Source organism: Pogona vitticeps, chromosome 2 (genome assembly GCF_051106095.1).
Source record: "Pogona vitticeps strain Pit_001003342236 chromosome 2, PviZW2.1, whole genome shotgun sequence".
Classification (NCBI taxonomy): domain Eukaryota; kingdom Metazoa; phylum Chordata; class Lepidosauria; order Squamata; family Agamidae; genus Pogona; species Pogona vitticeps.
In genome coordinates, this window is record NC_135784.1 from 152,851,215 (window position 1) to 153,914,427 (window position 1,063,213).

General features: G+C 41.9%; 18 protein-coding genes and 8 long non-coding RNA genes across 66 annotated transcripts in view; 13 read left to right on the forward strand and 13 right to left on the reverse strand.

Annotated features, from left to right (window-relative positions):
- The first annotated feature begins 7,470 nt into the window (after window positions 1-7,470).
- Window positions 7,471-20,609, forward strand: SMARCD1 (SWI/SNF related BAF chromatin remodeling complex subunit D1). Of its 2 annotated transcripts, none has more exons than XM_072990893.2 (13): window positions 7,471-7,678; window positions 8,835-9,022; window positions 9,219-9,261; window positions 9,351-9,473; window positions 12,306-12,428; window positions 13,279-13,395; window positions 13,613-13,714; window positions 13,993-14,154; window positions 14,246-14,343; window positions 15,138-15,273; window positions 17,786-17,908; window positions 18,265-18,366; window positions 18,936-20,609. In XM_072990893.2, exons 1-13 carry the CDS (start codon window positions 7,505-7,507, stop codon window positions 18,987-18,989), a joined length of 1,545 nt encoding a protein of 514 aa, XP_072846994.1. In that variant the 5' UTR covers window positions 7,471-7,504; the 3' UTR covers window positions 18,990-20,609. The 2 variants fall into 2 exon arrangements, with proteins under 2 accessions (XP_072846994.1, XP_020640010.1); XM_020784351.3 differs by lacking the exon at window positions 7,471-7,678 and adding an exon at window positions 7,825-7,947.
- Window positions 20,610-26,232: 5,623 nt separating this feature from the next.
- Window positions 26,233-52,057, forward strand: GPD1 (glycerol-3-phosphate dehydrogenase 1). Its single transcript, XM_020784339.3, has 8 exons — window positions 26,233-26,376; window positions 32,109-32,286; window positions 41,000-41,140; window positions 43,046-43,184; window positions 45,776-45,888; window positions 46,473-46,706; window positions 50,230-50,336; window positions 51,232-52,057. The coding sequence occupies exons 1-8, from the start codon at window positions 26,336-26,338 to the stop codon at window positions 51,326-51,328; spliced, it is 1,050 nt and encodes a 349-aa protein (XP_020639998.3). The 5' UTR covers window positions 26,233-26,335; the 3' UTR covers window positions 51,329-52,057.
- A 25,807-nt stretch (window positions 52,058-77,864) lies between these two features.
- Window positions 77,865-91,452, forward strand: LOC140704612 (uncharacterized). Of its 2 annotated transcripts, XR_013541103.1 has the most exons (4): window positions 77,865-78,186; window positions 85,447-85,523; window positions 85,680-85,720; window positions 90,570-91,452. It is a non-coding gene; the product is annotated as an uncharacterized LOC140704612 (long non-coding RNA). The 2 variants fall into 2 exon arrangements; XR_012083920.2 differs by lacking the exon at window positions 77,865-78,186 and having other exon boundaries at window positions 85,393-85,523.
- CERS5 (ceramide synthase 5) lies at window positions 82,161-157,593 on the reverse strand. 3 transcript variants are annotated; one of them, XR_002299768.3, is made up of 11 exons: window positions 157,270-157,593; window positions 126,028-126,133; window positions 120,066-120,196; window positions 119,044-119,101; window positions 115,665-115,715; window positions 112,633-112,725; window positions 111,566-111,694; window positions 101,476-101,582; window positions 97,437-97,593; window positions 92,943-93,036; window positions 82,161-83,361 (listed from the first exon to the last, which is right to left on the reverse strand). XR_002299768.3 is itself a non-coding variant. In XM_078384403.1 (11 exons), exons 3-11 carry the CDS (start codon window positions 120,145-120,147, stop codon window positions 83,209-83,211), a joined length of 915 nt encoding a protein of 304 aa, XP_078240529.1. In that variant the 5' UTR covers window positions 120,148-120,196; window positions 126,028-126,133; window positions 157,270-157,352; the 3' UTR covers window positions 82,161-83,208. The 3 variants fall into 3 exon arrangements, 2 of the variants coding, with proteins under 2 accessions (XP_078240529.1, XP_020639984.2); XM_078384403.1 differs by lacking the exon at window positions 92,943-93,036 and adding an exon at window positions 119,528-119,612 and having other exon boundaries at window positions 157,270-157,352; XM_020784325.3 differs by lacking the exon at window positions 92,943-93,036 and having other exon boundaries at window positions 157,270-157,587.
- A 14,058-nt stretch (window positions 157,594-171,651) lies between these two features.
- LIMA1 (LIM domain and actin binding 1) lies at window positions 171,652-242,249 on the reverse strand. Of its 6 annotated transcripts, none has more exons than XM_020784297.3 (11): window positions 242,150-242,249; window positions 225,006-225,139; window positions 217,477-217,522; window positions 210,301-210,768; window positions 194,488-194,596; window positions 192,444-192,589; window positions 188,662-188,769; window positions 182,822-182,873; window positions 181,384-181,499; window positions 176,369-176,502; window positions 171,652-173,952 (listed from the first exon to the last, which is right to left on the reverse strand). In XM_020784297.3, exons 2-11 carry the CDS (start codon window positions 225,119-225,121, stop codon window positions 172,947-172,949), a joined length of 2,301 nt encoding a protein of 766 aa, XP_020639956.3. In that variant the 5' UTR covers window positions 225,122-225,139; window positions 242,150-242,249; the 3' UTR covers window positions 171,652-172,946. The 6 variants fall into 6 exon arrangements, with proteins under 6 accessions (XP_020639956.3, XP_020639954.3, XP_020639964.3 ...); XM_020784295.3 differs by having other exon boundaries at window positions 242,064-242,204; XM_020784305.3 differs by having other exon boundaries at window positions 225,006-225,135; window positions 242,064-242,183.
- LOC140704614 (uncharacterized) lies at window positions 211,093-219,666 on the forward strand. Its single transcript, XR_012083922.2, has 2 exons — window positions 211,093-211,222; window positions 219,460-219,666. It is a non-coding gene; the product is annotated as an uncharacterized LOC140704614 (long non-coding RNA).
- Window positions 242,250-268,131: 25,882 nt separating the features above from the next.
- Window positions 268,132-294,547, reverse strand: LOC110075128 (uncharacterized). The gene is made up of 8 exons (XM_072990897.2): window positions 292,992-294,547; window positions 288,623-288,854; window positions 286,840-287,016; window positions 279,536-283,868; window positions 277,461-277,653; window positions 275,419-275,606; window positions 274,060-274,248; window positions 268,132-268,776 (listed from the first exon to the last, which is right to left on the reverse strand). The coding sequence occupies exons 1-8, from the start codon at window positions 293,241-293,243 to the stop codon at window positions 268,722-268,724; spliced, it is 5,619 nt and encodes a 1,872-aa protein (XP_072846998.2). The 5' UTR covers window positions 293,244-294,547; the 3' UTR covers window positions 268,132-268,721.
- A 7,631-nt stretch (window positions 294,548-302,178) lies between these two features.
- Window positions 302,179-341,623, forward strand: LARP4 (La ribonucleoprotein 4). Its single transcript, XM_072990898.2, is given in 17 exon segments — window positions 302,179-302,355; window positions 312,813-312,957; window positions 314,801-314,953; window positions 315,778-315,853; window positions 317,132-317,268; window positions 319,899-320,002; window positions 321,569-321,679; window positions 322,949-323,002; window positions 324,341-324,550; window positions 326,752-326,855; window positions 335,622-335,855; window positions 336,199-336,247; window positions 337,132-337,290; window positions 338,987-339,105; window positions 340,050-340,221; window positions 341,137-341,365; window positions 341,368-341,623. Coding segments are annotated over 17 exon segments (2,244 nt in total). The 5' UTR covers window positions 302,179-302,295; the 3' UTR covers window positions 341,496-341,623.
- On the forward strand, window positions 303,269-303,574 carry LOC144586330 (uncharacterized). The gene is made up of 2 exons (XR_013541104.1): window positions 303,269-303,399; window positions 303,432-303,574. It is a non-coding gene; the product is annotated as an uncharacterized LOC144586330 (long non-coding RNA).
- Window positions 341,624-356,255: 14,632 nt separating the features above from the next.
- On the forward strand, window positions 356,256-550,138 carry DIP2B (DIP2 acetate--CoA ligase B (putative)). Of its 6 annotated transcripts, none has more exons than XM_072990900.2 (38): window positions 356,256-356,703; window positions 438,471-438,542; window positions 475,359-475,487; window positions 479,908-480,033; window positions 489,654-489,866; window positions 497,017-497,166; window positions 502,129-502,248; window positions 503,149-503,346; window positions 504,338-504,429; window positions 504,722-504,832; window positions 507,200-507,323; window positions 508,582-508,691; window positions 510,037-510,139; window positions 511,138-511,202; window positions 514,563-514,656; window positions 515,110-515,229; window positions 517,152-517,266; window positions 519,085-519,224; window positions 521,329-521,465; window positions 523,492-523,572; window positions 524,463-524,590; window positions 526,055-526,169; window positions 527,470-527,671; window positions 528,866-528,975; window positions 529,836-529,916; window positions 530,504-530,627; window positions 531,708-531,829; window positions 533,632-533,743; window positions 534,752-534,861; window positions 535,798-535,928; window positions 537,074-537,242; window positions 540,175-540,345; window positions 542,496-542,557; window positions 542,942-542,999; window positions 543,940-544,014; window positions 544,441-544,618; window positions 544,938-545,061; window positions 546,113-550,138. In XM_072990900.2, the coding sequence occupies exons 1-38, from the start codon at window positions 356,601-356,603 to the stop codon at window positions 546,363-546,365; spliced, it is 4,728 nt and encodes a 1,575-aa protein (XP_072847001.2). In that variant the 5' UTR covers window positions 356,256-356,600; the 3' UTR covers window positions 546,366-550,138. The 6 variants fall into 6 exon arrangements, with proteins under 6 accessions (XP_072847001.2, XP_072847002.2, XP_072847004.2 ...); XM_072990901.2 differs by having other exon boundaries at window positions 504,722-504,814; XM_072990902.2 differs by lacking the exon at window positions 356,256-356,703 and adding an exon at window positions 356,800-370,716.
- On the forward strand, window positions 392,316-407,316 carry LOC144586332 (uncharacterized). The gene is made up of 3 exons (XR_013541111.1): window positions 392,316-392,384; window positions 392,424-405,895; window positions 406,040-407,316. It is a non-coding gene; the product is annotated as an uncharacterized LOC144586332 (long non-coding RNA).
- LOC144586333 (uncharacterized) lies at window positions 461,465-463,249 on the forward strand. The gene is made up of 2 exons (XR_013541112.1): window positions 461,465-462,260; window positions 462,443-463,249. It is a non-coding gene; the product is annotated as an uncharacterized LOC144586333 (long non-coding RNA).
- A 48-nt stretch (window positions 550,139-550,186) lies between the features above and the next one.
- Window positions 550,187-559,838, reverse strand: LOC140704615 (uncharacterized). 3 transcript variants are annotated; one of them, XR_013541107.1, is made up of 6 exons: window positions 559,700-559,838; window positions 556,297-556,407; window positions 555,325-555,538; window positions 553,191-553,255; window positions 552,403-552,707; window positions 550,187-550,944 (listed from the first exon to the last, which is right to left on the reverse strand). It is a non-coding gene; the product is annotated as an uncharacterized LOC140704615 (long non-coding RNA). The 3 variants fall into 3 exon arrangements; XR_013541109.1 differs by having other exon boundaries at window positions 550,187-550,961; XR_013541108.1 differs by having other exon boundaries at window positions 552,050-552,707.
- Window positions 559,839-560,515: 677 nt separating this feature from the next.
- On the forward strand, window positions 560,516-604,617 carry ATF1 (activating transcription factor 1). 13 transcript variants are annotated; one of them, XM_020784205.3, is made up of 9 exons: window positions 560,557-560,694; window positions 569,905-570,028; window positions 574,488-574,602; window positions 581,045-581,179; window positions 596,494-596,591; window positions 599,807-599,937; window positions 600,553-600,717; window positions 601,952-602,111; window positions 602,621-604,617. In XM_020784205.3, the coding sequence occupies exons 3-9, from the start codon at window positions 574,495-574,497 to the stop codon at window positions 602,763-602,765; spliced, it is 942 nt and encodes a 313-aa protein (XP_020639864.2). In that variant the 5' UTR covers window positions 560,557-560,694; window positions 569,905-570,028; window positions 574,488-574,494; the 3' UTR covers window positions 602,766-604,617. The 13 variants fall into 13 exon arrangements, with proteins under 13 accessions (XP_020639904.1, XP_020639888.1, XP_072847007.1 ...); XM_078384406.1 differs by lacking the exon at window positions 560,557-560,694 and adding an exon at window positions 561,551-561,599; XM_078384407.1 differs by lacking the exons at window positions 560,557-560,694; window positions 569,905-570,028 and adding exons at window positions 561,557-561,599; window positions 562,209-562,250.
- On the reverse strand, window positions 602,729-622,738 carry LOC110074188 (transmembrane protease serine 12). The gene is made up of 5 exons (XM_020784169.3): window positions 621,117-622,738; window positions 618,703-618,904; window positions 617,151-617,416; window positions 608,186-608,328; window positions 602,729-607,765 (listed from the first exon to the last, which is right to left on the reverse strand). The coding sequence occupies exons 1-5, from the start codon at window positions 621,217-621,219 to the stop codon at window positions 607,520-607,522; spliced, it is 960 nt and encodes a 319-aa protein (XP_020639828.3). The 5' UTR covers window positions 621,220-622,738; the 3' UTR covers window positions 602,729-607,519.
- A 44-nt stretch (window positions 622,739-622,782) lies between these two features.
- Window positions 622,783-625,912, forward strand: LOC140704616 (uncharacterized). Its single transcript, XR_012083928.2, has 2 exons — window positions 622,783-623,548; window positions 624,847-625,912. It is a non-coding gene; the product is annotated as an uncharacterized LOC140704616 (long non-coding RNA).
- Window positions 625,913-627,531: 1,619 nt separating this feature from the next.
- LOC110075114 (transmembrane protease serine 12) lies at window positions 627,532-636,329 on the reverse strand. The gene is made up of 5 exons (XM_020786032.3): window positions 636,146-636,329; window positions 632,257-632,458; window positions 629,642-629,907; window positions 628,444-628,586; window positions 627,532-627,797 (listed from the first exon to the last, which is right to left on the reverse strand). Exons 1-5 carry the CDS (start codon window positions 636,234-636,236, stop codon window positions 627,561-627,563), a joined length of 939 nt encoding a protein of 312 aa, XP_020641691.3. The 5' UTR covers window positions 636,237-636,329; the 3' UTR covers window positions 627,532-627,560.
- Window positions 636,330-637,193: 864 nt separating this feature from the next.
- LOC110075220 (transmembrane protease serine 12) lies at window positions 637,194-651,548 on the reverse strand. 2 transcript variants are annotated; one of them, XM_072990909.2, is made up of 5 exons: window positions 650,697-651,548; window positions 648,660-648,858; window positions 646,556-646,821; window positions 641,814-641,956; window positions 637,194-640,254 (listed from the first exon to the last, which is right to left on the reverse strand). In XM_072990909.2, exons 1-5 carry the CDS (start codon window positions 651,142-651,144, stop codon window positions 640,015-640,017), a joined length of 1,296 nt encoding a protein of 431 aa, XP_072847010.2. In that variant the 5' UTR covers window positions 651,145-651,548; the 3' UTR covers window positions 637,194-640,014. The 2 variants fall into 2 exon arrangements, with proteins under 2 accessions (XP_072847010.2, XP_020641881.1); XM_020786222.3 differs by having other exon boundaries at window positions 651,124-651,543.
- Window positions 651,549-658,218: 6,670 nt separating this feature from the next.
- LOC110074172 (transmembrane protease serine 12) lies at window positions 658,219-676,599 on the reverse strand. 6 transcript variants are annotated; one of them, XM_072990916.2, is made up of 7 exons: window positions 675,952-676,599; window positions 674,395-674,593; window positions 673,087-673,352; window positions 669,623-669,765; window positions 668,145-668,258; window positions 667,371-667,504; window positions 661,376-662,766 (listed from the first exon to the last, which is right to left on the reverse strand). In XM_072990916.2, exons 1-7 carry the CDS (start codon window positions 676,052-676,054, stop codon window positions 662,715-662,717), a joined length of 1,011 nt encoding a protein of 336 aa, XP_072847017.2. In that variant the 5' UTR covers window positions 676,055-676,599; the 3' UTR covers window positions 661,376-662,714. The 6 variants fall into 6 exon arrangements, with proteins under 6 accessions (XP_078240537.1, XP_072847017.2, XP_072847014.2 ...); XM_072990913.2 differs by having other exon boundaries at window positions 675,739-676,599; XM_072990914.2 differs by lacking the exon at window positions 668,145-668,258 and having other exon boundaries at window positions 675,739-676,599.
- Window positions 676,600-678,007: 1,408 nt separating this feature from the next.
- Window positions 678,008-691,239, reverse strand: LOC110075106 (transmembrane protease serine 12). The gene is made up of 5 exons (XM_072990912.2): window positions 691,115-691,239; window positions 687,367-687,568; window positions 680,888-681,153; window positions 679,895-680,037; window positions 678,008-679,130 (listed from the first exon to the last, which is right to left on the reverse strand). The coding sequence occupies exons 1-5, from the start codon at window positions 691,203-691,205 to the stop codon at window positions 678,900-678,902; spliced, it is 933 nt and encodes a 310-aa protein (XP_072847013.2). The 5' UTR covers window positions 691,206-691,239; the 3' UTR covers window positions 678,008-678,899.
- Window positions 691,216-698,607, forward strand: LOC140704618 (uncharacterized). Its single transcript, XR_012083929.2, has 2 exons — window positions 691,216-691,530; window positions 695,908-698,607. It is a non-coding gene; the product is annotated as an uncharacterized LOC140704618 (long non-coding RNA).
- LOC140704617 (transmembrane protease serine 12) lies at window positions 694,135-707,464 on the reverse strand. Of its 3 annotated transcripts, none has more exons than XM_078384413.1 (5): window positions 706,986-707,464; window positions 701,588-701,789; window positions 699,597-699,862; window positions 697,344-697,486; window positions 694,135-696,010 (listed from the first exon to the last, which is right to left on the reverse strand). In XM_078384413.1, exons 1-5 carry the CDS (start codon window positions 707,224-707,226, stop codon window positions 695,771-695,773), a joined length of 1,092 nt encoding a protein of 363 aa, XP_078240539.1. In that variant the 5' UTR covers window positions 707,227-707,464; the 3' UTR covers window positions 694,135-695,770. The 3 variants fall into 3 exon arrangements, with proteins under 3 accessions (XP_078240539.1, XP_072847011.2, XP_072847012.2); XM_072990910.2 differs by having other exon boundaries at window positions 707,124-707,460; XM_072990911.2 differs by lacking the exon at window positions 706,986-707,464 and adding an exon at window positions 706,709-706,971.
- A 1,860-nt stretch (window positions 707,465-709,324) lies between these two features.
- On the reverse strand, window positions 709,325-717,207 carry LOC110074168 (thiol S-methyltransferase TMT1A). The gene is made up of 2 exons (XM_020784102.3): window positions 713,258-717,207; window positions 709,325-710,884 (listed from the first exon to the last, which is right to left on the reverse strand). Exons 1-2 carry the CDS (start codon window positions 713,759-713,761, stop codon window positions 710,648-710,650), a joined length of 741 nt encoding a protein of 246 aa, XP_020639761.3. The 5' UTR covers window positions 713,762-717,207; the 3' UTR covers window positions 709,325-710,647.
- An 8,894-nt stretch (window positions 717,208-726,101) lies between these two features.
- TMT1A (thiol methyltransferase 1A) lies at window positions 726,102-730,379 on the forward strand. Its single transcript, XM_020784089.3, has 2 exons — window positions 726,102-727,048; window positions 729,846-730,379. Exons 1-2 carry the CDS (start codon window positions 726,551-726,553, stop codon window positions 730,080-730,082), a joined length of 735 nt encoding a protein of 244 aa, XP_020639748.3. The 5' UTR covers window positions 726,102-726,550; the 3' UTR covers window positions 730,083-730,379.
- Window positions 730,380-744,531: 14,152 nt separating this feature from the next.
- On the reverse strand, window positions 744,532-860,800 carry SCN8A (sodium voltage-gated channel alpha subunit 8). Of its 3 annotated transcripts, XM_078384416.1 has the most exons (27): window positions 860,680-860,800; window positions 835,205-835,537; window positions 813,935-814,053; window positions 812,511-812,600; window positions 811,830-811,958; window positions 809,379-809,470; window positions 798,085-798,306; window positions 797,352-797,415; window positions 795,243-795,384; window positions 792,989-793,195; window positions 790,364-790,651; window positions 788,871-789,230; window positions 786,368-786,503; window positions 785,678-785,916; window positions 784,209-784,382; window positions 780,381-780,737; window positions 777,811-778,281; window positions 776,169-776,286; window positions 774,542-774,696; window positions 773,378-773,551; window positions 767,169-767,291; window positions 758,747-759,031; window positions 754,215-754,268; window positions 753,585-753,722; window positions 752,182-752,286; window positions 751,331-751,601; window positions 745,888-750,112 (listed from the first exon to the last, which is right to left on the reverse strand). In XM_078384416.1, exons 2-27 carry the CDS (start codon window positions 835,481-835,483, stop codon window positions 748,968-748,970), a joined length of 5,937 nt encoding a protein of 1,978 aa, XP_078240542.1. In that variant the 5' UTR covers window positions 835,484-835,537; window positions 860,680-860,800; the 3' UTR covers window positions 745,888-748,967. The 3 variants fall into 3 exon arrangements, with proteins under 3 accessions (XP_078240540.1, XP_078240541.1, XP_078240542.1); XM_078384414.1 differs by lacking the exons at window positions 813,935-814,053; window positions 835,205-835,537; window positions 860,680-860,800 and having other exon boundaries at window positions 744,532-750,112; window positions 812,511-813,401; XM_078384415.1 differs by lacking the exons at window positions 809,379-809,470; window positions 813,935-814,053; window positions 835,205-835,537; window positions 860,680-860,800 and adding an exon at window positions 809,616-809,707 and having other exon boundaries at window positions 744,532-750,112; window positions 812,511-813,401.
- A 187,493-nt stretch (window positions 860,801-1,048,293) lies between these two features.
- The window catches only part of CA10 (carbonic anhydrase 10), a 415,389-nt gene continuing 400,469 nt past the window's right edge, over window positions 1,048,294-1,063,213 (reverse strand). For all 3 annotated transcript variants that reach the window (XM_072990919.2, XM_020784041.3, XM_078384417.1), the window contains 3 exons: window positions 1,054,091-1,054,245; window positions 1,051,026-1,051,200; window positions 1,048,294-1,049,066 (listed from right to left, as the gene is read on the reverse strand). In XM_072990919.2, coding sequence (XP_072847020.1) covers window positions 1,049,044-1,049,066; window positions 1,051,026-1,051,200; window positions 1,054,091-1,054,245 — 353 coding nt within the window. In that variant the 3' untranslated portion in view covers window positions 1,048,294-1,049,043. The remainder of the gene's footprint in view (window positions 1,049,067-1,051,025; window positions 1,051,201-1,054,090; window positions 1,054,246-1,063,213) is intronic.

Below are 1,063,213 nucleotides of genomic sequence, written 5' to 3' on the forward strand. Positions count from 1 at the left end.
AAAATTTTGCATTCAGGTACAACTTGATGAGGTTGGGGTCAGAGTTGTCTCCTTCCCACCCTACTGCTTTGGTCTGGCGGTGATGTGTTCTCCTGCTCAATATTTGGTGGCTCCACTAGGGTTGGCTCATAGGCTGAGCAGCCCAGGGCACTGGGACCACTCAGGTTATAACAAACACTAGCAGGTTGAAGAGGAGGGAGCATCAGCCGCCAGCAAGTGAGTCTCAATTATGTGGCTCATTTTGCTGGTGTCGGTTAATGTCCTGCCAAGTGGCAGGGATATGAGACTTTTGCTCCCTCCATGCCTTATGAACCTACACGTGTCAGGGGAGGAAGGAACTGTGGACCTTCTTATTAGATTAATGTTAAGGGCTGAAGAAGAAACAGACCCCCTACAAAATCCCTACAGCCCCAGAGGAATCACAGGTCTTGATGGCACATAAAGCCTATGACTAAAACTGTCTCTTGGACTCTCCTTGCTTGAAGGTTTGATGCCCGTTCGGGCAAGCGCCTTGCCAGGGCACCCCCACACTGGTTGTCTTTATTTTTTTCAACGTTGAGAAGGCATCGGCCTCCTTCCAGTTGAGGCCCTACAGCATCTTGTGCCCACTGTTGTCTTTGCCCCCATCCAGGCTCTTCACCCATCATTATCCATACGCCTACCTACGCTGCATGTGCAGCACCTAAGGCCAAAGTTCTCCCTGTCTTTAAGAGCTTCCGCCGTACAATCTCATCATCTTTATTTTGATCCTTATCAGTCTAGGCTAGTTTGCTGTAAGCAGGGGAGTGGTTGGCATTTGATCTCCTGAGGGCAAGAAAGGCCTGTTTCCCCAAAGAGGCTGCAACTCGGCCGTGGCACATTTTCCTGTGGACATTTGTGGACAGGCTTCTTTGCTCTGAGGATTTTTTCTTTTAAATGTACTTTTCATTTTGTTTCGATTTGGTGAGTTCTACTTGAAAGCTTTTGAAGATAGGGCTCAGATTTGACCTTTCCCCTGCATCTGTTTGTCCATTTTTACTACTTCATGCTCATTTTGTATTTCTTATATATAAAATATGATATATATTATTATATATATGTACATATATATATATAGATATATACATACATACATCACTATATGCTCAATACCAGTGTATATACCCATCTAGTAGAATTGAAAGCCTTGATATTGTGCCATTATTATTATTATTATTATTTTTCCAGCTACCACTCTCTGAATGCCTTCAAGTGTATAAAGTGTTGAATTCTCTCTGGTATCTGTACTATGTACACATTTTCATAGGAAGCACAAGAAGATGACAAATGCATTGTATATCAAAACTTGCTCCTCTTAACAATGATATAAAGGATGATCTCAACCATGGAGACTTGGCCTTTTTTTCTCTTTGCTGCAGAAGCAAATCACGATAAGCAATGTTCCTTCAATTAATTTGCTTTACAGTGGCAGCACCATAGTAACAAGGGCTGCTTGTCGTTGCTGGCAGTAATCATTCATACCTTGCAAAGGCCAATACATTAACAGTGGCAGCTACACCCACAGGTGAAGGGGCCTTTAAATTTGGAAGAAGCAAGATGTGCAAATAAATGCAAACTGATTCCCATTAGGATCAGCCCTATCCTAAAACAGAAGAGACACCTCTGGTAGAAGATCCCTGGGTCTCTCAAATGAGTAGGCAGTTACTTGCCATATTTGTATTGTGACTACATAGCACAAAAGTAAAGGTAAAGGAAAAACAAACTTGGGGTTTCCTCCCTTGAGTGCCACACGAACGTGACTGGCCTTAGATACGATGCTCCTTGATTTGGGCTGGAGGGAAGCAATACTGCCTGCACTTTCTCAAGGACCAAAATCTCATGGGTCGTCCCTGCTGTCACTGACACTGGTTTCTCTGCCCTATGCACAAAGTATGGGTCATAGTTCCCCTGGGCATGTGGTCTCTGGCATTCTTAGGTACCCTGGCGGGCACTCTGCTGCCTTGGCCTATGATGCCCGCGCCTGTGTTTACTGTACAGTGACCAACTGGTATAAAGTAACTCCTATCTAGGCTGCATTTGGGGATACATCCCAGTGTGCGTTTTAAGCAGAGCTTGGAAACTGTATTTTTTTTTTTTTTTTGGACTACACTGCCTTGCAGTCCTCGTGTGCTAACCTGCCTCTCTGCTTGTATTGTTTTAAGAGACCCTGTTCCCATTGCCACCCCCAATGCCAGAAGGGTTTTGGAATGTCTCCCAAGACAGCAACAAACAAACTTCCTAGAGTGGCTTATTTTCATCCTACTGCTCATGGTCAAGGAAATGTCTTAAGGTGGCTATATTCTCATGCTCTCTCCTTTGACCACCACAGCATGACTGTGGGAGATGCTGAAGAAGCGAGGATACTGACCTCTGCACACTTATTGACATGTAAAATTCAAGACATGTCCAATCTACAATGTGCACACACTGCAAACGCACACTACTATTCATACAGTGGAATGTACACTTCTTTTCTACCAGGTTTCCTAGGTGTCCGCATATGCTTTTGCTCAATGACGGGCATTTATTCACTCAAACAAATGTATCAGGGTAATTGCCTTGCATTGCAGCTATGCATTCAAGTTAAGCCAGTTTAATTTAACCAGTTACTGTACTCATAAAACTGTAGCTGTTGATCTACACAGAAATTCTGGTGACTTTAATGGGGTTTGTGCAAGATTGTGCTCTCAGGCAAAGTTATTAGTCTAAAATAAAACATAATCAGGGAACTTTGTTTTGTTTTGTTTCCAGAGAGCCAGATTATTTACGGGAACAGCCTAATGGGACAGATTACATCCAGATGTAATCTTAAATTTATAAAGGGAGAGACTCTAGTTTTGAAGGGGTTTTAAAACATGGAAATATGTATCTACACAAGATATTGGTGCATGCCTGAAGAAATGACTTTTAGTGACAAAAGCTTGTACTGAATGTTTAATTTTTAGTGGCCTAAATAAAGGTATCACCCCCTCCTACATTTGTATTAAAAATACTAGGGCTGAAATCCAGTTTAATGTATTCTCGAAGGCTTTCACGGCTGGGATCTGATGGTTGTTGTGAGTTTTCCAGGCTCCAACCTTAAGAACACGGCCAAACAGCCCGGAAAACCCACAACAACCATGAAATCCAGTTATTCAACTTTATGCTGCATGTGGCTGATAACATCATCAGCCACAGCAGCTGTTTTTCAGAAGTTGCAAGTTTTTTATTTCCCTCCTCCCATCATTTCAAGGCTCCTTTGGGATTTCTTTCATAATGGGAAGCCATTGGGGAATATGGGTATGTGTGTTTAATTTCCTAAAATTGGTGCCAGCAGAATGGAGCAGCCGTGATTTTCAGAAATTCTGAAGTCCCCCAATGGCTTCCCACAACAAAAGAGAGCCCAAGGGAACCCTGGAATCTTGGAGTAGGGGGAAATCAGAATTTTTTAATTCCCCCCAAAATGGTTCTGTCAGGTGACATCATCACCCTTACCCTGTGTACCTTTATGCTACCAAATTTCAACCTATGAATCTGAGATTTTAGAAAGTGACTAACAATAATTTATTAATGAAGGGAAATGGGATGAAAGCAATGGAAGCAATTCCAGTAACTGCACAAGTCTCTAAACTAGGGGAGAATGGCATCCAATAAAACCACTTTCCAACACTAGGAAGATAGAAAGATCTTTCCTCAGATCTCTTATGCCGCACTGGTCTGGAATACAACCTTAGGCCTGAAACTGCCCTCTTCTGGTTTCAGCACTGCTGCTGGATAAATGCTGACTGCTTTTTGCCTCAGTGACCAACAGGCAGCCACCAAGGGAGCACTTGAACCATGTGTGAGGTTCCCTCCACTTCCTCCTGTTCAAAACACCCCTCCACCATTTTCACAGAAGTCATAAGATTAATGAAAAATTTGTTAGCATTGTGCTTGGTTTGGAAAACTATGCAGCCTCACTAAACTGGATTAATCTCTTTTTAAAAAATTGAGTGAATTAAGACTAACAGGTTGGTTTAGTGTGTTGATTCCAAGTTGATTCTTAATACTGTTTGGCAGAGAACATGAACCCTAGTTTGGGGCATCCCGTAAGGATCTGGCAGGCTACTACGTGAACAAAATGCCAGACAAGATAGGATAGTCCTTTAGTCTCACCCAGCATGGCGTTTCTTCACTTTTCTGTCATTAGCATCCTCTTGAAACAGATGAGCCACTTGTATTCTATCCACCAAATGATATTGCTGGAATGTGCTCAGTCTGTCTTCACATATTTTCTACAATGGTTTCATGAGACACATTCCCAGAAGAACAGACACAGACTGCCCAGCAGTAGCAATCACCCTCTGCATCATCTGGTGTCACTAATGACTTTGCTTTGTCCTCTGAATCTCCATTAACTGAGACATGTGGTGCTGGGAATTAATTGTCGCTCTTACGGTAATGCCTCATGAAAATGACTAATTCAGGCAGCAGCCTGTACATAGGGATGATGTAAGCAGGATGAGGATAGGGGAAAGATGACCAAGGGACACAGTGATTAATGACATCCCATCAAGAGGCCTGGAAGAGCTCCTGTTATTGCCGCTTGCCTGAGACTGCAAAAACAAAGAAATTATCAAGCATCTGGCAATCCAGGATGATGAGTTGTGTCCAGCTCAGACTATCACTCGTTGATTGATTAAACTGTGGGTGTTTTTTTTTTTTAATCTCTGCTTTGGTTAGTGAATTAGTGGCTCGGTCTTGTCTTTCTTTCCCTTCTAACTCTTAAAAATGCCACTGGATCCTCCACATCAAGACAAAATTGCTTTACTTATTGAGTAGGCTATCACATAGCCAGTAGCCTTTTAAAAATGTATGTCTTATTACAGTGCATGTGTCCTATTATAAAATCATTTTTTGCCCCATCACTAATGATTATGGAGGAGAGGAAAGTACCGAGAGCAATCTCCTGAATGAAGTACAGGTGCGAACCTCCTCAGAGTGTTTCCCTCCATTTCAAATTTTAGACTGCCGTAATAACACACCCAGTGACTTACAGCAGAGATCCTACTTTTCCTCAAACAAAGGAATCTGGAATTCCTCAGAGGGCAGAAAATGAAGCATCAAGCTCCACCAGAATAATAATAATAATAATAATTTATTGTCATTGTAAGTATATACACATACAACGAAATTCATATAAAAGTTGAACCATTTCTACTTGGCTCACTCAAGCTATGAAAAGAGAATGGGAGCTTGCTTCACAGCAAATGTTATCCTCCAACCTTGTTGAGTTGGAAAACATTATTAGGAGAATTACCTTGCAAACAGACTTCTCAACATCTGCCACAGAACAGTGAACTAAGCACTGAACACCTACATGCACTGACCAGACACAATGTGCAATAATTTGCATAAACTCTTGATAGACACGCCTGGGGGAAGTCCTACTAACACTCTTTCAAATATGTTTTTGGTACTATCTGGAAAACAAGGGAGTCAGAGAAGATGCACAATCCAGGCATCATGCCTGATCAATGCTTCATTCCACTCCATCTTCATTTCCTTCAACTTCTAGCAATTTTGAACAAAACATGGTTAGGAAAGACAGGGGATCTAGCCTTTTGTTTTGGGGTACAGTACCACATCCTTACACAATCCTAGGCAGATTTAATCTCTTTGGGTTTGGTTGATCATAAGGATATAAGAGAAGCAAGGGCCCCCTAATTCATGCCCTTCAATGTTGTTCTCAACCTAGAATGTACCCCGAGTGAAAAAGCAGCAAAAATATTTTTAACATTTATAGCTGCACAGAGAAAGAACATTTATTTTCACGGTACAGGGCTCCACCTAAAGGAAACAAAACTACAAACTATCGGAATCCAAGACATTCCTTGTGAACTCCATCAATATAGGATTCAAAACCTGGATCAGCCTGCTCTAATGCCAAAAGTGCTAAACTACTTTCCTTCTACCCACAGAGGCAAAGATCATGCCATAACAAATGAATGAGTTTGTCATCCATAGCAAAAACAGTAAGAGTGACAGTCCCAACTACATGGAGAGAGCCACGCATTTACAGCCCTTCCCTATAGGGGGAGGATCTGTTCTCAATCATCCCAGAGCGCAGGTAGCATAATAATAGGCTCAAACTACAGGAAGCCATACTTAGGCTGAATATCTTAACTGTTTAGGCTGAATATCTTAACTGTTTAGGCTGAATATCTTAACTGTTAGGACTAATAGATAATGGAACCAATTACCTTAAGAGGTAGTGAGCCCTCCAACACTAGAGGCATTCAAGAGAAAATAGATTGGCTTTGATTTGGATTCCTCCAGGGGATTGGAGGATCGCCTTATAAACCCCTTCCTATTCCATTATTCTTTAATAGCCCACTCCCATTCAGGTTTCTCACTATAGCAGGGAGATACATGTTGCCTCTGACTGTACAGCCGGCCATTGGTATCTGCTATCCTCCTATAAGGATGCTGGTTTAAGACTGCCAGCAATCATGGCTCAAGACTGGACTGGGACAGCTGGCAGATGGCTAACCACCCTCATAACCACCCCAGCGTGCATACACAACTCAATCTATTTCTAAGGAGCTGGATAACTCTAAACACTGACTCTGCAATCCCAAAGACACTGTTTCCTAGCTTGGGATCTGTTTCAGAGTAAGAGTTGTTAACAAACTGCACTTCCAAAATGTTGGAATGTTCTGACTTCTGCCACGCAATCATTCTTATGAGGCCCACCTCTAAAACAAAGAGAAAACAAAGGGAAATTGGCAGGAAAGCTCTGGTACAATCCAGGAGGCTTGTCTATCCTTTGGTAGTACTTTGGTTTGTTTGTTGTTGTTGTTGTTGTTCTGTGTTATCGGGTTTGAACCAACTCATAGCAACCCCTAAGAGTGAGATACTGTATTTAAGAATGGTTTCACCAGTTCCTCACACACACCCAGTGAGTTTCCATGGCTGAGGGGGGATTTGAACCCAGGCCTCCTAAATTCTAGACCGTCACTCTATCCATTACACCACACTGGGTATCTCTGCTGTTGGTACTGTTATGCTGCTGTCAATTCAGAATTCTCTGACAGCGCCCCTAATAGTGTTTTGCCAGGTAAGTACTGCAGTAGATGAACGACGAAAGGCATTCCCCGGAAACTGAATGAACATCGGGCCGCCCGAGAACGTATCATCTTTCCCGCCTAGAAGCCGCACAGCCCGATCCACGTTAACTAGGAAATAAAACTCCAAGGAGGCTTCCTTTCGGGCCAGTCCGTCGAGAGGCGCTTTCTCCCGCTCCAGACGCCAACTGTAGTTACAGCGCCTGAAACAGCAGGCGGAGCTCTAGGGTTCCGCCCCTCCCCTTCTATGACCACTGCGGAGGCGTTCTTTCTCTCGCAGCCACCGTCTCTATGGTAAAGCCCAACTCAATCCTCCTAACCCCAGACATCCGCCTCCCTCCCCCCCTCCTCCTCCTCCTTTCCCCCCCCCGCACGCGCTTTGTAGTGCTGAGGGAGGGAAGATGGCGGCGCGGGCGGGTTTCCAGGCTGTAGCTCCCAGCGGCGGTGGCGGCAGCAGCAGCACCGGCCCTGGGGCGGGACCGTTGGGGCCGGGGGCCGCGGGGCCTCCTGTGCGGATGGGCCCGGCCCCGGGGCAAGGAATGTACCGCTCCCCTCTGCCCGGCGCCGCATACCCGGTACCGACCCGGCCCAGCTGAGGAGAGGGGGGCGGGGCCTGTGTGGGGGCGGGGCTTTGGGGGCCCAGGCGTGAGCGTCAGAATATTGGGGGGGGGATTGAGAGAGAGAGAAAGAGGGGCTAAACTGCAGTGGGCGGGGCTAAGCGGGGGGGGGGGGAAGAAAGGGGAGGATGGGAGAATCATTTCAGAAAGATGGAGGACAGAAGAGAGCTACCAAAGGAGGGATCCAGGCCATAAGATTTTTGGACAAATAAAAGGGAAATATGGGGGTGAGGCTTTAAAGATGGGTGGCGGGAGGTGCAGGGGGCGCACTTTAGGATTAGGATTGGGGTTTTGTTGGTATTTAGAGGGATCGGGAAGCGAGATGGCTGGAAGGTTGGGGGGGAAGAAGAAGAAAGAAGATGCGGGCTTCATGATGATTCATTCATTTTATTATTTGTGTGATTCCTGGTTCCTTTTCTTCCCCCCCCCCCCCTTTGGTTTATGGCTTATTCTTCCTTGTTTCTTGATACAATGGCTGGATTGTTTTGTGTTTAAATAAGTCTCAAGTGGCGCGAAAGGAGCAGGGGAAGAGTTAAAATAGTTACTTTTGTCGCAATTGTGTTTATGAATATGAGATTCTGGAGCAAATTGGGAGGTGGGACAGTGGAAAGGATGGACGTGCAAAGGTCAGATTATCCAGCTGCAATAGTCAGCTGCAAGGGTGCATGGGTTTTGTTGCAGGCCCACACAACATTTTTCTTTTTCATTTGATTGTGGTTTATAATCAAATAACAATGCTTTTCTCGGATTACAGTACTTTTGGTGACACAACTTGCATGCTTGAGTATTTCTGTCACTGAAGGGGGGAGGAGGAGAGTCTAGATTGTTTTTATGAAATGATACATTTTTGGGTGCAAAATGCTTATCTGTAGGAGCTCCTGTGTTCAGAGGTTCGGCCCTCCTTCTGCATGATGTAATGAAACACTGAGAAAAGCTGTAGCGCTTGATTCTGCTTCTTTCTAAAATTAGCTGTAATAAATTCTGTGCAGTTAGGAATAAAAATGGTCCCAACTGAAATGGAAGGCTTTGGGTTTCTCTTGCTAAAGGGAAGAGATAGATTTCTTGATTCGGGCTTTTCAGAAATCCTGTTCCTGTGTGTTGCTTTTTGTCCCAGCGCCCTGGCATGCTGCCTGGCAGCCGCATGAACCCTCAGGGACCTGCAATGGGACCTCCAGGGTATGGCGGGAGCCCCTCAGTCCGACCTGGGATGGCTCAATCAGGAATGGATCAGTCTCGTAAAAGGCCAGCTCCTCAGCAGATCCAGCAAGTACAGCAGCAGTCAGTTCAGAATCGTAACCACAAGTAAGAAGCTCTTCTTCTCTCTTGCAGTGGCATCACAGTGGAATCTTCTTTGTTTCTAATGCTCATGTTCCACTATCTCATGAATCATGTAGAATATATGGTTCCAGAATATATTAGATTGACAAAATCCTTCTTATGTTTGTGTCAGTGTTCAAGCCTTACTTAAAATCCTTTTCCTGTTTTTGCCCTTGCACAGTGCCAAGAAAAAGAAGATGGCAGATAAGATTCTGCCTCAGCGGGTGAGTGAGACCTCCAGGTATCTGTGGTCAACATTGTTTTAGTAGAAGTAGTGAGTACTTTGGTTGACTATGGTTATGCTCTGTTATAGATCCGGGAACTGGTACCGGAATCTCAGGCATACATGGATCTGTTGGCATTTGAGAGGAAGCTGGACCAAACCATTATGAGGAAGCGGTTGGATATCCAGGAGGCCTTGAAACGCCCTATTAAGGTACTGGAGAGTGTCCACTAGGGATGGAATTTTGGGGGGACTTTGTTGTTGTTTAGTCATTAAGTCGTGTCCGACTCTTTGTGACCCCATCGACCAGAGCACGCCAGACCTTCCTGTCTTCCACTGCCTCCCAGACTTTAGTCAAATTCATGTTGGTAGCTTCGGTAACACTTCCAACCATCTCATCCTCTGTCGTCCCCTTCTCCTCTTTCCTTCACACTTTCCCAACATCACGGTCTTTTCCAGGGAGTCTCATGAGGTGGCCAAAGTCTTGGAGCCTCAACTTCAGGATCTGTCCTTCCATTGAGCACTCAGGGTTGATTTCCTGCAGAATGGATAGGTTTGTTCTCTTTGCAGTGCAGGGAGCTCTCAAGAGTCTCCTCCAGCACCACAATTCAAAAGCACTTTCATACATCGCTACTGAGAAAAACCATAGTTTTGACTATGCAGACCTTTGTCGTCAAGGTGATTTTCTGCTTTTTAAGACATTGGCTAGGTTTGTCATTGCTTTCCTCCCAAGAAGCAGTCATTTTTTAATTTCGTGGCTGCTATCACCATCTGCTATCATCTGAAGTGATCATGGAGCCCAAGAAAGTAAAATCTGTCACTGCCTCCATATCTTCCCCTTCTATTTCCCAGGAGGTGATGGGTCCAGTGGTCATGATCTTGGTTTCTTTGATGTTGAGCTTCAGACCATTTTTTGCGCTCTCCTCTTTCACCCTCATTAAGAGGTTCTTCAATTCCTCCTCACTTTCTGCCATCAGGGTGGTATCATCTGCATATCTGAAGTTGTTGATATTTCTTCTGGCAATCTTAATTCCAGTTTGGGATTCATCCAATCCTGCCTTTTACATGATGTATTCTGCATATAAGATAAATAAGAAGGAAGACAGTATACAATTTGGCTGCTGTCTGATATCCACTAAGTTTATTTGTAGCCCTGGATCATCTTGCTAATTGACATATTGGTTGGAAAGACCATCCCTGGTCTTTTGATATAAACTGTGTCTGCTAAAATAGTTTCTCCTTAAGTCAAAGTCCTATATGTGCTTTCAAGTGTTATGCACAAGAGGAGCTTTGCAAAGCCAATGGGAGACAATGGAATTCTTTCTGTGGCTTGTTCTGCTGGTAGCAGCTCAGTCAAAAGAAACTATTAACTGAGACCTACTTTCTCATTTCAAATTCCTCTGTGTGCACTGACTCCTACACCACAGATGCAATTGGACACTCAATGTTTGGTTATTCTCTTTATCCCCTTTTCCTGTTTTCTTTTAATTCTCTCTAGCAAGAAACTTGAGTTTTCTCGATTTACTTTGTAACCATATAGCCCTCATTTTCTAGCATCCAGATTTTCTTTAAACCCAATAAGTTTCCCTTATCCCTAATATTTTCTTCTGCACCTACAACAGGGAGACCTCTAGGATGTAAACCAATATCCACATTCCAGGCCAATTTCTTGCAAGTTAGCTTTGGATTTCTGGCAGGATTGCATGATTTCTTTGTCTGCCAAGGACAAAAAGGAAGAGAGATGGAAGGGAATGGCCTGAATCACCATCAGACTCGCATGTCATCAGCCTGTAACCCTTGACATTTTAGTCCTAACGGAATGTGGCCTCTAATGAATGAGAACGTTCCTTTTTCCTGGTCTGTAGAATATCTTCTGCAACCAAATGATAAGGGAAATTTTCCTCTCTAGTGACTTTTCTCTAGAGTACTTTATTTTCTGTAAGATGCAAGAACGACATAGATGTGGCAAATCTTTCTTTATCTGTATCAGAACATTGCACAATTTAAAATTATGAATATATGTGAAATATAGGTAAAATTAAGAACAAATTAAAGTTGTACGATAATTAGACTATTTTTGACCGGAAGTGGACTACTTCAATAGCATTATCTTGGCCATTTGCTAGACCTTCTTTTGTATACCTGGTGGGGCATAAATTACACGCACACACAAGTGCTGCATTGACTGAATTTCTCCACAATCACAGAAAAAGTGGCCCCATTTTACTTTATTGTTCTTTAATCTTCCTATTTCACTTCAAATGTAGCAAATGATGTGGTTTTATCACCATTGTCTCCCCTCTTGGATGTTTTATCCCATGTTTCCAGAGACATAGGAATGAATTACAAGGAAGTAAGTCTGATACATCTATTGGTGCAAATATTTGATTCATAGACAATTAATCCTGATACAACAAATTTTGATTGTTAACAATGGCCAAAATCCTGTTGTTTAGTGTAGTAAATCACACTAGAGTAAGCCTGATAAATCAATGGGATTTAGCGAGTCAGCTCCTCCATAAATTCCACTGATTCAAATGGGCCTACTCCAGCTGTGACTTACTTTAGCATAATAAGTCACAATTACGGTAGGTTCGTTTGAATCAGTAGAACTTAGAGGAGTTGACTTGCTAATTCCCATTGTTTTATCAGGCCTAGTCTAGCGTGATTTAGTTTGCTAAGAAACAAGATTTTGGCCGATAAGGCTCAGGTTCCACACACAGGATAAATTTGTGTGGATATATATTTTTCTTAGTATATTCAGATGCACTTGTATGTATCTGAATACCTGCTGTCTGAGGCGAAGATGGCAGACTTTGTTCAGAATGTGAAGAAGTTTGCAGAATTTAGCAAGCTGTCTTCTCAAAATGCACAGACAGCTTAGAAAGTCCTTAGGAAACTATGAGAGACTTCACCAAATGCAGATGTGATTGTGATGCAGGCACAAACTCTGCTCTCATTAGTGTTCAAGGTACAATAATAAGGATTAGGATTATTGGTTTTCCATTTTCCAACTCGTCTGTCCTGGATGCTACTCCCTTTCAGCAAAAGCGGAAGCTGCGCATTTTTATCTCTAACACCTTCAACCCGGCCAAGTCGGATGCAGAGGATGGAGAAGGCACTGTGGCCTCCTGGGAGCTCCGGGTGGAAGGACGACTACTAGAAGATGTGAGTGAGGGGTAGGGTTAGCATATCCACGCTGGCCTGTAGAGCATTTCAAAATAATTGTATGACAACTGTGTTACAAACACCCTGCCTTATTCCAGCTAGGTAAGATGGAGCACTGTTGCAAGTGGCAAGTTCTTTCCTTAAGCTAGACTGTATACGCAGCCCACTATATCCTGAAATATGGAGAATGCTAACGCTGTCAGCGGCTGTATCAGCACAAGCGAAGCAGCCTTTTTGTGAGAATTGCTGTGGGACTCGGCAGCCATCTGGAAGCAAGCAATTCCAAGTATTAACTGTGGCTGCCCTTAGAATGCTCTTTGCTTGCACCCAGCATCATCTAGTGCTCCTGCTAATTAAGGATTCTTGCTTGAAATGGTACAGATTTTGTTCTAGTCTGTGAAACTATAGCAGCCTCTGAGTTTAGTAGAGAGCTCCTTTAGGCTCTGCTCTGAATCAACCTGTCAGTTTCAGTGATCAAATGGGTCAGTTTCACAGATGTTCAGGTCAGAAGACAAGTTCTGCTGAGGGTGAAATTGACATTAAGTTGAGAGGCCTAACCTTTGTAAGTAAGGCATTGTTGAATAATTTTGAAAGAATCAACACTGTAAGTGTGCCAGGGTATGGTGTTATAAAATGCTGGAGATGCCCTGTGGGGATGATTTTTAGTTCTGTGAGAGGCAGTGATCAGGCTAGTGTTATAGAAAGCAACTTATATCTTCTTTAGTGAAAGGAATCACTGTCCCTTGGAGCTGTTGCTCCTTAAGTTTTTGGCACTTGAATGATCTATCTGTGTGTGTGTGTGTGTGTGCACTGCTGATAGCATCTGAAGTGCTGTCCCATTTTTTTGCAGTCTGCTCTCTCCAAATATGATGCCACGAAGCAGAAGAGGAAATTTTCATCCTTCTTTAAGTCTCTGGTAATTGAACTGGACAAGGACCTCTACGGTCCTGACAATCATTTGGTGGAGGTGAGATATATCTCATACACTCACACTCAGCTTTTCAAACCCTGTAATAATTCTTAACCAGGCTCTAGGGTTCAAGGAATAAGAAAGCCACAATATAAAGACCAAGTACAGAAAGACCCATGGCTCAATTCTTGTGATGCCTCTCTCTTTTTTTTCTTGTGTTTTTTCCAAAAAATGCAAGTCACCTAACCTGTCTCCCCCTCCCTCCCTCCCTTAGTGGCATAGGACTGCTACCACCCAGGAGACTGACGGTTTCCAGGTGAAAAGACCTGGTGACGTGAATGTGCGCTGTACTGTCCTCCTGATGTTGGACTACCAGGTAGGAAAGATAGAAGGAGGCACTGGTGGTGATGCCATAGAACTGTAACTAGGCCATTCCTTAGACCTGTTGGAATTGACTGCTTTTCATATTCATTGATAATCTTCTTCCTTTGTGAGTCTTAATGCATAATTGTGTGAAGGAAGTGTCAATGAAATGCTTGGCTTCCCATCCCACCCCAGAACATCACAGTGTTGCCCCCTTTGTATTTATTTTATTTTTGAGAAAGGAGAATGATTTTGTTATTCTCCTTTTGAGAGTTTGTTGTCTCTTCGCAGCCTCCACAGTTCAAACTGGACCCACGTTTAGCTCGACTTTTGGGGATTCACACCCAGACACGCCCAGTGATCATCCAGGCCCTGTGGCAATACATCAAGACTCACAAGCTGCAGGACCCCCATGAACGGGAGTATGTCATTTGTGACAAGTACCTCCAGCAGGTAGGAGCGGGAGTGCCAGCAGCAGCTTGGGGTTCGAATGCCAAGAGCCGCCTCTTCCTGACCTGCCTAACCTTTCCCTTTCAACTGGCAGATATTTGAGTCTCCGCGAATGAAGTTCTCAGAGATCCCCCAGCGGCTTCATGCTTTGCTTATGCCGCCCGAACCGATCATTATCAACCATGTCATCAGGTAAGACTGAAGGGAACACTTGATATTAGAATCTTAGTTAGCCATGAGACTCATGGAGCATCTTCTGGGCACCTTAGCAAATTCAGTACAGGCTGATCATATGGGGATACATTTTCTCTTTTTGATACAATTTTTGCTTTGATTTCTACAATGGGGAAATATTCTCTGTTTTATTATAGTCTTTCTATAACATTGAGATTGAAGCAGACTACAGTGGTGCCCCGCTTGACAGTTACCTCGTTAGACAAGGAAATCGCTTAACAATGAGTATTTTGCGATCCCTATAGCGATCGCAAAACGATGTTTATATGGGGTTTTTTTGTTTAACGACGATTGGTTCCCTGCTTCAGGAACTGATTTTTCACTTAATGACGATCAAAACGGCTGATCGTTGGGTTTTCAAAATGGCTCCCTGCTGTGCAAAATGGCTTCCCACTGTGTTTTAGGACGGATTCCTCGCTATACAGACACTGGAAAATGGCCGCCCTATGGAGGATCTTCGCTGGACGCTGAGATATTTCGCCCATTGGAATGCATTGAACTGATTTTCAATGCATTTCAATGGGTTTTTTACTTTTGCTTCACGACTATTTCGTTCTACAGTGATTTTGCTGGAACAGATCCTTGTCAAGCGAGGTGCCACTGTACTGCTTTATCTGGGAGAGGAAAATATTCTGGAGCACTTTCAGGGAAAGAAAGGAATTAAAACAGGCCTCTGAGCCAGTTGGATAGACTTAGCCAGGCTGAACTGAGTCTGTACTCTGGCATTATGTCTCCTTGTCTTCTTTTTCCAGTGTTGATCCAAATGACCAGAAGAAAACTGCCTGCTATGACATTGATGTGGAAGTGGATGATACTCTGAAAACGCAAATGAATTCCTTCTTGCTCTCCACAGCCAGTCAGCAGGAGATAGCTGCCCTAGATAATAAGGTGTGAGCTGCTGGAAGTGGTCCTTTGAACTAGGACCTCTCCTGGTACTGAATGGCCAAAAAAAAAAAAAGCATTCTGAGTGCTGTATGTATGTGAGATGTTTGAGAAGTAATACCTTCCCCTCCTCCCTACCGGGTTTCTAGCACCAAGCTTTTGAAGCTGTTGTGGCACTGTAGTGCGGGAGACAAATTGCTAACAAGCTCGTCTAACAAGCACGGCAGTCCGTTAATATTACTATAGCAAGCGTTGTATGCCTAGATGAAAGAGTGGCCGGAATCCTATTACTTATGCATGCTAGCATAGAAACAGTATGCATTAGGGGCGCAACTTTCATATTTTAAGGACTTCCAATCGGCCAAATTAGGGGAATGAAAGCCCTCCAACTGGCAGGCGATAGAGCCCCACTCGGTCATCTCTCATCCATCTCTCCCCCTCCCCCCGTTCAGCTTCTCTGTTGAGCCAGAAGACACACACACACACACACCATGTAGGAGTCACACGATCCCCTGTGGCTCGCAGAGATTCATGGGAGGGCGAGTTCGGATGGAGGCTGCCTCTGTGTAGAGTGTGCAGAGGCAGCCTTTGTTGGAACTTGCCCTCCCCTGTGGCTTGGTAGGTTGCAGGGCACCTCTGTGATTTCTGCACTGCAGCAGGGGGCTTTTCTTCTTGCTCAGGAGAGCAGCAAAAGAACTGCAGAGAGGTGAGAGGGCAGCTTTGTCTCCTGCCAACGTCAGGGCTTGCACTCCCATAATTCAGCCTGGAGGTTCTTGCTGACTTATGGGAGGGGGAATCCTTAAACTACAAATGTTGCATCCCTAGTGTATATCACTGCTGCAAATTGTTGCTAAATAAGAAGTCAGCACTTATATTTCTCATTATGGACCATGTATGCAATGGGAAATGCAAGCCTCAACTTCTTAACTAATGATAGCTTGCCACAGCAGTTTACACTGTGTGGCTTAACATTGGCATGTATAAGTAATAGGAGTTTGGTCATCGGCAAACAAAAGGGGAAGAAGACGTTTGTTTTAAAGTTTAGTGATTCAGAGAGTGCTCGGAATTGGTGGTTCTGGTTTTTTTGTAGCTATGCTCTTCTAATGTGGAGGCACTTAAAATCAAACCCTACACTGATGCACTCAGACGTGCATAACACATCCTTTGGACTAAATCTAGCTGTAGTCTCAATTAGATTAGATCCGTAGAAATGATCCAGTGAACACAATGACTATTATTTTTCCCCAGTTGGGACTAACCATTGGATTTAGCTGTTAGTTTTCAAGTGTCTGCTGCTTTCTATTCCCTTTATTTCTGAAAGTGTTGTATCATGTTTGTAGACACGAGCTGCATCATGTTAATGTTATGTTCTGGCATTCCAGTCCAAAAAGAAGCCCCCAAAAATCCCAAATTCCTTCCCTGACATGTGCTTATTGTATCTCTATAAAATAAGCCCATTGTATCAACAGCAACAAAACAGTTCTGATGTACCAAGAAACAATTCATGGCTTAAGAAACATGTGACAATTAAGCACAAGGACCTTGATAACTGCAAGAGGGTTCAAGAACAAGTTCTACTGAAGAGAGGTCCTTCTCCCTCTGTCCTTTAGGATGTCTGTAGCAACGCTGGGGTTAACCTGGATTTCCCTCCTTGCGGCCATGCAAGCAGCCTTTCAGAGCTCCTGGGAAGGTTGCCCAGTCAGTCATCTAAAGTTGAAACAAAACAGATTCCTGGTTACTGGCATTCTGGTTCTGTGGCAACTGCTAAAGGATCCCCCACATTATCTAGAGCAGGAGTGGGTCTTTCACCAGGATGTTTGGTACATTTTGTTGTTAGTCATAAAATATTCCAGCCCTGTTGCTTTCCTTCCCCCCCCCCCCGGTTAAGTTTTGTTCCAGGCTGTCAGTTTTTCTTGCATATCCTGTCTTACTCAAGGCAAGCCCATTGCGCATGGGAACATGTGCATTTTAGTGTAATTTAACTCCCTTTGCTGTTTTTTTTGGGGGGGGGATAGTGCACAAACTATTTCAAACTTTTCTGTGCTCAAAACTGCAGTCTGATTTTTTTTGCCCCACTTTCTCACTTAATTGGTACTGCTTTCTGCAATTGGACCCATATGTGCTACTGAGTAAATTCAGTCCCTTAAGAGAGAGAGGAGCCCAAACGTGATCTAAGAGTTGTTTTACTCTACATCGATTAAACTGTTGGGGCTCCATGGATACATGGAGAGAATGGGCTTGAAGCAAGAAGCTTGCAGTAACTGAAGAGCAGGAGACAATGGCTAGGAAGGAAGTATAATATGACTTTAGCACAAAAGTTAATACTTCTCTACTTTTTGTGGTTTCTTAACGTTTAAGTAGCAGAAAGGAAACGTCATCAGCTGGCCCCCAAGAGGTGTTCTGAGTGAGAGGTCTTACTCAGTCTGCCGTGTGGGTGCACTGTTGAATCTTGCTCTCAGCAGCAGGCTGTTCCCATCCTTTCCCTCAATGTTTCTTTGTGCCATTTTCCCCATCTCAGATCCATGAGACCATAGAAACCATTAACCAGCTGAAGACCCAGCGAGAATTCATGCTGAGCTTTGCCAGAGACCCCCAAGGTTTCATCAATGACTGGCTGCAGTCCCAGTGTCGGGACCTGAAGGTGAGAAATCTGTGAGGGGAACCCAGAAGACAGGTTATCTTTTGTTTGGGAAGGGCCAAGTGGGGGGGGGGGGAGTATGCAGCTTCTGTTGAGAGACCGTTCTCCATTACAGTAGTCTTCCTGGTCCTTTGCCTCCCCCCCCCAAGCACATTTTAGACTCTTTAATTCCCATCATCCCTGACCACAGCTTTTCCTGGCAGTAGTGGGTGGGTGTTGTAGCCCAAACCAACTAGAGGGAACCTGGTTAGGGAAGACAGAGATTTAGAAATAGACTGTTGATACATCCAGGCAGGGCCTCGGCCTTTGCTCAGGGAGGAAGAGATGAGTAACTGGGGGCTTCTTTCTATAACCTTCAGGCCATGACCGATGTGGTTGGGAACCCGGAGGAGGAGCGCAGAGCTGAATTTTACTTCCAGCCATGGGCTCAGGAGGCTGTGTGCAGATACTTCTACTCCAAGGTAAGCTCTCCCATCCCAAGGGAGGCAGACATGCCATCATTTCTACACAGTGCTCAGTTAGCACACTTCGGTCCGGCTTGCTCAGTTGCCCCAGCAGCTCTCCTGTTGCCCCTAGCCCATTAACTAGGGGAGGCTTTTCCAGACTTCTCCCATTTTATGTTTGGTCCTGGAGCATTCAGAGCTAAAGCCGTTCCACAGAGGGAGTGTTTCTTCACCAAAACCACAGAGATGTTAAAAGTTGCGCATGCTGAATATTTGAAATTGTCCTATACTTCTGTGGGGGTGTTTCTAACCTGGTGCCCTCTAAGTGTATTGGAGGGCAGCTGCCATGATGGAAGTGCTAGTCCGGCACTTACAGAGGCTGCTAGATGGCTTATCCCATGAGGAGTGTGTAAAATAGCTCCTCTTCCATGGAGGGTGCTCTGCTAGGACCGCAGCCTGCGGACTTGTCCTGTCCAAGTTGCTTACATCCACGCTTTGCAACTCCTTTCTGGAAGTATCGGGGGCTTTCGTTCAAGGCTTTTCTGGCGACCCTTGCACTAATGCTGCCCTTCTGGTCTCTCCCACAGGTTCAGCAGAGACGGCAAGAGTTAGAACAGGCCCTGGGAATCCGCAACACATAGGCAGCCCGGCCTCTCCCTAGCCGCCAGACCTTACAGCTACCAAACACTGCAGGGATTCACTGCTCAGGCCTGTACAAGTCCCACTCCAGCACCGAACCTACCCTTTTCCCCTGCCCCACCTTCCTCTCTTTCTGCTGCTCCAGTCCCCTCCTTGGAGGATGAAGTTGGCTGCCAGACCAAAATTCTCACATTTCCATCTGGCCTGCCTTGCTTGATGGTTGCCTTTTCGAGCCCCCAGTCCCCAAAGGCTCTCCCGTCCTGGCTCTAGCTGAAGCTCTTCTGTCTCTGGGACAGCTTCAGTTCAGAGCCTTACAAGCTCAGGACCCTTGCCAGTCCACAGGATTCTGCCTGCTAAGCTGTGGGCTGGACAGCTCTTCTGCACATCAGCTCTGGATCTTGCCTGGGGGGCACTAACTTCAGCCTGTTAGGTTCCTGCAGGGTGTGAGGAGAAGGGCAAGCCTCCTATACCTTCTGACCTTTAAAGGGGCTAGGGTTATTATGCAGACTTATTCACCAGGAGAGAAGAAGACCTCTCCCTCCCTCTCTCTCTCTGTCTTTCTCTCTGTGACTTTGTCTCACTGGGAGCTGCCATATGGCAAAGTTGGCGTGCTGACTGCAGGGTCAAGGCAGTCATGCCTGTCTTTTATTTTAGTGTCTTGTTAAGAAAAAAGTCAATGGGATGACTGGTGGAGCTGCTAGGTAAAGTATTGGGCCTCCCCCAGTTGAACCCCGGTGGCAATTCCAGATCTGTGTCTATAGTGAAGGGTGGGGCCTTGCATCTTCATCCCAAACCCTCCACTCTCCTTCGCCCACCTCCTGAATTCTCTGGATCTGCAAATGTTGGCAGAAGGATGCCTTCCAGCTCCAGGTGGCAAAGACGGAGCAAGAAGGAAGGGCAAGTGGTCATGGGGGGAACAGAGATCTGCGGGTGAGCAGTCTTAACCTGGGAACTTCTGTCGGAAAGGCTAGCCAGCAGGAATGAATTTTGCTGCCCAAGCCCCCCCCCACCTGCCCCCTGTCTTGCTTGCTCCTGGGCCCCAGCTGATTGTGGCAAGGGCTGGGTAAATAGGGTGGTTAGCAGAGGAGGGAGCTCTGTGGAGACTGTAACACAGCTGGACTGTGCCCAGCTGCTCGTAGTCTGACACTAGCTAGAAAAATCAAGTGACTAACAAGACCCCCCCTTTTTTTTCACCCCTCTTTCGCTTGTGGAGTGAAGCTAGGAATCACAATGAATTCAGGAGTCCAGCTGGTCCTTTCCCCTTTTTTGTCTCGAGCGCAAGAGGGAGTTTCCCCTTTTTGTCTTGTCTTTGCTTCAGGAAAGGCCACCTGCCCTTTTGCGCCCCCCCCCCCCCCGCGCGCCAACCCTTTGCTTTATGGTACCGGAGAATAGAGCCCCGGCGCCTTTCGTAGCTGCCACAGGCTCTCAGGGCAAGTATCGACGAAGGACGCTCAGAGACCGACTGGCTTGGCAAAGCGTAGCTGTTTCTAACTGCACCCTTTTCTTATGCTTTGTATTTGTGGTTCTTTCTCTCCCCTGGCTATCTCCTCGGACCAAATTTATTTTGTACTGTATCCTTTTAGATGTCACCTTGTTTAATAAAAGCTGCCTCTTAAGTGAAAGGGCCGCCCACGGTCTTTGTGCTGCCTTGCTGACTTCTCTTTATATTTTTTGCCAAACAGGAAGGTAGAATCTCTATACCCATCTCTGTATCAGACACACACACACACAAAAAAAATCTGATTTTTAAAAACAGATAAATAAAACTTCCTATGCCTGCCTGACATTCACCTCTGCTCAGATGAGGGAACACCCTTTTCGAGTTGGCTGCCTTAGAGAAAAATAAGCGCCCTGGCAGTCCAGGAAAACTCTGAGGGAGGCCAGAGGAACAGCCAAGCCTGGATCAGAATCATGGCATGGCTGCAAGACATATTTCTGCTGCCCTTTCCCCAGGAGTTTCGGCAAAGATCGTGGTTTTCACGTGGCTGCTAGCAAGGGGAAACTGGGAGGGGGCTTCCGGTCGACTTGGGGGTGGTTGCAGGTCACAGGTTCTAGCCTTAGTGCAGAAGCCAGGTGGTGCCTTTCCACTTGACAATGCATGGTTAGAATTTCTCCCTTGTTAAAGTGCTTTGCCTTTTAAAAGCTGAATTTCATTAAAAGCTTTCCATTATATTCAGCACATCAGAGACTTATGGGCTGCTCTTTGGGCTGCCAATGTTTACTGTTTTAAGTCATAGTAATATTTCTATTATGACATCTCATACCATTAAGGGCATGGCTCTTAGAGAAGTAAAAAAGACAGATCCTTCTCTCAGGAAGCTTACATAGTTGGATCAATGGGATGCCATGTTCAATGAGTAGACCCAGTATAATTTTACTGTAATTCTTCAGAGAAAGGGCAGAAAAAAATAGTGGGTTTTTTTTCCAGATTCAGAAAGTAATCTTGAGCTAAACATCTGAAGTATACCAAAGTCAGTGTGAAGCAGTGCTATTATGTACAGTAGGTTGCAATTGCTGGGCTCAGTGTTCCATTGGGTCCCTTACAGCTCTGCAGTTCTAAGATTGATTGATTGATCAGTTGTTCGTTTTAAATTTCATTTGGAGCAGCATTGGCCTGAAAATGTGTTGTCAGGAGCTCTTGTGTCTGAGAAGACGTATGTATATTTCCTTGCTTTGTTCCTGTTCTCCCTCTCTAATCAGATTGTTGTGTTCTGGCTTATTAGACCTTTCAGTAGGTGATGAAAACCTCTGGATTGTGCTGGGTGCTTCAGGGGAAAGCGGCCTCCTGAGAGATTCAGAGCAGGAAGAAAGTTCTGGGCACAAAGAGGCAACAAAGGAAAAGGGGGTAGAGGAGCAGGGTCACATATGCTCTAATTCTGTGCATGTTTACTGGGGAGGGGGGGTAAGGTCTGTTGAACATAGAATAAATGCACATAGGAGACCAGTTTGAGAGCCCTGCGGGTTGTATAGCTTCTGGAGCAAATAATCCAGCATCTAGACACCTAGTCCACCTTTGCAACACTGAGGCATATGATGAAACACATCACTTCAGCCAGCAGCAGGGAAGATGATGTTTTTGAATGCTCCCTTCTGCTCAAAATTCCTTTTAAGTAGAAAGTGACTGCCGCAAGCAAAAGGGACAGTAAATTCCCCCCCCCCCTCAAAAAGCTACTTTTCTGTTTGCAGGAAACTTATTTTGCAGTGGAAAACTGTTCTAAAGTTTTACCCCCTACCTTGTATCATGAAGTGGCAGGATCCATTCTCCTGCTGCAGACCCTGCCCAGGTGTGCCACAAGCACATGGCCTGGAGGGGAGGGGAGTGAACAGGTGGCACCACGCCTGCAGTAATGGATTTCAGACATAGTGCCGGTGGAAACAGCTGCACATTTACAAGTGTGTTATCTGAATAGAAAAGTCCTGTCGGTATGTCTTGGCTGTTCTGGTGACACGTGCACAGCTTTTGGAAGGCTTCTCTGGCTGTGTCCTGTTTATTCAAAAACAATCATATGATGTTGCACATGGAGCCCCCCCCCCCCCCGATGGATCAGAACTCCCAAGTGCCGGGCTATATCATAAGTGCTCATTATATGACTCTATATTTCAACCTTCTTCAAAGAAACAGAATACACGGCACACGGCCCTTACCCCTCTTTTTTTATATACTCAAAAGAGTCACAGGATGTAGGTTCACTCAAGGAAGAGATTACTTTGACAAACTCGCAGACTGAGGGACTGGAGCCAGTCCTGGAAAAAGAAACAATGATCCTCGATGCCAAATCAAATAACAGATAACCTTTAACAAAAAGCTGGGACGTTTATGAAATGTGGGTCGACTTTTGTTTGATGTTGCTGGTATCTCTTTGTCATGTATGTGGTTTTCTGTCTCCCAGGAGATCCCTTTACAACATATTCTTCTGACCTGTATTTTTCCTTAACTAAACAGCCAGAATCATTTTCAGGTGCCAGGGAGAGACTTTTTCTAAGCACTGGGTACTTATCTCACTCCTGTCACTCATATTCTCTTCTCTCTCTAAAGCAGTGGTTCCCAACTTTGGGTCCCCAGATGTCCTTGGACTCCAACTCCCAGAAATTCTGGCCAGCACAGCTAGTGGTGGAGGCTTCTGGGAGCTTTGCTTCAAGAATATTTGAGGTCCCAAGATTGGGAGCCATTCCTTTAAAACAAGGGGTCGGGAGCTACAGCCTATCTGATGGTGTTGGGGACAACTCTTGGGAACCCCCCTCAGTCATTGGCTATGGGACTTGCAATCCAACAAACATCTGGAGGACCACATGATCCCATCCCTGCTCTGGAAACTGGACAATGCTTTCCATTCTGCAATGCAGATTGCTGAGAGTGCTAGATTTGGCTACACAGGAGCAGGCCCCTCTCAGATACCCAAAGAAGTGTGTATATGCATAAAGCTGATAGATTTGCATCTTTATTAGTCATGTTTATATCTAGAGTTTATACTTTTAGTTCAAAGTGGCATTACTGGATCTTCCTAATTGTATCTTCAACATCCCTGTGAAGAGGGTCACTTAGAGAGGAGTGGCCATCTCAAGATCACACTGGCAGTTTCTCTCAGTGTCCAGTCTAGCATTCAGTCCCTCACAATGCTCATCTTGACTAAAGCTGGACTTCCATTGGGTGTTTGTAGCATTTGTCCACTTAACATTATTTAAGGTACAGACTAGCTTAGAAAGAACCCCCAACACAGCATGGTGTGACATTTTTCCATTGGCAAGTCTCTATAAAATCATGGGTTTGGGGCTTGGATCCAAATCCCAAAATCGTTTGGTGGTGGAGTTCAACAGGACACACTGGCAACTTTTCCTCACCTGCACAATGGAAGTAATGCGGAATGCTTTGATACAATTCTCTAAGTCTAAATCACCTGCTAGTCCAGGTATTAATCCCTCGGCCAACATTTGCTAGTTACTTTTTGGGCCGCATGCCGACCTGGGCTGTATCTTCTTATTCCCCACCTCCGTTACTTCTTGTCAAACTGAGGCATAGCATTTCACCAACATATGATCTAGTGCAAGAGGGCCATGTCTCCCAACTCTATACCCGGATGGTTTCTCTGAAGGGTTGGTGTTACTGACCTTCCTACAAGAATTGTCTGAATTGTGAATAAACTGGGCAAGGCACACTTCCAGTAGTCCTGAGCATTGGCTCCTGGGTTAGCATCACCAAAGCTCAGACTAAACCTTTGGGTTAAAATGTTGATTGGTGATGCATTCTAGCCAAATATCACGAGGGCAGAGGTTGCTCCAACATTCCCACCGGCTTGGAGTTTGAATGACCGGAAAAGCTTGGAAAAAACGTTGCTTTTTGTGGTTCCAGTCAGGGTGGGGTTGATTCCGGGTTGGTGGATTCTGGGACTTGTTATCCAAAACATTAACATTTTCAGCCTCTGTCTCCTGGTCTTTTTCAGTCGCACGGGTACCACAGGACATGTACTGTAATGTCAAATAAGTCCACATCACGAATCTGCATCTTCCTTTCCCAGCATCTCGGGGAAGGTGTGACTTGCCTAATTTGGGCTATCTACATATGTAGTAACTTTGAAAGTGCAAAAATCTTACTTTGGGGATATTCTAGTTGTTTTGTCTGAGATTTCTCTCCAGAGGGAGGAACTCAACCTCCGTACAGTACTCTGGATGATACAATCCTAAGAAAAATGCAGTGCCTATCAAGAGCACCATGGGCTCGGTGGGCAGGCCGCCATGCCCTGTGCCCTACTGACTTGCTATCAGGCAGATATCAAGGGAAGCCCTTTGCTCCTTCTGCTCTTCTAGTTTGAACTTTGCTATTTGAGCCGGAGGGAGGGAGGCTGCACTGGGGATAACTCCAGCAGCACCTTCAGTGCCCCTGAAAAGCTTTATATAGACCTTAAAGGAAGGCAGTTTTGGAATAGACAAAGGATCTGCAAGGAGGATTATTAGGAGTAAAGGGACCCAAGTGAGCACACTGTGCTAAAATCCTCATACAGTGAGGCAAAGGGAGTAACTGGGGATTACTTAATTCTGGGGAAATAATCAAATGACTGCAGCACACAAATCAAGCAAATAGGACCATTTCAATCCTTGATCGTGGCCCACTTTTGTATCCAAGAGCAGGTTTAAGACAGAGAGGTTTGTTTCCAGGTCATGGCACGCAAGACTTCAGTCTTAGTTACAAGACCAACGCTTCAGGACCGGCTCTCCAGATTGGACAGAGGCAGCCGATGTGAAGGGTGGATCTCTAGTAGAGTTTTGAAGGGCAAGCTGTTTGTAGGCAGGAGGGCGATAAAACATCTTGCACTCATCCCCCATCTAACTTGCCCTCATTCTGGAACAGATACACAGAGGGATGGGATAGTTCAGACTGCAGACTGAAATGGGCATGCTAAGGCACCAAGTCGCTTGCTTGGTCACAATGAGACACGTTCCCTTGGAAATGAGAGGAAGGTGATGCCCCGTACTGAACCTAAATGTGTCTGGATGCAGACAAATTCCTTGATGAGAGTCAATCTGGACCCCCGTTGCCTACTACTATGACTTTCCTCCACAGTCATGGAGGGAGAAAAGCCAGCAGCTAGACAGCAAAATAAAACAGAAGTCCAGAAGAAGAATCCAGCTTTGCCATTGCTCTCAAGAGAATTTCCAAGCAAACTGCAAGCTTGTTTCCACCCAGTCCAGCCTCTACTCTAGGGCTGACCTTTATCTCCAGGAGAACAAGAGTTTTGTGCTTTTAACACTTCTCTCTCTTTTAATTTAAATGTGTGCATGGTAAGCAAATAAAACTCTCGAAAACTCCAGGAAAGTCACTGTTTTCTTTTTTTCTTTTTCTTTTTTGCAGAAGACATCTTGTTAGGTGCCCGCTTGCTACTTTTCCTCCAGCGTCCATGGACTGGAAGGTTTTTTTTATAGCCACACCTTTTTACACGCTCTCGCAGCTCTTGCACCGGCGCTTGGCGAAGTTATGTTCTTGCACTACAGCTCCCAGGATCCTCCAGCCATCGGGAGGTGATTGAGGGGGGTGTTTTTAAATTAATTAATTAATAATTAATTAATTAATTAATTAATTAATCTATCTATCTATCTATCTATCTATCTATCTATCTATCTATCTATCTATCTATCTATCTATCTCCCCCTTAAAGCAACGCTACAAGTTCAGGCTCACGAGAAGACCCCATCTTGCCCTGCAGGCGCTCCCCTCTCCCGCCCTCTTTCTCCGGCACCGCTTTGGCAAGGAAAGGGTGGGAGGGCGCAATGGGCGGGGCCCGAGCCCGCCGAGGAGTTATATTGCCCGCCCGGCAGCGGGGGTGGGAGGGAGAGCCAGCCAGCCCGTTCAGTCCCAATGGGGGGGAAGAAAGTCTGCATCGTGGGCTCCGGCAACTGGTGCGTTCGGGGGACGGGACGGGACGGGGCGTGTGGGGAGGCGTCGGGCTGGGCGAGGGAGGCCAGAAGGAGCGCCCGCCGGGCAGGGCAGGGGATTCTTCTTGTTCCGCAGGTTTTTAAACGGATAGCCTTAAAAAGGGGGGGGGCAACGAAGCGCCCTGTGTCGTCTGTCAGCGTCGAGCCGCAGGTTTTTCAAAGTGCCTCGTGTGGGACAAGGGTGGGTGGAAAGGGGTCCCGGCCTCCAGCGCCCTCAAAGTCGCCGAGGGAGGAAAGAAGCATCGCCTGCGTCTGACGAAGAGGGCTTTAGCCCGCAGGAGCCGCTGCTGCGCTTCCTCGGCCCGCCTTCAGGGTGCCGCAAGGCTCCCTCCTCGTCCGCGTCGTTTTTGCTGCAGCGAAACGGACACGGCTGGTGCTCGGCCGGAGACAGGCGCGCTCGTCTGGCGTCGAGTCGTGCCTGACACGCTCCCACGACCGCTCTTTCCCTTTCGCTGCAACGTCGACGCGTGTGGACACGATCCGTGAGGGCCAGCGCAAGGGGCTCCCTCGGCTGGCAGGGTGCCCGTGCTTTCCCTGACGGACGCCCGCCGTGGGACGGTCTCCCCGCAAGGGCGGCTCGCGGACTCCCTTTCGCCCCGAGGGAGGGTGGGATCGCCCGCCTCCTTGGCTCCGGGCCCACCCGGCCCGAAGCGACTTGATCTCCTCCCTCGCCGCGCTTGGCATTCTTCGTGCAGTGCTTGGGGAACTGGGGGGGGGGGTGCGGGCAAGAAGCGCCGGAGTCCTGGAAGCCCCTCTTTCGGGCACTTCTTTCCTCCTCACCCGCCTCTGAAGAGGCGTTTGGCGGGGGACGACCCACCGCAAGCCCGGGCCTCCCTGCCAGACGCCCATGATAATCCCAGCCATCCCGATCGGCCTCGTAGGATGGGGATGATGGGCTTCCTATTGAAACGCCTCCGGAAGGCTCTGGCTTGGAGGAAGGTTGTGCCGACTCTTGATGGGCAGCCCCGGAGAGCTGTCTTTCAGCACCAAGGCTCCTCTGTGGCGGCAGGGGAGCCCTCTGATCATGTGCAGAGCCCCATGAGCAGCCGCAATGTTTTTTTCATGCGGCAGAAAGATTTCCGTGGGCGACACGCCAGGCTGCCTCTCTGTGTTTCATCCTTGCGTGGGGGACCCACGGATGCCCCAGGTGTGTTTGTGTGTGGGTGGGTGGGTGAGTCTCCACGTCTTTGCCTGCAGATCTTTAGCGACCTCCCCCCACGCCCGATTACTTATTCCTTTCTGGTAGATGAGTAATTTTTAAAATAATTATTCTGCTGGAGTTTTCTAAGGTTTTTCAAAAGGCTGGTGTGTCAAGTCTTCTGCAAACATAAAAATAAAAACTGAATGCCTTGCATGCAGTAATACTGCCAGGCTCAAAAACGACAGGGAGTCTTTTGTGCTACCATAAACACCAAGTGAATTTCTTACGGTTTAAGGTGTTAGGGACTAGAATCCACCAGATGCAAATTTTAATATTTCATTTATCCGGTGAAGTGGGCTCTTGTTCATAAAAGCTTATCATTATAAACGTGTCAGTCTTTAAGACAGCCCAAGATTCACAGTTTGTTTGTTTTTTTAAAAAAATAAGGTTGATAAGGATATCACACTCTTGGGTGAAACAAGAGGAGAGGGAGGGAAAGTAAAACCTCTTTGAATTTTCAAGGCATAGTATTTACATTAAAGCAGGGCTTCATACAGCAAATAAGGAGACCCTGTGGGAAGACAGGAGAGTGGCTGAAGCTTAGCCAGAGTTATTGAACCCGCACCCTACAAAAAGGAGAGAAGAGTAGTTGTAGGTGGAGGCTCCCTCCTGAATAGGATGGAAATTGAAATAAGCCAGGCAGATCCACAGATCCACCAGGTATGCTGGCTCCCTGGAGGACAGCTTAGGAATGTGACAGAAGTTTCAGTTACATTGCCATAGCTCATAAAACCCACAAATCCATACCCCTTTCCTCTCACCAATGTGGGAACAAAGGACACTGCCAAGAGGAACTACAAAGAAACCACAACAGACTTTGAAACTCTGGGAAGGAAGGCCAAGGACGTTTGGGACCCAGATAGTCCTCTCATCGATCCTATTAGTACTCAGAAGGGGAATCATAAAGGAAAGGAAAAGACTCCTGATGAATGACTGTCTACAAAGGCAGGCAGCCAACACAAGGGACTGGGATTTTGGGACCATGAACTATGTTTTCTGCTGGCGAGTGATGCCTTGCACCTCACAAGGACTGGGATGAATGTGTCTGGCTACAACATGAACTTCATCGGGAGGATTTTAAACTGAATTGGAAAAGGGAGGGAGACACAAACTCAGAGGTAAAGATAGATCAAAGCTTATGTACAGAAAGAGGCACAGATCAAGCACTTCGAGCAAGGCCCAATAATAATCTTCAAAAAATATGTAGAAATAAAGCAGGCCATAAATCACACAATCTCTGGTGTCTGTACGCAAATGCCAGAAGTATAGGAAACAAACAAGAAGAACTGGAAATCCTAGTTCAGGAGGGTAAATATACTTGAAAGGGATAACTGAAACTTGGTGGGATGATTCTCCTGACTGGAATACAGCAACTGAAGGATATATATTATTCAAAAAGAACAGAAAGAACAGGAAGGGAAGTGGAGTTGCAGTACACAGTATCTCAAAAATACATATTTCTGCAGAGAAATACAGGAGGATAGCTTGGTTGTCCCATCATCAACAGCATCTGGACTAACATAATTGAGATGAAAAAGAAAAGGAGTGTTGGAGTAGCAGTTGGAGTCTACTACCAATTGCCCAATCAAGAAGAAGTTGCTGATGAAACCTTCAGAAAAAAATAGGAATAATTTCAAAGAGATACGATGTAGAAGTAATGGGAGATTTCAATTACCCTGATGCCCTTTGGGAGACAAATTCTGCCAAATATGGCCCTTCCAAGAAATTCTTGGTTTGTGTGGCTAATTATTTTCTCCTATAAAAAGTAGAGGAAGAAACTAGAGGATTCACTATCTTGGGCTTGATTCTGACCAATAGAGATGACTTTGTGGAGGAAGCAAGAGTGACTATGTTCTACTTGAGTTTGATTTCAAAGGAAACAAACCTAAAGTGTAGCCCCATAAGTATGCTGGATTTTAGGAAAGGTAATTTTAATAATATCAAAACAATGATAAGCAAGGTCTCATGGCATGAAATCCTAACAGGAAAATGGGTCCAAGATGGGTGGGAGCTTCTTAAAAAGGAAATTCTAAAGGCACAACTACAAACAATTCCAACAAGAAAAAACATTGAAAGACAGCAAAAAGACCAATGTGGCTTCACAAAAAGCTCAGATAGGGTCTGAAAATGAAAAAAGGACACATATAGGAAATGAAAGGAAGGCCAGGCCACAAAGGCAGAGTACAGACAGGTAGCAAAGAATCACAGAGATGGCATTAGGAAGGCAAACGTTGAGAATGAGCCAGTTAGCAAAAGATGCTAAAAGTAACAAAAAAGCATTCTTCAAATATGAACATGTGTAGCAAAAGACAGAGAAAAGAATCAGTGGCTCAACTGCTCAATGGGGATGGAAAATGATAACAGACAACAAAGAAAAGGCAGAGGCGCTCAATTTCACCTTCAGCTCAGTCTTTTCCAAAAGACAGTCTATAACCCTCTAGGCAACTGTGAAGTACAACTGGACAGGACATGATTGCAGCTTGAAATGGATAAACAGATATCCAAGGAATACCTCATTAGTTTGAATGAGTTCAGATGAACTGCATCCAAGAGTATTGAAGGAACTGCCCAAAGAACCCTCAGAGCCACTGTCTAATATTTTCTTGAAATCATGGAGGATGGGTGAAGTGCCAGATGACTGGAGGAGGACTAATGTTGTCCCTATCTTTGCAACACGGAGGAACCTGAGAACTACAGACCAGTCAGCCTATCATGAATCTCAGGGAAAATTCTGATGCAGATTATAAAGTGGTCACTCTGCAGGCAATTTGGAACAAATGCAGTAATAATTAGAAATCAGCACAAATTTAACAAGAACAAATATTTCCAGACTCATCTTATTCTTTTGACTGGGTAATCTCTTTGGTAGATGATGGGAATGCTATAGATGTAATATATCTTGACTTCAGCAAAGCTTTCATTGAAGTGCCCCATGATATTCTGATTAGCAAGCTAACTGCTTGTGGGTTAGACAGAATAAATGTCAGGTGAATACATAGTTCGTTACAGAATTGTATTTGGAGAGCATTTTTCAGTGGCTCCTTCTCAAACTGGGAGGAAGTTAAAAGTGGGCTATCACAAGGCTCAGTTCTGGGCCCAGTGCTCTTCAACCTTTTTATTAATCACTTTGATAACCAGTGAAAATTTACATATGACACAAACATTGGGTGGAATAGCTAATAGCCTGGAAGACAAAAGCAAGGATCAAGCACTGGGCTGAAAAGCTATAGAATGAAATTTAACAGGGGCAAGTGCAAAGTTTATTAATACTATGAGAAGGATCTTAGAAATTTTGTTGATCACAAACTGAATACAGTGGTGCCTCGCACAACGAGTGCACCGTAGAACGACGAATCCGCACAACGGGGCCATTCTAGTGATCGCACACTGACGGCCCCTATGGCTCAAAATCGCAGAGCGAAGGTCTAATCTTAGCAGTGCAATGTGGCTACAGAAAAGGCAAATGCTATTTTACGTTGCGGAAAGAGGAGTATAGTCTCCAATCCCACGCGGTACTCGTTCCCCTCTATTCAGAACTGGTTAGGCCTCACCTTGAGTGCTTTGTCCAGTACTGCACACGACACTTTAAGAAGGAGTCGGACAAACTGGAACAAGTTTGGAGAAAGGCAACAAGGATGATGAGCAGACTGAAAACGAAACCCTATGTTCAACCTTGAGAAAAGAAAAACAAGGGAAGATAGTGTTCTTTTCAAATATTTGAAAGATTGTCTCACAGAGCAAGGACAAGTTCTGTCCTCAGCCACCCAGATTGCAGGACATGTAATAATGAGCTGAAGTTTACAGGAAGCCAGATTTCAGGTCAATATCAGGAAAAGCCTCTTAACTATTAGAGCAGTATGACAACTACTTCAGAAGATGATGAGTGCTTCAGTGCTGAAGGCATTCAAGAGAAAATTGGACAACCACCTGGCAGATATCCTTTGATTTGTATTCCTGCCTTGAGCAGGGGGCTGGACTTGATGGGCTTGTAGGACCCTTCCAACTCCATGATTCTGTGACATTCCACTCTGAATTCCCAGTGTGGTGTAGAGCAATGGTCCCCAACCTTGGGCCTCCAGATGTTCTTGGACTTCAACTCCCAGAAATCCTGGCCAGCAGAGGTGGTGGTGAAGGCTTCTGGGAGTTGTAGTTCAATAACATCTGGAGGCCCAACGTTGAGGACCACTGGTGTAGAGGACAGAGTGGCAGACTAGGACTCTAGAGAAAAGGACTCAAATCCCTGCTCAGCCATGGAAACTGACTGGGGGAGTGTCACTGGTAAAACCACTCAAATATCTCCCACCTTGAAAACCCTATTAGGATGGCTAGAAGTCAGTTCCGACTTGATAGCATTAAATGAACACACAATATTCCAACAAAATAGTAGGGGTTCAGGGATACCCCTAAGCAAACTGTTAACACAGAGGTTCTGAATTGCTGGTGTAACCTCTCTCTCCCTCCCTCCCTCCTTCCCTCCCTCTTCTTCCCTCTGCAGGGGTTCAGCTATTGCCAAGATTGTGGGTAGCAATGCTGCCAAACTGGACAAGTTCGACACCACTGTCAACATGTGGGTGTTTGAGGAGGAAGTTGGTGGCAAGAAACTCACTGAGATCATCAACACGCAGCATGAAAATGTCAAGTATTTGCCGGGCCACAAGCTGCCACCCAATGTGGTGCGTCTTAAGAACCAGGCATGGGGGGTGGGTGGGAGGCTCATTGCCATGTTGGAGGGATGGGAATCACCTTTGAGACTGAGGCAAGCCATAGCTTCTCTCTCCATTCCTGCTTTTCCCCACGCTGACTTTCCAAATATTGTTGGACTACAACACCCATCATCCCTCATCATACTGTTGCTCTGTTGTAGGAATGCTGCATTTCTACAACTGAGCAGCATACCTTGTAGCCTTCTCTGGGGGAACCAACTGCAGCCCCTTATAGTCACTTGTGGGGTTTTGCAGAACATGGCGGTGTCCTGGAATGCCCAAGGTCTGAAATCGGCCCTTTCTTGGGAGTTTCCCCCTCCCAGACTCACAACAGGACACAGCACCTCAATGAACCCAGCCCTGCACACGACACAATAAGAACTGAGTGAAAAAGGACTTCCCTTTATTCATATATTTTTTAAAAGAGAAGACGTTCCCAGTCCTAGGCAGTGTTTTTGCCATTTTGTTGCCTCAGGTGCGATATGTGTCGGTGTCCTCTCCCATTTCCTGTATAGAGGTTGACTGACTGGGGTGGGCAGTGGTTGGGGGTGCCACCCTCCAGGGGCAAAAAGCTTGTTCAGAGAGCCCAGGGCAGATGATGGGGAAGGCATTATCTGTACTCCAACCAAGAAGAAGAACATTTTGCCTCAGGCAGGAAATTGTTGCAGGTGGAACAGACGAGGGAACTGCTGCCACCTCTGCCCTCTTTATCTACCACATTAAGTAGTCCCCCTCCCTGCCCCCAATCTATGGGTAGGGCCAGTCCCACTGGGTAGGAATATTTGCACCACTGAGAAAGGGCTAAACTCAGAATAAATCAGTGCCTGGTGTCGGACTGGATGAGGACAAATAAACTGGAGGTGCTCCTGGTCATTCGAAAACCAGATCAAGGAATAGGGATTCAGCCTGTGCAGGATGGGGTTGCACTCTCTCTGAAAACACAGGCACACAGCTTGGGGGTGTTCCTCAATTCATCTCTGAGCCTGGATGCCCAGGTTTCAGCAGTGGCCAGCAGTGCCTTTGCATGGTTAAAACTAGTGTACCACTTGCATCTATACCTGGAGAGGTCTGATCTGGTCATGGTGATACATGCTTTGGTTACATCCTGGCTAGATTACGGTAACACCGCCTATGTGGGGCTGCTGATGGAAAGGGTCAGGAAATGGCAGCAGGTCCAAAATGCAGCAGCCGGACTGCTGACTGGTGCTGGTTGCAGGGAGTGCATAACTCCCCTGTTACAGCAGCTCCACTGGCTGCTAATCATTTTCTGGGCACAATTCAAAGTGCTGGTTTTAAAAGCTCTAGACAGCTTGGATCCAAGCTAGCTCAAAAACTGCATCTCTCTCTATGAGCCTGTCCCAAGCATTAAGATCATCAGGGAAGGCCTTTCTCTCAGTCCCACCACCCTCACAGGTGTGCTTGATGGGGACATGGGAGAGGGCCTTCTCTGTGGCTACTCCCAGACTTTGGAACTCCCTCCCACAGGAGGCCAGGCTGGCCCTATCTTTGCTATTCTTCTGCAAGTGGGCGAAGACCTTACTCTTCAGGCAAGTTTTCCTCTAATGACTGCTGGTCGGAGAGGGGTTTTTAAATGGATTATTGTGCTCTGTTGTTTTAAATGTGTTTTAATATTGGTGTGGGGTTTTTTTAACTGTTTTTAATATAATACTTGTTTAATTCTTTTTAAATATTTGTATTTAGCTTTTGAGTATTGTCTTTTTAATGATGTGAGCTGCCTTGGGTCCCTTTGGGGAGAAAGGCAGGATAGAAATACTTTAAACAAAATAGATAAGTAATATCTTGAGGTATCACCACCACCTCTAAAAAGGACTCCAGTTTGCAAAGATTAACAGACTGAGGTCCCACCAGTTTCAAATGGCAAGACCTTAAATAACTCATATTGGGATGCATGGGGTGACTGAAGAGTGCTTAGATTTGGCTGGAAAATATGCTTAATGCCAAGAATTTGATTGCTTTCACTCCAACACGACTCTGCAGAAAAGGCTTTCATTGCTATTGGAATGTTTCATGTTGCATACATTTTTGGGGGAAGTGGCAGCATCAACTTTATTACCTGAAAATGTGCAGCAACAGAAACGCAGAAGTCTTGGGGGAAAGGGAAGAAGAATTAAACTGAGGAGCAGAAACATGACTGTGGAAGCAGAACACTTGTTTTTTAGGACAGGGAGTACATTCTGTCTGGAGCAGAGCATGTCTGGTGATAATCTCCAAACTCCTGCTGAGATCTCTAGGGCAAAGCTACTTGTGCTGTAACTTCTCAGGGAAATGCATGACTCTTCTATGTCTCTCGGGAGCTTGAACATCTGCCTAAAAACGGACTTGTTCCTAGGAGCCAAACCCCGTGGAGTTCCACCTCCAGATCTATTTCCCAAGGCTTCAGCTCTATCCCTAGATGTGTAATGTAGCGGTGCACTATCATATACTCTTATTTTTTTGTTCCTATGACCGTCCCTGTGCCTTAAGCAATTTGTAATTGGGGCAGGTGGAGAAATGAGGCATGAGTGGGAAAGGCAGAAGGGTAAAAATGTGAGGTGGAGGCACGGGCGTCTGCAAGGGGTGTGTGTGCAAAGAAGTCTATCCTCTCCCCTGCTGGGATCCTGTCAAAATATATTATTTTCATGTACCCAGACTCAGCCACTGTGTCGTAATGATCCACACAAACGATGCTAATATGCCACTACGTATACAGGGAACTTTGCCCTGTTCTCTGAAGAAAATTCTTGTGGGCCCCCATTGGATGAGGAGGGGACAAGAGGCAAGTGTAGAAGCCAGGAGAAAATATGGCAGCAGAACTAGTGTGGCAGAGCACCAAAACAGGGAGAATTGGGGTCAGCTGATGTCTCTCAAGCTGATCTAATTTATGTGGCTGTTGTGAGGATGGAGCAAATCGCATATATTGCCCTGGGCTCCATGAAAGAACAGTGGGAATAAAACCTAGGATGCCACTATACAGTATAAACATGTGCCCTATGAAGTTGCACCTGGGAAGTCCAATTTCCCAGGGTTATTCACTGCAGATGACCACATGGGACTCAGCAGAGAAAGGGCAGGAGATTGGTTCTCTGCTTTGTTTCCACCTTGTTAAGGTACCTCAGCTTTGCCCATCCAGATTTGCAGGAGGCACAGTTAGAGCAGAGCTACCTTAAGAAGCCGGAAGCAAGGCTGATTTATACTTTCATCCTCTCCCTCTGCTGATTCCTTGCTCTTCCCCCTCCCCCCTCTGGTCACCTAGCTGCCATAGCACTAGGGCAATAAACCTTGGAAAGTAAAGGAAAAAGAAAAGAAGGAAGGAGGGAAGAAGGAAGTGAGGAAGGGGAAGGCAAGGCAAAGGAAAAACAAGTAGACTCAGGTTTAGATTCAGCTGCCCAGAGTAGTCAGTTGACTAGATGGGAGGGGTATAAAATAAATAAATAAATTAGGGACGAGAGGATTCAAACAGCAGCAAGTTTCTGCACAGTCCTTCTTCTCTTCCTGCTACTGTTTCTGGGTGGAATAGCTTCAAAGAGATGGCTACAAACTCCTCCATATTGGCTCATGTAATCACACCACCTGAACTAATTTGAGTACACTTGATTAAAAAAAAATGTAGAAGCCCCATTGATGGAGGAAAAAGCTACGGATCAGGGAGAAAAACTCCAGACTGATTTGCATTGGCAAATGTAGTACAGTAAATGGGAAATCTGATCATCCCAGTTCTACAGCATTTCTGGTACTATTTATTAATGTAATCACCACATTAATAAACAAAGGCATGTAAACAATCTCAAGGTTAGCAGGATATAAAAGCTCCAGGGGAAGATCTCAGTCCTCAGAAGTTCAATCCCATCTCTGAGAATAATAAGCCAACACCCTCAAACCCAACACAGTGCCTTATCTTCCCCTCATTTCTTTACTTTTGTTGCATTTCTCTCCTGTCCTCCTCCCCAAGGCTTCACACAAGATAAGGAGTGTGCTCAAGGCCCTTTTGTAGTTTCTTTAAAATGGAATGGGTAACCCAGCTTTTGAATTTCCAGACTCTGATCAAAAGCTTTTCACTGCGCTTTTATAACTGATGGGAGGCTGCCACTAGTGTCTGCCTCTGCTTCCAAAGCAGCCATGTTGAAAGGTGATTGGAACTTGAAGAAAGAGCTTCCAATGTACAGTTTCAATGTCTAGGAAAAAGATTATATGTTTTTATGGTTCTCAATCCTGCACAACTTTCCTTAATGGAAAGCTAGCATATGAGAGACTAAGGCAAAGAACATGTGGTGCCCCAGATATTACTGGGATGTACTTCCCATCCTTGCTAATCAGCATACCCAATGGTGTAGGATGATGGGAACTGCAGTCCAGTAACATGTGAAAGACCTCATCCCTAAGCTAGACCATTTGTCTTCGATGGACGAGTCAGGGCCATGCTGCTCTAAAGATGCCCTGCACCAGGTAGATATCAACGGCGGCCATTTTCTTTTCTTTTTGGGAGAATGGACTAGGGGGATCTAAATGCCAAGGCAGGAGAGTAGCAGGTTATAGAGGAGAATTGGACTTCTATACCATGAATAGTTTTATAGAAAAAGATATTTCAGCAGCTGTAGCTTTTGTCACCGATGTGCTACAAGCAGAACCAGCCGGCATTCCTTGTCCAAGGTTAGAGGGACAAGTGCCCTGACACTTGCAGGTGGTCTCCTCTGAGAAAGGAGAAAGCTAGAAAAGAAAAACACATCTGAATTAATCTCAGGCTTCACCTTATGGTTAGTGGCATTAAGTGTCCAATGAACCAAGGCTCTATTTTTAATCTTTGCTGGGTTTATTTGCAAGCTTGCTGGTAAGGTAAAACAGTAGCCTGCCTCCACTCCTACACATTACAAGGGTTACAAGATCTCAGTCATGGTGGGTCTTCAATCTGAAAAACAGGTAACTGGAGGGCTACATTTCTCCCCAAGAAATGCAGCTTTGGGTGGAAGGGGAAGAGTTTTTAACAGGCACAAGCTTTCCAACATAAAATCCTCAACCACCAGCAGGGTGACTAGTAACACTCAAACGAGGGCTCTACTACCATCTGTTGCTTGTCTCTGCAAGTTTGAGCTGGCTCTTGGACTCAACTGTTCAGGCTTCATTTCATGGCTAGTGTTAAGTTTCCGGTTGGCCTAGGCTCTATTTTTATCTTAGCTGGGTCTATTTGCAAGCATGCAGGTGTGGTAGAATAGTTGCATGCCTCCACTCCTACTTTACTTTATTTAGACTTATACCCCGCCCCTCTAGACAAAGTCTACTCGGGGCGGCTTACAAAAAATGCTAAAATACAATAGAATAATATACTTACTAAAACCTAATAATACAACCAACTAACTAGTAGATATACACTGTACCTTGCTTTTGCCAACTCTCTCTCTGTGTGTGTGTGTGTGTGTGAGAGAGAGAGAGAGAGAGAGAGAGAGAGAGAGAGAGAGCAAGGCTTAAACAGCTAAACCATTTAGAAAACCAAATTCTTTGCTGGGATGGAAAATGTTTGGCCCTCCAGCTCCTATCAGCTCCAGGCAGTCCTGTCAAAAGTAAGGGATTGTGAATGATGTATCAGGATGGTCCAACTTTTCCCATCCTCCCCTCTGCCATATTGTTCGAACAATCTGTTCTAACAGACAAAGTGTCCTCAGTTCTTGGCTGTAAGATGTGCTGTTCCAGAAGAACGTGAAATATATGTACAGCCATATAACAGCTTCTAGGCATCTACATTTTGTTGTATTTGTTGGGACTTACTTCTGAGTAGCCAAGCACAGGACTGGCTCATGAGTTTTAGTTATATTTCTCTATCATTAGGACATCTTACAAAAAGTCAGATAAAGCACTAACAATGTACCACTATTTTTAAAATCAGCAAACAAGCCATAAGACATTAAAAGAACATAAAGAGGTGCCAGTTCTCAGCGGGTGTCACCTCAGCCTTGCTTTTTGGTTCTGCTTGGCTATTTTCGATCTGTTGGTGGAATCCTGCTCCAAATCATGTCTTACGTGAAAGCCAAATTAGCTTTTCCTGGGAGCAGGGCCTTTACAGTAGCTGCACCACTCCCCTGAAAAAGATTTGGTTGCACCCTCCTCCTTCTTTTCCCCCCTTGAGGCAGCTTTTCAAATATATCTATTTCAGAAGCCCATTTGCCCTGCTTGCCAGCTACCAATAGCTTTTCAGGCTGCTCCTTCTGCTCAAATTGTTTTTTATTTGCTGGTAATGTGTAATCTAATTCTATAATTTGCTTTGGTGGTATATATCAGTGGTTCTTAACGTGGGCGATAATGCCCCCCAGGGGGCGATTTCATTTTTCAGGGGGGCGGTAGAACGAAAAGGGGCGGCGTGGGGGCGCTGGAGCAGAAGGGGGGCGGTAGGGGGGCGCTGGAGCAAGCCAAACCTGTTAAGATGACTGCAGCCTTTTTACAGTGTGCATGAATATATATTTTTCTCCAATCTTAATTTAGTTTCAGAGTTTTCATCTTGAAATTTTTAGTTCCTGCATTGTGGTTTGTTTTTATGCGCTTTTTATATTTCTTTTTGCATCTTAAAATTTGCTTGCAACTAAATCATTAAATGTTACATTTTTGGGGCATTTCGTTTTCTTGGAATTGAATTTTGTTTTCAGGGGTCATTGGATTTAAGTGTAATAAATAAATAAATAAATAAATAAATAAATAAATAAATAAATAAATAAATAAATAAATATCATCGCTGTGGGGAGGGGGGCGATGATAACTTCCTCAATGGCTCAAGGGGCGTTTCTTTCAAAAAGGTTAAGAAACACTGGTATACAGGTATATGTATTGCTATAAACCACTGTGAATTGTTTTTTAAATGAACTGTAGTTTACTGGTGCTTTAAAATAACATTTAAAAAAGGAGAAGAAGAAATTGTTTGATTGCAAAATCAGCTGAGTACATTTCCTTCCGTCCCCCATCCCTTCCACCATCAAACCCTGGAACACAGCAGGGCTGGCTCTGCGTCTTCCAGCAGATTGAAGATCAAAGAACAAGTTGTCTTGGCAACCAAAGTAATAAATAACCTTCCCTCTGCTTGCTTGCTTGCTAACTAATCTAGTTTCCTGGTGCTACCAGCATTTCCAGGGCGCCTGCCTGGATAACAGGTGTTGGATGAATGCAGGGAGATGAGACATGACAAAAAGCCAAAGTCTTTTTTCACCAAGTGAGAAAGGAGAGGCCTTCCCTGCCGTCTGTTCTGTGTTGTTTCTCTCCTGGAAGAGTGTCTCCGAGTGGGTGTCAGCTTGGGCTTTACGCGTTCTGGGTTTAGACTTCCATGCAAACGTTGTGGTACCCTAAGCCTGCCTTTGTAGAGATCCGTTTCTTGTAGCAGTGGAAGGTCACTGAATGTCAGGAAACAAGAAAATAAAAGTGATGTGCCTTTGGTAATATAAGACAGTTTAAATGACAGCCTCCCATCTGTAGCTGCTTCTTGTTGCTGCGTGGTAAATTGATTGGTCAGACAGCCAGGGGCAGGACACCCACCTGGCTTACAGAAGGCAGGAGGAAAAAAGTGTTCCCAGGGCCAGAACAGTCCTTGAAAAGTTATTTTTATTTAACTCTAGTTCCAAGATTGGGAGTTGGGATACACATCTTCATCAGCTTCTTCAGTCTTTATACCAAATCGATTTTATCACTAAACTTATGTCTAAACTTGTCACAGCTAATTATGGCTAATTGATGAGGTGAGGGGGTATATCTCAATCACGTGGCTAGCTGCACACCTGATTGTACAACCAGCACCTTGTCAGTTAGCTGCAATTATCTCTGACAAGCTAAGCATACCTTATTCAAACACTAGTAAGATTCGAGATTACTGCTCTGAAAACCCTCTCTAAAGATGCTGCTTTTGGAGATCTTGATGACATTGACTTGCAGGAGGTGAAAATTTGAATTCAGATCTTAAAACAGGCTTCAGCAAAGTTTCCCCTGAAATAGCTTGTAGAACTGGCTACAGATTCCTACTTGAACCCAACTCTGCTGACTCATCTAAGTGGAGTGGAAGAGTCCACTTGGACTTTAAGGTCTAATTATCAGGTCTCCCTGTCTTCTGGGAAAATGCAGTAACTGCACATTTTTGAGCTCAGTCTCAAACTGTTCATATGAGGATTCAATTAAAATAAAAAAGAGAAAGTTTCTGGCTCTTGTGGTTACACAACATCTAGTTCAATTTTGTTTTATCCAATTTTACTAATTACATTTATATCCCATTTTCCTCCATTTTCTTTATTGGAACATGGATCTCACAGGTGCTTGTTTCTAACCACTGCTCTGCATTCCCTCTCAATACTCCACCCAAGTTTGTTTAGATATTTCAGGGGTCAGGATTCAATGCACAGAGGAGTGCCTTCCTTTTCCTCTCTATGATAAACAGAGAAAAAATACTGTAATACAGATCTTTTTTAAAAAACAAGGATAAATACACCAAAATATGTTTATCAGCATAATGGCATGCAAGTCAAGAGTCAGCCTTTGTTTGAAGAACAACGGCTTCCCCTCAGTGCAGACATTTCTGGCCAACATGGGCAAGTGTTGCCAGTCAGAGCTGCGAGTGTATCCACCCCCCTCATCCCTCAGGAGTGTTAAGAAGGGACTTGCGCTCTCCTTGGGCTGCCCAGGCCCTCCGGCTGATGGGGTTCTTCTTCTTCTGCCTCTGCTGCAGGTGGCAGTGCCTGACTTGCTGAAGGCTTCGGCGGATGCTGACATCCTCATCTTTGTAGTGCCCCACCAGTTCATCGGGAAACTCTGCGACCAGATGAAAGGCCGCATCAAGAAAGATGCCATAGGGGTCTCGCTCATCAAGGTGTGTTGGGGGGGGCTGGGGCACCCGGCGGGGGACACATTCAGACAGCTCCAAGGCAGGGAGAGGGTGGCCGGAGGAGCCCCGACTGTTTATTGGAACTTACTGGGAGAGGTCTGAGGAAGATTACTTGAGCATGCAAGAATGTGCGGCTCCTTTTTTGCAGTATAGAACAGATGTGGAAGGGGTCCAGAGCTTTAAAGGTTAATCCAGAAAAGCAATTAGCTAGTGCCACTCAAGTAGTTTGTTGCCAACATGTTTATTTATTTATTTATTGGACTTATATACCGCCCCATAGTGCTACAAGCACTCTCCGGGCGGTTTACAATTTAATTATACAGGCTACACATTGCCCCCCAGCAAGCTGGGTACTCATTTTACCGACCTCGGAAGGATGGAAGGCTGAGTCAACCTTGAGCCGGTTACCTGGGATTTGAACCCCAGGTCGTGAGCACAGTTTTAGCTGCAGTACAGCGTTTTAACCACTGCGCCACTATACAAAGTACTATGGCCTTGTGGGACACAACTATGGTAAGTAGTGAGGCCATATGCATGTTGTAATTTAACTTCTTGTTAAAATACAGGTGCATTGAAATTTTGTTCTGCCATAGTTATTGCAGAAAATAATTAACTACAAGTCATTGTTGTCTGTAACAATAGACTGGAAAAGAGTACAGGACAGCAAGAGCCCTGGTTTATTGAAAGAACTTGTGATACAGGCAATACATTTGGCTGAGTTTCCCAGAAGTCATCACCATCTGCCATTTATAGGGCTCATGCGTGTGTGTGTTTAAACTCTCCTGCCATCTTCAAAACATCAGGCAGATAAAGCAGCTCTATTTGCTGAATAGCCCTTACTTGAGACAGGATTGATAGATCAATTGTTGGGTTTGTTTGTTTGTTTACTGGACCTCTGCGATGCACAAGAAATTGGTGCAAAAATTCACCTGGAACAGCTTTTTGCCACATGGTGCCCTCCAAGCAGATGGAACTGCAAGACCCATCATCCCTAGCCATTTAACCATGAAAGCAGAGGATGATTGGAATAGTAGCCACATGCTTGCCACAAAGCAGCTACAGGTCTGCAGTCATGGATTTGACACTTTCTTAAGGGAGAGGGGCACTAGGCTTGGAGTAATTTCTGTTGCCTCTAACAACTGCAACAAACCAGTGTTTTATAATGTGTCTTAAGAACTGTTCCTGTCACATCCCAATGAGTGTGTGGAGGGAAAACAGTAAAGTCTATTGAATGAGATGTATCCCTCAGTCATGGCAGGGATTTTCCTGCAGAGGCAGCCAAAGATCCTCTTAAGTCTTTTTGCAGAACAGCAGGATGGCTTGTGGAATGAGTAGGGTACGCACACCCCCATTCCAGGGACAAGCTGCCCCAGAAGACAATCAATGATGTGTTGGAACACACAGTGATGCCTGCTATGGAGCAGTGAAATCGGCAAAGAAGGCTGGTTGTGCCATTCCTGTTGCATCTTCAAGGAGCCCAGTAGCATAGCTTTTAGGGGAGGTTCTGGGGTTGTCAATGTTCTCCCCAAGAAATGGAGCACCAGTCTTCTTGAGGATGTGCTGCAACTGGTTTGCAAATCACTCTTGGGGGACAACATTGCTGGCTTCTGCAACAAAGTGGGAGGTTGACACCAATCTTGAAGGATCGGTTCTGGCTTTTGTGGCCTGATGACATGAACAGGACATTTGTAGTAACGCAACCAGCTACATGCCTTCTCATTCCTTGCTGTTCTTCACAGCTAAAGCCAGCACCCCCAGGGGCTGATGGGAGGCTTGTAGTTCCAAAGGATGGCCGACAAATGTTTGCATGGCAGGGTGATGCTTGCTACCCTTAAGGAGGAAGCAGTCAAGCCACTCCGGGTCTGATGGTCTTATCTGGTTGGCTTTCAGGGGGTGGATGAAGGCCCTGATGGGCTGAAGCTGATATCAGATATCATCCGTGAGCAGCTAGGCATCGAGATGAGCGTTTTAATGGGGGCCAACATCGCCAATGAAGTGGCTGAGGAGAAGTTCTGTGAGACCACCATCGGTAATGAGTTTGAGCTGACTATGATGGGGAAACTGTAGTAGTGGAGACAAGACAGTATTCTGTGCATGCTCAGTGGGTGTCCTTCCTCTCAGTCTCCTGACATGTTCACCCAGCTCGCCTTGCTTTCCACGGGGATTTACTGTCGCAAAATGTTTTTGGTCTGCTGCTGCTTTGTCGAAGATAGTGGTAGGCAACTTAAGGGCAGCCTCTCTGGCCTCTCATAAGGGGCACACAAAGGCCAGAAATCGCTATCTTTGGCTCATGGGTTGGTGGGGAAGTAAACTGAAGGCACCTCTCATTCAGAATTTTTCATTCAGAACAAACACCTTTCATTCAGTTTTTTAACATTTTATTTTAAAGTATTAGGTGAAGTCTTGGATCCCCCACTTTTGAGTTCCTGGTACAAAACAATGCTCCTAGAGGACATCAGGTGCAGAAATTGATAAAGTTTTACAAAACATTTTTTTAAAAACCATTTCCCCTCTTAAAAATGCTTCTGAGAATAGGGCTTGCATGTCTCACTTTGCCCACATCACATCTAAGACCAGTTTACCATTAATTATATATCAACTGGCCATTTTTGTCAAAAATATGGATAGTAAGAATCTAATCCTGGACATAAGAGATGTACTTTCAGTGCAACAGGTAAGGAAAGGGCTTACCTGTTGCACCTGTTCCTTTTCCTGGCCCATTTGCTTTAATTCCTATCAGCCATTTTCCTCCCACAACTATTGTGGTAAGTGGGGATCCCAGTGTGTCAAGCAGCTGGTAGGAACTGAATAAGAGGACCAGGGAGGTAAGAAGCTGAATCCAATTTGTCCCCTTGCATTGCTCCATGTCAACCATCTAGGAGAAGAGGTGGCAGAATTCATGAATGAGCAAGAGAAGTTCATTCATGCCTACCTACACACTTCTTGAAGGAGGATTGACTGGGGTGTGGATCCCTTGGGTGTACACAAGGATGTGCAGTGGTTATTGCATAGCTGCAACAGCAAACACCCAATACTGTAGCAAGCACAGCTGCCATGTAAAGGGGTAAACTGCTCCAAGACTATTTGCCTATCTGGAAGAGCCATTGTTTCACTCCTCTTCTGCAGATCCAGTTGAGGGAGCAGCATAGAGAAAAGATGAGCATGCAGCAAAAGGGAACACAGAACTGGTGGTTCCAAAAGAAGTGTAGGGAAGCCCAGGTCAGAGCACTTGTTCATCTAGCCTAGTATGGCCTACCCTGTCTGGTAGCAGCTTCCCAGCAGTAGAGGTGCCTGGTTTTTTCTGTCATTTTCTATCCAATCCTTTTAACTGGAGATGCCAGGGACTGGACCTGGGACCTTCTGCCCACAAAGCACCTGGTGGACTGTGGCGTCCACCCTCGTGCCCCTTTTGCTTGACCTTCAAGCCTCAGAGCACACGAAGGCAAACACTCTCTTCTTTTACACTTGCTGCCACCAGGTGATCTCTAAATCACCATTACTTCAGAAAGATTCAGGTCCACTCTTCAAGTTCTTTTAAATAAAACTTTGGTTTATTGATTACAGAGATTCACAAATACCTTCAGTAGCTAATCACACCTAAATTTCCCAAACTACACTATTACTCTGTCTGGCTTTTCTCTCCTGCCTGACTCTTACATTTCTCTAACTAACTGACTGACTGACTGACTGACTCAGGCTCCGCCTCTTATAGCATCTCTCTCGGCTCCGCCTCTCAGCAACATGAATATTCTTAAACCATTATATTACATAACAAACATAAACCATTACATAATATAACATAGACCATAGATCAAATAAATAGAGAATGCTACATGGACAACTAAGGGAAGTGCAGATTCTCCTTGTCTGAAGTCCTGTGTTCCACCCAGTGTAAAAAGGACCCCTTGGGTCTATGTATTAGGTCACCAGCAAACTCTCCTTGACTTGGATTATTAACTCAAAGAATATTCCAGATTCTCAGATGAGAATTATTATCAACATTTCCCTAAGGTAACTTTCTAGTTTGTTTTAGCAGAAGCAACCAAGAATATCATGGCACCTTATAGGCTCTTAGACAATGCAAACCAAAAAGAGACCCTACTTAGAATGCAAGGAGAGGACGCTGAGCATCCCAAGAATTTGGCATGAGAAACACTTGAGGTGCACGAGCTGAGAGTTTTCCTGTCACCACCATCATCTCTGCTGAAAAGCGCTCTTAAGTAAATAACCATATGGGAGCGATTGCCCTTTTCCAAGGGAAGAGCTCGCGGATGTCGCACATAGTTTGCATGCAAAGTCCCAGCCTCAGTTCACAGTACCACCAATTCTTCCTCACCCTGGCACCCTGCAGATAGGTGGGACTTCAGCATCAATCATCCACAGGGGCCAGAGACAATCGGAGCTGTAGTCTGACACACTGGAAGTGTCTCAGGTTGGACAAGGCTGGAAAAGGCTCTCAAATAGCAGGATGGGGAGAAAATCCCTTGGTTGAAGGCCACTGTCCCTCAAGCATAGCAATTCTGAGCTACATGGAGTGGTTCCATACATGTGTCCTTGTTACATGATGACAGAACTGGCCCCTTTTCCTACTTACGCGCATACTTTCTTGCCATTCTGCAGGCTGCAAGAACCTAGGGCATGGACAGATCCTGAAAGAGTTGATGCAGACGCCCAACTTCCGAATCACGGTGGTGGAAGAAGCAGACACGGTGGAGCTCTGTGGTGCCCTTAAGGTGCAGGAACAACTTGGCCCTGGGCAGTTTACCCCCCCCCCTTCTGGTGGAGGCATGGCCTCTTGGCAGCAGAAATCCTGGGGCAACAAACCTCTGCAACTTCCCTGAAGACCTTTGTCCAAAAACATCCTTTCCCAACTCATGTCCTCCAGGTGTGCTGGACTATAGTTCCCATCATCCCCGTTCAGCTTGTCCAATGGCTGGAAATTACAGAAGTTGTAGTCCTGCACATCTGGAGGAAACACTGGTCCAAGTTCCCCTTCCAGCACCCTCCCCCCAAGAGAGAGACATGGACTGTGTGAAAAACCATGCTGTTTTGCCAGGAAAAGGAGTGGATTTGAGAAAAACTGGGATGTGGGTTTCGCTAGTAAAAGGTGCTCTAAGCTAGGCTTGCTGGGAGGAGCTGGGTTTTACCTGTCATCTTGGCAAGAGATGGGCCAAACCTTCTACATCTGCTGGGAACACCAGTGGCTGGTTGCACATCTGCACTTTAGCTGCATAGTTTCTCAGCTGCTTTTCGGAGGTAGCCTTAGGGGTAAAATCTTGTTGGCGAATGACAGGTGGACTTCCTCTTTCTTCCCCAGAATGTGGTGGCTGTCGGGGCCGGCTTTTGCGACGGACTGGGCTTTGGCGATAACACCAAGGCTGCCGTCATCCGCCTGGGCCTGATGGAGATGATTGCCTTTGCCAAGCTTTTCTGCAAGGGTTCTGTCACTTCGGCCACTTTCCTGGAGAGCTGCGGGGTTGCTGACCTCATCACCACCTGCTACGGAGGGCGGAACCGCAAAGTGGCAGAAGCTTTTGCCAAGACTGGAAAGGTAAGCGAGCCTCCGTGGCCTGGCCTAGGGTTCTGTACGGTTGCCAACTATTTCCCCAAAGTGCTCCGTTCTTAGAGTCCCATATTTCATATCTGAAAATGCTTCAAATGTCAGTTCATCTGCAAGGGAAATCGATGCTATTTCCAACCATTGCAGGTGAGGACCCACTAGTTGTGGGTCGAAGACTATCAAGGAAAGTTTGTGGCAGGAGCAAGACTGGAACTGGAAATGTTCTGGTTTACAGTTCAATTTAAGGCAACAACCCCATACTGTATAGACTTGACTGGGAGTGACCCTGGCGGTCTACATCCACTTGATTGCCCACCTACCATATTTTTCCGTCTATAAAATGACATCTTTTCCTTAAATAATTTGAGAAAAAATTGAGGGTCATTTTATACATGGAAGGCAGCTCTTTTCTGCTGCCTTTTGCGAAGGCACAGGGCTTAGCAAAAAGGAAGGGGAGGCATTTCTCTCTTCCTTTTTGCTAAGCTCTGTGCCTTCTCAAAAGGCAAGGAAAAGCGGCAGTCACTTTGACAGCTGCTTGCCTTGCCTTTTGCCAAGGCACAGGGCTTAGCAAAAGGGGAGCTATTTCATCCCTGATTTTTCTAATTTGGGGCCGTCTTATAAACAGAAAACTACGGTAGTCACTAGGCTGTCCTAGCTCCCAAGCAGCCAAAGTAACCACTTTAGTATTTACAGGTGTCCATCTAATAACTCTAGCTTTGCTTGGAGGGAGCTGATCAGCCTCTTCCTTTTCTCTGTGCCAGTGGCCAGGACACACAGTGGCCCTCCCAATATTTTTTGGACCCCAGCTCCTATCACTCAGGGGGCTACAAACCAAGCCTTATGAGGAAAGGCTGAAAGAACTGCCTTGAGAAAAGAAGGCTGAGGGGTGATATGATAGCACTTTTCAAATATTTGAAAGGCTGTTGTACAGAGGAGGGACAGGATCTGTTATCGATTATCCCAGAGTGCAGGACACGCAACAGTGGGCTCAAGTTAAAGGAAGCCAGATTTCGGTTGAATATCAGGAAAAACTTCCTAACTATTAGAGCAATACAACAGTGGAACCAGTTACCTCAGGAGCCGGTGAGTGCTCCAACACTCGAGGCATTCAAGAAAAACTTAAATAATCACTTGGCAGATATGCTTTGATTGTATTCATGCGTTAAGCAGGGGGTTGGACTTGATGGCCTTGTAGGCCCCTTCCAGTTTCACTTTTCTGTGATTCTATGATTCCTGAGAGCAGTTGACAATCCAGCAAGACTTGGTCATTTTCCATCCCTGCTCAGGACAGATGCTTGCCCTAACTGATGTGACACACTGGCTGCAACGGGGTTAATCTAATGTGCATTCTCATTGGACTTTTTATTGGTTGCATACAGCAGTGGAAAACAGACATCAGAAACTAGTCTCCACGCTGGTTTTAGAATACTGAATGGGATGGTTGAGGGTTGAAATAAGAGAGGAGGAGAACAGAACAGTGAATGACTGTAGTTCAGTACCCAGAATCAGAAAACCAGAACAGAATACCAATGTTTAGAGAGGGTTTGACACGCTCTAGCCTTTCTAACAGCTTATACTATTCACAGCACAGTCCAAAATGGGAATGGACTACTTGTAGCCCTCTGTATAGTTTCTGGGCTACAACTCCCATAAATCCACAGCATAGATTGCACTGGCTAGGACTGACAGGAACTGCAGTCCAGCTGACAGAGTGCCACATATTTCTCAGCCGTATAATTCCCGAGCATCTGCAGCCAACATTTTAAAATCTGAAGACTAGAGTATATGAGGCAGAACTGACATTACTGGGAAGTTGAAATACAGAAAGAGGCACAAAGAGCTTGAAGAGTGCATGTGGGACAGAAGCAATGGATATAAAAAAGCAGCTAAGAGCAACGCCAACAGAAATTCAGCTACCTAGCAAGCACAATGATGCCTCAAGAGAGCAATCATGAGCAGGATGGAATGAAAGGTCTATCACTTGTAGTCTGCAAATCCTCACAGAGATCATTCTAGGAAAGGGATGATCAGCTTTCAGAATTTTTCAGATCTATCTTGTTTTTTGCACTAAAACAATATCAGGATCCAGCAACTGGAGCTGGGGTGTGCATGCATAGAATTTCAGAACAGTTTACATTTAAGAATGTTCTGAAAGCCAAGAAATTTTTTTTTTGAAGAACCTGGCCTGACCTGTCAGTCCTTTCACACAAGAAGTCCAGTCTCAGTTATCTAAATTAAGTAGAAATAGGATTTTATTACTGCTGTTGCTTAAGTATAGGGTGCCAGTCAGAAGCACTTGGAGAGAGCTACTGTAAATCATCCAGAGATTGACAAGCAAATACTGATCTACTACTTGTTCACAACTGTATTAGAAACATCTGTTTCTCAGCCAAGGATGTTCCAATCCTGTCTTCAGAATGTTGTTCTTATTAACAGCTGTAATGCTTGTTTTCACTGAAACACTGGATTCTACAAAATCTGGAATATTCTGGCAAAAACTAAGGTAGCAAAGAGTAAGGTCCCGGAAGAGAACCCCAGGACCTGGGAGCACAGCTTAAAGGAGCCTGACATTCAAGCTGACCTGAAACAGGAAGTCATTCAGGCACTATTTTTAGAGGCAAAGTGAGATAGTATGGTATCCAAATGGCATCCCGCAGGATCCCTTGCAGTGTTGGAGAGGATGCTGGGAAGCATCTTTCATGCTATCTGTGAAGATTCTCAGTCATCCAGGTGTGGATGACTGAGAATCTTCACAGTCTGAAGAAGCTACTTGGACGAGTAGCAAAACATTTCAACCTAACAAGAAAGAAGTCCATGACTCTGCTTCCAGAGATCTTTCATGTTGTGTGCAGCGAGTATCTTCTCTGGCTTTGTGGGATGGAAAAATCCTGTACCACATTTTCTCCTCTCTACAACTGATGCAGAATCCACCTTGGGCCATTTTTCCAGCTCCCTTCTCTAATGCTAAGCAGACCTAGACTCAGCCAGGACCCAAAAGTAGAGAAATGCCACACTTAAACCCATCTTCCATGGCAGGGAGTGCATCCAGACCACACATTTAGGCTGGCATTATACCACTTATTTCAATATGAGCTTTCATGGATCACAATCCAATTCTGCTGAATCTTCCACAAAATTCATGGGGGAAAAATCTGTTCTTCCACCAGGCTCTTTTGTTTTTGCTTTTATTATTATAAAACGGACTAATATGAATACATATTTGAAAGTGAGAATTGATAAGGATTCCAAGAATGAACTGCTAGAGAGCACATGTATGCACACACTCTTCCTCACTTAATTATAGTTCATGAGGTTGCCCAAAAGGGAAAAAAGACTATTTCATCAGTTAAGTCTGCAGGGTAGACGTGTCCCAGGACAGGAGTCATAACAAGAAAGCCCTAGTGGTGATTGTGATGGTGGGGAACCGTTCGGACAGATGTCACCTAAGGTGGAGAGGAAGGGCTAGCTAGGCATCATGACCCAGCCATTCACACTTATCTCTTACCTTTCACAGTCTATTGAGCAGCTGGAGAAAGAGATGTTGAATGGACAGAAGCTCCAGGGCCCCCAGACCTCAGCAGAGCTGAACCACATCCTCAAAAACAAGAAGTTGGTAGACAAGTGAGTCCTGTTATTGTTCTGCCATTTTGCTTAGCATCCATATCTACTGTCACCAGGCAAGGTTGCATGGACCCAGGAGTTTATATGCTGGACTGTTAGCCAGCTAAACAATATGGAGGTGGCTAACCACCTGCCTTTCAACCGATGTATGAATAAACCACTTTGATACCTTTCTGCCCGAACAAAAATCTCAAGACATGGCATTGTCTGAAACACTGAAAGAAGTATGAATCAGCTTTCCAATTAATAGCAAAAGCCACCTTTTGTAAGTAGAAGGGAATGTTACCTCTAACATTTGCTTCTTTAGACCCTATTACAGTAGCATGCCAGAACCAAAACAGTCTCTCTCTCTCTCTCTCTCTCTCTCTCTCTCTCTCTCTCTCTCTCTCTCACACACACACACACACACACACACACACACACGGAAGGAAGATGACCTCGTCAATGAAAACTCACCCTGTTCTTCTCAGCCAACTAAAACTAAGAAAAGCAGGGGTTGAAACTAGTGCTGGGCAATGTATGGCCTTTGAAAGATTTGTTGGACACTATCTCCCATCCTAGCTAGCATAGCCAGTGGTGAGGGATGCTGAGAGTTGTAGTCCAATAACAATTGGAGGCCCACAAGTCCTCCCTCCTTGCTTTCAGCCAATTAGCACTCATTGCTTTATTGATGGGAATTCTTGAAGCAACAGTGGTTCACTGACCCTTCAGAAGTGGGACCCCCGTATGATTAATTGACAATATGACTTTCCGAAGCAGCTTGTCCCCAAGACTGTCCCCTTGACTCTACCCACGCTCCACCCAGCACAGCAGGCTTCCAATTCCTCTTCCTCACAAGCTCTCCTACTGTGGTGGCTGTTACCTAGTTTTTCTCTATTTTTATCTGTTTCTGCAGGTTCCCACTCTTCACTGCAGTCTATGAGATCTGCTATACAGGCAAACCCGTCACTGAGTTCATCACATGCCTGCAGAACCATCCTGAGCATCTGTGATGGGCCACGAGTCTTGCTCCAGCACATGAAGGGATGGGAGGATCTCTCCTGCTGCAGTCGCACCCCTCCTCGCCATGAGGAGAGGGACCCAATACAGGGCAACAGGACAATCAGCAGGAGGCCTTACATAGGACACACTGTGGCTACCAGTCAGGGAGTTCCTGGCTCAGCTCCTTGACCAGGGAGCCCCTGCCATTTGCCAACCCAACTCTACCTTGGAAGTCCACAGTGTTGCCTTGGATTATCTAGTCCCCAGCTTGACTCTTGTTAAATTTAGATCAACCCCCAACACTAAAACCACCCTCCTTCTCGGAACGCGCACATCAGGCAAAGCTTTGGCTTTTATCTTCCGCTTTGACGCCCAAGCTCTCGTCTCCTTGCCCTGCCTCATCCCCACTCCAGTTCTTGGCTTCTGTTTTTTAACTTTTCCATTTGAGGATTCAAACTATTCCGTGCCACTTTTACCTGCCTTAAGAGATGGTTAAAGCCAATTTCTAGCAAAGAGGGAGGAGTAAACACCAGTGAATCCTTCCCAGGCCTGGGATGTAAGGAGCATTATAACAACCAGCACTCAGCTAGGGCTGAGTTCCCCTTCACTTTATTTTCTGTAAACACGGCTTGGCCGCAGCATCCCTGGTATCCACAGGAGCGGGAACTCTAGCCATGAATGTGAATGTATTTTGGAATAATAAACACTAAAGTGAGAAACTAATCGTTCTCACCAAAAGATTTGATTTCTGGCCTCTGGGTTATGTACTGGCTGAGATCAAGAGCAAGATAACATTGATTTTAACTCAGCAGTGGGGGTTTGAGATCCTATACTATTTGGAGATGGGGGGGTCGAGGTAGTGGGGCAGTCTGCTCCTTTCACTAGACCCTTTCCTGCCCACCACCATAGCCAGGTTCTTGCCCTCATTCTGGCATGACCTTTTCATGCCGGTCGGCTGGCCTGCCCCCCCTTCATCCAAGAGCAATTTAATATGCTGCTGCTGCTGCTGCTGCAGGAAACCTTGTGCCTTTTATTAGATACTCAGAATCAGGCGACGTCCTGTGACCTTTCTATTTAGCCAGCTAGAAAAAAGAAGCAAATTTAAAGGATGGGGAAAGGTTCCCTATGCATTTCATAGCCAGAAGTGACACTGGGTGGCCACTTCTAGTACTATGGCCATTCCTAGTACTACTTGTAAAAATGGACCATTGATTTACAAGCCAAATATTTCTGCACTGCAGGCCAGCTTTTGGTGTGAGTTTATACCAAGTAATGGAGAATTCCACCAATAATATTTGATTGACAGGATGCCCCTTTTCTTGCAATTGGATTATTAAAACCTTTAGATTACAATCCACCCCAAGTTAAACTCTTTGACATATCACCGGCTTCAGTTAAGCTAATGAGACGGGAACATGCTTAATGTTGGCTGAACGGTGCTCAGAGTTTGGGCGTTCTGAACATTACAGTTTAAAACAAGGATTGTGGAAGTGTGGCCTTCTAGATGTTGCTGGACTGCAGCTTCCATGAGCTATCAACCAGCACAATTGATAGAGGGGAATATTTATTAATTACAAGTATTTAAAATATTTCTATGTCTCCTTCCTCCCAAAAAGGACCCAAGAATATTTGGAATTACAGTCTAAAAGCATCTAGAGACTCACATGTTCCTTATTGCTGGTGTACAATAATGAAGAGTACAAATGGGGAGAAAGGCTATGTATAACGCTCTGAATTCCTTAGAGGAGGTAGATAACAGAAACTAGAAAAACTAATAAATAAATAAAAGCATGACATATTGCTGAAGAGCTCAGTGGTCGAGGTCTCTGGCTGCAGAGCTGGAGGTTGGGAGTTCGATTCCCCACTGTGCCTCCTGGACAGAGGTTGGACTCAATGATCCATAGGATCCCTTCCAGCTCTGCAGTTCTAAAATGATGATGATGATGATGATGTTCACGATTAAACAGATGCATCTGCAACATAAAAATATTTATAACTCTACACATATTTTTAGTATCTCAGTATAGAAATAAGTTTTCTAGGTGGCAGGAAAATAACTTCCATTTGAAATGAAAGTTTCCAAAATTCTTCAGTAGTCTGCTCCAATCACTAGGCTGAAAGCAATAATGTTATTACTATGAATAAACATTTTCCAGTATACAAACTGAGTACTTAAGCAATAATGCACATTATTTTACCTCTAATTTTAGCAGTGTAGGTGATGCTAAAGTAATTTTACCAGGGTGATCAGATGCAAAGGAGAAGCCTTGTATGTTGACCATGGTGTAGAAAATGAACTTTCAGTGTATTTACTTGTAACATATACCAAATTATGAGCTACTCTTGCCTATAATGCCTTTTATATACCACCCTTAAAGGTGCAGGAACACCATTTTCACATCCAGTTACCTAACCATTAGCGGTACTGAACTCTATCAGCAGGTAGAAGAAAGTAATTTGGAAGCCGCATCTACTCAGGGAAAACTGGGTGTAGCTAAAACTGGGATTACTGCTCTCTGAAACTCTCCAGGTTTAAATGACAATCTCCCTGCCCTTTTGCAGCTGCTATAAAAAGGCTCCCCTTTGCCATTTGGAGTTATGTTCTGCCAACACAGCAGCCGTTCTGCCTTAAGAAGCAAGGGATGGTCCAGTTGAAGCAAGAGTCTTTACAGGGATTTCAGACAGGAACAGGAAACATAGAAGATTCTCTGATCCACAAGGGGTGGAGAGGAGAATGGTCTTTTCTCTCCCCTTAGGAAAGACAGTTCCTCCAGCTTGCAGGTTACCAGAGTAAAGCTGTGCAGCATACAATTTTTGCCATGCACAGTGCAACAAGGCTATGTTTACGTGGCAGGTGGGGACACATCTAGTGGAAACCAGAACTGAGGAAAATTTAAAATGTGGAAAATTTAAAAGTCCAACTTCATGGCAGCTGTATCCAGCATGAAAAGCAAGCTGTAGACTTGTATTAAGAAATGGAGAGCAGTGCATCTGCCAAAACAGAGAGATGAGCACAAATTAATAGTAAATAGATCAAATTGTAAACACAGAGTAAGAATGTGGCTAGAAATTCTAGGACAAGATTTACTCTGCCCCTGCAGTTTGTGATGGAGGAGAGATGGAAAGGCCCATTGCCCTGATGTAACAACTAAGGTAGATCTCAAGTTTCCAAACTTCAGCTTGGCATTCCTAAGGATGGAGTCCTGTACATATTTACCATGTTGTAAATGGAAAGCTGCAGCATTTACTCTTCAACCAATCTGCAGGGGACCAGCTGGGCAGCCATACCAGAGCTGGCTGACTGAAATGAAGCATACAGGAATGAATCCTTTTGCCCCTTTCTTCTTTTTCCTCTCCACGTGGCTGCTGGATGTCATCATGGCTATTCTGGCTCTGGATGCAGCAGTAGCAGCTTGAATAATAATGTTTTGTTGGCACCCAAACCAATCCTTAAGGCTTTTCAACCGCAGTTTGAAAAGGCGGCCTCTCTTTCCCTTCTGACGTTCCTTTTTCAATCTGTTTTGCCTTGATGAACAGCTGCAACAATCTCTTCGTTTCTCATCCTGCAACCAAAGTGTTCTAACTTTCCCATCAACCAGCCACCTTTCTATGTCCCAGCCAAATGCTGGAGCAGCCTCTCTTCTGGGCTAGCTATGTATCTTGAGACTTATCAGGTTGCCCTGTGCTGGCAGGCTCAGCAAAATTTCTGGGTGACTATAAATAGCCGCCATAGAACTGACAATTGAAGCCAGCACATCCTAACATGTGTTCCCCTCTACTCACTGAATCACAACAAGGTTCATCAAAACCTACAAGAACAGGTTTGGTCACGACCTTTTCTTGAGATGGAGGTGCCGGTTTTGACCTCTACGGAGGAAGCTATGACCAGGGCTGGAGGAGAGCTACTGTACTTGCTTGGCTTCTCAACAAGAAACTGTGAATCCTTTCTTGTAATTTGAATCCACTAGATCGGGTCTTATCTTCTGGAGCCACGAAAAGCAGGCTTGCCTCCATCCTCCACATGACTACCTTCAAATGGCGGAAGACAGTATTAGCTGCAAACAAATACTAAAACTAAAGAGTCAGGGGTTCAGTATTTGTTTGTTATGACTCAACAGAGGCATCTTTACCTTTACTATTCATTCACAAGAAAGGATTTTAACAGTTGTAGGATCTCTCAACTATATGCAGTACAGATTACAACTGCAACATCTACTTGATCCCACATTAACTCCATTAGATGTCTCTGTTACAGAGCTCCAATGCACCTCCCTGAACTTCAGGAAAGTATTCTGTTTGCCTGATGAAACTAAAGACCCCAGGTTCCACAGGACAAAGCCATGGAAATTAAGGTGGCATCACACGGATAACTATGTAGCGCTGATGCACTGTATCATAGCAGGGACTAGCAGTGTCCCTTGACAGACTATTTTTCTAGGGTTAGCTCATCAGGACAGCTGCTTCAACAGAACAGCAGATGACATCAAGTTACCCTTGACCAGGCCATTTATTTTGGCATTTGACACAGGAAATCCCACAGTCATTACTCTCACTTCCTGGTAGTAATGCAGCCAGTTGAATCCAGATTAATGCATGGTGGTCGATGGAAGCAAAGTCAAAATCAACAGAAAGTGAGTTAGTTTAATTCCCTACCTTCTCCCTTGTACAGTAATGGGCTACAATACAACCTGTTAACGTTTAACTGAACTGAAGAACCGACATTATGTCGGTTCTGTAGGCTCTTAAACTATTGTGCTTGATTCTCTGCTGGGAGAAAGAAAATGGCCTAATTATCCTTTCCAGCCATTAGCCTTAATCATCCCACTCACCCTAATACACAAGCCAGAACTGCTTCTGGAAATGGAAAGATCCCTTATGATGTGATCAGTCTGGATCCAACCCAGTAATAATAAATTGAGGCCAAAATCCTCTTAGCTTATAAGAGCACAGAGAATGTCCTGCTTTCAGGACTCTCTTTCACCCCAATTGTGTGCTCAGTTACACAATGGTCAGCTGGAGAACAGCAATAAATAAGTAAATAAAAATACTTGTATAATTGCTTTTAGATACTCACTTTCCACAACAGGATACTGGCCTAAGTATCTGGGTAGTATCATATTGTGTTTCCATGGGGCTGGAAAATCTCACCAAAATAGTAGCACAAGATCTTGCCACACTTACAGGCATTATCATTGGCAAGTACTGTAGTGGTGAAGCCTATGTGTAAGGCTATTTCATATAGATCACTGCTTGTGCAACAAACACTTATACATGTAAGTGCATGGGACTTTCTGCTGTATAGAAGCTCAGCAGGATACTGAACCTAGCAATTCGCTACTCTTGCATGAAATTCAAAATCAGCTGACCACTCTATTAAAAGGTGATGTTGTGGTTCTTCAATAATATATCTAAATACTACACACTATCTAAATATATATCTTGTAAGAAAAATTCCCTAACAGCAATAGCTGGGGCTCTATTTATTTTACAAATATAGTAGCAAATTTGCCTGGTTATTATGTGTACTATCTCCTAGTCATTAAAGTAATTTATAAAAGGAGACCAACTGTTTTTTATCATGCTATAATATGCTAATTTTATACTTAGGAAGATGCAGTGTTTTTCTCCAATCCTCCACTATTTATCCATTACTGCTATTGGGGGCTGGATAGCTCAGTGAGTTATGTATCCAGCTGCAGAGCCAGTGGTTGGGAGTTTCCCACTGTGCCTCCAAGGGGGAAAAAAACCAGGCTGGGTAGCTTTGCACAACCTGCACAGTCAAAGGAAACCCAAGAAGAATGGCCAATCAATCACTTCTGAGTACTCTCAGCCTAGGAAACCCTGAAAAAGGCCGCCATAAATCAGCATTGACTTAATGGCACATCATCATCATTATTGTTGTTGTTATTATTACTGGTGTTACATAAGATTTGTTCTTAATATAGTATTTTGACATTAAGAATATTTAACAGATACACAGCCTTTTTCTTGAATGTTCAGTATTGTTCTTGTGTCTTACCTTATTGCTTTAAGAACCACGTCTGGGATGTTGTCAGCAGACAATCCAGCCAAGTAGCTCTAGGGTGTAAAAATGCCTACCCCCACCACCCCATGTCGAAGGACTGACACAGAACAGAACCTACTCTGTTTCAGGACATCATCCTCTGCTTGAAAAATCTTTCCTGTCCTTGCCCAGCTGAAAAAAAACAAAAACAGAATTTCAAGAAGGGATATCAATGCCATAAAATTGCCCCTGTCTACTAGCACATGGACAACAGACTGAACAGGCAAACAGGGCACCTGATCACAGTTTCCCCCATGAGGGTGAGAGAGACAGGATTTCCCTTTAATGATTATTTTAAATATGCATCAATGACCAGAGTCCTACTGGTATTACTTGCACCTACGGGCATAAATCAAATGGCATATCTAGCCAGCTCTCTTATGCCGATTCTGAATTTTTCTGGGGAAACAGTAATAGCTCTTTCTATATATTTTTCCCCTTCTTTTGCTCGGTGACTAGCCGTGTCCTCCCTTCTAGGGTGAAAAAAAGGATCACCTATTCAAGAGAGACCCGTGAAAACTACAAGTCCCAGCATGCACCATGGCGTTCTTCCAGCTTTTTTAGAGGTTCATTGATAGCCGGGCCACCAGGCGTCCCGTCTACCCTTAAGGGTCTTTGTGGTGTCAGGCTTCAGGGTCACGGGGAAACAGCAGGCAAACATAGATTGACGAGAATAGACTCACACGCAAACACGGAATCTTCTCCGACCAGACTTCGGAAGCCATTTTGAAACACGTTTCCGGGGAGACTGTCCAAGAGGGCCGGTGTGGAGGTTGCGGAGCGTTTTCTCAAGCCGGAGCCGACCTTCGGCAGGTCGGTGGAAAGATAGGAATCTGAGCTGTTATACAGGGTTGGTTTGCTATGAAAAAATAGGATAGTTCTGTGATTTTCATTTAGCACGAACTTTCGTACATTTCTGGCCCACGTTTTCTTTTTGAACGCTCGTGCATCTCAGCGCGCAAACGTTTACGCTTGAGTTTGGGGATGTACTAAACGGATGATCACTGAAAGGAATGATCGGGATGATTGCCTGCAGTTCACCTCCAAGCCCCTAGATGTCACTATCTTATCTTTCTGATTTACGTGCACTGGTCTCTATGCGTTTCCAGTGGGATGATGGCTGTATCTTTCTGATTTACGTGGGATGATGGGGTTATTAGTGCATGTATGTATACCTGGCACTGGCCTCTATGCGTTTCCTGTGGGATGATGGCTGTATCTTTCTGATTTACGTGGGATGATGGGGTTATTAGTGCATATATGTATACCTGGCACTGGCCTCTATGCGTTTCCAGTGGGATGATGGCTGTATCTTTCTGATTTACGTGGGATGATGGGGTTATTAGTGCATATATGTATACCTGGCACTGGCCTCTATGCGTTTCCAGTGGGATGATGGCTGTATCTTTCCGATTTACGTGGGATGATGGGGTTATTAGTGCATGTATGTATACCTGGCACTGGTCTCTATGCGTTTCCAGTGGGATGATGGCTGTATCTTTCTGATTTACGTGGGATGATGGGGTTATTAGTGCATATATGTATACCTGGCACTGGTCTCTATGCGTTTCCTGTGGGATGATGGCTGTATCTTTCTGATTTACGTGGGATGATGGGGTTATTAGTGCATATATGTATACCTGGCACTGGCCTCTATGCGTTTCCAGTGGGATGATGGCTGTATCTTTCTGATTTACGTGGGATGATGGGGTTATTAGTGCATGTATGTATACCTGGCACTGGTCTCTATGCGTTTCCAGTGGGATGATGGCTGTATCTTTCTGATTTACGTGGGATGATGGGGTTATTAGTGCATGTATGTATACCTGGCACTGGTCTCTATGCGTTTCCAGTGGGATGATGGCTGTATCTTTCTGATTTACGTGGGATGATGGGGTTATTAGTGCATGTATGTATACCTGGCACTGGCCTCTATGCGTTTCCTGTGGGATGATGGCTGTATCTTTCTGATTTACGTGGGATGATGGGGTTATTAGTGCATGTATGTATACCTGGCACTGGCCTCTATGCGTTTCCTGTGGGATGATGGCTGTATCTTTCTGATTTACGTGGGATGATGGGGTTATTAGTGCATGTATGTATACCTGGCACTGGCCTCTATGCGTTTCCAGTGGGATGATGGCTGTATCTTTCTGATTTACGTGGGATGATGGGGTTATTAGTGCATGTATGTATACCTGGCACTGGTCTCTATGCGTTTCCTGTGGGATGATGGCTGTATCTTTCCGATTTACGTGGGATGATGGGGTTATTAGTGCATATATGTATACCTGGCACTGGCCTCTATGCGTTTCCTGTGGGATGATGGCTGTATCTTTCTGATTTACGTGGGATGATGGGGTTATTAGTGCATGTATGTATACCTGGCACTGGCCTCTATGCGTTTCCTGTGGGATGATGGCTGTATCTTTCTGATTTACGTGGGATGATGGGGTTATTAGTGCATGTATGTATACCTGGCACTGGCCTCTATGCGTTTCCAGTGGGATGATGGCTGTATCTTTCTGATTTACGTGGGATGATGGGGTTATTAGTGCATGTATGTATACCTGGCACTGGTCTCTATGCGTTTCCAGTGGGATGATGGCTGTATCTTTCTGATTTACGTGGGATGATGGGGTTATTAGTGCATGTATGTATACCTGGCACTGGCCTCTATGCGTTTCCTGTGGGATGGTGGCTGTATCTTTCTGATTTACGTGGGATGATGGGGTTATTAGTGCATGTATGTATACCTGGCACTGGCCTCTATGCGTTTCCTGTGGGATGATGGCTGTATCTTTCTGATTTACGTGGGATGATGGGGTTATTAGTGCATGTATGTATACCTGGCACTGGCCTCTATGCGTTTCCTGTGGGATGATGGCTGTATCTTTCTGATTTACGTGGGATGATGGGGTTATTAGTGCATGTATGTATACCTGGCACTGGTCTCTATGCGTTTCCAGTGGGATGATGGCTGTATCTTTCTGATTTACGTGGGATGATGGGGTTATTAGTGCATGTATGTATACCTGGCACTGGTCTCTATGCGTTTCCAGTGGGATGATGGCTGTATCTTTCTGATTTACGTGGGATGATGGGGTTATTAGTGCATATATGTATACCTGGCACTGGTCTCTATGCGTTTCCTGTGGGATGATGGCTGTATCTTTCTGATTTACGTGGGATGATGGGGTTATTAGTGCATATATGTATACCTGGCACTGGCCTCTATGCGTTTCCAGTGGGATGATGGCTGTATCTTTCTGATTTACGTGGGATGATGGGGTTATTAGTGCATGTATGTATACCTGGCACTGGTCTCTATGCGTTTCCAGTGGGATGATGGCTGTATCTTTCTGATTTACGTGGGATGATGGGGTTATTAGTGCATGTATGTATACCTGGCACTGGTCTCTATGCGTTTCCAGTGGGATGATGGCTGTATCTTTCTGATTTACGTGGGATGATGGGGTTATTAGTGCATGTATGTATACCTGGCACTGGTCTCTATGCGTTTCCAGTGGGATGATGGCTGTATCTTTCTGATTTACGTGGGATGATGGGGTTATTAGTGCATGTATGTATACCTGGCACTGGCCTCTATGCGTTTCCTGTGGGATGATGGCTGTATCTTTCTGATTTACGTGGGATGATGGGGTTATTAGTGCATGTATGTATACCTGGCACTGGCCTCTATGCGTTTCCTGTGGGATGATGGCTGTATCTTTCTGATTTACGTGGGATGATGGGGTTATTAGTGCATGTATGTATACCTGGCACTGGCCTCTATGCGTTTCCTGTGGGATGATGGCTGTATCTTTCTGATTTACGTGGGATGATGGGGTTATTAGTGCATGTATGTATACCTGGCACTGGCCTCTATGCGTTTCCTGTGGGATGATGGCTGTATCTTTCTGATTTACGTGGGATGATGGGGTTATTAGTGCATGTATGTATACCTGGCACTGGTCTCTATGCGTTTCCAGTGGGATGATGGCTGTATCTTTCCGATTTACGTGGGATGATGGGGTTATTAGTGCATATATGTATACCTGGCACTGGTCTCTATGCGTTTCCAGTGGGATGATGGCTGTATCTTTCTGATTTACGTGGGATGATGGGGTTATTAGTGCATATATGTATACCTGGCACTGGTCTCTATGCGTTTCCTGTGGGATGATGGCTGTATCTTTCTGATTTACGTGGGATGATGGGGTTATTAGTGCATATATGTATACCTGGCACTGGCCTCTATGCGTTTCCAGTGGGATGATGGCTGTATCTTTCTGATTTACGTGGGATGATGGGGTTATTAGTGCATGTATGTATACCTGGCACTGGCCTCTATGCGTTTCCAGTGGGATGATGGCTGTATCTTTCTGGTTTACGTGGGATGATGGGGTAAATAATTTCAACACTATATGGAACTTCAATTTCTTCTGCTAACACATTGGACTATTTAGAATAGTATATATTTCTTGAGAAAATGAAATAGTCATTTGTGTGACTGAAATGCATTTATAGTGGGTAAAGTAGTCCAGGCCATAAACATTGTTGGCTAGTGTGTGTAATGTGGTCTACTATAGGCTTCATATTTGTGAAAAGTGGGGGGGGTAGTCTCATTGGTGGTCCAAGATATCGCCGTAGTGTATGGAGGTCTTTAATATAGTATAACATGTTTAAGGCTGGGTCCACACTGGAGTTTCCAAGTTCTGCTTAGCTGTTCCGTCTGAAACAGCTGAGTGGCACTTTATGGACCTATTTTTTTTTGTTTTCATCCTTATGCACACACAACAGAAGGGACACCCATAGACTTCTATGAGGATTCCATAAATGTCTGTAAAATTCTCTTAATTTTGAGCATAAAAAAATAAAAATAAGGTTTTTTTTTTAGGTATTAAAACCATAGTGTACCAAAAACTACACATATTTGGTTTCACTTGAATAGTATCAACCTGCACAATAAAAGACAACTTGTCATTTATACGAACTATGAACTCCAAAAAAAGTAACCACTCTCAAAAATTGCATAATTGCATTTTTTTTCCACATTTTACCCCACATAGTAATTTTTTACTGATTTCTTAGTACATTACAGGCTAAAATAAACAATGTGAACACAAAGTACAAGCACAAAAAACAAACCCTTAAGCCCCTTTTGGTTGTAGACCAAAAAAATAAATAAATATTATGTTCTTGAAAGGCGAGGATGAAAAAACGAACGCTCAGAAAAAAACAAATGTATCAGGAAGGGGTTAAAGTGTCCCCACTGCTCATGATCATCTGTCATCTACATAGATGTATACATACACACATGTAACCACACAAATATGCTCCGATATACTGTATACACCCCCAAATGCAACTGAGTAATCCACAAGCAAAAAATTGGTACAAACTTTTTTTTTAATACTGTATAAGAATAAAATAACAAAGCAAGTAATTAGTGAGATGTAGTACAATCTCTATCAAGTGGTGGGAGGTAAGCTTTTCCTGTATAAACATTTTATGTAAACCAATTTTTAAGAAGGTATTTTATCTCTTTTGCATTGTAAGCATATATAATATGTTGGTATTCTTCCTTTTGATGCTTCACATTTTTGGTGATACCACTTTCGACATATGACACAAAAAATTTGTTTCTCTTCGTGTTCTAAGTCTAGAAAACAATGGCTTGATGAGCACATTGTCCAACCTTCTGCACTGCCATAGTGGGATGCAAAATTTCTTATGTCCTCTTCTGTATTTCTTTCCATTAGTTGTATCATGGGTGGATTATAAGTTAACATTTTTTGTGATATTCTTTGGTGTATTTTTTCTCCTTTTTTTTCCATGTGCTGGTAATCCAGTAGTTTCACCACTTCATCTAGCCACTTTCGCACTTTTAAACTGTCAAAATTTTTTATATATTGAAGTCCATTACATATGCTATATGTGTGGATTAAAACGTGTAATCCACAGTCATAGGCATTGTTTTGTTTTGGGCAGTCTGCACTTACTATCCAGGTCCATTCAGTCTCTAGATACTGTACATTTGAACATAAAGCATAAATGCCATAAAGTATTTTTTGTATTATTTGGCAATACTTGTCATATGCATTGTTTGACAATGAATCCAGTATTATTACTTTCTTCTGGCGAAGATCAGCAACAGCTAAAAGCCAATGTACCCCTCCACCATACAAAGATAGGTCTGTATTTATAGGAAAAAGTAAGGCATCAAAGTTTAAAAGGGACATATGATCTGCCAGTTTTAAAAAAGGCAAGTACCCTCCATTGGCCACAGCATGGAAATAATGGGTTGGCACAGCAAAACAACAGCTGGAAAGAGCAGATGACTTTATAATGTTTATTAATGCAGAGTCTAAAATGTCTCCTTCCAGCCAAGCCTGGGGTTTTAGACATGGTGTGCGGATGTCAAAGTCGCCTTCAATATTGCGCCAGGGATAATTCTCTTTCTGAATGTTTATCTTCTTTGGGGTACTTGTGTTTTTTGGACATGGGAAATCCTCAACAATTAAATCAACAGAATTACTTTCTGATGACAACTCTATAATGGATGTTTCTTCTTTTGTGGCAAATTGTGTACTACGTGCAAGCATTGAATCAGGCGCTGGTTCTGTTATATATGCATAATCTTCTTTGCGTGGTTTTTTGCGACCTGATTTTCCCTCACAGCGCTTTTTTCTTGCTTGTTTTCTTAATGTTGATAGGCAGTATGAAAAAGTGTCTTGTATAAAAATTCCAGTAGCTTTTTGCACAGCGATTATATGAAAGCAGAGACCAGAGCTTTTACATGAGCAACTTGGCTTTGGGGATAAAAAGACAGAATGCACTTCTTTTTTAAAAGGATTTTTAACTATAAACACCTGTAACTGTGTATTCAGAGAAACTAAATTTCTTTCTATACATAAATTGGCTATGGAAGTCTGTGTCATTCTTTGACATGATTGTTTATTTATAGTTGGTGTTGTATCCGGATTCTGTGATTTTACCTTAAAAACAATTTTTTCTATGGGTAAGTAGTCTGGAAACTGTGTATGTTCTGTTGGCCTTTTCAAAAGATCTTGAAATGTAGCTTTTAATCTAAATTTTCCAAGGCCATATTGAGCCCTTTCGAACTCATACAAATAAAATGTCTGTAGATGTTCAAAACAAAGTAGAATGCTGTCCAACGGTAGTTCCTTCCAATCAGTTGCATCCTTTAAAATGCGATTCATACTTTCACTGACATTATTGGTTGATGTTTTGTTCTTAAATGCATGAAACTGTTTGGTATAAAACCTGCTTGAAAATTGAAACATTGGCTCATGTAGGTATTTTTCAAAATAATTGCTAAAAGACTCAGACCACAGTATTCGAAATTGCTCATATTTAATTACCCACTCTTCTTTGCTCTCTGCATTTCGTAACTGTTCAATGTGATCTTTTAAAACTTTGATGTCGTCTTTTTTTCCACCAGCACGTTTTACCCAAAATTCAACATCTTTTAGGATGTGATTTCCACACAAAACTAGTGGAATGTTGGGTAAAACTTTATTGAATGCACTAATTATTCCTTTTTCACGATCAGTTACCACAGGAATATGTTTAATGCTGCTCAGGTCTAGACTAGGTGAAAGTTCACTTATAAATTTTTCATGGTGTTTTTGAAATTTCCGTTCATGAATCATAAACGCAACAGGAAAAATTGGATCATTTTGTAAAATAGTATTTCTTAGTACAAAACTAGAAACATAGAAGTCACCAAGGTTGAATGTTGTATCATAGGAAATCATCTGATTAGTTGTTGGATCATTTTGTGCCATGGTTAAAAGGTCTTTTGCTAGATCTGTTATTTCCTTTTTCCATGCTAATACAACAAGATCTGGAAAAACATTAATAATTCGAATAAATTCTATTTGGTAAGCAAGCTGTAGTGTTGCAAACAAATCATCTTTATTCCTCTTCTTAAGGTCTTCAGAGTATTTTAGATTTTGAATCTGTTTCAAATCTCTGGGACGGTTTACTGCAATTCTCGCATTATCTCCTTCTGCAGACGCTTTACTGTGCATCTCAGAATATATTTTTTTAGGAGCATTATGTTTAATACACTCTAACCTTCCTTCCACAAATAATGATGGTGTTGATGGTATAAATGGTCGGAAAGATTTCGCATTACCATGTTGAGTAGGGTGATAAAGTGAATGATCGCCAAGATAATGAATTATTACAATGTTTTTCTTTGGTCCCGTGATATATTTCCATACATTTTTCTTGAACGACAAAATACATTTTTTTCCTCTGCCATTAGGATCCTTTATTGCAAAATACCTAGAAAACAAATGCGTAAAATACAGTTTAAAACTGAGCAAAACGTCTTTAATGATTATCAACATAAAAAAATGTAATAATAATAATAATAATAATAATAATAATAATAATAATAATAATAATAATAATAATAATAATAATAATAATAATAATAATAATAATAATAATAATAATGTACACTGAGGCAGTGTTCACACGGAATTTTGCTTGTTGTTGCACAATATGTGCTGGTACACCGCAAAAAAAGGCCCATGATGGAGCCGATGGGATTTGGGCTACATGTGCTTTTGTTTTGTAGAACACACGGTTTCTGGGCGTCACAGCATACATTGGAGAACAGGCAGAGTCTAATGGATTAAACTAACCAAGCTGCTATTGCAGTTCTTGCATTAGTTTGCAAAAGGGACAGGTGTTTGTAGGACCCTTCCTAACAGGGACAACATAGAGCTCAGTGGAAGGGTTTGCCTTAAAAAGAGGAGCTCATGATGCCTATATTGAACTTTTGCCAGTCAGTAAGCTGGTTTTACATATTGCTGCAATATATGCTTATAGCGACACACTGCTAAATGTACCAAGATATAAGCATGTATTGCAGCAATATGTAACACCAGCTCACCAACTGGCAAAAGTGAATGAATGGGGCTCATGGCACCTACATTTAAGTCGAACCCTTTCACCGAGCGCCAAGGTGTCCCCATTTGGAAGGGTCCTACAAAAACCTGTACCTTTCCAGCACTAATGCAAAAGCAGCCACAATGGAAGGAGCGTTCAAAACCACCATGGAGACCGTATATGTGTGTGTGTGTGTGTGTGTGTGTGTGTGTGTGTGTGTGTATACACAAGTTAACCCGTGCAGGATACTCGTGCATTCTAGTCAAATCAAGCTACTTAAGATGTTAAAAAGGTTCTTGTCATGCGCTTCGGCCTAGCCCAGGCCTCCTCAGGGGAAGTGAGTTACTTCCCGAGGCAAGAGCCCTTTTTTAACATGCCCTTTCTGATGCTCCCACCTGCTGGCTGTCAGAGGTAGTTTTGGCCACAGCCACACCCACACCCACACCCACACACACACACACCACTGGGATTATATATATATAATTATAATTATATATATATATAATTAACAAAAGGATACTATTGTAACTAACATAAAAAGATTACACTAAGTGTACTTACGCTTTGTATAGTTGCATTTCAATAAACCATTTTCGCTGCTTGTTGTTTCCACGTGAGATCCATCTGTACTGGTCCCTTGAATAGTCATTCTTGTGTAGGCTTTCCAGAGCCACAAAAATGTAGACTTCTCCTCCTTTTGGAGCCACTGGTGGTTGGTGCATGACACATTCACCAGATATATCATTTTTGAATACTTTTTCAATAAGATCAGAAATGTATTCATATGTGAGTTCTTCTTGAAGATGTTGTAAAAATGGTCTATTGGCCATGATGAAAAATTCCAAAGACCAGTTTTCAGCAGTAACAAATACTCAAGTAGCTGGAGTTATGAGCACCTTCAAAGATCTCAGAGGTCCAACAGATCTGACTTACCTCTGCATCACACAGGGTTTTATGCTTTCAATTAAATGTATCTTCTTTGCATCTCACAGAAAGGACATGTGACCAGATTGTTGTATATTGGTAAAGATACATGGAGGTCATAAACAGGTCAGAATAATTAACAGAAATTATCAAGAGGTAGACAAAGATAAGAAGAGAGAATCCCCCACAAAGAACTTGATATACTTTAATAATGCTTAGGCTGGGTCCACACTGGTGTTTACAAAGTCTGCAGAGCTTTTCCATCCAGAACAGCTCAGCGGACTGAATGGGCATATTTCTTCCGTCTGCATGTGTATACAGACTGAACAAACGTGACCTCTGTAGACTTCTTTGGGGGTTCTGTAAGTCCATAAAATTTTGTTATTTTTAAATGGAATAAAAAATGTGTCATGCAATATTTTTTTTTCCTTCAGAATGAGGGGGGTGGGGGGGAGTGGGTGTCTGCAAGGGGACAGAGCCTAACAAGGGATTCAAAAATGGTTGCATACAATGTCTAATGTTGGCCATACATCAGACTAAGGCCAAGTCCACACTAGGTCCGTGCAGCCTCCGTTCGGGCTGCACGGACCTAGCCGGAACATAGAGGGAGAATGCAGCAATTCTTCCGTCGATGTTCCGTACAAGCCTAACCATAGGCTTGAACGGAACATCGGCGGAAGAATGCTCCGTCGGTGTTCTGTCTACATTCCGTGCTAGGTCCGTGCAGCACGAACGGAGGCTGCACGGACCTAGTGTGGACTTAGCCTCACTTAACCACAACCCTCCAAACTTTTATCCATCAAACCTGTTTGTCCAACTAAAACAGCGCGGCATAAATCTAACCAACTCTTCATCAGACAAGCCAACCTGCTGACCTTCTGTCCAACTTGAGATATCACCGGAGTAGGCTGGATTCACACTGCTCTATTGTCCCCCATGGGATTGCTGTGGCTTTCTTACAGCATCTGTTAGGGTACTGTCTGACACCTTTTAGTGTGGTATCCTAATGGATACAGTGAAATAGTTGCAAAAACACTGTATGAACTTCTTCTGCATGGTTTCAATAAATAATTTTTCTCAAAGACTGGCTATACTGAATAATTCCAGCAGAACCACAACTTCCAGCATCACAAACTGTCCATAATAGATAAAACAATAAACTAGATCTGTTAGTTTGAACTCTAATGCTGGCCATACACTAGGATGACATCATGCATCGTGTGGTCACAGTATATTTTTATGTAAGATGTTGTTTAAACGCGCACTCCCGCTCGACGTTCGTTGAATCTTATTTATTTTATTTATTTATTTATTTGATTTATACCCCGCCTATCTGGTCCGCACGGACCACTTCTATGTTCCTTCTATTTGACCATAAGATCCATCAATTTTCTTTGCACATCACGTGCGCATTGAGTGTGCCAGAATGTGCATTGGTAAATATAGGAGGAGTCAAATGGGAGTTGGTCCTGCAGCGAGTCATCCCAGTATATGGTTAGGGTAACCCTAACCACAAACCTTTAAAGGTTAATTTCATAATATCGATGATAGGACACTCGACAGTCAGAATATTACCCTTGTGGAGGTTGACCTTGCAGAACAGACGATCTTCTGCAAGTCGATCATTTTATATAGTCAATCTTGCACAAGAGCCGATGTTCTGCTTGTCGACTTTCCACAGTTGACCTAAGGAGAATTGACCTACTGGCCATAGACGGCCAGATCCCCAATAAACTAACCTGTCACCCTTGAGAGTAAATCAGCTATTACAGACAAAACTGGTTGTGGTACAATAGGTCTCAGCTTGCCTTCACAGACAGGTGATGCAGGGTTACAGGTTCTATCACAGTATGTGCCTAAAGTAAGGGTGCGCTGTACTGATACCTGGATTATCAACACAGCAGTTCCAGCTGTTTAATCGATGGCCGTTAGGTTAACTGTGAAAGTTTGACGGGCATGAGGTCAACTCATGTGGAAGGTTGAATTATGGTTATGGGTTGTAGTTGGAGTTAAGATTAGGGGTTAAACATAGGGTTTATTGTTAGGGTTAGGTTTTGGGCCTACGGTTTGGGTTTAGGGTTATTTCATTTTTTAAATATTGTGTTTTAATTCTGTTTTGTTTTTAGCCCCATTATGGGACTAGATTAGACTATGCGACCGCTTGATAGCAATACTGTATTACAATATACTAATTACAATATACTACCTATAAACAACTGACCAATACGGTCAAATATATGGGCCAATATGTCAAACTAGATCATATGCACTAAAAAAAAGACATAAACTACAGCCTTTATTAAAAATGATACATTTTATTAAATATTAAATAAACAGACAATAAACAGACAAAAATAAAAAACCCGATAATGGATGCAGACAAATGCTGGGTTGATATGCAAATTACACAATCCTTATTGCATAGTGATCAATAAGCAATCACAAAAAATACAACAAAGTAACAATATAAATAATCAATATAATAAATTATATCTTATAACCTCTAGTTTAATCCACTGGGGTTATTGGGGAAGCCTGTCCTAGGTGTCTGGTACCCTTTAAAGCTAAACTGTGCTGCTGCTGTACACTGCTGGCTACGCTGTAACCTGAGTACACTATGGGGAGATATCAGATACAGACTTCAGCTGTAGTCTTATCCTTTCCTGCTATGTCTAGCACCTGGCCATTGGAGCCGGCCACAGAACAGCCAGCACCAAGGCAGGTGAAAGCACCTGATAAGCTGCAAACAAATAATACTCCTTATATAAAATAAACATAGCAGCTGTGCTGTGAATGGTAACAGGCAACTCATGAGCTCCATACTAAAAAAAAAAAAAAGAATTGCTTTGAACACAATTGCTACTTTTTTGGCAAGTAGCTGTTTCTATGACCTATTTGTGTGCTTACATTCCTTCATTTATTTATTTTCTTTTATACTGGGATTACATGTTTGATGGGTCCATAACAGATTACCAGTTTTCCATATATTTATGGGTTCAACATATATTTGCTGTTCTGGAACGAATTAATATTCCATGTTGAGGGACCACTAAAAAAATAAAGCCATCATCCCACTGGAAACGCATAGAGACCAGTGCCAGGTATACATATATGCACTAATAACCCCATCATCCCACGTAAATCGGAAAGATACAGCCATCATCCCACTGGAAACGCATAGAGACCAGTGCCAGGTATACATATATGCACTAATAACCCCATCATCCCACGTAAATCGGAAAGATACAGCCATCATCCCACTGGAAACGCATAGAGACCAGTGCCAGGTATACATATATGCACTAATAACCCCATCATCCCACGTAAATCGGAAAGATACAGCCATCATCCCACTGGAAACGCATAGAGACCAGTGCCAGGTATACATACATGCACTAATAACCCCATCATCCCACGTAAATCAGAAAGATACAGCCATCATCCCACAGGAAACGCATAGAGGCCAGTGCCAGGTATACATACATGCACTAATAACCCCATCATCCCACGTAAATCAGAAAGATACAGCCATCATCCCACAGGAAACGCATAGAGGCCACTGCCAGGTATACATATATGCACTAATAACCCCATCATCCCACGTAAATCAGAAAGATACAGCCATCATCCCACAGGAAACGCATAGAGGCCAGTGCCAGGTATACATATATGCACTAATAACCCCATCATCCCACGTAAATCAGAAAGATACAGCCATCATCCCACTGGAAACGCATAGAGGCCAGTGCCAGGTATACATATATGCACTAATAACCCCATCATCCCACGTAAATCAGAAAGATACAGCCATCATCCCACTGGAAACGCATAGAGGCCAGTGCCAGGTATACATATATGCACTAATAACCCCATCATCCCACGTAAATCAGAAAGATACAGCCATCATCCCACTGGAAACGCATAGAGGCCAGTGCCAGGTATACATACATGCACTAATAACCCCATCATCCCACGTAAATCAGAAAGATACAGCCATCATCCCACTGGAAACGCATAGAGACCAGTCCCAGGTATACATACATGCACTAATAACCCCATCATCCCACGTAAATCAGAAAGATACAGCCATCATCCCACTAGAAACGCATAGAGACCAGGGCCAGGTATACATACATGCACTAATAACCCCATCATCCCACGTAAATCAGAAAGATACAGCCATCATCCCACAGGAAACGCATAGAGGCCAGTGCCAGGTATACATATATGCACTAATAACCCCATCATCCCACGTAAATCAGAAAGATACAGCCATCATCCCACAGGAAACGCAGAGAGGCCAGTGCCAGGTATACATATATGCACTAATAACCCCATCATCCCACGTAAATCAGAAAGATACAGCCATCATCCCACTGGAAACGCATAGAGGCCAGTGCCAGGTATACATATATGCACTAATAACCCCATCATCCCACGTAAATCAGAAAGATACAGCCATCATCCCACTGGAAACGCATAGAGGCCAGTGCCAGGTATACATATATGCACTAATAACCCCATCATCCCACGTAAATCAGAAAGATACAGCCATCATCCCACTGGAAACGCATAGAGACCAGTCCCAGGTATACATATATGCACTAATAACCCCATCATCCCACGTAAATCAGAAAGATACAGCCATCATCCCACTGGAAACGCATAGAGGCCAGTGCCAGGTATACATATATGCACTAATAACCCCATCATCCCACGTAAATCAGAAAGATACAGCCATCATCCCACTGGAAACGCATAGAGGCCAGTGCCAGGTATACATACATGCACTAATAACCCCATCATCCCACGTAAATCAGAAAGATACAGCCATCATCCCACAGGAAACGCATAGCGACCAGTGCCAGGTATACATACATGCACTAATAACCCCATCATCCCACGTAAATCAGAAAGATACAGCCATCATCCCACTGGAAACGCATAGAGGCCAGTGCCAGGTATACATACATGCACTAATAACCCCATCATCCCACGTAAATCAGAAAGATACAGCCATCATCCCACTGGAAACGCATAGAGGCCAGTGCCAGGTATACATACATGCACTAATAACCCCATCATCCCACGTAAATCAGAAAGATACAGCCATCATCCCACTGGAAACGCATAGAGGCCAGTGCCAGGTATACATACATGCACTAATAACCCCATCATCCCACGTAAATCAGAAAGATACAGCCATCATCCCACTGGAAACGCATAGAGGCCAGTGCCAGGTATACATACATGCACTAATAACCCCATCATCCCACGTAAATCAGAAAGATACAGCCATCATCCCACTGGAAACGCATAGAGGCCAGTGCCAGGTATACATACATGCACTAATAACCCCATCATCCCACGTAAATCAGAAAGATACAGCCATCATCCCACTGGAAACGCATAGAGACCAGTGCCAGGTATACATACATGCACTAATAACCCCATCATCCCACGTAAATCAGAAAGATACAGCCATCATCCCACTGGAAACGCATAGAGACCAGTCCCAGGTATACATATATGCACTAATAACCCGTTTTTAGATTAGTCATACATATTTACAAGCTTTATGTTGGTTATTATTTGTTTAAATTGAGCTTAAGTGAAAAAAGATAGTGACATCTAGGGGCTTGGAGGTGAACTGCAGGCAATCATCCCGATCATCCTTTTCAGTGATCATCCGTTTAGTACATCCCTTGAGTTTGTTTTTACTGTATTTTTTTTTTGATGGTGTTACAAGAAATTTTGGGTTTTTCTGCAGCGGACTAATACGGTAACGGTTCCCAGTTGTTTTGGAATTACGCGCTCTAGAGAAACGAAAGTCTTCCGTTTTTGAATATGTTTTTAGTATTGATTTTATTTACCGTTTTTAATATAGTACTTGTTTAATTCCTTTCCTAATACGTGTATATTTCCTGAGTTTTATGTGTTTGTGTGTGTGTGTTTAAATATTATCGTTTAATTGCTGTGAGCCGCTTTGAGCCCCTTTAAGGAGAAAGACGAGGTGAAACTATTGTGTTTAAGTAAAACAAATTGATAAATGAAATAAATTGAAGGACCCAGGTATTGCCATCATCACGGTATTGAGTTGTGTGACTCTTCACTTTTCTTCCGTCCTATCTCTATGCAAACGCAGCGCCTCCGGTTTCTGAACGTAAGACGGGAACCCGCCGGAAAGGGAAAAGAGACGTTAACCAGGAGGGCGCCTGCGCAGATCGCGGAAGGGAGAGCGCTGCTGGTGTCGCACGAAGTATAACATTAGGAGAAGAACGCGCGTTTCGCAGGTGGGTGGAGGGAGGCGACCTCGGGGCTTCTCTTACGAGGACTCCGAAGAGGCCAAGAGGTTCGCTAGGGTTAGGCTAGGCTGAGGGTCGGTCTGCTTCGGAAGTGGAAGGGGCCCGAGGAAGAGCCGTGCGGCCTTGTACTGGGCGGGGCGGAAGGCCTGCGGGACCTTGAGCCGAGCAGTCCCTGGGTGTAAACCGCCCAGAGTGGCCTTGCAGCCAGCGGGGCGGCCTCGACGAACAAAGAAGTAAAAGAAATAATCTCACCGGGTTGTGGGAAAGCTAAACGAGGGGCGTGGTGGGGTCGGGCCTCCTATGCCCTTTGGAGTGCCTTCAAGGCAAGGTCTAAAATCTTTTTTTTAAAACTTTAATTAGATTAATACCCCGCCCCTCTAGACCAGGTCTACTCCGGGCGGCTTACAAACATAAAAACATTACAAAGTCTTAAAGCATTAAAATATAAAAATTTTAACAATTATATAAAAGCCTTGCCAAGATGGGAAGATTAAAGAAAAAGCGAAGAGAGTTTAATTGACTGGAGGGAAAGCCTGCCTAAAATGCCATGTTTTCAAAGGGTTTTTAAAAACATCCAGTGAGGGTGCCAGTCAAATTTGTGTCGGGAGGCTGTTCCACAGCTGAGGGGCCACTGCCGAGAAGGCCCAGTTCCTTGTTCTTTCTTTCCAGGCCTCTCTCGGCATTAGGCCCCTCAGCCGTCCCTGCTGGCTTTGTCTGGTGATTGAGGTAGAACTAGGTGGGAGAAGACGCTCTGCCAGGTATCGAGGTCCCAAACTGTTTAGGGCTTTGTACGTCATCGTTAATAGAGTGGTGCCTCGCTTAGCGATCGCTCCGTTGAGCGATGAATTCGCATAGCAAGGGGGTCCGGGCCATTGCTGGAATGTTCGCTCAGCAATGGCCCTTATGGCGTTTTTTCGCTGTGCGATGATCGCTAAGCGGTTCGCTTAGCGATTTTTGCACAACGAAGCGGGGGAGAACAGCTGATCAGCGGTTCCAAAGTGGCCGCCGCAACTTTTCCCGCTGTGCCCTCGCTTACCGAGGGCGTGAAAATGGCCGCCCCATGGAGAAGCTTCGCTCAACTGTAAGTTTCGGGTCCATTGGAACGCATTAAACCAAGTTTAATGCGTTTCAATGGGTTTTTTCGTTCCGTTGAGCGATGTTTCCCATAGCGAGGGTTAATCTGGAACGGATTAACCTCGCTATGCGAGGCACCACTGTACTTTGAAGTCAATGCAGAAACGAATGGGCAGCCAATGCAGAGCAGCCAGGGTGGGAGAGATATGCTGATACTTCCTCACCCCACTAAGGAGCCTGGCTGCCGCATTCTGAACCATTTGAAGTTTCCGCATCAACCTCAAAGGCAGGTTCACGTAGAGTGCGTTACAATGGTCTAATCTCGAGATTATGGGCGTGTGGACTAGAGTGGTGAGCCCCCCCCCCCCCCGTCAAGGTACAGTCTAACAGATGTGAAACAAATTCAACGCCTCTCTAGGAAACTGGCAGAAATGGAAAAGTGAAATTTAAATACGAGCAGTCTAGGCCACAGGACTTTTCAGCATACATCCTGGAACTGTAGTACAATAATTATTTGCTGTGCACTGTTTCCATTTCACAGAGGGTTTTTTTAAAATCCTTGTAGTATTACCATGGGTTTATCCAGCAGATTGCAGTGTGATACCTATGCATCCTGCCTTTCACTGCTTGCCTCTTAGTATGTGATTGCCTACAAAAATTCATACCATAATATAAACAGCTAAAATCTACCAGGTGGCACATAGCAAGCTCAGTTCCCCAGCATACTGACAACATACAACACCAAATATGGTGGAGAGCTATTTGGATCATTAAACCAAGGGGTGAAGTACCATATCGGGTGGGAGAGGGGGAGGCAGAATCCTCACTAACAGCCCCTTTGAGCAGAACTGAGTTGCACAAAGGTACACTTTGGGGAGGTGGAATACCCAAAACCACACACCATTTAAACCTGTTGTGGAAAGGTGGGGGTTGTACAACAGTAAATGATCACCTTCCCTAAGATCATTTGATTTATCCTTGCAATGTTTATAAGTATAAATTAAGATGGTTTTATTCAAGGGAGGTGCATTTTAGAAATATACACTTTGATTCCTAGAGACTCCTGGGTAGAGCCAGTCCTTCTGAATAGATTTTTGCTGCACAAGAGTGCAGTAATGGATATTGTGCAACAGAGCAAATCAGTACTCCATAAGGCAATTCAAAAATGGGAGCACCCCAATTAAAAATGATAACAGACCTTGGATCAGCACCAGATTTAGCAGACCGCTGCGCCAAATTTGCAGATGTTTGGACAAACGGTTTTAGAATTATGAAGTAAAATTGTTCCCCCAATTCTAAATTTAAAATGATTTAACAAAATAGGAGAGCGGATTGATTCTTTTATCCCTCTTTCCACTTGTATTCATTTCAAAAGCATTTTGATGACTCTTCTGTGTCCCTTCTGCATATGCCTTGTGTCTCTGCCCATGCGTGAGAATGAGAGAGAACTGTGTATGTTAAAAGAGTAGGTATTTCTAGCTGTGTCTCTGTGAATGTGTGTATTCAGGGGAAGATTTGCGAGAGCTGGCTCTCTTGTACGCTGTGGCATGGGTGACAATTGGCACCAGGTGCCAAAGAAGATAAGGATCAGAAGTGCTACCTTTTCAGTCTCAAGAAAGATTACTTTGACTTTCTTGGCTGCATCAGGTGTAACTGGTGTCTCTTTCACTGCTGGTTTTCTGTAATAAGTGTTCTGTGCAGAACCTGTTTGTTGTCTCCCAATTCCTGGTCCTTGTTTTGTGCAGACTTAAACTGTGACCCATGTCTTCTTTTTCCACAGCCATTATGATTTCTGCAAAGCAACTAGCTGACTTCGGTTATAAGACATTTTCAAGCACCATGATACTTTTCACAGGGTGTGGCATATGTTTCATCAGCTATCAAGGATTTAAAACCATCATGTTGGCATCAGAGATTAGGAAGCATCAAGAGCAAAATTCTTCGAATTCACCATCACCCTGATATCTGACAAGATGATGCTTAACTCAAGACCAGTATGGTGCGGCAGATATTTCTATCAGAAAATGCAGCTCTCAGCTCTTCACTTTCAAGCCATGATGCTTAATATCTAGTTATTAAATTTCCTGATCACAGCCTCCCTTTGTTTCAGTAAACCAATGCCCAGATATATAAAAGAATGTTTTTTTTTCTATGTTGCTATGGTGTTCTCCCCATCTCAGAGAAGGACAAAAGAGAAACCTTTGGCATGAATGGATGATACAAAGGAGGAAAGGCTTGCCTTTTGCTGATTTCCTGCTGCAGTTTGAAGGCAACCAAATGCATGTCTGTCTCAATAATGTGTACATTTATGTAGAAGTAACCTGTGTTCTTCCATGTATCTTGGACAGATGTGTCCATTTTCCTATTTTGACATCTTTAAAAGCAAGTTTGCATTGATAGCTGAAACTCTGTTCCACACATCTTTCACAAAATAATCATACTATTTGTCATACAAATATTTGCAGAGACCTCAACAGATGGGAAACCTTGCCATCTAAGCATTCAGCCTGGAGGCAGGCGGTGTAGCAGGGCGTTTCCCATTTTGAAGAGACCCTTGTCCAGCAGGCCGAGGCAAAGAGGCAGTCCCCAAACCAACAAAATCAGGGAGCTGGACAGGGGACAGATTGTATTTGCCTTCAGTGTGGAAGGGATTGTCACTCTCAGCCACATTAGATGCTGTTCCAAGTCCTCTATTCAGAGCACGCTACCATAGTTTCTTGAGACTGAAGGATGCCTAATCTAAATTTGCAGAGAAGGATCAAAGGAGGATTTACTCTTTCATTTCTAAATAATATTTTTTTCAAAACACTGGGGAGAGGGAAGCTGAGGCAAAACAAATGTTTTGACTAGGGTGGAAATGGCTTCATGATACCGTGCTGCATAGAAAGTGTACTGACAAATTAAAATTATTTGACAGGAAATTGAAATGTTATATCTTGGTTTTAAAATTGTTTCAGGGAGAGATAAGCAGGCGCTGCTATTTACAGACAAGGAGATCTGGAGGTGAAGAGTTCCTCTGTGACCCAAATCAACTGTTTTTAAAGAATTGTTCCAAAGCTTTTGGCAGGCCCTCCATTAGATGATAATAGTTATAGCCATTTACTTTTTGTCTTAAAATATTATGTTCTTCATTTCTGGAAATTCTAAGCCAAGAGGATGGAACTAACCTGAAGTGTAAGCTGGCTCCCCTTCCTTGTGCTAATGCAATCCCAACTTCCTTACTGTTCCAGAAAACATTGGCTTTTAGCCTATACAACAGTGCAACATTACAAGCAACATGTACCTAACTATTAAAGTAACATGAGCACTGAAGTAGAAGTTTGGACATCCCAGTGTTACGACTCTAAATGTTATAGCTGTGCTGTTTTGCCAGAAAGCAAATTGGAACTGAAACACTCTGAAGGACAAACCAGAAGTTAGGATAAATTCACAGCAACTTGATGTCTAAGAAAATCTGTCTCTTGCCACAATGTGAACAGTTCCTCCAATCTGAAGTTCATGATGGACAGGCATGCAATGTTGTAACAGGAGGCATATTTGCTACAGATAAGCTGCTGATATTAGAGACAAGGTAGGAACTGAATGCATTGCAATGATGGTCTAAATATAATGGTTAGTCCATTACTTAAGATGTGATTAAGTGTCTATTCAAGATAGAAGCCGCTGGCCAGATTCTGGCCCATCCCATTAACACTTAAGTTTGGCACAAAAGGTTGTTGGCAGGTATTATTAATTTACTACCTTACTTGCAAAGATTCACCACAGACTATAAACTATGAAAAAGCACTGAAAATTCACTCTCCACTGTGTATTACCTACAAGTGTAAAACTTGCTATACAAACTTTTTTGATGCATAAGCATCACAAAAGCTAGCTCAAAGCGAGGAGATAATTTCATTCCCTGTGTGTAGGAGATGAGACTTAAATTGTAATGACATCAGCAGTGGCCCTCTAGGGGATGTTCAGACTTCAGTTTTCATCATCATGAGCATGCATACTGTAGCTGCTGATCAACAAAGTCAGACATGTATTTTGAATGTCCAAGTTGAGGTTTAAGAGTGTTTAGAATTTCTACTCAACTAGATTCTGACCCAAAACAATTTGACAGCACTGTTAAAATACTAAAAAGCATAATTAACATCTTTGGACTCTTATTTTTTGTTTTTATAGATTAATAATAGGCAATTGAGTATTGACCAGAGCTTGCATAAATGTGCTTTGGCTATAAGAGACATGGAATGTTTTAAAGGACAACTCGCATAATAGTAGATCCAGATGTGCTGCTTAGGAGTGAATGGAAACTGACATGAAAATTTGGAGTTAGCAATAGTGCCTACTGAGTCAACTGCATAAATATGCGATTTGTTCTGCACAGTTCAGATTACCAGTTTGCCCTTTAATAAACCTGTACAGTGGTGCCTTGATTTATGACCATAATCCGTTCCAGAAGATGGATGTAAATTGAAGCACGATTTCCCATTGAAATGCATGGGAACGTGATTAATCCATTCCAACATTTTTTTAAAATACCAAAAATATAAAGCACACAGAAAGCCCCATCAGAAGGTGCTGGGGCTGAAAAAAAACCCACGAAAATAAACATCACAGCAAGTCCCACGTTGGGACTAAAAAAAAAAATCACCAAAAAACAACAGCACAGGAACATAATCTCCCCCAGCCAAAAGCCACCCAGAACAGTTTTTAAAAAGCAGCACTTTACCTTACAAGTCTGAAGCCACCTCCGATGGCACTCACTCCCCAGTGAAGCCGGCCATGGCAGAGGGTGAGACGGGCAAGCAGCTGGAGTGCCCTGGTCAGCCTCCTGGGGCTGGGATGCCGCCGTGGCCGCAACTCTGGGCAACAAGGGGACTGGACCTAATTCTCCACACAGGGAGGTGAAGGCTCCGAGTGAGCCCGGCCACGTGGCTTTCTTTTGGTGCCACCTCCAGCTCCGGTGGAAGCTCAGCTCAGAAGAGCTCCAACAGCAAGGGCTGCCAGCCACCCATCCAAGGGACCGCCCCGTGTAAAAAGAGCTGCACAGAAGGAAGCCTTTTTCCAGGGGGGAACCTCTTCACCCCAGACACCCTGTGGAGCCAGAGACCTAGGTTAAGAAGTCCTGGTAGGAGTGCCGTCTCTCCCCAAGGGGATGCAGACCACCTTCTACCCCATCTAGAATGATGCACCGAGTAGACACTTGGAATTTAGAGACCGGTATGAGGGGGTTAACCGTCTCTACCCAGACCGAACTGGAGGTGGTGGGAAAACAAGAAAGGGGGCGGTCTCTGGTGGAGGCGGGAGCAGGGGATATAAATATGGACCGGGACAATATACCGGGAGGTTGGGAGACAATATGGTTGCAAGATCCTTGGACTGGATGCTGGGAACAAGTCAAAGTGGCCAAACAGGAGGCTGAAAATAGAAGAAGAAAGGGACTGCCCCAGCGCCCATCCTATTGGGGTGAGTTGGAGACGCGTGGGTGGCGGTGTTGACTATGTGAGGAGAAAGAAGCTGCAGAAAGGGAGAAGGAAGCTCGCCGAGCATGGCATATGGAGGAGCTGAGGAAGGTGATGTGTTTACCTGGACCGTGGGATGCCCAACTGGGAGAGGGATCCCCGCTGTGGGGATGGACAGGAGACGAGGAAATCATCCCATTATTGATAATTGAGGGAAATGAAGATGGAACCCAAGAGCCTGAGCAGGTCTTGGCGGGACCATGGGAATCTAAATCTTTGAACCCCTTCGAAAGCGCCATGTGGTTGGCCTTGCGAGAGCTGTTAATCTCACAAGAGAAGTTCATGACGAAACCTGTTGATGTTTCTGTTCCGTTACCAGAGTTAATAGAGACAATTCTTTTGATTCCAAAATGACTCATGGTTTATTTGGAGACAGGGAGGCCCCGTGATCCAAACCCTCACACACCCACTTTGGGTGTGGAAGGTGGCAGCGTGCATCTTTGCACGGCATGGTTTTGACTGGCTCTCAAAGGCGCCAGAAATCGAGCTTTGAGGGACTGCACAGTCCTGCCACGTGCAACCAGAGCGCAGTCTCCACTGCGCTAGGCAACAGCTCCGTCCTCCTGCCTTCCCTCGCTGGCCTCCGGCTGACGGGAAAGGGGGAAGTGCTTCAATGGTGCACCGTTGGCAAAGGCAGGAAGTGCCCACCGCCAGAGGGGGAAGAGACGTTACCCCGCCGCACTTGCTCTTATTGCTCCCACACACGCACATGCCTCTTTTGGCTTGCCTTGAGTTGGGACTTGGAGACTTTGCAGCTCCGGTCCAGGTCAAGGACGGTGAAGGCGTGCCAGATCGGTGTCAGCATCTCTTCCTTCAGGCTTCCCATGGCCACATGGCTTTCCTTCGGCACCGCCTCCTGCTCCAGCACTGGCTCTGCCAAAGGAAGCCATGCAGCCGGGTGAGCGCTGCTGCTGCCCAATGGGCTCCTCCAGAATACCTGCAGCCACTCTCCTCCACCCTTCAGCCCCACTGAGGTCAGTATGGAGAGCCCTTGGAAGCCCCTACTCCCCGTGCCCCGGGGAGCGCTAGAGGATTCCTGCTCTAACCGTTGGGTTAGAGCAAGAGTAACAGAAAGAGCTACTGTACAAAGAAGCAGCTTCTTCGCCACCAACGGTTAGCAATTTGAATTTCCCAGCTTTTTTCCCCTGCCTCTTTTGTTCGTAAGTGGAAGCTCCGGCCACAAGTTGAAGCAAAATTTGGTGGCTGGAGCTGGTCGTAAGTTGAAATGGTCATAAGTAGGGATGTATGTAAGTCGAGGCACCACTGTATTACCGTATTTTTCAGTTTATAAGATGACCAAATGTATAAGATGTCCCCCTTTTTCTAACCCCAAATTAGAAAATTTGATCCCTGCTTTTCCCTTTCTTTTGCTAAGCCACAGAGCTTAGCAAAAGGAAGGGAAAAGCAGGGATCAAAAGGCTCCCCTTGACCACCACTTTTCTCTTCCATTTTGCTAAGCCCTGTGGCTTTGCAAATGGCAGGGAAAGGCGCCAGTCACTTTGACAGCCGCTTTTCCCTGCCTTTTGTGAAGCACTGCTTCTCCCTTTTTGCTAAGCCCTGCGGCTTTGCGAAAGATAGGGAAAGGCAGCAGTCACTTTGACAGCCGCTTTTCCCTGCCTTTTGCGGAGCCATGGAGCTCAGCAAAAGGAAGGGAAAGGGGGCGGTCAAAACGGCTCCAGCGGTGGAAGCAGCAGCAGGAGGCAGAGACGGGCAAAGAAGCAGCCTGGCTTGGCCGCCTCTGGCTGCTGCCACCATCGCCCAGTCACAAGGAGACGATCGCTGGAGGGGGTGATTGGGTGGCGGCAGTCAATGGGCAGCAGCCAGAGACAGCCGAGACGGGCTGCTGCTTTGCCTCAGTCTCCACCTCCTGCTGCTGCCTTCCATGTATAAAATGACCCTTAATTTTTCCTCTAATTATTTTAGGAAAAAAATTTTATACACAGAAAAATACAGTAGTTTGCAACAAGAAGCAGTTAGCAATCCTTAACTGCAGCACGCAGATGACCATCAGTAAAGCAAAATACAAAGATGCTATTTTTCACACCGTTTTTTAATCACAGAGTAAACAATAGTATAAAATGATAATAACTCAGGGAATTTTCAAAGTCCTGGGTATGACAACACTTTGCTGCCTTCCAGCTCCCCTGAAGTACCTTTGAGTAAAAAGGGGGTGGGTGGGAGGACAGAGTCCATATGTGGCAGCCTCTCCATCCCAGTGGTATATCACAAGTGACTGAAGAAGGTGCGGCACACTTCTGTTCTGAAAAAACATGGGCACATTTGTAAGATGCTCCATAGGAAAATCAGCAAGACAACGGATCACCCATTTCTATAATCCCATGACACAAATGCATCCATTTCTTTATGGGATGTGCCTTCGGAGTCATAGAATGTGCAGGAAAAGCAGGTGATCTTAGAAAATCATGATGAAAACTTTGGAGATGCTATCCAACTCAAAAGAAAAAAAAAGAGGTAAAGAATGCCAGCTTTCTCTTCTCCACTGATCCAAACAAGCAGACGTAAAACTTTATCATTGGGGTGCCATGCACTCACTAATAAGCAAATCCTGTTTCCCATTGCCAGAGTCAAAAGCTTGTGTTTTCTAACTATGGGACAGACTAGGCTCCATAGAATACTAAATTGGCCCTTCCAAGATGATGGGGTAATCTCACATCAAAAACAGACCACAGGGTCAATAAACCGGGAATATGATTCAGCAGTAGTAGACAGCCCTTCTGAAAATCAACAGACCCAACCTAAATACATCCTTTCTCAGTTTGAGCCTATCCTAACACAAACAAGCTCTTCACTCTCTCACCTTTCACAAACAAACATGAGACACGTAATACAGGATTCTTACGGTCTTTAAGAAGTGAAACAGGAAATAGCTGGTGTACTAGCAAATCACCTCGATCCTTTCTGTGCAAAACTGCCTGCACTGAGCCCATTTCAAATTTATTGAAAGATTTGTGGCTGAAGTGGCAGTTTGATTAAAGACTTCTTCGGAATGTGGAGCACAACATATTTAGAGATTTTTGACAAATGTCTGTATTTTCTGGAGGCCTCTCTGTTTCATCTTCTTACTCCTCTTCTGCCCACTGGTCACTAGTTATATGGCCATTAATCCGGTTGCTGTCACTGACTGAAGGGCTAAGGATTCCTTTTCTATTATTTGAAGTCACTTCTTCCTCTTCAGAGCTACTCTCCACGTCGCTACGTTCGTCTTTTGATACCTGACAGAAAAAAACACAGTGAGTCTATTGCAAATAGAAGGCTTTTTAATACCACCAATGAATTAGTGCTACACACAATTGGTTTTTGTTCAAACATTACAGCTTCCAAATTCAGATGCAAAGCTAGAGAACCTAAGAAGAACTACTAAGAAGAAGCAGGGTTCAGAGAGTGAGAAGAGAATAAGAGTCAGGAAGTTTACATGGCTTTTGATACCTGACATAATTTCCGCAAAAATGTCCTTTGGAAAGGAACTTTAGCTCTACAATCTAAAAGGCTATGTTAGGGAGATGTGACTTTCAGACCTCTTTAGATCACACTACTATGGGAGGAGGAATTAAACAGAAAGTAGTACTAACCCTACATTTCCATTCTCCAAACTAATTTATTTTTATTCGTAAGAGAATGCTTTCTCCTTTACAGTTTTCAAAAATGCCTCTACTGACTAACTAAAAATCACATTTGAAAACAAATTTTGCAGAGAGTTCTGTAATCTGGCCTGGAAAAAAATCTTTTTTTTTAGTCTATAACTGTTGGAATTCTTAAACAGAGAAATACTTCAAAACTCTGTCATTAAGTGCATCTCAGATAATGGCAACACATGTAAGCCTTCCTGACAGACCTCAAAGGGCAAACATTAAGCTTCCAATTTTCCCTTAGGTATCCAGGTCCTAAGTAGGTTTGCAGCTTCATCAAGACTCAGCATTACATCTGAGTTGAGCCCCAAAGAGACTGATAGCTGCATTCCTGGAGCAGCCAAAGGAGCAACAGGTTACCCACCTGTAATTGTAGTTCTTCGAGTGGACCTCTGTGATTCACACCCTGGGTGATTCGTGCCTGCACAGAGCCTCATTGGAAGATTCTAGAGCTTCTGCAGTAGCAATGAACACATCAGAATATGCCCTTCCCCACCCATATAAGTACTTTGGCTCCAAGCATCCCCTTTCAGTTGTGTCAACCGCCACTTAATAGTAAGCAAACAATGGCGTGACGGGAGGACAGGCGGGATGTGTGAATCACAGAGGTCCACTTGAAGACTTGAAGAACTACAATTACCGGTGGTTAACCTGTCGTTCTTCTTCGGGGCCTCTGTGAATCACACCGTGGGTGACTAATAAGCTGTCTTACCCAGAGGCAGGGTGTCATGCCAAGGTAGAGGCTAGAACAGCACGTCCAAATGCCGCATCAGACTTCTGCAGGAGGTCAAGTCTATCATGACGGATAAACGTGGATGGCTGTGGCCAAGTGGCAGAGGCGCAGACATCCAGAAGAGGTACGCTGCAGAGAAAGGCTGTAGAGGCTGCCACTGCCCTGGTGGAGTGAAGGCGAACCACTCTAGGGGCTGGTTGTTGAGCAAGTTGATAAGCCAAATGAATGGTGGAGGCGACCCATCTGGAGATAGATTGGGAAGTCACCTGATGGCGTTTTGTAGGTAGCTGATGCCTTATGAAGAGACAAGATGACTGTTTAAAAGGTTGGGTACGCTGGAGATAAAAAGCCAGAGCTCTTCTGACATCCAACGTATGGAGTATTTTTTCTTGGTTTGAAGATGATGATGGAAAAAATGAAGGAAGGACAATTGGCTGGGAAAGATGAAATTGAGAGACAATTTTGGGGAGGAAATGTCCATGAATAACTTCACCTTATCAGAAAAAAAACATAGATAAGGGTAGTCATAGCCTAAAGCTGTCAATTCACTAGCTCATCGAGCTGAGGTGATGGCTACGAGAAAAGCTATTTTAAAGGTGAGGAGTCTTAAGTCAGTTGTAGCTAATAGCTCAAAAGGAGCTTTGGTAAGCTGTTTCAAAACAAGAGTTAGCAACCACTGTGGAGAGAGAGGTCAAGTATCGGGGTAGATATGAGACTTTTCAGAAAACATCTCGTTGTTGGATGTTCGAAGAAGTTTGCTGCTGGAGAATTTGGAGGTTGGTATGATATTATTGCCGAAAGGTAGACTCTCAAGGATGAGATGGAGGCCCTTGGATTTGAGATGTAGGAGGAAGCGGAGAACAGTGGAAAAGTGATGGATTGATGGAGGATGAGGAGGAAGATTTGGTAAAGGATTGAAATTTCTTCCACTTGTACAGGTAGGCTTTCCTTGTGAATGGTTTTTTAGCATGACGAAGAACATTCATTAATGAGGGAGAATCCTCCATGCTGCCAGGTAAGTCCAGGTGTAGGGCTCGGGAGTGTTCTGTGTGAAAAGGTGTGGCAGGTGGGGGAGATTGTGGATGTCTGATGAGAGACTGCAGAGAACTTGGAACCAAGTCTGTTTTGGCCACCAAGAGGCTATAACAATGGCATTGGTTTTGTCTTGTAGACGGACAACAACTTGTGGAGGAGCGGGAACGGCAGAAAAAGGTAGGTAAGAGTCTTGGGCCAACGGCCAACAAACGCTTCTCCCTGGGAATGTTTTCCTATTCCTGTTCGGCAGCAATACAGTTGGCATTTCTGATTCGCTCGAGAGCTGGTGTGCCCCATTTCCGGCATAGTTGGTGGAATACTGATTGATCTAGTTCCCACTCTTGAGCTTGGCATCTGTACGGCTGAGTGAGTCTGCCAGGTCACTGTCTTGACCAGCAATGTGTAAGGCTGTGAGACAGATGTGATGTTGCAGACATCACTCCCAGAGGTCGAGCACTAAGTAGAGACCTGGGGAGTGGGTGCCACCTTGTTTTAGGATGTAGTACATTGCCGTGGTGTTGTCGGTGGCGATCTGTACCATTTTTCCTACAAGGAGGTTTCTGAAAGCCTTGCAGGCCTTTATGACAGCTAGTAGCTCCAACTTGTTTATGTGGAGCAGGTTTTCTCTTGTGAGACCATTTGGCGTGGACTGTGAGGGATTTGCAATAAGCCCCCCAGCTGGTGCAACTGGTGTCGGTAGTGACTTGCATTCGTGGGCATGGTTGTTGGAACAGTCGCCTGATAGAAAGGCTGGTATGGGAATGCCACCATTGAAGTTGAGAGGCCAATTCTGGAGTGACTCTTAGGAGACTGTGGGGAAAGTCTGTTAGTGGATCGAATAGGGCCAGAAACCAGGATTGGAGAGATCTCATTTTGAGACACACATGTTGTACACCTGAAGAGGCCATGGTGCCTAGAACTCATTGTACCATTAAGGCAGGTATCAAGGCATGCGGAGTGAAGCTGCGAAGTAAGGTGAAGAGATTTTGTCTCTTTTTTACAGGAAGGAACGTGTGAGCTCGTGTGGAGTCTATGAGTGCGCCTATGTAATGTATAGTCCTTGTAGGTTTTAATGTTGATTTTTGTTCATTGATAGACTGAGATCATGAAAAAGGGTGAGGGTGAAACAGGTGTCTTGTCAAACTTTGCAACAGGAGTGTGCTACAAGGAGCCAGTCATCGATATATGGAAAGACGAGAATGTTTTGAAGTCTGAGGTAGGTGGCTGCCAGCCACCTACCTCATGCACTTGATGAACACCATGCACTTGGTGAACACTCTCAGAGCTGTTGCAAGGTCGAATGGCAGTCTTTTGAATTGGATCCAAGTTGGAAATGAAGGAATTTTCTGTGTGTGGGATGCATTGCAATATGAAAGTAGGCATCTCTTAGGTCTATGACGGTGAACCAGTCATTTTTTCAAAGTAAGGAAAGAACTGATTCTAGAGTAACCATGCTGAATTTTGTGGAGACGATGTAGTTGTTTAATAATCTTAAATCCAGAATAGGGCGAAGGCCCCCCATCTTTGTTGGGGACAGTGAAATAGCAAGAGAAAAAGCCGGTGTTGTTTTGATTGACGGGTTGTATGGCATCTTTGAGAAGCAAATTTGTTATTTCTTCTTGCAGGGGTTGTGATGGAGGAGTAGCGACGTGTGTTGTCAGAGGAAGTGTGAATAAGTGGACGTGGTAGCTGTTCTTGATGATGGAGAGTACCCAGGAATCTGTAGTGATGGATTCCCATGCAGGTGTTTCCAGAGGGCAGGGTTGGTGGGGTGGTTGGCAGTCTCAGTCAAAGGAACATCAAACATGGTGTTTGGGTTTCCAGTCATTCCGCCTAGTGGCAGGCTGTTGCTGGGTTTTGGCTCTTTGGTTTTTGAAGTATGGATTGTAAAAGGTTTGTCGTGGAGGGTCTTGTTGGAACCTCTGGTACATGTTATAGGGCTGTTTCCATTGATTTTGCTGAGGACGTTACTGGTAGGAAGGGTTAACTCCCCAATGTCTGACTGCTGAACGTTTCTTTTGTACGTTCTCTAGTATATTGTCAGTTTTAGCATCAAAAAGACCTTCTCCATCAAAGGGGAGGTCTTGGCCCAAGCATCTTCGGCTAAGCCGGCCATTCTGAGCCAAGAAAAATGGCATAGGACTACTGAAGTGGCCATGGACTTGGCTGTAGCGTCTATGGTGTGGAGGGCGGAAAGCATTTGTTGTTTAGCAATGGAGAGACCTTCTTGTTGGAAGGTCTGAACCTAGTATCATTTTATCCTCTGGTAGGGATTCAATAAAGGTGGACATGTTGTCCCAGAGGAAGCATTGTTAAGCTCCCATGGCTCCTTGATAATTAGTGACTCGCATGGTGAAGGCTGTGGAAGAGTAAAGCGACAGGAGTGTGCTACAAGGAGCCAGTCATCAATATCTAGAAAGACACCAATGTTTTGAAGTCTGAGGTAGGCAGCTACCGGCGCCATGCACTTGGTGAACACTCTTCTGACCCATGGAGTCTATTCGTCGGCTGTCTTTATTTGGTAGTATGAGAGATTGTTGGTATCGACATTGAGAGGCCTCGACAAATGTAGAATTTGGAGCTGGTCGTTTTTGGAGGAAAATAGCTCCTGAGTCATGGATTCTATAGAGATTATCAATCTGCTTAGACATGGTATGGGAGGAACCTGGTTTTGTCCAGGATCTCTGCATAGTACTAAGGAGAGATGGTAACATCGATATGTGCACCGGAGTGGTCGTATTTTTAGAGATTAGATCATATAGATCAGGCTTGTCCAACTTGCGGCCCAAGGGCCGCATGCGGCCCAGGTCAGCTCATAATGCGGCCCAGTGGAATTTTTTTTAAAAGAAATTCCAAAGTTTCAAGTTACACTGCCGGCGCTTGCGGCCGGGGCACGTCACAACAGTAGAGGGGGAGAGAGGGAAGGAAGGAGTGGGAGGGAAGGGAACGGGGGGCTGCGTGACTGCATTGCGCCGTCCCCGTCAATAGGTGGACCCCCTCCCGGCCCCATAAAGCCACTGGAGTCAAAGCTGGCAGCCTCTGCTGTCTGAGATCGCAGCTGCCGGTAAGTGCGCTTGGAGCGGGGCTGTGGAGGACGGCTAGGGCTGCCCCCCATGCGGCCCAAACCAAATTTATGTGCGGCCCAAACCAAATTTTCATCTTCTAATGTGGCCCAGGGAAGGTGAAAGGTTGGACACCCCTGATATAGATGATCGTCTGGTTCCGTTGATAGTCGGTGAACTTGCAGATCAAGGGATTTAGCCATGCGAATCGTAAGTTGGGCATAGGTCTGGAAATCCTCTGCTGGTGATGGTGGGCCAGTATCGACAATGTCGAACTCTGGAGAGGTAAGTAACACCGATGGAGTCTGCGATCCATGGTCAGAGCCATCAAGGTCGCGTCTGGAGTCAACGGACTGTCAATCAACTTCGGTGTCGGGAGGCTGAGTCTCGTAGTATTGCCAGTTATGAGTTGGAAGAGATGGAGGCGGCATGTCCATGGACATCTGTCCTATGTCAAGGATCGTCGACATCGAAAGATGGTGGTTGAGTGTCAACGGACATTGTTTGATAGGGATGGACCTCGGTGTTGAACTCTGTTTCGTAACAGTGCCGGGGTCGATTACTTGGATTTACTGGAGGACAGGAACTGTGTTGATGTAACAGAATGTAGCAAGTGTCCACGGACCAGGATGAATATCGAGGATCACTGATATCAGAGCCTGCGTCTCTGTTATGTCGAAACAGAGGTTGCTGATGCGATGGCATAGCAGTAGAATAAACTGACGCTGGCGATGCCGAGCATGAAGAGTGATTTATGTCATCTATTGTAATAGGAAAGTATCGGGAGGCTGGGGCTGCAAAAGTCTCACGTGTGGCTGAAATCTGCTCAACTGTCCAAGGTTTCTTCGATACCAAGTAGGGAGCAGGTTGAGGTGATGTGGTCGGTTCAACACCGATGGTTGTTGAGAGGCAGGCCAACTATTAGATGGTATTACTGAACTGGGTAAAATACCTGGTTGACTAGTTGGTGTAGTTTATCGAGCAGAGCACTGGTTGGGGCAAATGGCAACCCGATGCATGTGCTGAACATGGGTTTGAACCACACGCGATGAAGCGAGCTGTCGAGATTGTTGATGTCCTGGTTAGGGATCGGTGGTCGATCCGAGGACATTGAATATGGAACGGTATCGAGCCATTCGGGATGGGAATCCTTGGGCTATGGAATAACCAAGGATTGCTGCAAGGAATGGAAGGTTGTGGATTGGGAGGAGAGGACGTTAGTTGGTTGACTCTTATCATCCCATTCTGGAGACTGAGAACAGGGTTGATGAGACGGACGTCTGTCATCATCTGAGGGAGATCCGACTGAAATTGATTCAGAGTTGTGGTTGTGGTGGGATGTCTGTAGGTTCAAACTGTTTAGCTTGTTTAGGAGGAACAGGCTCCGGACCTGGAGCAGCTTCAGTAGGACTCTGAGGTTTAGAAATTGTTTTCAAAGTTGATGACTTTGGTATGAAGGGTTTCAATTTGTGTATCTTCGAGGTCTTAGACAATGCACGTGGAGAATCACAATGAGCTGGTGTAGCCAATGGACGTTGTTTCAATGATTCAGTAACGGCTTTTCCTATTGATTTGGTTTGGGTAGTGGCCTACTGGGAGGTTGGGCCATTTGAACTGGTTGTAAGGATTGTTCCCAAAGTCGGAGTTTTAGCCTCGAGAGGCGAGATTGAAGAACAGGAGGAAGTGTGATGTTCTCCCAAACAGAAGTGACACTTACCGTGTCCGTCGGAAAGTGGGATCTTATTATCACAGACAACGCAGTGCTTAAACAGGCCCAAAGGGGCCATGAATAGGAGAAAATAATTGAGGAGAAAAATCGATGATTGGGGGGGTGCTGCGGCCGGAGGCCAAGCGAGGGGAAAGGAAAATCTCTGATGATAAAAGAGTTTTATCTAATAGTTTAAAAGAAGAAGATTGATAACAGGGAGGAATCAAAATAAGCTCTCTTTCTCTTTTACTCACAGAAGCAGAAATATGAGGCTCTCAATACAGCGATTGAAGAAAACTGAAAGGGGACGCCTGGCGCCAAGGTACTTATACGGGTGGGGAGGGGCATATTCTAATCTGTTCATTGCTACTGCAGAAGCTCTGGAATCTTCTGCTGAGGCTCCGTGCAGGTGCAAATCACCCAGGGTGTGATTCACAGAGGCCACGAAGAACTGGTTATTCTACAAAACCACTTGAATGTTCACAACACAGCCTCACACAGAGTATCTTGGAGCAGCTCAGCTCTATCTACTTTTGAACTAATCAGACCACAAGCTACAAACGTGTCTTCATAGTCCTAGATCCTTCCTACCCAGCCTGATCTGGATCTACACTACCTCTTTTGTTACCCTGCAGATCTGCTCCAGAAATTCTGGACACAGAAAGAAATAAAATACAACTAGGATGCTGACTTGCTTTTAAATTGCCTGTTCCTAGGTTTACCACACCTCCATTCAGTGAGCAGAATACCTAATGGGCTGGGGTTTCACTAGCAAAGCCACGGCACTGTTTCCTAATCTTACTCTTATGGCTGCATGGGAGTTGAGGGCTTGCTAATACAGTGGCACAAATCAGGATACAACTCAGGCACCACTGAGTTCTGCTTGGTTAGGGTCCCAATGTCTTTGCTGGATCACATTCCTTCCACTCTGAAATATTCAAGATGGAGAACAGAAAGCCATAACTACTCCCATCCTCTGCCTCCTGCATCAATCATGGAATTGAAGAACAGCTGCTACAGAAATCAGAAGATATATTCAAGTGGGGAAGAGAACTTAAAGGTAATGGGAACAGATTCCCAAGGACCTGTACTTGTTATATTTTGCACATTTCTATATTAAAAGTAAGATAAAGACACAAGACTTTCTTTCATTCATCATGGGGGGGGGGGAGAGGGCTCCTGGGAAATGTGTCACATGCCACATATTTCTGGATGGAGTATTCAAAGACACATGCAGAACCAGAATGCTATTCATTACTGCACCAACTCGTTCTATATTATGAAAGCAATTTTTATTGTAACACAGAATTCTTACAAAAAAAAAAAAAACCACCCAAAAAACTGTAAAACTTTAAAGGTGCTTCTGCACTAAAAATGCCAGATCCAATACATTTCACAATCTATTCTGTGGTTATAACTTGCCTGACTTACCACAAGGTGGCAATGTATTATTGCTGCTGACAAGCTTTAAGGGTTATAGCAAAATTGGTTAGAGTGCTCAAGCCTTAAGGGCCTATCAACAGATCTGATATTACCATTATAGTACTTGCCAAAGGGAGACTGCAAGCCCATGAATCTGCTACTAACAGCATAGATTTATTCAGATTATTTCCTCTGTGACTAATACATGCAGGGTGTGCTTACACTAGCCTCACCCTTGATTATTCTCTGCCAGACATATGGACTTTGAACAGCCCTGGCAAAGCATATAGCAGGAAGATCATGGCCACTGCCAGCAGCAAGTTAATGATTGCCAGGGCCAACTGCTGATGCCCACTTCTTAGAGCTGCAAATAATCTGCTTCCAATCAAAGATGTCTTATATTTCAAATGCCACAGCTTTTTATGATCACAAAACAAAGGAGACATAAGAGGAATTCACAAACTCTGTTTTGTTTTAAATCCGTATGAGAGAAGGCCTCTGTGGATCCAGAACACCATTTGGCACAGGTAGAAGCTTCCACAATCCACATTTCAAGACACCTCCTCTGACGACTGGTGAGGTATTAACCTTTCAATGACACTCATCATCTGGACTCACAGTCTTCAGAAATGCCCACATTGAACCCTATTCTTTTACACCAACAGAAAGATAATTGGCTTTATGATCCTAACTTTATCTGGACTCTCAGCAGGAGTAACCAAGGGTCTTGTGCACCATCTGCTTAACATACATCCCCCATGTCATTCTCAGAGTCAAATAAAGATGTTCTTATTTCAGCAAGTGAAGAATTAACTAGTCTCCAAAGCTGTATGTGTGATTTTATTCAACACTTAAACCAAATTGAACTAATTGTGGTCACCTGATGTGTCCAGATAGTGCTACTTTTTGCAGTATACCTCTGCGTATGAAAATATGAAATCAAAATACCAACATAAGGATCACAGTAGGTTTTTTTCTACAAGTAAGAAAGTGTGAAAGTTCATAGCTACCTAGTTAAATGTTGATGCTTTGCCTTTCTTGTGAGCAACTTTCAAGATTAAGTAGCAACAGTTTAAAAGAAACTTTCAAAGTACAGCTTGCTTGGGCATAACGGCTTTCAATGCACTTTAGTATTACTGCGTTCACATGCAAGACATAGGCCCGTCCCCTTCCCTCTGCAGGCAGCAGTAGCACAGATTACACTTACATACAGGAAGAGATCCAGCTTCAGGGTGGCCAGAGAAAGGGAGTGAAAGAGAATGGAGAATACAGAGGAGAATGTTCTTCCCTGCCTAGGTTACCTGATCAGGAGAGAAAAGCAAGGAGAGGAGAAAGATACAGACTTCCTACAAGATACTCCAATTTGGAATTCAGCTGTAGCCATTTGAAAGATACATGATCTAATGACAAACACATGCTCTTAAATTACAAGCATGAAACCAAAGGAGGGAATGGAAAAGGAGCAAGTATCCAAACTGCAATTCTGAGACTAAATGAGGGTTATTTGAATATGCAGAAAGAATCCTAATCATACCTAATCATCATTAGTAAAAAGGGCTTTTTTGAAAAATAAATGTGCACTATTCCTACAGAATTGTTTATTTCTGTAAACATAAAATTCTAAAATGATAACTCAAATAATTAACCTGAATTGCTTAGATTCCTTTTTTCAGGGGGAGGGGAGAAGATTCATGTTTTCACAAACAATTCTGTAAAATGAGGTAAACTTCATTTCTCTTCTAGGTTTATTGACAGCTCTGCTTCTCCACCCAAACCCTCCACACAACTACCTCAGGATAAACAGAAATCTCCACTTAGCTAGGTCTACCTTCTCACACTAACCTGTCTTCATTTTTTAAAAAAAGAGGTTCAAATGCTCTCAAGAGAGTAAAGTGCTCTTAAAAGACTGGTTGTCAGTGTTTCTTAAAAGAGCAGCTTCCATCTATGTTACAGGTGACTCAAATGTGAATCTCAGTATATCAGGGAGGTTGGGCCATTTGAACTTTATCTAGAAAAAACAGTAGATATGGGCCTCAAAGCAGATGAGTTCACCAACAAGATCTCCTAGGGCTTTCACCAGAAATTTTATCTCTCCTTGCTGCTTGGATGTAAAATGGGAGGATACTAGAAGGGTGCCAGTACAATTCTGGCCATTGCAGCAATCTGCAGATCAGTCACTACAGCTAGCAAAAAAGGTCACACATAAAAAACTAGACTGTCTTGAGATATTGTGCAAGACACAGTTCAAATGAATAAATGAAAACTTAAGAATTTCTTGAGTTTCATTCTATTTGTTTATATACTACATTTCTCCAAGAACTGGGACCCAAGTACAGTGGTACCTTGCAAGACGATTACCCTACAAAACGTTTCGCTAGACGTTGACTTTTTGCGATCGCTATAGCAATTTGGAAAACGGTTTTTCCTATGGGGGATTTCACTGGACGGTGATTTGGTCCATGCTTCGCAGACCGTTTTTTTTTTTTTTGCAAGACAACGATTTTTACAGCTGATCAGTGGCTTTGCAAGATGGCTTCCCTATGGGCGATCTTCGCAAAACTGGTGTTTTCGGGACCGATGCTTCGCAAGACAGCGATTTAAACAGCTGATTGGCACTTCGCAAAATGGCTTCCCTATGGGCGATTTCGCTGGACAATGACTATTTCCCCCCCATTGGAACGCATTAAATGGGTTTCAATGCATTCCAATGGGGAAACGCTTTTCGCTAGACAATGTTTTCACAAGACAACGATTTCAATGGAATGGATTAACATCGTCTAGCAAGGCACCACTGTAGCTTAAAACATAGTTTAAGCATGAATGAATTAAAATACAATGAAGTTACAAACATTAAAGCAAAATTAGACCCATATTATTAAAATCACATTGAAATCAAAACACTTGAGAATCTCTAAATTAAAATACCAAATGTAGTTTGCCTTAAAAAAGAAAGTAAACCGGCACATTAGCGCAAATCTAGGGGTTGGAAACTACGAACTGCTGAAAGTTTGCCTTCGCATGTCAGCAGAAGGACAGCAGAGAGAAAACCCACCTAGCTTCTCTCAGCAGTGAGCAGAGCCTGAAAGTGGCCACTGAAGCAACTTCAAACCCTTGTTTGGTCTTACTCTCCACAGATCATAAACATCAACCAAAAGACTTCTAGATCCAAGGGAAAGGAGAGCTAGAGTGGGATGTCACCAGCATGCCCTGGGATCTTGGTCTGAAGGTCTTCCACCCACAATTTCAGTCACTGAATTTTAAAAGAAATCTATCCTTCCTTGTTATTTCACAAGAACTGGCAGTAGGAAAAAGAAGTGGCAATAGGAGAATTCCTTTGCCGCACATAGACACAGGGGGCAGGGGGGGCGGAGAGAAGATGCATATTATAGTGTAAGGCTTTACTTATTTAATCATCCGAGCTTTAGAAAGGGTATTTTCTTGTACTACAAATCCTAGAAATCCCAAACCAGCATAACCACTAATGAGTAACACTAATGTTCTCTAGGGTGAAAAAGAAACATTATTTAATATTATTGCTGTAGGTAGAGTTACACTTTGCTACATTTGTGTTGGTGACACCTTTTTGCCAAACTCTCCTTTAAAAAGAAGTTCCTCAATAATGACTTGTCCAGCACTATTACCTGCAGCATGTTTATCTGGCAAGTCCACTAAAGCATCACACAGGTGCCAAAATCTAAAGTGCTTGCTCCTTCAGTCAGACATGAGCCTGGTGTTGTCCTGCAGACAGTGCACTCCAGAGGCAACATGCTCTGAGGCAACTGGAAGGGGAAAAATATAAAATCTACCCTCTACTCCATCGTTAGTGTGAGTAAAACACCCAAGCAATCTGGTTAAATACATACAACCCAGGGATGGTTCAAAAGAGTAAATAGGAAGGGCTCTTTAGTTATCGATTAGTGTTCCAAAGCACCACAGAAAGCCGTCTTCCTCTCCCACATTTGCAGCCCATTAATGCTGATTTTCAGTCCTTCTTTTTCTTCCTTGCCCATCCAAAGCCTTGCAATAAATGTTAAATTCTGACTATGCAAAATTGATTTTTTATTTTCACAATATATTGCAGCTACAGAACCTTAATTTTAGTGGATCGATACAAGATCAGGTAACAACTATCACAAGAAGCCAGTTTTCTTTACAATCACTGATGTCAAGGTCAAATGTATGACACTGAAACAAAGACTTCAGAACACTACAAAAACATTGCAACACTCTTTGGTAGTTTCAGTCTATGAGGTTCTTGATATCTAACATTTCTACCTGAAAGGGTTAATTTCAGTGTGAGCTCAGATAACCTTATTAATCATATCAAAATTCATCTGGGTATAGGTTATTTCACTGTTTAAATATTTCATCACTTTTAGAGGACGAGAATAAATCAGAGTTTCATTCAGAGTGAAGTAAATCCTTATCCAGAGAGTCACATCTTGTTCCTTCTACTTTTTCCTATATAGAAAATTAATTCCAGGCAACATCAGCTTGCCTAATTCTACAAGCTTTATTAATCTAAATTGGTTTTTTTGTTCCATGTACATGAAATATATTCCTAAAATATGTAACTTTTGATATGTTACAGAGAAATTTCTTCAGTTATAAAAATCTATTCTTACCACCTATGAAAAAACCCTGTAAGTATACATACTTAAAATATATGAAAACTATACTTAGGCTGCAGGCAATATACTTAAGTTGTGCTTCAAAATATAAAAATGTGTAAGTTATTATGTTCCTATCAGAATTACATAAATCATGTTTCAATCCAAAATGCAGAAGCACAAAAGGTATATCAGAAATATACTTTAAGAATAAAAAAGATCAAGGATTATGCTTTAACTACATTCTAAAAATGATTGCACCCTTAATAAGTTTTAAAAACAACAACCAGAAATTACATCTCTTAAAATTATCAATGTCCTTAAAAATGCATTAAATATATTACTTAGCCTTTTTGCGTATTACACACATAGAATTGCATTTATCCACCCATATTCAACCTGCCTGGTTTTATGTAAGAAAATCTCTATGTCTCTTCTGTCTCTGCCCTACATGTTGCCTTTCCGGCTTCATGTTACATGGTGCATGTTACATGGTTCTTACTATGTATTGATTCCTGCTTTCTGGCTCACTATTTCACTGTGTATATTTATATCTTCTTATGCTGGTTTGCTTTTACTATCAACGTTTATACCCCTATGCTCAAGCTGCAGGTTGGTAAGAGGTTACTAAAGTAGAAATTCACTTGCTTTGCAAAGTGTATGTTATTTTACATTGACCTTACTTTTATGGCAGTCCTCCAATATAACTGCATCTCAGTTGTGTGATCTGCCATGTCAGGAATCTAGCATGTATGTGACTCATTCAGTAAGCTATGCAGTATGTCTGCAACATCTTATTTGGTTTTCCTATTATTCTTACTCTTGCTAAGTAAGACAGTCACTGATTACGAGGATGGCTTTGTTTTGAGAGCTGGCTGATTGTCCTGTAATGACCTTTAGTACACTACTAATCAAACCTCACTTTTTAAGCACAATGTACATTTTCAGTGCTGCAGTTCTTATACACACACACTTAATTATTCAAACACTCCACCCATGCAGAATATTAGACCCTGACACTGGTGCTTGCAACACTCTATAGAAAATTAAAAAGGAAATGAAGAGAAAGAAACTTGGCCAGTTATTCATACCTTTCCTCGTGCCAGGGCCTTGTAGGCAATGCGAATAATGAAATAGGACCAGGAAACATGGAGAATTTGTAAAATTAAAAGAAGCCCATTAAATAGCCACCATGATGGATAAGGGCCAATAATATCCCAACTTTCAAACAAAGTTGTATTCAGTATCCTGTAAGACAAAGAGGAAAGCTTGTTATAGTGGCTGTTTTGAAATTTCTTGTAATCTCAATTTAATAGACTAGATAACCAAGCTGCCTGGCTCTGGTCTGATGGACACAACAGTACAAGTGCTCACTCAATTCACAGATAGTGTAAAAAGAGTTTTCTCTGAATGTTTCTTTATGGCTTTGGCAAAGCTCACACTGGTTAAGTTAGAAAATGTGTTACACCTCATTATAATTTGACAGAGATACAATAAACCTGAAATTGCACAACAAGAAAATTTTTCTAAAGGTTTTGGTGGTGGTGGGAGTTCAAGAGAGAAAAAAACCTAAGGAAATTGAAGCCTTTTGTTGCTACAGACTAAGAAAGCTTGCCACCCTCCCACTGGTTTTCACTAATCAACTCTGCTTCTTCAGCATCACAGGAGGAATCTTCTGGTGGAAAGAAGATTTCCACTAAAGAAAATATTTATAATGAGTCAAGAGCATGGAATTTAAGAAGCACAGTAGGCATTACCTACCCAGTGAAATAGCAAAGTCACTTCCCTGAGATTAACAGGCTCCCCTAGGAAACCAGGGAATTACAATAAAGCCAGTGGAAACTGCATTAAAGATTCACTCGTTCTCCTACCAAACAGCAAAGGCTTGCTGAGCGATATGGCAACAATATGTGCAGATTACCATGGCCTAATCATGATCACTGGAATCAGCAGTAAGAAGATTTACTTGCAAACACTGGTGTACAACAAACCAAAGCAAGATGTCACCTCACAGCAGCTGTTACTCGGGAATCCTTTATTAGTTGGAGAACCCTACAATCATAACTAAATATTACAAAGGCAGAAAGATAGCATGAGGAAACTGATCGTTTGTTTCCCAAAATTAGGATGTAGCTCAGTATCAAGAAAAATCCTTCAATGATATTTGGTGGGTCTTCATAAGGAGAACTTTCCTAAGGAAGTAGAAGAGACCCAGAACACAGAAAGAAGAAAGCCAGCAAACATGCTCCTACTCCATACAATGTGCAAGGTACATTAAAGACCTGAGCTTTTGAAACTGCCTTCTACTGAGTCAGATCACTAGTCCACTGAGTTCAATATTGCCTACTGTACAATGATGGACAGCAGCTTTGCACGGTTTGAGATGGGGTCTTTCCTGCCTCTACTTGGGAGGATGTGGATCAAGCTTAAGCATATAAAGCATATACTGTATTCTTATGATTCTGCTCTACTGTAGGAGGAAAAACCTTGTGAGACAACTGAATTTACTAGAAGATCCAAATAATTTTCTACTACAGGCAAGGGCAAGCTCATCTCCTATAGGCACAGTGGGCAAAATCCTCAGTGTTGTGCCCATAGTAGCTATAATAGAACCAATTCCTGTCCACAAAGCACTTCTGCTAGTACACTGTGAAATTGCCACAACAGAAATAGGGCAACCAACTGTGTAATCTAATTGCACAAGTCCCTGTTCCCAAGCGTAACACCAGGCACAGTTATGCAGGCATAACTTTACATTACACCTTCACAAACAGGATTTTCCCCATTATATGTATTTCAACATCCAAATGATCTAGTGGCAAGAATACTTATACTTCTCAATTTTAATCTACCAAACACACACTTCTGCATACTAAAGTTGCACTCTACAGCACAAATCAAAACTGCATCATGGAGTTATGGGCCTAAGGATTTTATACCAAGCTAAAGATGCTTCTTATGAGTTAAAGGGCAGATCTGGGAATAGGATTTGAACCTGTGCTGGATGGGGTTACACTCCCCCTGAGAACACAAGTTCTCAGCTTGGGTGTGCTCCTGGACTTATCCTTGAGTCTCAATGCCCAGGTCTCAGCAGTGGCCAGAAGTGGATTTGCACAGTTAAAACCAGTGTGCCAGCTGCACCTGTTACTGGAGAGAGGTCTGACCTGGCCATAGTGACACATGCCTTAGTTACATCCAGTGTGGATTACTGCAGCTTGTTTTACATGGGGCTCCATTTGGAAAGTGTTTGGGCACTTTAACAGATCTAGAATGCCACAGCCAGATTGTCAATTGGGACCGTTTACAGGAATCACATAACTCTCTTGTTACAACAGTTCCACTGGCTGCCAGTCCGTTTCCCGGCGCAATTCAAAGTGCTAATTTTTACTTACAAAGCCCTAAATGACTTGGTTCCAAGCTACTTGAAAGACAGCATTTCAATTTATAAGCCTGTCTGCATTTTAAAATCATCAGAGGAAGTCTTTCTCTCTATCCAGTAACTCTTACAGATACATTTAGTAAGAACACAGGAGAGGGCCTTCTCTGTTGCTGCTCCCAAGCTGTGGAACAACTTCCCATTGGAGGTTAGCCTGGCCTTCTCTTTGCTATCCTTCCACAGGCAAGCAAAGACTGTTCTCTTCAGGCAAACTTCTTCTCAGTGATTGGCTGCTTGGGAGGTACTGTTTTTAATATTGCAATCCACGTTGGGAGAAAGGCAGGATATAAATACTTAAATACGTAAATAAATAATACCTATTGTGAGCAATACCATGGGCTTCCTTATGTGCTATGCTGTCAGGAAGGCACTGGATTTCCTTGCAGTGAAGTGTAGGAGCACTGGGATCAGTGCTTTTACCCAAACCCACTGTATTCTTTTTTAACTATGGCTGTTGGCTTCCCTGCAGCATGATGAATCCTGGCTGCCAGGATTGGGGCACCCACTAGCCATGCCAATCTATGGAGGGACAGTGATGGTGGTGAAAAGGGGAAACACTCATAAGGCTTTCTGAACAGGTTCTGTAAGCCTGAAATGGCCCATAAAACAGTGCAGAAAATCAGTCTAGGGAATGCTTTGCAGTGATTCCCTTTCAGAAATGTATCAGAAAGATATATAACAGTCTTCAAAACAAACCATGTTTGATAGTACTAAAAAATAAAACAAGATGAACAAAAACAAACCAGGAAAATAAAATAAAACGAAACAAAACGTTAGTTCAATTAGCCAAACAACATTCAACTCCACCCGATCCAAAGGACGGTCAGACACAATCATCAGGAGAAAATTCTACATGCACCTGTACTTACACATAAAATACATGAAACACGGAGACTCATTTATTTATTTATTTAACTTATATGCCACCCACTCTACCCAAAGGTCTCTGGGCAGTCACAGAGGAGGCAACCATGCAGCATTGCATGCTTTTATGACTACAGAGACAAGGAGCCTTAGGCCACCCTCATCTCTTAAGCCCAAGCAACTATGTTACTAAACAATACCGAAGAGATCTGACTCTAGCTCAGAATCACCCTTAAGCATTTTGCTGCATGGAATGGTGAAGGAGATACCAGAAACTGGAGCTTTTGGGGTCTCCTTAGTGATACTATGGGACGTGGTGGCGCTGTGGGCTAAACTGCAGAAGCCTTTGTGTGCTGCAGGGTCAGAAGGCCAGCAGTCGTAAGATTGAATCCACGAGACAGAGTGAGCTCCCGTCGCTTTGTCCCAGCTCCTCGCCAACCTAGCAGTTCGAAAGCATTTAAATGCAAGTAGATAAATAGGTACCATCTCAGTGGGAAGGTAAACAGTGTTCCATGTATAGCCGCGCTGTCCACATGACAACGGAAACTGTCTTCGGACAAATGCTGGCTCTATGGCTTGGAAACGGGGATGAGCACCACGCCTTAGAGTCGAATACGACTGACTAAAAAATGTCAAGGGGAACCTTTAACTTTACCTTAGTGATACTGCTGGGCCCTAACGAGTCCCCAAATCCTAATACCCAGCCCTTTCTGATGCAGTCTTCTTATCCCATGTGTTACTACTCCTGACTCCAAGGGTCCCTATGGATCCTTATATGCAGTTGGGCATAGTGGACCCTCAATAACTCAAGAATCTTTGCCAATACTTACCAGACAGGATAAATCCCCAAACGGGTGACAATAAACACCACAGAAAACAGTATGAAGGTTCCATCACATAGTCGCTGATATTTGGCATAGTTCGCCAATTTTGCTGCCTAGGAAAAATGCAAAACATTAAATAAACACATGTGGTAGACTGATTAGTGTTTTTTTTTAGCATACCTAAAATAAATTATTAGGCTTCATACACAGAACAACACAGAAGTCACAAACCTGTCTTCAAAGAACTAGATATGAGAGGTAAGAGGACTGTTGTGAAAAAGGTAGAGGGACCTCAGAAATGAGTTTTAAAACTTTTGTAACTTCCATGGTAGAAGTACAAGACTCTAAAGAGAAAAACAGCAAATAATTAAAAAGGTACAGTAATAATAGAATGGTAGACCAGGAAGGAACCCTATGGAGCATTCTGGGTACCAAATCTGATGAGATTATCCAAGAAATGGCAAATCAGAAGCTGCCAAACAAGAGCCTGCAACTCTCTGAACTAATGATATTACCCCAAACAAGTTTCCCTCACACATCGCCAACCGATGAATATAGGAATGCTTGGACTTGATGAACCCTGTCACAATACACCCCCGGGGTGGGGGGGCGCGGGGGGCGGCAGGCAAAAAATACGGTACACACATGAGTGACTTCCAAGCTCACTTACCAGTTGGTTGGAAGTTATGTACATATAAAAGATAACACTGCAAGACCAAATGATGCCTCCAGTTTAGATCATACATCTAGTCTGTAATGGTTGACAAAGGTCATAGGCTGAGAGCATGTCACTGTCCTACAGTGAACCTCTTTCAAAAAAAATTTCTGATGCTGCTATAACTCGTATACAGCGTCCCGTCAAAGGAATTGGTAAGAGACATTGAGCCAGTTTGTATGGCAGTAAGACTGCCTTCACTAGCCACTTAGAGAGTCTTTGTGAGTATACCTGCTCCCCATTTTTGTTCCCATGTTAATAAACAAATAGTCTATTTACTGTCCACACATAAAACCAGGATACAGCTAACATGTAAGGTAGAGCCCTCTCCATATGAAGTGGTGGTAAGAGAAAAAAAGTTGGAAGAACCAATGGTTCACTTGTATAAAAATACAAAGGTATCCTCAAGTAAGAATGATGTGTCCATAAACAATGTTACCTTATCTTTATAAAATTGTAAATAAGGCTTATTGTAACACGAAGCTCATAATTTGCTTTCCTATGAGAAATATTATATTTATATTATATTAGGAGACTCAGATCAACTGTAGTCATAGGCTCAAATGGAGGTTTTATAAGTTGAGTTAATTCAAGTCTCGGAAGCACTCAAGTCCAAATGTCTTGCTGACTTGTCCGTTTTCTTTGTAGATGATGACACCTTACACATTGGTTGAATTGCTTGTTGTTTATAGTATATAGTATAGATCAGGGGTGTCAAACTCAAATTCATCGGGGGCCGCATCAGCAGTTTGGTCCCCATCAAAGGGCCGGTGGTATCTGTACTGATGGCCTTGCAAGGACCCCATCTGGCTTGGTGGGAAAAGGAAGGAAGAGAAAGTGCCTGTGTGTGTGTGTGTGAGAAAGAGAGATACAGGAAGAGAATGTGTGTGTGTGTGTGTGTGTGTGTGTGTGTGTGTGTGTGTGTGTGTGTGTGTGTGTGTGTGAAGGAAGAGAAAGTGTGTGTGTGTTTGTGTGTGAGAGAGATACAGGAAGAGAACGTGTGTGTGTGTGTGTGTGTGTGTGTGTGTGTGTGTGTGTGTGTGTGTGTGTGTGTGTGTGTGTGTGTGAGAGAGAGAGAGAGAGAGAAAGAGAGAGAGACAGAGAGAGTTACAGGAAGGAAGAGAATGTGTATGTGTGTGTGAAGGAAGGGAAAGTGCCGGGGTCTCTCTCTCTCTCTCTCTCTCTCTCTCTCTCTCTCTCTCTCTCTCTCTGTGTGTGTGTGTGTGTGTGTGTGTGTGTGTGTGTGTGTGTGTGAGAGAGAGAGAGAGAGAGAGAGAGAGAGAGAGAGAGAGAGAGAGAGAGAGAGAGAGAGAGAGACATTCCCACCCCACTTCCCTTCAACCTCCCTGCGGGGACGGAAAAGCTGCTGCCAAGGAATGTCGCCCGCTGGCCCCTCACAGAAATCAGGCCTTTTTCGAGCAAGAGAGAGAACGGAACGTCCGGGAAGGGAAGGGAAGCGAGCAACCAGCCAGCCCTCCCGCCCTCCCTCCCTTCTCTCCGCGGCTGGGTTGAACGGCCGCCTCCGACGTTACCCAACTGGGCCGGCGCATCGCTCCGCGTTCCCTCTTCTCTCCCTCTCCTCAGGGCCGCGCTGGCCGCTGCCTCCCGCGTCCCCCCAGCATCGCCTCCCTCCGCCTCGGAGCCCGGCCAGGAACTCCCACCGCTCCCCTTCCCTTCCCCTCAGGGGTGACAGAGGCGGCGCGGAGCCCCCTCCTCGCGCGGCCTTGGGAACGGCTCTCGCCTCAGGCTGAGAGCGAGCGAGGATCAGGCACGGGAGGGAGGGAGGGGGAGCAGGGGCGGAGGGAGAGGAAAGGAGTGACAGCGCCACAGCCAATCGGAAGGAGGACGTAGCCTTGTTAACTTGAGCCATTTTTTCAATGAATTTACTCCGTGCAGGCACAGAGTAAATTCATTGAAAAAAAAAGGGGGGGGAGGCTGCAAGGCTGGCGGCGGCTCCACGGGCCATCAGACGAGGTCTGGCGGGCCGGATCTGGCCCGCGGGCCTTGCTTTTGACACCTGTGGTATAGATGGTTGAATTGTTACTCTTTGTCAGCTGGGGACCTTCCTCTTCAGTGAGTACAGTGTTTTCTTCCAGGGATTCTTATATTGTCTTTATGTGTATAGTTAAGAAAGCTTACAGGAAAATTGATTCATTTGCAATGTGGTGCTGGAGGAGAGCTCTGAAGATACACTGGACTGCCAGAAAAATTAACAAGTGGTTCCTAGAGCAAATCAAGCCTGAAACATCTCTGGAGGCAAAAATGTTCAAACTCAGATTGTCCTCTTTGGGGGGCATCATGAGAAGACAGGATTCTCTGGAAAAGACAATAATGCTGGGAAAGACTGAAGGCAGGAGGAAAAGAGGAAGACCACATACAAGTTAGACTGACTCCATAAAGGAAGCCACAGTCTTGAGTTTTCAAGAGTTGAGCCAAGCCTGTTGAAGACAGAACATTTTTGAGATTGCTTATTCATGGGGTCACCGTAACTCAAAGGTTTACTTGACAGCATTTAATAACACAAATTGGGAGGTGAACCCCATGCATTTTGACGTGTCCCTCTTTTTAAATAGGTACAGTGGTGCCTCGCTTAACGAGCGCTTCGTTTAATAACGAATTTGCTTAGCGATGACTTTTTCGGAGCGTTTTTGCGCTCTGTTTAGCAATGTTTCCTATGGGCAATTTTCGCTTAGCAATTTCGGGACCATGCTTCGCATAACGATTAGGTTTTCGGTCCCCGTTTCGCTTTGCGATGATTTTGACAGCCCGGGGGTCGTGCTTCGCTTGAATGGCTTTTTAACGGTCGCTGTTTCGCAATGCTTCTTCACAGTTTGATTACCCTCCTGCTCCAGGGTGTTTTTGCCTGTTGCTGTTTTCTTTCTAATTTAAACTGTCAATGCCCAGGATGCATTGGTGTTTTTCCCTGTTGCTATTATCTTTCTAATTTAAACTGTCAATACCCAGGATGCATCGTTGTTTTTCCCTGTTGCTGCTTTCTTTCAAATTTAAACAGTCAATACCCAGGATGCATTGTGCCTTGTGCAGGGAAGGTTTAAAAACCCTTCCCCAATGCATCCTGGCTTTACTTTTGCACGTGGAGTTCCAGGGCTGACTGACTTCATTTGGAGCAACTTTGGTTTCTTCTGGCGAATTTGAATAGCAGAAGGTAAGTTTACATTTGTTCTCTTGTGTGGGTGCTGGGTTTTATTGCACAAGTCTTACAGGTATTTTTATTTTTTTATTTTTTGTTTAAATTGCAGGATTTTTTGTGCATGCCTTTTAAAAGTTTAAAATTTTTTACTGTACTGTATTTTTATTTTCTTATTTTTGGTTAAATTGCAGGGGTTTTATTTGTGCATGCCTTTTAAAATTTGGGATTTAAAATTTAAAATTGCCTTTTTAATTTTTTTTCCCTTGGATTGCTTTCCTTGGGTGTGAGAGACTTCTGCAGAAGTCTCATTCTTATTTGGGGCGGGGGGGGGGACTGCAGAGTGCTTTTGAGGTGGGTAGAGTCTTGCATTGGGATTTAAAGTTTAAAACTGCCTTTTAAAATTTTTTTTCCTTGGATTGTTTTCCTTGGGTGTGAGAGATTTCTGCAGAAGTCTCATTCTTATTTGGGGTGGGGGGGAACTGCAGAGTGCTTTTGAGGTGGGTAGAGTCTTGCATTGGGATTTAAAGTTTAAAACTGCCTTTTTAAAAAAAAATTCCTGGGAGAATTTGGATATGCTATTGCATTGGTTCTGTGTGGGAGAAAAGTACAGAAATGTGATTTAAAATTTAGGGTACCCTGCAGGGGAAACTTAGGGGATACAGTAGCTTCTGTTGTGGGTGTTTGAATGCAAAAGTCTGATGCCAAGATTGATTTTTTTTTAACTGTAGGCATCCTTTCTGTCGTGTGGTGTGGCCTTCGGTGGGTGGACTTTTCCAGAGCATCTGCGACAGCGAAAGGTAGGTCTGCATTTCTTCTCCTGTGTTGGGGGGGGGAGGTAAGGCCAAGTTTTATTTTAGGCATCATCTTTTTGATGAGGTTGGTGTAGTGTGGTCTTCAGTGATCTTGGCGTCTTCCATAACTTTTTGGAGAGCAAAAGGTAGGTAGGTCTGCATTTGTTCTCCTTTTTTGGTGGTGGTGGTGGGGAAAGGTTAGACCAAGTTTAATTTCTTTTTCTTTGGTTAGGCACCCTCCTGCAGTTCGTGTGATGTGGCCTGCGGTGGAGTTTGCTGCTTCAGGGACATCTAGAGGTAGGTCTTCTCCTGTGTTTTCTTCTTCTTACCTTGTGCTGGGGGGGGGGGGGTTGTTATCCTAAGTCTAATTTCTTTCTAAATTTCTTTGGTCAGGTATCCTCCTGTGATGTGGCATGGTGTGGCCTCGAGTCTAGTTCTCCATAGCTTCTGGGACAGGAAGAGGTAGGTCTGAATTTGTTCTCCTGTGGATTTTTTTCTTAGCTTGTGCTGGAGGGGTGTTATGCTACTTGTTTGTCCAGGGCAGTTTTGGCCAGGTGTGGAAAGGTGTGTGGGAAGGTGAAGCAGATGTAAAGTAGTGATTGTTTTTTTTTAACGTAGCAACAGCTGACATGGGTCCCAAGAAGCCTGCTTCTGCCCAGGTTGGCAAGCCGACCAGGGAGAAGATTACCCTGGAGATGAAAAAGGAGATCCTCCGGAAGTACGATGGAGGCAAGCACATCGTGAACATCGCCAGGGAGTACAGCAGGAACGCATCCACCATCGGCACCATTGTAGCGATGAGGGAGAAGATCCTTGCCATGGATGCAGTGTGGGGGGTCACCAGGATCGCAAAGAACCAGCCAGCTGTCCTGGAGGAGGTGGAGAAGCTCCTTGTCATCTGGATGCAGGAGAAGGAGCGTGCAGGGTACACAGTGACTGAGGCTGTCATCTGTGAGAAGGCCAGGGCCATGTATGCGGACCTCGTGGAGCAACAGCCCGGAACCTCAGCTGAGCCAGAAGAGTTCAAGACAAGCAGAGGCTGGTTTGAACGCTTCAAAACTAGATCCGGCATCCACAGAGGAACTTGAACTCTGCATGGCACCCGCTCTGGCCAGACTGTGTGGCTACTGGCGTTTCTGCGCCTGCACCAGAGGCCACAGTGATGCAGGACATTGTGGCCTTCGGGAGGAACATGGGCCTCGAGGTCACAGAGGAGAACATTTCTGAACTGGTGGAGGGCCACGACCAGGAACTGTCCACCCAGGAGCTGGTCGAGATGCAGGCACAGGCTATGGAGGAGCAGGAAGAAGAAGAGCCAGAGGAGGAACAGCTGTCCATCAGGGACCTGAAAAAGCTCTTGCACCAATGGGAGAACGTTCAGACTCTAATTCAGCGGCACCACCGTGACAAGGCTCTGGCACATCAGTTTGTGCACATCTTTGATGAGAAGCTCGTGTCCCCTTTCAGAGGGATGCTGAAAAGGCGGCAGAAGTAGCTGACTATGGAGAGGTTCCTCACAAAGAGGCCAAGACAGAAAGAGGAACCTGCTCCTTCCACCAGTGGTGCCCAGTTGCCTTCTTCCTCCCTCTCATCATCGTCCTAGAAGACTGCTGCTGTGATGTGGGGACAGTTCTGTGTGCCTCCAGGTCCCTGCATTGAACACTGGTCCAGGTGGTTTAGAGCAGTGGTTCTTAACCTTTGTTACTTGGATGTTTTTGAACTGCAGCTCCCAGAAACCCCAGCCAGTACAGTTGGTGGTGAAGGCTTCTGGGAGTTGCACTCCAAAACTCCTGAGTAACCCAAGGTTAAGAACCAGTGGTTTAGAGGCTTCAGCCTCACTTGTTCACTTTAAAAATGTTACTGTACTGTACTCTAATATTTACTGTACTGTACAATGTTAAAGGTTTCTGTCCTTAAACATTTATGTAATGTCTCTTTATGTTTGTGCACTTTATAAAGACTTTCTGTATGTTGATGCACTTTCTAAAGAGTTTTATACAATCCAATGTTCCTGCCTCATGTTTGCTGTTTTTAAAATGTTTTTCTATGTTATCTATAAAGTTAAAGTTTATAAACTTAAAGTTCCTGCCTCATGTCTGCTGTTTTTTAAATGTTTTTCTGTTATTTATAAAGCTAAAGTTTACTGTTTAAAATGTTTGAAATCACCTGCACAGTATTTATGTTAAAGTGCACTTAATAAACCCTTTGTTAACCAAATTTGACTTTGTTCTGACTCTTTTTAAATTTGTTGTTGAATTTTTCCCCCATTGAGATGCATTCAATAGGTTTCAATGCATTTCAATTGGGGAACCGTGTTTCACTTAGCGATGTTTCCTATGGCGATTTTCGCTTAAGGACGGCAATTCGTTCCTATTGAAATGGATTATCCAGTTTTCAATGCATTTCAATGGGAAACCGCATTTCGCTTAGCGATGTTTTCCCATAGCGACAATTTTTTTGGAACCAATTAAAATCGTTAAGCGAGGCACCACTGTATTCTGTTATGTCATCTGTTTTTGGATTAAATAGATCCTCACCATCAAAACGCAAGTCCTCTATATAACCTCTGGACTCTTTCAATATTCCTGACTATCTTAGGAACAGACATCTCCTTAAAACTACTGCTGCAGCCATGTTCTTAGTTGCACAATCCGTAGAATGTCTTGCAGAATTTATTTCTAGAGATGCAATTGATAGGGCTTCCTACTGAAAGGTTAAAGCTGGAGTTCTTTTGCCCTCCGGGAAACTCATTAGAAGAGGTTGTAATCTGTTCCACAAAAAGTGATGATATGGCCCTATTGATGCCTGATGGTTAGCAACCCTAATTCCTAGAGCTACTGTAGAGTATATTCTTCTACCAATTAAGTCCATTTTATGACCTTCCTTGTTTATTGGAATTGAGTGCAGTTTCCCTTTAGATCTAGACTGGGAAATCTCTACAATTATCGAGTTAGGCTGAGGATGCTTTAAAAGAAAAGATGTTCCTTCCTCCTGTATGTTGTAGTGATTTTCTATCCTCTTCAAAGTAGGCAGTAAGGAAGAGGGTTTCTGCCAAGATTCCTTTATAAGGTCAGATAAAGTTTGCAGTAATTATATTTACACCACTTGTACTGCATTATACTGGACTTTTTCAAATACCAAATCCATTTTTGGACGAGATGACATATGTACTTCAATTTGCAGAGATTTTGCCATACAGATGTTGGAACATGACCTTATGTCCTCTGATGAGTGCAGGGCACTAAAATCTCCTACATCAGAATCTGGTGATGTCAAATAACAAAAGGTGAAGAGTCCTGTTCATCTGTATCAGTACTCTCTGGTTAGCTTTGTAAACCCAACACCAAACAATCTTCCTGTTCCTTCACAACCTTCTTAGAAGACTTCTCGTCTTTCTACCTCAACGCCCCTTGCTCCAGTCCCCTTGAAACTAATGAAGCTGTTTTTGAGTTCAGTTTTACCAACATATTTTTCTATTGGAATTGTATTGGACTGCTCATTAAGATCCTTTCTTGGTATTAAAGAATGCATTTGATGCTGAGGATGTTTGATTTCCTCAGTTGTAGTTTCAATGTGTCTTGTGCTGTCAACATAATCCAGTGCTGATGAGCAAGATCAACTCCGTCCAGGTATGGTTGCCCTAGAGCTGCCCTCTAGCATCGGTGATCCTCTCAATCCAAAGGCTTCCAAGTCAAAAGTTTGTGGCCCACTGTTATTGAAGGGAATCTTGGACTACTGTCTGGTATTGGTCATTTACTCAATACTAAAGGCGTTGGTGCCAATGCCAAAGGAGAACTTGACCGTGACCTCTACTTATAGTGGCTTCAAAACATCATGTGAACCCCATCTTTCATTGAAATGTGACACTGGAGCACGACAGTTAGCATCTGCACAATAAGGTGGTGGTGCAAAAAAATAATACAAGGGAACCATAGGTCTACCCCTTCTTGTGGAGCAATCACAGGAGGGTGATTTTGAGTATTGTCCCTCTCCAGGCGTAGCTCATCTCAGTTTTGGAGATCTTGAAACCAACTGAGAGGATCAATGCTGACCACCCAAACTCCTATATTTGGAATCAATCACTGTTTTGCTGCATCCAAGTGAGCCTCTTCTATGATCAAGCATCAAAATTGCTCCTTAGCAATACTTGTGTTTCTTGGCCTGAAGGATCAGCTTCCTTCTCTGACATCAAGCCCAGATAGACAATCTCTTCTGGATTCAGATATCAGTGGTGTACAGGAATAAACTACCACAGATGCTAATGAATTTAAGTCCTTTTCTTTAACATTTTAGATTTAGACAGATTTGCTTCTGGAGCTTTTCTCTCTTCATTGATGTTGACAAAGACACAATTAACTGTTTCAGTGACTTAGATATGTCTTCACTTGGAACCTACTCAGCGGGATTGGTGTTCAATTTCACCTGAGCCATTTCTAGTGTCTTGTCCTGGGCAATTTCTTGCTATTCTGTATGGACAGATTCCATTATTAGAGCTTTCAAGGGAGTCTTGCAAACACTGAAAGTCAATGTTGAGGCCTGTTCTTTCAAAATGGAATCAGCCGTCTTCAACAACTGTTCCCACAGGAAAAAAAATCAAATGAAGCTGTCTATTTTTCAATACCATTTTGTAAAACTCTGGCAAATCTTGCACTTTTGAGTCTGATGGCCTTCGTTCAGGCACTTAATATGCCCATCAGAAAGTGGTATCTTGCCGCCACAAGACATGCAATGTTTGAATGGGCCCTTTGAGGGCCCATTCAAACTCAAGAAATATTACTAATAACAAATAACTATTTCTTTCTTTCTTTTTAGGTTAAAAAATAAGCAGGAAATCTATGCACAGGAGGCTAGTAAATAAGAAAAATAACAAAGCTATATACAAAGTGTGCTGCTTATATACTGCCCCATAGCGCTTAAAGCACCCTTCAGGATGGTTTACAAATTAATTTTTGCAGGATACACATTGCCTCGATCCACCCCCATGAGCTGGATACTCAATTTACTGACTTCAGAAGAATGGAAAGCTGAGTCAACCTTGAGCTGGCTACCTGAGCCCATTGGAATTAAACTCAGGTCGTGAGCAGGATCTAGGCTGCAATACCAGTTTAGCCATCATGCCACAAGTCTTATACTGAACCACTAAGCTCCAGACATTACCAAGAAGCTGCACTAGCAGTAGTTAGAAGGGAACTGAGAGCACACTGATTGGATGGCGTAATATATTGGAGAAGGGAGGGGCAAAGTTCTAGAGTGTTCTTGAGGGTGTTTTGTGCAGGTGCAGAAGTATCCATGTGAGTGATTCACAGAAGCCACAAAGAAGATTCGATCTGAAATTTATCTTAAAAGTCATCTGGACACAAAGACCACCAGAGATGAGAAATGGAATAGGCAGAAATGACAATAAGACACAAACCCCAAAGGGGAAGGAGATGTACTCACTTCTAACAAGATATCTGCTGCATCATGAATACACATGACCAAGGTTCCTACTCGCACCATCTTGTTCATATAGGAGAAGGTAATGAGTCCTACTGTAGCCAAGTGATGGATAAACATCATCAGAAAATCCTGAGAGGAAAAGAAGCAGTATGAAGAGAATTACAGAGGTCAGGAAACTCTTGTCATTCATTTTTAATAAAAGGAAAAGTCAGTATAATTCATCTTGGGAAGACATTTACATGGTATCTGCATATTCATTCTCAGCACAAAGAATAATTTATTTCAAGGCAAGCGTTCTTTAGTACAGAGAATTGGTCTAGAAATCTGCATGGCCAACAAACACTGCTGTATCTCAGACTTATGTTTCTCTAATTTCTTGAGAATCCATGTTTTTTTTCATTCTCAAGACAAATGTTTGTAATTATGACAGTATAAAAATGAAAAATATTGTAATGTTTTTTGATAGGGGGCATCTGTGTGACTGTTTTCTACATTTTTGATTTGTTCTTTCATAACTTACCTGAAAGTATAATAAATGGGTTTTGGAGAGTGTAGAGCACTATGCATATACTCAGTATGGCATACTGGATATTCTCAGGGTTTTTTAAAAGGTGTGCTTTCTAAGCATGTTGGTTTCAAGCTCTTCTTCGGAATGTATGGCCCATCTCTTAAATTAGGAGGGAGGGAAGACTGCCTGGTGTACCTGGCCTATACACGATCAGGCATGTGAATTATGCACATTAAAAACACCACATAAGTTTGGAACTGCCCACAAGAACTTCATGCACAGCCTTGAAGAAGATAATTTATGATCAAAAGCTAGCTATTTGTTTTTTGTTTTTGCTGCTTTTTTATTTTGTATTCTTAATGGTTGATTAAATGTATCACATGCTCCTGAAAATACTTCACTCATCACAAGTTTGCATTTTGATGGAAGCCTTCTAATCAAAATAAGTTTTAATCAAAGATAAAGACTGGCCATTCTATTGGTAGGTACTGACTGAGTCTTCTGACAGAAAATTTGATGAGATGGTCATGGGACTCTTAGAAAAAAGTTTCTTTCTTACCTTTCGCTTAATGTCTGTAAACTGTGAAAACATTAGAGACCAGTAAAAGGCCAGTTCTGTAATGTAATAATAATAAAGGCCAGATGTAATTGGCTGAAAAACAAAGAAAAAGAAAGATCTTGTTCAAGAGTCACCCAACATCGGCACAAAGAACTATTTAAAGATATAAATTGGTAAGAGAGCATCTCCTTCCAATATTGGAATTAGAAGGAAGCCTACATTCTTTGCCCTACCAATCCCATATTTCTACAGAAAGCTGCACACATTTTTTAAAAAACTAGTTAGAGACCTGGATGTTACATCTAATTATTCTTTTACTATGCATAAGGAGATACTGTTGGGCTGAGGGCAAGAACTTCCACTATGTCTGACACTTGATTATCTAACCACCACTGACACCACCACCACCATCAGCAGCAAGGAAAACAACATTCTACCTCCCACTCCTGACAAGAGCACCTGGACTGCAGATAAGGGGTAACATTCTTCCCCCCACAGCAGGATGGAAGGAGGCAATGCAGAGCACTGTCTTGTCCATCTATCCACACCTGGAGTGCAGCCAAAGGGCTCTGAGCAAGTGTAGTAAATAGCGCCCATTTCTTGTCCAGATCCTGAAGGCTTGGTTTTGTTTCGAAGACAGTGAGTTCAGAAACAGAAGTTTGGAAAACTCAGCATAACAATCACAGAGGCATTGAATTCAGTGACAGCTAAGAAGGTAGAGATGGGAAGAAGCAAAATAGAAGATGAGTTGAGAGGAAACCAAACTTTTTGTTCATTTTCTGCTTCGTGAATTTTGGCAGGGTTTTTACTGTCTCCTTCCCCTTCAAGGACTGCTACCTTGTCGTAGTGAAGGGGCTTGAGTAATTCAGAGAATTATTCTCTTAACTATTTAAAATCTTGAAAGAGGATGCTATTAAGGTGCTACACTCAATATGCCAGCAGTTTGGAAAACTCAGCAGTCGCCAGAGGATTGGAAAAGATCAGTCTACATCCCAATCCCAAAGAAGGCCAGTGCCAAAGAATGCTCCAACTACTGTACAATTGCACTCACTTCACATGCTAGCAAGGTTATGCTCAAAATTCTGCAAGGCAGGCTACAGTAGTATGTGGACCGAGAACATGCAGAAATACAAGCTGGATTTCGAAGGTGCAGAGGAACTAGAGACCAAATTGCTAACATGCGCTGGATTATGGAGAAAGCCAGAGAGTTCCAGAAAAACATCTACTTTTGCTTCATTGACTATGCAAAAGCCTTTGACTGTGTGGACCACAGCAAATTATGGCAAGTCCTTAAGGAAATGGGAGTGCCTGACCACCTTATCTGTCTCCTGAGAAACCTATACATGGGACAGGAAGCAACAGTTAGAACTGGATATGGAACAACTGATTGGTTCAAAATTGGGAAAGGAGTACAAGGCTGTATATTTTCCCCCGGCTTATTTAACTTACATGCAAAATACATCATGCGGAAGGCTGGACTGGAGGAATCCCAAGCGGGAATTAAGATTGCCGGAAGAAATATCAACAACCTCAGATATGCAGATGATACCACTCTGATGGCAGAAAGTGAGGAGGAATTAAAGAACCTCTTAATGAGGGTGAAAGAAGAGAGTGGAAAAAATGGTCTGAAGCTCAACATCAATAAAACTAAGATCATGGCCACTGGTCCCATCACCTCCTGGCAAACAGAAGGGGAAAATATGGAGGCAGTGACAGAGTTTACTTTCTTGGGCTCCATGATCACTGCAGATGGTGACATCAGCCACAAAATTAAAAGACATCTGCTTCTTGGGTGGAAAGAGATGACAAACCTCGACAGCATCTTAAAAAGCAGAGACATCATCTTGCCGACAAAGGTCCGCATAGGCAAAGCTATGGTTTTCCAGCATGGTTTTTCCAGTAGTGATGTATGGAAGTGAAAGCTGGACCATAAAGAAGGCTCACTGCCAAAGAATTGATGCTTTTGAATTGTGATGCTGGAGGAGACTCTTGAGAGTCCCCTAGACTGCAAGGAGACCAAACCTATCCATTTTGAAGGAAATCAAACCTGAGTGCTCACTGGAAGGACAGATCCTGAAGCTGAGGCTCCAATACTTTGGCCATTCATGAGAAGAGAAGACTCCCTGGAAAAGACCCTGATGTTGGGAAAGTGTGAAGGCAAGAGGAGAAGGGGACGACAGAGGACGAGATGGTTGGACAGTGTCATCAAAGCTACCAACATGAATTTGACCCAACTCCAGGAGGCAGTGGAAGACAGGAGGGCCTGGCGTGCTCTGGTCCATTGGGACACAAAGAGTTGGACACGACTTAACGACTAAACAACAACAGTCTCCTTAATTGAATTGTGAACTCATTGGGCAGAGACACCTTTTTTCATTTGTTTTTTAAAATGTATGCTAATCAAAATGCCAATCATCTATTTCATCATATGATGTCTTCATCATGAAATTAACAAAGTTGATGCATTTATTATAGAGAAACAAAATGAGAATTGTGCTGTGCATCAATAAATGAACAAAGAGTTTTTCCCAGTGACTGGATAACTTTCAACACATGCTGATTCCACACACACACACACACACACACACACACACACACACACACACACACACACACACACACACACACGTGTGTGTCCATGTGTGCATTGTCCTCCGTCCACCATGCAAAGTGATCACAAGATTAAAGCAAGATCTACCATGTACTAACAGAAGCATCAATGTAAAGCTCACTCTTCACTGCATCATTCCTACTGTTTTGGAGGCTTCCATAATTCCTTTTAGTTTAGCTCCATGGCACCCAAAGCCTCTGAAATCAAAGACCTCCTTCTTTAAGGAGAAGGAAAAAACATGCAAGACCACAGACTGTGTGACAAAGCATCTTCCATGAAGGATCAGTATCCATGTTCAGGAGGAAATATACCAGCCAAAATCTAAAGGACTTTAGGAAACAATAGCTTCATATCCAATAAATGGCGATCAACATCTACACCACCTTGTCTTGTTATAACACACATATTTATAAACAGATACCTGAAAAGGATAGTTGTACCAGCATTGTCGTGTATCCCAAAACCAGGGTGACTACAGTGAAAAATAAAGAGAAAAAAAAATTAAAAGAGTATACTACAACAAAAAAAATTCTGTTTGTTCAGGGTTTTAACGGTATTTTAAAAAAGACAATGAAGAATTCTGCCTGTTAGTGTGTGGAGTCAAAGGGTTTTCATTATGTTTCTTACACTAAAACCAATATGGGAAATGTACAGGTTTCCCCACACAAACACCAGCATATATCAGTATTTAAATAAAATGTATATAGATATTGTCCCCATCAAAAATACAGCAGCCAAAAATATTCTATATTGTAGTCAGCATCACCTGGCATACTTCTTCATATGATTCAATTTTGTTATGGGGGGAGGATCTTTAGCTGTCTTTGACAGTAGATTACCTATTTTTTCAAAAACCTTCCACGAATAATTTTTATCACCATCAAAGTTCACCAAGCTGTTGTTCAAAGAAAACAACTGCAGTTTCATCCACTACTCTGCAGAGATCTATTTACTGAAATTAACAAACAACAGATGAATAAATGTTGTTTCAAATAGATTGTCCAGATTTTACCAACAAAACATCTGGCATACAAAGTATGATATTTGGTGGTCACTAATCTAGCAATTTTCAGAAAGGTTGTGGTAATGTTTACTTTACTATTAAATATAACTAAATCCTGCATGTTATCATTTGCATCACCAGCAACTTGAATTATTGTATTTATTTTATTTATTTTATAAATTTATTTCATACCACCCCATTAGTGCAAAGCACTATTCTGGAGGATCATTATAACATACATTTTTACAGTCATGGAGTATTTCGTACATGATTTCACTGAAGGAACACCAAAAAAATTTATAACACCTTTGTGTCAGATTTTTCACATCACGTTTCAGGCATTTCTCAGATATGATGACGTATGAAACACCAGGTGCTGTTTCAGGGACCCTAAATCTATTGGAAAAATCTTACAAATATCAGTGGTTTTATTTTTACAGCTTTTTGCATTACGGAGAAAAGTGAAAAGTCACAAAGGTAGGGTGCTTGGGTCAGAACGGCATCTGCCAATGCTTGCAGTCAATCTTAGTATGTGGCCAGATTCAATGGAGACTAATTCAAGAGCTACTTTTCTCTATTCCCAGAACCTTAAAAACCAGGGCCAGTAAGTGGTTGAGAAATGAATCATCACAGGGCTCCAGTCAAAATATAGCAACTGATATATATTTTTATCAGTGTGCCTTAAGCAGGTGACTAAGAAAAAACTGATTCTGGTTGATATGGTGGTGGCTCAGCTGCTTGCTTCCAAACCTTGACGTGTTAACAGAAGTACTTTTAGTTTTCAAAAAGATTGTACACTCATAAGTTATGACAAAGAAAGGACAGTTATACACCTTCTTTCAATACACAGCTATCTCAGACCATCAAAATCAAATGTTTTTTAAAAATACTACCATTTAGGGCAATACAAACACCTTCTACTGGAGGATCTCTATGTACACTTCCAATCACTCCATTTTTGTAGGTTCACGTGCTTTACAATGTATAATGTATTATAACTTAACTGCTACCGTATGGCTTATCAAAGGAGGTAAATAAACTTTTCAATCCCAAGGGACATATCCAGTATTAAATGAAGACTGCAGGCATACATGCACACACAAAGGGGGGTGTTGCATCTGTGCTAAATTGTGGCCAATGGGGGGAGGGAGTTTGCTAAATTACAAAATAACTATGCAAACTCCCCCTCCCTTTTTAAAAAATGTTGTCAATAGGCCTTTACACTAAAATCACCTTAAACATTATCATTATGTTGTTTTATAATAACTTGGCTGACAGTTTTCAAAATATTATTTGTCATAATTTTACTTCTACTGTAGTCTGATAGATTCTGATTTGCAAGTGCTGAAAGAAAACAATTACAGTAGTAATGTTTCTTTTCTGAAGTCATTTCTATGTATGTAATTTTGCATTAAAATCAGAGGAAAGCAGAAATCAGATCAAGACCTAATGAGAGATTGGTGTGATTTTGCATTTATTATTCATCAAATGTCACATACCAGCGTAATCTCATAATCCCTTTATGACTGGTGGTCGGGAGGGAGGGTTTAATAAATTGTTGTGCTCTGTTACTTTAAACATTCTAGTATTTATTTTGTTTTATTTATTTTAATACAATACTTGTTTAATTCTTTTTAAATATTTGTACTTACTTTTCAGCTTTTAAATATTGTCTTTTTAATGGTGTAACATGCCTTGGGTCCTTTTTAAGGAGGAAAGTGGAATAGAAATATTTTAAATAAATAAGTAATCTCTAAATATCTTAGATCTTTTTCTTTCCAGAATGAAACTATCAATGCACTTAGATGAAGTTTCTACCACCTCACCTACATTTATTTCATGCTCTTTTTTACTTTTGTTGATTTGCTGAAGAGCTCAATGGTTTAGGCATGAACTGCTGGATAGCTCAGTGACTTCGGCATCTGGCTGCAGAGCCAGAGGCTGGGAATCTGATTCCCTGCTGTGCCTCCTTGATATGGGCTGGACTTGATGATCCATAGGGTCCCTTCCAGCTCTGCACATCTAAAATTATTATATATCATTATTATTATCTAATTGCGGAGCTAGAGGTTGGGAATCTGATTCCCCACTGTGCCTCCTTGACAGAGACTGGACCACAGACTCCCTTCCAGCTCTACAGTTCTAAGATGATTGTTATATACCCTGAGGTCAAATTATTATACAATAGATATCAAATCAGGCACAGGAGGTAAGGGTTCCCTTAAAAGGAAGGCAATGTTATATGTATATACAATACCCTTAACTTAAATCACAGAAGTGAAGGCATGTTATTTGTCACTTACACAAGAAAAAGTATATCTGTGAAGATTCTCAGTCATCCAGGCAAGGTTATCTGGAAGTTGAGTCATGGCAACTGGACTTCTTATTAGGTTGAAATGTTTTACTACTCATCCAAGTAGCTTCTTCAGTCTGAGGAGAGTTGATATATCCTCCACGCAAAATCCAGTTGCCATGACTCCACTTCCACATAAACAGAAAAAGTACTTGTATGCACACACAATAGCAATCTATATACGGATCCTCATCCTTTACAAAGAACTAGGGTATTGCAACTCACAAACTGGTCTATCTAGTCTGATAATCAGAAATAGACAAATGTGCCGCATTTCTGTGATTAAGCATGATAGCAAGGCTATCTTTCTTGTTGCATCACATTTTTCTTATATGGAAAAATGTGAATTTAACTCATAATGTCAGAAACGTATCAAGAAAAATCAAATGAATGTATCCTTTTAATCTCATTGAGTGGAAATTGAGTACCATATAACATACTCACCGACCAAAGAAATCTGATTCCATAGGTAAATATGTATAAATAAAATATAAGCCTCCACCTGGAAATGAAAAGCAGGTATACATTTACTATATAACATAAACATCTTGATTTTGTTAACAATTATCTAATAGGTCAGAACCAGCTTTAACCAGAGGCAAACCAACAACTGTCTCACACCCTGAAAGCCATAAGTTTTAATATATGGTAAAATGGACAACACTAATCTCTGTAACCTCATTTATCAAACTGAATTTGTTTCAGAGATTTCACAACAATCTTCAATAATAAAATACATAAAATATACCCATAGCACTTAGGAATGTATAGCTCTGCTGCCTCTGTAATAAGAGAGAGCAGCATGTGCATGCCCGGTGGCAGTGCATATCCACAAGAATCTATAATGCAGTAGATATACTTAGCTGGTTTACAGTTCCTAATGCAAATTACAGAAGATGGAAGCAGGTCAAATGAGACTCCCACTCACCTAAGAACACCTTGGGCAGAAGCCACTGGAGAAGAGAGGCAGAAGCCATAAAGGTAGCAGGCAGGAAGGCAAAAACGCTCAGATACTACAGTGATAGAGGTCATGCATAAAAGGGTAAGAAAATAAATTTAGGCAGGACAGAAAAGGAACAAGTGCCCGGGAAAAATTTAAGTATGTGATTTGGAAGTAACATTAAAAGGTAAAAGATAACTTTGTTAAAATTAAAAGCCAAAGTAAAACCCACTTTCCTCAATAACTGCCTAGCACTATTAGGAAAGTCGAAAGGTAAGTGATTTTGATAAATTGAATGTCTTGCTTGACACATACTGGAAACAACCAAGAAACAGACATGGCTCTCTAGGAACCCACTGTTGCACATCCAAACCTAATGGGCAATAAGGTTATCTCTAGATTCCTGGTGCAAAGCAAAGTAAATTCTGATCATACAAAGTTGAATCTTTGCCTCAAAGTTCAAGCAGAAGAATATGTCAACTTTTAAAACACACAATTTAAGTTGTTAAGAGTTACACAAACCTACATGCTCTCACAGAACTTCGCAAGGGTGCTTGGTTTGTCCTGATTCCTCCGATGACGAAACCAGCACTGGATTTTTCGGACATCCCAGTCAAGCTGTTTTGACAAACCTTCTAACCTTCTTGCATCTGGACACTAGGATGTGATCAAACAGATGTACAGTGATCTTATTAGCCTCTTACCAACCTTCCAAAAACGGACATTTCCCACTCTTGTACAGTTACATCTTCCAATTTACAACCTGCTGCATACTACTTGGAATTGTGCAAGTTGGGAAAAGATTAAACATTACATTTGAGAAATGATTTCTCAGTACAACAACAGGATGATGACATAAATGCAGGAAACAATGTGGGAGTAATCCATATAGAAAAATTCCAAAGAAGCAAAACACACACTAAGGAAACTCAAGAACAAAGTCAAATACATCCCTATAAATTTAATAATTTCAGACTTGTTGTGATTGTTTTCTACTATAGATGTCTTTTAACCTACCCTACAGCACCTTCCTTCTCATTATCTTCAATTCTGCCAGAAAAACACAAGCTCCAATAAATTAGTTTTCCCTAGAAGTGCCTCCAAAATCTTTCCTGCACTTCCCACTGTTCACAGCAGTAGTCTGATGGACTCTCTGATGTACAGTAAAAGCAGCACTATAGAATTACAATGTTAAAACAAAACCCATCCGTGGCATCCACACATAGGTCTAAATAAATAATAACTGTGTGTTAGGTACAGTGGGGTCTCTACTTAAGAACGTCCCTACTTAAGAACAATCCAACTTAAGAACAGCTCCATTTGCTAAATTTTGATTCTACTTGAGAACAGAAATCCAAGATAAGAACAGGAAAAAAAACCCTTTCCTGCTCTTTTTTTAACCTTAGGTCATCTTAGGTTTAAAAAAAAATTCTCCCCATAGTGGTAGAGTACGTATTAACCAGCTCTGGTTAATGTACGAACGCACCTCTACATAACAAAAAAAACAGCCAGAACGGATTAATTGGTTTTCAGTCCATTCCTATGGGCAATTTTGCTTCAACTTAAGAACATTTCAACTTAAGAACACCATTCCAAAACGGATTAAGTTCTTAAGTAGAGGTTCCACTGTACATGAGAAAAAAGGAATCCACATAAAGTTACAGGCTCAAGCACTCTGCCTCATCTCTTTTATTTTGCGCACCACAAGAAGGAATAAACCAGCATTAAATTTCACTTTTCCAAATTCTAGTATATCACTACATATTAAGCAGAAAATGTGAGTTAAATAAACTCAGTTTGTTAAAAATTAAAACAAAACAAAAAACCCTACACAATCCAAAATTTGTCACTGAGGTGACGCAGAGCTCAGCAACTGATTAGCATTTATTTTAAAACACAGTTCCTAGATCACATATAATTGTAAGCTAGAAGCCAGGGACAGTGAAACTGAATGCTGGTTTATTCTTTCTTGCAACTACAGTATATGAAAGGAAAGAAGGCATGCATCAGTTTTAGGCTTTACTCTGGCTCATTACTGCTCACACATATCATGCATTATTCATGGTTTTAGCATTATGTGCAAACCCTTCAATTAACATAGTATCTAAAATCCACCCAACAATTTTTAAAAAAAAATATCTCTAATTCCTTCCAATGTGCCAATTTCTATCCCTAATTCTTTCCAATGTGCCAATTTCAGCAGTTAGAGAAAAAATCTGTCAAAATTTGTAGCTTTCTCCAACAAAGCATGGGAGAAATCCAGCACATTTCTGAAACTAGAAATGGCTCAAAAGATAGGGAAGTTTGTCCTCTGTGCCATCCTCTCAGGCAGCCAATATAACATGCTTGCTCTAAAAGAAAGGGCTTGGATGTTTCGCACTGTCTAGGGATTCCGAGAACTGCACTCCAAGGAAGTAACATTTCCAAATTCTCTGAAAAACAAACATCTGCACGTGCCCCATGACCTGAGAATCCTCAAGTATGAATGAAACAGAGTAACCACCGCTATGGTTAGTTGCTGACCTATATTGCTGTGTTTCAAAGGCAATAAACAAAAGAGACAGAGGATGTGGAAAACAAACTCTCCAGATATTTTATATAAGGGAAGCATTAGACCAAATCTGCTATGAGCCACAGTTGGAGGCTGTGCTAAAGTAACCAGCTGTAAACAAAATCTCTTGCACTTTTTAAATAATCAAGACATAACCAAATTATGTTTCAATTGTAATATTAAAAGGGGGTAAAAACCACACTGGCTACGGAAGTCTGGAAGCTATCGGCTATGAATGTACGTTTCCTAATATAAAAAAAAATACCACAAGCCATACACTGGGTCAGCTCCAAAGTAACTCATTACCAATAATGAATTAGCTGTATTTTTATAAGGAATAAGTATATTACATCACAACTGCTAAATGGGGTGTGTATGTCAAAAACAAAAGCATCTACAGGCCGTAAATGTAACTTCCTTCAAGACAGGAGAATTCCCACATAGGTCCTCTCATTCCAAAATGGAAGGAAGGGAGTAAGGCTGGATTTCCAATAGACTGAAGCAAAATAAAGACTGGGTGTGTGCTGGTGGAAGGGCCTATCTTCAATCCTATATCCTGTCAAGTCATATTTATTATCGCTGGTTAGTTTGTTTCTGTGGCTTTGGTTCCTGTTGCTGACTTCACCCTCTTTTTAAAAATTAATTATTTAACATATTTTTATATCACCCTTTCAAAATCTATTGTTACAAGCAGGGCTTACAATTTCATCAAAACAAAAAGCGATCACAAAAGAGGAGATATGGAGAAAAGAAAGTCACACCAATACACAAAACTGTAGCAGCTCTGCTGTAACAAAACTGAACAGTCAATGTCTCTGGATGGGGGGGGGGCTGCACTGCCCCCAGTGGAATTTTTCAGGGGCTGTGCAGGTGGGTGGTGCTATTGGGTGGGACCAAAATACAGACAATATACAATACAGACACGCCTTCGCACATGTACAAGATTGCTTGGGTGAAGGAGAGCTTTAATTTTCACATCCTACAATTACAGTTTCAGGAGGGGAGAGATGAAGAGTTGCAAAAGAGATTGACAAAGTGCAACCCTTCCGGATGTGTTGGGACTGCAGCGCTCAACATTCTTCACCACTCCCTATGCTGGCTAGGGATTACCTGCACACATACCTCACCAACAACAACAACCTTGACAGAAGAATAAAGAGAAAATGGCCTGGCAAATTAGAATCGGTGGGGACAGATAATAATGAGCTCAGGAATATTTAATTATTTGGGGGGGGGACTACCCTTGGATAAGCAGCAGGAGAAAAGTTTTCTGTAGCCCAAGCAGGCATTCCCATACCTGACAAACAGCAAAGTATTCATAGCTCAAGGGTGTATGTTTATTCTATAGACATTTTCAAGCTTGGTGCTCAGAAGTGGAGCAGCAAAAAAAGAGGCTGATTGCCTTAGGTCAGGGGAGAAAGAGCCACTGTGTTCAGTGCTAATCAATGGCAGCATCATGAGGCTCTGAAATGGATGCAGGAAGGGAAAACTCAGTATTTTTCTCTTTATACAGAAGGCAAAGAAAAGGAGAATTTATGCCACTGCATCAGCAACAATGAGAACCTGTAGACTAGATGTTTTGTTTCTTCAGTTGGCTCTAGAAGAGTCAGGGATTGGCAAGGATGTAACAATGCCTGAAACACACACTTATGTATGCATTAAGAGGTCAGTGAAAAGAGAGGGTTGTGCTGCCTACATGTGGCAGGTGGAAAGAGACAGAAAGGAGAGACTGAAAACTGGACTGTGTTGTAGCATACTTCTATAACCACCTATTTTCTTTGTTAACATACCCCACCACAACACAGGGACAACACTCTCAGGAGTTTTAAAGTTTGTCCTGTTGTCTGCAGTGTCTTTTCTAAATTTGCCTCATCTTATAAATGAAGGAATGAAAAAAAATTCTCAGGTGCAGTCTCAGTTTGGATTAATGACTGAACCAAGGTATATAACATATTTAACAATTTCGATTTTTTTCATTGTCAACACTGAAGTTGTGTAACTGTTCTATACTCATGATTTTTATCTTCTTAGTGTTCAACTGCAGTCCTGCTTTTGAACTTTCTTCAAGAGTAGTCATTGTTGCTTTCTACCAGTAATACAATGTATTTCTTCAATTACAGATGGTTCTTCCACCAATTTTCAATCTTCCTTCACCTGAATGTAATCCAGATTTCCGTATGATCTGCATACAGATTTAACAGATGGCGGTAAAATACACCCTTCTTTGGAACCTTTGCTTATGACAAAGCATTCTGTTTGGCTACATTCTGTACTAACAGTAGCTTCTTGTTTACAATACAAGTTATGCATGAGGACATCCAAATCCTGAAGCACACACATTTCTTTCTGAACAACTCATAGCATCTCATGATCCACATAGTCAAAGACTTTGCTGTAGCTGGTAAGACTTAGGCTGATTTTCTTCTGGAATTATTTGGCACACCCCAATAGCCAGCATGTATTTGTGACATGATTCCAAATGCACCCTCCCTTTTTGGAATCCAGCTTGAACAACAAGTATTTCTCACTCCATATAGAGTAAAAGTCTTTGTTGTAGTACATTGAATATAACTTTGCTTGTATGGGACTATAATTACAGAAATCCTTGGCATTTAAATATGGTATGAATTACCTGAGCATGATCACTTTTTTAAACTCCATAACCTTTGGTTGCTCTGGGTTTTTTGGGCTCTTTGGCCATGTTCTGAAGGTTGTTCTTCGTAACGTTCCACCAGTCTTTGTGGCCGGCATCTTCAGAGGATTGTTGCTGTCCTCTGAAGATGCCGGCCACAGAGACTGGCAAAACGTTAGGAAGAACAACATTCAGAACACGGCCAAAGAGCCCGAAAAACCCAGAACAACCATTAGATCCCAGCCGTGAAAGCCTTCGCGAATATATTGAACGCCTCTATAGGAAGGAAACAGTCAGACAGACATGGAGACTGGAAACACTCTGAAGCAAAAGAGCACACCTACTATGTTCCTTAACATTTCTACTACGCTGCAGAGACACAAAAACAACCAGAGCACAGGTTGCTGTCCTCTGAAGATGCCGGCCACAGAGACTGGCGAAACGTTAGGAAGAACAATCTTCAGAATATGGCCAAAGAACCCGAAAAACCCAGAACAACCATTAGATCCCGACCATGAAAGCCTTCGCGAATCCATAACCTTTATTTAATTGTTGTATTTTCTGTCATTTTCTGCCACCACCCCAAGTTTGGTCTGTGTTTATGTACAATACAATCTACAAGTAGCATTTGTTCCAGATATTTGTTCCATGGGACAGATACTCTTACTTTGCAATGCTTCTTCTGTGGAGATGAGATTTATGTACTTGCAACTGTACATAAAAATGAACCCAAGCTATATGCTTATAAAATCTGCTAAAATTTTAAACTGCTTTGATTTTATTAATTCAGTTTTGTGTTAAGATGTGTTTATTGTAGAAATTATTTGTACTGTAAGTGAATTAGCTTTTAAAGTTGGTTAGCAGAAAATACCGTGTGACTATGAAGCTCTGGCACAATTCAGTGATCTCTGAAGAGCAGACATAGACAAGGTGGAACAGGAGATGGGAGAAAGTGAACAGAAACGTATGCCAAACAAACTAAACAACAACATTTAATAGAATTTAGGTATTTCAACTGTATCCCAAGTTGCACTACAGGAATAACAAGCCTATTTCTCTAAATAAAATACTTGTAAGGACAGTTGTAAGAAAGAAATATTTATTTACTAATATTTATAGCTTATTCTTTCTCCAAGGTGCTAGAGATGGCTGCCTGAATCCAAATTCTAGTCCCAAGTAAAATACGCCCAACAATAAAAATTCCATCATGTGCCCTAAATTCAGTGAGATTTCTGTGTACATGGCTCTCTTCTTCCTCCTGAACAAGTTTTAAAACTTTCAAGCAAAATTTGAAGCATCACTCACCTTAGTTATAGATGTAAACACCTTTTCAAGAATTGCATTGGGCTGAGCTCTGCGAGGTCCACTGTCTTGAATGTCAAGAAATACAGCACATGGTTTGGCAATAAATCTGGAAAACCAATCCCAAAGAAATAATGTATGCACACAGTGGTCATAAAGTGAAAGCCTAGTATATCTGTAACATACACAGCAACCTCAATTAAATTTCTAATGCAATACTAACAGTCACATGCATAAGCATTCATCCATATAAAGAGTCTAATTAGATTCCGCTGGGCCAAGTCACAAAAAGAGCCTAAAGACTTGAAACGTGGTGTTTTATCATCTACTTCAACAGATCTAAAATTATTCCAAATTCCAAACTGGCAAGATAAAAATTGGTAGAGGTATGCAGTAAAAAAGTGCTCAAAATCAAACCCCCCCCCTCTTAACAACCTATTTTCAAAAAGGACACTAATAGTTTTTCTTCAAACTTTGATGCAAATTGCAGATTTACTTTACTCAAACTTGTCAAGAAAGGCAGTATCTTATTGGTTTGGTGATGTCCTTGACAGTGTATCAAAAGCAATTTAGATTTCCAGCCCCACTAAATCCTGAGGTGGCAACTGCTAATGTTATTTCAGTTTTGTTCTGAAGCTATAATGTTGTTACTACTCTAACGTTTTCAGAGGGAATGTATGTATGTCAGTAAAGGAATCCAGAGGATCTATGGGCAAAGCCTCTTCCTTCACTTAGAAAATAGACTACACATTACAACATGGATTTGATTCTAGTATGGGTGCCCACCCCAACAGAATCTCTCTTTTTTTCCAGTGATTTTCAGAGATAGCAGGAGATTTTAGAAAGGAAAGAGACTACAAAGAAATTTAAGGTTTAAGTAAGAGAAGTTAGGAAGAGAATATGAAGATCAGGAAGGAAGTGAACAAAGTACCCTGAAATTGTACTCAGAAGGAAGATTTTCTCAATAGAGTTGGATAGTCTATTCATGTACCAGTTACTGACTTCTTTGTGCTTTATTTAGTATTTGTGTGTGTGTGTGTGTGTGTGTGTGTGTGTGCGTGCACGCGTGTGTGTGTACACATTCGTATGCATATTTTTTTTCCTTCTCTGCAATAATGAATTTTCTTTCCAAAATTCAAGTAAATTCAGTGGCCAGAAAACTATCTGTGTAAGATCAGAATTAAGGCTCTCTCATGTTTGCTCAAACGCCACAAATATACAATGTGTACCGTATTTGCCGGCATACAAGACGACTTTTTGGGCCCAAAAAGATGCCTCCAAGTGGGGGGGGGTGTCTTGTACGCCAGGTGCACTTCATTTGGGCTTGCTCGCCCGACATCCGCCCGTTTCCCTTTTCCTCCTCTTCCTCCTCCTCCTCCTGCCGCCTCCCCAGCCTCTTGCCCTCTTCCTTGCCCTCGGCCAGAGCCCGCCGCCCCATGCATGCTGAGCCAGCGGCGAGCTCGCTCGCCTGCCACCCACCGTTTCCCCTCTCCTTCTTCCTCCTCCTCCTCCTGCTGCCCCCCTCAGCCTCTTGCCCTCTTCTCTGCCCTCCCGCTGCTGAGCCAGCGTGCTCACTCACCCGCCACCCCCCGTTTCCCCTCTTCCTCCTCCTCCTCCTCCTCCTCCTCCTGCCTCTGCCCGCCCAGGCTCTTCCTGTTGGGGGGGGGTCATCTTATACGGCCGGTCGCCTTGTAGACCGGCAAATACGGTAAATTAATTGGTCAAATAGCCAGACATTATTCACCAGAACAAAGACGACAGTATAATAAATCTCTCACAATCTGTAAAATAACAAAAATGGACCATGTACTGTACTTGTATGACACGTGCACTTATAATTAAACGATGATGAGAATAGTAAGATGGAAGTTAAAATGTATGCCTTGATGTGCTCCATTGTTTGTAATATGCACTGTTGCAAATCAGTTGCATCAATAATAAGGAAAGAGACCAAGGTTCTCATGTTGGCTTCATATCAGGCTAAGCATTTCTTAAACCTTTTAATAATTTTTTCAAAGTTGATCAAATCATTGCGAAGATGGGTGATCCGCAGGTTGATGAGCTTCTATAGCAGCTAAACATACCTTCAAGAAACAACCCATTTGCTTCAGGTTATGAAGAACTCTAAGAATAGTGTATAATGAAGCTGGGTTGCTACTTTACTAAATAGAAGATATATATTCCATGAACTTGTTCCATTTATAGGCCAATAATATTTTAGTACAGTGGTGCCTCGTATAATGAGTGCACCGTTTAACGACGAATCCGCATATCGATGTGGATCTTGCGATCGCAAAAGCGATCGCATACCGATGGCCCCTATGGGGAAAAATCGCTTTGCGATTTTTCCCCATAGGCACCATTTCCCCCCAGCTGGGCGGTGCTTGCCTCCGAGCGCCAGTGGTGGACGCTTCCCTGGAGGTTACTCTGAAGGCAGCACCACCCATCTGGGCGGTGCTGCCTTCAAAGCAACCTCCAGGGAAGCGTCCACCGCCGGCGCTCGGTAGGGCTTGCCTCCGAGCCCCAGGGTGGACGCTGAGGTTGCTCTGAAGGCAGCGCCGCCCATCCGGGCGGTGCTGCCTTCAAAGCAACCTCCAGGGAAGCGTCTACCGCCGGCGCTCGGTAGGGCTTGCCTCCGAGCCCCGGGGTGGACGCTGAGGTTGCTCTGAAGGCAGCACTGCCCATCTGGGCGGTGCTGCCTTCAAAGCAACCTCCAGGGAAGCGTCCACCGCCGGTGCTCGGAGGCAAGCCCCGCAGCTAGGCGGGGCTTGCTTCCAAGTGCCGCCGGTGGAGGCTGAGGTTGCTCTGAAGGCAGCGCAGCCCAGCTGGGAGGCGCAGCCTTCAGAGCAACCTCCGGGAAAGCGTCCACCGCCGGTGCTCGGAGGCAAGCCCTGCCCAGCTGGGGGGAGAAGGCGGCGAAGGTTCAGGGCGCCCACGGTGGAGACTTCACCGGAGGTTGCTCTGACTTCAGAGCAACCTCCAGGGAAGCGTCCACCACGGGGGCTCTGAACCTTCTCCCCCCAGCTGAGCGGCGCAACCTGCGGGGAGGCGTCCACAGCCGAAGCAAGTGCCGCCCAGCTGGGGGAAAATCGCCGCCCGCAGCATTTTCGCGCCTCGCTTATCGAGGCGGCAAAAATGGCGGCCAGATCGGGATTCTTCGCTTACCGGTGAGTTTTCCCCCAATAGGAACGCATTAAACAGAGTTTAATGCGTTCCTATGGGTTTTCCCCTCCCGCATAGCGAAGAATCCGGATAGCGACTGTGACAAACCCAGACCTACTGGGATATGCCACACGTTAACTAAGCTGCCACCAACCATTCCCTGTAAGAAGTCACACAGACCAGGGATGCATTTTTAACCAATAAAAGAATAAGGTTTATTTAAAACAACACACAGGGAAAATAAAATGATCAGGTGAATAAGATATAGTAACGTGGCTTAGTCTCATTCATACATGCATACAGTTTGGTTCACACAGAACCCTTAACTTGAAGCACAGACCCTGAACCTATCAGTTCTGGCTAACCATACAGACACCTGAACCTATCAGGTTGGTACTGACACACAGTAGTACCCTGTCTGACACACAGACTCCCACACCAGCTTCTTCTTCCCAGCTGCTGCTTCTTCACATCCCAGCGTCTCCTCACACGCTTCACATATATATACAGTACAGCCTCTCCTCCTGATGTCCCGCCTTCCACTCCCCATAGGATGGAACTTTCCCTCCAAACCCATGACAGACAGGTAACATCAGTGCTGTATGTAACACCTCCCCTCTTTATAAGTTGTTTTGTAGGGGGAAAGCTAAGGTGCTTTTCACCAAAAAAACAACCTGGATAAAACACACAACAACAGTTATACATACAATATCATACTTACTTATACTTACACTCTAAGTTAACCATATCAATTAGGCATTTAAACATTTACCATATACATTACATCAATTTACCTTTATTCATACAAACCAAGTTCAAAAAACAGGTACATTTAACTTTTTGTCATCAATATATATACATAGTCCATGTTTCTTTCGCCGTCTTCATTCTTCAGGTCTTCTTGACAAGGCGTCAGCAACACAGTTCACTGACCCTCTGACCACCTTCACTTCAAAGTCATAGTCTTGTAAGTTTAAAGCCCACCTCATAAGTTTGCTATTGTGGGTTTTCATTGTCTTTAGCCATTGCAGTGGTGAATGGTCAGTGCACAGAACAAAATGTCTTCCCCAGATGTAAGGCTTGGCCTTCTGGATCGCGTAGACTATGGCCAGGCACTCCTTTTCCACGGTTGCCAAATGTCTCTCACCTTTCTGGAGTTTCCTACTCAGGTAGGACACTGGATGCTGGTCACCATTCTCATCCTCCTGGCAAAGAACTGCTCCTACCCCGCTGTTAGACGCATCGGTGTAGATGATGAACTCCCTGTCGAAGTCTGGAGCACGCAGCACAGGATAGTTGATGAGCGCCTGCTTCAACCTCTGGAACGCCTCCTCACAGTCGCTGGTCCACGGGATGCGGTCATCAGCCTTCTTCCTCGTCAGATCGGTCAGCGGAGCCGCAATCTCGCTAAACCTCGGGATGAACTTTCTGTAGTAGCCCACCAACCCAAGAAATGATTTGACTTTTTTCTTGGTGTTGGGTCTGGGCCAATCACGAACAGCTTCTATTTTGGCCTCCAGGGGTTTTATCACTCCTCCCCCTACCATGTGACCCAAGTATTTTATTTCTGGGCTACCCAGCTGACACTTGCTGGCCTTTAATGTTAGCCCTGCTGCACTTAACCTCTGCAGCACTAATTCCAGGTGTATCAGGTGATCTTCCCAGGTATTACTGAAGATCCCTATGTCGTCAATGTAGGCCACTGTAAAGTCACTGAGCCCTGCCAAGGTCTGGTCCATCAGCCTTTGGAATGTGGCTGGTGCATTTCTGAGACCAAAGCTCAGGACTCGAAACTCATAGAGACCAAAAGGGCTGCAAAAGGCAGTCTTTTCTTGATCCCTGGGATCAATTCTTAATTGCCAATATCCCTTTACCAGGTCCAATGATGAGATGAACCGACAACCCCCTATGGTTTCAATCAGGTTGTCTAGCCTGGGCATTGGGTAGGCATCAGGAGTGGTTACACGGTTTAATTTCCTGTAATCGACACAAAACCTAATGCTCCCATCAGGCTTGTCCACAAGGACTATCGGAGAGGACCAAGGACTAGAAGAGGGGACGATTATGTTCTCCCTAAGCATCTCGTCCAGCTCCTTCCGCACCTTGTCCCTATAGGGTCCCGTTACTCGGTATGGGGATACTGCCTGCGGGGGTGCATCCCCTGTGTGGATCCGATGCATCACTCCCTTCACTATCCCCGGCTTGTTGGAAAACACCTGTTGATATTTACTAAGCAGCATTTTTAGTTCTTGCTGCTGGTCTTGGGTGAGTGCAGGACTGATCTTTACCTCCTCTGGGTTATATTTTACTTCCCCTCTACCCTCCCAGAAGAGTAATTCAGCTTCCTCACTCTCAGCTGCTTTTATCGCAAATAAAACCCTCTGTTCCCCTCTGTAGTAGGGTTTTAGGGCATTCACATGAACCACCCTCCTTGCTTGGTTCTCCTCCTGCTCTATAAGGTAGTTCAGGTCTGACATCTTGGAAATGACCCTATATGGTCCTGCCCATTTGAGCTGCAGTTTATTCTCTCTGCAGGGCCTAAGCCAAAGCACTTCCTCCCCTGGGTCAAAGTGCCTCTCTCTAGCTTTGTGGTCATACCATGTTTTCTGTCTGACCTTCTGAGCTTGCAGGTTTTCTGCTGCCAGCTCTAGATTTCTCTTTAGGTCATTCATCAAGGTGTCTATGTATGTCACAACGTCTTGTGGGTCATCCTGGGTGATCTGCTCCCAATTTTGTTTGATCAAATCAAGGGGCCCTTTCACCCTTCTCCCAAATAAAAGTTCAAATGGACTGAACCCGGTACTGGCTTGTGGCACTGATCGATAAGCAAACAAAAGGGATTGCAGCTTCTGGTCCCAATTGTTTGGATTCTCTGCCAAGTAAGCCCTAATCATGCGCATTAGAGTCCCATTGAACTTCTCAGTTAACCCATTACTTTCAGGATGATAGGCAGTGGTTTCCTTGTGCTTAATTCCACAGATTTGCCATAAGCGTTTCATGAGCTTTGATGTGAACGATGCGCCCAAATCTGTGATTATTTCTGAGGCAAATCCCATCCTGGACATATACCCCACCAAGGCATCTGCCACTGTGTTAGTTTCAATGTTAGTCAAGGGTATGGCTTCAGGGTACCTCGTGGCATGGTCCACAATGGTGAGAATGAACCTGTTCTCCCTCTTTGTGGCCTTGGGCAAAGGTCCCACAATATCCACCCCTATGCATTTGAACGGAGTGTCAATCACAGGCAAAGGGCACAACTTTGCTTTGGTCCTGTCGCGGCTATTCCCCTGCCTTTGACACACATCACATTGTTTACAGAACTCCCTGATCTGCTTCCCTATGTCAGGCCAGTAAAAATTCTGTGTGATTCTCTGCTGTTTTGTTCACCCCTAAGTGTGCAGCAAACATGTCAGAGTGCCCCCTTTGTAAGATCATGGGGCGATACTTTTCAGGTACCACCAGCTGACTTCTGATCCCATCTTCCCCTTTTGAGATATTCCTCAGGGTCTCTCTATATAAAATCCCCTTTTTCTCCAGAAATCTCACTGGGGTTTCAGGTGTTAGCTGGGCGTCAGTCACCTGTTCAAAACACTTTTGGAGAGTGGCGTCTGCCTTTTGCTCTTGTCCAAATCTGCTGTCTGTGGTTAAGGTTTCCACCACAGCTTCTGAACTCCCCTCTGCTTCCGTCTCTGGCTCATCATTACCCCCTTGAACTGTCCCCGTGGTGGCTTGTGAACGTGTAATCACTAGCACCCGTTTCACATGTTCAGCCAGGTCATTTCCCACGAGCACGGCTGCTGGCAGAGTCGATGAAATTGCTAGCCGCCAAACTCCCCTCCAGCCTTGAAAGTTCACAGGTACCTCCGCTACTGGCAGTGAGATCGCCTGCCCCTCAATCCCTGCCACCTTCATGCTCTCATTTGGGATTACATATTCCCTAGGAATAATATCTGGATGGCACAGGGTCACCTGAGAACAAGTGTCCCGCAGCCCCCGATACTGATGGCCAAGTATTCCTACGTCCACCCCTGCTGTCTCAAACAACTGAGAATCTGTTCTCACCAGTAGGCAGCGCCTGACCTCTACAAGAGGACCATTTTCCTCAGCCTGATCAGCAGATGTAGCTGTTCCAGATTGAGTAGCCATGGCAACAGGCTCCCTCAGTGACAATGAGCCTTGCTCTTTCTGGACACAGAACACAGCTTTTGGCTTGGTTCCACTCGAATCCTGAGGCACAATTCCTTTTAGCTGCTTTAATTTCTCACACTCTGAGATTAGATGGCCCTTTCCCTGACAGAAATAACATTTTCTGGTGTATTTTGAGTCTTTCTCATCTTGTTTTGGTTTTCCCTCCAAAATCTGAGGTCTTGGTTTCATGTCTGAGGGCTTCCCTTCACCATGGGCCCCTCCCCCTTGCTGGCTTTTCCCTGGTCCCTGAGAGTACTTGCTGTAGGTTTCTTTGGGTTTTCCTACAGATTTCTCCTCACCTAAGGGCTTTCTTATCTGGTAAATAAAATCTGCGATCTCTGCTGCTTCGGCCACAGATCTAGGTTTCCTTTCCCTCACCTGGAATTTCAGTTCCCCATGCAGGACTGAATAGAACTGTTCCAGTGCTATCAAGTCTTTAAGCTGCTGGTAGGTCTCTGTCCCCTCCTGAGATAGCCATTTCTCTAGCAGCCTCACCAATTGAGCCCCCACTTGGGTAAAAGTCTGCTCTGGTTTCTTTGTGAGGGACCTGAATCTTTGCCTCAGCTGTTCCGCATTTATCCCATGTCTTGCAAACACCAGTTTTTTAAACTCTGCAAAATCTCTCATCAGTTCCTGTGGCATCTCTGAATAAACCTCAGCCAGGCTACCACTGATTAAAGATCGCATGATGGTCATCTTCTCAGTTTCCCTTACTGAGAAGTCCACAAACGCTCTTTCCACTAAGGAAAAGAACACCTCAGGACAATCTCCCTTGTGGTACACAGGGAATTTCTTCAGGTCAGCTTTAGACAACTGGCCTCCCTCAGAATCCCTATTGTTATTATTGTTCTGGTTCATCATTTCCAATTTTCTTAATTCAAACGCCATTTTCTCTCTCTCCAATCTTTCTGCTCTTTCCATTCTCTCTATTTCAAATTGCCTTTGTTTCTCTCTTTCCTCCATTCTTTCTCTCTCTAATCTTTCCTCCATTTCCCTCACCCTCAGTTCATGCTGTTGGGCTAGGAGCAATTTTCTGAGTTCTGGGTTCTGCTCTCCTGTGCTGTCACCCTGCACTGAGCCAAATTCATCCTCAGAACCTTGGTCAACCTGGGGGTCTTTCACTTCACCCATTTCTGCCATTTGGCTTCGAGTCAAGGGCATAATCCCCCCCCCCAGAACAGGCTGCTTTAAAAAGTCAAGCCTCAAAATAAAATGACCACCTTTTTTTTTTCTTTTGCCTCAGAACCAGCTTTCTCTATAGATTGCTGCTGTCCTTCAGCACTACTTGCAACAGTTGCGAGCTAGAGTCTACCCCCCTCTGCTGGGCCTCTCAGCAGACAAGCTAGCTCACTGCTATTTTACAGTTTTGCCTCAGCTTTTTCCCGCCAAAACAGGCTGCCTCAGAGCTCCCTAATCTAGCCCCCAATCTGAGGTTACACGTTCTTCCACTAGTGCACCCCCCCGTGAGGCACACCTAGAAGATTACCTACGCGCTCTCAGATTGTCCCTGACTAGACCCCCCTTGCTCTGGGCACACTTGCCAAGGCTTTGCTGGACCGCTGGACAACTGGACCAGTCGTATCCCACACGCTGGACACCAATCAATGTGACAAACCCAGACCTACTGGGATATGCCACACGTTAACTAAGCTGCCACCAACCATTCCCTGTAAGAAGTCACACAGACCAGGGATGCATTTTTAACCAATAAAAGAATAAGGTTTATTTAAAACAACACACAGGGAAAATAAAATGATCAGGTGAATAAGATATAGTAACGTGGCTTAGTCTCATTCATACATGCATACAGTTTGGTTCACACAGAACCCTTAACTTGAAGCACAGACCCTGAACCTATCAGTTCTGGCTAACCATACAGACACCTGAACCTATCAGGTTGGTACTGACACACAGTAGTACCCTGTCTGACACACAGACTCCCACACCAGCTTCTTCTTCCCAGCTGCTGCTTCTTCACATCCCAGCGTCTCCTCACACGCTTCACATATATATACAGTACAGCCCCTCCTCCTGATGTCCCGCCTTCCACTCCCCATAGGATGGAACTTTCCCTCCAAACCCATGACAGACAGGTAACATCAGTGCTGTATGTAACAGCGACGTTAATCCTGGAACGGATTAACGTCGCTATGCGGGGCACCACTGTAGATGGTTTTCTAGCCTGTTGTAGAATTATCTTTATTGATGAATTATCCTCCAATCAACTTGAGTTCTATATCTGAACATTTGTAAGAAAGAGGGAGAGATGGTGGGGGGTGCCATATACTCCTGAGAAGCTGACAGACAAGGCGCCTGCAGAGATGAAAGAACTAACAAACAAAAAGGTGGGAATATTATTTCAAACATATATGTGGAAAGCCTGATAAACGAGGGTCAGCTAGGGGGAGTCATTTTTGGCGGGAAAGCAAGAGGTTATTAAAAAAACTGGGGGAGTCAGTCTCTGAGAAATGCTGGGTGTCAGAGAAAGTGAAGGAGAGAGAAACCTGAGTCAAGATAGTAAAAGAAGACCCTTGGACAGGGGAATTGAGCCTCTTAAAGGTACCTAAAGCAGTAACAGCAAGGGGGGTAGCGAGAGAAATAGATATGAAAGCTCTTATTGGAGACAGCCGAAAGGGAAGCTAGAAAGAAAGAATGGGAAAGATTCAATATAGAAGCCAATAACCGGAAGAATAGAATATGTCAAACCCACTCTGGGACCAATCCTTGGAAGACTCCCAGTGCCCAGAAAGATTGAGAGTGAAAGTATGGGAGCCCAATATGGGATGGGTGCTCCACCGATAAACCCATGCTAACATTTGGAGGGGATTGCCACGCTGTGTATTTCAGATATGCTGTTACCAGCTGAATGTTTAGTTAAATCTCTTGTTAAAGATTCTGAATGTACAAATAAAGAACCATGGAACCCAGGAGATAAACTCTTAGGCTTGAGTTATGTAAAAGAAGAAAAAGAAATGTATGTTATTCCAATGAAAAACCTGTTGGACTGAGTCTGTACAAGCTAATGTGGAAGTACCAGTGAACAGAAAGGAGGGAGTGGGCTTGCACAGACCTGACAATATTGCGCTAATTTGTTGTGACATACCAAAAGGTTGTGACACACCAGTTGCTACTTGAAGAACTTTCCCAAGTATCATATTCTTGAATGCTCTTGGGAGGGAGGCTGGCCATGCCATATACTTATAGATATGGTGGTGGACAGAAGAAAGGTACATAGAATGGAACTGCTTGATATCAAGAGTTCAAACATGAATGAATGTGCCTTCTGCACCATGGCAATCTTAGGTGCAACACCAAACACGGCCATATGAGGTCCCTTCTCCAAGGTCCCAATGAGTGGGGTGATTAACAATCTTGCATAGAAGATCTTAACCATGACCTCAATGAAGCCCTCCTCATTGTTGGTATGGTAAGAGAAGACAAGTGTCACACAGGAGAAACCCTGGGTGATGACAAAGGAACATTTTGTATTGATGGACTACACAACTCACCATCAGACATGGAACCAACATTTTGGCTTTCAACCATGAGGTCTCTCAATTGCAACTGCACTTGTGGTATCAATGCTCTACCCTGTTTCTTTGATTTGTTTTGTCAATATCAGTATAAGAAGAATTTTTCCTCTTTTTATTTTGTGAGTCAGCTACAAGGTCATTTTTGTCTACAGTATTTTGAAGATGTTTTCAAATTTGACAGTTCAGTAATATCCTTCACATGAGGATGAGGTCTTGATGATTTGTCTTCTGTGCCAGAATCCATAACCTTTGGAATCTTTAGAAACTCTTGTAGTATATGTTTGACTGTGATGCTGTTAGTTGAGGAATCAGCTTTCAATTTTTCCCACAAAAAAGATTTCAGTCACAATTTCCAGTTTTTTAGAGTCAATGTATTCTCGAAGGCTTTCACAGCCGGGATCTAATGGTTGTTGTGGGTTTTTTGGGCTCTTTGGCCGTGTTCTGAAGGTTATTTTTCCTGACGTTTCACCAGTCTCTGTGGCCGGCATCTTCAGAAGTCTAGAGTAGGAACTCTGTCCATGCTCTGTGAGGGTCCTTGGGGGGGGGGTTCCTTTGTTTCTTGGGTTTTTCCCCTCCCATTTCCGATGGGGGTATTCATTGCTTTTTGGGTTTTTTCCCCATTTACAATGGGCCCTGCATGCTTCCCTTGCTTTTTCCTTTGTTTTCTTTATTATTTATTTATTTATTTATTTATTTGATTTCTATCCCGCCTATCTGGTCTTATTTGACCACTCTAGGCGGCTTCGACCACTCTAGGCGGCTGTGATGCTGTCTTTGCATTTCCGACCTTGTCCCTCTGTTCTCTGTGCATTTACAATCTGCTCCGTTTGTTTTCTGTGCATTTCGAAAGGGCCTTGCACACTTGATTGCTTTTCTCCCCCCCCCCTTCGGCCAGAAGGGATTAATTGTATTTCCAATGAGTCTTGAAGTGATTTTTTATGTATGTGTGTGATTTTTTTTCTTTGGCTGGAATGGATTAATGGAGTTTCAATGCATTCCTATTGGAAATGGTGCTTTGATTTACGGCCATTTCGACTTACATCAATCTTCTGGAACAGATTATGGTTGTAACTCAAGGCACTACTGTATAAATTTCTATTAAGGTTGAAGAGGCCATGAACTGACAGCAATGACACTGTTAGAAAGGAAAATATATGTTAATGATAACTCCTTGTTCTACTGTCTAAAAAGGAAGCAAATGATTAAAGGGAAGGGAAAATGTAAGTAAGGAAAGTTCAGGAACCCGATTTGAATTTTTTTTCAGTTTATAGGTTCTGGAGCAAACAAGGGATGTTGTTGTTGCAGTGGACAAAAAGGAGAACAGGTGGAGCATTGTGGTAGCAGCTGAGAGAAGGAAGACATGAAGCTAAAGCTCTGGAAGGGAACATCTGCAAAGATGCAGAACCCCCAAACCCTGCTGTATCAGTTATGAGCAGAGTGCTGGCACACACTGCCTGATCATTCTTGTTTGCTGTGGGAAAGGATGCACAAACCATGGAGCTCGGTTCTATAATTTATCATACTGGCCACATACAGATGCTTTCCTCTCTCTAGTCTGATTGTTTCCCAGCATACCAAAGAAAGAACAGTGGTGCCCCACTTGACGACGATAATGCATTCCAGCAAAATCACTGTACAGCGAAATCGTAGACAAGCAAAAAAACCCCAAAACATTGGAATGCATTGAAAACCGGTCAATGGGTTCCAATGGGGGAAACACCTGCTCATGCAGCGAAGATCCTCCATAGGGCAGCCATTTTCGATCCCTGTCTTGCAAAGAATCGGTCTGGAAAACAGCGGGGAGCCATTTTGCGAACCGCTGATCAGCTGTTTTTAATTGTTGTCAAGTGAAAAAACGGTTCCCGAAGCAGGGACCGAATCATCGTTAAACGAAAATCACCCATTGGAACCATCGTTTTGCATCGTAAAGCAATTTTGTCATCAAGCGGGGTCATTGTCAAGCGGGGCACCACTGAATCTACATCTTGTTTTTTATTAACTGCTCTGACTTGCTCCTGAAAAAATAGAAAAGGGAATCATTGAATCACAGAATCATGACATTGGAAGGGGCCTACTAGGCCATCAAATTTAACCCCTGCTCAGTGCAGGAATACAAATCAAAAGATATCTGCCAAATGGTTGTCTAAATTTCTCCTGAATGCCTCCCACTGTTGGAGTACTCACAACCTCTCCAGGTAATTGGTTCCATTGCCATAGTCCTCCAACAGTCAAGACGTTTTTTTCCTGATATTCAACCAAAATCTGGCCTCCAGCATTTGACAATACAAAGACACTAACCAGCTAACATGCTGTTTATACATGACAAGACTCCATTCCTTGGTATGTCATCTCACTAAAACCTACTCACAATATCTTCATAATATAATGAGGGTTAAGAATCCACAGAACTCAGATGGCACAACATTTGCTGTCTGTGAGAAGCTGACAGAACTGAGTTGAATTTAAACAGTAATCCACAATGCCAGAATACATTTAAGCAGAAAACAAGCACATATTGGCACTTTATATACTCCCCACAGCAATAAGGTAGCTGAGAGACTTTCATCATATGAATCAATTATTATAGTAATAAGAAAGCTTATTATAAACTCACCCTTTACCTCGCTAAACAATGATACCGCTAAATGAGGAATCTGCATAATGATAACTTTTTGCGTTCGCTATAGCGATTCGCAAAACAGTCATTCCAATGGGCGATTTTCACTTGACGATGATTTTGTCTGTGCTTCGCGGACCGTTTATTCGCAAGACGACGATTTCTACAGCTGATCGATGGTTTCACAAAATGGCTGCCCTATTTTTTCGGGACTTACGCTTCGCAAGACAGCCATTTTAACAGTTGATCAGCGCTTTGCAAAATGGCTTCCCTATGGGCGATCTTCGCAAAATGATGAGGTGTTTTCCCCACTGGAACGCATTAAACGGTTTTCAATGCATTCCAATGAGGAAATGGTTTTTGCATGACGATGATTTTGCTAAACAGCTATTTCTATGGGACGGATTATCATTGTTATGCGGGGCACCACTGTATAAAGAATGCTACACAATATGACAACTTGCTTTCCTCAGCTCACAACAAAGTTGGCACAATAAAATGTTCACCAGAATTACTGTAACTCCAATTTAAGTTTCTTTGGGACCAACACTGACATTAAAAGAGTTTAGGAAACATGTGCCTGATTCCATTCATTTCTGTAAGCTTTTTGAAACACTGTACTATGAACAAGCCAGGAATAATACCCAATCTGTGGGGCAGAGAAAGAAAAACATATTTCAGAAGAATCCTAGTGGAAATGAAAATTTCTTAGTACTGCCCTATGTACTGAGTTCATTTCCAGATATAGGCATCTTAAAATGAAGTTTGATTCATAAACATTCTATGCATATCCCACTGTACCTCAATGAACCTACTACGGGCAATGGTACGTTTATGCGTAGTAATAACACGTTAGCATATGCAAACACAATACAAGTGAATGGGCTAACATATATAAGTGGTGCTTAAAGTGAAAAGAAGTGGACAGAAAGTTTGCATTCCTATATCCATGGCTCATATTTTATCTGTTTCGTTTCTAAAGTCTATTGAGTCCTTCACTCATCCTAAAAAAGCCTAACCTGGACCCAAGGCTGGTTTTTAACTACCGACCAGTGGCGAACCTCCCTTATTTGGGCAAAGTGTTGAAACGGGTTGTGGCCGGGCAACTCCAGCCGCTGCTGGATGAAACGGATTTTCTAGATCCATTTCAATCGAGTTTCAGGCTGTGTTTTGGTACAGAGACTGCCTTGATTGCCCTGTACAATAACCTTTGCTGGGAGAGAGACGAGGGAGTGTGACCCTGTTGATACTCCTGGACCTCTCAGCGGCTTTCAGCACCATTGACCACGGTATCCTTTTGGATAAGCTGTCTGGGTTGGGAGTTGGGGGCGCTGCTTTACGGTGGTTCTGCTCCTTCCTAGCTGACTGTGTCCAGAGGGTGGTGCTGGGGGACAGTTGCTCTGTCCCATGGCGTTTATGTCATGGGGTTCCTCAGGGCTCGATACTGTTCCCCATGCTGTTTAACATCTACATGAAACCGCTGGGAGAGGTCATCAGGAGGTTTGGGCTGAAGAGTCAGCAATATGCTGACGGTACTCAGCTCTACCTCTCGTTTTCCACCAATCCAGGTGAGGCGGTTTCTGTGCTGAACTCGTGTCTAGACCTGATAATGGACTGGATTAGGGTTAATAAATTGAAACTCAATCCAGATAAGACGGAAGTGCTGTTAGTGGGTGCTTTGCCAGAGAGGCTGGAGGGCCATTTCCCTGCCCTGAATGGAGTTATACTCCCCCTAAGGGACAGGGTCTGCAGCCTGGGGGTGCTCCTGGACCCCAGTCTAACTCTGGAAGCCCAGGTGGACTCAGTGGCCAGAGGTGCCTTCCTTCAGGGGCTGTGGAAATTATACCAGCTACGGCCCTACCTGGACAAACGGAGTCTCATGACAGTTTACACACGCACTGGTAACATCTCGCATAGATTACTGCAATGCGCTCTATGTGGGGCTGCCTTTGAAAACGGTCCAGCAACTTCAACTGGTCCAGAATTGAGCTGCATGGCTGGTGAGTGGTGGGGCTGCTAGAGAACACATCAAGCCGATTCTGTTTAAATTACATTGACTACCATTTGCTGCCCAGGCCCAATTCAAAGTGCTTGTTTTGCCACTTAAGGCCCTAAACAGCTTGGGCCTTGGATACCTGAAGGACTGCCTCCTTCCATATGAACCTACCCGTAGTTAAGATCTAGCCAGGGGGCCGTTTTGAAAGAGCCATCCCTCAAGGAGGTAAGAGGGATGGCTTGTAGGCAAAAGGCCTTTTCAGCAGTTGCCCCCAGACTATGGAACACCCTCCCAATTGAAATTCGTCTGGCGCCAACACTGATGACATTTCAGTGTCAGGTCAAAACCTTCCTGTTCCAGAAGGCTTTTAATTGAAATAATATCAACTGTGGGCCCTTATGGCAATTTTTAGAGTATATATTTTACTTGTCTTATCTTTTTATTGTATTTTAATTGTTGTAAGCAGCCAGAGACCTTTGGGTAGTGTGGGCGGCATATAAAAAATAATAATAATAATCTGTGTCAGACAATTTATCAAGTAGACCAATATATGCACACTATACTAAAATGCTAGAATTGCATCACAGTTGTTCTACAGGAAAAACAAGAACACAGCCTCCCAGAGATCCTGCTGTAAGATAATACATTACAGTGGGGTCTCGACCTACGAACTTAATCCGTATTGGAAGGCAGTTCGTAGGTCGAAAAGTTCATACGTCGAAAATGCATTCCCCATAGGAATGCATTGAAAACCAATTAATCCGTTACCCACCCAAAGAACATCCCCCCCATACACATAAAATTACAGTAAAAATAATTTTTAAAAAACCAACTTACCTTTTTCACGTCTCATGGCGGCGGAGAAGCCCTGGAAGGCATCCGGAGGCACGACTTATGGCCTACGTATTGGAAGGGGGAGGCGGGTAAAGCACCAAACTTGAATTTGGCGCTTTCCCCGCCTCCACCTTCTGGTCCGTAGGTCGATTCTCCGGCCGCAAGTCGAAGTGGAATTTTGCAGCCGGAGAATTTCGTAAGTCGAAAAGTTCGTAAGTGGAGCCTGACGTAAGTTGAGACTCCACTGTAACTTATTTATGTATTTACAAGATTTTTTAGCTGTGCCATTACCAGTGGTCTCTCAGCGGCGTACAATATTAATACTTTAAAAACATTAAAGCATTAAAAATAGGCAATATTATAATAATATCCTATAGTAAAAATAATCATTAAAACATTAATATTAATAATTCTGCTGTTCATATGGCCAGCTCAAGAATACTATTTAATTAAAATGCTGGCTAAACAGAAAGATCTTTGCCTGGTGCCGAAACTTCTTCCTTTTCTCTAGGCTGTGTATTTGCAGGCTCAATATTCATGGATGAAATACAGGTCACCTCTTTTCATGTAAAGGAAAATCAATACAAAAAAATAGTGATGTAATTTGCTTCAAGCTAATGCATTTTAGGATTTCTTCACTGCAATCGAAGAACTGAGTAAAATGAGTACAGTTGACTAATCTTTCACTCATCATTTTTTCACAGACAAGAAAGGAGCACACCCAACAGTGTGTCTACTTCACTAAATCAGATTGCTGTGTGGGTTTAAACATATCTACTAAGCAGTACTCAGTAGTCTTTCATCAACTACAAGCTCAATTACATGATCTAATTAAGTATAGTGCACATGTTTCTCCAGCGAGAGTTCCAATATCACTGGAAGTGCACCACAATTTAAGAAGCATACTGTCAAGCTGGAATGGGTTCAGAGGAGAGCAACTAAGAATGACAGTTTATTAACTCATGCCACTCTTGGATGAAACTCATTTTCTGGAGTCATTTTAATCAGTCGTCCTTTCCTGCTTAGGATAGAAATTGCCTTGGTCACAAGGCAAGCCTTGCTAACACGAAGTCAGGGAGAATGTGACTCTCTCTATTCTCTTGGGCTTCTCAGTGTTTTTGATATATCAGTCAAGACAGTGAAATGTAAGGCATCACTTGGCAGTGGCTCTAGAGTCAATTATAATCTTGGAACTGCAAAGCTAAAAGGGACCCTATGGATCACCGAGTCCAGCCCCTGTCAAGGAGGCAATGCTCAACTCTTTGACAGCATTTTAGGCCCACGGGACTTTATTACTTCTGCCATACTGCTGAAAATCTAAGTAGCATGACTAGGAAAGATCACCCACAAATGTGAACTGAGGCAGCCCTGAAACCAGCCAGCCTTATAAGTGAGGCAGCCACATTTTTAGATGGAACACTCTGAGCAAAAATACACAGTGACAAACTATCCTTGCATCCTAAACACACTTCTGGAGAGTATGTGAAGGCCATGCCAAGGGAAGGAAAAGGTAGTCACCTTCCCCCTCCATGCAGAGTTAACTTACATAATAAGCTATGTAAAGGTTGTATTAATAGAAAACTTAATATGAATGCAAGGAATTATATGATCGGCTTTTTTTGTTTATTTGTTTGTCTCATAAAAATGTCAAAGAGAACAGGTGGATACCAGAAGGTATAAAACAAACAAAATCATTTCTCATGTAACTAGGAATTTAAAAAAATAGTATGTAACCTGTTTTCTCAAACAATTCAATTTTAAAGTTGTACTTTGACAACATCAATACAAACATTCAGGTTTAGGTACAAAGTAAGCATACAGTACAATGAAGACTCTAAACTGATATTAACTACAGGGTTCTTTAGTTTCCTTCTTGAGTTTGAAGGAGCTCATTTACAGACTATAGAATCTCAAGAACATGAACACTAAAAAGAAACAGAATTCAAGCTTTTTTGTGACTACAATTAGCCCTTCAGTTTGGGCAACTCAGCTCAGTTAAAATACCTAGTTTTTGCCTTTTTAAAAACTTCAGTGATGTTTTTGTAATAGTCACAAACAATTCAGGAAACATTCAAATTATCTGATCAACAATGGTCCAGAACAAACCTACAGGTTTGTTTTGTACTCAACCTTCTGTACTCAAAAGCATTTGTAAAAATATCACTTTACATGCTGTATATCATCCATGACTTTTATAACAATCATAAGGAGACAGCAATTACTGCAATGGACATATGGGATTTTTCTTTGAAGGTTCTGTTGAATTGGGACTTTTACTATTCCTTTTCTGCCAGTCATAACAGATGCTCCATCGCACCATTACTTTAGCAAGTTGCATGAATCCAGATTCTTTTCTTCACCTGTTGTTAACTCAGTAAACAATGCAGCATCAGGAACGGTAGTAGTTACAGTTCATAACAAAGTTTGAAATTCTGTGTAGAACTGACATCTATGAAAGTTTGATAACACTGGCAGAGGAAAATATTTAAAGATTATCTCCTGTCCCAGGCTTGTCTGATTTGTAAGGAAACTGATCATCTATCAATCCTTCTGAAACTAACTGTTAGGGACCAGGTTATCCATATTATCAGGGGAGCTGATATATAGATTACTTGGTGTGCCTGATTCTGGCTACAAAAGAAAACAAACAAGTAAAAAATAAATAAATAAGATATTGAATTTACTTAACTCAGCTCAAGCAGTATAACACTGCAGTAAAGTGATTACTAAATCATCTGGCACTTGCTTTCAAGCCTACACACAGTTACCTCTGTGGTTGTAACAGATTTGCTAAAATATGCCTGCTCAACTGGTATTCATTCAACTAAAAAACACTCAAAACCTTGGTTTGACCACCAGCAAGTAGCAGCAAAGAAACACTTAGTAACCAAATTTAAACAGTATAGGGCTAGCAATGCCAGGATGATCCCTCTGGTGTTGTAACTACAAAAACAACACTATGAAGTATTAATCTGGGGGGGGGGGGTAAAGAAAGCCTAATCACAGTTAATTCAGGCCATGAGAGCCAATAATTCTTCATACATTATTTTTAAGTGAACCATAGGATATAAACTTTACACAGAACTTCCAAGGATGTCATGTCATATTTCTGCTGATTTTTGGAAGTCTTACTTCCAAGCACTGCATGCTGCAGAGTCAGTTTAAATGTCCCCCTTGGACGCTAGTTTAGAAAATCTTCCTACCTGGCCTCCAGTGACAGAAGTTAAAAGCCTCACAGCCTAATGATAACTAGGGAAGGCTCCTGAGATAGATATGATCCCACAAGAACTGATTAAATGAGTGGCAATTGGCAACACTGTTTACTTTGCTGTGTTTTATTTTGATGTACTGTATATCTCATCATAATAATAAAATTAAAATTCTCATGAATATTCTGCTTCCTTGCAAAAGAACAGGATTTTAGCCAAAGATTACTAAATCTTGTTCTTGTCTCTAATAGATTCTTCTAAAGCAAACACTAAAGGATACCTGAAAGATTTATATTCAGTACTATGTCATCTTGAATAATTAATACCATGTCATTTATGTCTTCATTCTACATTTATGCAGAGTAATAATTTACATTTATTTGAATGTATTTACTAACTTCTTCCACTTTTATAATCTCTTCTGATATCATATTTAAAAACTTCTAAATAGGCTGTTCTTTTCAATATACTGTGTATTCCCCACACAGCTAACTCACTAATAACTAAAATGGACTACAGTACTATGAAAATTGATTCTAAGTAATATCTATTGCCTTCAAGAACTGCAGTAATCATTAAAGTGAACACAAATTCAGACTGAGTCATCTTTCTCTTCTGCATCACATAAATAATGCTGAAACATAAACCATAGTTTTATCACATTTGTGAATGCCTCTTAACTTTTCAAGTACTGTATTTTCTCCAAGTCCTTGAAACCCACTGGAAAAAGGATGTCTTGTTCTGGCTGGAAATTTCAACAATCACAGCAGAGACATGTATCAGCTGCTGGAGAATTCTCCAGCCATTCATATACCCAGAATAATTCTGGCTGGATCTTATAACCTTAATCCTTCAGATAGGAGTGAAGCTGAAGCTGCTGAATTGTCTCACTTTTTTTTTTGAAAGATCTGCAGGAACACCAGACCCAATGGCTTGACTTTGCCTACACCAAGAGTTGGCAACTTTGGTATGTCCAAAGGTCAATTTTCTCCCCCACAACCTTTGGGGACCACATAGAACAAGAGAATTCTGCAAACATAGAAAATGATACTCGAAATGGCTACAAGCTATAAGATCACTTCCAATTTTGAAAATTGGATCTTTTGGGATGTTAAAACAGTAGAGGCCAGCAGAAGCCTCAATTCACTTTTTTGTCAGAAAAAGAGGCAGCCATGGGAGACTTGGGGCCAGAAGTTTTGTGAACGGCATATGTCCCAGCCTAACCTTTTGCCTACAGCTCAGTCTCTGTCTTACAATTTTTCATGAGCTGAACGTTTCTGATAACGACTGTGAACTGCTAAGCTTGACTTTAATGCCAGACTATTTCACTTTTTGAGTCCACCCAAAAAACAAACTTGTCCATACTACAAGTTTGAGAAGGGCAGGGATAAAAATATTTCACTGTGTTTGTTAACACACTCTTGACAGTTCCTCCTCCTATTCTTCTTTTTGAATTCCAGATTTTCCTTCCTGTTGGACTAAACTGATAGCTATGTAAGGACTAGGTAAAGGTAAAGGTTCCCCTTGACAATTTTTGTCCAGTCGTGTTTGACTCTAGGGGGTGGTGCTCATCCCCGTTTCCAAGCCATAGAGCCAGCGTTTTGTCTGAAGACAATCTTCCGTGGTCACATGGCCAGTGCAACTTAGACACGGAACGCTGTTACCTTCCCACCGAGGTGGTCCCTATTTATCTACAGTGGTGCCTCGTATAACAAGCGCCCCGTTTAATGAAGAAATCGCATAGCGATGGCTTTTTTGCCATCGCTTTTGCGATCGCACTACGATCTTGCCTATGGGGAAAAATCGTAGGGGCTGGACCCACGTGTCCAGAAGGGGAGTCCTCTGTCTGCCCAACAGTCTTCTCCCTCAGGGGTTTGGCACCACTGGGACTTCTGCTTTTAGGTCTCTATCTCTCTCTCTATCCTCCCGCGATCTACGTGGGTCACCTGGCAAAGCTGGTGTTGCTGTCGCCTTGTCCTCTCTGCGCTTCTCCTTCCCCCCGCCTGGTGCTCCTCGACTCCCTGCCCAGACGTGACGCGGGAGGGAGTGCTGATGAGAGAACAGCCTTCTCGCACGTACGCGCGTGCGCACGGGGCTGCCCTCCCCCCGTCTCCCTGAGCCACACTGGGCAAGACCACAGCATCTTGCCAGAGTGGGAATCAAGAAACCCCAGGAAGCCACATTAGCCCTTGGGTAGGGGGAAAAGATTGCTCTGCTGATGGGGCCAGCCTTGCAAATGGGATGCATGCAGCTACTAGAGTGTGTGTGTGTGTGTGTACAGGGAGTGGAGGAGCACCAGATTGGGAGGAAGGAGAAGCGCAGAGGACGAGGCGACAGCAGGAGCAGCAGCCTCGCCAGGTGACCCGCGAAGAGTGAGGGAGAGACCTAAAAGCAGAAGCCCCGGTGGCGCCAAACCCCTGAGGGAGGAGACTGCAGGGCAAAGAGAGGGCCCCCCTTCTGGACGCACAGAGCCACATTTCAAATTTTTGTGGACGCCTTCTCCTTTGATGTGCAAGATGCCCCTCCTGTGCTTCAAATTGAGCTCACTGACCTGCAGTGCAACTCTGAACTCAAAGCGAAGTTCAGGGAGGTGAGTGGAAAAGCAGACAAGCTTGGGCAATTTTTGAGAGAATTGACCCCCAGCTTCCCTGAGCTTTCCCAAATGTTCAAACGGACCATGTGCCTTTTTGGGAGCACATACAGTGGTGCCTCACTAGACAGTTACCCCGCATATGAGTTTTGTCGCTAGACATTGACTTTTTGCGACTGCTATAGCGATTCGCAAAACAGTGATTCCTATGGGGGAATTTCACTGGACAATGTTTGGTCCCTGCTTCGCAAACAGATTTTTGCTAGACAACGATTTTGACAGCTCCCTCCGCGCTCACAAAACAAGTGTTTTCGGGACCTAAGCTTCGGAAGACAGCGATTTAAACAGCTGATCAGCGGTTCACAAAGCGGCTTTCCTATGGCCGATCTTCAATAGACAACGACGGTTCTTCCCCATTGGAACGCATTAAACAAGTTTCAATGCATTCCAATGGGGAAATGCTTTTCACTAGACAATGATTTTGCTAAACAGCGATTTCAGTGGAACAGATTATCATCGTCTAGCGAGGCACCACTGTACTTGTGCAAAAAGCTCTTCTCTACCTTGAACTTCAATAAGCCCACATACAGGTGCAGACTGACTGATGATCATCTTCAAGCCATACTGAGGGTCTCAACTGCTTCCTCCCTCTAGCCAAATGTGGCTCGGCTATGCAAGAGGAAGCGCTGCCAGATCTCTAGGAGCAAGGAGTAGGCAAGATAAGCCATGTTCAGAAAAACAGCTCATGTTCTTCAATGTTCCATTTATGTTCAGGACAATTCATGTTTAGAAGATTAAAGGTTAAAGATCTGTTAATGCAGACATTTGAATCTGAATACGGCAGATATAGAAGACTAAAGAAACCACATATAATCACTCAGTACATCATCATCATCATCATCATCATCATCATCATTATATTACTGATTTATTTACTTATTAATTCTTAATTTATTTATTTTTGCATCTTATTTTGTGTTAAAAAATAGATTTGAGAAGATTGGAATTTTTTAACAAAGCTTTTCTTGTGGAAAATCTTATGCGGCCCAGCCTCCAGTGGCCCCCAGGTAAAGTGAGTTTTGAGACCCCTGTCCTACATCCTCTATAAAGTTAGCCCTATGTGTAGTGTTTGCAGTAGTCAAGGCTTGTGGTCACCAAGGCATAGATGATTACTGCCAAGTTGGAGCAGCGCAGGAAAGTTTGTGTAAAGGTACTTTTTGTTGCCACCTGAGAATCCAGGGAGAGTGCTGAATCAAGGAGAATGCCCAAATGATGAACCTGACCTGTCAAGGGGAACACAATTCATTCTACAAATGGTTGAATCACAGCCCTCAAGTTTGATTTTTCTACTAACTAGCAGCATTTCTATACTTTCAGGACTTAATTTCACCCTCATCCACTCCATCCAGCATCCCGATTGCTTCCTCAGTTTAGATGACAAGGTGCAGTATGCCAAGGTGTTATCAGAATATTGGTGGCATCTCATTCCAAAGCTTTAAGTGACTTCTCACAGCAGCTTGTAGATGTTAAATACTATGAGGATAAGATAGAGCCTGAAGGGATACATCCTAATGGGAAGGAGCTGAACCACAGACTCGCAGCCACAACAGGATGTCATAATCAATCGTATCAAATGCTGACAAAAGAATCAGAAGAACTAATATGGTTGTGGTCTCTATCTTAAGAGTGTGTGTCATGGTTAGAGAAATGAAAAATTCTCCTAGGGGAGAAAAGCAGCATATAAATAATATAAAGAAATAAACATATCTCCAGTAGGAGCCAGAAGTTGGTCTGATTTCCAAGTTAATCCAGTCCTATCTTCTGCAAATATAGGAAATCAACTACTGTACATCTCAACAGCACAAAAGGCTGTCTTCTCCTTAAAATACACTCATTAAAGAGAACACACTGCCTTCTGAGAATAAAAGTCGTCCTAATGTTTAGACCAGTCCTGATTGATTATAATTTGATAACCAAGAATGCAGAGAGGGAAGCAATTTTGACAACCTTCTTGGGTGAGAGCTGAACTCTGATACACTTACAAAAACTATTATCTTGTGAAATGAAAATCCTACATGCATTATAATAATATTTTGGGTATAAAGGGGGGAAATAATTTTAAAATATATATATGTAAACAAGTTATATATACCTTTTCCTGATCAGGAAAGATAAGCTAAAACAGAATATTTCTCCCAGACCTATTAAAGCATAGTTCTCCCAGACCTATCAAAGCAAAAGTCATAGACACAAGAAGAACACGACTACAATCCCAGCATCACTCCACGGACACTATAATTATGTTTGCACATATTTTTAAAATCATTTTATTCATATCTAAACAATACAAACTTAAAAACATTAACAATTTAACCAATAATTAACAGAACAAACAGACAACAATAAAACAATTTTAAAAAACCACATCCAAGCATCCTTCCTTCCCTTATGGATTGGAGATTCCGGTGAGCACTAGTTCGCTATAAACTAATTTCCCCCCTAAGTTCCTGTCCCTTTCTGGGCCCAGTTATGGACAGTATCAGCTTCCAACTTTGCTTTACAAATCTCTTGGTTGAACGTGCAGTGCCTCTGAAAGCATGTCTAGTTCTACAATGTCCAATAGCTTCTTTAATAACTCATCTATCATTGGTATCTCTACATTCTTCCATTTTTGGGCCAAGAGTAATCTAGCTGCTGTGAATATATACAGTAGACTATATTTTATTTTCTTGTCACTAATTTCTGGCATTACTGTATATTCAATAATAACATTTCAGGTTTAAAACTTAATTTTTGTTGAACAATCTCTTTTACCATTTCCCAAACCGGTATCCATTTTTTAAATTTATTTATTTATTTTTGCTTTTTCTCATGACCACCACATATGATAAGTCCCTGGATTTTTTAACACTTCCAACAAACATTACTGTTACCTTCTGACATTTTTGCCAACCTTACAGGGGTAAAGTGCCATCTATGAAACATTTTAAGGACATTTTCTCTAAGATTCACTGGATTAATCATTTAATGATTCTTTTTCTATATATTTGTCCATTCATCAATATCAATATTGTACCCAAAATTTTGTGCCCATTTTACCATCAACTCCTTCACCCTCTCATCCTCCAAGTCGTATTCCAGTAAGTATGCATACATTTTTTAAATTTTTTCTCATTAGTGTAAATTCATAGTTCATCCACCTGGACCTTACCCTCAAAAAGGCCCATAGTTTTGCCCTTTTTATATCTTGATTCTAATTTCAACAGTGACCACCAATCTGTAGCTAGGCCCAGTTTCTTTGATCTTGTTTATCTTTTATATTCTGATATTTAGTTAATAAGTCTTTACAGTTGAGTAACACTCCCTTCTGATTCAATACTTTTGAAGTGAATGCTTCTATTGGTGCTACCCATATTGGCATTTTCTAATACGTTTGTGTTTGAAACTTTTGCCATACTAAGCAGAGCGCCTTCCTCAGAATATGTTCTGCAAAATGTGATTGTTCCTTATATTTCCCATACCCACACATATGCATGCCAACCCATTTTTAGATCATGACCCTCCAATTTCAATAATCTTTGATTTTTTAAAAATTATGTTTGCACATATGAATTCCTTTTGAAGATTTTTAGCAAGAATTTAATGCAGTTATTTTTCATCCAGAACAGTGGGTGCGGTTATATCAAGATAAAAATTGATTCTCTCCTCCCCTAGGACTACATTCCCAGTTAAAAATTGGCCCCTTGAATCTCTCTCAGAGTTCCATCAGATTGGAACACTATTATAATGGTAGTAATATAACAATAACAGTAATAGTAACAGTAATAATGCAGAGATATATTGCCATCTCATTTGTTATAGGGAAGGAAATTAACTGTCTGACATCTATTTAAGGAATATGTATGCTGTGCCTAAAATGAGAGATACATATACAGTATTTGAAATTAATGTGCTGCTGCAATAAGCCAAAAGAGTGGATCCATTATGCCAAACTTAGACATCAAATGGGAATTCATCACAGACAGGAAAGGAAGGAAAAACAATAATGGCTGCAAAAACTTCTGGCTCAAGTTGTGGCTCCCCATCCTAGATTATAAAAGCAAATTACAGCATGTAATTTGTAAAGCATCCATTTTCGGAAATGAGGACAAAGACAGGAAAAGAGTAAAATTCTACTAAACAAATCTGAATGTTAGGTATTTGCCAATGTTAATGCTATGAAAAAACCTTCTATATAGGAAAAAGCTGCCTTCTATTTCCCAAGGTTTAAATGGAATTTCACAATCAAGATGCCAGAATCATTCCTAGAAATTTAGATCCCAGTATGACAACTTAACTGAAGGAACTAGAAAAGATCATCAAGTGTAAGGATGTGTCACTGGAGACCAAGATCTTCCACATTCTTCTATTTCCCATCACTATGTGCGGATGTGAAAGCTGGGCAAAGAAAGCTAACATAGGGGGGGAAAGGATCTGTTTGAAACATGACGCTGGAGGAGAGCTTTGTAAATACCCTGGACTGTCAGAAAGACGAACAAGTGATTCCTACAGCAATTCAAGCCTGAACTATTTCTGGAGGCAAAAGTGTTGAAACTGGGGCTGTCTTACTTTGAGCACATTATAAGAAGCAATATTTTCTAGAAAAGACAACAATGCTGGGAAAGGCTGAAAGCAGCGGGACAAGAGGAAGACCACATACAAGATGGATTAAATTCCAAAAGGAAGCCACAGATTCAATTTTGCAAGAACTGAGCAAGACTGTTGAGGACAATTATGCATAAGTGAGAAACAACCCGATGACAAATAAACAACAACAACTGACAACTGAATGCAAAGAAATATGGGAAATAATAGACCTTAAGAAAGCAATCAGATATTTAAATACTTTAGACATCTGACTAATTTACTCATACACAAAATACCAAACATGAAGGAATGAACTCATAAATACAGGCAATGCATCTAATAAATATGTTTGACTTTTGGCTGTTGTAGGTTTTTTGGGCTGTCTGGCCATGTTCTTGAGTTTTTTCTTCCTAACGTTTCACCAGTCTCTGTGGCCGGCATCTTCAGAGCACCAGAGCACAGAGTTCTGACTCCTGTCCTAAAGATGCCAGCCATGGAGACTGGTGAAACATTAGGAAGAAAGACCTCAAGAACATGCCCAGACAGCCCAAAAAACCTACAACAACTATGGGATCCTGGCCGTGAAAGCCTTCGAGAATACATGCTTGGCTTTTCTTTTACTTTTCAAAATTACAATTAGAGATGGGGGTATTCATATTCGTATATGAATATCCCTGCACAGGTGGCAGGGATCCCTGCACAGCCCCATAGTGCCAGACGGTCCACTAACCAATCCAACACAGACAACACAGTTCTACCGTTTCCCTGAAAATAAGCCCTACCTCAAAAATAAGCCCCAGTTAAGTGAAAACCTGTCCTTCACCATTGTGCAGCACTCAGAAGAAGACATGACTATTTGAATAAACGTAGATTGTTGTACATGAAAAAATAAAACATCCCCTGAAAATAAGCCCTACTGCTTTTTTTTTGAAGCATACATTAATATAAGACCCTGTCTTATTTTTGGGAAAACACTGTACGAATGACGCCGCAGCGCACAATCCGCTCACTACTCTTGGCAGGAGGTGGGAGGACAAGCCTCACTGCAAGGTTGAAGAGTGGTGAGTGGATCGCGTGCTGTAGCATCATTCGTAGAATTGCTCCGTCCACAGCAGATCAGTGAGTGGAGCCTCATTAATGCCACCTGTGCAGGGATATTCGTATACGAATACTCCCATCTCTAATTACATTGCACAATGTCAGAAGTACAAGAAAAAAAAAAAGACATTCCCATTAAAATTTTTAGCTGGCTATGCACAGACCTACATCATTTGAATACATTTTTCTTAAGAAAGGTATTAACTTCAGATATTTCAGGATAGTTATTTAATCTTTAATATTACCTCACTAGGTGTATATAATGACATGAGTGAGTATAAAGATTTAGAAAAGGTAGCGATGTTAATCCGTGCTGGCATATCAGGCAAAAGAAAAAGAATAATTAAGAAAGAAAGTATGTTGTAGCACCTTAAAGACTAAGTGCTAAATTTTAATGTGAGCTTTTGTGGACAAGTCCACTTCCTCAGAGTAGGAAAATGTTTTCACAGAACATTCCCATAAATACTAATCCACATAAAAAGCTGCCTTCCCAACAAAAATATGCCATACAAGCTGAAAGAGTTCTAGAGTAGCCTACTATTTCATCAGGAAACTGCTATGTAAGTGCATTTCTTTTTTCTTTCTCCCCCCCCCCTTTTTATGTAAAAATCCCTATCTACAGAACTCCAACAATTAGATGTTTTTAAAAATTGTATTTTTATTATTATGAATACTTGCACACTCAATCGGCAGTATTACATGATTGCCAATACACCTGTGTCTACTGATTCAACGTCTGAACTGGCACACAAGATCAACATGAAGAAATATACACAGGCGCTTCTGAAAACTGGACAGTCTCCAACAATATGTACAACAAGATTTTAAGTAGTCATGCAAACATGTATTTTGTTCCCAAGCACATATTTCAGGAAGAGGGTATTTTATGATGCAAGTATTAATCACTGTGCCAAAAAATGCTAAGGCATGGAAAAGCCTGAGGCACAAGGTAGAATTTTTCAGCTTCTCCCAAATACTTAAAAAGAAGAAAGGAATGTAGATCCCAATTTGACCTCTGCACAACCATTTTGACCCTTACTCAGACAGGCAGGATACTTTAGCATGTCAGAGTCATGTTCTGTTGCAGAACACATAGAACTAGATCTACAACGTTGACACTTGAAGAGTAGTAAACAATATTCCCAAGGTTTGGCCACTTACCATGTATAGTTTTTCGTATGTTCAAAAAAATGATACATGGTGAATGGAAGAAACTTGGGAATACTGTCTCATCAAGTCTATTGCATCTTGCCAGTCAGGGACTTTTTTGATAGACAAAAATATATTCCTTGCAGTTTTTGCATTGTAGGTAGGAGGGCAATGGGTATTCAAATTGGGTTCAGAAAATACAAGATTCTCTAATCATTTTATCAGTCATCTCAATACAATGGAAGTCCCATGCGGTCAGAAAACACTACAGAAGTTATTCAATGCCATTTTTTTAAAAAAACGGTGTGGATGAGCTTTGATCTGGTTGTTTTTCACTATTTGCTAATTTAAAAGCAAGGAAACTGAGCTTTCAGCCTGAATGCCTATGGGAAATAAGTACATGCAAGATATAGTGCAAGTCTTTAAGATGCCATGCAGCACTTCTTGTGGACTGGTTAAGCACTACTTGACCAAATTTAGTACTTAAGATGAGCATGTAAGGCAAACTGCTTTTCTTTGTGACAAACTCTAATAAAAACAGTATGTTCAATAATTTAGTGTTATTCAATTGTTCCTCCTTTTTAATTATATTTGCTCATCTGGTTTGCACATATACACAACTATCTCTCTCTGTGGATTTAAAAGCATGTTATCCTTGATTTTATGCTTACATATTCTAGGACATGATAGATAGACAGACAGACAGACAGACAGACATTATTTTGGCACCTTAAAAACTAAAAAAATGATATTCAAGAAAGAAATCTGGTAGTTTTATGGTGCCAGTACACTTTTTTTCCACTTTGTTTCTGTTATACAGTACTGCAGTCAAGCCAATGCTCACAATCTGAGTTTGATCCCAGCTGGCTCAGGTAGCCAGCTTAAGTTGACTCAGCCTTCCATCCTTGCAAGGTTAGTAAAATTGGTACCCAGTTTGCTGGGAGGCAATGGGTTGTTTGCATAATTATGTTGTAAACTGCTCAGAGTGAGCTTCAGTAAAACATGCACAACAACATATACAGTATATCCTAAAGCAGATTAACACAGTCACACTATTAAAATGTTTCTTGGGCAATACAAACTAACAAAACCAAGTGAGAGCTATACTATCCACAGAGCAATGCCTACTTTTTTAAAGTAGTGATTGAATTGTTCTTAAAATTCTACATGTAAAACTGAAAAAGCTTATTCGCTAGTAGAACACTAGCATTTTATGGGAAACAAGTCTAAGCCCTGACCTTTGGCTTAGTGCAATAGTCTTCCATCTGCAGTGTGATGTTTTAACACAAGATTATTCCCCTATCTTGCAGACAGATGATGCCACCTCAAAGGTGCACTTGCATTAATTCACACCTCAGTGGCTTCCCAGTTCAAACACACTGAAAGGGAGCATATGACAGTTTCTTCAAAGAACACATAAGGCTATATGCAATGTAACATATCCAATAAAGCTGGGCCTTAATGCAAAATAAATAAATAACAATGGAAATGCAGGTTGCCTTAACTTTTTTATAGACACCTTCCCCTTTTCCCCCCTTTCTCTTCAACTCATTTCCTTCTTGAATTTGAGCATTTATAAAGTATCTTATCAAACACTCTGTATTTCATGTCAGTTCATCTAGAATAACAGTCACCGTTTAAAAAAAACCAATGGCCCTAGCCCCAAGTTTTGCAAAGCATCTGAGACGGAAGTTAAGAAGGTTACCATCATCAGTGTGACTTTATATAGTAAAAGCCAACAGTGACAGAACGTGGCAGATGAGAGCAAAGGAGAGAATGAAGTCCACTTCTTATTACAGATGCGCGGGGGAAGACTTCCCTATGAACTTCTGAAGGGGAGGAGGAGGAGGAGGAGGAGGAAACGAGCCTTAGCTCCCCCCTTACCCACCCACCCCTCCACCTCGATAGGGAGGAAGGCACTGAGCAAGACGGGACATCGCAGTTCCCAGAGCGGGCGGGCGGGCGAACCACCCTCCTTCCTTCCTTCCTTCCTTCCTTCCCTCCCTCGCACCCCACCCACCCGACGGTCCAACCTTGCTCCGGGAGTCAGGCGGGCGGAAGTGTGCGCTTCCCCCTCCAAGCCGTCATCGGTCAGGGCGGGATCCCCGCGGCCCCTTCGCAGAAGTCTCTCTCTCTCTCTCTCTCTCTCTCTCACACACACACACACACACACACACAGAGTCCTCAGGCAAACCCGTCGCTCACACTCACACCGCAACCCCTCCACCGCCGCCTGCCTTTACCTCTCGAAAAGGTGCCTCAGGAGAAAGATGCCGGCCGCTAGCGGGAAGGCGGCCAGAACGTGGCCGGTGCGGTATCCGGCCCCTCCTTCGGGACCCTCGTCCCGCTCCAAATTGGCCCAAGTCACGTTGGCCGGAAACCAGAAGCGCTCGTTCCACAGCCCGCTCCACAGCCAGGAGGCAGCCGCTGCCACCACCGCCATCTTCTCCCCCCCTCCCGCCGGTCGCCGCCCTGCCGGGCTGCCGCTACCTCCAGCCTTCGCCTTCGTCGCCGCCGCCGTGAGGGAAAAGGGGGCGGGGCCTGGCCGCGTGCACGCCCATGGAGCTTGATAGGGACGCCCGCGAGGCCGCCCCGTCTTTTGCCTCCCAGTTACGAGACTCTTAGAGAAGGCAAGAGAGACGCATGCGCTCTCTCGTCTAAGAATTCTTCTTCTTCTCCTCCCTCCCCTCCCCTCCCGTTCCCGCCCCTTTCCAAAGAGTGACTGGAAGCGAATGAGAGCGCGGGGATAAAAGGGCAGAGAAAGAGAAAGTAAAGGCGTGGAGGGAAGCTGGGTGGGTGGGAAGAAATGCAGCTAGACACGTGCTGCCCTTTTAGGGCTTTGCTGTGGCCGAGTGAGGCGGCTTGCCGAGGGTCTCAAAATACGAAACATCCTTCGTTTAAATTACTAATGTTTCTTAAGAGAGGGCAAGATAGCTCAGTGGGTTAGGTATCTGGATGCAGACCCATTGGTTGGAAATCCAATTCCTCACCATTCTTCCTGGGAGAAAAGCCTGCACATTCCCAGGACAGCCTCCTGAAGAAATGAATGGCAAAGCACTTCTGAGTAGTCTCTACCTAGAAAACCCTGTAAAGGGCCACGATAACTCAGAATTGACTTGACAGCAGACTGATTATATGTTGATTGATTGATTAGGCTTCCTTCAGTCTCGAGACTATGGTAACATGGCCTGTATCGACTTGGAAGAGCATCTAGTGTGGTTGAGAAGGCCAATTCGAGAGTGACAATCCCTTCCACACTGAAGACAAATGCAGTCTGTCCCCTGTCCAGCTCACTGATTTTGCTGCTTTTGGGACTTCCTCTTTGCCTCGGCCTGCTGGACAAGGGTCTCTTCAAACTGGGAGAGGCCGTGATGCAACGCCTGCCTCCAGGCTGAACACTCAGATGTCAAGGTTTCCGATCTGTTGAGGCCCATTCCTAAGGCCTTCAGATCCCGCTTGCAGATATCCTTGTATCGCAGCTGTGGTCTCCCTCTGGACTGCTTTCCCTGCACTAATTCTCCATGCAGATCTTTTGGAATCTGACCATCAGCCATTCTCACGACATGCCCGAGCCAATGTAGACGTCGCTGTTTCAGTAATGTATACATGCTAATTCCAGCTCGTTCTAGGACTACTCTATTTGGAACTTTGTCCTGCCAGGTGATGCCAAAAATCCGTCGGAGGCAACGCATATGGAACGTGTTCAGCTTCCTCTCCTGCCGTGCACAAAGGGTCCAGGACTCACTGCAGTACAGGAGTGTGCTTAGGACACAGGCTCTATAGACCTGGATCTTGATATATGCCGTCAGCTTCTTATTGAGCCATACTCTCTTTGTGAGTCTAGAGAACATCGTAGCTGCTTTGCCAATGTGTTTATCCAGCTTGAAATCTAGGGAGAGGGTGTCAATTAGGGTTACATACATGATTGTACTGTATATGTATGTAACCCTAATTGTTATATATTAATAAAATAATATAATTATATATGTATAAATATAATAATACAAGAGATCTTTGGGGGATTTTCTGCCTCAGATGTCACTGGGTTAAGCTTAAATATGATTTACCTGAATGGACAGGCATGCACCTGAATTCTTTAAGCAACAAAAAGTTGTGAGCTAGGGAATTTAGTCCTGTTGCTAATATCTTGTATGCAGATGTGAAGATTTTCTGTGTAAATTTTGGGGAGACAGGCAGTGTTAAGGAATAAACCTAAATATAATCCAGTCCAAAATAGAGTACGCCTACTTTTTGTCTTTATTCCTACCAGAGTATGGCACAATTTAAAATTATGGACATAAATGGAATATAGGTAAAGTTTAAAATGAATTAAAATGTTAAGATAATTAGATTGTGGTTGACCAGAAGCGGGCTACTTCAACAGCATTATCTCAGCCATTTGCTAGATCTTCTTTTGTATACATCAGACCTGGGCAAAGTGCGGCCTGAGGGCCACATATGACCCGCAAGCCGCTCCTGTCCAGCCCGTGGACAGTTTTGAACATCACAACCATTTATGGCTTCTTGTCTAAAGTTGATCGGTTGCTTATCTTTAACATACCACAAAAAAACTCTTTAGTATTTGTGAAGATTAACAAGTTTCAAATAAGAACAATCATAATGTCACTGTTTCATTTTATTTTTAAGTAAAGTTGGTTCGGCCCCTGAACACAGTTCAGCTTTTTCAAGTGGCCCCCCTATAGAAATTAATTGCCCATCCCTGGTATACATGGTGAGCTATAAATTGCATGCACTTAAGTGCTACATTGACTGAATTTCTCCTCAGTCACAGAAAATTTGCCCTGTATCCAATTATCCCCATTTTACTTGATTATTCTTTGATTTTCCTACAGCTAGTCCTGGTGAGAGGCATTCTTCAGCATTCATCCATTTGGCAAGATTTGTTATTTTTGTTCTCCATAGGTTTAGCCTAGCCTCTTCCTGTTTAATATTTAGAGCTTGAGAGGTGTGCAGAAAAATTTTCCTCAGCTTTAGCCATTGTCTAGGACGGTCGTTCTCAATGGAGGGGCACATGTCTTCTTTGGGGCCCTGGAACATTTGAAGGGCCCACAGGCTGAAATAATCACACATAATCTTATAACATCCTTTATGCCCGAGGTCCCCAACCCCCGGTCAGTGGCCCAGTACCATGGCCTTTGCAGGACCGGGCCACGGAGACAGATCTCCCACCCCCTGCATGTACACCCCCCACGCACACACAGAAGCATGCATGCCCCCCACATGCACGTACAGGCGCCCTGCCCACCCGTGCACATGTGCCACTGCAACCAACACATGCATGGATGGGTACCCCTCGCTCACCTGCACATGTATGCATGGCTGCCACCATCCATCCCACATGCGCGCACGGGTGCCAATGCCCAACCACGCATATGGGTTCCCCATCCCCACATATGGGTGCCCTGCCCCCCACGCACAGACAACACCACACAACCCAACCGGACCGTGGTTTGGAAAAGGTTGGGGACTACTGCTTTATGCGACTTATACAGTCCTGGTTCAGCCTACATTTCTTTCTAGAGATGGACCTGAATTAATTCAGGCCGCTCCATACAAAGTACACCGCACTGCACCATGGGTGCTACATGGGTCTACCTCTCATCTCCTGGACCAGCTGGCCACTTACCTTTTGTTGTGCAGTACCAGGTACATGAGCCAGATTATGGAGAAAGCCAGAGAGTTCTAGAAAAATATCTACTTCTGCTTCATTGACTACGCAAAAGCCTTTGACTGTGTGGACCACAGCAAACTATGGCAAGTCCTTAAAGAAATGGGAGTGCCTGAACACCTCGTCTATCTCCTGAGAAACCTATACGTGGGACAGGAAGCAACAGTTAGAACTGGATATAGAACAACTGATTGGTTCAAAATTGGGAAAGGAGTAGGACAAGGCTGTATACTCTCCCCCTGCCTATTTAACTTATATGCAGAATACATCATGTGAAAGGCTGGACTGGAGGAATCCCAAACCGGAATTAAGATTGCCGGGAGAAATATCAACAACCTCCGATATGCAGATGATACCCCTCTGATGGCAGAAAGTGAGGAGGACTTAAAGAACCTCTTAATGAGAGTGAAAGAGGAGAGTGCAAAAAACGGTCTGAAGCTCAACACACACACAAAAAAACTAAGATCATGGCCACTGGTCCCATCACCTCCTGGGAAATAGAAGGGGAAGATATGAAGGTAGTGACAGGTTTTACTTTCTTGGGCTCCATGATCACTGCAGATGGAGACAGCAGCCACGAAATTAAAAGACGTCTGCTTCTTGGGAGGAAAACGATGACAAACCTTGACAGCATCTTAAAAAGCAGAGACATCACCTTGCCAACAAAAGTCCGAATAGTCAAAGCTATGGTTTTTCCTGTAGTGATGTATGGAAGTGAGAGCTGGACCATAAAGAAAGCTGACCGCCGAAGAATTGATGCCTTTGAATTGTGGTGCTGGAGGAGACTCTTGAGAATCCCCTGGACTGCAAGGAGAACAAACCTATCAATTCTAAAGGAAATCAAACCTGAGTGCTCACTGGAAGGACAGATCCTGAAGCTGAGGCTCCAGTACTTTGGCCATCTCATGAGAAGAGAAAACTCCTTGGAAAATACCTTGATGTTAGGAAAGTGTGATGGCAAGAGAAGGGGAGGACAGAGGTTGAGATGGTTGGACAGTGTCTTCGAAGCAACCAACATGAATTTGACACAACTACGGGAGGCAGTGGAAGATAGGAGGGCCTGGGGTGCTCTGGTCCATGGGGTCACGAAGAGTCGGACACGACTAAACGACTAGACGATGACAACCAGGTAATTCATGTCCAGCAGCGCTCCAGTCCACAGAGCAGCCTGGGGTGACCATCCCTGCCTCCTCCAGCAGTTGATCACTCATCAGCTGCTTAGAGACCATCTCCATCTGGCCTCCTCATCAGAATGGTCACCTGTCAGAGGAGGCAGGGATGGCCAGCCTGGGCTCCTGCTTGGATTGAAGCACCACCAGAAACAAAGGAGTCCGGCAGCATACAACAAAAAATAAGTGGCCCAACAGACCCAGTGAGATGGACCATTGCTATTTCTTTTATACAGTGGTACCTCGCAAGATGACAACCTCGCTAAATGACAAATCCACATAACGATCATTTTTTGCGATCACTATAGCAATTCACAAAACAGTCATTCCAATGGGGGATTTTTGCTGGACATTGATTAGGCCCGTGCTTCACAAACCATTTGTTTGCAAGACAACGATTTTTTCCGCTGATCGTCGGCTTCGCAAAATGGCTGCCCTGTGTTTTCCAGACCCATGCTTTGCAAGGCAGCCATTTTTACAGCTGATCGGCGCTCGCAAAATGGCTTCCCTATGGGCGATCTTCGCTGAACGACGAGGTATTTTCCCCATTGGAACGCATTAAACCGGTTTTCAATGCATTCCAATGGGGAAACGGTTTTCGCATGACGACGATTTTGCTAAACAACGATTTCAATGGGACGGATTATCGTCGTCATACGGGGCACCACTGTATTGTGTTTTTGGCCATGGCAAAAAAAAAGGTTGAGAATGGCTGGTCTAGGGGGTCATGTCCATGAAGAGGATGGGTGTGTGCTGTATTACCTTATTTTGTTCATTATTTGGTAGCACCTCTAGACATACTTTTGGAGGGGCAATGGCAGTCAAATAATTGTCCTTCTCAATGGGAATAGGTTTCAGACATGATTCATTAAGAGCTACATATACTTGTTTGACATGTGCTGATTCATGCCATATGGCACTAGCATATTCTGCTGTAGAGTAGCACATGGACAAAGCTGTTGTTTTTAAGCATACTCGCTAAACCAGGGGAACTAACATGTTGATTTGCAAATTCAATGGATGTACTTCAGTTGCACCATATATCTGGATTTACTCCCTTCTCTTTAAATGCCAAACTAATCTGAATACAATGTGATGAAAAATAGCTTAACTCCAATCTACGGAAAGTATCATATATACTGGATGGAACACTGGGTGCAGCACTACTCGGAGCTGTATTCCAGAGAAAATGTAGTAACCAAAGAGGTATTAAATAACATTGAGTGCCTGTCTGTCTTGGAAGAGTTGGACAGTAAACCAACTTCAGCAGAAATAAAAGCGGCCTTGGATTCCCTTGCCTCCAGCAAGGCACCTGGGAAGGATAACATCCCTGCTGAAGTGCTGAAATGCTGTAAGGAGATCATCACCACCGAACTGTACGAAGTCTTTTGTCTCTGCTGTAGGGAAGGTGGAGTACCACAGGACATGAAGGATGCAAATATCGTCACATTGTACAAGAACAAAAGAGACAGGGGTGACTGCAATAACTACCGTGGCATCTCTCTTCTCAGCATTGTAGGGAAGTTGCTTGCCCGTGTTGTGCTGAAGAGGCACCAGGTACTTGCAAACAGAGTCTATCCAGAATCACAGTGTGGATTTCGAGCTAATAGATCCACCACTGACATGGTATTCTCCCTCAGACAGTTGCAGGAGAAATGCAGGGAACAACAGCCACTCTTTGTGGCCTTCATAGATCTTACAAAGGCCTTTGATTTGGTTAGCAGGGACGGTATTTTTAAAATACTTCCCAAGATTGGATGTCCACCTCAGCTCCTTAACATCATCAGGTCCTTTCATGAGGAAATGAAGGGCACTGTAGTTTTTGATGGCTTAACAGCAGATCCCTTTGACATTCGAAGCAGAGTGAAACAGGGCTGTGCCCTTGTGCTGACTCTTTGGGATCTGCTGAAGCATGCCTTTGGAACCGCAACAGAAGAGTGTCTATCTCCAAACTAGATCAGATGGAAAGCTCTTTAATCTCTCTAGATTGAGAGTGAAGACAAAAGCCCAACTGAAATGCACTTGGGACCTCCTCTTCGCCGATGACACAGCTGTTGTTGCCCATTCAGCCAAAGACTTCCAACAATTTATGAATCGTTTTAGCAAGGCCTGTCAAGATTTTGGATTAACAATCAGCCTGAAGAAAACACAAGTCCTGGGCCAGGGCGTGAACTCACCTCCCTCTACTATCATCTCTACACAAGAATTGGAGATTGTGATTTCATGTAACTTGGCTCAATGATCTCTGACACACTCTCTCTAGATGTCGAGCTGGCTAAATGCATTGGGAAAGCAGCTGCCACGTTCTCTAGACTCACAAAGAGAGTATAGTATGGCCAAATAAGAAGCTGACAACGTATACCAAGATCCAGGTCTACAGAGCCTGTGTCCTGAGCACGCTCCTGTACTGCAGTGAGTCCTGGACCCTTTGTGCACGGCAGAAGAGGAAGCTGAACACCTTCTATATGCTCTGTCTCCAACACATTTTTGGCATCACCTGGCAGGACAAAGTTCCAAATAGTGTAGTCCTGGAACGAGCTGGAATTAGCATGTATACATTACTGAAACCGTGACGTCTATGTTGACTTGAGCATTTCGTGAGAATGGCTGATGGTCAGATTCCAAAAGATCTCCTGTATGGAGAATTAGTGGAGGGAAAGTGCCCCAGAGGGAGACCACAGCTGCAATACAAGAATATCTGCAAGCGGGACCCGAAGGCCTTAGGAATGGACCTCAACCGATGGGAAACCTTGACATCTGAGCGTTCAGCCTGGAGCAGGCAGTGCATCACGGCCTCTCCCAATTTGAAGAGACCCTTGTCCAGCAGGCCGAGGCAAAGAGGAAGTCACAAAAGCAGCAAAATCAGGGAGCTGGACAGGGGACAGATTGTATTTGTCTTCCATGTGGAAGGGAGTGTCACTCTCAAATCGGCCTCCTCAGCCATACTAAATGGTGTTCCAAGTCCTCCATACAGAGCACGTTACCATAGTCTCTCGAGACTGAAGGATGCCTACACAATCATAAATACTGCTGTTTTAGGACAGCACTGTAAGCTCGAACACTGCACGTCAAAGTGCTCCTAGTCTGGTTATTCTGCCAGACCCTTCTGTAACTTTCTTCAGAAGAGATTTGGAAAAAAAATGATCTCAACTTGAGTTGTAAACAATACACAATCGCTCACTGCTTTTTAAGTTACAATTTTTACTTCCCATAACGTGCTGGATTCACATGATGGAATTCAAACTAATGTTTTAAAAAATCGGATTAGAAATAAAGTTCTTGCTGTAATCATGTTTGTTTTTAAATGAAGGTGGAGTAAACCTATATTCTTATACATCTCATTCCTTTAAACATCTCCAGAGAGAAGGATGTTCAAGAGCTTGAAACATAATGATGAGGAATGCCTGCCCACCCACACAGACCCCCCCCCAACTAGTCCATGGTTTGGAAAAGGTTGGAGACCACTACTGTTGTTAGCTAAAACAGACAAGAGCTCTGTAACACTTTAAAGATTTAAAGGCAAAGGTTCCCCTTGACAATTAAGTCCATTCATGTCCGAATTTAGGAGCCAGTGCTCATCTCTGTTTGTAAGCCAAAGAGCTGGCCTTGTCTGTAGATACTTACCATGGTCATGTAGCTGGCATGACGAGACACAGGATATCACTACCTTCCCACTGAGGTGGTACCTATTAATCTACTCGTATTTGCATGCTTTCGAACTGGTAGGTTGGCAAGGAGCTGGGACAAAGCGACAGGAGCTCATACTGTCACGCGGTTTCAAACTGCTGACCTTTTGATCGATAGTCTGGTGGCTCAGCGGTTTAACCTGCAGCGCCATGGGGACCCCATATCTCATGACCATCTATTTAATGAACAACTGAAGTATGGCAACCAGTCTAGGGCCTGTGACTTCACTTTAAAAATTGTTATCATAGAAAAATATTTGATTCCACATTATCAAATACTGTAGAAACAAATGTTGCCTATAATTCAATATAATGAAAGCTAATGGGTTTAGCTTTCCTTAAATCAGACTGAATAGTGCCTAACCTGTATAAAGATCTATTGTACATTGGTCAAAGTGGATTTGCAATAATCCACTTTATGAGAAGATCACCTCTACAGTATTTATAAACAGATTTTACAGACATTCAGTCTGTTATAACCATGTGAATCTTTATCTGTCAAGTGAGAAGCTACCATATTTTTCTCTGCCTTCAGAATGGTAAGATATGGTAAGTTACTCTTACACTCACAAAGAGCTTGATCTGTATCAAATGCTGAAAAAGATCAAAGTGACAGGAGATAAAGCAGGAGGCTGCAATGCTTAGAAATACAGTGGTGCCTCAGCTTACGAATATCCCGACTTATGACCATTCTGAGTTATGACCAGCGCCAGCCGCAAAATTTTGCTTCGTCTTGCAGCCGGAGCTCCCAGTTACGAACAGAAAAAGGCAGGAAATTCAAATTGCTAACCGTTGGTAGGCGGAGAGGCTGCTTCTTTGTAGCTCTTTCACCCCAGCAGTTAGAGTGAGTGCGATCGGAGGCGGCTTTGGACTGCCTGGTAAGGTAAGGTGCTGCTTTTTGCTTTTTAAAAACTGTTCTGGGTGGGTTTTGCAGGGTGGGTTTGGGCTGGGGGTTATGTTTCTGTGCTGTGATGGATCTTGGGGGGGGGGGTTGTTTGTTTTTTGGTATTTATTTTCCCCATTTCCAAACTTGCTTTTGGGGTTTTTCCCATTTCCGATGGGTTTTGGGGGTTTCCTTGCTTTGGGTTTTTTTCCCATTTCCAACGGGTCTTGGGGGGTTTGCTTGCTTTTTGAGTCCCTCCATGTCCGATGGGTCTTGTGGGGTTTGCTTGCTTTTTGCTTTGCTCTTTTTGCATTTCCAATGGGTCTTACACAGTTCACTTGCTTTCTGCTTTGCTTTTTTTGCATTTCCAATGGGTGCACGCTTGCTTTTCTTTATTTTCCCCCCTTCAGCCAGAATGGATTAATTATGTTTCCGATGGGTCTTGCAGTGATTTTTTTGGGTGATTTTTTCCCTTCAGCTGGAATGGATTAATTGCATTTCAATGCATTTCAATGGGAAATGGTGCTTCGACTTATGAAAATTTCGAGTTACAACCGGAGTTCCAGAACCAATTAAGTTTGTAAGTCGAGGCACCACTGACTACAAGCATGAGAAAAATTAAGAATAGAAAAAAAAAGAAAACAAGTTACCAAAAAAGAAGCAAGAAAAGAAGACGGAACTAGAAAGCTAATGAGGGAAACAATAAACTGAAATATGGTTGTTGTAGGTTTTTCGGGCTGTCTGGCTGTGTTCTTGAGGATTTTCTTCCTAACGTTTCACCAGTCTCTGTGCCTGGCATCTTCAGAGGACAGGAGTCAGAACTCTGTCTGTGCTCTGGTGCAGTTTTGTGGGATAGTTGAGTATTTATAGCTGTGGAATCAGTTTTTTGTACTTTTCAGATGTGGTGATTATGGTGATCAGTGTGTTTTTTGTTGTGGCTGTATTGTTGTGATAACGGGCAGAGATGACCTGTCACTGTGATTGATGGGTGTCGTTAGCTGGTCTTTTGTGTGCAGTGATCATCGGTCCTTGTGGCTGGGTAGAGTTTGTTGACCGTTTGCAGGCTGTGTTTTTCAGTGCTAGGAGCCAGGCTTTGTTGAGTTTTAGACTTTCTTCTTTTTTGTTGAAGCTCTGCTGGTGTTTGTGGATTTCAGTGGTTTCCCTGTACAGTCTAACATAATGATTGCTGGTGTTGTTCAGTACTTCAGTATTTTGAAATAAAATTTAATGTCTAGCTTGTTTCAGGGCATGTTCAGCTACTGCCAATTTTTCCAGTTGTTTTCGTCTGCAGTGTGTCTCATGTTCCTTGATTCTGGTGTGGATGCTGTGTTTTGTGGTTCCAATATATACCTGGACACAACTGGTATCCGGTATAATCCTGCAGTGGTGAGGGGGTCCCTTTTGCCCTTTGCTGACCGTAACGTTTGTTGTATTTTTGTGGTGGGCTTGAATACTGTTTGTAGGTTGTGTTTTTTCAAAAGTTTCCCCATGCAGTCCATGAGCCCCTTTAATGTATGGCAGAAATATTTTATTTGTGGGTGGCTGTTTTTCCTCTTCAGTTTGGTATTGTTTTCTTGGTTTGATGGCTCTTGTGATTTCATTCTTGGAATAGCCATTTGCCTGTAGGGCCCAATTCAGATGGTTGAGTTCAGTGCTGAGAAATTGAGCTTCACAGTTCTGATTTGCACAGTCTACCAGTATTTTGATTATGCCTCTTTCTTGTTGTGGGTGGTGGTTGGAGTTTTTGTGTGGGTGGGTTCTCTGTAGACCTTGTGTCCCAATAGGTCAGTTTTGCGTACGACCATGGCATCTAAGAAAGGGAGTTGGCCCTCTATTTCTTTTTCCATGGTGAATTGTATACAGTGGTGCCTCGCTTAACAAGCGCACCGTTTAACGACAAATCCGCATAGTGACACATTTTTTTCCGATCGCTAATGCGATCGCATTGCGATGTTTTAGATAGGGAAAACATCGCATTGCGATGATCAGTAAGCGTTTCGCTTACCAATCTTCGCATTGCGATGTTTTACAAACAGCTGATCGGTGGTTTCAAAATGGCCGCCGGGTCAACAAAATGGCCGCCCGCAGCATTTTCGCGTCCTGCCCTCGCTTACCGGGTGGCAAAAATGGTGGCCAGATGGAGGATTCCCCACGTAATGGTGAGTTTTTCCCCAATAGGAACGCATTAAACGGAGTTTAATGCGTTCCTATGGGTTCCCCCCGCCTGCATAGCGACGAATCTGGATAGCGTCATTAATCCTGAAACGGATTAACGTTGCTATGCGGGGCACCACTGTATTTGGGTGGATGCTACTGAGATGGTTTAGAAATTCTTCCAGTTTTTCTTCACTGTGGTGCCAGATTCCAAAGGTGTCATCCACATATCGGAACCAGACTGTGGATGCAAAGTAACCTGAAAATGAAACTTTTACAAAAGAAATATTTGGAGAAGTATGAACAGATCCAAGATGAAAGACAATAAAGCATAATGGTTAAGAATTAATAGAAAACAGAATGGTCAAACATGCTTATTGAAAGGAAGGCATGATCAAGGAAACAGTGCACAAGTGAAAAAATCAGATGAATGACAATTTACAAACAAGCGGCAACCATGCTGAAAACCTTAGATCACCCAGGACATCCCACATGTACAATTGTGTGTGCACTGGCTCTGTAGAATCTATGTGAAGTATTTTTGCTACTTTAGATTTCTGTGTTTTAATGTTTTGTTTAATTGTGATGTACAGCATTCTTGGATGGAAGCACAGGGTGAATCTAAAATCAGAAATAAATAATAAATGACCAGATTCGTGTGATATTTTGCATGACTTGCAGGTAATTGCAGCTAACTGATGAGATGCTGCAGTGTGTCTTGGTTGCATTCCTGGTCATGTACCTGATTGCACAGCTTGTCAGTTAGCTGCAATCAGGTGTGACAAGTTACACAATCCTCACACAAACACCAGTATGATCCCAGCCACTCCTTTAAGTCTTTGTTTTCCAACCAATTGTAGCCCAGCTTCTGCACAGTTCATCTTGCCTCTATTACTTGCTGATTTAACTACTCCCACCATCCTTCCCCGCACAATGGCAAAAAGGCCATCACTAGCATACGAGGAGCTTTTAAAAACCAGTATAGTGTCACTACTTTTAAATATCCAAATGCTACTCTTGACAAGCCAGAAAGATGCCACAGTTTACAAAAGATTATGAATTAGGAGTAGACTATAGACATTTTACCAATTACACAGGAAATCGCATTGAGTTGCATACTCAAATGGAAGTACTTAGAGACTTTGCGTTTAGCAAACAGATGCCATGCATGATTCTGCTTTGGTAAAGGCCCCTTTCTGCCCCAGCTGCTTCTGGACTTGTGTAAGTGTTAGAGGAATTAGCTCTGATCATGCTAGAAATGAGGTTGAGGGAAGGTATCTTGTGTGGGTAGCAGTATAGAAAATGTTGAGCTGACCTGTTACTAGCACAGTAATCCCCAAGGTTTAGTGCCAACCAGTTCTTAGATTTTTACAGAAGACTTTATTAACAGGGGTAGGATTTAGAAGTCAGAAGGATATCGCCCAAAGTCTTAAAAGATTTAACCTGTTGGACTCTGGAGCAATATTTCATAAACAATCAGCTGGCCACTATACCTCCTAACAGACTGTTCCAGATTTCGCTAGTGTACTTTATTTTATGTCTATCGTTTCACCATCAGAGAAAATGCAACTACATATTTATAGTCCTGGACTGTTCTTTCACATTTGTCATTTAAGTCACAGTCTGAAATTAATTCCTTTATTCATCCTCCAAAAGAAGCAAGGGTTGTCACTGCGGTAATAGAGGACCTTTTCCCAACCCATTATCAAATTGGTTTTGACAATTCAAATTTAGTTCCCGGATGATGCTGTCCAGTCCAGGGTAGTAAAGATACCTCTCCCTGAATCAATTAAAATACAATCTCAAAATTGAGTTGAGGTGTGGGACTGGACAAACCTTGAACTTACACAAGACTGTGTTAGTGTGGTGCATTCATTCTAATTACAGCAAAAGGTAAAGGTTCCCCTTGACATTTTTAGTCCAGTCGTGTCCAACTCTAGGGGGTGATGCTCATCCCGTTTTCAAGCTGTAGAGCCAGCGCTTGTCTGAAGACAGTTTCCGTTGCCACGTTGCCAGCGTAACTAGGGAACACCGTTTTACCTTCCCACGGAGGTGGTACCTATTTATCTACTCGCATTTGCATGCTTTCGAACTGCTAGGTTGGCAGGAGCTGGGACAAAGCGACAGGAGCTCACTCTGTCGCATGGATTCGATCTTACGACTGCTGGTCTTCTGACCCTGCAGCACAAGCTTTTGTGGTTTAGCCCACAGCGCCACCACATCCCTTCAGCAAAAGGAGGAACACATTATTCTACGACAGAACTGATTTCTCTCCCCACTCCACCCATTTGCAAAACTGTGTAAGCACTTAACAATGAGCCTCATGGCCCAGCAGTTAAACTATAGGACTGCTCGCAACCTGAGTTCAATGGGCTCAGGTAGGTGGCTCAAGGTGGCCTCAGCCTTCCATCCTTCTGGGGTCAGTACACTGAATAAGTACCCAGCTTGCTAGGACAGCAACGTGTAGCCAGCATAATTAACATGTAAATCACTCAGAGAGTGCTTTAAGTGCTATGCGGCAGTATAAAAGCAGCACGCTTGGCTTCCCCCCACCCTTCCCTTTCAGTCAATGCTTCTATGTGAAACTCTTAATAGAAAATAGATCTGTCAATTTTAAGTGTCATTCAGCACAACAGAATCGAGGATACCAACATAACACAGTAGTGGTTGTTTACTTTTTCTCTGCTGGCCTCTTGTATACCCTCAAAAAAGGTAACTTAGTTAAGCAGGTATCCTACCATACCAAGATATTTTCATTGGTCCGTTTACAGGTATGTGCTTTAGACAGGTGACCCATGTTTCAATTAAGGTGAATGCTTGCAGAGGTTGCTGAGCAAAGTACACCTAATGCGTACAGGAGCACCACTCATTTTCCAAAATAAAAATGATACTGGAAATTATGTTGTAAAAACTAACTGCTTGACACAGTTAGTTTACAACATATCACAGTGCCATCTACTGGTTTAAAATAGTCACAAAGTGTTTCAGCATAATTCTCACCTTCCCAACCATCTCATTTTGCAAAGAAAAGTCTAAATTAATGCTTCCAACAATAAAAATGGCAGAGCCTTTATTGAATAAAAATGTTTCATACTTAACAAGATTGGTAAGAAAGCAGAATATTTTACAACTCTAAAATATAGTTAGAGCTAATTTAACTGGATACATTACAAAAAAAGATTAAAAGCTACTACCCTTTTATCCAGCTTAAAATACTATGATTTATAAAATAAATGCAAATCGAGAAGCACTAAAAACACAATGCTAGGAATCAGTACCAAAAAATCCCCACTGTTTTTGTCTTATTTATCATCGTGCTGACTTTTATGCCCAGCATTTTGCATGCTGACACTTAAAAATCTGGCAGTTTGGTACATAACATATTTTCATAACTTGTACTGTTTGCAGAAAAGCAGAATGGAAATTTCAAGTAGGAAATATTCAGGAATATAAACATGGAATGTATGTAGTGAAACCCTGCAGACAGAACCTTTGCCTTCTACACTGTCCTTCACTCAGCTCTACTCTTGGAAATAAGATAACCTGCTTCTAAGCCCAGGTATGAGAAACCTACTTCGTTGTACTGGCCAGCCAGCAGATTTGGATTCACCTGGGCCCAACTTTAAAACTAGTTGTACATACACATTTTTTTAAAAAAGCAAAGTGCAAAGAAAATCATCTCCTGATCATTGCCAAGTAAATATTACCTGCCCCTTAAATCATGCAGCTGGTGCGTATGGTTAAGATACTGTCATCACTGGATATCTATCTAGAAGACAGTGGGTTTTTCCCCACATCATTATATATATATTTTCTAAATGTATCCATTGTGCCTTTACACATACATTAAAGTGCAGTAACGATTTAAATTGGTCCCTAAGCCCTTTCGGAACTGGTTCCTAAGCACTACAGTAGTATTGTTAGTGGTAATTTTTAAAAGCCTTCTCTCTTTCAGCTCTGGAAATATATTGATACTTTGCACACATGGCTGGACAACAAAGGGAAGAAGAGAAATAAGATGCCATTTAAGTGACCAAGTTACAGAGAGGAATTCAGAAGTGTACAGTTTTGCTCAAATTGAAGCAGCGGCTAATCCTAAAATAATTTCATGAGTACTCTTCCAATTTCACAGGATCCATTACATTACCGCACATTTCCAATAAACCTTCCTATAAAATGCAAAACCAAACAAATCTTTATGGTTCCCTTATTCATTACCTGCAGCACCTGGCTCACAGGGGGCAGCCATTGTAGAAGAAACGGGGGGGGAAAAAAAGCTAAACACACCAATTTAAGGCCCAGCAACCTGTAATATGTTTCCTAGTGAACACAGTTAAATTTATTCATCATCTTCCTCATCACCATAGTATCTGTTCCGCTTGATCTGCGCCTCCACAGTCAAATCTTCTAGGTCTTCACCTTCAAAAAACCCTGCATTTTGCGATTTACGATTTGGACTCATGGACAATTCACTGTCATTTGTCGAATTCAAGGCCAAATGCTTGGGAGACATACGAAACGATTCTTCTTTATTGGGAGACGCTGGCTCTCCTGCAGCATTTTCTTCTTCCTCATTAGCATTGGGACCTCTCTGGCCATTCTCAAATGGACTCTCTTCACCTCTTGCTTCTACCTTTCTCTCAAACAGCTTTCTGTCCTCCTCGGAAGGATCTGGAGTCTCACTATCCTCAACTGCGTTACTTCCATCCACTGGCTTGCTTTTGGGTGCCGTTTCCTTCACGGGCCCGTCCCCTTGACGGACTCCAACCCTCTCAGCCTTGGGAGGAGACACACTGTCAGTTCTATGGCTCTTAACAGATACTGTTCTAAATGAGGCAGCTACTGTAAATGGCCGGCTTCTCTCTTTCAGCGAAGATGACCTCCGTAGCTTTTTAAGGTCTTGGTCTACCTCTTCCTGATTATCTGGCTTAGGGACCTCGTCTTCCGGGGGCCACTTTGGTTTCAACACTTTAATACCCTCTTCCAATACATTTCCTTGATTGCCTTGTTCAGAAGGGGGTGGCCAAGCAATCTTCAGCTTCTTTGTTTCTGTAGGCTTCTCCTCCTTCTCAAGCATACCAGCAGCTTTGGCTTCCATGGTGGCTGCTAGAATCCCAACTTTTGCTATTGGAGCATCTTCCACTCCTGGACTTTGGGGGCTCTCCTGCACATTTCCAGTATAGTCAGGCTTGTCCTGGGATTCATCATTCTCAGTTTTGCTTACCCATAGTTCCTTGTGTGGCTTAAGTCCAAAGCCTTCATCATAGTTACCTTTGGATTTAAAGAGCTGATTGAAGTGAGGTTTGCAGTAAACATTGCCATGTAGAGAAGCATAGGTTCCAAGACTGTGTAAAGAACAACAATTTAGAGTGTGATCAGTGCACCTGGTAACTCACAGGGGGGAGGAGATTAACCTTCTCGACATGTGTCCGCCCCCCCACTCTTCAAAAGACAGATGCATCACACTTATTACACTCATGCCGTGTCTGTAAAATAATTTGGATTTATGTGTACTTTATGTAATTTCATGACTACCAGGGCGATTATTGTTGCAAAACAGGTGTGCAGTCTTAAATAGAGGGCATTCTCCAAAGCTGCTCCAAAGCTTTGCCATCTCTGTCCAAAAGATTCTAGGCTGGCCCCCTGTTTGATGTCCTTCCATCAGCAACCCAACCCATTTTTACTTAAACAGGCCTTTGGCCGCTGACTCAGGATCTTTTAATGGCAGACATTGTAAACCAGCTTTAAATGGTTTTAAACTAGAATAACGATGCATTTGTCTTAATTTGACAATTTACTTAATACTGTTGTTAATATTGTAATTCATTGTGTTTTTTAAGAAGCACACAAAAAAACCCATATGTTGTAAGTGGTTTTGGGTCCTGCAAGAGAGAAATATATATACATTAAACAAATATTGTGCCAACACAGTCATATTAGAGCCTGTATGGTACAAGGGATAAAATGTTGGGCTACAACTCAGGATACCTGGACTGAAATCCCTGCTTGGCTCTGAAATCTCATCAAGGGCTGGCAAAGGTAAACCACTCTTTAAACATAACACATACCCTAAAATTAAGGTCATCATAAACTAGAAGTGACATAACAATACATAACAATCCTGTTAGTTGTTCCCTGTTTTGAGGAACTGCTTATGTCAACCAACAATGTGAAAAGGACCCTCTAGAAAAACAACCATTTTCAGGAAAATAGCTCAGTGGCTATTGTCTGGGACAGCTGGTGTTCTGTCATGAGGTTCCTTTTATACAGATCCTGGAAGCATCCGTTTCACAGAGGGGAAGGAGAGGTTGGAATGCCTTTCATCGTAAGCAGGAATGTCTTTAACCAAAACAGCTGTGTCCATCTCTAACCTAACGGGGGGTTTGGGGAATACCCAGTGCTGATGTGCTGCATACTGTGCAAAGAACAGCACAAGGCCATCCTGGGTTTGCCTTCTTCCAATAAGCGGGACAGGCAGCACCACTGAAAATGAATACTGCTGTTCAGCGGCACAGAGAATTTAATCCCTACTGCCACCTGATTGCCTCAAAGAAATAGCCTCATGTCCTGTTTGAGTGATCTAGATATTGTCGGCATGTGGACAGCTCCCATATAATCTGGAACATCATCGTCCTGATCCCTTGTAGTGGATCACAGGGCAAAAATACATGGGGTAAGCACAGTCCAACCCACTTTTCTACACTTTTCTTGAAAGGTGGGGGGGGGGCGCGAATCACCAAATTTTGTTGCCACTTGCAACTATCATTCGGGGAAGCCTTCTGGTGACTAGGCAGATACACAGCCCTGAACTCTGACAGAACCTTTTCCTCTGGCATAAGAGGAGAGCGTCTGGATATCTATCTTCTTCATAATCTTTGACTAACTGATCTTCCTATCATCATTTGTGTTATTATAATAAGAGCTGCCCTTCTAAATCAGATAGCAGCATGTGTTGAGAACTATTGAATCTTATAGGCTAAAGCTTCCATAGTTTTTTGTTTTGTTTTGTTTTTACCAGTGGCTGTGACAGGCCAGACAGGCAGGCCAAAAAAGTCTGGAGGGCCAAAATTTCCCCAGTCCTAATCTGCTAGATCTAGGATCCTGTTTCCAGCAGTGACTAACCAAATGCTTCTGGGAAACTTGCAAGTATGACAATAAGGAAGTACACCTTTGTTCCCAGTATCTGATATTCAGAGGTAAACTGCGTCTGAACTTGGAATTCCCACATTCTGCCAACAGCTATTAGACATGACAGCTAACCATGAAATGGCCTAACTTCTTAAAACCCTTCACATCAGTGATTCCCAACCTTGAGCAATCCAGTCTTTATGGACTGCAACTCCCAGAAATCCCAGCCAGCATAGCTGGTGGTGAAAGTTTCTGGGAATTTCAGTCCAAAAGTGCATAGGTTACCCAAGGCTGGGAACCATTGTTCTAGATTAATGGTCACATTTCTTGCAGCAGTGAATTCCACAAGTGAAAGTGGTGCATTGAGTGGAACACATTACCACCAATTCCAGAGTTCCCACAGTAGCCCATTTGTAATTAGTTTACTGTCAGGACATATTGTGACTGTTAAGCAGTAGATTCCCCTGGAGTTCCTGGTGGCCAGCCAGGAAGAGTCTCCAATAGACATTTCTCAGGACCATTACGACAGGAAGAATTTCCTTTTTCCCTAACCCACAATGGATTATGAATATTTGAGCAACATAATTGTTGCCTTTATGACAGTAGAGCTGTACCTGGTGGTCTTAGACTTACGTGAGTTTGCTGTTGCAGTAAGAACAGCGGAAGCAGCTGATATGATACACCTGCTGATTGGCAAAGAGACGCTCCATTGGATATACAGTCTTTTTGCATGCAAAGCAGAGTTCCTTTGCTGGTGGCTGGAACTTCTAATGGAAAAATAAATAGGCAAATAGCATCAATATGAAACTGGCATGCTTCTATGTTTCAGTATTTTCCATTCAGCAACCCTAAAGGTCAATCCTAACTAAGCTCTCCCTAAAGAAGGGGTGGGCAAAATACAGCCTTTCAGATGTTGTTGGACTACAATCTCCATCAGTCCTAGACATCCTTACCAGAGATGAAGAGTCAAACAACATACAGAGATCCACACTCTGCCCAAGTGTAGTGTTTCAGTTAAGGGCTCAGCTGAGACCAGTGTGTAATTACTGAAGGATCCTAGCTCAGGACTTCAGCAGAGAGCAGTATAAAGGCATGGACTCCCCATATAAGGCAGGCTCCCATGAGGAGTCGGTGCAGGAAACAACTGTTGTCTTTACCTGCTTTGGTATTTCCTGGAGCTATCTTGACCCTTGGACCGGACCTGGACTTCTCTTTGTGATTCCTTGACTCCAGCATTATTACTGCTGGTTCTGACAGATTCTCTGGTTTCTGACCTTGGATTGGGTTATTGGATCCTGTCTTTTGTTTACTGAAGTAAATCACGACACCAACCTGCTATAAAGCTAGTATGCATCAGTTTTATTCATTCCAAAGCAATGATTTCTCTACCCATCATCCTGATCCCCATATTACAGTCAAGCTAGCATGGTCAAATTTATGAAGGCAGCTATCAAAACCCCTCCCCGACCACACTCTCTCTATACAGAAGCTCAACAATCTGGAAGGATGGGGTGGAAGAGAAATGGGAGACAAAGGGCAAGATTGGCAAAAGCTTTTAAAAATGGAGACAGACTTAACCAGTCACATCAAATTATTCAGCTATGCGGGTAGATCAGCACCAGCAACCTAAACCCTACGTCAGCAACCAAAGCTTCAAGGATCTACCCTTTGAGTGTCATGGCACAGTAGTTAAACTGAAGTACTGCTCACAACCGGAGTTCAATCCCAATGGGCTCAGGTAGCCGGCTCAAGGTTGCCTCAGCCTTCCATCCTTCTGAGGTTAGTAAACTTGAGTACTCAGCTCACTGGGGGAGGGGGGGAGATTATGTGTCGCCTGCATAATTAAATTGTAAACTGCCCAAAGAGAGCTTTAAGCACTATGGGGTGGTATATAAGCAAGATATTTTTTAAAAATGCTTCATGAATACCCATGTGGTTCAGTTATCACTCCTTTTTAAAAAAGGAAGCCATTTTTAGGATCACCCTCAACAAGGGCAGATGGGTGAAACTTCACTCTTGAAGACCTCTTTTCTTCGATCCCACTTCCCTTCTCCAAAGCACAAAGCTGGAGAGAAAAATTATATGCGTATTTAATCCAATGTGGGTGTTAGATCTGTCTCCACTCAAGCATGAAATGAATGAAAGTGTATTACAACTTAAGGGTCTAAACAACCACAAAAAATAGTGGAGGTTGTTCATAATTCTTGGGAACTTGCTTGAGAAACCACGCAGACACACACTTAAGCCATTTCGATTACATGCTCTGTATAATGAAAGCTATTTTTTAAAATAAAAACCCACTTATATTTTTAAAAGCCTCAACATCTGTAACCACTGCTTCAAAAGGGCAGCAGATAATGTAATCCCATAAATGAAACCTTAAAATTTACATTGTGCTTTACAAGCAGAAAGTGTGGCCCAGATGAAATAGAGGGGCCATGTAGCCAAGGTAAGCTGCATCAGGCTGCTTCCCCAAATACAAAGAAATAGCTGTCCTCTTACTTAAAAAAATAATAATAAAAGACAAAACCCTGCAAACTAGAACTCCCTCCCGTTGCCATTTTTTTCGTGCTGATGATTAGCAATGTCTAAACATAAAGGAATAATTTCAGCAATATGGAAAATGGATCTCTCCAGTGACAGACAACACCCAGGCAGAAAATAGCTCGGCTGTCAAAAACTGGCTTCACCAATCTCATCTGGGAACCAGATACTATATTTGCAATGTATGATGGCGGTGGCAGTAAACAGATTTGCCATCCAACTTATATGCATGTATAGCGAAAGGCTTTAGGCGTGTTAATACATTTTCCTTTCCAAGCATGCTATGAGTAACGACTACAATAGAAGGGTGAAGTCCAGTTAATAAAAAGAAGAGAACAGGCAAGAAAGCTGAGAGTTGAGCTCACATTAAAAGGGAGGCAGAAGGCAGGAGTAGAGATTAGGAACCAGGAGCAGGAAACAGAAGCTGGAAAAGACAAACGGCTCTTTATAAACATCCATCTGGGCTGGCATGAAAGCACACTAAGAAGTTCCTTGGGTGAAACCCATTGTACATTCACACCATCCAATACAAACACAACTCAACATACAAATTTGTAAGATCTGGGAGGATTTTTCCCCCCTCGCAGTTGTTACTATAATAATAAAGTCCAAACTTTCTGCAGGGTGCTTTACACAAGAAGCTCAAATGATCATGACCTACATCTCAGTTTTGTACTCTTCCTACCAAAGACTCGATGAATAGGAAAGCAGAAGCTAATGGTTACTATTGCAAGTGCAATAGTTAAAACATATATCAATGGTGACAGTATGAAACACAATCCAATGTTTTAATCTTCTGCTTCCTATTCAAAAGACTTATTCCCTTTCCTTCCCTGCCTTATCATCACTCATCAGTCTGCCTAAGGACAGAATGAGGCCTAGTATAATTCAAATCTGGGAACAACAGAGATTGGCACTAGGCCCTGGTATTTCACCCAGAGTGACACCACCCAACATGCAATGAACATTTTATGACTGCAATAATAGTTGTATGATTTTTCATAAAGGAGAGGGGATGGAACTTAAATGATTAATATAATATTGGAAAGCAGAATGCTTCTTGCTTATAACATGAGATCTATAGGAGAAGGGATGGAACTTAAATGATTAATATAATATTGGAAAGCAGAATGCTTCTTGCTTATAACATGAGATCTATAAAGGCACCTTCTAGTTCTGCTTGTGGAAAACATAAATGCAATTGTTCATAGCAAATCTGCATTTTAGGAACAACACCCTTTATTCTAATTTGGAATAATGAGTATAAACACAACATCTTCAGAGGTTGCAACCACATGTTACAACACAAGGTAAGTTTATAGTAGAGATGGGAGTATTCATATTCGTATGTGAATATCCTCCCCCCCCAGGTGGAGATAATTAAATGGATTAGTCACTCTGCGTCCTGTCAGAGAGGCTCGTCATCCCGCCTCTTGCCAGGACTGGCTAATCCATTGCGGACAATGGCGTGATAGGAAGGCTCCGTCAGTGGCGGAATCGTGAGTGGACAGTCCAGCCCCATGGGGCCCAACCCTCATTATCTCCACCTGTGGGGGGATATTCATATTCATATATGAATACCCCCATCTCTAGATTATAATTTCAAATTTAATTAATTGCTATGGCACAATAAGGGCTTCTAGATAATTTATGTATTTCCAGGGATGCTTGAGGGATTTGTTTGGCCTCCGTTTGAAAGGAAACTCAGGGTGTGACTGCACTTTTGAATTAAACTGGGAGCTGGTTCAGGTTTTTAACAATCAATTTAACATCACATGCTTTTTGTGTCAGTGTGTGCACCCTCAGGGAACAACTTTTAGCCCAGCTGTAAGCAACGTGGAATATTGGCGCTTCAGCACTCTAGGTCCTGAATTTCCTGGTTTCCCCTCTGTGTCAGGAACTTAATTATTTACCTCAACCGTACTTTGTGCCTTTCTTGAGGTAGAGCTCACCTGCCTTGAGACAGCTGATGCCAGACACAGCAGCTTTTATTCAGCACCAGCAGCCTAAAACACCCTCACTAATCCGTAAAAACAGAAGGCAATTCCACTTCAGAATGTTTGCTAGAACAAATGTTACATGGTGACCCAAAGTCTGCCTTTTAGAAGATGATAACATGGTTTCCTCCTCCTCCTTCTTCATTAAATAGGCAACCATTGTTCTAAGCAGAACATTTCACAACCATACATCCCCATACTTTGTAAAGCCAACCGCAAGATGCTATCTTTTTGCATATGCAGTACAAAAGAATTTGCTGCTGGCTTGCATTCACCATTTAAAATGAGACCACAGATGTCCAAGCATTGTACAAAAGAAAAAGATAACTGATATTGTGGCTACAGACTCAATAATGGGCTGGTTGACAGACCAGCAGCTGTGATTTTGAACTGCTTTGAATGGCTACTCCTGTCAAAAAAGCTAAACACAAAAAGATGGCAATTAGTCCACTTCCTACGTATTTCTGAAACAACTTTGGACAGTTGTAGGGTGTGCAGGATCACTCACTAATACACAGACATCACTTGATAACACATCCCAGTGAAAGTAACACAAACTAGAATTGGATCAATCCATTCCCACTGAATTCCCAGGACTTCTATTTTCACTTTTTTAAATTCTTACCTTTATGCACTTCTGCTCTGTGTATTTTTTTGCTCATATGTCTTTTACTAGTTGCATGAATATATTAACTTTCTTATATATTTATACTGCCTGTTCTTGTATTACTTGTTTTTTTATAAAAATAAAAACACATATACCCAAAATAGACCAGTGGATCATATGCATTAAGTATTTTTCTGAAATGACTACTTCAGAAACTTAAAATAGTAAATGTACACTTTACTGAAAATGTTCACAGAACCATCCTAGAGTATGCTTTGATTTCCTTCTCTGAAGTCCCTGCACATTTTTCAGATAGAAAAAATAAGACTTTGCTAAGTCTGAAGGAGTTCAACTACTAATAATCTATAAAAGTGGAGTCAGAGAGTACTGTAGAAATTGACACATACTGCCCACACCATATTTTCCAGATTACTCCCCCACCCCACCCACCCCCGGTATCATGCTCATTGCTACTAATGAAGAATAAACATCCACTCTACCTTCACAGCTTTGGGGGCAGAAGTGTCGCTCTGGCTAGAGAACCGAGAATCAGGGCTCTGTTGTTTCGCAGAGATAGACCTTGAGACTTCATTTTCTTTCTGGAAGTTTAATCCAACTAGAATAGAAGGAGTCTTGTTAGTATTCCTCACTTGAAAGTCAAGTTTGCGATCTGTACTGAAATTGTTGATGAACTTTCTGTTCTCTATTTCATTATTTAAGTGAGAAGAAAAGTTATACGGCTGACAACATTAATCTTCCTTCATTGTTACCAGCCGATTCTACCAAGTATATTATCAAATTTTAAAATGTCACTGATTTTTCTTTTTTAAAAAAATCTGATTCTGTTGGTTTAATTCATGTTTCATCATATTATTGATCATGTGCAAGGATTAGCTGCATGTCTTCTTTTAGGAAGACCAGCTCTCTGTGGGGCTGCCAGAGGGCAATTTTCCTTTTCAAAGTGTCCTCCACTTGAGAAGGGCTATCTAGTCCAAATTTGATTTACTGATAAAGAACTGGAGATCACCATTTCCCATCTACAGTAAGCACCTAGGCAAGAAGGATTAGCAAGAGCCCAGGTCACTTCCTCCATATAAGTGAAATGCTAAGTCATTCCCTTTGAATTGTAAAAACATTTTTTTTTCATTTTGGAGCCATACAAATACATTAGCACAAATTATTTACTTATTTGCAAATCAAGTGTTCTCCCTTGTCCTCCTTTTTTTGGGATGTGTAAATGACCTCCCGTTTTATACCAGGAACACCTTTTTTTCAGTTAAATTCTTTCAATATGAAAGAGGAGAATTATTGCACCTTTATAGGCATAACTACACATTGATGTGACAATGTATTGTCTGCAACATTGACTGAATTTAACACTGGGAACAAGATGGCGCATGGGGTTCCACTTTGAAGCAAGAATACAGTATGCAGATAGAAGGCTTAACTTGGTCCCTTCCTCTCTGCAATCCTGACAAGGATGGCTCCTCCATCCTCACCTCAACCACTGCAACTACAAATTTTAAAAAACTCCCATTGGTTTCAATGGGAGCTATTTGTTTGTTTATTTATACTGTATTTTTATTCTGCCCAACTAGTGGCAGAGCAAACAGGATGGCAAACAAATCAGACACTAACATCACTAACTGAAACAAAGGGAGTCTTGTCAACAAATTTTCCGGGGAGGAAAACTGCCTCTCCCTGCACAGTATAGTCTCAATTCAAAACAAGACGCCTCCTTACTTGCTACTTATAAAAAGCCATCACCAAGTGCTTTAAGAACACCTCAGAAAGTGTAATTCCCATACACTAGGAAGCTGCTGCCTGCCTCTATAGTTTTAGAGGCCAACGTATCTAAATCCAGGCATCAAAAACTGACATATACTGTACAGTCTTTCCTTCTTTGTTTCAGGGCAAAAGTGAAACTGAAGAACTTACTGGTACCGCCATCTTCATAGAGGCTGGAATTCAGGCCATCTCCTATGGAAGCCTGCAGGAGAAATGTTTATATACTGTCATTCCTTTATCACACTGATATCCAGATAACTGAACATGCCAGCTTGATGCACAATAATGTTGTGTGCAGTTGTACATATGACAAGAGTACAAAGGAACAACCAAAACAGTCAATACATTGTGTGAAGCACAAGGCAAACTGAGGTTCAAGGCATAACAAACCTAACAATCTTGCCATGTTAGAATTACGGTTCTTCCCTACCAAACAGTTTCAAATGTATTCTACTCTTCAGCTGTACTTTTAGAAGCCAAAAGAGCTTCTTAACCATCTTAAGATGGCCCAACCATGTAGCTTTTTTCTTTTTGGACAAATGTTGCTGTCTTCACTAAGCATCCTTACTATGCCCTTTGGGCAGGTTGATTTGCATCCCCCTCTCCCATTGATCACACAGTACAAAGGGAAATGTGAATCAGTCCTGAAACCCACCACCACCAATCCATAGTTTTTCCCTCCACTGCTGGGGCTTCTTCTTCCTTTTCTTTTCTTTTTTCTTTTTAACAACAGATCAATTTGCATTTGGGTTCAGACATGTGATCATTTGAACCAATGCAGGAAAGCTGCCACGCCAGCACACAGTCAGGAACAGAGAACAAAGTCCATTGGCAAGACTTTTTATTTTTCTTTAAAATCAGTTAAGGGTAAAGCAAAGCCTTTCTCAGAAAGTCTCAGCAAGACTGCCCTCCTTTTTCTTAAGTGAAAAAGGCAAGCAAATCCTTTTTTTAAACTGCTTGCAAAGCTAGGAAACCTTTTTTTTTTTGACAGCTCGGTGCCAGCACTGATGCATTAAAGCATGCGCGCGCACACGCACGCACACACACACACACATACACAGAGAGAGAGAGAGAGAGAGAGAGAGAGAGAGAGAGAATGAATTGGAGGCGAAAGCAACAGGAGGAAACCCTTGTTACAGCTTGTTAAGGCAGTTCCTTTTAACCCTTCAGATACTTTTAAGCCTCCTACAGGTACTTCAACAGCGTTGCAAACAAGGTTCAAAAAAGGCTTTTCTTCACTTTCCCTGTGTGGCCACTTAACCAAACAGACTTGAAATTCCCTGTTGCAGCTTCACAGCAAATGAATGTGAATGAATTCACATTTATCTTGCTGTGTAATTGCGCCCTCTGATATTACATGATTCAACAACTATTTATAATCCTTGAAGGTTTATTAATAAAACAAGGACTGAGAAGTATTTGGAAGACAACAGAGACATATTCAATGTCTCAAAAAGTCTCTAGTTTATGTACGTGAGATATTGTACTTCTGTATTCATGATTCAAAATGCCCCAATACTGCTGCACAATACTGTCTGGACATTGTCAGCAGAAAAATGCTACGGTTTATACAGCAAAATGTGGCCAGTTTTGACAACATCAATGTGAGTGTTGACAATGTCAATGGCAGAAGTCAAGATGGTCTACAGGATACCCTCTTGTGCCCACTACCATTCACAAGGGAAAATCTCAGATATCTGACTCATTTTTTCATCAGTTAACCACTTCTCCCCAAACACAAAGTAACTTCTCAGGGCTGTTTTCTGACAAGTGTGACTGACAGTCCGCAGAAGAGGGTATTCTATAGAGAGAAACACCTAACATGAGGTGGATTGCGTCAATCAAGGAAGCCATAACTATTATTTTGCAAGACCGGAGCAGAATTTACTGGAAAAGACAATACTGCTAGGAAAGGGAGCAGTAGGAAGAGAGTACAACCCAATATGAGATGTTATTGGTTTGCAAGATCAGAGCAGAACTGTTAATGATATGACATTTTGAAGATCATTCACTCGTATAGTCACCACACATCAGAAGTGACTTGATGGCAACTAACATCTTTGGAGGGTGTGTCCCCCCCCCCACCGTTAATTGTCAGAAAATTGTATGGTGATAATATGGTCTGCGCTTTTATAATGCAGAAATACTCTGGATATGCCTTACAAAACTGTATACTAATTCTCTGGATATGTCCCTTTTTGGAGGATGGTCACTTCATTCCTTTCCTTAAAGCAAACCTGGTTATTTTTAATCAACTATGATAAAACTCTAAAAACTATTACACATGAACTATAAACTAGTACAGAGAAGAAATGGCCAAACTGTGGCCCATGAGACCTAGTCAGTAGTGAGATATGCTGAAAGTAGTAGTCTTGTCACTAGAAGGCCACAGACTGCCCACTTCTGGCACAATAGCTATAGAACGCATCCATTTCTCACATATTTCAAAACTCTTCTAATTATTAAACAAATGCAGGACACCAGGAATGGCCTCTTTCCTTCTGGGAAAGAACAAGAATCCTGGGGTCATGTGCTGTATCTTTTGAAGCGCTGGTAAATTGTTGGCCCCTCAATTTTAGAAGACCAGTGAAGGATGTTTGTTTGCTTAATTATCAAAACTAGAAGGTTTTTTTTCCTAAATGCTAATGATGCTTTTAAAATTGTGAACAATTTTAATATCAGTAAGAGTTGTTATTTTCATCTCAGCATGCGACATCATCAGGGTACAGGAGACGTGCACCACAGATATCCTTCCGAAATAAAAGTCTTCTTGTGATGAGGTTCACAATTCTTATTGAAGTTATCCAGTCTACAAGGACTGAGATAAAGTTGCCTCCATTGCACTAATGTTTGGTCAAGACAGCTAATTAGAACCACTATCAATTTATCCAAAGATCCATTAGCACATCTCCCCCATCAAACCAACGTGCAGATTATCCATAGGACTGCAACTGCTGACCATCTCTCAGGCTGCAAGGGCTTCCCTATGTAACTAAAATTCAAACACTATCCCGTCTCGGGCGTAATAGCTTTGTTCCAAGTCATGTTGTTAGCTGTCTTGGCAACAATTTTTTTCAGTTGAAAGGTAGGGCAGACATGCACACCATCATTGTACAATAGCAATAATGGTAATAATGATGATAACACTAAGGATAGAAGGAAAAGCAGCAGCTGTACAAATAAATGGTCAGGTTTTGCTGCCACAGTGCTACAAGAATGATCCTTTGTTTACATCTATAATTCCGTTTTGTTCTGCTTCTCACTGTAGTTTTATGTTACTCTTACTTGGAAGTTTCCACATCATGGGAAATATTAATTGGAAGCCTATCTCAGGGTCTTTAACATGGATAAAACAAATAATGGTTCTTCACTTATTCATTACATCCCACTGGTACAGAGCAGTGCTGTCTTCCTCAAGATGATGCCCACCAGATATATTGGACTACAACCTTCATCATCCCCAGCTAACATAGCATGCAGCTCTCCTGGCTGGCAGTGATGTGGGCTGTTGTGTCCAATATATTTGGAGGGTGCCAGGTTGACAAAGGCTGATCAACCTGCAATCTTCAAAGGACTGAGCTTTTAATTCTTGGCCATCCTCCATTCATCCTCCCTTGTTACAGGATTTTGTTGTTGTTGTTGTTATTGCTTCAAAGTGTTAAATACACATATAAGGAAGCTACAAAGGAAATCATGCCAGATTCAGGACACAAGAGTGCCATTTTCTCTCCTTGGATGCCTGCTCTGTTAAATAAAATACAGCTTAAGGCTGCTCACCCTAGGGAACTAATACGCCATAATAAGCTTAACGGCAGCATCTTGCTAATTTACCCTGGAAACCCTATTCCAAGCAACTGAGCTGCACAAATTAGTACGGAAGCACAGAAGGAGAGGATAACACACTGCGCCCATTGGACTCATTTTGAGGAACAGATTGTTGTAAGCATTCCAGAGCACATTCTACACAGTGTCAGAGAGGTCACAACAAAAAGGGCACTCATGCTCCAACAGCGCCGTCATGTGAGGAAAGCAGAGAAGCAGTGCCTTCTGCATGCGCACTAAGGAATGCGCGGATTAATTCATTTGGTAGGTTTATTAAACAGTGTTGTCCATTTCTTATACAGTACTGTATCCCACCCTGGGCAGCTAGCCAATATGTTTTACACAGATGTTTAAAAAGACACAAGCTCGTGCCTTCTTTTCCAGAGGGGCCCCCTCCTCTCCCAAGTCCCTGCATGAGCTCTTCGTGCGCATTAAGCCAAGTGCTTAGTCACCCGAAGGAGGAAAGCCACAAGAATGCTTATAAACTTAGGGCTTATTCACTCTTTCACATAGGCAGGAAGAGGCCTCTTTTATTCAAATCATCCATCCAGCTGTAGGAAAAGGGAACAGAGAAGGAAATTACTTTTTGAGTTCAACATGGTTGCTTTCAAGGGACTTCATTGTTTACTGGGGAAGTAGTGCCCCCAATGGCAAGAGGTTACCAATGGGCAAGAATTCTCAGTATCTGAGTGAGAGGGCAGCAATTGGCCCCAAGTGGGCCTAGGATGTGTCTGACCAATCTTCATAAATCAGGCTAAAAACTATACAAGCCCCCAGTTATTAGTGGGGAAGGGGGACACACATTTCAAGAGGGTAGCCCTGTTAATCTGTTTTAGCGGAATAACACAGAGTCATCCTGGATCTTTAGGGCTAACAGATTTCTTATAGCATGTGCTTAGAACTTATACTATAATCAATCCATGAGCCAGAAAGCTATCATGCACATTTCCCCAAATTTAATACTCAGGGTTGCACAAGGACTAGATGTGATCCGTCCAGTTAAGTAATACTCACTCATGGTTTCAATTTTCAAAGGACACTGACAGAACGGGAAATGCTATAGGGTGTGTGTCCGTGGGGGAGATGTAATGCATTGCTGAGGTGCTCCTGTATTTACTGTGGAAAGCCCAGCTCCTTCCTCTAGGAATTAACTTTAAATGTGATAGCAGAGCTTAAGCCACACAGAGAAAGCCACCCCATTCTCATTACACGGACAGGAATGGGACAATGGGTGGAAATCCAAGAGATGTAAAATGAAAGAAGATGGCTGAGTATCAGTGGCAAGGGTTACACAGCTATTTAGAACCAGTCTTGAGCACAGTGAGACGACTGAAATCCCATTAAGCATCAATAGGATTTAAGCAGCTGAGGTGTGCGCAGGATGGCAGCCAGACAGTGTTCTTCACAGATCTAACAGAAAAGATTAAGAGCAAGTTGCCACCTAGCTTTGCCAGCATCTGGCCACTCTCCGGATAGCCGTCCCACCAACCATGTGCATTGGCTCATTATTACCCACCAAACGAGGATATCCAATTTCAACAAACACAGAAGAGTCTCCACTTCCAGTTTAACAAAGGGTTGTGAGGAGGAGGGGAAAGAAGAAAAGATGGGAAGTATTGGTTTCAGTGACTTGCCCAAAGACAGTGGAAGGACGGAAATGTCTCATGAACAAAACAAAACAAAAATTGCAACAAGTGACTGCTCTGCACCAGCATTCACTTCGCACCTCCACACACACAACCCAAAGTCCCCTAGTGAGTTCTGCACCGGGGGGGGGGGGGAATCTCCCAGATGACTAAGTGGGACATGTCTCAAACAAACCTACAGAGGGGAGTAAAAGTCCACAACCATCTACTGCAGAAAGAAAATACACTATAGCATCCCTCCATATCAGGACATGAAAGATGAAAGCAGGTAGTATGTACTTTTTTATAAAGGAAGAAGAAGAGAGGCCAGCATGTTCTACAGACATATTTTAGGTTCAGATTCAGTTCTGTTTTCCATGAACTTATCATCAGAACATTAACACAGCCTGCTGCCAATTTGCATCAGCAGATACAACTCGATTTCCAGATGCTGTGATTTAACAATGTTCCGGGTGTGCCTCTTCAAGCAGCTCCACACAAGTGAAGTTGTCTTGATCTTCAGCCAAGATGACCATCTCTTACCTCCTCCCCTTCCTGCTCGGAAAACAGATCTTCTGAGCACGGCGGCAAGTTCTCCTTCTGTTCGCAATCGTAGTTCTTGTCTTCGCTTTCACTGGCTTGAATCTCACTCTACAGAATGACAAACCACTTGAGCATTTTTATATTTCAGTCCTTAGAGAAAGGGGGATTTTGAGTCTTTTTGAGAAAGTTGTAGAAACAGATATCTGCATGAAAGTAAAAAGGGGCACTTAAGATAGAAGAGACACTATCCATGCCACACTAGACCTGGCACCAGAAGACATCAGCAACCTTCCACTGATGTACTTATGCTGAAGACCTGCTGCTTCCACCAAGACTGGTTAAAAATAATAATAAAACACCCTCCCTTGGCATCACCTGACCTCCTCCGTACAGCCTAACACCATCACCCCCAAAGTGCTAGGAATCCCTCTGAAGACTGAGGAGGCACAGTGGGAAAACAAGCCCCATTTTCATGGGCGTTAGAAGGACATCACTGTTATCTTGAACACACTTTTATCTCTTCTGTTCACTCATGTTGAAAGGGGTATACAAAAAGAATAAAACAATTAAAATTAAAGAGAAAGAAATGAACTCATAGTAAGCTAAAGGCCACAAAATCAAGAAGGCAGCATAGAAACAATCTGGAGGATTAATAACTTCATTTTAAAATCTTGGGAAGTTGAAATGACATTTATCTGGCACTAAAAAGGCAATTAGGACATGTGCCACATGAGCATCTCTGTTCCAACAATCAAAGTGCTACCACTATAAAGTCCCTCTCGCTGGAAGCGAACAACTTCTCTTCAGACAGAGAAGAAGTTGCAAAAGTCCCTCTATCATGGATGTTAAACCTTCCCCTTCTTCAAATCATTCCCTTGGAAACTTATGCAACATTTAGTAACAAATCTGCACTTCTAGGAGGCCAGAGCTGCGCTAACCCAAAACCTCTCTTTGAATGGAGAGGCACGTTCTTTGTTATCTCACTATGCTTCAGTGAAAAAGGTGCCCAACTCCCCCCCCCAAAAAAAAGCTACCATGGTTCCAGCAGCAAAAAGAAAGTCCATGTTCCTTCCTTCTCTCACCTACTCTGCAGTCCACCAAGCTCCGGAGCAACATCTGCTCCGAGTGGGACAGGGGCAGATGGCAGAAGAAGTGGGGGCAGCCACTAGGGGTGACTGGGTTTACGGGAACCGGAAAAGTACAGTATGCTCTTTGAAAAGTACAGAAGTTTCTGTAAAAATGCTAAAGCAACTCTGAATGGCAAACTACCACAGCCTTGATCCACAAGACACTTCACCTTTGCAACCTAGAATTGCTACATATTAAGAACACTACACTCCATATTGTTTAAAGTTCTTAAATCAACCCAGCCATTACCTTACCTGACACTGCAGTTTTTCACTGCACTGTGCTTCCTGGGCTTCATAATATGGACACAGAACTCTGACCCAAGCCAGCTATCCTTAAATTACCATCTTAATCACTAAATGAGCAGGCATCCCTTCAGCTTGAAATGTCAGACTTCCCTCCGCACCCCTGCTTTCTTCTGCTTCAGAAGACTCTTATACCAAGTGGCAGGGAGACAGAACGCAGCATCTTCTAGAGTAGCTCAGTACTGTTAATAACAGTTCAGTAACTAGTTGTTCTCTTTGTTTCATTTTAAAAAGGCCACAGCGTATTTAATTGTACTTTATGAGCATCGCTGAAAAATATTAGCTCACAGTCCGTTTTAACCAGCTCGTGATTACAGCAGTTGCGTTTCCATTCACGATAAAAAAAAAAACCTGGAGCTGCTGACACCACTGAAATATCTGACAGTTCCTGCTGATGCTACTGTAACTCTAAACACTTGAGCTTTTGCTCAGAAGCGATGCTTAGCACAACCATGAAAGAAGTGTGCTTGAAACCCCACAGAATTGGGGCTAGAGGGAAGTGGAGCAGAAAAGCTGAAGGTAGACAAGGTAACAGGTACCACCAAGTCACCTGTCCAGTCCCAAACAATCCATCCTCAAAGCTGTTTTTCCCCTCAGAAAGGGGTTCTCTTACACACATTTCCACGTAACAAGTGGCTTGGCCCTAAGACAGTTTCGGAGTTGGGATATTTGGCCTCTTCTCCTCCCATTAATAACGTCTAGACAGACTCGTGTGGTAAGTGGGGGTCCATTGGCTAATTCATCCCCCAGAAACCACTATGCTAATGACACCTTTTAATCTGAGACATCAAGCCAGAAGACTGAAGATGGAGAGATGAGAGAAGGCAAGCTGGAAAAACAGCCATTAGCAGTTAAGCAGATTTGTTAAACCGGCAGCAATTACCTATGCCATTAAATTCTCTGCAATTACTGAAGTACAGCACAAGAATTACAGTGCTGCATATGGCAAAAGGGGGGGGGACCCTTGTATTAGAGAGAAGAACATGTGAATAGCTGACAGTTTATGGCATGCATGGAAAGCACCAGAACTTCCAGCAACCCCCTTGGGCAAAGCAGGGCAGAAGACCTGCTCAGTTCCCTTGTTAGTATTATCAACAGAAAGAGATTCTGTTATATCAGCCCGCCTGGACCAGGAAAGCCCAAGTCAAGGGCAGGATCACACAATGCTGCAGCAACAGAGGCTGCTGGGGGCTTACAGAGTACCTCCTTAGAGGTGTCTGCCTCCTGATGCTCTGATTCATTGCCCCAGCCTTGCCTCTTTGCCAGCCCATCTCTGCATGGGGCAATGACGCTGGATGCTCCGCACTTAAAGACAACCGGGGACCACTGAGTCACCTCTGATAGAGGGGCATGAGCAGCAGCTTTCTCCTCCTCTTGTAACAGAGGCGATTGCCTGCTGTTTCTCTGGCCAAGCACACTGGTCTTGCTTCCTTCTCACGATCTGGGCATGCTCGTAGGAAGACCAGCAGTTCAAGCAGAATAATGCAAGTCGTGGGTTCTTCCCATTTATACGCTAGCACAGTCTAAAACCCAACATTTGGTGAAGCATCCCTCCCTGAAAAAAAAAGACACTGACGCCAAATTATTAACTATCTTACTGATGTAAGTGTGGGTGAGTTGGGGATCAGTGATCTAAGAAGTACCAATCCAATCCTCCAGTATCAACAAAACAGAAGAAAAACGGCACAATCACCCAACCCAGTGGGAAAATCAGACTGGCCTGGCTGATGGGCTTCAGATTCCCAAGACCTTGTCACCATCACCACCTCCACCTCCCTCCAAATATTTCAGTACAAAGACCAGTGCAGCTGCAGTACTCAGGACAAGCAAACCCAATTAGTACAAACAATGGAGGAAGAGACTGGAAAGTCATAGTGAGGAGATGAAGAAACGCGCAGGCCGAAAGCCCAAGGACACCGAATGAGAAAAAGTGGAGACCAAGGAAAGAACAGAACTTTGGGCAAGTCAGAGAACCAGTTTGCATTCCCGTTTTTTTTTTCCCCTTGAGCCAAGCAGTTCAAGAGATGCAGACGTGCTATTGAACTTAAGACATTCTCAGCAGCAGAGAACCAGGCACATGCAAAGAACAAGGCAGCAGTGTGTGAAAAGTGGGGAGGGGAGCAGAGAGGAGAGTCCAAAAATGGTACCCGTGGCTTGAACAGAAACAACAGACACCATGCAAAACAAGCGGTTAGATCCCCACCACCGCCACCGGCACTGCTAGCTTTGTGACATCTGAGCGCCCAGCAGCTTTCCCAAGGATGACCAGTGGCCTCCAGAACCACCTGCTCAGGCAAAGCACTCTTGGAAAAAACAGCCCACCCGCGATTCACAGCCAAAGGGACCTACCACATGACCGCTTGAGCTGCTCTGCTTGGACACAGCTGCTTGGTACTTAGCAAGTCTGTCCTTGATGGATGTTTCCGATACGCGGGGTATCTCCTGGTTCTTCCTGCTCTCTGGTTTCTCTGTCGGAGAGTTGCTTAGCGGATGACCTGGAATGGGGTGTATAGTTGTGGCTGTTAGCAGAGATTGCTGAGGACTGAAAATGAAAGATGGGGATGAGAGAAGAACAGCCGTTTGAATTAAAAAGGCTGCAAAGGGATAGTCTAAGTAGGGTTTCATCCCAAGGCACATTTTATTATACCACAAGGACTGAACAATATGTGATTGAAGGATTCCACAGCTTCCTCATCTAACAAGGCCAAACAAGGTTCTAAGTGCACATCAGGAGTGGTTTACTCCTTGGAGTCAGGAGTGGATCAGTGACTTAAGCCCTTCAAAGACAGGCATATGTGCACAGTTTCAAACATTTGGCATGGGGAATAGGACCCGTCTGGCTGCTCATTCCCCCCCTTAAAAAAAATAAAACATTTTCCATCCCCAAATTAATTCTGGTCCTGGAACAGTATAAGAAAACAAAACAAAGGGAAAAAAGACTATTATTTTGGAGGTAAAGTACAGGCAACTGAAGGGTTCCCTTCTGGCAATTACAGCCTGCTATAAATAAGGAAGATCCTAACTTAATTTTCACTTCTACTACAGAATCAGTAGGTAATCTTTATATAGCCCTTCTTTCTCTCGGTCTCAGTTGACATCTTACCCTGCATCACCCTCTCAATCCCTCCAACTGAATATATTTTTAAAAATGTTTTGAAAAGTTATGTTTTAAAGGGCGCCAATACCCCTGCTGCCTCAACATTTCCCATTTTTTTCTTTTCTAAAAACATTTTGGCAACTAGAGGTTGCAAGGGGCCTTTTTCAGTTAAAAATAATAACATCCTGTATTTGTAAGAAAACAATTGTGATTACTCTGATGCAAATTCAGCCCCTTTAATATCCAGGGAACGACAACTGCTGGAGGCTGCCCAACTCAGCCTGGTAGACTTACAATTAAATGATAGATGTGAAAGTGTTATACACATGTTAAGTGTTTTTATTGCTTTCACAATAAAGCATAATTAACAAGCCCTGTCAACAAGATGCAGTGTGAATTCAAACAGACTCTCCTCCACCAGTATTCTCTTATACGTACAGATACAGTACATACTTCAATACTGTTCCAGAAAAAACATCGCTAAGTGATTTAATCGCTAAGCGATTTTAAAAAGCCCATAGGAATGTATTAAAACACGTTTAATACGTTCCTATGGGCTAAAAACATACCTTAAAGTGAAATTCCTCCATAGCGGCGGCCATTTTGGGTGCCTCTACAGCGAGGCAAAACAGCGGTGGCCAATTTGTTTTTGCGGTGGCCATTTTGGAACTGCCGATCAGCTGTTTTAAAAAGTTCGCTTTGCCATGATCGCTTCCCCGCGATCATCGCAAAGTGAATTTTAGCCATAGAGGACATCGCTAAGCGATCGCTCCGGCGATGGCCAAAAGTCGATCGCAAAGCGATTTCATCGCTCAATGGAGCAATCGCTAAGCGAGGCACCACTGTAATAGAATCCCTTTGGGGGGGGACAGAGCCAAAACGGCCCTTTGGAGCTCAGGCATGCACACATGTGCCTCTTAGATTCACTAAAGCTTGCTCTAGCACAAACAAGTGGCTGTGCAAAAAATAAACACAGCAGAAGTGGTCTGGGTGTGATTTACAAGGAAGTTTTTCAGTACGAAAGCATTCTCCAACAGGCCTCTTTTGGCTCATTCACATACATAACCAAAAGACTGGGAGATATATCTGCAGGGTTGCCCTGTGACATCCTAGGCTTTGATAGTGAGTAGGTGGAACTTTTCTACACAGCAAAAAAGATGGACATTTAGCTGTCATACTATATACTCAAAGAAATCTCAACACAAGATACATCCATTTAAAATACGAATTTCTGAAGTGCTTTTCCACCCCTGAGGTCTCCAAATTGATGCACAATAAGAATGTATTATTGCCTACCTGAGACACTGTGGTTTCTCTCTCCAGAATTGAAGTCAAGATCTTCTGAGGAAAAACTATTTTCTGAAACTCTGCTACTGCCAGAACCCCTAACTTGGTCACGAAGAACCTGTTTGGAAAGCCAGAAAGCCATCTAATTATTGCCTGGTTTGGAAAGAGAAAACATCATAGTTTTGAACTTACAAGTACAATTCCAGCATATGAGACTTACCAATATTTAAACATTTTGAAAAGCAAGGACTCGATTACATGGGCATTTGTCCCAACGTTTGGTTCGTTACAGGGGGGCAGTTTGTTTTGTTCTTTTTTCCAGTGATCAAACTAAACCATCCCCGGAAAATTCCTACCCGTATGTGTGTTCAATGGAAGTGGAACAGAAGTGACCCTCCCTGGCTGTCAAAGCTCCTTCTTGTTTCAATTTCCAGTATCATGAAGTGGCTTAAAAAGCAAGCCCGTTTGAGATATTGGCCATCCCCAAACACTTCCTCTGCTCCTTGACACTGCGTCACTTTAAAAATTGGAATTGTGGATTTGGCTACAGGCAGTTTCTTGGTTGGTCCTTTAAGAGAAACCAAATAAACTTTTTCTTTTCTTTTTGAAATAATGCAGCGCCACAGCGATCGTCTATCACATATGTGCCCTCAATGAGACAGTCCTTGTACCACCAACAGTAAAAATAAAAAGTTTGCTCCTTCTTCAAAGTTTCTATGACTATCTTCTCCTGTAACCATTGCATTTCTGAGTTTTCTATTGCAATATCTCAGTCCTTTCAGGTCTGCCAAAAACTCTGCTGAAAAGTAATGGATTATTAGCCTTGATCTTCAGCTATAATGACCTTTCACCCCTCATCCTCCTTCCTTTGACACAGCTTTCATACCTTGATGAGCTACAGATCTCATAATATACACCTGCTACTTAGGGCTGATGAGAACTGCAGTCCAACAGCAAGATCTGGAGGCCAACACGTTCCCCAGCTCTGTGTCACAGTTTCCCCCTGATCAGAACTGCCTCTGATTTCTTACCATCTTTTCATTATACGCCTGCTCATGGCCTTCCGATGTTCCCTATTATATAACCTTGCAACTGTGAAACTCCAGCTTATATGATTTTGTCTTTTCTTATTCACATTCTGTGTCCAGAAAACCTTACATTGTCCAAAAACCATGAAGCATTTGGTTGAAATTGCCCACCTGAATCAAAGCACATATGCTCAGCTATGTTTGCATATATAAAACCACATTTGTCTTTCTTTTGCCTCTCCACTTCCCTTTTCCTCAGCTGCCCCTAGTCATCAAACTTTAACTGAAAGATCCTAGTGAGCAGGAACTGTTATATTTAAATGTTACTAAGATGTGCCATGTGCATTCATATCACTATACAAACAAATGGTAGCTGCTTTGTAATCTAGGAGACCATTAGGAGAAATTTAGTTTGACAGTTAATATGTTTAAAAGCTGACTGAATAAGACAGACATGCTATCTCACCAGAGTGGGCCGTACAGCTATGGGTAGATTTTAAAAACTGTATTATTATTATTATTATTATTATTATTATTATTATTATTATTATTATTATTATTATTATTATTATTATTATTATTATTATTATTATTATTATTATTATTATTATTATTATTATTATTATTATTATTATTATTCCACCCTTCTACAGGGTTCCAGACCAACTTGCAATCATTAAAACTGAAAGAAGACAAGATGTAAAATTATACAACGGCTGATTAGAAAACTAAAACTTCTGTATGGCACGAAACAACAGTTCTAGAGGAGCTGCTGTGGTAACATTTAATTCTCACCATTGCCCACGCCTATTTCAGATGCTGCTTTTGAGGAAAGACCAAGGCCACCACGTCAGTCATCTTTAGTTGCCAACTCAAGGATTAGGAGTTTGATTCCAGGGATGGGGAGTCATGAATCACAACATGCTGTCAAGTCTGATTTCAATCACACCAGCAAAACCTCAACTGGGGGGGGGGGGGAGTTTCCGGGAACTCACAACTTGACTTGCGACCCATTTGCCCAAGTTGCATTGTCAAGTCCCTATGGGCTGCCACCGCCCCCACCTTCAGAGGTAGCAGGCCTGGCTTCCCTTCCAGGACTCAGCTGCTGCCTCTGCCCACACATCTGCCACCCAAGCTGATACTCCAGTGGATCTGCAGAGGCAGAGGAAGCTCTGGGAAGAGAAGGGAGCCCCCCCCCCCGTCTCTGCACATGTACATGTGCTGGCCCAGCTTCCCTTCCAGGCCCACTATCTGAATGCTTGTGCTTCCCCCGCCCCTCAAGGAGGCAAGTGGCTTGAGCCTCAGGCTTGGAGCTTGGGGCTCAGTCCCACAGAGTTGCCAGCATCCCTGCCTGATCCCCCATTGTACCTCTTGGAAGAAAAACCAGACAAACCAGCTTTGGACAAGCTGCTCATTCCCAGAGCACCCAGAAGGAACTGGTAAAGGTTTTCGAATACTTTATAAATGGGAAACTGTGGCAAAGGTCAGAATCAACTTGATACCACATTAATTATTACTAATTTTCACTACTGACACATGCAGCCTTTCAACTCCCTTGTTTTTCTGATAGGACCTTATAAGACTAAGGGGGGAAATGACATATTGAAAACTGACAATTATATGCTGACAATGATCTTTAGGAGATTCCCGGTGTGGTATAGTGGATAAGATGATGGACTATCACTCTGGAAGACAGAGTTTGAATCCCCACTTGCCCATGGAAACTCACTGGGGGAATGGAACTGGTAAAAGCACTCCTTAAATATCTCACCTCGAAAGCCCTATTAGGGTTGCTATAAATTGCTTGTGAACTTGACAGCACAGAACACACAGAAATACTGTATGTTTTAACTTTATCACTTAAGAATCTAGACAGCTTCTTGAAAAGCCCACTCAAAGCTTCTTCAATATTATATCCTATATCAAGATGGGCTACCCTTTACAACTAAAAACGTCCCAACTGAAGTCTCCTATTCACCATATAGAGAGAGGAAAGGGAAATGCAGCAAGGAACATTGACAGAGCAGCCACCCTGAAGACAATCATCCACTGCAAAGACATATGCCTCAACCCTACAGGTAATTTACACATGTGTAAATTAAATTCTGTAATTCACTTTGGTGAACTGCTGCTTATGGAGGAGGCACCGGAGGGATTACGAGGCGCACATTGCAGTCTTCGCAACAGGCACCCAGGCAGCATTGCAATCCGGACCTCCTTAGTTAGCGACTATTCTCCACAGTGAGTTACGTAACTTGCACCCAGGCAAATCACCCTAATCAAAAACACCAACATTCTGGCTACAGATTTTTAAATTACACATTTTCCGTCAGTAAAAAGTTTCAAACATGGCATTAAGAGGTTTTCCCTTGCTAAAGATGAGGTAGGTACTGCAATCCTAAGAATGTGTGGTCCCTAAAGTTACTTTGCGCACTCATTTTAGACCCCACAGCCTCCTCCTATGACAACATAGGGCCACTACTGGCACTTACCCGAAACATATATTATGCTGTTGCAGCCCAGGTACAAGATTTTGTACAAGATTTAAATTTATTTTATCACTTCTTAAGGAGGAAAGGACTGCTTCAGGATATCATGCACAGGGAACTTTGAGACAAGTGATATGCTGTTTAAGAGAAGAGCCATACAGTTGTATAAACAGGAAAAGCCTGCAACAGCTAGTTTCAAATAACACACATTTTAGAAAAGCTGTCAATCAGTGCTCCCATATACCCCTGCTTTATGTAACAAGTGCTGATAACACATACCACCATATTTCACTCCCAGCAGAAGGTTCCGGCTCTTTTAAAAAGACATCAAGAAGTAAATAATGTACTGCCCATGACCTTTCTAGGATTGAGAGCAACTAATGAGCTGCCATTCAAAAGCTAACAAATATCTGTGTAAAGAAAAGTGGTATGGTGGTCAAACTGCAGTACTGCAGTGAAGACTGCTCATGGCCTGATTTCGATCCTGGGCTCAGGTAGCCGGCTCAGGGTTGACTCAGCCTTCCATCCTTCCAAGGTCGGTAAATTGAGTACCCAGCTCACCAGGGTGTGTGTGTGTGTGTGTGTGTGTGTGAAGTCTGCATAATTAAAAATTGTAAACCACCCAGAGAGTGCTTCAAGCACTACAGAGTGGTATATAATCAGAACACTTTTACAAATAAAATACTGTGAAAGGCAAACATTTTCCCACTTGTTTCTATCACTTTGGAGGTTCTCTCAATGAGAAGCTGGAAAACAATTGGGCACTAAAGATTAAGAACTGGAACCCCTTCCCCCCCCCCAAAAAAAATGTTTAGGAGCTGCATCTGGAGGGCATCAGATGGGATAAAGCTGCTGAGCTGCTGTATGCTTTCAAATCACCACCCTAATCTACAGAAGCTTCCAACTAAGGAATCAGTGAGGGCTGCAAGTCAAAAGCCTGCTTCTTTAAAAAAAGAAAAACAATTTTGAAGTTGAATTGAAGTATACTTTTAATAGAAAAGGGATTAAAGGTGGCACTATCTGTAACCAACAGGCGGCAGTGCCTTTAAATGCAAGATAGAGATATATATTTTTAAGCAATTGGCTAGAAAACGAACTCGAGTAAACTTTCCTGGAAACTGAAGCCCATCAATGCAAACTAGAGATTGCTCAAGTTTTTCAGAAGTGACACACTCCTCCTCCTCCTCCTCCTCCTCCTCCTGTCTTCCAACCCTACCCTCACTCTCAGCAGATTGGAATTCGTTTTTGGCCAGCTCTTCCCCAAACACTTAACATGGGAAGATTTTGTCAATAGAATTTCAGGTCACTGTGTGCAACTTCCAGGAAGTCACAGCATTGTGAAGAAGCAAAAGCCACAATGTTCAGAGAGGCCTGCCTCTTAAAATACAAAAATTCAGAACAGAATTTCTTTGGGTCAAAAGCAGCTTGCAAAGGAAGTTACATTTCGTGGGTACATAAAACACTGGAGATAAGCAGCAGTAAAAGTGAGTGATTCTTAGGTAATGGAAAGCCCTTGAAAACAGAAGGGAAAAGGGCATTCAGGGAGCGTCCGCCTGCAGATAGCTGGAGCAGCACAAAACGGCAATTTAAGTACTAGAGCTAACATTGCTATAAGCAAGGGAAAAAATTAGAAAGGGAAATCTCTAACTATGCTGTTCCCACATGACAGAACTGTTTACCTTCCAACCACCTTGCTTCATTATTTTTTTTACAGCAGTCCAGATAACAGTTTCCCATTAGCAGCCCTCTTGTGTTTCTTCCATGCTTTGTGCATTTTTTTGCTTTCCACAAAAATCCATTAATGAAGGAAAGGCGGAGTAGCTGTTTTACATTTTAAATGACCATCAGGCAGTTCAGACCAGTAGAGCTAAGATCCCTCTGCAGTACTTTGAAGTATCCTGATGGCCAAACTAGGGGCAAAATTGTGTTCTAATGTTTTGTCTCTCCCTACAGATTTCTACTGCTAACCAAAAATAAAATAAAATAAAATAAAAAATAAACCAAAACGTCCTGTAAAAAATTATGAAGAGGAATGGAAGAGTTCTTACAGTGGCAACTTAAGCCCTCCCTGTTATTCTGCTACTGAAGGGCTAAGCTGCATACAACCATCAGCCTCCATGGCTCTTCTTTTTCCCCATTAAAACTTTTAACACTGTTTTTTATTAACTAAATAGCCCACAGGGGAAGAGGAGATATCCACAGGATTATTTATTAATTCAGTATTCCAGCGGTGAAAAATGTCCCTGTAAAGCTGAGTTTAATCAACATTGTCAGTGCAGAAAATTGTCTGTAAATATTAGACATATATTATATACAGTACTCTCAAGAGTCCTTACCACTTTCTCTACTTTCATAAGGGTCACAAGGGCAGCCAATCTAATCATCTTTTTGTCCCATCTTTTTGATAAATTATACCCCAATAAATGGTTAAGCTGCCACCCCTTAATGGATAAAGAACAATTACAGTGCAACTCCACAGCAAGAGAAATGTGAGTTTACTCACTATGAAGTCACACCAAGGAATCTGGGTTTTCCCAAGTCAGTTTGCATTAACTGGCCACACAGGAAGAAAGAAATTGGCTAAAGAACCTTTTTTGCATCCTATTAATGTAGCTCTCTTGTCGCCCTGCAGAAGGAGCTGTTACAGAAGAACTACTACGAGTAGACATTGTTTAGAGGGGCGGGGTAAAAATCCAATAAATAAATAAATAAATACTTTAATAAGCTGTAAACAAGGCTGTCTGGCCAATTTCCTCCTCTAGTTCTCTATTTCTTTTCTTTTTGTTTATTTCTTTCTCTTTATTTCTTTTTGCTTTTTCATGTCCAGGTGACCTAGTGCAACAGCACTAACACAAAGTTGTTGAAAAGAGAGAGAGAATTAGAGGAAGAAACAAGAGGAGAACATGGCATTATCTGCAAAAATGTATTATATTTGTCCCTGCCAGCTGCGCCAACCACAAGTCATACTTTTCTGCATTGGTTCAAGCAGTCATAGTTCCCAAACCAATGCAAATGGATCCACTGTGGAAAAAAAGTAGAAGCCAGAGGGGAAAACTACAGATTTGATGGCGAAAATTCCAGGCCGATTCATACTTTCTTGTACACAATGTGATCAATTTTTTTAAAGTGAATCAGACCATCCCTGTGCTGTAGCATTTTCTGCATTTTTTTCCATAAGATATTCCCAGGCTAAGAGACCCAAAGGACAACTTTGGCAAAATATTTACACTCAAAATCCCCATGGACTAAACTATACCAAGTAGACTTTAAACAAACAGTTGCTTTATTAATCCCATCCCACAAAAACAAAGTGTTGCAGTCAATTCAAATAAACAAAAACATTTTTTAAATTGCTTGATTTGTTTCAAAAATTGTTGCAGTGAATTCAAATAAACCAAATAAACTGTTAAGGAAGTAACTTCTCTTACATGCTGCAGAAAACTGTGGAACCAGCAGTCTTTCTGCTTTCCAGAGGGATCCCATGGGTGTCATATTGTGTTATCAGCTGACACCAACTGTAGACCCTCTGCGGAAGACTCAGTCAAACAATGTCTGAGGAATGGACACAGTGGCTGGGCCTATGCGGAGACACTGGTTGGGTGAATGAGAGGTTAACTCAGAGGGCTCACTCCCTAGAGAAAAGAAGGTGGATGGAAGGAAAGTGCAGTTGGGCCTTGCTAGGCATTATAGTTGAACCCCTGAGCTCACCATTCTCTATTAAAGCTATTAAAGCTAAATAACTCCCAACTCAGTTGGGACTTGCACAGAGGACTGTCGGGGTGCCCTCTGTAAGCTGCTTTAAGCTTCCCAAAAGAGCAGGCGGGAAGAACAATAAATGAAATAAGTATCCTGATTAACTAAGAGTGCAATCCAATAAAGCAACTAAGACTACAATGAAACATCCCAGCCCCTGGTGAGATCCTCTGCGGGTGGGGAAGGAAAGGGGATAGCAAGAAAAATATTCAAGTTGGAAGTATACCAACTTCTCCTTCTTTATCTTCCAAAGTTACATGACTGGCAGAATGCAAGAACAATGTTTCCCCATTCCTGAAGTGAGAAGAGAGACAGATGTTAAAGACACAGGAGCACTGCTACAAACTGCTGAGCCTTGGGTGTCCTTCATTTTGCATAGAAGCTGAGCTGTCCCGAATAGGCCTCCCTTCAAGACCTTCCAGGTTGCAGGCTAGCAGGACGACCAAGCAGCCACCTCTTTGGAATAGAGGTGGGCAACATACAGCTCTTCTCCAGAGGCTGGTGAACCACAACACCCATCAGCTCTCACCGGCAGAGTCAACGGTGAGGAATGATGGGAGATGCTCTGTGCTCATCCTTGCTTTCGAATCATATCATAAACGTGCAAAGCCCAACAGACTTCCAAGGTGCAAATCGTTTTAACTTCTGACAGAACTAATAAGATGATCCGCCCTTGGAGACTAATGGATCTGGATGGTTTCCTGAATGCTCTGGAGGGTTTTCCGTCTGATATGGTCGATGCTCCTGTTGAGCTATGGAATAGAGATGACCAGGGCGGTTGATACGATTGCGCCTAAGTGCCCTCTCCCTGCACGCAGAGCCCAGACAGCTCCTTGGTATACATCTGAACTGCGAGTTATGAAGCGAGAGGGGAGACAGCTGTAGCATATGTGGAGGAAATCCCGCTGGGAGTCTGATCGAACACGACTTAGAGCCCATTACTGGGCCTATTTCATGGTAATACGGCTGGCAAAATGGCAATATTTCATCATCCATCTTGCTTCCTCAGAATGTCATTCAGCAGAGCTGTTTCAGGTGGTCCGGGATCTTCTTCAACCAGGAAATCCGGTGGAGGTCCCGGACTGCTCATCAGCTCACTGTGATGAGTTTGCCATTCCCTTTGAGGGAAAAATTCCTCAGATTCGCAGTGGGTTGGACTCCATCATTACAGCAGAATCACAGGATGTGTCCAGTGTGCTGTGCTTAGGTCAAGTATTAATGGATGAGTTTCAATTGTTGAGACCTGAGGATGTGGATAGGGTGCTTGGATCTGTCCATTCTACCACCACTCTGCTCGATCCTTGCCCATCTTAGCTAATTGGAAGATCTGCCAGGGGGTTCACACCTGGGTCCAGGATGCCATGAACGCCTCTTTGAGAGAGAGAGTGGTCCCTACTGCCTTGAAAGAGGCGATAATTTGGCCACTCCTTAAAAAGCCTAACCTGGACCCAAGGCTGGTGGTTAACTACCGACCAGTGGCGAACCTCCCTTATTTGGGCAAAATGTTGGAGCGGGTTGTGGCTGGGCAACTCCAGCCGCTGCTGGATGAAACGGATTTTCTAGATCCATTTCAATTGGGTTTCAGGCCGGGTTTCAGCACAGAGACTGCCTTGGTCGCCCTGTACAATTACCTTTGCCGGGAGAGAGACAGGGGGAGTGTGACCCTGTTGATACTCCTGGACCTCTCAGCGGCTTTCGACACCATTGACCATGGTGTCCTTTTGGATAAGCTGTCTGGGTTGGGAGTTGGGGGCGCTGCTTTACGGTGGTTCTGCTCCTTCCTAGCTGACTGTGTCCAGAGGGTGGTGCTGGGGGACAGTTGCTCTGTCCCATGGCGTTTATGTCATGGGGTTCCTTAGGGCTCGATACTGTCCCCCATGTTGTTTAACATCTACATGAAACCACTGGGAGAGGTCATCAGGAGGTTTGGGCTGAGGAGTCAGCAATATGCTGATGACACTCAGCTCTACCTCTTGTTTTCCACCAATCCAGGTGAGGCGGTTTCTGTGCTGAACTCGTGTCTAGACCTGATAATGGACTGGATTAGGGTTAATAAATTGAAACTCAATCCAGACAAGACAGAAGTGCTGTTAATGGGTGCTTCACCGGACAGGCTGGAGGGCCATTTCTCTGCCTTAATGGGGTTGCACTCCCCCTAAGCGACAAGGTCCGCAGCCTGGGGGTGCTCCTGGACCCCGGTCTAATTCTGGAAGCCCAGGTAGACTTGGTGGCCAGGGGCGCCTTCCTTCAGGGGCTGTGGAAATTATACCAGCTACAGCCCTACCTGGACGAGCAGAGTCTCATGACAGTTATGCATGCACTGGTAACATCCTGTATAGATTACTACAATGCACTGTACATGGGGCTGCCTTTGAAGACGATCCAGCAACTGCAACTAGTTTAGAATAGGGATGCACGGTTGGTGAGTGGTGCGGCCGCTAGGGCAGCACATAAGTTAAATAAATAAATGTTCATAGTGGCAAACATTACAGAAATGTTAAGTCTTGTTGTGTATTTTAGGATAACCACTTCTGATATCTAAGAACAACTAATTTGGTTCCCTGATGGGCATACAGAGCATCACATCTTAGGTACAGTGACTGTAAACTTCATCCAAGCCTAATCAAAGAACTGATTTGTGTAGAAAGGGAGGGAGGGAGGGAGGAACCATAGTGCAGATTGCAACCTAAGTCTCCAGAAACATACAGGCTTCCATTACTAAATATGATAAAGGGTACAAATGTAGATGCAAAGTCCAGAGGAGCAGCCATGAAAAATGTACCTTTGCCAAACAATACTTAGAAATCTTTCCTTACTCATAATTTCAAATGAAGGGAACATAACTTGGGACAGCAACCAGTCCCTGCATCTCACTGCAATCATCTACGAATGAGATGAAATTGGGGTGTGGTTTTGAAATCTTAACAGAGTCATGCCCCCGATGTCATCAGCTCCTAGCCAGGTCTCCAGTTAGGAAAGGAAAAGGAAGGAGTGAAGTGTGGCTCTGAACGCTATTATTATCTCTGATCAGTGATCAGAGATAGTAACAGTCGCAATATTTTTAGTTATTTTACTCTGACCTAAGTGCAATGGTATAAAACACAATAGTTCACAAATCACCACTTGTAATCTTTGTCTCATATGCCAAGTCACACAACTGGAGTGTGACGAAGAACACAAGCAATGACACATTCACCAGCAGCAATTCACCATTGTGATTTATGCCAGTGGACTTCTGTCAAAGTAAATTACCAATATTTTTCTGACCAAATTTACCTTTTATTTTTATGTCTTCCCAATTCCAGGGACGAGTATTTGAAAGGGAATCGTTTTTCATCAGAGGGCAAGGCTCTCTCTGCCCTCCAGCAAAGGATTCTCTGTAGGCCAGATTAGATCCACAAAGCAAAGGTTATCCTCCCCTGCAAAGAGCGCTGTAATGCTAATGACATAAAAGTTAATAATCTAGTGAATGCCCAGTACTATAAGCACGTGATATTTGAGAATAAATTAGACTGAAAAACCAGGGTGAGATGTTATGAGTCTAAGAGTATCCCTTAGAAGTTGACTGCACCCCCAATCTCTCCAAGCACAGACCACAGTTAATGCCTTCAGAACAACTCCTTAACAAAACCATATATTTACCATCTCATATAATTAGACAATCTTAAGTTTCAGTGGTTAATAGCCAGCTCAAATCTTTACAAGAATTTAAAATCCCAAAGTACATATTTGAATCTAGAGATATTTTGCATGAGAAGAACGGTACTTCCAGTTGCTCACAGCCGTCTTGCTAAATTCTCCTGATTTCATCGCCCCACTGCTTCCGGCTGTGCACAACCAACCACATGCCTCCAGGGTGTCCCTTAGAGCTCAGGAGTGGCCTCTGGAGGGCATTGTGGGGAGCGAAGGGGCCAGTAAATGGCAACTGCATTCCAATTATTAGGCAATTTTACAACTGTTTTGTAGCTGTAACCATATTCCTGTAGAGGTATCTTCTCCTTAAGGACAGTGGGGCACAATTTTTCTTTTACCTGATGTGTTTTTAAGCATGTGCATAATTTTGCTGAACATAATTTTGTTGAACTATTCTGAGTGAAAATAGTCTGCTCTGACAGGAACAACTTAAAAAAAAAACGGAAGCCCAACTATTTAACTCTTGTTGTGCATCACTGATCAGAGATAATAATAGCATTCAAGGACAAAAATGGGAGGGACGTCACAGAAGCAGAAGACATCAAGAAGAGGTGGCAAGAATACACAGAGGAATTATATCAGAAAGATTTGGATATCCCGGACAACCCAAACAATGTAGTTGCTGACCTTGAGCCAGACATCCTGGAGAGTCAAGTCAAGTGGGCCTCAGAAAGCCTGGCTAACAACAAGGCCAGTGGAGGTGATGGCATTCCAGTGGAACTATTTAAAATCTTAAAAAATAATGCTGTTAAGGTGCTACATTCAATATGCCACCAAGTTTGGAAAACTCAACAGTGGCCAGAGGATTGGAAAAGATCAGTCTACACCCCAATCCCAAAGAAAGGCAGTGCCAAAGAATGCTCCAACTACCTTACAATTGCACTCATTTCACACGCTAGCAAGGTTATGCTCAAAATCTTCCAAGGTAGACTTCAGCAGTATGTGGACCGAGAACTCCCAGAAGTACAAGCTGGATTCCGAAGAGGCAGAGGAACTCGAGACCAAATTGCTAACATGCGATGGATTATGTAGAAAGCCAGAGAGTTCCAGAAAAATATCTACTTCTGCTTCTTTGACTATGCAAAGCCTTTGACTGTGTGGACCACAGCAAACTGTGGCAAGTACTTAAAGAAATGGGAGTGCCTAACCACCTTATCTATCTCCTGAGAAACCTGTATGTGGGACAGGAAGCAACAGTTAGAACTGGATATGGAACAACTGATTGGTTCAAAATTGGGAAAGGAGTACAACAAGGCTGTATATTGCCCCCCTGCTTATTTAACTTATATGCAGAATACATCATGCGGAAGGCTGGACTGGAGGAATCCCAAGCCAGAATTAAGATTGCTGGAAGAAATATCAACAACCTCCGATATGCAGATGATACCACTCTGATGGCAGAAAGTGAGGAGGAATTAAAGAACCTCGTAATGAGGGTGAAAGAGGAGAGTGCAAAAAACGGCCTGAAACTCAACATAAAAAAAAATAAGATCATGGCCACTGGTCCCATCACCTCCTTGGCAAATAGAAGGGGAAGATATGGAGGCAGTGACAGATTTTATTTTCTTGGGCTCCAACATCACTGCAGATGGAGAGAGCAGCCACGAAATTAAAAGGCGCCTGTTTCTTGGGAGGAAAGCGATGGCAAACCTTGACAGCATCTTAAAAAGCAGAGACATCACCTTGCCAACAAAAGTCCGAATAGTCAAAGCTATGGTTTTTCCTGTCATGATGTATGGAAGTGAGAGCTGGACCATAAAGAAAGCAGACCGCCGAAGAATTGATGCCTTTGAATTGTGGTGCTGGAGGAGGCTCTTGAGAGTCCCCTGGACTGCAAGGAGAACAAACCTATCCGTTCTAAAGGAAATCAACCCCGAGCGTTCACTGGAAGGACAGATCCTGAAGCTGAGGCTCCAGTACTTTGGCCATCTCATGAGAAGAGAACACTCCTTGGAAAAGACCTTGATGTTGGGAAAGTGTGAAGGGAAGAGGAGAAGGGGACGACCGACGATGAGATGGCTGGACAGTGTCTGCGAAGCAACCAAAATGAGTTTGACCCAACTCCGGGAGGCAGTGGAAGATAGGAGGGCCTGGCGTGCTCTGGTCCATGGGGTCACGAAGAGTTGGACACAACTAAACAACTAAATGAAAATGAATGTGCATATTTACTTATTTCAGACCTCTTGGACAAGCCCTATCAACAAACTGCATGATGTTTCCTGTTGGAGCACAATTGTAATCTTGCCTCTTTGCACTCTGCCACAATGAAAAGCCAAATTCTGCTCCTCAAAGCCCATTTCAAAGTGATGATAATAAACCATCTCTTCAAGAAGCGGACAATGGCTGTGTGGTAAAGGCCATACTGTACTTTGCAAGCAGAAGGTGTCATGTTCCATCTCTGCCATGTCCAATTAAAACAACAGGATAGCAGGTAACATCTTTTTACCTTGAGGAGCTGTTGTCCATCGGGCTCGACAATGCAAGACTAAAGGAAACAAGTCTGTCCTCATATAACACAGCCATCTTTGGTTCTTCCTACCTGCACATCTGACACCACCTGGATTCTCTCTCCACTATCCCTTCCTCATTCCATGCCCCAGCCTTTTATTTGTTTTGTCTGCTTCGGTTATCTTTTACAAATTGCACGGATATCCAGTCTATAGCAAGGATGGTGCCTATGGCAATGAATGAAAGAAATTATGGCACGCAAAGGAAGGGACAAGAGATGGTAGGCTTGACTATGGCATATTGAGACAATGACACATCTGCAATAGTGCCGGCTGTAACTAGTTCTATAACCTTAGGTGACACCGTCTGATATTTCTAAGAAACATGTCACCACATTACTGCCAGACATTACCACAGGCACTCAGTACATGAGAACTTATTGAGAACTTTATTACCCAATGTATTTGTTCTGAGGTTTCCAGATGCCTTTGACAAAGTAAGACCTGCATATTGCAGTACAGTACTGTGTTCAGAATCAAGACATCAAATCCTTCCAATCAAACTTGCTTTGTAAAATTTCACACTGCTTTTTCAATCCAATTTAATTCATTGAATGATTACTATTATTTATATGCCACCTTTCTCCCTATTTCAAAACACCACATGCTTCTGATAGTGGTTGTTCACTAGATTATTACACCCAAGTAACAAAGGGGAGAGGGGAGTAAAAAGAACTGAAGCACTTAGCTTACCAGAGAAGACCCCGTGCACCTAGCAATCTATTTTTTTACTAAACGCTCTCAAATATATTTCCAGCGCCACTAGAATTGCATAGTACACCAGTGCTCCTCAGCGCTACATATCTATTAAGAGCACAAGCTCTCCTAGGATCTAGCTGATAGACAACAGCTGTTTTTAATAAAATATCGCTCCCGATTTTAAAATTGGGAAGAGAATAAATATACCCCCAAAACTGAGAGGAAACTAAAACTCAAATATTATGCTTCTGTTGCCCAATAGAATTGTCATCTAGAATGGATATAGAAGCCCACATTACCAGTCTTACTTCAAGACTGTTCCGGACAAAATACTCCATCACAGGGAAACGTACTTGATATCAAGAAGGGGCAAGTAACCTCTCCTCGGAGTAGTTTCTCCTTAACTGCCACAAATCAAAGATTTCATACAAATTGAAGGTTTGTTTATCCAACTATGGTGGCACAATGCATTCAAATCTACAATGTTTCCCTCCTCACAGGGGTCAACAACGGCTACAGCTCCACTAAGTAGTTCAATCACTACAGAGGAATCTACAGATAATACCTTTTGTCACACTCAGGTGACTCACCTGAGCTCTCATGCAGAGCTGGTGTTCCTATCCCCTGGGGAGAGATCTGCCAAGTTACACCCTGCGATTTCTCCAGGGAATGCCATTTTCAGAGCTGACTAAACTGCTCAGTCAGCAGATCAGAATCCACAAAATCAAGATAAGACAAAGGGTTCCTGTGAGAAACTGTTTTAAGTGTCCTCTTTTTTAAAAAAAACAACAACGCTCATCTCAAATATATATATATATATATTTGATATATTATCTTCCACCCCAAGAATGCAAATGTCTAAATCCTAACTGACAGCTTATATTTTTGTATACACTCCCACATCCACAAGGGACTAAAAGGAAGGAAGGAAACTATGACAAGATTGGAAAAAGTCAATTCGGCTGTGTTTTAAACCACTGGCATATGCAACTCATTTTCCAGTTTCACAATTTTCCTGGGGGGTGGGGGTGGGGAGTGTCACAGCCTACAGAATCAAATTTCATGAGTCCTTGTAAGAAAATGCAAGGCCTATTAATTTGCAAGTCAAAACTAGTGAGGGCAGCTCTCTCAGACTATCTTCCCACATTTTTCTGGTGAGAAAGGTGGAGGCAAGAAACATTTCCCAATATGCAGGTAGGAAACAGAGACCAGCAATTTTAGCTAGATTCCTCTGTAGTTATGCCTTACCCAAAGGGAATTGAACAGTTTTTGTGACACTGCAACTATGTGTGTGCGCAAACACACACAGCCTTTTTCTTAAAAGAAAGAAAGAAAGAAAGAAAAAGAAACAGTAGCCTGTGGAAGTCACAATTACCTTTGGAATTTGTTTGAAACAGGAAAGCAAGCCAAACTGTTAATTCAGTTTCCTGTTCCAGCAGGGTTAGCAGCACCTAGGAAACCTGCACCAATTTCTTTCCCCTGGGCATGAGTTTTTAGTGTTTGAGTGAGACACTATGAACACGAAAAATAAAATCTCCACTAGCATAAAGCTGGTGGTCCAGAGACAAACCTTAGGAGATTCCAAGCCCCCCGCCCCCCCCCCCCCGCCTCAATCATAAAGGGAAGTGAGAGAGTGAAGAATCCATTCCTTACCTTTGTTTGGGACGCATCCCCTCTCTCAAACATCATCTTTAGCCTGCTCAGAGGAACACTGCATTTCTCTATTTTCCCTGGAGAATCCGAGTTTTCATGGGCTTCGGGCTTTCCTATTTCTTGTCTGGATTCTCTGAGACAATTTTCCATTTTCCCACTGTCCGGCAAGTTAGTTTTTTTCGACTCTTCGCTGTCAACGCTGGGGTATCTGAACTGGCCAATCACTCCGGAAGAGGAATGTAGTCGTGCTCTAGGACCAATCCCGGAGGTTCTGTCTGTTCCTGCCGGGGGAGCCTCGGAGCTGCTTTCAAATCCAACCCCAGGGCTGACAGCCTTCGGCTGAACCTCAGCACAGTGGCTTCGGAGCGTTTCCTTCCGAACCTCTGCCCCAAAGGCTGGATTCTCCCACTTCTTCTTTAAGACGCTGAGGGTCCCCCTTTTAAAATGAGGGGGGAGATTTTCGGTGTTCTAGAAATGAAAGACACAAACGCATATGAGACGTTAATGACTGAGATCCAAGCTGCCTGGTAAAGCCACCAGTGCTTCCTTTGGAGAAGAAAGGAAGTTAAATGCTGAGTCCCAGCCTTAAGCCCTCTGTAGTTTCCGACAGCTGTGAATAGTTACAACTGTGCCACATGGAGAAAGCCAGAGCCCAGGATAAGGAAGGGAGAGGGGAGGGAAAAAAGAAAAAGGAGCTGAAGCAGGAAGTGAGAAAACAGGATAGCCTTATATGGAAGGAAGGGAATCGGCCTGACAAGAGGGAGTCAGAATCTAGCTGCCTTTTTTCTGGTCTCAAAATCCTACACAAAGGGAACTAAATCCATCTACTCACTAGCCAGCAGCATCAAGACACGGTGAAAAGACATATGAGATGGGCTACTGCCAAAGACTTCAGTCTTCCCCATCTGTTCTGCAGGACAAGGTAGGGGACCAATTAGCAGACTGTTTAAGAAACTGGAGATTATCTTTCAGTGAGCGACTTGCCACTCTGATATGTCCCTTTATGAGCATTTCAAACTGGTTTTTTTTTCAATAAACTCTCATCCCACCAGTCAAAAAACTTAATTTCCTTTTATGTAGGGATCTGATCTGATCATATGCTTGCAGGAATTCTGGCTTGGATCATTGGTTTAAATCATTACACATACATATACACACATATGTATGTAGTGGCTGGTCTTTTGACTGTAATAAAGTTTTATCCATCTATCATATGTATGTATGTATCCATTTAAATCAATGATCCAAGCCAGAATTCCTGTAAGCATGCATGCATACATACATACACACACACACACACACACACATTAAAAAGCCTATCTATTTGAAAGAACTGCCACACATCACTGACAACATACTCCAGCTGAGAAACGAGCTTTTTACTTATTTAACAGCATCCCCCCCCCCCACACACAGAGTTTTCTAAACAAGCCATTCAAGAGACTCAAATATGATACCTGCCAACGCTGCATCTTCGCAGTCGGTTCCTGAGGTACCCTACCGAGCAGGAGGCTAACAGCAAAGTGGAGCAGCTCTGTCAAGCTTTAGAGTATTAAACAGGATTAGCAGCTATATTGGGATTTAAGTCTTTCGTCCTATTACTCTTCTGGTCACATTTTGAATACTGCCTTGCAAATTAAAGAGAATCCCACCTAAGTTTCAGAAATACTCTGCCCTGTCCGTACCTCAAGCTCAGCAAAAAGATTTTGCTCAGATTCACAAGGGAAACTGAGGCAGCAATATCAGGAAGGCACACTGTAAAGGAAAAGAAAAAAGGTGCACCAGGAGGAAGGCACCTCTGAAGCAACCATAACCCCAGGCAGCCCATCTCCTCTGTGGAGCCCGCCATTGTTTTCTCGTTAGATTCAGCTCCCTAAATTCCCTAGTATCATTTTGCTGGATAGCTCAGTGATTTAGGTCTCTGACTGTGGAACCCGAGGCTGGGGGTTCAATTCCCCACTGGGCCTCCTTGACAGGTGCTGGACTTGATGATCCATAGGGTCCTTTCCAGTTCCGAAGTTTTAAGATCATCATCATCATCATCACCAAAGGCAAGAGGTCTCTTCTGAAGTTGCTCAAGTAATGCCAGAAATTGGAACTTTTACTATCTCTCTCTCTCTTTTTCCTTTTCCTTTTTTTGAGCACAGCTCCCACAAATAATCACTCCACCTGACCACCGACTGCTTGAATGAAGGATTCTGACAGCCACAGTCATAAGAAAGTAACTTCTCCAAGTGCTGCCTCTGCTGCAGTATGCAGGCTTGGCATGCACAGCAGGACTCATCTTGCACATGTGTTCCTCTGAGCTCAGATGCCTTGCTCCAAACACTGACCTAGTAAACCCTTTCTGTTTGCCTTAGCTGAGAGGCAACCTCCCAGTTTACCTTTCAAACTGAGATAACCTGCCAGCTTGAATTCTGCACTACAGATCAGGTGCATTTGCTGTCATCTTATTGCGTGCTCTATCTGGACTCAACTTGCCCACTCTTAAATCCAGCGACACAGACATGGGACAAATTAATATTTCTTTAAAAAGCCAAGTTTGGGATGTAGAGAAAATCTAAAAACAAAGTTGTGGCATCTTAAAGACTAACTGATGCATTTCAGTGTGAGCTTTCATAGGTCGCAGTCAACTTCCTCAGGTATCAGTCTTTTTGGATAGAGATCAAAAGAAGGAGAAGGAATAAAATGTCACTATTTTCTATACAAGGCACAGAAAAATCCTTGGCTGGTCTTTGAAGGCTTATCCCAAGGCTTGGAAAGTTGTCTCAAGTAGGCAGAATGGAAGCGGAAGCACAGAAGCCATGCCTTCGAACCCACGTCCAATACTTCAGATAGGAGAAGTTGAATTGAAAGGGACTGCACCAGACCATTACAGAAAAATCATTCATTTTCAATATGCCCCAACTTTAGGGCAGCTTCATTCAGAACTGATGAGTTCTGAGACCAAAACACCACAAATGTCACAAGAGTAATGGGAACAAGAAACAAAAAACCAACCTAAACAAAGCCTGCTGGAGAAATGCGAGTCCCACCCCTGGTATGGTTATGTATATTTAACCAGTGTGGAGTAATGGTAACAATGCTGGTCTTGAGGAGATCCAAGTTCTGCTTTCCACTCAGACATTAAACTCACCAGGGTTTCTCTTTTTCAGCCTGGTATATTCATAGGGGATGTTGTGAATATAAAATTGGGGAGGAAGAGAGCCACATGTACTGCCTTGGAGTCCCGGGAGAAAATGCACATATAAATACACTGGTGCCTCACACAACGATGTTAATTGGTTCCAAAAAAATCAACGTTGTGTGAAACATCGTTCTGTGAAACACCATTTCCCATAGGAATGAATTGAAAACTGGTTAATCCGTTCCAATTGGAACAGATTGCCATCGTTCAGTGAAAATCCCCATAGGAAACATCGTTGAGTGAAACAATGTTTCCTATATTGGAATGTATTGAAGCCGACTCAATACATTTCAATGCCTTTGCGAAGTCCTTTTTCGCTCCTGTAAAAGTGTCTTACAATGTTTGGACACTGTTTTAAATGATTGCAATGGTTAGTCCACCTCCTGAAACCTATGCAAACTTAATTTGATGTTGTTCAGAGTCGTCCTTAATTTTTAGTGATTTTTTGAATTTTCTCTCATTGGAATGTATTGAACTTTCCGTCCAATGCATTCCATTGAGAGAAAATTCAAAAAATCACCAAAAATTAAGGACGACTCAGAACAACACCAAATTAAGTTTGCATAGGGTTCAGGAGGTGGGCTAACGATTGCAAGCATTTAAAACCTGTTCCAAACATTGTAAGACCCTTAAAAATGAGCGGAAACGGAAGAGCTTCAAAAGCACTGAAGCCGGCTTCAGTGCTTTTGAAGTCTTTTCCGATGTCCCTTTTCGCTCATTTTTAAGTGTCTTACAATGTTTGGAACAGGTTTTAAATGCTTGCAATTGTTAGCCCACCTCCTGAACCCTATGCAAACTTAATTTGGTGTTGTTCTGAGTCGTCCTTAATTTTTGGTGATTTTTTGTTTTCCCTATTTAAATGAATTGAACTGTCCATTCAATTGATTTAAATGGGGAAAATAAAAAAATCATCAAAAATTAATGAAGACTCAGAACAAAACCAAATTAAGTTTGCACATGTTTCACAAGGTGCACTATGGAATCCAAGCATTTAAAACAGGTTTCAAACATTTTAAGACACTTTTAAATGAGCAAAAAGGGACATCGTTAAGTGAAATTCCCCCATAGAGAACATCGTTAAACGATGGGGGAAATTCCTCAAAAAAACCCATCGCTGTGTGAATTCATCCTTGTATGAAGCAATCGTTGTGCGAGGCACCACTGTAAATCAAACAAATATTTCCCACTTTTAAGTACAAGGTTAAGGTTGAGGCTTCAGCCTCTTTATCCTGAACCACAGGAATGGTAGGTATTTTTCACTCTTTACCTTCTCCTCCAAAGCATCAAGATCCAAGCAAAGATGGCTCCTTCCTTTGTCTTTTATATGTGGCTCTCTAGCCGCATCTATTTACAGCAGCCATTGCTTCTACTCCTGAGCAGGCCGTTCAATGTTCAAGGGATTTAAAGAGCAGGCCAGATACTTCCTTCTCTGCCTTTTTCGGCCCCATGCCCATCATTCAGATCTGAAGGATTTGGTAAAAGAAGGGCAGTGGATACCCCTCAAGCCCCCAAATTACGTTTGTATCTGAAGAGTGAGCAGAAAAAAGGGTTTCCACCAACATCTACCCAATGTGTCTTGACCATACTTGGTGCAACTAGGTGATAGGTAGCCCAAGAGCAAGGGTGAAGAAAGACAGTGAAGAGAGTGAAGGTTGCCATTTCAGTTCAGAGCAGGCTCTAAAGAGAAGGATGTGTGGAAAGACTGCAGTAGGAACCCTATGCCCCACCTCAAGGACAAGCACTCTAGCTACAGTAGTTTCAACATCTTGTGAGAAAACAGAGGTGTATCAAGTGCTGACCTGATGCAGCAGTTTGAAGATATTTTGTTAAGAGATCAAACATCCACATGCACACACATATACATACTGTACACTGTTCTACTATCACATTTGTAGAACAGCTCATCCCAAACCCACCTCTCAGACTAAGGAACCTGCTCAAAATTAAGAATTCGAAGACCCAGGTCATACTGCCATGCCTCAGCAGGGCGTCTGGCCCAGAACTACTTTCTTCTTCTTCTTCTTCTTCTTCTTCTTCTTCTTCTTCTTCTTCTTCTTCTTCTTCTTCTTCTTCTTCTCCTTCTTCTTCTTCTTCTTCTTCGTACAAAGCTCTCTCAGATTCTGCAGTTGCAAATGACCTACACCAAAACACCTTTGAGCCACACAAATCAGTGGAAAGGATGACATGGGCCACAGTGAAGATGAGGCAACAGAGAAGATGAGAATTCTTCAAGGCCACAGCACTACCCAAACTTTCTCTATATCTTGAAAGAGGAGCAGAAGGATGCCACAGCCTCCATCCCTGACGTCACATGCACAGCTTGGTCTCATTGTTTGATATATTCAATGTGACATCAACACATGAACTGCTACTCAGTAACTGATATACAGCTGCATGTACCTGCATGCTCCATGCACATAAACTCACCATGCTTTCTCCAAGTGTACCCCGCACACAATGAGAAGTTCTGGTTAAGGCTCAAGAGTATACCCAGAAACACTGGACCTGTCTCTCATAAAAGGCAATTTCATTTTCCTCAGATATACAATGTTCCACAGTAAATGCATCCAATGAAACCACAAAAGGACGACCATTTCTAAAGTGCAAAGGCAATGCAAAATTATGTAACATATTAGCTGTAATGTGGATTGTTTTCTTTCTTTCTTTCTTTCTTTTCTTTTCTTTCATTAAATAAATGAAGATGACGTTAGGAGTTTACACATAAAATAAGTTTGGAGAGGCTGCTATGTGGCTTACACAGGATTGCCCCTCCCCCAGAGTCCCTTAATCAGGATTATGTTCATTTAGGATGATTAGAAAAGAATAACTGAAAACAGTTAAACTGAACAGTTTCATTCATTCCAGTCACACATTCAGGGTGGCTGCTCATAAACACCCTCATACAAAAGTTAAATTTTGGGCTGGACACACTGCTCAGCCATCGAAAAATGACACACATGTTATTTTGGACAGGAAAGCCATACAGCTATCTGTTCCTTATTCAGGTTACTTCTGTGTAAAGTAAGAGTTAAGGAATAAGGGTCAGGCATAAAGATCAGCAAACCATTTTCCAAGGTTGCTTTAGGATAAGGGTGGCAAGATATTGGCTGAAATCCAGCAGTAAGTTGCAGTGAGAATAGGCCCATTCAATCAGCAATAACTTGGTGAGTCAACACCTATGTAAGTTCTATTGAGTCAATGGATTTCAGTCATTGTTTGCAGGCTGCAATCAGCCCTCTGCCCATTTTTTTCAGCTCTCTCCACCACACTCTCAGATTTGCTCTGGCAGCAGCAAAAAAATGAAATGAAATAGCATTGCTTTTCTTTGTGAGTAAGATGTGTGTTTCCCACACAGCCATGTTTAATGGGAAAATGACACATTTTCCCCCACAGCAAATTCAGGAGCAGTAGAGGGGTGTGACTTTGGGACGGGGGGGGGGGGGGAGACGTTTCAAAGAGTGCCAATGCAGCCCCTCCCCAGAAGCTGCTCATCCTGGTCTCTGCCAGAGAGCAGTAAGGTACAGTAGCTTCAAAATGAGATCAGGCAAAACTACAAACAGAATCCATTTCAGCTTCAAAGCTTAGAAATGAATAAGAGACCTTAAACTCCAACAGCTGCCTTCATTCCCGAACACAGAAAGGGCTATTCATATTTTGAGTTTAGGGCAAAAGGACACAAGCTAAGAATATTTTTTTAGTTTGAGAAGCTGATCTAGCGAGTCAGTATGTGACCTCAGGAAAGTCACTTGACTTTCTTGTGCTTCTGTCAACCCTTGAAAGGGCACGAAAGTGGGTCAAAGAGAGGCCAGAACTGTGGAGCCAAATAAAATCAAGCAAAGCAAACTTCCCTGGCAACACTGGATGATCACAAGAGAAAGACAAATGTCTGGAGATAACTCAAAAGCAGTCACTTTAAGGACCAAAAAACCCAAGGTGCTGGTCTTGCGTTCCTGCTGGCATGTAGTCCATGAAAATTTTTAAATACTTACACTTCTTTTTTTCTCTGCAGTCGCTTCTTCGGCAGCTCTCTGATATCTTTATGGGGAAAGTGCAGGGAGGCAGTAAAGAGAAGAGACAGACAGAGAGAGAGAGATTATTCTGAATCCCAGACTTTTCATATCCAGTAGACAAAAAAGTATGCATGCCTTTCAAGAAATTCTAACTTTTTAAATGACCCACAAGCCATTTTTGAGAGGAACGATGGCAGTGTGGAAGAGGAAAGTCTTCAAGACAAATACAGTACTGATTATGCCACAATACATCCGATAGTCTTCCAGATGCTGAAAGGCGCGTGGTTGTTTTGTATTAACTAAACCCTCTGCAAATTCTTTTAAGCCACATTTCAAATTATTTATAAACCAATTAAACAGGAAACTGTTCAGAGGAGAAGATCAATTCCCAGTTGACCCTGACTGCAAATTTTCAAAAACCTTCAAGCCTCTGTTACATTTAAAGATGCGCCCCTCTGCTTTCACAAATTAAAACCAGTCATTGAGCCAAACCTAGGGCAGCCCTATTTTAGTTTGGAAGACTCAGCAAAATAATTTGTATATTATGCAAATTATTTAGTCTTAGTTGCATAATATGAAAAAATCCATGCATAAACATCAATGTGTCTTTTTTCAGGTCAAAAAAAAATAAGCACCTTAATTTTTTGCACTAATATGTTTCAACCTTGGAATCCTTAATATAGCAACCACTGATCTGAGAGAAGTAATGTAGATAGACAACTGGCCATGTAAACAGGGAGTCTAGTTCAAATCCTTTATCACTCACAAAGTTTAGTTGATATCCGTGAGCAAGTCAATAATATTCAGTCATATCTCCCTGATAGGGTTGTTTTTGGAATACATTGGGTAAAGGAAACTGTTGAAGTTTTTTATTGATTGATTGATTGATTGATTGATTGATTGATTGATTGATTGATTGATTGATTGATTGATTGATTGATTGATTGATTGATTGATTGACTGTATTTTCCCCCCTCCTGTCTAGGCGGCTTCCAACACACATAACATACATAATAAAATATTAAAAATATAAAAATATAAAATATAACATCAATAGACAAATAATTTAAGACCTCGCATTCTGCCTGTAGTTTGTTTGTCTGTGAAGGATTTTTCTGGACTGGAGTAACTGTTAATTTAGCCAGCATTAACCAATTGCTCTTTCCCTGCCTCTGAATTCAAAGAGAGCCCTGCCTCTCTCCTCAGTACTCTTTCCCTCTCTTTGAATCTGTTAAAGTCTGTTGCTAAAAGCAGTCATGTTTGTCAGTTTGCTGTTGATCTGTAAGTAAATGTAACATTTGTTATTCTCTCTCATACTAATCATGTCTTAGTTATTGAGACTGCAAGTGTCAGTTAATAAGAAAAGAGACTACTCTGGGGAATTTGAAGCTATTCTACTCTGTGAATCCCTGCTGCTAAAGGGATTTAACAAAAAAAATTCAAAACTTTGTAGCAGAAACATTTAAAACAGTCATGTACATTCCTGGTAAATAGAAATGAAAAAACAACATTTTGCCATGCACATAGGTCCCAAGTGATATATTCATGAGATGGCTGTTGTTCTTACTGTTTTTTCTGGTGGCAAAAAAAATGGAATGGAATTCATAGCACAGTTTAAAGTTTTACTTTTTGGAGACTCATTCGGCCAGAATTGTCCTTGATGATGCTAGCTGATGAATTCTGGGAGTTGTAGTTGAATATACATCAGTTTCTAATGCATATTCATTGAGATGCTAAACTCATCTAATTCAGTACGATATATATGCATATATGAGTAATTCAAAGAGATGCATCAAAACAAATACATATAGAATTAATTATTTGGAAAAAGACATTATAAATGCCCTTATTGTTGTTTAAAACGTCTTTCTAGAAATTTAAGATTCATAGCAATTATTAGCTTAACAACAAGCTACTGTAAAAGATCTAATAACTCTCTTGGTTTTCCTTTCCTCCTGGCAGCAGCAAATTAAGCTCCCAGAAGCCTATGGAATTAAACATGAAAGCTGATGTCTCAGGAAGGCCACAGGATTCACCAAACTATAAGAGCTTGAAGGGACTTCAAGAATTACTGAGATGACACCCCACCAAAGCAGGAAATGCAGTCAGATGCATAATATCAAAGCCTGGGCAATTTCCACTTATGTACGTCAGCTCCCAATAATCCCCTAGGCCGTGGCTCCACTGCTTTTTATGCCCTGTTTGGAGGCAGCTCTGCAGTAAGATTCCAGGCCTTCGCAAACCAGCTAGGGAGCAAGCATGCCCCCACAAGTGAAACATTTACTTCAGTTTATACAATCTCTACATGTTGTCCAGCTGGCTTCACTCTTTGGCTAATCATGTGGAAAAGCTCCCACCCCCCCTTACCAAACAGCCAAATCAGCAACTGCATGTTTTATCATATACTTCTGGCTCTAAAAGGGCTAGAGATCTACTTTTATTTTAAAGAAAGCTTAGAATCTGGGCCAGGTAATGGACCAAACTGGTACTTGGTGGCATGTATAAAATCTGGGTAAAACTCATCCAACCAGGTAATATGGCAAATCTTGCCAAGTCCAAGAACAGGCAGAGCTCTAGAAGGGGCTTGGCTACCACACCCATGACTAATGGATATCCAACAGCCTTTCCTCAGCATTTCATAATTAAACAATCTCTTTGGACTCCTGCAGATACGTATTCTATTATTAACTGCTCTTGCAAGCCATGTGCAAGAAAATGAGACGCTGAAGCAGTGCATTGCATATCCTGATGAATTCAGCCTTCATTCTAATTTTATTTTACCTCTGTCATATACCCCCAACTCTGGTGTCCCCATACACCTTGCTGCTGGACTGTTGTACCAATCCAGTGGCTTTAGGTAAGGAGCATCACGGGACTGATTGCCTTCAGACCCGTACAGGGAGACTTTGCTAGAATAAAATAGTAGCTTTTCACACTAGTCCAGCTTTTCTACCCTGTTCATGGCCAGCGATCCCAGCCTCTACGGCAAGATTTTGGAGCAGGATTAGTTCTGCCATGAGACTCAAAGTCAGGTGTCCAGGTTTGGGCGATGAACTCGGTGGGGGGGAGGGAGAAAGGAGGCACACCCTATTGCCTATTCAGTCATCTCTCCCTCCACTGCCTGAAGACAGGAGAAACTGGAAAGGTTATTTTTGGGACTATAACTTTCAGAATGCCCCCATCAACAATAACCATGCTTTATGAGTGATTCTGGGAGCTGTAGACACCCGTCCCCCAAAAGAAAAGCAGTCTCTCCTGCCACCTCTCCCTTCCCTTGATGGCCAAAGACTCTTGGGCAGGAAGGGAGGCAACCAGTGATCCTTCACAAGCCTGTGTCCACCTATGCACCTTCCTTCCCTGCACAAAGCGGTGCCTGCACTTTTGATTATCAGATACTACAGCAGAAGAGTGTTTTCCTCCTCCTTCCCCACTGCCAGGCTAACAAAGCTGGCGTCAAAGGACTGCTTGATCAATGTTGTCTTTCCAAAGCAAAATGGGGTCACTTTTTCCATTAAAACCTTGTTCTGCTTCTGCATCATTCAGGGCTGGCAGGCAAATCGATGCAGGATCCTCTTGTTTGGCAAACCGAAGGGAGGGGAATGTGAGAACAAAGATACATGTGATTATTCAGATCAAAGGGGGGGTGATAATTAGGTTTGGGGTTGCTTTTTGATGGTATGCCTCTCTTGCTGGGGATGCAACACGCCTCTCATTTGCAACAGACTTGGAACAGAGCGAAAGAGAACGCCAAGTAACACTGGGCTGTAGCAGATGGAAGCGTTCATTTCAAGAGGATGTGAATCAAAACTTAGCTTTGGAACCTAGATTTCAGCCCAAAAGTTCACCCTTGGAAACAGGAAGGGTAGCTCATTGCCCAGGAAGGGGGACTCACCACTAAATTTCAAGGGGGTGCTCTTCTGCTCCACTCAGAATCCCTTTATAAAACCAGGTGAAGCAGATCTAAACACTGGCCTCTGCAGGATAACTACTGTTTCCCACCATATATGTACCTGGAATAAGGGAAAGCCAAGGCTCCTGACCGCTGGTTACTAATTTACTGCTACTATATTTTTCTACCAAGGAGAGGCATTTGGAAGATTTTGTGCCCTGGGTGTGAAAGCAACTCTTCCACTCTGTACCTTTACTTGATGTAAGGTGGGGCACTGTTTGCTCCCTACCTCAGGCAGCAAAGCATCTTGGCCAAGTCCTGTTTTATCTTAACTGTAGTTACATATATAGGATGCCTCTGAAGGATTCTATACCACCCTTTCAGTGCTTACGCCTCCTCAAGGTGGCTTACAACAATCAGAATCGAAAGTAAAAAAAAAAAACAGTAGAATGTCATTATAAACAACAATGGGGCAAGCAATAGAGATAATCAAATGATCAAAGTAAATTGTCCACTCAGCCAATTAAAAACCTATCGAGATGCACATGATTTTACTGCAGCGGAATGTGGCAAGCACAGGGGACCAATCAACAGCAGCAAAATTTAAGAGTTTAGGCATAAAAACTAAGAAGGCTCTTTATGGTTTAGAAATCTGAGATACCAGAATGGATCCATCCATTCCATAAGGATACTGTGTTTACTGTTTTACTAGGATTCAGGCACTGAGGCAAAAAATACCACAGGCAGTAAGTTTTCAAAAATATTAGATAACTAAAAATTTAATAATGGCCCTTTCGTACCACCATAAAATGCCTCTCACTTTGCTTCATGGCCCTACATGGTAAACTTTATCACCAGGAGCTATACTCTGAAAGTGATGTCAATCACAACCCTCTTCAAAAAGCAGCTTAAACAATTTTTGCCTATCTCATCTGGCTGCATCTTTTGAAAATTTGTATCTCTGGTCTCAGCAAAGGAAGCCAAGATAAGAAACTCCCCTTGAGGGAAAGTTACAGCATTTTTCTCCATAAATTTTATTTCCACGTGGCAAGCTGCCCTCTCTGAACCTTGCACTCTCAGATTAACGGCAGCTGGTCAGTCCAAGCCCTCCTGTCTGGTGCACTCTGGAGACTGCTTTCCTTGTCTATGGATCAGACAATTTCCGCACAGCATTTACGTGTCTAACAAGTGTTGAGAACACATATTCAAGGATTCCAGGGTGGTGTATATAAAACGATGAAATCATAATGTAAGACTAAACATTGAAACAAAAAGCACAGCCAATATCAACCAACCAATCCACCTAAACCAGTTATTAATTGATTCTGCGGTTCTAAAATCTTAGAAACAATAAACTAATTTTTAAAAATTAAACATCTGAGAAAACAGAAATGGAAAGAGTACAATGCCAGAGTTGGCAACACTTGACCCATGCAGTGCATCTAGCCCCCTCCAAAGGCACTGGTGGAGCCCCCATGGGATCCCCCCATCCCTCCCACACTGCAAAATATAAATATAAAAATAATACAAATTGCTGCAAAAATCTTTTCACGCCCCGTGAGGGAGCAAGTGGGCCAAACTAGCCATATTTGAGGGGGACCCATTACCCCCAGAATATTTTTTTTTAAATAGCCTCTAAGAGGCACAAGGGGAGACTTTCAGTTAAAACACTATTTAGTTAAACTTATTTTTCAGTTAATAAAACCTTTGTAGGAACTTTCGTAGTACAGTGGTGCTCCACTTGACGATTACCCCGCTTGACGAGGAAATAGCTTAACGATGAGTTTTTTGCGATCACTATAGCGATTGCAAAACGATGATTCAATGGGTTTTTTTTGCTTCACGACGATCAGTTCCCTGCTTCGGGAACCGATTTTTTGCTTAACGGCGATCTAAAAACAGCTGATTGGCGGTTCGCAAAATGGCTCCCCTCTGTTTTGCTGACCTATTTTCGCTTTACAGGCATTGGAAAATGGAGGATCTTCGCCAGACGATCAGATGTTTCCCCCATTGGAACGCACTGACCAGTTTTCAATGCATTCCAATGGTGTTTTTTTTTTTTTGCTTGACGACGATTTCGCTGTACAGCAATTTTGCTGGAACACATTATCGTCGTCAAGCGGGGCACCACTGTATAGAACGATTTTGTAGTATAGAACCTCTTTGGCCACATCCTTCCACCTTAATCCTCCACCTCCTTGATGTGTAGTTCTCAGGCTTTTAGCAAATCTGAAAAATGGCCCTTGGCCCCATTGAGACTGTTCCCCACCCCCAGAGAGATTCAGCACCAAGTGTTATCTCCCGAGGAAAGGAATACAGGCTTTGTAACAATTTAAATTTATAGAACCATGGTTTCCAACCCTGTGTCCCCAGATGTTCTTCACTGCTAGCTGTAGTGGCCAGAATTTCTGGAAGTTGTAGTCCAAGAACATCTGAGAATCCAAGGTTAGGAATCACTGCTATAAATCTATATACAACGATGCCATTATCAAGTTCCACCTTTCCAATAGGTTCCTTCTTTGTCTGGGATTCTGCTGCACTCTACACAATGAGGGAGAGCCAGCTACCAACCATAAGTGTACCATCTCTTTTTAAAAAATGACCAGCTCATTGAAATTGCAAAAATCAGTCTTCTGAATATCATTCTCTACCACAGGGACAGGCAAAATGAACCCTCCCAGATGTTACTTAACTGCAACTCCCATCAGCTCTAGCCACCATAGCCACTCGTGAAAGATACTACGTAGTAGCTCCAGTCCAACACATCTGGAAAGCAACACTTTACCCACCTCTACTATACTGCATGCTGAATGTTCAGTGCGGCTTTTTTAAAAATCATACAGAATCATGGTTCAAAATATCATACAAACAGTACCGTTAGGAGAACCTTCTTGACATAAGATCTAGATAGCATTTCTGGACCTGCATGGTGTTTAGAATATCCAGAGTAGTGAGTCTTCTGTGTATCATGTGGAAAACTTCCATGTACAGTCAGTTCCAGTTTCTGTCAGCTGAGATGTCCCTGTCTTAGTGATACCAGCTAGGATTTCTGAAAGCCTGGATTATTGCAGCAGCCGACTCTTTTCAATACAAGTTCCCCCCCTTTTAGAAACTTCAAGCTATGCTTCTCTCTCTCTCTCTCTCTCTCTCTCTCTCTCTGGAATCCAACATTTCCTGAAAACACTTAAAGGTGGAAGAACATTTGGCAAACTCTGCTCCTTCCTCACTTAGTTACCATAAAGTTTGTTTTCCTCGTTCAGTAAAAACACAGCACAGCTCCCCATTTCTCTGGCCTTGCTTCTCAGCAAAGGAACACAATTCTGACAGAGAGAGCCACAGTTCTGACATCACAACAAACCACGGTTTAATTAATAGTGTTGGAGTGTGATGTGCAAATTGATCAACTGTAATTGCAGAAGTTGATCTGGTGCCAGAAACCAGTGCATCACAGAAACAGGAGAGCAGAGCAGATTAAAAAACAAAGAGATGACAAACTGGCCTACAGCATGGCATGTCTGAACACTTAGCTCCTGGTTGTGTGGTTTGGCAATGATCTCACCAGTAGTACAAATCCTGACCCAACCAAGCCAGGGAGGGCCAAGGGAGTGACAAAACTTACTTGGAGAACCTTTCCATGAGAGCTGAGGACTTGTTATTGACAAGGGACAACTCTTTGGCGGTGATCCTCAGAGAATGCGACGCCCACTGCCTTCTGTTGAAAGGAGATGGCTCCATCTTGAAATGTAGTTCTAGCTAGAAAAGCAAAGCAGAAATAACAGGAGACTCATTGTACACTAAATACTCTTCTTTCTCCTACACTTTCTAAAATTCCCTTCATTCTGCAGCCTCTAAGAGACTGTTCTACACTCAAGCTGCAAAAAAAAAGCCCAGTTGGTTTCACCAGCGATTCTCTGGAAAATGCTTGAAATGACCTTCAGGTTAAGAGAGCCTAGCCACTGCAAGAAAAAAACTACCTTGCAGGGGATATTTTGTAATATAAGAATTCCTTTCTGCCTGGTACATTTTATGACAGTGAAACCCCTTCTTCTAAAGTACTAGTGATATTCTGCCTGTGGTTACCAGGTCTCAAGGCAGAGGCTAAAGTTTAAGGGAACTACGATGCTGCCTTGTGTCTCTAGGCAGTAAGACAAATCTTAAGGTATGCCGAGTTAGAAAAGGAGAAAAACTGATTTTGTCTGTGACATGGCTTTAAAACCTCAGAACTCTCCTCATTTTTACTCTCCAAACAGCACCAGGGCTCAGCAGTTCACTGCAAAGGTGTTTAGATATGAGTTGCATGTCTGTAATGTCAGCATAATAACAACAAAAAAAACAGGAGCAAAGGGAAGGGACTGAAATACTGTAGGAAGAGTTATAGGAAATCCACATCGGGCATGCACACACCCCCCATCCATTATATGTGCTTTCTCTCACATGTACTATTTTGCAACTGATACCTAAGAGATATACATTATGAGGCTATCGGAATTTTGACATATTATGAGAAAACAAGGTGCACTGTGAAAGAAGAAAATGCTGGGAAAAGTAGAAGTTAATAGGAAAAGATTAAGACCCAACAGAAGAAGAAGGTAAGACTTGAGCAAGGCTGTTAATGACAGACCCTTTTTGAGATCATTAATCCAAAGGATTGCCATAAAGTGGAAGCAATTTGGCAGCACGTAGCAACAACACAAGAGCCGGCATTGGCAACATCTTGAAACCCCCCCTCCCCCTAATCTCGGGTTTTGAAACTGAGTTCTCAGGAATGCTGACAGAGCTGAGCTGGTAACCCTCCTCCTAACCTTCCTAAGAATTTAGTGTAAATTTCTGGTTGCCCAATAACTTTGTCAAGTAGCCAAGCCAAAAGGCAGCTGCCACCCCCGACACCCCTTCGTCTGTTTCAATGTCCATCTCAGTCTGTCTCAGGATATCAACCCGTGTTTCCTCTGTCCAGGCCCAACACGAACTATTGCACCATACTACTTAGGTACTAAGTGATGACACTGCAAAGACTGTGAAAACAGATAGCCTTTGAGGCATTTGAAAGGAAAGCAAATAATGAGACAGCATCATCCTTCTCCAAACAAGCTAGTGGGCAGTTTCCTCCAATTACCATTAATTGTACATATCCCATTGTAAACCAGCACTGTCATACTTTTCTCCTGGATTCATCACCGCCAGCCAGAGGGAAGTCTCATACCATATGAAGCAATGCTTTTATCTTTCAGACAGAATCTTATTAGCCCATCTGATAATTTCTTCAGGGTGACTTAATTTCCCCAGGCAAACAATGCTTTATTTAAAATGATGCTAAGGTGACACTTGTCTGAAAATTTCAGGTTCCGCTATTACATTCCAGTTCATTATAAAAACACCTAAAGCCATGGGGAACAGTAGCACAGACTGACAGTACTCTCCTGCACCATGAAAGGAGAGCAGGTGTTATTCAGTGCTTAGACAACCCCTGATTAGAAAAGAAAATCCTTAACTAATGAAAACATCTGAATGTCACAGCAGGAGCTTCTCTCACTTCCTGGAGGATGCAAATTGGTTTGCTTTGTTTGGTGACTGATGCTGAGGTGCATGAGATTCCTTTCAATTCTGAAAAAGTTAGGGTTCCCAAAACAATACAAATGCAGGGAAAGGTGATACCATTATTGGACCATTAAGAAAATAAAACAAAAAAATAAAGTGAGGTTTCGATGATAATTCATCTTCCTCAGGCTAAGACTGCATTGATCATCTCTCTGCAATATTAATGAATTTTCAGCTCTAATTACTGGCTATCTCTAATGTCTCCTTCTGGCCCAAGACTAAGGAGAGAAGATGAAAATCTGAATCCTTGCTCCGTCATAGAAGTTCCCTGGCTGACTTTGGGCTGATCCTCAACTTAACTGCCTCACAGGGTTGTTACAAAGAAGGGGACAGCAAAGCCATGCATGCCACCTACAGCTCTTGAGATGAAAGAGGAGATGGACAAAGTGGTAACTATGCCAACAGTGTGAAGCAATGAGGACCGGTGGCAATGTACTGGTCCCATTCAGTTTGGGACTTTAACCAAAAGAAAAAGAAAAGAAAGGTCAAGTGCGATCTCCAACTAAATGAATGGTAGCTATTAATGATAAATTAACATACAAAATTAGAGTAAGAAAAGGAAGATTTAAAAAAGAATGAGTTTGGAGATATGTGGGGAGAATTTATCGATTTTGTATTAACAAAGGGGAAGAGTTGTGTACCTTCGCAACAGTCAATGTATTTTCAGAAGGGGAATGAGGCTCCATAAAAGGAAGGAATAGATTGTCTCCATTGGTTCCGGTGAGGGGGACCACAGTACGTGAGTATGTAGATTTTCCTTAGTTGTTTTATTTTTTATGTATATTAAACACAAAAAAATTAAAAAGTTCACCTGAGAGGTAGTTGGGGCATGCACATAATTCTATTTTTTCCACTTCCAGTTGAAAAGTAGCTCTGTTCAAGAAACCTCTTTTCCTATCAGCCTGCCTATGTGGGGCAGTCAGCCACCTGTTCACAGGGCTTCTCTCCAGGTTAAAAAAAATAGATGCAAAGGTCCGAGAGTAGCAAGGCTCTGATGAAATGAAGTATCAGAACTGGTTCTTCTACTTTGGCAGCTTGGGAAAGTGACCTGGCCACCGAAACCTATCCAGAAGAAGCGCCACCCCACCCCCCTTTCCATGAACAGAAGGACAAAACGCTTTGTATTCTTCTACATAGCAGAATAATAACCATTCACAGCTCTGTTGAGGAAAAGATTCTGACCACAGAGCCAGTTTGGTACAGAGCGCGATGACTGCTGCTCAGACCATAGGCTCTCATGGGTATAGATGTGTAAGTGTGTGCCTGCCGATATGGCATGATAGCAAGAGGAAACACCAAGCCCCTGATTCACATGTGAGCGATGTTATAAATCCATTGTGGGCCAAAGCTAGACACGGCTGCAGCAGCCACATAATATTCTTTTCTCACCTGCTGCACTGCCGTACGAGGTAAGGTGGGAAGGGTATCGAGAAAAAGAAGAGTCTGATCAGTCAGAATAGTCTGCAATGGAATGGGTCCAAGCCCCCTTTCCACATGTGTCCCCTCCCCCCACTGATGTAAAAATTAGATATGCCTGCTAAATGTGATCCAGAAAGAGATCTGGACAAACTTGGCTCATTTTGCCTCCAGGCAAGCAATTCTAGAAGAGATAATCTTAAATCTGTCTCCTTTATACAATATCTCACTTTGTGTGTGCCAGTCTTCCCTTTTTTGGTAACACGACATCCTCCTTCCATTCCCACAATTATCTACTTAATTGCTTGTTTCATTTAGATCCCATCTTTCCTTCAGCCAGCTCAAAGCTGCATATGTGGCTCACCTCCTCCTCACGTCATCTTTACAACAGTCCCGTGAAGCAGAGTCAGGCTGAAACAGTGACCAGCCAAGGATTACCCAGTACGTGTGACGGCTCATTGGGAATTTACACCTGGATTTCCCAAGTCCTGGTCCAGCCTGTAGCCACTTAGAGCAATTGTTCCCAACCTTGGGTCCATATATGTTTTTGGACTAAAACTCCCAGAAGCCTTCACCACTAGCTGTGCTGCCCAGGATTTCTGGGAGTTGTAGACAGAAATTATCTGGGGGACCCAAGGTTGGGAACCACTGCTCTAGAACATGTCGTGCAACAATTCAACAACTCTTTCCTGCAGTTTGCATGAACCTGACCCGCCCTGGGCAAACTGGAGATGGACATAAACTGATGCAGGAAGAAAAAAGTCAATCAGATGGTATGTCAAAGTACACGGATAAAATACCCGAGTTGTCTTCCACATCTTTCCTTTCCTTGTTAATCTTTCAGTATTTTGTGGTCATTTCACATAAGCTTTGCATTTTACAGCCTGCAGAGCTCACAAACTAGCAGCTAAAAAGGGGAGGGGAGAGACGGGAGAGAGAAAAGAAACTCAATGTACATTCTGATCCAAAGTATATGTTTTGTTCTCAAAATTCAGTAAGTAGAACACCCTGGCCCTACAATGAAGGCCAAGAGTGCAAGGAGTTCTTCCTTATTTGTCTCCTAAGCAAAGAAAACTATGGAAATACAGCAGTACTATTGGAGAGACTACAAAGAGCAATGAAAAGAATAATAATAAATTGAGCTTCACTTGGAGAAAAGAAGGCCAAGAAGCACAGAACAGCTGTCACTGCCAGCAGCATATAGTAACATGGTAATCACGGGCTGCTGGAGGCTTTAAAGCATTAAAAATTTTACACATTAATCAGTGAAAATTATAATTCTGCCTTCAGTAATCTGATCCCTTCAAATGTGTTTGACTACAACTGCCAGCATCCCCAACCACTATTGCCACACTGAAGATTATGGTTAGCCTAGTTCAACACCTCTGGACAATACCAAGATGGGAAAGCTGATGTAATGTAACTCAATAGAGAATTAATATGGACACAACCCAATATGATTTCATATTACACAACCATTTACAAACAAAAACATACAGTATTTGCTTGTAACCCTAGCATGCAGGTTCTCCAGACTTTTGCTTTGTTTGTTTTAATACATTTTTAGCTGTCTCTGACAGCAGTGGAGCCACCAGTGACGTGTTAAATGTGAGAATGAGAATTGGTGTATTATTTTACTACACGGATCTTAGTGGAATAGATCCCATACTCTCCACCTCGCTGAGGGTACTTTACAGTGCACTGTCGGACGCTAACAGAATTCTGAAGCCTGTCCTCAGGGCCCCATTTTGTCCACACAGGCCTGTCCATTCACCCACATAATACTGCTAACATACTTTGGAGTGCTCACCTACCCACCCAGACACTCCAACTTCATCAACACACATTAAAGACCAGTGTGGGTCAGACTCTTTGCTACATAACTTGATTACCATAACTACGACGACTACTACTGCCACTAATGAGAGTGGCTGTTTGTCCTCTTTAAGACATGGCAGTCCTGTGTTGGAAGGGAGGCCAGAATATGATCCTCCTTTTGAAGGCTTCCTCCACTTGAAGGAATGCCCAGTTCAAATGATGTCAACATACAAACTCATAATGAGAGAGAGATTGGGGACACTGAAGTTGCCCATCCAGAAACTGGACAGCAGACTTTGTAAGCACACAAATCAGATATCCATCCTTCACAGTGCTCCCCATGTGGATGAGATAATACTATAATTCTGTTCAAATTGTAAAAATCATTTCTTACTATGCATTTATACAAATTACTCAGCAATGCATATATCATTTTCTATATCTTTGCCCTCTATTTGGAGGCAATTGGGTTTTTATATTTAAAATACTGTACTTTTAAAAAAAACTTTTCTTGTTAAAAAGGACCAAAGATGTCTTACATCATTAAAAGACAATATTTAAAAGCTAAAAACAGTAAATATACAAATATTTTAAAGGATCAAACAAGTACCATACTAAAAATGGTACACAAAATCAACGTTTATGTCTTCCTTTTTTGTAAGCAAGTGGGTGCCCTAGTTTTCATATCACCAAGGGAAGAGATAAGAAACCTCCCAGATAGCTCAATGTTCCCCACAGAACAAAAACTCTAGGGTTGTTGGGTTTTTTTTTTTAATCCTGACACACCCGGAGCTGGTTCAGGACAGCAATGAGATTTTTGCTGGTTAGTTAATGTTTACACAAGAACACTCATCTGCAGAGTAAACATTGCCTAGGTAGAGAGATAGGTCCTCATGCCTCTCCCCATGGTAACAGAAGCTTCAGAGCAGGACAAAGGTAGGCCTTTGACTGCACTATAGGATCCCTTCAGCAGCTTTGGCCAGTTGAAGTACTGCAGAATCCAATCCATAACTGGGAAAGCACTCAGCTTCCTACAAGTCAGAATTTGGAAATTCTATAGAAGAAGGGAGAAAAATATTATAGACAGCTTTAAAAAAAAGAGTGAGGAAGACAGACCACCAGCCTCCTCAGCCAATACATTCACAAAGAATAAGCAGCAGAGTAAGCAGCATGACTTCCGAAGTGATATTAAAAATATTTTGTACCCCCTTGCTAAAGCCTTAGGGCCTTCAGCAAACATCAGATACAAAATCCACTCCAGCTCCTTAACTGGTATTAAGAAAAAAAAATAGAATAAAGAGGAGAGGAGACCTCCATGAGACACAATAAGCTAATTATTGTTATTTTTCCCTCAATCAGGACCATTTCCCCCACCCCACTTCAAACATATGCAGGAAAAGATTGCTGCAACTTACCTTCACAGCAACTCTATAAGCTTCCAGAGCTACAAATCAAGGAAATGTGTGGGTCTCCCCCACCTTTTTTTTAACTGCATCTGTAGCAACATGCATTGTGGGCATCAGTACATGCTTGAACTGTTGCCAAAGGTACAAAGATTTTTACCTGCACAACATATTGCGTAAGGTCACTGTTAACACTGATCCTGCTAGTAACAATGCAATTTAAGAAGAAAACAGCTTATTTCAAGATTCATCCCTGGGAAAATTTAAGAATTAAGGACTTCAACACAGCAAGATAAAGTGATCTGTCAGGCTCAGATGCAGGTCACAACCAAACAATGTTGGAAACGATGTTGTTGATGAAAGGAAAATGTTCCACGCTCATAGCAATATAAAAAATATGAGACTTCTGTTAAATCCCCAACTTGCTTGGGACTCCCAAGCATATAATGATCTGTATTCACGAAGGCTTTCACAGCCGGGATCTAATGGTTGTTGTGGGTTTTTCGGGCTTTTTGGCCATGTTCTGAAGGTTGTTCTTCCTGACGTTTCGCCAGTCTCTGTGGCCGGCATCTTCAGAGGACTGGAGTAGGAACTCTGTCCATGCTCTGTTGGTGTTTGTTGGACAGTCTAACAGAGCATGGACAGAGTTTCTACTCCAGTCCTCTGAAGATGCCAGCCACAGAGACCGGTGAAACGTCAGGAAGAACAACCTTCAGAACACGGCCAAAGAGCCCAAAAAACCCACAACGACCAATATAATAATCTGTTCCACACTTACCCGAGAGATTGTTATACCTAAGCCAGGCCTGTTCTTTACAGAAATTTTCAAACCACAAGAGCCAAAGGAAGGCAGATTTTATTAGGCAGCCAACTCCGTCAGATTCTGTTCGTAACTTCAGAAGCAGCCACACAAAACAAACAAGGTAATTACCTATTCTTCATGTTTCCTCAAGAGCTGCACCATCTGGCTCATGTAGGTCTCAGGAAGTAAATACATTACAGACATTTCTAAAATACAACTCCTCTTCTCCTGAAATCCTTTCAGCGTTTACCAAGTACACCGCTAATCAGGAGAACAGATAACAGATAGTTTGCCACCCAACGCAGGATTGTCAAGTCACTCTATTTCCAGAGTTATTCTTTCTTGGATATGGGAGGAATTTTCACTGAACACTCCAAGGTTACTCCCAAAGATATGCAAGTGAAATGAGGCAAAGGTGGGCATGTATGGCCAGCACAGCAGGATACTTTCAATGCAAGATGTACAGTAACGTGCTGGGTAAGGATATATTGTATGTCTTGCCCGGCCATTTCTAATTACTGCAAACCTTTCTGCCCAGTGTGTACCACTGACTATAGACATATATCTATCCTGTGATTTTCCTCTGCCAGATTTTAATTATGGATCTCAAAACGTTTCAGGTTATAATCCTTCACCCATGACTATGCTAGCTAATACTAATGGGAGTTTTAGACTCAAAACATATGAATTGCCATTCTTGTCCACTACTACTTTAATGGGACTGGCACTGACTTCTTTACAGTCCATCTCAGGATTCTCCTCTTCTCTTCTAGGCATACTGCATATCTAACTGTGTTGTCCAGAGGCGAAAATTCTATAATATTTTAGGTAGAAAGGGCTATTGGATAGCACAGTGAATTTGGTTCCTACTTATGGAGCCAGAAGTCCAGAATTTGATCCTGCACTATATGCTTCATGTGTAGAAGACCCAGCCTGTGTGGCCTTGGGCGAGCTGCACTGTTTCAAGGGACTGGTAAACCACCACTGAGTACACTGTACCTAAAACATTCTGGAAATTTGATGGCACCTTATTGTTCTGAGGTGGAAGAGGTTGTGTTTTTTTAAAAAAAATAAAATTAAACTTACTGTTCCATGAGGTACCTGCATATGTGAATAAACCATGTAAATATTAATGGTGGCATAGCAGGCACAAGGGTAGCTAGAGGGCTGTCTGAACAATACTAGATTCATATAAGCGAAGAAAGAAGAAAAAAGTGGGTATATATATTATCTCATACTATTATGGCCTATCTTGGGCGACATTTAGAAAACACAATTTAATCTACAACGAAGTGAAGAAAAACTACCTTAGACAATAGGCTAAGCAAATGGGCAGTAACTCTTATGCAATGATGAAACAAACCACCTTTGACGCTGTTCATTAACCTTTGATCAGTCATAATTTTGCAAAGTGGCAAATAAAAACTCCCCAGCTACAGACGCAAACAGTGGCATATAATGTACAGTATATGGAAACAACCATAAATGTTGAATAGCAGTTGTTAATCCTATATTTTATCAGAACAAAATCAGCCAAAATAAAGGAAAATACACCAAAATCATAAAAACCAACACTTGTGACCATTTCACCCATGTTCTATGGAGAAGATTTTCTACAACGTCTACCTTTCTTGTCTTTTGCTGGGGTATTTCCCAGTTATTTATTCCACTATTCCATCACAGAAATGGCAACACAGGTGATAGGCTGCTGCTAAAAACAGCTATTTTCCTAAATATGAGAATCCATACTTCTTATCAATCCTAAATCACAGTTTCTGCAGTTAACAGATAAGCCCCCTCTAATACTAATCTTTACAGGCAGACTAGTTAATACAACACCTTTTTAAAAACCATAACAGTACATTTCCATTACGCCCAAGAACATTTCAAGCTGGGTGGAGATTTTCAATGCAAAATGCACTGGGAAGGTTACTAATAAGTCATGGTTTAATAAAGCCAGCATAGTTATTCTAGCTAAGGGATTCTGAAAGCTATAAACCAGGGGTCTCAAACATGCCGCCTGGGGGCCATTTGCGACCCACCAGATGATAGTTTGCAGCCCCCACCTTGCCTGCCCCTGTGAAGTGCCCCCGTGTCCTCTGCTGTCAAGAGTCAAAAAAAGCCTCGCCTCACTCGCCAGTTCTCTCCCAAGACAGCACCTCTTGCACCCTCCATCCAGAACTGCAGCCTACCAGCCAGCCCACCTGTCTGTTGGCTGGCAGGCTGCAGTTCCGGATGGAGGGTGCAAGAGGCGCTGTCTTGAGGGAGAGTCGGCGAGCAAGGTGTGCTGCCGGCCCTTTTCCCCAAGCACCCGAGCCGCCAACAAGTGATGCCTGAGAATGGAGCTCGTTCCCAGCCTGTCCTCGAAGAGTGCCTCCAACAGCATCTCTTCCAGGGAAGCAGCTCTCTGACTCTCTCTCTCTCTCTCGGCACCCCCAGCACCAGCCCGGCCAGCAGCCGCCTCAGCACCCAGCGGTGCTTCCTCCTCTTCCTCTTCATCCTGCTTCAGCCGCCTCGGCTCTGGAGGCTGACTGGGCTTGCCTCGCAAAGTTTGCTCCTCTGTCGTGGTGGGGGTAGCTGCTGCTGCTGCTGAGTGCACCTCCGTGTGTGTGTGTTTGTGTGTGCATGCCCGTGCACACCTGTGGGGGGCACCCCGTTCTGTTTAATTTCATGGGTACCGATGGGAGCTTTTCTCCTTTGGCAAGGTAATTCTGTGTGGGGTTTTTTAAAAAAATTATGCTGTGCCCTCCTCCTCCCCCCGGCTAGGCGGTTGTCAGTGCTCCCGGGGGGGTCATGGCCTGCGATGAGGGCTTGCGCCCCTCCTCCTCGTCCTTGGAGCCCCAACCGGGCTAAGGAAACTCCTGGGCAGCTTCCTCAGGCTCTTGCTCCGCTTGGCAGAAAATGTGATGCGGCCCAACCTCACCCAGACTCTGCCTCCAGCGGCCCCCAGGTAAACTGAGTTTGAGACCCCAGCTATAGACCAATGAGGTAACGGTCACAGGTTCTAACACGTATACATATCCGACTTGCTCTCTTAGATATTGCCTGAGACAGAGTCCCTTTGGCCAATACTTCCTTTTATCACATTTTAAAGTTTCCTTCTTTTATCCCATGGGGTTGCCAACTACAGAAGGCATGAAATACAGTTAAACAGCATTGTTTAAGTCATTGTATTACATTTAATTTATATCTTGCCTTTTCTTCACTGAGCTCTAGGTGACATACAAGGCTTTCTTCCTTCCCATTTTACCCACAACAATGCTGTGATGTAGGTAAATTTGAGATGACATATCACTGGCCCACAGTCACCTTAAGGCCCTTGCAAGGAACTGGAAAGGCGAAACGCAGCAAAAATATAAAGCTGTACTATGTCAGAACAATCAGTTCAAAGTAACACATACAAACAGCCTAACTTCCGTTGCCAAATGCCATTGTGTCAAGAAACTCATATCTGCTTCTCCCCGCATTGTAATTAGAAATGGGAAGACCTGGAACAACAACAACAAAACATGAACATCTGAGGAGGAGGAAGATTTTTACCCCATTTTTTTCCAAAGCCATTTCATGTGGCTTCAATATTTCTGGAAATTTTACATCTGTAGTTGTAATATTCATGTCTTCGACCATTTCTTACATCCTTACATAAGGAAAACTGGCAAAGGGAAGGCCAGGATCAGAACTCTTACAAAAACAATTCTAGCCTGAAGTCATTGACATAAGAGGAATGGAAGCTGGAGGTTCAAAAAGCCACAAACCAAATCGCCACCTCATCACACTTAACATACCTAACATTGCTGACTACTACTTTGATCTGTCTTTCTTTCTTCATGCGAGAAGCACCACAGTACCTCTAATAAATATGACCGGTAATTTACACCCATGTAACAGGCAACAGCATTAGAGGCAACTAATGTCAAATCTTTCTTGGCACACATTGAAGGGCAAAGACTACTCTGACATAGGTGTGAAGCTGCCTAGTTTTTCTCTGCTCTCACAAAGAATTGTGCCAGTGGAAACGCCCATTTTTAAGGCCCACCTTCTTTCTGCCAACTCCAGTCATAGCCTCCAAACCAGAAACACCACTAGATTATTGGAGCTATGTAGTAACGAGTAATGTAATTTCTCTTTATTCATGGTGGGTTCCTTTTCCAATGGGGGTGCAGCAAAACTGTACTTCAAAAAGAACTTGAAATGAGAGAATGGATATTTTTGATGTACCATTTTCCACAGAATTCTAAGCAGTCCTTTTACACCATTTTCTTAATTTTACGCAATTTTCTTACAACCTTAATGTGTTGTCCCCCAGTAACAAAAAGTAGTCATATGACAAGTTACTGTATTTTGTTTCATCAGTGTTAACTGATTACATCTTGAGGCTTTCTATAAAGATAGATAATGAACAATGTTTTAAAAGTAACTTTGTGAGCCCTGGTTATTGCTTAGCTTTAAGCAGCATAAGCAATGTGCAGGAGTTAATGCATCCAGGTTCCTGAATGTAAGATGGGAGCACCTTGCCGGACCATCTGTCGCTTCTTTCTTTACATTATGACCAAGAAGTATGAAGAGGACCAATTCTTGTTCCCATGTAGGCTCTATATGTAAGATAGAACCCTAGAAAATCCAAGTACCTGCTCATATATTCTGCTCACACATAAGGAGCAACTCCTTCCTTGAGACTCAACATTCCTCTCACAGGTAAAGCACTGACACAGGAAGAAGGGGTTTGGTGTGGTCATGATCCTAGACAGTATAATACCTGGATGGTCTCTTGGGACCTTAATGATTATCAGGTTTTATTTGGCACAATCTTTCAGGACTGCAGATGCATCAAGAGAAATGGGCTGCTTTATGAAAACGTACACCAAATAAAACTTGCTAGTCTTTATCTCCTGCAAGATTCTTTGTGGGGTGTGGTTTGGGGGGTTTGTCACAATCTCTTTCAACTAGAGTTTGCTGATTTTCCAAGACTGGAAAGCCAACTTTTTGTCTCCTCAGACAGCTCTGAAAGCTGGTGATGTTCAAAGTGATAATTCAGGAATAATTTTTTTGCAACATTTGCTAACTTGCACTGAACACTTTTTAAAAAAGAACACTTTAGAGTTAATTAAAAGACAGTAGCAGACATTTGCTGTTAGAACTTGGCAACACAGCTGATAAGAGATCACTATTGAATCAGGAGGCTCGCATTCAAATACAAGGAGGTCATTTAACGCCCTATATAAAGGGGTTCTTGTTTCCAGGACTAACATTTATGGCACAAGAGATGGACATCTGCACAAGTACAATCACCTACTTTTGCCACAGACAGAATTGGACTCTTTGCTGGCTAACTACCACATTCAGTGCCAGGGAGCGAGTTTAGCATTTCCTTTAGAAAGTGCCCTTGCAGGCACAATTTGTAGGATAATTACTTGAGGGCTGTGATGGTTAACCCTTTCACATGTTCTGTTAAAGCAAGAACTGCCCCATGTTTCATCCAAAACAGCAACGGGACTTAAAACACTGAGAGCACAAGTGGTGCATCTTACTGGCCACCCACATCCAAATTGTGGTTCGGTAGCAGATGGACCTTCATAATTCCTTCACTGGCCTCCGTTGTCCTTCTGCTGTATATACCTGGACCTCCTGGCCAGGAGATTCTGGAAGTTGCGGCCCCAAATATTAACTGTTCTGAGCTTGGGGTGAGTTTTTATTAAGCATGGGGTTTCAGTGGCTTCCTGCATTCCACAATCAGCTGCAAATGGGCCATGCTTCCCTTGACTTGCATGCAAGCCAGTTATTCGGCAAGGAGCTGGCTTGCCCACCTGCACGCATGCACCCCCCACCACCTGTCTCTTTCCTGTCCTGAGGGTTCTGGTCTATTTAGTGGTTGGTGCCCTGCATATGCTCAGTTCCTCCAAACCACCTAAATAATAACTACCTGTATTCTTAATTAAACCCCAGCTAGGCAGGATATCCAGCAGGATTCCCTCATTGTGCTGCAGTAGGTTTGGCAAAACCAATTGAGCAGTTGCTTTCCACATGTCCTGGAAGTTATCTGCAGTTTGAAATTATGCCACCTACACTGCCTGTGTCTAATGCAATCTTTGGCTCTGGCTACCCACAATTCTGCTTCCAATTAGGTGCCCTTACCTTCTGCCACAGGTACATAACTATTTTATATGTACTGTATATGCATCTTTGTGTAAAGTTCCTTAAAATGTAACTCATGTTAAAAAACATAAGAAATCTTCACTAGACAGCCTTGGATGAATCACTAGTTTTCAATGTAGCCTAAACTACCTTACTGGCCCATATCTGAGCCCAACACAAAAGATAACAATGCACATACAAATTGCTCCAATCCTTGGAATGGGTCACAAGTGCAGCTCATAATCTATTCATTATCTCTAGCCTGACAATGCTTTCTGTGGTTTCCACAGTCTCAAAAGTTCAACACCAGCTATTCTAACCAAGCCTGGAACATTGTCACCAACTGCCTCCCACTTTGATAAAGGATGGAGGAAAATAATTCAAAAGCAATTGGTAATGTTATGGCAAATCTGGCAAAGGGTTTAGAAACGTTAGTTCTAGGATTATAATGTCTATAATCACCCAGCCACTATGACAAGCGCCTATGCCAGCTCAGGAATTCAGGGGACTGTAGGAAATATGTACATGCTTATCATAAGAAGGCAGGATGGTCTGGAAAAAGGAAGATCTGACTCCATCTGACTCCAAGATGGCCTGACTCCATAAAAGAAGCCACAGGCTTGAGTATGACCTATATATATTGGCAATCCAATGAAGAAGAAAAATTTTCCAAGTTCTGGGCTGGCAAGAATAGAGATGATATTTTGAAATTTTGAAGCAAGTGCCTATATCAAAACCCTTCACCCCATATGCAAGTCTTCAGGACAGAGGTGATGTCCAAAACCCTTTTGCAAAAAATGTAACTCAGGATGAAACAAACCATGTCTAACCTCAGGGAAATTGCTTCACAAAGTTATTCTCTTTGCTTTAAGCCAGTGTAATTAGGCAAGAGGATTTTGGCCAACATTTAAAGGCTCAGAGGGAACATATATAGGATGTCCAATAACACAGAAAGAAAGGATGCCCGTAGATCCTGTCAGGAATTAGGAACACAATACATGCCCAAAATTTCTGCTTGAAATACTTCTCAAAGTGCAGAGGAAATAAATACCACAAAGTTAACATTCCATTCTCTACCCCACCTCACTTCATCCAGAAGCAAAGACCAGTTAACACAGGCAGTTTAGAAGCTTCCCTCAACCAGCCCACTACACTGGGGAGAGGGGCAGGCAAAATAGCCTTTAGCTATTTGCAGAAAGTCTGTGCAGTATTCCGTGGGATGCCAGAGAACCAAAACGTCATTAGCTTAGCAGAATCTGTTATCTGCAATCGTATAGCAGCAAATTCCCAGCATACTCTGACCTTTCACAGAAAACCTCAAAGGAGGAATAATTAATTGATTCTTTTTAAGAACCTCATTGTCATCCCTAGGAAACCTCTTGATCCATCAATGACTTGCACAGAACAGTAATAGCTGGAAAAAAGTGCAGAGAGAGATTCCTGATCCCTTGACCACTACTGCCAAAGATCACCACCTTAGATATTTTCCCTTTACAGGTTAGAGGCAAAAATATCCAGCTTTGATCCCAAAGATTTTCCATCCTGGGCATTAGCAATCATTTCCTCATTTATACTACACACCCAGGGGAGATTGCCAGTGCTCAGGTAAAAAGGTGAGTCAAGGACAGCTGTTGGCAGGAGAAGATTTTGGACAAACTTTGTTTAATTTTTACTTGACAGGCACACCCAGAGCTTTAACGAACCATACAACAGCCATTACACAGGTTCTGTGGCCAAGTTCATGCAATTTAGGTTGCTTTTTTCCACCCTTTCCCTGAGGCTGAATAACCCAGTTTACAATGGGAATGCAGAAGCATGTGGAGAATCCACCACATCTCTGTCATCTTCATTAGGAAGAAGGTGTGGCGCCATCTTTGTATAGGAAATCAGTCATCCAAACACATACCAGGTAATTTTATTGTTGACATAGCTGGCCACTCTAGCATCCTATGGGACTTTGCTAATTTGCATTCTTGTAAGTGCTCTACAATCTAGGACTACACACTTTTACCAGAAAGTCATAACAATTATTGTACTGTATTACCCTCAGAAAAGCAAACAAGCACTGCACCACCAAGCACGCTTAATGGAAGCAACAGACTGAAAAGCAGATGGCCGTGAAAACACCTGCAGAGAAAACAGCTTCTGAAGTCAGGCTAACTTAAGAGGAAGTGTCCCGAAAGAGCCAGTCTGCCTTCTGGAATCATGAAACCATCCACAAATTCCAGCAAACAAATACGTGTGTCCCCAAAACACAGAAGCTTTCATGGGGTGCTATACAGGGGGAAATGAAAAGTCCACTACTTACAAAAAGAGAAGTCAAGTATTTTTTTTTTACCTCTTAAAACGAACATACAATAGAAGGATGAAGAACCAAGGATATTTGAAGCATGGACAGGACAGTCCACTCCCTTCCAAGATGGTGGAATGGACTCCCTGAGAGAAGGATGGACTCTTCCCTGTTCCAACCAAAATTGCATGGATGGCCATCTGTCATCAAACACTTGAGCTGTGGGTTTCCTGCACTGGAAGGGGAGCGGACTAGATGACCATTGAGAATCCCTGCCAACCCTACCATTCTATGCGTCTAAAAAGACAACATTCCCTACAGATCCAGTAAGGATCCCGCAAAGTTGGCTAACAAGATTCACCACACTGTAACTCTGAGATAAACTTGTCTTGTCTGTGCACAGTTCCCAGGACGGCAGAACCAAATACAGTCTCGTCCAGTTGTAGAAAATGCCACAAGCATCACAAACACTCATCACTTGCTAGCACTGGGGGATGCACACAAGAGTCCTGCCCGGCAAGAACCTAAGGGAGCAGTCCTCTTAGCATCCTAAAGACTGGGCAGGAAGGTCCCACTCCAACTGGGGTAGCACATCACAAAAGGGCCTCATGCTAGATGTATACTGTACAGTGTATACACGAGCATTGCACTGCACCTGCCTGGAAATTAAGGTTCCCAACCCTTGCTCCGTTTAGCCGGGCTGAAGTCACAAGACCATTTACCCACTCTTGTTCGCTTCCAGGCACTTGTAAAGACAGGAGTCACCGGCCAGGCGCGCAGAGAACAATCAATACATTATTCCACTGTTTTTTTTAAACAGGAACACACATCACTTGACCCATTTTAAGCAGAAAAACGAATTCTTCCTTTATCAATACTTTATGACACCATTCCCTCTCTCGGCGCCGGCTATAGTTTAGGGATGCAATGGGGGGGGGGAGCAGAAGTCGGTGGATCCCCTGGGAGAAGGGGGAGGGGAGATCACAGGCTCGCTCCTCCACCTGCCAACTCCACCGGGACCACTTCCGAGGAAAAGGAAGCGCCTCTCCGCGATCGGCTGCCCCTTCCTTCCTACGGCCATTCCCCCGAGAAACGGTGAAGGTGCGCTGGAAACGAAGAGACACGGGATCGTGCTTTCTAACGCTCCATGGGAGCTTCTCAACAAACAAGTGCGTAACGAGAAGAATAGGGGAATCCACTCCCCCCCTCCGCCATACCTACCTAGACCTTCTGAGGGCCACTCCTCCCCACCGAACAAACCTGTCCCGGCTCCGCGCACCTGTTGCTTGAACGAAGCTACCGCTCACCTTAGCCAGAGAGCGACGAAGACATGGTATGGCCACGCCCACCCCCTGGAATCTGAGCCGCCTGTGCCCACCTCCTTAACCACGCCCCCACCTTCCAGTCAGGGCCTATTGAAGTTGCTTTGCGCATGCTCTACTCTCCTCGCTCTACCACCACCACCACCACCCCCAATATATTCCAATAGGAACGTGCGCCTATGCTATTCTATTAAGCGAAAGTAGTTTAGTGGGGGGGGGGGGGGTGTAGTGCAGCTCTATCAGTTTTTTTTTTTGTGGCAGAGCTATTCAAGGGAGGGGGCGGTAATTATTTAAAACGAGCGCCTGAAACTGTTGTCCAAGCTTTTAAAATAATATTTGGTTGGTACATATGCCTCCTTGGGAGGAGTATACCAAGCTAAAATCAACAAGACAAAAAAGTTGTGGCATCCTAAAGACTATAACTGCTGTATTCTTATAGCAGCGTTTATCGACTAGTCCATTTCTTCAGACATACATACTTCATTGGAAGGAGGCTTTATTTAATGCAATGTTGTTGTTACATGCCATCAAGTCCCCTCAGATTTATGGCGACCCTAGGAATGAGTGATCGCCAAAATGCCCTGTCCTCAACTTCCCTGCTCAGCTCTTGGAAACTCAAGGCGGCATAGTTTGACTTAATCCATCACGTATTTGGTCTTCCTCTTTTCCTGCTGCCTTCAACTTTTCCCAGCATCATTGTCTTTTCTAGTGAATCTTACCTTCTCATGATGTACCCAAAGTAGAACAGCTTCAGATCATCATTTTTGCCTCCAGAGACAGTTCGGCCTTGATTTGATCTAGGACCTTTCTTGCAATCTACAGTATCTACAACTCTGGGAGGCAGTGGAAGATAGGAGGGCTCGGCGTGCTCTGGTCCATGGGGTCACGAAGAGTCGGACACAACTAAACAACGACAACAGTATCTACATAATTCTCCTCCAACATCATATTTCAAACAAATATTACTTTTCCTGGCAGCTTTCTTTACTGTCCAGCTGTAACACCTATACATAGTGATAAGGAATACAGTAGTGTGGAGGATTGTGATTTTCATCTCCCATGACATATCCTTACATTTTCAATGCCTTTGTTGTTGCTCTTCCGAGTCTCATTCTTCTGATTTCTTGCTGCAGTCTCCATCTGGATTAAGGATTAAGTCAAGTATACAAAATCTTTATCAACTTCAGTTTCTTCATTATCAACATTATGTTGTGTAATTCTTGTCTAGTCAAGATTTTTGTCTTCCTAATGTACAACTACAGTCCTGCTTTGACACTTTCTTCTTTCACTTTCACTAAAAGTCATTTCAAATCATTGCTGCTTTCTGCCAATAAGAAGATGGTGTCATCTGATTTTTTTCAATTTACAGATGATTCTTCCAACAGCTTTCACTGCTCATTCCTCTGAATCTAGCCTGCCTTCCCATATGATCTGTTCTGTGTACAGATTGAACAGATATGGGGATAAGGTGCACTCCCATCTACCCCTGATGATTTATTTTTTCATAGTGCTTTTAGAGCAGCTTTCACTTCACTTTGTAGAACTGCAGGTTTTCATTATAGGATTCCTCTTAAAAGGAATCTTTCATCCTTTTATCTCTTCTACATAGGTGTTCAGTACAGTACTGTATATTGTTTCCACTTCTCTTTATTTTCTCCTGGTCAGATAGTGTGTTTCCTTATTGGTCATTAAGCATTCCTAATCTAGGTTTAAACATCCCTTTGATTTCTTAGACATTCTGGAATAGATATCTTGTCCCCCTCCCCCATTTTATTTTTCCCCTTTATTTCTTTGTACTGGTTATTGTAATGGTTCTCTTTGTCTCTACATGATAGTAACTGAAAAACTGCATTGTGCTAAAACATTAAACATGTGATTGACAGCAAAACATGTTTACCTATCTAAGTAAGTACTGGGTTTTAAGCATTCCAAGAAGTGGTGGTGTCATGTATTGGCACTGCAATGTCAGAATATGAAAAAAATAATATTTGGGGACCTACGATTGGGAACCACTTATCTAACTCGTTATTAGAAAATTGAAACCATCTTCCACTCCCCTGAAGAGGGTGAAACAGAAGCCGATGCAAAGAGTTTCTTTTTTTAATGCCTGGTATCCAGTGCTGATAAAATCCAGCGTATTGGCAAGCCAATTTAGCACTGTACCACATCATCATCATCGAATTCCTCAAGAAAAACATGGAAAATGGGAAACTGTCTTAATGGTCCATGGTGAAGAAAATGGAGACATTAGCATCAAAAGAGGAATATTTCAGAGTGATTCTTTGTCCCCACTGCTGTTGAACATCTCACTAATCCCCATGTCAACAATTTTAAAAAAAACTGGATTGGGCTACCATATTTCAGAACAAGCTGGAAGAATCAATAATCTCTTATACATGGATGACCTAAAACTATATGCAAAAAGTTCAATGGAGATAGAATCACTGCTGATTTTGTTGTTTTGTTGTTTAGTCGTTAAGTCGTGTCTGACTCTTCGTGACCCCATGGACCAGAGCACGCCAGGCCCTCCTGTCTTCCACTGCCTCCCGGAGTTTGGTCAGATTCATGTTGGGTAGCTTCGCAGACACTGCCCAGCCATCTCATCCTCTGTCGTCCCCTTCTCCTCTTGCCTTCACACTTTCCCAACATCAGCGTCTTTTCCAGGGAGTCTTCTCTTCTCATGAGATGGCCAAAGTATTGGAGCCTCAGCTTCAGGATCTGTCCTTCCAGTGAGCACTCGGGGTTGACTTCCTTCAGAACGGATAGGTTTGTTCTCTTTGCAGTCCAGGAGACTCTCAAGAGCCTCCTCCAGCACCACAATTCAAAAGCATCAATTCTTCGGCGGTCTGCTTTCTTTATGGTCCAGCTCTCACTTGGAATACCTCGCTACTGGAAAAACCATAGTTTTGACTATGCGGACCTTTGTCGGCAAGGTCATGTCTCTGCTTTTTAAGATGCTGTCTAGGTTTGTAATCGCTTTCCTCCCAAGAAACAGGTGTCTTTTAATTTCATGGCTGCTCTCACCATCTGCAGTGATCATGAAGCCCAAGAAGGTAAAATCTGTCACTGCCTCCATATCTTCCCCAAATGCACCATTTTTTGCACTCTCCTCTTTCACTCTCATTACAAGGTTCTTTAATTCCTCCTCACTTTCTGCCATCAGAGTGGTATCATCTGCATATCTGAGGCTGTTGATATTTCTTCCAGCAATCTTAATTCCAGCTTGGGATTCATCCAGTCTAGCCTTTCACATGATATATTCTGCATATAAGTTAAATAATCAGGGAGACAATATATCGCCTTGTCGTACTCCTTTCCCAATTTTGAACCAATCAGTTGTTCCATATCCAGTTGCTTCCTGTCCCACATATATGTTTCTCAGGAGATAGATAAGGTGGTCAGGCACTCCCATTTCTTTAAGAACTTGCCATAGTTTGCTGTGGTCCACACAGTCAAAGCCTTTTGCATAGTCAATGAAGCAGAAGTAGATGTTTTTCTGGAACTCTCTGGCTTTCTCCATAATCCAGCGCATGTTAGCAATTTGGTCTCTAGTTCCTCTGCCCCTTCAAAATCCAGCTTGTACTTCCGGGAGTTCTTGGTCCACATACTGCTGAAGCCTACCTTGGAGGATTTTGAGCATAACCTTGCTAGTGTGTGAAGTGAGTGCAATTGTATGGTAGTTGGAGCGTTCTTTTGCACTGCCCTTCTTTGGGTTTGGGATGCAGACTGATCTTTTCCAGTCCTCTGGCTGCTACTGAATTTTCCAAATTTACTGGAATATTGAGTGTAGCACCTTAACAGCATCATCTTTTAAGATTTTAAATAGTTCAGCTGGAATGCCCTCACCTCCACTGGTCTTGTTGTTAGCCATGCTTTCTAAGGCCCACTTCACTCTCCAGGATGTCTGGCTCAAGGTCAGCAACAACACTATCTGGGTTGTCTGGGACATCTGGATCTTTCTGGTATAATTCTTCTGTGTATTCTTGCCACCTCTTCTTGATGTCTCCTGCTTTTGTTAGGTCCCTGCCATTTTTTTCCTTTATCATGTCAATCTTTGCACAAAATGTTCCTTTAATATCTCCAATTCTCTTGAACAGATCTCTGGTTTTTCCCTTTCTGTTATTTTCCTCTGTTTATTTGCACTGTTCATTTAAGAATCACTGCTAAACACAGTGCAAATATTTAGTGAAGATATCCAAATGAAATTTGGAATTGACAATGTGCAGCTCTGTCTATACACCATGGCAAGATTCAAAAACTAGATGGAATAGAGTTAAAAATGGCATTATTATAAAATCACTATCAAGTGATAAAGACTATAAATACCTTGGAATACTAGAAGTAGATAACTTTAGCACAAAAGCTAAAGAACTGAGAGAAAGGGAATATATCAAAAGACTGCGGAGAATCATAAAATCAAAATTAAATGGTGGAAATAAAATAAAAGTCATAAACACATGGGCAGTTCCAGTAATTTGTAGATACCCAGTGGGAACACAGTTTAGATTCAAAACTAATTAAAAGAATTAAATTGAAAAAAAAGAGAAATGAACACGCATCACACAATACACCCAAAAAGTGATGTGGAAAAATCCGAGGTCATGGATTACTGCAAATACAGCAGGTAGTAGAGGAGGAAAAAAGAAGTCTAAATGATTATATCAGTACAAGCCAATAAAAAATAACTTAAGGCTGTGAAAATGGAGAATATTTTGAAAACAACAGAAAAAAGGCCCAATATAAGAAACAACAAATTGAAAATAAATGTAAAAGCTGGAAAAATAAACCACTACATGGACAACACCTGAGAAATATTGATGGAAAGCATGATCATAATTCAACATGGACATGGCTAAAACTGGGTACCACTAAGAAAGAAACCGAAGGCTCGATTCTTGCTGTACAAGAACAAACACCCCAAACCAACGTGATGAAAGCTGAGATCCAAGAAATCAGAGCGAACAGCAAATGTCAACTTTGCCAAGAAAAAGATGAAACTGTGTCACACCTCATCTGTGAATGTCCAAAGATTGCACAACCAGATTGCAAAGTTAGACATGATAGAGTGGCAAAGTTAGTGTACTGGTCATTATGCAAAAAATATAACTTGCCGTCTCCAAAAACCCATGGGAACATCAGGTAGAGAAGGTGTCAAAAAATGAGGAAGTCAAGATCTTGTGGGATTACCAGATCCAAACTGATAGATATCTTGAACATAACACACCAGACAAGAAAGGTCTGGATCATTGACATTGCTATTCCAGGGGATGCCAGAATTGAAAATAAAGAACTGGAAAAACTAACAAAGTACAGAGACCTGACGGTCGAAACATCTTGCCTCTAGAAGAGACATACTTCAGTGGTCCCCATAGTCATTGAGGCTTTGCGAACAATATAAAGAAATTTCACACAGTACTATAAGCAGTTGCAGATCTCATAAATCACACCATCACACCTACAAAAAAAGGTTAGGAACAGCATACATACTGCACTGATAATTAATATTTTTCTCACTTGTTTCTTTTGCTCCTTGTCCAACCTCAACAGTTTTAAGAGTAGTTGCATTGTTGGTGGCTGGGATGGAGAAACTCCTGGACAGCAGCTACTGGGCAACAGCATTATGGAAGGTGACAATGGTGCAGAATCTTTCATAGACAAAGTAGAGGACAAGTCAAACCAACTCTTGTTAGGACTGCACAAAAAGGAAGATAAACAAATTCTAAATGCTTTCTACCTCTTAAACCCTGTGATGATACAAGCCAGAATGCTGGGGGGAGGGTTTGCTCAAAGCTACATGGAAGCTGAGCTGGAATTTATACTGCCAGGTCTCAGAAGGTATCATAGAGGGCAAGTAGTCACCTGCAAGGTTAATATATCAACCAATATCAAGAAACTGATTAAAGGAAAACATTACTAAATTTGTAATCCATCCATTTGTGCAAATCCTGCAAAAGTAGAATTTTCATCCCATCTCCCTGTAGCTTTCTCCATGTGTCAAAAACTTGATCCAGAGCAATTCAAGCCCTGTGGAACAGACTATTAGGTGTGCTAAGCACTGCCATGTGGAAGAGAGATTGTGGTTCCCATTATTCTGCATTCTGCACAAAGGTGGAAGTCCAGTGCAGGATACATCCCTTTAGTAACAGAATGCTTTATCAGTTCTTCTTTTCTTCTCCAAGAAAGCCCAGTAAACTAGTTGCTCATCTGTAACAAAAATAAATAAATAAATAAAATCCCACACTATAATTGCCTTTCACTTATTGGGTAATATGAGGGTATATTAAAGGGCTGCATCACAGAGATTTTTTTTAATTAAAAAGAGGAAATATAAATACAACTTGGGAGTTATTTAGTATTTGGGAAAAATAGTTCTCTAACAGTGAAACCTGAAGTTCTACATTCTTCACGGTGTGTTGATGATATCGTTGAGTCTGATATGCTGACCATTTTCACTACTTATGTAGTGACAGGGAAATTGTACTGCTCCGTGCATGCTAGGTGTATCCTTGTTTATGTTTATACTGATTCCCTTGGTATGAGATGTTGGTTCTTCTTCTTTGCTGATACATCTATGCAATAGTGAGGGAAGAGCATAGCTGAGTGGTACACCACACAGACATTTATGCAGAGGCTCACAGATTCAGTCCCTGGTATCTCCAGGTAAGACTGGGAAGGACTTCTACCTGAAATCTTGGGAAGCTGGAGGCAGTCAGTATCAAGACAATACTCGGCTAGATGGATCAAAAGTCTGACTCATTACAAGGAAGATGGATGTGTTTGTAATCTCATTAAATTGTCAAATGAATATAACATGGAAAGTCATCTTATAGTGGCTAAAATCCTGTTCATTGGCATAGTATGTCACCCTAGAGTAGGTACATTGTATCAATGGAGATTTGGTGAGTCATCTCCTCCATAGGATCAATTGAGTCAAATGAACCTACTCTAGTTACAAAGCAAGTCCCTTCTGTTCTGGAAGGGATTATATTTGCCTTGAAAGGACAGGTACATGTTAGGATAATGTCTGAATCAATGAAGGTTATGGAGGTGCTGAGTTAAAATTGCCACTGATTCAATAGGCTTACTCTAGTGTGAGTTGCTACACTATGTAACAGTATTTCAGCCACCTTTGTTCTTTCTAAGCCAGTATTGCTAGCTTCGAAAGTTTCAGGCATGATTCTTTTCTAGTCCTGTGTGGAGATCTCTGGTATTCCCTGATGGTCTCCTCTTTAAGTGTTAACTATGTCTAGTCCTGCTGAGCTTCTGAAATCAGACAAGATTGGGTGTATAATAAACTCCCAGTGTAATGTGCACTTGACAATGTCACTGAGAACGACTTTTCTCATCCCTGACAGAAAGGATTACTTGTGGTTACATGAATTCTAGAAGGTTTGGCCATTACATGAACACTGAGAGGACTAAAGAGACAAAGTTAACATATATAAATTATCCTTAGCTGGAACAAATCAAGCCATTAAGACAGACAGGATGGGGCTAAAGTTCACTAAAAGGATTGTCAGTTATTGGGCTTGGCAATAAACTGTCTGAGGGCCAATTATCTGAGCTACAGTCCTAGTAAGACAGAGAACATGTGGGCAGATGGTTCCTGCATTTGAGAGTTACCTGTTCTATAATTAATAATGTCACCTGTTCTAGAAGGGATTATATTTGCCTTGAAAGGACAGGTACATGTTAGGATAATAGAACTCCATCTTTGTGGATGGAAACCCAAGTAACCTCAGCTGCTTGGAGTGCTCTTTTCCATACTGAGGTGATTTTGCAGTGAATATATGTAATATAAACGTGTGTGTGCTTGTAAGTGATGAGGGTTGACTGTTAGCTTTAAAAAGAAATATGTGCCATGAGTGGCAGTTAAGACATTTGAAAAGTACAGAAAAACTGAGCTACAAGCTGATTGATCTGTATAGTTCCTGGCTGGAGAGTTTCTGTTTTGTGCATATGGGTGTGCATGAGAGAGAGAGAGAGAGAGAGAGAGAGAGAGAGAGTATAAGAGCTGTGTGTTAGTTAAGAGGTGTGGTTTAGTGATGCCAGATGTAGCTGTGGCTTAGAAAGAGCGTGGTCTGTCTGTCAGTGAAGACGCCGTGAATAACAGTGTGATTTTGATGGTACTAGTGTCTAAGCAAGTACTGTACAGTATCTATCTATTAGGAACAGGAAATCTGTAAAAAAATTAAATAAAAGCTTATAGTTATGTACAGAAGAAACTGACAGTTTAAACATTGCCATATAGTATATATAACTGTTATCCGTTAATAAACCTTTTTACCCCCTTGTATTTTTTCCAAATAAACTTTCTTGTTGTTTATAAACCCAGCGTATTAATTTAATAAATGGCAGTCGTAAGATATCCCCAAGTTATACTACTAGTCACTGTTATGACACATGGTTTCAACAGTGTCACCAAAGTAAACAAGGTTGTGTTTCACCAAAAAATATTTTTAGTTTTAAAAAAAAGCAGTGTGAGGTCTACTCTTAGCTGTGGCAGAGTTAAAGCAGCAATGTAAAAGGAAACAGTGGCTATATGGATGGGCAGTCCCCGTTTGCAAGTTTAAAAAGCAATACTAATCTTAGCATGGGGTGGGAAAGGGTTGTTTGTGAGACAGCACAGACAGGTAGAGAAGGTGTGTGAGCCCCTCATATACTTTCTCTGATATGCCAGCTCTGGCTGCTCCTCATAAAGATTGTGTGCCTGCAGTGGTGCAAGCATGGATCATCTCAAAATTAGATAGCTACGCTGTGTTCAGAGTAGGGCTGCCCTTCAGGGTGATGGAGAATCTGTAGGTGGTGCAGACTGTGGTTTCTCTGCTTTAGTGGGGTTCTGCGCCCTCTCACCTTTGCCAAAGAATCCGCAGTGGAGATGGCCATTTAGTATTGGAGTAGGTTGAAACTTTGGATACAAGTGCCTAAAGACCTAACCAACTCAGAATCAGGCAATCTTATGACATAGCTCCTTTATCACAGTGCCCAATCACTGAAGTCTTCTGAGGAGGCACTCTTTGTCCTTCTGTATGAGTCTGAAATCTGCCTGGAGTGCACCAGGAAGCAAGGCCTTTAGTGTACTGTCTCTAAACACTCGTCCCTGAAGTTCGATATGCATCTATCCATCTCAGCTTTTAGTCCCTGCTGAAGACCTTCTTTTCAGGCAAGCAGATAAAACAATCTTACTCCACTGTAACTGCCTTGGCACTTTCCTACAGAATCTTGAGATGTATAGTTTGGCCAAAAGTTTAAGATTCTTCGTGACAGATCAGGGATGAGCATTTTTGCTCTCTATTGGTGACATCTAAGAATCTCACCATACTACATCTCCCAGGATTCTGTAGGAATGAACCAAGGCAGACATAGTGGGATCAAACTGCTTTAAGTGTGTGGTGTAACCTTTCACCGAGATCCTACATTTCAGATTCTGTCTGCACTAGTTGAGAAATAACCATGTTTCTTGAAAAACTGTCTGCCTAATTTGTATATCAAGGAAATATTTTTGTCTGGAGTTTCTTGGTTGTCATTAAGAGAAGAAAGTAATTGCATGGGCACTGTGATTGGTTGATCAAGTGTGGGAAGTATTAGACCACAAGCTGGATATGGCTTGTTCTCAATCTGTTCATTTCCCATTTGCCTCTGCCCATAGGACTGATCAAAGGAAAGTACAGGAGAAGCTATAGCTGCTTCATCTCTGGTGAACTGAAAGATACCAGGGGAATTTCCAGACTGAGAACCAGCAGCATAACTGGAAGCCTTGTATCATATTCTTATAATATAACTGCCTGTTTCCTGTCAATAATTAAACATATATGGTATGGACTTAAAAAAATACCCACATAATTATCCTCATGCTAAAATTTCCCAACATTTTAAATTTGGGCTGGGGACACTAGTGGGAAGAGGCTATGGTTGATAGAGGAATACCTAGAGATTCCATTTTAGAGATTCCATTCCAGGTATTCCATTTTAGAGAGAATGGAAGACCTTTCAGAGGAAACAAATTCATTACAAGCTCTGCTCAAAGAAAGGGGTAACATGTCTTGGTGAAGAGAAATATCAGGAGCATAAGAAGCCAATCAGTCCAAAAGTCCATTTCACCCCAAATTCTGGTTCCAATCAGGGCCATATTAACCCATAAGGGGGCCCTCCAGTCCTTCAGTCTTTCATTCCATTATAGCTGACAGCCTGACCCAAAAATTGATGGGCCTCTAGTCCCTGCAGGGCCCCTAGGCTTCAGCTTAGTCAGCTTTATAATGCCTCAGTTCCAGCTGTAACCAGTGGCCACTAAGAAGTTTACTGGCAAGATTTCTCACTGTCATTTGCCCTGAGGATGTTATATACTCCCTCCGAATGTGCGGCATCATTAACTAATTTATGGCTTACAGCCATTGAAAGACCTGTCTAATCCTTTTGAAAACAATCACTGTCTGCACTAGTGGCCATCTTTTGTCTATGCGTTGTGTTAAAATGTGACAGAACAAGGAAAACATTAAGATACCAAAGGCAGCAGGCAGAAAGTCACCTTGTGTACTGCTTTTCCTTTATTACTGTGGGCTCATTGCTAAGCTGCAGAAGGCAAGACACTCATTCCTTTGCTCCTGCAAATTGTGAGAGACTTATGTATACACAGTTGTTGTGCTACAGATGCATAAGGTATATGTGATTCCTCTTCTGGTGGGGAGCAGAAGGCACAGCAGCCAATGGTAGACGAAGCCAGAAATTATAGGCAGAGGTGGGGGGGGAAGATGTTGTAATATCAATCTGTAACATGCCTTTCTCTTTAAGGGTTAACACTGAAAGAACCTCATGTGTTTCCTGTGATTAATTAGGCTTATAAAATCTAGTCTGTTTTACCCTCTTTCACACTCTCTATCTTGATGGTGCAAAGCTACTGAGCGAGGCAGAAGCTTTAGCGTTTGCCTGTTTGTTGGCGTTACCTTAACTGCCGTTGCTTACTCTGTTCAATTACTTTGGTATGTAATATACTTTTAGTGTTATGTTTATTTTGAACCACTTATCTCAGTGTCTCACACCCTCATTATTTTTCCCAACAAAAGAGTGGTATGCCTAAACAAGAAAGCTGACATCTTCACTCATATTTCCATTCCCCTTTTGTCCCCTCATGCCTACGCTCACCTCACAAACATTCACAGAGAGTGGGATGACCTCAGGAGCTCACCAGAAAGAGAGAAAAAGAGAAGCTTTGACCCTTCATCTTGTGAGGAGGAAAGGCGGGGAGTAGAGACAGGTTGGAAGTAAGCTGAGCTTGAACTGAGCTGGGAAGGAATCCAGCAGGTGATGAGCAAAACAATTTACCCATCTGTATCAGAAAAACTTAGATCACTACTATGGGAAATAGTAGATGCCTTGACAGCATCTTAAAAAGCAGCATCTTAAAAAGCAGAGAAACCACTTTGCTGACAAAGGTCTGAATAGTCAAAGCTATGGTTTTTCCTGTAGTGTTGTATGGAAGTGAGAGCTGGACCATAAAGAAAGCTGACCGCCGAAGAATTGATGCCTTTGAATTGTGGTGCTGGAGGAGACTCTTGAGAGTTCCCTGGACTGCAAAGAGAACAAACCTATCAATTCTAAAGGAAATCAACCCCGAGTGCTCATTGGAAGGACAGATCCTGAAGCTGAGGCTCCAGTACTTTGGCCATCTCATGAGAAGAGAAGACTCCTTGGAAAAGACTTTGATGTTGGGAAAGTGTGAAGGCAACAGGAGAAGGGGACGACCGAGGATGAGATGGTTGGACAGTGTCATCGAAGCAACCAACATGAATTTGACACAACTCGGGGAGGCGGTGGAGGATAGGAGGGCCTGGCGTGCTCTGGTCCATGGGGTCACGAAGAGTCGGACACGACTAAACGACTGAACAAAACAAAATGGGAGATAGCATTCAATCTACTTTTCATTAATGACTGCTTGACATCCCCCACACTTGGAATTATATCCTGGAGCTCAGCAATCCTTTGAGGGCTTGAGCCACCTTACTGATGGTCCTTACTAGTGTTTCAGTCCCCTGTCCTCTAATAAACGGTGACCCGTTGCTGTCACGTGTTTTCTTTTTGACAGCAAGCTTAAGAGAAGAAATCCCCTCCAGATGAAGCCTTGGTTTCATCAGTAACTTAGAATTCACCTAAGTTCCAAGGCCCTACCTCTTATCTCCCAGGAAGGAAGGAAAACAAACAGAGGTGTGGCAAGATATGGACTTGGATTGCTCAGTGGCCTCACCCTGTATCAGAGTGGCACTTTTTGAATTTATGGACTATGATGTCAACACCCCGGAAAAACAGGAATAAATTTCTATACCAAACTCCAACAAGAGCCAATATTTTATTAGGCGTTGATGGTTTTCATCTCCCTGCCCTCCTGGATGCTCGTTAGCCATTGGAACTATCCCAGAAAAGAACTAAGAAAATGAGAAGGTGAGTTTATATTGTCCGTAATGAATTAACTCATTGTGAAGCACCATGACATCAAAGCAGACTAGATATGACAGGACTTGGCATACAAAGGTTGGGTGAGCATTATGTGCAATCATCTTGTATCATTACCCATCTTCCTAACTTCAGAACACACCAGCCCACAGTGAAGCTTAATTGCAGACAATTGATAGCCTAGTATCAAATTACTTGATTTCTAGGTTTCGGCCAAAAGCAGTATTATATGTATGCCTACACCACTGGGCATTAAGTTTTAAGCACTGCCAGGTATTCTGTTGTTTCTTAATTATCACAGTGAAGTGACAGGTTCACTTACCTTGCTTCAACATCAACCTGTTCCAACACCTAGATTTCCATCCGTGGTAAAGTAAGATGGTGTCTGTCATTCAACAACATCTGGAGGGCCACAGGTTTTCCACCCCTGAGATCAATCAGACCATAATGCCAGGATCCTTTAACTATCAAGAGTGTTCAACTGTGATTCCAGCTGAGATGGCACAAATAAGAGGACCCAGAATTCTCCTGGTGACAAGGAGCCAAGTGACATTTGAAAGCCAAGCCTGTGATATTATCAAAGATGAATTTCAGCTCTGTGGTCACATTCTACTCCCAACAATAGAGTGGCAAGGAAGTGTCTCTGTTTATCATTCTATGATTCAAAATCATTGGCCTTTAGCCTGGAACGTATGTAACAAGACAGTGCTTGCGTTTTGTATTCTTAATACACACTCACATGTCATTTAGTGTGGCTTTGGCGTTCTTGGGTTTGCACTAGTGTTTCATTTCAACCAATGGTTAGATCTGATGACTGTGCTAAAAATGTTAAGGATGGAAACGTACAACCCTCCAGATGCAACTCCCATCAGCCCTAGTCAGCAGAGGGCTTGATCAGCTGGGCCTTTGAGCTCCTGTTTGGTATGCTGCAGGGGCAGTTTGGTTCACTCTTTTTTTCTGGTGATCAGACAACCTGATCACAAGAGTGAAGCAAGACATCCCCAGAGTGCCTTTATCTGCACTTTTTCGAGTCCCTGTCAGGGGCTTCTACTTTTTTGGTGTGGGTAGGTGCACAATAGTTTGGTCCATTCCCAGCATGTGTGCTCACCAGGAACAGACCAAAAGTGAGCTTGGCAGCTGTCAAAGGTGCCAAGGTTCATTCCTCTGCCACTTTCCAGAATTGTGAAATGTTTTAATAAGCAAGCACTCCAGGATATTAGCAAACTGAACACTTCCCCTGCCACTTTGTAAATTTTCAGTTTTGAAAGCCTCAGCCCTTGCTATTGGTTCATAAATTTGCAGCCTTATGTTCATCACAGGGTGGCAATGCTTAACCACTTCCAGCTAACCATGCAGGGGCACTTTCAGCAAGAGATTCAGCTGTAGGCCCACAACAAAGGCAGTGTGGCTCCACATGAGCCAGAATACCAACAGTTTCTGGGAGCGTATGCCACCTTATAGCACAAATTACATAAACACTGATTACAGATTTCTGGGGTGCTGCTCCCTATGGGCTGTTTGTACAATTACTGGGGAAAATTCCCCTCTCCGTACATGTATTTTCTAAAGTATAGATACGTATATTATTCATACTTGTTCATCACTCTGAGCCTTAGGCGCAGAGCAGAATATAAATGCAAACAATGAACACTGTACTACAAAGACAAAACATGCTTTAGGGAGAGGAGAGTCACTCAGTTTGGCTCAGTCTGTATCCTGTCCTTCTTTCAGAGTTTTGTCTTGAGGCAAAGAATGTGCCCTATGATAGAGGTGAAGCTGAAAACAAGAAATCTGCAAATCGCTTGAGGCCCAAGTAGACACTGCATGCAAAAACTTGTGACTCCCACCACCACTGTTTTGTTTGTTCATTTTTGAAAACAGAAAATGCTGCTTACAGTTTGTCTGCTAGCAGTTGGAATCACAGAAGCATTTGCTTTGCAGTGGCTTGCCCATATTTTCCCAAAGGCGCACATCACAGCCCAGCGATTGGATTCCTCTCTCCCAGAGACTATCAAGCAGGTCCACACCATATGCAAGCTGCAATCTAAAAAAGTAACTTACCAGCTCTGTCAGGTCCACACCAGTAACTCAAGAAATATCATATTTTTACTGCCTGTCTAGTACTTGCTTTGCCTTGGCATCTCCTTGATGCATTCCAAGAAGATGCCTGCATCTCCCCGCCCCCTTTCAGGCTCCTCTTAGCAGGGCTCCCTTTCCTTTGACCTCCCTTTTCTTTCTCTACCAGCAACAATATCTCCTCCTCTTTTTCATTTGACAAAAGCCTTTGAATGAGTAGCAATGCTCCTTGCCTTCAGCCCAAACTGCTTACTGCTTAAAGCCCAAGAGAGTGACTAATGCTATGCTTTGCCGAAATTACTCAGATGTTGACACATAGAAAACAATGAAAATCACTTGATGTAAATCTGCCTCTGCATCTAGGTATCCGTCTTCTCACAGGTGAACTGCTAGGGGACTTCACAGAACATGACTTAAATCCTCTCTTGTCTAGTCTTCTGTACCTGCAGAGGTCAAGAAGATGCCAAGGCAAAGCCTGCCAGCAAGCCCTGCTTGTATTCCACAGTAAATGGCATTCAGAGGCATACTCCCTCTGATTCAGAAGGTAATATATAGCACTCAAGACTATTCATTTATTTAAAATATTCATACCCCATCTTTCTCCTTAAAAGGACCCAAGGCGGCTGACATAATTAAAAGACAATGGTAAAGCTAACAATGGCGAGTATGCAAATACTAAAAAGGATCAAACAAATACTATACAAAAAAATATAGGCAGCACCAAAACACATTCAAAGCAGTAAGGTACAACAATCCATTCAAAAATTCCACTTTGTTTAAATTTATGTTGGGTGGCAATTAAGGTGGCTGCTATGAAAGACATCTATTTGGAATGTGCATGTTGTGTTTTGAATATCTGCATGTGTAAAAAGGGCACGGAGACAACAGAGTCCATTTCCCACACTTCTTGGGCACATTGATGATACAGGGCGCAGGAGAGACCCTCAGACGTAGCCATCTTCCCTCAGGCAACAACCCATTCAGCCAAACAAAGACATACTACAACAGGCAGGTTCTTCTCTGTATCAAGACGAAAAGAATGATATCATATCTTTTAATTCTCTTAAGTATTGGTGCACATAGTGTGTATCGCGCAATGCATGACATATAGTACTGTGTGGGTGGCTCATGACCAGAATAAGAGGACACTCCGCCCCGAAATAAGCTGGCAGGTGAGTCACAGGACTGCTTGGACCAAGAACCACCACTGCTTATGAGTTGTTCAAGCCCAAACATTTACTGGAAATTAAAAAGTAATTATATATAAAATATATCACCCGGTGTGCGGGGGGGGGGGGAATAAGAAAGCAGAAAAGCAGCATGAATTGGAGTTGCAGCAGCGTCTTGCTTTGTTCAGCTTTTACCATACATGTGTAGTGACCTTCCCACCCTTGTTGAGGTTCCAGATCTTGAGGGAGGAGTGCTGTCACAAATGAGATAAGCAGCCCTGCATAATCCAGCTGTCGTCAGCTGTGCTCTCCAGACAGTTTTGTCAAGTTGCTGGGTGTGCCTTGAAATGGATGCAAAGGAAAAGTCTCGATATGGCTGGTTGATGAGTATCTTGGGCTTTATGTGAATTTACTCTGGGTTGGTTACTTGCCCCTGATTAAAAGGAACTTGATTTTGCCTGAGGCGTGAGTGTTTCTCTCCAGCAGAATGAAGAGAAAAAAAGTGGCAAATCTCTCAGAGGAGCAGACATAAAATTGTACCTATTAATTGTGGCTTAATTACCTGCCACTCCTTGTTCAACCATCTGCAACTACAGATAGAAACATACTGAAACATCATGCCATGCAAGAAAAAAGCAGTGAAACTATTTTACTTGATCTTTTAACACTATGATCACCTTCGCTGTGTGCACAAAAAGCCTTCTTAAAAGTACCTCTATCTATGTTAAGCAATAGAGACAGAGATATTTCATAGCTTAATTTACACTGAACAAAATATAATTACAAGTGTGGTACAGTATTCTCATACTAACAGGCTTCATTATATAAAGGTCAAATATGCCACCATGTGTAAACATTCATATTGAACTTTCTGCTTGTTCCAAAACAAAGTAATTATTTCAAGAAAAGTAAAAAAAGAGTGACCTGTTCATTAAAACTGTGTGAATAAATGATTCTCATGTACTTGCTTTGTACTTCAACAAAGCAAAACAAGCACCTTACTATAATTCTTCGTAATCTGTAATGGAGCCAAGATCCTAATGAACTAAGCAGTCATTTTTACCCACCACACTTTAAGGGAAATATGTGTTTTTCTAGCTATTGCAAGATCTTTTCCTTCAGCCAAAATCCTTCACAGCTCCACACATTAACAATCAGACTTTCACATTAAGCGTATGATTACCTACCAAGGACCAGTTGTATAACAAAAGCCACACATGGATCCGAGGACAGTTTGTGCTATAAACAGAAGTCTTTTACCACTTAAGGAAGCACAACTTCTAATTACATACTAGCTGTATCATGTCATTTGACCCTAAGTACGATTCTAAACAAAAATAAAATTACCTACACAGCTTTACTGCTTTAACCTGCAGCAACTACAGTTAAAACCAGCTGCAATCACGCTACTTAATTTTGATAAAGTTTACTATTCAAGAAAGCCTAAGCTTGACTCAGGTTATAAATAAACCATGTTGCCAAAATAAGATGTAAATAAGACCTTTTGTACTCTTGAACAGGAAGCATTTATCTTAGAGTACACAAGAGAATATAAACATTAAGTGTGAGAAGAAAAAGACAGCATGTGGATATCAGTCTATTTTATTTTCCCTAAGTTGCCAAGTTAGACACAGACCAGTACATGCTCTCAAATACTGCTGTTTAAGATGCAATTCCATTTTTTAAAATAAATGTGTTCATAACATAGAGAGGAAACCTCAAATATAAGTGAAAGACCAAAAGGACAGCATCTGATTACCCAATAAGGTTCTTTTAGAAAATCAGCACTATAAAGTGACAATCCAGCCCAGTCTTATTTATTAAGATGTTGATGATACTGCTAGAACAATCGTTAATCTAATTAAAAGTCCTAAACAGTACAGCTAGGTGATGAGACTGTGGTGTGCTTACGGGGTATTGTTACAGCATGGATGCCACCGAGCAAGAGTTCATTTGACCAGTGCAAAGTCTTCTGTGTAGCCTTGTAAACAAGGGGTGGGATATGACTGAAATGTGAAATTATATAGCATCAAGTTGGTGTTCCTGACCTACTGTAATTACCTATGTCCCAGCCATGCACAGGGAGGAAAAAAAAACAGTGTTGACTTCAAACTACCTTTGTGAGTACATAGCCATATGGGACACAACACACTCCCATGATCCTGATATCGCTGCAACATTCTTCATCATCAGACTCAACCCTAATTACATCACCCTGATGCATCACAAGCAATTTTACTGTGACACCCTGGAAGACCTTGCTGCTTCCTTTTCTCTGTAGGGAGTGCACTGCATACTTCGTAGATAAATCACTCCAAAAAGAGATGCTGTAATTCAGAACATCCTTGGAGATAAACACTGGCTTCTGATCAGAGTGTCTTGTACTTCCAGATGTGTTGGAAAAGGCTGCAATCAACAGAAAAACACTCTGCACATGCTCAGAAACACCTCATACCCCAGGCACTGGAAATACATTATGAGACATAGTCCTGCCTCAAAGAAAGTCATGTTCAGTTGATCCCAAACTTAGACATTGGTCTTCTTGTGGTTATGTCATAAAGTGCACTCCTGACTCTGCAGTGACCTCTTCCCTTTAACGAAGATCCGCGTTTCCAAATGACTGTTCGCCAGCTGCTGAGCTTCCAGGGACAGGCGGGTCAATGTGTTTGCTTCAGAATGGCTTCCCAGTCATCTCCTGAGAGCTGAGGGAAGGCAGATGTTTCCAAGTGACTCACAGGGCTTGTTTTCTGGGCCAGACATGGAACTCACTGGGACCACCACCCATTGTGTGCAATTTCATCACACCTGGGGTATGTCTAGTTTCTTGGACTTTGGTTTTATAGTTACCAAATGTCCTACTGAATAACGACACTGAGCAACAGAAAGTAAACAGCGCCTTTTAAAAGGCACTTCCTTCTCTTAACAGTCTTTGGCTAGATGATGTACGTATACAGATTTGTATGTCCCACGTCTGTATTGCTGAGAGGTTTTTAACAGGTAAAATATATATTGCTGTGATCCTACACTTAATTTGGTTTCCTTCTCTAAGACTAAGAATAAAAGAATACAATTTTTCTAGATAGATTGCAACTTCATAAGAACATGAAATGATTCACCCTTACTATTAAAGTATCTCGGCTCTATATTATTATAGCATGGTAACAACCAGATTTTTATAAATGAAATTTGCCTTGTTTTCAGCCTGGTTGCCCGAGTGGCATACATGATACAAAACAGAAGGAACTGGAATAATGCTTAATACTAACAGCAGTTTAAAAACTCTTATTATACTAATGTATTGGGACAATTTTCATTTTACGCAAGATTAGCATGATCTGACTTAAGACAAGTTTGCCGGCCCAAAAGAGGAATGTGGCAGCACACTATTTTTCGCCACTTCTCCCAACATACCTTGGTACATGGCAAGGGATTTGGAGAGTGCCTGAACTAAAGATGGGGCAAGGGCAGGCACGCCCTCCCTTACCTTTTCTGGTGTTTCATTTTAGGAAGGCTCTTGGGGGAATTGCCATATTTTTCTGTGTATAAGACGCCCCCATGTATAAGACGCCCCCATGTATAAAACACCTCCTACTTTTCTAATCCAAAATTAAGAAATCTAAGTGGGGCTTAGCAAGTGTAGGGGGAAATGGATCAAAGTGCTTCCCCTCCATTTGTTTTTGTTCTCTCCTCAGCTTACTTTTGAGCATAAGATGACCCTCAATTTTATTCTAAAGATTTTAGACAAAAGTATAGTCTTATACACAGAAAAATACAGTTCTTGGCTAAAATCAGAGGGTGCTGATAGCTTCTGGATTTTGTAAAGGGACCCTGACCTCTTGCCCTCCACAGGAGAACATTGAGGCACCCTTCTTAGATGGCATGTTGTATCACTGGCTATAAGCACATCTTTGGGAAAACCCATGGGTAATGTACAGCAACTTCACTTGCTGCACACAAGTTTAAAAATGGCAACAATGCGCTCTTTAAAAAATTGCAACAGGGCTTGAGGCCTCCTAGCCTCTGACAGCGCCAATGTGATTTTGCTGCTTTTGTGATTTCCTCTTTGCCTCGGGCTGCTGGACAAGGGTCTCTTCAAATCGGGAGAGGCCGTGATGCAACGTCTGCCTCCAAGCTGAACGCTCAGATGTCAAGATTTCCCATCTGTTGAGGTCCATTCCTAAGATGTCCAGGTCCCGCCTGCAGATGTCCTTGTATCGCAGCTGTGGTCTCCCTCTGGGGTGCTTTGCCTGCACGAATTCTCCATACAGGAGATCTTTTGGAATCTGACCATCAGCCATTCTCACGACATGCCCAAGCCAACGTAGACGTCGCTGTTTCAGTAATGTATATATGTTAAAAATTCCAGCTCATTCTAGGTCTACTCTATTTGGAACATTGTCCTGCCAGGTGATACCAAAAATGCGTTGGAGACAACGCATATGGAAGGTGTTCAGCTTCCTCTCCTGCCATGCACAAAGAGTCCAGGACTCTTTGCAATACAGGAATGTACTCAGGACAGAGGCTTTATGCGTTGTGTTAAAATGTGACAGAACAAGGAAAACATTAAGATACCAAAGGCAGCAGGCAGAAAGTCACCTTGTGTACTGCTTTTCTTTTATTACTGTGGGCTCATTGCTAAGCTGCAGAAGGCAAGACACTCATTCCTTTGCTCCTGCAAATTGTGAGAGACTTATGTATACACAGTTGTTGTGCTACAGATGCATAAGGTATACGTGATTCCTCTTCTGGTGGGGAGCAGAAGGCACAGCAGCCAATGGTAGACAAAGCCAGAAATTATAGGCAGAGGTGGGGGGAGGGAAGATGTTGTAATATCAATCTGTAACATGCCTTTCTCTTTAAGGGTTAACACTGAAAGAAGCTCATGTGTTTCCTGTGATTAATTAGGCTTATAAAATCTAGTCTGTTTTACCCTCTTTTGGTATATGCCGCCAGCTTCTTTAATATGAGGAATTGCATTAAAGCAGGACACATAAAACAGCTTCATGCCTATTTGCAAATAACCAGTAGAAAGCTTACTGAGTGTTATCTGAAACATATCATCACCCACTGATACATCTCTATTTTCCTCCCATCTTGAACTATATTACTACTGTATTGGGGTTTTAATTTTATTATATTGCTTTTACAGTGGTGCCCCGCATAGCGACGATAATCCGTTCCGGAAAAATCATCGCTATACGGATTCGTTGCTATGCGGAACAAAAAAGCCCATAGGAATGCATTAAAACACATTTAATGCGTTCCTATGGGCAAAAAACTCACCGTTCTGTGAAAATCCTCCATACAGCCGCCATTTTCGCTGCCCGGTAAGCGAGGAATGGGTGTGAAAACACTGCGGGCGGCCATTTTTTTTACCCAGCTGCCATTCTGGAACCGCCAATCAGCTGTTAGGAAAACATCGCTATGTGAAAATCGGTAAGCTAAACAGCTTATTGATCATCGCAAAGCGATGTTTTACCATTTAAAACAGCGCAATGCAATCACAAAAAAACATCGCTATGCGGATTCGTTGTTAAACGGGGCGCCCGTTATGCGGGGCACCATTGTATTCTGTTTATTGTTGTTAGCCTCCCAGAGTAGACTTCGGTCTAGATGGGCAGGGTATAAATAAATAAATAAATAAATAAATAAATAAATAAATAAATAAATAAATAAATAAATAAATAAATAAATAAATAAATAAATAAGAGCAAGGTGAGAAAGGGGGAAATTAGCTTTATTGTTCCAAGTAATCCATTTGAGAGGAAACTGGACAGAACCTAGATTTACACACAGAAGGCACATGTATGTGAAAACATGCTGAATGTAAACAAAGAGGCACCCTCACTGGAGATGGAAAAGAATCAAGGAATTATAGTTTTCCCTTGAGGAAGAGTGGAATGACCAAAGGAGTAAATATTGTTTTCAATGACAAAGATTTCGATGAATAAGTCACCCAAGATCGTGTAGCGTCTATCACAATGCCATCCCCACCCACTTTGTTTAATTATGACATCACTACACTTATTCTGCAGATAGGACAGTACATGGCCTTGATTGGAGGATTCTTGGCTTTAACTAGACAAAGGTCTCTCTCTCTCTCTCTCTCTCTCTCTCTCTCTCTCTCTCTCTCTCTCTCTCTCTGTTGTAAACTGACATTTTTGTGACCTGACCAGACTTGATGGTCTGCTCTTTCTCTGCAGTTTGAGGACAATTACAGCCCTAAATTCCCAATACATTTTGATTGCCTGAGATTTGGGAAAGAGCTACTGTTTGTAGAGTATTATGTAAGAAGAACAGAGCAATAGGGTTCTACCCTTTGGCTATAACTCGTAGAATTCCTCTCCCTGTCTCACCCCCTGCATGGCCATGCCGGATGGGGATTCTAAACAACTTGTTGCTTACCGTCTAAGAAAGTAACTTTTCCAAGACGTAACCTGGGCAAATCCTCTTCATAGGGTTCTGTGAGAGCAAAATGGGAACAACAGGTATACCACTCTGGATTCCAATGTGGATATAAAAATGTAGTTTTTGTCCCATACAGTACGGTATATGAAATTTTAAGAGATTTTGAAAATCCTACTATGCTAAACAACAGATTTAGAAAGAGAGGCGGCCAAACAGAACACGTGTCAGTTCTTTACATACACGTTTCTTCCTCACCACATGCTCAAGGCTGACATCAGCACTTGCCAGGGCCCAGTCCCCCATGAACACTTACCTGGGACTCCTTGAATATTATTCTTATTCTCATTCTTATTTTTATCCAGGCCAGTGCTCTGAGTAGTATTGTGTCACTGTATTCCACAGTATTCCCACATGGGGACCTGTGGGAAATTAAAATGGTAGCTGTGCCTAACCTCTTTTTAACTATCCATAGTGCCCCGGGGGGGGGGGGAGTAAAACTCTATTCATAGACACAAGCAAAGTGAAGGTGGAGTCAATACTAGAAAGCACCAATGGCTGGTTATTCCTTGGAAAGCAGCAAGGGTGGAGCTGCAAGTGACAGACACAAAAATTAACAGAAGCAAATACCTAATATTCTGGTGATCTGTTCAATATAAAGGTGAGGATGGGAGACCAAACAGTAAACTCACTCGCAAGCAGCAAAAGTATCATCATCATCATCATCATCATCAGGCCTTCTGCAAGTCCTGACTCAAAGATGAAAAATACAAATGAGAAACAGAGAGAAAATACCAGGTGCTTGACTTTTTGGTTTGGGACACTGCCCTGGGAAAGCTAGAAAGTTCTGACTGAAGGCTCTCTGTGGCACAATAGGGCTGAGTCACTCCCATTTGTAAACCTGCCTTGGCAGACAAAGCCTTTAACTTTTGGCCTCTTTAGGAAGCAAATTCCTGCTTCTGGGGTGGAGTTTCCTGTAGGTGGGGAAACAAGGCCCTTGTGAAATCAGAGGAGACCTGGAGTATGACTTGCTGGAGGCAATGGGTCCTGACACGTAGGTGAAAGCCTGCCAGTTTGTACTTGGTCAATGCTGAGAAGAAGAAAAAAAAACTGGCTGGAAGCAGCTTTGAGGAACATGTTGAAACTATAGTACGTACTGTGCGATATTTAATTAATTAATTAATTAATTTTTCTGTACTTATTTTTTTATGCATGGATACTCAAACTTACATCCCACTGTGTCCCATGCGACTTATTTCTACAAGTAAATGAACACGGGATTGCCAATTAGTGGGTTCTGTAAAAGAATTATAAGAGGAGACATGCCATGTGGGTGGCTGAATGCAATAAAACAAAAACATAGGATTCAGTACCTGGGAGATCCACAAACAGATTAGCAATTTGTCTCTTCTGCTCACCTCCTAGAGTCAACTCACAGGCAAGAGAAATGTGAGAAATGGCTGGTGCCTATGACCCCAGGGCTTTCTGAGGTCTCCTCTCTAGGGTGCAGAGGTCATAGGCCGTTGCTCTGCATCTTCTTCCCAAAGAAGCCTTCCTGTAAAGTAGCTCCTGAGCAGAGAGTTTTGCAAGGGAAAGATCATAAGAATACCCCTGCTTAGACAAAAGGCCTGGCCAATGAAGCGACTGTGGGGAGACCTCAATAAAACAGGTATGGATTTTTTTGAATAGTATGAACTTTTGGGACCACATGACTTTCAGAAGAGTAGGTAGCAGTGCCTTCTCATCAACTTTTTTTCAAGTATAGCTCCATCTCATATATTTAAGTGAAACAGAACCTTCATAGAAAATAAGTGAAAATAAACATGTAGGGCTGTCCCAAAGAAAATGCTTCCACAAAGCCCACAGGTAGAGCATGAAAACATGGGACCTCTTTCTTTCTTCCCCAAGAGATGGTGTTCAGAGCCATACTGCTTCTTAACCAGAACTGAGAAATGCCTACAGTATTGGCTATTCTTCATTAGGGAATTATGGGAATTCCAAAAGAAAGGGGGGAAGGAAAACTGCCAAATTCTGCTCTGAATATATGCAGAAGACATCATACTGATAGATCTGTATTTCCATTAATTTATCTAAGCCTTTACTAAACCTTGTGGCATTGAAATTCATGAATTAATTGCTAATTCTCCAAAGAAGGCCAGAGGGGAGGGGCAAGAACAGAATTAAGACCTTTACACCTCTGTGTGACTCACCACCAGACGTATCTGACGACGGTGGCTGTGGCTGTTAACATACAGGTTGTGGAAAAGGTTTCCTGGTCACTGTTTGCTACCCTGCAGCTACAGTGGATCCATAAAACCAGACACGTCCGGTTAGCAACACATTCGGCATGTCTTCTCACATAAAGATACAAATAACAGCGATTTTGTGGGAGGAGTGTTGGGAATGGGATAGCTTTTCTCGGTCTCTCTGGAGTCATAAAACCATTTTGGGGTCAGATAGTTATTATAATGTGCTGTGAACAAACCGGAGACCTGTACATTTTGCTATGGTAAACAACAGCAACAATGGGCAGAGCCTCCTTTTACCACTCTGAACTGCTTGAAGGAATTTATATTATGTATACACTAATAAAATTATGACAGACCTTTGGGGTAACTGAACAAGCATGTGCATATTGCCTGAGGTGACTGTAGTGACTCTTCCTCTCCCTTTAACCCAGGCTTCCACAGTTCTGCACCAGCGATGGCCTCACCCTCCAGGTTAGACTCATCTTTTTTCATGCTCCCAAATTGGGCATCCTGTCTTACCTTCCAGATCCATGGCCTGGTCTGCTACCGGGGTCTCTGCATAGTCCTCTGGTGGGTGCAGGGACAAAGTGGGCAGCCCGCTGGGGAGAACAAAGGCACCCTTCACAGTGATGTATAAAATCCCCATTTTATGGGCAAGTGGTCAGTATTTACATATATTTTCCATTTGGTTTGAATTCACTACAACAGTGGTCCCCAACCTTGCGCCTCCAGATGTTCTTGGACCACAACTCCCAGAAGCCTTCACCACCACCTCTGCTGGTCAGGATTTCTGGAAGTTGAAGTCCAAGAACATCTGGAGGCCCAAGGTTGGGGACCACTGCACTACAACATATATATATGAATTACACCAAATTAGTTTTGTTCAAATGTGCCCAGGTTCTTTGGTTTTGACCTACCACTGTAAGTATTCAGAGCACACCTGGGCATGCAGGATGTAGCTTTTCACCAAAATGATTCAGAAAATACACAAAGATTCCCTCTGGCTAAATACAAACAATAGACTCATGAGCATGGATCAGTTAAAGATGTCCTGCTGCCTTCATAATGCCAAATGGTAGCTGGTGGCTCTTGCTTCAGGAAACTTAAAATATGTGCGTATAGAGCTTCTCTGAAATGTCAGATAAATAAGTGAGCTCAAAAGGTGTTTGAAAGCACTGAACTCAAGGGAGAAAAAGCACACCTTGCAGCCTTGTTTTGCCACTTACAGCATAAATGGCCACAGAGACTGGCAAAACGTTAGGAAGAACAACTTTCAGAACACGGCCAAAGAGCCCGAAAAACCCACAGCAACCAATAAATGGATCTGCCAGGCATTCAGCTCCAGTGCCTGGATCAAGGACCTAGTTCTAAGAGATAGTGTTGGGCCTTCTAAGTATTGTATCCATATACTTGCATGTAAAGTCCCAAGGCTGTTTTGGGTGCAGAAAACAGGATGGTAAGGAGAAGTGTTGGAGGAATTTCTAAAAAAGTAGTACCATTGTAGAAGAGGTGTGGCTCACCATTGACTTGTACCTCTCCCTTAGCATCTGCAGCCTGACCCAGCTGCTGGGCAGTCCTGTCAGAGTGCTTGGAAGTCAGGTGAGAGAAAAGCAGTTGGATGGGATGGGGCGCGTTTCTCATAAAACAGCTGCAGCAGAGTATGAAAAGGTTAGGCAATCCAAACTTTGAGCGGTTTTCCCCCAGAAAACCATCCCTCCCAAAACAACTCTTCTGAAGCAGAGGACAGTGGTTGCGTGTCCATTCTGTTTTCTTATTATTTTTTTTAGAGGGGAACACATTGACTACTAATTATGTCACTAGGAGACTTTTAGTTATTTTATCATTATATTTTTTATGGTGATAGTAATACAGGTCCTTGGAATAACATATTTTATGTATATATGTTTTTTTTTTCAGATATTGGTCATTAACTAATAAAATGTACCTAGTTGGCTAGCTAGCCAGCTGAAAATGCTTGCAGATTTGATTTCGGACCATAAATCTTACTAGAGCAAGGAGCAAAACACATAAATAAATGGGTAAATTAACAATGCTCTCTGTTTGAGCTCTATAGCTCCATAACCTTAAGAGACATATGAATACAACACATACTCTCTTTTAAAACTATACTGCCTATTCAACTACTTACATATTATTATTCTTTTACAGACACAATTAAACTACATATTGAAACTGTGTAGGTTACTATCTAATTTACAGATGCATGAAATTGTATCCAGATATTTTCCATCTTGGAATACTTTGAATCCTGCAAGAGAAGGAAAAACAAGAATTTATGGGTAACACAAAATATTGCCCCCAAATCCTGTTGGTGTAAATTTATGCTGATGGAAGCTGATGATGTCATCGGCTAGTCCCAGTAAAATTTAAATTAAGTTAGAAGTTTCTTACTCACCCACCTCCAGCTCCTTTCCGGTTCTGAGGCCCCCATGGGCTCCCTTTTGCCCTGAGGATGCCTGGCGATGGTGGTGGAGGGAAAGCCAATACCCCAAAATTGCTGCTGGATTGCCACCAACAGTTCTGACTCCAGCAGCTACGATTCAGCAGTGATTTTTGGTGGTGAAAGGCTCCCAAGGGCTTTCCAGAAAATGAGTGGATAGGAAACTTCTAATTAATTTAAATTACATGTTACTTGTGCCAGCTGATGATATCATCAGCTTCTGACAATGTAAGTTTACATAATAAGACTTTGATCATTATTTCATTACTATCACTCAGTTTTTCTTCTGCATTGAAAATCAAGGTGGAATGTTTTTTAAATAGTTCAGCTTCCATACCGAAAGGTATACTCCTGTGAAAGTGTTTCATTCTATGGCCATTAATAATTTCAAGTGTTATCTCTATAGAAAAAAATGACCAATCCCAGACCAAACAGACTGAATTGCCTCAAAAAACTTCACAGGTTTAGCTTCCAAGTAAAAACTTTAATAAAACACTAAAAGATCTGTGTAATCAGTGTGATTGAGTATGTATCACCGTATGCAATGTAGCTAGTATGCCATTTGTAATCCTGAAGATGATGTTTTTCCTTATTGAAAGCTTGATCTTTTAGTGTTTTATTAAAGTTTTTACTTGGAAGCTAAACCTGTGAGGTTTTTTGAGGCAATTCAGTCTGTTTGGTCTGGAATTGGTAATCCTTATTTATCTATGATGTTCCAAGGAAGCAGAAAGGTTTTTATTGTCTCTATATTTTCACTAGACATTTCCTGATGTGGAGATTCTATTTTGAGGCGAGCAGACATATATGTTCAGAAGCTTTCAAATGTAACACCCATCCTGTGGAATGCTACAATTCTAAGCCCATGAAACAAGACTACAATTAATGACTAAGAGATCCATACCCCTAATTAGAAGCATGAACCCTAGTGTAAAATTCAAGATAAAACTGGAGCAAGGGCAGAAAGATAGGACAGCAAATTTGTAAGCTGGAGATTTTCTTTATATTTATTTCTGTTACCAAACAGGACCTAAATCAAACTTTCTAAATTCATGTAGAATTCTGCTCACTCTGCCAAATGGAGTGAAGGAAGGATGGGGAAGGGTCAACATCAGATTTAAAGGGAACGAGAAATTATTGGGATGTAACTGGGCAATCCTACTTTGGAGAAAATAGAACTCATCACAATAAAAGGAGATAAAGATTAATTAAACCAGTTCAAACATGAAACAGAGATAGGGTAGAATGCTTTTCCTTGCAAAGTGTTACCAAGGGAAACATTAGAAATGACCTTCTTGTCATTCCCTATCTGCCAAAGGCTGAACACAAACACAGGTATTTTGATGTTGAAAGCAGCACCTCTAAGCAAGGATGTTGTGCAATACGTATCTAAGCCCATCCCCAAGGTTTTGAGCCAAAAAGATCTTCAGCTTCCTGCAGTTTGTCTCCTGTATATTTCCCATTGAATTATCAGCTGTAGCAATCTGTGCTTTACACTTCTTATTATATGACTGAAATATTCTGCTTTTGTAAGGTTCCACTGAAATAATTCTAATATTTGTATAAGAGGATGGAGCTGAATGCAGGGAAAGAGCAGCAGAATCTGAAGTTGGGCAGTAACTTTATTAAACCCAAAAGATCATTATTATTATTATTATTAATTTTATTTATATCCCACCTGTCTAGTCAATTAAGACCACTCTAGGTGGCTGGTTTTAACAATCCAATAAAGGAACTGCCCATCCTCAAGCTCTGGTGCTATGAACACATCACATTTTTGTTGATGCTGCTATTGGGAAAGAGATTTGTTTTTTACTTTTGTGCTACTCAACAGTGACACCTACAGACCAAGGCATAAAAACTATCATTACTCCAACCCGTGGGATACCTAGTGTGGTGTAGTGCACTCGTTCTTAACCTTGGGTTACTCAGGAGTTTTGGACTGCAACTCCCAAAAGCCTTCACCACCAGCTGTCCTGACTGGGGTTTCTGGGAGTTGCAGTTCAAAAGCATCCGAGTAACAAAGGTTAAGAACCACTGGTGTAGTGGATAGAATGAAAGACTAGGACTCTGGAGGCCTGGTTTTGAATCCTTCACTTAGCCATGGAAGCTCACTGGGGAGGAAGGGTTTTTAGAATTGGTAAAACACTCCTTAAATATCTCACATTCCCTAAAAACCCTATCTGAGTCACTTATAAGTCTATTCTGATTCGATGGCACATAACAGCTCTAACAGCTCTATGGAAGTGAGAGCTGGACCATATAGAAAGCAGACCACAGAAGAATTGATGCCTTTGAATTGTGGTGCTGGAGGAGGCTCTTGAGAGTCCCCTGGACTGCAAGGAGAACAAACCTATCCATTTTGAAGGAAATCAACCCTGAGTGCTCACTGGAAGGACAGATCCTGAAGCTGAGGCTCCAATACTTTGGCCATCTCATGAGAAGGGAAGACTCCCTGGAAAAGACCCTGATGTTGTGTGAGGGCAAGAGGAGAAGGGGACGACAGAGGATGAGATGGCTGGACAGTATCTGCGAAGCAACCAACGTGAAACTGACACAACTACGGGAAGCAGTGGAAGATAGGAGGGCCTGGCGTGCTCTGGTCCATGGGGTCACGAAGAGTCAGACACAACTAAATGACTAAACGAACGAACCAACAGCTCTAACCTGTACAGTATGTGTTGCCAAGTGCTCTTTCTTAGGGCCCTGGTCACCATAAAGTGATTTTCTGGGGGGGAGGTGTGCTGTCTAGGGATGATGAGAGTTGTAGTCACACACATCTGGTTGGAAAAGGCAGCTATTAACTGTTCTAACTGTTGAAAATACTCCTCCTACTTGAATTATTAGTTTTGTGGTGGCGCTGTGGGTTAAACTGCAGAAGCCTCTGTGCTGCAAGGTGGGAAGACCAGCAGCCGTAAGGTCGAATCCACGCGATGGAGTCAGCTCCCGTCGCTTGTCCCAGCTCCTGCCAACCTAGCAGTTCGAAATCATGTAAATGCGAGTAGATAAATAAGTACCACCTCGGTGGGAAGGTAACAGCGTTCCGTGTCTAAGTCGCACTGGCCATGTGACCACGGAAGATTGTCTTCGGACAAACGCTGGCTCTATGGCTTGGAAACGCAGATGAGCACCACCCCCTAGAGTCGAACACGACTGGACTAAAATGTCAAGTGGAACCTTTACCTTTACTAAGAACAATATACTCTCCCTTTCACATACAGTAAACCCTTCAGGTGAACTGCAGAAATTGAAGCCTTTAAAAAAATCATTAGAACATCATAAATTGTTACTCTGCCCAGCTGATGATTTAAGGATTCTGTTTCAAAGGAAGCTGTTCTGGGTCTAGTGTTTGTTGTTAGTAAAGGAGTGGATGGGTTGCACAGTAATGGTCAGAGGTGCATTTGCACAGTTAAAAGACTGAAGAAGCTACTTGGATGAGTAGCAAAACGTTTCCACCTAATAAGAAAGAAGTCCAGTTGCCATGACTCAGCTTCCAAATATAGTTAAAGCTGGCATGCCAGCTGTGCCCATATCTTGAGACATGTAATATGGCTACAGTGGCGCATGAGCAACAGCTTCACCAACTAGTCAGTTTCAGGCCCAATTCAAAGTGCTGGTTGTGACGTACAAGATCCTATACTGCTTGAGTCCAGGCTATCTGAAGGATCTTATCACCCCATATGAGCCTCCTTGGCTTTTAAGTTCATCTGGAGAGGACTTTATCTAAGTTCCACCACCATCACAGCCCCATTTGATGAGGATGTGAGACAGGGTCTTCTCAGAAGCTGGTCTCAGGCTTTGGAAGCCTCCTCCTTCTCTCATCCTTCTCAAGCTTTCAAGCAACAACTGAGGATTTTAAGAATGTTATATTGATTGAATTCAGAGATCTTAAGTATGTGTTTAAACTAGTTTTTATTTGTGGTTTGAAAGATCTTTATACAGTGGTGCCTCGCTAGACAGTTACCCCGCATGTCAGTTTTTTCGCTAGACATAGGCTTTTTGCGATCACTGTAGCGATTCGCAAAACAGTGATTCCTATGGGGGAATTTCGCTGGACAATGTTTGGTCCCTGCTTCGCAAACCGATTTTTGCTAGATGATGATTTTGACAGCTCCCTCCATGCTCGCAAACAGGTGTTTTCGGGACCTAAGATTCGCAAGACAGTGATTTAAACAGCTGATCGGTGGTTCGCAAAGCGGCTTTCCTATGGCTGATCTTTGCTAGACAACGATGATTCTTCCCCATTGGAACGCATTAAACAGGTTTCAATGCATTCCAAATGGGAAATGCTTTTCGCTAGACAATGATTTCACTAAACAGCTATTTCAGTGGAACGGATTATCATCATCTAGTGAGACACCACTGTACATTTAATTGTTTTTAGAATTGTTTCTGTGATATTTTTAACAGTGATTATTCTGTAGTTTTTATCAATGTGAGCTGGCTCCTTTGGGAAGAGAGGTAGCACGATAGATAGATAGATAGATAGAGAGAGAGAGAGAGAGAGAAAGAGAGAGAGAGAGAGAGAGAGAGAGAGAGAGAGAGACTTTGGTAATGTTTGTAGTCTTGCTGCCCATTAAGGTCAATATAGGGTACTCCCAAAGAATTTCCCTTTTCAAGAAGACCTAAGACTCCTAGGAAGCACTAGAGAAGTGTTTTTTTTTTTTGGGGGGGGGGGGTGTTACTGTAAATAGGCTGGAGCCAGCTTGAGCCTGGAAAATATTCTTTGTTCCAGTTGAATGAAATGGAGGTGTGTGTCTGTGTGGGCTGGAACTCCCAATTTTCTGCCAGGGGAATTCCTGGAGAATTCTAGGGATTTTGCCCTCCCCAAAACACACACCCCTAGTCTCTTCATATCACCTGATAGCATTTTCTCAGATTGTCCTGATCCTCAAATGGACACACAGAAGCTAAATTACGGCAGAAACATTTTTTTTTTCAAAAAGAAAGAAATGAGGGTGGTTTTCTTACTTTTTATCACATCATAAATTTATACCAGAAAAGTCACAGTTAATTATGTAAATGGCTCTGTTATGGTTTGCTGTACAAGTTGGCCTGAAATCACAGTGATTCACATCATAGAAGGCCACTTACCGTGTCTTTATATTTTGAAGGGGCTTCTTCCTAATGGAGGAAATGTCTAACTCCAAAAGTCTAGGGATATCTGGAAAGCCACAAGCCTCTGACCACAACACAGACACTGGTGTTTTGGGTCCAAGAGGGATACTCAGTTCTGTGATATCAGTGTTCCACAACGATGTTAGCTGTTCACTGCTTGGCTCTCTGGAGAGGAAAGAATAACATGTTCAGATGCAAGGAAAAAAAAGGGGTGGCAGAAATTGAAGCTAGCCCCTATCTTGGAGAGAAGGACCAGGCTTCTTTTTCTAGCACTTACGGTAACTGACACAATACTGAGGGGGAAAGTGGGTGGGAGGTAATTAGAAGCACTGAAGTAGCAGGCAGGGAAAGGGTTTCTTTGCTCCCAATTGCCTTCCAGCAGCATTCCCCCCCCCCCCAAACCCCTTAAATGACTGCTGGGTGCCATTTCACATCATTCTTTAGACTTCATTTAGTTCAAAGATTTCAGTGGTTGTCTGAAGTCATCAACAAAGAAGGATGTGGTAATGAGATGAGACAATATTATTAGGGCACTAGTGGAACGGCTTCCTCCTTAAACCTCCACAAAGTTCATGATTGTTCTGACAGAAGGCTGGTAAAAAGTTAAACCTTGCTTTTTAAAAGAGATCTTTCAGAGACAAATCTCTTTTAAGAGACCAGCTGAGACAGCTTTTAAAATGTGCATTTGAGCAGGAAAGTAACTGTCGGGTACAGTACTTTGATTGTATAAAGTTGGAATTGGCCCTTCCATTAGAATCATAGAATTGTGAAGTTGGAAGGGACCTATAAGCCCATTGAGTCCAACCCACTGCTCAAGGCAGGGATACAAATCAAAGGATATCTGCCAGGTGGTTGTCTACATTTCTCTTGAATGCCTCCAGTTTTGAAGCACTCGCCACCTCTCGAGATCATTGGTTCCACTGTTGTACTGCTCTAGACAGGGTGGGTCAATGGCCTCAGGCAGCAGGTGCTTGGAGGCAGGCACAGCACCTCCCCAGCCACTGTCCTAATTTATGGAGGATGGAGCTTGGTCTGTCATACAGCCTGTTCTGCACCCCATAAATCTATCTGGCTGTTCTCAGGTATAGTGGTAAGCATTACTATCCCATTAGCAATGCTGAAGCAGAATTAAGTTCCCAGTCCTAGGCAGTTCTTTGGATGGCATGGGAGTGGGGAGTGGATGTTGTGCTTTGCCTCAGGTAGCAGAACATTGTAGACCAACTGTCCCATCCTGATGGCCTTTTTGTCAATCAGGCACAGTATACATGTACAGTAATGGAAAGTATAAGAGTTACATTAATGTAGTGTTCCCCCTGTGGCCTCATTGTACTGAACCTGACTACAGCTGAGAATGTGAAATCTGGTGGTTTCTTCACACTGATGAGAGGACTTGAGTAGACTTTGGGCTTTAGGAAGACAGATCCAATACGTGGCATATGCAGAATCTCCTTCTTTGTGCTGTCTCCCGCTTTGATCATCAGTGGGTGAGGGTAACTTAGGTGGAGTTTGGTGCTCAAGCGAAGCTAGAAGAGTGGAGAGAAAGAGTAGTCAAGGAGAAGATCTTCCATGCAGGCAGATTAGAAATAAGATCAGAAACAGAGACAAGACTAATACAAGTCTGGGTCTGTCTGGCCAGTGCCTAAATGGAAAGCCATGGATAGCTTCTGATCCATGCAAAGATGGTGCCTCTTCCCAGCATTTAAAGGGGAACCCCCACTGGCCCAGACAATGAGCTGCCCTTTGGAAGATTGCCCTTTGGAAGGTCATTGGCTGAAATCCTGTTGCTTAGTGTAGTAAGTCACATTAGAGTAGCCTCAATGAATCAGTAGGGGTTTGGTGAGTCATCTCTTCCATAAGTTCCATTGGTTCAAATGGACCTACTCTTACTGTGCTCAAATAAATTGCAACTAGAGTAGGATCATTTGAATCAGTGGAACTTATGGAGGAGTTCATTCATAAAAGTCCCATTGATTCAGTGGGCCTATTAGAGTGTGACTCACTGGGCTAAGCAACAGGATTTCAGCCATGCTGTACTTCACTTTCTTCCATGACTAAATAAATGTGGGACATAAATATAGTAAAATAAATTAATAAGTTGCACCTTATTGTATTGTGCCAGTCTTTATACTATAAAACAGGGAATGTATCAGCTTCTGGAGGTTGCTGTAAAGGAGTTTGCATCAATTTTTTTACCAGTGGTTATATTGGTTAGGGCCATACATTTCCTGTCCCTGCTATATACCAAAGCCGTCTTCTCCTTCCCCATCTGTTAATACATCACTAGGCGTCCTTCTGTGAAGAACAGCGTCCTGCAGCCCTGCGTTTTCTAATACCCTTCTGTCTGTTCTTACTGCCAGGTAGGGTGGAATCTCAAAGTCTGTCTGCATCTTTAAATTGTCAGGAAACTCCCCAGATGCTTCAGTGTGGGATACAGCACAGGTTCTCCTTGCTTAACCTTAGACCCTAACATAACCGAAATGACCAAATGATCAAGCATGCGTGAGAAAGTTCTAAGCTAGAGAACCAAATTCCAAAGTCAAATTAAAGAGGCACTGAGAATAAAGGGAAATGGAGCAGAATAGTAATATACATACATATGTATGCGCACATCTACTTATACTGTACACATATACTGTACACATTTACAGTCTATCAGTAGACAGACAGACAGAGACAGATAAAAGAGCCTGTGCATAATATAAACTCAAAAGTTGTGATGATTGCTTCTCCCACTTTAAATGCTCATATAAAGGTATCCACAATTATGCAATGTTGTTGTCACATGCTGTCAAGGAACTGACTTATAGTGATCCTAACAGAGTTTTCAAGGTAAATGACATATTTAAGGAGTGATTTTACAAATTCTATTCTCCTAGTGAGTTTTCCATGGTTGAGCGGGGATTTGAACGCTTATCTCCAGAGTCCTAGTCTGTCACTCTATCCACTACACACCACACTGGAAACACCAACTGTACAATGGAAGACAGAAATATAAGGAATTGTCTCATCCTTATTTGTTGTATTGACGGTGAGAGTGATGGTGATGGAAAGCACTGAAAGATGAAGAAAATCACTCCGGTCAATAATTGGCAAAAGATATTTGGTGTAATCTTCAGGAAAGCTGATGCTGCCTTTAAAGTTTTAGCTAATACTGTAAATGCTTGCCATCACAGGAAGGAGAAGATGGAACACTTGCTACTGATGTGCAATTTCATTGGAAGAGAGGAAATGGGAGTTACATGTTAGGGCATCATGGTCCAGAGTATATTCAACATTAATCTGCACATGACTCTGACTATGTTACTGTGGACTGTTACCTCCACAGGGAAAGTAAAATATGCCAGTTCTTATGTATACTTCCATGTACATGGGCTCACCTGAGCAAACAATGCAATCATCTTTTCAAGGCACCGCCGACGTTTCTTCTCCACAGCATTCTGCTTTACCGTCCAATTGTCCAGAACCTTTTTCTGGTAGGAATCCAGCTTTTCCACCATCTTGTACAAATTCTGCATTTTAACCCCATCTTGAATATCTTTAGCAGCATCCAACTGTATAGTTAAGTTTCTTCTGCAGGGGAGAGATAAAAAATGGAGAACTTCCTTAATAACTTGAACACAACGTAACAAAATATCAGAGGGATGGTTTTCAAATTAGTTTGGGGTTTTTTTGGTCATAAAATTATAGCACAACTTCAGCACACTGGAACAATAAAGGTGCATAATATTGTTTTTGTTTCTTGTTCCAACCTATTTCTGGCATACATTTACAGAATATTAGCCAAATTCCAATGTCCTGCCCATATACTATATCCTCCTCTTCCTCCTCCTCCTCACAACAATAACACAACAATAACAACAAACAAGAACAACAGCATGCCATCAATTTTATTTCAGTGTATAGCAATCCTACCAGGGTTTTCTTCTTGGTATAAAGTACTCAGAAGTGCTTTAACCAATTGTTCCTTCTAGCGGTGCTCTGGGATCGTCCCATTTCTAAAATGCCATCAAGGTGCCAGGGCACCTGGTCAGCCACATGTCCTCTGGGTGACCTTGGCTGGCCTTCCTTCCAGGAGGCGCAGTGGGCACTCCCTCTGGCTCAGCAGCAAGGCACTCCAGCCTACCTAATCAACTCTGTCAACCCCTCCTTAGTCTGAGAGGCATTTTAAAATGGAGTGTTGTACCTTATTGCTTTGAATCTGATTTTGGTGTTGATTTTGTTTACCATTTTTACTGCAGGATTTGATTCTTTTTAATATTTGGATATTTACTGTTTTTAGCTTTCAAATATGCATATAAGAGAAACATTCCCATTTTAAAAATAATGTAAAGCAGAATGAAACCATCAAGGCAAACAAATAGAAACAAGCAAACAAAACACTTTAAAACTTAAATTTAAAAAAAAAATCTCTTTCATTACACCTTTTTAGCCAACCAGAGTAGACTTCGGTCTAGATGGGCGAGGGAATAAATCTAATAAATCTAATAAATAAATAAATAAATGATTTTTGTTAGACTTTTGATGTATTCTGCTGCCCATCATTATGGTTTTGTACAATTTGATAATGTTTGAAAGCTGGAAATCTACTCCAAACCTTTAGAGTGCCCTATCTGCCATTAGTGGGAACGGCAGTTGTTATAAGGGAAAGAAAGACGGGGCTGAATGGTTCCGGAAGCTCCAGGTGGCTGAAAGCAAGATGTAAAAATGAAACTTGAAAAACCTGATGTAAGGATAGAGATTGTGTTGCCTGTGTTAAGAATCTACCAATTCCCACTGTGTACTCTTCATACATTTTCAGCTCTTTCCTTTTTTGTAAGGTAACAGATCCTCCTGGAACTTCCTTTCTCTTGAAATGGGGGAATGAGCTCAGATAGCTGGATGGAGGTTGACTCAGCCTCCCATCCTTCTGAGGTTGGTAAACCAAGTATCTAGCTTGCTTGGGGTGGGGCAATGTTTGGTCTGCACAATTAAATTGTAAACCACTCGGAGATTGCTTTGAGCATTATGGGGTGGTATTTAAGCAGCACATTTTTTTGCTTTACATCTTGGATTTGAGTGCTTGAATTATCTGCAATGTACACAGCTATTAAAAATAGATTATATTACCTAAAAATCTTCATTCTTCATTGTTCATACTACATCACTGGAATGTTTTGTGTCTGTATTTATTCAATTCCACTTTTAACCTGTTGCGTTCTTTTTCTGTTAGAAAAATTGCAGTGAAAGGAAATCTTTAGGAAAGAAGACTAAGGGGGTTAGAATAGTCCTCTCCTGAATTTAACCTGTTTTGGGCGTTCACCTCTTTAGTGCATTATATCCTTCCAGTGGTTGATGTTTTCAGGTACAGACTGACGTATCTCTCAGGCACCGTCAATCTTATCTAGGGACAAGAAGCACCAGTACCTAAATTGCCAGTAAGTAACCTCTCTTCACCATCGATTTTTAATCTTACCTGGCTTCCTGGAGATGGTAGAAAGATGTATACTTCTGGAAAAGCAAACCCAGTCTCTCCACATCGCTGTGCAGTGCTTGGTTGATCATCGCCTTGGCTTTGGAGTAGAGTTCTGACGAAACCCCAGCATTTTTGGCCGCTTCCTTTAACAACTCCAGGTTTTTTCTCTGAGCTTCCACATTAATCCAGTAACGCTTCTCTGTGATGCCAGGGGCAGAAAAATCCCCGGCTTTGGTGAACAATTTGGGGAACCAGGTGGTCTCCAGCTCTAAGGTGTCTTCCTCAAATTCACCGCTAGGAATGGGGGTAAGTTGAGGCGTAGTAGAGGGGTGTCTTTCCTTGGAGGGGGGAGAGACTTTCTCTTGCTTAGAAAACTGATCCAGAGCAGAGCCTTTCACCACTTTTAGCTTGGGAGCTGGGGACTTGGCTTCTTTCCACAGCTGTTGCTGCCTCTCCTGCAAGCGCTTGCTGTGTTCCTGCCATTTGTATTGCTGCGCCCGCTGTCTCTGCATCTGACGGTGCCAGCTTTCTAGCTGCCGCCGCCACCGCTTCTCCCAGAGGTGCTGGAGGGCTTCCTGCCGCTCCTGCTGCTCCTGCTGCAACCTCTTCAGCGCTTGCTCCTGCTCCTGCCGTTCCTGCCGCAAGGCCTCCAGCTGCTCCTCGTGCTGGGCCAGCTGCTCCTGCAGCCGGTGCCTCTTTCTCTCCTGCTCCTCGTCCTCCTCTTGCCAGGTCTTCGCTTGCTGCTCGTGCCAGGCTTTCAGCTGATTCCAGCGCCACTGCTCTTCCGCTTGCTCCCCTCGCATTTTCAGGTACTCTCTGTATTCCTGCTGCAGCCGCTCAATCTCCTGCTGCAACAGGTCCTGCTGCTCCTTCTGCTGCTCTCTCTGCGCCGACCAGTGCTGCGCCTGGGCCTCATTTTCCTGCTGCAGGTGCTGCCAGTGCTGAAGCTGCACCTGCCACAAATGCTCTTGTTCCTTGTGCTGCTGTTGCTGATACTCCCACTGCACCTGCTGCTGCTCACACATCTGCTTCCATTGCTCCAGGTGCTTCTCTTCCTCCTCCAGCCGCTGCCGCTCCTCTTGCAGCTGCCTAAGTTCCTCTTGCAGCTGCGCCTTCTCTCTTTCCAGCTGCTCCTGCAGCTGCATGTGCAAGAGCTCCTTGCCTTCATCCAACTCCTGCAAGCTCTCAATTTCAGCGACTGGTTTACTCTCTTTCCACAGTGGCTCTTTTCGCCTGCGGAGGTGTGTCTGGAGTTCATCAGAAGGTTGTATTATTTTGTGTTTTTTCCCTTCCCGTGATGATGCCCTGCCCAGCAGATGTCTGTCATCTGGCAAATCCTCCAGAGATCGCTTTTCTTTGTGGGGAGGTGACATCTGGTAATAGTCTTCTTCCTCCTCCTCTTCCAGCTTTGGCAGGTGTCCATCCAGTGGGGAGAGTCTTTCTTTTTGATACAGTGGCTCCCTCTTCACTTCCATCTCCTGCTCTTTCTCCTGTTTCTTCTCTTTCTTTTCTTTTTCCCTCCCTCCCTTCTCCAGCCCTATCTCCTGCTCCATTTCCTGCTCAAGTTCCTTCTCTTCCCATGCCTCTAAATGTGAGGCATCTCCAGATGTTGTTGGTTCTTCACGTTCTCTTCTGGACACACTCAAAGAACTACCTGAGGATAAATGGCCCACTGCAGAAGGAGTGTCATGGAGAGAAGTTATGATTTCAATTTCTCTTTCCTCTCCATCTAGCAACTCTTCTTTGCTTTGTACGCTTCTCATAATCTTCTGTTTCATGGAGAAGCATTCTTCCAGTTTTTTGTCTATTGCCTGAAAAAGTTGTTGAACCTGTGGATCTGTGGGCTCCGGCCGCTTCTGAGTGCCTAGGGAGCCCGTCTTTGCTTTCTCTAGCTTATCCTCTATACAGGCAAGGATAGCTGTTTGGAATTCTTGCAATGCAGAGCTTATGTCTTGACCAGATGGCACTTCTTCCAAAGTCCGTCGCCTTTCCTTTTTAAGTGCTTGTTCAGGTACAGAAGGTACTAAGGAGAGCCTTTTTGCAGTGTATCCTTTGCCTGGTTTGTCAATGGGATGGCTTCCAGTCACCTGTCCTAGTGCAATATCCGGATAAGCAATGCCCAGTTCCTCAAAAATGTCTTTGATAGTCTCTGCATCTATCACACCCCCTCTGTCCCTGGCGGTCTCTTGCAATTTAGTTCCTAAGCTCTGGAGGACCTCTTCTGTCCTCTCTGCCTGCTTTGATTGCAGTATGCCTGCTAACATTTTACTAGTGCGCTTTGTGTCTTTCTTTTCACGGATTTCTTTTGACTTGCCTGTTAACCGTTTCTGTACCTGCATGGTTCCAGCTTCTTGTGCATCGGCACTTGACTCCTCAGCTCCTTCCACTGCCCCTGGCTGAGGACTTTCTGGGGACTCTGCATCTGACCTCTCTCGGCTGTCTGGAACCATACCCTCTCCTATAAATTTGACAATCTTTTTTACTTTCATAGTCTGTACAAGTTTGCCTGCAGTGCCTCTTAGTGATACACTGCGCTTGCCTCGGGTCCCTTCTGATTTGACGCTGGGACCCGGTGTGCTTTCAGTTGGCTGACTCGATAATGGTGGAGATTCCACTTCAGGAGAAGTGCTTGTACTGTCCTCTTCAGCCCTTGGTTTTGGGGCACTATCTACTGAAGCTTGGGGTGATGATTCTCCTGCATCATGTAAGGAGGCAGATTTTGTCACCTTTGTATCATCTAACATAGCAGGTTGTGCCACAGCTATGTCATCTAAAGTGGCAGGTTGTGTCGTATCATCCAAGGTGGTAGGTTGTATGACCGCTCTGTCATCTAAAGTGGCAGGTTGTGTCACTGATGTATCATCTAAGGTGGTAGGTTGTGTGACCGCTCTGTCATCTAAAGTGGCAGGTTGTGTCACTGATGTATCATCTAATGTGGTAGGTTGTGTGATCGTGGTGTCATGTAAAGTAGCAGGTTGTGACACTTCAGTGTCGATTGCAGGGGCAGGTTGTACCACTGATGCATCATCTGAGATGATACTGCTTTCTTCAGGTGGCTGTGATGGCTCATCTGAGGGTTTTGTAGACTTTGTTATAAGGGAAGTTTGTAATTTTTTCCATTGACTTAACTTTGAGGACCGTCTGACAACTTTGGTTATTTTCCGTTTGCTGATGAGCGCTTGGTCTTTTTCAAGAGATGGTCTGTCCTCTGTAGTAGTGCTGATAGGTGGTGCTAATAAGAGGTGCTCTTCTGTGGGGGGTTTTTCTTCTGGGCTCTTCTGGGCTTCCTCTTCCAGGGGGGCTTCTTCTTCTGGAGACTTGGGAGCTTTCTCTTCCAGAGGGCCTTTTTCTTCTGGAGACTTGGGAGCTTTCTCTTCCAGAGGGCTTTTTTCTTCTGGAGACTTCGGAGCTTTCTCTTCCAGAGGGCTTTTTTCTTCTGGAGACTTCAGTGCATCCTCTGCCAGGGGACCTTTTTCTTCTTGGGACTTCTGTGCTATCTCTGGTTGATGTTTGTCAGATGAAATGTCAGTTGGTACCACCTCTGGAAATGTGTCTTTCTCTTGGTCCTTCTTATCCATCTTAATCCCACCATCTTGAGTGCTTATTGTAGGAGGAGGCAAATCGTCCGTTTTCTCTGGAACAGTTGCTTGCAGTTTTTCCCTCTTACCCTGTTCATCTGCCAGCTTCTCGATGGGCATTTCTCTTTCTTCAGGTTTTGCATGCAGTTCCGGTATAGATGGAGCCTGGAGTTTTACAGGTGACTGTTCCCCCTCCTTGCTTTTCAGTTTCTTTTCTTGATCTGAGAGAATCCTCTCAGGAGTCTTTCCTGAATGAACCTTGGGAAAGGAGACTTTACTCACCAACATGCCTCTTTCGTTGGCATCCTGCAATTCTTTTTGCATTGTCTCATTAGTGATGAGGAGTATCTTGCACCGCTCTTCAACTTTGTGGACTTGCATTTCAAGAGCTGCCTTTTTCTCTAGCGCTGCTCGCAATTCTTTCTGCAGTTGGACCACCTGAGGGTCTTGCTTCCTGCTATCTATGGAAAGCAAGCTGTCGTACTTGATTTTAAGGCCCCGGCATTGCTTACTTAGAAGACTGAAGGCCTTTGTAAGGTTCGCCACCATGGTTGCAATGTACTTGATGGCAACATACTCTGCTCTGTTGAAGAGTGCACAATCCGTCATCTCGTGCAGCATGATGCTTACTTCATTACAGTGGACAAGAGTGAGAGGTTCATCTTCCAACATCTTCTCCAATGTCAAGGGCTCACCTTCTTTGGGTGTATCTGCCACTTTATCACGCCATGCTTTAAACAGGCTAGGTCTTATTGCTGAGACAAAGAGATGAACAAAAAGGGAATTAGAATACATCCAGAGTGAAATTAGCCCAGTGGGTAAAGAGTACTAGACTAGGATTGTTCAAATGACCTCATTGCAGGAATCCTTATAAAGCTTTTCACCAACTGAAGGTAACAGCAGAATACCATTGTGAACATGAATAAGGTGGAAGAGGAATGCCCCTGTTGTCTGCAGAGTAATCTCTTCTACTGGAAGGGGGCAGGGATTTGAGGAGAGGCCTCAGGGAGGGAGGAACACCTTTGTAACCCGTAACAAGCCAGATTAGGACCACAGGCCATATTTTTTACATAACTTAATATAAAACAAAATCCGTGGACAGCCCCAAACGTAGCACGGATTCTCCAGCTGATTGTTCCTGAATGACTGCAATGAATAAATCGGACAAGAAGATACCAAGGAACACCATTTTAGGTATTTGGGGAAGTAAACCCTCTCCAGAAATTGGTCCCCAAACACAGTCAATAAACGTAGTCTATGACTGACACTGTTGGACAAGTCAGGTCAAGTCAATGCTTACTGGAGTCATAGGAATCATGTGGATTAAAACAGCACACTAATTAGCAGGTACACAAACAAAGAGAAAGTACAATTTATGCAGTTCCGTTTATGCATTATTCATAGCTATATTTTTTATTAGCCACCATCCCCGTGACATAAAGAACATTGCCTGACAACTGACCAGATGAGGCTGAACGAAACAGTTGAGAAAAAATGCAGTTTCCATGTATGAGCTAGATTCAGTCCATCAGGCAAATCTGGCCTGCTTTTTTGTGTGCCTGTAACTTAAACTCAAAATAATCATTATTGGCTGAAATCCAGTGTAACTTTATGCCATGCAACCTGGATGAAATAATCATCTCGCGACATAGGGAGCTCTCTTGCCCTTGGAAGCCTTTAGATGAGGGAGGAGCCTGAAATTGCCTTCCTCCCTTTCTAAGCAAGACATTGAGCAGTAGTTCCCATTTCCCTTCCAGTTGTTTGGACCATAAAGAGAGCAAACTGTGGGACTCTTCTGTGGATTAAGGAGACACACACTACCTGGATCGAACGCGGCCTTGCTTCGTTCCTCGCAAAGTCTGGCTGAATTGGCTAAGGGCGCCCTAGTGCTGCAAAACAAAAGAGGCTGTGCAGCAGTTTCACACTTTAGCCTTCTTAGTGGAATTTCCACAGAAGGAAGCGCTGAGAAATCTTGGGGAATGTCTTGGACTCTCTAATAAAAATGTTGGAGTGAGGCAGTGCCGTTGCAGAACAGTAAGAGTCCCACTGTCTTCTTACTTTCTGATCTATATTCTGAAAACACCCTGAGATTCAAGAGTTTGGTTCTGAGCTTGAACAGTGGTTCCTTCTGTGGATGACCCAGAGCTTGGAAACCCTGGTCAAAATCCTGTTGCTCAGAGTAGTGAATCACACTAGAATAGGCCCATTAAATCCACAGAGAGTTAGTGAGTCAGTTCCTGTGCAAATTAAATTGATTGAAATAGGCCTATTCTAACTACTGTGCTTAAGTAAGGTCCTGATCACACTGGTAAAAGAACTGGTATGTGAACCAGGTTTAGCTGCAATTGCATCAGTGTTTGAAAAGTTTATCACGCGAGGCACAGTGGATCTTAGTTTTTTCCCCCCCTCCTGGACTCGTGTTACTCTGCTTGGAAGCACGTCCTTTAACCTCCTCCTGGCAAGATTGTTTGTCTTAGCTCAGGGCTGAATTGTGGCCTAATGCCTCAAATTGCTCAGTGGGCCTTGATCTCCCGCCATAAATTGCTCCTTGCCTGTTTGCCCTCTGCCACCCTGCTCCTTGCCTTCCTCCCACACGCACCCTCCTCTGCTGCTTCTCCAAAGAGGCGGGCATGATTGGGCAGTGAAGGTGAGAGAGGGGACAGGGAGGCAGCGACAAGAGCCATGGTGAGAGGGAAAGAAAGGAGGGACAGGCAAGTGCAGGGAGCCTGAGAGGAAGGAGAGGATGAGGCCAGAGAGAGAGAGTGAGTGGTGTTCATGGATACACATGATTTTTATGATGTCTTACAGTTCAAGAAAAATCAAGAAAAGGCTGCAAGGCTGTGGAAACAATACAAATGTAGGAGCAAATGATACCTTTAATCAGCCATCAAGAAGGGTCAATGTTTATGTAGGATCATCCCTCAAACAATCTCAAATTCTCTGTCATAGGAATCACCTCGGCTCACAGATTGGATAGAGGTTTGTGGATGATCCCATGTTAAAATCATGGGGATACAGGAGGATCCATGCTTGGATCAGTGTTTTTGCCCCACTGTAAATCCAGGCACCCCTCATTTCGCTGTTGTATTCTGTGGGTACAAATGGGAACAGCTGCAGCATTCTTAAAGAGACAGAAGCCGCTAGGCTTTCTGAAAGGACAAACAGCTTAAACCTCTCTCTCTCTCTCTCTCCCTCCCTCATGTGTCACCACAGCAGTTGGGGCAGGTGGCCAGCATGAGGGCAAAGGAAGCAAGCCCGAAATGAAACAGTTTTAAAAGCCTGTGTAGCCTCCTATAGCTTAAAATATATTAAAAGGTCTCCCAAGAGGAGCAGTTTAAAAATGCAACACCTTCACCACTATCTCAAGGAGATGCAGACAATGACTCATATAATATTTGACTCTCATATGACTTTCAAATTACAGCAAAAAAAAAACCTCCTATGCATATCATAGGGGTTAATCAGTAGTGTAGATAAGTCCTAAGTCACAGTTAGAATAGGCCTATGTGAATCAATGGAATATATGGAGGAATTGACTCACTAAATCCCCATGGATTCAATGGGCCTGTTTTGATGTGAATGACTATGCTAAGCAACAGGATTTTGGCTAATATTTTTAAAAGCTCTGGGTTGACCTTTGCCATATTCTCCAGGGAATATGCCAAAACAAAAGCCTCTGATTTCTAACACACTTTCTCTGCAATATTCATAATGGTTAGTAGATACTTGACTTCCTCCTTGGCTTGATCTTCTCTTCAAAGAGTGGGTAGAATATCTTAATCAGATGTTTAATGTTTGCATCAATTGAGTTAATAAAATTCAGGAGACGTTCTTCCATCTCATCAATTATGCCGTCGCTGGGTGCCTCTCTTTCTCTCCAGTCAATTGTTTTCAGCGATTCATCTAGGAGAAATGTTTATATCCAAATAAGATGGAAGCAAACACCCCTTAGGTTAAATCAAAATTATTTTTAAAAGAATATTGTTAAAAAGACATTTGAATGGTCAGACACTTTACTCCCTCAATATATTCAGTGAACAGGAGGTTGTTCATGATTTCGGGTACCTTGGCTCAACAATCTCTGACACCCTCTCCCTAGATGTCGAGCTGGATAAGTACATTGGCAACACAGCTACCATATTCTCAAGACTCACAAAGAGAGTATGGCTCAATAAGAAGCTGACAGCATATACCATGATCCAGGTCTGTAGAGCCTGTGTCCTGAGTACACTCCTGTGCTGTAGTGAGTCCTGGACCCTTTGTGCACGACAGGAGAGGAAGTTGAACCCGTTCCATATGCGTTGTCTCCAACGCATTTGGTATCACCTGGCAGAACAAAATTCCAAATAGAGCAGACCCAGAACCAGTTGGAATTTTTAGCATGTATACATTGCTGAAACAGCGATGTCTACATTGACTCGGGCATGTCGTAAGAATGGATTCGAAAAGATCTCCTGTATGGAGAATTAGTTCAGGGAAAGTGCCCCGGAGGGAGACAACAGCTACGATACAAGGATATCTGCAAGTGGGATCTGAAAGCCTTAGGAATGGATCTCAACAGATGCGAAACCTTGACATCTGAGTGTTCAGCCCGGAGCCAGGCGGTGCAGCACGGCCTCTCCCAATTTGAAGAGACCCTTGTCCAGCAGGCCGAGGCAAAGAGGCAGTCCCAAAACTGGCCAAATCAGGGAGCTGGACAGGGGACAGATTGCATTTGTCTTCAGTGTGGAAGGGATTGTCACTCTCGAGTTGGCCTCCTCAGCCACACTAGATGTTGTTCCAAGTCGTCTATTTAGAACATGTTGCCATAGTCTCTCGAGACTGAAGGATGCCAAATCTAATATTCAGTGAAAGCCATTCTGCTGGAATGGTAATTCAGTGGGAATGGATGTGCACACAGAAAGATTGCACATTTGTTTCCAGGTCAAAGAGTCAGAGATTAGGTTACCAGGTCTCAGTTGTGGACTAAATTTTCATGGAGTGGCTAAGTTTTATGGGCAAAGGGACAAGCCTCAGGGCAAGCAGCATGACAGAAAGAGAACAATCAATTTATGTGTGTAAAGTGGGCAGCATTCTGCCCTTGTTTTTACTGTTTTAAAACACTTTAAGAAACAAAAAGGGTCCCAAATCTTTCAAAAGTACCACCCGGAATATCTCTCTCTCTCTCTCTCTCTCTCTCTCTCTCTCTCTCTCTCTCTCTCTCTCTCTCTCTCTCTCTCTCTCTCTCACACACACACACACACACACACACACACACACACACACAGAGAGAGAATTAGTTGTCATTTATCTTTTGAAAGACGGATTGTTTTAAGATGAATAAATTGCTGCTCAATAGCTCAGCGATTAAATAACAAAATCAACTGTAATTTTGTTTGTTTTTTAAGTAACAAATGTTAGTGATATTACCAGAAAAGCAACATGCTACAGAGAATATCACTTGTCATTTATTACTTCCAAGACTTCCCGAAGTACCCCAAATTCCAACTCACATCATTATGGAACTTACACAAGTTTTTAAATGATTCCAGCACCATCTCTAACTCTTGGATTTTGAACCTGCTGTCATCTAACACATCAGCAATTTCATCTAGTAGATGAGACCTACGGCTTCTCTCTTCCCATGACTGAGAAAGCTGGTATTCCTTCTCTATCTCTGGGTCAATCCCTTCATCCTTTCTGTAGCGTTCATATGTCCGGTTCACATTATCCATAATACGGTAGAGCTTCTTAGAAACATCCTGTAAGAACAGAATTAGAAGATTGCAGGAGTTAGACCTAGAGAGGTGTGAGTTACATCAGCTAGGAGCTCACTCCCCAGTGATGTAACTAACTCTCTTCCCCCACTTAAGCCTCATTTCAAGCATTTGCTGGAAACAGCACAGAATAATATACTAGCTTCTGCTGATAAGAATTAATGACTTGGGTCCTCAGATACTGATTTTATTATGATAGGTAGATTTTTACAAGTACATTCATGAGGCAAAACAAAATTCTGGGTTAAATAATACATTTATTGGATTACTAAAAATGTACAGACAAGATCAGGTTCTCCAGACCTTTTCCTCAAGCTTAGACGCTATACAATGTGGATATAAGGGCAGAAGCCAACAGTCCAGTTTTTGGTGTTTTTAAAAGAGGGGTTTAAATTATTTTTATGAACCATCAGATTCAGATAAAACTAATTAGCTATGACTATGTTTTGAAAAAAGTTTGTTAAAGTTACTTTTCAAGATGGAAGTTTTCAGAACTCCCCAAATAGCATGACCAGCAAGCAGCCTGGGAAACTCAAGACATTGTATCACTCCCAAAAGTAGTTATTCTAGACTCCTGCGTTACTGCAAAAAGAAGTCCACAGCCTTTGAGACCTGCTCATGGACTTCCTTGAGGCATTTGACTGATGAGTTTTTGCTTGATACACCAGGGTTCTTCTTATGGTTTTAGTACTGTAATGCCAGCTAACGTCTTGTTTTTCACACTGAAAGAGTTAGAGGCATCTAGTTATGGGCCAGACGGACATGATAAACAAACAAATGGATGGACTTAATATGTCTAGGATCTCTTGTGGAGCCCCTTTCTTTTGTGAGAGACTACTGCATCAGTATTCCCTCTCCCCCGCCATGCAATCACTCATCATCAGTGGGCATGCACTGATGGATACAGAGTAGTGTTTGCTGTGTTCATCACATAATCAAACACCAATATGCAAAGCTATGATTGCAACATAAAGAGGAGCTTGACAGAGCACAATTTCCATTACATGTCCAGCTAACAACCCTCTCAATTTAACCAGAGAAATAGTTTTCTATATTTCTATACAGTATATATTTCTCCGTTCCATACAGTAGTTCCCAACTTTGGTTTCCCAGAAATTCTTGGAGTAAAATTTGCCACTATAATTAACCCCATTGCAGTTAACACCAGCCTAATTAACCAATAGCTCCTAGGCAACATTTTTCAGTGCACATCTGCAATCCTCTGCAGTAGATTAGGAACAATTTAATAGGAATAATGTGTTGTTCATGGCTCTGGAGCTCCATAGGTGTGCACAGCCAAAGCTTGTTCAAAATAAAATAAATAGCCAACAATGTCCCCTTGTTGACAGTGGGCATCAAAAGAGTATATACATAGACTCCCGCTTCCTCACACAGGGCCCTCCACCCACAAAAATTAAAGTGGGAAGAAAGGTTGTCATAGTTCTGTGGAACTACCAGATTCAGATGCAATTATTTATTTATAAGTACACCTTGCACAGTTACTTTTTGGGAGTGCAGTTACATTTTGAGACGACAGCATTCAGAATTCTGCTCTGGAGGATGAAGCTGCTCCTATAATATAGTGCTATGTGGCCATCACCTGCCACAGTTTGCTCTGCTTTGACTCAAAGGAAAAAGTTGTGAGATTAATCTGATGAAATCTTGAGTAAATGGTGTGGAGAGGGTATATGGACAACAGTTTAGGCTGAGCAGTTTGTTGGATGGTTAAGTATTTATAGCTGTGGGATCAGCTCAGCGTGTTTTTTTGTGGGTGCATTGTTGTGATAAGGGGGAGAGATGATCTGCCACTGTGATTGATGGGTGTCATTAGCTGGTCTTTTGTGTGCAGTGATCACTGGTCCTTGTGGCTGGGTAGAGTTCAGGCTGTATTTTTCAGTGCTGGGAGCCAGACTTTGCTGTATTTTAGACTTTCCAAATAAATAATAATTTGTTGCCTTTCAAAACACCCTGATTTGGCCTAATGGTAGGCCAGTCTGCACTCATCAGATTAGGAGGAGAATTGTGTTATTTGTGCTGCTTTTGTTTTATAGGAAGCTGGATAATAACCATGTAATTATTTGTTGAAATCCTGTCACACAGTTATACAAATAGTATAACTTTTAGAGGAAAATTGGTGTAAGTTAAGAAAGCTCCACAGACATTATCTGTTGCACATCAAGTTGCACAAGTCACTATGCAATGAGTAATGGCCAAAATCCGAATGCATAAATTTACTCTGGTGTAGCTGATGACATCACCAGTTGATGGCAATCTGGTGGCAATATTTGATTAAAGGTTCCTCCTCCACCTTTCCTGAGGCTCCCAAAGGCTTCCCTGGGGCAAAAGGGAGCCCTAGGGAGCCTTGGAACCTATAATGAGAGGATAGGAAGCTTTTAGTGTAATTAAATTTAATACAAGCTGATCACCTTATCAACTTCCATTTGTCTGCAGGTATTATAGACAAGGTATCTGTGTATCAAGATGGAAACTGGCAGTTGATTTTATACCCCTGGGAATGCAACCTGGCTAGCTCTTCCAGCTTGTGGTTTCTTAGAGGTATGTTTGAACTTTTGTAACTACTGATAACACCTTGGTCAGGATAAATTTGGACGTCTTTTGCTGCTCTCCTCCACTTCCCAAGTGTTATGATGCCCAGCCCAATAAAGAGTTCTGAAGGACTCTTAAAGCTCTTAAAGCTTCTGATTTTCTTTTTAGACATAGCTAATAAATGAATTACCCAGTTCAGGTTTTTGAACAATAACTATAAACTCTCATCACCTTTTATAAGGTAAACTGTATCAATATATTTTATTTATATATAGTCTGACTATCTGGTGTGTGTGTGTGTGTGTGTGTGTGCGTGTGCGTGTGCGTGTGTGTGTGTGTGTGCGCGCGTGTGCGTGTGCGTGTGCGTGTGTAGTTGACAACAAAGTTTTTTAAAAATATCCCACAAAAGAATTTAAATTAAAAAAAAACATGGACTGGATGACTACAATATTTGTGAGGAGCAATTACATACTTCACGTTGAATTAAGAGGCACTACAGATTGCATTGTTCGTGTGTCACGTAAGCTACCTTTGCATTTATTTTGATATGCCCTATAGCTGTATTGCTTTGGAAATATGTTGCCAAAGTTCTAGGCACTTAGTGGTACATCTCAGAGGACCTCTCATGGACTATAAATGCCAACATGCTAGTGAAGAAGGCACAGAAGAGGCCGTATTTCCTGAGAATGCTCAGGAAGTTCAATTTATCTCAGCATTTACTTCTATCCTACTATCGTAGCACCATTGAGAGTGTCCTAACCTATGGCATTTTTGTATGGCTTGGGAGCAGCCCTGAAGCGGACAAAAAAGCTCTACAGAGAACAATTAAAATTGCCCAGAATATCATTGGGCACCAGCTTTCAACCCTGGTTGACATCTTCACATCCCACTGTCTGAGGAAGTCACACAACATCCTTAAGAGACTTTTCCCATTCTGCTTACAACTTTTTTGAACTGTTACCATCTGGCACAAGATACAGAACAATTAAGACTTGGATCATACATTTTCTGAATAGTTTTCATTCCAGAGCTATAATTGCACTTAATAATGAACTTAAAGACCACCACCAGTGAACAGTTGGACAGTGTTATTTAGCCTGCAGTGCAGATGTTTGTGTTCTTAGTGGGGGATTTTTAGTGGGTGGGAAGTGTTTGAGGATTTTTTTATATGTGTGCATGTGGGTCTGGTCCCTGGGTATCTGTATGAATTTTGTTGTATGTGTATACTATGTATATACTTACAATGACAATAAATTTATTTGATATTTGTACTTACCTCAGGTTTTAATAATTTCATTTCCATCAAGCCTCACAGAACCCCCATAGGCAGATGAATAAATCATTCATCTGAAGAAGTGTGCTTGGACACACAAAAGCTTATGAAGAAAAAAAACTAGTAAGTTTTAAAGATGCTGCAAGAACTCTTCATTTCTCATTGCTAACAACAGACTAACATGGATTCTGGTTAAATATATTTCCCATAAAGCAGAGATTACACATACGTACATAGTCTTATCATTAACCAACCCTTTCCCTACCAGGAGAGGTGTTTTCTTTTCCGACTTGGGCACGTACCTTCTTTGCTCTTTCCAGCTGTGCCATATCAAGTTTCTCCAACACATTCTTGACAGAAGGTGGGATTTCAACTATGGGACCTGGAACAATTTCTGGCTTCATGGTTGTGGCTTTTAGCTTGGCATCATCACTTTCTGAATCATGTGCGCTTCCACTTTCTGATTTTGATGAAGATGAAGAAGATCCAACAGCATCTGGTCTGACAACAAGGGATGGCAGATGTTCCCATGCCACAAACTTTTGGAAAGCCATGACTGTAGTAGAGGGTAAGCCCAATGAATTTCTTTGTACTATGGAGACTTAGGGGAGGAAGAGACTTAATTTTTTAAAAAAGATTTAATATTTCCAACTGTTAAACAGAAAACATTGCCAGGAGATGTGCAGATTCTGTTTTTGTGGTTGATGTCACAGTTGCCATTCCATCGCTTCTAATCCATGACATCAGCAGGCCAACCCACCCTATTTGCATAAAAAAGAAGGCTGCATATAAATTGGCAGTTCCACCTACTCAGCAGAGGAATGCATATACAGTGGTGCCTCCCAAGACAAATGCCTTGCAGGACAAAAATCTCGCAAGCCAAAGGTTTTGGCAATGGGGTTGATGACTCACAAGACAGATGTTCCTATGGCCGTGCTTCGCAAGATGAATATTTTCCGTTTTTTGTTTCTGCCTCATGTTTGCTGATTTTTAAATGTTTTGATTGAATTTTTTAAAATCATCAGCACAATATGTATGGCTTTAAAGAGCACTTTGTAAACCAAATTTGACTTTGTTCTGACTTTTTTGGCCCATAGGAACACATTAATTAGATTTCAATGCATTCCTATGGGAAAACGCATTTCGCAAGATACATTTTTTGCAAGACAACATTAACCATGGAACAAATTAAATTTGTCTTGCGAGGCACCACTGTATATCATATCCCACATTGCGTAAAAAAAAAAGGCAGTGAGTCTCGTAGATTATGTCTTGAAACAGAACTGGACTCAGATTCCTCAGCGACTAATTCTGAGAAAGTTAAAAAGTTATCATTATTGTTTATAACTGTTTGTTATTTTATTAGTTGCCCAGAGTAGTAGCCTAGCTCCTGGTTGAGTGGGATAGAAATGTAAATAAATAAATAAATAAATATTTAAAAACTCAACAGTCACACTTTTGACTCTGAATGAAAGTGTTGGCTTAGCTTGGATCACAGAGATGAGGTGGCTCAGATGGGCTCTAGAGGGTAAATTTTCATTATGTGGACAAACTTTTGGTTGTTTATTCTTATACGCAGATTAGTACATAGTGGAGTTCAGCCAGACAGAGACTCAGAATCTCTGCGTATTAAGATGGTACATTCCAGGAGCCACATTATATTTTGACAGCTCTTTGAAATTTCCTTCATGCCTTGGGAAATGATGCTGTCAAAATCTGACTGAGCTCTGAAATGGGAAAAGGTCCCTGGCAATTGTTGTGTAGTTGCCTTAAATGGGGACAGGACCCTGGAAATTGGTGCAAGTATCCTCTTCCATTGAGTGGAATCAAAAATGTTCTATGATTTTCAGGGGAACTGGAGGTGATTAAATCAGAAGGACAATGTACAGAGCAGCAATGTGAGAAAATGCAGAATGAATTAGACTGAACGAAGTCTAAAGCTCGTCTGAAGCCCTACCTTGCAACCATGATGGAAGCATAGAAATTGTTCTTCTGTTGTCACCATGGCATCTTCACAGAGTTAACCTGTGTAGCTCTTTCAAGCAGTTGAATATATTTTACATTTGAATTTCCCGCCTTTTTTCCCTGCCGTTTTATGTTCATAAGTGGAAGCTCCGGTCGCAAGTAGAAGCTGAATTTTGCGGCCTGAGCTGGTCATAACTCGAAACGGTTGTAAGTAGGGACGTTCGTAAGTCAAGGCACCACTGTATGTTGTGCTCCGTGAACAGTAGAAAAGGCAGGATCTTATTGTTTATGTCTGCTTGCATAACAGAAGTTGTGTAAATCTTGGGAACAAGTTGCCACCCATTAACAAGGTGCAGGTTGCATTCAATAGCATACGTCCAATTGTGCAGTTGGAGTGAACCAGCAACTCATCCTGTTTTCCTTGTTCTTGCATTTATACTTTTCTTAAATTGAGCACTTCAACTCTTTTTGCCCCCAGAGGTCTACAGTCTGGTATGCAGGCAGAACTCTTCTGTAAAGAAACAAGCCAATAAACTTGACAAGCAGCAACTCATTAATGAGTGGCAATATGCCACCAAGACTCCTGTGATTTTCTTACAGAACAGTAAATCAGCAATAGGATTCTGTCCTTTAAAAAATTGTATGCCTGCCTGCTTTGTCTTCATATTAGTTCTTGCAATTGGTGTGCCATTTTTGTTTTACGTAACTTCACTTGGTGGCATGAAAAAAAATTGTCATTTTGTTGTTGTCCACAGCCATGACCTCTCATGGATTCCACAACTTGTTTGCTTTTTTCTACTATTCTCATTGTTGTTACACATGTATGTACACACATGCGCACACACCCCTTGTGTGTTGTTTCACATCTCTTCACCTACTCCTCATTGCTTCCCTGTCGGTTGAACCCTCTTTGACATATTGCCCCGCTACTAGGCAGCAAGAAACTCATCAGCACATAAAACACAGTACTGATTCTGTGGGGCAACTGGATTAATATTCACCAAAATGGTTCTAGTCTGGCCAGCATCCTCTTCTGGCTGAAGTTTTAAAAGCCCTGGAGTCCATATTAAAGCTTGTCTATTCCCTAGATATTTTCTGCCTGTCACATACAATTTATATCTGTTATGTCTTTTCCCTGACAAAACCTTGGCAGGAAATGTTTCTGTATTCCTTGTCTGCCTGCCTTCAGTAGTTACCAGGCAAAAATGGTCTGAAGAATTTGACATATTAATGAAAGCTCACTTTGAAATGTAAATAATCTTTAAGGTCCCACAATGTCTTTGTTGATTTATTTGTTTTTTATTTTATTTTGCTTGAACAGGCAAAAATAAGCTATCTTCTTTGTTATAAGTACTGGAAATTGTTCATTAGCAGCAATTTCTCTGATTGGCTTTTCACAAGTCCTTCCTCTTGTCGCCTAGCATAATCTTCATGGATACAGAAATACTGGACACCTTTCAGCTACTGTGAAGGTTCTTGATTATTATAAAGATGTTGGCCTCTCTCTCTTGTATTCATTCTGTACAGTGTTTAAGTGAGCTATGAGTTATCTGACTGTAACAACCCCATATCAGTGGTAACGTAACAAACATATTGCTCCCACATTAACAAGTCTTTAAGGGTCACAGAGTCTTTCCGGATTGTATTCAACTCAATGGCATAGACAGCAAGTGGCCGCTTCTGACAAATGTTTCAGAAGTAAAAGGTCAATTACTTCATCATATCCTTTAAACCCCCTTGCACCTTTATGCTTCTTTAACTGAAATGGAAAGTGTGTTTGATTTTTCGCAATTGCAATTCCTAGAATCCTGCAGTTGGAAGATGCTGGGAGCTGTAATCCAAAAAAGGAACATTTGCCAATTAACGTTTTCCATCAGATTTATTTTATGTTCAGATTCTAAATATCCATGATTTCTAACTATCCATTTTTGTCAATTGCTGCACTAATTTCTGCTGGATTTAAATCCTCTGCAGCCATCTTCTGACAGGAAAAAACAACAATTTGTTTTAAATGAGGTGCTGGAAGAGAGTTTTGCAGAATCCCTGGACTGCCAGAAAGACAAAGAAGTGGGTCCTAGAGTAAATCAAGCCTGACCTATCTCTGGAGGCAAAAATGTTGAAATTGAAGCTGACTTACTTTGGTACATCATAAGAAGGCAGGATTCTCTGAAAAGACAATAATACTAGAAAAGGTTGGACAGCAGGAAAAGAGGAAGGCCAAACACAAGATGGATTAACTCCCTAAATGAACCACACACTTGAATCGAAAAGAGCTGAGCAGGGCTATTAAGGACAGGACATTTTGTAAATCACTCATTTATAAGATTGCCATAAGTCAGAGGCAACTTGACAACACATAACAACAACAACAAAAATGGTACACTTTATTTGAAGACAGATTATTTTGGTTTTATTAGAAATGGTCCATAGTACCTATTTATTATAGTTTTTGGACCAGTTCCACCATTTAGTAACAATACATTCTGATTCTGTGAAGCTATCAGAAAGAAACGTGGAGGAATGCAGTCAACTAGCTTTTAACATTCCAGTTTCTTATAATAATATGATTCATTGCATTTTCTTCACATTCTAAAATTCTAAACTTCATTTCATGTGTTATTCATATTATTGGGTATATTAATCTGTTTCATCCTGTGCACTCCATCATCATACTGGTTATTATCAAAGCCTGAAAACATTATCATTTGAGACTTCAGCTCCCAGAATTCACAGGCTAGTAAAGCTCACTGGATAGCTCAAAGGTTTAGGTATCTGGCTGCAGAGCCAGTGGTTGGAAGTTTGATTCCCCACTGTGCCTCTTACAAGTAGAGCTGTCCTGTGTGGCCTTTTGAGCTACACAGTCTCAAAATACCCATAGAAGATAACACTAAGCTAAGCCACTTCTGAGTACCCCAAACCTTGAAAACCCTTGAATGGGTACATCGGAACTGACCTGATGGCATGTAATTGTTCCTATTGCTTCTGAATACTTCTGTGAAGCCAGGTCCAGAGACCGATCTACAACTGTATTTGATGAATATGAGGAACCCTTCTTATTCTCATCCCTCAGGATGGGAAATGGTGTGATTCTTCTCAATGGTCCCTTCTGATATTTTGAGAAGGTATTATCTGGACCAGCTGCAGTCCCCAATGTTCTATGAGACTTTCTGAATTCAAGTCAGTACTACAGAGTGGCCTGATGACAAAAGCTTCAGAAGTAAAGGCCCCATTATTCCTTTCCCCTTCTTAATGCCTTTGAATCAAGCAAGATGATAGCAGCTTGAACAGAAGGCTAAATTTCCTCTATCAAGTTACTATTCCACTTCCCAGCAGTTCCTTTAGTATGTTTTGGAGCAAGGCAAAACTCAGATGTCCTCTTCTAGCAGATAGACTAAACAAAATGCTGTCACCTCCAGACTGAGTTAACTCCCACTTCTTCTTCAAAACCTTATCTTCATATAGGTGGTCCTTGAACAGTCAGGTAGACGTGATGCTTAACATTGATCCAGCTGTTAATCATAAGTACAAAAACTTTGATTTTCTGTTATTTTAAAGACTGTTTAATAGTCTGGTTACAACACAAATAAAAGACAAATAATTAGGAAGGAATAAAAACAAAAATAATACCTAAATACTTTCAAAATATAATTTAAAGGGTATTCTAAAGCATTTTAGAGGCATTTTGACAGGGATATTTATGCCATTCTCTTATGAATCCTAATCACCAAGGGAAGCTATACTTGTGTTTTTATAAATATTTCCAAGAGACGTTATCAAAATTGGCCACTAGAAGGACTCAGACCGTATTTCCCTATACAGTACTGTACTGTATTTTTCTGGCTTGTTGGTAAGGATGCCTTAAGTAATGTTCAACAGGGTATGACAGCAAGATAACTGGGACCTGGCAACTGAGAAGCAATTAGTATCACGAGATCTTTTTAAACTGTAACATTGGGGACTGTTCTCTAGACTCAGTCCCATGTTTTTTCTAAGCTATTTTAGCTTGTTAGACACTAAGAGTAATAGTAGACTCTTTGCCCTTCACACTTAAAGCAGCCCTTTTAGAGGCAAGTCATTAAGATTGGATGAGGCATTCTTCACTTATCTTAATTAATTTTGACTATTCTGAATTCACACGTTGTCTCCCCACAGGACCACATAAATTTCAGTTGTTAATTTAGCCTCTTCATGCAGCTCTGTGTGTAACAAGGAACTAGAAACAAGGAACAAATTTGTCTTCTTATTGCAGTTCTTAAGAAGCAAGTTCTCATATATAAGGGGAAAGTGTACAGTATAGAAATAATCACATATTTGCAGTTACATTGCAGTTATTGTTATTGCCTGCCTTATAGCCCAGTATCTTGTGCCATAGGCAGGAAGCTACATAAACACAGTAAATAATGGACTAAATACAGTTGTTTTCCTTGGCAAGGAATTATTGGTATAACCACAGTGGAAAAACTGATCTGCTCTGGTTCACACCTGGGTTTTCCCCAGGTCAAATGGTTATATCTTTCCAAATTTTCAGGAAAAAGCAGGGGCAACAGCAGAGAGCTTGGTTTATATTGAACTCCACCAGCAGGCACTACTTTAACAAACTACTAACAAGCACTGATTGGCAATTTCCACTTCTCTCTTCTTAAAAATTTATTTGTTAAGAGCTAAGCCAAAGCCTGTCCCAGCAGTGAGGAGAAACAACTTCTTTTTAAGAACTGGTACAGAGAAAAGAGGGAGAGTGTGGCAACAACAGTGTTTCTTCCTTGCTGCTCCTTGATTTTTATCATACTTCTTTTTATAGTTTTTATTTTTTAATACAAATTCCTTTTAGCCAAAGCTTATTTTTACATCTACTGTACTGTAAATTTGGATCTATGGATCTTCAAGCTACGTATTACTATGGAGTTACTAAAAGAACTCCTAAAACTCCAGCTTTTTATCAAGAATTGGTTTTATTACTTGATATGGGAAAGAGACACCAGATGAACTGTTTACCCCCTGCTTTAACTGAAATGTAAGAGGCTATATACATGTTGGATTCTTCTCAAACTATTAACTCCCTTGTTTGCAGCTTGGTTGTTGTTTAGTCCTTAAATCGGTCCGACTCTTCCTGATCCCATGGACCAAAGCATGCCAGGCCCTCCTGTCTTCCACTGCCTCCCAGAGTTTGGTCAAATGTTTGCAGCTAATCTGGCAGAATTTCTATTGCTTCCACTGAAGCTTTCAGTTGTAGTCTCCATGCTGCTAATTTGTTTTCTCAACTCAGTAAGTTGGCTTGGCAGTCATTAGGTGAAGATTTCTAATTGTTTTACCCCAACATACTTTTCTGGGCACTATTTATAGTACCTATTAACTGTGCTGTACTAATTTAGCAGCCCTGGCTGAAAGCACTTTGAGTCTAAGGGTGGAATTTCTGTACACTTTTGTTGTGAAGAAGCTTTCACAGAGCCTCTGAATAGTGTAGACTAGAGAAAGCTTTGCGGCTTTGTCGGAGATCTTCCTGCACCAGAGTGGCTAAAAACAGAAGCAAGGGATTAGCTGGTACTCTGCAAGAAACAGTCATATTCTATTTATTTATTTTATTTATTTATTGGATTTTTACCCCGCCCCTCTAGACATGTCTACTCAGAGCAGCTTACATAGATAAAACAGAACAATATAAAATACTGTATATAAAATTATAAAATTACAATTACATTCTCACTGCCGTATCTTTCATACGATTAAGTCAGCTGGTAACTGGAGGAATTGAGGAAATATCTCCACTATAGGACCACAGACATTGCTATTGCAAACTAACAGTGTAATGGTCAGGACAACAGATGGAAGTTGCTTGCCAGCTGCTGGTCTTGCTATCCTTGCAGCATCTTATTGTTGCAGGTTTGGGACTTTTGGGAGGGGGAATTTTCTTTAAAATCATATCATTACTGCTATTTTTAAGCTGGGTCTTTATATACAATATTATTTTTGCATAGGATACAATTCATCAGATAGCTACAAAGGCTACCCTTTGATTTATGTAGAGAAGTTGTTACTATTGTTTTTGGTCTTTTTAATTGTTCTCCTTCGTTGGGAAGATGTTTAATATGCCAAACTGAGTTTTATGATTTTAAATTGTTTAACCAAAAAACAAAACAAAAAGCAAAAAACAAACAAACAAACAAACAAAACCATGGTGCACACAAGGAAAAAGGAGCGCTGGGCTCAGGGGATCTGACACTCCCACAAGTGCCTTTTTGCATCAGATCAGGCGACCTCAGTGGCAGAAAGCAGCCAAACGCAACGTCAAGCCGGTCTCGACAAATTTAAAACCGCCCCGACGGCGGAATCACAAAAAGATGCTAACCGGCTCAAAAAAAAAAAAAAAAAAAAAAAAAAAAAAAAAAAACCAATTTCACAACAGGTTTCCCAGAACTGAGATTTGCATTTATTTATTTAAAATATTTGTACCTCGCCTTTATCCTTAAAGAGGCCCCAAGGCAGCTTACATCATTGAAAGGCAAGATTTAAAGCTAAAAATAATGAATGGTTTGCATATTAGTATGTAGTCAGTGGTTTTTAATTCGAATTATCTGTGCCCAAGGTGCTATAAACTACAGGACAAACGGCCAACGGAGGTGCTGCCTAATAGGGCTACTGCTCCGACACGAATCTTCTCTTTCCTGAACAAAGTCCGCCATCCTAACGTGTTCTCCCCTGAACACAAGGCGGGGAGACTTCCGCTTGTTCGGGCACAGGTGCCGCGGTTACGGTCACTACCTGCAATCCTCCCTCCTCTCCCAGTACAAGGCCGGAAGTAAAACTCCGCCCCCCCCGTTCAGAGAATGGTATGCTCTGTCTTCCCGCCGGCGCCCACAACTGCTAAGGCATTGTGGGGGGGGGGGGTGTTAGGGAGCCGCCAGCTCCCTCACCGCCCCAGCCCGCTCGTCCTCTCTATGGGACTCGTCAGTTGACCGCTCGTGGTCCGGAAGCGCTCCTAGGCGCTGCCCCGGAAGGGGAGGAGAAGGGCAGCGTGGTGGCGATGGCGGCGGCGGCGGCGGTGGGGGCTCGGCCCTGGTGCTGAACGAAGCACTATCGGCGGCAGGCGTGGGAGGGGGGGAAGCCGGAGGCGTCGGCGTGGGAGACGGGAGGCGGAGCTCGCCTCTTTCCCTGAGGAGTCGGGCTTTCGTTGCCGGCGCTGGGAAGCCAAAGAAGATTCCTAAGGGGGCCTCCTGTCAGGCTTAGGTTGGGGTCGGGAGGGTAAAAAAAAAAAAAGGACTGGTGGGGGGGAGGGAGGAGGAGGAGGAGGAGGCTGGAGAAAGAAGATGCTGCTCTTCGTGGAGGTGAGTGAGAGAGTGGGGGTTGCGCCACGTGACTCCTCTCAGGCGGCGCGTGCCCGGCAGCCCTCCCGCCAGGTGGGGGGAGGGGGGGGAATAGGATTGACACAGCAAAATATCTGTGCCTGGTCGCCCGCGCGGAAAGGAACCCTTGCATTCGAGGCGCCATCGGGGGAGGGGGGAGGGTGAAGGGGTGTGTGTGCGCGTGGAGGGGCCGCGGCGGCGGGGGGGGGAGAGATAGAGAGAGTCAGGCGGCAGGCCCAGCAGTGGCGGAAGCAGTGGCGAAAGGAAGAGAAGGCGGCCGGCTAGCCGGCTGACTCGTGCGCGCATGGACACGCGCTCCCTGGCGCTCCATAAGGGCGAGGAAGATCACGCGGCCGCCGGGCGGGTAAAGTGGCGGAGGGGATTTTTCTACGCTGGCTTAAGGGGGTGGGGGGGGAAGAGGGAGAGAGAGGTGTTGTGGCGGCGAAGGATGAGTCGGGAGGTCACTCTGTGGCGGGGAGGGAGGTGTGCCTGCCTCGCTGGCCTCTCGCTCTTTCCGTCCAAGGACACGCGTCTCCAGCGGCTGCTGAGTGAGGAAGGCCTTGGTGCGGCCGAGACTCGTGTGTGTGAATATGAGTGAAGAGTTCAGGGGAAAGGAAGCGTGGCTCGGGTAGGGAAAGCGAAGCAGGCCCAGGAGGCATGAGTAAGCGGGCTGGAGGATGCAAGGGTTTGGGTTTTTTTTAAACTCTTGGATCGAAAACGTGTTCTGGCTTTTGTGGACTACCGGTTTGTTTTGCTGGGGGGAAAGGGGAAAAAGGGGGGGTGGGGAAGCCGTTTGGGCGAAGGGAGGCCTTGAAAGGCACTGCGGTGACCTTTTGTAGAAGTTCCTGTCTAGGGGCTGCTGCGTGGAATATGGCCGGGCACGTGTGAAGGTTACACACTCTCTGAGGCCCATGCTGGGGAGGAACACGACTACTCCACAGCCTTGCCCTCCTTTAAGGAAATAGAGTTTGGGAGGGTTGCCCCCCTCTCTTTTTTTCTTCCCTTTTTTTTCTTGTTCTGTTCTTTTACCGACAAGCCCATGGCAAGAGTGCAAGTTAGTCAGCTGACTGCCTGACTTTCTCTTTCTTCTGCCTAGCTTTGAATAGACTCCAGATTGTATTGTTCTTATTGAAGGAATGTAAGATTAGTAAAGCTGCAATTTGAGATTGGCTGAACTGTGTCCATAAACAGCACATTTTAAAGAAGGAATATTCTGGAGCCAAGGATGATTGGAGGACTTGATCAATTTATTTTCTGCTTCATTTGGAAAGTAATGTGGCATTATTTGACTTAATTGAGCAGTATAGTTTAAATTTCATCTTCTAAATGGAAGTTTTTTTCCCCATTGTCCCACAGTTTTTCATCTTGTGTAGTGTCAGGTTTTTTTCTGAAGGAGCAGATTGGGGAGGTCTGCTCCCTTATGTAGTGTATAAAATGTAGATATACACTTTATACATTTTCCAATAGCATGTGGAAAGGTTTGTAGGTCAGAATGGAGAGTACACTTGGAATAATAATGTAAAATAAATGCAAGTAAGTTGAGCAGTTCAGTTAAGAAAAAGAACTTTTTTCAAAATCCCATGCATAATTACTTTGAAGTAAGTTCCACTGGATTCATTTTTACTTCATTTGTGTACAAGATTACAGTCTCAGAGGAGAATGCGTTTTTCAAATGCATGTTCAGCAAAGCCATTGACTTCTGTCAAAACTATGTAGGTAGAATCTATTTATTTGCCATATGTCAAGTAAAATGCAGGGCATTGCCAAGGTTTTAATACCATTAGTGTTTAATAGAGTAATGTGGCTGTCCAGTAATATATAACCTTTAGGTCAATGTTTTGTTGGTCTTACTGGACCTGGTGTACAAGTCAAAAAGCTTGTGATATTCATAACACAATCTGATGTCCATTAAAAATTAAGTCTTAACTGAATTCAGAGGCTTCGTTCCATCTGTATGTATACAGCATTTCAGCCATAAGGTGGGGAAATTGATGAAATTAATGTAAGAAACTATGATCTGAAATGATTCAGCAGATGGAGAAGCAGCCATTAGCAGCAAAGTCACTACATTGCATTGTAGATATTGAAACAGTTTGATTAAAAAACAACAGGGAAGAGAATAACAAATATGTTTTTTCCTGCTAGTTTAAATTTTTCCTTTTGGAAAAAAGGATACAGTACTATGTCATGATTAATCATTTATTACTATTAAAATTACGTTTTAACATTGCAGCTTGTAAAGTTAGTGTTTTCTGAAATAGCTGAAAATAAATGTTTCTGAGGCAAAAATTAAAACAAATGTCTAGATTAATTAATGTGGGCCACATTACCTGTTGGAGTGTCTTTCCTCTATGTTGTCTGCCTGACCCACCAGATCCTCCCCAGCTAGGCTCCTCCATCTAGCCACCCTGAAAGGCTTGGAAGTCTTCTACTAGGGATAGGGCCTTCTTGGTGGTAACACCAAGATTATGGAACCAACTCCCAGAGGAGCTGCTTGTTACCCCCTCCCTGTACTCTTTTAGAATGCAGCTAAAAACACTATTCTTCACCAACCCCAGTTGAACTTCTCACTTCAGACTGAGAATTGACTGTGCCACTGGGCTTTATAGTTTTTAGGTTTTGTTCTATTATTGGTATGATATTTTAGTGCTTAGTGTTTTGTTATGCTGTAGTTCTATTTTAACTGTTTGCTAAACAGCCCAGAATAGTGCATCGGTGATAAATTAAAATAATAAATAAATGCATACATATCTGGAAGTTAAGTCATGACAACTGCCAGTCTGAAGAAGCTACAGTACTTGGATGAATAGTGAAATGTTTCAATCTAACAAGAAAGAAGTCCAGTTGCCATGACTCAGATTCCAGATAACCTCATGTGGATGACAGAATCTTCAGAGATAGATTCTTTCTTTCTCTCTCTCTCTCTCTCTCACACACACACACATACACACTCACTCACTCTCTCTCTCTGTAGTTATAATTGTTGGAGATTAGTTCAATTTCAAATGCATGTTGTAGGCACACCATATGTGTGACAGCTGTTTGATTCATACTTGATTTTTAGTTGATCACAACAGCATAAATGAAATTTTAGGATACTACTAGTTAATGTGAAACATGTTTGTCTGCAAACACACCTCTAACTGAGCATCTAAGAATGCATGCTTAGATTCAGAGTCTCAGCAAACTATTTCTAACCCTGTTACTCAGTTTGATTTCTCTTTACTAGTCCTACAACATGAGGCTCCATGTCTAGCAGATGTTCCTCTATTGCTCTTAGTTGGCTGTGGTTTCTGGAGGTGCACAACAGTTATTAAAATTTAGATTGCCTTTTTATGTAGCACCTTGTTATGGCATATGAATAGACCTGGGGGATTGAAATGACAACAGAATTGTTGAGAATTCCAACTTATTTGTAAGTGGAATGCTTTTCATCGTTGTTTGATGACATCTACTTTGCTCTTTTTGCCAGGAGGAGCGTCTAAGCTAATTGAAAGATAAAGAGGAAATAAGGTTTTCTGCTTACAACATATCAAGCCATTGTTGTTTGCACCCCTAAAAGGACAGCAGCAGAGATCAGCAGTAAACTTTGTCTTTAGGCTGTAGGTTGTTAGAGTGACAAGTGAAGACTTCAAATGCAAGGAAATTCTTCTGCTTCCTCATTAGATTCAACTTAGTTTATCAACTCCCTCTGGTGGGAGGAGTCATATCAGGTATTTGGGCAGTTTGTACTATTCATAAACAGCAGGACAATTCTTAGCAATTCTGGCTACATTGACCAGTCTAATGTAGAACAGAATTGAGAGGCCAACATCTTATTCCCCATCACGGCCATGAGCTGTATAGCTAAAAGAGAGGCAGAAAGGGAATTGCATGTGGTTGATTGAAAACTGTGCAAGCATATGGTAATGCTGATGGTGAATCTGGATGCCATGGCCAGTACTTCCATAGTTACCTAGCAACTACAGTGGGGTCTTGACTTAAGAACGGCTTGAGTTAAGAACATTTTGACTTAAGAACCACTCTCATAGGAAAATATTGACTTACATACTTAGATTTGAGTTAAGAACTGAAAAAACACCAGGTGGGAGGCAGGGAAAGTGCAAAATGTGAACTTTCAGTTAACTGTTGGCCAGTGAAAAGGGTGCCTGTCTGCTTCCTCACTCCTCCCAGCATTTAGAGAGTGGATTGGGAGACAGTCTTCGGACTGCCTGGTACTGTACTGCCTGGACTGTATTTTCCCTGCCTTCCCTGAACCTTTCTTGACCTAAGAAAAAAAGAAACATAATATCCCCCTCTAGTGGTCGAAGGCGGAATAGCAGCTTCCCATTAGTTTCTATGGACGGAAAAGAGCAGATACTGATCAAATGGTTTTCAATGCATTCCTATGGGAAATGCAGATTTGACCTGAGAACTTTTTGACTTGAGAACCGCCTTCCAATACGGATTAAGTTCTCAAGTCAGGACCCCACTGTATATGTGTATGTTCATATGTGGTCTTGCCAACATCATGCTTGCTAGTCCAGCTAGCCTGAACCTGGCTATAAAATTTGTATTACTCAGTCATTATAGACAGCTGAATCCTAAGCAGTTCCACTGGATTTGTGCGTTGGATTTTATCCATAGCCTGTTGTGTGTTCTTGACTTCTAGTATAGAAAATACGTTTAAAGATTCTGCCTTGTTTTTAGCTTTTTTGGTTTATATGAGGTTGCAGCTATTAATAATTCCACCCAAAATAAATCAGGAGCATTAAATAACCTGTATAATGATGTATATACTTGCACTGTGTCATTGTTGCTCATACTCCGGCTAAACAGACGCCACTGGCACAATAGGTTACCTTGTTCATCTCCACATGTTATCTGGGGCATACATGGGAGCACAGGATAGAAAATAGGAAAGGAAACCCTATTGTGTGAGTGGAAGACTACTAGCTTGATCTGGAAGAAGCCTGCTGAACTATATGTTGGGTGAATTTAGTAAATGTAGAATGAACTGCTCAAAGTGGTGGCAGTCTGTCTGCCTGTTGCAGAATGCTTTAGCTCACTTTGAACTACAGTGAGGTGGCTATCAAAATGTTGGGGAATGACAGTGATAGTGGGCTGTTGCTCTCCGGTCCTGTCTGTGGGCTGCTTGCCTACATTTGGTTGGCCACTGTGAGGAAGCAGAGTGGTGGTAGGTAGGTAGATATTGCATAATAATTCTTTTGTTGATTTACCTGGCTGGATAAATGTGAAAAACTAAACAGTGAAGTGACCTTGTTCTGTATCATTGCTAAAAATGTTTGACACTGCTAAGTGTCTTGAATTCCTCCTAATGGGAGCTGTGTGACAAATTCATAGGGCAAAATTATTTCTGCAAGCATAGTGTAAAATTACTCCCATGTAAATATGACCAGCATTACTCTTTAATGGAATTGTACATTTCCCATTGTAACCATTGCACTGTGCCCCGATGGAAAAACTTCATGAATAGGACTTCCCCCTCGGTGCCATTATGACTACGGAAGGCATAATATACTAAAGAGAATGTTGCCCATAGGTTGACAAATAAGCATATTGTAGGTTGAGGGTTAGAATTGCACAGTATGCTGTCTTACTTATAGTACCTTGGTAATGATTTATTTAGCACCAGTTTTGCCATACTTAAAAAAAGTCAACCTTACTATGCTGGCAATGATGCAAATGTTAATTTTTGTAGAAAACTATGACAGTTACTTTCCAATGTTTCATGTTGTGAAGTGAAAGTTACTGGTTCTGCCAGTGTGCATCCTGTTGTTGTTTTTCTAAGACATTTCTGCTAAAGGGGGATGTGTGCATCTTTTAAATATGTAAGTACTTTTAATTTGTTTAGATTATTTTTACTTTCAAAAAGCTCTGAGGAATTTCACCTTTTCCCATTGATGCACCTCTTGGGAGCAGTCCACAAATACTTTAAAGCTGCAGTCTTAAACTCACCTACCTGGGAGTAAATCCTTTTCAGTTTGGTGCTAATAATAATAATAATAATAATAATAATAATAATAATAATAATAATAATAATAATAATAATAATAATAATAATAATAATAATAATAATAATATCTTAGATGCCTTGGATGAAATAAATATTTAAGGCCTCATACAGTTAAAATAAAAGTAGGAATTTCTTCTGAGTAAACATGTATAAGGAGTGCACAGTAGTAGTCTAGTTAAATTCTGCTGTGTCCAGTGTAGCTGGCTAATTAATGAGTTCATCTAGAATTGCAACCTAAAATCATACCATCATAGGATTACCAGATGCATACTCTCCAGGCCAGTGGTCCCCAACCTTTTTGGGACTGCAGACTGGTCGGGGGGCGGGCTCTATGCGCAGGGGGTGGGGCTTGCACGCATGTGTGACCGAGCGTGTGGGTGGAGATATGTCTCCGCAGCCCAGTTCCAGCACACACACACACACACACCTCTTCTCTGAATACTCTAGTTTTGGCTATCTTCCTGATAAACTTAGTCTCAAGGCCAAATACAGTTGTTATCACAGAACAAGGACATTGCTATTCCTGCCTGTTGTAATACTAATTTGCACAAAGAGGATAAAGAGAGTTGCATTTTTAGCCCAAGAAAGAAGGAGAAAAGTGCCAAAACTTGCCAGTTAATCTTTATAAAATGAGAATCTGCACTGCAAAACTGTTCTTATGGAATGGCAATCTTATGCAGCAACTTTTGTTACTTAATATAAAATTGCAGGACATGGTTATATGTAGGATTTTGTTTCTTCTTTTGCCATTTGACTTTTAGACTTCAGCAGAATGATCATGTGTGGCATTCTGGGCTTGCTAGAAGAAACAAATTTAGTGCAGATAGATCTCTTTCAAACAGCCCTCTGAATTTGGTCTCTCAAGGTTATTGCTGCTTAGATAATAGCAGTTCTGCAAACTACTTTGATCCATACCTTCAGAATAGCAGAATTCTTGCCAGATATAAAATTCAGGCAAATAGACCTCTTTATCTTATGTCTTATTGTTAGCTGCCCAGAGTAGACTTTGGTCTAGATGAGCAGGGTATTAATCAAATAAATTAATAAATAAAATTATCTGAAGGACTTCAGAACAAACTTTTAAATTTGTATGATTATTAACAACAAAAACTGTCCATTCTGTATGTCTGTTTATAATACTTGGAAGTTTATTTATTTATTTTATTTATTTTATTTATATCCCGCCTATCTAGTCGATAGACCACTCTAGGCGGCTTACAACATGGGACAGCACTATAAAAACAACAGAATTACATAATAGAAAACTTTCAACAATTAGGTTAAAACATTAGGAAAGAAAAGAGAAGGGGATCAGGAATTAACTAGGAGGGAAGGCCTGCCGAAACATCAATGTTTTTAATTGCTCTTTGAAAATACCGAGCGAAGGGGCCGCGCGAATATCAGGGGGGAGGTTTATCCACTGAGTTTGTGTTTTTAAAAATGAATGTTCATCCCAGGATAATACTAAAATCCGCAAAGATTTCTCTTTTTTCTTGTTGTAAAAGTAGCATAGTACTATTAGGAATTTGAAAGTCATGGTGTTAATTATGCATATAAATACTAGATGGATTTTGAGGGTTCAAGTTTTTAAAAGTCAAGGTATTTTCATTAGACAGGGATCTTATGTACATGTCTCATTATCAACCAATATCTCAGTAGGAGCTAAAATTTCTGCCTGTACTACCTTTGCAGTTTTCTTTCTCTCCTTCAAAGTTTGTGGATAATTAAATAATATGTGAAGCATTTAGAATTAAAACTTTGAAAGGTCCTCACCCTGTTGCTCTTCCTGCATTAGATGAATAAATGTATCTTAACCACAAGGTTGCTCAATAGGCTGAAGTAAACATTGTAGTAATCTTTCAGCTGAATGAAGAAAGCGATCTGATTCTCATTCTGGAGCAAAAGAACAGTTTTTGGCAAGCCAAGATTTCTGTGAATGAACCACTTCTGCCTAATTCTCAGGGCAGAATTAGATGAAAAGTAACCTCAAGTTGTATTCTACTTTCTCTCATACAATCTTTAGAAATCTATAATCTTTAGGAAAAGAGGATGGTGATGTGATGTTTCTTTGTTTTCCTGCTCGCCTCAGGTGGGAATGGGCAGAATTACAGAACTGAAGTATTTTCTGTTCTCTAACTAGAACAAAAAGCAGAACATACTGCATCAGCTGTTGGGATAAGAAAGGAACATTCTCAACAAGTTTTTAAATAGAGTGGTTAAGAAGTTGCAGTTTTTTGTAGTCACTTTGTCAGGTTTGGGTTTATAATAGCTTATAAAAGTATAACTTCATTACTGAGGTCAACCATGTTTATATACTGTCCTATATAAAAAGGGTCATGTATTTGGCATGGTTACCTCATATTTACGACCATTAAAATGTTTGTGACATTAATTTTGTCATGTGTGAAATCGATGGTCTGTTTAAGTGCTCTTGAGGATGATATTCGGATGAAATACTCCATGTGGAGCCTCTGCTTTACTCTTTATATATCCTTGTTGCAAATCCAGTGCTACCTGGTGTTGTGGAGTAACAGTTTCACCTTGTCCCTAGGGATAATTTGCAGGTGAAGTGGTTGACTCACATTATTGGGGAAATATTGTATGAGAAACTGCAGGTAGCTGTGTAGTGCATAAAATATACTGGTGCTTATATATGTTCTGATCTTGATGGGGTCAAAAGTGTGTATGTGGCCATTTAGAATGCTTCCTGATGTGTATTTTTCCTTTGCTCTGTGGACAGGGTATGGTGCTAAAGCCACTCCTTGATGCTAGAGAGACTCCAGAAGGCTAGACTCTGGAAATTCAACTTCCTTATTCTCTGGCCTGTGCTCCTCTGTGGCAAGATGGTCAGTGCTTGTTCAGTATCTTTATATTGTCTTAATAAAAAGGCTTAACTTCTTTTTTGTGGTGCATAGTATAATTGCTTTGTACAGAGAGCAGGTTTTTATATTTCTCCTCAAAGAAGTTAATGGAAAGTTTATGGAAAAGTGAAATATCCTACAAACCGGGGTTTCATTATGTGCTAGAGCAAACGTTTGGTCATGCCGATAATTTGGTTCCCTGAAGCACTACATAATATTTTTAGGCTTCTAACTTGAATGCCCTTGGACTTTAGAATAATTCAGAGTTTAAATTCACTGATCAAGGAAGTGCCTTACTGGGAAAGGCAAAGTTTTGGCTTCCCAAATGTTGCTCAAGTTATCTGTGGATTACATTGATATTGCAACATTAAATACGATGTTTGTATAGAAGGTGCTGGATTGTGTTTAATTACTTGGTTTCCTTAACACTTGGGGGAGCATTGACTTTTGTTATAAGTTCTTTGGGAGATTGAGCAGTTCTTATCACCATTTCTATAAAAGCAGTGCTTGAGTGGCAGCGGCTGCAAACAGATAGTTTGTGAGTAAAGTTGCCTTACAGGACTCTGTGGAGGAAATGGAGGAGGTGATTTTTAATTTTGGCTTCTGGAGTCCATTTGCCTCAGTTTAACTGTTCAGGAGGTTCAAGGGGAAATACTGAGCACCTGAAGAGGTGCTGAGGACTGCAATGGAAAAGGCAAATTGTTGATAACTATAATCTCTGGAGTAGGTGGCTTTGCTATATCCTAGTCCCTAATTCCCGAATCCTCAAACAGGAAGCGAATTTTGGGTCCAACCCAGTAGATGTATATTAAAACACAGCTTTGTTCACTCCGTGATGAGTGATAGCTGTGCAAAATACATTTTCAGCTGTCAATAAGCACTTTGACTGCTCAATTTTTTAAAAACAAAAGAGCTTGTGATTTAAATACTAATAATCCCATACAGAATAATTAAGATTACATGAAATTGTGTTACATAGTGTTTTTGAATAGTATGGTTGCACAAAATAATTGCTTCCTGATAAGCGGTGTGGATTCTGAAGTCAATAACAACATTTGTGTTGCTACTGAATTCAACACATGAGAATATTTAGTGAATTCATAGACCTAAGTATTACTTTCTGAAATTGCTAAAGTCTGCCCAATTTTGGTACTTTGACCAATTGCAGTCCTGGCTAAATAGTTTGAAACCTCTATGGAGAGATTTCTAGGTCTTGAAGGGCTCTGATGAGTGCAGATTACTAGGGAACTCTCCGAAATACTTAATTCAATGTCCCAGTCCAGTGGAAGGGTTCTTGAAACTGGTAGGTCCCCACCTCCAAACTACTCCAGTTTCAGAATTGTGCCATGTTAACCGAACATCATGTATCTGTTGTACGGACTCACACCTCAGTTATTAGGAGAGCTAGGGAAATACGTGTCTTTATTTCTATAATTGCTGCAAAGTGGGAAGAGAAAAGTGTTATTGGTCTGGCTGCAGTGTTTTTAAATGATTGTACAATAGCTTCTAGCAGGAATGGTTTTCATTCTCACATGTGGAGACACCCAAGATTTCTTTGTGGAACTTGAAGTCATACAGTATTTTTAATGGCAGTGATGACTATATGCAGAATGGCTGCAGTGAATGATCCTACATAAATTACACTGCTCTTTTTGCTTTTTACTCTGACTGCATGGAATGGGATCTTGCTCCTAGTTTTTGCACTGCTTCGGGTAGAGGTCTGACTGAACTTGTGATGTTTCATCCTGAAAACATTTTATGACTACTTGCAAATTCTGCAAAATAGTCTTATTTGCAGTTTGTTATAACGCAAGTGGCACGCAGGTGACAATTTCCTTTATAAAGTGTGAAGTACAGTTCTCCAAGTCACAATTGAAGAAATGTTGCAAATTTCTTTTCAAGTCTTTGTTATTTGGTAATGCACGTCTTTTGTTTTCTCAGCAGGTAACATCGAAAGGTGCAAGCTTAAATCCTAATGCAAAAGTATGGCAGGAAAACATGCAAGGGAACTCAGAAGCTGTACCAGCAACTGATGGCACCGAGCAGCCATGGCAGGAGGCAGCAGCTGTGCCTGGAAATTGTACAGAGGGTGAGATATCAAGATTGTGCCTCCAAATGCTAGCATTGGCTTAATCCCTTGCTTAGTTAGGACTGTGGATATACACGTAGTATGTGTTTAAATCCATCAGTAAACAGTGACCAATGCGTCTTGTCCTTAGAAGCAGAGTTAAAATGGTTTTGAATTTTATGGCAAGGAAAGATCATGAATTTTATGCCAAAACAAATGAAAAATAAGGCAAAAACATTGTGGCACCTTAAAGACTAACCTGTATATTTAAATATAGCAGTCTTTAAGGTGTCACGAGATTTTTATCTTCTTTATTTTGTATTTGGTTTTGGCCTGATGTGTCAGCACAAACTAAAATGGTTACCACTTCTAAAACTATAGCTACGGAAGGCATTGAATTTTATGTGTTCAGGAAATTAAGAAGCAATAATAATAATAATAATAATAATAATAATAATAATAATAATAATAATAATAATAATAATAATAATAATAATAGAACTGCTTCTGAAACTCTGAAAGAGTTTCAAAGGCCCAGTGATGACCAAGTATCGCGCTAAGAGGGAAACAAGTTTCTAAATGTACAGAAATGACACTTTTTCTATTTCTGTTTCTTGTCTTCTTTGTTAACTTTTCTCACTCTTGTCTGGACCTTTTCTTCATCATTTCTGTACTTTAGTGAATACTTGACCCTGTGAACAGTGAGATTATGAGATCTGAGGGCCATATTCAACTCAGGTAATCTGAGTTTTTCCTGACCTTATGATAAATCTAGCAAATGATATAGGAGATGAATTGCAACTGATAGAATAGCAAGCAACTCTTAACAATTGCAGAACTAGTGTAATTACTTGTGGAGTCCAGAAATACAAACCATTTTGTGGGTAAGCTACATTAATACTTGCAATGTAGAAGTTTCTGATCATATTAAATGCAAAAGGTTAGTGGCCCATATAAACTTGAAAACTAATATTCCACAGAGACAGTGGTTATTTTCTAATTCAAGGGAAGATCACTAAAAAGGAGGCCTTAAACATTGTGAATTCTTTATTAAGTTCTTCTTTAAAAGTCTGATTATGACTGTTTGAATAATGTGTTAATGTACCTAATGCCTTAACAAAAGGAATGATCATATTGGAATTTGAGATATGAAAAATGCTTCTATTGATACATGAGATACCTTTCTTCTTTAAGAAGCTGCACAAATTAGTATGCCCTCAGTGAAGCATAATTTCCTCTATTATCCTAATTGGGAAATTAAGATCTGTTACTTAGATAAAAGGGAAAACCATTGTTAGTAGAAGTCTTTTGGATTGTTTACTGGTTTCATGGGCAGAAGACTCTTTCACATCTTTAGACAAGATATGGTTGTCCAAATATTATTGATATGGTCTGTGTATATCAGAGATAGTATTTTCCTTTCCCAGAAACCCATCATATGTATTTCCTTATTTCTGATAGTTGGCAAGGATGATCACTTCTTCGAGGTCAAGGCATGTATTAGGCTGAGTAATCTACCAGTTACTTTATTACAGTATGTTTTGAGACTACAGTAACAGTTTAGACCTGCTGTTTTGTATGACAAAGTAATGTCATTGTTGTAGAATGATACACTTTGAATCCAAAGTGGAGGAAATAATCAGAACATATGGCTGTGGCTTCTACTAGTAAGTCTAAAGTAAGTTGATTGACTAGGGGATTAAAGATGCAAGTAATATAGGAATGTTCTCATACAAATATATGCATGTGATTTTTAAAAAATAGCATTGGTAACAATGAATTATGAGATAGTAGAATGGAAAGCAAAGGCTTTCAATGCTTCTCATATTTTTCTTTTCACTGATTGCACCTCTGTTTATGTCAGGTAACGAGGTTGCTGATGACAATGCCAAGCAGTATGAAGCAATGTATTCATCTTGTGAACTGTCAAGAAACAGTTCAGGTATTGAGGAAACAGCTGCTAATGGGATGGTTTTGGCACATGAGGAACTTGGATACCAACTCTATGATGTTTCAGGTAAGTTTCCAACCTGCAATACTAGATCTCCTAAAATCTTTTTAGGTAATTCTCAACATTGCCCTGGGATTTCCACATTGTATGTGTTAATTCTCTAGATCAGCAATATACATACAATTTCTTCCCCATTTTATGTGTCATTTATGTTTCAACCTTCCAGTTGTACATATGGTACAGCCATTGTTGCGTGGAGATTCACTATGCCAGGACGTTATGTTTTGACACGGGTGGGTCTAGGTCTCAAACGTGTGTTTCTGTTTTCTGACCTTAAAGGTTTTCTGTTTCATTCTCTTACTTTTAAGTGCCTTCTCAAATTCCAAAACTCTGCCCAGAGTGTTTGTGGGCTGTTTCTTTTCTGTATTGCTTAGCAGTGAAACTTCATTGATTTTAATGATTCCTTCGATTAGTAGCATGGTTTATGAATTTGATAATCCTGACCCTAATTTCAGCTCACTGTTTTCCTTAGGAAACGCTTTGTTCCTCATCCTTAGCTCCCAGGCCATTTTTGGACTATAATTGGTACAGCCACTTGGAAACATATTGAGCTGATGTTAAAAGAACAGCACTGGCTGTTAATTTGTTTCTGAGACAAAATTTTGGTGTTGGTGCTGGCTTTTGAAATTAGAATCAGTTTGGCACCCAATTATCTGCTAGAACATTCCTCCATTTCCCAGCCTGTCAATACTTTAAGGTAATCAGGGAAGGCTTTTTCTTGAGTATAGTATATTGTGATAATAAGAAACAGAGTCTTCTTTACTGTGGTGCTAGGAAGAAATTCTTAATGCATTTAATAATTTATATATAACTTCAAATGTATTTCTCAGGTGAAGGCAGCCCTGCCATTTCTACAGAAGACATGAAGGAATGTTTAAAGAAACAACTAGAGTTCTGTTTCTCACGGTATCGTGCTCTTCAGTAAAACTATATTGATAAGCATAGTTTGAAAGTGTTAATTGAAAAATGTAGTAGCAAATGTCCTCCAGCAATTCATCAAGTTAATAATTAGCACCACAATGGTGTGGCAGAAGCAGATTGGAAGTATGCTTCTTGTCCTAGTGAAAATGCCTAGAGTGGTCGTATTGACCAGATAGGCGGGGTACAAATAGAATGAACGAACGAACGAACGAATGAATGAATGAATAAGACTGTGTAATCAAATGAGGAAGCCATATTTTTTTTCTGTTAACAGCTGTTCACATTTCCTTAGAGGAATTATGTACTTAAGGGTTCTTACCCTAATAACACTTACTAAAGATCTTTGAAGTAGACTAGTATGCAAAGTTCAGCTGAATCTATAAAGCAAATAATTCTTTGTATTACTATTAAGACACAAGAGTACAGGTTTATTATTGCCATTTCATATAGTTTAGGCCTTATGTGTAATTTCATCCGGTATTTTAAGTACAGCGGTGCCTCGCTTAACAATGTTAATTGGTTCCCAAAAAAACATTGCTACGGGAAAACATTGCTAAGCGAAACACCATTTCCCATAGGAATGCATTGAAAACCGGATAATCCGTTCCAATGGGAACGGATTACCGTCCTTAAGCGGAAATCGCCATAGGAAACATCGCTAAGCGAAACGCGGTTCCCCCATTGGAATGCATTGAAGCCTATTCAATGCATTTCAGTGGTTTTGACAGGTCCGTTTTCGCTATTTTTAAAGTGTCTTAAAATGTTCAAAAACTGTTTTAAATGCTTGGAATCGTTAGTGCACCTTGTAAAACCTTTGCAAACTTAATTTGAACAAAGCCAAATTAAGTTTGCAAAGGTTTTACAAGGTGCACTAACGATTCCAAGCATTTAAAACAGTTTTGAACATTTTAAGACACTTTAAAAATAGCGAAAACGGACATTGCTAAGCGAAACAGGGGGACCTAAACTGTCATCGCTAAGCGAGGCAAGGTCCCGAACATCGCTATGCGAAATTTCCCCATAGGAAACATCGCTAAACGGAGCGCAAGATCGCTCCAAAAACCTCATCACTAAGCGAATACATCGTTAAACAAGGCAATCGCTAAGCAAGGCACTACTGTATAGCATTGTTGGAAAATTCCGTAGGCATATAGTATATATATGTAAATGTATATATTGTAGAAGTACACATCCTGCATTGTGCTTATTATTTGTTTTTATATTTAACTTATGGTTAAATGCTTGATGCCTTTTTTTTTCTAGTGAAAATCTATCAAAGGATCTTTACTTGATGTCCCAAATGGACAGTGATCAGTTTATTCCAATATGGACAATCGCTAACATGGAAGGAATTAAGAAACTGACAACCAATGTGGATCTTATTGTAGAAGTGCTGAGATGTATGTCTAAATCTTTCCTGTGGCTTTGTGCTAACTGCATTTATTAGAATATGGTTTATATATTGTATCTCTCTGTGGACCAGTCCTTTATACCAGTGGTCCCCAAAGTTTTTGGGATCGCGGACCATTTTTGGGGTGCAGGCTCGGTGCACGGACCGATTGGGGGGCGGGGGCACCCCCCTGCTGGCGGGTGGGCGTGTCGCACTTGCGGAGGGGCGTGTCATGCTCACACACGCGTGCTGAAAGGGGAGCCTGAAACTAGACCTCCCACCTCCACACTTGTAAGACATGCCCCCCAAGAGTCCTGTCTCTCCCACGGCACTGCCACTGGTGGGCATCACTTCTGGCGGGAGAGATGGCGGGGAGGGACCAGAGAGCCACCCGGGTAGTCTCCATGCTAGTCTCATGACCAATCAACTGACCAACCAACCTTGCTACCAGGAAGGCGGGTGGGAGGACGGGATCCCCCCCCCGGCTTGCTCCACCCGGAGAGCAACAAGTGGCTCCGGCAGCAGCAAAGCAGCCCTTCCTCCAACCCTCCTCCTCCTCCTCCTCCTCCCCCCCCCCCCCGGCCTGGCTCTTCTCTTCAGAGCTTTGCTTGGTAACCAAGCAGCCCTTCCTAGCAGGCTCTGAGGAGGCGATCCCTGGTGTTACCTTTACCTTTCCCCAGGACGCGGCAGCACAGGTTCTGCAGGAGGACGTTGGGAGACTTCTGATCCAGGCTTGCCATCCTGGCATTGGCGGGAGGGGAAAAGGTGCACCCTCACTATCAGTCCCCCTCCCCATCTTCCGAGGGCCGCTTCTCCCCCGCCCTGTCTTCGCCTACCCTGTTATTTAAAGTGCCATTTTAATAGAACTGGCAAAGGAAAGGTGGAGGGAGAGGGGCAGGGAAAACCACCATGGTTTTCAAAGGCGGCCTCACAGTTTGGGCGGTGTAACACCGTACCCTTCCCGTCACGAAAATGCGGCCAAGAGGTTCCGCTTATTGATGAATAAGCGCTGTCATAAAACATGGGACGGGGGTGGGATGGGAGAGAGTGCTTCTGCATCTACTACGGTAGGCCATCAAGATTGTTATATATACATATATATTTAAAAAGACATCCCTACCCACCCCTAGCTCTGCAGCGTAAAGAACACCCCCACGCCTCATGAGCAAGCATTTGTTTCAGGGAGGGACAGAGGAGTAGGAAGACTCTCCCCCATTAAAATGTCATCCTTCTCCTACATATGCATGATGTGGGAAGAACCTATTGTGCCCAAACCTCTGGGTACTTTTGGTGAAACAGCCTCTCACCCTTTTATTTCCAGCCTCCCTTCTCTGTCCATAAAAAGGCCCCTAGCCCCGCCTCTCAGAAGATGCAGCCTCCCTTGCAAGGCAGCCGAGCTGAGACTCTCAGCGGGAAGGGGGGGTTCTGTCCGTCCGTCCGCCTGCCGGTTGGTTCCTCCTCCCTTCCCTCTGCACAAGCCAGGGCTGCAGGGCGAAACCCGAGGTCTCCAAGAGAGGGGAAGGTGTCCAAGCAGCAACAGCTCCGTGCCTCAGGCAGGGAGGAGAAGGAGCGCAAAGCCAGGCAACAAGACTTGATCAGACACACCACCTGCCCCTCAAGGCTTGGCGCGGCAATAACAATAGGGTGGCCAGTACAGCATGTCCCCCCCTTTTTATATCATGTACCATGTGATGCTTCTCCGCCTCCTTGCCCTCACAGTGGCACAGGCTGTTGCATGGCATGGTGAGAGATGCAGTTGCCTCTCCGTGGGCAGGGTCACGCTAGTCTAGTGTAAAGGCTTCAGTTGACCTACTTCCTTGTTCTGTGACATGCCGGCTGCGAGCGTGACACGCCCCCACGTGCATGGCGGGCCGGGTGGAGGTCTGTATCGGTGGCCCGGTTCTGGCAAGCCCACGGACCGGTGCTGGGCTGCAGATCGGGGGTTGACGACCCCTGCTTTATACTATTGTGCTAAATCTTGTACTCTTGTAAAAACCAGAGCTTGATGACTAGCAGCTGGAATATGTACATCTGAAACCACACGTGAAATTTTCATCATTATTGGAAATCTGACCCTCCTGAAACTGGAATATGGAAAGAAATCCTCTTCTAAGAAATTTTGCTTCCTTGATTTAGTTTGACATAGAGTATTTTACAAATCTGTACTTATTTCTGAAGAAATGAAAGTGCTTTCCAATCTCTTGATGAAAATTTGATATTCTTTGTGATTTGGTACACATTAAAGCAAAATCCTAGCAATTTTCAGATGCATGTTATTGAAAGAAAATATTTATTTATCCCAGGTATGCCATATAATTATTTAGGAAGGATTAAATGCTAATAACTGTGCCTGGTCTGCTTATTATGGTCCCAGATGCAACTTACTAAAGCTATTCCACCAGAGGAGAAATCAGTATTATGAATATGAGCACAGTTCTGTTCTTGAATGCTTATTAGAACTAAGTGAAATAACTATTTCAAAATATAAGCTTACATTTGGACAAAGAGGAATGGGGTGGGTGATCAAGAAACTTAGTGTATTTTATGTGTCTCTCTCTGGGCCTCACAGTCTTCTACCTCTTCCTACCATTTGAAATGGGGAAACTGTTTTTGAGATTCTTGTTCTGTGCTTTCACTTAGCTTCCCCTATAGTCCAAGTGGATGAGAGAGGAGAAAAAGTTAGGCCAAACCATAAGCGATGCATTATTATTCTCCGTGAGATCCCTGAAACAACTCCTGTAGAGGTAAGAAATTTATTTGAGTGTTATAGTCAATGTGGCAATTTGGAAAGGTTTTTTTGCTGGAAGAAAATGTACTTAGATATAAAATAGTCAATCAGTTACCAAGGTTAAACTCTATTAAACATTGATATTGGTGCTGTGAAGCAAGTTTTGACCCACTTTGTATTGATAACCTTGCAACATGGTGGTTAAACTGCAGTATTGCAGCCAAACACTACTCACGACAAGGGTTCAATCCCAGGTAGCTGTCTCAAGGGTCACTCAGCCTTCCAGCCCTCTGAATATGATAAATTGAGAACCCAGCTTGCTGGGATGGGAGGAGCAATGTTTATCCTGCATAAATAAATTGTAAACTGCCCCATGGGGTGGTACACAAGCAGCATACCTTCAACCTAGCTTTTGGAAATCTGATTTCCATATACAGTGGTGCCCTGCATAGCGATGATGATCCATTCCAGATAAATCGTCGCTATCTGGAAACGTCGCTATACGGGGGCAGAAAACCCCATAGGAACGCATTAAACTCCATTTAGTGCGTTCCTGTGGGGGATAAACTCACCGTTAAGCGAAGATTCCCCATATGGCCGCCATTTTCACCGCCTCGGTAAGCAAGGAATCGGCGCGAAAATGCTGCGGGCGGCCATTTTCTTCATCCGGCAGCCATTTTGAACCGCCGATCAGCAGTTCTGCAAACATTGCAATGCGAAGATCTGTAAGCGAAATGCTTACCAATCATCGCAATGCGATGTTTTGCCTATTAAAACATCACAATGCGATCACAAAAGCGATCACAAAAAATGCATCGCTGTGCGGATTTGTCGTTAAACGGTGCGCTCGTTATGCGAGGCACCACTGTATTTCCTAGAATCTGTAGTGATGTGTATTGTAGTTAGGTAATACTCCTGGTTTGTTATGATTACTGCTTCAAGGGTGAGTTCAGGAGAATAGAAATACATGGCAATGACCCTGTATGTAAAGAATAGCTCTCTGTCAGTCACACTACATTGCAAAGTGTGATCAGGTGGCCTTCTTTCAAAACAAAAACATACACATTGGAATTGGAAATTTTAAAAATGGATGTTTGACTTGTCACACACAATTTCTTTTTAATGTACATAGATTAGGAGGTGTATATTCGTTGTTGGCATACATAACAGTATTTCCTTAGGATCAAATACTGCCTTTTCTAATAGAGTTGAATAGTGATATTCATCACATTGGTTGGACAGTGTCATCAAAGCGACCAACATGAATTTGGCCCAGCTCTGGGAGGCAGTAGAAGACAGGAGGGCCTGGCGTGCTCTGATCCATGGGGTCACGAAGAGTCGGACACGATTAAACGACTAAACAACAACAACATTCATCACATTATGAATAGTGATGTTAAAGTATTGTGAACTCCATTTAGTTTTTGACACAAGTGCTTATATGGCAGACCATCCATATTGGTCAGTAGCATGTGTCACAGTTATACTAGTCCCCTTAAATGTGGTTTAGATTAATTTATTTTTGCCTAGCTGTTGAATTTCAATGATTGATCTTTCCGTTTTGTTTTGTTTTTGGCTCCAGGAAGTAAAGGCACTGTTTAAAAATGAAAGCTGCCCCAAAGTGATAAGTTGTGAATTTGCTCACAATAACAACTGGTACATTACATTCCAGTCAGATACTGATGCACAGCAGGTAAGATCTTATACATTCTTTAGCATTTCCTGTGTTGAAGAATGTGCTAGCAATATGAACAGCTAATAACAGTCTTGAGTCTCCTGCCTTTAAGTTGTTGCAAGAATAAAAGTAGACCATTAAACAAATGGAGCTAAAAGTATGTGTGTGTGGAGAAGGTGGGGAGTGCAATAGCAAAAGAATGGTCTGAATAAATAACGTGTCATAGAGCAGTTCATGTTGCCAACTCACTTTGACTTGCAAGAGGTTAGTTCATTGTATCTGAGGTGAAGTGTACAGATAAGATACCAAATTATAGGACCTTTAGAGTAAGTTTATCTCTTCATTGCATCAAACAGCAATTGGAAAATCCACATCTACGGTAATAATGAATTCTAGAGTATCTTCAGAGTCAGTCAGTTCAGCATGGGTATCTCTGAACTCTCTTCTATCAAGGACTAAGACAATTTCATCTTCTGGTGTCTTCCAGATGTTTTAAAATATAATTCCTTATATCTCTGGCCACAGGCTGAATTTTATGGGCTATTGTGAATTCTTGTCCAAATTGTCTGGAAGACATATGTCAGAGAAAGCTTCAATATGGAATGTTTATTTTTAAAGCGTTCATTCTGTAGTAGTGTCATGCATGTACTGTCAAAACTGTACACAAGTACTGTTTGTGACTTCGAAAGAGAAGGATATCTGGAATTTGTCTTTAAAGAGATGGGCAATGTTGTCTCTAATTGTTATCCCTCCTGTATGTGGGGGTGGGCGGGCTTTCATCTAAAACTCAGAAGTTAAAAGGCATCAACCCTGGCTGTGCTGATGGAGTTCTGTATGCCTGTGCGCACCTTAGAGGGAATGTTGGAGATGAATAAATCGAGATAGTTTGTCAAACACCAACAGACTTCAAACAAGAGTCTCTTCAGCAAATTCTTTTGCTGCACTAGTGACAAAATACTGGGTTCTGCTAGTACAGTTAATGTCATATTTTTTCTGTGTGTCAGAGTAGTCTGCATGTGGAGCTATACATCTGACTTGTCTGTCAGCTTTCAGGAAATGAAAGGGGTAGAATTCATTTTAAAAAATCAGATGAGACAAAGTACTTTATAATCTTAATACTCTAGTGGCAAAGTCTTATTTGTTCCTAAAGTATCCAAATAGCCTGCATTCTTCTTACATTTTTATTTGGTGTAGCTTCAATTTAGGCAAATAGTTTCAGAAACGGCATTGTTTTAGAAGTGTGGTTGGCGAATGGAACTCTTACTAAATGTTTTCCCATATGTATAGGCTTTTAAATACTTGCGAGAAGAAGTGAAAACCTTTCAGGGCAAGCCTATAATGGTAAGTCTTGAATTTTCCCTGGTCTTAAGTCATATTTTGGTATTTTTAAAATGGGCTCTGTACTATAATTTAAAGACAAGGTTGGTTCAGCAATACTTTATTCTTGATCTTCTGATTATTGTTTTTGAAACCATAGTTTAACAGTACTGTGGCGAATAGGAGTTTCCTCTATTATGTTTTGGGACTGTGACCTTCAGACTTCCCAAGTGACACCTTCCAGAATTGTACTGCAACTGTTACAATTCTCCAAAAGTTCCCCAGGCAGAATTCTGGGGGTTGCAACCCACAAACACATACATAGCTCTATACTCCAGTGCTGCACAAGAGCAGGCCTGAGGAGGGCACTGGCAAAAGCAGTAGCAGTACCAAGGTGGCCTCCCCTGGAGCCTTGTGTGCTCTGCTACTGCAATGATTAGTGGCCAAAGCATCCAGCAGAGGGAAGCTGATGCTGTCCCCTATCACCCAGAATGTCCAGTAGATGTGCTGTTTTTGCCCTTCTTTCAGAAAAGGAGCACAGTACTATGCAGTCCAGACAATGGGGAATGTTGGTGGTTTCCCTCTCTCAGATGCTTTGGCTGTTGTTGGTTACTGTGCAGTACCCAAGAGAGACAGCTCATGGGGCTGCCTTAATCCTAGTTGTCATCACTCACAGCTCCAATACAGCCTGACCTTCTGGACATCTGTGGGGTGGTGTTACTTCATGAAGAGCTGGGATGTGGAGGTATGCAGAATTGTGTTTGTGGTCTTAGGATCTTAAATTTCTGCCTGGGGAATTCTTTCAGAATTCTGGGATTAGCTTTCAGAATTCTTAAGATTGTGGGAGGTGCTGCCTGGTGAAATCTAGAGGTTGCAGTTGAAAAATACAAAAAGAATATGCTCTATGTGGCTAATGTTATCAACAACCATAATTAGTCAGGTTTTAGGCAGCGTTACTGCTGATGTAAGCCTGTTGTGGAAGAGAGGGATAAATTTTCATATGAATGGGGAAAGTGAAGGGTGTTCTTGTAGCATACATTCTAGGCAATAAACTGATGATAGACAGTTATATTGGATAAAGGTTGATCCCAGTAAAACTGGTATTTATTGAGTCTTTACCCTCTAGAAAGGGAAAGGGAAAACCTAGTCTTTGTCAGAAATTGTTGAACCACCTCATTAGCTGAATTATCCCTTTTAATTGGATTTGTACAAAATCCAAAGGTGGTGCTGCAGGCTTGTCCTCGGACCAGTGATGCAATACAAAGAATGGTTGTAGCTTCCCATTTTCTATTACTACAGATTAATTTTGTGGTCACCTCATCATTATGATGAATGTCAAACAGTTTCGTTTTTCTTTTGTAGGCCAGGATAAAAGCCATCAACACATTTTTTGCAAAGAATGGTTACCGTGTGGCTGATTCCAGTGTATATGTTCAGCCCGTTCAGACTCAAGCACAGTTTGCCTCACCACTGTTTATGCAGCCTGTATATAGTCCTCAGCAGTACTCCATCTACAGTATTGTGCCTCAGACATGGTCTCCAAACCCTGCACCTTACTTTGAAACGCCACTGGTATGTAGTTGTTGTTTGCGTTTAAGATGTGAATAACTTGGGTTTGATTTATTCTGAAGACTAAAGAATATTGTACATCATGATGAGTGTTTTTTTTAAAGGACAGCTTTTAAAATCCTTAGATATTTTCAATCTGTAATGGAAAAACAGTAGTGTTGTTAAATCTGGGCCTCTTCCAGCTATGCACTGCAATTAGTCCTCTTGGTTTGGGAAATAGGACAATGCCATTTCTAATAGTTTACACACAGTTCTTTTGATTCCAGATTGGAGACAGGGAATTATCTCCACGGAATGTCATATTTACAGGGTGGATTGGAGGGGGTGTGAAGGAGCTCTGCTGGGCAAAATTACTCCTAGCTAACACTCTGTAGAAGCATATACAGTGGTGCCTCGCTTAACGATGTTACAGTGGGGTCTCGATTTACGAACTTAATCCGTATTGGAAGGCAGTTCTCAGGTCGAAAAGTTCTTAAGTCGAATCTGCATTTCCCATAGGAATGCATTGAAAACCATTTAATCCGTATCTGCTCTTTTCGTCCATAGAAACTAATGGGAAGCTGCTATTCCGCCTTCTGCCACTAGAGGGGGATATTTTTTCTTTTTTCCTTTTAACCTAAGATGACTTAGCTTTAAAAAAAGGAAAAAAAAGAGTTCGTAACTCGAATCTAAGTTCGTAAGTCGAGTCCATATATTCCTATGAGAGCGGTTCGTAAGTCGAAACGTTCGTATGTCGAGCCGTTCGTAAGTCGAGACCCCACTGTAATTGGTTAAAAAACCCATCGCTATGGGAAAACATCGTTAAGTGAAACGCGTTTTCCCATAGAGATGCATTGAAAACCGGTTAATCCGTTCCAATAGGCACAGATTGCCGTCCTTAAGCGAAAAAAACCATAGGAAACATCGTTAAGCAATACAATGTTTCCTCCATTGGAATGCATTGAAGCCTATTCAATGCATTTCAATGGTTTTGCGATGTCCATTTTTGCAAATTTAAGTGTGTCTTAAAAGGTTTAAAAACTGTTTTAAATGCTTGCAATTGTTAGTGCACCTTCTAAAACGGGGGGCAAACTTAATTTGGCTTTGATCTGACTTTTCGTTAATTTTTGCTGATTTTTCCCCCCACCAACTTTTGACAGCTGTCAAAATTTGACAGCTCCATTGTTTCCTATGGGGGAGAAAAAAGTTCACAAAAAATTAACGAAGACTCAGAACGAAGCCAAACTAAGTTTGCACAGGTTTTGCAAGGTGCTCTAACGAATCCAAGCATTTAAAACCGTTTCTGAGTCTTCGTTAATTTATTGTGAATTTTTTTCTCCCCCATAGGAAACAATGGAGCTGTCAAAAGTTGGGCTCCATTGTTTCCTATGGGGGAGGAAAAAATTCACAAAATATTAACGAAAAGTCAGCAACTGTTTTAAATGCTTGGGTTCGTTAGAGCACCTTCTACATCGTGTGCAAACATAGTTTGGCTTTGTTCTGAGTCTTCGTTAATTTTTTGTGAATTTTTTCTCCCCCATAGGAAACAATGGAGCCCAACTTTTGACAGCTCCATTGTTTCCTATAGGGTAGAAAAAAATTAACGAAAAGTCAGATCAAAGCCAAATTAAGTTTGCACACGTTTTAGAAGGTGCACTAATGATTCCAAGCATTTAAAACATTTTTGAACATTTTAAGACACTTTTAAAATTGAAAAAACGTTAAGTGAAACGGGACCTAAAAATGCATTCGCTATGCGAAGCAGGGTCCCGAAATCAGTAAGCGAAAATCGCCCATAGGAAACATCATTAAATGATGCATAGAATTCTTTTTAAAAAAAACCCATTGTTAAGCGAAAACATCGCTAAACGAGGCAATCGTTAAGCGAGGCACCACTGTAATTGAGAAGCAAACTTCCTCTTGTTATAGACTAGTTCTGTCTTTCTCTTCTTGCTTGAGTTAGAATATCATACCTCCAATTTCTTGCTTTCCTTCTTTCCTGAGCCCTCAAAACCAGTATGGAAAAAAATACATTCCTTGTCATGACTAATTGTTTCCAAGGAATTAAAATATAGCCAATTAAAGTTGAATTAGGATTTTTTTCTTTTATTATGAGTATGAAAATGTAGTTTTACTACAGCCCCCTGTATTCATGTTGAAGAAACTTTGTTTCCAGTAGACTGGATCCCCTGTGCTATATCCTGATACCTTTATGTTAACTGCAGGCTCCATTTCCCAATGGTGGATTTGTGAATGGCTTCAGTTCACCAGGTTCATACAAGACAAATGCTGCTGCGTTGAGTATAAGTCGTCCATTCCATAGAAATCGGTAAGAAATTTTCAACATAAGTCTTATATCACTGTTTGCATCTTGCTAGTAGCCTATTCCTTTCTGCCAGTTTAGCCTTTCAGAGATAGAAAAGTGTTTCAAAATTCTTTTGGGATGAATGTGTCTTTCTAGTTCCCTCAATCATTTAGGAAGCAACCTTAAGATTTTGTATTTGTTCATCTTAAGAATTCCTTTCAAGAACAATTTAATGTGTGTTTGGATAAAATTGTTTCTCCCAATTCTCAAAACCTGATCTTAGACCTGCTATGCATTGCCAGCAGATAAGTTCTACTCTTACAACAAAATAGCCATGGCTTTTGTTGTATCCAGATTTGGGAGCTACATATCAGGTTTCCTCTCTTCAGCTTACATTGTAGGCATCAGTAGCCACTACTGAATATTCTTGTGTTGCTGTTGAGTAAAGTGCAGTTCACTTATAGGAGTGGTATTTGTTCTCAGCAACTGTGCCCTAAAGAGATTTTCCAATAAAGGAGCTAGAGAACTGAGAACCAGAGTAGGATGACACTACTTCTCTTGTCTTATATGTTCTGCAACACTAGTTAGTGGCATTATATGTTTCTGGCTATGGCAAGGTGTGAGGAGATGCAGGTATAGGCATGCACCCTTAGCATGCTGTCTGGCTCCAGTCTATGGGCAGCAAGCAGCCAGGAGGAGGGTGAGTTGCCTCAGAATCAGTCTGGCTGGAGGGAGTCCTTGCAGCTGCAAGAGAGGCAGTGTCCTGATGAGAGACAGCTGGAGGAGACAGGCCAAGGGGAACAAAAGAGCAGAACTGGAAGGCAAGGGATAGTTGCCTGTCTTGGAAGATGATGTGTGGGAGGATGTCAGAAGCTGTCTAAGTTTGCCAGGTTTATTGGCTTGCAATAGGAGCCAGTCACTAGAGACTCCAGTCACTCGCTTGGAGAAGGATATGTTAGCATGGATACCACCACATTCTGGAGAAGCAAGTGAAGGAAGGGACCACGGGAGACAAGCTGTAGAGCCTGAGTTCTCAACAAGGAGTCTGTCCTGAACCTAAGCTCTTTCCTCCTTCCTGCCTTCCAGAACTTGGGCTCAGGGGCAATTCCAGTGAAATTAACTGGGCCCCAAGCTGACAAGTAGTTTAGAGGCTATAATTCAACCCTAAGGGACTGTGGGTGAAAAGACAGAGGGAACTCCTGCTGTAACTTGAAAACAAACTAGTATGAGTAAAAAAAGTGAGCTGGAGCCCATGAAATTATTAACAGGAAAGCCCCGTTCTGCTGGCAAGGCAAACACAATTGAACCGTGAGGTAGGTGAATGCTTCAGAATGTTATATTGAAGCAACTGTGTGAAGCAAAAACATAGCATCCCTCTCTGAAGTTCATTCACCATATTGGCATTGCTTCTGGTGTGACTTTAAAGATATAATGGTACAGAAGCTCATTTATAAGAAAAAAATCTGGGAAACAGGAATAACTTCTGATTACTGAAAATTGCAGCACACTACATTAGCACAAACATTGTTTTCAGTGAGATTTCATCTATCAGCTACTTCTATACACAGTTGGTGAGGCTAAAGTTCATGGCCAGCAGCCAATGTGACTAACAGAGCTTGGACTATGAAACTGTATCTTTAGCAACAGAAGCACTTTGTGGGTCATACCTTCATTTCTGCAAAGTTAAAATAGGCTTGTCTCAAGTAGACACTTCATTTAATCTAAGAAAGTTGACCAAAATCTGTTTGTGTGGAACAGTGTGTAAATTCTTGTGGCATGTGGAACTAAAAATCTGTGTGTTTTCTTTGGTTCTTTATTAACTGCTGTACAAGCATTGCCAACACCTGTGGTACACGTGTGTGTATGGGTGCACGCACGTGCGCGCGCGCACACACACACACACCCCTGTTGAGGGGGTGGAAATGCATTAGGACTTCCCACTTGTGGGTTGGGACTTCCTCCTGTCCTTCCCCCATGCTGTCGTATAGATCCAGTAATCAGGATCAGGTACAAATGGTCTAGAATTAAACAATTCAGAAACTGGATATTTTACTGAGGTCATAATCCTTTCACACAAAATCCTATTTATTCCAAGCTTTCTTGTTTTCAGCAGTATAATTTAGGATAAAAGGCAGAGTTATTTTGTTGTTATAGTTGAGGTCTGAGATCCTAACTGATGTACCTCACCCAGAAACTGACCAGCACATCTTCATCTGCTGTTGTTTCCCTCCAGCGAAGGACACGCTGAAGAGATGTGGTGTTCTTCCTATTTGCTTCTGATAGGTAGGAACAAAATAACCAACCAACTCTCCAGGGCTCCATCAAGTGTAGGAGGCAACTGTGAGGAGATCAATTTTCAATGCTTGCCTCAGCTTCTATAGGTGTGACTTGCAAGACTCGCATTATTCCAGCTTGCCACTGTTTTCAGATATTCTGTTCTCCTGATCGTTTTCTCTTTAAAAAAAAAACCTTTAAAATTGCTTACCTGGAAAACCTTATCACTTTGGCAAGAAGAGTCTCCAAACTGCAGGTCAGATCCATCAGACATGAGCTCTGCATTAGTTGAAAGAACACCGTAACCCATTGACTTGATCCATCATTTTTTCCAAAGATGAATTTCCACTTTCCAAGGCATAAGACATGATCCTGCCTCCATTCTACCCAAAACCTTCTGTAGAGGACATTTGGCATATCTTGGATGTCCAGAGGGCCCAAAAATGCATCTCAAAAGTCCAAACAGTTTAGAAAATCAGACTCCTTTTATCTTTCTACCCCATCACTTTAGGCAAGGCAACAACATCAGTATTTAGATGGTTAAAGGCATGTATTTTGTTGTGTTACCAATACTATAGTTCCAAACTGCTTGGAGGTATCATACCTTACTTTGCTAGGTGAGTAGCCACCTTGGTGACCTTTGGTTCTAGGGCACCCTTACAAAAAATTGCAGGGGAGCCAACTGGAAGATCTGTTTGTTTCGGCAGAGACTGCCTTTAGGAGCAGGGTCCTACAGTGAGTGGTTGATGTATCCCAAGGAAGATAGGAGTAGCCTACAAAGGTTAGAGCTAGTTTGTTAGCTATTGTGTCCCTACGACTTTGGCTTCGTTAAATCCTGTCTATATTCAGGGTAGCTTTCTTCACTATAGTGAAAAGAAATGTTGAATTTACCATAAGACATTTTCTACAGTTATAGGGAGGCATCCTGTCCTATCTTATGTGAGTTAGAGGTGTTTCTTTGAGGTTCAGAGGAAGTGCTGTAATTTGGTGGCTTCGAGTTTATGCTTTCTTATCAGCTGGTCAAAAAAGCTGTTTCCTCGGGTTCCCTCCTACTCTTGTGGAAGCCTTGGGGAGTTCTCATTGGTTGTTTAGTTGCTGCCTCTCAGAAGCGACTAGGAGGAATATTCTTATCTGTCCAAGATGTCCTCCTCTCACTACAAGAAATGAGCATCCTATCATGAGTCCAATGATTCTTTCTCTACTACTGCTCTCTAAGGAGCTAGTCAATATCATAGTTTACACTGTATGAAAACAGCTATATTCTGGTGAATGAATAGAAGATGAGATGAGTCTCCATCTGTTGCAAGTCAGAAAGTGATGCTCTGGTTCAAGCATTATAAAAAGATCATAGAATGAAGTTGAAAGAGGCCTATAAGGCCATCAAGTCCAACCCCCTGCTCGATGCAGGAATACAAATTAAAGAATATTTGCCAGGAAGTTGTCTAAATTTCTCTTGAATGCTTCCAGAGATAGGTATGCTATGCCCAGTTCACTTTACTGTTATCACATAATTATGTGGTAAAGATTTCAAATTTAGTTTCAGAATCTTGTACAGTTTTCTAAGCAAGATAATTTTACAAGATTAAAGAGTCAGGCATTTTTTCCTCCAAACTTTCAAACACCTTTTTCTAAAGTGTTTTCTGTTTGTTTTGCCTGTGAGCATGTATTTTAGGAAACAAAATAAATTGTCCTTTCTTACCTATTTTCATAAAATGAATTGTTTATGTTATTAATAAAATAATTAGTAAATATAATTAATCTTTGACAAATGAACTATATGTAAGTATTTCCTAATGGTGGTTAATATTGTTGGACAGAGAAAATAGGTCTCATATTTGAAGTCTGAGTATCTCTTAGTTGCATTGAATGTTTCTTTCTTGCTGTCTGCTTGTTCTTAGGTGTGAATGACAGCTAAGATTATACAATCTAAGGCTGACTTGCACAGTTTAAAATCTGCTTTAAAATTTTTTATATTTTTGGTTATGCCGTGTCTCAATTTATCCATATTTTTTCTGAACTGACAAATGGTTAATGCTTTCGTTGCCAGTGTAATTTATATTACTCGGTGCTTAAAGGGTTTTTCTATTTCTTATATTGGGTTGGTTTGCAGAAATGAAGTATAGGAAATGCTGTGTTAAGTCTTCAAGTATTCTGTACCTCTTTAGCCGTTTGTTTTGAAATGTCACATGAGAGTTTTAAGAACCTACTTGAAAAGGAGTTGATGGATTAGTGAGAGCTGGAATGTTTCCTGTTGCTGCAGAAAAAAAGGGGGAAAGCCTGTTTTCTAATTCTGTTTTGAGCTGTGAAGCATTGTTAAAAAAAATTATAGTGGCATTCCTGCAAGTGTTTTCCATTAGAAATGGGTTAATTTTAATAAAGACTAGAAATTGGTTAATAATTGCAGGATAAGCTTTTATGGTCAGTAGCTTGCAAAGGTCATACAGGCTGGTTCTTCCTCCCTTTCTCCAAGAGGCACAGTGGGGGAATCAGACTTCTGACCCGTGGATCCATGCTCCTGATCAGTGGGTTATCCAGTCAGCTCCATGAAAGCTAACACTAGAGTAAACTCACTACTCTTCATGGGTGCCATGGAGGTTTTCTTACTTTTGCTGTGGCAGTTTACAATACAGATATTCATTTGGAAAATATCTCATTTATTAACCAGTTGCTCAAACCTGCTCTTAGTTTATATTCTCTGAATATTGTAAGAATTCTGTGGGTAGTGTTGAGGAAGAATCAATCAATCCATTATCTGAATTTATCCCTCATAGTCAGAAGTAGGAGTCATGTGACTTAATTGTTTCTAATGACTCCCATTATGCCTTAGTGAAGGAAATCTAAATGGGACTGGAGATAATTACAAGACGTGATAGCCAGAACCAACATTTACCCTGGTGTAGAATCATTATATTTTTGGAGAGAAATGAGGTAATACAAAACATGAAAAATAAATAAATAAATAATATAAATAAATAAGTACATGAGTTAAGCAGTCCCGAAGGGGGAGGGGAACATAGTGTTGTAGATAAATCTTTTAAATGTGTATTGTAGTAGTTTTTTCTGTTTTATTATTTTTAAGTGATTATGTAGTTATATTTATTTGTTTTTTATTATTAAAAAAGACTCTGTGATATAACTCTCTGGGTAATATGAAGTACTCTGTAATTTTATGCCAGGCGTGAGTATATAATCACTGAAACATTCCCTAAGATAACAGCAAAGATACTTCCTAAATAAGCGGAAATGTTTGTGGCAGGAGCAGCAACTGGATCATTGCAAAACACTGGCCAGAATTCTCTTGCTTAGCATAAGAAGTAAGAGTAGAGAAGGCCCACTTGAATGAGTGAGGATTTCTTAAGTCGAACTCTCTTTAGGTTCCATGGATTCAAATGTGCCTACTTTTGTTGCAGATTGCTTAACTTAGCAAGACACAAGTTGAGTAGCCCCATTTGAAACAGTGGAACTTATGGGCCAACTGACTCAGCAAATTCCCACAGCTTCAATGGGCCTAGTATAGAATGACTTACTATGCTAAGCTGTAGAATTGCAGCTACTGTATCTGAGAGAAAGCCTTTGAACTACCTGCAGTAGGTGAGCTGGAGATTCACAGTACAATGAGGTAACAACCCCACTTTCTAAAGTAAAGCTGCTGTTGCTCTTGAAATCACCAAGAGACCCAAAGCCATTAAGGGGTTCCTACTGGGTCTGGGCAATCAAACTGAAATCCACCACAGATAACAGGTTGAATTCTTGTCACCGGCCAGTGTTCTTCACCACAGAGCAACAGGTGCCATGAGAATTGCAGGCATGTCTCCAGAAATGAACAGAGTCAAAGGGATACAGATCCATGACAGGCATTGCTGCAATAGGACTGTCACTGCAACTTAAACTTTTCCTTTTAAAGCTTGCCCCTGTGTGTTTGTGTGTCTGTCTATATTATTTATATTTATTTATTTATTTATTTATTGGACTTATATACCGCCCCATAGCGCTACAAGCACTCTCCGGGCGGTTTACAATTTTTAATTATACAGGCTACACATTGCCCCCCCAGCAAGCTGGGTACTCATTTTACCGACCTCGGAAGGATGGAAGGCTGAGTCAACCTTGAGCCGGCTACCTGGGATTTGAACCCCAGGTCGTGAGCACAGTTTTAGCTTGCAGTACAGTGTTTTAACCACTGCGCTACCTTTCTCCCCACATGGGACCCAAGGCTGCTCACATCTACAGTTATAAAATAAACATGTCATGCTGAAAACAAATAAGCATGTATTTTGACTAAAAACCAATATCAAAAACAATTTTAAAACAAACTAATAACCTGTAAGTTAACAAGCAGTGCTACATAAGTGAGTCTGGTATAGTAGTTTGATAAGCAGGTAACATCATTTATCTCATTAAGGTATAGTCAGTTTTTTTGGCCAGACTCTTGGATGGAATTTGGATTGATGAAGCTGCTCCAATTCTGATTTATTCAGTACAGTAACTTTATCCAGGATGTTACTGCTTCTCATGCCTGTGATCCATGCCTTCTACTGGTGTGCAGAGTGCTCTCAACCAAGAACACTCTCATTGTGCTCACCACAGATGCATCCATAACAGGTGGGAGCTTAATGACAGGTTTCTGAAAGTGCATGGCACATTTAATACAATGCCCTTGCCAGCTCACAGCTCACTCTTCAGATGCTAGGGTCTCAAAAGGCATATCTGTTTGTATCCCAAGAGAATAGTCAATACTCAGTCTGCTGCTACAGAGTAGATGGTGACCTAAAAACTCTGTGGTATCTCTTGATCCATAATTTCACATTTATCTTCCATGAATCCCTCCCCTCACCAAAGTAGTGGCGATGGCTTGCTGCCTCCTCCAAACCCATTGTGGCTCCATTACCCATAATTTATTCTCCTGCTTTGGCTTTCCTGATTAATGTATATATGCCTTCTGACATCTCAGATGTCTTTGTTCAGTGTGATGGATTTGTATATTATCTGAATGTACAAAGGTTGAAGTTGTCTGATGCATTTTGGCCATACAGGGTCTTTCTCTAAGGGTTAATATCAAGTGAAGTGAAACAATTTCCAGTATTATGCTGCTTTGCTTGAAAATTCATGGGAGCACAACTAATTCTCACGTTGGTTCATTGTGAAATTAAAAGTTGGTGGTATTGCTTTTTTCTCTGTCCAGGTATACTTGAGCTACCATGTCAGCCTTTGTTTCCTAAACTCACTGTTTAATTGTTTGCTTCCATCCATTGTTTAAGAAATAGTTGTGAGAGTTCTGCAACCAGAGCAACCTTTTGTAAAACCTGCAATTGCCTATACCTTGTTGGTGGATTTATTGCAACGTGTGTGTAATATTTTTAGGAACTACTAAGAATGTGAAGCTCTACCTGACAAGACAGATAGATACCTCACAGACCCGTACATGTGCCTCACCTGAAAGAAATGCCCAACTAGAAGGCTTTGAGACTTTGCTAGGCTCAAGCTTCCTGTACCTGCAATAGTGCTAACAGGGAGCTTTCTTTCTAGGCAGGTAGAGGTAGGCCTAACAAAGCCTCAATGTTTTCCAGCTGAGGCCTTTCTGCCAGGTAAGCCATGTTTAGGTGTCTTAAACTGCCCAGAGTAGACACGTTCTAGATGGACGGTATATAATTTTAATAAATAAATAAAATAAATAAATTCTGTCAAGAACTCTTGAGTTCCAAACTCTTTCATGAGTTCTTTAGACCCCGAATGAGAGGAAGGGAAGAGGGTTTGGTTTGCAATTTGTGTATGAAATCAGCTGCTATAATGTAAAAAACCTAAAAACATTGGCTATGTTTTGAAATCTCAGTGTGCAAGCTTTGACTTGCTACGACATCCATATGAAACTTTTAGAGGGAAAATAATCAAGATGATGTTCAAACTGAGTGGAGTATTGGAACTGGATGAATAATTATCTGTCAAATGATGCATTATATTATTCCCTCCATTTCATAAGAAGAAAAGCAGTGGTAGAAAAGTAGCCATGTCATTTATCTGAATAAAAAAGATAAAGGATATGGAGATGTCTTAACAGAGTGTCAAGGAAAGAGAACGCTGGGTGGAAGTGAGAAAATGATCGGTGAGATTTGAGCAGAAAATTGTGTGACTGTAGGGAATGAATATCTGAGACCATATGCTTGTACAGTCGTCCTTTCCCATTATGAACACAGGCTTCATAAGAACAATAAATCTTTCTGCCATGTTGTACTATATTGAAGTGTGCAGTTTCAAAAAGTTTGCAGTTGGACATCAGAAGAAATAAACTGGGGAAAATAGCCTTGGTTTGTACCATTTGACTTGGAAAATGTGCATTATGTTAATTCACAGTTACAGCACTTTTAAATAATATACTTAATAGAAAATTCCAGTAGGATTTCTTGGTTCTTAATGGGTTTATGGGTTCAGAGAATAGGACTTTTTGAGCCTATACATGGGTGCACGTAGATATGCTATTGGCAGAATTTCTGTATCTTTCCATTTCCATTTATCTTTCAGTGTGAAGCCTCACTTTCGGTTGTCAAGCAGCTCTGAACATTCAACAGAAGTGACATCCGCCGTCAGTGCTGTGTCAGTAGGGGATGGGCAGTTGCAAAGAGCCAACTCAAGGAACTTTCAATCAGAAAGGCAAGGAAATACACTATCTGGACATCAGGAACAAAGCTATTTACTGAAGGATTCTCCTGTCACTCAGCTAGAACAAAATGGGGATTATGGTGTGGGCAGGGGAAGGTAAGGAGTAAAACGTTCAGATACATTTTTATTATTTCTGTTAATCATCAGGAGCTGCCTTATAAAGACCAAAATTACTGATCCATCTAACTCAGCATTTTATATGCTGAATGGCAGTTTCTCTTGTCACGCAAAAGTTTCTCTCAGCCCTTGTTCCTCAGTGTTTGAATCTGTATAATCTGTCCCTAATATGTGGCCTTCCGATAAGATGAGTATTCTCCATTAGTGAAGAAAAGATGAGTAAGTCTTTAATCACAGCACTAACTGTTGACAGTTTAAGCAGCATTTTGGATACAATTGGTAGAGACAAAGTTCATGGAAGCTTCTCTTTGCTAATTTGCAGGAGGAATGTTTTTAGAGGTCGGAGAAGACGGGAAGATGACAGACTTTCTGTAAGTATCTGTTGAGTTTATGTCAGGGAGTACTTGGACAGTTAATTGGCCTCACTCATAGCATTTCATACGCTACAGAGGGATACTGTTGTTTTGCAGTTTGGAGGCTCAGAGCATGTCCCTTCTATGTCCGTGTAAGGGGCCATTTGCTGTTACACAAATCTAACCTGGCCTTTGAGATCTCTGGAAAGCCTGCCTCTGAGGTCCTATCACAGAACACATTTGCTGGGAATGATACCAAGGACTTTCTCACTGGCTCTTTCAGTTCCTTCTGATAGGAGGCTAGCCAGTCCCTCTTACCTTTTATCCATCTATTGCCAGATAGAAGCCTTTGGTATTAGGCAGTTAATTAGCTGCTGGAGAATGGCCTTTTGATGGCTGTGCCTTACCTCTACTGTTGAGTAAGATATTATAACTGTTTTTCTTTATATCCCTTTTCAGTCTTGTTTCAAGATACCTTGAATCAGTGCTAGAAAAAAGACTGAATATAAATAAAATGAGTTCTGCTAATATTTTGTATGGATGAATGCACATGTCAGTAGCATTTAGTTACAGTGTGGCTGCACCAAGTGTGGCTTAAGGAAAGGAAGAAATGTGTGTCTCAACATCTTATCTAGCTTAAGAGGTAATGAGAGACTTGGAGAGGTAGTGGAGTGTTGTGCCTTGTTTCTTTGAATATATTTTTGGTGTTGATTTTGTTTACCGTTTTTAATTTGGTTTTTGATTCTTTTTAAAATATTTGTATACTTACTGTTTTTAGCTTTTAAATATTGTTTTTTACTGGTATATGCTGCCTTGGTTGTTTTTAAGGAGAAAGGTGGGGTGAAAATATTTTAAATAAATAAAGAGCTGCGCCCTTATGATCTGTTAACATTCTCTTGTAGCGACCTCAGCCTTCAGTTGAAACAAAGACTTTGACACCAAAGTTTGATTTACTAGCCTCGAATTTCCCTCCATTGCCTGGTACTGCACTAAAAATACCAGGAGACCCTGTCCTTGAGAGTAGGATGTCAGATGTCGTCAAAGGAATAAGCAAAGAAAAGGTACCTGATTTCCCTTTTCATATTTTCCTCTTCTGTCCCATAGCATAAATTTATGGGATTAAAATATCTTGTTTTTACGAAGGCTTTCACGGCCAGGATCTAATGGTTGTTGTGGGTTTTTCGGGCTCTTTGGCCGTGTTCTGAAGGTTGTTCTTTGAGGAAGAACAACCTTCAGAACACGGCCAAAGAGCCTGAAAAATCTACAACAACCAAAATATCTTGTTATTTGCACATATTCAAATCAATCCCATTAGAAATGGTTGTGTTTAGGTGGTTTTAAAAAAGTCTTTATTTATTTATTTATTTTATTTTATTTTATTTATACCCCGCCTATCTAGTCATTTCGACCACTCTAGGCGGCCAAAGTTCTATTGCTTAGGCCTTAGAGTAATAGTGTTAGAATAGGCCTACTGAATCAGTGGGGATTTGGTGAGTCAACTCTTAAGTTCTGTTGCTTCAAATGGGCCTATTCCCTCTACAACCTAAAGTGACACAACACCTCTCTTTGCTTTTGTTCTGTTTTCTGTTTCTTGTTAAATTTCTTTAGTATCACTAGTATAGTTAGATTAGGCTCATTTGAATTAATAGAACACAGGAGTTGACTTAACAATTATCCAATGATTTAGTGAGTCTACTCTGAAGTGGTTTACTATGCTAAGCAAGAGGATGTGATTTACTATGCTAAGCAACAGGATTTTGGCCTCTTTGAGCATAGTAATCATGCACATGTGATATTAAACTCCATTATATACTATCTGGATTGAAAGGGGAAAATTTGTGAGGTCTTTTTTGAAAAAGTGAAAGAGCATTTTGGTCTGGATTAATATGTCTGTATATCAGAAAATACAACTGAACCTTTTCATCTGAAGCAAAGCATGCATCCTCACACAAAATTATCTGTTAATAAAAAATCATGCTTGTTGTTCTCAAATGCCACGGTAATTTTCTCCTGGCCAACCTCTGTTTCTTAGCTCTTCAGTGGAAATAGCTACACTCTTAAGGAACTCTCCAAGCAGTGAAAAGTTTTTTTCTTAAGCTTAGTTGTGCACATTCACTTTAACATTGAACCATATCTGTTAAAGAGCCAGCTAGCGGGAGGAGCCAAGTGGACTATAAGCTAGAGCTCTCAGTAATTCTGGCTTACTGTTTTATATAAAACTAGCTAGACAGTGGTCATATGGCCTGTCCTGAATAGAGATCTTGAGTTTCAGCCAGTGCAACATGTAGAAGAGATGAAGAAGTTATTGGCCACCTGAATCATGTGTTCAGTAATACAAGAGGGGGGAGAAACATACCCATGACTTAAGATGTTTATCATCAGCATCATAGCCTTTATTTATTCTGAGTATTTCAAACTAAAAGTTAAAAGGCCAGTATTGGGTGAGGAACCTGGGCAATTTTTGGGGGGGGTTCTGCTATGCCCATGTGTGAGTTTGTTTCTCTATGTCCATGCTTATTCTTGGGTTCCTGGGTACTGATTTGTACTTGACAGGTGCAGCTGTTTTTAACAAATCCCTGGTGAGCAAAGTGCCTTGTAATTCACCTTTTTAGTGCATCCACTGTACAATATACATTCTGTTAAGCAGCAATTAGGTTTTAAAATACTTTGCTGCTCTTTATTACTGAGTAACATCTTGGTGAACTCTTGTTATGATTCATATTGTAATTCCTACTTTATTTTCTTTGCTTATTCTAGGAAAACAAAGAATTAAAAGTCAGTTGTCTAACATCTACTCAGGAAGAGCAGGATCACAATTCTGTTCAGCCTGTTGTGAGTGCCAGTTCTCCCTGTGGGATTGATGTTCCTGGATTAAGGTACAGAGACAAATCTTATGGCTTCAAGTGGCATCTTTGCAAGTGAAGAACAGTAATTTTTCCATTTGTGTTAGATATATATTTGGTAGCACTATTTGCCAGTAGTCCACTGAAAATGATTGTATGGTTAATTCAACACCACCACCACCACCCCAATAAAATACCAGATTAGTACAACTGCAGACTCTTTTAACTGGCAATTTAAGCTAGTAATTAAAAACTGTTTTGCTGTCATTGACCACTGGGCAAAAAAGGAAAGCAAAGTGAAAACTGGGATGCCTTTGAAAGCATAAATCAGGCTAGCCGTACAGGTTTTGAGCTGAAAGTGTAGAACATGATGACACGATGGTTGTCAGTTAGCCTGAGTTGTACTTTCAAAGCGCCCCTGAAGCAGATATGTTCAAAAACACAAACTGTCAGTCAACATAATCTTTCATATATGAGAATATAAAATGATATTTTTGTCAGCCGGTTCAGTCTGCTTTCTTAAGGCTCAGTCTGCACTTACCCTCACTCAAGTAAGTGCTGGGGAGGCTGAATATTTCAAATTAAATGTAGCATGTAAATTGGTTGAAGCTGCAGGTTGTCTTTGAAAGGTAACCTGTATGGTAAGCTTGTCTCTCCTGAAAACTATTTGGAATGTAGTTACTCTCAAAAGTTGCTAAAACGCCCTTCACTTTTGCAGGATGTGTGTGGTATTTTTAACATTCCTTACTATAAATACATTTAATAGAAATGCTTAATATAAAATCACTTTTAATGGTTGTCAAGGTAGATTTGATCTAAATAAAAAAAATCGTGACTGAAATAATTTTATTTTTTTAATCATTGACTTTATCCACCCTGAATGTTGTAGTGATTTAATGACTAGTACTTGAAAGTACAGTGGTTGTGGCTGCTAGTTCCTATGCAAGATGTAATGTATTCTTTTTGGACTTAACCAGTGCCACTCAGCCAGATAAGAAGGTAGAAGAGGTCCATGTGCAGAAAGAGGTCGCAAGCCAGACTTCTCCTCCTTCATCTTCTGTATGCCCCCTCAGTACTGTAAAGTCACCTAGGACGAACACCACTTCAACCACAGCCAGTGTAAACACAGCAAATACTTTGACGATACAGGTAAGGACATCTGCTTTCATGTTCTTTTGAATTTTTAAAAAGTTTTTAATAAACCATCCACCATACTGTGTAGTAATAGAACTTACAAAATGTTTTTAATGAGGAAACTGTGTTATTCTGTTTGTGCCAGTATAACAAAATAAAAGCCATGTAGCATTTTAAAGGCTGGTAGATTTACTTCAGTGTGAGTATTAACCTTGCCACCCCCCATCCCAACAGTGGCCAGGTGAATCGGCTTGACCCCTGGTTCTTAACCTTTGTTACTCAGATGTTTTTGGACTGCAACTCGCAGAAGCCTTCACCGTCAGCTCTGCTGGCTGAGGTTTCTGGGAGTTGCAGTTCAAAAACACCTGAGTAACAAAGGTTAAGAACCACTGTGCTTGACCATAGATGCCATGCGCTCCCAGCACCTGTGTTGGCATGGGCCTCCTGGGTTTTGGCTTGGTTGGGTGCTTGGGTGGCCATTGCGAGGGCCCCATGAGGGGAAGTTAGTCGCTCCCCTTCCTTGTCTTCTACCTGGGGTTAAATCAATCCTCTGACCCCTCTCCTTCCCCTTTGAGCCTGCCCCACCATTCTGCCTCATCCTTCTGGCTCCCATCTGATTGCAGTCTCCTGCCTTGCTGCTGAGGTCTCCCGGTAATCCACTTCCTCCCTATTCATTTTCTCCCTGTGTTTTCTTTGTGGATTATAATCCATGAAAAGTCTTGCTGAGATAAATCTGTTTAGTCTTTCAAGTGTCATAACACTTGGCTTCTTATTTTTCATTTTGGTTGTTTTATGCTTAAGGAATATAACTCAGGTTTTTGTAACAGTCGTTTTGTTTGAACAGTAGTTTTGTTTGAATTTGTGCATTTACAAAAAAAATTCTTTTTTTAAAAAAAATTTTAAATTTATTTTTATTTTGGGAACCTAAAGGAACCCAGGAAGCTTAGCTATGCTGAAGTCTGCCAGAAACCTCCAAAAGAACTAGCTCCTGTTCCTGTTCAGCCGCTTCGGGAGCTCCGTACCAATGTAACTTCCCCTGCCAAAATGGAAGAAAATGGCACCCATGAGAAGACTGGGGAGAAGACACATGAAAAACCTGAGGGACGAGTGAAGGACTTTGCTGTCTTCAGAGGCAGTGGGCCTCCTAAGGGAGCTGCAGGAAAAATCAGGGAACAGAGGCGCCAGTGTGGACGCAGGTCTTCTCCTCAGGGAGCGCCTCGGCGTGTGGGCAAGGAGCAGTATGTGCCACCACGATCACCAAAGGAAAACTGATAGAACTTTTTATTTAATGATAACTGAGGACTAAAGAGTGTAGAAGAGAAGCTGACCAGCTGTGAAAAATAATAAATATGGGAAAAGGGGACACATAATTCAAGAGCACAGGGTTTGCAATGTGAGAGAGAGCTTGGAGATTTCCCAGTATTCATCTCAAAGTGATATAAAATGCTGGAGGAATTGAATCAATATAAATATGATAAAGATTATAATTTTTGTAACTTTTTTTGTTTTTAATTTGCAGCGGGTTTCCTGCCTGAACTAGATTTATTGCTTTATGAATTAGCTTGTTGAATATGAGGAACAAACACACATATTAGCGTATTCCTCAATGTGAAGAGGGGGCAAAATAATATTTTTTTTTGAAAAAAAAATTCTGTAAAGGTTATAAATTACTTTTTTAAAATCTATTTAAATGTATGGCTTGTAAGATGATGTGTATGCCATTAATGGCCTTGCATTACAAATCAGCCCCAGAACTGACATGCTTGGTCAGTATGAGTGAGTGTAGCCACATACTTGTTAAGTCATGATTTAGTCACTGATGATAACTGAATGTACTACTGTAGTATTTTGTGTTTTGGAGATTTAGTCTTTGACCTTACTAATGTTGGTCAGCTTTTAAAATCTGTATGATTTTTACTTTAGAGTATACAAACAGCAAGATTAGTAAGCAAGAAATAGTGGGCAATGTTTTAATTTGTTCTAGCTCTTCCTCCTAATTATTTTATTTTCCCGTTCTGCTTTAGTATTTCTCTAATCTTTATTACAGAATAATTAATATTTCCCTGGAATTGTATTCTAGAACTGATGCAAGAAAGATACACAAGAACTGAAAACATTTATTTTGGCATCACATTTAATGGACTTGTAGCTTTCCAGTGTGCTTAATTCTTTAGAAGGGAAGCAAGTCCATTTGAGATCTGACTTTAATAAATAAATTGGTCTCTTTATGGTGGACTTGCACTGATGTATCAAAAGCTTTTTCTGTTCAAAGGTACTTCATACTATACTGATGCTTGGTATTTTTTAGTGGGAAAGCCTTTTTTTAACAATCAATTTGATAACTAGGTTTTCCCCAGTTATTAGAGATGATAGCCATGGAAGTTTTTAAGGTATTCTAGAGAATATTGGAAACAAGTCCAGCATACTGTTATGTCTAGTCAGTAAGAAAAGAAATAGGAAAATTACAATATGCTAATCTGCCAAAATCTGCATGCTAGAGTTGAAAATTCTGTATTAAAGTGCTAGGGGAAAATACACTGCAGCTACAAAGTACACCTGTTTCTTCAGTTAATAGCAAGTATACAGATCTAAAGTTGTTAGTTGTGAACACTGGAAAACTCGATTACAAGATACAACCACACATCTTAGTTTGTATATGCTAGTGGTAACTTTAAAATGTCAGTGGCAGATAAATAATTAACTGTGAAAATGTTCATCTTCTGATTTTCTTAGCCAGTTAACCCTTGGCAGTTTCTTACTCAGTAGACATTCTCCATCAATGGCTTTGAGGACACTCATATCTATTTTTATAAGTATATATATACATACATACATACATATATATATATATATAAAGTCAGATTTGTCATTTCTCTAACTTATTATTCAGCTTGGCAATCACTTTTTTGATTTGATTGAGAAATGTATGTGTACTTATGCAGTTGATATTCTTTTTCTACGCATGTTATTAATCATTACTCATTTTAAACTAACTGTACTGGGTTTGGCAGTCTTTAAATTTACACAAATCATTGATCACGTCTGTTAGCACACATACACACAAACCCATGTTGGTTTACTTATAATACATGAGCCACAAAAGGTGAAAATATTTGAAATTTTAGGATCTCTGCAAAATGTATCAAAGGCTAGTTCAAAAACATTTCAAAAGAAAAAAATCTGCTGCACTTGGAGTGGAAAAATAGTTGAACTGCTACAGTTATATTTAGGGTAGACATGCACTGTGTCATTGCAAACTAAATTTGTATTTGAATCCATAATAGTTGTTCAGAGGTTTTTTTTTAAAAGGACATTTGGTGGTTGTTTGGAAATAATGTATGTCCATGGGAAGAGGCTAGCGAAAAAAAAGTTACTTGACAGTGCGAATGTGTGAGATCTAATCCTGTCTGTATGTTCCATGTTTGGGTAGAGTCTAGTATTCAAAAGCAGATCACCTTTATATGTGACTATTATCTTTATCAGATGTTGAAACCAATATAGCTCTCAATTGTGAGATAAAAAACTTGACCATTTGAAAGGATGTTGTTATACATCCTGTATGTATGTTTGGGAATGTGTGCTTTTTCACAGTGGGTTTATAGCTCTTGTGCAATTTATGTGTAAGTGTGCAAATAACTTCTTCCGATATAAAATTACTAGCCTAGAAGGGCTGACTGTAGCCTAAATATTTTATAACTTTCTCTTCACTTAACATTGCATCATCTTCTCCCCTATCCTCCTATATGTGTCCAAACCTCTAGGTTTACAGGGATTAACAAAGCAAGTATGACTGCAGAAAAGAGGAGAACAGTGTTGTATGCTAATTTCTGTAATTATTCTGTTAACTTCTGCAAAATCAGAAACATATCTGGGCTAGCTGTTGGTCTTGTTCATTCATAGGCAGTGTCTCCATCAATCAGTCTTCCCATTTTCCTTTGAAAACAAGAGTGATATCTTGAGGATTAGATGCACTGTCAGGACAGTTCCAGTGTTTTATTGTGAGAATGTGCAATGTGGTAGTTCTTGTTTTCTGCATAGTTTCACAGTAAAATGTTAATAGGCAAATCATCATTCTTAGGGCTGATGGAAGGTTGAGGCATTGAACAACTTACACATGATTTTCCATGAATGTACAAATATACACCAGTATAACTTGTACTGGTAAATATACCAAAACAAGTATTTTCATTATAAATCTTGGTTCAGTACAGATGAAGCTGATGCTTGTATTTCATTCTCAGCATAACAACACTGAAACTAAATGAAGCATGAAATCTTTTACTTTTCTAACTTACATTGCTGGATGCACATGCCTCTTACTTTCGAACATTATGTTTTCTTTTTAATAACCCTAAGGTCATAAAGACTATAAGAAGCTGTCTATAGCCTGAATTCTCAGTGGCTGGTGAACTTACAAGGGTGTTTCTTTAATAGCTGGAAATGTTTTTCTCCATTTCTATATTCTTACTTAATAGCTCTAGGCCACATGATTGTACTTCTGTTTTGGAAGGAAAGAAAGGGGGAGATTGTTTGCATGGAACTTGCTTTCCTGCTTGTTTTCCTTCTCTATGTTTTTTTTAAAATTAGCTTGGCAGAGTGATGTAGTTTTAGCAGTAGGTTAAAATAAATCCACCTTATTTACCAGAAGAAAACTAAGATGAAAGAGGGGCAGATCAGTAGCAGTTAAGTGACTTAAGCAATGCTTTACTGTAGTTTAAATAGGTATGGCCTTACTACTACATCAGTATCAGCTAAATGTCTGAATATATCCACTCTTTTTACTGTTACCCAAGTGAATGTTCACGTGGGGAAAAATACCTGCTACATGTGTACAGATTATTTTAAATTTATAAAATGCAGCATTGTATACAGACAAAATGCAACAGAAATGCACTTCGGGTTTGGGGTTGCTTAAACTTTTGTAAATTGTTGATTACAACAAAATATGCAATAGGTTTTTTCTTTTAACTTTTGATATTTCCTTCTGAAACATAAGATTGTTACCACCAATCTTTAACAATCTATCATGCTCTTATGTGTGTGTGAGTGATGGAAGCTGAGAGAATGAGCAGGTGTTGGTATTACATGTGGGTTTTCTGTGGGGTGGTACATCTGAACCACCCCTTCCCCCCCTTTTTTTCTCTCTGAATGAAAGTTGGGTCTTCAGCACTGGACTCTGGAAGAGATCAAATTGGTTGTATTAATGTAGTATTAGGAAATTTAAAATGGGAGCTAATCAGTCTTCATACTAATCTGTAACAATGTCTACTATTTTATTTAATATGTTGAGATCTTTAAAAAAGATTGTCATGCATAAAATTTCCCCCAAAATATGTTCAAAATATAAGTGGTTAGTACACAAATGGCATCTGGTTTTATAAATCAAGCTACTCCGCTATGTCTTCTCCCAGAAACGTTTGGCTTCAGCATTTATAGGCTTCAAAATGACAGGGCTCCAGTTCAATGATACATGTAACAGCTATATAGCTTCTCTACTTTGCCAGTTTGATTTATTCCTGTTGTCACAGCTGTCTAAAAATAACAAATTGTATAAAATTGGTTCATGCTTAACTGTTCAAATTATACATGTATTTGTGTTTGTTTTTGACATTGCCAAGGTGCTATGGGAAATTGAAATAACAATTAGAAGGAAATAATAAAAGCCACCTTTAAAAAAGACATACTGTATTTGTCCACATTCAATATGACTTGGTCTATCAAACAGATGGTAGGGGAAAACCTGTTCAGATCACCAGTTGATCAAAGTTGTGGGCACATGGATAGGAAGTGTTTTTTTCAGATTCATTGTTAAGGCTCCTAATTGTCATAAAGGCAAGACATTTCCTTTGTTTGAATGTTGGTTCCCATTTCGGACAAAAAAACCTAAGCAATTAGTCACAAAGGAAATCTTAACTATAAATGTCTGAACAGCTTCCAGAAGCCCAGGAGTGGCACACACCCTTCCATGGACCCTTCAGATGATCCCATTGTCCACATTTCCTTACAAAAATTGGCTTTAAAAAAAAAAAAAAAAAACTCTTTCATCCTCTAGCAGCCAACTATTTCTTTTAGAAAATTATAAATTGTGGGAAATACGAGGCTGCAAAACATAGAAAAGTTATTCCTATGGCTCCAGAAAGAAAAGAATGTTTTGAGCCAAGTATTTCTCCAAAAAGTATTTTCATTTTGTGAGTGTTTTAGGGGAACGGTGGTGGCAGCAAGAGGGCCTTTCATTGCCTCCCACTGTTGTAAATGAGGGACTAGACAAACACGTTAACATTTCGATTTTTCCCCCTTTAATTTTCACTTTTCAGTACAGTGGTGCCTCGCTTAACGATTTTAATTGGTTCCAAAATATTCGTCGCTAAGTGAAAACATTGCTAAGCGAAACGCGGTTTCCCATTGAAATGCATTGAAAGCTGGATAATCCGTTCCAATAGGAACAAATTGCCATCCTTAAGCGAAAATCGCCATAGGAAACATTGCTAAGCGAAACGCAGTTCCCCAATTGAAATGCATTGAAACCTATTCGATGCATCTCAATGGGGGAAAAATTCAACAACAAATTAAAGAAGAGTCAGAACAAAGTCAAATTTGGTTAACAAAGGGTTTATTAAGTGCACTTTATGATTTCAAACATTTTGTATGTGTTTTATCAAACATTTTAAACAGTAAACTATAACATTTAAACAGCAAACATGAGGCTATTTAAACCATCGTTAAGTGAAACAGGGGACCCAAAAATTTAATTGTTATGCGAAGCATGGTCCCAACATCGCTAAACGAAAATCGCCCATAGGGACCATCGTTAAACGGAGCGCAAAAACACTCCGAAAAAGTCATCGCTAAGCGAATTCATCGTTAAACACAGCACTCGTTAAGCGAGGCACCACTGTATAAGTTACAGTGGTGCCCCGTATAGCGACGTTAATCCGTTCCAGGATTAACGTCGCTATACGGAAACATCGTAAAGAGAAATAAAAAAGCCCATTGAAACGCATTAAAACCCGGTTAATGCATTCCAATGGACTAAAAACTGGCAGGGACAGGGTGGGTGGGGGGATCCCGAAGGCTTCCAGGCAAAAGCCCGATCCAGGCTGGAGAAAGCGGCGGGGGTGGCTGCCAGCGAAGGGGACAGAGTGGGTGGGGAGACCCCTCCACCCTGTCCCCGCCGCCCCGCGCTGCCTTCCCTAGCCGAGACCGGACTCGCAGGAGCCCGATCCAGGCTGGAGAAAGCGGCGGGGGTGGCTGCCAGCGAAGGGGACAGGGTGGGTGGGGAGACCCTTCCACCCTGTCCCCGCCGCCCCGCGCTGCCGAGCCCAGGATGCCTGACAGGCATCCGATCTCCCCACCTTTCCCCCGCGGCTTGGATCGGACCCGCGGGGGCTAGCCCTGCCATGGCTGGACTCTTGGGAGTCCAGCCATGGCAGGGCTAGCCCCCGCGGGTCCGATCCAAGCCGCGGGGGAGGGTGGGAGAGCGGGGGGATCCGGATGCCTTTTAGGCATCCCGGGCTAGGATCCCACCCGCCGCCGGTTACCCAAGGTTGAGTAACCAGCGGCGGGTGGGATCCGAACCCAGGATGCCTGACAGGCATCCGATCTCCCCACCTTCCCCCCGCGGCTTGGATCGGACCCGCGGGGGCTAGCCCTGCCATGGGCAACTGCCGAGGCTTGGATCCGAGCCTCGGCAGTTGCCGAAGAGCCCGGCCATGCCTTCCACCCCCCCCTGCCGGCTTGGATCCAAGCCGTGGGGAGAGGATCGGAGGCATAGCTGGACTTCAGCCGGCTAAGAGGCCGGCGATCGGGCAGGAGGAAGTGGGAAGATTCCCTCACCACCTCCTGCCCGATCGCCAGCCTCTTAGCTGGCTGAAAACCCAGCGTTCGCTCGGGAGGGGTTGGGGGAAACTTCCCACCTCCTGCCCGATCGCTGGCCTCTTAGGATCGGAGGCATGGATGGGTTCTTCGGCAGCCGCTGAGGCTTGGATCCGAGCCTCGGCAGTTGCTGAAGAGCCCGGCCATGCCTTCCACCCTTCCCCCACGGCTGGGATCCAAGCCGTGGGGAGAGGATTGGAGGCATGGAAGGGGTCTTCGGCAGCTGCCGAGGCTTGGATCCGAGCCTCGGCAGTTGCCAAAGAGCCCGGCCATGCCTTCCACCCCGCCCCCCCGCGACTTGGATCCCACCCGCGGCCGACTACCCCAGGCATGGTCGGACTCCTGACAGTCCGACCATGGCCGGGGAAGCCGACCGCGGGGAAGGGGAATCCCGGCGGTGGCCTCTGAAGGACCCTTCAGAAGGGTCCTTCCGAGGCCACCGCAGGCATTTTCCCCCAGCTGAGCTGCGGGAGCGCTCCTTGGGAGGCTCCCGCCGCTCAGCTGGGGTGAAAACGGTGCCTATGGGGAAAACATCGCAAAGCGATTTTTCCCCATAGGCAACATCGGTATGCGATCGCTTTTCCGATCGCAAAATCCGCATCCGTATGCGGATTTGTCGTTAAACGGGGTACTCGTTATACGAGGCACCACTGTACTTATGTGCTTTATGGGGAAATGCCAGACCCAGTAATGTGGAACTGATGTTTTAGGAAATTAAAAGTTTCTGGGCTCACCCACGCCACCCACCCTTTCCCAGATTCCATGGCTGCTTTAAGACCCCTTTCTTCATATAGAAGCCATTAGGGGCCCCAAGATGGAGAAGTCATTTTTCTACTGGCTTCCCCATGATAAAGGGGATCCCAAGGGAGCCTGGAAATTTCTGAAAAATGATCACAGCTGATAAGGTTAACCTTATGCCGCCATAATTTCTGGCAACAGGATTTTGGCATTAATTTAAAGCTTAGTTTATATACTGTGCAGCAACAGATCTTACTCCCTCTGTCTTTCTAAAAAGTGGAAAAAGCCCATCCCCATTTAAAAACTAGAGTTATGAAATCAGGTGAAATCCAAAGAAACAACAAAAATATGTGGCACCTTAAAGACTATTATAGTTTAATGTAAGCTTTCATGGACACGTCTGCTTTGTCAGACATGGCCAGGTGTTTGTTTCCTGTCTCCTGTAGGATAGTTTACAACTGTACCCTAAAACAAATCGCTCTCTGTAGATGTACCATACCAAGAGCCAATGAATATTTAAAATGTTTTACTTGTTAAACTGTTGTTTCATTCAACATTTCATTCTGTTTCCATGTCTGATGAAGTGGACGTGTCCACAAATGCTTACATTAAAATTAATAATCTTTAAGGTACCACATGTTTTTGTCTTGTTTTGTTTCTTTGTCCACAAATGCTTACATTAAAATTAATAATCTTTAAGGTACCACATGTTTTTGTCTTGTCTTGTTCTTCAACGTGGTTCTCTATGAATCCACACCAGTGGGTTAAGACAGCGCCTGCGCTGGGCTCTTGGAATCTTCCAGAGCTAAAGAGAAAAGTAACAAAGTTTAGGTTGCCCTATACAGCGCATGGCCTGCCCGCCAACGGCTCTGTTCCATTTTTCCGCCCGCGGAGTTGGAACCTCTCGGTTAGAGCTGTGAGATTCTACTACCTTTTCCTACGTATTTTGTGAAATTGGACTGTTTTATCGACCTCACCGCTGTTGCCCTGACCTCGGACCGTCTTTTGACTTCTGTCCTGCTTCTGGCTATTCGCAAGTACTTGACTAGCTTAATTGCCGCCTCTTTACCACCCGCTGAGGCGCCACGCGCCGTCCAGACTCTTTCAATTAGTGCTGCTTTCCACCTCAGTCAGCCTATGCCACCTAGGAAAAAGCCATCTCCTAAGAGAGGGCCCTTTCGACACTGCTCCTCTTGCTCTAGAAAACTCCCTTTCCAGGACAGACATTCACTTTGTCTTTTTTGTTTGGGAGAGGCGCATTCAGTTACTCATTGTAAACACTGTAAAGAGTTTACCAAAGTCACCCTCAAGGCTCGCCAGCAGCGCTTGAAATATTCACTTTGGAAACAGACCTTGCCTGCTTCTCAACCTTCCAAAATGGAATCCGTTCCTTCAACATCCTCGGTCCGTTCTGAGGTTAGAGTGGTTTCTGCCCCAGCGCCAGAAGCCTCTAAGGAAAAACCTAAGGACAAGCCTAAGAAAAAGGCGTCTACTAAGAAATCACTTACCGGTACATCGGCTCCAGTCGCTTCTTCCAATGGGTCCTCCAATCCATCGATGACTCAACACCTGAAACAGAAAAAGACTTCTGTTAAGTCGACTTCGAAATCCAGGGAGATTACTTTGGTCGTTCCTCCGGTCTTGACGTCTCTTCCATCTCCCATGCTCGAAGATTCGTCTCACGACCGCGATTCGACATCGGCGATGGGTGCCTCTCTACCTCCCAGACAGGAACCTCCTGTAGTTGTTGAGAGGTCACCGACGGCTAGCCAGCTCATTCAAACGATTGCTGGCATAACTACTGCCCCTCATAGCCCTATTTTAACTGGGTGGGCGTCTAGATCCCGATCATCGACACCGGGATCTCCAGGCTCGAAGTCTCCACCAGCTCTACCACGGAGACCTGAGAAGCCCATCGAAGTTCCCTCTCCTCGACACCCGATGTCAGATCAGGATGAGGATCTTCCACCGAAAAAGACTCGGCACCATCACAAACGCAGGCATAGTTCCGGTGTCGATAGGCGTAAAAAGCATCACCGTTGAGATTATTCTTCTTCCGACTTTGATGACAGCATTGACAGGAGGAGGTCACGCCACCGGCGTCGTAGGAGGGACTATTCATCTGAGTCCTTCTCGACCTCGAGAGACCGTAGACGACGGAGAAAGAGGGCACGCTATACCTCTTCATCCTCCACTACACCTCCAAGAAAACATCGTCATCGAAAACACTCTGGTGCTGACAAACTTGCACCATCAGGGTCGAACGACAAAGGGGTCTCCACGTCGACATCCTCAAAGCCTCATACCCATCCTGTACAACCTCAGCCTACTCCTCCATCTGTTCCTCATAAGCCTACTGTGGTCAAGGATAAAAGTCAACATCCTAGCATCCTTCAGACTTCTGATGAGGAAAGCCAAGCCTCCCAAACCTCCTCTGACCAGGAGGAGCAGGTTACTTCTGAAGCTTCCCTAGAGACCCCTCTTCCAGGGGAACCTTTGGGATCGGATGCTGCTGACATTCACCCATCCTCCCCATCTGAGGCCTTTTCATCCTATTCCCAGATGGTTTCTAGGATGGCTGCTACCTTACAACTGGACATAGAGAAATCACCAGCCCGTGAAGATGATCTGATATCTGGAGACATTAACAAGGAGAGGTCTCATCCAGTCAGTCTGTCATATGTGCCTGAACTCCTGGACCTCATTATGGAATATTGGGAGCACCTCTGTCATCCCCTTCTCCTCTTGCCTTCACTCTTTCCCAACATCAGGGTCTTGAGAGTCTTCTCTTCTTATAAGATGGCCAAAGTATTGGAGCCTCAGCTTCAGGATCTGTCCTTCCAGTGAACACTCAGGGTTGATTTTATTCAGAACGGATAGGTTTGATCTCCTTGCAGTCCAGGGGACTCTCAAGAGTCTCCTCCAGCACCACAATTCAAAAGCATAAATTCTTCAGTGGTCAGCCTTCTTTGTGGTCCAGCTCTCATTTCAATACATTGCTACTGGAAAAACCATAGCTTTGACTATGTGGACCTTTGTCGGCAAGGGGATGTCTCTGCTTTTAAGATGCTGTCTAGGTTTCTAATTGCTTTCCTCCCAAGTAGCAAACGTCTTTTAATTTCGTGGCTGCTGTCACCATCTGCAGTGATCATGGAACCCAATAAAGTAAAATCTGTCACTTCCTACATATTTTCCCCTTCTATTTGCCAGGAGGTGATGTGGCCAGTGGCCATAATCTTAGTTTTTTTTTAATGTTGAGCTTCAGACCATTTTTTGCACTCTCCTCTTCCATCCTCATTACAAGGTTTTTAAAATTTCTCCTCACTTTCTGCCATCAGAGTAGTATCATCTGCATATCGGAGGTTGTTGATATTTCTTCCGGTAATCTTAATTCCAGTTTGGGATTCATCCAGTCCTGCCTTTCTCATGATGTATTTTGCATATAGGTTAAATAAGCAGGGGGACAATATACAGCCTTGTCGTACCCCTTTCCCAATTTTGAACCAATCAGTTGTTCCATATCCAGTTCTGACTGTTGCTTCCTGTCTCATGTATAGGTTTCTCAGGAGATAGATAAGGTGATCAGGCACGCCCATTTCTTTAAGAACTTGGCATCGTTTGCTGTGGTCCACACAGTCAAAGGCTTTTGTGTAGTCAATGAAGCAGAAGTAGATGTTTTTCTGGAACTCTCTGGCTTTCTCCATAATCCAGTGCATGTTAGCAATTTGGTCTCTAGTTCCTCTGCCCCTTCGGAATCCAGCTTGTACTTCTGGGAGTTCTCAGTCCACATACTGCTGAAGCCTACCTTTGTTGAATTTTGAGCATAACCTTGCTAGTGTGTGAAGTGAGTGCAGATGTACAGTAGTTGGAGCATTCTTTAGCACTGTCCTTCTTTGGTATTGGGATGTAGACTGATCTTTTCCAATCCTCTGGCCACTGCTGAGTTTTCCAAATTTGCTGGCATATTGAGTGTAGCACCTTAACATCATCTTTTAAGATTTTAAATAGTTCAACTAAAATGCCATCACCTCCACTGGCCTTGTTGTTAGCCATGCTTTCTAAGGCCCACTTGACTTCACTCTCCAGGATGTCTGGCCCAAGCTCAGCAACCGCACTATCTGGGTTGTCCCGGACATCCAGGTCTTTCTGGTATAATTCATCTGTGTATTCTTGCCACCTCTTGTTGATGCCTTCTGCTTCTGTGACGTCCCTACCATTTTTGTCCTTTATCATGTCCATCTTTGCACAAAATGTTTCTTTTATATTTCCAATTTTCTTTAACAGATCTCTGGTTTTTCCTTTTCTATTATTTTCCTCTATATCTTTGCACTGTTCATTTAAGAAGGTCGTCTTGTCTCTCCTTACTATTCTTTGGAAATCTGCATTCAGTTTTCTGTAGCTTTCCCTATCTCCCCTGCATTTTGTTTCCCTTCTCTTCTATTTCTAAGGCCTCGTAGGACAGTAACTTTGCTTTCTTGCCTTTCCTTTTCTTTGGGATGGTTTATGTTGCTGCCTCCTGTGCAGTGTTACGAGCCTCCATTCATAGTTCTTCAGGCACTCTGTCCACCAAATCTAGTTCCTTAAATCTGTTCTTCACTTCCACTGTGTATTCATAAGGGATTTGATTTAGATTATACCTGAGTAGCCCAGTGGTTTTTCCTACTTTCTTCAGTTTAAGCTTGAATTTTGCTATAAGAAGCTGATGATAAGAGCCAAAATCAGCTCCAGGTCTTGTTTTTGCTGACTATATAGAGCGTCTCCATCTTTGGCTGCAGAGAACATGATCAATCTTATTTCAGTATTGCCCATCTGGTGATGTCCATGTGTAGAGTCGCCTCTTGTGTTGTTGGAAAAGAGTGTTTGTGATGACCAGCTTGTTCTCTTGACAAAACTCTATTAGCATTTGCCTTGCTTCGTTTTGAACTCCAAGGCCAAACTTACCTATTGTGCCTTTTATCTCTTGACTCCCTACTTTAGCATTCCAGTCCCCTATAATGAGAAGAACATCTTTCTTTGGTGTCAGTTCTAGAAAATGTTGTAAGTCTTCATAGAACTGGGGAATTTCAGCCTCTTCAGCATTGGTGGTTGGTGCATAAACTTGGATTACTGTGATGTTGAAAGGTCTGCCTTGGATTTGTATTGAGTTTTTATCATAGTCCAGCTTTTCCCACTCTTTTGTTGACTATGAGGGCTACTCCATTTCTTCTATGGGATTCTTGCCCACAATACAGTGGGGTCTTGACTTAAGAACGGCTTGAGTTAAGAACATTTTGACTTAAGAACCACTCTCATAGGAAAATATTGACTTGACTTACATACTTAGATTTGAGTTAAGAACTGAAAAAAACCCACGTGGGAGGCAGGGAAAGTGCAAAATTTGAACTTTCAGTTAACTGTTGGCCAGTGAAAAGGGTGCCTGTCTGCTTCCTCACTCCTCCCAGCGTTTAGAGAGTGGATTGGGAGACAGTCTTCAGACTGCCTGGTACTGTACTGCCTGGACTGTATTTTCCCTGCCTTCCCTGAACCTTTCTTGACCTAAGAAAAAAAAGAAACAAAATATCCCCCTCTAGTGGTCGAAGGCGGAATAGCAGCTTCCCATTAGTTTCTATGGATGGAAAAGAGCAGATACGGATCAAATGGTTTTCAATGCATTCCTATGGGAAATGCAGATTTGACCTGAGAACTTTTTGACTTGAGAACCGCCTTCCAATACGGATTAAGTTCTCAAGTCAAGACCCCACTGTAGTAGATATGGTAATCATCTGAATTGAATTCACCCATTCCCATCTATTGACGCCCAGGATGTCAATGTTTATTCTTGCCATCTCCTGTTTGACCACATCCAGCTTACCAAGGTTCATAGATGTTACATTCCAGGTTCCTATGCAGGATTTTTCTTTGCAGCATTGGACTTTCCCTTGACTTCCAGGCACGTCCACAGCTGAGCGTCCTTTCGGCTTTGGCCCAACCACTTCATTAGCTCTGGAGCTACTTGTTCTTGTTCTCTGCTCTTCCTCAGTAGCCTTCTGACCCGAGGGGCTCATCTTCCAGTGCCTTTTTTTCTGTCCATGGAGTTTTCTTGCTAAAGATACTAGAGTGGCTTGCCAGTTCCTCCTCCAAGTGGATTGCATTTCGTCAGAACTCTCCATTATGACCTGTCCGTCTTGGGTGTCCCTGCATGGCATAGGCCATAGCTTCTCTGAGTTACTCAAGCCCCTTCGCCACAATAAGGCAGCAATCCATGAAGGGGGATTTACAGGATTCATAAAACTTCTGTATTAGCTATGTTTAAATGCTTTTAAAAGATGGTACTCTGACCACTTCAGAATACTGTAGGTATTCATGCAGTCTTCTCATGTAGGTTTCTATCATGTACAGCATGTGGAATGTGTGTTTACAGCATTTCCTTTTTCTGAAAATCAGACATCACTTTATATGGATTACAACAGCAGCTGGCAGAGCACAGGCCCTGGTTTGGATCTCTGGTCTGGATCTCTGGTCCCTTGGTGATTTGTGAGAGGGTATAACAAAAGCCTCCCTTTTCAAGTTGTAATATGGGTGAATAATGTAAGGGATGTGGTGGCGCTGCGGGCTAAACCGCAGAAGCCTGTGCTGCAGGGTCAGAAGACCAGCAGTCGTAAGATCGAATCCATGCAACAGAGTGAGCTTCCGTCACTTTGTCCCAGCTCCTCACCAGCCTAGTGGTTCAAAAGCATGCAAATGCAAGTAGATAAATAGGGACCACTTCGGTGGGAAGGTAACAGCGTTCCATGTCTAAGTCGCACTGGCCATGTGACCACGGAAGATTGTCTTCGGACAAAACGCTGGCTCTATGGCTTGGAAACGGGGATGAGCACCGCCCCCTAGAGTCGAACACGACTGGACAAAAATTGTCAATGGGAACCTTTACCTTTACCTAAAGCTAGAACAAGCTAGGAATCCTGCAACCAGATTGTTTGTGTGGGGGGGCATCCTTTCAAATGTTAGACTACAAGGCCCATTATCTTCCAACCTGGCCTTCAACTTGTACAGTAAGAAAAGTAAGCACTTTCCTTATTCAGGTGGGATTGGCTCTCTAAAAAGCAGTTGGAGGGCCACTTTTTCATCCTGTTCTAATGGGTCTTGCTACTCCTGATCCCTTCAACCCCACGCGGGGATGATAGGAAATGATGCAATCCGGCATCTAGCGGAGCAGGGGATTATTGGACGGTTGACAATGCCAAGAGCTGTAAAGATGTGAACAAAATACAGACTGTATACAAATATCTCTCAGTACGGAGGTGGGCAAGCGGCAAGCGGCGCTCGGCTCCCTCTCCTCCCTGCCTGGCTCGGCCGATGCCTTTATCCGGGCCGGTCGCTGGAGGGCCCCCGTCCCCCACAGGACAAGCGCCTCTAAACGGCGGGCCCGGCCCTGCCCAAGGCGGCGCTTGCTTGGTTCACACGGCGGCGGCGATGATGATGGTAGTGCGAGAGAGCCAAGGTTAGGCCCGCCCGCCTTTCTCATGTGACCTCGTCGGAGTCGCTCAACGCGGCAGCGGCGGCGGCGGCCGAAGAGGAGGAAAGGCGGCTGCCTGCACAGCGGAGCGGAAGGCGAGGGACGGATTATGGCGATGGCGGTGGCCGCCGTTTCTGCTGCTGCTGCTGCTGCTTTGCACGGCAGGATCCGCAGCCTCCGGCTCTGAGGAAGAAGAAGAGGTGGTGGTGGAGGAGGAGGAGGAGGAGGAGAAAGAGAAGGAAGACGAGCTGCCGCCGCCGGAACCACCGGGCACTTCTCTTTCTCCATCATGGCTGAGCCGCCGGGCGGTAACGGGGCCGTCTCTCCTCCGGCCGGGCTGCCCCGTGAGGTCCGCGAGCAGCTGGCGGAGCTGGAGCTGGAGCTCTCCGAAGGTGAGCGGCGCTGGGCCCCCGGAGGTCATGTCCCCCCACCGCCTCCCGCCCCCCCGGGGGGGGGGTTGTTGCCAAACCCACCCACTTCTGCAGAGGGGAGAAACTCAGCCCTTGCCAGATGCCCGTGGCTCCGAAATGGGAATGGATTTTCCTCCACTTGGGGGGGTGGGGTGGTATTTTGAGGCGGTTTTATACATTCTATGTTATTTTTATTGGGGTGGGGGCTTGCAAGGGAGGAGAGAGGCCCGTTTGTCTGCCTCCCAGTCATGCGCTCTGCAACGTCCGGTTTCCCTCTTCTCGAGGTTACGGCGTTGATGGGCTCCCTCTTTTAGGGTTAGCGCGGATTTTGTGCGGCTTGAATGCGTGGCGACGAGATGAGGGATTAGATATTTTGGAGGCCGGGGGTGGGGGAGTTATACTTCTTCAGGGAGGGTGGGGGTAGTCGTCTGTTCTCGTGCGTTACTTTTGTCTCTCTTTCTTCTGCCACCTTAGAGCCTGAATTTCCTCTTTCTCTATTCTTTCTGGCGCTGCAATAAATGAGATTTTCTTTTCTGTGCCCCCCCTCGCCCCCGCCCCACTTGTGCCTTGGTTGTGAGCTGGCGCTCTCGTAGTAACAGTACATAGGTAAATTCTTTCCTTTGTATTTCTAATTCCCGTTTCTGCCATCTTAAGAACAGTAAATAGTCTACGGAAATGGGTAGGCCACTTCTACATTGTCACCGACTTCTCTTTATTGTAAGGGTTAGGGTGTATTTCGGTGAGGGAGGGGAGCTTTCCTAAGACTTCTCAGTTTTTCAACAAGCGGCGCAGTTCAATGAAAACAAAATAAAATTGAGGTATGGGTTTCCTTTGAAGCCCTCTAGGTAGGCCTGTACCTGCCTCCTTTTTAAAAATTCTTGCACTTTGTTTACTTCATTTGTGTGCTTATGTTTACTAATGCAAATGATGCAGTGATGATATCATGATGGGTAAATGCCCTTCGCCACCTCAGCACCCCATGCCTGTCAGTGGGCATCATGGCGGGTGATTGAGCTCATGGGGTCGGTTGGTTCTCTGCATTTCTGAAGGTCACTGCCTCGTGAGCATGCTATAGATTTTTTCCTTGTCTGGATTTTCTTCCTATGTTATACACCTGTCTTTCCCCCAATTATCTGTGGGCATGATTTGCTACTTTTTAGTAAGCCTGACGGATTAGTAGAGGGGTGTGTGTGTGTGTGTGTGTAAATTTGTGTACATTTTTTACAAGTTCGCTTGAAAATATTGAGCTCCTCCAATCCTTTTAAAGGTACTCCAAAGCCTGTTTTCAGTCCTTGCCTTGTTCCAAATACACTTTGAGGGAAGACAGGAACCCCCCTCCATTTGTGTCATGTAAATATACTGATTCTAATGTATTCTATAGGCTGTTTCCTTTTTTATTTGCTGTCATCTTATGAATTTCAGTGTCTTTTTGAAAAGAAACATGTGCCTTTTGCAGGTGGGGGTGTATGTGGGTGAGCAAGCTTGGATGACAGTGAAGGGTGTGGGGGGCCAGTAATGTATTTTCCATGTGACCTTTGCAAGCTGCTTCATGCAGCTGTAATCAGTTAACATAAAGTTCCTGTTCATGGTGAAGACAAAACCTTAAGTTGTGCTCCAACTATGAATGGCACATTTCCTTTTCTCTGTGGTTGTACTAAAAAAAAAAGTCTCCAATTGGAGTTTTCTGCAAGCTGGTTGTTAAAGCTATTGTCTTCAGTCATCTTGAAAATGACACCCGGGGAGGGTTTTTAATGGAACAGAAGAAGCTGTGTTGAACTTGTGAATGAAACAAACTTCCATAAGGGAAAAGTTAATTTTTTACTGAGTGACATTCCCTGGTTTACATCCGGGATAGTGGTGGATTTTAAAAAAGTTTCAGTAACTGGATATCATATGTACATTTTTTTTAAAATGAATGAAATATTGTTTCAGAAGGAAATAAGTTGCTTGGGTACACCAGCTGGAATCTGAAGAGTAGCTATTCTGTCCAAGCACTTTGCTGCTCTGCTCAGTTTGTTTGGCATGTAGTAAGGTATTGTTCAGGAAGACACAGGCTCAAAGTGTGTTCAGGCTCATAAAAGAATTGGAATGGATCTGTCAGTTCTAGCCATAGACACTTAAGAGACACACTTATGAAATGTCATTTAGTGTGTGGTACAATATATGGCCTAGAATCTGCAACTTGGTCTTCCTCCAGTGTATTAGAGAACAGGTCCTATCACCCCTAGATAAAGTTGCCATTGAGAATGCTGGCCAAGGATGATAGGAGTTGATGCTAGCATGTCTGGTGGGCACTAGTATGGTACATTATAAGGCAATCTTGTTTCATTACATCTCCACTCTTGTTTCATTACATCTCCACTCTGCTTCTCCAGCGGCAGCTTGAAGTGTCTTGCATTTTGGGTGTGTGTGGGAGGCACAACAGGTGACTGTGGGTGAGCCAGGGATGACAGGCAAGAGTCATGAGCAAAACTGGATGTGGATCCAAGAACACCTAGGCAGACTCAGGCAGGCAAGCAAGTATTCATTTACACGCATGGGCACACACAAAACTAGACATGTGTTTATTCAAACACTTCCTTCCCACAAGCTCCCTCCATTTATGTCCTCAACTCAGTGGAGGAGCAGAAAAGGGCACTTTGCCCCCAAAGCAAGAGCCATTCTTATCTCCTGCCGTTTCCCTCTGTGCAATTGACTTATCAACTCATATTCATTATCTAATTTTCTCCACCCCTCTCTCCGAATATAGAGCGTGAGACTGGAAGTTCAATAGGGGAGCATAGGCAGGGACTTACATGCCAGCGCTGTTAATACTAGCATTCAAATTAGGTTCACAAGTACAGTATTTCACTTTGAGTTATTCAGGAAATTTGCCTTGTTTCTTTACAGTTTACAATCCCTTTATGGGCAGAATCACTTATCATTATTTTCCATGTAAGGTGAATCTGAAACTGTGTTTAGGATGCCCCACAATTCTGTTCAACCCTGCTTTGTTGAAAGGAGCCGAACCGTTGTGATATATGGACACACCCTTGGAATAAATTACACCATTAACAGTTACGTGAACAGGTAGTTCAGGCGAAGCAGCCTATGCGTCTTTTAGAAAACACATACAGTACTTGTTTTGTTGCTTACATTGATTTCTTCAGTAAGAATTTAATATGAAATTTGTATAAGTAAAGACCTAAACTTGGGATCCTGCTTATCACAGTGCCTATCAAACATTGCTTCCTTAATGATACTCAGCCCTTTGTGGAGGTTGAAAGCCCTTAATGCTCACTTGTAGTATTGTTAGCATGCAGCACTCAAGATGAGTTGGAAAACCTTTTAATGCCAACCTTGTTTTGTCTCTATTCATAAAAGCTTCATTGAAGCATTTACCTTAGCTCAAGTAATCCTGTTTCATTTCGGTGAATATAGACAATACCGATTAGTGAAGTAGATCTGGTAATGCCTGTTTAGATAAACTCTAACTTGCATAGCTTACTGGCACATATAGCTGCATGTTAGTACCTTCTCGCTCTTTTTGCAGAATGTGTAATTTCTGCTTTTGTTATGTGCTATCAAGCCACTTCACACTTAACAGTTCAGTTTTTGAGGTATTTGAGATGGTCAAAGAGTCCTTTATGGTTGCTACCCTCCAGTGAATTCCAATGGACAGCAGAGATTTCATCTCAGATCTCCTGCTCCAGCACTCTTAATCACTACACTACCAGACTGTCATGTAATTTTATTTAGCCAAAAAAACATTTTGCACAATCTAATCTTTTAATACTGTATATACTTTTTGGCATGTTTAAGAATTGTGCCTTGTTTGTGGAGCATGTGGTATTGGTGCTTTTGAAGCTGCAATTCAGAGCAATGCAGTGGTTTTTCAGCATAGCTTAGTGTGAAGGCTAATTTATTATGAAAGGTATGATTTATTTATTTATTATGAAAGGCATGATTTATTATGCAAATGATGTGTGGGTGCACATATGCCAGCATGGGCACATCTTGCCTGTTGGTACTTTTCTGATCCATGATCAGTCACATGGTGCTTGTGAATGTCACTAAATATGATTTGTGGTGGATCCAAACTGTTTTTCCGCAGTTTGAGTGCATGAAGAGTATCTGTAGTACAGATTTAGAGATGGGGTGTCTTACCAGCTCTTGCTTTGTTTTCTGTCTCTTGTGGAAGTGTTTACAAAACCAGACTTCAAAAGAACTGAACATCAAACATAGGCCATAAATACATGGGAAATGCAACCATATACCACTGACTGGCATGAACGTTTTACTTGGGAACTCTGTATTTTACTCCATATGTCTGAAGAAGTGGACTTGTCCACGAAAGCTCACATTAAAATATAATAGTCTTTAAGGTGCCATAAAGTTTTTGTCTCTCTATTTTTTTCCCTTAGGGTTTTGCCTAATAGAATTCCCAAGTTTCTTTTTGGAAAAGCCACAAGAATTAGAATGGTGCAAAACTGTGATAGGTTTATGGTAGGCATGCCCATGAAGAATAAAATTTGTCCATTGGTTAGTCATTACCTAGGTACTAATCAGGGTAGATTTGATTTAAATCAGATTGATTTAAATTTTAAAAGTCAGATTTTTTTGATGATTAAAATTAAAAATAATAATTTTTTAAAATTTAAATCACCATTGAAATCAAATTTTAAAAAATGATTTTACCCTCCCTGTTATTATTGCCTCTCTGGGATTTTTTGAATGTGTCCCTGACCTGTGCTGAGTGGTTTTAACATAAAGACTTGAAGTTGAGATTATGTGTGAAACTGAACAGGTTTGAAGGTATATAAATTGAACTTTGTCAGGTGTTGTACTGTAAAATTGGGTGTGCATGAACATAGTTATGAAACAGAGCATGGATGAGGAATATGTGTTCCTCCAGTTATTAGTCGACTATAACTCCTTCAGCCCTGTCCGGCATGACCAATGGTAAAGCGTGCTTGGACCTTCAAGTCGGCACCATCCAAAGTACCTGTTTTTTGCCCACCCGGGAAATAGATGTTTGTCTGGTGGTTCAGTCAAGTGTATTCTTCTGATTGCTTGTTATTTTGTATCAGCACAGTAGTGGGGTCTCTACTTAAGAACATCCCTACTTAAGAACAATCCAACTTAAGAACAGCTCCATTTGCTAAATTTTGCTTCTACTTGAGAACAGAAATCCAAGATAAGAACAGGAAAAAAACCTTTCCTGCTCTTTTTTTAACCTTAGGTCATCTTAGGTTAAAAAAAAATTCTCCCCCTAGTGGTAGAGTACGTATTAACCAGCTTTGCATTAGTTTCTATGGGAACTAATGCTTCAATGTATGAACGCACCTCTACATAACAAAAAAACAGCCAGAACGGATTAATTGGTTTTCAGTACATTCCTATGGGAAATTTTGCTTCAACTTAAGAACGTTTCAACTTAAGAACACCATTCCAAAACGGATTAAGTTCTTAAGTAGTGGTTCCACTGTAGTTTCTATGGACGGAAAAGAGCAGATACGGATTAAATGGTTTTCAGTGCATTCCTATGGGAAATGCAGATTCAACATAAGAACTTTTCAACTTGAGAACCACCTTCCAATACGGATTAAGTTCTTAAGTAGAGACCCCACTGTAGTGTCTGTCTTCATTCTGCAATTGCATGCTTATGTGATTAGGTACAGAAGATTAAAATAATGACCACAGACCAGTGGTTCCCAACCGTTTTGAGTTGTGACCCCCTTTTATACCCGCCAAGTAACTGTGACCCCTCCCACCATGTTTGCATAGAAAGGCATTGTTTAGTGGTCTAAAGTCATCCCTTCTCAGAAATCAGAGACTTCTTTCTCCTCCTAAGACCCTGTTTCTCATATATACACAGACATGCTAAATTTAGTATCCAGCTCTGAAAGATTACAGAAGGAATTGTTTAACAAGGGCTACAATGCCTGTAAGGCAGCCCGTGAACCCTCTCGGAAAACGCTTTGGGACCCGCTTAGGGCGTCGCAATTCCTAGGTTGGGAAACACTGCAATAGACCGTAGCACTTGGGTTCTAAGATTCTGCTCCTTCCAGTCATGCTGCTATAATTAAAATGAGCCATTTTAAAAGAAAACTCTGCATGGAGAGAAATCTGGACGTTCTGACTGAAGATAACATGGGAGCCACCTTCATTTCCTAGGGCTTTATTTTGTTCTTATGCCACTGGGAGGGAAAGGTGAGCTCAGTGCAATATACAGTACAGGAGAAAACGGTTTGGATGGCATTTCAGTTTTCTGATGTTTGTACAGATTAGAAGGGATCTGGTTCTTTTCATCATTGTGTGGCATGAACAGTTAGCTCACTCTTTTTCACTGTGAGGTTATTGTTTACTTTGAGGGTGTTTTCCATCGAGGACTTTGAATTGGCAGTGATAGCAGCCATATGCTGCCATTTCATTTCTGAAGGCAGAGGGGGAATTGGAGCAGCATGGGTGGAAATACCACTGAGCCTCCAGATAAGTGCTATTAGTGCCCCCAGACAAGACTTTTATCATCCCGTTACCGTGCCTCAGTGTCTAGCTGGATCACATAGGATGGGAAAGTTCTCTCTCACTTGTAATCCTCTTTTGTTTTCCCATCACTTTTTTCTCCCCATAAAATGGTCTGTGGGGAGGAAGAGACAAAACAGCTCAATATTTGTTAGCTCTTGAAAGAACCTGATATGACTGCCCATTCTTCTATGGCCACTTGTTTTTTTAATGAAAGGAAAATGCAGTGTAAAAATCTGTCAGTGGAACTACATCACCATGTGGATTGCAGGAGAATTATCTTCAATAATGACCCAAAATAGAAAACTGTTATTTAGTGGCTCTCAACATTGCCTTTGAGAAGGTGTAAGTATCCTTTGGTAGTGTTCAAGTACAGATGAAGAACTGCTGTCCTTGAATACCCCAGGGAGAGCTTACTATTTTTTCCCCTTCTGAGCAGTTTCTGTTACAGTAGAAAATGTTATATAATTCCTAAAAAACTTATATGGTACCTTAGCTTCTTATAAGGGCCCTTCTTCTCTCAGTATACATGTTCACACCTGCAGGAAATAGCTCTGTCCATCTTGATGATGGAGAGTGACATCATAGGTTACTTTTGTCAGCTTGTGCGCCACTTCCTGAAACAAGCAGGATTAGTGTAGGGTAAGAGGTGCCACATGGGAGGAATAATTTGAGAAAGAAGCTAGTATTTGGAGGGAAAACATCACACTTGTTGCATAAATGTGTCCCAACACTAGCCCAGTTGGGAATGGAAGGAAAAAAAACATGGGGGATCTGATGTCTAAGTCAACCTGTAAGTTGATTCCGACTTGATGGTACAAAACACACAAGTTCCAACTGAATAAAATTTATAGGTACCAAGTGAGTAATTTGTGCAGCAATAGGAAGAAGCATTTTAATTAATTCAGTTTAGTTTAACAGGAATCAAATACCATCTATTGAATAACTTTAGTCCATGTTCTTTAAGGCTAACTGAAACTGATTTAAATAGAACAGATAGCCATTTATTCCAAACGTTATCATTAATTTGAACTTTTCTCATTACTGTAGATTCATGTTCTTTTCCCGTTCAGTGAAGACAAATTTTGTGTTTCTGTTACAGAGGGAAAGCCTTAATTTTCTTGCAGCTGACAACTGGAATAGAACACTAGTGGTCACTTTGATATCCTGTTGTTTAAATGGACAATAAATTTTAAAAAATCTTACTCCTTGCTCTTTGCTTCAGGAAAATCAAATAAAAAACTGTGTTTGTGCGCGTCTGTGTGCATGCATGCATGTACACCAATACAAGCATATATACACAGGCAAAATGGCTGAAAATTATTTTTTCTTTAAAATGAATGGGATTCTTTTATACTTGTACCTACGTTTTGTCCATTCTGCATTCTATGGTTTAGACATCTTCTTTCAGAATGATAGCCAGCAAAACCCATAGCCTTTGTTCACTGGATTAGAATATATCTAATTATATTTTCTTCTCCAAGTACAGTATATTACTGATTTTCCCTTGATAGCTAGTCAGGAGTGAAATGTATAAAATGCAGTGAAACTGACTTCTTCTGACTGCTTGAACTAAATAGTCAAACCAGCCTCCTTTAACAAACAGCATAAATATATTTACTGTAACTTTTGGCAGAAAGCTGGCTAACTCCCAGGCCATATTCTTCCCCACCTCTAGCTTTCTTAAGACAGAAGAGGGGTTTATGTCCTTTAGAGGCCAAGAGTTATATTTGTTTTTGTCATGGCTTGGGCATAATAATTGCCAAGAACATGGGCTGCAAAAAATTCTCATTAAATCTAAACCCAAACTTTGGCTTGTTGCTCCACTAAAAAGCAGGAATAGGAAACCACCTTTAAATCTTGGTTCAGATTCTGGTTTTCTCAAACCAAGAGTCCGAATTCACATGTAATAGAAAATATTTACTGCTTCACTGGTTTTACAGAGTTTGCTTTGGAGATTCTCATGCATTGGCTCTAACTTTTCCCAAATTCTGAATGCAGAGAGTGTCTCTTGAGATGTGGACATGTTAGCATTTTCGGACTGACAGTGAATTAAAGGGGCATTACAGTGACTTAGGAATAATATGCGAAGTGTTTCAGAATAAAAGGGACATATGTTGGGAGGAACATAAATTTGTGGACCAGTGTTTGTCGAGATCTTAGGCTGGGATTACATGATTGGCTAAACAATGGGTTGCTGCTGGAAACTACGAATCCTTTGTATTCCCTCTTCCCTATACAGTATGACAACCTTTCCCCTCCAGTTGAGTTGTAACCCAAAATATCTTATAATACCGGGCTGGGGAAGGTTTCTGTAAGGTGTGTAGTTAAAGAAACAGGTGATATGATATCATGAGTTTCCTTGTTCCTAGCTCCACCCTCTTACCTGCCAGTAAGAGTGGGATAAGGAACCAAAGAGTGCAGTGACATTGCTTTGTGAGGGCTGACACCAAGTTGCTGTTTTCAGCAGCAGTCTCTTGATCACCATGACATCTTATTTCATTCTTAGTTGAAATAGGCTTGTATCGGTGGAGTAGGTGCCCTTGGCATCTTTGGCAGGATGATTTGCCTAGATCTGAAGCGATTTCAAAGTCCATGTCATTTTATAACCTATGTGGATCTCATTAAAAAAAAGTGATGGCTTGTTGCCATGGGGAATTTGCTATGTCTTTTTGCAGTATTCTCTAGACCACTTTGCATTACTTCGTAGCTCCTGTGTTCTGGTGCAGGAGCTTGATTGCTTTAATTTAGGAGCTGGCAGCTTAGATGTGCTCTAAATAGGATAATTCCCTCAGGTTTTTTTTTTAAAAGACTCTGATGTGTAAGATATTTTCAGTGAAGGAAAGAAATAGGAAACTTCAGCTTTCATGCAAGTTAATAAGGGTGATTGTGGAGGGCCAAGGAGAACATCTGTGAGTTACTATCTCTATCTTTATAATGCACTTTCATTCAGTACACCTTATGTGATAGTTGTCTGTCATAGGTGATGACATATTATGAAAAGCAGTGCACTGTAACATGATCCGGCATGTTCCTTTCCCATATGCTTCCTTTTACTCATCTTGGCCTGAAATCCTGAAATGCTGATATGTTGAAATAGGCTGACATGTTGTCCCTCCCAACCCTGTACTTTGGATTTTATGTGTCCATCTGATAAAGGCAATATTTGCTTCTTTCGTCTTGGGATACACAAATTTAATTTTCTTGACTGTGGGAGAGAGTTTTTAGTAGTCTTGGTTTTGAGTCAAGAATAAATAGCCAAATTAAGAAAAAAGTAATTATTTTAAGTAAAACATAAATTCAGGTCAGGAAATATTGAAAGGAGGAAGGGGAGATATTATACTTCCCCAAACCATAGTTTTTGGCATAATCTCTGGATTTTATGTTTGGGGCTTATTAACAGATACAGGTCAACTGCTCCCACTTGCTTTTTGTACCAAGTATGTGGTGTAGAAACCTGCCCTTTCAAAGCTGAGAAATACCAGATTCCGGTCTCAGTCTTTTCATGTATGTGTTTCCATGTACAAATTTAATAAGATGGTCTTGAATGGTTGCTCCTCTGTATGTTGTCATATGTGGCTTGTGCTCTCATCCTGGCCTCCACATGGATGCATCTTTGTGATGCATCTACTCTTGGGAAACTATATGTGATAAGTGTGAGCCAAGCCAGGCTGATAGGGATGGAACTTTTGGGGGACGAATAACTCTTTGTCCCATCATTCAGCAGAAACTTCCCCAGACTGAATTCTGAGACTGGCAGTCATTAAATGGCAGGAGGCCTTGTTTGATGTAGTTTGCTAAGCTCCCACTCCTGCTTCCCTCTGTGCTATAGTCCTGATCTGGTCCAGGAGGCCTAGCAGCTGCTGTTAGCTTTTGAAGTAATAGTGTAGCCCAGTCACGTGGATCAGATGTATGGTTTATTTATTTGTTTTTATTGAAAATATTTTTACCTTGTCTTTCTCCTTAAAAAGGACCCAAGGTGGCTCAAATCATTAGAAGACAGTATTTAAAGGAAAGAACAATGGTGTCACAATGTTTTTGTCTTCTTTATTTCTTCCACCCAAAGCGCAGCTATAGTATCTGTAAATTGGTTTATGCACGTAGACAGGCTCTATAGGCTTCTAAGTAACAATTCTGTCATTCTGTGCAAGCTACAATAGCCCATAGACAAGGCCTATGGTAGGGAGGCAGGAGATACGTGATAAGAAGTATGAATGTAGTTATATATATGTGTTTTTAATGCTTTTAGATTGATTCTATGTTTCTTAATTTAAATAATGTAGATTACTTTTGCTGGTCAATGATTGTAATAAAACATTTACTTACTTCTTTATTTTTTATTTTTGTTTTGTTTTTGCTTGATATGCTTGCACAGATTAAAATAGCTATCCCTTCTAAAATTTCAATTTATTTACCCTTATCCAGTCCATTGCTGACACTAGGCACTGATCAAGAGCCAACATGTCTTCTTCAGGCTTAGATGGCAAGGAGAAATGGAGTTGGATATGTCCTCTGCATACTGGTGACATTGAACACCCAAATCCCGGATAATTTCTCCCACTAGTTTTGTGTAGATGTTTAATAATACAGGAAACAAAACAGAAGCCTGAGGGATCCCACAGGCCAGTGGCCAGGGTGTCAAATGGGAGTCCCTCAGCACCCCGTTCTGAGTTTTGTTCTTCAGGATGCACCAAAGCCACTGTAAAATAGTGCCTTCAAGTCCCACCCAGAGAAACAGGCCAGGAAAATACCATCGTCAGTGGTATTGAAAGATGCTGAAAGGTGCAGCAGAACCAACAGGGTCTCATTCCCCCTGTCCAGTTCTGGGCCTAGATCATCCACCAAGGTGACCAGAGCAGTCTCCATCCTATAACCATGCCTGGAACCAGAGTGAAATAGATCTAGAAAACATGTATCATCCAGGAATTTCTGGAGTTGAGAAACCATGACCTGCTCCAATACCTTGCCCAGGAATTGAATATTAGGGACAGGTTGGTAGTTATGCAGTATTTGTGGAAGGATTTTTTTAAACAACGGTCTTACTATTACCTCCTTTAAGCATGCTGGGATCCTACCCCACTGCAAGGGGACATTCACCACTCAACCAGTCCCCTTCTTTTAAACCAGGAAGGGCAAGGGTCCAGCAAACATGGAATAGCTTTCACCTCTCCAAGGTTCTTGTCCATATCATCAGGCTGGAGAAACTGAAACTCATCCATCAACAGAAAGCAGGACAATAATTAACAGCTAATTCAAAATTTAAGTAACCTGTTACGATCTCAACCTCAGCTCTCTCTTTTAATACAAGGGAAATTGTATTGATGTATTCTCCAAGGTTGCAGGAATGACTGAAATATATGCAAAGCTCTTCTAGTGCTCAAAAAGTATGAGATGATTGCTAAACATTAAAAGATTTCTGTGGTAATATCACATATACCATAAATCAATGCAATTTAACGTTTCCTGTCTACTCACCTTTAAAATTGTGTTGACAACCCACCACTTGCTATTAAGATTATTATTTTTTGGCTAGCTATTTTCCATGTTCATATAAACATCTGACTTCATCTTTGTTTTACTATACAGTAGTGTTCGTGGCATTTCTAGCATAGTGTTTGGTGTGTGTGTTTTTTTTAAAAAATAACATGAAGACCATTTCCTGCTCTGTGCATCTCCCCAGTCTTTTTTGCAAAAGATAACAGGATGTGGCCTGTTGTGCTGCTGCTGCATTTTGAAAGGTCTTCAAGTACAGTGGCTTCCCTCCGTAACCATCCTGTGAACACGTCAAAGCTATGATGTGGTCTGTATATTTATATCTGTTGAATCAGTTTGTGTATATCGTCTGAGCAAGATACCAAAGAACCGGACTCATCTATTGTGTGTGGTCTTTGAGGTCATTTATAAATTAGTATGTATGATGAGGTGTTTGGGCTGCAAGGAGACTAGAGTCCAGTTGGATGGGGCAATTAAGAAAACAAGGTTGCAGACTGTGATAAGACGTCACCCTCTTTTTTTGCTACCTGTTTAAGATTGTAATGCAAGAGGATGTTATGGAGAAGTTAAGCACATCCCATTACATTTTTGATCATGAAAACCCAAAGTTTACTGACATATATCTGTGTATTTAAAAAGGGCTATCCATAGTGATGGGACGTGGTGGCGCTGTGGGCTAACCACAGAAGCCTGTGCTGCAGGGTCAGAAGACCAGCAGTTGTAAGATCGAATCCACACAACGGAGTTAGCTCCCGTCGCTTTGTCCCAGCTCCTCGCCAACCTAGCAGTTTGAAAGCATACAAATGTGAGTAGATAAATAGGTACCACCTCGGTGGGAAGGTAAAACAGCATTCCCTAGTCACGCTGGCCACGTGACAACGGAAACTGTCTTCGGACAAGCGCTGGCTCTGTGGCTTGAAAAGCGGGATGAGCACCGCCCCCTAAAGTCGGACATGACTGGACTGAAAATGTCAAGGGGAACCTTTACCTTTACTATCCATAGTGATATTAATGGTAGACACACTGGGTCTGCATTCCACCTAGAGAATGAGGGTCAAAGTCACTGACAGTGATGATCTTTCAGTTGCATTGTTTATTTTTAAAACGACATAATTAAGAGCAGAAATGTCTGCCCTCAATCTTCATAGGATCCATGTGAAGCATGATTTAGCTCTTTCCTTATCCAGCAGTCTCCAGTCAGTAGTTGGTACCCACTGTCAGCTCTATTGCTGGGGGAACTGAAACATGGGCAGTAAGGATTAACCCTTGTGCGATGCCATTGAAACTTAAGGACCCTTATGCCGGCTAATACAGTAATCCTTTATAAGGTGTAGGGGGAAAACCTGTTGCTTTTATTAATGCAACTGGAAGTTAAGTATCGTATCTTGTTTCACCCTGAGATGGGATTTGTGCACTTTTTCGCTTCTGAAAAATACTTTGATATATATAAATGTTAATGATGTTCAGAGTAGAAGTAAGACTGAAGCAAAATGAATCTGGAGTGATGGTGATAGTAACGTATTCTAACTGTTACAATCTGGGAAGGAACATAGAAGTAGGTAAGACAGAAGTACAAATGCTATTGTATTTCCTAACCTGGGAGACACATTGTCCTTTAGAGAACATGAATTCAGTTTTACCATATTGTCTACCATTTGAGGGCTGACGGGGAAGGGGTTGTTATGTTGTTCCACCCACACGCAAACAGTGATAACGAAGGGACATAATAATAAGTTGAACTGGGAGCAGAGGAATGATTCAGTGTTTCTAGATTACGTCATAAACTTACTTCATTCTCTGTCCTTCGGTGTTTATTACTCAGTCCTTTGTACAATTCCTGGGAGTGACTTTCTCAGAAAAGCAGCTAGTTTTTGAGCAGTACTCATTTAGTCTCCAGTTGCCACACTGATCAGCGGTCTCTTGAGATTTATGTTTGCCTTCTCAAGTTCCACAGTGAAGTTTTGCTAATGCAGGATTTAGACTCCCAGATGCTTCAAGGTGAGTTGCTCCTTTTTCATTATTGTATATCATTGGCTTCTAGCTCTTTTCATAGTTAATATCCCATGTGTTGATACTAGGCTTGCCTCATTTATAGAAATGAAATTATAGAAATCCGCCTCGAGAATGCAAGGAAATCTTTATTAATGTCATTAAAATGTGATCCCAGTTCTGTTTCTGGAATAGGCTGTTTTCTGGTAGGAAAATATATTGTCCTTTCTTGGTTCAGCATATATACAGATTCTTCTGTTTAGAATTCTCCACTTTAACCTGACAGGATTTCTTCATGTTGATATCTGTCTTCCTTCTTTTGATGAACTTTTGAAGTTAGACTGATATATTTGTTGAAGATCATTACTGGAGCTTTGATAGGTGCATGTGGGCTTGTATCAGAATTTCAGACGTTCTGTAACAACTTGTGTGTTAACCTATTGCACACTGTCACTGCTGGCAGAACATCTCCCAAGCTTAATGCTCCAGGTCATTGTTTCTTTGGGTTTGCTTCATCATCCTGTTGTAGGAGTTAAAGCTGTTTACTATTCAGATGCAACATGAGCTGGCTTGCCTTGATGACACAGCGGAGTCTGTTTCATTGATTCCATGCCTTTTGGTGTATCCATGTCTCTCACTAAACGATCTGGATAGCTGCTGCTTGGATACTGAATTAATTTCTTGTGTTGGGTGTTTTCAGAGGTAGGGATGGTTGAGGCCAGCGTGCAAGGTGTTTGTATTTTCCCGTCTGGAAGGTACTGGAAGAGTTTTCCATTCTACAGCTGAAAGAGTGCTTATAGAGCTTAGGTCAAGGTTGGGGAACTTTGGGCTTCCTTTGATTGAGTCTACTTCGCTTCTGAGTCATGCACAAAGCTACTTGGGATATGCATGGTAAATATTTTCGTATTTATTTTATTTTGGGTTCTCTTGGGGAGTGTCTCTTTTGTTTCCATATTTTTCATGTATTGATCCTTTCATTTTATTTAGAAGGGAAAGTCTCTTTCAAATCATTCATTTTACATTTCCCTGTTCTTGCAACATAGAACCAATCTAGTACTCCAAAGGCAGGTATCACTATATAAGGAGAAAAGATAATAATCAGATCTATGCAGGCACTAGCTTATATCATCACTTATCAAAACAGCAGTATGAGTTCAGTGGCACCCACCCATTACAAGAAACTCACTGGTTCCTGGGTAGTGCATAGAAAAAAAAATGACAAGGAATGGCCAAGATTTGTGGATCACAGAAACACCAGAGCAACCAACAAAATCAAGAACAAGAGACAACTACCCCTATCACAACAACCTCCCATACAGCCCTCTGCTGAAGTCAGAAAGTCCACCTCTCTGAACCCACAAAACCCCCACAGACACAAACTAAGCAGTCCAAAGCCCCCTGAAATATATATACCTTTAACAAAATAAAACATACAGTAAATTAATCAAGTATCATTACCAAAAAAATCAAATTGAGAAAGTACCCCCTGTACATACACAGGGAAAGAGATTGAAACACCCTCCACACCCCTCATGACACTTGGATTAAAAATTTCTTAGGTGATTTGACAGGTAACAAGTGAAGGAAAGGTTACATAAAGGAAAGATTAAACTCTTCTGGTACTCCTCTTTCATAAACATGCTAATCCGTGTTGTAGAGACTCTGTTTTGGCAATCAAGGAAAGAACACAAAATATGAAGTCTTTTTTTGAAAAGTCTTTCCTTTAAATATGGAATGCCGATTCCTAGAAGCTACCTATCTCATGCACAATGAGGGCTTGCAGAGGAGACTTTAATTAGTGATTGTCTGCTGTGCTGGTAACTTCATTTCTTCTGCATTGGCACAAGTTTTGAAAGAGAATTGTGTGGTTTTAACAAGTTGCTGTACTCAGTGGAGCTGGAAGTTTCTAGGAGTTGCAGTCTAACATATCTGAGCAGTACTAGTTTGGGGAAGGCTGTGGATGGTCATAGTGCCTTTTCACCAGAGGGGATTTGGGCAAGGATTAAGAGAGTGTTTGATGAAATGATTGAGCATTTTTGAAATTTCTCCATAATCTTCACTCTAGCTCAATACCTAGAATGGAGAATTATGGTATTTGTAGCCCGACATTTTAGAATGGCACATCACTAACTGCTACCTGGAGGAGTCATCGCAGACCTTATCCCTCATGTTAGAGCAGATACCCCATTTGGATAATCTGGGAGCTCTCCAGTTTTTTTACTTTCTGCTGTTGAATCCTGTGTAAGACAATGTGAACTGAAGGATGCTCAGAAACCTCTACTGACCTTTACCTGTGAGTAATACTGGGTGGGGCTGAAGATATGTGATTAGGTTTCCAGACTAATTCTGTCCTGTCTGAGACAGGACTCTGGGGCTTTCCCTAGACAAATTAATTCAGATACTGTAATCCCCATAGCCTGTTGTTTTTAAAAGTAGGAGATGTGGAGGAAGAGAATGTTATCTAACAGTGTAGCATCCTTTGACAACCTAAGTTTCCATAGTGAACATTGCCCCACAGATAGTTTATGTAATAATTCATTTATTTTTAAAACATACTTCTGGGGGCAGCCGAAATGATCTCTGTTGGTGAGGGAGTCTTGAGTCAGAGGTTGTGTGACTTTCCAAAGGTTTTCCTGTGACTCAGTAACAGGATCCAGAGCAAAAGCTGCAGGTCCTGGCTTTGCATGACTGTTCACTAATCACTGGTGTTCCAAGAAGTGGTGCTAATAAGTACCGAGGCATGCAGACTTCTCTGCCCTTTCTTTTGGCTGGTCTGTTATTTCTCTAGCTGCTGATGTCTGCTTTGAGTACACATGAATTTTACAAGGCATCTCCAGCACCTGGTACAGCTATGCCACGGGAGGTCCAACAGCAGCTCCTGCTTTCAAACCCTAAGGGCAATGGGTGTCAAGAAGTTCAGAGTTGTGTGTAACCTGAATTTCTGGAAAGCTACCATTGACTGTGGCTCTCGTTGGATTGCACACAGGTGTGCTGAATTACCTTTGCGTTGCTGTGATGAAAGTTGTATTTCTGTAACTATGACAATTACAGTGGCAACCAGTTCGGCTTGATAGAAAGCATGCCAGAAAGGACTGTTTAGGGACTGCACCTCCCTGTAGGTTGTGGCTCCTTTACAGCAGTCTGATTTGCTGCTCTTGTTACAATAGCAACAACAAACCCAAACTTGCTGGTTGCTTATTCTCATCGCTATTGAGAATGGGGATTTCTCAATTATCACAGTTTTTACTTCTTCTCCTTCCATAAAATTAATTGTTCTGGCTTCTTTATTCTTCAGTTGTATGTCCTTCCCCTCCCCTGCTGGATGAAGATCATATTTCTGAATAACCTTATTTCATAATAATCTCAATTATGTATTAAGTAGCTTCAATTACAGCTTCCAAAATAGTATGCAATTGCACATACTGTTGGCAATAGAAAGGAAGGTGAATGATACTGATGGTTTAATTTCCCCAACAAAATTAATTGAACATCTTTTCCTTTTCTGTTTATTGTGTGGGAGATATTTTTTTAGAACTAATGTTAATTTGGAGATACATATATTTTAGCTGTTGGACTGCTGTTCAAAGCTGTGTTGCAGTTAGGTCTTGTTCCCTTTTTTTGAAAAGGAAGTGTTAGTGTTTACATTGGCCATTTATGGTTTATATGCTGTTTTCCACAGCATTTGCAGGTTATTATTTTAAAAAATTATAAATTGAAAGAAAAAAAAGGAGGTGAAAAGAAAGAAAGAAAAAAAGAGGAGAATATTATTATCAAATGAGAATATTGATTAATGTAAGGCAATCATATATCCAAAACAGATGTTAATGTGTAACTAAGGCAGTAATATATTTTGACTCTTGAAAAATGTACATTATGTGTTTATTTTTCCAACGCAGAAGTATAAATCTTGTGACAATAGTGAAGAACTCCACCACACCAACTATCAAATATCTTCCAAATTTCAGGAACATGGTTTAAAATGCAAGCATGCATATCCACAAATATAAAGGATTTTTCTAATACAGAATTTATATGCTGCAGTGTATCTACCAAAAAGGGGCCACCACTGGACATAACCATATTATACGCCTCAAAGATGCATTATCTTAACATACAGGATTTGTGGTAATTAGAGATGGGGGTATTCGTATATGAATATGAATACCCTCACACAGGTGGTGATAACGAGGGTCCAGCCCAATGGGGCCGGAGGCTCCACTCACAATTCCGCTGGTGCCGCGAGCTCCGGCATCCTTTCTGTCACTCCGGAGCTTGCGATCTGTGAGCCACTCTTCGACCTGGCAGAGAGGCTTGTTGTCCCGCCTCCTCCCAGGAGTGGCGAGCCAATTGCGAGCTCTGGAGTGATAGGAAAGATGCTGGAGCTTGCGGCAGCAGCAGAACAGTGAATGGACTGGCTGACCCCATGGGGTTGGACCCTCGTTATCGCCCCCTGTGCGGGGGTATTCGTATCTAGTGGTAATCCATTCATCCACCTCATTCCCAGATTGTTAATTTAAGTGATGTGCATCTGTCAAATCAAGAAATATTTCAGTAAGCAATAGTGACAGGTTCATCATAATCAATTGATTAATAATATTCAAGGAATCACTATATCTTAATGTCTAGTAGCATCTGGACACCAATGAAATTGCTATTTGGTGAACCAGCTGGCTGACGTATTCATCCCAGCAGGCATAAAATCAGATTAGGACTGGTTAATTGAATAGCCAGAGGGGTACCAAATAGTCAATTACTTTTAGACACATACAGGTTGTTGTTGATACCTGATATCACTGGGCCAAGAGTATGTGGCATCATTGGGTTGGCTAACCTTTGTTTCACTTCCAGAATGTAGGCATCTTGCACAGTAGGCTGTGTTGTGGTGACCTACATTAACCTGAGCCAGAGGACTTGAATAGTGTGGTGATAAAAGCTGATTCACTTAAACATGCGAATTCCAGTGTGATGCTAGTGTGGTTTCTTAATGTCTTTTAACTCCCTGTGCCACTATTAAATGATGCCCCTCATCTCAAGGCTCCCAAAGGCATCCCCAGGGCAAAAGGGGGGAAGAGAAAGTTTTCAATTTATTTAAATTAATATTTTCTAGTGCCTGATCTAGTTTACATAGCTTAAATTTATATCAACAGGATTTTGTGCTATCCATTTTTACTTAGAAGTAAGCCCCACTGAAATCAAGACCGCTACTTCCGTTTTTCTTGGCAATTTTTTTCATAAAGATTTTATTTAAAAGATGTTGCCTCTAAATGTCAGGTATTCTAGCTTCAAAAGGAGGGAAACAATGAGGTCCAGATTCTAACAACAGAAATTCAAGATGATATTTAGGAGAAAATCCGGCAAATGTGTGAAGTTGTGGTGTCCCTTTCTTCCTTCCCTCCCTCCCTCCCTCCCTCCCTCTCTTTTTTCTCTTTCTTTCTTGGCCATATTCCAATAGTTAACAGTGGACACTGAAATTCATTTGGCTTTCTGGTTCTGTCTGTGTTTGGATCATGTTACAGAATTTTGAGAAGACGGCTGCAGAATGAGTCATTTGGGGCTTGGTCCTGACATGTTTTTTGTAGAATGCTGCTTGACTGAGCTATCCTTTTTATTAGCTTTGTAAAACATTGCAGCTTAAGTAGAAGCAACAAACCTGCAAACCTTCAGACCATAGTAACAGTTCAAATCAGGTAAGAAACATCTCTCAGAGGAAATCTGAAAATCGGACCCAGTGGAAATATGGGGAAATTTCCTGCCTCAGAGTGCCCCCCCTCCGTATGCTTCCACAGCAGTCAAGAAACCTGCTCTCTTCTGTCCATGTCCCCAGGGTACATAAACAAAGTAAAGGATTGTATTGCCTCTTGATGTAAGCAAGCGTTCTGCAATCTTGCTGGTGAAACAGTTGGATGGGTAGCTGCCTTGAAAAATTTTTTATTGTAGAAATAATGACTTCTGCTTAGGGCAACTGTAGCTGTGGGAACTGAGTAAAAGGCCCTCCTTAGTGCCTCTTGGGAGGCCAAGGTCAGATGTTATATGCTGAGATGGATACAGGAGGACAGAAGGCATTTTAGCTCTCCAGGTTACATCTTTTGCTACAAATAGATGCTATTGCTTTATTCAGACTAAATGCAAGCCATTGTAATCCTGCTGAGAAAGCTCTCTATTCCAGAAGGTTTGCTTGTAAAATTAGGATAAGAGCACTAGCATGGCATGTTACACCTTCCCACAGATATGTCTTGTGTTCTTATTCTTGCAGTTTTCCCTCTCAAAATTTGGTGCTCTAGGACTCAGTTAAGGCAAGCCTACTTTTAAGTCATGCTGGACTAAAATTTATCCTGTTCCTCTGCCAGTTTTCCCTAACTTGACACTCTCCAAATGTGGAGGTCCGTACCTCTCATAATCCCTAGCCCAATCATCCTCTCTGGGGGTGGTGGAAGGTCTAGTCCAGTCTCTGTGGAGAGCATCAGGATTAGGCAAAGCTGTTTAGCGCTATGTTATGAGAAGGCACATGAAGTCAGGGATATAGTCGCAAAAGTACCAGCAGAGAACTTTGGGAAGGGCAGTTGGGCTGAGGCAGTGACGTTAAGAGGCTTATTGGGTGAGTGGTCTCCAAGACATCTCAAAGTACATGTGCTGTCCTACACGTCTGGAGGTGGCCAGAGTTTTCTGTTCATGCAAATATAGGTGAAGTTAAGGAACATGGCAAGCTTGTTGCTTAGTCAGACAGCTTGTTTATCTGGATCGCTGTTGCCCACTTTAACTGGCAGTCGTGGTCCAGAGGGTCTTGGGCAGAGGCCTGTAGCATTGGTTGTGACTTCTGACCATTTTACTGGAGTGCCAGGGACTGAACTTGGAACTTTGTGTCTTCCCAAACTATAGTCTCTTAGAGGAAAGCAATTCCGTATTGGGTGTGTGTGGGGGGGGAACAACTGTGTGGATGGGATTAACTCTGTCCAATCTGGAGTACGTTTAAATGTTCTAAAATGAATGGGTAATTGTTCTCCTCTCTAACCTCCCCCTGGCATTCTGGTGCTTTATATGGAAGCTTGGACACCTCACTATTAGTGTGTATAGGCAGACCTGCAAAGCAGACAAGGGAGGCACATGTAAACATCCTTTTCTCACTGAGGTTGCCTCCTTTTATTGGGATTGTGAGGACGTTTCCAGCATGAACCAGTGTGGACTTTTCCTCCCTTTGCTAACCTGTTCTTTGCAGCTGACTTTGCTGCTATCTCGATTTGTCTTTTTAAATCGGGAAAACAGGATTGCTTTCATTGATAAAAAAAAAAAATAACTTGCCATCCTTTAACAAAGCATTGGTTTGGATCCAAAAATCTTGCTGTGTAAATAGTTTAGAACACTTCTGTGGGGCAGGGTGAGGCAGGACGTATTGATTTAATGTATTAATATTTTTGGTGACCTCCAAAAAGCTGCCTTGAAGAGTTGGGAAATCTTCCAGAATGGCTCTTTGGGGGAACTGCAGAAGCTTTAGACAGCTTTAGATCAGCCCAGGCCTACTGCCTATGTGGAAATGTGCTTTGGACAGCAAGATTTACGGATTCAAGGTATTGATTAGATGTGAACTGTAGGAAGCATGCAAGAAATCTATTATTTCCTCTGCAGTTTGATATTTTTAGACTTGATAGCAGCAGTATCCTTAGGTTGTTTTTGAAAAGAAGCTGTATATTGTAATTGCTCTGCTTTGGATGCTGCTCTTAGAAAAGATATTTCAAATGTGGGTTTAGGGCATCCTTAACTAGAGCTAGCGTTGGTGACAATTTGGTGTAATGCCAAGCTGTGGCTGATGAAAAACTAGGGAACTTGTGCACAGGAGGCATTGTACATTTTGGTGGCTGATTTCCTAAGATGTGGTTTGGTGTTATATCTGTGCAATCCTTTCGTAAAATATTTTGTTGGACATGTTCCAGTAGTTGTATAAAAATGCATGGAAAACTGGAATGTAATTAATTTTGCTAAGTATCATCGTCCTGTCCTATGCCCGTTAGGAGCTGGTGATCCAGCTGCTTTGTCAGAAGCTTGCATAGAGCCCCTAAGCCAAATAAATACATCAGGCTTTTCTCCTGCAGGTCTCTAAATTGCTAATTCTGAACAGGTTCCTAATAATTATTCTGTTACTTCTTACAAGGCTGCCTTGACCTAGATTGTTGGATCACTTCAGAGAAGTGAATTGCAAATAAAATATTCCACGTAATGTTATTGTGTACATAAATGGAAGAATCTAGTACTGTATGGGATTCCATGTTATTTCCTATCAGATAATTGTCTCTCGCATCCTGTGGTTTAGAATTGCCATCTAATACATTTTCCTTTATCTGTCTCATAATTAACTTCTCTTTGGGAATCTGAAGTCTGGAATGGTAGACACTACTACACTGGGCTTGGAGGACCAATCAGGAATTGTATTATGGCTGGGAAGGTCACAGATTGCTCAAACATTTTACGTGTAGTTAACACAATTTTAGCTTCAGTTTGGTAGTATGGGGTATTATATTTCTAACAATGTCCTTACTCTGATTTTGATGTACGTGATTTATTCTGTGAGAAATAAATGCAGGGACTGTAGCTTGCCAGTTGTGAAGGACTTACTTTACATTGCTGCTTATTTTGATCCTTTAGTATTATTAAAATATACCATTGTAGTGATGAGAGGGTTTAGGTTTTTTTTTTTAAATCACCTTTTTTGAGAGAGATTTGACCTGAAGAGAGAAGGGGAAACCCTTTCTAAATAAACAAATACATGGCCTGGAAATTTACTTTTGAGAGCAAAAGTTAAAATTGTCAGATGTCTAACATCTGTCTCTATCTCATGTCTTTTATTTTTTGGGAGAAGCACCACCCCAAAAATGTTCAGACTCTTTCGAACAATGGTGATTGCCTGCCCCATAAATTGGGAGCTTCTCTGTTCTCCAGGTACTAGTCCAAGACTGATCCCCACAAATATTCACTCTTTACAATGTCATCTTATATAGCAGTAAGAGTTTCACATATACAAAGCATACGTTGAATACCATTTTGGAGAAGATCGGCTTCCAGAGAAAATACATGGAAGTATTACTTCACATTGCTTCTCTTCCTTAAAATTGAAACTAAGCTGTAGAGCTACTTACATGTTGATCAAAATTTGATGGGCTCACATGAAGCAGACATAATTGATCTGAAGGTGGAATGTGGAAGTGTATACTAGGTTTGCAAGCCAACAGTCTATTTTGTACATTTATATCTTGCTCCTGCCTGCTGAGTTCAGTTGCCCAACACAAAATGCCTTGAAAGGAAAATTGCAGTTGTCTGAAACTATATTGCATGCTCTGTTGCTCAATGGAGCCCCCACATCTCCGTGACTTCAGCTGGTGTCCTATATTCAGTTCGCTGGGTGCATGCGACATTGAATGGCTTTCTTTGAAGTAGACATGTGTATTGTTACCACTTAGTGTATAAATGCAGAGTGATTACTTTTGCAGCCTAATGGCATGATAAGTTTTGTGCTATGAACATAACTTTTTTTTTCTTAATTTGTTTGATTTTGTTCTAGCCGGATGAGGAAGTATTATTGGATAAAAGTTGTTGCCTTATTGGCAGCCTTAAGGGTACTGAATGCATTTTAGACGTGTAATTCTTACTGTGCTTATAAGAGGCAAGATTAATACTCTATTGTGCCAAGTATATGGATCATTATGCTTTGTCTCTCACTTATACTCTTATCCCTTCTTTTGAAAGTTGTACTTTCCTGTTCGTTTTGGGCAGTATGGGGGTATAGATAAAAATAGCTTTTAGCTGACTATAGTCCACTGAAAGCCAAAAAGCACTTTAAAGAAGTTAAAGAAAATGTCTGGTTTGTGACCTTCACCTCTGTGAACCCTTGCAACTGGTAGACATGGTTATATATGTTATAGGAAAGTGAGAACTTGTTCCAGCATCAGCATGAGCTTGAAATTCCTGTTTACAGTATGCTTTGTCACCACTGTAAGTTGATCATGTAGGCAGGGTTGGGAAATCTATTTGGTGTATTGTTTAGATTGTTATACTACTAAGTGGATGGTATTGGAGGTGGGCAAAATGAGAGGAACCCACTGTCCATGTTAACACAGGGAAGAAATTGGCACATAAATGTTACTTAGAGGCTTTTTCTTAAATAATTGTCTGGAGCCTGTTGGCATTCTAGAAAACAGTGGAGTTACATTCTTTGAGTAGAATTTAGAAGAGTTGATTAGGCTAGACAACAGTATCAACAACATGCGCTGTTTGCACTATGGTGAAAGGTGCCACTTATCTTACGCCTCAATCAAAAACAAATACAATAAACTGAAAACACAGAAAACTGCTTTGACAGACCAAAGGTCTGTTCCTCTCAATTGTCTTTTTAACTAAGTAGTTGAAAACCCCAAGGAATCAATAGAAGCTCTAATGGTGGAATTAAAATAATTTGGTGATAAAGCAGGGTTAAAAATAAACCACAAGAAAAAAATTATGACTAAAAACATTCAAAAACAGGAGATTGATGAACTATTACAAATTGCAAACTTCCAGGAAGGACAGTAAAATACTTGGGTATGTTTTTTAAACAAAGAAAACAAGTACTCTCCTCAAAGATAATTATTTCAAACTGATAGAGGAAATTAAGAAAGACCTTTCTAGCTGGACAAATTTACAATTGTCAACGATGGGCAGAAAATGAATAGTCTACCAAAACTCATATTTCTTTTTCAAACAATTCCAATTGTTTTAAAACAAACAGTATTCAAGGAGCTTGAAAAGTGCATTTCAGAATTCATCTGGCAGGGGGAAAACCCCAGAATTAAAATCAAGCACTTACAAGACCTAAAAATAATAGGAGGAATGGGGCTCCTGAATTGGCTTCTCTACTACAGGGCGTCTGCATTGGTATGGATTAAGGAGTGGATAACATTGGAAATATGAGGCTCTTGAAATTAGAAGGATATGATTTGAAATGGGCCTGGTATAACAGGACTGAGGACTTTAAACAATTTAACAACCATATATTAAGGAAGACACTTCTGTTAATGTGGAATAAAGTGAAAAACCAAATGTATATCAAAATAACACACTGGGTGACGCCAATTGAAGCATTTGTTCTACCATATTTGAGAGAAAACTAGAAAATAGTAAGATACAGTGAGGTTTTAAATCTTGATGGTTCTATCAAACACAACAAGAGTTAGTAGATCAAGGCATCGAAATGGAGTGGTGGGTGCTATCACAATTACTATCAAGGTTTGCTGAAGATAATCAACAGGGCTTTTACCTAGAAAATACCTCTTTTGACAGAATTCTTCTAGAATCAGATGGAAAATGTATTAAGTTATATAATTTTCTGTTAGATTTTGAAACACAAGATGAAGTGTTAAAGGCATGTATGATTAAATGGGCACAGAATATAGGACATAATATTGAACTGGATCAATGGGAACAAATTTGGAAAACAAATATAAATTAACTAAATCTGCTGCATTTAAGGAAAATATATACAAAACGTTCTGCAGATGGTACATGACCCCCACAACACTGACTAAAATAAGCACCCATTTTTCAAATATATGTTGGAAATGTAAACAGAAAGAAGGAACATTTTATCACATGTGGTGGATGTGGAAAGACACCCAAAGATACTGGAGTCAAGTGAAACAGATGCTACAAGAGATATTTCAGTACCGATGATCAATACCGATCAGAACTATTCCTATTAAATAACCGCAGAAATGGACATACTATCAGATTGGCTAGATGCAAAAAAGAAAAAAGATAGTCGGAAAATTTGGTCACAATTATATACATGGTTACAAGGTAGATAGAATAGTGGATTGATACATAGTTATCTGTATGGCTGCAGAAAAGACAGAATAAATTATGGATAAAGACTATCATCTACATAATCAGTAATTAGAATAACAATATATCTGTCTGAATTTGAATTTTCCTCTCGCTCACTGTCTATATTTCTTTATGATATGTGGAATTATTTCTAGAAGAGAATATATAGAATTACTATGAAAAATATTGATTTGTAATGTATATGTTCAAATCCACCCCCTCTGAGGGTACCCCTATCCCAGCTGCCCCTTACCTTACCCTACTTTTATAAGGAAAATAAAACATTAAATTTTTTAAACAATGTCTTTTTAAAACAGTTGTTAGCAGAAACTCCCAGGAAATTCACAAGCAGGATCTAGATGATGAAGATAGTCATATATATCTGTCATTTGTCTCCAGCAATTTACAATGAAAGACAGAGTCGTTTCTGAGAAAGCAGTTGTTTTCCTTTAGTAGTGTCTGCTTTGAAAAATAGCTTTGTATGTAACTCTCACTTATTTGCCTGTTTTCCTTCAGATCCCCTGGACATTGTTGTTATGGGCCACCAGATTGCTTCCAACTTAAAATGACCATATGAGTTAAGAATCTCCAAAAGGTCATGACATTAAGAACCCTGTTAAGGTCTTAGAAACTAAAGCCCATGGCTTGCTATGTTTATTGAGTCAATCCATTCCATGCTTGGTCTTCCTCTTTTCTTGCTGCCTTTTAACTATTCCTAGTACTGTATTATATTTTCTGGTGAATCTTTCTTTCTCATGATATGTCCAAAGTAATATAACTTTGATTTAGACATTTTAGCCTCAGGTACACTCTGTTTTTCTAGGTGTTCCATTGTTTAAGGCTGAGGACTCAGTGACCAAAATCCTTTTGTGTAAAGTTATGCCCATACAAACTGACAGTGTGGTCAACTGTGGGCCTTCATTGCTCATTAAAAGTTTCTTATTTCATCTTTGAAACAAAAGTTTAAAAAAACTCTTCTGAAGTAATCTTAGTCTGCTTCTTCGTTTGTGTCAGAAGCAATCTAATGGTGCTTCTGAAGTGGAAGGATCAGTCAACAGGGTGCTGTCATTGCTTGGAGGACATCTGAATGTCTTCTCACATTCTTCAGGGAGGATCTTTCCATGTGCCCGGATAGTTCCCTTGGAAGTACATGTTTGTGAACAATATGCTTTCAGGTAGGTTTTTGTTAAATGTGACTTATGTTCTTTCATTACCTTTATTCTAATTTATTAGTAGAATTAGTGGTGGCATATAATAATTCTTAATCATTAATATGGGATTACTCATTCCTGTATATCTTCCCATTTGCTTCCGGCATTGCAAGCCAATGTAAAATGCCCTTGGTAGTATTTAAATAGTGTTATTTAAAGCACAGTGTGCTTCCCTCCCTTCTTTTTTCCCCTCCAGAATTGGCTCTTGAAGAGATTTTTCAGGCTGGTGTCTCACTCATTGGGGCCTCTCATTGCAATGGAAATAGAAAGTGGACTTTATCCAGTGTTCATCAGCATTATGTTTCAAACAGCTCAGAAAAAGGAGTGTCATGTCTCCTTTTTCTAAGAAGGTGGAATAGAGTGGCAGAAGTGAATTTAATAATCTTCCTTTGTTAGGGGCAGGAAAAATAAATAGGTTTTCTCACTTGTACCCTGTTTTTTTTAAAAAACTGCTGTAACATATGTACTTATGGTACTGACACATCAGCCTCCTTTCATGCTCTTGTGTGTAAGCACAGAAGGCGTAGGGAATTTAAGCAGTAAATGTAACTAGTCTTTAGATGGGCGGTGAATGTGTACTTTCCAAGCATGCAACTCCCATTGCCTTAGCAATTAACATTAACATTAATGTGCTTTAGGTTTAACGATTTTCTAACAGTATCTATTTCATAACATTCTAATATTTTCATTTATGTGTCTGTTGGTCCCTCCCCTGCCATTTTGTGAGCCATCTTGGGTCTCTGGATTCTCAGAAAGTGAGGGAGAAATGGGCTTGGTCTGGCACAGCAAAGAAGGCAGAATTGTGGAGCATGTTTCCAAGGAAAAGGGTAGCCAGATCTAAGGAATATGATAGATATCACTGAGACTTCAGAGCAACATTTTAGGTATATAGAATCTCCTCATTTATTAAAAAATAATTTTTAAAAAGCCCATGTGCAGCTTATCCTATTGTCTTTCTGGCAGCAATACAATGCCCCCCCCCAAAATGCAGTAATTGTCATTTATCATGTTGTTAGATTTGTGGAATGGTGGGAACTGTTCAGACACAGCTGACACCGAGATTGAATTTGGGAGATAGAGGAAAGGAGTGGCTGTTGAAAGCCATGAATGCTGTTCTTGGAACTAATGCAAAATAGCAGTGAGAAAGCCATTTGGAAAACGAGGGGCAAGAATAAGGCAAATAAGTCAAATGCAAATGATTCCATTATGTGTCTTGGCTGCATACCTAGAAACCTTGAATTTACACAGTAGAAAAATTTATGATAGACCTCTTGGTGCTTTGTTAAATCCTGTTTTTAAATTCATGCTACACCACTGAAGCGCCTGGCTAGTTTGCAAAGTGGAATATTACAAGCCAGACGTTTTGATGCGGGAGTTTCTGAAGCCCAGCCAAATGGTGCTCTGTTGAATTCTAGTTGGACAAACGTTTAGGCTTCATAATTTACCTGAGGGCAAAGGAAAGAGAAAACTCAAAAAGTTCACTTGCTGTTCCGTGCTGATAACATAGGGCAAAACAAATTGTAACAAATTAGTTCTGGCTCTATCTTCCTTCCTTGGTTGCTCCTTGCCTCTGGAGAAAGCAGTAGAAGGTGAAATATAGTTTTTTAAAAAATCAGGTTGTGTATATAACTTGGGGTTGGAAAGTTGATTTTTTTGGGGGGGGGAGGGGCCAGAAATTCAAAAGTGAGTTGCCTTGTCTTTGTTGGTTATGAGACTGAAGAAGGATTGTGGTTGTGTACTAGAGAAAAATTGCTGCTGCTGTCCTTACGCAAACCTGGCTGAAAGTTTAGAACTAAACAGCTAGTGAGCAATTTAATCTTGTTTGGGTGAAAATGGTTAATCTGGTTGGGATTTTCCTATCAGGAGAAAGTGGAAGGATTAATCTGCTTTGAAACAAGATGAGGTAACCTAATTTGAGGTAACCTTTTGTTTCTGGAAAGTCCCTGGATGAACATGCCAAGAAATGTTTGTTAATGTCAGAAGCAATTCCAGTGGTGCTTCTGGATTGGATCAGCCAACAGCGTGCTTTCAATACCCAGGGGATGTCTAAATGAGTGCACACATTTTGAAGAGGTCCTTTTGGTATCCCCATGACCAAGCATCTAACACAGTGGTCCCCAACCTTGGGCCGCCAGATGTTCTTGGACTGCAATTCCCAGAAGCCTTCACCACCACCACTGCTGGCCAGGATTTCTGGGAGTTGAAGTCCAAGAACATCTGGAGGCCCAAGGTTGGGGGCCACTGATCTAACAAGTGGTGGTATTTCTGTATATGCCACCCTGATTTTCCCCATTTTCTGCCCCATGACTCTCCTTTATATGGTACATACTGGAATCACTTGGACACATAGATAAGTCATTCTTTCTTGAGCATTAATTGGCCAGTTTTAATTTCCTTCACTAGAAGTTTCTGCACTCCTGAGAAAATAATTTGTATATTTGAAGGGGTGAGTTTTCCTTTGTGTTTGATAGTTTTGCAAAGAGGCAGTATTAAATTCCTTATACCTTGGAATCTCAGGGCTGTGTAAGCTGTCTTTGTGAATTATGTTAGGTTTCTCATAGGTCTTGATTATTCTGAAACAATTGGTTGGAAACAAGGTGAGCCACATGCAAGGCATGGGTAGTCACAGGACTTTCATCATATGGGATTTATTCCATCTGCTTTTGTTTGGGATGGGGGCTATCCTCCAGGTGTGGAATAGAGGAGATCCAAGAAATTTAATATTGTGGGGTGGTATATTGAAGCTGATGGGCTATATGACTGATGGATGTGTCACCTGTTTTCTTGAACAGAACTTTTCATTGTCTTTCACATATAGAAGAAGTGAAGTTATAATGATTATTGTAAAGAAATAGAAGATAATATATAAAGAAAGAAAAACAAAATATTTCTTCCATAAATCCAAGATTAAGAAATTAAACAGACATTTAAACCAAGATTGAAAGACCAGCTAGGAAGTTTGTATCTAATCAGGATAACACGAAGATGGAAACAATATATTAAAAACAATGCAGTAGAAATTCAAGGTTGAAGATTTGTGTAAAGAATTTTGGCAAAAATAAAGCAGGAGGAAGAGGAAAAGACAAATCAATAGGTTCTTGATAAGATTAAGCCTGCACTCTTATTAGAAGCTATTATACTTTGGATACATCATGAGAAGACAGAACTCACTGGAAACGACAATATTGCTGGGAAAGTAGAACGTACTATAAAAAAAACAGGATGTGAAGTGGAATGGCTCAATAAAGGAAGCCACAGTCTTGTGTATGCAAAAGCTGCACAGGGCGGTTAACGACTGGACCTTTAGGAGGTTATTAAATCATTTATTTATTTATTTCATTTATACCCCGCCTATCTAGTCAATTGTGACCACTCTAGGCGGTTGTGAGAAATTGAAAGTGACGTGATGGCATGTAAAAATATCAGTAGCAACAGGAGTTGCTTCTGCCGGACCTGAAATAGCTGTGGTTTGCGTCTCAAGGTAGTTAGCACCACCAGTGTCTGTTTTCTTAGCACCGTTGTTTGGACCTTTTAAGGCCTGTCTACAAGGAACTGTAAATGTTCAAGGAGATGTGGACTGGTGTTTGAGTTTGTTGTTGTTGTTTGGGGTTTTTTTTTTTGAGGGGACAGTCACGTTTCTGTGGCTTTGAAACTATGGGCTTTGCTGGGTAAAGCTCTAGGAAATGTTTTATGTTGAGTTTTGGGAAGGCTGGTTATAAATATTTTAAATAGCTTGAAACAGAAAATATCTAGGTTTGTGTTCCTTTGATCATTTAAGTAGCATTCTGGCAACTGATAAGGTGGAAATGTTGTGTACGTGGTAATCTGTCTTTTTAATAAGACATTAATGACATTGCCACAGCCTTTAATCTTGTTTCTCTCTGTGGGCTCACTCTCCCATCTGTGGTGGAGAAAAGTTTGAAAACATACAGGGCAAAATGCTGAATGGAACATGAGTGGGAGCAAGGCATCAGATTGAAAAACAAATAATACTAAGGCTTCTTGAGGTGTTATTTAGACTGGAGTCCAAGCAAAATAAAACAGACCAGGTCAAGTTTTTTGGGGTGTTGGTTGGTATCAATGTTCTTTTACAGTCTGTTTCCTGCTCATTTTTCTTTCCCTTGATGTGTTACGCTGCTTGTTTTCTACTTCTCAGCTTTTCTTAGGGTGTGCAGGTTTGCTATTAAGGAATAAATAATATAAAAAGAGACCTTTGTTTGTGTGTTGTTTGTACATGTTTACATTTGACATTCAGGTGTGTGTGCTTGTCTATGTATCTATGCATGCAAAGACTTAGGAGCTGCAGGATAAAACGCTGTTCCTACTCCAGGACATCCCTCTGCTCTGCAGTGTAGTGTAGTGTTTGCAGACTGTGGTATGGTTTGATATGTGGATAAGCTGAGATGGTGCAGTCTGTTGGCAAGAAAGAAACTGCAGAGGTTTATGCTACACATGCAGGCAGTCCCTTGGCAGTACAGCTCCCCCCTTAGTCAGCTGATACTTGGTTATTCTAATAGGATTGATAGCTATGCTGCATTCCTGGAGTTCTGTGATTTAATTCTAAGTGGAGATGCAGTTTATACCTGTGCAGGAGCAGCTCCTAGGAAATTTCTCCCTGCAGTTTTTCTTATGGTCGGCATTCAGCCTACAGCAAAGGCACCTCTCGCAAATGTTGCTTTGAAGATGAAACGTCTTAGAAATTTCTCTACGTGTATATATATACACACAGAGAGCACACAGACTAGTGTAGAAATATTAATATGATAAAATAATAAGCATAAACATTAGAAAAACTCTTATAAACACTCATTTACTGTTTAGTTTTGAATCCCACTGTTACACTACATACTGTGCAACACTTCGTATAAAATAATTTATATAACAGCAACCATCCTTATGTTTTAAAGGTTGAGTATTACTATACATAAAAAGATCTGAGAAACATGCAGAGTATTACCAGTTTTTAATTGGCCTCATTTCTGTGTGGGAAAGGCTTTTTCAGAGATAAGTAGAACAACATTTATGTTTCTTTGCTGCATTGGAAATGCTGGTAGTCACTGATGATGTAGTCCGATAGCTAAATATAGAACATGTGCATGAATGGGTAGAGGATGGCATATTTTACAGTAATGAAGTACTTGCAGGCATCCAGTGTAAAACATTGTCTTAGTAATGCATCGTTATAAACTGAAATAATGAAATTTGTCAGCATAGACAAGTGCTTGAAGAGTAGAAAAATGGGGAAAATTCATTGCTGTGGCAAGGGCATGTGGTGGTTTGTCTTAGAAGTTACAATTTTTTCTTTGTAATTTTCTTGATTTCTTCCCTGTGCGCCACATAACTCTTGTGTTATTCCTTACTGTGAATAGCTCTACAAATAGCAGCTTGTTTTGGTGAATATCAGTAATTTGGAGGTGCCACTACTCAGGTCTCAATGTGAGGTACAGTGGAATGTACTGTAGTGAATTCTGCTTTGTTTCCAAATTTGATCAGAATCAGTAGACTTTAAACAGGCTGCACTTTGTAATGGATGATACATTGCAATGTATTTGAGGGTGCATTGACGTAAATGTATAGTCATAAACAGTTTGCAAAATTCTGGCCAAACCCCTCTTGGTGAAAAGTTACACCACATGAACCAGATATCATAATGTAACAAATGGAACATTTAAATGAATGAATTGAAAGCGTCCTATCTCCCCCCCCCCAATTATCAGATCTGAGTTTCTCTATGGCTGCTCCCTTTTGCCTCAGGAAGGGTTTGAAAGCCACAGGATTTGGGGGGGGGTTGTTGTCTGTCTTTAAAAGTGAAAAATCACTGATGGATTGTTGTCAGTGGTCCTGATCTGCAATTTCTGACTGTTAGAAGCACCCTTCTCTGTTTCAAGGTTCCCACAGACTTCTCAAGGGCAAAAGGGGAACCCTAGGGACCTTCAGAACCTGAAACAGTGTGTGAGGAGAAGAGAAGAAACTTTTAATGTATTTCAGTTAAATGTTCTCTTTGTTGGATGATGAGATTGTCTAGCTTGGAGCAAAAGAAGTGCAGAGTCTAGTTCCCAAGCAATGTTTTGCACATCAGAGGTGAAATTTTCACCACCTCTCCAGAGAGACACCAGCATAGCCCAAGATTCTTTTTGCCTGGCTTTTCACAGCCATGATTGTCCCCACAAGAGATGGGGACACTTTTCCATGTCAGTGAAGATTAGATCCTCCAAGGTTTCTTCTGCTGGTGTGCCGGTATGTTCAGTGTGTTCCTCCTCAGGGCCATTCAGCCTGGTACAGAGTGCAAAAGAAGCTATCAACGGAAGGGAATGTGATACTTTTGTTTCTGCAGTTGTTTCTGGCTTTTTTCTAGATGAAATTCAGTTCCCCTTCCTTCTGTTTTCTCAGTTAGTTTGGTTTGAATGCTTAGGGCCCAGGTGACCTTGGGCTTCATTGTGTGATTTCTTAACAGTCTAGAAGACATTGTCTTCTGGTGCTTGGTACCAGAAGGGTTTATTTATCCATATAGAATGACACATTTCAGCAGTTCATAGGTGCTGCAGGATACAATATTCATATTCCCTCCTCCCACACTCAGTGATACCATCTGTGGATATTTTAGAAGTGTGAAAATCAGTTTTCTAAATGCAATAATCAAGTTGGTGTAGGCAGTGTTGGTGTACCCACAGGGGCATAAATTAGTCTCATATGAGGTAGTATCCAGGTTTAGAATCTTTATATTTATATAACTCTCCCCCCCGTGTGTGTGTGTGTGTGTGTGTGTGTGTGTGTGTGTGTGTGTGTGTGTGTATTTGCATGATACTGTATTTTTAAATGCTGTTATCCTGATCATGTAGCTACTGTTACTGTAGCTAATAGTCTGTGCTGTAATATTTGGTGATACTATGGCACTGGGATTGTTAAATTTCTTATCATTTTATACAATTTTAAAATAGAAATGCTTACTTCAGCATATTTTGATGAGAGATTCTCACATGTTAAGAGGCTGCAAATTTTCAAAACAAAGCCCAAATCTAGGCATTGGCATTCTGTCCAGATGTCTAGAAAATTACAGAACTGGAACAACCTTCTCCATTGTGTCCCACATATATATTTTGTTCTGCAGTTCCCATAATCCCTAGCTACAGTTTATGCTGGTTGAAGCTGAGTGGTGTTCTAGTTGGAATGTCTGACAATCACCAGGTGTGGAAAGGATGGTCTAGAATGCTCTGGAAACCCTGTTGGCAAATAAGAGGTTTCTTCTTTGTGGTCTCTGTGAATCATATGGGTTTTGGTGCCTGCACAGAAACCAGCCTGCACCAAAATCCATATATGTGAATTCACAGAAAACCTACAGTTGCAGGTAAGCAACTTGCTCTTCCTGGACCTCATCAACTTCATTCTTAATGTAAATGTAGATGATTTATTGAAATCAGCCATGCTTGAAAACTCTGTTTCCATATTGAAGTGTGTGTGTATGTGTGCCTGTATCGTCTGACTCAAGAGCTAATGGAAACAATTCTACTGGGGCCCAGTTTATGCAGTATTGACGAATTAGAGGAAATGTTCTAGGGATTAGCACAAGGTTAGCCGCTTTGCCTCTTGTTTATCAAGCCTATGTGTGTAGAATTCTTATGAAGAGACATTGGGCTTTTATTACAGAATGCAAAACTCATTGCAGAAATTTATTCATTGGTTTTATACCTCTGCCATTTTCTGGAATTTTCATGGGGAAAGAGGGAAGCAGGCCTGAACACACTGACTATAGTACAGTCATATTCCATTATTCCAAAATGATTGATTATCTAATAATGGTATATTATGATGTGTGATATTGTTAAAGCAGGCCAGCTGTGTAAACAGCTGTCCTACACTGTGGGGAAATAAAACAAAAGAAACACATTATTTGCATCAGGTGCCTCTCAGGTGAATGCCTTGTGCTTGATTTGGCTTTGGTGCAACCCATGTCACCTATGTAGCACAGAGTTCAATTCTGCTCATCTTACTCTTGAGAATTACAGTATTAAATTGACTGAGTCAGCATCGTCAATCAAATTCATCTTTTGGGATGCATGGCATTTGCATAATTACTCTCTAGTGCTGCTCCCAGACTTTGGAACTCCCTCCCACAGGAGGCCAGGCTGGCCCCATATTTGTTGTCCTACTGCAAGCAAAAAGGCCTTTCTCTTCAGGCAAGCTTTCCTAGAGTAACTGGCTGTCTGAGTGGGGTTTTTTAATGGATGGTTTTACCTTACTGCTTTTTGAATGTGTTTTGGTATTGCTTATGTTTTTTAGTAAGGTATTCGTTTGATTTTTTGTTTGTTTGTATTTGTGTACTCACTGTGTTAGCTTTAAGTATTGTCTGTTGACGCAAGCCACCTTGGGCCCTCTCTAAGGAGAAAGGTGGTGTAAAAAATATTTTACTGTATTTGCCGGTGTATAAGGCGACTGGGCGTATAAGACGACCCCCCCCCCAACATTTCCAGTCAAAATGTAGAGTTTGTTACATACTTGCTGTATAAGACTACCCCCTTTTCCGCATGCGTGAGTCTGCTTCCTTTTGCTGGGAGAGAGCGAGGGTTTCCTGGAAGAAGGACAGCATCAGCGCCGAACAGCAGACTGTCAGGAAGCAGCAGAGAGGTGGCAGCCATTTTGTAGAGACGGCAGCCATTTTGAGAGGCAGCAGCCATGTGGTCGCATCTCAAAATGGCTGCCTCCTCTCTGCTGTTCCCGACAGTCAGCTGTCCAGCGCTAGAGTCAGGCTGTTCCCAGGCTAGGAGCGGGGCTCTACCCAGTCTTACTACCAGGTAAGTGACTTCGCTGGGAGAGAGGGAGGGTTTGCTGGATGTGCACCCGGCGTACAAGATGACCCCCCCCACTTGGAGGCATGTTTTTCAGGGCCAAAAAGTCATCTTGTATGCTGGCAAATATGGTAAATAAATAAAAAATACAATCCAGAAATCCAGTTCTCTTTGCACCGGGAAATGGAGATGAGTGGCACTTATTCTTGCCCATCAATGATCATCCTCTCCATCCCAAGCTCCAGACATTCCCAGCTGGAAAGAGAAGTCCTTTCCCCCTCTTATAACTGGGAAGGCCTTCTACGTGTGCAGGGGCTCTTTGGATCTATGCCAAAGATTTGGCCTGTCCTCCCTTTTTTCTCCAAATGTCCTTCCAGTTCTCACCTGGGCATCTTACTTTAAAACATCTTTTTGCATGTGATCCCTTGCATACTGGGATATGAAGTAGGTTGCATTTTGGAATATTGTTAGAAACTGATTGTCACTAACCAGTACATTGATAATATTGTGGAATGTAAACCACTGTGTACTGCAGCTGAATGCCTCTGGCATCTCACCTAATTTTGCTAACCAATGTTTTAGCAAAATAAAGTTTCAGCTAAGGTGAGCAACCTGCTTTTCAAATGTACTGATGATTCCAACTTGGAGCAAGTTAGAACTTGCAGGGCTTCACAAGTAAAATACAAAACAGAAGGCACTTATTACTCACAGAATAGCCTAAGAAAAATAGTCTTGTTCAATTCATAGAGATCACAATGTCTTTTGCAAAAGAGGAATGGTTAAGTGCTTCCTGAGTGTGCTGGATTTCTGAAGTTTTTCTGAAGAATTCTGCAGGAGGTGAATGAGAAATCTCAGTGACATTGCAATAAAACAGCCTGCCAATAAAACAGTAATTTGGGGGACACGAAGCCATACCTTTGCAAAGGATGGTATTCTTTCTACAGCTGGATGGAAGGGGACAGAAGGCTTTCTTTCCTATATCTTCTGGTTTGCTCTGAAGTTTTCTTTTGCTGAAGCTTTAACATTGTAAGCTGCTGAAGTTGGGATGTTGAATGATGGGTGTCACGCTGGAAATGACATGCCCAGGCATGTGCTTGCACTTTGAGCTTGTATGAGCTGCATACGAAGCCAGTTATGATTTTGATCTCTGAAAGAAAGCAGAGTGCTTCTGCCTCTGAGAGAAGATTAACTGTGGCACTAGGATTGTTCTTAGATTTGAATTTAGAATGTGTCTTGCTACAGTGTGTTTTGTTCTGCTTTTGTTTGGTTTGAGAGTCGAATGGGAAACAGGGGACAACATTTTGAGTGTAGAGATGAAGGAGCAAACTCCTTCAGACCAGAACAATGTAGAACTCTTTTCAGCAGAGGTAAAATGCGGTTACAGATTGCATTGTAAGTTATGATCCTATTGTAGAGTGGCCACTATGCTCCTCTTAGTTTGTGAAACTCTTCTATCAACACCGCCTTTCAGGGATGTGGTGGCGCTGCGGGCTAAACTGCAGAAGCCTGTGCTGCAGGGTCAGAAGACCAGCAGTTGTAAGATCGAATCCATGTGACAGAGTGAGCGCCTGTCGCTTGTCCCGGCTCCCGCCAACCTAGCGATTTGAAAGCATGCAAATGCGAGTAGATAAATAGGGACCATCTCGGTGGGGGGAAGGTCACAGCGTTCTGTGTCTAAGTCGCACTGGCCATGTGACCACGGTATATTGTCTTCGAACAAAACGCTGGCTCTATGGCTTGGAAACGGGGATGAGCACCGCCCCCTAGAGTCAAACACGACTGAACAAAAATTGTCAAGGGGAACCTTTAGCTTTACCTTTCAGGCAAAGGGGACCTTGTACGTATTACCACCTCACCTGAGATGGGTTGTGAGAACTCTACTGCTGGCCTCTCTACCCACCCCTACCGCAAAACTCTGCCTACAGAGTGCCCAGGTGTAAAGGGACTCTTTTTTAGATCTTCATCAGCTGTGTGTGTATTGCTAGTAGCTAGGTAGCCTTGTTAGAGGAAGCACCGGGTGAGGTTTTGAGTTTGTTTCTCTGCATATTTCCTCCTTATTTGCAAGAGACTTTGTGACTGGCTCTGTATTAATTTCAGGCAAGCTGACAAGCAAGCCAGAGGAGGGGTTGGGTGAAGCCGCATTGTAGAGAGGTGGGAATATCAGTACTGGAAATAGGAAAAATAGTGGGTTTAGTTACAAGAATAACTGAGGCACAGGAGCATTGGTAAGTGGAGAAGCAGGCTCTTTTGTTTTGTTTGTTTGTTTGTTTTCAGTTCCCAAGCCATTCTGCCTTGACTTTTTGCCCTCGTTTCTGACTGGCAGAATTCTGCCTCTCAAATTTAGTTCCCAATTCTCTCTCTCTCTCTCTCTCTCTCTCTCTTTGTTGTTTTTATTTCTTTGTGTGAGCTTGTGAGTGTTACAGGAACAGAAAGAGACTTGGAGGAGAAAAATGAAGGCAAAAGAGGTATTCTTAATAATTGTTTCAGGACGGGTGCACCTTGTCTTTTAAAAGGAGAATATTAAGGAGAAATGTTCCCAGGAGAGATAAAGATATTAAAAGGAGTAATGAAGGAGAACAGAATAGGAAGATGCACACACACACACAAACGCCCAGTATAAACTAGAGGAATGGCATTGTAGAAAATGGTCCCAACATTGCAAGTTGATGTTAAAAGTGGGCTTTGGCTCTGGAAAGGTCGAGGCCCAGTGCCTAAGGTGAGAGTGCAGGGGGCGCCGTTCTTCTCCCTTGAAGTCAGGAGTACCTTTGTCACCAACACTGAAGCATCGTTTTCATTCTTTGCTGTGTAGGAATGAGATTGCCTTTCTCTCAAAATGAATATTGTATGCTGTTGCATACAATTTCCTCCAGTATTGAAATATCTGCAGGATTTGTGTTTGACCTTCATTTAACGCACGCTACCAGCAAAACTAAAATAAATGTGATGATGGGGTGTCAAACTCAACCTTAGTCACTGATGATGGCATTTTCCAGATTTTCAGCTAAACTGCAGGCTTTCCTGGTTTGATTTCCATCTTGCAGGACTTCGCATTGTGACATTATTGCTGTCAGCCCTGCATTTTAAGGCCTCCTTAAATTTCCTAAAGTTAGCTCCACTTTTCCAAACTCCTTTCAAAAAAGAACTGCTAGAGAAAAGTGTCGTACAATTACACCTTGATGTTGTATAAATATTAGAAGATAAAAGCAGTGCTGAAATATCTGATTTTTCTAACAGGAAACATCTTATTAATAGTTACCATTGCTGATACTTAGATATGTTGGTGCTGTAAAGATGGTTTGGGAAATAAGTAGATCGTCAACATGCCTCTTGATCATTTTGTGCAACCTTTATTGTGTGTGATTTCTTCTTATAAGCTTGCAAGTTGGATTGCTGATGTGTTACATGTGTCAGAATAATATGTAACACTTGAATAATAGTGTTAGTTTGAAATGTTGGCCAGTATCCTGCTCATTATTTACATACGCATGGAGCTGCAACTTTGGAAGCTGGTGCGGCATTTTGGTAGGGTGCCAGTCATATGTGGCCAGACACACAACTGGTAATTTATCAGATTGCTATGGTAGCTTCTACATTTCAAGTTACATGTGTGTAAATATTGAACAGGATACTCGCTGTTGATAACTGGAGCTGTGAATCCATTGGCCCCTTTCAGAGGTGTTAAACGTTCCAGAAATTTTGTAGCCATAGGATAAAATAAATGTTTTGTTTCCTTTTTCTGGACAAAAAAAAGAAATAGGGGAAAATTTGAAATATATGTAGTTCCTATGTTTATATCAAACCCAAACATTTTCCATCAGTTCGATTAACATATACAAGTGTTTTATTTGACATATTTATGAAACAGAAAAATGTAAAAGCCTTCGTTCTATAGAACCAAATTGTTAATTTATCCTGTACTAAAGAAAGCTCCAAACTGCTGCTCCTGGAGCTAACCAAGCACATGTTATCTCAGTTTTTGTCACCTAAGAAATAAAGGGGGAATGAAACCAGAAACCATAAAGTTTGTAATAAACAGAATAAACTGTGCTATATGGACAAAAACAATTTTGCTTCTGCTGTGGCTTTTTCCACCAAACTACAGAAGAAGGGAAACGGCAGTCCTGGCACTGAGGACTTCTTGTATCTACTTCTTATGAAGATGCCAATATCTACTGGGTAAATAAATGCACTGTGGATTTGAACATTGTATTTGTGTACAATATGCACAGGAATAATCACAATCAAATTCTTTAGAATATCTTTCATGGAATTTTAACAACATACTTTTTGATTATTTGAGTGAATAAAATCTTAAATTATAGTTTACTCGTTCTGAAAGAGAATGGGGCAAAGAACAGTAAAAAAAAAAGCACCACATTTTTTTCTCTAAATTTTCAGTCCCTCACACCCACACCCAGGTTTTAACATCTCTTGCCTTTTTTTACATTCTTATATTTTAGTATAAAATATAACATGGTCAGCACAAGATGGATGCTTCTTAATTCTTGCCTGGCTTGAAGCCACAGAGGAGGCACAGGATGAATTGACTGTAGGTGTTCTCTGGTAGAAGCAGGACCCTGATTAAGAAGTTAATTTTCTTCAGAACCTGATTCAAGCATTGATGCAGCACACAATGCACAAGTGAAAGGGATGTTCAGTTGTTGGCTGTGGTCAAGGAACATAAGGCTGCCTCATCCAGAACTGCCAGTGAAAGTGATATGTGTACATTGAACTGTGGAATGGTTGGCCAACTTGCGCCTCTCAAGATGATGTCACGCTGCAGCTCCCATCATACCTCCCTGTTGATTATATTGGCAAGGGTTAATAGGTATTGTAGTATTGCAGTGTCACGAGGGCCACAGTTTGCCAACCCTTGTTGCTTTACAATCAGTAGTTCTCACCTTTTCCTATTTTACATTCCCGCCAATTACCTCATGAATGAATATCAGTCACACCGCAATAGACATAAAAAGCTTACTTTTCTCAAGAAGTGCATCTATATATTTACAGCTGTTGGGATAGTTACCATGTTTACACGAACAACACTAAATCTGTTTAAAGCACACAGATTGCTTTAGTGCTGTTGGTGTAACAGCAAACAAAAAATGGTAATTCTGTTAGTAGCTGAAAAATGGAATAATAATGAGAATTTAACTACTGTAATTACTGTAAACCTAGATAGAATCTTAAAAAGCAGAGACATCACCTTGACGACAAAGGTCCACATAGTCAAAGCTATGGTTTTTCCAGTAGTGATGTATGGAAGTGAGAGCTGGACCATAAAGAAGGCTGACCGCTGAAAAATTGATGCTTTTGAACTGTGGTGCTAGAGGCGACTCTTGAGAGTTCCCTGGACTGCAAGGAGATCATACCTATCCGTTCTGAAGGAAATCAAGCCTGAGTGCTCACTGGAAGGACAGAACCTGAGGCTGAGGCTCCAATCCTTTGGCCATCTCATGAGAAGACTCCCTGGAAAAGACCCTGATGTTGGGAAAGTGTGAAGGCAAGAGGAGAAGGGAACGACAGAGGATGAGATGGTTGGACAGTGTCATTGAAGCTACCAACATGAATCTGACCCAACTCCGGGAGGCAGTGGAAGAGAGGAGGGCCTGGTGTGCTCTGGTCCATGGGGTCACGAAGAGTCAGACATGACTTAATGACTAAACAACAACAGCAATTACTGTAAAACAAAGATAATTGAAAAATCGCAGATGTGTTACTGGAAATGCATTTTATTGTGGTAAAGAATTTCAATTCAATTCATTTTATTGTAAAAGAATTTCAATTTAAAAAAATCCAATAATGTTATGTTCTGAAATCTAAGTCCCACCTAGACTATTTCTGCTTTCTGTCAGTGGTGTGTATATACCGTGGCCTTGCTTTGGGAGGAATAAATAATAAAGTGGTTCAGACTTAAGATATTGTTATTGACATTGTTTTTCAATTATAATCTGGCCTTTTACAATTACAGGTGGGAACAATATATTGTTCTGTATATAAGAAACTCCATGTATAAAATGCCCTTCCCACTTTTCTAACCCCAAATTAAGAAATCAATATTTTAAACATAAAACAGAATACATTTTTATTTAGTAATTAGGTAACATTTACATACCAGTATTGTCATATTATGCATCACACTTAGCTTTGAGCATATTACTTTATTCAGCCTCTAGGTATAGGCTCAGAACGCTCGGACATTACCAATCCCTGTTACATCTGAGTGGTGCCTACATGCTTCACTTCCAATGAGGTGTGTTCTAATTGGTTTGTTCAGCATCAGCTGATGTCAGTTATATAAGGCTCGTGATTGGAGGAAGCTAAGTCTCCTGATTGTAGGAAGCTAAGCCTCATGATTGAAGGAAGCCTGTTTGCAGAGGCAAGGTATGGGCAGTTTTGCAATTACGCCGTTCTCTCCTCGGATTACTTCTGTGTATATGATGACTCTCAATTTGTAGTCTAAGATTTTAGACAAAAGTATTGTCTTATACATGGAAAAATATGGTAATTCAATAGATGTTAAGATAGTTCACTTTAGGCTGAGGGCTCATCAAACTCTATTTATCTTTGTACCCGGCAGGAGTTATATTATTTATACAGTACTATCTTTTACCATGTGGCTTTCCTTCAAGCATTGATTGCTGCCCCCCGAACAAAACAGCACAAAAAAATTCTAGGCACATAGTGGTGTTGGAAGTGTTAAATCTGTTGTGTTGAAGTTTGCAGGAAATAACACATGTGACTAGGTATTATGCTACAGGTGTTCATTATTCAAGCCACTCCATTGCATTTCCCATTGTCCTCAGGTAGTAGCCGGTCAGCATTTGTGGCCACTGATCGTGCTCTGATTCTGTTGGACTTGTGTGTGGTTGTGGTCCCTCCCAATACTTTCCCCGCTGTTAATTTGGTTTCTCCCACACCCGCCGACATAATGTTTTCATATCTTGGCAGTGCATTTGGCTACAGAAGCAACAGCAAACATATTCTGCACATTCTGAATGGTAGACAGTAACAAAGGGGGAGGAGGAGGATTGAGGCAGTAATGTCATTACATGGCCAGATCAATCTCAGTGCAGGGACATTATTATCCTTGAAATAGGGCTGTGAATGTCACCTCGAAGATTTCTTGCTTCTTGGAGGAAGAAGACATTTTCATTGACGTGGGAGAGCCAAGATGTTATGCACTTAGAGCACAATGACATTTGATGACTCACTGTTTGTGTGTAGATTTATAATGTACCTTTAAGTTTTTGAAAATACACTTGTGTATATAAAATACTTTGGTTCTCCCACCCCACTGCTTTCTGCTTTCTGATTGGGAGTTTGGGGTCTTCCACAAAGCCCTGTATTCCACCTACCTTCAACCTTGCCGCATTTTATTACCACCTTTTCAAAATACTTCTTGGCTTTTGTAATGAGACAGTGACCTGATCAATTGAGCCAGGCAGAGTGGGGTTGTTGGAATATGAGCAAGATACCTGTGACTGATGTTAAAGGTGTGAGCATATTTACTTACAGTATTTACTTATGGTGGTCTCCCTGAACATCCTGAAACTTGTTCTGAATAGATGTGCAGTAAATCACAGTCAGATATTAGGACTTTGCAGTACCAATTGAAGGGAAATATCTTTAAATACTGTCAGAATGTTTATATTAAGATTGTTGTTAATGTTCCACTTGAAATTTGGTGCAACCATTGGTCAAGTGGTCATAAATAATGACTTTCAATTTCACATTTGTGTTCCCATCATTAGTACCCCCTTTTAAACACACACACACATTAATGTATAGCAGATCCCATTGTTCTGTTTTTGCTAAGATCCCTTTGAACTATCTCAAAACTGTTTAAATGCAAAACCCAAAAAGATCAATGTCTTTGAATGTAAATGATAATAGTTGGCACTCTTATTTGACTATTATTTAGCATCTGTTATTTGACTTGGGTGATAGCATAAGAATGGAGGAAATGATAGCAAAATTCAGGATGCCTCTTTGCATTGATTCCACAGTGTTGCTTTCTGGAAAATGTCAAATCTGATTTTCCCCCATTGCTCTTAAGTACTGTACAGTACTTGATTAACAGTTTAGGATTTCATTTAGTATGTTCATTTGACTTATATTCAGTAAGCAAAACTTTAAAAGTACACTGCGGTACTTAAAATAGGGAAGAAATCTCAAATGTTTTTTTCAGCAGGGAGAGCAATTGAGCTGAAATATTTGACTAGGAAAAAATCAATTAAAATGCTTATCTATATTAGAAAATAATGAAAGCTTTCAATAGTTTTTTGTTCAGATTACAGTAAATGTAAATATTTTGAGATCCTAAAATGAAAGAAGTGGGAACAGTTAAGCGACTAATTTGAGGCTATCCATAGAATTGTACATAAAGAACAAAGAGAAGGCTGTGGGGTCCCCAAGATTACACAAATGTAACTCTGGGCAAAACTTTTTATTGGACCACTCAAAATTAAACAAATCACAAACTTTCATGGATAAAATTCATGATTTGTTTCATTTGTAGTGGTCCTATAAAAGATATTGCCTACTATTAGAGTTGTGAGATAGAGTTATACATTTTATACTACTGCTTTTTACTGAGCTGCTCCACAGAGTTAAATGGAAGGGTATCTTCGCTGGCCATAGGAGTGCTTACTTTGCTGGTGAATTCCAGCTCACTCAGAGGCAAATCTGATTCAGACATGCTTGAGCCATGTACTTGTTCATTATATGATGATTCTGCCCACAACAAGCCAGTGGGAAGTTCATCATACTTCATCCTTTTTTCCTGATATGCTTGTGACTGGTTCTGTTGCAGTAACAAGAGATTTAGAGATACAGAGGCAAGCTTAGCAGCACGTTCCTCTGTTAGTCTGTTCATCTTCTTTGTCTCGATTAAGTTGTAAGCCCTCAAGTTCTCTTCACAAGCAGTGATGGTTGGTGGAATGCTTAGGATTCTTACAGCAATTGTGGACAGTTGTCGGGTGTTACAATATCCCTTCCACCATGTAAGAGGAGACATATTCTCTGATGCCCGCCAAATGATCTCTTGACTCCAGAGCTTTTCCTTTGCACGATATTCAGCAATATCTGTCATCACAGTTATTTCATCAATATTAGGAATGTTCTTTGCTAGCTCCGCAATTGTATCAAGAGCAGAGGATAATTCATTTTCTGATAATTTTTTTCCACACTGTTTGGGATCTAGTAGATTTGCTGCCAGATGAGCAGGGTGGGAGCAAAACTCAAACGTCTTAGTAAATATTTGCTTTAATTCAGTTTGTTCTTCATGGGATAGAGATGAAGAGGACAAAAGTTCACTTAGTTTTTCTTGCATTTTTCTAAACATCTCTGGAACATTTGATAGGGTTGGTGCATCTTGTTCAAGTTTCTTGATTGCCTCTGAAATTGGTAGTAACAAATTGAATGCTTCTTGTACTTGGGCCTCAAACACATTATCATTAATCTGCTCTTGAATGTTTCCAGGAATAATGTGGGGTACTGTGTCTTCTACTGAAGCATACTGTAAACAGTTCTTTGTACACAACAGACTGTCCAAACACTTTGTAACTGAGTTCCATTTAGCATCTAATGGCAAGAAAAGTGCACTTTCCCTGCTCTGTTTCTCTCTTTGTAATCTCTTCAGTGTCTGATTAGCAGCAGGGTGATTGTTGAATGCCTTCACAGTAGTTTTGCAGTTTGCTAGTACAGTTTTCATTGTACTCATATTTACTATGTCGTTTGCAAGACAATTCAGCCCATCAGCAAGACAGCGAAAGATTATCAGATGTGGGTATTTCACTTTTAATAGTTGCCACACATCTTGCATGTAACTTGCATTGTCAGTTACAGCTGCTTGCACTCTGTCTGGCCCTGCACTTTCGATTACTTCACTCAGTAAGTTGGCAATGTATTCACCAGCATGAGGAGATTTGGTGGAAATTGCTTTAAGGAACGTTGGTTCAGGAGTTGCAAACATAATACTCAGGAAAGAATTTCCTTCTGTATCAGTCCACCCGTTTGACATCAGCGTCAGAGACTCTGCCTGCCTGATCCTTTGAGTCACCATTGCTTGAACTCTGTCGTACTCTTTATCTAAAAGAGAATGCGATAAGTGATAACCTGATGGCAACTTATACCGCGGGCAAATTAGTTTGTAATGCTCTTTCCAGTATTGATTTTCAAGTACAGAAAGAGGTAGATGGCTTGCAAATATAGCTCTTGCTAGAGTCTCGTTAGCTCTTTCTTGGTCGTCTTTGGACATTTTATCCACAGAGTTGGCCAGAAAACTTTGCTGTCCTAAGCTACTACTCAGAGATCGTGTATCTTGCAGCTCTAATCTTGAAACAGAGGCTCCTGAGTCTCCTTTCTCCAGAGCTGGCTGTTCAGTGTTTTTAGTTTTCACCTTTGGCAGATCTGCCGTTTGGCTGGAATTGCCAAGCTCCTGCAAGAAAGGGGGTGGGGGAGGAAGATTTTGGTCTAATCCAAATTTCCGTCATCAACTTTTAAACAATACAGTGCCTTACAGTTCTAAAATGACTTGTGTTCCAAAACTCCTACTCTGTGGAGTAATGAAGAATATTTGATACCTTTATAGACCCCTAAAAAAATCAGCATACAATAAACAGTAAACTTGTTTTATTGTATGATACATTTTTAGTGTTCTGTAAGAGTACAGTATCTCCTATTCTTGCATTCGTATTTTATTTTGTTTTGACCACATGGCTACTCTTTACTTTAATGAGCAATATTTGTTGGTTTACTTACAATTAGTTCCTGAAGGAGGCTTTTCCCAGATGTTGTTCCAGCACTTAATTGTAGTAGCTTCCGGTATGATGACTTTGTTCCTTCTGGACAATTTTTGCATATTGTTAAATGTCTTTTCATTCTTGTTGCGTTGTTTGCATATGTCTGTCCACAGTATTTGCATTCTCCAACGATCTTTTTTCCTTTATTGGTTTCATTATAGTGATACCACACACCAGTTTTCTGGTTAGGCATTACAAAATAAGATGAAAGAAGAAAAAAAAATTAACTGATTTTAGTATAAAGGGTGCTAGCCTCTGCAGCTTCCTGAAAGAAATGAAGCAGTTCTCTTTGTGCTTAGCAGTGATGTGGAGTGGAAAATTTTCTGTAATGGAAAATTTTCAGCTATGGTTTTTTTTTTGGGTCCACTGGAAATTTTGCATTCCCAGAGCTTGGTGAAAATAAAACTGTGGAACAGATCAGTGGACACGACATGGCATATCATATGCAGTTCTTCTGCTTATACTAAAATGTTAACAATTTGCAGTATGTTTTATTCTCTTAACAAATGTAGGTAGTAAGCAAAGTATGTGTTACTAAGAAGGTGCTCTTTTAAAATCTGCACATGATTTGGAATAAAAGTAATTTCCAAAAAAAGCTTTGAATTACAAAAAAGTAATGCTGATTCTTAGAGTTTAAGGATAGAAAATAGGTGAGTTAACGCTACCAAGAGTGTTCCTAAGCAAGGACTTTTCAGTTAATGGGAAAACATTTGAAATGTAAGCATAGCACTTGTGCTTTTAGAACTTATGTCATGCAGCTGGCTGTATAACCAGTTAAGAAAATCTGGTTCAAAATGTTATACTGTCTTGAAGTAGTGAACCTTTTTGGGTGGCTTCTTGAATGGAGGGCTGATTTTGATCTGTCTAGTGCCATGCTAAATTGGTTTGCTAGTGTTTGAATGACGGGCAAACAGGCTCTGCCTTTCCTTTTGTTGTGGCATCCTTATTGCTTTAAAAAGCCGCTGAGGAGCCTTGACTTAGTCATAATTGGGTGAAAGAGAGGATTGAGACGTCTAGATATTATCACACCACCATCCATAAATTCGGGTTTTTCACTTGAGTTGTGACAATTACTGGCAAAAATAGTTGCCATGCTGCTTTTGATGTTGGTCAGGACAAAACAGATCATCCTAAATTTACTCAACATGGTACTGAAATTATTTTAATGAGTGGTTGATCATAATCTATATCAGCCTAAGCTGGATTTGGCACTTTTAATAGGGATTTTTTTGTTGTTGATTTTAGCCTCCATAGCTCTAAATGGACTGAGGCCAGGGAAGACTGCTGTCTCTTATAAGCATCTGCCAGGATTTTGAGATCCTTAGCACAGGACCAGCTGTATGTTCCACCACCCTGAGAGGCTAGCTTGGTGGGAATATAAAACAGGGCTTCCTGGAATAGCACCTTAATTGTGGGATCCCCTCCAAAGAGAGTTTAGGCTGGCTCTGACTGTGTTGAGCTTCCACCAAATACAACTGTCTTGATCTTTTGATTTCTATTTTTTTTAAAAAAATAACTAGCTTTTAAAGAATGTTTTAAATCTGTTTTTAATAGTCTTAAATCACTGTGGAAGCCCAAATGCTACAACTGAATAAATGAATACAGTTAAGTATGGGGAAACTTCTGAATTTCGTTAGGTATGGACACAGTCTTCCGCAAAGCCATTGGATAGTTTCCCAACTCAAATGGATCTTCCCTGTTGTGTAAAATTAGCAGAACAAAAACAAAACCTAGCTATGCACTAGTTTTTATAGAACCAAATGAAATGCAGTGTTGGAGAGAGCTTGGTTTTTGTTGGTCAGAATCCTGTTATTTCACATACCACATTGGCATGCAGTGAAGAATACAGTGGAAATTCGCAGCTGTGATTTTCATCATTTTACTTAGACTATTTAACTTATAACGATAATGTAAGTAATGAGAATCTGGCCAGTATAAAAAGTTGTTGGAAATGTTTTTTGTAATTGAACTGGATTTCATACCGGGGTTCAAATGGAGAATTATGTCCTGTATATGCACATTAAATTGTATATCATTATATTACTTTTTAGTGCAGATTTGATATAAGAATTTTTTAAATCCCTTGGACACAGATTTGAGGGTTGCTTTGTTTTTTTAGAGTAGAAGCACAGAATTATGTCCTGAGGATGTGTATCGAAATTCATGCTAATGCTTCTGTATTTTGGAATGCTAAAATACCACTCTTTAGCTCTTATTTCTTTTGCTAAGAAAGATAATCTGTCTACATGCCAGCATGCCTTTCCTGTTTGCTTCCTGAACAGGTTTGTCATCAGATGGGTGTATTATGCTGCATGGATCTCTTGTACCATATTCTATGTGCTCGCCCTTCAAATACTAGAAGATGGCCATCATGTTGGCTCTTAGCCTTCCCTTCTCCTGATTAAATGTGCCAAGTTCCCTTAACCTTTCCTCATGGCTTGGTTTCCAAACCTCTTACCATTCTGGTTGTCCTCCACTGGATACATTCCAGCTTCTCTATATCCTTCTTAAACTGTGGTGCTCAGAAATGGACACAATACTGTAGGCCAGTGGTCCCCAACCTTGGGCCTCCAGATGTTATTGGACTTCAACTCCCAGAAATCTTGGCCAGCAGAGGTGGTGGTGAAGACTTCTGGGAGTTGTAGTTCAAGAACATCTGGAGGCCCAAGGTTGGGGACCATTGCTGTAGGCGACATCTCTAGAAGCAAATACAGTAACTTGCACATCCAGTCAGGTTTGTGGTTGATTTAGGATTTAAGCTTTAATTTCATAGGACTTAGTTGGTCTCCATTTGTTAATAGGCACAGAGGAAAGAGAGAAACCTAGTGTGGTTCTGCAATAGCCAGGTGCCTAGCTTTTTCCATCTCCAAATGGCAAAGGTTCATATACAGTGGTGCCTCGACTTACGATCATAATCCATTCCAGAAGATGGACGTAACTCAAATGGTCGTAAGTCGAAGCACCATTGAAATGCATTGGAATGTGATTACTCCATTCCAGAAGAAAAAAAAAACCCAAATTAAAATAAAAATAAAACACTGGAAGCCCCATAGGAACGCGCTGGGGCTGGGGAAAAAAAAACAGAGCAAGCCCCAAAGGCGCTGGGGCTTTAAAAAACCCACAAAACCAAAAATAAACAATGGAGCAAGCCCCATCAGAAGGTGCTGGGGCTGCAAAAAAAAACACACACCAAGAAACAAAACAACACAGCACAGAAACATAAACCCCCCAGCCCAAACCCACACTGCAAAACCCACCCAGAACAGTTTTTAAAAAGCAGAAAGCAGCACCTTACCTTACCAGGCAGTCCAGAGCCTCCTCCGATCGCACTCACTCTAACTGCTGGGGTGAAAGAGCTACAAAGAAGCAGTCACTTCGCCTACTAACGGTTAGCAAATTTGAATTCCCTGCATCTTTTCCCTGTCTTTTTCTGTTAGTAACTCAAAGCTGTGGCTGCAAGTTGAAGCAAAATTTTGCGGCTGGAGTTGGTCGAAATGGTTGTAAGTCGGGACGTTTGTAAGTCGAGACACCACTGTACTCTGTTTGTTCTGTTATGTGGCTGCCACTCTTCGTGATTCATTAGTGGATGTTAATACAATTAGCCATTGTTGTTTGCCTGCTAGGAAGAAATGTTGCTTTCACTGCCCAATAGCCCCATCTGAAATTAGGCCTTCTTTTTTCCCCCTTTGTGATGGCATGCTTCTCCAGATGTTCTTGGCCCCTCGTTTCCCTTGTTTCCTTGTGATTGAAGAGCATACACAACTCCTAACTTTGCAAATATGCTGCTACTGCTTGTATTTCTGTGTTTGTTTTGAAGAGATGAGATTACTATAAGGTGAAGTTCATTAAATATTGTCAAACCAAGGTCAATGTACTACTTTTTTATTGCTTCTTCCTAAGTCCTGGCACTAAACTAACGCCAGGAATTGTTTAAGGTACTTCCTGAGCTCAGATTAAGTCCTAGATTCCCCACTTTCAGTTTATCACAGTATATACAGTGGTGCCCCGTATAGCGAGGTTAATCCGTTCCGGATTAACCTTCGCTATATGAAATCTTCGCTAAGCGGGAAGTAAAAAGCCATTGGAACGCATTAAACTTCATTTAATGCGTTCCAAATCGGCCCTAAACTTCCCACTTAGAGAAGTTTCCTGGCCCCGGGCAGCCATTTTCGCGCCCTCCCCTCGCTTGCCGAGGGCGCGAAAACGCCGCGCGGGGCCATTTCGGGTCGTCCGCGGCCGTTTTGAAGCTGCAAAACAGCTGTTTTGCGGCTTCAAAACGGACCCGAAATGGCCCCGCGCCACGTTTTCGCGCCCTCCCCTCGCTTGCCGAGGGTGCGAAAACACAGCGCGGGGCCATTTCGGGTCATCCGGCGCCCATTTTGGAGCCGCCGAACGCGGCTCCAAAATGGCGGCCGGACTCCCCAATCGTCGCAATGCGAGGTGCGGCGATTGGGTGCTCCATATAGCGATCCCGAAAAAGGGGATCGCTATACGGATTCGTCGTTATACGGTGCGCTCGCTAAGCGAGGCACCACTGTACTCTTAATTCAGTAAAATGGTTTGACCTGAGAGAAAAACAGTAGTGTTTACGAGACCAAGCATATTCCATGAGGCAAAATGGATCCCAGCTGTGACTTACACTTCAATACAGAGATGGGCTACATGCCTGCTACAAGCACATTTCAAAACTTGTCTGCAAACAACAACTTCAAGACATCTGGCAAGAGATTAATTTCATTCCTGTTAGTCCTCTGAGAAGAGATGAAAAGAGGGAGAGTGAAGAGTGGAAAGAGAAGATAAAAGGTGGATTGAAGAGAGAAAAGAGGGTGGTACTTCTGACCATTAGCTTTGTCTCTGCCCATTGCCAAAATGCAGCCCTCAACAGTTTAGCCCTGAGGAAATAGGACCCTCAGTGGAGGGTCCTGGACAGTCAACATAATATGCATTACAATGGACCTCATACAGAGAACAGGAGGTAATCAGATATGTATAGGTAGATGTAGGAACAGCAGGATTTGATCTAGGAGATGCAAACAAGCTATAGATCACATGACGTGTGAAAGTGCTAGCGGCCAGTTACTGATTTAGGCTTACGTGTTTCCAAGAAATAATTGAAATATTAACTTGAAAGTTTCGTTATCTTTTCTGAAATCCTGGTGGAAGACTTGGGTACCAGACAGTGAAGAGAAGATATGTACATATTTTCAATAATTCTGGGGATCTAGAAGACATTAGTTTGAAACTAAAATGTGCTTAAAATATGCACATGTGTTATAAACCACCCAGAAACTGCTTTTGCACTATGGAGCAGTATATAAATCAAAACAACAGCTTTTTTATTTTTGCTGCATTTTTCATTACTTCCCCAAAGTAATAAAACATGTTAAGTCAGGATTACATAATTGAGTTCGATATTGCATGTGTTGGAGCCACTGGGGCTAAATCGGCTATTGCCATTCATTTGCTTTAGAAAATGGGTTAGAGGGAGTGAGATTAAATTGTCATCAAAAACTGAAGGATAAGATGTTCATCTGACCAATGCCAGTAATTCACTCTGCAGTAGTAGTTTTGCAGGTCCCAGTTTCAAATATGACTTTTGTTTGCTTTGGTAGGCACTGCTTATGGCTTTCAGTTTGGTTTTTGCCTAGTTTGCTTGAGGAGTTGTGCATCACTATGTATCTTTTAATAGTGGTACTTTGTGTGATGCAGTGGATAGAGTAATGGGTTAGAACTTCAGGAGACCTAGGTTTGAATTCCCATTCAGCCACAGACACTCAGTGAGGGATGGCAATGGTTAAACTACTCCTAAAATATTCGCGAATGCTTTCACGGCTGGGATCTAATGGTTGTTGTGGGTTTTTCGGGCTCTTTGGCCGTGTTCTGAAGGTTGTTCTTCCTGACGTTTCACCAGTCTCTGTGGCCGGCATCTTCAGAGAGCACAGAGTGCTGTCCTCTGAAGATGCCGGCCACAGAGACTGGCGAAACGTCAGGAAGAACAACCTTCAGAACACGGCCAAAGAGCCCGAAAAACCCACAACAACCATTACTCCTAAAATACTTTATTTGCCTTGAAAATCCTATAAGGGCCCCTGTAAGTGGGTTCTAACTTGATAGCACGTAACCCCAGGTAGAGACAAAAGTGTTGTAATTAATTCTGGATCATTGCTCTGATCCACATTATATAGCAGTTCAGTGAATACCATGGAATTGCCTGTTCAAATTAAAGATTTGGAAAGAGAAGGGCCCATGAACATGTATTTTCCTGGGGTCCACATTATCATGCAGTTGTAGAAAGTCATAGTGTGAGCACAGATCTCTTTTCTTCACAAAGGTAAGACATGGAGGAGAAAAACATCTAAGGGCATAGTCCTACTCTTGTCAGAAAGTGGAGTGAGTTCATATTTTTGTATATGTGTGTTGAGTGTGATGGAATGACCACTTTGGTGCAGTGAATAGAGTAACAGACTAGGACTCGGGAGACTTGGGCACAAATCCCTGCTCAGCCATTGAAACTTTGGGATTTCTTCACTTACCTTGAAAGCCCTGCCAAAGTTGTTTTAAGTCTATTCCAACTAGTCAGCACATAACAATAGCAACATACAAAGATAGAATAAGTGTATCCATATGTGTTTGGTGTTTTGAACTATTAATATGTATTGTTTTAGGACTACCTTAACAAAAGATCTTCATTGACTGATAAATAAACTATTAATCAATCAATCAATCAATCAATCAATCAGTTAATTATACTGCTTCCCATTAGTGCCGAAGCACTACTCTGAGTGGCTTGCAACAATAGATAACAGAAACAAGAAAAAACTAGAACTATTTAAAACCAGCATAACAACTAATCAAAAAAACCAGATGGTGCTAAAGCAATAGAGCAGAAAAGTGATAGGCAAAAGGTGGTCAGCTAGGGTTGGTGTGGAAAGCTTTCCTGAAAAGCCATGGCTTCATTTGCCTCCTGAATTTCCATAGGGAGGGGGCCAGGTGAAGCTCCTACGGAAGTTGATTCCACAAGGTTGGAGCCACTGCAAAGAAGGCCCTACTTTTAGTAGATGACTTACAGGTCTCTATCAGGTGGCCACCCGAAGGAGCCTCACCTGTGATGTAGAGAGAATTGCAGTAGTTGATCAAGAGATGGCCAATACCTACCCCAAGGGCATGAGGGAGCTGTCGTCTAGGTAGGGGCAGAGTTGGATGATTTACCTAAATTGATTAAAGGCTGATCTGGACGCAGCGCGGTCTGGGACTCTTCAGAAAGAGCTGGGTCCAAAAGAATGTCAAATTTGGTCCCTAAACAAGAGGGCAGTGCCATCCAACCTAGAGACAATACCCCCAACCTTTCAGATTCCCCCCAGAACAAAAGGTCAATCTTGTCTGGGTTCAGTTTCGATCTGTTAGCCTGGTCCATTCCAATCAGGAAGCCAGGCAGCACTCAAGCGTCTGGACAATAAATTTGCAATTTGTGTTTAAAGCTGGGTATCAGGTTATTGGGTTACATTTCCCATCATATTGTTACTGAGATTGATGTTTGCAATAAAATACTACTTTAAGATCTTCACCTGCCACATAAATTGATGTGCAAAACTTGCTGTCCCCCCCCAAAAAAACCCAAAACAAACAAACCCACAGCTTTTCTTAAATTGAAGCCATTCCTTGGTAGACTTTGTCTTTTTCTTTCTGTTACCTTTCACTCACATCAAATCTCAGGAAACTGTTAAATAGGACCACCCTGGACTCTTCCCTTTTCCGTAAATCAGCACAGTTAAGATATCAGGGTAGATAATTAGCAGAAGTGGCTCCTTTTAGGAGATATTTGAATATTTTCTGTGAATTAAAAATGGGTTGCATGCCACAAGAGGAAATCATTACAGTGGTGCCTCGACTTATGACTGTACAGTGGTGCCTCGCATTACGATGTTAATTCGTTCCAGCAAAATTGCTGTAGAACGAAAACGTCGTAAAGCGAGATTAAAAAGCCCATAGAAACGCATTAAAATGCGTTTAATGTGTCCCAATGGGCTGGAAACTCACCGTCCAGCGAAGATCCTCCATAGGGCGGCCATTTTCGCTGCCTGTGCAGCGAGGAATCTGTCCCAGAAAACAGTGGGGGGCCATTTTGTTTACCTGGTGGCCATTTTGAAACCGCCAATCAGCTGTTAGAAAATGATCGTTTTGCGAAGAATCGGTTCCCGAAGCAGGGAACCGATCATCTCAAAGCGAAATTCCCCCATAGGAAACATCGTAAAGCGATCGCAAAAGCGATAGCAAAATGTTCGTCGTAATGCGATTTCGTCATTAAATGGAGCGATCGTAAAGCGAGGCACCACTGTAATCAGTTCCAGATGATGGATGTAATTAAAAATGGTCGTAAGTTGAAGCACCATTTCCCATAGGAATGCATTGAAGTGCAATTAATTCGTTCTGGCCGAAGAAAAAAATTACTGCAAGACTCATTGGAAACACGATTAATCCTTTCTGGTTGGGGGGGGGGAAGAAAAGCAATCAAGTGTGCAAGACCTATTGGAAATGCACAGAAAACAAATGGAGCAGATCGGAAATGCACAGAGAACAAAGGGAAAAGCAAGGGAAACATGTGGGACCCATCAGAAATGGGAAAGAAAGCCCAAAGCAGCCAAACTCCGCAAGACTCACCGGAAATGGGGGGAAGCTAACAAACAAACCCCCAAGACCCATCAAAAATGGGGAAACCCCCCAAAAGCAACCAAACCCCCAAAACCCATCAGAAATGGGGGGAAGCGAAAAAATAAACAATGCCCCAAGACCCATCAGAAATGGGAAACTCCCCCAAAAAGAAACCAAACCCCCAAGACCTATCGAAAATGGGGGAAAAAACCCAAAAAACAAAGAACCCCCAAGACCCATCACAGCACAGAAAAGTAACACCCCTGCTCAAAACCACGCTACAAAAACACCCAGAACAATTTTTTAAAAGCAGAAAACAGCACCTTACTTTACAAGGCAGCCCAAAGCCTCCCTGCAGACAGACAGAGAGACAGACAGACACAGACACAGACACAGACACAGACACAGACACACACACACACACACACACACACACACACACACACACACACACACACATGCACACAGAGAGAAGCAGAAGGGGGCAGTCCCAAGCCTCCTCTGATGCACACTCTCTAACTGCAGGGACAAAAGAGCTACAAAGAAGCAGCCTCATCGCCACCTACAGTTAGAAATTTGAATTTCCCACCTTTTTCCCCTGCCTTTTTCTGTTCGTAAGTGGAAGCTCCAAAGCAAAAAGCAAAAAAGCGTGCTGCTTATATACCACCCCATAGCGCTTCAAGCACTCTCCGGGCGGTTTACAATTTAATTACGCAGACTACACATTGCCCCCCCAGCGAGCTGGGTACTCATTTACCGACCTCGGAAGGATGGAAGGCTGAGTCAACCTTGAGCCGGCTACCTGGGATTTGAACCCCAGGTCGTGAGCACAGTTTTAGCTGCAGTACAGCGTTTTAACCACTGCGCCATGAGGCTCCAGTTGCAAGTAGAAGCAAAATTTTGTGGCCGGAGCTGGTTGTAACTCAAAATGGTCATAAGTAGGGTGTTCATAAGTCGAAACACCACTGTATAGGATTTCAATCTCTATTGATAGTTGTACAGAAGAGGACTGATATTGCTCTTCAGTTTTTTTGTAATATGAGCATTACATACTCACACTACTCTTTGTAGAGATGCAGTAAAGTAGAAGCCCTCAGCTGCTGTGATGAAGAAAGTGTTTGTCCTGCATCTTACTGTGAGACCAGATGGCTCTCTTCAGCATTATTAAGAAGCAATGTTTATTCTGTTTGCAAAGGAACAATTTATTTAAAGCCAGCTATTAAAATCTATGGCAGCTGAATCAAGAATGTCTTCATTACTGATAATGTATTTTGCCTTATGGAACTAGTGGACAGTTTGTTCTCTGCAAATTGACAAATCAGAAATGGATTATGCATCTGATGGCTAAAATGGGCTTGATTTTTACTGGATTTGAAGCAGCATAATGCATTGGCATGTATCAAACTACCGTTGATAAACTGTTCAGTGTATTGTTGTTAATGTAATTCATTTACATCCCACTTCTAAGAATACAAATCTTTCAAAGTTAAAAGTGAAATTAAGTACAGTAATACAATTATAGTATGACAGGGTTGAAATGTAGGGTTGGGAATAGTCTAGATCAGTGGTCCCCAACCTTGGGCCTCCAGATGTTCTTGGACTTCAACTCCCAGAAATTCTGGCCAGCAGAGGTGCTGGTGAAGGCTTGTGGGAGTTGTATTCCAAGAACATCTGGAGGCCCAAGGTTGGGGACCGCTGGTCTAGATGGAGTAGACTGATACTAGGTTTCATGGAGCAGGGACCTTGCTCATACAAACCCATAATAGGTTAAATTATGTGTAAGGAAAATCCACAGACTGTTCAGTGCAAGTGCATACCAATAGAGACCCACTGGAGTTAGTTGCAAGTGGAAATGAAAAGTCTTGATATATCTCAGTATAAAGCTAGGTGCTTTTGTCAATGTATGCATATCTGATGTGCCTAGTGAAGGGTTCCTTATCTCCTGACAAGCTGATAGAAGAGGAGAAAGATTACAGTGCCTGGATAGGAAAAGAAATGGTGTTAAACAGATGCATAAAGCATGGATAGGAAACATTATTGGGCTGCTAATCCTACCAGGCCTAACCATGCAGGGCTGAAAAATGTTGGGTGTTGTAGTGGCAGTCTGGCCTACAGGAGTTTTATTATAGTGATAAGATTTAATTAAAAAAAAAAAACCTTTTCAGAGTACATTTTCACAGCTTTTTTTCCTGAGTGCCACTGGAGTTCAGCGGGGTTTTCAGTATATTTGGCCTATATTTTGTGACTCTTGTCATGCAAAGCACACATTGAAATAATGAAGGATTTAGCTTGCCTTCTTTTTTTTTACTGCAGTGCGTGCAGTAGTATAACATTTCCTGCCCATTATCTCGATCTTAGCTGCTGTTTTAAGAGTCTACCAAGAACCACAGTGCCTGCTGCATACTGACATGTACCATTTAAACATAATGCTTCTGAAACTTTGAGAAGCTAGCTTTGGAAAAGGGAAAGCCCTTCCTGCCATGATCCTTTTTTTTTTTTTTGTAATGAACATTGTAGCTGGTAGAATACAATGGCTTTGGCAGATTAGCCGTGTTGGTTACATGCCAGTATGGTTTCCTTAGCAATGAAATTCCTCAAGCAGTGGTTGCTGATGTAAACATAACTGAAAGCTTCGCACACTCTGCGCTGCATTTGGGCTGGGAATCCATGTTGTTTAAAACGCATTTGTGGTGTTCATTTCAAGGCAGGCTGGAACATGTTGTTGCTTTTTCTCTCTTGTGAAGTAAGGGAACTAGCCAGACCCATTCTTATCACTAGGAGACTTTTTGTTAACATCAGTGTGATGTGTATTGCACTCCCCACTTGGTGTTCTTATCTCCCGTGTGAGGTCACAACACTGTTCTAGCTGTGTCAGGGTTGGTGTTCAAGTAGCTTAGTCAGAATATTTACAAGTTCACTTGGTTATGTACCTTGGCTTGGATGTTCTGGGAAGTTAGCCCTTTGCTGTCACATATTTAAATAGCTGAAGTTGGGTATATTTGTGCTATTTTAATTTTTTCCCCTTCTCACCCTTATCAGAAGAAAGGCAACCTATAAATAAAACAAAGAAATGAATAAATATTATGAGCTTTGCCAATTTCTCATCCTTTGGCATTTTAAATTCTTCTTGCATCTCAAGGAAAAAAATAGATAATAGACTCAAAACTGTCTCTGAGGTTACAATTCTGCCTTTTGCATCTGGAAAAGTTTTAGCTGAACACGTTGGATAGATATTAATCTCTGTTGGAAATAGTAAAAAAAAAACACACACACACACACAAAAACCCAAATAAAGTGAGGCTGAACCACAAGCACAAAGGAAACTGGTGCTTTTGAGGTATAATTTAGTGAATAATGCCCAGTATGTTTCAGCTTGGGGGTCTTCTTCACAGGCACCAAAGCAAATTAGATCTATTCTATTTTTTTTTAAAAAAACATGAATGGAAGTAATAACATGAATATCCAATTTGTAAATAGGTGCAAATGTTATTATATTTCTCTGTGGGAAAGTGCAATGGGAAGATAGTCAAATTGGTTGTGACAGAAGGAACCTAACTTATTCTATAAGCAATATAGTGTATTAATGTACAGCTGATAGCGCCTCAGCTGATAACAAACAATAACAAAGCCAATACTGTCATCCTGCAGTATTTATTTGTCAAGAAATAGCAACCTGCTAGGAAGATATGTCTGTGTTATCTTCCTGAATTAATTGGCAGCATGCTGTATAATGATGTGATGCCCCCTTACCTGCCTTTCCCTTCTGCTGTCACAGCCATATATATATAAATAAAATTGCTGCGCCTGTGATTCTCAAGGATCAATAATTTTCCTGTATGGAAAGATGTATTTGTTTCAATGATTTTTAAAATAATGTATGGACATACTTGATTTAATTGTTTTAAACCCACAATTATAGAGGGGTTTAACATCCAGTTGGGTGTGTGGTAGAAATGGCAATGGGGTCTATACTTATCAAAGTTCCCTACCTCTGATTTCAACCTACAGCCCCATACTTGGAATATCGTATCCTCGTGTATAGATCTCTTAGGCCATTATGATTTAAAATAATACATCAAGAACAACTTTTATTAGCTCTGTGACAGTACTATGATTCTATATTCTAAAGTATAAGATAAATAGTAACTAGTAAAATGCTTACTATTGTTTAGACTTATTTTTAAAATTCCTTTCTAAAATTATATTCATTCTTAAACTTATTCTGTATATACTTTCCTTCACTAATAATCAGTTCAAAACACATCCAGACTTGATACTTTAAAGAACTACAGAACAGCTATAAGAAGCCCACTTAAGTGTGTATGATGAATACCCCCATCTTAACACTAGAGATGGGGGTATTTGTATTCGTATACGAATATCCTCCCACAGGTGGAGATAATGACGGTCTACTCATGATTACGCCACTGCTGTGAACTGCATGGAGCCTTCCTGTTGCACCGTTTCTTGTGATGGATTAGCCACTCTGCGACCTGGCAGAGAGGCTCGTCATCCCATGGGGCCGGACCCTCATTATCTCCACCTGTGGGGGGATATTCGTATATGAATACAAATGGCCCCATCTCTATTCAACACTAACATGTTCATCAATTTCACTCGATTTATTCTGTGTGTTTTGGGCCATCAAGTTGCATCTGATTTATAACAACATTGATAAGAGTTTTCATGGCTAAGTGAGATATTTAAGGAGTTGTTCCTAGTTTTATGGCTGGCTTGACAGCTCAGTGAGTCCGGTGAAACCAGAGGTTGGGGATTCAATCCCAGAAGAACCAACCTTTGTAGCCTTGGGCAAGCTGCGCAATCCTAGGATGCCCCAAGAAGAAGGGAATGGTCAGAACATCTGAGTACTCTTTGCCCAGAAAACCCTGGAAATGGTTTTCATAAGTTAGAAATGACTTGATGACACACAGTCGTTATTATCTACCACTTTCACTTACTGCCCTCTGAATTTCCATGGCCAAGCAAGAATTTGACCCTAAGTCTCCTGAGCCCTAGTCTGTCACTCTATCCATTCTACCACACTGGGTATTAATCCACTAGCTGGGACTAAAATTGGATTTAGCACTAAATTGCCAATTTACTGAACTTTTCAAGTCTTTGATGTTGTAGTAATTACTGGCTAGTTGCATGGCGAAAGCTAGATTATTATATGACTAAAACTCCTGTTAATTATTTTATTAAAAATTTCCAGCTCTCTCATTCTGTATTTTCCTTTACTTCTCTCAAATGCCTGTCTTAATCAAAAGAAACCAGTGTGTCAGGATTACTTAGAGGGGAGCATCAGGTGACTGTCTTGTTTCTGAGCTGTCTCTGTTTTGTCTTGAAATGCTACAGCAGTCCAAGATGGAGTTTTAATTTAATTAGCCTGTCTAATTTTGCACCAGCAAAGTGGGGTTAGTACTGTTAGTACTTTTTTCCTTTATATATTCAGAATGTATAAAGTGTTGCTTTAAAATGAAATGCTATTGGAATTCAGTTCACTTCAAAAAACATCCTGGAAAGTATTGGATTTCATATGCTGTCATTTCCATTGATAGGCATTCTTAATAGTTAAATATAATTATTTGATTAAAAAAAGGAGAGAAATAACATGTTTACTACTAAGCTTGGGGAACAGAATTCCTACTAGAACATGATGCATTTTAGCATCTGTAACCTGGGGCTACTGACGCTTTTCTGATTTATATATATTTTCCCAACATGAATTATTATAGTGACCCATTGCACTTGTGCTATTGGTAAATTTACTGAATGCTGCCAGCTGTTTTCCCTGCAAACTACCTCTACCAGGTGCTCAGATGTTGGAAATGTTACTGTTTCATTGTTGTTAAGAGTTTGTTTTCACTTTTTGGTGCTATTTGACTATTGTTTTACTTCCAACAACCTTTATTAAACTCAGCAGTTCTGTGTCCCTAGTTGAAAGGTGAGAGATGACAATTTATTTAATAGTTAGAGAAACAAAATAGTTACATACTTGGATCCCAACGTTCTGTATCCCCCCCCCATGTGTGTTCAAAGATAAAGGCTGAAATCCTGTTGGCCAGTTATGTAAACAGCATAATTTTTGGAAGTGACTTGCCATAGGTTAAGAAATCTCCATAGACATTTTATTTTGCGTACCGATGTGTATGACTCAATGTGGAACCAATAATCCCTGTGGACATTTTCTAACTGATTGCATTTCATATCTAAAAGTGTTTGTATAACTGCACCACAGGATTTCAGCCACAATGAATGTGTGTGTGGTTTTAATGGTTTGAACAACTCCCATAACCCAGACGTTTTGCCTTGCCTCTTTATACCTATCCCCATGGTGGTATTGTCTTCAAATGCTTTGTGGTACACAGGGATGTGAAGTCATGGACCCCTTCCCTTTTCCTATTATTTTCTTTGCGATAAGACAGTGAGAAACAGGAAAAAGGAGAGTTCCTGTTTTTCTTTCCCTTGTGCCTTCTTCACATTTCTGGCCATGCATTGTTTGTTCAACTGCTTACCATTCTGCACATCCAGTCTTCTGAGCTTCGAACTCAGCAGGGTTGACCTTGTTAGTACTGTATCTGGATGCAAGACTGCCAGAGAATACTAAGGATCTCTAGGTAGAAAGGATTCTACTGGAAACCCTGGAGGGTGGCTGCTAGTCACAGTGCGTAATGCTGGGGTCAGGGGACGTAAAAGGATGGAAGCATTTGAAATGTGGTTTGTGTGTGTGTTTGCAGGATGCTGTGTATAGAGCAAGTAGCCCACAAAGATGCATTAAAACAAATGAAGAAAGATCATTTGTTTTAATATAACACTTAAAATGCAGAAAGCTAAAACATTTCATTCACATAACAATCAGTGATGTATATAGTTTGCCACAGCTGATCATTCAGGGTAAAATAAACAAAAGAATAAGTGCAGGAAGATGAATAACTTATTGGCTGGAGAACATCTAATACTGATATGGATGCAGCACAGCATCATTGTTTTACAGCTAAAGTCAGGATGCAGCTAAAGTCAGGATAGCCATAACAATGCCTATAGGAGAGGAAAAAGAAGAATGCAGAATATAATGTAGAACAAATTTAGTATCTTAGTATTTAGTATAATTGCTTCTCTTAAAAGCTGACATGTTAAAGGCCAACATAGTAGATTGCACTAGAGTAGGCCCATTGAATCAATAGGGATTTGGTGTATTAACTCCTCTTTAAACTCTATTAATTCAAATGGGCCTACTTTAACTGTAAAGTACTTAGCATACTATTTGTACACCTATTTGAATCAGTGGAACTTGAAGGCAAATTGGCTCACAAAATCCCTGTTGATTCAGTTGGCCCACGTTTGTGCAATTCACCATGCAAAGCAACAGGAATTTGGCTAATGTGTGTTTTTCAAATGAAAAATCATCTCCTGTGTCCCTGAACAGGAGACATGGAGAAATTGAAAAACCGAAACAAAATTCAAAGTGCATAAGGTAGGCTTGGGCGCTAGGCTGAAAACAACAGAATGAAATTCAACAGGGATAAGTGCAAAGTACTGAGCCTAGGAAAAAGAAACCAAGCACATAGTTACAAAATGGGGGATACAAGGGAATTACTCAGTAATTCCACAAGTGAGAAGGATCTTGGAATTCCTGTAGATCACAAGCTGAATATGAGCCAGCAGTGTGATGTGGCCACAAATAAGGCAAATGCTATTTTAGGCAGCATTAACAGTATAATCTACAAATCCCATGAGGTGCTAGTTCCCCTCTATTTGCCACTGTTTAGGCCTCATCTTGAGTACGGTGTCTCCTTTTGGACACTACACTTCAAGAAAGATGCTGACAAATTGGAACAAGTTCAGAGGAGGGCAACAAAGTTTATCAGGGAACTGGAAACCAAGACCTATGAGGAAAGACTGAAAGGACTGGGCATGTTGAGCCTTGAGAAAAGAAGACCGAGGGGGATAACACTTTTCAAATACTTGAAAGGCTGTCATTCAGAATATGTTCTCAATCATCCCCGTATGCAGGATACGCAACAATGGTCTCAAGTTACAGGAAGCCAAATTTCAAATTTCCCAGTTGTTAGAGCAATACGCCAATGGAATGAATTACCTTGGGAGGTGGTAAGTGCTCCAACACTGGAGGCATTCGAGAGAAAACTGGACAGCCATCTGTCAGGTCTGCTTTGATTTGGATTCTTGCCTTGAGCAGGGGGTTGGACTCTATAGCCTTATAGGTCCATTCCAACTCAATTCTTCTATGACTTAGCTATGCTTATAAAGCAGTTTGATATCTTATGTATAAACATGCCTACTTGGGGATCTGAAGAACCGTTTTAGTTTTGTAAGAGGTATTAAAATAACACAGATCTCTGTTGTTAATATTATAGGCCCTGGAGCCTGAAGCAGGGATTGATAGAAATGAACAAAATACTGTATGTTACTCAGCTATGTCTTTGTGAATCTTTCTGCAGTTCAATTATAATTCTCCCAAGTGAAGGACTGATATGTACAGGTGGTTGGGTATAGATATGCAGTGTAGAAGATGAATTTGGGAACTCCATCCAGTTCTGTCTTTCCAAAGGAATTAGTAGAAATTGCTTTCTATCTGAAAATCAGTCTAATAGGAGGGGGTTGAAGAATGAACAACGGTGTAGAAATAGTTAATGTTAAATCGTCTTAACAGAAGTTTTAAACCTTTTTCACCCAACTTTTACCCGTGTATTCAACCTGACTCTAGTAGTATGCTTGTTCTGCATGGATCCTAACCCTCACAATTCCTCTTCCAGCATCATTTCTGGAGCAACAAGTACAAGTTTTATTTATTATGTAGTCCCACCACACTTGACAGTTACTTGTTAAAACGTTTAAGAGTAACATTTTAGAGTAACAACCTTGCCCCTTGTTACTGCCCCCCCATCAGTAACATGTAATGCCACTTTTAGCGCATTGCTTTCAAATTTTGTGTTTATGTGTACGTTTGCTTTCTGGTTAGGCATCGATTTGCAGGCAGTCACCAAAGCCAAAATGTGAGAGGGTTGTCAGAAGTGATTGTTAACTCAGTCGTATGTCCGAAAGGTTCACCAGGCTGGGACCAGACATTCTTAAATGAGAATCCTTGAATGAGAACTAACTTAGCCTTTTTGTAAAGGAAAGTACATTTGGATGACTCCTTCCTACTTTGTTCTTTTGGGCTGGTTTAGTTGATCCTTAGAGCATGAGTAATCCAATTTTGACTTCCTCTGTAGAACAATATCTGCTGCTAATCTTGAGCTATTAATGCACGTGGTAGATTTTTTTTTAAAAAAAAAACTTCACATTTTAATGATAGGTTTCTGGCCTACACAAAATCTATGTCACTGTAGACTACACAAATCACCTTGCTTGTTGTGAGAGAACATTATTTAAAATGCTTTGTAGTTGAATACCACCTTTCAGAGTCTATTGATGTACCTCAGCAAAAGCTACTTCTGTTTTCTCCAAACATGGCAATATTGGTTGTGCTGCTTTTGTCACTAGTTTACAGTGATTAGACTGTTATTGGCAGCATTTTTAATCTGGCTTGTATTGGCTAATCTAGAACAAATTTTACTCATTAGTGATCTTGTTTCCATAGAGACAAGAACTTAAGCACCTGGTGGTAAAATATTTTTCTCAACAAACTTAGTAGTGTAATAACTCTTTTAAATATCTTACTAGAGTAAACTGTACAATAACCATATTCTCAAAGGCTTTCATAGCCGGGATCTGATGGTTGTAGGTTTTTTGGGCTGTCTGGCCATGTTATTGAGGTCTATTCCTAATGTTTCACCAGTCTCTGTGGCTGGCATCTTCTGAGAACAGGAGTCAGAATTCTGTCTGTGCTCTGGTGCAGTTTGTGGGATAGTTGAGTATTTAGGAAGAAGGACCTCAAGAACATGGCCAGACAGCCCAAAAAAGCCTACAACAACCATGTACAATTATATATATATATATATTTTATATATATATTTTCTTAGCAATTTTCTACCCACCTGGATTTATATAGTGCATAAATTCTGTCTGGTGCTGTGGGAGAAGTAATATTCTGTGTTTTACCATCATCTTGTTAATTGAGGAGTTCTTGCACAACTTAGTACTGCTTTCTTGGAGGCAGGGTTTCCAATATACAGTACATGAAGAAGTAGTAGTATACATATCTAAATCAGGTGCTGAAATGCAGTGGCCTAAATCCTCTTATGTAGTTATGCTATGTAGCACAGAAGGTGTAACTTTTGGAGACAGATAACCCTGAGTTTTAAAAAAATCACATGCTGAGTTATATGGCATAGTGTGCAACTGGTAACATCTACAATGATTTCTTAACCTGGAATAATTCACCTTGAAAAGTTATGCTATCTGCATAGGTGTACGAGAGGGTTTGGGGCACTTTCTTGATGTGTGAACTGAACTGCAGTGTAAAGTTTTCAAGTGGACCATGCCTTTTCTGTCTGGCTTCATAGACGGAACTTGCTCTTGTTGTGGAGCTAGGGCTATCTGAGAGTCCTCTTGTTGATACAGTTTTATTGAATTTGGGAAGAGGTTGGGAATTCTTTCCATTTGGTGAAGCATGGTCACGTTGGGTGTATTTCCTAAGATTGGGAACCTTTTTTGAATTGCTGGGTTACGGGAGCATGAACAATTTTGAAGTTTGCTGCAGACTTTTAAACATTTATTTTGCTGGCAATCACACCATCTTAAAGTGTTACAAGATAGGGTTGGAATTCTTTTGGAGAGTTTTTTTTCATTGAAACCCCCTTTGGTCATCTTTCTGTCCCCATTTGTTTGTTTTTCTCTCTTGACAAGCATGTGCAGTTAGTGATTAAGTTACCTGTAGTGTACTGCAGCAACCCTTTCACGATGGACAACTTGTGGGAAGGAATTTGGGCTCCCCCAGGGAAGGAAATACAGTTTTGCTTTGATTGCTTCATAGAAATTATAGTATAGCATGTGTTTCTAAGTGTTCTGTGTTTGACTTATTACAGCTGATTTGCTTCTATTTATTTCCACACTAGTTTAAAAGACATTGCAAAACAGGAGATGTTTTAAATGTTTGTTTCATCTTTCAGTTTGGTCCCGTATGGTTTCTTTGTCTCACCTGTCCCAAAACTGAGGAGAGGCATTTTGAGATGAAGTTGGAACAATGCCCTTGAGTTACCCATTTAAGTGATACAGTTTCCTGCAGTCTTCAAGATTACTGTTCTGCAACACCAGGTCAGAGTGGGGTGAATCAAGGACAAGACATTTGCTGAAACCTTGGAATGGTCTTTCTGGATTAACGTAGTATGGTGAACAGTTGAAACTGGCCTAATTTCTTATGCTGGAAGAGGCTGCAGTGGGCCCTTGTAATTTAGGCTTACAGGGAAATAAATTTGTTGTCTAATCTAGTTTTAATGTTTGGAGCTGACAGCTTTGTGGAAAAAAAATAATAAAATCTGATTTGGAATGTTTAAACTTGTTTTATTACAATTTCTTGTTTCTTCTTCATATTATTCTTTGCTCCGTCATTATGTAGACAGTTAAGTGAGTGATTTCATAAGGTTAGCCTGAAGGCACATAGCCCTTGCTTGGATTTTTTTTAATGTACTTGTTTGTTTAATAGACTTTTCAACACATATAATGCAGAATCTTTGGTCTTAGGTGAGAATTACGAGATCCTTAAATGGAGACTTGGGAAGAAACATTCTTCTTTCTCCCTCCTTCCATGTTCATGCTTTTTCTTGTTTTGACTGGCAGTCAGCTGTATGTTAATTGGAGCCTATTTCTGGCAGACCTAGAAGAAAATACTGTAAATTTGCTTTTTTTGGCTGTGGTTCCAAAAACTGGTAAACTAGTTATAGAGCCAGTCTCTGGCTTCCTCTTCATTTGAATGATCTGAATGTATTCATCATACACATCTTTTTTCTTCACGTTCTGGTGAGCAAGAGATCTCTGATAGAGTTCCCTTCTCATTTTTTTTAAGAATGCTGAGGGCAGGGTTGAGAGAGCGAGCTGTGCTGAACATTTGCCAAACTTAGCTATTCTTTCTTTGACTAATTTTTACCTTCCTGTTGAAAAACCCCAAGTTCTGACACATCTAGTCTAATGTTTCAGAAACATGGCTTACTAAATGGATTTGACTTTGCAACCGGTTTTGCTTGTGTAGCTCCTCCTGACGCTTCAACATCTTGTGTTTCTTTCCATTGCAGCACCCTTTTCCCCCAAGCTGCTGCCTTGCAGATGTTTGGGGTTAGGACTCCCATCCCCATACACCCGGCAAGCATAGACCATGCCAACAGGGACAATGAATGTTGCAGCTGAACTTGCGAGCTCCAGATTGGGGAAAGTTGCATTGCAGACATGATGACAGATACAGGTGGATTGCACTGAGTATGCTTAGAATGGATCCCCCAGGCGAAATCAAAATGCCTGATGCTGGCTAAGGTCAAGAGGAGAGATTACATCTTCATGGAGCGTAGTTATGTTTATCCTGCTTTCTCTGCTTTCCTCTTTAAAACTTCCCAGCTAGACATGTGGTTGATGCTTTTATTTTACTGTTAAGACAATGGAGTCAGGAAGCTTGAGCTGCTGGTGATGGTGAGTTATTGGGAAATATGAGGTGTTGGCAACATTGAAGTCATTAGCCTGAAGTTCTCAAAACTTATGAATCAGGACGGCAAACTGGGTTTTCCTGTTTGGAAAACAGCATGAGATCTCAAAGAGAAAAATTGCTTTTTCTGCTCTCCTGAGCTGAGTCTGCAATCAACTACACAGCTTTAATATTGGAAAAATTGCTGCCAGATCACTGCTCGTGGTCTCAGTCTGGTGACAGGACTGCCAGTGGTGATCTTCTGATATTAAAGGCTCCTCCTGCCCCAGTCAAACTACCAAGGTTCCCGGGGGCTTCCCGAGGAGCACCTTGAAGTCTTGAAGGGGCAGGATAGGGAATTTTTAATTAAATTAAATTAGAGAGTTCCATTGCTGGAAGATGATATCATCTAGCTTACACAGTGTAAATTTATGCCAGCAAGGTTTCAGCCGTTGTGTCCTTGAGAGGTTTTACATCCATGGAAAATTATCAGTACAGAACGTTATTGTGTTTAAACCATCCTTTGGGGCCAGCTGCTGTCTTCCACATGTAAAGGGGTGCATTCCTGGAACACAGCTTGTATCCTGTTAGAAGCACAGGTAATCTGTCCACATCACTGGTATGTTTGGGGACTTTTCTCTTGTGATCAGCTTCAGCCAGTACATGATCTTCTTCTGCAGTTTCCCTATTGTTGCAATTATGCTTCTGTTAGACGCTAAATGATTCAGTGTTCTACTTCTGCAGCGAAGGGTGGGGGGAGGGCAGGCCTTGAAAGGGTCTCATTGTGCAGGCCCAGCAGGATTAGCTGGTGTTACCACCTTACACGGATTGAGCATCACTGTTCAGCAGGGATTTTTGGAACTAGTTGTGGAAAACCAACATCTTAAGTTGCAGGGCATTTGTGTATTCACATACAGGCATGTTAGGTCTGGACATGTTTGCTCCTCTGGCTGCAGGGTATTGGCTGTGGCTTAATGTTCAGAATAATCCTTTGTGACTCACTGGGTGCTACCCATAAATTTTACCCTGTGGCGAAATGTCAAGGTATGGATATTTAAACAATGTCCAGCTAAGGGTAATATACTTATTTCCCAGTTAGACACCAGTCGGTTGCTATTGCTAATCCAGTTCTAGAACAGTTGGAGTCAATTAAGTACTCTGTAATCTGTTTTCAGTGACACAGCATGTCACAGGGTGAGTGTTGTTCCCATTCTGTAGATGGGGATCTGAGTCAGAGAGAGTGACTTGCCTAAGTCCATATAATAAATGTGGAGTTAGGATAGTTGTTGAAGCTGCTGAGTCCAAGAATGCCCTTTCTTTCAGCAGACATTTTGCTTAGACTATAAGAACTCAGTTGACCTTCTGACATTTTGGCGTTGAGACTGAGTAATTCTTGGCACTCTGGAAGAGGCTTGTGTGTCATACCACTGCTGCAGACAAGTTTTGTTAGGGTTCAGGTAGGTTGAGGAGACTTGATTCTAAGATGAATAGTTCCATTGATGCTTCCAAATATGATCTGAACAGTTAGTGATTCTGCTGCCAAATTGGTGGACATGCTTATGAGCTTAGGCAGAGCTTGAAAAGTTAATTTTTTGGACTACAACTAGAATCATCTAGTCAACTGGCCATGCTGTATGGAAGGATTGTGGGAGTAACTCGACAAGGTAACTTTTCCAATATGATGTTTTAGGTTCTTGTAAAGATTACACTTTCCTATCATCTCAGTCAACAGCAAGTGTTGACATTGCCTTAGTTTAAAGTACAGCTTTGAAAATTGGAATTTGCAAAGGGAGGACCATAGAGGAAACGTGAAAAATTCTGGATGGCAGATCTCATGTTAAACTGATTATTTGGCAGTAAACAAGCCATTTTCCTCCCACACCAGTTGTACATCTCTACAACATCAGTCAATGGAGTTTTTGCGGGTAGTAGCTAAATCTACCATCTTCAAAGGCACTGATAGGACTATATATCTAGACTGAAATTCTATTGCTTAGAATATTAAATTTCAGCTAGAGATGGCTCATTGAATCAGTGGGGATTTGGTGAATCAGCTACTTTCTGAATTCTATTAATTTGGTACTCTTACTCTACTTGTGGTATACTATGTGAAGCAACAGGATTTGAGTTCCAGTTGTAAACTATTGATTTTATTTTAAAAAATAAACAGTGAGAGGTTTAAGGTTCCTTTTGTTCAGTTCCGATGTGCACATTTTCAGCTGCTGTTGTCTAAAGAAGTGGATGAATTTGGAGTGGGGAGGTTTGGGCCCACTGTTTGTTGCCATGCCTATATGTCTAGTCAAATCTGCTAATAACAGATAAAGTATGTTGTTTATAGCTGGAGTAATAAACATCTGGAAGAGAGGCTGTTTCAGAAACAGGTAAACAAAGCAGTGATTCATCTACTTCCAAAGAAGTTTGAATAATTGTAGGCTGGTGTAAAATTTGCATTTTTTGAAAAAGGAAAGGTGATTGAGTAAATGTCTGCAGGATGTTTTTGCGGGAAGAAATGAGTTTCCCCACAAATAAGACAGGGTCTTATGTTAATTTTTGCTCCAAAATTGCATAAGGGCTTATTTTCAGGTGTTTTCTTTTATTTTTTATTTTTTTATGTACAACAATCTACATTTATTCAAATACTGTACGGTCATGTCATCTTCTTCTGGTTGCTGCACAATGCTGCACAATGGTGGAGGGCAGGGTTTCACTTAACTAGGGCTTATTTTTGGGGTAGGGCTTATATTAAGAGCATCCTGAAAAATCATACTAGGGCTTATTTTTAGGTTAGGGCTTATTTTTGGGGAAACAGGGTATATTTGTTGGGGATGAGGACAAGATATAGGACGGAAATCACATCGTTTATTTTAGTGGATTGCTTGGGTCCAGAGATGGAGTATAGCTTAATTCCTGATTTGCCTTACATGGACAGGAGAATGGCATAGATATATTGTCTAAACGTTTCTGCTGCTCTCCTTTTTAGGCTCTGTCTTGTTCCTCATTCTCTTGAACACCAACAAGCGGTATCAGGAAGAAATTGTTTTGTCAGTTTTGAGTGCCACGTCAGCAATCTGTTGATGAAGTGGAGAACTTCTCTAGAGATGAGGTATTCGTATTCGTCTCCCAGGGGAGACAACTACAAATATTGCCACCAAAGGTAGCCGGGCCCTTTGGACCCACCTCTCAGAGCCTACTGGTCCACTTAACTGCTTTCGGCATGGCGCATGTGGCCATTGTTTGCGCTGTGCCAATTGCAAAAGTAGCCCGGCTGATGCTTCTCCACCTCCTTGAACGCTGACAATCCAGCAGCTGAGTTGAGGGGAGCCTCGTCATTCCACCTCCACGCTGGAGTGGTTAATAGCACAGGGAGGCAGAGAAGAGCCAGGCGGGCTAACTCTGCAATTGGCGTGTTGTGAATGACGATGGCCCCACACACTGCACAAGCTGTAAGTGGACTGGGCAGTTCTGGCGGATGGGTCCAAAAGGCCTCCGCCACTTGTAGTGGCGATATTCAGATTTTTCTCCCCCAGGATAAATACAATTATCCCATCTCTAATCTTCTCCCACCCCAGCAATGGTAACAGCAAACGTTTAGGCCTTGATTCAATGCCTGAGTGGGATGGTGAGCTCTCAAGATTTAACTGTAGAGCAGATGGCTATCCTGTGTGCAACAGAATAGCGTGATACTTACAATTCAAATTTTAAAAACTGATTTTTTAATTTAAATCATGGTTTAAATTAGTTTGATTTTTTTAAAAAAAAATCATTGATTTTTTTATCCACCCTGCCAGAGGACATACCAGTGTAAGAAAGGCTGCCCCCATCTGCCCAAGATCTAAAGGGGATGTTTTGCTCCATATGCCTTTGTAGAGGTGACCACACAGGCCTTCTCTTTGGGTGGTCACATACTTGCAAGAGGCTTCCCTTGACAGGATGTTTGGAAATCTAGTTAGCACTTAAGGAGATGTCTGGTACTTAAAATCCAAGTACAATTATATTTGTTTATTTTTATTGGTTGGTAAAGGTTTTCTGGATGCTTGTTACGGCTTTGCTCTACATGGGCCTGCAAGTCTTTTATGATAATTTCAAATATGTTCTTCTTTATATGTGAAGTTACAGTTTTATATTTTACCATTCCTTAGGAGCTACTTGTGTTTTGAAGATTAGAATGTGGTATTGGATCACTAATATTCCTAAGCCTACAGGAGTGATTTTTGCAGTTTGCCCATGGCTGTATTAGGATTTGAGGCAGAGAGTGTCTGCTGTAATTCCTCTGAGCCACATCAGCTGGGTTTACTCTCTGGAGTAATAAAAACATGATATAAAAAGAGAGGCATTTGTAGGGTTTTTTCTCCCCAGAAAATCCTTTAGGGTTTGCTTTGTAAACAAAAATAATACAATCACTGTATTGCTTTAATGGAGTGCATTCAAATAACTAGGAAATTGAATTAATTTGGCAGTAATAATTTAGCATGTAAATCCCCCATTGTTCCATCACTTGAATGAACAATATTATACATACATCATATATCCATTTGTTTTGGCCTTTTTTTCTCCTGTCATTTGGTCATTGTTTGCAATTTCTTTTTCTTCTTTATTCTACTATTCTCCCGCTTCAATCCAGATTCTTAATTCTTTCTAGAATCATGCTGAAGTTTTTACTTCTTCTTTCTTTCCCACCCTTCACCAAGATATAACTAAATGTCTGTATTTTTCTCCCTTGGATACAGATGCAGCCTTCTTTGTAGACCATATGAATGAGTGATGTGGCTAAAATGCTAGAAACACTGGGATCTACTTAGCACAAGCTTGGTGCTGTTTGTTGGGTCAGCTGTGTTTCTGGGTTCCTTTTTAAATATAGCAAAGAGACTTAATGTATAAAGTCCATTTGATCTTCAGCACAGAATGTCTTTTATCAGAGTCCTTATTTGAGAGCATTTTAGTAAGCAAAGACATTGTCCTCTTAGAAGCACATATGTCTCTTTTCCATTTTTCATATATTGGGATCTATCTGGTAAGCCTGCTTTCCTCAAGGATAAACACTTTTGGCATCTGATGCTTTAATATTATTGGCATACCTTAATAAGTTTCCATACAAACTTTTTTCAAACAGAACTGGGTTGATCTTCACAAACCAAGGCTTTCCTGCCTCTCCCTTTACTTTTCAGACACTCGTGGCACCTGAATATCTGATCATAGGGATTGGAAGGGCCTGAGCATGATGTGCAGTGTGATCCAGAGGGATGCAGGTGGAAAGGGAGTTAGCAATCACCATTTGTCCCAGGGAGGACAGTGTAAGATCCACATCACTCTGTGATAAAGTGGGCAGAACCCCCTTTTTAGATAAATTTATGCTGATATATACTGTATTTCATGTACTTGCTGGAATTCTATAGTATATCTCCAAAGGAGCATCAGGGATGATGTCATCTGCAGGGGCAAATCACCAGTGATTAAAGGCAATTTTGGAGTACAAACAACTTGTACACAATGTGACAGTGATCTCCACTGGGAAATTGCCTAAGGAAGCCCTTAATCAGGGTGATTTGCTGCTGCTGTTGACACCATTCCTGTTGCACACGCAGAGCGGCACAACAGGATTTCAACCACAGTATTCTGTCTTCCTTCCAAGAAATCAGGGTGCCAAGCACCGAATTATCCAATTTTATCTTTCTAGTGAGCCAAGTCCAAGATTTACTTGTCTCAGCCGCTGTTGACAAAATGAATAAAATTCCTTGTAGCAAAGAGTCAGACTGATGTATCGCTTGACTTGATCCGTATATGCACATAAATATATATAAGATGTCTGAATATTTCTGCTTTTATGTTTAATCCTTAAAATTAGAAGTTATTTAGTGTGATGATAGTGAAGAACATGTGATCTCAAAAGAAGCTCCCCAAAATTTTGAGTTCATCTATTTTCTTTTAAAACTTAGTGTTTCAAATCTTGACAGTTTTGAGGTTGACTATTCATCTTCATTCTGCCCCATTAGTTTTTGTCCACCCAAAGCTCCCCACCCTCTTCCAGTCCTCAGGTGTAGAAAGAACTATAGACAAGCTCCAGCTTCATCATGTAAAGTTATCTGTTTGTGCAATATTCGTTGAGTATTGGAAAGCAGGGCTTCAGCTCTGAGATGCCTTGGCATTAGCTGAGCACCAGCTGGTAAAATTATTGTCTTCAGGAAAGAAGTAAGGCCAAGGGAGGCCTTGGCCCATCTGGCTTTCTGGCTAGCTTTTTGTTGGTTAGAAGTGGAATGTGATGGCGACTGAACTGTACCTATTTTTTTTTCTGTTTATGTATTGGTGCAGGCTCAATCCGTCAGTCTGTTTGGAGATACAGTTTTAGAAAATACGCAACATCTCATTTGATTTGAACTTTTAGTCTCCTTTAAGCCACAAAAGCTATGCTGGGCAGTGTCTTATTTAGAGAGTTATAAATAGGGTTGGTGTTTTTGCTTCTGTTTTTGGGCAGAGAAGGGGCAAGGGAAAACCACAAGAGGAAGTGTATGGGCATGCAGCTGGAAAGTGTGAGAGATCCTTCAGACTGATGTGCACAGAATTGTGCTGTCTGGTTGAGGGCACCGATAATAGAGTTGTTGCCTGATTTGTGATGAATATGTACTTCATGTCAAAATGTGTCAGGTCAAAGTTCCTTGTGTGTGAGAGAGGAAGAAGGGAGCTAATGGTGGTTGTGGGTTTTTCAGGCTCTTTGGCTGTGTTCTGAAGGTTGTTTCGCCAGGCTCTGTGGCCAGCATCTTCAGAGGACAGCATTCTGTGCTCTGGTGTAGTTTGCTTGGGAGTTGAGTATTTATGGCTGTGAGATAGGCTTTTGTCCTTTTCAGGAGATGGATGATTAGTGTGTCTTGTTGTCGGTATATTGTTGTGATAAGGAGGAGAGATTATCTGTCACTGTGATTGATGGGTGTCATTACGTGGTCTTTTGTGATCCCCAGTCCTTGTGGCTGGGTAGAGTTCGTTGACCTTTTGCATGCTGTATTTTTCAGAGCTGGGAGCCAAGTTTTGTTGGGTTTCAAACTTTCCTCTTTTTTGTTGAAGTTCTGCTGGTACTTGTGGATTTCAGTGACTTCCCTGTGCAGTCTGACGTAATGATTGCTGGTGTTGTCCAGTATTTCAGTACAGTATTTTGAAATAGAATTTCATGTACAGTTTTTTTAGGGCATGTTCAGCTACTGCAGATTTTTCTGGTTGTTTTAGTTTGCAGTGTCTCTCATGTTCTTTGATTCTGGTATGGATGCTTCGTTTTGTGGTTCCAATATATACCTGGCCACAACTGCAAAGTATCCAGTATACTCCTGCAGTGGTGAGGGGGTCCCTTCTGTCCTTTGCTGACCGTAACATTTCTTGTATTTTTGTGGTGGGCTTGAATACTGTTTGTAGGTTGTGTTTTTTCAAAAGTTTCCCTATGCGGTCCGTGAGACTGGCGAAACATTAGGAAGAACAACCTTCAGAACACGGCCAAAGAGCCCGAAAAACCCACAACGACCATTAGATCCCGGCCGTGAAAGCCTTCGCGAATACAAAGAAGGGAACTATTGGTTTCTTTTGTCTTTGTGTTTTTCTGCTAGGATAATTACTCAAAGTAGTCATTTGTGAAGGCAAATTTCAGTATTTTTTGTAACAGTTTTGTTACAGATGGTTCTTGTGTTTTTAGGGACAGAAGGATTTTCTCATGTGAGAGAGAGCACATAGGGGCGTCCAGGCTGTGATTAGCAAGAAATACAAATAAATACAGTGTGTGCAAATAGTAACATTTGTTACTGGTGAATCATGCATATGCTCCTCAACAATAAGGGAGTTTCTTTTTTAAAAGAAAGTTCTAAGAGCAAGAGTTGTAGTGAATCTTAACTCTTCCCTTGATCCAAAACTGCTAAATGGAAGGAGGAGGCAGTCTCCCCAACTCCTCCTGGAGTCCTTCTTGCATTTGTGCCTTGAATGAGTCAGGAGGCACGCCAGCCTGCCTTTCCCCACTTCCTGGTAGAGAAGCAAATACTCGGTATTAGTTCAGTTTCTTGTTCTTTGTGTTGAGTGATTGAAAGTTGCTGTGTTTGGATTCACAGTGGTTTCCAAACATGTCATTGCAACAGAATAGGCACTTGGCAGTTCATGCAACTGAGAGTGTAAATAGTAATACATCAAAGTCCCTTTCTGATGAGTGAGTGCCATCATTTACCAGTGTTTCAGTCTTACAACACCTAAAATTAGGGCTTATTTTCAGGTTAGGTCTTATTTTCGGGGAAACAGGATATTATCTCAAAAAGTTTTCATATCAAAGGATAGTAAGTGCTGAGAGAGTCCTTTAAAATGCTGCCCATAATGTCACACATTTTCTGAACGTAGGTTATGCCAACTCCGTCTTACAGGCAGCTACGATCAACTGTGTCCATTCACAAAAACCGCATGTACATTCAGTTCATCGCATGTGATGACCTCAAGTTTTATATCTCTCCCCCCCCCGCCCCTGGATAACTGCTTTGCATGTCAAAAATAGTATTATTTGCATCAGACTGTTTGGCTAGCACAGATCAGATAAAGCAGATTTTAAAACAGTAATGCAGATAAGCAACTTATTTAACATTGCAGAAAACAGATGGTATCTTGGTACAGTGGGATATACTGTACAAAGAGGCAGCAGTAAATATAAACTTTAAGTCTAAAAAGTACTTTGAAATGAAATGAAATGCCTTCATTTTATTGCTATTATTTATACTTGCACAACAAAGCATTCCTAACATGTGGCATGAGCAAGTATACATACACACACACACATGTTATACATGCATGACATGCAAAACATGAACACACGCTCCCTCCCCTCTTTGTTCTGAAGTGAAATTCCTGTAGCATTATTATCAAGCATCCTCAGCTTGATTGTCAGGCTCTCAGCTTGTGAGGTTGTTGTTGTTTAGTCGTTCAGTCGTGTCCGACTTTTTGTGATCCCATGGACCAGAGCACACCAGGCCCTCCTCTCTTCCACTGCCTCCTGGAGTTTGGTCAAATTCATGTTGGTTGCTTCCATGACACTGTCCAACCATCTCATCCTCTGTTGTCCCCTTCTCCTCCTGCCTTCACACTTTCCTAACATCTGGGTCTTTTCCAGCACTCAGGGTTAATTTCCTTCAGAATGGATAGGTTTGTTCTCCTTGCAGTCTATGGGACTCTCAAGATCCTCCTCCAGCACCACAATTCAAAAGCATCAATTCTTCAGTGGTCAGCCTTCTTTATGGTCCAGCTCACACTTCCATACATCACTTCTGTGCATCAACTTGTGAGAAGATATGTTCAAATAAAGGCTGGATGGATTTCAGTGAGGCAGAGGGATGTCACTATCCCAGGAATTGTGGGTGGGCGTATCTCTACGATACCTTAAATGAAAATTAATGTGGGCTGATTTGGGCCTAATAATGTTACAGTTGCATCTTGATATGATCCATGGACTGCTACCTGGGCCAGCCTTGGTCTAATAGGCACAGGAGGCTGAAACTAAACACATTGAGTCCAGAGCACTAGGTATGTTTGCCCTGAGTTCCATGATGAAAAACTAGTGGGCTGTATTAAATAAATAAATAAATAAATAAATAAATAAATAAATAAATAAATAAATAAATAAATAAATAAATAAATAAATAAATAAATAAATAAATAAATAAATAAATAAATAACATTTATTTAAGAGATAAGATTGAATTGTAATTTTCAGACTTTTCTAAGTAGGAGATTATTACTGTGTTAGTTGGTTGTTCACAGAAAAATAACTCTGTATAGGATACTCATTTGGATACTTAATTTGGACTAGATTGCTAGGTCCATAATCTCACTGTTCTCTAACCTTGATTAGATGACATATTTCTGAATTTGTGCAAGCAATTTACGTATCTATCTTAAAGAGTGCTTCACATCTGCAACCTCTAGAGTGAATGCGATCGGTATTCATGGGATTTCTTAGGATTAGTGTGTGCTTCTGTGATCAGTGCCGTACTGCTGGTGTGGTGGGGATAAAGTCTTTCCTGCATCATAAGCTGCACATTCATTGCTAGTATGAATAGAGTCATGTAGTTCCCATAATAATTGTATAATCTTGGTGAACCTGGAAAATACCATAAAATACCTCCGTATTATACTTAAAGTGCTCTTAAGCTAACTTTTGTACTATGAAATGTGAAAATAGGGTCAGCCTTTAAAAATGCCGAAATAAACATTGGAGGGAAAACATTGGGTTTTCCCATATACTCTTGGCTTACAGTTCAATAGCAGTTTTGGTCTGGGCATTTTAAAATCTATCTCCGTATCCACATGGACAAGAAAGTGTGCATTAGCGAATGAGATCTTGAATTATCGGATTTCCAGCAGCAGCCTGTTCAAGTTGCCCAAACTTGTTTTACATTTCTTGATTAGTCATCTAGGTTCTACTGAGGAGGGGAAAAAAAAAACACTTGGAGATGAAAGCGCTCAGGGTATGTTCCTAGAACATGGAATGCTCACCAAAACAATGATAAATGGTTTAATTATATCATTATATTTATTGGGCAGGTGAAAATAGAAATGAAAGTTTGAGCCAGTTCTCATTCTGTGACCCTCGAGGGGGAGGAGGAGAGGGCGGAAAGAGCAGAAGGACAAACACAAAAGAGAAAGAGTGTGTGAGAGAAATGGAGAGGGGCAAAAAAGGAATGGAAATGGTGTTTTGTCTGCCATTACTGTGTTGGGAGGATGTGTGTGAAAGGGAACTGAGAGAGCAAGGAGAAGCAGAGAGAAGAGCTTCGCTGGACAGCTCAGTTTTGGTATCTGACTGTGGAGCCAGGTGTTGGGAGTTTGATTCCCTCACTGTGCCTCCTTGTCAGGGGCTGGACTTGATGATCCCCGGGGTCCCTTCCAGCTTTGCAGTGCTAAGACTCTAAGAGATGAGTGAGGGGCGCAATTTGCCCCAACTGAAGACCTGAAAAGTGTGTTATAATGAAACAGTGCTAAATAGGGGGTTGTTATGCGTGGTATTACTGTATTAGCTATGTTGATTTTTTTTTTAGTTAACTTCAGCAACTGCAGTTAATGCTTTCAAACAAAATAAGCCTGGTATTGTCCCTGTGAATCCTTCCATTGCTTCCGAAAGGAGCCAAATCTGTCTGATCTCTCTCAGTTTGTGTGTATCTGTATATTGGAAGATAGTTTCTGCAAGAATGACCCCCCCCCCCCAAAAGGAAAAAAAATTGTGGTACTTTGAAAACCAACCGTTATATTTTAATGTAAACTTTTGTGAAACACCATCCACTTCTTCAGATATATGAGTTAGAATACAGAGATTATACAGTAAAACATTCATGTCAAGCTCTAAGAGACAGTGGTGTATGGTTGCACTTCACACTTGTAGTGATTTATGATGCCTTTGATATTCAGTTATTTTGAAGTCTGGTTCATTCAGACAAAAGACACAAAACAGGGCAATAGGTATATATGTGTATATAGGTTGTGGCACATTAGAGACTAACTCTAAGCAGTAACATGAATAAAGGAAACAACAAAGGATCAATATAGAGAATGACAGATTTTACCTTTGAGCCTTGGTCTGAAAGATGGTCCTGGTAGTTGTGAAGGAAAATAACAATAGATAACAGAATAATTATCATATTTGGTAATGACTTAAGAAACCTTGACTGATTTTTGATCCATTTATATGGGTGTCCAGCATGTGTATAAATTTTATCTCAGCTGTTTTCCTCTGGGTTCTCTTTCAGAATAGCAACATCACTGAAGAAAGTGACATTTAACCTGTAATATATATTACTGACCAAGCGTAATCATAGCTCTGTTAGTCAGTGCAGTTAAAAGCCCATCAAGTCGTTCTTGTCTCTTCCTCCTAATCCATCCGCTTCCCATAAACGTTTAGAATTTTATAGCCACTATTTTTCTCTGTGCTAGTGAGAACTCAGTCAGTGGAGGAGTACAGTACTCCAGTTCCTATTAAGTTAACATGGCTACATGTTAGTTCCGAAGTCCAGTTAGCTTAAAGCTGCTCACCTATAGATGTTTTGGACTTCAACTCCCAGAAGCTCTAGCCAACATGTCTGGAGAGCTAAAGACTGACAGTCATTGCTTTAAGAGGACACCTTACAACATTGTTGTAAGCCATCCAGAGACCTTTGGATAGAGTGGGCGGCATATAAGTTAAATAAACAAAATAAATAAATAAATAAAATCTCAGCCTTGCGAGGTATCTCAAACAGTGGAGTCGATTATCTTCTGATTGAAATATCTTCTCAGCTTTTCATTTTGTACTTTAGAGTTCTAAATTGTCCTGGAATCATTGATGAAAGCTGGCAATAGAAACTTGTTAGAGCAATTGACGTCCTTAACTTTTATCCTGGCTTGTCCAGGCATGGTAGAGGAGAGAGGTGTGGCCACCTGAGTTTGAATACATAGTTAACACCTGAGGCAGCATAAAGCTCATTTGCTTGAGCTCTGAGGTGTGTCTGAGAGCCACTTTTAAGTGAAGTTCCTCTGTGTACTCTGCCTGGTCAATCCCAGTGACGAATATGCAACATACAAAACAGGCGTCAAGCTAGGTGTTCTGAGGAATTATTCACAGTGATGGTCCAAGGTTGTTGTAGCCAGTTTTAGAAATAGTTGTTTCTCTTCCACAGTTAAAGAACTGACTGTGGAAAATGCTGATGTGATGCTGTTATAGCAACAGAGTATACGTTTGAAGCAACTTTATACAGATAAAGACATTTTGCAAAAGAAACATGAGAATGAGAAAGAAATATAGAACAAAAGAAGTGATACCTAAAGTCCATTGGCTGATTAGATATTTTATGAAACCTTTTAAAAAATCAGTAGTATTTTAACAAAGCTGGAATGTAAAGAAATGAGAACTTCTTTCTACCTTCATGGAGCAGAGAGATGTCTAGTTCCTGCTGCCCTGCCTAAAGATGGGTTGGCAGTTGTGTAAGCCAATGCGTCCCAAAATAATCTATTTCCAGACATATTCTGAGAGGGCACATTGATAATGGCTGGGAGCAGTATAATAACTGCATCATTCTTCTGTTTCCATAGATGTACAGGTTATATTACCTGTGTCCTTTCTGTTAATCATCAAGGGGAATTCAACTGCTGCTGCAACTTTGATGAAAAAGGGTTTAAAGCACAATTAGTTGGCCCCAGTTATCTTGTGGTGGAAAACCTCTAGGTTTGGGTTTCTTCACCAAAATGTATAGGGGCTACTTGCACATAGGGAACAAACTTTCAGTTCCAGTTGGAATGGTACCTATGCCCACCCTTCTCCTTTGCTTCTGCATTGCGTGGTTCCCAGGCTCCGTTGCTAGAACAATAAAATTGTGAATGAAAGCAAAGCTGCAGAGAGAATGAAGTATTCTTCCTGTGCTTCCTGCTTCCCCCTCTACCTTAATCTCTTCTTTTTTTTTAAAAAAAAATCCTCTTTCCTAACATGCAGATAAAATGTGCATATTTAGAGTAAATGACATACAGCCAAATGGCTTTTCCTGTACATCAAATGGATCAGAGCCAAGGAAAATAGTTTAATAGTAATCATATATCCTAGTTTTATGATACTCTGGTTTTCAATATGCATGTTGTACAGCATCCCCCAGTAGGCTGTTAGTGGTGTTTGACCTGCTTCGAACGAACAGCTAAATAGAGACATTCTATATATTATGTCAAAATGGATGGAAAACGTCTTGAACAGCTTAAATTGTCTGGCACAGTAACGATGGGCTTTGTCGGTGATTTTCAAACACCATACTTTTATTTAATTGCTTGAGTAATACTGTTGACGCAAAAGACAGAAAACTCGTCCGTCGTATGGGTAGATTCACATTTACTCTACTTCCACCTTATGAAACAGAATAACTGATATCTGCTCCTTGGTTTCTTTTAGGGGACATTACGCAGAAAGGTTATGAGAAGAAAAGGGCAAAGCTGCTGGCTCCATATTTCCCACAGACCCAAGGTAGGTCTTCTGTTAAGTTACAGAATAAGAGATAGATTTGAGACCCAGACCTTTTATTTTCTTTTATTTTGTTTGAATACTGCCCATCTAATGGTGTTGCCACTATTCTGGGCAATTTACAACATGAACCACTTCATGAACTCTAAGGCCAAGGACTAGTCAAAGCTGCTTACTAGAGAAGCTGCAGAAATTTGATCTATTTATTTACCCTTCAAACTGCTTTTTGCAGTCAAAATTCTCTGCTGTAAGAGTCCCCCTCTGTCTCCACCTGGCTGGGAAACAACAGTTCATTTCTCCTTTCTCCACCATAGCTGCTACAACTTCACATGCCATTCCCACCCAACTCTGAAAAGCCACCAGTCCAGGAGGCTGGATAACAACAGAAGATTACCTGTCGGAGCTCATGGTGGTCTGCACTTCCTCTTTCTCTTTCGGTGCCACCTCTATCAGGTTCCACTCCCAACTTATGTGTGGCATTCACTTGGACCAATTGACATTTCACCGCTTAGGGTGCTCCTGAGGCTACCAGTGTGGAATGAGCTGTTTATGCTGCCTTGAACACCTTGAAGGAAAGATAGGATATGAATGTAGCAATGTTATGAAGAGAATGTTCTGATAACAGCCTGGCTAATATAATTATAGTAGATGGAAATAGCAGGGGCCAGAAGGTGGCAAGGAAAGGGAACTTAGATTGATACATTCCTGCTGACATGACTGCAGTCATATATGCATGCTCATTTCAGTCCCTTGATAGGCATCTTGTTAATTATTAATAATTAACATACTTTGTACGTACTTTCATTCCAAATGCTTTGTGAATGGCACTGAGTACAGTGCTTTGTTCAAGATGCATGAGACACAGAGAAATGACTAGTTGAGGGAGAATAATTGTAATGACCATTTCAGGATTAGGAAGATTTAGCAGAAGGATTCCTAACATAAAATAATTGCAGTATTGCTTTTTCTGGTGGGGTGGGGAAGGCAGTGCCTCAGGGCTATCTTTCATTGGAGTTAAATTGATAGACTATTCAGAGTCACATGACACAGTGGTAATTGCAATTAGCCCTTTATTAGCTGAATTTATGCGAAAGAATAAGAATGAAAAGACATTGAATGCCAGTGCCTCCAAAATGTTTTTGTCAGTTTGCATTTGGCATGATGGGGATTATTATTACCTTCAAGGTAATTTCATCAGGAACAGAAAAGAGAAGAACTCTGCAGTTTTCATGTTATATTAAATATGCTGCATTTTCAAAGGAGCTTAGAATTCATAATTCAAGCTGTGTTAATAGGGAAAAACTCAGCTGCTTCATAACCAGGTGTGCTGAGCTGCATGGAAAATCTGGAGCGTAGTCATGCAGCTGGGCTTCCTGTTACACAAATAAGTCATTTCACTTGTTCAAAATAATGCTCTGAGCCCTTAGGAAAAAAAAGGCCTGGCATTATTCTTACAATATTTTGCTATGGGAGCTTCATGTTCTTGTGAGACCCATAGAAGGCAAACAGGTTCTATATCTGATTATGTGTTGATAGTTATTTGCCAGAATGGCTTTGAAGAATACATTGAAGTCTGAAAAGTATGAGACCTAGGCACAGTTAAATGTTCACGTCTATAGCTTTCAGTGGGACTTGGGTGTGTCTGGCTTCCTCTGGATTGTGCCCAAAGCCACTGGGAATGAATTCCGTGAACTGTAGCCAAGCTGAAATGCTGTAGGGCAGATGAATGTACAGGTATGGGAAGACTGAATTAAATAATATGATAGAAGTGCTTTTAAAACCATCCCCCCCAAAACATCTCATCATTTTCTTATGAGTCCTGTTTCTGCCAACCTAGAGAGTTTGTATAGGTGCATAACTCAGAGGGCTTTCAGGTCGTTTCACTCACCGAATCCTCTGAATATATTCTGTAGCCATAATGTTTGCATTTAGTTTTACTCCATTGTTACTGTCCGTAGTTCTGCCCCCAACCATGGGGAATGTGCTTGTAAACTGAACAGTCTAATGAAGGAGGCTACGGTTCATGAAACACCACTTGGTGTTTCAGGTGGCATAAAATATGGCATGATGATGATGATAGTGGAAGCTTTGTGGTGCAGTGGTTAAACTGCAGTACTGCAGTGAAGACTGTGCTCAAGACCTGAGTTCAAACCTAGGCTCAGGTAGCTGGTTTGAGAATGACTCAGCCTTTCATCCTTCTGCGGTTGGTAAATTGAGTACCTAGCTCAATAGACTGGGGCAATGTGCAGTAGCCTGCGTAGGTAAAAACTACCCAGACAGAACTTTAAGCACAGTGGGCGCTTGGTGATGATTTATTGGACTTATATCCGGCCCTTCTAGTGGCGAAACACTACTCTGTGTGGCTTACAAACGAATGTATCAGAAACATATAAAACAAAATTAAAAAATAATGCATAAAGATAAAAAATAACAATAGCAAAATAATAAAACTAACATCATAAACATGAACTAATATCACAAAACAACATCTCCCACCCCCACCCCCAGATGGTCACAACAAGTCAGTTGAAATTTCTACAAAATGAATTGAGCCCTCTCTCACATGGGAAGGGTGCCTCGGAATGCCTGATTAAATAGCAGTATTTGCTTCCTGAAGGACAGCAGGAAGGGAGCTTGGTGAACATCAGTTAGTGAGTACCACAACGATGCATTTGCTACCTAAAAGGCCTGATTCCTTGTGCATATGGCCCCCTGTAGCGATACATTCTGAGATGATCAAGTGGCCTGGGTAGTAGATCTAAGAGAGAGGCTTTGACAAGTCCCAAAGTCGCAAACAATTTAGGGCAGCAGTTCTTAACATTTTCTTTACCACGGGCCCCCTTTAAATATCTTTCATTGCCGAAGACCACCAAGACTTAACTCAAGATTTAGAACCCTTAAGTGCATCAAATGTTTATTTAAAGTTTCTCATGAAAAGGGTCTCATCAACAGATATATCTTGCTATAACAGCAACACTTTTTAAGATGAAGAAACTTCATTTTGCTTTGAACAGGAGGCACCCTCATCAACATAATCAGTTCATTTACGTTTCAAATTCAGGCAGCTGCGTTTTGCATCTGCTGCAGCTTCTGTGTCACTTTCAAAGACAGCCCCACATAGAGTAGTAATCTTCAACACTACCAATGCATGAAAAGTGTTGTCAGGGATTTCCTGCCCAGATAGGGCCACAACTGTGCAATCTGCTGGATATGAAGAAAGGAAGACCTGGCCAGAAATTTGCTACCCCAAAGAGAGTGGCGGGCCCAGGAGCACTCCCAGGTTGCAGACCTGATCCTTTAGAGGGCGTGTGACCCTATTCATACCAGGCAGAATACCTAATCAGGATCCCTTCCCAATAACAAGATCTCCATCTTGTCAGGATTCAATTTCAGTCTGTAAGCCCTCGCCCAGTCCATTATTGAGGGCAAGCATCACTCAAGGGTCTGGACAGCTTCCACTGCTGAAGTGGTAAAGGAGAGATACAGTTTGTTTGTTTGTTTGTTTGTTTGTTTATTAAATTTATATCCCGCCCCTCTAGACCATGTCTACTCGGGGCGGCTTACAACATAAGTCAATGTAAAAAAAAAACTAATCATAAAATACAATTAATATATTAGTTAATACAATTAGATTAAAATTAGCAGAATGGAATGAGGTGAGAGAAAGAAAATTTTAAAAAATGGATGTATCATCCATATATTGGTGACAACAAACTCAAAAACTCCAGATGACCTCTCCCAGAGGCCTCATGTAAATGTTAAACAGCGTTGGTGTAGCCCTGTGGAACACCACAATGAAGAACCCAAAGGGTAGAGACAGCACCTTTTGGGTGCCATGCTCAAGAAAGGAGCAGACCCAGCTCAGAGCTAGGCCTCCAACCCTGAAACTCGATAGTCTTGGCCAGTGGTATCAAAGGCCACTGAGAGGTCTAGGTCCAACAAGGTTACACTCCCATGGTTGGCTTCCATTATCAGTGATCAGAACTGTCTCGGTTCCAGGGTGAAACCTGAAGCCTGATTGAAATGGAACTAAACAATTGGTAACTTCCAAGAATGCATGCAATTGGTTCTCCTCCACCCTCTCCATCAGTTTTCCCATGAACAGGATGATAGTTGACAGGCCTGGAATTGTTCACATCATCTGTCACTAAGTTGGTCTTTGCAGAATGGGCATATAACCCTCTTGTAAAGATGTATTAAAGATTTGAATGGCCCATTTGACTGTAACCCCTTTGGCAGATTTTACAACGGGAGTGAGCCTGATGGAGAGGTAGTTTCCTTATAGCATGCAAGCACCTGGTCCATGTCACCAGGCATTACAGGCTGGAATCAGACAAGGTGGTATGTTGGACATCTCAACCCAATCAACTGCATTACTAACAGATTCTGTGACCCTTCGGATGGCCCCGATCTTGCATTGGAAATTGGCTGCAAAACAGTTACAGATGTTTACATCAGATTGAGGACCGTGGACTGTCCAGCATTTTTGAGGCTGTGATCCACTGGATATAGAGTTCCTTTATGATCTGAAGCCTCATCAGTGAGCTTGGTGTAATAGGCTGTCTTTGCCAGTTGAATGGCCCTGCACTACCTGCAGGACATTTTTCTTACTGCTGCCAGCGTACACCTGTGGGAGCCTTCCTCTAGTTGTTCTGGAGCCTTTTCTTCACTTCCTTCCTGGCTGATAGGTCGCTCTTAAACCAAGGTGAAGGATGAGCTCAGAAGCAGAGAGGACAATTGGGAGCAATCACATCAGCTGCAGTGGTTGCTGAAGAATATCAGTTGGCAACCATGGTTTTGATGCAAACCAGGTCAGTTGGCACCCCTCCCCTCCAGGGCATTCTGGAGACTCATTGGATCCAATAGCCTTCGGGAGAAGACCATGGTGTGTTTGTGTTGTCATTTATAATCCAAACTTTAGCAGATAAGGATCTGACCACAACAGGGCGATAGCTGTTAAGATTCTCACCCTCAGATCATTATCATCCCAGCCTGCCGTGAACAACAGATCAAATGTATGGCCTGTGACATTAACTTATTGGGATAATAATCCCACGGATGTCATGAAGCGCATGAACTGTAAGGCTGATCGACAGCTGCCTCCACATAGATGTCAATGTCAACCAAATCAACCTGGGAGACTGCAGCAGCGCCACAGAGATGAAGTTGGTCAGCCCTGATAGGGAAGGCACTGGATCACTGGGAGAATGGTACACCAGCACTATCCCCATTGTATTCCAGTGGTCCACAGACAGTGAAGGCACTCAAACCCAGTGCAGGTCAGGACCAAGACTCTGATAACTTTGAATGCATCCTTAAGGAAAATTTTAAAATACATGTTATCACCTTGGAGATTAAATCTATATTTTATTGCAGCAGGGTTACCATGTAGGGATCTTCGAATGCAGTTCAGTTTCTCTGCTTTTTCCTGGGCCTGTTACTTTGTGTCTGTTGATTTAATTTGTGCAACATGATAATTAGTGGGAAGAGAAATGAATGTGGACCTGGTGTGAGTAGTTTGAGGGCTTCAATTGCCAAGAGAAGTCAGTTGCAGAGCATTGACAGAAGATAGAGCTGGAAGCCATGCTGCTAATTAAGGTGGAGCTTATTGCTGCCATTCTGAGTTGCAGGAAACCTGCTTGATGGCAGATTTCCCACTTTTTTCAGTGGAAATAGAGTTTGCCTGAGGAATGTGGAGCAAAATATTCAGGTCTGGAATCTGACATAGTTTTTGCTTTTGCACTGAATGTGGAAGGGACAACTTTCAATTATGCTTAACCTCTGTTGCTTTAGAAAAACATAAACTGAGAAATACATGCATTAGCAGTATGAACTCTTGTTTCTGTTGTATCAGTCACAGGAAATACTTGTGTCAGTTTTGTAGATAATGCTCAGGAAATGTGTGCCACAGTGATGTTTAAAACTCCAGGCAGCTTTTGCCATTGTTTCGGGGAAATTCCTTGAAGGTTGTCCAATGAAAGTTAGTAATTGGATCTTTATTTAATTGGAATGGATAAACCTTTACAGCTAGGGTTAACATACTAAGTGTGTTTGCGTAAGCAAGTATTTTATAGTAGGCTGTTAATATAAATTACAGTTTCCTATTATTAATTCTGCATGCAAAGAAACATTGTGTCACTTGTAATGTTATTCAATTTGAATTTGATAATTCATTTCTAACAACAACAACAACAACAACAACAACAACAACAACAACAACAACAACAACAACAACAACAACAACAACAACAACAACAACAACAACAACAACAACAACAACAACAACAACAACAACAACAACAACAACAACAACAACAACAACAACAACAACAACAACAACAACAACAACAACATGTCATAAACACTCAAGTGAAATACTCAAAAGTGGCTTATCCTTCCCTTCTTCAGGGGCACTAATTTGTCAAACACCTAAAACTTACCGGGATGCTGTGGAAGTCTTAAAAGGGAAAATAGTCCCTGCCCACAGGCATGTAAATGGAATTGCAAACGCAGCATGGAGTAGGGATGGATTTCACTGTGCTTGAGGCTGAGATTTAATTGAAGGGTGGGACAAATTGCTTGGATTTGAATTTTCTCTTTTTATCCTTATTAATTGTAGAATCTTTTGAAATACATGATATGTTAATTTTTATCAAGAGATTTATCTTGGTATTGTATGTACAGGCATACCCAGATGTGTAATGCTGTGTTATCAATTGTTTCCTCTTAGCTAGCTATTTGCTTCCTTGTGCAGATTAGCAGGACTGAATTTCGGTGGTATATTATTTCTTCTGCTCTGTAGTCAAAGTATTTATACTAACAAGGAACACATAACGAAAGAAAAAGAATACAAAAGAGACATTGTGGCACCTTAAAGACTAACTGCTATATTTTAATGTAAGCTTTTGTGTTTTGTTTTTTGTTTCTTACTAATATGCTTGCCCAGACTAAGGTCGCTACAACTTCGAAAATTGTGAAGTATTTGTGTGTAACATAATGCCTGATGCCAAGCGGAGCAACCTTTTCTCATAGTCACTTGCATGTTTTTCTTCAGTCACCAAAATGCTGCGTTCTGGATCAGGTCTTAATGGCAGAGCAGTGGAATGCTTTGGCTAGGATAAAGTGGTCAAATTCACTAAGCCCTGATACTCTGTCCACTCTGCAGTATGAAAAATGGATTGCCTTTCTTACTTTCAGTTGCAATAATTAAGCAACCTCCTTCAGCATGATGGACCTGCACATTTACATTCTCCACCCCCACAAGAAATAATAATTTTACAAACCTGTACACATTTGTGTGCATCAAAGTCAAGGTGTCAGTTTAAGCAAATGCATCAATACACTGAATAATCTGATCTATGACCTTTTCCTTCATTTATGCTTCTGGCGCTTAGATTTAGGGTTCTTTCTTCTTCTCATGAGATGGCCAAAGTACTGGAGCCTCAGCTTCAGGATCTGTCCTTCCAGTGAGCACTCAGGCTTGATTTGGATAGGTTTGTTCTCCTTGCAGTCCAGGGGACTCTCAAGAGCCTCCTCCAGCACCACAATTCAAAAGCATCAATTCTTCGGCGGTGAGCTTTCTTTATGGTCCAGCTCTCACTTCCATACATCATTACAGGAAAAACCATAGCTTTGACTAGGTGGACCTTTGTCGGCAAGGTGATGTCTCTGCTTTTTAAGATGCTGTCAAGGTTTCTCATCGCTTTCCTCCCAAGAAGCAACCCAACTCCAGGAGGCAGTGGAAGACAGGAGGGCCTGGCGTGCTCTGGTCCATAGGGTCACGAAGAGTCAGACACGACTAAATGACTAAACAGCAACAAAAACTCTTTGCTACTATTGTCTCTTTCTAGTCTTATGCTCTTCAATCTTTTGTAAAGGTGCCTGTGTCTTCAGCTTCTTCCTCTGCCCTGCTCCCTGCTTGGAATGCTCAACCTGTCTGTCAGTCTTGCTTCCTGTCTGCTGACTTTGTGAAAATCACTGTGTACTCTATGTATCCTGTGTTACACCTTAGTTTTCCTTGCACCTTAACTACCCCTGCTTCTCATCTCCTTCCTTTTAAACACCACTTCTTCAAATCCTTCTGCTGTGGCAAAGCATCTTCTGAAGCCCCATAGCCTGTCCGTTGTCTGTGCTGTCTCTTGATAGTTCACCTTAATGCATGTTTCCTGCTCCTTTGACTGATGGTGGGGTCATCAATCTATGCTGTGAGCTATGAGCCTTGTGTCCCAGGTCCAGATTTCAACTCCCTAATGGCCATAGATAGGCTTTAGCTTCTCACCATAGCTTTCATTGCATCTCTAAAGATGGAGATAATAATAGTATCCTTTTTCTGTTACATTTATGTTTCATAATCAAGAGACCCCTGCTTTAAGCCATGCTTATAAACAACAAGGAAGTGAAGCTCTGCCAAGCGACTGGCGGATGAAGTCCCCAAAATGGAAGGCGGTTACATATTTCTTCCTCTTCCACAGCTCTTGCTGCATCACAGCTGACTTAATATAGCGCATGAGAATAGTATGAGGGATTGTTAATTAAAAAAAAAGAAAGGAAGGAAGACAAGAAAAACAGCAATGCAGATATTTGAATTCTTGTGCTGGGGGGAGAGTAGGTGATTTCCATGTTGATGTTTGTTTGGGTTTTACTTATTTGAAGCATTGTTGCCACATTTCTTCCAGCCAGAAAAAAGGCCTTTGAAAGATCAGCAGTCCCTGAAGCTTGCAGTGTAGAAGATGCAACACAAAAGCAAAAGTAATTGGGCTGGAGGGGTGGCGGGTCATATCCATGCAGTACTTCTCCATTGCAGCATTTAAGGAGAGGAAGAGCCAAGACCTTGTTTCCTCATTTGTTTGACCTCCTTATGTGCTGTCAAGTTGATCCAACCTATAGTGACCCTAACGGGGTTTTCAAAGTAAGTGAGATATCTAAGGAGTGGTGTTACCGTTGCCACCTCCCAGTGAATTTCCATGGTTGATCAGGGATTGCTACTGGAAAAACCATAGGTTTGACTATGCGGACCTTTGCAGGTCTCTGGAGTTGTAGTCCATCGCTCTGTTCAGTAACTGTTGGATAGCTCAATGGCTTAGGCAGAGCCAGAGGTTGGGAGTTTGTCTCCTTGACGGGGCGGGACTCAATGATCCATAGGGTCCCTTTCAGCTCTGCAGTACTGTGATGATGATGGTGATGATGATGATCATGATGATGATCATGATGATCATGATGATCATGATGATGATGATAGCACAGTGACTCCCATGGATGTCATGAAGTGCATGAACTATTTCTTACTTAAGGCTGCAGAAATATCTTTCCTATTTTATCCTCACATCATGAGGGGAAGGGCAGGGTGGGAGCTTGTGACTAGACAAATTTCCCCCAGGCTAAATGAACCTGGATCTTTGAGGTCCCAGTCCCACCCCTTCACAACTGTGCCATGTTGGCCATCTCAGTTGCTTGTCTCTGAGCAGAGCTAGTGGAGTAGCCCTGCTTCACTTCCCTCTCTCACTAGAGCCAGACGGCAGGGCTTCTGGTAGGTAACAGTGGAAAGAGCCTGATGGAGCTTGATTTGCTGGAGGAGTGACAGTGCCCCTGTCATTTTTTTCCAGGATTTCTGCAGTATGACAGCTGTACGTAGAGCCTGATCATATACTGATGGTTGAATTCTGAGCAAGCCGATCCTCTTATTTAGGCTTATGGCTTGTACGGCTCATGCTCTTCTCCTTCTAGTATGTTTTGATGTGCTGGCACAAAACTGGATTGTTCTTAAAAAGGGGAGGGAGTGTTAAAATGCAGAACTCATTGTTGCAGGCAGAGAGGAAACCACATGGGAATGCAGACTTCTAGGGAGCAAAACAAATGGGCATTCACTGAGACTTAACAGCTGGTTTGATAAATATTTGACTGTTCTCGACAGAAGATTAGTATTGCCGTTCTCCACAGGCTGCATAAAAAATAGTCATGTACATTTATTTGCTTGTTGTGTTGCTCTGCTTATTTGTAAGCTTGGCATTGAAAAATGTGTATTTGCCCTTTCAGTGGCGAACCAGACTCCTGTGGGCCCTCGGTTCTTGTGGTTTATAAGTTGATAGGGCGGTGCGTCTATAAGTTCACTGTAGCAGAGCAGCAGCTATGGAGGGGTTTGGTGGGAGAGCCTGGCACTGTCAGCTTCTGTGGTTCCCAACTTCTTTCAAGTCACAAACCCCTTTTATAATAACCTGTGACCCCCTGCCGTATTTGCATAAAAAGGCATTTTTAATGGAGCAAATGATCGTGAGAAGACAAAATTCACCAGAAAAGACCATGATTCTAGGAAAGGAGGAAGACAGAACTTAAGATGGATTGACTTAATAGAGAAATCACAAGCTTTATTTTAGAAGACTGTAGCAGGGTTTTGACTAATAGGAGTGGGGGTTTTGAGAGCGGAGGAGTGATACCTCCACCAAATTTCCATTGCATGATGGAGTGAGGTCCTCTCCTTTCCACTTGGCTTAGCTTGCAGTTTGGATTCTGACTGCACCACTCTGCCCCCCCAGCTATACATGCTAAAAATTCCAGCTCATTCTAGGACTACTCTATTTGGAACTCTGTCCTGCCAGGTGATACCAAAAATCCGTCGGAGGCAACGCATATGGAACGTGTTCAGCTTCCACTCCTGCCGTGCACGAAGGGTCCAGGACTCGCTGCAGTACAGGAGTGTGCTCCGGACACAGGCTCTATAGACCTGGATCTTGGTATATGTTGTCAGCTTCTTATTCAGCCATACTCTCTTTGTGAGTCTAGAGAACATGGTAGCTGCTTTGCCAATGCGTTTATCCAGTTCAACATCTAGGGAGAGAGTGTCAGAGATTGTTGAGCCAAGGTACACAAAGTCATGAAACCATTAGCTTTATAGGCATACGGATATATGCCTATATGCCCAAGCATATGGTTCCTGTAATTCATAAGATAGTGGGATAGCTAGTTCCTGTAATTCATAAGATAGTGGGATAGCTAGTCATCTGGGCTTCAGACTTAGTCACCTATGTTCCTGAGCTTCCTTCTCACAACCTTACTACAGGTCTGCCTCTTCTTGTTCTAAGGCAATATTAATATTGCCAAATGCAAACCAAGTAAATTTCTGATTGCAATATGGTAAGCATTGTTCCTGCTTTTCAGAATGTTAGTGATCTTGGTTGTTGGTGCAGGTCTTTATCTTTGTTTGCAGCAGCACCCCTTAGTGGTTGACCTGGGAACAAAAAGTTGTAAGTATGCAACGTGACCAGGTTTGCAGAAACGTATAGTCCCATCTGATCTGAAATGGAAGGAAAAAGCCTTTCCTTACAATAAATTCTCAAATATCTAGACAGATTTGCTGGGCAATTTTAGATCGCAAACAACTAATCAGTGCTGATTAAGAAGAAGAGCTACGATTTATAAGAAAATTATAGATACAGATATGGTGGCTTTATTGCTCAGAACTGCGTTTAAAATGAAAATGCATCTCCCAAACAGTGGCTGAAATCCTGTTGCTTGGTGCAGTAAGTTGCAACTAGACTAGGTTTGCTGAATCAGCAGGGATTTGCTGAGTCAACTCCCTATGGTTATGGCTTACTGTGCTAAGCAGCAGGATTTCAACCACTTTGTCACAATAATGGCACTGTGAATGAGAGTAGATTCTTTTCTGTGCAGTGGCAAGCAATAATTTATTATGCTATATTTTACTTACCATTTACATGTAATGGGAATTGAACTTTCAGAAAACAACAGTGCTGAACTACTAAGAATGGAGTATTGTTGCTCTTGGATTTTTTCTGGGCTTAGCTGTTCAGAACTTCTATTGTTCCCTTGATTTGTCACTTCTCTTTTCTGATTGTTTCTATTTCTTTATTTGCAGGTTTTCTATGCAGTATTATTTTTATGCCACTGTTTAACTTTAAATGAAAGTCCTTTACTTGCATGATAGTGAATAACTGTACAGTATATAAGTATAAATGGTTAATTGTTGGGGAAAGTCTCAAAGCTTTCAGTAGCCAAAGACTATTTTGCCCTCTTTTTTCTCATCCTGGGGATCCTTCAGATCTTCCATTTTGGTTTCTAGGGTTCCCTAATATGGTATCATGTATATAGTTCTCAAGTATACTAGTTTTGGTATGTGTACTGCTGCAAGGATATGGTTGCATGAAAAGATGCATACAGATTCATTAGAATTGGCTTCTAGAACCAGTGAGGGCAGCATGCATAATTTTGTCCAGTGTGTACACTGTTAACTTTGTTCATATAATTTGATTTTATGTGGGATGTGTAAATGCAACTTTTCAGATTGCTAGTCTGTCAGAGCATTGCCTTCTTTATGGACAGGATGAGTGTTTTATAACCATGATTTGGGTAAATGGCCTTTTCTCTTTATATTGAGGAATAGTATCAACAGAATGCAAACAGCTTTCTTTCAAATATCTTTGTGGCTTGTATTAGGCAACTTTCTAAAAGAACCAAATGCTTATTTTCCTTTTCCTCTTTCTCCGTTTACTACTCTCCTCTCCCTTCTCAAAAGGAGAGCCCATACAAGGCCCAGTATCCTCCTCTCCCTTCCTAGATGCAGCTGGATCAATAAAGCAATTCAATGTCAATGATTTTATTTATAGACATAGATTGACCTGCCTTATTGTTATGTATATTTATTTAACTCTTAGCATCCAGACAGCAATTAGTAATGATCGCACTACAACATGAATGTCATTTGGAGTGGTTCTTATCTTTCTGTGAGATGGAGACTATGTAACAAGCTTGGTTTTCCATTCTCTGGCTTACGGTGCATGATTGACTTCTAGAGATTTGAATTAAAAAACATCAGGTTTATACAGACATATTTATCTACATCATAGTTGAACAAAGTTCAGCTTTCTGGATGTTGTAGAACTACAGCTGCCATCTGCCCTAGCCAGTAGTGTGGAGTGCTGGGAATTGTAGTCGAGCAACTCTTTGCCAAGTCCTGCCTGAAATGAAATGGCTGATTTGCTGTTAGCAAAAGTACCATAGAAAGCATGAGACGGATTTAGTACATCCGTATGCAGTCTCTTGGGGTGACCTATTCCAGATCTGCCTTCCAATTTTTATAATTGATACAAGCACATGGTTTCGCCATCTGTCATTAATGTGTATTGTGGCATTGTTTTGCTTTGTCTGTTTCCTCTGTTCATAGCCTTTTTGCTTCTGAGAAGAGTCTTCTGCCTATGAAGAAGAGAAGAGCAGATCCAGCTAAAATTTAATGGCAGCTAAAACTTCCGTGGTTGGTAAAATTCTGTGCAGAAATCCTCCTTTGTCTGCGCATATCCAAGGGGTCCTGCCAATCTTAGCTGTAGATCCAGTAGGATTATTCTAAGGGGAATACTAAATACAGTCATGTAACATCTGCCAGGCTTAACTGACTCCTGCTCGCTTTGTCCGAGAGCAGTGCAGCAGTGTGTGATTTACTGTAAATACCATGTAGCCACACACACACCCGCCCCCATTCTCAGAATCTTGCTTGGCTGCTTTCTCCTATAAAGGGGACAAGCAGTGTTTAAACAAAGAGCCAGCCTTTGCTTCACAATCCTTTTCAGGTGTATTAGCTGTTAGTGGAAACAAATGGGCCACGCTTCCAGCTCCTTGGAATGAAAAAGGGAATATTGAAAGCGAAGTGCTTGGTTGTGCTTAGAACCATGAATAAGCTGCAGAAAAAGCTATATAACATTTCAATATGCAGCTAAAACCAAAATGAGCCAAAAGAAATCTGCACTTATATGGGGAATAGGACAAAAAGTCCGTCCCCCCCCCCACAATAGGAACATAAAGCACAACAGAATACACAGACACAATTAAAAATGTAATTCTAGGATTATATGATGAAATACAATAAAACTAAAATAAGGATCAAAACCCTTAATGAATGAAGCACTAGCCCAGAGCTTACCCAATTTAATGCATTTTCAGTGTTGCTAGATCCAAATATGAGTCAGTTTTACAGTTATATTTTATAGTTGCTTCATACACAGAGGCCAGAAGCCTATTGCCGATTCACCCTTGCATACGGAAAATTGCATACGTAGTGGGTAGCAAATTTCTGTTCATTAACATGATGTCTAGTTGCATTTCTAGGCCCATGTCTAGTTGTGTGATTGGGGGCACTCACAGGAACACAACCAGCACCTCGTAAATGAATGCCTGTTTGCTGCCAGTACATATGCAGCTTCACATATGCAAGCACAAATTGGCAATCAGGTTCTGGCCTCCAGAGACTCTCCTGTTTGCAGAGCTGCAGCTAGCAAAAATGCACCCCCAAATCAACGCTGTAATTCATGATGTGAAAATACTGCAAGAATTACAGCACTGAACACTTTGCCAGGATCTCCCCTCTGTAGAAGGGATCAACTGCGTTCACAGAACTATAAAACAAAAACAGTTTTCAAGTGTGTTTAATATCGGTCTGTCTAGTCAGATGCGCACCCATAGTATAGCATAGTAAGTCACAGTTAGAGGACTTCTGTTTGAATCCGTGGAACTTACAGAGGAGTTGAGTTGACTCACCCAATCCCCATTGATTTAGTGGGCCTAAAGGTAAAGGCAAAGGTTCCCCTTGACAATTTTTGTCCAGTAGTGTTTGACTCTAGGGGGCAGTGCTCATCCCCGTTTCCAAGCCATAGAGCCAGTGTTTTGTCCGAAGACAATCTTCCGTGGTCACATGGCCAGTGCGACTTCCCACCGAGGTGGTCCCTATTTATCTACTTGCATTTGCATGCTTTCGAACTGCTAGGTTGGCGGGAGCTGGGACAAGCGACAGGCCTCACTCCGTCGTGTGGATTTGATCTTATGACTGCTGGTCTTCTGACCCTGCAGCACAGGCTTCTGCGGTTTAGCCCACAGTTCCACCACATCCTACTCTAATATAATTTACTATACTGAGTAACAAAATTTGGGTCCACATACAGTGGGGCCTCGACTTATGACCATAATACATTCCAGACAAAGGGACGTAACTCGAAATGGTTGCAAGTCGAAGCACCATTTCCCATTGAAATGCATTGGAACGCGATTAATCCATTCCAGAAGGACCCCCCCAAATAAAATAAAAATAAAACACTGCAAGCCCCATAGGAACGCTCTTGGGCTGCAATTAAAAAAATAAAAATAAAAATCAGAGCAAGCCTCAAAGGTACTGGGGCTTAAAAAAACACAAAAAATAAACAACGGAGCAAGCCCCATTGGAAGGCACTAGGGCTACAAAACAAACGACGGAGCAAGCCCCGAAGGTGCTGGGGCTTTAAAAAAAAAACAACAAACCAAAAATAAACAATGGAGCAAGCCCCATCGGAAGGTGCTGGGGCTGCAAAACACAAAAATAAAAAATAAACAACAGAGCAAGCCCCGAAGGCGCTGGAGCTTTAAAAAAACCAAAAATAAACAATGGAGCAAGCCCCATCGGAAGATGCTGGGGCTGCAAAAAAAAAAAAATCACCAAAAAACAAAACAGCACAGCACAGAAACATAAACCCCCAGCCCAAACCCACCCTGCAAAACCCACCCAGAACAGTTTTTAAAAAGCAGAAAGCAGCACCTTACCTTACCAGGCAGTCCGAAGCCTCCCTGCAAACAAACACACTCTCACTCAGAAGCAGAAGCCAGCAATCCCAAGCCTCCTCCAATCGCACAAACTCTAACTGCTGGGGCGAAAGAGCTACAAAGAAGCAGCCTCTTCACCACCAAAAGTTAGCAATTTGAATTTCCTGCCTTTTCCCCCCAAAGCAAAATTTTGCAGCCGGAACTGGTCATAACTCGAAATGGTTATAAGTTGGGCTGTTCGTAAGTCGAGGCACCACTGTACTGTATATTAATAAGCTGACTTGCTGTCCAGTCCAGAGTTTGGTCTTCTGAGACCCAGGTACATCTGCCCTCAAATAGAAGAGGCCTGGTATATCTGTGATATGGTTAAACCAGCCCTCTGTCTTGACACCACTTCCTCTTTCAGGCCCAGCCTAAACACCTGGTCTATTAAACTCCCTGGTAGATATGTCCTCCAGTGGGGAAGGCCTTATTGACCCATGATCCAGGTAGACCAATCCTCTGTATGGATGCCACCTCCTTTTCAAGATTTGGGCCAAAGGCTCAGTCTACTGAGTCCTTGGATAAAGCTGTGTACGTTTTGCAAATCTTAAATCCTTTAGATATTTTTGGCACGTTGTTCTTTTGTACGTGAATTTTAGGTCTTGTGGCATCTTAGCTCTGGTAACTTCTTGGGATTGTAGGCAGCGAGGACTGTTTCCTTCAAATCTGGGTGTATTATTATGTTACTTCACTTAGTTAAATAAAGCAATAAAATACTGGCAAAGATTATTTCCACTTACATCTGTTGATTTTTGTTGTTGTTCAGCACATGTGAGTGTCAGCTTGTGGAGAAAGCCTAGGATGGTACAGGACTTTACAAGACTGGAATTAGTAGCAAGTTCTTTATTTAAATATCAGAGATAGAGTAGGAAATTAGATCATTTGATTAGTAATCTTCCAGCATTTGAAAACTATTTGCACTGGTAGGTGATTCTATGTAAAAGAGGCAGGTAGTTGATGAAAGTTTTTTTTTATCTTTTGCAGAAGCAATGGGTTAAAAGCACAGTTTTGTGCATTGCCTAAATTCTCCACATTCTAATACTGTGGGGTTTTGTATACTGTTGCACCTTTTGATTTCTGAGCTATTATAATGCAGACCTTACTGAGCTGTAAGCTGTAACTGTAGCATAGGGATAGTTGGCATTTATCCTGGGGTATCACCGATTTGTCTTGTAGACATCCTAGTAAAACATGACACATATCAACTCTTACTCTCAGAATAGCAGTAACATACTGTTTCTGATTATGGCTATGATTAATCTAAGGAGGTGGCTAAAAATCAGCATCAAATTTGAATGAAGGAGTTTTCTTTTTTAATAATGCATGCTTAATTTCATGCTGCTTCCCCCCTCTTTGACTGCCAACCATCTTTGTATTTATATGGATTTTGTGCCATACCATAGGTTAACTGCCATCTCCTCAGCTTCAATTAGCTAAAGTGTGTTTGTCTCTTGTTTTCTTTTTACAGTTTGCAAAACAATCTTGATTGTTGCCTTGAGATAGTGGTATTCTTTCCTAAAGTATCAGAAAAAGAAAAAGAAGCATAGAGTTTTGTGACTCCTTTGAGATTAGGAGATGTATTTTAGGATGAGGTTTCATGGGTTACAATCCACTTCTTCAGATGCTTGCTTTCTTGAGACAAGTGGAGGAATTACTTTTTGGCAGAGTGTCAAGAAGGAGGTTCTGTTAACCATCAGCTTTGTCACCCAATTAAAACAAAGTTTGCATTGTACAGAAGTAAAACATAGTACTGTATATATGCACTAGACTTCTTTCCTCCGTATCCTTTTTAAGTAATAGAGTTGCTACATGAGCTGCTATGCTGCATTTGCACCAGGACTGCCATTTCTTGAAATTCTTGATGCACAGTTGTCCTGCACTGGTTACCTATAGACAACTGCTTTTATTATATGCATTGACTGATTTATATCAAGTGCGAACACAGTCATGCTCCTGGGGTTCAGGGTGGAGTGGAGTAGAGGTGGCAGAGTATCAAATATTGTAGCTGTGAACTTTGCCAGAACACCAACAAGGTGCTGGAACTTTTTGGTTCAGTTGGCATAAACCAGGTGCCTTTGATTTTCAAGTCTCCTTCCTCCCAGATCCATTACTTGTGACCTTGAATTGGATGACTGAATTGATATTTGTTTTTATCCATCTTAAAATGCTTTTTCATACCGATTGCTCAGTCCTATATCGAGTGTCATTTATTCTAAAGGATTTAGTCTCACAGCCTTACTTCTGTTATTACTGTTCTTGCATCACCTTATAGATAAGGATGGTGTTTTCTATAAAAGACATATACTGGACACTTCCGGTCTAATTTTCTTTTAAAGTTTGGGTTTCTGATTCATGAAACATTAATGAGGAAAGTAATCATCTCACCTATCCCTGTTAAATGTATTGGTTCAGTTTAGTTTTGGTTTCATGAATACACAGCTCTTGTTATCTTGTGGGGTCTCAAATGCTCTCCCCCCCTCCAAGCAATTCACTATTCCAGTACAGTACTTAAATTGCTGTATTTTCTCATTGAAAAGATGTGATTCTTTCCTCCAATAAGTACATCTGTTGTCCTTTGAAGTGCTTTATGCAGTGTGGTTGCTCCACAAGTTTGATAAACACCTGTTATGAAATAGCAGTGAGATAATTCATGGCAGGTGACTATTTATTCAAGCCCCCCCCCCCCCCGTGCTCACACTATCCTAAAATATGGAGGAGAATGCTGTTTTGGAGGTTGTGCCCTCTCTTTTTTGAGATGTGTGGGATAAACGTGTACATCTTTTGAATTACCATAGTGATTTCTTTCTGCAAGAATGTGCTGCCATTATGTAAACATTCAACGTTAAAAAAAACTTTCAGGCACCTTGCTGACTAACACACTTATCATTGTGTTGAGCTGATGTGTTCATTCTCTCCAAGATAGTGCACACATCTCTTCTACTTACACTTTTCTAAAGCCAGAAACAAGCTATTTTGGAACAAAGCTCCCCATATTTTGCGTATGGAAAACATCTTGTGCTACTAATGCAGGAATTTGGCTGGCATAGCTTAGAGCTAAACATTTTAGCTTAAACATTTTTTTCCTTTACAAGCGAGGTACGAGTTTTGTTTTTGACAGGACTAGACTCCCTTCCAATCTCCTGATGCCAGTCTTCAGAGGTGTTCAGTCTAGATTAGAAGACAGTAAAAAGGGTTCGGATTCTAAGAGGGGTGCCAATTTTGAAACTGAATGCCTCCACTGCTTTTGTTAAGAGATAAGGTGAAAGTATTAAACAATTAAAATGTTCTCTGCTATTGCTAAACGTATGGATAATTACTCTTAAAAAAAGAACAAGGTGCTTAATGGTTAGAAAAGCGAGTAATTTGGCATTCAAACATGTTACATGTTCAAGGGGAAAAAACACCGGAGGTTGGTAATACTACATTGGAATTTGTCATAAATCAGTCTAAAAATCAGTCTGAGTCTGGGGAGAAGAAGTGTTCCAGGGGCGTTATCCTTTGCCATTTCTGTTGTAGTTGATGTGGTTGCTGTTTTAGATGTAAAAATAAAGAAACTATGATTCTCCATTGTAAACAGTGTACCTAGCTTGTGTTCTGTGGAATAGATGAAGGCCCAGATTTGCAATATGTTAGTAACAGGTTACATTTGTTTTGTTAACTTGCTCCCACAAAATTGTGTAAATGTGCTTGCAAAATGGTGGTGTTTTCTACATGTGGGCTATTGCTGTTATCTGCTGTCAAGTCACCTCCAGCTTATAGTCATCCTATGAATTAGAGACCTCCGAAAGGTCCTGTGCAACCTGGATCAGCTCTTGGAAACTCAAGGTGGTGACTCCCTTCATTACATCAATCCACTTCCTATTAGGTCTTCCTTTCAGTACATGGTCTAGCACAGGGGTGTCCAACCTTTCACCTTCCCTGGGCCACATTAGAAGATGAAAATTTGGTTTGGGCCGCACATACATTTGGTTTGGGCCGCATGGGGGGCAGCCCTAGCCGTTCTCCGCAGCCCCGCTCCAAGCGCACTTACCGGCAGCTGCGATTTCAGACAGCAGAGGCTGCCAGCTTTGACTCCAGTGGCTTTATGGGGCCGGGAGGGGGTCCACCTATTGACGGGGACGGCGCAATGCAGTCACGCAGCCCCCCTGTCCCCTCCCCTCCCACTCCTTCCTTCCTTCCCTCTCTCCCCCTCTACTGTTGTGACATGCCCCGACCACATTCTGGCCGCAAGCGCCGGCAGTGTAACTTGAAACTTTGGAATTTCTTTAAAAATAAAAAATTGCACTGGGCCACATTATGAGCTGACCTGGGCCGCATGTGGCCCTCGGGCTGCAGGTTGGACAAGCCTGGTCTAGCATATTTTGAATTGCCTAGGTCCTTCTGTTAGGTAGAATGAAACAACAGTTTCTCATTATCTCTTGATAAAAAGCAGACTGCCAGTTACTGTATTTGGCCCATTTTTGCCATGGAAAATGTTTCAATGGCTCACCTTTCATGCCAAAGTGTGTTAGGCTGGCCTGGCTATACTCTTTAAAAATAAGTGGAGATTTGTTAGCCTCCTTTCTTTTGTTTAGGATATGACCAACTGAAGCTTCCTTATTGTTACTCCAATCAGTACCTGGGTTCTTTGGCCTTAACAATACCATGCAAACTCTTTATGAAAGAAGTTGTTTCTGTATGGGTTGGAGATGATGTTAATGTTGATTTAGTTTGACATTTCCAACAGTGATCAATCCTTCCCTGTAGTTTTGTGGACAAAAATGTGTACAAGGTGCCCTTGAGATGACCACAGCTCATGTCTAAAACCTTTCAGTATTGTATTTCTGCCATGACGTTGTTGACCCCCTCATTCTGAAAGTATAATACAGTAATACTTGCTGGCGTGAGTTATTTTATCAGTTCTGCTTAACAGAATATTGAGTAGACAGCAGACGTGGAAGCCCTATTTATAAGAGGAAATAGTCTAAAGCTTTAGCAAGATTTCTGCCAAGAAAACCAAAGATATTTTGAGCTGGGTAATCAATTTTCTTTTCATTTCAAAGACAGCCAGTAAAAAAAAAATAGTACATTAACAGTATCTCAGCATCAGCAGGGGTTGGATAGGATTTTTAAGGACAACTGGATATGATGTGTTGGAAATGCAAGACAGGTGGTATTATTTTGTTTTCAGCTATTTAAAAGAAACAAAGAAGAGTAGAAGTATATGTATGATGCCCACTCGTGGTACATTAAAATTTTTATTTCAAAATCCATAGTAAGGCAAAACCTTTATTAGTCTAAGTGAAAAGGCATATGTTGTCGTTTAGTCCTGTTTGACTTCATGACCCCATGGACCAGAGCATGCCAGCCCCTCCTGTCTTCCACTGCTTCCCGGAATTGAGTCAAATTCATGTTGGTAGTTTCGATGACACTGTCCAACCTATATCGTCCCCTTCTCCTCTTTCCTTCACACTTTCCCAACATCAGCATCTTTTCCAGGTAGTCTTCTCTTCTCATGCGATGGCCAAAGTATTGGAGCCTCAGCTTCAGGATCTGTCCTTCCAGTGAGCACTTAGGATTGATTTCCTTCAGAATGGATAGGTTTGTTCTCCTTGCAGTCCAGGGGACTCTCAAGAGTCTCCTCCAGCACCACAATTCAAAAGCATCAATTCTTCGGCGGTCAGCTTGATCACACACATATGATGGTGTGTAGAAGCTGTTACATAACAGCACTGATGTTACCTGTCTGTCATGGGTTTGGAGGGAAAGTTCCATCCTATGGGGAGTGGAAGGCGGGACATCAGGAGGAGGGGCTGTACTGTATAAATATGTGATGCCTGTGTGTGAGAGGAGATGCTGAGACAGACTGTGAGACACTGGGTTGGGACGAAGCAGCAGCTGGGGGAAGAAGAAGCTGTTGTGGGAGTCTGGGTGTCTGACAGGGTACTACTGTGTGTCAGAGTACCAGCCTGAAAGGTTCAGGGGTCTGTTGGTTAGCCAGAACTGATGGGTTCAGGGTCTGTGCTTTAAGTTAAAGGTTCTAGGTGAACCAAACTGTATGCTTGTGTGTGTGAGAATAAGCCACGTTACTTTATTTTATTCACCTGATTGTTTTATTTACCCTGTTTGTATTTAAAATAAACCTTATTCTTTTATTGTTTAAAAATCCATCCCTGGTCTGTGTGACTTATTATAGGGAATGGTTGGTGGCAGCTTAGTAACTGTGTGATAGATCCCAGTAGGTCTGGGTTTGTCACATTGATTGGTGTCCAGCGTGTGGGATACGACTGGTCCAGTTGTCCAGCGGTCCAGCAAAGCCTTGGCAGGTGTGCCCAGAGCAAGGGGGGTCTAGTCAGGGACAGTCTGAGGCGCGTAGGTAATCTTCTAGGTGTACCTCACGGGGAGGTGCGCTAGTAGAAGAACGTGCCAACTGGGGAGACTTAGATTAAGGTGCTCTGAGGCAGCCTAGTTTTGGCGGGAAAAAGCTGAGGCAAATCTGCGTAGCAACAGCGAGCTAGCTTGCCAGCTGAGAGGCCCAGCAGAGGGGGGTAGGCTCTGACTCGATACTGTTGCAAATTTAGTGCTGAAGAACAGCAGCAATCTCTAGGGAGAGCTGGTTCTGAGGCAAGAAGGGAAAAAAGTGGTCGTTTTATTTTGAGGCTTGACTTTTAAAGCAGCCTGTTCTGAGGGGGGGGTTATGCCCTTGACTCGAAGCCAAGTAGCAGAAATGGGTGAAGTGAAAGACCCCCAGGTGGACCAAGGTTCTGAGGATGAATTTGGCTCAGTGCAGGGTGACAGCACAGGAGAACAAAACCCAGAACTTAGGAAAATGATCATAGCCCAACAGCATGAACTGAGGATGAGGCAATTTGAAATAGAGAGAATGGAAAGTGAGGCCAGAGAAAGAGCTGAAATCAGTCAGGTAGAGGCAGATGCCAGGAAAAGGGAAATGGCCATGAGGATAGAAGAGATGGAACTGAAACACAGAATTAGAATGGCACAATTAGAATTAACATTCCTCAATAAGAGAAACAACAATTTATCAGTTGAAGAAATTGCGGAAAGAGAAAAGTATGAGGCTCAGGCCAGACAAAGTGATGCATCGGATCCACACAGGGGATGCACCCCCGCAGGCAGTATCCCCATACCGAGTAACGGGACCCTATAGGGACAAGGTGCGGAAGGAGTTGGACGAAATGCTGAGGGAGAACATAATCGTCCCCTCTTCTAGTCCTTGGTCCTCTCCGATAGTCCTTGTGGACAAGCCTGATGGGAGCATTAGGTTTTGTGTCGATTACAGGAAATTAAACCGTGTAACCACTCCTGATGCCTACCCAATGCCCAGGCTAGACAACCTGATTGAAACCATAGGGGGTTGTCGGTTCATCTCATCATTGGACCTGGTAAAGGGATATTGGCAATTAAGAATTGATCCCAGGGATCAAGAAAAGACTGCCTTTTGCAGCCCTTTTGGTCTCTATGAGTTTCGAGTCCTGAGCTTTGGTCTCAGAAATGCACCAGCCACATTCCAAAGGCTGATGGACCAGACCTTGGCAGGGCTCAGTGACTTTACAGTGGCCTACATTGACGACATAGGGATCTTCAGTAATACCTGGGAAGATCACCTGTTACACCTGGAGTTAGTGCTGCAGAGGTTAAGTGCAGCAGGGCTAACAGTAAAGGCCAGCAAGTGTCAGCTGGGTAGCCCAGAAATAAAATACTTGGGTCACATGGTAGGGGGAGGAATGATAAAACCCCTGGAGGCCAAAATAGAAGCTGTTCGTGATTGGCCTAGACCCAACACCAAGAAAAAAGTCAAATCATTTCTTGGGTTGGTGGGCTACTACAGAAAGTTCATCCCGAGGTTTAGCGAGATTGCGGCTCCGCTGACCGATCTGACGAGGAAGACGGCTGATGACCGCATCCCGTGGACAAGCGACTGTGAGGCGGCGTTCCAGAGGTTGAAGGAGGCGTTAATCAACTATCCTGTCCTGCGTGCTCCAGACTTCGACCGGGAGTTCATCATCTACACCGATGCGTCTAACAGCGGGGTAGGAGCAGTTCTGTGCCAAGAGGATGAGAATGGTGACCAGCATCCAGTGTCCTACCTGAGTAGGAAACTTCAAAAAGGTGAGAGACATTTGGCAACCGTGGAGAAGGAGTGTTTGGCCATAGTCTACGCGATCCAGAAGGCCAAGCCTTACATCTGGGGAAGACATTTTGTTCTGTGTACTGACCATTCACCATTGCAATGGTTAAAGACAATGAAAACCCACAATAGCAAACTTATGAGGTGGGCTTTAAACCTACAGGACTATGACTTTGAAGTGAAGGTGGTCAGAGGGTCAGTGAACTGTGTTGCTGACGCCTTATCAAGAAGACCTGAAGACTGAAGACGGCGAAAGAACATGGACTATATGTATATAATGAAAACAAAAAGTTAAAATGTACCTGGTTTTAAATTGGTTTGTATTAATAAAGGTAAAATTGATGTAATGCATATGGTAAATGTTTGAAATGCCTATTTGCTATGGTTAACTTGGAGTGTAAGTATATGTAAGTATTATATGGTAGGTATAAATGTTGTTGTGTATTTTATGCAGGTTGTTTTTTTGGTGAAAAGCACTTTTAGCTTTCCCCCTACAAAACAACTTATAAAGAGGGGAGGTGTTACATAACAGCACTGATGTTACCTGTCTGTCATGGGTTTGGAGGGAAAGTTCCATCCTATGGGGAGTGGAAGGCGGGACATCAGGAGGAGGGGCTGTACTGTATAAATATGTGATGCCTGTGTGTGAGAGGAGATGCTGAGACAGACTGTGAGACACTGGGTTGGGACGAAGCAGCAGCTGGGGGAAGAAGAAGCTGTTGTGGGAGTCTGGGTGTCTGACAGGGTACTACTGTGTGTCAGAGTACCAGCCTGAAAGGTTCAGGGGTCTGTTGGTTAGCCAGAACTGATGGGTTCAGGGTCTGTGCTTTAAGTTAAAGGTTCTAGGTGAACCAAACTGTATGCTTGTGTGTGTGAGAATAAGCCACGTTACTTTATTTTATTCACCTGATTGTTTTATTTACCCTGTTTGTATTTAAAATAAACCTTATTCTTTTATTGTTTAAAAATCCATCCCTGGTCTGTGTGACTTATTATAGGGAATGGTTGGTGGCAGCTTAGTAACTGTGTGATAGATCCCAGTAGGTCTGGGTTTGTCACAGAAGCACATAAAAAATTCTTGCAAACCTTCGAGAGAACATTGTCTTCATCAGGCAATATATAAAAAGCAAGCAAGCTGGGAGAAAGGGAAAAAGGTAACAGGAGAAGATTGAATCTTAACTTCTTGGGAGACAATGCAGAAAGGATGCGGTGGATGGAGAGGTGGGGTCTCATCACGTGAAAAAGTGGTGCTGGATTTCACCTGGTATAGTCTATAGATTCACCCGGAACTTAATTATATGTTCATTCTCATGGATATCTTAGTGTATTTGATGTGGTATCATTTTGAACTGTGAGCATTATACCTCAGGATTTCGACTCTAAGTGGATAGATAATTCTAGGTGGTGTGGTTGAAAGACAGCTGCTGCTCCTTCCCATTATTCCCAGGTTCTAGCTCTCATCCTTTTTCATATCTACCTGGAACCACTGGGAAAGGACAATGGGAGATCTAAGCTGAAATATTGTCACACAGCACAATGGGTTCCAAATGGTTTGTTTGCAGTTCTGTTCTACGAGCCCTTTCATAGTTTCACGCTGTGGCTATGAATTTGTATTCTTTCTACAGGCATAGCATGGGGCATTTTATTTTTGAAACAGAGCCAGTCAACATTTAAACTGCAGTTCTCTGATCTCAAAGTTCCAAATCCCTGTAGTTCACATGTGTACACATACTTATGCCTCATTGTGCTATCAAGACCCTTTGTGGAAGTAGATAACTCTGGATTGTAATCCTTCTCTTTATTGCTGCCAATAGAATTCCAGTGCTTACGATTTCTTTGGAATATGCCGAGAGTGTTGTTGGACAGGGTTTCTCTGAGATAGGTACCAGAGTTGGATAAGCAGCAATTGTCAAATTTTTGCAGGCTACGTGTTAAAAGTCATGATGACCTCTATATATATCATATAAAAGCAGTGATCTGGATCCCCCCTTCCAAATACGTTTCCCTATCACAATAGTTTATTGGTAATGTGGCAAGTTCTTTTGACTTTGGGTGAAATGCCTTTTATTTAGTATGAAGTCACAGGTGCAAATATAGCTTTATTGGGGTGCTCAACCTTCTTCTAGCAATCTGCTTGTGGTCTGGGAGCCTCTGCTAAGCAAAATGCTGAGGAAATGCAGAATATTGCCAGAGAGGTGCTGTTCCTGCTGTTTTTTGACACCCATTTCCTTTTTCTGTCCTGTTCTGCTTTAATTCTGTTCTAGGTAAGGAGGTATATTTCTGAAACTGAGGACTAAATAAAGGACAGTGAAAGAGCTGGAGGCAGTACAAATCATTAAAAGTGGCTGTTGGTATCTATGCACCTTCTTTTCCCTCTCATTTGATGGGAAGGTGAAGGAAGTTCTTTTCAAGGCAATTTTCACTAGGATTGGGGGAGTGAATCTTCCAAGTCTTTGTTAATGTCACGAATGTCTTACACACATTTATGGGAATGCACAAGAAACTACACTCAAGACATAATGCCCTTTCCTAAGGGTTAATTGCTGTAAATTCCCAGAATATTCTTCTGTATTTCTGTTTGGCTGGCCAGCAGAGAAGGGTTAGCACTGAGAATCCTGTGGACCTCCAGCTGTTGCTGAAATACAATTCCCATTAGCCTTCACAGGGGACTAGGCTAGCTAGAACTGGCAGGACGTGAAGCTGGCATCATCCGAGGGTTACAGATTCTCCAGTTCTCGTTTAACATTTTTTAACTGTGACTTACCGTCTACTGCCCACAGTTCTGCGCAAATTGCACAAAATGCCTCTTGTTCCCCAGTCATCTTATATTTATCCTGTTGTAACATACAGAAAATAATTTAAAGAATAGGGGGGAAAAAATCACGCTCTCATGAAAACGTCTGGCTTCGCGGGCTTGGCTAGTCCCTATAATTTCCCACTCTTGCTCAGTGGTGAGCTTTTCCTGCCCACAGCAAGATGATTTCCTAGCTACAAATAAACGCCTTTTATTCTCTGAGAATTTCCAGCTAATTTTAGAGCCATAGTATTTACCTACAAAAAGCCACTCACACTCTTCTTATAATTCTTCATCTTGTTGTGTAGTGCTGAACTGGAACCCACTGTGACTTCTAATTAGCAGCCGAAATGACAGTAGAAGAAAACTATAATTAACAGTGCTAGGTTCATAGACTGAAAGGCCTTAAGTAATTGTTTGGGTATGTTAGAGCAGTGTACTTTTAACTTGAAAATTACATATGTATGTTTATAATATACAGTAATCGGGGTGAATAGTAGGAGCTGTCTGTGTATCACAATTTTTTTTGCAAAAATGTTGAAATAATTAATATAGTTCTGATTGTAGAATTCAGCTTCCTAAGAACTGTGAGTTACATTTAAACAAAAAATCAGGTTTCCTTCCCTTACGATTCTGAAGACAGGCTTGGAATTACTGAGGTTGTAACTACTGAAACAGGAGTAATTTAAAGCAACTTTAAGCCCTCAGCTAGCCTCTCGTTCTCTTCCAAATAACTAGCAGCAGCAGCAGTAGAAATTATGCAAAATAGATAAAATTATGCAGATAATCATGCACAATAATAAAACTGTGTCCCAGGGCATGATAGGAAGCCAAGTGATGCAGCAGTCTTAGGAGAGGCTAAGTCAATCCAAAGGTGGTGAGTGCCTGGGAGACTGCCGAAGAAAGTATTATTGGCGAAAGAAATGGGAGACGCCAAGGAAATGAATCACCATTGGAGATTAAATTGTCAAATAATAGCAGGGCTAGTGAATTTGCATAAATAATAATACTGCAGGACTTGACTTTTCTTAATGTTGCAGAAATTAAGTTATTTTGGTGCAGATATACAGTATTTCTTCTTTTATGGCACACAGACTTGTAAATAAACGGTGCAGAAAAGCTTAATTTTCTTCACCTTTCATCCCCCCCTTTTCTTCATATCCCGCCCCCCCCCAAAAAAAAAGATTTTTGAGATAAGAAACCTAAAAAATGTTGGTTGATTCCATATATTCCTAGTGGTAAAGCCTTGCTTTCTCACCGCAGGTATCGTATCTGTTTTTTTCAAAGTCATGTTAGCCTTATTACATGGTGACCTAGGGGTTATCTGAGCCTGTGGTTTTCCAGCAATGTTCCTTAAAACCTTACTTAGAATTGTTTAATATGTGGGTTAGTATGGTTGGGCGAAGTTGCTTGATAATGCTACTTCTCCATCAGTGTCACTCTTATTTTAATGTCGGCCACCCTAGGGTGTCGTCGTCCATGTCACTGGGAATTCTGTTCAGCTTACTACTGTTGATGAGGCACAGGTTTTAATGAATTAATGGCAGGTTTTATCTACAAGTGGGAATTCTTAAATAGGATTTGAGCCAGCAGTACTTATCATTTCTGTAAAGATATTTAACATTTGCACATGCACTTTTTATATAGGAGAATGTAGTACTCTATAATTTGTTTTATTTGTACATTTGGATGTTGGTCTTTTACTATATTAAAAACTTGACTACCGAGGTCACAGTGATGCCTGGGCAGTACTTTGTGGTACCATGATATATATCCTATAATGTGCTTCAGAATCCTCCATGATACATAGTAATTCCTTGCTAGATTGGCTAAATCAGTGGTCCCCAATTTTGAGACTCCAGATGTTCTTGGACTACAACTCCCAGAAGCCTTCTCCACTACCTCTGCTGGCCAGGATTTCTGGGAGTTGAAGTCCAAGAACATCTGGTAGCCCGAGGTTGGGGACCCCTGAGCTAAATCATTTAAAATAAGGTTCAGGATCAGCTAGTAGACCACTGAGTGACTTGTAATAGGCTACAAAAAGTTTCTGCCCTAAATCCAAACTAGAGTAGACAAATGGATCAAAGAGATTTACCGGTACATAAGTTGATGTACCGTTCAACACTTAATTCATGTTTGGACTGTAGCTTGGACTGTAGGCCTCCAGTTCCCAGTTGTTCAACATTAGCAGATACCTTAATTACTGGTAGCTATAAGTGGGGCATCCCACAGAATTCCCAGGCTCTGAACATGCGCAGAAGAGTTTTGTACTTTAAATATGTCTCATTTGCTGCTGTCACAGATTGCTACAAATACCCTCTCCATCTGCTGCTCTTGGAAGCTTCTGTTTAAAATTTATAAGGGTCCAACCCTTGGATTTCTATCCTTCAGGATCAAGAGAAAGAGGAGAGCTTTTTTTCTTATGTCCAGATGAAAATGCCAGTAGTTTGATGTTTTCTTGATAAATCAGCAATGCTGATCATATGAACCCTGTCCCGGTAAATCACCTCTTGTGTGATAAGAGGCAGAATCAGTAGGAAATCAGTATAGTGTCAGGCCTGTGATTATTCTTGTGGATATCCTACATTTGGAGGGGTGGGAGATGGAACTTTGCTAGTGGCAGTCAGGACTGCTTTTGGAATGAACTGTGGAGCTGTTGAAAAAGAATGCAAAAGAGAAAATGTAGAGGAGACATGTAAACTGTCTGGAAAGCATTTGAGAATTTTTGTAGTTAAAATATTCCGCTGTGCTCCCTTGTTGATTATTGATAGTTATTCACATGATATTTTAAAGTTCATGAAATTAATATTCAATGTTTTCCTCCACCACTGTTATTTAATCCCTGCCCACCCACTTGCGAAATAAAGAGACGGACACAGGTGTTGAAGTTAACTAGGGCCACACTTTATTGCTTTTAACCTCCAATCACTCTCATCCTGCAGAGGGGCCGGGACGTCATGTGGATCCCTGGGGCACTCTCTAGGGGTATCTCTTACCCACTCTCCAATCCTAAGCAGGTGAGCCCCAAGCCCTGGTCAGAGCTGTCCCCTGAACAGGTCATACCCAGCTGGCCACAGACCAGGAAGAAAAACCACCCTATCTGCCATCCATCCAGTTGTATAGAACTAAGACATGCAATGGATGGGACTATACCTTATTCACTCCTCATCTCAGCAAGTGAAATGCTAGATCCTGGTTGCTGTGATGCTGGGTGCAGTAGGACCCCATGTGCTTTTTGGGAGCTCACTGAAACTCACCTTCTCTTCCGCACTACCTGACAGTTTGACCTATTTAAACATGATTCAAACCTAGAATAGCCCTCAGAATGCCATGGGTAAAAAGTGTGGGATAGGCCCATGGAGCAGAGCACGCCAGCCCCTCCTGTCTTCCACTGCCTCCCGGATTTGGTCAAATTCATGTTAGTAGCTTCTATGACACTGTCCAACCAGCTCGGCTTCGGCCGTCCCCTTCTTCTCGTGCCCTCATACTTTCCCAATATCAGGGTCTTTTCCAGGGAGTCTTCACTTCTCATGAGATGGCCAAAGTGCTGGAGCCTCAGCTTCAGGATCTGTCTTTCCAGTGAGCACTCAGGCTTGATTTCCTTGAGAATGGATAGGTTTGTTCTCCATTCAGTCCAGGGGACTCTCAAGAGTTTCTTCCAGCACCACAATTCAAAAGCATCAATACTTCGGTGGTCAGCTTTCTTTATGGTCCAGCTTTCACTTTCACACATCATGACTAGAATAACCATAGCTTTGACTATGCGGAGCTTTGTCGGCAAGGGGATGTCTCTGCTTTTTAAGATGTTGTCAAGGTTTGTCATCGCTTTCCTCCCAAGAAGCAGGTGTCTTTTAATTTCGAGGCTGCTGTCTCCATCTGCAGTGATCATGGAGCCCAAGAAAGTAAAATCTGTCACTGCCTCCATATCTTCCCCTTCTATTTGCCAGGTGGTGATGGGTCCAGTGGCCATGATCTTAGTTTTTTTGATGTTGAGTTTCAGACCATTTTTGGTGCTCTCCTCTTTCACCCTCATTAAGAGGTTCTTTAATTCTTCCTCACTTTCTGCCATCAGAGTGGTATCATCTGCATATCGGAGGTTGTTGATGTTTCTTCCGGCAGTCTTAATTCCGGTTTGGGATTCATCCAATCCAGCCTTTCACATGATGTATTCTGCATGTAAGTTAAATAAGCAGGGGGACAATATACAGCCTTGTCGTACTCCTTTCCCAATTTTGAACCAGTCAGTTGTTCCATATCCAGTTCTAACTGTTGCTTCCTGTCTTACATATAGATTTCTCAAGAGATATACAGTGGTGCCCCGCATAGCGAGGTTAATCCGTTCCGGATTAACCTTCGCTATGGGGAAACATCACTATACGGATCAAAAAAAACCATTAAACGATGTTTAATGCGTTCCAAATGGGTCCAAAACTCACCGTTCTGCGATGTTTCCCCATGTTCCGGTGGCCATTTTGGGTGTTCCGGCGGCCATTTTGGGTGTTCCGGCAGCCATTTTGAGTGGTTCCGGCAGCCATTTTGGGTGTTCCGGCCACCGCCGAACAGCTGTTCCCCCTCGCAATGCGAAGAAACATCGGTATGTGATCGCATTAGCGATCACAAAATCCGCATCGGTATGCGGATTCATCGTTAAACAGTGTGCTCGTTATGCGAGCCACCACTGTATAAGGTGGTCAGGCACTCCCATTTCTTTAAGAACTTGCCATAGTTTGTTGTGGTCAACACAGTCAAAGGCTTTTGTGTAGTCAATGAAGCAGAAGTAGATGTTCTTCTGGAACTCTCTGGCTTTCTCCATAATCCAGCGCATGTTAGCAATTTGCCCCTTCGAAATCCAGCTTGTACTGCTAGGAGTTCTCGGTCCCCATTCTGCTGAAGACTGCCTTGTAGGATTTTGAGAATAACCTTGCTAGTGTGTGAAATGAGTGCAGTTGTATGGTAGTTAGAACATTCTTTGGTGGTGCCCTTCTTTGGGATTGGGATGTAGACTGATCTTTTCCAATCTTCTGGCCACTGCTGAGTTTTCCAAACTTGCTGGCATATTGAGTGTAGCACCTTAACAGCATCATCTTTTAAGATTTTAAATAGTTCCACTGGAATGCCACCACCTCCACTGGCCTTGTTGTTAGCCATGCTTTCTAAGGCCCACTTGACTTTACTCTCCAGGATATCTGGCTCAAGCTCAGCAACCACACTGCAGTGGTGCCTCGACTTACGACCATAATCCATTCTACAGGATGTGCATAACTCGAAATGGTTGTAAGTCGAAGCAGCATTTCCCATAGGAATACATAGAAGCCCCATTAATCTGTTCTGGCCAGAAAAAAACACGAAAAAATAAATGAAATAAAAATAAAACACTGGAAGCCCCATAGGAATGCGCTGGGGCCAAAAAACAAATACACCAAAACAAACAAGCAAACAAACAAAAAACACAGCCAGCCCCAGCAGAACGCTACGGGGCTGGGGAAAAGCACTCAAACCCCCCCCACACACACACACACTGCCAGCCCCAGCGGAATGCCATGGGGCTGGGGGGGGAAACCCAATGCCCCCAAACACAGCCAGCCTCAGCGGAATGCGATGGGGCTGGGGAAAAAACACAACCCTCCCACACACACACACATAGCCAGCCCCAGTGGAACTCCATTGGGCTCAGAAAAAAAAAAACACCAAAACTCCCCCCACATACACACAGCCATTCCAAACGCAATGGGGCTGGGAGAAAAACCACACCAAAAGACAAAAAATATCACAGCACAGGAGGGACGTCAGTAAAACTGGAAAAAATAAATCAAACCCAGTTTTGATCTCTTACCTGGCTGGCTGTATAAGGAGGGAAGGTGGTAAAAATGGTAAAAATAAACCAAAATTAGATTTCATCTCCTACCTGGTCAGTGTCTTGGGCTGTATAAGGAGGCAAGGTTGTGAAAATGGAAAAAATAAACCAAAATTAAGTTTGATCTCTTACCTGGTTGGTGTCTTGGGCTGTATAAGGAAGGAAGGCAGTTAAAAAGGAAGAAATAAACCAAAATTTGTTTTGATCTCTTACCTGGTCAGTGTCTTTAGCTGTATAAGGAGGCAAGGTTGTGAAAATGGAAAAAATAAGCCAAAATTAGGTTTGATCTCTTACCTAGTTGGTGTCTTGGCCTGTATGAGAAGGGAATGTAGCAAAAAATGAATATAAATTGAGTTTTGATCCCTTACCTGGTCAGTGCCTAACCATAAGATACAGTATGTACCTAGAAGATAGTTATATGATACGTATTAACATTTATAAACCACTATCTCTTTAAATTTTGATCAAGTAATTGGTAACACTATGAATATGGAAATAAATACAAGAGAACTCAACCCAGAAAGAGAACTATTAAGCTGAACAAGTCAATAGATCCTGGCATATTAACACATTAAATGGGTAAATATTTCAGACACAATAATCTTTGGAACCCTTCAGACTCGGAAACAATATGTAAAGAGGTCTGTTGTTCATTTCTGAACAACATAAACAAAAACTTTTTTCCTAGGTATGGTTACTGAGGAAGGAGATTAACCAAATACAATCTAATGAATGCTAGGGATGAAATACACAGATTAATCATGCAGAATGGGCATATGTTTCAGAAATGAAACATTTCTGTTTCATTTCCAACAACAACACCCACGGCTCCATCAGAAAGGGGTCACCCAGAAAAGGATCCCTACAAATGCTACTCTTTCCCATCTGTGTGGGAAGTCTGTTATTGAAATCCAGCTTACATCTGGCTGCCCCCTAACAAACCCATTTATCTCCATTAAAAAACAACAACCTCTCAAAAGTACCACATCAACTGCCCTGCCAGACCTCACCACCTTAAACCTACACCACCCAGGCAACGCTTTAATGTAGTTTCCAGAGCTATAGACAAAACAGGAAGCAATCCTGTCCATTGATACAGAGTACATCTCTACAAACTATGAACCTGAATGGCTGAGAAAGTTCACGGTTAAGCCCGGATGAAAGGTAAATGTAAATAATTTTGAAAAGCCAAGGTCTCTCTACTCACTCTGCTCCCAATGGCTGTTGAGGCAGGAGAGCAACAAGTGGGCAAAGACCAACTGTCAAGAACAAAGCACTGTTGCTCCAGCAATCATGTGACCTCAGAGGTCATGTGACACCTCCTCTCATTATGACCTCAGCAGTATGTCAATAGTTATTTAAATGTCTCTCACACTCTTAAGCCCAACCAGGCTGCTTGCAAGAATGAAATAAAAGTCTTGTCCTGTGGATCATAAATACTTCTGCATGGGCTTCTGTCCGGCTGTTTTGTCTTTGTTTTTCTTATAAGCTCATAAATGAGAAGTAGTATCTCCAAATGAGCATCCATTAACTATCTTAGTTAATGACATGGAGTTATTTACCTACTCCTTTTTAGGTCAAGAGTCAAGAATGGAATATTAGAAGATGTTGGAGAACTATTTCCCATTCAAAGCACTATTTATGTCACAGATTCAGAAAATGTTACCACTAAAATAAATCTTTCTTTTTCTCGTCCTGACTTAGGGCACAATCCTAACTAGCCAGGCTGGCCTTAGGCTGGCTGAACCAAACTCTCACAATTAAGAGGGAGATGCCTGTTAAAGGTACAGAGTGCTATTTTCCGCCAAACCCCTGACCCGTGAGCTCCACCACTTCAGAGGGACAATAGTGCCGGGCAGGGAGAGGGCTCCCCTTCTGGACGCATGGGTGCTTCGGGAGGGCAGGCGGGACCCAGCCCCTACGAGAGGGGGAGAGTCGGTGGCGGAGTTGCTCCTGTGCCTTCCAGGACCAGGGAGACAACCCTGAAACAGGGCGCTCCTGGGAGCCCCTGATGAGGAAGCCCCACGTTCACCAAGTAGGTGCTGCCGGTTGGGCTGAAATTAGAAGCCAGGCAGATTTTGAGAGTGGGTGAGCATGTCGCACTCATGCGCATGCACTCAAGTGTGACACACCCCTCCGTAAGCACGACACATCCACCTGAGAGTGTGACACGCCCCTCTGTAAGTGTGACATGCCCTTCTATGAGCATGACACGCCCACCCGCGAGCACAGGGGTGCCTCCACCCCCCCAACCGTCCACGCACAGAGCCCGCACGCCCCAAACGGTCCGTGGTCCCAAAAAGGTTGGGGACCGTTGTTCTAAAGGACTGATATCCCTTTCCACATCCAAACAAAGTAGACCCTGAGTATGTCTAAAAACTTCTAATCTGCTTTTTTGTCCTTCAGTGTTTTATTTCTTTAGAACCTATAAAGCTAATGTTGCATAATATGAGGAATTATATTTTTAGTACTCTGGCTAGAGCTATGTTTGAGTTAAACAAAGTATTATTTCTTTGGTTGTGGGTTTTCCGGGGCTGTTTGACCATGTTCTTAAGGTTTTTTTTCCTAAGGTTTCGCCAGTCTCTATGGCCGGCACCTTCAGAGGACAGGAGTCAGAACTCTGTCTGTTTCTTAATTTGTTTGTCTGTCTGTCTGTTTGATCAACTTATATACCACCAATCTGGCTGGTGGCCACTCTGGGCAGTTCAGAACAGAAAAATAACACAAACAAAATCATTAAGTATAATGAAACTCAGATTATAAAATAAAATATGGCAATATCAAACAAAATAAAATACATTCTAAAATACCTAAATATGATGTACAGTCGGACACACCTGATAGAGTATTGACATAAAAGTATGAAGGGTATGAGCAATGGGAACAGGTGTTCCTATATATGTTTTCTTCCCCAAATCTGATTCCTCCCCCCCCCCCCAATGAACTTATGCTGGGAACATGTATCTAGAGACACAGCCCATGATGCCCAAGTGTAAAGTGTTGGCTTTGGTGTTTAGATTCATGGACCATCTTATCTGGTGTCCACTTATGTGAGCTGTTCAATTTGCTTTTGTAGTCCTGCTGTTCTCTTATTCACCAAGGCTGGAAAGGGACAGGATCTTTTCCGTAGCAGCCCCGGGAGTTTCTCAGAAAATTGGGCTTCTGTTTCTGTTTGAATGGGCAGGGCTTAATTCCTAATTATCTTATTTGCTGCTGCTGAAGTTTTTATATGGCCATATTTTTCATGGTGGGTTGTGTTGGTCTTCCAATTGGTGTTGGTTTTTTATAAGCCATGCTGGGAGAGAAGGCCACCAAAGAATCAACAGAACTTTTGGCAAGACTTTTGGCTCATTCTCCCTTGGCTGCTTACCTTTGCCAGCCTGTCTGTCTGCCTGCCTTTCGCAGCAGCTTACTTCCTCTGATTTAGTGCTCTTTTTCTTCTTCACAACCAGGAAGGAAGGAGCCACTTGCAAACTGTGCAGCACTGCTGTGCTGACAAAAATACTGAAAGGGAGGACATGGAAGGGCAGCTAAGGAAGCTGTAGCTAGAAGTGTAAACTGCCACTGGTCTGCTCGGCTAGGAGCAATGGCCATTTTCCCTCGGTGGTAGATGCCAATTTGCATACACTTTGACTAGCAGAGCAGTATTGGCATGAGCATAGTTGCACATAATTTGTGTTGCACTCTGTCCCGTGCTGTTTATGACATTGATATGAGCACAGGAACCTAATGATCAGTAGATTCATGTCTGTCATGGTAGTAGTGGGGGCAGGGAGTCCCCAAATGTTATTTAAACATGCACATGTTTTCTGAATGTATAGGCTGTATGCCTGAGCAGAACAACACTTGAAATGGACAACTTCTAATCTATTCTAGCTTCTGTGGCATGTGATTGCGTACACACACATAGTCCGCAGTTCTAATCAGTGCTTTGATGTAAAAATGGCAGCAGCCTTCTTTTCTGTTCTCACTTCACACACGGTTCACTTTGCGTCTTACATTTCTTCTGCATTAATCTGTGGAGAACCTTTAGCCTTGATGCAGATGCACTGGATGTCAGCTCCCATAATCTGTTAGTAGAAGTTCAAGACATTTAAACATCCACTTTCCTCACTGTCACCCTGCCTGCTCAAGAGAGAGAGAGATACAGGGGCCAAATCTTCAAAGCATATTTTCCCAACATTGTGTAATTTATTCTTTAAAATATCAATAAAGGTTCCCCCAGAGTTTGGCATGTAAGTGCAAAATTATTTTTAAAGAATTCAGTTTTTGTTGTTTTTTTTTTTTGTAAAATTCTGGTATTTTCGCAGATGCTTCAGATTGGTACTGTGCAATTAGTAAATAACTTATATCAAGTAGAGATTTTTAATAATGGCCATTTTTTTCTTGTTTCTTTCAAAATATAACATGTGTTTACAAATGTTTCCACAGCAATTGATTCAGCTTTGCAAAAAGAATCCCGAAATCAGACACCAGCTCCATCTGCAGCTCCAGCACCATCTTCATCGAAGTATCATCGGGCACGTTCCGGGGGAGCCAGAGATGAACGTTATCGGTCTGGTAAGGATGTTACAAATGCGTATGAGAGACAGTGATGTGGTTTATTTGTTTTTCCCCTTACACTCTTAATTTCGGAAAGACTGCGCCCATATAATTCTTAATAGGCCTTTTCAGATACATCTAGAAGAGTTACCTGTAATGATTTAAAAAAAAAAAGAGAATGTGTTGACAAAAATTACCTATCCTTAGTCTAGTTAAGACTGCCCTGGAGTGGAACTAGCTGAAGCTATGGGCCCCTCCCCAAATGGGTGGGTGCATCTCAGGTAGAGATCTTGAGAAAACTTAAAAGGAAATCTGAAAATGCTTCAGCGATGTAGGTTTTTCAGAAACAAATGGAGCAAATTTTAGGCAGAGGTGGACATAGCAAGCAGACTCAGGATGAATAATATAGCAGTTCTGTTTATCTATTAATAAGATTTAAGGATTGTTGTGCCTGTCTAATCAATGCCCTCATACTTTGTCCTCCTATATACCTTTTCAGCCAGCTTCTACCTGCTCCTGGCCTCGCACAGGTGGCTTTCTTGATGGCACTGTTTCTACCAAGGAGCTGTAAGGTATCAGAGGACATAGGATGACTGACTAATCTCCCTGGCTTTCTGGGGAGGATATGATATTTTATCTTAAGAAAAAGACTGTGTACTGTGGGTGGATTGCTCTCCTAACGTTCAGGAGATGTTATGTAAATAACAAAAGCAAGGTCATTCTCATGTCAGTAAGTATTGCCTGTCTACGCTTGTGCCCTGGGATGTTCATATCTATATGCACACTGTAACAGTAGTATTTTAGGCAGGGTAGATAAAAATCAATGACTTAAAAATGAAACTGATTTAAAATTTAAAGGATTTGTATACAATTTATTTTTTTTTTCAATTTAAATCATTAAAAAAAATCTGGTTTTTAAAAAAGTATTTAAATAAAATCCACCCTGATTTTAGATCTAGATTCTTGTAATGTTCCCTGTCATCTGACTAGCAAGGCCTTATTTTCCCATTTATTGATTATTCCTTCCGATTCTAAGACAGTGGCACTCTTAGTAGCTTTCTTTTTTCCAAACCAATTTCAAATTTAGCCAAAAATTCTGGACATTACATGTATACAGCTGTGCAGACAGCTTTGTAATGGGATATATTGCAAAAGTAATTTAAAAGGTTCTTTTCTTCACTGGCAAGGACCAACTGGATATCTGAAGAAGAATAAAAATGGACCGAACCGAACCACACATGAAGAACAATTTCAAATAAGAGAGTGAGGTTTACTTGAAAGATAGATAGATAGTCTTGCAAGACAGAGTGCTTTTGGTCTAGTTTATATATGCATGTATTCTTGTTGAAAGCGCAGGTCCACTGGGCCTTTGTGTCTCACAGATACTACAAAACTAATGCTAGGAAATGTATGTAATAATGTTAACGGTGTATGTCAGTGTCAGAACTGAAAGAGATCCAAAGAAATCTTGGTTATTCCAAAGTCTACTAGAGCTTCTTGTTGAGTTCCTGTGCTTCATGGCAGGGGAGACCTCTCTTTTTTTCTACTTCCTTTTTGCCTTTGCAACCTCATGGTTCCTACCTAATTTCCTGTTTGACTTTTGCTGAAACTATTTTAGCAGGATACTGTATATATGCAGTAAAACATCTTAAGTATTTCTTAGTTGTGCTGAGTAGTGACAGTCTGCTGAGCAGTCAGTCTCTATCCTAATAGCAATATATCTACAACTTTGTGAGGTTCTGAATTCAGTATTTTCTAGCCCACATTTTCCTGAACAATTTACAGTACAGTACATATCTTTTATGGTTGGCATATAAGCATAAAACCAAGCCTACGTATTATCTTGATTTTCAGATTTTAGGTGGGAAAATACATTATGTGCTCTCCTCATTTCTCAATCTATTGAGGTGCTTTTCTGAAAGCAAACTCTTAGAGAATTTACTATAAGAAGTTAAATGTAAAATATCAAGCATGTCAAATTTGGATGCTTGATACGAAACCCGCTAGGAGGCCTTGGAACAGTCACTGGATCCTATCCTATGCTATCTCACATCACCGTAAGGCTGAAACAGCAATTCTGAGTAAGCTACACCTTACTCAGCAGTATCTCATTTGCTCAAGTCATCTACTATTCTGTTCTCAAGCAACTTTAAGCAATATTCTTGCTGCATTTTCCCAGCACACCACTATCTGCAAAGGCAAGATCGGTCACTTGTTATTTGAACCTATAGCTCACCATTTTGTATTTCTGACTTTGTTTGGTTCAGAAGGGAGGGGTCTTTCAGCTACCAACCGGTTTAGATCAATCACAAATGGACCTTACGTTAGAACATTCACGTGTTTTCTCATCTTTCTGGGTATGACAGCCTTATGCCACCATATGTTCCTTCTTCATGTTCTCCAAAAAAAGGAAGTCATTCCTGAAGTATATGACTCATGTTGAGTTGGTTTTTGTTTGTAGCACTCAGTGATTGTACTTGTCCTGATGAGTCATGTTCAGTAGGTGGCACTTACAGTGTGAAATGTGTTATTTTTGCCTGACCTGCTGCAGGCCAATCCCCCTGGGTCCCTGTCAACTTGCTGAAATGGGCCTCCGAAAGTACAGTGCTCAGACTTGTGCAGGCTGCTGCTCTTAAATGCACAAAGCAGTCCTTGGCCTTTGACATCAAAGGAACAGTTGCATTCAGAAAAAGTGCTCATCAGAGCTGCTCTCAATATCAGATTCTTCTAAAAAGATGGGTATAGTCTGGTGATTAGTACAGAAGACAGCTCAAGGTTTATGGCTCATATGATTCACCAACCAAACTTTCTTCTAGTTTCTGTGTGCTTTGTTGTCCTTTTTTCTCCACTACAAGCAGTAGTTGCCTCTTCCCACGCCTCTTATGGGTGGGTTTCTTACAATGGGGAACATTATAAGCCCTCCTAGATATTCTTGGACTGTATTTCCCATAATCCTCATAATCCATTGCCTATGTTGATTAAAGTCAAGAGTGATGGGAACTGAAGTCCAAATAAACACATAAGCTGTTGAACAGTATTCTCTGAGTTCAGTTGCAAAAACTTAAGAAATGTGGAGTTACTTGTAGATGCCTTCCTCACTTAACAAGACTTTCATAGTTAATATTTTCCCAAAGCTGGAGAAATTTCTATACAGTGTGAGTGATACCCCTGTTGTGATTTAAAAAAAACAAACAATAAAAATCTTCTGTTTTTCAATATTAGAGGATGTTTGTTGCAGAGTTTTAAGGACTCTTCCCCTGCAGAGGTACTTCCAGATAATTTTATTGTGGCAATTAATTCCATAATGAGTTGAATCTTGCTTTCTGCGATCCACAGTTTGGTGACTGAACATATCCCTCTTGAAGATGTAGAGAAGTAGATATTTATATATGTTGTGAATAAAAATTGTCTGTGGGTGGTTCATTCTGTAAAATGGAATTTCTTAAGCCTAGACTTGGCTGAAACTTAGTGACATCACTTTTGTGGGGAATTTTGATTTGTAAGACTATTAGGATCTGATGCAGGATGTTTGAATTGTGTGCATTTGGCTTTAATTTATCTCCTTTTTTCTGCATCTATGTTTTTTTAAAAAAAGACATGTGAAAGGAGCATAACAGATACACTGTGGGTATTCACCCGTGAATAATAACTAGAAAATTTCACATTTATTAAAAATGTTATTAATGGGCTGGATACAAAACATCCCTTTTATAAGTAGAAGCGCTTCTTCTGTTTGCATTAGGAACTTGAAATCCACAGGAGACTTCCATGTCAGGAAGGGTAGGGAGGGTCTGTTTTTCCCATTTCCTGCAGCAGGCTCCAATACTGTTCCGTATCGATTCCAGAGGGTCTCCCATTTCTCCAAAGTGGCTTTTCTGGGTGGGGGCGGGGGAAGGAAACAATGCAAACTCTCCCTCCACTGGGTTTGACTCCAGTAGGTTCATAGAACATTGAATTCATTGAAATGGAAATTTCTATGGAAGAACAGTACAATAATTTTTTTTCCAGAAATTCCACCCACCATTACTGGTCAAGGAGCTTCTCAGGTTCCTTGGAATCCACCATGTTTCCACAACCTTTGTCTAAAACCTAGGAAGGCTGCTTCTCTACAGTCTCTCTTTCTCTCTCTCTCTCTCTCTCTCTCTCCCTCCCTCCCTCCCTCCCCCCCCCCCTCTCTCTGTACAGTATGGGTGTGTGTTTGTTTTAATGCAGATCAGAGCAACCTGAAATATGTGGGTAGTACAGCTTTTGTCAGTTTTGCAATATTTGCAGGTATGCCTGATACCATTTTGTTTAACCTTGCAAAGTGGCTCTGAGCCCAGGATATTTTTTAAATACAGTTATGGAAAGATAATTCATTTCAGGGCACATAGTAATGGCCACCTCTTCTACTTGCGAAATTCTGATGTGCTTTGTGATTTTCTCTCTCTTTTGCCAGACATCCACACAGAAGCGGTCCAAGCAGCCTTGGCAAAACACAAGGAACAGAAGATGGCTTTGCCCATGCCAACAAAAAGACGGTCCACATTTGTACAGTCTCCAGCTGATGCCTGCACCCCTCCAGGTTAGAGATCAACTGGCGTTTGCTCGAGTTTCCCGTAATGATTCTGCTGCCCGCTTCTCTGTGCTTGAGCCATTGTCAGAGGTTTTTTTGCATTTCAAAATCAATGCATCCAGAAACATTGTCTCCCCAAACACAGGTTGTGCTTTGTTCAATAGGAGTGAAAAGTTGGCCACCTCCCATGAATCTCTGGAACAAAAGATGAATGGTATATATACAGTCGTCATTATTTTGATCTGTAATTTGCTCCCAAAGAAGTTGAAACTTGCATTCAGGAACAGAGAACTAAAACATTTGGGAAATAAAGATACCAGTTCAAGTACTGGGCTGGCTTTGAAAGTCAGAGTTGAGTTCTAGTACAGATAGACAAACAGAGAAAGGGGGGGATCCCCAGAGTTGATTGGCCTCTCTACTATCCTCATCAGAGTTAGCTGGTGGGATTTTCATGGTGGAGAAATGAGCGTACTTTGACATCCATTTTTTAAAAACTGACCATAGCTTTTGAGATTGGCAGTAGGTGAAGTCAGTCAGATGACATTTGCTGCAGATCTGCTGATTTTGTTATCCAGTGTTGAGTATACTTTTTCAGGCTGCAGCAAGAGTGAAGTGAACACTCTGTGTGTAAAAGCAGTTGTATAAACTCATTGTGCATGCAATAGTGCTAGCAACACGTCTCCTGGGCATTGCATTCTTCCTATTTGAGTTTTAAAAAATCTATGTTGAGTTAACAAGCTCTTCATGGTATCAGTGAACACTCCCCTTCTTGCAGGCTCCTGATATAAGAATGATTTAATAATCCTTATTAATGTGCAGAATTTGGGGATACTCATTTCAGTCAGTTTTCTGGGCATTTTATTAACAGGAATTTGAGGTTCATGGTGTCAATCACCTGTTAACTGATAGCCAGATCTCCTTGTCTCTTTAAATCAGTTTGATAGCACTAGTCAACTATCCAGAGTAGAATAGCTGGTTAATGGGGATCTTTGGAGGCATAATTGGTTGGTTATTCTTTCTGTACAAAAAGTAGCAATTCCCCATTTAATCATGAAGTTCACATTTCTAGCTCTAGGATATGTTTAAGTTAAATGTACAGCAGGACCCCTTGTATCCATGGGATCAGTATCTGTGGTTTCACTTATCTGGGGTTTGCCACAGCCGTATATACAACATACTGTACAGGGGCACCCCTTGTGGCCTTTGTCCCACCTCCTGGTATGTTGTATATAGGTTTCTCTCATATCTGCGGTTTCAGGCATCCGTGGTAGATCATGGAACTGATCCCACCGAACACAGGGATCCTACTACAGTATATTCAGCAGAGAATGTCTGTGTGGTGGCATTTTTGTTTAAATCTTATACTAACTTGGTTCCTCTATCATGTTGGCAGTCAGCACTACTGTGTTTCCCCGAAAATAAGACAGGGTCTTATATTAATTTTTTCTCCAAAAAAAGCAATAGGGCTTATTTTCAGGGGACGTTTTATTTTTTTCATGTACAACAATCTACGTTTATTCAAATGCAGTCATGTCATCTTCTGGTTGCTGCACAGTGGTGGAGGGCAGGCTTTCACTTGGGCTTATTTTTGGGGTAGGGCTTACATTACGAGCATCCTGAAAAATCATACTAGGGCTTATTTTCAGGTTAGGTCTTATTTTCAGGGAAACAGGGTATGCACCTTATGTTATATATATGGAAGCTAATGTTTCCACTCTCTCCATTCTTTATGTAGCAAACAAGTTTGCATTGTGAACACCAGTGCTCTGTCAGTGTATCCTAAAACAGAAATGCAGGAACAAAGCAGAACATCATATAAGAATTATAGATTGTAATAATGGGGGGAAAGGTCATTGATATTCATTTATATGTGTTGGAGCTAATTTACTTTTCCAGGGTTTCTAGATACACACATTAACTGGTGTTTAAATATATAAAAAATTGTATATGGTATTGATGCTTTGTATACTGGGTGCAGGGCACTTTATGGTATACCCAAAGCCGGTACATATGGATAAATTGTGGGACTCTCCTAAGGTCACAGAACACTTAGTCCCTTTGCTGCTACTCACTGTTCTGGACTCTTGCCTACAATGTTAGATGTTTCCCTGCCCTGTGGATTCAGAATGAACAAGTTTCCCATTTTGGTCTTGTGAAACTGATACCCTTCATTAAACCTGTCATGTCTTCTGGATGATGGTTTGCCTGTACATGTTCAATGTCTTTAAAAAAACCCAAGCTCTACTGGGAATAGTTAATGAACCTTAATGTTGTCTCTTTCTTCAGATCAAATGCAGGAGACTACACACATCGAGGACACTGATGTTTACAGCGTTTAGCACAGTTTGAGGGCTCCCCAGCTCCTTGTGTGTGACCTAATTGTATAGACATTCAGATTCTTTCAGAGGGTTGAATTAATGTCATCTCATTTCTCAGTGTGAGAGACTGAATTCATTCCCTAATGTCATGAGGTTATATTACTTCAGTGTCTCCATTTGTAGGGGTTCTTTGTGTGCTCTGATATTATTCAGTCATGTAGACCAGCACATCAGCAAACTGCCACATGTACAAGAAGGAATCAAATCCAGAAGATATTTTCCCTTTTTTCCTCCCTCCCACCTCCCAGGAATCTGTGTGTATATATTCAAGCCTACATTTTTCCTTAGAACAAAGTAGACTGCACAATGTGCATTAAAAACAAGAGCAGTGGTAATCTCCATGTACCAAATTGGCACACGTAGCTTTGGGAGGGAAGATGTGTTCCAGGTAGGTTGGAAAGATAGCAGAAAACTGAATGCAGGCTTCAGACTGTGACTTGGTTAAAATAATATTATAGTTTTCTGCCATAAGAATGAACTTTAGGATGTCTCAGTTACATATGTTCTTCTCTCTCCTCACTACTTCTTTCCCATCCATGGAAAAGACAAGCTTTTGATTTTAAGCTAATCATTGTTCCCTGTGATGTTTGAACAGGGGGGAAGATGGTGTTTGTTTCAGCTGTGACTAGTGAGAACAGGTCAGTATCAAACCTCAGTTTCAGATCCTGGATTGTTTCTCTTGTTCAATAATGAAACAACACTTCTCTGGTTTCACATGTCAGAGGCAACAATGGTTGGTTTAAATTTTAACATTTAGGCTTTCATGTGTCTCAAGGAGAAGGGGATGTGCACAGTTTTGAGGCTTCCTACTCTTCATTCCCATAGCTTCCTAATATGTCTGATCTAAGATGTTGAGAAGAATATTTATACTTATATTTATTTATTTATTTATTCGATTTATATCCTGCCCATCTGGTCTGGTCGACCACTTACAAGAATTATTCTTGTAGCTCTAATTGCTTTATTCTGTAGGTCAAGGTAAATGTGTGTTTGTTCAAAAGTTTCCCCCCTTTTCTTTAGAACCCTTGGAAGAAGATTATTACTTTTCGTCTTCTGTATTAGACCAGGTGCATTTAATGTAGCCCCTCCCCCAAGACATCCCATAAATATAAAGCTACATTATGTTACTCATCCCCTTCACACTCACTGCCAGTCTTCCAGAGTGCACAAAATGTGATGCAGTATTACACTGGGCACAGAAGTATATTCAGCCCTGCAGACTGGAATGGAAGTACAGTGGTGCATTGACTTACGACCCTAATCCGTTTCAAAAGATGGACGTAACTTGAAATAGTCATGTCGAAGCACCATTTCCCATAGGAATGGATTGAAGTGCAATTAATCTGTTCCAGCTGAAGAAAAAATCACACACACAAAAAATCACTGCAAGACTCATTGGAAACGTGATTAATCCCTTCCAGCCGAAGAGGGGGAAAGAAAAGCAATCAAGCATGCAGGACCCATTGGAAATGAACAGAAAACAAATGAGGCAAATTGGAAATGCACAGAGAACAAAGGGGGCAGGTTGGAAATGAAAGGAAATCAAAGAAAAAAGCAAGGGACGCATGCAAGACCCACCGGAAATGGGGAAAACCTCCCCCCAAAAGCAACTAAACCCTCCAAGACCCATCGGAAATGGCAGGGAAAAAGCCAAAGAAAACCAAACCCCCCAAGACCCATCGGAAATGGAGGGGGGAAAGCCAAAAAACAAACCCCCAAGACCCATCGGAAATGGGGGAACTCCCCCCAAAAAGCAACCAGACCCCACAAGACCCATCGGAAATGGGGGATAACCCCAAAAAGCAACCAAACTCCCCAAGACCCATCAGAAACGGGGGGGGGGAACCAAAAAACAAAGAATCCCCCCCAGTCCAATGACAGCACAGAAACAACCCCCCCAGCTCAAAACCATACTGCAAAAACACCCATAATAGTTTTTAAAAAGCAAAAAACAGCACCTTACCTTACCAGGCAGTCCGAAGCCTCCCTGCAAACACACACACACACTCACTTAGAAGCAGAAGCGAGGCAGTCCCAAGCCTGCTGGGACACACACTCTCTCTAACTGCTGGGGCGAAAGAGCTACAAAGAAGCAGCCTCGTTGCCACCTACAATTAGCAATTTGAATTTCCCCCCTTTTTCTGTTTTTAAGTGGAATCTCTAGTCTCAAGTAGAAGCAAAATTTTGCAGCCGGAGCTGGTCGTAACTCGAAATTGTCATAAGTAGGAACTTTCGTAAGTTGAGGCGCCACTGTATGTGATGAGCCAGTTGGAAGGCTGCTGTCGGACAATATGCCTTTTGAAAGACAATGAACTGTAATGAAACAGCACTCATATTAGAGAGCCCTAAGTGCATATCTGGTACTAAATCTCAGATTTCACATAGGAAAAAAAGAAACCAAATTAACATTTACAAGTTACTTGGCTATATGGAAGAAAGATCTTGGAATTATTGTAAACAAAAGTTGAAGATGAGCCAACGGTGCAATGTGGCTGCAAAAAAGGCCAATGTTATTTTATGGTACATCAACATAAGTATAGTCTCCACATCCCAGGATGCACTAATTCCCATCTATTCAGCATTGGTTACACCTCATCTTGAGTATTGTGCCCAGTTCTGGACAATGCACTTTAAAAAGGATTCAGACAAACTGGAACAAATTCAGAGGGTGGCAAAAAGGATGATTAGGGTTGGAAGTCAAGCCCAGCCTCCTGAGGAAAGGCTGGAAGAACTAGGCATGTTTGGTCCTGAGAAAAGAAGTCTCAGGGGAGATATGATAGCACTCTTCAAGTATTTAAAAGATGGTTGTCTGGGCAATAGTGCTCAAGCTTGGGTCACCAGATGTTCTTTGACTGTAACTCCCAGAAATCCTGGCCAGCATAGCAAGTGGTGAAGGCTTATGGGAATTGCAGTCCATCTGGGGACATGTACATCTGGGGACCCCAGTTTGAGAACCACTAGTCTAGAGGGGGAGGGCAGGATCTGTTCTCAGTCATTCCATAATAATGGGATTAAGTTGCAGGAAGCCAGATTTCAGTTGAATATCAGGAAAAACTTCCTAACAGTTAGAGCAGTATGATAGTGGAACCAATTATCTTGGGAGGTGGTGAGTGCTCCAGTGCTGGGGTCATTTAAGAGAAAATTGGACAAGCATCTGTCAGATCTGCTTTGATTTGGATTCCTGCCTTGAGCAGGGGGTTGGATTTGATGACCTTACAGGCCCCTTCCAACTCCTTTATTTTATGATTCTGTGATTCTTATCTAGTTATCCTATAGCTGTAGTTTCAAAAAATGACTTTTAACTTAATCACTCTGTTTTCTATACAGTGGTAGGAGTGTTAAGATGATATGGAATGATTCCCACCCAATGATTTGAATGTTTTGGAGCCTATTAATAATCATATATAACACAGAGTATGTTCAGTGAGTCAGGTATTTTCCTAACATTTTATTAATATGGTCCTGCCTAGCTTAGCAGCAGTTTTTTTAAAGGCAGTTGCACTTTTATGTCCAGCAGTATATTATCATCTGCCAGCCCTATGTTCCCTTGCACAGCACTGCCTGCTTCAAGTTTTAATTATTTATATGGCCTCTTTTTTTAGTAGCTGGGTTATATAATCCTGCTGAAGATGCATACGGAATTAACTTTGCAAAGGCTTTTATCAGCTTCGAAGCTTAAACTCTATCACTTTGCTTTTGCGTAGACAAAATGTCAAGCATTTATTTTTGAAGGCTACATTAATTGTGATGTTCCATTTAAGCAAAAGTCTCCCCCCTCCCTCACTTTCTTTACTGTGAATGCTGGCTTGGACAGATCTGAGTCACATGGCTGGAAAATATGTATTGGTTGCCCATCAAGATGTCAGATGAGAGCACAAAGAGTGTGTGTGTGTGTGTGTGTGTGTGTGTGTGTGTGTGTGTGTGTGAGAGAGAGAGAGAGAGAGAGAGAGAGAGAGACCATCCCACTAGCCCTTAGTTTTGTGAGCAGTGGATATTTTTGAACATGCTAGATGACAAATGGTTTTCACAGAATAAGAGTAAATTAGAATATATGACATTCTTAACAAACTAGTGAAGGATCCTCCTGGTCTGGTTGCACCAATTGACCTATTTTCCTGTTACTTCAATCTGGGAATTAACTAGATTCCTATTCTAATTTTGCTCATCAGGGCATTTGTTTTAGTGTCAGTGTTCAGATTTCAAGCACATTTGCATTGCTGGGATGTCTTGATTTATTATCTCAAGAAGGTTGCCATCTCAGTGACTATAGCGATCTAGACCGTTGGAGACCTGGCTTCAAATGCTGATACAACCAACCCTGATGATCACTGGATAACATGCATACATACATGTATGTATGTATGCAGGAGCCTTGTGGCGCAGTGGTTAAACCGCTGTACTGCAGCTAAAACTGTGCTCACGACCTGGGGTTCAAATCCCAGGTAGCCAGCTCAAGGTTGACTCAGCCTTCTATCCTTCCGAGGTCGGTAAAATGAGTACCCAGCTCGCTGGGGGTGGGCAGTGTGCAGCCTGCTTAATTAACTTGTAAACCGCCCAGAGAGTGCTTGAAGCGCTATGGGGCGGTATATAAGCAGCACGTTTTTTTTGCTTTACATACATACGTACTTATGTACGTACGTACGTTATTGTTACAGCATCAAGCCATACATAAAACAAAATTGAATGCAGAGCTTCAAGTACTGACATATACTGCAAAAAGCCAAATCAAATAAACAAAAAGCAATAAAACTACAAATATAACAATATAAGACCAATGTCTAAGGGTTTGGCTATCTATTCTGGCTACTATGGCATGCCACCCAAAATTTCGATCACTTGTTCACCATTCCTCGTTTCTCGTGGGCATGCTCCAAAATGACATTCTGAGGTTAAAACAGGTTCATTTGAACACTTTGGGAGGAAGGGCGCTGTTTAGCTTGGATGATAATGTGTGCCCCCAGTTTCTGGCTTTGAGATCCACCGAGCCAGTTCTGCTTTGGATGACTTTGTCATTTCCAGTAAGATGATGAGTGGCAGTGAAGTGCCCGCTTTCTGTTGTCACCCTCTCTGGAGAACTTTCTGAGGAGTACGTGCTGTGTTACCAGCTTGCCAGGGACACTTAAGGGAGGTGTGGGTGCTAAAAGTCTTGCTAGCTGATCTTGTGTGGATATTTCCTGATTTATCTGCTGTTTCATTTGTGTTTAATGTATTTACTGTATTTGAATCTGACCCTCTCATTGTCATTATTAGTAGTAACAAAGAGAGCCTTTAGGTTGGAGTGGGCAAACTCAGGGGGTTCCACGGCTGAAAATTCTGCCATTCTTAGTGATGTCCAGGATCAGAAGTAAAGATGTTTTAGGAAGAAAAAACAAACAAACAAACGAGGGGGGGGACATTTTTCTTAGATGGGAGTTTTGGGATGGACTTGAAGGCCATATGTTGTCCCTCTTTGCTGTAGATAGATAGGCTGGCAGAGCAGAAAGCCTGTTACAGTGACCGCATTTTTGAAGAGAAACAAGATACATGGTTACTAATCCGCGTGAGTTGTTTTTACCAAAAATGCAGTTTCAAGGAAACTGGAAGTGTGCATGGGGGAGGGGAGAATCCACTTTTGGTTGCTGTCATGAGACTGGAGCCTGGTCATCTGTCTTGGTGATAGTGTGCGACAGTTTCCAGAGGATCTGAAATTAATTCCCAGACACACCAATGCTCTCCATTATGCCAAGGGTTCAGAGCTTGAGTGTGTTCTCTACACAGTCCTAGAGGAGTGAACGTGTTCACTCCGATGCTTATGTTTCCCTTTCTCTATTCAGTGGGTACTTTATGCAGGAATGTCAGCACAGATGGAGAGAAGAAGGTGATTCCATTCCCTTTCTTGCAGGCTTGCTTATAGAAGCAGCGGTGCATTTGAAGAGGGAGGGTTTGTGCTCACATGTGGGCTTTACATATGAGTAAGAGCCTTGAAATATTTGAGTTCTTACTCATACATAGAGACTACACATAAGAAATAACCTCTCTTTTTCAGATTTGTCACTGTTTGCAGGAGCAAAGTGTCAGGGATTGGACAGAGTTACTTACCTCTCTCTGTCCTGTTAATAGCTCTAGATAAATTAATGACTGAATAGGACTCCTGTTTCTGGATACGAGACTGTAAGAAGAACTTCTCAGTGCCTTTCCCCCACCTTTTATTAAACTACTTTAAAACAGGTGAATGGCAAATCTAAATGTAACTTAAAAAACCCAGTTTGATTAATTGAAGTGTGCAAGAAAGCTGATACTATTGACACTGGTGGCAGAGAGAAAAGTTTGCCTCTTTTTCATCTTTGGAGTTTCAGAGTTTTAAAGTAATTATATTTGTATTTCAGCCCACTTCAGTACAAGCACTGGTCTACATTCATGTTAACCTCACCTAATCTATACATTATTGGGAAATAATGTCATATCCATGTTTGCGTTTGGTGTATCTTTTTTTTTTGAGTTTAACAAATAGATGAATTGGTTATTTCCTATTCAACTGTGCACTTACAAGGAGTTTATAATTACTAGGTGTCAAAAGGATAAGTGTGCATTGTTTACATGCAAACACGTACACGCGGACAAACACACATAAATAGAAAATCCCAGTGGCACTGTGTGGACAGCTGAAGATCTGTTACAGTCACTCTTTATTTGGAACATTTTAGAGTCCCCTGATGTAACCAGGAGCCTGTTCTGTTTTTGTATATATATGAAATATATATTATATATATAAAAAACAGAACAGGCTCCTGGTTACAGGCTCCTACAGTCAGACACAATCTATATAGAGACAGATAGACACACACACACACACACACAGAGAGAGAGAGAGAGAGAGAGAGAGAGAGAGAGATACAGGTGTTACTGCGAATGTTCATTTTATCCACGTCTTCCTGAAAAATCAGTAACTGTAGAACTTGAGAGTTTCCTGGAATATCTCTTCCCAAAACTTTCTTCCAAGATAAGCTGATTCTAATGTTTTCCATTTCAGAATTGCCGGTGGTTGGGGAAAACTGCAGCCAGGTTCCATAGCATGCAAAGAGCAGGGTTGTGACCCAAAAGAATATTACCTATAAGGGATGGACGGGACTGGGTTTCAATTGTTCTCTCCAGCTTTCTTTCCATTATTTGAACACACTCTGCCTGGGTGTTATGGAGCCTTTGCCAGTGTTCCCTTGGTTGCAAAGAGAGCATGTTAAGTGCGGTGTGCTTCCCTTTTCTGATCCCACACAGACACGTCTTCTGCGTCCGAAGATGAAGGGTCGCTCAGGCGCCAGGCTGCTCTATCTGCTGCATTGCATCAGAGCTTACAGAATGCTGAGTCATGGATCAACCGATCTATTCAGGGGTCATCCACATCTTCATCAGCATCTTCTACACTATCCCATGGAGAAGGCAAAGGGACCAGTGGGTCACTAGCTGATGTATTTGCCAGTACTCGAATAGGTAGGAGCTGGGTCTGTGGGCAGCAAAACTAAGCACTGCAAGTTGTCTTCTTCTTTTTTTTGGTAAACATTTAGAAATCTTCCAATGCCCAAAGGTCACGTTTATTTGCAGAGTTTGCTCACTGTAAATAGAGAGCTACCAGGGGTGAGCATGGCCCCAGAAACTTGGAGGCACCAATAGGAGGAAGACGACCTGTTGAGAAGGGGAGGGGGTGAGAAAGAAAGTCTCCCCTTGACATAATTGTTTTGGAGGATGTGAAGAACAGCCTGGCACTTTTCTTTATGGCCATTGCTATTGCTTACCCTTGTAGCTGCTATTTGCCTTAGGTGTTCTCACTGCTGATTGCGTGGAATAAATCTCTGTAGCCTCATGTATTATGTCGTGTTGCAGACGTTTGTCCCTTAACCAACCAGAAGAATTGCACAGGTTCTTTTAAGTTGCCTCTCCAGCAAGTACTGTAACGAGCTCTTGCCGTATCCTAGTTAATGGCCTACCTGGCAGGGTTTGCAGGGGAGGAAGAAGGAATGTCACTGTCTTGTTACCTGGAAGAGATTTCACTCTTCCTAGATGATTATATGAGTGGCTATAGAGAAGCACATTGCTTTCCTTGAACTCCCCCAACTTGTAGACCAAGGATTAGCTCCTGTCTCTTCCCAGCAGAGTAACACATTATGGCTAAATTCAGTTGCTATTCCCAGCTAGAGTACACTCATTGGATCACTGGGTTTTTTATATATATAAAAAAAATGTGGTAGCTGGTGCATTAGATTTACTCTAGCTGGCCCTAGCATTTTGGATTTAGGTCTGTGTAGCTTTCTGAAGACCTGAACCATCATCTCCTCTACTCAGTGTTACACATTGGAGTGGGAATTTAAAGATCTGGATACCCCAGGCTCAGTTTTTTGGTGCTCTGAGGTGCTCCCTGCTGCTGGTGCTGCTGTATGACATTTTTGTAAGGTTTGTTTGGCTCCATTGTGTGTGTTCTTTTGTTCAGTGTGTTCCAAAGGATACTGCTGCATCCCAGGGGAATGTCTCTGTGTGCTCTCTCTGCTTTGGCTTAATTGGTTTCAGGCAAGCAGTGTGTTAGATGTTTGGTGTCTCTAAATTGCTTCTTTTTCTTTCTTTTAACCTGTATGTTGCTGGTGTCTTCGTCTCTTACTGGGATGCAACTCATCTTCTAAAATGGAAAACTTGGGAGATTTACCAATTTAATATACCAATACCATGACTATTGTTTTCTTCAAAAAAGAGATTCCTATTAACCAGAAATAAAAGGAAAAATACGTTCTCAAATTGGAATTGCCTGCGATTCAGTAATGTCAGATTGGTGCTATAAAATGCATCTCTTTCTTATAATAAAACCTTCAGAATATTAAGCATGGTTAAATTAAGGATGACGTTTCCACTAGTACCACGGCATTTTCAATATATGGACATTGATCACCATGTAGAAACAAAGGGCTCCCTCTAAAATTGTAGGGAATTCAACATTTTTAAAACATAGGCATGGTTAGACAAAACACAGTAGATTTGTATTTTATTCATCTAAAATTTATGTGCATGGGGCAAATAGGCAGTTCAGTGAATAGAGGGCCTTTAATCAACTATATAGTCACTAGCCCCTTCACGGATTGCTGCCTTGTTGTGGCGAAGGGGCTTGAGTAACTCAGAGAAGCTATGGGCTATGCCGTGCAGGGACACCCAAGACGGACAGGACATAGTGGAGAGTTCTGACTAAATGCGATCCACCTGAAGCAGGAACTGGCAAGCCACTCCAGTATCTTTGCCAAAAAAACCCGATGAACAGAAACAAAAGGCTAAAACATATGACACTGGAAGATGAGCCCCTCAGATTGGAAGGCATCCAATATGCTACTAGGAAGAGCAGAGGTCAAGGACAAGTAGTTCCAGAGCTAATGAAGTGGTTGGCCCAAAGCTAAAAGGACGCTCAGCTGTGGATACGCCTGAAAGTGAAAGCAAAGTCCGATGCTGCAAAGAAAAATACAGCATAGAAACCTGGAATGTAAGCTGGGTGTGGTCAAACAGGAGATGGCAAGAATAAACATCGACATCCTGGGCGTCAGTGAACTAAAATGGACGGGAATGGGCGAATTCAGTTCAGATGATTATCATCTCTACTATTGTGGGCAAGAAGCCCGTAGAAGAAATGGAGTAGCCATCATAGTCAACAAAAGAGTGGGAAAAGCTGTACTGGGATACAATCTCAAAAATGATAGAATGATTTCAATACGAATGCAAGGCAGACCTTTCAACATCAGAGTAATCCAAGTTTATGCATCAACCACCAATGCTGAAGAGGCTGAAATTGATTAATTTTATGAAGACTTACAACACCTTCTAGAACTGATACCAAAAAAAGATGTTCTTCTAATTATAGGGGACTGGAATGATAAAGTAAGGAGTCAAGAGATAAAAGGAACAACAGGGAAGTTTGGCCTTGGAGTTCAAAATGAAGCAGGGCAAAGGCTAATAGAGTTTTGTCAAGAGAACAAGCTGGTCATCACAAACACTCTTTTCCAACAACACAAGAGGCAACTCTACACATGGAAATCACCAGATGGGCAATACCGTACTCAGATTGATTATATTCTCTGCAGCCAAAGATGGAGAAGCTCTATACAGTCAGCAAAAACAATACCTGGACCTGATTATGACTCTGATTATCAGCTTCTTATAGCAAAATTCAATCTTAAAATGAAGAAAGTAGGAAAAACCACTGGGCTACTCAGGTATAATCTAAACCTAATCCCTTATGAATACACAGTGGAAGTAAAAAACAGATTTAACGAACTCGATTTGGTGGACAGAGCGCCTGAAGAACTTTAGATAGAGCCTCGTAACATTGTACAGAAGGCAGCAACAAAAACCATCCCAAAGAAAAGGAAATGCAAGAAAGCAAAGTGACTGTCCAATGAGGCCTTAGAAACAGCAGAGAAGAGAAGGGAAACAAAATGCAAGGGAGATAGGGAAAGTTACAGAAAAGTGAATGCAGACTTCCAAAGAATAGCAAGGAGAGACAAGAGGGCCTTCTTAAATGAACAATGCAAAGAAATAGAGGAAAATAACAGAAAAGGAAAAACCAGAGATCTATTAAAGAAAATTGGAGATATTAAAGGAACATTTTGTGCAAAGATGGACATGATAAAGGAGAAAATGGTAGGGACTTCACAGAAGCAGAAGACATCAAGAAGAGGTGGCAAGAGTACACAGAGGAATTATACCAGAATGATCTGGATGTCCCGGACAACCCTGATAGTGTGGTTGCTGAGCTTGAGCCAGACATCTTGGAGAGTGAAGTCAAGTGGGCCTTAGAAAGCATGGCTAACAAGGCCAGTGGAGGTGATGGCATTTTAGTTGAACTATTTAAAATCTTAAAAGATGATGCTGTTAAGATGGTACACTCAATATGCCAGCAAGTTTGGAAAACTCAGCAGTGGCCAGAGGATTGGAAAAGATCAGTCTACATCCCAGTCCCAAAGAAGGGCAGTGCCAAAGAATGCTCCAACTACCGTACAATTGCACTCATTTCACAGGCTAGCAAGGTTATGCACAAAATCCTACAAAGCAGGCTTCAGCAATATGTGGACTGAGAACTCCCAGAAGCACAGGCTGGATTTCAAAGGGGCAGAGGAACTAGAGACCAAATTGCTAACATGCGCTGGATTATGGAGAAAGCCAGAGAGTTCCAGAAAAACATCTACTTCTGCTTCATTGATTATGCAAAAGCCTTTAACTGTATGGACCACAACAAACTATGCAAGTTCTTAAAGAATTGGGAGTGCCTGGCCACCTTGTCTATCTCCTGAGAAACCTATATGTGGGACAGGAAGCAGTAGTTACAACTGGATATGGAACAACTGATTGGTTCAAAATTGGGAAAGTAGTGCAACAAAGCTGTATATTGTCTCCCTGCTTATTTAACTTATATGCAGAATACATCATGCGAAAGGCTGAACTGGATGAATCCCAAACCGGAATTAAGATTGCCGGAAGAAATATCAACAACCTCCAATATGCAGATGATACCACTCTGATGGCAGAAAGTGAGGAGGAATTAAGGAACCTGTTAATGAGTGTGAAAGAGGAGAGTGCAAAAAACGGTCTGAAGTTCAATGTCAAAAAAACTAAGATCATGGCCACTGGCCCCATCACCTCCTGGCAAATATGAAGATATGGAGGCCGTGACAGATTTTACTTTCTTGGGCTCCATGATCACTGCAGATGGTGACAGCAGCCATGAAATTAAAAGACGCCTGCTTCTTGGGAGGAAAGTGATGACAACATCTTAAAAAGCAGAAACATCTCCTTGCCGACAAAGGTCCGCATAGTCAAAGCTGTGTTTTTTCCTGTAGTGATGTATGGAAGTGAGAGCTGTACCATAAAGAAGGCTGACCGTCAAAGAATTGATGTTTTTGAATTGTGGTGCTGGAGGAGGCTCTTGAGAGTCCCCTGGACTGCAAGGAGATCAAACCTATCCATTCTAAAGGAAACCAACCCTGAGTGCTCACTGGAAGGACAGATCCTGAAGCTGAGGTTCCAGTACTTTGGCCATCTCATGAGAAGAGAAGAATCCCTGGAAAAGACCCTGATGTTGGGAAAGAGTGAAGGCAAGAGGAGAAGGGGACAAGAGATGACGAGATGGTTGGACAGTGTCATTGAAGCTACCAACATGAATTTGAAAGGAGGACCTGGCGTGCTCTGGTCCATGGGGTCACGAAGAGTCGGACATGACTTAACGACTAAACAACAACAAGAAATAGTCACTAGGTTGTCCCCATTTAATACCAAGATTCCCTAGTTATATTTGATGCAGAGCCAGTTCTGAAATCTATGCATTTTTCATGGATTTTTTGGCTCTTTTCATAGATCACATGTGGTGACTGTGTGAAAAAGTTTTGTTTATGCTAAATTTCAGTTGCATTAAAAGTAGCCACACACTGTCTGATCCTGTGTGCCAATGTTCCATGTGAAACAACCAAGGATGAATTAAATGGGATGCGGTAGGAACCATAGCAACACCCTCACTACAAGCCGATTGGACTGGAATTTTGAGAGGTTGTTTTGCTATGACCACTGCACTCATTGAGTGACAATAAACTCTTAGACAAAAATTAAAATCTGTCTTGTCACATGAGCCCTCCAGCTTTTGCATCAGAACTACAGTAATTGTTTTGAAACTGCAGAAAGTGAATTGTTCAGGTGTTTGAAGTTATACAACAGTGGAGATCCTCCTATCTTACTGTGCAGACCCACCTCTTCTAAGAAGCTGTATCTTTGGAGAAACAAATTAGGTTAGCCCCCAAACCACAGTCTCAACCCATGGTTTGTTGTTGAATTATGAACTATGGCCCATTTGATCATCACTTGTCATAATGTCCAAACCTACAAGTGTGAGTTGTCCCTGACTTGATTCTCTAGCTGCCCCAATCAACAAAACAGAAAAAGGGAGAAAGAGAAACAACCAAAAATCAGAAGCAACTTGTGCCTTAAGGAACAAACAATGGTTAGCGTGAACCGTGGCTTCTGGTGATGTACAGGGAAGCCAAATCTCCTTCTGTTGGAGATAAAGTCGTAGCCCTTTAGTTTACTCAGATTAAAATATATGTCTGTTTTCAGCATTCATTAAGTATTTGAGCATAAAAACACAAGGGGTGCCTGAGCAGAAAACTTCTGTTCTTCTAAGTGATAACATATTTACAGTATTTAGTCAGTAATAGCACTGGTGTGTGTAAAACTCATAAAACACATATGATTCATATGTGAATTGATTATTGTATATTTATATTGATGTAAGTGAACTTGTGTGTTGAGTTTTTTCACATCATTGCTGGTTGAAATAAACAGTACCTTTTAAAGAGTCAATCTGTGGCTGCCAACTCTGTATAATTAATTGTGATACAGAGGCAAAACCTCTCCCTCAGAATCTTTTCCCAGTGGCTTTAACCCTGTTAAAGTTATTTTACTTAGGAAGATAGCTCCTCAATTATATGTATAAGTAAAATCAGGGGAATGTAAGTTGCAGGAATGACCTGTCTGCTTTTCATAAAACACCAGTACGCTGCAGTTCATCAGAGGACAGAGAATGCTTTACACCCAATATCTGATTAAAAACTGTGGAGAGGCTTTACAGTTAAGAGAATGTTCAGCCAGTGCTGTCAGTGCCACTGTTTTGTTTGATAAGTAAGGCTGAACAGTCTCCAGGAGAATCTTTTGCTCCTGGGACCTCTATAATTGTGGGGTTGGGGGTAGGAGATAAGTTTTTATCAGTAGGCTACATCTTGCTGTAAAGGATCGTTACTCCTAGATGCTCCCTAGAGTGGGAATTCTCTCTTTGGGGCTAGGAAAATGTTTCTGCCAAATTACAGGGTGATTGTTTTATTCTATTTTATTCTATTCTATTTTATTTTGGTGGTGGAGGTGGTGTGGGATTAGCTGGGCACAAAAAATAAGCCCTGTGAGGTCTATGAATGGCATATTTGTTCATGCCTGTGGTACAGAAATGTTTTCAAAATCTGGAAGTTGGCAAAAGAAATGAAGAGGTCTTAGAAGTTGTGCCTACAGCATAGTGTCAGCCATAGGAAGAAAAAAAAACCCATTACATTTCTGGCCAAACTCCTTGGCCAGTAGCCAAAGTTGCAAGAATGCTGCAGTTCAGAACACTGTTCATTTGCTCTAATACCATTCATGGTGATGTAAGCAAAATTGCCTACTTTAAAATAACCTTTAGGTAGCTTTATGGTTGCTTGGGAGAAGATATGTACCTTGGGATAATAGTGTGGGGCATCCCCTTTCAGTTCTCTTGGCTTCCTGAGTATCTGAAATCAAGGCTCATGAGCTGAGCTCGCTTTTGGGAAACGGGCAGCGAAATTTATAGGGTAGAAAAGCAAAAATGTGCATTGACACATGACTCTATAAAGAAAAAGAAAATTAAGACTCAGTCTCATTGAACAGTGCCTGTCTTCCTTTCTGTTAGTGATTGCTAAACCAACGTCACTGAAGAAGAAAAAGCCAGTCCCCTTTGCCTCAGATTAGAGAGAGGTGCATAACTGTGACACTGTGTTTTAGGCCATCTGATTGCAAAAAGTAACCTGAATCTCCATTATTTTTTTCTTCTTGATCCTATTTCCAGAAAATTTCTCAGTTCCTCCGGATGTTACTGCAACTACGTCTACACCTACGTCCTCCTCGCGCCCATCGGCTATCGACCTTCCTCCGTCGGGGATAGTGAAGGGCATGCACAAAGGATCCAACCGGTCCAGCCTTATGGACACAGCTGATGGTATATCTGCAGATCCACACTATAGGAAAGAGCCGAGTAGAACATCAATAACACGGCTTATTGATAAAGCACCTCAGCGTGCTGTGTTGCAAAACTCATGCCATCCCTTTGTAACTGTATGCCATGTCAGCAATTAGCAGGCAGCTGTCTTTCACACCTTTTCCCATTTGCTTTCTCATGAAATTGTGACCAGTGGAGGTCTGAGGCTCAGGTTGGGCAGTGGTATTTTGGAAAGTGGCAGCTGGTTATGCTCCGTCTGGTGGTACGAAGCCAGGTACCTAATTAATGGCTGCTGTACAGAGATAATACAGTATATTTGAGAAGATAAACCTCTGCTGCACAGGTGGGAGGTGTGTTGCCATCCAGATTTCATAGGACTGCAGCTTTTGGCATCCTCTGCCATTGGTTAATGTTGATATAAGTTGTGAGCCAACAGTATTTTGGGCAGGGACACCCTGTGTCCTGTTCCCATGTGGAAGAAGTCCCAGTGACAAGGAACTGTACAATTAGATGAGCTAGACAAAGAAAACTCAGAGAACAAAACTGAGAAAGTAATGTCAAGTAAGTGAAGAGGATCCAGAGCCACAATCCAGGATCTATCCAGTCCAGTTGTAAAAAGGAAGGAGGTAGGGAGATTTCTAAGGGACATATTCAGGACTTTCCAGGATCATGCATGACGGGAGAATCCCTGCAAAGTTCAAGCTATAAGAGACATAACAGACAGGTTCTGGAGCTCAGAAAAGAGTTTGATTCTGAAAAAACATATAGTCCCAAATCTGCAGTGCCTATTGTTGAGCTGCTGGAGCCCTACCTAGAATTCAGCTGCAGGTTTTGAAATACCTTGTTCCCTGGGAGGGAAAACTTTTTCTTTAAGGAGACCTGCAAATAGGATAGAAGTCTTTACTCACAAGGTGTCTTCCCTTGAAGCCCTTCTGTTCAACACGGCATGTTGTTTGGGGATGGTATGCTGAGCTTGAGTCTTCAGCCTGTACTCTTCTTGTGGGCAGAGAGGCAGCTAAGACCCCTCCTCTGATGCTGGAGCGGGGTTACCTCTAGCTGGGGCTTCAGGCTCACGTTTACCCTCATCATCTTCAGGTGGGGGGGGCTCCAATCCAAATTTACCCCTCTAGGGTGAAGGAATGTATACTGTTTATGAAAACAGAAGTGCCTTTACAGTGAGAGCAAGAGGGATGGTGGCTTAGAGAAAGCAACAGGCAAAGCCAGTATAGTTGTAGTAGGGTTTTTTTTTAAGCAAGTAATTTCCCACCACATTGGGCTGATATCTGTGAGGAGAATGTGCTCAGCAGTTAAGACCTTTTTAAATATTCTGTGGTGGACCTAAAATGATCACAGAAGGAGGAGAGCAACTATGTGAAAAGGAGAGCTTCTTCTTCTTTTACTCCACACGTAAAAGCGAGTCTCCTCCTGAGACAGCCGGGCTCTGCATGAAGAGAGTAATGGTGGAAGAGGTGGGTTTACTTCAGCTACACGACATCTACATTCTTGCTTGTGTGCTTCCACCAACATTTCAGAGCAGAATAACAGATTACTCTTCAGCCTTCAGCAATGCTGGGGCTAAGAGTGCCAGATCCCCATGTACTGTAGTTCAGAATCTGTGTATAACTCTTGTGCTCCCAAAAAACATGGCTACAAAGCATAAACAGTTGATTTATGCACATACATATACTGTATAGACACACACATAGAGTATACAAACAGTTCTCTCTATTGGGGTTTTCTTCTATAGTGTTGACTATCCTTTTCATACAGTACCATGTTTAATGAGCCTTCAAGGTCCTTATAACCCCCCTGATCTAGAGACTGAATTAAATATGTTGTGTTTGGGGCAAGCAGACCACTTTGACGCCTTCTGTGTTGCACTCATGGGGTTCTGTGTGGCCAGGGGCACAACATTTACCTAATAGTTATTTATTGAATATTGATTGATTGGAATATTTATTTATTTATTTTTAAAAATCAGCGTACAACCCAAACCATGTTGTTTGGCCTGTGCAGTTCAAGGGAGTAGTATATATTACTATTTTATAGATTATCTACTGGAAATCTCTGGTACGTAATCATATGTTTGGTGTGGGGAGATGTTCAAAACAAAGGAAACGAGAATAAATAAGTTTCAAATGAAATAAGAAAAGAATAGGTTTCTGTCTCACTACTGAGCAGATACTCTAATGATGATTAGATGTGGTAAGAGTTTTGCATTTAATTAGGGAGTGCACTTTACTGGCTTTTCCTGCTGCATTTGTTGTTGGTTTCTGGATGCACCTCTCTTCTTCCAATTGCCATTCGAGCAAAAGACACGGCGTTATCCCTCACACATGATACTGAATGTGGTTTTACCATTTCCCCAAAACATAGCTCCATGAAAGACAAAAAGATTATGCCTGAAGCATGTGTTTGAGTGAATATCTGCATAGAAAAATAATTATATACAGTAACTCTTGGGACAGAGTGAAGGGGCTTTCTCCCCATTTTCTCAGTAAGGTGAGAAGCTGAGCTCATGCCTGGGATCCTGCACTGCTCCCATCTGTTCAGTAAACGGAGAGGGCCTCCACTGCCACACCAGGGCTTGGCCTCCTGATGTATGAGTAGAAGGGAGGCTGTTCCTCTTTGCAATCTCATCCTACGCCCAGCCTCTCCTGTGTTATCCTTGAGAGTCCTGGAAATTGCTGGAAAGATCATCTGCCTCCAGAAACCTTTCTGCCATTCCCTTTCCTGTTCCACGATTTGTGATGCTTTCGTAGTTTGCCCCTGTGAAAAGTGTGGTGTGTTAGAAAAAACTGAACCTGTCAGAAAAAGCAAAAAGGGCAGCCTCTCTGAAGCGAGTACGCAGTGCTTTTGAACTGAGTTCCTGTTGCTGTTGTCAGGAGATAAGATTGAAGACTGAATGGGGATTCTGGAGGCTGTCAAAGTTATGGGTATCCCAGTGAGGAGCTTCCCACTTTTGCCTTGGGTAATGGTGCAACTCAACCATAGAGCAGTATATAAAGAGCGTTCATACTGGCTGAAATCCTGTTGCTTAGTGTGAATAAGCTGCACTTGTGTGCGCCCAAGAGAACTTATGGAGAAGTTGACTCACCAGATCCCTACTGATTCAGTGGGCCTACTCTAGTGCATTAAGCAACAGGATTTCATCCATTGTTAGTGGCTAAACACTGGCTTTGGGAGCCAATCTCAGAGTAGTATAGATTAAGAAGTGATTGCCTAAGAGTAATAAGATTTTGGCCAGTAGGTCTGTTAAGACAAGCATTTTGGATGTACACTGTGGCTCCCCCTTTCCCCTTCTTTTCCCAGCATCTGCCTCCCGCAGGTCCTCTTGGTTTGTCAATGAGAATCTAGACTTGGTGTAGGGCAGTTCTAGACATCTTCTTTTGTTGCTGTTTTCAAACATGTGGGCTCTGCACCAAAGTAACTACAAGTAACTTCACATCTTAGCAACAAAGCTTCCTTGAACTAGCGGATGCTGCCTTTGTAACAATTTGTGCTGGGCTGTTTTGCTTAGAGAATGTTGTTGTGGTTTAATATAGAATTTACAAGACTTTTTCAACTAGGTTTATTTTTTCTATGCCTAAAGCCAGTTTTAGGTAGAGGAAAAATGGCTTTGGACAGTGCTCATGTACTGAGCTTTCCCCATCCTTGTAAAATAGAGACTTCTGCATCATTTTTGAGAACACTGTTTTTGGTGTAAAACACCCCTATAATTGATACGTGTGTTAGGTTTACAACTTGTCCCTTGTAAATACCTGCTGTGCTAGAGTTTTCCCCGTGTGCAGCTGGCAAAGCACCCAGCTGTGGTGGGTATGTGACTTTGCTGCTTGAATAACCTTGAGGATACACTGCCTGACTCAAGAGAAAACATGCCAGGTCCTCATAATTCTTCTAGCGCCCCCTGGTGTTCAGGTCTTTAGAGAGTTCTTGCACAATAGCCCCCAGCCAATGTCCAACAGAAAAAGGAAAAAACAGAACAGAACACCTGCATTCTCCTTTTACACAATCTGAAAGCAAGGGTGGGTGATACTTTGTTATGCCACTAAAAATCACAAATGTAAGCTAGCTTTTGTACGGGGCTAAAAGTTGGCTTACGTGGGTCATTTTTTGTGGTCTAATTATGACTGGATAGCTGAGTAACTTAGGTACCTGACTGAGCAGCTAAGGGTTAGGAACTTGGTTCCACAGTCCGAGCAGTGCCTCCTGTGTCACCAGCCTGTGTGGCCCTGGGCAAGCTGCACAGTCCCAGGGCGCCCCTAGAAGAAAGGAAATGGGGACCACTTCTGAGTAGTCTGTCTACATGGAAAACCCTGGAGAAGGTCACCCTAAGTTGGAATCAAGTTGACACACGTTACCTTCCTGTCAGTCAAATCACCACCCCTTGGCTGCAGACTGGGCGGGCATGCACAACTTGTGACCTTACCAAACCAGGAGTTGCCATTAGCTGTGAATGGGGGCCGGGAATATACTTGACAAACAAAACACCCTCCATTCGCTGCCCTTAGCAAAAACAAATAACCTTATCTAGTCCACATAGATGGGACAACGTGTAAAATGGTGAACCTGGATGTCATGTAGGCTGCATTATACAAATATTAACGCCTGCTTTGAAAAGAGAAAAATAGTCACTTAATTACCAATAGTGCTTTCGGAGACTCTTGGTTTCCTCATCTGTATTCAGTATATATTCTTTGATCTAGGAACTGGGAATTTCTGGCTTTCCGAATAGTATTGGATTATAGCTCCCATCATGCTTCTGCTCTGCTGATTGGCGCTGATGTGTGTTTTGTCTATAGCCACCTAAAGAGTCAGTCATTTGGGCTTGATCCCTTCCACCTCGGTATACAACACTTTGGTTCACCAGAAAGACACAGATTGTGACTTCCCTTCATAGGGTGACAGTTTGCTTACCTTTGACATGTCCCTTGTCAACTGAACTAATTTCCCACACTGCAGGTGTCCCTGTAAGTAGCAGAGTCTCCACGAAAATTCAGCAGCTGCTCAATACTCTGAAGCGACCCAAGCGGCCACCTTTGAAGGAGTTCTTTGTCGATGATTTTGAAGAAATTGTGGAAGGTATCTGGGTTGGGTTGGCCCCCTCCGCTCCTTTTTTATTATTTGAAAACCCTGATGTGTCTAAGAGCCCTGTTGCTTGGTTTTACAATTCTGCTATTTGCAAAGGTTAAGCTTTGATAGGAAATGCGACATGTAGCTTCCTTTTATGGGTTTATCCAGGTCAGCATGGAGTTGAAAGTGAGTACGGTCTTGCAGATTACCCCCCTGCATAGAAAAGTCCAAGGGTGGACCCCAGCCATTCCTCCTTGCTTGCTTTTTCGATAGCATTGTGCACATGGAATAGACCACTGTAGATTTCTGTGCTGTGTTTGTCAGTGTTTTTAATTCTTGAAAAGGTGGTAGCATTTCCTGCTTAGTAAAAGGTGTACCATGTCTTCATTCATCATATTTCTGCATTGCCACGTGATGTGACCCTGAAAGGCACCAATAAAATGGAGAGCAAGAACTCAAAGAGTTTAATCACATCATTCCTGTGAGCACCTTTGCTTTCCTGTTCCTAAACGGTTCCCTACCGAAATACAAGCAGTAGATTTGGATTATTCCCCTTAGAGCTGGCTCAAGACATTGGGCTACCTAGGCAGTTGCTGTTTATGATTTAAGGATTGTGCTCCACCTTCTTCAGCAGCTTCTGTGTTTGAAAGCACATAGTGTTCTTATTTCATACTCGGAGGCATCTTTCCTTAGCATCAGATATGTTCAAATTGCTTTGGTTTTTTTTTAAATGGTTTTTGAAATCATGATTTCTAAAAGAAACATTTTGCCAAGGGTGGAGAAGAACAAGGGAGTCCTTTTTATCAGCAATTCAGAGAGGTGCAGAATTTGTTGAGAGCCCTTCGGGTTGGCATGCCGTCCGTCTTGCGAAAGGTTTTAAGGCTTACCTTGGTGATGTGTTCTTTGCAGTTCCGCAGCCAGACCCCAATCAGCCCAAGCCGGAGGGGCGCCAGATGACCCCTGTGAAGGGAGAGCCCTTGGGAGTTGTTTGCAATTGGCCTCCTGCATTAGAAGCAGCTCTGCACCGCTGGGGGACAACGCAGGCAAAATGCCCCTGTTTGACAGCCCTGGATGTCACTGGAAAGCCTGTCTACACCCTGACATATGGTAAATTCTTTTGTCTTCGTCGCATACCAGCTCATTTAGACAAGCAGCGTTTGCTGATCCCACATTAATTCCTCTTTGCGGTGCATATAGGAGTGTCCAAATAGGGGAGCCCAAGAGTCCAAACTGACGTGTGCAGGATAAGAGGAACTGGCAGAGCTCAGTTCTTCTCCAACTCTTGTATTTCTCTCAATTGATGAAGGTTTGCTTTGGGACATTTTGCATAGCTTTAGGATTTTCTTTTGGATTGTGAGAAACCAGAATAGGCCTGTTGGGCACAGGAACTTCTCTAAGTTCCCAAGTGGGTCCGGCTCTATGTTGCACATCTTGCCTGTGTACTTGCTGGGTCCTGTTAGGAAGTGGCAATGGCTGAAATCCAGTGGGTGCGGCTGTTCCATGTAAATAGGATGAGATAATCACCTGGTGCCATTCAGCTTTCTTTTAATTTAATTTAATTTAAACTGTCCTATTCCTCCCTTTCAGGATCCGAAGCTCCTTAGGCATAACTGTTGTTCTGGGGAAACCTTTGGGAGCCCCATGATAAGGAGGGAAGGGGGCCTTTAAAATCAGAAAATCATCACCAGATTGCAATTGCTGGGGGAGATTTTCTGATGTAAAAGGTGCCAGCTGATGACCATCACCATTTACATGGCATAGTTACTCCAGCTGCCCCATTCATTATGCCCTCTGCATGAAGAGGGTGTTTTGAGCTATGGCGTATGACTTGTGGGAAACTTCTATCCTTCTTGATGGTATTTAGTCATCGTTTAACTGTGTTTTTGCCCAGGGTTTTAGTAAGGTTCAATTTTTTACTTAGTTTTTCCTTTTTTTTTAATTGCTTTTTTTTAAAAAAAAGTGTTTGTGTGAGAGAGACCAGGTTTCCCCCCAAGCTACCTCAGTGATCAGGCTTGGAATATGGGATATAAATATTTTCTAGAAATAAACAAACACTCTGTATGTGAAGCCTGATTAGTTTTTTTTTTCTACATTTCAGGGAAGCTATGGAGCAGAAGCCTGAAGCTGGCCTATACATTGCTGAACAAACTGGGTACCAAAAATGAGCCTGTGTTGAAACCGGGTGACAGAGTAAGAAACTTTAGTAGTCTGTTACCTCCTCCCCCGTGGTAAATGAGAGTCTTGATTTGCTGATTGACTGTTCTTATGTGAGTAAGTGGATGGGTGGATTTGTGTGCACACACCCTGATAAATGCTAAAACGTCTTCTTTTAATTGTAGCCCATGAGTTCTATTGCAATCAGGTGATGAACTGATAATGTCGTTTGCTGAGTTAAACAGCCTGAGCTGTTTTGAGTGTAATGGCCAAAACTCAAATGTTGTTCCTTTCGCCTTCTCTAACATACTGTTTCTGTGAATCACAGGTAGCCCTTGTTTATCCCAACAATGACCCTGTCATGTTCATGGTGGCCTTCTATGGCTGTTTGCTGGCGGAAGTCATCCCAGTGCCGATAGAGGTACCTCTAACCCGAAAGGTAATGTTGGTGGAGCGTCAGCAAGTGATAGGCTGAGATGCAAATCAGGCTGGTCGGGTGCAGGTAGAGCCCTGTAGTTCCTGGTTGCTGCTCTGCTGAATCTCTTGTGCTGGCAAAAGAACCATTCCAGAAGTCCTTCCTGACACAGTTGTTGCACAGGCAGACTGGTACTGCCTTTTGTGTCTACCTCTTCCATACTGTAGATGGAAGTAGGAAATAGGCAGAAGTATAGTATTGTTCCATTGTTCTTTATCATGAGACTCATTCTCCCCAGAGCTGGGCATCTGCCCCCCCCCTTTTTTTTGAAAACTTCATTTAGAAAAAAGAGGAATAGTTGACTTTTTAGTAAATTCCATCCTAATGTAGAGGGACAGTGGAGCACTCCCTTGCTGAAAAGCCACAAACATTTCCATGTTTCTAGAACACCTGATTCTATGAAATACTGAAATTCTATCTTTCTTTGGTAAAGTTAGCTTTCACAAAATTACGATTTTCAGTACAGTAGGTGGAACGTAGGCAATGCATTCCTGCTCTTAGCTACCAGTGTCAAGACAATATACCCATGTCATATGCAAAGGTTAATATATACTGTAGGAATAGGAATGTGACTGAAATTGTTATTAGAGATGGGGTAGTTGTATACAAATGCGAATATCCTCCCACAGGTACAGATAATGAGGATCCGGCCCCCTGGGGCCAGACTGACCACTCACTTGTTGGCCACTGCTGCGGGCTCCGTGACCCCTTCCTATCACTCTATTGCTCGCAATGGATTAGATGCTCTTCAACTTGGCAGAGAGGCTCATCATCCCACCTTCTGCCAGGAATGGCTAATCCATCCTGAGCTCCAGAGTGATAGGAAGGGATCGCAGAGCCTGAGGCGGTGGCCAGACCCTCATTATCTGCACCTGTGCAGGGATATTCATATACGAATATTAATACCGCCATCTCCAATAGTTATGTATGTTTGAGTGTTGACTGTCACTCTTCCCGAAAGTGTATCGTGTCTGTCAAAGGTAACCTGAATCCTAATAGAAATTGGTTTCAGTGTGGCCTTTCTAGCCAGCATGCGTTCTGTGTGTTGTGGAGAATAAGTCCTGGTGGTTCTCACTGGGTTAATACTACCGTGGATGATTGCTGTGGGGATGGGCATAGAGCCTGGACATCCTGTTCAATTCTTCTTCTCAGATTACATGAGAGGAGAGGAGAATGTGAGACTTGTGACCCCCACAGGTCTTGCTTGGGTCACTTCCACCTTGCCTCACTAAACCATGGTCTTAAGAGCATGTGTGCAAACCGGTTCGCCAAGGGCTTGCATCTTATAAAGGGTACTTTCTACCCTTATCATAATTATAAGGACTTTGCCATGTGAGAGCTACAGAGCATGTTGCAGGAATACTGTTTCAAAGAGCTGGTGAGTTAGTCTGTGCTGACATGTACAACAAAAGCAAAAAATATTTAAAATGAACGTATAGTTCTATTTTTTTTTTTCGTTATACTGTAATGAGGTGGATGAGCTAGTCTGGTAACGCTATATGGCTTTCTTAGGGGCATCTCTTTGATTTGTGGTGTCAGCATGACAACTGCCATGACAACCTATATGTGAAAATAGAAAACTTTCACCTACCCTTGGCTTATTTGTTTAGTAAATGAGATTGTTCCAATCTAATGCAGATGCCCTCCTGTGACAGGTGTTCTACTCATCCCAGCATTTTTCTCCCTAGTAAATTACATTTTCTTTTGGAATTCAAGAATTGAGAGAGGAGGGGCAATTCCATATCAATACACTGTTTTGAAGATGTATACTTGAGTGTGGTAGGTGTACATGAGAGTGGGTATATACAGGAGTGTGTGCTTTCTTGTTGTTCACTTGGCTTTGTGTGAATACCATGAGGTTTAGGCAGACGTTAATTTTGCAACTTTCATCTATATTGGAATTTTGCCTTTCAAGGAAACAGAAGTCTGCTCTTCTTACCTCTAGCTATCACACTAGAATATTGTCACGCCTCGTGAAAAGCAACTGATCCATGAACCTTTGAGCACAAATGAAGGTTGTGCTGGCCTGCCACATTCTTTGTTTTCTCCAACCTTTTGTCCTTTAAAAAAAGAGAAGACAACCACTAACCCCCCCATCCCATTTTCCTCTACTGTGCCTTTACGCTGTATGAGATGTCAACCTCACCTTGCCCCCTGACCCACCTGTGGTTGTTGTTATTTGCATTTCAGACAACTGATGGATGAATCTGAATGACTCTATTGCCCTCCATAATGCTACCAAAGCATTATAACACTTAGGGGATTTGTAAGGGCAAAGTTGGAAGTTTATTCCTGGCTGTGGCTCATGGGAATTCCTTTCTGTTCGCACAGGATGCCGGTGGCCAGCAGATTGGCTTTCTTCTGGGCAGCTGTGGCATCGGATTAGCCCTCACCACGGAGGTTTGTCTAAAGGGACTCCCCAAAACACAGAATGGCGAAATCGTGCAGTTCAAAGGTCAGTGTTTGACTTCTGTAGTGTTATCACATAACATCGTGTTGTTGCTTTTTCCACAGAGGATTAAGCCCAAAAGATATAAAAGATAAGCCATGAATCAAGTAGATTGTTTATTTATTTGATTTACTTACCAGCCCCTTAGTGCACACACTACTGTGGTTGGAAGTCATCTGAATTTCCAAGATCCAGAAGACAATGGGAATGAGTGATAATAGCAATGCAAGTGATAAGGGGTAACTGGAAGTAAATGTGATTAAATGTCCTGTTTCTGATTTGCGGCAGGTTAACTTGTTCATAGATTAAGGATGTCTAACACCCTGGCTTGAAGGTTAGGAGCCTGACGCCATTCACATATCCAGGCAATGAGGGCTAATTGTAAGTGACTGCAGGAGTTGCAGTTCGAAATATCTGAATAGTACCAGGTTGCTTACCTCTGAGCTCGTTGTTGTCACCATGTGTGATATAACAAGACTTTGATCACCCGTTTAGTTGACTGTCAGTTCTGATTGGCCTAATCAGATCTTTCATAAGCATTGAGCCAAATGTCTTTCGTAGCCCTTCTACCTGAGATCCTTTGATTGGGATTGCTAGGGATTAAAATGAGGGTTTTAAAAAATTAGATTAAAATTACATGCAACATATGCACTCTGCTATTTCATACTTTTTTTGGGGGGGGGGCTACCACCGCTAATCCTTTTTTGTAATGGGAATGAGTTGGTGGGAGGATGTTGCAGCACTGCTCCGTGGGTTCATTTCAGGGTGGGTGGGGTGGGGTTAACAAAGGCTCCGCTTCTGAATGACAGTTTCACACATAAACCTGTAGCCTCTGGCTGGGCAATGCACAAAAACCACATTTTGGGTTCTTTTACCATAATATCTGGAAACCACCCTTGCAATGTATCTACAACAGATAAATGTCACAAAATAAACATTTGTGAATTTTAGTTTTTTCTATGGCAACTGTCCTTGTAAAGGAGGGACATCCTGTGTGAAGCAGCTACAGCTTTTTTCCTGTGCTAGCCTGAATTTAGATCATTTATAGATTCTGGCCATTACATGCAAAGCACTGCTTTACATGAATTTGAAACCTGGCATTGCTAAAAAAAAAAAAACAACAAAAAAACAAGAAAGGAAAATGCATTTGTGATTGTAAAGCAGATAGGAGATTCCTTTGAGGAAGGTAGATTCCATTATTTGCAATGTGAATGCAACCATAAAGAACGGTAACCTAAAGTCTCCTTTTCCTTTCTGGTTCAAGGTTGGCCAAAACTCAAGTGGGTTGTAACAGATTCCAAGTACCTATCCAAGACACCAAAGGACTGGCAGCCCAACATTTCAAATGCCGGAACTGAGCCTGCCTACATTGAGGTATTTATGAAGTGAGAATTGGCAAAACAAAACACATGGCAACTGGCTGATGTGCGTAGTAATATCTTTAAACCTGGATTCCTTGTTGCACAGCTCCTTCGGCAGCGATACCAAAAATCACGGAAGGGTGGAAGTGCTGTTCACAAAGCACTTCTGTGTGGGTGCCGCACAACAAGTTAAACCGTTGTGCGATTGATTGTGCAATCAGATTGTGCAATCTGGGCTGCCTGCCTGGGTGTAATGCCTGGCAGGCTTTCCAAGACATAACTTTACCCTACATGAAAACAAAGAGGATTTCAGCCAATGTCTTCATAACGTTCTCTTTTTTAAAAAGAGTAAATGTAAAGTGTTGTTTTAAGTATTGCTCATTAGCCCCTTGGGATGGTAAATTGATGCAGTTATAAATTGTGGATGCCTGTTTCTCTGGGACGAGGAGACAAAGTTCTCCAACAGTATTGCTGCTCTTTTGACCCAGCTTGTTTTACAGTGTTAGAAGACCTGATGCTGATATACATAGGATGTCCCATCACACTAGCTTTCCATCATAGTTGAGATGTTTTGTTAATATACATGCGGTGCTGTAATGACTTTTGTGATATGGAAGTGGGTGTATCTTCTGTCCAAATTTGTGGGCTGGACTAATCTTCAGTAAAGTTCTTCTGTTTGAGAAGAGCCGACAAAGGGCACGTAAATATAAAAGGGATTTTTCTTAATTATGACTTGCAGATCTTTTTGCCTGTGTTTTATGGAAAAACTGTAGAGTTTGAAATCTCATTTGAAGTGGCTGTGCCGTATATGATAAAAATTGTGGAAAACATACCCATTTCTAATAGTCCTTTGAGAGAGAGAGAGAGAGAGAGAGAGAGAGAGAGAGAGAGGCGTGCTTCTTATATCCTGCCCCACAGTGCTTAAATCACTCTGTGGCCAGTTTACAATTTAATTATGCAGGCTACACATTGCCCCCTCCCCCAGCAAGCTGGATACTCAGTTTTCCAATGTCAAAAGGATGGAAAGCTGGTAACCTAAAGTGAACCTCAAGCTGGCTACCTGGGATTGAACCTGGGTTGTGGACAGAGTTTTGGCTGCAGTACTGCAGTTTAACCACCTGTGCCACGAGGCTTGTGTAGGGGTGACATGGCCAATTAATTTAGACTTGTGTTGTCGTCATGCTAACAAATATTGCATTCTTTATGTCCAATAAGTCTCTTTTCTGTGTGTGTGTGAACAGAAAAGAGCTTACTGCATACATCCTTTTATGTAGTTAATGTAGATTAAGTCGCATTGATTCCTGATGTACAGTAATCAGTGTGCATATTGCTGTCATTGGTGTACTTTTTTTTTCCAGTACAAGACCAGCAAGGAGGGGAGTGTGATGGGTGTAACAGTGTCCCGAATCGCTATGCTGTCTCATTGCCAGGCTTTGTCACAGGCCTGCAATTACTCTGAAGGTGAGTGCTGTCCTGCTTGGATGTGTTGTGTGCTGAGACGGGCTGTGTCTTAGCAGACAGTTTCCCTCAGAGCACTTGGAATGTGGTCCCAGTGCCCTGTTACTTGACTCCTATAGGCTTCACCCACGGAATCAGAGTGAACATTTGCAAACTCTATAGGCCAGTGTAGTCTGCAGCCTCCTATAATAGTCTTCCATGTGACCAAGCACTTGGATAGACAGCCATCAGGGTGGGCAAGGCAAAAAGGACTCAGATTCTTTGTGTTGAAAAGACAAAAATCACATCCTTAGGGCTGCCCTCTCTTTGATGTATTGTAGAGCTTAGTTAACTCTAGCTTTTCTCCACATAATCCCTCAAAATGGTGTCCCAGGGAGGAGTCCGACAGTGTGAAATAACCTCTAGCAACCACATGCAAAAGTGTTCTGGTTTATTCTTATTTGGGACACATAGGCGTTTTTTTTTCACCAACTGTATCTGTAATTTTCCTAAATGGCCAGTGCACTTGGCAGAATGGTTCAACTTCCCACTGGGTATGATGCAAAAAAAGGTTAGAGCACTGATTATAATTACAGTCTTATCACTTTATCTTTAATTTTATAATGTCATAATTAATTTATACCCAGCCCAGTTATGTTCTAAAGGCTGTTTATAACTATGGTCAAGATAATTATCTTTATTTTCTTTTCCCTCTTTTATTTGTGCAGATCTTCTCAGATGTGCACATAGAACGTTTTGTTGGTACATAATTTATTACAGAAATGATTGGCATTACTGCTGACGAATGTTTGGTGTCTGTTGTAAATGGAGGAGAGATATGGGGGCTTAATGAAATTTATAAGACGTGACAGCGCAAGACAATATCCAAGTTTACTATGCTCTTTGAGGACTGGCCTTGTAGTTTTCATGTGTATATGTAGAGGCAATATAAGAAATTCTAATTCAGCAACTGGGGTTTTATTTTTAAACCTCTGAGTTCAGTACTAATCTTTCTTTTCTAGGTGAAACCATAGTGAATGTCCTGGATTTCAAGAAGGATGCAGGCTTGTGGCACAGTATGCTAACAGTAAGTCAGCATTTTGAGGAAACAGATGTGTAGAAATCTCACTGTGACTTATTCTTCTAGGTCCTCTGTGAGAGTAATTTCGATTTAAGGTGAAAAGGTCACAGAACCTTTCAGAAACGAAGTAACAGAAGTCTCATAGTGGAAAGCAAAATATGGCAGCACATGTAGCATGCTGGCATGTTTATTTCTTTATCAAATATATGTCTTGATGCTTTATCAAACAATTCTCAAGTCGTAATATGAATACAATGACAGGTGCACTTGGTGGGGACACAGGAGAGGGCCTTCTCTGTTGCTGCTTCCAAGCTGTGGAACTCCCTCCCACAGGAGGCCAGGCTGGCCCCATCTTTGCTGTCCTTCCGCAACTTACTCAGGCTTTCTTCTAAATCAGTGGTCTTCAACCTTGCGCCTCCAGATGTTCTTAGACTACAACTCCCAGAAGCTTCACCACCACCTCTGCTGGCCAGGATTTCTGGCGGTTGAAGTCCAAGAACATCTGGAGGCCCAAGGTTGGGGACCACTGTTCTAAGTGACTGGCTGACCAATGGGATTTTCTTAAGGGATTGTTTTATTCTTGTGTTTTTACTATTGTTCTTATTTGTGAGTTTTTAATATAATATATTTTAAACTTTTTAAATATTGTAATTTATTATTTAGCTTTTAACTTTTTTAAAAAAATACTGTAACTTGCCAAGGATCCATTAGGGAAAAAGGGGCAAGTAAAGACCTTTCTCTTCAGGCAGGCCTGGCTAAGCAGACTTTTTTAAGATGGTGAGATTGTTTGTGCTCTGTTGTTTTTAATGTGCTTTTAGTATTCTTTTAATCTACTAAGAAGAGTCTTGTGGCGCAGTGGTTAAACTGCTGTACTGCAGCCAAAACTGTGCTCACAACCTGGGGTTCAATCCCAGGTAGCGGCTCAAGGTTGACCCAGCCTTCTGTCCTTCCGAGGTCGGGAAAATGAGGACCCAGCTTGCTGGGGGGGGGGCAATGTGTAGCCTGCATAACTAACTTGTAAACCGCCCAGAGAGTACTTGAAGCACTATGGGGCGGTATATAAGCAGCACACTTTGCTTTTTGCTTTTTACTCTTTTTAATTATATTTGTTTGATTCTTTTATTCTTTTATTCTTTTATTCTTTTATTCTTTTATTTATTTATTTATTTATTTATTTATTTATTTATTTATTTATTTATTTATTTATTTATTTATTTATTTATTTATTTGATTTTTACCCCGCCCCTCTAGACCATGTCTACTCGGGGCGGCTTACAAAATAAAAGAACAGTATAAAAATATATAAAATCATAAAATTACAACTGCAATTTCAATAATTTTTTAATACTGTAATAATTTTAACTTTTAATTTTTAATATTGTTTCTTTTTTAGAAATGTAAGTTGCCTTGGGTCCTTTTTAGAAGAAAGTCAGAATATAAATATTTGTATTAATTAATTAAAACATAAGAAAATAGATAAAACATTCAAATACAGCAATAACATCATTTAAAAAAAACATATAGTGGTACCTCACTAGACAACGACCCCATTGCACGACGAATCCGCAGGACGGTGACTTTTTGCGATCGCTATAGTGATTCGCAAAACAGCCGTTCCTATGGGGAATTTCCGCTGAACGTCGATTAGGTCCGTGCTTCGCGAACCGTTTGTTCACAAGACGATGATTTTTCTGGCTCCGCAAAATCACTGCCCTGTGTTTTCTGGACCCATGCTTCACAGGGCAGCCATTTTAACAGCTGATCTGCGCTCAGAAAATGGCTTTCCCTATGGGCAATTTTCACTGGACGATGAGGTTATTTCCCCACTGGAACGCATTAAACGAGTTTCAATGCATTCCAACGGGGAAAGGCTTTTCACATGACGACGATTTCGCTTAACAGTGATTTTCCCGGAACAGATTGTCGTCATGCGGGGCATCACTGTATTTACAAGTCTCTCTCTCTATGGGCTTGATTTTAAAATGTCTTGGTTTTCAAAACTGCCACTAGAAAATAGGTAGGAAGTCTAACCCTCCAGGTGGTGTTCAGCTAGAGGTTCCATCATGCCTTGCTAATTCATGAAGCCAGTTGGGGCTCATGGTTGTTGGAGTTCAAAAACATCTAGAGGGCTGTAGGTTTCCACCCCTACATGAGAATATTTTGTCTTCGGTCCACACCAAGTGTGCTGCCGACTTTGGCAAGACTGCTGTAGGGCCTTGGCTCAAATGGGAGAGTGTGGTCTTTTAGATAATCCAACCCATGTTTTTAGGAGCTTGGAGGTCATAATCACTGCTTTGAAATGGGCCACTAGTGAACCTATAATAGTGAAGTAGTTGAACCATGGGAGCTACTGGATCCTTGTAATTGACTCTGCTCAATAGACTGGCTTTATGGCTGCTGAATGGATCGTGTTTCGAAACATTCTTCAAAGGTAGCCCTATGTATGGTGGTAATCCAAATAAAAGGTATATGAGAGATGTGTTACTATGGTCAGATTAGAGTTTTCAAGAAGCAACTGAAATGGGAAAGGAAAGGAGATTGTGCAAAAATGTCAAATATGGACCCAGTGTGAGCAGAGAAATCCAGTGATCAGTGAGTTGCTCTATCATTTCCTCTCCACCCTTCCTTGTGTTTTTAGAACATGACTCCTACCCGTCTACATCAATTGCAAATCCTATGTTTTGGGAAAGAATTGGTGCAAAGCATGAACCTGGAATCATCTATTCCATTCCAATTTTGTATCATTTGGAAGTATTTTGTTCTGGGTGCCTGACACCGCATTGAAAGGAACAATTAGCGAATAATGCCACCTCAACAACTACTGGAACAATTATGAAATGAACTTTTCTCAGCAAGAGCCTGGAGAGAATAAATTGTATCCAATGGGTTCATTTTTAGAGAGGATGTGTTTTAGCATCCTGATCCCTTTAGGAGCTCTTTTTTGCTTTCCTCATGAGGATTTTATTTGAATTGGTGCTAACATCTTTCCTAACGGTGCTTTTTCACATAGTATATTGGTTATGTTTTTTTGCATAGGAGGAACACACTTCTTTCTTTCTGTTTTTCTGAAACTGCACCCCCTGTCCTGAGCTTTGAACAAATGGTGGGCTTGAAGTCACAGGATATGTTTCTTTTTGAGCCAAGGAATTGTTGTCTATGCTGAAGCTTGGTGCGGGTTTCAGTGAAGAGAGAATCAGTTTTAGAAAACCTTGGTTGGCAGAGAGTGTTTGTTCAGTTAATAGGGATAAAAATAATTTATTTGGAATACATATGGAAATATTTCACTCTTTCCAGCTTTATTCTGTCTGATGCTCACTCTTCAACAAGGACTTACAAGGACTCCCCCCCCTTTTTTTTGTCTTTCAGAGCGTCATGAACAAGCTGCACACCATCAGCGTGCCGTACTCTGTAATGAAAACCTGCCCTCTTTCTTGGGTACAGAGGGTTCACACTCACAAAGGTAGAGTGGCTATTGAATGGCTGTCCTATAGTGAGCTTCCTTCGAGTTTATCTGCCCCTTTTGAAAACCTGCAGTGGATGAGTCAGACCTTAAGATCTTCCAGGTTTCTTCAAGATTCTCAGTCTGGCACTCATGCTGAGAAAGGGACCTTATTTGTCTCCTGAAGCCTGAAGTGTGCCGTGAGGCCAGGCAGTCCAGCTGTGTCTCTTCTTCAGGTGTTCCAGAGGCCTCATATTTCCTCACTTTAGATCCCTTTGGGAAACAGAGGCCCCCTCCCAGGATGCCTTGAATGTTGTAGTTAGAGAATGACAACGTATCAACACCCAGTGGTATATTCCACCCGGTTATGTCACTTGTCCTTCACAGTCCTGAAGATATCCTTCTGATATTTACTGGCTCCATCTAAGCCACTTTCTGTATGCTGACTCCTTGCTCTGTTCCTCTGATTTACAGCAAAGGTCGCTCTGGTAAAATGTCGAGATTTGCACTGGGCCATGATGGCTCACCGGGACCAAAGAGATGTCAGCTTAAGTTCCCTGCGGATGCTGATTGTAACTGATGGTGCTAACCCCTGTGAGTATCGTCTGTGTGAGCCTTGCTTTTCTGTTCTACTGCCTGCTTGTTCATCAGGACTTTTCCCTGTATTCCTTGAAACTGCATGTGCTTTTCTGCCAGTACTGCTTGAAACTGTATGTGTTTGAGTGTCTGCCTATTTGTATGTGTGAGAGATTAATACACATTCACAAGGCTGGAGAATGTATCCTCCTTGAGCTCCAGTCATGATAATGAATGATGATGATACCTTGTGCTAGGCCTTCCAGGCAGAGGCTGTGTGTACATATATGTATGTATATGTACACTATCTCTGAGATGGGCAAAGTGCAGCCTGCAGGCTTCATAGATCCCAATGCTACACCTAAACCCTGCAGGGTTTTAGGGTCAGTAACCTCTGGAATAGCTAGCCAGGTGGATCCACATAGAAGGGAATGCTCCATGAAGGGCAAGGATCAGATAAATATTTTCATTTCACAAGGAGTGCAAGTTAGTGTATTCAGATTTGTCAGGAAACAATTCAGTTATGTTTTGTTTTTACCTTGTGGGAAATGGGAATGTTCTTCCCCTGGCCATTGAAATTTGATTAACTGAGGTGGGAACGCATGTGTTTAAGGTGAACATTTTATTGTAATACTTCCATTTATGAGACTAGCTAGTTAAATAAAAACAATTTCTTGCTTTAATATATTTTGTGGCTTAATCTTTGCCATATTTTCCATTCAAGCAGTTAAATCTTGTCTTATAAGACAGTCAGGTGCCGCAACTGCTCGGCTCTAGTTTAAGTTTTGTGCAGAATTTCTGGCCTGACCCTTCCTGAGTGCTTAGAGTAGATGGTGAAACAAGAAGTCGTTACATTAAGAGATCTTAAATAATGTAAGAATAATAGAGGGAAAAGGTTGGTACGTGTGCACAGAAGACTACTTTTTAAACCCCTTCGCACACATAGTAAATAGAAATAGCAGTCACTAGTGCCGTTCAGTTTAGTGGGGACACTTTTTGTGCTTTGCCTTATTCTAAGTACTGTACTGTATAGATAACCTGAACAGTATTAACAAAATCATAGAAGAAAAGAGAGAATTATAGCATCTGGTGATTTTTCACCATAGACCACAGATGTGGTCTTGAATTCTGCTTTCATGCAATTGTCCCTGAAATAACCCAAATCTCTACTTATAAGAAAGTTATCTATGAGGAAGGAAGACAGCAGTTTTGTTGCAGGTGGGGGCAGGTGGGAGTAGACAGCCTATTAACTGCCTACAAAATGAAGGAGACTAGAACACTTAGGCACGTTTGAATTGCTCACAGGGGATGAAGCAAAGGGTCTGTATAAGAAATTAGCAGCAGCCTTCCATGAGTTGGTGCTTCTTTGAGGGTTTAATTGAGTGTCTGGCCAGATGGTGTTGGCAACGAGTAAGATCTGAACGCAATTAAGCGTTTCTGAATCAGACAGGGGTGGGAGGGTAGGGAGGCTGTATCAGGAAAATATATGTTAATACATTTAACATATATTATGATGGGGTGGGGAAACAGTGCACAGTCTTCTTCCACAAATGTTTGCATATTCACTTGAAAGGGTTCGGGATTTTGTTATAATGGCAGTTATATGTTGTGTGATTTGGCATTGCAGCTTTATTCATACACATCTGTATTGAGCTTTCTTGTATGGTTGTTGTTGTTGAGAGAGACAAGCCTCCTGTAAATGATGATGTAAAATGTCCAGGGTTTCAGAACTGCATTACAGCCTTGTAATTAAATGAAACGGTCTGGTTTTCGAGAGACACTCTATTACAGCACTTGTCTGCAGTGCACTAAATCTTTTGAAAATCTTATTACATTTAGGGCTCATATAAATTGTGGATATCAGGGCTTTCTAATCCGCCTTGGCATTTCTGTTAGCAGGCTGTAATTCACAATTTAAAATGAGAATGATTGCTTTCCAGGGTCTGTGTCCTCCTGTGATGCTTTCCTGAGTCTGTTCCAAAGCCATGGGCTTAAGCCAGAGGCAATATGTCCCTGTGCAACATCCCCTGAAGCAATGACGGTGGCAATTCGGAGGTATGACGATGGCTATTTTTCCCCTTGCTGGCTTGCTTTGTATGTTTAAGAGATGTTGCAGAATTGCAAATAATTAGAAGCTTGTTTCGTACCTGGGGATTCTGAAACCACAAGTTGTTTTTCACTACTTTGACAGCTGTTTCTCTGAATAACTGCTTGCTTCTGTTCTTACACCAAATAGAAGTAATGTGCGCACAATTAGCCTTCCCTCTGGATAATTGGACATACTGGTTTGAGAGATAATTCTGGAGATGTGACAAAAGGCTGTCCAAATTAGGACAGGGAATAAAAGACCGTTGGTGTAAACTATTTTTCATTTATAGTGAATAATAGACACTACTTCCAAAACTATTTTATTTCAATTTTGTATGCAAAATGTTTCGTTTGTTTCATGATGCGCAACAAGTAACAAATAGTGACTGATATGCTGCTGGGGATTTACACCAGTATAAGTATAATTGCATTAACTGTGGTGGCAGATTGCTGCTAATTAAGTCATTCTAGTGGCATGGTGCACATTTTAGTAAAACGTATTTGGATTATGGCTTAAACCTATCTAGAAAGTATGTCTGAACATTTTTAATACTTAAAACTCATTTGCCTATAATCAAATAAAAATCTGCTGTGTGCTCTGTGTTAGGCTTTACCCTGGAAATGGTAATACAGTGGTGCTTCGCTTAACGATTTTAATTGGTGCCAAAAAAACATCGCTATGGGAAAACATCGCTAAGCGAAACATGTTTTCCCATAGAGATGCATTGAAAACCGGATAATCCGTTCCAATGGGAACGGATTGCCATCCTTAAGCGAAAATCGCCATAGGAAACATCGCTAAGCGGAATGCGGTTCCCCAGTTGAAATGCATTGAAACCTATTCAATGCGTTTCAATGGGGGGAGGAATTACAACAAATTCAAAGAGTCAGAACAAAGTCAAATTAGTTAAACAAAGGGTTTATTAAGTGCACTTATGATTTCAAGCATTCTAAACCTTTTAAAAACATTTTTAAACATTTAAAAGACAGCCAACACGAGGCTGTCAGAACCATCGTTAAGCGAAACAGGGGGACCCAAACTGTCATCACTATGCGAAGCAAGGTCCCAAACATCGCTATGCGAAAATCGCCCATAAGAAACATCGTTAAGCAAGATCGCTCCGGAAAACTAATCGTTAAGCGATTACATCATTAAACGAAGCAATCACTAAGCGAGGCACCACTGTAACTTTAATGCCATAATCAAGAAGTAATTTTTGAGTACAACAGGGTTTCCTGTAGGTCTCTCAGTGCTGCCTTCTGTGTCCATCCAGCTTTGCACCACTTTCCTAGATCATTTCGGATCATGTTGGGTATTTTCACCTAATCGAACCTGAAATAACTCAGGATATCGATTAAAAAATCGGTGGCCGTGAGGGTTTCCTATTTGTTGGAAAAATCCAATTCCAGCTTTAGGAAACTCAGTTGTAGTGGGCACGCTACATAACTAAGAAGAAACTGGTTATCGTGGTGTTTTAATAACTCAGAAGCGTCTTCTGTATTGGGCTGAAATGTAAATGTGACAGGTGATAGACATATAAGATTCCCTTTGCGATTCCCTCTAAGCCACTACAACTGAGATCCGCTAACTGCAGCTGAGTACTGAATAGAAGCTCAGGCAATGAACCCAGATGCAGAATGAGACCCGATTTGTTTTTGCCATAGTTAATCTGTTGGCAGCTGGAAGCCCTGATCTGCAGTGCATCCTATAATCAATACTCGTAAATTCAAGCATGCAGTCTGCTAGCCCCTCCTATAGACCATAAATCTACATTTTATTTCCAGGCCAGGAATCCCTGGGGCCCCTTTGCCTGGAAGAGCTATCTTATCAATGAATGGCTTGAGTTATGGTGTCATCCGTGTGAACACAGAAGATAAGAACTCTGCTCTCACTGTACAGGATGTTGGTCACGTCATGCCAGGTGGTGAGTGTTGTGGGGATTGGAAAGGAGGGCAGACTCTTTCTATGAGACTTTTTGAAAGTATCCCATTCCTAGTTCTGTTCAGAGATCATCTCCATTTGATTCCTGGCCTCTTTAACTATTTCTATTCCAGTGAGTCGTTATGAGAACTGTTGGTTACTTTTTTAAAAAGTGGGTACCTGAATTTGCCTCCCCTTCCTCCTTTTCCCTCCCTGTTCATTTTACATTTACATTACAAATTTGTGAGATGGGGCTGTTCTTTTACTACTCATAGATGAGCTTTTCTGTGATACTTTTTAGTGAAAGAGAAGAGCAAACGTGTTTTAAATAAACTAGTAAACTGGAACACAGGGGGCATGATCCTTCCATGAAGACTGCTTTGCTTCTTCAATCATCCTGGCTCTCCCATAATCCATCACTATGCCCTGTGCGCCACAAATACAGTGGGGTCTTGACTTGAGAACTTAATCCGTATTGGAAGGCGGTTCTCAAATCATAAAGTCTGTAGGTCAAGTCTCCATTGACCTACAGTGCATCGAAAACCGATTAATCCTGTAACAGGCCGTTTTTGTTCCATTTTGGTTTCTTTCTGGTCTGTAAGTCAATTCTCAGGCTGCAAGTCAAACCTAAATTTTGCGGCCAGAGAAGTCTGTAACTCAAAAAGTCTGTAAGTCAAGCCGTCTGTAAATCAAGGGTCCACTGTAGACCTCTTCATCCATTGGTTGGTTATTCAAATCATTTGAGTTTCAGCGTTGGCCCCAATCCTCTTGCCTTATTACATGGTATATTCTTTATCTAAGGCTGTCTAGTCCCCCCAGTCCTTATCCCAAGTTGAGAAGTAAGCTTGCAGCTGGCCAAAAGGTTTCCAGCCAGCGGGTGGGTGGGGAAACCCAGTCAAAATGTGATTTGACCTTCAAAAGAACAAACTGTTAAGAAAATGTATAATCATATGTTGGAAATTAAGATGCAAGATGAAATGGTTAAGGAATGTATGATTAAGTGGGCACAAAATATAGGGCATAACATTGATATTGATCAATGGCTGAAAATATGGCAAAATAATATAAAGCTTACAAGATCGGTGAACTTTAAAGAGAATATATATAAGATGTTTTATAGATGGCACATGACCCCAGAAAAATTGTCAAAGATGTATACAGATATATCAAATAAGTGTTGGAAATGTGAATCACAAGTGGGAAGCTATTATCATATGTGGTGGTCATGTGGAGTAGCGAAACAATATTGGGAAAGAGTGCATGTAATGTTGGAACAAATATTGCTCTGTAAAGTGCCATTAACCCCAGAACTGTTTTTATTGAGTATGATACCTGAAAATATAGATAAGTCAAAGAATTATATAGTTATATACATAGTTACGGCAGCTAGAATTTTATATGCTAAAAATTGGAAAAGATCAACGGTACCGAAACAAGAAGATCTTATTGAAAAGATACAGGAAATAGCCGAAATGGACATTTTTTCAGAAGTCATGAAGGACTATCCCTTGCAAAAGGCAACAGAAAGATGGGATCTATTTAACAAGTGGACAGAATCAACAGGCAGCTTGTGAACAGTACATATTGAAAGGAGAACTGAATCTAGAAGGCAGAAAAGAGTAAATAGAATAATTTAAAATCTTGATATGGCAATAGGTACAGAATGGATGAAAGTATGTTATTGTCTCCCCTCTTCCTCATCAATCCCAATTCCCTTTTCCTTTCTGTTATCCCTTATAAAAAATAAAAAGTACAAAAAAAATGTGATTTGACCGAGTTAGTAGCTTTTACTGGATCTGCATTCTGAAAATACCAGTACACAACTGGAAGGAGGGAAAGGAATTAGGCAGGCAGGCTGACTGGGCATTACCCACAATAGTTATGTTTGTGCTGAATCATGAATTCAAGAAAATGTATCACTTTAAATGGTGAGTAGAACTGTGGCTGCTCTCACTAAGCCTAGCAGGCAGTGCTGAAGAACAGGGTAAAGAATCGTGCTGTCAAAGCCCTCCGAGTGTGTTCAGATCCTTAGCTTAGTGTTGCTCTGTTTCTTCTGTTCCAAAATGTTCTGTACATTCAGCAAAAGAGTTGATTGTGATTTGTTCTAGGAATGATGTGCATTGTGAAGCCAGATGGCCCTCCTCAACTCTGCAAGACGGATGAGATTGGTGAAATCTGTGTGAGCTCCAGAACAGGAGGGATGATGTATTATGGGCTGACTGGAGTAACTAAAAACACATTTGAGGTATGGTATTGTTTTTCATTTTCAAATGAATTATGCCCTATTTTATCCAATCCAATTAGCAGAGTATTCATGTTGGGAATTTTCATATTAGGGTTGGTTGGCAGGCAGGGAAAAGGAGACCTTTTCCTATTTTTTTTTTTTAATAATAAGAGGAAGAGGAGGAAGAAGAATAAGAATTAATATTTCATGTTGAAACTTCCATAGCACTTTGTAGGCATTTTTAGAAATCCTTACAGCAACTGTGTTAGGTAGATCAGCAGTAGAGATGGAGATATTTGTATTTGCACAGCTGGATGTAATGGGGGCCCACTCATGTGTCCACTGCAGGCTCCGCTCTCCCTTCCAGTCACTCTGGAGTTCCTGGTTGACTAGTCACTCCTGGCAGAAGGAGGGAAGACGAGTCTCCCTGCCAGGCTGATGAGTGGATAACTGATTGCAAGCTCTGGAGCGATTGGAAGGGAGAGCAGGAGCCTCTCATGCTGGTGGATGCGTGAGTGGACGGTCTGATCCCGGGGGGGGGACTGGACCCTCATTACATCCAGCTGTGCGAGAGTATTCATATACAAATACCCCCATCCTCTAATCAGCAATATTATTCCCCTTTTGCTGATTTCTAGGTGAAGGCAGTGCTGACTTGATGGGAGAGAAAGTGGTCTTTCAAAGTCCTCTGTGAGGTTTATGGCTGAATTCAGATTTCAAAGGGACAGATCCCACTCATTTAGCTTAGGACAGTGATGGGGAACACAGACTCCTTCCGTTGTTTGCTGGCCTCCAGCTCCCATCCGCGCTAGCAAGCACAACCCGTGGTCTGTGGTGATGGGGTTGTAGTCCAGGAATTCTGGAGGGCAAAGATCATTGCTCTTGGTATGTGCTATGAGTAGCTGCTCCAAACCAGCTTAATCCAGCACTTGTCTGAGAATTTATTAGGAAGGGGAGAGGCAAGAAGTCTTGGAAATCTCACATTTAGCAATATCTTCTTTCCCTTAGTTTGCTGAAAGTTGGATTATCTAAAGGCTAAGGATCCATTTTCAGGTGTCATAATACAAAATTAGAACTGGGCATTGTGGATACCTGATTTAAGTTAGCATTATTAATTATTCCTTTGTGGGATATGAACTTTAGGATTTTTATAGACTTAGGAAGACTGTATTCACTGTAGTTTTAATAATCACATTGAGACCAAAGCTTTCTAAGCAGCTAGTTTGATAGATGTAAAGTGAAAAGCTTACATGTGGAAGGAAACAGAAAAGCAATTCTAGCTCTTGATCCATACACCTGTTCACCTGACACTTGTCCGTGCATAAGGGATATGCATAGTTCTTAAAATTTTCTGATTGCTGTGTGTCAAATGGTACTGCTACCTTAATCCTATTGTCCAGCATCATGGGAATCTCACTAACCACTTGTTAAGAACAGCAGATATCTACTTCACATATTGGCTGAGCAGTCTAGGAATCCATTGGGTGCTTTAAAGACCAGGGACCAGAGTAGAATGGTGATTGTTTCCCAGCAAAGCCTGCACATAGAGAACCTATTGCTGCCCATGTACAGAAAAGCATGCAGTCCTGTCAACGGTGTCCTCTATTGCCTACTCCACTGACTGTGCTGAAATTCTTCCCTTCTCTTCCCTTGTGCACAGCCAGGCTTTACTTGTAACTATGCATCTGGGGAATGCAAGTTTATTTTTAATGCTTAGCAAAAATTGCTGCAGCAGAGGGGAGAAGAGGTTGGAACACTTTAATGAGGGTGAATTCTCAAAGTAGCTTTTCATAAAGATTTCACCAGCAGATCACACCGTTGTATGAAGTCAGTTAATAAAACTGTCTTGGCAGCTGTCATTGAGTGAACGGCATTTTGCTCGCTTGCCCTTTTCATGCTTTTGTTCATTCCCAATTAATGAAAAGAACGGATCCCATCCCTGGACTACTTTCAAGAGTCCTTTTGACTCTTGCCTTCTTGCCCGGCTTGCTGGGTGAAAAATGCATTGCCCCTTCCGTCCCTGATGGCCTGCCTTTTCTTGTTTCAGGTCATCCCCGTGAATGCAGCTGGCTCTTCTGTGGGTGACGTCCCTTTTGTACGCTCTGGACTGCTGGGTTTTGTGGGACCTGTAAGTTCCGTTGCACTCCTTACATATTATTGTACATCGACGGGATACACACAAGTACCCTGGCCTGTGAACAAAATGTGTTTCAAAACAAAACACAAACCTTCTAAATTTCCCTGGCCAGATTCTTCTTGGTAATTTGTGCATGGAGAAGTTAAATGTCTAACGCGCCACAATGAGTTCAACTAACTAACGAGGTGCTACTTGTGTTACTAGGTGTGTGGTCACTTGTGCAACCGGTGCCTGCCCACTAATGCAATGAGTACCTCCAAGGAGCTCAGTGACAGATGACTTCAATAAGTTAACTTTCACATGCATAAATCACCAGTAGAATTCTGGTTTCTAGTATTTTTTTCCGTACAAGTATATATTATTTTATAAACATAAGAGCATGTTTTAAAGGAGGCAAACTTCAATCCTATGCAATAAATGCTTAGCTTGCTGGATAGCTCAGTGAGTCCATGAAGAAAGAGCCAGCCTGTGTGTGCCTTGGGCAAGCTGCGTAGTCCAAGAGGGAGGGCCTGGTAAATGGCTTCTGAGTACTCTCTTGTCTGGAAAACCCTGGAAAGGTTTGCCATAAGTCAAAATGAATCATTTACTTGGATTTACTCTGGATGGGATTAATAGTTGGTGTTAGCTATCCATCTGTCTGCCTGTCTCTTTATCTGTATCCATGAACACATATACATACCTGCTCCCCTGTTTGCTCTCGGAACCAAACTCTCTGGTGTCCTCCATTTAGCTCTGGGACAGACCAGCTAATAGTGGGAGAGGGCAGACAATGGGGACCTTAACAGAAAAGCAGAGGAGAAGCAATAGATGTATATTCAGTAGAGAGAATTGTGTTGTTTGCTGATGCCCCCCCCCCTTTATTTTATTTTTTTGCCTTACAGGGCAGCCTGGTTTTTGTTGTTGGAAAAATAGACGGGATGCTTATTGTTAGTGGACGCAGACATAATGCTGATGACATCGTGGCCACTGGACTAGCAGTTGAATCCATTAAGACGGTTTACAGAGGAAGGTTTGTCTGTGTCTCGATAGTAGCAAAAGACTTCACTGGATTATCCTGCTGATCAGTGTTTTTTGAAGGATGATGTTGTTCTAGTGCTCTTTGGGATATGAGTTTGCTGTGTCTTGAATTCTTCTCAGGAATAACAAGAAAGGGCCATGCCTTTTTATTGAATTCAGGAGAATCTTGAATGAATTAGCAGATGGTCCACCGAGATGCAAATAGACAAGTTGCAATGAATTCTGCACCAAAAATATTCGTGCCACAAAGGGTAGGCCCTTTTTTGTCCCTTCAAACAGAAGGCGTAAGTAAAATTTCAAACATAGTTTATCCAAGGCTGTATACAAAGATAGCTTAGCAGACACAGAGCATTCTTGCTGTGAATTGCACCCTTTTCGTCCAAATGAGATGCTGTTTTATAAGGATAAAATATGCTAACAAGAAAGGTTATGAAAGTCTGTGAGATGCTTGCTATTAGTCCCTATCTTGCAGCCAGGTTCATCTTCCTACTGTAAAAACTGGATCACACTGCATGGAAGAAAAGCAAACTTCATCCCAAGAGTGCTTGAATGTGTGGTGTATTCATTCCCAGTCATCTCTGTCAATCCCTTTCACACTTTGCTGAATTCCTACAGCTCTAAGAGATGAAACAGTTCCGCTTTTGCTTTTCCCATTCAAAACAAAACAAAGCAAAAAACTATACATTCTTTGTAGCTTTTTCCTGGACCATCCTTTAATCTCTTCTTTCTTGTATTGTCTAATTTCACTGCATCCCTCATAAAGAATGGATTCATCAGCCTCCTTCTGGTCCTTCTCAGTTTCATATGTATGCAGTTATAAGACTGTTTGGTCTAGTTGCAACACCTATTAAAAAATTAAAATGCAAACAGGTGCTGCAATTTTGTATGCAGTGTTATATAGCACTGTGTCTGTAACAAGCATTTACAGTATTTTTGCGTTCAGTTGTATGTCTACAAAGATTGTGTTTTTGTATGTCATTTCTGAGTTGCGAATGGTGTTGCTGAATTTGGAGAAATAAGTACAGCTGTTCTTCTGAGCCACATATATTAGTCTAGGAAGTCCAAATTAGGCTGGGTTTGCTTTGAAATGTTGACCAAATGAGATGCTCTTCCAGTCCCACTCCTTGCAACTGCAGTTGCAAGCCCTGCTTTTGCATCTTATAGGGCATTCATAGTGTCGTTTCTGTGTCCTAACTGGGGCAGTTTTCATCTGAAGACCTGCCTGATTCCCAGTGGAGGGAGTGGTACAGGGATCACTGTCAGATGTTGGGAGTCTCTGGAGTATGGAGTTAGTGGCCACCTGAAACAGGGACCTTCACATTTAGGGGCTGAGCTCTTTCAGCCAACACATACGTTTCCTGGCGGAGTTTCTGCTGTTGCCTTTTTGTGGATGCTTGTTGCATGCTTTGGGCTGCTGTTGTGCCCAATCTAAAGCTTGCCTTGATTTCTCTCTCAGGATTGCAGTGTTCTCTGTGACGGTCTTCTACGATGAAAGGATTGTGGTAGTGGCTGAGCAGCGCCCTGATGCTTCTGAAGAGGATAGTTTCCAGTGGATGAGTCGGGTGCTACAGGTTGGGACTCACAGCATATACTTCCTTCCTCAGTGGTCTGGCAGTCATTTAGAAATGGAAGCCGCTACTGTTGGCTCAGAATGTCCTTAAACCTAGGAGACTTGGCCTGTGACATGGCTGGGCTGTCTTGACCAGCCTGAGGCAAAACGTACATCATGCAAAGACAACCAGCTTCTCTCTTTCAGGTGGCTCTGCATGACTTTAAATCAAACAGGGATTTAGAAGTCAGATACCTCCATGAAACAGCCTCTTTTCTCTTATAATTAAGCCCTGAAATCTAGCGCCACCAGCAAAGAGTGTTCTGCATAAATATGTATGATGGTACCTTCTAAAATCTAAGTGGGACTTGGTAACATGCAGAATATCTCCATGTCTTACAACTTAAAGACATTTTTGAGAGTAGAATTGGTGGGCACACATGTTTCCATGCACGGTCACTGTTTGGCAGGGGCAGATCACCCAAACCAAGCCCTTGGCTAACTAAAGGTCCACTGAAGCTTTCCAGATTTTTACATAACACAGTAATTTCATTTATATTTACTCAGACGTTGGTTCTACTGATAAAAGAGCTTATTCCTGATATGCACAGGATTGCAGCCTTAGTAGTTTTTGTGGCTGAAGAGTCTTTTAAAATTGTAAGAACAAAGCAAGGAGCCATATGAAGGAGGCCATTGTGTGTTTTGTTAGTGGTATTTTGTGAACATCTGTATGTCAGGTTTTCTCCCAGGGCCAGTTTTAAAATTTCTCACATGCCCTGGTACATTTTCAGAATAAGGAAACAATTCCACTACACAATAATTGTGCAGTGCTGCTGCACAAGAATGGTGTACGTTTTTACTGAACTGATGAAACCTCTTTCAGTGCATTTGGGAATGCATTGCTAATACGGTCCCTTGCACCTAGCCTAAGCACCATCACCGCGCCCCCCCCCCTTTGTTTTCCTGAGGTTAAGGGTGAGAAGCCCTCCTGTGCAAATGAGACTTCATTGATCCCTGGTGTTTTTACTGAACTGGCTGTTCTTCTCATACCTTGTCTGCCAAGCACTGGCAACTACTCAACTTGTGTTATGGTAGCCCCACCTGCATCCATGGGTTCAGTATCTGCTGATTCACTTATCTGCTGGCTAAAAATACTAAATTAACCCTGCCCCCCCCCCAAATACCAATTTATGGTTTTCCAGGGTGTATTTACCAGAACTGGCCACTAGAGCCAAGAGACCATGCAATGCATAGTGTTCGATACTTCCTCGTTGTTCAGCATCGTTCAGCTGTCATGTCATCTCTTGTTTTCTTGTTCTTAGGCAATCGACAGCATTCATCAGGTGGGAGTATATTGCCTCGCTCTTGTTCCAGCCAATACTTTGCCAAAGACACCTCTGGGAGGGATCCATATATCTCAGACCAAACAATATTTCCTAGAGGGGTCGCTGCACCCGTGCAACATTCTCATGTGCCCACACACATGTGTAACCAATTTGCCAAAACCCAGGCAAAAACAACCAGGTAATTGCATAAGAAACCATAGAAGAACAATAAACCTTGTAAAGTGCAAGCGCGGGTGCGCGCACACACACGCACAAATATGAATTGAGAGTTTACTCTTGTAGTTGGTGGAAAATCTATTACTGAAATTATTCATCAGATGTTGCCTTATAAGATCTTTCCAAGTAGTTTTCTTGAAATAACAAAGTTTATTTGGGATAAAAAGAAATGGCATTGAACTATTGTGGGGGGGGGGAAGTCCCTCAATAAATCTGAAATAATTTCTTTTAATGAGATACAGTTTTAAAACTTGCAGTACTTAGCCCCTGCTTATTTTACTGCCATCTGTTTATCGGTAATCACTATATTTGGGACAGTATCCTTGGGGTTATAAGAAAAATCAGATTTCCTCTTCTGGAGAAGCAGGCAGGGCGCCAGCCTTGGAAAGGGGAACCCAATGTGATGCCTCTGCTCCTTTCAAAATATGATTGGAACTCACCCCCTCTGTGCTCCATCATAGGAGAAAAGGAAAGGGTGGTGTGGTGGTAATGAGCTTTCTTCCTTTAGCTTGCAAAGGAAGGGAAATAGTTTAAAATAACAATAGCAGGGCTCAGCCCTGTGAATTCTCCATATCTGGCACTCTTGTTTTCTGTAACTGCTGGCTTCCCTCCCAAAAAAGTATTCTGATCTCCTCCCCTTTGTTCCAGTCCCTGATAAGGACTGGCTGTGCACATAAGCTTTCTTAATTCCTGCTCAAAAAATATCCCTGGAGTACGTTATTTAAAACAACCCCCTGGCAGATATCCCTTGATAACAGGCTGATTTTTCCCCCTTTCATGGACAGCATTCTCTTAACGAGTCCACACACCCCCTTGCATTGAGCAGCAGGTTGGACTCGATGGCCTTACAGGCCCCCTTCCAAATTCATGACTCTATGATTTAACCACTCAGCTTCGCTGCTCAAGGTTTCCCAAATGCTGTCTTATAAAACCTGCTTCCTGCAGCATTGACTTGTTCTTTCTGTCAGTTTCTTAGCCTTGGTCTCGGAAAGGCTTTCAGTCAAATGGGTTCTCGTGCCTTCAGAACATGCTGTCAGAATTCCCTTGCCCTCCTCAGGAGTCCCGTGCTTGGCCCCGTTCCTTTTCCCTCTTAACTCTGGGCTGTGCGAGGTCTTCTCCTTCACCTTGCGCTTGCCCCTTGGTGTCCTCTCAACAGGCGTCGGTCCTGCCTCTGTGATGGTGGGAAACCTGGTGGCAGGGAAGCGGATCGCACAAGCCTCCGGGAGGGACCTTGGACAGATAGAAGAGAATGACCTGGTGAGAAAGGTGAGTGTCTGGGGCACGTTGCCCAAGCTTGGCACTTTTGCCCCTCAGCCCCGCTGAGGGCAAGACCGCTCCGGCTCTCCTGGTCCTCCCCTCACAATGGAGCAGGACCAGGGATTCCTTTTCTCCTTTCACGGATGGCATTCTCTTAGAGGAGCAGGTAGGCCCTCGTGGGAGTCCCATGCTTGCCATGGGCAGAGCTGAAGCCCGTGGCAGATGGGGCCAGACCCCAAAGTGGGCAAGATATTCCTGTTATACACACTCTTTTCCCACCTCCCTCCCTCCCTGCCTGCCTAATGAGGCCATTCTGGCAAGAAGAAATCTTTCCTTCCTCTGTGTTCTGATCCGATCGCTTTCCAAGGGCTTTAGAATTAGGCAGAGGACTGCATGTCTCCAGGGCCTACAGTAGTGAGAAACCTCTGTTTCCAGAGAGATGTGTATAATCATGAGGAGATTATTAGGGTCATAGGTAGTCCAGGAAAAGTGCAGTCCGGGCACTTGAACTCAGTTCTCTTGCAAACCCTGTTTCCTTGCTTCTTTGCATTTTACATTGCACTGAACAAAGGGGGGGGGGTTTGGGCATCGTCCCAGTTCCTGTGCACACCCTTCCGCTCCCTTAAGCTCCTTAAATCAGGATTCCTGCCTTTTCTGTTTCTTGCAAGCACTTACGAGACTGTCAATAAATGAGGATCTGAGGGAGCTGTAGGGTCTGTTGGCCATCTCATGCCTGCCTGCCTGTTGCTTCCTTGTTATGCTTGCTCTCCTTCAAATAAGCCTGGGCTGATTTCCTGGAAATGTCCTTTGTCTCTGTCTTGGTCCTGCAGTATCACAAGGGCGCTACTTATTGCTTCTTCTCTTTGCAGCATCAGTTCCTGTCCGAGGTGCTTCAGTGGAGAGCCCAAGCCACTCCCGAACACATGCTTTTCCTCCTGCTCAATGCTAAGGTACAGATGGGGCCTTGTTGTCTTCCAAGTGTATCTTGTGTTCCCAAGGGTATAGGAACACAGGTAAAGTTACCATCCACATCCGTATACAATTGCAGGGATATGTATCAGTTCAGTACGGCTTTAGAATCCTTCCTTGGACTGCACTCAACAGCCAAGTGTGCCCGGTGGATTTGTGTTGCTTCCACTTTCAAGAGGCAGAGAGAGACCAAGCTGAGAGAACATGCTTTGTCCATGTTTGGCTGCCTTGAGTGGCTGAGCAGGGCTTGGAATTGGCAGTTGGTGGCCACCAGTATCCAGCTTGGCACACTGGCTCATTCCCATTTCAGCTCCGATGGCTTCCCATCCCCTTTCACACATAACAGTCACCTCGCAGCATACCTGGCCAAACGATGGCGCTGTGTTAACAGAAGCACAGCTCCCCCCCCTTCCCAAAGAGGGTCCTTGCACAGGACAGTTTGAGTGAGCCGAGACAGGAAGCAAGCGAGACTTCAGGAAGGCCTCAGCGTTTGCCCAAGTTTTTCCAGAGTGTTCCTTTGAGACACCACAGATTTGTTGAGCAGGCGTTTCTTTTCTGTCTCTTCAAGGGGGCCCCCGTTTGTACAGCCACCTGCCTGCAGCTGCACAAGCGAGCCGAACGAATCGCATCGATTCTATATGAAAAGGGACACCTCAATGCTGGTGATAATGTGGTGCTGCTCTATCCTCCTGGTAAGAATTGTAGGGGGTGCGGGGGTGGTGGTGGGGAAGAATGGTGGGGGAACGTTGAGAGCCTTCCTTGTCCCTTGGACTGTAGTAGGGATATACAATGCAGAACACTGATATAATAATAACAATCCAAATTGTAGAGCTGGAAGGGGCCCTGCCAAGGAAGCACAGCGGGGAATCGAACTCCCAACCTCTGGCTTTGCTGCCAGAGACCTAGACCACTGAGCTATCCAATATGTCAGACTCACATTCAAGGGAGATTGTGTTATAAGCTGCCACTGGATGGCGACAGAGAGGCAGAGGCGGTTTATTCATCTACCACTGCACTGAGGCACGTCAAAGCTTTCTCACCACAAGGAAAAAACAAACTCTTGTTTCATTTTCCTCAATTTGTAATTGAAACTTTAAAGTGCTGAAACTTAGAAGTATGGTCATAATACAGTATAAGGGTTATATTGGAAGACCTTTGATCCTGTTTATCATTATCTCTTGGTGTAATAGGCAGTGTCAAAGTATATTATTCATTATTCTTATGATCACCATCTGCTGGAGTGATAGGCAACTGCATGGTGTATTTGACACTACTTTGATGCTTTCTTTGTATTTTGGGGTAATAAAAAATAAGCAAAAAGCAAAATATCATCATACATGTATTATGTAATCCCATAGAATTTTCCTCTCTTGTATGTTCTTTGCCATTTAAGGCTCAAGAATTTTAAAAAATTTTTGCCCGGGGGAAGCTTCTCACTCACTAGATGGCGTGCTCTTCCTTCCAAGGTTATCAGTGTGTGTGTGGGGGGGTCTTAAAAATACCTATGGCAGAGAGAGTTTGTCCTTGTGGTGATGGTAGGGCAGCATCAACTACACACGTCATGTTACACTGCTGATTCTGTCGCGAACTGTGTACTAATCTCATTCTTCCTTTGCTGAACCTTTTTTTTGGGGGGGGGGCTGTCCTGAAAGTGAGAGTGTTTCTCAAGATTTGCGCCTCTCTTGGGGCATTTACAGCAAAGGAAGGAGGCTGATGGGGGCAAAGGAGGCTCACGGCTGTTTCTCTGCTTTTTTGCCCTTGTCTCCGTGCAGGCATTGAACTCATTGCAGCCTTTTATGGCTGCCTGTATGCCGGCTGCATCCCTGTGACCGTCCGGCCTCCGCACGCTCAGAATCTCACGGCCACTTTGCCCACCGTGCGGATGATTGTAGACGTGAGTAGCAAAGAACCTCAGAGCGGCTGGGTCACGTCTTGATCAGTAAAGGAGGCATTGATTTGTTGGGTCACTGTTATGTACGTAGCTGCTGTTCTTTGAATATCAGCTGGTAGGGAGGAGCGCGGACATGTTGTGGCACACTGCTTTCAGTAATGTTTATTTAATTCATTTTTTATTTGTTTAAGATATTTTTACCCCGCCTTTCTCCTTAAAAAGGACCCAAAGTAGCTTACATCATTGAAAGACAATATTTGAAGTTGAAAATAATGAGTATACCATGGTGGTTTATCTCATTAAAAGACAACATTTAAAGCTCAGGACAATGACCATAAAAAGTCAGCTTACATCATTAAAAGAAAATATTAAAGCTAAAAACAATAAATGTACAAATATTAAAAAGGAACAATTACCACTCAGAGAAATAGTAAACACAAATAGTTTTAAAAACCCAAAGTAGTAATGCATTACAATCCATCTAATTTAGTTGTTAGTGAAACATAGTTACTTCACTAACACTGAAACAGTGTAAAAACATCCTGTTGCTGGCTTACAGCTCATAAAACATTAAATGTGTGAAAGCATTTACTCTTCCGCTTTCCATGTCAGGATGTGGGCTCACTTTTTTTCATAATGACATCACAGCAGCGACTTGCAAACTTTTCCCACTGTCCTTCAGTCACAAATGGAACAAAGAATTAATTACATTCTAGTTGGATATGAACCAAAACCAACATTGTGTGTTTAATAAGACTGAATGTGGTGGTTTCATACATCAGTAGTTGGAAAATAGGTATGACCTTGCAGTTGTCGCACTGTCTTGCATGTATTTTATGATGTTGAATTTACTGGATGCTTTCCTGATTGTTTGCTTTTTAATCTCTGTGAATAGACTAGGTAGCTTATTTGATATTAGGTGACAAAATGTGAGCTAGGATACAAAATATCACACATTCTTTTCACTGGGAAGCTCTCCCTATGAGAGATGTCTCCATTCTCTCTAAGTAATAAGGTGTTGTTTTTACACAAAACGTATCAGTTTACAATGACTTCAGTCCACAGTTATGAATAAAGGAAAGATAACTGTGTACCCTAAAATTAGTCGTCATACAAATTTTCACCATCTCAGAACTAAAGTCTTAGTTACTATAGATGGAGAGTTCACACACATCAATGAACACAAGTCTGTTTTTATGCACACATATTTTGGTCTTTGTACAATTGCAGGCTAAGTAGATGGAGCGTGGCCTGAGATACTGTCAGACCCTCCATCCAGTATACGAGTCATAAAATACGAGGCATCAGATATATGATTAAGAGTGTGAAATCTGGGATATGGAATTCCAATTTGCACAAGTCCCACCCAGTAAGGTCACTTCATGAACTTACTGGGGAAGAATTAGTTGAACTGCAGTCTGTCAGCATTGCCTCCCTTGACTCCTTCTCTAATATGTAGCAATTGAGTGATGGGGCAGAATTGTGTTAAAGAAGACTGAAATCATGTTTATGAAATACTTTACACTCTCTCATATATATGTATTACCAAGTTTACACTTGGTATTAGCGAAGGAGACAAGGGAGGCAATGCTGACAGACTGCAGTTCAACACACACACACACACACACACACACACACACACACACACACACACACACGTATATATGCTCTGATACACACACACACACACACACACACAGCCATCAAATATAGCCATTTTTAAAAGTTCTTGAGCTCTGTCTCATATTAGCTGTTTCTTTCTTCTTTGCACCCTAACAACAGTTATTTATTTGGATGCCTTTTAGGTCAGCAAAGCTGCCTGTATTCTCACAAGTCAGATCTTGATGAGACTGCTGAGATCTAGAGAGGCGGCAACTGCTGTTGATGTGAAAACCTGGCCCACCATCATTGACACAGGTAACAGAGCCTAATGGACCTTCTAAAAACCAGCCTTTTTTGGCCATGGCCATAAACGCCATAGGAAAGAAATACAGGCTGAATTAGGATTGTATAAGCCACATAACAAAACTTACAAGGTGGGGTGTGAACAATTGTTTCCCGTATGTGGCCCCCTTGATATGTACCAGGGCCTCCCAGGTGGTCATATGGCCCCATGTAGAGATTAGCTGATAAACCACTGCCAGGATCTTCCAGACAGCTGTGAATCACCTGTTCAGGTTAGGCTGACTCCTGTTGTTTAAATTAAGCCAAACCATAACTTTCGGTCCATTCTTTCCTGCTGAACAAAGTGTCCCCTCCTTGATCCTCCAGGGGGAGGGGCCCATGGCATCCACCCCCCAAAATCATGGTGGGGACAGTTTGTTTATCAGGGAGGAACAGACTGAACATTACAGTTTCGCTTACACTAAGGAACAGGATTTCAACCATAGTCATAGTCAATTTCTCATTAAGACCATAATAAAATTGGTGGGTGTCAGTGGACAATAATGAAAACATTTTTGAATTCACCAAGACTGAGTGAGAATCTTCAAAAGAAACATCCAAATGTTTGTCACATACTAGCAAGTTCCTGAGATGATGATGGCAGGACTTGGTTGCTTGCCAGTATTTCCATGCTATGTGTTGCACGAACGTCTGCTTACATAAAATGAATAGAACAAGTCATGAAACAAGATGAGTCTTTGAGTCCTCACTTTGCTGTTATGCCATATCTGCAATATGTGCACCCTCATGAGCCCATTGTGAATAATCTTAAAAGTGAGCAGACCGGGTGCCCAGGTAGATGTGGGCTTTCCCTTCATCTCTTAGGCAGAGTGTTCTTGTTGCTTTGTTTGAAAAGATGTAGTCAGCCCCCAGCTGTAATTTATCTTTGAAAATGCATTGCAGTTGCTCCCAACATCTAGTCCTCCTTCACTCCCCATTCACGAAATATTATGAACAATTTTCTTTTTTTACTTGCTCCAGATGACTTGCCCCGGAAGCGGCTACCTCAGGTCTACAAACCACCAACTCCAGAAATGTTAGCATACCTGGATTTTAGTGTTTCCACAACAGGGATGCTTACAGGAGTAAAGGTAATACAGCTTTTCCCCAGTCAATATCTGTGTACCTCTGCTGTCGACTTAACCACATTAATTCAGTTTTAATTTTTGAAAATAATCATCACTGGATTGGGGAAACTAAGAGCATTGATTTGGAGTACCTCTCTCAGGTAGCTGCAGGTTGATAGGTAGCTTTATTTTGTGAACCATCCAGAGATATTTGTGGGTGATATTGGTCTGCCTCTTGAGCCCTTGAGGATGATAACTCTTTCCTGCTTTTTTTTTTACAAGGGAGTGTGAGGATGAACATGGTGATAGCATGGGGTTTGTGATACTGCTGTGAAGAAAGTAGCATAAATGTCTTCTGTATTGACTTACTCTGAGCATGTGTTCCTGAACCAGTGAAGCAGCTGACCTAGTGCTTTAAATATCAATGTTACAGTGGTACCTCGCTAGACGACGACCCCGCTAAACAACGAATATGCATAATGATGATGTTTTGCGATCGCTATAGCGATTCGCAAAACTGATTTCAATGGCCAATTTTTGCTGGATGTTGATTTGGTCTGTGCTTCGCGGACCGTTTGTTCACAAGACGACGATTCTACAGCTGATCGTTGGCTTCGCAAAATGGCTGCCGTGTGTTTTCCAGACCCCTTCACAGGACAGCCATTTTTACAGCTGATCGGCACTAGCAAAATGGCTTCCCTATGGGCGATCTTCGTTGAACGACGAGGTATTTTCCCCATTGGAATGCATTAAACGGGTTTCAGTGCATTCCAATGGGGAATCGCATTTCGCATGATGATGATTTAGCTAAACAGCAATTTTCACAGAATGAATTATTGTCGTCATGTGGAGCACCACTGTAGCTGCTCCTAGCGGTTGTAATGTGGCATCTCATGGTGATTCTTTTGAGTTCTTCCTCTTTCAATGCCACCTGTCTTTCTCTCTCCCTGCTCCCTTCAGATGTCCCATGCAGCAGTCAGTGCCCTCTGTAGAGCCATAAAACTCCAGTGTGAATTGTACTCCACGCGGCAGATCGCCATCTGTCTAGATCCCTATTGTGGGCTTGGCTTTGCACTTTGGTGCCTTTGCAGGTAAGACCCAAAATGTAATTAGAAGACCAAGTACATTTGCAAAGGGCAGCTTCTTGACTGGTGTAAACCAGAGCACTGGTCCTGGGCTCTTGAAGGGTCTGATTGCAACATCCAGGGGTTGGAACGTTTCTGTGCATGTGACATAAATCTGATTTAAATGAAGCAGAAATCAAAGCTCATTGTCTCTCAATGAGTCTGAAATGTTCACAAGCTAGATATAGAGCATTTCCCTTTTAATTACAACTGGAAATATTTAAGAGTTCTGTTTTTGGACTACAACTCCCAGAAGTCCCCAGGCAATTTGTTCAGTTGCGGATCTGCTTTATAACACTTCTGCTTATAAAGATAACTAGAGGCTTTTGCTTTCTATGAATCTTTGCACAGGGTTGGATGGGGAGACCTTTGGACCTCCAGACTACATCTCCCACCATTCCTTATCATTTGCTATACTGGCTGGGGCCTCTGGGAGTTGAGGTCTGAAACATGTCTTGACATAGGTCTACCCAGTCAAAGTATTCTATGCATATGATATTCTACATGTGAACTCTTTGTGAAACATTATTATAATGTCTGCTAGCAAAAAATATAGTCTCTAGCTGTTCATAAGCGGTTCCAAGCCTGGAACCTGCTTTTGTAACTCTTGAGCTCCAAAAGGGTGTGATTGACCAATGTGCAACATCTGTCCCTTGCCAGCACTGCAACTGATGGAGACCCAGAAAAGTCTAGGCAATACTTGGGTCAGATAAAATGTGGTCAAAGAACCCATGGAGCCATATGCGCTGGTAAATCAAAACATTGGTCTCATAACCAGCCATACATTCTGCTGCAGATTCACACCTCCCAGCAAAGAATGGTGGAGCATCAGGGTCTGTTGTACAGCCCCTTGGCTGGGTGTTGCCTTGTATTATAGCCAGCGTCCCTGGGAACTGCTTCGTTTCAAATGCTGGCAGGGCATGAGTGTGCATAGAAGTGGTTGGCAAGGGGTGGGTCACTGTCAGGAGAGCAGGTTTGTGGATTGCTCTGCTGCTTTGTGCAGCTAGTAAAGTCCAATATGTGGTCAGAAGCCAATTGTAATTTAGTGTATCAGGAAAGCAAGGTGTCCCCAGGAACTGATATGGTGTCTTATCCGTGAATTTTTTTGGCAGTGTGTATTCTGGTCACCAGTCCATCTTAATTCCTCCTATGGAGTTGGAATCCAATCTTTTCCTGTGGCTCTCCACTGTAAGCCAGTATAAAATCCGAGATACTTTCTGTTCCTATTCAGTCATGGACATGTGTACAAAAGGTCTTGGAAATCAGGTTGATGTATTAAAGGTAAGAAGCTTAGGCTTGTTTTGTGTGTATTGGTGTGGGCTGTTTTCCTTTTTTAATAATAATAATAATAATAATAATAATAATAATAATAATAATAATAATAATAATAATAATAATAATAATAATAATGTAACAAAAATGAAAGTATAAACAAATTCTATTTTCTGTTACTTATTGGTTGGAATCCTGTTGGTGTAAGTTACACCATGGATCTCGGGTGATGTCATCAACTGCATCCATTCTGCAGCTATTTCAGGAAATTTAAAGCTTCCCATTCCCTTCTCCAGATAGGCTCTGGGGATCCCTAGGGATCCCTTTTGTTCTAGGAAGCTTTTAGGAGTAGTGGGATGATGTAGGGAATAATGTACTGTAGGACCCTCATATCCATGGGATCAGTATCTGCTGATTCACTTATCCACGGTCTGAAAATTTTTTAAAGAAAAAATCCTAGAAATACGTATTTTTCGCTCCATAAGACGCACCTTTCCATAAGACGCACCAATTTTTTAGGAGAAGAAAACAGGAAAATATAATCTGTTTTCTTCGCTCCATAAGACGCACAGACTTTCCACACCCCTGTTTTGTGGGAAAAAAGTGAGTCTTATGGTGCAAAAAATACAGTATATATTTCTAAAAATGAAGTTACCAGAACTGGCCACTAGAGGGAGGCAGAGATCATAGCGTTTGCTAGAGTACTATATTTCCACAGTGTTATTATCATAACTGGCCTACAGAGGAAGCAAGAGACTATGCTATGTTTAGTGTTCGCTGTTAAAATCATATTTGCTTTAATCCGCATTTTTCTGCATCTGTGGGGGGAGATGGAACTTTATATTCACATATAAAGACAAACCATGATTAGTTCGTTAACTAAGTGACCTTGGGTTCATACGATTCTTTCCCTCCCCACTTTTGCCCTCCACACAAAAAGAGAGGGCTTTTTAAAGCTTTTAGCTGTGGTTTGGAATTCATGTATTTTCCTGTCTCACCTGAATATAGGGATCTATGTTTTGTACAAATTGTAGTTCATTAACAAACCAAACAAGTACAGTTTGAAACCCTAATTTATCAACATTCTGTGATATGGACAGAAAGCAGTCAAAGTAGGAGATTATAGTTTGTTTCAAACCATAACCAGATGTTTTAAGCATTTTCCTTGTGCAGAAGGAAGGCAGGAATGGAAGTCAGGGAAACATGTCATCCCAGATGTCACTGTGGTATAGTCTTGTAATGGTAAATCATGGTTTAGTGCTTGTCTGAATTAGGCTTGTTTACTCAGCCTTGCCTTAGATCAGTGGTGTCGAACTGTGGCCCTCCAGATGTTCTTGGCCTTCAACTCCCAGAAATCCTGGCCAGCAGAGGTGGTGGTGAAGGCTTCTGGGAGTTGAAGTCCAAGAACATCTGGAGGGCCACAGTTCGACACCACTGCCTTAGATCATCTGTTTTTTTCCATCCTGCGGAGAGAGAGTAAGAGAGATGTTTTTCACTAGCTAACCAAAGAAAGGTGGCTACAGGGGACTATTAAATGCAGCACATCAGAAAATACTAAAATTCCAAACTGGAATGTTTTAAAATAGTATAAAGAGCTAAACTAATGGATGCTGTAAAGTAAAGGTAAAGGTTCCCCTTGACAATTTGTCCAGTCGTGTCCAACTCTAGGCAGCAGTGCTGATCTCCGTTCCCAACCCATAGAGCTAGCGTTTGTCCAAAGACAATCCTCCGTGGTCACATGGCCAGCGTGACTAGACACAGAACGCCGTTTACCTTCCCACCGAGGGAAAAATGCATTTTTGCATTTTGCATGCTTTTGAAGGTTGGCGGGAGCTGGGACAAGCGATGGGGGCTCACTCTGTAGCGTGGATTCGATCTTATGACTGCAGGTCTTCTGACCTTGTAGCATAGAGACTTCAGCGGTTTAATCCGCAGCACCACCACATCCCTAATGGATGATGCAGTTTTTGTTTATTTATTTCTAACCTGTCCCCTCTCAAGATCTAAGGCTGGGGTACAATCACATTAAAATCATTTAAAATAATGCAGGTAATTTAAGATAATTTTAAATATTTTTAAATGCTTTAAAAGAAAAATCCAAAGAACAAAAATGTTTTAAAACAGTGCTAACATAGAAAAGATTTCAGCCATCTCAAAGCACTTCAGTCATAGTAGGATCGTTTCAAAAATACAAATGAACATTTCTCACTTCATGCATCACTAGTACCTTGCTGATCTCTTCTCCTAACCATTTAGTAGAAAGTAAGCTTGACGGTATCTTAGTGAATTCATTCCTCTGGTGCATGGTACCATTTGAGACCTTTTAAGGCCATTGGTTTCATTCAATGCAACTAGTGTATCTCTATGAGGCTGGAATAAAGAAATCAGAGGAGTTTGATCTTGACAAGAATACATTGTATGTACTGTAAAAACAAGTACAGGAGTGAGGCTTGCCCTGAACTCTTTGATGCCAGCTGAAGGTTTATCAGTGGAGAGTTGTAAAGGGTGAGTCATTGCATCCCATTGTTAGAAGTTTAGTTTTTGCTGTGTTACTGTGACCAGATCAATATCTTGCCATTTGCACAAACATGCATATTGTTTTTAATGATTACTCAGCAGCCCTGACGGTACAAACTGATCTGACGTTTTGAATGCAGTTATGTGTGTTCAATCCTTCTCCTTCCCCATTTGTCATTAAAGTCGCTGTGCAAAAGTTCTGGATATTGGTCTAAGTATAACACGTGATCTGGGAATGGTGCTCTTTGTACGTTTTGTTCCTAAGTAGAGGTGGTCATGCTAGTGGCTCCATGATGGGGGAGGGCACAGAAGTGGGATAACACGGAGCCCAATTATGTTCCATAGCCTACAACTAATACAGAATGATCCTCCCAAAGGCAAAATGTACAGTTGACTAAGCCCTTTTCTCCCCATGTATTGGCAGGCAAGAGGCATTCACTTGTCAGGTGTCCGGACCTGTGTGGTGGTGGCCGAGGAGCGCCCTCGAGTTGCTCTTACTCAGTCTTTCTCCAAGCTCTTCAAAGACATTGGCCTGTCATCTCGTGCAGTCAGCACTACCTTCGGGTCAAGAGTCAACGTGGCTATATGTTTACAGGTAACTGTGAAAACTTGCTGGGATCCAGAGGCCCTGTACAGCAGAACATTTCTGAACCTGTAGGTGCAAGCCATTTTTCTTTATGAGCCTGGGGCATTTTAAATTCTGACTTGATTCCTCAGTCCCAGAGATGGTTTCTTTACCTAACATCCCTTTTGTCCTGCAAGTGAGAAAACGGTTAGTAGCCACCTCTTTAGTGGGACTGTTCAGGAGACCATCACTGCTCACAGGAACTTCAGAAAGGCTCCATTCAGGGAAGCAGAAACAAACATATTTGACTAATGATAGACAGAAAACACAGTGTTCTGTATTTCCACTGTTTTCAAATGAATGAATGAATTAATGAATGAATACTTTATTACGGTCGAAGACCAGTAAAACCAAATCAGTATAAAATACATACATGTAATTGTAGTTTTGTAAATTGAGGCAGAATTATAGAATTTCCATTAAAACATGATAAAACAACCCCTACCTCAGCCAGAGTTATATTAAAAGTATTATATTATCCGTCTAAAATCACTTACCCAAACATCTGAACATGAATAACCATTGCTGCATGTGAAGGGTCGTTCGGTTGGGCTTCCCTCTTTTTTAATGAAACAACATCAGACACTTTGTCAAATAGTTTGTTGTCATTTATTACTTCACCCAACGGGGTTTTAACCACAACAGGTTTGTTCAAACTAGTCTCTTGTTCGAGCGACGGCTCTCGCAAGGGCAACCAAAAAGCTTTCTTCCATAATGTTTTCCCAAACTCTGGTCCCATGGACCGGCACAAACTTGTCCCTGACCCTCAGTTCCCAAACCATGGTCAGTTGCACTCAGAAGCGGGAGGGTCTCTTCATCTCCCGTCCATCCCCAGGACGGGTCTCCCTCTCTTGTCGGGTCGCCCCAAGGTCCAGGAAGCATCCCGTCTTCCTCAGCTCCTCTAAATGCCATGCCCGGCGAGCCTCTCTTTCTCTAGCAGTAGCTTCTTTCTCTTCCCTGATTTTTCTTCTCACCCCAGTACGATGGTTTTTGGGGCAAGCTTTTCTTCCTCCGACTCTCAGCTTCCCATTTTCCCGTCCATGGGTCCTGCATCCAAATCCACTCCCAACCTCCTGGGATGTTGTCCCGTTCTGCCTTGATCTCTCCCAGCCCCCCTTCTTCCACCACCTCATGAGCCTCTTTCCTTCCCACCAATTCTTCCTTAAAAGGATTAGTTATTTTTAACCCTTTCCATCTCTCTTCCAGCTCTCCGGTGTCCACCACTTTTGACACCCCTTTCCCCTGTAGATTTGCCCCCTCAAAATCATGGGTATCTGAACCTTGATCTCTTTTATGGCTTATGGTAGTCGGTGGACTAGTCTGGGTTTGTTTGGAGGTCTTAATGAGAGACGGCTCTACCAGAAAGACCCGGAACTTCTGGTCTTTCCCTTCACACTGCAGCACAAAATTTGGCCACTTGTCTCGTAATATAAGGGGTATTGTCAGAGAGTAGCATCTGTACATAATCCTCCTCTGATCTCCCGGGAGATTTACAGATAATAGGTAGTAAAAGCTCCATACGTAGATCCCGATAGTACAGAAAAGGAGAACATGACCAACTGATTCAACTTTATCACTATTACAAGGGCAGAGACAATCTGATGTAGGCAAGCCTCGAAATCTCCCCTCCAGAAGCTTAGAAGGTAGTACATTGGGCCTGGCTAGCATAAAAGCCCTCGTGGGTTTAGATGACATAGTGCTAGCTACTGTTTTCAAATGCTAAACACAGCTGGCACATGCTGGAGCCAGAGCATCATCTGGTTCTACCCCACGGACCACCACACTGTCATTCTTCAGTTATGAATGACTTTAGCATTATATAATTAACATAAGTATCATCTCAAAAGTAGCCTTCCAGTTTCTGACAACAGAGAATGATAGCGTTAGCTTGAAAGATTGAAATTCTCTCAGGAGAGCAGATATGGAGATTTTGTTGGACTTGCAGCAGAAATCATTCTCTTGATAGGTTTCTTTGTTCACTGTATGCTGGTTATACCTTTGAGCATCAGGTCATTGAGCTTACATTGTCCCCAAGGCATTGAAATGTCTGTGATTAAAATGTCTTTCGTTAAAAACAAGCAGTGTACACATTAAAAAAATAATTTCCTTAACATTCTTAGGGAACCTCAGGGCCTGATCCTACCACAGTGTATGTGGATCTGAAATCCTTACGACATGACAGGTATTGTTGATCTTGTTGTTCCTTCTACTGTTATCTTCATTGCCATAATCCTCATAATTTCCATGATAAAAAAAGTCCTACTGTCAGGCCCTTAACACAGATTTCCTCAATTTGTCAAACTATCTGGTTAAATTAATTTTAATTGATAACTTTTTAGAGTTCTGTCCTAGACATAGAGTGATCTCAGTCAGCTGGGAAAGTACAACCTTTTCTGAAAAGGAGTAGTAGAGAAAAGTTATGTCTTCATAATTGGGCACATTTAAAAATTGTTCATTTTAAAGTTGTCTAGAATACTGGAGTGGTGCTTGTCATTATGTTATAATAATTGCCCTAAAAGTACTTTTGCATTTTGCTGATTTTTAAAATACACATTTATTTCTCTAGAGTACGGTTGGTTGAAAGAGGTGCTCCCCAGAGTCTGCTGCTTTCTGAGTCAGGAAAGGTAATGTCTCAGCTACTTGTAAGTTATCTTACTATACAACCAAGTGCCTTTGAGTCCTGAAGAACTGTCTTCATGTAAAATAGAGCCATAGAATTAATTCAGTGTGTAATAGAAAACTGCAGGAAACTGCTCTGTGTACAACCTGTGTTACAATTTTAAAAGGTTGTTTCACACTTTCGCTGTATTGAGTGCAACAATGCATTGGTCGAAATCCTGTTGGAGATGGCTTATGCTGGCCTATAAATTCAGTTCTGTATAAACAGTCACGGGAAATTGCTGCTAATCAGTTAGTGAACCTTGTGGCACAGTAGCTAAATTGCAGTACTGCCGTCAAGACTCTGTTCATGACCTGAGTTCAATCCTGACGGGCTCAGGTAGTCACCCCGAGGTTGACTCAGACTTCCATCTTTCCAAGGAGTACTCAGCTCCCAGTGGGTAGACAAGATGCAGGCTGCATAAAAAGGCGACAGGTACCCCGTGTCAGAGATGAATGATCCTCATTATCCTGATAGAGGCTATGCTTCGAGGAATTAGTATATTATACTAATGTGCAAACACAGAAATTACTGAGCTGAACTAAACCCAACCAACCCATGCTCAAAGTTGGAAAAGCTCTCTGTTTAGAAAATACCCTATTAACTGCACTGCATTTAGCGGCACAGATGTTGCATCATACCCAAAGATGCTGGAAAGGCAGACTTTTAAAACTTGGATGCAATGTTCCCTCTAAGTTGTGTGGCTATGCAGGGGTGCATCAGGGGCACATATCCACAGCCAGTGTTTCTGCCCCATTGGTTTTGCATGCACGGAGGGTGGAACCCTGCCCAATGGGGCTGAAAATTAAAGCGAATGTTGTTTGGGGTCATTAATATCTGCTCACAGTCCTCTGCAATCTAATGCAGGTTTAACCTCCCCTCCCCTTTTTTTTAAACCCTCTTAGATATTACCTGGGGTCAAAGTGATCATTGTTAATCCTGAGACCAAAGGACCAGTTGGGGATTCTCATCTTGGTGAGGTGCGTGCTGCTCTTGCTCTTTGTGGCGTATCAGGTCTGTCTCAGTCCTGCGTGGCTCCCCTTTGTTCCAAAATAGGACATTGCTGATGTGTGTAGCAATGTTAAGGGCACTTGTTTGTTCAACATGTTGAATGTGTGTATGGGTGTCTTTTGAATCTTAAATCAGTATAGGAGGTGCTTTACAAAAATCAATCTGTTCTGAATAAAACTGCCTTCTGTGGCTATGCCTTATGCCTGTTATTTGGCAAATTATATTCAAACATCTGTTTTACAGACTAATATATAGTCTGTAATATATAGTCTATTTTTTTTTTATTCCCTTCGGCTTATTTTAGTACAACACATCATTTTCTTTGCCAGCCTTTGTTTGATCCCATTTAAAAATTGCTTTGTAAGTCCTGGGTCTTGTGTTTGTCCCTTTCCTAGATTTGGGTGAACAGCCCCCACACAGCCAGTGGTTACTACACAATTTATGATAATGAAACCCTCCAAGCAGATCATTTCAACACCCGTCTGAGCTTTGGCGATGCCGCCCAAACTCTCTGGGCACGAACAGGTTACCTTGGCTTTGTACGCCGGACTGAGCTCACAGCAGCCAGTGGAGGTAGGACAAAACATTGTTTTTTTTTCCCCACAAGAACAGGGTCATCTGGGGAAAGGATGCTTGCCAGTAACTTCTCCTGTACTAGGACGAAGGTATATTTTCTTCATACCCAAGGTCATGAAAAATAATTTGAAAATAAATTTTTGATTGCTTTCTTGTCCATTGGAATGTAGGAGGAAATTATTTTAAAAAGATAAGGAGCCTCATTTTGTTCCATTGAGAATGATTGAACTTCTAGAATGAGGACATTTCTGTTTTGCTCTCCATAGCATTTACCCTACCTATCTTTATGAATACTTGTATGTGTTTTTCCTTTTAGAACGCCATGATGCACTGTATGTCGTAGGGGCCCTGGATGAGACTCTTGAATTGCGGGGATTACGTTACCATCCAATTGACATAGAAACCTCTGTTTCCCGGACACACAGGAGCATTGCTGAATGGTATGATGTTGCTGGACATATTTGATCTACCTTGGAACAGTGGTGCATCATTGCTGAGCTATGCTGCAGTAGTACCAGAGCCTGAAAGGAACTGGTGACTTCACTGTAATAGATTACTTTGGGGGGGGGGAAGGGTGTAAGGATGTTTCTTTTCTTAATAATGTCAAAACGTATGGCATCATCCTCTCTGTGTAATGGGTGATTTTTATTTGGTTCACTCATTACTTGTTGGGCAAAAATAATTTTGGGATAAAGTCTGAAATTTTAGGCAACTAACTGTTCTTGACGTAGTTTTTTTTTTTTTAATAAGATAAACAATGTAATAATTATTGTAACAAGTCATGAAAATCAGTAACCTGAAGTGAGCGATAGTAATGTTTCTTGTTTAAATACAAGCTTTGAGCAGTACAGAATAGAAAGACTGACTGTACTTGCATGATCACTGGAATATGGGCCCTTTCCATACGCTATGCAGCAACAAACCTAGGTTCACTAATAAGTGCACACTAAGCAGAGCAGTTGTCAGTAGCCAGTCTCATACACTGTAATATGAGTTTTCTGTTTCCTGTCTGTTGCATTTATACTTGAAGTATACAGTTAAACATCTTAGGTATATATGTTTTTTAAAATATCCAATAATGAAGTACTCCTTCCAGATTGTCATTGTAAAATGATACGTATTGCATACCTCCAACTTGGATTTTAGGCTTTGGAAAGAAAATAAATACTGTATAACATTCATGATGTATTAACATTGGGATTAAGAAGTGACCATATATGGGGCATAAATACCATTTCAGTGAAATAGTCTTGGAGGCTCATAGGGCTTGAAAGCAAGAAAATAATTCCAAGATTCAGTTGCCAGAAAAGTATGACACATTGCGAAGGTATACCATTTGGGTGAGGATGCATTCATCACAGCATATTTTCAGGTTGGGAGAGACTTTCAGATATTGGCATAATCCAAAGAGTTAGGCGCACTCTATATCTGTAGACTATATCCCTTCAAAGGCATGCAGTTTATGTTTTTTTTTTTTTTACTTTTTCCTAGTGCTGTATTCACATGGACCAACTTACTTGTCGTAGTCGTGGAGCTCTGCGGGTGTGAACAGGAGGCCCTCGATTTAGTTCCTCTGGTGACCAACGTTGTCCTTGAAGAACATTATTTAATTGTGGGCGTTGTGGTGGTAGTTGACCCTGGGGTGATTCCCATCAATTCCAGAGGCGAGAAGCAACGCATGCACCTCCGTGACAGCTTCTTGGCTGACCAGCTGGATCCCATTTATGTAGCATACAATATGTAACTTTGGGAGTGAGGCTCTCACTAGAGTTTACAAACCTTGCAAGGACCAGTGTGGAGAAAACAAACAAAAAATAGAAGCTGGTTGACAATTATTTGTGAGTGTTGTGAAGCTGGACCAAGCTCTCTTGCTTGCCCTGCTTTCCACAGTGGGTTGACAGCACGTTGGACTGATCAAAAGGCAAAAGATGGCAGACAGTTAAGGATTAACTGCACTGCAGGATCTTAGCTTTATGGTCAAGGAAAGCTGGCCTGTGTGATGAAAATGATGGATTACTAAAGCCTTTATTGTAGTGTTAACTTTTTCATCTGTTGTATATATTTGTACTTTTTCTAATACTGTTTTAGGATTCTGTGAGGGGCAGGTTTATTGAAAGCAGTTGGTAAGAACAAGGTTACATGAGTCCTACTTCTTCCCTCTATAAACAGTGTGCTTTATAACTGTAAGTTAGCCTAATTCTGTAGTATTCTGTTAATATGGAATCACAATGATTACTTAAATTGTGCCATGACCAAATCAAATAATCCACTGAACTGAAGAATTACTTATTCATATAGATATTTCTTGAACTTAAAAAAGGATTTGCCTATATTTTAAATATGTAAATATTAATATGCATAATTCATTTATTTAGAAAATAGGCTCAAATAGCAACAACATATGAGGTAGCTGTCATTTAAGGATTTTAACTAAGCCCTTAAAATAAATTGTGTGTGTTAGGTAAATAATGCAAGAAATGCAGATGGGTTGTCTTTTTTTTTTTTTTTTACTGTTTTGTTGCTGGCCAGACTATGCCATAGCATGTTTCTTAAAAAAAAAAAACCAGATATTTGAAAGGCACATTTTTTAAAGGCTGATGTTCATAAGCTTTAAAAGCGTTTGAAAGCAAGAACAAAATTATACAGCTCTGGAATGTTTAATATAGCCTCTGCTTGCTCTTGTCATGAAATGGTGTATAGGCAGGTCACCCGTCAACCGGAACCACTCAAGTTATGGTCACTATTAAGATTCATTTCTTCATTTTCTTTGTTGTCCCCAGTAACAGATACTGGAGCAGCTTTCTTTTAAACTGGAAAAAATTCCCTGCCACTCCCCTCACACACTTGCTGCTTTCTGGATGGGACTTGGTACTGCAGGCTTTGGCAGAAGGTCTTCAAAGCAGGGGCAGTGCAATTCTGTTGAAAGACCTGGGAAATACCTCTCCATGTATTGCAATTATCCCATTCAAAATGACTGACTGGTTTCCAGCTTTTGAAGAACTGATGACAATTGATGCCTTAAAGTGCGCTGGGACAACCACTGTCGAGGAATGATTTGCCACTCTCCCTGCCTCCACTGAACTGGGAGGAGTAGCAAAATGTTCACATTTTAGTTAGATTTTCACTGATTTTTTTTTTGTTACACCCTTAGATTAGTCTCCAACACGTCCCTTTGCATTGTTTGTTCAAAGAACACTGAAAGCAGATGCCAGAAATGGCAGCAACCTTTCTCGGGCCATTTGTGGTCTATTGTGTAAATAGTTAGAATATTTTAATAATATCTGTTTACCCACCCTTTAACAAAGTTAATGTTTTTAGACATTTTTAAATGAGATATAAATATAAACTAAATGCTCAACTACAGCAGCTATATTAATTGCGACGCTGGCAACTATCCTTTAAAACAAATTCCAAATGTATACTTGAAAATGCTTCTGTACAAACTTTCAAAGTTTTTTTTAACAGTGTGACATGTCAATATTTAGACAGAGCTTTTAAACATATTAACAAACTATTTACAGTTATCTTCTTTGGTCTTACCTACGGTGATGGAATATATCCTGAGACAAAGAACAGTGGAAAAACTAGAACAGGATGGAGGGACTTCCATTGCTTTGAACTGTTGCAATATTAGCAGCTGTTTCTTAGCAGAGACAGTTTGAATATTTTGCATTATCAGTATTTCCACAGTGTGGTGCTGCTATATAAATGAAAAGCCCTCCATCCTGATGTAGTTTACACATGTCATTTGCAATGGTTTGGGAAAGAAACACACACAAAGAGGTTGCTGGCATACAACATGTGGACTGCATAGTACAGATGGGCTTCTGCATATTAATGTCCTGTGTGCTCCAGCCCTTATTTATTAAACTGCAATGTTGGCTTATGATGACATTACAATTTTTATAACAAACCACTTTCTTAATGTCCTTCCACTGATCAGAACCATAGCACATTCCTCTGCCTGCAACTGTGGTGTTTACTACACCAATGTGATGTTTCCCCAACTCCACACCCCTTTATGCTATAAATTCCCTGCAGATGTAGTACAGTAGAAATTGTATGTGAGTACAGAGAAACTTGTTAAAGTTACATTTTAGAATCTCTGCTTTGGGATACTTTTAAGTTGTATTCCGAACATGGGGGAAAAGAAATGCTACCAGTCTCCACATATTTTTTCTTTGATTTTATGGTTAGGCATTTATATATATATTTTCCAGTTATTGTGTGACTTTTATACAGAGCATTATCCTCCTCAGATTCTCTTAATTAATACTCCAGGGATTTCAGTTCTACTTTTTAAAGATCCGGGACCTCTTTAGCGCTGCACGGTTGTTTGCCTTCAGGTAACTTATACTAAATGGCTGAGATTCCAAAGGAGTGACTGTGCAATAAGTGTTATCTTTGTCTGAGCTCTGACACTGATTTGCTCTGTGTGGCTTTGGGTGTGTTGTTTCATGTTGTCCATCAGCACATGAGATGTTGCAGCTTATACATGAATTCAGTAAATGATGCAGTTCTCTGCAGGTTATGATTGTTGAACGACCAGGAGCTAGCTTGCCTTGCCTTTCCCCACATAACCATCTAATGGTGGTGGCAAAAGGTTGTTGTTGTCTTTAAATGAATTTACACCAACATTGCCAGCCCAATTTTTGAGACTGCCATGTTTGCACAAATTGTGGGATCCAGTGAGCCTCTTTTCTTTTGTGAATTGAAAGGTTTTCTTTTCGTGCAAGGACCTAAAATCCAGTGAAAATACCAGCAGAACAAGGGGATGTTTTGCTGATCTCATGCTCTGTGCCCCCTAATCATCCACAGTTGCTTTTCAGAAGACTGCAGGAAGGAGTAATCAGCAAACAGACTTTCTCCCCATTTTCTCTAGCGCAGGAGCGGAGAACCTGTGGCCCTCCAGAAGTTGCTGTACTCCTATTATCCCTAGCTAGTGCAGAAAGATATTGGGGGGTGGGGGTGGGTGAGGGGAAATGCAGCAAATTCTGAAGAGCCGTAGATTTCTCATCCCAATCTAGTAGTGTCCTGTGGGTACTCTGAATTCAAGATAGTAGATTTTTGACAATGTCCCTTGTTATGAAGCAGTTTGAAACAAGTCATTTAACCATCTTTCTTATCTGTCTTCAATAGAATTTCTGATCTTGTTAATTGTGCTAGTGTGATTACTACAGAACTTCTATTCATTTATACTGCTTTTCAGATTTTGGTTGACTGTGTAGTCAAGAAGGATGAATGATGCTTAACTGTGCTGGAAAAATGGTTGCAAACCAACAATATTCATCATCTTTATCCCTGAAGGCATTTTTTCGTTCTGTTGATGTCAATAAGTTTACTATTGTCAAATTCAAATTACAGCAATGTAATTATGTATAAACATTTTTTTATTTATTTGAAATTAGGTTTTAGATATACTTTTTAAAAAAAATTTAACATCTGGCTGGACAGTGTTCCATTAACGCATTGATTGTGTCTCCTTTGTCTTGTGTTAATAAATAATGATGCCTGACAGTTTTTATTACTATCATTAAGTATTTACCCCACTCTTCTTTCAAGAACTGCAGAGTGATGTAGATTATTTTATTAATTTTGCACTTTTTATGTTCTATACAAAGCTGGCGAACAATAACATATCAAAGTACTCCAAGGTAACAGTATTTTAAAAAATCTAAATCAGAGTTACAGCAGACCAAAACCAGAGATTCAAAAATTGAGATGATAACCAAGAGTTCACTGGAGTGGGCATAGATCATCCAAATTAAAGGCCTAACTGTACAAAGTGGTCTTCATTAGCTTCTTGGAAGCTAAAAGGGAAAACAGTCCTCTTGGAAGGAGGAGCTTCCAAAGTCAGAACACAGCAATCCAGAAAGTCCTGTCCTATGTAGCCACAGACTACGCTGTACTTAACATCTCGGCAGGTACTTGATCCTGATTGTTGCCAGTTCCAGTTCAACAATCTTAACAACTGTACAATGCTGGTATGTTGTTCTCTTATACAAATTGAAATAATTTGTTCATGAGGATGGTCCAAAATATTTAAGAGGGTTGTCTTTTGGTGTACCTAGATCATCATACCAAGCCTGATGCGTTGTGATAAAAAAAGTTTGGTACATAGATTCCATATGACTATTAGAAGCTTCTTAAGATCTTTGACTATTTTACTGTGTGCTCAGCATAGCAAGACCCATGCAGGAAAACATTTCATCCTGAATGTCAACCACTTAAAGCAAGAATATTTCAGAAGTCTACAGTTGAGATCAGCTTAGGAAGGTGGATTCTGCAGATAACTATGTTTATGTTTCAGTTCTTCTAGGATCCTGTAGAGGGAAGAGGTCTACAAATATATATTGATCACAGCCAGTCTATCTCCATTCACCATAAATCCCTGCCCCCCCAGGCTTTCCCCAATCCCCAGTCTTCAGGCAGGTGTCACCTACTTGAGAATGAAGATTTTTTTCTCAGTTTTGCTGAGGTGTGGAAAAGATAAGAATGAACAGTACAGGATATTTTCATTCTTCTCCAATTCACAGTACAACTGGGAGGAGGGGATATATATGGACAGGTAGCCTTATCAGGGCAACTGTCCACACCCCTGTGGTGAGTGGAACTGTGGAAACTCTAATAGACTGTGGGGTCTTCCATATGATGATGGATTTCCATTTCCATTCCCCAAGCCAGCCCTAGCCAATGAAGAGAGGTCATGGGAGCAGAATTATTTCAACATATGAAGAGATACATATTCTTTAACCCCACTTTATACTGTTCTGTAAATGCATGGGATACTGCAGTTATTAGAATTCACAACACAATTCTCAACAGACCTAGCTAAATGACCTGTTTGGGCCAAGGGACTGACCAATACATTGTGTCTTGGGATTGCCTATGTATATTTAGTTCTGAACATTTCCAGTTCAGAACTAAATATACATACCCTCTTCAAGACAGGAATGTTTGCTGCTGTCTCATGCGTTAGAAGTTCACTGCAAGCCATTGTTCCATCAGATCAAAGGCAAAGCTTTCAACACCACACAATTTCATCTTTATTGATTATTTATGTCCCAAGTCCTAAGATTTACTACAACAGCAAATTAAAACATAGAATGGAGTGGGGCAACTGCATCCCAAAAGCATGATGTTATCAAAAACATTGCAGACTAATAGATTATTGTTAAGACAATTGCATGAATTTGTGAGGAAAATAGGGTGGAAAAATGATTTCCCTTTTCCCAGTGATAATTTCATGCAATCTGTTGGTTTAAGCTTGTAGACTGCCAACTAAGCAAAGGAACTTGGAGATTTCTGCTACTACTGAATTTCTTATCAGCAAGAAGCAGCACTCACATATTCCCCCAAGACTTTTTAGGCCTATCCACAGAAACATCTAATGCTTCAGCAATTTATGAATCTTTTAGGATAACATACCTTATGTATTTTGGCTAATCAAAATGTCAGCTAAGGGCATGGTCCTTAACGATTGCAGTTTTCCAACATTTTGGGGGTTAGGTGAGCAGGAAATGCACTGGAAACCAAGCCCGATGAGGGAAGAGTGAAAGAACTGGTCATGTTTAGCCTTGAGAAAAGAAAACTGATGGGAGATATGATAGTACTCTTCATATACTTGAAAAGGTGTCATATAGATGAGGGACATGAAATGTTACTCATTCCAGAGTGTGACACTTAAAAATGGGTTCAAGTTAGTGGATAAGATTTCAACTGAATATCAGGAAGAAAAAAATCCTTAATGATTAGAACAGTATGATAATGGAACTACTTACCTCTGGAAGTAGTGAGCCCTCCAACACTAGAGGCATTCAAGGAAAAAATTAGACAACTATCTGTCAGATTCTGGATTCCTGCACCGAGCAGGAGAGTGGACTCAAAATGGCTTTATAGGCTCCCTTCAACTCTATGATTCTTCGTAGTGGTCTCTGTGAATGCACACAAATGGGTTATCCTGCGCCTGCGCAGGAACGTCGGGAAGATTCTAGAGTTTAAGAAAAAAGAGTCAATTAGCTCCCCCCTGTGGGGTATATAAGCCCCGCCTCCTCCATCTTCCTTTCAGTTCCTTTTTCCGCCGTTCCTGTAGGATGTAGGAAGAGCAGAGCTATCGACTGTTAAGTACTTAGCTAGTTAGCTACCTTTTTTGTCTTGTTTTATTATTTACTTTATCTTACTTTAACGGTTATTCGACAGAACTTGCTGATTTTAAGTTACTTCTTTTGTTCTGTCGCATTTCCCCCCCCCCCGACCAACGATTCCCCCTTTTTTCTTTTGTTTATGGCCCCTCCGGGCTTCAAGTAGTGTGTCGTCTGCTCTCAAAAAATCCCTTTATCAGATGGACACGATGCTTGTTTTGTCTTGGAGAATAGCATCAAGATCAGTCTTGCCTTGCTTGCAAAGGTTTTTCAAAGCAAGCAATTAAGCTGAGGCGCCAAAGACTTCGAGCTTTCCTTTACGAAAAGACTCTGTCTCCGAACATGGAAAGCGCCTCCCTCACAGCACTGTCCCCTTCGCGTGCTGAGGTTTCTAAGCAGGACTCTTCGGCTGATCAACCGCTGCTTACCGTCTCTGGGCAGGTTAAGGCTAAGGACGCTTCCAAACCGCCAAAAGCCAAACCGCCTTCATGCCCTGCAAAAAAAGAAGGCTGCTGATAAGCCCACGAGAGCGAAGAAACCGGCTAAGTTGCCTGTTGTACCACCTCCCGCTCCTTTGATATTGCTCGAGGATTCTTCGAGGGAAGCAATTGGACTCTCTGATGCAGAGGAGCACATTCCTTTAGCCCAGACAGCTCAGGAACATATGTGCATGCTACCAAACTTGGGCAGATTTGAGGCTGAGCCAGACGCCAGCCGGGCCATTGCCCATTCAAGCCCTCGATACTCAGGGTGGGCTGATACAGAGTCTCCATCTGAACAGAAGTCTGATCATGAAACTCATAGGAAGCGTACCGTGAAGCGCAAAAATATCACTCCGTACCAGCCTCGGGATGGAGGCGATGGGTACCGTCCGCAAGGACTACCACAGTTTGGCCACTCTTTTTATGTTCCGTTCCAACCGTGTCCGTACCAGCCGGAGCCTCAGGCACAAGTACCATACCGTGGCTTCCTCTATCTCGTGTCAGCCACACGCTCAACAGGAATTTTCTACGCCTCAAGCACCATCTTGCAAGGGGCAATTTCCTACGGTACCTACAGCACTTCCCAAGTGTGCTAAGTACAGTGGTGGACACCCTTTGGTTCGAGCCACGATGCTCTACTCCGGTCCTGATGCCCACGATACCGTGCCCTTCTCCCAGTCCACCCAATTGGATGTGGAAATGGCACCAGAAGACACAGTACCGAGACGCTCTCCTTCAATCGCCTCGCAGTCATCTAATCCATCTACAATTTCCACCGACTCTGACGCCCCTGACACTCCTGCCCAAGGCTCGTCATCTCAGCCTTCGTCAGAGGACTTTTCATCTTATGCACAGCTTATTATGCGGATGGCGGAAACCCTACAGCTTGATGCACAAATCCCTCAACAAGAACGGGACCTTGTCTTCCATGATATGGAACAGACAAAACCTCTCCTCCTAGCCTCAGTCTCATTCCTGCTTTGTTTGAGCTGGTAAAATCTTCTTGGGACAAACCTCCTACATTGGAATAGGTGCCACAGAGCACCACTATAAAACTCATGGTTCAGACTCTGACTTTCTGGCCAAGCATCCTTCACCAAATTCTATTGTGGTCGAAACTACTCAGTATAAATCATGTACCAGTTATACCTGTTGACAAAGACGGAAAGAAATCGGACACCTTTGGTAAGAAGCTGTATTCATTTGCCGCAATGTTGATTAAAATTGCTAACTACCAGGCCGCCATGGGCACCTATCAGAAGCACCTGTGGGACAGGATAGTTCCAGTACTGCAATCACTACCTGACCCCATGAAAGCAGAAGCCCTTAATGTTTATGAAGAGGCTAACACCCTTACCAGGCAACAGCGATTTGCTGCAATACACACAGCTGACATTGCTTCTAAATCTATGCTCACTGCCATTGCTGTTAGATGCCACGCTTGGCTTAGAACAGCCAATATCCTTGAAGAGACCAAAACCAAGATGCTGCGCGACTGTTCAACTTTAAAACTGATGAGACTATGGACAATATCCATAAGATGAGAAAGACAGCGAAATCTTACATACCATACCAGCTGTATAGGTACCAAAAGTTTGCCTACAAAAAACCACAGTACCAATCGTCTACTCAGTACCAGCCCTCTTGGTACAGTAAGCAACAGCAGGACCACACTTACCAAGTTCAGCAGCCTCATACGCCGCTCTTCAAGCAACAGCGCTTTCGTAGCCCTAAGCAGTCCTTTTGCAAGACTCAGCATAGGGGTAAGCAATTCTCATGAATCTATCTCCTATACAAGATTATCTCCATTCTTACAAGAATGGAAAAACATCACTACTGATAAGTGGGCCCTTATATCATGCAACATGGATATAGGATAGAATTTTTCTGTATCCCTCCACCAAATTCAATCAGGCCTACTCCCTTTTCCAAGCAGCTGCATTTGGAAATCTCATCCCTGTTATCTAAAAAGGCCATAATCCAAATTCCATCTGACAGTACTGATGGATTTTTCTCACATTACTTTGCAGTCCCCAAGACTCAACCGGTACAGATTTCACAAGAAATTCCGTATGCTCACCCTTGACTCCATTCTTCCCCTCTTGTCTCAGGGAAACTGGTTCGTCACCATCAATCTGCAGGACGCATATTTTCATATCTCCATCCACCCGTCTCATCAAAAATTTCTCCGGGTCCGGTTCCACCACGATACCTTCCAATTCACTGCCTTGCCATTCGGGCTTTCAACAGCCCCCAGGACATTCACAAAATGCATGGCACCAGTCGTCGCGTACCTAAGGACCCAAAGAATAAAAATCTTTCCTTACATCGACGACTGGCTTCTGGTAGCCCGATCCTATCATGCGCTCTTGGCCATGAGAGTCACCCTGTCCACTCTAAAGAAATTAGGACTAAAGATCAATGCAAAAAAATCCAATCTCATACCTTCTCAAGTAGTCTCCTACATAGGAGCAACCCTGGACTCTGTTCGCACAAAAGCCTTTCTTCCACAACAGCGAATTCGAAAGATCAAAAAAGCCATGAGCAAGCTCAGACTGTGCGCTGTACTTACAGCACACTACATCCAGCACATTCTAGGATTGATGACATCCATCACCGTGGTGGTACTGTATGCCAGACTCGAACGCAGACCCCTACAGTCTTAGTTCATCACTCAGTTCGATCCTATGACTAGCAATCCAAGAGGTTGAGAATCCCCCTTCTCGTAGTGCGGCATCTCACCTTGTGGTCCAGATCCAGCAACCTGTCATGGGGAAGACCGTTCCACTCCCCTTACCTGTCCATACAGGTTGTCACCGACGCCAGTCCCTCAGGTTGGGGTGCGCACTGCTAGAACCTCCATGCCCACGGTCTTTGGACCCCAACCCAGACGGTCTTTCTAGACATTTGCAAACGATGGGGACAGCCCACCTTGGATCTTTTTGCGTCCCATCTCAACATCAAGTGTGCCCGATACTGTTCCAGAGCGGGCATGGATGGCGCCGCCCTGGGAGACGCCTTCCTCATAGCATGGTCAGGAGAACTAACGTACCTGTTCCCTCCAATTCTGCTGCTTCTCAGAACTGTGACCAGGATAATGTGATACGGTACAGATCCAATCCTCATCGCCCCTTGGTGGCCGAGGCAACCGTGATTCGCTCACCTATCAGAAATAGCACAAGAAGTTTATCATCTAACTTAGATACCGTCCCTCCTGTCACAGGACAACGGGGCTCTCCTCCATCCCGATGTTCGGTCCCTTCGCCTGACGGCGTGGAGGATAACCCTCACTTCCATGAGGTGCTAGACCATGCACGAAAGCCCTCTACTGCGCGCTTATACGAGGGCAAATGGAAAGCATTTACCAATTTTGCCCACTCTAAAGGCATGACCACAGTACCAGCTTCTCTACGTACGGTACTTACCTTTTTGCTGCATCTCTTCAATATAGGACTTGCTCACTCCACGCTTAAAGTTTACATTTCAGCGTTCATACTCTGTGAGGCTTTTTTCCAACCCTATACTTAAAAGATTTTTAAAAGGTCCCCAAAACATACGACCACCCTCCCAAACCATTGCACCCCAATGGTCCCTTCCGCTGGTCCTAGAGGCCATTACTAAACCTCAATTCGAACTAATGGCTACGTGCTCTGAAAAACTTCTTTCCTTGAAAATGGCATTCCTAGTAGCCATTACTTCAGCCAGATGAGCAAGCAAGATTGCTGCCCTAAGGTTGGACCCTCCATACCTACAAATGCACCCAGGTAAAGTTACCTTATACATGGACATTTCCTTCCTCCCAAAAGTGGTGTCAGAATTCCATATCATTCAGCCCATTGTGTTTCCAACCTTTTTCCCATCTCCAACCACACTGCTGGAGCGCAAACTTCATTCTCTCGATGTTAGAAGAGCCCTTGCCTTCTACCTACACCGCACCAAGTCCATCCGACGCTCTCCCCGTCTCTTTTTATGTTACCATGGACCACGCAAAGGTGCTCCTGCTTCTTCTCAATCAGTATCACGGTGGATTGTTCAGCTTATTCACCTTGCTTACCAGCTAGCCAAGAAACCTCTTCCAGAGGGCTTAAAGGCACATTCCACCAGAGCAGTTTCCACCTCGACAGCCCTACTCAAAGGTGTCCAAGTGCAGAACATTTGCAAAGCAGCCACCTGGGCTACCCCTCTGACGTTTGCCAGACATTACTGACTGGATGTCAGAGCCAAAAATGATGCGGCGTTTGGACGGGCGATACTGTCATCTATGATACCATGACGGCCCTCCTGCCAGTGAGTAAAGCTTGCTATTCACCCATTTGTGTGCATTCACAGAGACCACTACGAAGAAAGTTAGGTTACTTACCTGTAACTTTGGTTCTTCTAGGGCAGTGGTGTCAAACTGTGGCCCTCCAGATGTTCTTGGACTTCAACTCCCAGAAATCCTGGCCAGCAGAGGTGGTGCTGAAGGCTTCTGGGAGCTGTAGGCTAAGAACATCTGGAGGGCCACAGTTTGACACCACTGTTCTAGGGGTACTCTGTGAATTCACACATCCCTCCCTTCCTCCCCTCTAGCCGTCACGGTACCATTCTATGATACCATGCTTATCTAACTTATGGTAACGGCGGATTAGGGAACTGAAAGGAAGATGGAGGAGGCGGGGCTTATATACCCCGCGGGGGGGAGAGCTAATTGACTCTTTTTTCTTAGCTCTAGAATCTTCCGGACATTCCTGCGCAGGCGCAGGATAACCCATTTGTGTGAATTCACAGAGTACCACTAGAAGAACCAAAGTTACAGGTAAGTAACCTAACTTTCTATCTTTATGAAAATAACTAATAAAAACATTCTAATAAAATTTAATGTGAAAATATTTCATGAATTATCCACTCAATGCTTCAATTTGGAAAAAAACATTTCAAAGTTCTAAAGTCAGTAAGGAAGGTGTGTTTTACACTTAAAAAAACATTCCTTTAAGACCTTTCAGGTAGTATTTGAAAACTACAGTATTGAATTCACTTATTATTCCATCTCATGAATAAAATGTGGAAACTCTTTTTCAACGCTTGCATTTCCATATATAAATGGGATAATAGGGCATACCTGACATTAATTTTTCATACACTTTTGCATATTGTTAGATACACATCAGGAAAGATGTATCCCAAAGCCGTATTAATGACATCTACTGCCAGGTAAGATGTGTGGAATTTGCCAAATGCACTGAGTTTTCTATTCTAACATTGCTTACTGTGGAAGAACAGGGACACTGAGGGATACAGGAGTAACATTATTGTCTGCAGTCATAGAAGAGGGAGCTTGAAGGATATTTTGTATCAGTATTCTTGCCACATCTGATGTTACTATGTACAGTGGACCCTCGACTTACGGAATTAATCCGTATCGGAGCGGTGGCCGCAGGTCGAAAATTCCGTAAGTCGAGGGTCCATTTCCCATAGGAATGCATTGAAAACCATTTAATCCATTTGAGTCAAAGGAAAAAAAATCTTGGGCTTCCAAAGCTGCACCCGGTGCCCTGTGGGGACAGGAGGCAGAGGGCAGCAGGTGCAGCTTTGGAAGCCCAGGAAGCCGAAAGCCGCTCTGCACCCACTGCCAGCTTTCGGGGCTCAGAAAGCTGCGCCCACTGTCCTCTTATCTCCTGTCCCCTGTGCCCTCTGCCTGAGGCAGAGGGCACCGGGGAGAGGAGAGAAGAGGGCAGCAGGTGCAGCTTTCTAAGCCCTGAAAGCTGCTCTACCTGGTAGCCACTCCGCGCCCGCTTTCGGGGCGTAGAAAGCTGCAGCCGCTGCCCTCTTGTCTTCTGTCTCCTGTCCCAGGTGCCCTGTGCCTCAGGCAGAAGGCACAAGGGACAGGAAACAAGAGGGAAGTGGGTGCAGCTTTCTAAGCCCTGAAAGCGGGCGCAGAGCGGCTTTTGGCTTGCAAAGCTGGCAGCGGGCACAGAAAGGGGGAAAGGGTTGGAAATTCAAAGCAGCCTCTGCTGCCCTCTTGTCTCCTGTCCCCGGTGCCCTCTGCCTCCTGTCCACAGGAGGCAGAGGGCACCGGGGACCTACAAGAGGGCAGCAGGGGCAGCTTTGAATTTCCTGCCCTTTCCCAGGTCGAAGCTCCGGCCGCAAGTCGAACTAAAATTTTGCGGCCGGAGCTTTTCATACCTCAAAATTTCCGTAAGTAGGGACCTTCATAAGTCAAGGGTCCACTGCATATGGGAACAGTACTGTGCATTCTTGCATTGATCATTCTCACACCAGCTTAGGAAGAGTTGTAGCATAATTTTTAGAGGGTTGTAGTCAAAGAACATATGGGACCCCTAATTTGGGAGCCACTGTATTAAGGAATTATTGATTAGACCCAGAGCTGCAAAGGGAAGCCACTCCCAACCGCCCTCATCACATTTCTTTTTTTAAAAAATCAACCATCTCCCATGTGGTGTTGCCATTATCCGCACCTTAGTCGTTGGCTTTTCCTTTTCTCCGTTTCTTTTTATTGAAGAACCTGAATTGTGAGAGTTGGCACACAGGGTTTTGTTGCTTGTTTGTTTTTAAGTTTCAAGACATTCACCACGATCTTGTCATGTCAAAATGCTTCTTCCCTGAAGTAAAACTGTATCTCCCTGCGTTTATGCTTGAACTATATCCCTATCCTGGCCATTCTGAGTTTGTTATATAAATAAAAAGCTGTACAGTTTTTTAAAAATCATCCGCAGTCACTAAATCTAGTCCAGGTCTCCACTGTGTAGGTGATTACCTGGACGTTGAAAGGAATTTGGAAAAGTTACACTTTATACAGTACTCAATTCCCACAATCCCAATCTCCCGATTCTAAATATGGACAGAATTGGAATTCAGTTTAACTTGGATAGGATAGGAACCCAGTCCTAAGCACATTTTCTCATTTCTGTCGGACTTTCTTCTGCGTGAACAAACAGAGGACGAGGCTCCTCCTTATCATCAGCACTTAACCTGTAACGATTTTCAAAAAGGATGCCTCTGTTAGTCTGTTATTTCTGACGAAGGAGGGTCTAGTAATGCAGTTGTCCGTTGTTAAGATTCCACGGGATCTTACTTTCACTCTCCACCGAGACTTCCATTCACTTTTTGCCACCACCGAACGCATCCACTACTCTGCCGCTCTGCCACCGGAAAGCGTGCTGCTCTATGGTTCCGCGTGCATGCGGTTAGTCTGGACTAGGGGGAACAGGGCGAACTCTATGGCAATAGGCGGTAGCTCACTCTAGCCCTAGCCCTCCGCCACACTCTATAGCCGCAGCCCTCACACCCGAGAGAGAGTTGTGCGTGTGAGTATCCCTGGCAGGGCCTAGCCTGACAATGCTGGCAGTGCCGGCGGCTCCGGTTTCCTGAGGCATTAGGGCGGCGCCACCATCTCTTTCGGCTCTCCCTGGGCGCGACGCGAGGCCGAGGAGAAGCCTGCGGTGCCTCTGAGGTAAAAGCGGGCGCGACTGCCAGCGACTCAATCACAGGGCGCGCGAGGCGAAGCGGAGCGGACGCGACCGAATCAACGAGCGCGAGCGGGGAGAGGAAGGGCGAGCGCGAGAGTCGGGAAGCTGGGGGGGGGGGGAAGAGACAAACCTCCAGGAGGGAAAGTCTGGCGGCGTTGGAGGCGAAAGCAGCGGCTCTCTCGTCCCCTCGCCCAGTCACGCGCGCACATACACACACGGTCCCCCCCTCCGCGCCCCCAGGCGTGACTGAGCCCTCCCGCCCCCCGCGGCGCGTGCTGGTGGGAAAAGGGCTCGAGGAGCCTCTGGTGTGGTCCGTTGAGGCGATCACACACACACACACACCCGCCGCCCGAGCAGCAGCGCTCGCTCCACCAGCTCTTCGTGTTTTTCCCCCCCAGCTGTTGCACAAGCGCCTCTTGACATCCTTCCGCTTTGCCAGCCTCTGGAAGCCTCTCTCTCCCCCCCCCCCCCCGGTTCGCCCTGGAACCGTCCGTGGGAGCCCTTTCGGTCTTTTTCCCTCAAGGGGAGTGACAGGGGTGGGGAGGGGGAATTCCCGGTCTCTTCCGCTGTCAAGGCGAAGCTCTCCCAAGAAGAGGCGCCCAAAAAGCCAGAGGACGTCAAATAATCTTTTTGGCCTCTGGAAGCGGGCCTTTTTTTTGAACCGTCCCTCGGGCAGGGGCGTGTGACGCATACGGGTTGCTGGCTCGAAAGTTCTCCGTGACTTTGCAACACTTCGAGGGGTTGAGAGTAAAGATTTTGCCCCCCCCCTTCTCTCAGGCTTTAACATTGCGGATTTTCTTTTCGTACGCTTATGTAAACTTTTTTTTTTTTTTTTTTGAATGAAAGGAAACCTGTCGCATGCGGACTCTCCTGGCCTTTTCAATGGCAGGTGGGACGTTTTTCATTCTCCCAGGTTTTAATCTTTAACCTGTGCTGGAATTAGAGGTTTATTTAATTGGTAATCATGTTAGCATGTTGCACCCTGACAGAAATAACAAAAAGTCTCGTGGCATCTTAAGGATTACTAAATTTTTCATAGAATAAGTCATCATTGTAATGAAATGTACTTAAACAAAACGAAAAAGGAGTCATGCTGGCAAACTCATATTTTACAGTGGATGTCATATAAGTATCCTTGATTGATGACGAAAATAGTTGGGCTTAAGCTTAATGTTTTTTTCTGTTCAAGGTAAACTAAATATAGATGAGATGCCCTTTCTGTCATAGGTGAGAAGAAGATAGATTGGGATCTCCTCATATTGTTTGCAGTAATTCAGCAAGGTTTCTGACCAATGATTTTAACAATAGTGGCAAGAAAAAGCCTTTTTTCCTGGTTGCATGGGGCTGCTAACATCAGAGTAGATTTGTATGAGAAAGTTTTTGCTTGTGATTCCACTTTTGAGTAGTGAAAATTCCTGGGTGAGCATGCGTTCAAAGGTCCTTTGTTCAAAAATCATTTGTGCAGCTTCTTGAACCACTATTTTGCACTTGATTTCAGTTGGTGGACTTCAGGAACCTGGTGAAAAACAGAGTAGATCCTGTAAGTCTAAAGTCTGTATGTCTCAATTTTATGCTCTAGTTACTCCGTCTATCCCAGAATTCCATCTTTTGAGTCCAGTTATATCTGCCAAGTATGGAGTAGATAGGTGGCTGGATAGTACTTAGGTATCGCACTGCTGAGCCAGAAGGTGGGATTTTGATTCCCCACTGTGCCTCCTGGGAGTAGAGCCACTCTGTGTGGCCTTGAACAAGCTGGACAGACCTAGGATATCCCCAGAATAAGAGAATGGTAAAACTCTTCAAGTAATTTCTACCTTGAAAACCTTGAAAAGTTGGTCAGAATTTACTTGAAGGCGCATATTATTATTATTATTATTATTATTATTATTATTATTATTATTATTATTATTATTATTATTATTATTATTATTATTATTATTATTATTAAAAACACCAGGGACAGTCAAAATTATAAGAACATTGACTGGTATTATATAACAGATACAAGTTTTAACCAAAAACCCAAGTATCTGTTAAATGTTCGTGCAGTATGTATGCTGTTTCTGATATTGCTGTTTTTTGTAGCTCTGATGGTGTGATTTCTAAGATCTGCAACTGCTTATAGTACTGTGTGAAATACTACTACTACTACTACTACTACTACTACTACTTATTATTATTATTACTATTACTATTATTATTATTATTATTATTATTATTATTATTATTATTATTATTATTATTGAGTAGATAGAGTTGATACATAATTTTAAAAGGTCACATGAGCTGTAGTGTTCTGAAAGAAAAGGTTATTTTCAGAAGGTTCTTTAGTATATCCTCTAGGAAATTGGTTAATATCAACTCTGACTACTTTTAAAAGCAGTGTTAGCTTTGTTATACTCGTAATGCCTTGGAGGCGCATTGACTGTATTTGCTCATTTTCATCATTTGATTTTCTTACTTTTCTCAGTCTTCCTCCTCAGTGAAATTTACACTGTAAATTCTTTGGAGCAAGGATAATCCCTTTTGCTTATGCTGTTCTGTAAAGTGCTGTGTACATTAATTACGCAAATTAAATAATTATATTGCCACACTTGCGTGCTTATTAAGTAATTTACAAACAAGAAAATATATCCGCATCCAAACTGGTTTATGGTCTCCAAGAACTGTGTTTTAAAAACACAAAAAGAATAGCGAAGCTGGGGGAGCATGAAACTGAAGCCTAAAATAGTTAAACTGATGAAAATCAAAAGAGAAATAAATATTGAGGGAAAAGCCAAGGAAGAGAGCTATATTTTGAGCATTTCTTAAAGGGTGGGGTGGGGTGCCTGAAAGGTTTATGAAGAGCATCTCATACACAAAGAGAATATGAAAAAGACAAAAATGTTTAACTTGAACCACAGGTCCTGGGGTGTTATTAGATAAACTAGTTTTGAGATTAAATAATTTAGTTTGATTCATTAGAAACTGGAAATATTGGAAGTGTTTGCTATGGTGGACCAAATGGAGTTCTCAATGATACCTTTCTAAATGGGGATAAGACTTTTACTACTCCCTTTCTGATTGGATGGAGATCTTCCATAAAATGGTCCTTGACATTTAGTAGGTTTTTGGAGGCATTTGTTTTATCAAGTGGTTATATGTATACCAAGAGGAATTGACTCATGGGAACAGCTGACTTCATGGCTTGATTAAAGTGGAAGGTTAAAACTGTGCTGTTGAAGAGATGAGTGTTTGCGTGACTCATCTTGTTTAGATGAGGAAGGCTGAAGAAGAGGAATGCCATGCAGGTGGTGCAGTTTACCAGTTGGGTGCTCCTCCTTATGTAGTAGCAGCACAGGGCAAGCACTGCCAAATTAAAAGGCTGAAACAAAGCTTTGAGATGGAAAGGGGGGAAATGGAAAGGAAACATTGAATGATGATAAAAATAAAGAATCAAGGATCAGACAAATATTTTTGGTGAAAAAAGCAAAGGAGTTAACATCAGTATTAAACAGAGAACAAATGAAATAATGAAAAAAAGAAGATATAACACTTCCTTTGTACTAATACCTTTTTGTCAGACAAAAGTAATATTTTGATTCTTCCCTTTTAAGACAGTAATCTCAGATTGTGTTTAGAGTGCTGTTTCCACTATACATGCCTCTGTCTAATAGATGTTCAACATGGTTAAAACAGTGCTTAACATAGATATTCTTTAGACCAGGGCTGTAGAAACATTTTAGATTTCCAGACATCAGCATGTGCCTGAAATTTTTACAGCCCACTAAGTGGACTGTGGATATCAGTCAACAGTTGGTTCATTCTTCTGCAAACTATTGTGTCTTCTCAAAGTTCTATAGAAAGGGCCTGGTACACTTTTTTTAAATTTAGGAGTGTCAGCTTCTTTGATGAATGGGAACTACAAAACTGCTTTGAATGATAATCTATTTCCAACTTTATCAATGCCTTGAAAACTTTGGCTGGAGAAACCTATTTGTTTTATGATAGCGGCCGAAAACTGAAGTGTGCATAGTTTTTTTCAAATTACTGCAGAATTCTCTCAGTCTCTGAAGTGGTTGATAGGATTTTTTTCTCTCTACTAGCTTATAGTTTCTCCAGAATGGGAAAGAACTGATAGCTATAAGTACTGTATTAGTAGAATCGCCTTATACATAAACAGTAGTAACACTTGAATAAAGTTATAATAATAATAACTTTATAACAAAGTAAGAATAGCTATCACATTGCTAGGATAATGCAATGCCTGAGCTACAATTCAGAAAGTCATAACATTCCCCTGCTAACTTACTTTATCCAGGCCACTTTCTCTCACCTTCCACTGCCCACCCCCAATACTGACCAGCTTGCTGTGTTGACGTAAGGTTTACAAAACTATAGGCCAAAATTATTTTGCTTAATGTAGGAAACAGCACACATTTAGGCCCAGTGACTAAATGGAAGTTTAATGAGTCAGTTCTTCCATAAATTCCATTGATTCAAATAAGCTTAGTCTAGCTGCAGTTTTTTTGACCAAACTCCGGGAGGCAGTGGAAGACAGGAGGGCCTTGCGTGCTCTGGTCCATGGGGTCACGAAGAGTCGGACACAACAACTAAACAACAACAGAGCTGCAATTTACTATGCTGAAGTAAGTCACAGTTAGAGTAGGCCCAATTAAATCAATGGAATGTACAGATAAATTGGCTTGCCAAATCCCCATTGATTCAGTGGGCCAGTCAACGTCAATCCTGGGGAAAATTCTGGAGCACATTGTGAAGTTAGTGTGCAAGCAGCTTGAAAACAATTATAACTAGAAGCCAGCACAGATTTGTCAAGAACAATCCTGCCAGACTAATCTTATTACATTTTTTAATTGGGTAACTTATCTGGAAGAAAGTGGGAATGCTGTAGATGTAATATACGGTATCTTGACTTCAGCAAAGCTTTTGACAAAGTACTCCATGATATTCTGATTAGTAAACTAACTAGGCATGTGGTGGATACACAATTGGTTATGGAATCATGCTCAGAGTGTGTTTATCAATGGTTTGCCTGTGAGGAGGTAACAATCGGGGTACCACAAGGCTCAGTCCTGACAATAGCGTAGCATGGGTTGCCAGCACCCAGGGCTGGGCAAGTATTGCAGGGCACTGGTCACGTGCCAGCTCTGACGCAATGCATGGACAGGGCAGGGCAGGGCATGGAGGCAGGGTGGGTAAAACCCCTGGGGTGTTGCCATGAAGTGGCTATGGAGCCGCTTGAAGTCAGCACTGACAGCTCAAACTCAGACTACCAGGAAAGGGAACAGGAGTGTGAGGATTGGCTGTACAAGCACGCCAAGCGGAGCAACCCACACACCCCTAAGAATTTTGCACCCAGGGCGACTACCACTGTAGCCCCCACACACACACCACTGATTTCCTAAGCCTGGTGCTCTTCAACATTTTTGTTAATGACTTGGATGAATGAGTGCTTATCAAACTTGTAGATGACACAATTGGGTGGAATAGCTAATACCCTGGAATATGGGGGGGGGGGGGCGGGGGTTGGAATTCAAAAAGTTCTTGATAGACTCAAGCACTGGGCTGAAAACAACAGAAAGAAATTTAACAGGGATAAGTGTTAAGTTCTATACATAGGGAAAAAACAAACACACAGTTACAAGATGGGGGATATTTGGCTCACTAATACTGCATGCAAGGAAGATCTTGGAATTGTTGTAAATCATGATCTGAATATGAGCCCAACAGTGCAGTTTGGCTACAAATAAGACAAATGATATTTTAGGCTGCATTAACAGAAATACAGTTGCCAAATCACATTAAGAACCAGCTCGCCTCAATTTGGCACTGGTTAGGCCACATGTTGAATGCTGTGTCCAGTTCAGACAAACTGTAACAAGCTCAGAGGAGGACAATAAGCATGATCAAGGGGACTGTAAACTAAGCCCTAAGAGGAAAGACTGAAAGAACTGGGCATGATTAGTCTTGAGAAAAGAAGTCTGAGGGGAGATATGATATCATTTTTCAATTTCTTAAAAGATTGCTATACAGAGGAGGGGTAGGATTTGTTCTTGATCATCCCAGAGTGCAGGACATGGAATAATGGATTCAAGCAATAGGAAGATTGATTTTAATTGAATAGCAGGAAAAACTTCTTAACTGTTAGAGCAGTACGAGAATGGAACCAATTACTTCAGGAGGTGGTGAGTGCTCCAGTGCTAAACACTTTTAAGAGAAATTTGACAACCACCTGGCAGATATCCTTTGATTTGGATTCCTGCCTTGAGCAGGAGTTTGGACTGGATGGCTTTATAAGATACCTTCCAGTTCCATTATTCTATAATTTTTCTGTGATTCTAATGGGATTTACAATCCTAAACAACAGGATTTTGGCCATACTACAGCTACAACTGCAAGAGTCTATTCATAAATGTTTTTATGAGAATGCCACATTATCTAAATATCAGTTCAGTGGAGGGCACTGCTGAAATAGTGTGGTGAATTGGTTATGAAAATTAGATTGGGGCTGCATATATAATAATAGCCGGAGCGTGCAGAGGCAGGTGTTGAGAAAGCTAATATAAACTTTAGGAGCATGCAGACATATTGACATTCTTAACTGTCATATACAGTGGTGCCTCGACTTACGAACTTAATTGGTTCCGGAACTCCAGTCGTAACTCGAAATGGGTGTAAGTTGAAGCACTGTTTCCCATAGGAATACACTGAAATGCAATTAATCCATTCCGACCGAAGGAAAAAAATCACCAAAAAAACACAACAACACTGTAAGACCCATCGGAAACGCGATTAATCCATTCTGGCCGAAGGGGGGGGGGGAGCAAACAAACTGTGCAAGACCCTTCGGAAATGCAGAAAAAGCAAAGCAGAAAGCAAACAAACCCTGCAAGACCCATCGGAAATGGGGGGGGGGACCTCAAAAAACAAACCAACCCTGCAAGACCCATCACAGCGTAGAAACGTAATCTCACCACCCAGCCCAAAACCATGCTGCAAAACCCATCCAGAATAGTTTTTAAAAAGTAGAAAGCGGCACTTTACCAGGCAGTCCGAAGCCTCCTCCGATCGCGCACTCTCTAACTGCTGGGGCGAAAGCAGTTTCTTCGCCACCAACGGTTAGTAATTTGAATTCCTCGCCTTTTTCCCCTGCCTTTTTCTGGTCCGGTCGCAAGTCGAAGCAAAAGTTTGCGGCTGGAGCTGGTTGGAACTCGAAATGGTCATATGTTGGGATGTTGGTAAGTCAAGGCACCACTGTATCAGGACCCTGGACAGCTAAATGTTTTAGTTCCTCAGGATAGCAGTTTGTGGCAGAGAAGGAAGATCCACAGTGTAGGCATTCCACAGCTCTTTCATCGGAAGAGTCACAGGCAGTTTCAGGCACTGACCGCATAAAGGTTGGGTTTTTTTTTGTTTTTTTGTTTTTTTTGACAACAAATCTAATTGCTTTCTACCATTCAGGTACTTTTTGCTATTTGCTATTTTTCTGTTTTATGTTACTTGTTGTAAACTGCCCAGATGGCCTTGGCTGCCAGATGGGCAGTATACAAATCAAATAAATAAATACAATTAAAATTTTGCCCCAGCCAGTGCAGTGCATTGGTATTACATGTACCCCATGTTGGCTTTCAGTGTCATGATGGTGAGAAACAGGAGTGACATTCTTTGGCCCTCCTGGCTGGTAGAACCCGGAAATTCATAGAGTGCAGGTAGTACAAGACATTACACCTTAAACTTAAAAATAAGCATTAGCTGCAGGATCGAGATTAATACATTGGAACCCTCTAACACATTGGAACCGTTATATGTAAGTCAGATAATACCACATAATTGACTCAATGCAGTTATTTAACCTGATGGATGTTAATTAATCTCAGTATCTATTTGTGTACAAATAACAGCAACATCTGTCTGCCAAGCCAAATTTATATAACATCTGTCAGAAGTCAAGTGATTTATTGTCTAATCTAGCATAAGAATAGGATGTGTCCTTTTCCTTTTTTCTAGTTAAGGAAGTAAAAAAGGAAATCTGCTTCTTGTGCAATTATGTGACGCGACACATAATCAAAAGTAAATTCCAAATAATTCAGAAGGAGGTTCTTATGTAAACAAAAAGGACTAATGCCAACATCATTAGTATTTTAATTCTGCTTTACTATTATGTCTAGTTCAAGAGTTCACTATGAAATAGATCTTTCTTTATGTTTATTACTGCACTATTTATTTATTTATTTATTTATTTATTTATTTATTTATTTATTTATTTATTTATTTATTATACTTTTATCCTGCCTTTCTCCTTAAAAATGGACCCATAGCAGCATATATCATGAAAAAGATAATCTTTTAAAACTAAAAATAGTAACTATGTAAATATTTTAAAAGAATTAAACAAATATTTTATTAAAAGTAAAATCAATACTTAAAACATTTAAAAGCAACAAGGCACAACAATCTATTTAAAAACCTCTCTCAGACAGCTAGTCACTAAGGAAAAGCCTACCTGAAGATAAAGGTGTTTGCCTGCTTTCATAAGGACAGCAACAATGGGGCCAGCCTGGCCTCCCATGGGAACGATTTTCAGAATCTGGGAGCATCAACAGAGAAGGCCCTCTCCTGTGTCTCCACTGAACATACCTATGTGGGTGGGTGGAACTGAGAGAAAGGCCTCCCCTGATGATATTAACAACCGGGCAGGTACATAAAGGGAGATGAGGTCCTTGAGACAGCTTGGATCTAAATTGTGCAGGACTTTGCAGGTTAGAACCAGCACTTTGAATTGTGCCCAGAAACTGATTGGCAGTTAATGGAGCTGCTGTAACAAGGAGATTATTTGATCCCTGTGTAACCAACCCTGGTTAACAATCCGGCTGCAACATTTTGGACCTGCTGAAGTTTCCAAACACTATCCAAAGACATCCCCATGAAGAACATATTACAGCAGTTCAGAACTTGGATCCTGATCATCTCACGGTCTGTGGTCTGGTCTCTTGTTTATACTGAAAGTGGTCCAAAATACATTCCTACGCTCTTTTTAGTAATTCTATTTTGTCATATATTTTAGAATTATATTTTCACTTAATGTTTGTTGAAGGTTGCAACGATGATTTCCTGAAATGAGAGGTGGATATTTTGAACCTTCAAATGTTGTTGCACTATTAAGCTCCCATCATCTCCCATTGTACCTTTTGTAGTGCTGGCTGGGGGTAATTGGAATCTGGAGAACATTGTTCCAGATCATGGCCAATGCAGACTCTTGGTGAGATGAAGGGACAAGGAGGAGAAGGAGGAGGTGGTGGTTAACCCCATTTTTAAAAAGTGAGTAAATAAAAACCAAATGTAGTTTCCTGACTAGAGACGGGCACAAAACTTGGTTCAGAGGTGCATGCCAGTTTGTAAGGGCGTCACCACAGATGCTGTGCATTCCCCTCCCCCACCTCCCCAGCAGGATCCCTCACTCCCCAGCTTCCCTGCCCCACTTCCTTGGCTGATCACCCAATCAGACCACGATGCAGGGCAGGCAAGCCTGTGCTCCTTCTGGGGACTGGCTGAACAGCAGAAGAGAACAAGGAGAGGAGCATGCACTGCCTGGTAAGTAGCACATTGACCAGGGAGGTGGGAGAAGGTAACATGTGGCACCTGGGGTGCTGTGTGCTTACGGATCGCGCAAACCTACCAACCAAGGTTTATGCCCATCTCTATTTCTGACCCTTTTACCCCCCCAGCCCTCAAGTAGGAAATATGTTTCTGCTTACTTTAATTTGTGTATGAGAGTTATGGGATGGCTTTCATAAAGACCCCCTCACTTTTGATGATCTCATACAAGAGCATACTTCGGAGGCTAAATAAGGAAAATAATATGGGTGGAACTTGCAACAAAATGTTGCAGTATGGGTGTTCCTGTGAAGATTCTCAGCCATCCAGGTGAAGTTATCTGGAAGTCGAGTCATGGCAACTGGACTTCTTTCTTATTAGGTTGAAATGTTTTGCTACTCATCCAAGACTGAAGAAGCTACTTGAATGAGTAGCAAAGCGTTTTAGCCTAATAAGAAATAAGTCCAGTTGCCATGACTGAACTTTCAGATATGGGTATTCTTGTTCAATGAACCTTAATGCCATTCCATGCCTCATTTCAAGATATGCTGTTCCATTTCCTATCCCCAGAAGGATACAGGGGCCATAGAGTATTCTTGGCCCAGACTGGGCTTTTGGAACACCCTTAGTTTAAGGGACGTGGTGGCGCTGCGGGTTAAACCACAGAAGCCTCTGTGCTGCAAGGTCAGAAGATCAAGCAGTCGTAAGATCGAATCCACACGACAGAGTGAGCTCCTGTCTCTTGTCCCAGCTGCAGCTGACCTAGCAGTTTGAAAGCATGTAAATGCGAGTAGATAAATAGGTACCACCTCGGTGGGAAGGTAAACGGCGTTCCGTGTCTAGTCATGCTGGCCACGTGACCACGGAAACTGTCTTCGGATAAAAACGCTTGCTCTATGGTTTGGAAACGGAGATGAGCACCGCGCCCCAGAGTTGGACACGACTGGACTAAATGTCAAGGGCAACCTTTGCCTTTACCTAGTTTCCCCATTGCCAGAAAAATGTTTCTTATATTACTGAATACTTTGGGATTCTCCTGAGCATGTTAATGGTTCCCTCTTGTGACTCATTTGGGCTAACTAGCTAACCCAGCACCAGTGTTTACTGGTAGATTTTACAATTGGTTTTCATTTTAAAATATATATGAACATTTATCCTATACAGTCGTGCCCCGCTTTACAATTACCCCGCATTTATGACGACGTTTTTGCGATCGCTTTTGCGATTGTGGCGATCTCCTCTGAAGCCCCTATTCCCTCAGGTCTTCATGAGGTTCTTGCTCTTCTTTCTTCGCTGCCACCAGGTATTGCTGCTTCAATACGATTTAATCAAGGAGACAAGTGTGCTTTTAAAACGTAACTCATTTATTAGATCAGGGAAGTTAACATCTGATTAATATTCAATAAGTAAATCACCGGTTGCTAATCACTTGTATTTGTATCAGTTCTACTTTGACTTTAAATCTCTAATAACTCTCTGTACCATTCAGTATTCTTACAGAACTCTAACCCACTCTAAGTTCACTTTTAAGTTTCACACTGTCTCTCACTCACAGAATCTCTCTTCATACTCCATACACCAGCCTTTATATCCAGCCCCCTTCCCGCTTGGTTCCACCTTCCGTCCTCTCATTGGCTTCTTCTCCACTGTTCAGCTATGACGGACAGGTGAGGGCAGGGTTGTTCGCTACAGTGATCGCAAAACGATGGTCTAAATAGGGTTTTTTCGCTTTGCAATGATCGGTTCCCTGCTTTGGGAACCGATTCTTCGCAAAACGATGTTTTTTTAACAGCTGATCGGTGGCTTCAAAATGGCCGCTGGGTAATTAAAAAGGCTCCCTGCTGTGTTTAGGGACGGCTTCCTCACTATACAGGCACCGAAAATGGCCGCCGTATGGAGGATCTTCGCTGGACGGTGACTTTTTAGCCCATTGGAACGCATTGAATGGTTTTCAATGTGTTTCAATTGGCTTTTTATTTTCGCTTTACAATGTTTTTGCTTAATAGTGATTTTCCTGGAACGGATTATCGCCGTTAAGCGAGGCACCACCATATTGGGAATATGTTACCTTAGATTGTGGGGGAGCTGGCTGAAAAATAGGTTACCACTGAAGACAAGTTATTATGTGTTGCGAAGTGACTTATGACTTAAATGACTCTAAATAAGGGTTTGTGCGATGTCCAAGAAATGGTTTACCATCGCCATCCCCTGAATGAGTTTCAGTGGGCGAGGAGGGATTTAAATCTGGATCTGCTGAATGTTAATCTTTCACTTTTATCCACGATACCATGCTGGCTGTCTTAAGACAGGAGTCTTCTGTTAATAGTGTTTTTCTTCATATGTGAAATTTACTTAATTATTTGGTTTTAGAACATTTGAATTTGCAGCCTGCCTATATGCAAGTGAATATGAAGCTTCTAGGTGCAGCTGACTGTAGAAATTGTTCTTTCTGTGTCCCCCCCCCCCCCTTTTGTGTTGTTCTTCATCTCTCCTCCCTTTTGAGCCATTCTGTTCCATTCTCCCATCCAGTTACCAGGTTTCTTGCTCCCTCTTGGGCTCTAAATATTCTGTGCCACTGAGTACTTCTGGGTTTAGATTCAACCACCATCCCTTGGGGGTTTTAAAGAAAGGGTTTCTTGGATTTCTGCAAACCTTGGCATTCTTCTAGTGATGCCTCCCTCTTTTGCATAGGTCCTGCCACTTTGACTTTACAACAGTGGGCACCTTTCCCACTGAAATTTGGAAACAATGTATGATGAACTGCTGGCTAGCTGAGTGGCTTAGGTCCCTGGCTGCAAAGCCGAAGTTTGGGAATTCAGTTCCCACTGTGCCTCCTTGAGAGGGACTGGACTCGATGATCCATACACTTTCAGTTCTGCACTTACTTCAAAGGAGGTTGTTGTTGTTATTATTATTATAATATAATGATTCTACTAATGGAGGAAATACTGTAGTCTAGCACATGGTTCATGGTCATTGTGCGTGTGCAAACCAAATATTGTGACACCAGTTCCATAATTTATCTGATTAAGAATGGAAGGTCTGAAGCAGCTCTTCAGTCTATTTCATTGTGGTGACTTTTATACTTCAGGTTTCAGGACTGAGCCCCAGTGGTTGATCTCATCAGGGAAAAATCAGTGACTCATATTTCCATTGAGAGAAATATAATTTGCAGTTTCTCAGCAACGGCCCACACAACTGTTTCAAGTGTTGTGTAACAGCATGTTCAGAACTAACAGATCATCTTTGAATGCCTTGGGGTTATTTTTATTGGAGCTCTTTGTGTGCAGACAAGTGGTGGTATTGACTGTGAAATGCTGATTTGTTCTGTAGGTGTAATACCACACATGACGGTTACATATAGCGGAAGTTCTGAAACAAACTAGAAGACAAGGAACTCAAGTTTCTTCCCTCGTCGAAGCAGATAAAACCAGGGAAGGCAGAGACAGCAGGAAAAACCCATCCTGTTGAATTACTCCCAAGGGGGAAGCAAGAGGCTTCTACTATGTGTGCATTCTGGTTCTCCTGCTTCAGGATTTTTGTTGTTTTAGCAGGAAGAAATATTTCTTTTCCTGTTTCACACATGCCTTAATGCACTTTTTGTGCACTTTATTTCAAATGGCTCTAAAAAAGTCACATGGTGGCCCTCTCCAAGAAACAGATCCCCCTTTCCCATGTGTGTCATCCTTGCCCCCCCCCCGGTTCTCCTAGAAACACACATGTGGCTTCCTGGCTTACATGGCCTTACTAGTGCTGTGCTGCAAAGTGCTTGCACAATTTGGGATAGGTAGAGTAGAATTTATGCATAGACAGAGATAGTTATGAAAATGTGAATAATTGGGAGTAATGTGTTTAATCATTACAGTACTCCATAAAATTAGAGCTGGTCACTTAAAGAGGTATACAACCAGGTTCCAGATTCAGACCAAGAACTTGGAAACATTATTTTTGGGGACTATAGCTTCTTATTTCAGCATCTCTCAAGCATGCCTAATTATTTCTGGACTGCAAGTATTGACAGCTCCAAATATAATATTCTCTTCACAACTGGCTGTTAAACATGGCTGGGAAGTGCTGGAAAGCAAGACAGTGCTATGTTGTAAGAATCTCCTGTGTACCTTAAAACAAAGTCAGTTTTTCTATAATACTAAATTGTGCACTTCATATTTTTGTTTTTCTACAGGCTGATTATGGAAGAAGTACACAAAAACAGCAGCAGCAATTCTACATCCCCTCAAGCAGCGTCTTTACAAGGTACCACTCTACAGGCAGCTCAGCTTTCTCGTGTTTCTCAACAGGTAAAGCAAGCTATGTAAGGTTAGGTCTCCTGAGGATTTTTTTAAAGCACATTAATTGCAATTGTCCTGTGCAATCTGGTGTAGTTTCATTAAATATGTGTGAATGCAAAATTTCAGAGACCTACTTAGTCAGTGTTTTTCCTCAATAAATTTGAAAATACATTCAAATATGCTAGGTATTTGGCCTGTCCCGTAATATCTAAACACTCCTCCTCCATTGGTTTTGGATCCTTATAAGTGTTGACCAACTCATTCATGAAAATAGAAGGGTCTGATTATATGGAGTACTTCTGAAAAGCTGTCTTCTAACCAGAGACCTCTGATATATCTCCTGAATCTTTATAAAAGTGGTTGATCTGCTTTTTTGTTCAGATTTTTTTCCTTCCAAAAGTCTGTAGTACTAAAAAGAAGACAGGAGCAAAACAGGGAGTGTCTTCTGATCAAGCCCTGATGTAGCAAACGCTATTCTTCTTCTTCGTGGTCTCTGTGAATGCACACTAACGGGTTTCATCTGTGCCTTTGCAGAGGTCTCCGGAATATTCCAAAGCTTTATGCTATGTTCGTGAAGGACCACCGCCCTAGCCCACGAGGTCCGCCCACCCTCACAGTTACTTCAGTTCCTTTTTACCACCTCCGTATGAGGTCTCGAGCTGCTGCGTTTGTTAGATATTTCTATTAAAAAGCAATAATAGGACCATTTTTCTTCAACTTTTGAATTCTAATCAACGTTTACCATAACATAGTTAGATAAGTACATTATTTGGACTTTTCCCCTTTTCTCCCACCATTTATGGCACGCCTCCCCCCCTTCAAAAAGTTCATGTCGTGCTCTAATAAAATTCCCCTTACAGATGGCCACAATATCTGCCTGTTCTGTTTGGGGGAAGCCCACCAAACATCATCTTGCCAATTTTGTAAAAACCTTACAAAACAAGCAATAAATTAAGACAACAAAGTCTCAAGTCTTTTATCTTAGAGAAATCTTTTTAAACCTCAGACAGTGGATACGCCTCATACAGCGCAACCCCCCCCCAGACAATCTCCAGTTCTATCAACAGTCTCTTCATCCGCCAAATCATCTGCTGAAATTACCCAAAAATCAAAATCGAAACCACTGAATTCGGAGATGTCAGCACTGATATCGAAGTCCCCTTCCATATCAGACACCTCTAAAACTAAGAAACAAAAGAAAGCAGCTGATACCCTTCTGCAAAAACCACCCTCACCCACAGTGACGATTGAGTCTCCAGAGGACATTCTGATACCACCATCAGGTCAACTTGAGTCACCTATCCTCGCTGTCTCTCCAACACCTCTGGTTCATACCACGGACATTACAGTGATCCCAACTTCACCGCACTCCAGCTCTATATCGACAGTGTGATCAGTGTTGGCTTATGAATCCGACCAGTGTGATCAGGCACCCAGCGTTTCTCCTCCCTGCAAGAGGTCAAGGAAAGAACATCAAACTTCTCATCATCAATACCATGGTGCCGATACCATGAGACCCGTTACTCCACCTGGGTCCTTCACGCCCCGAGAGCAGTACAGAAGACATAGGCGATCCCAGAGCGTCAGGCTATATGAGCCTCCTCAATACAATGACCCATCCCGTGAAAGCTCTCGTTATGGAGCATATTTGAACCCTTCTGCTGAGCTTGAACTCCATCCAGGAAGGCGACATCGACATTACTGATTCCCACTATTCCAAATCATCCATATTGCCCAGATACAGACCAAGGTACCGTGAAGGTTACCAATCCCAATCATTATCAGACGATGACTCCATTTCATCTGCCTCAGTATGGAGACACAACCAACTAAACAAAAAACGGACCAGCCTCAGCTTAAACACACGGTACGGAAACAAACCTCGGTACCAGGCCAACATGAACAAGCTGACGAACCTCCCTTGCAGTATACTGATCAGACGGTGGCTACTGGTACCAAACCAGTAAAGGGCATACCAGAGATTGCCGAATCAGACGACTCCATCTAAACTCCAGCATACTCATTAGGAAACAGCTCCTGTTCAACATTACCCTACCTCTCCCACCCAGTCATCTCATTCTTCTGACTCTTCTCACTTGGTCATTGACCAAGAATCAATGCCCAATTTGCCTACACCGGATTCTGATACCCTCACCAATAATCCACCCTTCCAATGATTTTTTCTCATATTCACAACTAATTATCAGAATAGCCAAGGCCATGGAGCTTGTTATACAAGAGCCATCACAAAGACAATCTGATAAGGTCTTCAAGGATATTAATGATGAACAAACTCTACCACCTAGCATGAGCGTCATTCTGGCCTTGCTAGAACTCACCAAACAAATGTGGTCAAAACCATCTTCAGTACCACAAATATCTAAAAAAGTTGAAAAGCTTTATAAAACGCACTGTGAAAATACCACGTTCTTGTTTAAACATCTGCCTTCAAACTCACTGATTGTTGACGCGACACAAAATAGGACACACAATCGCTCCACCACAACCCCTAACAACAAAGAAGGCAGAAAACTTGACATAGCAGGTCGCAGGGCCTATTCCTTAGCCTCATTCGTTCTTCAGGCTGCCAACTACATTGCAGCAATGGGAGCATACCACCGCTATTTGTGGAATAAAGCACTCCCATCTCTCCAATTTGCTGTGGGAGAGTACGAAGCATGCGGCCTTGCATTCCATGGGCCTCGCATGTCAAGAAAGAATTACAGCTAGGCAGATCATAGATGCATCATCATGACAGCTGGTTTCTGCAGTGGCATTGCGTAGATATTCATGGTTAAGAGCAGCACATATCCCAGATGATATCAAGTACCCCAAGAATTAAGTACCCTTTTCTCAAGGAATGCCATATTTCTCGTCAGTACCCCTTTAACCATCTACATTTTCCCTTTTCGTCACTTGAAGACTCTGAATAGAGATGGAGGATTTAAATTCATTCATTCATTCATTCATTCTAGAAAACTAAGCTAGTACATCATACAAAGGAATTTTCGCAAGGAACACTAGAATGGACTTTATTACTTCTTCTTCTTCAAAAAAAGCAATGGACTCACCACCATCGATTTAATCAATGCATGTTGTCACATCACCGTACATCACATTCATTGAAAATTCCACAATCAGGCTTATGATATCAAGGCCCTTTCCTTCAATCTCCTTGCACCACCATAAGTGTTCATGAAAGGCATGGCACCTATGCTAGCTTACCTACATAGAACATCAGTTTGTTGCCTCCCAACTTTAATCCAAGGAGGTCACAGGACACCCAAACAATCCTTCCTCCCCTTCCGGATCTCGGTCTGAAAGTCAACACAGTAAAACAAACAAACAAACAAACAAACAAACTACTCACCTCAATCTTGGTGTTTTGCTCCTGCTAATCTAATGTCACATCTATCGTCTAGCAGATTCACGATCACTTGCAACTACCACCTCAGCTATTTTGCTGGAACAGACAACACAACCTCATCAGGGCACAACTTTTGTTCCCTTAAAACTGCTGCTACAGAACACTACACACGACAACACCACTGGACAGGATGCGAATTGTGGAAATCCAAGGGAACATGTTACCTAAAAAGGCTGCACAATGGCACCTACATATAAACAACCTACAACGCCCAACTGCTTCCAGGCATTCATACAGTTCAAATCTCTTATCCGAGGCAAGGTGGCCGGGTCACAATGGACAACATCACTGCACCTAATTTTGCAATGGTGCATCCAACACCATATATTCCCCATGACATTATATATCGTGACAAAAGACAATCAAGGAGCAAGCGTACTCAGCATAATGAATACCAACAACACTGGTCACTAGACCATACAATTTCTCCCTTACCGTGCAAGATCTGGAATTCCCTCACATCAATACCTCTGCAACACACCAATATACCAAGGCATCCTCTGTCACTCAACACCAGACATGGCCCACAGACCCCTACAGGATGCCCTCATGACAGATTTAACTTTCACCTCATATATCTATTCCTGCCTATCATTCTCCATCTAAAGGACAAAACCATGAAAGATCATACCAAGAAAATACTGTTCTATGGTAGCCAAACAACTCTGGCTCACTATATTATAAACCATTACCAACAGCTATTTCTGCCTACCTCCCATACCCCACCCTCTCACTCTACATCACAACAGGGCTCACCAGCAGGATCTATACATCCTCCACCTTAAACTCTGAGAATCCTCCCTCAATGAATGATATCTTGGTCCATGTTGGGAAACCCCCCACAATCAAACTTTATTCACCGAAATGGATAATTATCTCTACACTTCCCCTTCAACATAACTTACCTATCAAACTGATAACCTCAGACCAATTCTGATAACCTACAATTCCTCTCTTATCTGTTGGCAAACAACTATCACTCGCTGCGCTCAAAAATTGCATTTCAGCTTTTATAGCAGACCAATCACCAGATCCAAATGCTGCAGTGATTTCAAACATCCAACCATAAACCGTTCCTTCAAGAGTGACCAATACTCAACTGTTGCCAACCCCACCTACTCCTCAGTGGTCTCTGTCAAATCTGTTACACAGACCATTTGTCCTCCCTTCAAGCTTCCAGCTACCACATTGGAACACATCTCCTCTCTCAAAACAATAAATCTACCGACCTTTCTTCTGTACCCTACTGCTGATCTAGACAGATCAACACATGTATTAGACACCGAAGGGCCCAGGCCTTCTATACCTACAAGATGGCCCCATTCACAAAGTCTAAAGACTGTTTATGTCAACGTACCACCCGCAATGGGTTATTCGGATATCCTCACTGACAGTATCCCGATGCATTATCTACCCTATACAACTGACATAACAACTTGCCAAGCAACCTTTACCTTAAGGTATTAAGGCTCATTTGGTGAAGATGACAGTCTCCTCTGCAGCGCCCTTCCACAAAGTCCCATTGATGGACATTTGCAAACTGCTACTTTGGCAACACGTTCAATGCTTGCCTCCCATTACAAGGTGGACGCAAGAGCCAAAGTAGATGCTGCCTCTGGGAGAACTGTGTTTTTCCAGTCCTTCCATGACATCCCTCCACCTGCAAGGTAAGCTTGTTAGTCACCCATTAGTGTGCATTCACAGAAGAAAGAGAGGTTACTTACCTGTAACTCTGGTTCTTCGAGTGGTCATCTGTGAATTCACACTTCCTGCCCGTCCTCCCCTCTGTCCATCACTCCTGTATCCTTTGATGCAGCGGCGGGCTATGTTGGGAACTGAAGTAACTGTGAGGGCGGGCAGACCTCATGGGCTAGGGGGCGATCCTTCATGAACATAGCATAAAACTTTGGAATATTCCAGAGACCTCTGCGCAGGCACAGATGAAACCCATTAGTGTGAATTCACAGATGACCACTTGAAGAACCAGAGTTACAGGTACGTAACCTCTCTATTTTAATGATCTTATGCATGTGTTCTGCTTAAATTGTGTTGGAAAGAACAGAAGAGATGCAGTAGTAGTGCTTGATGGCATCTCCCAAATTAATGTCTTTAGGTTTACTAAGAAATCTTCCGAATTTCAAAACTTGACTTGTTCATGCCCAGCAAAATAAATGATTACATGGTATTTTAGAGTGACTGTAAAGTTTAAATTAATACCTAACATAAACTACCTTTTGGCTTTCCTATGTGCTTTGCCTGAGAAAATTCTGTGTGTGTTTGTATAAAAAAAAATTTGCCTTCCAAAATGGGAACTTTCCACCTCTGTTGAATTTTGTACTTTTTCTGCTACCTGCTACTGTCATCCACCTTTCTCCCAGTGAAGAAACTCAAGGTGATGTAAAACAGCTTTTTAAAAGTATGTTTAGAATCACAACAAATTAAGATACTAATATTAAATCTAAACCATGTTGAAACAACTCTTATTTAAACAAATTTCAAACACATAATAGTAACAAAAATGCCACATTCCCTGCTTAAAAACTCCAGTCCTGCCAGGGCATTCACAGATCCCAGGTCAGTTTAAGAAAAGGAAGGTTTTTACCTGCTGGTGAAGGGACTCTGAGAAGGGAGCCAGCCTCACGTGGGAAGGAATGCCGTAGATTGGGAACAGCCCCTGAACATGCCCCTTCGTTAACCTCCAAATGTTCAATGGAGGTGGGACCAAGAGAAAGCCCCTCCCTCAAAAATCTCAGCAAGGGAACTAGGCATTTGCTGTGTTCTGGGTATAGAATGTCATGAAGGTTTCCACTGCTGAGAGTATCTGCTGTGATGTCATGTAGAATGGGCACTGCAGGTGAAGTGTGTCAAGGCTGAAAAGAGCATTTGGCTCAGCGGAACCAATTTTAAAAAGCGGACTTAGGTTGGAAATTCAGTACTGCCCCACCTCAGCCTTAATTGCATTTACATATACTTCCCAGGCTGTACATTTTGTAGTTTAGCTAATAATTGCTTCATTCATTATAGATGTCCCTTAGAGGTCCAGCTCCACTGACACCTTTCACAAAAGCTGTACCGCTCTGTGGGGATCAAGTCCAAGGCGTCATTCATACTGCTCAGACCTCTTCTGTAATTCACTCGCCACAAGGGCAATCGGTGCAGGTAAATCACCAACTTTCTGTATCAACTTACTCAGTTTTAATTTTAGTGCATTTTAATCCATCTGGTCCTGCCAGGACAATAATATTGTATGCTCCAAAGGTGAGAGAGAGAGAGAGAGAGAGAGAGAGAGAGAGAGAGAGAGATGAGAAAGCAATCCAGCAGAAGTCCCAACATGAATTATTATTGTTGGGATTAATATTATGGTTATTTTGTGTGCCCAATATTTTGTTAAACCCAGCCAAAATTAATAACGAAAACTAGTCCTCGTCAATGGCTTGACACAGCAAGACATGAACAGGCTATGTTATAGGAAGTGAAATGAATCTACTAACTTAACTGGAATAGGACATAGACACAACTGAAATTATGTCTAATATTTCAAAGATATGAAATGATGTTGAGATGCTTTGCAACAAGTGTATGTCGCTTGTATCTATAAACATCTGGTTTCAGTTATCCTATCTGAGACTGTACCTCAAAATGCACCATATAAGCATGTTAAATTGCTCAGTATTTGGCTCAAATGATTTCTCTCAGACGGAAGGGAATTATTATGAAGTGATTACTTTTTGTGGCACATGGATAGAAAAAAAATATACGTACAATAGATGTCAACATTTAAACTTACAAACATCTCTGAAAAATTCTTGTGCTCGGGAATGCAGAGTTAAACCAGAGGGCTGCATGTCCCTCCTTATGCAGAGCCCAGTGCTTTAGTTTATGAAAAAAAATTGAAGAAATGAGGGTCAAGCACTGACATGACTCATTTATTGAATCATACCTAGTACTGCTTGTGGGGGTGGAGGAGAAGACTGCATAACCCCAGAGATATACTGGGTAAGCTACAACCTCAAGGAAAGGCTCCATGAGCTGCTAGCATTTCCCAAGCAATTTTGTTTTAAGAAGGTTGTTTTTGTTGCCTCTCTTACTTTCAGTATTAAAGAGTGTATATGCAAGGAAATAAATCCTTCCCTTAGACCTCCTTTCCATCTGTTATGTTCAAGGAAGACAGTTCTCTGCGCCTGCCCCTAAAAAAGAGGCGTATAGCATGTAGGAAGAACTGCCAGGGCCTGTATGCCGTCAGACATCTATCTTGTTAGTGAGTCAGTGTCTAGTTAGAACTTGGCACTGTGGTTTGGACAGCAGGAAACTCCCCCACAGAAGGAGGAATTCATACATGCTGTGTTGCAATTAGACCTGTAACCAAGATTATGTGTAAGTAACTGAAATACTCATGAATGTATTGCCTGTTAACCCCTGCTTCTCCCTCTCCCTTATTTATGCAGTGTTGTAATTTGGATTATAGGTCCCTGGGACAAGGAGCAGTCCTCCTGTACTCTGTAGCATGCATTGCCCACTTACATTGCTATATACGTTGTTGTTGTTTACTCGTTAGGTCATGTCCAACTCTTCATGACCCCATGGACCAGAGCACGCTAGGCCCTCCTGTCTTTCACTGCCTCCCGGAGTTGGGTCAAATTCATGCTGGTAGCTTCAATGACATTATCTAACTATCTTGTCCTCTTTCGTCCCCTTCTCCTCTGGCCCTCACACTTTCCCAACATCAGGGTCTTTTCCAGGGAGATTTCTCTTCTCATGAGAAGACCAAAGTATTGGAGCCTCAGTTTCAGGATCTGTCCTTCCAGTGAGCACTCAGGGTTGATTTCCTTCAAAATGGATAGGTTTGATCTCCTCGCAGTCCAGGGGACTTTCAAGAGTCTCCTCCAGCACCACAATTCAAAAACATCAATTCTTTGGCTGTCAGCCTTCTTTATGGTCCAGCTCACTTCCATACAACACTAGCGGAAAAACCACAGCTTTGACTATGCGGACCTTTGTCGGCAAAGGGATGTATCTGCTTTTTAAGATGCTGTCTAGATTTGTCTTCGCTTTCCTCCCAAGAAGCAGGCGTCTTTTAATTTCGTGGCTGCTGTCACCATTTGCAGTGATCATGGAGCCCAAGAAAATAAATCTGTCACTGCCTCCATATCTTCCCCTTCTATTTGCCAGGAGGTGATGGGACCAGTGGCCATGATCTTAGTTTTTTTGAAGTTGAGCTTCAGACCGTTTTTTGCACTCTCCTCTTTCACCCTCATTACGAGGTTCTTTAAGTCCTCCTCACTTTCTGCCATCAGAGTGGTATCATCTGCATATCAGAGGTTGTTGATATTTCTTCCGGCAATCTTAATTCCGACTTGGGATTCATCCAGTTCAGCCTTTCGCATGATTTATTCTGCATATAAGTTAAATAAGCAAGGAGATACTGTACTCCTTTCCCAGTTTTGAACCAATCAGTTGTTCCATATCCAGTTCTAACTGTTGCTTCCTGTCCCACATATAGATTTCTCAGGAGATGGATAAGGTGGTCAGGCACTCCCATTTCTTTAAGAACTTGCTATAGCTTGCTGTGGTCCACACAGTCAAAGACTTTTGCATAGTCAAGCAGAAGTAGATCTTTTTCTGGAACTCTCTGGCTTTCTCCATAATCCAGCACATGTTAACAATTTGGTCTCTAGTTCCTCTGCCCCTTTGAAACCCGGCTTGTATTTCTGGGAGTTCTCAGTCCACATACTGCTGAAGCCTACCTTGGAGGATTTTGAGCATAACGTTGCTAGTGTGTGAAATGAGTGCAATTGTATGGTAGTTGGAGCATTCTTTGGCACTGCCCTTCTTTGGGATTGGGATGTAGACTGATCTTTTCCAATCCTCTGGCCACTGCTGAGTTTTCCAAACTTGCTGGCATATTGAGTGTAGCACCTTCACAGCATCATCTTTTAAGATTTTAAATAATTCCACTGGAATACCATCACCTCCACTGGCCTTGTTGTTAGCCATGCTTTCTAAGGCCCACTTGATTTCACTCTCCAGGGTGTCAGGCTCATGGTCTGCAACCACACTATCTGGGTTGTCCGGGATATCCAAATCTTTCTAGTATAATTCCTCTGTGTATTCTTGCCACCTGTCCTTGATGTCTTCTGCTTCTGTGAGGTCCCTACTATATTTCCCTTTATCTTGTCTATCTTTGCACAAAATGTTCCTTTAATATCTCCAATTTTCTTGAACAGATCTCTGGTTTCCCCCTTTTTATTATTTTCCTCTATTTCTTCGCATTATTCATTTAAGAAGGCTCTCTTGTCTCTCCTTGCTATTCTTTGGAAGTCTGCATTCAGTTTTCTGTAACTTTCCCTATCTCCCTTGCATTTTCTTTCCCTTCTCTTCTCTGCTGTTTCTAAGGCCTCGTTGGACAGCCACTTTGCTTTCTTGCATTTCCTTTTCTTTGGGATGTTTTTTGTTGCTGCCTCCTGTACAATGTTACAAGCCTCTATCGAAAGTTCTTCAGGCACTCTATCCACCAAATCGAGTTCCTTAAATCTGTTCTTCACTTCCGCTGTGTATTCATAAGGGATTTGGTTTAGATTATACCTGACTAGCCCAGTGGTTCTTTAACGTGGTTCTCTATGAATCCACACTGATGGGTTAAACAGCGCCTGCGCTGGTTCCTCTCGGAATTTTCCAGAGCTATGAGGGAAAAGATACAATGTTTGAGTTGCCCTGCACTGCGCAAGTGCAGCCCGCCAAAAATCCCCAGTTCCATTTATCCGCCCGCGGAGTTGGAACCTCTCGGTTAGAGCTCTTGAGATTTTACTCTCCTTTCGCCATTTTCGGATTTTTTGGACTTGACCTGGCTTGCCTATCGTCTATCCGCATCTCCGTTGCCCTGAATTCGGACCGGCTGACCTTCCCTTGCCTCTGGCGTGCTTCTTGCAAGTACTTTCACTTCCCGCTTGATCCTGATTGAGGCCTATTACCTCCTGCTGAGGCGCCACGCGCCAGCAGGATTTCTTCAATTACTGACTTTCTCTACCGTTCGTTCACCGCTTGGCTTATGTCAGCGAAAAAGGGACCTTTCCGCCGCTGTTCTGCTTGCTCCGGGAAGCTCCCCTTCCAGGACCATCATTCCCTCTGTCTTTTCTGTCTGGGCGAGACCCATTCGCCCACCACTTGCAAGCATTGCAAGGAATTCACCAAGGCGACCCTAAAATCTCGTCAGCAACGCCTCAAGTATTTTCTCTGGAACCGTACTCTCTCAGCTTCACAACCGTCAGATATGGAATCCGTTCAGTCGGTCTCCACCGTTCGTTCATCGGTCACTTTGGTCTCCTCTTCCCCTCCTTCGACATCCAAGGAGGTGTCCACGAAGGCTTCCAAAGCGAAATCTAAGAAATTGCCTACTGGAAAGAAGTCTTCCTCTGATGTTCCTTCTTCTTCAACTTCGGCACCGACAAAGAAGAAGGGTCCGTCCAAGGCGGCGTCGAAGGCTAAGGCGAAGACCAAGGAGATTACCCTGGTCGTCCCACCTGTCTCGGCTTCGGTTCCTTCTCCATTTCTTGAGGAGTCTTCTCGGGACCGAGACTCGGTCTCCGACTTAGGTGCCCCCATTCCACCTCGCCAACCGCCTCCGGTGGATTTGGGAAAATCGCCTACGGTTAGCCAGCTCGACAAGGTCGTTGCCGGCGCCGAAAGCATGCCGCTCAGCCCAATACTTACCGGGCGTACCACCCGATCTCCTTCACTCCTTTCGGAGTCGGGTCGATCGGCATCTTCTCCCCCCCCCCACGGGGTCGACCTACCAAGCCAGTCGAAGATCCAGTCCCTCGGCGTCCAGCTTCACACTCTGCCGACGACGAACCATTGCCGAAAAAACCCCGTCATCGACGCAGGCACCGTCGAGGCCACCGACGCCGAAGGGACTCCTCACCGTCCGACTCAGAATACAGTCGGGGTCGGAAGAGGTCCCACCGGAGACGGCGAAGAAGGGATTCTTCTACCGAGTCCTCTTCTACCTCAAGAGATAGGAGACATAGGAGAAAGAGATCTAAGTACTCCTATTCCTCATCCTCTCGGTCACGTTCTCCGCGTCGAACCCCGTCCCCGAATAGACCTTCGGAAACGGGCTCCGGTAAGCCTACGGCGCCGACGGATGCCCCGACTGCACCGCCTGTCGCGCCACCTCGACGACCTGCAGAGGAGTGTCCTCCGGCCCCGAAAAAGACACCTTCGGGGCCGAAAGTACCTCGTCCTCCATCCTCTCCATACCACTCAGAGGAAGAGCATCCCGGAGAGGAATCTTCCGGTGCGGAAGACGACACCGAGTCGGAGGTGTCCTTGGAAGTTCCGATCCCGGGGGAACCTTTGCCCCCAGAGGCAGCGAACTTAAAGCCATCCTCTCCTTCGGAAGATTTTTCTTCCTACACCCAAATGGTTGGCCGCATGGCGCAGGCTTTGAAGCTTGCAATTGAACAGTCCCCAAGAAGAGAAGAAAATCTCATCTTCGGGGATATTGAGGCCGAGCGAACGCATCCAGTCAGTTTGTCTTTCATACCTGAACTGATGGATCTTATTAAGGAATTCTGGGACCACCCGGCCAATGCTACCTCGATTTCGAAAAGAACCGAGAATCTCTATAGGATCCATGGTGACAACACCTCTTTCCTGGTCATGCATCCTGCACCCAACTCTTTAATAGTGGAGTCTAGCTCCACTAAGACTCCTGCAAAAGGTCATCCTACCCCAACCAACAAGGAGGGCAGGAAGTTAGAGATTCTGGCACGTCGAATGTACTCTATGACCACATTTACCCTGCATGCAGTGAATTATTTAGTGGCTATGGGTGCCTACCAAAAACAACTTTGGTCCAGGGTTCTTCCAGCCCTTCAAATGGCTCCAGACGACATTAGACAGCTCTGTCTGGATACTCATGCGGAAGCTCTCACGGTATCTAAATACCAACGACTAGCCGCCCGCCATGTAGCAGAGGCCACGTCCAAGAATTTTGCTTCCCTTATCACTCTGAGAAGGCATGCTTGGCTGCGCTCAGCCAACATTGTTGAGGACATTAAGACTAGAGTAGAAAATCTACCTTTTGATGCCACAGGCCTCTTCAGCCAGAGTACTGATGAGAACCTGGAAAACTTACATAAAAGTAAGAAAACAGCCAAGTCCTATTCTGTCCAACCTCCACCTAGACAATCCAAACCTCAGTGGCGTCCAAAGTACACCACCCAGTCTTACCAACAGCCTTCCACCAGTACTTACCGTCCTTATGGAGGCAATTCTTCCCAACGTCCACCTCAAGCTTCTTCCTCTTCATCTGCTGCTTTCAGACCCCAACCGTCCCGTAAGAGGCAGTCCTTCAAAGCACCTGGAAGAAAACAGAAACAGTACCTTTGACGCCCTGGCCATTCCACCGTCACCCTCCCACACCACCCGCCTCTCTCCTTACCTTCACAACTGGACTCTCATCACCAACGACATCTGGGTTCTCAACATTATCACCTCCGGTTACCGCCTGGAGTTTATAAGGTTGCCTCCTCTAGGACAGGTCAACCCTACATCATTCGATCCAATCCTAGAGGAGGAAATCCTGACTCTCCTTCAGAAAGGGGCCATCCAGAAGGTGTCATCAGAGGATGTCCTCGACGGTTTTTACTCCCGATACTTTCTGGTACCAAAGAAGGACGGGGGACTCCGTCCCATCCTCGATCTGAGAAGCCTCAACAAGTTTCTCAAACCACGCAAGTTCAAGATGGTGACTTTAGAGTCCATTCTCCATCTTCTGAGGCAAGGAGACTGGTTTGTGGTCCTGGATCTAAAAGACGCATATTTCCATGTCACCATACACAAGAGCCACAGGAAATATCTGCGCCTACTCTTCAACAACACCATTTTTCAGTTTCTGGCCTTACCCTTCGGCCTTTCCACAGCACCCAGGACTTTCACCAAGTGCATGGCTCCCGTGGCAGCATACCTGCGCCTCCAGGGGATCCAGGTGTTTCCCTACATCGACGACTGGCTGATTGTCTCGACCTCAAAACATCAGGCCTTAGAGGACACTCAGTATGTTCTCCAGACGTTACAATCACTAGGTCTTACCGTGAATCACGAAAAGTCCAAGCTGAACCCATCTCAAGTGGTGGACTACATCGGAGCGAGGCTAGACTCAGTGCACGCTCGGATGTTCATGCCTCCAGAACGCATCCGAAAGTTACACAAAGCCATCAGGAAATTCAGGCCAAGGACAAGAGTAAAAGCAAGCCTTGCGCAACATCTGCTAGGCCTCATGGCTTCTACAACGGCGACCTTGTCCCATGCTCGCCTCAAGATGCGTTCACTTCAAATCTGGCTGCTGTCCCTCTTCGATCCACTCCTCGACAGTCCAAACAAGCTTCTTACTGTCACCCCGGAGCTGGCACAACAGCTTCAGTGGTGGACTTTCCCACCTCACCTCTTGGTGGGACGTCCCTTCCGTCCTCTTCATTTGACAACTCAAGTCACTACGGACGCGAGTCCACTCGGATGGGGCGCCCATTGCCAGGGGCATCAGATCAACGCCCTGTGGTCCCCTCAGGAGAAGGGCTTGCACATCAACCACCTGGAGCTGCTAGCCATCATAAAGGCTTTGAGGTCCTTCCTACCTTTAGTGAGAGGCAGGGCGATTCAGCTCGTCACAGACAACACCACAGCGATGTTTTATGTGAACAAGCAGGGAGGAACAAGATCAAAGTCCCTTTTGTTCCTGTCAATACATCTCTGGGAGTGGTGCTACCAGGAGCAAATCTACCCGGTAGCCATCCACATAGCCACCACAGACAACATCGTTGCAGACGAGCTCAGTCGCCGTCCCACTCAAAGTCACGAATGGGAACTGGACTCAGAGATCTTTCAGGAACTCTGCCACAGGTGGGGAACTCCGACAATCGACATGTTCGCCAAGCACTCCAACAAGAAGTGTCTCCGCTACGCGTCCAGGGCAGGACGGGGCCCAGGATCATTGGGAGATGCTTTCATGATCCCTTGGCACAAGGGCCTTCTCTACCTGTTTCCTCCCATTCCATTGGTTCAGAGGTCAGTAGTCAGAGCCCTCCAGTTGCAAGCAGAAGCAATCTTGATTGCACCTTGGTGGCCCAGACAACCTTGGTTCTCTCTACTTCTGCAGATAGCAATCGACAAGGTCAAGCTTCCTCTCATTCCTCACCTAATAACTCAGGACTCGGGGTCGATCTTCCATCCCGACCTCGACTCCCTCCAATTGACAGCGTGGAGGATATCCCGTCAATAATGGAAGTTCTTGACAAGGCAAGAAAGCCTTCTACCATCCGCCTCTATCAACACAAGTGGCAAGGCTTTCTCAAATTCGCTACGGAGCGGGGTTTACAAGCATCTCCCGTCTCTTTATCTACATTGCTACTGTATCTCAGACACTTATTCGATCTTGGTTTATCTAAGTCTACCTTAAAGGTATACACCTCAGCCATTGTAACTTTCCAACCCAAGGGATCTCAATCCTCCAGATGGTTTTCCCATCCAACGGTGAAAGCTTTCTTCAGAGGTCTGACCAACATGAGACCCCCTGTGCGAAGACCATTACCTCAGTGGTCTTTACAGACAGTACTACACTCACTGGTTCGTCCCCCCTTTGAGCCAATGGCTACCTGTGACCTGAAGTTTTTGTCCCTCAAAACTTTGTTTCTTGTCGCCATCACTTCTGCCCGTAGGGCTAGTGAATTGGCGGCTCTCCGGGCTGATTCCCCTTACCTCCAATTTTTCAAGGACAAGGTGGTGTTACACCCAGATATTTCTTTCCTCCCCAAGGTGGTCTCAGACTTTCATGTCAACCAACCTCTGTTGCTGCCTACTCTTTTTTCCGAACCCTCTTCGGATGTTGAACGCACACTCCACTGTTTAGACGTTCGTCGTGCGTTGTCCTTTTATATCTCCAGGACCAAGGACTTCAGAAAGGTCCCGAGACTGTTCTTGTGTTACTATGGCCAACGTAAAGGGACTGCTGCTTCGACGTCGACCCTCTCCAGATGGTTGGTTTCCACCATTTCGTTGGCCTATGAGTTGCAGCACAAACCTCTCCCTGAAAACCTGCGTGCTCATTCCACACGAGCTGTTGCTACATCCACGGCCCTGCTGCGTGGGGTTGACATCCCCGATATATGTCGCGCAGCTACCTGGTCCAGTGTATCCACATTCATCAAGCACTACAGACTGGACCTCAGGGCCAAGAATGAGACCAGATTCGGGAGGGCTATCCTTACATCACTGCTGCAGTGACGGCCCACCATCCTGTAAGTAGCTTGGTAGTCACCCATCAGTGTGGATTCATAGAGAACCACGTTAAAGAAGAACAGGTTACTTACCTGTAAACATGGTTCTTTAAGTGGATTCTCTATGAATACACACGACCCGCCCAACCTCCCCACGTGTCCGTCACTGTTGACTGAGTTCCAACTCTCTCTATGTGCGGGCACATGGAACTGGGGATTTTTGGCGGGCTGCACTTGCGCAGTGCAGGGCAACTCAAACATTGTATCTTTTCCCTCATAGCTCTGGAAAATTCCGAGAGGAACCAGCGCAGGCGCTGTTTAACCCATCAGTGTGTATTCATAGAGAATCCACTTAAAGAACCATGTTTACAGGTAAGTAACCTGTTCTTTTTCCTACTTTCTTCAGTTTAAGCTAAGAGTTTTGCTGTAAGAAGGTGATGATAGAGCCACAATCAGCTCCATGTCTTGTTTTTGCTGACTCTATAGAGCTTCTAAATCTTTGGCTGCAGAGAACATAATCAATCTGTTTTCGGTATTGCCCATCTGGTGATGTCCATGTGTAGAGTCTCCTTTTGTGTTGTTGGAAAGGAGTGTTTGTGATGACCAGCTTGTTCTCTTGACAAAACTCTATTAGCCTTTGCCCTGCTTCATTTTGAACTCCAAGGCCAAACTTACCTGTTGTGCCTTTTATCTCTTGACTCCTTACTTTATCATTCCAGTCCCCTATAATTAGAAGAACATCTTTTTTGGGTGTCATTTCTAGAAGGTGTTGTAAATCTTCATAGAATTGGTCAATTTCAGCCTCTTCAGCATCAGTGGTTGGTGCATAAACTTGGATTACTGTCATGTTGAAAGATCTGCCTTGGGTTCATATTGAAATCATTCTATAATTTTTGAGTTTATATCCCAGTACATCTTTTCCCATTCTTTTGTTGACTATGAGGGCTACTCCATTTCTTCTACAGAATTCTTGCCCACAATAGTAGATATGATAATTGTCTGAATTGAATCCGCCCATTCCTGTCCATTTTAGTTCACTGACACCCAGGATGTCAATGTTTATTCTTGCCATCTCCTGTTTAACCACATCCAGCTTACTAAGATTCATAGATTTTCCATTCCAGGTCCCTGTGCAGTATTTTCCTTTGCAGCATCAGACTTTCCTTTCACTTCCAGGCGTGTCCACAGCTGAGCGTCCTTTCGGCTTTGGCCCAACCACTTCATTAGCTGTGGAGCGTCCAACATGCTACTGAGGAAGAGTCCTCCACTCTTCCTCAGTAGCATGTTGGATGCCTTCCGACCTGAGGGGTTCATCTTCCAGCGTCATATCTTTTAGCCTTTTGTTTCTGTCCATGAAGTTTTCTTCACTCCATACTGGAGTGGCTTGCCAGTTCCTGCTCCAGGTGGATCGTGTTTAGTCAGAACTCTCCACTATGACCTGTCCGTCTTGGGTATCCCTGCACGGCATAGCCCATAGCTTCTCTGAATTACTCAAGCCCCTTCGCCAGGACAAGACAGCAATCCGTGAAGGGGGCTATATACATAGTCAGACTAGTAGTGATGAAGAATGAGATTTGAAAGTTCTATTCCTGGCTCTCAGATACACTGTTGAGCATTTTCCTGTATTACTGACTTAAAGTGCTTACATGTAGTAACAGAACTTGCCCTGTTTTTGGTTGCCATATAGAACACAGTTTGGTATATAAGCCATATCGGTAGGCAGAATGTGGCAGTTACTGTAGCTGGCAGGTGCTAAGGACCATATAGTAGTGATAGAACATTGAAAGGAAGTGCTCTGGCTGCCATATAAACTCCCTTGTTTCCCCTGTTTGCATGTACAGTCCCATCAACAAGTAACAAGTTAAGTTCTGGACACCACCATTTAAGAATAAATGTGTCCAGAGGAGACCTATCAGGATGAAGAAAGGTCTGGAAACCAAGCTCTGTTAAGAATGGTTGAGCTAATTGGGCATGTTGAGCCTAGAGAAGGGAAAACTGAGTGCTGTCTTCAAATATTTGAAGTACTGTCAGGTGGAATAGGGAGCAAACTTGTTTTGTCCCAGCTACAGGGCATCGGACTCAAAGTAATGAATCCAAACTACAAAAAAGGCTATTGTGACATAACGTTGGGAAGATCTTCCTGACAGTTAAGATCTGTTTGACAGTGGAACAGTCTGCCTCTAGAGGTTTTTCATCGGAAGTTAGGCAACCACCTGTCAGGGTTGCTTTAACAGTGGATTTCCTGCTTCTGCAAGGAGCTGGGCTCCATGGCCCTTGGGCTTCCCGTTCAGCACTACAGCTTTAGAATTCTAATACTCAAGTCCCAGTTCAGATGTGATCATTATGTGGGGATGGGGGAATTTTGTATTCTTTGCCTCAGGAAGCAAATATCATAGGTTGATCCTGCAAATAACATGCCAAACAGTTATGTGAAGCTTAAATTACAGTGGTGCCTCGCACAACGGGCGCCTCGTAGAGCGATGAATTCGCTCTACGAGGCCGTTTTTGCGATCGCAAATGCGATCGCAAAACGATGCCCGTATAGGCGGTGATTCACAGAGCGAAGGTTTTTATGTTTGAGATATAATTAATGAATTTTTGAATTGGGAATAGCTGTTGCCTAAAGTTTTTTCCGAACACCGTAGGAGAGTAACAGAACACTGACACATGTGGATGGTTAGGCTGCTGCTTTACTTCTTGTTTTCTCTGATACTTGAAAGACCCCCTTTCAGACCAGAAACGTGTGGTCTTGACCATGGAGTTCAAGGGTATATACATGATGACTGCCTTGAAGAACAGCTCCTTCTTTTATTTTATTTGGTAGTAGAAGAGGAAAACCCCTTCGGTTATTTCGTTTGAGACAGTTTTTGAAGAAGTAGCTGTGTTAGTCTGTGTAAGTGTATAAGAGCAGGAGGAGGAGAAAGAAAAAGAGAGAAAATGTTGTGATCCCTTAAAGACTATATTATAGCGTGAGCCTTGTGGATCACATCCACTTCCTCAGACATTAAACATCTCTTGGTTTGGGATGTTTTCCTTTTTGATCAGAGCAAATACGCATGTTAAGGTATCTTGCAAACAGGGAGAGAGAATTACATGAATGTGTATGGTTGTGGTGTGGAACTGTTATCTTCTAGCATGGAGATCCGCCTCAAATAGGCTCATGTTCAGGTTGCTTTGGACCTTCTTCCTCCACACCTATCACTAACAAGAAGATTATTAGCCCAAGAAGTCTGCCCGTCCCAGCCATTCTGTCACCCACTTTATCTCTATTTCAGAGTTTAGTCCAGGAGAAATTATCAGTCCACATCCAAGAATGCTGAGAAGAGATCAGACCATCAACCTACTTAGTTACCAGAAGATATTTCCAGAGGCCTCTGTCTATATATATGTTTGTTTATGGGATGGGTTGTGTTGTTTGAACATCTGTCCTTGGCAGAAAACTGTCTCTAAATTTGCCATTTATCATCTTGTCATTATCTTAACTGGAAGGTAAGATGGCTAGAAAGGGCACAGAGGCTGCAGTCCCTTCCAGCAGGGAATCAAGTACAGTTATCATGTTATGGAAGCATACCAGATCTGCACGAGAGACTCCTCTCTCTCTCTCTCTCTCTCTCTCTCTCTCTCTCTCTGTCAGCTGTTAAACATTACGAAGTTGTGTTTCAGGAGGTGGGGGGGGAGTGAAATTAGTCCAGCCATGGTTCACTTTGATTTCGTCCAGCCTTTGCCCTCCTGCCCTACCAGTCCCAGTGAGCACTAGCTTATCTCACATACTGTACATGTTTTGTTGCTTAGAAATGAAATTCCTGTGCTGTATGTAATAGCTGTTGAGATTCAAACACAGTGATGTTGCTTCAAATAAAGAGAGAGATTCGAACACATGATTTTGTTTCTAGGACAAAGAAACCATCCCTTCTCTTAGGAGGAACACCTAGTATGCAATGTAGGATACAAAATTTGCAGCTTCGGGCTTTTGTTTTACTTTGCTCTCAAAGACCATAATCAGGATGCAACATTTTAGTTCTCCCGTTACGTTTTTATTGCACAGTTGAGACAGAACTAAACTCACAAGGTAGGCATACTTTAATGTCCTCACTTGAAGAATTTTAAACAGTGCCCCTGAGTTTAAGCCACTTGCCATGTACAGGATTGTTAAAGGACAACTGTCCCAGTAAATCTGATGCTTTATGCCAGTGGGATAATTTTTACCCCAGCCATTATAATGTAGAAGGACAAAAAAAAGAGGTCTCATACTGTTCTTTGTTTTTGTTTTTGTGAACCAGGATGCAGACATAACATTTTCTGATTGTTAGTACAAAAATCATTATGTTCAATCTTTCTATTTGAAGCAAAATCATGGTGTTAGTTGTTCCCATTCAAAGTGAGAGCAACTGTAGTTTTCAGTGGGTTAAGGAAATACAGTGGTGCCTTGCTTTACGATTGTCCCGCATTATGACAAAACCGCATTACAACTATCTTTTTTGCGTTCGCAGTTGCGATTGCAAAACGATGGTCTAAATGGGTTTTTTTCACTTTGCGATGATGGGTTCCCTGCTTCGGGAACCGATTCTTTGCAAAACGGTGTTTTTTAAACAGCTGATCTGTGGTTTCAAAATGGCCACCGGGTAAACAAAATGGCTCCCCGCTGTTTTCTGGAACGGATTGCTTGCAAGACAGGCAGTGAAAATGGCTGCCCTATGGAGGATCTTCGCTGGATGGTGAGTTTTGACCCCATTGGAACGCATTGAAGGGGTTTCAATGGGTTTTTTTCGCATTACGATGTTTTCGCTTAACGGCGATTTTCCTGGAACGGGTTATTGTCGTTAAGTGAGGCACCACTGTACAAGTTACATAAATCTAGATCTAACCCTATTGCTAACTCTCAACATACTAGAATTCTTGTGAATTCAGAAAATATGTCGCCACAAATTCAATACAAAATATTCTGCTATTTTCATTTCTTTAAATGCTGATGGATGAGTGTTAACTGAAATACTTTCCAGGAACTGTGTGTCTTCTTTTGGATCTCATGTTGTTACTCTACCAGTGAATATATAAAAAAGAGCTTTGTGTTTCTTTGGAATCACCAAGTGGGGGGAATCTAGTAAAATTGGCAAAAAGATTCATGGGGAATACACTGCTGGAGTCCTTGAGAAACATGTCTTGATATCCCCCCACAAAACTCTGGGTTATCTAAATGTGTGCGTGCGTGTGTGGAACAAGGAGTAATTTTTTAAAATCTTGCCTTGTTGCAAAATTAGAAACATTTAAAAAGCAATGAACTTACATAGGCATCAGCTAATCTTTACTTTTCCCCACACTACATGGATGTCTGGAAAACTACACCAAGAGTGAAACAATGGTTTATTCTCATCCTCCAAAGAGAGATGGAGCATTTAAGCAACTTATACCTTGATATCCAGATGAACAGTAGTATGATTGGAAAAGGTTATCTGATTTCACACTCAAATTAACCCTTTCAGGTTAATTTCATGAGTGCCATCTGTAATGGACTACCACAGACTCAAATTACCAAGGGGTGTTATAAATCTTATAGTACTCTGAGGACTTTGAGTGTCATACATTTGACCTTGATAAATTTCCAATTGGAAAAATGCTAAGATTTATTTTTTGATGCTGAAAATATTTACATTGCAGATAAAACTGTGATCACTATCGTATATCTGACTCAAATATTTTATAGCCATTCCAAAAATGTTTTCCAACATTCTTCTCATGGGTCTGCATATAAACATGCTGAGTTTATATGCATTGTGCTTTTTTCCTACCTCACATTACAATGGCTGAAATACAGTAATAAATCACAACTACAGTAGGCCCATTGAATCACTGGGGATTTTGTGGGACAACATCTGTGTATGTTCCACTGATTCAGTGGGCTTACTCTAGTTGCAATTTACTACTGCATTTCAGCCAATGAGTTACTTTAGAACTCTGACCTCTTCTCAAGATCATATTTAAAATTGTAGTTTAAATAATGACACACATTTAGCTTATATATCTAGTGATAATGTATTCTTTGAAACTTCCATTCCTTGAAACGTAGTACTGTAACAAACTGTATTGCAATTCATTGAAAAACTGTTGTCACTTTAAAAAAATCTTCATAGTTGCCTTGGCAAACGTAGAAGGTGTGTACTATTGTCTCATGGTGTTCTACAAAATGATGTGTGTTTCTTTTAGGCATCTTTGTCAGAAAGTGAGGATTCACAAGATTCCTCGGATAGCATAGACTCTTCACAGAAAGCTAGAGGTATTCTAGCACGCCGTCCATCTTATAGGTCAGTAATGTATATGTAACAGTCACTTTGCAGTAATGGACAGGTGTTCTTACCAGTTTTACCTCATATGGCATCTATTACCCATTTTACCTCAGTCACTCCTGCTCTCCCCTCTCTAGGTTAAACAACTATAAAGGAGGTGTCGCAAGACTCGCCTTGCAAACCTTGCTTATTCACAAATTTTATTCAAGGTTCTTTTTTTAATCTTTAAAGCCTAAATGATCTGTGACTAGATTGTTTCAGCAATTTTGTGCTTTTATGTAAGCCAGATGGATTATTTTATTCTCCCTCTGTGGCACTGCTTTATGCCTCATCATCATCATCAGAATTTCATTTTGTGAGTAGGTATCAAACAAAGCCTTTTCAGTGATGATGTCCAGTATTTGGAATAGCTACCCATGTGAAGTCATCTTAGCTCAATCATAGCTTATGTTTAGATGGTCAGTGAAGACTGCTTATGTGAGTTTTCCTAAATTTTGGAGAATACCTTCCTTGGACAGTTTTCTTGAGCTTACTTCCTCCCCCCCCCTTTTTTTTTTGGTTTAGTAGATCAAAATTGCTGTTTTTATTTCTCATGCATGTTGTCTCTATCTTTTGTTGTAAGCCCTTTTAAATATTTTATAGAAAAAGAAATGATACATTCTGATCATTATTTATTAAATAAATAATGTGTAGTGTGCCTTCCCCCCATGGATTTTAGTTTTGTCTATTTTGAAAAGCCGCCCAGAGTGGTCGAATAGACCAGATGGGCGGGATATAAATCAAATATATAAATAAAATAAATAAAATAAATTGATACATGGAATTATCTGCGGGAGTAGTATTTGTACTATGTCTGTATCTATATTTATTTATTGGCATAGCTTTTTCATTAAACAATTAAATTTTAAAACATTACTTTACATAACAAGTGATTATCATTAAGTGTGTTGCTTATATACCACTCCATAGCATTTAAGGCACTCTCTGGGCAGTTACAATTTAATTATCCAGGCTACACATTGCCCACCCCCCAAGTGAATTGGGTACTCCATTTATCAACCTTGGAAGGATAAAAGGCTGAATCAACCTTGTGCTGGCTACCTAATTCCATTGGGATTGAACTTAGATCATGAGTATTGACTGCAGTACTGCAGTTTCAACCACTGCAGCATGAGGCTCCTATTACTATTCTCCAGAAATATCCTCATACAGTATCAGTATTATAATAGATACAATAAAGTACTGTATTACACAGCGTACCTATTCAGTTGCTTAAGACATCCTTCCACAGTGATCTCTATTAACAAAAGGAGGGGCAGGGAATCTTCAAACCTCCTGCCATATGAAGATCAAATATGGAAACTATAGCTGAAATAGAATAGTAAATTGCAACTGGAGTTGGCCCATTGAATCACTGGAATGTACAGAGGAGTTAACTCATCAAACCCTCACTGATTGACACACTAGTTGTGACATACTACTGATTCTCAGCCTTTATCTATATAAAATTGACTAGCTTGGTTAAATTCACCTCTCATGGTGAATGGGTTTCTCAGCTAATGACACCTGCCAACCCTGTTGTGCCACCTTTGGTGTGCATATATGACTTAATTTCCATAATTTTGCTACCTCTGAATGTGCTGCTATAAAAGAGAGAGGGTAATTTTGTATGGCATAGCTACTTGTTGCATTATTTATTCATTTAATCAGTTTTCTCTCTCTTTCTTTCTCAAAAAAATTATATGTTTTATATGTTTATATAGAACTGCTGAATAGCTCAGTGGCTGTGGAGCCAGAGGTTGGGAGTTCGATTCCCTTCTATGCCTCCTTTACAAGGACGGGATGATGATCCATAGGGTCCCTTCCAGCTCTGCAGTTCTCAGATGATGATGATGATTGGCTAAGAGAGAGTGACTGGCCCAAGGTAGCACAGAGAGTGCCATGGCTCTCTGAACACGAAAACCCCAGTCTTGCAAGTCCTAGTTCACCATTCTAACCACTGTCCTCAAAAAGGGTTGCTGCAGTTTGTTGATGTGTCGTGTCTGAAATTTCTTAAAAGATGTTTGATCAAAATGCTATTGAACACACTGTGTGTGTGTATACACAAACAAACACACACACACACACACACACACACACACACACACACACACACTCAAGCTTAAGCAGTGGTCCTTTAATTGAGGCTGATACAGTTCTGAATGGTCATGTAGGTCACATCAGTTCCCTAAAAATTTGCAGTATTTTCTCCCAAACTTTCTTTAACCGCCGCCCCGAATCCCCATGTACTTTTGCTGCACATATAAGATAGTGTCTGTTTCATAGCTTCCTTCAATTGTATACAGTAGGATTGCAGTATCCACAGAGGATCAGTTTGCAGCCCGCCCACCCCCCGCATGCAGGAAACCAAGGATAATAGTGAACCCTATTAGAGATGGGGGTATTCGTGTGCAAATATCCCCACACAACTGGACTTAACAAGAGTCTGGCCCCTGGGACCGGGCCGTCCACTCACGCATCCTGTTGTGGCAGTGACACCCCCCCCATCTTTCCAGTCGCGCCTGGGCTGCCTCTCCCCACTCGGCTGGCCACTCCAGGCAGGGGGAGGGAGGACGAGTCTCCCTGCCCGGCTGCCGAGTGTCCAGCCAAGAGAGCGGCAGCCCAGATGCAACTGGAAGGACAAGCAGGATCAGCGCTGCAGTAGACCCTGAGGCCAGTCTGTCATTAAGTCCAGCTGTGTGGACTTAACCGTATATATAGACACAGTCTCTGGTTCCCTCTAGTAGTCAGTCCTGGTAATACACCTTAGAAACACATCATTTCGGGGTGTGTGTGGATATTTAATAGATAAGAAACTGCAGATATTGATGCTGTGGATAGAGGGTGTCCTACTGTGTAGAGGTTTTAATCAGTATGATAGGCCTCTGAACATGTACAGAGGTGCAACGTTGTTGTGCTGTTCTGGTCTATAATGTAGGTATGCTGTTTACTTTTTTTCATAGCTATTCCAATATTTATCCTTCGTTATTGGTCTTCAATTTTCAAATGCGTCCCTTAACTTTGAAATGCTCCTGATTCCAAATATTACATGTTCCATATTTGCTTTAAATGTGCAAAAAGACAGTAGAGAAGAGGTGGTTGGAGTGAAAGAGTTATGCACTTAATTCTATCCTCTTTTTGGAAATGACATTTTCCAGCAACATGTGCCTCATCTCTTTTGTTATTTTTTACAGGAAAATTTTGAATGATCTTTCTTCTGAAGGTACACGAGATAGGAAAGGAGATGAAGCAAATCCTGGTGACTCTGCTATCGCCACTATGCCTGTCACTACACCTGTTTACCAAACCAGCACTGGACAATATAGTATGTACCATTAATAAATGTTTGCACTGAACATTCTGCAACTGACTGGAATTGGATGTAAAGTTAAATGTGCTGTTAATCTCAGGCCAGGCCAAAATATTTTGCTGCCTGTTGCAAAGCTACAAATGGTGCTGCCTGCTTAGTCAAGGTGAATATTATTCAAGGTTAGCCAAGTTACTTCAGCACAGGAGGGAAAAATGCCACAAATACCTCCCCGTACTCTGGCAGTAGGGTTGTAAGAATGACAAATTAAAGACTAATTGTCTACCCTTACTCTTCGTCATGGGAGGGCCGCCCCTGTATTGGTCTCAAAATACTGCTATTTTGGTCCCTTCTGGAACTGTTTCTTTTTCTTTCTGGGAATTATTTCTCTTTCCTTCTCATGCTAAAAAAATCTTCAATCCATCAATCTAGCACTGGAAGGAAGAGAATGTTTGTATTCATTATATTTGGCAAGGGAAGGTGTAAATTTCAAAATGAATTAAGTTGTTCATAGGCAAGGGAATGTGTTTAGTACAAGATTCCTTCAGCAGCTGCGCAAGGAGGAAGAGCGTGTTCTTTGTGATGTAAAGATTGCTGTGCATCTCCCCTGATTTGTTCTTTCTTACCTCAAAGTTGCCATTGCCCCGAACGGACCATTACAGCTGAGCAGCCCAGGTGCAGAGGGAGTGCAGGGTTTGCAGACGTTTACAAATGCTGGTGGGACTCCCCTGTTGCAGTATGTCCAGACATCTGATGGCCAACAGATACTTGTGCCAAGCAACCAGGTGGTAGTGCAGAGTAAGTATCCCCTTCAAGGAATTCAGAATCGTTAGTATCTTCTCTGTGCATTTTTGAGTTTCTAAAGGTTGGTTCTTATTTCACTTTTTATACTCTGGTACCAGTTTTTTCCCCCACTACAGGATAACTCCAATATTGGATTCTGATTCCTACAATTTCCTCTCACATAGAGGCTATTTGGCTATACGTAATCAGCACCCTTCAAACTACATGCATGGTAGTTTTTTGGGTTGTTGCTTTTTTTAAATACTTCTGACTTCAATGGTGATTCAGAAAATGTTGAGAAACGTTTTTATGCTGGCATTTTCTAGCACAGTTCAAATTAATTTCCAGTATTGCCATGGCTTATACTCTGTTTTTCTGCAACATTAGTGTTTCAGATTTGTTTACTGTATATGTCTGCATTTTTAAGGGTCTGATTTGAATCTTGTAATTAGACTTAAAAATAAAATGAACTTGTGGACTGTGGCATACACCTACAAACCATTTGTGTTTGTAATATTCGCATGCATAGGCAGGAACTGGGGTGATAGCCTTATACTACATGTGTCACAGCTGAGGACAATTTTCAAAGGAAAGCTGGCTGTGTGAAGTATTGCATATATAAAGGGGCTTTTTATGTGTCAGGTTTTTTGTTTGCTTCCTTATTCGCTTGGGAAATATCACTTTTAAACTGGACGTAAGACACTGCTTAAAAAGCAGCCAGCTACAGTGAATTATGAATTATTGGTTGAAATCCTATTGCTTAGCATAGTTAAGTCACACTAGAGTAGGCCCATTGAATCAGTGGGGTGAGTCAACTCCTCTTTAAGTGCCATTGAGTCAAATGGGCCTGCTCTAGTAACTCATAACCAGAGTAAGTTGCAATTAACTTAGTTCCACTTTAACCAATGGAACGTTTGGGGTAGTTGACTCACCAGATTCTTTCTACATGTACTGATATACTCTACACATGCTGATTCAATAGGCCTACTCTAGTGCAACTTACTACAATAAGCAACAGGATTTCAGCTAGTATTTTACAGTTACAAGTATGTATTTTGTTATTACTTTAAGCTGTTTTGTCACAGTAGATTCTGAAGGGAAAGAACCAAAAAACAGTTCTAAAACCAATATCCAATCTATACATGCATGCTTGGTATTTCTGTGTCTTTGCCTCAGTACAAAATATAAAATGACTATCTTTCTGAAGAGTTCTTCCATTACTGTGTTTTTTACCCTGGTTCTTCAACAGCTGCATCAGGTGATATGCAGACATATCAGATACGCAGTACACCGACCACCTCTTCCCTCCCACAGACTGTTGTTATGACGTCTCCGGTCTCCTTGACATCCCAGTCAACGAAAACAGATGATCCACAATTGAAACGGGAAATTCGACTGATGAAGAACAGGTATTTATTTTCTCAGTTGCTGCTAGAGTTAGCCAGATGATTTTACTTTTAATTTAACTTGTGGCTACAGATATATTAGCATTAGAGTTATGTAATTTGTTTTACTTTTATTATGTTTCATATTTTCCCTTCCAATTAAATGGTTAGTTAAACACTGCCCCCTACACTTGACTCTCTTCGTTATATTAGCATTTTGTTTAGCAACATTGTCTAAGAAAAAAAACGTGAAAGGGGTTTTTATTTAAACAAAAGGGATTTTTCTTTTAATATTTTTAATATTTTCAGAACATGAATAAGTGCATCAGTGGATACTGATCTTACAGATAAAGGTGTCCTATTGTACTACACACAAACATAATTAAAATATTTACTCTAATCATTGAAATGATCATGGCAGCTATCACCTCAAGACAAACCTTAGTTACGATAGAAAAGTGGACAATGTTACTGTTCCCAAACTACTTTTACTTCTATGTGGAAATTCATAAAATTTTGCTTTTGCATTTCAGAGAAGCAGCTCGGGAATGCCGTAGAAAGAAGAAAGAATATGTCAAATGTCTTGAAAATCGAGTTGCTGTTCTTGAAAACCAGAACAAAACTTTAATTGAAGAACTAAAAACATTGAAAGATCTTTATTGCCATAAAAATGTGTAAGGAAAAGAAAACATACTTTTCAGAAATATCAGAATTCTGGTGGGAATCTTTCACATCAACATTTACAAAATTAAAGTGAAAGCTCAAAAATGCATCTCTTCTCAAATTCTACAATTTAAAAAAGACAGCAAAGATTTCATTTAGGACATGCTTGTTGGTATTGTACAAAAAGGAGGCATGAAGAGTTCCACCCGCACAACTGGAATCGTACGTTTAATCAGGAGAAATGGACATGTATGTTCTGTCAATCAAGAATGGAGCTTCTTGAACTGCAGTTGGATATTTAAATGCTTAACACTCAATTGCAGTTCATTGCAAAACAGCTGAATCTTTTGCCTTAAGCTGTAAATTTCTATCAACGTATTTAACCAGCATAGTTTCAAATTTGTTAAATCTTTGATATACAGTTTTCTTAAGCACCCTTCACTTTAGGGCTCTTCTCTGCAAGGTAGATGCACAGGTGACAACAGATTTGGCCCTCAACCATCCACATGTTGAATTGTACAACTGCAGTGTGAATCCATGTATGACAGCAAATGCTGTATCCACGTGCCTAGAAATCCTGTTTGCTCAAGGCCTTGCTTGCATGGAGCCCAGCTCCCTCTAGCTATGCTGCTTTTGATCACCTGTGTGGTCAGGTTACGCAAAGCAAAGACTCTTAAAGTAAGAGGGATTTTCAGTTATTTGTATGTAAATATTTTTGCTTCAAATTGTAAATTTTAATTTGTGTGTTGAGAAGATAAAGGCCACTACTTCACTAGATATTTGCTTTTAACAGACAATTTAATTTGCTTTAAAAGTGCATTACATTTATCAGTGTTGGTAAAGGCAGAGACACATGGATATGATCATGAAAAATTCTTGAAGAGTAGATGATGTATCAGTACTGATACCAATGTTTTGATACTTTTATATGACAAGTGTTTCTGGATGTTCAAAGGGTTATTTGTGTTTGTCTGATCACTGGATAGAAAAAAAATCTTTTCAGATAAACATAAATGATTGTTTCAAGAGAGCCAGTGTTACACGTTGTTTGAAGAGCCTGCTCTAGTTGCATAGAAATTCTAAATTCTTAAGCTCAGCCCCTCTTTTAAACAAAAATGAAGTTAAAATTACATACCAAAGGTAAAATCTAGTGTTTCTAATTTATATATATATAGTTACTAAATTACAAGACTGCATTTGTAAACTATTTGTTGATCAAATTTGTTGAAATTCCAGATTTTATAAGGAAGTAATCCAGTTGAATTAGACAGCCTGATATATTTTTTATAAGTGAAATATTACCTCTAGAAATTCTATAATTCAGTTTTTATGGGTATTTTATATGTTTATACAGTTTTAGTAAACATATTTTCCCTCTCTCTGATATAAAAGCTTATATTTTTATGAGGTGCTCAAGAAAATTAAGATCTATTTCTATACATTTGGCATAATTTTAAAAGAAAATCAAGAATATTTTTGAGAAAGTTGTTTAGCATTGTTCACAGAAAAATGAATGACTAATTGCATTCACTATAAAATATGAGGGATAATGATAATCTATTTGTTTCTAGTTTTCCACAAATCTTAAAGGTTTTTTTGATACCTGCTAGATTCTTAAGTACACAATTAAGATTAAATCAACAAATGTAGCCTTATTTTTGTTAATACCGAATCATTCCAATTGTGCCCTTCAAATGTTGCCATTTAATATATTTAAATAAGATATTAAGGGCGAGAATATATGTATTTGTTGTGATAGTGCAGCCTTGTTACATATACTGGACAGTTTTGAGATTATTGTGAGATTATTTTGGAAATTACATCATTCCACAGCAAATCTGATTAAATCATTCTTTCTCATACTGAATTTGTTGTCACATTCCTTGGAGTTGAGTAACAAAATGGTGCTTCCCAGATACAGTAATTTCTGGATACGCTTAAGCTTTCTCCAATGTACATGAAGATCTCTGCAATCTACAAGCATGTTTGTTGGTGAGAGCCACAGAATACCAAATTTATTCTCTCCACAAATTTGTCTCTGTGAAGTGATTTAATAAACGAAGCCAAAGCACCGAGTTTGGAAGACCTGAGCAGGACTGGTAATGACAGACTCTCCTGTAGGTCAGTAATTTATAGTAGCACCAAAAATCAGAAACAAATTGTCAGCTCCCTCCCCCAGCAAATTTACTGAGCTCAATGAAGCTTTAATAATCCAGTCTCCAAGAGGCGAAGGGCGCATGTATTTCCCATTCTTTATTTTTAAATCCCAAGCCCTATATGCTGCAAATGTTACATGTTTTGACCACTGTGGAGCTATTCAGCACTCTGCATGGTCTAAAGCATGCTGACAGGAGTGAAATTAGGGTGAGCAAGGGGGGGGATACATATTTCCTATTCTCATTTTCCCCCTATGACTTGGGGATATAGTGGTAATCTTCCACTCTCCCAGTGACATACTGTGCTGATCAGGGCTGGGCAAGCAACTTCCTGTTCATCTGATCACAGCAAACAACACAACAAGACAATGGTACCTTACTGCTGGACTGCCAGCATTCTGGCCTACGAGACAGGGAGATGACTGATTTGGTACCACAGTACAGCAGTCCTGCACTGTGGTGTGTGTATCTTTCTAATTATTTATATATCACCACCCCAGCCACAAAGGGAACTCCCAGGGTGTGAGTGGGGTGCTGATTATTGAACTATAATTAACCTCAGTCCAGGGATGGGGACTCGTGACTCGGTGTCAAGTCTGACTTAAGTTGCACCAGCAACCTCACACTCAACTTGGTTGCTTTTTAAAAAAAAAAGACTTGGACTCAACCTATTTTTCCAAGTTGCCTTTTCAAGTCCCTAGCCCACACACTCTCCCTCTCCCTCCCTCCTTCCTGGCAATCAATAAACAATACTTGTGGAAGAAGCGCTGGGAAGGACACAGAGGAACACACTCCCACGGTTGCCCTCCTTGCTCCCTAGCCCCTCCTAGCAGTTGAGCAAGAGCCTTGCACCCAGACGCATGAACACCGGAGGCCTCCACAGCAGTTGCCAAGGGACACACAAATCCAAGCTGGCAGCCGCTGTTGTTGGCACTATCACCAGTGGCCGTTCCTGCCCAGCTGGGGCAGGGAGGAGCAACGGGGCCAACATGGAAGTGGACATAGATGATAAGGGGAGAAAGGGGATGGTAGTGGTCATGGGAGGGGGGAATTTTCATTTGAATTTCTAGGTTTCTTCTGGCAGGTTGCGTGGGAAAGGGGGAGCACGCATACCCAGGGACTGGTTCAGTTGAAAGACTGCCTGCCTATCCTGCTTTCTCTCTCTCTTTCTCCCCCCCCCCCGGAAAAAATCTTTTGATTTGTGGAGGAAGAGTGTTTTTCAGGCAGTAAACAGCCAAGGAGCCAAGGAAGCAACACAGTTTTTTTTTAACCTTACTGGGATTTTTGGGGGGATTACAACTCTCAGAATTCCCCAGGTGGGGACTTGCGACTTGGATTTGGGACACGGACTCTAAGACTCGGACTCAGACTTACCAACATCTCTGCCTCAATCCAAAACAAGCACGCAATACTACTAGTTTCCTTTTCTGTAAATAATTTTTATGTAAAAGCTTGTGACTTTTGACTTTAAATCTGACAAGGGCATATACCACAAAAAGTCTCAGGCATGGGGATTCTGTGCTATTCATGCACAATCCAGTTATATGCAGATACCCAGACAGCTATGCTGTTTCTATTGTGAAACCAGTTTTCAACAGTGCTTCATGACATTGTTCATATGGAGGCAAACATAAACTGTTTCACCTGCAGGCATCTAGTGTTGCTTCTTATATTTGGGACCAATAACAGCTAAATGTTAACAAAGTACCTCCCAGACCTGGGATAATGATGTAACTATTTGTGTGCACTGGTCATACTAGTTGCTCACCTATCTTGTAATAGTTATAGAGTAATGGAAGCCAAAATCCAAATATCTGATTTATACCTGTCTAAGGAAAGTTGCGTAAGTCTTGATGACAAATTGTTGCTCAGTTATAAGGTGATGGTCACGTGCCTGATTGTGCAATGAGGCACATGCCAGGAAACACATTATGAGGAATTAGGCAAATTAACTTGCACACAGCAGCAATAGGATTTGGGCTGTAGATTCCGTTATTGTTAACTATGGTTGTCACTTCAGTATTTAGATGGTTAAATCTCTGGACCTCACCAGTAACTCATAATTCAATCAGGAATGGATATGGATGTTGAGGGTCTGTGAGTTCTGTTCTATTCAGACACTTAAAACATGGTACTCTGTGCTCAGTGTTCTTTCATTCTAGATATTGGGATTTGCATGAAATTGGTACATCTGACAATTGCAGTAAAAAAATAACCAAACAGATCCCACAAAGATGGAACCAATTGTGAGCAAATGCTGACAGGCTCAATGTGTGTAAAATGAACAATTATATCCCCTCCCCTCGGTCTCTATTGCTTGGGAATACGAGATCTGAAGAAATACCACATACTAACATTTGAATTCCAAATATGCTCTCTGCATAGAAATGAAATATATATTTTGTTTTAAAGTGCAATGGCAACATCTCATATTTGTCATGTAGACCTTCTCTATATTGTACTACACAAGCGATTTGACAGGAAAGCAAAGAACAGGATTATATGGCATGTTGTAAAAATAATAGATTGTGCTAAATGTACTTGTTACACCATGAACTAATAATTTTGAAAAGCAATTTGAGGTCATTCCAGAACAATGGAGGTTTTTCTTTTTCACAGAACATTATGGAAAATTACCCACTGTACAATCAAGAAGATGAGAACACGTGGAACCTTCATAGTGGAGGCTTTGTCAAATAGAATAGCTTGTGAATTTATCCAGCTTCTGTAATGGGCAGTGCGTACATAAATTCCTGGAAGTTTTGGCCGGCCACAACCAAAACCAAAGCTGGTGATTCCTATCAGGTAGTATTTGGTGGCATCTGGGAAATAGCACATGAGAGGTCCCCCACTGTCTCCCTGGAACATAAAACACACAACAAATGGCTGAAGTTGTATACTGCCCAGAATATTGCATTGCACTAAAGCGGCAGTATAGAAGTCTAATAAATAAATAATAAATAGATTAAGTGCTGCTTGTCTTATTTCAAAGCATTTGGATGTACTGCAAGCAAGTAAGTGTTACGATATGCCTCTCATAAACTGTCAGAAGAAAAGACTGCTTTCTCTTGAACTCTAAACTGGGTAATTCTGCTTTGGTTAGACCGTAGAAGCAGGTCGATCCAATATGTGGACAATGCTGTAACCGCAATTATGTGCACACTACTCTTGAGAAGAGTAATGCTCACCTGTTTGATACACGACACAGTTTATATCACCGTTTGATATAACATCTACACAATAGCATGCATTACAATAAAACAATTCATCTCTGCTTACCTGACAACTATCAATACCTCCACTTTCAGTGCCAGCACAGAGCATATCATCTTTTATCGTTCCTCCGTACCAGTCATGGCTATTACAAACAGCTAATGGAATAATATCAACTTGTGCTTCCTGCAATATATCTCTGTGTCTACCTATAATGAAAATCAGGAAAAAGCTTGAATATGATTCTCTTATTTAATATACAGTATTGGCCAACATGCAAACATGCTGATTAGTGATGGCTCCTGGATCCCATATACCAGGTCTGCAGCTTCCATGTATGTGGTCAAGAGAAGGTACGTTGGCTGCCAGAGTAAGATTAAAACTCTTTGCTAGTCTCTATGTATATATAGCACTTTACATACAGGACTGTTACTCTTAATGTTCTGTGTTACTCTTTTATCTTTCCAGCAGTGGTAGTAACAAGTGTAGTTTCATGTAAAGATAGTAAAATGAATGCAAACATTATTGTCATTGCTAAGTAATGTTAGATGTAAGGTAAGCCATCATTTGGGATGCTTACACTAAGCTTTAATATGACTCTGTCCAAAATACCTTTCGCTATTTATATGAAAGTTAGACTGCAGATTGACTTTTCCCTGTAGTTTCTGACAAAGATATGTTAAAGAATATTTCATTCATGTTGGCAGAAAGTAGCAACAGACCAACATTAGCCTCTCAAAACATAAAAGTCATAGCGAAGAGCTAGCAGGTTCAGCTGTACTGTATTCATTATGTATAAAAATGTATACGATTCCCTCTGTTTAAATCTTTCCACTAAAAGGTTCTTTTAATTTCTTATATTAAAAGCACAAGACAGGTAGATATTCTGGCCCAGGGAAGTACTAGCCTTTGGAAATCCACTGCCCTTCAGGTACTTTGGACAATTGCTTCCACAACGTTGAATTGCTGGCTAACCTGACTAAGCACCTTGAGATGAAATATCTGAAAACAGTATCTGGAATAATGTGATAGCATTAAATTAAACAGTTTTGCTCTTGGCTAATGGCTGTGTCTCTATGCTTGTTGCTCCATTTTCAGTGCCCTCCAATGGCCTCTGAGAAGTGTGCCGAGGGCCATGAAAGTATTGCCATCCTTCTCTCTCTAAGGTCACGGAGAGAGCTTTGATTTTGACTCCTCCCCCTTCCAAATCCCTGTGGAAAGCTGTGCATCACTCTTCTGATGTTGGGAGTTGAGAACTAAAAAGAAGGAACAAGAAAGAGAGGTTACTTACCTGTAACCATGGTTCTTCGAGTGGTCCTCTGTGAATCCACACAAATGGGTTTTACTGTGCCTGCGCAGGACTTCTCGGAATATTCTAGAGCTTTAAAAGAAATTATTAGTAGGACGTTGCCCTGTGGCGTGCATGCTCTGCCCGCTCATATCACCTCAGTTCCGAATGTCCGTCACTGTCAAAGCTCTGACTATCACAAAGCTCAAGACAACAAGTGACAGACAGCGGGGAGGCTGGGCAGGATGTGTAGATTCACAGAGGATCACTTGAAGAACCATGGTTACAGGCAAGTAACCTCTCTTTCTTCTTCGTGGCCTCTGTGAATCCACACAAATGGGTGACTAGCAAGCTCACTTACTGGAAGGAGAGTCATCACACCAACAATGAAGTCAGCACAGCTCTTCTGAAACTTGCTTCCTTCTTGGCCCTGACGTCAAGACGATAGTGCGCCACAAAAGTCGAGGGTGGAGACCAAGTAGCCACTCAACAAATGTCAGGGATTTCAACGCCACACAACAAAGCTGTAGACGTTGCCATCACTCTAGCCGAGTGCGCTTTTAGCACCTCTAGCGGAGTCTTGCCCGCTAAGTCATAGGCCAACGTAATGGCCGAGACAATCCACCTCAAGAGTGTCTGTGAGGAGGCAGGAGAACCCTTTTGTGGGCCATGGAAACAGACAAAAAGTCTGGGAGAAATACGGAAGTCCTTAGTGCCTTAGTTCTGGAACTAGTTCCTTAGTTCTGGAAACGTAAAATGCCAGGGCACTATGAACATTAAGGGAGTGGAGATGGATTCGGAAATAATGTCAGGATGATTAGAGGTTGATTAACATGGAAATCAGAGATCACTTTGGGAAGGAAAGACACATCTGGATATAACACAACCTTGTCTGGAAAAAAATGAATATAAGGGGCATCAGCTCGAAGAGCGGCCAGTTCATTTGCTCGACGTGCAAAGGTTATCGCCACAAGGAACCAAGTCTTAATAGAGAAAAGTCTGAGGTGCATAGAAGCCATGGGCTCAAACGGAGGATGAGTCAGTGCACGGAGAACGACCTGAAGAGACCACTGAGGGAGTGGAGGTCAAGTAGGTGGACGCATATTTCGTAATTCTCTCAAAAATATCTTTGACATAGGATGAGAAAATAAACGAGAAGCTTCAGACCCTTCAGGTTGGTATGAAACTATCGCAGAAATATAAACTTTTAACGCTGAATGGGCCAAACTTTGGTCACACAGGTAATCAAGGAATTTAAGAAGGGTGTCCAGGGAAACTGGGACCATAGACAATATCTGCAATGCAGCAAATTTGAGGAAAAAGTTCCATTTATATGAGTACAGTCATTGGGTAGAGGGCTTCCTTGCTCTATTCAGGACTTCAGCCACGTTGGGAGAATTCTCCACACAGTGAGGTGTAGAGTGCTGAGGTCAGGATGGCAAATCCAACCTTCGTCCTGAGTGAGGAGGGAAGGTTGAAGTGGTAATCTGAGAAAATCCGAAGCCATGGCTCTAAAAGTGGTGAAACATGGTTGACGAGGCCACCATGGTGCTATCAAAATGGCATCTATATTCAGTTGACGGATCCTGATTATCTTCCTCTGAATGAGTGGAATGGATGGAAACAGGTAAAGTAGAGTGTCATCCCACTCTACCATGAAGGCGTCGCCTAGAGAGTTGTCTCCTATTCTTGCTCGTGAGCAGTATCTGCTGCACTTGGTGTTGGTTTGAGTGGCGAAGACGTAGAGACCTGGCGTCCCCCACGAACTGCAGAGAAGGGAGAGATGGTGTTGTTGAGAGCCTACTCAAGTCTGGGTGGTAATACGACTCAGGCAGTTGGCAACTTCGTTGTCCTCTGTAGCAACATGGAGAGCCACTGGAAAGATGTGGTGATCATAACACCATTCCCATAGCTGGATCGCTAGATAGAGAAGATGTAAGGAATGGGTGCCACCCTGTTTGTTGATGTAATACAGGGTGGTCATATTGTCCATGATGATTTGGGCCCCGTGACCAGCTATGAGGAATGGGAATGCTCGGAAAGATTTGATTACTGCTAGCAGCTCTAGTTGATTGATGTGCAGCAGTCTCTCTGAGCTTGACCACAATGCCTTGTGGCACAGTGGTTAAACCACTGTACTGCAGCCAAAACTATGCTCACGACCTGGGGTTCAATCCCAGGTAGCCGGCTCAAGGTAGACTCAGCCTTCTATCCTTCCGAGGTCGGTAAAATGAGTACCCAGCTTGCTGGGGGAGGGCAATGTGTAGCCTGCATAATTAACTTGTAAACCACCCAGAGAGTGCTTGTAGCACTATGGGGCGGTATATAAGCAGCACGGTTTTTGCTTTGCATGGATCTTTCGGTGACCACAGTGTGCTCCCCTCATCCTGTCGTGCTGGCGTCTGTGTGACCTGTACCAAGAGTTGGAGCAGCCTGAATGGGCGGCCTACTAGAAGGTGAAGGTCTAAGGTCCACCAGGTAAGTTGAACAGCCAGTTCTGGAGTCACCAGTAGATGCTTTGAAGGATGATCTATCAGAGGGTCGAATTTGGATAGATACCATGCGTAAGGACCTCATCTTCAGTCTCACATGTTCAAGGACCAAAGTTGTTGATGCCATCAAGCCTAGCAGGTGCTGTGTATGGTGAGCGGTGACTGTGCTGTAATGCTGGAAGGGGCAGATACCTCACCTTAACTTGAGTATTCTCTCTAGAGGGGGAAATACCTGGGCTGCAATGGAATCGAGACGCGCCCTGATATAATCCATGGTCTGAGATGGCTCCAGATGACATTTTTTGTGGTTGACTTTCAGACCGAGATCCACCAACGTCTGGAGCACAAACGTAGTGTCCTTCAGGGCTGCGCTGTGTGATCTTGCTACTATCAACCAGTCGTCTATACAGTGGTGCCTCGCTTAACGAGTGCACCGTTTAACGAAGAATCCGTATAGCGATCCCTTTTTGGGGATCGCTATACGGATCTGCCCCAATCGCCGCACTCGCTTTGCGACGATTGGGGCTCCGGCGGCCATTTTGGAGCCGCCGAACAGCTGATCGGCGGCTCCAAAATGGCCGCCGGATGACCCGAAATGGCCCCTATCAGTGTTTTCGCGCCCTCCCCTTGCTTACGGAGGTCGCGAAAACGCTGTGGGGGGGCATTTCGGGTCATCCGTGGCCATTAAAATGGCCCGAAATGCCCCCCCGCAGCGTTTTCGCGACCTCCGTAAGCAAGGGGAGGGCGCGAAAACACTGATAGGGGCCATTTCGGGTCATCCGGCGACCATTTTGGAGCCGCCGATCAGCTGATCGGCGGCTCCAAAATGGCCGCCGGACGCGAAAACATCGCTGGAGGGGTAAGTTTGCACGCTTATTGGAACGCATTAAACTAAGTTTAATGCGTTCCAATAGGCTTTCCTTACCCGCACAGTGATGTTTTCGTATAGCTATACGGGGCACCACTGTATATGGGAACACTGTGATGTTGTGTAGATGAAGATAGGCATTGACTGGAGCCATACACTTTGTAAAGGTCCTCGGAGTGTTAGACAGGCCGAAGGGAAGGGCACAGAATTGATAAGCAGTGTCCATGAAGAGGAAGTGGAGGTATTTGAAATGATTTTCGTGAATATGAAATGTGGAAATAAGTGTCCTGTACATCTATAACTACGAACCAATTGTCTGGTTGAAGCAGAGGGATGACTGATTCGAGGGTGACCATGCGAAAGCGCCTTGGATGGATGCAGGTGTTCAACAGTCGCAGGTTTAAAATGGGACGGAGGCCTCCATTCTTTTTGGGGGTGAAATAGCAGGAGTAGAAGCCGTTAAGAACATCTCGGGGAGGAACCCTCTGGATAGCACACTTTTAAAGGAGTGTAACTTCATCCTCTAGAGCAGGTGAGTATGTTGTGGATCTGACATGACTGAGAGGAGGAAGCTCCTTGAATTCCAACAGGTAACCGAAATGTATGATGGCTAGCACCCAAGTGTCCTTGGTGATGGTGGACCACTTGTCAAAAAAGGGTGCCAGTCGGGAATGTTCGGGATAGTCCCATAGAGGAGAGTCAAAGGTATTGTTTGGTTTTCCTTGTAGGTTGACAGAAACCTTGTCTGCGCTGAGCAGGGACCTGAGATCGGAAAGGAGGAGCAGTGGAAGATGGCTGAGCAAAGCTAGATCTCTCAGGAGCCTGAGATGGAGGTTTGTAGGCGCGGTAGGGATGCTGATAAAACTGATGAACTTTAAAAGGCTTACGCCATTGATTGCACTGATATCTAGGTTGCTGAATGGCATATGATCAGGCCATCTTGTGGATTTTATGCAACTTTTCCATTACCTCATTGGTCTTCTTGTTGAAAAGACCTACGCCGTCAAAAGATAAGTCCTTGATGTGGATCCTAGCATCGTCTGTGATTCCAAAAGATTGCAGCCATTCATGCCATCTAAGGGTGGTAGATGAAACCAGAGACTTAGGAGCAGCGTCAGCAGTGTGATGGGACCCCAGACGTTGCTGCTTGGCTAGAGTAGTGGCCTCCAGATGGGTATTAAGAGCCACAGTTCTGACGTCCCCAGGAGCAGCTTGGAGGATAGAGGGGATCTTATTCCACAGCTGCCTGTGGTAGGCCCTCATCACAGCCTGGTACTTGGAGACTCTCATCACAAAGGAGGCCAGTGAATATAAATGGCTTCCTAGTACGTCTAGTTTTCTCCCTTATTTATTGGTAGGGGTAACTGAGGATCGGTTGCCTGCTCTGGATTGATTTGATTGAACTATGATGGCGTTTGGCAGAGTATGTTTAATCAAGAATGTTGTATTGGTGCCGTGAGCATGATAGTGGTTCTCCACTCATCTGGGAATCTGTAGAGATGTCAAAGGTTTGTCCAAAGACTCCTTAATGAGATCCATCATTGCTGGAACGGATGTTAAGCTTAATGGCAGAGATTTTTCTTGATTTATGTCCTCAAAGATAAGATCATGCTTCGGGGGAGCAATTCTAGTGATTTGGCCATACGAAGAATAAGCTGAGCATAAGAAGTAAAAACTTCAGATGGCAACAGTGGGTGTACATCTGCAACATCAGAATCTGGGGTTGGTAGATGTGATGGTGATCAGGGAGGATCCTGATCAGAAACCATTGCTACAGAAGAGAAGATTGCTCAGAGATGGAAAGAGTTGGTGAGGGAGAACGATGGTGATGTTTAGAAATAGAAACCAGAGGAGCTGAGACCTGATGGTCGAGATGCCATGCAGATAAGGAGACATCCTGGTGTGAAGTCAAAGTTGTCGGTATCGAAGAGTGTTTTGATTGAGCCGGATCACAATGAGTTGACTTGTGTTGAGTTGGAGCTCGGTCACAAAGGGGTACTTCAGTGACAGGCAAACGGTGCTTAGACTTCTTAGACTTCAACACCACTGGAACGGGCTCGATACTAACTCGACGTCAATTCCAAATGGGAGACGGTGACAGCAATGATTCAGACAGGCCGTAAGCGTATCATAGACATTTGTGATACTGATAGTATTCTGGAGCAAAAGCTGGGTCATATTGCTCATATCAATACCAGTGGTAGTCAACATACCGATTGACATTGTAAAGAGGCTGTTCATATCCATGAAAGGCACAGCTTCTAGAGGGGGACAAATATCACATCTCGATACCGTGGGGTGGAGAGATGTGGTGTCTCTTTGTTGTCCTCTTTCTCAGAGGGGACTGTGAGATCGATGTCTCCGAATTCAAGAGGTGTATAATGGTCACCCGCCCGGTCGAAACAGGGCTAGAATGGGTCAAGGCCAGGCTGGATACGATGTAGATCTCTGAACAGCCATGACTTGGCGACAAGCTCGGTATGGAGACCAAAGCTTGCGCCCGAGTAGGGAAACTCGATTCTCCCGTCTCAGAAATGGAGCCTTGGTAAGGGACATCCCTTGACGATTCATCCAGGATGGGAGATGGAGGGAAGACATTGACAATTGTATCACGAGGCTGATGGAATTTAGGTGGCTGTTTTGCCTTTTTCTGTTTGGCCTTGTCTTTATCTTTTTGTTTTTTAGTAGACTGGGTCTTAGACTAAACTAAGGAGGCCATCGGCAACAATACCAATAGTGACTATGATTTTGGAGCCTTAGAGGAAACTCTCGGTGAGGGTGCAGGAGCCACCGAAATGGAAGATTCAGACCGAGGCAGTGGAACTGGGGCGAGTTCCATAGTAGGGCTGGTTGGTAGACTGGACGGAGCTAAAGATCTTTCCCACAAATGGGATTTCAGCCATTGAAACTGGAGTTTTAGGGCTGGTTTTGTTAATTTCTTACGCTCCGGACAATTCTGAGTTTGGTGACTCTTGCCCAAACAAAACAAGCAGCGATTGTGGCCATCAGAAAAGAGAATTTTAGTGGCACACGTCGCATAGCACTTGAAAGGGCCTGAGGAGGCCATAAAAAAGGGCGGGGGGGGGGAGAATAAAGAAAAAGAACTCAGAGGGAAACGTCCGAAAATTAAAAACTTGAGTCCATATCCTAAAGCGTAATCATAGACAGTCCAAAGATCAGTATACCATTAATGAGAAAGAATCACAATAAGAAGCTCTAATCAACAAGAAGTCCGATTTCAGCGGAGGCTAAAAGGAACTGAGAGTAATACGGGTGGGAAGAGTATGCATGTCACAGGGCAACGTCCAACTAATAACGCCTTTTTAAGCTCTAGAATATTCTGAGAAATCCTGTGCAGGCGCAGTAAAACCCATTTATGTGGATTCACAGAGGCCACAAGAACATTGCTCTTCCTTCACTTCTGCCACACCCTCAGGAGCCAAGTAAGAGGCCTGGAAACTTTGGATACTCTGATCTCAAAGAGTTCTGATTGTCTAGGTAGCCTTCGAGAATACAGAGGCTTTCCTTGTTAACACATCTCTTCAGACCCAGAAGGATTTGAAAGCATATGGCCAAGATAAATTCTTGTCAACTGAATAGGCAGGAGGGGATACCAGAATTCCTAAGAACTGCAACTTTGTTTTCCAAAAGGAAATCCAGTTTTCTAGTTCTAAAGTGCAGTGTCTACTAAATTGTGGTACCTGCCTCGAATTGTCATTTTTCACCTGTTTGGAAGATCAGTCTACCTCTCCAGTTAAAGAAACTGAAGATGTGACTGAGTAAGGTTTTCAGTAACTGACAGAACAAAACCATAATAATATATTCAAATTAGAAAAGCTCTGTGGAAAAAAATGTGCTCTATAATACTGTATATATTATGCAAACAATGCCGTCTGTATGCAGGATACCACTTCTGCAGTGCAGCTTTTCTTGGTCAGAACTTGCATTGTCCTGAAGCAGTATTTTAATCTTGTTTTTTTTTTAAGTTTAGCAGAGTACATGTAGCCTTTGTTATAGACTAGGTGATCTGTTTTTAATGTGTTGACTAACAGAGATATTTAGAACACTGAAAGCTTTTACAGGTTGACACATTTTAAAGACTCAATACTTTCTTCTTTTCATTTTGTACATTTAAAGACATATTCTCTGAAGATAGATTTTCCTAGTTTGCTGCTGCCAATTCAATAATGAGCCCAGGAACCACATTGTCTCTAAAACATGCATAAACAAAAAGGATTGCCTGGTGGGAAAAATCTCTATAATTATTTGTTATGAAGATGTGAATGGGAAGATGAAAGCCATTTCACATATTAGAATGTTATATCTACAAAGGAGATGTTTTAGGATGCATTTCTGGGAGAGCATATCAAGGTAAAGATTTACCTTTCTCCATTGTGTTTCCCCATCCACTTATGTAACATGGAGTCTCGTCAGTTACAGCAAGAGGACCGTCAGGTAAGCAGATGGGCTGGATATACTCATTGAATTTGATAGATTCCATTAACTTGAACAAGGCAACATCATTTTCAAAGGTAGCGTGGTTGAAATTGGAGTGGATAATAATAGCCCTGATCCGGCTCTTTATTGTATGTGTCTGGTGTTTAGAAAGGTGATGCATTCCAACCACAGCCCTCCAAAATCCAGCGTCCCTAGGATGCAATAAAATCCTTTGTCAAATTGAAGATTATTTATAGAATGCTAAAACATTTGAGAACTCTTGCTTAGATCCTGTGGAATATCAAGGACCATGGGACATGTCTCTGATTAAACAAGAGGGTTACAGTTGTCCCAAAGAATAAAAGATATACCAAAAAAAAAAAAAAAAAAAAAAAACAGAGAAGTTATTTTAAACAAATCTCAAAAACATGTGGAAAAATAGTTCAGGGGTTCCCATTAAACTTGGAATCATGAAACATATCTAAGGAAAACCATTTACAAAATTATTGTGTTTTACTGAAATAGCACAATTATCACCTATGGAAATTCTTTTCAAATTCAGCAAAAGCAGCTCTTTCCAGAAACTGGAAAAAGAACAGCAAGAAGGGCAGCATTACAGAAGGCTGTTCATCAAATCCGTGCTGCAAAAACGAGGCCAACATTTGAAGAACTGCATAAATTGTTCTATCTGCCTATGGAGTCTTTGGCCCTGAGTTTCTTGAGCAGTAGCCATTTCAAGGGACATCACACCCTGTTTTAAAACAAAGGCAAGTTACATACGTCACTTATGATTCAGAAGGGACAACTGTTGTTCGAAAAGAAAAACGGAAAAAAGAAAAAGAAAAAAAATTATTTAGACGTATCTGAAGGTCTTTGTGACAAGATTTCTGCTGAGTTCTAAACAAGCTTTTTGCCATTTTTGAGGAACAGGAATATTTGAGCTCGCAAAAGGATAATTACTATTTCTAGAGAATAAATCTAAGAAGAACGCTTATGACTTGTGTTAAAAACACAACGGAGAAGCAAAGGAGAAAAGTCTTCCCTCCCCAATTCCCTGTTGCCACTGATGCAAATAATAGGGCCTTCTGACACTGCAGTGGAAGATAACTCTTGCTGCAGCCTTGTGCCTACAATTTACTTTAAATACAACAACAGTGCAGTTGATAATTGCACATAACCTTCTGTCAAATATGGGCCTGTTAAGAATTTAACAGCAGCCTGCATATTGCTAGTAACCAGTCAGCTCTTTGCACTTCTGAGCTTGGTTACTAATATGGCACACTATTGTAACCTGTATTACCATAAAAATACAAGCAACAAGCAAACAAATCCAGAAAAGATGAGCTCTGGTTGTTAGGAGTACATCTAGTATGATTACCAATGTTGCTAAACTACAAATCCCATCACACATAATCATGCATGCTGTGAGGTGACTGATGGGCTTTGGGAACCAAATGCACCTGAATGGGCAGATGTTTTTGAACTGAAGGATACATACGTCCATTTTCTAACACAGTGTGCTGCTGTTAGCACCGAATTGTGATTAATTAAAGATCCACCGCATACATGGACATATCCTACACCGAAGTGGTACACCTGAAGGCTAACTTGCCATGGCCAGGCCCCAAGCTGTGCATCGTGTCCACCTATGATCCGAGTCCCAGTTGCTATCTCATCCACAACAGGCCTTGTGCCGCACTCTAGAAATCCAAACACAGGGATGTTGGTCAGATGCAGTGTTCATAGCGGGGGTTCTATAAAACAAAGCAGCTGCTTTAACTTTTTGTTGAATCTGCATTTGACTAACCGCTTAAAATAAACCACCCTGGCTTCCAGTTGTATATTAGCCCAGCCATTGTTTTGGAACACGGTGTGCACTGAGCCTGCGCCTAAGGATGAAGTTTATTCAATAATAATAATACGTTTTCAAGTTGATTCCAACTTACAGTGATTCTCCCAGTGTTCAACTCCCAGGGTACAACTTGCCTTCAAACAATTTGCATATTGAACCTGAATGCCTGAAAATGTTATTTCATGTAAGAGAAGCATAATAATAAGAAATATAATCTCAAGAATCTAATTCAAAAGTGAGCCCTGGAATTCAAAAAGAAAAGTAAGTCTGAAAAAATTACTATCCCAGAATTTTAACACAGCAAATGAAATATGTTGTGATTTGTTTGGCTCAGCCTTACACAATAGTATGATTTACTTGCCTTCAAGTTGCTTTCCACTTACACTGACCCTTTCAGGGTTGTTCAATTATTGTAGAGAGAACTCAGATGTGGTTTACCCTTCCCTTCTTCTGGGTGTGTCCTGTGACTGTGCAGCTTCCCCAAGGCCACACAGGCTGGCTCTACTTCAGAGGAGGCACAGTGAGGAATCAAAGACCCAACTTCTGGCTCTGAAGCCATGTACCCGACACACAGATCTCTCTACTCAAAACTAAGTCCTTATTACTTCAATGGGAAGTAATAACATGCAACTGTGTGTAAGACTGCAGCCTTAAGGTGTTTATTACTGTGTCTCTCTATTTACATATGAAATATTGATTTGAACAATTTTTCAGGAGCCAAACATAGAGAAATTACTCTTCTGGCACATAGTATGATTGGCAATAGGCTAAAGTAATGTTCTCTGTGCTTTGCTTCACTGGAACTTTACTACACCAAAAAAATATGAACTGGCATCCTGTTGTAGTAAGAGTCTCTTCTGTGCCAAATTCTTCCTTACCTGCCACTCATGCAAGGGGAAATCCAGCAAGCATGTGGAAGCCCTCATGAAGTGACTTGCTAAACACATGCTTTTGCATTTGGAAAAGGGGGCTATCGCTTCTAAACAGGCTTGTTTCCAGCAGCAGGATCTTCCCCTTTGGAACACCCCTTCCCCCCGCCAATTCTAGAGGGTGGTGAGACCCATCTGCCAGCAGAGGGACAGAGCAGCAAGTTCCCACAAAACATCCATGGGCATCGACCTCTCAGGGTAGGAAACCAGAGTCCGTGGGCGGAAGACTGGGGATCCCACACCCACTTTCTTGGGAGTTGCCAAGGAGGCAGCTGTGTTACCTTTGTTACAGCAAAACCAACGAAGAATCTTGTGGCACCTTGGAAGTTGCACGCTTTTGTTGTTGCAGAAGCAGATCTGTCACTTTCTACACTTCATTTTGCCCCACGTGCATAATAGGAGCAAATGTGGATATAAACCCATAGATTGAATATTGTAAACCAGAGGTTCCCAACCTTGAGTAACTCAGGTGTTCTTGGCCCGAAACTCCCAGAAGCCTTCACCACCAGCTGGGCTGGGAGTTGCAGCTCAAGAACACCAGGGTTAACCAAGGTTGGGAATCGCTGTTTTAAACCAAGCAATACAGCTGCGTTTTAAACCAAGCAATAATAGCGTCCTGTGTCTAAGTCGCACTGGCCATGTGACCACGGAAGATTGTCTTTGGACAAACGCTGGCTCCATGGCTTGGAAACGGGGATGAGCGCCGCCCCCTAGAGTCGAACACGACTGGACAAAAATTGTCAAGGGGAACCTTTACCTTTTATACAGCTGCTTAGTTTTTAAGCTAACACCCACCTCTTCAGTTCTCAAGGAACTTCCAGCACTACACCTGGACACCCCCCCTCCCTCAGCGCTCCACCGCACACAACTCTTGAGGTCTGCTCTAGCGAACACACATCACCTGCTCTGACTAGAGGTTGCTGGGACTCGTAGTTTTGGCGGGTGCCTCCGCTCTCTCCTAGGAAGATGTAGTTTATGCGCAGGCGCACTTCTTGCCTGGCTTCGATGGCGCGCTGGCGCACGACCTGGCGGGCTGGCCACGCTGAGCGGGCTCTTTCGACGCCTCCCGCGAATACGTAGCGCCCTGCATGACAGGGGAGGAGGAGGGGGCCCCTGGGAAGCCGGACTCACCGTCTGTAGGAATCACAGAAGAGAGAGCTTGGAGTGGAGCTTCACTCCAGAGCACGAGCAACGCCCAAATAGAAGTATATACGAGGCGAAAATTCTGTCCCATCGTCTGCCCAGGAAACAAAATGGCGGCCACAGCCCCTTCCCCCCCTTCCACGGGGGCGGAGGAACGTCTGAGGGAAAGCGGGGAGAACGTTCCCTCGTTTCCTGTGTCCCTCGCCTCCGCTTCTCAGTGTATATTCCTTGAAGGTAGGGAAGGCTGCACCTTACATCACCGGCAAGGAGGACGCAGAAATAAGGGCAGAGGAAGAAGGCTGAATGGTTTGTACGCTTTCGATTCATTTAGGTTTCAGTCACTTTCTAATCAAAACCCTTGTTTCTGCAACATTTTGTGGACATAGAATTAAAAAAAGAAAAGAAACGACAGCTGCTCTGAAGGGCACGAGCGAAACTGGGGGCAACAGTTACCCCTCCATTGCTGTGTGAAGCAGTGGGTAACAGCAGAATGCAACCTCGGTCCTCAGCAGAGGATGTCTGACTTTATTTTTAAATGTTTCAGGAAAAAGTAGCCGTTACTCTGGTTCAACACTCTGGCAAAATTGAAGCGGAGAGGGTGTCAGGGAGGACATACAGTATTTGCGCTTCTGTCTGCATTTAAATTTTTAATATTTTAATAATACATATTAAGAAGATGGAAAAGAACTAATAACAAACATAAAACTCAAATTCAAGTCAAAGTTCATAATGTACGTAGTGTTCCCCACTAGCCTTCAGATTTCCCCCCTTTATGTATATTAAAAGTACAAATATAATTATTTGGGGTTATCACCTTTGCCCTTCCCTGAATTCATGTACTAATTTTTTCCATATATTCTTAAAATAATTTGCTCTCAAGATTCCTTTTCTAACTTACAGTGTACATGTTAATTTATCATTGACAGCCATATTCCACATTTCTTTATACCAATCCTCCATCTTAAACTGGTTATTCTTCCAATTCCTTGCAAATACCAATCTTGTGACTGTTACCATATAATAATTAATTCTCTTTTTACCCATTCTAATTGAATATTTCCAAACATTTTTAACAGAGCTATCATTGGACAACTTTGTATCATACATCAATACCCATAATATCCTTTACGTCTTTAATCATTCCTTCTACCACATTTCACATGTTCACAACATATATATATGCCCTCCTTCCTTTCTTATATCTCCCAACATGATCCACAAAAGCTGAGCTGAAACAAATTAGTTATTCTTGAAATGTTTTCTCTTAAATTTTGCCAACTAATTTTCAAATGACCTTTATCTTCACTTGCAGCAACTTTGTCTCCTAGTTTTCTTTAAATATCTCACTTCCCTTTCCTCTTTCATTGAGAGAGGATACAGTTGTGCCCCGCTAAGGATTGCCCTGCATTACGACGAATCCGCTTTACGATGATGTTTTTGCGATCGCAAAACGATGGTCTAAATGGGGGAATTTTGCTTAGTGATGATTGGTTCCCTGCTTCGGGAACAGATTTTTACTTTACGACGATCAAAAACAGCTGATTGTCGGGTTTTCAAAATGGCCGCTGGGTGCTTAAAATGGCTCCCCGCTGTGATTAGGGACGGATTCCTCGCTATACAGGCACCGAAAATGGTCACCGTATGGAGGATCTTCGCTGGACGGTGAGTTTTTAGTCCAATGGAACGCACTGAATGGTTTTCAATGCGTTTCAATGGGTTTTTTTAATTTCGATTTATGATGTTTTCGCTTAACGATTTTCCTGGAATGGATTATCGTCATTAAGAGAGGCACCACTGTATTGTATTAACTCTACTGCTGGCACAATAGTGTTGGAGAAGTGGGAGCAGAGAAGTCTGGGCAGCTGAGCTTTTGGCAGTAGCCCTTCTCCACTGTCTCCAATAAGGCAGTCACTTTTATTTATGGATTGCTACAATGAGGAAAATTGTTTTTCCACTGTGTTTTTTAAAATTTTGATTTAAGGAAGAAATTGTGGAATAGCTGTTCAGTGCCTTTGGTCTAACAGTTCTAGAAACCATCAGTCTGTACATACACATGTCCAGGCTATTGCCTTTAGCTCAGTGGTTTCCAAACTTTTTTGAATCCTGGCCACTGGCTGCAGCTCCGCACTACAGTAGGATTGCTGTATCCACGGGATTAGTACCTGTAGTTTCGTTTATCCACTGCCTGAAAAAATGAAATAATAAAAAACACCACACTTCCCGAGATGTATTACCAAGACTGGCTGCAATGGAAACATACTTGTGGCCAGACTTCTCTGGGAAAATGGAGAAGCTGCTTTTTTTTGCAGGGAGGGGGCAAAGAAGGCTTCCTTGCAAACAGGAGGGCAGGAAACTCATTCCTTTGGAAAACTGGGCCAGGGTTCCCTCTGCACCATGCATGGACACCAGAGAAACTGCAAGTAAGTGCTGTATGATAATTTGGTTGGGGGCGGGAGAACGGGGGGAGGGGAAGAAGAGAGGATTCTATGGTGCCCCTAAATGGGCTTTCAGGTGCACATTTTGGGAACACTGTTCTAGCTCTTTCCTATGACACTGGTGACATATGTAGGCTGGGAAGGAAGATAAAAATGCCCACTACCTAGTCCTTTCATCATACTACAGCTGCCTGTCACTGTGTCAGGTACAAGTCTTTCACTGTCTTACCTGATGTTTGCCAATATTAAATTGTAGATTTAAATTGTAGATTTAAATTGTATTAAATTGTAGATTTTAAACTCAAGAGAGCAGGTGTGCATGTAACAGTAATTGGTAAAAAGTCCCTTGTTTGTTGGGATGTACATAGTTTGCTGACTTCTATGGTACATTGTAATCAATATTTTCAGTTCTGTATTCTTAGCTACTTTGAACACCATTTTTAAGAAAGGAAGGGAAAAGTTAATTAAACAAATAATGGGTCCATGCCAGTTATATTGTGCTCTTCTTGAGATTGTCTTCAACATACATATTTTTAATTTTTTTTCACATTTTGGTATTATCAATATGTTAAATGCACTAACTAAAACCATATATAACAAAAACTGGATCCTTCATGTATGATAAAGTAAATTCACACTCTGAAGGGTGTTTGCAAATCAGTATTTCAAGGGATAGTTCTCCTGTTTTCAGCTTGTAAGTGCCCAATATTTTGTGTGTGTTCTAAAAAGATTAAAGAATGAGTGTACCATGATACAGTGCAGTGGGAGAAAAAGATGAGAAAGGATGAGGTGCAGTGATATTTTCGAGCATAGCTTGAAAGCAAGTGGTGGAAAAGGCAGTAGTAATCTGAGTTTTCATAGGAATTTGAATGTGACAAGAACTATGGATTAGTGTGATCTTTTATAACTTAGTGTACAATTGTGTGAGGCAACATTCACTAAGCTGTGCAACTGTGCAGCACTGCATTGGTGCCGCACACCTTCAGCAATTTTTGTCACTTATTTGGTTCCGATTGTGGCCAGAACCCCATGGGCAGGGCCCCCACTTAGCACTGGCAGAAAATTGGAGGGAACATTGGTGTGAGATAGCTCTCAGAAGCACACTGTGACATTTTTGCTAAGCACTTTAGAGTAGAACTGTACCCATTTGCATTCATGCTCTAGGTCTGCAGATCTGTCTATGAATGTATCCAAGACACAGCCTTGTGATAGATTGAGTTGCTGTGATTTGAATAATGGAAAATCTACTTCAAAAGTTGAAGCTTATTTTGTTTGTTTGACAGTTGTCTCCCTGATCATAAAAAAGATCATGAATTAGGAAAGGTCTGACCAGCTCTAGCTGTATCAATATGGCAGTGAATATCACTTTACAAGAAAGGGCAATCATGAAGGAGTATCTGTAAGACTGCTCTTAAAGAAATTATCCTGGGCTATGAAGGGCCACAATAAGTATCAGCCAGACATGGAGATCCTCTCCTACGAAGAGATGCTTGAGTAGTTTGCAGAACTGAACAGTCTTGCATGAAGTATATTTAGCAGCAACCTTACTGAAGCTGAGCACACCTGGTTCTGGTCAGTGCCAGGATGGAAGACCATCTGCAAGCATTTGCTTTGGGTTCTGTGATTAAAGTCATCATCACAAACCAGGGGCCCTCCTGATATGTTGAACTACATATAATCACCATGAACCCATATCAACTATGTTGTATTTTGACACATCTAAAAATCAGCCTGGAAGAAGCTTGGTTTACATCATTTTTTCCACTCATGGTATTGGATTTGTGATATAGGCCTGATCCCTGGACTCCAACAAAATAAACCCACTCCATCTTTTCTTCTATTGTTTGGCCTGAAAGTGTCCAGTATTATTCACCCAGAAGCCCTGTTGGTGAAAATCGGCATCTCCATGGTTTATGGGATTACAATAGTTTTTGTCCCTATGACTGACCAAATTACAGTGGCAAGTGTATAGACTCCGTGTTGGAGAAACCAGTGGAAATGGCATCTCAAATTGAGAGTTCCTGGTATAATGGAACGCCTGCTTCCACCTAGATCTACTCGGATCACCCGCATGAGCCAAGAGGTGAGGCTGAGGAGCCTAACGACGAGGGAGGTCCGGAAAGAAAGGACACGAAACCGGGCCTTCTCGGTGGTGGCTCATCGCCTCTGGAACAATCTCCCTCCTGAGATCCGCGCGGCCCCCACTTTGGACACTTTTAAAAGTCAATTAAAAACATGGCTATACATTCAGGCCTTCCCTCCAGTTAATATCTGACTTTTCTTTATTCTCTCCTTATGTATTTTCTATTCTATTGTTGTATTCTGTTTATTACAATATGATTTATGTAATTGTGTGTGTTTTTGATATTCACTGTTTTTACTATATTGGAAGCCGCCTAGAGTGGTCTTTTAGACCAGATGGGCGGGGTCTAAATCAAATAAATAAATAAATAAATAAAAATAATTTTATGGTGCTTATCCAATATTTTGTATTAGCAAGATATACAACGAAATGTAATGTGGAGAGGTTCTCTTCAGAATTCTGGACACTTTGTCTTTCAGGCCACATTGTTTTCCATCCTTCTCCAGAAGTCAATCAGCTTGAGTGTGCTGACTCATCTTTGGGCTGCTGGGGAGATTCTTCATGGGCCCTGGAAGCATGCTAATACAGTGGTGCCTCGCTTAGCGATGTTAATTCGTTCCGAAAAAATCGCTCCTAAGCGATAACATCGCTAAGCGAAAATAAAAATCCCATAGAAACTCATTAAAATGCAATTAATGCGTTACTATGGGCTTAAACTCACCTTTAAGTGAAGATCCTCCATAGCGCTGCCATTTTCGGTGCCTCTAAAGCGAGGTATCCGTGCCTGAAAACAGCGGGCGGCCATTTTGAAACCACCGATCAGCTGGCCGAAAATGGCTTTGCGATGATCGCTTCCCCACGATCATCGCAAAGCAAAATTCACCCATAGGGACCATCGCAAAGCGATTGCTTTTGCGATCGCAAAAACAGCGTCGCTAAGCGATTTCGCCGTAAAACGGAGCAATCGCTATGCGAGGTACCACTGTACCTCTCTAAGTGGACAATTCAATAAGGTAATGCAAAAATAGAGATTTGGAGAATGGGCTTTCTATTTCTATACAGGAAGTCTAAGGAAACTGTCCCTTCAGGTCTGTACATTTTACTCAAAAGTAAAACAATGGCAGAATCTTATTGTACTTAGCATAGTGTGTAGTTATGCTTGCAGACATTCATGGGAATTAATACCCAGGCAGTCTGCATGTCTGACTGCACGACCGGCACAGCTGTGCCCACAGAATTGCTTCCTGGATGCAACTTTTGCCTTCAAGCAAATTTGGAAATGGCTTGTGCAACTTAAGTAGACATAGATACGCAACAGGATTTTGGCCAATGTGTTCAAAAGGTCTTACTTTCTAGTAAACAAGCTGTTTGCATATTCAAAATGTAGATAAAACAATAAATTACAAGGACTATTGATTATAAAAATAATTAACTTGATGAAATGCACATGTTTACTAGAAGAAGCATTTGGTTTAGAATAGAAGTCATTAACCCCCAGTCTGCAGCCTGGTGCCGGTCGGTGGCCTGAGCCGGACCGGGCCGTGGAGACAGACCTCCTGCCCCTCTACACACACTCCCCACAGCTGCTTTGCACAAGTGTATGTGTGCCAGTGCCGTTGTCAGCACTCCCCCACCCCTTCACACATGTGCCAGTGCAAAGGGGTGGGCAGGTGGGCATACAGGAGCTCGTGTGAAGGGGTAGGGGAACGTTGGTGCTGGTGTGCGTGCATGCTACCCCACTGCACCTGAGAGAGCACACATGCACCCAAGAGCGCATGCCTGCGCAAATGTGTGTGGGTGCCCCGTCTTCCTCAGAGGCTCAGCTGGTCTGCGGTCCCAAAAAGGTTGGGGGCCGCTGGTTTAGAAAGCAATCTGACAGCATTAATTGAGTAAACAAAAGCAGAGTTTGTTTCTTTATAGAAGTACATAAAAGATTACCCATTCCATAATGAAAAAGATCACAATGTGTTGAATGCTCATGGTGGTCTTACTATATAGCTGTGAATCTATCCAAGTTCTATAATGGACTGTATTAAGATATATTCCTGGATGCTTTGGGATCCCACATGCAGTAGCAGAGCTGGTGATTCCTATTAAATAATATTCTGAGACATTTGGAAAATTGCACATCAAAGGTCCACCACTGTCCCCCTGAAACATGAAAATAAAGAACAAGTTGAGCATACTGAACTGTTTTGATGCTATAGAAACATTAACCAATGAGTCTGTTACATTTCTCAGATTAAAATAAAATAATGTTTTCAAGGACAGATTGACCTGAAAACAAGAGTATTGCTTTGACTGAACTGTAGTGCTTCTAAAATGTTACTGTGAATATTCTGGAATTGGCTGCTTTGCTTCCATAAGCTTATCCCAAAAATCAGGTTAGAGACCAAAAGGTGAATGACTCAACTAAATTGTCATAACAAGGCATTATGCACACAAATATTAATCACATCCACACTATGTTTTAGACTAAAACAGAGTGGCCTAAAGCTTCTGAATTGATGGAAACAATTTATTTTTACTTTTTTTGTAAAGCTCATATGTTTTCCCCCATTCCTTAGCTATTCCCCATTACTTAGCTATTCCTAAATTACCACTGATTTAAAAAATGATATTAAAAACAATTATATTTTCAATTTCAATTGAAACAATGGTTTGATGTAACTTTTCTTATGCATTCCCCTCCTCTTAAAAAAAGATTATACGCTTACAGCCAAAAAGGTTTTGCCAAGTAACTTCATGACAGGATGAAACTTCAAGATCTTCTAAAACAAAATTATTTTTATTTTACCTCACAGCTATCTCCATGTCCACTTGCAGAGCCAGCACAAATCATATTCCTTGATATTCTCCCATTAAACCAGTCAAATCTATTACAGATGTATAGTGGAATAATGTCTACTTTGGTTTCCTGTAATGTATTTTGAAATTTGTCTGTGAAGAAAGCACAAAACATTACTGGAAACATATTTGGTTGAAAATGTTGTAACAAGTTGAGCCACATGGAAAAATGCTGGGCACTGGGAGTTCTGGCTCCAGTATAGTATTCTTAAGTCTAAGGAGTCTCCTTTGAGCTTTCATCTCCCACATAATCTAGAAAACATATTAGATACCAAAAATGAAGGGTCCATTTTACCAGTTTGGCTTGTTGACCAGCTACATTTTCACGAAAAACACACCTCTTGTAATCATCCATGCACTGGTTAAATACAGTGTGAACTACAGTAATTGGTTAACATGTAATTGTGTTGAAGATTATTCGCAAATTTAACCTAGTGTAGAATGCACCTTTTTGACTGCTTTCCAAACCTAGATTACTGCTTGTAACACCAATTCTGTATAGTATTTATAAAAGTGTTGCTAGTGTGTTTCAGGACCTTACTTAAAGTGCTGGTGATCATCTTTCAAGTGACAAACAGATTATAAGAGTTGTTACTTATGATGTACTAAGAGTTAGGGCATGGGGGGCACATATTCAATTAGTGTTCCTGTTAATGGAACAACATGGCAGATATACTCCCTCTCTTCCTGTGCACCCCCAAAATCTGCTCCAAACCAACCTGTCCCTTTCCTATGTCTATTTGAACTTACTGGATTCCCAGTTTGGTATAGTAGAGTGATGGACTATGACTCTGGAGAATCCTCCTCACCCTATTCTCCCATTCTTACATGAATATCAGACTCTTTTTGGATGTGTTTTTTACCCAGTTCAGTCCTGTTTCACTAAAAGGTAGCTAAGGCAGGGCAGAAACTATTAAAAACAGAGAGCGGGATATGCAAACTATGATTCTGGTGAGAATTATAGTGATCTGATGTGTGGTTTCTTGTCCCAGGATAAGCACAAGCTTGTATGTTGTGCATGGAAAACTGATTCAGATGCCAATGATCACACTCAGAAAGGTGACCCTTTTGAAGCTGACTGAACCTGCAATGGTTGTCCTGTCTAGTTGCACCATGAACATATTCTAAGAGAAACAAAAGAGCCTTACCTTTCTTCTCCCTCTTTCCCCATCCACTTATGTAGCAAAGGTCCATATCAGTCACAAGATGAGCAATGTCAGGCAAGCAAATAGGCTGAATATATTCATTGTATTTGACAAACCTCAGTAGTTGAAAAAAGGCAATGTCATTTTCATAGCTGCCCCACTTGAAATCAGGATGGATCACAATCTTTTTCACCCGTCGATACATAGTATGTGAGTTCCACTTATACAGATGATGCAAGCCAAGTACAGCTCTCCAATACTCTGGGTTTCTAGGACAGTTAAAAAAACCAAACGAACCCTGCAGAGTTAGTGAATTTTACTGAATCCCAACTTCAGAGAATTCTAGAACAACACAACACCAAAGCAAGAAGAAAAAAATAATTTTACTCAGAATCAGAGAAAGGTATTTTTGTAAAGTGGAATTCAAGTAACCTGACTAGAGATAACACAGAAGATAACTCACAGAATCAGGACCACAAATAATAAGACCAGGATCCAAAGAAATGCAGAAGTATTTCAATATGTTCAATTTTTTATTTCTTGAGCAGTATCCTGTTTCACATGGTGAAACTCTGAGCAGAGTTGTGCTAATTTGTGTTATTGGATTACAAATTCCAGAATTCATTCTGTAATGAAACTAGTACAAAAATAAAAATTTACACACCTCTATTTTTGAAACTGAGTGGAATTATGTTAGAAACTTTTTACTGGCCTGTTGCCTGGCACAATCACACAAGAGCAGGCTCACTGAATCAGTAGGGATGATTCAGTATAACATAGTAAGTTCCAGTTATAGTTGGCTCATTTGAATCAATGGAACTTATGGGAGAGCTGATTCAATAAATCCTCATTGATTCAGTCGGCCTACCCTAGTGTGATTTACTAGTGAACAACAGGATTTTGGCCACCAGCATGTAATGCTCTTCATAGTTAAGAATTCTACTAAGAAATTATTGTGCCTGGCATGATGGGCATTGTGCTCTAAAGAGGTGCTAGATAAGGCAGTTGTAGGTACAACTATCTTTAGTTCACTAGGAAGAATCTGGCCAGTTCTAACTAAGATGGTACAATTTGCTACAATTGTGCAGTCTGTTCTTTTTCCTGGGCCAGCTGCCTTCCAGGTGATGCTTAGGACTCCTAGGACACAGTTTATCAAGAAACCATCAAAGCTATAGCCAGTATATACATTGTTTTGTGTATATATTTCAGAGCTCTCTGTCACTGTTAAATAATTTTTTCCCCTAAAAAAATCTCCTACCTGATAAAATGAGGTATACTGGGGAAAAAAGCTGGAGGCTCATTTGTCCTTTCATTGTGAACACACTGCCCTTGTCTGGTTTTGGAAGCTAAGCAGGGGCAAGCCTGCTTAGTGCTTAGAATGGGAGATCACAAGTGATCTTCAGGTAGAGCTAGAAAAGAAACATGTCTGAAACGCTGAAGACCACTGCCAGTTAGAGCAATTCTAGGGTAAACAGACCATGTTTCTAACTCAGTGAAAGACAGCTTCCTTTGTCCCTAACTTAGTGAACAAAGAGAATGAAAATCCACAGACTGTATTTGCATAGTTCTTTATAGCTGTGCAAAATTACAAGAATGGAAAGGTAACCAACTTGAATTAAAGTTGATTAAAGTGAAAGTGTCATCATTGTGAAACATTTTTCAGTGTTTTCTTGATAACATATAACTTAATTCATATTTGACAAAGACAAAGGACTCCAGCTTTCACACACAACCCCTGCTATTGTGGGAGAAAACACAGAACAAAGGTGTTTCTAAGCACTCAGCAAGATGTGTTATGCAGGTGCAGATAAGATCTTGGCATTAGCAATAGCAAGAGTGGCTCCTATGTAACTTTGAGCCTCATGACTCAGTGGTTAAACTGCTGTACTGCAGCCAAAACTGTTCATGATCCAAATGCTTTCTGCATACAGTACTTACAAGGGCAGTCCAGGAACACCAAAATATGTATATAAATTGAAAAGAAACATATGGCAGTGGGCAGAGAGACCAGAACAGTTCTGTGTGTGCTCAGCACTTGTGTGGTTCCAGAACCTACAAAATATTGGCAGGACGGTGGTATGAAATTACTCGAGTAACATTGTGTAGATGGAGGAATTCTGGGTTCACAATGCACACCACAGATATAAACTCCTCTGTTTGCTTACTGTAGCCTTTTATTTGGAGATTGGCAAAGCAAACCGTGCTGCTTATATACCGCCGCATACCGCTTCAAGCACTCTCTGGACGGTTTACAAGTTAATTGTGCAAGCTACACATTACCCCTGGGTACTCATTTGACCAACCTCTGAAGGACAGAACCCCGGGTTGTGAGCACAGTTTTAGCTGCAGTATAGCAGTTTAACCACTTGTGCCACAAGGCTCAGTGCTTAAAATTAGGAAATTGGAGAAACAATACTTTGCTATCCCATCACAACTCTGCCAAAAGTCCATTGTCTTCTAGGGTCAACTCTCACTTCTACATCCAGGGAGGGGGTAGAGGAAGAAAACTAGAGGTTCAGTTAAAGAAGTGTTGAATTTATTATAGTTCTTAAAGGGCAAATTGCTAATTTTGATTAATGTGGTGGACATAAAAAGGTGAAGAAATGAAAAATACATACATCCATTTTTTAATGCAGTGTGCTGCTGTCAGCACTGAGTTGTTATTAATTAAGGATCCACCACACTCATGGAGATAACGACCTGATCCAACACGATAAATCTGAAGGCTAACTTGCCATGGCCAGGCCCCGAGCTGAACATTGTGTCCACCTACTACTTGAGTCCCTGTTATATCTTCCACAGCAGGCCTGGTGCCGCATTCTGGAAATCAAAAGTTATATGGATGATGTACAACATTTGTAACCATTGAAAAACAAAGCCAACATAGAAGAATAACACATTTAAAAAAGCAAAAGCAAAGCGTGCTGCTTATACAGCGATGCCTCGCACAGCGAGGTTAATCCGTCCCGAATTAACTCTCACTGTGTGAAACATCGCTGAGCGGGGCAGAAAAGCCCATTGGAACGCATTAAACAGTGTTTAATGCGTTCCAGTCGGCTGCTGTACTCACCGTTCAGCGATGTTTCTCTGATGGCCGGCAGCCATTTTCGCGCCCTCCCCTCCCTGAACGAGGGCGCGAAAATGGCTGCGATCAGCTGTCCGGTGGGTCCAAAATGGCCGCCGGCACAGCCGAAATGGCTGGCCGCAGCATTTTCACGCCCTTGGTAAGCGAGGGGAAGGCGCGAAAACGCTGCGCGCAGCCATTTCGGCTGTTCCGGCAGCGTTTTCGCACCCTCCCCTTGCTTACCAAGGGCGCAAAAACGCTGCAGCCGGCCATTTCGGCTGTTCCGGCAGCCATTTTGAAGCCGCGGAACAGCTGATCGGCAGGTCGCAAAGCGAAGCGCTTACCGACCTTCGCTCTGTGATTTTCGCCCATTGGGGGCATCGCTCTGCGATCGCATTAGTGATTGCAAAAGCGTCACCGTAGAGCGAATTCATCGCTCTACGGGGCGCTTGTTGTGCGAGGCACCACTGTATACCGCCCCATAGTGCTTCAAGCACTCTCTGAGCGATTTACAAGTTAATTATGCAGGCTACACATTGCCCCCCCCAGCAAGCTGGGTACTCATTTTACCGACCTCGGAAGGATAGAAGGCTGAGTCAACCTTGAGCCGCTACCTGGGATTGAACCCCAGGTCGTGAGCACAGTTTTGGTGGCAGTACAGCGGTTTAGCCACTGTGCTACGAGGCTCCTTTAAAGTAGCTTGGTGCCTCTTAGAGGCACAGAAAAAAGTATGGACCTGGGGGAATGGAGTTAATAGGTAGGTTATTGGGAGATTGAATTGAAATTTATTTATGTGCCACTTTAACTCCTATGCAGCCTACGTAAACAGTGCTATTAAATGATATATAAAATACACAAACATTAAAATTATTTGAAAAAAACAGCAATATCTTATTAACTTTACAAGTTAGGCAAAGATTATATAAATAGGTGCTGCACTCTAGCGGCTACATTTTGAATTAGGTGGTGGCAGTTCTGCATATAGTACATTCATAATAGCCAGGTGCCATCAAATTGATTCCAGCTTATGGGAACTCCTTCCATGTTTGTATAGGTATAGAGAGTACAGTACTGTACTTAAAAGCAGTTTACTACTTAAAAGCAGTTTACTCCACTCTCAGGCCTTACCCAGAGCACAGTTTGCTGTCCTCTGAAGATGCCGGCCACAGAGACTGGCGAAACGTTAGGAAGAACCACCTTCAGAACACGGCCAAGAACCCCGAAAAACCCACAACAACCATCAGTTTACTAGTTCCTTCTCAGGCACTCTGGGACCAGGCCACTTGCCCAAGACCAGCCATTCTCAACAGGGGCCATATGCCCCCATAGGGGGACCTGGCACATTTGAAGGGGGGCATGAACTGGATACAATTCTTTACACACCAACTTCTAAGGTTTGTTCTGTGACTTATACAATCCTGATTCGACCTATAATTCTTTTATATTGTGTTTACGGCAATAGCCAAGACAACCGAGAATGGGTGGCCTGAGCTATATAGGCTAGGCTGCCTCTCCTACAAAGCATATTGGGCAACTCAGCTTCCAACCTCTGGCTCTGCAGCACCTCACTGAACCACAGTACTTTTGATTATGAAGATAGCAATACATAAAACACACCACTTAGTCTATGACTATCCATGCATAAGTATCTTTCCCCCCAAAAAACAAGTGTTCCTGGACACCAAAGCCACCTGACCTCTTAGTGATAAAAATGGATTCCAAAGCACTCAGAAGTTGCTACATATTTCAAAAGCCACAGAGATGTTAAATAGCAGAGGAGATAAGACAGTACCCTGTGATAGTCCATTGTTTTTAACTTACAGAGTGCAAAGGCACAATCACCCAGTACTGTTCTCTGGAGCCAGCCCTACAAGAAGGAGTTGAAACATTGTAAAATGTATCTTCATGAAAGATACCATGATAAATGCTATCAAAAGTTATGGAAAAATCAAACATAACTAGCAGGATCACACTCACCATCCATCTCCCAAAAAAGACAATTTGCCATGGGGATGAAGGACAATTCTCTAATGAAAGCTGAACCAGAATATAATGAATCAAGGCAATTAGTTTTATCCATGAACCAGCACTCCCAAAAAGCTGAACCAGAGGCAAGATGACTGGTATTTATAAATCCCTAGATATTACCTTATGGGTCAGGGAAAGCAATTAAATAACAGTCTGAATGCTAGACTGTAAGTAACACTGGTTCAACCAGTGAACAGATATAAATCAGACAAGCTAAAATATAACAGATCACCGATCATAATGGCTCAGAAAGTAAAGGCGAGATGCACTAAGCACATCCCACCTCCTGCTGGCCAGAAATGTTACTTACAACCAGAGTCTTCTCCCTGAGTCCACCGAGGGGACTGGTCCCGTACAAAAAAAATTACCCCACCCAGTTTCTCAATTTGCATCACTGTTATAGGCTTGTTTCTCATACAGAACCCATTCAATATTTCAGTTCCTACCCAATTGAAATGAAGTGGGGGACAGCATAAGGCAGGACCAGTTATTACATATCTCTGTCCCAGGCATAAGGAGACTCTGTCCACACCAGTTACTAGATGTAGACGATCTCGTAGGTTGCAGAAGGAACTCTTGCTCAGAAGCAAAAGCAAACTGAGCATGGAGCCAGATATTCTCAGTCTCTTTCTGTCTTTGTGCTATACAGTATAGTTCTTTCTGCTCTGCTGTCAGCAGTCAGTTCTGATTAACTCTAAAAAAAGACTGAGAATCTTTTTCCTGCTATGGCCAGAGATCTCTGGAGTGATCCTTGCTTTGATAACTATGTAACATGAATATGTCAACATAATTGTGCCCGAACATCTTTTCCACAGAGCCCACAACAGCAGCTCCAGGGCAAGCGTGAACCTCCTTGGGGATTGAAATCCCGCCACGAACCCTTCCTACAACCATCTGCCACGGAAGGGGTGAACAGGGGACTGGAGCCTCTTTGGGTGGAGTCCCGTAGCAGTTCTGTTGCTGCGATTTTCAGAGGAAACGGTAAGGGAAGGGAAGGAGCCGATGAGGATTTACTTGGAAGTAAGTCACAGTACAGTAACCCTAAGGTGCTAACTGTGGAGCAAGCCCCATCGTTCTTAGGCGCATGCGCAACTCGCTTTTTAAGCGGACGATCCAGTTTACCTTAGAGGCTGTCGGGGCTGGTAGTTTTAACGAGTGGGAATCCAGTTCCTCCTTTCCGGGAACTGGATCCTGGGCGCATGCGCACATTGATTTCCTCGCTCGGCGTGCTGAGTTTCCAGGAGGCGGGAAAATTCACACGAGCGGGTAACTTTGGCGCTTTCCGCCTGAAGGGAACGTTTTGAGCGCCCAGACAAAAATGTTTTTTCTTTAAACCGGGCAGAACTTTGGGACGAAAAGGTGACTTAGGTTTCCTTCCAAGTAATAACTGGGAGGACACGGGAAGCCGAGCTCACCGTCTGTAGGAATCGCAGAATGGGCGTGACTTAGCAGCATCAGAAGTGCCCAGAAGGAATCGCATCCTGTGCGCATCTTCTGTCCAGCCATCAAAAGGGCGGCCGGGTCCCCGACTGGCCTGCCTTCCTCCGCGAGCCAGGGACGTTGGATGCCGCGTGACCCATTGGCGGAAAAGGCGCGCGCCAGTCCCTAGAGTATTTCGCGCCTAAACTGCGCGTTCTTTCGAAGCAGAACTCGCTGAGGCGGTTGGCGGGGGGTGGGGGAGAGGAAGACCGGAGTAGCACGACGGGCAGCGAGTTGAGAGGACAAAACGCTGAGGGTGGGCGGAAACAAGCAGCTGTCGACGGTAGCCTACCTATGGCACATGTTTCAGATGCTGTTCCCTCACTTGATACCCGCGGTCGGCTCCGGCTGCTGCCGGTTTTTATTACAATAAGCATATCAAGCACTCCGTAAAGTTGCCCAAAAGAATGGTAGCAAGATTCCCTCTCCTCCCCCCACCCCACATTCCTCAGGAAAAATAAAACCAAGCTTTTAAAAGTATTCTTGCATTTACAAAAATAGGTGCATGGGCTTGATGTGCCCAGCCTTTGTCCTTTTCTGCTGGAGGTGCATTATACCAGAACTTCCATGGCTTATGTCCTGCATGAAACAGGAGAGCTATAATTTTGTGCCTGTCAATGTGTTACCACGTGTTACTTTCAAAAGAAAATCCAGTCTTCATATCTGAACCTTTCTGGCATGTGATTCCTTATAACACATAAGGGTGCTTGGTGCACTTTTGTTTTCCCAGTTACCACCTGCATTTTGAAATTTCGCCACTTATATGGCATGCTATCAATATAATTGACAATGAGGCTATGAAAGATAGCATTTTTTTTTAAAAAAAGTGCATTTAGTTCAGTTTGATGGCATTTAAAACAGCTCCTTTTCCCTTGACTCTAGTACCTCCACGCTCCAATAAAAGGCTTTTGCTCTTTGGGGATCCAGAAGGCAAATTTACAATTTTGTGCAGTCTCTTATTTCCTATTTTTTTTAATAAAAAAAAATGGCCACTAGGGAACACACAGGAGCTTTTTCAGCAGAACAACTGAGTTTGCAAGGAAAATACTGGTGATGGGAGCAGATGCAACCTTCCAAGTTTCCAGAGTTCAGCAATTCTGGAAATTGCCCACCCCTTACAAAAAAAAAAAAATTGAAGTAGAACACATTGGCCAAAGTCGTCTTGCAGTTACACAAATGGTTTAATGGTTGGAGATCAATTGCCTCAAATTAAGAATTCAGTTGATGCTACCAGATATGTTTTGAGTAACACAACTCAGTTTACAACAGATAATGCCTATTGTGATTTCTTGAGGCAATTTGGTTATGCTATTTTTGTTACAGCAGCATAACTAGGCAGTAAGATTTTGGCCACTGATTTGCTAGTCTGAGGTGATTTTCTTTGAAGAGAGGAACAACTGTATGACAAAAGTGTATCATTCTTAATGGTTCTCTCTTACCAGCAGATACTTAAGAGTAATTTTCAAAAAAAATTACCATCCTATCTTGCATTAATAATGAAGGTAGATCCTGAGCACAACCAAACTAATAATGACCTTTGTGCACAGCAGGAGAGGAAGTTGAACATGTTCTATATGCATTGTCTCTGATGCATTTTTGGTATCACCTGGCAGGACAAAGTTCCAAATAGAGTAGTCCTAGAACGAGTTGGAATTTTTAGCATGTATATATTACTGAAACAGTGACATCTACGTTGGTTTGGGCATGTCGTGAGAATGGCTGATGGTCAAATTCCAAAAGATCTCCTGTATGGAGAATTAGTGCAGGGACATCACCAAATATCGAGGGCCTTATAAGTGAGCATTAAAACTTTGAAGTCGATGCGGAACCGAATGGGCAGCCAATGCAGTGTGGCCAGAGTAGGAGAAATATGTTGGTATTTTCTCACTCCACTAGTCTGGCTGCCAGGACAGGTGGACTACGTGTACTGGGGAGGTGGTCCTGGCAAGCACATGCTGAAGCTCTAGAATATTCCAAACCCTCTGCGCAAGTGCAGATAAAACTCATTACAGTAGTGTGAATTCACAGATGACCACTCGAAGAACCAGAGTTACAGTTAAGTAACCTGTCTTTTTCCTTTTCTGAGCCACAGTACACAACTGTCATCCCTTATTGGGCCTAAGTCCTGGTTCTTGTTTCATGGCATGGGAACTGGCACTGACTGGCTAGGAAAACCTGTTAGTGAATGTCATAATGATCCCAATTACCAGGAAGCTGAGACATATGTGTGGCATGTCAAAGTGATGAATGATCTGTCGGAACGGGCTGTGAAACTAATCCAAGACTTCTCAAGTACTGTTACCAATGATGAAACACAAAAGCAGTTTTTATTGTAAGTGGTCAAATATCACCACAAACAAATTCCCAACTTTAAAAAAAGACATTAAAAAATTAATATTCTCCTCCACAAAACCTTGAATCCAGTAAAGTGATTTGATATATTGTGTGTACACTATTACCAAACTTGTTAGTTACTGCATATGTAGTTTGTCTTCTCTATATAATAAACTCTCTTATATTATAAATATTTTGGCATGATTTTAGTGTAGGAAAACGATGATTTATGAACTAAATCAGTTAATCGTGTTGGGTGGGGGTCAAAACATCACCAAATGACCTGAAATTTGTACATTCATATTTTGCCAGTAGAAATAACATAGGAGGGATGCACCATATAATTTTTTAAAATATTTTTTCCATACCTACATGTGATGGCCTAGTACACATGCATTGTCACTTGCATTCCAGAATCATCCATGGAAACTTTAAATCAGTGGTGGTCTGCCATTGGTAATGATGTCTGTAGCATTCTCCTTTTATTAGATCTATGGTTCTTGTATTATGTAATTGTTTATGAATATTCATATTGCTGAGAGGCAGAGTCAAGAGAAATGCTATAAGAGGTGGGGTCAGAGAGCAGATTAAGTGAGTTTAGGTCAGTTAGAGAAATGTAAGAGTCAGACAGGAGAGAAAAGCCAGACAGAGTAATAGAGTATGTAATTTGGGGAAATTCTGAGGAATGATTACCTACTGAAGATATTCATGAATCAATCTATGTAATCAATAAACCAAAGTTTTTATTTAAAAGAACTTGAAGTGTGGACCTGAATCTTTCTGAAGTAATGGTGATTTAGAGATCACCTGGTGTCAGCTAGTGAAAAGAGTGAGGTTTGTTTACCTTCGTGTGCTCTGAGGCTTGATGGTCAAGCAAAGGGGCACGAGGGTGGATGCCACAATATCATTCCCGTTTCTCACACAAACCTCTGTAACAGGATTTCAGCCTTTCTCACATTTCCCCACATGTGATTTATCCTCATTTCCCCCTTTAAAATACAGTCCACTTGAGGCTGAAGAGAAAAAAAATACTGAACATACTTGTATAGAAATGGAAAATATTTTATTTGAAAAATGCTATGCAAATTTGGCAACATCTTATATAATACATTGTATACTAAAATACAAAGGTATGTATTTAAAATACTGTTGTTCAAATACTGTCTCAGTATTTTACTGGAAGAAATTACCACTCTCAGTGCAATGTTAAAAACCATGTTTACTTACATATTTTAGTCAATTCTGAAATGTACGATTGCCATTATTTTACAACCCATATAATTTATATATGTAATTATGTAAGTAACTGCTGAGTTCTGACTGTTAAATTATAATTATTTTTCTGAAATATAACTGGTGAAATGTATTTGTTATTGGGGGAAATAAATTCTGCTAAAGATTTATTTTCTAAGGAGGCAAAAAATTAAAAAGTAATCAAGATCCTTCTAGGAATAGAAAGAAAGTTTCTTTTTCACAGACCAATATGAAAGACTATCCACCCTGTAATCAAAAGGATCAGAAAACACTGGAAGTTCACAGCAGTAGATTCAGCACGTAGATATTTATCAATCCATGTTTTATAATTAGGTGTACGAACATAGACTCCAGGACGTCTTGGTCGGCCACAGCCATACCCAAAGCTGGTGATTCCCATTAGATAAAATCTTCTCGTATTTGGAAAATAGCACGTCAAAGGTCCACCACTGTCTCCCTGGAACATGAAAAATTGTAGCATGGGAATGTGTTAGTCATGATATTCTTGATTTTCTGTATCCAAAAGGATTGTGTGTCAGTCTTTCCTGGCTTGTAAAAAGAAAATAATTTTTCTTTGGGCACTTAGGCACTATGGATAGATATATCTGTTAAGTCTAAATTTAGTGAACAATTGCATTACTGTATTTGATTTATAGCGTTTACAAGTACAGTGGTGCCTCGCTTGACGAGGATAATCCGTTCCAGTGAAATTGCTGCAGAGTGAAATCCTCGTCAAGCGAAATAAAAAAGCCCATTGAAATGCACTGAAAACCAGGTCAATGCGTTCCAATGGGCGAAATACCTCAGCGTCCAACGAAGATCCTCCATAGGGCGGCCATTTTCCAATGCCTCTGCAGCGAAAAATCCATCCTGAACACAGCAGGAAGCCATTTTGAACAGCCGGTGGCCATTTTGAAAACCCAACGATCAGTTGTTTTGATCGTCTTAATGCAAAGAATCGGTTCCCGAAGCAGGGAACCGATCGTCGGAAAGCGGATTTTGCCCATTAAAACATCATTTTGCAATCGCAATAGCGATCGCAAAAACATAGCCGTGAAGCGGATTCATCGTCAAGCGGGGTACCACTGTATGCTGATTAAAAAATTTGACTGTAGATATTCTAGAAATATGACCTACTGGTTCCATACCGTAAAAGTTAAAGTCTGAGAAGTACATGATGAGCCATTTAATTTTAGCAGTTGCAACAAGTCATTACAGTATACACATATTTGTTGAAGATAGTTCTGTTCCTCTGCCTCCATGTTTCTTTCTTATTTTATTTTGGAATGGAAACAAAGAGAGCTATGGATTCTGAACTGGAAAAAAAGCTGAATATCTTTCTTTTTTGGTATCACACTGCTGCTTTAACTCTTCAGCCACCCTTTATTTACTATAAAAATCTTAAATGAGACAAAAATGGTCCTTAAAAATAGGGGGCATACTTCCAGATTCAGTTAAAATTATTTGCCCAATTTTTCAAGTAAGTATCAGAAGTGTGTTCCCCTTTCCCTCGAACTCCCTTCCTTTCATCATTCTTCAGTTTTAAGTTCCCAGGCAGGGATTTGGGTTTTCTAGATTTTTTCAGGGCTAATTGTATATAAGATATATCAATAAAATAGCTGGCCAGAATGGTACTGATTAGTTGCACTAGCATAAACTGCAGCAGTGAAATGCTGCTAATTAAAAAGTCACTGCTTGTATCTCTTGCAACTCACTAATCATGTGAGGTGTGTACAACAAGCAACAGAGGTGGCAACTCATTAACTAACATGAAGTAGCAACTGTAATTGACACCACTGCTCTTACACCAGTGTAACCAACTAATAGGATTATGTCCACTGGAGATGAGACAATGCTATGGCATTGCAAGAGTTCACTATAACATCCTTAATACTGATTTTATCACATAAAGCCATAACTTATTTTTTGCTTTATGGCTGCTTTGACATGTTGGATAGTGCAGTTTGTGAAAGCAACTGCATGAATTGTATCTTGAATTGGAATGTTCTGTTTTACCTGGCAGCTGTCTACGTGCCCACTTGCAGAGCCAGCACAAACCATATTCCATGTTATTCTTCCTCCATACCAGTTGTATTCATTACACAAACTCAGTGGAATAATGTCTACTTGAGCTTCTTGTAAAATAAGCTTGCCTTTACCTATAAAGCAAACACAAAATACTGGTGGAATTATTTAGGTAACATTACAAAACACAATAGTCAGTATGCAAAGCTAATAGGCACTGGCAGCTCTTGTATCACACACGCTCTTTCCCTCTCATAAGGCTATCAATATACTGTAATTAAATGCCTCTGCCATACATTCGGGACAGCCAAATGGATAAAAAGGAATGATTTAAATAGATTAACACATTAATATTTAAACATTAATCTTACTTTTAAATTTTAGATATTTTTTTAACTTTTAAAACACTTTTTGTTGGCAGTAGTTAAATGTGATATAGATGAAACATCTTATGGAATAGGCATTAAACATTCTATATTACATAACCCTGGTCAGAATCCCATTTGTGCAACTATAAGCATGCAAGCCTGATGACATCATCAACCTTTATATGCACAGAACTGCGCAAACAGGATTCCAACCAATGTATTCATATAATCATTTTTTAAAAACAGGGTCCAATATTTAAAAGTAGGGGGCTCAATTTCATGGTGTTTAAAAGGCCTTAATATAGCTATTGAGACTAATCTTTCATTTAACTATATAACATCCCACTCCAGTCCATACACTTGTTAAAAATTATGTGTAGAGTAATGCAAGAAAACCTTCCAAAGGTTTATGACATGAAGACTAATCACTCTCTAGTGCCTTCACAAATACCTGTTTCAATTATCTTTGGTAACTAACATAATCATTCATTTTCTGTTATAGTTGCAAAACCATTTGGAAAGTTTATTTTTCAGAACAAATCACTGGTTTTTTAAAAGTACATTAAAACCTGCATCTCAAGAGTTCTGAAAAATATATATTAAGGTTAAGCGAGCATGCGATTGTTTTAGGGAAAATCAACTTTTTCTAGGTTATAATTTAAATTCGTTCCACCCTGTCACATCTACACAGAGTTGCCAAAACAAAGCCCTAGATGTCTTGCAACTATAGAAAGTCTGTTTGACAGCCAAGACTAGCCCCAGAGGCATATGGATCCAAGTATGTAATGCCATTTGCTTGTGAGATTTCTTGGCTACTGTTCATAATTGTCTTTTATCTCAACCTGTTAATGGATTTTTTTTAAAAAATAGGGACAACAGATTGTTGGCTTTCAACTAGGATCATGGATCTTAATCCAGAAGTATATTCTTTGGCTTTCATCATGATTGCACCTGGGCAAACCATTTTGATGCATATGTATTTTGGCTATTATACACGATGTGGATCTTTTTATACCAATGGCCAAAACAGCCAGTATGATATAAACTTAGTGATATAAAAACCTTTAAGAAGTTAGGCAAATTGTATCTGAATATAACAAAATTAATAATTCAGGTTATCTGCTTCAGCCATTTGCCATAATAATGCCCACATGGTTTTCCCAGGTGGAATCATAATAAAATGTATTTATTTTATTTTATTTATATCCCGCCTATCTGGTCATTACAACCACTCTAGGCAGCTTCCAAACAAATAAAAAACAACATATAAATATATAAATATGCCAAGATGAAAAAGAAATTATAAATCAATAAGCAGATCCTTCAAGATGGAAAAGACAACAGGAGATAAATAAAGAAGGAAAAATTAAGTATTAACTGGAGGGAAGGCCTGCCTAAACATCCAAGTTTTTAGTTGGATCTTAAGAATACCCAGCCAAAGAAACTACTTCTGGAGTAAGGCCCACAGCCCTATTCTGGAAGACAACAATCTGGTGTTTTGTTTTTAAGATTTTACATTGCCCCCATTTTTTAAAAAATCCTTTATAGTTTGATATAAATTGCAATTGTGTCATCAAATATTTGATCAACAGGAAACAGTCTGCATTCTAAGTGTTGTTACCTAACTCTGTATTGATCTTACACAACCCGTCAATGGTAACATGCAAGGGAATTAGATTGCAGATCCATTATAAAATTATGAAACAAATGAGGCAAATATTGCATCTATAAAAATTTGATGCATTGTGAATTTTACTGTTTCACATAATAAATGTAGAAGGTAAGGCATATATTTTGGTCTAAGCAGCAGACAGAAAAGTCTTACGACCAAGCCAAGACTCAATATCTACAACCTCTTCTTCCTGGTTTAATATATTGTATGATCTGTTCCCTCAAGTTTCCTATTCCTATAGGAAGACTGAAGTGTTAGCATTGTGGAACTATTAATTCTTTATCTAAATGCATTTGTAAAATCACAGAAATAAAGCAGTGTGCATATCGTGATTCCTGAAAATCTTAATATCATGGTCTTAAAATATCCCTACTTGTATGATTCAAAAGATTAATGAGTACGTTACTGAAAATTAAGAAACCCTAGTGAAACCATACTGGATTACGCAAAGCTGAAAAACCTCGCAGGATAAGTAATGTAGTAACCTATGGACTAATCCATAACTACAATCTGAGTTGTCTGAGCGTCAGTTATATTGTAGGCAGGGTCATGTCATTGTCACTACTGGGATAGCTATACAGTACTATTAATGTTTCAAAAAGCAATGTAACGCCCATTGATGTTCTTTTGACTAACATTTACTGATTACTCTCTTATTTGCTGGCAAGGAGAGATTTACTGTATTTCTCCATATATAAGATGACACTTTTCTCTAAAATATTTAGATAAAAAATTTAGGGTTGCCTTATACGCAGAACTAAGGAGGGGGAAAGCATCCAAGCGCTTTGATTCCTGCTTTCCCCCTCCACTTTTTGCAAAGGAAGTGGAGGGGGAAAGCACTTTCCTCACAATAAAGTGCTTTCTTGCAAGGAAATGGAAGGGGAAACCATTTTCTTGCGAGGAAAGTGGAGGGAGAAAGCAGGAATTGCTTTGATGAATCGCTTTGATGATTCCTGCTTTCTTCCTCCACTTTCTTCCAAAGAAAGTGGAGAGGGAAAGCAGGAATCAAAACACTTTGATCCCTGCCTTCCCCCTCCACTTTCTTGTGAACAAAGAAATTCTCGGTTAGAAAAGTGTGTGTGTGTGGGCTTTATACGTGAGGGCTTATTATACATGGAAAAATACAGTAATCATTTTTGTATTTCAGTTATTTTTAAACAAATACTGTTCAAGCAACTATGCCACACAAAACTAATGGTGACATCAGCCACAATGAATTTTCAGAAACAAAGAGAATCTGTCCTCCACCACCTAGAAGGTCCTGAGTCTCCCATGGAATCCTTTTATCATGGGAAAGTTGCAGGGGCCATGGGATGGGTTTTTTAAATGTCCAAAAATCGTCCCTGTTGGCAAAGGGAATTCTAGTGGCAGCAATTTTCAGATTTTCAGACTACCTTCTTCATCTGTGGTCCTCAATGGTTTGCCGATAATGAAAAGGATTCAGTTGGAAGCCTCAGGACTTTTGGGGCAAAGGTCAGAATCCCCCCCATTAATGCATCTTATGATGTCATCAGCTTTATGTAGCGTAAGTTATGGAGCAGGATTTCAGCCGATAACAGAGTGTTGGACTAGGATTCAGAAGAACTGGTTCCAAATCCCTGCTTGGCCAGGGAAACTCACTGAGAAGTGGCAAGAGTAAACCTTTCCTTGAACGTCTCACAGACCCTATTAGGGTCACTATAATTTTGAAACAATTTGATGACATATAACAACAACAAATCTGTACAAAAATAATATTCTAAACGTAGTATAGAATAGCATTGCCTATGCATAAGTAGGAGGTAGCATAAAGAGGAACTCCAAAGTTTACAGAAATAAAAATAATCTTTTTGAGAAAAATACATGCTGGGTTGGGGGACAGGATTCCTCCAAAAAGCCTAATAAAGACTGAACATGCACAACAGTCACAGAATGCTGCCTCAATATTTGAATGTTGGAATGTTGGAAAAGAAAATCTGGGCAGTTGTAGTTTGTAGTGTCTGGAATTCTGGTTAGAGCCTTCCCCATTGTACTATTTTGTACTATTTTGCTTGTAAGAGGAATTATGCACATTGTGAATGACTTGGAGCAGAATTATATATTTATTTTTGAGTGAAATGTATATACGGCCTTTGCTAAATTTTAGTGCATTTCCCTATGTTTGGAAAGCTGTAAAATGCTGGTGTCCATATGTGTAAAAAGTCAAGGCCCACCCCAACACAGCTATATCTCTGTATTGTGAGGATATAAAAGAGGAAATTTGCTGGAAATAGAAGATATGTCCAAGTTGTGTACATCTCCTCAATAATAAACTCAGGAGCAGGGCACAATTATATACTGTTCTTGTACAGAGACAAAAATGATCTGTCTGAAAGTGAAGTTCTTACAACTAAAAGTAGGTACAGAAGAGTAGACTCCAATGCCTCATTGCCCAGAAAAGTAATGAGAACCACGGTATGTTACATTAAACATATAATTAAAAGTGTTTTTAAAATATGACAAATATAAATATTTAAAATATAAAGTGTGTGCACCAAATAAATGTGTCATCATGTGCCAGTCACTCACTCATTAACAATACAGTATCAGGGTTTCTTCCAAATACAGTAATGTGTGAAATAACCCCAAATTATGGTGATGGCAAAGGAGTTTTCTGGAGTTAAAGGAATAATACTCCTCACAACAGTTTAGTTTAAAGGAAACATAAAAATTACCTTTCTCCCTTGTGTGTCCCCATCCAGTAATGAAACATGGATAGTCAGCTTTAATCAAAATAGTACTGTCAGGTAAGCAGATGGGCTGAATATAGTCACTGAATCTGACTGATCTTATTAGCTTAAACATGGCAACATCATTCTCATAGGTGTCCGTATCATAATTAGAATGGACCGTGATAGTTTTGACCCGGCGCTTTACAGTGTAAGAGCTGTATTTAACAAGATGATGCAAGCCAATCACAACCCTCCAAAGGGCTGGGTTCCTAGGACAGAATAAAATCCCCTATAGAGTCAATTATTATTATTATGAATGTAGAAATGCTACTTTACAAATTTCAGACTGTACAGTCATCTTTTGCCTCATACTCTATGTAAAAGCTAGTAGGTTTGGGTCCAAACTAAGAACAAATGATGGAAGAATAGTAAAACCTACTGCAGAAATAAAAATCAATACAATTAATTGAAAACATACCAGCAAAATAATGTAAGTGGCCAGCTGAACTTGGACAAAGGGCCATCTGTTTAAATATTCAATACCATCTGGTATCCTCAGGTGGCCCATTACACACCCCTCAGTAATGCCTACCCATCAGTAGAATGTGGAAACACCTTTTGCAACAAACGGAATCTGGAGGTTATCTGCCCCGCCCTAGGACCACCACTAAAATGTGCCATTGTGAGAGAACCATAGGAATGGTCACTAATGTCAGTAAAATCTCCTGGCTTAGAGCAGCATAAGAAGCAAAAAAGAAAATGTTTTCATCCTAAAAATTCTAGGAAGAAATAGGAAAGGAAAAGTATATAGCTCTATGTCCATTAACACTAGCTTCTGCAGTACTGCCACCTTCAGCACTATCCAGTTGTCTGAGTTCTTTGCCTTCCCCATTATTGTCTTCATCAGTCCCCGTACTGGACAGGATGAAGCAAATTCTCCCACAGTCCACACACTTGTAAAGACACCTTTCACTTCCATAAAGAGCAGGCTTGCAATAATGAAGCAGCACAAAGGAATAAAAGTCAGAAAATGATAAGACAGAAAATGGCAATTACAGTGCAAAAATAAAGGTGATGGCAAAATTAATGAGAAGAAAACAACACATGTATCCATGTAGAATTTGTACAAATAGCTGAGAAGTTTCAAAAAAGAAGTTTTGAAACTGAGAATTTTCAAAAAAAGAGAAAATGAAGATCCATGCCACAGCAGTGGCAACAGTCCTAAGGAACTGTCTGAAGAGTTGGAAAAATACCTTTTGAGAATGAGCAGGTGTGATGGAAGTACATTTCCTGCCCCCCAGTTCTCACAAATCTATGTTGGTGATGTGCAGAGTCTACAATGAAGTGTATATGTGCACTCACAGACCCTGACAGACTGCCAATTGCTAAACATGATCCTCATGACTACAAAAAGGTTGCCCTGCTCTGGGGTAAAGGAATTAATTTCATGAATCAAGTAGATAGAGCTACTTGTGAGAACAAGCAAAGCTGCACCTAAAAATGCTGAAGATATCAACATTCATGCTGAAGGGCAGGTTCTTTTGGGAAACAAAACAGAAAAAGAGAATTAGCATGACTAGAGCCCTAACACAGTGTAGTATACTGAAGACAAGTATTAAAACAAGGGAAATGTATACCATAAGATTAAACAAAATAATTGATTGTATTATACTCTCACCCAGGGAATACAGGTTGAAAGCATTTAAACACAGGGCTTGTAGCCACACCAAATCTGGGTGAGGTTTCTAAAAAATGCAGACCTCTTTCCTCCTCCTCCCATCCTCGAAAACACTGCTACTGCTTTTGAGCCCTGACTACATGTTTCTGCTTCATGCTGGTTCAAAGTCATTAATGACACCCTATGACTTGGCAGAGATGCAATGCAACTATTTGTTCCAGGCCCTTATATTTATATACTGTACATATAAAAAAATCAGTTGGCAGACTTTTGTTTTGCTGGACAGGCAATTTCTGAACTGCTGTTCCTGTGTCTTGTGTAAAGCTTTTTCGGGGCAAGGAATGTTCTCACACTTAGAAGGGAGGAAGGGAAGGAAGGAAGGAGAAGGAAAGGGAATCAAAAAGATTTTGAAAAAAAAAAGATACTTACATTGTTGCTCTTGTGCAGTGTGCTGCTGTCAACACTGAGTTGTTACTAATTAATGATCCACCACATAAATGGATATATCCTAGACCAATTTCATAAAGTTGAAGACTAACTTGCCATGGCCATGCCCCAGGAATAGTATCATGTCCACCTACAATCCGAGGCCCTGTTTCAAGGCCCACAGCTGGCCTTGTTCCACATTCTAGAAATGAGAACACGATTACATCACAAGGATGAACTGTTTCTTGCAAGTGTTTTAAAAACATAATGTGTATTAAACAGAAATAAATGTAGAAAAGATGCTAAGCAGATTTTCAGTTTTAAATCAGTTATCAGTGTAACACAGCACTTGTTAGTGGGCCACTTTCTGATGGGAGTTTAAACCATGCAGAATGAGCTGAACCTCTGTATCACTTCTTTATCAGAAGTTGGGAAGAAAAAAAATCAACAGCTTTTCCATAACACGCATTTGTAAGGTGAATGATGATGCAAGTTAGTCTGTGACTTTTATGTTTCAATATGGTTTTGTCATCCACATTATTTGGAAATCCAAAGTAATACCTGATATAAATGGGAAATTATGATCGACTTTATAAATAGCTATATTTTGTACAAAAAAGTTGGAAGGCTAACTTGACATGATCATGCCCAAGGCATAGGATCATCTGCACTTACAATCCGAGGCCATTTTGAGACCCACAGCCTAGGAGCACATTCTGGTACATCAGGCATAACATTGGCATGTCATAAAAATTACAGATGGCACATATAATAACATCACATGATTTGCTCTTATAAATGTATGCATAATATGTAACAACAGCTTCCTCCAAATCATGCTGTGCAAATTATGAGTCAATGTATGGCTGTGAATCACTGTCCCTTCTCCATCCTCCACTGTCAACTGTTTTCACATTACCTGTGCACTGACGAAAGCTATGCTTCACAAAACACAAAATCTGGCGTAATCTAGACAGTTAGGTGGGGAAAATCCTTAAAGAGAGTTTGCCAACCAGGGATCTTACTGTGAGTTAATCCTTTTTAGTGTTGAGAAAGTGCAGGGGTTAATTCCAGGTAAAGCAAGTAATGAACTCCCAGCCACCTCTATTTGTTTAATTTTTCAATAGTATTTGTTGATTCTTTTACTATCCTGATATATAACTGACAGGAAGGACTTATCAGATTAAGCAGCATAATTACATGCACTTACTTACTTGATCTGATCTTGGTCAATCACTCATGACTACTGTTGAATGATACAGATGTTGTAAATCTTTTCATTTAAAAGAACACATAATAATATTGCGATGACTACTGTGAAACTCAAGAGTTGCCACCTTTACATGTGAAAATGAATCATTTCTACTTTCTGTTTTAGCATTAAATCACTGGATAGTTGGTAGCCCATGACAGTCCCATCTCCATTTCCCCATTCTGGCAGTCCAGGAAGTCACCTGCCCCTAAATGCAACTGTGGGAGGTAAGGACAGACCTGGAAAGGGGGAAAGGAGGAAAAACCTGTTTTGTTAAATTGCTCTATACTTTTCAAAGCATGGTTTCCAAGAAACCAGTGCCACAAAGTTCAGAAAACCGCTTCAACAAGACTAACACTATAATTCTTCCTACCCATTAATAAGTTTCACAGTTTTCAATTAAATGTGCTCCCTGATAATGGTACAGAAGGATAAAAACGAACTAATGGCTGCCATAATGAGCTGCTCAAACGGAGAGGGTCATAAATCTAAATATTCACATTTTGGTCCCCTTTAATTCAAATATCCCACTAAAAAGTCACTGGGGATGTCCTTTCTAAGCGACAGGAACGTGCAATACTCCCTCACACACCGCGGCACGAAAATCGTGTGCCTGCTCAGCCAGCTTTTCCATGGGGGGACTGTATTTATTTATTCATTCATTTATTCTATTTATATCCGGCCTATCTGGTCGATATGACCACTCTTTGTATTTCCAAAAGAGGCTACTCTAAGCCCCCCAGACTCCAGCAGGCGCAGAGGCGAGACCCATCTGCCAGCGGGTTCACCTCGCAGCTTTGGGGAAACGGATTCCCACCAAACACCCCTGGGCTTCGGCCTCCTGGCGGTGCGAAACCAGGGAAGGAGGAGGACCTCTTTCTCGGGAGCGGATCCCACCCCGTGTACTCTCGTTAACCATCCTTCTATATTGCACACTGAACCTTCGGAGAGAGGAGGAGTTCTTTCTATTTCTAACCGAACATTCTCCTCCTCCTCCACGAACGGCTGCCAGGAGCCGCCCTTTCTGCCCACAGCTTCCCACTGGAGCCCTCCCTTCCCCGAGAGGTTGGCTCCCGCACGGGCGCGCTTCGTTTCCCCGCCCTTCGCGGCGTGCTGGCCCTCGGAGAGCCTTGCCTTCCTCTCCCGAGCTCGCCTCCTTCGACGCTTCCCACCACTCGTGCGCGCGTCGCGGAGGGCGAGAAAGGCCGGGCTCACCGTGTGTCGAGTTTTTGGCATGGGGAGCTTGGGGCACGGCTTCTCTCAAGAGGGCAAGGAACGACAGGAATGAAAAAGCAGCGGGGCTAAAACGCCGCCCCATCGCCCGCCAGCGAGACAAGATGGCCGCCAGCTCCGAGCGTCACAAGACCGGAGGGCAAAAGAAGGCGCTGAGCTCAAGGGAAGGAACACTTTCCGCTGGAGAGTCGGTTGGCGGGAAGGGTCTCCTGCCGGGGAAGCCCATCCCCAGCGGAACACCTTGGCCCAGGAATGGCCTGGGAGGAAGAAATGGCTATCTAGTTCTTCTTGGCTTTACTCCTGTTCTGTCAAGTAGGAACTCCGAAGTCGGGCCGGCGTTTCGGAATTGGCTCCTGTAACTCCCTCCCCCTCCCTTTAACAGTGGTCATTCGATTGATCGTATTTTACTCGCTGCTTTGACGACAGGATAAGCAAAATACCTTGCAGACCTAGACTTTTTGGAGTAAATTAGAAATACTGTACTGTAAAGACACGTGGAACAATGCGTACTGATTTAGTCGGTATTCGTTTAAAAATTAAGAGCCATAGATTTCCTTACAAATATACATGGGGCATGCAGATCACACCACATTTACTGGCAGAACGCAGCAAAGACTTGAAATAAAATCTGAGGCCAAAAGTTGCCTTCAACATCAGGAACTCCTGGTTGCAAAAGTTATATTAGAGGCAACAAAGAAATTGGAATTGTTAAAGATTCTTTGTTGCCAGCAAAAGGGCTCCTTGTAATAAAAGATACACTGTATCGGTATTGTTTCAAAAACACAAAGGTGTTTGAGTTAACCTTTCTAAGTACAAACCTCTCTGTCTTAATATGAAACTTGATACGCGATATGAATTACAGAATTTTTGAAAACTAAATGTGAACTTCTCTAGCTCAACATACTTAGCGACTGCATGTGAGGAGTTTTGACATTCCCCTCAGGCGACCCCTCCATTTCGGCGGGAAATAACAATGGCTGAGTCTTTATAACTTTAACATTGGGAACTTTATTCTCTCTTACATCCTCCAGCACATTCTTGAACGGTATTAACGGTTCTAACTTTGGCAACAGGCCATCTTCAACATTGTCCAAACTTTGGCTATAGTCCCAAGGGGTCAGCGGTGCTGCGCCCCATAAGGTCCCCTGAACACCGACGGTGGGGGGTGGGAGAATCCTCATCGCACAAATCGTCCCACAGCATTTGTGCCTTATCCACCCCATCTCATCAGGACCTTCGGAAAACGGGCTGTCAAACACTCGCGTTCACGCTGCAACTCGGCCTCCCGAGGCGCCACGATTACATTCCATTCTCGAACTGCAATATGCTGAGGTGTTTCACAAGAAGCTTGGGGATTGCACAATAGTCCTCCCACCTTTAGATTTGGAAAGTCTCTTAAAAGGCCTTAATTCCGGACCCTTTCAAATGCCCTTCTTTCCTCCCGCTTCTTTCATTCGTATTCCTCTACTACTGTACTAAACCAAACTACCCCCTCCTCATCCTTATATTCCTCCCCAACTGTCACCTTTTGCTCCTCCCACTCTCCCTCAGCCAAACACACCTCCAACTTTCCCGCCCCTTCTTCCGCCCTCGAATCCTTTCCCTTTTCCTCTCCACTTTCACTGCTACCTCGTTGTTCCCTTTCTTTGTTACTGTCCTCCATTCTTATCTCTGCGGACGGCTCACTTCGCGCCTCCACACCTTCACACTGTACACTTCCAAAGACTGACATGAGTATCAGAAATTATAACCTCAGGGAAGTTACAACTCAAATCAAAGATGAACAACAAATTTTTGAGAAAATGAAATAAACAATTGAAATTCTATTGTTTAACATAGGAAGTTGCAGTTGGAGTAGGCCCAGTGAATCAGTATGTATTTTGTGAGTCCCTTTTCTCCATATGTTCCATTGATTCAAATAAGGCTACTATAGTTGCAATTTACTTTGCTAGGCAACATAAGTTCAGCCAATATATTTGTTGCCTCCCAGGTGCTTTTTCCCGTGTCAGATACCAGGACAGCCAATGAAAAGCAGGATTATGTATGTATGTATGCATGTATGTATGTATGCATGTATGTATGTATGTATGTATGTATGTATTTATTTATTTATTTATTTATTTATTTATTTATTTATTTATTTATTTATTTATAATGCGAGGCAGCCCTGCTCAGCTCTTGTAAATTCAAACTCATGGCTTCCTTTGTGGAATCAATCCATCTTGTAATTGGTCTTCCTCTCCTCCTGCTGCCTTCAACCTTTCCTGGCATTATTGTCTTCCCCAGAGGATCCTATCTTCTCATGATGTGCCCAAAGTAGTACAACCTCAGTAGTGAAAGTACTACTGTATTTAAGTTGTGCAGTATTGTTTAAAATATATGCATTCAGTTCTGTCCTGGAGAACAATCTTTCTTATAACCCAATTGTCATTTTCAGTGATTTTTTTTTAAAAAAACTAACATATATCTCTATCATATGCTGAAAGGATAACAATCACTGGTTAAAATTCTGGTTTTTAAATTTATGCTGGATGATATTATCAGATGTGGCCATGCCATGGCTGCTTCAGGGCAGTTCAGAGCTTCCTTGTCCCTCGCAGGTTCTAAGAATCCCTACTGATCCCCTTCATCATGGGAAAGCCTTTGAGAAGCCTGGAACTGGAATGAGGTAGGGAATGATTAAAAGCTGGAAATTGCTGCTGCTAATCCCCAGAATCGGGGCGAGGGAGGACTAGGATGTTTTAAAGTGCCCTGAAATGGCCACAGCATGACTGCAGCTGGTGATATCATCCAAGTTATGCAATGTAGCTCTGCCAGTGGGTTATCAGCCACATTGTAATTTACATTCTGTAGAATTTACACATGGAAATGTATAAGCGATTGTTGGAGTTTTTACATTGTACAGTATTTGGAATTAAGTTGTTTGTGTGTGTGTGAATAGTTTGATGATTTATAAAAAATAATGCCTTTTGCTAAAGATACTGTATTTTTCAGTGTACAAGGTGCCCCCATATATAAGACCCTCCCTTTTCTAACCCAACATTTCTTTCTTTGCAAGAAAGTGGAGGATGAAGGCAGGGATCAAAGTGCTTTGATGATTCCTGCTTTCCCCCTCCACTTTCTTGTGAAGAAAGTGGAGGAGGAAAGCACTTTCTTCACAGGAAGGTGGAGGGGAAAAGCAAGGATCAAAGCACTTTGATCCCTCCCCCCTCCTTACTTCCATGTATAAGATGACCCTCAATTTTTAATCTAAAGATTTTAGACAAAAGTATAATCCTAATACAGTATAGTATTTGTTTCTAAGTTAAAGCAAAGCATTTGCAAAGGAATTTGGGATCTTTCTTCCAATGACACTTCACCTGCTCCACTCCGGGGCAGTTACCATTAGCCTGTGGCCAATTTGGTTTTCTGTTCATGTATTTGCCGCTACAGAGGGGGTATTTGTATTCATATCCCAGGGAAGACAAATAGGAATATTGCCACTACAGATGACAAGGCCCTTTCGACCCTCCCCCCAGAACTCACTGGTCTACTCACTGGGCTTTGTGTGATGTACACGGCTATTGTCTGATACATCACACCAATCGTGTATCTACCCTGGCCAGTGCCTCCCTGTGCTGCTGACCACCCAACAGGTAAGTGGAGAGACTTATCATCCCACCTCCTTGCCAGAGTGGTCAGCATTGCAGGGAGGTGAAGAAGTGCCAGGCAGGCTATTTATTTATATTTATTTATTTATTCAATTTGTATCCCACTCCAAAGGCTACTTCCATGATTGGTGTGATGTTACTAGTGACAGCCACACATGCCACACAAAGTCCGATGAATGGACTGTTATGGTTCTAGGGGGCAGGGAATTGATCTCTGTGGCACCTGTGATGCTGCACTTTGTATTTGCATCCCCCAGGATATGAGTACAAAGCTCCCATGTCTATTTACCACTCATCCTGCAGATGAAAAGTGTTGTTCTTCCCATCTATCCGAGAGAGCTCTACTTCATGCGCATGTACGGTTCATTTGGTGGTGCTCTGGCACCCAAAAAGCAAAAGACCTTGTCCACACCAGTGGGAAATTCAGACTCACTGATTGTAAAGTTCTTAGCAGGAAGGGTGTCACTCAGCATTCTGAGCAGAACACATATTGCTACTCTGCACAGTAGCAATATGTGTACATACATATTTATTCATATATATACTCTCATATAAGCACTCTCTCTCTCACACACACACACACACACACAATTTCAATGCCATTGTTATGTAAAAACTAAAAATTTGCAAGGCACACTCATAGTCAGCTGAGTTTTTTTGAGATAATGGGAGTTGGGGATGGACAACAGACCAATAGCACCCTATCATCAAGGTTGTGATATCATGTTACCCATCCTCCCTTATTACTTATCCATGAGCAATACAGTCTAGTGACCTTAATCATGTGTGGTCAAGCATTCCTATGGGCATTGAGACCAGCCAAAACATTATTTATAAATTTTTAAAAAGAACAAATGACAGCCAACATGTACAAGCACAAGTCAGGATTACATTTAATTGATTCTCTTATATAACTTCTATACATGCAGAAACCTTTATTGGCATTACAGGGTACAGGGAGTACACAAAATAGTTACATTCCAATACCGGGTAGGGGGAAGGGTGAGGTTGGGATTATAGTAGGCTAGGTTCAGAGAGATTTACAGAGGGTTTAGGGTAGGGGGAGGGGGGGAGGGGAGGTCTTCATAACAGTTAGAAGAAAGTCAGCAACTTGACTAGTGATAAAAGACGAGAAATCACTCAGGAGTATGGGGGTAAGGTCGGGGGAAAAAGGGGAGAGGGAAGAGAGGAGTGGGCCTAGTAGCCGCTTACGGGGGATGTTGTGGGATGGGCACCGGAGTAAGATGTGGTCCAAGGAGTCGGGTTCGGATGCACAAGAGTGACACAATCTGTTGGGGCGGGGGATTCGAGTGAATCTCCCAAGATGGGCTGCAGATGGGAAGATATTCAGCCTAGCGAGCATAAAAGCTCGTCTTTTTTGAGGGTTGGACAATTGGTTAAAATAATTGGAGGGGCGACCAAGGGAGGGGGATAGGCCAAAAGCAAGAGGAGAGCAGGTGGGGTTCAATTGGGAGAATAGGGTTGCATGTTCAAGGTCATAAAGGTTGGATCTAATGATTTGATATGCTGAGTTGAGGTTCATGTCGGCGAGAGTTTCAACAGAGAGAGATAATGACAATAGTTTGGCTTCTATGAAGTGAAACCACGTAGAAGTGTAGGGGTCCTTTAATAAATCTTGTAGGATCGAGTCAGAGGGGGTTAGGAGGTGAGTTCTGAGCGAGAACTTGAAGGTGGTGGTCCAGGCTAGGGTAGAGGGTAAGTGAATACCCAGTTCTAGAGTAATGGTGGAAAGTCTGATAAGATTAGGGATCCCGAGGATTTTCCTAAGAAAGGAGGCAGCCACCTTATCGATTTCAGAGTTTGCTGCCTCGATCCAAATTGGGACTCCATAAAGTAACTGGGAAATTGTCTTGGAGTATAAAATTTTGGTGGCAGCAGGTACATACTGATTACCAGAATGAAAGTGAAAACGGGAAATTGCACTGAGGGAGAGAGAGGAAGAAGCAATTGCGGAGGTGCGGTGTGGGCTCCATGAGTGCCGAAAGTGGAAAAGAATCCCCAAGTATCTGAAGGTCTGGACCTGTTGGTATGTGGAGTTACCAATTCTCCAGGGAGACGGGGCCCAGGATTTGCCAAAAACCAGTATTTTGGTTTTCTCTGAATTTATGGTTAGGTCGTTGCTGGAACAGTATTGTTGAAAGGAGAGGAGGAGCTTGCGGAGGCCCAATTTAGTGATAGAGAGGAGAAGGGCGTCATCCGCATACATAAGAAGAGGGGTACACGAGTTGTTTAGAGCAGGGGGGGAAAAGTCAGTGCCAGTTAGGGAGGAAGGGAGGTCAGCGAGGAAGAGGTTGAATAGGAGGGGGGCTAGGATACATCCCTGGCGTACGCCCTTGGTGACAGGGATATTATCTGTCAGGGTGCCAGCACGGTCAATCCTGATTCGGCATGTATTGGAGGAATGTAACCGCTGTATTAGAAACAGGAGGCATTGATCAATCCCCCAGTTGGAAAGTTTCCTCCAAAGTAAGTCTCTACTGACCGAATCAAATGCGCCTTTGAGATCGATAAAGGCTGAGTATATAACTTCTATTAATAAGATAATTAACTGCTTCCTTATTGCAATGAAACAAATTGTTTCTTATATCCATAAATTATATATTTTTAATAATGACAAAATATTCACTTCAAAATATCACACTATTGAACAATTATACCCCCAAAATGTGCTTTCCTGAAGAGTTCTACTCATGCAATAAAAATATTTTTAAATGCCAATAGAATTCTTCAGGAGACCCTCAAAATGAATATAGTCAGGGTGAGGCTGTCAGCTGTAGGGAGAGTGAAAGACTGAAGTGCCAGAGGAGGCCCAAAATACCTGAAAGCCTAGAGGCCCAGCCATGGGTTAATATGGTCCTGCAGGAAGGGAAAAAATGGCATCTGGTGGACTACATCCTGTAGGCTTATAATGTTGACTATCATGTATTGTGGGAGACCCAGGTGGCCAGGCAGGTGTGAGCTTTGCATGTGTTGAACATTTGACCTCGTCTTCCCTCGTGGGTTGTTATTACTGGGCTTAACTCATAGGTATGGTGGATTTGGTAATCATCTGTTAAGTCTCCAAACGATAAATCTGTAAGTTTGAGCAGAATTGAGGCTCAAAGGAAGCAAGCGGGAGGGGTTTGATCTCCTTTGAGTCCTGCCTAGCCCAAATACTTCCTCGGTGGATTGTTAGGTTTGATAAAGCCGGTGCTGGTGTAAGGCAAAGGAGAAATAAAATCTAAAACTTAACAGGAACAGTAAATGGAAAGGGATTTTTATTCTACTTTGATGTCTCTAAGTGGGTATCAATAACAAAGCCTTAAGGAAATGGCTTCAAGGTATTTGTAAATAATAATAATAATAATAATAATAATAATAATAATAATAATAATAATAATAATAATAATAATAATAATAATAATAATAATAATAATAATAATAATTTATTGTCATTGTAAGTATATACACAGTATACCTATACAATGAAATTCACAGACACCCAGAGACCAGACACATGCACACACATAAAATTCCCCAAACACTCCCCACCCACTAAAAGTCCCCCACTAAAAATACAAACATCTACACCGCAGGCCAAGTAACACAGTCCAACTAATTATTCACTACTGGTGGTCTTTAAGCTCATTAATTGCAATTATAGCTCTGGGATAAAAACTATTGAGAAAACGTGTGGTCCGAGTCTTAATTGTTCTATATCTTCTGCCAAATGGTAACAGTTCAAAAAAGTTTTAAGCAGGATGGGAAGAGTCTCTCAGGATGCTGTGTGATTTCCTTAGACAGCGGGATGTGAAGATGTCATCCAGGGTTGGTAGCTGGAGCCCGATGATATTCTGGGCAATTTTAATGGTTCTCTGTAGAGCTTTTTTGTCCGCTACAGAGCTACTCCCAAACCATGCCAGAATGCCATAGGTTAGGACACTCTCAATGGTGCTACGATAGTATGACAGAAGTAAATGCTGAGATAAATTTAACTTGCCGAGCGTTCTCAGGAAATACAGCCTCTTCTGTGCCTTCTTCATTAGCATGTTGGCATTTATAGTCCATGAGAGGTCCTCAGAGATGTAAGTACCCAGAAATTTAAAACTACCAACTCTCTCCACTTCCTCACCGTTTATGTACAGTGGTAAATGTACATTTCTCTTCCTCCTAAAATCAATTATGAGTTCTTTAGTTTTTTTGATGTTAAGTGTGAGATGATTTTCTTTACACCAAAGTATCAACCTTTGTACTTCCTTTCTATAAGCAGATTCATTGTTCTTATTTATGAGCCCCACCACTGTCGTATCATCCGCAAATTTAATAATTGCATTGGTGTTATACAGTGGGGTGCAATCATGTGTGTACAGGGAATAGAGGAAGGGACTTAGCACACAGCCCGGGGGAGCTCCTGTACTTAGTACCAGGGTAGAAGAATGGTGAGATCCCATCCTTACTGACTGTGCCCTATCTGTCAGAAAATCCTTTATCCACATGCAGATCTCCTGAGGTAATCCCAGGTTGATCATTTTAAAAAACAACCTATTTGGTAGAATGGTATTAAAAGCAGAGCTATAATCCACAAACAACAGCCTCGCATAAGTTCCCTGTTGTTCTAAGTGGCTCAATACAGTATGGAGTACAATGGACACAGCATCATCAGTAGATCTATTTCTCCTGTATGCAAATTGCCATGGGTCCAAAGAAGGTGGAAGACTAGCCTTAATGTAATCCAGCACCAATCTCTCAAAACATTTCATAACAGCAGATGTTAAAGCTACTGGTCTATAATCATTGAGAGATACCACAGCTGACTGCTTGGGGACTGGCACTATAATAGATGTCTTCAGGCAAGTGGGGACTGAACACTGCAACAAGGATAGATTGAAAATATCCGTAAAAACTCCAGCTAATTCTGCAGCACAGCCCCTAACAACTCGTCCCATGATTCCATCTGGTCCAGCTGCCTTTTTAATGTTAATATTCTGGAAAGCGCATCTCACATCTGAAATCTGCAGTACTAGTGGTTGTCTGTCGATGGTAGATTCTAGTGATGTATTATAGACAGTAGGTACTGGAATAATGGTTGTTCCTGTTTCCACCTCAAAACGGCTGAAAAATTGATTTAACTGCTCAGCCAAAAAATCACTGCTGTTACACAGACTGTTTTTGTTACTCTGCCCCGTGATTTGTCGTAGGCCATGCCATACTCGACGAGTGTCAGAACTCTCAAGATGTTGCTCAATTCTCTGGCTGTACATAGTTTTGGCATCCCTAATGCCCCTTTTCAGTTTAGCTCTGGCCTCTCTGTACTGTAGTTCATCACCAGAATGAAAAGCAGCATTTCTGGCTTTTAATAAAAGGCGCACTTCTCTATTTAGCCAAGGCTTGTTATTAGAAAACACTCGTACTTGTCTGGTGGTAGTAACAACATTGATGCAGCTTTTGATATAAAACAGTACTGTCGAGGCATCAGTATCAACATTGTCCTCCTCAAACAGTGCCCAATCAGTGCTCCTAAAGCAATATTGAAGTTGCTCAGATGCATCCACTGGCCACACTTGTATTTCTCTAATTGATGGTCTGATTCTTTTAACAAGAGGTCTGTATGATGGAATCAAAAAAAGAGATATATGATCTGACTGTCCCAAGCTAGGCAATGGCTTCGCCTTATATCCATGCATGATGTTACTATATACCTGATCCAAGGTATTTTCCCCTCTAGTGGGACAGTCCACATACTGATAAAAGTTAGGGAGGACGGTCTTTAAATTGGCTTGATTGAAATCACCTGCTACCACCAGCACTCCATCTGGGTAGGCCTGCTGCTGTTTGCTGATAGCAGTTAACAAACAACTCAAAGTTGTGGTTGTGTTAGCATCAGGAGGTATATATGTTGCTGTTATTATAACAACATTAAACTCACGAGGCAGGTAAAAGGGGCGGCATTTCACTGCCAAATACTCCAAATCAGGAGAACAGTGAATGTCCATTATTTTAACATCTGTGCTCCAATTATCGTTTGTGTAAACACAAACCCCTCCACCTCTGCTCTTCCCAGATTCAATAGATCTGTCTGCTCGATGTACTCTGCATCCTTGTAGTTCAATTACCTCCCCTGGGATGGAAGAGTCAAGCCATGTCTCTGTAAAGATCATAACGCAACAGTCTCAAATATTTTTCTGTAGGGAGATAGTAAGTTCCAACTCCTCAATCTTGTTGGGTAGAGATCTAACATTTGAGACAAAAAGACTTGGCAATGCAGGCTTGTGAGGATTTTTGCCTAACCTCACTCATAGACCGGCCCTGCAACTTCTTTTCTGCTTGCGTTTTCTCCGTGTTCTTTTCTTCCTGACAGGGAGAGCATGTATATGACATGTATATGAAATCTTGAAAAGGACTAAAGGCAGCTTACAACAATGAAAGACAATATTTAAAGTTGAAAACAATTACTATACAACTCTGGTTAGTATCATTAAAAGACGATATTTAAAAGCTATGAATAAGGAATCATAGAATTATGTGTTTTCCTTTCTTGCATACCAATTTCTTCTTCTTAAAACATCTATTCCCCTTTCCTTTCCTTTTGTTTGCTAATATAGGTGAACTTTATCCCATGCATGTAATGTTTTGACAAGCCTTAGGAGATCACATGGAAAGGAGGGCAGATCTCCCCTGCCATTAATTGTGGATTAAAGATGATCTTTCACCAAGCTATTATTTATAGCTACAGCCACAGTCAATTTATCAGAACTCATTTTAACAACTTCATGGAGAATTTCGGATCCTATCCCAGGTAGCAATAGACTGAAGAAACAGAGAGCAATTTCAAGCATAGTATCTTTGTTAAACCACTGTTTAATTCTGTTTTTCAAATGCCACAGAAAGAATGGCAATGATGAGAACTGGTCAAGCATGTTTCTCCTAGAATACAAAAATGAATTTAAGGGACAAAATCATTTAATTCCAGAAATTATTGCCCTCTTTTGAGAGGCAGACTATTGCTATTATGTAAGTAATGATTGTTTTCATTCCATGTTTTTAAAATATCACTACCACACACTATTTTATCTAATTTTTAAAACCCTTCCAGGTCAGTATAATAATCACAGAGTAATTATATGTGGCTTAATATGGGTGATCACAGAACAAAGGAAGACTAATTGCCTTAGAGAGAGAACAAAGGAGTTGACAGTGGATATCTGAGCCAGCGGAGCCTACTGGCAACGCCCTGAGAACTCTTTAATTTCCTTAGCATGATTACATTGTATGTTATGAGAGAAACAGATAGGATACTAGTTGCCTAATCGTAACTAGGATTGGCTAAAAATAACGCTTTGATCTTATGCTCTACCTTTAAATGAAAGGGCAGAAGAAGGGGTTACCCTGCCTGCTGGCAGCTGCTGCTTCCTGCCAGGAGTGTATGCACATCACTGGAACAGAATGCAGCTACAGCCTTTAAGCAGAAGTTTCCCACATTTCCCCCCCCCCCTTTTTTTAAGCAAAGGCACATATTCTTTCATATATTTGTAAACTACATACATATAAGTCTTTACAGCAAAGGCCTGAGGGCGAAGCTTTGAGACAGGTAGTTATCATGAAAAAGGAGGTTGGTATACATTGAATAAAGCAACAGAAACTTATAAGGAGTATGAGGAGCATAATTCCAAGAATGAGAACACAACACAACAGCATCACGGAATTGGCATTCATCTGCGAGATAATGGCTGCTAGAAAGGTTTCAGGAGTTTCTGGGATCTGCTGCTGATTTAGAATTCCACTCAGTGTCTTTATCATCCCCCATGTAACTTTGGGCCGAGTGCCCTCAGGTCGGGCCAGGAGCTTCCAGCGATGCGCAGTCATCTGGTCCTGCTCCAGAGCCATCGCTGGGTTGAATTAGGTTCTGCAGGTTGCGATGCCAACTCATTCTTCCGATAATATGGCCTCACACACCGAGCTGGGATCCACAAGGGGCCTATGGGAGTAAGCACAGCAGCATAGCCGCAAACCCATGTTAGTAAAGGGGCTGGACCCTCCTACTGAGGGTCGCGAGGCTGCTTATAAGTCACCAGTGGCCGTTCCATGGGGATTTCTTTACGCAAGTGTTTCTCTATTGGCGACAACTTATGCTGACCTTCAGATACAGTTACATGATTTAATGTGAATAATGTTATTGATACTACATCTGGAACATCTTGGCACTTAATCCCTCTGTTTTTTGTTTGTTTTGAAAGGAATAATTTAAAAGAGCAGTGCGCTTGTTCTACAATAGCCTGTCCTCTGCAGTTATAAGGAATATCATGAGAAAATCGAATGTCCCATTCAATACAGAAAGTGGTAAAGGTGAGAGAGGTATAGGCACAGCCATTGTCTGTTTTTAAGGCTTGAGGCTGGCCCATAATTGCAAACATAAACAATGTTGTATGACATGGTGAGAGGTCTCGCAACGAAGAGTAGCCCAGATGTATCCTGAATAAGTATCAAGTTAGATGAACATAAGAAAGAGACGCAAGAGTAGGAACATGAGTGACATCCATTTGCCAAAGCTCATTGGCATCTGTTCCTTGTGGGTTAACAGCATCAAAAGGAAAGGAAATAGCAGACATTGAAAAGGAAGAGCAGGAGGAGACGATGTCTCAAGCTTGAGAAAGCGGAATAGAAAATTGCTTATGGAGTTGTTTAGCACTCTGATGAAAAAAGGAATGGCTGTCAATAGGACTGGAAAAGAGGGGACACAAGGAACAAAGAGAAGAGTCTGCACGATGATTTCCCTCCGAGATAGTATCTTGAAATCCAGTATGAGATTGGATGTGAGCTGCAAAAAAAGGTTGTGATCTAGCAGCAAGGAGATTTTTTAAAGTCAAAAACAGGGAAAGTAAAGTCAAGAGCAGGAGAAAGATAGGCATGTGACAGATGAGTGAGAAGGTTAAATACATATTGAGTGTCTACCATGAGATTTAAAAGTTGATCTTGAAACATTTGAAAGGCAAGGATGACAGCAGCCAGTTCTGCATGCTGAGCAGAGCTCTGAATAGAAGTAAAACAGGTTTTCCAGGTTCCGGGAGGTTGCTGAAAGGTAATCACGCCTCTGGTAGGCGCACCATCGGTAAAAACAGTTAGTGCATCAGGGAGAGGAGTAACAGTGAAAGGAGAGGAAAAATGAAGGGATATTTGCTGAATGAATGTTAAGCGAGGGTCTTTAGGTGGATTAAAACTTATGTCACCAATATAGTCTGCAAAAGCAATTTGACAAGTTAATAATGTAGACATTAAATGATCATGGTCAGCTTTGGAAATAGGAAAGTAACAACACAGAAGATCCCAACCTGTGAGTTTTTGGCACGATGGCATCCTTTGATTACAAGGTCTGTAATCGTATTTAGAGTGGAGTAAACATTTTGGGGAAGAGTGTTAGATAAATAAACCATTCTGCTACAGAAATAGCCTTGTCAGACTTCAGGCTACACAACAACCCAGTAGGCAATTGGGGAGTGTTCGAGATAACCAGCTGCAAGGGACCAAAAGAAGGAATGTGGTCGACCATAGTACATGACAAGGCTGCATTAATTTGATGTATGGCATGTTTATAGTGTTGATGGGTATGGAGTCAGCAGGAGACTGATGTCTCGGAGTGCGTTAAACAAAGGCTGCAATTCATTAGTACGAAGGCACAAAAATGGACGGGCCCAATTTAAGTTCCCGTGGAACTGTTGCAACTGCACTAATATAAATCAAGATTGAGTTTTTAGTTCTGGTAAGAATGTTGAAGATGTAGCTTGCAACAGTTTGTGCCGTAGATAAAGAAACAGAGGTGTGGTTCGTATCTTTTCTGGAGCTATGTGAAGGCCTTTTCCCTCTATGCAGTTAGCTAGAGAATCATAGACAGTAGTGGAGAGGGATTACCCAGTCACCAAAATGTTGTCCATATAATGATATACAAGCAATTCAAGATGTTTCAAGCAAAATTGCTGTTAGGGCTAGATCCACAAAATGTTGACATAAAGTCAGGGAATTCAACATTCCCTGAGGCAAGACTTAGGACTGATATCTTTGAGTACGTTGGAAATTGTTGTACACAGGGACTTTAAAGGAAATTTTCCCGTTTTGTGGTGCTAAAGGAATAGTGAAGAAACAGTCCTTGAGATCTACTATCATTAACTCATGGTGTTGGGGTATCAAATTTGGATTAGGTAAGCCGTATTGTAAAGGGCCCACAGGTTGAATGCGCTTGTTAACTTCCCAAAGGTCGTGTAGCAAACACCACTTCCCAGATTTCTTTTTGATGGTGAAAATGGGAGTATTCCACGGACTGGTGGAATATTCTATATGTCCTTGATCTAATTGCTCCACTAAGGCCTCCACTGTGTGGAGCTTTTCTTTAGACAATGGCCATTGATCAATCCAGACAGGTGGTGCAAGGAGCCACATTAATGGCAAGGCTGTGTCAGATTGCGTAGAGGCCTGTATTATAAATTTGTCTGCAATTTTGCATCAACCTTTTTCAAGAGATCCCGACCCCAGATGGAAAAGGGAATAGGCAGAATGTAAGGAGTGATTGTGATTTGTCTAGGAGAGTCACCTAGACTTTCCAGAACAATGGGCTGAAGGCTTTTCTGGGCTTGCTCATAGCCTCCAACTCCTCAAATGTTGTGGGCTGTGTGGGATAGCTTTCTGGCCAGTCTTTCTTTGCAATAACGGTAACGTCAACTCCTGTATCAATCAGGCCATTAAGAACAAGTGATCACATTTTAAGAGGAAGTTGGGGCTGCGAGTGCTTGATGGTAGTTAAGGCAGCAAGTCAAGTAGAACCAAAATCCCCACTACGAGGGTTGGTAGAAGGACCCATCTGTGTTAATGAAAACAACAACAATTGAGCGATAGATTCACCCGCAGGTTTGAATAATTAAGGGTCCTTCATAATCCCCCTCAATGATGCCTGGTACAACAAATAAACCCCATGCAGGGACGCTAGAGCAGGGGAGAATGAGACACACAGTGTCTTTGGGTTTCGTTCCATAATGTGCTATTTTTGACTTTGTAGACAGCGAGAGGGAATTGATAGTCGACCTCTTCGGCTATGATCAGATCATGACCGGCATTTTTTAATGGTAGCAAGTCAAATTTCTTGAATTGGAGTAGTATTCACTGAGTTCCCCCCACTTGACCCGGGGCTGGAGGCCCACTCGACTTGGAGTTTCCCAGTGTTGGAACAAACTGGCATTGATTGGCCCAGTGATAACCTTTCTGACAGCGGGGGCATTTTTTTAGAAGGGTGTTTATTTTTTGGGGGGGGGGTTGATCTGCATTTGTGTCTGAAGTGTCCTTCCTTGCCACAGGAAAAACATTTACGATCTCAGGTGGGGTTCAAGGAGGTAGCCATTGCTATGGCCAAAAGCTGTGTCTTAAGAGTTTCTGTCCCAATATTCAGACATAATTTTAGCATGGCAGCAATGTCAGTCTCTGGTTTATTGTAAATAGCCTGAAGGGCCGTTTTACAATCCGTGTTAGCATTTTCAAATGCCAGCTGTTTCATCAAAATATCAGCAGCCTCAGTATTCTTCACCTGCTGTTTAATCGCTATGAAAGACATATAGTCCTCTGTAGGGCCCTGACGCAAGTTGGCAAAAGACCCTAAAGGGGTACTTTTGTCTGGGATTTTTAACCAGGCTGCTTAACAATGTCACCCACTTGTGCCAATCTGTTAGGGATGGCCTGTTGTGCTATGGTGACAGAGTCCATCTCCATTTAGCATATCTGCAGACACAGCAATATTGTTTTGTAAATTATCCATGGCCAGAGTCGCAGTGGCATCTTTCCATTCCTGCATAAACAATACATATTGCGGAGAAATGAGCATAGCTTTAACCAGGGCTTTCCAGTCGGCTGGAATAAGATTTCTATTTCCTCGTAGCCAACAACCAGCCCAAGAGTAAAATTGCTATGGGGAACATTTTTAACTACACTTTTTTTCAACTCTTTAAATGTGGCAAGGGGAAGACCCTCATGAACACGCTGTCCCTGATTGTTACAAACCACAGGACAAACAGACATAAGGGGGAGGGCAACAGCAACATCCTCCGGGCTTCCTTGGGCCATAACATCAGATAACATCTGCTGCACTGCTAAATGAGGAGTGGGAGAAGGAGGGGGAGGAGAAAAGGGAGAAGGGGCCATTGGAAGAGTGGCAGGAGCTGCCTAGGAAGGAGGATTGTTTCTATTTTCATGGAGATCTGGTGGCTTAGAGGGTGGCAAAATCTGAGGGGCTGTTGGAAGTTTAGCTAAAGACTGGGCTAACAAAGCATTCACAATCTTTGAAATTGCGTCCTGGCAAAGATGCCATGAATGGAGGACTTTAACTGGAGCAACAGGGTCTTTGTGCAGTTTATTCCCAAGTTTATCCCAACCTGAAAGCTTAAAACTGCCCTCTTCTGGACACCAAGGACAACAAGTACCTATTTGTGTCATTAAATCCTCTATTGAGGCAGATACATCATGGTGGCCTTCTTTATGGAGCAAGCAAATCAGGTCTGTCATATGCTGATGCTGAAGTGTTTCCCATCTTGAACAAATAATACTCACTGGGACCCAAAAGAAGATGCGACAATGCGTTTGGAGCCTGTGTCCAGCGAGGTGAACTGCTTTGATTTCCTCAGGCGATGTCCCTGTTCGTGTGCCAAATGTGGGTGATCACGGAACATAGGAAGGCTAATTGCCTTTGAGAGAGGACAAAGGAGTCAACAGTGGATGTCCGAGCCAGCAGAGCCTATTGGCAATGCCCTGAGAGCTCTTTAATTTTCTTAGCATGATTACATTGTATGTTATGAGAGAAACAGATAGGACACTAGTTACCTAATCATAACTAGGATTGGCTAAAATAACCCTTTGATCTTATGCTCCACCTCTAAGCGAAAGGGCAGAAGAAGGGGTTACCTCGCCTCCTGGCAGCTGCCACTTCCTGCCAGGAATGTATGCACGTCACTGGAACAGAATGCAGCTAAAACCTTTAAGTAGAAGTTTCCCACAGCTTAATGTGCTTAACATTTTGTACTGAATTTTTTTCCCCAAAAGTGTTAACGGTAGATTACCATGCTTAGATTATACAGCATTCATTATTATTAAAATAAAAAACCCTTTACATAAATTTTATTGTAAAACAAAATCAGTACATACAAAAAGAAATTCCAAGATCATTCCAGTATAATGAAAGAAAAGATTTCCTCTTCATTGTGGAAACTGGATAGTTATGGCTCCCACAGTGAAAAAGAGAAAGAGACATTGAATGCTAACGTTGGTTGTTCTGTTAAACACAACAGCACGCGAATTTACCCAACGCCTGTAATTCATTATACGTACATAGACTCCTGGAAATTTTGGTCGGCCACAGCCAACACCATAGCTGGTGATTCCTAATAGATAATATTTCATTTTATTTGGAAAATAACACATCAGAGGTCCTCCACTGTCTCCCTGGAAAATGGAGACAAAAGAATCTTGCTACTGATATTCTGAAGTTTCTGGATAAAAAGAAATTTTGAGCCATTATTCTGATTTATGTCCTTCATAAACTTGTCAGAACAAATTGCTGTTTTTAAAGAAATATATATCACTCTATAGCAGAGCTCCAAAATAATGTGTTCTGCATTACTTTTTGGACTAATGCCAGAAAGAAGCTTTTGATTAATCTTTTGGGCATTCCTAAACAAGAATTTAAACTAATTCCACATCAAATCTTCACTTTTTAAAAAAGGCAGCCAAATCTCCTTCCTCTTCCAAAATCAAGTGTATACAAGGTAGTTCACCCCTGGCTCAATAAATGCTTTATCTAAATGTTAGATGACAAACCAAATAATTGATAGCTCTGGAGTGATTAGAAGGGAGAGTGAAGCTGGGGGCAGCAGCAGACGCGTGAGTGGATGGTCCGGCCCCAGGGAGATGGACCCTTGTTACGTCCAGCTGTGTGGGGGAATTTGTATACGAATACCCCCATCTCTATTACTGAGATCATGGTCACTGATTCTTATTGTACCAACATCAGTTCAATACAGTTGTGCCAGAACTGCGGGGGGGGGGGGGGGAATGGTCCAGCCTCCCATGGATCATGATTGCAAAATAATATTTTGGCTATCCAGAAAACACTTGATCTTAAAAGGGAATTATAATCCTCTTTCTCTTTGGAGAGGGGAAGAATGTATTGATATATACTCTCTGGAGAAAGTACACTAAACTATTGTTTACATCCAGTGCTCTGATCTAGTATGGGTATGTATCTACTCAAAATGAAGTCAGATTGCATTTATGTTAGATAGCTATGGTGGGTATAGAACTGGCACTTTAAAAACATGAGCATGGAGGTACTGAGAATTCCAGCTATAGTCTCAATAAGCTTAATCTTATCTGTGCCTTATTCAAGATACAGCTCAAGTAATGCATTATCAATTTAGTGTCTGGGATAATAACAAATATAATGCTGCTGAAAATCTTTTTAAGAACTATCTGCTTTAGATGGAAGCAAATGGTATTTTGAATGGAAGAATATAACACACTTTTCTGTAAGGCTCATCATCTTTTCGTCTCATTGCTACCTGATTCCTTTAGCCTCAATTAAGATAATCACTGAGACATAGCCATACTTAATAACTGCATATGATTTTAGAGAAGAGAAATACAAAATTGTTAATTTTACAATGATACTTCTAATGTCCATTTTATTAATAAACAATTTCAGCTACTTTCAGTTTGCAAATAAACTAGAGCTATGTTGATATTATCAAGTCTCAGGTTACAGGAAATTTTGACAATATGTTTTAAAATGGAATTACTCTTCATTTTACCTGGCAACTATCAACGTGTCCACCTGCGGAGCCAGCACACATCATGTTCCATGATACTTCCCCAGCATACCAATCATATCTATTACAGATATATAGTGGAATAAGATCAACTTCAGCCTCCTGTAATATATATGTGCTTCGGCCTGTAATAAAAACACACACAAATATTGTTGGAAGTTGCTGCATTTAAATTCTATAAAGTAATACTGCTCTTGAGCTACTTTTAGATTAACAGTCATTTTTCTTGGGAAAAGGGGGAAATTATCTCCTGTAAATTTATCAAATGGTCACATTTAAAAGAAATTTTGGAAAAAAATAATATTGAAAAAGGTAATCCAATGACTCATGCAATCTAATATGTGCATATCAAGCCCTAACTAGAGGGTTAAGGGAATTTACAACCTATATTGTTTTACATTGATTGATAAACTGAGACTTCAAAATACTTTTCTAATATATGCATGGTAGTGAGAATGCAGATTAAAGTTCATCCACGCCCCCACCTTTCTGCCTTACTTGCCACTGATAAGGCAAAAGGATATCATTCTGTTACATTGAGGAGAAATTATCAAACCTGTATTCACAGGTCTGAAATTTAGTAAAAGAGGAAAACTTGGCAGACTCAATTAAATGGCACATGTATACATTGCTATCTCATTTTAACTCCAATATTTTGAAGGAAACTCTTAACATCCTGTCACAATCCCTCTCTCATAAGAAAACCAAGTATGATAAATATATTCATTTACGTACTATGGATGAAATTCTGTCAAGTTAACCCATAATCCTATGGTTTAATATATGAACTGACTGTTCTTTTTTGCTTTATTTAATATGCCATTTCTGTAGAAGTACTGCAGATGCTGGGTCTTGGGTGGAACCTCTAAGTTATCAATCAAAATGCATTTCTTGTAATGGCGACAAAGCTGACAAATCTCTCACAGATAGGGTTGTTTGCATATTGTCATTCCTAAGTATCTTTTAAAAATACTCATGGCTGCAAAGATCTTTGGGTAACTCTGAAACAATATGCGAAAGAGAGATAGGAAAAAGAGAGAAGGAACAGAGTGAGCTGTCCTCATGAATAGAGACATTGGAAACAGGAGAGAGGGAAATAATAGAACGGGAAGAGTTGATTGTAGAAGAAAGAGAAAGTTGAAATCTATCTGGTGGAGGAAGGAGAAAGAGAAAAGAAGGAGTTGTTAAGTATACCAGTATGGGAGGAGGATATAAAAGCTGAAAGGGGGAAAAGAGTGTTTAGAATATCCAGGGGAGAGAGTAGGAAAGAGAAGAAAAGCAGAGAGAGAGAAAAAGGTGAACAGGGATATGAAAGAGTGTGTGGGTTATTAGAAGATTTACCTAATTTGAAGGTAGGAGGATTACTACCAAACCCCGACTTGTCAAAGGGAAAGGAAACTTCGACAGAGGTGCTGAAATGAGACAGTTATGGTCTTTCCGCGGAGGTCACTTGAGGAAGGTGATCTGACCAGACCAATCCTTCAGCCAACCACCACCGGAGGGAGATTGGGCCAGACACCCTTGTTGCAGGACAATTTGCGGGGTTCAGAGTGCTCCAGTGAGGAAACCCACCAACCGGGAATGTTTTGGACCAGCCTCTCAATGAACCTTGCCAATTTACAGGTGGAGTTCTCATCTTCACACTTTGGACAGTTGCCAGATCTCACTTGTTTTGAACACATAGAAGTTGTTGTGAAATCACCAAATGTTAAACCAAATAAATCTGTTAATATTTCAAAAGAGGCTCAGTTGTCATTTCCCGCCAAAAGAGAGGAGCTGCTTCAAATTTCTCATGAACCCGATCACGCAATATAAATAAAAGAAGAAGCTGAGTGGTGCTTTCAGTGTCTAAGAGAGCAAACTATGAACAAATTATGTAAAACAGAAAACTTCCATTTTAAGTATATTAATAAAAATAAAGTAAAAGTTGTAACAGTTTGGTCACAATAGTTCTTACATACTGTGGCCAGTATAAATCTCTCTGTGTGTGAAATGGTCCTCAATATACTCACAGCAAAGAAGCTTTATGAACTGATAGAACTGATTCTCACTTTTAATACTTATCCACCAGGATTAAAAAAAAACTTTAATTATTTTGTTTTGCCCTTTAATTATTTTGTTTTTCTTGGGGAATTTTTTTTTCAGTGGGGGAGTTGCATTCCAGTTTACTTTAGCTGTGTCTGTGCCTTTGTCCTGGTGTCTGTGGGAGCATGTGCAATTAAAACTCCCTGAGATCAGCTGTGATGTCAGGTATGCGAATTTTCTCCTCAAAAGAGAGCAAAGGGAAAGACAAGAAATCTTGTTTCCCTCCGCACCTGAAAAGCTCGTTAATTTCACCTGAACACAGCAGGAAATTGCTGAATGAGGAACCTCCCCAACACAGGTACCTCTTGCTCTCTGTTTCATGTATACTTTCTTAAGGATTTGTTTTCCACACCTTTCTTTCCATTTCTTTCTCTTCAATTTATGAAAGTAATTTCTCCCATCCCCACAGTCTATAAAAAGGGCAGAGCACGTACATATCTTTTCCAAAGAGAGGAGAGAGAGAGAGGAAGAGAGAAATGAACAGGGAAGGAATGGGCAAGTTGGAGGAGGAAGTAAAGAACAAATTAATGTGAAAACTCAGATTACATTCAAGAAAAAATTAAAACAGGTATGGATGCTTGGAGTGTGTCATTCGAGAACTGTGGGGGAAAGTAGTCACAGTTCCAGCACACATCAGTGTGAACAATACACCTTATTTGGATGAACCCGCTGTTACTTCTGCTCCTCAGCATCATGGTTCACAGATAAACAGCATGGCACATATCTTGTCCTTTTTTGGCTGGAGCAAAAGAGTATTCTAGTGGCAAAAATTGTTAGCACAATTTTTATCCTGATTGGATAAAACCTATTGTAATCCATACCTATTGTAATCCAACTGTATGGCCCATGGCTGAAACTCAAGGATACTGTTTAAAATTCATCAGCTGACAATTGCAGAATGCCTACCTTTTATGTCTAATTCTATGTGGATCCTGAATTACCATATTTACTGAGTATAAGACGCCCCCTTTCTAACTCAAAATGTCTTTCTTTTTAAGAAAGTGGAGGGGGAAGGTAGGGATCAAAGTGCTTTGATTCCTGCTTTCCCCCTTCACTTTTTTGGGAAGGAAATGTTTCCCCCTCCACTTTCTTTGCAAAAAGCTGCTTTCCCCTTCCACTTGTTGCAAAAAAAGTGTAGAGGGTGCTTTCCCTCTCCAGTTTCTTTGCAAAAAGTGGAGGGGGAAAGCAGGGTCAAAACGCTTTGATCCCTCCCCCCTCCTCACTACCGTGTATAAAACAACCCTCAATTTTTCCTCTAATTATTTTAGGAAAAAGTTTCATTTTATACATGGAAAAATACGGTAAATGTGACTTGAGGACTCCTTTCAACTTCAAAGGTTGGTTTTTCTTTTCTGTTTTACCTTTCTCCTTTAGGCTTCCCCATCCAGCTATGTAACATGAAGTTTCCTTGGTTATAAAAACAGAACTGTCAGGTATGCAGATGGGCTGGATATAGTCATTGAATATGACAGATTTTTGTAGCTTTATCATAGCAATATCATTTTCATACGTCTCCTTCTTAAAATCAGAATGAATCATGATAGCTTGGACCAGGCATTTTATAGTATGAGTTTGGTATTTTAAAAGGTGATGCAAACCAATCACAACTCTCCAGAAGTCTGGATGCCTAGGAGAAAATGAAACTATTTGTAAAATAAATGATTGCTATTTACCAATTATGCCAGATACTATATACATGAAAACCGTCTTTAAAATTACAGTATACAAGTATGAATGAATCCCCTTCAATGTTTTAAAAACCACTCCTGAGTTATAACTAGAATTCTCAAAACAAATACTTCCTTCTAGTGTGGTTCAAGTAGAATCTTATCTATCTCTATATAACACTAATAAACCACTCAAACTACTTGCACATCTTTCCTAGTCAGATAAGAGCATGGTTATTTCATTAAATTCTCTGCAACCCATCTCTCATGATTCAGTGAAGTACAGTACTCAGAATTCTAATGCCTAGGACCAAACACTTAGTAGCTAAAAATGCATCTGTATCCTTCTAGTTGGCATTTAATAAAAAGTAGCATGGATCACACAAAATGTGTAGAAATAATTGAGAATTATGTTTATTCTTGTGTAAATCTTGTCCTAAAACAACCAGAAGGCTCCAGAATTTGACTGAAGTCTTCCACACAAATCATGTTTGTGTTTTGTAGCTGTGCAGCCTTTCACTTCTTTGGGCTGCTTCTTCCTCCACCCTTTCTCTCGCCTCCAGCTTGCTTTCATGTTCTTAAAAATTCCAGATAGCCTAGATCCAACTTGCTTTCCCCTGGTCTTACAGTAATATTTTTTGCTTCCTCCTTCCCTTATTCATAAGCTGTAGATATTGCTGCTGTACCTCATCCATCTATATATGGACAGAAGAGGGGGACTGCTCAGCTGGCATCTGACAGCATAGAAACATTGGCAATACAGGCAGTCTTTCTGTCATGCATCCCACAGCTATTCACATTCTATTCAGTTAAACAATTATAGATACCATAGAGACAAACGATACTTAGAACTTGCCAGTAGTGAGAGTGACCCTACAAGCAAGTTTAAGATAAAGTAGGTTCAAATGCTAATTATTTTATAAACATCCAAATTCAATAATAAATACTTTTTATTTCACCAAATGAAAAAGAAAAAAAAATTCAGAATCAAAGGATACATACGTCCATTGTTTAATGCAGTGTGCTGCTGTCACCACTGTATTATTATTAATTAAAGATCCACCACACACATGGTGATATCCTACACCAAATCGGTAAACTTGAAGACTAACTTGCCATGGCCAGGCCCCAGGCTGCGCATCATGTCCGCCTACAATCCGAGGCTTTGTTCCAAGGCCCATAAGGGGCGTTGTTCCACACTCTAGAAATCAAAACACAGTTACTCTTTAAGATGAAACACTTGTAAGAATTCCATAAAACACAGCTTTCATTTGGTGACAATTTAAAGGTAGAGTATATCTATGACCCAGTTTTAAACAGATTAGTTTGCTATAGCATCAGTCCAGCACAGTAATTCTGTTACAAAACAACTTCATTTGGAAAGAATATGCAAACCTGAAGCTATGAATTTCTGTATTATTTGGGGGATAACCGGAGCTGAGCTACCCTGACCCTGATTAGTCAGTGGAATCTGAATGTGTTTCATTTTGGCCCAAAGTTTGTATTATTTGGAAGCTCCAAACATATTGCCAGAATATGTTATGTAAATGTACTTTGGATCATAACTATTTAATTCTGGTATAGTAAAAGCACATGCTTTTCTTAACCCAAGACCCATACATTTTAACAAAGAAACATTCAAGCTACTGTAGACCAAAATTGCTCTTAATTTTGTTTACTAATTTTGCCAGAAGAGTTACATCCAATGTGTGTTGCACCTACACACATTAAAATATCCACTCCATATCTTGTACATGAAATATAACAGAAAGCATCTTCACTCCAAGCTTTGCAGCCACCTATTGTTTAGAGGAAAACTGATGGACCCTCTATGATTTTCATGCTCTCTAGAAACTTGGGGACTAAAACTCTGACCGATCTCTCAGGAAATATTAAAAACATTGCTTCTGGGCAAAACCTAGAAACTAAACACACATTTATGCGAATAAATCCACAACAACTAGTATGTGGTGATAACGTTGCTTTTCTTTGAATCTAACAACCGTCACAGCACACAAGATAGACTGTGTCCTCCTCGTTAAATTTTCCTCACAGTAAGGCACTTCAGGCAGGACCTCGTATCGGTTTTTCTTGAAAGAGTCATGGGCTCAAGAGCAGTCAAACAGGCACCATTTACGGCTTCCTTTACCAAGCTCTCTACATCTCGCTGAAATCTGCCCTTTAACGGCGACCGTTTTACACACTTTGTACCATAACCGCACTCATAGCAACGGCAGTTCTGAAAATATTATTAAAAATTACAAGGGTGTTTCCCGTCACGGGAATTCAGGGCAAGCAGCTCGGGACTGCTTAAGGAGTTTCGTCGCTCCCCACTCCCACTTGTACCAGAGAGCAGGCCGCTGGGACTCGTCGCCCGGGTAATAATATCCCACTTCCTCGGGATACTCTCTGCGCAGCCGCACTCCACCTCCAGGCCTTCCCGGCAAGTTGTCGCTCGACGACAGAGGGAGCGAGTCTTTCGTGACCGAACTGCTTCGACGCCCTGTGCCGAGACATACCGCTCTGGATGTGGCAGAAGGCAGGGAAAGCCGAACTCACCATCATAAAACTTCTCAGCGAGCAGGGCTTCGGTCAGGGGTTCATTCAAGAGCACAAGTAGCGCCCAAAAGGAAGCAGGGGGTGGGCGAAAAAGCCGCCTCATCTTCCTACCGGAAAACAAAATGTCGCCCCCCCCCACTTTGGTCGGGTTGTGGGGAATAACCGTCCTGTGACGGGAGAAAGAGAGCGGCGGGGCGGCGGCCCGAACACTCCCCGTCGAACGCGTCTTCCCCCCGCCTGGCCCGTCTTCGTCGTGACCCGCCTCTTTCCCTCGCTTTGTACGGGTCTCTTGTCATCTCCCTGATACCCTTTAGACGGGGTGGGGGGTTATAAGTAAGAGACCCAAAGATTGAGAGCGAACGAAGGACGTGCGAGGGCGCAGCAGAAGGGGGCCGGGCGTGACATAATACTTCAGTAAGGCTTCAGCAACCGTTTGGCAGCCCAGCTTTTAACATATTCAAACGAAGTCTTCTGGGACGCTACAGAATGTAGCAGGGAGGTGACGGGATATGGGATGTCACTTCAGCATCATCAAGAAGGCAGTGATTGAATGCTATTTCTGCTTTCAGAAATATTCCGGGTTTTGCCTCTTACTGCACAACCCTTAAGAGCCATTTAGAGCTGGGTTCAAATTGCTTTGCCATGGGGGGATTCAATGGGGGAATGGCAGCAACCATAACACTACAGTATTTTTAAAAATTTCTCAGATCCCTGGAGACCCCAAGTAGGATGCAAAGTTGACAGTACGTAACACAATCCTATGCAATAAGTGTTAACAGTTATTACAAGCAAAGTATGCCTAAGCTTGCTGCCTTTGTCTAATTGCTTCATCAACATCAATTTACTGTATTAAATATTTTATTTCCCATCTCTCAAGAGACAGAAATTTTGTCTAGTATATGCAAGAAATTTTGGGATGATTAAGGTGACCTGATGCAAACGGAGCACAACTCCTTTGACAAGACTAGGGAGAATGGATTTTGGATTTTTCTCAACAGAATTACACTTGCTATCTTTCCTTCTTGTCTGCAATTATTATGAAGCTGCAAGTACAGTATATTTATCTGAATTTCTTAGCTCTGAAAAAAGTAGCATAGGACTGCAGGATAGAGCTACTCTGTTTCCCCTAAAATAATACCTAACCTGAAAATAAGCCTTAGTATGATTTTTCAGGATGCTCACAATATAAGCCCTACCCCCAAAATAAGCCCTAGTTAAGTGAAACCCCGCCCTCCACCATTGTGCAGCAACCAGAACATGACATGACTATAAAATAAAACATCCCCTGAAAATAAACCCTAATGCGGTTTTTGGAGCAAAAATTAATGTAAGACCCTGTCTTATTTTAGGGAAACACTGTTGAACTTCTTTTTGCACCTTTTCGTTTAAGGTGATCCCACCATATGGTAAATGGGCTGCAGAGAATGACAGAAAGGTGCTTTAACATTTTACATCCTGGCTTTCCAAAACCACTGAAACACAAGTAGCTCAGGTCATTATTAAAGAATTAGCAGAAATGCCAAGCTTCAGAAGTGCTAGAAATATATTTGTCTCCCCAAGTCTTCCCACTTGGTACTTTTTTATCCCCCTCCTTTTCTTTCTCTCCATCCTTGTATTTTATCTCCTCCCATTACTCAACTACCAAGCATCAGGATTTTTTCCTCTCATAAATGTTTGACTTGTCTGGTGGCCATGCAGAAGGAAGATTCATGAAACTGCCTCACATATCCTAGGTATGACTGGTATTTTATTGTTGCCAGTGACTGAAAATTACACAGCTTTAAAACTAAAATTTACCACTCAGAAAACAACCTTAGGACATAAATCCATAGTGTCCCTTAGTATCTATGCTAAGTTTTAATAGCTTTCACAGTCTTGGAGCTGTAGTGGAGACACATACATACGGATGTTTTCTCTTTTGTTATTATTTTTAAATTAATCAATAACCAACATAAAAATGGTGCACCACTAAGTAAATATTAATACCATGTTTTCCTGAAAATAAGACAGGGTCTTATATTAATTTTTGCTCCAAAAATGCATCAGGGGATGTGTGTTTTTTTCATGTACAGCAATCTACATTTATTTAAATACAGTCCTGACTTCTGGTTGCTTGACAGCAGTGGAGGATGGGGTTTCACTTGACTAGGGCTTATTTTTGAGGTAGGGCTTATATTATGAGCATCCTGAAAAATCATACTAGGGCTTATTTTCAAGGAAATAGAGTAACTTAATATTAAATATTAGCAAATATTAAATTTTAAAAACTAAGTTTGAGGCAGAATAGCCTCCAGCTATTCAGTAAAGAATTATTAAGACTGAAACTCCTGATAATCAAAATCAAAACCTGTTTTTCATATACAGTACTATGAAAGTAACAGTGAGCAAAAGCTTATGGGATTGGTACTTGAAGACTGAACTCTTTATTTTTTGTAGTAATGTTCACATTTTTATTCTGATGCAATAGTAAATGAAGGAGTGAAGACATATTAAATCTGGTTTTGAAGCAGGACATTTGTGTTTAAGTACAGGATATCTTGTTTTCAAAATGCTGCAGATAACATGGCAACATCTGGCATGTACATGCCTGTCCTTTATACTGTATTAGCAAAGATAATTGTTAATTCAATGTGTTATTTTAATCTTTTGTGGGCAAGGGAGACAGTAATAGATTACAATTTATTACAACACTGGTTGATGATAGGTTTAAGTATGTTTTATAAATTATGCTTTCTCTATTTTAGCTCATTATGAAGCATATGATATCAGGTAATTTATAGCACATAAAATACAGAAATGACTGTCTTTGGGTCTGTATTTTTAAATTATAAATGAAATAGATTTGTGAAAATCTGGGAGACAAAATAAGTAACTGTTTAAATAACCAACTTCAAAATACCTACATACTAAAAGAAAGAAGTAAGGTTAAAACATAATCCAAAGTAATTTTAGTATAATGGAAGATTAATCATAGTCAGAAAGAGAAGTATGTGTTGAATGCACTTAGCGGTAGTTTTGCTGCGAAGTTTTAAATCTACCCATTTCCTGTACTTAGCTAAATGTACATAAACTCCTGGAAGTCTGGGTCGGCCACAACCATAGCCATGACTGGTGATTCCTATCAAGTAGAACTTCTTGTCATTTGGGAAACAGCACATTAGAGGTCCACCACTGTCTCCCTGAAAGATTAAAAAAACAAAATTAACTGCTTATAAAATGTATGGAGAGAGACTAGCTGTATTCACATGCATAGCATGCCAAGTTTCTGGAGAATCCTGGTTTGTTATGACAAAAGCTGCATTTGATACACATAGATCTTTCTCGTCCATCTTTTTCACTAGCAGGTACAGTATAGCTAAATGACCTAAAAATGATCACTATCCCAGGTTCTTTGCTTGCTGCATCAATTAGAAGCCAAAACTGAAAAACACTGTTTATTCTTGGCTTACCATTCCTGACTTGTTTTAGTATGAGTCTGGACTTCATTAATATTTTAAGCTTTTGTTTACTTAAGCAATTCAAACTAATGGGAGGAAGAGGATAAAAAATAGCATACACCACCATGTCTTTTTTTACAGTCAGCCGACTGTGAAATATATAGAAATCTGGCTTTCCACTGAGAGTGCTATCACTATAATATGTCCAAGTTACCCCTTTCATGATTCATCAAGGAAATATAGATTGCTGAGAAATGCAGATGAACTAAAGATATAGTGTTATCTAAACTTCACTAAATACCCATATGCCACTTTTAATTTATTCATACTTGACCTTTTAAAAACAGCAGTGCCAGGTTTGCAACTGGAATTGCTTGACCTTTAATTTCTCATTCATAAATATCCTAACTACTCTGGGATCTTTAGATGAAGTTTAATATAACTTCATCTAAAAAATAAAACTGTATGATTTAACAGTTTGCTTTTAAAAATAATGCCCTTTTTACCTTGCAGCTATCAACACGCCCACTTTCAGAGCCAGCACAAAGATAATTCTTTGATACCATTCCCTCATACCAGTCAAAACTATTACAGATTTTTCGGGGAATAATTTCTACTTCAGCAACTTGTAATATTTGACTACGTGAACCTGAAAGGAAAACATAAAATAGGTTTGGTTAAATAGCAAAAATCCTGTTACTTATACCCACAGTGGAACCAGTGTCATCTTCAACAGTAAATTGCCACTAGTTAAAAAGCAAGTGCGTGTTTTTCTCACACAACTTTATGTGGGATAAGGAAAACAATCACCAACATTTTTATTGGTAGAAATTTGCCATCAGAATTTATGCTACATTATTGGTGTCAATATAGGATTTCAGCTAGTGTTTATAATTTTCATTAACTATCCTACATTTTATAGAATTCACAAGTCAAAACAAAAATACAGGCAGACCTATCCATCAGGGTAGACAGAGTATTTTTCCTGTGTGTTTAGCAGTTCTGAGCTCTTTGTTTTTTCCCCCTTTCCAATAATTCCACCAGGAGGGAAATAAATTATGTTAGGGTCCAAGTCAAGTTATCATCATGGCTTGCTCCCAAGAGATATGTAGGAAGAACTGTCTTTTAATGTTCACTGCCTAGCAAAGGGAATGAGAAAGGAACCATTTCACACATACTATTTGTATTTATACATAAGTTTTTCTGTGCATTTATTTATTTATTTATTTATTTATTTATTTATTTATTTATTTATTTTTACATTTTTAAAGTAGAAATGAACAAAACAAGGAATACTGTTAGGTGAACTTGGCAGAATATCGGGTCCAGGAACAGCTTCCCATAGAATGTATGCTCATTGGCAAACATGGGTTCCTCTGTATGTAGTGTGTGAAAGAGCTTCACATATCACTGAAAAAGAACTTTCTGAGTTCATTCAGCTATTCTTTCTTACTCTTAATAAGAGATTAGTTTAAAGAAAAAATAAATTGAAGATTTACCATTCTCCCTTTTCACTCCCCATCCACTTATATAACATGTAGTCTCTTTATTCAGGGGAAGAGAAATATTAGGTAAGCAGATAGGCTGAACATAATTATTGTATGTAATGAACTTGCTTAATGTAAACAAGGCAATATCGTGTTCAAGGGTGATCTTGTTGAAGTCAGAATGGATTGTGATAATCCTAATCCGGCTCTTTATAGTATGATTCCTGTGATAATAAAGATGATGCAAACCAATCACAGCCCTCCAAACATCTGGGATCCTAGGAAAAGAAAAAAGGTCTTTAAGAGTGAATTACCATTATACAATGGAAACTTCAAAAAGATGAGAATTTTGTCATTCACAGGCAAAAGTAATTAAACTGGTAGCAAGAGAAATATGAAGACCGTTGGTAGTAGCAAAAGTAGTATAACTATCAAAGCAGCATTTATGTCCAAAACTCTTCTCATATCAAAATGAAAACGTGTACAAGAGGAGTCCTACTCAAGCATTACACAAGCCTACATGATTAACATACAAGGAGGAGAGTGCTATAGCTGCACCTTTGTCCAAGACTACTCCTCAGAAAGAGAAAGCCTTGGCAAGGCAATTCATTTCTATATAGATTTGTTGCAGCTGTTTATGTGATCCAGAATGCCAATTTTCCAGACTTCCAGATCATGTCAAGAGCTTCTACAGATCAAAGAGGTCCTTCTTTTCAAAAAGTCTGTAAGAAGGGCAATGGAATTGACATTAGAAAGGCAGGGTAAGAGCAATTCCCCCTTCCTCACATGTTTCTTTTATGCCTGAACATTGCTAATAGTTTCACTTCAAATCAAGAATTATCTGCAAAGAGCAAACTGGTAATCTCATTATGGCACCATATTCAGTAAAATTATAGCAGCAAGGAGGGAGATAATTAAACTGTTCACTGAAACAGCACCAGAAATGCTAATGTGGGGATTCAAAGAATTGAGTCTATAACATTATGCACTCACCTGGAGCCTTGGGTTCTTGTTTCTTAAGCATTGTTGCCCCATACATACCTCTTCTGAAAAAACTGAGTGGCGATGCATGGCCAGTTTGTGAGTCAGCATGGTGGCCTGACAAAGAAAATGGTCACACTGGGCATGCTGTACAGTTCTTCATAATCAAATGGCAAGGGTCATACTGCTGATCATACTTTGCAGAATTTGTGATCAGTTTTCCATTTTGATGACAGATTTGGCGGTTATGCTGAAAATGTATTAGCAAAAGCTCCAAAATATCCTGCAGTTTTCAAGTGGCAAGTGTAAATAAAACACAGAAAAAAAAACTGTCATGGCAAATGGGTTGATGAAGAAATTAAAAAGTCTGCATAACCCAAAGAAGCCATAATTTGAGCAAAAGAAGGTGATAAATGCTGTTCTCATTTGTACACTAAAATGGGTTAATAACCTCCCATGCCAAATAACTCTTTAAAATCCAAAGTTAGAATCAGTTGCTTATCTGAAACTACAGTTCTTTTGAGTGATCAACTGAGCTGCCACACAAACAGGTTCTGCAACTCTGTAGAACTCCATCAGTAAATCTCTATACCTAAGCTGAAGTTTTGGAAGGAGCTTTTACATGTTTGTGTTCAAGACGCGTGATTCCCAGTTTTTTCTTTCAACTAATCCAGTGATATACAGTACAAGAAAGATATACATACAAGGAGACAAAGAGTTGAATGAAGAAGCAAAGGAGGTGAGATGGTTTGATGCACAAATGGCCTTGCAAAGGTCTAGCTTTACAGGAGAAAAACATGTTTTCCTTATTTCCGTTCTCTGTGCAGGATGGGGTGTTGGAGACAGAGGAGATGCATAAGGTGCAGGCACAAAGAGCATTGCTATTGTGACAAAGGCATCCAGTTAGGTTCCAACATCAAGCTAGCAGTAAAAGATCACCCTATATGGCTGAAACTACATAGCAACACAGTCCATCACTATGCCTGCACAGAGGAAGCTATAGGTGGGAGCCATGTAACCAGAAAATCATTTTGTAATTGCAGGGTCCCTCTAAATGCCTTTCCAGCTAGAAAATGAATCAAAAATTTAAATTCTGCTCATGGAATATCCTGAATTCACTATTCTCCAACAGCAGAACATTGCTATGGGTGAGTGGATGAGGGCTCTGTAACCTCCCCTCAAAACAGGAAGTGTGCTTCCAATTACTTCAGATTTTGAAAGAAATCCACCCATCCACAGCTTTTTGAGGAAATGCAACCCATCTAGGCTTCCTGGAGAGCAAAATTGGGCCCTGCATCTTACTACCCCCACCCAGCTATAGATACTGCAACAGTCCTAGGAAGTGAGCTTTGTACAGCCATAGACAGAAGCAACACTTGGCACAGGCTTAACTGCAGACTTACTTGATACCTTCAATCTCAATACAAATCAAAGACACATTACATAAGTGGCCCCACAATGAGACACTAAAGTAAGTGTCTTGCCCTGAAACTACAGTGGACCCTCGACTTACAGACGGCTCGACTTATAAACTTTTCGAGTTACAGACTTCTCTGGCTGCAGAATTTAGGTTCGACTTGCAGCTGGAGAATCAACCTACAGACCAGAAAAAAACCCAAATGGAACAAAAATTGAACAAAAATGGCCGGTTATAGATTAATCGGTTTTCAATGCATTGTAGGTCAATGGAGACTCAACCTACAGACTTTTCGACCTGCAGCCACCGTTCCAATACAGATTAATTCCGTAAGTAGAGGGTCCACTGTAGCCTCAAATACAAAATTGGTCATCTCAAAGTAAAGAGATACTGTAGTTCTGATTTCACAGATTCATTACTGTTACACAAAACAGGAAAAATGAATTACTCAGTAGTTGCCATCACAAAGCCCAACAGCTTGCATGTCTTTAATTCCCTTAAATATCAGCAACATTATACCTTGAATATCAGCAACATTTGAAGTGAGCATCTGTAGCAATGTGATTGTTGCTCTCCATTAAGATGATCTGAGTACTCCATTATGATGATCAAAGGATTAATAAAAAGGTTACAAGAATGAATTTTCAGTGTTCATGTTGAAGCTTTGAAAACAAACATCACAACATAGTAACCATATAACGAGGGTTCAGTGGTGCCATAGAGTCACTAGAAAGCAGTTGTGTATGTATGGTAAAAATAGCAATCTTTCTGCAACACAGATTACAACAATCCTTCATCTAGTAAGGATTCTTGAAAACATGGCAAGATCAAGCAGGATGACTGGAAAACTATAATTCCCACAGTTACACCCAAGGAAGCCACATTAACTATCAACTGTGAATGTGAAAAAAGGCATCTTTGATATCTTCACTGCAATAAGAAAAGGTATGGGTTACTGAAGAGACCTTCACCCTCCCTGGCCAGGAGCTGTGAAATGCAGATACTCACTGCTGAGGCTGCTATGGGCACTGGCTCTCCTCCTCACTAGAGAAAAGCTCCTATCTCCCTTCCCCACAAACACAGACAAATAATAGGAAAAAGAGGACATCTGCCACATAGCCAATCCAGAGGACAATCAGCATCTACTGGTCCCAAGGTTGACTTGCTCCTAGTCTGCTTTATGAAGCCTTGCTGGTTATTACCAAATACTCTTACATACATATAGGCTGAAACGGCACATGGGGGAAACTGGTGGGATTTAGTAGCTGCTGTTGCTGAATATGATGCAAATCCAATTGGTTTTAAAATGGTGTCAATACATGCTTTTAAAGGGAGTTCTGTTGCCAACCACCTGACCAGTGCTGGGAAGCTGCCAGCACCAGGGTCAGAGCAGAAGAGTCCTCATTTGCTCAACATTTATTTATTTATTTATTTTATTTATATCCCGCCTATCTAATCAATTAAGATTACTCTAGGCGGCTGACAACAATAAAACAACAACAATATAGTTAAAACAATTTTACAAAGGAAAAGTTGCAGCAAGATGGGACAGAACTAGGGAGTGGAAGGAAAGGGGGATCAGGAACTGACAACATGCAGAGAAAATAAAGCCACTGGAGCTGCCCCCTCCCCCCTGTCCCAGGCAAGAACAACATGGATAGCCAACCAGTGCAGGATGCTTCCCAGATACGTTGGCACTGGTCAACTGGCAATGAAGATTTTGCCAGGGAGGCACAAGTCCAGCAGCTCCATTTTTAATGGACATAAAGCAGGTGAGAACTCTGTTACTCCATTCCCAGTGCTGTCAGTAGCCAGGAAGCCTGCCTGCACTGGCCCACCAGCTGGGATTGCATGTCCTGAAAGCACGTTTGTGCCTGTTTGCAGAAGTTTTATTGTGGTTTATTGAAAATGTGTAATTCCTGTCACAAATGCTAGAAGGGACTAAGTACCAAGGCCACCGACTATCCAGTAGAGTCCCAATGTGAATTAAACTTTGGCCCCTGTTTCTCCTGTATTAATGGATACATTTCAGGCATTGGGGATGTGGACAGGACTCACAAATAATATATACTCCCTGCAAAGAGTATGCCAGGCAACGGAGCATAGAGCACCACACCTGATAGTTTGAAATCACATCCAGTGACACATGATCTCTGAGCCTGTACATCTGGTACTTTATGGCTGTAACCTCATAGACTTGCTGCACTAGCAGTGGGATCAGATAGGCATAAATTCCATGAAGCCTTCCTCAAAAAGATTAATGCCTATAGACCTATAGAGACACACAGCTAGAAACCCAATCTTGATGTGCTTTGCTGAAAAAAGTAAAAAAATGCAGGTGGGTTCCTGGACATATGGAAGCAGATGAAAGGTAAGAAAGAAAAATTGTTTTTTTTTCTTTGTTTCCTCTATCTCAATTTAAGAAGTAGTGCAGCACACTTAAGTGCTATTGCTGTGGCAGTAAAAAAAAAAGGAGAAGAAATGTGGGAACCATGCATTTTCATGCACTTATGTGTGTGTGTGAGTTGCTGTCAATACTCTAATTTTAAATGTTTCCCAATGAAGCTCTATACAGGTACAGAAGACATATTTATGATGGTACAGAGACCACAAAGACCAGGTGACAATGTTTCCTCTAAGCTGTGTGGGTGTGTAGCTGCGCTGCACTGCATCAGTGCTCTGCACCTGCAGCCAGTGTTGCTGCCCATTTGGTTCCAGTAGCAGCCAGAACCCCATGTGCATGGGGCAAGGCCCCCACCTAGTGGTGGCGGAAAATTAGAGGCACCCTTGCCAGGTGGGTTTTAAATGAACCTGCAAGCATACTGGAGCAAGTTTATTTCTTAATGAAATAGTTAAGGTACACTTGACTCTTGGTACTTTAAGCAATTTTAGCTTCCTGTTTCTTAATCTTCCCAACATCAGAATAAGCACACTGGAAATCAGACACAACATATTTGCCTTTTAAAAGCAACCTGATTCCAGCCATAATGAATTGTTTTTCCTCTCCAAACAATATAGTACTTTCTCTAATATAAGGACTCAGCAAAGCATACTGTGCATTTGCACACTGTCTATGTTTTAGTATTAATAATTAATTGAACAAGCTCTGGATGACTGAAGAGGTTACAAAGAAATCTGGAAAAAAGTCCATAAAGATGTTCTTATATGCACTACTATGCTGGTTAAACGTGGTTTTCCTGAACTAGTAATCACAAATAGCGTTACTATTGATATTATGTAAGATTAATGAAGAGCCCTACCAAAAGAATGTAGACAGAATATGCAGATGAACAATAGTTAAAGAACACCAGCCCCAAAGTCCCTTTTAGATAGCTACATGATTTCCCTTCCATACTTGGACTCCTTTTGTCTTCATTCTTAAACAAAGATCTCTGTTGCTCCTTCTCTACCTCCTGGTCCTGTTTTATGCCTATCCTCTTGGACCACTGGAACATGATGAGCCATCATGAAAAGTGTGGATAGGAGAGGGTTCTAATTCACAGAAGCTTTGTACATAAAACACTTTACTGTGTTTGTCTGAATAGCTGTTTCTTGAGTCAACTGTCATTCTTGGGAGTGTATTTCCAGGTAAAAAGTGGCAGATATTCCAAATACAACCTACAGTATAGCCTTATACTCTTCTCCTGGCTTGGCAAAACATTTTGGGAAGAGAAAACTCAATTCAGAAACAGATTTTTTTTAAAAAAATTGAATTGTTGTTGTTTAGTTGTTGAGTCATGTCCAACTCTTCGTGACCCCATGGACCAGAGCACACCAGGCCCTCCTGTCTTCCACTGCCTTCCAGAGTTTGGTCAAATTCATGTTGGTAGCTTCAATGACACTGTCCATCCTCTGTCGTCCCTTTCTCCTCTTGCCTTCACAGTTTCCCAACATCAGGGTCTTCTCCAGGGAGTCTTCTCTTCTCATGAGATGGCCAGAGTATTAGAGCCTCAGCTTCAGGATCTATCCTTTCAGTGAGCACTCAGGAAAAATGGAATACATACATTTATAGACTCATGCAATGCATTTTACTCAATATATTTTTATCACATCATGGAAGTTACAGAAAAAAAAATATAGACTTGATACTTACATTCTTTTTCGGGCACAGTGTGCAGCTGTCAGCACTGAGTTGTTATTAATTAAAGACCCACCACATACATGGACATATCCTATACCAAGGCGGTAAATTTGAAGACTAACTTGCCATGGCCACGCCCCATGCTGTGCGTCTTGTCCACCTATAATCCGAGTCCCTGTTTCCATCTCATCCAGAGCTGGCCTTGTTCCACATTCTAGGGGGAAAAATGATGATGATGATGATGATGATGAAAACACATAACTGGGTTGTGAGTCCAGATCTAAATCCACATTACATACTGGCTGCATCTGCAATTTCTAACAGCATGTGAAAACTCCCAGACATAAGCCATCCAAAGTAATGGCCTAGCTACTAGATGGGCTGAGAAAATAAACAAACAACTTTTACAAGTAATGGAAACTGATCAAGTTATTAGTATAGAAGTGAGCAAGACAATAATGTACTGGACTCCTGCTTATCTGATGTCCTTGGGAAGTTCACAGTGACCAAAGCCAAATTAGCTTCCTTCTCTCTAGAAATGTGCTATTCATTTAGCAGCCAGAGCCACATAACAACACAAATGCTTTTGTTCAAATACACTTAGGCATTTATTCACAATGGTGGCAAAACAGCTTACAGCATCTGTTTCCCCACTCTTAGAAGTTACTAGTATACCACCCAGAGAGTCTGCACTAATGGGACAGGGCAGAGTTTAAAAAAAGTAAATATGACTAAAAGTTTCATGGTGACCATATAACAAACACTTTTGTACTTAAATTACCTATCTGAACTCTTTTAACATTAAAATAATTATAAAACAAGCCTTCAGATGCATCAGTGACTTCATCAGAATGGAATGTGTATCTACAGCACCGGTGTTCAATTAGCAAATCAATCTGCAATCAAATCAAACCCAGTGCCAAAGCAAGCACATACACTGATCAGCCACAACATTAAAACCACTGACAGGTGAAATGAATAGCACTGATTATATTGTTACAATGGCATTTGTTGAGGGGTGGAATATATTAAGCAGCAGGTGAACAAGTAGTTCTTGAATTTCATGTATTGGAAGCAGTAAATATGAACAAGCAGAAATATATGAATAATTTTGAGAAGGGCTAAATGGTGATGGCTAGACAACTGGGTCAGAGCATCTCTAAAATGCTAAGTCTTGTGAGGATTTCCTGGTATGCAGTTGCACCAAAAGTGGTGCAAGGAAGGACAACCGGTGAACCGTCATCAGAGTTGTGGGTGCCCAAGGCTCACTGATGCTCATGGGGAGCGAAGGCTAACCTGCCTGGTCCCACTGTAGCTCAAATTACTGAAAAGCTTAATGCTGGCCATGACAGAAAGGTATCAGAACACACAGTACATTGCATTTTATTGAGCATGGGGCTGCATAGCAGCAGACTGGTCAGAGTGCCTACAATAACCCTTTCCACCACCAAAAGCACCTACAATGGGAACATGAGCATCAGAACTGGACCATGGGGCAATAGAAAAAAGTTTCCTGGATTGATGTATCACTTTTTGTTTTAGAATAGGTGGGATGGTCAGATGCATGTGTGTCCTTTACCTGGGGAAGAGATGGCAGCAGGATGCACTATGGGAAGAAGGCAGGCTGGTAGAGGCAGTGTTATGTTCTGAGCAATGTTCTGTTGGGAAACCTTAGATCCTGGCATTCATGTAGATGTTATTTTGACACAACACATAGCACCTGCTTAGAGATTGTTGCAGACCACATAACCCCTTCATGGCAACAGTGTTCCCTGATTGCAGTGGCCTTTCAGCAGGATAATGCACCATGCCACATTGCCAAAATTGTTCAGTAATTGTTTGAAGAACATGAAAGAGTTCAAGGTGTTGCCTTGGCCTCCAAATTCTCCAGATCTCAATATGATTGAGCATCTATGGGATGTTCTGAACACCAAATCCAATCTATGGAGGCTCTACCTTGCAACTTGCAGGACTTAAAGGATCTACTGCCAATGTTTTGGTGCCAGATACCACAGGACACACTCAGAGTTCTCAACACATCAGGGCTTTTTCAGCAGCACGGGGGGACCTACACAATCTTAGGCAGCCCATTTTAATACTGTGGCTGATCAATGTATATTCAAAAGACTCATATGGATATATTGTAAAAATAACAAGAGGGCTTCAAAATGAGCAACCTTCAGTCCTTAGCCTAACTCCATACAGTTTGGGGAAACACAAGGAGAAAGGAGGGCAAGGTTGGGGGAGATAGTGTAATGGGAGGAAGGAGGGAAACTGGGTGCAAGGAATTCACTGCTCTAGCAAGAGTGCTGCACACCTGCAAGCTCAGTGGGGGGAAAAGAGCTAAAACAACCTGGCAGCCATGCTCACTACTGGCATGTGGCCAATAGTAAATAACCCCATAGAAAATCTGCCTTTTGCAGAAAAAGATATGTTCTAGCTTTGATCATGAGGTAGGTTCCATGGTTGAACTGTCTGAAGAATGCAACTTGATTCCCCACTGAAGGGGAAAAGAGAAGGAAAAAAATCCCAAATTTTATTGCACTACTTTGAAGCAAGACTCTCTAATTAGTGACAATCAACTGCTGATTTCCAAACTCCCTGGAAAAGACCCTGATGTTGGGAAAGTGTGAAGGCAGGAGGAGCAGGGGATGACAAAGGATGAAATGGTTGGACTGTGTCATCCAAGCGGCCAATATGAATTTGACCCAACTCCGGGAGGCAGTGGAAGACAGGAGGGCCTGGAGTGCTTTGGTCCATGGGATCACGAAGAGTCCGACACGGCTAAACAACAGCTGCTGTAGATTGTGTCCTTATTGTGTCTCTTGTCCCTTATTCAAGAGAATATGACCACTGTGTGAATAATACTAAGCACACCGACAAACAAAAAGTAAAGCTACCACCTCCACTTACAAAGCTGTCTAAAGCCCTATATTGATAAACCCCGGGAGCCCTTTCAGAAGCCACCCCTCTCGCAGTTACAGCATCCCCTGCTTGTTGGCGCCACGGAAAGACTTCCTTGGCGCTCGATCCTGAGGCGCCCTTCCGAGCGACTAAGGCTGCCGTGTGTCCGCCTGGCGACTTGCCCGGCTTGTCTCCCTATGTAACGGATCCGAGGGTGGTCGTGACGGGCAGCGAAGAAGGGGATGGACATCCTCGCGAGGAAGGGGGGAAAGCAACCCTGCCGAGCCAGCTTCGGACTCAAGAGCGCGTAGCTTCCCAGGAGGCTTGAAGGACCCCCCCCCCCCCACGCCTGTTCTTCCGACCTAAACTCCACCGATACGGTATAATCGCAGACGTTTGCTGAGGGGAGGACGACACAAGGAGCTTTCGCCACCCTTTTCCCTGAAGGATTCTTCCCTCCTACCCGCCCCTCCAGGCATATCCATAATTCCACCCCATGACTCCCACCAAAACAAACGATGGGAGACCAGGAACCGAACACCCAAATAGTTGGCAACAGGTCTTGGTACTCTTTAATACAACAGGTTCTCTCGGCGGAACAGTGGCGTCTTGTTACTCCGTCTGGCTCACGCCCGTCACCATCATGAAGGGCTGCCCGGGATGGTGGTTTTTGACAAGGGACACGCCCCTTCCTCGTCCCCCCCCCCGTGTACAACCTCTATGCGCAGGCGCACTTCCTTTCCCGGCCTCAGCGGCACGTTAAAGCTCAGCGTACCGGGCGGGAGGAGGCTCTTTTCGACGCCTTTAACGGAACGCCCTTAAGTGCCCGCGGGCAGCTGGGTACAGCGGAGCTCACCTTCTGACGAACTCTCGGCGAGTGAGGCTTCGCTCAAGAGCACAATCAGCGCCCAAAAGGAATCGGCCGCGGGTCGGAAGCGCCACCGCATCGTCCCGTCCAGGAAACAAGATGGCGCGCCCGGTGCTGTCACGTGGCGGGCGGGAGCGGGGGGGCGGGCAGGCAGGCGAGAACGAGCAGAGGCTTTCTTTTAGGGAGAGCTTGCTTGTCTGGTGGGCTTGTCTGTTCTTGGTCCTCTCCTTGACGCGACTCTTCAGGAGCTGCTTCTGTTCGTGGGGCTCATTAAAAAAATACGTTAAAAATGACGGCCTAAGAGGCAGGCACAACGAGTTAACGGGGAACGGCTAGACACGACCTTCTTTTGCTGAACACGCTTGTTTGGAAATCCAGAAGTATCGTGGGATAAAAATACAAAGGTATAAAGATTAGTATAATGTCATTTCCTCCTCTACGGTCAAATGGAATGACATACATAGAGGTAGAATTAAACCTATGGATTCCAAACGTTTCTGCGTTTGTTGGTTGTAGGTTTTTCGGGTTGTCTGGCCGTGTTCTTGAGGTTTTTCTTCCTAACGTTCCGCCAGTCTCTGCGGCATCTTCAGAGGACAGGAGTCAGAGTATGGACAGAGTTCCTACTCCTGTTCCTCTGAAGATGCCGGCCACAGAGACTGGCGAAACGTCAGGAAGAACAACCTTCAGAACAGGGCCAAAGAGCCCGAAAAACCCACAACAACCATCAGCCTTCGAGAATACATCCCAGGGTATTTTTCCAGACTCTTCATGGTGTTGGCTAGGTAGCAATCGATGTAAATTTCAAGATATGGGAGGAAGGGCCTCCATCCCAGACTAACTTATTTGCTTGTTTGCATCCTAACTAATCAGAGGTGCTTGTTTTTGGCAGGCTAGATAAACTCTGGCCTTGTTTCCTCCCTTCTTCTCCAGACTCCATTTTGTCTCAGACTCATTTTCACCTTGGAAGATGCTAGATCTTCCTAGAGATCCTCCCAGCCATGTGGGCTGAGGAAACAAACCTTATTTTTACTGTTGTCCTTTCCATCAACTTTAAGCCTAATGTGTGCCTGTTTTAGAAATCGATTTTAAGTGAGTAAAGCACACAAAATCTTTTATACTTAAAGGTTGCCTCCTGAATCTTATTTCCTAAAGTGCTAGGCTTTGGTGAGGGTGGATACTGAGAACAATTGGGTAAAAGGGGACTTCTACAGCTAATTCTAACCTTAAAGAACTGGCCTTCTGCTGTGTATTTTACTGGAACTTAAGCAAGTTCCCTGAACTCTCAACACATGGGGGGGAGGTCACCTTTCCTGTTGGCCTGGACAGTTTCAGGGTTCATGGGGCTGTCCCTGATATCTGGTAGCCATCATAACCATTACTTTCCTGCCCTTCTCCTTTTTCACTTGCCGGTTGGAATAAACCTGCTGATCTACATGCAGTAACGCAGCCGTGGGCAGCCCTATACTTCCATCCATTTTAGTGAGTTTTCGCCTGATGTCTGGGACTGAATGACTAATACACTCCTCTGGGTTTGATCTGGTGTATTTGGCAATGCCTGCTCTAAGCCTTTGTAAGGTCTCAGAGGGTGACTCCTTATCTCTCTGCCAGATCTCATCAACCTTTGACCAATTAGGAGCCACTACAACTGCGGTCTGCATAGCCTGCAGCAGATACTGGCAGAGTGGTGCAGTATTGGATCACCTACCGAGGATTCTCTGAAAAATTTCCAGCCTTCTCTTTAAACTCAGGAGGTCCAAGGGAGTCCAAGGCAGATGATGCATCAAAGTCAGAGTCTGTGCTGGTCCTCCTTGCTCCTTCTCCTGCTTGTCTGCTAATAAGGGTCTGAGTTACCAAAGCAAAGCTTGCTGCTTGCCAGTGAGAAAGCTGAGACAACTGCTGGCAGTGCTGGGGGCATTGGTGGAGGCATTGGCTCCCAGGCAGTAAAAGGGTTATTTGGACTTTGAGGGGCTGTTGGATACAAAGGTGCTGGTCCCGGTGCCGTGGGGTTCACACTCTGAGATACAGGATTTATCTGAGACATTCCACACTGTCCCTTAACACAGGGGATGGGTTCAGGGAACCCATCAATAGCATTTTTAAAAACTCATGTAATCTTCCTCATCATAGTTTCCTACTGAATTAAATCATTCTATCCAGGCCTGGATTCTCAAGTGCTCAAATGAGCCATTAGCATCCCATTCTAAACCCGGGGGCCAATATTGTGGCTAGATCTCTGTACAGTATTTCACCATGGTTTTCTTTTTTCTAATTTTTTCCTACCTTGTTCTAAAATTTCAACACACACACATTTGAGCAGGATCAGAGGGCCGTTGCTCCCGGGATCCCTCTGAGACTGGCCGCTGCCCATCTTAAGAGAATGTCTCCTCTTGGGGCACTGATTAAAATGGCCACTGACCAGAACAGGCCGACTCCAGACAGCCCTAAACTCACATGGGTAAACCAGAGGCGTGCTGAAGTACAATGCTTTGCGTAAGCATCTGTCATATGCAACAAGCCTCAGATCGGAGCTGGTCCGTCTCCAACAGTGGCCAAAGGCAGATTCCCCTGGGAGTCTCCGGGAATTTGCACAGAGGGAGAACAATGCACACCACGCTCACACACTGTCGGCACAGACTGAAAAGAGATGTGCAACTCACCAGATTTGCAGGTTTTTCCAGAAGCCAAGAATGGTCCCCAAGGGTCACCCAGCTGACTGAGCCGTTTCCATTCAGGGGTGTTCCGCCACCAGTCTACTCAGCCCTGTTCCGCAGAAGCCGAGGTGAAGACCAAACAACATCAAAGGCGTCAGTGCCAGTAGTGGGTCAACTTGACATCTCACAATTGGCAGGCACAGGTTGGAGTCACCATTTCCCCTGTCCGCTATCCATGAAACTTTGAGGTATTCAAAATTGAGTTTGCCCATCCAGGGAAACAGTTATCCCCTGAGCTTGATAATTGTCTAATTTTATTAAGCAAAGCCTTGAGCAACAACAACAATAATAGGGCAGTTTCTTGGAGCAAAGGGCAACAGGTTTATTCAGATAAAAGAAGTGTGCACTTGGATACCCAGCAGGGTGGGGACCGATCAATAGGGTTAAAGTTTTTATACAGTTCTAAAAAAAGAAACAAAAGTGCAGCAGTTCATTGGTCCTTGAAGACTATATTGCATTGGTTACAATTTCTCGCATCTCAGCAAAGCAGTTAGTTTCTCATGCATAGAGCAGTTTCTAAGGAATGTTGACTCTTCCTTACAAAGCACGACTTCTTTGGCATTTGCTGCCTTCTTACAGTGTTGTGGATAGAGCAACGGCCTAGACCTCTGGAGAGCAGTGTTCAACCTGCTTAGCCATGGAAGCTTCATGGGGGAGTAGAACTACTGGGAAAACTACTCCCTAAAATATCTTACCTGGAAGTCCTATTAGGGTCGCTGTAAGTCGATTCTGACTTGGCGGGACTGAACGCACAAAATTTTGCCTATATTATTTAAAAGCTGTTCATACTCGATAAGAACTACAATAAAATGAGTACCTTCTAGATCTATTTTGTACTTGTTCTGCTTTGGGCCATCTACTGTGTGTCATTCAGACGAAAATCCTATCTTTGGAACAGTTTTCAACAGTTCTGTATCATTTGCATCATAGACCAATATGCTACATTGTAGTTTCCATCCTTGCAAGCCTCATTTTATTGTTTTAAAATGTTGATACAGTATGTCTCTGACTAAATTATATTTATTTATAACAACTTATTGGCTAGAAACATAGTTCATTTCTTGACTAGGAATATAACTATTTGTTCCAAATAAAATGTGGTTTTTATTTTATTTTTTATTGTAGATTTGGGGTTTGTGTGCGCATGTGTTTTATGTAGGGATCCAAAGTGCATTAGAACATTTGCTATCCCCTTGTGCTTTTTTTGGGAGGGGGGAAGGAGCTATGTGTATCATCTTGGAAGCAAGAAGATTGGTTGGTTTTCATGTTTGCATGTTTTTTGTTTCAGCTGTAAATGCCTTCAGGATCCTTAATATAACCAACTATTGTCTGCATTGCAGTCTACAGAATTCAATTAACTTTCTCTTCTAGGCTCTACTGCACTTTTTAAAGTGTTTGCATACTACAGTAACATCCATACTTGTGGTCATAACCCATGTGTATGGTTCAAGTCACCAAAACATGTACTCTAAATCAACACTTGACTGCAGAACTGCTAGGATGAATGTCTGCTTTAACTGTCCCCTTCCACAAATGGTGCTGGGTCCTCCATTCTAGCATCCCTGGCGGCATCTGGCGGAAAGGGGAGACAGTTGCAGTAGTGCTTCTCAGCGTCAGAACCAGAGGGTGGCAGTGCAGACATGCTTGATCCTATTTTCACAGAGTGGAAGGATGACAAGTCACTTCTTTCTTTACACAGTAATTTTAGAAAGATTACTCTAAAATGTCAAACATGTATAAAATCAAAAGATACTTAATTTTTTAAAATGTGTATAAATAACTTTGTACATTGATTTCTATATGACTTCTGTGCAACTGTAATCTGCATCCAGTTTAATGAATGTTGCTGAATATAGAGGTTTGTAAGATGAAGAAATAAATTTACAAAACTGTCTAAGATCATGACAGTACAATAGAAGGATCTTTTCCCTGTTCATAGAACAATGTGCAGTGTTATGCACCCAACTGTCAGAAAGAGCAAGAAAAGTTCAATGGTCACATTGATGGTTTTGTTAAGCAGATGTGAATTAATCCAGCGTCTATATCTTATTGTATTTGTATATATTCCAGGAAACTTTGGCCTGCCGCAGCCAACTCCAGCACTGGTGATTCCTATTTGATAAAACTTGGTGACACCTGAGAAATAGCACACCAGAGGACCACCACTGTCTCCCTGGTACATGGACAAAAAGAAAAGAAAAAAGAAGAAATGTTAGCCATTTGTGATAATCTGCAGATTTGTCAAGTACAGAATTATGATTCAGTTTGAGTCATGCCTCTGATGATTCAAAAAACAATACTGATTTCTTGGAAATATAAATGAATCAGACACTTAATTGAATGATCTAGCTCTGGTTAGATTATGACACAGTCACTTTCATATGATACTATTAGAGTTCTAACTACAGATTGTCATCAGTATGTAAAGATTACATTAAATTCACACTGCAGGCTTAATAACAATACTGTGCATATATATATCTGCCAATTGTTTTCAAATTTGTTTTGACTAGAAGCAAATGGTTCTACTGTTCTTTATAGAAAGAACAGTCCTCGGGTTTCGGTATAGCCTCTTTGCTTTTACATCTTCCCACCTCCATCTTCAGTATAGTGGTGCCTTGACTTACGAATGCCCCTACATGCAAACATTTCGACTTAAGAACAGCTCCATTCACAAAATTTTGCTTTGACTTTCAAATGCGGAAAAAGCGGGAAATGGACTTTGGACTGCCTAGTACTGTAATTTTAAAATGTAAAAATTGGTTTAAAAGGTGCTTGGTTTGGTTTAAAGCTGCTTGGTTTTAAAGGTGTTTTGTTTAAAAGGTGTTCGTTCCCTCCTTTCCTGCCCTTTTTTTAACCTAAATCATCTTTGGTTAAAAAAATGTCCCTCAGTGATAGATGGTGGATTAACCAGTTTTGCATTCGTTCCTATGGGAACCAATGCTTTGACTTACAAACGGCGCCTCTATATAAAAACAAAAAACAGCCGGAACAGATTAATCAGGTTTCAATGCATTCCTATGGGAAATGCTGGTTGGACTTAAGAACTTTTCGCCTTAACGAACATCTTCTGGGATGGGTAAGTTTGTAAGTCGAGGCACCACTGTATCTTTACTGAGACAGATTATAACAATTAATGGAATGGTGATAGGTTTTCAATTTCAGCTTAACATGTAAACTTTTTTTTGAATTGTATATATCATGCTCCACCTTTCCTGCATCTTCCCGTCCGCTTTTATCTTCCTTAAGAGCCTACAAGCAAGAATTTATTTTTAATAATTTTTACAGCACCTAGCACATATTAGACCCTTTTATGAACCATAATGACAAAAACAAAATTATAATAGTCCTTGAAATTGATGTTGACACCTACAACATCAACTTCCAAATTCATTAGCTATTTTGGTGCATCTTGTGATATTATTGTGTTAACACTAGGTAACACTGTGACCAAGCAACCACATGACAAGATATTTTACCATGGACTTACAGTATCTCTATTTTACCTGGCAGCTATCAACACGTCCACTTGCAGAACCAGCACAAATCATATTCCATGATATTGTCCCTGCATACCAGTCATATCTGTTGCAGACATTCAGAGGAATAATGTCAACTTGACCTTCCTGCAATATTTGTTCACCTTTACCTGTAATGAAAACATGTCTAGTATGTAAAAGTAGTGGGGTAGAGGTAAGAAGTCATGTAAGGAGTACAACAACATGTGATTATTAAATCTAAGCTAGGCTTAGCAAGCATTTAAAGGTAACCAAGTGTTTCAGCCATTGTAAACTTCTTGGACCATTGCTAAGTGTATGAATTGTGTTCAAGCTATCCATATACTGTACTATGAGGGGTATATGGGCAAAAGCCAGATGGGCTATAGTTTGATTATATTACTGATAAGAATAAAAATGGTTTTTAAAATATGTTTTACAAACACATTTAAAAATCTCTCTCTCTCTCTCTCTCTCTCTCTCTCTCTCTCTCTCTCTCTCTCTCTCTCTCTCTCTCTCTGTGTGTGTGTGTGTGTGTGTGTGTGTGTGTGAGAGAGAGAGAGAGAGAGAGAGAGAGAGAGAGAGAGAGAGAGTGTGAGAGAGACAGAGAGAGAGAGATGACCCAAGCTGATTGTGCCACCATAGTAAAGAGGTTTACAGCTTGGGCTATATTTTTCACCAGAGGAGGGAGTTAGGTTGTCTTTTCCCTGATGAAATAGAACATAGGCGAGATAAATACTTGCTAGTTAAGTTGTTTGGCTAGTTGTCTCACAGCCTTTTGCTTCAAGTGCTCACTCCCACAACAGGGCACATAACCATAAAGAATAATATCAGTAATATCAGCCTGCTTAATAAATGCATGACAGAACTTCCAGAAGCCAACTCTGAAGCCTTTCCCATGGCAAAACAAGTTGCCTGTCCGATGGAAGCAGCTCGCTACCACAGTTTACAGTGAAGCTGCAGTGAAGGAAAAATACAACTGCAAAGAAATAAAACTGCAAAGTGAGAAATTGACAATTTATGTAATGGAACAAAAAGCAGTTGTGCAACAAGCTGGGTCCAGATATAAACATCTTGTTAGAGATATATCAGTGTTCCCTATATCATTAGCACAGCAATGGAAAAAGACCTATGTGGAACAGCAGGACCTTTGCTTGTACAGTACTGTATTTTTTGTTTCATTTATTGGTTAGCAGCATACCACTTAACTGGCTTGCCACTCAAGCAATACAGCAACATAATGTATGGAAAAAGTAAAAAGAGATTCTCCCTCTGATTTTTCTTCTGTGTCCTCTCTGCAGTTCACTACTAGTGACCACATATGCTGGAAACCAACTAGGGGCCACACATGCTGTAATCCTACCCCTGCTTTAAAACAAAAAATGCTCCTGCCAATGATCTATAAGGATGTGGATCAGGAATGGTTGGATTGGTTTGCAATTACTAGCACATCATGCAGTTGTCAGGAAACAAATCAGAACTAACCATGCCAAAAGCAGTCCAAAATGTGAGATCAAGTGCTGTCTAGCTGCACCTGAAGCCTCTCATAATATTGCTAACGCTCACTGCCACTGAAAGATGGAAAGAGCTTTCTATATCCAGTACATAGAAAAAAGCATAGTAAGGGCTGTTTCTTGTTTTACAGTATTTATGCTGAAGTTCCCTATGATGCATGTACACTTGTTGGCAAACCTGTTTCCTTATTAAGAATTTTATTTATTTATTTCAACTTATATACTGCCCCAAAGTGCAACACGCTCTCTGGGTAGTTTACAGGAAAGCACAAAGAAAGAAAACAAATACAAAGCAATATGCAATGTAAGATCGATCAATGAATAAATTAGCTAATCTATCTTTAGATAAATAATTTAGAACATTGGACATCATAGGAAAAATCACTAAAATAAAAGGCAACTTATAAAGAGTTCTGTTTTAATTAACTTCCTAAAGACTGGAAAGGAAGGGGCCTGGTGAACCTCTTCTGGAAGTTCATTCCAGAGGTGTGGGGCCAAAACTGAAAAAGCCTGGTTCCTGATGTTCACTCATGGCATTTCTTAGTGTTACAGTTTTTAACATTCTGGACTGCGAAGAGTGGGTGGGACAAATAGGAGAGTCATTCCAATACATAATAATAGTTCCAAATATACTCACAGCAAAGTATATTTCATTGAATTTGATTGGACTTCTATCCATACACAAGGGTGCAGTGTAAGATAAATAAATAACTTATCCTTAGCAATGAAGGAAAAATAAAAGATTTACCACTCTCTGTTGTGCGTCCCCATCCACTTATGAAACATGGGATCTTAGCTGTGAGGTGAAGATAAGTGTTAGGTAAACAGACAGGCTGGATGAAATCATTGTACTCGACAAACTTTATTAGTTTAAACAAGGCAATGTCATTGTCATATGTCCCAAATTCAAAATCTGAATGGACCACAATAGCTCTGATCTGGTACTTTGCAGTATAGGAGTGAGCTTTATAAAGATTATGCAAGCCAATCACGGCCCTCCAAATATCTGGATTCCTAGGACAGAAGAAAATTTATAATATTAATAAATACTACAGAAATGGTACTGTGAGTAAAAACATAGAAGAGGCCTATATATGTTTCCTAGAGTTCCAGGGTAGACCACATTACCTGTTGGAGTGTCTTTCCCTTATGTCATCTACCCGACTCACCAGGTCTCAGGCCAGACTCCTCTGTGGAGAGGAGGCCCAAAAGTCATCTAGAGGTAGGACCTTCTCAGCAGCAGCACTGATATGGAATTGGTTCCCAGAGGACCTGTGCCTGGCCCCCTCCATGTACTCACTTAGGAGGCAGGTTTTTTTTAAACTACAGTACTTTTCGGGGAGGCCTATCACATAGACCCGGTTGAATGCCTTACCTCCAGTTTCACTTCAGTCTGAAAATTGGTTTAGTGCCATTGTTAAGTTCTTTAGACTATACTTTTGTTGTTTGTGCTGTAATTTAGTATTTATTGTTTTGTGTAGTTTGTTTTAACTGCTAGTAAATTATTCAGAATAGAGCTGTGGCACTAATGGCCATGAATGAATGAAGTGAAAATAATATTGATCAGATTTCCCTTTTTAATTTCTGTCTCTCTGAAAAGAGAGATACTTACACTCCTTAAAGTGCTATAGTTTTACTCATTTTGCTTGACTGCACTTTCTCAGATTATTTTTGAAGTTTAAAGTATAATTTTCCTCACAGAAAATACATGCTTCTGTATAAATAACTCTTCTGTTTTGTAGAAATACAGGAACTCCTTACTACAAAAAATGTTTTATTCTATGGCATAAAGACTTTTTTAGTCTCTAAGGACTCAGCAGGCTACACTATCATACAATTTGCAAACACACTATAAAACATGTCTTGCTTTAATTCTAAAGCACACATGCCCTGGACAAGTATAGTAACTCCTACAATCTGAAAACTAATACGGTATTCAAAAACTTACACTACTATTGACATTATTTCAGATATGGGAGAAGGCAAGAAAGGCATAGAAAACATGCACAATCACGTCTGAAGTCACAAAAACATAAGAGATGATCTTCCTAGGATTCCTCCTGTAGCCATTCTTAAAGACAATTATCATTTTGTGGACCTCTGCCTAGGGCCCCCAAATGGTAAGTAAATACTTTTAGAAATCCTACAGTATAGCCTAACAGTGCCTTTTAAATTGGTCTAGCATAGCAATTCAGAAGGAGGTAGTTCATTCATGAGCAGTTGTTTGAATGCAGCAACATTTTCAAATAACAGTGCGAAGTCTTTAGACACCAATTACAGTACGTCTTTGGGTGGAATAAATGCAGGGTTAAGGAAGCAGGAAGGAAGTAGAGCTAGTATAAGCATACCATGTTTCCCCGAAAATAAGACAGGGTCCAAAATGCATTAGGGCTTATTTTCAGGGGATGTTTTATTTTTTCATGTACAACAATCTACATTTATTCAAATAGTCATGTCATCTTCTGATTGCTGCACAATGGTGGAGGGCGGGTTTTCACTTAACGGGCTTATTTTGGGAGTAGGGCTTATATTACGAGCATCCTGAAAAATCATAGTAGGGCTTATTTTCAGGTTAGGTCTTATTTTCAGGGAAACAGGGTAGTATATGATAGAGGCTATTATGTTCCAAGTACTGTACCTAAATGTAGATGCCTATTTCAAAGTTCAATGCTTTGTTTAATTCAATATAAGTCTCAGAATTAACACATAGAAAAAGACTTTCAATTGAAATATACATACACATAATTTCTAATGCAGTGGGCTGCTGTAAGCACTGAGCTGTTATTAATTAAAGATCCACCACAAATATGGCGATATCCTACACTTCTGAAGAAGACTTGCAGACTAACTTGCCATGGCCATGCACCAAGCTGAGCATCATGTCCACCGATAATCCGACTACCCTCTTCTACATCATTCACAACTGGCCTGGTGCCACATTCTAGAAATCAAAAGTTATAGCAGTGAGATGCAATGCTTGTCAATAAAATGTAATTCACCTTTGATTGTATTTGTAACTAGATTCTGAATAAAGCCATTGTTTTAAACTGAGACATTCGGCATAGCCATTAAGATCCTGGACCACTTTGTTAGACAGACAAGTTAGGCTGAAGTGCCTGCAAAGCTGGAGGTCACTTATTCACAGGGTTGCCATGGGTAGGAAGCAACTTAATGACATATTATATAGCAGCAATAATACAAAGCTGCCATGCATTAACGTCTGTATTGGAAAGGATGCCACAGGAAGAGACCCTTTTCAGAAGCCTTTATATTTGTTCAGCTTTTGAATAATTCTTAACATTGCATTTGCAGACCATTCTGTAATTTTGATACATGATCTGCACACATTATTTATTCTTGCCCTGTAAGATGATAAATGTGTACACAGACAACTGAATCAGTTTCATAAACATATGTTTTCTAACAGGAAGTAATTTTGGCTGATTTATTCCTTTTGTGTATGCATTCATCCAAAGTATGCCCCAAAGATCACTAGAGGAAAGGAAGGAAAGGCAAATCATTTCCCCCATGTCAGGACTTACCCTGCAGAAGTTCTTCTAAAGTTAGCAGATCTGTTATTTATGACCACATCTATATTGTCATTCGCAAAACAATACACCAGAGATTAATTCAGAAGCATGCTCTTTTGAGGGACATCCTTGCTGGCAGGCTATAACAGTACCAGAGCCTCAATGTCCCTCTCTTAGTGGACTCTGTGGTGTCCCGAGTGGTTTGTGAATATGTATTCTGCTTCTTGGCTCCTACCCCATACACTTGCTTTCCTGACAAATTATCCACCCCAGATCATGTGCGCTACTCTGCTCTTGCTGAAATTGTTAAAATTAGTCAAATCCCTTGTCAAACCAAAGGACTGGCTTAACTTAATTCAGACTGAGAGTGTGATCAGCTAAGTAGAAAGGATCACATCTGACTGCATTGGAAAGGGTTGCTTTGGTTGGAGTGATCTTTCTTAAAGCAACCTTTCCATCTATTTGGGAATCTTTCCATCCAGGTCCCCAAAGAGTATCCATGCTGTTAGACCAAACGGGAATCCTCACGAACATGTCTTGAACAGAAACAGAAGGCAGGTCGGATGCCGGGACTGAGAGTAAGATCAGACAGGTATTTGGGCTCCTGCAAGGATGTGTTGGTGTGTTTTTAAAGATGGCAATCAAATGACCTCTTTATTGGCGTGCACTACCTGCTCCCAGAAAGTTTCTGCTTGTACCTTTCTGGCCACTGTCAAGGGGTTTCTACTTTTTTTGTGTGTAGGTAGGGTTGCTTTACTTTGTTTCATTTTCAGCACATGTGATCAATGAGAACAGACCAAAGGAAGCCTTCCTCTTTTAATCTTCAGTATCATTAAAAAGGTAAAGGTTCCCTTTTGTCCAGTCGTGTCCGACTCTAGGGGGCGGTGCTCATCTGTTTCCAATCCATAGAGCTAGTGTTTGTCCACAGACAATCCTCCATGGTCACATGGCCAGCGTGACTAGACATGGAATGCCGTTTACCTTCCCACCAAGGTGATACCTATTTATCTACTCGCATTTTTGCATTTTGCATGCTTTCGAACCACTAGGTTGGCAGGAGCTGGGACAAGCGATGGGGGCTCACTCCGTCACGTGGATTCGATCTTATGACTGCAGGCCTTCTAACCTTGCAGCACAGAGGCTTCAGTGGTTTAACCCCCAGCGTCACCACATCATTAAGTGGCTTAATAAGCAGCATGCTTTTTTTCCCTTTTTGCTTAATAAGAGAGTTGCTTCAAATGGCACCAAATGGCCTACTGGACCTCATAGTGATCCTTTTTTAGCCCACTCCAAAACAAGTAGGGAGACAAGCCCTCACCCACCTGGGAAATTTCCAGTTTGCTGGAAGCTGCCCCCATAAATATGTTTGTTATTGTTGTTTAGTCGTTAAATCATGTCCGACTCTTCGTGACCCCATGGGCCGGAGCACACCAGGCCCTCCTGTCTTCCACTGCCTCCCAGAGTTGGGTCAAATTCATGCTGGTAGTTTCGATGACACTGTCCAACCATCTCATTCTCTGTCATCCCCTTCTCCTCTTGCCTTCACACTTTCTCAACATCTGGTTTGATGTTGAGCTTCACACCATTTTTTGCGCCCTCCTCTTTCACCCTCATTAAGAGGTTCTTTAATTCCTTCTCACTTTCTGTCATCAGAGTGGTATCATCTGAGGTTGTTGATATTTCTTCCAGCAATCTAAATTCTGGCTTGGGATTCATCCAGTCCTACCTTTCGCATGATGTATTCTGCATATAAGTTAAATAAGCAGGGGGACAATATACAGCCTTGTCATACTCCTTTCCCAATTATGAAGCAATCAGTTGTTCCATATCCAGTTCTAACTGTTGCTTAGATTATAGATTTCTCGGGAGATAGATAAGGTGGTCAAGCACTTCCATTTCTTTAAGAACTTGCCATAGTTTGTTGTGGTCGACACAGTCAAAGACTTTTGCTTAGTCAATAAAGCAGAAGTAGATGTTTTTCTGGAACTCTCTGGCTTTCTCCATAATCCAGCGCATGTTAGCAATTTGGTCTCTAGTTCCTCTGCTCCTTCGAAATCCAGCTTGTACTTCTGGGAGTTCTTGGTCCACATACTGCTGAAGCCTACCTTGGAGGATTTTGAGTATAACCTTGCTAGCATGTGAAATGAGTGCAGTTGTATGGTAGTTGGAGCATTCTTTGGCACTGCTCTCCTTTGGGATTGGGATGCAGACTGATCTTTTCCAATCCTCTGGCCACTGGTGAGTTTTCCAAACTTGCTGGCATATTGAGTGTAGCACCTTAACAGCATCATCTTTTAAGATTTTAAATAGTTCAATTGGAATGCCATCACCTCCACCGGCCTTGTTGTTAGCCATGTTTTCTAAGGCCCACTTGACTTTGCTCTCCAGGATGCCTGGCTCCAGGTCAGCAAGCACACTATCTGGATTGTCCGGGACAGCCAGATCTTTCTGGTATAATTCCTCTGTGTATTCTTGTCACCTCTTCTTGATGTTTTCTGCTTCTGTGAAGTCCCTACCATTTTTGTCCTTTATCATGTCCATATTTGCACAAAATGTTCCTTTAATATCTCTGTTTTCCTGAACAGATCTCTGGTTTTTCCTTTTCTATTATTTTCCTCTATATCTTTGCACTGTTCATTTAAGAAGTCCCCCTTGTCTCTCCTTGCTATTCTTTGGAAGTCAGCATTCCACTTTCTGTAACTTTCCCTATTTCCTTTGCATTTTGTTTCCCTTCTCTTCTCTATTTGTAAGGCCTCATTGGACAGCCACTTCGCTTTCTTGCATTTCCTTTTCTTTGGGATGGTTTTTGGTACTGCCTCCCGTACAATGTCACGAGCCTCTGTCCAAAGTTCTTCAGGCACTCTGTCCACCAAATCTAGTTCCTTAAATCTGTTCTTTGCTTCCACTGTGTATTCAGAAGGGATTTGGTTTAGCTTATACCTGACTAGTACAGTGGTTTTTCCTACTTTCTTCAGTTTAAACTTGAGTTTTGCTATAAGAAGCTGATGATCAGAGCCACAATCAGCTCCAGGTCTGTGACGACTAGCTTGTTCCCTTGATAAAACCCTACCAGCTTTTGCCCTGTTTCGTTTTGAACTCCAAGGCCAAACTTCCCAGTTGTTCCTTTTATCTCTTGACTCCCCACTTTAGCATTCCAATCCCCTATAATGAGAAGAACATCTTTCTTTGGTGTCAGTTCTAGAAAGTGATGTATGTGTTCATAGAATTGGTCAATTTCAGCCTCTTCAGCATCAGTGGTTGGTATATAAACTTGGATTACTGTGATGTTGAAAGGTCTGCCTTGGATTCGTATTGACATCATTCTATCATTTTTGAGATCATATCCCATTACAGCTTTTCCCACTCTTTTGTTGACTATGAGGGCTACTCCATTTCTTCTACAGGATTCTTGTCCACAATAGTAGATATGGTAATTGTCTGAATTGAATTCACCCCTTCCCGTCCATTTTAGTTCACTGATGTCCAGGATGTCTATGTTTATTCTTGCCATCTCTCATAAATATAGGCAAATCAAAACACTTCCTCAGCACCATGGAATGGTTTAATTTTTAAAGAAAGTATGAGGAGCCAGCTTTTGGAAAGCCCAATCCCCCTATGTGTATCTCCCTTCCTGCTTTTTAAAAGGGACAAGCAGAGCAGCAGCAGAGAGGTTGCCTTTGGAGAACTGAACCCCTTACCTATCTCAAGGACTGCATCTCCGTTTATGAGCCTGCTCAAGTGTTAAGATCAGGATAGGCCTTTCTTTCATCCCACCATCTTAGGTGCATTTGGTGGGGACAAGGCATTCTCTTTTGCTGCTCCCGTACTCTGGTACTCCCTCCCACAAGAGGCCAGGCTGGCTCCATCTTTGCTTCCCTTTCACAAGCAACTGATGACCTTTCTCTTTAGGCAAGCTTTACTCAACAGGCTGGCTAAGTGGGATTTTTAAATAGATTGTTGTGCCTTACTGCTCTGAATGCGTTTTTAGTATTGCTTTCATTTATAACTTCTTAGAGTGGCATTTATTTTATTCTTTTTAGTATTTATATACTTGGGGTTTTTTAAGCTTTAAATTTTGTCTTTTAATTAGGCAAACTGCCTTGGGTCCTTTTTAAAGTGAAAGGTGGGGTAAACTATTTCAAAGAAATGAACACTAAACGGGGGGCAAGCAGACCACCTGCAGCTGGAGAATTTTTGCTTGCTTTTCTCAACTGTCTCTTTAAAAAAAGGCAGACATCCCACTGGTTGCCTCCTCCCGCTTTGACAGTGATCTGGTGGGGACCTAATAGGGTCGCTTTGGTGCCCTATGCCATGGACGGGAAGTTCTCACCAAATGGCATACCGGACCTCCTCGTGACTCTTTTTTAGCCCGCTCCACAACCGGTATGTAGACAAGTCCTCCCTCCCCTGGGAATCTTCCAATTACTGTAGTTCGAAGCAGCTCCCATAAATAGCATCTCAAAGGGAATGAGTTCCAAAGATATCGCACAGATCACACCGCCAGGCACTACGTATTCGTATGCGCTGGCACGCCCACAAACATACGTCACTCGCTTCTACCAGAGGCTGTCGGAACTTGTAGTTTTGGAGTGTTCCTTTCTACCCACCCCTGGAGCACCTTATGCGCAGGCGCACTTCCTTCCTCGGCCTTAGAAGCGCGCCGCTATTTAAGCAGACGAGGCGTCTCGGCCGGATTGGGTTTGTTCGACGCCTCCTGCCGGGAGGGGTGGGAAAACTAAGCTCACCCTCTGTAGCGATCGCGGAGGACACGACTTTGGGCTGGGCTTCACTTAGCAGTACCCACAGAGCCAAAAATGAAGCAAGGGCGGGGCAAACACTCTGCCCCATCGTCTAGTCTTAAACCAAAATGGCGGAAGTCTCCTGCTCGTTTCGTATCTTGGTCCCCGCGGGACGTTGAGCATCACGTGCCGCGCGCGAAGGGTTTCAAGGGGCGCGTGAGCACCTCTTGTGTTCGCTCGCGGCTCCCACCCTGCTCGTGGGCGGCGGAGGGCAGCCTTCGGCCTTGGGGCTGTTGAGACAAAAGCCAGGAGGGCGATGCTGAGCATGGCGGGAGCTGGGTCTCCCCTCCTTTGGGGTCTGTGGGAGTGGAACTGCACTCTCTTAAACATCTGGGTTTGGGCAGCCCAGTAGAGAACGAAGCAAGAAACCCTGTAGGTTTTCAACATGGCTGGATGACGTGAGGAAAATAAAAGAGACGTTAATATAAACTTACTGATGTTTTTCGCATTCACCGAACGTTGTGATGTCCTTCAGGGTAGCAGATGAGACCATCTTGAAATAACACCTTTATTGTTTTCAGGGCTTCTGTCTCCTTTTTTTGGTGTCTGGTTTTTAAGTACTGTACTTTTATTGCATCTCAATCAATTTATGAAATCTTCCCCTCATCACTTTCCTGAAAAGAGAGGCTTGTGTAACTGTAAGAAGAGCTGCTCTGACGATTCCTTTTGCAGATCTGTAATTTTACAGAGCTGTGATTTTAGTGTGGTGTTTGGTTCTTTTTAATATTTGTATGCTCACTGCTTTTAGCTTTTAACAATTGCCTTTTAATGATACAAACTGCCTTGTGTCTTTTTTAAGGAGAAATGTGAAATAAAATATTTAAATAATAGCTAAACTTGAGAGACAATATGGTTTAGTACACTGGTTCTTAACCTTGGGTTACTCAGGAGTTTTGGACTGCAACTCCCAGAAGCCTTCACCGCCAACTGTGCTGGCTGGGGTTTCTGGGAGTTGCAGTTCAAAAACATCTGAGTAACAAAGGTTAAGAACCACTGGTTTAGTAGGTGAAGTGTCAACTCAGTATACCTGGTTTCACATCTCTTTTTGACCTTGGAAACTGACTGGAGGGGCAATGGTAAACCACCTCTTGATCATTTCACATGCAGTACTTTGAAAACCGAGTTAGGATCACCATAAGTTAGAAGCAACCTCATGGCACATAACACAATAGCTAAATTACAACAACAATGGATTGCTGTATACAGAGAGAAGTCCTCTGCTGATGCTATGAAAAAGTCAAACTGATGATAGTGTTCTAAGAAGTAGTTTTGGTTAGACTTCACTGAAGGTGGTGAAAGGAATCTGTACAGTTGCTTTAAAAAATAGATGTTGGATTGAATATTCACAACAATCTCCAGTACTCAAGAGATCTGTAAACCCATTATAGAACAATTCTTTGCTTATGTTCTAACATTTTCTGATTGATATTGGTGGAGAATTGTTCTCTGTTAAAATAAGGAGAAATGTCTTCTTACAGAAGAGATTCATTATGCCTAGATAACATATGAATAGCAGTTGGCAATTGGGGTATATAAATAAGACTCAAAGCCATTTACCCTTAGAAGAATTGATGTTTTGAGACAGAAATGTAGGTGTCAATAAAATAGCATTCAGGGTTCCTTAAAAAAATTAAATCTGACATCCCAGCTTTGAAAAGTTCTACAGCAGTCTAATTTGTCTTGTTCTTTGCTTTCATATCAGTAAAGATTTAAAAAAGCATAGGTGGGGGTCAGTTTTTAATTTGACTAGATCAGCCAGCTTGCTAAGGTCACCTTACGAATATATTTCATTCCTCAGCAAAAGTATTCATTGGCTTTATCAGTGTGAATGGAAGAACAGTCTGCAAAAGAGCTTCCTGAAAATTACCCCTTCCAAATACATTTTTTTCTTTCTACACTTAGGTGGCACATAGCTTCCCCTTTTCTACAGAAAAACAGGTGAAAAAACAGATGGGCCAGTATTAGGTGAAATATTAGTAAATATAAAATAATTCAGACTTGTCACTTTTTTTATTCAGATGCAAATGCTGACCAAGGTTGCTTTGGGGTGGAACAAAAATCTATGAAGGGAAGGAAATATTCCTTCCTGCTGGAACACATCCAAGGGTGTGGTTACATTGCAGAAATAAATCAGGAGTTGGTTCAAGTATTTTGAAGTTGGTTTATTGTTACATGGTCTTTGTGTCCGTCTCTATCTTAATGGGAGAATTTGATGTCTGATTCTGTATATCAGTCCAGAGAACTACATGGAATTTCAAATTACAGCATTTAGAAGCAATATGGCAATTTTGTGTGTGGGTGGGTAGGTAGGTAGGTAGGTAGGTAGAGGGAGATATAAATATCTGAAAGCTGGGGAATGCTTCGTTTTCCCTCCCTTCAAGTGAACTCTGTAAAGACGTCTGAAGAAGGATTCCAGGGAGGGAGGGGGGGAGGCGAAGTCAGAAAATCACCCAGGCCACATGGAAACACCCCCTTGTTTATTATGTTGCATTAGCACAAATGATCATCTGGCAATCGTTCCACTTTGCTTGGCTGAGATCATTAGGTTGGCTCCTTCCCAAACCCTTTTCACAAGAACGGAGTAGAGAGATAATATTGGGGTGTGTGGGGGGGGGAAATTTCATAATAAGAATTTTAAAAAGCACAGGCACTTGATTCTTCAAGTTGTCAGCTACATCTGAAGAGGAAATCCCACTCAACTGATGCCACCATTAGACTTACACATGGATGCACACGCACATACTGCATAATTTTTTGCCACTGTGGCTTGCAAAGAAGAATGGACCAGTCCCTTTGGAGCTTTGTGGGGTCTGCTTCCTGACTTTCCTCTTGGAGCCTCCTATTTCCTTCTCTAGCATTTCTCTCTACCTCTCCTCTTCGTGTTTTGCTCGCCCGCCACAGAAGGGTGTTCCTGTTTTCATGGAGCTCTCCAGCAGTCAAGTGCTTGGGGTTTTTAAAACAATTTTTTAACTGGAATAGCACTAGATCAGAGTTCTATATAGAAAGTATATATATAACAGATCAGACTGCAAGGTGACCATGCAGTCTGAAAAACATGATCCTGACATCCAATACTTGACAAACCCTACATATACAATTTAGTCCTACACAGGCAAGCACATGTGCCAAAAAGCAATTCAAAATAAAATGTGTTCACAAATGAGTTAAAATAAACATCCCCCTCCTGGCTGTTTAAAATACTTTGCTTTCTGAACAAAAGCCACACTCCCTGGCAAAAAAAAAGTATGCTTAGCTGTACTTTGTGTAATTGTTAAATGGATTTCAAGCATGCTAAACCCGATGCAAACCCGATAGTATTTTGATGTGTTATTGAGCCCCAAGTTGTTTCAGGTTGTTTCAGTTGCAGCTTTCAGCCCTTTTGTCTCTATGTCCAATTCCAGCCGCAAAGATATACAATCGCCTTCATACATTGGTGTTTGAAAACTTGTTTAATTGCCTTTAATATATAGTTACTTGACAGCATAGCCTATGACATGAGGCTTAGCAGGATTCCACTTCAATGGGGCATCTATATGTCGTAGCTTCAGCTCTGAGAATCCAGCTTTTTCCAGGCCTTTCCAGGTTTCTCTGGTCAAATGGCACCCATCAAACAATATGGTAAACGCTGGTGCATAGATTTGCTGCCAGAAGAGACTCCAACTGCCTGGAGCTCCTGCAACATGTTCCATGAAGTAGAAAGCACCTCCCTGTACAAATAAAATAAGATGGATGTTAATGACATTTAGATTTTTGGATAAGCACTCTTACGGATTGCTTTCTACTGTACAGTGAAGGGCATTTACTGTGTCTGTTTGGCAGCACTTGCCCAGAGAGCTGTTCACTTTGCACAGCAACTACTGATTGCTAGAGTGATTGAGTTCTAAGACATTTCTAACCTGCATCTCCCAAAGGCCTCCTAAGATGAAGAGGATCCCTAGAGTTCCCCTGGGGTCTGCCTGAAGGTGAGGTGGGATGGAAAGCTTTTGGTTTTCCATCACAGCCATGGCATAGCCTCACTGGAGCACCGTAGTGGTATGTATGTCAGCAGATCCCAGCCATCATCATAGGCATCCTTCAGTCTCGGGAGACTATGGTAAAGTGCTCTGTATTGAGAAGTGTCCTCTCCAGAGCATGAAGCCTGGGTAAAGTAGTATGGAGGATAGGCTGTTACCCAAGCAGCAAATCCCCCCTCTCCACGTTGCTGAAGTGGTCCAATGGAAAGGCAAGAGCCAATACAACTGGTTCAAGCAACGTCGCAGGAGTTGGCAGAATGACACAAACTGCCTTCGGGACTCCAGCTCTGGATTTTGCCTCTAGGTTAACTCCTGAAGCCTTTGTGGATATAGCCACAAGGCAGTGGAGGTTTGAAATTGGAGTTTTCCTTCTCCCAGCCACCATTTGAATTATTTGATTGGACTCCCAGATGCAAGTGCATGGGTATTCCTAGTCTTTCTACCCTCATTGTCATTCCCTTCACAGTCCCTTCTGCTCTTTATAAAATTGGCAAGGTTCAGAGGAAAGCTGCCCCAGTTTTACTGGAGGCCAGGAAAAGGGATGACAAGGCTGATGGAAAATGGAATCTACTGAAGTTTTTAAAAGTTTCTTTACCAAAGAGTAAAGAAAGGAGACAGTTTATGTCAGTTTACCAAGAAAAGAAACATCAGTTTAAGTGAGCAGAATTTTCTCCAGTCTTGTCAGTTTTCCTGATCAGTACCAAAAGATAGCAAGATATCAAGCTCTTTCCAAAATATGTATAACTCTATGAAATAAATTGCAAGGAGCCAAAATATATTTCAAACAAAAGAGCACACATTTTCTGTCTGTGTTGGTCTGTCTGCCTCTTTCACAGAGGAAAGGAGGAAGGGCTATAAATAGATGCTAGATCAACTTTACCAGACGGCAACTGAAATGCTACATACAAATATATTAAAAACTTCGTTTTTGTGTTTCACAGAAGCATCTAATAACAGGAGAGAAGCTTAAAATTTTTTAAAGGTAGTAGTTTTTAACATTCCTATATCTGCCTAGAGATGCATTATATCTAACATAGTGGGGTTTACTTCTGAACACGCATGTTTAGGACTGCATTCTAAAGAAATGTTTGGAATCTCTCTAATGTGCTATCGAGAATGCCTCTCAAGGCGTTGGCAATGTTTCCAGCAGGCTTGCATTTAGGAAATACAGGAGAAAATGGGGGTCTAGAACAGGGGTCAGGGAACTTTTTTACCTTTTTACCCCCCTCAATTTATATACGTTGACATTACCCCCCCCCGTCCACGGCCGACCCCCCCTGCCTCTGCGCTCACCCGGGACCTGTGGCCACCACCCAGGCAGCCAGTCTGGAGCCACCACACCGCTGGGAAAGCGTGTCCTTGGCAAGGGGAGGCGGGCGCCATGGGGCCAGCTCAGGTAAGGCGGGGTGGGAAGGGGGCCTCCTCACCGGCACACTAGGTGGGTGGGTGCGGGCAGGAAGGAGAGCCTTGGTCAGGGTTCCACTAGGCAAAGAGTCCAGCTGGCCTGGTACGCCGCCCTCGCCTCCACTTTGGAGTTGAGGAGGGCAGGCGGGTGCCCTGTGCAGTTCCTCGCCAGAGCTCGCTCTCCCCACGACAGAACAGCCGCCTACACACAGCATCATCGGAAATAAAATGGCTGGGGGTAAAATGCCTTCCACAACTGTCCTCATTACCCCCAGGATTTTAATTTTTACCCCATTTGGGGTAATTTACCCCTGTTCCCTGACTACTGGTCTAGAATGATCAGGTCTGTGAATGTTAACAGCTCAAAAGCAAACTTTGTTGTGCTCACATAATATAGAAGGCTTTTTCTGTCATCTGCCATATAACTAGCCTGTATCTGTGTGTATTTCACACCATTATTTTCATGACCTCAGTGCAGCTTAACATGGCTCTCTCCACCCCAACCCTATGAGGCAGTTCAAGCAGAGACAGAGGAGGGGAATTTCCTTGCTCAGCAGGGATTCATGCCTTTCTCCAGAGTCCCATTGCAACACTCAGGGATTCCTAGTTTAGCATGCTAGTTACTGGCTTATCCATCCTCTTTCCATATCATGAGTTACTTACTGGTCTCAGCACTCGCAAGACTTCTTCCAGGACTCTTTCTGTGCTTTTCACAGAGCATAATACCAGAGTGCTAACTACCACATCGACTGATGCATCTGGTATTTGGTGCAAGTCCTCCGCTGGTGCCACCAAGCAACGCTCCAGCTTTACGTGTGGATTCTCAGACAGATTCTTTTCAAGAAATTTCTTGAAGTTGGGGTTGGGATCAGTGCATATCACTCTGCATCCTCTCGGGTAGTACTGGAAGTTGGTCCCAGTTCCTGTGCCAATCTCCAGTAGGGTCAGCTCGCCTGCAGGGCTTGCAAAATCTTTCAGGTTGCTGAGAAGTTCCTTCTTCTTGGCATTCATCTTCTTGTTGTAATGGACTGATATCACGGCCATGAAATATGGGAAGGCCCTGTGGCAGAGAGAGCCCCATATTCCCACGTACCACAGCAGGTAAATGGGGAGAAGAAAGATCTGGATACATGTTCTAAGCAGGAGAACGAGGCAGCTTGCTTCCATGTTAGGAAGAGAGAATCACCGAGGAAAAGCAAATACGTTTTTGCAGAGTCCGGGGCAGAGTTTGCTTTCATCTGTTGCTTCCAGTGTTAAGTTAAAGAACCAATCAAAATGGAACTGCTGTCCGGGAATAGCTTGGTAAAAGTCCAAAGCATACCAAGCAAAGACCTTGGCAATAACCCTGTAGTTGCTGGTATGTCTCATTTCAGAGGCACATACTTTCTATTCCAAATTATAGTTTTGATACAATAACTTCAGTATACAGTACTATTTTTAGACAGAAAGATTTTCCATGTTCACTCTACAATCCTGTATGTACTTAATAAGAATTTAAGTCTAACTGTATTCAGTGGAACATGAACCTTAGGCACAGAATGGGTGTAATTTGTGAAAGCTCAGACTAAAATCAGTTCATTAGTGTCAAAAGACTCTCAGTTGCTTTGCTAGCATTGAATACGGTACCTCTATTAGGATACGAATAGTCCAATACTGCCATATAGTTTCTTGATGATTACTTATTAAGTAATATTCCCAATTTTATTGCTCTTTGTTTTATGGTTTTCCTGATACCTGAGATACTCTGGTTTATAGTCCCCCACTGTACTACCTCCTTATCAAAAACAGATCACTATTTTTGTTTTATGAGTTTCCCATGGTTAGAAGGTCAATTAAACAAAAGTTCTATTCTCTGTTTACAAATTCTAAAGGAAAGGAGTTGGTTTATGTAATCAAACACATCTCTCATGATCCAAAATTTTCCTGCAAAGGAACAAAAGATCCCATTTACGGCGGAAAAAGTACATGGCAAAACAGAGGCTTCACTGTAAAAAGATCAGATGGCTCTTTTATCTGCAGAAGCTAAATCCCCATGGTGGAGCATCAGCTTCACATTTGTGCAAAGCAAATTGAAATTGACATTTTAGAGAGCACTACATGTTAGAATGTAGGAGAGGAGAGGAGAGGAGAGGAGAGGAGATTGGGGCGAGGCTTGCTGTTGGTGGCAGCAGCCTCAGGCAATCCCTAATATCACTTTTAATTACCATTTGAAATCTGAAATTACTGCTAGGAGTTAGCACACACTTTTCTTCACCTATGAAAGATGGCCTTGTCCCAGTCTAGCAAGTATGGGCCAGGTATAGCTGTGCCAAGGTGTATCTCCGGATCCGTAGAAGGATTGTATGTAACATGTTAAAAATCCTTTTCACCTAACATTTTTAATAGATGCTTATTAATTCTTTATATTTGAACAGTTTACTGTTTTTAGCTTCTAAAACTGTGTTTTTAATGATATAAGCTGCCTTGAGTCGTTTTTAGGAGAAAGGCGGGGTAAAATATCTTAAATAACAATATCTGAATGTCAAGTTTCAGCGTGTCAACTACTTTATTGCAGTTGCAAAATATTTCACATAATCTGAAGATTTACTTTTTAAAACCTGAAGGTGAAAAGAATATTTGGGTGTTCCTGTGAATCCTTCCAAAATTAAGCATTCAGAGAGTCCCATTAGCCTAAGAGCATTCAAATCAACTACTTTTAACTTAGTTCATCCTTGGACTGTTAAAGGCTAATTGAAGGCTGGAGACACTTCATAACATGGACAGAGAGTACTTTAAGGACTCAGTTCCTCTGAGGTCTATAAATATTAACCAGCTTGGTACAGTGGTGCCTTGACTTACGACCATAATCCGTTCCAGAAGATGGTCATAAGTCGAAATGGTTGTAAGTCGAAGCAGCATTTCCTATTAAAATGCATTGAAACCTGATTAATCCATTCTGGCTGTTTTTGGTTGTATGTAGAGGCAGCGGTCACGAGTCGAAGCATTTGTTCCCATAGGAACTAATGCAAAAACAGTTAATCCATCCCCTACCACTACGGGGAGAATTTTTCTTCTTTTAACCTAAGATGACTTAGGTTAAAAAAGGGCAGGAAAGGAGGGAGGGAACAATGGGGAAAAGAGGAAAGAAAGAAGGTTATCACTGGGGCACACAAACCCCTCAGACAAAGGTTTGTGCTGTTAAGCACAAAAAGAGAGAAGATAGAGCGAAGACAATTGGGGGGCAAGACTTGAGTCTAAACCCCATTTTACACCATGCCAGCCCACCACAGCAGCCCCTCACAGAAAATTTTCTGATTTTAAAACAAAAAGACTTTGGAGTCTAAACCCCATTTTACAGCATGCCAGCCACCACAGCCCCTTGCAGAAAATGTTCTGATTTTAAAACAAAAAGACTTTGGAGTCACATTTTAAACCCACACAGTTTTAAACAAAAGAAAGGTCACAGTACACAAACCCTAGGAGCCACAGAATGGAATAATAATAATAAATTTTACATTTAAAAATTACGCTCTAATTTTCACATTTAATTTTAATTTAATACAGTGGTGCCTCTACTTACGAACATTTTGACTTACGGGCAGCCCTTGCAAAATTTGGCAGTCTGAAGTCTCTCTCCATATCCACACTCTCTAACTGCTGGGGTGAATGAGGTACAGACAAGGATTCTTCGCTAAACAACGGTTAACTGAAAGTTCAAACTTCCCGCTTTCCCCGCCTTCCCCACTTTTTTTTCTGGTTGAATGTCGAAGCTCCAGTCGCAAGTCAAAACAAATTTTTGCCACCAGAGCTGTTCATAAGTCGAAATGGCTGTAAGTAGGGATGTTCATAAGTCAAGGCACCACTGTATTTGAGCTGCAGGAAAATTCAACCACCTCAGATCAGTTCTCATGGTGAAGGGAGGAGGTATGTAACGAGTGATGGAGTAATACAACAAATAGAGATATTTATTTTAATGGCCTCAAAACAAAAGCACAACACACAATCAGCACAAGAAAGAATAACTCTATCAAAGAGTTACATTATGCAGTTTCAACTGCAAAATGAATAACATTATGAAGTATCAACTTCTTATACTTTTTCAGTCACAAAAGGCATTGCTATTATTGTTACTAATTATAGCCCAATGCTCTTGTTTATGTGAAGGTTACCAAGCTGGCACACTCTGCCTGGTCAGCAACTTTGCAAATAACCGTCTTAACTGTGGCAGGAAGCTAAGGAAGAAACATGTCTTCAGCTTAGCACTGCTGAGATGTAGCTATTGGACATAAAGCCCAGCTAGATTAGATAAACATTACTAGGTAAAACTGAAAACAAGCGAGCATTGTTTATGCCTGGCTACATAAGGCTGCAAAGCTAAGCAACACTTTTCATATCACTTTTGGTGAGAAGTTTTGAGCAAAGTTCAAATCTGAACTAACACAAGACAGTATAACAAAATCACGTTTGCATGCTGTAACTGTTTGGAAGCATTTAGCTTCAGGATAGTTACTGTCTACTTTCATGCTTTGACAGAGGCTTTGGGCAGCACTCTCTTTGATAGATTTTGGCTTGCCTTTAGTTTTTGTTTAGAACAGACGTGTAAGGGGCATGTGGTTTTCTAGAAGTTGGGCCTTCAGAGTATGCATCTCTGTCATTAAGAAGATATCATGACACCCACCCACCCACCCCATGTGATAAGAATGTTGGCATGGAATATTAGCCAGGCACCAAGAATAGTGACATGAAGATACCAGGCACCTAGATCCGACTTGAGTCCCTTCAAGCCGTTCCTAGTGGGTTCTGGGAAAGGCTAGACATGATGCGGCAGACAGTGCTACAGTAAAACAAACTGCTATGGGCAACAGTCACCTTGCAGAGGCAACATCAACTGGTTACTACAGTACTTGGTAATGAAAACACAGCATGCATTGCTGAATGAGATAGGTACCCTGTTTCATTCTTAGCAAATGCCCACCAGGCTGGGCCATCATTTTTCTTTCACTTGCCTCCAGTTGACTGGGTGGACCTCAGAGCATAGAAATCTAAAGTTCAACCCTCCTGTCACTTTCTGAGGAATTAGAGTACTGAAGCAGAAAGACTCATGTTCAAACTCCTAGTCTACTCTGAAGCCAACTGGTGACTCTCCAGAATCTGCCACCTGAAGTGGTGGCCTCAATTTGTTTAATGGCAGGGTCAGTCCTGCAACAAAGGAGTCTTTGTGACAACCTATATAAATTCCTTATTCACCTATATATATATATAGGTGTATGTATGTATGTATGTATGTATATATGTATGTATATATTCACCTATACAACCTATATAAATTCCTCATTCCTTATTAATATAACAATTAAACATGGAAAAAGGTGCACCCAACTGCATATTTCAATACTATTTCCATAAGGAGAGATACACCAGTAGCTTGCTTGCTGACATAGCAGCACCCTCCCTCTACTGTCACCTTTGCTCAGGTTCCCTTAAGCAAATGTACTTCTTTCTCCCTGCCAGATGTAGGAGGTTTATGCAATCGGTTAAGTGACCTGAGTGGGGGTTGATGAAGGCTATTTCCTGTCTAACTAGAACTTCAAAAGCCCCAATGCCAAGCATAGGACATTATAGCTCCCAGGGCCAGTCATGCTATATTGGCTCCTGTCCTGAGCTAGAAAATCCTCAGGTGCCTTTCCCCAAACATTTTGTTCAAAGAGTCATGTTAGTCTGTTTCACTAAGTTGACAAAAACAAAGGTATTGCAGCACCATCAAGACTGATTTTATCGCAGTGTGGGCTTTTATAAGAGCAATATAAGCACAATACTAACAAAGTAAATATTTAACCATTTACGACTTCCTATATCAGACGCCTATAGGCCCTCTCCTGTATGGGGTGGCTGTAATTTGAGATGTGTCAATCCAAATTATAGTGCATGGTTGTGTATTAACTTGAGCAGGGTTGTTTTAAAGCCCAAATGAAAAACAAAAGTGGGCTTGATTGAATCCTCTCACTAATTTCAAGAAGAGGGTTCAAGGGCAAACCAGCTTAATGCTGGAGTGCATTGGAGTGGGGTAGGGTGAGGGTTGGTTGCAAAGACTGGAAAATGGCAGGAAAACGCTGCATATTTAACCCTTTGTCCTTGGCCACTTGCTTAATCAAAATTCCATCACTCAAGAATGCCTTCCTACCTGTTGGAAGAAAAAGGTAGACCAAAGGGGGTTCACCATCTGCTGCCCAAATTTCCTCTGCAGTTGATTCCAGTCAGTGATGGAAAATAAGAGGAAAGAGGGTAATTCAAGGACTGTGGGAACTGATGCATGGAACAGAGCTGTGCTTTGACGTCTGGGAAGCAGCTGCATGGCACCATGGTAAGATTTGCAGCTTCGGAAGGTGTTCCATGACACTGAGCGGAGTAGTGCAGCCCAACAAGGTGTTCAAGCTGGACATACTCTTTTACTATGAACTGAACTGTACTGGGCCAAAAGACCGAGGAACCATGTTCCTTTAAAAAAAAAAGTATTCAACAGTGGACATCCAGTTGTTTTTAAGAGTATAATTTCAACAATTTTTAATCACTGGCTGTACCAAACAAGGACTGATGGTAGCTGTAATTATGTGGGAGGTCATAATTGTCCACCCTGGCATGACATTCTCATCCACCCATCTTGCCTCCCAGGCAGCAGAAGAATCACATGCCGAGCTTAATGATTAGACAGGCAACATGATCTATGAGTTGCTGATTCAGTTCACAATGATATATGACTATGTCCATCAGAAAGATATTTGAAGTATTCTCTCACTGAAGATATCAACAAAATTAATATTCAGCGTTTAGCTATTTGGGATGTGTTTGGACCATAAATTAAGACTAGCTTTGTTTATGAAATGGGTGACTATACTAACTGTTGGAAACATCTCCACCTATGCCATATATTTACATCTCTTGTTGTTCCTCCTTGTATATGCATGGGAATAGAAGAAAACAATTGCTGGGAAGCTCGGTGGTTTAGGTATCTGGCTGTGGAGCCAGAGGTTGTGAGTTCAGTTCCCCACTGTGCCTTCTTGGTGGGATCATGGTGGTGGTAGACTCAATGATCCATAGGATCCCTTCCAGCTCTGCAGTTCTAAAATTAATATAGCCTTAGCAGCCTCATTCCCTCTCAATAGTCTGTCAAATTTAGGATGCTTCTCTGTGAGAACAAGAACAAGACTTGTGGTAGTTCATCAGTCCATCCATAAAACTTTATACTCCATAAGATGTATCTTTATAATGCCACACAACTCTTGTTTTTACTGAACGAAGACTGATGTGCCAGGCTATTGTTCCACGGGAAAGTTCCACAAGAAGATAAGCAAAGTGAGCTCAGCAATCAGTGAAGCGGACAGTAGGATGTAGTGAGCCAGAGTTCATGGTGACCCTTGCACAGCCAGATGAACTGATTGCTAGGTGGGGGCTGGAGAAGAGGCAAAGCTGGGGGCAGCAGGCTTCCTCAGGAAGGCTAGTTCTGTTTTCTTCTCCCCTCACTGCAGGTATAGGTGGAGGAAAGCAAAGCACTTGGAGGCCAGACCTCATATCTATGTAGGAATCCTTCAGTATAAAGAGACTATGGTAATGTGCTCTGAATAGAGGTCTTGGAACAGCATCTAGTGTGGCTGAGGAGGCCAATTCGAGAGCGACAATCCCTTCCACACTGAAGACAAATGCAATCTGTCCCCTGTCCAGCTCCCTGATTTTGCTAGTTTCGGGACTACCTCTTTGCCTCGGCCTCCTGGACAGTGTCTCTTCAAACTGGGAGAGGCCATGATGCACTGCCTGCCTCCAGGCTGAACGGTCAGATGTCAAGGTTTCCCATCTGTTGAGGTCCATTCCTAAGGCCTTCAGAACCCGCTTTCAGATATCCTTGTATCACAGCTGTGGTCTCCCTCTGGGGCGATTTCCCTGCACTAATTTTTCTCTGACTTCTGCTGTAGACGACAGTATTGGAGCATATGCACTAATAAGGGTGACCGGTCCTGCTGATGAGTGGAGCTGCAGAGACAGGATTCTTTCACTACTCGCAGTAGGTGGAACAGTGGATCTCAGCAGAGTATTTCTTACCACAAAGCCAACACCATATTGTTGCATGATGCAGGGTATCGATCTACTTGTCGGCTTTCACCCTAAACCCCATGTACCCCGTGAGGTTAATAAACGGTGGCGAGGCAGCACCTTACTGGCTGGGGGCTGCCCAGCTTAAGGCGGGCAGTAGCTACCTAGTGAGGTGCAATGACCTCTCCCACCATCAGAAGTAGCCCCTGGCATCACACTCTATGCCAGTCGAGCAAAGCCTTATAACTAATAACTGCTACTTCTCATGTCATTTCGACGCTGTATGCGAAGCCGGAGTGTCCTCTCTAGAGCACAAGGCCTGGGTAAAATAATATGGAGGATAGGCTGTTACCCAAGCAGCAAATCCCCCCTCTCCACATCACTGAAATAGTCCAATGGAAAGTCAGAAGCCAATACAACTGGTTCCAGCGACATCCCAGGAGTTTGCCAGAGCATCACGAACTGCCTCCGGGACTCCGGCTCCGGATTTTGCCACAAGGTTTACTCCTGAAGCCTTTTCCATTGATGGATATGGCCACAAAGCAGTGTAGGTTTGAAATAAGAGTTTTTCTTCTGCTAGATGGGTTGCCTTCCAACGCTAACGAGCCTTATCTACCCATCTCACTCAACCATGCAACCTTGAACTGGTCATTATTTTTGTCTTGTCTACCTCACACAGCTATTGTGAGGATAAAGATTGAAAGGACCATATATGCTGCCTTGAGCTTCTTGGAAAACAGGATGCAGGTCTGGAGAACTTGTAAATAATTACACTCTTCTGGCGCTGAAGCATTTTCTCTAGCTCCTACACACAATTCAGTGTACACACAAAAGAGAGTGTTTACCCTTCTTTATTGATTAACTGTTTCCAAGGTCTTGCCTTCCTGCTTGCAGCCAGACAGGCGTCTGCAGCAGAAAAGGAGGTGCCTAGCTAGCCAGAGCACTAGAATATGGTGTCTTCAGTATGGATGCGTCCATGCGAAGGGTCATGTAACCCTGGGACCAGGAGCCAGCTGGAAGCTCCTCCAGTTTCACTGCTCTGCACAGTGGAACCAAACTGCCTTTCAGTGGGAACTGTTTTTCACCCAGCATACAGGACAGTTTTTCTGTGACTGTGGAAAAATTCAATCAGTGCAACACTCACATGCATGCAGTTTATGTCCCAGCACGGGAACAAAAGAAGATATAGCAAATGGCCAAGAGAAGGCTGTTGAAGTATTTAAGCCAAAAATAGTCTAATTATCTTAGATAATTAAGATGATGACACCTAAGAAGGCCAAAAGAGCTAACACCAGGAACCAGGCTTTTTCAGTCCTGTTCCTATCCCTCTGGAACAGAGGGTCAAGTGCCGTCCCTCTCAGTTTCCAGGAAACTAATTAAAACTGAACTGTACGAAGCTGCCTTTTCTTAGTGATTTTAAGTATTGGTCTTAGATGTCATAATTTGTTTTAAATTTACTTAATTCTATTTAAATACAGGTTTTTAAACTAGTGACAGTTTAATTTAGTTTATAGTATTTATAGTATATTGTTGATCTTAATATGATGATTTGTGAACCTCCCAGAGAGTGTTTACACGAGTGGGGCAGTATATATGTTGAAATAATAAATAAGAACTGTCTTAAGATGCCTTGCAGCTATGTACGTAACCCATAAATCTGATCCAGCAAGTCACATCATTCAGTGCATTATTTTCAGTGATTCTACTGTGTTTCCCAAAAAATAAGACAGGCTCTTATATATAAATTTTTGCTCCAAAAATGCATTAGGGCTTCTTTTCAGGGGATATTTTAATTTTTTCAAGTACAACAATCTGTTGTTGTTTAGTCGTTAAGTCATGTCCGACTCTTCGTGACCCCATGGAACAGAGCACGCCAAGTCCTCCTGTCTTCCACTGCCTTGGGTCAAATTGATGTTGGTAGCTTTGATGACACTGTCCAGCCATCTCGTTTTCTGTCTCTCCCCTTCTCCTCTTGCCTTCACACTTTCCCAACATCAGCGTCTTTTCCAGGAGTCTTCTCTTCTCATGAGACGGCCAAAGTACTGGAGCCTCAGCTTCAGGATCTGTCCTTCCAGTGAGCACTCAGGGTTGATTTCCTTCAAAATGGATAGGTTTGTTCTCTTTGCAGTCCAGGGGACTCTCAAAATTTTCCTCCAGCACCACAATTCAAAAGCATCAATTCTTCTGCGGTCAGCCTTCTTTATGGTCCAGCTCTCACTTCCATACATTGCTACTGGAAAAACCATAGCTTTGACTATGCGGACCTTTGTTGGCAAGGGGATATCTTTGCTTTTAAAGATGCTGTCTAGGTTTGTCATTGCTTTCCTCCCAAGAAGCAGGTGTCTTTTAATTTCATGGCTGCTGTCACCATCTGCAGTCATCATGGAGCCCAAGAAGGTAAAATCTGTCACCGCCTCCATATCTTCCCCTTCTACTTGCCAGGAGGTGATGGTACCAGTGTCCATGATCTTAGTTTTTTTTTGATGTAGAGCTTCAGACAATTTTTTCCACTCTCCTCTTTCACCCTCATTAAGAGGTTCTTTAATTCCTCTTCACTTTCTGCCATCAGAGTGGTATCTGAGGTTGTTGATATTTCTTCCGGCAATCTTAATTCCGTTTTGGGATTCTTTCAGTCCTGCCTTTTGCATGATGTATTCTGCATATAAGTTAAATAAGCAAGGAGACAATATACAGCCTTGTCATACTTCTGGGAGTTCTCGGTCTACATACTGCTGAAGTCTACCTTGGAGGATTTTGAGCATAACCTTGCTAGCGTGTGAAATAAGTGCAATTGTACGGTAGTTGGAGCATTCTTTGGCACTGCCCTTCTTTGGGATTGGGATGTTGACTGATCTTTTCCAATCCTCTGGCCACTGCTGAGTTTTCCAAACTTGCTGGCATATTGAGTGTAACACCTTAACAGCATCATCTTTTAAAATTTTAAATAGTTCAACTGGAATGCCATCACCTCCACTGGCCTTGTTGTTAGCCATGCTTTCTAAGGCCCACTTGACTTCACTCTCCAGGATGTCTGGCTCAAGATCAGCAACCACACTATCTGGGTTGTCCGGGACATCCAGATCTTTCTGGTATAATTCCTCTGTGTATTCTTGCCACCTCTTCTTGATGTCTTCTGCTTCTGTGAGGTCCCTGCCATTTTTGTCCTTTATCAGGTCCATCTTTGCACAAAATGTTCCTTTAATATCTCCACTTTTCTTGAAGAGATCTCTGGTTTTTCCTTTTCTATTCTTTTCCTCTATATTTTTGCACTGGGATGGTTTTTGTTGCTGCCTCCTGTACAAGGAGTTTACAGGCCTCCATCCATAGTTACAATTACAACCCTTCATCCATAGTTCTTCAGGCACTCTGTCCACCAAATCTAGTTCCTTAAATATGTTCTTCACTTCCACTGTGTATTCAGAAGAGATTTGCTTTAGATTATATCTGACTAGCCCAGTGGTTTTTCCTACTTTCTTCAGTTTAAGCTTGAAGTTTAGCTGATGATCAGAGCCACAATCAGCTCAAGGTCTTGTTTTTGCTGACTATATAGAGCGTCTCCATCTTTGGCTGCAGAGAACATGATCAATCTTATTTCAGTATTGCCCATCTGGTGATGTCCATGTGTAGAGTCGCCTCTTGTGTTGTTGGAAAAGAGTGTTTGTGATGACCAGCTTGTTCTCTTGACAAAACTCTATTAGCCTTTGCCCTGCTTCCTTTTGAACTCCAAGGCCAAACTTACCTGTTGTGCCTTTTATCTCTTGACTCCCTGCTTTAGCATTCCAGTCCCCTATAATGACAAGAACATCTTTCTTTGGTGTCAGTTCTAGAAGGTGTTGTAAGTCTTCATAGAATTGGTCAATTTCAGCCTCTTCAGCATCGGTGGTTGGTGCATAAACTTGGATTATTGTGATGTTGAAAGGCCTGCCTTGGATTCATATTGAAATCATTCTATCATTTTTGAGATTGTATCCCAGTACAGCTTTTCTCACTCTTTTGTTGACTATGAGAGCTACTCCATTTCTTCTATGGGATTCTTGCCCACAATAGTAGACATGATAATCATCTGAGTTGAAATCACCCATTCCCATCCATTTTAGTTCACTGACTCCCAGGATGTCAATGTTTATTCTTGCCATCTCCTGTTTGACCACCTCCAGCTTCCCAAGGTTCATAGATCTTACATTCCAAGTTCCCACGCAGTATTTTTCTTTGCAGAATCGGACTTTCCTTTCACTTTCAGCATCCTTTCGGCTTTGGCCCAACCACTTCATTAGCTCTGGAGCTACTTGTCCTTGTCCTCTGCTCTTCCTCAGTAGCATGTTGGACACCTTCCGATCAGAGGGGCTCATCTTCCAGCACCATATCTTTTAGCCTTTTGTTTCTGTCCATGGAGTTTTCTTGGCAAAGATACTGGAGTGGTTTTGCCAGTTCCTGCTCCAGATGGATCGCGTTTATTCAGAACTCTCCACTACGACCTGTCCGTCTTGGGTGTCCCTGCACTGTATAGCCCATAGCTTCTCTGAATTACTCAAGCTCCTTCTCTGAATTACTCAAGCCCCTTCGCCAGGACAAGGCAGCAATCCATGAAGGGGCCACAACCATCTACATTTATTCAAATTGAGACATGTCATCTTCTTCTGGTTGCTGCACAACGGTGGAGGATGGGGTTTCACTTAACTGGGGCTTATTTTTGGAGTAGGACTTATATTACGAGCATTCTGAAAAATCATACTAGGGCTTATTTTCAGGTTATTTTCGGGGAAACAGGGTAACACAGGATGGTGGTGACTATTTGGAGACAACCAGCTCACCAAATCTTAATGGGCTTCTACTCCGAACTGTCTGCCCCAGGTGTGGATGCTGTCATTCTACTAGGAAATAAAATGTGTGATCCTTGTACACCAGGTTTCCACTGAGAACACCTGGGATTTTGGAAACCAGATGCAAGCAGACTCCATATCTTACTTCTGTTAATGATACAGGAGATTTAAAAAATGAAAAGACACAGGGTGGTGGTGAAAATAGGAGCTACAGAGCTTTATAGCAGCCTCTTCATAACTCTTGGAACTGGCAATACACTGGGTGGATTGTGCAATTTAGTATTTCCATACTCATTTCCTCCCGTGCTCTCAGAGTGGTGTGCCTGCCTCTCCTCCACGCCGCTCCTTCTCCTGATCATGACTCTGGGAGGTCGTTTGGGCTGGAATCTCATTAAAGACCAGAACCTGGATCTCCCTCCCCAGTGTCGCTTTCTAACCTGCACCCCCTGCTGTTCCCGGATAAAACTACTTCCACCGTTATAAAGCACCGATGGGAAGTTAAATTGTTAATGAGTTCCACCGGAGAATTTCCTGAAGACTTGTCCCATTCTCTGGGTAGCCCCCCCCCCCCGATTTCTCTGCCAACGAATAGGGTGGGGGATTTTAACAGGCCAGTTGAGCAGGACTCTAAGTTAAAACGGAAGGGGAGAAGGGCTGACACTACAAGTCGAACCTCTCATCAGTCTTTTGCTTGTTATTTTTGTGTGTGTGATTTCCGCACAGAAATCCGCAGCTCGTCCCGACACCTAAGCCTCACTTTTGCTGAACACGAAAATACAGTAAAAGCAAACAAACGAGACAGCCTTGGGCAGTGCAAGTTACTGTCTGAAGACCTCTGATTTCAAACTATGCGTCACGAGAATAAAATGGCTTTCGTCCCCGTTTGGGTGAGGCTGTTTTCCTAAAAGCAGCGATTACCCCCGGGCACTGTTTCTTTAAGAGGCGGCGCGGAAGAAACCTGCCCAAAAAGACCGGATATCCGAGCAAAGCCGGTTCTCCCAGCGAGACGAAGGAGCTGTTTACGGAGGAAAGTTAGGAATCGCTGCCTGGCGTTTTGGGAGGCTTTTGTGGCGCGATGGAGCTGCTGATCCCCTTCCTCCAGAGGTGCGTCCAGCTCCTCGCCCTTCCCATCTATGTGCTGACCTTCCTTGGCTGGTGGGACTCTATCTGTAAAAAGATCTTCCCCTTTTGGATGAAGAGGATAAGCAGATCCTACAACGAGAAACTCCACCGGGAGAAGCAGCAGCTCTTCAGCCACTTGGCGGACTTTGCGGGTTCGTCCGGCCAGGTCTCCCTCTTAGAAATCGGCGCGGGGACCGGAGCCAACTTCTCGTTTTACCCGCCGGGCTGCCGGGTGACTTGCACGGACCCCAACCCCAACTTCCAGCAGTATCTGCTAAGCAGCATCGCCGAGAATCGGCACCTCCAGTTCGAAGGCTTCGTGGTGGCTGCCGCCGAGGACCTGCGGCCGGTGCCGGACTCCTCCGTGGACGTGGTGGTGGGCACGCTGGTCCTCTGCTCCGTGGCCGACGTGGCTGCCGTCCTGAAGGAAGTCCTCCGGGTGCTCAGGCCGGTGAGGAAGAGGGGGAGAGAGGGAAGCCAGAAGGGCGCCAGCAAGGGCTATTGGGTCGGGCTGCTCTTATCCCCTAACGTGGGTGGCCAGGAGAGGGAGGGGGAGGGGGAGATAGAGGACAGTCCTATGTCCCCCGCCCCCCTCGTCCTAAATTTGCTTTTTCTTTAAGTGGCCAAAAAGACAGCCAGATAAAACAGCTTGTAAGCATCAGTAGTGTCTCCTCTCTCCCCCCCCCCAACATTATTTCTGCAGCTATCCTTGTCCTCTGGGCTTTGGACTCCATCATCTCTTTCCATGGCTGAGTGAGGATAATAGATATTGTAGGCCAACACAGCTGGAGAAGCAAAGGATATACTTACTCTCACTGCCATACCCCCCTCATGAAAGCGCCACATAACTTTTAAAGGAAAAAAACCCCACACATTTTATTTGTTTTTGTGCAAAGTTGAAGTACTAGGCTTTCATTACCACAATCACTGTATAGTTACAACCCTGCTGTGAGGTAGGTCAGGCTGGGAGTGAATGATGGGCCCATTTTGTTGTGTGGCTTGGAGGGGATTAGGAGCTAGATTTCCCAAGTCTCTGCCCAGTACTGGTAACTCCACACTGCTTCACTGGTCCCCTGAAATACCGGGACAAGAGGGGAAGTCAGTTAAAATGTTTAGTTGATTTGTCAACATGGGGAGAGATGCAATTTCCAATGTAGGTAATAGATTCAGAGCAGAACAGCAAAGGGTTAAATGTGCCTGTCACTGCCCACTACAAACAAGACAACAACAAACAAACTTTAAAGGGTTATTAGCTCAGTGAATTAGGCACCTGGGCATAGAACCAGTGGTTTGGAGTTCAGTTTCTCACTGTACTTCCTAGGAGACACACACGGAAAGAGACCTTTTGTAGCCTAGGGCAAGCTGCACAGCTCCACGGCACCCCAATAGGAAGGAGCAGTAAACTACGTCTGACGCTGTGGGCTAAACCGCAGAAGCCTGTGCTGCAGGGTCAGAAGACCAGCAGTTGTAAGATCGAATCCACGCGACAGAGTGAGCTCCCATTGCTTTGTCCCAACTCCTCGCCAACCTAGCATTTCAAAAGCATGCAAATGCAAGTAGATAAATAGGTACCACCTTGGTGGGAAGGTAAAATGGCGTTCCCTAGTCATGCTGGCCACATGGCAACGGAAACTGTTTTTGGACAAGTGCTGGCTCTACGGCTTCAAAACGGGATGAGCACCACCCCCAGAGTCGGACGCGACTGGACTAAAATGTCAAGGGGAACCTTTACCTTTTTGTTCTCTATCTAGAAGACCCTTTAAATTGGATTTGACTTGGCATTGCGTAATTAATTACTGTATAGGTAAATTCACAGAGAGGACTGTCATTGGTTAGATTCCATTGGATGGGGAAAAGGAATGGGGTACATGTGCTATTATTGCCATCATGTCCTGCCCATGGACTCCTCACTGTCATCTGGTTGGCCATTGTGGGAAACAATGCAGCCTTGATTAGGCCTTTGGTCTCATCCAGCAGGGCTCTTCTTAGGACCATGGGTTTGCGGTTGCTCTGAAAGGCCTTTCAGGGTTTGCTTCTAACTGCAGAGTGATCGAGAATTTTAATAAGAAGATTCTAATGTTTGTGGGAGGGCAATGTGAAGACCCCAATGTCATTTTTGGAGGATCCTACCTCACCCACAGCTCCAATTTTAAACAAAATGTTTTGGAGAAAAATATATTTTGCTTATGAAGAACCTTTGGGGGAATGGAGCAAATTTGCCCTGTTCCAAAGGCAGCTACATATCAACTCCCTAAATAAAATGAAACATTTAGCCACTAGGAGCAGAAATGGACTTTTGTTATTAAAAATCCAGTTTTTGTTGTTTTTTTTAAGTTAACTCCATTTTTTTCAGGTAACAGGAACCCACTTTAGCAAGCTTTACAGAATATAACCACCACATTATTATTATTATTATTTTTAAAAAATACAAATTAGCCTCTTCAGCCACAACCAGTTTGGGAGCGGAAATCCTCAGGCTATCAGCAAATCTGAAAAATAGCTCTGCTTTCTGCTGAGATCATTCACCCCGGTTCTAGGAAATGTGATTTGGCCAGAACTTGTCCACACATGTTCTTAGGCTTAAATTAATGGAAGACCTTCCAAATGAATAATAATTGTTACTTTGTTCCTGCATAAACAATACAGAGTCTTGTGGGTCTCTTAAAGGCCAAGACATTTTTTTTTATTGCACAAGCTTTTATGGGCTGCAGCTGACATCATCAGAAGATGAAATGTCTTATTAGCTCAAGGAAGGATACAGAACCACAGAATAATGGAGTTGGAAGGAATCTAAAGGGCCATCCAGTCTAACCTCCTGTTCAGTGCAGGAATCCAGAGCAAAGTATATCTGACAGATAGTTTAAACAGCTATCAAGAGTGAGTTGGAAGTAGCCTTCCAAGCTTTGCTCTGTGCCCCCTCTCAAGAACCCATTGCTGAAAAAAAACCCCACAAAACCCAAAAACACAATAGCACCATCGTGACTCAAAGGCCTCCTTCACTGCTGCAGATGGAAAACTACCAGCAACCCTGAAACTGCCTTGTTTGGTGCTTTATTGCCATTGATGGTGGGAGCACAGATAGATGGGCCACAATGGAAAGCAAGGGGTGCTTCTCACTTCCCAGAAATCCTGAAGCGCCAGAGACTGCTGCTTTCCTGCCACTATTGATAGTGTGAAAGCCTTTGGGACCACAGGGGTGGGAGGCATTCAGCTCCCGACTTCCTTTCATATGACTCGTATCTTTACAGGGTGGCGCATTCTATTTCATGGAGCATGTGGCTGCTCACCGATCCAGCTGGACCTACTTCTGGCAGCAGGTCTGCACTCCCACTTGGAAATCTGTGGCTGATGGGTGTTCCCTGGAAAGAGAGACTTGGAAGGCGCTGGAGAAGGCAAACTTCTCTGAACTGAATCTCCGGCACATAAAAGCTCCACTGAACTGGAGCCTAGTCGAGCCTCATATCCTTGGGCATGCTGTGAAATGATTTTGGAAAACATCCTATTCCATGCCTAGACCACTACCTCATCAAGTGCTCGGGGAAATCAAGGCATCGAGTTAAGGGGAAAGGGAATTAATGGAAATAGTGAAATGGAGAGGGCATGGGAAAGAGGCAATAATATGGGGGGTACCCTCCTGACATTTGGTGGGGTTCAGTACAGAGGTGCCTTGTAAAGTCTGCCATGGCTACTCACAAAAGAGCAAAGTAGTAGCACCTTGCAGAAAGGGCTGCAATAAAGTAAAGGTTTTAAAAGGAACGTCAAATAAAGGTTATTTATCTTCATTTGATTTGGAGTCAAGATGGCAATAAAAAAAAGATGAATCAAGGAGGACCCCCAAATAGGGATGTGTCTAGAGCACATGCACAGCCTCAGCTGACCCCGATGGTAAGGAGAAGTAGAGCTGTGAGGGTTCATGATTGCGCCCCCCCATCCCCACTGCTTCCCCCAAAGAGACCCATGTGGAGTCATGTTCTTGCTTTAAACTGTTAATATCACCCAGTGGGGTCTTTCATAACAGCTTCAGTAGACAGATTGACTCCCCTCTCCAAAAGAGAGAGGAAAGGATTCCATGAAACATCTCCCCATTTTCCTCCATCCAGGCTACCATCCCTTCTTTCCACCCTTGCGGGGGTTCTGGTTGCAGTGGCACTTGCAGCAGTGGGTCAGGCTCTTTTTCCTGCCACTCCCCTTCTCGTGTTTCCCAGCCTTGGGGTTTTCTCCTGTGGGGGAGGGGGAGAGTTCCATTGAGTCTCTTGTGGGTTTCTCCCTCTGCTTTGTTGGGCTCATTGTTGCCCTGGCCTCCTCCTCTCTTCCCTTTCCCTTCATATGAGAGTTTCACTAGGGGGTGCGGGTGCTGAGCATTTCTCCTCTCGGCTTCTTCAGGCATTTTCAGTTTCTCCCTGTCCAGCAGCAGCACGATCTTCTCCCACCCTTCAGGGAAAAGTTCTTCCCATTCCTTTTTTGCTCTCTGACCTTCCCACTTCCTCTGCCCCTTTTTATCCTCTGTCTCCCTTTAATATATTTTATTTTCTCCTCCTTCCCTCTCCCCCCCTTTTTTTCTGGATCGTCTCGCCCTCATCCCCCTCCTGGCTTGGACAAACTCATCTCCTGTTGTCCTTTCCTTTTCCAGGGTAGCAAACAAGGCACATGGGTGGGAAGTGTCTCACTTCCCGCACCCTTTCTTACAGGCACCCAAACCCAACATTTCTAACGATCTCTCCCAGCGGCTTTATAGAGCATGGGGGATAGAATAGAATCCTATGACATCCCACTGCTTAATCACCGTGGGGCTAAGCAAAAGTACCCCAATATCACCCTTTGGAACTAGTTCCAGAGACAGGAACGGAGCCACTGTGGTACAATACTGTACCTTCCACAGAGCCTGTCCAAAAGGAGACTATGATCAATGGTATCAAATGCCACCAAGACAGAGCCAGATCCCCTTGTCTTTAGCGTGGAGCAGGTAATCAGTCAGGGCAGCTAAGGCCTCTTTGATACCAAACTCTGGTCTGAAACTAGGCTGAAGTTTCTTCCAAGAACATGCGAAGCTCCCCATTCACCACCTTGCCCAAAAATCAAATATTTGCCATGGGGAAATAATTGTCACATACTTCTGGGTCCAGATAAGTCCTCTTTGGGAGAGAGGGCACCACCACCTATTTCAAAACAGAAACAACCATCACCTGCCATAATGAGGTATTTGTTACCTCCTGGACCCACCATTCAACCCACCCTTGCTAGATCTTGTCAACCACGATGGCAAGGGTCAAGCATACGCATGGTGAGATGGGCCGATTCAAACTTCTTGTCCACATCAACAAGCCACTGCTGCTGAAACGGATCCCCCAAACCTGCCTAGACTATGCTCTAGTCTAGACACATCCCTAAGTACTGTAACATTTGTGACATCCAGTTCCAAGTGACTGTCTCTTTTAAGTGCCTAGCGAATTTCTAACAGCTGGTGACTTAGGGTTCTGCTTCTAGCCTTTCTGGGTCCAATCCCAAGTCAGCTTGTAACCACTCAGAACAATTCTGCTGGGTGGCAGGGTCAAGATGAAAAAGCATTGGCAAGTAAAACAATTAGAAGGCTAATCATAATTGCTTCGAGACCTGTGCCACTTGAACTCTAGCTGTTATCCGGTTTGTTTAGTCATCCACCAATCTTTGATAAACCAAGGGAATTATAGGCTCCACTACACCACCCTTGAGAGCAACTGTATCAACTACCCCTTCCATATCACCATTCCACAGTGAGACCAAGGCCTCGACTGAATTACTAGCCCTGTCAGCCAGAATCTCCCCTAGAACATTCAAGAGTCCTTTGGATTCCATAAATCTGTGAAGGTGGAACTTTTTATTGGGTCCTCTGCCAATGGAGAATCTGCTGCCATCAAACCAAACTTCACAAGGAAATGATCGGACCATGACAATAGGGTTATAGGAACCTCTCCCTGACAAAAACAAACAAAGATCATCCTTCATTCTTCCGGTGGCATAATCCAGATTCAGAATGGCCTGCCACATATATTGGGCCAAAGATGTGTTGAGACATTTCCATGGTTGCCATGGTGACTATGAAATACAGAACAGGACCTGTCAGGACATTCTCAGAATGAAAGTTGAAATCCCCTAGAGCACTGGTTCTTAACCTTGGGTTACTCAGGAGTTTTGGACTGCAACTCCCAGAAGCCTTCACCACCAGCTGTCCTGACTGGGGTTTCTGGGAGTTGCAGTTCAAAAGCATCCGAGTAACAAAGGTTAAGAACCACTGCCCTAGAGCAATAGTCCTGGAGTTAACTAACCCTAACCCCTGAGATGACCTCCAGCAGAGACGCTGCAGGGTAGAGGGTACACCAACAGCAACCCTATTCTGTCTTTTTGGCACAGCACTAAGTACGGGCTCTCAAAACTGGTGCCAGGGTAGATAAGCTTCCGTGTGTGAGAGATGGAGTCCTTACGGCTGTTGCCAATTCCTCTCCCCCACACCCATCTCTCCAGTCTAGGCTGATGCTAGATCAGGTATCCAGGTGAGCAATGCTGAGAACTGGAGCCCCTATCCAACCCTTCCATCCAGGTCTCAGTAAAAGACTCAATAATTTCAGTCCATCATGCCCACTGCTTGCTCTCTTGGACAGGAATTATGTTAATATTAGTACATTGTGCTTGCAACAGATCTGTTAACCACCTCGCAGCAGAGTAGTGAATACTTTGTCATTTACTTTAAGTTTGTTTAGAAGGTCTATTGTGATGTAAAAACCCTGAAGTGAATTTTTGAGCATTTACTGTCTATTTGTGCCAATCCTGGGAAACTTGTTAATTGGGTCAGAACAGTAGCTCAGAACCATGTCTTTGTCCTCACTAAATGCTTCCTTTTGCTCACACCTGCTATTTTCTTGCATCTTTCGTGCAAATAAACTGACTTTGTATTTCGTACTTTTGATTTGTTGTTTGACAAGTAGATATGCTGTATAATGTCGTGCCACTGGATACAGAGCATTCTGGTTATATAATGCTTAATCTGCGCATCTTTTTAATCCATGTAAAGCCATTAAAGTTTAATCCACTTTGATTTCAACTAAAAAGCAAAATAGGACAACCTTTTGTTGAAATGCCAGCCATTTTCTGTGCATTTGATGATTCAGGTAGGCCTTGGGATCACTTTGCATCCTTAATTATTTTTGTCTGAATTTTAGACCATGGAAGGCACTGGGCCATTGAAATGCTTCCATATGATGGTGAATACAGCAGTTCTTGACAGCTATGTATTTGATTTGGGGGAGCAGTGTGTGCAGCACAGCCTGCACAGAGGATTCTGGGAGCTGGAATCAGAAAATATGTGCATTTCCATGCTGTGGAGAACAGATAGATTAACTTTACAGGAGAGGCGCGGAGTTTGACATTAAGCCCTTCTGAGGCTCTGTGCCTTGTTTGGGAGCCAGATCTTGGAGAGAATACCTGGAGTTCTGACTTCGTGATTTCTCTACCTCCGGCAATCTATTCTTTTGTTTACTCTATTTTATTTGTATCCTGTCTTTGTGCCAGCAAAATAGCTCAAGGAGAACCCCTCCCGCTTTGTCTTCTGGTGACAGGTATAAATGATTTTGTTGAGACAGGCTATTAATTTATTGAGCAGTTTTAAATCCTGCATTCTGGACACTTATTGTTTTATATGAGTTTTTAATACATTTAAGGGATTTTTTAACAGTTTTAACAATTTTAAAAAGGCTGTTACATGTTTATTTGTTTTTAGTGTTACAATGTATTGTAGTTTTAGTTGGTTTGCTTTTTAAAGAACTTGTGAGCCACCTTGGGTCCCGTAATTGGGAGAAAGGCATAATGCGAATGAAAATAATAAATAAATAAAATATGCAAAAGACAAATGCAGCTAAAAAGACAATTACAATATTTTTTTATAAAAAAGCAATTAAACAATTAGCATATTAAAATGCTTAATAGAAGAAAAACATTTCCCCTATTTGAAAGCACATTTCAAAAGATTAAAAAAGTACAGGATTCCCCATTGAAGCCCTTTCCTGGGTAGCCAGTCAGTTCACAAATTCCTTCTTGAGCTGAAAACTCTTTCCCTGTTGACTCAAAGGCAATAGAGAGGTCTCCCCCGGGAGGGATTTCCAGTCTGTGAGCAGCCAGTGAAAAGGCTCTTTCTCATATCCTCCTGAGGCACACCTCTGAGGCTGGCAGGACTGACAGAAAGACTTCACCCCAAGATCTTTGAATGTGGGCAGATCATATGGGGAGAAGCAGTCATTGAAATAACCTGTCAGAACTTTAGTGAACCAGCATTTTGGACTGATCCTAGAAACAACTGCTAGCCAGTGAAGGTAACATAAGAAATTTCAGTCCTTACTGTAACTAGCTGTGGTCAACAGGCTGGCTGCAGTTCCTGGATGTTCTCAACACTTTTCAAAGGCAGCCCTACATAGAGCTCATTACAGTACTGTACCACACATGGGATATAATAGAGGCATGCAGGATGTAACAAAGGCATTTCCCTGCAAGCTAAGAGACAGAAGCAAAGAGAATGAGGAGCGGCCTAGTTGCTCCATTTCAGTAGGGTGGAGAAACTCTGTTTAAAAAAAAAGAACAAGCAAAAGTGTGGCAGAGATCATGATGAGGCCAGGCTGGGCTGCTGACTACCTTGACTGAAGTCTCCCAACCTCCTCATCTACAATCTGCAGGCTGCCACCATGCTTTTAAATGGGAATGTGGGCCACCCACCCCATTAGGTGCTTAATACGGCATTTCCCGTATTTTAATAAGGCAAGCAGTTACAGTGGGGTCTCTACTTAAGAACGTCCCTACTTAAGAACAATCCAACTTAAGAACAGCTCCATTTGCTAAATTTTGCTTCTACTTGAGAACAGAAATCCAAGATAAGAACAGGAAAAAAAAACCTTCCCTGCTCTTTTTTTAATCTTAGGTCATCTTAGGTTAAAAAAAAATTCTCCCCCTAGTGGTACAGTACGTATTAACCAGCTTTGCATTAGTTTCTATGGGAACTAATGCTTCAATGTACGAACGCACCTCTACATAACAAAAAAACAGCCAGAACAGATTAATTGGTTTTCAGTCCATTCCTATGGGAAATTTTGCTTCAACTTAAGAACGTTTCAACTTAAGAACACCATTCCAATACGGATTAAGTTCTTAAGTAGAGGTTCCATTGTAGTTTCTATGGACGGAAAAGAGCAGATACGGATTAAATGGTTTTCAATGCATTCCTATGGGAAATGCAGATTCAACATAAGAATTTTTCAACTTGAGAACCACCTTCCAATACAGATTAAGTTCTTAAGTAGAGACCCCACTGTACGATGGAGTAATAGGCACTGAACATCTGGAGCACCATCCTTCTCTTGAGTGCACAGTTTGTCAGGCAATGTAGATGGAAACCCCCCCCCCACACACACACACAAGAGAGAGAAAAGTTCTGGTTTGGTTTCCTACAGCGTGGACACAAATTTCCTCCTCTTTCACCAAGCAGTTGACAGATTCCCCATTAATCTGAACACTGATTCTAGCCTGGCCTTTCTTCCCATGCTTATGGCAGGCTGTTCACCTTAAACCAGTTTTTAAAAATCCAATTTTACATTTCTAAAAAGCTAATGCACAATCCTTAAAACACCCACACCCACCCACCCACCGACCTGATTTTTGAACATTTCAAAACATTTGTGGGGATGGGAGATAGAGTGGTATGCATTGTTACAAGTACTAACCCATTAAGACTATACATACGTAACATCAGTTGCTGTCTCTTGGTTCCCTGACCTTGGAGAATTTTTGTTTGCTTCATCAGACTGCAGTGAGTGTGCTTCTAAAGCTATGCTTCATTTGTAGTATTCAAATATTAAATTCAAGTTATGAAAAAGCCACTGCTTTTAGGTAGTCATGTAATAAGAAGTTCTGGAGATGACTGTTGTGCATCTTTTGAATAATTATATTTACCTCCAGCCTGAAGAAGACCTTACTCAACCAAAAAACCTTGGAATGTAGTGGTTAAACTGCAGTATTGCAGTGAAGACTGCTCATGACCAGAGTTTGATCCTAGGTGGGACGTAGCTGGCTTGGCGTTGACTTACTTCCGAAGTCGGTAAACTGAATGTACCCAGCTTTCTTGAGGAGGGCAGGGGAGCAATGTGCAGCCTGCTTAATTAAAATTGTAAACTGCCCAGAGAGTGCTTTAAGCACTAAGGTAAAGGTTAGGGTTCCCCTTGACAATTTTTGTCCAGTCGTGTTCGACTCTAGGGGGCGGTGCTCATCCCTGTTTTCAAGCCACAGAGCCAGCGTTTTGTCCAAAGACAATCTTCCGTGGTCACATGGCCAGTGCGACTTAGACACGGAACGCCGTTACCTTCCCACCGAGGTGGTCCCTATTTATCTACTCGCATTTGCATGCTTTCGAACCGCTAGGTTGGCGGGAGCTGGGACAAGCGACAGGCGCTCACTCCGTTGCATGGATTTGATCTTATGACTGCTGGTCTTCTGACCCTGCAGCACAGGCTTCTGCGGTTTAGCCCACAGCGCCACCACGTCCCCACTAAGCGGACAGTATATAACCAGGACACTTTGCTTTTGCTTCAGCCTCCATACTCTTCACGTATATGCCTATCATTAATCTAGTCAAAAACTGAGGAAGCTATATTGCTTCATTGGAGCCATTTGACATTGAACAGTACCTTTGTATGAATCTATCAAAACATGTGCAAGCTTTTGCAGTATTCTTCAGGCTGGATAAGAAATAAAGAGTTGGTTGAGGAAAGGAAATTAAAAAAAGAAGACTGAGTTGATTCCTGTGAAAGGTCACATTTGGTCTCCCTTTAGCACTGGCTGCTGTTTTTGTTTCATGGAGCAGGTTTCCAGTAAAGTAGAAATGCTAAGAAATATTATCCACTCCAAATTATAATAATAATTTGTTGTGATGTACCATCAACCCGCCTTCAACTTATAGCAACGCTGTGAAGGGTGAGCTCCAGTATGTTTTATCATTAATAACAGCAAGAATAGTGTGCTGTCAAGTCAATTCTGACTTATGGTGACCCTTTTCAGGGTTTTCTAGGCATAGAGTACTCAGAAGTGGCTCCCCATTCCCTTCTTGCGGGGGCATTTTCTGGAACTGTGTAACTTGCCCAAAGCTACACAGGCTGGCTCTATTTGCTGGAGGCACCGTGAGGGAATCGAACTCCCAACCTCTGGCTCCACAGCCAGATACCTAACTAACTCACTGAGCTATCTAACCAGCCTGTTGTTAACAATAAAATAATACAATTATAAACATTTTAAAACAGGAAGATGCTTGATCAAAATTAAAGCAACACAAAGCTCTAAGCCTGCAGACAGTTAAAAGTAATTTGAGGAAGACATCACTGTCCTAGATGCATACAGTGTTTCCCCCCAAATAAAACAGGGTTTTATAAAATTCTTGCTCCAAAAAAACGCATTAGGGCTTATTTTCAGGGATGTTTTATTTTTTCATGTACAACAATCTGCATTTATTCAAATACAGTCATGTCATCTTCTGGTTGTTGCACAATGGTGGAGGGCAGGGTTTCACTTACCTGGGGCTTATTTTAGGGGTAGGGCTTATATTACAAGCATCCTGAAAAATCATACAAGGGCTTATTTTCAGGTTAGATCTTATTTTTGGGGAAACAGGGTAACAAAACATGCCCACATTTATTTTGCCCTATACTCACTGTGCCATACAGTCAATAATATTTTACATGTTTTTGAAGCAATACAGCTCTGTGCAGTAGCAGCAATAATGGGATGGAGGTGCACCCTAAAGGTGAGGAAGTGCCTCTCATTCCACCTTCAAGACCTCCTTTGGGGGTATACAAACTATTAATTATTTGTCTTCAATCTTAACACTGTGTGTGCAGGGTGTGCTTGAGAGATAAATTAACTGACTTTCCTTCCCACAAGGGAATTTCGTTATAGATATAGGCATGTGAAAAAGAAAGTATTGTGCACCCTCTTTGAATTCTATGGTTTTACATATCAGGACATCATAAAAACCATCTGGTCCTTAGCAGGTTTAATTTTCAGACCTGCTAAGAGCCAGATGTTTTTTTTAATCATGTCCTATTTTGTAAAACCATAGAATTGAAAGAGGGTGTACTTTCTTCTTCACATGACTTGGCAATCAGACTTACAAAGTAAACCTTCCAGTGGACAACCATTTAACAAGTCACTCCAAATTTGGATATGAAGGCGAGTTAAAACAATGTGCTTTAACGAAACCATTTCCCCATTGGTGGGAAGCACCACTGCAAAAAATAACTGCAAAGTGTGTTGATTAGTTGCTATTTTTTAGAGCATAGCCTTGAAGTAACTAAATATAAATAATGGAATTATCTGTAATTAATTCTGTTTCTAAACAAGGAAGTGCCGCCTGATGTTACTTATTGCACTCCTAGTTTTATTTCTGTTCATTTCCATTACTTTGGTGGAAAGAACAGAGGAGTGATAACAGAATGGCGCAAAACTTGAAAATTTTTCAGAAATTGCCTCTTTAAAGTACACTCTAAAAGTAACATTTAAAAGTAAGGTGAAAACTTTATTCATTATGACAACAAAGTAATTTCATTCCTGCTTTTTCCATTATTTCTAAGATATAACTTTATCATGTGCTCATTATCTCCAAAAGTACCTACTTGCAGATAACTATAATTTGTAACTCATTTTGTCCAGGTTCTGGGAGAGATCAGCAGCTTGTAAAATCAAGTTTTAAAAATGATTGCAGTTTTCTTTTTAATTATAAAGAACTTCTTTTTGAAAACTGAAGTTTTAATAACAACTAACTACTGGCGCTTATTGGCAATTTAACTACAGCTAATTACTTTTTAAAGTAAATTCCAAATTCCAGAGCATGGTGAAACCGTATTTTAAATGGCCAGCTTTATATTATTTAATTTCTATTTTAATCCTGCCTTCTTCCTCTTGTGGCAATCCAAGGCGGCATACTAAAATGGAAAATCAACCATGAATTAAAACAAATGGATTCAGTTTTAAAACCATGCTGTACAAATGTTTTAATATATTGTTTAAAATCTTTAAATCAGATATTAAAATCCTCCTCTCAGTTTTCTGCTGGTTCTCCAAAAGCTCTCTAAAGTTTTCAACGGCCATTGAGACAAAAGGCATAGCTGCAGTTCAGCCGTCCCTCACATTAGTACCCGTTGGATATGTTGGACTACAATTCCCATCTGCCTCAGCCGTCATAACTAGGGAAATTATGTATACTATATCTGCCTATCAGTCTGTCTAGCCACCCTATAGCCTAAGCTATAGACACACACACACATAGTAAAAGCATACAGAGTAAAACAATAATAATTATTATTATCATTGAGGCTGACAGACTAAGACTTAAGGAGAGTAGAGTCCTGGTCAGAAAGCTTGTTGAGAGAAGCAGCAGTGGAGGAGGGGAGGGGGGCAATGGGTACGAGAGTGCTTCCCCTTTGATCCTCAACTTTCCCCTGGAATACAATACAGTATTTCTGTCCATAGACCTCCTCCTCCTCCCTCTGCCAAGCCTTCCGCCACTGCCGGGGAGGTGGTGCTCTATCCCAGTGGTTCTTAACCTTTTTGAAAGAAACGCCCCCTTGAGCCATTGAGGAAGTTGTCATCGCCCCCCTCCCCACAGTGATGATATCTTTTATTTATTTATTTATTTATTTATTTATTTATTTATTTATTTATTTATTTATTTATTTATTTATTTATTTATTTATTTAAGACACTTAAATCCAATGACCCCTGAAAACAAAATTCAATTCCAAGAAAATGAAATGCCCCCCAAAAAGTAAAATTTAATGATTTAGTTGCAAGTGAATTTTAAGACGCAAAAAGAAATATAAAAAGGGCATAAAAACAAATGCAGGAACTAAAAATTTCAAGACAAAAAGTCTGAAACTAAATTAAAATTGGAGGAAAATATATATTCATGCACACTGTTAAAAGGCTGCAGCCATCTTCACAGGTTTGGCTTGCTCCAGCGCCCCCTACCGCCCCCCTTCTGCTCCAGTGCCCCCACACCGCCCCTTTTCATTCTACCGCCCCCCTGAAAAATGAAATCGCCCCCTGGGGGGCGTTATTGCCCACGTTAAGAACCACTGCTCTATCCCTTTCCCGTTGGAGATGTTGCTCTGCCCTCTTTTGGCAGATGTTAGGATTGCAGTGAACAAGATGAGGCAAGGTGACAGCGTGAATGTTGTTAGCGCCCTGTGAGGGGCCCAGAAAGACATTTAGTCCAAGAGAAGAGGTTAAAACGAGATGGACATACCTTTTTATTGCAAATTTCAAAGTAAAAAGATGTACAGTACAAAGGAAATCAAATAAGTCAGACGTTAATCTTTCAATCCAACTATTTTTGTTGTAGAAGTAGGTTTTGTTTTGTTTTAAACACATTCTTTCTCCTCTCCCTCCTGTTCCTCAAACTCCTTCTTTTCTTTGTTGTTGTTATCTTAGGACAGAACAAAAGCTAGAGGAGGGGGTTGAAAGGCGTGGGAAGCAAACGTATTGGGGAAGACAAGCAAAGTGCAGCAAGAAAATAAAACATTTGCCCTGATAGTTGTTGTTGTTGGGGGGGGTAAGCTGTGGTGGTGACTTTCTTAATTCCCAGCATGAACAGCTCAGTCTCCTTATGCTTTCCCTTTAGTAGTCCATGGTTCTGTTCTATGCATACCCAGGAGAGCACTTTCAGTTGTGAACCTCAGAAAAGCATTTGCACAGACGTGAATTAAATTAAGCCTCACAACACCCCTGTGAGGTAGGTAATTACCCGTTTTACAGATGGGTAAAACTGAGGCACATAGAGAGGTTAGGTGACTTGCCCAAGGTCTCTCTCTCTCTCTCTCTCTCTCTCAATCTCTCCACACACACACACATGCACAATGGTGGAACTGGAAACAGAAATTATTAGAGACCCTGGTTTGCAATATTCAACCAATACCTGAAAAAGCAGTTTTCACATTCTTCTTGATAAAACACTCCTCTATCTGCTCTCTCTCTCTCTCTCTCTCATACACACCCCTCATACAGGAACGTAGAGTTTATATATATGACACCTCATTCTGAGCAAATTCTAGAACAACTTGAGAGAATGTTTATACTTTTCCTGTTGAATTCTTCTGCATCACAAAATGCCATTTGGATAAATGCATTTAATTGTGGGATGGGAATTTCTTACTGGCATTTCTTTGCTTTCTCAGAGTTGCTTCACACGTGGCTTTTTTGCCCTGCGTAGAATCCAACTTGAGGGGTGTCTGTGTCTTGTAAGGGAAAGTCAGATTCAGTGTCTCTTATGAGATATTTTTCTTTTGCTATGAGTGCACAGTTTATCATCCACAAATTTCCGATAATGGCTGGCAACAGAATTTTCTGGCCTAAGTGCAAAATTTATAGTCTACCTTTACCTTCACCTCCAAAATCCCAAGTATGGCGTGGAGTTGGCTGGCTTATAAAGCTCTGGGACAAAGATTGGTTAAATTAAGATGTAACAAACCACATTATTATGGGAGAAATGTCTATACCTAGACATGCAAACACACCGACTGACTTCTCATAAAAACTGCTGCTTGATCAGTCCTTTCGATACATCACCACAGAACCTAAAGATTAAAAACAAACACGCCACAATCCTGTCATACCAAGACAAAGGAAATTGCTGCATTGGAGTGGCTTTTGACATACTCTGAACCTCAGATTGTGGGATCCTCAGGTAAAATTCCCCATCAATTTATTCCCAGCTTGTGAAAAAACAAGACACTGCAAACCGATGTCAGTTCTCTCCACAGAAGTGACCTCCACACAGTTAAAATATCAAACAGAAGCCTTTCCTTCTGGGCCCCAGAGCAGTCTTTTAAAAAGGGTAAATAGTCAGTTAATGATCTCCATTAGGAGACATGTTTAAGAACATGCTCTGAGCCACTGGGCAAAGCCAGTGCATGAGACATAGGTGTGACCCTCAGCCCTTTACATGGAAAAGAATATACAGCAGTGATTAGAACAAAGAAATTAAAGTGCAATGTGTATATACTATTATCTTCCACTGGGTTGAATTCAGAATTGCTGTGAGGCAAAGTCTGGGCATCCACTGTCCTGTATGAAGCTCTAGCATATTGTTTCTAAAGGACATTTTTACCAGTACACAGAAAACAGTGAAAGAACACAATGATGGCATGGCAAAGCTATTTATCACCTCTGCTAAAGTTAAAAAAGAAAAGGCAAGGCCAGTGCAAGAACTTTATTGGTAGGAAGGAGTGATCTATGCAGAGAATAAAAGGAGGCCAAGGTTCCAGGGCTGATTGATTGAAAGACCTTACCTGTAATATCAGGTAAGGATATTTTCATGCTGGCACAAAGCCTTGAAACTGAAGCACTCCACATGGTCATAGAACATACAGTGCAGTGCCTCAGACTATAGGCTGTTTCCTCAACATGGTCTTGAGGACTATGGCATTTGAGCCCTTCACTTTCATATCCTATTCCTCTCAAATAAAATCCAGTTCATGGCTATTCTTTCCAATTTTTTCCTCTCTGTCTCCAAGACACAGACACCAAGATTCAGATGTTTAGATATAGTTTTCATTACAAACTTTGGGAATATTTCAAACTGCCTCAACATTTTTTGAGGGTATGGAGGCAAAGTGTGTGCCTGCAAACATATGGCTGTGGCCACATACACCCCTTGTTTTGAAACATGGTTTGGGTACATATTGAACACATCATGTTGTGCATAGGCCACATTTTTATTTCCCAACAATCACTTTCCCCAAATAATATATAATCACTGGACCAAATCTGGGCCAGTTCATTCTACCTGAATATACCCTGTATGACAGGGAAACTTGTAGCTGAGTTTGAAGCCATTTTTTCCATTCCAGTCACAGTGTACTCACAAAACTGGCCTACACTTCATTTTTCCTTTCCCAGATTTTGAAACTACAGAGGTTCACTATAAGTTGATCGTTGGCAACTATTTGCTTGAACAAAACATGCCTGATGCTTCCTCTGATTCTTTGTAGTTCACCAAAGCACAAGTGCCCCAAACTTGTAGCAACCACACCTAACAAATTTCCAAATGGCCAGACTCTACTGCCAAAGCCATCCATTTTGCAAAATTGGCGTATGGAAATTATGAGCTTTCATTACCAACACTCAACTCTACATACTTTTTCTTATAGTCTACATAATTGCTGTACAACTTTTCCCCTGTTAAAAATATGGAACAGGTATCAAGCTGATTTTCCTTTGTGCAGTAAAACTACAATTTTTTTTCTTCATATACTTTTGCTAAAAATGGCTACATAGATTTTCGAAGACTTTTTTTTCCTTTTAATGACCAAGATGACCCACCAAGCCAGGTGATAAAAGGAACATGCCAAGCTGTCTCCTATGAGATATGACTCTTTGTCCATCTAGCCCAGTAGTGCTCTCGGGCGGAGAAGGGGGTTCCCCATTAGCAGCTCCTTCTGCCTGAAGATGTCAGGGATTGAAGTTGGAACCTTTTGCATGCAAACCATGCACATTTCTATTGATTGGTGACCCCTCTCCCCTGAGATAATATACAGACTTTCAGTACTGGCAATCTGTACTTGCAGGTGTGCTCAGGGCAGAAAGAAATAGTAATAGGCCTATGAAAACTCAGCCAATTACCTAATGATTAAGTGTAGGCTTCTTCTGCATTTACTCTGTATCAGAAGTGTTTAGACGGGAAGACTGAATGCAAGGTGACCTTGGTGCTACACTATTATTGCTCTGTGCCTTTACAGAATAAAACACAAGAGTGTGCTTTTAAAAAATCAATGCAGCTTCCTTTTTCTTCCTTTCTAAGCTAATGAAAATCCATTCATCACTGTGAAATTGATAATTCAAGGACTGGTCTTCACATGCTTGGAATGATAAAGCTACTTAAATAAAAGGACCATTTATTTTGTTGTTACACCCATAACTCCCTCCAAAGAGTAAAATCAGTTGTCATAACCACTATCTTCCTAACACAATACATATGACATTCCACTGATTAAAAAAAAAAAAGACAACAGAACGACACTTTGTAGTACACCAGTGTGTTACATTCAAGAATTATTTCCTGTTGATGATAAATTCATTTTGCTTTGCATTATTTGGCTCTCATAAGAATTTCTATATATAAACTTCTCAGTGGATCAGATAAAATCAACATTATTAATGTGTTCCTAAAACAGAAAATGGTGTTGTGCCTGTCAAACCATGGTGAAGAAAGTATGATCATTCAAGATTTTAGATATGAATGTTTTTCGGTCTTTAGGACACCTAAAGAATATATAGTGAGAATAATAGTGGTACTAAAAATAATGCAGTGGAAGGGGTGCCTTCTTCTGAAGTGTAACGTCACTTCTACCATTCAGTTGCAAAGTTGTGTTCTATGAGTAATAACCCTTTAGTTCTGTTTAGCAGGGTGATGAGAAGTTGCATTTGAGATAGCATGATTTTGTGAATGTTGTAAGCCTGTTTTCAAGACTTATGTCAAATGATATGAAGAATGAGTGTAATTCATGGGTTATGACTTGAATTGAAAACCTCCTGCATTAATCCCATAAAGTACTCTTTCACTACCTGATGGCCTGTGAGGAGTCATTACTGCCCTTTCAACCAGAAAGAGCAGAACTCAGACTATTCCCCCCCCCCACTTAATTTACCACTCCAAAATAGTAACTGAACATACATACAAGAGCTCATTTAAATACTCTAATCAAAATGATATTTCAACAAAAATTATGCATTTTCATTTCAGGGGTGGGGAATGAAAATAAAAATAAATGACAGCAGTGTAAATATATTTTAACTGTTCTCAATTACCGGTATTTCGAGATTTGTCTGATATATATTTTTTGACCAGTTTTCTCTTTAAAAAAGTGCTGGTCCTGCTTGATAAACTAAACATTTTCCCCGTTTATTGGAATTTTAAAAAATTTCTACTCATTTTTGTGTGGCACTGTTATCATATGCCATTAATGAGATTGTTCATTCCCTAACAAGATTTCCCAAACATTCTAAGTTTTCCAACATCTGTGAAGTCTGGCTGATTTAAACAATCGCTTCAAACAAACAAGATAAATGGAAAAATAATGCAGCACACAAACTAGAAGGAAAAAAAATGACTGTTCATTTTAGTAGATGGACAAAGGCAACAGCTTTAAAGCTGTTTGTTAATAACTTTTATTCTTAAGCAAAGCTAGTAATGTAAGAAATTTCAAGTATCGCTAAATAATGACCCAATGTAAATATAGATAGCAGGGCATTTTTACTAAAATTGCTTAATAAAATTTGACAGCACAAACACTACAATGTACCAAGCGTTCCATATGAAATGATAGTCCAGCTAAAGAACAATGGTGACATTCAGCCAAATCTTGCATAGAAGTGGTCAAAATATATTGCACCTTGGAACCAAAATACAATTTAAATATTTCTGTTGTAAATATAATTTTGCAATAAGGCAAAATTAAATAAAACACTTTGCTGTTTCTGTTTGGGAGGATTTTTTTCCCCTCTCTGGGGATGTATATAAGTTGACATAATCTCAGAAGTGGAAAAAAAGAAAAATGTATTTCCTATAGAGAAAGATATAAAATTAAACATGGACATTGGCATAAGCCAGAAGCCATTCTATTTAATTTTTTTGTAGTCCTTTGTTATTTACAAAAAGGCATGCCAATAAAATAAAATGATATATTACAGTATTTATAGTATTCTTTTAAAAAGTTCAACCACACTTTTCAGCTTCTGTTGTTGTCGTTGTGCTGTTTACAATGTTGCCTGTACATATGCATGTAATTTTTATTATACACATTGTAGGAATAAGTGGGGTAAGTCTAACAGGATAGAAATATTTTGTTTCTTGTGGTATCTGGCACAGCAGAATTATTCCACTGTTGTCATGATAGCTAGACTATGCATTTTAAAAGTCCAACTTGGCACAGATGTCTATCAAACAGCTTCCTTTCTAAGTGACCCGTGTAGTAGGCATCTAGGTTGCGAGATTGTATAGATCAAGCCTCTGCCAGTTAACTAAAAGGCGTTGCTATTGTTTTGTTTTCCTTTGCTTTTGGAAATATTTTGAGCAGTTACTTATACACTTTTTTGCCCTTTTAGACGTATAATTTATTTGGTCCACATTCAAACAGCTTGATGTCTTTCTGTACATGCCCTTTACAACCTAGCATGCTAAAAATAATTAGCAGCACACTCTCCCCCTCCCCACCTTCCCTCTAAGCTGCATGATGGAACGGAGTCTTGGTTATAGTGCAATGCAATCTTTGGGTTACTCCCCAAACCTGTGCCCTTTGGTGAAAAAAAGCACACATTGTTGATGATTGACTTATTGAAGAGCGATATAATGGAACGTTTCAAGATGCTGAAAGATGTCCAGGTATTAACTACACACACAGAACTTAATTTCCCCCCTACCCTCACCCAGGTGAAACTCCCATAAATTTAGAGATAAGACTAGTTGAGAGGTAGCTCTTCTTCCCTACCTGAATTTGCAGGACTGTTAAACTTATTACTTATTTCAACAGGCGTGGGGTGAAATGTGAGATTGGTGAAGGCACACATCATATATGACACTGTTTCTCTCAGCACTGCGCCCACATCACACTGCTACTTGGCTTATTAAAAGTAAGATGTCCTTCTTCACGGTTATGTCAAAGTGTTTTTTTTTGTTCTCTCCCCTCCCCCCCCGAAAAAGATCAGCTGGAGAAGCAAATAAAATCATGCAGCACCAGAATGTAAGCTGCAGGAAATCTGTCAGTGGGAGAACTGCTAAGTAGTCCACTCTTCTAGAAAACAGCTTGGTGCCCTATCCTTACATTTTGCACATAATTGCTAAAACACCTAAAGAACGCAACAATATGCATGTGAATATGGCACGCAATGCTGTAAACACCCCTTATCACCTCCCCTGCCGCTGAAAAGATTGCTTTATTAAATTATCCAAAATTGCACCTTTGGGAGATAATGTGCTGTTCCCTAAAGCACTTCTTATCTCTAACAGAAAAAGTGTACACTGCAAAACACAGGAGGAAGAGTAATCATAAATACTGTAACACAAGATACAGAACAACTGGATGGGTCTTCCTAAAGCCCTGAAGTTCTCTTTAAAAGTGACATATTAGAAATCATTCTTGAGTGGGTTTTTTCCTAGAAGGGTTTTAAAGCAGCATTTTGGGGTTTTAATTTTTCTGTGTGTTTCCTTTAAACAGTGAAAAAAATATGGCTGCATGGAGGTGATTAAATATACACACAAATAGGTTTTCATTTTATACTTTTGCTTTTGTTTCTTCCTGTGGGAGGGTGCATGAAAAGTTTAAAAAAGCAACTTGGTGAAGGGCATAGTTATAGCTAAGAGCAACTCTCCAAATACAGTGTGCCGTAGTCAGTGGAGTGCCTTTGAACATATGGCTTAACACACGGTCTGGACAGCATATTGAGTGTCTTGTGGTTTTATGGTTCCTCATGCATGATTCCTGATCACAGCATGCCATCATGCAAATCATTTCTATGCATTGAAACGAGCACAATTGTATTTTATTTTATTTTTGGAATCAGCCTGAGCAAGTTTGGTAGGCTGAAAACACCTGATTACCCCCCATCTCTCAAACCACGGTGAAGCCCATATAATAAAGAAGTATGGAGATAATAAATTCCAAAGAAATCATGATGAGTAAATGACATGAGCTAAATTTCAGCTTTTGGTTGTTGCTCAATTTGTCCCCCCCCCTTCTAATTTTTTTTGTTTTTTTTTGTTTTTGCTGCTTAAACTAAATGTCAAGTACGAAAATCTAGTTTTGCATGAACAAACCAACCCTTGAAAATGACTTTTTCTGGGTTTTCTTTCAATAAAATGAGAAAAATAAAATCCATTTGGCTGCTTTGGAAAAAATATATGGATCCTAAAGCAGCAGGGTTTTATGCCCCTGTCAGTGTGTGTGTATGTGTGTGTGTGTGTGTGTGTGTGTGTGTTTGTGTGTGTGTCTTTTATTTTGCTTGTTTGTCCTAAGTTGCATTGACTGATGTGGAACATGCAGTATCCACCTGCCCAAATAGTATAAAATCCTTTTTTCCGCCCTTGCATTGTTTCTTGTTGTTTTGTTTAAATATGTTTGTCTAGATGGGTCTGTTAAACAGGTGGTAGATCACTGCTTTGAGATGCAACATGGTCACACAGGAAGCAGACTATGTTTGGTATAAGATCTTCAGATAGTGTCTCCACAGCTGTTCACTATTGATATATATTGTATCAGGAAGTTTGTAAACAATCTTTTCCACTCACAAGTTTTCTACAGTTATTATGATAGATCATCTCAATATTTGGATTCCCTGTTGTCTCTTTGCCTTCTTGCTCTTTCCCGTCTCCCTTCTTCTGCTCGCTGTTTTTCTTTTTCAGGCTTAGTTACACTGTCATAAGACGGGAGGGACGCTGTGGATGGTGTACCTTCTTTTTTCTCCCTATTTGTCCCTCCATTTTCCATCTTACTGGAGACATTTTTTTGGCAAATAAAGCCCCTCCTTGCTAAGCGGGCCCGATAGGCCCTCTGGATGACAACTGCAGATACTTCTTCCTGCTTACGCCGTAAGGTGGTTGTGATTGGCTCGTAAGACACTTTGGAAGGATTAGAAGCTACAAACCTCTCTTCCATCTGCTGCCTTAGGATGTCCAGTTCACCACTATCACCCAAGACCCGTTTGGTGAAGGCAAACAGGATGTCCAGGCAGTGGATCCTATCTCCGCTCACCATCGGCAAGTCCATGGCAATAAGTTCAATGGTGTTTGGCTTCGGGACACGGAGAGGATGCTCCAAAGCATCAGCAAAGTCTGCCAGCTTGCAGAATTCAATGAACTGTGTGGCATCAGGGTCAAACTTCTCCCAGATCTCATAGAAGGTCTCAAAGTCATCTTCACTCAGTGGATCAGCACTCTCCTCTGTTGCCACACTGAAGTTTTCCAAAATGATGGCGATGTACATATTCACCACAATCAGAAAGGAGATGATGATGTAGCTAACAAAGAAAAAGATGCCCACAGAGGGATTCCCACAATCACCTTTGAAGCCACTCCCAGGATGCTCTTTATCTGGATCGCAGTCTGGAGGCCCATTGAGGATGGGCAAGAGTAACCCATCCCACCCAGCTGAGGTAGTGATCTGGAACAAGCAAATCATACTATTGCCAAAAGTCTCAAAGTTGAACATATCATCAATGCCAGCCTCATGTTTGACATAGGCGAAGTTTGACATCCCAAAGATGGAAAAGATGAACATGACGAGGAAGAGCAGGAGGCCAATGTTGAACAAGGCAGGCAAAGACATCATTAAGGCAAAAAGCAGGGTGCGGATCCCCTTGGCACCTTTGATCAGGCGCAGGATGCGGCCAATACGGGCCAGCCGGATGACTCTGAAGAGAGTAGGTGACACGAAGTATTTCTCTATGATTTCAGCCAAGAACATGCCTTAAAGAAGATTGGACAGAGGGAGGAACAGTGTTACAATACTTACAATTCATCTGATTATCTTTTCCCTAAAACATGCAGTAGTTACAATTCAAAAATACAATAGGAGGAAGATCACAGCTTTTATCACCATGCAGCCAATCACCATATCAGAACTATCTTTTAATATTTCAGCCTCAGTGAAACTGACAGCTCAGAAAGCCTCCCTGTATATTGGAGATTTTAACTTTTAATAAAACAACAATGAACCAACTGTAAAATGATAGGCATTGTATTTTGCGCCATTGCACCTAATTTTCTAACAGTTTGATCCCCTTCCTATTTTATCTGTTATTTACAACCCAAAGAAGGGCAGAATCCAGTAGTGTTCTCCCACAAATCTCGCTATTGCCACTTGAATTAACAACCTCCACACCTGCTGCAGCCCTCCATATATCCTAAAAATCTGCAGCTGGGGAACCCTCTGGAGTGGGTTCCTTTGGCACGACACCACCTTGCAAATGGAAGGGAAGGGAAAGGAAATCTTTATTCTGCTGATCTTGGATGCCTAAGTGCAGCATTGGATCTTAACTTTAACATCAAGAAGAAGAAGAAATATTTATACCTTTCCTTTCCATTCAACTATTTAGTGGCCAAGATCCAATTTTGAAAGTTATGCTTTTGAAAAAGTGATGGCAGGAGAGATTTTTGGTAATTAAAGACTTCCTCCTTTTTTCCCATGGTTTGTCCAACTTGTTAGTAAACCTTCCTATCAACCACCAGGGCTTCCCACCAACCAAACAGGAAGAGAGGACTATTAAAACGTTTTCACCCTTAATCATTTCATCCATGTGTTGCTTCTGAGTACTGACTTCCTTATCAATTTTTGTGGAGCAGAGAAGGCTAATGTGTGAAAAGGAATGCATTTTATAAAGTGGGGAAAGAGCTGCAAGTCAAATTAGAATCCACTGCACATACAGTTAGTTACTCAGAAATAAGTCCCACATTCACTGGACCTCATCCCATTAGAATTCTATTCCAAAACAGAGCCAAAATTGGGCTAAGTACACAATAACCATCACTGACCAAAAATGTAACTACCACCAAATATTCCAGTTAATTCATAAATCTCAAAGAAATTCCAAAGGCTCTGAATTTCATTTTTGAATAAAAGCTCATTTTGCAAAGGTATCTTCTCCCAAGCAGAAATTAACTTCACCAAAAATTCTGTATACTCACCCACAATGGAGAGAATCACAACCACAAAATCAAAAATATTCCAGCCAACAGTGAAGTAGTAGTGACGCAAGGCAAACATTTTTAGCACACACTCGCATGTGAAAAAGATCACAAAGACAAAGTTGATCCAGTAAAGGATGTCTTCCATCTGCTTGCTCTGTGTGTCCGTCTCAACCATCATAGTGACCATATTGAGGCAAATGAGCAACATGATTAGTATGTCAAATGCCTGCTGTGTAACAAAGTCGAAGACCGTTCCTTGGATTCTGTTCTGTTATGAACAGGAAGAAGACATGTCAGTTAATCTCACTAGATGATTCGTTACATATTCTGCTTTGTATTCAGTTTTTGGGTTCACCTAGCCCAAGGATCTCCCCACATTGGCTGGAAAGGGTTTGTGTTCCTCCCCTAAATAATGGAACATGAGAAACACAGCCAGATCTTCATAGAGCCTCTTGCAGAGGTGATAGGACTTGTGCTTCTAATATTTCCTGTGGGGAACTTTTGCACTTACAAGCTCTCAGCTGTCAAGACAGTTGCAGGAAGCACACTATTTGTTTGTTTGTTTGAAATGTTTGTGTACTGCCCAGCTGACCATGCTCTCAAGATGGTTTGCAAGCATAAAGATAAAAATGATCAATAAAACCAATGAAACACACACGACTCAACATTAAAGACAACTTTAGAGATAAAAATGAATATAAACCAGGGACAAATAAAAAGGTAGTGTCCGCCTGGCAGCAAACTGATATGTAGGTCTCTCCAGGGTGACCACTTTATACCTAGAAAAAATAAGGGTAAAAAGAGGTGCTCCGTTCAATCTGAATGGAGGGATCAATCTGAACACTCACCAAAGGCCTGGGAATTGGTTTCTGAGGTTTCTTGGAGCCCAGTTTTTTCATGGCATTGTAGTATTTCTTCTGCTCCTCTGTCATGAAGATATCTTGGCCTCCAAAGTAAAGGAAGAGAAGGGAAATAATTCTGGTTAAAATCTGTTGAGCTTTTTGTAAAAATGTGCAGCTAAAAGGGACAAACATTTCTTCTTGGTCTAGGCCAAATGAGACTTTAAAGGAATGAGGTTACTTTTTTAAAAAAATTCACAACAGGATTTCCTCAGAGAGGTACGCCTCAGCCATCCCCCTTGTACACTCCATCCGTATAAGCTTATTTCTGATAACTTCAATTTTTTGGTTACCAATCACATAACAAAACGTACTAAATGTAAGATACACAAGCAAGGTAAATCACATGCTGTGACCCCACATATGAGGGTTTTTTTGTAATTATGTGTGGCTAAGTCACTTATGACTTACGGCGATGCTATGACTAATGACTTTGAACAGACATATTATTAACAGTCCTGCTGAGGTCTTATAATGGAGCACCTTTTTAAAAAATGTGCTAAACACATCATCTAGATTGACCCAACTGGTAGATCACCTCAATAGCTTTTCAGTACTTAGAATTTCTTGAACATGTTTCTACTGTAGTTGTATGAACCAAAACAAAAGGACAAGCTGTTGCTTGAAATGAACGATACACAGTTATAGGTGGGAAGTGATTTGTGTGAAGGATAATTTGTTTGTGATCTCCAGCACAGTGTAATAGATAGAGTGATGGTTCGAATCTGTGCTTGGCCATGGAAATTCACTGGGGTAGGATGGGTTGGAATTAGTAAAACTGCTCCTTGAGTATCTCACTTACCTTGAATGCCCTATTAGGATTGCTGTAAGTCATTGCCAACTTGATGGCACATAATGTAACATAAAATTATGGTAACATAAGGTAACGGCGTTCCATGTCTAGTCGCGCTGGCCACGTGACCACAGAAACTATCTTCGGAAAACTTTGGCTGTACGGCTTGGAAATGGGGATGAGCACCGCACTCTAGAGTTGGACACGACTGGACAAATTGTCAAGGGGAACCTTTACCTTACCTTAATGTAACGTAACATAATGTAACTAATTTGTTTTAACAAGTTTCTCTGGTGTGATGGAAAGTGACTGAAAAGGAAACCCTTATATCCTTATTCTGATAACTCATTCACAATGTGATGATGTGTGATTCCAGTGTGATTTTTTTTTTGCGTATGAACCATTCCTGAGAATTTAACCTTTGCTTAGCTACAGATTTGGGAAGTTTTGTAGGCTACTGAATATACAGAAGCTACCCTGGATGTGCTCTCCATCTCTCAAAAATTGAAAAAAGGGGTAGTGACCTTTTATGCTTCAAAAGTACAAAAAGTTGACCTATCTTTTTCTTTTGCTGATTGAAGTTGTCAATAATGACACCAATGAAGAGGTTCAAGGTGAAGAAGGATCCAAAGATGATGAAGATAACAAAATAGATGTACATATAGATGTTGTCCTCATACTTGGGCTGTTCTTCTTGCTGTGTGCACAAGAGAAAAATGTACTTTTTGAGAATATGTACTCTCTAGAAGAAATGTTATTAAGATGTTCAAGTTTTAAAACTCTTATTTTAATTAATAGCTGGTCAAAATCTGACCATCAAATGCACTCAGAGGATATTGCTTCATATCCTAATGCTCCATGAAGATACAGTAAAGTGTACATAAAGCTTTTTCAGGAATATTTTTTTCCATTCATCAACATGCATTCATGTTGATGCATGACTCAGTGGCAAGTGAAGTGAATACTTAAGCCCCTGCCTGCACATCCCATGCCATAAAATAGATTTCCTATGCACATAAAGGTGGCAGTGTGCTCAATGAGCAACTGGACTGAAATGATGGACTAAATCTTTTACTTTTCCCTGTGATTTTCAGCTGCTATGACACTGCAAGGCAACCTTCCTTCCTAGTACGAAATAATAGCAGTTGGTGTATGTGTTTTTATGTAATAATCACTTTGTTATACTTGCCTTTCTAGAATCTACAGCTGCATACATTATGTCCATCCAGCCTTTAAAAGTAGCCTGTAGGGGAGGAAAAAGCACATTCTTTTTAAAAAAGAGAATAGTATCCCCCCACTGCTGAAAAGGATGAAAAGAATGTGAAAAAAATATATATATAATCAGTGGCCCCTTGTAGATTACTTGACGTATAGAATACTAAACATTAAATGTGGAAACCTATCATTGTGTGAAGTCCACTTACAACTGCCATTGACAACAGAAGGAGGAAAGGGGAGAATTCCCTTTGCTCTTTGTATCCCCATGCCCTCTAGAACAGATTTTCAGGGAGCATGTGGGTCACGGGGGGGGGCAACAGGAAAAAAGCCTTATTGTATGAGTAGCCTTATTGTATTTATAAGACACTGGGTTTTACTTGTTATATTTCATTTGTTAGACCTTTAAATTTGTTTATTACCTTTCTATCTCAACTTCCAAAAATCCCAAAGGGGTGTGTTGTTGTTTTGTTTTTTGGTTGCTGTTGACATTGTGTGGGTCTTAGTATTTATGCATTTGTGGGTGGGTAGTTTTTTGTTTTGCTGTTAGCCAAGCTGAGTAGTGTAGTGCCTGGTCACTAGATGGGCAGGATACAAACAAACAAACAAACAAACAAACTGAAAGGCACCATAGCCAATTATATGAACAAACAATCAGGTGGGGAAAAAAGATTTAGAATGTAGGGATGGGCATTTCGTCTGACAGGTAGAGCTTAACTCAGGAAGCAGATGGTCAGGTCTGAGCTGAAGAGAGGTTTGGTCAGGCAGACAAATGTCTCAGAAGTAGCCAAGGAGTTCTTTTCAAAGTGCAAATAATATCAAACAACCATTCTAGAAAAGCTTGTTTTTTTTTTACTGAGCAGTTCATTGGCTGAAATCCTGCGTGGTGTTTAGGGTGATGCATGGAATGCTTTTTACAGAGTAGGTATAGTGCTTTAAACAGAGCAACCAACAAACTTCACCTTTTTTTGAGTGTTTTGAAAATAAACCTCTTCTCCAGTACTAAAATCTGCCTGAGGGTTCACCTAGATAGCCAAAATACCCCCCAGCTTGCATCTGGCTACATTATGCTAAACATGGTTGCTTTGAGGTGTAGCATATCATTTGAGGTGATACTTGCATCCACATGCAAGGATTGACTATATTTTGAACCATCCCACTTGGACCCTCTTTTTCTTCAAAGGGAAAGAAAAACATAGCAAAAAAAAAAAATCCTCCTTTTCTCCTCCCCCCACCTCCCATTCTTTGCTTCATTATATTGGGAAACTGACAGCTTCTCCCTGCTCACCTATTGGGGAGGGGAAGAGAAGAAGTTTTCACATTTTTCCATTTGTTTTTCTGTGTGGCATGTCATATCAGTTCTTTTAAAAACACACACACAAATGCCTTTGCTTCCTCTCTGAGATGTGATAAACAGATGGATGTAGTTAATTAATTTACACCTAAATGGCTTGAATCTCCTTTCAGGGAAACATTTTTCTCTGATAGGCTTTGAAAGGATTACATTGGGTGTATGTTGGCTTGGTTTTTATTTATTTTTTCTTTTAAACTGTGCTGCTTTTCCTGATTTCAATTATTTGATGGCTTAGTGTTTTACGGAAATTATTTGTAATTGGCTGTGTGGGAATACTTTCCCTCTAAAAACATGAAGGTGTAAGTGAGTGAATCAATTAATATGCAAGTACTGTACTATAATGGAGCTTGAGCATGCATTGTTAGTATACTTTTGGACTTTTGAATTAACCCAGACGTTGTCATCATCTGTCACTCTCCTCAAGCTTCGCTGGTCCCTCTGAGCCAACCCTCATAATATCTGAGAAGGTGGGCAGGGATGGGTATTCCCAGCAACAAGGTATTCTTGTGAGCTCTGCCTCTGCTGCAATGCAAAATTTTGTCCCTGCTTGATCCTGAATGGGCAATTAATGCTTGTTTGCTTCACAAAACATCTGCTTCTGGTGGAGGTGAATATCAGAAGAACTATTTGTTGACATGCATCCTCAGCACAGCCTGCCTTTTAAAAACATAGCTGGGGACTTGATAGGGCAAGTGCTTGCACTTCGAGACTTATTGCTACACCACTGACAAGGTTAGAAATGCTAACTAGCAACATAGATGCTGAGGTTTGATTTTCTGTTGGATGCAAAGTCATGTGTACAAAAGAAGCTCTAGCAAACAGCCAAGATAACACTACCTGCTTCTGTTCAAAAATAGACTAGTTATTTTAACATTTTAGTTTGTTTCATTTTTATCTATATTTTCTATATATGTCCAATTGTGCAACAGTCTGATATGAGTAAAAAAAAAATACATGTCCCTCCTTCTATAGCCAATTTTTCAAATGAACATTGAGACAAGGGAGTTTCAACAGAGGACACTGGTAAGAGAAGCCACTGCACCCTGGAACAATCATCTCCAGGACAAAGCCTGGTCTGTGGCTCTCAAGGATATGACTGATCAGATAACTATGACTAGCCAGACTGACTGGAGACCATCTTCCATATATGAGATGCAATGAGGTGCAAGATATAATTCCAGGCTGGCCTAATCAGTGGGCTATGCTGCAAAGTTGAAGATGATCTTGGGTAGGGATAGTGCATTATGACTTCAGCACACAGATGCATACAACAGCAGCACTGCTTGGTCCTCTAATAAGCCTCTCCACCATTGGCTAGGTTTCACTGATTAAGTCTTGGCACCCATCCATTTTCTGGTCACAGTGCAGGATTAGGTGGTAGGATTAGGTGGCCAACTAGGATTTTTTTTTGCATGTAAAAAACTGCGTACATGTTTGTGGGGCTCACTTCCCAACTACTATACAATTTGTACCTAGTGGGGTTTGAATACTTAGTTTTTGTGGGTATTCAGATAAATAAGGAGCTAAGTATAAGGTAGCTTTAAGTTGTTTGGTTCTTCCTGAGAATGGCCACTTATGGCTATGAGATCCAGGAGTGGCACAAGGACATGATTTGGGGCCAACCCATCTCACCCATCCAAAGTTGTGACACAGGGGCAGAGTGATCCTCAAAGGCTGCCCTCAACATTCAAACAGGCATGGTCACTGGGGGAAGAGTGTAAGAATCAGTGCAACTACCTGCAACTCAGATGTGTGCCAACACTGGACCATGCTTCGATCCCCTATGGGTCTATCAAGCAGCGGTTCTCAATTTTGATTCCAATGTTTTGGACTTCCGTTTCTAGAAGCGATAGGCAGTACAGTGGTGCCTCGCTTAACGATTGCCTCGTTTAGCGATGTTTTTTGCTTAACAATGGTTTTTTAAAAGAATTCTATGCATCATTTAATGATGTTTTCTATGGGCGATTTTCACTTAGCGATTTCGGGACCATGCTTCAGATAGCGAATTTTTAGGTCCCCTGTTTCGCTTAACGATGTCCGTTTTTTCAATTTTAAAAGTGTCTTAAAATGTTCAAAAATGTTTTAAATGCTTGGAATCATTAGTGCACCTTCTAAAACATGTGCAAACTTAATTTGGCTTTGATCTACTTTTCGTTAATTTTTGGTGAATTTTTTCTCCCCCATAGGAAAGCATTAAAACCAACTTTTGACAGCTGTCAAAAGTTGGGCTCCATTGTTTCCTATGGGGGAGGAAAAAATTCACCAAAAATTAATGAAAAGTCAGCAACTGTTTTAAATGCTTGGGTTCATTAGAGCACCTTCTAAATCGTGTGCAAACTTAGTTTGGCTTCGTTCTGAGTCTTCCTTAATTTTTTGTGAATTTTCTTCTCCCCCATAGGAAAGCATGGAGCTGTCAAATTTTGACAGCTGTCAAAAGTTGGTGAGGGAAAGAAATTCAGCAAAAATTAATGAAAAGTCAGATCAAAGCCAAATTAAGTTTTCACCCATTTTAGAAGGTGCACTAACGATTGCAAGCATTTAAAAGAGTTTTTGAACCTTTTAAGACACATTTAAATTTGCAAAAATGGACATCGCAAAACCATTGAAATGCATTGAATAGGCTTAACGATATTTCCTATGGGTTTTTTCGCTTAAGGACGGCAATCCGTGCCTATTGGAACGGATTAACCGGTTTTCAATGCGTCTTTATGGGAAAACGTGTTTCGCTTAACGATGTTTTCCCATAGTGATGTTTTTTTGGAACCAATTAACATAGTTAAGCAAGGCACCACTGTATGGCTAATATGCAAAGAATCTGGTCGTTCATGTCCCAAACATCCGAACGGCCAAAGATTGAGCTCCCAGGAGTCTCAAAAGACAGCCCAACCTTTTAAACCCTGGTTAGTGAATATGAGGCAGGTGGAAACATTCTGGGTCTCTTAACTTTCCTGAAACCAGCCTTAAGAATGAAACAAAACCTTGGCAGGCTACATTTCACTATCACTCTACAGAGGAAGAGAGGTTCCATCTGGTAGATGAGACTGTACGAGGACTTCACACAATGAAGCAATTTTAGGTTTCCAACATTTTTACAAGTACGAAATTATAAGCAACGTCTGCCAAGAGAAATCAAGCATGAAGCCAAAACTTACAACTTGTAGAAGGGCCAGGTATCCTGCACCAACATTGTCAAAGTTAATTTTTACGTTCTTCCACCGGATCTCTGTAGAGTTGGGCTCCATCAGTCTGAAACAGTCTGTCACGTTGTTAACTTCCTCTATCTCAAATCGATACTCTGCTGTCTCATTGAAGCAGTAATGATATTTTCCAGCAAAAAGATTAACACCCATTATGCTGAAAATCAGCCAGAAGATAAGGCAGACCAACAACACATTCATAATGGATGGTATGGCGCCCACCAAGGCATTCACAACCACCTGTATTGGAAGGGGGAGAAAGGAGGAGAGTGTTTTGGCATGGAAAAGATCAGAACAGAAGCAAAATGTAAGCATGCCTAGTTTTAGTGGGGGGAATTGGAAGCGAGGCTATTCACAAGTACCTGTTTTGGTCCCAATGAGATACAGTCTTTCCACCTGCTGTTATTTTCAAAAGGCCTTTATAGTTCAAGAGAAATTTTAGTGAATTGTGTTTTTTTGTGCAATAATTGTTTGATAAAAGAATATGATGGAGGGGAGTTATAGTCCTCCATCTTGACAACATGACCCGTAGAAGACTCCTGGAGTCAGAGAAGAATCTTGTGGAAACAGACAGAAGTAAAGTATTTTAACCAGCAACCATTCCCCACTTTAAAACCAGCGTTATGGGAAATGTAGGTCCTCTTTCTCCTACTCCCATGAAAATAAAGGAGGGCTTTTCAGACATTAATTTCAAATGGGAGTAGGAATGGGTACCAAAGTCATTCTCCCAAAATTTAGCAGTGGCTTTGTGTAAGTTATCAAGATGTTATATATTATTTGATAAGCAAGGCTAATCATATCCAAAGAGCTGAGCATGCATGTTTGCAGGCTCAAAAATAAAAGCCATATTCCCTCCTCTGAACCAAAGCAAATTAAACTGATACTCTTTTTCCCGGGCTTCCTGTCCTTTGTTTTTATTCTCTACAAGTGGCATTTTCACAAACATCCTGAGGAAAAAGTAATATGTCTTTACAGAGCCAGGCTAAATTGTTGTTTAAATATCTGTTACAGTATGTCCTGTCAAGTTGGAACTGACTCATAGCAAACCTAATATGGCTTTTGAGCCAAGAGAGGTCTGTAAAGAGGGGTTTTACCATGCCATGCCTCCTCTCAGTGAGTTTTCAAATCCAGATCTCTTGAATCTTTGTCTGTAACTTTATTTACTATATCACACTAGGTACGATAAATATCTCGCTAGGCATGCTCACATTAGTAATGAATGAATGCTTTAAACCAGTGGTTCTTAACCTTTGTTACTCGGATGCTTTCGAACTGCAACTCCCAGAAACCCCAGTCAGGACAGCTGGTGGTGAAGGCTTCTGGGAGTTGCAGTCCAAAACTCCTGAGTAACCCAAGGTTAAGAACCAGTGCTTTAAACCATTAGGATTTGGCTTCATATCAAGCTAGATCATAGGTCCATTTAGGTCAGCATTGCCTACAATACTGTTTGGCACCAGTTCTTTAGGGTTTGGCAGACCCCCCCCCCCCCAGTCTTGCAATGGACATTCCATCTTCTTTAAAAGGAGGATGTCCTTGTCAACATAATTAAGATAAAAAGGAAAGCAGTGGTGGGCATGACACGATTACTTTTTCTGTCAGCAGGTGGTGCTGCTCCTTTACATAATTCTGCTGAAAATTGTAAAGCGAACGATGACAGGTGTCTCAACACAGCATAGACTGAAAAGTTACTTTTGAGTTCCAATTCTGACAATGCTTGCTGGGAGCTTCTGGGGGGCTGTAGTCCACAAAAGTAACTTTTCCAACTATACACCACAATTTTGACACAGGTGTGATGTTTTCTGAAGAAAAAAATGTGCAATTTGTGAGGCAGTGTGCAAAAAAAGTGTAGGAAACAGTTAATAGATTTCTCTGCTTATGCTGGGCTAAAACACCCAAACAAACCCTTATATTCAGAACTCACCATCCAAATTTCAGATCTTGACACCATCCTTAAAATCTGTCCCTTGTATATCCATTTGAAACAAAACAACTAGGGAAACTGTAAATCCATATAACTATTGGCCAAGCATGGTGAACTTTAAACTGCATTGCCATTTTGGTTTGCTCTGTATTAGACATAAAATAGGATGAACACTCTCCTGCTCTTCTATTCTTCCATTCCAGAAAATGTAATTAGTATATACTTTATTTAAAAGCATTGCCCAAACCATCATCAGCTATTATGAGAGAGGGAACATGGCTTTTTTTCGTGTGAGAATTGTATGTTACAAATTGTCCAAGATGTGCATGCATGTTTCATAGCATTATTGTCACTCCCCATTCTCGTGAAAAATACAGAGAGCAAGAAAATTATTTCATTATTAGGGTACAGGACAGAGCAAAGAAGTCAATGTCGTGCTTCCCAGCAAAATCATTTGTGTTATTTTATACTTCATCGGAGGAATGTTTAATGTTTTCAACAAGATGTGTTTGAATTGGGAATAAAATCTGGGATGGGAAAAAAAGTTGCAAAAGAGCCCAGTAAGTCAAATTCTTTTCTTGTTTTGTAAAAACTAAGCCCCAAACCCTTCTTACTCTGCACAGGTAGAAATCACTTAATCGCTGTTTTCAAAGTCTCTGATAGTAAATAGACTTTTAAAAAAGTAAATAGACTTTTTAAAAATCAGATTTGTGAACAAGCTAGTTCAGGGGTTCAGAATGTATGACTCCCTAGATGTTGTTGGACTCCTGTTCCAATCATTACCAAGGTTTATTGTGATTCCCTAACTCTTATCCAGTTTATCAGGCTTGGACCATCAATGTAAAATGCCGAGCAGCTGAAACATGCTGAGAAATTGTCAGTATTCCAGCCCAGATGGGTGGAATTTCTGAGATGTTATGTCCTTATTCTCGATTTCCTACTACCCAATTTCTTCAACTATATTTTTGCCCTGAATCAGTAAGGCTCATCCATGCACGGAAGAGACCAATATTCTATTTCAGAGTTAGATCTGTGGAAGGCAAACAGTACAATGTGTAATGGCTTCTTGCTGATAATGAATGAGTCCATACTTGGATTTCAGGGTGTGGAGCAATTTATTAGACTAGCCTGCTCCCAAAACTCCAAAAGGGACTGATTAATAAGCAGCAAGATGCCACTGCAATGTATGTCATTCATCTTCCACAGGTGTAACTATGTAATAAAGTTTTGGCCAATGTTTTCTAGATAAGAAACTTCTGCAAATGGGAGGAGATGCAAGTCTACAATTGGATTTAAAGTAAATTCAACTGAATTTCCCCTCACGGATTGCTGCCCTGTTATGGCGAAGGGGCCTGAATAATTCAGAGAAGCTATGGGCTATGCCATGCAGGGACAACCAAGACGGACAGGTCATAGTGGAGAGTTCTGACTAAACACGATCCACCTGGAGCAGGAACTGGCAAACCACTCCAGTATCTTTGCCAAGAAAACCCCATGGACAGAAAGAAAAGGCTAAAAGATATGATGCTGGAAGATGGACCCTCAGGTTGGAAGGCGTCCAACATGTTACTGAGGAAGCACGGAGGATAAGTACAAGCAGCTCCAGAGCTAATGAAGTGGTTGGGCCAAAGCTGAAAGGACGCTCAGCTACGGACGTGCCTGGAAGTGAAAGGAAAGTCTGATTCTGCAAAGAAAAATACTGCATAGGAACCAGGGATGTAAGATCTATGAACCTTGGTAAGCTGGATGTGGTCATACAGGAGATGGCAAGAATAAACATTAACATTCTGGGCGTCAGTGAACTAAAATGAATGGGAATGGGAGAATTCAATTCAGACAATTATCATATCTACTACTGTGGACAAGAATCCTGTAGAAGAAATGGAGAAGCCCTCATAGTCACCAAAACAGTGGGGAAAGCTGTACTGGGATACAATCTCAAAAATGATAGAGTGTTTTCAATACAAATCCAAGGCACATCTTTCAACATCACAGTAATCCAAGTTTATGCACCAACCACCGATGCTGAAGAGGCTGAAATTGACCAATTCTATGAAGACTTACAACACCTTCTAGAACTGACACCAAAGAAAGATGTTCTCTTCATTATAGGGGACTGGAATGCTAAAGTAAGGAGTCAAGAGATAAAAGGCACAACAGGTAAGTTTGGCCTTGGAGTTCAAAACGAAGCAGGGCAAAGGCTAATAAAGTTTTGTCAAGAGAACAAGCTGGTCATCACAAACTCTCTTTTTTTTCCAAAAACACAAGAAGCGACTCTACACAATCTGAACCAAATCCCTTCAGAATACACAGTGGAAGTGAAGAAGAGATTTAAGGAACTAGATTTGGTGGACAGAGTGCCTGAAGAACTATGGATGGAGGCCTGTAACATTGTACAGCAGGCAGCAACAAAAACCATCCCAAAGAAAGGGAAATGCAAGAAAGCAAAGTGGCTGTCCAACAAGGCCTTACAAGTAGCAGAGAAGAGAAGGGAAACAAAATACAAGGGAGATAGGGAAAGTTACAGAAAGTGGAATGCCGACTTCCAAAGAATAGCAAGGAGAGACAAGAGGGCATTCTTAAATGAACAGTGCAAAGATATAGAGGAAAATAATAGAAAGGGAAAAACCAGAGATTTGTTTAAAAAAACTGGAGATATTAAAGGAACATTTTGTGCAAAGATGGACATAATAAAGGACAAAAATGGTAGGGACCTCACAGAAATAGAAGACATCAAGGAGAGGTGGCAAGAATACACAGAGGAGTTATACCAGAAAGATTTGCACACATTTGTACTCATTTCACATGCTAGCAAGATTATGCTCAAAATCCTACAAGGTAGGCTTCAGCAGTATGTGGACAGAGAACTCCCAGAAGTACAAGCTGGATTTCAAAGGGGCAGAGGAACTAGAGACCAAATTGCTGACATGCGCAGGATTATGGAGAAAGCCAGACAGTTCTAGAAAAACGTCTACTTCTGCTTCATTGATTAGGCAAAAGTCTTTGACTGTGTTGACCATTGCAAACTATGGCAAGTTCTTAAAGAAATGGGAGTGCCTGACCACCTTATCTATCTCCTGAGGAATTTATATGCGGGAAAGGAAGCAACAGTTAGAATTGGATATGGAACAACTGATTGGTTCAAAATCAGGAAAGGATTACGACAAGGCTGTATATTGTCTCCATGCTTATTTAACTTATATGCAGAATATATTATGCGAAGGGCTGGACTGGAGGAATCCCAAAATGGAATTAAGATTGCTGGAAGAAATATCAACAACCTCCGATATGCAGATGATACCACTCTGATGGCAGAAGATGAGGACGAATTAAAGAACCTCTTAATGAGGGGAAAAGAGGAGAGCACAAAAAATGGACTGAAGCTCAACATAAAACTAAGATCATGGCCACTGGTCCCATCACCTCCTGGCAAATAGAAAGGGAAGATATGGAGGCAGCGACAGATTTTACTTTCTTCAGCTCCATGATCACTGCAGATGGTGACAGGAGCCGCAGAATTAAAAGACTCCTGCTTCTTGGGCGGAAAGCAATGACAAACCTAGACAGCATCTTAAAAAGCAAAGACATCCCCTTGCCGATAAAGGTTCGCATAGTCAAAGCTATGGTTTTTCCAGTAGCAATGTATGGAAGTGAGAGCTGGACCATAAAGAAGGCTGACCGCAGAAGAATTGATGCTTTTGAATTGTGGTGCTGGAGGAGACTCTTGAGAGTCCCCTGGACTGCAAGGAGAACAAACCTATCCATTTTTGCAGGAAATCAAACCTGAGTGCTTACTGGAATGAGAGATCCTGAAGCTGAGGCTCCAATACTTTGGCCATCTCGTGAGAAGAGAAGACTCCCTGGAAAAGACCCTGATGTTGGGAAAGTGTGAAGGCAAGAGGAGAAGGGGACGACAGAGGATGAGATGATTGGACTGTGTCATCAAAGCTACCAACATGAATTTGACCAAATCTGGGAGGCAGTGGAAGACAGGAGGGCCTGGCATGCTCTGGTCCATGGGGTCACAAAGAGTCGGAAACAAGTTAACGACTAAACAACATCTTTTCGTTCATGAACTGCAATCTTAAACATGGGTACTAGGGACAAAGGCTGTGGTCACATTGGCAATAAGCACTACATTTAAGTGTCTTGTCAGATGCAGGAGAGTGGTATCAGAAGACAGGTATCTGGTTGTCTCATAAACTCCCAGAGGCATCTGGTGGGACCACCATGAGATACAGGAAGCTGGACTAGATAGGCCTTTAGCCTAATCCAGCAGGGCTCTTCTTATGTTCTTATGTCATTTAAATCAATTTAGATTTTATTGTTCACACAACTCCAAGGGTGAAATCGATTTATATAGGCTCCAAAGCAAGTTTTTTTTTCAACTGGCCTATAGGGGCTTTCTAAAACACTTTGATTCTAAAATTGATCAAATTCAATGTGGTTTTCAGGAAATGAGTTGATTTTATCAGTGTAGACCCCAAGAAACACCAGAAAGAAATCAAGTTCCATTCAGTACATGTGCATGTGGCCACCATGTGACTTGACCCTGATTTTTAAAAAGTCTGAACAGAAATCGATTCAAATTGCCAGTATGACCATAGCCTCAGTCTCACTGAAAATGCCGGGACTTGCTTCAGAGTGAACAAAAATAAGACTATGTTATCAATCTAGTCCAGTTTCATGGATTGAAAAGAAACCCAAGACTTAAACATGTGACCTGGAAGCAGATTCAAGCCCTGTTTATTTTACAGGGTAGCGAGGATAGCTCTGCAAGAGGCTCGGACCACAACCTGGGCCCATTTTGCCAACATAATTCCCCCCCTCTGTTTTTAAAAAGACTAAGAAACTCTGATGTGAGCCAAAGCCTGACATTTCTGCAGCCTCAGCAACTATGCACCACATTTGGAGGCATATATTGTCTGAATTCTATTCCCTGATTTCAGTAGAATTGGCTTCCATATGTGCTTAGGACTGGGCAATGGTGTTTGTGTGTGGGGGGAATATATATTTCTGAGATGATATTTAGTCTTGAGTTGAGAAATTCAAATAAAGGAGAAGCTCTTTTGTTTTTTTCCTGTGTAGCTTCAGATAGTAGTCAACAACATTTTCCTTATAAAGGGAAACCACTGCACCTTAGAAATCAGGGGTAGGGGTCATAACATCTGAGTAAACATGCCTGGGGTCATGCAATAAACAGAATCCTTTTAATTTTCTTTGGGCTATTGAAAAGTTCTAAGCTTGAACTCTGAAATCAGACATGGCTTCAAGTCTTTGAATACTGAATATAGTCCTTCTTTGCACCCTTCCTGCCATCCACCTTACTCTAATTCCAGTGTCAAATGTATGTTCGCTAGATATATACTATAGCACACATCCAGTGCAATCCTCTGCATGTTTATTCAGAAGTAAATCCCATGGTGGTTAATGAAGCTTTTTCCTTTATAAAGACATTAGGACCATCGCCTTAACACTGCTGTGTTACCTCCTTTGCAGACCAAGATGGGCTCCCCTGGGTTAATTTAGAATGATATAATTTCATGCACCAAACGTTCATTTAAAAAAAAAAATGAAAGCAGCGATTCCCATTAATATACAAACACGACAAAGGTGATGTGGCAAAGGCGATGGCATCATCTAATAATTTCGGAGAAGGTCAGGCTCTGTGCTTTGCTTGTGATTTGTTGCTACCATCACAGTGACAGGACAGGGGACTAAAAAAGCATGGTAAAAAAGGGATGGGGGAGAATAAGGAGGAAAGCTGAGCTATCAAGTCAAAGTTGCCAGTCACAGCTGGACTGGGCAGAGAACAACAAGGTGCAAATAAGAGGAATTAAACCAGAACTCTTTTCCTTTGAGATGGCTAAGGTCCTCCCACACACCAGTCTTTTCCTACCATCCTGAACAACCCCACAAAACAGCTGGAAACTTAAAAAAAATACAGTTTGACTTATTTTAAAGTCACCTTTGGTTGTAAATAAACTTGGGGTCGGGGGGGGGGGAGAAGTGGGAAGGAAAACCATGAGATGGTTCAAATTCTGCTTCTTTGCACCTGGTGATTCTCCCTATCCAGAACGTACAGCCAGAAATGCCCCCTCAGATGCTAGCGATATTAGAAGCCAGGCCAAATAAGAACAGCCAAGTGCCAACAGAGAATCTACAAATGGCGTGTGGGCCAATAATGAGGCAGCTTAATATATCTCCCTTTTTTTTCTTTTTTCTTTTCCTGCAATTTTTTTTAAAAGGGGAGAATTGTGCAGCAGGGTGAAGGTGAATCATAAACGGAGGGAGGTGGTTGAGTCAGCAGCTGCGTCATGATTCCATTTATTGTTATATCTTTCTACCCGTTGGATCGGTTCTAGCATGCTTTTAAAAAAATAAAAATAAAAATAAGAAATAAATACCCGTAACCCACAGGCATGCAGAAGGATCAGCTCGCTAATGGCATCTTACCCTCATCCCCTCAAATCGGGACAACGCTCTTAAAGGCCTCAAGGCTCTGAGTGTCCTAAGGGATTTAATGGCACCTAGTTCCGAGTAGCCCAGGGCATTAGCTATAAGGCTGACTAAAGAGACCTACACAGAAAACAGAAAAAAAAGGAAAAAGGAAAAAAAAGAAGAGGTTCCATACTGTTAGAATAAATCCCCTAGCACTGACGGTAGTTTCATTCCCCCAAACTGGACTGCAGGCCCCAGCCCACCCCCTCGCTTATAGTGACACCGAAGACATTGACCACCAGCTGCCTACAGCACTTCACTGAAACGACCTGGAAGGAAATAATGCAGTTGAGAGAGGCATAAGAACAAAACAAAAGGGGAAAATAAGTGAGAGAGAGAAAGAGAGAGAGAGAGAGAGGCAGAGACACACAGACGGAAACAGGGTCTGTTGGAAGGTTAGGAGCCCAAACAGATGACAAGAACCTTACCCTCGCCCTCTTAACAGTCTGCAGGATCCCAGCAGCTCTCATTAAATTAAGCCAGACAAATTTTTAAAGGTACCTATGAAAAAGAATACAGATAAATACACACACTGCACAAGCTGCCTTAGTTTTGTCATTCAGGTGGGGAGCGGGCAGGGTCTAACATTTCCACTAGTGTGGCATCACACAAATTGGAGTGAGGAGGTGAATATCTGGGTTCCTCCCTCCTTTGCAAAGTCAACAATACAACTTCGAAAAGTGTTGCAGCATTTGTGTGGGACAAACCATCTAAATCTTTACTGAGATGATACTCTGCAGTTCAACAAGGTGATGAGTACTTCTGTTAGTGGTACGGTTTCTACTGCTGTGAATAACAAGACTGCTATCCAGTATGAGAAGCATATTATCTCCAGTGTCAAAACTACCTACTAAAATGGTTGGGCCTGAAGGCTGGTTCACAATAAAATCAGCAGGTATGGCACATGTGTCATGTATCCAGCTTGCATCCTCTGATGCAGGAGAACAGCACTTCTTTAAACTCTGTATGCACACTGTGGGCCAATCCATGCATTATTTATTTATTTATTTTATTTTATTTACAAGATTTTTTAGCCGTGCCATTACCAGTGGTCTTTGAGCGGCATACAACAATATTAAAACTTTAAAAACATTTAAACCATTAAAAATAGGCAATATTATAATAATAATATCCTATATTAAAAATAATCATTAAATATAAATATTAATAAATTCTGCTGCTCATATGGCCAGCTAAATAATACTATTAAATTAAAATGCTGGCTAAACAGAAAGGTCTTTGGCTGGTGCCAAAAAGCCAAAAGTGTTGGAGCCAGGCAGATCTCTATAGGGAGGGTGTTCCAAAGTGTGTGTGGGGGGCAACAGCCGAGAAGGCCCTATTTTGGGGATGGCATCTTCAGAAGGGCATCCTGGCCTGATCTTAGAGGACGGGCAGGCTCGTATAGAGGAAGGTAGCACTGTTGATGTCTTCATATGACCCCATTGCACTGGTAATACTGGAATACAGGGACTATGTGAGCTGAGCAGATGATGTGGCTACTTTTCTATCATAGCACTGTCAAGATTTTTCTTCTTCTTTTGCTGCCATGTGAAAGGGAAACCAGTCACCCACTTGTATCATGTGATCCTAGCATAAAGATGTGGGGCCCAGCGATACAGGTGTACTTTTAATGGAAACATGAAACAGCAAAGTGGCCAGACTGGAACCAATCTCAATTTTCCATGTTTCCTTCCCTTGTGTTTTGGGAGAACTAATGATTTATGTGAAATGTGCATGCTAATTTAAAAGACAGTGTCTCTGCAGAAAATAAAAATTCAATAAGCAAGGTATAGCTCACCAAAGAGAGTAACTTAAAATTTATTTTTTAAGAGAAGTCAAGCAGATGAGCATCTGATTTGCTCCTTGCTTTGGTGATACTAAAAGAAGGGAATTGAGGAACATGTAAGTAATGTTATACTTTATAATACTATGTTGGTTTAAGGACCTGGTTATTTATAAACGAAGAAGATGGTCTTCAGTTTACAAAAAGCAAGTGCTTACAGATGGTTTAAATATAGCAGAACATGGTGCAGAAAATAGTATTCGTACAATGAAGTTAAAAATTGCTTTTGTGTTTAAACTGCCTTTCATAATTTTATGTCAACAATATTTTGGACTATCAACATTAAATTGATGCAAGTTCAAACATATTAAGAAATGTCAGGTTCCATATACTAAATACTGATGCTGTACACAACACTTGAAAATAAATCCTACTGAACTCTATGGAGCTTTGGTCTGCACAGATAAGTACTGTATAAGATTTCACTGTTAACCAGTAGTGATTTGAATATGAGACTTTATGCTTAAACCCTTCTCACTGAAATAAGTGAGATGCAGGAAATATTTCACATTGGCTGACTCATGACTGCAAAGCTTAATGGAGATACATTTTTAACCATTTTGAATGTCTACCAATGTGAGGGCCAAAACCTTTCCAGCTTCAGAAGATCTAGATATTAACTTTCTTGTACCTTCCTTGTCATTTTTATTCTTGAGCAATGAATAACTGGTGCAAAGGAACATTGCCTATGCTCATTTTGTCATGGGTATTTCATGTTATTATTTTATGTCCTCATCTGCACATACAGGGAACTCCTCTCACCTCCTCTGCTTTGTGTACTCACAGAATTGTGTGCAGCTGCGTCCCTTGACTCCTAAACTGAATCCAAGGTTGTCTGAACCATTCATAGAGATGAAGAGAGTATCTGATGTTCTCTAGAGTTCTAGAAGCTTCTTCATTCTTAGTCTGAATGATAAGGTATGAATAGGAGCTCTAGAAAATTTCTTAAACTTGGTCTTAATGATAATGTGAGAATCTGAGATTCCTTGGGGCTCTAGAAAATTCCTCAGCTTTGTTCTTATTGTACAGGTGGGCATTTAAACAGCCCTTACAGGAAAATGCTCTGTTTTACCTGAGAGCAGACTTCAGAATCAACAAAACAAGGCATGTTTTAAAAACTGCCCCTCATTCAAAAACAGTGTGGAACATGATCTCAAGATAACCTTGACAAGCAGCACATTATTATGCATGCTTACTCAAAGGAAATCCTACTGACTCCAGTGGAGCTTGTTCCCTAACAAGTGTGTCCCAGAGTGCAGCCTGAGCAGTGTGCTAAAATAATACCATATCGCGCTGGCAGAAACTGGCTGTATACTTCCCTAAGGAATGGAATTAGCATTACATTAGTGGTTTGAATCTGCAGGTAATAAAAGTAATACAGGATTCAAATGTAAAAAAAAAAAATCTGGATATTTAAAGTTAAGGATACTTTTTGTAAACTAAACATAGGATGGGGAAATGCAGTTGTGCAACCCTTTCTCTCCACACAAAAACAGACATTAAACACTGATTATTAAAGAAAAGAAACCCAACTGAATAGAGGAGGAGTAGCACTAAATGCTCAAAATTTCACTCTTAACGTCTTGAACCTTAGCAGTAAAATCACAAGGATCAAATCTATCATTTACATGGAACTATAATCAGCTAGCTTTCAGCAGATTATTTCAGAAAAAATGTTCAGTAGATAGTTTTAACAGAAAAACTTGACTAATAATTATTTAAATATCTATTCACTCAGTTTTCTAAAAACCCCCAAAACAAATAGATAAAAACCCCAAAAATAGAACAATAGCAACAGAACATATTATTGCTCAGACAAAAGAGACACACAGATATATTTGACATATTTGGAAATCAATAGAGAACAATATGGCATAAACTGTACCCAAACCTCAGAAATTTCACTGATACATTGTTTTCTGCTTAGTAACTCACCTTCAACTAATATAGTCATTTTAGAGCTATTTCAAGACCTAATACTATTAACAGGTTTTACATGGATGAATTGTACTTCTTGACATTTCAATCTGCAAAACATCTAGTCTTTGCTCATGTCGTCTTTTTTCTTTTTTCTTTCTACTGCACACAATAGAATTAATTTAAAATGTTTGCTGTTAAAAACATTACTTCACCTTCAATTTTCCTCTTTTGCAAAGACCTGGTACTACCGCAGCTAGGGATGTGCACTATGAAATATTTATTTAATTTCAATTTTGGGGGGAGGGATATGTGTGCCTCTTTTGTTTTCATGGTTTTTTGTACAGCAGTCCTTTCATTTTACACAAAACAGACCACCTCTTTCAGGTAATTTCATTTCAATTTTTTCCCCTTGATTTGTGTTTTGTGGCATTAATCAAAAAAAAAAAAAAAACCTCCTAAAGAAGCTGTAAGAACTCATCCACAAAAGCAGAGTTCAGGTGACAATCAATGAACACTAAAAGCAGGCAGTAGTAAATGGGAAAGAAAAATCACCATTAGAACAAGAAATGTCCCAAGCTGTGCCTAACCAACAACAATCACCATTCACACAGACCAGTGGCACTCATGGACTATCTCTCTTCCCATATACTCCTAGCAAAAGTCAATCTGAATCCTCCTCCACTAAAATACAAGCTTGGTAAATTAACAAAATAACAATTTAAAAAAATCAGACGAACAGGGAAAGTATATTCGCGAAGGCTTTCACGGCCAGGATCTAATGGTTGTTCTGGGTTTTTCGGGCTCTTTGGCTGTGTTCTGAAGGCTGTTCTTCCTAATGTTTCGCCAATCTCTATGGCCAGCATCTTCAGAGGACAGCATCTTCAGAGCACAGGTTGCTGTCCTCTGAAGATGCCGGCCACAGAGACTGGCGAAACGTTAGGAAGAACAACCTTCAGAACACGGCCAAAGAGCCCGAAAAACCCAGAACAACCAAACAGGGAAAGCACCACAAAGAGAAGAGGGAAATGAGCAAAACAAAAATAAACAAAACCAAAAAAAACCCTCAACCCTCTTCAAGCAGAGCCCCTACTCCCAAAAACCAAGAAAAAAAGCAAGCAAGCAAGCAAGCAAATAAAATCAAAAGATACAATCAAAGCCCACACTGCAAATCAAAATTCCCAGAATATGGGGTGGTATTTGCCCCCCTACAAACTGAAGACTTCCCTTCTTTGATCCAGCAAGCAGCAGCAGGTAGACCAGACAGGAGGAAGAAATAATCAAAGAATGTAAAGAATCCGGGGCAGCGCGGCGGGAAGCCACAAAGAAACCAGGGGGAAAAATGCAGAAAAGGATGCACACTGGCAAATACAATTTATTTAGCAGCAATAGCAAATAATAATACAAAGAAATGGGCAGAACTTCCTCAAAAATCAAGGGAAGAAAAGGCAAGGATCTAAAAAGGAGGCATAGAGAGAGGGTGGCAGGCAGCAGAATCCAAGATAGAGAGCACAGGGAGCTTGCATATGCACAAAGGACAACTGAAGCGAAGGGAGAGCACTCCTCACGAGGTTCCAGCCAATACAGCCCCTTTCACAGATTCAAACTTCCTGCTCCTTCCAGGACATTCTGACTGGCTGCTGATAGCAGCCCTTGTAAAACTCAAATGATAAGTTTCTTGGGTGATTTAACAGACAAAGCATGAAAGTTAAATAAAAGAGGGAAGCATGAAGGAAACATTCATGTTTTGTGTATCTGCTTTTCATTAACATGAATCATTCCTGTTAGAGGGTCTCTTTTGGTAACAGATGAAAGAACATGAAAAAGAAGCACTTTTTGCCTTTACTGTACATTCGTTTTGTTTCAATACAAAAGGCCCATCCTTAACTGCAGTATTGACCAGTTTTGTCAGAAAGAACAGTGTTATTACAAGAATTACTTAAGTGGGAAAATCAACAACCTTTTAACATGAAATTTGTATTTGCATTTGTTTGTGTGTGTGTTCTTAAATGATCTTTCCCCTCTGCACTGTGGAATAGCACAGGGGTAATGAATATAATCTTTTGTCTGGTCAGTAGAAGCTGGGTTTCCTTGCCATGCTACTGTTTATTAGTTTACTGCTTCTCTGCTCTTTCTCAATTTCAATCAACATTTAGATGCCACCAATGAAAAGGGAGACCTGAAAGTGAAGCTTGGGAAAATCTTCAATTCCCTATCTTTCTCCACTGTGAAGTGCTAGAGAAGAGGATGTATTTTGATAATTTCCATAGGGTGGTTTGTCTTGATGGCCAGATATAGAGTACTACAGGAGCAATATCAATAAGCTTCATTTATTTCAGACAGAAGAATAACCCCAGGCACCTAGAAGATTTTGTACTGTATGAAGAAACAAAGTGATACCTACTGCTACAATGAGGAAATCTAGCCAACACCAGGCATTAGTGAAGAACTTCACAAATCCATAGGCACACCATTTCAACAACATTTCCAGGATAAAGATGTAAGTGAAGACTTTGTCAGCATATTCCAGGACAGTCCGAATGGTCTTTCTCTGTTCAATGTAAATATCCTCAAAGGCCTAAGTAATAAGAAGGAAATAATAATTATTAAGTCTGATCAGCCAGTAGAATAGGCTGAAAATGAAAATCGAGTCCAAAGAGTTGTAGAAAGCTTTCATGGAATACATGCTCACTAAGCACCCTGTTCACATATTTATATGCAAGTTGCTAATTCCTCAACTCTTGGTTAATAAGTTGACATCTTGTAGAGGCGCAGATACTGCTTTCATGTGGTTAGAATCCATACTGTTCTGGTGATCTCTGTCTATAGGAGGGAACCATATGAAATGTAAGTGTTCTTTCTCATGCCAATATTGCCCTAATCTTTAGGAATGAAGTGGGGTTATATTGGCCCCTGGAAAGATTATGACATCTGTCTAATCCACATGGCTCCTTCAGATGGACATTTCTCTGTGTGTTCCAGGTACACACTGGTGTGTCTCATGTTGTTGTGGTCATGCAGGAATTGACCATTAAGACTGTTTACTGCACTGATGTATTGCATCTGAAGCAAGGTGAAATGACAAGAGAATTTGGCTTGTGGCATTTGGAGTTTCAATAGCTCTTCAACACATGCAAGTCATCACTTTTAACTGTGGCCACTTAACAATGAATGTGCTTGTGTCAGCAGAGCAGATGGCAGGAAGCCATTCTTATGATGGAGTCTCTACTATCACACATTTGTAAAAGAAAATACCAAGATCTTTTTAACTTGGCCTTCTTTCTTTGCAAAGGTCAGTAGGGTATTATTTGTGGACTTTGCAAAATGATTCAAAGGGGGCACCTCACCCCATCCTCTCTTGGGATTCAGTATCATCTTGGTAAAGGGGTAATTTTATTGGGGCCAATACATGAGGACAGGAGTGATCCCCATAGTTCCAATCTAGACTCACTCTGCACCTGTTATTTAGCTTTAAAATCCCCCAGACCCATGAAATGCCTTCACACATTGCATATATTGTTGAGACTTGCTCTGTGGCAAGACCCAGAGAAATTAAAGTCTTGCTTACCAAAGCTCCACTGCTCAGTAAGATCATGAAGATAATGAATGTCTCAAACCAGTTATGCTCCACAATGAGAAAGCAAGTTTTCCGCAGATTCCACCAAGATTTGCCCAGACCATCTTCAATACTAACTTGGCAGCATTTGAACTTTTGCACACAGCCTACAGGTAAAAAGTTAGAATAAGCTTCCTGAGAGAGGCAACATCTATTAAAACATTTGCCACAAAACCAAGCCAAACCAACAAACACACAATGTCTGTAAGACATTATTCTACCATTTTTTTGTCCCAAACGGTCAAATTAATATAGAACATTTCTCTCCTACATATTTTTCCCTCCCCGGCTGGGTAACCCTATGGAGTGATATATATTTTTTCACAGGCAAGTATCAAACATCAAGCGCTGAAACCCTTATGAACCTCTGCCTACCAAGTTCCACCAGGCCTCCTGCCTTTGCTGCTGCATGAGCAGAGACTGTGCAAATCACCAATTTAAACAAACAGGGGCTCTGTTATCACAAGGAGTAATAGATACGTACCTCCTTACACAAGCTCCAAAAATTGCTGAAACACTTGATCAATGGATCACTGTTAGAGATGTGCCTGAACCATGGTGTGGTGCTTTGGCACAGTTCATTGGATAAGGCCTACAGGTGTTGTGCAGGTGACCTGGATTACCCACCCGCCTCCTTCCATGGGTGCCCACTCTGAGGAGGAGGTGAGGCAGGGAAGTCCATGGTGCTGACTCTTAGTAGGTGCCTGTGAGAGGAGGTGGTGTGGGTAGTCTGGGGTGCTCATGCAACACCTGTGGGCCTGACCTGCCAAACTGTGCAAAAATGTCAAACTGCGGATTGTGCCCATCTGTAAACACTATGCGAGTGGCTCAGTTGAATGGGATCTGGCAATTTTATTACTCTGCCAGGGGCACAGGAGTTTGAAACAGAAATACAAGTTGCTGTAGTAAAATGTGCTAAAGTTACAAGATGCATCACCTGTCCTTAATAAATGGATTCAACGTCCTTAACAAGAAATTCTGCAGTGTCAGCTATGTTTCTTCAAAAATAACATTACAATTTTTAAAAATATACAGTGGTGCCTCGCTTAACGAGCGCCTCACTGAGCGATGAAATCGCTTAACGAGGCGCTCTGGGCCATCGCTGGAGCATTCGCTCAGCGATGGCCCCTATGGGGATTTTTTGCTTTGCGATATTCGCTAAGCGATTCGCTTAGCGAATATCGCATAACGAAGCAGGGGAGAACAGCTGATCGGCGGTTCCAAAATGGCCACCGGAAGGTCCGCGCTGCATTTTCGTGCCCTGCCCTCGCTTACCGAGGGCGCGAAAATGGCGGCGCTATGACAGAACCTCGCTTAACTGTGAGTTTTCAAACCATAGGAACGCATTGAACAAAGTTCAATGCGTTTCTATGGCTTTTTAAATTCCGTTTAGCGATGTTTTGCTATAGCGAAGGTTAATCCGGAACAGATTAACCTCGCTATGCGAGGCACCACTGTATATGTAAAATGTATATTTGTATGGCATCAAGCCTAGGAGATGGACACACTCCAAAGTTCAAGAGGAAGGAAAGTGGTCTGCAAATTAAGAACCCCAACATAAAAGTGTACTGAAGATTACCTTCTGTAAAACATGCATCTGGATCCAGATATTCTTCCGGCGCTTCCACAGGAACCTCTTCTGCCTCTGGCTTTATATCAATGGTGCTGCCTTCGGATGAACTAGTATCATCCAGTTTCTTTAAAAACAGCAATAAAGAACAACCAAAACTATCACAAACACAGATATTGTAAATTAGAAAACACCTTTTAGAAGCCTTCTAAGCTTCTAAAACACAATCAACAGAGCACAAATAATCCTCCAACAAAACAGGAGAGAAGGGAGTTTCACTTTAAAGCATAGAAAACTTTATGTTGCTCACCGATTTCAGAGATAAGCATGCATTCTGGTACAGTATCAATTATAATAAGCACTGCAAAGGATGCCTCCTATATCTGATCACTGGTGCTGCATTACAAGCACTTCTGTCACAACTATGGCAACATCTTGTGATTGGATAGACAACGATGGCAGAACCAATGGCAACAATTAGGGAGGCCAGAGCTGGACAAGGGTGGATCCCCGTTCCTGCTCTTTAGATATTGTTATTTGGTATGGACCATCCATATTTCCAGCCAAATCAGGTATATAAGAATTCTGCAGTAAATCTTCCACTTTGAAGCTGTTGCCATGGGTGTGCATGAAACAACTGTAAAAGATGCATCCAGGTGGAAGGGGTATATTTATGTAGTCCTTAAACAGAAGATATATCAGAAATTAAACTGATAAAAACAGATTAAATCTCATTACAGAATGTTTGAGCCAAAAGTCTGAGAAGCAAAAGGGTATAATCTACCTCCGACATCTTGATTAACATCATCCCCACATCACAAAGCTGGACAGTGCCAACAGTAGATGGCGCTGGGGGCTTTTGATTTTAAAAATCAGCTGGCAAGGGAGATAGGTGAATGCCTCTCTTTCTGCATTATTTTCCTAGTCACATTTACTGTCATCTGTGCCTGTTTAGCTGTTTAGTAGCAAAAAAGATGGTGCTGGGAGATATCCCATCATGGATCTCCTAGAGTGTGTGAAGTCTCATTCTTATTTGTTCTCCATACTCTGTGACTGTTATTACAAACAACCACATCACCCTATGTAGTAGGTATACAAGCTCAAGGAACAAATCTATTGGCTTAAAAAACAGATAATAGTTAACAGCAGTGGAATCACTTGGTTCAAGCTCAACACACTACTATAATAATCATAATTAATGGTCTTAAAACCACCCTTGTTTTGCAATTATCTTGAATACATCTAAATATCTTAGAGTGGGCCTTTAAATCTTACAAAGAATCTTCTACCCTTCTGCCTCATGAATTATCACACGAGGCAGAGTGTGGCTTCTTAACTGGTTCCCTCAGTAAATGTGTGACCACCATTTGATCAAAGCTATAGGAGTCCTCAGATGACTCCATATACACATGGCCTGCAGGGTCAAGGAAAAAGAGGCCAGGCTTCCTTCCTGCCACTCTCATGCTGTACTTTCCATAAACATCCTCTTCTGATGTCTATGCATTCAAACTGGCATCTGGCTTGCAAGTTTGCAGAGTGCTGGCGAGGGAAGGTTGTTTGAAACTGCATGAGCTCTTTCATAGTCCCTGTCAAAAAAAAAATCTATGGTATGAGAAAGTGGTCTAGGAGAAAGCATGGATCCCCCCCATACCTCTTTGCTACCATCGGGGTCAGTATCACTGCTGAAATCCTCTGTGTTGAGGTTCTCAAAGTCTGATTCTCCAACAGCTATTGGGACACGGACAGTGAGGTTTGGGTTATTGATAAAAGACATGTGGTCTTCATCAATGATGTACTTTTCCACACTGCTGCCGATGCCACTGGTGGTCCCATTGCCATTCTTCTGATAATCAATCTCCCGATTAATATCAGCCCCCATGTGGTTGGCAATGCAATTCATTTTCTTGTCATACAACTCATCCAATGGCTTCACTTCATCTGCCTCCCTCTGCTTAAAATGGGCCTGCACAAACTCATGCGCTTTAATCTTCACCCAGGCGATGCCCTTCTTGATTCGGATGACAGAGATCTGCAGGTTGTTCATCTCTCCATCATCATCTGTTGCTGCAAGGTTGTCAGCACTGAAGGAGCTCAGCAACAAGGCCAAGAATAGGTTCAGGACCTGAAGAAATAGAATAGGCAGATGAAGCCATGATTCCCAACACCTCCTGTTTAGTGAATTGGTAATGTCTTCGTCAAAGTGTCACCCCTCCACCTGGGAACACCGGTGGCAGAGATGAGACAGAAAGGCTCATTCAAGTGACTTGGAGACCAAATGCAAGATGATTCCTCCCTGCCAAGAAACACTCCCCTTCAGGAGCACTATTCATTCTACCTGACTATTATAACTATGCAACATTAGACAAAAATCAGATTACTTGGACTGCTTATTGTCCTCTTCCTTCCCCACCCACCACTCCTTTTGTATGATCCCTCTGCAAGATGGTAGGATATTTATTTCAGTTGTAAACTGTCTTGAGTAAGCAGAAAGGTGGTGTACATAAACACAGAAAATAAAACAGTAAAAAAGCAAGCCTACCTAAGTCCTTTCTCAATTTCTCATTCTTCTGCTTAAAAGCTAAGCCCCTCTGACTACAGAGGAGAGCTGTGGGGTTTTTCAGTTAATTTGCCCCCATCAGAAAGCAAATTTTTTGCATGTTTTCTGTTCTTAGCAATATAGTTATGGGGTGCTGATTAAAGAAAAGAAAACAAATTCTTTTCTGAACTGAGATCAGCTATAAAATATTATAGCAAAAATAATTTGTTTGATTTATAGCAGGAAGAAAATATAATGGGTCTGAGGAAGTGGATTGTAACACAGAAATAAATACAGAAATAAATCTGTCGGTCTCCAAGATACAACTACCTGTTCTTTTCATTTTGCCATACACGCTTAAATAGACGAACATGACTACCTTGTTAAAAAATACAACATTATCACTATCCCACTGCAGTTAGCAAAGAGAGTTTAATTCCCGTCTTTTATACAGTATATAAAAGACGGGAATATATAGATTCCCGACTTTTATATACTATATAAAACTATATTTTATATATTTTATATATATCATCCCCCTTGAAAGGAAATCAAGATTTTATTTAGCTACTGCATTATTAAATCTTACTTATTTAACCAGCAGTAAAGCAGGTTGAATTTGAATAATTTATTTTTAGGCAGTTTATAATTTGCTACATTTATCACACATAGTAAAAATAAGAACATAGTGTGGCCTTTTTGCTCTCAAGAACAGCTGATTCCATGCATCTACACTAGCCTTTTATGGAAAAATAAAAATGGCAAATATCGATTCAAGGGAAAAATATATCGAAAATTATGGAGAGCTAGCCAGAAGAAATAACATGTAAAATATTTCAGCAGTATGCTTTTACTACAACTGTGGGGGCAAGATGGGTAGTATGTGCAAAGTTTAGGAGAAAATTACAATGTGAACAGCAATAAAAATGCTGATAAGTTTTTCTTTTTTAAAAAATAAAACATTAAATTACCCTATGGAATGATGGAGTCTTCTTTTATAATGTCTTGACAATGATGATGTAAATTTTGCAAATTTTACAAATTATGTAAATTTTGCAAATTTTGCAAAATTGGTGAGCTCTTGCAAAATGTCCTTTAGGGGAAGATTGGATATTTTTTGATGTTTTGTTGTCACTTTAAAACTTCCAAAACCAAAGCATTAAAAGGGGTTGCTTTACTAGTTAGTTGCAACTTATGCTATCAGTAACGTGCTTATTTTTTTTTTAAATAGGGAAACAAAAATGACTTTTCTGTGTAATGTTTTCAGGTTTTGACAATGCCATTGGTCTTGGTTCAGAGGCAGTAAGCCTCTGAGTAGGAGTCATGAAGAATGAACGAAAAAGGGAGGGGACTGCTGGTCATGGGCTTCTGCGAGACAACTGGCGTTATGTTGATAGGAACCAGATGATCTTCTGGTCTGATCCAAGAGGTTGATTATTTTTACTTTATAGGTCACAGCACTGCATTGGCACAGCACACATTCTACCTCATTCTGACTAGTTCTTTGTCCATGGGCAACCCTGAAGGTTGGGCCTTAAAGCATCCAAACAAGCAAATCTTAGCAATCTTAGCGGCACAGCCTGAAACATAAACAGTGAATTCTTTTTCACTGTAACACTGTTTTCACTGTGTGACAAGACAGCTATTCATTTCCCACTCAGAAGCAATCAGGGATATTTACTGACCACCAAATTTCCAATGACCATCACCATCATGAAGACAATAAGGCACATTGCCTGTCCCGCCACTTCCATACAGTCCCACATGGTTTCAATCCATTCCCCACACAGTACACGGAAGACGATAAGGAAAGAGTGGAAGAAGTCGTTCATGTGCCATCGTGGAAGCTCACAGTCGGGGTTGATCTTGCAGACACATTCTTTGTAGCTCTTCCCAAATAGCTGCATTCCCACCACAGCAAATATGAACACGATGATGGCCAGCACCAAGGTCAGGTTCCCCAAGGCACCCACTGAGTTACCAATGATTTTTATCAACATGTTTAGAGTTGGCCATGATTTTGCCAGCTTGAAGACTCTCAACTTGATTATGGTGAAGTAGAGAAAGAGAGAAAAGAGAGAAAATATTGCTTTAAAGAAGAAAGCAAGAGAAGAAATCAGTAGAGTGATGTTTATGGGCAAAGGTTGGGAAATTTTCAACCTGAAAGTCACGTTCTGCAACTGCTGTCACTAACAGATGCCTACGAAATGCATAAAAACCTATTCCATGTGAGCTAAACAAAGACAACAACTAATTTTAGGAGACAATCGAGCTTTCCCACCACAGCATTTTTCACTTACTTTTGCATTTTTTACTTAATGTATATTATTTCTTGATGTTAATCCTCATTTGGGAGGCCCAGTCAAATACAAAGAACTAACATACATTTGTGACTTAAAGATATGTTTCTGAAGTCCTGCTTAGAGCTTGTAAGCAACTAATAACAACAGGTATCTGCAACTGTTTTGTTTTTGGTAACAAGAGTGTAAGTAAATTACTGTACATTTAGAAAGCTATGTCAGAAGTAGTTATTGTTGGCCTGGCATCCTCCAAGCTTCACCTCTTAGCATCTATCCAGCCCAGATGACCACAAGGGACATTTGAGAGTAGAAAAGCCAGCGATTGTGTCTTCCTTTAGATCACTGGTTCTTAACCTTGGGTTACTCAGGAGTTTTGGACTGCAACTCCCAGAAGCCTTCACCACCAACTGTGCTGGTTGGGGTTTCTGGGAGTTGCAGTTCAAAAGCATCCGAGTAACAAAGGTTAAGAACCACTGCTTTAGAAGACTCTCTCATCTATACTTTCTGCTTAGACCATGGTCTGGTGGTTCATCCTGGTTCAGTGCAGTGCCCAGAGGTGGGGCAGGAAAGTCCGTAACACTGCCTTTGAGTGGGCAATTGCCAGAGGAGGCGGAGGAGGGAAGGACGCTGGTGGTGGTGAATGAGCAATTGCCCAGAGGAGGCAGGGAGCGTACGACACCCATGGAACACCCTGCGCGGGTGCCGCACCAAACCAGGCTGAACTGTTGAACCGCAGTTTGTGCCCATCTCTGTTCCTGCTGCATTTATTGACTGATATTTTAAGGGTCTGTCGATCAGTTTTGCTTTCTTCTTTTCATGCTTCTCTAAGGAACAGAGCTGTTGCTGCTTCTCTCCCCTGTGCCCTTCATGGCATATGTCTTTCTACTGAGAACTGGGATTTAGAGTTTTCTATCCTGAATGCAACTCTCTTAATAAAGGTTAGTTGTTTTTTTAACAGCCTCTGTCTCCTTTATTGTGAGACTAATAGCCCATGTCTCTTTGCAGTGTTTATTCTGTTGATAAGAAGAACGTTAATAGTTATTTTTCCTCTCATATGGTCAAACATCATGGCAAGCGGTTAAACTGCAGTACTGCCATCAAGCCTCTGCTCATGGCCTGAGTTTAATACTGACAGTTGAGGTGACTCAGCATTCCACCCTTCCAAGTTCAACAAACGGAATACCCAACTTGCCTCGGTACAAAGTGTTCTTTGCATAATTATACTGCAAACCACCCAGAGCAGTATGGGGCAGTAAATAACTCAAAGCAACAACAAACACAACATCATCTTGTGAAAATTCACAACAAAACCACTTTTTGATGTAAAAAATAATTTTTTAAAAGCTACTTTCAAATGTTTCTTTAAAAGGGCATTTTAGGGCATTTTTGCTGACATTTAGACAGGATTTTTCAAGTTTTATGCTATTCTCTTATCAGTCCTAAGTAGCAAGAAATGCACTGCTTTGTTTCAGCTTTTATATGTTTATAAGTATTCTCCAGGTTCTGTATCATAACTGGCCACTAAAAAGGAACTAGAGATTCCCCCCCCCCCCGTATTTTTCCTCAGATGCTTAAAATGGTGGCAGAGACTATTAATAACACACAATTTATATGCTGCCCACTCTACCTCTGGGTAGAGTTGGGGGCATATAAATTAAATAAATAAAAATAAATAAAATAAAATAAATAAATAATGACTTTTATGGATGGAGCAACTGAAGACAGTAACACCGTTCTTCTTGTCTAAAAGTCATGAGTAACAGAAGTTCATTTAAAAAATAACATTCTGATCTCTGGTTCTGCTGATATCATTAAGATCAGGACCTTGACAGTGTTGGCACCATTTTTGTGGAACTCACTCTGAATGGCATACCTTTGGCTAACTTTCAAATGGGTTTTGAAGAGCCATTTATCCCTAGGACAATTTAACTAAGAGAATATACTGAATTTTTAAATGACTTTTAAAAATTGGTTATACTGCAATTGGTTATACTGTTTTAAACTGACAGTTTTATAATTGCCTTTTCCTAACTGTTTAAATTAATTCTACATGAGTATGGAGTTGATCTGTTGTATGCTTAACTGCTGTTTTAATATGCTTATATTCCAATGGAGTTGTATTCATTTTTTAAAATACGAACTGCCTTGAGATGCCTTGGCCCTAAATAGTGCCCTATAAATATTTAAAACAAACAAATATCTTTGTGTGCACGGGGATGGATCGGCTATTCCACTGAATTATCAAATGCTAGAAAATAATGCAAGTTCATAGCTAAGAAATACTTTCTACGTTAATTTTATTTAACTGCCTTGTTTAAGGATATTTTGATACTCTGAATAAAACATAAAACATTTTATGAGCAAAGACACTTAATTGTGCCTGCTTTTAAGAAGAGAAGTCCATGATTTTAGTTTTTTTTAAATTAATGGAGGTTTTACTGTGGAAAGGAGATTCCATAGAATGGAGTCCTGACAATAAGTGTATGAGGTGGAGGAGAACATCTACTGTACAAAGTCTAAACTCTCCAGCATTCATTTCACTGTCTCTGTCTGTCACATTAACATCTTGGATTCTATCCAGTGGTGTCCTTCTGATGACAGAGTGCTCTTTGATTTACCTGCGGCTTCCATTAGCAAATTAGTGAGGGAGGTGGTTTCTGCCACTTCCCATCTCCCATGCAGTTCCCCAAAATGTATTCCAGAGTGTAAGGAGGCCCCCCTAAACAGACCCTCCTCCTTGACCATTGAGAGAAGGCACAATGGTCAAGATGAGAAACTGGCAAATATTGCCTCCTTCTCCAGTCTGCTGACGAAAGTCTACACTGGATCAAAGAGACTCCCATCAGCTAAGGGATGCGGTTGGATATAATTCTTTATTTGCCTTTCTGGATATTTTTTTTTTCTGGTGGCACTGATGCAGTTAAAAAAAAAGAGAGTGAAGTTCCAACTTTTCATAATCTGGCTGGACTGATATTTTGAGGTATTTTGAAGGAGTGTAAATAGAGTTTGGAAAAGGATAAGAACCATCTCTTCAATACTAAAACAAATAGCACTTCATATTACTTTAGGCTACTTAGGACAGAGTAATTATACTTCCTATGGGGTGTTATGACACATTCCAATATACAGTATGGCCCAACAGACGTATATAAAGAATTGTGTAACATGTGCAATACAGGAAATTGTAAAAGGTAATGAATAAAAGAGAAATACCAGTCGGAAAGATCGCAGCACTGAAAGCCCTTCCACATCTGCTAGCATAAGCTCCATTAAACTGAGAGAGACAATAAATCCATCAAAAATGTTCCACCCTTCTTGGAAATAATAGTAGGGATCCATTGCTATGAGTTTTAGGAACATTTCAGCAGCAAATATTCCAGTGAAAACCTAAAATGAAAAAAGGCAACATAAATATTTAAAATTCTCTTTCAATTTGGACTGAATTATGATCACTTCCAAAGGGCCTGGGAGTAAGAATAGGTTATATTATATGAATAATTGGGAAAAAGAGGCAATCTTTTTTTTCTGTAAGTAGAGGTTACATTTTCACTGAATTCTCTCACATATATGAGTCTCAGCACCAGGAAAAAAATGGGAAGCAATGCCACCTAGATACCATAAACACATAACAATGGACTCAAGTTACAGGAAGCCAGATTTAGGTTGAATATTAAGAGAAACATCTTAACTGTTAGAGCAGTACGACAATGAAACCAATTATTGCGGAAGGTGGTGAGCGCTCCAACGCTAGGGTTATTCAAGAGAAAATTGGGCAACAATCTGTCAGATCTACTTTGATTTGGATTCCTGCATTAAGCAGGGAGTTGCATTTGATGGCCTTATAGGCCCGTTCCAACTCAGTTGTTCTATGATAAAAACCTTGATACTCTTAGATAGTACTGGCAATCCTGTATTAAAAACGACTGGAGATAATTTAAATAATTGTTTTATTAAGGTGAACAAAGTAGTAATCAGTCACATACGTAGGATACCATTAATATACTGATTTTAGGAACAAACTATATATTACATAGAAGATGCCATTAGAAGTGGGAATTTCTTAACTGCTCAAATTGTTTTATTGCATGCCAGAACTTTTTATGATTCTTGCAATTTGCAGAGTAGCTAGCTTCATTTTGTGATTCATGTTCTGAATTGTTCAGACACAAATGTCTGCCAAAATCACATCCCTGGAATATTAAAGTCATCATCATAATCATCGTCATCTTAGAATTGCAGAGCTGGAAGAGACCCCTATGGATCAATGTCAGTTAGAATGATGCATAACATATAGTTTGGCCTCAGTATTTGAAGAAATCTTTCATTGTTCACCAGTCAATGAGAACCTTCTAAAGCAGGGGTCCCTAACCCCCTGTCCACGGCCCGGTGCCGGTCCGTGGCCTGGGCCGGACTGGTCCGTAGAGACAGATCTCCCACCCCCCACATGCACCCCCACCCGCACAGCCCCTTTGCGCATGTGTGAGCCCGTGCAAGCACCCCTGCCCCTTCACACATGCATATGAGTGCGCATGCACCCATGCGAGCACCCCCACCACTTCGCGCATGCGTGCGAGTGCAGGGGGGGTGCCCCGCCTTCCCCACACATGGACCCTGTCCTCCGCCAACCGGTCCACAGTGACAAAAAGGTTGGGGACCACTGTTCCAAAAGAGGTTCTGCTTACCAGATTTCCTACAGCCAAGACATGCTCAAACTGTGGGGTCATGGGATGATGTTCCATTGCCATGAACAGAGTATTCAAAACAATACAGATAGTAATGGCTAAATCCACAAAGGGGTCCATGACAATCAGGTTGACAATCTCTTTCAACTTCAACCAGTATGGATGGCATTCCCAAATGAGAAAGATGTTGGCAAATTTGTACCAGCAAGGGGGACATTTTCTTTGGGATTCTTCCAGTTCTACAGGAAAGCAACAAAATAAGAAAGAGAGTAATATTATTAAATTTATGGTTTTTCCATTAAAGATTCAAAGCTACATAGTAAAAATAAGGTTTTGAGTACACCGCTGCATTTGTGGAAACAACAAACAGGATTTTGGCCACTGAAGATAATATTTTGGAAACATGAGAGAAGACAAAACATATAGGCAGAGCTATGGAATGGAATTTCAACCAATATATTTTAAATATTGCATGTGTTACATTTTCATCTTGACCTTCCTCCAAGAAAGGAACATTGGGTGGAAAGAAAAGGATCAATATTGGAGATTACTTATTAAGAGTTAGAAACTGTAGGGTATTGTGCCTGTACTTTTTAAGTTTGAGAAAAGAAAAGTGGAATACTACCTCATAATGGGAAATCTCTTGCATGAATGAAAACAGGATCACAGGTTGCTAGAAATTACACATACCTTCTACAAGAGTATTTGTTATGACTGTCATTATACTGTTCGTTCGATCTTTTCTTCCATAGGATGCATTCAGCTGGTCCATTGATACTAAGAGTGACCCAGTAGCTTTCTTTTTGATTTCGACATCAGTGGTACCCTAAAAAATCCACAATATCCCATTAATACAGTTTAAAAAATGTATATACAAGGAAACTGAATAAGCTTTTAGCTATAAAATAAAGGTTAAATTTATTTTTGGTACTACATCCCAGCTTGATCACTGTGATGCACTCTATGTGGCGTTGCCACTGGAAAGTGCTTGGAAACTTTAGTGGCCGAAAACGCTGCAGCGAGATTGTTAACTGGTGCTGGCTACAGGGGCTCCACTGGCTGTTGATCCATTTCCAGGCACAATTCAAAGTGCTGGTTTTAACCTCTAAAGCCTTAAATACTTGGGTCCAAGCTATCTCAAAAAATAGTTCAGTATCTCCCTTATGAGCCTGCCTGGTTGTTAAGATCATCAGGGGAGGCCTTTCTCTCAGTCCCACCATCCTCACAGGCGTGTTTGGTGGGGACACAGGAGAGGACCTTCCTTGTTGTTGCTTCCAGACTCTGGAACTCCTTCCCACAGGAGGCCAGGTTGGCCCCATCTTTGCTGTCCTTCCGCAAACAGGTGAAGACCTTTCTCTACAGGCAGGCTTTTCCTTTTTGACTAACAAAGTATTGTTCAAAACAGATTTTGTGACAGAGCACAAAAGAGCTTCCAGGTAATTGATATCACATAACATAGAGATGTATCTTAAGTCTTCTTCCATGCAGGCATCATGCTACAGTACAGTTAATGAATAATACTTCCATGCTGTTAGAAGTCTAAATTCTGAAAGAGCACTGACATGCTAACTAGAAAAAAGTAGTAGTGATTAAAGCTGGAAGAAACTAGGAAGGATTTCAAACATTCTTAAGGGACTGGGAGGAAGGAGTGGGCAGAGTAATTTCAACAATTAAAATGAAGTAAGATGTATTTTGAGTTTTGTTTTGAAAAAAAGGACTTGGAATTTATAAATATAGGAACATCACTTTCTTGTGCATTCCATGCAAAGCTTTTCTTCCTAAATACTCATTGGCTGAAATCCTGCTGTGGAGTAGGCATAACTTCTGGAAGTGAACTGCCAGAAGTTAAGAAATCTCCACAGGCATTATTTAAAGCACATTGAGTTGAACGACTCAGGATGCAACAGAACATGTCTGTGGACATTTCTTAGCTGATGGCAATGTGTTTCCCATTTGTGGAATTGCGCAACAGGATTTCACTCATAAAAGAGTAACCTAATTTGGTCCTAGTGGGGACAAGTGTGTTTAGGGTTAGTAGCAATAGTTCTAGCTCAAAGATAATTCTGTATCTATAGGGTACTTTCAGTTCTGGCTATAGTTCTCACTTAGGCAGCAAAGTTGCATTGGATATGTGCCACTTCAGATTGTAGTTCCAGGAGGGGGAGGGTTCTGTTTATATGTGGAAGCTAAACTCCCACTACTATTCTAATCACATCTGCAGCTCCACCCATGCCTTTCCTGAACTGAAAAGAAAACAAAGGTCATCAGGAGACACCCCATGTGTGCTTCCAATAATACACGCTTCATCTGTCAAGGGGAGGCAGACATTGCCGTTGTCTGCTCTCCTGCGCTGTTCCACAATGCCTTCCGGCCAGCACTGATACAAACTCTCCATTTGGAAGCACCTAAAGAGTCTTCCATATCAAGCTGAATCTCACTTGACTAGCAGTAGAGCAACAAGGATTTGCTCCATTTAAACAACTCCCCTTCCATAGAAAAAACTAGCAATCTCCATCTCTTCCACAGGACTCAGTTGTATTTATTTGCATATGTGAGACCTGCAGTCTGAAGTGATAAAGACCAGTCACAAATCTATCACTTCTGGGAGAAGAACATTTCTTTCTTATTGCACTGAAAATTCCTAAGTGACTTCCTTAAAGAGTTTCATTTTACATTAGATCTTCTCTCTATCCAGTTTCTTAAGCTATAGAGAAGCTCCTTAAAAAAGAAAGATACTAATCAACTAAGGAAGATTTATACACAATCCTACTTCTATGGGCAGGATTAGGAAATTAGTTTATCCCATTCACACTCAGAGGATTCTGTAAATAATCTGAAATATCTGGAAGATTTGATTTAACAAATCACCCATCACTATTCTTTCTGGGTTTTTTTTCTTTTTTAAGATCCAAGCCATTTTTTCCTTAGATACCAGAAGAGAGAAGAGCAAAAGAAGATTGTCAGTAGGTTAATTCATCAAAGAAGGGGGGAAGTGAATAAAATTAAAAGCAAAGCAGTTTGGGGAGTAGGCTCAGATTACCACATCCGTAGCTAGACAAACCAACGTTCATTCCATCAGGGATCCATTTGGCGGCATACAGGAAAGCAGAAAGAAGGGCAGACCGCCATGCCTAGACTATCTACTCATTGACTTTCTTACACTGTCATCGGTAGCTGCCTTATCTATTTTCACCTCAGGCAGAAGCCGTCCGCTGGGGATGTTGGAGGCTGGACCACCAATTAGGGAAACAACCCCGTTGCAGTCGACAGTGCTGTTTCGCTTCACATTCCGCCGGAGGCTCGGGAAGATGCGAGATGATCGGCTCCCTTGACTGTACCCACTGTAACCGCTGTAGCTGCTCTTCCGTTCATGGCCCCGGATAGGGATGAAGAGGGAGTCTCTTCGGCCCTCGCTCTCCTCCACAGTGCTATGCTCATCATCTGCAAATTCATTTTCTGAACCTGGGTCACGGAAACCTCTCTTGAAGCTAAAGATGCTGCTTTTACTGTTGTGGCGGGAAAGGTATGGAGATCCTGGTATGCTGAGCAGTGACTGGAAGAGAAAGCAAGCGAGCGAGCACATAGAAGGGGGAAAAAAGATGCAAGAGAGATAAGAAGTGATAAAACATTGTCAACAACAACAACAGCAGCAGCAAAAAAAGATGTTTCTCTCAGTCACAGTTAACTAAAGAACAAGTCCACTAGGGCAACAGTTGGGACAATACCTCTTACAATATTTCCTGATGGGTTCCAAATAAAATCCTATGCAGCACACCAGCACTATATACAGTATATGGATATATGCCCATATATAGACATACACATATGTCATTGTATATAACTTTAAAAAATAAACATCTACTGAGACAGGGAAGCCATGGTGCAGGACTTTAGAAGCAAAGAAGGATGTAGAGTATGTGTATGTACATACATATGTATGAACACAGGCCCCTTTAGTGTCCCATACGTGCTTTGTCCATATTGATCACCTTGTCAGCCTTACTCTGATTATAAAACATGCTGTGAAAATTTCTCTCTCTTTTTTTTGGAAGCCATTATTTCTTTTAAGAGCTACACGGGCACTTGAGAGCAATGACTTCTTAAAACAAAGAAACAACTGTACACATCTCCACTTGGTTGCTTTTCAGTACCCAAGCGTGAGCAACAGAGTAATGAAGAAAAGTGATGTTCACTTCAGCACCCAGATCCACTGAAATGCTCTGCAGTGCACAACACCAGTTATTTCCAGTCAAAGCCTTTGACGTAGAAGCTAATTAAACAGACCATTGCTTCTGTATTTTGAAAGGACTGAGGTGCGTTGAAAGAGGTGTTCAGATTAAGCACAGACAACACGTTATAGGCCTGTGGCATCATTTGAACTCCACTTCAAAGCAAACCTGCCTCTTGGGAGCAAAAGTTACAATTTGGCATTTTAAATGACATCTTCCCTCTCCCCAGCTATGTTGCTTCCACAGGGAAGGGACAGCAGAGCTAGGGATGGGTGGCTCATGGCAGCTAGCTTTTACTGGACTTAGTCCAGCATACAAAATGTCCAAAAATGTTAAACACTGTTACCGGGAACAGTGAAAAAAAGATGAGAATTCATGCAACCTTTTTCTCTAGCATCCCCAACCCAATACAAGGTTGGGAAATGTAGATTCCAGTGGCAGGGGCTGAAAGTATTACCTGGTTCATGATGGAAAGTTTCCTCCCTAATCTGTTGTCTGGCAATCGGAAGACCTTCCTCCTCATGCCATCTTCAGATTCTGACTTAAACACTTTCTCTGCGTCTCCCTTTTCTTCTCCTTCTGACAGCTCCTTCTGCTTCCGCTTCTTCCTTCTGTTCCGTCTCTCTTTGGCACTCTTGGAGCTGAGCTTCGAGACCTCAGAGGAGCTCTGGGTCATTTTCCCTCCGCCCTCCTCTTCCACAGCATCTTCAGAGACTGTCCCTGCAGAGGTGGCCATGGCTGCAGCCTGCATTGAGAGCAAAGGGGAAGAGACAAAACTCTTACATTGCAGTGCTTTGTGCCAGTTCTGTACAACAAAACATGGAGAAGCAACAGAGTTCAAACCCATTCCTTTCATTGTCAGCAACCTGGGGCTGTGGGTTGGGAGAGGAAGTCTTTAATCACTGAAAATCACCTCCACCTATTGGCTGTAACTTTCCTTCTCCCATCCCATAGCCCCCACTGGTTCTCAATGATGAAAAAGATTATACAGGACTCATGAGGGTCTCAGGACAGAAGTAGGAAAAGCTTCCAAAAAAATAATCCTGGTTAGTGACATCATCAACCTTACATGACACAGCTTAACGTGAACAGCCTATATTGCTTTCTTTCTCAATCTTTATGCCAAAACCTGCTAAATCATTTGGAAAATAGAAGACTCAAGGGAGATTAGGGGGAAATATGATGTTTATAAAGGGTTAATCATTATTAATGTTGCATATTTTAACTTCATCTGATATTTTAATCAAAGCTGTTTTACATCACACTTCTCATTTTTCTCTGTGTTGTATTTTGTCTTCAATTCCCTGATTTCCCTTTGATTTCTTGTGTACTATGCCTTCATTTCATGGATCTCATTCCCTGTTTATCTGCTGCAATTTGAATAATCTTCAGATTAACATATTACAGTTCAGATAATCTCTGGTTAAATCCTTGCCTGCTGGGGCAAATAGTGAAACTCATTTTCAGCACTAGCAAGCTTTTTGAAATTCTCGGTGAAGAATGAGGGTAGCAATTCTCTCCCTGTGTCTGAATCCTTGGTCGTCATCTAGTTGGCCTCACTAAAGAACTATAGGTTTGCCCCTTGGATTATGGCCATCTAACCAGCAGATATCTTGTTTTTCATTGAAGTCCATGGCTTTATTGATCCCCACACTTATCTTGCACTCTTGGTAAGTAGTAGCATAATACAACTCCTCCCAGCCAGAAAACAGGAACTCATCAGGTTCACAATCTGAACCAGTGCACCCCATCCAGTTGTATGGCAAATGGGTGAGGTGCACTGTCAAAAGTTTGAAACCATGTTTTCATGGAAGCCTCTAACTTTGAATCTTCTTTGGAACCGAGCTTTGTCTCTCTGCACATGACGATTGCTAGTGGCTGTTTTTGAGAATTAAATGCTTCCCCTTCTTATCCCATGGCTCCTACAGTGTCTGTGTGATGAAAGAGATTATTCAGGATTATTCAAATAGAAGTAGGGAATGCACAGTTTCTGAAAACTACCCGGTGGCATCCGCCCAGGTCATGAATATCAATGTGTTATCTACATGGACCAATGAGAGTGCTGGAGAGGAAGAATCACGAGATATAAGAGTCTCTGAAGGTGGGAGGAGAGAGTTAGATTGGAGATTGGGAGATTAGAAGATTGGTGATTTTGGAGTTTGGAATGGAGAGAGGGGGTTGGTGGTTGAGAGTAGATGAAGTAGGATGTTTTGTTAAGAGTTAATGATATTGATTGTACCTTCATCACCTGTAATAATAAACAATTTCTATTTGGTTCTTTTTAAAATGACACATTGTCTGGACCTCTGTGATTAATAATAAACAATGTTGATACAACTGGTGGCAGTGACACTACATGTAGGTTGTGCTCTTCGATTGGTGAAACAACCAAGGGACAGTCAGGAACGTGACATCTCCCCTGAGGATGCCATCATCAACCCTCTGCAGAAGTACTTTACTAAATGAAAACTTTTGCCACAACATTTCATGTTTACTCTCTAAATCTATTTTGTGAATTACTAGTTTGAAAGGAAATTATCTGAGGAAAAATTAATTTAAACTATTAGCCAAATTTTTTGATATTGTCAGTACGGGATAAATGCCAAAGTACTATCAGAGGCTAATAGGTATTGCTGAATCATTATGATGTATCTTTATGTTTTCTTCTTTCATATTGATTAAATTCTGCATTACAGACATGTTAACTATTCATTCTGTTGTTCCCCACAGATCAACAATATCTAGACCACAAACAAGCCACCAAAATAAATAAATAAACAAATAAATAAATAAAGGAAAGAAAAGAAAACACAAAACACCAAATAGGTTGCCTCCTGTAAAGTCATTTCCCCAGGCTTGTGGCTTATGGAGCCAGGGGAAAAAAAATCTGCTAATCTCTAAATACTGTACTGTGACTGATCTATGAATAAAGTGCTTTCAAATTTTCTAATTGGTATCTGTGAAGATAGTGGTATATTTTATAACAATGTATATTTTTAAGATTACATATGTTTCCTAGGCGGAGCAAAAAAGAAAAGCACACATAGAATCCATACGTTCAAATAAAGGGGAGTCACTTAACCTGGGCTTCTTCCTGTTGCTTCTTCAACTGTTCCAACATGGCCTTGAACTCTGCCTCCTTCTGCTCTGCCTCTTCCAGTGTGGCCTGGTTTTGTTCTTCATACGCCATGGCCACCACAGCCAAAATCAAGTTCACCAGGTAGAATGACCCAACGAAAATAACCAGGACAAAAAAGATCATGTAGGTTTTTCCTGCCGCTCGTAAGGTCTATGGGGAAAGAAAGACTATTGTGAAGCTTGCTGACTGCACCCCTGTGGGGCAATGCCTATTACACTCTGATTATTTATTACAGACATATATCTGGTGTCACAGACAGCTCACTTGAGCAGTTTGGCTTCTCTTCCTATTTTACTGAGTCTTGTGAGCTTCAATGACAAATTCTTCCTTTGGGCTTTATATCACACAGTTATTAAGTTACTTTATACTTACGTATGATTTCTCCGCTCAAGGTAGGGAGGAGGCCCTTGAGAGATGACTGACAAGTACTCTACTGTACTCTACCATATGAACATTAATTTTCTTAACTAGTAAAAAAGGTTGCTCTTTCTAACATTTGTTCTTCTGAGTGATCTTCTGCATATCCACATCAACAGATCTGCACCTGCATAGAGATATGTCCTTCAGCTCCTCAAGACTGAGAGCGATTCACTGTTAATCCCCTCCCAGCTGCCTAGCACATGCGCCAGTACTTTTCTCCTCAGTTTATGAATTTTGGACGACCCAGCTGCCATTGTAGGTGCTGAAGAGGGGAGGATGATGGCTCATGTCAATCCATAGAAGACCACTCAGGGAACAAACAATACAAAAAAGTAGCCCGTTTTTCCTTTGTTGTGGTCTCCATGCATTTGTACAAATGGGTAAAGGCTAGCGATTTTACCACCAGCACAAAGTGTACCCAGCAGGCAGAAAAGTATCTGCAATAACTGCAGCACAGCCGAAAGAGCTGCCTTTCTGAAGGAAGTATCCCTCCAGCTTCTGGTGCCTAAATGAAGCTGCAATATAAAAGCTGATGGTTGTGACCATGTCAAAATTCTGCAAAACCCCGGTAAGGGAGTCACTCATTCTCTCTCTCTCTCTCTCTCTCTTTCTCTCTCTCTCTCACACACACACACACACACACACACACACACACACACACACACACACACACAACACACACACACACACACACACACACACACACACACACACACACACACACACACACACACAAAAGATGGGCATGGCTCTCATGCAAGGGTTCCCAGGGTTGTTAAGAAGTCTACTGGCCAGTGAAAAACTATTGTAATTGATTTAATAACCCATTTGGCATATTTCTGGGGTGAATTGGCCTGTCTTTTCTTGTGCCTACTGTACGCCACAAAAATTCTTGAAGTTTTTCTGAATTCAGCTACACATAAAAGGCCAAAGTCCTCTGTATATCAAGCATGTGAAGGTTTTTTCAACAGTACTGATAATGGAAAGAACATTGGCAGCATAATGTCCTACATCAAGTGGATCACTGACAGTATGCAGAAGATATCTCTTTGAACTTTTCTTGACTTCAGCATTGGTGTGGCTCTTTGCATCTTAAGGCACAAATCTCTCCAACCCTATGTGCAAAGGAAATTATTACTAGGAATGCTGTTTTGGACATCAGCATTTCCAAGAATGCAGTGGCCTTAGGCCTCCAAAGCAGTAACAGCAGAGCTGAGTCTGGAGGTCCATGCAGTGCTTTCTAAGACTTCTTAACTTCTGCTACTGTGAACAGTGAGGTATAGTGTCAGAGTCAAATCTGTTGTCATTTGCAAACCTACAAAATGTTTTCCATTTGTCTGGGAAAAAAACATCAAGGTAGAGGCAGATGAAAGAGAAGCGAGGGAAGAGAAACTGGAGCATGTGGGATGTAGAGTTGGGGGGGGGGGAACCAGGATTCAACAGCTGTCCGTCTCCCAGCAATGAAAGTGGTAGCTCCGAGAAAGTAGAGACCTATCAGCATGAATGCACAGAGACCAAGATGAGGAACAGACAATTCAGTAACCCACAATGCACAGATATAAAGTGAACAATTATTCAACAACACCAAATCACATCTGCTGGTTTGATGCTGACTCTTTCAATGCTAGGAAAGGATTCTATTTTCCCCCCCACATGAATATGAGATCCAAAGTACCTTTTTTTTTTTTTCATTTTCTTCAAACTGCTGAATGGCTCCTATTGTACAGCATAGGAGATTAATCGGTGATAGTCATGGGACGCAGCTTGTAATACTTACCAACTGATACAAGTTTTCCCAAAAATCCTGAGTCATGAGGCGAAATAAGGCCAGAAAGGCCCAGCTGAAGGTATCAAAGCTGGTGTAACCGTAGTTTGGATTCCTCCCTGCTTTCATGCACGTATAGCCCTCAGGGCACTGGCTGCAGATAATAGAGGAGGAATTTCAGCAGGTTAGCATGGTAGAAGGTCTCAGATCAAAAACAGGAAGACGCATTACGGTTACTTTTATGCTTCATAGCTCCCATAGCTCTGCTTTCTGAAAGCCTGAGGTTCCTCCCAGATGGAAGGTTAGGTTATACCGACTGAAGTCTCTACATTATCAGAATGGTTCATTCACTTAAGCAATCCCAAGTGGGCAAGAAAAGCGAAAACAAAGCATGCTGCTTATATACCGCCCCACAGTGCTTCAAGCACTCTCTGGGCAGTTTACAAGTTAATTATGCAGGCTAAACATTACCGCCCCCCACACCAGCAAGCTGGGTACTCATTTTACTGATCTCGGAAGAAGAGAAGGCTGAATCAACCTTGAGCCGCTACCTGGGATTGAACCCCAGGTTGTGAGCATTGTTTTGGCTGCAGTACAGCGGTTTAACCATCGCGCCACAAGGCTCTTACACAAATGTACCACCTCAATATTTAGTCTTTGAATGGCAAAACTATATAGCACCTCAGAAGGGGAATGGAATGGAATTGAATCCACAGCAACCATCAGCTAAGTGATCTGTGTTAGCCTCCGCATAAAGACTCAAGAGTCATTCCTAAAAGATTTTTTCCAGAAAACAGCCATAAAGCATGACAGTCAAACAGCACTGCAGCACATGCAAAATGCAGCTGACAGGCTGGTGCCAGGGGTATCAAGATATGATCATGTCTCCCCAGTTCTGGCTCATTTGCACTGACTGCCAGTGCAAGTTCCAGGCCAAGTTCCAGGTGCTAATGTTGACATACAAAGCCCTGAAACAGTTTGGAACTTTGCTGCCAATCAGAGCATCTCTCCCTCAGATCTACTATCTGTTCTATCGGCACCTCTCAGACCCTGATGCTGTGGGTAGAGATCCTGAGGAAGTCCTCAGCTAGGAACTGGGCCTTCTCAGTGGTGGCCACCTCTTTATGGAATTCGCTACCAGTGAAGGTGCATTGGCCCTCACCTGCCTAATATTTAGAAGACGAATTAAATCTTTGCTTTTCAGACAGGCCTTTGAGCACCTTTTCCCAATTTAATTGAATTGTTTGCTTAATTTATTTAAGTTGCACTAATTGCTTTTGCCATCTTGGACTTTTGTATGTATAGTTGTCTAGGTGGTGGTGGGGTTTTCTGCCTTTTTTCCTTGTTTTATCCTCGTTGTAAACCACCTAGAGTAGTGGCTTTCAATTAGATGGGTGGGACAGAAATTTAATAAACAAACGAACAAAGAAACCACTCATTTCATAGTTCTATTGTACATTTGAAAGACTATTTGTGTAGGATGATTTAGATCATCTAACAAGTGGCTATGGATTGAAAATATAGGGATTGCCAACCAAGCATATTTTAAGCTCTTCATATTGAAATACATTCAGATTTATGCTTAGAGCAGGCCCTGCCATTCTTAAATATTAACTTAAGTCCCACTGGTTTCAGTGCGCCTGCTCTAAGCATGATTATATCTGGCTCCGAACCACAGGTATTTCAAAGGCTGTATCTTCACAAAAACCAATGTGAGGGGAAACAATGACCCCACTTTTCCTCATCTGGGTCAGTACTGACTCTTTGAATAAGATCTATGTAGATCTTAGGTGGGCTTCAGATGAGAGAAACAAATATGATCCAATTGTGTATCGCATACAAGCTCTGTGCCTGTCTTCACAAAAAACAAAACATTCATATTTTAACATGTCATCACTTGCCTCCCCTTAAAAAGAACAAATAACACAAGTCGATGCTGCATAGAGTGAACAAACTGCTTTGTCAATGAACTCATTTAACAACTTTAGAAATGTGATCAACACATTGTGATTTTATTTTCTTTTTCTTCCAATAATAGTCTGCCCAACTGACTAATACAGACTGAGAGCAGGAAGGGAGGAAAGGGAGAGAAGTAGAAAGGAATCTAAGCAAGTAACTTACCCTGCATCAGAGCTGTTACCACATAACAATGGATCAAGAAACCCAGGCAAAGTGTAAAAATTTGCTAGAGGAGGTACCACAAGGAGAGAAAAATAAGAATGAATAATACATAGAGGAAAGTAGGAATAACTCTGACATTAAATATGACCCACATGCCTCTGAAGCTGGAATATTAACATTGCCACCATCTTAGTGGTGCAAAGTCATTTGGAACATTGCAATTCACCATACCGATGTGTGGGAGAGGAGAGTTTTCATCTGGCGATATATTACTGAATTACTCTCCATCATACATAGTACACATGACAATATATATACTAGTGTGATTATAGCCTCTGATGCCCAGAGGCATGTTTACTATCTTATATTGTTTATAAAATCTCACACATAAAATTATTTCTCTGCAGATATTACTTCATTTTACTTGACCATTCAGCAGATGGTAATAAATATAGTATTCAATTCATAACAATCATGAAATAGAATGGATACAAAACTCAACTTATGATAAAGACAGAGGTAAAATAATTTAAGTATAGGAAAAAGTACTAAAACAGACCAATATGTGTTGAAAGAGAAGAAAAACATTAATCAAGATGTGACTGTTTAAAGAATACCAATTGCTAGCCTCAATGAAATTACAGTTAATGGTGGCTATGTAAATTTTAGATTTAGACAGTATCTTAGCAGAAGTTTTTTTTAAAAAATTGAAACAACCCACAGTAACACCTACAGACATTATTGGTGTATTCTTCCCAGTCAAAGCCCTTGGTGCCATTGCCCAGATAGGTTTCATTGAGATTAATAGGCCAGATGACACATTTGTTCCTTAGGTTCCCCATAAACAGCTGTAGCCCAATTAAAGCAAACACGCTGAGGCAAAACACGGTCAAAATCATCACATCTGACAGCTTCTTCACGGACTGGATTAGAGCTCCCACAATGGTCTTCAGGCCTGGAAAAGGGGAAAACAGTGGTGTGATTTCATGTGGAATCAGGAAAAAATGTCCCAGAGCAGAAACTGTTTAGGGCACCTGTGGGGGCCTGTCATTGATACTGAAGCCAAAAACATAAGCTTCAGCAGAGGCAGCATTTTACTATGTGGCTACAATTTGCAACCCGTCTATGCCATAATGAAGCAGGTATGTTGCCCCTTTGAAGCTTACTTTCTGGATTCAGGCTCCATGGGAACTGAAAACTTAACCGATTCAACGAACAGGGATCTGCCAACTCCCTGGACTGCGACAGAGTTGCTCTGGTTGGAGTTTGGGAAGGCTAGAGGATGGATTGTGCTGAACAGGACATTGCCCCCGTTAACTAATCCCCCCCCCCCCCGAATACAATGCAGAGAGTCAAAGCACATGGAGCTTGCATGGTTTATACGGATTTTATTGATCCCTTAACATGAAGGAGAAAGGACTATTTTAAGAAAAATCTAGGGCTGAGGGACATACTGTCTGAACTGCAGTGCCCAGACAACGTTAGGCAGCACTGAAAGCAACCAGTGGAAAGCTTGCCTTTCTGCCCCCGGGCCCCTTGGGTACAGAACAACATAAAACTCTACCCTTTCCAGAACATGAACATATTCTCCTCCCACACAAGGGGGCATCTTGGTTGCCTTTTGTACATTGATGTGGGGATGGGAAAGGGAGATTTGCTTAAAAAGTGTTAAAAGGTGCCTTTCTTTTCCCACTGGGATTCCTAGTTAATTCTCCGCTCAAAGTCAAATAAAACATTCCATGTAGCATGCTGGTAGAAGCTAGAATCATGCCAGTGTTCCAGAGATGTGATTCTGCCATACTTTCATTCAGGCCCCACGAGAGGAAGGGACAGCAGGGCCATTTGGCTACCACACAGGGGACTTCCTCTCAGCCAAGAGTATGGGACTGTCATGCATTCTATTATTTTTTTTAAAAAAAAATCATGCTATTTTTTACATTAAAATATATATTTTTTACTCCTCTTCCCAAACAATGCCTGGCCCTCACAACGTGAAATGGCCCAGGCTTCATATGAGCTATCTGAGGACTTGTCTTCATGTCTTAGCAATTCTACATGCCAAAAAAACCAAACCAAAACAAAAAAGGCTGAGGTGTGAAAACACATGCTGTGATAATCCGACGTCTTTTAGTGCTAAAAGAATTCTCTGTTTTAAGTGTGCTTTCTGTAATGTCTAATTCGACTCTCTGCCACAATACTCAGTGGAGAATCTTGGGATTGTTGCAAACCAAGGTACTATTCTGGGGTTTGGTATAGATACAGACGTGGGTGGGTGTAAGAATCCAACACGTTGCCATAAGCCTCAGAGCAAAACCAAAATGCAACAAAACAAACAAAGTATAGCACAGAACGTAGGGGGCGATCCACATTCATTTCGCTGAATAGACAGACACCACAGCACAGTCAGATAACACGCAATAATATCTTGGGATCCTTGAAAATGCTGCTTGCTTGTACAAAGAAATCTCTTTTGATGCAGATAGAGGCAAAGTGAAAAATAAAGGAAGCCAGATGAATAACATGCTGTCTGCAACTCCTATAGTGCAAAACACTCAAACCATGATAGCAGTTAGACAGTTTTATTCAAAGACACAATGCTAGAGAGGGCAGGTTCCTCCATTTAGGTGCCTACTGGGTAATTCCATCGCCTCTTTTTCTTCCTGAGAAATCAGTATTGTTCAAGCTCACTGCAATGATTATGAGCTAAAGCAAATGATGAAGGCCAGCAAAAGTAGACCCACTGAATCTTTACCAAAGTCCAGTTGATGGGACTGCCAATTTATGGGACTCACAGGACTATAAGAGAGGAGGATTGGTGGGAACAGGAGTCCAGATCTTTCTGTTATTCTTTCTGGGAAACTAAGGAGTGAAATTCATTGAAGAACCACTGCTTTGTGATGGAGCAGGAAAGCACGTCTCTGTGAGCAGTAAGGAAAGAATTTAGCTCATTACCGCCATCACTCCCGTCACTACCTGCAGTCTCTCTGATTCTGTCCTGATAGTTTGTTGGCCCACACCCTATATACAGAAGGACCTGTATATAGAGACTCCTGGTTTAAACTGGATTTGTGTGGGTATATAAATGTGAGGATCTACTATTCTAAGCACTTAGGGCCAATCTAGTTGCTATGACTTTGTCTAGAGATTTCTTCTCTTTGTTCACATACCATAGAGCTTACTATACCACCCTCTCTGAAGGCTATTAATAATTTTAAAAATCCAACCAAGGAACTTCAGTGGATGTGTTCAGTGTCATTCCTTTAATTGTCTCTGCAAAAGCTCCTTATGTTTCTGCATCAGATTTACATAAGTACGTGTCAAAAAGATATTGTACAATAGGACCCCCGTATTTGCGGGATCAGTATCCGTGGTTTTACTAATCCATGGTCTGAAAATAATAAAAATATTAAAAGAAAAAATATCCAGAGAAACTATTTTCACATGTATTATCAGAACCGGCCATTAGAGGGTGCCAGAGACTGTGCTATGAATACTTGCTAGCGAAGAATACATAGCATGGTTTCTGGTGCCTTCTAATGGCCAGTTCTGGTAATGCATGTAATTTTTCCCCTGCTTTTCCCCCTCTTTTACCATGCTATATATACAGTGTTTGCAATTATCCATATTTTTCAGTATTCACAGGGGGCTTGGAACCAATCCCCAATGGATATTTGGGTCCTATTGTATATGTTTTCTGTCTGTGTAAATGCTGCTGCAGCAGCACTGGCTCTAACCCTCCTCGAGATCAATGTCCCTGTTTCTGATGTTACTTTTCCCCATCCATTATTTTATTTATTTATTTTATTTATTAAATTTATACCCCGCCCCTCTAGACCATGTCTACTCGGGGCGGCTTTTCCTTTTTGTCTATGCAAAAGGAACACCATATATCAAGTAGGGGAAGCACAAGTCTCTCTCTCACACAGACTACAAATTATAATTATAATTACACCAAAACAAATACATTCTCTATTTGAACTAACTGCTGGGTCATTATTTGGCCTGTAGCTTCTCAGCTATACTCCAGTTCTATTTGGCTCTTGTATATCTAACAAAATATGGACAATAGATACATAGATAAATAAAAGTCAGGTGTAATGAAAATAATCTTGCCTGACCTACAAGTTAACCTCATTTTTCTCTTCATGGTAATAGAGTTGTCACCTGGGCCGGTCTGCTCACTGGATCTCCAGGCCCTAGTACAATGTACTGTTGTCCCCATGTTTGGGTCCTGCCAAAGAGACTGGTTTCAACTAACACCTCAAATCCAGTGATTTATGGCAGCATAATCCAGGGACATAATTTAATTTTTTTTCTATTGCAGAAGGTGAATCCCACATTTTTGTCTATGGATCACATGCCATGCTGTTGTACAGCACTCCAGAACAAATTAGTTGCTAATTTAAAAGGATGCCCTTTGAAAAACTGGAACTTGTGTTGTTTGTATTGGTGACGCTGTTTCTGTCCTTCTGTTGTATTATGGAATGAGGGGTATTTTTTTCCCCAAAGCCCTTGACAGATTCAGGAAAGAATGACCCAAAACCAAGGGAGGCTTGCAACTGGTGTAGGTAAGCACCCCAAATAAAATTCTGGGGTGAAGTCCCTGGCCCTGGCCCACTAGTTGCCCCTGCTCTAAATGGTTTTTAAAAGAAAGATATCACTAACTAGGCTTATTCTCTAATTTCAGGACAAAGGTTCAATAAATAAATAAATAAATAAATAAATAAATAAATAAATAAATAAATAAATAAATCTTGGAACTGTGAACGGAACTACTAGAGCTCCCAATCATTTCCAACTCTCTTATTTATAGCAAAACCAATGTTTCACTTATGAATGAAGAGACTGATGACTCAATTGATGCTTCACTACATTAAAATAAATACTGTACTGGCACTATTATGTGATGTTCCCTAGAAACAGGATGAGGATACGGGATGAAACATTGACTCTAACGATTCAGGATAAAAAAGTAGCCTTCCATAAAAAGAGAAGCACAGATCCATTGTGACATTGAGGTATATCACAGAACTCCTCCTCTTTGTCACGCTCACTGCTTTACGAGCCACTGGATAACCAATTTTGGAGGATTTTCCAGCTCTCCAAAGCAGGTTTTTCAAGTTTTGTGGAGCCTGCAGTGGGAGACAGAGATCACTTCCTCCATTATTCTGGACTGTGCTGTTCCTTAGGTATACTGTATCTGCAAGACATTCTCAGCCCCACATTTTTTTTCAAAGCTTCAGGTTCTATTTTTGCACCAGAAGGCATTAGGCTTCAATTGCAGTCCCTTATTATATAATCTTAGACTAGAACTAAAGCAAAGTTCTTTTGATTATGTCTTGTAAGTTATGATGAAGGCAAAACTTCATTTTGTTCATACATTTACTAGAACCTACAGAATCCTTGGCTAGTTTCACCATCAGTATATCAGCTGGCTTAAATTCTGAGTATGACAACTGATGTTCCCACAGGAGCAAGTCTCACAAGTAATACAATACATGACTCTTTCTCTTTCCTGTAATATTTGCTAATAATTTATCTCACTGATAAAACCTTCCTGGTCTGAACAAGTGCCAGTAATGAAAGTGGTTGATATACTTTGTGAGTATCCCCTAAAATGTTTTCCTGGTGGTATAAGAACTGCTTCAAGTGTTACTTGGCCAGAACAATTAATCAGCTCATTATTTAGTAGCTTAGCCTTTCTTGGCCTTGTGTCTTTATCTACATCTCTCCTCAATTTCAGGCATGCTGGCCGCATGTGGTTGGAGTTTTAACCCCACACAGCTTTAACCCCACACAGCTGGAGGGCATGCGGCTGTGAAGCACTGGTTGAAATCCTGTTGCTCAACTCCACATGCCCAATGTGGACAATGCCAGCAGAAACACAAATCATGGCCAATTAAAGGCAATTTCAAGGTACATGCAACTCATACGCAATATGCCAAAGTCATGTGCAGCCCGAAATAGGCAAGAGATGCCTTTAATTAGAGGTGATTTGTCACTGCCAATGACATCATTGCTGTTGTGCACAAGGATTTCAGCCACTTGCTTGCTTCTTACTTGAGAATAACACATATTAAAACTTAAACATAAGAGCATCAATTAACCAAATCAAGCTCAGATAATTTGGTTGCAGCCAAACTTGTTACAAAACTGGCACACAACCTGTATGTATATCAGAGCTGGATGTAAAGGCAGATACGTGACAGCAATTGCAGAAAGAAGTTAATCTCTCCACTAATAGGCGTCTCTCTGCACAGTAGCTCTACAGATTTGTTACTGTCCTATTTACAGGGTGCGTCCACTTATATTATTTATTTATTTTTATTTAATTTATATGCCGCCCACACTACCCGAAGGTCTCTGACAGGATGTCTAAATTTTTATTGATTGCTATAAGAACTAGAGAGAAAATGTTGCAATCACCTTGAAAGAAGAATTCATACATGACATGAAAGAGTTTTCTGTATGTTCTGCCTTTTTATAATCTTGCTGGTCTGTGACCGTAATAAAGAATGATGATGATACTTGACAGCAAATTGCCACAAGAAGCCAGCATAGGGAGTTGCTGTTGTGCATCAAGTCACATGACTTGGTGGGCAACAGCAAATGCCCATGCTGACTTTTTAACATGTGCAAATTAGTGCGATTTAGGCTGATTGGACTATGCTGGTGTAACTGCATAAGAGGATTTTGGCCAGCATGCTAAAAATGGCCTTACCTATTAACATGCTAGTTTAGAGAGATAATAAAGGCATGGCAATGTCCTCTTTACAAAATAATATAACAATTAGAAACATTATTACTTTTGGGAGGATTTGGCAATTGATATACAAAAACTATACAAATATTTGATATACAAAAATTACTTTTAATGAATATTTCCCCAAGTACTAGTGTCTGTGATATACTGGCTCATATATATATAACTGAAATTATTGAGAATGATGGGAGAAGTCAGATTCATTATGTACTTTTTTGAGAGAGAGAGAGAGAGAGAGAGAGAGAGAGGTGGATAGCTACATTAATTGGAAGGTTCATCAAAAGCTAAACATGAATGTCATCGAAGTCAGAATGAAGGCTTCGGCCAGTTTTAAAATGGCGTGATTGTAACTAGAAACTATAATGAGAGTTATTCCTTTCTAAGCCTTAATCCTATGACAAAGATCAAGAGATGCTCTTAAGGTCACTTGTAAAAACACAACTCGTGCAAAAATAACAAACCTGGAACCAAATGAGCACCCTTCTAAAGCTTCTCAAACCGCAGCCTTTGGGAAATGCTTGAAAGCAGTGTTGTTAATATCAATTACAACTGCATAAAAGCACAGAAGGATTGCAGAATGGAAGAGACTGAAGGCTCTGAGTCAGGAAATGGATGAAATGTAAGAACTGGGAGTAATAAAATGTATCTGAAAACAGAAGATTGAGGAGAGGAAGAAATTAATAAGTCAGAACATTTAATGGCTCATTAAATGCCTTTAATGTCCATAAATTAAGAGGAAAGAGGCTGAATTAAAGAGATAAGTTATAGTGTTGCATCATCTGGTGGGTGGGAGAAACATTGTAGGTGGCTAATATGATGGCATGGTTTTAATATTGTGGTACTGTAAAAATTATTGTTTTTAGCTTTCAATACTATTTGTTTTCTCACTGTAAGCTGCCTTGGGTCCTCTTGAGAAGAAAGGTGGGGGGTATAAATATTTTAAATAAATATATAAGGTTGCTGGCTGCATCACATTTTAGAGTTAAGCTGAAAATGCAAGAAGCGAGATAGCATTTGATTCACAATGGTTAATTTCTCGTACTGACCTAAAAAAAAAACCATATGCAGGTCGAAGAAAATAGAATTTCTAACCAAATAATTAACTGAGATTTCTGAGATGCTCTTGTTTTATGTTAGTGAAATTAATTGGCATTACATGCATTTAATTAAAAATTTTTTTTTGAGATACACTAAAGCCTTTCAACAAAGTTATACACTGTTAGAACTGGACACAGAATTGATGTGAAACCAAGGCCGGTGAGATGTGGAAACATATGATCAGCTGGTGCACCTAAGGCTGTGTTTTCTGGGTCCAACCGCCAGGTAGGCAACTGCACCAGCTGGAGATTTTTAATTATCTTCCATGGCAGCATATATCTATATGGGATATTGGTAGCTAGAGTATCCATTAACTGTTCCAGAGAGCAAGAGCTAGCAAACAAGTTGGAGCTTGTAGAAAGCATTTCTCGTCATGGTCATCACTCTTGTCTCCCTTACTCAACAGTATCAGATTATAAATAACTCCCTCCAAAATCAAACACCAGCACTCTTTATGAGCCAATGGACCTGGCTATGCTTACCACAGATCAGCCCAATAATTTATAAGTAGGGTTAACATAATAAATTTATAAGCTTATGCCCCATGCTTCCATGTCAGACCATTTCCAGGGCTCTTCACATAAACCAATCAAAAAAGGAACAATAAGAACAGCAGATAAGAATGGACATGAAATTAATAGGGAAGTAAACATCTGCCAACCTAATTACCCAGTTTCTCCACTTCCCATTTATGTACTCAGCTGTAACAGGCTCCCCTCCCTTAAAATACAGGCATATTTGGGGAAGGTTGCTTTCTCTTCCCAAATATCCACATTTTTGTATCTTTGGAGTTCTGCATGTTTTTGAAACATAGGCATGGTTTTGCATTTCTTTCTCTCCAAAAAGTATTGCAAGTACAGTACCACAAATGTATGGCTTTCTACAGCAAGCTTCCTTCTGTTCCACTGGCAGTCTTAAGAGATGAAAAAATGGGATTTTTTTTTCTGAATGGAAGTGCCAATTGAAATGTGAATTGCATTTCTGTTGTTGTTTTTTTGCATCCCTAGAAATGAACAGCGGGATAAAAATGTAGCCATTCACATAGGTCTATAAGGAATTAAGGCCCGGAAAAATGAGATATTCTTCTACCTAGCACAGAAAGGACATCATAGTAGGTGCCAGTCCCCGGGGAAAGCATTTCTTAATTAGGACACAGCAATAAGAAAAAGCAGCACTTCCATTGGCAATGGTGTGTGTATGTGTGTGTAACATCATTGGGAGGGAATGAAAAAAACTAGGAAACCACCTGTGAAGATATCCTGAAAACAACTAAAGCAACTCCGACTATGAAGTGTCAAGAGGGAATCTGTTCCCTGTGCTACATCTAGCCAGATTTTCAGAAACATAATAGAAGTACAAAAATGGCAGTATACAATTAACTGGCCATGATTATCCTACAACAGCAATAGCCCAGGGATACTTTTTCTTAAAAACAGCCCACTCTGAGCTCAGAAGAGACTTCTGAGGGTGTAACTGGCCATTTTTGCTGTAGACATTTATGCAGCATGGGGGATGTTGGAAGGAAAAGGAGCCAGATTGGAGCCCTGATGGGCTGCATGTAGCATAGAGTCTGCCATCTGCTTCCTCCCCACCATTCTATGAGAAAAGGCTTTGAACAGAGCACATTTTATCGCAACACGGGGTTGTGTGTGATACAGCATCATTTACAAATTCCAAGGCTCCAGAGGACATATTATAAAATTAACACTGTTAATTTTAATGAATTAAGTGGTGGTGCAACAAAGCCTTAATAGGAATATTTAAAACGTCAGTCTACATTCATGCCTAGCACAGGATCCATAGACAAGGAAACATCGAGGTCAGTCGCCTGCAATATAGAGTAAGTTTATTGGTATTTTTAAACTCTACTTGAGTACCAGTCCTGGGAGATAGGATAACTGTTCTAAATACTCATGACTTAAGGGAACACAACAGACCTTGTCTCTTCATAATGCAGTAAGGATACTATACAATGTGATTTAAACATTCACTTTTGAAGCGTAGGAAAGGTCAGCTATGCAGAATTCAGCAGGCATCAAACATTTATGTGAACCAAACTGAATTATGTCAGCCAGACCCAAGCAAAGGCTGGAAATGTTACGCCATGCAAAGGATTCGTATTTTAAGGCTAAGCAAAGCACATATGCTTCTATCCCAAATTATTTCCAAATAATCCCTTGAGCAAACATTCTGATTATATGTCTGGAATGACACAGGTTTCCATGCTGAGGCCAGTCTGCAGGCTCTAGGCCTTGGTTAACTAATTTGAAAGGGGAAGAGATGAACTGCTAATGCATTTAGTCAATCTGTGCATGCTCAAGCTATCTAGGTAAGACATGAAAAGTCTTGGCCATTATTTTAGATGAAAGGGAACTATGAGTTGATTCATACATAACACTTAGTGGCCTGTTTTTTCCTTTAGTTTCCATTATCTGTCAAACACATTTTGGTGACCTATTGACCATATTAGTTACCACTGACAAGGATGTAGGCAGTGTTTCATCTTCTCCCAGGGACTGTCAGCTCACATGAATGGAAAACAATGTGAACTTTCAAAACAATTTGGCAGAATATAACACATGACTCAGTGAGAGGGTTATGATCAAATATCAGCTGAAATCCTCTTGCTTTGTTACATATGTGGAAAGCGAACAACGTAACATGCATCTAGCTAGCCATTAGCAAGTCCCTACTGGGATTTCTTGGGTATGTTCCAGTCCAGCCGGCAGGAGGCACAACAGACTTGTTAATTACCAGCTAGAAGCAACTGAATACTACATTAATTGCTTTCTGCATACATAAAAATGCAACATGATTTGAGGCATAACCTCTGGGATAGAGTATGGAATTGACTGAATTTTTGTTCTTATACATTGTACATATTGTCTTCTTTAAGGGTTGGGTCCCATGTTCAAGATCAATGCAGTCTATGAAACTACTTTTATAAAAAAATATGAGACACAGTTTCCCAAGAAATGCATGTGTCCATTTCTTGTAAAAGTGCTTTCACATAGGAAATGAACTTTATCTGAAATTGTGAGGGCATATCTGATGCTAATTAAAGCATCAAAGTAAAGATTAAGAAGGAACCCTCCTTTTACATCCACTTCTTCCCGCATCCTAGTCAAGAAGCTAGTTTGCTGCAAGCTATCAAACTAGTCTTCTCTTTTCATGAGAAGAGAAGACTCCTTGGAAAAGACTTTGATGTTGGGAAAGCGTGATGGCAAGAGGAGAAGGGGACGAGCGAGGATAAGATGGTTGGACAGTGTCATCAAAGCAACCAAGGTGAATTTGACACAACTATGGGAGGCAATGGAAAATAGGAGGGCCTGGCGTGCTCTGGTCCATGGGGTCACGAAGAGTCGGACATGACTAAACGACTAGACGACGATGATCAAACTAGTCACCAAACTTAGCTAAACATGAGCGTTTTGTAATTCTGCCCAGTCCTATAGCTGAGAATTGTTATAACTCAGTTAGGTTTTGTGCAGTCAAGTGTCTGCTCTGTGAAAAACACAGGTAAAACATGCTGTTTACAAAGAATAGAGAATGTTGAGGAGAATTTTTCCTGATGAGTCATGTGCTTTCTCAATACTAGCTAGAACTGAGCTTGAGAGCTTTAAAGAGGAAAATGTTTCAATGAAAAATTATATAGCATTTTGGAAAAAGGACACTGCTTTTTTGCTCTACAGATACTTGTATGTGTGTGTTTGTATAATGATTGCCTTACATTTTGTTTTCCAATGTACTGTAGACATGATTTTTCCATTTTTTAAATTGTTTACAATTTTAAAACACAACAACCAGGAATTCCAACTTCCCACATGCTGAAACTACCTTGGGGGAAAGGTGGGGTAAAAATATTTTGAAGAAACAAATAAAATAAATACAGTAACTACAATATATAGGACTTTTCTCAGAGAAGCTCAAGTCACTTAAGCTATTTGAACTGAGACGGATAGTTCAAAGAACAGTGCCATGGTATTTGTTTGCTTTGTTTAAACTGCTGCCTCTTCATGCATACTGCAAAGCCTCTCAAAAATGTACCAGTGCCATTTTTTGGAAAAGGCAAGTGACATGGAAGGTAAGGTAGAGAGGAAGGAGGCATCAAAGGGGATGGGAAGTGCAAGGTGTGGTCACTCTTAGTGGTTGGTAGCATTTCTCACCTGGAATGACAGAGATAGTTTTCAAAGCTCGGAGAACTCTGAAAGTTCTCAAGGCTGACACATTCCCAAGGTCCACAAACTCTGTGACATATCTGCAATAAGGGAGGTCACACACAGAGAGACACAATGACAATAACACACACCAAAAAGGGGAAGGGAAATAAAACAACAACTACAGACAGCAATACGTCACTCACAGGGGAGCTGCAACCCAACACCTAACACCAACTGCCTTACCTGGAATTACAGAAATAGTTTTCAAAGCTCTCAGTACCCTGAAGGTGCGCAGAGCTGAAACATTGCCTAGGTTTACAAACTCTGTTATATACCTGCAGAATTAAACCAGAGTTAATGGCGCCAATTGGGGTTACCTGGCTTGTAAAAAGTGTAACGTTCAGTTGCAGGGAAACAGCTTTCAAACTGTAAAATGCTTTTGATGTGGCATTTTAAAAAATGAGAAAGAGAAAGAATCGGAAGTACGGATGCAAATAAAACATCTTTGAAATATCTTAGTTGTCACAGGACTTTTTTTTTTTTTGCTGAGCGATGACAAATTTGGCAGCTTCTCTATAAGACTGGGCCTAAATATATCTATGGTCATTTGCGCACCTTCAGCAACTGGAAAAAAAAATGGGGCCCTGAGAGACCCGGTGATCTACCAGTGAAATAATAATAATAGGAAATACTCATTATATGGAAAATAGTAAAGCAGGGGATATACTGTATTATTTTTTATTAAGTACCTTTTATACGTTATCCCTATTTTCTATATGTGGCATAGGGGAAAAAATGAGATGGTTCAAGATATTCACAAGCAAAACATGTGAGTGTTCAGACTCTTTTGGGCAGCATCAGGCAAATATATGCTGGAAGCCAGAGAATTATTTACGTCTTTGTTCATTTATCCTCAAACTGTGTAATCAGTGAAAATGATTAGAATTTTCAGGTATCCAAGAGGACAGGGATTTTAAAAAAAGGGTACTCCACAAGACCATTTGCAGATAAATTAAAACTGGCTCCATTTGCCTGTGGAAGTGCATGTTATTTATCTTCATGTGAATGACTGCTTTTCTTGCTGGCTTTCAGTGACTCATACTTGTTCCAAATGCATTGTCTACAATACTCACCATAGGAAAAGCTAAAATTTTGCTTAGTCCACATCAGAAAGGTTTGTAGTTACAAGCAGAAAAGTGGCTTGAGTTTATAATAAAGGGAAAAAAACCACAAGCAGAATGGTTGTAGGAACTGATTTTAGGTTAATAATCTACACATACCCTGTTTTCCCGAAAATAAGACCTAACCTGAAAATAAGCCCTAGTATGATTTTTCAGGATGCTCGTAATATAAGCCCTACCCCCAAAATAAGCCCCAGTTAAGTGAAACCCTGCCCTCCACCCTTGTGCAGCAACCAGAAGATGACATGACTGTATTTGAATAAATGTGGATTGTTGTACATGAAAAAAAATTAAACATCCCTGAAAATAAGCCCTAATGCATTTTTAGAGCAAAAATTAATATAACACTCTGTCTTATTTTTGGGAAAACATGGTATAAATAAGAGGCCTGAGCTCTCAGCCCAGGTTAGAAAGGTAGAACCTGAATAAATATGTATGTGTTTTTGGATTTCAAGGTACAATCCTATACCCATTTGCCTTAGCATGTGCTCAAAGAACCCAATAGGACTTCTTTTGAGTAGATATGTACAGGACTGAATTGTACAGACTCCAAAATAAGAAACGTATTCCTAAACATCTAATGATAAAAATACTGATTTAAGAGTAGCACCACGTCAAAGTTTTAGGTTTTTTTCTTCAATACTCCTTCTATTTGGTTAAGTGATGCATTTGACATACCAAATGACAATGTTAGGCAAGAATGATTCATATTTTAAAATGGGATAAATGTCTGGATTCTCCTTCTCTGAATGTAGAAATTTATACACATCAATACAGCTGAGTTGATCATGTAGATAAACTGCCTCAGCCCAAACATACAGGTATTAGCTGAATACGAAGAATCAAACACGCTAGTATGATCATGTTCTCACATGGCTACACCTCTAGTTACAAAAAGTTGGCTCCTGTTATATATCAAAAAAGAAAATTAGAATAAAAGGAGAGTCCTGAGACAATGCTAGGATATGAGTTTTTGTAGGCGTTCCCAGCTTTCCATGGTATGCTGAAACATCCAGGTCAAAAAGAATTTAGAATAGTTGTTGATTGTTCACTGAACCAAATCTATGCATACTAGCACAACAGCTTCATGAAGAAGGAAGGGCTTCAGTCCTGCTCTCTAAGAATTCCATTTTGAAGATGTGAATTTTTCTTTTATTATGTCAGAGTTATCAGTAGGGTTAATTTATTTGTTAATTTCAGATTCCCTGGATTTCCTCAACAGCCCCCTTAATTCACTCAGTGTCCTGACAAGAAAACAGTGGAATACATAACTTACGCCATCATAATGACGCTGAAGTCTAGCCAATTCCATGCGTCACGGAGAAAAGTGAAACCGTCTATGCAGAAGCCTCTTGCAATAATTTTCACAAGTGATTCAAATGTATATATACCAGTGAAGGTGTACCTGGTGGAAAAAAGAATAATGGTGGAGAATAATATTTAAAATGAAAGATGACCAACATCCTTAATTAAAATTTCGTATTTGGAATTCTGTAGAGTTGGAATTTCTATGGGCAAGAGAATTGTTTATGTTTTCTTGTCATTTATCCACATTTAACTGCGTAACATTTTCATAGGTTTTCGGGAGACACTGACTCACGTGTAAATTCTGAACAAACTATTTCTGCAAAACTTGAGCAAAAGCACTTGAATGTGTAGCACATACACTGTGGGTGGCTGTACCAGCCTGCGAACCTGAACTGGAGCAAGAAGACAAATAGGGCTGGCTATGAAAGTCTGGTCTGCCTGCCGTACTCACACCTGCTCCTGTTTCATTCCCAATTTGGTATACTAGCACCAAGTCTACATCAAGGCATAACAGTCTACATGAGTGGCACCACTGATACCTTACTGTGAAGATATAGCAAACTTTCTTCTACCAAAGTTGGCCACTACTGTTCTAATGACTTAAGAAAAGCAATTATAAAAAGTCAAAACAAAAAGGATTAATACTTACTCCACCTGTTTCGACCATTCTGGTGGGTTACTAAAAGTCATGAACACACAGTTTGTCAAAATAGTGCACATAATGATCATGCTAAATACTGTAGACTAAAGTCAAGGAAGCATGAAATGTAAGAAATCACATATTAATTCCACTGTTTTACAAAAGCAAATCTACTAAATTAATTGAATTATAATGGGAAACAACATCAGCAACCACTATCACTAGATGTTTTTACAGCTTACTCTAAAGCTGCAACACAGTTTTAACGTGTTGTTAATAGTGAACATGGATAATAGACCCGGTTGCTTACTCTGGTTTTGAGGAAGTTCTTAAACCAGCATTTCCTATTTCTGTTATCATGAGACATGCCACATGGTTTACTGCACTTAGCTGGAGTTCACTACACCCATCTGGGAGAAGGTAAAGGAGATTCGCTGAACTCAGGCAAGAGATGAGAAGGGAAACAGAGAGATGAGTAAAAGTTCTTGGGATGACAAACCACAACACAGAGCCATGAGGTAACTCACATTATTTGCGAACTTGTTCCAAATTCACTTTTCTTCAACAATTTCTTCCACTCGTAAGTAATCTCTACATCTGTGGTTCCCAACCTTGGGTCCCCGGATGTTCTTGGGCTGCAACTCCCTGAAATCCTGGTCAGCACAGCTAGTGAGGAAGACTTTTGGGAGTTTTAGTCCAAGAACTCCTGGGGACCCAAGGGTGGGGACCCAAGGGTGAGAACCACCACTTTACATCCGCCTCCCTGTGTCTCCTGGGAATAAGGAACACATATATGGAGACATTCAGTGAGAGAGGCCTGACTTGTATGGTGAGCACTTCCAAGTCCTAAAGTGTGGAAAAAAGTCTGATTGTTGCTGAGGCCTGTGGCAAACAGAAAAGTGTTTTTTTTTTCCTGCCCCACAAAGAACACCTGACGGTCAAGCTATCCAAGTGTCCTGCTTTATCCACAAGCAAATAAATCCACCCCATACACTTTGGCGACAATGTAACTCCAAGTAAGATTGGTAAAAGCGAAATAGAAATAAAAAGTAAGAAGTAAAGAAAGACCAAAATGTGGTGGCGCCTTAAAGACTAACTTTTATCTTTTTTTTAAATATTAGCTTTTGTGGACAAGTCCACTTCAGACAAGTAAGATACACTTCCATTGTTTTTTAGACTTTCTGGATAGACAGAAATGTTTATTGTCTGATTGTTTTATTGCTGTTGGGTTTTATTTTAACATGCTGTAAACTGCTCAGAATAGTGTGCTGTACTAATGGAGTGGTACAGGAATGAATGAATGAATGAATATTCCCCCCAACATGCCAATAAAATATGTTTGTGTATCATGGACCCTTAACTGAACCCATACCTAAAACAGTCAAGAGATAATTCTACAAAATGAGCAACATCTATTACTATTAAAAGGATATGAATGTATCAAAATTTTAATAGCTATTCTCCTAAGCAGATTAAAAGGACTTAAAATGTACAAGGCAGGTGTGGCACTAAATCGGAAGAGTGTTTTTCCTCTGTTTAGTACTACAAAGGTCTGCAGAGAAAGAGGGGGAGAGAGAGAAAAAAAGTTAAATACATACATGTAGAAAATATACACATATAATATAACACAATCAATACACAGTACTTAAAATGTTGATTTCAAGTTTGCATTGAATTGCATAATGTACATGCTTTACTGTTGTAGTTCTATGATGTGCTGCTAGTTTTTTGATTGTCTCCTTAAATAATAATAATAAAAAAGGTCTGTAAGACTAGAAAAAGAAAAGTATAAATTACAGCTGCAGTCCGATATGCACTGTCCTAGAGTCAACTCCCACTGAACTCAAAAGGACTGACCAACTTCTCCAATAATTCTGTAAAATGGTGAATGAAGGAAAGGAAGGCTGCAGAGGAATTGTGCACTGGACCACCTCAGGCGGGGGTTATATTTTCCAGTCCACCAAGGTCCATTAATCCCCTCCTCTCCCTGAACTAGCATATCAGGGAAAATCCTTCTCTGAGGCACTAATGTCACATGCTAAGATCTTTCTAAATTTGGAGGAATCTCTTGAAATACCATCCACCCCTTCTCTATAATCTCAATTAGTACAGTCCAGAGTTCTGTCACGAAGTCTACCATCTCAAAAAAGGCCATGTACATTAGTTATTTATTTAAGCTATTTATGCCCAAGGTTTCTCTTATCCACCCGCGGTGGCACTGAATATTAACAAAGCTAAAACATGAAATTATAAAATCCAGACACATCAATCTACAAATGAGCCAAATAAGCAGCCCAATTAAAGACAAAGAGCAGGAAGAAATAATGAAGTAATGAAAAACAAAACCAGTAAGTAATATCATTTTCTTGATATATTTGGCTTGAAGAATATTCCACTTCACTTCTGTCACCTGGGCCAACTTCTCAATGCTAGTAAATCCCGTGTCCTTTCCATGAGGAGAGGGGAGTGTTTAGGGGTGAAGAGGGGAGAGAGTGAGCTGAGCTATCTCTCCACTTGAACTGAAAACTTCAAGGTACTGTCTTGTGTGAGGAAACCTCAGAGACTGCACAGATTGTCCTTTTCAGACATTTGTTCCTCACCATGTAGGAAAGCATGCTGTCTATCTGAACAGTGCAAAGCTTTTTAACCTATGGAGGGCAATTCAGGGAAGGTGAAAAAAGATCGAAGAAAAAAAAAAGAATCAGTAGCCATGGAAATATATAATAAATTACACGCAGTATGTCACCAAGATGCCTGGCAATTCTGCTGTCAAATTGTACAATTTTGGAATGTAGCTCTTCCAATTTAATTCCCAGGTCATAATTCAAGAAAGTTCCAACTGATTTCCCTTTCAAGATCTACTGTACTTTTCTATCATACTCATGAAAAATATTGTTTCTTTTTATTACACTTGTGAGTTAAAACACAATTTCACACATTACTATGGCGAGGCAAACCTTCTTCTTCTGATTCAGGAAACCACAGCCAATCACACCCCTTTGATAACTGTAACTGTATGCTACCAGCATGTTTGCACTTAGTATTTAGTCCCAGTTAGTTTGGGTTGCAGAACCTTAAACATGTAGGAAAAAGTATATCTAGCTATTTCCCTATTCTTAAAGAATTAGTGAGAATTTTGTTTCAGTTTGCTATCAGTCAGAGTTGCAACCTTCAAATTTGGGAAATGCAAAACTGACAGATTTGTTACATAAGTTACCAAAGTTTCTTGGGTTTATTTTATAGACAAAATCTAATTGTTAGAGTAGAACTATTGAACAAACAGGACCTGCTGCTTTAATGCCTGAATAAATCCCATTGATTCAATGGCTCCACAAATGAGAATTAGCCCCATATTTTTCATTATATTCTCAGAATGTCTGAGGTGCACATCCAAAGAATCTAGTGTGCGAAATGACCCATAGTTACAGCAGCAGAAATATAATGTTTTTAATGATCATGACAAGTAGGTCTGGAGGGGATCGATGATATGGCAAAATCTGTGCAGTGCTTATACCATCCCATTTAAAAATTAATCTGATTTTTTAAAAAGGTAGGAAAGACAACGATTAGTTGGATAGCGTAGTGGTTGAGGTTTCTGGCTGCAGAACCGGAGGTTGGGGGTTCGATTCCCCACTTGTGCCTCCCTGACAGAGGCTGGCCTCGATGATCCATAGGGTCCCTTCCAGCTCTGCAGTTCTAAGATGATGAAACTAAAAATTGATAGCGGTTAACTAAAGATCATGCTTTATTTATTTATTTAACTTATATGCCACCCACTCTACCCAAAGGTCTCTGGGCGGCTTTATGAAAAGGTCCTACTGATAAAAGTCAATTTTTTTTTTCAAATTAAGGAAGAGACCACAACAATTAAACGGAGGATGAACATCCAGCCCTTAATCTAAAACTTTGTGAAGAAAAACATGTGACACCACAACATGTAGCTAGTTCTACAGATTAATAAATCAATCAATCCCAAAACGCAACAGTATGCTTATAGTGGATCCTACGGAAGGATGACCCACTCTTGAACCAGGGACTTCAGTCCAGCACTGTCACAGTTAAACTCTCCTGATGCAAATATATTTATTTAAATATGATTCCAGCTTTCTTTCCGAAAGGAAACCCAGAGCACCAAACTACGGTATATTGGAGCAACAATAAAATTAAAGCAACTAATTCATTAAAACATTTTCAGAAGAAATGAGTGTAAAATGAATCAAATTCATAGAATTCTTGTGATATCAAATCAAATGCTTGGCTGAACAGCAGATCTGTGAAAAAATCCTTCTGAAACTCCTTACCCAAGAAAGCTCCCTCTTTGTAGCGCTTCCATCAAATGTAGCCATCTTCTGGCAAAACCATTTTAATTAAGGCAAGCCTCTATCATAGAAGCTAGTCAACACTTTTTATTTTATTTTTTGTCACTATTATGGTCAAATTCCAGTGTTCTTGTTAATCTGCATTTTAATATTGTTAGCCACTATGGGTGCTTTTTGGGAGCAGCACAGCAGCAAGTAAAATGAATAAGTAGATGAATCTCATGGGTTAAGGCATGAATCATCTGCACATCACTGGACTCTGGACTGCCTTACACATGTAGTGTAATCAGTGGTTCCCAACCTTGGGTCCCCAGACATTCTTGGACTGCAACTCCCAGAAGCCCCTGCCAGCAAAGCTAGTGGTGAAGGCTTCTGGGAGTTCAGTCTAAGAATATCTGGGGACCCAAGGTTGGGAACCACTGATGTACGTCATTATTCAAATATAAGCCCTGCTAAAGTCATTGGGACTTACTCTCAAGTAGCTGCACATAGGACTGTAGCAAAGCGATGCAGTATTAAATGCACTTTCCCATGAGTAAATCTTAGTGTGCTCAGAAGTAAACAAGTTTAGGAGGCATTATGAATCACTTACAATTTACAACGCCTTCTAGAACTGACACTAAAGAAAAATGTTCTTCTCATTCTGGGGGACTGGAATGCTAAAGTAGGGAGCCAAGAGATAAAAGGAACAACAGGGAAGTTTGGCCTTGGAGTTCAGAACGAAGCAGGACAAAGGCTAATAGAGTTTTGTCAAGAGAATAAGCTGGTCATCACAAACACTCTTTTCCAACAACACAAGAGGCGACTCTATACATGGAAATCACCAGATGGGCAATATCGAATTCAGATTGATTATATTCCTGAAGCCAAAGATGGAGAAGCTCTATACAGTCAGCAAAAACAAGACCTGGAGCTGACTGCGGTTCTGATCATCAGCTTCTCATAGCAAAATTCAAGCTTAAACTGAAGAGAGTAGGAAAAACCACTGGGCCACTCAGGTATAATCTAAACCAAATCCCTTATGAATACACAGTGGAAGTAAAGAACAGATTTAAGGAACTAGATTTGGTGGACAGAGTGCCTGAAGAACTTTGGATAGAGGCTCGTAACATTGTCCAGGAGGCAGCAACGAAAACCATCCCAAAGAAAAGGAAATGCAAGAAAGCAAAGTGGCTGTCCAACGAGGCCTTAGAAATAGCAGAGAGGAGAAGGGAAGCAAAATGCAAGGGAGATAGGGAAGTTACAGAAAATTGAATGCAGACTTCCAAAGAATAGCAAGGAGAGACAAGAGGGCCTTCTTAAATGAACAATGCAAAGAAACAGAGGAGGATAACAGAAAAGGAAAGACCAGAGATCTGTTCAGGAAAATTGGAGATATTAGAGGAACATTTTGCGCAAAGATGAACATGATAAAAGACAAAAATGGGAGGGACCTCAGAGAAGCAGAAGACATCAAGAAGAGGTGGCAGGAATACACAGAGGAATTGTACCAGAAAGATCTGGATATCCCAAACAACTCAGATAATGTGTTTGCTGACCTTGAGCCAGACATCCTGGAGAGTGAAGTCAAGTGGGCCTTAGAAAGCTTGGCTAACAACAAGGCCAGTGGAGGTGATGGCATTCCAGTCAAACTATTTAAAATCTTAAAAGATGACACTGTTAAGGTGCTACATTCAACATGCCAGCAAGTTTGGAAAACTCAGCAGTGGCCAGAGGATTTAAAAATACCAGTCTACGTCCCAATCCCAAAGAAGGGCAATGCCAAAGAATGCTCCAACTACCTTACAATTGTACTCATTTCACATGCTAGCAAGGTTATGCTCAAAATCCTACAAAGGTAGGCTTCAGCAATATGTGGACCGAGAACTCCCAGAAGTACAAGCTGGATTTCGAAGGGGCAGAGGAACTAGAGACCAAATTGCTAACATGCACTGGATTATGGAGAAAGCCAGAGAGTTCCAGAAAAAGATCTACTTTTGCTTCATTGACTATGCAAAAGCCTTTGACTGTGTGGACCACAAACTATGGCAAGTCCTTAAAGAAATGGGAGTGCCTCACCACCTTGTCTTATCTCCTGAGAAACCTATATGTGGGATAGGAAGCAACAGTTAGAACTGGATATGGAACAACAGATTGGTTCAAAATTGGGAAAGGAGTACGACAAGGCTGTATATTGTCTCCCTGCTTATTTAACTTATATGCACAATACATCATGCGGAAGGCTGGACTGGAGGAATCCCAAGTGGGAATTAAGATTGCCGGAAGAAATATCAACAACCTCCGATATGCAGATGATACCACTTTGATGGCAGAAAGTGAGGAGGAATTAAAGAACTTCATTATGAGGGTGAAAGAGAAGAGTGCTAAAAAACAGTCTGAAGCTCAAGATAAAAAAAAAGCCTAAGATCATGGCCACTGGTCCCATCGTCGTCGTTTAGTCGTGACCCCATGGACCAGAGCACGCCAGGCCCTCCTATCTTCCACTGCCTCCCGGAGTTGGGTCAGATTCATGTTGGTCGCTTGGATGACACTGTCCAACCATCTCGTCCTCTGTCGTCCCCTTCTCCTCTTGCCTTCACACTTTCCCAACATTAAGGTCTTTTCCAGGGAGTCCTCTCTTCTCATGAGATGGCCAAAGTATTGGAGCCTCAGCTTCAGAATCTGTCCTTCCAGTGAGCACTCAGGGTTGATTTCCTTTAGAATAGATAGGTTTGTTCTCCTTGCAGTCCAGGGGACTCTCAAGAGCCTCCTCCAGCACCACAATTCAAAGGCATCAATTCTTTGGCGGTCAGCTTTCTTTATGGTCCAGCTCACACTTCCATACATCCTGGCAAATAGAAAGGGAAGATATGGAGGCAGTGACAGATTTTACTTTCTTGGGCTCCATGATCACTGCAGATGATGACAGCAATGACAAAATTAAAAGATCCCTGCTTCTTGGGAGGAAAGCATTGACAAACCTCCACAGCATCTTAAAAAGCAGAGACATCACCTTGCCAACAAATGTAAGCACAGTCAAAGCTATGGTTTTTCCTGTAGCAATGTATGGAAGTGAGAGCTGGATCATAAAGAACGCTGACCGATGAAGAATTGATGCTTTTGCATTGTGGTGCTGGAGGAGACTCTTCAGAGTCCCCTGGACTGCAAGGAGAAAGGAAAGGAAATCAACCCTGAATGCTCACTGGAAGGACAGATCCTGAAGCTGAGGCTCCAATACTTTGGCCATCTCATGAGAAGCGAAGACTCCCTGGAAAAGACGCTGATGTTAGGAAAGTGTGAAGGCAAGAGGAGAAGGGGACAACAGAGGATGAGATGGTTGGACAGTGTCATTGAAGCAACCAGCATGAATTTGATCCAACTCTGGGAGGTAGTGGAAGACAGGAGGGCCTGGTGTCCATGGGGTCACGAAGAGTCGGACATGACTAAACGACTAAACAATAACAACATGAATTAAACAGGAAACTTTTGAATCACTGTCCATGGATGTTTATTTTGCCACCTTCTTCTTAGCTTTCCACCAAATGGAGAATGAAGTAGCCTTGGATCCAGTGGCTCACATACAATGTCAGGCTAGCAGACATCCACCAGTAGGATGGATTCTCCCCCCCCCCATGCAACCCTCTGTGCCATCTAAAACCCCAACATAGTCCCTCAGATCTAATTTACACGGTGTGCAAGGGGCTAGAGAGGGCAGGAATAATTGTCCCTCTTCTGGTTCTTCTGATAGAAGTAGTTCCCTCAACAGAACTTTCCCATTTGCTCCTAGCGCATGGATCCAGCACTTTACGTCTGAAGGGATTTGCTGCTGGCAATAGATTTACACATGTGGAGCTTTTCACCCAGAGGTTGTGTTCCTCCTGTTAATGAAACTTGTTTCTGCTGATGGAGGAGACTTCTACTCCAACTTTCCTTCCTGCTTCCCAGATAAGCATTCAAGGACTCAACTTGATTTAGGCATCTGGCTGCAGAACCAGAAGCTGGGGGTTCGATTTCCCACTGTGCTTCGCTGACAGAGGCTAAAATCAATGATCCATAGTGTGTCCCCCCCCCCCCCCCCGCCAAGCTCTGCAATTCTGAGATTATTATTATTCCTCTGTTGTTGACTTTTTCTCCCTCTGGCATTTTGTTATGTTTTATGATGTTTTTATGGTGATTGATTTAAAACTCTTTTGTTGTTCCTTGTTAATTTCTATTTACTGCTGCATATTGTTTAGTGCAAATGTTTAGAAAAATATGTGTACTGCATTCTTGCTTGGTCAAAGTGGAGGCTTATTTTTTAAAAATGTTACCCTACATAAAAACCTCCCTGCATTAAAAAAACATAGGGGCACTTTTGAAGCACTGGTGCCTTCTTTATGCATGCCTTTTAATGTGTCAGATTGTATGCTGTGGCACACACACAAACACACACACACAAATGTGTGTATATAAGACATATAGCCTGTCCTGCACTTCCATTTATTTGTTTGTTTGTTTGTTTGTCTCTGCCTTTCTCCTAAAATAGGACCCAAAGTGGCATAAACACAATATTAAAAACTAAAAACAGTCAGTTATTCAAGTATTAAAATTAATTAAATAAACATTATATTCAAATGTTAGGTGAAAACATTCCTAAAATAGATTTAAAAACAACAAAAATACAAATGTTACCATTTAATAAACTCTCTTAGATTGCCAGTCACTAAGGGAGAGGTTGCCTGAAGAGAAAGGTATTTGCCTACTTGTGGAAGGACAGCAAAGATGGGGACAGTCTGGCCTCCTGTGGGAGGGAGTTCCAGAGTCTGAAAGCAGCGACACAGAAGGCCCTCTCACATGCCTCCATCAAATACACTTGTGAGGATGGTGGGACTGAGGGAAAGTCCTCCCTGATGATCTTAGCACTCTGGCAGGCTTATGAAGGGAAACACAGTCCCTGAGATAGTTTTGACTCAAGCTGTTTAGAGCTTTATAGGTTAAAACCAGCACTTTAAACTGTGCCTGGAAACTGATCAGCAGCCAGTGGATCTGTTGTAAAAGGGGGCTTTGTGATCCTTGTAATCAGTCTCAGTTAACAATCTGGTTGAACACTTTCCAATGGCAACTCCACATACTGTAGAGCAGGGGTCCCCAACCCCCGGTCTGTGACCTGGCAGCGGTCTGCAGCCTAGGCAGAACAGGCTGCAGACACAGATCTCCTGCCCTCCCCGCGAGTGCCCCCCAAGTGCCACTGCACACACACGTGTGTGAGTGTGCTCCACCTCCCTGCAGTCACACACACCAGCGAGTGTGCCACACACCCTTGCACAAGCGTGCCACATCCCCTCCAACCGGTCCGCGGTTGGGAAAAGGTTGGGGATCACCACTGTAGAGCGGGTTACAGTAACCCAACTGGAATGTAACTAAGGCATCTGTCTCTGTGGCCAGACCAGTCTTCTCCAGGAACAGGTGCAGCTGCCATACTAGTTTTAATTATTCACTCCTGGCCACCAGCAAAACTGGGCAGCCAGGCTCAGAGACAAATCCAGGAGCACACCTGTGTATAGCCCAAGACTGTGTACCTTATGTGTACAGTGGAATGCACATGTTGAGCTAGTGTCAAAACCTGCTTAACGCACAAGAACTTTGCCCATTTTTAATCTTGCATTTGCTATCCGGAATGCTACAGTCCAAGAAAGACTATATCACACACTACTTCTATTGGCCTACTCTTTCTGAGTATTCCTACACTGGATTCTGTTTCAAAGCCATTCAGAAGGATTGTGTCTAAAGGTATTATTGGCTATGCATCTGCTCATTCTTCTTGAACCAAATATTTTACTTTTTTATCTTAGTAAACTCCCCAACTGTATGTGAACATCTGCAGAACGATTCTTCCTCACTACTTGCTCACGTATGTCCCTCTTATTAGAAGGCAATTTTTCAAGATTCCAAGACTTCTCTTAGGAGGAGATTTGGTCAAACAAGTTAACAAAACAAAACTCCTACACTTCAAAAACAAATTAGAGGAGCAAATATGCAGCTCTGTGATCCAACAAGATAACGTTGTGACTTAATGTGCCAAATATGGGGCAGCACAATGTGCACTTTGTTATTGTATATGCTGTCAAGTTAGAACTAACATCTATATGAGGCCGCTGGGGGGGGTGTCATCAGGGGGTGTGGAGCCCTGTGCCATCAATATGCGGATGACACGCAGCTCTACATCTCCTTTTCTCCAACTACAGGAGATGCCGTTCTGTCCCTTCAGCGCTGCCTGGAGACCGTTCGGGAATGGATGCAGGAGAATGGGCTGAGGCTGAACCCGGACAAGACGGAGGTACTGAGGGTGGGCGCTCCCACAGTTGGGGATTTGGGAAACTCCCTCATTTTTGGGGGAGTGACCCTGCCTGCCAGGGATGGAGTTCGCAGCTTGGGGATTCATCTGGACCCGGCGCTCACTATGGAAACCCAGGTGGCGTCCGTGGTCCGCACCGCATTTTTCCATCTTCGGCGGATAGCCCAGCTCCGACCCTACCTTGATGTGGGGGCTCTCAACACTTTGGTACATGCGCTTGTAATCTCAAGATTAGACCACTGCAATGCGCTCTACGTGGGGCTACCTTTGAGGCTGCTGCGGAAACTACAGGTGGTGCAGAATGCTGCGGCCAGATTACTCAGTGGAGTGAGAAGATACCAACATATCTCGCCCACTCTGGCCGCATTGCATTGGCTGCCCATCCGATTCCGCATCGACTTCAAAGTGTTGATGCTTACTTACAAAGCCCTAAACGGTTTAGGACCTCAATATTTGGTGGAACGCCTTCTCCCACCTAGATCTACCCGTGTCACCCGTGCGAGCCAGGAGGTGAGGCTGAGGAGCCTGACGCCGAGAGAGGCCCGGAAGGAAAAGACCAGAAATCGGGCCTTCTCGGCGGTGGCTCCTCGCCTCTGGAACAACTTACCTCCTGAGATTCGTGTGGCTCCCTCGCTGGGCATTTTTAAGAAACAATTGAAAACACTGATGTATAGGCAGGCTTTCCCAACAGATAATCCCTGACGATTTTTCTTTTATATTCTTTGATTTCCATTTTTGTCTATTTGTAATGTTTTTAATAATTTTATTGTTGCTCCAATTGTAAGCCACCTAGAGTGGTCTAGTATGACCAGATAGGCGGGATAGAAATAAAATAAATAAAATTAAAATAAAAATAAAAATAAACTGCTTATAGTGACCCTAAAAGGTAAGAGAGGAATTTAAGGAGTGGTTTGACCAGTTCCACACACACCAGTGAGTTTCCATGGCACAGGCAGGCTATTGAACCCAGGTCTCCCGAATCCTAGTCCACTACTTTATCACTACACCACAATGTGCAGTAGTAAACTATAAATACAAGTTCCTGATGTTTTACCTTTTTTTTTTTTTTTAGTTAGGCAAACTAGTCATGGGATGTTATTACCACCAAACTTGTTAAATGTTCAGATTCAGAAACAATCTCTTTAAACTGCTGACAATGTCCTCTGGAATCCTTACCTTACTTGGGTAAGGATTGCAGTGTGACTTCTCAGTAAGCATGCTTATGCACTGTCAGTCTCAGTCTCCACTCTTTAATATCTCCACTCTATTTAAAACCGAAAATCTGTGCTTCATATTGATACTTTCTTGTTTACCCTTCTGCTAAACTCTTAGTTTATTGTGACCAGTGAAGGTGAAGGTAAGATTAGTGTCTTCCCTTTTGGGTTTGCATTTGTTTTGTCCAATTAATTCTCAATCAAATTACTGTTGGCATAGGTTGCAATTTGCTGCCTGTTGTTGTTGTCATGGTGGTGTGCTGTCAGGTCACCTCCGACTTATGGCAACCTTATGAATAAGTGACCTCCAAAATGTCCTGTCATTAACAGTCCAGCTTAGCTCCTGCAAACTCAAAGCTGTGACTTCCTTTATGGAATCAAGCTATCTCATATTTGGTCTTCCTAGAATCCACCAGCCAGTGCCAGGTACAATAGGGTGGCGTATCTGAGAGTTGCTGGACAACCCACTGGAATAAATAATTTATTTATTGACACATCCAGAACAGCCTTCCTTACCGAGTGGCTGTCTATTATGCTCCACTACAATTCACCACTAACCATGACAGTGTTAGATAGGGATGACAGGGCTGTATTGTGGGGGGGGGGAGGGCATCAGCTTTGAAAAAAACATTTTTGAAGCATTTAAAAACCTCTTTGTAGAGCCAAGCTACCTCATGAATGCTTTATTACGTGTGCTCGGAATTCTAAGGGACAAAAGGGTATGGCATAAGATTAGGACAAACATCCAGCCAGTTCTGATGGAACTGGTGCCATTCTACTTAATGCCTCATTTCTTTGAGCTTCCTGGCTGGTGTTGAAAACAAAGCGGTGATCTAGATCTTCCTCTCATATGCTAGAGACACCTTTTTTAAAAAAAAAAAGTGGGCAAAATTCCATTTCTTCAAACGGAACTGCAGTTTCAGATCATTTAGTGAGAAGTTTCTTAAGAACTGGTTTGGCACAGTTTGTGGGAAGATCTTGAACCCTTGATTATTTCAAGAACTAATGCACATCCTACACAGCAAAGTGCTGTGAAAGCAGGAAACCCCATCATAGTCTCTCAATACGGTGCAGGAAGTTGTGGGGGAGAGCCACTAATCAAAGATTTGCCTGCTAAGTCTCTAAATGACTATGACTTTTTAAAAAATCATACAACCCAAACCCTCCAGTCAGTCGTGTTGTTCACCGCATGGCACAGAAATGTGATGGTAGAGAGGCCTCCCACATATTTCTAAATGGGAAGATTTCTTTGGAAAACGGGAATGATTACCTCCAGCAGCACACGGCCTTTCAAAGATGAAATTGGAGGTTGGGGGCAGCTCATATCAGTACTGCCTCTTTGTGGTGTCCAGCACAGAGATGGGAAAAGCTTTTCCCCTGCCAGCTATAAAGTGGTCATGATGACTGGCGGATTCTGGGAGTTGTAACTCCATAGTTCTGATTCAGCATGGTGTCCAAGGGTAGCTCAATACGGTCCTTAATCATTCAGATTAGGCCTTGTAAGAAGCACCCGATAAATTCAGCTGACAGTCGTATCTATATTGTCCCCACTTGCTGAGAAAAAAAAGCAGAGGATCAGCAGGTCCTCCCAAACTTCCTGCTCTGAAGGTGGCAGCTATGGCCCCTCTTGCCAGAAACACTGGAATGGTGCATTTCTAGCCTTCCACTGCATTTTGCGATGGACATTTCCATGCTCTGGCTGGTGCAAATACCTACCTACCTACCTACCTACCTACCTACCTACCTACCTACCTACCTACCTACCTACCTACCTACCTACCTACCTACCTACCTACCTACCTACCTACCTACCTACCTACCTACCTACCTACCTACCTACCTACCTACCTACCTAATCTATATGTAATTTCCTTTGTATCCTGCCTTTCTCCAAATTCTGTCAACCGCCAAGTCTGTTGTGTCATCTTGCTGCTATGAAGGTGTTTTCCTGTAAGGTGGCTAAGGGCACACTTGTTTATAAGCACATGGTTTTGAAGGACTGGCTGTAATACTAGATGGAGTGAGATTTAGTAGCAGGGGAGTTTTAGTGTCATGAAAGAGCAGCAAATGTTTTAATATTCAATATCGTTGCATATTTACTGTTATCCCTAACATGAAGCAGTTGTAGAATGTTCTGTCTTAGCTGCCAAGCAAACTTAGCTGGTCATTGGTACTGTGCTTGATTAGGAGAGATGAAGCCATTTGCAGCTTCCTCTCAGGCAGCACAATGTCTCCGTCCCAAACTCTTGATGAGTCACTTGTCTGAAGTGGCAAGGCTGGAAGACTGCAAAGGATCCTGGCGATCCAGAGTGAGTTACATGGAAGTCTTGTTGAGTTGTTACTAAAATGAGTGTAACTATCACAGGTAAAGGGGGGGGGCTCCATCCCCATGTTTGATTTCATCAGTCCCTTACATGTGCAGGCTGACAGGTCTGAAGAGGGGAGCCTCTGTTACCTGTTGAGGATCTCCAAATGGACTGGGTTATGTGGAAAGCCTGCACAGGTAGCAGGCTTTTGTCTTCAGTATTGCCACACTTTGTGTGGTAAGTGGGCAACAAGACCAAAAATAGAAAAGGGTGGGTTGTGAGCCTTCTACATGTGTTAGCTATAGTCAATTTAGTAATGACTGAACAGGGATGAACTTAACTCTGAAGTGATTTGTTTACATTTCAGTTGTGTTACTGTGAAACATGGCAGGAAAAAGGCTGCTGCAGGGGAGAATTCCAGGGGAGATTTGCCAGGTGGAGGATGGGTACTGAACATTAGTCTATCCTCTTTCCCTGGAAGTTTCAAAATTTTAACCATTTTCTTCCTGCTTTGCCAGTCTATGTGACTGGAAATAAGACTGAGTGGTTGAGGGAAAAGGCAGTCCATTTGTGGTGGTGGCTGATCTGGAAGGCTTAAATGCAAAGTGATTCATGTTGCCCTTGCAAATGTGGGTTTGGGCGCCTATTTTTATGGAGATAACATATAATTCTGATCTTGTATGTGCAACAGCTGTACAAATGTTGGCACCTCACAGCCACTTTAAGGTATACAGTAGTGCTCACAGCTGGGCTCCAGCTACTTCTGGACTTGAGGAAAAAAATGTGCAGGTCTAATCTGCCAAAATGAATGTTGCAGGTAAAAGGAGCGAGCATTCTGTGCTTCCATTCACCTGTGATGAACATGCAGAATGATACTGCTCAAATTGGTCCTCTGACAGTGCTTAGCAGTAGCACATTAAAATCAGCAACTTTACTTTTATCATGTTACTGTTTTCAATAACAGGGGGCAATCTTACATTTTAAGGATCCAGTAAGAATGCTGTAATATTACATTTTCTGTGTAACAAACAACATTTATTCATTTAGTTTTACTGAAGACAGTGGTTTTAAGAGTAGGGAAATGGTGCCCATGTGGGTTGGATATATTCTCTTAGTTATTAACAATTAACATTGACAGTAACTCATTAATGATGTGTTATCATGCTTGTTAATCATCAGTAGTGACTTTCTTATCAAAATATTGACAAAATGATTGATGTGCCACCAAGAATGGCACATTTGAATGCCATAAATATCTCCCCAAAACCTATTCCAGCTTGGATTTCTGAGTCTTTAATACAATGAAATCCATCATGAGTCTCTTGGTCTTTTAGCACAGACCTTGTATGCAGGGCCTTGCAGTCACCTCTTATAATAACTGTGATTTTGTTGTGGCTTGTTTCAATCTGCACTACCTCTTAGGCTGTTTTCTGTCAAGGATTCTTTTGATTAACACTCCACAAGGAGGAGTGAAAGGTGGTTGGCAGAAGGACTTGGGAGCTGGCTGTAAACGGAGTGACCACTGCAAGGTGGAATAGATGATTAGTGAGAGGATGCAGCAGGAAACTGGAAGGATTTTAAAATGAGGGGATGGGTTTAAACTCAATTCTTTGATGTGGTTTTGAAGTGTTCACGCCCAGTAGTCCTAATGTTGATGTTAACTTTGATCAGGACCATTCTGACAGTAAAGGATGACTACTGAGATCAACAACCACCTGTCCCTAAGGGTGCCTAAGTATGTTTACATGACCACATAAAGAGCTGCCTTATATCACGTGTGGGGCATGGGCACCAGCCAGCTCAGTATTGTGCATGGAACAGTGGAAACTCTTACACATTGACTGACCGCAACTCTCAAGATTCAAGATAGAGATCTTTCCCAGTCATATGGGAAGATGCCAGGAACTGAACCTGGGACTTTTCACACTTAAAATGGCATGCTCATGGATTTCGTCTGGAACTAGAAGTGTGCATTTTGGATTTTTTTTTAAGAATACACATCCCATAATTCTTGACTCTGGGGGTCCCACTTGCCAGACCCAGACCTGGCAAGAGGAGAGAAGATCCCGCTGGCAGGCTTCATGGCTTGATAGGCCTAGCTTCTTGACTGAAAAGGAAGCTGTGCCCATGGTTACCAGGAAGCCCCTTTTTCAAACAGGAGGTTTTACCTGTTGAAGCCACGAAGCCTCCTAACTGGGCCTTCTTCCCATGTGAGCACAATTTAGGTGTCATTAAGGTCTGTGCTGGGCAGGTGGGATTTCTAGAATGCAGAATTATGGGATTTTAGCCCCTCTCCCATCCCCAATCCAAATGCACATCCTTAACTGGAACCTTGCTGTGCGTTCTAACAAACTGCCTGCTGTTGACCGTATCCTCTCTCTGCTATTATGAGAAATCCGGAGTCCTTGACCCCAGTTACCAGAGTAGGTGTGCCTCAGAAATCAGCAAAGAGGAAACCTTGAGCTTCAGATGTTTTGGACTTCAGCTGCCAGAAGACCCAGCCCTCTGGCACAGCGCATTGGCAAGAGATCACAGAGATTGTGGTCCAGAACATCTGGAGGGCCAGAGTTTCTCTTGTTCTGCTCCAGGTGACCATTCATTGATCTCTGTCAAGAGGCACATAATTGGGTTATAAAGAAAGGCACTGCCTAGTGAGATTTGATCATATCAGTAGGCTTTCATGTCTGCATGAAATGAATACAATTTTTTTGGTCAGCATATTTTACGGCTCAAAGCATTTCTCATCCTTTGGTTTTTTTAAAAAATCTATCTTCTTTATATGCATTTCCCCTCATCAATGGTAGGAAACTATTAACTAACCACAGACAATAGACACCATTATGCTCTTATTTTTGCACTGTATACTTTACCAGCTATGTTTTGGAATTATGGTGGCTTGTCAAGTTCCTGCCCTGATTTTTGCAGTCTCGGGATAATAACTGTGGGAACATAGGTGCTGGTGAGTTGCCCATATATAGCAAGAGGTCAGTATTTCTTGGGTGGGGCAGAGGCAAACCACCCACTCCTAAAAAAACCTAATCTGGACCCAGGTCTAGTGATCAACTTCTGACCAGTAGCGAACCTCCCTTTTCAGGGCAAGGTGTTGGAATGTGTGGTGGCTGAGCAGCTCCAGGCTCTCCTGGATGAAACGGATTATCTAGATCCATTTCAATCAGGTTTCAGGCCGGGTTATGGGATGGAGATTGTCTTGGTCACCCTGTTTGATGACCCTTGCCAGGAGAAAGACAGGGGGATTGCATCCCTGTTGATTCTCTTGGACCTCTCAGCAGCTTTCGACATGATCGACCATGGTGTCCTTCTGGACAGATTGGCTGGGATGGGAATGGGAGACCCCATTTTACGATGGTTCCGCTCCTACCTGGCTGATCAAATGGTGGTGGGGGACAATAGCTCTGACCCATGGCGGTTGCATCATGGGGTTCCTCAGGGTTCTATACTGTCCCCCATACTATTCAATATCTACATGAAACCACTGGGGGAGGTTGTTAGGAGGATTGGGCTGAGGAGTCAGCAATATGCTGACAACACCCAGCTCTACCTCTCATTCTCTACCAATCCAGGTGTGACAGTCGCCATTCTGAAAATTGTGCCTGGACTCAGTAATGGACTGGATGAGGGTCAATAAACTGAGGCTTAATCCAGACAAGTCAGAAGTGCTGCTGGTAGGTGCTCTGCCAGATAGGTTAAAGGGACATTTCCCTGCCTTAGATGGGGTTACACTCCCCCTAAAGGATAGGGTCTGCAGCTTGCGGGTGCTCTTGACCCGGGTCTGAACTTGGAAGCCCAGGTGGACTCGATGTCCAGAGGCGCCTTCTTAAAGCTGCGGAGAATATATCAACTTCGCCCTTACCTGGATGAGCGGAGCCTGGCAACAGTCGCTCATGCACAGGTAACAACCAGACTGGACTACTGCAATGCGCTATACGTGGGGCAGCCTTTGAAGACAGTCCAGAGACTGCACCTGGGACAGAATTGGGCTGCACAGTTGGTAAGTGGTGCCACCACATGGACTCATATCACGCTGGTTCTGAAAAATTTACACTGGCTGCTGGTTGCTGCTCGGGCCCAATTCAAAGTGCTTACTTTGACATATAAAGCCCTAAATGGCTTAAGACCTGGTTACCTAAAGGACTGCCTTCTTCCATATGTGCCTGCCCGTCCTCTAAGATCAGGCCAGGAGGCCCTTCTGAAGGTGCCACCCCTGAAAGAGGTGAGAGGGATGGCATGTCGAAATCTCAGCGGTTGCCCCCCCAACCTTGGAATGCCCTCCCTACAGAGATCTGCCTGGCTCCAACACTTTTGACTTTTCGGTGCCAGGCAAAGACCTTTCTGTTTAGGCAGCATTTTAATTAAATAGTATCCTTTAGCTCAGTGGTTCTTAACCTTTGTTACTAGGATGCTTTTGAACTGCAACTCCCAGAAACCCCAGCCAGCACAGCTGGTGGTGAAGGCTTCTGGGAGTTGCAGTTCAAAAACACCTGAGTAACCCAAGGTGAAGAACCACTGCTTTAGCTGGCCATATGAGCAGCAGGGATTTATTAATATTAATGTTTTAATTATTGTTTTTAATATAGGATATTATTATAATATTGCCTATTTTTAATGGTTTAAATGTTTTAATATTGTTTTACGCTGCTCAAAGACTACTGGTAATGGTGCAGCTAAATAAAACAAACAAACAAACAAACCCTTAAGCTGCTGTATCGGTCTGTTCTGCATGCTTATTGGCCCAAGCAAAACTTGCAGAAGCAAAGCTGTTTGGGCAATTTGCTTCCATCGTGTTCTTCAGCATTAAATTGATACAGTCTTATGGGAACCCCAATGTGGAGGCAGCAGCTGGAGAATACATATAAAACAAGAGATGCTATTGCCCTCTTATTCTGATTGTGGGTTTGCCACAAAAGTCCCATCAATTATAGTGGGAACATAATGTTGGACTAGTTAAGACTTTGGTCTGTTTTCTTACCATTCTTTCACAGTAGTTGCTCATAGTCACTCTTGTTGACTATGAGCCACCACTAGCGTAAGCAGAACCATTGTATGTCCAACAGTAAACTTAAAACTCTGCACTAAAGTATGCAACACTCTTGATAATGCTGCCTTATCGCCATTGCTGCCATTCAATATAATGATGTTAATTGCCTTAAATGGCTTTAAAAGGGAGATTTGACTAATTCACAGAGGGGCTCTCTGGCCTACTAGCCCTGATAGCTTTATATAAGGTCTCAAAGGCAATGTTTCTCTAAGGGTCTAGCAATGCATAAGATAAAAGGGAGAGCTTGCAGCTCTATGTGTATTTTTGTTTTCCTACAAGAAAAATGAAAGCACACCCTGATCTTTGTCAGCACTAACAGGTGCAGTGAGACAAATTTAATCTCCACGAAAGTTCTCCTTCCCCCTGGTGTTGCACTTAAAGAAAAAGTGAAGTCTCGGTTTGTGCCAATGCAGATTTTTTTCTACTGTTTGTGAGAGGATTTTTTTTTTTTTTTTTTTTTTTTTTTTTTTTTAGGAATGGCTGGGGAGGGAAGAATTAAAATTTCCCCGCCCAGGCATGATAGTCCTCATCTAGGCTGTGGGGAGTCCATACATCTTTCACTGTAAATCAAGCAGCAACCCAGAGCTGCACATTGTGTCTTTAATGTAACATGTAGTTTGACTCTTAGTACCAGCTGCTGAGGAGTAACAACGAGGTGGTAGCTATTGACTTTTAGGCTTCTTAAATTCTTGGAGTTGTCTGATCTGGCCACAGTGACACACACCTTAGTTACATCTCATCTGGATTAATTCAACACGCTCTATGTGGGCCTGCCTTTGCAAAATGTTTGCAAATTTCAGCTGGTATGGGTTACAGGAAGCATGTAACTCCCTTACTGCAACAGTATCACTGGCTGCCAGTCTGTGTCTGGGCTCATTCAGAATGCTGCTTATTACAGTGGTGCCTCGCTTGACGAGGATAATCCGTTCCAGCTAAATCGCTGTAGAGCAAAATCCTTGTCCAGCGAAATAAAAAAAGCCCATTGAAACACATTGAAAACCAGTTCAATGTGTTCCAATGGGCGAAATACCTCAGTGTCCAGCAAAGATCCTCCATAGGGTGGCCATTTTCCGATGCCTGTGCAGCGAAAAATCCATCCTAAAGCACAGCGGGGAGCCATTTTACACAGCAAGCAGCCATTTTGAAACCCAACGATCAGCTGTTTTGATCATTGTAATGTGAAGAATCAGTTCCCGAAGCAGGGAACCGATCGTCGGGAAGCGAATTTTGCCCATTAAAACATCGTTTTGCGATTGTAAAAGCAATCGAAAAAACCTCATCATCTAGCGGAGTCATCGTTTAATGAGGTACTAGTTAAGCAAGGCACCACTGTACCTATAAAGCCCTATACAGCTTCAGTGCAGGCTATTTGGAGGATTGACTCACCCCATATGAGCCTACTCGGCTTTTAAGATCTAGGGAGACCCTTCTCTTGGTTATATCATTTTCCCAAGTTCACTTGGTAAGGACATGAGAGAGGACCTTCTCACTGGCTGCTCCCAAGCTTTGGAATAAACTACCTCAAAAAGCCAGGTAGCTCTTGTCTTTCCATCATCATGCAAAGACATTCATTTTGAGGCAGTCTTCGAAGCAATAAGTATCTAGGGAATACTCTATTTTTGAAATTTAGATATTTTAAAGATTTTTTTAATTTGAAAATGGTTTTTCATCTTGACCATGTTTAATTCTTTTTAATATATAGTTTTGTATAGTATTTTAATTTGTTATATTATTTTAATTGTTGTGAGCTGTCTTGTGTCCTCTAGGGGAGAAAGGCAGCATATTAAACCAATCAACTGTCGGACCGGCCAGCTGGCTGACCGACCAACTGACCAACTAACCAACCGACCAACCGACCAACCGACCAACCGACCGACCGACCGACCGACCGACCGACCGACCAACCGACCAACCAACCAACCAACCAACCAACCAACCAACCAACCAACCAACCAACCAATCTGCCTGGGTCACCATGAGTTACATGATGTTGAACCAGATGTACTTTTTGTTCAATCAAGCAAGACTGTGAAAATGTGTTTTTTCAAATGTAAGCACAATAGAGATGTTCAAATAAACAAACTAAACAAGTACTACCTACTAAGCATCTTTGTGATGTACTACCAGTTTCCCATACAGATTGTTATAGCAAAATTTAAAGCCCTGTGTGCCCTGTTCAGAGTGAAATAGGCAAACAAATCCAACAATCATATTTGATACTTATGATCAGTACATGGCATGTACTAACCATCATTATAATAATGATTATATCCTAAGGCAGTGGTTCCCAACCTTGGGTCTCCAGATGTCCTTGGACTACAACTCCCAGAAATCCTGGCCAGCACAGTTAGTAGTGAAAGCTTCTGGGTATTTTAGTCCAAAAACATCTGGGGATCTAAGGTTGGGAACTGCTGTACTAACGAATGAACTGATCATGTTTCACCGCACACCTGGATTCTTTTGATACACTTTTGAAAGCATTTGGACTTTAGTGGTTTAGGTCTTATGGCAGAACACAATTACAATTTTTACATGACAGCCACATTTCACTTCACTTAAGCATTAAAAAAAATCACCATGGATGGAGAAATGCATTTTTAAACAATAAAAATAGGACAGAAGACCATAAATCATATACAGTGGTGCCTCGCATTACGATGTTAATTCGTTCCAGTGAAATCGCGGCAGAACAAAAACATCATAAAGCGATTTTAAAAAGCCCATAGAAATGCATTAAAACCCGATTAATGCGTTCCTATGGGCTTGAAACTCACCGTCCAGCGAAGATCCTCCATAGCATAGCCATTTTCGCTGCCCGTGCATTGAGGAATCTGTCCCAGAAAACAGTGGGCAGCCATTTTTTTTACCCAGCGGCCATTTTGAAACTGCCGATCAGCTGTGCGCAAATCTTTGTTTTGCGATAATTAGTTAGCGAAGCAGGTAACCAATCATCGCAAAGCAAAAAAACCCCATAGGAAACATCGTTTTGTGATCGCTTTTGTAATTGCAAAAACTTCTTCGTTATGCGATTTCTTCGTTAAACGGAGCACTCGTCTTGCGAGGCACCACTGTACATTGTTTAGAAATCAAAGGCCATCAGTGTGCCTTAATCTGCCTAGGCCACCGGCTCTAAACCCCATGATATTTCCCCTTCCTGGTTAAGATGGACCAACTAAAAATGAAAATCATTCTCTTTCCCAATATCATTTGCCACTTTTCTGTCTCCATATGGACATACTGACTTCTAAAGTAGCTCAAAACCGTATGTGAAGCAGTGGGCCATTTTGCAAAACTATCTGCCGTGCCCGCAAACTACTGCCCTTACACAGAAAAGAACCAAAAGGCAAGACTTATATGGAAAGACCACAAAAATGTCCCTTCGTCCCCTTGTAAGATATAGCTGGAGACAGAAAGAAAACTCCAGCCACTCAAACCTGTAATTCCTTTGGCGATTAAAAGGATTTCATTTAAAATGGCCAGGTCCAGCCAACTCACTTTCTGGTTCATATAGTAAGGGTCAAAGTCCTCCAATGGTACAGCAACCAGGCCTTTTGGGATATCCCCATAGATGAAAGGCAAATTCTTCCCTGCCTCCAGGTCACTGTTTGGTTTTGGCTTGCTCTCTTCATCGTCTTCCCTATGGCTGCTGTCTTGTTTCTGACGTTGCTTCTTCTTCTTATCTTCTGCAATGCGCTTCTCAATGTTAGCCAAAGATTCTGGAGTGAAAGGTCTAAAACTATCAGGGCCTGGTGGTGCAAGCAGCCGCCCTGCCATCTTTTCATCCTGCAGAAACTTCTTTAGTTAGGTTGCACCCAGGATAGGTCAACTCTGTATGAGAAAGAGCATAACAGAAAACACAAATCATTCATCAGGGTCATGATGGCTAGGTGACTATTTTGGGAAGGACAAAGCAAGGAGTGTGGGTTAGCTACATCTCCTCTGAGACATTGCCAGTTGTCATCTTGTTTCTATCATCCACCACTACCACTTTATTTTTATTTATTGTCTCATTTATCGGCCATCTTTCTCTGGATGAATGGACTCAAGGACTCAAGTGTTAAAAACAAAAACAAAAACAGAATAAATTATACATTAAAACAATTAAACTATAATAGTAATTAAAATAGATTGAATGGTTCAAAGCTTTCACAACTTTAAAAACAAACTTAGTTAAAAACTAGCATTTAGGGACTCAGTTATGGTTATTAAAAGCCTGCCTGACAGAGTGGATTTGATTTAAATTTAATTTTTTAATGATTTAATTTTTTAAAAAAAATCCAAATTCCATTTAAATTGTGATTGAAACCAATTTGATATTTAAAATAAATTATTGCTTGTTTTTTTAAATCCCTGCTGCCTGAAGATGTGGACCTTCAGCTCTCAAGAGGAGGGAAATCATTCTGCTACCTAAATCTTCTCAACAGTCCTCTGTTGTTTTGTAAAACAGGTTCCAGAATCTTTAATAAAATTATTTGATTTATTTACCAACTTGCAGTCTAAAATCTCTTCTGCCTAAGCTTCGTTGTTCACACTTACTGTCCTGTTGTTCAACTGACTCTTGCCCAGCTTTCACCTACTATGTTGGCTTCACACTGTTTCCCTCAAGATGTAATGATTCCCATAAAGGGATTATCTACACAGGTCTTATTAGTCTAATTTTTGTTGCTTCCTCTGAGACTTTGGACCAGGTAGTCTTACTATATTTTTTGAGTTCTTCAGTTCAACTATTGAAATGGCTAAACTCACTAGTCTGTGATGAATATCATGGAGAATAACACCTAAGACAGGTGATCTCATTATTACAACATTTCACAGTACTTAACACTGCCCTGACAACTCTATCTCTTTTGAAGGTAGTAAATTAGGTGAATAAATTTCCACCACGTCTTTCTCTCATGTTTTTCCTCTTATTCTCTCTCCCTCTTTTGGGGCAATTTCATATCAAAGGATGTCTAGTATTTTATGATCTTCCCTTAAAAATAATAAAAATCTGGTAAGATAAACATGCTCTGAGCAATGATTTTCAAGATTGTATTGCAGAAAGACCTGGGGCTCCTCAGAAGCTTATTGAGGTATCTCAAGTAGAAGATGAGTAACCATGGGGTCATCTAGAGGCTCATGTGACCTGGGAAGCACCCAATAGGAATTGAGTGTGGGCCTTAAAGCATGTCCCAGTAGTCTCTGCAATATACAGGAGCTCCATGGCAGATGCTTGGGGTATCATGACAGATGAGTCAATATGGACGGGCTTCCCTAAAGGCACCCAAAAGCCACTGTGTTGCTGTAAACCACAGCTTGTGACAAGAAGGATTTATTCATATTAATGTTTTAATGATTATTTTTAATATAGGATTTTATTATAATATTGCCTATTTTTAATGTTTTTAATGTTTTTAAAGTTTTAATGTTGTTGCACTCTGCGCAGAGACCACTGGTAATGGTGCGGCTAAAAGATCTTGTAAACAAACAAACAAACAAACAAACAAATAAATAAATAGAACTGAGCTGTTCTGCAGAAGTGTTGTATCTTCTGCTTGGCATGCAAAAGCTGATCAGCAACAACATCTAAGTTTAGAACAATACGTAGATGAATAAAGAAAATTAGCATCTGAGCCTGAATATAGTGTGCCGGTCGATGGCATAAACACGAGTGCATATAAGGCTAAAGCTGTTGGTTTTGATAAAACACGCTCTGAGATATACATATAGACGTATGTATACGTGCGTTGTGCAGACCTATACACACAGATTATTGTCCTCTAACGCTTTAGAAACCAAAAGGGAAGTTATCTGCCCCATGCCACAATCAATATGTCTGACACCTTTCCTTTAGAAGTGCATTTTAACACAACACCACCAAGGAGCTGTTATTTAAAATGACTGCATATACACAGCATGCAATGCACATCTTTACATTAGGTTTTTCTGTGTTCCACTTATGTGTCATTAAATTCCAAATGTACCTAAACTAGTACCTTCAGAGTGCGTCCTTGATTGGTGGGTATGATGGAGGTAGATACTGTGGAGCCCACATATATCATAATAAGTGGATACTGTCAAGTTGACTCCAACGTATGGCGACCCGTCTGGGATTTTCTAGGCACAAAGTGCTCAGAAGTGGTTTACCAGTCTTTTCTTTTGAGAACACTCTGGGACTGCGCAGCTTGCCTAAGACCACACAGACTGGCATTTTCCCAGGAAGCAGAGTGGGGAATCGAACCCTTGATCCCTGGCTCTCAAGCCAAATACTCAGTTCACTGAGCTATCCAGGCATTCTCTATCTACCCATGAATAAGTCAGAAGGTGGATAGCTTGTGGAGCTCTGGATGGTGCTATACTCCAGCTGTTTTTTAAAAGACAGCCTTGGGCTGTCTTAAAACCCCCCTGACAAACTGATGACTTCATGGTTTGCCAGTTCATGGCAGGAAATTCATGGTTTGTGGTTTGTCAACCTTGATGGACCATGAACCAAGATGAACCACCATTCGGGTGGTTTGTCCTCATCTCTAATTCTTATTAATCGCCTTCTTCACACATCTCTAGAACAGTGAAATTCTACAGCACAAGATCAAGCCCCACAGTCCCCTTTTATTTCACATAAAACAGAAGACTGGAAGAACTGGAGATGAGAAAAATTATGTAGGTACAAAAGGACTATGTGTCCCAGGGAAGATTATATTGGTTCTCTAGAATCTTCATCTTTAAAAGATTTTATCCATCTAGTTTGATCATCTTGGGGCATTCATTTTTCTCTGGACACAATAAATTCTACATTTAGTTCAAGCCTAAACAGTGAGCTAAACATCGGTCTTGTCTTTCAAGCTTGTAAAAAATGAAAAAATAATCAGGAATTTACGGAAAAGCAAATGATTTCCAATGTTGAGCACCCATAGCACATGAGAGATCATGTGAACATAGGAACCTCCTGATGTCCTAATCTGAATCGCCATCTGAAATATCCAGTCCCACATACTAAACATATAAGAACTGTCTATCTAAAGAATTGAAAAGGCTGCCAGTTATGAATCAACCCTTGGTCCTCTGCCTTAACAGCACAGAAGGGTGCTCTTGCAGATATGCAGCAAAACCTTCACCTGCTGATTTTGCAGATCAGGCTTCTGCCTGAGGTACAGGAACAGTTCACACATTTTTCCCGTGATCAGCTGGCAATCATCTCCAATCGGTTGCTGCATCGCAAGGCCAAACCTAGTTTCCTAACATCAGAGTGAAGGTAATGCAATTTCTTCCCCAACCTCTAGATAGCACATTTTGAATACAAACAAGAATATATATATTTAAATGGTTAATACTGATTAATTTGCAAGGTGGGACAGGCATAAAGGAAAACCGGCATCTTCCTTTTTTGAGGAGAAAAAGTATTAAATTTGCATTTGCACAATGTCCCTAACAAAGGGGGCACCAATCAGGTATGATGTGCTTTTGGACCAAATACTGTAATAAACACTAGGTCAAGGGGTGGGAGAAACCACCACAGCACAGAGTTTGTCTGCATCTGATACCCTTCTGTAGAACACACACACACACACACACACACACACACACACACACACACACACACACACACACACACACACACACACACACACACACACACACACACACACACACACACACACACACACACACACGGTGGGGAGGGAGGGGGGAGATAGATAATATAAGAGAGAGAGAGAGAGCTAGAGAGCTATGCAAAAGCCGCCATCCTTTCCTGACAGATTGACACCTTTGCTGGAGAACCAGGAAGGAAAATGCTTCAGTTTGAGGTTTTCACACTGAAGGCAGGAGAGTGGAATTCTAGAAGCGGTGCACTGATGCAACGGCACTGCAGCACTGCAGACTGAAACACAACAGAGCGCACGGGCTTTGGCACTTAAGGGAGTAGTCTAGCTGTTGGACAGGCAGAAGGCTTGAGGTGCAGAAATCATGACATTACTGCACAGCAGACAAAAGCTTTATACAGGATAAACACTGAGGGTACCATTCAACAAAGACAGCCTTGTGAGCTACACATGTTTCCCACAAATACACACATTCTTACTCACAGTCTTTACAGTACAAAACAACTGCCTAGAACAAGGACCTTGTATGAGGAATGATGACTCAATACATTACTTCAAGCCAATGATCCCTCCGAGGGCCAAACAATTATGATGCATCTATTTCGGCATGAAGTCAGTCATGACCATGATTAAGATGTCCAGCCTCTTTTCTTTCTCTTAGCTCTGCCACCACCAAGGAAGCTGAACAAAACCTTAACAAGAATTTACTAGACTGTCAAGTTCCATGAACAGAGAGAGCCACGTGTAACTCCCACTTCGACCTTGACACCTAGCTGGATACCTGGGGACATGCACTAACTCTTAGTTAATCTACCTGACAGGATTGTTGTGCAGAATAAATAGGTGGTTAGGGAATAACTATGCCATTCTAAGCTACCTGGTGGAGATAGAAAATTGGAATAAAATATGACACACATAAAAATAAATGTTCTCAGTTTGGAGAGCAAATTTTGCATTTTTGGAAATCATTAGGCAATAGGTTGATATGCATGGCCAGACTGATCATAAGTCAGTTTGGCAAGGGCCTTTCCCCTTCCATTACTTAGCTCTTTGTGTTTTCTCACCGAAGCTACCAAGATGAATTTGACCAAATTCCGGGAGGCAGTGGAAGACAGGAGGGCCTGGCATGCTCTGGTCCATAGGGTCACAAAGAGTTGGACACAACTTAATGACTAAACAATAACAACAACAACCTTGGACTCTGCTCATCTTTCTTTTGTTCTGATATTGTCTGTTTTAATTCTTGGTTTTATATTGTTTGGACTGTAAACCACCCAGAGTAGATTCATTTAGAATCTAGATGGGTGAGGTAAAAGCTGAATGAATAAATGAATGAATGAATGAATGAATGAATGAATGAATGAATGAATGAATGAATCATAAGGTAGGCTTCAACAGTTAATCAGCAGATTAATCAGGTAAAGCTTTAGCTAGCCAACCAGAGAGCATGATTCCGCTTGGTAAGACTGCAAAGGCATGTTAGTGTTGGCTCTGGAGTATTAAATAACAATAACTAACAAATTACTTGCAATATGTTGTAAGCTTTATTTGTTAAATTCTATGTTACCTTCCAGTTCCTCTGAAATCTATAACAAACACCTCTTGAGCTTTTTGGAAATATGCACAAGCGTTTCAATTTGTCAGATTAATAGAGTAATAAGTTAAGCAGCAGATAATTAATCAAACGATAATTCCTCAACACATTGCTATCAATCAGTGCTTTAAAATTGTTTCGGTGAGTTTATGGTTTCAAATTGGTTAGCATCCTGTAGCCTAAAAGAGGAGCAGAAGGAAAATTGCATTAGTGTCCCTCCTGCTTCACTGGGTTCCCCTTTATTTGCCCAGTTGCACAACAAATCTTGCAATTAGTGCAAGAATGGGTACATGACAGGGAGCCTTCCAGAATGGGGAAGGAGTGGATTTCTTTTTCAAACCATGTTTAGACAACAGAATATTATGCATTGCTTTAAATGTTTTTAATTATGATGTTTTACTCTTAGCTGCCTTGTTTTTGTCTAATGAATGGTGGGATATAAACACTGACAATAATAATAATCACTGTAGTTGTTGTTTGGAAGATAGTGCTATGCATGAGGCAGTTCAATAGTTACACTTATGGGATCATTATGGAATACATGTTGACATTGCATCTCCAACTCTATAGAGAAAGTGTGGGTATTCTGTGACTGCAGCTTTCATCAGACCTAGTCAGTATAGCCAATAGTAAGGAATGATTTGAGCTGCAGTCCAGCAACACTTGGAGGGACACAATTTGTTTCTCCACTGTGAAGTCACCAGAGGAGGCAACAGTCCAACACAGTGGGGAAAGGACATGATAATCTGAGCAGGCCACAGCAGCAGAACTGTAATCAGTTCAGGCATGTCCTATGGGCTCTCCTGCCATCTGAGATCCTCAGCGCAGCCTGAAAGATGGGGAAGGACCACTCCTTTGCTGACAGAGAGATGGTGCACAATTGTTATTCTATGCAAGGGCTTGTGAGCTTTAGTCATACAATTCTGCTTATACCTATTCCTACCTTTAAAGCCTATTGCGCCTGTTTTCTATTTGTGCATTAGCAGCAGTACGTTTGCATTCTCAAAGATTTTCTGCGATCATGAAGGTCAAAAGCCTTGCTCAAAATGAGACCCAGGATGTCCATATTTTAATGTGAAGTTTTGTGGACAAGTTTACTGTCCATGAAAGCTCACACTAAAATATAGCAGTTAGTCTTTAAGATGCCAAGACATTTTTGTCTTCTTTACTTTTTATTTTTCTTTTCTTTTTGCCCGATATGTTCGCACAGACTAACACGGCTACCTCTTCTAAAACTATTAGGATGTCCATGTATTTTAACATGTAAATGGAAGGGGAACTGCAGGGTCACTGTAGCTGAGGTGCCATGTTGTGGTATTCCCAGTCTGAGAAACTAGAAAAAAGGAATAATGATTTTTAGATGGGAAAATGCACAGTTCTTTGAGAGGGAACATTCAGTTCCCTGCCTGTGTTTCCAGTAACAGCCTTTGATGGAGTAAAGCAAACACTGAAGCAATACAACTAAAATAAAGCCCCCTCCTTCTGTCAGCACTAGCCAGGAGCTGTACAATCATCATTTCTGCTCATACAGTCAGAGTGACTACCTGATATGCAGCATCAAATAATTCACCTTCAATCTCAGGGTTAGGGCTAAAACAAGAGGTTGGAACTGCTTCTGTGTTGGTCAAAAGAAGATACAGAATATTTGTTATAATTGCTTTCAAGCACCAAGCCACCTCTACATATTTTTTGAAGACTGAGAAAGGTTACTAAATAAATGTACCATTTTATGAAAGAAAAATAAATTCAGTGGCTAGAATCCTCCTGGTGTTCATGCAAGGCTTGGGTAACTTGCTGTAGCTAATTGCAGCTAACTGATGATTTTCCTGAGCTCATCTTGGTTTTGCTGTTAGGTGCATGACGAGGCATGTGACCGAGACATAACGTGGCATCTTGTCAGTTAGTCACAATTAGCCAAGGCAACTGCATGAACCCCAAGATAATTTTGGCCAGTATGCTTTACGTGAATTTTTTCTCCATTTTGAAAGCTTTAAATGCTGTTCAGCAGCATATTTAACAGTCAGACCAGTCAGTTTCTATACGTGGACTGGGTAAGATGTGCCATTATGTCCATTGCCTCAGGCACCAATATGTTTTGGGATGGCTCTGCTTATGAAGAAAGGCTTTTTTCTCTCCCATGCGTGAAGGCAGTAGATATTTTCATATGTGAAGTTTAAACAGCCTTTCCTTCTTATGAACAAAAATGACCAAACATATCTCTTTATCACCTCCATCTTTCCAATTGTCTAGGAGAAAAACAGTGTTGACAGAATCAAACTTTCATGATGCAGCTTATTCCTAATTCTTATGCCGGTAATGTCTTGACTCATATCTAGGAGTCAGCAGTGAAACTACACAATAGTAGAAAAAAGATAGCTAAATCTTAGTTGGTTGTCACCGTGGGAAAGGAGGAGTTAAAAGGCCTTTGTCCTGACCTAAACACCCCCCCATGTTAAAAATTAGTTGCTGACCACTCCACTTTATGAATCTTAGAGTTCCTGAAATCCTCAGTTTATAGTTACTTTGAGTGTTAAAAACTGAATGTATGGCAATTATGAAATACTTGAGATGTTCCGAAGAAAAGACAAAGTGAAGGCGTAAATTAGACATTTGTGAAGAATCATTAGTAATTATTGAACTTATTGGGCAACAAAGATGAGAAAAAATACTGTTTTGCACTACAACTTCTAGAGGTCCCAGCCAGTATGGCTTGTAAACCACACTGACTGGGGTATTCTGGGACTTGTAGACTTCCCCGTACTTATAATCTCTGATGGATATTTATATGATTTGTTGCATTAGAGAAGTGGTATAATTTCTAGCCATAGGCTAAAGACCTATCTCATATGTGGACACAAAAATGGAACCCACAGAAAGGAACACCTACATAGACATAAATGACCACTTCCCACTGATGCTATCTCCTTACCTAGAGTTACAGATTCCTCTTGCACAGGATGATACAAGGGGAAAGCCTTATTACTTTTCCAGGACTCTTCTTAAAAACTAACTGTCCCCAGATCTACCCAAGACATTTTGCTGCTTGGGATGAAGGATAAAATGGCAATCGCTTCACTTTTCCATGAGGGGAGACTTGCTGGATTGGAGGATCAATGTTATTTGAACATTTGCAATGAGATGGCAACCCTGTACCTTTGAGGAAGCAGGATAAAAGACTTTAAAAAAGACCCAGAAGTTGTGTAAACTGCACAGTTCTGTTCTCCATGACCTGGAAGTCCAGAAAGGATAGCTTTCACCTTGCACCTGCTGTATCAGGCAATGCCCCACTCTGTCCAGTGATGAGGCCAGTCTTGCTTCCTTCAGAGCTTAGACATGGAAATGGCACATATGGCAGTGCTAATGGGAACCTCTACTTTGTTTATGGTTCCATGGTGATTCTGTCCTGCAGATGGGTCATCTCGTGAGTGGACCTGCTCATTTCCTGCATGCTACTCAACCCACAGCGAAGCACTTTGTGGTCAAAAGCCAAAATGACAGTGATCAAAAACATATTCAGTCACCATGTTTTTTTTTTAAAGTCAGCAGTACTATTGATCTCCTTTCTAATGACACTGTATTGGCACACTCTAATCTCAATTGAGTACAGTATTACCATTTGGGAACTTATGTATATGAGGCAAATAAAGGCTAGCTCAAAGCAAGTGTATTAGCAGCTTGACCTAATCAAGTCACATTCCTGCCACCCAACAAATGGCTGTAAAATGGGAAGCGAAGGCTTTGTACAACTTATATTATATCTGTATTGGTGATATGACAGCTTTCTTTGCCCACATTACATAGTATTAAAGCATGGATGGGAAACCTCCTGATGTTGGTGAAATCCAGTTCCTATCAGCCCCAGCCAACATGATCTGGAATTACAGTATAGGAGTTCCATCACCACTAATCAGGAATAATAGGAGTTTTAATTTAACAACATGTGGGGAGGCTATCGATTCCCCACTCCTCCTAGTATTGGTAAGGTATTTTATCTTTCCCTGTCCCAATTTTTAAACTGTGCAACCTTCCAGAGCACCCATTTACTTTAATGTTAATGGAAGAAGTAAATGAGAGGGGACCGGAGGAAAGGAGGGTGGAGATGAAGATTACAAAAAAGAACCCTCTCAAAATATATGGAAATCTTTTATAAAAATGACAGTCCCTTTATATATTCCCATGGAAAAGGTAAAAAGAGGCAGTTTTGAGGATGCATTCTCTGACAGACGGCTAGGTTTGCTTCCAGATGAGATTTTTATTTTTCTGTTGATCTTGTCTCATTTACAGAATTTTACAGTTGGTCAAAACAATGTTATATTCCATTTGCGACCCTTCTGTGGTGTGTTTTCCCACTGCTTGTTTCTTCTTTTCTTTTTACACATGCAGACACAGTCATTTACACATCCGTCAAGGAGGAAAAGACAGAATAGCTCTACAATGTATTTTGTTCTTGGTAATGCTGGGAATTGTCCATCTGGAAGTACTCTGAAAGGAACGGAGAATACAAGCTTTCCTTCTCTTATGAAAATGTAATGGTCGAAAGAAGGACATATGCTGACAACTCATAAATATTCTAGGATGCCAGAAAAGAAAAAAGAACAAGCTGTTTACCTTTTCCATTGAGGAAAAAAAATACAATGGCTTTTTAAAAAAAGTTTTAAAATGAGCATGGAGAGGAACTCCTCTTGCTAGTGAGCCATTTAGCAATGGAACAAGCCATATAGGGAGCACGTGGAATAAAGGCTTGAGATGGGAGTTATTTCCCCACCAATACAGATGTAACAAAAAGTCGCACAAAGCTTCTTGTGGAAGAAGGGAGAACATAAACAATAAAAATGAAAAAAAAATCTTGAAATGCATTCCACTGCCCCTTGCCTTGTTGTTTACAGCAGCATATCCCACAAGTTAACTCCCAAATATACAGCGATCTAAAAACATGGTTGTAAGGTCATTAGATCAACCTCTTTTTGGCAACCACTTCCTCACTCATCCCTAATATGAAATAGCTCACAGAGCACAGAGAAGTTCCTTATTTGGGCTGTAACTCCCCACCCAGCAAGGTCACTGGGGTGAGCGGGTTCTAGGAGCTGTATTACCTGTACCAACAGGTAATACATCCAAGCTCAGACTCTTTTTTCCCTCTTGATTGTCTGCACACTCCTCATGCACATGAACCATTGCCTGGAAATAGCTGTGCTCTTTGTTCTTCAAATGCCAAAGATGGTTCTCCAGCCCATCCCAATCCCAAAAAGAACACCTCTGAAACACCCCTGACTAGTAAACAATGCTGTTTAAAAATTCACTTAAAAGAGCTCCTCTCCTTGTGCAACCAGATTATGCAAGGGTGGGTGGTGCTGGTGGATGAAAGTCTTCCAAAAGTCTGGATTTAGAATCCTCTCCACACAGCTAGTTTTTTGATAGCACGTTCAAGACCTCGAAAAGCTGTAAGTCAAACTGAGGATGGCATTAGGTTTCACCCGCCTTCTACTCCTCTGAATTATAATAACCCATGAAAATCTGGGTCCAATGGGCTAGGCTTTTGAATTTTGTTAGTTTATCTTATTCCATGCCACATGATTAAGCAACAGGATCCTTGTTCTACTGCACCTACTGATCAGTACTTTCCTTCTGTTTGTCTTTTGCTCTGATGCATTTTAGTTCTCCACATCACTGTTCAAATTAAGAACATCTGTAATGACTCCTCCAGTTCTGTCTGATATTGCCTGTTTCTGTTATTCAGGCTTTCAAATGGAATGGGGGGAGAGGCTGTCAATGGGGAAAAAACTGACAGAGAAAAATAGATCATGGAAAGATGTTTATCAATGTTTTCTCTACAATGTGAGGATCACACCCTGTTTTAAATGGGATTATATTTCCCCAAAGAAGTAGGCTCACCCCTTGGGGATGATCCTGGACATAACATTGCTCCTGAAAAGCTATGGCAAGAAGTTTTTGGCTGGTAGATATGCCAGCTGTGTACCTTTGCAGGAAAGGCAGATTTGGCCATAGCAATCCATGCCTTAATTGCCTCTTGATTAAACTACATCTTGCAGATGTACTAAGCTACATTTCTCCAGAGAAACAAAAAACAAAACAAAATCAAACAACAAAAACCCATGTGCTCCTTGAACGCAATCTGAAATCAAAGGTGAATGATTTATTTGTTTATTAATTTATTTTGTATCATTTGTAGGCTAACTCAGGGCAGTTCATAATGTCCAAACAAGTAAAATTAAAAATTGGACATTAAAAAAAGCAATTAAACTGTAATAAAAATTAAAAAAAAATAAAATGATTAAAATCAGTTAAAACCTTAAAAGCAGACGTGCTTAGCTAAAAACCAGCATTTAGGTACTCAATTACGGTTACTAAAAGCCTGCCTGGGGAGGTGGATCTTCAGCTGTTGACAGAAGGATAGAAGGGAAGGAGCTAACCTAAGCTCCCGAGGGAGAGCATTCCATAACCTTTATTAGACTACAAACAAATTAAAAATAAAAATAATAAAATAAAAATAAAAATATATTGGTTAGGTTTCAACCCCATACAGGCAGAGCTATGGAAGGTGCAGGAAAAAAAAACATAAATCTTACAAAAATCATGGCTAGATGTTTGTGTGCCAGGCTTCTCTGTCAAAAGTTTCAAAGTGGGGGCTGCAAACTCAAATCAGAGGTGTAGGCTTCAGTGCGTAATGGAACGCCTCTTGCAATCTTGTTACACATCTCTCTGCAGATATTCTGGTTGACTATTTGAAGCCCCAGAGGCTAAAGTGGCCACCAAAGGAAAGAGGCAGGGATCCTGCATTTTTAAAAGTTGCAGGGAAAAGGGAATGTCAGTCACTGCTGCTTGCTGGTCAAGTGACAATGGCTTAGATTCCCTCTTCTGTACGCAGCTCGATGGTAGAGAGTCTCCTCCTCTTACTTTTTTTTTCTGGCCACTTCACCACAAGCTGAAGCTGATTCAACAGCTGACAAGAGGAGGTGCCAAGCACACTTCCTGGAAGGTGAGCCCATCTGAACTCTGTGGAAATACTTTTAATTGCTAAGTGAACAGGTTCACATGACCATGTTGCATAGATCTTACTGCATTAGTGACCAACTTACTCCCAGGTGCTTAGAAAAAACACATCAGTGAGTCCATGCAAGGAAGCCACCAAGAGGGAAGAGGAGGACACCAATACACATAATCTTATGAACCTCCTTCTCACTCACTAAGAGGAACCTGTGCTTATGGGGTTGAAGGCACCAATCCCATAGCTGCTTTCTTGGATAAAAGTCAGACTGAACTAACAAACCCTGCTTCTTAATAACAAATTTGTGTGATTGTGTCTGTAAACAACAGTTCTAAAATTTTCTCTCTCTCTCTGCCTAGTTTCAGAATTCCAGAACTGGGAATTCCAGAACTTGAGCAGGCACATCACACGTGCTATGTTCTTACAGACTATGAAAGAGGCTGATAGGCTGCTGTTTTACTGAATGTCTAGACTTCAGGATGATTTTACCTTAAAGACTAGGGTGGTATCATTTTATTGATTGTTGTAAATCACTTGGATGGCCTACTTATTTGAAATTGGTCTTCAGAATTGCCACAGCTTCCTTTGCATCAATAGATGAACTACCTGAAATGAATTTAAGATTGAGTGCTGGCATCACCTCTATTTGAGTGCAGAGTTTGTACAAGGATCTGCACATTATATAAGGGCTTTTCCAACCAAAGCTAGTACAGTAAAAGGTTTCAGTTCTAAGCAATGGGTCAAATCCAGTGTTAGTTCTATCTAGAGCAGACCTGTTGAAGTAAATGGGATTAAAATTGTGACTAACATCTCCCATTTATTTCAATGTGTCTACTCTAGGTAGGGCTATGATTGAATTTAGCTGAATTTCCAACTGAATAAAGAATATTGTTACCTGGAAGCAACCCATTTGATTTCCAAAGAAAATCCCTCTAAATGCATACGTGAAAGATTGCAATCTTATCTGAGCTTTGAAACTTGGCTTATTAAATTATGTAGAGTTCTTTCTTCATTTGATAAATGCTCCACCTTTTCCCATCAAAATGGAGTATTTGACTGCTAATTACTATAAAGGTCAATAGCAACAACACCGTAGTGTTGTATTTCATAGGCTCCAGTTGTAGAAGCAGATTGCTATGGAAGAGATGAGAGACAGTACATCTACACCTGTGGAGCTTTTCAAGGGCATACAAGTAGGCTGCTGGGGTGGACATGTTACTCTGCCTGTGGTGCTCCTTTTTGCCTTCAGAGTGACATTTTTCTGCCTCATCTGAACACCCTGCAAGCTGCCCTTTGCCCATATTTAGGATTTTTTCTTCTTAGAATGACAGCATTACAGTGTGAGAGGTAATTTCAGTGATGGGGGATTTGGTGTTCAGGTAAATCCTATGCACACACAGGTCCAGGTAATAATATCTTAGAACGGCAGATCTGGAATGGGACCCAATGAATCATCGAGTCCAGCCCCTGTCAAGGAGGCAAAGTGGAGAATCCTCCTGACCTCTGGCTCTGCAGCTAGATGCCTAATCCATTGCGCTAATGCATGCTTCAACTTTATAAAATGTTCCCTGCAGTCCATTTACTGATGCATAGTTATCTCCATCAATAATTAAAGTGCCATTGTTCAAAATAAATGAACATATTAGAAGAAAATTGAGGTTGGATTCATGCTTCAGTGAGTATGCTCCATTCTGCTTTACATGCAATTTTTAGTCATTCATCCAATGTGCATATATTTGGTGTATGTGTATGAGACTGTTTTCCTATTATATAAGTCTGTGTAATATTCATTTCTCTTTTTAAAATAATGATAATTGAATGCTTATTCTCTAAGCTGATTGTGTGTTTGCATGTGCCATGTTAATGCATTAAGCATTCATTTAACAATAGTAATAGTGCAGTTTTGATGGCACTGTTGAGTAGGCAAAACAATTTACAGCCTCTTACAAGCTCATGCATCCTCACAACATCTCTATGAGGTGGCCAAGGCTCCTTGATTTAATTTCTGCTATGAAAAGATGAAGAACTCCATAAAGACAAGCTAGAATTAAGCTTCTTGTACAGACCTAAGTCTAATGTTGTATCATATAATATATAATATAGGATATAAAATATAGGATATATAATATATAATATAGAAAATATTGTACAATACACATATTATATATACATATTATATATAATATACCGTAAATGAAAAAATATATAATATAATATAATAATATATCTGGAATTAATCATGTTACTTCCACTCTCTTCCTCCATATATACCTTCTAATGTTTTATAGCAGGGCCAGCTTAGAACATCTTGTTGTATCAGGTAGAGCAGCAAATGACACCCTTCTTTCCAACCAAGGTACACATTTTTAATGTGTGGTGGAAAATCTTGTAAGTTCCTCTCCCTTTGTCCGACAGTAATATACAATGACAGCTTAAGTAATTAACAGTTTCCTGCCTTTTTGTGACACTCACAGTCAGCGACCTTACTCCCTTACTCTGCCTAATGGTCAAGTTGGTCTTACAGAGACATATTTCTGCCCTTAAAGACAGCGAATGTTTGCTCTGATGCATAATAGGTTCTGAATTATGAAGAAAAGACCTTTCACTTCACCAGGGTATGTAATCTTTAGTTAGAAATGTCAGGGGACTGGGGCCTTCTGCATGCATAGCTAGTGCACTACTGCTGGCCTAAAATCTCTTTCTCTAAAGGTTTAGCCCTTCCTTTCCAATTTTATTGGTTTATCTGGATCCTAGTACAGGATCTTTTACATCCAAAGTGAAAATAGTTTCCCTAGATCCACGTGTCTAAACTTGTAGATATTTGCACAGAGGAAGAATTGGACACAGGACCTCCAGCAGGCTTCCACCCTGAAGGAAACAGGGTCCCATCTACTCAAGCTTGGAGTATTTGAGAATCCAATGTTTCTACAACTTTGAGAGCATTGTCATTGGAATTAATAGGCCAACAACAGGAAACCTCAATTTTTTGGGCCAAATACAGCCCGCAGATAAGTGTCCCATCTACCCTGTGAAGGCTCCTCCCAGTTACCATGAGGACAATGTCATGTTTTAATCTCTGATGAATGACCAGAGACATTACCTATCAGGAGGAAGCAAATCTGGCTCCTGACTGACCACCATGGCCTTGGAGAGTGTGCCTAGAGACTGCATGTCTTCATCGGTGGCCCATCTATTTGGCATTCTCCCTGACTGGGTGTTGCAAGGGCACAGACAAGTTGGCTGCACCTTCTTCAGCCAGCATTTCAATCAGAGATGTGGCTCATAGCCCAACATAGGGTTTCCTCAAGCAGGCAAGCCCCACACAGACAAAACACAAATGCTCAGCTAAACCTGTGTCAGGCAAAGCTCTGTCTGCTTCGTCAGGGATCTGATAACAGCAAAAGCCACAGTCCCATCCTGAGACTGGTGATATGCTTTCATTGCCTTATATCATGTAGCAGCATGGTATCTAGCCCTCTGCAAAAGTATAAGTCTTAATATGAATGTATACTGTTACTTTTGTACTTTGCACATCCCAAAATGTTCCAGCACATCCCCCAAGAGTGTGGTGTTCCTGGAAAAGAATGGAAGGAGGAGAAGACTGACACCCTTTTCATTTATTAAAAGGGAACTGATGCCTCCACTCTTACTCTGCTTGTATATTTGCAAGTAACTCAAATATGACAAAGTACAGGAAGAGTCCAGTGGCCACTGCTAACCATAGAAAGCCAAATCTATATTGGAGAAACAGGGATGCTTAACATTTGTGCCAAGTAGGTATACAGTATGCTTTATTAAAATTAGCGTTAATATAAAAAAAAGTCCATGAGGGAGACTGACTTTCACTTTAGGCAAGAATGTTGCAGAAATGGGCCCTGGCATTTGAAGAACGTAGTGGGAAGTGACGGATGCATAATACTTGGGTAGAGAACTAGCAGCGAATATCAGTGAATATCAGCCTAAAGTGAACATCAGTTATTATCAGTTGAACAACCGAACAGAATAGATGAACAGATACTGTACAAGTGCTATACAAGATGTTTGTTCATGGAAGCAGCCATATGAGAATATGGATACTGCTGCATATCTGCATGTATGCGAAGTAGTGTTTACCCAAGACATACTGGACTTGTTGGAAATACCTCTTGAGTCTTGATGAAATAATAAGCGCTCTTGCCCGAGGCCACAGTTTCTTGTTATATATGACAAGTTGTCCACGAACAGAGCTAGCTAGGGGATGTGGACTTGGCAGGAAGTGACATTGATTTCCATGCACCCGACTCCCAAGAAAGAAGCTTAAAATTGCACTCTCAGACCAATGTTGAGTGCTATTTTGTATTTCACCTTTGGCAAATTCCACACATGGCCTGTTTCCATCAGTTCCCAAATGAATAGCACAGCCTGAAAAATGATAAAAAGAAGGGGAACAAATGTCCTTGTCTCGTATGTACCAGATGTTCAACAGGGCACTCTAGCCAACAATTGCTCATTGAAAGCAATCTGGAACCGGGATGGTGGAGAGAGGGCAGTGAAGAAACCTCCATCCCTCCCTCTCCCTCTCTGTTGAAAACAACTTAGCCTCAACATCTTTCGACAGGCCAGACATATATTATGGCAGCAGATACAGTATAGGAGTCAGTACAGATTAAATTCAATTGGTACTAGGGAAGGTAACGCATTTGGCACATTCTTATTTTGGAATAGTACTGGTTCCCAGAGACACATTTTGTGCTCACACAACCATCCTTAAAATCAATACAATCATGGAAGCAGTAGTTATACACAGACACACATATGCACACACTAAGCCAATAATTTCGAAGCTGTGTGCTACCTCGAGAGAAATACTGGCATACTGCAAAATGTAAGCAAATCAAATAAAGATTCCTGGGAACCTAAAATACCATCCGCAGGGGAGGCTGTTTGCTTGGTCTCTGTATGTGTTACTGGTCTGGCCATGCTGCCTTTTGATCAACCTCCTAGTGCTACAATTAGGTAATAACAGGCTCTGGTTCGAATTGTTTCGTATGGCTGTGAGGCTCTTTAGGTGACCATGTCTACTTCTCTACTAGCTCCAAGTACACTAACTGTGAAAATCCTAGAGACCTTCTTGTTCATGTTGCAGACTGAAGTCTTAGGTGTCGGCCCAGAGACTTGCCCTCCAGGCATCACTACAGTCTCCACTGGGACTGGGAGCTGCTGCTGCTTCTCTAGCATCAGGCATGATTAGATTAGGATGAGGACTGCGTGGTCCCCCACATATTGTTGGGCAGCTCCGCTTGTTCCTCTTTTTTCATGATGTTTATGCCATAGAATGGGTACACATGTCTATGCAGAGCACTTGATTTTGCTGAAAATGGTTAAGCAACCTTCCCTTTGGCTTTTGAGATTTCAGCACCAGCCATCTTCATAGCAATAAAGGCTTGCCGTTTTCAAAATACACCCAAATTTAGATCTCGGCACATAAACATCAAGAGCCTCATCAGATAAATTCTGAACAGAGTGCCATGTTTTCTGGACTCCCTCCCCCCCCTTTAATCACGAGGAATTGTGACATGTGTGCACACACCCACAGAGCTCTATACAGAATATAATTTTATACCCAGATTTATGTCATCTGTTTCCTATTCCCTGTAAACAATGCTTGAAACACTTGGTAATGTTCACTCTTTGTGTCAGGGTATGCTGAACTATCATGGCAATTTGAAAACATATTCTTAATGCTTCTCATAATTGTGTATGTCATTGAGTATTGAAAAATGAGAGTGCTGTGAATGAGAACCTGCATCTTTCTCTTTTCCTTTCTTGGTGCAATATAGGTTTTTCTGCTAAGGGGTACTAAAGCAGAGACAGATGATGACCAGCCTGTAAACCAATCTCCCCCCCAAAAATACTATCCTCTAAAGCAGAGACAGATGGTGACCAGCCTGTAAACCAATCTCTTCTCCACCTAAATACTACCCTCTCTTTGTTAGTGAACTTTTCATTTGCATATGCAGAGCAGCTCCCTTGGCTTCCAAATTTTAAACAGAGGCAGGGTCATGCCTACTGTCCCTCAAACTGATCCTAGAACAGGTAGCTTCCAAGGGTTACAGGGAGCTACTAGAATTCAAGAGGAGGCTAGATATCACAGTCTTATGGCAGCCTGGCACACATTTTTGACATGGACAGTACAATCATCCTACAGAGGCAAAACAACAAAGATGCCAACATATCACACCTCGATTCCTTATTTTGGGGTGGGCAATTTGCATTTTTCAAGTTTTTGTTGGTCTGCAACTCCAGTGATCCATCACTGTTCATTAGGCTGGCTCAGAATGATGGGAACTGCAGTTCAACAACATTGAAAGGGTCACATGTTCCTCACCATCCTGCCCTTCACCATGTTGTCATTATGTGCCATCAAGTCACCTCCAACACATGGTAACCCTATGAATGAGCCATCTCCAAAATGCCCTGTCCTCAACAGCCCTGCTCAACTCCTCCAAATTTAAGACCTTGGCTTCAGTTAATCATCACTGTTTAGGGAGATTTCATTAGTAAAAGGCTCACATTTTCTTAAACATTTTCAAATGTGGCTCACGTTTTTATTTCATTATCCGGACTGGAATTACCAGGTTGGCCTGTTAGGCCCATATTTTACCCAAACTATGATGGTGATGATGATGATAAAGGATTGGCTTCAAGGGAGCTTTTCCTAACATGAATTAAGAGATTTTCAGGGAGAACTTCCATCTGTCTTCACCAGTGTTGCTAATGGTCATGCATGATAGGTTCTGTAGTCCACACTATCTGGATGAATGCACACAGGGGACCAATGGAATATCAGAACAGAAGCCAAAGCTAGGTAAATGAACATAAAGCCCGACTCATGTTGAAAGTGATGGTAAATTGGCTCCCTCTCTTTTGAATATGTCTCAAATTTTTACAATATAAAATGAACGGGGATCAAGGAAAGAGGCTTGCAGCAATAGTAGGAAGACAATCTGTAACATATGATATCGTGTATATGGACCAGAAAAAAAAATCTAGGATCAGCTAATTTCAATTCCAGGAATCATGTAAAACAGTCTCAGTGGCACAATTGGTTAGTGTGTTTGGGTGACAATCAAAAAGTTGGTCGGTTGAGCCCACCTAGAGATCTAATCTTTTAAAATAGTCATTTATTTCTAAAATGGACATGCCTAGTAAGATACTCATGTTACCCATTGTGGTGTAGTGGGTAGAGTGATAGACTAAGATTCAGGTGACCTGGGTTTGAAAAGCCTGCTTAGCCATGGAAACTCATGGGGGAAGGGTTGTGGACATAAAAAGTCATTCCTTAATTATCTCACTTACTTTGAAAATTTTATTAGGATTGGTATGAGTTACTTCTGGCTTGAACATGCATAACTACATTAAAACTACTGCTTTAAAAGCAGTTAGCCATCTATCTGGACACCAACATATCTAAGTTAATGGTCAATGCTATGCCTATTCTCTGCTTATCCATTTCTTCATATAGCTTCATAGAGCAAAATTTTCCTATTTCAGGGGTAGCATGACATCTTTCCCAGCCATACCAGATTAACTAGTGCTCCCCTTATTTTGCTTTTCTTTCTTCTGTGCTGTCCACCATACAGCACAATCCTATGTTTATTCAGAGCCAAGTCCCTTTAAATTCAGTGTAATTTAATCCAAGGAGCCAGAGGTTCGGAGTTCAAGTCCACACTCTGCCTCCTGCACATTACAGCCAGCCTGTGTGACCTTGGGCAAGCTGCACAATGCCAAGATGCCTCCAGAAGAAGGGAATTATAAACCACTTCTAAGTATCCTCTACCTAGAAAACCTTGGGAAGGGTCACCATAAATCAGAATCGACTTGATAGCACTTGATTATAATTATGATTAAATGTGTATAGGATTGCAGCCCTGGTTTATTAAGGATTTTGAAGATTTGATTCGCAGTTGCTTTGTGTTTGTGACATATTAATGGATTACATGGGTTATTCTACATGTGTGGGATCTGAGACAGAACTTGGACTGACTGAAGTGACTGCAAACTCTATAGCTCACCAATCTATGCATGAATGGCCACTTTACATGTTTTCTAGAGAGGACGAGTAGTCCAGATAGGCGGGGTATAAATCAAATAAATAAATAAATAAATAAATAAATAAATAAATAAATAAATAAATAAATAAATACATTCTTAACTCTGTCCCCTCACTTGCAAACTATTAGATACCTCTTATAATTTATTCCAGTGGACAATGTGCATGTGACAGGAATGTAAACAATAATGAATGGAAATCACATGATCAGTATGGATCATATGTCATTAAAATAAATATGGAGGCTCTATTGATGATAACATATTTAAAGTGACTATATTAAAAGCAATAACCATTAGGAGCCATGTTACAGAAAGAATCATATTAAACTAAATCATATACTATGGCAACAGAAGTCTATCTTTCTGAAGGCCATCCAGTTACAGTATTATCAGGTATTTGAGGACACATAAAACTGAGCATACTCAAGTTGCATTCGAAGAAAAACATCAAAGAAAAACATCTATCAATAAAAAAATATGAAAAGGGATGTATGAAAGCCTAATTCCCAACTGCATCAACTAACCCCCCCCCCTTTTTTTAACTAAATCTAATTGTAATAACGATTAACCTCTAGGAAAGGCTGTCTTGGGAAAGAGAACCCAATTCATTTTAGTTTCAAATCGGAGCCAAATCATTTCTGAAAGGGTAATTTTATCTCAATGTGTCTGTGGAGTTTATCATGTAGACACTATCGAGTAGACATTGTCTAGAGGGGCGGAGTAAAAATCCAATCAATCAATCAATCAATCAATCAATCAATCAATCAATCAATCAATCAATCAATCAATCAATCAATCAATCAATCAATCAATCAATCAATCAATCAATCAATCAATCAATCAATCAATCTTGCTATATAACCCTAGGAAATGAACAAGTGCTGGTGATTCACAGGGGAGGGATTTCACATAGGTGGCTCTCAGCAGGTGCCATTTAAGTTTATTTTTTAATTATATGCACACACACACACACACACACATCTCCAAAGAAAAAGTCCCACATTAATATTATATAATATGTCAGCTATATATAAAATAGAAAACGGATGTATTATATAATATTAATGTGGGACTTTTTCTTTGGCTTTGTAAGGAACAGGAATGAGATTGATCCATACAAGTATTAAAGTGTATCCTGAACAACTTACTGTCTACGAGGTTACACATGCAAATGTTTACAAGAGAGGTCCAGCATCTCGCTCACTTGTCACTGAGAAGCCCTCAACATATTAACCCACAGGGTAGCCTGCCAATTCGAAGAACTTGCATGAATTCCTTTATGCCCCCATGATCATTTTTTGATGTGATAGGGCTACAATAGTTTGTCTACTTGGTACTTAATGTTATGCATCCTTGCTCATAATACAATTTGGCCCCTGTGGTGTGCCAAACTATGTGGTGAACTAGCATATATAACATTTAGTGTCGGCCACATAGAGACAGCACGTATATTATATATTCATGAGATGGCAGCTTGCAGTGACATAGAGAAAAACTTCAAGGCATGGCCAGAGCCACATGGCAGGCTAACAAATTATTATTTAATTTATTCATTTTGTTTGTTTTATTGTTTTATTTATAGGCTGCCTTTCTCCCAATAAGGGGACCCAACAGAATCTAGCTCACCATACAGAGCAGTTGCCACCTAGAAGTAGGTTCAAGCAGCCAACCTCCACCAGTGTCAGCCATATTGTGCACATTTATTGAAAAAAAAGTTCCTGCCATTTCCATTATTGGTAACATTCTATACTGAACAAAGTATTTTCATTTCTTATTGCAATGGCTGTCATAATCACAATATTTGTGTGAAATGGACCAACATATTTTTGTCGTTACTCAAGTGGAGACTTGAAGCACAGGAAGAGTGACATGCCCAAGAAGGCCACCTAATGGGTCTAAGAACAAGATGGGTCTTGAACACCTCTCCCAGCTGCAAGCTCTACACTTTCACTTCCCTTGGGAGTCTACCACAGGTTCTTTACAATTGGTATGATGTAACTCTTACACTCTTATTGGCCTGAAGTTTATATCTTTTACAACTTTCACACTACGACCAAACTATGTGGAAATTCTCCCCTTTGATAAAGATACCAGGTGTTTTTTGTTTTGGGGGGGGGGACACTGAGGAAGCTTCTCAAAGTCACTTAGAACAAGAATATTGCCAAACAAACGAAGGAACAAACCAGCTTTCCCGGTCTCATTGCGAAGTGCTTCCGATCTTCCGATAGCAGCAAAAGCAGCCTAGGTGGTATACACGGGGGCAGGCCCAGTCTGAGAAAACTCAACAACGCAACCAAATAAATCCTGCAAGGAATCCTCCTACGTGAACGTTCGCGAGTTTTGCAAGTAGCTCCCTGGGGGCAGCGGAGCTGTCCATTTCAGCACCACGGCCTTCGAGGCGGCAGGGAACTCCAAAGAGACCCTGAGCTCCTGCACCGCAGAAAGACAGGCGCCCAAACAAAGCAGGACACGAAACGGAGCTGTCATCGACTCCCTTGGCTCCCAACCATAAACAGCCTAAGTCACATCGCTTTGGCCCAACTGCTGGAGTCCAGGTTCTGATGCCTCCAGCTCGCACACCTCGGGCATTTCAACGACGGGGTGACGAACGAGGGGAGGCGGCGAGGACAGTGGGCCCAAGCTAATCACCCCCACGTCTCCAAAGGAAAGTCTTCGGGGAAGCCGCTGTAAGTCCTCCCTGCCCCTTCCTCTCCCGTCCCCACACCCAGAAGGAATCCTGCTTGATCGAGAGGAAGTGCAGGGCGCCCCGGTCAGGAGTTCTCAGGATGGAAGAGAACGCTGCAGTGTGAACAGACCCGGGCGTTTACAGAACATGACAGCAGGCACAAAGCGTAGGGACGGGAAGAGAGCAGGACCCCGTTTCCAATCCGAAGGCCCTCCCCTTCCTCCCCCGCGCCATCCATCCCAAAGCCGCCTTCCCCACCTGACAAAGCTGGTTCCCTTGGCGCCAGGGCCTTTGCAACACACACACACACACACATTGCAGATGGAGAAAGGGCTGGAGAGCAGTGGATCGGGCCCGCCGCCTCTGCCCCGTTGCCCCCTCCCTAAGCGCCTAACTTGTTCAGGGATGCTCCCTTTTCCCAGCTGTCAAAAAACGACACGTAGACCTTTGGTCACCTCAGCCGCCGCCAGCACCGCAAAGTCAATCTCTCTCTCTCTCTCTCTCTCTCTCCGGGTCTCTCATCGGCCCCGGCAACTTCCTCGTGTCCTCCACGCCCCCTGTGTCCTCCCCACTTGGACAGGGTGGACTAGAGGCAGCGTGGGAGGGGGAGGGAGGAGAGTTTTCTCACCCGGCTCCAATCAAGGATATTGGCCAATAGATAACCCCCCCCCCTTCTCTTTCTTTCAAACTCTGATAAGCTCGCCATCCTTTCGCTGAGTCCTCTGGGAATGCAGGGGTAAAGGGATTTCAAGGCCGAGCTAACTTCGCGCCCCCGCTGTGTGTGTTTACTGGGGGCGGTGAGAGCACTTCCTTGCTTTTGCTCCTTCTTGCTTTCCGTCCCCCCCCCTCGAAATAGAAGAAAAATACATTTTGGAAGAAGTAAAAGAAAAAAAAAAAGAAAAACACACACCATCGCCAGCAGTAGCAGCAGCAGCTTGAGGCAGACGGCGGTCGGGCTTTGGCTTAGGAAGCTCTAGCCCAGGACTTTGCGGCGGATCGTGGAGGGAGGGACGGGACGGGACGAGGTGCCTGTGGTGGGGCTGGGAGAAAGCAGACCCGGGGCCCAGATTCAAGAAGCAGGGGAGTCTTGCCAAGAAAACAGGGGAGGGAGAGGAAATTGAGGAGAGGAAAAGGCAATCATACAATTGCACCAGGCACCCCCCCCGTCCCTTTCCTCCCCAGCGCATCCCCGCCGCCACCCCAGCTGCCTGCCTGCCTTGCCTGCCTGCAGAAGCGGAGCGCTCGCACTCTCCTTCCTTCCTTGCTTCCCTGCTTGCCTCCCTCCCTCCCTTCCTTCCCCCAATGCAGAAAAGGCGCTCAGGAGGTTGCTGCCGGGATCTGGGGAAGGCGGGGGTGGGCACGGCGAGGACCGGCTTCCCCCAGTTGGGAAAGGTAGGATCTGGCCAGCAGCCCTCCACCCGAGAGCTCCAGGCCCAGACCCCTTCCCCCACCCTCTGGGGACGCGGGACCCCGCGCTTCTGGGGGGCTTCCCATCTAGGTCTAAGCCTGCTCGGCGGAGGTGGGGTGGGGTGGGGGCGGAGGAAGGCGGACAGTCTCTCACGGGGCGAAAGCGAAACATTGGCCGCTGCTACGACCACCCAGCCCCCACCCACCCACAGTGATGTGCTCGGATGATCCATCGGGGGGTACTCAGTGATCCCCAAGTGGGGTTCAGGTTCCACAAGACATGAGCTCTCGCGCCCCGAAGAGTGTGCAGGGGGAACAAATGAGGGTGGGTGGGATCGCCGTCCCTCCTCGGCAGGGAGAGTCGTAGAAGGAACGAAAGAGACTCTGGGGCCGGGAGGAAATCGCTCTGCGGCAAAAGCCCCTGACTAGAAGTCGAGGTGAGAGGGGGAGGGGGAGGCTCGAACGGGGAGGGGGGGAGGCCGGCCAAGAGGAGCTAGATCAGGGGGATTCCCCGGCGCCCCTTCCTCTCCCTCCTCCTGCCAGCCCACTCCAGCTCTCCCTGTGCCCCCCTCGGGGGGGAGGGGGGCTAGCGGGACAACTTACTGTGGTTGCGGCGCTAGCGCGACTCCTGCAAGGCGTTGCTGGACTGCAGAGGTGGGGAGGCTGCAGGAGAAACTGCGGTTGTCGCCATCTTGGTGCGCTCCCTCCCCTGCCTCCCCCCCCCCAGTGCAGCGCGCCGTTCCCTTGCATAATTGATGACTCTCAGCAGAACGGCAGAGCGAGCGGGGGGTGCGCTCGCCCTCCTCGCCAGCCCGGCCCGGCCCAGCCCAGCAACCTCTCCCCCACCCCGCCGCCCGCAACTCCAGCCTCAGCAGCCCCGGGGCCAGGCCGGGCCACCAGTAGTCCTCCACCGAGCCCCACGCAAAGTTAACTGGAAGAAGAAAAGTTGGGAGCCCGCCAAGAGGCAGGAAAGGAAGGGTCTCGAACTCGCGTCTCGCCAAGGAGAAGAGAAACCCACTCACTTCGGAGAAGTTCTTGGGACGCAGAGGAGAGCGGCGGCGGCGGCGGCGGCGGCAGGAGGCCTGATACCCCGGCGACGGACGCAGCGCAGGGTTCCGAGTTCACGCGATCGAATCTCCAGCCGCCGTCGGAAGCCAGCCACTGCTGGCAAAGGGAGGGGAGGGATGCGGGGATTTCCCCCCCTCCTCCTCTCCCATTTTCGGGCAATGCCCTGGAAAGCGGAGGCTTCTTCTGGGCAAGATCTGAGAGGCGGAGAGACAATGAGAGAGAGAGAGAGGCAGGCAGATCCTACCACGTAGGCCACCAGGACGAGTGCACGGCGGGAGGGTGGGGGGGTGTCCTATGGCGAAGCACTTCCCGAGTGCAGAAGAAGGAGCCCGGTAGCACCCAGAGGTGTAGGAGGGGCTGGCCTGGCTAGGTGCTTGAGGAGCATGGTCCGGAAGCGGGGTGGGAGACGGGAGCACAGCAGTCCCTCCCCAACCGAGAGTGCCTGGCACAAGGTCAGGAAACCGACGGGGGCTGTTGATGAACAGGAGGAGGGGGAGAGAGGGAGGGAATAGATGCATTTCGCCCGCCGCTTTGCGTTTGTCATAATTATTATCACCCTGGTTCAGAAATAGCCTGCCCTCTGAATGAGGCTTCATGTCTCAAGAAATCTCTGGAAGAATGGAGCAGAAGGGGCAATATCTAAATCGAGTGGGATTTCTTACAGAAGGAAGATCACGGGAAAACAAGGGACACGTTCCTCAGCGCTGATGGGGCAAAAAAACCCCAAAGCATAAGTGCTACAGCAACCTAATCGCACCCCCCAGTTACATATTGTTTCATTGCCTCACTTCCTAACTTGGCGTGTAACATTTTTTTTATGAATGACCTCAGAGTACCTTAAAAAAAAAAATCTGGGAAGCCAGCAGCCATTCAGTCTGAACCTGAAAATCCATCAATGTGTCCGTGACATGGCAAAGACTGGAGGGTTTCTGTACAGGAAGCAGGAGAGTGCAAGTAACTTAACAGAAGTAGTGACACAAGGGGGCTGGGGGTGGGGTGGGGTGGGATTTGGTGCAGACACAGGAAAAGTTTCTTATTTTTGGGCTACAACTGCCAGAATATCCCAGCCAGCATGGGAGCTGTAGTCCCCCAAAGTAACTTTTGCCTCTTTTTTTGGAGCCCTTTATGCAGCCTAGCTCCCTACACTATCCTGATAGAGTAAGCATGTGTTTTTATTAATAGAGTGGGTTGTCCTGTTGATCTTCCAAAAGCCTTCCATATTATCTGCAGAGTGATGATTGAGGGCCGGCTAAATGTTTGCACCAGTACAATTTGTTTAGGAATTCTTTTCTGAACAATTTCACCCTATTTTTTTCTTCTTTATCTTCCTAAACTCATTGGGGAAAGTATTCTACACTCTTGAGCAGGAAGAGACAGCGTGTTGCCTTCTAGATGTTGTTGGACAACAACTCCCATCATCCTTCAGCCCTGCTTGTGCTGGCTAAGGCTGATGGAACCTGCAGTCCAGCTCCATGGGTGGTGGTGGTGGTGGTGGTGGTCCCTTCCCCTGCTCTGGAAGAGAGCACTGGAAAGCAGAGGGCAGAAGTGGCAAACCGTAGTGTCTTGATGCAAGAGACAGGCGATTCATCCTTAAGATGAATAAATTAAAACCGTTTTAGCTTCTTGAAAAGTGACCCAGTTGGACTTTCTCAACATGTAAAGCAACAAAGGGCAAAGTGTGGTCTTGATGGTATGGCTGGGTTGCAGCTGCCTTCACCCCTAGCCAGCCTAGATAATGGCAAGGATGCTGGGAGATGCTCTCCAATAACATCTGGTGGACTAGTTCACTCAACCCATCATTAAAACAAACAAGCAAGCAAACAAAAACAAAAAACCCATAGAAGGGATGAAACAGGTTCTTCAAAGAAAAATCCCTGCCTGTGAATGAGAGAGTAAGGTTCAGATGCAGGATGGGATGCAAAACCATCACATGAAAGGTTGCCTCTTTAAGGATTCTACTGGCTGAACCACGTATGGGCTTTGTATACAAACAGAGCATTTTTAAAGTTCCTGCACGATATAAACACAATAAAGGTGTGCTAAACATTAAACCTGACAAAATATATTTCGGTCTCTAAAATCACGTTTGCCTAGATAATAATTTACAGATACGTAATTGATTAATTGATAGGCTAAGATTTGTTGCGTGCAATTTTGTCACTCCTGGCCTTATTGAATGAACAACTATTAAATAGAAATAGGATATTCATATTTATCTTCAGGAGGGACAAATAGGAATATTGCCACCATAGGTGGCCAGGCCCTTTGCACCCTCTTGCCCAAACCAGCCTGGCCCACTCACTGGGCTTCATGTGGTGCATGAGACCATTGTCAGCATCATTGCGCCAATCATGGAAGTAGTTCAGATGGCGCTTCTTCACCTCCCTGTGCTGCTTACCCATCTGGCAAAGAGGCGGGATGATGAGTCTCCCCACTCAGCTGCTGAAGCCCAGTGAGTGGACCAGGATATTTCTGTGAGGAAGGTCCAAAGGGAGACAAATACAAATAAACCATCTCTATTTAATAGTTGTTCATTCAATACATTTATCAATAAGCTTCAAGTAATCACTTAAAACTACATTGAGAACGAATACATTTAATTAGTAGGGATAATGTTATAAAGCTTCCTTAGCGGGGACATTGTGGAGTTTTCTTCAAAAGATTGGATAATTTCCTCTTAGGACATGTATCTTGGACAGAACAGATTATGTGGGGGAGGAGAGGGAACTGAATGATTACACAGTAAACCTCTTTTTTTGTGTAAACTATGTTCGGTACAGTAGGAGCCCCCAGGATTAGTTCCAGGCCTTCTGTGAATAATGGCAAATGCTATACATAGCATGGTAAAAGAAAAAAGAAAAACAGAAAAAAGTATTTTCACATGCATTTCCAGAACTTGCCACTAGAGGGTGCTAGAGACTATTATAAGTTGTTGTTGTTGCTGTTTAGTCATTTAGTCGTGTCCGACTCTTCGTGATCCCATGGACCAGAGCATGCCAGGCATGCTAGGCTCTCCTATCTTCCCAGGCCCTCCTGTCTTCATAAGTTGTCAACAACAACAAGAATTTGTTGTTGCCCAAACTGGACATGAAATTCTACTTCAAAATACTGAAATACTGGACAACACCAGCAATCATTATGTCAGACTGCACAGGGAAGCCATTGAAATCCATAAGCAGCAGCAGAACTTCAACAAAAAAGAGGAAAGTGTGAAGCTCAACAAAACTCTCCTCCCAGCTCTCAAAAATACAGCGTGCAAAAGGTCAACAAACTCTACCCAGCCACAAGGACAGGGGATCACTACACACAAAAGACCAGCTAATGACACCCATCAACCACAGTGACAGATAATCTCTTCTCCTTAGCACAACAATCCACAACAAGACACACTAATCACCCATCTACAGAAAAAGACAAAAGCCTATCTCACAACCATAAATATTGCACTCCCACGCCAACTACACCAGAGCACAGAGTGCTGTCCTCTGAAGATGCCGGTCAAAGAGACTGATGAAACGTTAGGAAGAACAACCTTCAGAACACGGCCAAAGAGCCCGAAAAACCCACAACAATCTTTAGATCCTGGCCGTGAAAGCCTTCGTGAATACAACAAGAAGAATTCATAGGGTGATCTCTGGCCCCATCTAGTGGCTAGTGCTGGTAATGCATTTTTTAAAAAAATTTCTGGATTTTTTTCTTTCAAAGTTTTTAATATTTTCAGACTGTGGAGATGCCAATCCTCATGGATATGTGGGTCCTACTATGTCTTTGAAGAACATGTTCTTCCAATTGTGAATCAGCTTGGCCTTCCTTCAGTTACATAAGAAACAATTTGGAGAAGTTCTTTTTCTAATCTTTTAAATCACAGTGATATTTGAAGAGTTAAACTTCCATCCCATTGTTTCAATTTAATTTACACATCCTAAAATTTGGAGGGGTGTTTCTGATCAACTCCCTGCCAAAGCAGGATCCTCTATATAACATTCCGAAAAAGGCTGAAGATACAGCTAGTTCTGTTTGCTTGATAGAGTACTTGAAGCAGTATTGTTGGAAAGTGATAGAATGGTAAGGTACTACAGTACTGCATCAGAGGTGCCTGAAAGATAAATTATGTCCCAAATGTCAGCAGATTCATTCCTGCAAGTGACCTGTGCAAAGTGGCATACAGATTTGATCAAAATCCCGCAGAGCAATCTCCTAGGCCAGTGGTTCCCAACCTTGGGTAACCCTGGTGTCCTTGGACTGCAGCTCCCAGAAGTCTTCACCACTAGCAGTGCTGGCCAGGGGTTTATGGGAGTTGCAGTCCAGGAACACCTGGGTTACCCAAGGTTGGGAACCACTGTCCTAGGCAAATCAAAATGAAAAGTTCTCACTATAGTTGGTTTATGCAATTAAGAGTGGCTTGAATATAAGATCAATACAGGTTTAAGTTTATATATTGACAATTTATGTATGTTAATTATCGGAGGTTATGTAGTCAGAATTATATATCAAATGGATTTGGCCTAAAGATGTTAAGTAGGGGAATATGGTACATGCAGTCAGTATTGTATGTTAGATGGATATACGGAAAATATTCTCCCTGATTATGTGTTTTGTATGTCTGTTTGTGTTATTAATTAATTTAAAAAAGGGGGAAAAATGAAAAGTTCTCACACATTCCTTAGATCCAATGACAAAAAAGAACATAGTAGTGCACAGAATTAAGATGCGGAAAAAAATCCTTCTCAGAGTAATATCATGCGATACAAAATATGTCATATGACATGGATGGCAATTCCCACTGCATAGGTGTATACTGTCACATCGGATGATGGTTCATCTTTAGAGTGCGTGCTGCATGGGCATGTCATGAGAAACAGAGAGTGCCTGCGGTTCCCATTGCGTGCTTTTGAAGCCTGTGTGCTAAAGGCATTTTCTATATGCCAGCTCCTACACAAGAAGGAGCCTCCTGTGAGTTTATCGCTCAGCATTCTGACTGGGGCGCACCTCACCTACCTCTGCTTTACAGTCTGAGCAGCAGGCAGCAGTGTGCCTGTGTAGCGGCCTTTGTCTTGGATAGAATCTGCACACTTGGACAAGGGATGGCCGCACAGAGTGTGATAACATATTGCCGCACGTAACAGAGGTAGAGTTTGTATGTTTGTGTACTTGTGTCTCTCCCTGTCTGCCTTTCTCTTCTCTCTGTGTGTACACAAGCATGGGCATGTGTGGTAAGATTTCTTATTACCATTTCAGAGGAAGGGAGGCAGTTGAGATTAAGTTCCGAAATATGAGGCTGACCTGTAAATAGCGGAGCTCCTTGTTAACCTGTCATTAATTCAGAATTGTTCAACTGTAATGCTCATAAACAATGCCTTTTCACACTTTCAGCATCTGAGAGTAGACTCCAGTCCATGAAAAAGTTATGCTGTAATAAATTTGTTGGTCTCTAAGGTGCCACAAGACATCTTGCTGATTTTTCTGCTGCAGATGAGTCCGTGTATCCTTTGAAAATTTTACCACTGCAGTTTGGATCTCTTTCTGGGGTCCCTGATGGCCCCTATGGCTGCTGTGTTGCTCTGTATTGATTATTCAGAGCTCTTCTTCAAATGCACAGGCTTTGATGACTAGTCCCTGAATGTGGACATGGGCTCCACTGTCAAAACGTGTTGAGTTATGGGTCACTAAGCTGTGTCTGAGCTTTTGACAGTGGTTGCAATGGAAGTTCTCTCTATGGTGAGGGCTGATACTACATACGGGAATAATCTCTTCAAGACATAGTGAGTATTTCTATTGCACTGTTTTATGTGCAGTCACGAGAGCTTGTATTGATTTCACTCCACCTATGTGCTACCTTGGAAGCCTGTGCACTCAAAAGAAGCATATAAATGTATTGAAAACAACAACAATTGTTATCGGAAAAGCCATCACCACCATCCTCCTCCTCATAGTTGGCATCATCATAATAATGGGGTTTCTTCTGATGGTTGTTGTGGGTTTTTTGGGCTCTTTGGCCGTGTTCTGAAGGTTGTTCTTCCTAATGTTTCGCTGAAGATGCCGGCCACAGAGACTGGCAAAATGTTAGGAAGAACAACCTTCAGAACACAGCCAAAGAGCCCGAAAAACCCATAACAACCATTAGATCCTGGCTGTGAAAGCCTTCGCAAATGCATTTCTTCTGATGCTCTAAGGAAATAGAAGGGGAAAAAGTATAGTGCTCAGTCTTTGCACATTTGTACATGATGACAGTTTAAGGCAAAGCTCCAGGTTCCTGGGATTTTTCAGGATTTGGTGTTAATGGGCTGGTATATAATCCAGTGGACATCCAGTTGGATTAATTATCTGAATCTGCTGCCTGTCTCATGTCATAAACTAGTTTTGTTTTGTTGACCTATCTTCCGAGATTAAATGTAATCTTTGCTGTCTTGAGTTTTAAATCTTGATTTGACCTTGATTCCTTAGTGACAGGAAGTTCAAGAAGCGAACTCTTGGAGGGCAAATGCTACACTGTTTTGGTTACTTCTGTAAAAAAAATTGTTTACAGATCTGCTTATTGAGTCCATTGGAACTGAGTGCACTCACTCACTCACTCACTCACACACACACACACACACACACACACACACACACATAGAGGGGGGGGAGGGAGGGAGAGAGAAGGGGTTGGTAACAGTGTTCCCTGCATTATGCTGCCAACATGAATCGCCTGTTGAAGCTTCCTGGGAGATACCAAACTCTCAAGTTCATATCCTGCTGGCAGATGTTGCAGCCACTATGAGCTGTTGTATGAGTGGTTCTGACATCCTATAAACCCATATCAAACAAAAGTTTCCACATGCGGTGTTGTGCAGCAGACGTTGCAGCTGGTTCATTCTGCTGTCCTGTAATTTTGTCTCCTGCTCCACACGTATATTGTCATGCTGTGCAATTGTGAACAGGATACTAGCCAGAATAATTTCCCGTTCTTGTTCTCTATTCAAGATGAAAAAGTGCTTTTTCAGCCCTCAGCCTAGTCAGAGATTAGAAATTGGTATTTTGCGGTCTACAGCTGCCAGAATCCCCTCAGACAGTGGCCATGTTGACTGGGGGATGCTGAGAACTATAGCTCAAAAAAGCACCTTATCCAAGATCTGATCCAGATGGATGTTATGAAAAAAATCCCAGCAACTCAGAATATCCGTGGATCTTACAGTGTGACAGCATCTGAAGATGGAGCCATTTTCATGAAGCGAACATGCTTCCCGCATTATCCAGCACTGAATTATTTTCTGTTAAACTGATCAAAGCTTTTGTGAGCAAATAAACCCCACCTCAATCTTTAAAGAACTGGTGTACGTATTGATTTTATTTACCACTTTTAATATAATACTCGTTTAATTCTTAAATATTTGTATATTTACTGTTTTTAGCATTTGAATATTGTCTTTTTAATGATGTAAGCTGCCTTGGGTTCTTTTTAAGGAGAGGGGTGGGATAAAAATATTTCAGATAAATAAATAATACCTATATAATGCAGATTCCCAGCATGGTGTAGTGGATGGAGTGACAGACTAGGACTCTGGAGAACAGGGTTCAAATCCCTACTCACCCATGGAAACTGACTGGGGGAGTGGAGCTGATAAAACCACTCCTTAGATATGTCACTCACGTTAAAAGCCCTCTTAGGTCCCTGTAAGTCGGTTCCAACTTGACGGCACAGAACACACATATATAATGTGTTAAATCCTTTGAATAATCATCTAATGACTGAAAAGATTAACACTTAGGCAAGTATAATGCACACTAATTCACAACATACAGTTTACAGCTGACGCTTTCCACCAGACATTCCCTAGTGGAATCCTTCAAGGAAAAGACAGCCTGTCTGAATTCAAACCCTACGCTTTCTATTTTCATACCTCGGACTATTCTCTGAGACTGAACGCTTTAACACAAGATGGTATCTATTAAATGCCCCAGAATGAAAAGGGATGTGTATGAATGACATCTCTAGGACTGGATGAAAGCAAATGTGTTTAAATAGACACATTTATTTTTGTTCCATTCCAATGATATTTCTCCTATGCATGTTGGAAAGAATGTTTGCAAAAAAAAAAAAAAAAAAAAAAAAAAAAAAAAGCCTGAGTGATACTAAACTGGATCAAACCCAACAATCTATTCCTGATAGTAGTTTCTTTTTGAATTGGGGAGGGCAGGGATGGATCTCAAAACCACTTCACGTAAAGCATGTGCTCTCTTGCTGCAACACTGCAGCCTCATTGAACTCGAGCCCTATCCAGTCTCCTACATATCAACTCATGCTAAACAAACCAATGAAAAAATCTGAATTGAACCAATAAATTACCATCTTCTTTTTCATTTGTTGTGCCTCAAAAAAAGGGGGGGGCTGGGATCATCAAGTGCAAGCCCATGCATGCTGGGACACACCTATGATGTCATTAGGCTGGCCCTCCCCTTTGGAAAAGGAAGGAAAATGCCTCAAGCAGCAGATGTAGAGGGGAAGCAGTGGCATCCCCTCCATTTCTTCCTAGCTCGAACTAAGCACTTCCTTTTGCTGGAGAACAAAGCTGTGCATATTGTCTAGTCTGCCCTGGATCTGCCAAACCATACTGTCTTCTGGTGCATTGGGAACTCTCCCATGAAGTGATGGAGTTCACAGAGTTGAAGTCCCAGGACTTTCTTAGCAGCTACATCGCCCGCCACACCTCCCAGGTTCCCCTGTAGGGTGTGGCAAATGATGAGTCTAACTGCAATTCAGATTCCCAGTAGCAGTATGCAATAGCAAGCTGTGACAAACCCAGACCTACTGGGATATGTCACACAGTTACACTAAGCTGCCACCAACCATTCCCTATAAGAAGTCACACAGACCAGGGATGGATTTTTAAACAATAAAAGAATAAGGTTTATTTAAAACAACACACAGGAAAATAAAATGATCAGGTGTATAAAATATAGTAACGTGGCTTAGTTTCACTCATACACACACACAGTTTGGTTCACACAGAACCCTTAACTTGAAGCACAGACCCTGAACCTATCAGTTCTGGCTAACCAACAGACACCTGAACCTATCAGGTTGGTACTCTGACACACAGTAGTACCCTGTCTGACACACAGACTCCCACAACAGCTTCTTCTTCCCAGCTGCTGCTTCGTCACATCCCAGTGTCTCTCAGCATCTCTCAGAGTGTCATCTGAACTTCACCACACAGGCTTCACATATTTATACAGTACAGCCCCTCCTCCTGATGTCCCGCCTTCCACTCCCCATAGGATGGAACTTTCCCTCCAAACCCATGACAGACAGGTAACATCAGTGCTGTATGTAACACCTCCCCTCTTTATAAGTTGTTTTGTAGGGGGAAAGCTAAGGTGCTTTTCACCAAAAAACAACCTAGATAAAATACACAACCACAGTTATACATACCATATTATACTTACTTATACTTACATTCTAAGTTAACCAAAGCAAATAGGCATTTAAACATTTACCATATACATTACATCCATTTACCTTTATTCATACAAACCAATTCAAAAACAGGTACATTTAACTTTTTGTCATCATTATATACACATAGTCCATGTTTCTTTCGCCGTCTTCATTCTTCAGGTCTTCTTGATAAGGCGTCAGCAACACAGTTCACTGACCCTCTGACCACCTTCACTTCAAAGTCATAGTCCTGTAGGTTTAAAGCCCACCTCATAAGTTTGCTATTGTGGGTTTTCATTGTCTTTAACCATTGCAATGGTGAATGGTCAGTACACAGAATAAAATGTCTTCCCCAGATGTAAGGCTTGGCCTTCTGGATCGCGTAGACTATGGCCAAACACTCCTTCTCCACGGTTGCCAAATGTCTCTCACCTTTTTGAAGTTTCCTACTCAGGTAGGACACTGGATGCTGGTCACCATTCTCATCCTCCTGGCACAGAACTGCTCCTACCCCGCTGTTAGACGCATCGGTGTAGATGATGAACTCCCGGTCGAAGTCTGGAGCACGCAGGACAGGATAGTTGATTAACGCCTCCTTCAACCTCTGGAACGCCGCCTCACAGTCGCTGGTCCACGGGATGCGGTCATCAGCCGTCTTCCTCGTCAGATCGGTCAGCGGAGCCGCAATCTCGCTAAACCTCGGGATGAACTTTCTGTAGTAGCCCACCAACCCAAGAAATGATTTGACTTTTTTCTTGGTGTTGGGTCTAGGCCAATCACGAACAGCTTCTATTTTGGCCTCCAGGGGTTTTATCATTCCTCCCCCTACCATGTGACCCAAGTATTTTATTTCTGGGCTACCCAGCTGACACTTGCTGGCCTTTACTGTTAGCCCTGCTGCACTTAACCTCTGCAGCACTAACTCCAGGTGTATCAGGTGATCTTCCCAGGTATTACTGAAGATCCCTATGTCGTCAATGTAGGCCACTGTAAAGTCACTGAGCCCTGCCAAGGTCTGGTCCATCAGCCTTTGGAATGTGGCTGGTGCATTTCTGAGACCAAAGCTCAGGACTCGAAACTCATAGAGACCAAAAGGGCTGCAAAAGGCAGTCTTTTCTTGATCCCTGGGATCAATTCTTAATTGCCAATATCCCTTTACCAGGTCCAATGATGAGATGAACCGACAACCCCCTATGGTTTCAATCAGGTTGTCTAGCCTGGGCATTGGGTAGGCATCAGGAGTGGTTACACGGTTTAATTTCCTGTAATCAACACAAAACCTAATGCTCCCATCAGGCTTGTCCACAAGGACTATCGGAGAGGACCAAGGACTAGAAGAGGGGACGATTATGTTCTCCCTCAGCATTTCGTCCAGCTCCTTCCGCACCTTGTCCCTATAGGGTCCCGTTACTCGGTATGGGGATACTGCCTGCGGGGGTGCATCCCCTGTGTGGATCCGATGCATCACTCCCTTCACTATCCCCGGCTTGTTGGAAAACACCTGTTGATATTTGCTAAGCAGCATTTTTAGTTCTTGCTGCTGGTCTTGGGTGAGTGCAGGACTGATCTTTACCTCCTCTGGGTTGTATTTTACTTCCCCTCTACCCTCCCAGAAGGGTAATTCCGCTTCCTCACTCTCAGCTGCTTTTATCGCGAATAAAACCCTCTGTTCCCCTCTGTAGTAGGGTTTTAGGGCATTCACATGAACCACCCTCCTTGCTTGGTTCTCCTCCTGCTCTATTAGGTAGTTCAGGTCTGACATCTTGGAAATGACCCTATATGGTCCTGCCCATTTGAGCTGCAGTTTATTCTCTCTGCAGGGCCTAAGCCAAAGCACTTCCTCCCCTGGGTCAAAGTGCCTCTCTCTAGCTTTGTGGTCATACCATGTTTTCTGTCTGACCTTCTGAGCTTGCAGGTTTTCTGCTGCCAGCTCTAGATTTCTCCTTAGGTCATTCATCAAGGTGTCTATGTAAGTCACAACGTCTTGTGGGTCATCCTGGGTGATCTGCTCCCAATTTTGTTTGATCAAATCAAGGGGCCCTTTCACCCCTAAGTGTGCAGCAAACATGTCAGAGTGACCCCTTTTTAAGATCATGGGGCGATACTTTTCAGGTACCACCAGCTGACTTCTGATCCCATCTCCCCCTTTTGAGATATTCCTCAGGGTTTCTCTATATAAAATCCCCCTTTTCTCCAGAAATCTCACTGGGGTTTCAGGTGTTAGCTGGGCGTCAGTCACCTGTTCAAAACACTTTTGGAGAGTGGCGTCTGCCTTTTGCTCCTGTCCAAATCTGCTGTCTGTGGTTAAGGTTTCCACCACAGCTTCTGAACTCCCCTCTGCTTCCGTCTCTGGCTCATCATTACCCCCCTGAACTGTCCCCGTGGTGGCTTGTGAGCGTGTAATCACTAGCACCCGTTTCACATGTTCAGCCAGGTCATTTCCCACGAGCACGGCTGCTGGCAGAGTCGATGAAATCGCTAGCCGCCAAACCCCCCTCCAGCCTTGAAAGTTGACAGGTACCTCTGCTACTGGCAGAGAGATTACCTGCCCCTCAATCCCTGCCACCTTCATGCTCTCATTTGGGATTATAAACTCCCTAGGAATAATATCTGGATGGCACAGGGTTACCTGGGAACAAGTGTCCCGCAGCCCCCTATACTGACGGTCAAGTATTCCTACGTCCACCCCGGCTGTCTCAAACAACTGAGAATCTGTTTTTACCAGCAAGCAGCGCTTTACCTCCACAAGAGGACCATTTTCCTCAGCCTGATCAGCAGAGGTAGCTGTTCCAGACTGAGTAGCCATGGCAACAGGCTCCCTCAGTGACACTGAGCCTTGCTCTTTCTGGACACAGAACACAGCTTTTGGCTTGGTTCCACTAGAATTCTGAGGCACCATTCCTTTTAGCTGCTTTAATTTCTCACACTCTGAGATTAGATGACCCTTTCCCTGACAGAAATAACATTTTCTGGTGTATTTTGATTCTCTCTCATCTTGTTTTGGTTTTCCCTCCAAAATCTGAGGTCTTAGTTTCATGTCTGAGGGCTTCCCTTCACCATGGGCCCCTCCCCCTTGCTGGCTTTTCCCTGGTCCCTGAGAGTACTTGCTGTAGGTTTCTTTGGGTTTACCTACAGATTTCCCCTCACCCAAGGGCTTTCTTATTTGGGAAATAAAATCTGCGATCTCTGCGGCTGCTGCCACAGATTTCGGTTTCCTTTCCCTCACCTGGAATTTCAATTCCCCATGCAGGACTGAATAGAACTGTTCCAGTGCTATCAAATCTTTAAGCTGCTCATAGGTCTCTGTTCCCTCCTGCGATAGCCATTTCTCAAGCAGCCTCACCAATTGGGCCCCCACTTGGGTAAAAGTCTGTTCTGGTTTTTTGGTGAGGGACCTGAATCTTTGTCTCAGCTGCTCTGCATTTATCCCATGTCTGGCAAACACCAGTTTTTTAAACTCTGCAAAATCTTTCATCAGTTCCTCAGGCATCTCGGCATAAACCTCAGCCAGGCTACCACTGATTAAAGACCGCATGATGGTCATCTTCTCAGTTTCCCTCACTGAGAAGTCCACAAACGCTCTTTCCACTAAGGAAAAGAACACCTCAGGACAATCTCCCTTGTGGTACACAGGGAATTTCTTCAGGTCAGCCTTAGACAATTGGCCTCCCTCAGAATCCCTATTATTATTATTGTTCTGGTTCATCAGTTCCAGTTTTCTTAATTCAAACGCCATTTTCTCTCTCTCCAAGGCCAATTCAAATTGTCTCTGTTTCTCCCTTTCCTCCCTTTCAATTTGCCTTTCCCTTTCCTCCCTTCTTTCTCTCTCTAATCTTTCCTCCACTTCAAATTGCCTCATCCTCAGTTCATGCTGTTGGGCTATGAGCAATTTTCTGAGTTCTGGGTTCTGCTCTCCTGTGCTGTCACCTTGCACTGAGCCAAATTCATCCTCAGAACCTTGGTCAATCTGGGGGTCTTTCACCTCACTCATTTCTGCCATCTGGCTTCGAGTCAAGGGCATAATCCCCCCTCAGAACAGGCTGCTTTAAAAAGTCAAGCCTCAAAATAAAACGACCACTTTTTTCCTTCTTGCCTCAGAACCAGTTTTCCCTAGAGATTGCTGCTGTTCTTCAGCACTAAACTTGCAACAGTATCGAGTCAGAGCCTACCCCCCTCTGCTGGGCCTCTCAGCTGGCAAGCTAGATCACTGTTACTAAGCAGTTTTGCCTCAGCTTTTTCCCGCCAAAACTAGGCTGCCTCAGAGCACCTTAATCTAAGTCTCCCCAGTTGGCACGTTCTTCTACTAGCGCACCTCCCCGTGAGGTACACCTAGAAGATTACCTACGCGCCTCAGACTGTCCCTGACTAGACCCCCCTTGCTCTGGGCACACTTGCCAAGGCTTTGCTGGACCGCTGGACAACTGGACCAGTCGTATCCCACCCGCTGGACACCAATCAATGTGACAAACCCAGACCTACTGGGATATGTCACACAGTTACACTAAGCTGCCACCAACCATTCCCTATAAGAAGTCACACAGACCAGGGATGGATTTTTAAACAATAAAAGAATAAGGTTTATTTAAAACAACACACAGGAAAATAAAATGATCAGGTGTATAAAATATAGTAACGTGGCTTAGTTTCACTCATACACACACACAGTTTGGTTCACACAGAACCCTTAACTTGAAGCACAGACCCTGAACCTATCAGTTCTGGCTAACCAACAGACACCTGAACCTATCAGGTTGGTACTCTGACACACAGTAGTACCCTGTCTGACACACAGACTCCCACAACAGCTTCTTCTTCCCAGCTGCTGCTTCGTCACATCCCAGTGTCTCTCAGCATCTCTCAGAGTGTCATCTGAACTTCACCACACAGGCTTCACATATTTATACAGTACAGCCCCTCCTCCTGATGTCCCGCCTTCCACTCCCCATAGGATGGAACTTTCCCTCCAAACCCATGACAGACAGGTAACATCAGTGCTGTATGTAACACAAGCTATTCCTCTTGGAACACAAAGTGTTTGAAGGTGCTCTTGAATGTGCAATTAAGCGCTCTTAACTACATAAAAAGCCAATGAATGTTTCATTTGTTGATACATATCAAGTGGATTGCATTTTTTGATTTCCTGGGGAAGAGCTGCCTATGGGAGTCATCATGATGAGCACCTGCTTTTCCACATATGTCACTACCTGTTACCTGTTTTGAAGTAAAATTTAACTGCCCATCCAGTTCACTTTTGTACCTGGAGATGGAGACTGTGTTGCATCTTGTGCTGCCCCCAAGCACCAAAAATCCCCCTTCCTTCATACAACAACCGTATGAATGTTGCTAATAATGTTGAATTATAACCAGATTCCGTGAATTCTTTGGTCTTATTTTAATTGCTCCTAATAGTAGCTGATGTTGCAATTAGAGTAGGCTCATTGAATCAGTGGGGATTTGGTGACTCAGTTCCTTTCAGTTCCACTGACTCAAAGGGCCTGCTCTTGACGTGACTTACTAAAAGATTTCAGCCAGTGTGTATAGAAACAAATGCATTATATGACATATGACTTTAGTACTCACGAAAAGGAAATGAAGCACTATTAGTGATCTGAACATGCCTTACAAACACAGATTCAGGCAAACATGTGTGTGTGTTTTAATCACTTGGGGAAAATCACTCCAAACTCCATTTGGGAGTATATTCTTCCTGAATTGCATCTGATTAGACAATATTATTCGGCCATCAGGCTTCTAAAATGTTGTTTACTGTCAGTTCTCAAACAACCATCAAAATATAAGGCTGAAAGGTATGCAACTATTTTAATGCCATTGACCCGCAGTGTTAAGGAAAGATAATTCAAGCTGACCTACTCTCCTGTCTATGTAATAGAAGAATGTGACCTAAAATAAAACTAGATTGATTTTGCGATGAGCAAAACACACCATGACATTGATATCTGAGAGTTAGGCTGTCAAGATATGAAATGGTATATGTACAGAGTGCTAAAACAGTCAAGGGGGTATAGGAAAAGCAACCCTGAAAATGTATGTTGTGGTTTAAAAATGAGGCTTAAACAGCAGTTTACTAAAAGTTACTGTAAAACAATCAGCCAGCTCCAGTTAGGTCTGGATACAAGATCAGTATGCGCAAACATTGCACAGCAAAAAATAATAAAGTAAAATAAAATAAAAATCATTCATGGCTGACACTACAATATAGAATTATGTACTGAAATAGGTAAAATATTGCATTGTGTAATATGAACGGGGGGCATTTGCAAGTCCTATAAATGATACACCAAGCTCTCTGTAGCTGCTATACAGTACCTTGGTGTACTAGATCACTGGTTCTTAACCTTGGGTTACTCAGGAGTTTTGGACTGCAACTCCCAGAAGCCTCCACCACTAACTGTACTGGCTGGGGTATCTGGGAGTTGCAGTTCAAAAACATCCGAGTAACAAAGGTTAAGAACCACTGTACTAGATCCTTTATTTTAAACACCCCTGTTTCTCGAGACTTCACAAATTTTATTCACAACAATAATTATTGTCATGGTGACAGCCTGCCAGATTCTTAGTTACAAGCCACACATTTATGGGAGGTGCAAAAATAATAGAAATTCCAATTATAAAAATGTCCTTGGTGCATCGGATTCCTATAATTTGCAGGCCCTGGAAAAGAGAATGTTTACAGTTTGAAGATAAATTGTAAACATTTGAAAGAATTACAAACAGAGATGGGGGCATTCATATTCGTTTGTAATTAGAGATGGGGGTATTCATATATGAATATCTCTGCACAGGTAGAAATAATGAGGGTCCACTTACAATTTTGCCACTGCCACTGGCTCCATGGAGGCTCCATGGAGGCTGCCTATTACATCGTTCTCTGCAATGGATCAGCTACTCTCCGACCTAGCAGAGAGACTTGTCATCCCACCTCCTGTCAGGAGTGGGTAATCGATTATGGACAACAGCGTGATAGGAAGCCTCCGTGGAGCCGGTGGCTTCTATCATGCTGTGAGTGAACAGTCCAGCCCCATGGGGCCAGACCCTCATTATTTCCACCTGTGCTAATATGCCCATCTCAAATTATAAACATATACGAATATGCCCCTCTCAAATTATAAACATAGGGAAATAGGAGACACACACATTTGTTGACTTACATCTGTACTTGGAACATGTGAAGCAAAGGAGAAGGAGACTATATGTGCCAAATGTCTTCCATTGCCTCCTTTTCTTTCATTCTTATTTTCAAGAATAAACATTTTTATTAGTACATAGCTTTTCCTCCTTTTATAAGGGTTGATTTCAACCCTGCAACTTCTTTGTACATAGTTATGGTCTCATGTGCTCTAGGCAGCAAGAGAGAGAGAGAGAGAGATGGAGGGAGCCCATAGCACTATCAACATTTTGTGACTACATATCCCACATAGCAGAATGGTCAGAGACCAGAAGGTTACTAGGAAAGCATTAATAGTTTAATTTGTAATCAGCTGAGTAATAGTTCCGTTAACCCTTTTCTATCTACTTTCCTATCTTTCTTGTGACCACAATATTTTAGTCACTGGCCCTCCAAAGATTGGTTCCTTTATGTTATATTGTATTGTAACATTGGTCCTCAGATGAATGGACATCATTTGGCCTCTTGTATCAACTGGTGGCACTGCAGGTTAAACCACAGAAGCCTCTGTGCTGCAAGGTCAGACCAAGCAGTCGTAAGATCGAATCCACGCAACGGAGTGAGCTCCCATCGCTTGTCCCAGCTCCTGCCGACTTAGCAGTCTGAAAGCATGCAAAAATGCGAGCAGATACATAGGTACCACCTTGGTGGGAACGGTGTTCCATGTCTAGTCACGGAAATGGTCTTCGGCCAAAAACCCTCATTCTACGGCTTGGAAACGGAGATGAGCATTGTGCCCTAGAGTTGGACACGACTGGACTAAATGTCAAGGGCAACCTTTACTTATTCACTGGAATACTAGGCACACTAGGTTGGAAACTCTTTGCAAGAACTGATCACTCCACAAAGCACTGTCCTTGAAGTGACGTGAAAATCTTGCCTGTGATGTTAGGGCTCAAATGGTGTGAATATGTGTGCAAGTAGACAGATCACAGCTGGAAGGAGGAGTGAAGTTCCACAGGGCCAAATGTCTGAATCTCTGTAGCAGCCTTTCCCACCTCCCCCCCCAGTAAAAAACTAGTGAGCACAAAGCTAGATATGTACAGTGACATGGGAAACCTAGGTTTTTGCAGGCTACAGAATTTGTCTATGTATAATTCAATGCATCTTGAACACCAATAGAATACATTATTTAGAAGTGTGACTTTCTAGTGCAGCCCAGTTTCCCAGATGTGTCCACAGACAAAAGAAAAAGTCTCATCATATAGTGGCATCGATTTTTAGGGACATTCATTTGTTCAAAAGGAAGAGGGAAAGCTGACCTAGCTTGTTCTCTGTGAAATTCACCTCCCATTCTTTAACCTTGTTAGGCAGTATACCTGATTCATTCAGCAAGATTAATCTGTCAGCCTTTCTGCTCAAACTGATGGTCCCTTCGTACACATTGAATTTTATGTAGCACCATCACAATATATTTGTGTGCACCATCTTGTATAAGAAACAGAAGGAATAACTTTGAAAGAGGCATTTTTGCATGGAAATCATATCTGAAAGTATATGCTTACTCAAGAGTAAGATCCACTGGGTGCATTTCTGGTAGCACTTCTAAAACGTCGGTACTCCACATGTTTTCTAGAAACCCCAACCAGCATGGGTAAAGATCAGACATCCTGGGCATATGAAATATCTGGAAGATGCTTTTGGAAACCCATTATTTATATCAGAAATATGCACTAGCTCTGTGACCTGATCCATGACTGAGTAAGAGTAGATGGATTGGTGCCTTCCCTGTCTTCACCTCTTCTGGTGACACTCTGACCTGATCCTCACATGGATCTATAATGGTATTTGTTTATTTCTGGTTCTCCATGAAAAACCTAATTTGAATGTAGGGAAACTCAGATGGCCTTGACTCGTGGGGATAGTTACACAGTGCCATTAGTCTGGCCATGTGGTAGATCTTAAGTACTAAGTTCAATATGCCATATTGCAGTATTGCACCTTGTCAGATGTGAGGTACACTCACATCCAACATAACGTTTGTGCTTGGACCAGGGAAGGCATAGTCTGCTAACACTGTTGATGGCAAAGTAGCAGCAGTGCTTGGCAGAGGTGAGCCTATTGTGTTGGTGACTTAGGAGGCCATGGAATTTATTTGCAATTGCACTAGCACAAAGGAGAACAAAAAAGGTGGCAGGGTGGGACACACACACACACACACACACACAAACACACGGGGGGGGGGAGACTTCAGCTCACTAACTCTGACCTAATCACTCAAAGCCCATATGAGAAGGCTAATATATGTCCTTAATCTATACTATAGTAAATGTGGTTAGGATTGGAACTTCAGTATTGTCATCTTCACCCATAAGCAACACAGTATTTTGGCATCTCTCTCTTTCAGCTTCCCCATGAGGTGTCTCATCATCTGGCAATTTAGATTGTGAATTCCTTGGGCAAAGTACTTCTCTCTTCATATTTTTGGTTCACATTGTAGTATAAGCGTCACATGCAGAGATGATGCTCTGTGTGTACATTCCACATGTGTGTGCATGTGTGAATGAAGGGATTCCCAGTGTGGTGTAGTGGGGAGAGTTGGCAAACTAGTACTCTGGAGAACAAGGTTTGAATCCCCACTTGGCCATGGAAATGGAAGTGGAACTCCTTAAAATATCTCACATACCTTAAAACCCCTATTTGGGTCACTCTAAGTTGGTTCTCACTTGAAGGCATAAGACACACATAACTGTGAATGAATAACAATAATAATACATTTGATATCTGTATTGCCTGTAAATCTTAAATTTATTTCTTTGTTAGTTTTTATTTAGAAGATTAAAGTTTCCCCCTTTATGGAGCTCCCTCTGATACACACAGGTTTGTAGCAATGCTAATTTCTCCTTGTGGTGGCATGTACATGCTGGTCTTCACCTGCCATCTGCATCACATTCCCACCCACACAGATGAATACGTATACGAATCAAACCATAGCATAATTGACTCAGCTGCAATTTTATCCTCACTGTGCATGTAAATTTAGTCCCCTTTTCCAAATTGTTATGTGTCATTTTTTCCTATGTTCCCAGGAACTTGACACATCCTTCCCATAAGCAATGGAGTAGTGGGGAAGGAAACTGGAGTTAGTGCTATGGAGAAGCAGTCCTTTTCAAGTTAATTTAGGGCTGTGCAGGGTAACAAAAAGGAAAATACCTTTGAGATAGCCAGCACAGCTGAAGCTATGTTACCGGCTTGCAGCAAGATGTGTAGCTTGATTGAATGAGAGTTTGAAATGAAATCTCCTTGGTCCTTCTACATAGATGTTAGTGGGGCCCATTGAGGCTCATTTATATTTAGTAAATATCCTTATAGTCACCCAGATGTATAGAACTTCAGTCCTCCAAATGAGTTCAGAACCTTGGACAGCTCCTTCAAAACCTTGGACTAACCCCTGGAGCAGAATCAGGGCTTTTCATTCATATCACAGTCACTAGACTCCACTGAGTGTATAACTTCAATACTAGGCATACTCAATGGGGGTTTCCCAAACTAGTGTGTGTGCATGCACTCATGTGCATGCATGCATACACATGTATTTGTTTGGAAATTGGATTGTTTCAGAGTTAAAGGAAAAAAAAGAAAGAGAAATTGCCATAAATTGGTGGTAGACATATGTCTCATATGCAGAAGATACCAGGTCCAGATCCCTACAATCTATGATACTAAGGTCTATGATACTAAAACCGTGCCACTGAGAACCTGTAGCAATCAGGGTAGGCTATTCTAAGCAAGCCGAACTAGTTGTCAATACACACAATTTTCTATGTTCCAAAGTAGAATGATTAGGCTAAACTAAGTGATGCCCAACCAAAAGGAAAGTGGGTAGTTACAGATGCATATGAAGATGATCCTATCACACTTTGAGCAGCAGACAGCGTATATACATAGACACTAGTGTCCATGTCCAAATGAATACAGTGGTGCCTCGCTTAGCAATGTTAATCCATTCCAGAAAAAATGTTGCTAAGCGATTTCATTGCTAAGCGATATTAAAAAGCCCATAGAAACGCATTAAAACATGATTAATGCATTCCTATGGGCTAAAAACTAACCTTTAAGTGAAGATCCTCCATAGGGGTGCCCATTTTCGGTGCCTCTAAAGTGAGGAAACACAGCAGGTGGTCATTTTGTTTTCCTGGTGGCCATTTTGAAACCGCTGATCAGCTGTTAAAAAAGGTTCGCTTTGCCATGATTGCTTCCCTGCGATCATCGCAAAGCCAAAAAACCCCACAGGGACCATCGCAAAGCGATCACTTTTGCGATCGCAAAAACTCTGTCGCTAAGCCATTTCGTTGCTCAACGGAGCGATTGCTAAGCGAGGCACCACTGTATTTGAATGGGAGCCAAACTACACATTACTTGAGATCAGAGGTGGGCAAATTGCAAACTTCTAGATGGTGTTGGATCACAGCTTATTTCACTAGGCCTCGCCACCCTGTCTAAAAGTGAGGGATCATGGAAGTAACAGCACAGCAGCATTTGGAAAGCTTTCCTTTGCCCCTGAACAGCTATTTGCAATGGGGGCCACGTGGCTCCCTGGGACATTTGAAGGGGGCCACAAACTGGGACCCATTCTTCACATACCACCTTATAAGCAGGACCCTATGAACCCATGGCTGGACTCCCAGGCTTTCAGGAATTTCGGGCCCCATCCAGCCCTTCAGTCTTTTACCCCACTACAGCTGACAGCCTGACCCTGGTCAATGGATAGGCCAATAGTCCCTGTAGGGCTCCTAGGCTTCAGCTAGTCAGGCCTATATGAGGAATACAGCCCAGCTTATAGGGTTTGTGATGCTGCTATAAAAAACGATTTCTCCTCTTTTCCTTTGCAATATCTATACTCCTTAGGTACACATTCTAAGCTTTATGCCATAAGCTTTACGCCATAGGGGCCAGCCTAAGAAAAGGCCCATACCGTAAAAACTGCTGTCTTAATCACTTTTCTTTCTCAGCGGGTGATAAGAGTGACAGGTCGCTTTTCCCAGGCAAAGCTTCAAGGTTAAAACAGCTGCAATAGTCATAAAGTCTGGGGCAAGGGAGGAAGAAGAGGTTTGTGTAGCTATCAACTTAACATTTGTTTCCGTGTCAGATTTTTAAAAAAGGAAACTGCTAACAACAACTTAGAATTTCAGTCCTGAACAACATTCTATTTTTCGTGTATCACTTTGTATCGCAACCCATATAATGCAACCAAATGATGGTGTATATGATCATGTTCTTGTCTATCCTGTGCATCATTGTCCATTGAGGTGACATATGCCAAAGTTGCCTATGCATGCAACATAAGAATAGCTTGGAGGTCTAGCTGTTCATAAGAGCTGGAACTTTTTGTTCCAGTGTTCCCAGTTTGTTGTGGGAGACATGCCTATAAAGGTATGTCCATATTCTAATCATATTTGAGATTATTTGATCCGAGCCAGGGGGCTCTGAATTGTCTACATTCTGCAGAATAACTTGATTAAATAAACCTCACCCTCTTATTCTAAAGAATTCTTGTGTGTGTGCCAGGTTGTTTTTTCCTTATCTCTCTAACAGGTATTAATGTTGGAACCTGCCAGAGGACTGAAACTGAGAACCGTTTTAAAACCATGTGACTTATATACAATTTGGCCTATATTTCTTTCACATTGTGTTTATGGCTGTGGCCAAAACAAGGTTGAGAATGACTGCTCGAAAGCAGCTGTTAGCCATATATCTTTTGTGTGTTTTTGTTAATTCTTAACTAAAAAAGACCCAGTCCACCTTGTGATCCTAATCATGGGAGATGGGAAACTTTATAAACACAAAGTGCCCAGCTGCCACAAGGTCCCATGCTTCAATATATATTGCCCCAAAGCTCCTCTCATCTACGGCTGGGTCATCCAAGGGGTTAGAAGAAGAGGAGGGAAGAGCAGCTTGTCACAGAGATATACTGTAGTTAAAATTGAAAACCAGAATCACATCTCACACAACAGATGGAACCAGAGTAGACCTTTGGTCTAGATGGGCAGGATAGAAATCAAATAAATAAATGAACGAACGAACGAACGAACGAACGAACGAACGAACGAACGAACGAACGAACGAACGAACGAACGAACGAACGAACGAACGAACGAACGAACGAACGAACGAACGAACGAACGAACGAACGAACGAACGAACGAACAACACAAACAAACAAACAAACAAACAAACAAACAAACAAACAAACAAACAAACAAACAAGTGTGGGATGATTTATCAAAGATAAATGCATGTGGATGTCAGAATGTGGAATGGAAGTCATAAAAGGCAGGGCAAGTGTGGAACCCACAGGGCTGATGCCTAGTGCTTTTTGAAGACAAGAATATGGCTGTGCCTGAACAGGAAATGATAGTACAGGATTAAATGTAGTTCACTGTAGTGGGAGACATATTTGTGCACAGCAGCGGGTGGGCAAATGGTGGATCTCCAGAAGTTGTTGGACTGTAACTCCCAACAGCCCTAGGCAGTGCAGCCAACAGTGAAGGGAGTTAACTGTTCAACATCTCAAATGGAGAGCCATAAGTTCCTCATGTATGGTACTATGAAATCTCAGCAAAGCCAGCCTCACTGACTTTGCTGCAGAGAGAAGTAAAATAGCTCTCCACCAATCAAGCAGGACTACACATTGTGCACCCTGTAGGACCCAAAGTCAACCAAGTTCTCTTGGGACTTACTGCAGAACTAACATCATTCGCTCTTTCTTGATGCCCAATATTTGCTACTTGAGGTGGCCGTCTCAGCCCTGGTTAATGTTTGCACTGGCTTTGTTCCTCAGCTGAATGTATCACCATCAGCTGGGACTGCCTAATATCAGTCAAATTCTTCAAAATTGCAGTTTCTTTCTTGTTTTTCCCCATGGAAGTCTAGTTTTCTGTTGAAGGGACAATATAATAATATACTGTCATACATGTATGTATGTATGTATGTATGTATGTATGTATGTATGTATGTATGTATGTATGTATGTATGTATGTATGTATGTATGTATGTATGTCCGTGTGTGCGTGTGCGTGTGCGTGTGCGTGTGCGTGTGCGTGTGCGTGTGCGTGTGCGTGTGCGTGTGAATGGAATGAATGGATTGATTGACAGGTGAGTGCTGCCTAAGGATAGTACAATAGTTGGGAGGTCAGTAAACATAGTCCTCTGTAGAACTCTGCTGTGATTGGCTTCTTTCCCTAGTTCTAATGGGGGTGGGGAGAAAATAATAGAAGAGTGACGATAGGGGCTAGGATTGTAAAACTTCAAACAGAGAGGTAGTATTTTGAATTTTATTAAGATAGGCCTTAGATTAGGACTAGATATAGGAAAATATGGAATATAGCTTAAATTTCAAAAGTTTCATGAAATATCTAAACCCAGTATTGTATTATTGTTACTCCACTCCTTATTTAATTTATTATAAAAATAAAACTAACGTTTGTTTCTACAGCGGATAGCCCCATAATTTCCTAGTGGCAATTATCAAACAATAAACGCCTCAGCTGTAGTTTAACAAAAGAGGAGCAGAAGAAAAGAAAAAGTATATCTCTTGGAAGGCTTCTAGTTTGGGAAATGGTTTCAGCAGCATTGTTGAAGGGTAACAAAAGGCTGAAATAAAAAAAATCCTACCACTGAGTGAAGAGGAGGGTGGAGAAGGGGTCCCAAGTGTTTAGTCAACAGTGGGTGTCTTGTTGAGTAGCATTGGGGCAGATCCGTAGGCAAGAGCTCCTACGTAGTATGGTTAGGTGGCAGAGCCAACAGAGGGAGGCTTGAGGGTGTCACAGTCCTATTTTAGGCTTTTAGAAGAAAAAGAAAATATGTGTGTGTGTGGGAAATCCACAGAGGAAAACATTGAGCTGCTTGACATGACTGAGAGTCACTCGTTTAACCATTACTGTATGACTGAAATCTTAGCTGCAGGGTCGCTCGGTAGAGCAAGGCAAGATGCCCCTTTCTGGTTTCAAATACAGGAAGGGGCTAAAAGCTAATGCTTAGTAAAAGGTGTGCATGTAAAAAGTGCAGTGAAATCTATCCAGCTGGATTGATGAGGTGGTTGGGTAAAAATGCTGAATCAGTGCAGGTTAGGGGCAGGTGGCAGAAGCTTTTGAGACTAGGAAACTGGGTTACCCACAAGATTTATTGGAGAAGAGAGGAAGGCTAAGCAAGCGAGGCACCATATTGACTGCTGCAGGTGTGTCTGGGAGGTGGGGGGGGTAGGGAAGCTAACAGCCAACTGATGGGCAGAGGCTACATTCCGCTCTCCAGCCTCAGGCTTCAATGTATTGCTAGATTTGTTAGATGTCTACTGTCAATAGCAGTGAGTTGGGAAGAACTTCTTTAACTTCCTGATGCTGTGACGGGCATTTGGTTGTGTGGGGCTTATGATGCTGCCACTGTAGATAGGGGATACAACTGGCATTTAGGTGTGTGACTGGGGCTTGTTCCTGTTTCTATCTCCTTATTGAGCAGGCATTTCATAATTATTACTGCACAGTATTAGGAATTTGCTCTCCCCAGTTTCCTACAACCTTCTGTAAGTATGGTGTCCCATTCCTTATCAACCCCGCCTCCCGTATATTGTGCATCTGTGACCCTGGGTTGATGTGAATTGTTTGCTTGCTGTTGATCAGTTCAATTGGTTGCCAAGTACATGTGCATTAAGCAGCATGCATAGTCTGTAACTTCAAACAACTGTAAGTAAAGAAATATTTTTATTTTTTTCTCCTATGAATATCTGAGTTTCTAAGACTTGAAGTGTCACTTAATGAGAAAAGGGTGGATTCTGGGGAACTTCTAGCTATTATTCTCTGTGGATCTCTGTAATTCTACTGTATAGCAAAAAGGAATTGTACCATAAGTTCAAAACACTACAACATAATCAGCAGCAGTCTCCCTTGATCAGGGGTGATCTGCCACTGCTGATGACATCATTGCTATTGTAGATGTGGAACTGTGCAATTACTACAAGCGTATATTCCATATTCTTCCATGTGGTCCAATAAAATATATTAAATCAGGTGAAAAGTCTTAGAAGAGATCGCATAGAAATCTATAATTTTGATGAACCTGGGGATCATTTTGTCATAGAATTTTGTCTATTCAGATCCCATCTTCTGACAGTATTGATACCCTGTAGCTGGCTGGATAGCTCTGTGAGTTCCATATCTGGCTGCAGAGCCAGGGAATAGAAGTTCAATTCCCTGCTGTACCTCCCGGGGAAAAAAGCCAATCTGTGCACCCTTGGGCAAGCTATTCAGTCCCAGAGCATCCCCTGAAGAACGGTGAAGCAAACTAGAAAACCCTGGCAAAGATTTCCATACCTCAGAATTTATTTGATGGCATGTCATTATTACTATTAGAGAGGATGTTCTGCTTCATGATGCTCTTATTTTCTCCCCTCAAAATAAGAATACTTTTAAAAATGGACCTTTACAAATACTAATAAAGTCAGACGTTATGGCTTTTGTCTTGTTACATTCCGAAGTTGCCTTAATTATTTAAAAGAATACATTTTCTCTTCTTGCTTGAAGCAGTATGCTCCCCCTTGAATTTTTGGATATTCTGCACAAATATTAGAGGACTGATTTAAAAAAGAGAGAAAGCCCACACAAAATATTTGCTTTAAGTTTCAGAGTTTTAGGGAGACTTCCCCAGTGAGGTGTAGGCAGTTCCTTCCTGACCCAGTTTTTGTGTGTGCATCTTCATTAGTCCAGGAGACAGATTCCCTCATTCCCTCCTCCATCCCTTCTCCCTCTCAGTGCGATCCATGGAGAGAATCAGCGCCATGCTCATTGATTGTGCTTGGGGCCATGGTTTCACCTCTTTGTTTTGCTGCATTCTTTGCTTCTCTGAGGCATCTCAAGGTCATTTCATGCACACACCCCTCTTTAGTGGGTTCAACTTTGGTCTCCTTATTGCTGTGAAACGGTTGTAACTTTCAAGTGAGGAAGTTTAATACAAAGAGGGGATAAATGCCAGGGGTGGGCAACTTTGATGATCTGAAGGCCAGTTTTCTGCCCTCTCATGACCCTCCAAGGCCACTCTGATTGTCAAGCATGCTGCAACAGCAACAACAGCTTCAAAGTCCACTTCTGATTTTGGGGGAAACAAATGGTATTGTTGGTGTTAAAAGATGCAGCAGGCATTTCTGGAAGCTTCCAGAAGCAGAAATTAACCTTTTTATGCCAGGAAAATGGGGTTTCAGAAGAGCAAAACCAGCCTGGGAAGGTCACCGTGAGATATGCAGGCACCCCTGGAAAAACATCTGATAAAGAAGTGGAGAAACTATTGGTGTACATCCATCTGAGTGCTGATTGGCTGTTTTGGGGACTAGACTTTGTGGAGGGCATTTAACCTCTATGTTTGTATATTTCAATGAACTCCCCCCCCACAAAAAAAATCCCCAAACAAACCCAAGAATATGTTTTTAATAGTCTCTCTTCCAAACAGAAATGATTTTATGTCCTTAACTTTTTATGGAAAATGGAAAACAAAAGCATATTGTTTCTCCAGTTGATTGTCAACCTCATACAAACATTCATACAACTCATACGTTCTCAGTTCTGTGACAGGCATATTCACAAATGAGGACCACTATTTATTTATTTATTTATTTATTTATTTATTTATTTATTTATTTATTTATTTATTTATTTATTTATTTATGTATGTATGTATGTATGTATGTATGTATGTATGTATGTATGTATGTATGTATGTATGTATGTATGTATGTAGACATAAATAATAAGTTAAAGAAGCCTCTGGGAGCTTTTATACATCTGAAAATCCAGTTTCCTCAAGAAATGTGAACTACAAATGATCTGCAGAAAACATGCTCAGGGTGGTGGGTTTTACACACACCTTTTTTTTTGGCGAGTGACAGTTCCTAGCAAAAAAGCAAATGCCATAAGCAGTATTTGCTTGCAATATTTATTCAACTCTGCTAAGGATGGATCAGTGGTGGTTCTAGCCTAACTGTTTTTCTTCATACACAGGACCTAGTTGTAAAGAGTGTCTTCACTCTGTTCAACCTGTTCCCAAACGTGTTTACTCTGGAGTATCTCTAGCTCAGTGGGATGTATTTGCTAGGAAGTGAGGTTTCCTTTGCAACTTTTACAGAACAACATTTAACAGAGTAGGCAAGACAGAACAGATGCCTCTTTAAGTTCTCAGAAAGCCAAGTGCTTCACTTCTGATGCATTTCTCCATCTGGTGAATATGATACAATTGTTTTAAAGGCTCTTCTTTACCTCTCACCCCAAAGGCCTAGCATATAAATCAAATTATATTTCCCTTTTTTACACAGTCATAAGGTATCAGAGCTGCAATGGCAAAATACACATGCCATGGCAGTGGTGGGGTGAATACATGTTTTATGTTACAGTTCCCTGAGCAAAGATATCACTTGGGATTCTAGCATGTGCCTGATAGAAGCTTTTCTTCTATCATAAGAGCATAGGAGTGCTCATCATTTTTGAGTCAAGGGCCACTTCTTTACAGGGATTGGCTAAACATGCCAAACCACAGGTTATGTATCCTTTCTGTAGAGGGTTATGGCAAATAGACCAGCTGTTTATTGCAATTGGAAGTGATACCTTGATGACTGGAAATACAGGGTGTGACTATACAGCAGGGAAAATACACCTTGATGCTCTGTAATCTGCAGTTTTTCAAACTGGGTCCCTGATGCTTTCCACATGTGGAATTGCGGTACCCATCCAGATGGCCAATAATTCTTGTGTTGTAGTCAGCAGGGGCAGAGGCAGGGAAAGCTCCAATAAGAGAAGCTGCCTTTGATTTGATTTGATAGATACTAACTGACAATTTCTACCAACCCATCCATCCATCCATTCATCTATTCATCTATTCATTCATTCTCTGGAGCAACCTAGTTATAATCTGTTGCACCACTGACTTCAAAGCCTTTTGTTAAAGGAAGCATACAAAGAAATAAAGAAGCACTGTTTGGAGACAGTTAGTTGACAGTTAGTTAACAGGACAATTAGTTGAGGGGAACTGACCCCTCAGATAATCACAAAAAGTAGAAAGATGCCAGGCGATAAGAGCAAATTTAAAATGTGCCCACCAGCTGAACCAGAAAAAAGAACCCATTGGGCTTCCTCACTTTGAGTTTTATGTTGTGTAGTCATAGATTTTAAATTGAATTTTATCTGTGCCTAATCAGATGAAAATTGTGGCGTAAATGGCCAGTGTATCCCCCTCCCCCTACCAAGCTGCTTTGATTAAACTCAAAAGCGCCACAGTAAAGATTTTGATGAATGAACAATTAATGGGAAATTTGTCATTTAAGCATGGAATCAGACTGGGGTGTCTTTTACCTCAACTGTCATTCTTGTTGTGAATTAAACACCTTGCTATTGTAATCTGAGGAACACTTTGGATATGAGATGTCTCAGTAAATAGGTTACAAATTAAAATAACTCCACATGGTGATGATATAATGATATCCTTAGATCAGCTGGAATTGACCTTACCTATATTATTCCACTTTACAGGTAAGACCATAATAAGATATAAAATTAGTGGACAAAAATCTGAATATATAAGCAGTCTTTGTTCACTAGTTTAGTTACAAATACGTCTAAAATAAGACATGAACTTGACTAATAGATATTTTGGAATATAGTTACTCTGAGGAAAGAACAATATTGCAAAGGTGAAATTGTGTTGCTATATAAAAATGAAACAAAATAGAAAGGATCATAGCAGAGACACCACACTAATTTTTTACTACAGCATTTGTAAAAATGCCTCTTCTCATTTCCCCCCTTTTTTCTCTTTGAATATAGACCTTTGCTATTTTTTGAATTCTTACAGGAAACTGAAAGAATGTCAAAAGTATATATAGTTTTACTGGGGATTCTAAAAGATTGTAAGTAAGGATTAGTCATCAATACAAAAGGGTTTGCTGGTCATGTGTTAATTCAGTTCTTCAAAAAACCTTTGATTTACAAGTGTGGGATATAGTGTACCTCTGTGTCCATGATTCAAAATGCCAGGAAATGACCCAATATTGATGCACAACACCAAGCCTGATTTTTTTTTCCTGCTAGCAGTGTGGGCACGATACTGTTCAATAACATAAGGCCATTTCCTGGTGTTTTGAACTGTGGATACAAAAGCACAATATCCCCCAAATTTTCCACAGAGTAAGAGCAGACAGTCTGCTACATCTGAGTCAAAGCTGGTGCTGACCTGAAGTCCAATTTCAAAGTTACAGTGGACCCTTGACTTACAGACGGCTTGACTTACAGACTTTTTGAGTTACAGACTTCTCTGGCCGCAAAATTTAGGTTTGACTTGCAGCCTGAGATTTGACTTACAGACCAGAAAAAACCCAAAATGGAACAAAAATAGAGTAAAAACCACCAGTTATGGGATTAATCGGTTTTCAATGCATTGTAGGTCAATGGAGATTCGACCTACAGACCTTTCGACTTGCAGACACCATTCCAATACGGATTAATTTCGTAAGTAGAGGGTCCACTGTACATTTTTTTGTTCAGGGTGCCCCCCTTTTTAGGATTACCTTGTAGAATATTGATTTGTTCTACTGCCCAATAATACCACTGCACTCTGTTCCAGTGATAATTTGATTTTCTATTATAAGGCTATGCAGCTACTTTCAGTATTATAATGGCTGTTACATAATATGGGGAAATGGTATGCTTAAACTGGAACAACTTCATATATGCCCATCTTTGAAAGTTATGGGTTAGGATTTATTTGAAACCCCTGTTATGGGTTTCAAATAAAGAATGGGGAAGCCAGTTGTATATGAAAATCAAGCCAACCACAACTTTTTGAAACCTGGGGAGAAAAATGAAGTTCTAAGGCTAGATTTATTAATGTGAGAAAGGATGCTAAAATCAGTATCGGTGAGTGTAGAAACGGTTTTCTGCAATGGGATATAAAACATGTAAGCAATGCCTATACTGTAACAGAAATATCAGTAGGCAAATATCAGTAGGACAAGAAATTGATATCAAGACAGGATTTTTTTCTTGGTAGCAATATTTACAAGAACTGAATTTTCTACGTGAGAAATCTGGACCCTTATTTATTAAGGACATTAATTGGCTCATTCACTCTGAATGGAGAATCTAGAAGTCTGACTTTGAGGATGGCAGCTCTTAACATAGATGTTGTGTTCCAAGGTTCTTTTCCTTTTTATCTGCTGTAGCAATTTGTAATCTTCACTTCTCATTAGATGACTGAAGTATTGTACCTTCCTGCATTTTCTACACTTTTGGTCCTGCTTCATTTAGAACTTCTTTCTCACAGCAGAAGGAATTCTTGCCTGCTTGCTATAAATCCAGATTTCAAATGGTGATTTCAAAGTCCATGATTTTGAGCTGTACAATAGAACCAAGAATTCCTAGCACTTTACATTTTCTTTGCCAATTTTAAGTGGTTGTTGAATTTTATATTGAAGGAAGCCACTCCAGCCGTAAGTTTTCTTTTGTTATATGGCCATGGCTGTTAGGAATTTTTTAAAAATCTCAGCTGAAACATGTGAAGATGTTAAAATAGTAGAATGTTAAAAAGTCAGCAGTAAAACTTGCAGTAAAAGAAGATTTTAAAAAAGGGAGAACTGAATAGCTGCCAGAAGCTGAAAGATCTGACATCTAAATGCTACCAATATGGATGCTGGAAGGATCCCTCACGTTCTTTCTCTTCAAGATGTCCATCATACCATTGTGGACAGTGCAAAGATAAACTGAAATGAGCTTAGTAATCAGGCAAGAATAGGTACTCTTTCAGGTAGACAGATTCATAATATCTACGGCTTTAAAAGGTCATCACCAACAGTTTGAATTGGGTCTGGAAACTGATGGTAACTGGTGCAGTTGACACAGCAGTGGGTTTCTGTATTCAAAACAACCTGTTCCACTGGGGAGCTGTGCTGCTCTGTTCTGCACACTTTTTCAGTGGTGACTGCATATACAACACATGGCAATGCTCAAGGCAGGAGGTCATCAGTGAATGGGCAATGGCAGCCGGGCGATCTTTGTCCAGCAGGGCCCATAACTAGAGCAAGGCTATTGGGATTTGATAATCCATAAGTTTTTTTTTTTGATGATGATGATGACTTTGCCCTTTAAATTTTGGGCACCAAAATTTAGAGTGTCAAAATCTAGAGGTGAGTCTACCTGTTTGCGAGTGTTAGGAAAATAAATGGCAACACTTCCCAGCTTTATTCATTCCTTCTCCCTTTTTTAAAGCCTAAGCTTTCTATTTCTTTGGGAGGAGGAGTCCCACATTTTTCACCTCCTCTTTTCTCTTTTTGGGGACTTACAGCCATGCCTTGGGTCGAAGTGGGTAGCAGACAGTGCCACTTGCTCCAGGTGCCAACATTGCTCATTATGTCTCTGCTATCCAGGTAGGAGCGGAGCTGGTATTTCAGATGAAGCTCATAAAATGTTATTCTATGCTACCGAAACCACTTTAGCCTCAGGTGACAAAGCTTGATCAATGAGTGCCCATAAATTTCAAACCTACTCTTTTCATAAAAGTGCAGCTTTTGTCCAGAGCACCATTTAGCTGGGCAAATGAAGCATTGGCTTACAGCCTTTCCAACACTGAGCCCTAGCACTGGTTCAGTAAAAAAGTGCCTCACCTACATTAGATGCATCAGAAGGATAGAGCTGATGGAACCCCACTTGATCTCTCCCAATAGTTCCCCCTCAGCAGTCTCGCGGAGGCATTAAGAAGGACAAAATAAAAGCCTAAGGAACACCATAATGGAGGTTCTGCAGGGCACAGCAAAATGTTCCCTAGTACCATCTACTAAAATCAGTTATCAAATAGGAACAGAACCAGAGAATCTCCCAATTCAGACAGCTTTTACAAAAGGATAGTATGAAAACCTAATGCATTAATGAATCTCATGGCTCAGTGGTTAAACTGCAGTACTGCAGCCAACACTCTGTTCATGACTCATTTCAATACTAGGTAGCCCCCACCCGTGCTTTTTTGCTGGGAAGAGCTCAACTAAAATGAGCCTATATTGTCCAGGATTGCCCAGTGTAATTACCTACCCATTAGCTACCCATTCAGATTAGCCACCAGTCCAAATTTCCCAATATCCTTAGGATTCGGACATGTTTGCTGGTTATCTCTTTGTGAAGTGTTAATCATTTCCTGGATCCAGCTCCTCAGACCAGATCTACTGGCTGTAATCAGCCAAAATGGGAAAGCTTGGGGAACACGTGTGGTTGCTTAGACTGAATCAAACACTCTGTGTATATCCATAAATTCATTCAATAAAACTCAACAGAGGAAGGTGGCCTTGACACCCCAATGCCTGAATAGTTTTTATCCCAGAACTATAATTGCACTTAATAATGAGCTTAAAGACCACCAGTAGTGAATAGTTAGTTGGACTGGGTTACTTGGCCTGTGGTGTAGACGTTTGTATTTTTAGTGGGGGACTTTTAGTGGGTGGGGAGTGTTTGGGGAATTTTATGTGTGTGCATGTGTCTGGTCTCTGGGTGTCTGTGAATTTCATTGTATGGGTACACTGTGTATATACTTAAAATGACAATAAATAAATAAATAATCACTGATAGATTCCAAGGCATGGTTAATCTGAGTGACTTTGTCCTCAGAGCGCCCTGCACACTCCTCACAACCTGTACTCATAAGTCCCGCAAATTCTTTCTAGTGACCAGCCTGTAAAAGGCCATGAATCACTTGCAACGGCTTTTCAGGGCAATACTCTGTAGATACAACAGTGGTGGAAAATCATTGCCACAGACTGGGCTCAGAAACAAGCTCTGATGTGAACTCAGCCTGATTCCATCAGCATTCCAGCTATTTTACCTTTAGGACAGGAGTGTGAATCATTACATGTTTACAGGGGCATATTCATTCATTCATTCATTCATTCATTCATTCATTCATTCATTCATTCATTCATTCATTCATTCATTCATGTACTTTTTGTACCACCAATTCAGTGAAAAACCACAGCCCTGAGTGGTTTATGACACAGTTAAAATAGTCCAACTGCCATCCCAACCAGCAAATAGTAACATTAAACTACAGACAACAAAAATAATGAAATATAGCATCAATAAAGTTATATGGTGACAACTGAGGGCCAACAGAAAGACTACCATAGGGGAAGAATGAAGGCTTTAAAGAGCATTGCCTTAAATAGCTTGTGGAAAGCCTGGAAGGAGGGGCCCTTCTTGCAACTCCAGGGCCATTTTTGTAGCCCTAGAAGGTTAAAAGAAGAAGAAGAAGAAATGAGTAGTTATGGGAAAAGTATCTCAAAAGGACTCATTATACAACATACTATATAGGCATAAAATATAAAAAGGTTGAGTGCTGTAGCTGACTCATTTCTAAAAACTCTCTCAAAGTGTGGTTTAAATGGGAAAATATTTAGCCCTTTTCCCATCCCCCTTATACCTAATTCTAAACCATCCTTGCTTGCTCTGACCAGATAAATTTGACCAGCTGGAAAGGTCAAAGGCTCTCCATGTCAATGATTTATTCCATTTAGACCTTCTACATACCAATTCAAACCCTTCCAGTCATTCCAAATAACAACATGTGCTAACTCATTAGCAAGAAACAAAGAAATAGCTCAAAATTTAACAAAATTTGAGAAATTTTGTCTATCAACAGATTCAGCCACCAGGGCTTAAGTCATCCATGCATAGTTGATTGAGATACTGTGCCCTGGAACATCAGTCATTAAACTGCCTTGAGTATTAACATACCATTAAGCCAATGGGACCAAATTCAGAAATCAGCTCCTTTTAAAGTGTATTCAGGAGTTATATGGCAAAACATATATAAGATGACTCACAGGTGGCACCGAACACCAAACCCTTTGCAACACTTATACCCATCAGATCCCCAAAACTGTTGCAGGGGATACAGGAACAGAGGATCTCTGTAACACATGTCGCATGAATGCCAAGAAACCTCCAGAGTTTAGACCAGTGTCCTAGAAATTCTAAACAACATCACAGGGCAAAATCTACAAAAAAAGGAGGTCATCGCTTGCTTTTATTGATATTTGCAGGGGCGAGCTTCCTCTGTAGCCCTCAAGGATCTGATTTCATTGCTGCTAGCCAATGGCCAGGTTGGAGTTTACTCAGAGCTGGAGAAAGGTGGACAATCTTAGCATTTCAAGCTGGTTGGATACAATTTGGTCAATGGTTCTTTCACAGAGTTTGACTCACAGATTTAGACCATCTAAAGACTTAGAGTCAACAGATATGTGTATCAAGACCTGGTTGCCTTTTACTGAGTATGCCAATGAGCGCCCACAGTTTCAACGATCAAAGTCCTGTGTTTTGAAATTTGGGGGTGATCTTCTTTGTCCTTTTAACAGCTCTTGTACTTCATCTGGGGATGCATAACATTGATTTTATTTTGAGGCATTTCCAGAAGAAGAGAACTGTCCCTCTCAAAGACACCTGGTGCCTCTGAGACAATGGGGGCCCCCTCTTAATTACTTAATGAGAATTAATTTATCTTTTAAATATATTCTTTATAGAGAGTATATGTGTGTTTCGAAAGCTGGTTGCAGCTTTCTTCCTGCTCCATTCTGGTTTCATTTGGAGGACTAGAGAACCCTTTGGAGTCTTTTGTCAGGGGAAATGGTCCCTGAACTTTTGCATTACAACTCCTAAAATCCTTTACCATTGACCATTCTGGGAGCAGCTGATGGCAGTTGAAAAAATTTCCCCACTCTGGCAAAGGCCATCAGATAGAGCTACACAGTACAGCCTAAGAGAACATCTCTACTGTTAAAAAATTGACTATACATTTATCTATTGTAATACACACCCTTCTTTAACTGCTACTAAACAGAGTGACTGTTTAGTAGCGGGTGGGTGGGAGGGAGGTGGAAGCTTTGTCTTGCAAGACAGAGCAGGGAAATTGCAACATGTCAGTACCTGAAATACAGCTTTTGCTGAAGTTCAATAAATATGTTGAAACAGTCCTGTAGTATGCAACTGAATGTTATTTTTCAAATTCAAATGCAAGCTCATTTCCTCATTTTTGTCTTCTTTTGATTTTATTTATTTATTTATTTATTTATTGGACTTATATACCGCCCCATAGCGCTGCAAGCACTCTCCGGGCGGTTTACAATTTTAATTATAAAGGCTACACATTGCCCCCCCAGCAAGCTGGGTAGTCATTTTACCGACCTCGGAAGGATGGAAGGCTGAGTCAACCTTTTTCTGTTTTTCAGTCAGAGGTATTGCCAATTTTTAATAGCAATGTTTGCAGAGCTCTTCTGTCAAAACAGCTTTCATTTGTCACCAGATGTTCTGATTTTTCTGAGCCAGAACTTGGGATTTTGTGCATCCCAAAGTGCCAGCCTGTGGGGCCTGGGGCAAGCTGCACAGTTCCAGGGCATCCCCAGAAGAGAATGGTAAACCACTTCTGTGTACTCTCTACTTGGAAAACCTTATGAAGGGTCACCATAAGTCAGAATTGACTTGACAGCACATTATTATTGTTGTTCAAAAACACCAGGCACAGTCAATAAAAATTTTAAAAACATTGACTGGAATTCTATAATAGGTACAAGTTTTAACCAAAAACCTAAATATTTGTTAAATACTGGTACAGTATGTATGCTGTTCCTAATATTGTTGTTTTTTTGTAGATCTGATGGTGATTTGTGAGATCTGCAACTGCTTATAATACTGTATGGAATTTCTTTATATTTTTTTCCAAAGCCCTGATGACAGTAGGGACCACTGAAATATATTTCATCCACAAGCAAGATGTTTCGATTGCAAGATCTCTGTATGTTGTTATTTCTTCCAATTCTTAATTTTCAACTCTGGCATCCCCTGGAATTGGAATGCCAATGATCCAGATATGGAGATCCCATAACATCTTGATGTTCTAATTTTCTGACACTTTTCTACCTGATGTTCCCATGGGCTTTTTGGAGGCTGACAGATTATATATATATATAGTATAATGACCAGTGTACTAATTTTGCCACTCAATCATGTCTAATTTTATAATCTGTTATTGCTGTTGTTAGCTGCATTTTACAGAACACTTCACACAAAGGGGATGTTAAAGATCTGACATTGGTTTTGGTAAATTATTATTCTGCAACTGAATGAAAATTATGATATTGGGTCTTCAAGTAAGGTTTACATAAATTGTATTTGTGAAGGCTTTCATGGCCGAGATCTACTGGTTGTTGTGGGGTTTTTGGGCTCTTTGGCCATGTTCCGATGGTTGTTCTTCCTAACGTTTCGCCAGTCTCTGTGGCCGGCATCTTCAGAGGACTGGAGTAGCACTTCTGTCCTCTGAAGATGCTGGCCACAGAGACTGGTGAAACATTAGGAAGAACAACCTTCAGAACATGGCCAAAGAGCCCAAAAACCCCACAACAACCTTTCCATAATTGCTGGAGCTAACTCAGCCGAATTCTCAAGATGCCAGCTGTACCTCAGTCATGTGCCTGTTCACATGCTTGATTAAACAACCAATATGCAGCCCAGAACCCATTGCTAAAGCCAATGAGTGCCATTAGCCACTGCAACTTAAACAAACCTTACCTGAGTTACAATAGGATTCTGGCCACTGTTTTCAGGTAAAGAAAGATGGCTTCTATTTCATCATCATTATCATCTTCGAACTGCAGAGCTGGAAGGGACCCTATGAATCATCAAGTCCAGATGTGCTTACACGGATTTATTGAAAAGGAACACAGTCATATCATCTGCAGCTGGAAAATTAAGAGGCAATTCATTTGTGTTTCATGCATTTTCTTTCATTAGGCAGAGGGCTGGCTTCTTAGGAAGCAAATCTAGGATATCGTGCAATGGCAGCAAAATTGTTAGTTCTTTATTTTGATGTTGAATTTTTACTACTAGAGATGGCAGAAGAGGTGCTTGTCACCAAATAAGATGAAGAGTATATGCATTTTCTAAGTACTGTAAATGAATAATAACTTGCCCTTGCTATCATGTAGTACAACTGCAGAACAAAATACAATTAGAAAAAAAAGTTACTTGTAAAAAGATGAGAACCTAAAGCATCTTTTGTACCAGTTATATAACAAATCTATTGGCTTCACAGAATGTCTGACAGGATTCAAATGACTAGTCAGTCATCCCATTTCTAATCAGGACAGAATGGGATGCCCCAGGCTTCTCCCACAGGAAAGCACCCATAGGTCCCTTGTGAGATCCACCTCCTGCCCCCCAAGAGAACCACAGGCCTCTTTCTTCAGGAGGACAAAAGTACTCTGTCATGGTATTATATAAAATGAGTAGCACACTTTGTAGGTTAAGCATTGTCTCCTGGGATCTGAAAACCTTGTCCTTTGAGCTCAGCTTTAGGGAACACTTAATGTCAGATGCTGAGCAGGCGCCCTAGTGGCTGATGGAACATCACACCTCAGGATCCATTTATCATGCATGGGAAAACTTTTGGTGTCTATATCCAACCTCAGGATACACTCATGCATGAGCTGAACTATCAATTTTCTCCTGCCAAGGTTGGCATGGTAAGTAGAAAAAGGATGTGGCCAATATTCAGATTCCACCCCCAAGTCTCTGTGAAAAACAGTGTCACAACACATCAAGCCATGCTGTCAACATGCTTGCAGCTGCTGCCAGAGTTTTTTTTGTTATATAAGCACTTTTAAAATAAAAAACCAGCATTATCAGAAATCCTTCATGGATTGCTGCCTTGTCGTGGCGAAGGGGCTTGAGTAACTCAGAGAAGCTATGGGCTATGCCGTGCAGGGACACCCAAGACGGACAGGACATAGTGGAGAGTTCCGACTAAACGCAATCCACCTGGAGTAGGAAATGGCAAGCCACTCCAGCATCTTTGCCAAGAACGCCCCATGATCAGAAACAAAAGGCTAAAAGATATGATGCTGGAAGATGGGCCCCTCAGGTCGGAAGGCGTCCAACATGCTACTGAGGAAGAGTGGAGGACAAATACAAGTAGCTCCAGAGCTAATGAAGTGGTTGGGCCAAAGCCGAAAGGACGCTCAGCTGTGGACGTGCCTGGAAGTGAAAGGAAAATCCAATGCTGCAAAGAAAAATACTGCATAGGAACCTGGAATGTAAGATCTATGAACGTTGGGAAGCTGGAGGTGGTCAAACAGGAGATGGCAAGAATAAACATCGACATCCTGGGCATCAGTGAACTAAAATGGACAGGACTGGGCGAATTCAGCTCAGATGATTATCATATCTACTATTGTGGGCAAGAATCCCGTAGAAGGAATGGAGTAGCCCTCATAGTCAACAAAAGAGTGGGAAAAGCTGTAATGGGATACAATCTCAAAAATGATAGAATGATGTCAATACGAATCCAAGGCAGACCATTCAACATCACAATAATCCAAGTTTATGCACCAACCAGCATTGCTGAGGAGACTGAAACTGAACAATTCTATGAAGATTTACAACACCTTCTAGAACTGACACCAAAGAAAGATGTTCTTCTCATTCTAGGGGACTGGAATGCTAAAGTAGGGAGCCAAGAGATAAAAGGAACAACAGGGAAGTTTGGCCTTGGAGTTCAGAACGAAGCAGGACAAAGGCTAATAGAGTTTTGTCAAGAGAATAAGCTGGTCATCACAAACACTCTTTTCCAACAACACAAGAGGCGACTCTATACATGGAAATCACCAGATGGGCAATATCGAAATCAGATTGATTATATTCTCTGCAGCCAAAGATGGAGAAGCTCTATACAGTCAGCAAAAACAAGACCTGGAGCTGACTGCGGTTCTGATCATCAGCTTCTCATAGCAAAATTCAAGCTTAGACTGAAGAGATTAGGAAAAACCACTGGGCCACTCAGGTATAATCTAAACCAAATCCCTTATGAATACACAGTGGAAGTGAAGAACAGATTTAAGGAACTCGATTTGGTGGACAGAGTGCCTGAAGAACTTTGGATAGAGGCTCGTAACATTGTCCAGGAGGCAGCAACGAAAACCATTCCAAAGAAAAGGAAATGCAGGAAAGCAAAGTGGCTGTCCAACGAGGCCTTAGAAATAGCAGAGAGGAGAAGGGAAGCAAAATGCAAGGAAGATAGGGAAAGTTACAGAAAATTGAATGCAGACTTCCAGAGAATAGCAAGGAGAGACAAGAGGGCCTTCTTAAATGAACAATGCAAAGAAATAGAGGAAGATAACAGAAAAGGAAAGACCAGAGATCTGTTCAGGAAAATTGGACATATTAGAGGAACATTTTGCGCAAAGATGAACATGATAAAAGACAAAAATGGGAGGGACCTAACAGAAGCAGAAGACGTCAAGAAGAGGTGGCAAGAATACACAGAGGAATTATATCAGAAAGATTTGGATATCCCGGACAACCCAGACAATGTAGTTGCTGACCTTGAGCCAGACATCCTGGAGAGCGAAGTCAAGTGGGCCTTAGAAAGCCTGGCTAACAACAAGGCCAGTGGAGGTGATGGCATTCCAGTTGAACTATTTAAAATCTTGAAAGATGATGCTGTTAAGGTGCTACATTCAATATGCCAGCAAGTTTGGAAAACTCAACAGTGGCCAGAGGACTGGAAAAGATCAGTCTACATCCCAATCGCAAAGAAAGGCAGTGCCAAAGAATGCTCCAACTACCGTACAATTGCACTCTACCGTACAATTGCACTCATTTCACACGCTAGCAAGGTTATGCTCAAAATCATACAAGGTAGGCTTCAGCAGTATGTGGACCGAGAACTCCCAGAAGTACAAGCTGGATTCCGAAGAGGCAGAGGAACTCGAGACCAAATTGCTAACGTGCGCTGGATTATGGAGAAAGCCAGAGAGTTCCAGAAAAATATCTACTTCTGCTTCATTGACTATGCGAAAGCCTTTGACTGTGTGGACCACAGCAAACTATGGCAAGTTCTTAAAGAAATGGGAGTGCCTGACCACTTTATCTGTCTCCTGAGAAACCTATATGTGGGACAGGAAGCAACAGTTAGAACTGGTCATGGAACAACTGACTGGTTCAAAATTGGGAAAGGAGTACGGCAAGGTTGTATACTGTCCCCCAGCTTATTTAACTTATATGCAGAATACATCATGCGGAAGGCTGGACTGGAAGAAACCCAAGCCGGAATTAAGATTGCCGGAAGAAATATCAACAACCTCCGATATGCAGATGATACCACTCTGATGGCAGAAAGTGAGGAGGAATTAAAGAACCTTGTAATGAGAGTGAAAGAGGAGAGTGCAAAAAACGGTCTGAAACTCAACATCAAAAAAACTAAGATCATGGCCACTGGTCCCATCACCTCCTGGGAAATAGAAGGGGAAGATATGGAGGCAGTGTCAAATTTTATCTTCCTGGGCTCCATGATCACTGCAGATGGAGACAGCAGCCCTGAAATTAAAAGGCGCCTTCTTCTTGGGAAGAAAGCGATGACAAATCTTGACAGCATCTTGAAAAGCAGAGACATCACCTTGCCAACAAAAGTCCGAATAGTCAAAGCTATGGTTTTTCCTGTCGTGATGTATGGAAGTGAGAGCTGGACCATAAAGAAAGCAGACCGCCGAAGAATTGATGCCTTTGAATTGTGGTGCTGGAGGAGGCTCTTGAGAATCCCCTGGACTGCAAGGAGAACAAACCTATCAGTTCTAAAGGAAATCAACCCTGAATGCTCACTTGAAGGACAGATCCTGAAGCTGAGGCTCCAGTACTTTGGCCATCTCATGAGAAGAAAAGAGTCCTTGGAAAAAACCTTGATGTTAGGAAGGTGTGATGGCAAGAGGAGAAGGGGACGACCGAGGATGAGATGGCTGGACAGTGTCTGCGAAGCAACCAACATGAACCTGACACAACTCCGGGAGGCAGTAGAAGACAGGAGGGCCTGGCGTGCTCTTGTCCATGGGGTCAAGAAGAGTCGGACACGACTAAACGACTAAACAGACACACACATTATCAGAAAAAAAGTATTTTCTCCCAAGCCTCTGTATTTTTCATTTAAAATGTATTTTGGACAAAACACAAGGGTTTCTGTACAAAATACAGAGTTGTGTTTTTTTTTTCAGAAAAAATATTTGTGTGAATTTTTTCACATAGATGTGCCAAAATACAAAGAATCAAAACTCTTGTACTCTTCTCAAGCAAGGAGAATAATCTTGAAGTTGTTTGTTTTCATCTGTGAAAACAAAATACATGAAGATGTATATATTCCTAGAGGGCAACACAAAGGAGGACATTTTCATTACTGGCCCCACAACTGGAGAATGGCCTCCATTAAAATTCTCACCACGCTTTACCAATTTCATTTTAGTTCCAAGCAACAAACTTTTTTTATCCCTGCTTCTCCCTGTTTGGACACTTTTTAAAAAAGCCAGTGCACATCCCTAAGAATGAACATGCAACCCAAGTGAAGAAGCCATTACACCTCCCCATGCCCAGCCTGAAGTCAAGAAAGTGAACCAGTGACCAGAATACTCTCAGAGATTACAATCATAGGTTTCTATAGGGTAGCATGGCAGCCAAGGCTGTGAGCTGGAAAATACAAAGCAGAGAATGGAGTACTAGCATCATAACTCATGAACCTTCTTGTAGCAGCAGTACTGCTGAAGCCTAGAGGCAATCTTTATAGGTTTCAAGATAGACCTCATGGCACCCTTTGCCATGTGACTCTCACCTTATGTCATCTACTGTCCACGGCATCTACCTCATTCTGCCTAATGGTAGAGATGAACCTGAGAGGTGGTGTTTCCCACCTGAGAGTCTAAGAAGAGCTCTGTTGGACCAGATCAAAGGCCTCCCTAGCCATCATTTTGCATACACAGTGACCAACCCTTTACCTCTGGAGAACCCACAAGGGCAATACTAGCACCCTCCCATTCATGTTTCCCAACAGATATGCTGAAGCGCTCACTGCATCCAGCACTGAAGAATTTAGAAATGACCATAGCAGGTTGTCTCTGCTGATTATTCAATGGGAAAATAAGTGCAGGAAGGTGAAGGATGTCTTGGCTGAAGAGCCATGGAGACCGATAGGAATGCAGTATAGCACCAGCCATATCCAATATCAAAATAGCCACAATGATGTTCACATTCCAGTAAGAGAGGAAAAAAGGGGGAGGAAGAGCAGAAGGAGAAGGTCAAGGTGATTTACCTCAGAAGTGGAAAATGTATGGCCTTCAGATGTTTGTGGACTGCAACTCCCACTAGTCCTAGCCAGAACAGTAAGGGGTGAAGGGAGCTGCAGTCCCATAAAATCTGGAGGCCCACAGCTCCCTTTCCTGTCTTATCCCAGTGACTTCTTCTGGCTAGGAGCTTTGGGATGACAAGGAACAATTGGGGACCCTTGCTGGGCATTTAAACTGAGTCAACGGGTGAGGTGTCTTTCAGGAAAACAAAAGTATAAACATAGCTGTGGGAACAGAGGAGAACGCCTAAGAGTAGCACACCCTCCTGACTGTGCATTCTTAAAGAAACATTGCACACTCCACCAGTTACACCAGATCAATACCTGCATGTGGTGATTTTTACCTCTTTCGTAGCTTGTTAATGCCACATGTATCTTCTTCTTACAACAAGTTATCCTACAGAGGCAATTATTCTTCAGCAACTTGGTGTCCTGTCCTCTAGGTCAATGGCTACCAGCCTTGGGTCCTCAGATGTTCTTGGACTAAAGCCCCAAGAAGCCTTCACTCCCCAGCTGTGCTGGTCAAGATTTCTGGGAGTGGTAGTCCAAGAACATCTGGGAACCCAAAGTTGGGAAGCATTGCTCTGGGTGGATCGGACTACAACTCCCCATTATCTCCAGCTGGCATGGCCAAATAGTTTCTGTTGTTTAGTGCTCTTGAACAAAAATGCTCTCAGTGTCTACCTATCAACAGGATATATTGTGGGTTCGTTCGAATGCGCTTTATCGATTCACATGGGCCTAGAATGTGACAAACACCTGATTTTTTGCAAATTTCACTTTTCTGATATGTAGTCACACAGATTCTTAGGTAGGTATACTTTATTACGGTCAAAGACCAGTAAAACCAGAACAGTATAAAATAGATACATACAATTATTGTTTAGGAAAGTCGAGCAGGGTAATCAAATTCCATTAAAACATGATAAAACAAACCCTTATTTCCAATTAATAACATAAGATTAATTACCATTCGTGCTGACTAGGAATTTGGGGAGTCATCTTGGGAGTAACTCAGATAAACTTCCCAAGCTCAGATAAACATTCCTCCAAATATGGCCCATTATCAGGGGAACGCAGTGACCCATCTTTTAGAGAAGCTCCCCCCTTGGTAGTTGCTTCCCTTCTCCTTGAGAGATCCCAGGGGCAGTCCTAAGAAACACATTTCAAAACTGCCTGCCAACAGGACTTGTAGATGTACTCGGAAGATCCCCTGGATACAAGAATTTTCCCCTGTCCAAAAAATTACTCCAAAGTCTGTATTGTCAGCATTTTCCACACACTGAGGGCATGGTGAATCTAACATGAGCTGACTTTGCCATGCGGTTCTTTCAGCACATCTCCAGATCAGTGTTGGATGTGCCTTTGCAAAATCTGCTTCATATCCTTTCATTTCATGGAGACACTCATCTGCAGCATTGGTGTGTCTCATTTTTACAACTTTATCTATTTAATCTATGTTCTGCTTGGTTCACAATGTGATGTAAAAAAAAGAGGGAAAGATGCAGTTAGAACAATAAGAAGCGATACTGTTGTTGTTTAGTCGTTTAGTTGTGTCTGACTCTTCGTGACCCCACGGACCAGAGCATGCCAGGCCCTCCTGTCTTCCACTGCCTCCCGGAGTTGGGTCAAATTCATGTTGGTAGCTTCAATGACACTGTCCATCCACCTCGTCCTCTGTCATCCCCTTCTCCTCCTGCCTTCACACTTTCCCAACATCAGGGTCTTTTCCAAGGAGTACTCTCTTCTCATGAGATGGCCAAAGTATTGGAGCCTCAGCTTCAGGATCTGTCCTTCCAGTGAGCACTCAGGGCTGATTTCCTTCAGAACAGGTAGGTTTGTTCTCCTTGCAGTCCAGGGGACTGTCAAGAGCCTCCTCCAGCACCACAATTCAAAAGCATCAATTCTTTGGCGGTCAACCTTCTTTATGGTCCAGCTCTCACTTCCATACACCACTGCTGAAAAAACCATAGCTTTGACTATGTGGATCTTTGTTGGCAAGGGGATGTCTCTGCTTTTTAAGATGCTGTCTAGGTTTGTCATCGCTTTCCTTCCAAGAAGAAGGTGTCTTTTAATTTCGTGGCTGCTGTCACCATTTGCAGTGATCATGGAGCCCAAGAAGGTAAAATCTGTCACTGCCTCCATATCTTCCCCTTCTCTTTGCCAGAAGGTGATGGGACCAGTGGCCATGATCTTAGTTTTTTTGATGTTGAGCTTCAGACCATTTTTGGCACTCTCCTCTTTCACCCTCATTAAGAGGTTATTTAATTCCTTCTCACTTTCTGCCATCAGAGTGCTGTCACCTGCATATCGGAGGTTGTTGATATTTCTTCCGGCAATCTTAATTCCGGCTTGGGATTCCTCCAGTCCTGCCTTCTGCATGATGTATTCTGCATATAAGTTAAACAAGCAGGGAGACAATATACAGCAAGGAGAAGCAATACTATTAAAACACAATTAAAGAAAATATTTTAAAAATACAACTATGGGCTCTTCCAGACAGGGCATCTATACCCATAAAAGTTCCCCTTCACCTGGCTGGATAGCTCAGTGGTTTAGGTATCTGGCTGCAGGAGCCAGACGTTCCCCACTGTACCTCTAAGGATAAGAGCCAGCCGGAATCACTTCTGAGTACTCTATACCTAGAAAATCCTGAAAATGTTCACCTAAGTCAGTTTCAACTTGCTAGCACATCATCATCATCACCACCACCACCATTACCACCACTGTCATCATTACATTCCTCCTCAAAATGGACCTTACTGGGATATCTACCCCAACAGACAATGTTATTCTTTATCCCACTTTATTTGGAAACAAACAATTTTTGAGGAGTTGTTCTTCCCCTCCTTTTTGTCATGGAGAAAGGGGGGGGATGAGTTTTCATAGGCCTAGCCCATTTGTTCAGATGCATGGTGAACAGCCGGGTTTGTATGTTTGTTATTTATAGTTATTGTGGGTTGGGGGTGGGTGGAAGAGGGTCAGGATACAATGTGATACAGGAAATGACAATATGCTAACATTGGTCATCAAGATTCAAAGTTTGGCTAGTATGAATATCCTGGTAATTGTGTATACCTAGTCATTCCTTACATAACAGACATATATATATTGCAGTGAGTTTCATGCTTGGGCAACAAATAGATATATACAAATATAAATACATAGATATAGATGTATATCCACTTATATCTATATCTACATACAGCACTGTATATTGTGCATGGAGTGACTGGATATACAAGTTACTTATACAATTTTCTGTTTCTTATCCAAGTTATTCTTTGGACTGCTATGAAACTCACTGCAATCGGATGGGAATACTCCCACTCTACGCCTTCCTGTTGCCTCAGAAAGCAGAATCACTGGCCAGTTTTATTCTGCCTGCCAATCCACTGAAATTCTCTATGGCTTCTCATAACAGAAGGACTTTGCTCAGAGTGCCATCTAGTGGTACCATCTTGGCAATGTCCCAATCTGGGTAGAAGCCAACTGGTCCATGATACTGTACGTTGCTAATGCTATGGCTGTGTCAGCTCTCTAAAACTCCTCTCTTGAAAGTCACAAACCTGCTTGGTGTATTTTCCTTGTTCTGTGAATATTATGGTTCCTACAAGTTGGGGCAGAGGTTGTTTTATTAAAATCACCCCAGAATGATGTGCAATCAGAGGATCGCTAGGACAGAACAAGCAGCTACTGATTCGTGCTTCTCCAAAAATACAATGGTTTCAGAAATTTAAAAAACCAGAGCAGAGCAGCTCCGGGTCCCAATGATTAGAGCACTTAGAGCACTGTTCTATAGCAGAGCCTGGAAAAGTTAATTTTTATATCAGAACTCCTACACTTCCCCAGACAGCGTGGCTAGTGGGATTCAGGAAGATTTAGTTTAAAGGAGTTCAGTAACACTTCCAAGCACCCTTTGACTAAAATTTGTTTAATATGATTAAGTGGCTTCAAGGCACAAGAGATGCTACTTGAGCAAATGAGATAAAAGTTAAGTCAAATCCATGGAGCCAAAACTCGCATGGCCGTTTTTTTAAAAAGTAAGTGGTTGTTATAGTTCCAATCCCTCCCCCACAGAGATGAAGTTATCCCTCATCAAGGCTACATTACAATTACAATCCAGCTCAGTTAGACTTTAGTTACTGTAAAAAATTAATTCAAGCAATTTATTAGTGAAAATTCTGTTGTTTTGTGTATTAAATTGAACTAGAGTAGGCCCATTGAGTCATTGGGGGCTTAGTGAGCCAATTCTTCCATACATTCCATTGATTTAAATGGGCCTACTCTAACTATGACTTACTATGCTAATGTAGGTCACAGTTAGAGTAGGTCCATTTGAATCAATGGAACTTCGGGGGAGTTAATTCACTAAATACTTATTGAATTAATGGGCCTTAATCTAGTGCTATATATATATTTATTTAATATCATCTGTAGGCTGCCTTTCTCCCAATGAGGGGACCCAAATTGGTTCAAGAAAAGGAAAATTAAAAACAATTACACATTAAAAAGCTATTAAACTATAATAAAAATGAAAAATACATTAAGTGATTAAAACCTTAAAAAATTTAAAAACAAATGTATTCAGTTAAAAGCCAGTATTCAAGGGCTTGGTTACAGGTATTAAAAGCCTGCCTGAAGAGAGAGAGAGAGAGAGAGAGAGAGAGAGAGAGAGAGAGAGAGAGAGTGGGGGCAGCCAGAGAGAGAGAGGGGGGCAGCCACCTTCTGCAACCTGGGAGCAGCCACAAGAGAAGGCCCTCCCCTTCGAACAGACCTGCGATGGGACTCAGGGGAGGGCCTCCTCTGATGATCTTAAGGACTAGGAAGGCTCATATTTTGGTAGATGCTGTACTTCAGATCACCTGGACCCAAACTATATAGGGCTTTTATAGGTAAAAACTAGCAGTTTACTACACTCCAAGCAACAGGATTTTGGCCAATATTTGCAACCAGTTACTTCTATGCTCTGTATGCTGCTGATTTCATCCATAGTGTTCATTACTTCCTAAGGCCAATAAGAAATGTGAACTCCGTATGTGAGTTCATCAACAATAGAGGAACTTCAGATTATATTTTCAGAGTTTGGAAATTTTACTTATTTGGACTCCAGTTCCCCAGATTTCCTGTCTGGGATGTTCTGGGAACAGTAGTCTAAACCTCCCACCCCAAAATTCTTCCAGGCTCTGGATCTTTCCCATGAATTTGTAGTATTGCTTAACTCCATCTCTGTGCTATGAATGGGTGGGTGGGTGGATAAAATAAATAGATTGGTTGAAATCCAGTGGGAAGTCACAAAGACAAGAGGCCCATTGAAACCATGGGGATTTGATGATTCAACACCTATGTAAGTTCCATTGATTCAATGGGCCTATTCTAGTTGCTCTAAACAGCAGGACTCCCCTATTTGTGCGGTATCAGTTCCAAACCACTTCATCTTTAGAAATATGTATTTCTTTTAATATTTTTAATATTTTCAGACTGTGGATAAGTGAATTAGCCGATAATGTTCCTGTGGATATAGTTCTCCTACTGTACTGCTGGATTTTAGCCATTATATGTCTCTCTATATACAAACATATCTTGCAAAGTCTGAGACTGTCAGCTTTCCAGAATAGTCACATTATCTTCTTTGAGCCAGCATTAGGATCAAGGGGTATGGGATAACTATAATTTAATTGGCTATTAAGTTTATGTGGTTTTTATTTTTTTAATAGTTACCTTCTCCAAGTCTTTGGGACTGAGCAGGGCTAGAGATGGGACCACTGATTTATTGATGGTGTTGATTTTCATGTTTGCATTGTCTGTTGTTCTATCCCTCCTGTCTTTAAGTGACCATCTTTCAATCAAATCCATTTCTTATTGGATGGCTAGCTATAGTCTCACTGCAGAAAACTGCTGCTATGTTCACTGCTTGAAGGAATAAGGTAAAATACAGATGACCAGTAGCTTGAAGGAGAACTGAAAGATATGGTGGAAAAAAGCCAGTGAAATCAGAATGCTGGGAAACTGCTAATGAACCAAAAGGGCACCAAAGCTTTTGAATAATCACTGTATAAACCAGGGGTGTCCAACCTTTCACCTTCCCTGGGCCACATTAGAAGATGAAAATTTGGTTTGGGCTGCACATACATTTGGTTTGGGCCGCATGGGGGGGCAGCCCTAGCTGTCCTCCGCAGCCCCGCTCCAAGCGCGCTTACTGGCAGCTGCGATCTCAGAGGGCAGAGGCTGCCAGCTTTGACTCTGGCGGCTTTATGGGGCTGGGAGGGGGTCCACCTATTGACGGGGATGGCGCAGTGCAGTCACGCAGCCCCCCTGTCCCCTCCCCTCCCACTCCTTCCTTCCTTCCCTCTCTCCCCCTCTACTGTTGTGACATGCCCCAGCTGCATTCCGGCCGCAAGCCTGGTATAAACTATAGTTCACTGTATGAATTATGTACAGTATGTTCATGTGGCCATGAGCTGCTGGATAGCTCAGTGGTTTAGGTGGAGCCAGAAGTTGGGAGTTCAATTCCCCACGGTGTCTCCTTGACAGGGACTGAATTCAATGATCCATAGAGTCCCTTCCAGCTCTGGAGTTCAAAGATGATGATCATCATCACGATGTTGATGAAAACTGTATATACAGCTCAGCACCTGGCTAAATTACAGCTACTCTATGACCAGAAATATGTTGTGGGGTCTGCAGTCCTCTAAGAGATTTTCTGAATTTGGTTGCTATTTTTTTCTCATGAGAAATCATGCCACATCAGCGTTTTCTTTTCCTGTCTCTCTTCTTTCTGGCCGTGCAATTCCTGCTGTAGACTGTTTCAAAAAGCTGCATCTATTTAAAGTGTGTTAGGAAGAGAAAACGGCTTCAAACTGATACATCTCTGAGTTTGTTACATAAGAAAACAGTAAGAAAAATACAGGCACAGATCCAGGATGATGCCCCTGGCGCCGTGATGGATTGGTCTTGGGAATAAGAATGGAAATCACAAGTCTTCTCCCTGCAGCAGAAAAAGCCTTCTGCCAGCTGACCTCAGAGGCTTGCTGATGGAGCCACCTGAAGTAGGGGCCTGAGGAGTAAGGACCTCTTCCAGGCCAGGAATCAGGCACAATACCAGTACAAAGGTAAGGCAGAGAAAGGGGCATCATAAATATTTCCTAATAGCCAGTGGGGTGGGAGGGGTTTGGATCCAACACAGTTCTTACCCGGGCAAGTGTCAGCTGAAGGGGCCCTTGGCTATCCTGACCAGTTAGGATTTATATCTAAAGCTACTGCCCTACGTGGGCATTTAAGAATAAACCTCAAGCAAAACAGGTCACTTCTGAATAAAAACACGTAGCCCTGGGTGCCACAAAGAAATGTTAGTAAGCCTCACAATAATGTTCATGAGAACTGAATTGCATTTAAAAATGTTTAAATAACTATCCATCTGTTTATTTCATCCCTCCCACTCTGTACCTCCCTCACACTTCAGGGGAGATGTGGCCACTTAAATTAGCTTAAAATCATGGGATATGACGAGTGTTTCCATATCTGTTTGTTTCTCAGGCTATGTTCAGAGAAAAGGTGATGCAAATCTGTTGTGGGATTACTATATAGTGCTAAGTTCCTGGTGTGTGTGTGTTTGTGTGTGTGTGAGTGTGCGTGCGTGCGTGTGCGTGTGCGTGTGCTGTGAAGAAAAGAGGACATGCATTTTCTCATCCAGCCCCTCTGATTGATTTCTTCTGTGAGTTCATCTCCACTAAAACAGATAAGATGCTACTGATAGTGCTGATGATACATTTAGGGTCATGTTATTTTTCTGACTGTCAGGGAAAAGAAGAGAAAGGGAGGGAGAGACAGGAATGGAACACAGGAGGATAGTGGGACACAGCAGGAAATGATAGACTGGAGATGTAATGGTCATTGATCCTCCTTCGGAAAACAAATGTTATTTGGTTGTTTGTTTGTTTTGTTTGTTTTTATCCTGCCTTCCTTCTTAAAAAGAACCTAAGGCAGCCTACATCATTAAAAAGACAATAGACAGAAGCTAAAAACAGTAGATACATACAAATATTTAAAAGAATTAAGTATACATTTTAAAAAGTAATAAAATCAACATTTAAAACAACATTAAAAAACACCTCTCAGACCACCAGTTATTAAGGGAAAGCCTGCCCGAAGAGGAAGGTCTTTGCCTGTGTGTGCAAGGACAAAGATGGGCCCAGCCTACCTTCCCATGGGAGGGAGTTCCAGGGTCTGGGAGCAGCCACAGAGAAGGTCCTCTCCTGTGTCCCCACCAAGTCACCTGTGAATGTGGTAGGACTGAGAAGAAAGCCTCCACTGATGATCTTAAAGCCTGGGCAGGCTCACAGCAGGAGATGTGGTCTTTTAGATAGCTTAGGCCTAAGCTGTACCGGGCTTTTTAGGTTAAGACCAGCACTTTGAATTGGGCCCAGAAAATGAAGGCAGACATTTGAAAGAGTCCAGTACAGCATTTCCGGGGGAAATTTTACTCCCTTGTAGCAAAATCCACAAAGAGTTGTATAGCACCTGAAAGGCTAGCTTTAAAGATTAACATGTTTTATTCCCCACAAGTTTTTGTGGGCAATAGACATCTTCACCAGGTGCAACATAAGAAGTGGGTTGTAGTCCATCAAAACGTACTCTGAAGAAAACCTGTTCATTTTTTAAGATGCCAGAAGACTCTTCCTTAGTTTGTGTACCAAAGAATTGTGAGGTAATGAGGAGGGTGGTAAGTAACATGCATTAATTATGTTTTAACATGAGTTTATCCAGTTCATGGCCTATGAAACTGTCCATGAGTGTACATTTCTTTCCATAACTGCCTTCAGGAGGAAGCTTGAGTTTCCCCCCCTCTTTCTTCTTCCCTTTCTGAATTACATGCAAATAAATCTCGCTCTCTAAAAGCAAAAATGGTGAAATTGTGGTTATTGTACTTTGGGCACATGGTGAGAAAACAAGACTTGCTGTAAAAGACAATTATGCTAGGACAAGTCGAAGGCAGCTGTTTCTGATCCTGGAAATCTGCTTTAACTCAGACTGGGTAATACTGAGCTAGCTAGGCAAATGGTGAAGATAAATGATCACAATTGAATTCTTTGCGATGCAGATGCATGGGGCATATGTTGTTAACCTCCCCCAACATACTTAAGTATAACTTTATTGGTTTTTCATTTCCACTTGAAATGCAGCAAGGTTTTCATGCATGGCTCCACATAATTTCTGGTGTTATCAATTATTATAGATTGTTGATTAAAGTTTTGAAAAACCTAACTGATGTATTTCTCAGTGATGTAGCTATCTGGCTTTGGAGCCTGAGCTTGGGAATTCCATTCCCCCCTGTGCCTCTCGGGAGAAGAGCCGTCCTGTGTGGCCTTGGGGTCAAGCTGCACAGTCCCAGGGAGCCCCCAGAAGAAGGGAATGGGAAACCGCTTCTGAGTATTCTTTACCTGGAAAATCCTGAAAAGGTTCACCATAAGTCAGAACTGACTTGACAGCACCATGATTATTGTTATCGACTGATGTAAGAAGTGTATCAAAGAACAACTTACAGTATATCACAGAAGTGAGTGCGCCCTCTCACATTTCATAAATATTTTAGTATATATTTTCATGTGACAACACCAAAGAAATGCAGCTTGTATAACAGTGTAAATGTGCTGTCCCCTCAAAATAACACAACACACAGCCATTAATATCTAAACCGCTGGGAACAAAAGTGAGTACACCCCTAAACGACAATGTCCAAGTTGGACCCAAGTAGCCATTTTCCCTCCCTGTTGTCATGAGACCCTTTAGTGTCACAAATCTCAGGTATGAAGGGGAAGCAGGGGTTATCACTCTCACTCTCTCAGACTATTTACTGGAAGTTCCATGTGGCACCTCATGGTAATGAACTATCTGAGGATCTGATAACATGAATTGCTGCTCTACATAAAGATGGCCTGGGCATCTTTATTTTGGCAGATTGCCAAAACCCTGAAACTCAGCTGCAGCACAGTGGCCAAGACCATACAGCGGTTTAACAGGACAGGTGCCACTCAGAATAGGCCTCACCATGGCTGACCAAAGAAGTTGAATGGCCGTGCTCATGGGCCATATCCAGAAGTTGGCTTTGGGAAATAGACATATGAGTGCTGCCAGCATTGTTGTAGAGGTTGAAGGGTTGGGGGTCAGCCTGTCAGTACTCAGACCATATAGCACACACTAGATCAAATTGGTCTCCAGTGCTGTCATCCCAGAAGGAAGCCTCTTCTAAAAATGATGCACAAGAAAGCCCGCACATGGTTTGCTGTGGACAAGCAGACTAATGACATGGATTTCTGGAACCATGTCCTGTGGTCTGATGAGACCAAGATCAACTTATTTGGTTTAGATGGTGTCAAGCGTGTGTGGCGGCAACCAGGTGAGGAGTACAAAGACAAGTGTGTCATGCCTACAGTCAAGCATGGTGGTGGGAGTGTCATGGTCTGGGGCTGCATGAGTGCTGCTGGCACTGGGGAGCTACAGTTCATTGAGAGAACTATGAGAGGGCAGTATTCCAACATGATAACGACCCCAAACACACCTCCAAAATGACCACTGCCTTGTTAAAGAAGCTGAGGGTAAAGGTGATGGACTGGCCAAGCATGACCCCAGAACTAAACCCTATTGAGGATCTGTGGGGCATCCTGAAAGGGTAGGTGGAGGTGTGCAAGGTCTCTTAACATCCACCAGCTCTATGGTGTCGTCATGGAGGAGTGGAAAAGGACTCCAGTGGCAACCTGTGAAGCTCTGGTGAATCTATGTCCAAGAGGGTTAAGGCAGTGCTGGAAAATAATGGCGGCCACACAAAATATTGGCACTTTGTCCCCAATTTGGACATTGTCAATTAGAGGTGTACTCACTTTTGTTGCCAGCGGTTTAGGCATCGATGACTGTGTGTTGTGTTATTTTGAGGGGACAGCACATTTACAGTGCTATGCAAGCTGCATACTCACTGCTCTACATTGTAGCCAAGCGTCATTTCTTCAGTGTTGTCACATGAAAAGATATACTAAAGTATTTATGAATTGTGAGGAGGTGTACTCACTTCTGTGATATACTGTATATGCGTGGAAGGTGCAGATAGAAACTCAGATAAGGTGTGATGCTTTCTAAAAAATATGTATGTGGAAATTGAATCACCCTCTTGAAGATGATGTGTTTGGCTGTAAGTCCTTTCTGTTGGTCTGTTCCTTGGGACATTCTGCCATCTAGTGGCCTTCTCAGTCTTAACATGTTCATCTAAAAAAGACACACTACGAGAATTAACCCTTCCAGTGGTTGTTGTGGGTTTTTCGGGCTTCTTGGCCGTGTTCTGAAAGTGGTTCTTCCTAACGTTTCGCCAGTCTCTGTGGCCGGCATCTTCAGAGGACAGCAAACTGTGCTCAAACCTTCCAGCATTGAAATGTTGTTCCTGAGGGCCTGTCCCTGCCAATTATCCTCCTATTGTTTTGTGTCATTCATTCAGTTGTGAACTAAAATACTGCTTACTAGCATCATATATGTCATTAGTCCTCCTCAAGTTAATGATTCTTTTCCAGAATAAGGAATCACTGAGATAATAAGATAGATTGTAACAACCCCCTGAGAAATCTTAGGCTGAGCAAAAGTAACTGATCCAAAGTTACTTAGTGAGTTCCATGGCCAACTTGGAAGTTATTAGCTAATGAAAGGGTTTGAATGCCATGGTGCCAGTTTCTCTCACTTCCTCAATTATGCAGATTGGCTTAATTTGGTGATTGGTTTCCAACACTTAACTAGAGAATTCCTTTGAAGTCTAATTTCACAAATAAAGGATTGATATAATTCATTTATCTCTCTGCAGCACTAGCATGTTGTCAGCTCTAATTATGGGTTATCTCTAATGTCTTCGTAGGGGAAGCCAGAGACGTTAAACAACTAAGGAAGGACTGCATTAACAACTAGAAACAAACTGAGCATCCCTCAGTGCATTGACCTCTTTGAACGGCTTTGTAGAACTCCAACAATGTAGTTGAAAACTCAGTGGAACAGCATCTGCTTCGGCTATAATCTCAGGATTCCCGATAGGTTTCCAGAAATTTTCAAAGTATCTGCATTCCTTGAGAGAAAGAGAATAGATGTCTGTGATGATAGCATTTTGGTGCTTGGTTCTACCTCTTACAAATTCACACATGGTCCCTATTTTCATCTATGAGACGTCGGAGAGTATGTTGTTGTTGTTGTTGTTGTTGTTGTTGTTGTTGTTGTTGTTGTTGTTGTTGTTGTTGTTGTTGTTGTTGTTTTGATTTATATACCACCCTATAATGCTAAAGCACTCTCTGGGTGATTGTTATGGAAATAACAACCTGCTCTCCTCTCTGGGTGATTGTTATGGAAATAACCTGCTCCCCAAGCAAGTTGGGTATTCATTTTATCAAACATGGAGAGATGGAAGGCTGAGTAAACCTCAAGCCACTGACCTGAACCTGTCAGGATCGAACTCAGGTCATGAGCTAAGGCAGTACTGCAGTTTAACCACTGCATGTATGCATTTGCAAACCATGGTCAACAAGCCCCTTATCTGGCTTCTCACTTTTTGAAGCTATTGGCCAGAATCTTGTAAGAATAAGTGGTGCAAACGGTTTTTGCACTTTTCTGGCCTTTTGTTGTGTGCCTGATTGTGCAACCGAGTGCCCAGCTGAATGTGTGACCTGGCTATGCCTTGTACGCGTGATAGCTGCCAAAGTTATGATCACACACACAATTGTGCAATTTTGAGTTTATTTGGCTACTATTTTCCAGTGCTGCCTGCAAAACTCCAAAGCTGCAATTAATGTATTTTCTCCGTTAAACTGTTCTTCCCAGCTGTAAAAATCTGCAATGAGAAACATTATTTTTAAAGTCTGACACAATTGTGCCTTTTGTTATCCTACACACAGAAAGCAGCAGTTTTGACAATGAGACAAGCCACAACCCAGAAAGTTTTCTACTTCTTTCTGATGGGTTTCTCCTGGTTCCCTCTTTCATTGCTTATGATAACATCTTGCACTCACTATCATTCCCAAGGTGATGCAGCACAAGGGAAAATCCCAGAAGCTGACTTCTTTTTTCATCAGGTAATCACTTCTCACAACACAAAGCAATGGCCAGGACAGTTTTTTGACAAGTGTGAATGTTAGTGAGCAGAAGATGATATCCTGTAGACCATCTTGACTGCTGCCACTGGTGTTGTCAACAAACAGGTTGCCCTTTGCTATGTAAAGTGTAGCCATCTTCTCCTTGACTGGATGGTAGACTCCAACTACCCCATTCTTAAATTTTTTTGCCCCCGTTATATTAATCCAATATTGATGGGATAGCCAAGCTCATCCTCCTGCATTTTGTTTTTGACAAAATGTATATGTTTTTGACATATACACAGATACTCTGCTTCCATTTCTATTCTTGCTGTTTCTTTTGAACAATATTTGTTGTTTAGTCATTAAGTCATGTCCAACTCTTTGTGACCCCACGGACCAGAGCATGCCAGGCCCTCCTGTCTTCCACTGCCTCCTGGAGTTTGGTCAAATTCATGCTGGTAGCTTCAATGACACTATATCAACCATCTCAGACTCTGTCATCCCCTTCTCCTCTTGCGGTCACACTTTTCCAACATCAGGGTCTTTTCCAGGGAGTCTTCTCTTCTCATGAATGGCCAAAGTATTGGAGCCTCAGCTTCAGGATCTGTCTTTCCAGTGGGCACTCAGGGTTGATTTCCTTCAGAACAGGTAGGTTTGTTCTCCTTGCAGTCCAGGGGACTCTCAAGAGTCGCCTTCAGCACCACAGTTCAAAAGCATCAATTCTCTGGCAGTCAGCCTTCTTTATGGTACAGCTCTCACTTCCATATATCGCTACTGGAAAAACCATAGCTTTGACTATTTTGTTTCCCTTCTCTTCTCTGGGTATTTGTAAGGCCTTGTTGGACAACCACTTTGCTTCCTTGCATTTCCTTTTCTTTGGGATGTTTTTTGTTGCTGCCTCCTGGACAATGTTACGAGCCTCTATCCATAGTTCTTCAGCCACTCTGTCCACCAAATCGAGTTCCTTAAATCTGTTCTTCACTTCCACTGTGTATTCATAAGGGATTTGGTTTAGATTATAACTGACTAGCCCAGTGGTTTTTCCTACTCTCTTAAGTTTAAACTTAAATTTTGCTATAAGAAGCTGATGATCAGTCACAGCTCCAGGTGTTGTTTTTGCTGACTGTATAGAGCTTCTCCATCTTTGGCTGCAGAGAACATAATCAATCTGATTTTGTATTGCCCATCTGGTGATTTCCATGTGTAGAGTTGCCTCTTGTGTTGTTGGAAAAGAGAGTTTGTGATGACCAGCTTGTTCCTTTGACAAAACACTATTAGCCTTTGCCCTGTTCTGAACTCCAAGGCCAAACTTACCTGTTGTTCTTTTTATCTCTTGACTCCCTACCTTAGCATTCCAGTCCCCTATAATGAGAAGAACATCTTTCTTTGGTGTCAGTTCTAGAAGGTGTTGTAAATCTTCATAGAATTGGTCAATTTCAGCCTCTTCAGAATTGGTGATTGGTGCATAAACTTGGATGACTGTGATGTTGAAAGGTCTGCCTTGGATTCGTATTGAAATCATTCTATCATTTTTGAGATTGTATCCCTGTACAACTTTTCCCACTCTTTTGTTGACTGTGAACAATATAGAGCCTTCAATTGTTGTATTCCAGTTGTGGGAATCCCACCAAGCTTCAATTATCCCCGTCAAGTCATATTTACCTTCCTATACCAAGATTTTCAGTTCTTCTTGTTTGTTTTCCATACTCCTAGCAATCATATATAGACACCAGAGATTGTGTGATTTGTGGTCTGTTTTTCTTCGCATATTTTTATGAATATTATTATTGGTTCTCATTAGAGAGTACCCAATGATATAACATTCTTTCAGGCAGGGGGCACTGTCACTCCATACCACTCATGCCTGGAATCTGGATCTGTAGAAGAACTTATTTTCTGAAAGATCACCCCACTATTGCTGGGCTCCCCACAAGTCTCCTTTTACTAAGAGAATGGCACACTCTGCTCACAGTACTAGGTATGCCACACTACTTCAGTCTGCTGCCCCTCCTTCTGCCTCTTTCATTCTTCCAACTGCTACTTGAGGACTTACTTCACTCACTCAAGTGTGCTGTGCCCCATGCTGTTGGCACAGTTTCCAACCAATACTGGCTATCTGCTGCTCCAATCTGTCTACCACTGCTGCTCAGGTTATTTGCCCACTCCACAGTGTGATCTGTCTTCTGCTTTCTCAATGCTGCTGGTATTTCCTGCTGGCTTTCCCACTGTTTAGAATTCAATCAGTATGCCTATCAGAGTCATTATCTAATACCTAGGCACTGCTGGCATTTTTTTTTTTTTTTGCACAATGACTAGACAGGTATCAGAGGACAAAGAGAAATCCTTTAAAAATATTTTCCTGATTTTTCTTTTTAAGGGGAAGATAATACAGTAGCTATATAATATTCATATTGACTGTAATGGAGTACCAGATATCTGAACATTTCCAGTTTTAATAATACTGAATTCTGCATCAGAAGGGCTGTAATTCTGCATTCTGAATCTGAATTCGACATTTGAATTTTGGTGCCACTGCATGTCCCTACGAAAAATCTTGATAAATATAGTTTTAGAAGAGGTAGCCATGTTAGTCTGTGCAAGCATATCAGGCAAAATCCAAAGAAACAAAACAAGACACTTATAAATATATTGTCTCTTTTGACCCTCAGTGTTCAGCTTGTAGGGTTAAGAAATTCTGCTGCTTGATAATAATCTGTTGTGGAGTAACTTGGCTATCTGAATTTTCAGAATAGCAGGAACCATTGTAGCTCAAAGTGGAGGAAATCTCCCTCCCCCCTCGGGCCATTCAAACTTATTTAAATAGCAGTAGTGCCATCTTAGGCCCTTCATCAATTCTGCTTTTTGCAACTCCGCAACAATTGTATTGTAAATGATGGGTGAAACATAGTTGAAAATGGTGTGTGTTATGATGGAGGCTAAATATTAATCTCATAAACAATGTATGTAATAGCAAAGGATTTGAACTGCAAATTGAGCTGGTAGTTGAGGCTGGTGATTCTATTCAGGGCTATTATTCCCCCCACCCTGCCCTGTTTCCTCCCCCTTTTTTCTCATTTGCAGTGACATTTCTAATTGCACTGTTTGCTTCTAACTTGTCTGATGTATTCTATTGTATGCTTTAATGATTTTATACCCCAAATTGTTAACTCTTGAACAATAATATCAGCAGTATTTTACTTCGAGTACATTACACTTTGCTGCTCAGTGGCTTGTAGAAATCTTGCATTTTGAAAAGGAATTAAGCTACTTGAAGGCATTAACCACATTTGACTTCAGAATAATTTAAGTGGTGTTATGCTGTAAGTATAGATATATGTAATGGTTTTCTTATGAAGAGTGATGGGATGATCTTTAAAAGTTGGGTGGTTTCTCTCTTTTTAACCTTAGGGAACATAAATGGCACAACTTCCTTCTTCCCATCTGCGTCTCTGTTCAAATCCCCTCCCCAAAAGGCAACATCCAAAATGGAGACGAAGGAAGGAGCACAAAACAACCTATGCCATTTCAGTGAGGAGGAGGGCCCTCTTTCTTTACAATTCTTAGAAGTTTCAACATGCAGTAAATGACAGAAGAGCTACTCCCACCTTTATTCACTGCCACCAGCGCCTCTCACAGCTTCCATCTTTCTTGCAGTAATAACTAGAAGCCAACATGGATTTGTCAAGAACAAATCCTTCCAAACTAATTTGATCTTACTTTTTCATCAGGTTACCTCCCTGATAAACAGAGGGAATGCTGTAGATGTAGTATATCTTGTCATGGAATGATTTATGTGGTTGAAATCTTGTACTGAAGATGGGTTATGTAGTAGTGAACAATGTAAAATGGATTCCATATTGGTTCTCTGTATAAATGATTTCTGCATGCTGACAGTGTATTTTTGCAGAGAGATGTGGGAATGTTTTTCTGTAGGCCTGAGGAGAACATTCCTAGATAAGAAGACTGGACAATTGTTTTGGCTGAATGGCAGACATACTGAGGAAAACAACACCTGTTTCCCATGAGAAGAGAAGAGTGAAGATAAAGAGGGACTGTTTACCTGACTTTGTGCCGTGATTGGATGACAGCGTGAGAGACGGAGAAGAAGGGGGGTTTCCAGCTAAGCTTGAAAAAGGAACTCTTACTATGGACAATAGCCTTTTTCCTGAATTCTCATTTTTGGACCTTTTTTGGACTACAGTTTGCTAGGTCTTGTTGCCTGCTGTGCAGTGCAGGTAACAGACTGATAGAGATGTAGGTGATTAGGTGGAAAGGGGGGCTTTAAGCCTTTTGCCCCCCCTAATAGAGCTTTTTATAGATTTTTCTAGGATTTTTAGTGTTTTTGTATTTAAAGAGAATTATTGCTTCATTTATATTTTGTATCATTCCTTGAAAATGATAGCATGCTGGCTTATGCATTAAACTGACTTTATTTTGTGAATTTGTATATTTTTCCTAATAAAATAATAATTATAAAAATCAATTGGTCTCTTGAACAGTGGAGCTGTCTTAATATTACCCTGAGGGGGAATTATAGGGCCACATTTTGCTACTGAGTCCTACCTAGACTGAACAGAGTAAGTCTACTGACTACATAGCTCATGTGTCTTTCTTTTTTGAAATTTTCTAAGGTTGCAGAAGTATATTTTTAGGGCAGATTTGTAAGCAGAAGTGTTGGGGCAGCCCTCGGTTGAAGTTACCAGGACTCGACTCAGCCAAATGAGGGAGCACAATCTTCTAATTACTCTCTGTCCAAACGGTCAAGCATCCCCTAGGGCAGTGGTCCCCAACCTTGGACCTCCAGATGCTCTTGGACTACAGCTCCCAGAAGCCTTCAACACCACCTCTGATTGCCAGGATTTCTGGGAGTTGAAGTCTGAGAACATCTGGAGGCCCAAGGTTAGAGACCACTGCCCTAGGGGATCTGATCGCTTACATATCCTGACTTCAGCAAAGCTTTTGACAAAGTGCCCCATGATATCCTGATTAGCAAGCTAAATAGGTGTGGACTGGATATATCAAGTGTCAGGTGGATACACAGTTGGCTACAGAATGGTACTCAGAGGGTGATGATTAATGGTTCTTTCTCTAACTGGGAGAAGGTAATAAGTGGGGTACCCCAAGGCTCAGTCCTGGGCCTGGTGCTCTTCAATATTTTTATTAATGACTTGGATGAGGGAGTGCAGAGAATACTTCTTAAATTTGCAGATGATACCAAATTGGGTGGAATAGCTAATACTCTAGAACAGTGGTTCTTAACCTTTGTTACTCGGATGTTTTTGAACGGCAACTCCCAGAAACCCCAGTCAGGACAGCTGGTGGTGAAGGCTTCTGGGAGTTGCAGTCCAAAACTCCTGAGTAACCCAAGGTTAAGAACCAGTGCTCTAGAAGACAGAAACAAAATTCAAAATGACCTTGATAGGATGGAGCACTGGCCCAAAAGCAACAGAATGAAATCAGCAGGGATAATGCAAAGTCTTGCACCTCAGAAAAAGAAACCTATTGCACAGTTACAAGATGGGGGGGGGGGGAACCTGGCTCAGAAAAACTATGAGCGAGAAGGATCTTGGAATTGTTGTAGAACACAAGCTAAATAGCCAACAGTGTGATGTGGCTACAAAAAAGGCAAATGCTATTTTAGGCTGCATTAATAGAAGTATAGTTTCCAGATCCCGCAAGGTGCTAGTCCCCCTCTATCCAGCACTGGTTCGGCCTCACCTTGAGTATTGTGTCCAGTTCTGGACACCACACTTCAAGAAGGATGCTAACAATTTGGAACAAGCTCAGATGAGGGGCAGGATCTGTTTTCAGTCATCCCAGAGTGCAGGACACGTGCGGGGGCGGGGGCGGGGGAGATCTTTCTCTGCGGCCTGGTCTGCCTGATGGCAGAAAGTGAAGAGGAATTAAAGAACCTCTTAATGAGGGTGAAAGAGGAGAGCACAAAAAATGATCTGAAGCTCAACATCCAAAAAACTAAGATCATGGCCACTGGCCCCATCACCTCCTGGAAAATAGAAGGGGAAGATATGGAGGCAGTGACAGATTTTACTTTCTTGGGCTCCATGATCACTGCAGAAGGTGACAGCAGCCACATAATTAAAAGATGCCTGCTTCTTGGGAGGAAAGCGATGACAAACCTATCCAACATCTTAAAAAGCAGAGACATCACCTTGCTGACAAAGGTCTGAATAGTCAAAGCTATGGTTTTTACAGTAGCAATGTATGGAATTGAGAGCTGGACCATAAAGAAGGATGACCACCGAAGAATTGGTGCTTTTGAATTGTGGTGCTGGAGGAGACTCTTGAGAGTCCCCTGGACTGCAAGGAGAACAAACCTATCAGTTCTGAAGGAAATCAAGCCTGAGTGCTCACTGGAAGGAGAGATCCTGAAGCTGAGTCTCCAGTACTTTGGCCATCTCATGAGAAGAGAAGACTCCCTGGAAAAGACCCTGATGTTGGAAAAGTGTGAAGGCAAGAGGAAAAGGGGATGACAGAGTCTGAGATGGTTGGACAGTGTCATCAAAGCTATCAACATGAATTTGACCCAACTCTGGGAGGCAGTGGAAGACAGGAGGGCCTGGCGTGCTCTGGTCCATGAGGTCACAAAGAGTTGGACACAATTTAACAACTAAACAACAACAACAATGTATACTCTATGCTAGATCAACAGCACCCACCCGGAAGCATTCAGACAAAAATAAAAGAGGCCACCCTAGTAAATATATTGCAGTTAATCCCAATGAAATGGCAAATACAAAGAACATATAAAGGATTGGAGAGAAAGATGGTGCTCATGTAATTCACTTTGACAGTCTCAGCTGAAATCTCAGTGGGAATTCTTGTTGCACTTAACTTTATTGTGACTCCTGCAGATACAGAACATTTCTTATCTGCATTTCCTAGCCTTCTTCAATGACATTTAGCTTATCCTTCTGTCTTTGAAGGAGCATTACAAGCCTGAGTATTTCCCTCCATTTCCCCTATTATTTTTAAAGTTGGAAACTCCCAAGCTCTTAGCTTTGTGTTTTGCAGTTGCTGAAATTAATTACCTAGGCATGTTTCATACCACATATATTCGTGTTATTTTTGTTAAACGCCATAATGAATCCATGAGCAAGGAGAAAATTGCTCAGTGGATGAGATGGAAAAAATTATGTGCATTGCAATAAATTTTGTAGTCACAGCAGCAGTGGTCATATGTATGCACATGCATTCAGGTTCAGAAATATTCAGAATTCATTGAATAATGCTATATTCGAATAATTCTGAACATATCCAAATCTTGATTTATAGTTATGAATATCTGTAATCATGATTCCTAATATTTTAAGTCTCATTTCCTCTATATATTAAGAAGGAAAAGACTAGGTTTCTGCTTGCTAGAGGAAGAAGTGAAAGTGAAACCTTTTTCTTGGAAATCCTGGAATGATTTCTTGAGAAATGGAACTTAAACACCCTCTGGCACCAAGGGTAGTGAAGGCAGAGAACTCAGTGTCTCCTGACTGTAGTTGCCATTGGCTTCCCAAGGAAGAGGGTCTGGGGCGAGAGTAGAACCTGTAAATTATGTCTAACTATACCAGTGAAGCAGACACAGACACCAAAAGATTTTTTTTTTTGTATTGGTTATTTCCTATTGAAAGATGATCATAGCTGTTTATAACTCCCCTCCCCAAGCATTGGCTGTTAGGACATGCTCTGGGGCAAGCAAGCACTGTCTATGGGTATGGTAAAAGAACTTGAGGAAGGGTGCAAGAACACTACCTGTACCCACTGCAGCACATTCTGCTGAGAGGAATAGGAGAGGGTGAGAGAATAGACACTATGCAAGAACAGCTGGAAGCAGTAGAGGAGTTTTCCATTGGTGTAATTGCACGTCTGGGACATTATGGGTCATGTGGTCTGTGTCTTCCAGAGTTTTGAGAATGGAACTCAGGACATAATGGAGAGACAAACATCCTTAACCAGATTATTCCAATGTTCTAGGGATTGGTTGGCATGACAGAGGGCGTAAAGGGCATAATGAAAGGACAGTCATGGGGAATGGGGAATTCCATAGAGGGAAAATCAGCATATTTTTCTGGCCTGAAGTGTTGGCCAGCAAATTAAAGGACCTGCTCCACTACAGGTTTGCCTCTTTGTGAAAGAGTACATTCTGGCAGTCCTCTTGGACTCCGCAATAAAACAGTGGGCAATGAATTTTAAGCAGCAGCAAGGGTCAGTGGATGGGTGTGGGCACTACCAGCCAATTTTCCAACAGCAGCAGAAGCTAGAGAAGAAGATCTGGCTAGCACTGAGGGACAGGTCACATGGAGTAGGAAGACACTAGCCACGTTCATAATGTCCCAAACAGCAGCCATATTCCAAATCCAAGTCTCTCACCCCTGAAACAACAGGGTGAGCTTTCTAGGACACTGTCGTGACAAGCATGGTAGGGGTCTGTTCTCCAGAGAGGTGGTGCCATGCAAGCCAAAAGAGACGGACCCCTTGATGCAATACGATTGAGAAGGATTCTCTTTGGGGAGATCTGCCACTGCTGTCTTGTTTCTCATTCTCCTGGCATTCGTATATAAACATCAGAGATTGTGTGATTTGTGGTCTGCTTTCCTTCATAGATTTTTTAATGACAATTATTGTTGGGACTCATCAGACAGGGTTCAGTGAGAGTGTTTTCTCAGGCGGGGAATATTGTCAGTCCACACTGCTCACACCTGGAACCTGGATTGGTAGAAAAACTTATTTTCCTTAAGGTCAACCTACCATGGCTGGGATTCCCTCAAGTCCCTTTTAAATAAGAGAATAGCACACACTGCCCACAGCACGAGGTGGGCCACCATACTTCAGTCTGCTGCCCTTCCTTCTGCCTCTTTTGTTCTTCCAACTACTAATCCAAGATTGACCTCACTCACTCAACTGTGCTGTGCGAACAGCATGGGGTAGAGATGATTTATAATGCTTTTCCTTTTCCTGCATTAAGGCTACTAGCAACCACAGAGGAACTGTGTGCTTTAGTTATATTGAAGTGGTACAATCAGGAATCTCATGCCTCATTACTTATCTTCCTTCATACCTGCTTCTTTCCATGGGTATTCGCTCACCAAATAAGTACTCGGGAATTCCTGCTCTTCATTCACTCGCCTTTTGTGACATCCTCCTCATCAACTTTTTTTCTTTTTTCATTTCTCCAGAGGTCAGAAAATCCAGCATGGTTGGCATGACAAGAAAAGCAGAAAAGATGTGCAGGTTTGGAATGCCTTTACACTCTCTCATTTAAGAAGCATGAGTTCGAGTTGTGACATTCTGGGCAGTTCAGCCCTATCTCTATGCTTCTTCATCTTGGCACATGTTTATTATGAGGTTTCTGGTTATGGCCATTTAAACACCCCCCCCCCCGGGGTAAATGGTGTTTTCTTTTATACAAAAAGGAAAAGAGACAAGAAAATTGGATTTGAGTAACATTTTAAAATAATTCTAGAAATACAAATGCCTCAAACATGGAATGCTTAAGTGCCCTGACCTGGCCATTGTCATGCCTGCTGGCAATGGCTAGGGCACCATGAGATGGGCATATACCATGTATCCTGTTTTTCTCTGACATGTGAGATGCCAGCTGGAAATCCTCATGTCATCTGCTGTGGAAGCAAAATTACTAGGTAGCACTAAAAGCCCATAGCCTGGAAGTATGAAGAAGTGTCCCTTAATGGCTTGGGACCATGTTCTTTTCCATTATATATTTCCTAAAAGCCCAGATTTTCTCTACCAGTAGCTGTTCTGTGATGTCATAGAAATAACCTAGTTATTGCCAAGACTTCACCAATATGGGAAGCTTCACAAACCCCACATTAGAAACTGTAAGAGAGATACATGTTCAGGGTAGTGCATATTTAGCCATTCCAAAAGTGTTATCAAATCACAAGGGCAAAATAGCTGATGGTCTCAAACACAAGGTCAAATTAAAGAAAGGAAGCTCTGGGGAGAAAGGCTAGAATACATCTGAGCCCTCCAGGAGAGGGGAAGTTCATGAGGCTCCTTTTTATTTATTTGTATTTATTTACATCACCTATAAGGTACAGCGCTCACTGCTCTTGTCTCTTGATAGTCATTCTGCCTTTGGTTGCCCTTGAGGGGAACCGTCTCTCAGCCTCAACTGCTGGGCTTCTCAGCATGGGCTCTGGCAACAGAAGGCAGGATTTATCCATCGCATTTCAAAGAACAGTAAAAGTACATCAGTGCCCAGAATAACTAATATGTAGTATGAAGTAAGCAAGGGAAAACATCCTGGAACTGATGTTTTTGTGGCCACAAGATGGCAGGCCAAGCTCAAAACATCAACCTTGGCCTCATCTCCCCCCCCCCCCCAATTTCATTTGTGTGTGCCTGCAGGAGCAGTGGCAGTAGCAGCAGCAAAATGCACAACATAAATTAACACTCTGCTTCTTGAACTGCAAAGATGGTCATAAAATATAAAATGGTGTAACAGCTGGAGAAAAGTACTCATGCAGCATGGGATATAAAATATGCATATATTTGCCTAAAAGGTATGCCTTCCCTTACGAAGCACAGGGACAAAGCACTATGCGTTGTTTATGTGCATTATGAAGTCTTAACAGGTTTAATAATTTACAAAGGGTAACTTTCTCTGCTATTTATCTTCATCCCTTTAAATGCATAAAGAATGGTGTGTGTGTGTGTGTGTGTGTGTGTGTGTGAGAGAGAGAGAGAGAGAGAGAGAGAGAGAGAGGAGAAGAAGAAGAAGAAGAAGAAGAAGAAGAAGAAGAAGAAGAAGAAGAAGAAGAAGAAGAAGAAGAAGAAGAAGAAGAAGAAGAAGAAGAAGGGAGAGTGGTGTAGTGGGTTGGAGGGAGAAGCGCCAGGTAGAATTACATATTTATCATTTCTGCAGTAATTCTTGTACTGCTGATTTAATAATTTTGTTTAAATATTGCTACTTTCACTGAAAGCTACATAATTACATCTGATTATGTTTCCGACCTGGAAAAAAAAAGGAATAATTGCTGTACCCATTTCCCCTTTTAATCAGTTGACAGATTTCTTGGATGAGTTCTGCTGGAATTCAGACACAAGGTGAAATCCCCAGTCTTCCATTTTCAAGAAGAAGAGATGTGCAGTGCTTCTGGGCATGTTGCTGAGAATACTCTAGGGGTGATTCTTGAGCACAGTTCTTTGAAATGAAGTCGCATCAGAATAACTACAATGTGTATATCTTAAACAAATCGGCCAAATCTCCCCATTTTGCTTCTTCTCTTGAATCATCTGTTTTTTGCACATTCTCAGGATGGGGCCCAAAGGAGTAAACAAGGATTCCTCACCCCAAATCTTGATGACTAGAAAACTTACTATACCTTTTCTCTGGGTTTTTTTTTTTTCGTGGGGGGTAATCTCCTCCTCATCTAAGAACTGAAGAGCTGGAAAGGACCCTATGGATCATCAAGTCCAGCCCTTGTGAAGGAGGCAGAGTGGGGAACTGAACTTCCAACTTCTGGCTCCTCAGCCAATTAGCCAAACCACTGAGCTATCCAGCAGTTCCCCCTGCGTCCTTAAAATGATTTGGTGGAACTTGCCTTCCGCTAAATGAGCACGGGGGAAACCATGCTTAGGCTGGTTCTGCATTCTTGTGGTGTTTCTGTGGAACCCTGGATTGTTCATGGGCTACACTGTAGATCAAAGCAGATCTGCAAGAATTAAACAAGAGAGGCACCTCTAATTCTCTAGGTGACTGGGCCAAACCCTGGCAGGCACTGGCAGAATTCATGCCCATGTTGTATCCTGACAATGTCAGATCACTGAAATGCCGCTGCTCATTCCAGAGCCTCCCGCCCCTCTCCCCTGCATTCCCATCTCCTCCTGGAAGCTTATAGCAGAGTTTAAAATGTCATCTGGAGCAGGGCTCCACTACAACAGCCAAACTCATTTCATCCCTGACCCATTAAGCTGGCAAGCCAGCCTGCTTCACTAACTTGAGATGAAGCCCTTTTCCCTAGTGGTGATACATCATTTAACATGGATTTCTCTTCCAGTCCAGGATGCCTTGAGATCATTTATTTTACAAGTTAGTTGGAATACCAAGGATGCTTGCAACATCTGAGGGAAGTTATTTAGGTATTCCACGTTGCAACCTCTGACTGCAATCCTGTGCACTTAAAAAAAGAGTAAACATGATTGAATTCACTGGGGATCACAACCGTTTGTAGGGCTGGGCTGTACAAGAACTAACAGTTTAATCCTATGCATATCCACGCAGAAGTAGGTCCCATTGATCTGAGATGTACTGCCAGGGAAAGTTTCATAGGGCCACAGTCTAAATGTTGTTGATTTTCAGTGAGTGCCATTTCTGATTAAATAATATGTAATGTGTTTATTTGCCTTTAACTGTTTATTTAATGAAGTAATTACTTAAACACATCTTCATATTACCCAAACATATGTGATAACTTCAGAGTTTAGCAGAAGATCACTCAACAGGATGAAAACTCTTTTTTAAAATCCTCTTTTAAAGCAACTCACTGGAACTAGTTCATTTTGAGTTATTTGCTACCAGCAAAACTAAAATTAAAGATACCGTAATACAAGACAGAGCAGATTTATGGAACAATTGTGGGTATGTCATAGACTGGCATTTGTCCCACTGTTTGGTCAGGGTTTGAGACAGGCTGGTTTGCTCCTTTTCCCAGCAGCCACATGACATGCATGCCATTGTGAACCAGCCTGGCCCTGATCAATGCCTGCCTGCCCTTTTTGGGTTACTTTTTTTTGGCTGCAGTTAGGATCACTCCACTTTGGTTCAAGCTTGTGTGATCACTGAGACTGATGCAAAGCAGCTGGCCTAAGCTATATAACGATCTTGAGAAATGGAAAGCTTCCTTCCTGCTCCCCTGCAGAGGGGAAGAGATAAATTTTCCATTTCTATTTAATTGTTCCTAATACATCAGCAATGCTTTGTCTCCCTTACCCTCCATAGGGGAGCAGGAAGGAAGCTTTCCAATATTTAAAATCGTAAAGTGGCTTAAGCAAAGCATTGAAGGGATTCCCTCCCCCTCTTTTGTATCTTTCCCTTTAAAGATAAAAAAAGATCAATTTAGATTTGGCCATCTCATGAGAAGAGAAGACTCCCTGGAAAAGACCCTGATGTTGGGAAAGCGTGAGGGCAAGAGGAGAAGGGGACGAGATGGTTGGACGGTGTCACTGAAGTGACCAACATGAAGAGTCAGACACAACGACTAAACAACAACAAAGAGGTTTGCTTGAGGTATGGCTTGGTCAGTTCTTGCAAGTGGATGTAAGGATCACCCCAAATGACATAGTGCACCTCAAAGGAATCCTGTTGAGCATGATCTACGGCAATCCAGGCCAGGACAATCGGGCCATCTAGTTGCACCCTCTGTTGACAGGTACTCTGATGTAAGACTTACTAAGTTCAAAGGAATCTACTCTCAGATACATGTGCTCAGGGTTGCAATTTGATAAATGTATCTAGAAGTTGCAGAGAATCAAGACAGCTATATAGAATAGTTTTTTTCTTGTCAAGCAACAGAAAAATCTCATTAAGAAAAAGATTACACTAAAGTTTATTTATTTATTTATTTGATTTTTACTGACCTCAGTAGGATGGAGGGTGGAAGGATTCAGCTGTCTGAATCCTTCAGGATTGAACTCAGGTAAAGAGTAGAGGCTTGGCTGCAGTACTGCAATAAACAACTGCATCACACCAAATGATTGAAGCATAGTGCAAATCTTAATGCCGTTCCAAGGCACTTGGAAGGCATGGCTTTCTTTCAGCACCATTATGTGTTATTTTACCAAAACTGACATGCTTATTTTCATTCCTCAATGGAAAAGCTCAGCTCTTAACCCTTAACCCTGGGGAAAAGCATGGTGCTTGGTCAGGATTCAGATCTGTCTGCGCTGGTGATTCATGCTTACATAAAGGCCTTAGCAATCTCATTTAACTAGCAAAGCTGATCCAGATCGTTTGGACATGCTCTAGACGTTGCACCTGCTCTTCTGCAGCAGTTCAGACCTCGTTTCATTTTCAGCCAACCACTGTACAACTTGGAGCCTCACTGAACTGAGATTCAGCGCTGGCTGGATTTGCCAGTACTCATGAGATGCAGCCATCCTTCAGATTTATCACTTTAAATGTCGTAGCCATTTTATTGTCTCCCAAAACATGGGCTTTCAATTCTGGCAACAAATGGAAAAGCGTAAACTACGGTGGGAGCAAATACTCTTCTTTTCTAGTTGTCAGCTTCTTAAAATGCAATGTTATTCCTCACCCCTTCCCTTTGATTAATTCATAAGATGAAGACTTTCACTATTGTTTTTAAATTGGAGTTCTTTGGAAGCCAAAATCCAAAGAGAATATTGTACTGCTGATTTCTGTACTTCTTTACTGTGTCCACATAATGGTTGTGTTATTTATTTTGGATATATTTTTTTACCTGTCTTTCATTCTTTGAAGATTCCAAAAACTAGACTAAAACAGAAAACAAGACACTTATCAAGATGATGAAAAGTAAAACAAAGTGACAGACTGTAACCCCACAAAAGCTGTCTAATGTTAGTTAAAAGAAATCAACAATGAAACCGAAGAATACAATTCTGAAAAAGCAGCAAGAGCATTATCAGCAAAACTAATTTTCACCTGGTAGCTAAAACTGAACAAAAGGAGTCTTATGAACATTATGTGAGAGGGCATGCCGTGGTAGCCCTCAGGGAGAAAACCTTAATTCTCTTGGAGAAGAACCTCTGAAGAAAACTGCCAGCATCTATCTATCTATCTATCTATCTATCTATCTATCTATCTATCTATCTATCTATCTATCTATCTATCTATCTATCTATCTATCTATCTATCTATCTATCTATCTATCTATCTATCTATCTGTCTGTCTGTCTGTCTGTCTGTCTGTCTGTCTGTCTGTCTGTCTGTCTGTCTGTCTATCTTTATTTGTATCCAAGGAAGGAACCTATTTTCTGGCAGGATGTGTGTGGCATTCAACAAACTGGGAGCAACCACCAAGAAGGCCCTCTCTTGCATTCCAGCCAGAGGTGCCTGTGAAAGCTATGGGACAGAGAGAAGGGTCTCCCCTGATGATCTCAGGAGCTGGGGAGGTTCATACAGGCAGACATGGTTCCTCCCCCTTGCAAACACACTCTTTATAGAATTACGCAAGCCTCATTTAGGTGTTGAACAGTTCACCCTGTGATAAAAACAGTGAGACATGCTTGCTGTTCCTGCCTACTTCATCACATTGTCGTTGTCCCACCCAATTGCTCTTTACAAGTTGGAAAAAAAGGTCTGCAAGTGGGAAGCTTGCGATATGCGTGGAAGGTCCCCATCCTAAGAACCCTGCACAAATGTGATGGCAGGCACATGTAGGGTGGTGGGACCAGGTGTTGTGGCCAAAGTGGTAGGATGAGCGAGCACAGCGCCTCTCTCCCATTGCATGAATCTAATGGCCTCATATATATTTCAGCATGCAACTGTTTCACAGGTTTGGCAGGGAATGAGAGCTGGAACTTGCTCTTTTTCTCCCCCCCCCTCCCAGGTCCTAAAAACGCAGTTAGTTTCTTAAGGTGGGCAAAATTTCTCAAAAAATCTTTCAGACTGGGAGGGCAAAACAGAGCAGCAGAACAACAGAGCAACTGGACATAGCTGTACTCAGATGGCCATTTTGGACTGAGAGATTCTAATTGCATGAAATTTTACAATCTGAATAGGATTGGAAGTTAGGAACAAAACCCAAGGGTATCAGAAACCCTTCAAGGTTGAAGAAATGTGTATAGATAAGACCTGCAAATACAATTACTAAATAAGTTTAGGATGGAGGAAGCTGATCTCATGTGTCCACACACACATAGGCCAAAATACACCGACATAATGCAACTGGCATAAATCTCATTGGCAGATTGCTGCAGGTTAAGAAGCTAATGTAGGCCTTTGCCGTTGTGTGTTGAGTCTCACAATAGCAAACTATGACATGACTTCTTTAACCCATGGCAATTCACCAATGAGATTTACACCAACTGTGTAAGTTATGTTGGTAAGTGTAATTAATAGGAATTTAGCCACAGTTTAGTATTTCTCCAATTTTTATTTTTATCAGATTCACATTAGATATGGGCACTTGGTATTAATTTCCCTGGGGGTATAAATAGGAAGTGTGGCACCACAGATGCAACGGAGGTCTGTTCCCTCCCCTTAGAACTGGCTGGTCCACTCACTGGTTGTCATGCAGTGTGCGTGTCCACTGTCATCAACATCATGCTAGTTGTGGAAGTAGTCCAAGGAGGCAAGATGAACAGTCTCCCCACTCAGCTGTTGAGTGGTTGGCTGTGTGGGGAGGCAGGGAAGTGCCTGTTGGGTTACTTCTGTGATTGGTGCGATGTCAATGATGATGGCCTCGCATGACACACAGCAAACAGTGGGTGGACCGGCTGGTTCTGGGGGGAGGGAACAGACCTTTGTGGCACCTGGGATATGGCGTGCCCATGTCTAATTCAAATACTGTATAATGTACAACAACAACAACAACACAGTGCACCTCTCCATATCACCATGCTATTTGCCTCAAGAGGATGGCATGCACGACTGCCCTTCCAAAGGTTAATTAGCAGCCAACCAGTGATTTTCACTGGAAATTGGATAGGATGGAAGGGTTAAACCTCCCTCCTTGAATATTGTGACTAGTCCTCAAGGGGTTCTTACTGAAAAGAACAAACCTCAGAAACAAGAAACTCATGCATCAACAACCGCCATCACCACCATCTTAGGATTGCAGAGCTGGAAGGGATTCTATAGATTGCATTAAATGTGTTTTACACATGTTTGGCTGTAGATGTCTAAAGCAAAAAAAGAAAAAGAAAAGAAAAAAAGAGCAAAGTTTGCTGCTTATATACCGCCTCATAGTGCTACAAGCATTCTCTGGGCGGTTTACAAGTTAATTATGCAGGCTACACATTGCCTCCCCCCCAGTGAGCTGAGTACTCAAGTCAGCCTTGAGCCGGCTACCTGGGATTGAACCCCAGGTAGTGAGCACGGTCTTGGCTGCAGTACAGCGATTTAACCACTGTGAAACGAGGCTCTCTATTGAAGCTGTTCTTTGCTGTCAAGTCAGAACTGACTTATAGCAACCCTAGAAGGGCTTTTAAAGTAAGTGGGATATTTAAGGAGTGGCTTTACCTGTCCCACTTCCTCAGTGTGTTTCCATGGTTGAGGAGCATGTGAGCTCTTGACACTGAAATCCCGTGTGTGTCTCTTCAATGGGACTTCCCTCCCACAAATGTATAGAATTTGTGCATCAGATTGCAGTCTAAACCACAAAGAATTCTTCCCCCCCCCATACAGTAAGAATGCTGCTGCTACCCTATAGTCACCATAAGATGACATGAAATATTATGCACCTCATCTGCCTGTCTTTGAGGCTGACTTGGCATAGAAATCACCATGTTTGTGAATGAAAGCCTGTACTTTTTTTCCTTGGAAACGGCTACCATATACAACGACAATCCTTAATATTAATGAAATGCAATGTGTAATGCAAATATTTAAAATATCCTGGGGCAGTCTCACAGTATTTAATCAACAAAGGCACACTCATTTCAGAAGGTGCTTTGAATAGGGATTCTGAGATTAAACACACAAAGATGTGTGTGGCAGACACACCATAACCCCTACAAGAGAAATGCAACACTGAATGGAGACCGAGGGAAAGCACAGTGGTTTTGTGTATGGAAAAGAAGGTTTAGCAACTCGGGGGCATGTTTACACTGCAGGCTGCCACCCTCACGCTGGTGTAGTTTTGCTTCTCATTTCCACAACGTATCTGTTTCTGGATGTGTGCCCTTGACTGATTTTCTTCTTCTGCTACAGCACAGGTGGGTGGACAGCACATAGGCCTCCTGATCTTGTTGAACTGCAGCTTCTGTTGGCTCATCCTTTAGCCAATGGTAAAGAATGCTGGGAGTTGTGATCCAACCCTCACCTAGAAGCCCCCCCCCCCCCCAATCTCTGTTCCACAGTCTGTGAGAGGAATGGATGGAACTTGAGCAAGGGAATAAGGGGTGAGAAGGATCTGGTGATATGTGCATTCTCCAGAAGAGAAGAGAAGAGAGGAGAAGGGAGGTGAGTTAGCTGGTAATAGTTCGATAGAATCCCTACCTTGTCCACTCACCCCAAGGATGGACACAGTGCTTAAAACTAACTCTGTTGCAACGTGTTCCTCAGACAAAAGGGCATACCTAGAAGTAAAGCAAGAAAACCACTTGCATTCAGTATGAGGGGACAGCAAAGTCAAAGCTGATTCAGGAGTAGGGAGTGCAAGAAAAATTGGCAATTCCCCATATCTGATGCTGGTTTACTGTCTTCATCACTGGCTTACAGATCTCACCTGCAATAATTTCCATATCAGGAGATATATTGAGATTATAGAGTGTTTTTTTCGATGGCATTGGGCTGCGATATTCTGGTTTTATCGCATCATTGTCCTTTAATTTGGTTGATCGATGTCTTGTGATTTTAATGCTGTGTATCACTTTGGGGACTTTGAAGTAGAAAGGTTGTTAATAAATACTGTAAATCTCTCTCTCTCTCTTGGACACACTGCGGCTGACCACACATGATATAGGAATTGCTCTTCAGTATTAACAACATCCAGGGGGAAAGGTAGCTGATTGTTATCCCACCACTGTGATCGTTCAAGTAGAAGATGTTACATTATGAATCAGTGTTCATTTTGAATCAGGTTCGGCAATGTTTGAAATCAATTATAAAAATTCCAACTACACAACACACAGGGAAGTGTGGAAACAACCCCCCCCCCCAATAAACATGTTGGTTTTTTTTGATAGAAACTGAGGTCTCTTACTTGGCCACAAAAGGCTTGCTAATTTTAAATCAGTGTAAATTGTGTTTGTGGGGTTTGTCAAGTAACTGATGCAGGATCACAGATTTTGGTCTGCAGGAAAACCAGAGTCAGCAGAGAGACAAAGGTTGGGTGACGGAAAGCGCTCTCTCCTTTCCAAGATTAGGAGCTCCAGATCATGTTCATTTCTCTGGCTAGTCTCTCTTTGCCACTCATTGGTTTGCTTTCTTTCTCACTAAAACTGCTGCTGGTTTTGTTGTTCCTTCTCCCCCCACTATGTACTTGTGTATATGTGTTTCTTTCTGTCTGTCTCTATGCACATGCATCAGGCTGCAGGGAAACCTCTGTTTTAATTTATTTTTTTCTGTCTGAACTAGTTCTATACCAGATTGCCGGAAATAATTTTTAAAAAATATATTAAAAATAACACCATGGCAGCAGAGGCAATTGTAACATGCTAGCATATTAGTAAAGTAAAGGAAGACCCCCCCCTTTCACAGGGTCATATAAAACTACCTTATGCTAGGGATGGGGACTTGCTCCTTGTGACCTGCTGTCGTGTCTGACTTGTCACAACAGTGACTTGACTTGGATTTGACTCAGGTGATTTTTAGGGAGACTTGGACTTGACTTGTGACTCGGACCCATTTTTCAGAGTTTTGTATTAAGAGTCTCTATTAGGGATAGGCTTCTCTTCTTGTCCGGCCTCCTTTCCAGGAGCTGGCTGTGCCCCTCCCCTGCTGCCCAGCTAATAGGCTGGTGCATGTGCAGAGGCAGAACCATCTCTGGGAAGGGAAGATAGCCCGCTGTCTCCCCGCAGGCAGATGTGCCCACCCGGTTTCCTTCCAGGCCTGCTGTCTCTGTGTATGCATCCCATCCCCCCCCCCCCCGCCCCGGACCTGGGGCCTCGGACTCAAAGACTTGCCAGCATCTCTGCCACTGGTCTCTCTGGCTCTGCCCTAAATGTATTGACAGCAGTCGGTCCATCTGGTTTCATAGAGAAGACTTTCCAGGCATACCTGAGTGTCTCAGGAACTCAATCTATGGCATTCTACACTCAAAGCTTGAGTTCTGACAGTAAAATAAATCCCTCTCTCTGAGCTCATTAATTTATAGATTTCACCTCTGATTTCCTATGCTGAACTCTATAGCTGTCCTTTGCAAGTCATGACTACAGATCTACTTCAGGTCAAATTACTTGTTATGGGAACAGCAATCAGCCCATCTTCCCACACTGTGGTTTCCTCAGAGATATATGTCTCAGCAATTAGGCTTGTAAATTAAGCTTATTGGTCTGGTGACCAATTATGATACTGCATACTAAATGCAAGATACAGTAGCGAGAAAAAACAGGTGGTTTGACAGACTCCTTTCATAATTTGACAGAGTATATCTTCTAAAAAGTGTTGAACGATCAGGAACAGAACAGTTAGCTATCCTTGTTTGCATAGCAAGTTGACATGTAGGTACACGGGAGACTGAGCAAACAGGGACCCTTTCCGATTGAGGGAGAGCTTTCAATTTGAATGTTATTGAAACCAGAAAGTAAATGCCCAAACAAGATTAGTTTCAGAGCAGGGGCAGTGAAAGTCTTGATGGCTGTATCCGGATTAAAAAAACACGCATGGATATTTTCTCCTTGCTTTTCTGATTATGGTAAAACGATGTTTTGCCTTCATTGAACAGATCAGTGACCAAGAGCAGTTCTGTTGGAATGCACGGGGACTGACATGTCTTTTGGTAAAGGTAAAGTGAGTCCACTGCTAACAAGGCTATTTTTTGATGAGGTGGTTTCATGTACAGTATGACATTCTATTGCATGCTTGAGGGTAGGATGAGAATGTGAGCTGGGCTGTCTGTGATTCAAAATTATCTCACCAGGAGGTCCTAAATAAGCCACTGTAATGTAGCCTCAGTCCCTCACCTTCCACCAGCTACATGATGGGATTATACATATTCATTTTCTGAGGCTACCTTATTGAATCCTTATTGAATCAATGTATGCAAATTGGAAGTTCCAAAAGGGCGGCACAAATGTGAGCAGAGCAATCCAGTCTGGTCCAGATAGATGTCATGGAAGAACCACCAAATCTTATGCCAGCAGGACAGAACAGCAGCAGGTCTTCTTCATGGAGATTATTTGCAAGGATGGATCCCCTCTTGTCAGGTGGAGGGGGAGAGTCAGAAAGTCACAAAGTCCTAAAAGGCCCCTAGGATGTGCTTTTGGGAACACGATCTTTCACCAAATTGCTATTGTTACAAATTGTCATTTGTTATCACACAACAGATCAGCTATGCTCAGCCTTTAAATCATACTGTGTTGGGATGTTGGAAGCACCAACATACTTTGGAGGAACAGCCACAACTCACAAATACATAAGGTCCCAGGTCTTATCCCTCACACTTCTAGTTGTGTGTGCGTGATAAACTAGATGATAGTGGTGTTGATTTGCAATCTTTTTTTTCTTGTAAAGATTGAAGATAAAGAAAAAAACCAGGGGAAAAAGGCAGAAAAAAAGCGAATGATTAGAGTGTTGGGCTATGACTCAAGAATCTTGGGTTCAAATGTCAGCTCAGCATGACACTGACCTAGTGACTTTGGGCTGTTCACAGTCTCACAACCTAATTTATATCACACAGCTGTTGTGAGGAGAAAGTGGGGAGAGGGAGTGCCATGTACCTCACCTGGAGCTCAATGGAGAAAAGATAAAATAGAAATATACCAAGAAGGCAAGCCTGCAAGCCTTCAAGCAAGCATTAAACTAATTCTGAAAGATGACATCTGCCCTTGCATTCAGTTGGTTACAGGCACTTATAGATACATCTTTTCATGAGGCGCTTCCTACTTCTTCCTAGTTCTCCGCTACCACTGCTAATGAAGGACATTGAAGGGCAAGAAATAGACGTTATGGACAGAAGAGATAAATCCTTAAGGACTGATTGTGTGTGAATGTAACAAGTGAAGCTTCTCTCACCTCACGTGGCGTGAAAATTAGTTTGATTTGTTTTACAAAAACAAAACTTAAGCATGTGCCTGATTTCCCAGACATGAAAGTCTACATGAATTATGTCTCTCCCGTGCAAATCTGTTATCATCCCTAATGATGGGTTATTATCTATAATGACTCTTTCCGCCCTACAATCAGCCCAGAGAGCTCTTTCAAGGCCCTATGTACCTGCTGATGTGCTCACGGGGGAGGGCTAAAAGGGGAGGATGTGGATGTGAGCTTTGATCCCAACACCTCTCTCCCATCTCCCTTCTTGACATTCTTTTATTGAGAAGGAGCTTTGAGATGCCTTGTACTTGTTTTAAAGTAAATCTTTAAGTAAGAGGACTTGTATGTGACTTAAACTGGTTCTTGGCTAAGGTCAGACCAGATCTGCCACCTCAGAGATGGAATTATAGCCGATCCCTCTGGGCTATTATTTGGGGTGGATTCTTGGGACAACTGATAATAGGCTTCCACATCAGAGGATTGACGTGGTTTATTGATCCCTTAACAGTGACCGGCTTCAAATACAACTATTTGGTCCATTGATGTCCCTCTCTTCCTTTTCAATCTACCAGCATGACCCCAGATCATTTAGGTTAACAAATCTCTGCAACATTTCAGCCCTGACGCTTAATGACATTATTCGAAGTAGCACTTGATTTAAGATTTGAACTTTTGTTGCAATTCTTTCTAGTGCCAGTGAATTTCTACATTTTTGAATAAAATGAATATGACTTTTGCCTCCGGTTATGCAGTAAATCCATACTTTCCCGGGCCGTGAAACCAGCCATCTCATGCTTCTTTCTTGCTGAAGAAGGAACTTAAATCATGTTGTGCCTTAGTCCTTGGAAAGCTTTTTGGACGGCTTTATTCATTTATGTGCCACCTGCAGGAATTGCAGGGGGAATTATTTTATTTAAGAAGACAGGACTGATGAAGAAACTGTTGGATCAGCTTCAACAGCGATATATCAGATTTGCAGGCATCTGCAGTAGCACACCCTGTTTTTTCGGCTCCTGCTAATCTGTGGGATGGATTTGATTTAACTTTGTTTTGCAACAAATATAGCTTCATGGAACTGATAATTTCTACATGGCCAAGGTGTCATGGATAAAGCTGTGGACCAGGAAGATATTGAGGTACAGGTTCTGAGGCACATTTTAGCACTGCCAGATCTCAGGGCCCCAAGTGAAGTCTCAGAGAATTGCTATCCTTCTCTGGGTTTCCAGGCAGGATGGCAAATCTTGAAACATGTGGCACTGGACGGGGGTGTGTTTGATTTTATTGTGTGCAGTGACTTGGGCACCAAGACTCTAACCATTGCCACCTGGCACCAAAGCTCACAGGTTCAGTAGAAAGGCGCTTGTATATGTGTTATATTTGTGTGTCTTGGTACACCAAGAAGCTAGGAACAAGAGGAGAGGATTGGGGAGAAAGGGGTGGCAGATGCAACTGAGGCCAATGCGCCATTTGGAAAAAGGCAGGGAGGGAATGGAGCCCCATTATCACAGTTTGTGAACTTCCTTATTACACATACCATGGCAGCGCTGACAAAGGGCCTGGGGAAAAAAACAACTCCCTAAAAATTGTGTGAATTGAATATGGCAGATGGAATGGAAAACAATTAATAGATTAGCCTACTCAAAAGAGTCACAAAAGAGGAGGACATGGAAAACTGGTTTCTGTTCCAATGTCTGACCACCTTTGTCACAGACTGTTTATTTTATCTTTTTATATATTTGTTTAGACTTACACCCCACCCATTTAGTGAGCAAGCCACTAAACAAACAGGGAGAGGAACTGTGTGTGGCTTGAGGGCATGTCCATCCCAGAATCCTCCACATCATGAGCAAAATCAAAGAGTGTGGCATCCAAATTCCTTGGATTATTCAAAACAAGGAAAAGGAACATCTCTGCTTAAGAAGGAACAAGAAAGGTTCTGATGTTGCCTCCCAAGCAGACCAAGGAACTGCCCTGAGTGCCACTGCTGGAGGCCGTGTGTGATTTCCACAGTTTTAAGAGTCATCACCAACATTTGGTATTAGGGAGGTAAATCTGTCTGAGGTCAGGCAGGATGTAGTCGAGGGGTGCACATGGGTTCTGGATCAGCAGAATATAGAAACAGGCACAAGAGGAAGATGACTAAATAGGCCCCCAACCCAGGCAAAGACTGGCTAACCTGGCACTGTAGCAACAAAGAGTGAGGAAAAACAGAATAAAGCTTTGTGGTTTTTTTTTTCTCCTGCAGGCAGTGAGGTAGCAAAATTTTCCCAGCTGCTGCAGTGGTTGCCATCATTTCTGATGAGGCTCATATCATGGATAGCCTTGCCTACAGCACACATGACAGTGGGAAGAATTTCCCAGGCTGCCAGGAGAGGATGGTGGCATTCTGCACTTCCCTGCCTTGCTACAGATGGCATGATGGACCCACATTCATGTACCAGCTACTCTCTTCTCTTATCTAGCTCATGAGCTTTTAGTGCATTGATACTGCACAAGTGGAACACAGGGGGGGGGGGAATCTTCAAACTGAGCACACGAGCATGATATTAGCTGGGAAGTGATTGAAGGGGGCCCAGGATTCAAAGCCATCTCATGTACAAACGCCATACTTTCTCCTCCCTGTATATCATCATTCTGAGATTGGTAGCCATGCTTCAGGCACACCTCTCTCTATGTACAATTTGCTGCTTGGAAGGGATTCTGAAAGAAAAGGGTTGACTGGAGGCCTGGTAAATTACTGAAGCTGCAACTACCCTGACAAGCCAAATCAGAGCAATTCAGCTTTACTACAGATTGATTTGCAGCCTATCATCTGTTTCCATTTGCTTTGATTGATCACACAGGGGCTGTGGATAGTTTTGGAGCCAGTGCCACACCAACTCATCATGGTGCAGTCTGTATTTCAGCCCACAGCCTGCCTGCCTACCTGCCTTCCCACCTCTGCCGATCCTTTTATGTTTTTCTTTTTCAGTTTTTTTCTGGAAGGGGTGATCTAGTGCAAAACTAGTGTATTAATTCAATGACTCCGTGCTGGGTTGCTTATTTAAAAAATAAAACAATTGGGGACAGTTAGGACAGATTGCAGGGGAGAGTATTCCTGCATACCCTAAACATCATGCCCCAAATGCTACAATACCATCACCACAATATGAGCCACAGAAACACCTCTCCTGTTCTTTTGCAAAAAGAAAGAACTAATCATGCAGAGAAAAGTCTGTTCAAATCTTTCCAGTGTGAAAAAAGTAGAAGTCCTCAATGGAAGAGAAAGAAAGTCCATATCAGGACCAAAAAGGGCTGGGCTGATTTGAACTGGCCTTTGCATCATGTGATCAGTAAGAAACAAAATGTAAGCAGAGCAAATCCCATGTTATTTGACCCTGTAGTCACAGTCTGAGTGTATTCCATAGTGTAAAATGCCTTTTAAAGATAAGGTCAGCAGCCATGAATGACATCAATTACAAGCCAAATGGGTCAAGATGATCACAAAGGATACACAGGAAAATGTTTCTTAGTTTCACCATAATTTGTGAAGTAAAGAGGCTTTTAGAGAGCAAAACCTTCAAATTTTTAATTAAGATACTTGGTCTGGAGAATGTAATGAACCAGTGCGTGCTGATCTATCCTCTCATTAAAAATAAGCTCAGTCATTTTTCAAGGTGGAAATCTGTGCAGTACTTAGTTTTGTTAGTCAAACCCAAATTAAACATTCTGTGCTAGAATACATTGGACTGTGATCAGAATCTCTTTTTGTATCTCTCCTTCACAAGTAATTTGTACTGAATATGTGACATCATTGTGCATTTTCCAGGAGCAGTATGATGGAATGCTTCATGCCAATATTACTGAATCCCGATAGATTATTATTATTATTATTATTATTATTATTATTATTATTATTATTATTATTATTATTATTATTATTATTATTATTATTATTATTATTATTATTATTATTATTATTATTATTATTATTATTATTATTATTACTACTGTTGTTGTGGTTGTTGTTGTTTGTTGTTTGTTGTTTGTTGTTAGTAGCAGTAGTGGTAGTAGTGGTAGTGGTAGTGGTAGTAATATTAGTATTATTAGTATTATGGGGGGATAATATTTGGGTTTATTTGACATACTCTACTTTCAGGCAGCAAATTACTTGCAGTGATCAATTTAGAGGCACAGGAGAGAGGTCTTCAAAAGTAGAAATAAATGCACATTGTACTGCACCAGGCTTTGGGTGTGTCCAGATGGAGTATTTGCTTCTGTAAAAACAACTGATTCATCGGTGATCATTTTGGCATTTCCCACCATCCAGATGCTCTAATGTTATTCCTGCAATGATCAGGGCCTCTTCCAATGCCTATCTCATCTTTTCTGCATTTTCTGATGGCATGGTTTATTTTTGTTCTGGGCTTTGTACTAGGAGTGAGTTTAGCACTATGGCACTTACAATGGTAATTTTATTTCCATGTCAGAAGAGTCTTAGGCCCAGCAGATTATTATACAGGAACAATTTTTGAGTATTTTTAAAAAGTTAATAAATTATTATTGATATTCTTCTCTTATTTTATTGTTGGCTTTAAACAAACTTGTGAATTGTGGGTATTTGAATAGATGTTGAATATTGGTTTATTTTGTTTTATATCTCATGATTGCTGTTTTGCCTGTTAAAAATAATATACACATAATTCCATGATAAGATATAGATGGTCTTTGGAGATGGCTGTATTATTCCTTAAAAGGTGCACTTGAAAAGCTCAGGAATATTTAAAACAAAAGAAAGAAATGCACGGTCATCATCATGTTTTCTCTTTTTGCAGCTGCTGTGTTGATAACACTAGAGAAGAGAGAATGGCTAGGTGCAACCTTTCAGCTATGCAGATGATTTATAGAAAGGCCAAACCTTTATTATGTTTTAGAAGTTAATCTGGTTTTGGTGCAGATTTTTTTCCCCTGAAATGAGACTGGCAGGATGTTTTTATGCTCTAAATCTGAGCGCAGCAAATGGAAGAATGCCTAAATGAGCTTACTAGCAATGGAACACTACCCAGAACACGTCTCCTGAATTCATAACCTGTGACTGGCCCAAAGGGATTTATTAAAATTCAAAGCATGCTGATCCCAGACTGTTTGATTTCAAACACAAAATTAGAGAACTGACTTTGATTTAGAGGGTTGGGGGGGAAGAGAGAGAGCCCCCTTCATCACTATGCAGATCACTCCAAAAATGCAGTCAATTACAAGATGTCCAGGAGAAAGAAAAGAAAAAAGAAGTAGATCTCTGTTGATATAAGGTGCTTAGCTTTTGAGAACAAATCAAATATTCTCTCATATTTTAGGTCCAGTCAAGATGGGCTGATGTTTGAAAGGCTTTTCATTCTTATGAAAAATGTGAAAATCATTGCAGTAGACATTAAAAATTAAACTTTTTTTAAAAAAAGCAAGCCTATGTAAGCCTCCTCAACACCAAACATACAATGAGAATGCACATAAAATAGAAAGAGCTTCAAGGTGTACTGTGTGATCAAAACTGTGGGTAGTTGGATGCCAGAGTCACCATCACTTACTAAAAATAAGTAAAACTGGGATGGATACTTGACATCAGCTGTTCCTTCTTAGGTAAATGTAGCTTACGGTATTGAGACATGAACCACTTGAGTGTTAATCCTTGTTTTAAAGGCCCTCTGAGGTTGTCTTTTGTGGGGAAAAGCAGAAACTTAATTTTGGATGTACTTTCAGGGCCTTTCTCTCATTATAGAAAAAGGAACTTGCCCTCTGGTTTCACCACAGCAATACCGTATTTTGTGAGTGGGACACATCATGAAAGACTGAAGGGCTGGCCGGTGTAACCTGTGCTGATTCTGTCATTAGGGCAGAGCCAATATATTTTGCTGCCTGTGTTACTGTATCTCCATTCCATGTACAGAAGCCAGTTGGCTTCCGGAGATTGAATCCTACTCCAGTGTTAGTGACAGGATGTAGCCTCATTGTATTATTGAATGATTGATTGAATTTATATCCTGCCCATTTAGTCAATTGACCACTCTGGGCAGCAAACAGTACATAAAAATAAAACAATATAAAATATAACAACAATATAAAGCATCAATTTTCTTTTCCATCAAGATGGAAAAGAAAAAAGAAAAATAAATCAAATGTTGTGGTCCACACAGTCAAAGGCTTTTGTGTAGTCAATGAAGCAGAAATAGATGTTTTTCTGGAACTCTCTGGCTTTCTCCATAATCCATCGCATGTGTCAGGTTCCCAGGGGTTTCAAGAGTAAAGTCCGATAAGCCAGTCCAATATCAGAAGTTCAGAGCCAATACCAAAGCCAAATCACAAACCATAAGCCGAGGTCAGGGTCCAAAGCCAAATCACACAACATAGTCCAGGGTCAGAGTCCAAAACTAAGGGTCCAGAGAATAAGGTTCAAGGTAGTCAGGAGCGTGGATGCGAGCCAGAGATTTGACTTGTTGCTTCCACGAGCTTCCCAGCTGTCTGGGAGCTGATTATATAGCAAAACAGTCATTGAACTGCTGGAAGCCTTTCATCCTGTCAAAACTCAGGACTAGCTGACCTGATGTTTCTGTGGGCAGCATTCAAGCGATCCTCTGACCTTTGCATCATAAGTCTTTGCCGAAGTCTAGCCCTCGCCCTGGCTACTGGGGGAGGAGAATCTGGTGGTGATTCAGCTGTCTGTGCTTCTATTCGCTCAGCATTCTCCTCACCAGTAGTTAACCACTCAGGTTCTGGATCTTCGGCTGAACTCATGACAGCATGTTAGCAATTTGGTCTCTAATTCCTCTGCCTCTTTGAAATCCAGTTTGCACTTCTGGGAGTTCTCGGTTCACATATTGCTGAAGCCTACCTTGGAGGATTTTGAGCATAACCTTGCGAGCGTGTGAAATGAGTGCAATTGTACAGTAGTTGGAGCATTCTAATAGTCTAGTTGAGGCTGCATGGCATAGATAGAGCTGTCCTTCACCAGAGCAATAAATGAGGGTCCAGGGAGCCCAGAAAAGACGGAAGGCTGCCATTCTTGCCCCCAGTGTTTGCTGCCTTGATTAGTTTAGCTGTCTTCTCTGCCATCCAGCTGGGAGAAGCATCAGAAGAATCAAGGCTGGAATGGAGGAGGAGGTCTCAGTTGCGCATTACGTGTGGGCTGTGGTAGGGGAGGAGAACACCAAATGCGTTTCACTCCGGGCGGGGGGGTCTCTTGTGCCTTCACTAGCCTGATTTACCCCCCCCCCGGCTCCCTACCAGCTCTGTTCTTCTGTGATGCATGGCCAGAGCCTTGTTCAGGAAACGCAGGGCCTAGGAACAAAGATCAATACGAAGCATAGGTGAAGAATTTTCTGGACATGATTCAAAAGATGGCATTAAAAAACCATTTAAAAATATCTCTTTAAGGAATATTTAATATCTGGCATGCGGCAAGAACACAAGGCTTACTAATAAAATATAAAGGGAATTTTAAATTCAGACTTCTGCTCATAAACAGCCTTTGAAGTCCCTTCCCCCCATCATGTCATTGCTGACTAATTCCTTCATACGGATGATTCAGCCTCTCTTTCTTCCTGTTTGATCATTTTACTTTTTAAGGCAACCAACCTATACCTAGTTATCTACCCACATATCCTATCAGTTCCACTGAGATGTGTGTGTGTTTGTGTGTGTGTGTATGTGTGTGTACTCACATACACACACACATATATGCAATATGGGTTGTTGTCTATACAGTAATTAGGTACACAGTATAGTTTTCTGACTCCTTGAGACCAATGTTCAGTCAACACGGATTGCCAAATAGCTTACTGAATGACTTGTAGGAAATGCAGTGTCTATACAGAATTCTGCTGCACCCCTGACTGGGTTTGGTGGTACCTTGGGGTGCTGCAGTGCACAGTTTGGGAACCACTGTCCTAAATCATTAAGGGCTTTATAGGTCATCATGAACAATACCTTGATCTGGACATGAAAACTAAGAGGGAGCTGATGAAGGTATGCACAGACTGAAGACATGTGTTCATAGCTGCTGGTACCAGTGATCAGTCTGGCAGCGCATTTTGGACCTGGTGAAATTTATGTACTAAATTCTGGGGGCAGTTACAGTAGCTAGTAGTAGTGTTACATGAGCCACTGTTGTAAGGCAGTTCTTATCCAGCTAGGGGCACAGCTGGGAAATCAAACAAAGTTGGTGAAAGGCACTCTTGGCCACAGCAGATACTTGCACCTCCATAGAGAGAGTAAAGAATACCTCTAAGATGCAAATTTGATCCTTCGGGGGAGTGCAACCTCACTGAGGTCAAATTAATATCCCTTTAACTGGTCTGATGATCAACTCAACAGTAGGGTCTCCATCTTATCTGGCTTTAGTTTCACTGCTGGCCCTCATCCAGTCCATTATTACTACTAGACAGTGCTCAAGGACCTGTCCTGCATCACCTGCAGATGAGGGAAAGGAGAGATAGAGCTGTGTGTCATCCACGTATTGATGACAATGACTCCAAATGTCCAAATGACTTATCCCAGTGGTCTCATATAAATATTGAAAAGCATTGGGGAAATGATGAGTCCCCGAGAGACCCCATAACAAAGATCCCAAGAGGTAGACCTCACTTCTTCAAGTAGTGTCATCTGAGATTGGATCTTGAGGAAGGATTGGAACTACCAAAGAATGGAGCCCCCCAAGTCCTTGCCATCTCTGAAGGACACTATGGTCGACATGAAAGGCCACAGAAATATCCAGGAGGATCAGCAAGGTTACACTACCCTTGACTGTCTCCCTCAGCTCGGGTCACCTCTGAAAACCAGTGAGTGATTTTGTATCAATAGGAGTGTCAATCATATCACCTGAAAAACTCCTACAACATTCTGGAAACCAGTAGAATCCACATGTACAGAGGTACAGTTGAACAGAGTCCAAATTTCAGCAGAAGATGATCTGACCATGACAAGGTTCATCACCTTCAAATTATCCCCTCCTTGTCTCAACATGAGCACTGGATTAGAGTCTGACCTGCAACATGTGCAGTTCTGGTGGAATGTAGGGACAGGACCATGTTCATCATAGCATCCATGAACTTCAGAGCTGCTCCTGATAACTGTGTCAACATGTATGTTGAAGTCCCCCCAGAACCAAAAGTCTCTAGGAATCATCCCCAAAAGTTTGCATCGTTTGAAGTTGAAACACAAGTGGGTGAGGTCTTCCCTTTCCTTTGCCAAACAGTGCTATCAGGGAACCATATATCAGAAGTGTATGTCAGTATGGACAGGCACTTAGGGGCAGAAAAGTGTTCTACAGACTTTCAGACGTTGCTCACCCTTGCCTGAATTAGTCCCGTTTCTTACTTTTTCCTAGCTCTTTTCTTTCTCACTAAATTGCAGATCCCCAGGTAAAGAGAATAATAATGAAGTTTGTGAAGGGCTGTAATAGGAAGGCATGCTGCAGAAATGCTAGAGAAGTGAACAGCACATGAAGACATTTCCTTGGCCTTTACTTTAGTTTTCTACTGCACTCTGAGCAAACAGAGGCCTGTGTTTCTGATATTTCTCCCAGGCCTCCTTATTCCTTCACAAGCCAACACACCTACACAACAGACGGACCCTCTTTTTCTTCTGTTGTTAATACCTCAGATTTCTGAGGCAAGGAACACTTCTCACTGCAGCCGGTGAAAGTGGTAGTGAAATGTGAAGAGGTGGTGTTCTTCTACATAAAATCGTATGAGATTCTGATCAATATAGGCTGACAGCAGAAGGCCTTGTTCATACCTTCTTCTTTCTGTGATGTTTCAGTGATAACATTCATTGGTTGCTCGCCTAACATGACTGTCTCGTTTATGAAATATTACTTTCACACCCACACTGTTGGACTGAACAGCTAGAGAGTAAGGGTGGGCTGAGCTTAAGTGTCAGTTACTAGCATAGTCTGTATGCAAGCCTAATGGTAACAAGTAAAACGGAGTTCATTTTGTCTGGAATGTTATCATACATTTTCTTGATGGGACCATCTGGGGAACTCAAGTAATGACGGGGGATGTCAGCATGTAATTCATAAGTAGGTTCAGCAAGCATTTTATTTCAAACAAAAAGGAAAGAGAACAAAAAAAAAGTATCATGCTTCGTTTCAACTAAGAGTTAAAACAGACTCCACCACACTCTTGAGCAAGTGTCCCATGGGGTCTGATTTTTCTTCTAACTCAGTGGTTCTTAACGTGGGCGATAATGCCCCCCAGGGGGCGATTTCATTTTTCAGGGGGACGGTAGAACGAAAAGGGGTGGCGTGGGGGCGCTGGAGCAGAAGGGGGCAGTAGGGGGGCGCTGGAGCAAGCCAAACCTGTGAATATGGCTGCAGCCTTTTTACAGTGTGCATGAATATATATTTTCCTCCAATTTTAATTTAGTTTCAGACTTTGTGTCTTGAAATTTTTAGTTCCTGCATTTGTTTTTATGCCCTTTTTATATTTCTTTTTGCGTCTTAAAATTCACTTGCAACTAAATCATTAAATGTTACTTTTTGGGGGGCATTTCATTTTCTTGGAATTTAATTTTCTTTTCAGGGGTCATTGGATTTAAGTGTCTTAAATAATAAATAAATAAATAAATAAATAAATAAATAAATAAATAAATAAATAAATAAATAAATAAATAAATAAATAAATAAATAAATAAATAAATAAATAAGATATCATCACCTCAGGGAGGGGGGCGATGATAACTTCCTCAATGGCTCAAGGGGGCGTTTCTTTCAAAAAGGTTAAGAACCACTGTTCTAACTCACCGTGATCACCCACACCCTTCTTCATCCTGAAGCTTTGCCCTGACAATGACCCAAGTGCCTGCAGCCCTGGGAAAATTACATTTCTCAGCCCACTGGCCATTTTGAATCGATGCCATAACCCCCTTTGTGACATCTAGGTTTTTTTTTTCCTTTTGAAATCAGTTTCCCACCCAATGCAGCTTGAACAGATAGTCATACACAGTACTTAACGGTTCTTTTTTAATGGCTGGAAAGAAAGCAATTGATGAGCTGGGTTTGTTTACATTTCTCCACAATGAAAGCCTCACTCCTGAAGGAGTGAGTCATAAAAAGATACCTCAACATATGTTAAGCAACAGATACAGCCTCATTTTCTTTCACAATTGATAACAAATTCTTGTTAACAGCTAACGTGTATAATGAATGCATTGACACTTGCTGCACTGTCTTTCTCCTTCACACACACTAATTAAAATCTCAAAACTCTTGTGAAGGTTGAGTTTAGGTGGATTTTCACCTCTTCCTCCTCCTGTTTATATTGCCCCTCCCTGAAATCATGAGCTGCAGCAGGAGGAAGACTTGGGGGGAATATGTTCAGATGCAAAAATCATGACAAAAAGGAGGTGATGTTAGATGGAATGGAGTTACTAATGGAGCAGCATACAAATCAAATGAATGAATGAATGAATGAATGAATGAATGAATGAATGAATGAATGAATGAATGAATGAATGAATCCTGTCCTCACCGACCCATGGAATTTTCTCTGCTACTTCTGCTCTTCTATTGATTGTGTCCTAAAGACTGAATCCTACAATAGCCCGCCCATCTGCTAGCAAAACCTGTATATGAGTCTTCTCATATTTCCCAGGTTGAGGTGTGGAGAGTCATCCCAAATAAATAAATAAATAAATAAATAAATAAATAAATAAATAAATAAATAAATAAATAAATAAATAAATAAATAAATAAATAAATAAATAAATAAATAAATAAATAAATAAATAAATAAATAAAGGGCTATCACATTGTGTGAGGGATTACCAGGTCAGCAGCATCCCATTCTCTGAGATTTCAAGACCAACACCAGTGATCAGAGGGCAGGCCTTTGAGATCCAAAGGAGTAGGTTCTGGTGGTATCACAGAGGCACGGCAGCCAATAGCTAGGAGGGAGACAGGAGCTCCTTCTGGTCCAGCTGACTGTGGAAGTGGGTGTGAGGGCAAGCCAGTCAAAGGTGCCCACAATCCAGGGGAAATTTAGCTAATCAGGTACCATAGCAACCTAAAACCAGGTTAAACCCTCCCTTGGAGTTTTGGTAGCCAGCCAATGTGTCCTACCACTTCAAGAGTTGCTGCCATTCCTGTTGGGGCCTGCATTCTGCACAGCCTCACCTACGCATATGACACATGGGGAGTTTCCACGAGACCCTGCATCCTGAAACCTGGCCACCCTACTGAGGGCCTTGTCCCTGTGTGAGGGAAGGCTGTTCAGATGTGTTAAAGCCAAATGCAGTTCATCAGCTATGGGTCATCTGAAATAATATCTCCCTCTCACCTTTGAAATGTGATTGCATGGGGTGGAATGGAACACCCATCGTTTGAGAAGCGGGAGACGTAGATTCGTAGGGGAAGTGTTACTATTACGTGCTGTCAAGCCAGAACCGACATATAGCAGCCCTAATAGGATTTTCAAGGTAAGTGAGACTTATAAGGAGTGGTTTTACTGGTTCTCTAGTGAGTTTGCATGGCTGGGTGGGGATTTGGACTCTGTTCTCCGAAGTCCTAATCTGTCACTCTATCTATTACACTGCACCTGGTATTGTAGGGGAGATAGAGATCAGCATAAACAGTTGCAAAATCAGAAATTATGTTTAATACTTAAATAGAATGAGAAGATATCTCACCTACGCAGAGAAGACTGTGACCAGGAGACTTGGGTACCTGCTGCATTGATGGTCCAGGTGCTAAGGTGGAAGGGGAATTTCAAATTTATCGACCTCCTGGTTCATGTTTCTTAAACCAGACTTAGACTGGACACCCCTTCAAATAAAGGGACACTTTGATAAAGCAAGAGGTTCTCTGTAAAAAGGAAACACATGGCCACCCTACATGTCCCTTTACAGACTGTCAACTGCTACCTGCACTTAATTCCTCTGGTGGGCGATCAAGTGCTGTGGAGTGGCACAGAAAGAGATGCCTCTTTCACAGGGAGCAGGCTTTGATAAGGAGAGAGGCAAAGAGCTGTTCCGTGCCAGCAACAGCTACTGAAGAAAACAAAGAAGTCCCCCCCCCCCCGGTGAATTTGTAATGCTTGCCACAGCCTCCTCCCCACAAGAGAATGTACTTTTGTCTGCAACAAGGCCATCCTGGGGTAGCACAGATAGCTGCTGATGGGCTTGGAGAACACTGCCGTTTCTGATGCCTCCATTTGGCTTTTCCAGCAAACTAGAAATCAGGCCCTCTCAGCAGTGGCCCCTTGCTTATGGAACAACTTTTACCTGTAGAGATCCACCTGGCTCCCTCAATGAGGGCCTTAAAGACTAGCTTGAAGACATGGCTATACAGCCAGGCCTTCCCTATAGCCATTAACTAGCCTATCTTCAGTTTCCTTTTCTTTCTCTCTCTCTCTCTCTTCTTTTTTCCTTTCCCCATCTTGGACTTTGTGATTAATTTATATGTAAATCACCCAGAGTAGACATGTTCTAGATGAGCAGTATATCAATCTAATAAATAAATAAATAAATAGATAGATAGATAGATAGATAGATAGATAGATAGATAGATAGATAGATAGATAGATAGATAGATAGATAGATAGATAGATAGATAGATAATGAATGAATGAATGAATGAATGAATGAATGAATGTATGTTCTGTATATATGAATAAATGACTCCAACGCCCCCCCACCTCCATTGCCACAATGTGCTCCCTGAAAATGAGCAATAGTTGTCATCTTGCCTCAGCGTCTTCAGGTCAATAAACTCTCTTCCAATTCTGTAGTACTGAGCATGAAACCCATTCTTATACACATAAAAGAAGGGGTGAGGCATGAATGCATGAATGTGAACACCTGAGGGATCCCGAAGACCTCCTATCTCAAACCAGAAGCACCCAATGTCTCTTAGGCTGCCAAGGCTGCAAGGTGCTGTGCCACCCCTTTGCAAACAAGAGACGTTTCTGGCGAGCAGCTGCTTCTCTTTTGTAAAATTTTATCCAGAGGGGATATATGGGCTTCTGTGCTGGCACACTTGCAAAACAAGCTGTGTACGACAACACAAAAATTAAATGTAATCAACCCCAACAGCCAAATTCAAATAAAACAGTGGGAGGGGAGGGGAGGGGGATAAAAGACAACCCATGATAATGCAAAGGTCGCCAGGAGCCCTCGACTGAATACTTTGGCAACCTCAAGGAACCCCCCCCCCCGAGGATGGTGTGCAGCACCTGGTGCCCAAACATCAGTGATGAAATGGGGGGGGGGATAACTCCTTCTCCGCTCCAACCAAGCAGGGAATGGAACACATGAACCCAAGTGCTAGCAGGCATAATCCAAGGATGCAAGGAAATTTCTCCAAGGATTTTGCTACTTTGTGAGGGCATCTCAAGGTCCTAAATATCAGCCAAATCTCATCTGTTTCAAAAAGTACAGGGCACAAATGTTTACTAAGAGCTGTGGAGATTAAAATGGCAAGTGAAATTCATTGTAAACAAGTGAAAACTGATGCATGGGGTGGGAGAAGGCAGGTGCCTAGCGTCACCTGTGCACTTAGTGGGATTTCAGCTGGTAATGACTCACACTTGTGAGTGTGGTAGGAAGCTTGATGCCCATTTATAAAAACTCAGTGTGCACGTGCTGTAGAAAGGCAAGCTCCGTATTGGGCACACCCAGAGATGGAATTGGAAAGAACCTGCTCATAGTGTGCAGCCCTTATACAAATCTATGGTGGAAGCGCCATGTAACGCTACCGTTCCAGATGCCACAGTCGGAAAAGGATATTGTAGGTGCAGAAATGCTACAAAAGGAGCAAAGGAAAAAAAAATCAAGGGACTCATGCATCAACAGGATTCTGGCTCACACCAACACAAATCTTCAGAAAAGAGGGGCGAAATGTATTTACCATATTTTTCCATTTATAAGATGGCCCAATGTATAAGATGACCCCCCCCTTTTCTAACCTCGAATTAGAAAAAGCAGGGATCAAAGGGCTCCCTTTTTGCTAAGCCCCGTGCCTTGGCAAAAGGCAAGGCAAGTGGTTGTCAAAGTGACTGCCGCTTTTCCTTCCCTTTTGAGAAGGCACAGAGCTTAGCAAAAAGAAAGAGAGAAATGCCTCCCCTTCCTTTGTACTAAGCCCTGTGCCTTCGAAAAAGGCAGTGGTAAAGAGCTGCCTTCTGTGTAATGACCCTCAATTTTTTTCTCAAAATGTTATTTTATACATGGAAAAATATGGTATATAATTGAAATCTGCTGAAACCTGTGGAAAGAAAAAAAGCTCTTTTCTGTTTAAGGCAGTTTTCTTTTCTTTTGCCATATGGAGATTCATGTGCAATGTGTGGGTACACAGGTGGAACAAAGGATACTGTTGGAACATAATCTTACTGTTAGCTCTCTCCCTTCCCAACTGGTTTGAGTTAATGAATATAATTAACACTGCATCCATAAATAAAATGTAGAAGAGCATTCCTTCTTGTTGCTTCATATTTTCCCTGTGCTCATTTCCCAGTGGCATCACTGTTAGCTGAGAAAACCATGTCATGTTCAATTCATCATTTAAAACTTCTGGGGGGGGCCCCTCTCCAACCCAATTCCTGCCAATAGAGGAGTGAAGCAAGGCTGCGTCCTGGCTCCAACCCTGTTCAACCTGTTTATCAATGATCTCGCCCCTCTCTTACGCACTGTCAACGGTCACAGCCCCAAAATTGGCCACCTCTCGATACCAATCCTTTTGTACGCGGACGACATGGTTCTCCTCTCACGCTCAAGAGTGGGCTTAAAGAGACTAATTACTTGCTGCCTTGAATACCTGTCACACAACAACCTTCAACTCAACTTCGAGAAAACCAAAATTGTGGTCTTTGGCAAAGCGTGGAAACCCTTCGTATGGTCATTCCATGGGAATTCCATTCAGCAGGTCAGAGAGTTTAAGTATCTGGGCATTACTTTCCATCACCGACACTCCTGGTTAACTCACCAACGGGCAGCAATCAAGACAGCCAAACTCTCAGCCCAAGCCATCCTACGATTTCACCACACCTGGGGCCATGGCTTTATTCCCGCTGCTTTACAGATCTTTAACGCGAAATCAGTTGCTCAGCTACTATACGGCGTCCCTATTTGGTTGTCCTCACTACACAGCTCTGTGGAGAGAGTACAATCTGTATTTTTATACAAAATCTTTGGCCTCCCTCACTGTGTTCTATACGCAGCTCTGTGTCTTGAAGGTGGCCAACACAGAATTGAGACTAAGGCCTGGCTCAGATTTCTCAAATACTGGGTCAAAATTTGTTTTTTCTCTCCCAAGGACACCCTATTGCAAGCGTTGCTAGCTGATAGCCTGCTTCCCAATGGCTTGGCCCTATTTACAAAGAAAGTTAAGACTCTAGGGCTATCTCCCGACCTTCTGGGCCTTATACCCCCCTCCAAGGTGTTTCCAACCATCAAAAACAGGGTCTTGGACATTGAAGGGCAAACTTTGTTTAGTGCGGCACAAAAAGTCTGCTCTCCACTTCGTCTTCACCTCTCACTCACTCTCGGAAGCAGCCCAAGCTACCTATATTTCCTTGAACAGCCACTAGAGCGCTGGGCATTTACTCTCGCCAGATGCAACATAGTTCCATCAAATCTAGTGCAGGGCAGATACTTGGGCCTACCTACAGACCTGAGAACCTGTCCATGTGGCCAGGGAAAAACTGAATCTCTGCATCATATGCTATTTCATTGCATTTTGTACATGGATATCCGCCTGCTCCACCAGTCGGTCTTTCCCCCCTCCTACACGCGATGGGATGACCTAAAGAAAACCCAATACCTTTTGAATGGTATTAACAAGGAAGTCACTGTATCAACTGCTCGATATGTTCACGCCATTATTCAGAGACGTCGCAACATGCCCTCTCTAAAATGAGGGGCTTAACGCTGTTTTTCTCTGCACCCCATTCGCACGCAACGAACCCTGTATGCGTATTTTACTGTATTTATTTTGCGGCTCCTTCTGCTGTATGCCAATAAAGGTTTATTATAAAACTTCTGGATAGCTCAGTGGATTAAGTCTCCAGTGGCAGAGTCTGAGGTTGGGAGTTTGATTCCATACTGTGCCTCCTTGACAGGGGCTGGACTTTATGATCTAGAGCAGTGGTCCTCAACCTTGCGCCTCCACATGTTCTTGAACTACAACTCCCAGAAGCCTTCACCACCACCCCTGCTGGTCAGGATTTCTGGGAGTTGAAGTCCAAGAACATCTGGAGGCCCAAGGTTGGGGACCACTAATCTAGAGGGTCCCCATCCCTGCAGCTTTAAAATTATTATTTATTTGGCTGTTATCAAGATACCCTCCCAGGAACTGAGATACAGCCATATGAATGAAAAGCTGCATGATGGATGTGGCTCAGTTGCACAGTCAGGCACATGATTGGGGGGGGGGGCAGGGCCTTGTTCCCAAGGGTCATGGCATATTAAGAAGAAGTAAACGGAGATGAATTAAGGAGATTTAAAAAAAATGTTTTTGGTGGAATTTTCTCCAAAAGTAATAATCAGGAAGTTGTTCCAACCTGCCCTCCGAGATGGGTTTTGCTTTGAAAAACGCAGTGGTGTCTGTGCAGGGGAGGAAACAAACAGCAGGACTGGGAGGGCAGGCAGCCATGCATGTGCATTTAAAATGTCAATATTTTTGTAAATGACATTTTTAAAAATTGTACGATTAGCAAGATTTTATTGGCCACATACAAGATTGATTACTCACAGTGAGCCAGATGACAAATCATTGTTAAGGTTTTCCAGTCCATTAATAGGGCGCCTGTTCAAAGTACACATGTTTTAATGATGATCTGAAGTTGTAGGTGGCGGTGGCGGTGGAATCACTTACAACTTGCTATGTGTGAGTTACAACTTTCTGTGTCCCGTGTTATTAGGGTTCACGAGCAGATCCTACTGTGATGCTAATCTGTGCTTCATTGGCTGAAATCCAGTAGTTAGGTTGCAGCTAGAGTTGGCCCATTGAACCAGCAGGGGATTGATGAATCTACTCTTCAAAAAGTTATGATGATCCAATGGACCCACTCTAGTTGTGACTTCCTGCTGGAATTTAGCCATTGTTTCATTCATTTATATAAGCAAGAAAGCCCATGGAGGCACTGAATATGCCAATCTGTGATGAAAATGGAATCATGTTCTTTTTATTCCCTCTCCTAGCGACAGAAATGACTGGTCAACAATAGCCTGACAGATTCTTATAAGCTGTCGGCTTTTGCTCTATACTAAATGATACAAAACAGGTGGAAGCAAGAAGGCTAATATTTGTTGTGGAAAGCTTAGAAAACACCAGTCACAGGCTACATGACCTTTTTGAAATTAATAATAATAATAATAATAATAATAATAATAATAATAATAATAATAATAATAATAATAATAATAATAATAATAATAATAATAATAATAATAATAGTACTAGTACTAGTACTACTACTACTACTACTAGTAGTAGTAGTAGTAGTTTTATGGGTTAGGTGTAGGGATGGGGGACAAGGAAGCATGGGATAAACAGGGGGTGCAAATCAACATGAACCTTTTAAAATAGTCATTCTTATCTGTTAAATTTCAAAAATACATAAGTTCCCGGTATAACTTAATTATAATATACATTCTATTTCTAAATTGATCATAGGCTTTCAATTATCAAATATTAATTTGCATTCTATTTCTGAGCCATTCATAAAATTTATGCTAACAATCCTCATGGTTCGTCTTTCTTGTCAAATCTAGCCATTGTGATAATTTATCCATATCCACCGTACAGTACACTGAATTTTTGCTATTAACTCTTCTTGTGATGGATTTTCCAGGCCTTTCCAATGTTTAGCAAAGAGAATTCTTGCAAGATTAAATATGTTTTCATTGGTTCTATTGATTCCGGAATTATGTTTAGAAGAAAGAATTCGGGGATTACCGTTATCGGACTCTCTATCTAGAACCTCTTGCAAAGGCATTTCAACCCATTTCCAATCCTTTTTGAAATATCTAATACCTTTCCATGGTCACTTGTCCTCTTATCAAAGGAGGTTATATTTTTGATCTTAAAGGATTTCGTACAGAATCACAAAAGCTGCATGCACCCACATTTCTTAGCTTCCAAGGTCCTGCATATCTGATGTGTTTGATCCCCACAGAAATATGAGAATTACACCACTGTCCCATCTGCCCCCAGTGCTGCCAACTCTGGCTGGCAGCCATTCCTTAATAAACTTTAATTAACCAGTTAATGTCATTTATAGGTCACCTTTCTCCCAATGAGGGGATGCTCTAGGCTCTCCTATCACTACTCCAAAGCCCGCAGGGCAGCCCCATGGGTTTGGATGGTAGATCTTGACTCCTCCTCTCCTCCTTAGGTTTCACCTCTTCAGATGCGGACCCAGATTCAAGCTGTAACTCATTAACATTTATCACAGGAGCATCAAAATCAACATTGTCTCTTTCCTTTTCTATCAAGGGGGCAGGAAAGAGGTTCCATTCTTCTTTAACAAATGGGTTTCTGTAACTAATGTTCCAGCAGGTATCAGCATGTCTGTAAACCTTACAGATATATCATGGGCACGAATGGAAACCAGTAGGAATGTGTGAGTAACTCTGAATATTTATTGTACAGGCCGCTTCAAGCTATTTTGGAGGTGACCTAAAGTGATTTGTTCTCGTTTTCATGGCAGTTATTTGAAAGTTTCTGGATCAACATTGAAAACAGACACCTCCCCCCGCTGCAAATTGGGACAATAAAAGACCATAATCCCTCGGAGGGGGGGCACTACATAGGAGCACCACCAATTTTGATAATGTAGTGGACCTTAAATAGAGGGTTCAATGTGCTTACCTTGAAGACATCTTATACATAGGACCGCAGTATTCGTGGGGATTGGTTCCACCATCTACCGTGGATATCTGAAATGTAACATACATACAAGGAGGGAGAACAAATGTCACATGGGCGCACCCTTGTATGTTGTATATAGAGCTGCAGGAAACTGTGAGAAACTGAAACCCCAGATACAGGTTCTGTGAATGTGGGAACCTGTATCTGGGGTTTCAGATACTGTACTGTACTTTTTCATATGTGGGGGAGAGTGGCATACAAAGTTTCATTTTGCACCTGAAATAGAACAATCTGCCAGATCACTCTCTAAATGATGAAGTGGCAGCCGTGCTTGACAAAGAATGTAGAGACTGACATGGTGGTTCTCCCATCTGGCAACCTAGTCTCTAGAAATATACCCAGGAAAGATGCCAGAAGGATTTTGTTCCCACTGACAACAAAATGCACCAAATATTTAACATGAACTGAAAGACTTGTTTGAACTGAGAAATACTTGTTTCTTTTATTTTAAAGACTATAAGAGCGGCATTTCAACAAGGAACACAAAACAAAACAAAAGCAAGAAAAGACATTGTGGCACTAAAGATTAATGGCTACATTTTAGTGGAAGCTTTCATGGAACATGGTCCACTTCGTCAGACATGTGAGTGAGAATATAGAGACTCTATGGTAAAGCATTCATGTAAAGCTCTAAGATATAGAGCTAATCAGTGGTGTTCAGTTGCATTTCACACCTAGTAATGATTTATGACTTATATTTGATATTCAGATCTTTGAAGCTTGGGTCTGTAAACAGTAACATGATTAAAAGATGAGAGAACAGCAAAATGATCAAAGAGCAGCACCAGTGCACCAATAAGGGGGAAAGAAGGGGGAAATGGGAAAAGGAGGAAGAAAGGCAGACTCTAATGCTATGGCAATTTATCCAATCAAAGGGTACCAAAGGATCCCTTCGAGCTCTGCAGTTCTAAGAATACTGCGAAATTATTTTTAAAAAGGGAACATATTCATCCAGCCACAATCCTCCCAACAATTTTCATCATGTAATGCAAACATATTACGAGATTCATAAATGAGACCCAGGATATCAGTGGTTGAACAGCACAGGAGAATCCTGGTGCTTTGATGGTTCATCCATAATCTCCCCCTGTTGTAGGCATCCTTCAGTCTCAAGAGACTATGGTATCGTGCTCTGTATGGAGGTCTTGGAACAGTGTCTTGTGTGGCTGAGAAGGCCAATTCGAGAGTGACAATCCCTTCCACACTGGAGACAAATCCAATCTGTCCCCTGTCCAGCTCCCTGGTTCTGCTTGTTTCGGGACTGCCTCTTTGCCTCGGTCTGCTGTACAAGTGTCTCTTCAAATTGGGAGAGGCCATGATGCACTGCCTGCCTCCAGGCTGAACGCTCAGACGTCAAGGTTTCCCATCTGTTGAGGTCCATTCCTAAGGCCTTCAAGTCCCGCTTGCAGATGTCCTTGTAACGCAGCTGTGGTCTCCCTCGGGGGCGGCTTCCCTGCACTAATTCTCCATACAGGAGATCTTTTGGAATCCGGCCATCAGCCATTCTCACGACGTGCCCAAGCCAACGTAGACGGCGCTGTTTCAATATTGTATACATGCTGAAAATTCCAGCTCGTTCTAGGACTACTCTATTTGGAACTTTGTCCTGCCAGGTGATACCAAAAATGCGTCGGAGACAACGCATATGGAAGGTGTTCAGCTTCCTCTCCTGCCGTGCACAAAGGGTCCAGGACTCGCTGCAGTATAGGAGTGTGCTCAGGACACAGGCTCTATAGACCTGGATTTTGGTGTATGCCGTCAACTTCTTGTTAAGCCATACTCTCTTTGTGAGTCTAGAGAACATGGTAGCTGCTTTCCCAATGCGTTTATCCAGCTCGACATCTAAGGAGAGAGTGTCAGAGATTGTTGAGCCAAGGTACACAAATTCATGAACAACCTCCAGTTCTTGCATGGAGATAGTAATAGAGGGAGGTGAGTCCACGCCCTGGCACATGACTTGTGTTTTCTTCAGGCTGATAGTTAGTCCAAAGTCTTGGCAGGCCTTGCTAAAATGATTTATGAGTTGTTGGAGGTCTTCAGCAGAGTGGGCAACAATGGCTGCATCATCAGCAAAGAGGAAGTCCCGCATACATTTCATTTGGACTTTGGTCTTCGCTCTCAATCTAGTGAGATTAAAAAGCTTTCCATCTGATCTAGTCCGGAGATAGACACCTTCTGTTGCAGTTCCAAAGGCCTGCTTCAGCATGACAGCAAAGAAGATCCCAAACAGGGTTGGCGCAAGGACACAGCCTTGTTTTACTCCGCTTCGGATGTCAAAGGGATCTGATGTTGAGCCATCAAAAACTACAGTGCCCTTCATTTCCTCATGAAAGGACCTGATGATATTAAGGAGTTGAGGTGGACATCCAATCTTGGGAAGTATTTTAAAAAGTCCGTCCCTGCTAACCAAGTCAAAGGCCTTTGTGAGATCTATGAAGGCCACAAAGAGTGGCTGTTGTTGTTCCCTGCATTTCTCCTGCAGCTGTCGGAGGGGGAATACCATGTCAGTGGTGGATCTGTTAGCTCGAAAACCACACTGTGATTCTGGATACACTCTGTCTGCAAGCACCTGAAGTCTCTTCAGCACAACACGGGCCAGCAGCTTCCCTACAACACTGAGAAGAGAGATACCACGGTAGTTATTGCAGTCGCCCCTGTCGCCTTTGTTCTTATACAATGTGACGATGTTTGCGTCCTTCATGTCCTGTGGTACTCCACCTTCTCTCCAGCAAAGAGAAAAGAGTTCATACAGCTCAGTGGTGATGATCTCTTTACAACACTTCAAAACTTCAACGGGGATGTTGTCCTTTCCAGGTGCCTTGCCAGAGGCAAGGGAATCCAAGGCTGCTTTTATTTCTGCTAAGGTTGGTTCACTGTCCAGCTCTTCCAAGAGAGGCAGGCACTCAATGTTATTTAGTGCCTCTTCCGTTACTACATTCTCTTTAGAATATAGCTCAGAGTAGTGCTGTACCCAGCGTTCCATCTGCTGTGCTCGATCCTGGATGATCACGCCTGTAGTAGACTTCAAGGGAGCAGATTTCTTCTGTATTGGACCTAAAGCCTGCTTGATACCATCATACATTCCCTTGATGTTACCTGTGTCTGCTGCTATCTGTATCTGAGAGCAGAGCTGAAGCCAATAATCATTGGAACATCTCCTGGCAGTCTGTTGGACTTGGCTACGAGCAGCTCGAAGAGCCTGCAAGTTGTACTCACTAGGACAGGCTTTGTATGCTGCTAGAGCTCTCCTCTTATCCTCGATGGCTGGAATCAGCTCCTCCGAATGGGCTTCGAACCAGTCAGCCGTCTTTTTGGTCTTCTTGCCAAATGTGGACAAGGCAGTGTTATAAACAGCGTTCTTGAAGTGTTCCCATCGTTCAGGTGCATTCGCATCAGCCGGGCCTGGAAGGGTTTCCTGAAGCGCTTGGGCAAATTCCTCCACTTTTCTTTGATTGCGAATCTTGTTGATATCTATACGTGGTTTTCCTTCCTTTTTAGTGTGATACAATCTCTTTGTTTGTAGTTTTATTCTGCTACACACCAGGGAATGATCAGTGTCACAATCAGCACTCTGGTAACTGCGTGTGATCGTAATACTAGATAAGCTAGAACGTCTAGTGAGGATCAAATCAAGCTGATGCCAATGCTTTGATCTTGGATGTCTCCAGGAAACTCTGTGTTGCAGCTTCGTATTAAAGAATGTGTTGGTGACACAAAGACCATAATAACAGCAAAACTCCAGCAAACGTTGGCCATTTTCATTCATCTTCCCAATGCCAAAACGGCCTAGACAGGTGGGCCAAGAGTTGTGATCAGCACCAACTCTAGCATTAAAGTCTCCGAGAATGAACAGCGGCTCTCTCTCAGGGACGTTTTTGATAGTAGCTGCCAAATCGTCATAGAATTTGTCTTTGACTTCTGTTGTGGATGACAGTGTTGGTGCATATGCACTGATGAGGGTGACCAGTCCTGCTGATGAGTGGAGCTGCAGAGACAGGATTCTTTCACTCCCCACAGTAGGTGGAACAATGGATCTCAGCAGAGTATTTCTGACTGCAAAGCCAACACCATATTCCCTGGTCTCGTTCAATGGTTTTCCCTGCCAGAAGAATGAGAAGTTTTTTTCTTTGACAGATCCCATGTCTGGCAATCTCGTCTCTTGTAGGGCAACAATGTCCATCCGCAGTCTACTCAGTTCGATGTCGATAACAGCTGTCTTGCGCACGTCGTCTATTTCCTGCAGGTTGTCAGAAAAGCCAGGGGTCATTGTCCGAACATTCCAGGTTCCCAACTTTAGGGCAGATGTTTTCTTTTGATTGTTGCGTGGTGCATGGTTATTGATCTGTTTTTCGGCTCTCTGACCATCAGAAGTAGTCCCTGGCATCATGCTCTGTGCCAATCGAGCAAAACGTATAACCAGTAACCGCTAGTTCCTGTGTTATTTCGACACTGTATGCAAAGCTGGAGTGCCCTCTCCAGAGCACGAAGCCTGGGTAGAATAATATGGAGGATAGGCTGTTACCCAAGCAGCAAATCCCCCCTCTCCACGTCACTGAAATAGTCCAATGGAGAGGCAAGAGCCAATACAACTGGTTCCAGCGACGTCGCAGGAGTTGGCAGAACAACACGAACTGTCTACGGGACTCCGGCTCCGGATTTTGCCTCGAGGTTATCTCCTGAAGCCTTTTCCATGAGTGGATATAGCCACAAGGCAGTGGAGGTTTGAAATCAGAGTTTTCCTTCTCCTAGATGGGCTGCCTTACATGGCTGACGAGTCCCACCTACCCGGCCTGCTCCCTAATAGTGTGGAAGTATGATCCTACTTCCTTTAACACTGCTGTTTTACCTCCAAACACTGCTGGAGTCTTGCATGATCTCTTCGGGGGAGATGGGTCTTGTTCTTCCCTGTCATTACCTGGAAAAGGGGTGAAGACCTATGAACCGGATTGTTCTCTGAAGACAATGCCTCTAGAAACCAGTTACTTGACAGATATTGTGGCAAACGCAGGGATGGGAAAATTTGGAGAGTCTGGGAGCTCTCCCCCCTGAATTTTTAAATAGCTGTTCAAATAGCTAATCATGGCCCCTAGAGATTCTGTCATATGTCCCTACAGACCATACTTCACCCACCTCTGATTAATAATATTCCAGTGCTGATCTAAAATGCAGAACATTTCCCCATCTATTTTTAATTCCAGTTTTTATCTCAGAAAAATTAGACAAGAGTTGACACAGTATTGATAATTATACTGTTATTTGGAACATTGTTATAACAATATATCTGAGAGAAAAAGCTTTCAGCATCTCAGGAGAATTAATTGTATTTGCAGATCAGGATCCACAGTGTGAGCTCATCTTGTCTCTCCTGCATTAGCATTTAACATTTAAGAACTTTTCCTCATTAAACGAAAATATTCGTCACCGAAAAAGGAACTCACTGACTAGAAATGTATTCTCAGCTCTTATCAGATTTAGTGCTGAGATTTTACTTGTGCAACAGAGTAAGTTAACAATTCCGTAGGATTTCTGTCTTCTTATCTCCCTTTTTAAAAAATTATATTTGTATTTTATAATTCAAGGTCCTTCTTTTAAAAACTGTGAATTTTGTCCTCGGATGATATGGAATCATGGGTTAAGAAGGTATGGTAGTACTTGCCTAGGCCTCTTAGCCCATGTGGTGTCCAGAATCTGAAGTGCTAGATGTCCCAACCAAGGTTCCCTCTAAAATGTGCACCTGTGTGTTCATGACTTTACCCCATTCTGTGCAGCCTTTGTCCTCCTCTCTGCACAAACAGTGATCGTTTTCAGCCCCTTTGGTTCAGGTAGCAGTGGGACCCTGTGTGTATGTGGGAAATCACACATGGGCAAAGTCACTCACGCAAGGAGTAGAGCCCCATCCAGTGGGGCTGAAAATTAGATGGAACATTGGTCTCCACTACAACACCCCTGAAAAATGGCTATCCACAGCTGCTTAAATACCAACAGCAAAAGTGTGACCAACTATCTATGGCTCCTTCACTACAGGTAATAAATGAAACTCTTAGCTTGAAAGAAACTTTAATCAATACTATATACGTAAGTCTTTTTGTAAAAAAGGTAACTGCAAATCCTATCATCTACGTATGTCCACTGGCATAACACAATCAGCATAAACACTGGCAGCTACTGTAATTGTCACAAGTTAAGAAGTCAGTGCACTTGCTGTTATACACTGAGTCACACAACTGTGAATTCTTACACTGATTACTTTAACTTGTGGCAATTAGCTGCAATTCTACTGCATTACACTGGTGAAATAATGTAATAGAATGCTGGCCATAGTCTTTAAAATCACCAAGGTTGTCCAGTTGGAAAAACTGATCAACAATCTGTTGCACATATCTGACTGCACAACAGGAATGATGTCATCTACAGCAGTAGTTTCCTGCTGATTAAAGACTTCATTAAGAAAATTTTTTTTGAGGTGCACATGGCATGTAAGCAATGAGACAAAGTCATATGAGCCCTGAAATTGAAAACAAAGTCTTTAATCAGTAGCAACCTGACTTAAAAAAAAAAAGAGAGAGAATGGATCAGTTCCACTTTGGATCAGTAGATAATAAGACCACTTAGTACAAAACCCCACAATTGAAATGAGGAAAATTTCAGAAGCTTTCTTACTAGAGATGTGCACAGCAAAAATGTTAATGTCTGATTTGTTTTGAGCTTTTTCAAGTGGGTATAACTCCACCCCACTTGAAAGACCTGGACTAAAGAACACGAATTTAGAGGTTCTCAAAACATCTCCCGAGAGAACTGTGGGGTCCATCCAGCCCAGTATTATCAACTTGGACTAGTGGTGGCTTTTCTGGCTATACTCAGAGATTCCTAATGTTTCCTGGGTAATTTCCCATCCTAATGCTAAATAAGTCTGACCCTGCTTAGTTTCCAAAATCAGACAGGTCAGTTATGTTCAAGCCTATAAAGTTCATTTCCAGTTCTTCACTCTGAAAGATCAGGTACGTCTTTGTCATCAAATCTCTTCCTCTGAAATCCTGATAAGCTGTTGCTGGAATGGACAACACTAGGCAAGAATGGACAGACCAATGTTAACTGCTGGCATACTTAAGCAACATTTTAAGTTCTTGCTACTTGGATATTCCTTTCCTATTGTCTGTTTTGATATGGACCTCTTTGTTTTAAAAAACCAAATAGGCTCTGCATCATGTTTAAAGGAGAAGGTGGGCAACCTCCTGGGAGATGGGAGGAGGGGACACCTTGGATATCACCAACACAGCACTCTCTCTCTCTCTCTCTCTCTCTCTCTCTCTCTCTCTCTCTCTCTCTCTCTCTCTCTCTCTCTGTGTGTGTGTGTGTGTGTGTGTAAAGCTAGGTGGCTCATATTCCTTGGGATCCAGTGTCAATATATCAGTATTAAGCTGTGATTTCCTGTGTCCCAGTCATGGAATGGGTTTATTTCAGCTGAGACTAACCACTGGATTGAGGCCGGGGTCTCCAATGTCAGGATTACTTGTTTTAAATACTAATATCAGTCCCTACTAGAACTATATTAGCATGGGAGTTGAACTAGGTGGTTCTTGGGATGTTTTTAAACTCCTCTGGTCTATTCTGAAAGGGTTTATAAGCAAATGAAGAAGTGATGTTATCCAGATGGGGCCTGACTGATTTCTATTCAGCCTATTTAGCATTACAGTAGGAAGTGAACATGTCTCTTATGAGTTGCTTACTGCCTTGTCATGTGCTATCTGCCACTTAAATGGATTTGGGAGCAGGGTCTCAGCTGTCCTCGTTCAAGACAGACTGAGGTGGCTGGACCAAGTGGGATTTAACACTGGAGGCAGCCCCATTTTCTGCAAGCTCCATTCCAACCAATGGACACCAATTATTTACAGTGAAAACACTTCAATGGTGATAAATGAGACAATATGCATAAAGCTGCCATGCAAGTGTATGATCATTAAAATAGTCATATGTCTTTTGAATGCCTATTTTAAAATGGCTGTTACAGAAAATTCCTGTCTTGGCCTGGAGCTAATTTACTTGAACTCAGCATGTCCCCCCTGGCTTCAGGTACATTTTGGGGGCATGTGCTTTGCACCAAAAGTGGGGTAAAGGAAATTATCAATGTGGCTGTTGCTTAGCAATCTTTTGGAAGTTTAGGTGAAATCTATTAATTAGTCTGGGAAAGACTGTGGCCTTTGATGTGTTGCTTAGCAACCAGCAGCACCGGGGATATAGAAATGGGGAAAGTGTTGTTCCAAAAGATATAGGGAGAGTCTGTTTGAGCTGAGACATTAAACAGAAATGTGGTCTCCTTTGAGAATGTATTTAAAAACGTTTTTGAAGCTGTGTCCATATCACACTTTCTATAAGAAGTAATGTTGGTGCTCACTCTGAAATGACAACTCCTTTCCCATGCTAGAAGCAGATTGAAAATGCTACAAAGGCTTCTATTTTTTTCTGCCCAGAATGTGGGGCAACAATAGTAACAATATTAAAGATAGTTAAAGATCACAATAAAGTTTTGCATTGCATCCCCAGCACTCAATGTGGAACAATGAGAACATATCTCTTAGGCTCTACGTCTGACCATAGGAATGTATTGTTTGCTTTTTTTCAATTCGCACATTTCTGATTTTTGTGGTGTAGCATCACCAGTTAAATCCATACCTGTACCACTTTGTAGCAGCCCTGGGTTTGGTGGAACAGATTGTTTTTGACTGGCAGATTGTAGATAGTGGAGACCACCTGTTGGCCTGGAAAGCATAACACAGCATTGGATAGAGCTCAAATGAAAGATGTTTAAAGGCACAGTAGTGCTGATATGTCCTAGTCCATCGTAATAGTAGATGTACTCTTATACAGAAGAAATATTTTGGACAGTATACATTTCTAGGACATCTTGCTGGCTGGGCATTTGGAGTTAAAAGTTAAACATTATGTAGTGTGTTTTCTTTGCATAAGGTGTACACAAAGGTCCTGAAATTTTGTCACATGAAGCAAGAAAATCAAACTTCTCAAGAAAGTGTAGTAGAAGTCCTGTCTATACTGTTAACAGGATTGTGGTCTTGGATTGGACCATTTCAGACTGCTGGCAGGGAGGTAATTGATTAGAAAATTCCCCTGTGAAAAAGCGTTGCATTGTTAAGGTGTGTCCATGGCCAGACATGGCAGTGTCCCCTGGGGTTGTGCCCTCAAGGCATGCCAGACAATAATACTCTCTCCTATCTCCAGTCCACAAAGGCATGTGGGGGGTGGGGAAGATGGGATGATCACTGGGAATGATGTGAATTGACTCCAGCTCAGCTGGAGGGTATATATAGCCTTGGAGGCATAGCTGGTGAGGGAGCACAGAAGATAGCTCATACTTGTGGATTCCCTTGAGCGCTGCATATTGCAGTACTGAAAGCAGGCATATTCTCCTGGAACCTCCCTGGTTAGTAAAGGATCAGTGGTTGAAACTGATGAGGAACCTGCTCAACAAATGTAGTATGCAACAGATAATACCCAGGAAGACTTCAAATCATAGAATCATAGCATCATAGAGTTAGAAGAAGCCTATAAAGCCATTGAATCCAACCTCCTGCTCAATGCAAAAATCCAGATCAAAGGATATCAGACAGATGGCTGTCTAATTTTCTTTTCAATACCTCCAGTGTTGGAGTGCTCTACATCTCCCAAAGTAATTGATTCCATTGTCTTACTGCTCTAACAGTTAGGAAATTTTTGCTGATATCCAACTGAAATCTGTTTTTCTGTAATTTGAGCCATTTATTACATGCTATACACTCTAGAATGACTGAGAAAAGATCCTGCCCCCCCTTTGTATGGCAGTCTTTGAAGTATTTGAAAACTGATATGATATCTCCCCTCTGTCTTCTTTTCTCCAGGCTAAACTTGCCCAGTTCTTTCAGTCTTTCCTCACGGGGCTTGATTTCCAGTCCCCTAATCATCCTCATTGTCTTTCGCTGAGCTTGTTCCAGTTTGTCTGCATCCTTCTTAAAATGTGGTGTCCAGAACTGGACACACCACTCAAAATAAGGCCTAGCCAGTGTCTTGGGTGACCATTTAAAAAAAGAAATCCCCCTCCCCAAGTATAGATTCCTCCCTACTAATAGATCCGGATGTACTTTTGCAGTATCTTCCAGTTCAGAACAGAGTGATCCTTTTTGTTTTATAGTAATGCACTTACATTTTGCTGTGTGTGTTGTAGCCTTCATGTTGCAAATTTCTCCCAGCAGGTTCTAGAAAGCAGATCCTCAGTTATACTGCTTCCATGGCCTTTAAATTCATCATTGTGTCTCCCCACTGCCTGTCTATCAGATATCACGTTGCCATTGTCATTGACTGGCCTGCCTCCTGTGACATTGCCAGAGCACATCCCTGGGTCTCATGCTTTGGCTCTGAGATCTCAGGGAATGGGATGATGTTGACCTGGCAACCTTGGTGGTGGCAGCAGCAGTACAGAGCCTGGGAACACGGCTTTATTTAGAGGATGGAAAGCTTTGGCCAGTATATAGTAGCTCTCCTTGGTAAATCATGGGCTTATAATAAAAATAAACTAAATCACCTCCAACAAGCCTGCTCCATCTCTCTTCATTTCAGAGGCTTTTTCAGAAAGCAAGAATCCGTGGCAGTACTGTGCAGGGACAATCCCAGGAAGATTTCCTCTGGGATACATAAAAGAATGATTGAGCAAATGAGGAGCTTCGTATGCAGATCCTTTTCTCTTTTCCCTCACGAGGCAGGCTTGCGATGTTCAGTCTTTCTGAATTTGATATAAAGTGACCAAATCTTCATTTCCCCAAATTAAGGTGCTGTTTGGAATTGAATTAAACACTTTCTTTCCCTGGCTCTTCCTTAATGTTTTTATGGTGTTCTTCAGATCTGAAAAGTACATATTGAAATGCATTAAACATGCCAGTTTTCAGAAATACCAAACACCTTTAGACATTTACCTTTCAAGAGAAACACAACTTTGACAAATGTTGCTTAAAAAGGTACTCAAGGGTGAATTTCTGTGAACATGTTTCTAAAACTGACTAATGCAATAACAGAATAGAATAAACACAACCAAAGCTGAATTCAAAAGTTGGATGTTTGTTTATTTATATATTTGCCACTTTTCTCTCAGGACTGGGACAAAAAGATGGTTTGCAGTATAGTTGGGGAAAAAAATCACTAAAGCTTTTTGTCACAACAAATGAGGGAATGAAGAGTTTCAAGGCTTGGTGCGGAGTTAAAAAGTAGTAAGGTATTGCAACAGTGGAATTGCCAAACTATGGAGCCAATATACCACTCTGTCTATATCGATCTTGTCCGATGTTAGAAGCTTAGAGGGATCAGACCTGCTTATCTGGGGATACCTTGGAGATCCTTTTCTAGTTAGAAACTGTAAAACCGGCCCAGAAGGCTCAACAGTCTGATTTGGCATAAGGCAACTTCCTGTGTTCTTTGCCAGGTGCAAACTTAGGAGGCTATATTTAAAACATAAAATACAACAATTAAATTTATATTGCATATAATTACTGATATTTAACTGTGCAGGTGCCCTTGTTTTCACTTTATTTATTTATGCAGTGTGCACGTGCGCACACACACACACACACACACACACACACACACACAAACACACACACACACAGAGTATCCATGGGGGATCTGCTCCATGATCTGCTGTGAATGCCTGAAACCACAGATAATGGTGGGCCCTATATACAACATACAAGGAGGCAGGACAAAGGCCACAAGGCTCTCCCCCTTATATTTTGTATATAGGGCTGTGGTAAATACAGGGATGCTACTATAATGGGACTTGCTTAGCTCCAGCAAAGGCTATGCAGCACATCTTTCAAATGGTGATCTGTGGCACGTTATCTTTTCAACAAAGAAGTTTAGAAAGGACTAAACAAAGGCTTCCAAGGCCTATCTCAGAACCTGAGGCATGCTAAATTACTTTGCTGAAGGAAGCAGAAAATAGTTCAACCATCTCTTCCCATCTCTAGCAATAAAATGCAATCTATACAAATTAAATGATTAATAGCTTTCAGACTTCCCAAAATCTAATGCCTGAGGCAGCTATCTCTGTCTGTTGGTAGGCCTGGCCCAGAACATCATTTTCCACTGAGATTTGCTTTGTGAGCATGGAATAAATTGAATAAGGAGCACAGAATTCCCCCAACAGTGTATCTCCCTGAAGGGAACTGGATGCACCTGGATGTCTAAGATTTCCTTGTTGCAGAATGATATTGCTGTAATTCAGTTTATAGCAGCGTAAAGCATAGCATTAAGTACAATCAAAACCACTGACAAAACTCATAATGGGATTTATGCAAATCTTGTTTCCATCTGAGATAGCATGGAATTACTGTTTGTAGAAATTATCATGCCGTCTTGTCGCATTGTAACAAGTTGTGTCCTCGTTTTTGCACTTTGTTTCAGCACGTTAATCCCACAGATGAAATGGGTGCATTTATGAACTCACCTGCCTGCAGTGAGCTTTGTATTTCAGGCAAAACAAGCCCTGCCAGATGCACGGAATACCCCAGATGGTGTCAGAAATGCTGCTTCAAGGTTCCCACCTGAAGAGTAGAAGTTTGCTGTTGGAGAGAAGCTTAAGACAAACCGCTTTTAATCCTTTCTTACTTCCTGCTTTTAAAATTCTCTCTTTTCTTTAAAAACAACTGAGAGCAAGTTAGATGACTCACATAAAATCTCAGAGCTGGAGAGTCCCCCCACCCCCACCCCCAATATTCATGGCTTTTCAGTTTTTCATTAAGTTACTGTATATGAAATCCCAGGGTCACAGAGATGTCGCTAAGGCTACCCAAGCTATGTTTTCCTCCCTCCTGTTCGATTATATTCACTTTCATATCTATATTCTGGCCTTGGTGGAAAGCACATCACCTCTGTATGTTTTCTGAGCACACACAAATGCTGTATTCCTGGCTTCAGCTGTTTGCAGATGACACGTTTGTAGCAAAAGGCTTCTAAAGCACTTTGTATTCCTCATTTTTTATTCATCCAAAGGTAGCCTTTAGTTTATATTTGGCTCCTTCCAAGGACTTTTGAGTTCTTGGGTCTCTGCATTATTTCCCTCCCCTTGAAACCATGCATAGAAAAGAGTGAAGTTAGCTTTATGACTTCATGAGGTAGCTGATTTATAAGTAATTTTCATACAGATTTCCACATAATAGATGTATGTTCAATGCTGATGGATGTATTCCTGGTTCTTTGTCTGAAAGCTTATATAATGTAATGTAATATGAACGGATAACTTTGCCAGTTCTCTCAGAGATGAACTGGTGTCAATGTACTGATTCTAAATAAAATTACTTTTATATTGTTCAGGAATTTATTTTTTACTAACACCCTGATCTAAAAACTTCCCTAAGTTTGCCCCGGCTAAACCTATGTAAAAGAGTGTATGTGTCAAATATATATGTACACACATAGACACACATAGACACACACACACATATACTTCTAATCTGTAAAACATAGCAAAATCAGCTTAATCAGGTCCCTCCATTCTGAAAATTTTCAAACATCCATTCTAGACATTCGTTTAATGAAGATGTTAAGATGCCTAGCTGGACTAGACCCATTGGTTTACATCCCCATCAGCAATGTAGTTAGGTCAGGTTTGGAGCAGAGTGAGCTGGCTGCCCCAGGTGGCAGATTTAAGATCTTATGAAAGGGTAACACATTTGTAACCAACCTAATATGCTACTGTATAACAGTGTACAGTATTGTAATGTACAGTGCCAAGGAGGGATCACAGGAACCTAGAAAACTGCCTTATACTGAGTCCAAAGATTGGTCCCTTTGATCAGTTTGTTGTTGTTGTTGTTGTTGTTGTTGTTGTTGTTGTTGTTGTTGTTGTTGTTGTTGTTGTTGTTGTTGTTGTTGTTGTTGTCGTGTGCACGCCAGGAAGTTGGAACTGACTTATAGTGACCTTAATGGGGCTTTCAAGATAAGTGAGATAGTAGCAGTGGCATTACTAATTCTATCCCCGCTCCACCCATGAGTTCCTGTGGCCAGACAGGGATTTGGTACTACGTTGGTAGGACTTTCTGTTTGGAGGAAACCCAGCAGGATATCAGTTGAAGAGTACAATGTACAATCCTCATGATACAGATGAAGATCTATATCCATCTCAGCTTCCATTTTTATATGAATTTTCAGGCACTGCAATGTCTCCACTCTGTATATTCTAGTATTGTACCATCACCACATTTGACCTCATTGACTATCTAGAATCAGGAGTGGCATATTTCCTGGTTGTCCACAACCACAAACATTAGACTCTATTTTTTGTTTGTTTGGGGGTTAACAGTTTTGGACTTGCATTCCCCAATGGTTTTGATATAGTGTGATTATACATTCTTAAAACCTGATTATTCCTTCCAGTGGGATATTGGGGTTCAGTAGGTGAACAAGGCTAATGTTCCAAGTGGCACCACAGCTTAATTGGAATGTCACAGCTTTGTCATTCAGGAAAAGGGTTGCAGACAATTGTTTCAGATGTCACAACTGGCTTTCCTCACTGTAATGTCCTCGCTGTGTCAGCCACAGCAGTCACAATCCTGTTCTGGTGCTGTACAAAAGGTGGAACTTTGGGAAGAGAATGGTCTCGATCTCCGTAGACATTATCAGTTGCATACTGAGTTTCATGACTTGGTGTGTAACTGTTAACATCTATGGAGATTTGTTAACTTGAGGCAATTCACCTCCACAAGCTATGACTTTTGCATAGCTGTATGGCAGGATTTCAGCCAATGTCTGCATGTTTAATGTTATTTTCCATGTTTATTGTCTGCTGTTCTCATGATACAGGGAAAGATATATATCCATCTCAATTTCCATTTTCATCTGAATTTTCAGTCATTGCAACATCTCCATTCAGTATATTCTGGCTTTTTCTGTTCTGACACACACTTATAGATGCAAAGCAATTAAGTCTGTCACTGCTCTTTCTGTTTGGCATATATTTTCTCACAGCATTTGCAGTGCTGTATGGTGTTCACTTTTGTCCTTGTGTCTGTTTCCCCCCCCCCCCCGTCTTCCTTCTAAATGGGCTCCAACTTCTGTCTTTCCAGGGCTTTAATACTATCTTTTATCAGTTCTGCTGCCATACAGAACACCAGATTTCTCTCTAAAGTAAAGTTGGCTTCCCTCAATTATCTGTCTTCCTTGTATGTCCTAAATATATCCAAACCTTTCCAAATGAGCCTCTAATATCTCCAAAATTATAGCATGTTTAGATTGGTGCAGTATTCATCAATGCCTTACCCTTATTGCTTGGTCCTGGCAAAAAAAAAAAAAAACCCAAACAAACAAACAAACAAACAAATAAACAACACCTCGCCATCCCGTTTCCTCAGTTTCATTCTTTCTGGGGTTGCATTGTGCACAGAATCAGCCTATCAATAGAGCCAATCCATGCTTCCTTCAAGAATATTTTCATGGTTGAAATTCTATGGGCATAATTTTACACCATGCAGCTAAAATGATGTTATCAGCCTTCAATGGTAAAATGTAATGTAGTTTAGTTTAGTTTAGTTTAACTGAAAGTTTCGTACCCCCGCTTCAGGTTTTAAGGTTTCTTAGAGTTTCTTTTTGTCCTAGGGAAGCCGTTGAGACCCTCAGGACAAGGAGGAGCCTATAACAGTCATACATTTCTGCTAGATCAGTGGCAGTGATTCTGATCCAAGCAGTGATGATTTTTGGCTATTAAAAGCTCTCCCCATGTTCCGAGGCTCCCAAAGGCTTCCCCAGTGCGCAGGTGGGACCTAGGGAGCCTCAGAACCTGAAGAGAGAGAGAGAGAGAGAGAGAGAGTCTCACAGAAATGTACCAGTTATTCTTTCGAACAAACATTAGATTTATTTAAATGAAGAGTTTAAGAGATCTATCTTCTACTGTGGCCTCTTGTCTCCTAGGCAACCTTGGGTAACCCAGGTATTCTTGGATTGAAATTCCCAGAAGCCATCACCACCAGCTCTGGTGGCCAGGACTTCTGGGAGTTGCAGTCCAAGGACACCTGGCTTACCCAAGTTTGAGAACCACTGGCTTAGGCCACTAAAGCAAGGTAATACTCTCACCCAATTCCTGTTTTCCCCCAGCAAACACAACTCATTCAGGGTGTATACAGTACCCTTTTTCATATTGTTCCAGGTAAAATTAGCATGGTGCTTTGAAACACTTGTGTTTCAGAATGTAAAATAATAATGTCTAGCCATTATTATTGCATTGCAGTATGCACTGGGATGGAGAGAGGTTCAGAGTATTGGTTTAAGATGTGAGAATATCATGTCCATTCAACCATTAAACCTACTGGGTTGGCTGAGGAAGTCACTGGATCTGAGGTTTGATGAAAATAACTTCCATGGTATACCTTTGTGGACTCCTGGGAGAAAGAAAGAGGTTACAGTATAGCAAATAAATGTTGTATGACATATCATGGCAGCAGGGGTAAAAAAAAAAAGTTGTCCCAGAAACTCTTTATCAATTTTGAGCGTGCCTTTGCCACTAACTGTTACTCAGGAATAAAATGACAGGCTCAGATTTCAAGCTGACACAAGATTCAGAAGTCCTCCTATTACAAATTTCCCCACTTGCTCTGGTTATAGATTTGAATGTCTTTTTTCTCTACATGGGAAAAAATGGTTTTCTTTTATTCAGTGTCAGATCCACAGCTAGGACAGCAGCTGCAGCAGTTCACAAAGTGTCATTCTAACAGTAAAATAATGAGGTAGATAGGAGGAATGTGATTGTAATAATATAAACCTGTAGGTTGCCCTCTTCAGATTTATTTTAAAAAGTGAAGTTAATTTAAGTACTCCTGAGAAAAGGGAAGGAACTACTTTTACAAACATTGTAAGATTAACCCACTATTTTTTGTCAGACGGTAATAACAATAACTAACTACTGTCAAGGAGTTCTTAACTCTGATCCTAGCTAACTCTTGGTGTGCTATGACTGTGTAGAGAGATTATATAGCTTGCCCCTGGAGTTCAAGTGGTCAGAAAAGCCTATGAGCGTATTAGCAGAGCCCTTGGATGACAGGGTTCTTCAAAGAGGGTTTTTGGTTTTTCTACACCCAAGCAGAGTGTGATTCTTATCTCACCCTGGCTCTGGGCTTCCTACCTGGAGGACATTTTGAGGGCTCAACATCAAATCCCGTTCTTGTTGCCCCTTCTTTGGCAGCAGAGAGGAAAGTGTTCACTATGAGTAGGGCTCAGGGCCACAGAGTCGCAAGCAGTGGCCTTGACCCATGAGCCAGTCCAGATGATGAATGGAGAGTGGGGTTGCGGTTCATGCACTTTGTACTCCCTTGTTAGCCTTCGCTTGATATCTTCTTCCTCTCAAAACTGTTTTAAAGCAGGCCACAGGTTTGTTTCTCAGCATAATTCAAAGTGGTATTTAGGATCTGTAAAGCTCCATGTGGTTCGGCTCCAGATTATCTGAAAGAAAGCATTTGAAAGCTCTTCCTGGCTTTATGATCTGCTGAAGCAGTTGTTTTCAAGGCCCCACCACCTTAAGACGCCTGTTAGGTGGGGACTCAAGACAGGATCTTTCCAGTGGCTCTTCCTAAGCTTTGCACCCACCAGCTCTTCTTCCTGCTTTTGAAGACGTAGCCACAATTAGGGCAAGAGCTGCAAAGAGCATTTGGCATCTCACCTTCACCTGGGGCAAGAAAGATAGAAAACAGAAATCTGGAGTGTTGAGGTACTCTTGCTACCAGGGGGTTTATGTTTTAAGCATCCTTGTCAATAAAGAGATATCAAACAGCTTGTGTTTCACCACATCTGCAAAGTCTTTTCTCAGAATACATGTTCCCATCTTTATAGGTATGTGGTGGCTACAACATGGGCATGGAAGCATTCCCTTTTGAAAATAAGTGCTGAAAATCCACAAAGGCCGCAGTCCACCTTTGGAAACATTGCTAAAGCACTGGAGCCGCCTTCCGGACTCTGCTGTGTTCATTATGTGCTCCACCCACTAGGCGCTTGCTAAATCTGAACAGAGTAGTGAAGTCTGAGTGTCTCTCCCCCCCCCCCTTCTGTTCAAGACATGGATCCATGCAGAGCAAGAACCTCTCTCTAATGTTTAAGAAGGTCAAGGGGATAGCTCAGCATTTTCCACTTTGGTGCTCTTCGGCAAATGTTGTTCCTATTGCCTGCTGATATTTTAGTGGGATTGACCCTGGAACTAGGAATTTACTCTTTTATGGCTTTTCGGGGGTTTTGTGCTCTGAGGATAAATATAGAAATTGATGCAATTTGTAGACAGAAATGCAAACATTTCCAGGTTTGGAATGTGTTCCATAAAAGGAAGGAAGGAAGGAAGGAAGGAAGGAAGGAAGGAAGGAAGGAAGGAAGGAAGGAAATGAACTCCACAGTTTATGTTGCTAAAATGCACTCCATCTTTTATTCATCAGGGGCATGCATCTGTTTAGAAAATGAGAGCAATTTATACCCATTCCCATTGAAATTGAAAATGAGCATGGAATGATTTGGAGGTCGGAGAAAGGAAGACTTCTCTGGAAATGGATTTGACAGATCTATCTGCATGTGACCCTTTTTGCATGCAGTTTAATTGGTCTACCATCTCTCCCAAACTGGCTTCTTATTTACTTGCTTATCTGCTACGTACCCAGCAGATACAGCATGGAATACTCTTTTCCCTATTCTTTCCTAAGTGGCGTACATTTAAAGGATTCCTGTCAGAAGAACAAATGAGATTCTCACTTGGTTATCATTTTATCGCTGAAAGTTTATTTCTACTCATTTATGTGTAGCAATCCCTTCCTCAGCGTGGATGGGTAGGGAATATATACTTTCCTCATTTATGAGAAAAGTTGTATTATAGCCGGAAGCCTCTTGTTTAATAATAATAATAATAAAAACTCTTTCCAGATGTCATTTCTGAAAGGGGAAATAGCTGTATCAGTGCACTATGTGACTCTAATCTCCTGTATGATACTGTCTATCAGTACTGAGAGAAGAAAACTGACTCTTCAATGGTGTCACATTAAATAATTGAAATTTTAAAAAGGATATTTCCAGCAAAGGCTCTTATTACAGGCTTATGACGAAAGGTTCTTTGTAGAAATAAAGATCCTTGGTAATGGACCTGTAAGCTGATTTGCTTGAGGCGTTTAAGTTGCCAGTCCATTGCTCAGTACAATCTATCACTGGAGGCATTTAAAGCATATCTTAGAGTAAAATATATGGTGAATATCAGTGCAGTCCAATGAGAATCTAATTATTTTCAATATTTGAATAATGTCGAATGAAGTCAAAAGTAGTGATTTGGGATATACTATTGGGGTTTTATTTTTTTGCACCCCAATTCGGAATTCCCCATAAATTCCAGCATTCTGGGAGTTCCGGTCCACACATTCACACCCACAGATGCCTACATTTTGCTCACTTGGACCAGGGCCTATTTCCAAAGCTATATGGCTATGGTGATCATTGCTTCCTGCTGTTAATATACATATATTACGAAGTTGCTGTGGTGCTTCCTGGGAATCATTATCCTTTGGGAGGCAGCCTCTATAAAGGATAGCAAGACTACAATTCCCAGGAAGCACTGCACCAACTTCCTTCTTTTCTTTTTCACAAAAAAATTGCAGGCAAGATAACATATTTGCAAAAAACACTGATTTTTTAATAAAAAATTTAGGAAGTGAATTAGCAGCTATTAGCAATTGTTTTAAATTAGTACCCAAAGATTTTGGAATGACTCACATTGCTGGAATTAGTATGGGGAGGAAGATGAGAAGATCATAAAATCATAGAATGTGTGAGTTGGAAGTGGCAGATAAGGTCATCAAGCCCAACTTCTTGTTTAATGCAGGAATCCAGATCAAAGCAGATCTGATAGGTGCTTGCCCATATGATTTTGGTTCCATCTTCTTTTAATTCTTTGCCTGAATTTTTAGCATTCTGCAGTGTTTGTACTTTTTGTACTTTTGAGGTTGCATGTTGATGTAATGCCAACTTCTATGAGGTGCATTTTTCTTTGTTGGCTATCCAGAAGTATAATACCTAGCTTATTAAAATCAACTGTCCTGTCTGTGATAACTTGTTAGCCCCAGTATAGTACTGCAGTTTAGTTTTCAAAAAGTAGAGGTGACAAATATTTATAATGTGGAGGAAAAAGCACAAATAATCCACAAGATTTTGCCAATTGAAAAATGATCTTTGGTTATGCCTGCACATATAATCCATGGATGCTAGTTTAGGGCATCCAGATATGATACAATGAATTCTTTATTTGTGTCAAGGGCTGACTTTCAACAGATCTCAGTGAGGGAGCTGCTCTGCTACGCACAAAATCCTGACCCAGAATCAGGTTGTCTGCAAATGATTTAGCACCGGGGTACCCACGAACGTGCCCATGTGGTGCGTCACGGGCAAGAGGTGGCCCCCTTCCGGCTGCACTCCCCTCCCAAGACAGAAGGCTCTCTACACCGGGCCAGGCAGCCCAGGGAATTGTTTATTTAGATTTGTGACAGCCCTACTTACACCATGCTTCACAGTTATTTTCTGATTCTATCTAGTACTGTACAAATAATTGTCTTGGATTACATATATGACTCTCTTCGTTTCAGCCCGAGGATGTCCTAATTTAATATAGTTTATTGACATTGTATCAGGTGGTAACTAGGGTGCTGTCCATCTAATCGTTTCTCAAGTCATACATCCCTGCACTGTAGGGCTTTAGTTAACTTAGGCTGGTGCAAATTGTAATACTGTTAGTCCTTTATCATTTCCTACTATCATGAATTGGAGGCAGTTTTACAGTTTGACTATTTGACCAGTACAAAGATTCTTGAGGTCAGCAAATCCACACATGCCCAAGCTTCATAGGAAATAAAGGTACTCAGAGCATACCTTAGTATTATGGCAATGGTAATTTGATAGGAGAACTCAGGTTTCCCTATTTAAAATTTTCAACATCACTGTACCTCCAATCCACTATTCCAAATGAGTATGTTAATATTGGGGTTGTGCAGGTATTGATATGGTAATTTTTCCTTATGCATCATATTGAGTCCTGGGTGCCTCGTTCACGCTATGAAAATACTTGTTCCTAAAAAAATGATTTGTTTGTGATTTATATTGATATTTTCATGGGTTCCTAGATATTTATAGGTTTTCTGCAGATCTAAGTACTGAATAAACTGTCTATCAGTGAGCATCTAGTTACTGCCTTCTGTGAAGTTCTCTCTTTTCATGTACTGTAGTTAATTCCACATTTATCAACACCAAAGTTTATTTTGATACTCAATTCTTTTTTTTTAAAACCAAATCCTCCAATTTATGAATATGGGATACTGTGGTTTTGTACCCATAGTTTAAAACACCAGGGCATGACCTGATATTGCTGCACAGTATCCTGCTTATGTTGCCAACAGGAAAAAAAGGATATCAAGCTTTAAATAGCAGCCTGAATGTTGACAACTCCAATGGAAGCAGTCAAGATGGTGTATAGGATACCCTCTTGTGCTCACTACTTTTCACAAAATGACACCAAGCAAAGGAAAATCCAAGAAGCTGACTTCTTTTTAATTTTTTTTTTTTTTGGGAAAATTAAACAATCCTTACTTTTGTCCCAAGGCACCAGTAGCTCCCTGTGAGACCCGAGGGGAGACTATAGAAGTCCTCGTCGGAGTGTCGTCCTCAGTTAAGAGAGAAAAAGAGACACAGACAGTGCCTACAACTTCCCGCGTCGTGTTCAGACACCAGGGGGTAGACATGGGGGATTTGGAACAGGGTATAGAGAAGATGTCTGTAGCTACCCAGACAAGGACAGAAAAGGCGGGAACTTGGGTGGATGAGCGACCGTTAGTAGAGGTGGGGCATGGAGAGTTGGGGGAGGAGAAAGATAAGATACTCGGGGGTTGGGAATTGATTTGGGTAGAGGATCCCTGGACAGGGAGATGTGAGAAGGTTAGGGTGCCTCACGAGGAGGTAGACTATCGAAGAAGAAGAGCTTTGCCCCCCCCAGACCATCATACTGGAGTGAATCAGAGGCTAGAGAGTGGAGGAGGCCTTTGAGGGAAGAAAAAGAGAAGGTTGAGAGAGAAGAGAGGGAGAGGAGAGCATGGCGTCTGGAGGAGGCTCACCGGAGGAGGTGTTCACCGGGCCCTGGGACCCCTATTCGGAGGGAGTCGACCCCTTTGACCTGGAGAGGGGAGATGAGGAGACCTTACCATTGACTGAAGTGGACATTGAAGCAAAGGGACTGGGTGACGTTAACCTGTTTACCAAGGGACCTTGGTACGATCCAAGTTTCAACCCCTTTTTACAAGAAGCATGGACACCCTCGTTTGACCCGTTGGCGACGAGAGAAAAGAACACTGACAAGTTTAATGTTGATATCTCATTGTTTGATGTTCCAATAAACCCAAGTTCTGTTTTTCAAGAACAAGCGCCTCCAGTGTTTGTGTCTGGTAAGCCTGAGGTAATCACTGAACCCTCACACTCCCATGTAATTCTTGTCAAACTTTGGTGGGTTCACATTTTGCATTTTGCATGCTTTTCGAACTTCGGTTTGAAAGCATGCAAAATGCAAAATGCAAGTAGATAAATAGGTACCACCACAGTGGGAAGGTAACGGCATTCCATGTCTAGTCATGCTGGCCACGTGACCACAGAAGTTTGTCTTCAGACAAATGCTAACTCTATGGGTTGTAAACAGAGATGAGCACCACCCCCTAGAGTCGGACACGATGACTGGACTAAATGTCAAGGGGAACCTTCACATTTACCTAATCCTTTTCAGTGCTGGAAATCCATGAGGTATGTAGGTGGGGGGGGGAGAAGGGGGAAGTCTTTAATTACCACAAATTTGTGCCATGGTTTGACTACCTGTGGCAGTGATTTGTGGTGAATTTGTAGTCAGATTACAACTAGCAGTCTGTCTGAAATTCATTGCTGATATATTCATTATTTGGAGAGAGAGAGCAGTGGGGTTCTGAGTAAGTTTTGCAGAACTCTTAAAATTTTAAACATGAAATCTGATATTTATTATAATAACTTAAATATTATTATTTAGATTTAAAACTGAGAAAGGGGTTGAACCAGGTCACCACTTCCACAATTTTAACAGCTATCTACATTTTTAGAAGTCCCACTGCAGACCCTTAGATGTAACAGGTTTTTAAAAGTGAAACAAAACTCTTCAAACATTTCATATATGAATATTCTGTATTAACAGAGTATGCTTACATGAGTAACCCAAAGTTTATACAAGGCATCTCTAAACCACAGTCCAATCTTTAGCCAAAGTTCTCAACGTTGGGTTCCCCAACATTCTCGGACTTCAACTCCTTGAAATCCTGGCCAGCACAGCTAGTGGTGAAGGCTTCTGGGACTTTTACTCCAGGGTTGGGAACCACTTCTTTAAGGCAATGTTATAGGATCCTTGAAAGGACTATAGTTAGCATTCTATCACATTGGCATTTTTAAGAAGCACTGGCACATAATCCAATATATTTGAGAGTGCTAAGCCAAACCAAGCCAAACTCTTCAATAACAAGAAACACATTGGACACCCTAGTCAGGTTCAGTTATGAATGGAAGTAACGGACATCATAGAACACTCTGCATGGGGCATTTTGGCCCATGGGTCACTTTGGTTGTGAACATTGTGTCTGTTACAAATGTACTTCCAAGACAAGAGAATCTGTGGACCACCAGAACTATACAAGATATGTTTCACCACCTGTACCAGTTATTCTGTTTCTATGGTAGTTAGTATAAGTGTGGAAAAAAACAAAACAAAACAAAAGAAAAGAAACAAATCTACAGCCAGACCTCTATTGCCGGCATAGTGTAAATTGCTCAATTTTTAGCACAAGTTGTGGAATCAGTGTATATATAGCACAACATGCAATAAATAATGCCTGCATTGACTTCATAACTTGCAGCAATTCATCACCAACAGTTACACCAACAATAGGATTTAGCCAATGTAGAAAATGGAGATTGCTAAAAAAGAATGAATAAGGAACAACACAAAGAGTCCAAGAATGGGGACCCAGTAGTAGAGCTCATTTTCTATAATACAGATTTTTTGCAACAGATTCTGGACACTAGAAAAACGTAAGTACTAAAGATGCTAAGATCTTCCTTGAAAACTGAAGATTTGGATCCTTGGCAAGTTTTAATGAAAGAATTTCTTCCACTCTTCAAAGGATAAGCTTTGGAGCTTTCGAAGTCTTATTGCAGTTACACACAGGTAAGAGTGAATCTCAACAGCATGCTCCAGCTGCACACATCTCTAAGAGAATGAATAACATTCATAGACTTCGAGTTCCTTGTGACAGTAAGTTGATTTGAAGACTCCCTAACAGAAATGTCTCAAGATGGTTTTCTTTAATGCGTGTAAGTACAGGCTCTGTAATACAGTGTACAACAGCTGAACATTTATACACTTTGAGATGTTTATGAAAGTGTATTTGTGTGTCATTTTTAATTTCCTTTTCTCATTCCTTAAAAAGGAGCTAAGGACTCTGAACAGGCCGAAATACGTTGGGCTTTCTAAAGCAATAAACTTTATTTCATAGCTATTTCTGCAAAACAACTGGAACTCAAACATCCTTGCTGATATACTGCAAACTACTGTGAGATCCCAATCTGCTTTCTGTCCAGACTGATTTTATAAGGGCATGAATAATTTGAAAACACTTTTCTTAATCACACCTGATAAAAGACAGTGACCGTCAAATAAGGTGTATGTTGTCATACAGCTCTCATCATTTTATTTTGCCATTGCACCTTTACTGGGCGACAAGTGACTGCCTTTGGTGCAGTGATAAAACAATGCATTTCCCCCAAATTACTTTTGAATTAGTGCAGTTCTTCCATGTGGTGATGACTGGTTCCAAAACAAATCCCACCACATCAGAGTCAAGATACTAATGAGAAAGCACCTTCAGGGGATTTGTGGATAGCTTTCCGGTGCAAAACCAGGCAAAGCTCCACAGGGCTCCCCCTCCCCCTGACATACATTGAGAGAAGAACAATGATAAAAAGTGATTTCTCAAACTGTTGGTGGTGTATCTGGAAATCTTAAAAAAAGGTTAATGATATTTTCATTACTGGAGTTCAGAGTCTCATTTCTGCTTTGGAAGTGTGCCTATAGAGTTGATCATGGGGGAACACAAATGAAAAGGTTGCCAAGTAACTTCTGTATTGGCCTATTTATTTTGTGTTATCTAGTTATTTGAATCAGCAGCTCCAAGATAGAAATTCCATCACCTCTTCTTGCATTCCCAAAATTTAAAAGATTCACAAGACTGGGTAATATTAACAAAGGCTTTCGAGAGCTGAATATGTTTCTTGAGTTTATTTCTTTGTATATTGGCCCCCATGAAAGCAAACTTGTGCCAGCCAGGAACAGAACAGAACACAACTTAGGGGGCAGCTACACAGTTGGAAGAAATGTGAATGGATCCATAGTGAAGTCTTACTCAGGAAGACAGTTCTTCCTAGTTTAATTTGCTTCATCAACTATAAAGAAGTCAACAAAGAGAGGGGAGGAAAATAGTCTTGTTTGCAGCTTGTTGATCATTTGAATATTTTTCTTCCCATACTTTCTGCCTTGATCTACTTGTTTCCTCCTTCCCTTCCCATTCAGTTTTCTTTCTTTCTTTCTTTCTTTCTTTCTTTCTTTCTTTCTTTCTTTCTTTCTTTCTTTCTTTCTTTCTTTCTTTCTTTCTTTCTTTCTTTCTTTCTTTCTTTCTTTCTTTCTTTCTTTCTTTCTTTCTTTGAGGAAGAAAGGACTTGGCAGAAACACAGGAGAAAAAAATTCAGTTCAGTCTTGATTGCAATTTGTTATCTTTTCTCTGTCTGTTGAGATTTGCAGGAAGCATCCTTAGAGCAGAGCTACCCTAAAATGTCCTTCTATCTTTCTCTGTCAGTTTACTACTGCTATTTTTTCCCTTCGGTCATCTAACAACACTAACATTAGATTAGTAAGCATTTAAAAGGAAGGAAGGAAGGAAGGAAGGAAGGAAGGAAGGAAGGAAGGAAGGAAGGAAGGAAGGAAGGAAGGAAGGAAGGAAGGAAGGAAGGAAGGAAGGAAGGAAGGAAGGAAGGAAGGAAGGAAGGAAGGAAGGAAGGAAGGAAAAGTGGAATGGCTTTAAATACAACAGCTACAAACTACCCCACATCAGATCAACAGAGGTGAATGCACTCAATTCCAAAAAGACAGAAGCCCCAGTGGAGGAGAAAAAAGTACTGAGGGTAGTGATGGGGGAACCCCAGGTTAATTCAAGTTGACTTTTACATTATATAGTCAATGGGAAATTATGCAAATCAGATTCTCCCAGTCCTGGAATATTTCCCACATTATCTGTCAGTGTAGCTGCACCCTTAATCAGATTTACAGGATTTCTCCCAAGGCAGACTGCCCAGGAATACTTGATATCTTGTAGGATGGCATATCATATTGACGTAGGTGTATTGTGTAGCAAAATATGTACAGATGGTGTTTATGTTAAATATTGGAAATGTCACAGCGTTCAAGCATATTTTGTCAGCTTGACACTGGCAGTTGTCCAGCAACACGCCAACAGAATAAAGCATGTCAAGTGAGCAATAAGATGTCTTCATGAAGATACAAAAGGTCATGAAAGTAGGTTCACAAATGACGGAACAATTCACAGCTTGCTTAGTATTTATTTTGACATTTCTGTGATTCCACTTCTCTAAAAAATTTTTTTACCTAAGATAGCTGAGAATACTACACTAGAACAAAAAGTTAAAATACATAAAGCTGAAAATGTAAGAAACATTACAATTAAAAAGCCAGAATCAATACTGAGCAGTCAGAGATAACACTCTTGAGGAAAACCCTGCTGAAAATAAGATATTATGCTGTTCTTGCCCACAGGAGTTTAGTGAGTGTCATTGAGAAGAGTGTTTCATTTGGTACAGAAAGGGCCTTGCCTCTTTTGCCCATTGGACATGAGGGGGCAGAGGGGCATAGAGAAGGGCCAGGTGGATTAATAGTGATGAAACCACTTCTCAAAACTCTGGTCCCAGCTTCCTATGACATTTATGTAAGCGTGTTGAATTATGCTTGAAAACAAATTAATGACTATTTCAGGTGTTGTATTCAGATTAGCTATTAAGGAGAATGCATGCTTGACACATATCAGGGGTTTCTAAGTAGTCCGACATGCAAATTAAGCCTGTATTTATCTTCTGGCGACCAATCAGAAAACAGAGCACACTGAATGGATGGTGCATGCCTGAGGAAAACTGATGCCATGATTTTAGTTTCCCTTATTCAATATTAATATGACTGACTTCATATAAAATTTAAAAAATGTCCTCTAATATAGTGTCTTCTCTATAGAATATAAATTGTAGAGGGGAGGCAGAGACACAGCCAGAAGGCTTTGTTGCCTTTGAACCTTGCTTGTGGAATTCCTACAGACATATTTTACAACTGTGCAAAACAGATGCTGAACTAGAAAGACCTTTGTTCTAATCTAGCTGGGCTTTTCAGGGTAAGGGAATTTCAGTTTAACAGTTGTCTGGTTTCACGCCAGAAACAGACATTACAGAATGCATAATTTAGAGCCGAAAGCCTTTTAATATCAGAGAAGTGACTGAGACAGTCTTTCAATAGCCCACATTCTGTTGCTTAGTGTAGTAAATCACACTAGGGCAGGCCAATTGAATCAATGGGGATTTAGTGAATCAACTCCTCCATAAATTCCAATGGTTTAAATAGGCCTACTCTAACTGTAACTTACTGTGCTAATTTTGGTCAAGGTTTTGATCAAAATTACAATTCAGAGGAGTGTCCTGAAGATCAATCACCAAACAAAGTAAGCTAATCTGCATAATCTTACAGTGAGAGACACTGAAGAGGCACACATTGGTTAAGAATTTCCCTCTCCCAGTCATGGGCTATCTCTAATATCTATTTCTGGCTTCATTTTTAGACTTATCTGTGGGAAAAGTTGTCATAATTCCCAACACAAGAATATTATTTCTGGAGAATAAAGTGTTACACAAAGTGATGACCAGCAAGTTTGTATGAGTTAATGAAAACCCTCAAGTTAACAACGGGGGCACTTCCCTAAGTGTGTGTACAAGTGTGCGTGTGTGAGCTTGTGCTTGGGTTTGTTATTGAAATTACTTTTAAACACTGATCTAAATCCTCGACTTGCTTCATTCTCGTGTGGTGAATGAGAAAATGCAATCCCTTCCCAAAAAACAAAAAACCACAACCCTTGCTGTTGGACAGTAGAATTTGTCTGTTTCAGATACATTTTGCACATTTGTGAAACATGTTCATAAACATTTCTGAATAGTGTTCATTATTTGAAAGTGTCATGTGTTGCCTTCTTGCATAAATGAACAAACGTAACAGGCCCAAATGGGGTGTTTGTATCTTTTTGTTCAGCCATTCTGTCTGTTTCGGCTCACTGTGTCTGCTTTAGAGGGACTAGATTTGCAATGCTATGTTTTGAGCAAAACATGGGAAATGGTGAAAAAGTACTGTTTTGTTCTCACATTGGTGATTAGAATCTTGTGGAGAATTCTTGGCAGGTTGTCCCCCTGTGTCCAGATGGCCTGCCTCACAAAAGAATACGAATTGGCAAAATATCTTCACCTCCATCTGTATAGAGTGCAAGTGTTTTGTACGCCTATGCAAATATGTGCATGCACACACAGATACTGCACAGGGCTGAATGGCCACAAAAAGTAAGTATTTAGAGGTGCAATGTATTCCACCAACACTCTCACTCCCAGCCAACCACAGCAGCATATTCCATGCCATCATTTTAAAGTGAAGAGTCTGCAACCTTGGGTATTACAGAGAACAATGGCCAGGGCCTAAAAGGCTGCTCTTCCCCAGTCAACATACCCCTAGTCACACTGTGCCTTTATATTGCTGTGCTGAGAGCCAATGAGAACAAAACAAATCTTTCTTTGTGTCAAAAGCGCCCAACGTACAATGATTAAATAGACAAAATATTTTCCCCCCTATTCTTGACACTCACAAAGAACTGCATCAATGGAACAGCCATTTCTTAGGTTCACCTTGGTTCTGTCAAGGCTATACCAGAACCATAGACTATTAAGTAACTTCTGTGTAATCTCGTTCTCTGTATGGAGACTAAAATTTCCTGGAGTTCCATACATTTTTCAGAGGCGGGTAATCCTTTCTTTCTGCATTATAGACCTGGCATTCTTTGTTGTTCCTTCAGGATTTGCAGATGTTCTGGAAAAAACTTCATTGACTTTAATTTGGGAGTGGCAGGATGGCAACCAAAGAGTGGATACATATTTGATGCTTTCAGTCTCTCCCAATTAGCTGCTACCTTTCTCCATAAGTCATCGGGTGCAGTGCTGGCTAGGTAAATGTTTTTATCAATAGGGGTTGGCTTCAGACATCCATTAATGATTCTACAGCTTTCATTGAGTGATGTGTCTATGTGTTTTCCATGGGCTGAAATATTTATTTAAAATAGTTTTATCACTCTTTTCTCCTTAAGAAGGACCCAAGATGGCTATATACCACACTGGGCTGGTTTATCACACAGGACCGTGGCAGCAGCCTCCACAAAGAAGATGAGAAATGTGGACACATGCAGGTTTCCCCTGGGCAGTGACAGGACCCTGCCAGCTGATCCTTCCAGCATAGGAATCAATGGGCATGTGCTGAACCTGATCTCAGTGCCCAGGGCTTTGCCCTTCATCAAAGTTGTTAGAGTATGCAACTTGAAAAATAAGGGTTCAGCACTAGAAAGTAAAACTACATTGAACCAGTGATCAACACCGCAGACTCAAGAGTGTGTCTAAAATGAATGAAATGAGTTATTGATACGTAATGGTCAGGATAGAGATAGGGAATGTGAAAATATTTGAGATGAAATCAATCCAAGGGCACTGGTGTGACAGACAGCGTGACATAACACTGGAATAAAGATGGTATCAAAAAAACAATCTGAACATGAGTAATATTCAATAACATGGTCAGCCCAATACTGCTTCTCTTCACTGCAATATCTTCCAGCCCATTTGTTTGCATTATTTTGTACAGTGGTGCCTTGCTTAACGAGTGCCCCGTTTAACGAAAAAATCGCATAGCGATGGCTTTGTTGCCATCGCTTTTGCGATCGCACAACGATCTTGCCTATGGGGAAAAATCCCGGACTTCTGGAAGTCCGGGAACGGGCTGGGTAGGTGGCACGGGGAGGCTTCAAGCATCGGGGACAGGCTGGGGGGTGGACCGGGGAGCTTGAAGCCTCTCCGCGCTGCTTACCCAGGCCGTTCCGGACTTCCAGAAGTCCGGGAACGGCCTGGGTAAGCAGCGCGGAGAGGCTTCAAGCTCCCCGGTCCACCCCCCAGCCTGTCCCCGGAGCTTGGAAGGGAATTGTCTGCAGGGGACGGTGGCTTCGGGGTCCTTCCGAGGCCGCAGCCCACTGCCGACATTTTCCCCCAGCTGAGCAGCAGGGCTTGGATCCGAGCCACGGCGGCTACCCCAGCCATGGCCGGACTCTAGGGAGTCCAGCCATGGCTGAGGTAGCCGCCGTGGGTCAGATCCAAGCCGCGGGGGGAGAGAGAAAACCGGATAATCCGTTCCAATTGGAACGGATTAACCGCTTTTCAATGCATTCCTAAGGGAAATGGTGCTTCACATAACGATGTTTTCACATAACGTTTTTTTTTCTGGAACCAATTAACATCGTTATGCGAGGCACCACTGTATTTGAGTGCAACTACATGGTAAAATACTGCAGGATTTGCTCCACTTACAAAATGGGTGAGTTTGATCTATTTTTACTGACTGCATGATGCAAAGACTGATTTGAATTGGTCCATCTCTCTTTACTCCCAAAGTAGCTTTTTAAAAAATCTCTGCTGCTGGAAGCTCTATTTTCAAGCTGGAACAATGGGCTTTTCCCCATGTGCTACGTTGTGAGACATTCTTGTAAAGGTAGTAGTTGTGTCTGTAGGTGGTATTTCAGTGACAAAGGTACTGTACTTGAAACATGATGTTGGTGGGACTCGGTTGGGGGGGAATATGGTTTCCTGTGAAGCTGCTTTATTTAAAGCTTTAGTCTACTAAATTTCTGAAAAATCTTTCTACAAAAAATAATGTGGGAAAGTACTTTGGAGTCTCAGAATACAGAACATCAGAAGTTTGAACAGCAATTTTGCAAAATACATCATGAGTCACAACTCAGAACAGTTCCACGCAAGATCATCACTTCCCATTAGCCATTTATTACTCTTTTCCCCTAGCTGCAAATAACACATACAGGAATTACCTCATCTCTGGTAACATATGATTGCAAACTAATTTGCAAAATTAGACTGTGAAGTATCTTTCCATGTTATTTTTATATACTTTTTTCAGAAATGTAGTAATCAGAAGCTTTAAATGAGAAATCAATTTTATAGCAAACCATAAAAAGATCAGGAAGAAAGAAAGAAAGAAAGAAAGAAAGAAAGAAAGAAAGAAAGAAAGAAAGAAAGAAAGAAAGAAAGAAAGAAAGAAAGAAAGAAAGAAAGAAAGAAAGAGGGGTCTGTGGACTGGAATACAGTATATGGTTCACATTGCCTCCAGTATGAATGGTAAATTCCTGAATCAATCTGTATCCACTATGTGTGGACTGATGGCAATTTCTACCATAATACTGTATAGATTGCAAATCAAATTGCAGCAAAACCAAATCTTTCTGATTCAGCCGTCCAGTGTTAGTCGCATCCATAGTCATTTTAAATGTAACAACTTTCAGTATCAACTTAATAGTTAATATTCCTGGGCTGCAAGCCAACTGATAGAAGGATCTATCTGCCTTCACTAAAGCAGGTGGAAGGGAAGGAAGGAGAAAAGGAAGGAAGGTTAGATAATCAGACATCTGCTATTATCATCAAAATATTTCGTAATGGTTATCTTACATCCTTAGAGATACCTTTGCTACTAAGATATTGAAATGCCTCACTCTGATGCATTGGGACATGCCTGCCTTAAAAAGTGCCAATCTAGGGCCAGTTTTAGAGTGAATGTGCCCAGGGAATGGACCATCATAACAATAACAACAAGAAAAAAAATCATCACAGGAATGATTGCTTCTGATGTGATGTTTTTCATGATTATTTCTCCAGACTGGAAGACAATTAATATATTTTAATATCCGTATTAAGTTAAATTTGGGAACTTGAAGCCGTATTCCTAACCAATCTTCCACCAACAATGGATTTATATTGTCTTGTATATATTCTGTTCCTTTATACATATAAAAAAATAAATATTTGGAAAGTGTTAGCATCATGTCTCCACTCCACTACCCTTTGAATTCTCAAAAATAGTTTTCAAGTAACTTGTAGTTAATTAACTGTTGTTTTGGACCTTTTGAGGATAATGCATGTGTTATTATTTTCTGTTCCCAGCATAACTGAAGACAGATTCATTGCTATTTTATTATCAGAAGCCCCAAATGTGGTATAACTTTCATAAAGTAAAAGGGCTAAAGAAAATCATATCCCCCTGCCTAATAAATTACTGTTTGCTTTGTTCCAACTGTTAAAAGAAGTATTTCTTGATCTTGCCAACTCTGTTGGATGGAGATTAAAGTTTATTTTGAATATATCAAATGAGAATATGTGGGAAATGCCAAGTTGCTAGCAAGAAAGCAAAGTGGCATTCATGTTAATTCAGTTTGGCACTAATGTAAAAAGTGTTATGCTAGGAACAAATCATTTTAGGGTGATTGACAGTTCCAGAAGGATACATTGGTGTAGTAAAATGTGTTGTGGCTGTAATCTAATGTGACTACCAAGGCTATAACTAATGCGGGTTGACTAGTAAAAGGCCATAATAAATATGTTGCTAGCTTGTCCATATTACCGCCTTGATGTCTGAATTCTAGCGCCAAGCTTCGTTAGGCTTCTTTATGGCCCCCCGGTGTATCATTTTTTGCATGCTGTAATTTTCAGAATTACAGTAGCATGTCCTAAGGCTGCCATAACAGAGGCTGTGCTGTAAAATGGGAAGCATTTTGGACAGGCACAGGGCAAGGGTATTTGCAATCTGTCTTTCTCCACAACAGATAAATGAGGAGAATTTTCAGAACCTACTGATTAAGGGAGACTTTTTTTAAAAAAAAAAATCCGTCATCTGAAAGCATTGGTTTCTTTGCAATAACTAGGTGTCCAAAAAGTCGATACTGCGCTTCAAACACTCCTGGAGCAAAGGGCAGTGAAGTCAAAGGAGCTGTACATCAGACGTATACACTAACGTTTTCTGGAGCAGCTGCAGTGCATTGTATAGCATTTAGAGGCATGCACATAAGGGGTGCATCCCTATTGCATGTAACCACAGACACCACCGACCCCCAAAGTGGTTTTCTTCTCTATGGGTCTAATCTAATGACGGGGATTTCGTTCTCTCAGCCATAAACTCAGAATAGGCACATTCCCTATAACCTGATCAAGAGCACTGGGGTTCAGTGTTTACATCCTAAAGGACTTGGGACTGAATGATCCAAAAGGCCATCTTCAACCACTGAATCATGCTCAAGACAGATGTCTGGCATTTATCATAGATCACAGCCCCTTATATGAATGGTGACGAGCGGACAGTACATGCTTTTTTTTGTGGGGATCCTCCCCAACTTTTAGGCAATGTCTGTAATTTTTTTCTAGTGGATTTTCCCCAGTCCAAAATAATGAAACAGCAACAACTATCACAGTGAATGCCATATGGCGATAAAAGTTGTGTAACATCAATGGCAAGGAGTGACATTTTGAGGCTTTCCAACAAGTCATGCAGTTAGTTACTCTTAAAGGTAAATTTCTTAGCTACAATATTTTAATGTATTCTTCCAAAGTATGTTATTTTCCCTGTTACTTTCCCCCTCAAATGTATGCACACATGTATCTCGGTGCATATTTTGTTTGCTTTACAAAATGTAGTGCAAACTTAGGTGTATACAAGGCACAGATGGTGGTAGAGATTTCTAAGCCTCTCCACCATTTCTGAACTGACGGGCTCATTTTGCTCCCTGTCTTTTACCCTTGTTCCTGAGCTGCCATATTATCCGGTTAGCTGGATGCTACCTAGATTGGGGGTCCGTTTATTCCCATTCCCATTTCCACAAGCAGCTGACCCAAAAGCAGTTTTTGATCTATCTTCACCTGCCTTGCCTTTGCATCATCATAAGCATTTGCACACCATCCTCACCAGCCTCAGGTTTTGGGCCTGAAATCTCAGAACTGCCACTGAGCTGGCAACCCTGTTCCGCTCCACAGCCTGTTGATCTGTTTCTAGGCCCAATTCAAACTGCTGTTTTTAAACTATAAAGCCTTAAACAGCTTGGGTCCAAGCTATCTAGAAGACCACGTCTCCCTCTATGAGTCTGCCCGGACATTAACATAATCAAGGGAGGACTTTCTCTTCGTCCCACCACCCTCATAGGTGTTCTTCGTGGGGACACAGGAGAGGGCCTCCTCTGTTGCTGCTCCCAGACTCTGGAACTCCCTCCCATGGGAGGCCAGGCTGGCCCCATCTTTGCTGTCCTTCTGCAAGCAGTTGAAGACCTTTCTCTTCAGACAGGCTTTCTCTTAGTGACTGGTTGTCTGAGAGGGATTTTTTTAAATAATGGATTCTTATGCTCTGTTTCTTTTAAGGAAAAAGTTGGGGGTAAATTGTGTTACATAAATAAATAAATACTTAACGGGGAGATTAAGGGAATTCAAACATGCCATCTGGAATAGACTTTAGTAAGCGATATTTTGTAACTGTTGCTGGTAAAACTGGAGTCATAGTGACTACTGACTGGAGAGAGATCTACTTTGCACTAATTCATTATTGCATCTGGAGTTGCTTTATCATTTGCAGATTTAAAATGTTTTAAGTTTGCATTACTGTACAAGTCTATCAGGCTGTTTGCACCAATCTCTCTTGGCAACTTGCCACATTCTTATATTTGACACCAACTCATTCATGTAGTGAGTGACCTGTGATGAGAGATAGTCTGGAATCTTCTGATTTAATTGGCTTGTAGCACCATTGGCACTTTGACCGAAGTAGGTTGAGCAAAGATCTAAGGAGGTGGCATTGCTGGAGGAGTCTCTCCTTCTCCCTATTTCGTAATGTCTTCCAGATTTTCAGATTTTCAAAGAGCCCAGAAATGAGATCACAAAATGTGTGTAGACTACGGAAATGCTGAAGATTAATCCCACTGTAAGAACCTCAGGCAGCACCACTGTAAGACTATGAGGCTGTAAGACTGCAAGGAAATGTTCTTGAAATCCATCCTTCTACGGTGTTTAGCTGAGGATGAAAGGATCCATAATTGATTGATCACGCAGGCTCCTTGTTGTGTAAGACCACAGCAGGACATCCTTCTGTGTCAATGTGCATAAGAGTGGTTTCCACTTTTGGATCTAAATATGTTGCTCAAGAATCTGCATTTTGACCCTAAAGTATGCTGACACCTTTGAAAAAGAGATACAGGTCCCATAATTTGAAAAAACAACAACAAACCCTTTAGAGACTTCATTCATTGTCCCAAAGACAGACAATCAACATAACTGTGCCATTAACATTTTACAAAGGATATGTATGAACAGGTTAAATATGTTGGAGAAGCTTTTGGCCCTCTCTACACCTTTGCCTGGTTCTTTCCCCTTTCTCCAGCCATCTTGAGTTTATCGCAGCATAATAGGATGGTTTGTGCTGAGGTATGTGTTTGTTTCCATGCTTTATAGTTCTTGTTATTACTGTGATGTTGACCTCAGCACATTTTATTTAGGCTTTCCTGTTTTTCATTTTTTAGTAAACAGCATTATAGAACAACGATTGGACAGCCCATATGAGAAAGGAGTGATTGATGATGGAAGTGAGCCCTGATCTGCAAGGCGTGGAGAATTTTCAGTGATGGGAAGGGAGAAACATATTTTTAAGGGATAAAAATAAAAGACATGTTTATGTAAAATAAATAAAATCCCAACAAGGAATAAATAGCATTGTGGGTTTTAGGAAACGCAGAGGACACAACCCTATCATTCATACAGCTACCTCGAGTCCGTGCTAGTTAGGGGGATTTGTGAAGCACATTCCGAATTTGCAAAGCTGCAGATCGCTTTTGGATCGTCAGCAGTCCAAGGGAGAGCCTTTCAAAAGCACTGAACTAGGCAAGCTGTCCTGACTTCCAGTTCCATTCACCTCTCTAGTTCCACCAATGATCCATATGGTGTGCTAGGAGTAGGTCCATGCCCAGATGAGTCTGAATGCCCTTTCATGTCATGCACTGAAAAACAGTCACATAGAGGTTTACTCCATATCTGTAAGGACAGGGATAATGCTTGAAATCCTCAAGTGGTTACTCTGTAGACTGCTTTTCCATATCCATTAGGCATCTGGATGTGGAGCCAGAGGTAGGCAGTTTGATTCCCCATTGTACCTCCTTGAGAGGGGCTGTACCTGATGATCCATAGAGTCCCTTCCAGCTCTGCAGTTCAAAGGTGGTGGTGGTGGTGGTGGTGCTGGTGGTTGTTATTATTGTTATTGTTATTGTTATTGTTATTGTTATTGTTATTGTTGTTGTTGTTGTTGTTGTTATTATTATTATTATTATTATTATTATTATTATTATTATTATTATTATTATTATTATTATTATTATTATTATAATACACAAAGGCGGATCACCTGGTAGCAAGAAGAACAACAGTACTAGGTGTATCAAAGAAAAGCCAGGACAAACTCATTAAAAGTACCTGAAAAGACAACAGAATAGAAACAGTAAGCATATAAGATAAAACAAAGAGAATTAGCTTCTTGCTGTGTGGGTAGTGCGCACAAAGAAGCATGGGCTTTCAGTTTCAAAGACAAAGCACATTACCAATTGGAGATCCACCATTGGTAGCTGTTCTGGTCCTCAGAGTGGGTGCGCCAATGCATTTGTGAAGAAGTTAAGACAGGTCAGTCATTAACCTGAATAAGAAGAGAATGGCCGCTTTAATAAGTGGAGATGGGCTGACAAGATGTAAACGGGAAGAGCATATACAATAGGATCTCTTCAGAATTCTGTTTCACAGTGCAAAAACCCATCTTTGGTGTAATATTTATATCTGTCCACTGTATGGCCTAATTTCCTCTAACTGTAAGATGACCTGCATATTAGCATGAACCAAACGGAGAAATAAATCTAAAATCAGTTTGCTCAACATTATCCGATTAAGAAATGGTCGATCAGAACAGAGGACACTTATTTAGTGCTACACATAGTATTTTAAAAGGCAAAAGTGATTAAGGTGGCAATTAACAGTGTGATCCTGTGCATGCCTATTGAAAAGTAAGTCCCATTGAGTTCAGTGAACTTCCTTTTGAGGTTAGGTGGGTACAGGTCATCGTCATCGTTTAGTCGTTTAGTCGTGTCCGACTCTTCGTGATCCCATGGACCGGAGCTCGCCAGACCCTCCTATCTTCCACTGCCTCCCGGAGTTCTGTCAGTTGCATGTTGGTTACTTCACAGACACTGTCCAGCCATCTCATCCTCTGTTGTCCCTTTCTCCTCTTGCCGTCACACTTTCCTAACATCAAGGTCTTTTCCAAGGAGTCTTCTTTTCTCATGAGATGGCCAAAGTACTGGAGCCTCAGCTTCAGGATCTGTCCTTCCAGTGGGTACAGGAGTGCTGCCTAATTACACTGCATTTAATTGACTAGGGTTTGGGCAGGGGTTGACTAACTAATTAGATTTGTCTGATAATACATATTAATAAAATTCAGGCCACAATTCTGCTTGCTAGTTACACCAGTATTAAGTGCAATGATGTAAATTGCAGTGGCAAATTGCCACTAGTACAGAAGTTGCCAGTTGGCGTGTGCCAACTGGCACAACTGGCACACAATGAGGGATACAAGTGGCAACTTGTCAACCAGTGGCAATTTGCTTCTGCAGGTCACACCATGGCACTTACCATATTTTTCCATGTATAAAATGACACCTTTTCCTTAAATAATTTGAGAAAAGAATGAAGGTTGTTTCATACACGGAAGGCAACTCTTTTCCTCTGCCTTTTGCAAAGGCACGGGGCTTAGCAAAAAGGAAGGGGAGGTCTTGCTCCCTTTCCTTTTTGCTAACTTCTGTGCCTTCTTAAAAGGCGAGGATGCACTGGATTGAGCAAAAAGGAAGGGGAGCCGTCTACGGCTCCAGCGCACCCTCGCCTTTTGAGAAGGCACAGAGGTTAGCAAAAAGGAAAGGGAGCAAGGGCTCCCCTTCCTTTTTGCTAAGCCCCGTGCCTTTGCAAAAGGCAGCGGAAAAGAGCTGCCTTCAGTATATAAAACAACCCTCATTCTTTTCTCAATTTTTTTTGCTAAGCTCCATGCCTTCAAAAAAGGCAAGGAAAAGCGGCAGTCACTTTGACAGCCGCTTTCCTTGCCTTTTGCCAAGGCACGAGGCTTAGCAAAAAGGGAGCCCTTTGATCCCTGCTTTTTCTAAATTGGGGTTAGAAAAAGGGGGGTTCGTCTTATACTTTGGGTCATCTTATACATGGAAAAATACAGTACATAGGCATAACTCCCCAAGAGCATTCTGTGAAAGAGGTTTTAAAAGAGTTATACACAGCAGGCCCTTAAAAGAGGCATTTTCATCTATTTTTATTTATTTGATATATTCATATGCCCTATTCGGTCCCTTCCGTACCCCACCCTTCTTTATTTCACAACAGTGAAATAGGTTGGGAAGAGACTGGTCCAAGATCGATTGAGCATAGATAAATGGGGATTCAGATCTCAATTTTCCCTTAGTCCAGGACTCTAACAACTGATAGGCATGGACATGCGCAGAGACAGCAGGCCCGGTTTCTGTTCCAGGAGCCAGATCTGCTGTCTCTGCACATGCACTCACTTATCAGCTGATAGGCATGCACATGCACAGAAACAACTGGGCCAGTTTCCCTTCCAAGAGCCATGAACCACAAACCAGCCTGATTCATCATTTTTCGGGTTTGTGCCCATCTCTACAGCAGACCCTTTCATTCTCCAGCACAGAGAATTCATTCAACAGCACAGAGAGAAGCCCAGTGTTCGACAGATCAAATCATAACCTATATCGCCACCTGCATAAGTGTTAAAGTTCCTGTCTATTCATTATTGCTGACTTACAAATGAACTAAGGCCGTTTGTCCACATCACATCATATAAACGGTAGGCAAATTCTCTGAATTTGCTGTAGGAACTGAAATATTTTAAAGGAAATGTTGTACTTAAAAAGGGCAGTTAGTGTTAACAATCAAAAGGCATGGTGCAGCTGTTCTATCCTCCCTCCTCCTTTATTGGTTTTTAATATTACATTTATAAAAGAAATGGAATAAACTTGGGAGGGCTACAAATCGAAGACGGTATCACCTGGACCCTTCTTACATAAAATTCTGTGAACGAGGCAGTGCAATTATACCATAAAAGCCTCATCTGGAATCACCCAAAATTCATCAAGCATTTATCACTGTAGCAAAGGTGTTTGTGCTGTAACCTAGTTTCAATTACAGCAATTCTGCAAACTGAAATTAACTAGGAAAAAAATAACCTGACATTTACTAATGCAGATTTAAAACAGAAAAGCTCCAGGTTGTTTGAGAATCTGCTTTCATCTTCAACATACTTAAGATCTCTTCCTTCTTAGCTTGATCTCTCCAGATAAACACATTAAGTCTATTAGGCCTTGTTTTTGCAGACAGAATATTATTTCTCCCATTTCTGCCTCCAAGTATATAGTCTATTTGAGAGCTGTATTGGTCATTGTGACGGACAGGTGAGTAACCACTCCTGTCCATCACAATGGAACCCTGATTTAACAACCAATGGGAGAACAGAAGAGGCGGAATTAAGAAAATATAAGAAGAATGGGATGTGGTGGCGCTGTGGGCTAAACCGCAGAAGCCTGTGCTGCAGGGTCAGAAGACCAAGCAGTCGTAAGATCGAATCCGTGTCTAAGTCGCACTGGCCATGTGACCACAGAAGATTGTCTTCGGACAAACGCTGGCTCTACGGCTTGGAAACGGGGATGAGCATCGCCCCCTAGAGTCGAACACGACTGGACCAAAATTGTCAAGGGGAACCTTTACCTTTACCTAAGAAGAATGGAAGACAGTTAAAGATCAGTTAGGGATGAATTAGAGCAGTGGTTCTTAACCTTTTTGAAAGAAACGCCCCCTTGAGCCATTGAGGAAGTTATCATCGCCCCCCTCCCCATGGTGATGATATTTATTTATTTATTTATTTATTTATTTATTTATTTGTTTGTTTGTTTGTTTGTTTGTTTGTTTAAGACACTTAAATCCAATGACCCCTGAAAACAAAATTCAATTCCAAGAAAATGAAATGCCCCCCAAAAGTAACATTTAATAATTTAGTTGCAAGCGAATTTTAAGACGCAAAAAGAAATACAGTATAAAAAGGGCATAAAAACAAACCGCAATGCAGGAACTAAAAATTTCAAGACAAAAACTCTGAAACTAAATTAAGATTGGAGGAAAATATATATTCATGTACACTGTAAAAAGGCTGCAGCCATCTTCACAGGTTTGGCTTGCTCCAGCGCCCCCCTACCACCCCCCTTCTGCTCCAGCGCCCCCACACCACCCCTTTTCGTTCTACTGCCCCCCTGAAAAATGAAATCGCCCCCTGGGGGGCATTATCGCCCACGTTAAGAACCACTGAGTTAGAGGTTAGAAGTTAGAGTTAGGAACTTCAGTTAGGGATATCAGTTAGAGAGAAGCAGTTTAGACAGTTAGGACCAGCCTTGTGTTAAAGAAGAATAGAGAGAGAGAGAACAAGATAAGAAATGAATAAATACCTTGATTAACATGATTATATATAAGCAAATATAAATGTTATCAAAGCACAGTTGATTGAATGAATAAAATAAGACAATCCATGATTTACTTTATATGATTTACTTATAAACACTTAAATAAACATTGAATAATATTTATTGAATAATACTGATTTAAGAGTAATATTTGATATAGTGAGGAATAAATCCTCTGGTGGCAGCGGAAAGGGTTGAAAAGTGAATGTCAGACCCGAAAGTGAACCTGGGTTGTGTGGAAGAACAAACAGGGGAACTGGGTGTGTGTGCCATTCATCCATGTGTACAACTGCCTGTTCAGTTTTCTGACGCATGTGCTTACAAAAATAATAAACAAACAAATAAATCCTGCAAGTGATTCTCCTAATTTGTTTCAGACTTCTACACTAAATTCTCTAACCATATTTGGTTCTGCTTTGTTTCCTACTTTTTATGTAGGTTGCTTATGATTTTTAGCACATCATATTTTGGTGTCTGGTTAAGCTCTCCCTGGACACAAAAGATTTCAATTTCTTCTTCAGCATTCTTAAGTGGAAAATAGATTTGAGTGATGGTTATGCTGACAGAATTTCCATGAGGTCTGATGGATATTATTTAGTCAGACTTCTCATTATAGCTCCTAACTGCTTGTGCTATGTGTTGGCTTGCTATTAGAGCCACACTATTTTTTTTCTGAATTTGCTGTGTCCAGAGAAAAACACTTTGTAATTATCTTAATTAAAAATGTTTAATTCCGGTCTACTTCAGCTTTCTCACACCAAGTATTATCTTTAAGTTTTCCATTTCTTGTTTCATGGTTTCAAGTTTGCCTTGCTCCTTCCGTATCACACTGCATTTTCTCCCGTTACATGCATTGTGCAGCTCTGGACTTCCTTTCATATATGTTGTACAGCAACAGCTAAATATCCTCTTGGCTTTAATCTAGTTGCCTTATTAAGAACACTGCTATTCATTCTCATCCCTTACTCTTCCCCAGAAGCTAATTAAAAGCTTTCTGACCCGACACTCTCATCTACCAATATCATCTCTTGTTTTACTTTGGATTGTTTCATCAGAAGCTTTTCGAGAGGTCTTTAGGCGGCTTGAAATGAGCCATTACAGCCAAGCCCTGCCCATCTGGAAATGTTATGCCAGCTTCAACATCTATCGGGCTTTGAAACCCAGCACCTCACTCTTAATAACAATTGCCTCATAACATTTGGAAAGCCCTTAATAGCAATAAAAGGTAGGAAAAAAGCTTGCCAAAAGTGGAGGGGAGGGAGAAAAACAACAGCAGAGCTTTGGTGACCCTGCTGCTTCCACTTAGACAAAGCACAAGGCATTCTCCTGTGCTCCCCATCCTGGTACCTAGCAGTCAGAATGATCAGTAGGTTGATGCTTCCCGGGGGACAAATGTGGCTGCTGGAGCCCAATGCCAGGATGGAGGACCGCTTGGTATTAGTCTTGTAATGCCTCCAACAGAGGCTGAAACAATGTCTATTTCTAAAAATATGTCCGTAGGCAAGATGAAATTAAGCACTAGCCTGGATCCACCCCATGGATCAGGAACGCTCTGACCTCAAATGTGTAGGCTGTCTGCAAACGCAGGATTTGGGGAGACACACAAACAAACAAAAAATATGGAAATATCTCTGTTTTTCCGAGCTTCACTGAATTATTAAATTGGTTCCACCAACCCTCAGCTCTCTTTTTTGACATACCGTAACTCTTCCCGCGCATTTGTGGCTCGCTGCCCAGTGTCCACTGCAAAATCTCTAGCAACTCGAAGCATCCAACAGCAGCCAGGAGGTTCCAGGCCAGGGAGATCACTGATGAACCGGGTCTTGTTCTGAAAGGTGTCATACAAGCCTATTACCTGGCCCAGTCCAGTCCTGTTAATTCTGCAACTTATAATAAAAGCAAGCAGACATTCTAGATTTTTCTTTCTCCTGCTGCTGCTGAATTGCTTTTCTTTTGGAGCAGTTGTTTCTTCCGGTGTTTTGATGTTCATCCAGAAGAGAGAAAAGTGATCCGAATGTTTAAAACACTAACAAGAGTTCGGCTTTGTAAAGAAACATCCTTCTCCATTTTCTTCTAGGCTTTGGAAATACTCTGCGCAGCTTTCAATTTCATTTATTTTATTTTTTTAAAAAGGAAGCTGGCAAAAAGTGTGACGGGTAATTAGCACCAATGCTTGTCATTTTTAAAAATCCTTATTTACAGATTTGGATACCCAGCATGGTGATGTGAAGGAGAAAGCAACACATTCAAATTCAGGAGGCCTGGGTTCAAATCCCCCCTCAATCATGGAAGCTCACTTGGGGGAGTGGAATTGATAAAACTATTCCTTAAATATCCGACTTATCTTGAAAGCCTTTTTTAGTCTCACTATAAATTGGTTCTGACTTGACAGTGCATAGCAACAATTTTACCGATGTAATGAATTCTGATTTGTTATGCTCTGCATTACCTAGGGAGTAAATTCTGCTGTGTTTTTTGGAAAGGACTTGATATGGAAGAATTTAGTGTTTGCAGTGACTTTTGCTGGTTGGTATCAGAGGCCGAACCACGTGGAACCAGGAGGGGCTGGCATTTAGCCTTCTAGGCTCCTGTATGAACCTATGTCTCAGCCCTCACATCAAGTACAGAGTGGTATTAACAACTACCTCCAGCTGTTTACAGTCAGAAGGGAAAAAAGTGTTTGTGTGAGGGGGGGGGATGAAAGGCTTTATCTGTGATTAGGGGGAGGATTTCTATGACATTTCATACTTTCTCTGCAAACTACATTTGATCCCATAAGCAAGTTCAAACATATTTAGTGTATATGTAACCTGCCCCTTCACAAAGGGACGTGGTGGCGCTGTGGGCTAAACCGCAGAAGCCTGTGCTGCAGGGTCAGAAGACCAAGCAGTCGTAAGATCGAATCCACGCAACGGAGTGAGCTACCGTTGCTTGTCCCAGCTCCTGCCAACCTAGCGGTTCGAAAGCGTGCAAATGCAAGTAGATAAATAGGGACCACCTCGGTGGGAAGGTAACAGCGTTCTGTGTCTAAGTTGCACTGGCCATGTGACCACGGAAGATTGTCTTCGGACAAACGCTGGCTCTATAGCTTGGAAACGGGGATGAGCACCGCCCCCTAGAGTCGAACACGACTGGACAAAAATTGTCAAGGGGAACCTTTACCTTTACCTAACCTGCCCCTTTCCTCCGGATTACTCATAAACATATTCAATCCAACCTGTAAACTCAAACATAGGATGAAGAAAAAAACATGACATGTCATATAAATGCCCCCCTAGTAATAATAAAGCAAGCAGTCCATCAAATCCACCACCACCACCATAATCAAACACACACTCACATATGATTAAGGCCTATCGATGGGTTGGTTGGCCAGTTCAACTGTATTCTCACTCTCTGGGAGCAACTTGTGGATCAGTAGCCCTGGGCTAGCATCTGAATGCACCTCAGCGTTGTGTTTCCGCTTGGTGTGTTGTCACATGGAAAGCAACAACAAACTACAATACATTGTGCCCATTGCTGGGCCATGAAAATAGCAAATCTTTATAATTAAGTGGAAGAGATCAATTAATTTTGCTTCCTGGGAGCCAAAGCATCTACTATGCCTTGGACGTACTGCTTCCAGGATGATAAATGGTGGTTAGGATGGGCTAGTTTAGTAACAGCATGCCTCCACGTGGTGCCACTTCTTCCATTTGCATTTGAATTTAAGCTATCATTGGGATATTGATTGCTACACTCCTGGACTTGCTGTGACATTTAGGCGGCACTGAAGCATGGTTTCTGCCGGCAGGTGCCCAGGCAGAGCAGCATGGAAACAGTAGATGATAGACTGAGGATTGTGGGTGTCTCTTCAGACGGCTCCACAAGGGTTACTTGTGTTTGGCTTAGCCACACCTTTCCATCCTGTATGATTGTGTTCTACTCTTGTCTGAAAAAATATTTCTTTTTTCCCTTCTTAATGTCTAGTCTTACCTGCTCAACGGTTACAATAAGAGATTGCAGAGTCTTTTATTTTGGTGGAGGAAAGGGGGAAATTACTTTTTCAACCACAGTTCCTAGAATCCTTCAGACGGTATGGCCATTGAGGGAGCAATGAGCCAAAAAAGGAAGTTTCCTAGGCTCTGGGAGAGTGGGTTGTGCTGCTCCAGTCCTCCATTCAAGTGAAACGGCTACAAGCAGAATCAGAGAAAGGAGCGAGTCTGGTTGTTATTTTTTAAAAATAAATCTGCATTCTAGGTTCAAGTCCCTATAAGGACGGGTTTGACTGTGTATGTCTACATCTGTCAAGAACAGGGAAATAATCACATCCTACAAATCCAGCATCCCACCCTAGCAACTTGCCTTAACTTGTTCATTGGTACTGCCATGCGTTGGACTGGTACTGATCATTAGGAGGCTCCTCTGCAAGCAACTGTCTGATGTGTGGCTGGTAGCTGTAAGATCTGTATACTGGGACCTTCTTGGTGATGGTGCCCATGTACCTATGAAATGTCAGGGGGTGCCACCACAAAAAAGGTCTTGGTGGTCCAGTTCTCACCATGGAAGTGAGAGCTGGACCATAAAGAAAGCAGACTGCCGAAGAATTGATGCCTTTGAATTGTGGTGCTGGAGGAGGCTCTTGAGAATCCCCTGGACTGCAAGGAGAACAAACCTATCAGTTCTAAAGGAAATCAACCCTGAGTGCTCACTGGAAGGACAGATCCTGAAGCTGAGGCTCCAGTACTTTGGCCATCTCATGAGAAGAAAAGACTCCTTGGAAAAAACCTTGATGTTAGGAAAGTGCGACGGCAAGAGGAGAAGGGGACGACCGAGGATGAGATGGCTGGACAGTGTCTGCGAAGCAACCAACATGAATTTGACGCAACTCCGGGAGGCAGTGGTAGATAGGAGGGCCTGGCGTGCTCTGGTCATGGGGTCACAAAGAGTCGGACACGACTAAACAACTAAATGACGACGAGGGGAGAGGGGAGAGAGATGCACACATGAAATAAATCAGTCAGGCAGACAGATTAGAACCAATATAATCTTGCACTCATATGGTGAAACTGAAATGTCTGAAGTTTTGATGGTGGATCTCCTATGTCAATGAAGGGGACTGGTTCATGGGTGGTCAAAGTGCCGACTCTGGATTACATAAGCCTTCCCCCATTAAAAAGGCAGTTCATTTTTTGTTTGAAAAATGGTTTCCAACTTGGGGCTCTAGGAGGTCTCTCAAGAGCCCACATCATAACCCCCCAATCCAAAAGCAGACAATTGCAGATGTTGCCAACACCTGGACTAGATGACTCCTCAAGTCTCAGTGTTTCTCTGTTCAGCCATACCTTTACCAAGTCATACCTGTAGATAGGCAAAGTCAATTCTCTTAATTCTAGCTAATATGTCACCAAAATGCCATCACTCTTTGTACACCACCATGCACAAGGGGAGAGGCAAGAGGATGCTATCATCCTTAGGGGAATCCTATAGTTTGCAGAAGCACACAGACCTTTAACAGGGAAATCCAACCTAACATTTGCATAATTGCAAAAGATTCCTGCAGAAAGCAGAAGGACTGAAAAGGGCAAAAAAAGGGGGGGGAAGGAGCGCTTGAACTGGACCATTCCATCTGGCAACGTTATGTTGTGGGATCCATGGTTTAAAATATATTTCGCTGGTCAGTCCTACTGACTTGCAACCAAGTGGAAAGAAAACATTACCACAAAATCAGAACAGATAGAACAATAGAAATTAAAACAACTCCCAAATGATGACAGAGCAGTTTAAAATGAGTACTTATACATTGTATTATGAGCTGAGGAGACCAAGGCTGCGGCTCCATGGGCAATTTGAATCGATTCCTGTTTTGACTTTTTATATCGGGCTCAAGTCACATGGTATATAAATCAGTAGCCATGATTACTTTGACTGAAATTAAATCAATTTATTTCTGGTAATTAAAACCAGGTTTTGGCATTTATACTGGTGAAAATTGTCTCATTTTCTTGCTCTGTGGCCCAAATAAATCAATTTTACCTGTGTGTCATGTAAACAAGATTTTATAAGTTGATTTAAATAACACTTAAATCAATTTCACTGCAGTTCTATTGCCAATGGAACTGCATCCTGACAGTGTAAGTTCTGTTCTTAAATATATCTCTTCAGAATTTCTGCTTCCACTGAAAATGTAAATGCCTTTTTGTTTTCAGTGACTGTGGTCTCAGGTTTAATCCTATTGACTCTCACAATGTCTTCTTTGCAGCCTGACCAACCCGGCTTGCTATCAAATGTCACCTAAGATGATCTGTGAAGCACTTGTGCCTGTGAAATGCTCCTGTAGCAGAATTCACTCATCATACACAAGTTGTGAGGCTGGGATGTTTCTCAATGGAGGGGGGAGAGGAACCATCTCTTTCAACACATTCCTCATGTGTCAAGTGTGACTTGTGTTTGTTTTAAAATAGATCATGACCCATGGGAGGCTGGTGATATTTTGGAGCCGCCTAAGTAGGAAATCATGGCAATGAGTGCTGAGGAAATACGGGTGCTGCAGCATTGATCTAACTACAGCTGGTTTGCCTGTTATGTTTGCCTTTCACACGCATGGTGTGCTCCTTATGTACAAAGGTGTTTTCGCAAATTCAGAAAATGTGCTGTTTCTTAGTGCAGTTTGCCAAATAAACCAGGAACACTGCTTTTTGCATGAGCTAAGAAGGTAAGAAAAGCCATGCTGGGTCAGACCGAAGGTCTCTCTAGTCTAGCGTCCTGCTCTCATGCAGGCCAACTGTATAGAAGGACATAGGCATTCTCCTACTCCTACTCGCATATCATCACTGATACTGGAGATGTACAGCCCTTGTAGCATACAGCCATTGGGTCCTTTATTGTCCAGGAATTTGCTTAATCTTTTTCAGGCCTTGATACAGATCATATGAGACAGCAAAGTCTACATATTCTTGTAGTTGATGCAACGGCATTAGCTTTCAAGCTTTCAAACCTTTCTGCATTAATGCCTTGATTGAGGAAGGTATTCTGGATGAGTCAAAGAATCTTTGTGCATTACAAAAGAATGCCTGTTTTGTTCACAGTAATAATCAGACCAAATGGACTGAAAGCATATTTAACACTACCAAGCTATTTAATGTACTACAGGCAAAATCCTGTTGATGTAGTTATGCTGGTGACAGCTGGATCTGTGCACCGGAAAAAAATTAATGTGAACAAATTGAAGGTTCCTATCCTCCATCTCTGGGGTTCAGATCCTGAGACTCCCTAGGGCTCGCGTTTCCCTTTGGGAGTCTGAGGATGGGTGGAGGAGTGAGGCTTTCATAGAAATCACCACCAGTAGTCCTGGCCACAGCGATGGTGAGCTGATGGTAATTTTTAATTTTTAAAGGCTCCCCTTTCCATCCTGAAGCTTCTTCAGGGCACAAAGGAGTCCGAGGGAGCCTTGGAACCTGAAATAGGTTAACATGAATTAATTATTTCCAGCATAACTACATCACCAGGATTTTGCCCAATGAAATTACTGGGGGAGGTTGTTTAGAATGGGTGGGTTCAGTGCCACCAATATGAAATATGATGAGAACATCCACCTCTGACACCCACTTTTATTCCATTGTTGGCTAAGCATGTGGAGCCCACATCTGTTGAGAATCCCCTGCAGCTTCACCCTCAACCTGCACAAATGAGAGTCTGAAAAGAGGGAGGCTTTCATGTGAGCCAGATTTGTCCCTCCTCCTATCAAGGTTCTGATTCACATGGTGAAGCTACATGGATATAGCAGCCCCCCTCCTTCACACTCCCAGCTTTCATGTATAGAGAACAACAATGGAGGTGGTGGAGCTAGTGCACTCCTCTTGCCACTCATGGATGCAACATGATTAGTGAGTGACGCAGCGAGGCTCAGCTCCTTTTTCCATTGAACTCCAGAGAAGTTGTTTTGGTTCTAAATCAGTGTGTGATGTCAGTAATGGACTGAGTGAAGCGGAATAAACTGAAGCTTCATCCAGAAAAGACAGAAGAGCTCTTGATCAAGTCAAAAGGCACAGCAGGGAGCAGGGATTCAATCTAAAGGATCACACACTTCCATTGGAGACTCAGGATTGCAGTTTGGCTATGCTCCTGGAGTTGGTATTAGCAGAAAGGTACAATGTAGAGATGGGGACGAATATAAAAACGGATTGGTTTTTTTCAGTGAATATAGCTGATTTGTCATATATTCATCATTATGTATTCGTCAAATTATAAGCCCTGACAGATATGGCTTCATGAATATTTTTTTGGTTTTATTCGTTGATCTGTTGATTCGTTAATATTCATCTATATTCATTACCCTTTTTGGGGCCTTTCTGAGCTTGCTGGTGCCAATTAGAGACCCTGGCCAATCAGGACAGAGATCCTGGACTGGCATGCCCGGCAGCCAATAGCGCTGCTGAAAGGTGTAACTTATTTTTACAGAGGTTTTATAAGCTTTTCCCCTCTAGCCTTTCCCCGCTTCTGTTCATTCTCTCTGGAGTGAGAACAGCTGCTGCTGGCTTGCTGGTGCTTGTGCCATTCTTGTGGTTTCACTTTTGTGGCAGCAAAGCAAAGACATAGATATGTTTCTTTTTCATTTATTTCATTATCGTCAACAACTGTACTGGGAATTTGGGGTGGGATTTCAGGAACTTAGGCTACTTCTTTGGAAGGGCTTTAAGTTTTTAAAACTTTATTTTTGGAGGCTAAATTGAGTCTTCTTCAGGAACAATGGGTGGGTGGGGGGAACTTGGTGTGTAACTGTGGAATCCTTTCTTTTCCCCTAATTGATTTGGTTGTGTCTCTGTGTGTCTCTGAGACTTATTTGGCAGAGCTTTTTAATTTTTAAAAACTTAATTATTTTTGGAGACTTGTTTCTCAGCCACAGAGGGTGGGTGGGTGAATTTGTGTCTGTGGATTAGAAGCCCTTTTCCTAATTTACATTAGTACACTTGGGGGGGGGGCTTTGTTTAGGCAGGTCTCATTTTTAGTATAACAATTAGTCCATGACTCCCCACCACCATTTTAAAAAAATACAATTTACACTCTTTCTGACCCTGTATTAGTTTCCTTCCCCATTGCTTTATTATTTCTTTAGTTGGTTTGGCAGGCAGTAGAAAATGAAGTGAGTTCTCCACCATGTAGAATCAAATGGGAAGAAGGCTGTGAAGCTACGTAGGCTAGGCAGTGGCACCCCCCCACCACCACCATTGTTCCTCCTCCGGTGGCCTTGCAGGAAGGCATGGAAGCAAAGCTTCCAGAGGTGCCCAAAGAACTGCCGCTCCTCTTCCTAGAGGAATCTGAGGAGTTACTGGTTTCTGAAGATCCCCAGTCTGATTTGGAACCAGTACTGGTAGGGCAGGCTTCACAAACCCCACCCTCGTGCTGTGGCACGAGGATCTGCCTTCCTTCCATGGACAAGGGCTTTGGTGAAGAGGTTGCAGGCAGGCATGCGGAAGCAACTCCATCCTGTCTTCAGGGATAGAACTTACCCCATGCCCTGCCTGTGTGATCCTCAAATCAAGGGCAGCATGCCCCCCAGACCTTGAAGAGTAGAGAATGGAGCTCTCCACTGAGGTCTGCAGGGTGTGGGGTGCACGATGCTTGCATGGGAAGACGGGAGCGTCAGGCCGCAGGACAGAGGAGGGGCAGGGTGGTTTGATGGAGCTACAGGGAAGGACTTCAGCTGATGAAGGCCCCAGTCCCCATTACTGAAGCTCTGTGGTGACCTGGGCAGTTGTCGCAGAGGAAAGACAGGCGGATGAGGAGGATCCAGCAGAGATGATGGTGAGGTAATATCTGGCTGATTCCCCCCCCCCCCAGTCTCCCCAGTCAGATCTCCTCCATTTCTGGGCTAGAAAAGTGGTCATATGGCTGGAGTTGTCAAATGTGGCCATGGACCTCCTTTCCATGCCCCCCATCAGCGCCCAGAGTGAGCGTGTGTTTTCTCATCTCGGAGACATACTCTGACCATGCTGCTCACATTTGGATCTTGTTACTGTGGAGAGACTGTCGTTCATCAAGGTAAACCTTCCCCTGTTGGGCTTCTCCTCACTGAACACAAAAGAGGCAGGCTTCCAATGACAGTCTCTCCCTCAACACACTGCCTGCCTGCCTGCACCCGTCTCTCTGCCCACTTGCCTGCCTGCCCACCTACCTGCCCATCCTCCAGTCCTCCTGAAAAAGAAAAGACCTGCCAACTTGACTGCCAGCCTGTAAATCTGCCCCTCAGTCAGACGTCCAGCTGCCGATTCCAGTTGCCTCCTCGGGCCAAGTTCGAACCAAGTTGTGCCTGCCTGCCTGCCTGCTGGATCAAGTCAAACCAGCAGGCCAAGAACTGTTGAACTCCTGCCTGCCTGCCTGCCTGCCTGCTAGATCAAGTCTGTTTATTCCATCTTCTGCCTCCCTCCCTGCCTGCTGGGTTATGTAGTCCCACCAGGCTGTTTGTTCCACCTTCTGCCTCCCTGCTTGCCTGCTGGCTTATGTAGTCCTGCGGGTTAAGTTTGTTCCACCTTCTGCCTCCCTGCCTGCCTGCTGGGTTATGTAGTCCTGGCAGGCTGTTTGTTCCACCTTCTGCCTCCCTGCCTGCCTGCTGGGTTATGTAGTCCCAGTGAGCTGTTTGTTCCACCTTCCGCCTCCCTGACTGGGAGGAGAGAACTCCTGAATCAGCTAAAGAAGACAAGAGTCTTCTTTCCTTTTGCTTCCTTCCTTTTGCCTCTGCCTCTTCCTTTTCCTCTGCCCCCCCCAAGCCTGTCCGGGCATCCCCGTGCCAAGAGGGCTGCGCTCTGCCCCACCCAATGCCTGTCCATCCGTCCCATGCTAACACAGTGCTCCAAAGTCCACTCGGGCTACTGCCTGAGTAGGTTGGCAGACCTTCTGATCAACAAGCCTAGTGGCTCAGCAGCAGTTTAACTCAGTAGGTAGGCAGAAGCAGGGACAAGGGACAAGAGCTCAGGTCACCCCATTGCATGGATTCGAACTGCTGATCTTCTGCTGCCTGAATAACCGCCTTTAGTAGCACCTTGCAGTCGGACACTATTCTCCTGCTGTAGCTGCTGCTTTGTCAACTTCAGTTGTTTCCTGGGGACAAACTTAAGTAACTTTGCAGGCAAATGTGATGTTGCAGAAGAAGACCAGAGTCTCCTGTGGCTGCCTTTTGCCTCAGTGTCCTGATGGGCCAAAAAGCCTGCTTTCTGGCTGCAAACTGATGGGGCAAAAAGTCAACAACGTTGCTGGCCATTTGAACAATTTCCTAATCCTGCAGCTCCTTCCACTTGGGTTACATTCCAAAAGGTCTGTCTGCTCTGCCCCACCCAAAGTCTGTCCGGGCGTGGCCCCATTGTCCCATCGCCTGGCTTCAGATGTCAGAGCTTGTCTGGTTTTCAACCCGTGCCAAGGGGGCTGGCCTGTCTAAGCCCCCCCCCCCAAAACCTCTGAGGGTTAGCTTTATCATATCTGGGTGGTCTCAGCAGCCAGGTTGCAAGCAATCCCCAGCTTTCTAGTTCTAAATGAACATCTTTGTCGCCCCATCGCTCGTCTTCCGATTGCTGAGCTGATCTGTTTCCGACAGCCCCGTGGTCCCATGGATTAACCGCTGTTAGTAGCACCGACCCTATTCATTTGATGCTGATGCTGGTGCTGTTGGAAGTTGCAAGCAACCTCAGTTTCCTCCTAGGGGCAAAAAACCTTTCCTTTGCAGGCAAATCTGGTGTTGCTGAAGAAGACCAGAGTCTGCTCTGCTGCCTTTTGCCTCAGTGCCCCAATGGGGCCAAAAGAGCCTGCTTTCTGGCTGCCATGTGCCTGAGTGCCCAATGGGGCAACAACAACCATCATCCCTTTTCTTCATCAATAACAAAACAAACAACTAAAGTGTACAAGAGCAAAGTGTTGGGTGACGCCCATAATGTGCCAAGACAGAGGGCGGTCTGGCCATGTTGGCACATCCAAAGCCAGGCTCTGCCCCATCCAAGCCTGTCCAGGTGTCACTCCATTGCCCCATTGCCCAACTTCAGACGGCAGAACTCTTCTGGTTTTCAACCCAAGCATCTTTCTTTCTTTGAAAGTTGTCAGTAAGCCTAGTTAGACATTGGTGGACAGGTGAGTCTCCAAGGCCAGGCTCTGCCCCACCTAAAGCATGTCCGTGTGCGGGCGTCCCCCGTGCCAAAGAGGGCCTATTTCAGCCACACCCAAAGCCTGTCCAGGCATCATCCCATTGCCCCATCACCTGACTTCAGACGGCAGAGTTTGTCTGGTTTTCAACCCATGCCAAGGGGGCCGGCCTGTCGAAGCCCCCCCAAACCTCAGAGGGCTATCTTTATCATATCCGGGCAGTCTTAGCAGCCACGTTGCAAGCAGTCCCCAGCTTTCCAGTTCTAAACAAGCATCTTTGTCGCCCAGCTTCAGATTACAGAGCTGATCTGTTTCTGACAGACCCGTAGCCCCGTGGATTAACCACTGTTAGTAGCACCGACCCTGTTCATCTGATGGTGCTGCTGGAAGTTGCAAGCAACCTCAGTTGCCTCCTGGGGACAAAAACCTTTCCTTTGCAGGCAAATCTGATGTTGCTGAAGAAGATGAGAGTTTGCTCTGCTGCCTTTTGCCTCAGTGCACTGATGGGGCAAAACATGGTACTTTGCTGCTGCCAACTACCTCAGTGCCCGATGCGGCCAAAACAGCCTGCTTTCCTGCTGCCAACTTCTTCAGTGCCCGACGGAGCCAAAAAGCCTGCTGTGCTGCCAAATACCTCCTTGCCACCCGTCCTCCTGAAGGCAAACTCTACTTCACTGGCAAATGTAATGTTGTGCTGAGCTGAAGACAAATTCAGCCAAAAGGGACCTCTCATTCTGCTGGGACTAAATGTAACACCCTCGGTGCCATGTGGTAAACTCTCTTGGGGGGGGACCAATTCGAGGGTGAATAACTCAAGGTTCTGACAACCAATCTTCACCAACATTGGTGGGCATGTTGGGGAAAGACATAGAAAGCTCTGTTGTGATTCTGGAATCTCTAAGTACCTGGGGGGAGCTTTCCTGGGGGGTGCTATTTGTTACTATATAACTCAGGGGTCCATGATCCAAAGTTCACCAAACTTTCAGGAGTTGTAGAAATACATCTGAGAAAGCTTCCCTGTAAATTTGGTTTCTCTAGGTTATAGGGGGCCAGTGTTATAGCAATTAAAATGCAGATGAATTGATGGATTGATTCATCGATTCGTTGAATAATATTCATATATTCGTATTCGTTGGTTTGTTAACCTTGATGAATAATGGATCAAAATGAATCATCATTTTTTTGATTCATCCCCATCTCTAATGTGCTGGTTTATTTCGTAAATATAGGTTGCAAGCCACAGTGGTACAGTGGACCCTCGACTTACAGACGGCTCGACTTACAGACTTTTCGAGTTACAGACTTCTCTGGCTACAAAATTTAGATTCGACTTGCAGCCAGAGAATCGACTTACAGACCAGAAAAAAACCAAAATGGAATAAAAATAGAATAAAAATCACTGGTTATGGGATTAATCGGTTTTCAGTGCATTGTAGGTCAATGGAGATTCGACATACAGACTTTTCGACTTGCAGCCACCATTCCAATATGGATTAGTTCCTTAAGTAGAGGGTCCACTGTACAGCATCACTTCATGATACGTAGAAAATCTAGCAATAGATTATCAAGTGTCTTTATTAGTACATCGCATTTTAAGTTTCCTTTTCTGTAGTTGATGCTGATCTGATGTCACGACTAACACATTCTTAGGTTATCTTGACAGATTTCCCACATCTTGCCATACTCCGCCCATCCATCTGAAATGTTTGCGAAATTATTCCTTCTGTCAAGGGAATCTTTTCAATATCAAAAAGCATCTGAATTTGAATCCCTCTTAGTGACTGATAAATATTTATTTTAAGCTTTTGTGAAGTGCTGCTTTCACTGAAGAAGGCTATACTGTATATGGAGCAGATGCTTGGCACATATAAAAATGGGACCTACGTCATTTGCAGGAGAGGAATTCTGCAAATACCTGAAACCAGGGTTATATAAATCTTCACTTATTTTATTCCTGCACATAAGAATGGAAAACGTTAAACATTTTCTTCCCACTGAAGAAAATGTGGGAATTTCTATGCATTTGTTTTTGTTTCAGGACTTTTTTTGGTGAAAAATTTAACTTGATCCCCTGTGAAATCATTTTGCACCAAAAATTGTCTGTAGGCAAAATATGCAGGGTCCCACTGTTATAGGGCCATGTGTAAAGCCTTCCAGATGCTGTTGGATTGTGAAATCCATCAGCACCAGCCACCTTAACCCGTGGTGAGATATGATGGGAACTGGATTCTGGCAATATTTGAAGAGCCACATACTCCTCAATCCTGAAATTGATACTCTAGTCTACCTACTAATAGATTCTGCAGTCTGAACATAAGAATGGTTAGGGAAATGGAATGCTATTATAAAATTCTTAGCTCTGTTTGGCTTTGGTGGAAGCGTGGGCTGCCATGGCTTTCTCTTACATCTTGAAACCAGCAATTACCAGTGCAACGTCCTTTACCAGAAAACTAGGCTCAAGCTCAGCCCCTCCTAGGCCATGAAGCCTTGTAGCCCAGCGTTTCTTCAGGTGAGCAGAGCAGCTAAAGGACAGCCTAGGAAACTCAAGGAAGTCCTTGTCTCTGTTCCTCATGCAAACACATGATACCTTCACTGCAAGCTGAGTGTCACTGTGTCACTGTATTAAAAGCATGTGTATGGTAGAAGGGCAATATCTGCCCCAAGCACAATCCATGGGCTGCCACTGGTACAATATGTGTTGTGCTTTGCTTTCATTTCTATCATATCCCCTTTGAAAATAGAAGAGTAGTACTCAGATTATGCTTGAAAACATGATGGATGGAAGGACTGATGAATGGGGTGTCTGAAAGGAACACAAGGTAGAAAGCAAAATTGGAGATCCACAACTGCTTGACAATTCCAAAATATTGCTATTGCTATTTCTAATTCAAATTCACCATTCTGAATAAGTAGAAAGAAAGAAAGAAAGAAAGAAAGAAAGAAAGAAAGAAAGAAAGAAAGAAAGAAAGAAAGAAAGAAAGAAAGAAAGAAAGAAAGAAAGAAAGAAATGTATCTTCCATTATTAAATCAGAGGACATTCCCTTAAAAGTTTGAAAAAGTTTGATATTTTAAAAACCCTGTCTTAAACCATAGGCAAAAAAAAAAAAAAAAAATGGAGCAAACACAGCCTTCCAAAACATACCTCGTTGTTTGTAGGCAGTGCAAGAGGAGAAGGCTGAATCATAGAATATTCTGTGTCTACTCTGCCCCCTCAAATTCTCCCAACATTTCAGATCAGAAGTGTATAGCATGTGGCCTCCCTTGGAATTTTGGTGGCTCATGCCCTGTTCTTTCCTATCTCTGCCACGTTTGACATTTCCCCCCTCTTTAAAGAGATTTGTGGCTGTAGAGGTTTCTAGCTGCCTAGAGTGGTCGTATAGACCAGTGATTCTCAACCTTTGTTACTCGGATGTTTTTGAACTGCAACTCCCAGAAACCCCAGCCAGCACAGTTGGTGCTGAAGGCTTCTGGGAGTTGCAGTCCAAAACTCCTGAGTAACCCAAGGTCTATACTATAGATAAATAAATAAAATAAAAATAAATAAATAAATAGGCAGTATGATTCTCTTGAGGAAAAAACTGCGTAAAAAAGGGCAATGGTGCGGCTAAAAAATATTGTAAATAAATAAATAAATAAATAAAAGAAAAGCAAAAGAAACAGCAGGGCCGGCCTTACTATTAGACGGTGGAAGGCTAGAGCTTCTGGCAGCATCTCTTGATGAGTGACAGGGACATCGTCTTGCTCACAAACTTTCTATTACCCTCTGTTGGGGAAAAGATCTGTGTACACCCTGTAACTTCATGTACAGCCCCTGTGCACCTTGTTAACACTGATACATGTGACATTGTTGCTGTTGGTGCCAGGGCTATGGTGAATTTAACAGCATGTGGGGGTGGACTGCGGCCACAGGTGGATTTGGCAGGTGGGTGGGCTGAATGAGGCACCTGGTGGTTGCCGATCGCTGCTTCTGAGCAAGCTTGAACAATATGGTTCTTAAATAATTTCTCACCAAGTTGTTTTCTGATAGATTTTGGCTCCGCTGGTAAGTACTTCACTTGCCAAATGAAACACTAATGCACCAAACACCTTCAGCCAAATAATTGTCTAGTTAGTTCAAATAAACTATGGAATCCAGCTTTATCATCAGCCGCCTGCTTCTCTTCTTGCCTTCACTGTTGTCCTTTTAACCCTCAAAAGGAACTGCCTTATTAGTTTCAGTCATGAACTAGGAATGAACAAATGCACCCCTTCTGCTTTGTTGATTTTACTGAAATCCAAAGTTGTTTCCATCCCATTTGCAGAGACTTTTTTGGTAGGGAACAAAAAGGACAAACCAAACCCTTTTGTTCAGCCTTGAGCACTGCCCCAATGCAGTCCGTAAGGCTGTTCCCAGTAGAGTCTGCTTACGTTGCACCTTGTCCATTACCTAGCTGTTGAAGATGACAGGCCTGCTGAGGGGAAAGAGATAACAATCCCAATTCGGCAATACAAATGTAGCTGAATAATATATAGGGATTCAAACCAGACCCTGCATCTTCTTCTTAGCCAGGAATGAAAAATCTGTCAGTTCACCTTTGTCTCATTTCCCTGTTTTTCATATTTCAAGCTCCTTCTGTTACAATTATGAAACTTTTAGGAAACTTTTAAGAGAGACAGGAAATGAAATGAAATTCAAACACAGGCTCCCTGTCCTCTTTCTGTCTGATGACAGTGCACAGTTCATTTTTGTATGGTGCTCTTTGCCCCTGTAACAATTTGTTGACACTCCCTTAGGGTTAAGAAGTTTATAATTTAGGGAGTGACTCTGGGGCACAGGAGACCTACCATCCCGCTAGTACTGAACCTTATGGAGACTGTGCCAAATAAAAGCCTCCTGTATCCTGTTTTTGGACCACAGAACATCCTAGTCCCAATCCTAATTTCTCTTGTTCTGTAGTCCTCTTTCCGTTATTTTCTGAGCTTTTTGCTTTTGAGGCTGTTTCCCCCTTCACCAGCTAAGTCCAAAACATTTTGCTGCCTGATATATATAGAATATATATATGCACGCACGCATGCACGCGCGTGCGCGCACACACACACACACACACACACATTCTGTTGATTGCTGTTTGGGAGACACCTGAATGAAAATGTGCCTTCTGTATGCAAGCCCCACGAGATTCTTCACTTACAGGCAAGAGTGAGCTGAGGATCACTGACTTTTTCTTGGCAACGATTTCTGTAATTCACACAGACCTCCTCAGGGCAAAATGAGTGTCACTTCCTTTTGAGAGGCTCACACAGCACAAGCTTATCCAGCTGTCATCTAAATGAGGGGAGCCCACACATGTTGAGGGGAGGTCTCCACTGTAGCCTTCATTATGGAAACAAAAAGAGCAGGAAGCTGTTGTGCACAGATGGCCCCTTCACTTGAGCCAGAAAGTCCAGATTTGGGTTTTGGCTTATATTGGGTGGTGACTGTGATACAAGAGCTTCCCTCTCTTCAGATAGCCTCTTTCAAAATGAAATAATGAGGGAAGGGGAGGGCACATAGAACTGGTGTTGTTTCCTGTCGATGTGCATGGGCTCCACATGCTTAAATAATGAAGGAACAGGGGCACAGAATGATTGGCTTTGTTGAAAATCAGACAAACACCACCACCACCCTTGATGCTTCTGATCTTTAAAAGTCTATGCAACTGTGGAGCAGCCATTGGTATGCTTTGCAATTTGTGTTAAAAACTGTAAACAGAAGTCCTTCTAGTTCTCTTCTCTCATTGTGGGCTTCACAAGCCCTCCTGTAGAGTGAGCAGAAGAATTCTACAGAGGCTCAGCCTTTTATACAAGCACAAGACAAAGAAGAAATTACCTCCTTCCTGCCCCTGTTCTGTTTATCCCTCCCTCCACCCTGAACTCCTCTATTTGGGGGAAATAGTCTATCGTTTTTTCCCTACTGGCTTCAAAAATCTGAAAAAACTTTACTTCCAGATTTATTAAGACCTGCTGCAAATATTCACCCAAGCTGTGCTTGAGATGCTCGCTCCTCACCCCGCCTGCCCATGACAATTTCCCCCACCTTTCACCAACCCTGGGCTGTGGACTGGAAATTGCTCTCTTACCTGAACAACTGAACATTGCAAGCTTCAGCACAGAAGCATGTTGGGAGCTTTACTGTCAAAACCCAACACAATGTAATCTTGCTCCTTCCTAAAACAGGACAACATACATAACTGGAAGTGTTTCTAAAAATGTGATTTCTGCCAACAGGCATTCAGATTTTTGCATGCAGGCTAGGATTTGACAAGATTACTCCCCATATTTTGTTTTCAGTGGTGGGTTTGATCACTCATTTGGGTTTTATCAGTTTGTGTTCTCTTTTATGATGAGTTTTATTATGGCCTAGCTGCTCCTCAGCCGTAAACCCCTTAAATTACTATTGCTGCTATATTCCTTTGTACAGTTCCCCTTATGCCTTTAAAGTGCATCTTAATTTCCAAAAGCAGCTAACATTTATTGCACACTAGTTCAAACCCTTTCCTTACAGGGCATGTACATTTTGCCTTTGGAAAAGATGTGTCTCCTCTGAAATATCAGCAAATGCTGACTGCATTTACTAATCTGTGTCCCTGTTTTTGTTTTTGTTTTTACTGTATGACACCCAGGTGTATATCAACACATTATTTCGGTGCATCGTGAAGTTAAAGAGGCTTATTGTACTGATAAAACTATGCTGAAGTTACGGCACATGTCACGGCTTTTCCCACCAGAGTCTCTTCCTTCAGACTGTGTGAATAAATACCCAGTGCTCATGTTTTATTTACAGCCTATGTTGCTTCAGGATCTTAATAATTAATTTTCACTAATGTAAACACCTTTTGAATTCATTTTGTAGACATGATATATCCACTCATCTCTTTTATCACACTTTGGAAAAACATGCATAATGCTTATTAAGAGAATAAGATGTTAAGAATACACAGCAAGGTCAGGTCTACTGTCCACATGCATATTCTGATAATGAATGGAAAATATAGTGGATTAGGCAGGCTTCTTTCATAGTTTCTTTCTGATTTTGGAAGCAATACTAAGTAAATTGACAAACTCTACCAAAGTAAGGGTGAAACTAGTACATTAGTAATGGGAGCAAGCTAGTATTGGTCACTTTGGAGTGGGTCAGGCTTGAGTAGAGTGATCTAATCAAGCCTGAACATTCACACAACTGCTTTGAGAAACTCCCTTACTATATCTCTGCAAATTCTTAAGGTGGTATGGAAAGCAATAAGCACTTTCTTGTGATAGCCCTTGGGCAGCTGCACAGTAGAATTCCTTATGCTTTTTCTGCACATGCAGGTTGCAGAGCTAGAGAAGTGCAGGCAGACATTTTCCAGCAAAAGAAGTCATCAACGAGAAAAGAAACTCAGGCACCTTCAAATGTTGTCTTCATCCAGCTCCCTTATGGGGCATAAACATAGTGGAAGGGGGATAAAACTAAATGGATCACACCAGCAATGCAATCCTACCTGGTAGACTTCCTTATTATACCACCTAATGCAGCAGGTTGAGTTGATTAGTCAGAGTGTTCGATGCAATCCATGCGGGTGGGGGGGAGAGAGCATCACTCCCAACCTGACATTGAAGAGATCTAGGTGACTGCATAGCTAGAAAACTGGATTTATTTGAACTGATGCAAATCATTCCAAATAAATGGTATGCTCCAACCCAGATTGGTCTCCAGAAGGGATGGGTGAGATCATTTTAAGAAGAATATAAAGGAGTCAACATTTTTAGAGCAATCCCAACTGTTCTGACTTCAGAAGTGGAAGCTGAATTGGGCAAAATCACACACTACCCCGACAGAAGGGACAGCTTTTGCTTGACTCAGATGTCCATTAAAATATGAGAATGCCCACTTAGTTCCTAGCTATGAATAATCCTGTATCAAGAATGCTAAGATGCCGTAGATTTCAGATCTTTTCTCAACGAGGAATTCTGTACACACCTTGGCTGAAGTCCTGTGTGCACATACATTATGATGCTGTCATCAGCTGCATCCCAGTCCCAGTGACTTCACTGCTGCTGGTGATCTTTAGATCTCAGAACCTTGGGGGTGGGTTAACAAATGTTGAAATAAAGTTTTAGAAGAGGTAGCCATGTTAGTCTGTGCTAGAACATCAAAAGGAAAAGAAAAACTGCTGTATTTTAATGTGAGCTTTCATGGACAAGTCCACTACCTCAGACCTGGTGCTTGTCTAAATTACCTTTAAAATCAAGATTGATGTCTATGACTGATTATGTCATCAGGAGTTACAGCTGCACAGCACCCACTGATACCCAAGAGCTGTGCCATATGCAAAGGCTGCGGCCTACTATGGAGGAGCAGCCCTGTCACTGAATTCCAGAGCTAGAGGGGTTTCCCTCCTTCCTGTTAAAACTGCTGCCTTCTGCCTGCTTGGCCAAGAACCAAATGGCTAGGTTTTGAAAAGTCATATGTTTCGCCTGGTTCTGCCTGCAGTTTTTCTTCCAGACGAACACCAGGCTTGGAGCATCTTTGAAAGTATATCCTTTCTCCTGTGACAAAAACCTGTTTGGAGAGGAGGAGAGATGCATGTGCAAAACACAATTGTCTTCACTTTGGGACCCTAAGTTCATCCTGAAATAGCAATATGAAGTCCTGAAAGGAGTGACTTCCTGTCCGGATATCAAGGAATGATGTTCATACTGTTGCTTGAATGTGTTCGTTCCAGGGCCATCTGCTAATGTTTGTCCCTTGTCCATCCTCCTTTTAGCTGCCGACCTCTAGTGACCTGTCTGAGTTTCCTGCTCCTGTCCCCCTTTTCAGCTTAGCTGCCTTAATGTGTCCCGAACTACTTAAGCTGGCAATACTCCAGGGAGGAAGCAACTCTTTCGAATCGAAATGCCTCCCCAGGTACTATGGTTTGATAGCTTTAGTGCCTCTGGCTGCTCCGTTTCTCTCCCCTGCTTCTCTTCATTTGTTGAAGGAACCAGGGAGTGTTTTATTTCCTTTATGCCAAAACACATTATGCTCACCTTCCGAAATCTGGCAGTGAGACAGTAAAACATGATATGCAGGTGGAGATTGGCGGAGGTGGGAGGGAGAGAAGGAGAGGGAGAGAGAGCTAGCGAGCGGGTGAGATCCTATTACAGAGACATGCTCCCATTTCTCTGTGAAGGTGTAGATAGCAAATTTCCTGGGGAAATTGAGGACGTGAACTTTTGCCAAAGCGAATATTTCCAGAATCACAAGGAGAATAAAGATAAAGGAGAGGAAGGAGAGAAAGAGATTGAAGGTCAGACCCATCAAGCTTTTCAGAGCATGTTGAGGGGAGAGAGATTAGCAACAGCAATATTGAACTTTTCTGGAGACACAAGATTTAGAAGCTTTAATTGAAACATCGGCCTTTGCCTCGACACTCGGAGCATTGAAATCCTTCTTGTTGAAATGTGTGACAACAATGGGGGGAATGATTCAGGCAGTGGTGACAGCAGTGGAGCTTTTGAATTATTTTCTCGTTCCATCTGTACTTGAGCTACGTTTTCCAGTGCAACAGAGAATGTGGGTGCTGCTGAGTTGCACCGTATATGTCCCTGTTTCTTCCATAACATGATTTAGACCTCCAACTATATAACATATTCATTGTTCAGAAATCTATTGATCCAATGGGTTAAAATTAGACTTCTAATTAGAAATGGCAAAGATGTCCAGTAGACTCTTGCCAAATAACCACTTCTAACAGATATGTGGGAGGAGACTGTTTTAGCTAATGATCTTACAGAGGGGGTTTGTAAATATAAACGAACAGCAATAATCGTACCCATTACCTTTCTATCTCTGTCTGTCTAGCTGGCTCTTTAATTAGATAGCAATGTGGTTTCTGAAACAGTCTAGTTGTTTCGTAAGGAGAATCCAAGTCTTTTCCTTTAAGTATTTCTCAAATGCTACACAACATACTCACTCAGGTTAAGTGTCTGGCCTAGTGGATGATCGTGACAGTGCTTTCAGAAGATAATTTTCTGTTTCAAAGCAGACCAGCTATTCTGTTATGTAGAATCAGTTGGCCACCTCATATGGCTGATTTTGGATGTCACAGAAGGACAACCAACTGGTAGTTATTTGAATGGTTACGAATTGCTGTGGTTTTTTTTTTTATTGCCAAGAAGAGAAATTTGTGAAATGTGCTGTGCCAGTTGCCCAATTAATTGGTAAAATGGTCTTGGGTAAAATGTGTAGTGACCTAAGGAGGTGAATGCCCTTTGTGGCTGCACTTCAGGCAGAAAAAAAAAATCCTTTGAAGAACACTCATGAAGTAGACAATTGCTAATTTACAAGTTCTGGGAGTTGACAGAAGATCCTGCTGTGACATCCACACACAATCAGCCCTTACAGATTTTCCCTTTCTTAAAGGTTATCTCTAATTTTGTTACTGTCCTTTATGGAGCCACAAGACTCTTTAGCGGTTTATCTAGACAGATTATCTGCTGACATGTCTGGCTATATATAAAACGGGCGGTTATTTTTCTCTCCAGCATGAGGAATTTCTATTAGGAGGATGCCTGATGCAGTAACCACACAATTCCCCCCTTTTCTTTTTTCTTTTTGCCTTTAAAAGGTTTTTTTTAACAAAGTGAACAAAACATAACAACAAAAACATAAACTAAAATACAAACATAACTCAAAATACAAGTTTAACACAAAGATAGCTATGCTTTTTTTTTGCTTCAGAAATAAGGTCTTTATCTACACGCAAAGTCATGCAGATTAAATGGCTATACTAACCAATTACTTAATTAGAATTTTAACATTCTTTAATTAGCTTGTGGCCCTAGACACAGGCTGCGGTACTGGTTGTGTGCACTGGGAGGGTACAAGAACCAAATTTTTCAAGCTCTAGAAAAAGGCAGCAATAAAGTGTGTCCATCTGTGTTCTTCAGAAGGGAAAAAAAGTCCAAAATAGGAAGGAAGGAAGGAAGGAAGGAAGGAAGGAAGGAAGGAAGGAAGGAAGGAAGGAAGGAAGGAAGGAAGGAAGGAAGGAAGGAAGGAAGGAAGGAAGGAAGGACATATTGAAGTATTCACAGGGGATTGGTTCCAAGTCTTCCCCTACTGATGCTGAAAAGCGTGGCTATGGAAACGCTATGTATAGTCCCTGGTTCCCTCTAGTGGCTATTTCTGGTAATACAGCATGGAAACACGTATTTCTGGGCTTTTAAATTTAATATTTTCAGGCAGCATGTAAGTGAAACTGTGGGTAGTGATCTTGCATTTACAGCAGACCTACTGTATTTACATTTCAATATGCATTTAACTGAAAATAATCCCCACTGAATGCAATGAGACTTATATCTGAGTAGCTACGTACGGGGTTGCAGTGTGCACCATTTAAAACTAAAGTGGGCAAAGGCCTAAATATTTTTTACCAGGTGGAAGGCTCAGATGTACAACTACAAAGAAACAAAAAAAAAAAGAAGTAAAAAAAAAGAGATTTCTTTAGGTTGCTTGGAGCTGTTAAGTGGTGGTGCATAAAACATGGAATACATAATTTGTATAATAAAGGGTTTTCGTTTTTTATTTGGTGGAGGGAGAGACTTAAGGAAGCCTGCCTAGAGGTCTGGGAGAAAAGTGTGATCTGTAAAATGCCAAAGAAAGGAATTCAAGTGATGAGAAATAATGTCCCTTTCGCACTGAAAGTTCCTTTTTTGCTTTGAGACGAAGTAAAATGACTCCTGGATAGAAAAACTATGTAACAAACCTGTAGGCTTCACTTGTTTGCTTATGTAAAAAACAAAACAAAACAAAACCACACACAAGCAAACAAGTATTTGGAAAAATATACGAACATTAGGATATTAAAATCTATATCAGTAAAGATAAAACATTTATAAGTTAATTTGAAAATGGTACTCAACTCCAGTGAAATTGAATAAAAAAAAATACCAGTTATTCTAATATTTAACTGGCGGGATAGCTCAGGGAGCTAGCGATCTGGCTACAGAGCCAGAGATTGGGAGTTCGATTCCCCACTGTGCCTCCTACAAGTACAGCCAGCCTGTGTAAGCCATGGGCAGGGTGCACAGTCCCAGGGTGCCCCCCCCCCAGAAGGAGGGAATGATAAGCTACGTCTGAGTATTCTCTACCTAGAAAACCCTGGGAAAAGGGTCACCATAAGTCAGAATTGACTTGACAGCATATGATCTTTGCATTCTAAGATGTACTGGAGAAGGTGCCAAAAAGTAGGTACTTATTTTCACGTGGTGGGAATGCGAGACTATATTGCCAGGCTTCCCAAAGTGTGCCTCATAGTGCCCCTCACCCTCTTGTGGCACCCGGCAGCTCGCTGGGGCACCACCAAACCAGGCAGGAGCAACATGGAAGCTTCTCTTTGTTTCTTCGCTGAGCCCATGGCGGCACTTTTTGCTGCTGCTCTGTTCTGGCCGGATCCGGCTCCTTCCTGCTCCACAGGCAACCCTCACTACCCTTCCTCCTTCTCCACCACCACTGCCGCTCAGGGGAATTACAAGTGGAAAAGGTTTGGGAACCACTGCCATACTGAAATTTAGGCAATTGGTTTTTAAGGAAATAAATGAAAGAAGTCAATTAAATGCAGCAGTATGTCCTTCAATAGTGCTTTTAGCAATATTTGAAAAAGGAAGAGTCTAACTGGATAACTAAAGAATTGGTTTCCAATTTGTTAACACTGGCGAGATTGATTATAGCTAGGAACTGGAAAACAATGTATACTTTCCAATTAAATAATTAGTATAGGGAAGTTTGGGATATTGGAATATTACTAACATGTAATATTCAAAGTTAAGAAAGGGGTGCCAAGTAAGGGTGCATTCACAGATGTATGGGGAGATTTTTTCCCCTCATAACAAAGGAGAAAGGGCACGCTCCCTTGCAAAAGCCATTGCAATCTCTTAAAAGAGGATTCCATACTCCAGTGCTGTAGTCCCATCTACACTTGTGGAATTCATGTACATATGTTCTGTAACAGTGAAGACTTTAGCAACAGGTGGCACTGATTTTGTTTTTAGGCCTTGAACACCTGCAACATGTAAATTTAGGCCCTAGATTTTTGTTTGAAAGATGCTGAGAATACCCAGGTTGAACAGTCTTGATGTATTGTCCTGTACTGACTCCAAAAGTCATAGAAGAGTTAGTTAAAGAGTGCAACCGATGCCCTCTAATGCTGGACATCTATCTTCAGTTCCCGGATTAGCACATTACATTTCCTTCTGCGTGTGGCTCATGACTGCAGTGGATGCATGACACGTTTTGTGGTAAGACAGCTCCATCACTTTGCCCATCTGCTCCTGTTTCTGTCACAGTTACCTTATGGCATGCAGGGACATGCCTTTCCCTCGGCCATCAGGATAATATGGATGTATGAGGAATTTTTTAACTCTCAAATCTATCTTTTTTGACATCCTGGTTTTTGTCCAACTGAGGATTTTAAGTTTGAATGAAAGCTATCAATTTTTTTACTTTGTAAAAGTCCAATGTGTTGTTATAGGACCTACAGAAGGAGGCCTAAAAGTGTCCAAGTCTCTTTTATTCATTCAGGTACTGTTGCTGGCAGAGCAGAACTGGGGGCTGCTGATGTGCTAACTGTTGCTAAACCCATGAAAAGAAATGTTTCTGATTCAAGGCTAGCTGTTTTATGACCATTGCCACCCTCATCTCCTCATCTCGATCATGGAAAGTTTAGTACAGTGAAAATGATCAATTCAATAATGATAATAATTCTGTGAAATTCTTATGTTGGTCCTTTCCAAGGTTTTCTAAGTATACAACATTCAATGTCAGCATATCTTGAATTCTTTGTATTCTTATGTCATCACTTAACCCAAGAATTTTACGAGTTGCTTGAGGCCCTAAGAACCACCACAGGATCACTGTCCCCCATGTCTCCTTTTGCAAAGTACTTTTATTATACATTTGTAGGAAGCAGCTCACAACTTGGTATTTCAATCTCGTTGATAAAACATAGGATGTGCCCTTAACTGTTGCAAAGCCGACTGTGATGTTTGCATTGCGGAAGATAAAAGTGACCTCTAGGATCAGGCTGTGTCAGAGCATCCATAGTGAACTCCAGGGGCTGTGGACTGGCTCTGTGGTCTGTCAGCCTTCTTCATCATTTAAATTCTTCCTTTCCCAGCTGTTTTGTGTCCATCTTAGAAATAACTGGTAGCTAACCTACTGCAGTCCTCGTGCTGTATCCCCTAGAGGAAGATTTTAGTTATAATAAGGGAGAGGAGAAGGCTTTGATGACACAGAATGTTAATAGGAGGAAGAAATACATTTACATGAAGTGTGAAATCCTCTAGGGAAAGAGGGGCCACTATGGATCCTGCCCCCCCTCCCTCAGTTCAGTAATGAAGCCTGTCTGACTCATTCTTGACCATATACATATTCTGAGGGCATATTTATAGCTCCAGGTACCTGTGTTTTTACATGATATTTTATATTAGGCATAGATTGATAGCCAAGAAAATCTTCAGCACTTCACGAACCTTAAAATTAATGCTTGGATATCTTTAAATATTCATTCCACCCTTGTCCTTGAAAATAAAAGATAGGTAAAAAGAAGAAGTTTTAATAGACTGGTTTTTTATTTAAAAATAAAAAAGAGAGGGAGAGGGAGAAGAACTGCTCCTGTTTTAATTGCATGTATATTTGTTGGTGTGTCTCTAACGGAATACAGGAAAAAATGGAAATGAACATTAATCATTCCAGGTTCTGTCTAAAGACTCTGTTATGCCTTCCTCTCTCTTCTCAAACTATTTTACTTGATAATGAGCTGCTGAATTGAGGTTGAATGTTGTAAGATGCCTTTGTCTGATCAAATGATTCATGAAAGGCTGGTCACCAACTTGAAGGGGCTTTGAGAAGTGATTAACAGAGCTAACCACTTCATCATACAAACAGATTGTTTGCATCTACTCCATCAATGAAGTTGGAAGTGTTCATGGGAACTGCAGATTGCTAGGCTGTCCACCAAAGCTGTCTGAATCCTGTTCAAGATTTTGAGATGTTATGCAACTAAAATGTTACAGATTTGTAGCAAGGCATGGAGATGCCAAAAGTCATAGCCAAGCAATCTTGTATATGGCAAAAAATACTATATATCACTAAAATCAGAGAGGCAGCTGATCCACTCCAGTAATATTTGCAAGCCTGGCAGATGAATGTCTTTATTAAGAGTGGCTGATATTTACTAGATAATGACTGAAATCCTGCTGTTTTGCTATGTAAAAGGGATACAATTTAGTCATTCCTAGTCAACAAATAAGAAGGCAGAAGTCATGACTACAGAAGAACTCCATCACATTAATGTGGATAATGAGGAAATTGAAATAGTTAAAGATTTTGCATACCTTGGTTCAATATTCAATCCCTATGGAGACTGCAGCCAAGAAACTGGAAGAAGACTAAGACTCAGAAGGGAATAAATGAAGGAACTAGAAAAGGTCATAGAATCATAGAATTATAGAAAAGTGAAGTTGGAAGGGGGCTATAAGGCCATCAAGTCCAACCCCCCGCCACAATGTAGGAACACAATCAAAGCACATCTGCCAGGTGATTATTTAAGATTTTTTTTGAATGCCTCCAGTGTTGGAGAACTCACCAATTCCCAAGATAACTGGTTCCACTGTCGTATTGCTCTAACAGTTAGGAGGTTTTTCCTGATATTCCACCAAAATCTGGCTTCCTTTAACTTAAGCCCATTGTTCTGTGTCCTTTACTCTGGGATGATCGAGAACAGATCTTGCCTCTCCACTGTATGACAGCCTTTCAAATATTTGAAAAGTGCTAGCATATCATCCCTCAGCCTTCTTTTCTCAAGGCTAAACATGCCCAAGTCTTTCAGCCTTTCCTCATAAGGCTTGGTTTCCAGCCTCCTGACCATCCTTGTGGTCCTCCTCTGAGCTTGTTCCAATTTGTTAGCATCCTTCTTGAAGTGTGGTGTCCAGAACTGGACACAATATTCAAGGTGAAGCCTAACCAGTGCTGAATAGAGGGGGACTAGCACCTCGTGGGATTTGGAAACTATGCTTCTATTAATGCAGCCTAAAATAGCATTTGCCTTTTTTTGTAGCCACATCACGCTGTTGGCTGATATTTGTGATCTATTTGTGATCTAGGACAATTCTAAGATCCTTCTCACTCATAGATCATCAAGTGTAAGGATGTGTGGAGACAAAGACCAAGATCATCCACACTCTTGTATTCCTGATCACCATGTATGTGTGTAAAACTGGAGAGAAAAGAAAGTTCTGTTTGAAATAGAGTTTGAAATACGGTGCTTAAGGAGAGTTTTGTGGATACCCTGGACTGTCAGAAAGGAAAATGAATGGGCCCTAGAGCAAATCAAGCCAGAACTATCTCTGGAGGCCATAATTATGAAGATGAGGCTGTCCTACTTTTGGCATATCATGAGAAGGTATCTTCTAGGCAAAGCAGCTCACAGTCTGAATGGAGTGGGAGCATCCCCCCCTCACCATTTTGGAGTGATATTGTTCAGGCCATGGGACACTCCTGTTTCCAGGGCATAATGTCTGACTCTGAGGAAGGCCCCTTACAGCCAGATATTTGGCCCGGGCTGGCTTTACGGGGAATAGCACTGGCCATGTTGTCTTGGAGCAAGAAGGGTGGATATGGAACAAGTGATGTATGGAGAAGTTGATGCGGGTCCTTCTGTTCCCACTTCATTTTATGGAGGTGCTTGAGTCGTTCTTGCCCTTCTATGCACTCTTCTTCAAACTGTACATTTTGAAAAGTCAATACGGGGAGCCGGCTTGTCCTTCAGGAAAGCTCTCATGTCAGCAGATCTGATGTAATCTAAAGAGACAGATCCATGAGACCAGCAGAAACAAGACAGAAACATAGTTATCCATTACTTCTTGCTGTTCCCTTTTGCTTTCATGCTTCATTCTGTCAATGGGAGGACAATTAACTATGCCATATCCTGGGCTGGTTTAGTTCTCCTGTCAAATTGAGGGCATGAGAACAGGCAAAGTGGACTTTGAAACCAAAATCCATGGTCTCTGCCCTGCTGTTTGCTCCAGACCTTGGGATTAATGAGCTACAAACAATGTAGTCACTTTTAATTAATTTTTTCCGTTTTGTTTATTTATTTATTTATTTGATTTGTATCCCGCCCATCTGGTCTGGTCGACCACTCTGGATGGCTAATAAGGACACAACAAAGTTACATTTCATTACCCTTGCAACTACAGAGCAGTTTGCACTCAGAGAAGGAGGTGCCTCACAGTAAAATTACTCAGAGCCTCCCCTGCTCACATCATAGATAGGTAATTAAATATATTTGGTTAAAATATTGTGTTCTTGTTTGCAGTTTTAGTGAAACTCTGTCACTTCATCATTAGGCTAGAGTAGGATAAGCTAGTTTAAATGGTGACATCAAAAGTTGGCCCTTTTATATACTTCTGGCTTTTCTCAATTTCTGTAAGATATTTTATTTTAATATTTCACAACTGTTTGTGTTTTTTAACCATTTATGGAAGCCATTTTGAGTACCTCTGCTGTGAAAAAGATGGTGTTTAAATTAAACCAATTAACTAATCAGTACATCAGCAGGTCTCCAAAAAAGGCTAATATTCCTTTACCTATTCAAAACGGTGTTATTTGGTTCTCCCCCCCCTCTCCCCCAGCCAGGGAATAAGCCATAGCCTTTCTGTTGAAGAATAAGTGATTTTAATAAAAGAGTGATAAGCATTTTAATTATTACCTTTTTTGTCAAATTTGTTGACAAAATTTCACAGTTACACCGAGAAAGTGTCTGCCCTGAAAATCCAAAAGTTCCAGCTGATAAACAAATAGACTTCTGGGTCTTTTACAGCCTCTAATTAAAGTTTTTATGGACACATTGGCCTGAAAATGGATAAAAACCCGTTATCTATTGAGCTGCCCCTGAAACACCCACGGAAGGGGCAAAAGGTTGAGTATTAGTTGCACAACAATAGCCTATAAATGCTGCTTCTTCAGAGACAGCCTTTACTAATTACACTGTTCAATGAATTTAAATGCCATTTCGGCAGTCAAGCCACATGTACCTTAAAAGGATAAATCAGCTTTCTCATTATTTGCAAACACTCTGAATAACTGTGGGGGAGAAAATGAATGCACGGAAGGTGACTCCTTGACAGCCTTGTCAATACGCATGTTGGGAAGTGACAGCATGAAAAATTGTAGCAACAACTTTAAAAAAATGAAAATCCTCTAGGCTTGGAGAAAACACAGCCGGGAAGACAGTAGAAGCTGCATATCAGGCCTGTGATGTATGAATTCCTCTAGTCATTATGAGAAGATCAGTGGTTGCCATACATAGTTTTCCCTTCAACCATCACCAGTCAGGGCAATTAGCACATAATGAAAAGTGTTAGAATAAATTGGTGCAGGAGAGCCGGGTAGTGGGTGGTGGAAAGAGGAAGCTGGTTTCTGTAGAACACCGATTGCTCTGCAAGAGCCTTATGCTGGGAGAAGGGCTTAGGAGAAATCTGGTCAGTTTGAAAAGCACACCTGCATCAACTTGTGAAGTGCAATATGATAATTAAACAACTAAACAACAACAATTACCAGCCTGCATCTTCCTCTCCCCTCCTTTACCACCATATGCAGCTTCATGGGAGAGAATTTTGTCAGCATATATGCATGTTAATTAAAAAAAACTGGAAGAAGCTGGTTATTCCAGATATATGCAAATGTTATGACCAGTGGATGACATGCACTTGAATTAGATGTGGTTTGCCTTGGACAGTATTTAATTTAAATGTGATACATGATATTCAATAATAGTGGTATTCAGGGATTTCTATTCACTTTGGCGTATATCCCATGGTCACTTTCCATAGTATAAAGTGCTCCCTGTCATTTAAATTGGCACACCCCATTTTCACCCCCACATACTTTATCACTCTTTTTATTTTACACATAAACAAGTGAACCTCATTTCCCCTCTTCTCCTCACTCTGCCCCAATTATCTTTGCCCTCTCTCACATGTCTAGACAGACAGACAGACAGACAGACAGATAGTAAAGGAAAGTATTGATTTTTGAATGTATTGTTTTCGTTGTTGCTAGTTGCCTTGGGCATGATTTATACAAAACTGGAATATAAATATTTATGATAAGTAAATAATAAATGAACAAATAAATCACTTCACAGTCCTCTTTCCACTCACTGAGGGAAAGGATTGTGTAAAGGACCTTTATGTTTTGTCTACCAAAACATAATCTTGAAAGATCAGACACACGCACACTCACCCTGCCCCCTTGCAACAATATCTATAAGCTATTGTACATAACTGTTTGCACGTTTATTTTGGACACAGCAGTTGGGCAATTTCTGCCCTTACCTGGGCAGTTTTTACAAAGAAAAAAAAAGAGATAGAAATTTCAGATGTGAACATTTCAGCCAGGTTTTGATTTTATTGATGAGGGCAGAAGGAAACTCTGTTTGAATGGAGTAGGCAATGGGTGTTTGTTTTTATAAAATGTCAGTAGAGCATACAAAGAAAGTATATACAATTAAATATTTTCTTAATTTTGCCACAAAGAATAGGCTTCTCTAGGGCTGGCCATACCATTGGGAAAGCAGAGATATTTACCTGAGGTGGCAGATGCTGATAGTCAGGGTACAGTGGTTTGCCCTCTAAACTAGACTTCATATATATGGGGAATATATTTTTATTGGCAGTGCTGAACATGATTCCTTGATTCTCTCTGAGCCCAAGTCTCATGATCCCAACTATGGCTGATAGTTAAACTGAATATTAAGAGACTCTCCTCACAATGGTAATTCTCCAGAGATACATGATTTAGCAAAGAGACACAAAATCAGCGTGAGATTTAGGATGGCTAAATGAAGATTTCATCAGATGATTATCAGCTTCTTATAGCAAAATTCAAGCTTAAACTGAAGAAAATAGAAAAAACCACTGGGCTAGTCAGGTATAATCTAAACCAAATCCACACAGTGGAAATGAAGAATAGGTCTAGATAAATTTCAAGATTATTTCGTGATGGACAGTGGACTGAAGTTTTTCAGACCCATTGTTTTCCCCAACAAGAAATCAAGTCTTATACAATGTGACCCAGGGATGGGGACTCGAGCTGCAGGACTTGCTGTCAAGTTGGACTCAAGTTGCACCAGTGACTTGATTTGGACTTGACTCAGTTTATTTCCCCATAATGACTAGAACTCAACTCTCCCTTCTTTTCTGTGAAAAAAAGAGCTTGTTTTTAATTGGGACTTGGATTTGGAACTTGCTACCAAAGACATGGCCTTGGGACTGAGACGCAATGATTTACCAGCATCCTCGGTATGACTCCAATCCCAAAGGACAAATGTTGCAAGTTAATAACACAGGAAGAGCCCCCCCCTCTCGGAATAGACCAAAGGACACTTCAGTTCTGCAGGTTCCAATGGATGTCAGCAGGGAGCAGGCCAGTAGGGGTCCCCAACCTTGGGTCCCCAGATGTTCTTGGACTACAACTTCCAGAAATCCTGGCCAGCACAGCTAGTGGTGAAGGCTTTGGGGAGCTTTAGTCCAAGAACTGAGGCAACTATCTGTTATATATACTTTGATTTGAATTCCTGCATCCAGCCTGAAATCCTGGGGTGACATTGCAGCCAACCTGGGCACAATAGTAGCCCAAATGAGCCAAAGGTCTGACTGTGAGAAGTCCACACGGGACATCTTCCTCTGTTCCTGTGGCCAAATTGTGGGCCAGTAAGAGCTTTGGAAGAAAAAACAAAGACAGCATAGCATGTGTCCACAAGTGTGCAACCTCCTGAAGGATGGTGGGGAAAGGAGGAGCTAAAGGCCATGTAAGGAGAGCCCTTCCTGGTTTTTAACAAGCAAAAGAGAATTTAAGTCATGCTTTTGCATGCTTGTCTGGCGAAATTCTACCTCTACTTTCTGTTGAACTTGAAGCAGCTCCTCCACTCAGTTGGTACAGGGTTATGGCAGCAGGAGTGTTGTTCATGTAAACTATGAAGAAGGGGGGGGTTTAAACACCATCCCTCCATGGAGAATATAATATTTTTGTAGCAATGGGAATCCCAGGCCTTATCTTTTGGAGTCTTCAAGATGACTGCAAGAAACTGTACCCAAAGTTGGGTGTTCAAAAAGTGTTGACATTTTCCTGGAAGAACTTTCAGGATTCAGAGTCTAGATTGTTTAAAAGCCCCACAATCTTTTCAGATTTAATAGCACACTTAAAAAAAAACTTGCTGGCTTTTATTCAAAGATGTTATAGATAGCCTCCATTCAGTTGAAACGTTATAAAAGTGCTGACATTTTAGAACACTTCCTTCTGTGGCATGCTTGTAGACTAAATTCAATTAAAAGGTAAATTGTAGAACTGAAACACCTTAAGATGCCCATTTTTTTTTTAAAAAAAGCTTTAGAGGCAGTCTCTTTGCTGTAAGAGGTCTGGGAGTGATTTTATTGCATATGATCCAAACTCACTGAAAATGTTTATATTTATCTTTGTGGAACAGTTATGTTTGGGTCTATAAGAGTTATGTTAACATGATCTTGACCAGGCAGATCCATTCATTACTGCATTTAATTTCTCGTGTTCTGTTTTTACAAACCGCTAATGGTGCAAGCAATGAACGGGATCATATATATATTTCTCACCATATTAGAATGAATGCAACTAAGTTAGGAATGAGGGCAACAGCAATAAAAATCTGTCAGTTTTATTTCTGTCATGTTACTCTTCAGGGTCAGAAAGAGAAGACTCTGACAATAGTTTCTGTAGTTATTTCTCCCCTCCCCCTCCTCTACTATGTGCATTTTGCTTTCTTCAAGGCTCGGAACATCTCACCCTCCACTTTCCCACTCGCGGTGCTGCCATAAACATTCCCATCTGGCTCCTGGAAGACTCTCAGTCTTGGCTTTCATTCTGCTTCTCTCCACCTGACCTGGATTCCTGTCCCATCCTTTGTTCGTACCAGCTTGTGAATTTTGTTTCCCCCATGTGCATAGTGTGCAGACCATTTCTGGCACACATTCATTTACACATTTTGCCTAAGAGAAATATATTTTAGCCATTTTACCCAATGATCATTGCTGCGTATTACTCCTGTTGTGTGTGCTTGCGTGCTTAGCTTAAACATCACTGCAGACAACTGGGATGGTCATAAATGGGAGCTTGTGGTTTATTGCCATTTTAATCCCAGTTTTTACTATTCCTCCATCTGTATCCTAAAAGGCTATGTGCATGCATGTTGTTACCTCTACATCCACTCCCTGCTGAGAATAACCATTTGTGCATAGTGGCTTCTAGTTCACAAAAGCTTTTGCTAAGATAAACGTGTTAGTCCATAAGCTAGTTTCTTGTTTCCCTTGCTATAAATTTGCATAGTCCTTGCTCTGTGTACTGGCCTCTGTTTTTCATTTTAATTGTCATAATGCCATGTGAACACCTCTTTGAGAGAGGGAGCGGTCCCTACCACCTTGAAAGAGGTGGTAATTCGGCCACCTCTAAAAAAGCCTAACCTGGACCCAAGGCTGGTGGTTAACTACCAACCAGTGGTGAACCTCCCTTATTTGGGCAAAGTGTTGGAGTGGGTTGTGGCCAGACGCTGCTGGATGAAACGGATTTTCTGGATCCATTTCAGTCGGGTTTCAGGCCGGGTTTTGGTACAGAGACTGCCTTGGTCGCCCTGTACGATGACCTTTGCCGGGAGAGAGACAGGGGGAGTGTGACCCTGTTGATACTCCTGGACCTCTCAGCGGCTTTCGACACCATCGCCCATGGTGTCCCCTTCTGGATAGGCTGGTTGGGTTGGGAGTTGGGGGCACCACTTTATAGTAGTTCCACTTCTTCCTGACTGGCCATGTCCAGAGGGTGGTCCTGGGGGACAGCCACTCTGTCCCCTGGCATTTATGTCATGGGGTTCCTCAGGGTTCAATACTGTCCCCCATGCTATTTAACATCTACATGGAATTGCTGGGAGAAGTCATCAGGAGGTTTGGGCTGAGGAGTCAGCAATATGCTGATGACACTCAGCTCTACCTCTCATTTTCTACCAATCCAGCTGAGTCAGTTTCTGTGCTGAACTCGTGTTCAGGGAGGGTGGGGAGTGAGCAAGCCAGCAAACAAAGAAGCAAACCAGTGCATCGGGGTGCTTCCCAGGCTGGCTGCTCCACGGCGGGGGGCGGGGGCGGAGATCTGTGTCCATGGCCCAGTTCCAGCTAACCCACGGACTGGCACCAGGCCGCAGACCGGGGGCTGATGACCCCTGCGCTAGGCAACATATCAAGCCGATTCTGTTTAAATTATATTGGCTACCAGTTGCTGCCCAATCTTATATTGTATATCTGTTTAATAATAATAATAATAATAATAATAATAATAATAATAATAATAATAATAATAATAATAATAATAATAATAATAATAATAATAATAATAATAATAATAATAATAATAATAATAATAATAATAAGTTGCCATTTTGGGAAAATGAAAGTAACAAGCAATCCACGTTAGATGGCCTTGGCATTAGCACATTCATAAACATGTTGCTGTCCAAATCCCTGGGAGGCTTGACATACACTGGGCTTTCCTTAAACGAACCAGTAATCATCAAGGCCCTAGCCTGGTTTACACTGTGGCAGAAACAACACAATATCAATCCACAGTTATATAAATTAATATATAAATAAATTAATAAATTAATAAATATTTATTGATATACCACTCATTGGAGGTGGAAAGGTATACCAATAAATATTAATGTTTAGGCTATTCTTGGACTGCCTTACATGCCCACAGTTCAGGTCTTCCTCTTCCTCTTTTGCAACTTCTAATACCTTTGCTTGAGAGTGTGACTCTCCGGTTTGTGTTGCTCTTCTTTTGTGATCTCAAGTTTTATTTAAATGTTACTCTGAGATGGTTGGCTGGAGTCCCACAAGGTGTACCGGGGATCCAGTCTTTGATTGCTCTGTCTAACTGGGAAGGTACATATTATGAGCTGCTCTTGTTATCAAAGTGAACTGGAGGGTTTACCATTTTACCATTACATTCTAATAAAATAGAACTGTAAACCCTAACATGCAAACAGGAATATTTCTTCTTCTCAGGCCCAATGGTGTAACTGTAAAGAAAGGGCTTCTGTTGTTTGTGGTTGGTGTTACTATGAAAGTAACACTCATGATTGTCTGTATAGGGAGTAGACATGGGGACAAACTGACAAAATGGCGGTTCGTGGTTCATCAAAGTTGAAAACCACAAATTTCCTTCCCATGAACTGATGAACCATGAATCAGTTCATTGGTTTGTTGGGAGTTACTTTTTTTAGACAGCCTAAGGTTGTCTTTAAAAAAAAACTGACCCTCCACCCCCACAGCCTGCCCCCCGCCCCTTACCATGACTCCTGTTGCCTCCCTACCTTAGCTGCAATCATCTGTGCCCATAGTTTGCACCACTGCTTCGGCTGCTGTCTGCAGCACTTCCTGCAATGGCCTCTGCTGCCATGGCTTTGCTTAGGGGGAATCTGGGCTGCCCTTTGCAAAGATGGCAGCTGCAGCTTCCCTGCCCTTACAGAATCCCCAGCTGCCATCTTTGCAAAGGGCAACCAGTGTCCCTTATGGCACGCTATGGCAGCAGAGGCCACCACAGTGGGTTGTGATGGATGGTGGTGGCGCTGGATGGCGGCGGATGGTGGCAGCGGGTAAGGTAAGGAGGAAAGGGGGTGGGGGACAGGCTGTGGAGGTAGGTGGCTGTGGGGCTGGCTGCCTGCCTATGGACCCAGGTATAGGGTGGGCCCATTGGCAGAATGGGCAGGCCATATGCCTTCCTAGCGAGGATAAATAAAAATGGACAAATATTCATCCCTTTTTATTTGTTGGGTTCTCTGGAGTTGATGAATACAAAGGGATGAAAAATGAATCAGCGATTTTAAACAAATATTGATTCTTTTAAAAAAATTCATTCCTCTGTCTAATAGAAAGTGGAGTTACAGGTCGGATTATATTGTACGCCTACTTTTGGGGTGGAAGTTAAGGTATAAAAAGGGTGTGTCAATATGCCCCTCTAAGGAGTGGGGTCAAGCTGTATTTTGAAGTTCTGTGATCTGAGGGGGGATATTGCTTGAACCATACCGTTTTTGCTTTAAAGGGAAGGGAATCTTATAGTAAACCTTATTCCATCAGTGAGATTTTATGTGGTATTCTTGATGTGCACATTATTCATTTTGTTGTTGTTTTTAATCTTACCTACTGTATGCACAGATTGGGCCAGAGTTCTCAGAATCGCCCAGCTGACATGGCTATAGGCCACATGGGCTGAGGCTTTCTGGGAGTTATAGTGTGAACAAGCAACTTTTCTCATCCCTGTGTATGTTTTTATACAGTATAACTAAGGAGGCAAAGTTATGGATAGGGAAAACAATTAAATCTATCTTGGATGGCACAAACTGGTTTTGTGCTGGCCCAGTTTACTGCTGGCATATTTGGAACAGAAAAATAATATGAACAACCAGAGTTAAACTACTTTTAGTTGAGTCTAGCTCCTGCCTCCATTTAGGCGGTGGTGCAGTGGAGGCAGGGCTTGCAGCGTTCATGCCCTGGGATGTCATGCGTAGCAGGGACTACGAGGTTATCTGGCACTCCCTCAGTCTTCCCTATTCCCTCAGTTTAGCTGTACTCCTTAGTATAGCTGGGAGAGAAATGTATTTTCCTAGGGCACCATATTACTGCAAGCTATCCCTGTTTTAATGCAAAGTATCTGAGGGTAGTTTGGCTCTGAATAAGTAATCAAGAGCCATTACCTTTACAAAAAGCATACTTTGCTTTCCTTAGAAAGAGACTGATCTAGCTGCCTGCAGTTTTATAATAATAATCTGACAACTGCAGAGCTGGAAGGGACCCTATGGATCCTCAGTTCCAGATCCCGCCAAGGAGGCACAGTGGGAGGACTTAACTCCCAACCTTCGGCTCTGCAGCCTGAGATCTAAGCCTCCCAGTTATGAACCAGTTCAGTTTGGGATTCTTAATTTGCAAGGCAGCTGGCAATGGGGACTGTGATGAGGAGCTCCTGTCCTTCCAAATTTATCACAACATAGCAGCATTTAGGGTAGTTCCATATAATGCAGATGTAGTCAAACTGCTCTAGATTAGGCCAAGCCAGATACAGTCAATTAGGCACGCGTGAGGACCTCACAGAGGGTGGGCTCGGAATGGTGCAAGCCAAGATGGTTGTTGTTCAAGCACCTGCCGGACAATCGTGGAGAGTTGGTGAGCTGTGTTCTGTATATTGAGTCATGCTGGCCTGATCTAGATTTAGCCAGTGTGCTGAGATGTGGCTTCGTGCGTTTTACCAGGCTCTGTTTTTCTGGCACATGGGGAATTGTAACAGCAGCACATCCATCTCTCTTAGCTTGATTTGATGTCAGTTTTCTGCAAGCACTGCAGAGACTCTTGTCTGTAGGAGACTCAGCTTTCTTTCAGAGAAACAGCTTAGAGTTGTGGATAAAAAGCGACTGTGAAATGTAGTGCACGCATAGTGATAATGCTCCTGTTCCTTGGTCCTACTGGTAGAGTGCTACTTGCTGATAGCAAAAATAAAATCCCACGCAGAGCTCAGACTAGATGCCAAATTAATCTAAAAGCTGCACACAGTCTCTCTCCACCCCTTACCCTAAGAGCATTGGCTAATTTTATTTGTTTATTTGTCCTAAAATAAGTGATTAGGATGTTGGATGGAGCCTGCTTGGGAGATCTGGGTTCAAATCCCCACAGAGTCATGAAAGTCTAGGGGTAACTCCAAGCCAGTAACACATTCTCTCTCTCTCTCTCTCTCTCTCTCTCTCTCTCTCTCTCTCTCTCTCTCTCTCTCTCTCTCTCTCTCTCTCTCTCTCTCTCGATTTACCTCACAGGTTTGTAATGAGAATTAAAAACAGGGAAGAGGCACCGTTTTGGCTCAGCTCATTGACGGAAAGGCAGCATGTAAACATCATGGATAATAATACATTGGAACCTAAGCCAGGTTTTCAGGAGAGGTTAAATGTGCAGTTATATGATTTCATCATGTGCCTTGAAAGCAGCATATTCAACATGGCCAGAAAAGTTGGTGGCTGTGCTCAATCAGGCAGCATGAAATGAGCAGAGTGCTGCCTGGAAGAGGTTGTGGAACACTGTTAACAGCACTGTGCTGTATCTCTTTTCCAAGTATCTGGGAGTTCATGGGGAGATGGCTGGAAATTAGAGAGGACCATGTAGCTCATAACAGGTCTATGCAGTTTTCCCTTCAAGAAACTGAAAAGCTTGTGTGTTTGAATTTTTAGAGAGCTGAGGAATGAGAAACTGTTTTCTGGGCAAACCTGGCTTTGCATAATATGGCACCATAGTAGAAAATATAAAAATACCCCTCACAGGTCAAAGGTAAAGAACACCTGGTGGAGATCTTTGTTTCAAGGTGCCTCAGTGTTGTTCCTGTTTCTTGACTCACCCCATTCTGTGGGCCTTGCGTGCTCACTTAGGCCAGGAATAAGTTGGCCAGGAAAGCTTCATAAGTGGCCATGGCATTTCAAGATACCGGAGAGGAAGCTGAAATTTGTTGAACCTGAATTACATTGACAAGTCTCAAGAAAAGGTATGTGCAGATCTGCTCAGAGGTGCTAAGGAGGGAAAAACAACAACCCTGAAAGTGAAAGGACTTGTCAGCATGCCTACCATATCTGTGATATGGTCATCACAGTGATGTTTAAAGTGGCAGGAAGTAGACATAATCTTTAGGACAGCTGAGGAATAAGATTCAGAAGGAAATCTGGTGGAGTTACCTCAGAGAGCATCTTCACTAAAAAGTGGTGTCAAACTGGAATCCTGGTGTTTGCTGTTTGGTAAGGTGCTTAAAATTCACTGCTGAAGTTCAGGGGACGGCACCAGAGATTTTCAGTGGAAATTCCATGTACCTCACCAAAATACAAATTGCACAATTCCATGGGACAGAGCTGTGACAGTTACAATGGCATCAGAGTGCTACAACTTTGTAGATATGCCTCTTGGTCTGTGTTCTGTGGACTGTGGGGATGGAGGGCATGATTAGTACCAGGGAATCCTCAGACAGATGGATGGCTGTGGGTGTGACTGGGAAAACCAAGAGAACAAATGTTAATGATGCACATAACATTTGTACATTTCCAATGCATGCAAAGCATTCCTTGTTCAAGGAAGGTAGAAAAATTAAAATGGCTATAAGAATGTGCACATCTGAAAAAAGGTAAGCAAAGAAAGAAAGTTACCCAGTGTGGTGTAGTGGATAGAAAGGTGACTAAGACTCAGGAGACATGAGTTCAAATCCCTCAATGAACCATGATCTGCTAAAACCACTCCTTAAATATTTTACTTACCTGGAAAGTCCTGTTAGGTTCACTATAAGCCAGTTCTGACTTGATGGCACATTACAACAAGCAAAGAAAAAGACAGATGCAAAAGAAAACACAAAGTAAAATTAGAAATGGAAGCAAGGGACAAAATGCCGAGATGGGAAAGGATGGACATCTGTGTGCATGTGGCCTTTATAGATGTGTACATCGTTCATTGTACTTTAGCTACTGTATGTTTTCTTGATTTGATTTCCACCTAGAGCCTCAATCAATCATGAAATGGTAATCACAACATTGTATGTATCTAGTGGATCTCAGGGTAGAGTTTTTCATAGAATGTGTGTGGTTCCCTGGGCTGGCTTACATAGCTTTCCTTCTACCACTCTGAAGTGAGCCTTGAAGCCGACATGAGTGCAGCTCCCCAGGCTTGGTAACCTCCACCCCACCTCAGCTGCCTCAAACCACTATAGACTGTAAACTCCCAAGCACCCCATATACAACCCTAAAACTCTTCTGGGTTGCATCTGAGTTCATATCTGCACTGGAACCATCACACAGAACTTTTTTTAAAGTCACTGTCATTTTGTTAGTATGCTTTTGAAGGCATTTGAATGGTTGTCAGAGTCAAGTAGTCCTATGTGGAGCACAAGGAAACGAGGCACGTTTTTGGAACTGTTTGAAATAATGATCTTGGGCTTGCTGAAAGGAGGGTAGCCTCCACTTTGAAGCACTACCGCATATGGCAAAGGGTGGGTGAATTACAAAGGAAGCTGTTAACGCTGGCTTCCCTGGAACATTTCCTCGGCAGGAGACAGAAGAATGGCGTTTGGATGAAATGTTGTCTCTGAAATTTCATTTCTGTGCGCTTTGTCATGGACCACAGGCACAAAGCATAAATGTTTAATGACTGGGGCCCTCAGCCTGGGAAAACTTTGGCACCCAGTGCCTGAAAATACCACTTATTAGTCATTACTGTCACATTTCAAATTATGCTTGAAAAGAAGCAGGGAACTAAGATTAGCCTCTTGTGTCACTGTATTATTTTTGCATTAAATGAGAGGAACTAAGAATATATTTGGAGTCGGTTGGGAGGGGGAGCGGACGGCGGTATGTCCACACTCAGCATCTTCCCTTCGGTTTTGTTAGTATTTTGCAAACAGTCATCTCCTCTCATCCTTCTGTGTCTTTCTTTCGATTTTCTGTATTTTCAGACAGTCCTCCCCTCCACACACGCATCTTCTAGGCAACCTCTGTAAACTATACTTGCCAACAAGTGAGAACAAACCAGCTTTCAGTTTTAATTAAATTACTTGGTGTCCAAATCATAAAGAAATGGTTTCCGTTGTACAAGCAGCTTTGGACAAGAACTGATGTTGCAGGAGAATGAAATCCAAGACCCAGAGCAGTCAGTGTGATGAATGAAAAAAAAAAAAACACCTCCTAGGTTGTCTCAGTGCAGGTCATGTTAGTGCAATCCTTCCCATGTTTGGGAATAGACGCATGCCCTGGCCTCCAAGCCCAGTCCAAAGGAGGGCACAGAGAATGGGGTCTGATTGTCTCCATGGCCTCCAGTTTCAGGGAGTGGCAAACACAAATGGCTACGGTTTGGGTGTTCTGGGTAGTTAGACCATGCCACAAGAATGATCTGCCGGCCTCAAGCCCAGAAGCCCAGAGAAGAAAAGGAAAAGAGGAACAGGAGGCAGCCAGTTATGAACATCAGCAGTGACACCATCACCACACCAACAATGAGAGAGAAACCAAGGTGGGGGAAAGAAGACAGACAGACACCCCCCCACACACACACCCTTAAGTTATGTTTTGACCTAAGCACAAAAATGCAGGCGTTCATCTGTGCGCACACACACACACACACACGTCCATGCTCAGTGTGAGCAGTGTACTGTAACTCAGATTTTTAAAAGAACGGGAAAAGGCAAAGCCCAGGCAATACGCTACACCACTGGAAGTTCTTCACTCCACACTGCAGGTTTTTTAAAAATTGGCAAAGAGTGGAGTAGCCTTGTGTCTGTTTCTTTTTACCCCTCCTTTTTTTTGGCTTTCTTTTATTCTTCCTTGGCACCTGAAAATCTGCTGCAGTAGGGTCTCTGATGCTACATTTTCCCAGAATTCTTCCATGGGTATTATGGAAGAATTAAATTTCACAGATTCCCAGGTGTCTGAAGTATTGTTATGGCGGTGTTCCAGCTGGCAGTGTCAGGAGAAGGAAGAACAAGTACAAGGAGGGTGGAGAATGAAAATCTCTTCTTTTTATTTCCTGTGCAGCTATTGCTGGAGCAGAGGAAGCCCCTGCCTCTGTCGCCATCTAGTAAATGCAGGGGTAGCTGGGAGTGGAAAAGATTATTTTGCTGCTCAGATTAAAATTTGAAAGAGATAAAGATTCATAGGTTGTGAAGCTCCCCTTACACCAAGAGTGAGCATTCACATTCCAAGCCAAATGGGAATTCATCACTGGACCAGTAAACCATAACATTATATAGGCAAAATATGTTCTGTTATTTCTCTGCTCCTACTTTTATTGTCAATTTATTGCCAATTACACCAATGTAAGCAGAAATAGCCCTTCTACTTCAATACTATTATTATTTGCAATTAATATATCTGAATTGGTGCAGTTATTTACATCTGCTTGCTTGTATGGCGTGTGTGTAGTAAAGGGAGAGGGTACAGAGCAGCTGTACAGAAGATTCTTCTGGTGTTCTTGAGGTATACTTAATGTAATACAGGTAACTCAGGAGCCTTGTCATTGTAACAAACACAGGCCTGCTGCATGAGGTGTTATGGGAGAGCCCTTTGCTATGCTCCAGTTTAGCTCATGCAAACAACACACTCTGCACAAATCCTATGTCAAGGGGTGAGGGAAGGTGGGCGCTATCCTGTGCATGCTTCACTTTGTGAATAAGGTCCATGGAGCCTGATGAGATTTGCTCAGGTAATTAACTTTTGGGGTAACTTACATGTCTGAGAATAACCCAACCCACATGGCTGACTCTTCAGAGTGAACAAGACAAGGATTGAGGTATGTAGTTGTCATGTGGGATCAACAGAGAGTTTGATCAAGACTTGCTTATTGTGGCAATGCTCTATATTGGGTTGGGTGGAGAGTCATTATTTTGTCCCCCCTACCCCCATCTCTCACACATGCAATTTATACCCACAGGACACATAGAGGACTGGCCATTTCACATCACTTGAAAAAAAGAGAGACAAATACCACTTTGTATCTAGGTTGACCCTACAGATCCTTATGAAAGTCATTGTTGAGCAACAACAAGGAATCTGGTTCTAAAACATTCCTTTCCTAAGCTAAATACAGTAGAAATATATCTCTGTTTTGATAGCAATTGGTACCCAGTATGATGTAGTGGAGAGAGAGTGATGGACTAGGACATGGGGAAACCACTCCTTGAATATCTCACTTACCCGGAAAGCCCTGTTAGGGCCATCATCAGTTGGTTCCAACTTGATGGAACACAACTAACTTTGGTAACAATACAGACGGAAGAGGCGAAGTCAGGTGCTAGAAACTTCATCATCATCAAATGACAATGAAAGGACATGAAGGAACAAGAGAGGCTCCCATAATGCATAACTGGGTAATGCATAACATAATGCAGCAGCCATTTGGTGGTTGGCAGTCCACAAACTGTTGGAGTGTGTTTTGCTGATTGGTCAAAAGTGCTGGGGAAAACTCTGTATCAACTAAGGGATGATATCATATGAAGGAAAGGAAGGAGGAAAATATGCAGGTACACACAAGTACATTTTCTGGTGACCAGTGTGTTGAAATTTGACTTCTTCAGAGACACTCGTAGATGCTGTTTGAGTCTGAAGACTGGTAACTTGATTAATATTTAACTGCAGGAAACACCAACTGTGCAGCCCTTGCAATCTGATGAGAGGCTGATTGTGGACCGGACTGCGTATTGGATCACTGTGGAAGCTCCTGCAGTGTGCAAATACAGGATATTCATCCAGGATTTCAACATGTGTTTCTTTGATGAGCACAAAACCACAAATGGGAATAACCAATAATAACAGAGGTAAGAAGATATTTGACGGCCAGGAATCTGTTGCCTGCAATGTGCCCTCTGATTTTCTTCCCAAACTTCAGTTCAGCCCCAGAGCCATTCTTGTGTTCATCCTTTTTGCATCAGGAGTTGCCAGTGTTCATATTGCAAAGCCAAACAATTCCTCAGATGTTGAATAGCTCTTGAGCTTGATGTCATTTCTACTAAAGGGAAGAGTGTCATTGGCTCCTTTGAAACACACAGATTTTCACTCTGATGGAAGGAACCATTCATGACACAGACCTTTGGAACTGGAGAGCATTAATATGTGGATAAATACTGTACACTGTTTCCCTGAAAATAAGACATAACCTGAAAATAAACCTTAGTATGATTTTTCAGGATGCTCACAATATAAGCCCTACCCCCAAAATAAGCCCCAGTTAAGTGAAACCCTGTTTTCCAACATTGTACAGCAACCAGAAGAAGATGACATGACTGTATTTGAATAAATGCAGATTGTTGAACATGAAAAAATAAAACATCCCCTGAAAATAAGCCCTAATGTGTTTTTGGAGTAAAAATTAACATAAGACCCTATCTTATTTTTGGGGAAACATGGTAGCTTTATTATACAACATCACTTGCTAATAGTGACACACATGCCACCATGGCTGTGAAGTTATACACAGGTCTGCGGGCACTAATGTTCAGGCCCAAGTTGCCTCTTATGTTCAGGTCTATCTGTGGTCCCAATTTTCTACCTGGAATCAAGGAGCTTTGGACTGTGGTTCAACCTTTAATGGCCAAAGACTGATGTGTGTCTTCAGTCTGCACAAATATTTACTAGCCTGCGTAACCCATTGCAACAGAAGTGTGCCAGATGGCTATTCATGCCAGGATATGTGTGCCTATACACCTGTCAGAATCAAGAATAAGCCAAGATTCAGATCTGTTTTCCTGTTGATGTATAATGTCTGTCTGATAGTGTGGAGTCATTCAGGATACCTGGAAACTAGGGACTTTTTTGTTATCATGATGAAAGATTACAATCACCACATGAAAGAGGCTTTACACTTATTTTCATGTTCTTTTGTTGATTCCTAAAAGAGATTCCCTTAAAGATAAATGCTTTGTGTTAGTGAAAGAGAGGGACACAAAAGTGTCAGATGTCGTGCTTCACTTATTTGTCTGCCCTTTCTATCAAAACGTCTGGGAAATTTCCTATCAAATATAATTGTCAGCAGCCAATCAGAATGTCTTGGGGGGTGGGGAAGCAGGAAATTTGAATCTCTAAAAGGGTGTGGCATAGTTGGAACCCAGTGGGCATGCTTTCTTTGGAGCCTCCTCTGCTACCACTGGCCGGACTGGGGTCTCGTTCCACCCCTCGGTTCTTTCCATGCATGCTGCTGAAACAGCTGGTGGAAATCAACATGCGAGCCCTGTTTTCTCCTGCTTCCCATCTCTTGCCTTGCACCTCCTTGGCATGCTCACTCACCTGTGATCATCTGAGTCCTAACATGGTATGGAAATAAGAAGTGAGGCAGTGCTTGGCAGAAGAGGGGACTATGAGCAACATAAAAAAACCAAATGAGCAGAAGCCCAGTTAAGCCACACCTGCAGGAGGAAGAGGTGCTTGCCTGAGAAGCAGTGGCCGAACGGAGATGGCAGTGCTTTGGGGCTTCTCCTTGTAAGTGTGAGTGTGGTGTGCCCTGATTTCACCAGAGAATACCTGCCAAAAGGTATTGGGGATAAGAAGTTCCAAGCAGGGCTGGCTTGGAAAAACAATCATTTATTGGACTACCCCTTCCCTCACATGGATTGCAGGTTGACTCCATCCACTTTTGAGGCTGTAGATATTGTTTTTATGGGTTCTTTAGGCTTTTTTTTTGGATGTTGTTAGTTGTACTGTTACCTGATTTTGTAGTACAGGTCAATTCTCTGTTGGCTTGCCACTGCTTTTTTTTCGGATAGTTTTTCCTGCTTCTTTAGGGTTTTTTTTAACTAGTGCCAGAAAATACAAATGGAGAAAAATGAAACAACCTATAAGAGGCAGTCCATGCATGAAAAACATGAAAACAGAAGAGGCACATCCCTCCCTTCAAAGGAACCTGACATCGAATAAAATACTCCCAGCAGGTGCTCCTAAAATGTGTCGGACTACCTGTCATAATGTTCAGATACATGGCTACTGGTCATGCTGGATGGTGACGGTTGTAATCCAACCTATGTGGAAAGTGCAAGGAAGGGGAAGGCTGACTTAGAGATGAGACTCCACCTGAATGAAGGCTCTAGGCGCACCTGTTTTAGGTTTTGTGTCACCCTTGTCATGCCTTCTTGTTCCCCTTCACCCCAAAGAGAGATTTCCAAACTATGGAGCTCAGGCTCAGGGTTGGAACCAGGAAGTAGTTTAACCACTTTGATTAAGTTAGATTTCCCCCCTGATCTGAGATGTTCAGCAATCTTTGCTGGATAATAAAAGCATGGATGAGAAAGAAATAATCTGCGTTTTTTTCTCCTTTTGATTGAAGTATGAATCCACATGTTTCTTGTCATTGCATCTAATGCTAATTATCAGTTCTGCCAATAATAGTGTGCCATTCATCATGAAAGCTAGAAACTGCCTTAAAAGAAACTTTGGTTTTTGTTAAACCATGGATAGATAGCTTATTTCTGTTGCAACTGTTGTAAAAAAAAATCTATGAAACTCAGTGTTATTTTTTTTCTTTGTACAAAAATAGTGTAATTCTTCTGTAATAGGGAATTCGCAAGTATCTTGCTTGGCTTTTACCACTGAAGTTTAACTTTAATCTAGTACTTAAGCAAACCACAGGGGTGGGGACATGAGTGCGCAGGGTGAGTGGGAAGAGATTTGATTTGGGGGCATGAAGAAATTCCTTTCTAAAACAAGCACTGAAAATTCAACAAGCTCAAGCATTACCTTGTTAAACACATTTATTGAGTTCTGCCAGTAAGCAAACACAGTAAATGATCATTGAAGTATTCTTTTAAAAATAATTGACCCAGAGAAATCTACTTTTGATTGGATTCTTTTTTGGCTTAAAAAAACAACAGGAAAAAATAGACCTTATATAAGACTGAGGTGATAAGCTTTAATAATACACTCAGACAAGGATATTGTAGGATCCAAAGTTCTTCTTTAAAGGAAGCATTTTTTGCAGTAGTTGAAATAGCATGTTGCTGGATTGGTTAGTCATATGCAGGACTATTTAATCTTCTGTTCTGCTTGAGATAAAGTTGAGTATATATCACAAGCACTTATTGGACAGTGCCTGTGATGTCTCCCTTCACAATATCAATATCAATATGTTGTGACCTGCTCGCTGCTCATCTTACAAAGAGAGGGCTTCATCTTAGAGCTGTGATGACAGAATTTTTAAAAAGTGTGACATCAATTTCTTCATCAAGTGTCCTTCTCCCCTATCAGAGATTCTGACTCTTGCTTTAACCACTGGATTTTGATTCTTTTTAGGGGGCAGTTAAGATATATGAGTAGAGAATTCTGTCGAATCATTTTTGCAGTGTGGACTGCTATTGTTGTTAATTCTCCAGACCAGACTTGATTAAGTCATAGTAATGCAAATTAGTTGACATGGGTGTTATGGACAATTCATGAACAAGAGCAGTGTGAAAATGTGTACCTGAAATTTTCCACCCTCTACCTGTGAAATGAGAAGTGAGGGCATTCCACCACATTTTTCTGGAAGGGCTGAAAGCTATCAAAATTTTCTTACATATTTTGCCAGGACACTTTGAGGGAAAACAAATGAGGCTCTTAAGAGAAAGTTCTCCAACATAGTCTTAATTTATGGTGAGTGCTGGGTAGAACAAAGGAAAAAAATACCTGAATTTCATAGATGAAATATTTTCTGAGCCATTTCAGCTCAGCTTTATATTGTATAGATGAAATCAATTTAGAATAATCTTATATGTGCCTGACATCTGGATTATTTAATTATATGATGGAATTAAATTTGCATGACTTTATTTAAAGGTATTTTGAATATATTTTTGTCCACAAATGGGGCTACCAAGAAATACAGTAAGTTTAGGTGGGTTTTAAAAAATATAATTAGAATTCTAGAACTTTTTCATTTAGGGGAGAAAAAAAACCAAAGCAAAGCAAGGGTAATAAATTAATTTGTTAAACACATTTATTGAATTGTTAACAGTAACCAAACACAATGTATGACCTTTGTAAAACAAGAAACAGAAAAAATGGGTTTATTTCCAGTCTTGGCAGTTCCTACTACAGATATGTGATGAGGGGAAAATATTTCAATTTCCTTTATATTCTTCAGTGATCTATTTACAATACCTATCTCAGTTTCTGTCCATTATTAAATAAACAGAAGGATCATGATCCAGAAGTAAGTTCCCTTACAATCTTCTAGTTCTGCTTTGCCAGTAACCAGTAATGAGAGTGATATAATGAGAGCTTCCCAAGGATTACTTGGCACACAGGACACAAATCCACTTGGATGCGGTAGTGAACCACCATTTCTTTGTAATGGGGCAAGGGAATGATGGAAGCGGGAAGAAGGGAGAATGGAGAGAGAGAGGAGGAATTTCATATGTACAAAGTCTGAAAAGTCTTTTCTTTGTGATCTTTAGTAATTTCAGGAAAACTGTATCAAAATTGTATAATCATGTTAACGGTAGATACTGTCTTTTTGTTTGTTATGACCGACTGTATGAATAAATTTCAATTAGCTCAAGTCCCAACTTGGCATCCTTCAGCTGTTGTTGTTGGAGCACAGCTGCATGGGGGCCATCTATGAAGTACAAAGACTGAAGACTGAATGAGGCTGGGGCATTCTGGATCACGTCAATTCACAGTAGTAGCATTCCACTGAGGTTATGAGTTCTTCCTGCTTGTCCGTTCATCACTTGAGGAGCCATTCATTTACTGAAAGTGAGGGGGAAGAACAACAACATACAGGTTTCCCAATGACAGTCTGCTTTGAAAAACAAACAGTGAGACCTCTGCAAACATCTTGTTTTGCTAAGAACGTTCCTATATAAACAGATTTCCTAGTGATGGTGTTCCGATACACTTTGGGGCTCTCTGTGTTACTCATTGTGACAAAACAGAAATAGCAGTTCTGTAATGAGGTACTTCTTTTGTGCTTCCTATTTGCTAGCTACTACAGTTTATCACAGAAACATATGGAAACTCTCTTACTGATCAGGCTATTGCCTCTTGATACCAGCAAAACCACCTGACATTAGAAAGGTAAAGAAAGGCTGCCTGTAAAAGCAAGAGTAATTCAGGCTCACTCAATATAGCAACATAACTTCCTCTGCCATCTATCTGCTGCTGCTATCATTTGTTCCTGAACCATAAAACCAGTCATTGCAATATCTGTTATATATAACAAGGACCTGCCATTTGATTCTTGTCTGCAGAATCCGAGGGCTTTGAGATGAAATTTGTGTGGCTACCATACAGTACATGTGCAGACGATCCTTCAGAAGTGGTAATTTCCCTGGTGTAGACATTCAATTTTTCAAGCACATTTGTTCAACTCCATGTCTTTGTTCAGATTTTCTCAGTCCACCCCAAGGATCAGATTCTTCCCCTCAATATAAATTATTTGGCTGAATGTTTAGAAGCCTGTCAAGAATGTTTTGGGGAAGCACCATAATTCAGTGGGCAAGCTGCTTTGGACAACTAGAGCTGAAAAATAGTTTATTAAAATGTATATAGCACACCTACTTCCCCTGAAATTTTCAACAGCAATTTAAAAATATTAGAATTGCTAAATCCAAGGAAGGAGAAGAGCACTTGCTGAATTCATCAGCTGTCTTGACACAATAGGATACATAAAGGAAGAATATTCAAACCCCATGAGATTCCTTGTTTGTAGCATGGATACAAGACAATGGCTGAAATCCAATAGCATAAATGGCTATTTAGGGGCAGCTAAAAACTTATCAATGCCCATCCCCCAGGTTCCAGGGATCCCTAGAAATCCCCTTAATCCTAGGGAAAACTCTGTCCTGAATGGGCCACAGCCTGGCTGTGGTTGATGACACCATCCAAGTTGGGTGGTCTAGCTCCACCAACAGGATTTCAGGCAGCAAGTGCTTTTTGTCTCTGCGAAGGTTTCTAGTGTATGTAAACCAGTGTACTTTTCTTTTCAGATGTAACGTGCACCATGTGTGTGCATGTTCACACATGCACGCATGTGCGCGAGCATGCGTGCGTGCAGGCGCGCACACACACACACACACAGAGGAACTAAGTGGTACAAAGAACCCATCTGATATTTCAGATTTTTACAGGTCTCTGAAATAAAGAAGCAGCTTTCACAATTTTGTGTATTTTGCAGAAGTTAATCAGTGGATGTGGTCGCACTATAAAATATCTCACCCTCTTGCATGGCAAGGAGGAAAAATATTGCAAGTCTTCATTTCTGCCTGCACAGGCAAGATAAGCAAGGTTTTACATCCCTCCTAAATGCCGGTAATGTTCTTCTGAGTAACGTACAATAGTTGTCATCGCTTTAATTAATTACTGCCTACATTCGTAATTCTAAATAACATTTTTAATTTAATGATTTAATTGAGAAATCAATTTTTACAGAATCCTGTAATGGTCAGTGGTAACAAATTAATGCTGTTTAGCTACCCGAGGATAACACATTAGTGCTAACACTGCTTCCAAATCCCCATTTTAATGGTTAGGCAGCAGTTAATGGGAAGCACTCTGTTCTGCCTCTGGTTCCGGAGGAGTACTGCCACTTAGACTTACAAGTCCTTGGCTGGATGGATAAAGCTTGCCATCTATATCGCTGGCAGGTTGCAAACCATATCAAGTTGACAATCCCATTCTTTTACTAAGAAAACAACATTTGGCACCTACCTCTATACTGTAGTTTCTGTGCTCTGTTGTTTGGGCAATCTTTCCCCTGTAAACTAAAGTTGATGTTTGTTCGGATACACCGGTTGTTGAGAGGCTGGACTGGTCTAAAGTTGTCACTCATACTCAGAAAAATTTGTGAAGGCTGATTCTGGCTGAGCAACCGTAAGGAATGCATCTGCACAAACACAAAGAGATCCGCATGACACGGCAAGACCTACATATCTACGAATGAAAACAGGATTAAATGGAAATATGCTACGGACAATTTATGAAAATTTATAAGCTGTTATTCTCTGAGCTGTGCTGACTCCACTTTTTTTAAACAAAAATAATTACACTGGAGCAGTTGTGCAGCATTTAAGGCTGAACTTTGAAGTCTTAATATGCTCTAAAAATTATAGGCTTTGAATGGCCTTAATTTAGTCTGTTTCGAGGCATTAGGGCCAAAAGAGGCAAAGGAACTGGTCTGATCAGTGAGAGTCATGTAGGTCAACTTGATCCTGCAAAACCAGCACTTGAGGAAGTTACTTCCATAGAAACACGGAATGATGGAGTTGGAAGGGGGCCTATAAGGCTATCGAGTCCAACCCCCTGCTCAAGGCAAGAATCCAGATCAAAGCAGATCTGACAGATGGTTGTCCAATTTTCCCTTGAAGGTCTCCAGCTTTGGAGCCCTCACCACCTTCTGAGGTAATTGGCTCCATTGTTGTACTGCTCTAATGGTTAAGAATTTTTTCTGATATTTAGTTAAAATCTGGCTTCCTGTCACTTGAGCTCATAATTACATGTTCTGTATTCTGGAATGATTGAGAAAAGATCCTGCCCCTCCTCTGTGTGGCAGTCTTTCAAGTATTTGAAAACTATTACAATATATCTCCTCAGTCTTCTGTGCGCAGTTCTTTAAGTCTTTTCTCTTAGGGCTTGGTTTCCAGTCCTCTGAAAACATCCTTGTTGCCCTCCACTGAACGTGTTCCCGTTTGTTGGCATCCTTCTTAAGGTGTGGTGTCCAGAACTGGACACAGTTCTCTAGATGAGGCCTAACCAATGCTGAATAGAGGGGGACAAGTACCTCACAGGATTTGGAAACTATCCTTCTGTTAATGGCACCTGAAACACCATTTGTCTTTTTTGCAGCCACATTGTACTGTTGGCTCATATTCAGCTTGTGATTTACAACAATTCCAAGATCCTTCTCATTTGTTATACTCTTGTTGGTAAAGGTTCCTGAATCTGTAAGCCAGCATGTGAACTGGGGATTCTGGGTGCCATAAACCCAGAAGAACTTTTACAATTAGCAAGGGAGCAAATTAGCAAAGTAAAGATTTTGCCTGTCAAAAATACCACATATTAGAAATGCAGTAGAAGTTCTTATAGCTTCATGGACACAGCAACTTTTAAAAAGTGATTGAGGCATGTATGATGAAGAAACTTGATCATGTAGTTGGGAACTGCTGGATAGTATCAGCATATATTAAGTACTTCATTAGCTGGCTTCATTTAATTCCACTCTTGGCTAACTGTAGCAAAGTAATGTCACAATAGCATTTAATAGGGAAGCAATAAAGAACAGAAGTTGAAATACACCTGGTTCAGTCAAGTGTACTTCAGTAGAAAAGACCTGACCTTGGAGAAGTTACTGTTTTGGATTACACTCCAAGGTTCACCCACTCAGCATGGCCACAGGAATATTAGGAATTTAATGTGGAGTTCTCGGATTTGTAGTCCAAATAAGCACAACACACTTTTCTTCCTATTACTTGGATTTCTTAAAAATTGTCCTACTAAGACTCCATCAGTTGGGAAACATTTCTCTACACAGTTATAAAAGTGAGGAGGGGTGAAGGATGGTCATCACTATGGCAAATCCTCAGCAATCAGTGCAAAAGGTTTTGCTCCATTCCCAGATGTTGTTTTGCTCCATTCCCAGATGCTTCCCAAATGGGGTAGAGAATGGTGTGTATGCATATTTTACATGCTCTCAATTTGGTTCTAACTTACGCTAGCCTGGCTAGGGTTTCCAAAGTATGTGGAATATTTAAAGAATGCTTTAGCCCACTCCTTGTGAACATAGGAAAAAGTACTTCACTCGTGCACACAAATGTAGAAAAGAGGAAGGTGGAAGATGAAAGCTGCCCCTGCCCCTGTTTGTGAGCTACCTGTGGCCATCCATTGATTCAACACATACTCAAAGAGTATTTAAAACTGCATTTCTGCCAGTCATGCATGCATATAAAGCACTTTAAGTGGCATATTTGAAATCAAATCAAGCCTTGCTTGCCTGATAAGCCCTTCAGGCAGACGTCACTGTGAGAAGGTGGCAGTAGGAAGTGACAGTGTCTTCCTATCACATTTCTTTTTAAAGACATGGGCCTGCCTTCTATGATCAGCCCCAGGTATATCACAAGCTAGCTAATATGCAGCTCTGTGTTTTTTTTTGGTGGAGCCAGTTCAGATTACTCACAGTAATTTAAAAAAAAAAAATAGATGTGAAGCTTCATTATTTTCAACAGTGTCTGGGTTAAATAGATAGTTCTCCGCCTAGGAAACCCAAAGAGATCTCAAGGGCACCTGTGTTGGTCTTGGTGAGGCCATCTCTGGCCATGACAGCTCAGCTGGCTTCCCCTTGGTGAGTCTGAGGGGCCATGGGCAGGAGACAGCTCATGTCTGTTTCTTTCACAAGGGAGGCCAGCTGGTCAGATGGGCAGGCAGAGGGGGCTTGTGCTTGTGCTCTGATGCTAAGGCAGAGGAGGTGGAAAACCCTAGGAAAGTAAAGCCTAGCAAAGGTAAGGGTGAAAAGGGAACAGTCGAGAAAAACATGGTGGGAAAAGAATGAAGCAGGAGAAGCTTGGCAAGACTAGAAAAGAAAGAGCTGAGAGGCTGGGCAGGTCTCCTGAGGGGCAGGAACTGAAGAGGGAAGGATGACTGAAACTCACATATTGGAAAATGGGCATCTTTGTTATGTATCGCTGCTTTATTCTGACTTGACATAGAGTCTGACAAACAAAGGACTGAAATCCATTCTTCTAACGGTTGTATATGATATCCAGTAATGTAGGAGGTTTTACCTGCATCCTTGTTATGTAGACGGGTTTGTTCATTAGGATCCAACTTGCTGTTTCATAGCAGGGCGGAATTGTCATCGACCCATCATATGTAATGAAGCTAGAGGTTTCGGGATAAAGTTCCTCGATATTAAGTCCCTGCAGTAAGTATGCATCATCTGCAGAATAAATTTGTGTAAAATGAGTAGCAGAACAAAATATTCGCGTTGGCAAGATACGTTTGCTGCTGTCGTTTCCTATAATATAAAGCAGACTTCCACAATCTGGTGGGCTGCAAATGGGCTGGACTACAACCTCCATCATTCTCAGGTAGCATGGAATGGTGGGAGATGTCGTTCAGCACTTAAATGGCTACTGCCAGTTTGGGGAAGGCTGCTATAAAGTCCTATTTGTACAGTGGACCCTCGACTTACAGACAGCTCGACTTATAGACTTTTTGAGTTACAGACTTCTCTGGCCGCAAAATTTAGGTTTGACTTGCAGCCGGAGAATCGACTTACAGACCAGAAAAAAAAAGTGGCACAAAAACGGAACAAAAATGGCCGGTTACAGATTAATCGGTTTTCAATGCATTGTAGGTCAATGGAGACTCGACCTACAGACTTTTTGACCTGCAGCCACCATTCCAATATAGATTAATTCCGTAAGTAGAGGGTCCACTGTATACAAAGGGACTCAGTGCAAGGAATGCTGAATTTGAAATCCAGCTCCTCAAAATTTACAACTTCACCTAAACAGGCTTGTAAACGTACCTGTGACTTAAAAGCTACCATCTTGACCCATTCAAAGAACAAAAGCCCACAAATGCAGTTTACGTGTTCTACTAATTAGATTTCTCTGGACACATATTTTAGGCAGGATATGTCATGTAGGTCAGGCCTCTCTATGTGTTTGTTCCTATTCCATGAAATATGATATAGACCAGGGGCATGGTTGTGCCCTGGCTTGCGCATGGGCTCAATGCAACAGACCCAACAGGAACCAGTGTCTTAATGGAGTTTTTCAGCTGTCCATGCCTCAGTGAGGATAACTGTCTCCAGTCCTGCTTCCAGTAACCACTAGTAAACTTGGCTGGTGTTGTTTTGCTGTACCTCCAACAGGACGGTTCAACATGAATGGAGAGCGTGAGTTTTCAGCCACAAGCGATTTGATGCCAGGACCAGATATTCCTGAGATACCATCTGTAGACCCTGGTGTAAGGCACAGAAACTCTCCTGCCTCAGAAATCTCACTGATAGGCTTCCTCTGGGAACTGGCCAAGCAATGCATGAAGGCCATTTTTTTAACCTTCTGCCAGTGCAGTGCTGCAGAACATTGGCACTCCATTAGGTAAACTCTTAAATGGCTACTGCCGGGCATTGATTGGCCATTCAGTTCCCACCACAGGATGTCTGTCAGTGCCATCAGGTACGGCCGTGACACTGTGATTTGTTTACATGCATATGTGTGCTATGTAGTGACAGGTGGCAGCACTGAAGGAGCAACTTGCTGATCCTCACCTTGTGGGGACAGGCAGAATAAGCTTCAGTGATGTATGTTTATTTGTTTAATATCATTTTTTTTGCATGCATTTAAGGCTGGAAATCTAAAGCTGCTCACTATTGGTGCCAAGTCCATCACCTAGCATTTTTAGTACTTTGTGCACACTGTCTCAGTACAACACCCTGTAAGATAAGGCAGCATTGTTGATCCCCATTATGCAGATGGGAGAGGCCTGAAGCAATGAGGTGGCTGTTTACTGAAATCAACCTCTCAAATTCTTTAAATTAGTCACGTTTCTTGGCCAAGAAGGCAGGATGGATCAGGGGACCCGTGGTCCTCTCAATCTTGTTGGTATTCAGCTGCCAAAAGCTCTAGCGCTGGCCAGGTTGGCAGGGGCTGATGGGACTTAAGAGTCCAACTCCATTTGGAGGGATACTACATGCCCATGCCTATCTAAGGCCGGAATGTGCCCTTTGAGTATCTTCCACAGCATAAGCACGGAAAGGGCACAGCCCAGCCTTTGAGCCAGAAACTGAGTTTAAAAATATATTAACATTGTCATCATCATCATCTTAATCTTAGAACTGCGGAACTGGAAGGGACCCTAGGGATCACCGAGTCCAGATCTTGTCAAGGAGGCACAGTGGGGAATCGAACTCCCAACCTTTGGCTCCGCATCCAGATGCCTAAACCGCTGAACTTTCCAGCATGCATTAAGTGGCTGTGGCATCATGCTTTGCAAATGCTCACTTTTGGGGGATGGAGGTGAGTAAGGAAGGATAAGAGAATAGGCCTGATTAACAATTATTATTTTTTGTTCAACACATCCTGGAAAGGCCAAGAATGTTTAGATTTAATTACCCTTGCAGTGCAGAAAAAGATTGTTCTACTTGTTAAGGTTAATGTATGATAATAAAGTTGCTCAGTGAAGCCTAATGCCCTTTAGTGTGTGCGGTGGGAGCATGGAAAGCACAGGGAGCTCACTTGGAAAGCTCAAACCAATGAAGAAATATGCTTTTAAGCAAATGAATGGGCTTCCCACTCTTCCCCTCCTCACTTCCTTTCTTCCTTCCTTGCTAATTAATGAGCCATCCCTTTGTAGAAGATTTCAGGGTGAACACGTTATGTGCTCAGCCTATAATTAGAAGAGATTGAGCCCTTAAAAGCCATCTGAATCGGTCAGCGCTTGTCATGCTGTCTGCAGTCATATGGCCGAAATGCTGAACAATTTGTTATGGCATTCTGCTTCACAACAACCTGGTTGGGTGTGTTCTTCTTATACAGATGAGCCAAAGCTAAGAGTGCTTTGTATAAATCCAATCTTCCCGTGATAGTTTAACATTACTTTGAAATTATTTTTGGCATGCCTTTAAGGAAATTTCTCCAAAGGTGGCATATGAGATTAAAAACCAAACCAAACCAGCACAAAACATTAACATTCATTAAAAGCAGGGACTACAGATAAAGCCAACAATCCCATAATTATGGAACATCTTGTGGGAACAGGTGAGTCTTTAGTGCTTTGCTGTAGATCTGCCAAGAAGAAGCCTGATGACCTTTCAAGGGAAGCTGGCTTCAGAAGTGCAGGGCAAGTAGGAAGGCTGTTTTCCCTCATTGCCCTTGACAACAACCAAAGAAGGGCCTTTGTGAATGTCCTCTGAATATGGGCAGGTTGGTACAGGTAAAGGTGGACCTTTAGATAACTTCAGCTGAACTGTTTCAGGTTTGTGCAATTTCAAAAATGGAACAGCAACCACTGCAATTGGCACAGTGTTGGTGTTCCACAAGCTAATAATCTAGCTCTCACCAATACCTAGGCAGCCATATTCTATACCAGCTAAGACCAGCCCTCCCCAAAAAAGGCTGTAGCTGCTATATTACCTTAAGCAGGTAAAAAGGACTCATGGTTCCCAAATAGAAGTGTAAAGTTCAGGAGCTACCCCAAGCAATATACGTGGTCCTTCAGTGGATTGCAACCCTATCCATGAAAATATCCCTCTGTTGGACAGTTTTCCTACCCAGAGTACTTCTCTCTCATCTGGGTTAAGCTTCGCCTTGTTTGATCTCACATTGTTTCTCCAAATTGCCTCTGTTCAGGAGTTCATTAACCTATCTAATATCTAAGATGGAAGAGAAAAAACATGAGCTGGTCTCCTTGATCCCAGTACAGCCCTACAGCCTCTGGAACATTTGGGACACGTCTGCCCCATCAGTAAAAAACCAGCCACAGCCACATTCCAGATTTTGCAACATATTTCCAGGTGTTCCTTTTCACTGACACCATCAGAATATCCTGCCTGTACAGAATGCAAAGGTCAGAAAAGGAGTGCTTTAGGTGTGCCCAAAGGTACCGTATTTTTCTGTTTATAAGACGACCCAATGTATTAGACGACCCTCCCTTTTCTAACCCCCAAATTAGAAAATTTGAAAATTTGCACGATCGCACCCCTTTGGTCCTGAAGCCCTTTCATAGCTGCTTTACCCTGTGGCTTTGCAAAAGGCAGGGAAAGCTGCTGCCTTCTGTGTATAAAATGACCCTCAACTTACTGTCTAATTACTTAAGTAAAAAGTGTCATTTTATACACAGAAAAATATGGTATTTTTCTCTTTCAATAGCAGAGCTTCAATTTCAAAGCTGTTTCCTGTGTGGCCAAAGCAAACATGGACACACAAAAGGAATAGTAAAGTCTTTGCATCCTGGTCACTGAGGGAAGGAAGCTTTCTGTGCAGGGGTCTTGTATTTTTTTAAAAAAACACTCCATTTAAAAGAGAAAGTACATAAGGTCCAAACAATTATCAAGAAAACTACATGAAGAACATTTACAAAATGGTGTGGAGCTTGAAGTGTATGGAGTCCAAAGTGGTATTTTTATCCTTAATTTGATCACTAACACTCATTCATTTATTCATTTTATTATGTCTTCCATTACTCCTAATACAGGAACTCAAAGCAACATACTTCATCTATACAAAATATCATCAATATAAAAATATCAAAATATCTTGTGCCAAAAGGACAGTCTTGAGAAGAAGTGTGGATAACATTAAGGGCAAAAACTTTTCATTTATTGTGTGAGAAATAGATTTTCTGAAAAGGCTGCATGGTCCACAAATCTGTTGCTAAGATTCTAGCTACCATATTTTTTCGCTCCATAAGATGCACCAAATTTTTAGGAGAAGAAAACAGGGAAAAATAATCTGTTTTCTTCTCCTAAAAATTTGGTGAGCCTTATGGAGAGGTCCATCTTATGGAACACACCCTAGCCCTCTCTGGCCCCATGGGGGGGTGAGGGGAGTCTCCAAAGGGTCCTAGGGTGTGTTCCAGGACCCTTTGGAGGCTCACCCTGCCCCCCCCATGGGGCCAGAGGGGGCAAAAATCGCCACCTTCAGGGACTCTTCTGAAGCTTCCCAAGCCTCAAAAGAGTCCCAGAAGGTGGCGATTTCACCCGCGCTGGCCCCATCAGGGGGGTGGGGGGAGTATCACAAGGGTCCTGGAAGGCTCACCGGACCCTTGCGACACTCCCCCACCCCCCCATGGGGCCAGTGCGGGCGAAATCACCAGCTTCCAGGACCTTTTGTGAGGCTTGAAAGGCTCAGAAAAGGTCCTGGAAGCTGGTGATTTCACCCCTGCTGGCCCTGTGGTGGTGGTGGGAGCCCCGCAAGGGTCATGGAAGGCTCACTCGGCCCCCTGGGAGGCTCCCCCCAGGGGGCCAGTGGGGGAAAAATCGCCACCTTCACTCCATAAGACGCACAGACTCCCACCCCACTTTTTTGGGGGGGAAAAGTGCATCTTATGGAGCAAAAAGTCTTAGTGGTTAACCATATTCTGATTCTATACAAATATTCTTTTGCTAGTTAATTGTATTCCAATTTTACAATTACTGTTATGTATATAATTAACGTATGACTATTGAGATATTAATATAAATAAAGTAATGTTTATCAATCACATATTGTTAATATTAATCATTTATTTAATACTATTAATATTAAGAACATTATTAATAATTGATATTATTAATATTTTTAGTATCCAAATTCTGCAATAATACTTAATATTTGAGTTGCACAAATGAAAACACATTATGGTCTGGAAAAAATGACACATGTCTTTTACCCATTTGCTTTAGATTTATTGTTGAAGAAAGTCTTTATTGACATCAATGCCCACACTAATGCAGATTAAAACTATATGATAAGGTTCTTCTACATACATCATATACAACTCTTTATTAGTACTTTTTGAAGTAGTGAGATTTGTGAAAGGAGAGGCATTCCCCTGCTTATTTTTACAATGTTCTGTGTCTACCTTTTGCGTAGCCACTGGTCACATTCACACATCATGTTACACAATGGTTCAGGGTGACAGGAACAAGCCTCTCGCTAACTCCTCCTCTTCTTCTGTGTAGCTAGGAGGAAGATTTTGGATGTACTGCTTTTTGCTTTTACTTATCTGTCACGTGATGTCATCAAGCAATCAAGTGGGAATCATGGATCAAGGAACGGCGTGCTTCACCCCAAAATTTCAAGGAGGCAGTGCCTCCCCTGTGCTGGCCACAATTTGCCTCTCCTGGCATTGCTTAAGATAAACTGTGTTTAATTCTAAAGAAGACAACTTCAGACCTTTGTATCAGAAGCAGCCTTGTTGAAACACATACAGAATTGTTTTCTCACTTCAATGTTATTTAGCACAGAGTAGACAGAGACAAGTAAGGAACCACACAGCTGAAGTACTGGAGAAGCCATTCAGATGAAAGAACCTGTCAGGATGAAACAGCAACTAACCAAGAGGCAGGGTCAAGAAGTCAGGACCAAAAGACAAGCCAGGTCTAGAATATGTTCAGGAAGATAGCAGAGTTCAGGAATAAATAGCACAGTTCAGCCGCAACAGGATGCCATTTATACTATTTCCTGCCCAGAAGGATCCAATAGGCAATATTAAGCTAGGGCTGAGAGGCTGCTATTTGTCATTCAGTAATTCATCACTCAGGGTGGCAGTGTTTCATTTACAATACTTCACCGAGAGGTTGCAGTTCTATATCTCACTTTAGGGGCCTGCAGTTAGCAATAACCAAGATTTTGGAACATTACATGAAGGTAAAAGCATCTCTCTCTCTGCATGTTGTGAACTGCAGGTTAGCATGATGTGTGACTGTAAGAACTGTGCTGAGGTCAGGTCAGGTGGTTCAAACCCTCACTGTCAGCTGATGTCATCAGAATTGTACTGATGTCAATACAATGCCCTATACTAATCTTTTCTGCTTCTTCCCCAAACTGGTAAGATTTTGTACACAGATTCTTCTCCAATGCAATTTGTACTTGTGCTTCATTTTACATAGTCCAATCTTGTAGCCCATTTCAAGTGACTTTAGAAGGAGGAGCCAGGCAAGGTACCTTGAAATGCACACCAAACATTTCTCATAAGAGAAGGGTTCTCTTATGTCTGTTATGTCTGAATGTCTGTTGGAATTGTGAGACAGAAGTTGGTACATACTTTCATATGTGGTGGGAATGTGAAAAAGTACAAAGATTTTGGAAACAAATCTTCAAAGAATTAAGCTATATGTGTGGAAAAGATATAGAATGTAAGGCTGAGATTGCTCTGTTATCAATATATGAGAATGTGGAATATGACAAAATGACTAAAGAACTGATAACTAATCTAATAACAGCAGCTAGATTGATTATTGCCAGGCAATGGAAATTAAAGATTGAATTACAAATTGAAGAATGGTATAAAGAAATATGGAATATAGCAATAAATGATAAATTAACTTGTAATTTAAAGATTAAGAAAGGAGAGTTGAAAAAGAACAATTTTTATGTAATATGGGGCAAATTTTTGGAATATGTGCTAATAAGGGGGAAAGGGAAAGCTCCAAATCAAGAATCTATGCAGTTCTGGAGAAGAGGACAATAGAAGAAGAAGAAGAAGAAGAAGAAGAAGAAGAAGAAGAAGAAGAAGAAGAAGAAGAAGAAGAAGAAGAAGAAGAAGAAGAAGAAGAAGAAGAAGAAGAAGAAGAAGAAGAAGAAGAAGAAGAAGAAGAAGAAGATGGCAAGAGGTCCCGTACATGGTGGTGGGGAACACAGTTATTGTATCTGAGTTTATATGTTTTATGTATATGATTCTGTTTTTGTTATAGTTTTAGAAATAAAAAAAATATATTTAAAAAAAAGAGAGAGAAGGGTTCTCTTAAGGTTGAATCAATTGTGTTTTCAATAGGCCCTGCCTATGTTTAGAAGCCGTAAGTTATTTCTAGATCAGGCATAATCACAGGTGCATTGTCCAGACTGTTTGTCCATCTAGCCCAGGCTGCCAATGCAGATGTCTCCAAGGTTTCAGGGAAACAGAAGCCATTCATTTGCTGCTTGTGATTTTAATCAGTGATGCCAAAGATTGAATGTGGGGGACCTTCTACATGCAAAGTACGTGCTCTACCACTGAGCTATCATCAACTCTCCTTCATTACCAAATTAATATGTGGCAGCTATCACAGTACTTCCCAGTACTGTAACTACGTACTTAGTTATTTTTGGATAACAAGTAATGAGTAGTCAGAAAGTTACAGCAAAAATAACTTAGAACGTAGGTACAATTATGCCTTTCAGCACAATGCGTAACATTTCCTACTTATTTTCAGAAGTTTATTTTAAAGTGCATTTTAAGGGCATTTCCATAGAATTTTTAGGTTTTATGCTCTTCTGTTATTAATTTTAAGGGGCAAGGAAAATATTCTTTTGTTGTTTGGGGGGGGGCTATGTGTGTGGCAATATTTGCAAGATGCAAAAATTGAATTGATCACCAGAATATTTATTCTTATTTTTCAGGCCAGCTGGCAACAATACCATGTAGTAACATGCAATGCAATGAATTTCTCAGAAATAATGAGTAATGCCAGGAGCTCCTTTGAAAAAGTATTACCGTAAGTTCTGGTTTAAAAAACACAGCTGGAGTGGAAAACACCTTTGTCTTTTCTCCTATGTGACTGGCTTAATCCTGTCTTGTTTACACATCTGACCTGTGACTTAGTATGATTATTTTATTTCCAATTCTCAGAATAAAACCTCTCCAGCAGCACTAAACTGGAACAATGTCATAGTGTAACAGCTGGAGATGACTGAATGCCCATGAACTCTATTTGGGGTTCCTTGATCCACTAGCCATTGCTGCTCTTTATAAAACAAAGCTTCAAAGGGAAAAGAATTGAATATCAAACAGGAATCTTAAGTTGTGAGATGCCACACCGACACACACAATTTGCAACTTGTGTCTACTAACTAACCACTATCTCTTTATCTTGCAGTCATGTATGTATAAATGTTTGCCATGTAGTTTCACTCTAATGTCTGAGGAAGTGGACTTAATCCATGAAAGCTCACATTAAAATATAGCAGTTAGTCTGTAAGTTGCCTCAATGGTTTTCTCTGTTGTTTCTTACTTTTCTTTTGTTTTGTTCTGATTTGTTTCTTGTCTGATAAAGATTGATAAGGCAACTGTAATTCTGTGAGAATTACAGGTGCTCCAGATGAATTTTATTTTTCATGCCAGAGACTGGTTCTTGCCTCCTATTAGTTTTTCCTCCCTCTCTTTCTCAATCTCTCTTTTCTTCCCACCTGTCCATTATTTATGAAGCGCACAGTGAT

Bases quoted from the DNA above. Each gene is read 5' to 3' on its own strand.
- LOC110074168 (XM_020784102.3), bottom strand. From the start codon at position 713,761: ATGGAAGCAAGCTGCCTCGTTCTCCTGCTTAGAACATGTATCCAGATC. The intron at 710,885-713,257 runs GTAAGTAACTCA...TTATTTGTACAG, and splicing joins TCTTGCGAGTGCTGAGACCA to GGAGGTGCTTTCTACTTCAT.
- LOC110075106 (XM_072990912.2), bottom strand. From the start codon at position 691,205: ATGCGGTGGCGCTTCCGACCCGCGGCCGATTCCTTTTGGGCGCTGATT. The intron at 681,154-687,366 runs GTAAGTATCAAG...TTCTTTTCCTAG, and splicing joins CACTGTGCCCGAAAAAGAAT to GATCCCAGATGTTTGGAGGG. The intron at 679,131-679,894 runs GTAAAAAGGGCA...TTAATCTTTCAG, and splicing joins GGCGTGTTGATAGCTGCAAG to GGAGACAGTGGTGGACCTCT.
- DIP2B (XM_072990900.2), top strand. From the start codon at position 356,601: ATGGCTGAGCCGCCGGGCGGTAACGGGGCCGTCTCTCCTCCGGCCGGG. The intron at 356,704-438,470 runs GTGAGCGGCGCT...GGTTTCTTTTAG, and splicing joins GGAGCTGGAGCTCTCCGAAG to GGGACATTACGCAGAAAGGT. The intron at 515,230-517,151 runs GTGAGTATCGTC...ATTGCTTTCCAG, and splicing joins AACTGATGGTGCTAACCCCT to GGTCTGTGTCCTCCTGTGAT.
- GPD1 (XM_020784339.3), top strand. From the start codon at position 26,336: ATGGGGGGGAAGAAAGTCTGCATCGTGGGCTCCGGCAACTG. The intron at 45,889-46,472 runs GTGCAGGAACAA...TTTCTTCCCCAG, and splicing joins AGCTCTGTGGTGCCCTTAAG to AATGTGGTGGCTGTCGGGGC. The intron at 50,337-51,231 runs GTGAGTCCTGTT...CTGTTTCTGCAG, and splicing joins AACAAGAAGTTGGTAGACAA to GTTCCCACTCTTCACTGCAG.
- LOC110075128 (XM_072990897.2), bottom strand. From the start codon at position 293,243: ATGGCTTTCCAAAAGTTTGTGGCATGGGAACATCTGCCATCCCTTGTT. The intron at 283,869-286,839 runs GTATCTACTAAC...TCTTTGTCTCAG, and splicing joins CAAGCCAAGGAGGAAGTCAA to CAATAAGACCTAGCCTGTTT. The intron at 275,607-277,460 runs GTGAGCCCATGT...CCACTCTTCTAG, and splicing joins TGATTGCATTGTTTGCTCAG to CTTCGCTTGAGCACCAAACT.
- LOC140704617 (XM_078384413.1), bottom strand. From the start codon at position 707,226: ATGGGGCAGAGTGTTTGCCCCGCCCTTGCTTCATTTTTGGCTCTGTGG. The intron at 699,863-701,587 runs GTATGTATATTT...CTTCTGTCCTAG, and splicing joins CACTGCATTAGAAATTATGT to GAATCCAGATATTTGGAGGG. The intron at 696,011-697,343 runs GTAAAATAGAGA...TCCATGTACCAG, and splicing joins GACGTGTTGATAGCTGCCAG to GGAGACAGTGGTGGTCCTCT.
- TMT1A (XM_020784089.3), top strand. From the start codon at position 726,551: ATGGAGCTGCTGATCCCCTTCCTCCAGAGGTGCGTCCAGCTCCTCGCC. The intron at 727,049-729,845 runs GTGAGGAAGAGG...GTATCTTTACAG, and splicing joins TCCTCCGGGTGCTCAGGCCG to GGTGGCGCATTCTATTTCAT.
- CERS5 (XM_020784325.3), bottom strand. From the start codon at position 157,469: ATGGCGGTGGTGGCAGCGGCTGCCTCCTGGCTGTGGAGCGGGCTGTGG. The intron at 111,695-112,632 runs GTAAGAAAGAAA...TTTTCCTCTCAG, and splicing joins TTACAGACATTAAGCGAAAG to GATTTTCTGATGATGTTTAT. The intron at 101,583-111,565 runs GTGAGTACATCT...CATTTTTCCTAG, and splicing joins CAGCAGATATCTTGTTAGAA to GCAGCAAAATTGGCGAACTA.
- LOC110074188 (XM_020784169.3), bottom strand. From the start codon at position 621,219: ATGGGACAGAATTTTCGCCTCGTATATACTTCTATTTGGGCGTTGCTC. The intron at 608,329-617,150 runs GTAAATCTTTAC...TTTTCATTATAG, and splicing joins GGGAAACACAATGGAGAAAG to GTAGACACAGAGATATATTG. The intron at 607,766-608,185 runs GTAAGCAGAGAT...TTTATGTTCCAG, and splicing joins GAGGTATTGATAGTTGTCAG to GGAGACAGTGGGGGACCTCT.
- LOC110075220 (XM_072990909.2), bottom strand. From the start codon at position 651,144: ATGCCAAAAACTCGACACACGGTGAGCCCGGCCTTTCTCGCCCTCCGC. The intron at 646,822-648,659 runs GTAAGTATCTTT...ATTCTGTCCTAG, and splicing joins CACTGCACAAGAGCAACAAT to GAACCCAGCCCTTTGGAGGG. The intron at 641,957-646,555 runs GTAATTTTTATG...TTTGCTTTATAG, and splicing joins GGGACACACAAGGGAGAAAG to GTAAAGGCAAGCTTATTTTA.
- LIMA1 (XM_020784297.3), bottom strand. From the start codon at position 225,121: ATGGAGCCATCTCCTTTCAACAGAAGGCAGTGGGCGTCGCATTCTCTG. The intron at 210,769-217,476 runs GTAAGTATTTAA...TTTCATTTCTAG, and splicing joins CTGCAGAGAAAAAAAGAAGT to AACACCGAAAATCTCCCCCC. The intron at 173,953-176,368 runs GTAAGTCTAAGA...TTCTTTACACAG, and splicing joins TACTGCAACAGCAAACTCAC to TCTTGGAACCTATGCTTCTC.
- ATF1 (XM_020784245.3), top strand. From the start codon at position 574,495: ATGGAAGAAGTACACAAAAACAGCAGCAGCAATTCTACATCCCCTCAA. The intron at 599,938-600,552 runs GTATGTACCATT...CTTACCTCAAAG, and splicing joins AACCAGCACTGGACAATATA to TTGCCATTGCCCCGAACGGA. The intron at 600,718-601,951 runs GTAAGTATCCCC...GTTCTTCAACAG, and splicing joins CAACCAGGTGGTAGTGCAGA to CTGCATCAGGTGATATGCAG.
- SCN8A (XM_078384416.1), bottom strand. From the start codon at position 835,483: ATGGCAGGGCGGCTGCTTGCACCACCAGGCCCTGATAGTTTTAGACCT. The intron at 790,652-792,988 runs GTTAAGTGACTC...CTCTCAATGCAG, and splicing joins AGCAACAGGAAGAAGCCCAG to GCTGCAGCCATGGCCACCTC. The intron at 752,287-753,584 runs ATAGGTCAACTT...CTCTTCCTTTAC, and splicing joins TCAATCAGCAAAAGAAAAAG to TTTGGAGGCCAAGATATCTT.
- LOC110075114 (XM_020786032.3), bottom strand. From the start codon at position 636,236: ATGGCTGGACAGAAGATGCGCACAGGATGCGATTCCTTCTGGGCACTT. The intron at 632,459-636,145 runs GTGAGCTCGGCT...TTTGATTTCCAG, and splicing joins TTCTGCGATTCCTACAGACG to AATGCGGCACCAGGCCTGCT. The intron at 628,587-629,641 runs GTAAGGCTCTTT...CTTTCTTCACAG, and splicing joins GGGAAAGAGGGAGAAGAAAG to ACAAATTTCAAAATACATTA.
- LOC110074172 (XM_078384411.1), bottom strand. From the start codon at position 660,949: ATGATCTTTACAGAGACATGGCTTGACTCTTCCATCCCAGGGGAGGTA.
- SMARCD1 (XM_072990893.2), top strand. From the start codon at position 7,505: ATGGCGGCGCGGGCGGGTTTCCAGGCTGTAGCTCCCAGCGGCGGTGGC. The intron at 7,679-8,834 runs GTACCGACCCGG...TTTTTGTCCCAG, and splicing joins TGCCCGGCGCCGCATACCCG to CGCCCTGGCATGCTGCCTGG. The intron at 17,909-18,264 runs GTGAGAAATCTG...TATAACCTTCAG, and splicing joins CCCAGTGTCGGGACCTGAAG to GCCATGACCGATGTGGTTGG.